Source organism: Tamandua tetradactyla, chromosome 1 (genome assembly GCF_023851605.1).
Source record: "Tamandua tetradactyla isolate mTamTet1 chromosome 1, mTamTet1.pri, whole genome shotgun sequence".
Taxonomy (NCBI): Eukaryota; Metazoa; Chordata; class Mammalia; order Pilosa; family Myrmecophagidae; genus Tamandua; species Tamandua tetradactyla.
In genome coordinates this window covers 40429970-41583402 of record NC_135327.1, presented here as the reverse complement: position 1 = coordinate 41583402, position 1153433 = coordinate 40429970, and the positions used below count along the sequence as shown (strand labels likewise).

At 42.7% G+C, this 1153433-nt stretch overlaps 2 protein-coding genes, 3 long non-coding RNA genes, 1 other non-coding gene and 1 pseudogene across 19 annotated transcripts; 3 read left to right on the top strand and 4 right to left on the bottom strand.

The window, feature by feature from the left end:
- Positions 1-273648: 273648 nt before the first annotated feature.
- On the top strand, positions 273649-814562 carry SLC24A3 (solute carrier family 24 member 3). 6 transcript variants are annotated; one of them, XR_013157172.1, is made up of 18 exons: positions 273649-273805; positions 346556-346684; positions 559699-559775; positions 629361-629435; positions 633788-633872; positions 634487-634590; positions 750688-750762; positions 762848-762873; positions 769559-769612; positions 775204-775337; positions 777068-777228; positions 777978-778248; positions 787076-787242; positions 789996-790110; positions 790989-791101; positions 809195-809260; positions 812625-813450; positions 813610-814562. XR_013157172.1 is itself a non-coding variant. In XM_077114817.1 (17 exons), exons 1-17 carry the CDS (start codon positions 273661-273663, stop codon positions 812772-812774), a joined length of 1947 nt encoding a protein of 648 aa, XP_076970932.1. In that variant the 5' UTR covers positions 273649-273660; the 3' UTR covers positions 812775-814562. The 6 variants fall into 6 exon arrangements, 5 of the variants coding, with proteins under 5 accessions (XP_076970932.1, XP_076970934.1, XP_076970933.1 ...); XM_077114817.1 differs by having other exon boundaries at positions 812625-814562; XM_077114819.1 differs by lacking the exons at positions 809195-809260; positions 812625-813450; positions 813610-814562 and adding an exon at positions 799488-800330 and having other exon boundaries at positions 273705-273805.
- Positions 293812-327863, bottom strand: LOC143684160 (uncharacterized). Its single transcript, XR_013175882.1, has 4 exons — positions 327757-327863; positions 305141-305284; positions 304578-304694; positions 293812-293994 (listed from the first exon to the last, which is right to left on the bottom strand). It is a non-coding gene; the product is annotated as an uncharacterized LOC143684160 (long non-coding RNA).
- On the bottom strand, positions 627353-634424 carry LOC143645516 (uncharacterized). Of its 2 annotated transcripts, none has more exons than XR_013157174.1 (4): positions 634316-634424; positions 633761-633884; positions 633512-633601; positions 627353-627494 (listed from the first exon to the last, which is right to left on the bottom strand). It is a non-coding gene; the product is annotated as an uncharacterized LOC143645516 (long non-coding RNA). The 2 variants fall into 2 exon arrangements; XR_013157173.1 differs by lacking the exon at positions 627353-627494 and adding an exon at positions 632790-633028.
- LOC143645527 (uncharacterized) lies at positions 758569-775273 on the bottom strand. Of its 2 annotated transcripts, none has more exons than XR_013157175.1 (3): positions 775028-775273; positions 774415-774470; positions 758569-758649 (listed from the first exon to the last, which is right to left on the bottom strand). It is a non-coding gene; the product is annotated as an uncharacterized LOC143645527 (long non-coding RNA). The 2 variants fall into 2 exon arrangements; XR_013157176.1 differs by lacking the exon at positions 758569-758649 and adding an exon at positions 767929-768219.
- Positions 794345-794619, bottom strand: LOC143678303 (HIG1 domain family member 1A, mitochondrial pseudogene; annotated as a pseudogene).
- A 45264-nt stretch (positions 814563-859826) lies between the features above and the next one.
- RIN2 (Ras and Rab interactor 2) lies at positions 859827-1146685 on the top strand. Of its 7 annotated transcripts, XM_077114811.1 has the most exons (14): positions 860405-860495; positions 918081-918206; positions 1014792-1014925; positions 1020771-1020863; positions 1065560-1065660; positions 1103766-1103958; positions 1107257-1107368; positions 1110816-1110888; positions 1115742-1115833; positions 1119450-1120550; positions 1135319-1135624; positions 1137568-1137699; positions 1141374-1141537; positions 1144829-1146685. In XM_077114811.1, the coding sequence occupies exons 4-14, from the start codon at positions 1020807-1020809 to the stop codon at positions 1145150-1145152; spliced, it is 2655 nt and encodes an 884-aa protein (XP_076970926.1). In that variant the 5' UTR covers positions 860405-860495; positions 918081-918206; positions 1014792-1014925; positions 1020771-1020806; the 3' UTR covers positions 1145153-1146685. The 7 variants fall into 7 exon arrangements, with proteins under 7 accessions (XP_076970929.1, XP_076970928.1, XP_076970926.1 ...); XM_077114814.1 differs by lacking the exons at positions 860405-860495; positions 1014792-1014925 and adding an exon at positions 859827-859906; XM_077114813.1 differs by lacking the exons at positions 860405-860495; positions 1014792-1014925 and adding an exon at positions 860068-860128.
- Positions 1137732-1137838, top strand: LOC143652479 (U6 spliceosomal RNA). Its single transcript, XR_013160714.1, has one exon. It is a non-coding gene; the product is annotated as a U6 spliceosomal RNA (small nuclear RNA).
- Positions 1146686-1153433: the final 6748 nt, after the last annotated feature.

The following is a 1153433-nucleotide window of genomic DNA, read 5'->3' as shown; positions in this document are numbered from 1 at the left end:
CCTGTCCAAATGTTTGCCATCCAAATGTTTGCCTTCTCTCTTTGTTCTGCCTGGACTGTTATTCTCTACTTGTTTCCTGATTTGTCAATTCTCATATGTTCTTCAAAGCCAGCTCAGAAGCCACCACTCTGTGAAGTCTTGTTCTGCTCTCAGCAGTCCCTGGACATTCCCATGACATTCCATACATAATGCTGTTAGAGGACGCATTTCGGGACATTATAGCAGATGGTGTCTGCTACTTGCACTAGGCTGGCAGCTTCAGGGTTTTATTTTATTCATGCTGTATTTTATTCATGCTGTGCCCCTTATGTCTATGCCTAGCTGTTTTTCTGGCACATAGTAGATGCTAAAATCAGGTATAATTAATATATTTGAAAGGACATTATTTGGCAGTCTGTGCTTCTAGGCAATGCGATGAGCTTGTGGAGAGATTAACTCAGAGGTCGTGTGAGAGCAACTTCCTGTGGTCTTTGCAGTAACTGCCAGGAAGAGAGTTAGGCTGGCAGAATCTGTCTGAAAGACAACACAGGGCTCTAGCTGGAGCACGGGATGGAGAGTCCAGAGAGCCAGAACGCAGCCTGGCCCTGGGTTCTTTGTATAATGAGGCACTTGGATTTGAGAATCTCCCCAGTGCCTCCCAGCTCCAATATCCTGTACTTTCTGGAAACAGGGGCTTTCCTCAGAATTTACCAGGGCCCCAGAAGCTGTGAGGAAGGGGTGGCTGAGTTAGGAGACCCGGCCCCTAACCGTGGACCAATCTCCTCTGCACATGTGCTTCTGTTTTCTATTTGCTGCATAAAAATGACACCAAGACTTAGGAGGCTTAAAACAGTTATTTTCCATTTCTCATGATTTTTGTGGATTGGGTTTCGCTGGGCAGGCTTAGTTCAGGGCTGTCTGTGCAGCTGCAGTCAGACGGTGGCTGGGACTACAGTTATCTGGGGCTTGACTGGCTGGATGGCACACGGCTGGCCGAGGATGTAGGCTGAGGGCTGAGCTGGCCCCACAGCACCTGCCGGCAGCTGCTGCATGGGCCTTGGGCCTCTCGTAGCCTGGCAGCCAGGTTCCCAGGGCACATCCCGACAGCGAGAGTTCTAAGTGACCCAGGCAGGAGCCGCGAGACTTTTTAGGCCTCAGAATTCCCAGGACGTCATTTTTGCCACAATTTTTTTTGGAAAGGTCATCACTAAGGACATCCAGACTTAAGGGGAGGGGGCTCAGACCTCACCCCTCAGTGAGAGAAACGTTGAAGAATTTGCTGCCCTCGTTAATCCTCCTCAGTGTGGGATGACCTACGGGAAGCAGAAAATCTTTTAAGTCTTGAGAAGTCAAGCTGAGTCTATCTCAATATTTTGGGGTGCCTTGGAGGCTATCCTGTAGGGTGAGGGGGGAGGCTCTAAGCCTCATCCCATCTTTAATCAGAACCCTTCTCTGAGAATACTTCTCTGCATAAGGTGTAGCTGTTTTTTTGTGTTTTTCTTTTTTTTAAAGAGTTGCAGACTTTTATGGGGGTAATATCACAACTGGGGTGAGGTGTGGCCCCACAGCCTTAGCAAATAAACATAGATAGGCTGAATTACTCTCTGGGCGCGCCTCAGCCAGCCTCGGTGCTCACAGCAGGAGCCAGATGCAGGCTTGGCCTTACCTGACAGAAGGACAGACTTCCTTCGAGTGTATCTCAGGGCCCCGGAGCAGGACAGAGCTCAGGGTGCCCTAAACAGAAGCACGCTTTGGACCTTTGTAAAATTTTTCATGGGTCTGTATGTCCCTTGGCATCTTGTGGACTCATTTTTCCACCTGAAAACTGGGGCCACGCATACAACTGCTAGCACTGGTCCCGGCTGTATGCTCTAGGTGCCCAGTGAACTCGAGAACCTTCAGATGCTTAACAGAAAGCCCGTTTTGAAACATCCCAAGAGCATTTTCTTCCCTTGCTGTTGGTTGTCATTTGACCTGTTAGACCGAAACCTCAGTGAGGGTAGGAACTGGGGTTTCCTCACCTCTGCACCAGTGCCTAATTATTGGCCAACAGAGACTCTCCATAAGGTTCAGGGCTGGGGTTAACACACTGAAGTGCTCCAAACTGCTTTCCCGACAGTGTCCTCGGGAATCCCTCCAAGAGTCTCCATATGGCTCCAAATGTAGCTTCGCAGAGGATATTTTGCTCTTAAAAGGGAGAGGGCTGTCATTTTTCTCCTCTGATAGATTGGAGGCCAGACTGCAGGGGGAAGAGGTGGCTCAGTGCTGAGGCCAGGCTGGGAGGGGGCACGCTGAGGTCTTGGCCGACTGTGCTATGCGGGGGCTGCTCCGGGGTTGGTGCTGTCATTCTCCTCACCTGCGTTTATTCATGGGGTCCTTAGGTTCTGCAGCACACGGCTCTGACCCTCTCCTCTTGGAAGCACAGGAAGGTTCAGTCTATGTCTGAAGCCCAGCACACATTTGTCACGATTTGGTTCCTTTTTTAGGCATGTCATTGTGCATGTGCATTTGGATGTGTCTGATGGAGGCCTGGGAATTAGATAACCGAGGACATTTGGCTGCTCAACGAAATGTGCTTGGCTCCTCTGGGTGTTAACGTCAGTGGAAAAAGTGCAAACATAATAACTGGCCCCTGTGAGGGCAGGACTCCCCCTGCCACCTTCCATGCCCTGGAATTAGGATTCAGTTCCTCTCTGAAGAGTGACCCAGTTGAATGGTTTTCCCTGTGTGTGTGGCTATTCCCTGGTGGGGGTTCAGGGGCAAGAGTGGCTCTTTCTGGACTGACAAATGTGGAGAATACTAAGGTCTTGAGCCTTCAGTAGTAGAATCTTGGTTTGAGTATCCCCCACAAAGTGGAGCCTGAGACCAGACTGTAGGGTGCAGGTTGTGGATGGTTTCTCAGGTATTCACTTCCCTGCCATCCTCGCTGCTCTTGTGCTGGGCCTAAGGGGGTCCTGCAGTATTGGGGAAGCCCTGGGTGAAGGTGGAACCGCAGGTGGTATGTGCTTGCGGAGGCAAGCTGTCAGAGAGAGCTCCCAAGGAACTGTCGGCCAGTGCTGGCTGAAACCAGAAGTGGGCTGAGCAGGCATGAGCTGGGACATCTACTTTCCAGCAGGGGCAACTTCTGAAGATGGATTGAACCATAGGAGTAGTAGGTGCTGGCTAACCCAGGAATGTTCAGGATAGAATCATTACTAGACAGAGACCCATCAGTACTGTCCATCTTTACTCTGATTTCACCTTCTTAAGGGATTTCAGAGACCAAGACACTCTATATAAAGCCACCACAGCTCATTCTTTGGAATAGGAAATATTTCAGGTCAAACCTACCTTTCCCTTCCCTCCCTCCATTCTGTCTCCTTCCTTCCTCCCTTCCCTTCCCTCCCTTCCCTTCTCCCCCTTCCCCTCCCTACACCCTTCCCCTTTCCTCTCTCCCTCCCTCCCTTCCTCTCCTCTCATTCTTTCGCCTCCTGCTGCCCTCTCTTCCTTCTCTTCCTCCCTCCCTGTCCCTCTGTTCCTCCCTCCCTCTCTCTTTCTCCTCTTATTTCCAAAACTATTATTTGTTTTATTTCCAAATACTGGGGGGTGGGGGGTGGGGGTGGTTCCAAGTTTCTTTTTGTTATTGGTTTTCCGTTTAATTACATTGCTTAGAGAACATATATTGTGTGGATTTGATTCTCTTAAATCCGTTGGGATTTGTTTTACAGGCCAGACTGTGGTCTTTTTTTGGTGACTGTTTCCTGTTCCCTTGAAGACAATGTGCATTCTACTGCTGTTAGGCAGAGTGTCCAGCAAGGACCTTAGGCCAGGCGGGTTCACGTGTGCAGGTTGTCTGCATTTCTGCAATTGCTTTCCTGTCTATTCTGTGGATTATAGAGAGAGGAACACTGAAGGCATTTTATATGTCTATTCTCCTTTCCATGTTATAACGTTTTGTTTTATGTATTTTGCAATTCATTATGAGGCACCTACATATTTAGGATTGTTATGTCTCCTTGGTGACTGGACCCCTTTATCATCATATAATGGCCCTCCTTATCCCTGGTAATATTCCTTATTCTGAGGTCTATTTGATGTTAATGTACCATCCCAACTTTCTTTCTTTCTTTTTTTCTTTTTTTTCATGGGTAGACACTGGGAATGGAACCTGGGTCTCTAGCATGGTAGGCCAGAACTCTGCCTGCTGAGCCACCATGGCCTGCCCCCCCAGTTTTCTTTAATTAGTGTTTGTATGGTGCATCTTTTCCCATCCTATTATTATTCATCTATGTAGTTATATTTGAAGTGGATTTCTTGTTGAAAGTATGCTAATCTGAGAATCTCTATATTTCAACTGGGTGTCTAGACCAACAAACTTAACGTCTTTATTTATATGGTTAATTTAAATTTATTTTCTAGCTATTTTCTATTTGTCCCATTTCTTAATTTTTCTTTTTTGCCTTTTTCTGCCTTCTTTTGGATTTATTATTTTTTATGAGTCTATTTTATCTTCACTATTAGCTTACTTTTTAGAAAACTTTTTATTGTGAAAAATAACATATATACAAAAAAGGAATACATTTCAAAGTACATCATAACAATTAATTGTAGAACAGATTTCAGAGTTTGATGTGGGTTAAAATTCCACAGTTTTAGGTTTTTCCTCCTATCTGCTCCAAGACACTGGAGACTATAATCAATACAATGATTCAGCAGTCATACTCATTTGTTAAGCCTCACTTACACTGACGCTTTACTTTGTCTCATTTCTCTCTTCCCCCTTTCAGTCGAGAAGGTTTTCTCAATCTCTTGATGCTGAGTCCCAGCTCATTCTAGGATTTCTGTCCCACATTGCCAGGGAGGTTTACACCCCTGGGAATCATGTCCCATGTAGAGAGGGGGAGGTCAGTGAGTTCACTCGCCATATTGGCTGAGAGAGAGAGAGAGGGGCCACATCTGAGCAACAAAAGAGGTTCTCTGGGGATTACTCTTAAGCCTAACTTTAAGTAGGCTTAGCCTATCCTTTGCAGGGATATGTTTCATATGAACAAACCCCAAGATTGAGGGTTCGGCCTATTGATTTGGTTGTCCCCACTGCTTGTGAGAATATCAGGCCTTCTCCAAATGGGGAAGTTGAATTTTCCCTCTTTCTCACCATTCCCCCAAGGGGACTTCACAAATACTTTTTTATTCACTGTTTAAATTACTCTGGGATTTATCAGGACATCACTATGGACAAACCTATAAAATCTCATGCCCTACTCAAGGTTCCCTACTTATGGTGTTCAATTAAGCTATCCATATAAGTTATAGAAGGAGATGCACTAATCGATATATAAATTCTGTACCAAATAAATCTTTTTTGCCTTAGTCTCACACATAACTTAAAGTTTTAAAATATAAATTACCATCTATTTTCAACACCCTGCAATATTGACATTCCTTTGTTCTTCTTCATGCAAAAACATTTTAAAATTTGTACATTTAGTTACTATCATTGTATACTCTAGGCATTCCTAGATTATACCATCTCAGTCCTTATCGTCTATCTTTCCTTCTGATTTCATTTGTGCTCCCAGCCCTCCTCCCTCTATCATTCTCACATTGAGCTTCATTCAGTGTTCTAACATTATTGTATTACAGCTAGGTAGCATTGTGCTATTTCTGAATTTTTACAATCACTCCTGTTGCACAATCTTTATCCCTTCAGCTCCAATTATGCAATATCTACCCTATTTCTATCTCCTGATGGTCTCTGTTCTTAACTGAAATTCTTCAAGTTCATTCATTAATGTTAGTTCATATCGGTGAGACCATACAGTATCTGTCCTTTTGTTTCTAGTTAATCTCACTCAGCACAATGGTCTCAAGGTCCATCCATGTTATTACATATTTCATAAGTTTATTCTTACAGCTGCATAATATTCCATTATATGTATATGACACAGCTTGTTTAGCCACTCATCTGTTGATGGACATTTGGGCTGTTTCCATCTCTTGGCAACTGTAAGTAATGCTGCTATAAACAATGGTGTGCAAATGTCCATTTGTGTCCTTGCCCTCATGTCCTCTGAGTAGATACCTAGCAATGGTATTGCCAGATAATATGGCAATTCTATACTTAGCTTCCTGAGGAACTGCCAAACTGCCTTCTACAGCAGTTGTACCATTTGACATTACCACCAACAGTGGATAAGTGTGCCTCTTTCTCCACCTCCTCTCCAGCACTTGTCATTTTCTATTTTATTGATAAAGGCCATTCTGGTAGATGTGAGGTGATATGTCATTGTGGTTTTGATTTGCATTTCCCTAATAGCCAGGGAAGTTGAGCATCTTTTCATGTACCTTCTGGCCATTTGTATTTCCTCTTCCTAGAAGTGTCTGTTCATGTCTTTTGCCCATTTTGTAATTGAGTTGTTTGTATTTTTGTGGTTGAATTGAACAATCTCTTTATATATTCTGGATACTAGACCCTTATCTGATATATTGTTTCCAAATATTGTCTCCCATTGTGCAGGCTGACTTTTTATTTTCTTGACAAAGTTCTTTGCTGCGCAAAAATGTTTAATTTTCAGGAGTTTCCATTTATCTATTTCTTTCTTCAATGCTCATGCTTTGGGTGTAAGATCTAGGAAACTGTCTCTTATTATAAGATTTATAAGATATTTCCCTATATTTTCTTCTAAAAGTTTTATGGTCTTAGATCTAATGTTTAGGTCTTTGATCCATTTAGAGTTAATTTTTGTATAGGGTGTGGTAGTTAGATTCAGTTGTCAACTTGGCCAGGTGAACGTGCCTAGTTCTGTTGCTGTGGACATCAGCCAATGGTGCGTGAACCTCATCTGTTGCTGATTACATTTGCAGTTGGCTAGGAGGCATGCCTGCTGCAGTGAATGACATTTGAGTTAATTGGCTGGTGCTTAAATGAGAGAGCACAACGTAGCACAGCCCAAGTAGCTCAGCATACCTTCTCAGCACTTGCAGCTCAGCCCAGGCCTTTGGAGATGCAGAAAGAAACCACCCCAGGGAAAGTTGTTGAAACTCAAAGGCCATGGCAGAGACCATCCTGTGCCTTCCCATGTAAGAAAGAACCTCAGATGTAAGTTAGCTGCCTTTCCTCTGAAGAACTAACAAAATAAATCCCCTTTTATTAAAGCCAATCCATCTGTAGTGTGACGCATTCTGGCAGCTAGCAAACTAGAACAGTCAGTGACTGTCCATTGCTGCCATGTTAGTCTTTGTTTCTAGGCCTTTTCAGTGAACAGGTACCTTTAACTTCAGCAGACTCCCTGGTGGGGGTGTGGTTAAGACAGAGGAGAGGTTATAGGCCGGCTTTAATCGCTGCAGTTTTCCAGACTCTGGGGTCTGAATTCCTTGAGGAAGGGATTCCACATGATTTGGGCCCCACTCCTCTCCTGGGGAAGGCACAGCCTCCAGATAACCTCTCAGACAAGTTTAATTCTGCCCTTGCCTGGGGCAGTTGGAGCCTGAGAAGCCTTGTGGGTATATTCAAAGAGCAGTCAGGCCTCAGAAACACAGCCACAAAAAAGAAAAAAAAAATCTTTTTCAGAGCAGGACCCCCATTTCTCGGGGTTGCCAATCAAGAGCTTAAGTTGCTACATTGCTCTGTGTATCTCCAGGTCCTATCCCCCTCCTTTCCCTCAGGGCCCTTTCAATTATTTTGTGCTGTCTGATCCAAAAAAACCTCTGTTTTTTCTTTTTCTGTCAGCCCTGCCCCCTCTGTGCAGGGGCAAAACCCAGCAACCTCAGCTTTTACTCCAGGTTCAGCTGAGCTGGGGGCCTATTTTTAGTAGTGAGAATTTGTTCATTAGTTCCACAAATTGGAGCTTGGTTGAGCTCAGCCCCTTGCTATCAGTAAAGGCTCTTTCCTTTCCCTTCTGGGAACCACCCTGTGGGGGAAGGGCTCCGGCTACTGCAGCTTGAAGGACTCAAGGTTCTGGGTGGAATCGTAGCTGGTCCAGCCTGTCCAGATTGGTGTATGCTGTGTGTCCTGTCACTGATGTGGCCCCAGAAGTTATTCTGTCCTATTCCTGGCTATTTACTAGCTGCTCTGGAGGACGAACTAAATCCCACACCACACTAAGCTGGCATCTTGGCTCCAATCGTATTAGCTAACTTTTAATATCCTTTTAAAATAATGGTTTTCTGGTTTTACAATATACATCTTTATTTTATCAGTCTACCTTTAAATAATATTATACCACTTCAAAAAGAGTGTAAGACCTCTTAAACAGTATACTTAGATGTTCTTTTCATCTTTCTTATGGACATGCATTTTATTAACACATATTTTATGAACCCCCAAATACATTGTTATTGTTTTGCCTTACATAGCCAATAATCTATTAAAGGGATTTTAAAAGAAAATGTCCTTTTATATACCCTCATTTTTACCATTTTTGCACTCTTCATTTCTTTAAGTAAATCCAAATTTCCATCTTGTAACACACTCTTTTCCTGGAAGAACTTCTTTTACTATTTTTTTTTTTTTTGTAATGCACATTTGCTAGTAACATATTCTCTCAAATTTTGTGTCAGATTCTTTACCTTTATTCTGGTTTGTCAGTTATTTTCTTTAGTACTTTGAAGGCAAAACTCCTCTGTCTTCCTGCTTACATAGTTTGTTTTTTTTTTGATTAGTTAGAGAAGTAGGTTTACAGAAAATACAGAATTTCCACAACTCCCTGGTCACACATGCAGTTTTCTCTATTATTAACACTTTGCATTAGTTGGTATCTTTGCTACAATTGATAAAATAATATTATTATCATTGTGCTGTTAAGTATAGTCCATAGTCACATCAGGGTTCACTGTTTGTGCTGTACAGTCCAATGAGTTTTTTATACAATTTTATTCTAGTAGTACATATACACACTACAATTTCCCCTTTTATCCACATTCAGATATGTAATTCCTTGGTGTTACAGTGAGTGTTGTGCTCCCATCACCACCATCCATTGCCAAAGCTTCTCCATCACCCCAAATAGAAACTCTGTACCAATTAAGCTTTAATTCCCCATACCTCCCCTTACCCTGTCTCCTATAAACCTCATTCTGTTTTCTGACTGTATGAAAGTGCTTATCTTAATTATTTCAAATCAGTAAGAACATACAACATTTGTATTTTTGATTCTGGCTTATTTCACTCAATATGATGTCTTCAAGGTTCATTTTTGTTGTTGCACGTATCAGAACTCCATTCCATTTCCAGGTTGAAGAGTATTCCATTGTGTGTATATAACACATTTAAGAATTCGCATTTGTTGATGCACACTTGAGTTGCTTCCATATTTTGGTGATCGTGAATAATGACACTGTAGTATTAGTGTGTGTACTAATTCTATTTGAGTAAGCCTTTCAATTTTAGGGGGTATGTACGCCTTAAGGGTGGGATTCCTGGGCCATGTGGTAATTCTATACTTAACTTTCTAAGTAACTGTCACACTTTTTCCTCAGTGGTTTCACCATTTACATTTCCACCAACAATGAACAAGTGTTCCTGTTTATCCAAATCCTCTATAATCCTAGTTATCTTCCATTTATTTAATAGTAGCCATTCCAGCGGGTGTGAATTGGTATCTCTTTGTGGTTTTGATTTATTTTTCCCTGTTGGCCAATATTTTCATTTGACTTTAGCTATTTGCATGTCTTCTCTAGAGAAGTATCTATTCAAGTCTTTTTCGCATTTTTAAGTTGGGTCATTTGTCTTTTTGTTATTGAGTTGGATTTATTTATTCTGGATATCAAACTCTTATCACATGTGGTTTCCAAATATTTTCTCTCATTTTGTAGGTTGTCATTTCACTTTCATGATTAAATACTTCACATAAAAGTTTTTAATTTTGATGAAGTCCATTTATCCATTTTTTTCTTTTGCTGTTCAGGTTTTTGGTGGAAAATCTAAGCATCCATAGCATAACACAAGGTCCTGAGCATGCTCTATTTTCTCCTAGGAGTTCATAGATTTGAATTCTTATATTTTAGTCTTTGATCCATTTTGAGTTGATTTTTGAGTGTGGTATAAGGTAAGAGTCCACCTCCATTCTTTTGCATATGGATATCCAGTTTTCCCAGCACCATTTATTAAAGAGATTATTCTTTTCCTATTGTGTGGACTTGGCACCATTGTCAAAAACCATGGGCCATAAATGTGACAGTTGATTATTGAGCTCTCAATTCAATTCCATTGGTTTATTTTCCTTTTGTGCCAGTATGATGCTGTTTGATTACTATTGCTTTGTAATTAGTTTTAAAATCAGGAAGTTTGAGTCCTCCAAATTTATTCTTCTTTTTCAAGATGGTTTTGGCTATTTGGGACCCCTTGCCCTTCCATATAATTTGAAGGTTGGCATTTCCATTTCTGCTAAAAAAAAAAAACTTAATTTTTATTGGGATTGCATTGAATCTGTAAATAGCTTTAGGCAGAATTGATATCTTAACAATGTTTAGTCTTCAAATTCATGAACACAGAATGTTCTTCCATTTATTTAGGTCTTTGATTTATTTTAGCAATGTTTGTAGTTTTCTGTGTATAAGTTATTTATATCCTTGGTTACTTTTATTCCTAGATGTTTGATTTTTAACTTGCCAGTGTATATGGATTTTTCCCCTTGATTCTGTCTTCACATTGTTCATTATGCTGCTGGTTTTTGCATGTCAATCTTGTTCTCTGCTATTTTGCCAAATTTATTTTTAGCTATAGTAGCTTTGTGGTGGATTTTTCAATATACAGGGTTATGTCATGTACAAATAGGGAAGTTTTATTTCTTCCTTTCCAGTTTGGATGCCTTTTATTTCTTTTTCTTGCCTAATTGCTGTGGCTAGAATAACCAGTACAATGTTGAAAACAGTGGTGTCAGTGGGCATCCTTGTCTTATTTCTCATTTTAGAGGGAAAGCTTTCAGCAGTACAGTGTGGAAACAGTGGTGTTGGTGGGCATCCTTGCCTCATTTCTCATTTTAGAGGGGAAGCCTTCAGTCTTTCACTGTTGAGTATGATGTTAACTGTGGGTTTTTCGTATATGCTGTAGTGGATTGAATTGCCTACCCTAATTTGGATATGTTCTCAACCTTGGTCTACACTCTGTTGGAACCCATTGTAAATAAATTCTCTATTTTGTAAATAAGATATCTTTAAGATGTTACTTCTGTTAAGACCCACTGAATCAGGTTGGGCTTTATTCTGAATTACTGGAGTCCTTTATAGGCAGAGTAAAATTAAAATTGGAGAGAAGCCGGTAGAGGCCATCATGTGCATTGCCATGTGTCAGAGAAGTCAAAGATCAAGGATTGCCATCAGCTGATCCCAGAATATCAAAGTCTTCTTGGAGAAAGCATGATCTTGCTGGTGCCTCAACTTTTGACCTCTCCTAGCCTCAAAACCATGAGCCAATAAATTCCTATTTAAAAGTCAATCCATTGTATGGTATTTGTTTTAGCAGCTAGGAAATGAAAATAATTCCCCTTATATGTCAAGAGAGTTTCCTTTTATTCTTAGTTTTCTGAGAGTTTTCATGAAGAAGCTGTGCTGGGTTTTGTCAAATACCTTTTCTGTGTCAATTGAAATGAGCATGTGAGTTTTTTTCCTTTGTTTTATTAACATAGTTTATTACGTTAATTAATTTTCTTTTGTTGAACCACCCTTGCATACCATTCTAGTTTGTGAACTGGTATGCAATATACCAGAAACTGAATGGCTTTAAAAAAAGGGGAATTTAATAAGTTGCTAGTTTATAGCTCTAAGGCTGAGAAAATGTCTCAATTAGAGCAAGTCTGTAAAAATGTCCAAATTAAGGCACCAAAAAGTGGTTACCTTCATTCAAGAAAGGCCAATGACATTCAGTGTTTCTCTCTCAACTGGAAAGGCACATGATGAACATGGCAACGTCTACTAGTTTCCTCTCCAGGCTTTTTGCTTCATGAAGCTCCCCAGGGGTGTTCTTCTTCATCTCCAAAGGTCACTGGCTGGTGGACTCTGTGGTTCTCTCGTCATTCTGTTGTCATTTTCTGCTCTCTCAGAATCTCCAGTATTTTCCAAAATGCTTCTTCTTTTAAAGGATGCCAGTAAGGTAATCAAGGCCCATCTGAATGGGTGGAGTCACAATTCCATCTAATCAAGTTTAATACCCACAATTTGGACAACGAAAGCTATAGGCTGCCCCCAGTATTGGGGTTTGTTCATGTGAAACTTAACCCCACAAAGGATAGGTCAAGCCTACTTAAAATTTAGTCCTAGGAGTCACCCCCAAGAGAGCCTCTTTTGTTACTCAGATGTGGCCTCTCTCTCCAGCCAACACAACGAGCAGTCTCACCACCCTCCCTCTCTCTGCATGGGACATGACTTCCAGGGGTGTGGACCTTCCTGGCAACGTGGGACACAGATCCTGGATTGAGCTGAGACTCAGCATCAAGGGACTGAGAAAAACCCTAGAATGAGCTGAGAATTAACATCAAGGAATTGAGAAAACCTTCTCGACCAAAGGGAGAAGAGTGAAATGAGACTAAGTGTCAATGGCTGAGAGATTCCAAACTGAGTTGAGAGGTTATCCTGGAGGTTATTCTTATACATTAAATAGATGTCACCTTATTAGTCAAGATGTAGTGGAGAGGCTGGAGGGAACTGCCTGAAAATGTAGAGCTGTGTTCCATAGCCATGTTTCTTGAAGATGATTGTATAATGATATAGCTTTCACAATGTGACTCTGTGAATGTGAAAACATTGTGTCTGATGCTCCTTTTATCTACTATATCAACAGAAGAGTAGAACATATGGAATAAAAATAAATAATAGGGGGAACAAATGTTAAAATAAATTTAGTTTGAAATGCTCGTGGTAAATGAAAGCGAGGGGTAAGGGGTATGGTATGTATAATCTCTTTTTTTCTCTGTTACCATTTTATTTCTTTTTCTGTTGTCTTTTTATTTCTTTTTCTAAATCGTTGCAAATGTTCTAAGAAATGATGAATATGCAACTATGTGATGATATTAAGAATTACTGATTGTATATGTAGAATGGAATGATATCTTAATGTTTTGTTTGTTGTTAATTTTTTTTAATAAAAAAAAAATACCCACAATTGGGTGAGTCACATCTCCATGGAGATAACTTAATCAAGTTTCCAACCTATAGTACTGAATAGGGATTAGAAGAAATGGCTGTCTTTACAAAATGGGATTAGAATAAAAGCATGGCTTTTCTAGGTTACATAAATCCTTTCAAACCAGCATACAAACTTTGGATAAGCCCTACTTAATCATGGTGTAAAATTCTTTTAATCTGCTCTTGGATTTGTTTCCTGGTATTTTGTTGAGGATTTTTGCATCTAAATTCATAAGGGATAGTGTCTGCAATTTTCTTTCTTTATGGTGTCCATATCTGGCTTGGTATTTAGGTTGACATTGGCCTCATAGAATGAGTTAGGAAATGTTCCCTTCTCTTCAATTTTTTGGAAGCATTTGAGCAGGATTGGTGTTAATTCTTCTCAAAATGTTTGATATTAACCAGTAAAATCATACGGTCTTGTTCTTTTCTTTGCTGAAAGATTTTTGGTTATTGATTCAATCTCTTTACTGTTATTAGTCTATTGAGAGATTCTATTTCTTCTTAAGTTAGTGTAAGTAGTTTGTGTGTTTATAGGAATTTTTCCATTTCATCTAGGTTATCGAACATGCTAGTGTGCAATTGTTCATAGTATTCTCTTAAAATTTTTCTGTTTATGTGGAGTTGGTACTGATGTCTCTTTTTTCATTTCTTATTTTAGTTATTTGCATCTACTTTCTTTTATTCTTTGTCAGTGTTTGTTGATTTTATAGATCATTTCATAGAGCAAACTTTTGGTTTTGTGATTCTGTTGTTTGTTCTCAATTCTATGTTTAATTTATCTTCACCCTAATCTTTGTTATTTCCCTCCTTCTACTTGCTTTGGGTTTAGTTTGCTCTCTTTTTCTAGATCCTCCAGTTGTGAAGTTCAGTCTCTGATTGAGATCTTCCTTCTTTTATAATGTAAGCATTTACAACTATAAAATTTCCTCTAAGCCCTGTGTTTGCTGCAACCCATAAATTTTGGTATGTTGTGTTTTCATTTTCATTCACTTCAAGATATTTTCTCATTTCCCTTGTGAATTCTTCCTTGTCCCACTGGTTGTTTAAAAAGTGTGTTGTTTAATTTCCACTTTTTTAAATTTTCCATTTTCCCTCTGTTATTGATCTAACTTCATTCCATAATGGTCAGAAAACTTAAATTGTATGGTTTCAATATTTTGAATTTATTGAGACTTTTGTGACCTAACGTATGGTCTACCCTGGGGGGTGATCCATGTGTACTCAAGAAGATTGTGTGTATTCTGCTGCTGTTAGGTGAAGTGTTTTATATATGTCTATTCTTTTATAGTTATGTCTGTTGATTTGTAGTATCACTTTAGAAGTCTATGTCGTTACTGGTCTTCTGTCTCGATGTTCTATCCATTACTGAAAGGGGCGTGTTGAAGTCTCCTACTGTTAATGTAGAACTGTCTATTTCTCTCTTCAAATCAGTCAATATTTTTTCATATATATTAAGGCTCTGCCATATTTATAATAGTTATATCTTCTTGGTGAATTGACCCCTTTATCAGTACATAGTGACCTTCTTTGTCCCTCACAACAGTTTTTTACTTAAAGTCTATTTATTTGATATTATAGTATACCAGATATAACCCAACTTTTAGTTACTGTTTGTGTGGTATATTTTTTCCATCTTTTCACTTTCAACATACTTGTGCCTTTGAATTTAAGGTGAGTCACTTGTAAACAACATATAGTTGGGTCAGGCTTTTTTTTTCCATTCTGCCTATCTCTGCCTTTTACTGGAGAGTTTAATTCCTTTACATTTAAAGAAACTATGGATAATTCATGACTTTTTCTGGCATTTTTCTATTTGGTCTTTGTAAGTCTTACACCTTTTTTTGTCCTTGGATTTTTTTCCATTAATGCTTATTTTCATATTAAAAAAATTTTTTTTGTATTGCATTTTCAGTCCTTTCTAATTTCCTTTTTGTATATATTTTTTCAGATATTTTCTTTGTGGTTACCATGGCCCTAAAATTTTACATAGTAAATCTATAATAATCACGTTTGATTTGATACCAACTTTCAATAACATGCAGAAACATTGTTCCCTGCACCCCTTTCTCCCCCCATCATTTTGTTTTACTTGATACAAATTATAAATTTATCCATTGTATGTCCAAAACCATAGATTCATTCTTACTTTTTATGCATTTGCATTTTATAATCTTTAAGAAGTAAGAAATGTAGCGATCTACCAAAAAATACAGTACATTCATAGTGGCATTTATAACACCCATATGGTTACTTTTACTGGAGGGCTTTATTTCTTTATACCTCTTCAATTGCACTGTCTATTGCCTTTCCTTTCAGTTTGAAAAACTCCCTTTAGCATTGTTTGCATAGCAGGTCTAGTGGTGCTTCTGTTTATCTGGGAATGTCTTAATCTCTTTCTTGAAAGATGACCTTGTTGGATATAAGATTCTTGGTTGGCAATTGTTTTCTTTCAGCACTTTAAATATTTCATCCCATTGCCTTCTTTCCTCCACAGTTTTGAGAAATTGGTGCTTAATCTGGTTGGAGCTCTTGGGTACATAACATATTGCTTTTTTCTTACAAATATCAGAATTTTCTCCTTGTTCATGGCATTTGGCAGTTTGCTATGTGTCTGGACATGGCTCTCTTCAAGTTTATCCTTTAGGGATTTATTGTGAATCTTCAATGTGCATGTCCATGTCTCATTAAATTGGGGGAGTTTTCTGCTATTATTTCTTTGAATATTCCTTCTGCCTCTTTCTCATTTCTTCTCCTTCTAGTGTGCTTGATGGTGTCCCACCAGTGTCTTAGGCTCTGTTCATTTTTTTTTCATTTGTTCTTTCTTTCTGCTCCTCAACCAGAATCATTTCAGATATCTTATCAAGTTCACTGATTCTTTCTTCTGCCAGCTCCAATCTGCTGTTGAAGCCCACTAAGGAATTTTTCATTTCAGTTATTGTGATTTTCCACTCCAAAAAAAAAAGTATTTTTGTTTCATTCATTTTTAAAAATTCTATCTTTATTTAGATCCTCATGTTGTTCACTCATCATTTTCCTGTTATCCTTCAGTTCTTTCTCCAAATTTTTTCCTTTACCTCCTTGAGCATATTGAAAACCATTTTTCAAACCTTGGTATGTGCAGTCTGGTCTTCATCAATGGTTTCGAAATTTCTTATTTTGTTCCTTTGTATGGGCCATCATTTCCTATTTCTTTGTCTAAAACTCTTGTGCTGCATGCTATGCATTTTAATATATTAATGTGTTAACTCTTGGATTTAGTCCCTGAGCTGTTCATTCCCTTAAATTTGTTTTCAGATAGCGAAGTGACAGAGATTTCCTTGAGCCCCAGGATCTAACAAAACAAACCAACCATAGAAAAAACACTTCTCACAGTCTTTGCAAATTGGCTCTGTATTGGCTGGTGTACCCTTCTGAGTTCAGCCTTTCTATTTAGAAGATCAGCCCAAAGCAGAAGTGAAGTGCAGGTCATCTCTCTCTTTTCTGAGCCTCTGTCTTATCCTGGGCTTGTGCTCACTTATGGCCTCAGGCATTCCCCCATTTATAGGAATCTGAATGTCCCCTCTATTCCCTTTGAAATATACTTCCCCTCTACTTCCCCAATACTCTATTGTATTTCCTGAAGCTGGTAATCCTCATCCCCAGTCTGCTTTGATTTAACTGTTTCCAACACTACGTTAGTTGTCTGCAATCTTCTACTGCCTACAGGGCAAGTTCTGGGAAGCTAAACCAGAGACAAGTTCTGGCTCAATCTTTCAGGCTGCCATACAATAGATTGATGCTGATATACAGTTACCTCAGTATGTGCATAGGGGTTACTCTGCTCACTCTGGAACAGGGCGAGGGACTTACAACGGACTTATAGGCTGGCTCCACACTGGACTGGGGAGAAGGCTAGAGGAGGGGACAGCAATGTGCCATGAGCTCCTATCATTTGTAAAGCTGCATTTTTTTGATATAGCCCGTAACCAGTTACTGCAATTGTTTAACATCTTTCTGGAAATTTGAGGAAAATGGCTCTGCCAGTATTTGCTAGTTGTTCAAAGATTTTGTTGTGGAATGGCACCCTCAAGCATCTTGCACACCATCGTGGTGAACCAGAATTCTACTTGCAGAGTTTTTGATGAGAAGTTGGCTATAATTCTTATTTTTAATCATTTTATGTAATATTTATTTTTTTCTCTAGCTGCTTCAAGTTTTTCTCCTTATCTTTAGATTTCTGCATTTAACTATGATGAGTATGTGTGTGTGTGTGTGTGTTATATTAATCTTGATTGGGGGTCACCAAACTTCTTGGATCTGTAGCTGTGGTCTTTCATTAATTTTATATATATATAAAATTAATATATATATATATTTTTGCTTGAGCAGGCACTGGGAATCGAACCCAGGTCTCTGGCATGGCAGGCAAGAAATCTGCCACTGTGCCACTATTGCACTGCCTGGTCTTTCATTAATTTTAGAAAATTCTTGGCCCTTATTGCTTCAGATATTTCTTCTGTGTCATGCTCTCTCTTATCCTCTTGAGACTTCAGTTGCAAGTGTCTTAGTTTGCCAGGGCATCTATAACAAAATACCACAGACTGGTTGGCTTAAACATTTGGAATTTATTATCTCACAGTTTTGGAGGTTAAAAGTCCAAAATCAAGGTATTGGCAGGCCATGCTTCCTCTGAAATCTGTAGCTTTCTAGCGGTGCATTGCTGGCAATGTGTTTGCTTTCGCCACATGATTTTTCTGTTCTGTCTCCTCCTCTGGTTTCTACCATGTATCCAAGTTTCCTTTGTTTATAAGGACTCCTGTCACATTGAATTAAGATCCACCCTAATCTGGTTTGGCCTCATCTTAATAATACATCTGAAGATCTTATTTAGAAATGATTTCATATCTCTAGAGACTAGTGGCTAAACATGTCTTTGTGAGGGACATGATCTAATTCATAACATGTATGTTAGACTGTTTGATATTGTTTTGCTGCTTTTGGATGTTTTCTTTCATTCTTTTTTCTCTTTGTGTTTCAGTATGGGTACTTTCTATTGACCTGTCTTAAAGCTGATTAATTCCTTTTTCAGTTGTGTAGAGTTTGCTGATAAGGCCATAGATGAAATTCATCTTTGACTTGTTTTTTTTTTTCCCCAGCATTTCTATTAGACTACTTTCCCATAGTCTGCTAAAATTCTCATGGGTGTTGTTCACTTTTCCCATTAGATTTTTTAAAACACACTAACCATAGTTATTTTAAAGTCCATGTCTGATTGTTCCAAAATGTGAGTCATCTCTTTGTCTGGTTGTGTTGGTTGTTTCATCTTTCTAGAATGGGTTCCTTTTCTTTTTGGTTTTTTTTTGTATGATGCCTCAAAATTTTTTATCAAATGTCAGACACTGGATGTAGAAAAACAGTAGAAAGTGAAGTAGATAATATTCGCGTAGAGTATAGCAGGCAGGCCCCCCCGCAGCAAGCAGGCCCCTCACCCCTCCTTGTCTACTCAAGCTATCCCTCATTGGAAAGCCTCCCAGCCCCAAGGACAGGTGAAAGCTCACGTAAGCAAAGATGAGAGGCTTCCCTAGGAGCCCTCTCTGCTATAACCACTCATCTGCTTCTGCAAACTCAGCTTTGCAATCCTTCTGGGTCTGATCACCAGCACGCAGCCAATCCTCTCCCTTGAGCATCGCCAGTTACCATATTGGGAAAAACCCTGTCCCGATCAAGCTATTTTGTCTATAAATACCTTGTATTAGCCCCTGATTAGGGCTCAGATTTTCAGAGGCTATTCGGCTGAGCCCTAAGGCCATAGGCTAATAAAACCTACTTCCTGAAACTTTGGAGCCTTGATCCTGTTCGTTCTGTTTCTGCATAATGTTCCTGGAGGCTTGGAGCCTCCTTTCTGGTTATGCGCTACAATAGAAGTGGTCATGTCTCTTCTTTCAGCCTGTTAGCTTGGGGATTGAGTCAATCTAGTCGATGTGGTTTCCTTTAGTACACAACATGCTTTGAATTCCTCCATCAGTGGGCTGCTGTTACTTGTGCTTAGTGCTTGGGGTGCTGGAGTGGTTGTCTTAGAATTCCTGTTCCATCCTCAGCTTCCAGGCATCATCTTACAGTCAGTTTTTCCAAGATCTTGAACTTCCCCTAGCAAAGGACTGCTGTTGCTTGTTACATGGTGCCAAGCTGGTGATGGGGATCCGAGGTGTGGAGACTTCTCAGTTTTCCTGGTCTACCCTCAGGCTTAGGCAGGCCCATGTACCTAGGTCTCAAGGATGGGGTTTTTATCAGCATTCCTGATCCCTGCCTCTTCCCACCCATGGAAACCAAACTCTCTTCTGAATTTGTGTTAGGTCTGGTCGGGAGAGAGTTTTCCACCCCTACCCCAGCAGGAACAGATCTCTGCTTTATGTTGGTGCAGAATGCTTGGCTCATGAACATTTCCTGCCCTCATTCCAGCAAGACTGAGGTTCAGATGAGGCTATTGCTTCATCTGAAGGAAAGGCTGGCAATTGGGGAGGGTTTTGTGTCTGTCCTGCAGTGGCAGCAGCTCTCCATCTGCACACATATGCCACCTCCAGGGACTCTTTCCAGTTCCCTCTCTTTCCCAAGTATTTCTATGAGCACTTGGTGAAGGGCCATGGAAATGAATTTGTGACATTGAACTCCCCTTGTGTATGAGACTCCAAGTAATTCTGAACTGTTATACTGGCCTGCAGTTGCCCTTCATTAAAATTTTAGCTTTCTTCTTACCCGCTTTTTTGGTGGCCACCTCTTCTTCCTGTGCTCTGACAAAGGCAAAACAGTTTGTGAATACTATCTCTCTTTGGAGGGATGTGTCGCCTCTTAGCATTTAGTTCAGGGGATTGCCTTGTGATCTGAGCTCTCTGAGATCAAAAAGTTATGATTTTATAGATTTTCTGGCTTTTTCTCATTGTTTGCGTGGGGAGAGTATTCTCTCATGGTTTTCTACATCCTAAGTGGAACTGGAACAACTATTATTTGAATGTGTGTTATGTGCTGAAAACTGGGCCAGGCCTTGTTCTCTTGGCTTTGTACCCTGACTTGTCTCAGATGGATAACTCTTTGGTTACCTTTTTGCATCTGGGCCTTCTCAGAGCAATCATCCTGGACTTCTCTCTTTACCTTAAGCACTACGGTCTTCTGGACAGGGAGGCTCCTCCCAGCTCTGCACCCAGTGTTCTGAGATACCACCCCTGACCCTGACCCAGCATCACTTGTCCAGGCCGCGACAGTGGACACATGTGTTGTGCCATCTAAGGACAATATGATGGAGTGGAAGAAGATTCAGGTATCTCATCGGAAATAGACAAGGTTGGATATACCCTGTAGCTTGAGCTGATTCATACTCTGCAGTTGTGCGAGTTTAAGCAAGTCTCCTTAACCTTGGATCCCAGTTTTCTTGTCTGTAAAATTACCGAATTGGACTAAATTCTGTTAGGATGTGCCTAGGATGCCTGGGGTCTGGAATCTATATGGATGTATGCATTTTCTCACGCAGGAGGTAATGAAAGGGCAACTGCTAGCATATGGGGTTAGGAGAAATTTTCTGTGTTAAAGGAGGTACTCAGATTTGAAAAGGAGGAAACCGCTGCTGAACTTCTGTGGTCTTCAAAGAGGATTACTAGCCCTGCCCCCCACAGTTTTATCCAGGGCATCTCAGATTTCACACATCTAATTTCTTGGGCTTCCTGTCAAGTGCCTGTTTGAAGAGAAGGTTTTGTGGAGGGAAAAACTGAATCCACTTGGAAATCAGATCAGTCATGGCCTGAGAGCCAGGGGATGGGAGGATGGGTTACAAGGAGCTGGGGAGCTTTTTGAAATGATGGAGGTATTCTGTGTCTTGATTGTGGTGATGGTTACATGGGTGTGTGAATTTGTCGAAACTAATTGAACTGTATGTTAAAAGGGTGAAAAATATTGTATGTAAATATACATCAAGCAAGTTGATTTAAAAATCGAAAGCCACTGCTTTGAATCAGTGTTTCTCAAATTTTTAGAATATCCATGTTCCTTTTGATTAAACAAAAAATTTCACATTTTATTTAGTTATCTAGAATTTCAGAATAAATCAATTTTAGTGGGAAAGAGCAAATCAAGATAATGGCAATTTTAGAATATGCTTTGCTAATTTGGAGATAAGAATAACAAACAGGTTATATTCTGATTCCAACTACTCAGAATTTATAAGTGTTTGCATTTTACCATTTTCACCCCATTTGCATGTGTGTGTGTTGGCAATAGAATAACTATTGTTGTTGATACTTTTGACGTTCCCTTTGGCTACTCCCTTTTTATTCCAGTCTCATTTCTGACCTTTCCTTTTCCCTTCCTCCTTCGAGCCTCCCTTTCTTCTTAGAGGTAATAGTTTGAAAGTTTGGTATTCATTCTTTCAGTCCATTTTTTATATCTTTTCACATACACACATATATATCTAAGAACAATACATAGTATTATGTTGGGCTTTTATTTCTAAATTTATGCAATTGATTTCAGAATATATATATATATATATATATAGCTCATTCTGCAATTTACTTTTTTTTTTTTGCATAGGTAGGCACCAGGAAGTAAACCAGGGTCTCCAGCATAGTAGGCAAAAACTCTGCCTGCTGAGTCACCATGGTCCTGCAATTTACTTTTTTCAGTCAACATTTTATTTTTGAGATGAACTCATACTGATATGCATCTAGGGCTACACAATTTTTCTTACAGTGTTTAGATTTCCATAATACTGACACTACAACTTTATTTCTTTTTCTTTTATAGTTCTTTTTTCTTTTCCCTTTTAGCTTTTCTTTCTTTATTGACACAAGGAACAATGTGGCTGGCCCTGAACTTTCCTGTACATGCATTAGGTTTCTATGGGTTAGGCCTACAACTGGAATTGCTGGATCATTCCAATGACACAAAATTCTGATATTCTGCTCTTCCCCTTCTACACTCAGTTCCCCAGAAGAGTTGCTGCTCTAGAACTGGGGCCTGTAGAACAGGCTGCAGACATTTTCTTAAAGGGCCAAAGAGTAAATATTTTAGACTTTGCTGGGCAAGAGACAAGATTGAGGATATTATGTTGGTACTAAAGTAACCATTTAAAAATATGAACACTATTCTTAGCTCACAGGCTGTGGAAAACCAGCATCTGACCAGATGTGGCTCATGTGCCATAGTTTGCTGACCCCTGTTCTAGACAATCCAGTTCCAGTTCTAGTGCGAATTTACTAATTAATAGACATATTAATACACGTATCGATACACACACACACACACACACACTTTTTTTTTGGCAGTGTAAGGGGTTAGGTTCCTGACCTAACCTAACTTGGGAAACCCAGAGGAAATGGCACCACAGTCTTGGTGGAGAGTTTCTTATAAGACTGCTGTTGCCTTTGGTTCCCATAAGCAGAGGCCAAGAGTGGTTCCATCGCCCACATCCCAAGGGACTTCTTGCTCCTCTGTCTCCTCAGTTGGTGCCATGCCCATCTCCTTGGTGAGTGGATACACGGCAGTGACATGTCTGGTTTCCCAGTGGGGTCCGCAGTTGCAGGGGCCCAATGGCCCAGTCTTCCACACAGCCCGCTGACCCTCCTCCACAAGGAATGGGAAGTTTGTGCAGGGCAGGGTCATTCCAGTGGCCGTGGACAAAACGCTAAGGCATTTGGAGGAGCAGTGGAAGGCAGAGGAACAAAAATATTCGGCGTTTTGGAAAGCATGGACTTCAGGAAGTGCCAAATACTTCTTCTTCTTCCTAAAGATGGGGTCAGGATGGGATACAGGCAAGGCTAAGATGGGGAAAATAACCCACTTTGTTTCCCAAAACAACCAGAGCAAGATGGCAATCCAAAAAGTCAAGTTAAAGCAGTTTTTTATAAAACCCTGATCCTAGGCAGAATTCATCATGGTCATTTCCTATTCTTCCAACAGCGCTTATTCAGATTCACTCTAACCACTAACACCCACTCTGTTCTTACCACTTCTGGGCAAAGCACCTCTGTAAGCTCTTTCCTTGGGGACTGTAACTTCTAAGATTGTTTGGGAGATGACTACCTTGGGGTACTGTATAACGTTCCCCCATGGTATAAGGCTAAACATTTTGGGGGAGAGGGAGATGGTAGAGAGGGACAAAGAGGGAACCTGTTTATATTTGTGAGTGTGTGGTAGTTAGGTTCAGGTGTCAACTTGGCCAGGTGAAGGTGCCTAGTTCTATTGCTGTGGATATGAGCCAATGGCATGTGCAGCTCATATGTTGCAGATTACATCCACAGTCTGCTAGGAGGTGTGCCTGCTGCAATGAATGATGTTTGATTTAATTGGCTGGTGTATAAATGAGAAAGCTCAACGTAGCACTGCCTAAGCCTCTCAGTGTACCTCAAATCAGCACTCGCAGCTCAGCCCAGGCCTTTGGAGACGCAGAAAGGAACCACCCCGGGGAACTCAGAGGCCTGGAGAGGCCATCAGAGATCGCCGTGTGCCTTCCCATGTAAGGAAGAACCTCAGTTGAAAGTTACTGCCTTTTCTCCGAAGAACTATACACTTTAAATTAAATAAATCCTCTTTTATTAAGAGCCAATCCATCTCTGGTGTGTCGCATTCAGGCAGCTTTGGCAGACTAGAACAGAATGTGAGGAAGAGAGAGACTCTCCTTTTTCAAAAATGCCAGTCTTACCTAGAAAACAGTCTCTACATCTCAGGACCCATTCAAACTCTGCCAACCCCCATCCAATACGGATTAGCCAAATGCTATTATCCTCCTCTCCTGCTCCATCCTCTCTGCCTGCTGCTGTCCACTTCTCCAGATTATGAGAATCCCACTTGACATTTCCCTCCAGAAATATACTCCATTCCTGCACCAACCACAACCCCACAGAGCTGATGGACATCAGAGAAGTGACAAAAAAGAAGAGGTGCTTCAAGCCCCTATGTCCGAGCAGTGGTGAACCCACATGCGTTTATTCAGGTCCCACACCTACGCAGTGGGGCTGATGCCTTGGCTGAGTGAGGCAACCCCATGGGTAGATCAGCTGGAATCAGGAGTGATGGTGAACCAGATGAGGGTCTTTAACTTTTCCTATGCTTTCTACATACACTGTTACCTTTGCAGTGATGATGGCAAAGGGCCCGTATTGGGTAGTCAGCTCAGGTGCCGTTTGCTGGCTGCTTTATTTTTTATTTTTATAAATGGAACAACATACACACAAATAGCTGGCTTCTTTTTGATAATCAGGCACAGGTTTGCTGACTGCCGCTGGTGTTGTGATCTATTGACTTAAGCAGACTGCCTTTTACCTAGAACAAGTGACTCAGCAAAGATCCCCTAGAGCTCAGCTTTGCTGCAGCCCACGCATAGAGGGCTAAATTAAATTGTTTGCACCTTTCTAAATGGTTCTGTGGATGATGGTGGTTATAACCCCTACAGAGGTGGAGAGGCATAGAGAAAGGATCTCAGGAGCATCCCCAAGTTTTAAAGCCTTAAATTCCAGTTCCAGCTGAGAGGAGAATGTGTCATTAAATGTCATCAGGCTCCTGTATTCATTCCCACTTCTAGAATAACGCAGCACTCACTAGGGAGAATTTTAACCCCCTTTGGCTTTTGTACCTGGCTCTTACTGAGCCACAAATGTGTTTCTCACTTCCACTCTTCCCTTGGCTAACTCTAGTCATGGGTTTGACGTCACTCTCTTGGTGTCCCTTCGGGCTCTCATGCACTCTGTACTCCCCCCCACACACCCCCGCCATCATGGAACTTTCACAATGGGTAGAAATTGTTTAGCACTTATCTGATTCCCTCGCTAAACTGGAAGTTACTTCTTGACTGCTGTCCCTTAATAGCTCTTGGTTGAACAGACTCGCCTACTTCAGCTGAGCCCCCATCAACACCCTCATCATTCGTATCAGCTAACATCTACACAGGGCTTCCTATCAGCCAGGCACTGTGCTCCAGGTCTACGTGCTTTATCTCCTGTAACCACCATTGCCCTCTGACGTAGGTATAAAACACTGAACAGATAGGGGACAGCTGACAAAGTCTGCTGAGTCCATTTCTCTTGAGCTTCTGTTTTTGCCATCAGTTGGATGTGGGACACTTCCCTTCTTGGTTACTCTGAAAGATCAGCTTTCCCCAAACACAGAGCTGGCCATTTGGGGTAAGATCCTTGCATTACAGAGAGTCAGAGGTGTATGAGACTGAAGATCTCATTTAGATAGGTCCCCATTTTACAGTGAGAAGGAAGGTCATCTCTCAGGCCATGCACTAAGAACCCATCTCTATGGACTCAAAGTTCAGAGTTGCAGTTCCTCCTCCATACTGCCTCTCCTGCTGATGGAAGGGCATTTTCTAAAGTTATATATCTTATGTAGCCCATTTTCTGTTCTTTTGTGTTTTTTTTTTTCCCTCAGAGGAATACTTATTTTTGGTGGTAGATAAGTGGATGTCTTAGAGAATTTATGCTGAGGTTGTCATGCAATGTTTAGTCTAGGAGAGAAAGGCTCATTTTTTGTAAGAATTTTGTAGCTGTTAGGAAGAGCTTCTTGATTGGAATACAGGACACCCAGTGCACTGAGCTGGGGTCTGGCCTGCAGGCAGCCCAGGCAGTGGCCTCTGGAGGTCTCCTCTCAAGTCCCTGTGGTCAGAAGTTCTATGTGCTTATTCTAATATTTAGGGCATTATCCAGAAAATGATTTTGACTGCCACTGAAAGGACATCTTTCTTCCCCAGATTTTTGGATGAAATTCATTTTCCACTATTGAAGTGAGCAATATTTCCCAGCAGGAAATCTGGATAAAGGAACAGGGTCACAATCACTCTTATTCAGCCTCTCCTTCCCTTCTCCCACCCACACACTCATCTCTCCTGAGCCTTCCTTGGCTCCCAATCCTCTCCTTCAAGGCCCTGGAATTTGAATCTTTAGCCTGTTGGATTCGTCCTTCCTCAGGCTCAGGTTTCTAAGATAGAAAACCCAGGTGTTCCATTTCTATACCTTCTACTTGTCCACATCCAACATGGAACTATCCTGTGATTATTTCTACCAACCATTCCCCAATAGCATTTGTCTCTGAATTTCACCTGAAAAAACACCAAGCCTTTCCACTGACTATTTCCCTGAGCCCAACTATACTAAGTCAGGCCCCATTCTCTCTGCTGATTGAGAATGAGCTGATCTCCAACAGAAAGGAGCTCATTGGATGCCTTCCCTCACCACACATACTACTTCAGCAAGGCCATAGCAGCCTACAGAACAACATCTGGAGGAACACGTGGTAGGAGGTGGTGGTGGGATGAAGGTAAAGGCACCATGGCTTCCCAGACTTGACTGCAGATAAGCTTGGAGAGCTTATGAAAATTATTAATTTTGGTTCTTGTATTGGTTAGCTTTTGCTGCATAATGAACTGCCTCTAAATGTAATGGCTTCAGTAGCCTTTCTTTAGCTCATGGTTCTTTGGCCAGGCTGGTGGTTCTTCTGCTGTGAGCCTGCTCATCTCATCTTGGTGGGGTGGTCCACTGACAGGTTGGTTCAGGCCTGTCACATCAAGACCTGATGGTGGGCCAGCCACAGGCTGGAGTGACAGATACAGCTGGACTACATGCCTCTCTTCTTTCAGGAGGCCAGCTTGGGCTCACTCACAGGGAACCAGAATTTCCAAGAAGGCAAGGCCCACAGTGCAAGAGCTTTTTGAGCTTCAGCTTGTGTCATGTTTGCTGATGTTCCATTGGTCAAAGCAAGTCACATGGCCAAGCCCAGAGTCAGTGTGGGGAGGGAAATACCCAAGGACATAACTGCAGGGTGGCTATAATCTATCACAGTTTTCTATTCTAGACATAGTGAATCAGACTCTGGGAATGATGCAGGAATCTGTAGGTTTAAAAGTTCCCTGGGTGATTCTTATGTAGCTGATCAAACAGAAGTTAGTTGGGGACCACTGAAAAAAAAAGGGATTGGCTGGGATTCTCATTTGGATGTTATAACATCGCCATGAGTTGTAAACTTAAAAGCCTTCAGGGTCAGGCCCATAGCATAGTGTGACGTATAAGCACTGGGCAACAAGGAATGGACAGTCCATGTTCCCCTGTTATGGCCTGAATCATGTCCCCGCAAAGACATGTTCAAGTCCTAACCTCTGGTCCTGTGAATGTGAACCTGTTTGTAAATAGTATTTGAAGATACTATTAAGGTGAGACCAAACTGAATCTGGAGTCCTTTCAGCAGAATACATTTGGACACGGTAGGAGGAGACAGTTGACCATGTGACAGAGATAGAGCGTGACCATGAATTGCCAGGAAGACATCACCAGAATGCCCCAGACTGCAGAGAAACCATGACCTTTCCAATATCTTGATTTTAGACTTCTGGTTGCCGAAATCATGAGGCAATACATTCCTGTTGTTTAAGCCAACAAGTCTTTGGTATTTGTTATAGCTACACTGGCAAACGTAAACATTTCCTAAAGGGATTCAAACTGTTTTCTTTTCATACTGACCAGGACAAATCTCTGAGCTGCTTGTGGCCATAGGGTGGTACCCCTCATTGTAGACTCAGATCTATAATTACTGTTTCTCACATTGTAAGAAAGATATGGTGGTCCCAGGATGAGGGGACTCATATGATTCTAGAAAAACAATTGCTTTCATCCCAGCTGTCCCAATCATTAGCGCTGACCCAGGTCAAGGAAGGACTCAGGGATCCTTACTTCATTTCTTCTTCGCCTGCTGTACTCTCCCTTACCATCATCCCCACTTGCCCCACTTTACTTTTCCTCCTTAGTGCTCTCGCTGCCTGACATAGCAGATGTTTTCTGTGTTTATTGCTTCACTGCATCTCTCTCTCCCATGAGAATGTAAGCTCCATGGATTTGTGTTTGTGTTGGCTACTTCTGAATCTTCAGGCTGGGCCTGTAGTGAGCACTTAACAGATATTCCTTAAATGAACAAAGCCCCTCACTATCTTTTTTCTTAGCTGGTCAAAGTCTAGTCCTCGGGAATGGTGGCTAGCTTGACCCCGGCATCTCTCTTGGCACTTTCTGCTTGCTCTACTGATAGAAGCTGCATTGATGGGCTAGATTTCCTCCTATGCTTGCCCATCTCCCCCCACATCCATTCTCATTGTACAAATTTTCTCTCAAGGTTTCTTAAGAGATAGATAAAGCTTCCTGGGTACCTGAGAGCCAGGCCTTAACTGGAGAAGCAGGAGGGAAGGAATGTGGGGCCTTTGGTCTAAGAAGGGATCTGGAGACTTGCTTTAGGTGTTCCTTCTTCCTAGTATCTGGAACATAGCCTGGTCAAGCTAGGAGGACTTGCGGGGGCATGTGGCCCAGCACATCACAGGGCCCCTTCCTATGCCTGGCCCTGAGACATTTAAATTTGCTACATCATATTTTAGAGGTGGGAAAAGAGAGTGGCAGAGATACTGGGGAGCTTCCAATGGCCCCAGGACCAACTGAAGACCCTATGTCTCCAATTGTCTCTTGGTTTGTTGAGCTCCTCTTATACCATCCCGTCCTCCATTGTCTCAAGGGGATGTGCAAAACCTGTTGGATTTACCCTTCCTCAGGCTCAGGTTTCTAAGAGATAGAAAACCCAGGTGTTCCATTTCTATGGAGTTGTGTGTGTTTGTTTTAACAACAAAATAATTTAATTTGAGTACCCCTGAAGTAAATAATATATACATGGACTCTGAGATGCTTTTAGGAGGGTAGAAAAAAAGAAAGCACTTGAAAATTTTATAAAGACAAAAACTCCCGGGAGGCTGGGGTTAAGATTTTTCAAGAGCCCTCAGATGGCACTTTGATAAGTCAGCTTAAAATATAGGGGGACTTTGTAAATGTGCATCCACATAAAAACCTGCACAGGGATGTTTATAGCAGCTTTGCCCCTATTTGTTAAAGCTTGGGAGCAACTGAGATGGCCTTCTTCCATAGGCGAATGGATAAATGAACTGTGTGGTATAGTCATACAGTTGAATAGTCTTCAGTGATTAAAAGAAATGAGCTTTCCAAGCCTTGAAAAGACATGTGAGAACCTTAAATGCATAATGCTAAGTGAAAGAGCTGGTCTGAAAAAGGCTACAGTCTGTATGATACCAACTATATGATATTCTGGAAAAGGTAAAACTACAGAGGCAATAGTAGATCAGTAGTTGCCAGGGAGGAAGGGATAAATAGGTGGAATGGGGACATTTTAGGGCAGTGAGACTGTTCTCTACGATACAATAATGGTGGATATGTGACGTTATGCATTTGTCAAAACCCATAGAACTGTACAACACAGAGTGATGTGACCTATGGCCTTTAGTTAATAATCATAATGCATCAATATTGGTTTTCTAGTTGTACCAGTACCACACTAATGCAAGATGCTAATAGGGGAAACTGCTGGAGGTAGAGGGGGTATGTGGGGCCTTGTTAAACTTTATATATATATATATATATAAGCTCTAAAACATAAAATATAAAATCTGTTAAAAGAAAAATAATACAAGGGACCAGGAGAATCAGTGTGGCAGGGCACAGTCTTATCAGAAAGGAGAGGTGAAATCTGGGGGAGACATCAGAGCTTGCATGTGGAGTTTGGGGTGATGTTTCTGCAGCACCTATTTGGCTTTTGGTTATTCCTCTGGCAAAATCCTCCAACTGTTTGTTTTCCATTTTGCTGGAAGCAGGCATGAGCAGCCCAGGCTGTTTCAGATCATGGTTTACAGGCTGGAGATGTGGAGTGTTTCCAAGGGCCAAATGTTCCAGGCAGATGCACCGTGTTCTTGTTCAGAAACCTGGGACTTCTTGGATGGGAAAATTGCACATAAAACATGAAAATTTAGCAGTTCCAAATATCAGAGAAGTTGCAGATCCCAGCCACAGATCTGGGGTGCCGTAAAGCATTCCAAGATGGTCACTGGAAAGAGTTTGTGGCTTCCCAAAATCATAAGGTGGCCTATAGCGGTCCCCCATGGTCTGGTCCTGATGGGGCTGGAGCCCTAACCATCCAGGGCTGGGCCCCTCAAAGGGCTTGGCTCTAAATGATGCTCATTCTGATGACATGCTCTGTGTTTCATTTGGGGTACAGAGCTTCCCATCTGTCTCCCAGGGGTCTGGCAGGAAATAACAGCAGAACATTTCAGAATGTGACCTGGTCTTTGGATTGGGCCCCAGGTTGTACAAGGGCAATGTTTGCTCAACTGGCCTTCCTGAGTGTCCTTTGCTTTAATGTTGAAAGGCCAGATGCCAAAGGGATGCTGAGCTTGAGGGAAATAATTCCCTGAAGAGATGGCAGGGGATTTTCACAGGTGCCTCTCAGAGGTGCCAACCAACATGGGGGTTGCTGTAAGATATGAGGCTGGAGAAGAGAGACTGGTGGAGATAGGCAAAGGAGAAACAGAGAGAGTTTGTTTCCTCTACTGAAGGAACTTTAGTGGGTTGTCTAAAGACCAAGAAAGGAATCCTTTGGATTGCCAGGATGATTCATTGGCAACTTCAAAAATAGCTGATTGAGACAGTGATAATCACCCAGAAGACAGAGGCACCTGCCAGTTTAATGGGCTATAATCTACTTATACCCAAAATTTATATGTCTAGCCCAGAACTATGGCCCCGAACTTCAGATATGTATATCCAACTTGCCACATGGGGTCTCAGAGGCATCTCAAATCTCACATATCCAAAAGCAAGCTCCTGATCCTTCTCCACCCACACCTCTCCTCTGCCATCTTTCCTATCTCAGTTGGGGGGAAGTCACCTACCCAGAGCTCATACACACCTTCCAATCACCCTTGACTCGTCTCTTTTGTTCACATTGCCCATGCAGTCCATCAGCAAATACTGGTGGCTGACCTTTAAAATATTCCAGAATCTACCCATGTCCTACAGCCTCCATGGCCATCATCCTGGTCTGAGACATCGTCCTCTCTTGCCTGCCTTATCAAAGTGGTCCCTTGTCTGGTTGTACATCCCTTACACACAGCCAGGGTGATTCTCTTAAAAACACAGGCCAGATTGTATTCTGCTCAAAACCATGCTATGGTTCCCATTTTACTCAGAGTAAAATCCCAAGTTCTGCCTAGAAGGCCCTGCATGCCCTGGCCTTCCAGCCCCATTCTGGGGTCATTCCCAGTCACCTTCCCAAGTTCCTGCCTCAGGACCTATGTGCTTGCTGTGCAGTTCCCTTTGAGCTAACCCACTTAGAGCTGTCAGATGATGACCTCCATCTCTGCCATGTTAGGTAGATGTTGGCACCTTGTCCAGGCTCACAGTAGCTTGGCAGACACAGTGGGTGCTCTGCTGTATTCCCTTTCTCAAGCATATTGGTGGCTTCCTACTGCAAGCACCTGCCACTCTCCGCCTTGTGTGCACAGACTGCATAGGACAGACCAGGTGGGACTTGGAAATTACCCCTGCTTCTTTGCCCTTTGGATGTGACAACTCTGAGGCATATTCCACACTGTCTCCCAGAGTTCCCCAGCAGGATTGATCTCGTTTCCCACAAGGTTAACTGATTTGAAAACACCTATGTTATTTGCTTCCTTCTCTGTACTTTCTCACTTCCTACCTTCCTACCAGTATTTTTGGGGGATCACTTTCTGAATAAATCACTTTCTTTTAAAACCTTATCTCAGTCTTGTTTGTTTGTACAGGCTAGTGTGATGTCCCAATACATCCCAGAGTAATTTGGGCAGAGAATAAAAACATATGAAAAGTGTTCATGGAGGACTGGGGAGAAAGGAGGAAATATTAAACTTCCCCATCTGGGAATTCCAGATATTCTCCGAAGCAGTGGGGATAACCAATTCAATAGGCTGAGCCCTCAATCTTGGGGCTTATGAAACTTAGTCCTGCAAAGGAGAAGCTAAACTTACTTAATAATTATGCCTAAGAGTCACTCTCAGAGAACCTCTCTTGTTGCTCAGATGTTGCCTCACTCTCTTAGCTAATTCAGTAGATGAACTCATTGCCTTCATCCCTACATAGGACATGGCTCCTAGGGGTATAAATCTCCCTGACAACATGTGACATGACTCCCGGGGATGAGCCAGGACCTGGCATCATGGGATTGAGAAAGACTTCTTGACCAAAAGGGGATGAGAGAAATAAGACAAAATTTCAGTGGCTGAGAGATTTCAAACAGAGTTGAGAGGTTCTTGTGGAAGTTATTCTTATGCAGTATATAGATATCCCTTTTTAATTTATGGTGAATAAGAGTGGCTAGAGGGAAGTACCTGAAATTTTTGACTTGTATCCAGTAGCCATGATTCTTTTTTTTTTTTTTGATTTTTAACTTTATTTTATTGTGTAGTATAATATATATACAAAGCAAAGAAATAAAAAAGCAATAGTTTTCAAAGCACTCTTCAACAAGTAGTTACAGGATAGATCCCAGAGTTTGTCTTGGGCTACCATACGATCCTCTCATATTTTTCCTTCTAGCTGCTTCAGAATATAGAAGGCTGGAGGGCTTAAATATTTTTTATCATCACAATCAATTTTTTTCCATATTTTTAATAAAAAACAACATATATACAAAAAAAGCTATAAATTTCAAAGCATAGCACCACAATTGTAGAACATATTTCAGAGTTTGACATGGGTTACAATTCCACAATTTTAGGTTTTCACTTCTAGCTGCTCTAAAACACTGGAGACTTAAAGAGATATCAATTTAATGATTCAGCATTCACATTCATTTGTTAAATCCTATCTTCTCTGTATAACTCCACCATCACTTTTGATCTTTCCATTTCTCTCTTTAGGGGTGTTTGGGCTATGGTAATTCTAAGTTTTTCATATTGGAAGGGTCTGTCACTAATATGGGGTAGGGAGATGGAACTATCTGTTATTCTGGAGAGGCTGGGCTAGTTTTCAGGACTTATCTGGACCAGGGACCCATCTGGAAGTTGTACGTTTCTGGAAAATTACTCTAGTGCATAGAACCCTTGTGGAATCTTTTATATTGCCCCAGGTGTTCTTTAGGATTGGCTGGAATGGTCCTGATTGGGGGTTGGCAGGTTATGATAGATAGCAAGGTCTCACTGAAGCTTGTGTAAGAGCAATCTCCAGAGTAGGCTCTTGACTCTATTTGAACTCTCTCTGCCACTGATACTTTATTAATTACACTACTTTTCCCTCTTTTGGTGCGGATGTAATTGTTGATCTCATGGTGCCAGATCTAGATTCATCCCTGGAAGTCATCTCCTACATCACCAGGGAGACTTTTACCCCTGGTTGTCATGTCCTATGTAGGGGGCAATGATTTTACTTGTAGAGTTGAGCTTAGAGAGAGTGAGACCACAACTGAGCAACAAAAGAGGTCCTCCAGAAGTAACTCTTAGGAATGCCTACAGGTAGTCTAAGCTTGTCTGCTACTTACATAAGCTTCACAAGTGTAATCATGATCGAGGGCATGACCTATTGATTTGGGTATTCCTAAAGTTTGACACAGTATCAGGGGATTCCCTGATGGTAAGGATTAATAGTTCCATATTCTTTCTCCCCTCCCTCAGGGGACTTTGCCAATACTTTTTGATTATCAGCTTAATATACTCTAGGATGTATCCAGGCATTACAATAATCTATACAGGATTAAAGGATCTCTTTCTTATTCTGTGGCCTCTGTGTTTCAATTGTTCAAATGAGCTATACGGATAGGTTGAATTATGTTATGTACCACAGAAAATTTCAGTTCCAGACCAAATAAACCATCTTCTGTTGGTCTCAAAGAGTATGTATGGTTCTAAAATATAGAACTGTCTTCCTTACCCCTATGTTCTGAATTACTTTAACCCTAACCTGTTCAGCTTCGTTCTTATCTCTATATATCAGGTCATATACATAAGCAGCCTCTCAAAATCCAGAAATAATAATCACCACTCCGGACTTAATGTCTCTGCTTTAAAAATTTACAATCTAGGCTCCTGTTCTCTTATAAACATTTTCTAAAGGTCACCATACCATTCTAGTTCTTTCATTTCTGGGTTATTTTGTCTCACCAAATGTCCCATATGTTCATTCACATCATTGCATGCCTCATGACTTTGTTCCTTTGTGTAGCAGCACAACCTTCGTTCATAAGTATAAGCCATCGTTTGCCAACCTACTTCTCCATCAGTGCATCATACTTTAGCCACCTGCATTCATTGGGCATCATGTATAGGGCCCAAAGTCCACAGTCCATCAGCATTCTCAATTTTAAATAATTTCATTGTTCCCAAGAGACAGAAAACCAATAAACACACCCTTGCCAAATAGGAAATATAAACCTCCTCTTAATTTTTGTCCCTCTCCCCGTTATTTACCTCTGCTGTTGCTCTGATAGTGCTGATAGTTTCCTTTTGAACACAGCTTATAGCATGCAATAGCAGTTTTCCCCCGTACCCTGGACTTGAACACTCTTTGTACAAGGATCGTATCTTTGAAGTAATTTTTGCAAGAACTAATTCATATTTGTAGTGTTAATCAGTGGGAACGTAGGTCTATACAACCCCTTTCAATCTTGTTCATCTTCAATATGGTAATATTACTTACAGACCCACTAGAAAACCACCTTCACTCCTATATGTTGCCTTACATTAGAGTTCAACTTCATTAGCTAACGGTTCACCCTCTAAGTCCCCTATATTCTGTATTATAAGCCTCTGATTATACCTTTATGCTGGTCATAAAAGTGGAATCAATACAGTATCTATCCTTTTATGTCTGGATAATTTCACTCAGCATTACGTCCTCAGGGAGTAGCCTTGATTCTTGAAGATGACTGTATAACTACATAGCTTTTACAATGTGCCATGTGATTGTAAAAATCTTATGTCCGATGCTCCCTTTATGCAGGGTACAGACAGATCAGCTAAAAAATTAAGGACAAAAAATAAATGATGGGGGGATAAGAGGTACAAAAAAAAAAGGTAGATTGCAATACTAATGGTCAATGAGAGGAAGGGGTAAGGGTTATGGGATGTATGGGTTTTTTCTTTTGTCTTTTTATTTCTTTTGCTGGAGTGATACAAATGTTCTAAAAATGATCATAGTGATAAATACACAGCTATGTGATAATATTGTGAGCCATTTTTTGTATACTTTAGGTGGACTTTATGGTGCATGAAGGTATCTCAATAGAAATACAGAAACAAAACAACAATGACAACAAGAAAACATTACCTTTTGGGTCTGCCTCTGGGGATACTAAGTTAAGATAATGATTTCAGGCCTGTGCTGGCATGAGAGCCATCCACGGAGACAGTTTAGGTGGCAAGACCCCACCAGCATCGTATGTCCCAAAACTGAGCATTCAAAGCCCCACTTTCCCAGAGAGCCTGGCACATTGGCAAATGTGGGTCCCAACAATATGAATCCCATGGTGGCCAAGGAAAAAGTCCAGTTGTCGTCCCACATAGTCTTTCTCTCTGTTCTTCTCTCACATACCAAAGGACCATCCTCACTGGAGTTAGTGATTTAAGTTTTGCTCACATCAGGGGACAAAGTTAACCTTTGGTCTTAGGGAGCCATGGAATTCTAGAGCCGTGTTGTTCTGGTAACTGTGGCTGGAAACAATTCACCTTAGTACTCCATGGCATAAAACAGTGACCACAGTTGTGCTGCTCATGAATCTGCAATTTGGGTAGGTCTTGGCAGGGGCAGCTCATCTGCTCCCTGTGTCAGCGGGGCCTCTCATAAACTGAAGGCTGTGATCATCGCTTACTCCCATGTCTGGTGGTAGATGACAACTTGAAAGGTTGGGAACAGCAGAAGCTTCTTGGACACCTCTATCCTGTGTGGTCTGTATATGTGGTGTCTCCAGCACGATGACTTCAGGTGGCCAGGCTTCTCACATGGTGGCTCAGAGCCCCAGAGGTGCATGTGCCAAGTGAGAGAGCACCTGGTGGAGGCTGTATCAGTTTTTACAACTTAGTCTGGGAAATCATACATCACTTCTGCCACCTCCTGTTGGAGGCAGCTACAAAAATCCACCATTTCTGCCGACCTTTGGCAGATATAAACTACCACATAGGTCTTTGCTTTTGGATTTATTGGTGTGATGTTCCTTTTGGCCAAGGAGCTTATAGTCTGTGGTGGAAATACCCATGCAGACCTAGGGAGGCATTGGCTAAAGATGATATAACAGGGGTATTGGTTGGATCAGACCTGGGACCCACTTTTTTCCAGTGGAAATTGAGCATCCCAAGTGTCTGCATGAGTTCATATACATGCCTTGCTGCTGTTGTTTCAAGGAGAAGAATTTGGTAGTAGAAGAAAAGGAGAGATGAGGTGGATGGAAGTGAAGTAGTTGGTTCACTGACCAGTTTCTGGCACTGGCCAGAGTCAAAAGGCAAAAGACTCTGTTTCATGAGGCTCTTCTGTGAGGCAGTGAGCACAAGCGGCAGTGTTTCTGGGTCCTGGAAATGAAGTACAGCACAGAATTGGGGAGCATGGAATTGAGTTCTGCTCTGGCACCTTAGGAATAGAGGTTTGGGGAGGTTGGACATAATATGGGGTCACTGGCAGTGGAGGCGATGGCCATGGATTCTGAAAAGGGGCTGAAGCAGAAGAACATGGAGATGTGTTCTTTTACATTTGCAAAATTTAAACCTCATTTGCAAAACCTTATTCTGGGCACTTCAGAAAATGTGAGAAGACTTTGGGAGGATTTCTGTCCCTGCACAACCAGATGTAGGTAGGACTCTGGTGTTGATGTAAGTGGGTTTTATCACGTTCACCATCAAAGATAATTGGTGGTGGTGGGAATAACAGAATGTTAAAGATGCTTTCATGTCATAGCTGTATTTGGTGAATTCAGATGGCATGTGTGCATGGGCGTGCTTGGAAAGGGAAAGATCAAAGTGGAGTGGTAAGAGTGATGCTTTTACTACACATCTCAGTTTGAGAAAGGAAACCTATTTTTCATGATCTGTCTCCTACATTGAGCTGCTTGCCATTTCTGGCTGGAGGGTCAATTTCTGTAGGAGAAGAGGAGATGAGAATTTTTACCTGAAAGGAGATTACAGCGCTTTGGCGTGTCATTAAGGAAGATATGACAGTCCTAGAGACATTCCAGAGCCCTCTGGAATTCCAGAGTTATCCTGGCTTACTGGGAAGGGTGCTTACCATTTTGTGCATGAACTTTTAACAACGTTCACAGGGGACTGTGTAATTGCTTTAGGGAAAAAATATCAAACTTCCAAATGATATAGTTCCAATATATTTTATCATTTATGAAAACCTTTTTTTCTTATTTAGAAAAATACATGTTTTTTTACTTTTGAAAATCTAAGACAATTTCAGACAAGCAAATCAAGAAAATCAGATCACTACAAATCTTAATATTGAGATATAACCAACATTAATAGCATATATATGAAAGATATAAAATATTAAATCATATATACTTGTGTATCTCCTCCTCCCTTTTGGAGAAGGGAGGCTGGGAAAGGAATGGTGATAAGCTGAGAAAGAACAAACTAATGTTTATAAGAAAGGGCATAGAGATACCCTAAAGAGAACAAGATAAGGGATGGGAAGAATTTGGAAGAGAAGAGGAAAGAGCCAGAGGGAAAGAGAAAAAGCAAGGAGACAGGGTGGGGAAGCAGAGGGTTAGGGAGGGGAAACAAGGAAAGGAGATGAGGGGAGAGAAGAGAGTTAGCAAGGAGAGGAGAGTATGGTAAGTTGGAAAGGCTGCAAATGCCGGGAGTTTTGGGGAATAAAGGGGATGAAAAAGAATAAAGGGAGGTATCCAAATAGCTGAAGTGTGGAGTGGAATTTTTAGAGATGGAAAAGATGGCAAAAAATATGTTTTTATAGAAATATTTGTTGGCAGATGTGCTGTATAACACCCTACACGCATGCACACGCACACACACACACACCATACACAAACCTATACCCCAGCAAAAACTCCAGTAAAGACATACATAACTCTTCAATTCTGGTATGATGACAAAAGCAATTTTAAAGTCTAAAGATGACCTAGTTTTATTTAGGATATTTATATTCCTCTATATAATACCATATTTTTTAAAAATCAAAGGAAGATCTTCTTCTACATATTATTTTATGACCTGCCCTTTTTTGCTCAACAGTATATGTGGAACATAAACTTTAATGGCAGCATAAAATTCTAGTGTGAAAATGTGGAATAATTTGTCACCCCTAATTGGTCATTTGAACTATTCCTGATGTATTTTTCTTTTGCTTTTCTCAGCAGTATTACAGTGAATAACCTTATAAGTAAATCTTCATGCATATTGTGTTAGTTCCCCAGCTAACTTGCTGAAACAAATATGATACAATGGGTTGGCTTAAACAGCAGGGATTTATTGGCTCACAGTTTTGAGACTAGGTGAAGTCCAAAAAAGAGGTGTGATCATGGCAATGCTTTCTCCCCAAAGCCTGGTGTTCTGGTGCCAGCTGCCAGAGATCTTTGGTCCTTGGGCTTTTCTGTCACATGGCAATGCACATAACGGTGTCCTCTTCTTTCTCTTCCAAATTCTCTTGATTTCTGGCTTATTCCCATGGCTTTCTCTCTCTATGTCTGAATTTCATTCTGCTTATAAAGGACTCCAGTAATCCAGATTAAAATCAAACCTAATTCACCTATGACACGTCTTAATTGAAGTAATATCTTCAAGAGATCCTATTTACAATGTGTCCCCACCCACCAGACAGGGGACCAAGACTGAGAACATATCCAAAGTTAAATATACAACTTGATCCAACACAAACATACATGATGATTTCTTTAGGATAAAGAAATACTTTCTTTTAGGATAAATAAATCATCATATACGTGTCAAAGTGGATGTAAAACATCACATTTGCAGCTTTTAATACCCATTGCAGTGCTGCTTTACAGAAAGGTTGAGTGATCATTCCCCTACTGAAGGTATAGTTACAAACGTATTGATTCTTAACTATCTTCCCTTATTTTGTGTCTATATCCTGAATATATAGCATTCGAATGTAAGGCCCAGGAAGGCATCAACCCACTCTGACTTTTTGTTGCATTTACAGACATAACATTGAACTTGACAGCACAGCAAGCGCTCAATAAATGTGTTTGAATAAATGAATAGTTAGATGATAGGATGGATGGATGGATGGATGGATGGATGGATGGATGGATGGATGGATTTTAGCTCCTCAAGAGCAGGTTTTCTCCTTATCTAAAGCTCTCTAATGTCTAGCACACTAGAGTAGGAGCCTAATGCTAAATACCCTGAGGAAGTTGGTCTCTGCCCACCCATAATCAATATCTAGATGTCAGTAGTTCATTCAAAGTTAAGAAAGTGGTTTGATCACTTGACCATATCTGGCTATGGAAGAAGTCCATTGTTCCCTGAGTGGGTTATACACTTGAGCATTGGGTTGCAGTATTTACCATACCATCCACCCTAGTGACCTCTGTTGAAAGTAAATCTTTACCTCCTTGAAATAGAGGATTAAACAACCTTTGGATCGTCCTTTAAAATCCTGTGTTATGAAGACTGAAGGACAGGAAGGTGCCTGGTGAAAAGTATGTCCTCAAAAATGGTGGCTGTCACTGTGATTTAACTGATCACTCCTCAGTGTCATTCCTGGCCTCATCCATTTAAGGAAAAAAGTAAATAACAAACACTTATGTGCCATATCCTATATTATGTGTTAAATCCTCACTATGCTGCTATAAGTTTGATGTATCATTTGCAGTTTACAAGAAACAGAAGTTGTTGGAGAGGTTATGGAGGGGCATTATTAGTTATTAAGGGTCTGTTTCACTCTAGGAGAAGACCTGTGCAGCAGTATAAATCATTGGGCAAATCCCACCTTAAGCACAATTGCTCTTTTGACCAGAGAGCAGAGACGAGGTCAGAATGGGTGTTGTTGATTGTCTCGGAGCTCTCAGCATCCTTGTATGGAGGTAGAAGCCATTTCATCACAGCCTCTCTGATATCACGGCAGGCAGAGGCCAACGATGTATAGGAACCCAACTGCGGTCAGACAGACTAGTGTGATCACTCAGGCCAGATGCTGCCTATAAAAATGAAGCCAACTCTTAAAAATTCTCTCTCCAACATAGGGCTGTGAGGACATGATAGTGGTCAACATTTGTTGCATCAGACCGAAAGTAAAATGAACAATCCTCAAATTGAAAATGAAAACAAACTGTTGAGGCCAGGTCTTTTACTTTGGCTGATTCAAGGTATAGAGCTGGCAGTTTCTTTGGTCAGGATTTATGGACTTCTTAATCAAGTCCTAAGCTAAAAGAATGTTGTGAGTTCCTCTGGCCAGGCACAAACGTTTATTCTGTCCTTTCAAACCCAGTCGCTTTGATCCTCTTTCCATATTTCCCCAGCAGTGCCTGTGGCAATGTTAAAATGACTTAGCTCAAGTTGATTGGTTTTTCCTTTCAATGTGAGAGTTTTTGCTTATGGGCCAGACTCAAAGTCTAAACAGAGCTGCACCCTTGTCTGAGGATAGGGGTTGGTATTTGGAGTGGGAAAGGAGCCTTTTTTTTTCTTCGTTCTGTTCTTGAAGGTTTATTGCCTGGGGTGAGATTGTGCCATTTACTTATCTAGAGGACTGTTACTTGGAAGGTGCAGGGCAGAGCTGGGATGAAAGGTGGGCAAGCACAGGTGTATGAGTGCATATGCCTACCTACTCACGACCAAGAGCAGCTTCTTCTCACAGCTCAAATTTGGTTTCTGTATGTGCTTAAATAGATGCTTAAAAGGTGACATCCGGATTGCAGATACCATATCTGCAGTCTTCCCAGGGGCTTGACAAGAAGCTTGATTGTAGACCAACTGTGTGACTTTGAGTGAGTCCCATAACTGCATGAAACCTTATTTACCTTAAGCATAGAGTAGGGACCAATGATATCTACATCCAAGGTTGCTATGTCAATGTACGTAAAAATGCCCAGCGCTTAGTAGGCACATAATAAATTCTCAGTTCCTTCCTTATTCCTTCAACATTAATTTTTCTTTCCAATGCTCTGGAATACCTAATGTGGACTCCTTTTAGGTAGCTAAGTGTAAAGACAGTCATTGCAATTGGTGCTGGTTTGAATTGCTGCCTTTGCTAAGGCATCCAAGGTCATCTTCTTAGTGAGAGACAAATCTCAGACTATGTTCATTCTTTCCTAGATGGAAAATGGAAAAATGTAGCTAAGCATCCAAATGTTTGGTCTATAAAATACTCAAAACATCCAGATGTTTGGTGTTGAGAGGGCAAAGTGACACAAAACCTGTGGGTATCATAAAGTCACAACTGGCCTGGCCATTGAGATTTTTTATTTTAATCCAGTGATCTAGGAGAAATAACCCAGGCATTATTCTTTAACTAATTTCTTCTCTTCCTTAGAAAAATTTGAATTTTATCTTTACTCAAGAAGGTTAAAAATGTTACTTTGAAATTAATTTATTTGCAGTAGCTGGATGGGATTCTTAGTATTATATAAATATATGACTTTTTTAATGACGTAAATTTGGATACTGCTTCCTTATTTAGAGCACAGTTAGTCCAAAAGAAATTCTAGAATCACTTTAAAGAAAGTATTTGCTTTCAAGATTACAAAGATTTTTTTTAAGCTAGATCCTGTTGAGCTCTTTCATCTATACATTCACAAAAAATTTTTATTTTTCATCTTCCTTATCATATAGGTTTATTTTAGTTCATGAATGAATGAATTCATGATATTAAATATTTCTTTAAAAAACAACGAAAACAGGAGAAATTTCTCACCATCAATGTTGCCTTCATCTCTGGAGGTAGGAAGGGTGCTGAGTATATGAAGTCCACCTGTGACACTTGTTTGCCTTGATGGCCTTAATTCTTCACTCTCTCTATTGTGGGCAGGGCATTCTGCCCCACACCTTGATGCTTGTCTCAGGCTGTGACTTGCTTTGGCCAATGGGATTTTAGTACATGCAATGCATGATATACACAGAGGTTTGGAAATGGCTTGTGTTTTGGGGCTTGCTCTCAAGTCTCTTGCAATAACCATTAGACTATACCTGATGAAACTTTCTAGAATATGAGATATATGGGGAAGAGCCATGTCCTACCTCATCCAATCTAAGAGGCCATCTAAAATCAGCTGACAGACAGTCAATCCCAGATATGAGAGCTTAGCCAAGACTAGCCAGCCAACCCATAGCTATTCAGATGCATGTACAGGTCCAAGCAAGGTTAATTGAAAGGCCAGATGACTCAGAGATTCAGAAGCAATTATAAATAGTAGTGGTTTTAGGCTTCTGTATTTTAGGGTGTTTTGTTACACAGCATTATTGTGAAAATTGATAACTGATACATTGCTCTTCACAGCATCCTGGGTTCTGAGATCAAATAGACCCACTTCATACTAGATACAAGTAAAAACTTGCTGCTTAATCTCATTGAGCATCATCTCCCTCACCTGAAATGTGGAGAAATAATTTCCACTTGGCAGGATAAGTGAGCAAGTTGATACGGATTTTCACTGGACAATTAATAAATAACACCTTAATAAAAAGGAGATACTATTGCCCTGCCTTCATCTTTATCATTAGCAAATGAAGAGGGTGAGGCAGCTGATGTCTGGTCAGGCCAGTGTAGTATTTGTGAAGATATCTTTTATTTCAAGTCCTTGGATCCCAGAGACAAAATCATGAATCCATCAAGACAGAAATTCTTGAATGTCCTACTTGGAAAACCGAAGGGATTGTACTGCCGGAAAATAATCTTTGAATCTGGAGCATCATTTTTGCCTCAGTTTTCATGTTTTATTCTGTAAGAGAGGGCAAGATAAGGGAACCAGAGAAATTTCTTTACCGAGTTGGTCTCTCTAATCTTGAACTTTTGGATAATTATGCAGGCCCAGCTGATTGCCTCTTAAGCAAGGACTTTTGCATTGGGGTGAGAAACTTCTTTGGTTTAGGAAGACAAATTCCATAGCCTCAATGGGTCCATGGTAGTGGGTATAAGGAATTGAGCATCTGGGGCCCAGTGCTTTGTGTATGGAGTTGTGGAACTGTACTTTAGGGTTAGGTCTGTTTTTCCATTTCTGACTAATAGATAAGAGAGATGATTAGTAAGGAATGAAGCCATGTTTCCACACTGCAAGGAAACATCTTTATTCCAAAATATTGCTGAGCAAAAGTCTCAACATCTCAACTTTCTGCAAAATTCACCCAGTGTTAGAGCCTGGCTCAAAGTGGCTTCTTATTAGATGACTGCAGAATGAATAAATTGATAGATGAATGGGTGAATTCACCCTTGCCACATGATGGTTGTCTTCTAACTAAACTGCTGAGACCATTAATTAAGCACAGTTAGAGTCTCAGGAAGTGCACACAGACAGGTCTTTAGAAACCACTTTGCTCAATTCACTCATTAATGAGGAAATTGCCTTGGAGAGGGGAGAGAGCTTGCCCCAGGTCACCCAGGCACTTACATGCAGACCTAGGGGCGTGGCCAAGGCAGGCACCCAGCACTTCCATCTGCCGTGTAGCATTCTTTCCATTATGGCCTGCTTGTCCCTCACCCAAAATTCCTTTCATTTATAAGCCAAGTTATAATGTGTAGCCCATGTGGTATGCCCAGCTGGTCCCACATTCCTGGTGTTTTCACTTCAGTTTGTGTACTGTTTCTCCTTTGGAAAGTTCCTCAAGTTATCAGAATTTGCCCCAAGTTCTGGAGTTCATGATTATATAAGTAAATAATGGCATTACATATATATGACGTTCTGCGGCAGTCAATTAAGCTACATCCATCCCACTGGGCCCTCATTGTTTCCATGGTAACTAATGCACTGCAAAGTGAGGAGTGCAGAGGCACTTGATAGAAGATTTAGAAAGTGCACCATATATGAGCATAAACAAAAAGTCCCTTTTAGATTGGGGGTGTTGGGGCATAAAGTTTTTAATTGATGTTTGCATGGGAAAATCTCCATTTTCTGACTTACAGCTTTGCTATTCATAGCAATCAAAATGCGATAGCAGCCCCGGGCATCGCATCCTCTCTCCTGATGGTGCAGAGGTGTCCAGAAGCTATTTGCTACCTGCTACTGACTGAGGAATTGGACTGAAATGTTTGGGTTTCCAATTTCCTATTTGCCTGGAGACTTCAAAGATCACAAGGAGATTCCGGCTTCCCACCACTGGAAAACTTATAAACCAGCCATGCAAACTGGTGGCTGCCCACACGCCTGGGGCTTGTTAGTCAGCAGGCTAGACCACTAAGGTCTTTAATGAGCTTGGCTTCTGGCCCAACCAGGACCTCTTTCTCCCTTTTCTATTTGTCCTATTTAGATTATTTTCTCTCCTCTGGTCTCCCTTCTTTTTCTATTTTGCTTCTTCTTTCCTTTGATTTTTCTTTTCTGTGGATGTTTCTAGCACCATCTTCCTTGCCCCCTTGCTGTGTCTGGGTTCCTGACATAGCTATTCTCCCAGGGTTTTGTTGCTGCAGGCGCTTGCTTTATCCTCCATACTCTACCACAAACTCCCGGACACCAGGAACACTGTCTTCTCCCAGCTCCTAACGCAGTGAACAATGTATGTAGGATTAATTAGTCCAAGTCAGTGGTCTGAAAATTTTAGTGTGCTTCAGGATTGCCTGGAGGGGTTGCTATAACACAGATCTCTGCACTCCAACCTGGAGCTTCTGTTTCTCTAAGTCTAGAGTGGGTTAGGCACTGAGAATGTGCATTTCTCCTAAGTTCCCAGGTGACACTGAAACCACTGGTCCAAGAACCACACTTTAAGAACCACTAACCTAAATCCCAGATGGACTCTTGTCAAATGGTCACTTTTCTAGTGTTTCTCTCTTCTTCCCTCCCCCATTTCTCTTCCTTCCATCCTCCTTCTTTCTCTCCTTCCCTCCTTCCTCCTCCTTCCCTCTTTCCCCCTCTCTTTCTCTTCCTCCTTTCTTGCCCCCTCTTCCTCTTCCCTCTCTTGGTAAACCCCCCTCCTCCATGTTGCATACACCATATAGCATTCTGTGGTTTCACCAATCACTGCCCATGTGTACAATTCCCTGTGATGGGGTTTTTCCAAGCCCACGTGTAGACTAGCTCTGAAAAGTTACAATCACTCAAGGGCAGAATTAATGGAGGAAGAAAAGTTTTACCTTCTCTGAAAAAAGTGGAAGAATTTATGGGAAGTGAGTCTGAGAGCTTGAGCTGGAAAAGCCCGGTTTGCCCAAGTCTGGCTGTGTCACCATGAGCTCCAAGGGCTTCAGGACAAGGTGGGGCCCAGCTTCTGTCATGGGCTGCACTCAAGCTGGACTCTGCACTGAGAAAAGCCATGGCCTAACATTCACCCTGCAGGCACCTTACCAAGTGAGTGCTTCCTGCAGTCCGGCACATGGGAATGTCAGCCTGGACTCTCCTGTTGTCCCTCCCCTTGGACACTGGAGGTAGAGAAGGAGGAGGAGGAGAAAGAGGGGTAGGGAGTCATCAATGCTGAAGTGAAAATTGAGAGCATAGAGAGATTGCTGTGAATCTACCTACCAAAAGTATATTCATGGGGAATACTTCTGTATGAAGTTAGTGCTGAGAGGTCACTTCTCTACTTTCTATATGATTTTTTTTTTTTTTTGGCATGGGCAGGTACCAGGAATTGAACCCAGGTCTCTAGTATGGCAGGTGAGAATTCTTCCTGGTGAGCCACCGTGGCCTGCCCTCTATATGATTTTTAATAACAAAGTATATGGCATCCTTGAAAGAGGTAGGGAGGAGGGCACCCAAGTAGGACAATCATTTGGACTTGGGCTCCTGAAGCCTAGAGGGCATGCCAGGGCTCAACACTGCTGCAGTGGGGTAGGGTGGGAGTAGGGGAGAACAGGGAGACATGGGAACTAACCAGAGAAGCTAGTCTTGACATTTTTGAGGTATGGGATTCCCAAATAAAAGAAATAAATTAAAGAATTCTACTAAAAAGTTCAAAAGCCACTGGGTGTGTCCAAAATCTGCCTTAAGGAGGGTGCATGCATTCTCCCAAAGCTGATATTAAAAGAAACCCCAATGAACCACATTTCTCCTCCTCCATGTCCCACTCTGTGTTGTGCCATTATTGGCCAGAGGAAGGGGCTGCACCACCCTTGGGGTGCAAGAAATCAGAAGTTGAGGTTCTTAGCTTCAGGACGTTCTCCCATCCTGTTTGATGGAGCAAAGGATTGGGTCTCCAGTGATGGCCATCTACTGAGCCAGCCATTTTTCAAGTCTGAGGTCAAGAGAAAGTTGTATCATGCTCTCTCCATAGCATCTTGTTCTTCTAAAATCAGCTTAGAGCAAATGCCAGGAGTAGCAGGGTGCCAAGTGTACCTTGGTGCCCAAATTGAGGTTAGGGAAAACTGAGTCCATGAGGCAGGGAGGGGTTGGGACTTTGCTGTGGTGGGTGTATTTTTTTTTAATTTTTTATTAATTAAAAAAAATTACAAGAAACACAAACATTCCCAACACATACACTCAGCAATTCACAATATCATCACATAGTTGCATATTCATCATCATGATCATCTCCCAGAACATTAGCATCAATTCAGAAAAAGAAATAAAAAGACAACAGAAAAATATAACAAACAGAAAAAAAAATTTTACATGCCATACCCCTTACTGATCCCTTTCATTGATCACTAGCATTTCAGACTACATCTATTTTAACATTTGTTCCCCCTATTATTTTATTCCATATGCTCCTCTCATCTGTTGACAAGATAGATAAAAGGAGCATCAGACACAAGGTTTTCACAATCACACAGTCACATTGTGAAAACTATATCATTATACAATCATCATCAAGAAACATGGCTACTGGAACACAGTTCTACATTTTCAGGCAGTTCCCTCCAGCCTCTCCATTAAATCTTGGATAACAAGGTGATATCTACTTAATGCATAAGAATAACCTCCAGGATAACCTCTCAACTCTGGAATCTCTCAGCCGTTGACACTTTGTCTCATTTCACTCTTCCCCCTTTCGGTCGAGGTTTTCTCAATCCCTTGATGCTGGGTCTTAGCTCATTCTAGAGTTTTTCTCAATCCCTTGATGCTGAATCTCAGCTCATTCTGGGATTTCTGTCCCACGCTGCCAGGAAGATCCACACCCCTGGTAGTCATGTCCCACGTAGACAGGGGGAGGGTGGTGAGTCTGCTTGCTGTGTTGGCTGTAGAGAGAGGCTACATCTGAGCCACAAAAGAGGTTCTCTTGGGGGTGACTCTTAGGCTTAATTTTAAGTAGCCTTGACCTATCCTTTGTGGGGTTAAGTTTCATATGAACAAACCCCAAGACGGGGGGCTCAGCCTATAGCTTTGGTTGTCCACACTGCTTGTGAGAATATCAAGAATTCAACTTGGGAAAGTTGAGTTTTCCCCCGTTCTCACCATTCCCTGAAGGGGACTTTGCAAATACTTTTCCACTCACTGATCAAATCACTCTGGGATTCATCAGGGCATGGTGGGTGTATTTTGCCTATGAAAAAATGCACATAGTGAGTCTAAAAACATACACCTTGATTTTCATGTAGGTGATTTGACTAGAGTTGAAAACCATTGGCCAGTGGTGTCTCTGTGCATTGGGTTTAAACTCCCAGCCATTTCTAGATGCAATCCTCCTTTGGGTTCTCAGGGATTATCTGGCTGCCTGGACCCCAACTTGGAGAAGTCTGGGGTGGATCCTCACATCCAGTTTTTTACATGCTCCTTTGATTAATTGTTGCTGCAGTAGAGCTCATTTGCTTATTATAGGTCATTCAAGGGTAGGAACCCCCCTGGCCAATTCTGGCAGCTTGGAGGCTGTGGACAGCCTGCTATGGTGCATCCTTCATCCCCCAAAGGTCAGGGAGACATAGAAGCTTTCATGTTTGTAAGGAAGAGAAGACACCAGAGTCTTCTGACAGGCACCTCCTGTGATGAGGATAGAAGAGCTGGTTAAAGCTCAGGTTAGACTGAAATAGCTGCCAAATAACCCCACCTGCAGCTCTTTCATGTCAATTTGAAATGTCCCAAGTTCTAAAGTTTCTCAGGAGAGTAATCAAGGTGACTCTCTCCCCTTTCTTCTATAAAGTCCTGTGTCATCCCTATTCCCTGTTCAAGGATGTGTCAGCACTAAGTCTTGTTTCATCCGAGAGAAAAGAGAAATGCAGACTGAGGGAGATTTTGCTCAAAGTGTAGGTGAGATTCCAGGGCGGGAAGGAAAGAGAAAGCTAGGACATGAGGAAAGAGGGGTATGGAGAGAATGAAAGGGTGAGGGAAATGGAAAAAGAGATAAAGGGAAAGGGGCACAGAAATGGAAAAGGGCACACAGCTGGCATGTGTGGCATATCAAAGATTCCACTGGAAGCCAGTGGCAAAGCAGGTGCTACTCCTGCATCCAGGTGGGATACAGCACCACCATTTTCTCCAATGCATGGGGAGGGTGTCAGCTCCAAGAGTGCCACTGACAAGCTGAACCAGAGTAGAAAATGCTTTGATCATTGCCTGCCACATATAAGACCTAGATTCTGGGAGGCAAAATAGAAGGAGAAAAGTGGAGCACCCTGCTTGTTAGAGAACTGAGGCTTTGTAAAGACAGGTGCAGTCAGCAGAGTCATTGCTGGTGCTTTTATGAACCCAGGGGATGGAAACTCTAACAAAGCGGATCTATAGCTAACCTCTCATCTTCTGGATTTAATTATTTGCATATCTTTTGGAATTCTGCTTCTATCTTGGCATTTGATTCATTTCAGGCTAAAATACATTTTGCTTGGGGTTAGTACATTCATCTCTTTAGCACTGACTTCTCTGGCTACCAACTCTCTGTGTTGCCCGCCCTGCAGCAGAGTCTATCTGGATGATCTAGTTTGCCCAGGACTCCGTGTCATTGTTGCTCATTCATTCATTCAACACACATATATCAAACATTTACATATTGCCTTCAGGCCAGACACTGGTATTACTGAGGATGCAATGGTAAACACATCCATGCCCTTTTGGAGCCTATGTTTTGTACATCAGTTCTCAACCCTGGCTGCACATTGCAGTCACTTATAAAATATCCCTGCCCAGGTTCCATCTCTGACATTGCATCAGAATCTCTGAGCTGGGGGAACAGATTTCTGTATGACACCATAGATGATACTGATGCCAATCTAGTCTTGAGAATCGCTGGAAAAGAGTGCCTCTGGAGTACTGGTATTATTTGGGCCCTCAGACTCCCAATCCAGCCCTTCAGTGAGGCTTGAAAAGCACCTGACTTCCCATCTGTGCCCTGGGTAGCATTTCCTCTGTGGCTCCTACTCCTGCTGGACAGCTCCTCCTTCCATGGGCCTAAATCCCACTCTTCAGTGCAACTATGGTGTTTTTGTTTGTTAGGCTGCTGAAAGCAATATACCATGAAATGGGCTGGCTTTTAACAATGGAAATTTATTCGCTTACAAGCTTACAGTCTGGGGGACTTGAAAATGTCCAAAACAAGGCATCGTCAAGACGATGTTTTCTTCCTGAAGACTGGCTGCTGATGATCCTGGACTCCTCTATAATATAGCAGGGCACATGGTGGCATCTGCTGTTCTCTCCCTTCTCACCCGGGCTTCATTGCTTTCAGCTTCTTGCTTCCTTGGGTTTCTATCCCTCTTTCTGTATATAAAGGACCCCAGTAAGAAGATTATGATCCACCCTGAGCCATGCCTTAGCTAAAGTAACCTCATCAAAAAGTCCTACATCCAATAGGTTTACACTCACAGGAATGGATTAGCTTTAAGAACATGATCTTCTTAGGTACATACAGTTTCTAAATCACCACACATGGTTTCAGTTCTGTAGGTGACCCAGGTCGGAGCTCCAGTAATACCACTTCATCACCAACTTTTCAGCACTGCAGGTAGAGAGGCTTCTAACTCTGACTAATATTTGTGGGTCTTCCCAGCTGCTCCATTACCTGTATAACCAATACTCTGCAATGAATTCCTTCTACTTGAAATGTTTTCCTGAAGGGACCCTGGACGACACAAAGTTAAATGTAACAGCTTCCTCCAGAGGTTGATATGAACTCTGACATTTGAACCAACGGCACAAATCACTCAGAGGCCCAGGTGTGCTTCTTAGAGGCCTAGTTTCAGTTTCACCTCTAATTTATGATCTCTTTGAAAAGAGAATGTCTTCTCACCATTTCAGACAACCCCAAGAGGAACAACTGGTTCATGTTGTCAAGGCACCGACTTACATGTATTTTTCTCAAAAGACAGACCACTTTTGTAACCAGGAGAAAAGTTCAGTGTATTAAAGCAGTGCGACTTGTCACAGAGCAAAGGTCTTGGGTAGTTCTAGGTCTCTATTAGGACCCAAGCTTATGACATCCTTAACTTCTAATGACTGAGCCTCAATTATTTGTTAGTAACCCTCCCTCATAGGATAATTGTGAACATTAAATGAAATAACAGCTATCAAACTGCAGCACATAGCAGGCACTAATAGCAGCTGGTTCCCTTCCCCTTTTTCTTTCTTCCTCCCCTAACTTGAGATAAAAGTCCAGTAAGGGACAGCAGCGATCAGTACCTACATGAATTTCCACTTGACTAAGTCATTCCTTCTTCTCTTTCTAATCATGGTAAATGGAAGATCCTATTGCTTGCTATTGATATTTCCTTTCTGCAAATGCCAATGATGCAATATTAATCATCATTGTTTTTACTCTTGGATATGTGTTGCTTCTTTTTGGGGGAGGGGAAGAAAGGATTTTTAAATCAATTTGCATGCAATTAAGAACATATTTACCAGTGACAAAGAGATCATTTCAATGCAAATGAAAAACAAAACAAACAAAAAATTCAACAAATGGTGCTGCAATAAGGGGATATTTTATGTCCCCTTAGAAAAAGAATGACATGTGACCCCCACCATACAGCATACAAAAAAAAAAAACAAAACAAGGATGGGCCACAGTGGCTCAGCAGGCAAGAATGCTTACCTGCCATGCCAGAGGACACAGGTTCAATTCCTGGTGCCTGCCCATGTCAAAAAAAAAAGCAAACAAAACAAAAAACAGCATTGTATCTAATTACTTAGAAAGTCTCTTTTTAAAATTTCTGTCCAGCTTCTGATAATTTAAATGACATCTTTTCGTTCTTTTTCCCATTTACATATCATCCACATCTTCAAATAACTCTTAACATTCTATAAACCTTCATTCTAATTAGGATGCCTACCTGGGGTAACGTACCTTTTAGGGCAAGGGGCTTTTTTTTCTCTCTTTTAACCACACGAATCATTTACTAAGATCCCACCTCCTTTGGAATAAATCCTTAATCAATACAATGTCCTTTAAATTTTCTCAATGAAAATCCCAGACTGTGCAGAGAAAATATTCTGCTGAAGCCATATTCTACTGGGAGGCTGATGGTTTTCCTTTCTTAAAACTGGAGCAAAACAGAGCATAGTGAGAGAACTTTACAACATACATGATCGTGGTTCCCTCCTTGTGCTCTCATAAGAAATTTGTGTGGATTAATAAGACACAATTGTAATGGTCTTCCTAGAAGTGGTATAATTTATAATCACCAGGAAAACCTTTCTTCCCTTCAAAGTGCAGTCTGTGGGACAGAATCAGTTGCACGAAAGCCCAAAGCCATTTGATGGGTGATAATAGAAAGCCCTGGCTTTGAAATGGTGCCTGCTAAATGGAGGGAAGGTCAGAGAAAAATGCTAATGATGATAATAACATTTGATGCCATTTTGTGGCATCTAGGCTAAGTGTTTTTTTTTTTTTTTTTTTTTTAAAGGAAAGACAGAGAGAAGGAAGGAAGGAAGGAAGAAAGGGAAACATCTTTTAAACATTTTCTTGTTTTTTATTGTACTTTGTTTTTCCGTTTTTTGTTACATGGGCTCGGGCCGGGAATCGAACCGAGGTCCTCCGGCATAGCAGGCAAGCACTTTGCCCGCTGAGCCACCGCGGCCCGCCCCTAGGCTAAGTGTTTTATATGCGTTATACCCAAGCCCCCTTACCAGCTGTTCTGTTTATCTACTGCTGTGTAACAAAACATTCCAAAACTTACTGACTTGAGTCACACTCATTGTATTATATCTCATGGTCTTGTGGGTCAGAAATTCAGGCCAGGCTCACCTGGGCAATTCTTTCGCACCACATAGCATTGATTCAGTTCATTTGGTGGTATTCAACTGGCGGATGGATTGGTTTGCAGGGTCCAAGTGGGCTTCACTCCCTGCCTGGTACCTCAGTTTGGATGGCTGGAAGGCCAGTGTGCTGGTTTGAAATGATGTATGTACCCTTGAAAAGCCATGTTTTAATCCTAATCCCATTTTGTAAAGGCAGCCATTTCTTCTAATCCCTATTCAGTATTGTATGTTTGAAACTGTAATTAGATCATCTCCCTGGAGATGTGATTTATTCAGAGTGGTTGTTAAGCTGGATCAGGTGGAGGCATGTCTCTACTCATTTGGGTGGGTCTTGATTCGTTTATTGGAATCCTATAAAAGAGGAAACATTTTGGAGAGAGATTCAGAGAGAGCAGAGCAGAACAACATAGCCACGAGAAGCAGAGTCCACCAGCCAGCAACCTTTGGAGATGAAGAAGGAAAATGCCTCCTGGGGAGCTTCATGAAACAGGAAGCCAAGAGAGGAAGCTAGTTGATGACACTGTGTTCACCACATGCCCTTCCAGATAAGAGAGAAAACCCTGACTGTGTTCACCATGTGCCTTCTCACTTGAGAGAGAGACTTCTAACTTCATTGACCTTCTTGAACCAAAGGTATCTTTTCCTGGATACCTTTGATTGGACATTTCTGTAGACTTGTTTTAATTGGGACATCTTCTCGGCCTTAGAACTGTAAACTAACAACTTATTAAATTCCCCCTTTTAAAAGCCATTCCATTTCTGGTATTTCGCCTTCCGGCAGCAAGCAAACTAGAATAGTTCCCTGGACTACTGCACTGTCAACCTGAAGTCGTCGCATGCTTCTTCAACTTGGCAGCCTCAGGAAATCAGACTTCTTACATGGTGGCTCAGGGCTCCCAGACAGAATGTTCCAGGAGATCTAGATAGAAGCTGCAAACCTTTTTATGACCTTCTTGGGACAACACTCTGCCACAGTCTTTTAGTCAAGGAAGTCACTAAGGGCAGTTCTGATTTGAAGAGATGGGATTAGAGCTCCCCTCTCGGTGGGGAACATAGCAGAGACTACGTGGCCATCTTCAATCTCTCTCACATGATTTACATTCTCTCTTCTGCAGCATTTTTCACTTTTGACCATAATTTACAATTTACTTATTAAGTTTACTGCTTATTTTTCATTTATCCACGCTTGAATATAAGCTCCATGAGGCAGGGATCTTTGTTTTCTTCACTGGTTATCCTACGCACCTAAAATAGACTCTGGCACATAATTTGTGCTAAATTAATAATTGTTGACTGTTGCATGAATTTTTCTTTATTCCTCTATCTTTGAGAAAGGTACTGTTATTATCTCTCATTTTACCTCTCTGTCAGGCACGGAGAGGTTAAGTCACTTGCCCAAAGTCACAGCTAGTGTGTGACAGAGCCAGGGCTTGAACCCAAGTTTCTCTAATGTACTTTTTAAAAGAGGAGTTGTGGGTTTATAGAACAATGATGAATAAAATACAGGATTCCCATATGCCAACCTATTTTAACATCTTGCATTGGTGTGGTATATTTGTTACAATTGCTGAAAGTACATTTTTATAGTTGCACTATTAATTATAGTCCGTGGTTTTACTTAGGGTTCACTGCCCTATGCAGTTCCATGGATTTTTTTTGGAAAACTTGTTCTCATGCCATATATATAACCTAACATTTCCCCTCTTAACCACATTCAGATATGTATTTCAGTGCTGTTGTTTCTGGTGTACTTCTGTAACTCTGAAATTAATACCACACCAGGGAAGAAACTCAGCACACAAGGGACAAGCAAGGATCTGTAATTGTGCCCATCTCTTGTTTCTACAGCCAAATCAGTGACTCTCCCCCACTCCAGTTTTCCCTGGAAATAGCTTATTTCACACACTGGCTTTGCTTTCTTTTCACCAGAAAGAACTATGGGGAGAAGGCAAATGTCAGAAGGTTGTGGAAAACCGAGTATGCCGGGGTGGGCGGGGGGAGCTCATTGCCTCCCTTGCTGTTCATGGCACTGATGTTTAGTGAGGGACACTTGGAAATGACGAAAATTCTTCATTTGGTCATGGAGCCAGCCAGGCAGAATGACGAAGAACAGCAGCTTTCTGCATCCCCTGTTGAATAATTCTGTGTAATAGCCTCCTGGCTATATTTAGGTGAGACACACTGTTCTCTGGGTTCATTAAGGAGATGACACAGCCCCAGGGTGCCAGTGTCTCCAGAGCCACCAACTGCTGATGGAGCCTTATATCTGCAATCCTGCCTTCTTGCCTGTCCCTTCGCCGTCTCCTCCCACCTCAAATGTCAAGCTTCCCCATATCTCCAGGGAGAAGCCAACCTTCCCGGACACTCTCATATTTTGTCATCTCTGGAACTGCTTCAGTGAAATGAGCTTGTCAAATCCAGTAAAGTCTTTTCACATCTAAATATAAGTATTTGGTGCATGCGATTTCTCTTGAGGTGAAGGGTTAGGATTCTGGCAACTGGAGAAGTTCTCTGTGGCTTTATGCTTCTCCTTTGTCCCAGCTCTGGGAAACCTCTCCCTTCTCCTCTCCTGCACTCTGACTCAGTCCTGGCCTGAGAGTGGTATTGCTAATTGGCAGTGCAGCCCTGGGGGCAGACTCTGGGCATAGCTGCGACTGAGGATGCAGGGGGCACTGGACAGTGAGCCCACACTGGACACATGGGACTATGCTGCAACTGGGTTCACAGGTAAGGCTTGGGCAAGGTGGCAGAAAGCTCTTCCAAGGGAAGTATCCAGAAAATCAATGAGTGGGGGCAAAATTAAATTAGGAGCCAGAAGGACCATAGTATCAGTGATTGGAGCACATCTGATGTCCAAGGTGAGGCCATTTATTTTTCATGAACTCACTCTTTCAGTAGCTGTTTACTGAGTGTCCACCATGAGCGCAGGGCTAGCTAGGCACAAGAATACAGGGTGAGCCAAACAGCCACTGTTCTTGCCCTCACAGAGTTTACAGTCCAGCAGCAGAGACTGCAAGTAGACAAGCCAACAAATAAATATACAGTTGTTGGCTGGGATATGTGGCGGGAGCCAATTATGGGAGGAGAACCTTTCTTAGGAGACCTGGGCAGGGGATAGAAGACCCAGTCAGAAGCAGGGTGGGGAGTCAGTGTTCCAGGCAGAGGGAAGAGCCTTTGAAGAAGGCCTCCAAGGCAGCCAGAGGTGGGCATGTTTAAGGAACAGTGACAGCTTCTGGGAGAGGCAGATATTATAGGGAAGTGAGGGGCGGAGTGTCTTCTGGCATGGCCGCACACTTAGCAACTGTAGCCTGGACCCTAATAACTTCTTAACGGTGCTATGCAGTTTCCAACTAATTCTGGAGAAAATGCTGCAATGCCTACCCTTCCGGACTTCTGGAAGCCTCTTCCAGGAAGCCTCTCTGGATTCCCCTGCTAGATCCAGCCCCTTCAGGCTTCTGCACACACACAGGACCACTATCCCAGCAAGAGTCTCTGCAAAAGAGATGGAGGCTATGTGGCCTTTTCTGACCTCAGCCTGGAAGTCATGCAGTGCCACTTCTACCACTCCCTCCTGGTTGTGCGTCATGAGCCCACCTGGCATGGACGTAGAACCCAGCTCTCCATGGAAGGGGGGGCCTGAGAATTTTCAGACCTGTTTTTAAATTGCCACAAAGGTGTTGCATTTTCCCAGCATCTCCGGCAGGTTAACCAGAGGAGATTATTAGATCAGCCGCTTCAACACTGTGCTTTGGGAGGGCTGAAGAAGCTCCCAGCTGGTCCCTCAGCAGCCTTCTTTGAGCTGCACTGGAGCTGGTCGGGGAGAAGGGGGCTCATGCTTATCTCCCGTGACAGGCCTGCAGGCACTAGAGGAGAAAGTGGGCTTCTGGCCTCCACCTGACTCCAAGTGGGAGAAGCAGCCCTGGGTTTCTGGGCTCAGGGAAACAAAAGCCTCCTGGTCAAATGGACTCCCCTGACCTAGATGGGCACTGCTCAGACATCTGTCCTGCTATGACGACAAGGGGATTGGAAGCAGCCAGCCCAGGGCCTTGGAGGCAGCTGCCTGATGCTCACTGCATAGCCAAGTTGGGCTGGGGGCCAGGGCTGAGGGTCTTGGCCCTGGAGAGGTGCTATGAATCAACACAGGGAGGGGGTGGGATTTGGATAAGTTGCTGGGAGAGGTGGGGCCCTTCACCCAAGCTACTCCCACAGTGTAGGGTCAGCCTTCCTCTGGTGGTGGTGGCAGGGGGCATCCCTGCATTTATGGGCTGGGTCCACAATTGAGTTCAGACCCTGGACCCTTTACTCCATTTTAACCCTTTATTTCTGCCCCCCAAAAGTAGACTTCAGTGGCTTTTAGAATGTTCCCTACAATGTTGGGCAACCGTCTCCCCTGTCTAGTTCTAGAATATTTCACCATCCCAAAGGGCACCTCATACCTATTGGCAGCCACTCCCCCATTCCCCCTTCCCCCAGCCCCTGGCAACCAATCTCCAATCTGCTTTCTGTCTTTCTGGGTGTGTCTGTCTGGACAGTTCATGTAAGTGGACTCACACACTGCATGTCAACCCCTTTTTGTGCTCCCGCCATGAGGTGGGCTCTTCCCCTCAGCTGTCCCTCTGCTGGGAGGGAGCCCGAGTCACTCGGCTCTGCTGATGTCCAAACATGCTGGTAGGGTGAGGGATCCTCCCCACCCCAAGGCAGCTCTGGACTCCAGGGCCAGACCTGGGCCCAGAGGCTCCCCTCTCCCAGGTCCCAGGTGGACAACTCAGAGGTGACCTGTACGGCTCCTCAGAGGGTCCCGTGAGGAGGAGCCCTGGGCACCCAGAGTGCTGGCAGCTCAACAAGTCTTCTCCGGGCTTGCTCCCGTCCTTCTCAGCCCGGCCAGCCCTGTCCTGTGAGACGGCCACCTCTGCCCTGCAAATAACGATGGACAAGCAAGTGGACAGAAATAACTTCTTGCATGCAAGCCCTATCTCAGACTGCTTTCTGGGGGGTGTGGGGGACAGTCCCTCCAAAAGGGACTTTGAGCCCTTTGTACAATGACTAGTGTGTGTCTGGGAGGAGGTGAATGCAACGACATGGGAGCCAGAACCTCTGCTTCAAATTTAATCTGCCTCCCATGTGATATTGCATGGTTCTTAGCAGCTCTATGTCTCAAGTTTCCCCATCTGTGAAATGGGGATAATGGGAAGATTAAATGAGATAACATATGACAAAAGCAGTGCCCAAGACGCAGGGAGGCCCCTAGCCCCCCAGTTCTACAAAGTGAGATGAATCTCTAGTCTTGCCTCACCTCAGCCTTCTCTGGACCTTCTCACTTCTATCCAGGTTGGTAGCACATACAGCTATATGCGTTTATTTTAATTTAAATGACTGAAAATTAAATACAATTAAAACTTTGATTCCTCATTAGCACTAGCCAAATCTCAAGGGCTCAGTGTGGCTAGTGGCTTCTGCACTGGACCACAAAGAGAAAGAACACCTCCCACATCATGGAAACTCTTTGGGGCAGCGCTGCCTTGAGATACTTTGAGCTACCCATCATTCTTTAAATACTTACTGTCCTTTCCCACCCTGTGCTTTGTTCAGGTCACCTGAATTGTCTCTCTCCTGGCTGCTTTCAGTCCTCAAATCTCACCACCCCTCAGGACGAGGTGGCATCACTGGGCCATCACTGACCCCTTCCTCCCCCCTCCTCCACAGCCCTGCTCCATCAGTTGGACTCGGTTCAGCTCCACCTGTGATTGTGCTGGGTCCATGCTGGGAACCAGCTCTTCCCATGGAGATGTCTGACAGAAGCACCGTGGGATGCATGGGACTGGGGCCAGATGCTCCATCACTTCCACCCACCTTCCAATGGCTAAAGCAAGTCCTATGACCACGCTCAAATCATGGGGCAGAAGTCTACTCTGCCTTCAGTGGGAAGGACGACAAAGTTTTATGACAAAGGAGGGGGAGGAACTGGAGCCAATACAGGTCTGATTCAGTCAATTTAGAATTTGATTCTCTGCTACTTTCCCTTCCTCTCACCTGGGTAACTTTGGCTGTTGGTCCTCTGATTCATCTCGCTTCTACCACTTCCTCCCAAGTCAGATGATATCTCCTGCCCCAGGATGAACTCTTCCTCTCACCTCCCACCCTCCTCCCTGCATTTCCCATGAGAACCACCATTGTTTAGAGTCAGGTTCTCAGCTTTGAGGGCGGTTCTTTCTAAACTGATTCATTGTAAAGTACACACTACTGAGAATGAACTCAAATCCATCCTGAGTTACCTGTGGGCTAAAGCATGATCTGTGAACTCCTAACAATGGTATTTTGGGCTGTGCGAAAGTTATTTGGGGAGCTCTGTCCATCTCCATCCATGTGTTAATAAACAGGAGCTAAGGCCAAGAAGGTTCCTATGTAAATCACTGCATGTGCTCATTAGAAGGAGCCCAGCCCTGGCTCCTGGAATAGGGGTTAGGGTGGGTTTCAGCCTTGTAGTGGACCACCCATGTATCCATGGACAAGTTCCTCCCCACCTCTTGCCCTTAGTTTTCTCATGGCCCCAGATAGCCCTGAGATATTGAGGTTCTGAATCCTCATTCTGCCCCTGCTGGAATCCATACTTGGCCTTAGTAGGATGCTGTGATGGTTTGAAATTGTATATACCCCAGAAAAAATATGTTCTGGAAGTTAATCCATTCCTGTTGTAAGTGGGACCATTTAATAAGGTTACTTCAATTGCGGTGTGGCCCACCTAAATCAGGATGGGTCTTGGTCCTATTACTGGAGTTCAGTGTAAGAGAATAAAATTCAGGTAAACAGAGAGAGAAAGCCAGTGGGAGCAGTCTTCAGGGAGAAGGCCTTGCCTTGATGCCTTGATTTGTACTTTCTTTTCACCTCAAAGCCATAAGCTAATAAATTCCCATTGTTTAAGCTGACCCATTTCATGGTATCTACTTAAGCAACAGAGGAAACTAAGATATTGCCCATGTGTCCTGCTTTCAGATGGCTGCCTCTACCATCTTCTCAACCTGATCCTTATTTTCTGCCAAGGAAGCTGAGTTCCAGATTTCCAAAAGAGAGTTTCAGAGTCTACTTTTTTCCCCAAAAGGTGTAGCTGCAGATACCTGAACATGAACTAGGCCATGTCTTAACAATAGCCTCACTTGGAGCCCATTGACCTTCACAGGGGTGGGAGATGGCCTTGTTAGAGTATCAATGGCCATGTTTCAAACTCAAATCCAACCCACTCAAATCCCAATGGCATTCCAAGGGCAAAGTCAGGCTCACTCCACAGGTAATGAGCTTTGGCAATACAGAAAGTCCTGAAATTGCATCCTGGGGCTATGTCTATCCTTGCTACATCCATACCAGCATCCAAACAATGTGGCATTTTTTTCTGTAAACCAACCCTGGGCTTTTCTTTCCTAGGAATCTAATTGACTAGACTTTATCTAGAGTGATTTGCTCTTGGTTTAGAAGCTCATATTTGGAAACAAGGACATTTATGAAAAAGATCCAGAAATATTTGGAGAAAATAATCTGTTTGGTTGTTCACTTGTGACCACAATGGAAGCAGGTGGAATGAGTCGTAGCTCCCCAGGAGACCTCTCTGCAAGATCCCTCTTGAGCAACCCTTCTCAGGAAGCTCTGTAAGGTTCAAGGTATATGTAATAGGTTGGAAGCTAAATAAGGGGAAAGTTGGAGAGGGAGGTTTGGGGAAGGGGCTTGGGGGTGCTGAAGGCTGCAGGTGCAATGGTTAGAGAGGTGGACACCCAGAGGGTGGGTGGATTTTGGACCTACAGCATTAAGAAGTAGGGAGGAAGGGAAGCTGGTCCCAAAGGAGCACTTACCTGTACCTGGTCCCTCGTAATGATTCAGCCTCTAGACTGAGACCCAAGTCCTCCTGTCCCATTTACAGGCACAAGGCTTACAGCATCTACTATGTGTCAGGTATTGTGTGAGGAGCTAGGTCTCTTTTATCTTACTTTTTATTTATTTTTAACTGCTTTGTTAAAATATAATTCACATAAAACACTATTTACTTACTGAAAGTGTGCAATTCAATGGTTTTTGGTACACTTGCAGTTATGTGCAACCATCATCATAGTCAATTTTAGAACATTTTTAACACCCGAAGAAGAAACCCGTTAACCTTTAGCTATAACCCCATATAACACCCCCCCCAATCCTCCCACCTCCAATCCCCAGGCATTATATTCTGTACTTCCATATGGATGGAATCATATAGTATGTGGTCTTTTATAACTGGCTAATTTTATTGGGCAAACTATTTTCAAGGTTCATCCATATTATAATATATATTGGCACTTCGTTGATTTTTATGGCCAAATAATATCCCATTACATATGAATGCACCACATTTTGTTTATCCATTCATCCATTGATGGACATTTGGGTTGTTTCCACCTTTTGACTATTGTGAATAATGCTGCTATAAATATTTATGTACAAATTTTTATGTGGACATATGTTTTCATCTAGGTCATATGGTAATTTGATGTTTAATAATTCGAGGAACTGCCAGAATGTTTTCCTAAGTGGCGGTACCATTGTACATACCCATTATCAGTGTGGAAGTGTTCTAATTTCTCCACATCATACCAACATTTAATGTTATGTGGCTTTTTGATTCTAACCTTTCTTGAGGCTGTTAGGTAGTATCTCATTATATATATTTTTTAACTTTTTAAAATGTATAATGTAACACTTATGCAATGCAAAGAAAGAAAAAAGCAATAGTTTTCAAAGCTCCACAGATCCCAGAGTTTATCATGGGCTCTCATACCATCATCTCGGATTTTTCCTTCTAGCTGCTCCAGAACATTGGGGTCTAGAAGGACTAACTATTTTTTTGTCATCACAATCAACTTTTTTTTTCTTTTTTTTGTAAAAAATAACATATATACAAAAAAAGCAGTAAATTTCAAAGCACATCACAATTGGTTGTAGAACAGATTTCAGGGTTTGGCATGGGTTACAATTCCACAATTTTAGTTTTTTACTTCTAGCTGCTCTAAGATACTGGAGACTAAAAGAAATATCAGTATAATGATTCAGCAATCATACTCATTTGTGAAACCCTACCTTCTCTATATAACTCTATCATCACCTTTGATCTTTCTATCGCACTCTTTAGGGGTATTTGGGCTCTGGCCATCTAACATTTTCATGTTGGAAGGGGCTGTCAATAAGATGGGGTATGGAGATGGAACTAGCTGATGTTCTGGACAGGCTGAGCCCTCTAGGTTTCAGGACTTATCTGGACCAGGGACCCATCTGGAAGTGGTAGATTTTTGGAAAGTTATCCTAGTGCATGGAACTTTTGTACAATCTTATATATTGCCCTAGGTAGTCTATAGGATTGGCAGGAATGTTTTTGGTTGGGGTTTGGCAAGTTATGATAGGTAGCAATGTTTAACTGAAACTTGCATAAGAGTGACCTCCAGAGTAGCCTCTCAACTGTATTTGAACTCTCTCAGCCACTGATACTTTATTTGGTACACTTCTTTTCCCCCTTTTGGTCATGATGGCATTGTTGATCCCACGGTGCCAGGGCCAAGTTCATCCCTGGAAGTCCTCTCCCATGCTGCCAGGGAGACTTTCAAACTTGGGTGTCATATCCCACCTAGTGGGGAGGGCTATGATTTCACTTGCAGAGTTGGGCTTAGAGAGAACGAGGCCACATCTGAGCAGCAGAAGAGGTCCTCCAGAAGCAACTCTTAGGCATGCCTATAGATAAGCTAAGCTTCCTGCTACATAGATAAGCTTCACAAGAGCAAGACTCAAGATCAAGGGCTTGGACTATTGATTTGGGTGTCCCTAAAGTCTAACACAGTATCAGGGGTTTCCCTGGTGGTAAAATTTAATAGTTCCATATTTTTTCTTGCATCCCTCAAAGAATTTTGACAATACTTTTTGATTATCTGCTTAATATACTCTAGGATGTATCTAAGTATTACATTAAACTATACAGGATTAAAGGCCCTCATTCTTATTCTGGGCTCCCTGTGTTTCACTTGTTTGAATGAGCTATCCAGAGATTTTTAGTTAGATTATGTGCTACAGAAAATTTAGATTCCGGACAAAATAAACCTTCCTCATTGTGACTTTGATTTGCATTTCTCTGATGATTAATGGTAGCAAGCACCTTTTCATGTGCTTATTAGCCATTTGTATATATTTCCCTGGAGAAATGTCTGTTCATATTCCTTGCCCCTTTTTAAACTTAGTTATTAGGCTTTTTCCCATTGAATTTATTTTTTGGGGGGTGGGGAGAAGAGCATGGTCCAGGAATCAAACCTGGGTCTCCACATTGAAGGTCCCACTGAGTTTCAGAGTTCTTTAAAAATTCTGGGTACCAAGTCCCTATCCAGATATATGATTTGCAAATAATTTTTCCCATTCTACGGATTGCTTTTTCACTTTCTTGATGATGGGTGTCCTTTGAAGCACAAAACTTTTCATTTCAATGAAGTCCAATTTATTTTTTCTTTTGTTACTCATGCTTTTGGTGTTGTATATAAGAATCATTTGCCAAACCCAAGGTCATGAAGATTTACCCATTTTCTTCTAAGAGTTTGATAGTTTTAGTCCTTACATTTAGCCATTTGATCCATTTTGAGTTAATTTTTAAAAATAGAGTTTATTTTTTTAGAGCAGTTTTAGGTTTACAGAAAAAATGTGCAAATGAATAGTGTCCCCATATACCCTCCCCCTTTGCTCTGCTCATAGTTTTCCCATCATCAACATCTTGCACTAGTGTGGTACATTTGTTACAATTCATGAGCCAATATCGATATATTATTAGTAACTAAAGCCCATAGTTCACATTATAGTTTACCCTTTGTCTTGTACAGATTTTAACAACTGCATATTATCATGTATCTCCATTACAGTCTCATGCAGAACAGTTTCACTGCCCCAGCAAAACCCTGTGCTTCCTCTACTCATCCCTCTCTTCCAATCGCTGATCTTTTTCTTATCTCCATAATTTCGCCTTTTCTGGAATGTCTTATAGTTGGAATCATACAAAATGTAGCCTTTTCAGAGTGGCTTCTTTCACTGAGCAATAGGCATTTAAGGTTCCTCTATGTCTTTTTCTGGCTTGATAGCTCATTTCTTTTTAAAACTGAATGTGTTCCATTGTATGGATATGCAGTTTATCCCTTCGCTTTTGGAAGGCCATCTTGGTTGCTTCCAAGTTTTGTCAATTATGAATGAAGCTTTTACAAACATTTGCATATAGGTTTTTGCATGGACATAAGTTTTCAGCTCATTTGGGTAAATACCTAGCCGCACAATTACTGGATCAAATGGTAAGGCTGTGTTTAGTTTTGTCAGAATGTTTCCCAAAGTGCCTGTACCATTTTGCTTTCCTACCAGTGGTAATGAGTTTCTGCTGCTCCACATCAGCATTTGGTATTGCCAGTGCTTTGGATTTTAGCCATTTTAATAGGTGTGTGGTGATGTCTCATTGTTGTTTTAATTTGCAATTTCTTAATGCTGTTATGATGTTGAATATCTTTTCATATGCTTATTTGTCATCTGTATATCTTTTTTTTCTTTGTATGCTGCACAGTGGGGGTCACATTTCATTCTTTTCCGTGTTAATATTCCATTATCACAGCACTGTTTGTTAATTTTTTTTGGGGGGGGTACGAGGTCTGGAAACAAAACCCCGGTCTCCCAAATGGCAGGCGAGAATTCTACCACTGAACCGCTCATGAACCCCCTGTATATATTTTTTGAGTAAAGTGTCGTGCAACTCTTTTGCCCAGTTTCTAATAGGATTCTTTATTTCTTATTGTTCAGTTTTAGGGGTTCTTTGCATATTTTAAATATAAGCCCTTTATTGGACATGTGTTTTGCTAATATTTTCTCCTAGTGTATGGATTGTCTTTTCATTCTTTTAACAATGGAATTCATTTTTATATATGGTGTGAGATAAGGATGCAACTTCATTCTTTTGCATTTGGCTGTCCAGTTGTTATAGTAGCTTCCGTTGAAAAGAATCTTCCTTCCCCATTGAATGGCCTTAGCATGCTTGTTGAAAATCAATTGAAAATGGAGGGATTTGTTTCTGGAATCTGAATTCTATTCCACTGATCTCTATGTCTATCCTTTTGCCAGTACCACACTGTCTTAATTACCATTGCAGCAAGCAGCTTTATTCCCTAATGAGAAAATGAAACTGAGTTTCTAAGAAGTTAAATCATTTGCCTTAGGTTACATATAGTAAGGGGAGTTGGTTTCCTGGAAGAATAATCTGTTAGATCAGTGCTGGCCAATAGAAATGTAACGTGAATCACATGTGCAAGTTTAAATTCTCTAGTAGCGCACCGAAAAAAAAACAAAAAACAAAAAAATAGGTGAAACCAATTTTAGTAAAATATTTTATTTAACCAATATATCCAAAATATCATTTCATCATGTAATCAATATAAAAATTATTCATGAGATCTTTTATATTCTTTTTTATGAAAAACAAGGTCCTTAAAATTGGTGTGCATTTTAAAACTTCCAGCACATCTCAGTTGGAACTGGTCACCTTTAAGGCAGCTCAAGACAATCGTATTGGATGTGCAGTGTGGGAGGCATACACAGGGTTTCATGAAAGCTGGGTGAGCACATTTAGCCAACCCCCAGGTATCAGGGATGGCTTCAGGTGCCCAATTCCATGAAGACACAGAGTCCCCCAGTGTTGCTGCCTCTTGCAGAAACTGTGAGCATTGGGTCCTGAGAGGGGTGGGGTGGTGGGAGAGTTTAGAGCAGGGAGGAGGGAGAGCTAGATTTTAGCAGGCTTGCATGCCATCCCAAGGTGGGTGAATCTCATTCTGCAGCCCATGTTCGTGGAATGCTTGCTGTGCAGAAGCTAGATGGATGGGACCCAGAGATAGGGCAGAGGGCACATGCTTGAGCAGGGGAGAAATGTCTGGGGGCTGAACAAGGGTGGAGGGTGGTGTCCTAGGGCTAAGAGAGGAGGCAGCCCCTGAACTGAATCAAGGACTAGATCCTCAGTTTTATCAGCTCTGCAAGGTTGTGTGACTTTTGCAAAATACGCAGCCACCTTGGGACAAAAGCAGATGGTCAGGAATTTTAAGTATACCATCTCTGGCTTACAAGCAGAAATAGAGAGGCTGATAAAGGGCAGCTGGAATCACCTTCAAGCCTCCTTGTCACCTGTTCCAGGTTCAGCCATCCTCTCGTTAATCTCTCCTTCAAGCAAATGTTCAGCCAGAATTTGGGGAATTCCGAAGAAAAGCTGAAGTCAAGGAAAAGTTGAAGTGAAAATCCCAGTGTTGTCCAGACCAGTTGAAGGCAGGAAGTGGAAATTAGTTGTTTGGAAATATGTTCAGTAAAAATCAAAGCAAAATAGACAAACAGATGAAACAGACAAGGCCCCCCTCTGCCAAATGGATGAACACCTGGCACCTTGGTCTCTGCTGACTGCCTCCTATTTTTCACTCTGTCCCTGTGGTTCCCACTTCCAGGCGCAAAGCAGGGGGCAGCTAGGGGAAATCCTCTGCAAGGTGCCCAGGGCCACAGCCTGACCTCCTGTGACCATCACCATGGTGATTCTGCTTTCTGGTTTTGCCTGGGCCTATGCTTACCTAGAGTAGCTGAAGATGCCAGGCCTGGGATGGCAAAGAGAGCAACTTCCCTAAAGGCATGGGCATTGGTGAGTGCCCCGTGGAACCCCAGGTCAAGAGCTGGTCGGAGAGGTTGGACAGAAGTGTCTTGGGGTCCTTGGCCAGAGTTTTCAGTGTCACGGGACCTTTGAGGCAGCAGCTCCTGGCCAGGCCTGACCTTTTTTGGATCATGGACACAGGTTGGGGACATGGGGGCTCAGAGATGGAGTGAGATATGGCCACAGCTGCTTTAGTTCCTCTCTGGGGATCTTATCAAAGTCCCTTTCTCGAACCCTACAGTCTGCTGCTGCTTCTAGAATCCTCTCCTTAGTCATGGAGGAAAGATATCCCAAAGGCTGGGCTTGGGAGTGGAGGTCTCTGCCCTGCCCTTTACGTAAGTGAACACAGTGCTGCAATTTTCTTGGTCCTTTTCTGGTGGACGACGTGGGGCTAGCTGATCTGTGCTGGAACTGGGCTGGGTTCAGGACGCATGAAGGCCTCTTGGGGGATGTGCAGGATATTAGGCTGTGCGGGATATTAGGCTATGCCCCTGAGAGCCTGATCCAAGGAACAGCGCTAGTCCATAAATTCTTGGTTGCCTGTTCAATATGAGAAAAACATGGAGAAACTTCCAGAGCATCTTATTGCTGCAACCTCGGAGTTTGTGGCTTTGTATTTCACAAAAGCATAGCCCACCAAGGCTGGAAATAGAAAAGAACTGGTCCATTGCCTCAGAGAAGTGGCAGCACTATATTAGGCTCCAGGTGGTATGTGTGCAAAGAGCAAGGCTGTATTTCCCAGGCTTCTTCCATCAGCCACATGCCACTGATGCAAACAGTGAGGAAGGAGTTAAAGTTGCTTCTCATGTTCCAGAGAGTTCCAGTGTCTACTGAGCTCTTTCTTCTTTGAGCTTCTGCCTTCCTGCTTCTCAAATCATGGTCCTGGGACCACCACCATCAGCAAGAACTGGAAGCTGGTTAGAGTGGCACATCCTGGGGTCCCTCCTCAGACCCACAGAATCAGAAGCTCAGGGTGGGGTGGGTGGGCAGCACCCCCCGGGGTGGGGGATTCCGATGCTTGCTTAGGTTTGAGAATCACCATGCTATCATCTCTAATTCACCATTATAGAGCTTCTATTCTATGTCTCTTTCAAATGGGTTCCTCTTTTTCCCCACAACTATCTGCTCAGCTGCTTGCGGGCATGGGCCCAGACTTCTGCATCTTCTGTCCCTTCCATAGCTTCTCGCCCAGGGCTGAGATAGGAGTGAATAAACCCGCTGCCGATGTATTCTACCTCCTGAAGCTACATCATCGCCACTGGGCCCCTTAGGCAGCTGGGCTAGCCAAGGAGCAGGATGCGTGAGAAGTGTCTTCCTGTGCTTTCCCTGGCATGGCACCTGCCAGGGGTGGAGAGATAACGTCCTTCGGCTTCCCCTCCTTATTAGTTCCTCCTCACTCCCCCATCCCATCCCTCCCCTTCCCAAACTCTGAGCTGGCTGGTGTAGGACATGGTGGGCCCTTTAAATAAAAATAAAATATTGAAGGGCTGCCAAAAGGAAGCGATTACCATTAGGCAGCGTGTGCAATCAAAGCAATCTGACATCTGGGCATCCTTGCCCAGAGCAGACAAAACAGACAGCTTTGGGATATTTCTCACAAGAAAAGACACTCGATTCACCTGTTCTAGAATGAGCCACTTGTGGGCACAAGCCCTTCCCAAAGTTTATAAGGAGTGAGATAACCCCAGCCCCACCCCAGACCGATGGTACCATGATTTTGTGAGTGGGGGATGGAGAAGTTGTGTCACTGGTGACTTTTCTGTCCCCTTGGGGTACAGACCCGGAGGGACAATGGTGCTAGTCTTGCTCTAGGCTTGGAACTCTCTCCTGTTGCTGGTTCTGTGAAGGGAGGCAGGGTCTGGAGGGGGCGCCCTGAGCAGGCAGATCTGCCTTCAACAAATGGCAAGTCACAATAATTAGCTAAGTCAGGAAAGAGTATGTGAAAGGCTGGTGAAGCAGTTGGCTTAACAAGAGACAGCAGGCTCGACCCTGCGCTGGACTCGGACCCCCGTTCTTGTTCTTTCTTTGCGGGAAGAAACGGTATGGACAGAGGCCTCAGCATGGCATGCACTGGGGCCCCTGCAGCCAGGCCACCCCTCACTCCCCAGACCTCCTCCCCAGCCTGGGGGGAGCTGGTTGCCCCCTGAGCTGGCAGAACTAGGCTTTCTGGAAAGCAGCCTTCATTTTCACCCACCTCCTGGACCCTCCAGCCTCTGCTATGTGGCTCTGAACAACTGTTTTGGAAGAGGTAGCCCCTAAAAGCAAGCTTTCCTCATGTTCCTTTTTATTTTTGCTCTATGAGTATTGGGGGATTAATATGAGAACATTAAACATTACAGGGTGCTTCTGATTGGAAAAAGTGTGTCATCCCTCACTTAGACCCTGTACCCATAGAATGAAAGCTCTCAGTCCCTGACTCCCCCCCATCACCTCTTCCACTCTTCATTGCCCACATGGTCCTGTCACCCCCGTTTCTCCGACACCCCAAGCTTTTCCCACCTTGGGGCTTCACATTGTGTCTTTTCTGCCTGGAATATTCTTGTGCTCCTTCTTTCCTTGCTCAGATTCCTTATACCATCTGGGCTGAACTCACATGCCCTCTCCCTGGAAATGGTTCTCATGACCACAGACAGTGACAACTGCCCATTGCCCTGCCCTGGCTCTCTCTACACCTCCCCCAGCTCTCCCTGCACCTCCCCCAGCTCTCCCTACACCTCCCCCAGCTCTCTCTACACCTCCCCCAGCTCTCCCTCCACCCCCCCCAGCTCTCCCTGCACCTCCCCTAGCTCTCCCTGCACCTCCCCTAGCTCTCCCTGCACCTCCCCCAGCTCTCCCTCCACCCCCCCAGCTCTCCCTGCACCTCCCCTAACTCTCCCTGCACCTCCCCCAGCTCTCCCTGCACCTCCCCCAGCTCTCTCTACACCTCCCCCAGCTCTCCCTCCACCTCCCCCAGCTCTCCCTGCACCTCCCTCAGCTCTCCCTGCACCTCCCCCAGCTTTCTCTACACCTCCCCCAGCTCTCTCTATACTTCCTCCTGATTTATCTTCTTCCTGGTGTGTGTATTCTCTGGGATGAGAAATATGCGAACATGCTTATCACCCGTCTTCCTCCCTGGAATAAACACTCTATGGGAAGAAGGTCCAAATCTGGTTGACCTTCCTGCACCCTTGGTGACCTGGCCCCTAGTTTGCTCACTGTGAATATTTGTGAGTGAATGTGGAGAAAAGGGGCCTGGGAGACTTGGCTCTGACAGGTAAACAACCGAGACCCTTTTGTCCCACTACCCTTTTCCTTTAAAATTTTATAAAATTAAATAATTTATTTAAATTGTGGTAAAATATAATAACATAGATATCATTTTAAACATTTAAAGTGGATAATTCGTTAACATTAAGTATTGACAATTCTGTGTAACTTTCACCACCCTCTATTTCCAGGCTATTTTGATAATTGCAAACCCAAACTCATTCTCATTTAGCAATAACTCCCCATTTCCCCTGGTAACCACAATTCTGCTTTCTGTTCCCATGAATTTGCTTATTCTAAGTATTTCATATTGATGAAATCATACCATGATTTTGCATCTGGTTTATTACACTCAACATGATGTCTTCAAGGTTCATCCATTTGTACCAATGTACCAGCACTTCACTTCTTATGGCAAATAACATTCCATTATATGACTATACCACGTTTAGTTTATCCATTCATCTGTTGACGGACAACTGGGTTGCTTCTACCTTTTGGCTACTGTGAATTACACTGAGATGAACACTGATGCACAAATATCTGTTTGAATCCCTGCCTTCAATTCTTTTGGGTATATACCTAGGAGTGAAATTGCTGGATCTTGTGGTAATTATATGTTTAACTTTCTGAGGAACCACCAAACTGGTTTCCACAATGGTGGCGCCATTTTACATTTTCACCAGATGCATGAGTGTTCCTACTTCTCTGCATTCTCTCCAACCCTTGTTATTTTCAGATTTTTAAAAATATATAACCATCCTAGTGGGTGTGAAGCAATATCTCATTATAGTTTTAATTTGCATTTCTTTAATGGCCCATGATGCTGAGCACCTTTTCATATACTTTTTGAATATTTTCTTTGGTGAATGTCTATTCAAATCCTTGGCCCCTTTTAAAAATTTCTTTTTTTTTTTCCTGTCTTTTTGTTGTTGAGTTGTAGGAGTTCTTTATATATTCTGGATATTAAACCTTTATCAGATGCATAGTTTCCAAATATTTTCTCCCAATCTTTAGGTTGTCTTTTCACTTTCTTGGTGTTGTACTTTAATGTACAAATGTTTTTAACTTAATAAGTCCATTTTATCTATTTTTTTCTTTTGTTCCTTGTGTAAAATCTAAAAAACCCATTGCCTAATACAAGGCCCTGAAGATATTTCTCTATGTTTTCTTGTAAGTCTTTAATAGTTCGAGCTCTTATTTTTAGGTCTTTGATCTATTTTGAATTAATTTTTGTATAATGTGAGAAAGGTAGGGGTCCACATTCCTTTTTTTCTTTTTCTTTTTTTTTTTTTGCATATGGTTTTCCAGTTGTCCCAGCACCATTTCTTGAAGATACCACTCTTTCTCCATTGAATGGAATTGGCACCCTTGTTGAAAATCAACTGGTCACAGATGTGTGGATTTATCTCTGAACTCTCAGTTTTATTTCACTGGTCTACATGTCTGCCCTTCTGCCAATATCACACACTGTTTTAATTACTATAGTTTTGTAGTAAGTCTTGAAATCAAGTATGAGTTCCCCAGCTTGTTCTTTTTCAAAATTGTTTTAGCTATTTGGGACCCATTGCAATTCTGTATGAATTTGAGGACCAGCTTTTCCATTTCTGCAAAAAAGGCAGCTGGAATTTTGATAGGGATTGCATTGAATTTGCAGGTTGCTTTAGGCTGTATTAACATCTTAATATTAAATCTTCAAATCCATGAACATGGGATGTCTTTCCATTTATTTAGGTCTTTAATTTCTTTCAGCAATGTTTTGCAGTTTTCAGTGTATAAATCTTTTACCTCCTTAGTTATTTTATTCTTTTAGGTGCTCTTGTAAATGGAATTGTTTTCTTGATTTCCTTTTCAGAATGTTCATTACTGGTATATAGAAACCCAAATGACTTCTGCGTGTTTATTTTGTATGCTGGAACTTTGCTGAATTCATTTATTAGTTCTAATAGCTTTCATGTGGATTCTTTGGAATCCTCTTTATATGGGATGTCACCTGTGAATAGGGATAATTTGACTTCTGCCTTTCAAATTTGGATGCCTTTTATTACTTACTCTTGCCTGATTGTACTGGAAGTTCTAGCTAGATCAATGTTGGGTAACAGTGATGACAGCAGGCATCCTTGTCTTTTTCTTGATATTACGGAGAAAGCTTTCAGTCTTTCACCATTGATATGATATTTACTGTGGGTTTTCATAAAATACACTTTATCATGTTGAGAATCTTCCCTTCTATTTTTAGTTTTCTGAGTGTTTTTATCATGAAAGGATATTGGAGTTTGTCAAATGCCTTTTCTGCATCAATTGAGATGATCATGTGGTTTTGCCTTTCATTCTATTAATGTGGTGTAGTACATTGAGTTTCTTATATTGAACCACATTTACATTCCTGGAATAAATTCCACTGGATCATGGTGTATAATCCTTTTAATAAACTGCTGGATTCTGTTTAGCAGTATTTTGTTGAGGATTTTGCATCTTATTCATAAAGAATATTGGTCTGTAGTTTTCTTGTGCTGTCTTTATCTGGCTTTGGTATGAGGGTGATGTGTAGGAGAAAAAATAGTTTGTAAAAGTCACAAACTGATGACTCCAGCTTTCAACAACAAAAACAACTAGCAATCCCAGAGGAGTGGGGGTTGGGAGAACTAGATTTCCAGAGTTATAACAATATAATTCTCAGATTGTTCAGTCAGTTGTATACAAAAAATTACAAAACACAAAGAAACAAGAACGTATAGCCCATTCACAAGGGAAAAAAAAGAGAATTTCCAGAAACCATCCCTGAGAAAGCTTATACATAGCTACTATTAGTCAAAGATTTCAAATCAACTGTCTTAAAAAGAAAACAATCAGGAGCTGCCTCTTTAAGACTCCTCTGCTGATTTTGTTTGAGGGGAGTTGAAACAATGAGGGCCTTCACTGCCAGTACCCCAGGGACCTGAAGCAGCTGATCCCAAGCAGTGATCAGCACTCAGACCACTCACCTCCAGGTTTTGGAGGACTAGGTCCTTAGAGCCCACCCTGGCACCAGCAAGTGACCCAGAGGCTGGGCTGCTGTCCCCACTGCTGCCAGCCATGTGGTTGGGGGATGGGGAATGAGCATAGAAGAGGGTGAAATTCATAGATATTTACCACAATATCTTCCTCCAGCTCTTCCCTGGATGCTGCACATTGTTCCAATACACTCCAGAGTTTCAAAAGAATTGATTCAGACAGCTCTTTCCAGTTCAATGGTTGTTTGGGTGGAGGTACTTATTTCTGAAGCTTCCTACTCTACCGTCTTCCCACAGTTCTCTCCTTGCCTTGCTAACTTTTTGTCCTTAAGGTTATAAGGTATGTTGTGTTCCTTTAGTGGGTAGGTGAGCTTTGTTTTCTGAGAGAGGCCCCTCTAAGCCCTGAGAGGAATTTTCTTCTGCCTCCACCCTCAGCATACAATCAGCACTTCCTTCTACATGTTGAATTCTTTAGAAGAGCAGTGAACTTGGGGTAAAGGAAAGGAAGCCGAACCCCAAATTTGCCATTAGCTATGTGACTTTAGAAAGGCAATCCATGTCTGTACCTCATTTTTCACATCTGTAATGATATCTTCATTTCTTAGGGATGTTGGAACATATCAGGCAGCCTAAACCAACAGATGTTTATTCTCTCACAGCCTTAGGGGACAGAGTCCAAAGCCAGTATCGTTGGGCCTAAACTGAGGTGTCAGCAGGACTGAGCTCCCTTCAAGGACTCTAGGAAAAATCTGTTCCTTGCCTATTCCAGCTTCTGGTGACTGCTGGCATTCCTTGGCTTGTAGCTACATCACTCCAATCCCCTCTTTTTCCTTCGCATCACCTCTTCCATGTGTGTTTCTTTCAAAACTCCCTTTGCTCTTTCTCTTAAGGATACATGTGATTACATTTAGGGTCTGTCCATATAATCCAGGATAAGCGCCTCTTCTCAAATTCTATAAATTAATCACATCTTTTGTCATATAAAATAGTATTCACAGGTTCCAGGGATTAGGACATATCTATGGAGGTACCATTCAGTCCACTGTAGGCAGGAATCAGAATATCTGCCTAGCCCACAGTATGAAATTTTTGGCAAGATCCAAGGAGATCTGCAGTAGGGTACGTGTTGAAATTGAACTACCCTCTTTCTGGTTTTGTTTTTGGTGACATCTCAAATAATGCAAGAGGCAGCACCAATGTGAGCTTTTGCACCAAGAGCAGGCTGCCTGCAAGCCAGCCCCCATTGAACTATAGGATAGCACAAGGAGAATTTGTCTGGCCATGGTCCCCCGTGTGTTGCTGGCCTGGTAGCTATGCTTGTGTCAGAGGCATGCTCTGGGCAGCAGTAACTACAAACTATTAGTGTTTTGCTGAGAAAGCACGCTGATAAGATTAAAATAAGCAAGTGTTTTAGCTCTCCCTCAGTTTTGCAAGCTCAGCAAAGGTAACAGAATTTGCTTTCTGTGCAGAACACAGTTCCTCTCTGGAAGGAAGCTCACAGTTATCTTTCAGTCTGGAGAATGCAGTATCCCAATCAATGGTGTAAAATGTACAGAGGTGAAGGAGAAGCAGGCAGGCGGCTGTGAAAGGCTGTGTGAGGGGGCCAGGGGAAAGAATAGTGCAGATTATTGGGTGAATGGTTCTCAACTGGAATCACGTGGATAGATTTTAAATCCTGGCACCTGGGTCCCACCCTCAGCATTTTGGATATAATTGTCTGGGGTATGGCCTGGGCATCCAAGGGTTTTTAAAGCCATCCTGATGATCCTCACTTGTGGGCCATGCCCAGGATCATTGAACTCAAGGGCCAGGTTGTCACTCCATCCAGGTGTGGTCGACATGATGGTCTCAGGCTTGAGGGTTTGGCCAGCTCATTGGAGTGGGGGGTGGGCCTGATGGTTTCCCAGCACTGACCATCCTTGCTAGTTCTGCTGTGTGTGTGTGCACGCTCGTGTAAATAACCAGGAACACCCCAGCCTTCCAGAAGTTTCCTGGATTTGGGAAGCTGATGCCACGGCCCTAGGGACAACCTTAGGTTTGAGCAGCTTTTTCCTCCACCCCTTACTCAGATCCTGCCAAGGTCCTACCTACTTATAGGCCAACGCTTCTCAAACTGTAATGTATACCTGCACCCCTTGAGGGTGTATTCAAGTGCAGATTGGATTTGACAGGTCTGGGGTGAGACCTGAGAGTCTGCACTGATGGGCTCCCAGAGCTGCTGCTGCTGCCTGTCCCAGACCACATTTTCAGTGGGGTCCATTTTAACTGTCCGTGGCCATCGGTCGGACTCTGCCCAGGATCCCTCTGGTGCTCAATAGGGCTACTTCTAGCTGGGATTCCAGTAGTATCTGGGGGTGTCATTGCCACCCATATCTCTACTTCCTAATTAGGCTTGAACTAGTTCTGCACTTATACTCCAATTTGTAATACTGCACATTAGAATCACCTGAAGATCTTTAAAAATACCAACCTCATAGCGTCTGGTTTGATGGGTCTGGGGTATGACCTGGGCATTGGGACTTTTAACGCTCCCCAGGTGATTCTGATGAACACCCAGGTTACCGACCTCTGATAGAGGTTCTCAAAGGAACATATCTACCTGCAAGTTCTCAGGCTCTAGCCCCTAACCTACTGAAACAGGAGCTCTGGTGGGGACTAGCCATCTATGTTCTAACAATCCCTCCAGGAGTTCTAATGCACCTTGAGATTGAGAACCGCTTTCTTAGGATATTGATGGTATAAAGCTTCTTCGTTACGCCCTGAAACTACAAAGGGTAGTGGGAGAAGGAAGCACCTTTGGTTTCTTGGGAAAGCCCCGTATGAGACTCCCAGGATCCTGGGAAACTGCAGTGACCCAGTGGGTCTCCAGCCCCCAACACATGGAGAGAACCCTGGCACTGGCTACCTCCACAGGCCACTGACCAGTCCCAGGCACATCTGCTGTCTACAATCTCAGCTGAATAATGTTCTCCATCATGTGGCACAGACTTAGGAGTCCTTTGGAGCTGCTAAGAGTCACATTTCTTACTTATCGCTGACTGCTTGGGACCTGAGTCCCTGGGATGGGGGCAGGAGGAGGTGGGGGCAGCCCTGAATTTTTCCTCAAGGCTCTGACTTTGCAGCTTAACCTTGCATAAGCCCTACAGGGCATATGTAACCTTTTCAGCCCCTCATCTTATATGTGAAAGGGCAGCCTTCAGGGAGGGCAGCCACTTGCCCACGTTCACCCTGCGTGTTGGTGATGATCAGAGCCTCAATATAAATCCCCAGCCCCCACAGGCCCACTGACCTCACCCCACTGTGACTGGGGGAAGCATCCCTCAGAGGCTACCCACTTGCCATGCTCAGGGCTTATTCCAAAGGCCCCCATCTACCACCGAAGGTGTGGGGAGTGAAGTCTGCAACATGCATCTTAAGTGACGAGGGCCCCCTCAGCCTCCCCTGGCCTGTGCTGGGTATAACGGCCTGCCTCCTTTGTCAGGCCCCTGGTAGTGGCCAACAGACAGGCCCTGGGAGCCCCTCCCTAGGCCCAGGATGGAAACAGCCACTGCTGGGGGTCTCTCCAGGACCCATCAGTTCAGATGGGGGGGCCATCCTAAAAGAGGGACCATTAGCTTGCATGACCATTGTCTTAGCTGTGGTACCTGGAAAATGGACCCTGAGCTGGAAATGTGCTCTTAGGAACAGCACCTATTAGCGGGTAGTTTAGCCAGGCCCATGGAATTCTGGGGCTAGAGGGAGGTACTACATCAACCAGCTATGGGCTTCCCCGGGGCAGGCTGCAAACCTGGGTGAGGGGAAGACTGCCACTTCTCCTGGTGCTGGGAAGGGCATGAGGGGGACAAGTGCTTGGCCTGAGGTCTGAGCAGGCACATAGCGCCCACAACAGTTGCACGCCCCACCCAGGCCATGTCACGATGGGGTTTGGCTGTGGGTGCTGCCAGGGTAAGGCAGCAGAGACCAGTGGTTAAGAACAAGATGTGAAAGCAGCTGGGTTTCTGTGGGAACACGGAAGCATTACATAATCTCCCTATATCCATTCTCTCAACTATAAAAAGGAAATACTTATAGTACATATTCTGTTGTGAGGACTAAATGAAGTCCTGCATACAAAGAATTTGGCTCCATGGTGTGTTAGTTTGCAAGCTGCTGGAATGGAATATACCAGAACTAGAATGGCTTTTACATAGGGAAATTTAATAAGTTACAAGTCTACAGTTCTAAGCTTATACAATATCCAACTAAAGCATCTAGGGAAAGATACCTTAATTTAAGGAAGGCTGATAGGTACAGAGTAACCTCTGTCAGCTGGGAAGTCATCTGCTGGTCCCTTCCTCCTGGGCTCTACGCTTTCAGCCTCTGTTCCTGTGGGGGTTCCTCACCTTACTTCTCTGGGGCTGACTTTCATCTCCTGGCTTCCCTTGGCTCTCTCCAGGTTCTGATTTGCTTAACATCTCATGGCAACGTCTGCTAAGCTCCAAGCATCTCCAAACATCTGTGTCTCTGTCCTCTAAGTGTCAATATCTGTGTCAGGTCAGCTCTGAAGTTTCTGTTGGCTCTGTCATTTCTGACTCTCCAAAATGTTTCCTCTTTTAAGAGGATTCCAGTAAACTAATCAAAGGTCCATCTAATCAAATTTCACACTCACAATTGGGTGTGTCACGTTTCCATGGAGATGTGATAGACATTATTGAATCAGAAATAGCCGCTTCCACAAGATTGAATCAGGATGAAAACATGGCTTTTCTGGGGTATACAATATTTTCAAATCAGCACACCTGGCCAGCAAACAATATTCTGTTCCTGGAAAGGACTTGGTGTGCTGAGCTGCTTCTCTGGAGAGGACACCAGGCCTGGGGCCTGGTGCTGGCAATGGGTAGGCAGCTCCTACTGAGGACGCGCGTGTGAACGCACGGGTTCTCACCCCTCGGAGAAGGACTGCGACTGGTGAAACACAGGCCAGTAGGAGTCGAGGTGCAGCTTTTGAGTTTCTGAATAAACTTTTGAAGCAAAAGAAGAGTTGTGGCGGCTAAAGGTCTGCACAGGTGCCCAGGTGGGCCAGATAAGGGAACAACAGTATGTTCATTTCCAAGCGCTGAAGTAACAAGTTTACATAAACCGGGTGGATGAAACAACCGAGATGTATCATCTCACTGCCCTGGAGGCAAGAGGTCTGAGATCAAGATGTTGGCAGGGTTGATTCCTTTGGAGACCCTGTGCCACACCTCTGCTGGCTTTTGGCAGCTCAAGGATCCTTGGCTCGTAGATTTAGCACCCCAGGCTCTGTCTCAGTCATCACATGGGGTTCTCTACTCTGTGTCTTCACATGACTTTAAATCCAGGTGATCTCATCTAGAGATTCTTAAATTAATCAAATCTTCAAAGACCTCATTTCCAAATAAGGTCATATATACAGATATAGGGGGTTAGGACTTGGCCGTATTTTTTTAGGGGGGGTCATAATTCAACACATGAAAATTAGGGTCCCACCAGCATGTACCAGTGAGGCTCCAGGCAGTCCAGTAGAGAAAGGGAGGGTCCTGAGATCTTCCTTCACATCTGCTGGAGCTTTGGGGGCCCCTGAGAGGCACACAGATTTGAGGGTATCCTCACTGAGTGGGACACAGGGCATGAGGGTCATCACTCAAGGCCAGTGGAATGCAGCAATGGAAGCTCATAAGGCAGGGGAGGTGCTCCCAGCAGACCATGGAAGATGCACATGGAGCTCCACTGAGCTCCTGCCCCAGACCAGGGTTGGCCAGCATGTTTACCTCCTCCAGCTCCCCAGGGAGAAAGAGGCAGAGAGAAAAAACACAGGTTAAATTTGCAATGACAGCATTTAACCTGAATTGAGAAAAGCCTCCTCACCCCCTGGAATGGACAGGAGGAATGGAGTACATAATAGAAATTAAGTTACATGGCAGGGAAAAAAGTTATATCCCCCTGTACTTTATACTTGGAAATTCCTAGCTGCTACCTTTGGGTCCTCTGTAGGGCTCCTGGAATGCATTACCCACTCAGTAGCCCCACTCCCAAAGGTTTCTGCAAATGGCGCAAAGGGTAGGGAATATTTCAAAGGAGAAAAGTCATATCTGGAAGAGTGTTTTATGAATGTCAGCGCACCGTATTAGTAAGACATGGTTAATATGAATGGGAAGAATTAGGCTGGGAAGGGAAACATATTAAATACACAAGAGGTACTGGGTGGGGTGGGGGGGAGTTATCCTGAGAGAATATTCCTAGTACTGCTGCTAATAAGCATGGCTTAGCTGCTTGGCCACATGAAGTCCTGAAATCGTATCCTTTCACTGTTATAGACTGCATGATAAAGGTGATTAGCTGTTGAGTAAGTCATATTGGCCAATTCCTCTAAATCATTAGGCTTTTTATTTTTTAAGCCCTCAGACCCTGCTTGAGAAACTTCCTACAGGTGAGCGGCTTGACAGCAAACATGAGCCTGCCAAAGTCCTGGGTTTACAACATTAGAATATCATGTTTCCAAATGCAACTTTATTTTCGGAGGAGGAAGTTGGCTGCTTTTCTCTTTGGGTTTCTCATTTGGGGATAGAGCATTTCAGTTTTCAAGAGTCTGGGTGGACGAGACCTGCTTTCTCTGGCTTCTCCCCACTGCCCTGGCACAGAGCCTGCCCTCATCGCTGGCCTCTTCCCTGGGTGAACACCTATCCCTTGCTGTGCCCTGAGAAGGACCTTCTGGGGAGCACCTTATCCTGCCTCAGGATTTGGGGAGAGGTTTAGAAAATTTAGGCCAGCTTAAGGGATCTGGTTTTGAAGCTAGACAAAGCAGTCTGCGTTCACATTCCTGCACAGCCATTATAAATAGGGCCTGGAGCAAATTGCCCAAATGAACTTGGTTTCCTCCTGTGCAAGATAGGGAAGTTTCCCAGGCCGGGTTCACCTTCTCTTTTCCCTCTATATGCATCATTAGTTTCTCCCGGAGTGCAATGAGAATAGCGCCCCCTGGCGATGAGGTCCGCTGGTCGTGAAGACGAAGTGAGCGCATATTCACAAAGCTTTCAGTGTGGTGTTGGCTTCTCCAGCCCCAGACTGTCCTTTGCAGCCACGTTGCTGGTTCTGGGGCACCCAGGACCCCAGGCTCTTCAACACCAGCACTTCCAGCTAGCGAAAGGACAGGGCTTGGTCATCTTAAAGGCTTCCAGTTCTGATGGCGATTTCCAGGGAGAGCTGTGTTTCAAGGGTTTTTGGGGGGAGAAGGAAATTCTTTGATCACAGAATTGAGCCCAGGAACAGCTCGAGGCATTGCAGAAAGGGCGCTGTCCTTCTCATTTCCAGCAGATGTGGAAAAGATGGAGAGATGGATGGGCCAGCCCTACCACACCTCTCCCAAGGGACACACGTATGGGGAGAGAGCACTGCATTGTTTAATGCTAAGTCTGAGACAGTCTGTGGTCCTGAGCTGACTGTTCCATGCTTATTAATAATGTCCAGTGGTGCTTTTTTCTCTCCCAAAGATGGCGACATGCGAGCCATGGTACAGGAAGACTCTGCACCTGCTCGGCTTTGTCCTCTGTGAATGCAGCACAGGTGACATGGGAATTTCAGTGCATGAGGAGAGGTGGGTCTGGGACTTGGGGCAGAGATCTGGCCAGAGTCTCTTTTCCCAGTGGCTTCATTCGTGCTGCTCCCTCACTGAAATACCACTCTCTACTCCCAGGATCCACATTCTGTAAATCTTTCAGGGCCCAATTCAAGGGTCATCTCCCCCAGGAAGCCTCCCTGATTGCTCGCGTTCTCCATTAAACTCAGACCTCTTAATGTCTGTACCCTTAGTTCACAGCAAAGATACTTATACTGCCATACATTCTAATTTCTTCTTTTGAATATCTTCTCTGTTCCCGGATCATTATATTGCTGCTTCCATTTAGCAACCCTTTTCTGTTTTTTGGGTTTTAAAAAGGGAATCTCTCAAGTTACAAGTTTACCTTTCTAAGGCTATAGAAATGTCCAAACTAAGGCACTTAACTCCTAAAAAAGGACTGATGATGTTTGGGAATTCTCTCTTAACTGGGAAGACACATTGTGACATCTGCTCGTTCTCTCTACTAGCTTCTTCAAATGGCTTCCCTGGGAGCATTTTCTTTCTCCATATCCAAAGGTCTCTGGCTGTGTGGGCTCTGTTGGCTCTGAAGTTTTTTCCAAATGGTTCCCTCTTAAAGGATTTCAGTAAGCAACCCCACCTTAAATGGTGGAGACACATCTCCTTAATTGGGTGGATCATGTCTCCATGGAAACAACTTAATCCAAAAGATCCCACCCAGCAATATTGAATGAAGATTAAAGAACATGGCTTTCCTGGGATGCACAACAGTTTCAAACCAGCACATTCCACCTTCTGGACCCTAAAAAAGACATATTCTTTCCATATACAGAATACATTCATTCCATTACAATATCACAAAGCCTTAAACCTTTTCAGTAAGAAATCAAAGCCAGAAACAGTACAAAATCTCATCAAAGTCAGCTACAGGCATGGTCTGCTTAAGGCAAAATTCTCCTCTGGCTCTGGACCTGTAAACCTCAGAACAAGTTATCTGCTGCCAATATACAAAGGAAGGCCCGTCTAGGGTAAATATTCCCATTTCTTAGGGATAAATTGGAAGGAACACAGGGGTCACAAGACCCAAACAGTTCTGAAAACCTGCAGGGCAAACTCCATTTGTTTTGTTTGTTTGTTTTAAATACATGGGCAGGCACCAGGAAACAAACCTGGGTCCCCGGCATGGCAGGTGAGGATGCTGCCACTGAGCTACTGTGGCCCGTCCAACTCCATTAGATTTTAAAATCTGACAGTCATTTATCCTTGGGAATTTAGAAAGCAGCAGTCCAGCCTTTTCCAAGGCATTATACAGCAGTCCTGTTCTCTCCAAATGCAACTTGGGGGACATCAGGGAGACCACATTTTCTTACCTCCACTCTCTTCAAGCATCAGGGCAGCACTCAGTCTCTCTGCCATCTCTGTGGCACGTGCTCAACTCCCTCGGAACAATGTAGTGGCAACAAGGCTCTCCTTAATCCCCAAGGAATGTGCTCCACCCTCTTCAAGGCCTGATGTGGCATAATTCTTCCTGAGTATCGAGGTGGAAGACCCACCCTCTACCGTCTACCCTGTGGGCAAACGCACCCTCTCCAAGTATTTGAATGGGTCTGCTCTCCTGGCTTGAGGTTTCTTGGCATCAGACCTTAGCTTCTATGGTTTTGCCTTTGAAGTTATTTTTCCTTCATTTGGTTCCTTTTCTGCCCCTTTTAGTTCAGACTGGCAGGGATTTCATTTATACAGATCCCACAACACTCTTGTTGGTTTCCTATGTAGTATGCAGGGATCATAAACATCAGACAATAGGACTTTCCTCAAATCCTTTCTGGATAACTCCAATCCCAACTGACCGGTTCCATGTTTGGTTAAATCCTCACGTGGGGCTCTATTCTCTGGGGCCTCCCTTTCTGGAAGCCCAGAATTTCCCAGGCCATCAGTTTTTGACTTCTTTGTGTCCAAGGTTCAGTTCTCAGTTTATCTCTGTCCTGTCACATTTCACTATAAGCTGCAAGGAGAAACCAGGCTGCACTTTCCACATTTAATATGAAAATCTCTTCTGCTAAATAGCTAAGTTCATGGCTTTTAAAATTTGCTCTCCATCCAAAACCAGCAGTCAATTTTGTTAAATTTTCTGCCACTTTAAAACAAGGATTGCCTTCCTTCCAATTTGCAATAACACATGCATCATTTCTGTCTGAGGCCTTATCAGAAATATCTTTAGAGTCCACTTTTCTACCAACAGTCTCTTCAAAGCATTTTAGGCCTTCTCTATCAAGTATATCACAATTCTTCATCTATTTAAAAATCTGTTCCAACATCTGCAAACTGCAACTGCACCCCACTTCTTGGTACCAGAATCTCTTTGGCTTGTTAAAGCTGCTGGAATGCAATATAACAGAAATGGAATGGCTTTTAAAAAGGAAATTTATTAAGTTTCAAGTTTACAGTTCTAAGTCCATAGAAATGTCAAAACTAAGGCATCCAGAGAAAGATACCTTAACTCCAAAGAAAAGACTGATTATGTTCAGTCTTTCTCTTTCAGCTGGGAAGGCACATGGTGATATCTGCCAACTTTCTCTACCTGCTTCTTCAAATAGCTTCCCCGGGGGGTGTTTTCTTTCTCCATCTCCAAAGGTCTCTGGCTGTAGGGGCTCTGTTGGCTCTCCATTTAGCAACATTTTTATTTTGTCTTTATTAAAGGCATTTGGAAATGTCTTCCCCTTCTAGCTTATGGGCTGCTAATAAGGGAAACAGTCTTTGTAGCCCTTAGAATGACAAGGACACCTGTCTTAGTTTACCAGAGGTGCTGTGAAAAATACCATAGACGTAAACAACAGGAATTTATGGGTCGGCTTAAACTGATCATTATCAGTTGGTTTAAACAAAAGGAATTTGTCTCACAGTTTTGGAGGCCAGAAGCCCAACCTTAAGGTCTATAGCATCTGGGTGGTGGCTTTTCGGCAATTCATAGCTCAGTCTCTGCATCTGTTCATAACAGTTTATCTCCTGCCTCCATCTGGTTCCTCTTCTTCCCCTCTCCTGCTGACTGTCCGTATTTCCTCTGCTAAGCAAGACTCTTCTCACTGGATTGAGTTCCATCCTGGTTCAGTTTGGCCTCACCTTAACTAATAACATCTCCTGAGGACCTATTTACAAATGGGTTCATATTTATGGGGCAGGGGATTAGGACTTGAATGTGTCTTTTTGGGGGATGTGACTCAATCCATAACAATACCCACAAGTATTGGTTGATTTAATACCATTTTTTGTCTTTTAGGCCCCTTGACTATAAAATATCATCAAAGGCGGGCCGCGGTGGCTCAGCGGGCAAGAGTGCTTGCCTGCCGTGCCGGAGGACCCCGGTTCGATTCCCGGCCCCAGCCCATGTAAAAAAACAAACAAACAAACGAAATATAATAAAACAAGAAAATGTTTAAAAATGTTTCCCTTTCTTCCATCCTTCCTTCCTTCTCTGTCTTTCCTTCCTTTAAAAAAAAAAAAAAAATATCATCAAAGACCCTCATGATGACCCAGTTCATTCATGTCTGTGGTTGGCAGAGATGCAGGCTCAGATCCTCCTTGAGGAAGGTTTTGTGTCCCGACTGTTGGGAATGTGATCAGCAGGCAGCCCTCAGCTGTCGGCAAATTTCAGGTCTGCCTCAGCTGCAGAGGGCCCCTCATCTGAGGTCATGTCCTTCTAGGGATGACCTACCCCTAATGACAAAGTAGGGTTGGGACATAAAGGCCAGGTAATTTCAGCCAAAACTTGGTGCAGTTCTGCCAGGTGATGTTCATTCCAGAGCTACCTGCTTTGTTTGCCGAGGCTTTGTTGGACCCGTCTTATGGTTTGACATCTCCTCTGTCCAATCCTACTATTTTCCCTTTTCCTTTATGGTGTTGGTCCTTAATAAACATATCACTCCCTAAATTCCATCTCAGTGACTGTTTCCTCTGAGGAAATAAACCTGTGAAAATGTCCACCAGGAGAAGGGGGCCGGTGAAAACTGATCCCATATGCTACCCATTTGTGAGTAAATATTGTCAGGAAGGCACATATTTTACTGCCAAGTAACATTCCATAGCATGATGTCCCAAAGTTTATTTAGCCATTTACCTACTCTTGGACATTTCAGTTGTCTCCAGCACAAGGCTATTACAAATAAAGCTGCTATGGGAACGATCAGGTATAGGCTTTTGTGTCGTTATAAGTTTTGTTTCTCTGGGATAAATCCCGAGGAGTGTGATTGCTAGGCCATATGTAAGCATGTATTTATTTTTCATCATGGCTGTACCATTTTACCTCCCCATCAGCAATGTGTGACAAATCCAGGTTCTCTGCATCCTTGCCAGCATTTGGTAATATAACTTTATATTTAAACTGTTCTCGTAGGTAGGCAGTGACCTCTCATCACTGGTCTTAATTTGCATCTACATAACATCTAGTGATGTTGAACATCTTCTCATGTATATATTTATATGCTTATAAGTTTTTCATTGAAATGTCTGTTCCTGTCTTTTGCCCATTTTCTAATTGGATTGTTTATTTTGCTGTTGCATTTGAAAATTCTTTATATATTCTAGAGCTAATCCTTTGTTAAATGTGTAATTTGTAAATATTTTCTCTCAGTACATATTTGTCTTTTCATCCTAACAGAGTATTTCACAGAGCAAACATTTTTTATTTTGATGAAGCCCAAATTAGTATTTTAAATGGATCATATTTTTGGTATCATATCTAAGAACTCCAACACACTCTAGATTCCAGGATTTTCTACTTTGTCTAAAACTGTTGTAGTTTTAATTTTTGTTTTAATATAAATCTGATCCATTTTGCTTTAGTTTTTGTATAAGGTGTGAGGTTTAGGTCAAAGTTCAATATTTTGGATTTTTGAAGTTCAGTTGTTTCATCACCATATTTTGAAAAGGTTACCCTTCCTCCATGGAATTGCTTTTGCAGCTTTGCGAATAATCAGTTGGCCCTACTGGATTCTTTTTCTGGGTTCTTTATTCTATTATCTGTTCCTCTGATCTATATCTCTATCTCTTAGCTGATACCACATTGTCTTGATTACTGTAGCTATATATAAGAATCTTGCAATTGGGTAGAATGCTTCCTACCACTATATTATTCTTTTTTTCAAAATAGGTTTGCCTTTTGTAGTCCTTTTCATTTTCATATACATTTTAGAATCATCTTGTCTATATCTACAAAAATCCATGTTTGGAATTCGGAGTTGAATGAAATCTAGATAAATTTGGGGAGAAGCAATAACTTTACCATATTGAGTCTTCCAATCCACATATCTTCATTATTTAGAACTTTGATTTTTTCATCAGTACTTTGTAGTTTTCAGTACTCAAATCCTATGCATAATTTGTTAGATTTATAGCTAAGCATTTTATTTCTTTTGGAGCCATTCAGTTTCCAATGTTTATTGCTAGTATACAGAAATAGGATTAACGTTTGCATGTGGACCTTGTATCCTGCAACATTGCTAACTTCATTTATTTGTCCTAGGATTTTTTGTGTGTGTGGATTCCACGGATTTTTCTATGTGAACAGTTATGCAGCCTGTGAAAAAGAACAGTTTTCCTTCTTTCTTCTCATTTGTGTGCCTTTTTATCTCCCTGCTTTATTGCACTCGCTAGGACTTCCAGTACGATACAGAGTAAGGGTGGTAAGCAAAGACGTTCTCACCTCATTCCCAGTTTTGGGGGGAAAGCGTTCAGTCGCTCATCTTCAAGTGTAACGTTAGCTGTAGGTTTTTGGTAGATGCTCTTTTTCAGGTTGAGTAAGTTCTCTTCTATTCCTGGTGTGGGTGGTTGATTTATTTTTTTTTATTATGAATGGATATTGAATTTTATCAAATGCTTTTCCTGTATCAATGGTTATACTTATGTGGTTTCTCTTTTTTAGGTTATTAATATGGTGAATTCCTTTGATCCATTTATAAATATTGATCCAGCCTTGCATTTCTGGGTTAAAACCTCTTATTTATGATGTATTATATATGTATTCTGGATTCAATTTTCTATTTTGTTGAGATTTTTATGTTTATGCTTATAGGGGATCTTGATGTCCAGTTTTCTTCTCTGGTTCTGTCTTTGTCTGATGCTGGGTTTAGGGTCGTGTTGGCCTCATAACATGAGTTCAGGAGTGGTCCCTCCTCCCCTGTTTTCTGGGAGTGATTGTATGGAGTTTCTTTAATGTTTGGTAGGGCTGATCAGGGAAACCTTCTGAATCTGGAGGGTTTTTTTTGGAATATTTTGAACTAATAATTCAATTTCTTTTCTAGTCATAGGACTATTCAGGTTATAAGTTTCATTTGGTTGAGTTTTGGAAATTCGTAGTTTTGGAGAATTGATCCTTTTATCCTAAATCATCTAATTTATGCATGGAAATGTTTACAATGTTATCTCATTATCCTATAAATGTCTCTGGGGTCTGTAGTCATATCTCCTTTCTGACATTGGTAATTTGTGGTGTCTCCTTTTATTTTCTTGGTCAACCTGGCTAAAATCTTATCAGTTTTATTGATCATTTTAAAAAATTAGACTTTGATTTCACTGAGTATCCCTATTGTTTTTCTGTTTTCCATCTCAATGATTTCTGCTCTTATCTTTTCTTCTCCTTCTTCTGCTTGTATTGAGTTTTTGGCCCTCTTTTTATAGTTTCTTAAGATAGAAGCTTAGATTATTGATTTGAGCAAATAGCACTAGTGTAGTTAAGTTTCCAAAATCTATAGGTTTATATCTTTCACCAAATTTTGGAAGTTTTCATCCATTATTTCTTCATATATTTCTCTTCATTGCCCTCCTCCACTCTGTTTTTGGGACTCTGATGATGTGCGTGTTATACTTCTTGGTGGTGTTTCATAGATTCCACAGTATGAAGCTCTTCTCACTTCTTTTCCATCTTTTTTTCTTTTTGTTTTCATAATTTATATTCATTTATCTTCAAGTCAACCCATCTTTCTTCTGCATTCTCCATTCTGCTTTCAAGCTCATCCAGTAAGTCTTTTTTTAAAAAATTGGGTATTGTATTTTCATTTAATAATCTAAATTTGTTTCTTTCTGGCTTCTATTTATTTGTTGAAATTTTCTGTCTTTCTACTCATTTGAAGAGTATTCACATTTCCTTGCTGGAACTTTTAAAAATAATAATTATTAAAAGTTTTTGTCAGGTAATTTCAACCTCTGTGTCATCTTAGCATTGTCATCTGTTGATTGTCTTTTCCAATAAGAATTGAGATTTTCTTGATTTTTCATAAGCTAAGGAATTTTGAATTGTATCCTGGATATTTTGAAAATTATGTTATAGGATTCTGGATCTTGTTTAAATCATATGTAGAATGTTGACATTTTTGTCTTAGTAGGCAATTGACCTGTTCAGGCTACAAGTTCTGAGCAACCTCTTTAGGTTGTACTTCAATGTCAGTTACAGTTTCACACTGTTACAGGGCTATTTGGATTTGTCCCTCAAGTGTCCCACCCAGTGACACATCTGGTGTCTGAATGGTGTTCAATCCCACAGTCCTGTTCTTGAAGTCTAGGGTATGCTTTTTACAGTCATACCCATGCATGCACAGCTTGTGTGGGCTAGGTTACAAACAGTGTATATGGTTGCTTTCTTGCGCTTCTCCCTGTCTGCTCCCAGTACTCTGATTCCCTGGGGGCTCCCTTTTCAGTTCCCTGGCCAAAACCTGGGACTTTATTCAACCTTCTTTCACATACCTCTCCTCAAGTGCGCCCGTGTCTGTGACCAAGCAGGAGTAGTACAGAGAGAGAAAAGAAGCAATGGGAATTCACTCTACCTTCTTGGGATCACAGCTCCTCTAATCCCTTTTCAGGATTGTAGGCTCTTTTAGGCTCTCATTGCAGTTGAGGCTGCTGACCCCAGATTGTTTGGGAACTGGAGTGTGAAAGATCGGAAAAAAGAAGGAAAAAAAAGAGAGTGAGGATGTCCATATTCTCTCTTCTTCTGATTGTTAGGGCAGCCCTTTCCCACTCTTTCTGCATTTTGGGTAGCTTCCATGGCTTTTTGACTCTTTCAGAAACAAAAAGGCCAATTCAGTTTAGCTAAGTTAAAATTACACAGCAATGGATAATTGATCCCTCACCATATTGTAAACATTTTTCTATGCTGAAACATAATAGTCAAAATATTCATTACATTAGTATAATCCATAACATAATATTTATGTACTATAATTTAATGTAGTGTTCCCAGGTTTGGATACATTATGTTTATTTCCACTGCCTGGCTATTAGAGATAATCCCTTAATAAATACATTTTGAGTCTATGGCTTCAATTTTAGAGTTATTTCCTTGGTATAAATACCAAAATATGTACGGATGTTTTAATATTTCTAGTGTTTTTTTCCAAACTCCTTTCCAAGAGGGCTGTAATAATTTGCACTGCTATTAATTTAACAATGTTGGTTGAATATTTCTCCCTACTATTCTGATTGGGTAGGTTGTTACAACTGTATCTTGTTATCACCTTTATCTTGTTCTTATTATCTATATGAAGAGATGGGAAATGCCCAGTGGTCAGCAAGGCTTTTTGTTCCATCCTGGGCGGAGGGGCTTCCATGGCTGACCACACGGTCAGTTGATCTACCATGGTTTTGGCACTAGAATCTAATTATTGCTGTAGGATGCTTTAGGATGAGATGGAGGAGCAGGGCAAGAACTTGTACTTTTAAGTGAGAGGGAGGAAAGAGTGTGACCCCCAGAAGGCATAAAGAGGACCTAAGGCAGTTTCCAGTTTGGGACAAGAAGGAGTAAGTGTACTCCACCCTCGCTCTCCCACTGAACAGCTATGACCTGGACAGGTTGCATGGAGCAGCTACCTGAAGGCTCTGAAAAGCAAACGGAGACAGGAGGATTGAGGAAGATGTGCAAACCAGCAGCTGGTGCCATCAGACCTGCAGTGAGTTATCTTTGCTTTTTTGGTTCTAGAAAGGGGCCCCAAAGCTATGGAAGCTACCCAAAATGCAAAAAGGATGGGAAAGGAAGAATCAACACAATATTGTTGAAGGCCATAATTAAATATAATAAAACACTTCATATTTTGTACTCAACCCAGCATGCAAAAAAATAAATAAAACTCTACCAGTAACATGTACTTAACTTTTATAATACTACATCACCAAATTGTCTTATTAATTTTAGTAGTTTTTTAGCAGCATTTTCTATATATGAAAGCATATGATCTTCAAATGAAATTTATTTGGACTTTTTATCTCTAATATTCATCCTGACTATTTTGTATTGCAGCATTGGGGGAAAAACCTTCAAAACAATTTGTATAGTAATGGTGTGTAAAATAATCCTGTACTACTTCAGAATCTTTAATAGAATTATATGACAAATGTAAAAGAGTCAAAAATATGATTATTGAAAATCATATTTAGCAAATGCTAAAAAGGCATTTGATAAAATTCCATATCCAATTCTTATAAAAGTTCTAAGCGTAACTGGAATAGCAGGGTGCTACTTAAAATGAGAAAGATAAGGTATTTCCCCCCACCTACTAACAAACATCCTATATTGTATGCCACTGCAAAAATATATTCAAAATAATCATGTCAAATGACTATATACCTGTGCTGGTTTGAAAGGAAGTACGCCCCCTAAGAAAAGTCATGTTTTAATATAAATCCCATTTCTTAAATGTAGAATAGTCTCTATTCAATGCTGTGTATTTAGGACTGTGATGGGATCATCTCCCTGGTTGATGAGATTTAGTTAAGAACGGTTGTTAAACTGGATTAGGGGATGACATGTCTCCACCCATCTGAGTGGGTCTTGATTAGTTTCTGAAGTCCTATAAAAGAGGAAACATTTTGGAGAGAGAGACTCGGAGAGAGCAGAGAATGCTGCAGCACCACGAAGCAGAGAGTCCACCAACCAGCGACCTTTGGAGATGAAGAAGGGAAATGCCTCCCGGGGAGCTTCATGAAACCAGAAGCCAGGAGAGTAAGCTAGCAGATGACGCTGTGTCTGCCATGTGCCCTTCCAGCTGAGAGAGAAGCCCTGACTGCGTTCGCCATGTGCCTTTCCAGATGAGAGAGAAACCCTGAACTTCATCGGCCTTCTTGAACCAAGGTATCTTTCCCCGGATGCCTTTGATTGGACATTTCTATAGACTTGTTTTAATTGGGACATTTTCTCAGCCTTAGATCTGTAAACTAGCAACTCATTAAATTCCCCTTGTTAAAAGCCATTCCGTTTCTGGTATATTGCATTCCAGCAGCTAGCAAACTAGAACAATACCATAGCATAATATTTATATGTCATAATTTAATGAATTTAGTTGAATTATGTTAAATTGAATATCTTTCAGAATTCTCATTACTTATTTTTATATGTTTATATATTTAATTTTGTCTTTTAGTGCCATGTCTACAAATTCTTTGCTTAATCCTAGGGCATAAAGATTTTCATCTAGAATTTTTATACTTTTATAGTACTTTTTTTTTCACTCTTTTTGTTAGAGAAGCTGTAGGTTTCTATAGGTTTGTAGAAAAATGCATAAAATACAGTTCCTACAACACACCAGTTTTTTTTTCAATTTTACTGATGTGTATTCACACACCACACCAACCACCCAGAGTGTATAATCACTGGCTCACAGTATCATCACATAATTGTGAATATATCCCCATGACCGATTTTAGAACATTTACATTACTCTAGAACAGAAATAAGAATAAAAAATAAACAAAACCCAAATCCTGGGCATTGTGACAGTGTTTCAGTGGCAGAATTCTCACCTGCCATGCCAGAGACCCAGGTTTGATTCTAGATGACTGCCCATGTAAAAAAACCCTCCCCTCTCCCTTATCCGCCCCCATCAATTATTTGTTGATGAAAGAATATTAAAACATCACTGTTCCCTTTAATACATAGTTTGCATTAGCTGTGTTTTTCCCCATATACTCCTTTTGTTAGTTTGCAAGCTGCTGGAATGCGATATACCAGAACTGGAACATCTCGTAAAAAAGGGGTAATTTAATAAATTACAAGTTTATAGCTTTAAGCTTATAAAAATGTCCAAACTAAGGCATCCATGGAAAGATACCTTAATTCAAGGACGGCCGATGGAGCCAGAACACCTCTGTCAGCTGGGAAGTTACATGGCTGCCATCTGCTGTTGCTTTCAGCCTCTGTTCCTGTGGGGGGTTCTCACTCTGCTTCTCTGGGGCTGGCTTTCATCTCCTGGCTTCCCTTGGCTCTCTCCAGGTTCTGATTTGCTTAACATCTCATGGCAATGTCTGCTGGGCTCCAGGCATCTCCAAATGTCCACGTCTCTGTTCTCCAAGTGTTGGCATCTGCATCAGCTTTGTTCTGAAGTTTCTGTTGGCTCTGAGGCTTCTGTCATTTCTAACTCTCTCCAAAATGTTTCCTCTTTTAAAAGTCTCAAGTAAACTAATGAAGACCCAGCTTGAATGAGTGGAGTCACATCTACAAATAATCAAAAGGCCACACCCACAATTTGGTGTGTCATATCTCTGCAGAGATAATTTGATCAAAAGTTTCCATCCTACAGTATTGAATCAGGATTAAAAGAAACAGCTGCCCCCACAAAATAGGACCAGGATTAAAAAATGGCTTTTCTGGGGGAGCACAATAAATTCAAACAGATACCTTTCTCTTTTTTTAAACATTTGTAGTGGTTCATGGAAGAACTTATTTATATGCATGACTTTAAACAACCACTATCAATCAAATTCACCTACAATGGATTACTGTTCCTTATAATTCCAAGAACAAGCTACCTTCACCTTATCCATTCCCAAACATTTAAGTTCAACCCTCTTAACAGTTCTGTACATATTAGGTACTGTTCCCCCTTCTATAGCTTCTGTCTCTCTCTCTAGGTACCCTATATTCTACATTTTTCCCATTCATGTCTTTATTATATTACTCATATAACCATAAACTGGATAAAGAGGGTATCAGTCACATGATTTTTACAGTCACAAGATAAAAGTTATATAGTTATACAATCATTTTGAAAGATCAGGACTACTGGCTTGCAGTTCAGCAATTTCAGCTTTTTCTTCTTGGACATCCTAATATACTAGAAACTAAAAAGAAATATCTTTGTAATGTGATAATCATTTGTTAAATCCTAACCTCTCCGTCACAACTCCTCCTTCTCATTAGATTGATCTCTTGATCTTCAGAGCTACTTGGGCAACGACCATTCTAACTTCTCCATGCTGAAAAGGGGTGTTGACATTATGGCGCAGAGGAATGCAACTGGTTAATGTTCTTGGGGAGACTGGTACTTCAGAGTTTCAGGGCTTATCTAGGATAGGAACAATCTGGAGATTTTAAGTTCTGAAAAAAGAACTTAATAAATAAAACCTTTGTAGAATCTTAGATAGAGCCCAGGGTATTCTTTAGGGTTTTCAGGAATATTGTTGGGTAGGGCTTGGCATACCATAGCATTTTGCTACATTACAATTTACCTTTAGAATTATTATCCATTTTGAGTTAATTTTTGTATAAGTTGCGAAGTTTACATTAGGATATATATATTTTTTTGCATATGGATGTCCAATTTCTCAACACCGTTTCTTGTAAAATGGATTGCTTTTTGCACCTTTCTAAAAAAATCAACTGGCCATATTTGTGTGGGTCTGTTTTTGGAATCTCATTCTGTCTTGCTGTCTTGATTACTGTAGCTTCAGTGTAAATCTTAATATCAGCTAACATGATCCTCTTACTTTATTCTTCCTATTTCAAAATTGTTTTAGCTATTCTAGTTCCTTCTTCTTTCTGTTTATATTTTAGAAAAAGTTTGTCTATACCTACAAAAGTTCTGTTGAGTTTTTAATTTAAATTGCCTAAATTCTATATGTAATCAACTTATGTACCCCCCAAAAATATTCATTTGGAAATTGAACAATCTTTACATTCCTGAAATAAACTGTCCTTGTTCCTGGTTTACTAATTATCCTTTTAATATGCTACTGCATTCAATTTGCCAGTATTTCATTTATATTTTTTCCATTTCCATTCATAAATGAAGTTGGTCTAGAGTAGTGAGGCTATTTTGTACATTGCATATAAAGATTTGCTAGTAAGATTAGGCTAGCTTCATTGGATGGATTTTGGAATTTTTAAAAAATCTTTTTTTATGGTTTAAAATGGTTTAATAGAGAAATTATATATTTTTTATCTATAGACTTTCTGACTCTCTTCACATCTAAAAATGTCTTTCTTGTGCCCTGACAGGTGATTGATATTGTGTCTGGGTATAAAACGTTTGGAATGCTGTCCTCATTCAATCATCTTTAAATATTTTTTCACCTCCAGTATTACAGATAAGTAGTCTGACGCTAATTGATTCTTTTTCATGGTAAATAATCTGTCCCTTCTTTCCATAAACTTATAAGATTATCTTTTCCATGGTTGAAATTCAGTAATTTTTCAGAAAATATTATTGAGGGTTTGTATTTTTAAAAAATATAATTATAATTAATTTTATTTGGGGAATCTACCACTCCTTTTAACCTGAAGAGTCAATTTTATTTTTCTGCTCACAGAAATTTTATGATATCCTCATTTATTACTTTTCCATGTTACCCTTTCCCCTTCTAGTAAACTTTAATTACTCACATTCAGGTCTCTTGGAGCTGTCCTCCAACTCTCATTTCTTAATTCTTCATGAATTCCATAGTTGTTATAAAATACTTCTGCCTAACCTTCCAAAATAGTAATTTCTTTCTCAGCAGAGAATATTCTTGTCTCAGTTAGTCTGTTGAACTTGTAATTTCAGAAAAAAACTATCCAAGTTCTAGAAAATAGTTTGTTTTGTGTGAAATTGAATGCCCTGGGGAACTCCTATTACTTTTTAAAGGTCATCTGTCCCTCCCGTTAGCTGTATTTTAATAATGGTCATCTGTTCTCCTTGTTAGACTTAGTCTTTTCCCTCAGGCCCCTGAATTTCTTTAATTCAATGGTTCTCAACCCTGGTCACACCTGATAATCCCTCTAGGAGGTTTTAAAAACCTTAGTGCTCAGGCCATACTCTGACCAGTTAATGAAGACCCTGGTGGTGGAAGTCAGGCATCAGCAACTTTTGAAGCTCTTCTGTTGAATCCAATGTACCAGCCAAGAGTAAGTGCCTCTGCCTTAGTGCTTTTAATTTTATTTATTTATTTATGGGTGTGAATGACCTTAGAATTTGTAGAGGTTACAGCTCTGGGGTTTGGATTGATAGATGCTAGAAGGGACAGCAGTGATTGACTGCTCTTATGAGATTATGGTAGGAAAGCTGGAGAACTGTGTTCATGCTGCTGTGGCTGGAAGAAATTTCTGGCCCTAGGTCTCTTTTAGGCTGAGTGACAACCCTCTCCCATCCACAGGGACTGGTGTCAACCACAGTGGTGTGGACCTTACAGACTCATAATACCCGTGGATAGGGCAGGCCTTCTAAAGGGCCACACATGGGAAACCGGATGGGGGCAAGCTTGCTTTTGAAAGTGCCTTGCTCAGTGTGTCACTCCAGATAGAGAGCTGGGAAGGGAGGTGAACAAAACCATGCATGTAAGCAGTCATCTTACCAGAATCCCATCTGATGTGCCTCTTGGTAATTTAAACTTTATCACAATTCCTATATTTAGGATCAGATGATGGGTATACATATCAAAATGTCCATTGCCTCTAAGTTGGGATTGAATCATGCCCTGCACAAAAAGCCATGTTCAAGTGTTAGTCTGTGGGTATGAACCACATGTAAATAGGACCTTTGAAGATAATAGCACTAGTTAAGGTGTGGGCTCATTTGTCAGTATGATCTTTGGAGATCTGATTTAGGTGAGGCCAAACGAAATCAGAGTGATCCTTCATCCATATGGAGAGGAAATAGAGTAGACGCCAGAAGGATAAGCCATGTTATGGAGACAGGGAAGCAAGCCAAGGAAACCCGAGGATGACAGTAAGCTAGCACCAGAACACTGCAGACTCCAGGAGAAAGCACAAGTTTATGGAGACATTGGCTTTGGACGTCTTGCCTCCAAAATGATAAGATAATAAATTCCTGTTGCTAAACCAACCCATTGTATGATATTTGTCACAGCAGCTCGGCAGACGAAGACAGTGCATCAGAAACCCGATGTACATACACACAACATCATGGACAAATCTCAAATGCATCACGCCAAGTGAAAAGAACCAGACTCACAAGGTTACATATGGCATGATTCCATTTATATGACACTTTGGAAAAGATGAACTGTAGGGATGAAAAATAGATCAGGTGTTGCCAGTGGCCCAGAAGAGAGGGATCAACAACAAAGGGGAACTGGAGAAAATCTGGGGCTGATGGAACTGTTCTATATCTTGATCGTGGTGGTAGCTATGTGTTTACATGCATTTGTCAAAACTCAGAACTGTATATTAAAAATGGTACATTTTACTGCATGCAAGTTATGCCTCAATAGATCCTTTTGGGAAAAGAATCTTATGTGCCGCCCCTATTGTCCTGAAATATTTATAGATCCCCCAAAGCTCCACAGCCTCTCAGCCTTTGTTTATTATATTTGCTCTGTCAAGAAATTCCTATATAACCTTTATGACTTGGATTGTTGCCTCCTCCTTTGGGGAGCCTTCCATATCTCTGTGAAACTCCCCTTGGTGTTTCTCTAACACACCATAGCTACTGCTATCGCAGGCGTCCTTATGTGTCTTCTTTATTTGTTTTTATTCCCACTAGATTGTAGGCTCAATGAAAGCAGCAATTTCATCTTATTTATCTCTGTCCCCATCTCCTAACATAGTTCTAAGTATTGATTTACCTGTAATTTGGCAAACATAAGGTGGCTACTATTCAGTGCATTCACCTCTTTGCTAGGAGCTTGTGTTTACAGAAACCTTTCGGGAATCCCCTAAAAATCAGGAAGTGTCCTGGAAATTATTTGCCAAATCCTTGCACTAGAACATGTATGTTTGGCTGCAGAGCTCACAAAACAAACGGACTTGCCACTGAGTTTTTGGACCCGAAAGGGGGGTACCTTAAGAAAGGTATTTTGAGAAGACAAGTGAGTTCCCTGAAAAATCCACAATCCATAACACCCCATCCATTTTTATAGCTGCAATCAACAAGAAAGCTTGTTCTATTTGCTTTCCTTGCTTGACAATATAATTTCAGAGACTGATGAAAAATGTTTTCAGCACAAGAATCAATACTTCTGATTACCACCACTTTTGTGCTGTTTCTCTCGCATGGGAAGGATACCAGGAAAGATGGGAAGATATATGGAGCCCTGCTAATTCTGATTTTTTTAACTCTCAAAACACTGTTCTAATCAACTGCTGGATTTACTTTGAAGAATTTGAAGGCAGGGGTAGGGAGTAAGAGAAGAGAAATTATCACTCTGAAGCACTTGCTCTAAAGCTACTGTACCTGAACAAATAAGGATCCATTCACCTACACCTGCTTCAGAATTGCATTTCTTTTCCTTCAGATTCCAAGCCAAGGTTATCTTGTAAAAGCTTAGTATATCTGGAAGAAGTCCCATTCTCCTCTAAATCTATACTTCCAAGAAATTCTTGTTCAAGATGGGAAATGGACCTGATGCCTCCACTTCCTGGGGCAGCCAAAGTCCGTTGAAATTTTGCAAGTTCAGGCTAAACCCACAGGTGATTAAGAAATGTAACTTTCTTTGTCTTAACTGAGTTAATTTTTCTTGTGCATTTGACATAGGGGTGGAAACTTTGTAATTTCAGGGTTCCCTCTCCTCTTACTTCAGAGTTGCATCTAAGCTCTGGGGAGCTGCAGATGGCCAAAGTGTCCATGGGTCGGGGTGGAGGAAGCATAGCTCATTCTCAGTTCTTGTTTCTCCACCATGTACTTCATTCCAAGTGGCCCACAGTCATTGAATCATGCAGGCCATTGCTTCCCAGACCTCCTGCTCCATTGCTGTCACCTCTTCCAAACCAACTGCTGGGTGGCTCTTCTCTTTTCCCTCCCTTCCCTTTCTTTCCTTACTCTCTCTCTTTGTCACAGAGAAACCCTTTAGTTCTTACTCTTGTTGGGCAAGGTTTCTTGGGCCCATCTAGCAGAAGCTCCTCCTGGTGGCGTCTTCTGCTGGCAGAGCCCCGGGGGGTATGGGGTAAATCTGTGCAATAGCTATGGTCCCAGGTCCACCCGGGAAGGAGGCACAGGTTCAAGGGTCCCTGGAGTTTCAGTTACGACCCCAAACTCCTAATTTAACCCGAGTGGAGGCAGGTGGGTGTGGCTACCTCAAGTAAGCCGTGAGGGTCTAGAACACCAGATGCCACACAAAGATATGTATGAGGTTGAACCAAATGGAGTTGCTGTTTTTGTAGATCAAAACTGTTTGAATAGTAGCAGTTTCATATTTAATTGACCGAAGAAGTGTAAACACAGTGTGGGCTTTTCGAACTAAATCACAATACATTTTTCAATCCATCTGCCACCTTTGCAGAGACATTTGTTAAAATTTTGGGTGCAAATTTTATTCTTTTCTAATGGCCATTAGCTGCTCTTATAAACTAATCAGGAGGGGCTTTGCTTTATCACTGACGCTCTTCATTGGGGAGATTAACAGGTTAGAAAACATCGTTTCCAAATTGTTCAAGCGTGGAGATCGTAGAGCTTTTATAGGTAAAATACATAATTTTCATGAAAATCAAAGCTATATAATGTTGGCAACATTTCCAAATATATCTTATAAAACTGCTCTCTTCATAGCACACATTTCTTTCAAAAAGGAGTTTTCTTCCCATTCTTTAAATATCATTTTTGCCTTGAATGGACAGGTAAGGTGATTCTTTAAAAGATCTTTTTCCTTAGATAGCAGAGCAGGGACGGCTACTTGTCATCCCGGAAAAGGTCAGCAAATTGTAAACACTTGTTTCTGTAAAATATATATATATATATAACTCATCTTTAAATCTGACAAATCTCTTAAGTACTTTGCTGTGAGATGACATACAAATATTTATATGGCACGAAAAAGTTTCAAGGTCAGTTCCCATCTATTAAGTATTGTAAAAATTCTAGTAGATTTAAAAAGTCTTAATGTTCTAAGTCTACCAACATTACTGGCATCCTGTAGCCTCTCGCACACTTCTGATTGCTAGTGTTTGCCTATGAATGATGCCACGTGTGCGTTTTCCTGAGCGATACTATCTTGGCAGCCTTACCCTAGAATTCCTTTTTAATCCCATAAAACCTTATATTTAATAAATAAATCAGCGGTTGAGATTATATCTCTCCTTGCACATCTTTACTGCAGTGACTCACCCCAAGAATTTCTTTGTGGATTTTGTTATTGAAACCGATCCGGCAAATCCCCTAAGTTAAAGCTTGTTAGAAACATCTGTCCTTGATGCAGCTGTTTACAGCCTCCTGCCCAGCAAGCTTGTTCAAATGCTTGTTGCTTCAGCCGTGTTTTCCATGAGTGTTCCAGAGTGTTTGCTGCCAAGGGGATATGTTTTGGTTTGTTGCCACATTGTTCTCCATGCATTATTTTAGTAATTTTTGCTTTTGCAGGAATGACAAATGTTATTCCAAAGCTAAGTGGCTTTTTGTCCATTATTAAAGAAAATAAATTAAAAAAATTTGAAATTTTGTAAAGTACTGGATAGAGACTTTAAACATCACTGGAAAAAATGTCAAGATTTGTCTGCTTGTTTTCCATGCTTTAAAAGAAATGTCTTGGTAAACACAATGGCTTCAGCCATTCTCAACCGAGTTAATCCCCAGAGAAAATGATACAAGTACTTTTTCCTTTCTCTATTCCCCCAGGGGAGGTGCACAGCTAGTAGCATTCTAGATGTGTAGGGAGACATCCATTCATTATTTTCAGTGGATGTTTTAGGTCATTAGGATTTAATTTCCTGGAACATTAAATTGAGAATGACAGCAAAAAATCTTAAGACAAAACATGATTTAGGGTTAGGCTTATCATTAAGAAGAGTAAGTATAGATATTTATTTTAAGTGGGCTTGTTTAAGATAGAGAAAAATCACTGTCAAACCCTTTGCTTTATAGAGTGTCTAATCTTCCTTGAAGATCCCAGGGGATATAACTGAATATGGATGCACTGGGGGGCTCCATGCCATTTCATATATTAATTATTAGAAGTCTTAGATCATTTTCCATGTTTTTTAAAATAAAAACAATATAAATATAAAATTTTTAATTTTTAAGTGTTTTCCTTCTATACCCCAAAGAAACGCCTGCCATATCCACTGGGAGATGGCAACCTCATTTGGCACAAAAGTCATCATGCCAGTATAACTTTTGCATTCATAATTGAGAAATAGTGTGTGGGTGGGTGGGTGGATGGGTAATTATGAAGTCCAATTCATATGGTAGCAAAAGGCTGGGCAGACGTGGAGTCCTAGGAGTCTCTGATAGATTGTTCTATTGGTTATGCAGCATTATTGCAGCAGAACTTGACTAATTCAGAAAAAGATGCCCCAGCAGCTATAGATCCTTCATCCTGGGTTACAGAATGTAAGTCACACAGAGCAGAACCAAACCTGATCTATAGCCTGGAATCGAGCCCTCCTGAACCCAATAGAGCCACAGTGGCTCTGCTATGCATAGCATCATAGAAAAACCTGACTGATAGGAATCTATGGAGGAAAATGACAAGTGTTTGCATGTGTTTATGTGAATGTGCTCACCTTTGACTCAAGCTTCAAGGATTCCTGAACTCTCCTACCCTAAGTTCTACAAAGAGTTATTAACACAAAGATACTCAGCTGTACACAAATATTCTCTGAGCAGTTCTGTTCAAAATTACCTGGCTCTGATTTCATCCCCCCAATATATTGGTGTTTGGCAGCCATACAAGACTATGAGCTAGTCCCCAATAAAAAAATGCTATTTCTTTTTTTTTGGTGCATGGTCCGGGAATCGAACATGGGTCTCCCGCATGGAAGGTGGGTATTCTAACCACTAAACTACCCATGCACCCCTAGAAAATGCTATTTCTTGTTGTCCATACTTTTGTGATGAAAAATGTATCTGTCTGGATTTGGTTAGGGAAACAGAGTCACTAAATATGCTATAGGAAGAAAGGGTTTTTCCTGGAGGAATCAGGCTTGCTTTACTGCTTATAATTTTACATACATACCTCCATTAACTTCTCACAGTAGACCTGTCTCATAGATATTATCATCTTTATTTTATGGGTGAGAAAATTGAGACTGAGGTGAAGAAATTTGCTTACAGGATTAGAACTCTGGTACATCTGATTTCAAAACTTATGTGATTAACCTCTATGTAAGGCTACCCCTCCAGATTCTGTACATCAGACACACTTTGGCAGGTACTTCAAATGTACTGCACCATTTAATAATATGCCTGTGTTATGTAACTATGAATATGGTTATGGATATAGCTAAAATCATAAAATCATAACTGTGTGTGGTGAGCAAATGGCCATGTCAGCTGACACATGACAGCTCTCACCTCTCAGAAACTACTCTCATGGGGCAGTGGGGTCACATGGCCCAAGCTAGCAATCAGAACCTCTTTCCAGGGAACTTGGATATGGTTGATTTCTGTTGGACGTTGAATGGGAACCCCATGAAGGACAAGGCTGAACTTTATGACCATGTGTTGAGAGTTCCAGTGAAAGAGAATGCCAATGAGTAGAGAGATAGCGATGAAAACCATGCAGCTTTATATAGGGTTGTTGCAAAAGAATTAGGGAGAAACTTGCTTCTCAAATAAGGTGAAGGCAGGATGTACCAATTTGAAACTGTGGTGTATCCCAGAAAAGCCATAATCTTTTATCCTGATTCAATGTTGTTAGGTGGGATCTTTTTTATTAAGTTGTTTCCATGGAGATGTGATCCATTCAGTTGTGGGTGGTACATTTTGATTGGTGGTTTCCAAGGAGATATCTCTCTACCCATTCAAGGTGGGGCTGCTTACTGGGGTCCTTTAAGAGGGAACCACTTTTGGAAAAAACTTCAGAGCTGACACAGAGAGACCTTTGAAATGCAGAAAGAAAACACCCCCGGGAAAGCCATTTGAAAAGCCAGAAGAGAAAGCTAGCAGATATCACCAAATGCCTTCCCAACTGAGAGAGAAACCCCAAACATCATCGGCTCTTTCTTGAGTCAAGGTCTCTTTTTCTGGATGCCTTAGTTTGGACATTTTTATGGCCTTAAAACTGTAAATTTATGACTTAATAAATTCCCTTTATAAAAGCCAACCCATTTCTAGTATATTGCATTTCTGGCAGCATTAGCAAACTAAGACACAAGGTGAGATAGGATATCACTTAGGACCTATGAGAAAGCAAACATGTTTTGTAAACTGGAAAGGCCTACCAGTAGGGAACCTATAGACCACGGTTCTCAAGGAGTGATCCCCATACCAGCCTCAAGAATATCACCTGGGAACTTCTTAGAAATACGAATTATCAGGCCCCACACCAGACCTGCTGAATCAGAAACTCTGGAGGTGGGACCTGGCCATCTATGCTAAATAACTAATATCCCAGATGATTCTTTTGCCACTCAAGGTGGAGAACCCCTGCTATAGACATGACAGGATCTTCCCTAACACAGGCATGGAGCCAGTCCTCTGTGAAAGTGTACACATTCTCATGCATGCCTCACTTTAGAGCTTAATAATCACAGCCCATTTATTCCATCTTCTTCCCCTGAGTAGAAAAGCCATGGCAGTTGGTGTCAGAAGTGTCTCAGGCCCCCATAGGAGACTTCCCTGCAGGTGTTCCACTATACCTGAACTCCTTGTGGTTTTCCCAGTCTGCTTGCAGACCCTATGAAACCAATGAAGATACCATGTCTTTAGGATTATGACAGAACCTTGTAGCTACTTTTTATCTTGACTCAAGTGGGCTTCTGGGTCTTTTGAACCAACCATGTTTACCTAAGATAGTGGAAAAATCTCTGGTGAATCTGAGGGTATCCTGTAAAATATAACTCCTTTTCTTTAGCTTTTGTGCTATTCGAGGAAGCTTTACAAAGTACTTTGTGTCAGCTCTTAGTATGTCCGTGGAGTTTCTGGAATTAGGAAATGGTTGTAGGAAGAAATGGTGTTTTACTAGTTGGGTGGGCAGCCAAAATGACTTTCTAGTTTGCCTAGGAATATTGTATCTTATTGGTAGGAATAAAGTTCTTTTTACTTTTCTTGCTAAGGTTCCTAATGCTTTGGATGTATTTGCATTCCTTAAGGATACCCACTACTATCTCAGACTGCCTAACCCCAACGGACACCTACTTCCTTCTAGAAGCTTTAGGCTAGGCAGAGAACTATCCAGCACCCCCTTCTCCTACCTGAATCCCCCTCTGTTTCTTGGATAATCAAATCCAATGTACCAGAAAGCCTTATTTTGCCAATTTAATTTTTGGAAAGATATATGTTTAGTCTTTTTGTGAAAATAGAAGTATCACCATTTATATAAGCACCAAAAAAAAAAAAAAAAAGAAAAGAGAAATACTTACTTATAAATCAAACATAATACATACAGGATCTATATGCAGAAAACTATAAAAGCCTGTTGAGAAATCAAAGAAGATATAAATAAATGAAGACATATTCTGTGTTCATGGATAGAAAGACTCAATATTGTTAAGATGTCCATTCTTCCCAACTTGATATATAGATTCAATGCAATACGAAATAAAATCTCAGCAAGCTATTTTATGGGTATTGAAAAATTGATTCTAAAGTTTATGTGAAAAGGCAAAAAGACCTTTAATAGCCAACAGAAGGAGAAGAAGTTGGAGGACTGTTAGTATCTGACTTTAAAGCTTACTATAAAGCTGGAGTAATTAAGATAACATAGTATTGGCAAATAATAGACATGTGGATCAATGAAATAGAATAAAGAGCCCAGAAATAGACCCACACATATGTAGTCAACTGATCTTTGACAAAGCAGCAAAAACAATCCAATGAAGAATGTTTTTTTTTTTTTAAACAATGTGCTGGAACAATTGGACATTCATAAATGAAAAAGTGTGTCCAGACACAAACCTGACACTTTCCATAAAAACCAACTCAAAATGGATCATAGGCATAAATGTAATATACAAAACTATGAAACTTCTAGAAGATAATATAGGAGAAAAATCTTGGTGACTTTAGGTTTGGTGATGACTTTTTTTTTAGCTACCACACCAAAAGTGCATCCCATTAAAGAAAATGTTAATAAGTGGAATTTATTAAAATTAAAAAACTTCTGCTCTACAAAAAACACCATTAGAAAAATGAAAAAAACATGCCACCATCTTGGAAAAATATATTTGCAAAACACATACTCAACAGAGGATTAACATGCAAAATATACAAAGAAGTCTTAAAACTCAACAATAAGAAAGCAAATAACCCATTTTAAAACTGGGCAAAAAATCCGAACCAGCACATCACCAAAGAAAATACATATATGGCAAATAAGCATATGAAAAGATGCTCAACATAGTTTTCATCAGGGAACTATAAATTAAATCAACAATGAGGTGCCACTATAAACATATTAGAATAGTTAAAGTTTAAAAATGATATTATGAAATGCTGGTGAAGATGAAGAAGAACAGGTAGTTTCATTTATTGCTGTTGGGAATGCAAAATGTTACAGCACCTTGGAAGACAGTATGGCAGTTTATCACAAAATTAAACATACTCTTAACATATGAATCCAGCAATTGTACTCCTATCTATTTTATTCAGTTGAATTGAAAACTTGTGTCCATGCAAAAACCTGCACACAAATGCTTATAGCAGTGTTACTCATAATCTGCAAAACCTGGAAACTAGTACTTCAAAAGGTGAAGGGATAAATACACTATGGCGCATCCAAACAATGGGACAATAATTCATGATAAAAAGAAATGAACTGGAACTTCCAGGGAGGATGGCAGAGAGGGAGTCCCAGGACTCACTCCTCCCTCCAAAACAGCTATTAAACAGGCAGGAACTGTCTGAAACAACTCTTCTGGGGCTCTGGAGGCCAGAAAAACTCTGTTATAGCACCCAAGGAAGAGCAGGAGGAAAAGTCTAAGAAACTGCAATTACAAAACTGCGTGTGGCTCACTCTGCAGTAGCTGTTGGCACACACCCACAATTCTCACTGTGGGCTGAATTGGGGTACAGCCCCTGGCTAGCCACTATAGTCAGAAAGGGTCATAAAAATCATCTTCCCCAAGAACAGAGGGGAGCATGGCCAAGCACTGATCACAGCTTTCTATTAGCAAATTTGGATGGCTGGGTCCCAGCTTTGAGCTACTGTTTAAATACCATCAGACTAGCTGGACCAGTCACCATCATTGTTTCAACCCTGCCCCCAACAGCGGTGGAGGTGGTGGAGGTTTAAAGACACAAGGTCTCCTTAGGCATACAGGGTATAGTTTGCTGAAGAACACAATCTGGTGGGCAGGCCAGGAAAGTGCAGCTTTGGGGAGCCATCAATAAGGCTTTTGGTGTCTTTCCTGATCCTCTCCCCAGGGCTCTTTGGATCTGGTGTGCTCCCCCTTCATGGGGCCCTGTTTCACCCGGGAAATACTGAGTTGGAAAAATCCTCTCTAGAGTGATTCTCCTCCCATAATTTTCCTTCCATGCAAAAGTAGTGAGGGGTAATGAAGGTATTTTTTAAAAAAAAAGCTATAGAGGAAAAACAAAATCAAACAGAATAGATCATGATTTCTAGAGAAGGAACAGAGGAAGGGAGTTTTCTCTTGTGGTTGAACAACTGCACAGACAGTATAATCTTTTTTGGGGGAGAGGGGTGCATGGGCCAGGAATCAAACATGGGTCTCCCACATGGCAGGCAAGAATTCTACCACCGAACCACCCATGCATCCCAATTAGTGCAATCTTAAAAATTGTACCACATCTCCAGGACAAAAATCAGATGAAGAAGACCTAAAAAATATATGATTAGTTAAACATAGGAAATTCTAAAGTTCTGGAATAAATTGAACAAGTGTCAAAGAAGAGCCTTAACAAAAAGCCAATCAACAACAAAACCATAGGCTAATTAGAGAAACTGAGCCATCAGAGTAAGTGTATCAAGATAATTAGATGCCTAGACATCAGCAAAAATTACAAACAATATTAAGAAAGAGGAAGATATGACCCAGTTAAAGGAGCAAATTTAAATTTTGGAGAAGACACAGAATTTGGAAGAACTAATCAAAGAAGTTCAAATGAATCTCCTAAATCAACTTGAAGAGATGAAAGAAAATATGGCTACGGAGATAAAGGATATTAAGAAGACACTGGGTGAGCATACAGAATAATGTGAAAGTATAAAAAGAAACATAACAGAAAGTATGGGGACAAAAGGTGAAGTAATTAAAAACAGTGAAGGCATACAACAGCAGATTTTAACAGATAGAAGAAAATATCAGTGAATTAGAAGACAGGATAGAAAAAATCTTACAGACAGAAGAAGAGATAGAGAAAAGAATGAAAAAAAAAATGAGCAGGGTCTCAAGGATTTGAATGACAGCACAAAACATACATATATACACATCATGGGTGTCCCAGAAGGAGAAGTGGAAAGAAACAGAATATTTATGACAATGGCCAAAAATTTCCCAACTCTTATGAGAGACATAAATACTCATTTTCAAGAAGAGAAACATACTCCAACCAGATTAAATCCTAATAGACCTATTCTGAGACACAAGAAAAAAGTGATTTGTAATATACAAGTGAACCACTACAAGACAAAATGCTGATTTCTCATCAGAAACCATGGACATGGAAAGATAATAGTATGATATATTTAAGGCACTGGAAGAGAAAAACTGACAGTCAAGAATTCTTTGTCTGGCAAAACTGTCCTTCAAATATGAGGGAGACTTAAAAATATTCACAGATTAACAGAAACTGAGGGAGATCATCAACAAGAGACCTGCCCTACAAAAATACTACAGATTGTTCTTCAGCTGAAAGAAAAAGATGAGAGTGTAGAAACGAATATTATCAGTAAGGGTAACTAAAAGTGTAAAAAGAGAGATGAAAATAAGATATGACATACAAATCAAAGGATAAAATAGTTGAAGTAAGTACTGACTTTACAGTTATAACATTGAATGTTAATGGGTTAAACTTCCCAATCAAAAAGCACAGATTGTCATAATGGATAAGAAATGTATGATCCATTTATATGTTGTCTACAAGAGAGACACCTTAGACCCAAAGACACATTAGGTTGAAAGTGAAAGATTGGAAAAGAAACACAAACGGTATGGCCAAAAACAGTGACCAAAAAAAGAGCTGGGTTACCTATACTAATATCAGACAAAATATAATTTAAATGCAAAGCTGTTATAAGAGACAAAGAATGATGCTATATATTAATAAAAAGGGAATCCGCCAAGTAAAAATAACAATACTAAATATTTGTGCACCTAATCATGGGGCCCCAAAACACATGAGACAAAACTGGAGAGAGAAATAGACATCTCTACGAAAATAGTTGGAGGCTTCAATAAAACACTCTATTCAATAGATAGAATATCAAGGCAGAGGATCAGAAAACAGAGAACTTGAATAATATGATAAATGAAGTAGACCTAATAGATATATACAGAGCATTGCACCCCAAAACAGCAGGACATACTTTCTTCTCAAGTGCTCGTGGATCATTCTCCAGGATAGACCATATGTCTATATCAATAAATCTAACAAGACTCAATAAATTTTAAATGATTGAAATTATAAAAAGTACTTTCTCTGATTATAATGGAATGAAGCTTCAAATCATAACAGGTGGAGAAACAGAAAATTCAAAAATATATGCAGGTTAAATAATCAGTAAATATATTTACTGGATCAAAGAAGAAATAAGAGAAATCAGTAAATATATGGAGACAAAGGAAAACAAGAACACAACATATCAAATCTAGGGAATGCACAAAGGCAGTGCAGAGAGGAAAACTATAGCTGTAAATACCTACATTAAAAAAGGAGAAAAAGAACTTTCTGGAGAAAAGTTTCTAGTTCTGGAGGAACTAGAACTTCTTACCAAAGCAAGCAGAAGGAAGGAAATAACAAAGATTAGAGCAGAAGTAAATGAAATTGAAAATAAAAAAACAACAGAGAGTTAACAAAACCAAAAATTGTTTCTCTGAGATGATCAATAAAATAGACAAACCTTTAGCTAGACTGACAAAGAAAAGAAGAGAGAATATGCAAATAAAGTAAAAAATGAGAGGGGAACATTACTACTGACCCCAAAGATAATAAAAAGAATCATAAGAGGATACTATGAACAACTGTATGGCCAACAAATTAGACAACTTCCATGAGATGGACAAATTTATAGAAACATGCAAACAGCCTACACTGACTGTACAAGGAATAGAAGACCTCAACAGACCAATTACAAGGAAAGGGATTAAATTGGTCATCAAAAACCTCCCAAGAAAAAAAGCCCAAGACCAGTTGGCTTCACTGGTGAATTCTACAAATCATTTCAAGAAGAATTAATACCAATTCTGCTCACACTCGTCAATAAAATTTAACAGGAGTGTGCTGGTTTGAAAGGATTTATGTACTCTAGAAAAGCCATGTTTTAATCCTAATCAATCTTGTGGGAGCAACAGTTTCTTCTAATCCCTATTCATCACTATAGGTTGGAAACTTGATTAGGTTATCTCCATGGAGATGTGACTCAATCATTTGTGGGTACTAAACTTGATTAGATGGAAACAGGTCTCCACCCGTTCTACACGGGTCTTGATTAGTTTACTGGAATCCTATGAAAGAGGACACATTTTTGAGAGAATGCCTTTTGAGAATAAGAAGAGAGCTATAGAACCACAACAGAAGGATGAGAGAACCACAGAGTTCAACAGCCAGTGACCTTTGGAGATGAAGAAGGAAAACACTTTCAGGAAGCCTCATGAAGCAAGAGGCCTGGAGAGAAAGCAGATGCCACAATGTTCACCATGTGTCTTTACATCTGAGAGAGAAACATTGAATGTCATTGGCCTTCTTGAACCAAGGTATCTTTCCCTAGATGGCTTAGATTGGACATTTCTATAGACTTTTAATTTGGACAATTTCACAGCCTTAGAACTGTAAACTAGCAACTTATTAAATTCCCCTTTTTAAAAGCTGTTCTGTTTCTGGTATATTGCATTCTGGCAGCTAGCAAATTAGAACAAGGAGGGAATACTGCCTAACTCATCCTATGAAGCCAACATCCCCTTAATACCAAAGCCAGATAAAGATAATACAGGAAAAGAAAATTGCAAACTGATTTCTCTAATGAACAGAGAGGTAAAAAATGTTCAATAGATTAATTGCAAGTAGACCAATAGCACATTAAAAGAATTACACACTGTAATCAAGTGGGTTATAACTCTGATATGCAGGAGCAATGCAACATAAGAAAATCAGTTAATGTAATACACCACATTAACAAACAGGAAAAACCACTTGATCATCTCCATTGAAGCAGAAAAGACATTTGACAAAACAAGCATCCTTTTAAAACACACTTCTAAAGATAGGAATAGAAGGAAACTTCCTCAACATGATAAAGGGCATTTATGAAAAACCCACAGCTAACATTGTACTCAATGATGAAAGACTGAAGGCTTTCCCTTTAGATCTGGGACAAGACAAGGACACACACTCTCATCATTGTTAGTCAACATCGTGCTGTAAGTTCTAGCTAGAGTAGTTAGGCAAGGAAAATACATAAAAGACATCCAAATTGTAAAAGAAAAAGTAAAACTTTCACTATTTGCAGATGACTTGATCCTATAGAGAAAAAGATCTACAAGTTGAAAACTCTGCAACAAAGCTACTAGAGCTGATAAACAAGTTTGGCAAATTGGCAGGATACAAGACCAACACCCAAATATCAGTAGAATTTCTATACACTGGTAATGAACAATCTGAGGATGAAATCAAGAAAAAAAAATTCATTTACAATAGCAAGTAAAAGAATGAAATATCTAGGAATAAATACAACCAAGGATGTACAGAACTTGTACAAAAGCTAAAAAACATTGCTAACTTAAATCAAAGAATACCTAAAGATATGGAAGGACATTCCAAGTTCATGGCTTGGAAGACTAAATATTGTTAAAATATCGATTCTACCCAAACTGATTTACAGTTTCAACACAATCTCAATCAAAATCCCAACAGCCTACTTTGTAGAAGTAGAAAAGCCAATTATCAAATTTATTTAGAGAGTAATGGCCTCAAATAGCCAAAAACATCTTGAAAAAGAAGAAAAAAGTTGGGGGACTCACAATTCCTGACTTTAAAGCATATCACAAATCTACAGTGGTCATAACAGCATGGTACTGGTATAAAGGTAGATATATAGACCAATGGAATTGAATTGAGAGTTCAGAAGCAGACCTTCACATCTATGGCCAATTGTATTTCAAAAGGCTACCAAACCCACTCAACTGGGAAAGAATGGTCTATTCAACAAATGGTGCTGGAAGAATTAAATTTTATATGCAAAATAATGAAAGAAGACCCCTATCTCACATCTTATACAAAAAAAATGAACTCAAAATGGATCAAAGACCTAAATATAAGAGCCAGGACATAAAACTCCTAGAAGAAAATATAGGGAAACATCTTCAAGATCTTGTGCTAAGCAATGATTTCTTAGACTTTACACCCAAAGCACAAACAATGAAAGAAGAAATAGATACATCCTCAGAGTCCACAAAATTGAAGAGTTTTGTGCTTCAAAGGACTTTCTTAGGAAAGTGAAAAGGGAATCTACACAATGGGAGAAAATATTTGGAAACTACATAGCTAATAATAGTTTAATATTTAGAATATATATAGTAATCTTACAGCTCAAAAAAAGACAATAGCCCAATTTAAAAATGGGTAAAAAAAATTGAATAGCTACTTTCTAAAGAGGAAATACAAATAGCCAAAAAGTACATGAAAAGATACTCAACATCACTAGCTCTTAGGGAAATGCAAATCAAAAGCATGAGATACTTCACACCTACTAGAATGGCTACTATTAAAAAACTCAGAAAACTACAAGTGTTGGAAAGGATGTGGAGAAATAAGAACACTCATTGCTGATGGGAATGTAAAATGATATAGACACTTTGGAAGACAGCTTAGAAGTTCCTCAGAAAGCTAAGTATAGAAATGCCAGATGATCTGGCAATCCTGCTACTAGGCAGATACGCTGAAAAACTGAAAGTAGGGACTCCAACAGCCATTTGTGTACTGATGTTTATAGTGACATTATTTGTAATTGCCAAAAGATGGAAGCATCCCTAGTGTCCAACCTATGAAAAGATAAACAAATGTGCTGTAGGCATAGAATGAAATATTATTATTCAGCAGTAAGAAGGAATGCAATCCTGATTCATGCGACAACATGGGTGAACCTTGAGGGCATTATAAGCCAGATACAAAAGGACAAGTACCTTAAGATCTCACTGTTATGGAAAAATTATAATAAGCAAGCTCATAGAGTTAGAAACTAGAATATAGGTAACCAGGAGATAGACTGGTTTTAGAGAATGGGGAGCTGAAGATTAACTTGTAAAGAATTTCTATTTAGGCTGACAGTAAAGTTTCAGAAATGAATAGTGGTGATGGTAGCACTTTATTGTGAGTGTAATCAACAACACTGAACTATACGGGTGAATCTGGTTAAAAGAAGAAACTTTAGGATATATATATTACCAGAACAAAAATTAGAAGAAAAAACATAGGACTATATAACACAGCGGATCCTATTGTAGATATTGTACTATATTTAGTAGTATAAGTATAAGAATGTTCTCTAATGGGTTATAACAAATGTTTGCTACTAATACAAGTTGGTAATAATAGAGTGGTATATGGAAAAATAAACCTAATGTAAATAACGAATGATAGAACTATTTTAGTAATCTTTCATCAGTTGTAACAAAGGTAACTACTGTTAAAGATAGTACAGTTATTTTTAAAAGCACTATCATTAATAGTAACAAATGTTCTACACCAATGCAAGGTGTGTTAAGAGTAGAATGGTATATGTAAATTCCGTATTTTATGTTTGATCGTTTTGTAAATTCACAATTTCTCTAATTAAAAAACAAGAAGAAGAGCAAGTAAGCCACAGAAAGGTTTAGAGTTTTCTTAAATGAATATTTCTAAGTGAAAGAAACCAGTCTGCATAAGGCAAAAGTATAGAGATGGTAAAAAGATCAGTGGTTGCCAGGAGTTTAGGGGAAAGGGAGAAGGATGAATAGGTAAAGCACAGGGGATTTTGAGGGTAGTGAAAATATTCTTTCTTATACTGTAATAGTGGATAATATATGACATTATGAATTTGATCAAACCTATGTAATTTCACAACACAAAGAGTGTACTTTAATTTGTGTAAACAAACAAACAAACAAAAACATTTAGGAGGCTGGGAAGTCCCAACCAAGAATTCAGATTGACAACAGAATCAAATGGTATTGAAAATGTATGAATCAACTTCATTGAAGGGGACAGGGGAAAATGTGCTGAACTATACAACTTTTTAAACTAGTGGAGTCTGTAAGATTAAAAGAAAAATAAACTGCACAGAAGTACTATACTTTGATTGGTAAAGTTGTTTCCCATTGGGAAATGGTTTAACAATTCTGATACTGCTATATATATATATTGGAACTGAACAATTAGGTAAATGACTGGCAGATGGTGGAAGCCAGTTTTCCCATTGTTGGAGTAGGAATTACAGATAAACAAGAGGAGGAGTCCAGAATGATCTATGTGGTAATGAATTAGAAATGGAGACATCAGTAAAAACTCATGTTTAATTTACTATACAATACAGATGTTCACATATAGATATTTATAGATATGTGTATGCACATGGGTTATATATCTTTTCTGTTACCTGAGATGACCTAAGAGAAACATCTCTGTAGCAATTAGCAACTATAGCACCCCAAACTTAATTTCTAATATAGTTCTCCAGTAAAGGGAATCAGGGTTTCTTGGAGAAAGAGTTGACTCTAGGGCTAGGGCAGAAAATATGCCAGGTGAGCTGGAGCAACTTATAGTGCCGAAAAGAAAGTGCTAAAAAGCAAACAACAAACCCACATTGATGGAGGGATGTCAAAGCAACACAGGAGCAAAATAAAAGGGACCCCAATGGTTGAAGTGGGAACAATATGAGCAAGAAAATAAAGTAGTATTGGGCTATGAAGAAAATAAATACTCATGAGTCCAGATAAAAATGATCCAAATACATTAATAACTTTAGAGAAAACAAATCTATGCTGAAGCATTCCAAAAAAATTACGTGTACATAATTCCCCACTCCTTAAGTGTAGGCTGTGCATGTGACTTCCTTCTAAAGAGTGCAGCATGGAAAGGCATGAGGACAGGGGTGTGAGGGGAGGGTAACTTTACAGTAGACTGGCCAGCACTGCTTCATCCAGGCAATCAAGGTCAACATCAACCCTCTTGAAATCATGTTGATGGTATTTGCCCTTGATATGATGTGATGAAAATAGCCTATGTGATTGTCCCCAAAACCTATGAGCCTAGTCTAATCATGAAAAAAATCATACAAATTCCAGTCGCAGGGCATCTTATAATATACTGGATCAGTACTACTCAAAACGTCAAGATGATAAAAGATAAGGAAAGTCTGAGAAAGGGTTACAGCCAAGATGAGCCTAATGAGACATAACAACCAAGTGGAATATGGTATATTCAGTGAGGTCCTAGAATAGAAGGACATTAGGTAAAATAAAGGAAATCCAAATTTACTACGGATTTTAGTTAAAAATAATGTTTCATTATTGGTGCATTAATTTGTTGATGCATCCTACTAATACAAGATGCTAAGAAGAAGAGAAACTGGGTAGTGGAATGATGTGCAATATGGTAGCTGTCAGTGCTTTCTTTGCAATTTTTCTGTAATTTCAATTCTCTAAAAATCAGAATCTATTAATACCATTTTTTAAAACTTAAAAGATAATTGTCTGCTACGTTACGTTCTCTGCTTTTTTGTTGCTTTGGATTTTTCTTTACTAAATATTAAAAAGAAAAAAGACTTGAAGGAAGTAAAACACATGAAAACTTTGGTTATTCCCAAGGTGTTGGATTACAAGTGGTTGTTGGTTCCTTCTAGGTTTCTTGCAGTTTTCCAAGTATTCTGCAGTGATGATGTAAAATCCACATGCAAGGTACAGAAGAGGTGCTTGATCAGAAATTAAGAGTTTATGAGACTGGCCAGAAAGACAAACTGAAGATGTTTGTAAGACAAAGCCTGTACACATTTCTTGAGGAAAAGCAGAATAGGGGTCTCTGGGGCAAGCCTATGTGCAAGGAGGGGCTTGTTAAAGGCTCTGAATCTATGGAGTTCCACTGGCCCACTAATCTGCCCCCATCCCTGCTGTTTCCCTCTCATGGGTCTTGGATGTCAAAGTCTCTCTGGATTCACTTTGTGGAATATTTTGACCAGATCAGGACATTCTCTAGCTTGTTCTTGAGGTGCATTCTTCTCTTTGCACCCTCCTTCTGAGAGCAATAGGTCCTTTTGCTGCCCAGGTATTATTGAGAGGCCAGCCACACCTGTATTTTGTATCTAATGGCCCAGGCTGGTTTAGCTGGGCACCTTGCTGGAGCCCATCATAGAAGACAGAGTCGAGAGGTTATCCTGGAGGTTAGTCTTACGCATTTTATAGATATCTCCTTTTTTAGTTTAAGGTTTATTAGAGAGGCTAGAGGGAAATGTCAGAAACTGTAGAGCTGTGTTCCAGTAGCCATGTTTCTTGAGGATGAATGTATAATGATATAGCTTTCACAATGTGACTATGTGATTGTGAAAACCTTGTGTCTGATGCTCCTTTTATCTATAATATTGACAGATAAGTAAAAAATAGGATTAAAAATAAATTAATAATACGAGGAGCAAATGTTAAAATAAATTGAGTAGATTGAAATACTAGTGAACAATGAAAGGGAGTGCTAAGGGGTATAGAAAAAATTAGGGGAAACAAAGGTTAAAATCTATTGAGTAGATGGAAATACTAGTGGTCAATGAGCGGGAAGGGCAATGAGAGGTGTGAGTCACACACCAGACACACTGAGTAGACAGAGAGGAGCTGGAAGGCCACTGGGATTGTGGCTTTCCTTACTTCAAAGAGCCTGGTGAACGGTCCTTCAGGTATATGAATGCAGACCCTCTGGAGGCACCTGGTTGGTATACTTTTTCCCGTTGTATACACAAATGTGCATGTGCAAGACGTTAGGCACTTCCATGGAAAGCTGGTGCTGTGATCCTAAAGCATACAGCTGGCCAACACCTGAAGTTGGAAGACCTTAATAACTGCATTGCCTGTGTGGTATCTCTAGCATGTACTCAGTCTCCCCTGCAGCCCCAGTGTATGTGTGGGGAGGAAGTCTGGTAGTTGTGAAGGACAAACACCTCTTTCAGGAGACAGGGGTTGGGGATGCAGAGGTTCATCAAACAGAGATGAAATATATCTTATTTAATCAACTCATTAAATGGACAGAAAAATACTTGGGAAAATTTTATAACTTGTATTCGTTGAGTATTTGTGAATCATGGTCTTTGGGGACTGAGGGAAAGGCCAGTCAAGCTAGCTCAAGGATTGGGGATTTTTTTTTTTTTTTTTTTGGTAATAACTTTTTTTATTTCTTAGAACATTTGCATCGATTTAGAAAAAGAAATAAAAAGACAACAGAAAAAGAAATAAAACGATAACAGGGAAAAAAAAGATTATACATACCATACCCCTTATCCCTCCTTTCATTTACCACTAGCATTTCAAACTAAATTTATTTTAACATTTGTTCCCCCTATTATTTATTTTTGTTCCATATGTTCTACTCTTCTGTTGATAAAGTAGATAAAAGGAGCATCAGACATAAGGTTTTCACATTCACAGAGTCTCATTGTGAAAGCTATATCATTGTTCAATCATCATCAAGAAACATGGCTACTGGAACACAGCTCTACATTTTCAAGCAGTTCCCTCCAGCCTCTCCACTACATCTTGAACAACAAGGTGATATCTACTTAATGCATAAAAATAACCTCCAGGATAACCTCTCGACTCTGTTTGGAATTTCTCAGCCATTGACACTTAGTCTCATTTCACTCTTCCCCCTTTGGTCGAGAAGGTTCTCTCAATCCCTTGATGTTAATTCTCAGCTCATTCTAGGGTTTTTCTCAGTCCCTTGATGTTGAGTCTTAGCTCATTCCAGGATCTCTGTCCCACATTGCCAGGGACGTCCACACCCCTGGGAGTCATGTCCCATGCAGAGAGGGGGAGGGTGGTGAGACTGCTTGTTGTGTTGGCTGGAGGGAGAGGCCACATCTGAACAACAAAAGAGGATCTCTTGGGGGTGACTCTTAGGCCTAAATTTTAAGTAGACTTGACCTATCCTTTGCGGGGTTCAGTTTCATATGAACAAACCCCAAGACTCGGGGCTCAGCCTACAGCTTTGGTTATCCACACTGCTTGTGAAAATATCAAGAATTCAACTTGGGGAAGTTGAATTTCTCCTCGCTCTCACCATTCCCCAAAGGGGGCTTGCAAATACTTTTCTACTCACTGATAGAATCACTCTGGGATTCATCAGGGCATCACTCTGGACAAACCAACAAAATCTCATGTCCTAGCTGAGATTCCAAGTACTTATGGTGTTCAGGAATGGGAATGTTTTGCAAAGCAAGAAGCAACACAAAACTTTGACAACATAGTGTCACTGGACCTCATGGACACCAGAACTGAACAGCTGGTTGAATCTAAGGCATCTCTAGCAGATTTAGCAGCATCAGAAATTTTTTCATTCTAAGATTCAACATTGACATGACAACTATTTTCTCAATCACTGCATATATTCTCTTATTAGCTATTTTATTCAAAAATCTTTATTTCGACTCATGGTTTCCTCTTAACTTCCCCCTCACCTATGGCCCACAGTGTTGACCCTTGCCTTGTACTGCCCACTGTCCGGTAGGATCCCAATCATTCAGCAACATTTTGGTAATGATAGGAAAGGTAAGCTCTTACATTTTCAGAAGCCCAATGTCTCAATTCTACATGTAGTTTCAAACCAGTTGAAGAAACTATTTTCCTGACATTTCTTTCACTGTTTCTTTCAAAAACTATATATGCCTTGGGTCCTTATGCAACCAAACTAAGATTCAGTTTTTGCACAAACAAAATGAGGATGGCAGTAGCTCAGAAAGCTGTTGTGTACTGAGATGCATTATAGAGCCTCTAACCCACAGTAGGCATGCAGTAAGTTTTTCCTCTTTCCTGTCTCTATTGACAGCATTACCAGCTCTATTTCCACTTGGTCTCATCTTGTTTGTCATCTGTGGTTTTTCCTCTTTTGTCCTCTGGTCCTTTTGGTCCCATCCATCTGTGTCTTGCATCTGATCCTCCCAGGTCCAGTTCTAACAGCTCTGACTTCCCATGTGTCTGGCTCTGGCTCTGGCTACAGGGGTCTGCCTTAGAGTCACAAGTCCAGCCTCCATTTCTACTCTTCCGCTGTCCTGCCTTTCTTTTGGGGGTACTACCACTCTTCATTTCATGTGGTTTGAGTGTGGCTGACATCATGTTACCCCAATATATACATCAAACATGAGGGGTCTTGTTTTGGGTTCCAACCAAAGCAGACCCTGAGAAATAGGTTTGGGCGTAGGTAGTTTATTTGAGAAGTGCAGCAAAGCAAGTGATGAGAGTGAGGCAGAAAAGGGAAAGAAGCCAATAGAAGGAGCATTATTGAACAGGTTGTAAATCAGATCAACCAATGCCAACCCAGTGGGCATCTGTGAGAAACTTTAAGGAGCACAACCAAGAGTGACCCCACAGAGAGGCAAGGTGCTAGGTATTTATCCACCAGCTCTACTCCACATTGGGTAAGGCTTGCTGCTGGGGTGTTAGTCCCTGGCACTTCCTGCCTGCCTGAGACCAAGCTCACTCTCAAAGCTGGGAACACCTCCAGCTGGTAGCCACTTGAAGCCTTCACCTTGACAGCTTACCTGCAGGGTGATCTTGGAGTACCTGGTGGTATCCAAAGTGGCCACTGCTTTAGAACATCAGTCTTGAGAAGAGTGGGACAGATGAAATGTTAGCTGAGCTAAATTATTCTGAATTTACAGAATCTACAGCTCTGCAATTAGATTGCCAGGATATCCTTTTGAGGCCTGGTTGACCTTCAGTTAAATGAGTGCTAAAGCACCCTTCAAAGATTTATGTATTTTTTAAATTAACAAAAAGTAGTTGATTGCTTTGCAATCAGAGACCTAAGAGATGCACTGTTTTCTTCTCTTGCCAACCCTACATCTGGAAAGATGAGATAGAAAAGTTTGGTAGAGTCTTCCCTCCTTTATCCCCTTCTGAGGCTTCTTGGCTCATTGGTCCTGCAGACCCTGAGATCCTACATGGTTGAGCCTTAGCTGAAGGAGGCCATGGACCCATGAAAAACAGGAGGTCCTCGAATAAGGACGGATCTGTCTGTATTCTGGTCCTCAAGCATCAGGTGATCTTGCTCACTCCCTTGGGTGTCCTGATCACAGCCACAAATGGGACAAGGTCAGGATCCCGTCCTGGGCTTTCTGAGTATCCTTCCAAAGATACCTTGAGATTTAATAAAGTCTCTCTTTAAGGTTGCTTTCAATAGAGCTCTCATTAAATGAATTATTTTGTATAGAAAGGGACACAGACTGAGATGGCAGGAGTAGTTAGTGTTATGGAACTGAATTAGGATGAGATACAGTTGTGAAGAGAGACGTTTGTATTCATAGAATCCTTTCCTTTCTCTTTAGGTGAGCAGTTGGATGAGGTAGTATCTGAGATAATCATCCTTAGAAGCTGATTGCCCAGGAGTGTCTGTCCATGGGATATTATCACTGGTTCACAATAAAGAGAACAAAAAAAAACAATATAGAGAACCTTGCTTAAAGTAAAATGTATCCAATTCTTTTTAGAAATAAGAAGAATTAGCAGTCCTTTTACTTTAATGAACTAATTTTAAAAAATCAGGATGTTTACAACTTTAAGCCAGTCATTTTTAATCATAATGGCAGTATCGATCACTCCAGTTAGGATGTTTTGACGTCGGGTCTAATAAAGGGACTATTTTAAAAGGTGTGCTGGGGGCAGGGAAAGCCAAAAGGGATAGTGCAGGACCCTAGGATTAGGAAGCAGAAGCCAAAAAAGGCCAAGAGGAGGGAGTAGTTTCTAGACATTGAAGGAGAGAGTCATGTGGAAAGAACCATTTTAAAAGGAGCTATGAGCTACCATAGAATGACACCATCAGCATCAAATGGAAGGAACCTGGCACTGTCTGCCCTTTTGTCTCTCAGCATCCATTCTCATCTCTCATCTGGGTGAAAAGTACAGGGAACACATAGTCCCATAAGCTACTGCACCATTTTGGGATGATATTAATTTGGTTGTATTCACAACTGTAACCTACAATGTTAGCCACCAGTGATGTCTCCTCTTCTAATTGAATGGAACCATGACAGCATTTCTGGAGGAATAATTCCTCTTCTGCATACATCTACACTGAGCCCATGAGCATGGGGACAAGCAGCAAAAGTTCTTCAAGTGTGTAATTAAAGGTCACAGTGAAGGGGACCATTTCTAGACCTGTGCATCCTAACTATGGAGGAGAGAGTGCTATGCATTGGATGTTTGTTTAAAGCATAAACCACATTATGGAGGGCCACACTCCAACCTCACATGGTCTCCTAGCCGGTGCTATAGTTGAACTTTCAGCAGGTCATTCAATCATGGATCAAATTTCTGGGTGATGGAGTACATGGAAAGACCAGTGAATTCCATGTGTGGGATCCCAATGCCATATATCTTCAGAGCCGAAGCAATGTCATATGGGAGACCATGACAATGGATAATGCAATTTCTATGGGGAAGAAGAGTGGCTCTGGCATAAGAGCTGCAGACAGGGAAAGCAAACCCATGTCTGCAAAGTATGTGTGTCTCTATGAGGACAAAGCACTTCTCCCACCATGATGGGAGGGTTCAATGTAATCAGCTTGCCACCAGGTAGGTGATTACTGCCATATTCAGCATTGGTTGAAACCAAGTAGAAGCCAGAAGGTAAAGGAGCTCATTGATGTTGACCGTACATGTCAACTTAGAGGGTAGTGATCAGATGAAAAAGGGTAGAAAGGACAGAAAGATAGTTCATGAAGTCCCCAAAAATCTAGGTGTCCTGCTCAGACACCTTCTGACTCCATAAGTTTATGATAGTTTTTATATGTCCAGGCCCTTGTGGATGCCTCTTCCCTACCTTTATCACAATGAAACTCTCATAATGATCTTTTTCACCCTGATGGAAATATACATCATCCCTTTCTAAGAGCATTTGAATTTTACTGTTACTGCTTAAAATGCTATCATGTTAGAAATGGCTCATTCCTTGGGCAAAAGACATGAACAGGCACTTCTCAGAAGAGGAAATACAAATGACTAAAAGGCACATGAAAAGATGCTCAACTTCTCTGGCTACTAGGGAAATGCAAATCAAAACCACTATGAGATGTCATCTCATACCCACCAGAATGGCCATTATCAATAAAACAGAAAACAACACGTTCTGGAGAGGATGTGGAGAAAGAGGCACACTTAGCCACTGTTGGTGGGAATATAAAATGGTACAACCATTGTGGAAGGCAGTTCGGTGGTTCCTCAGAAAGCTAAGTATAGAATTGCCGTATGATCCAGCAATACTATTGCTAGGTATCTGCTCAGAGGACCTGAGGGCAAGGACACAAACAGACATTTGCACACCAATGTTTATAGCAGCATTATTTACAATTGCCAAGAGATGGAAACAGCCCAAATGTCCATCAACAGATAATTGGCTAAACAAGCTGTGATATATACATATGATGAAATATTATGCAGCTGTAAGACAGAAAAAAGTTATGAAGCATGTAACAACATGGATGGACCTTGAGGACATTATGCTGAGTGAGATTAGCCAGAAACAAAAGGGCAAATACTGTATGGTTTCACTGATATGAACTAACATTAATGAGCAAACTTGGAGAATTTCACTTAAGAACAGAGGTTATCAGGAAATAGAAATAGGGTAGAGATGGGTAATTGGAGCTGAGGGGATACAGATTGTGCAACAGGACTGATTGTAAAAATTCAGAAGTGGATAGTCCAATACTACCTGATTGTAACATAATAATGTAAGTATACTGAATGAAGCTGAATGTGAGAATGACTGAGGGAGGCGGGCTGGGGCACATATGAAACCGTAAGGAAAGATAAATGATAAAGACTGAGATGGTATAATCTAGGAATGCTTAGAGTGTACAATGATAGTGACTAAATGTACAAATTAAAAAATGTTTTTGCATGAGGAAAAAAGTTGAAAAAAAAGGCTCATTTCCCTGCTAACACAAGTTGGACCCCTGGAAGAAGAGAAGATTTTAGATTTGACTTCTGGACTCTTGAAAAACATACCTGGGGTAGCTGACTTGCCTCCTGTATAGCTATGGAAAACCCCATTGAGATTCACAGAGAAATTTGGGGAAAGCCTGATTTGCAGCATTTCTTTAAAATTTTCCATAAGATGAATGAAAGAGAAAGAACATGACTCTGGATTTGGAAATCCTGAATTGAAAGCCATTCTCTGCCATGTATGAGACTTTATAACTTTGGGAAAGTTAAGGTCCTATGAGAGAGGGGGACAAAAAAAACCCAAAACCAAACAACAACAAACCCTTGGGAGATCCAACTTTCCTTCTCTGTAAGATAGGAATATGAGTGACTATTCTGCAGGTAGTCCCACATTCCTTCAATCTCATACTCTGCCCTGGTGATTGACTGGACTCTGTCAGGGCTGCCCCCTGCACCTTCACCCATCTGTATAGTTGATGGTTATGTGTTGTGTTAAGAGGTCTCAAGGTCTGGGCCTTGGAAGAGGAAACAGCATACAAAAGCATAGGTGTTAGATCAAGCTCTTCTTACCAAATAAAACCCACCACTTCAGTCTGTGAAGACACAGATGCAATGACTTCTGAGCAATAATTCTTAATAAAGCTTCCAGCCGTGTTCATGCTTCAGCATGTGCATGCTCAGCCCTGTGTCCAGTCTCAACTCAGTTCCTAAAGCCAGCTTGAGGTGAATTGTTTAGTGAGTTGCTATCATGGGCCTCCTGACTTGTAGCTAAGAGATGGTCCTGCTTCCTTCAGCAAGAAAAAGAGGTCTAGGTGGAGAACAAAGACAAGGAGCTGGTGTTTCTCCAGGAGTATGAATGACCCAATGACTGTACATTTGTGACCAAGAAACAGCTTCAGCTAAGCAATCTCATTGTGTATCACACCACAGAGTTTAATAATGTAAAAAGAGCATGGATTTTATGCCTCCACAAGAGATTAAGTGACTGCTATGTAGTTCTTCCATGAATTTCTCTCTATATTAGCTAGGGTTATCTAGAGAAACAGAATCAGCAGGAGATATCCGTAGATATAAAAGTGCCTCACATAACCGTGGGAATGTAGAGTCCAAGGTCTGTAGGGCAGGCTGCAAGCTGGTAACTTCGATGAAGGTCCTCAATGAACTCTCAGGAGAGGCTGGCTGGACAACCGTAGTAATGGGCAGGCTGTGAAGCTGGCAACTCCGTGAAGGGTCTGGACAAACTCCACAGGAAAGGTCACTGGCTGAAGCAGGAAGAGTGAATGTCTCTTCTGAATCCTCCATAAAAGCCTTCCAGTGATTAGATTAAGTGTCACTCATCACAGAAGACCCTCCCCTTAGCTCATTACAAATGCAATCAGCTGTGGATATAGTCAACATAAACATGATTTAAGTCCAAGAAATGTCCACATAAAAACAGACAGGCCACCTTTAGCCCAACCAGATGTCCGGGTACCACCAACTGGCCAAGTTGATACATGAACCTGACCATGACACTCTCTAACCGACACAGCCTCAAGGAGAGCTCTCTACTCTGAATATTTATAATACTCTTGTTAGCTTCATAATAATGCTACTATGCTTACTCAACAGCTACCCCCTCCCTTTCCTCCTTCCTGGTAGAGGCTATACCTCCAACTCTGAGAAAGGCCTTATGTTCACTTTCCCAGATGCCCTTGCTGCCAAGACATGGGCATGTGACCTAATATTTTTTTAACTTTTTTTTTATTGTATACTATTTTGGTGTATGTATGCATATATACAAAGCAAAGAAAGAAAAAAGCAATAGTTTTCAAAGCACTCTTCAGCAAGTAGCTATGGGAGAGATCCCAGAGGTTGTCATGGAGCATGATACCATCATCTCAGATTTTTCATTCTAGCTACTCCAGACCAATAGAAGCTAGAAGGAATATATATATATGTATTTTATCATCACAACTGACTTTTTTTCTTTTTTTTGTGAAAAATAACATATTTACAAAAAAATCAATAAATTTCAAAGCACAGTGCAACAATTAGTTGTAGAAAAGATTTCAGAGTTTGGTAAAGATTTTTACTTCTAGTTGCTCTAAGATACTGGAAGCTAAAAGAAATATCAATATAATGATTCAGCAATCATGCTTGTTTGTTAAATGCTGCTTTCTCTGTATAAATCCACCATCACCTTTGATCTTTCTCCCACCCTTTAGTGGTATTTGGGCTATACCTAACTCTTTCATGTGGGAAGGGGCTGTCAATAATATGAGGTAGGGGGATGGATCTAGCTGATGTTCTGGAAAGGATGGCCCCTCTAGTTTCAGGACTTATCTGGCGTGTGACCTAATATTAAGCAATGAAGGCAGAGGAGAAGTCTGCTGGAAACACCTTCTGTCCTGTGCTTGGACAGTGCGTGTGGGAGTACAATGGTAGCTATCTTGTGACCAAGAGGGCAAAGCTGAGAGAATCTCTAAGAAGCTGTCCAGCATTTTAAATAGTGCTGTTGATGAAGTAACCAGCCCTGGAGCCGCCTACCTTGGAGACGGAGGGCCCAGCCTCTCTGTGCTATAGGGAACATACAAACCGTGTTAGTTGATAGGATATAAAGGGAAGCTTTCCAGAGGGTTCCTTGGAAATATCCTTCTTTCCTAGTAAGAGAGAAACCTGCAAGCTGAAAGGTTCCATCTTTCTCTTCCCCTCTGAAAATAGCTGTATGAAGACAGGTTGCTTGTAGCTGTGGCTGCCTTCTTAGGATGGCAAGAAGGTGCAAAGAGCTCTAGATCACCTCTAGAGGAGGTGATCTGCACTGTGGTGCCACCAGACCCACTGCATTTAGATTTTGCAATAAAAGTCATTTAGTTCCATTTGATTTGTAACCACAATTCAGGCTTTACTCTGCAGAGGTGGATAGCTGAAGTGTTCAAGCCTCATCCAAGGCCCTGGGGTTGGGAATCAGTGGGAGGGAGAGTTTGAGAGTGATGCAGATTGGTCTTCCAGTCTAAACAGAGAAAGATGTGTATGGTGTTTTAGAGAGAAAGGGAAACTGGAATGAACCAAAATGTTAGGTAAGAGAACTGTCCCCTGATTAGGGGCCTCCTCAGGTCCTGCAGACCTGGAATTGTGGCCCTAGAATGGGGAGAGGTAGGGAAAGAAGTCGCAGAGACCACTGAAGGGGCTGTGCCCGGTGGCACACCCAGCATAGACAGGGGTGGGGTGGGTGGGTGGGGGGTGGGACTAGGCACCTTGGGCTCTCAAGGCTTCATGGATGCAGGGAAATGGGGCACCCTTGTCCCTGTGAGGCTGAACAAGTCTCTCTTGAGGGAATGACAGAGATTGGTTTCAGTGATTTGCTGGTGAGGGCTAAGACACGGCTCTTATTTTATCACCCAGGTCCACACCAGGCCAGTGTGTTTTGGAAAAATAGTTGGTGCTTGTGTGTTTCTCTTCATTCACCTCCCCCCAGCCCCCAGCTAGTTTGTTAGAGCATTGGAGGCAAGAACTGTTTGTTGTATTTCTCTGGTTACACTGTGCGTGGGCATCAAATATTTTATTTTTCCATTTAATTCAAGGAATATTTGCTGAGCTCATCCTAGGCCCCAGGCACTATGCAAGGCAGTGAGGATATGGCAGCAAACATTGGTGGAAAGGAGGTTTGTGAGTCAATGCAAGCTAACGGTAATGCTCGGGCTTGTTCCTAGAGGGGCTTCTGTGCCCATCTACCCTCACCACTAGAGGACAGAAAAGGAGGCCCTTTGCCAGAGCCTGTACCATCTGGAATGTGTTGCCAGGGAGCCTGAGAGACGAAGCTCTGGAAACCACCTAAGACTTAAGAGGGAAGCAGATATGGGAACATTGCCCCTTGTGATTATTTCTGAGTGGTGTGCTGGGGGATGGGTTTTGTTTTCTTTCTTCCCAAGGCATTCTGTAAATTGGAAAATCACTCAGTCATGCCAAGTGTGACAGCTTGAGAACTCTGTCAAATTACTGTCATGCCTGTGCTCTGGGGAGCACTGCCTTTTAAGCTGTAAAATATCTTCTTTTATAATAATGAACATCTTTTACCAGCGTATGAATGCTACCAGGGGTTCTCCAAGAAAATGGAGTAGGCTGTTTCCCGTGAGTGGTTTTCTTTTCCCCTCCTTCCCCATTGCTCCAGAGTTTTACGAAATGACTGGATTTTTCCCTAGCTGATGGAAATGTTAGAGAGAGATTTCCTCCAGATATCAGCCAGAGCCTCAGTCTTTGGCAATTGTCTCAGTTCTTGGGTAGTTGCGTTGAGTAAGTGACTGATTAAATGATTCTGAGTGTGGCAGAAATAGCCGCATTCCTTTACCTCATTACCAAATTTCTCATCCTTTTACATTTATTAAACTCTAGGCATGGTTGCCCCATGATGGATAGTAAAACCCTGAGTCTTTGTTTTCCATCTTGTGTTACTTGAAGTTATTCTCATCTGTGGTGGAGTAAGCCCAATTTTTATCACGGACTAACTGCAGAGATTTCTGGAGCCCCTGCAAGATGAAGGGGGACTTGTTGGCATTTGGGTCAGGAGGAAGTAAAGTTCTGTGCCTTGTCCATAAGAGCTCCAAAAAGTCACAGAAAAAGTAAAAAATCCTGTAGTCATACTTATACAAAGTCACAATTAGTGTGACAGCTTCACCTCTCCTGGCATTGCCTGCTATGTGTGGCTTGATATATTATTTTGGAACTATATTCTAAATGTTTTAGGAAAATGGCAAAGACAATTGAAAACTGCTTATCTCCAAGCAGTAACTCTTCAGTCAACATGTCTTTATTAAGCATCTGTTGAGTGCTGGCTATTTTCTAGATCCTGGGAGAAGTGGAATGCAGGTTGTTTGAGAGTATAGGATTATGGAAGAAGAGTGGTTATGAATCTTGGCTCCACTCCTTCCAGCTTGTGACCCTGGGTAGCCCACTTCATCTCTCTTCCATTTCTTCAGTGACCACCAGGGCCGTGTCTGAGATGCAGTACCCCAAGATGGGAGGAGCCTCGGTTCTGCACATCACACGGAGGGGGCCACTAGGGAGAGCTGTTGACTTATATCCCACTGTGGTTTGTGTGGGGAAAAAATTTTGCTAAGCTTAGCCAGTGAGATTTTAAGCTGAATTTGTTACCACAGCAGAACTGTGGCTAAAATATCGAGAGTATTCCCCCGTCCTCTACCTCCTGAGATTCCTGCTCCAGGTCTCCCTGCTGCCTGGATACCTGCTCAGATAGCACCTTCAGCCCATCTCTCCTGGTTCTTCTGTCTCCTCTCCAGGCTTCCCTCTCTCTGTCACTGCTGCAAGCATGCGGGATCTCCTGACCCACTCCAAGGAGTCTCTGTGACCCAGGTCACAGATGCCACATACAGAAGACAGAGGTCAGACTTATGTGATATCCTGTAAAACACAAGTAGACATAAGGCCCTTGGGAATGGCAACCAGACTTTCTCAGAAAAAGCAACCTTTTACACTCTAGGCTATAATAGCATGAAAGATGGTGGCCCTTTATGGCAGAGGTAGTCCAAGTTTGAAGGGCATCCATTTTATGCAGCTTGCCTCTCCTGACATATTCAAAGACAAAAGTGTCCCTCAAAATGTATTCTTACACACCAGCAGTCCCCCAAGATACTCTTGGTCAAAGGGTTTGGGGCTGAATTACCTTGGGAAATACACTGCCCTCTTGAGACTTATGAGCATGCACATTGCATACTAAGGCTCTGAGAAGTCCTGTAGTGAAACAACCTATTTAACTTGGTTGAACCAAACTTAATCGATCCTGGGAACACCCTTTTCTTTTGCTCACTAATACTGTTAGAGATTGTGCTGGTTTGAAAGAATTACGGATCCCAGACATGTCCTTTAATCGTTGTCATGGTCAGGTTCATGTGTCAACTTGGCCAGGTGGTGGTACCTGTTTGCCTGCTGGGGCAAGTGCTGGTCTGTCTTTGCTATGAGGACTTTTCATACAATTAAATCATGATCAAGTTAGCTACATCCATAGCTGATTCCATTTGCAATCAGCCAAGGGGAGTGCCTTCTTTAATGAGTGATGCTTAATCTAATCACTGGAAGCCTTTTAAGGAGAATTCAGAAGAGACAGGCTCTCTTCCTGATTCGGCCAGTGAGCCTCTCCCATGGAGTTCACCCAGATCCTCCATTGGAATCATCAGCTTATACAGCCTGCCCTACAGATTTTGGATTCTACATTCCCATGGCTATATGAGGCACTTTTATAAATTTTATATTTATGAATATTTCCTGTTGATTCTGTTTCTCTAGAGAATCTTAACTAATACAATCCTCATTCAATATTGTTGACTGAGAGCCTTTTGATTGTTCCCATGGAGATGTGACCCACCCAAGTGTGGGTGGTAACTTCTGATTAGATGGTTTCCATAGAGTTGTGACTCCATCCATTCCAGGTGGGTATTGATTAGTTTACTGGAATCCTTTAAAAGAGGAAGCATTTTGGAGAAAGCAGCAGAGCCACAACAGAACCACAAGAACCACAGAGCCCACACAGCCAGAGACCTCTAGAGATGAAGAAGGAATATGCCCCCAAGGGAGCTTCATGAAACAAGAAACCTTGAGAGAAAGCTAGCAGACATCACCCTGTTCGCCATGCGCCTTTCCAGTTGAGAGAAATCGTGAACATCATTGGTCTTCTTGAAGCTAGTTATCTTTCCCTGGATGCCTTAGATTGAACATTTCTATAACCTTGGTTTAACATTGGATGTTTTCATGGCCTTAGAAGTATAAACTTGCAACTTAATTCTCCCTCTTAAAAGCTGTTCCATTTCTAGTATATCGCATTCTTTCCGTTTCCAGTATATCGCGTTCTAGGAGCTAGCAAACTAGAACAGAGGCACATTTCAGGAAATGCTGAAATAGCGTATTCATGCTTATTTGCATGGCTTCTGACCTCCACATTGGTAATGAAAACTAGGCTGCATTAATTCTATGTTGATTATTGGGGTCAGTGGCAAAGTGTAATTCTGTAAGTTTGATAAATTAATTTGGTTCAAGTGATTTTCATAGTTTCCCACTGTTTTCTCCTAGAGATTAGTAATATGAAATATCATGATCAAATTCAATAATTACCAATAAAATGATCTCTTTTCCTTTGTAATGTAAGAAAACCATGGGCTTTTCACTTGGTAGAAAGGGATGGCTTCATTTTAGGAATAAGCTGTGCCTCATATTACACAGAAATGGGTTCCAGAAAAGTGTGTAAATCAAAATTTTGAAAATAGCATCTCATTTTCCTCGTTGGCTTATATTATCTGTAATGCTTTTATCTTGGTTGATATCAACCTGGCATTATTTTATGTTTTCTGTCTTTTATTCCCAGTGATCAACTCAGTTAGCTGATAATTAGTAAACTCCTAAATTCACAAAGAAAGGTAGCAGTAAATCTTTTATGAAATAAATGATCATTCTGTACAGATACCTTTTATAGTTTGGGTTACAGAGCCTTCTATATTATAAATCTTAATAGATATTTGCCAAATGAATACATTTGTTCTTTCAATTTCCTTGACATAGGATATACTCAAATATGGGAATATGTGCGCAAAACCTTAATCTCCTTCTGTATCAGAAACATGTTTCTCAGTGGAAATTATTACCTATTTTTCAGAGGAAGTGAGAGTACACGTGGAAGGTGTCAATATAAAATCTTATTCTGGCTGCTAAAGATGATCTTCCAGAAATCAGATTGAAGTAGAAAGTGCTGTTAAATTGTCAGGTTGAGGCAAGCAAAACTAAATACACCGAAATTCTGAAGAGCGTAGAACAGGAAAGGTGATGGTGCTTCTCTGAAATAAAAGGACATGCCCTTTTCATCGTTCTGTTCTTGGCATTAACGCAACATTGCCTTGCTCGCCCCGTCCCCTCGCACTTGCCCAGCTCAGTGTCCGTCCCCAGCTCTGCCATTGGTGCTGGGTGGTGCCTTGCACTGCCGGTGGCCACCGAGGCTGCCCTTTTTCTTGATTACTGACAGATTTCGCTCCTTCCAACAGTGCTCATTTGCCTGCAGGGTGGGGACAGGGGCCTCACAGCTGCTTGGCTATGACAGCTGGCTCGGCCAGTAGGTCATGCCTGGCCCTGCTCTTCAAGCCTGGCCACTGCCTCCAACCTCCAGGAGGTGGAAACAGACCCAGGCCAGCTGCACCATTGTAGCTGAGAGTTGCTCATCTGGCAAACAAAATCCACGCACAGCAGCGAGACCAGATGTCAGCTGTTTACTTGTTCCAGGCGTCTCTTGCGATGCCTGGAGGGATTATGTGCTTTGATCTTCTTCTGTTGCTATATGACATATATAAATTGCCTAACATGCACTCCATCATGTACTGCTTGATAAACTTTTACCTGTGTATACACCTGGGCAACCGGCACCCAGGTCAGGATTCAGAACCTTCCAGCATCCCAGAAATTTCCCTCTCCGGGGCAACACACCCCACAGGTAACCCCTCTTCTGATCTCCATCCACTTCATGGGTTTTTACTTGATCTCGAACATCAGATAAATGGAATCACACTTACATATGCTTTTGTGCCTGGTTTATTTCCCTCCACATTATCTGTGAGATTCATCTATTCTGTTGCATGCATTCAGTTCATTTTTCTAGCTATGTAGCATTTCATTATGTGAATATACTGCCAATATCCATTTTCCTATTAATAAAGTTGCAATGAGCACTTGTATATGTCTTTTCTTGGGCATCGACATGCTTTCTTTTGGGTGTTTCTCTAAGAGTAGAACTGTGGGGCCAAAGATTTGAGATATTTATCTTAATTCAGTTAACTTCAGCATGTATGAGTAGGCACAACCAATAATATTTAACTAGGGCTAAAACATGAGTATCCTGGGTCTCAATCAACTGCAGGGATAAATGAAAGTTTAATGTGAGGGTGAGTGATCGCTACTGAGTACCTGCCTCTGAATCTTTGCTCTACATTTCCTAGCACTGTCACTTATTTTAGGTTACGTGAGCCTGTGAGCCTCAGTTTCTTCCTCTGTAAAATGTCCATAATATAATGATACCTTTCTAGTAGCAGTGTACCCATTTGAGGACACCCAAAAAAGATGGTTTTAACATCCCCTCTGTGGTAGTTAGATTCAGTTGTCAACTTGGCCAGGTGAGCATACCTAGTTTTGTTGCTGTGGACATGAGCCAATGGTACGTGAACCTCATCTGTTGCTAATTACATCTGCAGTCGGCTAGGAGGCGGGCCTGCTGCAATGAATGACGTTTGACTTAATTGGCTGGTGCTTAAATGAGAAAGCGCAACATAGCACAGCCCAAGCAGCTCAGCATTCCTCATCTCAGCACTTGCAGCTCGGCCCAGGCCGTTGGAGATGCAGAAAGAAGTCACCCCGGGGAAAGTTGTTGGAACCCAAAGGCCTAGAGAGAAGGCCAGCAGAGACCATCCTGTGCCTTCCCACATAAGAAAGAACCTTAGTGGAAAGTTAGCCGCCTTTCCTCTGAAGAACAAAATAAATCCCCCTTTATTAAAAGCCAATCTGTCTCTGGTGTGTTGTATTCCGGCAGCTAGCAAACTAGAACACCCTCCTATACATGACAAAGTAATTTTCACCTTTTACCATGGAATAATCAATACTAATTATCAATGCCTTTATTTGTTCTTTGATTTTAAAATAGCAATTAACAATTTAGAAAGAATAATTAAATTTCAGCTTTAAAGATACTATTCAAATTTAGGGAGATATTTCATGCAGGAACTGAAGTTTTATATTTATCTGGCAAAACCAGTCTACCTGGCATTTGACATTGAAGCACAAACAAAGACTCCAAGATGTCAGAATGACAGTGACTCAAGCTCCATGTCCTTGTCCTCACAAACAGTGGGTTGGCCTTGATGATCCCAAATCTTCCGAGTGAGTGCAAGTGTATGCTGTGCCCACCAGGGCTGCAGACACAGACTCCCAAGTGCAGATGCCTCCAAATGGTTAGGAACTTACTTTCAAAGTGAATGTGTAGTGCTGGGTCTGCCTGCATCAGTGGCCAGCTCTGTTCTTGCAAATCCTCCAAATTAACTTTTGTGTAGAATGCAATGCTTATTAAAGGGTAAGTCATGAAAATGTGCTAATTTGAAGCTCACATGTATATTATTAAAACTCAGCAGTAACTACAGCAATTATTTATAATGTTGCCTGGCATTTGGGGAGGAGCATTTTATCACTGTTTAGAATCGCTGGCTCATGGTAATAATAAAACAGGCAAGCCTTTAGTTGGTTTTACTGTTGCTCTGAAATCCTCGCTTTTCTCTGCACCTGGGCAGACCACTCCCTCCATCCTGCTCAGCGGACCCCACTGCCTCTAGGCTGCTCTTTGAGCCATTCAACTAGCATTCACTGAACACACTGTGCATGGGGCAACACTCCTGGCAGTGAGGCTACGGAAGTGAGCAAAGCCGAGTCCTTGACTTTAAGGAGCTGATATTCTGGGAGGCCGTGTGGGATAGAGAGTAGCAAATAACGGGGAATCAGACAGTATGTCCACAAGCAATTTGTGCTGTGGAAGGGAGATGGGAGACGTCCAGGGAAAGCCTCCCTGGAGGGTGGGCTGTGAACAGAGCCCTCAGGGAAGGGCAGAAACAATTTGCACGCTCATGGGCTGCTTGGATAAACAGAGTTCAGGGGGTGCAGTCCATGCCAAGACCCAAGGAAGGAGCCCCTGTGGCTGGGCCAGAGGGAGAGGAGAGAGCAGGAGGAGATGAAGCTGGAGAGGAACTGTGGGTGGGCTGCAGGCCTTACAGGCTTGGGGAGAGCACTGAACATTACTTAGGGAGCTGGAACTCACTGGAGGCTGGGGGTGGGGAGGGCAACGAGGAGACAAGAGATCTCAGTAGCCATCCTAGTAGGCAGAGAAGTTGGCTTCGGCCAGATACTCACAGTGGGAAGGGTGGGAAGTTAAGGGAGAGGCAGTGGGATCTGTGTGCCCATGAGAGAGAAAGGGGTGGGGGGAGGTCAAAGATGATCACTGGAAGGATGCGGAGCCCCTTGCCTGAGCCTGGGAATTCTGGGGAGAATGTTTAGAAAGAAATCATAGGTTCAGCTTGATGTGCCAAGTTCAAAGTGCCTATTAGACATCGGCATGGGAATGCAGAGCAAGGGTTCTTGAGTTGTCCCTTTATAAGTTGGATTTAAAGCACAGGACCAGATCAGTCATCTCAGAGTGACGAGAAGAGGCAGGGCTGGGGACTCAGGCAGGAGCCCCCGATGATTACAGTTTAGGACCACGAGAAGGAATCAGTCAGGACAATTGAGAAGCACCGAGAAGGGGCGCTGCCCTGAGCGGGGGTGGGGGAAAGGACGTCCCAAGGAGGATGAGGAGAGACGCTCCAGGAATCCAATCCACCCACGGGCTGGGAAGAGGTGTGGGGGGAGCTGGCCACGGGCTCACAGGGATTAGCCGAGTGATGGGTGCAAATCACAGAGGACAGGGCCCAGCCCGTCCTCATCATCTTCACGGTAAGGGTCAATTAACATGTCTTATTCCTCTTACCAGTTTCATAACCACGATGGGCTACAGTGTGTCCCCCAAAAGATCTGGTCAAAAAAAAAAAGATCTGAACATACCTACCCAAATAGAAATGACTAAATTGAGTTAGAAAACAAAATCTAGCTAGAGCTAAGGGACAAAGAAAGGCTAAAATAAAAGGATGAGTTAAAAAGAAAAAAAAAAGTAAGCCTGGGTACTGGCGAATGGGGCCTTCTTTGGAAATGGGGTCTTTGCATATTCATGCCGGGGTTAGGGGAGCCCTAATCCAACAGCCTGTGTCCTTGATAGAAGAAAAGACAGACAGACAGAGGGAAGAGGGCCATGGGAAGACGGAGGCAGAGGCTGGAGCTCGGCAGGAAGAGCCATCGAGCGCCGAGGACCGCTGTTCCCGCCGGGAGCAGGGAAGAGGCAAGGAAGGAAGATTCCCGGGATCCAGCAGACGAAGCCAGACCCTGCTGGTACCTGGGCTTTGTCCCAGGGAAACTGATTTTGGACCTTTGGCCTCCGAAACTGTGAGAGAATAAATATCTGACATTTTAAACCATCCAGGGTGTGGTCATTTGCTATGGCAGCTGCAGGACACTAATACAATAACTATTTTTTTTTGAATTTTTAAAAAATTTATTTATTAATTAAAAAAATAAACAAAATACATAATCAGTAATTCACAATATCATCACTTAGTTGCATATTCATCATTTCTTAGAACATTTGCATTAATTCAGAAAAAAGAAATAAAAAGACAATAGAAAAAGAACTTTAACGAACCCAGGAAAGAAAAAAAAAAGATTATACCTACCATACCCCTCACCCCTTACTTTCATTGATCACTAGCATTTAAACTAAATTTATTTTAGCATTTGTTCCCCCTATTATTTATTTTTATTCCATATGTTCTACTCCTTTGTTGACAAGGTAGATAAAAGGAGCATCAGACACAAGGTTTTCACAATCACACAGTCACATTGGGAAATCTGTATCATTATTCAATCATCCTCAAGAAACATGGCTACTGGAACACAGCTCTACATTTTCAGGCAGTTCCCTCCAGTCTCTCCATTACATCTTGAATAACAAGATGATATCTACTTGATGCATAAGAATAACCTCCAGACTTCCTGGAAGATGGCGGCTTAGTAAGACGCGCGGATCTTAGTTTCTTCTCCAGGACACCTACTAGGGGAGTAGAAACGATACAGAAAGTGCCCAAAGCCACAACAGAGATAAAAAAGACAGCGTACCCCATCCTGGAACGGCTGGCTGGCTGAGAGAAGCAGCTCGGGTGAGATCGCCGAGGCGCGCGGGCCTTACCGGGCGGGGTGGCAAGCGGCCGGAGTTACTCCCTTCCCCCTTCCCGGGCCGGCTGGGAGAATTGGAGAGGCGGTCCCCTGAAACAAAGACGGCTGGCGCCCACACCACGCGCAGTCCCCGGACCAACTGAGAGAATTGGATCGGAAACCCCCAGGCCGCGGAGAACGGTGACGGGTGGGGGAGGGCCCTTCCAAACCCGTGACTCCCGGGGAACGTGCACTCTCTTGGGCGGGCCACTGCCGCTGGCGCCCTCCCGCCACGCTTGTTGCCCAGGGCCGACTAGGAAATTCGGACGGGCTCTTTCCCTGGCTGCGGCGACCAGCAACCCTCCCTGCGTTCGGACCGAGGGCCGGCTCAAGCCGCTTCGGCTAGCGAACCCCCAGGACGGCGAGAGTTTTCCAAAGTTTAAGGTCCCACAGCACCTTTTACTGGTGGGACCCGCAGACAAACGTGTGCCACGAGCACCACCTACTGGGCAGGATAAGAAAAACAGAACCCAGAGATTTCACAGAAAAATATTACAACCTTGCTGGGTCCAACACCAAGAGAAATCTGAATAAATGCCCAGACGCCAGCAGCAGAAGATAACTGTCCACGCTCAAAAGATTGAGAATATGGCTCAGTCAAAGGAACAAACCAATAGCTCAAATGAGACACAAGAGCTGAGACAACTAATGCTGAATATACGAACAGAAATGGAAAACCTCTTCAAAAATGAAATCGATAAATTGAGGGAGGACATGAAGAGGACATGGGCTGAACATAAAGAAGAAATAGAAAAACTGAAAAAAAAAATCGCAGAACTTATGGAAGTGAAGGATAAAGTAGCAAACATAGAAAAAATAATGGATAGCTACAATGATAGATTTAAAGAGACAGAAGATAGAATTAGTGATTTGGAGGATGGAACATCTGAATTCCAAAAAGAAACAGAAACTATAGGGAAAAGAATGGAAATATTTGAACAGGGTATCAGGGAACTCAAGGACAATATGAACCGCACAAATATACGTGTTGTGGGTGTCCCAGAAGGAGAAGAGAAGGGAAAAGGAGGAGAAAAACTAATGGAAGAAATTATCACTGAAAATTTCCCAACTCTTATGAAAGACCTAAAATTACAGATCCAAGAAGTGCAGCGCACCCCAAAGAGATTAGACCCAAATAGGCGGTCTCCAAGACACTTACTAGTTAGAATGTCAGAGGTCAAAGAGAAAGAGAAGATCTTGAAAGCAGCAAGAGAAAAACAATCCATTACATACAAGGGAAACCCAATAAGACTTTGTGTAGATTTCTCAGCAGAAACCATGGAAGCTAGAAGACAGTGGGATGATATATTTAAAATACTAAAAGAGAAAAACTGCCAACCAAGACTCCTATATCCAGCAAAATTATCCTTCAAAAATGAGGGAGAAATTAAAACATTCTCAGACAAAAAGTCACTGAAAGAATTTGTGACCAAGAGACCAGCTCTGCAAGAAATACTAAAGGGAGCACTAGAGTCAGATACAAAAAGACAGAAGAGAGAGATATGGAAAAGAGTGTAGAAAGAAGGAAAATCAGATATGATGTATATAATACAAAAGGCAAAATGTTAGAGGAAAATATTATCCAAACAGTAATAACACTGAATGTCAATGGACTGAATTCCCCAATCAAAAGACATAGATTGGCAGAATGGATTAAAAAACAGGATCCTTCTATATGCTGTCTACAGGAAACACATCTTAGACCCAAAGATAAACATAGGTTGAAAGTGAAAGGTTGGGAAAAGATATTTCATGCAAATAACAACCAGAAAAGAGCAGGAGTGGCTATACTAATATCCAACAAATTAGACTTCAAATGTAAAACAGTTAAAAGAGACAAAGAAGGACGCTATATACTAATAAAAGGAACAATTAAACAAGAAGACATAACAATCATAAATATTTACGCACCGAATCAGAATGCCCCAAAATACGTGAGGAATATACTGCAAACACTGAAAAGGGAAGTAGACTCATATACCATAATAGTTGGAGACTTCAACTCACCACTCTCATCAAGGGACAGAACATCTAGACAGAGGATCAACAAAGAAATAGAGAATCTGAATATTACTATAAATGAACTGGACTTAATAGACATTTATAGGACATTACATCCCACAACAGCAGGATACACCTTTTTCTCAAGTGCTCATGGATCATTCTCAAAGATAGACCATATGCTGGGTCACAAAGCAAGTCTTAACAAATTTAAAAAGATTGAAATCTTACACAACACTTTCTCGGACCATAAAGGAATGATGTTGGAAATCAATAATAGGCAGAGTGCCAGAAAATTCACAAATACGTGGAGGCTCAACAACACACTCCTAAACAACGACTGGGTCAAAGAAGAAATTGCAAGAGAAATTAGTAAATACCTCGAGGCGAATGAAAATGAAAACACAACATATCAAAACTTATGGGACGCAGCAAAGGCAGTGCTAAGAGGGAAATTTATTGCTCTAAATGCCTATATCAGAAAAGAAGAAAAGGCAAAAATTCAGGAATTAACTATCCATTTGGAAGAACTGGAGAAAGAACAGCAAGCTAACCCCAAAGCAAGCAAAAGGAAAGAAATAACAAAGATCAGAGCACAAATAAATGAAATTGAAAACAATAGAGAAAATCAATAAGGCCAGAAGTTGGTTCTATGAGAAAATCAATAAGATTGATGGGCCCTTAGCAAGATTGACAAAAAGAAGAAGAGAGAGGATGCAAATAAATAAGATCAGAAATGGAAGAGGAGACATAACTACTGACCTCACAGAAATAAAGGAGGTAATAACAGGATACTATGAACAACTTTACACTAATAAATACAACAATTTAGAGGAAATGGACGGTTCCTGGAAAGACATGAACAACCAACTTTGACTCAAGAAGACATAGATGACCTCAACAAACCAATCACAAGTAAAGAAATTGAATTAGTCATTCAAAAGCTTCCTAAAAAGAAAAGTCCAGGACCAGATGGCTTCACATGTGAATTCTACCAAACGTTCCAGAAAGAATTAGTACCAATTCTCTTCAAACTCTTCAAAAAAATCGAAGTGGAGGGAAAACTACCTAATTCATTCTATGAAGCCAACATCACCCTCATACCAAAACCAGGCAAAGATATTACAAAAAAAGAAAACTACAGACCAATCTCTCTAATGAATACAGATGCAAAAATCCTCAATAAAATTCTAGCAAATCGTATCCAACAACACATTAAAAGAATTATACATCATGACCAAGTAGGATTCATCCCAGGTATGCAAGGATGGTTCAACATAAGAAAATCAATTAATGTAATACACCATATCAACAAATCAAAGCAGAAAAATCACATGATCATCTCAATTGATGCAGAGAAGGCATTCGACAAGATTCAACATCCTTTCCTGTTGAAAACACTTCAAAAGATAGGAATACAAGGGAACTTCCTTAAAATGATAGAGGGAATATATGAAAAACCCACAGCTAATATCATCCTCAATGGGGAAAAATTGAAAACTTTCCCCCTAAGATCAGGAACAAGACAAGGATGTCCACTATCACCACTATTATTCAACATTGTGTTGGAGGTTCTAGCCAGAGCAATTAGACAAGAAACAGAAATACAAGGCATCAAAATTGGAAAGGAAGAAGTAAATCTATCACTGTTTGCAGACGATATGATACTATATGTCGAAAACCCGGAAAAATCCACAACAAAACTACTAGAGCTAATAAATGAGTACAGCAAAGTAGCAGGTTACAAGATCAACATTCAAAAATCTGTAGCATTTCTATACACTAGTAATGAACAAGCTGAGGGGGAAATCAAGAAACGAATCCCATTTACAATTGCAACTAAAAGAATAAAATACCTAGGAATAAATTTAACTAAAGAGACAAAAAAACCTATATAAAGAAAACTACAAAAAACTGCTAAAAGAAATCACAGAAGACCTAAATAGATGGAAGGGCATACCGTGTTCATGGATTGGAAGACTAAATATAGTTAAGATGTCAATCCTACCTAAATTGATTTACAGATTCAATGCAATACCAATCAAAATCCCAACAACTTATTTTTCAGAAATAGAAAAACCAATAAGCAAATTTATCTGGAAGGGCAGGGTGCCCCGAATTGCTAAAAACATCTTGAGGAAAAAAAAACGAAGCTGGAGGTCTCGCGCTGCCTGACTTTAAGGCATATTATGAAGCCACAGTGGTCAAAACAGCATGGTATTGGCATAAAGATAGATATATCGACCAATGGAATCGAATAGAGTGCTCAGATATAGACCCTCTCATCTATGGACATTTGATCTTTGATAAGGCAGTCAAGCCAACTCACCTGGGACAGAGCAGTCTCTTCAATAAATGGTGCCTAGAGAACTGGATATCCATATGCAAAAGAATGAAAGAAGACCCATCTCTCACACCCTATACAAAAGTTAACTCAAAATGGATCAAAGATCTAAACATTAGGTCTAAGACCATAAAACAGTTAGAGGAAAATGTTGGGAGATATCTTATGGATCTTACAACTGGAGGCGGTTTTATGGACCTTAAACCTAAAGCAAGAGCACTGAAGAAGGAAATAAATAAATGGGAACTCCTCAAAATTAAACACTTTTGTGCATCAAAGAACTTCATCAAGAAAGTAGAAAGACAGCCTTCACAATGGGAGACAATATTTGGAAATGATATATCAGATAAAGGTCTAGTATCCAGAATTTATAAAGAGATTGTTCATCTCAACAACAAAAAGACAGCCAACCCAATTACAAAATGGGAAAAAGACTTGAACAGACACCTCTCAGAAGAGGAAATACGGATGGCCAAGAGGCACATGAAGAGATGCTCAATGTCCCTGGCCATTAGAGAAATGCAAATCAAAACCACAATGAGATATCATCTCACACCCACCAGAATGGCCATTATCAACAAAACAGAAAATGACAAGTGCTGGAGAGGATGCGGAGAAAGAGGCACACTTATCCACTGTTGGTGGGAATGTCAAAGGGTGCAACCACTGTGGAAGGCAGTTTGGCGGTTCCTCAAAAAGCTGAATATAGAATTGCCATATGACCCAGCAATACCATTGCTAGGTATCTACTCAAAGGACTTAAGGGCAAAGACACAAACGGACATTTGCACACCAATGTTTATAGCAGCATTATTTACAATTGCAAAGAGATGGAAACAGCCAAAATCTCCATCAACAGAAGAGTGGCTAAACAAACTGTGGTATATACATACGATGGAATATTATGCAGCTTTAAGACAAGATAAACTTATGAACCATGTAATAACATGGATGGACCTAGAGAATATTATGCTGAGTGAATCCAGCCAAAAACTAAAGGACAAATACTGTATGGTCCCACTGATGTGAACGGACATTCGAGAATAAACTTGAAATATGTCATTGGTAACAGAGTTCAGCAGGAGTTAGAAACAGGGTAAGACAATGGGTAATTGAAGCTGAAGGGATACAGACTGTGCAACAGGACTAGATACAAAAACTCAAAAATGGACAGCACAATAATACCTAATTGTAAAGTAATCATGTTAAAACACTGAATGAAGCTGCATCTGAGCTATAGGTTTTTGTTTTGTTTTGTGTTGTTTTGTTTTGATTTTACTATTATTACTTTTATTTTTTTTCTCTATATTAACATTCTATATCTTTTTCGGTTATGTTGCTAGTTCTTCTAAACCAATGCAAATGTACTAAGAAATGATGATCATGCATCTATGTGATGATGTTAAGAATTAATGATTGCATGTGTAGAATGGTATGATCTCTAAATGTTGGGTTAATTTCTTTTTTTCCGTTAATTAAAAAAAAAAAAAAAAAGAAAAGGGATAATTGGAGATGAAGGGATACAGACTGTACAACGGGACTGGATATAAAAACTCAGAAATGGACAGCACAATACTACCCAATTGTAATGCAATTATGTTAAAACACTGAATGAAGCTGCATGTGAGGTATAGGTTTTTTGTTTTTGTTTTTTTTGTTTTTTTTTCTTTCTATTATTGTTTTAATTCTTATTCTGTTGTCTTTTTATTTCTTTTTCTAAATCGATGCAAATGTACTAAGAAATGATGAATATGCAACTATGTGATGTTATTAAGAATTACTGATTGTACATGTAGATTGGAATGATTTCTAATTGTTTTGTTAATTCTTTTTTTAATTAATAAAAATAAAAAAAAATAAAAAAAAATAAAAAAAAAAAAAAAGAATAACCTCCAGGATAACCTCTTGACTCTGCTTGGAATCTCTCAGCCATTGACACTTTGTCTCATTTCCCTCTTGCCTCTTTTGGTCGAGAAGGTTTTCTCAATCCCTTGATGCTAAGTCTCAGCTCATTCTAGGATTTTTCTCAATCCCTTGATGCTGAGTCTCTGCTCATTCCAAGATCTCTGTCCCATGTTGCCAGGAAGGTCCACACCCCTGGGAGTCATGTTCCACGTAGAGAAGGGTAGGGTGGTGAGACTGCTGCTTGTGTTGGCTGGAGAGAGGGGCCACATCTGAGCCACAAAAGAGGCTCTCTTGGGGGTGACTCTTAGGCCTAAATTTTAAGTGGATTTGACCTATCCTTTGTGGGGTTAAGTTTCATATGAACAAACCCCAAGACTGGGGGCTCTGCCTATAGCTTTGGTTGTCCACACTGTTTGTGAGAATATCAAGAATTCAACTTGGGGAAGTTGAATTTCTCCCCGTTCTCACCAGTCCTCATTCTCACCACAAAGGGGGCTTTGCAGATACTTTTCCACTCACTGATCGAATCACTCTGGGATTCGATTCACTGGGGCATCACTCTGGACAAACCAGCAAAATCTCCTACCTGAGATTCCAAGTATTTATGGCGTTCAGTCAAACTATCTACATAAGTTATATTGGGAAATGCACTAGTCAAAATATAACTTTTGTAACTAATAAACATTTTTTGCTTTAGTCTCACATAGAAGGTGACATTTTAAAATATTAATTACCATCTAATTTCAGTACCCTGCAATAATGACATTCCTTTGTTCTTCCTCATGCAAAAACATTTTTAAAATTGTACCTTGTAAGTTTCACTATTATTATACACTCTAGGTATTCCTAGATTATACCATCTCAATCTTTAACATCTATCTTTCTTTCTGATTTCAATATGTCCCCAGCCCTCCACCGTTTATCATTCTCACATGCAGCTTCATTCAGTGTTTTAACATAATTATATTACAGTTAGGTCGTATTGTGCTGTCCATTTCTGAGTTTTTGTATCCAGTCCTGTTGCACAGTCTGTATCCCTTCAGCTCCAATTTCCCACTATCTTACCCTATTTCTATTTCCTGATGGTCTCTGGTATGAACAAAATATTCCAAGTTTATTCACAAATGTCACTTCATATCAATGAGACCATACAGTATTTCTCCTTTAGTTTTTGGCTAGTCTCACTCAGCATAATGTTCTCAAGGTCCATCCATGTTGTTACATACTTCATAACTTTATTCTGTCTTAAAGCTGCATAATATTCCATCGAATGTATATACCACAGTTTAGCCACATGTCTGGTGATGGACATTTTGGCTGTTTCCATCTCTTTGCAATTGTAAATAACGCTGCTATAAACATTGGTGTGCAAATGTCCGTTTGTGTCTTTGCCCTTAAGTCCTCTGAGTAGATACCTAGCAATGGTATTGCTGGGTCATATGGCAATTCTATATTCAGCTTTTTGAGGAAACACCAAACTGCCTTCCACAGTGGTTGCACCATTTGACATTCCCACCAACAGTGAATAAGTGTGCCTCTTTCTCCACATCCTCTCCAGCACTTGTCATTTTCTGTTTTGTTGATAATGGCCATTCTGGTGGGTGTGAGATGATATCTCATTGTGGTTTTGATTTGCATTTCTCTAATGGCCAGAGACGTTGAACATCTCTTCATGTGCCTTTTGGCCATTTGTATTTCCTCTTCTGAGAAGTGTCTGTTCAAGTCTTTTTCCCATTTTGTAATTGGATTGCCTGTCTTTTTGTTGTTGAGTTGAACAATCTCTTTATAAATTCTGGATACTAGATCTTTATCTGGTATGTTGTTTCCAAATATTGTCTCCCATTGTGTAGGCTGTCTTTTTACTTTCTTGATGAAGTTCTTTGATGCACAAAAGTGTTTAATTTTGAGGAGTTCCCATTTATTTGTTTATTTCTTCGGTGCTCCTGCTTTAGGTGTAAGGTCTATAAAACCGCCTCCAATTATAAGATTTATAAGATATTTCCCTAAATTTTCCTCTAACTGTTTTATGGTCTTAGACCTGATGTTTAGATCTTTGATCCATTTTGAGTTAACTTTTGTATAGGGTGTGAGATATGGGTCCTCTTTCATTCTTTTGCATATGGATATCCAGTTCTCTAGGCACGATTTATTGAAGAGACTGTTCTGTCCCAGGTGAGTTGGCTTGACTGCCTTATGAAAGATCAAATGTCCATAGATGAGAGGGTCTATATCTGAACACTCTATTCAATTCCATTGGTCAATATATCTATCTTTATGCCAGTACCATGCTGTTTTGACCACTGTGGCTTCATAATATGCCTTAAAGTCAGGCAGCGTGAGACCTCCAGCTTCGTTTTTTTTCCTCAAGATACTTTTAGCAATTTGGGGCACCCTGACCTTCCAGATAAATTTGCTTATTTGTTTTTCTATTTCTTAAAAGTACGTTGTTGGGATTTTGATTGGTATTGTGTTGAATCTGTAAATCAGTTTAGGTAGAATTGACATCTTAACTATATTTAGTCTTCCAATCCATGAACATGGTATGCCCTTCCATCTATTTAGGTCTTCTGTGATTTCTTTTAACAGTTTCTTGTAGTTTTCTTTGTATAGGTCTTTTGTCTCTTTAGTTAAATTTATTCCTAAGTATTTTATTCTCTTAGTTGCAATTGTAAATGGAATTTGTTTCTCGATTTCCCCCTCAGCTTGTTCATTACTAGTGTATAGAAATGCTACAGATTTTCGAATGTTGATCTTATAACCCGCCACTTTGCTGTACTAGTTTATTAGCTCTAGTAATTTTGATGTGGATTTTTCAGGGTTTTCGACATATAGTATATCATCTGCAAACAGTGAGAGTTTTACTTCTTCCTTTCCAATTTTGATGCCTTGTATTTCTTTTTCTTGTCTAATTGCTCTGGCTAGAACTTCCAACACAATGTTGAATAACAGTGGTGATAGTGGACATCCTTGTCTTGTTCCTGATCTTAGGGGGAAAGTTTTCAGTTTTTCCCCATTGAGGACGATATTAGCTGTGGGTTTTTCATATATTCCTTTTATCATTTTAAGGAAATTCCCTTGTATTCCTATCTTTTGAAGTGTTTTCAACAGGAAAGGATGTTGAATTTTGTGAAACGCCTTCCCTGAATCAATTGAGATGATCATGTGATTTTTCTGCTTTGATATGTTGATATGGTGTATTACATTAATTGATTTTCTTATGTTGAAATATCCTTGCATACCTGGGATGAATCCTACTTGGTCATGATGTATAATTCTTTTAATGTGTTGCTGGATTTGATTTTCTAGAATTTTATTGAAGATTTTTGCATCTATATTCATTAGAGAGATTGGTCTGTAGTTTTCTTTTTTTGTAATATCTTTGCCTGGTTTTGGTATGAGGGTGATGTTGGCTTCATAGAATGAATTAGGTAGCTTTCCCTCTGCTTCGATTTTTTTGAAGCGTTTGAGGAGAGTTGGTACTAATTCTTTTTGGAATGTTTGATAAAATTCACATGTGAAGCCGTCTGGTCCTGGACTTTTCTTTTTAGGAAGCTTTTGAATGACTGATTCGATTTCTTTACTTGTGATTGGTTTGTTGAGGTCATCTATTTCTTCTTGAGTCAAAGTTGGTTGTTCATGCCTTTCTAGGAACTTGTCCATTTCATCTACATTGTTGTATTTGTTGGCATAAAGTTGTTCATAGTATCCTGTTATTACCTCCTTTATTTCTGTGGGGTCAGTGGTTATGTCTCCTCTTCCATTCCTGATCTTATTTATTTGCATCCTCTCTCTTCTTCTCTTTGTCAGTCTTGCTAAGGGCCCATCAATCTTATTGATTTTCTCATAGAACCAACTTCTGGTTTTATTGATCTTCTCAATTGTTTTCATGTTTTCAATTTCATTTATTTCTGCTCTAATCTTTGTTATTTCTTTCCTTTTTCTTGCTTTGGACTTAGTTTGCTGTTCTTTCTCCATTTCTTCCCAGTGGACAGTTAATTCCTGTATTTTTGCCCTTTCTTCTTTTTTGATATAGGCATTTTTTTTAGCAATAAATTTCCCTCTTATCACTGCCTTTGCTGCATCCCATAAGTTTTGATATGTTGTGTTTTCATTTTCATTTGCCTCGAGATATTTGCTGTATTATCTTGTAATTTCTTCCTTGACCCACTGGTTGTTTAAGAGTGTTTTGTTGAGCCTCCACATATTTGTGTATTTTCTGGTGCTTTGCCTATTATTGATTTCCAACTTCATTCCCTTGTGATCTGAGAAAGTGTTTTGTATGATTTTAATCTTTTTAAATTTGTTGAGACTTGCTTTGTGACCCAGCATATGGTCTATCTTTGAGAATGATCCATGAGCACTTGAGAAAAAGGTGTATCCTGCTGTTGTGGGGTGTAATGTCCTATAAATGTCTGTTAAGTCTAGCTCATTTATTGTAATATTCAAATTCTCTGTTTCTTTATTGATCCTCTGTCTAGATGTTCTGTCCATTGATGAGAATGGGGAATTGATGTCTCCAACTGTTATGATAGATGTTTCTATTACCCTTTTCAGTGTTTGCAGTGTTTGCCTCATGTATTTTGGGGCATTCTGGTTCGGTGCATAAATATTTATGATTGTTATATCTTCATGTTGAATTGTTCCTTTTATTAGTACATAGTATCCTTCTTTGTCTCTTTTAACTGTTTTACATTTGAAGTCTAATTTGTTGAATATTAGTATAGCTACTCCTGCTCTTTTCTGGTTGTTGTTTGCATGAAATATCTTTCCCCAACCTTTCACTTTCAACCTATGTTTATCTTTGGGTCTAAGATGTGTTTCCTGTAGACAGCATAGAGAAGGATCCTGTTTTTTAATCCATTCTGCCAGTCTGTGTCTTTTGATTGGGGAGTTCAATCCATTAACATTTAGTGTTATTACTGTTTGGGTAATACTTTCCTCTAACATTTTGCCTTTTGTATTTTGTATGTCATATCTAATTTTCCTTCTTTCTACCTCTTCTCCACACCTCTCTCTTCTGTCTTTTCGTATCTGTCTCTAGTGCTCCCTTTAATATTTCTTGCAGGGCTGGTCTCTTGGTCACAAATTCTCTCAGTGATTTTTTGTCTGAAAATGTTTTAATTTCTCCCTCATTTTTGAAGAACAGTTTTGCTGGGTATAGAATTCTTGGTTGGCAGTTTTTCTCTTTTAGTAATTTAAATATATCATCCCACTGTCTTCTCGCCTCCATGGTTTCTGCTGAGAAATCTACACATAATCTTATTGGGTTTCCCTTGTATGTGATGGATTTCTTTTCTCTTGCTGCTTTCAAGATCCTCTCTTTCCCTTTGACCTCTGACATTCTGACTAGTAAGTGTCTTGGAGAACGTCTATTTGGATCTATTCTCTTTGGGATACGCTGCACTTCTTGGATCTGTAATTTTAGGTTTTTCTTAAGAGTTGGGAAATTTTCAGTGATAATATTTTCCATTAGTTTTTCTCCTCCTTTTCCCTTCTCTTCTCCTTCCCGGACCCCCACAACACGTATATTTGTGCGCTTCATATTATCATCCAATTTCCTGAGTCCCTGCACATATTTTTCCATTTTTTTCCCTATAGTTTCTGTATCTTGTCGGATTTCAGATGTTCCGTCCTCCAGTTCACTAATCCTAACCTCTGTCTCTTGAAATCTACCATTGTAGGTTTCCATTGTTTTTTTCATCTCTTCTACTGTACCTTTCATCCCCATAAGTTCCATGATTTGTTTTCTCAGACTTTCCATTTCTTCTTTTTGTTCGTTCCTTGCCTTCTTCATATCCTCCCTCAATTCATTGATTTGGTTTTTGATGAGGTTTTCCATGTCTATTCATACATTCTGAATTAGTTGTTTCAACTCTTCTATCTCATTTGAACTATTGGTTTGTTCCTTTGAATGGGCCATATCTTCAATTTTCCTGGTGTCATTTGTTATTTTTTGCTGGCGTCTAGACATTTAATTACCTTAATTAGTCTATTTTGGAAATTGCTTTCACTTCTCTTACCTAGGGTTTTCTTGCTAGATGAATTTGTTGTCTATCTCTTCTTTGACCTTCAGTTCAGCTTTTTCCAGACCTCTAGCTTAGGTTTTGTTTAACAGAGGATAATTTTTCAGTTCTTGTTTTCTTGTTTCTTGCCCTGCTTTTATGATGCCTTTTCCCTCCCCACCCTTAGGAGGGTCTACGTAGGTATTATAGACTCGTGCTGGGTTTTCCCGGACTAAACTGGCCTCCTATCAGGGGGAAGGTGCCACCTGCTTCAGTTTTCCCTGAGGGTGAGACCCAGCAGGTTAAAAGACTTTCCTGTGAAGTCTCTGGGCTCTGTTTTTCTTATCCTGCCCAGTATGTGGCGTGTCTGCCTGTGGCACTTTTAACTTTGGAAGACTCTCCCTGCTGGGGGCGTGGTGGAGATGGAGGAGAGATTGTAGGCTGGTTTTAATGGCTTCAAATTGACAAGCCCTGGGGTCTGAATTCCTTGAGAGAGGGATTCCACCTGAGTTGGGCTTCACCCCTCCCCTGCGGAAGGCACAGGTGGGAGACAGCCCTGAAAGCAGCACGTTTCTGCCTATGCCTGGGGCAGTTGCAGTCCGAGAAGTCCCGCTGCTGAATCCAAAGGCTGTCAAGTCTCCTTAGAGACACAGCCACTAAAGCCTCCGTTTTCTCCCCTTTCCTCTTTTCCCTTGAGCCCAATGAGTGAACTCCGCCCTGACCAGGTTTAGAGTCTCTTTCTTTTCCCTCTGGGAAGCCGCCTGTGGGGAAGGGGCACCAGGCACCAGCTGCTGTGGCTTGGGGAACTCACGGTTTTGGGGAGGCTTGCAACTGGTCCAGCTGGTCCAGACTGGGGTACGCTGTGTGTCTGGTCACTGACGTGGCTCCGGGAACTGTTCTGTAATGTTTCTGGTTATTTGATAGTTGTTCTGGAGGATGAACTAAAACACGCACATTGCTAAGCCACCATCTTGGCCCCTCCTCTATGCAGTTATCAATACAGTAACTTTTAATAGAAGAATATTGCTCATCATTGTTGACTGCGTCAGGTCGGGGTGGGGTGGGGGTCTCAGGCCTCCCCACGCTGTGGATAGGAGAGAAGAGTGTGGGCCCTTTTCTCTCCATGATCACAGGCCCACGAGGCTAAGTATAGCAGCTCATGTTAAAGGATTTGTTTCTACCTTATTGGAATTTATTTGTTTACTTCTTTTATGTCCTCTTGCATAAGTGCATCATAATAGCATATGTCTATGCAGTGACTTAAAACTTTGTAGCAAATGAGGCAGTGACACACTTACCTGGATAAACCATAAAGTCTAAAGGTTATCTTTCCTCTTTGTCTCTGACACCCATTCTCAGCTCCATATTTTCCTGCTACAGAAGCAATTTAATCCACTTGAGGGCATGTGTGTATCCCTGGGAAAGATAACAGGTATAACACACATCACACAAATACTCCAGGAGGGTGGTCCTTTGAGGGTCTAGTCCCTTGTTTGGGGTGATGAGACGTTCCTCCTGATTTGTGACACCTGGGTACATCTTTGCACGTGCAGGGAATGGACATCTGGGTGGTCAGTGTTGCACCTGTCTCATGCAATAGGCAGAATCCTGGTGCAGGGGTGTGATCAGATGCTGCTGCCCATCTCTCCCCTTTCAAGCATGGTAGTTTACCCCTCTTGGCTCTGCCTGCTCTCCCCAGCTAGCCTCAGGGATGGCTGTGCTCAATAGTGTATCCACTGGTGTGCTCTCAAGACAAAGAAGAAGGTGAGACTTATCCACACAGAGCCCTGGGGAGTGATATGGTGGAAGCTCCCAAGGCTTGGACTCTGGAATATAGCCAGGTTTAGAGATGAGCCATAGGTTTCATGGCTGATTATAAGTTGGCTGCAATAGAACTTTGTGATTTGAGATAGAGGGACAGATACATTAACACTTTGCACCCAGCACTGCAACAAAAAGATGTGTGTTGTTTAGCTGCTCCCTTGTGCTCCTGAACATGAAATGAAGCCCTGGAGCCCTCCCCTGAGGGTGACTCAATATCCAAATGCCTGCTTGGCATCCCCGCTTGGATGCCAAAGAATCATCTCAAATATGTCCAAAACCAGATTCCTGATCTTTCCTACCCTCGAAGTTCTCTTCCTACAGCCTTCTCCATCCTGGTAAATGGCAACTTCATCCTTCCACTGATTCAAGCGCCCAAACTTGGAGCTGATGTTTGACACCTTTTAAATTTTTTCTCACCCCACAAAATGAATCATGAATATAATCCCTTCTCAAGACCTCTACTTGCCACCTGGATCTAAGCTACCTTATCTCTCACCTGGAGTTTGTTGTAGTTCATGACTGATCTCTCCCAGGTTCTACTCTGACATCCATCCACACATACCCCTCCCCCATTGACTAATCTCTATCCAGCACCCAGAGTGGTCCATTTAAAATGTGGCAGGTCACGTGTGCTCCTTGTCCAGGACTCTCCTGGGGCCCCCATCTCACTCAGACCACACCCAAAAGTCCTTGCCCTGACCTCCAGGCCCCACGTGGTTTGGCTCATCATGCTCCCTGAATTTCTCTTCCCCTTGCCGGCTCTGCCCTGGCCTCCCTGCTCTTCCTGGAGCCCATTGGGTACCACCTGGCCCCAAGACCCTTGTTGCACCTTCTAGGTCACACAGCTCCCACGTCACCTTTTCAGGACTTCTACTACTACTCAATTTAAAATTGCAGCTCCCTGGCCCCTGGGCCCCACCACAAGCAATCCTCCCATCTCCCTGCTTAGTTTTTCTCTAGGGGATTTACACTCATCTGAGATGCTGTGTCATAGACCCTCGAGGTAGACCACCTGGTACACTCAAAGCATGGTTTCATCTGTGTATTAGTTGTGACCTTGAGAAAGTTACTGGAAATTCTGTGCTTCAGTTTCCTCAGATGCTAGCAGTGTCTACTTCATGATGAGTTCATATACACGAAATGCATAGAACAAGGTCTGGCATGTTGTGTTACATAAATGTTAGCTAATGTTATTACTGATTATTTGTACTGTCTGTCTCAACTCATTACAGCGTAAATACCATGAAGGCAAGGGTTTTGTCTGTTTCCAATGAGGTACTCTTAGGGCTGAAAATAATGCCTGCTACATGAGTGGAACGAGGGAATGAATGATGACAAATATGATGCAGGCAGTTTACTATCTGTCACTTTGCAAATAAAAGTCTATTATTGTGATGTGTTTTTCATATGTTGTGAAAATCCAAGCTTACTGTAATGTACTCTAATTAAAATCAGAAGAATTCACAATAAAAATAATGAAACTTCTTTTCATACCCTGCTTCTCCTTTTCCCAGAGGCACATGTTGTTAAGTTTGGGGTCATTCTAGACGTTTTAAATTCACTTGCATATTTGTGAAACCGATCATATATAGTTTTGTTTCATTTTGAACTTAACTAAATGGCATACCGGAAGGAATTTTTCATTTTTATATATCAATATTTTCCTTCATGGCTTTGGAGATTTTTGCTTGAATAAGGAGATGTTTTTAGCCCCTAGAGTCTCATTTTTAGTAGATAGCTCTTCTTTGGAAATTTTTAGAGTTTTTCTCATTATTCTTACAGTTTAGTTCTATATTAGTTCATATAGTTCTATATTGCTTTTAAAAATCAACTGCTTAGTAGCTTTTTTGCAATCTGAAGATGCATGCCTTTCTCTGGTGCAATAAATTTTCTATTCATATGTCTTTGGTTTTTCCTTTCCGTTTTCTCTGATTTTTTTTTCTGTAACTCCTTTCAGACCAACATTATATCACCTAGATTTATCCTCCAAGTATCTTACTGGTTCTCAAATGTTTTCATCTTTCTCTCACCTTTTTGTTTTGGCTAGAAGGACTATTATAAAGAAAGACCATGGTTGAGGAAATAAAAGCATTTACTTGTCTGCAATATGGATTATCTGCGTATGTTGAATGTCTTTTGTGGGGAGAGTGTGATGTTATTCAGGAGAGCAAGTGTCTCTTTATCACATGTAGACTTTACATCAGTTGAGGCCTCCTGGTCTCTGGAAATTTATGTAAAATTGCTTGGAATCCTCAAATCAATGCCTTATTGAAGTCTCAAGGCCAGCCCAGGATATCTATGAAATCCAGAGAGTACTCAAATCTGGATGGCTTCCTTGGTCTTGGGTCACTGCTTTGTTATATGTGCTTCCATGTGTTTGTCCACTTGAGAAATTCAAATCTCATTTACTTTATAAGTTATCCTCATACAAAATATTGCATGAGAGATGTTACAAAAGAGCTGGGGAAATATTGCCTAATGGATAACATAACAAATAACTTAATCCATCATATTTTAATCCCTTTTCTTCAAAGTCCCTTTCAACTATCAGAACACATAAGTCTTCTCTGCAGTCTGGCCTTATCCTCCCCCATCATGGATACTCTCTCTTCCCCCTCCTTTTTGTGCTCTCTGCTATGTCCTCCTGGATTGCTCTTGAACTTGAAATTCTTCCTATTAAGCAGGGTTAGTTGCTTCTGCTCTTAAACAAGTATAACACAATGTTTCCACATCCTGGGCAAAGAGCTTCCTGGAATAGGATCTATTCCATTTATAAAGCAGTTTGAGTTATAAATACAAATACTGTGTTCTATTTCACATGACTAGAAGCTATGCCGGGTAATTCAAATTGAATTATCTTACCATTTCGAAGGTGAAAGGGACCTTAAAAATTATCTAGCTATACTAATGTTACTAATGGTGTTAATGCTGCTGGAATGCAATATACAAGAAATGGATTGGCTTTTGCAAAGGGGATTTATTAAGTTACAAGTTTACAGTTCTAGGGCCATAAAAATATCCAAACTAAGGCATCCAGAGAAAGATAACTTGACTCAAAAAAGGCTGATGGTGTCTGGAACACCTCTGTCAACTGGGAAGGCATGTGGCTGATATCTGTTGGTCTTTTGGTTTCTGGTTTCAAACACCTTACCTAGGGGCATTTTCTTTCTGCACCTCCAAATGTCTCTGTCTTTGTTGGCTCTGAGCTTTTGCCAAAATAGTTCCCTCTTAAAGGACTCCAGTAAGTGGATTAAGACCCACCTAGAATGGATGGAGACACATCTCCATGGAAAACACCTAATCAAATAGTCCCACCTGCAGTTAAGTGGGTCATAGCTCCATGGAAACAACTTAATAAAAAAGATCCTACCCAAACAATAGGTCTGCACTTAAAATGTTGCATTAGGATTAAGAGAATATGGCTTTTCTGGGGTACATAACAGTTTCAAACCAGCACATCACCTTTCTAAGATTTGAGTTGGATGTTTCACTACCCACCACCAAGTATATTTTTGGCTTATTATAAAACACCACCATGCATAGCTGACATGCCTAGACAGTTTTGACTGTTTACATTCAGCCTAAATTCTGCCTTCCTTTTGCTTCTAGATTTTTTTTTCCTGGAGGTTTTTCAGAAGAAGTTTGGTGATTGAACATGTTGGGCATGACACTGGAGGCATTGATGAAGAATCTTTGAGGTTAAGTGTTGATTGAGAAGATAGTATATTTATTTGTTGGGAATTACATTTGGCTGCAAATAACTGGCTTAAAAATATAGGATCTCACTCATCCCATGTAACAGAAAATCTAGAGGTGGGCAGCCTAGGACTAGTTCAGCAGTTGGAGACATCATCATTGACCCATTGTCCCTCTGTCTATATTTTTCCTTCCTTGGTATATGTCTCTGGTCCTTATAATCACAATATAGCTGCAGCACCTCCAACTATCACCTGCGTACAACTTGGCCAGAGCTGATTGAAGGACCACCCTTAGCCCCAAGAAGGGCTAGGAGATGGAGTGTTTAGCTTTCTCAATTTCATTATAGAGACAAGCAAGGGAAGAGGGGAATGTAAATTGAATCTGGTGGAGCAGAGCCATAGGGTCTGCTACATACAGTCATGGCTTCTAAGGAGAAGAAGACACAGAAGGAAGTATCCACTTTGGTGGAGAAGGTAGATCTCATTTGGGGTGTATTGAATTTGAGATGCTGACAGGGCTATCTCAAAAATCTGGTGATTGAATCTGCTCCGGCATGACCCATTCTACTGCTCCTTAATGCAAAAGTGGCATAGCTCAAAATCCTTGAGTTGGACCTGCCTATCTGCAGACAGTCACAGGCCAAAGACAGGAACTAAAGGAAGAAGTCAAAACACACATCTGGCCAACCAGCATGTTTCATCTCCTTGGCCTTCATAGTTGGTTGAAGAATAGACTTGTGACCCCAAAGGAGACCAAAGAGGCTCAGTTCTAGGGCTTTTGTTGGTACTATTGGCAAAGGGAAACTTTGTACACCTGGATTGTTGATAGGTAAGATATAAGTGTAGCTACCTGTGACTGCTTTTCTATTATGTTGCAAGTAGTGCTGATGATGCTGGCAAAGCTTGTGTTGATGAGATGGTACAGGGATGTTCCTACATCTACCATGTGGTCAGATGTACCTGAAAAGATGTGCATGGGATAATAGGTAGACGTCTATTATTTTAGAACAATAATAGTGGTAGGAGGAAGCTGGGTGCTGAGTCCATGCTCTAGGAAGTCTGGCTTCTCCTAAAGCAGCAATGTTAAAATACAAAGAGTAAATATGGTATAAATGGAAATTTCATAATTCCTTAGAAATGTTTGACCATCTTTACAGAAAGAAAATTCTGTGCAAAACTTGAGAAAAATATTAATGTTAGACATTGCAGTATTGTATTTAATAGCAAAACCTGGCAAAATATAAATATCGAACATCAGTAAAATGGTTAGGTGAACTATGGCACTCCCATGCATGGGTATGTGATGTAGCCTTTTAAAATTACATTTCAAACAATGTTTAGCAATGTGGAAAATGTTCATAATACCATGCTGATATGAAACTATATAATATATTGTATGCTATATCAAACATATGTATTACATGATACTATAATAGATATGTAAAAATTTGCATATAAAAGAAATGGGAATAAAGTATACCCAAATATAATTGTGTTTTTCTCTGGATGGTAAGATGATGGCTAACTTTTATTTTCTTCTTTATTTTCCCTGTATTTTCCAAATTTCCTACAAAGAGCTTTACTTTTATGATGAAAAAAGGAAATGCATTACTTTTTAAAAAGATAAGCAACAGAAGATAGGAGATAGAATCAATTTCTGATTACCATCGCATATAGTTATCCTTAACACCACACCATCTTTCCCTCGTCCGAGCCCCCATGGTGTCCTGCTGCAAATTGGAGTTGGGCATGTGTTCGGGCAAATTCTTCTCCATTGCTGGGTTACGAGCTCCTTGATGGCGGGGTCCACATGTTGGCCCTCCTGACCCCTCCCTGTCCTACACACATTTGGAATCTGATCATCACTGTGGGTTAAGTGGGTGCAGCCAATGCCTGACTTGAAGAGAAATGGAGAGATGCAGGAGAGCAGAGAAGTCATTCCTAAAGAGGGTGGTGATTTCCAGGCAGGACTTAAGAACGTTTTGCTTTTCCTCTCTAAGGCTCACTTCACTCCTCTGTAAAGAGGAGATAATGGTAGCATCCCCCCACCTCCACCCCCGTAGAGCTCTTTTAAGGTAAGGTGCGTATAGAGGTGTGGGGTCCATAGAAGGTACCAGAGAAGCGTCTCTTCTTGCTGGGATATGTCGTTGCCCAGACGCCGGCTCCTGGTGCATGCTTTCCTGCCCCATGGCCTCAGGCTTTCTCCAGGGTCTGTAATGTCCAGCACCGTTTGGACCCCTCTGTTCCCTTCCCGTTGTCCTGCTTTTTGCATCTGCTTCCTCGCAGATCGCAACCCCCACCACCACCACCAAATAGTGGGGATTTACTGAACTTTTTATCCCCTATAATATATTACACCACAAGGTATTAAAAAAGACATATTTAATTAAACTTTAAATGATTTGGTTATTTCTCCTCCCCGGCGTCCTATTTTCTTTTAAACTCATAGAATTCCTTACATGCTGCTATAAATGTTCACAGCGCCTTACAGACTCAGTTCCCAGAGAAAGGCAGCCCTGGCTTCTTTCCCAAAGGCAGGGCTTGTGTAGGGAATGAGCCGTCAGTCGTGGAAAGTTCACAGCCCAGGCCGTGGTGAAGGTACAACGTGAAGCCAGACCCCAGCCTGGCTCTTGCCTCGCTGCTGTGCCCCCTCAGTGCTGACCTACGATGCTGAGAGGAAGGGGTACGCCTCTTGTTTCCCATTTCCAGTTACCTGGACGCTCAGCAAATGTCCTAGTGAAAGAATTTTATTTCTAATAAAATTGTTCTGCAGTCCCAGGTTGCTCAGTTACCCTGGCCCCAATTCCTTGGCAGGTGTGTAGGGAATGGAAGTCCATTTAAAAAAAGTAGATTTAATTTTTAGAGCAGTTTTAGATTAACAGAAAGATTGAGCAAACAAGTCCCTATATACCTCCCTCAGATACACACACACAGTTTCTCCTCATTATCATCTTGCATTAGTGTGCTGCATTCGTTACAATTGAGGAGCCAATATTGACACATTAATAACTAACGTCCATGGTTTATATTAGTTTACTGTGTTGTACAGTTCAGTGGGTTTGGACAAACGCATAATGCCATCTGCCCACCACGGCAGTACCCTACAGAATCATTTCACTGCCCTAAAAATGCCCAGCCTGACTTCTTGATCCCTTTTTCCCTCTCCCGGAACCCCTGACAACCACTCCTCTTTTTCCTATCTATGTAGCTTTGCCTTCACAGAAGCCAGTTTTTGAATTATTCATATTCTAGGGTTCTACTCGAGGTCACTTACAGGTGACCCAGGAACCACTCTTCTGGTACCAGTGCTCGACCCTTTTTAATACAGAAAACCATTCCTGGAGACGACGGGTGAGCAGAGCGGACACCTGCTGACGTCCACTTGCGTGTGAGGTCAGGCAGTCCCCTTCACTTCCTCCATCCGAAGGTTGTCCTCCAGCAGAGGCAGGAGTCAGGCTGCTGTGACCGGCTTCCTCCCTTCCTGGGGTGAGGACAGAATTCACCTGTAAACGGGAGTCTAGCATTTGGGCAGCACAAATGCTTAATCGTCAATAACCAGTTGCTCTGCTGACTTAGGAACCTTCAGAGAAAGCTTCCTGTTTAACCTGCAAATAAAGCATTCCATGTCCAGTTGTGGGGCTGTGCGTCATTTCACAATAGTATCAGAGTTTATTTCTTGCTGCTGCATGACTCATAGGCTGAGTTTGGTGGCCAGCGGATGTAGCAAATAATGCTGCTATTCAAAGGAGGAGGGACGCTCCTGGCAGGGCTCATAAGTGTTTGGTTTTCTTTTTTTTGATTTGAGAAAAAAAACTATTTATGTGTCTTCCAGAATATTTCAAGCCCCTCGAGGAGGAGATTCAATGCTCTCTGTGTAGCTGCTGAGACAGAGGATACAAAAATCACATTATGTGTAATAGCCTGAAGCCCAATTACAATATTTACCTCTGCATGTTAACTTGACGCACGGAATTGTCTGTGTTTAGGACAGAAAAACGGAAGAAAAGGTACAATGAACACCCACCTATGTGTGGTGAATAATGTGGTTCCAACAGAAACATGTGGGGGAGGATTTAGGGAGGAGGGAAGGATGTGTGGTACCTGAGCATTCCTAGGAAGGATTGTGATGGGGCTGCTGGGTGTGGGAGAGAGGCTGGGGGGCAGGGCCCCATCCCACCAGCAGGGAGCATCCGGGAGCAATTGAGTTATTTCCCCTCTGACTCACCATCGGGTCGTGAGTGTTCCTCTAATAAAGATCAGGTTATAACCACTTCAGTGCAGGAAGGCAAGCTCAGGGATCATTCAGAGTCCTGTGAAAAAGAGGGAAGGTTCAGCTGGAGACTTTATGACCAGCTCAAGTTCAGCTGGGTCTGCTGGAGTCATCGGGGTAGATGATGTCCCGGTTCCATGCACACCTCCTTGCATCCTGGTGGGCTTCACACCCACTGCCAGCACCTGCACGCCTCTGCCGGCCAACTGTGCCCAGGCTGTCAAGTCCCCTCTTCTGGAGCACTTGGAAACCCAGAGCACCTGGGAATTTACCCCCCCCCCCCCCACCAGGGGCAGTTCTTAACCACAACTGATGAGTATGCATGTACAGGTACTCTGGCTCTCTTGCTTAGACCCCATCCCCAATTTAGACAATTCTGATGCTCTCCTGAGCTCCCCTATGGGACTAAGCCCAGATCCCTCTATTCTCCCTAGGATACTTGATATTGCCCACTGGCTTCCTGCTTCCATCTTCCCATTCCCCAACCAGATTTGTTAAGAATTTCTAATCACTTTCACATGAATCCATAACCATTGAGAATGGATTGAGAGGCATTTGCATATACAAGACATGAGACTCTACTGATGTGGCCACAAGTGCTTGGAGCAGGCATGAAGGTCTGACCCAAAGCAGACAGTCAATGGGATGACTGGCTTAAGAGGTCTGCCCACCAATACTGTCCTAGATGCCGGCTAGTCATCCCAACCAGATCCTCTCTTATTCAGTTCAAATTGAAGACACATGTTTCGCTGGTAAACCGAGGAAAAGCAGAGGCAGTGATAAGAATGTCTGCCTCACAAATATGGCAAAGCATCAGACTAGTGAGCCAGTGGGCAATGGGGCAAAGGACAAGCTTGACATTGCTTGAGCATGTTTTGCCCTAAATGTCCTCATTCCTGACTGTCCTAGTCTGCTGAGGCTTTGGCTGTGGGGAGGCTGGGATCATTAGCCATCTGTGTATATCTTTATATAGGCTTCTTCCACCACCACCTGATAGTCAACGTTCACCATGTTCCTTGCAACCCCCAAAAGCTGAGCAAGTACAAAGAAGAAGAATAAAAATAGCCCCATGTGATTCTAGGACGCAGAAGTAGCCCTCTAGTTCCTGTTAACTTTTCTTTTATACCTATGTGTATATATTTTACAAAGTTGGGGCTATATATTGTATGTCATGAGCCTTTTCTCACATGCTAAAATATTATTCAAGTGCATGACTGGAATGCAACATAATATTTCATTATAGGAAGAACTATAATTTATTAAACCAATTCCCTTTTGGACATTTATGTTGCTTCCACATGTTTCCTACAATAAACATTCCTGGGGATAACTGTCCTTATACATAAATCTTCAGGTTCTTGTCTGAACAGAACGACTGGCTCAGATGATATGGATTTCTGAAAGGCCTTTACACGGATAAATCAACGGTTCCCAAACTTGTCTGCACACTGGTATCACCTGGGGGCTTTTAAAAATTCCTGATACCTGGATCTCACCCCAGAGATTATGATTTAAATATGGAGGGAAAGAGGCTTAGAATTTTTATGGTTTAAGAAGATCCTCAGGTGATATTATTGAAGTGATGATCGCTGGGCTAAATTGTTTTTTGAACTTTGTTTTTTCAGCTTTGAACTTATGTACTGCTGGCTGGGGGTCAGCAAAGAGGCTCCTTAGGCCAGGAGAGATGTTGATGAAAACAGAAGGTAACCTGACGTGTGTAAGGAAGGAGGGACATTTCCTTCGTTTTATGCTTAGTGTTCTGAGCAGAGAGGCTAAAAGTTGACTGGATGGGGGTCAGATATCAGGTGTAGTTATCCACTGCCCTGTGGCGTTCCCCCTAGCTTGAAACCGACCATTCATTCTCTGCAGCCTCCCTGCCTGCCAGCTGCTGCCTACATCGCACGCATGCAGAGCTGATGGCAGCTCAGCGGGAGCTGATCTTGCCTTCCAGTGATCGCAGGAGGGGCAGCAGTGGATTCTTTTAGGGCTTGTGCTTGGCATTTGCTCTGGGCCTCTTTGCTGACACCCAGCCCCTCCAGCTGCCCAGCGGGGAAGGAGATGGATTATCATTGGCTGAAAACTGGCTGAGACGTTCTGCTAATGCTCTCCCCAGGTCCTGAGCTTTCCCATGGATTTTTTTTTTATTAATAGTGTTTTTGTTAGAAAAGTTGTAGGTTTACAGAAATATCATGCATAAAATATATAAAATACAGAGTTTCCAAATACCACCTTATTATTAACACCTTGCATTAGCGTGGTACATTTGTTATAATTTATGCAAGAACATTTTTATAATTGTACTATTAACTAGTCCATCATTTATAGTAGCGTTCACTGTATGGTACAGTCCTATGTTTTTTCTTTCAATTTTTATTACAGAAATGTATGTTTGACTTAAAAATTTTCCCTTTTAACAAAATTTACATATATAATTCAGTGCTATTAATTACATTCACAGTGTTGGGCTACCATCACCACCATCTGTTACCAAAACTTTACAATCTACTCCAGTAAAAATTCTATTCAATTTAAGCATCAATTCCCCTTCGCTACCCCCAACCCAGCCCCTTGATAATCTATATTCTAGATTATAACTATGATTCTGCTTATTCAGTTATTTCATATTGTTGAGATTGTACATATTTGTCCTGTTGTCTTTGGCTTTTTTCACTCAACATGGTGTCTTCAAGGTTCATCCATGTTGTTACATGAATCAGGACATCATTCCTTTCTAATGCTGAGTAATACTCCATTGTATGCATAGACCGCTTTTTGTTTATCCATTCACTTGGATACTTTGGTTGCTTCCATCTTTTGGCAATAATAAATAGTGTTGCTATGAATGCTGGTGTGCAAATGGCTGTTCAAATCCCTGCTTTCATTTCTTTTGGGTGTATACCTGGTAGTAAGATTGTCAGCTCATATGGCATATGGTAAGTCTGACTTCCACAGCAGCTGCACCATTTTACATTCCCACCAGCAATGAATGAGTGGCCCTATTTCTCCACATCCTCTCCAAAACTTGTAGTTTTCTGTTTTTTACATAGTAGCCATTCTACTTGGGTATGAAATGGTATGTCATTGTGGTTTTGATTTTCATTTCCCTTATAGCTAATGATATTGAACTTCTTTTTACATGCTTTTTAGCCATTTGTAGATCCTCTTTGGAGAAATGTCTGTTCAAGTCTGCCCATTTTTTAAAGCAGTTTTATCCAGATACATTCTATACAATCCATCCAGAGCATATAATCCATTGCTTGCAGTATATTCACAGTATATATTCATGACTACAATCAATTTTAGGACATTTTCATTACTCCAAAAAGAAAAACTCCATACCCTAATACTCCTTTATTATTGACACTTAGAATTGGTGTGTTATCTGTGTTACAAATGATGAAAGAATATTAAAATATCACTGTTAACTATAGTCCACAATTTGCATTAGGAGTTTTTTTCCCATATACCACCCTATTGTTAACATGTTGCTGAGCAGAACAACTGGTTCAGATGATATGGATTTCTGAAAGAAATCTAGTTTTTGAAGGGATATTTTTATATTTGTACTACTAATCCCAGTTATCATCCACAACAAGGTCCAATATGTTATACAGTCCCATGTTTTCTCCTCTAGCTTTCCTTCTAGTGCCAGAAATGACTCTAAACTTCCCCTTTCAATGATAATCACACGCAAAATTCAGCATTGTTAATTACACTCACAATAATGTGCCATCACTTTTATCCATCTCGAAATATTTACAATCAACTTAATTAAAAATTCTGTACAAATTAAGCCTCAGATCCCAATTTTCTACCCTCATTCTATCTCTTTATAACCTAAATTCTAGATTTTAACTATAGGAGCTTGCTTATTATCATTAGATCATATTAGTGAGATAATATAATATTTGTCCATTTGTGTCTGCCTTATTTCACTCAACATAATGTCCCCCAGGTTTATCCATGTTGTTGCAAGCATCAGGACTTCCTATGTATGTACCACATTTTGTTTATCCATTTATTAGTTGACGGATACTTGGGTTAATTCTATCTTTTGGCAATTGTGAATAATGCTGTTATGAACATTGGTGTGCAAATGCATGTTTGCACCCCTGCTTTCAGTTCCTCTGGGCATATAACTAGTAGCGGGATTGCTGGATCGTAGGGAAATTCTGTATTTAGCTTCCTGCGGCACTGCCAGGAATGGCGGCACCATTTTACATTTCCACCAGTAGTGGCTGACTGATTCTCTTTCTCCACATTCTCTCCAACATTTGTAGTTTTCTGGTTTTCAAAAAAAATTATGGCCACTTTAGTAGGTGTGAAATGATATCTCATATGTTTTTTTCCCTTTCTCATGTGGTTTTGATTTGCATTTCCCTAAGAGCTAGTGATGCTGAGCATCTTTTCTTGTGCTTTTATTATCATTTGTATTTCCTCTTTGGAAAAATGTCTATTCAAGTCTTTTGTCCATTTTTAATTGACATTAAAAATTTTACTTGACATTAAAAATCATTTTGGATTATTTGCCTTTTTATAGTTGAGTTGTAGGATCTTTTTATAAATTCTGGCTATTAAACCCTTACCAGATATGTGGTGTCCATTTTTTTTCCTGTTCAGCAAACTGCCTATTCACTTTCCTGACAAAGTCCTTTGAAACACAGAAGTTTTAATTTTGAAGAGGTCCAATTTATCTATTTTTTTCTTTCATTGCTTGTGCTTTGGGTGTAAAGTCTAAGAAAGTATTGCCTACCACATCTTGAAGATGCTTACTTACATTTTCTTTTGGAAGTTTTATGGTCTTGGCTCTTATATTTAGGTTTTCAGTCCATTTTGAATTGGTTTATGTATAAGGTGTAAGATAGGGGTACCCATCCATTCTTTTGGTTATGGAGATCCAGTTCTCCCAGTACCAATTGTCGAAGAGATTATTCTTTCCCAGTTAAGTGGACTTGGCAACCCTATCAAATATTAATTAGCCATAGATGTGAAATTCTATTTCTAAACTCTCAGTTTGACTCCATTGATCAATATATCTATTTTTATGACAGTACCGTGCTATTTTGACCACTGTATCTTTGCAATATGCTTTAAAATCAGGAAGTCTGTATCCTCCAAATTCTTTCTCCTTTTTGAGATATGTTCGGTTATTTTGGGTCCCTAACCATTCCAGATAAATTTGATGACCAATTCAAAGTAGGCTGTTGGAATTTTTATTGGACTTGCTTTGACTCTGTAAATAATATGTGTAGAATTGATATATTAGCAATAGTTAATCTTCCAATCCATGCATATGGAATAAACTTCCATTTATTTAGATCCTCTTTGATTTCTTTTAGCAATGTTTTATAGATTTCTGTGTATAGATCTTTTATATCCTTGGTTACATTTATTCCCAGATATTTCATTCTTTTGGTTGCTATTGCAAATGTAAATGGAATTTTTTCTTGATTTTCTCCTCAGATTGATCATTACTAGTGTATCAAAACACTATCGCTTTATCCATATTTACCTTGTATCCCGCCACTTTGCTGAACTCATTTATTAGTTCTAATAGCTTTGTTGTAGAGTAGGATCATGCCATCTGTAAATAGTGAAAGTTGTACTTCCTCCTTTCTAATTTGGATGCCTTTTATTTCTTTTTCTTGCCTTACTGCTCTAGCTAGAACTTCTAGCACAATGTTGAATAACACTGGTGATAGCTGGCATCCTTGTCTTGTTCCAGATCTTAGAGGGAAACCCTTTCACCTTTGACTATATGTTAGCTGTGAGTTTTTCATATATGCCCTTTATCATGTTGAAGAAATTTCTTTCCATACCTATCTACTGAAGTGTTTTCATCAAGAAAAGATGCTGAACTTTGTCGTATGCCTTTTCTGTATCAATCAAGATGATCATGTGGTTTATTTCCCCTTTGATTTGATAATCTGGTATATTATCTTAATTGATTTTCTTGTGTTGAACTACCCTTTCATACATGGAATAAAACCCACTTGATCATGGTGTATAATTCTTTTAATATGCTGTTGGATTCGATTTACTAACATTTTGTTGAGGATTCTTGTGTCTATATTCATTGGAGAGATTGGTCTGTAATTTTCTTTCTGTGTACTGTCTTCATCTGGGTTTGGTGTTAGGGTTGGCTTCATAGAATGGGTTTGGTAGTGTTCCCTTCTCTTCAGTTTTCTGGAAGAGTTTCAGCAGGATTGGTATTAATTCTTCTTGGAACAATTAGTAGAATCACCTGGGCTTTTCTTCCTTGGGATCCCATGGATTTCAAACCCTGTGGCTGACTCTGATGTTTAGGAAATTTTGCAGGCATTCCCTAACACCCCGGGCCTACAGTCTTTACTTATGTATCTGGTGCTCCCATTGGATGCTGGAGCAGCTGGTGACTGGCTGGGCATCTCTCTCTTTCTCTTCATGCTTCTAGCTGGGCTTCCATTCAGGGTGGTCAGAATTTTACCATCTTCCCCCAGAGTATGTGTTACAAGACAGCCAGTGGAAGCTTCAAGTCTTTTTATGACCCAGTGTGATAGTTAGGCTCATGTGTCAACTTGGCCAGGTTATGGTGTCCAGTTGTTTGCTCAAATAAGCACTGGCCTGATTGTTACTGTGAAGACATTTCATGGACTTAAATCATCAGTAAGTTGATTGCATCTCTATTTGATTACATCCATAATCAACTAAGGAGAGTATCTTCCACAATGAGAGATGTCTCATCCAATCACTTGAAGCCTTTAAAAGGAGAAGTGATCATTTCAGCTGTCAGATGAGAGAATTTCCATCTCTACTTCAGCCAGCCAACTTATCCTGGGGAATTCATTGAGGACCTCCCTCAGAGTTCCCAGCTTGCAGCCTACCCTATGGAATTAGACTTGTGCATCTAAACAGTCATGTGAGACAGCTTCTATAAAGTCTCATAATATTTACAGGTATCTCCTGACAGTTTTGCTTCCCTAGAGAACCCTGACTAATACACCCAGTTATGGAAGTCTTATATTGTCACTTCTATCACATTCTATTGGTCAAAAAGTGAGTGAAAAGGCCAACCTAGGTTTGGGGGTGAGGGAGCGGTACACAAGTCTTGAAGAGCAGGAGAGGTAGTTCATTGGTGAGCATCTTCAGAGACTAGTTACCACAGCAACTTCACAGGATTGAATGGTATTGTTACCAGCAGAAAGGAGAGCTCCCTACATGTAACAGCACTCGTATCATTCTCCTCCCCTCTCTTTTCCTGTTCACCCAAACTTCCTTCTTCTAGCAAATTCCTTCATATACACATTCCCTCAGAGAGGGGTAGTAAGAGTGAGATTTAGGCAGAAAACAGGAATTACCTTATTCAAGGTAATTTGTGTAAAGGTAATTGCCTAACAAGTGACCTACTCTGAGCCGAAGTCCACAAACTTATTCTGCATGTTTGATCCACTAACTCACTGTTGACTTATGCCAGGAATTAAGGTTGGAGTTTCTATAGTCTGATATTATAGCCAAGAACCCAAAAATACCAGGATCCTTCTCTCAGATGCCTCTGTGGTTCCACAAGGCTGCTGAGAAAATTAAATCTAAGGGAAGTAGCCAAAGTGAGGTCCAAGTACCACTTTAGCACAATCACCCCATCAAATGCCTGACAATCCTCTGACAGAGATATTGTGGCCAACACTGTCTTGGAGAAAGTAAAGGAGACTTGAGTTTTAGGGGCACCTACCACTTCCACCCTACCCTTCTCCCCACCAAATTGACATCTTGAATCTTAAGATTTCTACACTGCCTGGCCACACAGGGGAAAGATACTGTAGAAAAGGAGAGCCCCTCACCTTGGCCCCGCTTTAAGGAGACTCTCTGGCTTGGCTTCCCACACAACTGTAATCAGATGAGAGTAATGGGGAGAACTGAAATGTTAGCAGTCAGAATAATTTAAAAATAAGGCATGGCTAGCAGATATCCCTGGGAGAGGAAATGCTGCTGCTCAAATTTGCTAATGTGCAAACGACTGCTTTCAACTCTGGTTTAAGGATGGGTTTTATTGGATGTTGTCATCAGAGAGCTGTGAATTTTTGCTGCTCTGCCTTCATTTCATACTTTATCCCATCTCTTAAAAGGCAAATACTGGGAGAGGGGGTCTAAAATTCTAGGAAAAAACTGCAGAGTAAGCTCAATTCTCTCTGATTGAAACCTGATAATGCTGCCTACTTCAAGTAAGGCACAGGGTGAAAGAGGCAGAATGAAGCATTGTATTGAGCTGCATCTTGCTGGAGTTCGGTCCCTAATGAATTTTGGATGCTGTCTGGAACTAGGGGCTGCAGTTTCATGCCTGCCTGCTTCCCAGGTTCATAGTCCCCAGCTAGATGGCATGACCTATATGGGGCTTGTTCATGATGTTTAATCTGTTTTGACCCAACCATCAAATTACAACAGTATCTGAGAGCCACTTGTTAAATATTCAGGAATTTGTGAGCCAGTTGTCAAAAACAGCTGTTATTACAAATTAAATTATATAAAGTTATAATTAAATATACTATATTAAAGACAAAAGTAGTAAATATTAAAAACTTATCACATCCTTATTATTTTGTAACCTTTTCCTATTATCTGTGATCTTGCCTCTCTATAGTGGAAGTACTCAATGATAAAGTGCTACTGCACTCTTCTCAACTGCGACATCACTTTGGCAGCTTGAAAGCATCCACAGTGAGAGCATTAACAACGTGGAAATAGGAAATGCTACAAATCATTGTTTCCCCTCAGAGAATGGTGATTAAATATTAAATCAGCATGCCACTGATTATAGATAACTGTGCATTAGTTGGTCCAGAAGCATAATAAGAAATTGTCCATAGCTGGGGTCAGAATGAGCCATGAGAAGCCAGAGGACCTACAGAAGTGAGTAGTAGTAATATCCAAGCCAGTGCTGGATCAGAAACCAGGTCATCAGGAAGTACATGAAAGTCTGAGGTCACGACAAGGTTGGAGGCCCACCAACCAAGGCAGCTGGGCAGATGCCAGTGTACCTACCCCTCCTGTATCTGCTCAACACTTGCTGTCGCCATAGGCACCGACGGCAACCTGTGGTAGTTACCTGCAACTGCCCACCTAGAAGTGCCTGGATATTGAGGTCCCTGGTAGCTACCAATGATTGGTAGGAGTTGAGGGGTAATGTTCCTCAGAGGTGAGTTTCCACCACTTTCCAGAGATCCCCCAATAGGATTGAGCTCCAGTTGCCCAGTGCTCTAACTTGCTCATTAGCACATGTTGGATTGCTTGCTTGTTTTTAACCCTCCCTTGTCTCACTTCCCTACTTACCTATTTGTATTTCTTGGGTTTATAGCCCAAATAAATCATCGGCCCTTAAATTGTTGTTTGAGGGTGTGCTCGTTTGCTAACTGCTGGAATGCAATGTACCAGAACTGGAAAGGTTTTTCAAAAGAGAAATTTAATAAGTTATAAGTTTACAGTTCTAAGGAAGTAAAAGTGCCCAAATTAAGGCACTAATAAGAGATTTTCTTAATTTAAGGAAGGTCCATGGGTTAGAAACAACTTTGTCAACTGGGTGACTGACATCAGCCTCCCCAGATTCTGGCTTGCTTAACATCTCATGGTGAGGTCTGCTGTGCTCCAAGCATCTCCAAACATCCATGTCTCTGTTTTCCATGTGTCCACATCTGTGTCAGCCCTGCTGTAAAGTTTCTGTTGGCTCTGAGACTTTTGCCATTTCTCTTGTTGCGGACTCTCTCCAAAATGTTTCTTCTTTTAGAGGATTCAAGTAAACTAATCAAGACCCACCTGGAATGAGTGGAGTCACATCTCCATCTAATCAAGAATTAATACCCACAATTGGTGTGTCACATCTCCATGGAGACAATCTAATCAAGACTCTACCCTACGTTATTGAATCAGGACTAGAACAAATGGCTTCCTCCACAAGATGGAATCAGGATTAAAACATGGCTTTTTGGGGGTACATAATAGTTTCAAACCAGCACACAGGGTATGATGTGGGGGAAACAGCCCAAGATAGAAAACATACCCTAAGGCAGCACCTCCCAGGAAAACTCTGAACTGCTCCCCTTGAGGCTGGTGCCCATGCGGGGGTGCGGGCCTTTCTCTTTCTGCCATCTTGGGGCCTGTGGAGGCTGCTGGGACAGGACGTCTACGTTGGGGGTATGTCTGGAAGGCTGCAGCCCAAGGCCAGTTTGGCTGGCTGTAGAGGGAGCACAGAGCTCTTCTTAAAATTGAAGGCGTATATGCCCGTGACGAAAAGGAATGCAATGTGGGCAAGAGATGTGCTCATGTGCACAGAGCAGAAAACAACACAGCAACTCCTGGCAGCCAACCCAGCAAAATCAGTCATCTGGGGAAAGGCAACTCATGTCCAAAGAAACAGTGGCATGGTCCGTGCCAAATTCTAGAGCAAACTTCCCGTGAAGGGCGTTGGACACAGAATCCATGTGATGCTGTACACCTCAAGGATTTAAACTAACTGAAAAGTAAATAAATAAAATTGTGAATTGTGTGTGTGTGTGTGTGACAGAGAGAGGTGCAGGGCAGGGCTGCCAATGCATGCTGGATGATGGCTGGGAAAGTATCTGGAGCCAAGCTTGCTTTCCCTGTCCTGCTCTCCAAGAAAATCATCATCCAGCATTTTGGATGCTAAGTGGGTGGAGGGGTGTTTCCTGAAGTCCTCCCCAGAGTGAAATGTCCAGTTCACCCAGAAGGAAGGGCACCACCTTCCCACCTTAATTCCTAATGTTAAGTCACTCTCCCCGCTCACCAGCCCCGTACCATTTTCTCTTTGGCTGTTTCAGCAGATCAGGGTGTTGCTTGCTGGTGACCAGCTGTGCATTTACAGAAGCAGCACCACAAAAATACCTGTGTTTAACTTATATCCTGCAGAGGCACCAGGTTTCTATAAATTAAGTGTCTGCTAATTAGTGCATTAAACATAGAAAGTGGATAAAACAGGCCCAGAGGTTCTATGCCTTTATCATCCTATTTTATATGCAATTTTTCACTGGACGCACAGACAAAAAATCTCGTTGATTTCTCTCTCCTGGGAGTTCTGCCCGGCCGGGCCAGGGCCAAATCATCAGAATCAAAGTTGAGTTGCTAAGGCAGTGGGCACAGCAAGTCAGCGAAACTTCCCAGTGTTTGTTCCCATACATGGTCTTGTTTAGTGATTCCTTTTTTTTCATGGTTTACGGTTATATTATTGCTGTCTTTTGTACTATAAACCTGCACACACATTTGGAAGTAGCTGTGCTATAAATAAATATAATGTCATCGCAGCTGATAGCTTTAACAATTGTGACGCTGAAGGCATTAGAGCCCACCCGAGGCTGAGCCCTAACTGGAGAATTGTCTAAACTCCTCTATCAGCCAGGGGTTGGCCCCCAAACCAGAAATCACTCGAGGTCTTCCCAAGAAAAAACGCTGAAGGAGGGGAACTGGTGGTGCAGCCAAGAGGCCCCTAAGGGCTGGGAGGCCACCTGGAGAGTCACTGCAGCCGGAGAGGGGCACTGGGCCTGGCTGCAGGAAAGGGGAGGTGGAGGGGCCAGAGCCCAGAAGCAGGGGTTGCCCCAAGGGTGCTGAGTGCAGAGGAGAGGCTGCTACTGCCAAATGTGTGTGGAGGGAGGGGGAGGGAAGGAAGGAAGGACAAAGAGAGAGTACGAGGGTGAGATAGACAGAGATAGAAATGGAGAGAGCGACAGACAAAGAGATGGTGGGGGAAGACAGAGATAAACACAGAGATAGAGAAAATGGGAGACAGAGAGATAGAGAGAGAGAGAGAGAGGAAGAGAGCCAGGGAGACAGCAAAACAGAGACATGGAGAAACAGAGAGAGACAGAGACAGATGGAGAGAGAGAGAGAAGAAAAGAGAAGAGAAGAGAAATACCTTGTCTTCCTCTTCTTTCCATCAGACCTCCCATTAGCCAAATGTATCTGATAAACAGGGGTTCCAACAATACAAGGTGGGGCAGGGCGAGGACAGGAGAGAAACGTGGCAGCTGAGCCCCCTTTCATCAGCCATGGAGACACAACCACAGATACCTGTATTTTCTTTGCTCTTGTGGCCCCACCCCCAAGTCTCTCTCATGTGCGATTCCCTGTGTTTCCAGTTCCCTCTCCCCCACCAAGGCTGGTATTCCTTTCCAGGTCTCTCATCAAGCAGGAGAGGCAGATGCACTGCATGTCCCGTCAGTAAGGGGCCTCGTCTGCACCTCCACCAGAAGCCCACCCTGGCTAGGTTAGGCGGACCAGGAGTTTGTTAGTGGGGATGGGCAGTTCTGGCCAGAAAGCCCGGCTTGAGGCAGCTCAGTAGGGAGGACTCACAGGGGCCGGCAGAGGTGCTCCCACAGAGCCAGCCCTTGGCAGCAGGTTTGCCAGTGCAGGCGCTACATTCAACCCCTCAACCTCTGCTGCTGTTTCTTCTGGAAATGAGATGCCCCTGCCTTCGCCCTCCCAGGGCTGAGTTCCAAGCAGCCTGAGTCCCTCCGTGGCTGCCTTCTGCTCTGGAGTTCCAGGACATTGAGTCCACCATGTGGAGCCCAACAGGTGGAAAAGGGGGATTTGGGAGTTGTCCTGGGGATGCAGGGACATTTAATGAGTTCCCCTAATGTAGTAAAAGTGTTCAGCAGTGCTAAAAATGGACACATTCTCTACGTACACTGTGTCACTAATTAAGTTAAACACATTCAAATGCTAATATGGAGTCAGAGGCTTGCAAGTGGTGGAATGAGGGAGGTGAGAAAGGGCACTTTGGGTCAGGAAGGCAGCTTTCTGGGACTTCCAATCTCAACATGGAAGACATTTTTCTGTACTGGCCCCTGGAAGATGTTGCCAACTTCAACAGACCTTGAGGGTTGTCACATCGACCCCTGAAACTTCCAGCTGCCCTAATCTGGAAGGAAGTCTATGCATCTAGGAACCTCAGCTCTTTATAACTGGACTCAGGATGATTGTTTCATCTTCCCTCTGAGCTTTGAAGTTCCTGTTATTGCTTTTTTATTTTTTTAACATGGGCAGGCACCAGGAATCAAACCCGATTCTCCAGCATGGCAGGCAAGAATTCTGCCACTGAGCCACCATCACACCGTCCCCATTATTGCTTTTTAATTGCTGTTTTTAAAGGTTCTACATGGGCCTGGAACTTGACAGTGTTCAGAGCCACTACTCTCCCTCTGTGTCCTTTCACCCTGTGTCACAGTAACAACCTGGAGGTGAGTTGGACAGGCAGGGCCTTCATTTCTGCAGGAGAGGAGCCCAAGGCTCGGAGGGTCTGTACAGGTGGCTGCCGCAGAAACATGAGCCTGGTCTTTGACTTCTTCTTCTGTGGCCTTTCCACTCCCTCCGGGTTCTGTGAGGTTTGGGGATCCCAGAGGTGGGTACACAGTAGGTCTTCAACTAACCAACCAACGAGTGATCATTCCTCTTTGGGCCAGGGCAGTGTGTTTGGAGCCCCTCGAGGATGGCTGAAGCAAAGGTACATGGAAGGCTTTCTGTCTGCTCCAAGCTGGTCTTTGAGCTCCCTGATGGTAGGGACCATGCCTTATGTTTTGTTCCAGCATCTTTCTGGGCACAGCGTAAGGGTTTGTTATGTGTTGGCTGAGTGAGTACTGAACTCATTGGATGTTCTAAGTAGTAACTTCCCTCAAAAGCTGGCATTCTTGGGACAGTGTCTTAGTTTGCCAGGGCTGCTAGGACAAATACTCCATGATCGGCTTAAACAACAAGCATTTATAGTCTCAGTTTTGAAGGCTGGAAGTTCAAAATGAAGTTGGTGAAGTCATGCTTTCTTCGTGTCAGCAGTGTTCTGATGCTGGCGTCCTCTGTCGCGTGGTGCTTTCCCTCTCCCCTCTGGCTCCTTGTCTGACTGCATCCGAATGTATTTCCTCTCTTTAAAAAGCCTCCTGTCATACTTGATGAAGACCCAGCCTGACTCAATTTGGCCACATCTCTTTTTTTTTATTTTCCCGTTTCAAACCACTTTAATATGTATCATTCAGTGATATTAATTATCATCATAATATAATGCTTCCATCACCACCATCCATTACCAAAATTTATCATCACCCCAGTCAGAAACTCTGTACCCAATAAATAATAATTCCCCATTCCACACTTCCGCCATCCCCTGGTAACCTCTAATTTCTTTTGTCTCTAAAATTTGCTCATATGAGTGCAATAATATATTTGTCCTTATGTGCTTTGCTTATTTCACTCCAGCATGTTTTCAAGGTTCATCCATGTTGTAGCATGCATTAGAACCTCATTCCTTTTTATGGCTATATTCTATGTATATGCAAAATTTTCTTTATCCATTCATCTGTTAATGGATACATGATTTGTTTTCAGCTTTTGGCTACTATGAATACTGCTGCTACAAATGCTGGTGCGTAGGTATCTGTTTTGAGCCCCTGTTTTTAATTTCTTTGGTTCTATACCTAGGAGTGGAATTTCCAGTTCATATAATAATTCTATAGTTAACTTTTTGAAGAATAACAAAACTGTTTTCCACAGTGGCTGCAGCATTTTTCATTCCTACCAGAATGCGCAAGTGTTCCAATTTCTTCTTCTTGCCAACATTTGGTATTATGTTTAAGAATAATCATCCTAGTGAGTGTGAAGTGGTATATCATTGTGATTTCAATTCCCATTTCTCTAATGGATAATGATGTTGAGCATCTCTTCACATGCCTATTGGGCATGCATATCTTCTTTGGAGAAATGTCTATTCAAATCCTTAGCCCATTAAGTTGGGTTGTTTGCTTTTTTTGTTGTTTCAGGAGTTCTTTATATCTTTTAGTTATTAAATTCTTATCTAAGATATGATTTGCAAACATTTTCTCCAATGTGTAGTTTTCCTCATTTTCTTAATAATGTCCTTTGATGTACAAAGTTTTAAATTTTCATGTATTTTTCTTTTTTATTTTTATTCATGTTTTTGGGGTCATATCTTGAGAATTCATTGCCAAATATAAAAGATCATGAAAATTTCCTGTTTTCTTTTTTCCAGAGTTTTATAGTTTCAGCTCTTGTATTTAGGTCATTGAACCATCTTGAGTCAATTTTTTTATTTGGTTGAGGTGGGAGTGTAATTTCATTCGTGTACATGTGGATATCCCATTCAATTTGGCCACATCTTAAAAAACAATAACATCTTCTAAAAATCCTGTTTACAAATAGGCTCACACCCATAAGGAACATTGGTTAAATTCTGACATGTCTTTTGTGAGTATGTGATTCAGTCCCCAGCAGGCAGTGTCTCTTAGCTAAAACATGGCTTAAAATCTAATTACGGGGTGCCTGGGTGGTTCAGTGGTAGAATGCTCGGCTTCCATGTGGAAGCCTGTGTTTGGTTCCTGGACCACACACCCCCCCAAAAAAAGATCTACAAAAAATTCCACATTACCTGAGACTTCAGAGCTTTCTGTTTCCTGCTACCTGTAAGAAAATCCCTCATCTCCTGAGGGGAACGAGGTGCAAAGAGCTCCCAGAACTTTCTAGAGAGGCAGTGCAAGGCCTGCACAATCCCTGATGCTTGTGGCCTGAGCTCCTTTGGCCTCATCATTGCTGATACCTAGGAAGCTGCTAAGGGAGGCATCAGGGATGCAGGGCAGGGTCAGGAGGAGGGGTGACATCGATTCAAATTCAAGTCCGTTCCAAAGAATATTTCCACTTTCCCGTGGGGGGTTGTGCCTTTACCATGTGGCAGGTGGGTTGCTAGATGTTTGGCTTGAATGATCTCATTTGATGAGATAGGAAGTAATATTTTTATCTCTACTTTATGTGAGTGTGCTAGTTTGAAACTGTCATGTACCCCAGAAAAGCCATTTTCTTTCTATTCTAATCCAACCTTGTGGGGCCAGAACTATTATTTAGGGTGGGAACTTTGATTAGATTGTTTCCATGGAGACTGATCCACTCAATCGTGGGTGTGACTAGATGGAGATGTGGTTATGCCCATTCAAGGTGGCATCTTGATTAGTTTATAGGAGTCCTCTGAAAGGGGAAACATTTGGAATTGCTTTAGAAGCAACAAAGATGTAGACATTTGGAGTTGCTTGGACAGCTAACAGAGACCCTCGGATAGCCAATACAGAGAAAGCTGAGGTGCAGATGTTTGGAGATATAGAAGGAGCTGAGAGAGCTGTTTGAACCCAGAAGCCAGGAGAGAAGAAATCTCTGGCCCTGGGAGATGCTAAGCTAAGAGATGAAGCCCAGAGTTTTGCCCCAGAGCAGCTAAGTGAGGGCTGACAGATGCTTAGACAGGAAGTCACTGATATCAGAAGCACAAAGCAATGAACTAGGAGCAAGGACCTCAAATGCCAGCCATGTGCCTTCCCAGCTGACAAAGAAATCCCAGACACCATTTGGCCTTTCTTTGGAGTCAAGATAGCTTTCTCTGGATGCCTTAGTTTGGGCAATTTTAAGACCTTAGAACTGTAAACTTATAACTTAATAAATTCCCTTTATAAAAGCCATTCCATTTCTAGTATATTGTATTCTGACAGTATTAGCAAACTAAAACACTGGGAAAATTGAGGCTTTGAGGTTAAGATCTGGTCTAGGAAGTGGAAGCCTTTGTATTTTAACTCAGCATTCTCATTCAGGGTCCTTGATGCTAGGTACTTCTCTATACATTGTGTCTATGAGTCCTTACCTAGAACCATTAGCAGTGGTTCTTATTTTGCCCACTTGAAGAAAGAAACTGAAGTGCTGACAGATTGGATTTTTGAGGTCACCCAGGTAGTACATGGCAGAGTCCATATGACTCTAAAGGTCATAAAGGCATACAACCTTATACTGAAGATGCATACATTCCTGGCTCCCCTTTCATCTCCCAAGTCTTTGGATTTGTGATTAGAATTTAAATCAGAGTTGTACAGCATGATGTCCAAGGCTCAAGTTTAGGGGGTAAGTTTGCAGATGGTAACCTGAGCTCTTCAATATGCAGATGACTCCTCCATCACCCAGTGCAATGCATCATGTCCCATGGGGTGATGCAAACCAGCCCCATGCACAGGCAACAATGACTCTCCAACAGGAAGACCACATTCAATGGGATCTTTTACCCAGAGAAATTTGAAATGCATCCAGGTCTTGTTTATGGTCCATGGAAGAGATGTGACACACATAAAAACCCCATGTACCTCTTACCAGGAAAGGATAGAGGGATTGTGATTGAGCTACAAATGGTATAAATGATTTTGTGCTTCTAAAAATATTCCCCTGATGAAGAACACATCTCCAGTCTCCTAAGTGGGATAATTCAGAAATCTTCGTTCTGCCTCACATGGCTTTGCATCATACTCATGGCTGGATTTCCTTTCCCCCCTCAAAGTCTGGAGGCAAACAGATAGACCTTGGGTCCTGACCTTGCACCATCTAGTCTGCGGGTCAAGATTTCTTAACAGCACTAATGACATTTGGGGCCAGATCATTCTTTGTTGTGGGAGTTTGTCAAGTCAATTGTAGGCTGTTCAGCAGCATCCTCAACTCTACCCAGTAGATGCAGTAGCACTTCCCAGTATGATAACCAAAAATACCTCCAGATGCTACCCATTACCCCTAAGGAGCAAAATCACCACTAGCTGAAAACTGCTGGCTTGGCACAATACAAAGCAGCCTGGGACAGTGTTTAGGAGGGACTTAGGTAAGGATAAGCCTAGAGCTTTTATGGTAGCACAGGGGACTCAGCTGACCAAGGAAGGCCTTATAAAATGACCGTGGCCTCTTCCCTTTAACCTTCTCTCTAGTCAACTTAACTGCTTACTGCCAATAGGCAGTCTGTGGGATTGTGTGGTTTTCAGGATTGTTTTTGTTGCTCCCACAATTCATGAACAGTTTGAGATGTTGGCCTTGGAGGCCTGGTTTGTGACTCGGGCTCCAGCTCTTCCTTAGTAAATGCACTACCTGTGAGTTTCAGTTCTCCCACTTCTAGAGTGCAGATGACACCAGCTGCTTCATCACTGGGTCAGCAGGACTCACGGATGTGCAATGGTGCATGGTTTCCTAAGATGTTGCCCTGGAGTAAGTAGGGTGTAAGCCTGGCTCAATAGAACTTAATGGTCAAACATAGCAGACTGACCCCAAGGGCCCTGTTTTCCCATAGATTCTGCCATCTATCACATCCTCACCCAGTCATCCAGTCCGAGCAGCCAGATTCAGTGTATACAATCCATACACTTAATAGCTGGGAGAGAGGCTCAGAACCCTATTCATGGTGGAACCTCTAATTCTGTTTCCTTTTTTTAATATTTACATCTACGTCATTTTGGGTTTTAACTTTTTGATTTCTTTGCTGAGGGCAGAGGCAAAATTCAGCCAGTGGCTAAACCATCCTGATTTCTTATTTCTCCATCTGCAAAAAAAGCAACCTTTCTATATTAGTTAGGGTTCTCTACAGAAACAGAATCAACAGGGAACACTCGCAAACATAAAATTTATAAAAGTGTCTCATGTAACCGTGGAAATGCAGAGTCGAAAATCCACAGGGCAGACTGTGAAGCTGACGATTCAGATGGAGGGTCTGGACGAACTCCACAGGAGAAGCTCGCCAGCCGAAGCAGGAAGAGAGCCTGTCTCTTCTGAATCCTCCTTAAAAGGCTTCCTGTGATTAGATTAAGCATCACTCATTGCAGAAGACACTCCCCTTTGGCTGATTACAAATGGAATCAGCTGTGGATGCAGCTGATGTGATCATGATCTAATTCTATGAAATGTCCTCACTACAACAGACAGGCCAGCACTTGCCCAACCAGACAAACAGGTACCACCACTTGGCCAAGCTGACGCATGAACCTGACCATGACACTGTCCTACTTCATCTTCCATTGCACATTCTTTGCTGCAAACTGCTACTCCAATGGGTGTGTGATTTTTCACTGTAAGACCCAGCTGACTCCCTCACCTTGGAAAGGGTTGCCAGGGGTAAGGTGCTCACCAGGGCCACCCTTCCTCCTCTGGCTTCAGGGTGGGGTGAGCTACACACACCCCCCAAGTCCCACCCCAACAGCAACCATGGACTGTCTGACGTGAGAGCACCATGAAGGCTTTCTACTTGCCTTTTTACATCTCTTGAGTTTGTTTTGTTATAAAAATAAAATACACTCACTAACGTTTTGGGAAAGAGGTTTGAAGCTGGGAAAAAATCAAATAGCTCTATCCAAATACAGCCACAGTTAGCCTTTCAGCATATTTCTTTATATTCCATTATTTATACAAACTTTTTTGGGTTGTTTCTCTTTGCAAGTTTTGAAATTAGGGCTAAAAATGAGCTCTGTGGGGCAGGGGGCATATGTTTATTTTAAGTGTCCACTTCCTGCCATTCATCTTTGAATGCTGCTCCCTACTCAGCTTGCTTGGGACAACTTGCTTGTGTCTGGCTTATGGTTAAGGTTTTAGGAGGTGTATAACCTTGGTTGGGGAAAAGAGATGCAATGTTTGAGGGAACGAAAGTCTGAATGTTGAAGTGTGTTCCCTTCCTTCTCGGCCCATGGATGCAAACATTTACATTGGAGGTGATTTCAGATGTTCTCCCTTAGGCATCTGACAGGCGCACAATGTTTGTGTCTCTTGAATTGGCATCGCCTCTTCCCTCCTTCCCTGCTCCTACAGGCTGACTGCTCACAGCTCAGGCCTGAACTGGGAGTGGTCCTCCACCTCACCCAAGGGCACACTTCCTCTCAGGTGGCAACCCACAGCCAACGACAGGGGCCAGTCTTTATACAGCAAGATAAAGGCTGCTCATCCTGTCCACCTCGAACTGGGCCATCTCTGAAGGGTCTTCCTAGCTCAGGCTTCCTGGTAGTATCGGCGGAGTCCTTGGCTACTGCTGCATCACCTCTCCCCCTAGCCCATCCCCACCTTCACCTCCTGGGGTGTACCTCCTTGGGGCACACCCCCATCAACCTTCCATTTGCAATGCCCCATCTCAGAGCCAGTGTCTGGGAAACCCAGGTGAATGCGGTCCCTCTTCCATTCTCTCCATCTGTATCCAACTCCCTCTTCAGTGACGGCTGCGAGACTCAACCCTGGCCCAGGGAAGTTTCTAGGGAGGGCATATGGTGTGGCCTGGCCTGTTGGAATCATTCGGACTGCAGGGATAGCAACGAGGGTCCCATGAAACTTTTGAGGGTGTTTGCAGGAGCACCAGGGAGCAGGACGTCTCTTGTTGGAAGGACACAGCCCTTAAGGCCAGGAGTGGCCAGCAGCCAGATTGTCTCCACAGAGCAAGTCCATCTTGATGTGGAAAATGGAGCAACAAAGAGCAACCCAGAGCCACTCAGAGATACCCAGAGATGCTCAGAGATGCCCAGAGCCACCCAGAGCCACCCAGAGCCACCCAGGATAAGTGGAAGACTGAATCCGGACAACATGATCCAAACCTGGTAGACCCAGAACATTTTAGATTGTGAGCCAGAAAATCATGCCACTTCATCACTTCCATGTGACTGAGTCCCGATTCATTTATCCACTCAATAAAAATCCCTTTAGTTGTATTCTAGCAATGACAAACGATTAATGGTGATATTTCTCCAGTGACAGAAATCTCACTCCCTAAGGAACCATTTCATGAGATAGCTGTTATGGGGACAACCTCCCTGACACACACACAATAAGGACACATATACTACACACACACTAAGTGCCAGGTGCCTCAGTTGGGCTTGCGAGTCTGTGGGTGACCAGGTTGGGGTAACCTGAGCTGGGCTTATGTGTGAGTTAGATTCAGTTGTCAACTTGGCCAGGTGAGCATACCTAGTTTTGTTGCTGCAGACATAAGCCAATGGTACATGAACCTCATCTGTTGCTAATTACATCTGCAGTTAGCTAGGAGGCGTGTCTGCTGCAATGAGTGAAGTTTGACTTAATTGACTGGTGCTTAAATGAGAGAACACAACGTAGCACAGCCTAAGCAGCTTGGCATTCCTCATCTCAGCACTCACAGCTCAGCCCAGGCCTTTGGAGATGTGGAAAGAAGTCACCCCGGGAAAAGTTGCTGGAACCCAAGTGCCTAGAGAGAAGACCAGCAGAGACCATCCTGTGCCTTCCACGTAAGAAAGAGCCTCAGTGGAAAGTTAGCTGCCTTTCCTCTGAAGAACTAACAAAATAAATCCCCTTTTTATTAAAAGCCAATCCATCTCTGGTGTGTTGCATTCCGGCAGCTAGCAAACTAGAACAGCTTGTCTGTGCACCTCCACCTCTTGCTTCAGGTGGGCTGGGATGGCTCCACCTCAGGCTGTGATGCGCAGGGGTGTTTCATCCATGTGCCTCTCACCTCCTAGACCAGAGGGCTAGCTAGGGCCTGCCCTTCTCATGGTGACTGCAGAAGAAAACATATGGTAAGAGAAAATCTGTGAGGCCTCTAACACAGCACCCCATTCTGTTGGTCAAAGCAAGTTGCATGGTGTGTGGTTTGAAATTGTTATGCATCCCAGAAAAGCCTTGTTCTTCTAGTACTGACTCAGTATTGTGGGGGGGACCCTTTGATTAGATTGTTTTTTCCATAGAAATATAATTCACTCAGTTGTGGGTGTGTCCTTTTGATTAGATGGAGATGTGACTCCGCCTATTCTAGGTAGGTCTTGATTAGTTTACTGGAGTCCTTTAAGAAAGGAAACATTTTGGAGAAAGCTCAGAACCTATAGAGACACAGATCTTTGGAAATGCACAACCCCCTGGAGATACTAGGAGCTGGGAAAGCCAGCAGAAGTTAGAAAGCTGCTTCAGAGCTGAAAGAGACGCAGAGATTTGAAGCTGCTTGGAGTGCCATCAGAGAAAGAGATGCCTAGACACGGATGTTTGGGAGATGCAGAGCCCAGCAGACATCGCTGTGTGTCTTCCCATGGGATGTTAAGCAAGCCAGAACCTAGAGTTGTGTCCTGGAGGAGCTATGTGAAGGTCCACAAACACTGGAAGCTGGAAGCAAAGGAACCAGGAACAGGGACCAGAAGATGCCAGCCATGTGCCTTCCCATGTGACAGGCATTGGTATTCCTTGAACTGAGGTATCATTCTCTGGATGGCTTAGTTTGAACATTTTTTATGACCTTAAACTGTAAACTTGTAACTTAACAAATTCCCTTTTTAAAAAGCCATACCATTTCTGTATATTGCATTGCGGCAGCATTAATAAACTAAAACACTCAGCCAAGACCAAAGTCAAGGGGGCCAGAGAAATAATCTACCTCTTTCATGGGAGAAACTGCAAAGTTATATAGCAAAGAACAAAAATACAGAAGGGCTTAAGAAATGGAACAAATACTGCAACTGGCACACTCATCCGGTGGTCTTGGGCCTGCCTTCTAGAAAGCCACCCTCTTTGAACATGGATGGATTCTACTTCTGTTTGGGGTTTCTCTTCAGTGGAACTTGGGGATCTCACAACAGCTCTCTCCTTTCTGGGTTTTACTTTCCTCAAATGAGTTGCATGCAGGAGGGACTTGTCTGAGGAAGGGCGCTGGAAAGCCGGAGCTGGTACCTTTCTGATGCAAGGCTCTGTCTCCTTCAAGTTGTGTTGTGTGTGTTGCTAAGTTTCAGAGAAGCTGATATTAATGGCAACGTTTGAGGTTATTTGTGTACTTGCTCCCAAAACTACCCAGAGAAGCTGAGTGCATAAGGCTAATTTTGCACATTCCTTTGGTAGGAGGCTGTTCTGCTAATCAGATTGGACAGGTTACAATATCCCCTCTAAGGCTTTGCTAGAGAGAGATTGATTTTCTCCGAGTGCAGTAGAATGCAGTCCTCCCATTAAACAAATTACACTGCTTGGGCCAGGAAGGAGTAGTGGTGTTCTGGTAAATGCTTAACAGCCAGCTCTCTGGGAGAAAATGTTCTGGTTTGTAGGATTGGCCAATTTCTGAGGCACGAATCCTCCCAGCACAGGCTGATTTCAAGCTATTCAGATGACGTCTTTGCAGGCAGCTGCCTTCCCCACATCCCTGGCAGTGCCCCTTTGTGATGGCGAGGGTAAAAGTGGGAAACTGCTCCTGAAGTTCCTAGGGGCAGGCAGAGGAGACAGGACCTGTGCCCTGCGTAGACCTCCTCAGAAGTTAACGTCAGTGCTGAATCAATCAGGATGAATCTAGAGGGTGACAGAAAGAGCATGCTCCGGTACAGGGCTGTTTGGAAGTTACTTTTTCCCCTACAGTTACTACACACAAGGGATTTTTCTCAGTACCAAACAGGTATTAACACATTCACTCCTCACCACAACTCTGTGAAGTGGTTATCTGGGAGAAACTGAGGCACAGATAGTTAAATGGCTTTCCTAGGTCACACAACTTGGGAAGGGGTGAGACCCCGATTTGAGGCCTGACGTTTTGGATACAGAGCCCTGTTGGGATGTCATAATTTTTTTACTGGCACCCACTCAGAAGCGGAGTTTAAGCTTAGTACGGGTGCCTCCTGTTTGTCTGAGCAGGTACGGCTCCCTCCACGGGGTTGCCCGTAAGCGGGTCCTCCATTAGGTAAATGAAGCCTCTGCTGCAAGGGCAGAAGTGCTAACCCCTTCCCTATGGCTGAGTGTGTGCCTGCCTCTCTGTGAGGTGCGCGCCCCCGAGGTGCATGCACCCCAGGCCCCGCCCCCGAGGTATGCGCACCCATTGGCCCCGCCTGTGACATACGGACCCAAGGCCCTGCCAGCGCTGTGACCCGCACCGAAGGCCCCAACCACAAGCCACATCCAGTGATAGGCAAGCCTATTTTCAGGAATTTTGCAAGCCATTTTTTTTAATTACAATTAAATATATCAAATTAAAAATAACGGGAATGACTATCCAAAACTCCTCACTTCCTAATTGTTTTTCTCTGATCTGTATTCTTGGGACTGTTTACACCCGTGACATCTGCATGGGAGAGACCACATAATGGTTGCAGCTGTGTTTCTCCTCCCAGCTCCATGTTCCCTTCTGTCACCTAGGGGACTTGAAGTAGGCCGTGGTGAGAATCCTGACGTCAAGGAAATGAGCAAATACTGCAAAACAAAGGTGGGTTTGCTGTTTTATTGTTGGGCTCCAATAAGTATCACAGAAAATATTAATAAAACAGGAAAGTTAAAAGTGTGTTGCGTCCGTCATTGTTACTTGTTGCATTGAGAATAAAACAAAGCTTAAGGAAACTTTTTTCTAAAATTTGAAATTATCCAGTTTGGTGAAGTCCCTCATAAGCGACAGTCAAAAATAGTTTTGTTTGTTTTACTTTTGTCTTATTTATTAGAATAAACAGAAATATCGATCAACATTCATAACAGAATCACCCTTTTATGTTGACTTGCAAACATGTTAGGTATAAATGCAAGACTTAGACAAAAAAATCAATGAAATCAACTTCTGCTTTCCGCCAAGATGGAATAAAGTGATAAGATTTACCCTCTCACCTGAAACAACTACAAAACATGGATAGAATCTATGAAAAGTGGTTCTCAGGGCATTGGGCACCAGGATCACGGATCACCCCAGTTTCCTGCTTGGGGTAGCTTCAAGGCAGTGCCACGTTTGGGGCGCAGGGTGGATAGAGCCTGGTGGATGCCCCCAGTTGAGGAGATGGAACTGAAGGCTGGAGGGCTGAGGTAGTCATTGTGTCAGAACAGAGTACCAGGCCCGAGGGAGCTATTCAGAAGGAACATTCCGGAGATATGCAGAGAGTGTCGCTCCACTATTTGGCTGAGCGCTCATCAGCCCAAAAACTAATACTTGTCTCTGTCAGATTAAATCCTGCAGGGTCAGGAATAAATAATAGTTACAGATCCGCACTGTGTCAGTGTGATGGACACGTGTAGCTTGTGACTGGATGAACCCTTGCAGGTTGTAAAGGATGGTGGATCAGATTTGTGTATCAATAGAAATTCCTTTAAAACTCATTCATCTGCACAGTGAAAGACTCAGACTTCATTTATTCACAAGTGCATCAGGGATACAGCATCATCTGAAGGGGGAGATAGAATGCATGCAATACTTTGCCATGTTGTGACAGCTAATAGAAATCTTTCACATAGACATATACAAATGCATCCATATATATACGCAAGATGTGGTGTCGATATACATGCAGGTACAGATAGCATCCTGGGGGGCAGGTAGGTGGAGCTGAGATTAATGTATCCTCTGGATTCAGGATCCTGTACAAGCTGAGTAGGATTATTATTTCTTCACAGTAATTATTATTTTTTTTTTAATTTTTTTATTAATCAAAAAAAGAAAAGAAATTAACACAACATTTAGAAATCATTCCATTCTACAAATGCACTCAGTAATTCTTAGTATCATCACATAGATGTATGATCATCATTTCTTAGTACATTTGCATCGATTTAGGAAAAGAACTAGCAAAACAGCAGAAAAAAATATAGAATGTTAATATAGAGAAGAGAATTAAAATAATAATACTAATAATATATATATATATAAAAAGGAAAAAGAAAAAAACAAAAACAAAAGATACAAACACACAAACAAACAAAAAACCATATTTCAGGATCAACAGACGAGTGGCTAAACAAACTGTGGCATATACCTATGATGGAATATTATGCAGCTTTAAGACAGACTAAACTTATGAAGCATGTAATAACATGGATGGACCTAGAGAACATTATGCTGAGTGAGACTAGCCAAAAACTAAAGGACAAATACTGTATGGTCCCACTGATGTGAACCGACATTTGAGAATCAGCTTGGAATATATCATTGGTAACAGAGACCAGCAGGAGTTAGAAACAGGGTAAGATAATGGGTAATTGGAGCTGAAGGGATACAGACTGTGCAACAGGACTAGATACAAAAACTCAAAAATGGACAGCACAATAATACCTAAGTGTAATGTAACTATGTTGGAACACTGAATGAAGCTGCACAGTAATTATTTTAATGCACTCATTGAAATTTGCAAGGGTGAATTCACTGTGCTAATCACCAGGCCAGATGACAAGATGAAGTGGACAAGAATGAACACAGCCACTTGATTGGGAATAGGGTCCCAGCACTGCAGCTATTGAGGATGGGAGGAGAAAGTTGGCCTTTTTTATTTTCCTGAATTGTCACCCTTTCCTCAATAGTTCAAAATTATGCTGATATGATGCCTCTAAATACCAGCCACCAAATTTGCATCTAAAGCCACATAGACACAGAGTCAGTGTTCCTACATGGAGGAAATCCCCCTGCAACTGCTGCTCCTAAGACTACCTTTGGCTTGGGTCCATGTGTCGTCTGCACCACGTGCCTTTACATGCATCATTGCACTGAACAGGGCTGGAGGCATTCCAGATGAAAATTAAGGCTCAGAGGTAAAGTTATTTTCCAAGATCTCCCAAAGTCTCTTAGTGATGTCTGTCTCATCCAAAGCTTTCATTTTTAACTTCCAGGTTACATGATGGTCCTTAAGAAACGATAATCTAAACCATCATTATTTGAATAGTGCATTCCTGTGTCATTACTGTTTACCATTGTCCTCGTCTGATTTAATTATTTACATACCTGAAACCACCCTGCTGTGAAGGAAGCTTTAATCCCACTGTACAGATGAGGACACTGAACTTCAGGCAGGTTGTGTATCTTGCCCCTTTGGGGGCAACTGGGATATGGCAGAGCTGGGATGAAAACCCTGGTGTTTTCAGCCTACGTCCTGACCTCCTTCCACTATACCACAACGAGGAAAGTGTGTTCTATTAAAGGTTGGACCTAGTGAGCAGAACACACAAGGGTTGCCCTCAGCAGCAGCTGTAATAGGGTGTGTGAGTGTGTGTGTGCACACGTGCCCAAGCCTGTGTATGCCTGTGTGTGCATGCATGTGCACATGCCTGCATGTGTGTGCGCCTGTATGTGCACATGCATGTGTGTGTGTGTGTATGTCTGATGTATCCGGGAGTGTTTTTCCAACTTTTTGCACATTCCACAGTGCTTGCTGCAAATGGCTGATAACTAAAGTGTTCTGGGGAGACTCTTGGACCTCATGCTGAGGTCCTTATATATTCTCTATGGGTCCTATTATTTTGTGTGGCAGCTGAGCACCTGTGTCTAGCTGAAGTTCCCTGGAGGCTTGACTGGAGATCTACTGTCAGGTAGATTTACTGTCAGAGTCGATGATCTGTGTTGCAACAGATGATCACCCAGTATGGGCTGGATAACTTGAAGCAATTTCCTGAACCTCTCTGAGCCTCAGTTTTGCCATCTGTCAATTGGGAATCATTGACAGGATTATCACGAGGTTTAAATGAGATGACCCAGCAGAGAAAGTATTTCGAGGAGTTACTCTTTTAGGAGTGCTACTTCCTAGTGCTTTTGCCTGGTCCCCTGCTCAGGACGAGCAGGCTCGGGAGCCAGAGAGCCCTCGGCACAGGGCCGCCTCCTGCGTGGGTTTGGGTGGGAGTGCTGAGTGCGGAGGGGCGAGACAATTCTGGAAGCCTCTTCCATGGCTAAGTTTTTACTCTCAGGTGAGAGGATAATGGGGGCTGAACTCAGAGCTGCGGGAATATCACTGAGAATTTTCAAAAATTCTGCAGAGGGAAATCCTAAGAAAAGACCGGACTTCCTACCGAGCTGACAGATATGTGCCTGGGGCCGTTGTAATTTGGGGTTTTAATGTAAATGTGTCCCACCCATACTCCCCAGAGCTGCGGCTGCAGCACCCTGACTGCCCCCCCACAAGGCTAGCTCATCTAAGGCCGCGCTTCCCCCTCAGTCAGCATGGGACAGGCAGCGGGCCCCCCCACTGTTAAACATTCCCGGCACCCGCCCTCCCTGCCTGCTTTCTTAATGCCACACATGGTGCCACGCTATTTAAGGAGTGAAAGTATTCAGTTAAAATGTATGTGGAGAATTTTGCAACTCTGAGGTGTTGAAAACCTTGACTAGGAAATCCCAACTATTTTAACTCAAGAGTAATAAGGCTTTTAGGTGTTAAAAATGTACCGCCATTTCAACATTTTAAATTTGAATTAGACTCACCGCTTTACACAAACACATCACAGATATTTAGAATTTGCCAGGGAGTACCATGATATTCTGGGTACCTGAATTCTGGTTATTTATTACCTGGGTGTCCTTGTGAAAGATGAGATAGACCTTTGAACCCTTAAAAGAGGGAGCTTATGGGCATCTGTCCCTTAGTTTCCTCTTTTTTTTTTTTTTTTTTTTTTGGTGCATGATCTGGGACTCGAACCCCAGTCTCCCACATGGCAGACTACCATTAAAGCAACTGGGCATCCTTCTCTCGTTTCCTTTTTTTTTTTGATGCATGGTCCAGGAATCAAACTCCGTCCTTCCGCATGGAAGGCGAGCATTCTACCACTGACCTACCTGCACCCCCTTTACGTGTATATTTTAACATCACATTTGCCCACTATTCTTTTCTCTGCTCCAGACCTTCCATCTGAACCTTCTGCATGAAGCATATCCCTTAGCAAATGCTTATTGGTCTGTATGTGCCCGCATGTCAGCAAATGTCTTTATTTTGACCTTATTCTTGAAGTATATAGTTTCAGCATGCATGCAATTCTCAGAGGACATTGATTTTTTTCTCACCATATTAAAATGCAATTGCATTGTCTTTTAGCTTAGGTTGTTGGAGGCTTAAGTTAAATCTCAGTCTAATTGTCTTTGTAGGTGATCTGTCTTTTTCTCTTGGCTGGTTTAATTTTCTTCTCTATGTCTTTGATAGTTCAGTACCTTCATCATCTTGGGTGACCTTCTTGTTATTAATCCCATCTGGAATCTATTGCTCTACTTTATTTTCTTTGTCAGTTCTGTAAATTCTCAATTATGAGCTCTCTGAATAGAGTCTCTTCCTTATTCTCTCCAGCAGGGCTGAGAGTAGGGTGAGGCCAGAGTGAGGCACTTGCTTTGGGCACAAACTTAAAGCAGCCACCAAAAAATTTAGAAATTGCGATATGTAATATCTTAATATAATATTTTTAGAAATAAAAATTAATGCCAAAACCCCATGGTGGCCAAAATATCAGAATAGTAAGTACACATGGGATCTAGCAGTGCCGTGCTGACTCATTTGAAGCCTGAAGCAAAAGGAAAAATGAGCATCTCTTTATACGTGGTTTTTATGGTTAACTTTTTTCTAGAACATTAAATTACTTGTAAAAACATCCAAAAATGAAAGGGAGGTGCATTAAATCTCACGATATTATTTTAAGATTAAATATTTATTTATACCAAAGCCAAAATAGTATTGTAATTTTATTTTTCCAGCTTTAGTTAAAGTAAAGTTTAAAGAACATTTTCATTAGAACCTCACTAACCATTTAAAAAAGCATGTATATGAGGTGCACATTTTTCCTTTCCAGATTGCATGACTCTGTCTAGTGTTATTTTCCATTGTTGAGGGTTACAGTTTTAAAATATTAATAATAATGATAATAATAATGAGGCACAGTTAATGAGGTGGCTTGTTCACAGACCATTAGCTGGTTACAGCTTGGACTGGAAGCCTGTCTCTGACTTCTTAGAAGTGATTTCCCTACTTCCATTTCATCTACTAGAATCCTTAGTCTTGCCTTGTAACCAAAAGCTTCCCCGAAGGTGAAGCCGCATCAGGTCCTCTGGGCTGGGCAGTGTTGGGAAAGCGCCAGCCCTCCAGAGTAAACTGGGCCATCTTGGGTTGTTTGCTCAGAGGCTGCAGCAAACAGAATTGTGTTGTCTTCATAGGACTATTGAGCTGACATCTCTTAGACATTGAGTTTACGCCAATTCACCTGTTCTCAGTCTTATCAAGGAGCTTTGCACCAGGAAACTGCACCACCCTTTGTGTTTCACTATGACATACCCAAACATTAGTGTGAAGAAGGCTGGATGTATACACTTCATGCTGAATCCAATGCCACCTCACACTAGATTCCAGTTTAAATAGGCTTGGCGTATATCGTAGGTTTAAGAAGCATTTCTAATAGAGAACCATAAAGTGGAAACAATCGTATCCACTAACTTATCTTTTCTCTCTGAGTCCTATTATTTTATTTGGCAGCTGAACACCTGGGTCTAGCTGAAGTTCCCCAGAGGCTTGGCTGGAGATCTACTGTCAGGGAGCTCCTTCAGCTTAACTGTTTTAATGAGAAGAATAGGAGACTTTGCCAGCTGAGTAAGTGGAAATATAATCTCTGAATCTCATGTTCCCATAAAGGCTCTTGTCTTGTTTCAGAATAGCAACTCTCAGTTGCCAAATTTACTGGTATATGTGTGTATGCATTTTGTGTACACATTTGCTCATGTGTGTGCACATATGTGTTTATGTGTGCACACAATTATATGCATACACATGTCACTTGTGTGTGCATATGTGCTTGTATGCATCATGTGTGTGCACGTGCACTGTGTTGTATGCACATGTATGTCTGTGTGATGGAGGAAGGAAGTCAATTTGCACATACACTCTCAGGCCCACCATTTTAAGGCATTAGGATGGTGGTACAAAATTGCCAACTTTTAAGAAAAGTCTTCTTGGCACTTGATTCTATGGGAACACTCTTCCCACACTGGGAAGCACGTGAACTGGGGCTCACACACAATCCTCAGCTGTGTCTCATGTGGTTATGCATGTATGCACCAAACACCCAAGACTAGAGTTTGCTTGAGCTAATAATTGTTCCACCATTTTAACTACCTACCTGCTAAGGAATCTCCTCCAACCCCAAGATCAAGGAGAGTGGTGCTTTGTCCTTTCTTCTTGCCTTGGTAGATTAATGCTTTATGCAATAGTTCTGATGCATTAAGAATTCATAACCCAGTTGGGGTGGAGAGAGTAAGGTATTACCGCATGGAAGGAAGATCAGACCAAACTAAAACAATCATTCCTGGGGGTTTTAGATAAATCATTCTGAATCCTAGTCAAGTTCACCTCTTCTGTTGCTTCTCTAGTTCAAGAGAAAATGTCTTCCAAAGGAACTCTCATAGTGTAAAGTTTTATATTGTTGATTTAAGAGAAGCAAACAGATTTTCCCTTTACTCTCTTGCTTTGCTAAAAAGAGAAACACTTTCTCAGGGCAGAAGTTACTTTAATTTCTAGGCTGCTATCCTTGGAAAAAATAACCTTTGGCATCTAGCAAGACATGGTTGCCAGAAATATGTGCACCAAATAGCGGCTATAATTCATGCCCAGGTCCCTTTTTGATGATCCTTTAAGGAAGATGATAAGATGCTAAGGGATACCATTCACCCCAACACAGAAAACAGGTCCGTTTTGCTTTCTGCTCATGCAAGAGCCCCACTTACCTAGCACTGGCCAAATCTAGAACTGGGAATTACAAAATAAAACATTGCATTAAAAACACCTAGATGGGACTTCTGGAGAAGATGGCGGCTTAGTAAGACACGCAGGTCTTAGTTCTTCCTCCAGAACAGCTACTAGAGAAGTAGAAACAATACAGAACAGCTCCTGGAGCCACGACAGAAATCAAGAAGACAGCGTACCCCATTCTGGAACGGCTGACTGGCTGCGAGAACCCGCTCCGGTGAGATCGCCGAGGGGCGCGGGCTTCCCCGGGCTAGGGCGGTAGGCGGCCGGAGTCCCTCCCTCCCTCCTTCCCAGGCCGGCTGGGAGAATTGGACAGGCGGTTCCCTCAAGCTGCGGCAGCTGGCGCCCCCCCCCACACGCAGCCCCCTGGACCAGCTGGGAGAATTGAATCGGAGATCCCCAAGCTGCAGAGATCCCCAAGCCGCGGAGAACGGCGACCGGGGTCCCTTCCAAACACGTGGCTTCCCAGTCCGGCTGGAAACGGTGGATAGACACTCCCCCAAGCCGCGGCGGCTGGCGCCCCCCCCGCCACACTTGGTGCCCCGGGCCAGCTGGGAAATTTGGACAGGCGCTCCCCCAAGCCATGGAGGCTGGTGACCCTCCCTGCATGTGGATCCCCGGGCCAGCTGGGAGATTCGGATTGGCACTCCCCCAAGCTGCTTCGGCTGGCGACCCCCTCCTACAGCGAGAGTTTTCCAAAGTTAAAGGAGCCACAGCATCTTTTACTGGTGGGACCCGCAGACAGATGAGCGCCACGAGCGCCACCTACTGGGCAGGATAAGAAACACAGAGCCCAGAGATTTCACAGAAAAATCTTTCAACCTGCGGGGTCTTACACCCAGGGAAATCTGATTAAAAGCCCAGATGCCAGCAGAAGATAACGGATCACGCTCAGAAAATTTAAAATATGGCCCAGTCAAAGGAACAAACCAATAGTTCAAATGAGATACAGGAGCGGAGACAACTAATGCTGAATATACGAACAGAAATGGAAAACCTCTTCAAAAACCAAATCGATAAATTGAGGGAGGACATGAAGAAGACATGGGTTGAACAAAAAGAAGAAATAGAAAAACTGAAAAAACAAATCACAGAACTTATGGGAGTGAAGGACAAAGTAGAAAAGCTGGAAAAAACAGTGGATATCTACAATGGTAGATTTAAAGAGACAAAAGCTAGAATTAGTGAATTGGAGGATGGAATATCTGAATTCCAAAAAGAAACAGAAACTATAGGGAAAAGAATGGAAAAATTTGAACAGGGGATCAGGGAACTGAATGACAATATGAGCGCACAAATATATGTGTTGTGGGTGTCCCAGAAGGAGAAGAGAAGGGAAAAGGAGGAGAAAAATTAATGGAAGAAATTATCACTGAAAATTTCCCAACTCTTATTAAAGACGTAAAATTACAGATCCAAGAAGTGCAGCACACCCCAAAGAGAATAGACCAAATAGGCATTCTCCAAGACACTTACTAGTTAGAATGTCAGAGGTCAAAGAGAAAGAGAGGATCTTGAAAGCAGCAAGAGAAAAACAATCCATCACATACAAGGGAAACCCAATAAGACTATGTGTAGATTTCTCAGTAGAAACCATGGAAGCTAGAAGACAGTGGGATGATATATTTAAATTAGTAAAAGAGAAAAACTGCCAACCAAGACTCCTATATCCAGAAAAATTGTCCTTCAAAAATGAGGGAGAAATTAAAACATTCTCAGACAAAAAGTCACTGAGAGAATTTGTGACCAAGAGACCAGCTCTGCAAGAAATACTAAAGGGAGCACTAGAGTCAGATATGAAAAGACAGAAGAGAGAGGTATGGAGAAGAGTGTAGAAAGAAGGAAAGTCAGATATGATATATATAATACAAAAGGCAAAATGGTAGAGGAAAATATTATCCAAACAGTAATAGCACTAAATGTTAATGGACTGAATTCCCCAATCAAAAGACATAGACTGGCAGAATGGATTAAAAAACAGGATCCTTCTATATGCTGTCTACAGGAAACACATCTTAGACCCAAAGATAAACATAGGTTGAAAGTGAAAGGTTGGGAAAAGATATTTCATGCAAATAACAACCAGAAAAGAGCAGGAGTGGCTATACTAATATCCAACAAATTAGACTTCAAATGTAAAACAGTTAAAAGAGACAAAGAAGGACACTATATACTAATAAAAGGAACAATTAAACAAGAAGACATAACAATCATAAATATTTATGCACCGAACCAGAATGCCCCAAAATACATGAGGCAAACACTGCAAACACTGAAAAGGGAAATAGACACATCTACCATAATAGTTGGAGACTTCAATTCGCCACTCTCATCAATGGACAGAACATCTAGACAGAGGATCAATACAGAGAATTTGAATATTACAATAAATGAGCTAGACTTAACAGACATTTATAGGACATTACACCCCACAACAGCAGGATACACATTTTTATCAAGTGCTCATGGATCATTCTCAAAGATAGACCATATGCTGGGTGACAAAGCAAGTCTCAACAAATTTAAAAAGATTAAAATCATGCAAAACTCTTTCTTAGATCACAAGGGAATGAAGTTGGAAATCAATAATAGGCAAAGTGCCAGAAAATACACAAATATGTGGTGGCTCCACAAAACACTCTTAAACAACCAGTGGGTCAAGGAAGAAATTACAAGAGAATACAGTAAATATCTCGAGGAAAATGAAAATGAAAACACAACATATCAAAACTTATGGGATGCAGCAAAGGCAGTTATGAGAGGGAAATTTATTGCCCTAAATCCCTTTATCAAAAAAGAAGAAACAGCAAAAATACAGGAATTAACTGTCCACTTGGAAGAAATGGAGAAAGAACAGCAAACTAAGCCCAAAGCAAGCAAAAGGAAAAAAATAACAAAGATTAGAGCAGAAATAAATGAAATTGAGAACATGAAAACAATTGAGAAGATCAATAAAACCAGAAGTTGGTTCTATGAGAAAATCAATAAGATTGATGGGCCCTTAGCAAGATTGACAAAAAGAAGAAGAGAGAGGATGCAAATAAATAAGATCAGAAATGGAAGAGGAGACATAACCACTGACCTCACAGAAATAAAGGAGGTAATAACAGGATACTATGAACAACTTTACACTAATAAATACAACAATTTAGATGAAATGGACGGGTTCCTGGAAAGACATGAACAACCAACTTTGACTCAAGAAGAAATAGATGACCTCAACAAACCAATCACAAGTAAAGAAATCGAATCAGTCATTCAAAAGCTTCCTAAAAAGAAAAGTCTAGGACCAGACGGCTTCACATGTGAATTCTATCAAACATTCCAGAAAGAATTAGTACCAACTCTCCTCAACTCTTTAAAAAAATCGAAGTGGAAGGAAAGCTACCTAATTCATTCTATGAAGCCAACATCACCCTCATACCAAAACCAGGCAAAGATATTACAAAAAAAGAAAACTACAGACCAATCTCTCTAATGAATATAGATGCAAAAATCCTCAACAAAATTCTAGCAAATCGAATCCAGCAACACATTAAAAGAATTATACATCATGACCAAGTAGGATTCATCCCAGGTATGCAAGGATGGTTCAACATAAGAAAATCAACTAATGTAATACACCATATCAACAAATCAAAGCAGAAAAATCACATGATCATCTTAATTGATGCAGAGAAGGCATTTGACAAGATTCAACATCCTTTCCTGTTGAAAACACTTCAAAAGATAGGAATACAAGGGAACTTCCTTAAAATGATAGAGGGAGTATATGAAAAACCCACAGCTAATATCATCCTCAATGGGGAAAAATTGAAAACTTTCCCCCTAAGATCAAGAACAAGACAAGGATGTCCATTATCACCACTATTATTCAACATCGTGTTGGAGGTTCTAGCCAGAGCAATTAGACAAGAAAAATAAATACAAGGCATCAAAATTGGAAAGGAAGAAGTAAAACTATTACTGCTTGCAGACGATATGATACTATATGTCGAAAACCCGGAAAAATCCACAACAAAACTACTAGAGCTAATAAATGAGTACAGCAAAGTAGCAGGTTACAAGATCAACATTGAAAAATCTGTAGCATTTCTATACACTAGTAATGAACAAGCTGGGGGGAAATCAAGAAACGAATCCCATTTACAATTGCAACTAAAAGAATAAAATACCTAGGAATAAATTTAACTAAAGAGACAAAAAAACCTATATAAAGAAAACTACAAAAAACTGTTAAAAGAAATCACAGAAGACCTAAATAGATGGAAGGGCATACCGTGTTCATGGATTGGAAGACTAAATATAGTTAAGATGTCAATCCTACCTAAATTGATTTACAGATTCAATGCAATACCAATCAAAATTCCAACAACTTATTTTTCAGAAATAGAAAAACCAATAAGCAAATTTATCTGGAAGGGCAGGGTGCCCCGAATTGCTAAAAGTATCTTGAGGAAAAAAAGCGAAGCTGGAGGTCTCACGCTGCCGGACTTTAAGGCATATTATGAAGCCACAGTGGTCAAAACAGCATGGTATTGGCATAAAGATAGATATATCGACCAATGGAATCAAATAGAGTGCTCAGATATAGACCCTCTCATCTATGGACATTTGATCTTTGATAAGGCAGTCAAGCCAACTCACCTGGGACAGAACAGTCTCTTCAATAAATGGTGCCTAGAGAACTGGATATCCATATGCAAAAGAATGAAAGAAGACCCGTATCTCACACCCTATACGAAAGTTAACTCAAAATGGATCAAAGATCTAAACATTAGGTCTAAGACCATAAAACAGAGGAAAATATAGCTTATGAAACTTACAATTGGAGGCAGTTTTATGGACCTTAAACCTAAAGCAAGAGCCCTGAAGAAATAAATAAATAAATGGGAGCTCCTCAAAATTAAACACTTTTGTGCATCAAAGAACTTCATCAAGAAAGTAAAAAGACAGCCTACACAATGGGAGACAATATTTGGAAACGACATATCAGATAAAGGTCTAGTATCCAGAATTTATAAAGAGATTGTCCAACTCAACAACAAAAAGACAGCCAACCCAATTACAAAATGGGAAAAAGACTTGAACAGACACCTCTCAGAAGAGGAAATACAAATGGCCAAAAGGCACATGAAGAGATGCTCAATGTCCCTGGCCATTAGAGAAATGCAAATCAAAACCACAATGAGATATCATCTCACACCCATCAGAATGGCCATTATCAACAAAACGGAAAATGACAAGTGCTGGAGAGGATGTGGAGAAAGAGGCACACTTATCCACTGTTGGTGGGAATGTCAAATGGTGCAACCACTGTGAAAGGCAGTTTGGCGGTTCCTCAAAAAACTGAATATAGAATTACCATACGACCTAGCAATACCATTGCTAGGTATCTACTCAAGGGACTTAAGGGCAAAGACACAGACGGACATTTGCACACCAATGTTTATAGCAGCGTTATTTACAATTGCAAAGAGATGGAAACAGCCAAAATGTCCATCAACAGACGAGTGGCTAAACAAACTGTGGTTTATACATACGATGGAATATTATACAGCTTTAAGACAGAATAAACTTATGAAGCCTGTAATAACATGGATGGACCTAGAGAACATTATGCTGAGTGAGTCTAGCCAAAAACTAAAGGACAAAAACTGTATAGTCCCACTGATGTGAACCGACATTCGAGAATAAACTTGGAATATGTCATTGGTAACAGAGACCAACAGGACTTAGAAACAGGGTAAGATAATGGGTAATTGGAGCTGAAGGGATACAGACTGTGCAACAGGACTAGATACAAAAACTCAAAAATGGACAGCACAATAATACCTAATTGTAAAGTAATCATGTTAAAACACTGAATGAAGCTGCATCTGAGCTATAGGTTTTTTTTTTGTTTGTCTGTTTGTTTGTTTGTTTTTGTCTTTTTTTTACTATTATTATTTTTATTTTTTTCTCTATATTAACAATCTATATCTTTTTCTGCTGTTTTGCTAGTTCTTTTCCTAAATCGATGCAAATGTACTAAGAAATGATGATCATGCATCTATGTGATGATGTTAAGAATTACTGATTGCATATGTAGAATGGAATGATTTCTAAATGTTGTGTTAATTTCTTTTTTTTCTTTAATTAATAAAAAAAAAACACCTAGATGTGTGCTGTCCTCTAGCTACATATGACGGTTTAAATTTAAATAAAATTAAAGATTCAGTTCCTATAGTAGCCTCATTTCAAGTGCTCAATGGTACCATGGCTAGTGATCACCACAGTGGACAGTGCATAAATGCACCGAAATATAATAATCAGTAAATCACTGGAAAATGTTCTATTGGGTCGTGCTAGTCTTGAGAGCACATAGTGTTTCTGCCTGTGTCAGGTAGTAGAGACGACTTTCCCTAAGTCCTGATTTTCTGGTTTCAGATTCTTATTATGTTATTATATTTTCATGTAATAAAGTTATGATTTTATCTTTGTATATTATTATATCTTCTTTTGCCAGGTTATTATTATGTCTTTTATTCCTTCTATGACCCCACTCAAGAGATCCCCAAAGCTTTATTCTGCCTTTGACACTTTTAGTGCTTTGGTGAGAAACAAAGCTTTGGCATTTCTAGGTTTTTTACTGGTTGTAGAATTACATATTACAGCTAATCTATATGATGCTGGATGATGTTGGTTTTATACAAATGACCCTAAATCCTACCAGTTGGCAGTGGTGCTTCCAGGCTGGCACTGGGTGCCATTGGGTGCAGCATCTCTCAGCTGTGTTGGACATGGGCTAAATTGAGGAAGGCAAGCCAGTACTTGGGTTTGGTGATACAGAGAACTGAGTACTGACTGAGTTTTCTTGAGTCACTAGACTGCCCTTGCTGCATACATGGATTAAAAGAAGGGGCACAGATGTCTCAAAATAATCTTGCTGGGTTTTTTTATGGCTACAAAATTCACTGTCACCCCTCTCATTGAGAAGCGGGGTCCAGGTCTCCTAATCTTGAACCTGCATGGGCTTTTGTATTCGTTTTTCTATTGCTGGGTGACAAATGACCACAAACGGAGCAACTTAAAACAGCACTCATTTGCTAGCTCAAGCTTCTCTGAGTCAGAAGTCTGGCCTGGCCTGGCTGGTTTCTCTGCTCAGGGTATCACAAGGTTACAATCAAGTTGTCACTCAAGAAGATGTGCATCTCTGTATCACCAAACTTTGTCTAGAGGCTCCGGGGAGAAACCTGCTTCCATGCTCATTCAGGTTGTTGGCAGAATTTGGTTTCATCCAGTCATGAGACTGATGTCCCCGTTTCCTTGCTGGCTGTCGGACAGGGATTCTCTCAACTCCTGAACGTCACCTGTTTTCCATCTAAAAGCCGGCGGTTGTGTTTATTCCCCCTCCAATCTCTGTGACTTTCTCTTCTTCCATCAGCCAGAGAGTGCTCTCTGCTTTCAAGGGTTCATGTGATTAGATAAGGCCCACCTGGCTAAGCTCCCTGTTTTAAGGTCCATCATGGGAGGGACAGCTCATCCTACTCACGGATCTGGGAACTAGGGTGGTGCATCTTTGGGGGATCACTTTAGAAATTCTGCCTACCCCAACTTGTGAGAGGTTTGATTGATAGAGTATGGCAGAAATGACAATTTGTGAACTCTATGGCTACGTCAAAAGAGGGGTACAGTGTGCCTCCATGTGGGCTGGAATACTAGTGTTTAGACCTGGACTGCCATATAAGAAGTCAAATGCATCAAGCCACGACGCTGCGAGGAAGCCACGCAGGTCAGGAGTCCTAAATCTATGGCTACGTCAAAAGAGGGGTACAGTGTGCCTCCATGTGGGCTGGAATACTAGTGTTTAGACCTGGACTGCCATATAAGAAGTCAAATGCATCAAGCCACGACGCTGCGAGGAAGCCACGCAGGTCAGGAGTCCTAAATCTGGGTCATTTCAGGCCAGGCCCCAGAGACATAAGAGAACTAAAGTTTAAATGATTCCAGTCCTAGCCTTTGAGTCCAGTCTTCACATCTTCCCAGCTGAGGACCCAGGCACAGTAGAGGAGAAATAACCCATCCCTGTTGTGCCCTGTTCAAATTCCTGACCCGTGACTCTAAGAGCATAGCACAATGATTACCTTGGGCCTCTACTTGTGGGGTAATTTGTTATGCAGCAATACTAACTGGGATAAGTCTGAAAGAAAAAAATATCAGGTTTCCTCACTCATCTATGTTGAGGAGCTGGAATGGGCATTGAGTGGCACTGCTGATCATATTTTCTCTTCCTCAGAAATTCCAGCATGTGACAAAGAACATGTGTCAAATGCATTTCAAAATGTATTCGTTGAGCACTTTTCCTGGGTCAGGCACCAGGCTGGGTGCTAGGGACACAGTGCCGCACAGAGGAGATGAGGCTCCTCCGCTCATGGATCTCAGAGGTTAATGAGGAAAACCCACAATGAAAACACTACACGCATATCTGAGGGAATTTAGATAATGGGAAGTCTTATGAAGAAAATTAAACTGGGTAGCTTGTTGCAACACTGTGGTGATGTAAGAGAGGCTATTTCTATTTGGGTGGCAAGCTACAGCCTGTCTGAAGAGCGAACACAACTGAAATTTAAATTACAGTCAGCTCTGCCATGTGATGGCTAATTTTCAGTGTCAACTTGGCTAAGCTATGGTGTCCAGTTGTTTGGTCAAATACTAGCCTAGATGTTGTTATAACGGCACTGTGTAGATGTGGTCAATCAGTTGAATTTAGGTAAAGCAAATTGCCCTCCATGATGAGGGTGAGACTCATCCAATCAGTGAGCAAAAAACTGAGGTATCCAGAGAAGGAGGACTTTTGCCTCAAGACCGCGACATCAAATCCTGTCTGAGTTATCAGCCTGTGGGCCTGCCTTACAGATTTTGGTCTTGTAGCCCTGACAATCATGTGAGCCAATTCCTTAAAATAAGAAAACAGATAAATGATAGACAGATAGATACATATAGGTGGGTATACACGTATCCTGTGAGTTCTATTTCTCTGGAGAACAGTGACTGATTTATACTTATTTTAAAAATGTGAATTTCTTCACATGCCATTGCTATATTAGGAAACAAATTTCACATTTGCATATGTGCATTTTGTCTTCCAGAAACACTAGGCAAACGCAGAAAATGGTACCCAGCTGAACTAAGCTGTGAAGGCATACACAAATCTTACCCACACGCCTGTGACACCCATCAGCCCCCTCAGTTCACCATGTATATTCTAAGCCACACACGTCAGACAACTTTTGTCCAATTTCTGATAACCCCCTTCTACCACTTGCAATAACTCTCAGGCTGCAACCCTCCAAACACCCACTTCCACCAGCAAACTTCAGGCATTTTTCAAGTTAAAGTGCCGCATTTATTGTCGCATTTATGTATCTCTTAACCATTTACACCATTTTTATTAGGCTCCTCCCTTTTCGATGTGACCCTAACCCCATTTTTCCCGCAAGCCCTGTGTTTATTTATGACATGATCTTGCACAGCATGGTGATTTTTAAGAACATACATGTTGTGTTACAGCAGATCAGATGGTGCAAGATCACGTGAGGATCTTGGAGCAACAAGGGCCCTGCCCCAGAGGCTGTCTGGGGAGCAGTGTGGCATGGCGAGGGAGTGGAAGGAGGCAAGGGCGGAGGAACAGCCACGAAGATTATGTTGCTAAGGTCTGACATCCTTGGTAAGGAGGCTATTGGATGAGACACAATGGAAGAGGTGAAATAAAGCATCAGCTTTATGCCATCTGGTTCTACCTCTAACATCCCTGATGGCAGAGCTGGATTGGAGTGTTCTTGCCTTTACTGCCCCCTGTGGGCGGTGGAGCAGACGTCCCCACAGAAACATGAGGACGGGGACATAGGTCTCCCCCCCCACCCCGCAACGTACATTCACTCCTCCTGAGTTGCTCCAGGGTCTAGCCCAGCACTCAAAGGCTGACTGGGGAAAATGTGGCCTTAGTCCTGGCTCTCCTCCACCTGGGGAGGGAAGTAATTCTCCTAAGTTCACAGTGGCAAAGCTGGGACCTGAGAGCAAGTCTAGTTTTTGATGAATTGATTGGCAGTGGACCCACGTTTTCAATTTCTCCAGGACGGAATGCTTTACATTGCTACATATTTAATAATAGCTCGCTTGAAGGAGTGTGAAGAAATCATCTTTCTTCCTACTGATACATGGCCATGAGCATTCATTCTGAAGTTATTTGCCTGCATACTGGAAATTTTCCACTGTGACATTTTTACCACACAGAGGATGTGGCATCCTTGACTTTCGAATGCTTTCGAGGGCAGAGTTATGCTGCACTCTTTGATCTCCTTTGATTACTCTTCCTCAGCAGTTTGGAAAGTTCTTTTGCAACCTGGGAAAAATCAGCACCGGCACTAGGTTTTCACTGGGCTGAGATGTCATCTGCGTGATGGGAACTTGGGAGGGACTCCAGTTGACCTGCTAGTGGTTGAGGGAAATGTCAACCTATTCCATGGGCGAGGAAACTGAGGCAGTGGGGGAGGAGTGAACTAGCATCATAGACTTCCAGCTGTCCACCTGTGTTTTATACATAATGCTTTACTCCATTCTTTTTTTTTTCCCAACACCTCACTTCCCAAGGTACCCACTACTTCAGACTTAGAGAGGCTGCTGCCCTCTGAGCCTTAGGTATCAGTCTAAGGAGGCCGTTATAGTGCTAGGGGAGGAGAGCAGGCACTCTTCCTTAGACATTTAGTTTTTTCATATTCTGTAGTACTGTGTAAAGATTGTATTAGTCAGGCTTCACCAGAGAAGTGACAGGAAATATGTATATATATAAAACAGGAGTTCCCTCACCAGACCTTAGGGATTGGCAAGTCTTAATTCTATAGGGCAGGCCACAATCTGGAAAATCCAAAGGAGGTACAGTTAAATTGAATTCCCCAGGATAAGCCACAAGTTGGAAACTCCAATGTAAGGTGTCATTGAGTTTACCAGGAGAAGTTGACTGGCTGAAGTAGAGATAGAAATTCTTCCTTCTGATTTCTGAAATCCTCAATTCTGCTATAAGACCTCTGACTGATTAGATGAGGCTACTCCCCTCATTGCTGAGGGCAACCTCCTTTGTTAATAGTAGATGGAGTCAATTGTAGATGCAATCCACTAATTAAAGATTTAGACTCATCTACAAAATACCCTCATAGCAACAATCAGGTCAGTTGCTTGCCTGACCAAACAACTGGACACCATAACCTAGACACGATGACACATGAACTTTCTGGGACAAAAGTCCTTCTTTGTCTTCACTGAGCCTCTTCCTCCTCAGTTATCAATGTCCCTCCTTCCTCAAATAAGGACTGGGTATGGGTCCTCAGAAGGATCTTCCCTCAGATAGACCAAGCTTATTCCATCATGCCTGCTCGTCTTTCTGCTCGTCAACGTCATCCAAATACTGCCTGTCTTCTGAGGCCTAACTACTTCTTGCTTTCTCAGGAACATCCCCACTGAGTTTTCCAGCACATACAGTCTTCCTCATCTATCTGTTTCTGAATGTATAGGAATCTTTCGTTTATAAAGAATAGACTGCCAGTTAGGAAAACGTACTATAAGTGGGGTATGGGGAAGTTATTCAAGAATGCAGAGAGAGCTAGAAATGGCTAAACAACTAGGCTCTAAAGGATGGGTGTGAACTAGTGAGTTCTGAGAATGGGACTAGCTTCCCTGCATCTCCAGCTCTCTGGGTCTGTCTTACTACTTCTTTGCTTCTCTCTTTGTTATTTTTATCTAGTCTTTTCTTCCCCACCGGCTTCCTCTGAGCTTTATTTTCTCATGACACTTTAGTGTGCAAGTGGCCCCCACATGACTTCCCCATCCTCAAGTATCTATGCCTGAATGTACACACAATTGGCCAGAAACCTCCCACTTTGTCTCTTAGTTCTAACTCTTGGGACAAGAAGACATTGGTTGACGCAGCTCCTCCTTTTGAATAGGGCACACAAACAATAGGACTCTAGTCATTCTGTGAATGGACTACCCTTGAGTCAGCTGTACACCCTAGCTCTATCAACTGTGACCCAAAAGATTAGGGTGACATGGTGTGATGTCCATTCAGCAGGGGTGCATTAAGAGCAGGAACAGATTGACATCTTTAATGCAACTTATTCCTCATAGCATAATACTTAATCACCCTTGTAATTCTTCATATGTCTTAATCTCATCTAGTTTATGAGATTGGTCCCTGTTGGCCCATCTGTCAAACAGTCACTCTTTGATCCATCTCTCCATAGTGTTGGGAGGATCAAAACACCCATACATGTGATGATGCTTTAAATATGCAATGTCAGCCTGAATGTCCAACTGTGAGCAATTGATTAAATAAATGATGGCAGAACCAGGCAATGGAATGCCATTCAGACATTAAAATGCAGCTGTAGCAGAACAGTTATATGACAAGATGTTCAACACACTGTTAAATGGGAAAAAAAAATTCTAAACACCCTATATGTAATGATTCTATTTGTGAGCATTTATACACACACACACACACACACACATACACACACACCCTCATATTTGGAAAGATATTCACCAAAATGTCAAAAGTGGTACAACCTAGGTGGCAAGATTATTGATGATGTTAATTTTATCCTATTTGCTGAGCTATAATTTCTAAATTTTCTGCAATAAGCATCTATCACTTTTGCAATAAAAGAAAGAAATATAAGTTACTAGAATGGAACTAAAATGTAATACATGGCTATAATTTCCTTAAGGATAATTTTTTCTTAGATGCCACTGGATTAAGCATGTATGAAGGTTCAATGGATAATTCTGGACTCCCTCAAATCCCATATGGAAAGATTATGTATAAACACACTTGTGCATGTGCATGGAGAAGTGTGGCTACCTGTTGCACTGCTTTGGATGGCTTTCTTAGGTTGGGCTCCTCAGTGGGCAGTAGTTTATTTGAGAGGTGATTCCAGAAAGCACTGGTAGAGAAGCAGGGAAGTGAGGCAGGAAGTAGAAGAAAGTCAACAGAGTGTGTGTTTTTGAGCACATAGCAAGGGCAACTGAGGCTCAGTCCCACTGGGGACCTCTGGTAAAGTGAGGAACATGCCTCAGAGTTACCATCCCTGAGGAGAAAGGGAGCTGGGGTGTTTGTCCACCAACTCCCATTTGTTATTGGTGTCCATCTGGCTGTTCCCAGAGCATGTTCCCTCCTTGGCACATCCAGCCTACACATGCTCAGACAGAGCAGGAGCCAGGAGGCAGAGAAGGCCTGTGGGGTGGGGAAAGACTCCCAAACACTTGCATTTGGAAAATACTGGGTTGATATACGCAGAAATGATGAGTGACTGTAATGGGCATATGGGTTGTGTACCAACAGCATCCACTGAAAGGCATCTGTCTTTCCAGGTAGGTACCATCCCACCAGGTCTTACTTGCATTTCTATTCTGGTGGGTGTGCCTTGGGCTGTGCCAGGGGAAAGCAGGAGTGGTTGTGATGGATGAAGGCCCACGAGGGAAACCCTTGTGACTGGACTTAGTGATAACCTTGTGACCCACCAAAGCCCAAGTGTTCATTTCAAACTGAATCTTTCTTGTGATTTGGGGACTATTCAAACCCAATGTTGTAAAATTTGGTCTTTAACAGTAACCCACTATGGCCAACAAAATTGAAGAATATACCATGAAAACATGATATTAGGACTTAGAGATGTTTATTTATGAGTTTAGCAAGATTTTATTTTTATTTCTTTATGATGTGTTTGAGCTCTTCTGTATATAAGGCAGATTCCATCAACCTGACAAGTCTATAAAAATCTTTCACAATTCATTTTATGATGTGTTTGAAATACCACAGGCTGAATTATTTGGTGATGATTTGTTCTTTCTTCTTGACACCTCAGCTTGGGATCATCTTTCCAAAAATAGAGTTGCTAACCACTTGGAGACTTGTGACCACTGTTTGTTAGCAACATCAGTGTAGCAGGGAAAATAAATATTTGTGGTTTTTGGTGCTAAGCAGGTAGCAACAGTGTTCTAGTCCTTAGAAACTCTACAAGGAACACAGGCTTTTAGGACAAGAATCAGAAACTTTTCACTTAATGGTCAAGGAAACAGAGGCCCAGGATCACTGTGATGGCTAATTTCATGTGTCAGTGTGTCTAGTTTATGATGTCCAGTTGTTTGCTCAAACAAGCACTGGCCTGTTACTGTAAGAATATTTTGTAGATGGATTTAAATCATTAGTCAATTGACTGCATCATGGCTGATTGCAACTACAATCAACAGAGAAGATTGCCTTCAGCAATGAGGGGAGTCTCCTCATCCAATCAGTTAGAGGTCTTATAGTGAGAACTAAGGATTTCAGAAGTCAAAAAGAATTTATGCCTTTCCTTCTGCCAGTCACCTTTTCCTGAGGAATACAACCTCACCTCTATCAGAGTTGCCAATTTGCAGCCTGCCCACAGGATTTGGACTTGCCAATTTCCATGGATGCATGAGCCAATTCCTTTAATTCCTGTAATAAATCCTCTCTTTTCCTGTCTGTCTATACATATATATATATACATATTTACATGTACAGATACAGATACAGTTATAGGTACATATACAAAAGCTGAGCACAAAAACCAGACCTTTCTTTGGACAAAGTTAAATTCTTTATTCTGAATATTTCTAAATAAATAGAGATATTTTTATTTAAAAAAACATAAAAACTAACCATAGTACAAATAATTTTAAAAAATAGTTTTAGAAAAACATAACCAAAATACAATATCATGCCTAAATAATTTAGAATAATTTCTTAATATCACCAAATATCTAGTTAGTGTTCAAATTTCCATGTATTTCACAAGTATCATAATATATAAAGTTTTTTTGTTTGAATCAAGATCCAGACAAGGTCTACATATTGTTTGATATGTATCTAAATTTTCTTAGTCTGTAGGCTCCCCTTCCATGCTTTTCCTTTAGTTTATTTGTTGAAGAAAACAGTCATTTATCCTGGAGATTCGGCCATAGCCTGGATTTCTCTGTCTGCATCCCCATGGTGTTGTTTGACATGTTGCTTTGTCTCCTGTATTCCTTGTAAATTGGAAGCTGGGTCTAGAGGCTCAGTCAGATTCACATTAAATTGTTTTTGGAAAGACTTCTTCATATGTGGTGGTATGCATCCCCTTGGGGAGAGCTGTTATCTGGTGTTCTAGTTTGCTAGCTGCCGGAATGCAACACACCAGAGATGGATTGACTTTTAATAAAAGGGGATTTATTTCATTAGTTCTTCAGAGGAAAGGCAGCTAACTTTCAACTGAGGTTCTTTATTACGTGGGAAGGCACAGGACAATCTCTGCTAGCCTTCTCTCTAGGCCTCTGGATTCCAACACCTTTTCCCAGAGTGATTTCTTTCTGCACCTCCAAAGGTCTGGGCTGAGTTGGGAGTGCTGAGATGAGGTATGCTGAGCTGCTTGGGCTGTGCTACGTTGCGCTCTCTCATTTAAGCACTAGCCAATTAAGTCAAACATCATTCATTGCAGCAGGCATGCCTCCTAGCTGACTGCAGATGTAATCAGCAACAAATGAGGTTCACATACCATTGGCTCATGTCCATAGCAACAGAACTAGGTGCCTTCACCTGGCCAAGTTGACAACTGAATCTAACTACCACATCTGGCATCTCTGGTTTTGATATTGGCAGCCATTGATGGTTGTTGCTTAGATTTATTAGTTCACTAGGGATTGAAAAATGAACCACCTCAAATTCACCTTGAGCTCAATGGGTGAGTGATGGGACAGAGATGTCTACACTTTCCCATGCCCCTATTTTTGTTCCTGTGACTCAGGCATGGTAGGGGCCCTGTGTTTCTGCCCAATGAAGGGCTGTGATGGATTCAGCTTTATTCTACTACATCATGGGAGAGGTTATCACTGTTAGTGTTTGGGCTACTTCCCTGATGCCAAGATGGAAACTCTACCTGGTGATTCTCAGAGTACAGGGGCAATAGCACACACAACCCTGGATTTGCTGGAGGCCCCATGAGTTGGTTTCTTTCTTCATCACTTCTCCCTTTTCCTGTCTTCTTCAGAGAAACACATAGTGGCTTTCTTAACTGAAGGGTTAGAAAGTCTCTATAACAAGGCATTGTAGGAGAATAGATAGCTTATTCCCTCCCTCATCCCCCTGCCAAAGGCTGTTTGATCAAAGCCTTCAAATGAGGGTGGTCCACACAACTGCCCCCACTTCAAACCTGTCTTCCCCTTCCTGCAGTGCCATTGGTCAAACCATACAGTTCTTGTATCCTTGGGAGAGTCTATCCTCTCCCTGTAAGAGTCTATTCATCAGCCCTGCCTGTGATTTGCAAACATGAGCTCCTTAGCTTCAGCTGGGAGCATATATGGCCCATCTTTGGCCCAAGTATTTTCCACTGTTAAGGGGAAAGTATGGCATCCATACTGGAGGGGAGGGAGGTGCCTCTGCCTGCAGTCTTACTTCTCACCTTTCCTCCTTATTTGCTGTGGTAGTCTGAATTAAGTACCTTGGTAAAGGCATGTTATTAATCTTATTCTCCAGTCCTCTGGATGTGAATTCATTGCAAATAAGACCTTTTGGAGATGGTGTTTTTAGTTAAGGTCGGGCCAAATTGAATTAGGGTGGACCTTAGTCCAAAAAACTGGTGGCCTTATGGAAGAAAGGCCTTAGTCCAAGAAACTGGAAGCCAGAAGTCAGAGAAATACAAGAGAAACCAGAAGCCAGAAGTTAGCAGAAAATGGGAAGAGCAGAAAAAAGGAGAGGACATCGCCATGTGGTGGGAGGCAGAGACGCGAGCCAGGGACTCCAAGGACTGCAGCAGCCAGCACTAGAAGACCATAGACTCAAAGCCCTGAGACTTCGAGCCTCAAAGTCATGAACCAAAAAATTCCTTGTGTGATATTTGTCATAGCACTTCTGGCAAACTAAGCCATATACCTCACCACAATGGGCATTGTATCCCCTCAGAGACAAAGTCTAGTCTCACACAAAGAAAAGATATATGATGTTGACCATGACCTTGGCAAAGAAGCACCATTGTGCTAAGGAGCACTTGACTCTCTGAGCCCGGCTTGCATTGCACCTACTTCCACACTAGACCCACTAGCTCCAGTTCTTTCTTAGCTATGTGGGATCTGTGGAACTAGCCTCAGCAAGCTTCTGGCCCCCCTGCTCACAGAAAGAGAAGAGTTTTGGTCATCATGCCATACTGCTATTTCACAGCTCAGACAGCTAAGGCAGAGAGAGGGTATAACACGTTGTCAAGGTCGGGTAGTAGTGTAGCCAGAATTGAAACTCGGTCTGCCTCCTTTCAAAGTCCATACTCTTCCACCCCAACATTTTATGTTACTAAGCTATTGACACCTGTAATTAAGGAAGAGAAAGAGCCTGCAGGTCAAAGTCTTTGACTTAGTGCCTTTTTATATACAATTAAGAAAAAATAAAAGCAGGCTCAGGATGCAAGTGGCTTGCATGGATGGAAACATAAATGGTTGGCCATTTATGCAGGTGCATGGGATGCAGAGATCTGCTTCTCAAGGCAGGCAAAGAGGCCAGCAATGTAGTGCAAAGTGACCACAAAGAACATTCCACAGACATGTGCAGAAATTAGGGAGAGAAAAGGAGGACGATTTATTTGGCTTTAGTCTTGTGAAAAATAAGTTTAAAAAGTTGTAGCTTTTAAAAAAATGGAACATGCGTTAAAGAGAGAAAATTGGAGATTCAGAATTAGTGAGGGACGCCCATCCTTTGCTGTGCCAGCAAGTGACAAAACAAAAAAAAAGGTACAGATCAGCATTGGACCGATTTAATAATACTCACCAAATTCTGATCTTTACATTTAGAAGCTCTGGGCTTTAGGAACTTCTGGAAAATGCTTTAATAACTTTAAATGCACTCCCTTGGGGGGCTGTTGTTCCCCCAACGTGGAGATTAGCCACCATGCTGGGAATATGATTGGTCTGACTACCACTGGGTTTTCCATCAGCTTCTCTGAGGGCAGGCAGAGCAGGAGGCCTCCAAGGAAGACGTGATGGGAGAAGACAGCTCCAGCTGTAAGGGAAGGCAGGAGCTGCATGCTGACATCCATACTGTATACATGGTGTAGGTGAATGTGCTTATTTGAAGGAGATAAATAATTCTTCCCATGTGTTCTAGTTTGCCAACTGCCAGAATGCAATATACCAGAAACAGAATGGCTTTAAAAAGGGGGGAATTTAATACGTTGCAAGTTAACAGTTTTTAGGCCATGGAAATGTCCCAATTAAAGCCAGTCTATAGAAATGTCCAATCTAAGGCATCCAAGGAAAGATACCTTGAAGTTCAGGGTTTCTTTCTTATCTGGAAAGGCACAAGGCAAACATGGTCAGGGTTTCTCTCTTGGCTGGAAGGGCACATGGAGAACACAGCATCATCTGCTATCTTCCTCTCAGCTCCCTGGGAGGTATTTTTCTTCTTCATCTCCAAAAGTCACTGGCTGGTGGACTCTCTGCTTCATGGTGCTGCAGCATTCTCTGCTCTCTCAGAATCTCATGGCTTTCTCTCTTGTCATTCTCCAAAATGTTTCTTCTTTTATAAGATTCCAGTAAACTAGTCAAGACCCACCTGAATGCATGGAGTCACATCTCCATCCAATCAAGTTTAATACCTACATTGATTGAGTCTTATCTCCATGGAGATAACCCAATCAAGTTTCCAACCTATAGTGCTGAATAGGGATTAAGAGAAACGGTTGCTCCCACAAGATTGCTTAGGATTAAATCATGGCTTTTCTAGGATACATAAATCCTTTCAAACCAGTACACTATGGTTAAATAATCAGGGTCTTTGGTCCAAGCTTCATTGTCATCTGTGTGGTTCTCATGGAAAAATGTTTTGAAAGTAAAAACAAAAATAATAAAAATGGTAAGATTTAAATTTCTCTCCCATGTGTTAGCAGCCATTTTGCAAAAATAGGCACATGAAGGGCAGGTGGTTTTGGGGAGAGATGCCTCCTTGGGAGGGATGCTGTGGTGTAAAGGATGTCCTGGCTAACAGGAAGTAGGAGTGAAAGCCCTCCCCCTCCCTGGAAATTGTGGGAAGAAGGGATAGGGATGGGGGGTAGATGGTGATTGGTACAGCCTGACCTTCCAGTTTCTTTAGATCAAGGGGAAATTTTGAAGCAGATGGACATTGACCATATTTCCCACTTGGAGTTGTAGGTGCTGTGATTAGGCAAAGAGGGAGAAGAGAATTTGCATTAGCATTTCCATGGTCCCTTGGCTTTCATGTGGCATGGTAAGTATCTGGCTGTACCTCTGGGCCCTTGAGGGTGGAGAATCAATGGTGTTGCTGTGGGAAGCTTGCCAGAGGGGTTGCTGTACTGGGGCAAAGTGACTTGTAGCCATGAGCTCCAGGGTAAGTCACCCAGGATGGGAACCAGATTCAAGTCCCAAACAAATTTCAGTACCAGAGACTTAGGTTAGGGGGCAAGGGCCAATTCAAGAGAAAAGGACACCGGGCTCTGCAGTTGCCAAGAAACTAGACCATGACTTCATCAGCTACAATTCCAGCCTCCAATGCAAGCAGGTGCCTCAAGGACAGACAGACTGAGGACCTCACCAAAGAGGTCACGGGAGCCTAGCAGAACCAGGACCTGGGTTCATGGATTCTAGGTACTCTCTTCTCTATCATCAAGTGGCCTCATCCTCAAACACCTTGGAAGGAACAATAATTAGAAGACTATGCAGTCACCCAAAACATACAGAGACGTTTAACATATTCCTTCAAGTTGAGGAGACTAGACTATTGTGATTTATTCCAGGTACCTGGTGGGGTGGAGTGGTAGCATCACGTGGAAGATATGCAATTTAAATGTGAATTTGTAACTTTGTTCCATGGGGAAGCAAGTGGGGAGAGATGAGTATATTGCTTCTGCTCTCTTGCTTGAATTCTTGGATAAGTTGAGGAAAAACTGAAAACGGGAAATTTGCCCAATTCCCCTTTGGAAATGTGGAGAGAGGCTGCTTCACAGGATCTCCTGAACCAACAGAGCAAAAATGCAGAGGCATAATCAGACAAGTTAGAGAGGTTGAGGTTTTAGTTAGACTCTCGTGACATGGAAGGTATGCAGGAGTTTCATATCTCATGTAGAAAGAAGCTGATGATGCTTGCAATGCAGGAGTGAAGGGGCCTAGGAGCCAGTGCCAGCCACAGAATAGATATGCATCACTCTAGATCACGTGACATTAATCATTCCCATTGGTCAGAGCAAGTCACATGGCCACACCTAGCTGCTGCAAAGGAGGCTGGGAAATGTAGTTTTTCTTTGTGCCTGGAGGTCAAAGAAATGGTTTGTGAATACTTAGCATTGGTTTGGCTTCACAGGCAAACCCCAGGGGCATGTATTGTGCCAGTGAAAGCTGAGAGTGATGTCCACAAGGCCCTGAAGGATTCAGCAAGTACAGACTTCAGCCGTGGTGGCCCCAGGGTCACTGTGGACAGCAAAGGCAGGGTAACTCCAGAGAACAATAGCACAAGCACACCCTACCCCCTCTTACCCAAAGACAAGATAAACATTTCCATATTCCATCTGGAGGGGCAGAATTTGAAAGATCCAAGCATTTATCTGAGAGAGACTAGCAGACTAGTAGAAGACTGATTAGTCCCCATGAGACAGAATTATTGTTTATTGACAAAGTTTTTTCCCATTAACCCAGTGGGATGGGGGCAGGGAGGCTTGCTAAGAGATCAAATTGGGTATTATTAAAAATGAAGCTATACTTTCCATTTGCGTGTGCAGTGTGTTAATTCATAACCTTGCACAAAGTTTTATTTGTGAGCTAAGCCCATACCAAGGAATGGATCTTGTGTGTCCTTTTTGACCATGCTAAGGTGTGCACCCATTGAGGTTCTCTCTATTAAATTTCATCCTGGGGTTCTGATGGGAAAACTCCTGGGAACTGGACTCCCTTGTATCTGAGCTGTGCCCCAGATAACAGAGAGTGCTCTCCCTGGAGTGAGGAGGTAGACCAGATGACTTCTAGTTTGATGAGCCTATGGTTGGAAACAGGCTACTTTTTAAAAATTGAACTTCAGTATTAGTTGAACTGTTTGAAGCTGAGAAGTCTGCATGCAGGTAATCACAAGTAATGTATATATTGACCAGAGCAAGACACTAGGGATTAGTGGTAACTGTAGCAAATTGGAGACCATATGCTCTATTCAATAATGTTCAAATTCATCGACCAATCAATAAATAAAGTGAGATACTATGCTCAGAAAACACAAGTGACCCTGGGCAGCATCTGGGCTATCAGCTTGCAGCCTCAGTTTAACAACTAATGTCTTAGGATTTTTAAGGCATATAACGTAGAAATAATTTTTAAAACCATCAGCTGTTAGGGAAGAACTTCTTTCCATTTCATATTATTTACCCTTTTATGAGCCATTTTGAAGCTATGATGGCTTCAGGATCATAAGAATCTTAGATTACCTTGGGAAAGGATCAGATGCTATTAAAAGTCCAGCCAGTGAAGAGGTGAGTTCTTAGAGCCTTTGAAATTCCAGGCCCACATTTTCATTCACCAGCAGAAATGGGTTGTGAGATGTTTTTTAAAGGTATTAAATTAGAATGCTCCCCGTTGATCTCTTAATACCAAAAAAAAAAAAAGCAGTGAAAGACTCACCAAGAGAAAATTAGAAATTGTGTCTAAAAAGCTCTCAAGATCAAAGAGAACACTTGCTGCCATTCTGCTTCTCTGCCCAGGGCTGCCTTGAGATCTGCAGGCTCTCAAGTTCCTGGTTTCACCCCATTTAGAGATGGGTGCAACTACTCTTGAGAGTTTGGGTGTCCTAGGGAGCATGTTAGAATATCTGGGACGTATGAAAAGTAGCTGAAACTTTTTTAGGTAGAAATATAGAATTGTTTAGTTGATGGAACTTCACATCTGTGCAGGAGGATGTATATGGATACTGAGTAGCCTAAGGAGTAGACTTTGACAGATAGAAAGCTATCATCTCTGAGCTTCCAACCCACCTTCTCTATTCTATTTGGCTGGGTTGAGGCTGGGACTGAATAAACCACATTCTCTGTTTTCCCGGCTGTTCTCTGTTAGGCTCTATCAATAGGGGCACGGGAGGAGGATCACAAGGCTGGAGGGATAGAGGGCCTCCTCCTTCCTGTTTGCAACTTGCTTCTGATGGCATTACCCAACCGTGCTTTGTCACATGAGCAGTAACAGTATGTTCCTGTAGCAGTGCTGAATCAAGTTTGCCATTTACCCAACTCTCACAGAACCAACCTCATCAAGCCCCTCTCAGAGATACCAATGCCAGTTGGCCAGTATCCCTCCTTGGAGCTCTTCACACAGCTCCATGGAGACACTCCACTGAGCCCAGAGACATCAGAACAAGCTGGATAGAATTTTGGGTCCCAGCCCCATGGGGCCCTCCTGCAAGTTCAGAGACACCAGCACCAGCAGCCTGATGCCTGTATCCCAGAGGTCTTATCTCCATGGGAAGTTCCTCTAACCATCTGCATTTTAATAATTCCAACCTCTTCTCTCCATTTCTTCAGTCGTGGGGGACTTTTTGCAGTTGCTACCTCCATGAAACTTTGCATTCTCTTTTTGCCTTCTTACTTCTTAAATACTAGTTAACAAATTGTTATATTCTCTTTATCAAATTCTCTTTGGTAAAGGAAGCAGTGTGACCTGAACATCTATAGCCAGCTGATTTTGACAAGGGTGCCCAGTCCAGTCGATGGGCAAAGGATACTCTCTTTGACAAACGGTTTTCAGAAAACTGGATCTCCACATATTAAATAATAAAATCGGGCCCCTATCATACCATATACAAAAATTAAGTTAAAATGGACTAACTTTTAGGACAGACATAGGAGAAAATCTTCAGGACCATGGATTCTTAGTTATGACACCCAAAGCATGGACAATAAAAGAAAAAAAATAGATAAGTTAGATTTCATCAAAATTAAAAACTTGTGCATCAGAAGATATTATCAAGGATGGTGTGACAGTGGCCTAGTGGCACCTGACATGCCAAACATCAGGGTTCAATTCCCAGAGCCTGCCAGTGTTGAAAAAAAAAAAAGAAAAGAAAAGATATTATCAAGAATGTGAAAATTCTCCCAAACCTACAGAATGGGAGAAAATAGCTGAAGATCATATATCGATAAGGGTTTATTAATCAAAATATATAAAGAACTGCTACAACTCAACAATGAAAAGACAAAAACCCATTTAAAAACTGGACAAAGGATTTGAATAGACATTTCTCCAAAGAAGATATACAAATGACCAATAAATTCTCAAAAAGATGCTCAACATCATTAGCCATCAGGAAAAAAAAAGCCACAGTGAGATAGCACTTCACACCCACAAGGTTGGCTATTATTAAAAGAAAGAAAGAAGCATAAAATAAGCAAGTGTTGGTGAGGATGTGGAAAAATTGGACACTTGTGCACTGCTTGCAAGAATGTACAAAAGGTACAGCCACTGTGAAAAACAGTTTGGCTTCTCCTCAAAAAGTTAAACATGGAACTACCCCATGACCCAGCAATTCCATTTCTAGGTATGTACCCAAAGGAATTGAAAGCAGGGACTCAAACAGATACTTGTGCACCAATGTTCCATAGAAGCATTATTCACAATAGCTAAGAGGGGAAAACAAGGCAAGCATCCACTGACAGAAGAACGAATAAATAAAAGTGGCATATACACACAATGGAATGCAATATTCAGCCATAAAAAGAAGGTAAGTTCTGATACATATTACAACATGGATGAACCTTGAAAACAGGCCAGATGAAGTAAGCCAGACACAAAAGGACAAATAGTGTTTGATTCCACTTACATGAAATATGTAGAGTAAGCAAATGCATAGAGACAGAAAGTAGATTAGAGATTACCAGGAACTTGAGGGAGGAGGAATGGAGAGTTATTTATTCATAACTGAATCTCCATGAAACAACCCAATCAAAAAGTCCCACCCAACAGTAGGTCTGCCCCACAAGACTGGATTAGGATTAAAAGAGCATGGCTTTTCTGGGTTACATAACAGTTTCAAGCCAGCACACTGACTTTGAAAGTGGAAGGAAGAAGTGACAAGCCAAAGAATGCAGGTGGATTCTAGAAGTTAGAAAAGAGTTTCTGTTTGAGTTGATGAAAAAGGTTTAATAGTGGGACTGGTGATCACAGCACAATACTGTGAATGTAATTAATGCCACTGAATCGTGCACTTAAAAATGGTTAAAAAGGCAAAATGTATGGTGCACACACACACTTATAAATATATATATACATATAACCACAATTTTTTAAGAAAATGTAGTCTTTGGTCTGGACCGTGACTGATAGGATGAGCATACAGAAACAATGGAGGATTGAATGTGCAGAGTTGCATAATCAACACAGTTGTGTCTCTGCTTATAGCCCTCTGGCCCCAGTATGGGCCATCCTTAGAGGTCATCAGATGGCTGTTCCCCTGCCTCACTCCCCATCTGCTGCTGATCCTTGCCCTATGGAATGCCCTCTAGCCTGCTCAACATTCAGGTCCCCATAATCCCATGTCTCCAGAAAGGAAGGAAGATGTTCTCATCTCAGTGTAAGGCCTGCCTTCCCAGACCACATATTCTATCCTGTGTGACCTCTTTCCAGTAGTTTATAGTGTGAACACCCATTTCTTCTGATAAGCACCATCTCTGCCTCTGTTTGAGGCCTGCCTCCCACAGGAAAATCATGCTAGAACACAGGACACTAGCGCCCATACCCACTGGGTTAATATCAGGTGAACCTGGACCATCCCGAAGATGATGGTCTCTCCCAAGTCCGGCTCAGTTAATTTTCATTTTTTCCTTGAGTATGAGATGAAAACAGGTCTCCTTGCCCACAATACCTCCCAGCCTGCTCATAGACTACTACACATAACTTCCTAAGTACGATCAATGATAAGAGGCACACCGTGAACATATGCATTAATTGCTTCTCCCAATTAAGCAAGGAATCCTATAGGCATAACTCTGCTAGAACACACATCAACTTTACATTCCCAAAATGAACACTTACCCTCTCACCCCAATGTCAGCACTCAGGGTCCCCCCAAGAACAGGGTGGTGGGACACTTGATTTATATATGCCCAACTAAGAGGATCATTGTGGTGATTTCCTACTAACAGTAAAATCTATATTATTTATGGGTCAAAGAATGACTGAGAACACAAATGACATTTTTTAGGTTTATAAGGAGAGAAAAAGTGTTATTCTCCAGGCTTGGTACAGCTTGAGCCACTTGGCTTAGGAAACAGGGGAGAGCCTTTAATTTACTTAAATAATCACAATGGCTGTGTGTGATTTTGAAAGATGAGGGGCTCTTGAAAATAGTTCAAATGGGAAAAGTTTTTAAAATAATAAGAGCTTGGAATAATAAAGAAGCAGAAATTTTGAGGGTTTCCTTGCAGGTGAATCAAGAAGGAGGGTGAGAGAAAATTCAGGTGGGGAGAATACAGAGGGGCAGGTGACCACAGGAAGGTAAACTTGCCAGGGATCTTAGCATTCCCACATCTATAGCTTAGGGTCTGAGCCATTTTATCGGGACATTAAAGGACAGTCTGGAGGGCTTACAGGTTACATGGGTTTAGAAAATCTTAGGTTACTATTTCCACTGAAACACCCGATTAGGACAACATTTAAAATATTATTATTATTTTTTTTGCCAGTGAATTAAAAGAGGAGGAAGAGCTGCAGTTTTGAAAATCATGACATCCTGGTCTTTGGCCAATGAACAAAATCAAGTGGGTATATGCTATGGAACGGGACCTAGAAGCCAAAGTTACCAGCTTGAGGTCTTTTGGGACCATGTACTATACAATCATGTCTAGAGGGGGAAAAGCCTAGTCAGACCACCTCTGTTTCCTCTGTTTGACTGAGTGTATTTTCTGTGGGAGAGGAAATACTATTAACCAAGTGTTCCAGTTTGCTACCTGCTGGGATGCAATACACCAGAAATTTTTAAAAAGGGGAATTTAATAAGTTGCAAGTTTGTAGTTTTTAGGTCATGGAAATGTCCCAATTAAGGCAAGTCTATAGAAATGTCTGATCTAAGGCACCCAAGGAAAGATGCTTTGGTTTAAGAAGGCTGATGACGTTCCGTGTTTCTTTCTTAGCTGGAAGGGCACATGGCAAACATGGTGACAGTCTGCTAGCTTTCTCTCCAGGCTTCCTGCTTCATGAAACTCCCTAGGAGGCATTTTCCTTCTTCATCTCCAACAGTCATTGGCTGTATCTCTCTGCTTTTTGGCTCTGTGGTATTCTGAAGCTTCCTCCAAAATACTTCTTCTTTGATAGGATTCCAGTAAACTAATCAAGACTCACATAGAATAGGTAGAGACACGTCTCCATCTAATCAAGTTTAATACCCACAACTGAGTCACATCCCCATGGAGATAACCTAATCAAGTTTCCAACCTATAGTACTGAATAGGAATTAGAAGAAACCATTGCTTGCACAAGATTGATGAGGATTAAAACATGGATTTTCTAGCATAAATTCCCTTCAAACCAGCACACAAAGTGAATTGGAGATATAAAGTACAAGTCACTCACTTGCCATCCTTCTCAGATGTTCCATTAGTGGGTTCGTACCATCTCCAAATGGTCCCCACTGGCCCTGTGGTAGGCAGAATAGTGGCCCTCCCACAGATATCCATGACTTAGTTCTTGGAACCTGTGACCATTACCTTCCATGGAAAAAGGGACTTTGCTGATAATTAAGGTTAAGGATTTTGAGATGGGGAGATTATACTGATTATCTCAGTGGACCTCATGGAATTACATGAGTCCTGAAAAGCAGAGAACCCTTCCTACATGTGGTCAAAGAGATATGACATTGCTGGCGGTTTCTGTTTGCTAAAGCTGCTGGAATGCAACATACCAGAAGTGGATTGGCTTTTATAAAGGGGATTAAGTTAGAAGTTACAATTCTAAGGCCATTAAAATGTCCAAATTAAGGCACTCAACAAGAGGATACTGTTGTTGAAAATCAGAAAAGCTGATTTTCTCTGTCCAGGGTTTCTCTGTCACATGGGAAGACATATGGCAATGTCTACTGATCTTCCCTCCTGGCTTCTGGTTTCAGATGGCTCTTTCAGCTTCTGGCATCTTCTAGGATTCTGGCATCTTTTGCATCTCTAAAACATCATATCTGCTCTCTATGTCAACTCCTTTAATGACTCCAGTAAACTGATTAAGACCCACTTTGAATGGGTGGGGTCACATCTCCATCTAATCAAAAGGTCCCACCCACAATTGGATGGGTCACATCTCCATGGAAAGAACCCAATTACCCATTCCACCCAACAGTAGGTCTGCTCCACAATTTTGGATTAGGATTAAAAGGACATGGCTTTTCTGGGGTACGTAACAGTTTCAAACCAGCATACTAGCTTGAAAGTGAAGGAAGAAGCAATAAGCCAAAGAATGCAGGTGGCCTCTAGAAGTTAGAAAAGGCAAGGGGGCAGATTCTTTCCTAGAGCCTCTATAAAAGAATGCAGCTTCCTGGGACCTCCATTTTAGCCCAGTGTTGGATTTTTTGACCTCCTGAGCTGTAGGATAATGTCATGGTCAGGTTCATGTGTCAACTTGGCCAGGTGGTGGTGCCTGGTGGTCTGGTGGGAGAAGCACTGGCCTGTCTGTTGGTTTGAGGGCATTTCATGGACTTAAGTCGTGATCATTTTGGCTGCATCCACCACTGATTGCATTTGTAATCAGCTAAGGAGAGTGTCTTCTGCAATGACTAATGCTTAATCTAATCACTAGAAGACTTTTAAGGAGGATTCAGAAGAGACAGTCATTCTTCCTGCTTCAGCCAGCAATCCTTTCCTGTGGAGTTCATCCAGACCCTTCATTGGAGCTGCCAGCTTCCCAGCCTGCCCTATGGATTTTGGATTGTTCCATTCCCATGGTTGTCCAGCCAGCATCTCCTGAGAGTTCGTTGAGGAACTTCATTGGAGTTACCAGCTTGCGGCCTGCCTTACAGACCTTGGACTCTACATCCCCATGGTTACATGAGATATTTTTATAAATTTTATATCTACTGATATCTCCTGCTAATAATGTTTCTCTAGAGAATCCTAGCTAATACAGATAATAGATCTGTTTAAGTCACTACATTCATGATAATTTGTTGTGGCAACAACAGGAAACTAATGCAGACCCCAACCTCTCTATTTGAGACCCTGCCACCTTTCACAGACTGGGCTTACAATGCAGGAGCTTCCATGTATTGAGCAACTACATGCTGGGCGTTGTGCGGCTTACAGTGTCTCTTGTCCTTTGGTAATTTCAATGGGACTATGATAAACTCATTACAGACAAGGACTGCCAGCCCTTCAAGGGTGGGAACTGTGCCAGTCTTGACTCTACTGGCCTAGCCCAGTGCCAGTCCGATGCCTAGAACATAGTAGATGCACAATGCATCAATTTCAAAAAGGCTGCATAACTACAACATTGAATCAAACCAAGACTCAACCATCTATATGAAGGTCATATACTTTCCACTAAAGAGATAAGCCCCCAACTTGTAGTATCATCCACAAAAAAACAAGGGAACCTGTATTTATTTAGTTTCATCTGTTCTGGGTCCTTTACATACATTATTTCATTATGAAGCAGACATTACTTATATTCATTGAATGGGTGAGAAAAACGAGGCTCAGAGAGTAAGAATTATTCTTAAAATTTTATGAGTAGTGGCAGAAATTATTTTCCAACCCAAGTCTGTAAGGCTCTTGCAGAATCAGAATTTTTCCCCTACTAATGTACAACTGTAAATGTATTATTTATTTTCACTTGCCTGTGTTCATAAGTTGCTCTAGGAAAGTAGAAACTATTGTTCTCCTTGGATGTTCTAACCATTCACTGTGACCATGAACTCCTTGAAGGCAGGAACCCCATCTTTTGCTTTTCTTTATCCTCAGTTAGAGCTCAGTTCATGTAGTGTATCACCCACTCAAATGCTAGTGACTGACAGCAGAAAATGATTTGGATTTAATGCAGATCTCAGAGGTATTCTGATACTAATTAGAGTTATTTTAAAAGTACAGAACAGTTGGAAGCATTTTTGTTCTAAAATAGTCACTCAGTCAAGGCATTTTTTGGGAAGGTTTTCATACAAGTAACAGCATATAGGGGATAGAACAGAATGCACCTGCAACAGCATTGCCTGTTGCTCCGATGCTTGGGTTGTGCGGCCAGGCAGCTTTGGGTTTGGATCCCTGGACACCATGCACTACCTGGAGGACTTTGGGAAAGTCATACCATGTCTTTGAATCTCAGTTCCATATCTGTAAAAATATTTCTTATCTTCCAGGCCTTGTTTGTTTTTGTTTTGTTTTTGCTTTTTTGGGGGGAGGTAGGGGTGAGTGGTAAAGATTAAATGAAAGAAATATGGAAAGCTTTTAGCACTGTGTCTGGAACATAACAAACATTTATTAAGTGTTCGCTATGATTATTATTGATTCAAATGTAATAAGTCTAAAGCACCTATTAGTATGGTATCTGGTATGTAACAGGCATTCAAAACTGCTATATATTATTATTACTCAGATGTTGTCTCTACCAAATGGATTATTACTCAGATGTTGTCTCTACCATAATGGAGTTTCTAATCCACGTAAGAAATGACTAACACATGAGACTTTAAAAAGATTCATAGTAAAAAATATATATATATATAATTCTAAAGGCCAAGTCAAAAGAGATGTACAAATCATTGGCACTGGAAGAATTCAGGTAACCAGGAACCACAGAAGAGAGATTTATGGTGGATCTGGAAGCCACAGGGGATATGGATGGGTAAGGTGGAGTGGGCTTTTGGAGGGGAAGGAAACAAACCAAGGAGATCTCTAGAAATTTCCTGGATGATTTTGACAAGAATAGAGCAGAAGCTTCACATGAGGAGATACTTGAAGAGTGTGCTAGTTTGAAAGATTTCATGTGGACCCTAGAAAAACCATGTTTTAATCCTGATTCCATCTCATGGAGGCAGCTGTTTCTTTTAATCCCTATTCAGTACTATAGGTTGGACACTTGATTATCTCCATGGAGACAGGACTCACCCAATTGTAGGTATTAACTTTTGATTAGAGGGAGATGTGACTCCACCCATTCCAGATGGGCCTTGACTGGAACCCTTTAAAAGAGAGAGTCCCTTTTAGAGCCATGACAGAGCCTGTGCAGCCAGAGACTTTTGGAGATGAAGAAGGAAAACACTTCTGGGAGAGAGTTTCATGAAACAAGATGCCTGGAGAGAAAGCTGCAGACATCGCCATGTTTGCCATGTGCCTTTCCAGTTGCGAGAGAAACCTTGAAGTTCATTGGCCTTTCTTGAGTGAAGGTAACGTCTTGTTGATGGCTTAATTTGGACATTTCCATAAACTTGTTTTCATTTGGACAATTTCATGACCTTAGAACTGTAAACATGCAACTTAATAAATTCCCCCTTTTTAAAGCTGTTCCATTTCTGGTATATCACCTTCCAGCAGCTAGCAAACTAGAACAAAGGGCAAATCAGAAAAGTGGATGGGAGTGTATTTCTGCTGGTGTTGAATGCTATGTGTGTGCAGAAGGCACAACTCTTTGTTTCACTTCTTGTTAACAAACCCCCATTTTTTTCAGACAGTAGATGGCTGACCAAGTGTTCTGGTGAAGTCTAGAATCCTCCCCAAGACCCTCAGGGGTAAGTACATTTTGGTTGTTCTAAACTAATATGGTAATTTTCTCTCTTGTTCTCTCTCCACTTGCCATTGGAGCCACCACATTGTGAGAAGTCTAGGACACGTGGGAGTGTTACAGCCAACAACCCCAACTTATGTTCCAACCAACAGCCAGCATCATCTACCATACTTTTAGGTGAATGATTCTTCAGGTGATTCTAGCCTTCAGCCTTGGCTCAGCCTTCCACCTGAGGTCCCAGATATCATGGGGTAGAGACAAGCCATCCCTTTGTACCTTGATTGAATTCTTGACCCAGAGAAAACGTGAGGGCTGGCAAATTATTCCTTAATTTCAGGCCACTAAGTTTGGAGTGATTTGTTACTCAATAGCAGATAACTAATACATGGTCATGTTCTCAGTTTCTGTCCACCTCTCTTGGCATTAATATGTCCTAGGGGTCTGCATCTGGCCTCTCCTCATCTCTCTCAGGTAGAAGCTGTCTTTGTCAACAACTGCCCAATTGTAATGTTCAAACTTCACCAACCAGGTTGGTCAGCATGGCTAAAGGGGCAAAGGAGTGAGAGGTAAACTGAGATGTATCAGCCCTTAAGAGTTTGGGGGAATTCTGCTGAGTCCTTTACACATATTCTCACCCTCAGAAGTCATTGCAGCCCTTCAGAAGTTGGTATTGTATCATTGCCTCCTCCATTTTGCAAATGAAGAAAGTGAGACTCACCATGGTTAAGTCCTGAGGGCACATTCCAGTGGTTGAACTGGGACTCAAACCCACTTCTGATTCTGCATCACAGTTGGTTTTTCTTGTGCAATTGAGCCAAATTCATATTCAGTTCACTCATGTTTGGCTACTCCCTCAGTAGTGCTTGGGCATTGTTTATTTTCTCTTGTTAACTTCCTATCTCTTGTTCATTAGGATCCTAAATGTTTTCCACTTTCCTCAAATCCCACCTACATTCTCAACAGATAAACTGAATGGAAGAGACATCTACTGCTGGAAAATGCTACCTGGGACAGACCACAGGAGGGAAAAACACCCTGGCCTCTCCCCTCCTGCTTATCATCTTCTACAAGTCCACCTATTGACCAAGCTGGTCCAGAATCCAATTGTTAAGGAAGCTGAAAAACAGCTGGGCTTATCCTGCTTACATCTTTGCCTCTCTGTGAGCATTTAGTTATGCTTGAATCTGAGAAGATTTTCCAGGTCAAAATCCAAAAATTAAAAAACTAACCTGAAGATAACCTAGTGCAAACTTGTGGACAGATTTTGGGTAATCTTGCAAGGCAGCCCTATCCACACCAGATTCTGGAAACTTCTCTCTTCCCTTTCTCTTCTGTCGACATGGTTATGTGAGCAATAGGAGTATACTGTGTAATAGCCTAAATTATTCATATACCAGCAATAGACAGTTTGCTGGTTTGAAACTGTGATGTATTTTAGGAAAGATCTTGTGGGGGCAGACCTATTGTTGGGTGCAATCTCTTGATTATGTTGTTTCCATGGAGATGTGACCCACTCAATTGTGGATGGAGCCTTTCAATTAAGTTGTTTTCCAAGGAGATGTAACCCCACCCATTCAAGGGGGGTCTTAATCTTTTCCTAGAGTCCTTTATAAGATAGAACTCAGAACTAACAGAGAGCAGAAAGATTAAACCAGAACACAGACATTTTGAGATGCAGAAAGAAATCACGCCAGCAGAAACCAGAAGGACTCACAGGAGCTGAGAGAGCCATTTGAAACCAGAAGCCAGGAGAGAAGGACAGCAGACATCACCTTGTATCTTCCCATGTGATAGAGAAGCCCCAGATGCCAGCTGTCTTTCAGCTCTGAGAAGATATCTTCTATCCGATGCCTTAATTCAGACAGTTTCATGGCCTTAGAACTGTAAACCTGTGACAATAAGTTCTTATAAAAGCCAATCCATTTCTGGTAATTGCATTCCAGCAGCTTTAGCAAACTGAAACAGATAGTAATATTTCTGCATTTTTATTACTATAAATGATGATAGTATAAAAAATGTTTGTACTTTTTACTTGGTGTTCATGACTTTTTCGAGAGCAAATATATTAGTATAGAAATGATAGATCAAAGAATATATAAATATATATGTACACACACACAATTTTATATATATATATATATACATATATTCAACCTAACCTAAATGCCAGCATATACATAAATATATATTCATTTTTTTACTTAAAGCCCAATTATTTTCCAAAATATTTTTTTCCAGATTATACTCCATAATTAGGTATAGACAGTTCCATTTCTCCAAATTCTCACCAGCACCTGGTATTGTCAGACTTTTTAGTTTTCTGTTTTTCATATACATTTTCATGATTACTAGTGAACTTGAGGATAATTTTTTATGTGTATTAGTCACTAATTCTTACTCTTCTGGGAAGCATCTGTCCATGTTTATTCATTTTCTTATTATGCTTTTTTCTTACTGATTTATAAAATGCATTTATGTATTTTTATTCAAATTCTTTATCTTATATATGTGAGCCAAATTTCTTCTCAAAATTTGTGGCTCGCCTTTTCTTTTCTTGGAAACTTTTAGTCAAAAAGAAGTTTTTAATTTCGATGTAGCTGAATCAAGGTATCTTTTTCCTTATGATTTGCCCTTCTTGTGTTCTGTTTAAGTAATTTTGTTCTGTAGAAGAACTTTTGGTGTCCCAGGTCACATCCCACCAGCTCACAGTTTGATTCCAGCCACAACTGTGTTGGGCAGTTCTATGTGAATTTGGACTCACTTCAATTACTTGTATAATAGAGTTTCTAATTTTGGTCTAAACTCATTTCCAGGAATAAATCCACCTCAGTGATGTTATATTATCTGTTGTAGTTTCCTGGCTGCTAAAGTAAATAACATACAATGGGTTGGCTTAAGCAACAGGAGTTTATTGGCTCATGGTTTTGAGGCATAAAGAAGTTCAAAATCCAAGCATCAGCAAGACAATGCTTTCTCCCCAAAGACTGCAGCATTCTGGGGCTGGCGGCTCGTGATCCTTGGTCCTTGGCTTTTCTGTCACATGACAATTCACATGACAGTGTCTTCTCCTCTCTCCTATGAGTTCCACTGACTTCCAGCTTCTTACTTCTCCCTGTGGCTTTCCCCATCTGTGTCCAATTTCCTTTGCTTACAAGGACTTCAGCCATATTGGATGAAGGTCCGCCTTCACTCAGTTTGGTCTCACCTTACCTAATTACTTCTTCAAGCATCCTATTTACAAATGGATCCACACCCACAGGACCAGGGGTTGGGACCTGAATGTGCCTTTTGTGTGGAATATGATTCAAACCCCAACACTAACTTTTAAAATTTTTAATGTCTAGATTCAATGTGCTAATATTCTGTTTAAATATTTCATAATGATTACAAATATTTTTAAATTTTAATTGTTATTCTTTTTCCTATGGGTTTTCTAGAAAATATGTATCTATAGATTAAGAGTGAAAAGTGTCTTGTTTAAACCTTTGCTGATCTTGTCGATTGTTAGCATATTTGATATATTAATTACTGGGAAAGTTTTGGCAAAATTTTCCAGTATGAGTATGGATGATGGGTAAAAAAAATGTTTAATTCTGAAGTTATGATTTTAGGTGCTTACAAATTTTAAATTGTTATATTTCCTGGTAAGTAAAAGCTTTAGCCTATATGTTATGACCCTTTTATCTCTTATTCCTTTAGATTCGAATTTAACTGATAGTAATATAGCTAATTAGCTTTATTTGGGTTAGCCTGATGTATCTTTTCCATTTTCTCTTTACTTTCCACCTTTCTTTGTTTTAGGAGTAGCTCTTGTACAATAAGTAAATGAATTAAAAACATAACGCAGTATGAAAATCTTCTTTTTCTTTCTGGAAAGTTTGTTTTCATTGATTGTGATCACTAACATATTTGGATCCATTTCCATGATCCCATTTTTCATTCTTTGTCTCACTTTTCTGTTTCTTCTCTCCCTCTTTGACCCTTTTTTAAAAATTGTGTTTCTTCCCTTAATTCCATATTCTTCTCCAACAGGATGGAACTTTTATCTTTTTATTTTTACTTGATTCCTACCTTTCAATGATTACACTAGAAAATTTAACCTACATATTTTAACCTACATTTAGCCAATGTTAATTGAATCTTTCTGCTCTTTTCAGGCATTGTAATGACCATAGAATGCTTTGACCTCAATTTTCCCCTCTAGATGGATATGCCACACTTTATTTAAAAGATCTAAGTTCCCACTTAAATTTTTAACCCTGCAAGTAATTAGCCTCAATAGTTCTCTTCAGCACAATCAGGTGCGTTCAGGTTGTCCCACATATGTGCCATTGTCTCTGTCCAACATTCCTTCTTGCACATCAACACTTCCCTCAGGAATCATTTTCCTTTCCCCTGAAACATATCTTCAGATACTCCCTGAGAGTCTCTCAGTCATTTTGTTTATCAGAATGCATCCCCTTTCCTTGGCCTTCATTCCTGAAAGATAATTTCATCAGGTTATTTCCCTTAGCATCTCAAAGATAGGATTTTACTATTTTTTTGCTTTCTTTGCTGCTTATGAGAGGCCATTCATGGGTTTACTTTCTGTTTCTTAGTAAATAATCTGCATTTTATCTCTGACTCCTTTACGGTCTGTATTTGTGCAATTCCCTTCTGTACGACCAGGTCAGACTTCTTTGAATTTGTTGGGGTACCTAATCTCTTCTTCTGTTTTTTTTTTTTCTCTGTGCCTATTTAATTTCTTCAATTCTATGTTCCATTTCTCTGTTTCTTTCCCTCCCTCCCTCCCTTCCTTCCTGTTTTGTTGGTAACTATTTATGGTAATTTGTTTCCTTTTGGGTTTATTGATTTGCACATGAGTAGTGTGCGTGTGTGAGAGGGGGGTGCTCATGTGTCTTGGGCTTTTATCTGTGTGAATTCTTTGTGGTCTGTTTTAAAGGGGATTCATTTAGAGATAATCTTCATTTGCTCCTACAAGGTACTTGTGTATATTCATGAACTTGGAACAACCTCTAACTAATTCTTCGGCTTTACATGTTTCATATCACTGTAGGGTTTAAGCTTAAGCTCCAAACCCACAGGAAATGTGAGTCTGTGGTTAGGAAACCTCACAGTTGAGTTATTTTTTCCCCACTGTACCCAGAGCTAAGACTGAGCAAGGTACATATCCATACTCCCTCTTTTGTAGCATAACTGAGGGAAGAGGTTGGGGCCATTCTCAGAGAGTTTCTGGGTCCTGGCTTCCTCAGGGGTCTCCAGCATAACTTCCATCCACCCTGCTTGGGCTCATGGCTATTTGCCCTCCACCATGCACATGGCATTAAACTGGAGATGCAACCACTGGGATGGACAGAGAACTGGAGAACACTGGCTCTAGTGTTCCCTCATGCCACCGGATTTGCACTTTCTCATTACTCCTGGCCTCAGCATTTTTCACCACCAAAAGAGCCTTCTTCATGTCCCTTTATGTAATTTCTGAGCCCGTGTGGGATGGCCTCCTCTTCAGGCACACACCTCTGTGCTTTGCTGGTTAAGACACATGGGTGTGTATTCAGTGGGCAGCTTAGGAGAGCAACACTCGAAGGAAAGCTTTTGCTTTCTCAACTCAGCTTGGCATTTTAAAAGATGTCTTGACTATTTTTCCCAGAATTTTTAGTTATGCCATGCCAAGAAGCCTGTTTTGCAACATGTGAATTGGAAAATCAGAAGACGGTGTGTAGAGAGATAGGATGGGAGAGGTGAAGGGGAAAACAAAAAGAACAGTGGGGGGGGAAGGAAGAAGAAGACGAGGAGGGGAAAGGGGGAGAAGAAGAAGAAAAAAATGGGAAGGATGAGGAGGACAGAGAGAGACATATAGAGGATGAAGTAGAGCAGAAAGAATCATAAGTGAGAAATAATAAGTGAAGATTCTCGGGTTCCCTATAGAATGCCAGCTCCTTGTTACTGGACTTCTACATTGCTGCCCTTGGGATTTGGGAACACCGCCGGGGTCCTTATAAACATCTCCTCGTATATATATTTTCAAACATCTCAACTTTGTTTCTGTTATTTACCAACAAAAGAGCCTTCTGGATCCTCCCTCAGCTCACTTTGGAGCTTACATAGGATGGCCTCATCTTAAGGTACATGACTTCTGTGCTTTGTCTGTTAAGACACATAGGTCTGTGTTCAACCGGCAATGTAGGGAAGCTATTCTCCACACACTGGCCACAGTTATATAATCCCAAAGAGTATCAATAGCTCAGTTTAGAAAATCAGTATAAAGGCATAATAATTTAAAGGATGTTTACTCTTCCAGATGTTCTAAAATTTACCCTCCAGGTTAAGCTATAACTATGATGAGGACCCAGATGGCATCATTCTGGTTCCTTCTGATGATTATTTTACTACAAATCACTCTGATTTGATATATGGATATTCATGATAAGAAATAGGGTCTATGTGGTTGCCGGGCCTTGGTTATTCCATCAACACTGGCTCTGTCCACGTGCATGGCTAATGGTGGTCCGCAGCATGGTCTAGCACCACATATCGCTCAACTCGGTCACACGTGCCCACTATGTTGACTTTTCATGACCCATTCAGGTTGGGGTCAACTTAAGTACTTCCGTAGTGTGGTTGTGCTGCTCATTCACCTGGAAAGAATGGCTCAGGGGTGCCCCGGAAAGCACCAGTCACTCACCACAAACTCTCGGTTGTTTTAAAGGTGCCAATGGAAGGCTGTCATCTAGAAAAAAATCCAGACATGCTTGAAGGGAGGCATGTCTAAGAAAACAGCTGGGAGGTCACTGAAGTCTTTTGTGAGTTATTTCTCTCTTTCTTTGACTTTGACACAATAGTCAAAAATAGTGCTTTTCCATATTCTCAATAAACAGATGGCAAAATAATTATTTGCAGTAAAGAAAGAATTGTAGCTGGCCTTGGAGGGTATGGGTTGTGCTTCCTGTCAGTATACCACAGCCCCCAGAATGCCTCGGGTGTGGAAGAGGTGGACAGCTCTCACTCCCCATGAAAAGAGCTGGCCAGGTCTGAGTTCCTAAGTGGTATCTTCTATGGTTTGGGGCATAGTTAACCACATTCCCCCGTCCCTGAGCACCCTCTGTGCAGTGGACATTTTTGGTGACTTTTTCTATGCCCTTTCTACCTACTATCCACCATAGGTAGTGTCCATGACATTTGGATAATACAAATCCATCACTAGCAACAGGAGGTGGATTTTGAACTGGGCTTGTCATTCAGGGTATTCGCATTCCTGTGAATATAGTAGGTGGTTTATTTGTGAGTGTGATAGATTGTTTAGCTTTGATCGTCACCTGTTTTTTTGCATTCTCACCATGGCTTGAGAAGAGTGTGTTTTCCTTCTCCCTGATTTTGACCTTTTCATGCACCCTGCTTGGCATGTGGGCAGAATGAATAAAATGCCATTTGCAAGCACTGGTCTTGAAAAGCTTTTTATTTTTCCATTTGCCCTGTTGTAGCACTCTCATTTCTATGAGAACATGACTCATGTAGCCTAAGATCCAAAAAAGGATGAAGGACACATGAAGCAGAGCCTCCTCACCTTGAAGCAGAGCCACCAGTCTACTCAAACCTAAATCAGCCCACACCACTCCAACCTGTAGACTGTTGCGTGATCCCAGATGATGTAAGCAGAGATGCCTCTAGACAACCTTCAGACACAAGAAGAATACTTATTTTTAAATACCAACCAGAGTCTGTGATGGTTGTGCAGCATTTTGTGGCAATAGATACAATACAATAAACAAGTGACCTGAGGTTTTTCAATCAAGACAGAAGCCCGAGACTTTTTTTTTCAGTGTTGGGGAAGAATTGTTCTTTTTCTCCGAGAAACACGTTGCTCTGAAAGCTGTTTGCAGTTATCTTGTCCCCAGGTTGTAGATGATACTAAGGAGGTAGATCTGAGAAATGAAAACAATCTGAATTCTTGTTAATGCTTTTGAGGCAAGAAATCAAACCCAACATGAGGCTCACACTACCTCTGAACTTCCCACTTTCCAGTTAAATAAGCAAACAAATTCCCCATGGTTTAGCCAGTTTGATTTCTATACTCCATTACTTCACAAATGCAGATTTGTGATTCTGGTTTCAGATCCAACTTGTAAAGAGCTATGAAGCTGTCACTTCTGTCCTTATAATGATAAAAATGCTGAACAAATGGAAAACAATCAACATTTCCTGGACCTATCAGAGAATTGAGATCACAGGGTAAGCTGCCAACCTGACCTCTGGAGAGACAGGTGAATGCAAAGAATCAAATCTGAGATCCACTTAGCTGAACCAGAAGTCATTGGAGCCATAAACGGGAAGGGCACTTCAGTAGTAATTTTGATGAATATCTAGAGGTTGAATGTTTCTCCTGAGAGTGAGAAACTCCTGGGGTGCCCATTTTTAGGGGGGCCGCTGTACCTTTGTGGGTTTTACTTCCAAGTATCCCACCAGAGTTAAGAAATTCCCCACATGGTTCTGGGAGAAGGAGAGGGAAAAAAATTGTAAAATATGCCCACAGAGTCACCCATCACAAATACTCTCAAGGAGGAAGGACTTTGCCAGAGCCTAAGGGAAGAATAAAAGCTAAGAAGAAACATTTGTGAAGGTCACAGCCCGGGGAGACAGACCCACTAAAAAACTGAAGTTTAATCGTAATAGCAGAGAAATCTTTCCTTGACCTCTCTCTTGCCAGCATATCTCAGAGCTCCAATACAGTGACAGTAAATTTTGCTGAAAGAATTGCAAGGTAAGATTCTAAGAAGGAACTCTGAGGGAAGCTCCAAGTCAATAGAGGAGACAAAAATCAAGGATACTAGAGGAATTTGAAGCCTGCGACAACTACAACTATAGCAAACATGAAACACATCCCAGTGGCTAACAAAATGAACAGCAAACCTATACTAAATGCCTTTTACCTTAGTGCTTTTACCTTATACACCATGTTTTGCTTTTAACAAAAAATTGTAAGGCATGCTAAAAGGCCAGCAAAAGCACTGTCTGAAGAGACAAAGGAACTATCAGAATCAGACACAGATTTTGAAATTTTATGACATGGAACTTAAAATAAGTGTGATTAACGTTAAGGACTCTAATGGAAAAAACAGACAACATGCAAGAGCAGATAGGTAATGTAGGCAGACAGATAGGGACTCTAAGAAATAACCAAAGGGAAGCACTAGTCATAATCATTTAAAAATACTAACAGAAATGAAGAATGCCTTTGATGACCTCTTAGTAGACTCAATATATCAGAGTAGAACACATGTACTCTCAATGAATCAGAGAGCCTGACGACACGCCAATAGAGACTTCTCAAACTCAAATGCAAAGAAAAAAATAAATAAGACAAAATAGAACTGAATACCCAAGAATGGTGGTACAATTTAAAAAGACAACATAGATATAATACCAGAAGGAGAAGAGACAATTGAGCAGAAGAAACTTAATTCTTAACCAAAATTAATGACAGGCACCAAACCATAGATTCAGGAAGCTCAGGGAACATCAAGTCGGATGAATATAAACAAATAAATAATATCTAGGTGTAGTGTATTCATATTGCAGAAAAACAATGACAGAAAATGCCTTGAAAGAAGATATAGGGAAAAAGTCACTCACAAGAATAAGAAGTGTAGGGTGCCTCTTGTCAAAAACCAGGCAAGGAAGAAAAGGGTGGAGTGAAATATTTACAGTGTTGGGAAAAAAACAAAAACACCACCCCCGATTCTATGGCCAATCTCTTGGGACAACTGGATATCTGCAAGCAAAACGTTGAAGTTGGAATCCTATTTCCAATTATATGCAAAAAAACCAATTCAAAATGGAAATACAGGGGTAAATATTCATGACCTTGGATTTGGTAATGGATGTTTAGATAAAGCACCAAAATCATGAGCAAGAAAACAAAAATTAGACACATCAAACTTCAACAAAATTAAAAGCTTTTGTGCATCAAAGGACATTTTGTAGATAATATATATGATAAGTGTTTAATATCCAAACTATATAATATTCTTCAAAAATATATAAAGAATGTCAACAACTCAAGTAAAAGACAAACAACCCAATTTAAAAATGAGCAAAGGATTTGAACAGAGCACATATAAAGATGTTCAACATCATCAGTCATTAGGGAAGTGCATATTAACAGCCCATGGAGATACCATTTCATATCTATTAGGATCGCTATAATAAAAAATTAAAAACTGAAAATAATGAGTATTAGTGAGCATGTGGTGAAATTGGAATCCTTAAAAATTACTAATGAGATTTTTAAACTTTTTTGTGAAATATGACATATATACAAAAAAACAATAAATTTCAAAGCAAATTTTAACAAGTAGTTATAGAAGAGATTTCAAAGTTTACAGTTCCACCATTTCAGGTTTTTCCTTCTAGCTGCTCCAAGACACTGGAGACTAAAAAGAAATATCAGTATAATGATTCAGCAGTCATACTCATTTGTTAAATCCTAACTTTTCTGCTATAACTCTTCCTTCTCATTTGATCCTTCTCCCAATCTTTAGGGATATCTGGGCTATGCCCATTCCAGCTTTTTCATCTTGGAAAGGGTTGTCGACAATATAGGGTAGGGGAGTGGAATTACTTGATATTCGTGGAGAAGCTAGCCCCTCTGAGTTTCAGGGCTTAGCTGGTGTAGGAACCATCTGGAGGCTCTAAGTTTCTGGAGAGTAAATGCAGTACATGAAACTTTAGTACAATCTCAGATAGAGTCCTAGGTTTTCTTTAGGAATAACAGGAATGCTGTTGGTTGGGGTTTGCCAAACCATGGTAGTTAGTAATATCCAGCTGAAGGCTCCATAAAAGTACCTTCCAGAATAGCCTCTTGACTCTATTTGAACTCTCTTGGCCACTGATACCTTATTTTGTTATGTTTCTTTTCCCCCTTTTGGTCAGGAAGCCGTTTTTCATCCCAGGGCCAGGCTCATCCCTAGGAATCATGCCCCACATTGTCAGGGAGATTTTCACCCCAGAATGTCACATCCCACAATGTGGGAGGGTAATGATTTCACTTGCAAATTCGGACTTAGAGAGAGAGAGGACACATCTGAGCAACAAAAGGTATTCTCTGGAAGTAACTCTTAGGCATAATTAAGGTTAGGCTTAGCTTCTCTACTACAGAAATAGGTTCCAGAAGAGTAAGCCTCAAGATCAAGGCTGGGCATATAACTTCGGAATCCCTAATGTTTGAGAGAGTATCAGGGGTTTCCCAGGTGGGAACATTTAATAGTTTCGTGTTTCTTCTCCTTACCTCAAGGGACTTTGCCATACCTTTTAATTATCTGCCCAACATACTCTGGCCTGTATCCAGATATTACATTAAGCTATACTGAATAACAAGCCCTTGTTCCCATTCTGGGCTCCATGTGTTTAGGTTGTTTAAATGAACTATGCAGTCACTTTGATTTAGACTGTGTGTTACTGAAAATTTAGGGTTTGGACAAAATAACCTCTCTGTCTTTGGTCTCATACAGTAGGTAAAGCTCTGTAATACAGAAAACATCATCCTTTGCCCTGTATTCTGATTTACTATCCCAACCAGATCTGCTTCATTCTTATCTCTAATTGAAGACTGATCTCTTTTTTAGTTTCTTTAACAATTGTTGTATGTAACAATACTGACTGTCAGAGCTGCAGACTTTCCAACTCTGAGTCTCAGGTGTCACACAGGTACCCATGATTCTAGGAAAATACCAGGTTATACACACATTGCAAAGCATCTCAGAATCTAGAAATAAACTTCCAATGCTGGACTAAATGTGACTGCTATAAGAGCTTATCTAGGCCCCAATTTTCTTTTTTTTTTTTTTTTTTTTTCCTTTTTTTTTTATTAATTAAAAAAAGAATTAACAAAACAATTAGAAATCATTCCAATCTACATGTACAATCAGTAATTCTTAATAACATCACATAGTTGCATATTCATCATTTCTTAGTACATTTGCATCGATTTAGAAAAAGAAATAAAAAGACAACAGAATAAGAATTAAAACAATAATAGAAAGAAAAAAAGCAAAAAAAACAAAAACAAAAAACCTATACCTCACATGCAGCTTCATTCAGTGTTTTAACATAATTGCATTACAATTGGGTAGTATTGTGCTGTCCATTTCTGAGTTTTTATATCCAGTCCCGTTGTACAGTCTGTATCCCTTCATCTCCAATTATCCCTTCTCTTTTTTTTTTTTAATTAACGGAAAAAAAGAAATTAACCCAACATTTAGAGATCATACCATTCTACATATGCAATCATTAATTCTTAACATCATCACATAGATGCATGATCATCATTTCTTAGTACATTTGCATTGGTTTAGAAGAACTAGCAACATAACCGAAAAAGATATAGAATGTTAATGTAGAGAAAAAAATAAAAGTAATAATAGTAAAATCAAAACAAAACAACACAAAACAAAACAAAAACCTATAGCTCAGATGCAGCTTCATTCAGTGTTTTAACATGATTACTTTACAATTAGGTATTATTGTGCTGTCCATTTTTTGAGTTTTTGTATCTAGTCCTGTTGCACAGTCTGTATCCCTTCAGCTTCAATTACCCATTGTCTTACCCTGTTTCTAACTCCTGCTGAACTCTGTTACCAATGACATATTTCAAGTTTATTCTCGAATGTCCGTTCACATCAGTGGGACCATACAGTATTTGTCCTTTAGTTTTTGGCTGGATTCACTCAGCATAATATTCTCTAGGTCCATCCATGTTATTACATGGTTCATAAGTTTATCTTGTCTTAAAGCTGCATAATATTCCATCGTATGTATATACCACAGTTTGTTTAGCCACTCTTCTGTTGATGGAGATTTTGGCTGTTTCCATCTCTTTGCAATTGTAAATAATGCTGCTATAAACATTGGTGTGCAAATGTTCGTTTGTGTCTTTGCCCTTAAGTCCTTTGAGTAGATACCTAGCAATGGTATTGCTGGGTCGTATGGCAGTTCTATATTCAGCTTTTTGAGGAACCGCCAAACTGCCTTCCACAGTGGTTGCACCCTTTGACATTCCCACCAACAGTGGATAAGTGTGCCTCTTTCTCCGCATCCTCTCCAGCACTTGTCATTTTCTGTTTTGTTGATAATGGCCATTCTGGTGGGTGTGAGATGATATCTCATTGTGGTTTTGATTTGCATTTCTCTAATGGCCAGGGACATTGAGCATCTCTTCATGTGCCTCTTGGCCATCCGTATTTCCTCTTCTGAGAGGTGTCTGTTCAAGTCTTTTTCCCATTTTGTAATTGGGTTGGCTGTCTTTTTGTTGTTGAGATGAACAATCTCTTTATAAATTCTGGATACTAGACCTTTATCTGATATATCATTTCCAAATATTGTCTCCCATTGTGAAGGCTGTCTTTCTACTTTCTTGATGAAGTTCTTTGATGCACAAAAGTGTTTAATTTTGAGGAGTTCCCATTTATTTATTTCCTTCTTCAGTGCTCTTGCTTTAGGTTTAAGGTCCATAAAACCGCCTCCAGTTGTAAGATCCATAAGATATCTCCCAACATTTTCCTCTAACTGTTTTATGGTCTTAGACCTAATGTTTAGATCTTTGATCCATTTTGAGTTCACTTTTGTATAGGGTGTGAGAGATGGGTCTTCTTTCATTCTTTTGCATATGGATATCCAGTTCTCTAGGCACCATTTATTGAAGAGACTGCTCTGTCCCAGGTGAGTTGGCTTGACTGCCTTATCAAAGATCAAATGTCCATAGATGAGAGGGTCTATATCTGAGCACTCTATTCGATTCCATTGGTCGATATATCTATCTTTATGCCAATACCATGCTGTTTTGACCACTGTGGCTTCATAATATGCCTTAAAGTCAGGCAGCGCAAGACCTCCAGCTTCGTTTTTTTTCCTCAAGATGTTTTTAGCAATTCGGGGCACCCTGCCCTTCCAGATAAATTTGCTTATTGGTTTTTCTATTTCTGAAAAATAAGTTGTTGGGATTTTGATTGGTATTGCATTGAATCTGTAAATCAATTTAGGTAGGATTGACATCTTAACTATATTTAGTCTTCCAATCCATGAACACGGTATGCCCTTCCATCTATTTAGGTCTTCTGTGATTTCTTTTAGCAGTTTTTTGTAGTTTTCTTTATATAGGTTTTTTGTCTCTTTAGTTAAATTTATTCCTAGGTATTTTATTCTTTTAGTTGCAATTGTAAATGGGATTCGTTTCTTGATTTCCCCCTCAGCTTGTTCATTACTAGTGTATAGAAATGCTACAGATTTTTGAATGTTGATCTTGTAACCTGCTACTTTGCTGTACTCATTTATTAGCTCTAGTAGTTTTGTTGTGGATTTTTCCGGGTTTTCGACGTATAGTATCATATCGTCTGCAAACAGTGATAGTTTTACTTCTTCCTTTCCAATTTTGATGCCTTGTATTTCTTTTTCTTGTCTAATTGCTCTGGCTAGAACCTCCAACACAATGTTGAATAATAGTGGTGATAGTGGACATCCTTGTCTTGTTCCTGATCTTAGGGGGAAAGTTTTCAATTTTTCCCCATTGAGGATGATATTAGCTGTGGGTTTTTCATATATTCCCTCTATCATTTTAAGGAAGTTTCCTTGTATTCCTATCTTTTGAAGTGTTTTCAACAGGAAAGGATGTTGAATCTTGTCGAATGCCTTCTCTGCATCAATTGAGATGATCATGTGATTTTTCTGCTTTGATTTGTTGATATGGTGTATTACATTAATTGATTTTCTTATGTTGAACCATCCTTGCATACCTGGGATGAATCCTACTTGGTCATGATGTATAATTCTTTTAATGTGCTGTTGGATACGATTTGCTAGAATTTTATTGAGGATTTTTGCATCTGTATTCATTAGAGAGATTGGTCTGTAGTTTTCTTTTTTTGTAATATCTTTGCCTGGTTTTGGTATGAGGGTGATGTTGGCTTCATAGAATGAATTAGGTAGTTTTCCCTCCACTTCGATTTTTTTGAAGAGTTTGAAGAGAATTGGTACTAATTCTTTCTGGAACATTTGGTAGAATTCACATGTGAAGCCATCTGGTCCTGGACTTTTCTTTTTAGGAAGCTTTTGAATGACTAATTCAATTTCTTTACTTGTGATTGGTTTGTTGAGGTCATCTATGTCTTCTTGAGTCAAAGTTGGTTGTTCATGTCTTTCCAGGAACCCGTCCATTTCCTCTAAATTGTTGTATTTATTAGCGTAAAGTTGTTCATAGTATCCTGTTATTACCTCCTTTATTTCTGTGAGGTCAGTAGTTATGTCTCCTCTTCCATTTCTGATCTTATTTATTTGCATCCTCTCTCTTCTTCTTTTTGTCAATCTTGCTAAGGGCCCATCAATCTTATTGATTTTCTCATAGAACCAACTTCTGGCCTTATTGATATTCTCTATTGTTTTCATGTTTTCAATTTCATTTATTTGTGCTCTAATCTTTGTTATTTCTTTCCTTTTGCTTGCTTTGGGGTTAGCTTGCTGTTCTTTCTCCAGTTCTTCCAAATGGATAGTTAATTCCTGAATTTTTGCCTTTTCTTCTTTTCTGATATAGGCATTTAGAGCAATAAATTTCCCTCTTAGCACTGCCTTTGCTGCATCCCATAAGTTTTGATATGTTGTGTTTTCATTTTCATTCGCCTCGAGGTATTTGCTAATTTCCCTTGCAATTTCTTCTTTGACCCAGTCGTTGTTTAGGAGTGTGTTGTTGAGCCTCCACGTATTTGTGAATTTTCTGGCACTCTGCCTATTATTGATTTCCAACATCATTCCTTTATGGTCCGAGAAAGTGTTGTGTAAGATTTCAATCTTTTTAAATTTGTTAAGACTTGCTTTGTGACCCAGCATATGGTCTATCTTTGAGAATGATCCATGAGCACTTGAGAAAAAGGTGTATCCTGCTGTTGTGGGATGTAATGTCCTATAAATGTCTATTAAGTCTAGTTCATTTATAGTAATATTCAGATTCTCTATTTCTTTGTTGATCCTCTGTCTAGATGTTCTGTCCCTTGATGAGAGTGGTGAGTTGAAGTCTCCAACTATTATGGTATATGAGTCTATTTCCCTTTTCAATGTTTGCAGTATATTCCTCACGTATTTTGGGGCATTCTGATTCGGTGCGTAAATATTTATGATTGTTATGTCTTCTTGTTTAATTGTTCCTTTTATTAGTATATAGTGTCCTTCTTTGTCTCTTTTAACTGTTTTACATTTGAAGTCTAATTTGTTGGATATTAGTATAGCCACTCCTGCTCTTTTCTGGTTGTTATTTGCATGAAATATCTTTTCCCAACCTTTCACTTTCAACCTATGTTTATCTTTGGGTCTAAGATGTGTTTCCTGTAGACAGCATATAGAAGGATCCTGTTTTTTAATCCATTCTGCCAATCTATGTCTTTTGATTGGGGAATTCAGTCCATTGACATTTAGTGTTATTACTGTTTGGATAATATTTTCCTCTAACATTTTGCCTTTTGTATTATATATATCATATCTGATTTTCCTTCTTTCTACACTCTTTTCCATATCTCTCTGTTCTGTCTTTTTGTATCTGACTCTAGTGCTCCCTTTAGTATTTCTTGCAGAGCTGGTCTCTTGGTCACAAATTCTTTCAGTGACTTTTTGTCTGAGAATGTTTTAATTTCTCCCTCATTTTTGAAGGATAATTTTGCTGGATTAGGAGTCTTGGTTGGCAGTTTTTCTCTTTTAGTATTTTAAATATATCATCCCACTGTCTTCTAGCTTCCATGGTTTCTGCTGAGAAATCTACACAAAATCTTATTGGGTTTCCCTTGTATGTAATGGATTGTTTTTCTCTTGCTGCTTTCAAGATCTTCTCTTTCTCTTTGACCTCTGACATTCTAACTAGTAAGTGTCTTGGAGAACGCCTATTTGGGTCTAATCTCTTTGGGGTGCGCTGCACTTCTTGGATCTGTAATTTTAGGTCTTTCATAAGAGTTGGGAAATTTTCAGTGATAATTTCTTCCATTAGTTTTTCTCCTCCTTTTCCCTTCTCTTCTCCTTCTGGGACACCCACAACACGTATATTTGTGCGGTTCATATTGTCCTTGAGTTCCCTGATACCCTGTTCAAATTTTTCCATTCTTTTCCCTATAGTTTCTGTTTCTTTTTGGAATTCAGATGTTCCATCCTCCAAATCACTAATTCTATCTTCTGTCTCTTTAAATCTATCATTGTAGCTATCCATTATTTTTTCTATGTTTGCTACTTTATCCTTCACTTCCATAAGTTCTGCGATTTGTTTTTTCAGTTTTTCTATTTCTTCTTTATGTTCAGCCCATGTCCTCTTCATGTCCTCCCTCAATTTATCGATTTCATTTTTGAAGAGGTTTTCCATTTCTGTTCGTATATTCAGCATTAGTTGTCTCAGCTCTTGTGTCTCATTTGAGCTATTGGTTTGTTCCTTTGACTGAGCCATATTCTCAATCTTTTGAGCGTGGACAGTTATCTTCTGCTGCTGGCGTCTGGGCATTTATTCAGATTTCTCTTGGTGTTGGACCCAGCAAGGTTGTAATATTTTTCTGTGAAATCTCTGGGTTCTGTTTTTCTTATCCTGTCCAGTAGGTGGCGCTTGTGGCACCCGTTTGTCTGCGGGTCCCACCAGTAAAAGGTGCTGTGGGACCTTAAACTTTGGAAAACTCTCGCCGTCCTGGGGGTTCGCTAGCCGAAACGGCTTGAGCCGGCCCGGGGTCCGAACGCAGGGAGGGTTGCTGGTCGCCGCAGCCAGGGAAAGAGCCTGTCCGAATTTCCTAGTCGGCCCTGGGCAACAAGCCTGGCGGGAGGGCGCCAGCGGCAGCGGCCCGCCCGAGAGAGTGCACGTTCCCCGGGAGTCACGGGTTTGGAAGGGGCCTCCCCCACCCGTCACCGTTCTCCGCGGCCTGGGGGTTTCCGATCCAATTCTCTCAGTTGGTCCGGGGGCTGCGCGTGGTGTGGGCGCCAGCCGTCTTTGTTTCAGGGGACCGCCTCTCCAATTCTCCCAGCCGGCCCGGGAAGGGGGAAGGGAGTAACTCCGGCCGCTTGCCACCCCGCCTGGTAAGGCCCGCGTGCCTCGGCGATCTCACCCGGGCTGCTTCTCTCAGCCAGCCAGCCGTTCCAGGATGGGGTACGCTGTCTTTTTTATCTCTGTTGTGGCTTTGGGCGCTTTCTGTATCGTTTCTACTCCCCTAGTAGGTGTCCTGGAGAAGAAACTAAGATCCGCGCGTCTTACTAAGCCGCCATCTTCCAGGAAGTCCCCCCCAATTTTCTTATAAGCATTTTCTAAAAGAGACCATATAATATCTGTCTTTTTTTTTCTGGCTTATTTTGCACAACATAATGTCCCCAAGGCTCATTCACTTTATTGCATGCCTCACGACTTCATTTCTTTTTTGAAGCCACACAATATTCCATCATATGTGTACACCTCTGTTCATCTTTCTGCTTCTCAGTCAGTGTATCCTTTGGCCATCTTCATTGATTGGACATCATGGATAGTGTCCAAAATAAATAGTCCATATCTTACAGTATCCTCACTTAGTTGTATAGTCATCACACTCTCAATTTTAGACAATTTTTCTAAGTCCAAAGAGAAAAGTAACAGATAAACACACCCTCATCAAAGAGTAAATCAAAACCTCCCCTTAAGTTTTGTCTCTTTCCCCAGTTGTTTATGCCTTGTAGTGTTATGATACTATTGATATCTTCCTGTTAACTATAGGTCATAGCAGGCAATAGTAGTTTCCCCCCATACCCCTTTACTCTTTGTACAAATTCATACCTTTGAAGTAGTTCACACAAGAACTTATTTATATTTGCAGTGTTAATCAGTGGGATACGTGGCTCTATATAACACTGCTCAATCATGTTCACCTTCAATATGGCAATATTAGTTACAAACCACTCCAGAATTACCATCACTTCTATCCATTCCCTTACATTTAAGTTCAACATCATTAAGTAACTGTTCACCCATCTCTAGCTTCTGTGTAGCTCTAGTTTCCCTATGTGCTACATTATAAGCCTCTGAGTTTAACTTCACCAAGGTCATATGAGCAAAATCATACAGTATTTATCCTTTCGTGTCTGGCTTCTTTCACTCTAAGATTCATCCATGTTGTCATATGCTTCCAGACCTCATTTCGTCTTACTGCTGAACAATAATCTATCATATGTACATACCACATTTTGTTTATTCACTCATCTGTTGATGGGCACTTGGATTGTTTCCATCTTTTGGCAATTGTGAATAATGTTGCTATGAAATTCGGTGTGTAAATGTCTGTTTGTAACACTGCTTTCAGCTCTTCTGGTTATATACTGAGTAGTGGTATACCTGGATCATAGGGCAACTTGATATTTAGTTTTCTTAGGAACCACCAAACTGTCTTCCTCAGCAGTTGTACCATTATACTTTCTCACCAGCAGTGAATAAGTATCCTCTCCAACATTTGTAGTTTCCTGTTTAATAGCAGCCATTCTTATAAGTGTGAGGTGGTATCTTATTGTAGTCTTGATTTTATTTTCTTTATAGCTAATGAAGATGAGCATTTCTTTGTGTGATTTTTAGCCATTTGTGTTTGCTCTTTGGAAAAATGTCTATTCATATCTTTTGCCCATTTTATAATTGGGTTGTTTATTCTTTTGTTGTTGACTTGTATGATTTATTTATGTATGTAGGATAGCAAACCTTTATCTGATATGCTGATATGTGGTTTCCAAATATTTTCTCTCATTAAGTTGGTTACCTCTTCACCTTTGTGACAAAGTCCTTTGAGGTACAGAAGCATTTAATCTTGAGGAGTTCCCATTTTCCAATTTTTTTTCATTGTTTGTACTTTGGGTATAAAGTTAAAAAAAACTACCTCCTATTAATAGGTCTTGAAGATGTTTCCTTGTATTTTCTTCTAGGAGTTTTATGGTACTGGCTCTTATATGTAGGTCTTTGATCTGTTTTGAGATAATTTTTGTATAGGGTGTAAGGTAGTGGTCCTCTTTCATTCTTTTAGCTATTGATATCCAGTTACTGAAAAGGCTATTCTGTCCCAGTTCAGTGGATTTGGGGGCCTTGTCAAAAATCAGCTGACCACAGATTCGGTGGTCTGTCTCTGCACTCTAGATTTGATTTCACTGGTCAACACTTCTTTCTTTGTGCTAGTACAATGCTGTTTTGGCCACTGTAGCTTTATAATAAGATTTTAAGTCAGGAAGTATTAGTCTTCCCACTCACTCTCCCTTTTTTAGGTTATCTTTAGCTATTCAAATTCTCTTTTCCTTCCAAATAAATTTGATAACTAGCTTTCCCAAGTCTTCAAAGTAGGTTGTTGGGATTTTGATTGCTATTGCATTGAATCTGTAGATTAATTTGGGTAGAATTGACATTCTTGCTACATTTAACCTCCCTGTCCACGAGTAGGGAATGGCTTTCCACGTATTTAGATCTTCTTTGATTTATTTTAGCAATGTTTTGTAGTTTTATGAGTATAGGTCCTTTACATCCCTGGTTAAGCTTATTCCAAGATACCAGATACTTGATTCTCTTAGTTGCTATTTTGAATGGAATTTTTTTCCTTAATTGTCTCCTCAGGTCATTACTTGTGTATAGAGACATTACAGATCTTTGTACATTAATCTTGTATCCTGCCACTTTACTGAATTTGCTTCTTAGCTCAAAACTTTGTCATAGATTTCTCTTGATTTTCCATGTATAGGATTATGTCATTGCGAATAATGAAAGTTTTACTTCTTTCTTTCCTATTTGGATGTCTTTTATTTCTTCTCCTGAATGATTGCATTGGAGAAGGAATAAGTGAAGGTAAAATAAAACATTTTCATTTTCTTATTCTTTTAATTAATGTACAAGACAAATGTTTAAGGTAATAGTGACAACATACTGGATAGCTTATGGATATATGAAATAACTGACAGCAGTATCACAAGGGATGGGAAGGAGGAACTGGGAGTATTCTAAGTTACCTGCACTGGTGTTGTTTGAAGATCGACTTACATTAGTTGTAAATGTATATATTTCAAACTCTAAGGCAACTACTAAAATTTTTTTTGAAGAAGTATAATTGGTTTTCTAAGAGTAGAGATAAAATGGAATCATGTAAAATGCTTAAAACCAGAGAAGCCATATGAAGAAAGGAAGGGAAAAAAGAAACATGAAGAAATACAACAAGTAGCAAACAGTTACAAACGTGATAGGTATTAATTCAATTATCTCTGTAATCACTTTACAATAAATTATAATTGTTAAATATTCCATTTAAAAGAGAAAGGCAGTGAGAGGGTATTTTTAAAAATCCAACTAATGTTCTCTACAAGAAAGTCATTTTAAATATAAAGACTCAGGTTAAAAGTAATAGTGTAGAGAAAGATATACTGTGCCAATAGTAATCAGAAGAAAACTGGAGTTGCTATATTAATTTCAGACAAGGCAGACTTCAGAACAAAGAAAATTATCAGACATAGAGGCACTGCATAAGGATAAATGAGCCAATTCTCTAAGAAGACACAACAATCTTAAGAATGTACGCATCTAACAGCAAAGGGTCAAAATACATGAGGCAAAACCTATAACTGTGCAGAGAAATAGGGAAATCAACTTTTATAATTGGAGATTTCAATACCCTTCTGTTGGTAATTAAGGATCCAGCAGGCAGAAATTTAGTCAGGATACTGTTGGCCTGAGAGCACCATGACCCAACTTGATCTAATGGGCATTTATAGAGCCCTCCAGCCAACACGGCAGAATACAGGTTCTTCTCAAGCTCACATGGAACATTCACCAAGCTAGACCACACCCTCACCCATAAAACACTCCTTAACCAATTTTAAAGAATAGAAATCAGGCAAAGTAGGATGTCAGACCACATGGAATAAAACTAAGAGTCAGTAACAAAAAGGTAACTGGAAAATTCTAAAATATTTGGAGATTAAAACAACACACTTCTGACTAACACATGGGTGAAAGAAGAACTCTCAAGAGAAAATGTTTTTAACCAAGTGAAAACAAAAATACAACTGATCAAAAATACAGACTCCCCACTGATCAAGTCAAACTCCCAGAGAGCAGCCTGTGCTCTTCTGGGAAGAAGGATACTTCTTTGATGAAGCTGCTACCTAATTCTCCATTCCAAGGCATCTAGACCATTCAAATGGGCTTCATTAGGTGGTCTGAGGGGCAGGGTATTCGTTTGTAAGCTGCTGGAATGTGATATACCAGGAATGGAACAGCCTTTAAAAAGAAGGAATTTAATAAATTACAAGTTTACAGTCTTGAGCTTATAAAAATGTCCACACTAAGGCATCCAAGGAAAGATACCTTGATTCAAGGAAGGCTGATGGATTAGGAACACTCTGTCAGCTGAGTAGTCATGTGGTTGGCATCTGCTGTCCCTGGTTCCTGGGCTCCTTTGCTTTCAGGCTCTGGTCCTGTGGAGGTTCTTCACTTTCCTTCTCCAGGCTGGGTCTCATTTCTTGGCTTCCTGTGGCTCTCTCCAGGTTCTAGCTTGCTTAACATCTCACTGCAACATCTACTGGGATCCAAACATCTGTGTCTCTGTACTCCAGGTGTTGGCATCTGTGTCAGCTCTGCTCTGAAGTTTCTGTTGGCTCTGTCATTTTGAGGTTTCTGTCATTTCTGGTTCTCTCCAAAATGTTTCCTTTTCTAATGGATTCCAGTAAACTAATTATGACCCACCTGGAATGGGTGTAGTCACATCTCCATCTAATCAAAGGCCACACCCACGATTGGGTGTGTCACATCTCTGTAGAGATAATCTCATCAGAAGTTTCTGCTCTACAATACTGAATTAGGATTAAAAGCAATGGCTGCCCCCACAAGACTGCATCAGGATTGAAACATTTTCAAACCAGCACAGGCAAGCACTCTGCTATTGAAACCTTCAGAAAGTAAGTTGTTGTAGAGTGAAGCAAGTCTTCCCTAGGGCTCGTTTTGTGCAGAACGTTGAAATGCTACCTGTTCTTGATTATAGACACCCCCACAAAGCTTCAAAACTTTTCAGTTCATACATTTCAGATATTCTAAAAATGCTAAATTTCATTCCTAAACAAGATCTGAATCTCTGGTCTGCTAGTGCCTTTTGAATGTAATTGAATCTAACAGGAAGTGCTAGCACCAAACTTTGAGATGCACTAAAGTTTAGCTTTGGCTCCAATATTGGACCTTTATCTGCTATTTGGCTTTACCTGACCTTTGTTTTTGGGAGTCTTTACCTGACCTCTGTCTTTGAAAGTCCAAATAGCCTAATTCACCTTCTCTAGCACTTTCTCTTGCAACCCTATAGTGTGTTTTATCAGCAATCATGTGATTGCACAGGTTGCAATCATATCTAATTTGAATAAGGCATGTCTTTTAGATTTATTTTTCATATGTAAATATTTATTTCCAAATATAGGCGAGTATTCTATATGTAACTTAGAGTGAAAACTTTCCAAATACTGAAGTTCTATCAGCTAGTAAAAGAATATACATATATTTACAAGAATAAAGTGTTGTGCTAGTTCATGATGATTGTGAGTCATTACATTTATGTACAAAGGCAATTATTAGGTATTTTCAAAGATTTTAACAGGACAATAGATTGGTAATTATCATGCATTTGAAAAGAGCAAAATAGCTTCAATAAGATCATCTCATCCTTTTTGAGCAATGCATGTTTCCAAAAATATGAATAATAATATACTAATAATGTAGGTCAGAATAGTAATAATGATGCCATTGTTTGGTATACTAGCATCCATAGCATTAAATCATTAAGAACTGTATTTCATTTTCAGTTATTTAATATCATTTAAGCTATAAGTCTTTGAATAAAAAGTCTCATTTGAGAACTCTTCAAATTTATGAGGATGTATTAAAGGCTGAACTTTAACTTCACCACCTCAAAATTTCACAAGGAAGAAAAAGGAACAACCCCCTGGGGTAAATACTCTTCAATCCAAAACAAACAAACAAACAAAAAGATAAAGAGAATGAAGAAGAGAAATATTTTGAAGATCATGTGAGAACAATCATTTTGTTCTTATCAATAAAAATTCAAAACAATGGAACTACAAGTGCTTTAAGAAGAAGACTGTGTTTAACAAGCTTAAATTTTAAAGAAAAATATGTCAGAATGATTGCTTAAGGTTGCAGTTATTCTCAGGAGTTATAGATGAAGTGACGGATGCTATGTGCAAATTTCCTTCTAAAAACCATGTTACAAAAATCTTCCACTGAAGATTGAGAGTCTTGCTTAATGTGTTGCTTTTGCATCTTGTACATCAGGCATCAGGACCCTGAAACCCCCCCCACCAGCAGTCCATTTTACATTGGATAGCATGGTGGGTTAACTTGCTTACTAAGAAATGACTGGAGCTTTTCTAGCTAACATATGAATGTGCTGAAGAATTATTCATTGAGTGGAAATCTGGTAAAAGAAGCTACCATGCAACTCACCATGGAATAAACATGTTGAAGGCTCGGGTAAGTGAGGAACTCACAAGCATGCCACATCTTGTGCACACCCTCCAGTTGTGTGTTCAGATAAAAAGCAGAAGATAATGTAAGAGAATTACTGACCAAATCGTGGGCCCTGTTCAACCTCCTCTTTAGTCATAGGTAGACTTACAAGACATAAAAGAGATTATGGGGAGAGGCGGTCCCCTGAAACCAAGGCGGCTGGCGCCCACACCACGCGCACCCCCCCGACCAACTGAGAGAATTGGATCGGAAATCCCCAGGCTGCGGAGAACGGTGACGGGTGGGGGAGGCCCCTTCCAAACCCATGACTCCCCGGGAACGTGCACTCTCCCGGGCGGGCCGCTGCCGCTGGCGCCCTCCCGCCACGCTTGTCGCCCCGGGCCGACTAGGAAATTCGGACGGGCTCTTTCCTGGGCTGCGGCGGCCAGCAACCCTCCCTGCGTTCGGACCTGGGCCGGCTCAAGCCGCTTCGGCTAGCGAACCTCCCCGACGGCGAGAGTTTTCCAAAGTTTAAGGTCCCACAGCACCTTTTACTGGTGGGACCCGCAGACAAATGTGTGTCACGAGCGCCACCTACTGGGCAGGATAAGAAAAACAGAACCCAGAGATTTCACAGAAAAATCTTCCAAACTTTTGGATCCAATACCCAGGGAAATCTGTCTAAATGCGCAGACGCCAACAGAAGATAACGGATCATGCTCAAATAATTGAAAATATGGCCCAGTCAAAGGAACAAACCAATAGTTCAAATGAGATACAGGAGCTGAGACAACTAATGCTGAATATACGAACAGAAATGGAAAACCTCTTCAAAAACGAAATCGATAAATTGAGGGAGGACATGAAGAAGACATGGGCTGAACATAAAGAAGAAATAGAAAAACTGAAAAAACAAATCACAGAACTTATGGAAGTGAAGGACAAAGTAGAAAAGATAGAAAAAACAATGGATACCTACAATGATAGATTCAAAGAGACAGAAGATAGAATTAGTGATTTGGAGGATGGAACATCTGAATTCCAAAAACAAACAGAAACTATCGGGAAAAGAATGGAAAACTTTGAACAGAGGATCAGGGAACTCAAGGACAATATGAAGGACACAAAGAGACGTGTTGTGGGTGTCCCAGAAGGAGAAAAGAAGGGAAAAGGAGGAGAAAAACTAATGGAAGAAATTTTCACTGAAAATTTCCCAACTCTTATGAAAGACCTAAATTTAAAGATCCAAGAAGTGCAGCGCACCCCAAAGAGATTAGACCCAAATAGGCGTTCTCCAAGACACTTACTAGTTAGAATGTCAGAGGTCAAAGAGAAAGAGAGGATCTTGAAAGCAGCAAGAGAAAAACAATCCATCACATACAAGGGAAACCCAATAAGACTATGTGTAGATTTCTCAGCAGAAACCATGGAGGCTAGAAGACAGTGGGATGATATATTTAAATTACTAAAAGAGAAAAACTGCCAACCAAGACTCCTATATCCAGCAAAATTGTCCTTCAAAAATGAGGGAGAAATTAAAACATTCTCAGACAAAAAGTCACTGAGAGAATTTGTGACCAAGAGACCAGCTCTGCAAGAAATACTAAAGGGAGCACTAGAGTCAGAACCGAAAAGACAGAAGAGAGAGGTATGGAGAAGAGTGTAGAAAGAAGGAAAGTCAGATATGATATATATAATACAAAAGGCAAAATGGCAGAGGAAAATATTATCCAAACAGTAATAACACTAAATGTTAATGGACTGAATTTCCCAATCAAAAGACATAGACTGGCAGAATGGATTAAAAAACAGGATCCTTCTATATGCTGTCTACAGGAAACACATCTTAGACCCAAAGATAAACATAGGTTGAAAGTGAAAGGTTGGGAAAAGATATTTCATGCAAATAACAACCAGAAAAGAGCAGGAGTGGCTATACTAATATCCAACAAGTTAGACTTCAAATGTAAAACAGTTAAAAGAGACAAAGAAGGACACTATATACTAATAAAAGGAACAATTAAACAAGAAGACATAACAATCATAAATATTTACGCACCAAACCAGAATGCCCCAAAATACGTGAGGAATACACTGCAAACACTGAAAAGGGAAATAGACACAAATACCATAATAGTTGGAGACTTCAATTCCCCACTCTCATCAATGGACAGAACATCTAGACAGAGGATCAATAAAGAAATAGAGAATCTGAATATGACTATAAATGAGCTAGACTTAACAGACATTTATAGAACATTACATCCCACAACAGCAGGATACACCTTTTTCTCAAGTGCTCATGGATCATTCTCAAAGATAGACCATGTGATGGGTCACAAAGCAAGTCTTAACAAATTTAAAAAGATTGAAATCATACACAACACTGTCTCGGATCATAAAGGAATGAAGTTGGAAATCAATAATAGGCGGAATGCCAGAAAATTCACAAATACCTGGAGGCTCAACAACACACTCTTAAACAACGAGTGGGTCAAAGAAGAAATTGCAAGAGAAATTAGTAAATACCTCGAGGCAAATGAAAATGAAAACACAACATATCAAAACTTATGGGATGCAGTAAAGGCAGTGCTAAGAGGGAAATTTATTGCCCTAAATGCCTATATCAGAAAAGAAGAAAAGGCAAAAATGCAGGAATTAACTGTTCACTTGGAAGAACTGGAGAAAGAACAGCAAACTAATCCCAAAGCAAGCAAAAGGAAAGAAATAACAAAGATCAGAGCAGAAATAAATGAAATTGAAAATATGAAAACAGTAGAGAAAATCAATAAGATCAGAAGTTGGTTCTATGAGAAAATCAATAAGATTGATGGGCCCTTAGCAAGATTGACAAAAAGGAGAAGAGAGAGGATGCAAATAAATAAGATCAGAAATGGAATAGGAGACATAACTACTGACCTCACAGAAATAAAGGAGGTAATAACAGGATACTATGAACAACTTTATGTTAATAAATACAACAATTTAGATGAAATGGACGGGTTCCTGGAAAGACATGAATAACCAACTTTGACTCAAGAAGACATAGATGACCTCAACAAACCAATCACAAGTAAAGAAATTGAATTAGTCATTCAAAAGCTTCCTAAAAAGAAAAGTCCAGGACCAGATGGCTTCACATGTGAATTCTACCAAACGTTCCAGAAAGAATTAGTACCAATTCTCCTCAAACTCTTCAAAAAAATCGAAGTGGAGGGAAAACTGCCTAATTCATTCTATGAAGCCAACATCACCCTCATACCAAAACCAGGCAAAGATATTACAAAAAAAGAAAACTACAGACCAATCTCTCTAATGAATATAGATGCAAAAATCCTCAATAAAATTCTAGCAAATCGTATCAACAACACATTAAAAGAATTATACATCATGACCAAGTAGGATTCATCCCAGGTATGCAAGGATGGTTCAACATAAGAAAATCAATTAATGTAATACACCATATCAACAAATCAAAGCAGAAAAATCACATGATCATCTCAATTAATGCAGAGAAGGCATTCGACAAGATTCAACATCCTTTCCTGTTGAAAACACTTCAAAAGATAGGAATACAAGGGAACTTCCTTAAAATGATAGAGGGAATATATGAAAAACCCACAGCTAATATCATCCTCAATGGGGAAAAATTGAAAACTTTCCCCCTAAGATCAGGAACAAGACAAGGATGTCCACTATCACCACTATTATTCAACATTGTGTTGGAGGTTCTAGCCAGAGCAATTAGACAAGAAAAAGAAATACAAGGCATCAAAATTGGAAAGGAAGAAGTAAAACTATCACTGTTTGCAGACAATATGATACTATACGTCGAAAACCCGGAAAAATCCACAACAAAACTACTAGAGCTAATAAATGAGTACAGCAAAGTAGCAGGTTACAAGATCAACATTCAAAAATCTGTAGCATTTCTATACACTAGCAATGAACAAGCTGAGGGGGAAATCAAGAAACGAATCCCATTTACAATTGCAACTAAAAGAATAAAATATCTAGGAATAAATTTAACTAAAGAGACAAAAACCCTATATAAAGAAAACTACAAAAAACTGCTAAAAGAAATCACAGAAGACCTAAATAGATGGAAGGGCATACCGTGTTCATGGATTGGAAGACTAAATATAGTTAAGATGTCAATCCTACTTAAATTGATTTACAGATTCAATGCAATACCAATCAAAATCCCAACAAATTATTTTTCAGAAATAGAAAAACCAATAAGCAAATTTATCTGGAAGGGCAGGGTGCCCCGAATTGCTAAAAACATCTTGAGGAAAAAAAACGAAGCTGGAGGTCTCGCGCTGCCTGACTTTAAGGCATATTATGAAGCCACAGTGGTCAAAACAGCATGGTATTGGCATAAAGATAGATATATCGACCAATGGAATCGAATAAAGTGCTCAGATATAGACCCTCTCATCTATGGACATTTGATCTTTGATAAGGCAGTCAAGCCAACTCACCTGGGACAGAGCAGTCTCTTCAATAAATGGTGCCTAGAGAACTGGATATCCATATGCAAAAGAATGAAAGAAGACCCATCTCTCACACCCTATACAAAAGTGAACTCAAAATGGATCAAAGATCTAAACATTAGGTCTAAGACCATAAAACAGAGGAAAATGTAGGGAGATATCTTATGAAACTTACAATTGGAGGTGGTTTTATGGACCTTAAACCTAAAGCAAGAGCCCTGAAGAAAGAAATAAATAAATGGGAGCCCCTCAAAATTAAACACTTTAGTGCATCAAAGAACTTCATCAAGAAAGTAGAAAGACAGCCTACACAATGGGAGACAATATTTGGAAACGACATATCAGATAAAGGTCTAGTATCCAGAATTTATAAAGATATTGTCCAACTCAACAACAAAAAGACAGCCAACCCAATTACAAAATGGGAAAAAGACTTGAATAGACACCTCTCAGAAGAGGAAATACAAATGGCCAAAAGGCACATGAAGAGATGCTCAATGTCCCTGGCCATTAGAGAAACGCAAATCAAAACCACAATGTGATATCATCTCACACCCATCAGAATGGCCATTATCAACAAAACAGAAAATGACAAGTGCTGGAGAGGATGCGGAGAAAGAGGCACACTTATCCACTGTTGGTGGGAATGTCAAATGGTGCAACCACTGTGGAAGGCAGTTTGGCGGTTCCTCAAAAAGCTGAATATAGAATTGCCATACGACCCAGCAATACCATTGCTAGGTATCTACTCAAAGGACTTAAGGGCAAAGACACAAATGGACATTTGCACACCAATGTTTATAGCAGCATTATTTACAACTGCAAAGAGATGGAAACAGCCAAAATGTCCATCAACAGACGAGTGGCTAAACAAACTATGGTATATACATACGATGGAATATTATGCAGCTTTAAGACAGAATAAACTTATGAAGCATGTAATAACATGGATGGAACATTATGCTGAGTGAGTCTAGCCAAAAACTAAAGGACAAATACTGTATGGTCCCACTGATGTGAACAGACATTCGAGAATAAATTTGAAATATGTCCTTGATAACAGAGTCCAGCAGGAGATAGAAACAGGGTAAGATAATGGCCAATTGGAGTTGAAGGGATACAGACGGTGTAACAGGACTAGATACAAAAACTCAAAAATGGACAGCACAATAATACCTAATTGTAAAGTAATCATGTTAAAACACTGAATGAAGCTGCATCTGAGCTATAGTTTTTTGTTTTGTTTTGTTTTGTTTTGTTTCGATTTTACTATTATTACTTTTATTTTTTTCTCTATATTAACATTCTATATCTTTTTTGGTTATGTTGCTAGTTCTTCTAAACCAATGCAAATGTACTAAGAAATGATGATCATGCATCTATGTGATGATGTTAAGAATTAATGATTGCATATGTAGAATGGTATGATCTCTAAATGTTGGGTTAATTTCTTTTTTTCCATTAATTAAAAAAAAAAAAAAGAGAAGGGATAATTGGAGCTGAAGGGATACAGACTGCACAACGGGACTGGATATAAAAACTCAGAAATGGACAGCACAATACTACCCAATTGTAATGCAATTATGTTAAAACACTGAATGAAGCTGCATGTGAGGTATAGGTTTTTTGTTTTTGTTTTTGTTTTTGTTTTTTTTTCTTTCTATTATTGTTTTAATTCTTATTCTGTTGTCTTTTTATTTCTTTTTCTAAATCGATGCAAATGTACTAAGAAATGATGAATATGCAACTATGTGATGTTATCAGAATTACTGATTGTACATGTAGATTGGAATGATTTCTAATTGTTTTGTTAATTCTTTTTTTAATTAATAAAAAAAAAAAAGAGATTGTGGACGTGTCTTGTTAATTGCTTGCATAAGACTTTCACACCAGGTCAAGAGCTACTGTTAGAGGTTGGCCAGAGAAAACTTCGACACTGCGTTTTGCAGTGTGCAAAACTAACACAGGAAGAATCACTAACAGCAATGATTACTTGCAGAGAAAATAATTCATTTTTCATAATTCATGGAAATGGCTGAAGATGTTACCAAAATGGTGCATCTTGAAAATATGGTGTTTTGTTTTCTTTAACATGATACCTGTTCTATCTAGTCTTTGTATCATTACCGTTCAGGCAAAATACTGACGTGGAAGATGGTGGTGGGAAGCCAAAGAGGATTTTGTTATTTTGAAACCCAATTATTTTGCTGAGTTATCTCTTTTCTACATTCATGGTTAGGGACAAAATTTTATCAAGAGATTGAGTGATGCAGGAAGTACATGAAAAAATAATCTTGATATCTAAATATGTATTAATATCTATATCTAAATGTGGGCACTCTGAAAATAATTAGAAGGTTTCCTCTTGAGGCAGAGCAAGCTTTAAGTGTGTAAGATTATTTCAGTGAAATTGTATTATCATCATTGATGAAATCTCCAAGTCCAAGACTTGAAAGGCAGAAAACATTTGTTGGTAATTATCAAAGAGTAAGGAAAACTTAATTACTTGGGGGCAACATCACTGTCAGCAGTGACCTATACTGGTGAATCCATCCCCCAAATTTTACTCCTTGATTAACTGTGAGCACTGATTTAATACCAAGAAATCAAAGTTACCATGACCATAGGTAAAATCTAGCAGGTGACAGCACAATATTCCAGTCTTGTGCTATTAAACTTTAAAAATGTACCCACTCAATTTTTTATGATAATACTTTTTTCATGATAATAGATAATACAATAATACATTTTTTCATGATAATAGAACTTATTTTTAATAAAATTTCAGATTTCCTTTTGTATGCACAAGTTCACATTAAGTAATGGTGACCAAATGCTTCTGCTTTGGTTTCAGCCAAATATTGACTCTAACACCAAGCCATTTTGCATATGGCCAGAATGTGTATTTGATGTCTCTCTGCTTCTTTGGGAGGACGAGAAGAGGGGAGGAGGTCTAAGGAGCGCTAGTTATCTGTAAGTTCATTCTCAATGTACTCTGAGACATAAGTTTGGCAAGAAAAGCAAAAATCATCATGACAGGAAAATATCCTTGATTAAACTGACAGCTTAAAAATTTTGTTCCCTCTCAAACATCCCCCTCTGCTTAGAAATAGCATCTATTTTTGCCCATCAGACCAACTTCTATGTCTGTTTGGGTTTGGGCTCATTGACTCATTTTTTGTAAACTCCCAGCAATTTGATGTACCTACAGGGCAATTCGATTGCTAAGTGAACCACCAACCTAGTCAAAGCTGCAGGATTTTAGGAAGCCAATGAAAGTGATATTGGCGAACTGCTGGGGACACCTGCAAGGCCATTGGCAAATGAGGAGCTGGCCCAGTGTTGAAGGTGAACAGGCAAAGAATGGAAAACGGAAAGACTGAAGACAGAAAGCACACGTCAATAAAGAATGATTTTAACATCAAGGGATTAAGGACTTTCCGAAAACTGATGAAGCTATAAAACAGTTTACAAGAAAGACCCCCTTTCTTATCCTGCTATGAAGCTAAAACATGATGTAAATATGATTGCTAATGTTTATTGAGTAGTTCTTCTGTGCCAGACACTGTTCTAAGTACTTTGCATATATTAACCTAATTTTTCCTAATAACAACACTACATAGTAGGTAATGTTATGATTCTCATTTTATAGATGGCAGAACTGAGTTTCAGAAAGGCTAAGCAACTATCCCAAGGTCACACAGCTAGTAAAAGGTTAAACTCAGAGGCGAACAATATTATGACAGAATTTTACTGAAAAATGTATGCCTTACTAATCAACACGATTTATTATTTGTTTATTCTAAAAATTGATACATTTTTATAATTATAAGTGAAATGCTTTAAATTCAACAATATCTAACATTTTCATAACATTTTTATGTGCCAAGCTCTGCTTCATAGACTTTATATAAATTATTATACTCCTATATACTTATTATTATTTAATCTTCACAACCTTATGAGGAAGTAGTCTTATCTCCATTTTATAGATGAGAAACTGGGGCACAGAGACATTAAAGATTTGCTCAGTAACACAGCACATTGTGGAATTAGGTTTCAGTACCAAGCAGGCTGACTAAAGACTTTTCTTCACACTTACTCTACTCTACCTATTGCTTGTCATAGAAGATAACAGTCTGTCTGTCTTATTAATGCTGTTTTGAAGCTGTAGGTAAATTGACATCTTAAACATATTTAGTCTTCCAGTCCATTAACATGGCCTTCCATTTATTTAGTTCTTCTTTGATTTCTTTTAGCAGTGTTTTGTAATTTTCTCTATATAAGTCCTTTACATTCTTGGTTAAATTTATTCCTAGATATTTGATTCTTTTATTGCTACTGTAAGTATAATAGTTTTTCTTGATTTACTCTTCAGATCATTCATTAATAGCATATAGAAACACTACTGATTTGCGTGTGTTGATCCTGTATCCAGCCACTTGTTGACTTCAGTTATTAGCTCTAGTATCTTTGTTGTGCAATTTTCAGAATTTCTATATACAGGGTCAGGCCATCTGTAAATAGAGAAAGTTTTACTACTCCCTTTTGGATTGGGATACCTTTCATTTCTTTCTCTTGCCTGATTGCTCTGGCTAGAACTTCCAGCACAACTTTTGCTAACACTGGTGACAATGAGCATCTTTATCATTTTCCTCATCTTAGATGGAAAGCTTTCAGTCGTTCACCATTGAGTTTGATGCTAGATGTGGGGTTTTCTTAGATGCCCTTTATCACGTTGAAGAAGTTGTCCTCTATTCCTACTTTTTAAAGTATTTTTCTTAAGAAAGACTACTGGATTTCGTCAAGTGCCTTTTCTACATCAATTGAGATGATCATATAGGCTTTCTCCCCTTTGTTTTATTAATATGGTCTATTATATTAATAGATTTTCTAATGTTGAACCATCCTTGCATACTTGGGATAAATCTTACTTGATCATTGTGTATAATTCTTTTAAGGTGCTGTTGAATTCAGTTTGCTAGTATTTTGTGGAGGATTTTTGCATCTACGTTCATAGCAGGTACTGGTTTGTAATTTTCTTTTCTTGTGATACCTTTATCTAGGTAGGGCTTTGGTGTAAAGTGATGCTGGCCTCATGGAAGTAGAATACTAGAATGTTCCTGCCTTTTCAGTTTTTGAGAATAGTTTGAGCAGGATTTCTCTATTCTTGGAATGTTTGGTAAAAGTCTTCAGTGAAGCCATTGATCCTGGGCTTTTCTCTGCTGGGAGGTTTTTAATTACTAATTCAATTTCATTACTAATTATAGATCTGTTGAGATCTTTTATTTCTTTTTGAGTCAGTATACGTAGTTTGTGTGTTTATAGGAATTTGTCCATTTCACCTGGGTTATCTAATTTTTTGTTGTGCAGTTATTCGTTGTAATCTCTTATAATCCTTATTTCTCTGGCATTGGTAGTAATGTCTCCACTTTCACTTCTGATATTAGTTATTTGTATCATCTCTCTTTTTTGTGTTCATTGGTCTAGCTTGAGGTTTGTTAATTTTATTGGTCTTTTCAAAGAGCCAACTTTTGGTTTTGTTGATTTCTTTGGGTTTCTTTTAAATTATTTTTTTATTATTTTTATTCTCTATTTCATTTATCTCCACTGTAATCTTTGTCATTTCCTTCCTGATTTTTGGTTTAATTTGCTCTTCTTTTTTGTAGATTCTCCAGCTGTGAGGTTCAGTCTCTGATTGAAATATTTCTTCTTCTTTTTTTTTTTTAACATAAGCATTTAGAGCCATACTCATTTCAGAGTTACGTTTGCTGCATCCTGTAAGCTTTTGGTATGCTGTATTTTCATTTTTCCTCAAGATATCTCTCCATTTCTCTTATGATTTCTTCTTTGACCTATTAATTGTTTAAGAGTATGCTGTTTAATTTCCACATAGTTGTGAATTTCCAGTACTCCCTCTGTTTTTTATTTCTAGCTTCATTCTATTGTGGTCAAAGAAGATATATTGTATGGTTTCAATATTTTTGAATGTATTGAGACTTGTTTTATGACCTACCATATGATCTATCCTGAAGAATGACCTATGTTTACTGGAGAAGGGTGTATATTCTGTTGCTGTTGTGTTCTATATATGTGTGTTAGATCTAGTTGGCTTACAGTATCATTCAAGTCTTCTCTTTCCTTATTGATCTTCTGACTAGGTCTTCTATCCATTATTGAAAGTAGTGTATTTAAATCTTCTAATATTTTACAACCTTCTATTTCTCCTCTCAAATTTGTCAATATTTGCTTCTATATTTTGGGCCTTGCTGTTAGATGCACATTTATTTCTCATTCTTCTGTCTTCATGTTGAATTGATCTGTTTTTCAGTATATGGTCACCTTCTTTGTCCCTCCTAGCAGTTTTTATTTTATCTGATATTTGTATATCTCCCCCAGCTCTTTTTTTTTTTTTTTTTTTTTTTTGGCATGGCAGGTGAGAATTGAATCCAGGTCTCTAGCATGGCAGGTGAGAATTCTGCCACTGAGCCACTATTGCACCGCCCCCCAGCTCTCTTTTTGTTGCTACTTGCAAGGTATTTTTTCCCCATTATTTCCTTTTCAATTCACTTTTGGGTTTGAATTTAAGGTGAGTCTCTTGTAAACAGCATATGGTTGGGGGCATACTTTTTTTTATCCATTCTCCCAATCTCTGCCTTTTTACTGGAAAGTTTAATCCATTTACATTCAAAGTAACTACCAGTAACAAGAATTTCTTTGGTCATTGTGCTATTTGGTCTTTTTAAGTCTTATACCTTTTTGCCCCTCAATTTTTTTGTGTGTCTACTTTCATATTTATTTTATCTTTTATGCTATACTATTATGAGTCCCTTCCCATTTCTCTTCATATATATTTTTCACATGTATATTTTTCACTGTGTGGTACCATGGAGCTTAACTTTAATATCGTAGGACTTCTGGGAAGATGGCTGACTGGAGCAGCTTGAGATTAGCCCTGCTCCATGGAAAAGTTAGAGAAGGGACAGGAGGGTGACTGAGGCAGCAATTTTGGAGTGCAGCTAACCTGGGACAGTCTTCTGCACCACATGTGGCAGCCCTGGTTACAGAGGCTGAGGAACTGAGGAGCAGAAAGCTGGAGCCTGGCATGGAGGCACAGCATGGTGGAGTCTGCCGAGTGCACGGATGGGTACAGGGGACTAGGAAGTAAGCCAGCTCGCGTTCCTAGGGTGCACTACCCTCACCAGTGCAGCCCCGGGACCGGCGACTCACCCCATACCCCACACACCCAAACCCCATCACCCACTCCCATTCCCTGTGCTCTAGGTACACCCACCCCACCAGCCCCCAGTGCACATACCTGCCCCATACCCTCACCCCACCAGCCCCCAGTGCACATACTTGCCCCACATCCCCACCCCACCAGCCCCCAGTGCACATACCTGCCCCATACCCTCACCCCAAGTGCAGCCCAACCCACCTCTCCTGCACCCTTCCCAAGCACTACCTCCCTCACCCCCACCCCCGTTCCCTGCAGGCTGTTACCAGCGCATAAAGTTTGCGGGCACTAACCTCCATACCTACGCTACCCTGTCACCCACACCCATAGTGTTGCACAACCTCACCCTTCCTCCCTGAGCTCAGTACATCCGTTTATGGCACTCTCAGACCCACGCATGTGCATGGGTCCCCAATCACATCATTCAGCTCTGGGAACTTACATTGCAGCAGTCCTAGAACTTCCCAGCTTTGAGAAAGTGCCGATCTGCATAGCTGGGTCATATATGCCCCCAATCCATGAAGGTATAATGCCAACCTGCTGCCACAGCTCTACCCATGCACACAAAGGGCCCCATACCTTAGACCGGCACACATCAGTGTTATGTCCCTTAGACTGGGGCACCCACCCAGCTACATCCTCCCTGGCCACTGGATGCCCACATTCATGAGCACCAGCATAACATCGCCAACCTTACCCTGAAACAAATAACTGTACTGAGTGCTCCACCCTATGCCCTGCTCCCTGCTGTACAACCACCCTGTAAACACAAAGCCTTAGACTACTGAAAGAAATCAACTCCCAAAGTAAATCAATCAAGATATCTATATGCAACAGCAGAAGATCACTAAGTATATCACAATGTAGACAAATACAACCCTGCCTAATGACCAAATTAAAACACCTGAGGAGACACAGACATTGGAACAACTAATCAAAGATGTTCATACAACTATATGTAATAAAATAAGTGGGATAGCAAATGACATAAAGGAGATCAGGAAGACAGCAGAAGAGCACAAAGAGGAATTTGAAAGAATAAATAGAAAAATAGCAGAAATCACAGCGATTAAAGACTCTGTTGACCAAATAAAAAGCATACTAGAGGCATACAACACAAGATTTGAAGAGACAGAAGAAAGAATAAGTGGTATAGAGGACAGGATAATGGACTTTGAAGACTCAAAACAGCAAATGGCAAAAAAGATGGAAAAAATTGAATGGGAACTCAGGGATATGATCGACAAAACAAAGTGCACAAAAGTAAGAATCATTGGTGTCCCAGAAAGAGAAGAGAGGAGTAAAGGGCTAGGAAGAGTAGTTGAGGATATAATGGGGGAAAACTTCCCAACCCTCATAAAAGACACAAATATATAAGTCAAAGAAACCCAAAGAACTCCAAACAGAATAAATCCAAATAGGCCTTCCCCAAGGCACATATTAATCAGTCTGCCAAATGTTGAAGAGAAGCAGAAAATCCTGAAAGCAGCAGGAGAAAAACAATCTACTACATACAAAGGAAATCAAATAAGACTGAGTCCAGACTACTCAACTAGCACCCCAGATGTGAGAAGGTGGTGGTATGAGATATTCAAGATCCAGAAAGAGAAATACTTCCAGCCAAGAATTCTGTACCCAGCCTAATTGTCCTTTAAAATTGAGGGAGAGATTAAAGCTTTCACAACAAAGAAGTCCTGAAAGAATTTGTCAACAAGAGACCAGCCCTACAAGAAATACTAAAAGGAGTTCTGCCAGCTGAAAGAAAAAAACAGGAGAGGAAAGTCTGGAGGAGGGGACAGAATTGAAGAGTATCCCTAAGAATAATTTAAAGAATACAAAGAGAAAGAGGGAAAAGAATATATAGATCTGACAAATAAAATAAAAAGATAAGATGGTGGAATCAAGAAATGCCTTTGCAGTAATAACTTTGAATGTTCATGGACTAAAATTACCAATTAAAAGATACAGATTGGTAAAATGGATTAAGAAACATAATCCAACTATATACTGCATACAAGAGACTCCTCTTAGACACAAGGATACAAATAGACTGAAAGTGAAAGGGTGGAAAAAGATCTTCCACACAAGTTGTAACCAAAAGAAAGCAGGAGTAGCTATTCTAATATCAGACAAATTAGACTTTAAATGTAAAGACATCATAAGAGACAAAGAAGGACACTATATACTAATTGAAGGGTCAATTCACCAAGAAGATATAACAATCATAAATGTTTATGCTCCCAATCAAGGAGCTCCAAAGTACATGGGACAGACACTGGCAAAAGTGAAGGGGATGACAGATATTTCAACAAAAATAGTAGGAGACTTCAATACAGCACTCTCCTCTATAGATAGAACAATCAGGCAGAAGATCAACAAGGAAATAGAGAAGTTAAATAACTTGATAAATGAATTAGACCTAACAGATATATATAGGTCATTGCACACCAAAGCATGAGGATATACATTCTTCTCTAGTGCTCATGAAACATTCTCCAAGATAGATCATATGCTGGGGCACAAAACAGGTCTTTATAAATTTAAAAACACTGAAATTATTCAAAGCACTTTCTCTGATCAGAATGGGATGAAACTGGATCTCAATAACCACTAAAGAATGAGAACATTCATAAATATATGAAGATTAAATAACACACTCTTAAACAACCACTGGGTCAAAGAAGAAATTGCTAGAGAAATCATTAGCTATCTGGAAATGAATGAAAATGAGAATACAACTTATCGGAACTTATGGGATGTGGCAAAGGCTGTGTTGAGAGGGAAATTTATTGCCTTAAAGGACTATATTAAAAAACTAGAAAGAAGAAAAATTAAGGACTTGAGAGCAAACCTGGAGGAACTTGAGAAAGAACAGAAAACTAACCACAAGGCAAATAGAAGAGAAAAACAAAGATTAAAGCAGAGCTAAATGAATGGGAGGACAAAAGCACAATAGAAAGAATCAAAACCAAAAGTTGGTTCTATAATAAAATCAATAAAATTGATTGGTTACTAGCAAGACTGACAAAGGAAAAAAGAGAGAGGATGCAAATAAACAAAATCAGAAATGAGAAGGGGTGCTGTTACCACAGACCCTGAAGAAATAAAAGAAATCATAAGAGGATACTATGAACAACTGTACTCCAACAAACTAGACACCTTAGATGAAATGGACAAATTCCTGGAGACACACAAACAAGCTACACTGACTCCAGAAGAAATAGAAGATCTCAACAAATCAATCAGAAATAAAGAGATTCAATCAGTCATCAAAAATCTTCCTACAAAGAAAAGCCCAGGGCCAGATGGCTTCAGAGCAGAATTTTATCAAACATTCCAGAAAGAACTAACACCAATCCTGTTCAAACTTTTCCAAAAAAATAGAGGAAAAAGGAACTCTACCTAACTCATTTTATGAAGCTAGTATCATTTTAATGCCAAAATCAGGTAAAGATGCTATAAGAAAGGAAAACTACAGGCCAATCTCCCTAATGAACATAGATGCAAAAATTCTCAATAAAATATTAGCAAATCGAATCCAACAACACATTAAAAGAATTATACATCATGACCAAGTGGGGTTTATACCAGGAATGCAAGTATGGTTCAACACAAGAAAATCAATTACTGTAATATAGCATATTAACAAATCAAAAGGGAAAAATCATATGAATATCTTGATTGATGCTGAAAAAGTATTTGACAAAATTCAGCATCCTTTTCTGATAAAAACACTCCAAAAGATAGGAATCGAAGGTAACTAGTTCAATATGATAAAGGAAATATGTGAAAAGCTGATAACCAGCATTGTACTCAATGAAGAGAGATTGAAAGCCTTCCCCCTAAGATCAAGTACCAGACAAGGATACCCAGTGTCACCACTATTATTCAACATTGTGCTAGAGTTCTAGCTAGAGCAAGCAGGCAGGACAAAGAAATAAAAGGCATCCAAATTGGAAAGGAAGAAGTAATATTCTCATAATTTGCAGATGATATGATACTGTACTTGGAAGATCCTGAGAAATCTACATCAAATTACTTGAACTAATAAACAAATTCAGCAAGGTGGCAGGATATAAAATTAATGTGCAAAAATCAGTAACTTTTTATACACAAGCAATAAGCTAGCTGAGGAGTCAGTTAAGGAAAAATTTCCATTCAAAATAGCAACTAAAAGAATCAAATACTTAGGAATGGACTTAACTAGAACATAAAGGACTTGTACACAGAAAACTACATAATATTGCTAAAAGAAATCAAAGGAGAGCTAAATAGGTGGAAAGACATTCCCTGCTCATGGACAGGAAGGCTAAATATAGTTAAAGTGTCAATTCTCCACAAATTGATATACAGATTCAACACAGTACCAATCAAAATTCCAACAACCTGCTTTGAAGATTTGGAAAACCTAGCTACCAAATTCATCTGGAAGGGAAAGAGACCCCGAATAGCTAAAAGCATCCTGAAAAAAAAAGAAGAATGAAGTGGGAGGATTAACACTCCCTGACTTTAAAACCTATTATAAAGCCACAGTGGTCAAAACAGCATGGTACTGGCACAAAGACAGAAGCATTGACATATGGAATCAAATTGAGAGTGCAGAAATAGACCACCAAATCTATTGTTAACTGATACTTGACAAGGCTCCCAAATCCTCTGAACTGGGACAAAATAGTCTTTTCAATAACTGCGCATGGAAGAACTGGATATCAATAGCCAAGAGAATGAAAGAGGACCCCTATCTTACACCCTACACAAAAATTAGCTCAAAGTGGATCAAACACCTAAATATAAGAACTAGTACCATAAAGCATCTAGACGAAAATGGGAAAACATCTTCAAGATTAGTAACAGGAGGTAGCTTCTTAAGCTTTACACCCAAAGCACAAGCAACAAAAGAAAAAATAGATAAATGGCAACACCTCAAAATCAAATGCTTCTGCACCTCAAAAGACTGTCAAAAAGTTGAAGAGGTAGCCAACTCAATGGGAGAAAAACAGGTATCAATCAAAACTTTGAGTTCCTGTATTTACAAAGAAATCATAGAACTCAACAACAAAAGAACAAACAATCCAATTATAAAATGGGCTAAAGATATGAATAAGCATTTTTCTGAAGAACAAATACAGATGGTTCAAAAGCACATGAAGAGATGCTCATTTTCACTGGCTATAAGGGCAATGCAGATCAAGACTACAATGAGATACAACCTCACACCTATAAGAATGGCTGATATTAAACAAACAGGAAACTATAAATGTTGGAGAGGATGTGGGGAAACTGGGACACTTATGTACAGCTGGTGGGAATGTACAATGATGCAGCCACTATGGAAGACTGTTTGGCGGTTCCTTAGGAAACTAAATATCAAGTTACCCTATGACCCAACAATAGCACTACTTGGTACATACCCAGAAGAGCCGAAAGCAACGACACAAACAGACATTTGCACACTGATGTTCATAGCAGCATTATTCACAATTGGCAAAAGATGGAAACAAACCAAATGCCCATCAACAGACGTGTGGATCAACAAAATGTGGTATATACATACGATGGACTATTATGCAGCAGTAAGACAAAATGACGTCCTGAAACAGACGACAAGATGGATGAGACTTGAGGACATAATGTGCTGAGTGAAATTAGCCAGACACAAAAGGACAGATACTGTATGATTCCAATTTTATGTCCAACATAAAGGTATAATATAATATAGAATACAGGGGACTTAGAGATACATAGAAGCTAGAGATGGGTGAACCGTTAGCTAATGAGGTTGAACTCCAATGTAAGAGAATAGATAGTAGTGAAGGTGATTCTCTAGTGGGTCTAGAAGTAATATTACCGTGTTGAAGATGAACAGATTGAAAGGGGTTGTGTAGACCTATGTGTCCCACTGACTCACACCAGAAATATGAATGAGTTCTTGTAAGAATTACTTCAAAGATATGATTCTTGTATAAAGAGTATTTAATCCATGGTACAGGGGGGGAAAACTGCTATCACATGCTATAAGCTATGTTCAAAAGGAAACCATCAGCACTATCACAGTGACAGCAGAGGTAAATAATAGCGTGAGTGACAAGAGTTAAGAGGGGGTTCAGATCTTCTATTTGGTGAGGGTGTGTTTATTGGTTTTCTGTCTCTTGAGAACAAACGAGATTATCTAAAATTGAGAATGTTGATTGACTGTGGAATTTGGACCTTCTGCATGATGCCCGATGAATGCAGGTGGCTGAAGGATGCACTGATGGAGAAGTAGAATGGCAAATAATGGTGTATACTTATGAAAGAAGGCTGTGCTGCTACAAAACAGAACATTGTCGTGAGGCATGCAAGGATGTAAATGTGCATGTGGGATATTTGGTGAGACAAAATAAGCCAGAAACAAAAAAACAACAATGGTATGGTCACCTTTACAAAATGCTTATAAGAAAACAGCAGCCTAGATTGTAAACTTTTAGAGCAGACACATTAAGTCCAGAGAGGTGATTATTATCTCTGGATTTTGAGAGGCTGTTTTATATATATAATCTGATATTTAGAGATAAGAAGAAAGCCAAACAGGTTGGGGTTAAAGTAATTCAGAACATAGGGGTAAGGAAGATAGTGTCTATATTTTAGAACCACACATACTCTTTGAGACCAATGGAAGAAAGTTTTATTTGATCTGGAACTAAAATTTTCTGTAGTGCATAATCTAATTTAACCTATCCATATAGCTTATTTGAACAACTGAAACACAGAGCACACAGAATGAGACAGAGGTCCTTTAATCCTGTATAGATTTTTGTAATGCCTGGAAACATCCTTGAGTATATTAACCAGATAATCAAAAAGTATTGGCAAAGTCCCCCAAGGGAGGGGAGAGAGAATATGGAACTATTAAACCTTACCATCAGGGAATCCCCTGATACTGTGTCAAACTTTAGGGACACCCAAATCAACAGGCCATGCTCTCAATCATGAGGCTTACTCTTGTGAAGCTTATGTAGTAGCATAGAAGCTTAGACTACCTATAGGTACGCCTAAGAGTTACTTCTGGAGGACCTCTGTTGTTGCTTAGATGTGGCCTCAGTCTCTCTAAGCCCAACTCTGCAAGTGAAATCATTGCCCTCCCCACTACATGGGACATGACATTCTGGGGTGAAAGTCTCCCTGGTGACGTGGGAGAGGACTCCCAGGGATGAATCCAGACCTGGCACAGTGGGATCACCAATTCCATCCCAACCAAATGGGGGAAAAGAAGTGTAATTAATAAAGTATCAGTGGCAGAGAGAGTTCAGAGTCGAGAGGCTACTCTGGAGGTTGGCCTTACACAAGCTTCAGGTAGACCTTGCTGCCTATCATAACCTGCAACCCCCAACCCAGACCATTCCAGCCACTCCTAAAGAACACCTAGAACATTTTATAAGAATCCACAAGGGTACCATGCACTAGAGTAATTTGCCAGAAACCTACAACCTCCAGATGGGTCCCTGGTCCTGATAAGTCCTGAAACCTAGCCCAGCCTCTCCAGAACATCAGATAGTTCCATCTCCCTACCCCATATTAGTGACAGACCCTTCCCATATCAAAAATTTAGAATTGCCACAGCCAAAACAACCTTAATGAGAAGTATGGAAAGATCAAAGTTGATGTTGGAATTTTACATAGAAGATAGGACTTAACAAATGAATTATGAATGCTAAATCATTAAATTGATATCTCATTTAGTCTCCAGTATTTTAGAGCAGCTAGAAGTAAAAATCTAAAATTGGGAAATTGTAACCCATGTCAAATTCTGAAATATGTTCTACAACTAATTGTGGTGCTGTGCTTTAAAATTTCTATCTTTTTTGTATATATGTTACTGTTCACTAAAAAAGAAGGAAAAAAAGTCGATTATGATGGTAAAAAAAAAGTATTCAAGCCTGCTAGCCTCCTATATTCTAGAGCAGCTAGAAGGAAAAATATGAGAGGATCATATAGTAACCCATGACAAACTCTTGGATCTATCCTGTAACCTCTTTTAGAAGAGTGTTTTGAAAACTATTGCTTTTTTATTTCTTTGCTTTGTATATATGTTATACTATACAATAAAAAAAGTTAAAAAAATTTAATATCCTAAATCTATAACAATCATGCTTGGTAACTTCAAGCATACACATACACTGTTCTCGTCCTCCTCTGTCCCTTTACCTTTTTGTTGTACTTGTTACAGATTATATCTTTTTACATTGTATGTCCCAAACCAAAGATTTATCATTCTTTTTATGCATTTGCATTTTAGAACCTGTATGAAAATAAAAAATAGAATTATGTACCAAAAGTTACAATACAATAATACAGGAGCTTAGATTTGCCCATTTGTTATTTCTACCAGAGGTCTCCATTTATTGATGTTGATTCAATCCACTGTTGGCCTGTGTGTCATTTTATTCAAGTTTATCCTGTTGGGGATTCATTGGGCTTCTGGAATGTGCATATTCATGTATTTTATTTTCTGCCATTATTCCTTTGAACAGTCCTTCTGCCCCTTTCTCCTTTTCTTCCCCTTCTGAGATGTCCATAAAGCATATTTTGGTACTTTTGATGCTGTTCCACCGGGCTCTGTGGCTCTGTTTGCTTTTTAACATTTTGTTTTTCTTTTTCTTCCTCAGTCTGAATCATTTCAGTTCTCTTGTCTTCAAGATCACTGATTCTTTCTCCTGCCAGCCCAGTGTGCTATTGAAACCCTCTACAGAACTTTTCATTTCAGTTACTGTGGTCTACAGCCTCAGTATTTCTGTTTGATTCTTTTAAAAAGTTTCACTCTTTATTGATATCATATTGTTCATTTATTGGTTTTTTTTGATGTTCTTCAGTTCTTTTCCGTGCCTTCCTTTATCTCCTTGAGCATATTGAAAATTTTTTTTTTTTAAGTCTGTGTCCAGTATATCCAAAGTCTGGTCTTCTTCACTGATGGTTTGTTGATTTTTATCTTGTACCTTTGGACATGCCATCATTTCCTGTTTCCTTGTCTTGCATCATTCTGTTGTATACTGGACATTTAACTATTTTCAAGTGGTACTTCTGGGATTGAGTTCTTGAGCTGTCTGCTCCTTAAGTTTCTATTGGCTAGTGATATGACACAGATTTCCTTGAATGCCAGGTGCTAACAAAAACAACGTGACAGGGGGGAAAAAAGCTTTTCACAGTCTTTGCAAATTGGCTTGGTGTTTACTAGCACTGTCCTTTAGGGTTTGGCCTTCCTATCAAGATCAGTGTGAGGAAATGTGAAGGGCAGGCTCCCCTCCATCTTTTCTGAGCCTGTGCATTGTTCTGGCTTGTCCTTGCTAGTTGCCTTAGGAAATTCCCTATTTATAGGAACTTGAATGCCCCCTTAACTCCCTAGGAAATGGACTTGTCTCCTCTCCTGGGTGCTCTATTGTATGACTTAAAGCAGGTAACACTTGGTCCCAGGCCTCTTTGACTTAATTGTTTCTGACACTACTTTAGCTGTCTACAGACTGCTTGTGCCTAAGGGGCAAGTTCTGGTTTGGTGAGCCTAATATGAATGACTTGGTTCAGTCTTTCAGGCTGCCACCGAGGAAGTACCACCACCCTCGTATGCACATGGGGGTTACTCTGCTCCTTCTGGAACAGAGCCAGGGATCCACACTGAGGTTGTAAGCTGGCCCCACACAGTGCCAGGGCGTGGGTGGGGGAGGGGCCAGCAAGGTCACCAGGGCCTTCTCTTATTGGATAAGTTGCCTTTTCTTGATTCAGCATTCCCACAGTTACTGCTACCCTTTAACTGCTTTCCAAAGTTTTGAGGAAGATGGCTCTTCTAGTTTTTGCTAGTTGTTCTAAACTTCTTTGGGAGAATGGAACCTGGAGCATCTTACACTGCTATCTTAGTCTGACAATGGGTTTTGATAGCAATTGTATTGAATCTGTATGTCACTTTGGGTTGTACTGTCATTTTAAAATTGTCTTCTAATCCACGAAAATGGGATTGCTTTGCATTTATTTACATCTTCTTTAACATTTTTCCCCAACATTTTCTAGTTTTCAGTATAAAAGTGCTAGACCTCCTTTATTAAATATATATTTAAAATATTTTATTCTTTTTAATATTATTGTAAATGCAATTGTTTTCTTAATTTCCTTTCAGGATTGTTAATTTCTAGTGTATAGAAATGTGACCAATTTTTGTATGGAGTTCGTATCTTGCAACTTTGCTGAATTCATTCATAAGCTTTAGTAGCTCTCTTGTGAATACTTTAGGGTTTTCTGGATATAAGAACATGATATCTGTGAATAGAAATAATTTACTTCTTCCTTTCCAAGTTGGATGCCTTTTATTTCTTGTCCTTGTCTAATTGCCCTGAGAAAAGTTCTAATACTATGTTGAAGGAAATTGGTGACTGTGGGTATCTTTGTCTTGTCCCTGATCTTAGGAGAAGAGCTGTCAATCATTCACCATGATGTTAGTCTTGGGGGAACCTTAGTTCTTTTAAAGACACAGCTCTAATTCTTATAATACTCAAGTCTTTGACTGGTCGATTCTTAGCTATGGATAGGTCAGGAAACCTTATTTAGGAGGACTTCAGTTTGTCTGCTACACTTACATAAGAAGTTCCTTGGGATATCAAGATAGGATAGAAATACAACCTACGAAGTGACAACTTCTGTTTTCCTCCCCCAATCTCTCATTATTTATTGCTGGAACACAGCTCCCTTCCCTCCCCCAAATTTCCAACAGACCCTTACACACTTTAGTCTCCTCAAATAGTTATTTAATGCTTCAGAGAAATGGCAAGTAACTTTTTATAAAATATTGGCTACCACCCTAATTGTTGCAGAAAAGATCCACCACTGTGGAGCGGGATAAATAGGACAACTGCAAATCTCTAGTTTCCTATCTAGCTCTGAAAGAATTAATGCAAACTGCAAATTCCCTAAAGCAAGAATTTCTGCTAAAGCCCAGAAACCTCCCCCCAAACCATAAAAACTTGTAAATCATGGCATGAAGTGGACTCTTAGTTAATAAAAAAAAAGCATGGGGCCATAAAGTTTGTTAAACAATTTTGAATATATGACAGGCGACTGTGAGCATTGATAGTTATCTCCTCCTGAGACCAATGCAAACCATGTAAGCAACAGGTTAATACAGGCCACATAAGCCCCTGGTCTTCAAAGGTCACTATGGAAACTTGCTACCAAGAAAACCTCCCTGTAAAACAAGCTAACTCATTCCACTCAGTGTGTCTCTACCTTGTGCATAACTGCGTTATCCCCTTAACATGTACTTTTCTCTCTCTCTTTAATAAACTTTACTACTTATTCCTAGTGGCCTCTCTTGTCTCTAAATTCTTTCTGTGACAAGAACCATGAACCTGGAACAGGACTCTTGACTGGTGTCAGCAGAGATCTGGTTACAAATGGGTGCTAAAATTGGGTGAGATTTTGAGGAGGAAGAAGGTTTGCATAGTTTCAAAGTATCTCCCCCAAGACATTTAGTGACTTCAAAGGGAAAGTTAAAAATTTTTTAGTGGAGAAATCCAGAAGACTACCACCGTCTAATCAAGTGGCCAAGGTTAATCACCAGTTATCACCAATAATCACCAAGGTTATCATCAATAATAAAGCATAGTGACATCACAAACCCTTTGACATGATGCACTGAGAAAAACACACCATTTCTTTGTCAAAAATGCATAACTTTATGTAAACCACGAAAAAAACATCACAGCTGTAAACTGAGGGCTATTCTACCAAATAACTGATTAATACTCTTCAAGAGTATCAAAATCACGAGAGATAAAGTTGAGATTTGAGAAGACTAAGGAGAAATAGCAGTTAAATGCAATGCAGGATGCTGGGTGGTATTCAGGAACAGTATAAGAACATTAGAAGAATAACATGACGAAATTTGAATAAAGCCGTAGTTTAGTTAATAACATTGTACCTTGTTAGTTCATAGTTTTGAAAACCGTACTATAATTATCTAGGATGGCAACGTTAGGGAAAACTCCCTGAGGAAACCCTCTGTACTATTTTTTGCACCTTTTCTGAAGGTCTAAAATTAGCTCAAAATAGAACATTTTAAAAAGAATAGTTGCACACAATTTTTAACATTTCCTCAGAGACCTGATTTTCTTCTTTCCTTTAATAATTTTTGCCATTCTACCAAAAAAAATTGAGATTTCTGGACAGAATATTTTAATGAGAACTTGAATAATACAGACTATGGGTAGAAGCAATTTGAAAAAAAATATTAAAAGGAATATACCAACACAGTTATATTTTCAAATTCTCCTGCTACTTTTTCAAAGTTTAATTTACACCCTGGTGTGTGTTTAATGCATTATACACTGGTGTCATTGTTGAATTTACAATAGAAATGGGATTTAACTTGCAGATTTTTCTAAATATTATTTAAATGGAGAGCCTCACTACGCATTGGAAAAATGTGAATCTGGAGCTGAAATTCTTATTCCTTGTGGACTTCACAATATACTGCTTGTAGATTATGTGCTTAAACAGTTGGAATTTGTTTTGCTGGTATTCCATATTTAAGAGGTATTTAAAATAAAAATGAGACATGGAGAGTTGAAAACAAAAATGCAATCTTAAGTGTTACAAGCTTACAGTAGTTTGCCATAAATACAGGTAGTTATGAAGTCCTTGACATCTTGTCTAAGAGGATGTAAGGATTAAATTCATGCTTCTCAGTCTTTAGTATACCTAGGAATCTTCCATGGTTTTGTTAAAATGCAGATTCTGATTAAGCAAAGGTTGGAGGATCCTGAGATTTTGCAATTTAAGAAGCTCCGAGGGACCACACTTAGAGAAGCAAGGACCTAAGTGACTGGAAAAGAAATGTCCTGAATGAGTCCTGTCCACCTTAGACTTAAGCCTTCAAAGAAAGGGATTTAGTTTTAAGCAAGTGAAATATTTAAATCCCATTTCTATTGTAAATTCAACAATGACACCAGTGTATAACGCATTAAACACACACCAGGGTGTAAATTAAACTTTGAAAAAGTAGCAGGAGAATTTGAAAATATAACTGTGTTGGTATATTCCTAAAGGCAGTATGGTTGATAATAACAATATGAGGAAATCTCTCCAATGAAATACTCTCTAGAAACAAGAAGCGTTGCTAGAGTCAGTTGTTGCCTGAGCAGAAACATGGGAAAGGTAGGGGACTAGGGATCCAATCTGGGATGAAGCGGAACCAGCCAAGGGCTGGTGTGTGGGAATCACTTCTGGACCTGCGGACAGTCCTCCAAGAAGTCTACCACTGCCACCAGGGGGCGCACCCCCATAGCTTTTCAAGGTCAACAGCTTGTGGGCTGAGAAAAGGAGCAGGCAGGGGTGGACCTCCAGGTCTTCGCACTGGTTATAGGATGGATGAAATGCGATAAGGAAACCGCTGCTGCCCTGCACAGTGGCGATACCACCCCCCCCACCCCCCACTCCGCCTCTGTTTTAGACTCTGACCTAGGTCTCTCTGTTGATGGGTCCAGCTGAGGCTGGGCTTGAAGTGAATTGCACTGATGCTGCAGTCAGATCCCAGGTGTCGTGGGAAGGGTTTGCTGTGATTTCCCTAGTGGATCGGGATAACACAGGGTTGGGGCTGTCTAAGATGGAGAAAGCGCACTGCCCTTGGCATCCCTTTCTTCTGAATGTCTAGTATTTTCAAAATGTTTCCTTGCTGCAAACGAATATAATGAAATGGTGTCTGTTTTTTCTAATTGCCAGTGTGGAAACTGAGGCACAGGGGTGAAACAGACCACATTTAAGAGCAGCAGCCAAGTGAGGATCCAAAGTCCAGCTTCCTGCTCTGGCCAGCCAAGGTTGACCACTTGGGTGGGCTGCTCCTTGTCCCAAGCCCCGGGGGCACAGGGCAGCTAGCAGAACTATGGGCAAACCGGCTCCCCTGGGAAGGAGGGCTTTGCCTCTGGCTCAATCTTGCCAGAGTCAAACCACTTCAATCCCATTAATTTAAGTCAACTTGTCTTAATGATTTACACATGAACAGATTAAAAAAAAATTTTTTTTTAATAAAAAAAAATAGAATGGTGTGATGGTGGCTTAGTGGCAGAATTCTTGCCTGCCATGCCAGAGACCCAGGTTCGATTCCTGGAGCCCGCACATGTCAAAAAAAAAAAAAAAGAAATAAAAAATAGGATATGCTGATGGCAGAGAAATAATTCTAAAAATATAGAAGAGTGTAGAAGAAAAAGTAAAAGCTCCTCTTCATTCATTAATCCTCCCCAAATCCTGCAACCCCACTTCCAGATTTAACCATAATTAACTACCTAAAACTATATATTATATATATATATGGAGAACATTGTGGTTTGCTTTTTTCACATAAAAATACATTATGGTCTACCAGGAGGAGGTTTTGAAATTTTAAAATGAGAAAACATTTACATGTTTTTCTTGATTAAAAACCCCGGAATCCCTAAGCCTAAAATTTGTTAACAAAATTAAACTCTAAAGCCTATCTTGGGATGCACCCCTCCCCCGCCCCCACTGCCACACAACCTTCTGTCTACCTGAGTTTACATAGACAAAATAAATTTCGTGGGGTTTATGTGTTTTCTTTCTGAATGATGCTGATAGAATGAGCAAATTGCTCAAACTGTGAATACTTAATTTTGCTTCTCTGAGGATTTAAATTTTTAATGTTTCATTTCCATTGCTCCAAATTATTTTTTATAGGAGACATTAAAAAAAATAGTACTTGTGTGAAACAGGAGATATATATAAAAACGACTCTAGTGTGAATTGGTATACTCTCTGTATTTATTTCTTCCAAATATCCAAAACAATTCAATCAGTTAAAATATTGATTAAAAGATGCTAAGTAATACACTTTTTCCTTTTAGATTTGCCCTTCAGAACCCACCATATATATATATATATATCCCATATTGTTCCTTTCCCTAGAACAGGAGGTGTGAAACTTTGATATATAAAATCCCAGAAAGCTTTTTAATAATGTGGATTTCAGAGCTCAATCATCCCAGTCCTTCTGAATCCTATTTCTTTAGAAAATGGGGTTGGAAATATACATTTCTATAAAGCTTCCCATGTACTTTTTAACTCCATTCTTTGATTGAAAGGATGTTCCATATCATCTTTTCTGATGATATCTATTCTATTTACTCTCATTTAGAAGAAGGGATGGAAAGAATACTCAGGAAATGTGTCCTACTGACTTTTGCAACTAAAAGCTGCTTAAATTTTTTTTTTAAATGCACAGTCTTAGGAATTTTTCTTTGCTTGGCTTTAAAAGCTAGAGCCAGTGATTTGTCAGTTAGCCTGTTGTCCTTCAGTTAAGCACTGGATTGAACCCAGCCAAATCTTTGCCCTTGCATAGCATGTAGCAGTGTAACCAGTTTAAGAAGGAGCCAGTAACTGTTTCCATTCTGGCTGATGTTTTTTATAAAACTAGCCAATCTAGGAGGTCATTTTTCCCTAATCCATAGGCAGTAGTTTGGTTAGTCTTGGCTTACACAAAACTTGGAAGAAAACTGAAGCACCAGATTTAAAAAAAAATGCACCTATGAAAAGAATGAATTACAACTATATATACTGGTATGGATGAAACTCATGGAAATAAAGCTGAGATTCCTTTTTCCATGACCTGTGGTGAGGGAGGCGGGAAGAGCCCTTCTTTGTGTGTGTGTGTGTGTGTGTGTGTGTGTGCGCGCGCGCGCGCGCGCGCATGCGCGCGGGGGGGGAGGAGATGGGGGGTGGTATTGCCTGGGAGGTGGTAAAAGGGAGTCTTCAGGGCTGGAAATGTTCTATATCAGTCTGGAACACCCATGAATGGTACATGCACATAGATAATCATCGAGCTAAACAGCTTAAGCTGTGCGCGTTTTACTGTATGTTTATTATACCTCAACAATTTCTTTTTTAAAGATGAGCAGCTGTGAATATGCAAAGGCCCACTAGAAAAAAGAAGTTTATGGCCATATCTGTGTACGGTTTCAAAATCACCAAACAAATGTGTTTCGGTTTGCTAAAGCTTCCGGAATGCAATATACCAGAAATGGATTGGTTTTTACAAAGGGTATTTATTAGGTTACAAATTTACAGTTCTAGGGTCATGAAAATGTCCAGATTAAGGCATCAACAAGGGAATCCCTTCACTCAAGAAAGGCTGATCGTGTCCAGGGTTTCTCTGACACATGGGAAGGCATATGGCAATGTCTTCTGTCCTTCTCTCCAGCTTTTGGTGTCAAACGCCTTTCTTAGCTCCTGTGGATATTTCTGGTTGTCCCCTTCTGCAGTTTTGGCCATCTGTGTGTTGGTGTCTGCTCTCTGTATCGGCTCTGGTGTTCTCTCTCCCCCTGAACTCTTTTAAGGACTCCAGTAAACTATGACCCATCTTCAATGGGCGGGGTCACAGCTCCATGGAAACAATCTAACCAAAAGATTTCCACAATAAGTCTGCACCCACAAGATTGGGTTAAAAGAGCATGGCTTTTCTGGGGTACCTAACAGTTTCAAACCAGCACAAAATGCAACACAGTTTGGCAAAAGGAAAACAAATTGGAAACAACTTTAAAAACAAGCAGCTTCTTTGAATTTCAGCCATAAACTGAACACATGAGGTAAGCTGAGCCCCGCCTTATAACACGGTACTCTCGAACAATTCTTAACCTAGAGTGTGGATTCACACACACGAGTGAGTATTTTGTCTTCCTTTGAATCCCTGCCAGCTCGGGGGAAACAGCTGACAAGAATGGACAAGAATTGTCCAGGCTTCCTCAGTGAAACTGGGGTTTTGTTCCAAATCTGGGTGAGCTTGCAGGGGAGGTGACGCGTCTGGAGGTGAAGGGCGGCTGGTCAATATGGACAGGGCAATATTTTATGGAGGCTATATTTTGGTTATGCAATGATAGGAGGCCTGAAAGTTTAAGTTCTTTAGGCTTCACGTGGGGTTTCTACATGTGAGCACTGGCCCAGCATATTCTACTCCTTTTATTCCCCCATCTGCCAACACTTTGCATTTCTGCATTTAAAGGTTTTTATCTGGACCCACAGCGGTCTCTTGCTGGGACCATACCTACCTGCATTATGAAGCATCGTTGCGAGGAAACAAAGACAAGCCAGTGGGTTCCCTGATTTTCTTCCCTCCTCCCTTGTAAATCGGTGGCTTGTCTGACACAACTGGCATTGTTAGGTGTTATGGAGACACAACCTTGCTTTGTCTGGGAAACTGCTCTGTCGGGTCACTGTGGGAGAAGAGCCTGGAGACCTGGAAATAACTAGCTGGGGGGGGGGAGGGGTGTGTGGAAGATGTGCTCACTGAGCAGATTGTGCTATCTGGGCACAGAAGACGCATTATCTGGGCACCCACTGACGAGGTGATGTAAGACCTGGCATGGGCTCTTTATTCTCTGTTATAAAGGTAGAGAGATGTGAGAAAGATGAGCCATTTCTGTTCCCAGATCAGGTCCAACGTCTCTGCACAGAATAAAAACTGCAAAGTTCTAGAAGGTAAAAGCAGGGGGCCTGGATGGTGACCCCCTGGCCCTGGACTGCCGACGAGGGCTCTGTAAGTGCTCCTTTCATATTCCTAGGAGTACTCCCTCCCTGCACATCTTGGGGTGATGGCTCTCTTTCTAAGCAAGACTGAAGAGGGCCCTGGAACTTTCTCTCTAAGGCTACTGGCATAGGGATATTCATGGGGGATAAAGAAATAAAAGGTGAAAGCCACTTCAGAGTTGATGAGAGCCCTGCTGGTGAAAATAAAAAGCACATTAGTCATTTCGGGTCCAGCTCCTTCCAAAATTGAATTTCCTGAAGGGTGGGGATGGGGGACGGACATCCAAAGATACCCAGGACAGTTTCCCTTGGAAGAGCAGTCCCTGGGTCTCCTTTCTCTTTCTCCTTGGGTGGTGGTGCAGCTGACTTGAGTACTTGCTCCATCCCCAAGGTGTCTGAGGGACAGAGAAGAGGGACTTTCCCTGATGGGAGGCAAGTTCCTGCAGAGGAGCCCATGGCGTACGGGGCCACAGGTCTGTTGTGCTATCAGGCAGTGGACTCGAAGCCCCTCTTCCCTGGATGGTGGTGACTGCTCAGGGGTCCTTCTGCTTTACTTCAACACCCCACCCCCTTCAGAGCCTCAGGGCTCTGAAGCCTGTCAAATGGAATATAAACAAAATCATTTCTGTGTGCCACAGGAGAGGTCTCGCTCTTCCTTTCTCTCGCTGTAGGTGCTGAGATGATTTCCAGGAAGTTGCCCTTGCTGGTTTCTCCCCTCCTACCCCTCCTTCTTGCTCCCTTCCCCCCACCATCACCTGATCATACAACTCCTCATACCTATGATATTTTCCCTGAGAGCTAGCACTCATTCCTTCACCCAGTCCATTCCAGATTCCTTCTCCCACCTTTTATTTTCACTAGTTTAAACTAGAGAAAAGCTATTTGTGTGTCTCTCGCAGTTAGTTGAATGAAAAACAGCATACTGAGCTCCTAAACGTTCTTTTCCGCTTCTGAGTCCTTGATGGCGGCAAAGCAACTGGAGAATCCTGCGCACACACTCCAGCCTGGGCATACTTGCATATTTTTAAATCCTTCTCAGGATTTTTTTGCTGATAACTAAAGCAAAGGAGCGATCTCACCTGCATCGTAGTGAAGGTGCGCTGCTGATACAGAATGGGAGTAAATAAATTATATAACTTGGGAAGCAAAACTTGTCCAGTCCTTGCTGGGTGAAGTGCCCCTCTTGTGGGGAGAAGGCCACCTATGACCCCCTGCTTTGTCCTCTCTGCCTTAGCCCTGATGCTGGTCCTCTGGGAGGTCACCCACAGGTAAGGACTTATTTGGACTCTGCAGAGCCTCCCAAACCTAAGAGTGGAGAAACATGTTTCTTTTCTTCTCACCTCCCTAGATGTCTTCAGCTAGATTCCTTGATATGATCATATTCAACTGGAGGTCACCCAGCAGATACTGGCCTCGGGATGATTCTTTTTTGAACAAGCCTCTTTGTTTTCAGACCCACTATAGGGCAATGCCCACCTTGCCCGCCCGCAGCTCTAGGGAGACACCAGGAAGAAGACCAAGGAGGCCCAAGGAGGGAGGGCTCCCCAGATGGTACCTTGTGCTGCCAGGACAGCACACACCTTTAGTGGGTGGGGGACACCAAGACAGTTGGAGGCAGGGGATGCAGGGGGCAGGGCTCTGACCACAGGCGTAGGCACAGGATGAGGCTCCGGGCGGAATGTCGGAAGCCCGCTTGGGAGGTTGGCCACGGATCCTCGGGCGCCTCTCCCAGGGACGCTGCCAGCTGTCCCTTCCCTCAGCCACAGCATTGGGCTGGGGCCAGCAAAATCAAGGAGTGAAGTGTGAGCGCGGGCCAGAGGGGGGAGCCAGGACACCCCCGGCGAACCAAGAGGCCTCTAGGGAGGCCAGTTCCAGATCCCGAGCTCCACGCACAGAGGAATCCCCGCCAGGGGGCGGAGGGAAACCCGGGAGGCCCGCGGGAGGAGGCGATCCTGTGGCGGCGCGCCTGTAGCCAAGTGCACACGCAGCGCCACCTTTCTGGGAAGCGGGTTGGGGGCTCGGGGGATGCTGAGGAGCCCCTCGTGTGTTCGGAAAGTTTCTGGTGAATCTTTCCTCCTGGAGACCCGCCTCTTGCTTGTGGGTGTGCTTCCCAGAGGGAGGCCCCTGCGCCGCCCCGCTACCCGGCACAGAAGAACAGCGCGCGGGGCTCCCTCTCTTCCCTGGTCTTCTCCCCACGTGCCCCTCTTCCCTCCTCTCTGCCCGGAACCGAGCTGCGTCCAGGCACTGCCCCCCCACCGGCGCGCTCCTGCGAGCGCCCACGCCCCGCCGCGCCCCCGGCCCGAGGAGCTGCGGACGCGGCCAGAGCCGCGCTCGTCCGTGCTCCCGGCCGGCTCGGTGCTCCCACGCGCCCCGGCCTCAACTCGGCCCCGGCTGCCGGCGCGCGGACCATGGAGTAGGCGGCTGCGCCGCGACGCGTCCTGCAGTCCGTGGGGCCTGAGCCAGCCCGGGTGGCCTCGCCAGCCGCGGAGTTGGCCAGCGGAGGGGCCCTCCTCCCGCCGGTCCTTCCCCGCTCCTCCTCCTCCTGCTCGCTGCCGCCCCCGCCTCCCGGCCGCCCCGCCGCCCCCGCCGCGTCCGCCGCGCCGCCGCCCGAGGCCGAGCGCGGGCGCGGAGCGTGGGAGCCATGGCGCGCGAGGAGGAGAGGGACCCCGAGCACCGGGAGGCGGCGGCGCGGGCGAGCGGCGAGCAGGAGGAGGAGGTGGAGGAAGGGGAGGCGGGAGTGAGCGATAGCGACTACGAGGACGACGACGAGGAGACTGGCAGTAGCGAGGAAGAGGACGGAGAGGAGGAGGAGGAAGAGGAGGACGACTGGGAGCGCAGCGAGGACGCGCGGCTGCTGCGCGCAGGGCTGCCTCCCACCGCCGCCGCCACCTCCGCCGTCGCCGCCCGCGAGAGGAGCGGCCGCCGCCCGCCAGTGCCCCCGCCGGGGCCGCCGCCCGGCCGCCGGATGATGCCGCCGCTCGGCGACGAGGACCGCGCGCGCCGCCGCCGCAGCCGCCGCCGCCGGAGGGACCTACTGCTGAGCCAGCTCTGCTTCCTGGCCTTGGTGGCGCTGCTGCTCTGGTCGCTGTCGAGCCTGCGAGAGCAGAAGGGTGAGTGCTCGCTGCCTGCCCCGAGTGGGCGCTGCGCCCCGGCCGCCCGTGGCTCCCTGCGCTGCGCTCGGCCTGTTGGGGCGGCTGGGCGAGCGCGCTGGGCCCGCGTGCAGGGGTGCGGGCCACGAGGACCTTTTCACCTCGGAGGGGCTGGGGACCAGGGTCCCTGTCGGCCAGGACTGAGGAGTGGGGAAGTGGCCGGCACGCTGGGGCGCCTACCTGCCGGCAGAACCTTTATCTGTGCCCCTGGGCTTGGCCTTTCCTACCGGCCAGGTAAAGGAACTGGTGGTCGCGGAGGTGGGGGTGGGGGTGGGGACTTACCCTAGACAAGTCCCTACAAAGGCCAGTCGTAAAGTTGCCCTTGTAAGGCTCGGTACCTGTGCAGGTAACCACCTGTACATTTTTGGGCTTGTTGAAGGACTGAAGGGGGCTGGGTAAAAGAGCTCTCCATATGTTTTCCACGTAAAACAGGTGGATGAACCAGGTAGAAAGCGCCATACCCGCCTTTCCAGAACAGGTGCCAGAAACTTCGGATAGGAAAAAAGTGTCAGCTATGCAGCTAGGGTTTAAGAACGGACTTGTTCTATTCAACTCCCCACTCGCTGGGAAGGCATGGACTCCTTTCCCCCCAGGTCCCCTTTGAGGACATCCAGCTCCAGAAGAAATGGTTGGCCTGGGTGACCCATCAACTCTGTGGGTACCCTGTGGGGTGCCCTTTTAGTGGGTCTGTCCTTTAACCCACAACTTGTGTCTTATCTTTGTCCTTGATCTTTCTTGAGCCGAAATAGACCTTGTGGGAAAATGTGCTCAGAACAGTTGTTCACTGAGAACGGCTGTTTCAAAATCTAAGGACAAATACCCGTTATAAAACTGTTTTATATCTGGCCATTAAAGTGGCACAGTTCTTGGGGAAACAGCTATATAAATGATTGTGAGGCAAAGCAGTTACAGATATGTGCTGTGGTGTTAAGATTAGATGTAGCCCTGATACAGGGTGTTACGGGGTGCAGGGTAAAGGCATTCTGATGGTGATGGTTAAATATTTTAAAAGGTGTCATTAGTGACAAAAGGGACCTCCCCCAGATTTGCTGGCTATGTGCTTAGCGGTTCAGCCAGAGGGTCGGTGCTTGTTCAGGTCTCAGCAGACCTCCTGACAGTCTTCATCATATATGGTAAAAGGAGAAAGTCGTCTTGGTCTTCAGCAAAGCAGCTAGGACTCCACGCCTCTCTCCAGTGCTCCTGAATCCCAGTTTGTGTGGCCATGTGGATATCAGGAAGGGGACTGCAGTGGGGTGAGGGAAGGCAGGACACCCCTCCACGGACAGACTCAGACCTGCCAGACATCAGCCTGTTGGCTAATTCTCTTTAAAAGGGCTTTCATTAATCCCATTTTCTATTCCCGATCGTTTTGAGTGAAAAACCAGCCTAAGTTCAGGCCACCTTTGGAAAAGGTCATTCTGTGTCATTACATGCTGGCCATTTTTTCTGCATGTTGGGTCTCTGTGAGTCATAGAGTTCCCACCACTTTCCAGGATAGAGAAGACTTTTTTTTTTTTTCTGGATGGGGGATGTAACCCATACAATTAAGTCGATCAACTGTAGGTGGCTGCCTGGGGGAAGGCACTCTGCGAACTTGAAACCTGGTGACTTGACGGTCAGTTTGAAGTGGTTTTCCTAGCCCTGACTTCTGTTCAGGTTCCTACAGGTCAGATTTAGTTCTGCTGCATAGCTTTTCTCTGTCCGTTACCTTCTTCCTTTTTCCTTTCCTCCATTCATATTAATTTCATCTCTCTCTCTCTCTCTTTCTCTCATTCCCATAAATGTAAGACTTGAGAAGTCTCCAGCTCCAGCATCTGAAGTTCTAACAGTGAAAAGTGTCAAGGAGTTGTAGTCCAGCCTCGGTTGAATCCCCCCACATAAAAGGCTAGTTGCAATTCTGTGTCTAATCACCATTTCTCCCATTAAATATTGATGATTCCAGTACTCGACGTACAGATATATTTTGTGGCAAGGCACAGGTTTTTCAGGATAACTTTAAATGTATGAAGTAATGGACATGGATCTGCAAACTGTTACTGGGGTTGGGGAAATGTCATTCAGCATTTGAATAGTGACTTTTACCTTGGGAACTTGGGGGACATTCTATGTGAAGGTCCTTTCAGTATGGACCCAAAGTTTGGAATTTAGCATTGTTATAAAGACACTGATTCAGACAGGCTGAGTGATATGCTTAAGGTCAGCACTTGAGGAGTTAAACAAAACAAAACAGAACGAGAAAACCTGGCTCTTTGTTCCTCCCTCTGTCCTCTGGTATTCATGCCATCATCTTGTACGGTACAGCTTTGTAATATTTATATAATCACTTAGGGGCTACCTTGATAATGAACTTTGTTTATTCACCTTGAGAGTCATGCAGTGATTTTTAAGTATAGATTCTCAGAAGCTTGATTCCTAACACATCTTGATATTTCTTTAAAAAAAAAGTTATTTACCGAACACAGATAGGCATGGGTGGCAGTTATGTTCTATAGTGTTGCATAGCGCTTCTCATTGTATGGAATCTAAGCTTCATTCCTTGACACTGAACCACAGGATAGACAGTTTTCTGCTGAGATGGGGCAAGAGGGTTGTTTAATTTAGATCAGGAAAGATTAGTGCTGAAATCAAGAAAAATATTAATTCCAACAACAGGCAGCGGCAACAATAAAAAACTAGAATTTGGTGCCAGGCACTTGCTGAATCCTTTATGTGCATTGCCTTATTTAATGTGCAGGCACTCTTTGCAGACATCTGAGCCTTCGGTGGTTGAGAGAAGAAAGAACCCTGGGTGCCCTAGTTGGTTGTTGCTGATGAAGATCTCAGTTTTGATCTCTGTTTCCAAAGTCAATTGAAATTAGGCGTTAGATTTGCTAACGAGAGTTTTCTTTATTTTTGCATTGAGAATGGATTACTTTCATGTACTTGGAGTGGTTTAAAAGTGTTTAATTTTTCTTCGAACTAGAGAACCTGGCCATCTTTTTCTAGAAGTGGTGTGAAGAAAGCACAGGGGTTCTAACTTAGGAGTAATTATAGACATCTCCAGTGAGGAAAATGTGAATAAGTAAGCAAAATACATACACACACACACACACACATATATATATACACTTATATATACACACATGCATATGCACATATACATATATATGCATGCACACACACGTATGCATGTAACAGAAAACTTTGAGATACTCTCTGTCTCAGTTACTATTGCTGCATAACAAACCATCCCAAAACAGTGGTGTAAAGCAACCATTTTTTATTATGCTCTTGGATATTGTGGATTAGGAGTTTGGCCAGGGTATAGCTGGAAGGGCATAGTTTCTGCTCCACTAGGTCTGAGGCCCCGGCTGGAAAGATTCAAAGACTGGGGGCTTTGCACCTGGGGCCACCCTGGGCACCCTCCCTCGTGTGTCTGGTGGGTGGTGCCATTTCCTGGCTGGGACCTCAGCTGGGCTCTCAACCGACCTGGTCCTGGCCACATGGTCTCCCATGTGACTTTATTTGAATTGACTCAGAATGTGGCGGCTGGGCTCCACGAGCTAGTGTCCCAGGAGAGCAAGGTGGAAGTGCAGGGCATTTTTATGTCCAACCTCTGAGATTGCATGTCGCATGCTGCTGCTTTCTGCTGGTCAGGGCAGTGACAGCACAGGCCCAGGTTCGTCACACAGTTGGGGAGCGTCGGGGTCACATTGGTGGGAACGTCGTTGTGGCCATCTTTGGAAAATCCAGGGATCTTAATTTAGGAGTGATTGTAGACGCTTCCCCAAATGGTAAATAATATGCATGTCTACACATGTCTGCACACGCACACACACGCGCGCGCGCACACACACACACACACACACACACACACACACACGATTTTCTAACTGCCTTCCAATCATGAAAACATTGTTACTCATCTTAATTTGTTTGGCATCCAGGGGTGGTATTTGAGAAAGAGGGCTGCAGCTAGGATTTGAACTGCAAATTTATTTTGCTCACCTGAGACCCCAGCTTTGCCTTTGTGGCTCTGCATTCCTCAGGGAGCTTGGACTAAGACCCTTCACGGGCCTGACAGCGGTGTCCGGCCAAACTTTGCAGCTCTGTCTGTGCTCCTCCTGACTTTCCTCTCCAGGCCGCAGCCATTTGAGCCTTTATTCTGTTCTTCAAACGGGCGACGGGCCTCTGGCCTCAGAGCTCTCACCCATGACGGCCCCCTGCACTGCCTGCTCCCGATGCCGCAGCCACCCCTTGCTTCTAGGGTCACGCTCTTGCTGACCCGCCGAGTCTCCTAGTCGACTCACCGAACACACTGTAGCTTCCCCTTCATGACACTTATCATGGGGGATCAGAAGGTATTTATGTGTCCTTGACGTGAATAATGTCTCTTTCTTTACCAGATTGTTCACTCCAGGAGGCAAGGGACCCCCTAACCTTCCTCATCCCATCTACCCAGCCCATAGTAGGTTATCAAAGACATCACTTAAAGCAAGGTGCACTTTTGATTTCTGAACTATCTATGTAGTGTGCCGGTGATAAAAACTAGCTACCATGTATGAGAAGTCCACTGGCACACGCTTTATTTTCACAATTTATGATTCTGCCCCTGATCGAGCAAATTAAACATTACTATCAGTTTTTAATGGGATGACACTGTGCTGCAGAAAGGGAACGTAACGTGCCCTGAGTCACTTAAGGTGATGGGACTGGAACCCAAGCCTACCTACATCGGAGCCTGGAGACCACCACGTCTCCTGGCCTCGGCTGCCCAGGACGTGCATAGAAGACGGGAATCACGCTGCCTTTTTCAGTCAATTGGAGAGTAAAGGAGTAACAGAAGGTTGGTTTCATAGAAGCAGTATTTTCGAAACACATTGCCTTTCAACCTTTTCTATTTCCTGCATAAACATATATAGATGTGTCTCTTTCCTCCTGGCTTTTCTTAGCTGTTCATCAACCCAGATTTTTCTCAAGGATTGCCTTCGCTTGCAAGCCTTGAATCCTTGTGGGAAGGTTTTTTTTTTTACCCTAGAGGGTTGGCAAAGCCAAAAGAATTGCAAACCCAGCTATTTGCTGAGAATTCCAAGGCCTGGTGGAAGTTGGCTGCTAGGACAGGATTTTGGCAACTCTGTTTGTCTTCAAGGAGATTTCTCTTCCTTGAGTGAACGAATTCTTTTGGGGGTGGGGTGAGGAGTAAAGATACATAGATTTTTATCATGGGAAACTGAGGTATGGAGAGTTCAGAAAACAGTCCCCAAGTGGCATAGCAGAATGGGTAGTGTACCCAGCAAGGTAATTTAAGTTTTCCTGGCTTATTGCTGCCTTTTGGATCTGCAGAGCGTTTGTCACATTTATTTTGTTTGTAGTTTGCTCTGATGTGATCTGGTTTCAAACCTGGTGTGATCCTGTAGGATTTAAGGTTTGTAGCGTTAAGGATGCAGGTGAAGGAGGGGATGATGGGCTCCACCCAGGAAGGTTTTTTTTTTTTTTTTTGTATACTTTATGGCAGGGTCACATTTCATTATTTTTTCATGTGAGTATCCCATTAATGCAGCACCATTTGTGGAATCTTTGTTTGTTTGGGTTTGGGGGGAAGTACATGGACCTGGAATCAAACTCGAATCTCCCACATGGCCAGGAAGAATTCTACCACTGAACTACCCTTGCACCCTCCAGCCAGAGAGTTTTAATCTCTGGATCATGATACGTGAGGCTCAGATGAGGCCCTCAGGGGTCACCGCTGTAGCTGCAGGTCTTGTGGGTTCCACCTTCTGCTCTCTCCTCCCTTGCCCCGTAGGGGGTGCTGATGGCCCTCACACACCTAGTCCCGGGGGCGTCACTGTTCCTGTTGGGTTCCCCTCATTCTGTGCCCACCTTTGTAAATAGTCCTTCTATGAAACCTGCTTCACTGGAGCCCCTTGAGTGATTCCTGCCTGGAGGCCGACAGATATCAGACCTGGGAGGGACCCTTATTGGGTCAGAACGTGGCTGCTGGGTGACGGCGGGCCTGAGATGGACACCCAAGGCCTTTGTGGGGTTTATTCCTCATCAGGGAAGAGGGCCAGTGCACAGATGGTTCTCAAGAATTAGGAGGGATACAGATGAGAAAGGTAGCCAGGCCCCAGGGAGGCATGGGTGGTTAGGAGAAGCTGGAACCTGCAAAATAAAAGGAACTAGGTTGGCAAAAAACTGGTGCTAAAGACAGCTTATAGAAATATGGGCGAAACATATGAGCAGGCAATTTACAAGAAAAGCAGTCACAAATGGCCAATTGAAAAAATTCTCTTAATAGTAATCCGGGAAATTCAATGAAAAAAAAAAAAAGAATGAGTTAAGAGTTTTTATCCATCATTTGGCTAAAATGTAAACGTGATAGTCTCCACTGTTGGTCAGGGTACAGGAAAAATAGCTCCCCTTATTGATGACAGATGAGGATGTAGACTGGACCTCAAAGACTGCAGGGATGATCAGGTTTTAGACAGAGACCCCAAATAAAGCTTAGTCTTTTAAGGAGATTGATGGTGTAACAGGAGGGTGGGATTAGAATGGCAATATATAGAGTTGTTTTTTTTTTTGCATAGGCAGCATCCAGGAATTGAACCCGGGTCTCTGCGTGGCAGGTGAGAATTCTGCCACTGAGCCACTGTTGCACCGCCAATAAGTAGAGATTTGAGACTCGAATAGCAACTCAGTTTAGCTGTACCCATGAGTGAACAGTGGGAATATTGATTATCACTGTTTTCACTTCCTGGGCTGCTGCTCGAGCAGATACTGCCTTAAACAATGGGAATTTATTCACTCATGGTTTTGTGACTGGGAAAATGTCCAAATCAAGGCATCATCAAGGCGATACTTTCTCCCTGAAGACGGTGGTGCTCTGGGGCTGGCTGCCAGCTATCCTTGGCCCCTCTGTCATTTGGTAATGAACATGGCCGTGTCTCCTGGTCTCTTCTGGGTTCCCTTTCAGCTCCTTTCTTCTTGTGGCTTTCTCTCTTGGTCTGAATGCCATTCCTTTATAAAGGACTCCAGTAATAGGATTAAGGCTCTGATTTAGGTTCCTCCTGACTGAGGTGGGTCACACCTTCACTGAAGTAGCCTCATTAAAAGGCTCTGCTTACAATGGGTTCACACCCACAGGAATGGATTAATTTTAAGGACTTGTTTTTTCTGGGATATGTACAGTTCCAAACCATCACAATCACCCTTTCAAGAGAGTTGAGAGCATTTATGGGAGTTTGAGAAAACAGGGGAAAGCCATGTTATTTCTGGAGTTGTCCACGCTAACAAAAGTTGTTTTTTTGAATTGTGAAACCTAGCAGTCATTCCTTGCTTGTTAATAACTGTTCATTTCTAGGAGAGGGTAAACAAATAAAATAAGTCTTAAAATCAGGCACCATTAGTCCTTCAGCTCTGTTTTTCTTCTACCAAGTCCTTTTGGGTATTCTAGGTTCCTTCAATTGCCATAAGAATTTTGGGATCAATTTGTCAGCTTCTCCAAAACACCCTGCTGAAAAATTGATAGGGATTTTGTAATCATTTGGGACCTGGTTTGGGGAATTTCACATTTGCAATTTCTGTTTTTCTCTTTACTTTTCCTTTTGTGTCTTTGTATTGCTTGATCTTATCAGAAGTGATTTTCACTTTCGTGAGCCAGTCTACTGTGGAATTTGATTCCAGAGAGGACAAGAAATACAAGCAGGTTTCTTGAGTAGGACTTTGCCATGAGAACCAAGGGGGTGAAGAGGGGCACAGGTGACCAGGAGAATGAGGGTGCCCCAAGTGGACATCAAGAAGTCAAAAGCACCCTTCTTAAGTAAGAATGTGAAAAATTCATTTTTGACCATTTAGACTTTGAAAGCTGGCAGAGCATATAGGAGGAGTTCATAGGTGATAGTTGAAAGTCAAACAATTGCAGCTACCTACAGATAAAGATTTATGAGTAATATATAGAGAGAGGTAAAAATTGCATAAGGTCTTCGTTCTCAGTCTTACCTGCGTGTTGTTATCACTTTGGAAACTTCAAAACATTACACTTGTCTGGGTCCTACACCCCGAGACTCTGTGTAATGCTGTGGGTGTGGCTGGGCATTGGAATATATATATTTTTTTAAGTTGTGCATTCCAAGATTGAGCACCCCTGGGTTGGATTGAGAGCCCGTCCTTACCTTTTCATAGCTGCACAAATATTCTTCTGCAGCTGAACAATGAAATACACAGTGAATTACTAATTCCTGACCATGAATTAATAACTATTGTTGCTTGGTTTTCTAAGTTTTTACCGCAAATTTTAGCCCAAACTCTCCTCTAATCCCCATAATTTCTTCTTGATATGTATAATGAAGTTAGATAGTTATTCAGTTTCTCCTTTTGAAGAAATCTTTACCAGGTTCTTCTGGCCTATTCTGTCTGTACACATTTCTTGTTGTCCAGCTGTCATACTGAGTGCTCCCTTCTGCTTTATCCTGGATATTTCTCTCAGCTGTCCTTTTTGATGTAAGCCCTGTTTTTTGGAAACCCATGTGTGGTAGATTGGCTCATGTCCCCCCACAAAGACATGTGTAAGTCCTAACCCCTGAAGTGCTAGGATTGAACTCAATTGTAAATCACAGCTTCATGTTCTGGTTCCATGGCCATGAATCATTTGCGAGTAGGATCTTTAAAGATCCTATTTAGTTGAGGCCAAGTTGAATCAGGATGGGCCTTCCTCCAGATGCCTGGAGTCCTTGTAGGAGAGGGAATCTAGACAGACATCCAGAATGAGTTAGGAGAAACCAGAGAAGAGAGAGAGGGGTCACTGTGTGATGGAGGTTGAAATTTATCTATAAGCTAAGGTATGCCAAGGATTGTTGGAAGCCATCAGCTGAATGGTACAAGACTCTAGGAGAAAGCATGACTTGGTGATACCTTGATATGGGGCTTCCAACCTCCAAAACTGTGTTGGGAGTAGAATCATTGTCCCTCACAAAAGGCATGTTCAGTTCCCACCCCTGGCCCTGCACGTGTGAACCCATTGTAAATAGGAACTTTGAAGGTGTTGTTAAGGTGTGCCCCAACTTCAGCCCCAGTATGGCTGAAGTCCTTATGTTCTAATTTGCTAGCTACTGGAATGCAATATACCAGGAATGGAACGGCTTTTTAAAAGGGAAATTTAATAAGTTACAAATTTACAGTTCTAAGGCTAAGAAAATGTCCCAATTAAAACAAGTCTATAGAAATGTCCAATCTAAGGCATCCAGGGAAAGATACCTTGGTTCAAGAAGGCCGATGAAGTTCAGGGTTTCTCTCTCAAGTGAGAAGGCACATGGTGAACAGGGTCAGGGTTTCTCTCTCATCTGGAAGGGCGCATGGTGATTATGACATCATCTGCTAACTTTCTCTCCTGGCTTCCCTTCATGAAGCTCCCTGGGAGGTGTTTTCCTTCTTCATTTCCAAAGGTAGTTGGGCTAATGGACTCTCTGCTTCCCATGGCTGTGTTATTCTGCTCTCTCCGAATCTCTCTGAATCTCCCAAAAATGTTTCCTCTTTTATAGGACTTCAGAAGCTAATCAAGACCCACCCAAATGGGTGGAGACACACCTCCAGCTAATCCAGTTTGACAACCATTCTTGATTAAATCACATCTCCAGGGAGATGATCTAACTACAGTTTCAAACATACAATATCAATAGGGATCAGAAGAAATGGCTGCCTTTACAAAACGGGATTAAGATTAAAACATGGCTTTTCTAGGGTACATACATCATTTCAAACCAGCACACCTTGTAAGAAGAAGAAACACACAGAAAGGGAAACCATAGAGAGTGGCCAGAAGCTGGATGTTATGGAACCTGGAATAGAAAGGAGATGCCACCATGTGATTTACATGTGACAGAAAAGCCAAAGGACCCCAAGGATTAACAGCCAGGCAGGAAATACTGACCCTGGCAGGAAGCAAGCTTCTAGCATCTGAAGTGATGAGCCAATAAATTCCTATTGTTTAAGCCAATCAATTTGTGGTATTTGTCGTAGCAGCACTGACAAACTGAGATACCAGAACCCAATAGTTTTTTCACTTCCAATTTAATGGAGTCACTCTTTCATCTATTGAACATAATAAGTACCCACTGTCCACAGGTCCTTGAGAAGTGGGGGACACCAGATGAACACACTCAGTGGATTATGGCCCTGGCATGTGGAGAGAGGCAGATGCTTTGGGGTTTAGGGCTGGAGGAAGGCAGGATGGGTTTTGAATATGGAAGTTAATGAGGAATGAATAAAAGGATTGCTGGCCAGCAGAGCAGATCGCACGCTTCTAGATAGTCTCCTTGTGGCGTTTTATCCTTTTTCTAGAAAGCACCAGTGTGGGTTGGGACTGGAGTGAAGAAAGTAGATAGTGTGGGCCTTGATGGGGCAGGACTGGTTGTGTGGGCAGGTGATGGAAGGAGGGGGTAGAGGATGTGACTGTGGAGTCCAGACTGGGTAGAGAGACAACTCTGAATTTGGGGACAGGGGATGCTGAGGGATCGAGGTCAGGGTGAGGGTCCACACGGCTCAGGCAGGAGTGGGGAGACTGCTGCAGTGGCCATGCTCTCTTGGACTCAGAAGTGCTTTGCTCTCACAGCTATGAGTAGCAGAGTTGAATAATTGATGACCATCCCAAGTTCCTCCCTCCCTTCCTTCCCTCTTTTCCTTGTCCCCTTCTACTCCTCTCTCTCGTCACTGCTTTCCCCCTTCCCCCCTCTCTTCACTTCTATTCATATGATACTGGTAAGAGTTGCTGCCTCCTGGGGGAACTAATGGTCGGGGATAGAGGCAAGATTTAGTCTTCGTATACCTTTTTTTAATTAAAAATTTTATTGATAGAATTGTATGTATATTCAGTAATCCGATCTCATGTGCATTTTTTTTTTTTTTTTTAGTTAGCCACAATGGTATCATTTTGCAAAAATTATAGTACAATATCATAGCCAGGTTAGGGACGGCTATAGAGTCTACCAGTACTGTTCACATTTCCCCCATTGTGTGTGTCTGTGTTTGATTCTATCCAGTTTTATCACCTGTGGAGGGTCGTGATCTACCAACAGTCAAGGTACTGGACAGGCTCAGGTCCTCATGTCGCCCTTTTATTCCCGCACTCCATATGCCTTTTTTGTGCAGAAAGCATGCTCGAGTTAAGTAACTTGTATCACCTGTTCCAAAAATAAGGTCAGCTTCAAAATTGTAATTTAAGAATTAAGGGGAATCCCTCCACCAGTAACGCTCCACTCTATCACCAAAGACCAAATGCCTGCTTTTTAAGTAGGAGGTGGGGAATTCATCCATCTAAATTAGAGAAAAATGGGACAGAGAGTTTTCTCGGCCACTGCAGTTTTATTTCTTTCAGATGTAGTAACGTGAGCTAAGTATCAAGCCTTTATCATGCAGGGTTTCTTTGACAAATAGTTTATTTTTTTATTGTTGTGTGCACAATAACACTGAATACATATCCTCTGAAAAGAGATTATCTAAGTACTTTGTTCTTTCAGGCAGTTTAGCCACACCCCCTTGCCATATTGTTTTATTATCATTTGTTTCCTAGAGTTGAAGAGATGGAGGGGACATTAGGGGACCCCTTGGGGAAAGTCAAACTTTTGATTTTACGTTTACAGAAGCCTAATAGTTATATACCATTTATACCATACTATATGAAAGGTAGAATTTGAATTGGGACCAATCCAGGTTTTCTAACTCTTTGCTTTGTGAATTCTTAAGAAAAATAGTAGAAAGGTATGATTAGAAATTATATTTCATGCAAATGAATCCTTCGTAAAATTATTTCAAATTCCAAAAGGTTTCTGAAGTGCTGGAATCTTGCTGGGAATTATTTGGCATTTTATGTGGCCTTTAGACTGGAAAAATTATGGAATTGCAGGGTGAGCTGTTTCTTATAGCAAATAAGAGGTCTGTCTGATGGGAGATGCCGAGTTTACGATATTTCTAGCTTGCTTTAGGAGAGATTTTGTACTGCTGATTTGCCTTCTCCTCCCTGGGTAGTCCCCTTATGTAAACACTGAGACGATTGCCATTTTGGAAATGAATGGCTTTGGTGTTTCTTGTTAGGTCTCCTCAAGCTTACACATGTTCAACAGTTTTCATCCCTTTTTTACAGTTGTGGTCTGAACCACAAAATTGTTACTTCCAAAGAAAGAAAACTTTCCTAGGACCCTAACAATCCACGTTTGGAAAACCTGATGGCATGGACTTTGTGAGCAGTGTCTCATAGTGTAATCATTTGCAATCACAGGTGTTTTGTTGGGGCATATGCAGAAAGAAAACTCACTGACCCTACTTTTTAATAGGGTCATGAACTGGGCATGAAGACAGCTCAACGCCAGCATTTCTCAGGATTTTGATGAATTTCCTCACTTATATATGTTAAGATTACTATCATACTATATCAAAGGTTTTGAATTCTTCTTTTAAGTTTTTAAGAAATTAAAATATAGCAAAACTGACTGACAGGATACAGGAAAATTCTGTCACCGCCCCCCCAAATTCCCTCCACCCCTTTGTAGTCATACCTTCCCCCCATTCTTAACCCTGGTTCTGTTCTCTGTCACTTTAGTTTTGTCTTTTTGAGGATGTCATATTAAAGAGATCCTACTGTACCACACTCTTCTGAGACTGGCTTCTTTCACTCAGCATAACGCCTTTGAGATTCCTCCAAGTTGCGGCATGTATCAGTACTCATTCCTTTTTATGGCTGAATAGTATTTCTTCTTCTTTTTTTTTTTTTTAACATGGGCAGGCACCGGGAATCGAACCCGGGTCCTTGGGCATGGCAGGCAAGCATTCTTACCTGCTGAGCCACCGTGGCCTGCCCAATAGTATTTCTTTATAAAGGTGTACCGTGGGTTGTTTGTCCATCCACCTGCGGAGAGCATTTGGGTTGTTTTCAGCTTTGGTCATTATGAGTAGATGATTAAAACCTCTTTTGATTGAGACTCAGGGTTTTGATAGATTGTTCCTGTCTTTTCTTGCACTGACTGGGCTGTCTAGTCCAGTAGTGAATTGGAGGGGACGTCCTTACCTTTCCTGGCCTTAGTGAGGGGTCAGTCTTTCACCAGTGTCAGTTTTTCGTAGATGCCCTTTGTCTATTTGAAGAGGTCCCCTTCTATTCCTAGTTTGCCGAGAGTTTTTATCAGAGATAGTATTGAGATTTGTCAGGTGCTTTTTCTGCATTTGACTAATGATCATGTACTTTTTCTTTAGATAGTCAATCCCGATGGATTGCATGGATTGATTTTTGTGTGTTGAGCCATCCTTACCTTCTCTGGATAAGCCTCACTTAGTCATGGTGTGTGTTCCGTTTTATGTCTGCTGGGCTTGATTTGCTCATATTTTGTTGGAGACCTTCGCATCTACGGTCATGAGGGATGTTGTTTTTATTTATTTATTTTCCCATGTGGTCTTTGTCTGGTATTTCTATCAGGGTAGTGCTGGCCTTTAAATCAGTTAGGAAGTGTCCATCTTCTTCCACTTTCAGGATATAAAATCCAGGTTTAGGATTGTGGATCCTGCTTCTTTAATGCTTGAACACTTATCCCTAGCATTAAACTCAAAAATAATGTCAAATGTCTAGATGATAATAACAATAATAAATCTATTAGTATTGCAGCGAGTAACATTTATTGATTATTTACCATGCTTGCGGCTTCTTCTGAATGCTGTACCTGTGTTGACTTCTTTCGTCTACATGACAATCCTAGGGAGTAGATAACATTGTCTCCATTTTACATGCAAGAACAGTAAGACACAGAGAATATGCACGAGGTCACACAGTTTATAAGTGGCCAAGGGGTATTTGAACCTAGGCTGTCTGATCCCAGGTCCCGTATTCTTAGCTATTATGTTGCACCTTTTAGTTTTATCATAATTTATTTAATCATGCCTCCATTTGGGGATATGTAGGAATTTTCATGGCCCCACCATGATGTAAGTTCTTATACAGAAATCTTTGACAATCTCTGGCTGTTTCTTTGGCTTGGATTCCTAGAGTGGTATTTCAGGGTCAACAGGCATGCCCATTTTAAAGGCTAATATAACTTTCCAGGAACTTGTACAAATTTGAAATTCTGTCAGCAGTGTTTAAGAGTATTCAACTGAGTATGCCCTTGCCAGGATTGAGTATTATCATTATTTTGTATATTTTCAGTCCCATTTGACTGCATAAAGATGGTGTCTCACTGCTTCAGTTGGCCTTTCTTCTTTGCTAGTGAGGCTGAATAGTTTTATAAATGTTTGTTGGCCATTTGTATTTCTTTCCTTGTGAGAAATGTACGTTCATATCCTTTCTATATTTTTTCCCAATGGTATAATAGTGTTTTTTCTAATGATTTTTAAGAGCTGTATATACATATAAATATAAGTATAAATATTATATAAATATTTGTATCTAGTATATAAATATTTTATTCAATTTCTTAAGTTTTGCTCAGGTTTTTACCTCTGGAAGATAGTTTTTTTGCATGGGCAGCAACTGGGAATTGAACCTGGGTCTCTGGCATGGCAGGCAAAAACTGCCTGCTGAGCCGCCGTGGCCCGCCCAAGATTTCTATTTTTATTTTTTCAGAACCGTATCTCTTCTTTGCTTAATTCTTAGTTCCAGGATCTCAGCCATAAATGTTTTCCTCATAATCTTCTGTGTCTTTTTTTCCTCCTACATCTATGGTTTAATTAAAAAAAAAATTTGCTCTACTTCATTTGGAATTTATTTTGGCGTAAGATAAAGATTTAACTTACATGATGAGCTTTTAGTCCCCAGCATTGCTTAATGAATGATCTTTCCTTTACCCACAAGTTTTTACTGTCATCTTTCTTCCACACTTACTGCTTTTATGTACCAGAGGTAGTTCATGTGATATCTATTTTGTCTATTTACCCATTAATTGATAGTCTAGTTTATTAGCATGTTAATTGTCTGGGAGGGCAAGATTCCTTTTGGGAAAAAAAAGTCATTTGCTCTCATGATTTATTTAAACTTCCAGGTGAACTTTAGAAACTCTTTGTTAATTTTTTTTCCCAGATTCCTCTGGGTTTTGACAAATCTATAAATACTTTGTGGGAAAGTGGCATCATATAGCATTTATTTTTCTTATTCGTATTATGCTTCTCCAATTGATCAAGGCTTTTTTAAAAGTCTGTCACAATTTGTGTTTATTTCCGTATCTCTTCCTTACATCTGTTGTTAAAGTTATTCTGGCATTTATTAATTATTACTGCTATCATGCCATTTTTTACATATCTTTTATGTTTTAACATACAGTTTATAATTCATATAATTTAAAATATGCATGATATATTGACATTGTCTTATGTTTGTATAATTTATCTTTATATATTGTATAATTGTATTTATATATTATTTACATATAATATAAATTATATAATTACATTATAAATATGAACTTTAATATAAATTTTTAATAGGAAATTACTTTTTACCTAAGTAATAATGAAAACAAATTTATTATACAAACCAGTATCATTATATTTTCTAGTAATTTGCTATTAGCCTGGGAATTTTTAAATTCATGTTGTAGCTAGTCTTTTGCTGTTGGCTATTGGTTAAATTAGTTACATTTTCACTATGGAAGTTTCCCTTTATTTCTAGTTTTCTAAGAGGTTTTTTTTTTTTTTGTACATCAGCCATCAATGTCAGACATGAACAAGTGCCTTATTAAGCACTTAATGAAGTATTTATTGTAACATAATACAAATAGACATCCATATTAAGCTGCTCCTGAAGTAATCTCTAGATAGTAGTGATATATTTTTTCTCTTAGTATGATGTTGGATTTGATTTCTTGGTACTTTCTGTGGAATTTTTGCTTTTATACTCATGAGAGAAGTTGACATACAGTTTCTTTGACAGATTTTGGTATTAGGACTATGCTAGCTTTTTACAAAATGAATTGATAAGGTTTTCATGTTCCTCTGTGCTCTGGAACATTTACGAATATGGACATTTTCTGTAACTTAAAAATTTAAAAGAACACTTTTCATACTGCTTGACCTGTAGTCTTGCTTGAAGGTAAGTTTGGACAAACTTTTCAGGTTCTTCAATTGACAGTTTTCTGTGTAGGTAACATGTTTTCCTAGAGAAATTTCGATTTCATGAAGATTGTAAAAATGAAAAAGATTATGCTTTGAATTTTATTTTAATTTATTCTCTAATTATGATTATGTAACCTTTCCTCATTACTAACTTGCGTTTCTCTTTCTTTTTCCCTTGATGAAATCTGCCAGTATTTTGTTTGTTTTATTATTTTTAATCAGTTTTGCTTTTTCCCCCATTTTCTGAAACACTGATTTCAGTTTTATGTTTCTTTACATTCTTCTCTAAATTTTTTTATTTTCTAGTATCTTGCATTAAGTGCTTTATTTATGTATTTGTCTTTGAGGACAGCTTTAGACTCACTTTATAAAGTAAGTTTTAAAATTTCATGTAGTCATTATTGGCACTTTTCAAATAGTCTTGTGATTGTAGTTTTAATTTTTTTCTGCCATTAAGTATCCAGGAGTGATTTTTCTAAATTTGTAAGTTGTCAGGGTGATTTTTTGGTCTGTATTTTAAAATATCAACTTCTAATATTTTTTTCGTTTTGCTTCTAGAATATGACCTTGTGGCTTTTCATTTGTTTTGGTTGTTTTTCTTGAACCATGAACTGTTTATAATATAAATATCCATTTGTCTGTCTTCCATGTCTGTATCTTCTCTTTCATCATTTTTTCTCTTTTGTTTTTTCCTCCTCATTCTGTAAGTTAGTCTCTCAGTTTTTTCTTCTCAGTGATTTGATTTTTAGCACTATAGGGTTGGTTCTCTACTGCCTGTCATTCCCATTTATATTTTGTTCTTGCATTTGTATTTTTTTTTAACCTTTTCACATCTTATCCATCTCTAGATTCTTTAGCTCCCTTTGTAATCTTAGCTTTTCTATCCAGTTTTGCTCTTTCATAGAGTCCATGTTTCCTTGCATGTTGTTGAAAGCATAAAGTAGAGGCTTACAACATTTACTTCAATTTCCTAGAATACATTCTTTTCAGAAGTACAGTATTCTTTTTTTATTTTGCAGATAATATTTCAAAGTTCTTTTGAGTTATTTCTTTTTAAAAGAGAAGACCCAGGCCACAGGTGTGCCTGTGAGACATCCTCCTGCTTATTCTGGGGCCTTTCACAATCCGTTTCACTGTGCTGCTTCAGATTGCCAAGTGAAGGCCTGATTGGTATGTGTGCTCCATGGCCAAATTCCCAGTGCTCACGTTGGTTTTTCTAGGATGACTCAGCTTGCCTGAGAGGGAATCTCCTGTTCCTGCTCCCTGGTAGTTTGAACATGTAGATGGGGCTTTATTCATTATTAATTTTTTTTCTATTCTCTTTTTTTTTTTGACATGGTCAGGCACCAGGAATCGAACCCAGGTCTCCAGCATGGCAGGCAAGAATTCACTACTGAGCCACTGTCGCACCACCCTGTTCATTATTAGTTTTGATTAATATAGTCCTTCTCAGTTCCTTCACCAAGAGAAAGGGCATGAGAATTTACCACCTAGTTTGTATCCCTCCCGTGCTTCTTTCTGTCAGTCGTCTTTTCTGATAACCTCCAGATGACATCATGCCACCACCATCCATTTGCTCCTTTCCCTGATTGAGTTGCTTTTCTAAGAATTGTGATCTCTGGATGGATAGACATAGAAGATGTATTCCTGGGTGAAAGTACCCTTGAAAGCAGTTCCTTTCAGCGGCAAAAGCCTCTTGTATCTGAGATAGGGGTTCACTGCTGGGGGTTGGTGGTGCTTTCCCTCAGTCTACCTGCCGTGTCCTTGCCTTGTGGCTCACTCTTTGGCGTCTTATGTGTTTTTATATTACCTTCAGTGGGAATCTGGGAAAGAATGGAACAGATGCCTCAGGCTAATTAGCATAGTATCCCAGAATGCCTGCTCAGATTTTAGCTTGAGATATTTAATTTGTTACAAATGAATCGGAAATTTAATTAATGGAAAGTGACATCTTGAGGGATTCTGGACCAGTTGACAATATCTAATAATAATCAACTCGTGATTGTGTTTTCCAGGTTCAAAACACTTTGATGTATTTTATGTCATGTAATTATCTACAAGAACTGTGAATTAGGTATTATTGTCCTCATTTTAGTTAGAGTGCCTTACCCAAAGTCTCACCGAAAGACAACAGCAATTTTGAAATTATACCTTCTGATACTATGTATATGCATATATGACAAAGGGGAATTCAGGTTGCAGATGGAATTAGATTTCCAGTCAGCTGACCTTAAAATGGGACAGCATCTTAAATTTTCTGGGTGGGTCTGATAGAATCACAAGGTTCCTTGCCAATTAAAGAGAGAAGCAGGAGAGTCAGAATAGATGTGATGAAGCAGAGGTCAGAGTGATGTGATAGCTGGCTTTGAAGACAGGAGGGGGCCATGAGCCAATGAATGTGGACAGCTTCTTGAAGTAGAAAAAGATAAGGAAGTGGAATCTCCCCTAAGACTTCCAGGAGGAATGCAGCCCTCCTGACACATTGAATGGAGCTCAGGGAGACCCGTTTCAGACTTCTGGCCTCCAGAATTGTAAGATGATAAATCTGGGCTGTTTTAAGCCACTGTATTTGTGGGAATTTGTTCTAGCAGCCGTAGGAAACCAATATACCCAGTGTATCAAATGTTGGCCGTGTTCTTACTTTCTGAAAAGCAGGAAGTCTTGGAATGACAGACCCTGTTTTTACATCACATGGACACTTACAGCATTTCCTGTGTCACCATTGGATGTGTTATATATGTGCTTGCTCATTTTATTGTCATAACCCTCCTCCAGTTGGAGCATCAGCTCCGCGAGAGCAGGGACTGGGTCTCTTGCACTTATGACTGTGTGCCCATTGCCTGGTAGAGAGGGGAAGCTCAATAAATGTTTGTGGGGTTATTACTTTTTTGCTCAGATGATTTGTTCTAACAGAATAGAACCTAATTTTACGTCTTTGGTGGAATACTGCTAACTAGATAAGTAATAACCAAAATGAAAAAACAGAGGAAATTGAGTTAGAATTATGCCACCCTCAAAAATCAAACTATTAAGTTCCATTGTTCCTTTCTAGGGGCTGATCATATGCATAAATATTTCTTACATAGGTAGTAAATATTCCTATACACTGAATGGCCCTCTCATGAAATGAAAGGTGGTTATCACAAAATAAATATGATGTTGTTTGTTCTGTGTTCAACTTACAAATGTGATGTTCCTTTATGTGACTCAACATATATATATATATGTATATGTTATATATGTATGTATGTATATATATATAAAACTGTAGTCCATGGTTTAACTTAGGGTTCACTGCTTAATGACAACATATTTTAAACAGAGGTAACTATTTTTTTTATAATTGCCAATTTTGCAGGCTCTGGTTATAGTATTCCATTGAATATATGTCACAATTAATTATGTATTCTTGGACATTGAGGTATAGTAATAAAATATTTTATTACTACGCCTTTGTGCATGAGTCTCTAAGTCTCTTTAACTCTTTTATTACTCAGTGTATAGTAGGAATCTAGTAGGTTTGTCCTTACTGGTAAGGCTGCTGAAAATGCATGTAAAGTTCAGGGGTTGTCGTATGTTCCTTATAAAGCTCTGTCCTCTGGGTCACCTGTCTTAAAGTTTCTTGAATGGCTTTTTAATTTTTGTTTAAAGCTATTCAGCTCAGTGGCAGAATTCTTGCCTGCCATGCAGGAGACCCGGTTTTGATTCCCGGAGCCTGCCCACGCCAAAAAAATAAAAAGTAATAATAATAAAATTAAAAAAAACTATTTGGAATGCATTCTCCACCCAGCACCAAGAGCCCCCATCTAATCTGATCAACCTCATCTTGCATTTCTCCCTAAAATTCCCCACAGAAATACCCAGCTCTACAAGTGGAGGCAAAAGCAGAGTGTTAATGGGACAGTGATAGCTTGAAAAACAAAACAAAGCAAAACAAAACAACTTGGAAAACAAGTCAAGGGTGTATTGGTCTCTAGCTAGCTCCTTAAAATACATCACATGATGCTCTTTACTTCTTAAATAAACATCTTATTCATCTTATCTTCTCTTCTTGACGATTGCTTCAGTTTCCCCACGCACTGACTGCTCTTCTGGTAACGAAATAAGAAGAAAAGCAAAATATTAACTGTAGGCTCAATTTCGCAAGAGCAGTGGGGAGTCTGGGGGAGGGGCGGAGTCTTTACAGCCTCCCCCAGTTGTACACGCCCACCCGGCTGACCACATTACAGACAGCGGCTCTAAGGTGTGATGAAGACATGCTCTCTGAGGAGAGATCAGATTAGATGGCGGCTCTTTTTTTTTTTTGCCTAAGGTGGCAAGGACATCCTCTTTTGCTCTTGAGCCAAGAAAACCATAAATGGGTACCACTTGTCCTGCCTTGGGAGGAGTGATCCCGAAGGCTTCTGGGGTCCCAGGAGTGCCCCTTGATGGCTCCTTCATCCTGGTGTTTGTCTTCCCGAGTTTTTCCAGCCCGTCAGGTAGTAAGGGGAAGGAGAGAAGGGGAAAGGTGAGACAGAGAGATGAGCTTGCCCGGGCCTGCTCTTTTCCACCACTTGTTCTGAGTGTCAGCTCAGAATGAGGGTTTATTTTAGGAGACACCAGGGATGAAATCTTTTATCTTGACGTTGTACAGCACTAATTCAGATTGTTCCACTACAAAAGACAGTAAGACTTCACGACGTGCCTGCATCTTTATAATTTCTGCCATGAAAACATTCACTGGAAGGAAACTTGGCTCTCAAAGGGGGTGGTAATGTAACAGGAGGAGCACTGGACAGTGAGTCTGGACACAGGGGCTTTTGCTCCACTTCTACTACTAACCCTCTGTGTGTTCTCTTGTATTCTCAGTCTTCTCATCTGTAAAATGTGAGCATTTAAATTATCTTTCAATTTGTAGCACTAAATTTCTTTCATTCCATCTTAATTCTAAACTGTTAGCCTCCTAGATGTTGGAACTGTGTTTCCTTCCAAAGCTCATTTACAGCCAGACCAATACAGTTTTGTTTCTGAGCATGCCTTGAATCATTATTCATTTTTATTTCATGAGAATTACTCTTGTAAATATGATTTTCTGCTGGTTTCCCAGAGTCATTGAGATTGTATAGCTCAATGAATTTCTTCCGCATGTCATAAATTTTGCTCATAGCATAAGCCAGTGTTTTTCTGGGTTTGGTCTTTGGGCCCACAGCATCAGCATCCTCTGGCATTGCTGGCACCCCCAGTGAGCTTGTTAGAAATGCAAAGGCATGCACCCCTCCCCAACTTACTGAATCAGAACCTCCGGGAATGGGGCTTGGGAAATGCTGTTCTACCTGGTCCTCTTACTGCAGGTGCATCTAAGCACCTGCATTACTGTAAGCCAAGGCAGTGAGCAGCTGCTGTGATCTTGCCTTCCGCACGTGGACAAACCTTCAAGCTTGTGGTTTGTTCCTCGAGTGACTCCTTCATACAGACCTTGTGGGCTGTATTTGAAATACCAAGATAGAGACCCTTCTGTGTCAGTGAAGCAACTATGCCTCATCCAGAGCCCAGCAATGCCGAGAGGGAGCAGACTTTCTTAGGATAGAAAGGGGGTTGGATTTCCCTGAATGATAGCATTTAGGGAACCAAACAGGAGCCTGACCAGGCAGTGCCACAGAAAATAGGATGCTGTGCAGTCGGGGCCCTATCCCATTGCAGTGCCCTCCCTCCCTCCCCAGTCCCATGCTGGGCACCCCAGGGAGTCCCCCAGGAGTGGGGTCTTTTCCACCTTCAGGGAGAGCTCCAGATGCAGAACAGTGTCTTGAGGTTGTTGGACAACCTGAAAGCACGGTGAAGGGTGAATGCTCTCCATGGTAGCTCTACCATTTCTGTTACATCTAACTTATTCTGATTTTTGGGTCCTGGATGTTGACTCCCAGCCCTGTGATGGCTGCCAGTCACCCAGCATTCTGCCCACATGCCTGGAGGGTGGTGCCTGTAGCATAACTTCAGGGAGTTGCTCCTAGGGAGCCTGCCCTGAGCTCAGAGGGGGTCCAGTGATTCTTGTGATTGGTTATTTATGGAAGAGTTAACCACAGCACCGTGAAACAGTACGCATATTTCAGTAACACTGTTGTGCAAGCCCACATACACACACACACGCACACTTCATTATCAGCATCCCCAGTACAGGGTCAGGTGAAGTATTTGCTTCTGTTTATCTAGCTTTAGCTGGCCAGTGCCTAGAATATGGAGTGACAGTGTTGAAGCTGTTTTCTCTGTATAAATGTGTTCACTCTGAGCTAAATGCTGTGAAACAGATAATGCACCTACCTCTTTGACTACTTGCTATTCAAGGAGTCCTTGACACATTTCTTATATCCTCTATAGTGCTTTAAACTGTGCCATTGCCCCTGCCAGGGCCATTTGATAGAATTGCAAAGCTCTGCCCTACGTAAGGACAGCCAGCTTTGGCTTCAGTGGAGCTGAGACTTGGACTGAGCTGCAGAACTCAGACTGAGAGCTGCCTTTTACAAAATTGCGTGAAAGTGCTATCCATTCATCTGTGTATCGTCCCAGAGGGTGGTACTCTAATTTGTTCTCTCAAATTTGTACAGAGGTGCTATTATATGGACTAGCAGTGGCTCTGGATCCTGAAAGGTGTAAGAGAAACATTTATTTTCACTTACGTGTTGTGCCCTTATTTCCAAGTGTGGATGTTTTCCAAACTCATGGACTTATCTCCTAAATGAGGGCCCCTTTCTGTTTGGACTCCCAGGTTTAGTGTCTGAGTATCGCAGACTCTAATTCTTTCATCATACCCGCCCCCCAAAAGCCAGCCTCTCTGATTTCTTCCTTCACCCGGTCTCTCCCAGCTGTCCCTCATCCTCCCTCTCATCCCCTCTGTCCTCAGGCCCAGGTTCTTGTCACCTTCCACCTTGAATAGAGCCGGAGTTATTTTGGGGCCCTGTGCCTTGGAGAAGCTGGCCGAGTTGCCGGGTCTGCTGCTTTGTTCCAGGTCTGATCTGAATCAACGTGGGTGTTGGAAGCATCATCTCACTGGTGTAAATTGAGTGCTAAAGTGACACCTAGTTTTCCCTATGTTGGGGCTCGGGAAACCACTTATTACTGTGACATGGGAAGGTCTTGTGTTTTTGAGGGTAATTTGTTGTTGAGTGGTGAATAATATGGGTTAAAACCACGAAATAGTTCCTGGGGAAGTGAGCAGCTTTGTGGTTGGGCATGCATGGGTCTCTGTTCCTCTGTCTTAGCCTGCAAGGGCTGCTAATACAAATACAATGTGGTGGGTCGGCATAACAGCAGGAATTTGTTGGTTCATGGTTCTGAGGCTAGAAGTGCAAGATCAGGCATTGGCAAGTCCATGCTTTCTCCCTGAGGACTGGTGTTCTGGTCTGCTGCCGTGCTTGGGGTTCCTTGGCTTGTGTTTCTGCCCCCCTTTACCTGGTAAGCTTGCTCACTCTCCTTGTGTCTGCTCTTCTGGGTTCTTCTCTTTATGAGGCCGCAGGTACTATGGATGAAGACACTCCCTTATTCTGTTGGGCCCCACCTTCACTAAAAATAACATGTGGAGGAGGTTTTATTTAGAAGGGGTTCACACCCACAGGAGTGCAGATTAAGATTATGAACAGGCCTTTGTAGAAGTAGGTAATTCAGTCTGTCACACCCTCCCAAGAGGGGGTCATCCAGCCTGTACTTCAGGGTATGCTTCTGTCCTCCAGAATGTCTTAGATAAGAAAAACAAACTTAAAATGAGCATCAAGGACATATAGAAAGGGCAACAGATGTGACAGAAGACCCGCAAGCAGACGAGAATGCACCTGTGGGAAGGGAGGGAGGGAGTATGCCTTGGGGATGGTAGCCTGTCTGATAGTTCAGTGTCTGCAGGTTCTAAACCTTGCTTTTATTTATTTTTTTAATAGTGTGAGCTGATAAGAGTTTCTCCTTTTTGAAACCTAGGCTGTTATCCCCCAAGGAATTGCCCAGGCCCCAGACACTTCCAAAACCTGTGATGAACTTCAAAAAGTAATATTCCTTATGGTATCTAGCAGTTACCCTGAAACGGTGATCATTAGAAATTATGGCAACACCATGAACCTTGGATCAGCTCAATCTTCAGCAACAGATAGGACAGTCATCACGACGTGCTCCGCTTCTGTTCGGATTCTTTAAAGTTTGAGTTTAGAGGCATTCCCAAGTTTTAGGAGCTGCGTGGGTTCATTGCTTTTCCTTTCCCCTCCTGCAGTGGTTTGGAGCTGTCTGTACCCCAGAAAAACATGTGCTTAAACTTAGTCCAGTCCTGTGGGTGTGGCCCATTGGAAGTAGGAACTATTGATGAGGTGACTTCAGTTAAATTGTGACCCACCTCCATCAGGATGGGTCTTAATCCTATGACTGGAGTCCTTTATAAGCACAATGAAATTCAGACAGGAAGAAAGCCACAGGACATAAGAAGCTAAAATTCACCGGTACAAGGAAGAGAACTGAGAGGCTATAGAGGCTGCCATGTGCATTGCCACATGACAGAGGAGCCCCGGGTCGAGGCTCACCAGCAGTTAGCCCCAGAACGCCAAGTCATGGGGGGAGAAAGCAGCACCGCAAGGATGCCTTGGTTTGGATGTTTTCCTGGCCTCAAAACTGTGAGCCATTCCATTCCCATTGTTGAAGCCATCCCTTTGCAAGGCATTTGCTAGAGCGGCCTGGGAAACTAAAATATCTCCCAGAGCAAAGTTCGAACTGCAGTAGAAGGAGATGGTGAGTGTTGAGGAAGTGTAGTGCCTGTTGCTGCTGCTGGGTGGACACAGGTCGGTGGTGAGTGATGTGGGAAGTGGTCCGGGGTCTGATTTGGGGTCTAGATTTGGTTAACCACCCACTCTGCACCTCCTCAGACTGAGTGGCCTGCATTTCAGCCGCATTGCTGTCTGTCAGTAATCCTGCAGAGGGATTTCCAGGAGAAGTACCTAGGAGAAGGGCTGATGTGGGTCCCTATAAAGTGGAGAAAATCTGTGTTCTCTCTGGCTCAGCATTTGTTCAGGTCACTCACGAGCTCCTTGGCTCAGATCTCTCCAGCTGAAAACTGGCCAAGCTGGAATTTGGGGGGCAAAGTTGGTTCCTCACATGTCCCCTGTGCAGTCCCTCGGTGTCTGGCTCTGCCCCATCAGTATGCACACAGTGTCATTTGAATGCAGGGTGAAAGCATCCTCTTGATGTGTGGCTGAATGCAGCTGGATGGAGAGGAGAACTGGGCAGAGTGGAGTGAGGGGCAACAGGCAGTTCCCACCAGGGGTTCTTTGCTTTGCCTTCTTCCCACCAAATTTGCCTCCCCAGGAGCTCTCCCAGCTGAGTCTCCACCTTGCTTCTGCCTGGGCCTGAGTCTTGTATTAGATGATTTTACTTCAAGAGTTTGAGCCGCTTTAACATTTTCCCACTGCCTTTTCTATTTACAACCCAGATGAGAAGTGACAAGGGTGGTTTCAGTACAGAGAATATGATTCATTTTGGGACTTTTTAAAACTTTTTTTTGAAGTACACACACACACACACATACATGCATAGAAAATGCATCTGTCAAAAGTATATAGCTCTGGAGGTTGCTCTTACGCAAGCTTCAGTTAGATTTTGCTACCTACCATAACTTGCGAAAACCCAGCCAAAACCATTCCAGCCAATTCTAAAGAACAGCCAGGGAAATATATAAGATTCTACAAAGGTTCCACACACTAGGATCATTTTCCGGAAACCCCCAACCTCCAGATGGGTCCCTGGACCAGATAAGTCCTGAAATGCAGAGGGGCCAGCCTCTCCAGAGGCTAATTCCATCCCCCATCCCATGTTATCGACAGCCCCTTCCAACATGAACAAGTTAGAATGGGCATAGCCCGAATACCCTTAAAAAGTGGGAGAAAGATCAAAGGTGATGGTGGAGTTATACAGGAAAGGTAGGGCTTAACAGATGAGTATGATTGCTGCATCATTATATTGATACGTCTTTTAGTTTCCAGTATCTTAGATCAGCTAGATGTAAAAACCTAAAATTGTGAAGTTATAACCCATATCAAACTGAAATCTGTTCTACAACTAATTCCTGCAGTGTGCTTTGAAATTTACTGCTTTTTCGTATATATGTTATTTTTCACAAGAAAGAAGAAAACGTTGATTGTGATAATAAGAAAAATTCCTTCTAGCCTCCAGTGTTCTGGAACAGCTAGAAGGAAAAATCTGAGATGATGGTAGGGTAGTGCTTGACAAACTCTGGGATCTATTCTGTAACTGCTTGTTGAAGAGTGCTTTGAAAATTATTGCTTTTTTCTTTGTTTTGTATATATGGTATGTTATACATTAAAATTTTAAAAAAATGTATAGCTTGATGAATACTGCAAACTCGCTGGCCAGCAGCCAGATCAAGGAAATAGCATGACCAGTACCACTGAGGGGGTTAAGTGATATTTTCCTGTGGCCCCTTTCCTCTAGGGTACCCACTATCCTGCCTTCAAATAGCATAGACGAGTGTTGCCTGTCTTTAGTACTTTATTTAAATGTAATCTTCTGTGCATGTACTGTTTAATATGCTAGTGACGTTTGCTGATGTTGTTGAGACTTGTATATTCTTCATTGTCATTGTCATTGTTGTTGAGTGTTTTTTGGGGAGAAATGATGGACATGGGGAAGTTTGCCAGTCTTTGTCTATTATGAGTCATGTCATTGCAGATATCCTGTACCTGTCTCTCCATGAGCATGTGTACACATTTCGGTCAGGGGCAGACCTCAGAGTGGAATTTCTGGGTCTGAGTGTGTGCCTGTGTTCAGCTTTGGTAGATTCTAGTAAACAGTTTTCCTAAGTGAAAGTACCTATTTACAGTATAACTTGGGCTTTTAAAGCAGAGGAGATAATCGGGTTTAGCTACCTAGTCACGCTTGTGGGAGGGAAAGCCCTTATTGGCGAACCCTGACCTAGAGACTCTGAACCCTCTGGGTCTAGAGGAGATGCCGTCGCTGCCTTGGGAGCCGGGGCCCCGTGGAATGCAAGGGAGAAGGCAGCCAAAGGCACAGGCCCTCTCCAGGCTGAAACAACGACAGGAACAGATATCGCCAGTACTATTGTCAATCCCCGTCTCCCTCTTCCTTTCATCCTTCTCCGTCTTCCTTTTCATGCTCCTCTCCCTCCTCCTCTTCCTCCCCTTTCTTCTTTTCCTCCTGTTCTGCATCACAGGTTTCCCTTTTACTGCCCTCAAAAGGGAGTTTTATTCACATTCTCAACTGTTATATGTCCCCCACATGGAGAGTTTAAGGTATAATTAGTTAAGATGAGGCCAAATTTAATTAGGGTGAATCCTAGCCCAAAATGACTGCTGTCCTTATAAGAATGGGGGAATTTGGACACACAGATACAGAGAGAAGACTCGGAGGCAAAAATTGGAATTGATGCTGCCTCAAGCCTAGGAATGCCAGGGAGTACCAAGGAATGCCAAGACATTCCAGTGAATGCCAAGGATCACCAGTACCTGCCAGATGCAAGGCAGGCTTCTCCCCTACAGGTGTTGGAAGCATGCACTGCTGAAGCTTGATTTCAGACCTTTGTCTTCCAGAACTGTGAGACAATAAATGTCTTTTGTTTTAAGCCACCTGGTTTGGAGTACTTTGTTACAGCAGCCCAGAGAAATGAAGGCACCCACCTATCACACAAACACCCCCACAGACCCACACATGCATATGCATACACACAAACCCACACTTGCACACACACACACCTGCCACGCACATGCATACCACATACTGCACACATATGCATGCACACACATGCATACTCACACATACATACACACACATGTACACATGTACAGACACGCACATGTGCATATGCGCACTACACTCGCACACCCACACACCACGACATACATGCACACACATGTACAACCCACCATACACGACCATGTGCGCATGCATGCCCCTCCATGTGGGAGCACCAGTTCTGGAAGTATTAATGCAGAGCAGGGAATCATAGCACAAAGAAAAGTGTTAATTATATGGGTGAAAGTGTGAGCACAATAACTAGAGCTCGTCAGAGAAATGCTTATTTAAAAAAAAAAAAGAGAGTGAGAGAACAAGGCTTTCCAAAACTGCCACGTCTGGTCTATTTTGGCACCACCTGAGGTTGGGCCCCGGCGGGCAGCCCCTCTCATGTGTGCATTTACCATGCAGGCGTCAAATGGGAGGGAGGGGCAGCCCCCGACACCTTCAGATAAAAATAACAGGGCGTGGGCTTTCTGAATCGCACCATACGTTTTTGGCCACCTGCTCGCCTGCTGTGCCTGGGAATCCCACTTCCTGCGTTCTCCCTGTGCATCCGTGGAGGTGTCCCCCTACAGTGGGGTAGCTGTGGCTGGAGGCGGCCAGGCTCCATGAATGAGGAGCTTCTCTGGGACCTTTGTCAGCACCCTAGAGGGCAAGTGTACCTGGGGCAGCTGACAGCCTCTTCTCTCCTTCATGCAATTGGTGTGGGAGGGGGTGCAGCAGAGAAGCCACAGCCAGCAGCCGATGTGCCCCTGGGCTGGGCGGGGACAGGCCAGGCTCTTCCTGTCCTTACAATACCTGTCTCCCAGCTTGCCATTCAGGGGTGCAGGGACATGACCCGGGGTCCCACGGCCCTACTAGAATGCAAAGACTTGGATGTCCAACTCCTCTGTGGTGCGGCCTCTGCTTCCTGGGGGAAATGCTCTGGAAGGAATGCAGCGACTTCTGCAGAGCCTGCTCTCAGCCTAGCCCAGCCCCAGGTTCCTGCTGCAGCCCTGGGGGACCCCTGTGGATCTCTCTCGAGGGTAGCTGTGCTTCCAGGAGGCGGTGAAGGTGTGAAGGGGAGCAGACCAGACAGACCAGGGGCCCTGCAGGCAGCCTCGGCCCTGGTTGGTGACATGGAACTTAAACTTGCATCCAGGGAAGACGTCATACCTGGCTGGAGTTTGACCATGCAAAGCAAAGCGTGTGACCGAGCCAGGTCTCCTCCAGTTGGCTTGGGGGGACTCTGTGTGTCCTCAATGACTGCAAAGCCTAGGGCTGGGACAGCCTGTCTCTTAAAGTTCTCAGCACACCCCTTGGATTATGGGGGTGCCATAGCCCCTAGTGCAGGGGAAGCCTGATTTGGTTCCACCTGGAATTTCCTCTGTTGGTTTCTTTCTATGTTTTCTCTTTGGTCACCCTCACCCCCACCCCAAGGCTCCAGTAAGCATAACTACTTTCACAATCCTGTGGAAATAATGGTCTCCAATGCCTCCTTCTATTATTTTTTTCCTTCTGTTGAATGTCTTGGAAGATTCTGTTGACCAAAAAAGCCATGGCGTTAAAGCATTGATCTGTTCACTTTCCCCCCAGAATCATCCAAGAACCATATGTGCCAGCCGGGGCTTTCCGTCATCATGCAGTAACTGACATTGCCACCTGAGTTTATGTGGTTTCAGCTGAAAACGGGCACAGACATCTCCGTTAGCCATCGTAGGCTCAGCTGGAGTGAGTCTGAATTTTTACTCTTTTGAAATAGCACACAGACCCCCAGTACCACCTTCCCCCCAGCTAGAGCCCCCTGAGTTCCGGAGTCACGCACCATGAGGGCTGACATTTGCAGCCCAGGCTGGCAGTTTAAAAGTTGACTCCGCCCCCCAGCAGTCTCCCAGTTCTGGGTTGCTGGGCGCTCTAGAAACAGTAGCACGCTGTCAGGGGCGGGCCAAAGGATGTGGCGCAGGCAGGCTCGGGGAACCAGGGTGGCACAAGTGCTGCCCACAGCAGCTCACCACCTCCCTTGCAAAGGGGTAAATGGATTAGGAGGCATAACCCTTCCGGACTGACCTCCGCCCTCGGTCAGCAGACTCGAGGGAGTATCCTAAGCAGGACGGGGCTGAGGATAAGCACTGTGTGTGGATGTGGGCTCTTCTGGGGTCCACGGGGAATTCTAGAATGTGCTGCCTCACAGCATTGATCCCATCTTGGGGCCCAGGTACCTCCGAGGCAGCCACTCACAGGCCATTGGGGCCCCTGGCGTGGGGCAGGGGTGTGACTTAATAACATGGTGGGTCCCGTTGGTGAAGGCGAGTCTTTCTCCAGAGAAGGGGGCAGCTTGGAGATGTTAGCGGCCAGTGCACACAGTGGCTGGGGACCTGGGTGGGCACCCCTAGGAGTACCACCCAACCTGTGGGTCCGGATGGCAAGAGGCCACCTTCTCTTCCAGCCCTGTGCCCATGTGCTAGGTGCCCTGGGCCACCAATGGGGGGTCATTTTACCGCAAAGTGGCTGCCTTTTTTCTCCCTGGTCATACCAGTTAGACAGGTCTGCGTGGCCATGCTGGGACCTCGCCATAGATTTGGGGAAAACAAAACAACTGGATCCAAGAAGAGCCTGTAAGTGGGCAAAGCTGAGTGTGGGAGATGTGGCTGGGAGGCAAGACAGGGCTTGGCGGGGGGAGCACCAGATATTTGGGGAAGCTTTCCTATTTAAGATCTTTTTTGTTGGTGTGTCTACCCAGCCGTGTCTTCCAGCTTGGTTCACCTGCTCTTTGGCACCAGGATCTGTACAGATGCCAGATGGGCCCACAAGCAGCATCAGAACCACTGCTGGGCCCACCACCACCTCGAGTCCCCCAGTACCTCCCAGCCCCCCACCGCCTCCGAGCACCCCGCCGCCTCCCAGCCATCCTCTTTCAGACACGGACCATTTTCTCAGTGTAGTCTGGCCCCCTTCAGGCCACCTCTTTTCTCCATTTCCTCATTCTTGAGGTGGGGCTGTTGATGGGAAAACCTCACCCAGTCTCGCTCTGGAGGGCCAGATTCTGAAAAGTGGAAAAGTACGTGTGAGTAGATGTACTGAAGGCGCCCTGGGTGGTTTTCCAGGGACTGCACTAATGAATAGAAGAGAATGATAATGAGTTCTAATGAGCTCTTGGTCCGTCTGTGTCAGTAGTGCTTGTGGGTAGATGGTGGAGTTGTCAGCTCTCTCCCTTGGCCAAAATGCTCCTTGTAGGCTGGAGATCCGGATTCTGGAGCTTTGGGCACACTTAGCTGTCATTGAGGGCGGCTGTGATGATAGTGACTCGGCAGCCTGGCAAGGGGGGTCATTTTACCGCAAAGTGGCTGCCTTTTGTCTCCCTGGCAAAAGGGTGCTGAGAAATGAATGTCATGGGCTCTGGAGGTGCTGAATAATAAGTGAACTTGATCCCCCCCCCCCCCCCCGAGTCAGCCAGGTCTGAATGGCTCCCTCTGATCGACCCATTGATACCTTCAAGGTCACTGGGCTGAGGCTTTGGAAAGAGTAATTGGCTGAAGCATATCTCTCTGCGCCTCCAAGCTATCAGATCCCCACCACAGACTCCCATTTCAACGAGGAGTTTTAGGGTTTGAGAATAATGACTCCAAGGATTTCCTGGAAAAGACGGAGGAGAGAGTGAGCAGTGGGATTATGAATGGACACTCTGGAGACCCAGATGGAGGGGGAAGATTAATTTGCAGCTAAATGGGAGCGGTGATGGCTTAATCTGGAGCCAGTCTGCACTGCTCCCACGGGAGTAAATAAAAACCCTGGCTTTTGTAGGTGTGTCAGCTTCGGTCATTCATTTATTCATTTGCTCATGCATTGAGTTGCACAGGTCTGGATGAGGTGTGGTGCGATTTGAGATGCCCCATATAGATTAGGGTTTGGAGGATTAGTGGTCTAGATTGGGGGAAGAAACAGTTCTTCACCCTTTTCTGCTGGGATCTCACCCTGGCCGGGTTCTCTGCCTATTCATCAGTTGCCCATTGCTTCTCTCAACTCATGGGGCAAGAATTCCCTCCCCACCCCTTGTTAAAGAATCATTTAAGAAAACGGCCAAATCCTGACTCTCATACAGATATGAAGTGAATACGTTAAAGAATTTTATTTAACTCATTATTGATGAGGAAACTGGTAAGACTTTCTAAACATTTCAAAAGAATAGCCAAGTAACAGATACATTTATAGATCGTGAATAGTGAAATGAATGTGCAAACGGAAGCAAAGCTGTCCTCCACCCACCACACGTGGGAGAGGAGAGAAGTCAGTTGAATCTTTACTGGACAGAATTCGCCTGTATGGATGATAATTGTTTTGTATTGTCATCAATTTACAGATTTGTAAAATAGCTAAGGGCAAGGAGAGGTTGGAATCAAATAACCTGGAGAAGTGTGCTGTGGATGATACACAGTTTTCTATTAAAGCCCATTTTCCCTGGACTCATTTAGTGAAGTCCAGGGTTTTAAGCATCATGCTCGCTCAGAAAGTGCCGTTCTCTCTCCTTCCTTATACGTAGCAACAATAATTTTTTTTGGGGGGGGAGGTGTTCTATGTCTATTTTTATGATATTAAAGCAAGGTTAACTACTTGAGTTATTTTGGAAGAGAATTACTGAATTTACCCTGTCCAATTTCTCAAGACCTATTTTGATGAGTAGAAAGTATGATTTATAGGATTTATATATATGATTTATAAGATTGCATATAAGAATGACACTGGAATAGTGTATCTATGAGCCAGAAATAAAATAGCTCAAACAGCATAGAAGGTTTCAAGGCACAGCTATTGTGGGGTGGAGAGTGGGAGAAAAGGACACATGTGGAAACATCTAGATAATTCCAGGACAGTTGCCTAAACGTAATTGGGAATTTCTTCATGCAGTTTTTTTAATCCCTAAAACTTTTAGTGTAATATAATTGAAGACCACACTTTTTTCACAGTTCGGAAGGACCTCAAATCCTAGATGCTTCTATCTTGTCCGTATTTTTGAAGTTTGTCCTGAAAAGTTGTATGGTTGTTACGGAAAGTGAAAGGGTTGGGAAATTCATTGGAGGATTTAACTTCAGAGCCTCTTCTAGTTTATTGCGAAAATGTTTCTTCTTGGCCTTTTGTGCAGCCTTTGACACTGCTGACCACCTCTCCTTCTTAAAGCTCATCCTTTCTTCCCTCACTCTTGGCAGCCCCTAGTTTTCATCTCTAGGAATATTCTCTGTGTCTTCCACTGGCCCTCTTTGGTCCCCTTTTCCTTTCCTCCTAGGAGGCAGCCCAGGCACTACCGTCCTTTCTCCTTGTCCGTTCCCCATGGGGACTGTGTCCTCATTCAGGGCATCAGTGCATTCTTACACTTCATGTTCAGGATGTCTAAAATATAAATAATCAGATTTCTTCTCCCTTTTTGCACTGATTCTCCCACCTGCTTACCAAACGCTGTCGAGCCTTTCTTGTCGATATCTCTCCTGGCTGACTTTTCCTTTTCACGCCATGGTCATGCTAGGACCCAGGCCCTACCTACTCTTTCTCCGCTGCGCTGTTGCAACACTTCTGCATTTAATGTAATGCCCCTTGGGTGGTACCCTGAGCCAGGCATGGGCTGCAAGAGTTCCAGTGGTGCGGGGCAACTGGGGAGAGAGACATCAGTTAGATACACACGATTAAGTATATAATCATAAGCTGTGATAAGTGCTACAGGAGTACATAACGAAGAACCCTGAATTAGTCTGTGGACTAGCCGAAACTACCCTGAGGAGGTGATCCCTGAGGAATGAATAGGCATTAAATACCCCGAGGTGTGGTCCAGGGGGAAGAGTTTACCAGGGGAGAAGCCCAGCATTTGCTGAAGCTGTGAGGTGGGAGGAGGCATGTTAGAGATCCAGGGTGAGAAGCCTGAGTGTGAAGGGAAGCCGGCGAGAGGGTGGAGCAGCATGGGCTTCACTGGGGTTGGGGGGAGGCAGGGCAGGCTCATGCTGAATTGCTCTCGGAATCCTCAAAGCCAGGGGGAGTCTTTGTAGGGTTTTAAGCAGGAAATGATATGAGCAGATGAGCCTTTGGAGAAGTTCCTTGGGACCGTTACATTATATCCAGAAGACAGGATAACCTGGGAAATCCTCCTGATCCAAAGCATAGGAAATTCTGGATAATATCATAGCTGAGCTGAATTTACAAGGGGCTGTAAACAAAGTGGAAGGTGAGCACCTGAGGGGCACACTGGTGCTGACTGTTTTATCTTCCCCGTGACATTCGCCCATCTCAGAGCATGAGATGCACTTCTGAGTGGCCGCACCAAGACAGGAGGCAATGACGAAGGGATGGGGGATGCTGGAACTGGACCTGAGACCCTGACACGGAGCAGGGGCCACTGACCAGTGAAAGGGGGTGCAGGTCGTAGAGTGACTCCCTCCAAAAGAAAATGCTAGAAAAACTTGTTTGCTTTGATCTGGGTTCTGGTTGGAGGTGGGTGGAAATCTTCCCCAAAGAATCCCTTAGACCTGTCCCAAGGTGGTTTTAAGGTTTTCTTTACACCACTTTCATGTCCCAAGAAATTCCATCCAAGAAATTAACACAACAGAGAGTCATACCCTGATGATTACCCTGGGACTCCCAGAAGCAGCATCACAACTTTCCTCTGGAGTTCTCAGTGGGATTAAACCCTAAAGACATACTAATAGTACTATAAAACATATATACAAGTTTGAATGCTTTAGACTGTGTAAAGCAAAGTTTTAGTATTATTGGTTTGGGCAGTTAATCAGAATGAAAATATCCTAATTCCTTGTGTTTTTAGAGAAGGAAGTAGATCTGTTGATTTAACTGTATTTTATTAAGTTAAATGTGCATGTTAAAATTTATGGGAAATGACAAAAATTTGAGTATATAATTTCCAACCCAATAAAGGAGAAAATTGGTATACAAAACTCAATCAACCCAAAGAAGAGAGAAAAGAATAAATAGAAGAACAGAAAATGCAGGATAAATAAAAATCACAAAATGAGTGGTAGAAGTAAATTCCAGTACATGAATATAATAAAAAAATGCGAATGGACTAAATTAATTAGAGATTATCAGATTGGATCTTTAAAAAGTCAAATTGCATATGTATGTTTATGAGAGATGCATCTGAAGGCACAGATGGTTGAAATTAAAAGGATGGAAAAGATGTAATAGGCAAAATACTAATCAGAAGATACAGGGCATAGTCATATTAACATCAATAAAGTAGATTGAAGGACAAATTATTATTTGAGATAAAGAGTCGATATTTAATAGTAAACACGTATTGAAGGTGAACATGATTGAAATGGGTTGTATAGACACATGTGTCCCACTGAGTAACACTACAAATATAAGTTCTTGCATGAGCTTCTACAAAGTTATGAATCTTGTACAAAGAGTGTATAAGTTGGGGAATAGGGGTAAAACTGCTGTTGTTTAGACTATGTTTAACAGGAAAACATGAATAGTACCACAGAAACACAGGGATAAAAATGGGGGAAGGGACAAGTGTTAAGGGGGGGTTTAGATTTTCTATTTGGTGAGGGTATGTTAATTGGTTTTCTTTCTCTTGGGAACAATGAAATTATCTAAAATTGAGAGTATTGATGGACTGTTGATTTTGGACATTGGACTGTTGACATGTACATTATACATGATGCCCAATGAATGTAGGTGGCTGAAGGAGACACTGACTGAAAAGTAGATTAGTGAATGATGGTGTATACATGTGATTATCGTGCTGCTACGAAAAGGAAAGAAGTTGTGAAGCATGCAACATTGTTAATAAACCGGTGGGACATTCGGTGAGGCAAAATAAGCCAGAAGCAAAATAGCAAAATTGTATGGTCTCGTTTAGAAAGTACTTATAAGAAAACAGGGGCCTGAATTGTAAGTTCACATTTAGTCCAGAGTGGTAGTTGTTATTTCTGGATTTTGAGAGGCTGTTTTATATATGTATAACCTGGTATTTAGAGGTAAGAATGAAGCCGATCAGGTCTGGATTAAGATATTCAAACACAAAGGTAAGCATGACATTGTCTATATTTCAGAACCTCATCTACTCTTTGAGACCAAAGGAAGAAAGTTTTATTTGGTCCAGAACCTAAATTTTCTGTAGCACATAATCTAACTCAACCTGTCTGGATAGATCATTTAAACAATCAGAACATGTGGAGCCCGGAATAAGAATGAGGGCCTTTTAATCCTGTATAGCTTAGTATAATGCCTGGATATATCCTAGAATATATTAAGCAGATAATCAAAAAGTTTTGGCAAAGTCCCTTGAGGGATGGGAGAGAAAATATGGAACTATTAACATTACTACCGGGAAACCCCTCGTGCTATGTGAAACCTTAAAGATGCCCAGATCAGTAGGCCAAGCCTTGATCTTGAGGCTTGCTCTTGTGAAGCTTATGTATGTATGTAGTAGAGAAGCTAAGCCCAAAAGTCACCTCTGGAGGACACTTTTGTAGCTCAGATGTGGCCTCTCTCTCTAAGCCCTACTCTGCAAATGAAACCATTGCCCTCTCCCCTACGTGGGACATAACATCCAGGGATGAAAGTTTTCCTGGTGATGTGGGAGAGGACTCCCAAGGATGAGCCTGACCCTGACACTGTGGGATCAACAATGCCATCCTGACAAAAAAGGGGAAAAGAAGTGTAACAAAGTATCAGTGGTTGAGAGAGTTTAAATAGTGTCGACAGGCTACTCTGGACTTCACTCTAGGCAAGTTTCAATTAGACATTGCTACCTATCATAACTTCCCAAACCCCATTCCTTCCAATCCTAAAGAACACCTAGGGCATTATTATAAGATTCTACAAAGGTTCCATGCACTAGGGTAACTCTCCAAAACCTACAACCTCCAAGTGGGTCTCTGGACCAGATAAGCCCTGAAATGCAGAGGGGCCGCCTTCTCCGGAATATCAACTAGTTCCATCCCCCATCCCATATTATTGATAACCCCTCCCAACGTGAGAAAGTTAGAATGAGCGTAGCCCGAAAACCCCTAAAGGGTGGGAGGACGATTATGGTGGAGTTATACAGAGAAGGTAGGAGTTAACAGGCCTGAGAAGGAGGATCTAGGACAAAAGTGACTCTTTGCCAATATATTAGGAAATTAAGATGAAACTGACATTTTTCTAGAAGGGTACAATTTAACATGACCAAAGAAGAAGCTAAAAACTTGAAGACATGTAGAATAGTAAAAATTTTAATCAGTAGTTTAAAATACATTTATTTAAATTCATGTATAATATCTCATGAAAAAAAATGAACAGACCAAAAAAGAAAAAAGAAAAGTGAGATTCAGGAAAAACATTAAAAAAGTTCAAGCTCTAGGAATACTAGGGAGATAAAGATTATCTTTAAAAAACCCTAAAATAATAAATATACTAATTACTTATGAAACATTAAAAACATTTTGTTTAAAATCAGAAGTGATCCAGAATGCTTGTTATCATCCCTTGTAATCAGTATTTTACCTGAGGTTATAGCCAATGTAATAAGTAAAAAAGAAGGAAAGAAGAAAGCAAGAAATAACATTATTTACAAATAATTTGATTTTCTACATTAAAAAACAGAATGGACAAGCATATTAGTAGAATTGATGAGAAAATTATTCTGAATTGTTGGTAGCAGATTTATATTTAAAAATCAATTCCATTCTCTACACTAGTCATATATAAATAGAAAAAAAATATGCCACTTAGGAAGGCAGGCTGGTCACTGCTCAGTTGTGTTTCTCTTGGAACCCTTCCCTGATCTGTGTAGAAACCCTTCCTTCCTCGTCTTAATGCCCAGCCTCTTACTCCTTCTCACCAAAGTTCTTCTTCAGGTGTTTTGCTTAACAGTTTTCTGAATTTAAAAAAAGAAGAAAAAGAAAAATTCAAGGCCAATTTCCACAATGTCTTCAGCTCTTTGTAGTCACCTATGACTTTCCCAGAACCCTCTTTAGGAGAAGAGGGTGCAATTGTCGAGGAAATGATTTTGCTGAGAAACAAATCAGGCTCATAGCCACTGAAATTTTCATTCCTAGATGCAGAGGATGGCCCCCAGTTCTGTCCAGTGTGGTGGCCTCTGGCTCCACGTGGCCATTGAGGGCTTGAAGTGTGGAATTGAGATGTGAAGTAAGCGTAACACACCCATGGAAATTTAGAAGACTTAGTACAAAGGCATGGAAATCTCATTAGTAATTTTTATATTAATTCCATATTGCAATATCTTGGATGTATAAGATATATTATTAAAATTAAGTTCACTTAAAAAAAACTTTGATTAGAAAATTTGAAGTGATGCATGTGGCTTTTGTAGCTCACATTATATTTCTGTGGGACAGCACTGTGCTAAGTCCTCAAATTCTTTATTGTGTGGTTTGGGGGAAGGGCTTCATTTTCTCTCAGTTTGAGTTTTCTCCTTTGTAAAATAGGGATGTTACGTGTCTCATGTACCTTGGGTGGCTGAGATGACTAGTGGGAAACCCAATTTCCCCAGACTAGTCCTTCATAAGTGGTAAAGTGGTGTGCCTTTGCTGGATGTTTTTTGTTTCTTCTTTGCCAGTCCATTTTTGTCTGGAGCACTACACATTCCCAGAAGGAGAAAAAAGAAGGCTTGGAGGAGACTGATTCCACGATTGGGGTCTTACCTATTTATCCAAGCCAGGAATCAGCACCAATCTCTAAGCAGAGTTTGTCTTTCTCATGGACCTCTACACTCAGAGAGAAATTTGAGTTCCTGACATCCCTTTTTCTTACCACGGGGTAATTAATGCAGGGCAGTAAAAATGACTGTACAAGCTGAAACCATGCAAAACAATCTTAATAGTCAGTGGGAAAAATTACGAGCATTCTGTGAACTTTAAAACTGTTGTCAAATCATTAAAAGCTCTCTTACTATTGTTTATAAATGTTTAGGAAAGCGAAAAAAAATAGTAAAACTAATATTTAGTGTGCTATCATGCAAATCATTGGATATATGGAAAGTTACAGTGTTTTGCTTCTTTGGAAAAAACCTATCAAGCGTAGTTTGGTCTTTCCTAATCCTTGGAGAATTGCTGCACTCCTTTCAAAGTTTGGGTCAGCTTCCAATATTTCATCCTTTATGTTTTTAATGCCATAAAATATCTCCAAATATTCCTTTAATGTGAAGTTTTGCTGATGTTACTTCCTCTGGGGCATCTTCATCTTTTTTTTGTCACAGCTGCCTTCCTTATTTATGTCCAGGAGCTGGCCTTTAGGAAGTTCCTCTGGCTGCAGATCAACAGACTTTTGAGTGGCAGCAGTGTCAAGCATTCCAATGGTCAGCTTCTTTGTTCCATAATGCCATTAAACTCCATAAAACTCCATTTAACTCTAGTCAAATGCCATTTCCAGCATTATCACTTCTGATTTCTTTTCTGCATTTTCATCTTTGTTGGCCTAGTCTCCCTTTCGATGATCCGTTTTTGTGAAGTGTCCTGTGGGGCTATAACAGAGAGACCAGAAGGCAGCACAAATGCATGCTTCGCTGTCTGCTGGTGGACTGAATGACAGATGCCTGGTGACAACCCTTGAGAAGTTTGCTGCATTGGCCACTGTTATTTACATGGTGGGTATGGATGGAGGAGCTGGCAGCATGGTGTGTCCTTATAGCATTTACTCGCAGTTGATATCCCTGAGTAACTGAAAGGCGAGCCGTGTCGTTGGGCCAGTGGTGTTATTGAACTAAAAAGTGGCACTGAAATGTAGGCCTGTCAGAGTTATGCAAAGTAAGGACTGCCTGTCCTTGGCATGCTTGGAAAGTTGTTCCTTGGAGGAGAGATACACACCTCCCCTTGGGTCCCTGACTCTTGTCTTATCTCGTGTTTGATCGGAAAGGCCACCTTCCCCATTTATGTTATCTTGTGTGCAGGGGAGGGGCCCATTTGTTAAATCACTGGACAACCACAGGTTCAGTGTCCTTTCTGCTGGGCACAGTGCTAGGCTCCAGCACTAGCACTCCTGGCCGAAAGTGCCTTAAATTGCTCTCATTTTTGGTTTTGGGCAGTTAACTTTCCAGCGTATTTTCCAAACCACTGGTTCTGCCATGTGCATGAGGTTTTGAAGTTACTTGTGGCTTGCACAACTTTCCACTATCTTGATTGCTAGAACACACATGTTGTTGGGAGCATCAGATTCCGAGATTGGGATCCGGTCTGCACCTGGGTATGCCAAGTGGGTCAGTCCATTTTCTAAAGAGAACAATTAACTGATGGACACAGTCTCAACTTGCATAGTTGCTGGTTAATTATTCAAAGCATGTTTCATGAAACCCAGTGACATTTCTCAGCATCTTCTTTCTTCCATGTTTTTAATTGACCTGGGAGTTACGACCTCTCTGCTTGAAAGGGTCTTAGAGCATGTTTATAATCAGATGTCTTTGTCTGGAGAATTAATTCCACTAGAAGAGAGGTGGGGCCAGAAAGGAGAGGCTCGGATCCTAGAGCTTTTTCTAAAAGTTTTAAAATCCTTTTGAGAGTATTTGCCATTATATACATAAAGTTGTTTTTGCCAAATAATTTATTTGCTTGAGAAATCCAAAATGCTTTGTATAAAAGAGCTCTCTGGCTCCTGGTGTTGACGGGAATCATGTTTATTGAGGGTGGTACGACAGTGGCTCAGCAGGCAGAATTCTCACCTGCCATGCTGGAAATCCCGGGTTCAATTCTTGGTGCCTGTCCATGCCAAAAAAAAAAAATAAAACAAAACCAAAAACAAATGTTTTATTGAGCTAGGAGGGTGCTAGATGCTTTCACGGATCATTTGCAGTCTTCATGACAGCTGAATGGGATAGGAACCACTATCGGCATTTATATACTTAAGGAACCTGAGGCTCAGACAGAGAAATGAACGTGCCCAAGATCTTACGTCGGTTAAGTGGTAGAGGTGAATTTTTATTTTTTTAGTTTGTCTGATTCCAGAGTCCTTGCACTTTTGTGTAGATAAATGCACATTGGCCACCACTCCCCTTCCTGCTTTCATTACAGACATCACTTATTGATAACTGATTTGTTCTCCTGCCTTATGCCATGTTGCTGCCCATGAAGATTCTGCCTGGTGCTCTGGTGGGAAATCATCTCATCCCATAAATGAGAGGTGATGAGAACAAAGAGATTCTAGAGTTGCCTGGTCTGGGGAAGCTCTGGTACAGCTCCTGGTGGGCTTTTGAGAGGCCAGTGTGGCCACTCCCTGCTGTTGGCCCAGAGGTGCCCCTCCCACCTCTGGCCTTCTCCCTGTGCCCACTCTTTCTCTGTGCAGCCTAGAAAGAGAGAGCTGAAGCATTCCCTTTGGAATAAACCACCGACATGGTAGAAAAACAAGAACTCATGATTTTAAATCCTGTCTGTTTAGCTGGTATCTTGGTTTGGGTTTCCCCCAAAGCAGATTCTTAGACAAGAAATCGGATTCAAGGGGGCTATCCCAAGAAGTACAAGAGAGAGAATGAGGTAAATGAAAAAGAGCAGGAGGGAAAAGCCGGTAAAAGGTGCATCCATGAGCAGGTGCTGGTGTGAGCCCCTGAGGCTCACCCTTGTGGAACTGTCTGTGAGGCCGTGTGGGATACGCATCTCCCTTGTCCCGCAGGAGGGCAGAGCGAGGCCCCGCTGGTCGAGGTTGCTCCCATCCCTCCCGTCCCCCCAGAATTAAATCTGCCACGTTGCGTCTCCTGTTTTCCTTCTGTGCCGGTCACCCTCTCGGTGGTGGTAGGGAAAGCCCTCAGGCGGAGAAGCTGAGATGCGGGCATTGAGCTGGGAAGCGTCAGCAGGGAACTGGGGCAGGGCTGCCGGTGGACTCGCGGGGGAGGAAGGGGGCACCGGGCCGGCCTTCGACAGCACCCAGTGCAGCTGGTCTGCGCCAGGCGCTTTTCCCAGACGGTGGGGACAGAGTTCATCTTATCTCACTTTGCTCACTTTGAAAAAAATCACCCAGATCAGATTCTTTCTATTCTGAACACCTAATGCTGTGTGATGTATAGACCCCAAAGGCCTTTCTCCGTGGCCAGGCTGCATTCTTGGTGGTTGCAGACTTGCTGTGCAGGTTTGAAATTTATGGCGGTGGTTGATTCCATCAAAGAAAACACAGAGCGCTGTGTGTAGCTCCTAATAAATTCCTTGTTATCTTTTACAACCATCTTGGGCAGGCGTTGTTCTGCTCAGCACAGGGGACCACACCGGCCAAAGCGAATGCTACCCCAGACGCGCACGTGTTGAAGACTAAAGAGGTGGGGGGGCTTAAATAACCAGTTTTGAAGCGGAACCAGCAACTATGCAATGATGGAAGGGGCAGCTATGGGGCAGTTTGAACTCGGTGACCTTTACATGGGGGAGACTCTTAGCTTCGGGGGCGGGGAGGTCCCAGCAGTTCTGGGTAGCAAAGTCTTTGCAACCAAAGCTTGGAGCAAGAAGAGAAAGGAGTGCTAATAATATACTCGAGGTAATAGGTGCTAATTAACCCTGATGGCTGATTTTAATCATTGCCGTCATCTGTTGAAATCAGCCAACTTTGTTTCATACAGAGTGGTTTTGTTTCATCTTTTCCAATAAGTGGAGATCAGAACTGTCCTCTTTCCTTTTTCCACCTCTGCCCTCTTGTAGCTTAAAGAAAAGGGGGGAAAGCCTTAAATTGAAATGGAGGCACCTTCTGGAGTTGTCCTGGTGCTTTCCTTGTGTGTGGTTTCATCTCCCTGGATTCTGGGAACTGGGCAGAGAACAATTCCACAGATCTTTCCCCAGGCCTGGAGAGAACTCCACCCATATCCATTCATTCATCCAATGATTTTTTATTGCTCTCCCACTATAAACTTCTTTGGATCCCCCATAGAGCCTCCAGTTGGGGAGCCACATGCATTTAAAAAATGAACGTGTTGATAGCCCTGCCTTAAATTCCAAAAAAGTCACAAAAGAGGTGGTACTGCATTTTGCAATCTCACCGGAGGAGCTGCCTGTACCCTTAAATTTATATAATTACGCAATAGGTACTTTGCCTCTTGGAGAGAAGCAAGGTCATGTGGAAACGTCTGGAGTCGGTCCTGGATGCTCCGTGTCTTCCCACGGGATTAGGCAATAGTGCCGGGCCTCCCAGAGCCCCAGGCAGCAGGAGAATGGAATCGTTTACAGGAGTCACCCAAGCATGGGCCGGCGCTGGTGGTCCATGGGCTGGTTGCCCTTTCCCGGAGGAGTAGGTGGAGGAGGGGGCACACCTAAAGCCTCACATCCCCTGGGGGCCTGTTGGGGTTGATGAGACCCAAGTTAGGTCCTGGAAGTCTCAACCAGTGACCGACCTGCTAAGGGTAAATGGCCTGCCGCTGTCAGTTGTAGGAGGAAGTCATTTTAACGCGTTTTCCCATCAGGAGGGGCATGAGATTGTTTTGGTGTCCAGGGTTTGATGAAGGCTTGTGGGGTGCATCCTAGTGAACCCTTCTTGAAGCCTCGTCCTTGCACAGCACCAGAGCAGCCCTTGGGACCCGGGCAGCGAGGCTGGGATCCTCTGGACTTCCTTTGCCCTCATGTCTCCTAGTGTGCCCATTCCCTTCTCCTCTGACTGCTGCAGGGTTGTTCATTGGGAGTCAGCAGCTTCTTGATGTGAAGGAACCCAGTCTTCTACATCCTCTGTGCCCATCTGAGTTCTGGGCACGGGTTGGACCCGCAAAGATCTATGTGGGGCTGTGCTGTCTGCCCCTCACCCACCTCTGGGGTCCCCCAGAGCCCCTTATCCTCATGCCCATTGTCTTCACTGAGTAACTAACTCCTGGGGGCCCAAACCATCTTGGCAGGCAAAGGAGCCAAGAAAAGAGTAAGAAGCGGCGCTGTCTTCAGAAAGCTTATGGAGTGGTCGGAGAAATGAGGCATTCACATGGGAGAGATAAACAAGATGAGGTCAGATGTTATGGAATTAAATGTGAGCAAGAGCAGCCGTGGAGTGGGAGGGCACAGAAGAAAAGGGGCCAGAGTGCAGTGAGGGAAGGCATCACAGAGAAGGAGGGACACAAGCCAATGGCAAATCCAAGCACCAAGCATGGCCAGATGCCGCTTGTCAGGAGAGCAGGCATTATTCGTTAGGCCAGACCCCCGCAGCCCCCTCCTGTGGCAGGCTAGCCACCCATTCAGTGCCTGTGCAGGCCGGGCAGCTGATGCGATGACAGAAGGGGGCTTGACGTGAGGCAGTAGGGAGTGGTGGGGACTGTGGAGAGCACCAGGGAGCTTTCCCCGACCAGGGGGTGTCGACTCTCCCTGCAGCACCTACCTGGCAGGAGCTCAGGCCCATGTTGCCAAGTCTTTGAGATTTTCAAGAGAAGCCAGAAGTCTGGCTTCTAACATGAAATTGGGGAACTTTTGCAATACTTGCACGAACCAAACTAAACATATCTGTACCCAATTATGGCCACACTGTGACCTCTTGTGGTCCTATGGGTGACCCTGCTTGGGTGCCCTGGCATCTTTCCACTCCCACCCCTACCATGGCCTGACCCACTTTGGACAGTTACCCAGATGCTCAGAGGGCTCCTTTTGTCTGCTTCTGAAACAGGTTGTAGAAAGCCCGCTTACTCTTCAGTGAACAAAACCTGGGGACGAGAAAGCTCACCTCTGGGGAAACTCCTTTTCCCGTGCTCCCTGGACTGCTTGCTGTATTGGACTGGGATTTCTCAGAAAACATTTCAGGCAGCTGGTGGGTGTAGAGGGACACAGTTTTGGGGGCAAAAACAGCGAACCAAGCATTGTGGAATCTGTCACTCTCCAGCAACAATCTCAGCAGCTTTCCTTCCAACTTAATAAACCCGAGCCCTTGTGGCTCGTGCAGCAAGCGTGATGACAAGTAATAACTCATAAGCAAAAGGAAGAAAAAATAATTTTTTGCCTTCTTGACTCATGCCTCTGGCGTGGGAAATCTAGGCAGGGGTGGCCACAAATGTTCTCTGGAGCTGGAAAGCGCAATTCTGGAGAGTATGCAGGCATGAGCTGGGAGGTCTGCGGACTCACTGAGGAGGCAGGGACCTCACAGGGTGTGAGCTGGGCAACTGTGATGTACCCAGGCTTCTCAAGGGGAGCCTGGGTTCTGAAGCCAGCCTGCTTGGGTTCAGATGCTGCTGTGCCGCTTGCTAGCTCTGTGAGCTTGAGTAAGTTGCTTAACCTCTCTGTGCCATGGTTTTTTCATCTTTAATTGTGGATAACAGTAATAATATTTATACAGGGTAATTGAGAATTAAAGCTATTGTATGTAAACCAGTAAGAAGACTATCTGGTGCCTAATAACTGCAATATTACTACTTATTATTATTATTCAACATAATAGAGAGAGGATAAACCTGTCCTTTCTCATAAACAGTAAATACTACTGGGTGGGGTCCATGGGACACGATTATTTACAAGGGATGGAAGTTCATTGCCTCTCATTAACAAAGAGGGGGGGCCTAAGCAGGCGTGACTGATTCTCATCTCAGCAGCTACCCTGTGAAGTAAGGAATAGATATTGTCCCTGCTATTCAGGCCCCAGGGCACTTAAATGACTCTTCATGGTGATTCATCTGTGTTGCCTGTCAGTGGCGATAGCTGCTGGGTGTCCGCTCATCTGTGGGACCCAGAGATGCTTTCTTTAGGGAGCTGAGCTGCCCCATCATGTCCCTCCCAGACCCGTGTCCTGGCTCTGAAAGCAGCACGATTGGCAGTGTTATTCATGGAGGGGAATAGATGCCCATGGAGGTCTGTTCTGCCTGATGGGTCTTCATCTTCTCTCCAGGGGCCCGGGGCTTTGGAGGAGGAGCGTGGCGCCATAAGCTGGGTGCAGATTGGCCACTGCCTGGCTGCGTGATGCTGGGCAAGAGATTAGCCTTCCTGGGCTTTATTTAGTTTCTTAAAGGAAGGTAGGCTCGATCCGTGGTGTCCAATTTGGGAACCAGAAGCCACAGGGGGCTGCTGAGAACGTGAATGAGGTTGATGGATTGAGATGTGCTGGAGTATAAAATACACGACGGCTTCGAATGCAAAATGATGTAAAATAGTTCATTAAGAATTTGTTATCCATGCAATGCAATATTATTTAGCACTGAAATAGAATGGAGTAGTGACGCATGTTACAACATGGATGAACCTTGAGAATTTCATGCTAGGGAAAGAAGCCAGATGCAAATGACGTTTATTGTATGATTCCATTTCTAGGCCAAACTATAAGGTAGACTAGTTATTGCCTAGGAATAGGTGAGGGAGTATTGGGGACTGACTACTAATAGGGGTGATGAACATATTCTATAATTAGAATAGGGTAATGATTGCACAGCTCTGTAAATACACTAAAATCTGTTTAATGTGTACTCTGAAGGGGAGAATTATATGGTGTGTGTGTGTGTATATATATATATATACATAACAGTTCAATAAAGCTGCTAAAATAATTTTTATATTTGGTACATGTTAAAATGATAGTATTTTGGATATACTGGGTTAAGTAAAATATATCACACAATTAATTTCACCTGTTTTTAGTTTTCTGCTGCATCTGCTAGAAAATTTGAAATCTCATACATGGCTTGCATTATATTTCTATTGGACAGCACTGCTTGACATATTCCCTGAAGGTCTTTCCAGTTCCAAAATTATATTCTTCCATGAAATGATCCCCAGGTTTTTACTTCTGATGACTCATTTACTATCATGGCTGAAACCCAACTTGAAAAAAAGTTCATTCAGGCCTTTAAAAATATATATATATTTTTGCAAAACTCAATTTTTAAATAGAAAGCCCAGAAGGAGGCACAGATTTGCACAAGTTGAGCTCGAGAGCCAGGACCCTCACCCTGTCCAGCCATGGTGAGCTGCCAAGAGTGGTCCATAACCGCAGACAGGGCTGTTCTATGAATCTACGGTCTGAGACGAAGCGCGTGCGTTCCTCAATCCAACCTCCTCTCGGGAGATTGGCTCTAAGCCTGTGGCAGCCGAGGGGTGGACAGTGTCTCAGGCAGTAGCTCCCTGAGTGGCAAAAGGCCTTAACCAGAGCCCAGCTGAGCAGGGGACCATCCTCACGTCCCATTTGGCCCAGCTTGAGACCAGGTGTTTGTCTTTTATTCTCAAAGAAGGCTCCATGTCAAAACACAGATCTTGGTCCCCAGTTTCACCTCCAGAGAGGGCGAGAGGTGTGCTTGGAAAGCAGCACTTTAGTCTTCCAGGAAATGTTGACCAAGCGCTGATTCTGTTCCCTGCCTTTTGCTTGGTGCTGTAGGGAAAATTCCCAAGTCAAACTTCCATCCTTTTGTGAAGAGACCAGTTTCCTGAAAGAACTGGGGCATGTCTGGGTCTCCGCAGAAGAGCCCCTGAATATGATGACTTGTCTTTCCATGGAGAGGGAAGTCTTTCCCTTCACTGCTCAACCTGATTTCTTAGGGTCCCCAGTGAGTGCCTCTCAGTCCTGGGGTGATGAACCCTTGGGAATCCTTGCATGCTTTAGCACCAGCACTTGGGTGGGTTCTTGTTTGGAACGTTCCTAGAGAATTTTACCTGTTTTCATTTAAACAATTGGCAGGAGCATTCACGGTCTGGGGAAGACCCAGCTGCCAATCACTGAAGGCAGAACCCTCTGTCTCACCCTCTCCCCAGCAGCTGTCACCTCTTCTCTCTTGACAGGCTGCTTCTTGCTCCTTGAGCCATTCCTGCCAATTTCAGAAATGCATAAGGGCAGGGAAAGTGAGCTCCTTTGCAGAAAGTTACTTTTAATATTTTTTTCAGGAAACAAGGCAAACTCAAACACCCAAACCATGATTTAAATGATAATTAGATTGACAGAGAAATAGTAATTAAAAAAAAAATAACAAGGGGGACTGCACGTTTCTCTAGCTTTTCCACCAAACACAAGATTTGTGAAGATCTCCAAGGGAAAAATAAGCAGGCCAGGAGCTCATATTTGGTAGAAACCATATAGATGCAGCACAAAATGCAGAAAACTAGATGAAGGCCAGTTGCTTCAGAAAACAGAGGGTTTGTGGGGGCGCTAAACAAGTCGGTGGAAACCATGCCCTGTTCTGGCACTAATTCACCAAAGAAGCCATTTCATTAGAAGATTTCCATTTTTAAATCAGTGCAGGGAGAGGTTCCATTTCACAATTAAATCAGGGTCAGGTGAGTTTTGCTGTAATATATCAAGGAGCGATGACACTGTAGCTACTGGAAGATAATTTGGCTTTGAACAGAGTTATTTTGGGGATCTCCCAGGAGAGCATAGCTTACTGACATGGCTCTGCTGCTGAGAGGAAACCCTGTGTGTCAGGGAAGGCTTCCCGGAGACAAAAAACCAACAGGATGTATACACATATATATGTGTGTATATGGTTTCAGTTTCTTGCTTGTTAAAACAAATACCCTACAGTGGATTGGCTTAACAACAGTAATTTACTGGCTCATGGTTTCAGAGGCTACAAGGCTTGTTTCTTCCTGGGCTCGGTATGTCTTCAGGCTGACTGAAAATCCTTGGGGATTCCTTGGCTTTTTCATTCCATGGCAGTGCACATGGTGGCATCTTCTCTTCTCTTGACTTCCAGCTTCTGGCTGCTCCCTGTGGTGTCTCGCTCTATGGCCTTCTCTATAAGGCCTCCCAAAAATAGGATTAAGGCCTGTCTTGACCCAGGTAGGCCACACATTAACTGGAGAAAACTCACCGGAGGTCCTACTTACAAAGGTTTCATACCCACAGGAATGGATTAAGATTAAAACATGTTTTTCTGGGCTATGTAACTCCAAGCCCCCACAGTATGTTAAGAGATTTATTGGAAAGAATTGGCCCACATGATTGTGGGTGCTGGCAAGTCTGAAATCTGTAGGGGGGAGACCAGCAGGCTGGCAACTCTAAGAGGAGTTGATGGTGTCGCCTTGAGGCAGAGTTTCTTCTTCCCGAAACCTCAGCTTTTTGTTCCTCCTGCCTTCAGGTGATGGATGAGGCTCGCCCACCTCTAGCAGGGCCATCTCCTTTACTTAAAGTCAGCTGACTGCACATACTACTCCCGTTAATTAGCTAACTTCCCGGTAACATCCAGGCCAGAGTTTGACCAAACAACTGGATGCTGTTGCCTAGAAAGTTGACACATAAGATTAGCCTTCCTGCCTTCCAGACCACAGACGGGAGAAGTAAGACGGCGGTTCTGGCAGAGCAAGTGGAACAAGTGGGCAGCTAAGGAGGTGTGGAGGGACGGCTGGTGCTGTGGGGTTCTGTGCCCGCCTTGGCAGTGAAGGCTCCAGAGGCCACTGGGCGTCAGTTCTCAAATAGGCCCTTCTGTGGCCCCGGCACCACCACGTGCTCATCCGAGGGGTGTTGGCAATTCCCTTGACGGCTGGGTTGGTACGCCGCCCTCTCGGGGGCGAGGCCTGGGACCCAGAGACCTTTGGGGTCAGGCTCCATGGCGCCCGGAAGCAGAGCTGTGAGGGGGACAGCACCCCATAGGGCTTCCAGTTATGCAGAGTTGGGAGCTTGACCGCACGGCTGCCGCACTCCAGTGGGGCCCACGTCTGGGGGCTGATTGTGCACGCCGAACTTGACCCTGGTGCTTGCTGCTGCAGGGTGGCCTCTCTCAGTTTCCCTCCCAGACACTGCATGGTGGGGGTGGGGTGGTGTCCATAATAACATACGCATGGATCCTTCTGCAGCGTTGTTTTCCCCTCAGTGCTTCATGTGGCAGATGCTCACACATGCACATCCATGGAAAGACGTAGCACCCAGACACCCAGCACCTACATTCTACCGTAAACATTTTGCTATATTTACAACACGTTTTTGGCCATGGTATCATTTCTTTATGATGTCCCTGACATATTTTATTTTCCTTTTGAAAGAACAGCCCAGTTCTCTCATTCTCAAATGGGAACCTCGAGGGGGAGAGTGCATAAGCAGCCTCGTGAGTGAGGCCGAGGTAAGTTTCCAGATGTCCTGACTTCAGGGCGGTAGAAGATGAAGGACAAATGCCTGGCATGGGAGTGAGAAGGTGAGGGTGCCGGGCCGGCTGTGCTGCTCAGAAGCCAGCAGTGCACCAGGGGGAAGCACCTTTCTTCTGCCAGGAAACCATGAGCTGAGGTGAGGGTCGCGTTGCCTGTGGCCTGATGCATAGCAGAGACTTCACATTTATCCTGTGGCCTTGGGCAAGTCTCCAAACTGGATTTTGAGCCATTGGTTTTCATTTAGGAAATGAAGATAATGCCCATCTCAAAGGCCATTGCAAGGATGATGTGAAACAGGTGCCTCGAAAGTAGCCCCAGCAGTGCACGTGGGAGGCATACGCTGGGTGCAGATAGTATGATGACACAGCCACCTTGCACAGAGCCCAGCACGTAATGCTCAGGGTGATAGATCTGTTGTATTGCTGGAATTATACAGGTGTCACAGGCAGAAATAGCAGTAGCAGCAAGGGCTGTAGTTATTGTAAAGATGAACCATCCTGATCCGAAACCAAAAGAACCAGAGAGAAAAATCTTCTCTGTTCACACTCTATGCATCCTCTCTGTAAATTCGTGAGAAACGTTGTGACGTTTGCTTTGGTAGAATAGAATTTTCTGCTTTATTGCTTCCCCCAAAAGATTGAAACTGCTTTCTCTGCGAGCCTTTGGAGAAGGCCTGTTTGTCATCACCACTGTGAGTGCTCGTGTACAGTAGATCATGGTTACCTGGGCTCTGCTGTCCCCAGTCTGATCAGCTCCCCTGACTTCATGTTTGTTATTGGGCCTGGGTGACAGTTTGCTGCCATCATTGGAGAGAATGAGATAGACTCAAGTTACCCAGTCAATGTGTTTCCAACTATAACCAAATCAGGTTGTCCTGGAAGCAGGAGTTGGCAAGGGGACGAGGTCCGCAGCCCCCCAGAAGCCCACAGCCCTGTGGGTACTCTTCGCTGCTTATTAAACAGATGCCAACATGTGCTTCACTGTTTGTGGCTTTCATTGAATTTGACTGAGACAAGAAATCCTCTCCAAGAGGTGGGATTTATTCAGGGGATGCTGTATCCTTTCCCACTTGTACCCCCTTTCTTTACTGCCATTTTGAGGCAAGAGCCCCTAGAATTGGCCCTCAGGCTGCCATGAAGGGGTCAAGGAATAAGATGGGAAGGTGGCAGGTGCTGTGACTTACTCGGCAGAACGAACCAGTTTTGACCTGAAGGATATTAGATCCCTGGCATGGTGGGTGTTGGATGTGGGACTGTGAGGAGCTGTCTCTTTTCTAATTCAATATTTTTGTGTCCAGGTAAGCTAATAGATGGGGCAGTTCACTAGTGTGTAGGACCAGCTTTAGGAAGGAGGAAGAAGTCCGTGCAGTACTAGGTTCCATAGGTAGAAAGTTGCAGAACAGTAATTTGAACCAAGGTGTGATGTTTCTCCAAGCAATACTTTCATCTTCTTAACAAAAGACTCAGTCAGCTACCTCATTCAGAACACTTCATGCTGCCAACATGGAAAACCCTTAACCCATTTGGAGGGGGTATCCGCACATGCTACTGGTAGGTTGGGTAGCTGTCGAGGCTGGTGGGATCAATGGACTGGAGAGGTCTGTAAAGACCCAGCTGTGGTGTCTGCTTTCCCTCTCTTCATTATGTTAGCTCCAGCCCAAGGCCAGCTTTCTCCGTAGTGGCAAAATGGCTGCATCAGCTCCAGGCATCTCCTCTTCACAGGCTGAGAGAAATTTGATGTCAGCAGCTTCTTTGGGAAGTGTAGTGGACTTCATTCCCAGAAGGCCTGCAAACCTTCCCTCCCATCTCACTGACTAGAAGGGGACTGCTTATCCCTTCTACAGTCAGGGCAGATTGACTTATCTGAACCCATCACTGAGAAAAGGGGATCCCTCAGTTCTGTTGAAATAATGGGGCCCATCCTTGGAGTCAAGGTGGGGTCAACCCTTCATAACATTGTACTGCTGCCCACTGGGAAGGGGTGGAAGAATCTTAGGCAAAGGATCCTGATGCCATTATACCTGCCCCCGAGGGACATTTGGTAAGCCCCAGTTACTGTAACTGTGACCCACCTGCCCTTTTATCTACCCACTCATCTTTCTGCCATGGAGTGATTTCGGCATGGTTCCAGAAGCTCTGCCACCCTCCTTCGTTCCCAGAATCCCTTGCTACATCGCCACTCTCAGCTTCTGCATGCGTGTGGGTGTGTGTACATCGTTTTAGTGTCTCCACCCCCAATCGCACTCCCACCTTGTTTCCTTCTTTCACTTTCAGAACCTTTTCCTTTGTGTTTTTCTTTTTGGCTCTCTGTCAGAGGACTTACTGCTTTGGCTAGAGGAGTCCATGAAGGACTGGCTATCTCATGGCATTCAGAGCCAAGAAGCCTGCATGACTTCAGGAGAGAGAATTCCACCTGGAGAGAAGGGAGCAGATTGGGATGGAAGGAGTAAACTGCACAGAGTGAGATGAAGCAAACCTTAAATACTGATTATTGGTTATCGTTTTCAAGTGGGGAAGTTATTGGAAGTCTGCTCTTAGATATCAGTGCTCATTGTCTGGAATCAGGAAAATTGCACAGGCAGCAACGTGATGTCAGCAAAGCCTGTCTGGGGTTAGCGTGCCCAGTATCCTGCCCATGTGCCTCCTCTCTCCCTGTCTTTCCTTTCCTGTTTGTCAGTCTCCAACATAGAACTGAAACCTGAGAGGGCGTGGGACCTATCTTTCTTTCCACTTGACCTTGTTACTCTCCTATTGCTGGTTTCAATTTCCAGTTTGGAAAGATGCAAGAAATGGGCCAAAGAGTAGGAAAAAAGGAGAAAGGCTTTGTGCTTCAATGAAAACCACCCTCCCCACCCTCTCCTCTGTCTTGACCCTCTTATTGTGAAGCATCAAGAGGGTATTTTTGTTCTGGTGTCAAGTTCCATGGTGAGAGGACAGAAGAGAAGAGAAAAACATCAGAAAACCTATGTTTCCATGGCTCTGGACCAATCGCATCTTCCCACTTGCCTCAAGAGAAGTTGTTTTCAAGATGAAGCCAAGGTCACCTTTGGTGGCTGACATTATCTGGTGTCCCTTGGGGCATATGATCGGCCCTCCTAGGATTCCAGCCCCGCTGCGAGAGGCAGCTCTGGGAGCTCAGGCTCCTGTGGCAAAAGCATGAACCTGGGTCCCTGTATTTGGACACAGAGCCTTCTCCAATAGGACTTGGCCCACTCAAAAGTGTGGCTTGGAATTTGGGGGAGTTAATGCTCCTGGGTCAGCCCTCACCTAGTGGGAATGAGAGTCATAGCCTTCGTCCTTCAGGTGGACAATTTTTGGAAGCCTTCTAGGTGCATCTCTGAACTTCTAATGGGATTGTACCTTTGTTGCTAGCAACCCTTATCTGTCTTTATATCCTTTCCCGGTCTTATTTCTCCATATCTCTCACTCCTTCGTCCTGAGGTCCCCTCTGAATCAGCTACTTGCACCCAAGCCTTTGCTCAGGCTCAGCTTTTGGGGATCCCAATATAGGACACATCGTAGCATTGCAAAAATGGCATTGCTCTTCTAAAGCACCATTAAAGCAATGTCACAGTGACGCTTGAGGCTTCTGTTTGACGGGGCTAGCCTCTGGCTGTCAGCTGGGCCAGGCTGGCAGGATATTTTTTTGGGCTATGCAGAGACTCTCTCTCTCTCCATTGTCAGTGGCCAAACACCACCCCTTGCGGCATGACTGTAAACCTATTATGCCCCATTGTCATCTTAAGTCCTGTGTAGTTGTCCCAATGTATTTGCAGCTTTACTACTTTGACTTGCCAGAGGCTCTGTGTTCACAGCAGACGGGACATTCATGTGGAGAAAAGATTGAGCTCTCTGCTTGGACATTCCATGAAGGACTCAACACAGTGAGGCTGAAGGTAGGGCAGTTTGGGGAAGAGCTCTCCTGAGTTTCTAGTGTGAATTTCACCAGACTTTACATGGGATGGGATAAAAAGGTAGACATGCGCATCAGCTAGGAGTCTCTCAGTTGCTCTTAAGAGAAAAGACAGCTCAATCTGGCTTAGGCTAGAAAGGGAATACATTGCAACATGTCATTGAAAAAGTCATTATTAGGCTGGCTTCAGATACCGAGGGGCTGAAATGGGAAGTCATCAGGATCTGGGCTTTCTCCACCTCTTGGTTTGGCTCTGCTCACCTGTATGCTGGCTGCAGTCTTGGACTCTAAACCCGCAGACTCTCCTCCAAAGCCCACTGGGAGTCTCCTGGGAGCTCTGCTTGTGACCTAAAATCTACACTGACTGGATTGGTTCTGATTGGGGGCACATCTGAGAACCAATCATTGTGGCCTGGAGGATGTGGGGCTCTGATTGGCCAGGCCTTTAGTGTGGATTCCATTCTTGGATGGGTGGGTGGGGCTTCCATCTAGACCACGTGGACTGGGCAATGGGTAGGCGTGGCGCCCCAAATGAAAATTTGAGATTGACTCAAAGGGAGAAGGGATGCTGGGTGTGAGGATGGGGTTGGAGGACAGGCACCAGAGTCTCGATGTAGTTAGATTTTTAATTCATCAGTAGAGATGAACTAAACCTCAATTCTATGCAAGGCCCGGAGAGCTAATAAGAAAGAATTGCTGCTGCCTTCAAAAAGCTTGTTATCTAATGCAGGAAAGACAAAATATACATGGATAACTATAACTATAGTGGAATGACTGAGAACAGGGTTCTCATTACTTTATGAGCAGATGAAATGTTCTTTCTCACTTTTCACGTAATTTCTCTTCTCCCCTTCCCTCCCTCTTCCTTCTCTAACCCCCAAGAGCCCTGATGCATGGAACATTTGAAGAAACGTGTTCAATCAGAATTTCAGACAAGAAGAAATTGCTTTGTGTTTCTCTTCCCCCTGTCTGACTCCCTAGTGATATTTTATTCTAGGCATGAACTAAGAAAAGGCCAGAATTAAGAAAAGCTCAGTTCTTGCCCTGTTCTATAATGGCAAGGCAGTCTGGGAGGAAAAAACAGATAATTGTAGACTATTTTATGGACTCCTGAGCTGGTTGTGCACATCATATTCCTTGAATGCATAATACTTCCATGTACATTTCCTGTGAACCAGGACATTTGCTTATGTTATAACCTTAAGTGCAGTTATCAAGTTCAAGAAGTTTAATATTGATGTCAAGTTTATGTTTTATCTTCCATTTTTTTCTTATCCCATTAATGTTATTTTGAGTCTTTTCTCCTCCATTCTTAGATCCCTTCCAGTATCAAGCATTGAAGTTATTTGCCATTATTGCTTTCTTTTTCTGTTGTTCTGTTTCTCTTTCTTTTTCTTTAAATTGTGGTAACATATGTACAACATAAACTTTCTCCATCCCAACCCCTCCCAAGCACACCGTTTGGTAGAATTGATCACAATCACAGTGTTACAGGACCCTCACCACCATTCATTGCTAGAACTTTCCTTTCATCCCAAAGAGAAACCCTACGCTCATTTTCCATTAGCTCCCCATTGCCCCAGCTCCCCACTCCTGGTAACCTGTATAGGACGTTCTGTCTCTATGAGTTTGCATATTCTCTAGTATTTTCTTTGTAATTACCAAGGGGCTTAAATTTAACATTCTAAATCTATAACAATCTTGTTCGCTTTGATACCAACTTAACAACTTTAAGAGCATACATAAACTGTGCTTTTATGCTCCTCCATCCCACACCTTTGTGTAGTTCTTGTCACAAATTGCATATTTATACATCATGAGTCTGAAACCATTGATTTATCATTACGTTTTATGCATTTGTGTTTTAGATACTATAAGAAGTAAAGGGGAGGTTACAGATTAAAAATACAATAGCACCAGTATTTATATTTACCCATGTCCTTATCTTTACTGGAGATCTTTATTTCTACATGTGGCTTCAGTCATTTGTCTTGTGCCCTTCCTTTGAACTCTCCTTGGCATTGCTTTCAGGGCTAGTCTAGTCATGGCAAAGTTTCTCAGCTTTTATTTACCTGAAGATGTCTTACTTCCTCCCTCATTTTTGAAAGACTGTTTTACCCATACAGAATTCTTGATGGCAGTTTTTTGCTTTCAGCATATTAAAAATGCCTTCCCATAGCCTTCTTGCCTCCGTGGTTTTCAGTGAGAAATTGGCACAATTTTTTTTTTTACTGAGTCTCCCTTTATGGGACATGTTGCTTTTCTCTTGTGGCTTTTGGAATTCTCTCTGTACTTTTGTATTCACCAGTTTGATTCTGACAGGGAGCAGTGTGGGTTTCTTCGGGTTGCTCCGGTTTGGAGTTCATAGAGCATCTTGGATTTTAATGTTCTTACCTTTGGTTAAATTTGGGAAGTTTTCAGTCGTGATTTCTTTGAATGTTCTCTTTGCCCCTTTCTCTCTTTTCTCTCTGGGACCCCCGCAATGTGTACATTGGTATTTTTGATGGTGTCCCACAGGCTCCCCAGGCTCTGTTCACCTTCCTTCTTATTTTCTTCCTTCTGCTCCTCTGACTGAATGACGTCAGTTGCTTTGTCTTCAAGTTGATTCTTTCTTCTTCCAGCTCCAACCTGCTCTTGGACACCTCTGGGGAACTTTAAATTTCTTTTGTTGTGGTATTTAGCTCTGTTTGGCTTCTCTTTATAATAGCCATCTCTATTGATATTCTCTTTTTTTAAGACAATTTTTTTTTTTTGACATGGGTAGGCTGCGGGAATCGAACCTGGGTCTCTGGCATGGTAGGCGAGAATTCTGCAACTGAGCCACTGTTGCACTGCCCTTTAATGCAATTTTATTGAGCTTCTCTATTGATATTCTCTTTGTGTTCATCTGTTATTTTCCTGATTTCCCTCAGTTCTTTGGTCATGTTTCCCTTTAGCTCTCTGAGTATATTTAGGACCATTTTTAAAAGTCTTTGTCAGAAATACCCCAGATCTGGTCCTTCTCAGTGATGGTGTCTGATGCTTTTATCTTCTCCTTTGCCTGGCAACTTAGGTTCTGTTGCTTTGTATGTCATGTCATCTTTTATTGAAACTGGAAATTTTGGTAGTTTGTTATGTCTAGAATTTAGACTTTAAAATGTCTGTTCCTTAACCTGGTATCCAGCTACGCCAGAGCTTTCCTTGAATGCCAGGAGCCGACCAAAAAGAAAAAAACAAAAAACACCTTTCCCATTATTTGCAGGTTGACCTGTACTCAGTGCTCTTACTCAGGACTTGTCCGTATGCACTTGGAGAACACTCCAGGCCCAAGTGTGGGGGCCTTCATGAACCTTTCTGCACATGCCTCATGTCTGGGGCGTGCACATAGGGACTCCCCCATTTACACAGTCCCGCACATCCCCTCTTCCCTAGGAAACAGCTTCCTCATGGTTCCAGGCACTGCACAGCATGTCCTGTAGCTAGCGGTCCCTTGCTCCAGGCAGCACAACTTGACTGCAGGTTCTGTAGGAGAGCTCTCTCAACTGCCTTCTCAATGCAGGGCAAGTCTTGGGACAATGATCCCTCAGGCCACCACCAGATTGTTCCAGACCCACATGTTCCCAGCATGTGCATGGGTGTTCCTTTGCTCCTCTGAAACCAGGATCCGCACTGAGAGTGTGGGCTGAGCACTTGAGAGGATGGGGCAGGGGCCAGCCAAGGCGTCAGGAGATCCTACAGCTCTTAAGTAATCTTTTTACTGATTGAACATTTGCCCTCTTACTGCAATCCTTTAACTGTTTTCTGAAGCATTTAGAAAGATCTTTCTGCCAATGCTTGCTGGGTGTTCAAGGCTTCTGTGGGTCGATAGAGCCCTCAGGCACCTCATTCTACCACCTGGCCCAGAGGGTTTAAGGTCATTGCCTTTCCTTTGCTTTCCCTTAGCCCCCCTCATCATGGTGACAGAGTAGGGCTCTGCCTTGGTTGATGACCAAGGAACAGGGGCATCCTACTTAAGAGATAAGCTTAGTCTAGGCACTAACCACATGTATCTACCTAGATTTTCATTTCCATTCATGAAAGTTAACATAAAAACTCAGTTTCCCAGTTGTACTAGCAATCAGGTATGGGGTGGTGGCTACTGTTTTGGGCAGTGCAAGTATAGGACATTTTCATCATTGCAGAGTTCTTTTGGATGGTGCAGATCTAGATTGATCACAATGGTCCTTGGGGTTTTCAGTCTTTTAACATGTAGAAAATGATCTTGGGAAACATTATTTCAGGATCTCGGAGAGGAATAGATAACTGCCGACACATTCTCCCACCCACCTACCAAATGTATCTCTTTGCAGTTTTCTGAAGCAATTTGGCAGGTTGACATTGGGCCAGATGGCCGAAGAGAAGCCCCAGAGAGTATGACAAGTAGCACTTGAACTACTAGCCCCTATCTGAAAGGTGATTTCAATTTCAGGGCTGGGAACCCACATTACATGCCTCAAGTTGTATGTGGGCACCTGTTGCCATCGCCCTCACCCCTCTGGCTTTTCTTCCCCGTTTCCCCCTTCCTACTACCCCACCCACCCTTGAAAGCTGCCTTTGTTGTGACACCAGTTGCCCAGACACCAACCCAGGGCTTGAGTTCAGGGGGCTTCCTGCTCTTGGGCATGCACGCGGGGATACTGGGAGCAAGTGGGGCATTGGCTGATGATGCCCGTGCGCCTGAGGACAGCCTGGCCCACCTCCCTTGGTGCAGCTGGCTCTCAGTTTTAGTATTTCTCCTGACTGCTGTATTCAGTGAGAACTGGCAGGTACCTGTTCTTGGTGGGGTTTAACTGGTAGTCTGTGGAGTTACAGGCCCGAAGAGAAGAAGTTTCTCTCTCCTCCATGCTCTTCCTCCTGGAGGACGGAACCTGCGACCAGTCATGGCAGCATCTCCTTGCTTCCATTCTTGCCATTTCAATTCTGAAGGCACTATTCCATTCGGGCTCCTCTGTCCCAAATGAAGTTTCTTAAGAGTCTTTGAGCTACTGCAGAATGCATTGGCTGGGAGACGTGCCATTTCCTATCTGAACCACAGCCCAACTGGGGAGCATGTTTGCATCTTACTACTCAGATCCTTCCATTCATTCCTGCATTTGTTTAAGCGTGTGTAAAAGAGCCTCTTTACTCAGAGTGGGGCTGGGACCAGCAGCACTGCAGCCCCTGGGAACATGCTAGAGATTCAGAATTTCAGAGCCCACCCCAGGACCATTTGGACTAAATGCATTTTAGCAAGATCCCTAGTGGTATGCATGCATGTGAATGTTTGAGAAGAGGCCCCAGATTGGGCATATGTGTGTCCATAAAAGAGAAATTGAGAGAGAGGATGCTAGTCCCTTAGGAGAGGGGTGCTTATCCAGGTGGGGCCAGATGGGAGGGACATCCATGAAGAGGCCTAAGATTGGAGCTACTACAAATTCTGAAATACGGGAAAGACATCAAGAGGCCAAGAGGCTGCAGGAGAGATGCAGCAAAGGCAGAGAAAAGAGAACCTGAGAACAGTCTCATAGTCTTACAGTTGAGCTCAGATCCCTGAGATGTCTGTAAGATACTCAGAGGTTATTAAAATAAAGTGAAGTTTATTAGAATAAACACATTTACTTTATTTAATAGGTCAATGAAGAAAGATGGGGATATTCCCAGAAACAGAATGACCTGAAACCAGGCTGCAGGGATTTGGTTTTCTAAAGCCTCCATACAGGACTGCCATGGAAGGGTGTTAGGAAGGTGTATGGAGGGATTTTGAATGGCAAGATGGAACTGGGAAGACCAGAGAGCTGCTGTGCAAAAGTGTGAAGTAGTTTGGGGAAGCAGACATCATCAAGATAAGATGGGATGCATTTCATGGGAACTGGCTCACAAAGAATGACTATCATCCATGAAGGAGTGTATATGTCTATCCATCTGTCCATCCTTCCATCTATCCATCCATTTAACCAGTGGCTATTTGGCATTCACCTACTTGCAGGTGAGGACACTGATGAGAAAAACAGACTGGCGTGGTTTCCTGGAGCTTACAACTTGGTGGTGGTAGTGATGGGGTAGGAGAGAGAAGCAATTGATAATTCCAGACGTGTTTTATTTTTTGCTCCAATCTGTGGTGTACCCTGAAGGGGACGTGGGTGCTAAGGGTGCCAGCAATGAGGGGTAGCTCACAGGGGAAGAGGGAAGGCTGCCTGGAGAATGACCATCTGCTCTGGGAGCAGCAGGGAGCTATGTTGGGACCAGTACGGGGTTCCCCACCTTTGCCTTTGAGTTGATAATCAGACCAGCCTCATTTCTCCCAACAACCGTGGCAGAATCTGCATTTGGGACCGGTTTTGGCTCTTGGCTCATGCCCTTGGAAGTTGTGTTCTGGCTAATCTTTTGTTCTCAAGGTCATCCTTGCTCATCCAGCTGCATTCTGACCAGCCCTCAGGAGAAACGTGTGCTCTCATCTTCCACCAGTCTGAGTAGGGAGCCCTCAGAGCACAAGGACCCCCAAGACAGAGAATCCTGAGGACGAGAAGCCTGAGAACAGGGGGCCTCGAGGATGGGATATCCCAAGGACAAGAGCCTGAGAACAGGAAGCCAGAGGACAGGAGACCCCAAGTTAGGAGGCCCCAAGGACCGGGGACCCCAGGGACAGGGAGTCCTGTGGAAGTATCCTGCAGCAGTCCAGAATTTGGCCAGGGCATGTTTCTCCCATCCTCTGCTCTGAATGAAAGGGGGGCCCATCTGAAGGACTGAGAAACTTCAACTTGGATTGGCGATGTAGTGCCTTGATACAGGGAAAATGTTTGAATGTGGTCTGAAGGCTGCTACTTGACATTGCTTGACCTGTAATTGGGTACAGGAGAGGGTGGAGGGTGGGGGTTTGGGGAGAACTTGACCCCAAGAAGCAGGTTTGTCAGTTCCCCTCACCACTTTACATGGTGGGTGAACGTGTAAAGAAGAGAAGTTTGACCTGGAACCCACTGCTTCCTGCAGCTCAGAGATTCTTCCGGCTGTCTTCCCCGCACCTTGCCTGCTCTGGAGGTTTGGGGCAGTGGAGGGAACCAGGGCGCAGTTCCTTTAGACTCTGACTGTTTGCCATCCCGGTGGGTTGGGAGAGCTTCTTATGGTGGGCACAGACCTCTGTGATTTGTGCTCCTTTCCAAGGACTAATAAAAATGCAGAGGGAAACTTGCAGTTGGGAGACCCATCTGAAAAGTCCACACTTATAAAGCCAGGGGATCCATCTCTCCCCCTCTTGCACCCCCTGAGGGGGGAGGATCACCAGCTCGCCCTTGTGAGATTCTGGGGGGTTGGGGTCAGGAACCGCCCCTTGGAGGTGCTGCCGACTATTGGGGACTGCTTCACCCCTGCTCCCTGCAGCCTGTAGGGCGCGTCTTGCAGCTTATGCAAGCCTACCTCCGACCCCGGGTGAAGGCCCCAGTGTGCAGAGTGGAGCCAGCTGTGTAAACGGCAGGGAGGGGTATTTATAGCCTGGGCCAGAAGCTCTGCTCCAGCCCCGGAACGGCAGGGTCCAGTCATTGCCGCCGTGGGCTCCGTTTCTTGTGCCGTTAACCGAATTTTCTGGACATTCCTGAATGTTGTCTTAGCCACTCCAAACTCAGTTTCCTCATCAGTGGGGGTTCTCTGGGTGTTTCAGAATCGGGGTTCTGGCCATCCCACTTTTTTTAAAAGGAGAGCATAAAAAGCAGTATTCCAGTTCATGTGCCTTGCCAAAGCTTCCCCTGGGCTCCCCCAGCTCCCAGGGGCAAGGTAGATGCAAACCTGGGCTTGGAGGTCAGATCTGGGCTTGAGTCCCTGCCCAACCTCTTAACCCCATCAGCACCATCCACAAAACGGACTCAGTGCACCTGTCTTGCAGGCTGCTACAGGGATGAAGTGAGATGGTGCACAAAAGGTCCTTCACACAGGTGAGAGCATAAAAGATAAGGGTGGTGACTGCACAGGTGGTTGAAGAATTTAATCCTCTCTGTTGCCAAGTAGAGGACCGCACCTCTCTGCTGGGCTGGGCCCCATATTTGGAAAGGGTTGGAAGCTCCTTGAGACAGGGTTGCACACAGGAGAGAGTATCTTAGCCTCAAAGTGAAGGCTGAGAGCTGGGGCTGTTAGTCAAGGACACCCAAGGAAATCCATTCCTGGTATCAGAAATCCTTGGGCTCTCCAAGCCCCTAAGACGAGGGGAGGGAACGCAGGGGAGATGGTGAGCACACAGCTCTGTAATGGAAACTTGGCAGCTGGCCTCCACTTTCTTTCCTCCCTGAGTGCATGGGGCTGGGAGCTGGGCCTCCTCCCCTCAGCAGACACCATGCGCTCTCCCATTGGCTGTTCCAGCCCCGCTTTTGGAGCCTGTAGACCTCTAGGCTGCCTCTGCTGTGACATGTGTCATGTGAACCTGCTGCCTCCCCTCTCCTCCCTCTGACCCCTCCCCTAACTAATTAGGCCAACATGCAACTTCCAGGGCCTGGGAGACAAGGAGCCAAGAATGCAGTGGATGGGGGCCAAGTGTTTTTGTTGACATTGCTCAAGTGCAACCTCATGGAGCGGTGTCTTTGCTGAAGCAGAGAAGTCTGATGAAGTGGGAGAGATGAGAGCAGGGAGGACACCAAGACGGGCCCCCTCTCCAAAGACCCTTTGCTCTCCCTGTCTCTCAAACCTCCCTGACCACATACCCTCTCACCTCCTCCCTAAATACAAGAAGACAAAACTCCATGTCCATGACCAATGGGACTGATTTCATGTCTAGGAAGTTAACACTTAGCAGAGCACTAAGTATGAAGTGGGTTTTTAGGACCATGTTATTCTCTCACGTATGACGATTTTGCAGGGTATTGCTCATGTCTCATGGCTTTTCCCAATTATGTCTGGGGAAACAGCTTTCTTTGAAATAGGTCCAGTGAGACCGTGTCTTCACTCTTGATCTATTTTAAGGTACAAGATGCATTGTCAATCTACCACACTATAGCTGAGTAATGTTTCTAAGATTGAGTTCATTCTTTTTAGGGATCTACCAAGAATTTGGCCTTTGAAGTTATCTGATCTGGGTTTGAACCCCCATTCTGCTGCTTGCACACTGTGTGAGCTTGGTGAAGTTAATTAACCTCTCTGTGCTTCAGTTTCCTTATTTGCAAGTGGAACTGATGACTCTATATAGGACTTTTAGGAAGATGAAACATGGTGAAGAATAGAAAGTTCTTTGCATACAATAAGCACTCAATAAATGGAAGCTAGAGTTACTAATACCTGATAGTGGAGGTGGCCTGGGATTGGCTCTGATCCTAGGCAAATTAATTCTACTCTGACATATATATTCCAAGGGTAAGTTGACCCTAGAACCAACTGCATTTCCCTATCTCACCTGGAATTTTTTGAGAACAAACGACACGGGGTATAATACCATACTTGGTTCTCGTTGGGAAGGAAGTGAATGCAATGCACTGCTTTCTTCATTGTTACTTTTCAGACTCTGGTCTCTGCATGTTATATCAGTGGTCAGTGTTCAAATATATTTTTGTTGAGATAAAATATATTTTTTATGAGGCTTTTAGAGGTGCTGTTTTAATAGTATCTAATTCCTGAAGATACTGAATCACTATGTAAAAAAATCCTCTAATTTTCTGCTACAATAGCTGGTTTTATTTTTCTGCCTCTTAATTGGTATCAGCTTTTCTCTCAGAATAAGAGAACCATGGAAACTTGGCTTGAGGAGCTTTGGAAGCCATTGGAAGGGGCACTGTGGCTTCTTTCCTTGCAAATCCTTGGGGGCTCCCTGAACATTGGGATTGCAGTACCACAGAGTGCTTTTCTTCGAACCAAGCTATGTGAAGAGTCAAATGGTGGATCTCTTAGCCCATTAGCAAAACTCTACCTTGGGGTTTCATGAGGGGTGGCAGATGCGGTGGTGCCCTGCCCACATCATGCCACCTTTACCTCTTCAGTGCCCTGGCCGAGCCCAGCTTCTGGCATCTGTATCTCATTGCCCAAGCTCTTTTCTGGGCCGCTAGAGCCCACCTTAGACACAGGTTGGATGGGCTGGGGAATTAGAACCCCTGGGAACAGCCAGCCAACAGCAGACCAGGTAGAAGTGGATAACTTCCCAGCTCTCTCACACCTTAGGTTTCTGAGACGCATGTCCTCACTCACCCCCATGACTCCCCAGAGTGATCAAGCTCCAGTTGCCTATTTTGGCAACGATTGGCTTGAAACACACCCTGTCTTGGTTGGCTCCTCTTCCCTGTCCCACTTCTTTATTCTCCTGCTGCTGCTTCCTGGGATCCCCTCCTAGATAAAGTACTTGCACTTGAATCCTTGTTTCAGGCGAAGTTTCTGGGACAGCCCACCCTGTTAAAGGGATGTTTTTCACGCCTCCACACTTAGATCCTTTACAATAGTATGGTGTTATACTCACAGTTTAGGACTGATTTTTGGATTTTAAGGCCACTGACGTTGTTTCTTCATTAGTTTGCACATTATTTTTCACTGCTTGTTACCATTTTTAATCATAAAAATTAACCATTTGTGTTAACCAAATTACACAACTGCTTGCATTAACCTTGAATTTATCTCACAGTTTTGGCTAAACTGACATGTGGATACCATGCAGTTGTTTGTATTTCAGAGTTTAAAATTATTGTTTATTTTAGACAGACTCCACAGTCTACATTTTTTTCCTTGAGAAAAAAAACCCAGGAGCTGTCCTGACCAGTAGGCATTGGTTGTAATTAGATATGTGGATAATTATACATCTGGGAGCAGGGTCCACATTTGCTGAGGAGGAGCTCAGGGCCTGTTGACTGAGGTGAGCTGTCCACAAACATCGCAATCTCCAGGAACTTCTGGGAGTCCTGGTTTATCCTTCCGTAAAGCAGCAGTAATTCTTTTTTTTTTTTTTATTAATTAATGGAAAAAAAGAAATTAACCCAACATTTAGAAATCATACCATTCTACATATGCAATCAGTAATTCTTAACATCATCACATAGATGCATGATCATCGTTTCTTAGTATATTTGCATCGGTTTAGAAGAACTAGCAACACAACAGAAAAAGATATAGAATGTTAATATAGAGAAAAGAAATAAAAGTAATAATAATAGTAAAAAACAAACAAACAAACAAACAAAAAACCTATAGCTCAGATGCAGCTTCATTCAGTGTTTTAACATGATTACTTTACAATTAGGTATTATTGTGCTGTCCATTTTTGAGTTTTTGTATCTAGTCCTGTTGCACAGTCTGTATCCCTTCAGCTCCAATTACCCATTATCTTACCCTGTTTCTAACTCCTGCTGGACTCTGTTACCAATGACATATTCCAAGTTTATTCTCGAATGTCCGTTCACATCAGTGAGACCAAACAGTATTTGTCCTTTAGTTTTTGGCTGGACTCACTCAGCATAATGTTCTCTAGGTCCATCCATGTTATTACATGCTTCATAAGTTTATCCTGTTTTAAAGCTGCATAATATTCCATCGTATGTATATACCACAGTTTGTTTAGCCATTCTGCTGTTGATGGACATTTTGGCTGTTTCCATCTCTTTGCAATTGTAAATAACGCTGCTATAAACATTGGTGTGCAAATGTCCGTTTGTGTCTTTGCCCTTAAGTCCTTTGAGTAGATACCCAGCAATGGTATTGCTGGGTCATATGGCAATTCTATATTCAGCTTTTTGAGGAACCGCCAAACTGCCTTTCACAGTGGTTGCACCATTTGACATTCCCACCAACAGTGGATAAGTGTGCCTCTTTCACCGCATCCTCTCCAGCATTTGTCATATTCTGTTTTGTTGATAATGGCCATTCTGGTGGGTGTGAGATGATATCTCATTGTGGTTTTGATTTGCATTTCTCTAATGGCCAGGGACATTGAGCATCTCTTCATGTGCCTTTTGGCCATTTGTATATCCTCCTCTGAGAGGTATCTGTTCAAGTCTTTTTCCCATTTTGTAATTGGGTTGGCTGTCTTTTTGTTGTTGAGTTGAACAATCTCTTTATAAATTCTGGATACTAGATCTTTATCTGATATGTCATTTCCAAATATTATCTCCCATTGTGTAGGCTGTATTTCTACTTTCTTGATGAAGTTCTTTGATGCACAAAAGTGTTTAATTTTGAGGAGCTCCCATTTATTTATTTCCTTCTTCAGTGCTCTTGCTTTAGGTTTAAGGTCCATAAAACCGCCTCCAATTGTAGGTTTCATAAGATATCTCCCAACATTTTCCTCTAACTGTTTTATGGTCTTAGACCTAATGTTTAGATCTTTGATCCATTTTGAGTTAACTTTTGTATAGGGTGTGAGATATGGGTCTTCTTTCATTCTTTTGCATACGGATATCCAGTTCTCTAGGCACCATTTATTGAAGAGACTGTTCTGTCCCAGGTGAGTTGACTTGACTGCCTTATCAAAGATCAAATGTCCATAGATGAGAGGGTCTATATCTGAGTACTCTATTCGATTCCATTGGTCGATATATCTATCTTTATGCCAATACCATGCTGTTTTGACCACTGTGGCTTCATAATATGCCTTAAAGTCAGGCAGCGCAAGACCTCCAGCTTCGTTTTTTTTTCCTCAAGATGTTTTTAGCAATTTGGGGCACCCTGCCCTTCCAGATAAATTTGCTTATTGGTTTTTCTGTTTCTGAAAAATAAGTTGTTGGGATTTTGATTGGTATTGCGTTGAATCTTTAGATCAATTTAGGTAGGATTGACATCTTAACTATATTTAGTCTTCCAATCCATGAACACGGTATGCCCTTCCATCTATTTAGGTCTTCTGTGATTTCTTTTAGCAGTTTTTTGTAGTTTTCTTCATATAGGTTTTTTGTCTCTTTAGTTAAATTTATTCCTAGGTATTTTATTCTTTTAGTTGCAATTGTAAATGGGATTCATTTCTTGATTTCCCCCTCAGCTTGTTCATTGCTAGTGTATAGAAATGCTACAGATTTTTGAATGTTGATCTTGTAACCTGCTACTTTGCTGTACTCATTTATTAGCTCTAGTAGTTTTGTTGTGTATTTTTCCGGGTTTTCGACGTATAGTATCATATCGTCTGCCAACAGTGATAGTTTTACTTCTTCCTTTCCGATTTTGATGCCTTGTATTTCTTTTTCTTGTCTAATTGCTCTGGCTAGAACCTCCAACACAATGTTGAATAATAGTGGTGATAGTGGACATCCTTGTCTTGTTCCTGATCTTAGGGGGAAAGTTTTCAATTTTTCCCCATTGAGGATGATATTAGCTGTGGGTTTTTCATATATTCCCTCTATCATTTTAAGGAAGTTCCCTTGTATTCCTATCTTTTGAAGTGTTTTCAACAGGAAAGGATGTTGAATCTTGTCAGATGCCTTCTCTGCATCAATTGAGATGATCATGTGATTTTTCTGCTTTGATTTGTTGATATGGTGTATTACATTAATTGATTTTCTTATGTTGAACCATCCTTGCATACCTGGGATGAATCCTACTTGATCATGATGTATAATTCTTTTAATGTATTGTTGGATACGATTTGCTAGAATTTTATTGAGGATTTTTGCATCTGTATTCATTAGAGAGATTGGTCTGTAGTTTTCTTTTTTTGTAATATCTTTGCCTGGTTTTGGTATGAGGGTGATGTTGGCTTCATAGAATGAATTAGGTAGTTTTCCCTCCACTTCGATTTTTTTGAAGAGCTTGAGGAGAGTTGGTACTAATTCTTTCTGGAATGTTTGATAGAATTCACATGTGAAGCCGTCTGGTCCTGGGCTTTTCTTTTTAGGAAGCTTTTGAATGACTAATTCAATTTCTTTACTTGTGATTGGTTTGTTGAGGTCATCTATTTCTTCTTGAGTCAAAGTTGGTTGTTCATGTCTTTCCAGGAACCCGTCCATTTCATCTAAATTGTTGTATTTATTAGCGTAAAGTTGTTCATAGTATCCTGTTATTACCTCCTTTATTTCTGTGACGTCAGTGGTTATGTCTCCTCTTTCATTTCTGATCTTATTTATTTGCATCCTCTCTCTTCTTCTTTTTGTCAGTCTTGGTAAGGGCCCATCAATCTTATTGATTTTCTCATAGAACCAACTTCTGGTCTTATTGATTTTCTCTATTGTTTTCATGTTTTCAATTTCATTTATTTCTGCTCTGATCTTTGTTATTTCTTTCCTTTTGCTTGCTTTGGGATTAGTTTGCTGTTCTTTCTCCAGTTCTTCCAAGTGGATAGTTAATTCCTGCATTTTTGCCTTTTCTTCTTTTCTGATATAGGCATTTAGGGCAATAAATTTCCCTCTTAGCACTGCCTTTGCTGCGTCCCATAGGTTTTGATATGTTGTGTTTTCATTTTCATTCGTCTCGACGTATTTACTAATTTCTCTTGCAATTTCTTCTTTGACCCACTCGTTGTTTAAGAGTGTGTTGTTGAGCCTCCACGTATGTGTAAATTTTCTGGCACTCCGCCTATTACTGAATTCCAACTTCATTCCTTTTTGATCCAAGAAAGTGTTGTGTATGATTTCAATCTTTTTAAATTTGTTAAGACTTGCTTTGTGACCCAGCATATGGTCTATCTTTGAGAATGATCCATGAGCACTTGAGAAAAAGGTGTATCCTGCTGTTGTGGGATGGAATGTCCTATAAATGTCTGTTAAGTCTAGCTCATTTATAGTCATATTCAGATTCTCTATTTCTTTATTGATCCTCTGTCTAGATGTTCTGTCCATTGATGAGAGTGGTGAATTGAAGTCTCCATCTATTATGGTATATGAGTCTATTTCCCTTTTCAGTGTTTGCAGTGTATTCCTCACGTATTTTGGGGCATTCTGGTTCGGTGCATAAATATTTATGATTGTTATGTCTTCTTGTTTAATTGTTCCTTTTATTAGTATATAGTGTCCTTCTTTGTCTCTTTTAACTGTTTTACATTTGAAGTCTAATTTGTTGGATATTAGTATAGCCACTCCTGCTCTTTTCTGGTTGTTATTTGCATGAAATATCTTTTCCCAACCTTTCACTTTCAACCTATGTTTATCTTTGGGTCTAAGATGTGTTTCTTGTAGACAGCATATAGAAGGATCCTGTTTTTTAATCCATTCTGCCCGTCTTGTCTTTTGATTTGGGAATTCAATGCATTAATATTTAGTGTTATTACTGTTTGGATAATATTTTCCTCTATCATTTTGCCTTTTGTGTTATATATATCATATCTGACTTTCCTTCTTTCTACACTCTTCTCCATACCTCTCTCTTCTGTCTTTTCGTATCTGACTCTAGTGCTCCCTTTAGTATTTCTTGCAGGGCTGGTCTCTTGGTCACAAATTCTCTCAGTGACTTTTTGTCTGAGAATGTTTTAATTTCTCCCTCATTTTTGAAGGACAATTTTGCTGGATATAGGAGTCTTGGTTGGCAGTTTTTCTCTTTTAGTAATTTAAATATATCATCCCACTGTCCTCTGGCTTCCATGGTTTCTGCTGAGAAATCTACACATAGTCTTATTGGGCTTCCCTTGTATGTGATGGATTGTTTTTCTGTTGCTGCTTTCAAGATCCTCTCTTTCTCTTTGACCTGTGATATTCTAACTAGTAAGTGTCTTGGAGAACGCCTATTTGGGTCTAATCTCTTTGGGGTGCGCTGCACTTCTTGAATCTGCAAATTTAGGTCTTTCATAAGAGTTGGGAAATTTTCAGTGAAAATTTCTTCCATTAGTTTTTCTCCTCCTTTTCCCTTCTCTTCTCCTTCTGGGACACCCACCACACGTATATTTGTGCGCTTCATATTGTCATTCAGTTCCCTGATACCCTGTTCAAATTTTTCCATTCTTTTCCTGATAGTTTCTGTTTCTTTTTGGAATTCAGATGTTCCATCCTCCAAATCACTAATTCTATCTTCTGTCTCTTTACATCTATCATTGTAGGTATCCATTGTTTTTTCCATCTTTTCTACTTTATCCTTCACTTCCATAAGTTCTGTGATTTGTTTTTTCAGTTTTTCTATTTCTTCTTTTTGTTCAGCCTATGTCTTCTTCATGTCCTCCCTCAATTTATGGATTTCGTTTTTGAAGAGGTTTTCCATTTCTGTTCGTATATTCAGCATTACTTGTTTCAGCTCCTGTATCTCATTTGAGCTATTGGTTTGTTCCTTTGACTGGGCCATATTTTCAATTTTCTGAGCGTGATCCGTTATCTTCTGCTGGCGTCTGAGCATTTAGTCAGATTTCCCTGGGTGTTGGACCCAACAGGTTGAAAGATTTTTCTGTGAAATCTCTGGGTTCTTTTTTTCTTATCCTGCCCAGTAGGTGGCACTCATGGCCCACGTTTGTCTGCGGGTTCCACCAGTAAAAGGTGCTGTGGGTCCTTTAACTTTGGATAACTCTCGCCGTGGGGCAGGTTCGCCAGCCGAAGCGGCTTGCAAGAGTGCCAGCTGGCCCGGGCGTCCGAACGCGGGGAGGGTCGCTGACCGCCGCAGCCCGGGAGAGCGCCCAACCAAATTTCCTAGTCGGCCCGGGGCGCCAAGCGTGGCGGTAGGGCGCCAGCCGCCGCAGCCCGGGAGAGTGCACCGTTTCCAGCCGGACCGGGGAGTCACGTGTTTGGGAGTGACCCCCCCGTCACTGTTCTCCGCGGTCTGGGGATTTCCAATCCAATTCTCTCAGTTGGTGCTGGGGGCCTCGCGTGGTGGGGGCGCCAGCCGCCACGGCTTGAGGGGACCACCTGCCCAATTCTGCCAGCTGGCCTGGGAAGGAGGAAGGGAGGGACTCCAGCCGCTTGCTGTCCTGCCCGGGAAAGCCTGCGCCCCTCGGCGATCTCACCGGAGTTGGTTCTCCCAGACAGTCAGCCATTCCAGGATGGGGTACGCTGTCTTTTTTATCTCTGTCGTGGCTCTGGGAGCTGTTCAGTATTGTTTCTACTCCCCTAGTAGCTGTTCTGGAGGAGGAAAGGTGAGGGTGGCAAGGCTGTCGAGGACGGTGGCGGAGGAGCCGGTGAAGGCGGAAGAGGGCACGGTGGTGGTTGGAGAGCCGCCGGAGCAGGAGCAGAAAGGGAAGGGCAAGATGGTGGTGGGAGCGCCGCTGGTGGAGAAAGAGGGAGAGGAGGGCTGGATGGCGGCGGGAGCGCCGCCCGCCCGCGGAGAAAGAGGGAGAGGAGGGCTGGATGGCGGCGGGAGCGCCGCCCGCCCGCGGAGAAAGAGGGAGAGGAGGGCTGGATGGCGGCGGGAGCGCCGCCCGCCCGCGGAGAAAGAGGGAGAGGAGGGCTGGATGGCAGCGGGAGCGCCGCCCGCCCGCAGAGAAAGCAGCAGGAATTCTTTTGACATGTAAATCAAGGTGCTGAGAACCTGCCCTGAGCCGGCAAGTGATTAGGCTTCAGAGAGACCACAGTGGACAAAGCAGATAATGCCCACATTTCCATTTCTTTTCCAAGCAGTGTGGTGAGGACCAGATTCATTTATGGAAGTGAAATCATTTGGGAAACTGCAAATCACCATAGAAATGGAGGAATGGGTGTGATGACCATCGGCTTTTCATGTGCCATTTCAGAACGCACGCCACTGTGGCTGGGCATCTTCCCTCACAGTCTCTCCTGCATCCTGTAGCTTTTGGTAAAGGCCATTGGATCCATGAATAAGGCCCCTGTCTCCTATTTAGATTATTGTTCTGACTACAGCAACTCTGGACACCCAGAGGCAAACATAGTCTCATGTCACATCTTTCTTTAGTGCCAAGCCTCTTAATGATCCATCTTTGCTTGCCTTCTCCACCTCCTAGTAACCCCTGACGTCCCGTTCTAGCCATCGTTTTTCTACCTTTGCCTTACCTGGTTTGTCCGCAGTGGTGAGGATTGTTGGCTATGTTTACTTAACATTCTCTTTCTGCTTGCCTTTCCCTTGTTCTTTTCCTCCCTCCCGTGATCCTTTGCTGAATTCTCTTACTATGCTTCTCTCTAAAGGATTGTGGGGTTCTCCAAGATTTCCTCTTCCCCTTCTCTTTTGTCCTCTCTGGGAGAACCCATCCAAACATATGTCCCCTGCTCTTCTCTGCTTGCTTCTGACTCTCCTAATGTTTTACACGGCTTGCTCATCTTTCCTGAGGTGTCTTACCCACATTCACGCAGTGGAACCCCCTTTTGATGCTGCATAGATACTCACATTCAACTTGTCCAAAGAAAATGCACTATGTTCTCCTATCAACCCCTCCCTCTAACATGTTCTTCCATCTCTGTTCTCTCTTTTCTGACATTCCCATCCCCACAGTTATCTCAACCAGAAATCAGAGCATTGTTCTAGATTATTCCCTTTTGCTCCCCTGACATGGATTCAGTGATCCATGTACTCATAGTTCATGCCTTCATGCCCTGTTTATTGAAAACTTCCTTCATGAGTGACACCCTCTGGGCTAGCTCTGGGGGCACTGAAATGGTGTTTTTGCTTGAGTAACCCCACAAAAGCAGATCCTGAGTAAGTATTCAATAGCAGGTAGTTTATTTGGGAGGTTTGACAATTGTATGCTGAAGCCACCTGTACTGACTTTATGGAGCAAATTTTGCTAAATTTTTCCAAATTTTGTGTTCAGTGAGGTCATGGTGGTAGCTTGGAGTTGGCCATAATAGGAGTATTTATACCACAGAAATTGGCCAATGGCTATTAATTACCCACCACCCCCACCCTGGAAACTGGTTGTTAAGCATTTACCAGCATGGCATTGGGAGCAGGGTATTGAGACAGGGAAGGGATGACAGTCAATCAAGTCTGCTTTACCAATATGTCATAGACAACCGGAGCTTAATTCCTCTGGGGAAAACCCTGGAAGCCAGTATAGAAGACATACCTCAAAGTCATCTCACTCAAGGGTTGGTATAAAAACACCAGTTCCCATCAGCCATTGTTTGAGGGCCACCTCTATTGGTCAAAAGAAAATCCAGTAGCCGAGGAAGCCTCCAGGCAGGTAGAGGCAGGTGGGGTGAGCTACAGTGGTAAGTCCTAGAAGACATAGGCAAGGTTGAGTGATGTAGACGGAGGCACTGGCGTTGGTGAGGGTTAAATCCTTTCTGCTGTTGGTGATGTGCACTTGTTGTCTTTTTCTCGCCAGAGCTTGACCTCATGGACCTCATAGGGGAAGACAGAAAGTGGATGGTGGGGAGGAAGTTAATGCAGGTGAACGACACTCTGACTTCAGAAGACGCAGGACCCCGAGGCAGCAAGAACTGCACTGAACCAGGTAATGGGCAGCTGCATGCTGGGCAGTGGCCCCTTCTTCTCTACTTATGGGGGAGAAAGAATCCATGTGCTATGATTTATTTTTGAGTTCTAGTCCAGACAGGCTTTAAGAACATTTAGGGCAAGTGTCTAAGAAACTCAAAGGTGAAATCCTAAGGAATTATATAAGGTGTGTTACTGCCTCTATATTTTTTCCTGTTGGGGTTGGGGAAAGGTAAGTCAAAGCCAGGGATACCTCTGATTCCAGACCAATGTCACATGTGGAGACTGGTGCTAATATGTGGGAAACTGGGTCTGAAGTAGGATGGGGAAGGATGTTCTATGACTGTCGTCACTTGGATCCTGGAATCTTCTCTGGTTGGTGTTTAATCAGGAGCCTTGTTTCTGTTGCATATAAAGACAAAGGGTCAGACCAGATCCTCATCCAGGATATTGGTCTCTTGGAAGGAGTGTATATGTTCATTTATCAGTTGTTGTATTTGATATCTATTGTGCCTTTCCTCAGAAAAATATATGGAATGTTTCATCTCTGATACAACTGAACCAAAAAAGAAAATAAAATACAGAGGAAATCAAGGGGACAAAGAATTGCAGGAACCCAGTTTACCCAGGCCTCAGGGAAAGGGCAAGTACCCTCTGGATGGTTGAAGTTTCTGGTAATTTAGACAGGGTCAGCAAACTTTTTCAGTAAAGGACCAGAAAGTAAATATTTTAGGCTTTGTGGGCTACATATGTTATCTGTACCATATTCTTTTTATGCTTCTTGTTTTTAAAACAACTCTTTAAAAAATGTCAAAAACATTCTTAGTGCATGGGCTGTATAAAAAACAGGTCACAACTGGATTTGGCCCATGGGCTTTAGTTGGTTGACCCCTCACTGAGACTTTGAACTCTTTCTTCCTTGCCCGATGGTGGGACTTGGTCATTTATGTGCTTGCCCTTCAGACCTAGATGCTTGACAATATATGGAACCCACCTCCAGAGGCCTATCTCATTTTTAGTGTCATCCCACGAAGGGCAAACGCAATCTTCACTGCAGTACAAAGACCCATAGATCTTTGAGTACAGAAAGTGTTTTGTAAACTTGTCTACACTTTTATAGAGAGGTGGGTAGAAATGCCCCCTTCCGCCATGCTGAGAATCTCCGAAGAAAAACTTGAAAGAATTAAAAATAGATATTCCCCTTACACATACCTCTACCCTCCAAAAAAATAATCCTATGTTAATTTATATTCCCCAGGCTGGAGAAGTCAGTGGTTACTGTGGTTGGTATTAAATACTCACAAGAAACACTCTTGAAGGTGAACAGAGCACGTGGGAAGCCCATGTATATTCTGAGAAATGTGAATTCTCTGAGGCCTGGCTGGGAAGAGCATGGCAAGGCTGGTGTGGTACTTTCTATGCTGAGAAATCTACCTAGTGATCTGGTCTGGTAGCCGAATACTTCTCTACATCCATTAGGCAGATGGTGACTAGGATCTTAGAAGGCAGGGCATGTAATAGTAGAGATCACTGTCATCACCTTTTGCATGGGAAGGAATGGGGACCGACACTGCATGGTAGCCTGTGCTTGGGTGTTGACCAGCACTGGATGTTATGTCCAGCCCCACTCAGGACCAACGGTGATGGGGGCCTTTTGTTCCCTGTTGTTGGGGTTGTTGTTTCACGGAAAAGTGGGTTTCTCTGGCATTGCCCATTGCACCAGGAAATGCCTTTCTTTAAGTGATAGACTTAGAAGAACACAGCACATTGCAGGCTATTGCAAGAGAGGAAATGACTCAGCTACACAGGTAGAAAAGAAAATGTCTAGGTCAATAAAAAGAGCACAAGTCCAGTGCCTGCTGGTGTTGGTAGGGAGGGTGTGGGAAAAGCAGGAGAAGGAAGGTGCTGGAGGAAATTGGGAGGAAATAAAAGAGAGCTTGGTCATGTTGCATAGAGCTGGTCCAGAAAGAATATGGAACCAGTGGGACATTCTTGATTTCTTCTTCTGTTGATTTGATTTCTGAGGGCCTTGACTCTGAACTAATTCTATACAGGAAGGGTCCTGCTTAAATCCTCACACATGGAAAGCTAGTTTAGAGCCCGTGCCCTTGGTTTTGTCTTCTTTGGCCACCCCAGATCACAGCAGTTATCTGTTTTCCAAATGTTTATCATTCAAAAATGTCTGTAATGATGCTATCCAATATGGACATCCAATGGCTATTGAAAACCAAATTAATTCAAATGAAATAAAATTAAAAATTTAGATTCTCAATTTTGTTCAGCCATATTTCAAATACCCAGTGTTCACACGTGGTTAATGGCTACTGTGTTGGAGAAAGATCCACAGAAAATTCCCATCATCACAGAGAGTTCTATGGGACAGGCTAGTCTATAACTTCCAATTGTCATTGGACATATCTCCTGCCTTTCCCACTCAATTGCATGCCTTTCAAGGAATACAGTGGATATGTAAATCTTTATATTTCCAACCCATACTGAGGGGGTCACACTCATCTGAGTTTGAATCCAAGCTCATGTGCTTAGGGGCTGTGAGATTTGAGAAAAATAGTCATCCTCCCTGAGCTTCTCTCTGCTTGTCTGTGAAGTGGAGATACTCTTCATGGATATTGTGAAAATTACTAATGCATTAATAAGGGCTGTCCAGATGAGTGTTCATATATGGTGGTCTCTGAGACCTCTCCTAGCTGCTGGGGGTGGGAGGCACCATCTCTCCAATACAGGTGAGCTGCAATGCAAGCTTCCTAGGGCAATATGCTCTGGCCTCTCCCTATGAGAAAGGACAGAGATGGCATGGCTGGTTCTATCAACAGGCTATATCCCCAGGAGGTGTGAGTCAGAGCAATCAGCCTGCTGAATAGGTCAACTCAAGTGCCACCTTCTAACACAGACAAACCTTGCAGATCTCACACATGGTAATGAGCACACAATCCTCTATTTCAAATAGGTACGTGGTCCCAAAATTGCTACCTTCACACAGGGCAAAGAGATACCTCAGTGTTCTTTTTTTTTTTTTTTTTTTTTTCCTGTGGGCACTTATTAAAAATTTATTTTGCAATCTAACCGTTCAAAACATCTTTATATCAACAAATACAGCAGCTTGACTATTGGAATCATAAGTGATTTGTCTTGAAAAGATTGCATTTGTATCTGGATGCCAAGATTTTTTTGGGGGGGGAATATTCGTATCAAAATTGCTGGTTTTGTTAGACCTATTTTGATTTCTCTATTTTTAGAGAAAAATTAAAACAAGTATCTCTGCTTTCACTTTGTGAGTGAGATGGCCCCACTTTGTGTATTTCCATGTTTGTCCGAATTACAGCTGTTTATCTTGCAACTTTCTTTAAGACTAATTAAATGCAAATGTAACTCTGTGACTCATGGGAATACCTGCCAGACCCCTTATTAATACCTTCACTTAAAAACTCCTGTGCCAGAGAGTTACCTCAGTGTTCTTACCAGAATGCTATCAGAAGTCAACCTGTCAGTCTTGACTAAATAGATTTTTTAAGAGAAAAAAGATATTGATAGCCAAAGCATTCATAAAGTACTGATTTAGAATTAAAATGTTAATAGATTACATCTTCTCTACCTCTAACTTGAACCATAAAACTGTTGAGTGGCAATAAACCAAGGGTAAGTCCATTCACAAAAGGTTGCCTCGCTTCCTGTAAGAGGTGTACAGTGGTGTTTTGGTTTGCTGATACTGCTGGAATACAATATACCAGAAATGGATTGACTTTTATAAAGGGGATTTACTGAGTTACAGGCTACAATTCTAAGGCAGTGAAAATGTCCAAATTAAGATATCAACAAGAAGATACCATCACTCAAAAAAGGTTGATTGCATCTGGGGTTTCATGTGGGAAGGCACATGGCGATATCTGCTGTCCTTCTTTCCTGGCCTCTGATTTCAAACAGCTCTCTCAGCTTCTGGCATCTCCTGGAACATTTTCTTCTGTGTCTCTAAACCTCTGTGTCTTTGTTGGTTCTCAGCTCTCTCTGTTTTCTGCCTTTTATTCTCTTCATAAAAGACTCCAGTAAAAGGATTAAGACCCACCTTGAATGGGTGGAGTCAAGGTTGTTTTGATGAGGAAACAACCTCATCAAAAGAACAATAGGTCTGCTCCCACAAGATTAGGTTAGAAGAATGTGGCTTTTCTGGGGGTACATAACAGTTTCAACACAGCACAAATGGGTATTTCTTTTCTGGGTGAATGTGGTGGTGTCTGCTCTAAAAATCTTGAGGTTAAGAAGTGAGCTGTGTGGTTTCTGGACTAACTTGCTCCCTGTTTTTGCTGACTGGCAGCAGCAGGTGTGCACTTACAGTGATAGAGGAATCAGGGTTTCCTCTGTACTTGGGAGAGATTCTTATTTATGCAGGAACTTGAGAGTTTGGGGAGCCAGTGTTGGCCATGGGAGGATGAGTAACAGTGTTAAGATCATAACCAAAAGTTCATTTAGCTCTTCTCAGAAAGTACAGCCAGTGCAAACAGCAACGTTACTGGGCTTTGCAGACTGTGTCCTCAGAACTACTGTCTTTAGATGCCTTTATAGAGGGCTGTTAATTCAGGGACTGGAGATAGAACTACCTCTATTCTGGTTGTATACCCTGTTTGGGATATTGGACTGACATGTTCTGTGGAGGTCCATTTTCTTATTTATGAGATGACTCCTTCACCAATTTATCCTTTGCATCCTTTCCATTGCACAAACCTAGTAATTCCAAGAAATATCAAGAGTAGAGATTCACAGAAACTACCAATCTAATACCTTGCTTTCACTTAATAACTTCATTGTGTTTGCAAAGTTCCATATCCTATCTCAACCCTCTTTCCTCTCCCTCTCTGAAAACAAGAATCCAGAGCACTTGGTTTGTGGGCCAGGGGCAGCCCAGGCTGTTGGTGCCTGGTACAAACTGGAGATGCTATTGTGGTTGATGTAGCAACAGCTGAGATAACACATTCTCAATATGACTGCTGCTACTTTAAAGACATGTTGGGAATGAAAAAAAAAAAAGTGGTATTTTTCTCCCTGCCCCTCAAAGATGTAGTTTTGGTGGCAATTTTGTGATTTTTTTCCCTCCAGAGTTGTGTGAAAAAGACTGTCCTCTGGGCTCCTGTTTTTCTGCAGTCCATTCCAGCCCTCTGCAAAATTTTAAGGTTGTTTTCTTAACCTGACACTGCCGATTTCATCCAAAGTCTGAAAATCTATTGTCTTTTTTTTTTTTTGGCAAATAACATTTGAAACTATTTACTCAGATGACTTATTAAGAGAAATTTGACTTTGAATAAATTTGATTCACAGAAAATTAAGATAGTCAAATGGAATATTGAGGTGGAGGATAAGTCTAGCAAAAATGAATTGTTTGTAATAGTTATTTAAAGGCTTTACAGTTAGTCTCTAGAAAAACCAATCATCTTTGGGTTTTGAGTTCTTTGATATTTTAAGGAAATGAGCTTTTCTTCAGAGTTCCTCCTTCAAATAAACTTTGGAAGAAAGGAAAAACTTTAAATGATAGCCTTTGGCCTGGGGCTACACTTTGAGATGGAGTTTCCTTCTGATAGGGCTGTCTTATTCCTGCTGCCTGGCTGTTTGGGGCTGAGGTCTCTGAAGGTGGGGAAAACTTCATGGTCTTGTTTTTCAGGACCGAGAAAAGAGGGGGCACCGACCCCAGGAAGATGTGTCAGGAATGGAACCCTCCTGGGATCAGGTGTATAATATAATGGCTGGAAAACAACATCGTCTAAGAGCTGTGTGAGTGTGAATTGCATTAAGGAGAGGAAAGCCTGCCAAAGGGTCAGTGTGGCCCTAGCAGGAGAGTGAAGCTCAGGCATAGACTGGCAAGCATGGCAAGTCCATTCAGGGTGCAGTTGTGAACAAAGGGCTGGGATCCTACTACTTAGGAGTTTCAACCACACCACCAGGGTTGGCTGGTTTAAAATCACAGGGTTGGGCATGGCCAATCCACAGAGCAGGAGAGGTCCAGCTTTTTCCTCTTTTACCTGAATAAACTGAGCTCCAGAGGGAATAAGTGACCTGCCCAAGGCCATGGGGCTTATCTGGAGCGACTCCCATGGAACACATCTCAATATCTATTGACAATTGAATAATTAGGAATTCTGACAGTCCCATGGTCTAGATCAGTACTTGTCCAATGGAAATATGGTGCAAGCCAAAGATTTCTTTGTAAGTTTTTAGTAGTCACATTAAAGAGGCAAAAGAAACAGGTGAAATTAATTTTAATGATATATTTTACTTAACTGAATATATCCAAAATATTAGAAATGTCAAATTACAACTACCTTAATGTAGTTATCACTGGAAACAAGTAAGTTTTTTTTTTTTAATGAAAGGTCTTAAAATCTGTACAATTTTATGAGTTCACATAACTTCGTTCTTTTCTCTGCAGTTATAATTTTCATAACAATTCACATATTAGCTGCTGACATTCTTAAGTGGGAGAAGTTAGAAAGTAATGCAATTTGCTTTTTTATTTTCTTTACTAAATTAGATAGGGTAAGAGATGCTCCTGTAGGCAGAAGTGCCCCAAGATTTAGGAGTTTAACATGGTAGAAGTTTATATCTTTTTCATGTAAAATTTCATGGTCTGTGGATGGTCCTGCTTTAAGAGATGGGCCATGGACTCAGGGTCCTTCCATCTTGTGTCTCTCCCATCCTCAGACTTGGTTTTAAGGTCGCCATAGGTCTTTGCCTTAAGGGAAAAAGGATGGAGGAGTGTGTCACTTCGCTTGCAACCCATCGACCAGAGCTCTGTCACAGGACAACGTCTAACTGCAAGGGGGGCTGGGAAATGTCTTTTAGCAGAGTAGTCTGGAAGGAAACAGGTTTGGTGAAGCACTAACCAGTCTGCCACGTTTATTTCACCCCCAATTTTTTTTTTTCAAAAATAAGTTTCCCAACTTTACTTTATGCTTCTCTTTTTATGAAAGCAGCATAGTCCCGTTGTAGGAAAATAAAAACCCAAACTTATGTCTTCTAAATCTGGCTTTAAATTCTTTGCTGGTCAAGACGACAAGGTCTGATTCTCTTTTTTACCTTGAGAGAGTTACCAGTGAGGTGGTCACTGCTGCATTTGTGACCATTTACAAATTGAATCTTTTCTTTATCCATAAGAGAACCATGGGAAAAATAATTCATGTTTAAGTGTAGGTGAAGTTTATTGGCAGTGGTATGGAAAGAACTTGGTTTTTTTTCCTGGAAGAAATTCCAAATCCTAATCCTATCACTTTCTAACTATGTGTCCCCCAAGTGAGTTTTCCTAAATTCTTTGCACCTCATTCATACCATTTGTAAAATACAAATTGAGTTGCCACTTCGCAGGATTGTAGTCATCATTGAATGAAGGAAGCTTTGTCAAACAACAGGAAACTAAGTCATAATAGATGCTTAATGAATTGTTTATTATTTTTATCTTTGTTACCAAAAACATAATGGGAGACAGACTGATGACAATCAATTACAGAGACGTTACCATCCTTTCAGCACATTAGAACATCATGGAGTTAGTAAGATTGTTTTAAGGACGAATAGTTAGTTATTGTAGTTCAGCAATGATGCAGTGTTTTTACAGGTTGAGTGTGCAGAGAAGACAGGTAGAGGGGTTAACTAGGAGACTTCTGACTAATGCAGTTTTCTAGCCCAAGAGGCCACTATACACAAATAGGTCAAAATTGGGAGTAAAGGGTTGTCTACGTCACACTAATGAAGAGTTTAACAATCTCAGTTTCAGCAAGAAAGGTCCAGATACTATTCATTTCTTCTAGCCTTGACATCCCTTGGGAACTTCTTTATTGAGTTACTCTTTAAAACTATTATTCTTTTAAAAGCAGCCCAGTGAACGTTTCCTGGTATGTTCCAGAGACACAGGGATGGTAAACTCTGCTCTTTGATTTGAAGCTTTCACAGGCTTATCTATTTGCAAAGCACTTTAGATTTTTCAAAGCATTTTCATGTTCATCAGCTTACTGGAAAATGTTTGACCCTTGGAGCTGATACTTTAAGGTTGAAACTAGTATTATGATGCCCAGTTGATAAATATGGGAAAGACTGAGGCCAAGGAAATTTTGAGTTAAAGAGTTAAGAATTCAAAGAGTCGTAAATATGGCAAGGAGTTTAGGCATTTTGGCCTGGGCCCAGCTAACTATGAACCTTGGCCAAATCTGGCACATTGTATAGTTTAATAAATAAAGTTTTATTGGAACACAGCCACACACATTCATTTATGTGTTGTCTGCAGCTGCTTTTGTTCAGTGAAGACAGAGTTGAGTAGTTGCCACACAGAACATGGGGCCTGCAAAGCCTAAAATATTTATTCTCAGGTCCTTTACAGAAACATTCACCACCCCTCACTCTAGGTACTGAGACTGGTGCCTCAACGTGCCCCAAGTTCCCCTGTGCTCTCCCTGCCCCTTCCTGTGGTACCTGTGCTAAATTAAATATATTTGATATCACTCCCCAGTCTGGGAGTCTGTGATTCAGGTACAACCCTCGCCCCTGGCCCCACAAACACACACAGACACACTATCCAATACCACCAACATTTGTTTGTCCATTTTTAAATTTTCATTCAAAAAGTTCACCTCCAAAGAAGGCTTGAAGACCACTTGTTTAGACAACCCCCTTGTTCCAGGGCACCTGGGTGTCCAGGGTGCTTTCCACCTTTGGAGTCGTCTCCCCCTGGGTTGAAGAGCAGAGTGCAGGCAGCCTGGCTGCAGGGAGCCCTGTCAGCCCTCAAGTAGCCATTTCCCTGGGGTGTTGCCAGGTCCTCCTGGAGCAGCGCGGAGCGGCTGGGGTGTGTTAGAGGCCACCATGTTTGACTGGGTGGCTGGAGCCCACTCTTGGGCAACCCAAGAGTGAGGCTGCCCCTGGCCCAGGCACCCCCTTGGAAGTCGCTGTGGCCTGTGAGTGTGATGGCACCTCTTCTTGCCAGCCGAGCAGCACAGGCTTTCCAGCCCATGTCCAGCCTTCCCAGGGGTCCTGCTCCCCAAGGACCTCTTCCTCCATCCGTCCCGGAGCCTGCATGGGGCCATTTTCTTGAATCCCTCACTCAGAGATGATCTTCCACCCACTCACTTTGCAGGCAAAGGCTCAACCAAGGTCTCAGGGACTGATGTGGTGTCTTGTAGCATCTCACAGGGCCCCCGCCGGCTGGCGAAAGAGGGAGGACAGGGCCCAGCTTTCCCTATGCTCCTCTGGCCTCTACTTTTGAGGCCAACTGCTGCCTTCTCTGTCTTTATGTGTGGAGTCGGCACTGAGTCTGCAAATCTAGGTTCTTAGGAGGGCCCTCTGCCCTTCTCCAAGAGTTTCAGGTCCTTAGAGCAGAGGTTCTCAAAGTAAGTTCTGGACCAGCCTCAACATCCCTGGGAACTTGTTGGTAATACAGATTCCTGGGCCTGCCCAGGTCAACCGAGTAGGAACTTCCAGCCATCTGGGTTTTGACAAACCCTCCAGTGGGTTCTGGTACCAGCTGGAGCGTGTGGACCAGTGGCTTAGTTCACTGATCCTCGAGCCTGGCTGCATATTGGACTGAGTCCTCTGGGGAGCTTTTAAGTCCAACCCCCCACCCCGCCTCAGAGCAGGTCAACCAGAGTCTTTGGGTGGGACCCTGGCATCAGCGATCTTTAAACCTCCCCAGGTGATCCCGTGGCAGCCGCGGCTGAGAACCGCAGCCTAGAGGCCCCCTCCGGTCATCTCTGTAAAGCTGACCATGGGGAGTAGACTGAGGGCAAGAGAGCTGGGGCAGGAAGAGCCTTTACCTCCCACCCTCTGTGCAAACAAAGGAATAGCATGAGCCAAATAAAAAAAGACACCAAACCTATGTTGTAGTTTCCTCTATCATCCAGCCCACCTCCAGCATTCTGTTAACAGCCATTCATTTTTATACCCTATCTTGGTGGTGGTGGGGGTGGTTTATTTCTAGGTGTCTTCCCCTGAGAAATGCCAGATGGAGTTGCCCTCTGGTTGTAGTTGAAAGTGCGTGTGTGTGAGAATGGGTGGGGGTGGTGTTCCTGCTTTGTCTGCTCTGTGGACCTGATCTCGCATCTGATTGAGGCCTTTGGTTCCCTTGGTGCTTACCCTACCCCCTGCCCCCACTCCTTCACTCCTTCTTGGAAGCCTGGGCTGAGGTCCATGGACCTAAGGGTGAGCCTGAACTCTAGGGGCTTCAGGGTAGGTTGGGGCCTGGGCAGGGCAGGGCCTCTGTCCCCGAAGGCGTATCACAGCTTCTCCAGGCCTCCCACCTACTTCCCAGCAGACCCCAAGGAGGGCTATGGGGAGGCCAGGTCTGAACTACCCCACTGAGTGTGTTCTGAATCCCACCCTCATTCTCTTGCACATTAGGCACCTTGCCTGTGGTTCCCGCTTAAGTGGGTGCTACCGGGGACTAAAGCTGGGGCTTCCCAGAACCCAGCCTGGGCTGACAGTGACCCCTCCAGTTTGTGTGCTGTGGATTCACATTCCAGCTGGGAGAGTATCATATTGGTGCATTAAGGCTCCTGATATAGTGTTAAACCCAGTACTTTTGCTGAAATTTCCATAGTCGGACAGTTAAATCCCTGAACTAAAGATTAGCAGCCTTTTTTTAGAAGACTCCTAGAACAAAATGCGTTCCTGAGGTTCTTTCTTACGTGGGAAGGCACAGGGTGATCTCTGCTGGCCTTCTCTCCAGGCATCTGGGTTCCAACAACTTTCCCCGGGGTGATTCCTTTCTGCATCTCCAAAGGCCTGGGCTGAGCTGCGAGTGCTGAGATGAGGTATGCTTAATGGCTTGGGCTGTGCTACATTGCACTCTCTCATTTAAGCACCAGTCAGTTAAATCAGACATCATTCATTGCAGCAGACATGCCTCCTAGCCGACTGCAGATGTAATGAGCCACAGATGATTTCACATACATTGGCTCATGTCCACAGCAACAGAACTCGGTGCCTTCACCTGGCCAAATTGACAACTGAATCTAACTACCACACATGCCTTAAACCAAGTCATCTGAAAAATAGGTTGCGTGTGTTTCATGGGCATAGTAGCAGCTCTCCTTCCATATTCAAGAAGCATATAGATTCCCCATCGTCTGCTCCATTTTAATCATAAACACTGGGCCAATTTGTTAAATTGAGTTATAATTTAATACTGAATTTAAAACAGGGAAAGTTATAATGCAGCTGTTCTGCACCTGTGTTAGGCACCTTTGTCATTGACCATGGTTTCATGTGGGTTGTTGGCCCCATTGAAGGAGCCCTTTTGTGGCTGAGGCTCTGGAGAGCACGGATTCTCCTAGTGGAGCCCAGGCCCAAAGCTTGGTGCCTGGTGACTCTGCCCAGTGGTTTCTAGGAGTAAAGCATCTCTCAGTAATTGCCTTAGGAATCTGGAGTTATTGTCCTATTGATGCCACAATTGCATGCACTATTTATTTTAAATTTTATGTCCTGTTTCTCCCTCCTCATTCAATCTCAAGAATCTTCCCTTTAGATACCTTCCCTTTTTTTCTCAATAATTTTTATGAACATTTTGAAACATACAGAAAAATGTAGAGAATTTACAGTGAACACCCAGAATCTAGATTCAGAAATTGAAATTTTACTGTTCTTGTTTTATCACATTTTCATCTATCCAACTCTATTTTATTTTAGCAGATTTCAAAGTAACTTGTGGAGCTTGGTGTACTCCCTCTCACATGCTTTGCATGCATATCATTAACTAGAGTTCAGTCTTCATTTACTATTTTTCTTTTTGGATAATACAGTGAAATGCACAAATCTGAAGTATACTATCAGTGAGTCTGACTTGTGCATACAACTGTGCACCTAGTCTTTATCACAGTACAAAAGATTTCAGCATCCAGCAAGTTCCCTCTGCCCCTTCTTGGGGAATCTCACCCAGCCCTGCCCTAATAAACCACTATTCTCATTTCTCTCACCATAGATTTGTTTATGCATGTTCTGCAACTTTATATACATGGGGCATACACTATGAACTCTTTCCTGTAAATCTTCTCCATTCAGCATACTGTTTTTGAGATTCATCCATGTTTGTGTTCAGTTCTTGACTGTATATATGTATGTACACGTGTATTAGATTCAGTTGTCAACTTGGCCAGGTGAGCATACCTAGTCTTGTTGCTGCAGACATAAGCCAATGGTACATGAACCTCATTTGTTGCTAATTACATCTGCTGTCAGCTAGGAGGCGTGTCTGCTGCAATGAGTGACGTTTGACTTAATTGGCTGGTGCTTAATTGAGAGACTGCAACATAGCACAGCCTAAGCAGCTCAGCATTCCTCATCTCTACACTTGCAGCTCAACCCAGGCCTTTGGAGATGGAGAAAGAAGTCACCCTGGGGAAAGTTGTTGGAACCCAAGGGCCTAGAGAGAAGACCAACAGAGACCATCTTGTGCCTTCCATGTAAGAAAGAGCCTCAGTGGAAAGTTAGCTGCCTTTCCTCTGAAGAACTAACAAAATAAATCCCCTTTTATTAAAAGCCAATCCATCCCTGGTGTGTTGCATTCCCGCAGCTAGCAAACTAGAACAACACGTATAGATGATTTTACATGTACGCTTATGACAAACTTTCCAAGAAAAGGTGCATTCCTCTCCCAGAACTGCCTTGTAGATTTTACTTACTTGTCTTAGATACCTATTTTAGCTCTTTTTGTGATGTCCAGAAAACATTTCTGAGCTTTGGTTGAACAGAGACGGCAGCTTACAGACAAAGGCCAATCACCCATAGCACCCCTCTCACTGCCTTACAAAGTAGAACTATGAACTGGACTCAGAAACTTGTGGTAGAAGGCAGGAAGGGGGAGGTGAAGGGGAGTGGGCGTGGCTACACAATCAGTTGAAACAGTAAGTGGGAGGAGAGTGCCTGAGGAGGTGGAGTAAATGATGTGCTTCATGAAGACAACAGCCTTGTGGATTCTGCTGTAAATGCTGCTTCCAGGGCCAGTAAGTCCCCATGGTATTATTCTCTGCCAGAGCTGGGCTGACACCTCCTTAAAGAGGCAGCATCAGAGAGATTCTCCCTTTCTCACCTTTGCTGAAAAACAGATGCCTGGTTAGCTAAGGAAGCAAGACCCCTTCACTAAAGTGAGAACTGTGTCTGGTAGGGTCATTGGAAATCATGAGAGCAAATTCTGTTCCAGCAGAACCCGTGGCTGGCATGGGCCCTCAGCGTTCCTTTTTTCTGTGTCTGCTCCTGGCACCAAAGTCAGTTGTGAGCAGGTCCTCTGAGATGCACATGTGATATGTAAAGTGGTGTCACACCCTTGGCAAGCATGACAACCATCAACTAGCTTGATTTAGTCTGGGTTCCCCTAGAAACAGATGCTGACACGAGGATTTGGGTGCATGTAGGTTATTTACGAGTTGATCCCAGGAGACGCCAGAAGGGGAGTGAAGAAGTGAGGCAGGGAAGGGAACACAAGGTAGCCAATACACAGTGCTATCAACAAGTTTCTGCTGTGAGCAACTGAGCTTAATCTTATTGGAGAACTTGGGGAGACAAAGTAGAGCCCATGCCTTAGAGTTATCCCATGTGAGGCAGGGAGGGAGCTGGGGTATTTATACACCACCTTCCCTCAGTCACTGCCCTGGCCCTTCCAGCCTGCTCCTGTTGTGACCAGAGAATAGCCTCCCAAAAAGGAGTGCAGGGGCTGGGAGCTGGAGGATAGACTAGTGTACCTGGGAAAGGTAAGGGTGCAGAGAAGTTACTGGAGCACCAGCAGTGATCACTAAATACTTCCTTCCAGTTTTCCAGCTAAGTAGTCTAAGCATTGTTTAATAGGTTGGAGAGCTCATCCTAGCCCAGGAAGACCATTTAACTGCACTTTCCATGTCCCCTGTGTGTGCACGTGTCTACATTGCTCAGTGAGGCTACTTTGTTTTCAGACCATTAGTTTTCATGAAGTCATGATATGTGTTTGTAAAGGTACTGATGACTCGCCAAACAGCAGGGCTCAGGCAGTAAGATATAGGAGGTCTCCTCTGTGGCAGGTAGGCCAAGGGTCTGTGGGAGAGAGGGGGCTTTTGTGAAACCAACAATCATGCCTTCCTCTCTCACTCATCTTTTACTTGCCTTTCCATGCATCAGACTTCTGGGATTGCCTGGAGAGTTCAAAGCATGTCAAAATTGAAAAAGGGAAAACACTTTAAAAAAATCCTGCCTGGGCTTCATCTGCAAATAAACAGAGACTTTACTCCTAGGGATTCCCTCCTTCGGGCTGACTTTTGGATTTTGCAACCAGCTATGGTAAGAGTGTCCTTCTCAGAAGTGTTACTTGAGGTCTCAGGCCTGAGATACGTGTACACTCAAGGAGAAGACTTGGTAGAAGCCCTGGATGAAAATAGAAAAGTATGCCCTCTAAGAGAAGCCTGGTCTTAATAAGTCTTCAGCATATTTGTTATTTCAGAACAATACACTGGCTTTCTAGCTCTAGAGTCAAAAGCAGACATGTCTGTATCTTCAGGTAACTGTTTAATCCCTCACTGGGTGCTACGTTGAAATCTATATTTCAAACAAAATCACTTTTCAGAGTGACTTGGCATGTTTGAAGAGGAGAACCTTGTAGCCCTGGTATTTAGTCTTGAACATTTTCACATTTCCAGAGCCCACCAATTGTGGTACTTTTGAAGACTTCAGAAAAGAACACATCTAACTGAACTAATGTTCTTCCATCTGGCACAGTGGGAGTTAATTCTCAGCCTGGAATTTGAGGCATATTGAAGGCTGTGGAGTTCAGTTTCTGGGCCCCAGAGGAAGGGCTACACCTTGTGTTTTAAAATTGGCCCTCAAATTCTTTGCTGTTTCTCTCAACACGAAGTGGGCTCTAGTTCCTCTCCCCTTGAATGGTCTGGCCTTAGTGACCTACTTCTGAAAGACAGAATGTAGCACAAGTTGTGTGACTTATAACGCTGTACCATAAAAGGCAACACAGCTTCCACCCAGCTGTCTCTCAGGATGGTCGCTCTTGGAACACAGCCGCCATGAGTGAGGAAACCCAGACCTCATGGGTCATCCGGTCAGCAATCATCCGGTCAGCGGTCCCCTCTGAGGTCCTGGGTGGCAGCAGCATCAACAACTGCGTGCATGAGTGAACAAGCCTTCTGGATGACCTCATCCCCAGCCCCTGTCTGACTGCAGTCACCTGAGAGACCCCCAGTGACAACCCCCCAACTGAGCCCTGTCACCCCCAGAAACCAGGAGAGATAAGAGCAATAAATGAGGGTAGCTGTGTTAGGCCGTTGGTTTGGACCGACTTGTTACACAGCCATTGTGATGGGAATGTACACACACCACCACGCTTCTCGGGTGTTCCCGGGACCAGTGAAGGATCTCCACTGTCCATCTCCCATTCCTTTGTTTGGTGCTGTGAATCACTTCTTGGTCCTCAGAAACCCCATACTATGTCTGGGGATATAGTATAATGAAAAACTTGGCTGATTTTTGTCCCCAGTTCCTGGGGAAGCAACTCTGAATCTCTGGAATTTCCTGAGAAGGAGTGTCTTTTGTTCTTCATACTGGGCCCAGGACCACATCTGATGGTTACAGGGTGGGAACAACCACACCTGCAGCCTCAGGGTGGGGGTCCAACCACACCAGAAGACCAGCCATGTGGCGGAGGGTTGGGGGTCTGAGCCAGCAGGCTTAAGCTCATATCAGTTCGCTTTCCTTTCCTCTTGGGAGAACAGGAGGGTTGGACATTGAGTTCAACCACGTGGACCTTGGTTCGATCTGTCATGCCTCTGGGATGAGACCCCATAAACACTCAGGATGTTAAAGCTCTGAAGAGCTTCCACAACTGATAAGACACCTCTCTGTACCAGGAGGGTGACATATTGTGTCCACATGGAAAGGACATGGAGATTTGCATTTGAGCCCATCCCAGACTTCTCCCTATACTCTCTGCTTTTGTCTTTTTCTAATCTGTGTTCTTTTACTATCATGAATCTTTATCAGTGAGTTCCCTGAGTCTTTCTAGAGAATTAATGAACTCAAGGAGGGACCCCCAAATTTGTAGCCACTTGGTCAGTAGTGCAGGAGGAGCCTGGGTCCCCAAATTTGTGCCTGGTGTTTGAAGGACTATTTTGTAGAGAATAGCCTGTAACCTGCGGGACCTGATCTGATTCCCAGGATATAAGCGTCGGGAATGAATTGACTGAGTTGCTCCAGATTTTGTAGTTGGTAGTGAAAGCTGTTATGAAAGTTTCAGGTATAGACCTTTTTGATGATGTTTACAGGGGAGAAGAGATGTGGAGGAGAATATCTCTCTCTGAATCCTCCAGTCTTCAGCTTGCCAGCGAGTTGACGATCTAGAGACAAGCATGAGGTTTCTAAGTGTGTCGACCTCAGCAGATTGGGGATTGAGGGTCTTTTGGGCATCTGGCTGCCGACATTGGTGGCAGCAGCTGCTTCCTTTCTTCCTCCAGCTGAGGTGGCACAGTGGCTCCATGCCGTTACGCCATGGCTCTGGCATCTGTGGCAGGCTCTGCACCCCTAACTTGCTTGTGTTGTGACCTCCATCTAGGGCCTTAGGTCTCAGGAATGAGCAGGCTGGAGGATGTAGGGCAGGGTGGCATTGATGTCCCTTTCAGTGCTTCCAGACTGTGGAGGGTGGTTCCTGTGGGTCCAGCTACTGCTCATCTCTCACAATCCCTCCCCTGCACCTCAGCCTGTTCAGCCCAGGAATGGCTTGGTCATCTGGGGAGAAGTGTGAAAATGCATATGAGAGAACTTTGAAAATCTGTGTTGTAAAAATGGAAGGTCATACAAAGTGATTTGTAAGCCATCGATGAGTGGGAAGGAGCAACACACCAATACAGCTCTTTCTTCCACTAAGACTAAGTCAGAGTCATCATCTTGCAGTACTTAAATGACTCTACAAAATGCTGTGACTCAGAAGCACCCCCTGTAATGCCTGAATTCCCTTTGTAGAATCACCATGAAGTGGTCTTCCGTCATCTCCTTGGGGACCTCATGCCTTACCTCCTTTAGAGGCCTTTCTATCCTTGAGCAACTGGGGCTACTCATATTGTTTTCCTTGTGATGAACCAATGCTTCTTTTCATGATTGTGAGTTCTCTAACCTAAATCTTATTCCTTTTCCTCTGAAAGCAATACCCTTCTGATTTTTGAAGGCAATTCAGTTCTTCCTTATCCAGTCATCCTTCTCTGCAGTTTTTCGGCTGTCCCTCCTATGACATGATTTGGTGGTATTTCCCCCATTTTTTGGAAAGAAACAATAATGCAGTATTTATTTTTTATACAGTTGAGCTGGGCACATAGTGAGATAAAAATTCCGAATAGTTATCTGTAAGGGAAATTCTTTGTTTAAATGGTTTTACGTATTAATTATTCCAGAAAGTTTTTGAACTCTGTTTAGTAGCAGATTTCCTCTCTTAATAGTTTCTCAGATCTGCCCATCCTTGCTACCAGGTCTGTGGATTTCTGCCATTTCATTCACTTTACCATTTTGCAATGTAGCCTCCCAGCAGCATCCTGGTAACCCTGTGGGACAAGGGCTAATTGCCTGTTCAGTGCTTAAAAAACAGACTCTCCTGTTACCGTGTAGGAGCAACCTGTGGAAAAACTGGACCTGATTGGATCCGTGCTCAGAGGCTAGATCCCTAGTTCTAACTAGTTCTTATTTTCAGATGCAAACCCAACCCTCGTAAGTTAGGACTTAATTCCACAGATTCTCTCCAGGCCAAAGGTAAAGAGACCAGACATTTGTAGAGTATCTCCTTGGAGCCTGGGGCTGGGCTCAGTGCTCTACCTGCAGTATCTTGTTTAATTCTCATTACTACCTGTGAGTCAGGCCTTCCTGGAGAGACTTAGTGCTGACCCAGGCACGCAGGAGGGTAGGGCTGAGCGGAATTAAAATCCAGCCAAGCAAAGCCAATATTCGTTTTCCTGCCCCTTTTCCTCCCTGGGCTGAACCTCAGACAAGAATCTCGAGTTGGCGCATTATTTCCACCAGTGCTGATCTTTGCCCTGCAGATGATAAGCCTTGTGTGGGCAGGACCCAGAGCTGTTTGCTGCAGATCATACCCCCAGGGTCTAAAGATGAGTGCTTGGAACACGATACTCCCATCCCAAATATCTGTTGGTCAGACACATGTTGAGTCTTCATTGAATGAATGATTAATGAATAGATGAAAAATCCTTTTAACTTCTCTTTGGCTCTTCTCCTTCCTTTTGTTTTCACATTTTACTTTGAAGCCTCAAAAATTAATACAAAAAAGTAAAAGGGAAACTACAACAAATCCCCTATATTTGCTCTCAGAATTAGCAAATGTTAACGTTTTTCATTTGTTTCCCATCTTTTTCCTTTTATAAGAAATGAAACATTACAGGTCAAGTTGACATCCTTATTATTTGTTGATTAAATCTTCTACCTTCAGAAGCAACCGGCAGACTTATTTTGGAGTATCTGGCTGATGTTTTAATATTTTTTACCTTATCTGTATACACATGGGCACTAAGTAATACTTGGTGTGTTTTTCCCATTTAAATAGATGTTATTTTACCACATATAATATTCTGAAATGTGTTTTTTTCACTCATATTTTTGGGATCTGTTCATGTTTATAAATATGTATCTGGTTCATTCATTTTAATTGCTGCCTATTATTCCATTGTAGGACAGTATTGGCATTTATTCGTCCATTTGCCATTAACAAATATATGGTTGCTTTTAGTTCTGTGTTATGGATATTTAATATTATTGACACCCTAAGTTTAGAAACTTAGAGTCAGCAATTAAAAAACTTGCTTAAGATGTCACAGTTTTAACACACTGCAGAACCCGGGAATGAACGCATGTCTTCCCTCTTGGGTTGTGGTCTTTCTCCTCATGCCTCAGTTGTCTCCCTCCACCAAAGGAGATTATTAAGTTGGAGGAAACACCAGATGGCTTTATCTTCTGAAAGCTCCTGGAAGGAAAAGATGACCACCGTTAGAGCGCTGTGTGTCCTTGTCATGCAAAGGGACTTCACCGCCCTGCGCTTCAAGGAAGAGTGAAGACCCAGGTACGAAGAGTGGGTCATCCCTGCTGCAGGGCCTCGTCTTCACGTTGTCATTGTTCAATGTGAACAGCTGTCCTCGAAGAGTGAAGACCCAGGTATGAAGATGGGTCATCCCTGCTGCAGGGCCTCGTCTTCACGTTGTCATTGTTCAGTGTGAACAGCTGTCCTCGAAGAGTGAAGACCCAGGTATGAAGATGGGTCATCCCTGCTGCAGGGCCTCATCTTCACGTTGTCATTGTTCAGTGTGAACAGCTGTCCTCGAAGAGTGAAGACCCAGGTATGAAGATGGGTCATCCCTGCTGCAGGGCCTCGTCTTCACGTTGTCATTGTTCAGTGCGAACAGCTCTGTCCTCGAAGAGTGAAGACCCAGGTATGAAGAGTGGGTCGTCCCTGCTGCAGGGCCTCGTCTTCACGTTGTCATTGTTCAGTGCGAACAGCTCTGTCCTCGAAGAGTGAAGACCCAGGTATGAAGAGTGGGTCATCCCTGCTGCAGGGCCTCGTCTTCACGTTGTCATTGTTCAGTGTGAACAGCTCTGTCCTCGAGCCATTCTCCCGCGATGGATGCTGGCCCCTCACTCACAGCTTCCTGGGCGAATAAAACAGGGTCAAGCTCACAGCCACCTCACAACTGCTCTGCACTTCCCAAAAGTAATAATGAGGACTCTGGATACTTGATGTCCCAGCCCAGATGTCCAAAGTTCCTGAACGCCTGGGGGATAGAGCCATCTCTTTCACAGGGGTTAACATACTTTCACCTTAGCTGAGTATAAAGTCTCTCTGGAGCAGGTTTTTCTACAGGTTAACAAAAAGAGATTCATTATTTCTTTCCTTAACTTCACTTTAAAAATTTAGGGCTTTGAATAACATTAATCAAGTTTTGCAAATTTCCCCAGTTTCTGAGACAATAAAGACCTCTTTTTCCCTTCTGGAGAGATGGCATAATGGAGTCTTTAAGCAACGTGGCTCTGTTCCTTGCTGTGGCGTGGCCTGGGGCAGTTTGTGTAACTTCCCCAACTTTCAGTTTCCTCATCTTTCAAAGCAGATGATAATGATCCCTGCCTCCCTGGTACGGCAAATTTACCGTGAAACATAAGCCTTAGGGCTCCTTGCTTGCGTGGGCCCCTCCGTGACCTTGGATCTGATTTCATATTCATAACTGGTAGGCTTACCCATAAAGAGAGCCCCCAAATCATATACATTTCAGCTCCATAAACCCTGGGTCTGCCTCCCAGCACATGAAGTGGTTGTAAGGATGATGCATTCAGTGCAGAGATGTGCCCGTTACGTCATTAGTGCACAGGAATCATTAGTTGCTGTTAGGAGAATTATTTAATTAATAATCCACCTGGAGAACCTATTGCCAGGCCCAGGAAAGCAGAGATGTGGCAGCCCAGTCAGTGGCAGTTCTGGTCATTGGGTATTTCTTTCTCTTAGTCTGCAGGTTCTTTGTCCTCAAGAGCAATGTAGGAGGACCATGGGTGGAAATCCCAGCCTGCCTGCAATGTAGGTTCTCAAGGATGTGATAGACAAATAATCCCTTGGGCTCCTTAAACATCTTCCACCTGCTTTTCCTTCCCTTTGTCCCATGGTCTGGCTCACCTGAAAGGTCTGATATTTATCCAGGAGGCAAGCACCGTGAGGTTGTGGCATCAACTCCCCAGCTTTCCTCCTTTCTCCCAAGACCAGCAAAATGATAGTTCCTCAGCTAAAAGCCAACAGCAAAACATTTTACAGGAAAAAAGAAAAGCTAATAAGAAAATGCTAAACCATCACCAAGAACAGAGAAAGATGAGCTGGCAAAGGAGAGGGCAGTGGTGATGAAAAATTCACACGTGGGCGTCTTTAATGTCTTGGCTTTCTTAAATAATCCACTTCCTGAAAATTTAGACCAGGATATTTTGACCCTGTCTGAATTTTAAGACTTGATGGGTCTTTTTTTTTTTTCCTTCTTGAATGCGGACTGACAGTTGTGCTTCTAAATTTAACTCTTCCTGTTTGGCTGCTTGGAGAAAACCTGTATGTGCTGTTTGTAGCTTCTGCCTGGAGCATCGATACTCCCTTCGGCTGTCACACCTTCAAGGGAATGAAGCCTGGGGAAGGATGGACCCAAAAGTCCGGTGGGGTTAACTGGGCTGGTGCCTTGTGGGTGGCACTTTCTTTTCTGTGCAGTAATATATATGATTTTTTTCCCCAGGCTTAGTTTCCTTGGCATTCTGTTATTTACCTTCCCCAGTGCTCCCCTTTGCCTTAGGCAGTCTCTAGCGCTTCCTCTTTCATGAGGAAACAAAGGAAAATGGTTATTCTTTCTGTGTCATTCTAAAAGCCATTTAAGAAATCTTCTGGTTTCTCACCTCTTTGAATACCTTCTTAGCATTTGCCATGCCTCGGGAAGCCAGATTACTTTGCAATTGAGGTACCCCAGACCACAGAGAGGACAAGGGATTTGTCCAGAGTTACAGAGCACCCTCAGAGCAGGTGCCACCTTTCAGCTCCATAAACCCTGGGTCCACCTCCCAGCACACAAAGTGGTTGTAAGGACAATGCATTCAGTGCAGAGATGTGCCCGTTATGTCATTAGTGCTCAGGAATCATTAGTTGCGTTAGGATGATTATTTAATTAATAATCTAATTATTAATTAGATTGCATGGGGTGCTGCTCTTGTTTGGATCTCTGCTCTTGGCCTTGCTTGGCTGTTTGTACCTAGGACACAGGATGGCTTGTGGGGTTCAGAACTGTCTCATTGCCAGCTACTCAAAACCTTTGCACTAACAGGTTTGCTTCCCTTGGAGCCTTCATTGACCTTGACTTTGACTGATATGTGGACCTTCTAAGGACTTGAGGTCGTCTGAGCCTTCCCCATACTCTGGCTGTTCTCTGCCCTGGTGAGGTTTCACTTGGGGAAGGATGTACTCTGGTGTCGAAACAGCAATGAAATAGGGTGGTGCAGACCAGATTTGGGGCATGGCTTTTCACTAACGAATTAGCTGAGAATCTAAGGCCCCTCATTTCAAAGTGGGCTTAAGGAACTATATCATGGGGTTATTACAAAGGGTAAATGAGATACCATTTGTAATAATGCCTAATATTTATAGTATGGGGAGCACACTGTCAGTGACCGCCCCCTACCCCGAGCCCCCGCAGTAGACCAAGTCATCTTTAAGGCTCCTTTGGGCACTGACATTGACTGATTTTATTAAGTGGAAATGTAAAATCTGTCTTCCATAGATGAGAAAAGATAGAACTTAAAACATAGACCTAAACTTTGGCATTCTGTTTGTAAAGCACTTTGCTGAGGAACAGTCACTGTATGGAACGTCCTTAGGGGGCAGAGTCTTTTCACGGTTCCCTTTTCCTCCTGTGATGCCTATGGTAGGCCTGGCACAGACTTGGCTCCCCTGAGGTATCTGATGAATGAATGAATGAACGGACGAATAGCACATGGCTGATGACACCACAGGTCAACGTTGGTCTCCAGAGGTGGGAGAAGAAATAGTAAGGACTTGTGGGGGCCAACGGAGGGCGAAGATTTGGCTTCCACTGTAGGACTTTCCCTGCTCTAAAATAATAAAGCAAATACAAACAATTGCCTGAAAAGGAGATGCAGCATGACTTAAACTGTGTTCTGTTTAGCAAGAATCTGGCTCAGTTTTGAAAAAAAAAAAAATGAACAAAAAGCAAATGGGGGAAGGGCTTCCAAAAAGAGCCACTAAGCTTAGGAAACATAGACATCATAGTTTTAGACTTCCATGTTGCATGCACTTGCACATTAAAGCCTCTGAGAACGGCAGGAAGAAACTTGTTCGAATTATTTTAACCCTATATTTCCCAAATTGATTGGATAATGGAGCTCTTTCCTACACTGTCTATTCACATCTTAGGAATCTAGAATTCTGCGAAATAACAAAGGAAAACGTCAGTCCAGGTGAATGTGAATTTTGCTGCAAATCGTACCTTCTGTTCAACACACACTTCCAACCATTAGCAGAGCCTGGTTGGGGTCCTCTGAAATGTCTCCTTCTGAGCAGCCAATTCAACTTCTGGAGGTGTGTCTTCAGTGCCTGAGGAGCTTCTGAGCCAGCCTTACATCTGGGATGGATACCAGGCAGATGCTGGTTTACTTGACCCAGCTTGGCACAGGAATACTTGCCTTTCTCTTCTGCCTGATCTTAATAGATGCAGGGAAGTTTTGAAAGTGAAATATTTTCTTTATTTGCCATAGTTGCCTAATGTCTGTATGGCACACAGGTCCCAGTGGGCAAGCAATGTGTGAGTCCTTCTTCCTTTCAACTTGGCCATTGCTTAAATTGAGGCTGTTTCATGTTAAGCATATCTGACTTCAATACTATCGGGTTTTCTAATGGGCTAATAAAGAAATGCTTTTAACGGAAAAGGGCTCTTTGGGAGTAGATTGACCAACCTTGATATTACCGGTTCCTTAGTTTTCGTTTCCTCAGCTTTACAACTGCAAATATTGCTCAAATAACCCTTGCAAAAAAAAAAGCTCCTGCTTAGACAGAGAGTGGTTCCTTTTGAAATTGCAAAAGACTAAAGACACTCTTAATTTTGTCATGCATTTTGTCCTGAGGGCCTGGAAATTAGACTTATGAGTCCACATTAGAGTCCCCAGGCCACGAGCTGGGGGAGTTGGCCTGTTTGGTAGCATCCCAGAGCAGGTGTGGAGAGGCAAGTCACAGCCGAGCCCATGTCCTTTTCACATCTATTTAGTTGAGGGTTTATCGGAATAGATTTTGTACTTGATGCACTCTGCCAACTTTTATTGACCAATTTTTAAAATTAAAGTGCCTGAAATCAGCCGTGTCGCTTGGAACACCAAATGGAGAAATACTAAACGGGGATGCAGTTAAGGGCTTCCTTTCATTGTCACAGAGGCTGCATTGTGACTTAAATAGCTCATTTATCTGGCATCTTTGAGAGATCGTTTACGCCTAAGTGAATTCTACTGATAGGGCAGTGCCTTGTATATCTAGGAGCTCCACAAATGTTTGTTGAATGAACTCAGTGAAACACCCCTTCACATGCTAGACCTTTTAAAGAGATGATAAGCATTGTGATTGATATCTTTCCCAACAAAATTTCTATATATGCTGTCCCTCTGAGACGCAAGACACTGAATTTGAATTTGACTTTTTCATGATAAATTGAGGCCATTGCTTTGTTGAGGACATGCGCTGTCATGCTATCTGATACTAATCTATTATTGCCACTGAGTCAGCTGTCACCTTTTCTACCTCCTAGGTCTGCCTTTAAAGATTTCCCACCCTCTGATCTTCTAAACTTCCTTCCCGTAGCAGATGCCATAGGTGGAATGGAAGTCTTAGTGTCAGGGAGTCAGATTTAAAACCAGGACCCTCCCATTTTCTACCTACAGATGATGATCAGGTTTCCTTTCCTCACTATTAGCTGCCTCACCTGGTCGATGGAGGGTCTGTGAAATTAACTAATGCATACTAAGGGCCTAGCCAGCTGGGTAGCACATTCTCCTGTCCCTTACTATTCAAAGTACCAGTGGCTTCAGAGTCTCTGAGGAGCTAACTGGAAATGCAGACTCCTGAGACCTGCTGAAACAGAATCTGCGTATTAAGAAGAACCCTGGTGATTCATATGCACATTTAATATATCATGGAAAGCAGTGACCTAGAGCCTTCCTTCTCTTTCCTCTGGACAGGACACAGTATGCCAGCTTTAGTCAGTCAAAACCTGGAAGGGGTCAGGGTCCTAAGCATCATGAGTAACGGTCCTGAAATGGAAAGTGGAAAGTGGACTGGATTCTTTTCCAGGTGGGTGGGTTAATTCGAGGTGGCCCTTTGTGGCTCATTTCTCAGCCATTCATTGCAGATGTAGAGCCATCATCTTGAAGATATAGAGACATAGAGACGGGACTGCCTGGGACGGGGGGTGGGGGATTTCTGCCTGTTCCTTCATGCATCGTGGACCCATCAGATGACACTGGTCATCAGGCAGGGCCAGGGCAGCAGAGCATCGAGCACTTTCTGCTACTAGCAGCTGACCTCACCATATCCTAGTGCCACTCAGAGAGCCCAGCAGACCCTGAAGGCCTGAGTTTATCCACGTTCCACATCTGAGGCAGCCCCAGGGGATGGTGCCTCGTGGGAAAACTGGCACCTGGAGGTTCCACCTGTTCGGGCCACCTTACCTAGGTATCTCAAGGTGCAATCACTGATTTTTCTGTTTGTCCTGAACAGATGGACCCTTGCTTCCACACTGCCCCGTGTATGTCTTTCCACCATAGTCAAAACTCTTGCTGCATGGCGTGTTCTGATGAACAGGGACATCTGCACCCCTGGCAGCTTGTTAGAAATGCAGAATCCCAGGCCCCACCTCAGCCTCCTGCATCCGCACGTGCATTTTACCAAGTTCCCAGGCGATCCATGTGCACGTCAAGAGTTTGAGGCACATTGGGCTGGTACAGGCTCAGTAAATATTAATTCCTTATTCCTTTGTTAAACATTGTATACGAGAACAAAATTAATAAGGTTCCCCAAGAGAGCATGAGGAACGAGGAGCAAGATTTCAGGTCAGGGATTTTGTGAGAACGGTCTCTTCCCCCTTCTCTGGGCCAAGCCACGTCTCCTGGAAGGTCAGGGAAGCCCAGGACTTGACCCGTGGCTTACCTGGGGAGTGAACGGATTGCTCGTGCTGCTCTCCTGCCCGTGTGGATGTCTGCCCTCCCAAACCTTCCCTGGAGAGGGCAGCTGCCTGTTTTGCAATGCGATGGGCAGTGGGAGCTAACAGCATGTGATGTCGCGCTCCGTTTCTGTTACCTAACCCAGCGCTGGAGCCATGCTTTCCAGAAGCTGGGTGTGGGCACGCCCCCTCTCCCTGCACCACTACCTGTTTCAACTGCCTTCAGCTTTTCTGGGGCAAAGGTCAAAAGCCACGGCAAGGTGGACAACCACGGTGGCTCTTAAAGCTGCTGGAGGAAATGGGAAATGCTTATTTTTTCTTATTTTTTAGCTCATTATAAATTGTGTTTATTTACTTTCTTGAAGTTTCTCTGACAGATTTTCTTTTTCTCTATTTAAAAAGGATTAAGAATCCTTTTCTTTAAAGAAAAGGGTTTTCTTTTCTCTATTATTTGGTTTTGATAGAGAAGCCCAGCTTCAGGCACAGAGGGTTAGGGGGGCATGGACTTGAGCTACCCGCACCTGTGGGGACCTGAATCGGAGTTCAGATCTGTGAGGGCTTTGGGGGACCCCAGACCACACGTCATGTGCCATTGCCAGAAAAGGGCCGGTGGGCTTCTGATGGGTGGCCCGGGGCCAGCAGGTCCCACCTGTGGTTCTTACCCTGTGGTGGTCGCCCCTGCACTCCCCCAACCCCCAGTCCCCCACCCCCACCCGCCACATGCAAGGAGCAGAGCAGGAGGTGATAATGCTGAACTCGGATTCACCCAGCTGACCCATGTTCACGGAGCTGCCCCTGCAGTGAGGAGGTGGGGAGATAAGGACACAGTTTCAATCCTGAAGGCACTCTTGCTCTGGAGGCAAAGGGGAGAGGAATCTGGCTAGTTCCTTACAGAGCAGTAAACACTCTGCAGAAGGTGCAGGGGCTCCAGCCGGGCCCGGGGAAAGTCAGGCTGGGAAGATGGGTGGGGGTAAAGGAAGGCTTCCTGGAGGAGGTGGCCTCTGAGTTGAGCAGTGGCCCCGATGGAAAATAAGTGATTAAATTACATCACAGCTGGAGGGCAATAGTCTTCACCCGAGGGCAACACGGAGGCAGTGAAAGCAGTGTACCTGTCATATGTTAGCAACTGCATATAACTCTCTTCTTTTGCCTTGTCATCACAGAATTACTTTTATGGCAGTTGCATCCTGCACTCATTAGAATGTGTTTTTCAAAAGGATTACACAAAAGGAATGCTGCTAGCATTGTCTAAGGTGATCCCTGGCCTGTAGGAGAACACGGCTGGCTGTGTCCCTTCTGAAGCATCAGGATGTTTGTTCTCCCCCTGTGTTATCTTTCATCTGTCATAAGTAATGAGTAATTTTATACCCATTTCCTGCTCTAATCCATGTTTCAAAAATTGGAAATACTGAAAGGAAGTGAACCTGTATAGGAAGAATAAATTCAGACGGCTATTAGCCACGTGAACCCCAAATGGCACTTGATTAGTTTATTTTAAGCTGCCGCCTTTATTTTTAAGTGGCAGTGGTTGTTTTTCAGTTAGCGCATAGTATTGGAAGAGCTTCAGACATAGAAGTTCCCTTTCGTGAAGCTCTTCATTCTTGCTTCTAGAATGTTCTTGCAGATGCGCTGCATTTCAGCAGTTCCCCTCCATGCAAATATTCCAGGAAACTAAGGCCTCTGGTGATTCGGAAGCTAAGAACAGCTGCAATATATTTAGCTTTTATATTTATATCTTTGACTCTTTTAAATTATAAGAGTCATTTAAGAATACCTACTTAGGCTGGAAAATCCCAACAGTACTGAACTAACTACACAGAATAAAAGGTTGACCTCCTTCTTCGCTGGCACTTCACCTCCTCTGCCTGTCTCCCACAAGATACCCATTGTGAAAGGGGAGATGGGGAAGATAGGACCCTTTCTAATCTCTTCCTATTCATTCACAAGTACATGTACATAGATTTTTTAAAACGTCAGTGGGATTTGTTTTTCACTTTATCTTGCTATTTGCTAGACTATTGCCCATGGTGTTTTGTTTTCTGCAGATTTCTTGGTTCACTGTTTATGTCGATGGGTGTGATGGAGAAGGGCTTTGGGTTGTGGGAAGTTTTATTTCAGCACCTGATGGAAACTAGGGAGTTGCCACATGCTTATGCTATTGCTCAAAGTTTCAGAGCCCACTGGCCAGCTGTTCCCGCTGAGGAGCTGTGGGTATGGGTCATCCATAATGATTGCCCCAGGCCTCACCCAGTTGGCACAGCCTGGTCATTTGGGTTTTCCCGACGTGCTCAGCTCCTCTTAGATGTTCTCAGGGCTTCCCCTTGTACTTTGCACAGCTAGCAGTGTCAGGACCCAACATTAAAGAGGAGGGAAAACAGCAGTGGTCTCCAGCGTTCTCATTTATTCCTCCTTTCCTCTTTGCCTTTTTTCTTGTCCCTCCTTTCCCAGGGAAGGGAGACAAAATGAAACGAAGGGTGATTCAGAGTGCGGCTTGGTGCTCAGCAATGGGATTAAATTAGAGCCTTCTGAGGAAGAGGAACAGGGTGGCTGATTCCTTTGCCCCATTCTTCTTGGAGCTCTGGACTGGGCGGCACCGGCTTGGGTCCGGGTACCCGAGCAAGTGTGGGATCTAGTCCTGTTCTGGGCAAATGGCCTATTTCAACTCAGAGGCCCGAAACTGCCTTCTCCTCGCAATTTCTTTGCTTAGGTGACTTAGCAAGTCAGATTTTGAGATTGAACTAAAAACTAAAGCCTGCTTTGGCCACTGTGTGCTGACTGTGAATCCCAGGTGAACGTGTGACAGCTTCAGCTTCCAGAGTTGGCCCGAGGAATGCCCATGACGTGGGGTGAGTGTCTCATAAGCGCTTGAACTTCTCCTGCCCTTTTCAAGCTGGTAACAGGCTGATACCACATGGGCAAGTTGATCTTGGGGTTTTAGAAACTCATTGTGCCAGCCCTCCCAGGAGATGGCAGATTTTAAAGGATGGGTGGAGGGATCTGGAAGTGCTACCCACAATGGGAACTGGGCATGCACAATGGGTGCATTCTGTGAGCATCCCCTGCTGTAATTCATGAACAGTTGTCTTCACCTATGGAAGAGCTCATGTTTGTGGAGCTGGGGTGCATTGATGGAATCCAAACCCTTTGAAAATTCTCTGCCCCCACATTTATAGGTTGTTTTGTTGAAGACTCATGGGACTGCAGACAGGCATCTCTCCTGGACGAGTATTTTCAGAAGAGGGTTGGAAGAAAGGGGTGGTTGTTGCCTGGTCCAGTTCTAGAACTTCTTTCCTGCTGTTCTGGACTCAAGACAGAGGCAGCCTGCATGCCAAGGCTTTCCTCATCTCCAGGCAGAAGAGAGTTGCTCTGAGAAGGTTCTTTTTTTCCCCTTCAACTTTTTATTTTGAAATAATTTCAAACTTAATAGGACAGTTGCAAAATAACATAAAACTTATACATACCTCTCCCCCCCCAAACTCAGATCTACCAATTCTAACATTTTGTCTTGTCTGTCTGCCTATCTGTCCATCCATCTCCCTGGCTACTATCTATCTGTCTGTCAATCTTATAAACATTTGAGAGTAGGTTGTATATATCATGTTCCTTGAACACATAATGCTTCCATGTGCGTTTCCGAAGAACAAGAAAATTCACTTATGTAACCATGTTAAGTGCAGTTAGCATGTTTAAGAACTTGAGCATTGATATAAAACAGTCTGTGTTCTGGATTTTTCATATGTCTGAAGAATGAATGACCTTTTTGGGACTTCTCCACTTTTAGATCCACACCAGATCACATATTACATTTAATTTTCATTGTTGCTTTATTTGTTTTTTTTTTTTTTTTTTACTGAGTAAGCATTTATTCGACATAGACTATCCCATCTCTACCATTCTATGGGAAGGCTCTCCACCGTGTATGCGGCCTGGTCCTCTTGCCACATCTGCGCCATTGTCCAGCTGTGCAGCCTTGCATAAGGAGAGTCAGCAAAGGCTTGTAATCACACACCTCTGTGTTCACTAGGCACCGGCCCGTCCGTGTGTGTCGGCACGGGCGGCCTGGCTGTGGGCAGGAGATCCCATACTTCCGATGTGTCATCTCCCCTCCGTGTCGGCAGTGCACAGATTGACAGCATCTCCCTGTCATCAACAGCATTAATTGCCTGCTTTGGCTTCTGGTCACAGGCCACACATGTGAAAAGTGCATATAAAGAGAGATGAGCTTTGATCTAATGGGTCTTGGAGCCAGGGCTGGCCAGCAAGTCACCTGCTTCTGAATCACTCACATTCTGCCCTGGCTCTAAGAGATCATGTTTATCCATCTGTATCTCTCTCTGGGTCTGTCCCTCTCTGTCTGTCTCTTTGCAAAGAAAGGATCTTCTGTGCATGCTGTACTCAAATCCACCGATACACTCACATACCTGCTTCCAGCAGCTGCTTTTCACCCATGATATGTCACTTTCCTCTGGGCTCTGCTGGCCTGTCTCCCCCTCTTTTCTGCCAGACTAGAACTGTGTTCAATGAGAACTGGGCAGGAGACTGTGTGCTGTGGCCTGGCAGTGTCCCCAGTGGACTCATCCAGCTCAGGAGACCCCCACTCAGGAGCACAGTAAGAGGTGGACATTTGAGGAGTTTTTCATCTGGTACCAGATAGAAATGAAAATGGAATATTCTGGAAAGAGGCCAGGTTTGTAAAGAAACCCTGGGGCCATGGCCCCAGCGTGTGTGGAGTTGTATGGCTGGGGGCAAACCTTCAGCCTCTTGGGGCTGTGGATTCTTCTACCAGGTGCTGAGCTTCTCCACCGCATGGCTCGGCCTGAGTTGGCTGTATAGGATGGGGTGTCATGCTCAGAAAATTGCCGGAAATACACGTGCCGAGGGGGGAGCTCACTGCTGTGTGATAGAATTTTAATGCTGGCGTCAGAGTTCACAGTTTTGTTCCCTTCTGTACATGCAAAGCACCAGCATAAGGAGGGCTTTAGCAAAGAAGAGGTCACAGTCCCTTCTTCCGCAGGCTTGCCGTGTCTTTAGAAAGGGGTAAGATAAAGGTTCATAAGCAGCAGAGAAGGTAAGGAGTCCCCAGAGTTTGCATAAAAAGCAAAGGAAGGGGGCGGGCCATGGGGGCTCAGTGGAAGAGTTCTTACCTGCCATGCCGGAGAGACCCAGGTTCGGTTCCCAGTGCCTGTCCGTGTGAAAATAAAAGCAAAGGAAGGGAGTTTCCCAGCATAGGAGCGGGTCTCTCCGGACCCCTCTTGGGGCAGTGGGCTGGGAAACATCACACACTTGTGTCCTGTTCGAGCAAAGGCGAGGCCAGTTCACAGAACAGGGCTTCTCAGCCTGAGCCAAGATGTGGTTCGTAAATCAGTCAGATAAAATCATCCAATCTTGACAATGTCTAGCAGTTCAGAAATTCAGGGACTAAGTCTCGCCAATGGGAGCTGTAAATCAGCTGGATGTGAAGCCAGTCGGGTTCCCCTCAGCAGGAGGAGTGGGGGGCAGGACAGCCGAGGCCTGGCTGACCGCAAAGGGGGGCTCGCCCCACGGAGCTGGCCCTTGGCCGAGGAGGAGAGGAGAACCGCCCCAAGGTCTCTGCTGAGGGTGCGGCCAGCTCACTTAGTGGAATTGGAACAAATGGCGTCTCCTTGACCTCCGAGTGGGCTTCAGGCAGGCTGGGCAGGTGCCCTACGGGCATGGGTCCCCATCCCGCTTGCTTTGGGTTATCCTCGTCACGAGGCCGTGCTTTCATTTGCACTCGCTTTCCCGCGGTGGCTCCTCCGGGACCTGCAGTGTCCACGGAACAAAGGCAAAGGGGAAAAGGGCGTTTCAGAGCAAAGCCGCTCAGGGCCATGTCCCCCTTCCCATGACCCTGATGTGCAAATAGCTTCGGCTCCACGGCCCGCCCCAGAAAGTCTCTTAGTGCCTCTCCTTAGAAAGCTGTCGAGACCCCTGGGTGGCCGGCTCTGTCTCCTATGAGTTGCTCTAGACAGATGCACACATCTTTGCTTTTTGGAGGCAGGGAGGTCTCTTTTTATTTCCTTAGCTCCCCACTTCTTGTCAGGAACCTAGAACTGTCTTTCTGGACACCCTTAGTTTATGGGACACCTTTCTTGTAAGGAGTTTAAAGCCCTTACCTAGGGGCCACCTCAGGCTTCCTTTCTGCTGTGGGGACAGCTGGGTCTGAGGCTTCCACGAAGCAGACGCCAGCTGGGCCCTGCCTGGGCCCCCCACCCTTACTGTGTGTGTGTGCCCTGGGTGATGGGGATTGAATCATGGCCCCAAGGACCTGTCCAAGCCCTAAGCCCTGGTCTTGGAGGTGTGACCCCTTTGCAAATAGGACCTTTGATGATGTTGTCAGTTAAGGAGATGCCGAACTGAATCTGAGTGGATCTTTACCCAGTAAGCCTAGTCCTCAGGAGCAGAGGAAAAGTGGGCCCAGGAGTGGGAGAAAGGAGGAGCCAGACAGCCAAGCGATGGGGGCAAAGACTGAGCTGTGGCTGGCCGCAAGCCCCCACCAGGGCACTGCAGACTTCTAAGAAGGCATGGTTGATAACTTGATGTTGGATATCTGGCCTCCAAAACTGTGAGCCAATGAACTCCTTTGTTTAAGCCGACCAGTGGGTAGTATTTGTCATAGCAGCCCTGGAAAACTGAGACAATGGACAAATCCTAACTTGCTGCTCCCACATTCCATTGCCAAAAGGCTCTCTCTGGGGGCCACAGCCCACTTTGCTCCTCAAGAGGAAGAGTCAGGGAGAAACGAGCCCTGGCAGCAGCCCTCAACCTATGACTGATAGTCGTTGGTGTGTGAATACCCCAGCTCCTGGCCCCTGGGGTGGGGAACTCTGAGCTGTGAGTCTGCACTGCCTCCCAGAACGCCCCGGTAGGATTAAGCTCCAGTTTCTCCTGTGGTTGCCTGCTTGATACCACACCTTCGGTTGCCTGCCTCATCAATTCCATCTTCCTCTGTCCTCACCTCCTAAATAAATGGCTTGCACTGAATTTTTGTCTCTGTCTCTTTGTCTATTTATGTGGGATCTTAAACCAAGATATTTATGTGAATTTTTGCAGGTAGGCATTGGTGGACATAGGGGATAAGTAATTGGCCTGATGAGGTGAGTGTGAGATGGCAAGGCTGGAGCCAGGGGAAAGCATGTGCCTCTGCTCACGGGGCAGTGCTGTCTCCTTGTCTCTGGTCCTGGTATTCATGACTTTTCCAGAAAAGCCAAATTATCTCCTATCTGCATGTTTCCTGGGATTTAGCTACTTGTTCCTCCCAGGTATGGGATCGGGGGTAGGAGATCCTGTAGGGACTTCTCTGCTATTTAGAGCCCCCCACATCCCTCCAGCCCTTCTCTCTTCCTTGTATCTCAGGAGAAATAGCAGACCTGGTGGGAAGAGGACCTGAGACACTGGCTTTCATGGGGAAAGATGGCTGCAAGGGTGCACAGAAGTGCCTGGGGTGTGTTTGTGGGGGGCCAGCAGGGAGTGGGGTGGCTGTGGCCCTGAGCCCCTCCTCTGACCATGTATGGTGTCAAAATCCAATGAAAGGGGGAAAAAATAGTGGACACCCAGTTCCATGCCAAGCTGCTGCCTCTTTTCGCTTCTTAGGACAGCCTCTTTGCTTTCATATTCTTCTCCCTGTGTATCAGCTAGGGCTCTCTAGAGAAACAGAACCAGCAGGAGACATCTGTAAATATAAAATTTATAAAAGTATCTCACATAACCTTGGAGACGTAAGAATCAAAAATCTGTAGGGCAGGCGACAAGCTGGCAGCTCCAATGAAGGTCCTCAGCAAACTGTCAAGAGAGGCTGGCTGGGTGAAACAGAAAGAGTGATTGTCTCTTCTGAATTCTGCTTTAAAATGATTAGATTAAGCACCACTCATTGCAGAAGATACCTTCTGATTATGGATGTTGATTGTGGATGTAGCCAACGTGGTCATGATTTAAGTCCATGAAATTTCCTTACAGCAACAGGCCACTGCTTGCTTGCCCAACCAGACAACCGGGCACTACCACTTGGCCAAGATGACACATGAACCTGACCATCACACCCTGTTTCCAGCATTTTCCAGACCTCAGAGTGTAGTTAGAAAAGGATCCTGGTCTCAATAGATGTAACAGCTTCCTCCCACCATGTTACAGAGCAAAATCCTTTCCTTTGTCCTGATGTGTCCCCCATACCGCTGTTCTTTGCTTCTTCCTGTCCCAGGCTTACCATTTGGACCCTGCTTCCTCCAGGGAGGTCGAAATAGGAGATCTAACAGATGTAGAGGAGCCATGATTCTACTGTCCTGCGGCATGTAGGACCAGGGCAGGCTTAATTCTTCCTCCTGCCCCACCCCACCCCCATGAAAGTGTGCACGTGTGTACTTTATTATTGTTTTAAACATTTACCTGGGGTAAGTGTTTTCCAGCAGAGCAGCTTGTGGCTGTCCCTGGGGCCTGGTGGAGATGGGCACTGCCCGCGGCCTTGGCCCTCCTTCTCCTGCAGACGTGCCCTGCACCAGCTCCTCCTGCTAAGGTGCCTACTGAGGCATTGGGCTGGCCAGCACAAGGTGTTGGGATGTGGAAACAAACAGCAGCCTCCTTGCCCTGGGAGAACTGGAGCCTGGAAGGCGAGTGTTATTTAAAGCATCCACCGATGAGCACGTGGGCCCTGATGAATCAGAATTGGTGGGTGTGGCTGGCACAGAATCTCTGGTCTTGGAGTTAGTGGATCAGGGGGCGGGGTGCCAGAGTAGGGGAGAAGGGGTGCCCGAGGGGCTCGGGTAAGCAATTATTTACCAACTCATTGACACAGACCGTTTTGATAGTTTAAAACTGGTCTGTCCACACCTGCGTGTACCCCCTGATCGCACAGCCTGCGCAGGGTGGGGCCACGTGTTGCTCACATGGAAGGACTCACCCCACGATGCTGCCCCAAGGGTCCCTCGGCTTTGAGGAAGGTTACCAGTGCTTCCTTCTGCGAACTCCCAGTGTGTGTGTCGGGGGTTCTTGTGGCCCTGCTTCACTCCTGGGCAGCTGCAGACATGGGTTCGAAAAGCCCAGTCCGCCCAGCTCGCTCACCTGTAATTATGTTTGCTTAAATCTGTTTGTTGGCATATCCCAGCTGGAGCCAAATGTGTTTACCCATAAAAGCTGGGCTGAAGGAGGGCCAGTGTCCCGGGTCCTGCCTGGCAGCCATCTCGGGTCTTTGTTTGCTCTGGGCTGCAGGGGGGTGAGGCATTGTCCTTTGTCGTTTGGCAAAGTGACAGGCATATGGTGTGTTTTGGCTTCAATCAAAATATGGTAATTTACTAATATCATAAAGGTCGAGTTATGAAATTCACATGAGGGGATGGCTGAGTGGCTCCAAAAGGATTATTTCCACCTCCTTTAGGGGGCTGATGCTGACTGTTTCTTTGGGAGCTCTTGGGCTTTAGAAATCTGCTTATTTTCCTGGGAGGAAATTGTCCCTGGTGTGGCTCGTGCCATGGTGCCGTGAGGGTGCTGACCTTGTGGCTATGACATTTCTGGTCTGTGTCTCCTGATTCATGGGCCTTAGCACATTTGCTGGATCTCGCTCTTTATATATGTACACACACATGCATGTGTGTGCTATATTACACTGCACACGTATTTTATGTACATGTATTTTATGTGCACACATATATATTATGTGTGATGTGTAATTTTTTTTTTTTTTTTTTTTTTTTTGGTGAAATCATTTGAAAGTAGGTGCAGACTGATATCTTGACCCTTTGCCCCTAAATAGCTCAGCCTGGTCCCCAAAGAACAACATAATAGCATCACACTCAAGAAATGTGACAGGCCCTGGGAGTCTCTTAAAACTATCCAAGTGAGGCTTGATCAAATTAAGACCTGAGTATCAGAAGCATGCTAAATTACCACTAATTTACTGAACAGACATTTACCAACATCAACAGGAACTGAGCATCAGGCCTGGCACTGGGACACAAAGGGTAGAGGAAAAATGAATTGACCAAGTTCTGAAAACATGTCAAGAGATGCAAAAGAAATTTGGAGAAGTTCATGTTAAGTGGCTTCAATCATGGAAAATTAAAAGCCACTTCTTCTTCTAGGTGGTCAGATCATCTGAACATCAGCACAGCTCAGAGCTGTAACTTTTATCTGATTGTTCAGGTTTTGAAGACATTTTACATTTAAATATATTTAAAATAAATAAAGGAGAGAAAAGATGCTGTCAAGTTGTGTATACCTTTTTTCCTCTATGTTAAATAAAAAATAGCTCCATGTTTTTGGCCCCAAAAAAGTCTTTTTTTTTTCCCCAAAAAAGTCTTTTGTGGTTTTATTTTTTAAATCTAGGATCCAATCAAAGTTGACACATTGTATTTGGTTGTGTCTCTTTAACCAGCTTTATTTTAGGACAGTCCTCTGCCTTTTTCTTTCAGGCCATTAACATTTTAAAGACATCATTTTTATTGTAATAAAATATATATATAACAACACTTACCACTTTAACCATTTTTAAATACACAATTCAGTGGTATTCATACTGTTTTGTATAGCCATCACTATTATTTCCAGAGCTTTTTCATCATCCTAAATGGAAACTCTATACTTATTAATAATTCCCCATCTCCCAACCCCCTGGCCTCTGGTAACCTCTGATGGACTTTCTCTATATATATATGTTTGCTTAGTCTAGAAATTTCATATAAGTGAAATCATACAATATTTGTCCTTTCATGACTGGCTTCTTTCACTTAGCATAAAGTTTTGAAGGTTCATCCATGCTGTAGTATACATTAGCTCTTCATTCCTTTTTCATGGCCGAGTAATTTTCTATTGAATGGATATACTACATTTTATTTATCCATTTATCTGTTGGATGAATCACTTGGGTTATTTCTGTGCCATCAACATGTTGAGTCCAGGCCTGTAAACTCGTAGAATGTCCTATGCTCTGGATATTTCTGATTCTTCCAATTAGATGCAGGTAGAATATTTGGGGGGAAGATTTCTGCAAAAGTGGTGTGGTGTCCTTTTCATTGCATCATATCAGGAGGCACATAATGCCAGTGTGTCCCATTATTTGTTAACTTTGATTTCTCGGTTATAGTTTGTTCACCAGACTGATATTTGTATCTGTGTGACGATCCTACTTTCCAATAATCTTTCACCTCGTGGATGATTCTCATCTGAATCAGTTATTACATCCAGGGGTGCAGAATGGTGATTCTCCTAATCCATTACTTCTTCTACATTAGCTGACATTCCTCTCTTTAAATAAAAAGAGCCCCTTCATACCTCCCATCCCCCCTTATAATACCATTCTGAATTCATGGATGGAGTCTTTCTTACTCATTTTCTTCAGAATCTGTTACTATCATTATCCTTTTGATGTTCAGATGCTCTGGTTTTGGCTGTAAGAGCCCATTTTAAGTTGACATGTTCCCATTATTTTTTCCAGACTCACCTTGTTCTTTCTTACAGGGGTATTTTTGATTTTCAAAGACCTGAGATTTCTGTCTACTCTGTACCTATGTGTTCTGTAAAATTCAGTTTGTTAAAGAAAATTTACCTTGTGATTACTGAGTATTGGTCTTAAAAATCTGGTGAACCCTTGTGTGTCCACTACACATACACAGGAGGGGTCATTCCCATGTTAGACCTTGGGCCCAGAATCCGTGAGCTCATGGGACCAGTAAACACAAGGAACTGTGGTTAAGTCACCTTCTGACTTTGTCAGGATTAATTCTTCTTGTTGGCTGGCAAAAAGACAGTGAGACACAAACACACTGGGGCATGAAGGAACCCATTTGGGGTGGAAAGCATTCTTCTTTGAGGAAAATATAATCTCTGTTCTTCAGGTGTTTAAAGTATTGAGAAGAGAGCTTTTTGGCACTTTTATTTTTTTTAATGTTTTTTAATTTTGAAAAATAACATATATGCAAAAAAGCAATAAATTTCAAAGTACATTGTAGCAGATTGTTATGGAACAGATTTCAGAGTTTGGTATGGGTTACAGTTCTACAATTTTAGGTTTTTCCTTCTAGCAAACTAGAACAAGCAAACTAGATATAGTTTGATCTGGAATGCGATATACCAGAAACAGAATGGCTTTTAAAATGGGGAATTTATTAAGTTGCAAGTTTACAGTTCTAAGGCCATGAAAATGTCCCAATGAAGGCAAGTCTATTAAAAAAAAATGTCCAAATTAAGGTACCAACAGGAGGTTACCTTCACTCAAGTAAGGCCGATGAAGTTCAGGGATTCTCTTTCAACTGGAAAGCACATGGCACACATGGCAATATCTGCTAACTTCCTCTCCAGGCTTCTTGTTTCATGAAGCTCCCCTGGGTCATTTTCCTTCTTCATCTCCAAAGATCTCTGGCTGTATGGGCTCTTATGGCTTTCATGGCCCTGAAGCTTTTTTCAAAATGTTTCCTCTTTTAAAGGATTCCAGGAAATTAATCAAGACCCACCTGGAATGTGTAGAGTCACATCTCCCTCTAATCAAAGGTTAATACTCACAATTGGGTATGTCCCATCTTCATGGAGATAATTTAATCAAGTTTCCAACCTGCAGTAATGAATGGGGATTAAAGGAAAAGACTTCCTCCACAAAATGGATTGGGATTAAAACATGGCTTTTCTAGGGTTCATAATCCTTTCAATCAGCACACTGCTCCAAGACACTATAGACTAAAAGAAATATCAGTATAATGATTCAGCAGTCATACCCTTTTATTAAATCCTAACTTCACTACTATAACTCTTCCTTCTCCTTTGATCTTTCTCCCACTCTTTAGGGATATTTGGGCTATGCCCATTCTAACTTAAAGGGCTATCAATCATATGGGATAGGGGAATGAAATTATTATGATATTCTGGAGAGGCTGGGCCCTCTGGATTTCAGGACTTAGCTAGCCTAGGAACAATCTGGTGGTTGTAGGTTTCTAGAAAGTAATCATAGTGCATAGAACTTTTCTAGAATTGAGAGGGAGCCTTATAAATACAATGACCTTGAACAAAGTTTGATAGTAAATGTGCTAGATGGGAGTTAGAGTGTAGACAGGTCTATGACATAAGCTCTTACATGTCCCAGTCTGAAAATGTTCTGGACATTCCCTGGGACATGGAGGTTTCACCTAGGGTTGTTAATTCTGGCAAAGTTAATAATTCCTTTTATATTTAAGACTTGCTTCAGTCAGTGTGCTTTAGGAACCAAAGGGAGCTCAAAGGACTAGAACTTGCACATGCAGGCATGTGAGCATCCCCTGCTGTAATTCATGAACACTGCTGCTTGCAGTGGTCTCATCGTCAGGTTTTTCTAAGTAAATCCCATATCCAGTGAGCTCACCAGGAGGTTAATATGGTAGGGGGAGGCCTAACAGGAGACTTTTGCTGCCATTTGCACATTTTATGGAGCCTTGGGTCAGAGAAATCTTAGAAACCACATTTATCCATGAAGGAAACCAAGCTGGCGTCTCATTTGCTAGGATGGCAAAGGAATGAACTTCTTAGCTGGAAAATTGCTCCATTCTCATGCTGTATTTTAAGGATACTTTTTTTGTAGCTCTACCAACCATTTAATTGGTGTTATCATCATCATAATCGGGAGCATTTCACAAAAACTACTAAATTAAGAATATATGCTCTATGGAATGTTGTCGAGGGGAGAGAGCTCTTGCCCCAGAAGGCTGTGAGAGGAGTAAATGAGCTAATGCATAGGAAGCTCTTAGTGCAATGCCTGGCACACTGAGAGAGGCTCAGCAAAGATCAGTTAGCATTATTAAACATATTTGCTAACTACAGTTATCTGGGCTTGGAACACTGCATATTAAAAATGTTCTTCCTAGGTTGTTAAATGATTCCTCTTATTTTGATAAGTTGAAATCTCTTGGCTGTCTGCTGTTGTGGATGATACAAATGATGTTGGAAGGCAAGTTGTAACTGCCCTTTCCTTCATTAGAGTAGGGGAGGTTAGCCAGAACATGGCTTTTCTTGGCTGTATAACTCCACCCAGATCAACTTGAAGCCATTTTTACTTTTCGTATTTTCTGTCACCTGCTGATAACAACTGCCATGAGTTTGGACCACAAACTTATTAATGTCTAAGTTATAAACCCTTTTGGCATTTATCATGAAGACATTTCCCCTGCTCTAATTGATGAATGGAAAACTCTGTTTTTAGAAAACATTCACACCAAGGAGTGTTACCATAGCACAGACCCCAGTATCTGTGTATCTCTTTGGGTTCACCACAGTTATGGCAACTGCTGCACCATTTATCACCCTTTCTCAACTCCACACCATGATTGTTTCACATCTTCATCCATGTGTATAATCAGAAAAAATCAAGTCTTTGATTCATTAATGAGATTTCGTTAGGCTGTGTCTATAGAATACCAGTTATGCAGCTGGAAATGGGGAAAAATCAGTTATCTTAGTTTCCTGGAGAGTTTAAAACAGTCTGATGTGTAGATTAATATTGTGGCACATGCTGTCATGGGGAATGTCTCAGACTTTTGTTCAGTGAGTTAATCTTCTAGGTATTTTACTCGTCGTCTTTACCCTGGCAGTTGACATGTGAGAAGCTCAGCTTTTCTGCTCTGAGAGCTCCTGGAGGTGATTGCAAGGTGGGGTTTTGTTTGTTTTGGAGATGTCACCTTCTGTTTCTGACCCATACTTATCATCCTCTTACATTCCTTAAATGCTTTTGGTAGCCTGTACATCAATGTTCGGTCACCCCATAAAAAAGAGAGGGGCTCCAGAGTGCGGGCTTGCGCCCCAACTTGGGTGAGAAGCCCCAGCCCATTTTAAGAATTGTCAGTGAGTCTCCTCCAGGGCCTGCCCCTTCCTGAATGCCCTCCTCAGGAGAGAAGATTTGGTCACCAGGGTCTTATGGGTGCCTTTCCCCCTGAGCAACCCTCTTGAGCATAAATTCCTCCTTCTGCCAGCATCTTAGTTTCCCATTGGCTAAAACAAATACTGTACAGTGGGTTGGCTTTGACAATGGGAATTTATTGGCACATAGTTTTGAGGCTAGGAGAAGTGTGAAATTAAGTTATTAGCAAGACGATGCTTTCTCCCTGAAGACTGACATTCTGGGGCTGCCTGCCAGTGATCCTTGGTCCTTGGCTTTTCCATCATGTGGCAATGTACATGGCAATGTCTTCTCCTTTCTCTTCCAGGTTCTATTGACTTTTAGCTTCTACCTGTGGCTTTCTCTATTTCTAAATTTCACTCTGCTTATAAAGGACTCCAATCATCTGGGTTAAAGCCCCACCTGATTCAGTTGGCCACACCTTAACTAAAAATGTCCTCTTCTAAAGGTTCTATTTACAGTGGTCCACTCACACAGGAAAGAGATTAACAACATGTTTATTTTTCTGGGGTACATAATTCAACCTACCACAGCCAGGGTCTGGGAAGCAACATATGGGATGCTGAGCGGGAGTGATGGGGAGCAATTTGGTGATGGATCTGCTTACCAAGATGGGGGCAGGATGAGGAACCAAGAGGATCTGGGAGTTGCCTGAGAGTAGCCATGGCAAGGAGCCATTACCTGCCCAGTGGCTGAGGAAGTACAGGAGGGCAGGGATCACCTGGATACTGTAAGCCAGAGGATGGGGGCTGAGGTGTGTTTGACAGAAACAATAGCCTGGAGAGAATAGGGGGAACAAGAACCCTGCCTTCTCTCTGCTCTTACCCTTTGGTCTCCCATCAGTACCTCCCCATTGGACACCTGGAAGACACATTTGGCGATAGAGCCAGTCCTTTAGGGTTAGCCTCCTGGGGCACAGAGCATGGAGCAGGGGACCAGGAGCTCCAGAGGGACAAAAATCAGATACCCAGCACAGCCAGTTTTCCTTTTTTTCACACAGTACAAAGCTCAGTTCCTTTGTTTTACAGACATGGATTCTTTGGAAAGCCTGGAAAATTAAATCCTGCTAATAATTAGGTACTATTTAGAGATTCACTAGGGTCCAGACTTTATGCCAGAAAAGAGGCACAGCCTGACCATTTTATGAAGGTTTACTCTTCCCTGTGTAAGTTTTGATTACCATGTCTTTTATTTTTAAAATATCTTAGCAAGGTTTCCTACCAAGTAATAGATCATTTTGTTTGATTATCATCCCCACAATGGGAAAAGAATTGTAAAACCCTCTTCCCTCCTGTTATTACTGGAGTGATAGATTAATGGAAATACTTTGAGCTTCTCCAGCTTTAGAGAAGGTCATTGTGAATTCCCTGTGTGTTCTCATTCCATGGCTGGGCAGGGAGAGCAGCCCAGCAGCAGACAGCTCTAATTGCTTTGTTCTCAAATGTCATTGCACATGGTTCACCAAGAGAAAGACCTTGCATTTCTCCAACCAGAATTCCCCCAGATAGAGAAACCACTGAGAAGAACTTATGAGATACATGAATGTGCAGCCACATGATTTATTACCTGCACAGACCTTCTGCCAGGATAAACAAGAAGAATACCGGGTGCTCCTTGAAGTCTCTGCGTGAAACTCCAGGCGTGCTTAAATCCGTCCCCTTCTGACTTCAGCAGAGTCCTCCCTGCCTTTTGCCCATGAGGCGCTCTCTTCAGGACCTTGTTTTCTGCCTTGAGGACTGTTCCGTTGGCTCGCATATGGTTTTATCTTCATAACGTTGTTAGGATGTTAATGATTTGAAAACGAGGACGTGTCTGCTTCCCTACCTCAGGTGGGCCTGACGTTATGTTGTTGGCTTCCCAAATGTTAATGACCATGAGACCATATCTCCTTATTTTGTGTACTTTTCCATAGGATCTATAGAAACACGTCCATTCATTCAATATCTATTTATTAAGCACCCACCAGTATGTGTTCTATGATTGTATCAGGAACAGAAAAGTCAAAGTCCCAAACCTCATGGAGCTTCCACCTGGGGTAGGGGAAGAGTGAAGACAAACACTTAACAGTGGATGTATATAATTGCATATCAGGTATACAGGGGAGTGGCAAAGGCTATGGGGAAAAATGAACAAGGTAATAGGAATTATGAGTGGGTGGGCAGTATAGGGTGGGTTGCAATTTTAAATCCAGGTAGAACTTTTTGAGTGGAGGTGGCATCTGAGAAAAGACCTGATGGAGATGAGGGAGGGAACTGGGTAGATATCTGAAGAAGAGCTTTCTGGGGAGAGGGCACAGCATATGCAAAGGTCCTGAGGCAGAGGCATGCTTGGTATGTACAAGGAACAGTACAGAGGTCAATGTGGTGGGGTGGAGTGAGAGAGGAAGAGACCAGTGGGAGGGGGAATGGGAGAACCAGATCATTCAGGGCCTTAAAGCTTTTCTTTGTCAAATGGGGAGCCACTGGATGTGGTGATATGGTCACTTAGGGAGCAGCCAAATTGTTGGGTTGATGATAGAATATAGGGACCAACGGTGGAAGCTGGGAGACTTGGAAGACTCTTAAAATGGTGGTGGCTCAGATCAGAATGGAAACAAGGAAGAGTATTGAAGTGATTAGATCCTGGATACAGTTTGAAGGTGATGGCAAGAGGATTTCTTGAAGAATGGATGTGGGGTAAGAGAGAGAGAGAGAAACCAGGATGATTTCAAGAATTTTTTTTTTTTTCTGTATACTGTATGGCGGGATCACATTTCATTATTTTTCCATGTGAGTATCTCATTATTGCAGCACCATTTGTTGCATTTTTCTTTGTTTTGTTTGTTTGTTTTTGGGGGGATGTCCACGAACTGGGAATCAAACCTGAGTCTCCAGCATGGCAGGTGAGAATTCTACCACTGAACCACCCTTACACCCCTGATTCCAAGGATTTTGACTTGAGCAATTGGAAGAGTACAGAATGCCATCTATTGAGATGAGGGCAGACTTGTGGGTGATGGTGTTTTGTTTGGGAGGTGGCCATTTTGTGATGCGTTCCAGATGTGTAAGTAGATGGCAGCTGAATGTGTCAGTCTGGAGTTAACATGACAGGTGGAGGCTGAGATACGACTTGGAGACTCTGAAGTATTTCGAAGCAGGTATGTGTGGCCATGAGAAAGATGAGACTCCCCCAAGGGAGCATGTGTGCACAGAGAGAGGAAGAAGGTACGAGCCTGGGCCTGCAAGGAACCAATAAGGGAGGTTGGAAGGAGTGGCCAGTGAGGAGCCAGGACCAGGAGATGGAAGTGTAGAGCCTGAGGAGGAGGGGGTTAGGGATGCCAGGGCCACTGTGACATGGACAAGAAAAGTTTCATTGTTGGGGGGAGCCAAATCTTGATTGGAATGGGCTCAAAAGAGAATGGGACAGGGAGAGTTAGAGATTGAATATATAGATAACTAAAATTTTGAGCACATTTTGCTACAAAAGGGTGAATAGAAATAGTACAGTAGCTCATAGGAAAAGTGGGAAGAAGAGTTTGAATTTGTTAGGAAAAGCAATAATTTTATTTGTATACTAATGGAATGATCTTTGTTCGCCTGGATTTATTGACTTCCTAGAGAGTCTTTTTTCTCTTTTACTAACTGATCCCAATATGTTCATTCCAGTTCTTTTGATAAGCTTGCTCCCCCCTTTCAGTAGATTCCATCGTTACTCCTACAGAAAACATGCAAAAAGATGTCCGTGAGGTCAGTTTTTAGTTCCTCTGGGGACCCATATAAACTCTCAGACAGTGCTCAGTAAATAAGCTTGTTATATTATTTTGGTCATAATATTTGGTTGTTATATTCTGTTTTAGCTGTGGAAGCTATTTTGGATGTACTGTTATTGCACTGGTGGTTTAGCTTATAAGAGCAGTGGGATGTGTTTGAATCATTCTTTGAGGAGTAGATAAGATCTCTCTTTCTGGTTCCTCTCTGCCAGAAAGAATTTTTTCACCCCCACAGCTAAGTGACCCAGGTCAGTGAGATTGTAGGTGAAACCTATTGATTGGCCCTGAGTTTGCTGTTTGGTTCATCCCACCTACTTCATACCCAGTAAGTACTGTCCTTTATCCTGTGCTAGTTCAAGGTCAAAGTTTTGACCATGGCAGCATGTGGGGACCCTCTGTGATCTGATGTGTGAAATCTTGCTCATTTCAGCAAGGAGGCCTGTCAAATCGTCGGACACCTCTTGAGCTGGCTAAAATCAATGCTTTAGTCATCCGCAGAACCTCAGAACATGATTTTAATTGAAAAGCGCTCCCTGGCACACATCACAGACCATTTTACATTAGGTTCATTATAGCATTATTCTTGGGCTCCCCAGATCACAGACTCGTCTTCTGAAATGCGGTTTGCCTTAACAAAGAACACTGTCTTAGCTGTTTGCAGGAAGAAGCTCTGATTTTGCTCAGCTAAAGGTTTATCTGGGCAGGCCTGGCCTGTGAAACAGCTTTGCCTCCACTCTGAAGGAGGGGTTCTGGGTCATCACAGAGCCCGGGTACATGGTTCCCCAGTGCCCATGGCCCCACGGTTGGGAATGCTTATTCTCACTTAAGGCAGACGTCAAGGAAAAAAAGATCCCTTTCAAGAAACCAGATGTTATGAGTGTATTTAATAATTGGCACCCTTCACACAGGGGCCAGCTCAAAGGGGCTCCCAGTGGCCACATCTGAGCATAGACTACTGGGAAGTGGCAAGAGAAAAATACAGACACTCTGCAGTGGGGAAATCCCGCAATACCTTGACCGAAATTACCTTGATCATAACTACCATCACCAGTGAGGGCTGGTGGGACCCCATGCCCTCCAGGTATGACTCCTCAAGAAGGCAGGAGGCAGTGTCATCTCTCTAGTCTTCAGGCCAGGAATGCATCACCTGAATCTGATTGTGAGGAAACGCCATAAAAACCCCGAACAAGGGACAGTCCATTTAAACAAGGGGCTGTGTTCTTAAAAAATGCCAGCATCATGAAAGACAGAGGCTAAGGAAGTGCTCCAGACTAGAGATGAGAGAGATGGGACAACAGAAGGCCAAGTCTTGGCTGGGTCCTGTACTGAAATGTGATGTAAACTTACATTGTTGTATCAACCTTCAAATATGGACAGATTAGATGAGAATTGCACTGATGTTATACTTACCAAAAACAGTGACTGAGCTGTGGTTATGTGAGAGGATGTCTTTATTTTTGGAAAATAAGCACTGAGGGCAAAGGGCCACATCATAGACAACTTATTCTGTATCAGTTCAGAACCAAATATAGAATCAGAATCTAGAATATGAGTTACCAGGAACAGGGTGGGGAAAGGGAAAGGGAAGTGAAGGCTTAAAAGGTCCAGGGCTCCTGTATAGAATGATGGAAGTGCTTTGTTAGTGGATGGGGGTGATGGCAGCACAGCATCATCAACAGCACTGAAATATATAATTATGTATCTGAATGTGGTTAAAAGAGGAAATGTTAGGTTGTATATGTGGTGCTAGACTAAATTAAAAAAACAAAATCCATGGGACTGCGCTACACAAACAGTGGATCCTAAGGTAAACTGTGGGCTGTAGCTAATAGAATAGTTGTAAAAATGTGCTTCCATCATGTATAACAAATGTTCCACACCAATACAAAATGCTAATAATGGGGTGGAATATGGGAATCCGTAAACCTACAACTTCTGTCATAAAAGAAAAAAGTGTATAGATAGGTGATTAATAGCTTGATGGGGATATAAATGATAGATTGATGGGCAGATAGATAAATTGATACATATATACATTGCAAGGTAGATATAGATAAGAATCAGATGGGTAGATACACAGAGAAATAGACAGACAGATATATATAGATATAGATATAAATTAGATAAGTAGATAGAATGATAAAGCAAATGGGACAAAGTATTTGTAATAGGTGAATCTCAGTTAAGGGTTTATGGGAGTTCCATGCGCTATTTACTTTTTTGTAAGTTTAAAATTATAAAAGAAAGTTTTAAAAAAGTAAGCCACCTTTGTTTATTGACTGGTTGATTCATTGGTCCATCCATGTGGCCCAGAGAACCACACAGACAACCCTACTGTCACAAAGCTTACATTTTAGGGGGAGGTGACAGAATAAAGGGATACACAAAAGACAACAAGAAAACATCAGATGCTGACCAGGGCTGGGAAGAGGGACTGGAGGTAGTAATAGGGGTTGGTGGGTGGGGTCTCCTTACGTCCCAAGGTCAGGGAGACTTGGCTGAGAAGGGCTCTCAGGCCTGAACCTGCTTGAGGGCCCATGGTGAGCAGGGCAGAGTCTTCCAGGTAGAAGCAGCAGGCCCCGCACAGGGCTGAGATGGGTGTGCTTGAGGGACGGGAAGACAGCCACACACCCGGGAGTGGGGACAGGGGGGCGGGGCCGGGACCTGGGCCCGGGCCTGACAACTTGGGCCTTGTCAGCCAGGGTTGGTGATGGTTTAATTCCGAGCAGGACAACGGGCCAGTGGAAGGTTGGAGCAAGGCAGGTGATGCCATCGGATTCTCATTCCCGAGGTCACGCTGGGTACCGATGAAAGTAGGAATTGTAGGGAGATGCTGAGCTGGAAGACGAGGGAGGGTCTGCCGCCGCAGGCTCTCTGAGGACCGCTGTACCATCCTCCACCCAGGCACCCTCACCCAGCTGAGAACCCAGGCATCTCCCACTGCTTTCTCTTCCCCAGCCCCAGCACCTATGAGCAAATGCTTGTCGGAGTACAGGGTGACAGTAAAAGCACACTCTTCCTTTTTTATCCTTTTATACCAAAATATATCTTTAGAGCAGTCACTCAGTGCCTCTCAGCAACTCTAAAAATTGACCAGAATTCTTTTTCCAACATTACTTTGACACATGCCAAGAATGACAAAAATGCATCGCTCTCCAACTGACTTTTTTTTTTTTTTTTTTTTTTTTTTTTACTATTCAGTTACTCTCAGGCCTTAGGGGTTGGGGAATAATAAATAGAAACCCAGAACATGCCTGAAGATGCCCCAGCTCCCAAGGGAGAAAACCGCCGTGAGCTTCCGGAGAGGCATTTGGGACCTTAAAATAGGAGGGGGGTGGCAGGGGCCATTGGTGCCACGGACCCGCTGGTGTTGTGGGAAATATTTTAAAGGAGCTGAAGTCCATGGGTTCTACACTTCTACCCTGTGCTACCAGCTACCCTTTTCTAGAATCTGGAATTCTGAAGTCTGGGAGTCCCGACAATGTCAAGACGGCACTTTTTGTCTCTGCCTGGCATCAGATGCACTGAGGTTTTTCTTTAGCAGGTTGAAGGAGCCCATGACCAGGTTCTTGTGGCTAACGAGTGTAGGTTCTATGGAATTTCTATCCTGCTGAGAAGTGGGGGGAAATAATTTGAGGACCCAGGAAGTATCTCCAAAACTGTGACTGATTCTTTAAAGAATGAGGAGCTCTTGGAAAACCCTTTAAGCTTTCGACCACGTGTTCATGTGTGCTCATGCATGTGTGTACATGTGCGTGTGTGTGTGTCTGTGGCAGGTAGAAGGATGCACAATGGGTCTCTCTAAAAAGACTTGTTATGTCAAGAGTTATTGTCAGATATTTTGGTTGGTGGTGAAGGGTGTTGTGCTTTTCTCTTCCCTCTTGGTTTAATGTTCACCCATGCCAATGCATACTTCCTCTACAACCAGGGTGCTCCAACTAGGGCTGTGGTCCTCAAATCATTTGTGAGACATTTTCTGATGGTGGCTTAAATGGTCCCAGTGGCTCCTAGGATGTCATGGGGAAGGTGGGGGATTTGGTCCATTGTAAAGAGCAGGTGGAGAAGAGAGGGAATTGTTTCTCTGGAGTGATTTGTGGCATCAAAAAGAATCAGAGGACTTAAGAGGAAGGAATGGGATTTTTAAAAGCAATACATTTTTGTGTGTGAATTTTCATTTTGTTGGGCAAACAGCATGTTACTGATGAGTTCTTTCTTGGTGAACTGTTTTGTGGTATAAATAGGTACATCTGTAATGGAACAGAGTAATTTTTAAAAATGGAAGGGAAGAAAGCAATGTTATTATAACTTTTGTCCATTCTTTTGCATGTCCTCCACTGAACATGACTTTGATTGTTTGATGTAGCCACTAAGTTGTTAATCAGGAAAAATGCGTGAGCCCACACTGCCTTTTGCCATTCATGGTGTGGGAAGACCATGAAAAGAGCTGGTTGCACAACTTTGTGAGTGCACTGAAAAAACATTGAGTCATACACTTTAAAATGGGTGAATTGTATGGTAGGTGGATTATATTTCAATAAAACTATTAGGAAGAAAAGAAGATACCAAAAAAGAAATATGTAGACAGGTTTGACTATTAAGAAATAAAATTTTAAATAGTTGCACGAGAACCAGAGCATACAAATGGGCAGTCATCATTTCCATAGTGTGAGGGTTGCTTTTTCTAGTGATTTGTTGTTGGTCTAGAGGTCTAAGGAGCTGGCCTGTGGGAATAGCTTTCCGAGCTGCTGGTATAGTTAGTCACTTCCATATTCTCAGCTGGCTCCGGTGTTGTCTTTAGAGGGTGGTTTGAATTTTAGAAACAGCTAAAAATGATTCAAAGGAAGTTTTGGTGATTTAGTGTATGATCAAGCAGAAAGATAGCAACACAGTAAAAAAAAGAATCCTATAAAGTAAGGCAACAGGCTTTTTGTGTGTGTGTGCAAGATCGACTCCATAAAGAATCGTCTTTGCCAGCAAAATTAAATTAGCTAGTTGTCAAACACTGAGATTCAATGCCAAGATAAACATGACTATCTTGTGATTTGCCAACTGCTGATAGAGTTAACTGTCTTGGTTGGATTCCCCCAGAAATAGATCTGAATTAAGCATTAACAAGAGGTTATCACAGTGGGCAACTGAGGCTAGCTGCCACTGGAAGGTTCTGGGCGCCCTTGTAGAACGTGCCTCCAAGTTTCCCAGCCCAGGGATTGAGGAAGCTGGGGTACTTGTCCGCCAGTGCCCATCTGTTGTTTGTTGAATGCTGCTTCCCGGAGTATTAGTTGACTCTGATGGCCTGCCCGGCCTGGGGGGCAAGTATGCTTCCCCTCCAGAAATGTGCATCTATGGCAGAGAGTTCGGGCTAGTAACAGCGAGCAGCTTTTGCTGGGGTCTTCGGTGCAGTGACTGGAGAACATGCACAGAGCATTAGCATCTGCTACTTTAGTCTAAATCAGGGCCATCCAATAGAACTTTCTGCTATGAAGGAAATGTTCTTTATTTACACCATCTAGTAACAGTTTCAGAATGAGAATTTCAGAACAGGAATATATCTGACTTTGATTTTTGGATGTAGCCACAAAGTTGTTGACCAGGAATGACGTGCAAGACCACATTATACTGTCTTTTGCCATTTGCGGCATAGGAAGACAACAAGAGAAATATATCTGTGCTGTCTAATAAGATAGCTACTAGCCTCTTGAAAAGTGACAAATGTGACCGACAAACTAAATTTTTAATTTCATTTAATTTTAATGAATTTAAATTTAAATAGCTACATGTGGCTAGTGGTTGCTGAATTGGACAGTGTGGGTCTAAATAGAATTTTAGAAAATCAATCTCTCAAAGTCTTGTGCAAGGTATTCTGATGACTAGAATAAAATAAGTGCTATCTAAGGATATGTTTCACTTCTCCTTAAATTGTCAGTCCTTTGCCCATTCGCTGAATAGATTTCAAGCTTCTCTTAGCCAATAGGAAAGACTTAACCCAAGCAAATTGCTAATTAATGTAATTCTACAGGTTGCTCAGTGATGCCTATAGGAAAGTTGTTTGTCCCTGCGCCTCAGCTCTGCACACGGAGAACAAGACCATGCTGGAGCCTTAATTGATAAGCTATGTAAGAACATCCAAGGTACTTTATTCCAGCCAAGTAAAGGCTGCTCAGGCAGAGATTACTGCAAGGAAGTTACTGGAATTATTCATTTTGTTTGATACCCAAAACATGGGAGTGAAGCAATTTTGTTTAGCCCCCTTTTTCTTTAATTGCATTGACCAGCTCTTTGTTTTGGGGATGACATGAAGATCATTCATGCATGTTACTGAAAAGCAATCTATTATCAATAATTAATTTTCATTTTTGTTGAAGATGGGCAGTGACGACCCAGAGCAGAAAGGACAAAAGCATGGGCTACCTGGTACACCTCATGCCTTCTTTCTCCCTTTCCTTGTCCGAGGCAGACATTGCTAATCTATCACAGTACTCCTTCTTGTGGACTCAAGATCTATCCTCTGGGGCTTTTCTTAACACAGTACTCTGGGTGTATACGTCCAGTCAATCAGAATTAGTATGTGCAGGAAGAAGCCATTTGTCATTCCTGACCTATCTGGGAGGAAAGAGTGGATGATGTGGATATCATTTATATTTAAGGGACTTTTAATAGGAATTTGGTGGTGGTGGTTGTTGTTTCTTGTCTACAGGAATTGAGGACAGTACGGTCTACCTCCCCTCCCCTTAGGCCAAGGCCCAGCAAACTATGCCTGTTTTCATAAATAAAATTTTATTAGAACACAGCCACACCCATGCATGCATGCCTTGTCGATGGCTGCTTTTGCAATACAGTATCAGACTCAACGAGTTGCAACAGATATCTGTAAAACCTAAAATATTTATGGTCTGACCCTTTACAGAAAAAATTTATCAACCTCTGCCTTAGGCTCTTTTTTGACTTTTGTATAGGGAGAAAGCTCTCTTTTCTGTTGGCATGGGGCAAAGTTAGATTAGACTGTACTTTTCCTCTCCCGGACCTGGTGAAGTTGGCGAGGCTGATTTCTTCTGGTCTGTGAAATATATGTGATCTTGATAAATGGGTTCATAGTAGAAACATCCTAACCCCAGCAAATCAAAAATAACTAATTTACAGAGACACATCTTTTTAGGCATGCTTTGTAAACATGTGAACTTGGGATCCGATGGCCTTGGGTTGGTGTTTTGATCTTCCATTTATTGTGTGATCTTTGAATTTAGTTCAGACAGCCCAAAATGAGACCCTGTTTCCTCATCTTTAATATGAGATTATTAGCTCATGATCCTGTGTGGAGCTATTGAGATAACGCCACTGTGAAGATTTAGTAAGGAAATGAACTCAAAGTGCTTAGTCTAGTGGCTGATGCATTAAAAGTTCCATAAATGGTAGTTCTTGAAGCAGCTTGTTTTATTGAATAAAGTCATCAACTAGGAGAATGAGTACTTGCTCAGAACAAGCTCATTTTTGCCACGTGAGCTTCTTGGGGTAAAATTCTCCATTCATTCTTTGGGAACCCTGCGTATCAGTTCGCTATAGCTATGTAACAAATCGCTGTAAAACTCAATTGCTTTAAACAGTAAGAATTTGTTTTGATTCATAAGTCCTTGGGCCATCTGAGGGTCTCTCTGCTGGTCATGGTCAGGGCTTGTCTATGTGTCTGTGTTCATCTGATGAATCAGCTGGGGGCTGGCTGGACTAGGACAGGCATCAGCTGTCTGGAGATTGACTGTTTATTGGCTGGATTTGCCCGTCATCACCCAAGAAGTATCTAAATCTTAGTCACTGAGTGGTGGCAGGGAGTGGAAGTGGTTGCGGCCTCTTGTGGCCTCTGCTGGGAACTACACAGCACCACTTGTGTCTCTCCTATTGGCTAAGTCAGCCATAGGGACAGCCCCAATTCGAGGGATAGCATGAATAGATGATAGGAGAAGCTGAAAAATTAGATTTCAAGGGGCATGGATGCAGTGCGGTGTGAAGAACTGGGAACATTTTTGCAATCAGTCTATCCCACCTATACACATTGGTTCTTTCCACCAAGATGATAAAAATAAATCAAGAAATTACTGACACTTTGCCTTTTCCATAAGAAATATTGAAGTCGAATAGCCAAATATTTTCAGCCACAGCTGTTGAGCTTTGTGAAGGAGACAATGAATATGCCATCTTTACTTTTAATAGAAAGAAGCTATGAAAGTAAAGCTTTTTATTAGGAAGTTCCGCATGGCAAGCCCAGAATCTCACCCCACCCTGCCAGCCTGCCATGGGCTTTGGCCAGCAGAGCCTCTGAAGTGACAGCATGTTAATTTGGGTCTTACCTCCCGTGGCTCATCTCTCATGTATCAGGGTCAGCAACTCTCAGGGTCCATGGCCTGACTGTATAGCAGATTTCTTTTCCTGACATTTTTACAAACACCACAGTCCTTTGATGAGGGAGCCCACAAGCCCCCTACTTCTCAAGCTTGGCGAGATCACTAAGGCTGGGTCTGCCTGTTGCTCCCAAGGCCACTTGAGATGTGAACATGGTGTCAGGACAAGTACATCATCTTGGCCTCTGGGGTCAGGCAGTCCTGGCTGCCTGATGGTTTGGTCTCACTGACTGTTTGATTTTGGTCATTTATTTTAGGTGGGACCAAGTGTTGAGAAGCATGGGGAGTTTAAGAGCCAGGGCTTTGGAGTCAAGAAGAATGTTGACACACCTGGCTCTATGGAGCTGGTTTTAAATCAATAAAATGGGAGTGATGACAATGCTAATGTTATGGGGCTATGAAGATTATGCGGTTAATGCTACAGTGCGCCTTGTGTCAGTGTACACATGAAAACTCACTCAACGAGAGCTCTTGTCAGTATTATTTTATGGGTCTAACTCCTCTGTACTCACCCCTTTGCACTAAAGTCTAAAATCTAAGCCCTGTTTAGCCTCTTCCAAGGGGTCTCCAATGCCTTTGTAGGCTGGGTCTGGAAGGCTCATTTTAGTGGAACCATCTGGGCTGCATTGGGGCTGACATTTTTGATTCACACAGGGACTTTCCGTATTGTAACAGGGATGTCTTCTCCTTGGCAAAGGGACTTTTGCCAAGCTTCAAGAGAGCCATAAACTTGCTGAATCATGGAAAAGCATTTTTGGAGCTAGAACTCTCAACAAACCAGACTCTGTTTGTAATTAATCTGAATACTTCCAGAGCCTCATAGTACACTCCCTGTTGCATTCCCATGGGGAGTGCAGAGTTCATCGGGCCATAGCTGCGGCTCAGATAATTGTGTTCAGACTGCATTCTTATCATCGGGAGCCACAGTTTAATGGAGGACAGTTATTATTTATTCTTCAGGTATCTACCTCCACCCCCTGCCTGTTCAGCATCTGTGTGAGTGTTTCTACCGCAGAAAGAAACATACACATAAGCACACCTGATGGAGATTCCTGAGATTATTTATTCATAAGCGATCTGTGGGTCCACATAACCATTTATAAGGGAACAAAACAGCATTTCAGTGATTAGCTGTTGAAAAATTCTGAAGTTTCTCTTTTGGAAGGAAAAGTAGAAGAAACGGATTAAGAAAGCTGAACCTAAATGTGGTAGAGTTAGAAGAAGTAAAAATCAGTACATTTTGGAGTTCACGTTTCACTCTGCTTCCCACGTGGTTTGTTAGAGAGACCCCACCCTGATCTGCCTGCTAAGTAGAACTGTGTTCTTACCCGGGAGCCGAGCTGTTCACCCAGCACCGAGAGCTGAGAGCCAGAGCCATCTGGAACAAGAGACAAGCTAAATTAGAGACGGCATTTTATCTGATTCTGACCAAGAGCTGAGGCCCTCGGACGCGCTCTGAGTTAGTTGCACTTCATTAAGTGTTTGATAAATCATGTTTAGCCCACAGTAAATTGGATAGATGATGGTGGGGAGGAGGCAGAGGGTTCTAGAAGGAAATAAAGTGAGTTACTTCCTTATGACTGATGGCAAGGCAAGGAAGGTTTGATGATGTGACCTTCAAACTGTGACCTTGCCCCCTTGCCCCTGCTTTACACCCTGTCTTCTGGCACGGGGGCGTAGGGCATGTGGAGAGGTCAGGGTGGCTTTGAGGCGTCACCATAGGCATTTGAGGGTTGAGTGTGGCCTTGAGCAGTTAGCTTCTTCTGGGCTAACTTGGCTGATCCTGAGAATCACCTGGGAGATTTTTTCCTGGAATGCGAATTCCTGCATCTTGCCCAGGCACACTGGATTAGCTTTTCCAGGAGTGGAGGCCAGGGGTCAGTATTTTGCAACAGGCCCAGGAGGCCACTCGAGGATCATACAGGTTTGGGAGCTGGATCTAATCTCTCTCCTGCTGCTGGGGAGGGTGTCCTAGAATTCTAGGCAGTGAGGTGTCAGTTGTCCTCTCTTAAAGCCTGTACTGTAACACTCTACTCAGGGGTGGAGTTGTCTGTTCAAGGATTCAAAAGCTCAGTATTATAATGTGGCACTTGAAAGGGTCACCTCAAAACTGGGTGAAATTCCCAGCCATCCAGGAACCCTACTTTGGAATTCAACAGAGGGGTTTCATTTTGTGGAAATCCACCCAATGGGAGTAATTTTCCATTTCATAGACCCACAGAATACAAGCCCGTTACCATCTGGCCAGGTTCTTTGATACATATATGAAAAAATGACCCTAGATGGTGTGGCTACTGTCTGACCCTGGAGAAAGGCAGGTCTGGAGCTAAAGTCCCCCAAAGCCAACTGTGTTGGTTTTCTTACCCTCTCTCTGTATTTCTGACACTGGACCCATCTAGTTTCCACATGAGTGAGAGATCTCTGTTCTGGATCCAGCCCTTCCTGCAGGAGTCACTAATATGACAGCAAGCAAAGCTTTCCTGGGCTAGAACATAGAGGACTGTGACCAATAGGAGCAGGAACACTCTGTGCTGTGTGCACACAGGTTGGGTGAAGGAAGTCAGGGTTTCCATTCAGGACGTTTTGTAGAATGGACACCATGACTTGCAGGTTGAACACATTGCCTGTGGAGCCACCTAATTCTGCATCCCGTAGACCTATGAATGTCTTCTTACTTACATTAGGGACCTCCCTGTCCTGAGGTGATTCATAGTTCAGTGTGGAAAAGAGACCTTGGAGTGAGAGAATGACATGGGGGAAATAAGCAAGACATTTCTACTTGGAAACTGACGGTCTGAGTCTCAGTCTACCCCTTAAATTGCATTGGATAAAAGCATTAGGCTCTCTGGGGTTCCATTTTCTCATATCCAATAATATCCTACTTTGGGGGTGAACAGTAAATGGGACAGTGAGTGTCAAAGCTACTTTCAAGCTTTATAAAATATTACTTATTATTGGAATGCCAGGCTACATTAGGATGATATGGGAACTCCAGGTGGAGTTTGTACCTCCAATAACAGTCGAGTACCAGTTTTTGTCTATGGGTCTGGTTTTCTCTTGCCAGCCTTTAAATAGTTCAGTACTGTAATGCCCTGTACAGTGAGTTAAGCTGATTAGCCCTCTGTTCTCCTGGAGCTTAAATCCAAGACAGAAAATATTAGCAGTGACAAAGATGACTGGGCCATTTGCCAGAGCAGGTCCATTAATAAATCAGTCTTTCCATTTGCCCAAGCCCTGTGGGAAACTGGGACGGAGCCATGGGACCTGGACTCTGGCAGTTTTCCAAAACCTGACCCTAGGTACCCGTTAATGGGAAATTTCTGCTGACTTGGCTATGCTAATCTTTGAACAGATCAGAAGTTTGGACTGTTTAAGGTTATATTCAATAATAGACAAGCACACATTGGGATATTGTGCAATCCCTAAAAAATTAGGCTACTGAATATTGAATGACATGAGAACATGTTTATGATATATGTCTTAGATGCAAAAAAAAGAAGTTGCCCATACAGAAAGGTACCAAATGATAATAATGGGTTTCTGGTCCGGGCAGGAAGAGAAGGTGTTTTTGTTTTCATCTTGGTATCTGCTGTCAATTGTTGAGGAAATGCTAATTCTGCCTAATGAATACGGCTTCTCAGAAGAAGTTACACTCCAGTTGGATCTTGACGGTTGTGTTGGAGTTTGAAAATACAGAAGGGCTATCCCAAGGAATAGAGGTAATATTTGTGGAGGCACAGAGGAATAAAAGCCTATGGCCTGTTCTGGAAATGGCTGGCGTTTCTGGCTGGACCACATTTAGATGGTTGACCAGTTGGAGAAAAAAGCAGTATAGCACAGTGGTTAAGAACAGGGTTCTTGAGCCATATGACCCAAATTTGAGTCTTGCTATATGATTCTATCTGTGTGACCTTGGGCATATCAGTTACATCTCCAGTCTCAGTGCCTGCATCTGTAATATGTGGATAATAATAGGACCTGGGTTTGGGGGAAGATTAAATGAGTTAAGACATGTGAAGCATTAGACCTGTCTCCTGTGACATAGTGAGTGCTAACTAAATGCTAACAGTGTTATAACGTATCCTACTCTATCTCATCATTATGGCAGATACTCTGTTGGACCCAGGAGAAATGTACGGCTTAACTTCTCAGAGTTGAAGGAGAAAGAACAATGGTAGGAAGAAAGATTTCCTTGAGAACAGGGGCTCTGAGAGTGGTTGAAAGTTGTGTAGCCAGAGGGAAGAACAGAAGACATTGTGGTGGGATGAATGATTGCTCTGGATTTCTGGATTGCGGTAAAGTCTGGCTGGAGCAATAGGGTGGATGGGGAATGTTGAGGAGCAATGCTGGAAAAGTTCATGGAGGGAGATTTTGAAGGGCCGTATAGTCCTGGTACTAGATTTTCCACCCATAAAGGTAAAGGGTCCTGGAATATGATTTTCTTGGTGTCCTAACTTCCTGGAGATGCTGGACCATAATGTCCTGGGCCCTGGCATGCCTGATAAGACAAGTTGGTCATCTGGTCTGCAGACCTCACTTGCAGCCAGCCCTAATTGGAAGTATTTCTGCACCTCCATTTTGCAGTAGTCAAGGACATAAGCCCTGGTCTCTGGGCCTGGACAGAATTTGCAATGTGCATTGTTGTTTCATTATTATTATTATTACTATTTTTTGCATGGGCTGACACCAGGAATAGAACCCGGGTCTCTGGCATGGCAGGTGAGAACTTTGCCTCTTGAGCCACCATGGCCCACCTGCTTCATTGTTTTTGAAGCTGAATAGTAAGGTTGAAATGTACACCTGGTTGATTTTCTAGTGGAACTACTACTCCAGGACTTGTGAGCAGTCTGAATCCTAATTTCTGCACCAGTGGGTACAGTGAAACTAGTTACAACTTACTGTGCGCACAAGCTTAGTCTTGGATTGAGTTTCCCAAGAAGCAGCCACTGAGACTAGAATTTGAGTTCAAATAGTTTAGTTGGAAACTGTTCCCAAGAAATACTGGAAAGGTAGTGGGAATTGAGATAGGCAAGGGAAGGAAGCTGGTGAAGGGTATAATAATAAGTAGGCCACCCTTGGGAGTGAGAAGGACTCAGCCCCTCCTCAAGGTTCACTAGGATACTGCAGAGAACTCAGTGCAGGGTTGTTCCCCCCAAATGCAGGGTATCAGGAAGCATTTCTCCACGAATTCCTGCCTGCTATTAATTGAGAGCTATTTTTGAGGGACTTGCCTCCACAGCACTCCTAGCCTTTCCTGTGTATGGGCCGAGACTGCTCTGGGGAAGAGAAAGCCCTCAGACAAGGAGAGTGGTGCCCAGGGAATATGGGGAGCACTAGTACCCCATATTATATGGAAGCTTCCCTCATGCCAGTGTGAAAGATGAAAGGGTGACATCCTAGAAGTCAGAGCTACTCTGTTTATGGACGGATATGGCATACTTGGAAAGCCTTGGGCTTGTGGGACCATCACGTTTGGGTTGAAATCCCATCCCAATCTGTCTTTCACAAGCAGTGGGGCTTTAGACAAATGATACCTGCTTCTCTATCCTTCAGACTTCTCATCTGCCAAGTGAGGATGGTAGAACCTACTCATGGGGTTGTGAAGACGCAGGGAGATAATGTCTGTACAGGGTTTAGATAACACAGGTGTATGATGTTCCCTCCCCACTCTTCGCCCTGCTGCTGCACCTTTCCTGCTCCCCTACACAACACTTCTCTTTGACTCACTGAAATGTTGTGCCATCTTTGGCTCATGGTTCTATGGCTGGGCTGCCAATCAGTGACAGACAGCTTCTTGGGCAGGTCCCAACAAGGTGATAATTGACCTTGTTCCCCCTAGGACATCTATTTAGGCTCTGTGAGAAGCACAGGGCTCCCTGGGGCAGGGTTTCCATTTCACATTGCACTCTGAATGCTCTTTATTGCCTGGCAAAAGGCATTTCACACTTCATATGGGCCTCCCGAGGATAAATTGCTTTCTTCAAGGTGAACTGGGATTTCTCAGATGATTGGAAGATTCTATACACTTTCATTTTAGAGCCTCAGGTGGACTCTCACACGTGCCAACACACAGCCATATCTGGAGATATGTCCACCACATTGGACAGTGCATATATTGATTATTTCTACTGCCATGGAAATCATCTCTTGGGCAACGTAGATAGAGAATATTCTGTAACTATCACAGCTACATTTTTTTCTCCTGTGTGTATCTCCTTGCCACCCGTGCTGCTACCACCCCAGTTCAGGCCGTTAAAGCCTGCCAACTTGCTGATGGATTGATATAGTTGTCCCCTGGCAAGTCTGGCATAATGCTATGCCTCTGGTTTCTCAAATGGCAGAGCTAGTCCTCTGCTCAGTTCCCCAGTCCACCCCCATCAACTTTTCTTTTCCCGCTCCCCAACATGTGCCCCAGGAATGCAGTGAGTGCTAATTTGTAAGTATATCAGGTCCATCCTCATTTTGCCCTCTACTCTTGGCATGATCTCTGGTCATCTGTTTAGTGAAAAACTCTTCCCCACTTCTCAATGCCACCTCCTCAAAGAAGGTCCTCATGTTCGCCCATCTAGAGAAATGTCCCTTGGGGAAATGCCCTGACACAGTTTCCCTTCTTTGTGACACCTGGCACACCTGCTTCAGAAGAAATGTGCCTGTTTGCAGAACACGTCCACACTGCCTCCTGGAATATATGTTCTGTTAAGGTCAAGTGTTTCATCCCTTTGACTGTGTAGGGTAGCTGAGCGCCTTGCTGAGCAATACTGTTTGGTGAATTGTGAGACCCTCTTCCCAGGAAACGATCTCCACAGTTGCCTGGATGAAGAGTTCTTTCCTAAACCAGCAGAGGACCAAGCCAGCTCACCTGCATTGCCTCCATTCATGACTCTGTGGAATACCCGTCTCATGTGATAGTCTCTCTCTCAGCATCAACTCCCTGTTTCTGCTCTATGCTAGGCAGTTAACCACACAGGGATCATTGCACCTTCTGCAGACTAAGGGGATTGGAATGCATTCTAGAATCCCCAAGCTTCTTGAGATATGTATCTGAACTGCCTTACCTGAGAGCTTTAGGAGATCTTCCAAGGCCTGGTGGGACCACAGTACCTGCCCTACAGAGCAGGGCAGAAGTTCTGAGGAAAGGAACATCCCTGGGAAAGCCTCAACCAATAACTGATGGCACTCGGTGTATAGAAATGCCACCTCCCACACTCACTGGGAGTGCTGGCTCTGAGGTGCGTTTTTCATATGATCTTCCCGAGGTACCCAGGAGGATTAAGCTTCAGTTACAGCAGAAACTGGCTTGATGACATACCCTTTGTTGACTGCCTTCCCCTCCCTGTTACAGTGCCCTGCTCTCAGTGTTCCCTTCACCTCCTAATAAGTTACTTGCTTTAAATCCTTGTCTCAGAATCTGCTTCTGAGGAATCCAAATTAAGAGGGAATCACTAATTGCCAAAGAATGCTCATTCCCGATGTTCATTCTGACTTCTTTGGTTTTGTCAGCCTTCAATTTGCTGGACTGGGTGTTTTGTCCACATGGCTTACCACCTGTGACACACACATCCCCAAGCTCTCAGCTGGGAAGGATCGCCTCTTTCATGTCCCAGGGCTAAGCTTTGTAAGTGACATGTTCCCCCAGGGCTCCAGTAGGCTGAGAAACATGCCTTGAGAGTGTGAGCACAATTGCTGGTCTCCAGTAGTTCTGGAGAAAGAGGTACAGAGAAGTATTTGACTATGGTAGTTCTACCTTAAGCCAGGATTTCTGAGGTGGACCAGCTTTGCTGTTTATAAGGAATGAATTCCTAGCTGAGGATTTATATATGAAACATGGGACTACTTTTTTTTCAACATTAAATTGCATTTTGTTCTGGAGTTTGTACAGAGCATTTAATTAAAATGGAATTTGTTGGAAGAAATCAAAACTACTTTGCAAAATCACTTTTACAGATTTATTTCTGCCTGAATTTTCTTTTACTTTTCTTTCTTTCATTCCTCTCTCCTGTCTTCTCTGTTTGTTCTTCACCTTCCTTTTCTCTTTGCCTCTCCTTTTTCCATGATTATTTGTGCTATTGTATTTAGAAAATGTTAAGATGCTTTATTTTTTAATACATATCCAAATAATTTGCATTAACTGTTTAGCCTTTGAACCCATTGGAAATTTCTAAACAACAAAAAGGACAAATGGTGTGTAATACATACTGCCTTCTACCCCTCCGCTGCTTTTGCCAGACGTCAATAATCAATCCCAGCTCCCTTCTCAACCTGCCCTTCAGGGAGCCATTGCCAATTCATTAGCGTTCCAGTAGAAGAACTGGGTTTTATCTAACGTAAATGATTAGGTTAGCAGCTGCTGAACTGCCTGTTGCTCTCATCTTTCTTTTTTGGGGAGAATGGGGTGAGTGATTACCTCAAGGGAAAAAGGATTCTGGGACAATTTCTCCTGGAGTTCTGGGGGCTGTGATCAGTCTTGGAAAAGCACTGTGCTCGGTTTCTCGTCAGCTTGAGAGAACTCCAAGACACAGCAGACCACAAGCTGGGTTTTCTACTAACCCTCTTCTGGACCCTGTGGCAGTTTGATTTAGACGTCTGATATTATGTGTTTGTCAGATTCTTGCCCTTTCTCTCCTCACCTGGATTAAAACAAAAAGTAACTGACAGACAAGCTTTGCAATCCAGCCGACAATTTCCTTTGTTTCATTTCTTTGTCTTTTTCTGGAAGCTTTGGTGTTTGGAAGTCTTTTTACGGTTTTCAGGGACTCCATGTCTAGTTCTGGACTTCCTGGGCAGAAGGAAGACATGTCCCCCATATTCACGCTTCTGTCCCCCCAGAAACCTGCCTCGGGGGGGCTGGGAGGGCATCTCCTGTGGCTGCTTGGCCGCTTTACCGAGAGGTCTTGGTTAACCCCTCACACTTGAAGGTTTCCTTGGACACCTAAATATGGGGAACATCTCCCCCTCTGGTCACCTTTCTGATATATATTTCTGATATTTATTTCTTATATACTTTCTTATATAAGTATAAGAAGCTTATACTTGCGACTTCCTTTCTATCTGGCCTCTGCATCATCACTTGAGCAGCATTGTGCCCCCCACCCCCCGTGTGGCTCAGAGGCTTGTTCTTTATCTGTGTCTGGTGTGTGATGAAGCAGGATCCTCCTCCCTCGGGCTTTCTGACCGCTGCCCCCCACCCCCCACCTTCCGCTGGCTTCTCTTTCCTTTCCGTCCCTGTGTCTGAATCTTCCAGCCTGAGAACCAACTTAAAGAATGCAAATGTTCACTGCATAACCCAAGTTAAGTAATCAAACTTCTCTTCTACAGTTCTGGAAACATTTGTCCCTTCCCCCTGATCCCCTCCTTTCCTGGGATGGGTATTTGTCAGTGTCTTTGATGCCATTGGTTTGGAGCTTTGTGCAGCCCCTCTGTACCCCCCAAGCTTCCAGGAAATGTCACTCTTTTGATCACTCAGCTCTCCTTAGGTGATCAGTATGGGGTAGGCTGAATAAAACCACATCCAGAGAGCCCCTGGGTTCAAACATGCAGAAATGTATGGAAAATATCTCCAGTGACTTCACACTACCACTGAGTGCTGCTTGCAAAGATATTATCTTTTGCATCATGAATATGCCATGATGGTGCTCCACAGGTTTCTGGATGTCCGAGGATGGGTTCCAGATGCAGACCCCGAGCCGGGGGTGCTTGAGCACATGTTTTATTGAGAAAGGGCACTCAGGAGAAGCCCGCGAAGGGGTCCATAAAGAATGCTGTCTTAGATGGAGTTCAGCCTTGGCCTATCCACTTGGGGGGGTGGGGAGTTCTGCAGCATAAATCACACTGCAGGATTGTATGGTGCTGAGACAAGAAGCCTGACCTTCTGTGCCCATTTTAGTCATTGAATGCCCCCAGGAGTGGGGGAGGTTCAACCTGCCAGGAGTCAGCCGAATGAAGGCCATCCTGTGGAGAACGTTCCAGCTGTAGCAAGTACTCCCAGCCTTAGTAACCCATAAAGGAGATGTAGGCAGGCACACACAGATTCAATAACACCCACTTTTCTCAGGAAGAAGGGGAAACATCTATTGGAAGACAGCTGTAGGTAGGTGCTGAGCAGAGGGGGCATTCCCATCTGACTTCTCATTTAATTCTAAACCAACCCATAAAGACAGTATTGTTTTCCCTGATACTCAAATGAGGAATCTGAGCCTCAGTGGAATGAAGGGGCTTCCCTAAATTCTGAGAAGTAATGAGTGGGAGAGCAGGGGGTTGAAACCAGATCCCTCGCATTCTTGGTGTCTCTCGCCAGAGCCCCGATACTCTGCATTGAACCTCACTGCTAATTCGCTCTCTGGATGGGGACCCCCCTTTCAACATGTGGATTCTCAGCCTTTGGTGGGAAAAAAACGTTGTACTGGAATCTTCTACAAAGTTAACCCAGAAGCCATCCTGTAGAGTCTTTAAGGCCCTCACTCAAGTTTATTGGCTTTTATTTACACAGTTGTAAATTTAGAAGTTAAAACAAGCTTCCTCACCTCCTTCTCAAACCAGCTCACAGGAGATTAAAATGACCAGTGTGGAAGGCGGGTCATCTTCAGGCTGGGGAAGCTGAAGATCTGAGATGAAGGGGGAGCAGTTTAATTATAGCAGTTAAAAATAAAACAGCAGTCTCGGGCCATTAAGTGTAGAAAAACCTGCAGCTTAACTTGCTTTAGTGGAGCCTAAGAAGGTCATTATATTATACCCTAGAATTAATTGGAATTTATTTGCTCATATTTTTCAACAGATTTTTTTCTAAGTTCTTGCTCTTTGCCATATACTGTGCTAGAGATACAAGGACTATTAAGACATGGTCCCTGTCTGCAAGGAGTTCGTATTGTCAAAACTGCCTGAATTCAGGGACAGTGAAGAGAAAGCAAGAGGCAGAAGCAAGCACTTCCTTGAGCTCCTTTAATGCATTAACCAGACTAATAAAAATATATGAAATTATGAAAGAACGTTCAACCTCATTAATCATCAGGAATTAAAGATTAAAACATGAAATACTATACTACATACACACCCCAGATAGGCTAAAGTTTAAAAGCTGACAATGCCAAGTGTTGACAAGGTTGCGAATCAGCTAGAACCTTAAATATGGGTAATGAAATTGTAAAATGGTGTAGCCGCTTTGGAAAACAGGGTAGTAGTTTCTTATAAGTTGAGCGCGCACTTGCCATTTGATCCAGCTGTTCCACGCTTAGGTATATACCTAAGAAAAATAAAAGCATAGGAATTTTGCCATTTTATTTATATCCTCAACCTGAAAAAACCCAAATGTTATTAACTGGTAAAAGGATAAATCAATAGGAGTATATCCCCACAATGTTAAAAGAAATGAGCCGCTGAAATGCACATGGATGAATCTTAAAAAACATCATGCCGAATGAAAGAAGCCGGATACGCAAGAATACACACAGTATGATTCCATTTATATAAAATTCTAGAAATGTAGACTGGTCTATGGAACCAGAAGGCAGACTGATGGTTTTGTGGGAGCCAGGTGTGAGAGGAAAGGACTACAGAGGGGCCCAGGGAAACTTTTGGGGTAATGGAATTGTTCTGTATCTTGAGCGTGGCTGTCTTTTCGCAGGTGTCTACAATCTGTGAAACCCTTTCCAACTGCAGTTTATTGTATGTACATTATACCTCAGTAAAGATGACTTTGGGAAGGGCACCCAGCAAGCATGCCTAGCCCATAATAAATGCTCAGTCAATGGTGGCCTTACAGAAAAAAGAAAAAATGTGGCTCACAGCATGTGTGGGTCTCACTAGTCTTGCTTCTGGGATAAATCACTTCTCCCTGTATTCAGGTTCAGAACCCCCCCCGCCCCAGGCTGTCTTCCCCATGGGGAGGAATGCCCACCCAACTCTCCTGCCCCGTGGGCTGAGTTGCGGAGAAGGTGCTCCCTGCTGGAAGCAATTGCTGTCTCTTTTCCATCTCAGCTTCCTTTGGACCGTGGCTTGGACATCCCAGGGCCCCGCTGTTACCCCGCAGGTAGGGCTGAGCCGGGAAGCCTGCTGCCCCCCACTCCCCATTGCCCAGGAATCCTTCTGGCCCTGGGGGAGGAGGCCGCATGTGGGTGCAACCATCAAGTTCAGGATCACCCCTCATTTGCTCTGTTCGGGGTGGAGGCCCCCTCCGAGACTCCAGCCCCTAAGTTCACCTTTTATAGGTTTAGGACTTGTCGTCAAATAGGACTCCAAGTCAAGTCCTATAGAACGAGACAGAGAGAAGGCAGGGTAAAAGGGACTAGGCATTTGAAAACAGCTCATCTTAATTCCTGGCCTCTGCATTCTGCATCTGCTCAGCTAAGCAAGTGCAACTTAAGTTCCTTCTTTTAATCAATATCTGATTCTGATCTCTAGCCTCTGCTGCCTGGAGCTGCTGGGTCATCCAGGGACCTCAAATAGCCCTGACCCAACCCCCAGGAGCCCCTAACCCCCTTTCTTCTCCAGGGGTTCTTAATCCCCTCACAGTCTGGTAAGGAATTTTGTTTAAAATACAAAAGAAAAAATACATACAGCAACAAAAAGCACTTCAGTTATATTGAAATACAGTTTTCGGTATAGCAGAGATACAACATGGTGATGGAGTAATACATGTGCTTTTTAGTAGTGCATTCAATAATAAGATTTAGTGGCGAATCTAATAAGTGCTGTCACTTTGAATTGTTGATGAGCATAAAAGCTGTCCTGAGATGCTAGCCACAGCTGGAATGGGCCTTAAAATACTGACTTCAATTGGTGATAAACTCATAGAAATTGCTAATACATTGGTTTGCTGTTACATTCATATTAGAAGGAGATGCTAAATTTCAGTTCCAAGTGAGTAAAATAAAAAGATGTATTTCCCCCATCCCAGTTCCTGGGCCCCTAAATTCTATCCATAAGCCCCTTGGGGGGTTGTAGAGCTCAGGTTAGGAAGTTCCTGGGTTAAGACCAAACTCTCCCAGCAGCATGTGTCACTTCCTGAATTACCAAAGAAAAGAATTGTGACAAAACATTTCAGAAGTAAAAATGTATAGAGATTAATGTAATGAACATCTGTATATCCATCACCCATTTAAGCAATGAAATCTTGCAAAATGCATTGTGAAAGCCCCCACGTGCTTCTTACTGGTGACAGCTGCTTTCGTTCCCTGCCTCCGAGGGGCAACCTCCTCCTAGAATTGCGTGTTTGTGACTCCTATGCATATCTTTATGCTTTCTCACAAATGAATGTATCCAGAAACAGTACCAGGTATGGCTGCATGTTTTAAAACCTGATATAAATGATGCTATCCACTGCATGCCTCCTTCTGCAGTACGCCTTTCTCACTGGACAGGACATTTGCGAGATGTATCCACGTTAGTGGAGGAGCCTCACTCACTGATTTTCAGTGCTGCATCGTATCCTATTGGTGACTGTATCACAATTTGCTTAGCTCTTCTCCTGTGGATAGACATTTGGATTGCTCCCAGGTTCCAATATAACAGGGCTACTCTGACATTCTAGACGAGTTTCTCTAGCAGCAGAATGGCTGGCCCATAGGGTATATACATCATTAGATTTTATGGATTCCACCAAATTGCTCTCCAATGTGGTTGCCTGGTAGATTTATACTCTCTCCAGCAGGGAGTGGGAGGTCCTTTTCCTCCTCATTGTCATCAGCACTTACTTTTGCTAGATTGGTCAATATCTGTCCGCTGATGATGTGACTTGGCATCTCCCTGGGTTTCCTTTTTCATGTCCCAGGTGACAGGTTAAGTTCACCTTCCATTCATCAGCTCTGTTTGCCAATGGGATGGATGATCTCTTCTGTAACTTGCTTATTCATGAACTTTGTTTTCTGTTTGGGGCTTTTGTTTTTTCTTATTTACTGTAAAAGGGCTTTATGTATTCTGATACTAATTCTTTGTTGGTGTTATGTTTTCTCTACAGCTTGTCTTTTCTCTTTTTGATGGTGGCTTTTGATGCACAGAAGTTGTAGACTTTAATGTAGTCAAATGTATTTTTTCCCCTTTATGGTTGTGTCTTGTCTTGTTTAAGAAGTCTGTTGCTACGCTGAGATCAAAGATGTACATTCTGCTGTTTTCTTCTAAGCATCACAGGCTTTTGGGGAACATTGCCGGCCTCTGCCTTTTGTTTGAGAGACTCGAGAGCTGGAAAGAGAGCTGCCTCAATCTTTAGATAATTGGCAAAGCCAAGCAGATGTTCTAGCAAGTCACTAAGGAGCATTGGATGGTGTTTTAGTTTGCTAAAGCTGCCAGAATGCAACATACCAGAGATGGATTGGCTTTTAATAAGGAGATTTAATTAGCAAAAAAATTATAGTTCTTCAGAGGAAAGGCTTTCATCTGAGGATCTCTGTTACATGGGAAGGCCCAGGGTGACACCTGCTAACCTTCTCTCCTGGCTTCTGGGTTCCAGCGGCTTTCCCCGGGGTGATTCCTTTCTACATCTCCAAATGTCTGGGCTGAGCTGCGAGTGCTGAGATGAGATATGCTGAACTCTCTTCTAATCTCTCTCTTTTAAGCCTCCAGCCAATTAAATTAAACCTCATTCATTATGGAAGGCACTCCCCTTAGCCAAATTTAACATACTGATGATTTAAGTCTGCAGAAACAGAAAAACGGGGCATCATCACCCGGGCAAGTTGACACCTGAACCTAACTACCACAGATGGGGAGCTGGGGTTTGCTGTGTTTGATCCTATTAAGTGGCTGTGCCAATTATTTTGATGTTTTGCTTTTGTAGATATATATACTCTTTTCCTTTTTGGGGGGAGAGAGGGTACAAACTGGAACTTTGAGTTGAGATGGATGTTTTGTACTCCTGTATTTTATAATCATCACGTATCATTTACTACTTTTCGATGATCACCACTTTAGGCTCAACTAAAGCAAAATTGCCCCATCCAGCTCAGCTATGAGTTGCCATTAAGATGATATTTGTTCTTATGGGGGAAGGTGTGATAGGTGTTCTCCAGGGTTCCAATTACATCATTTTCATTTTGTTTGTGATTTGTGTTGCATAAAATTCCTGTAGTGACAATTTCATTTGGGCTTTTTCCTGTCAATAATCCAAACCCGGGAGTCGTGAACCCCAGTGCCTTCAGGGTGAGGCAGGTGATGTCAGGAAGTAAAAAGGTGGATGACCAGCTGCAGGGAGAGGCTGTGTGGGGCAGTCCCACCTGAAGCCCAGCACTGGCCACACACGTCCTGTGCTCTGGGCTCCATGTTCGGTGGCCTGGCATTGACGGCCGCCATGCAAACTTTCAGTGTCATTATTGGGTGGGGGGGAAGGGAAGTAGAACCTCCACCATATTAAATGTTTCCTTTGGATTCACTTTGCAACTCCCAAGTCATGAATAGTTCTGGATCTTTCTTGAGCTTTCAAATATGACTACACACTTGGTTATCTAGTCCCTTTCTACAATGTAAATGTTTCCATTTACACTTAACAAATCCAAAGGTGACCAGTTTCACAAACTTGTTTCTTCCCAGATGCATTATTTCCCCAATAAAAAATGAACTCTCCTTCCTTCACACTGCCCTTGTTCCAAGATGCCAGTGTCTCTGTGAGCCTCCCGCCTTTATGGCCGCGCACGGGGCCTCCAGGGATGTTTGCCATGAATAACCAGCACCTTCTGTGCTCACTAAGGGGCCATGTGGGGCCTCCCCCGAAAGAGGGTTGTCACCCCCTGTTACCACTGACCAGGGTGCAGGGGAGGAGAAGCAGCCCCTTCAGTCCCCATTTGGTGGGAGGTGGGCAGGCCTGAGGGAGGTGAGCATGTCCCCACCCAGGGAGAGGGAATAACAGAACATGAGGCTCTTGTAGAGATTTTGTTATTCCAATGACCTCTACTGCTCGAGGAACTAGGTCCCCAGCCACCGTGGGCTTCAGCTGTGAGACATTTAGAGAGTATGGATGGTAACCCTGCAGACAGCAGGAGAGGAGAGCGTCTCCTTTGGCAGCACTGTGTCCTGATTCTGCTTTCTGACTCTGTTTATAGACAGGGCTACCCCTTGAGGGTGGGAGATGGGGGGTGGGAAGTCTTCATTTGGTTTCCACCCAACTTAGGAACAAGGATTTGTGTGCAGATACATGATTTGGGAGGTGAACCCAAGAAACACTCATAGGAGTATGAAGAATTGAGACAGAAATGGGAAGGAAGAAAGTGTCTATCAACAAACAGATCACTGCTGAAAACAACTGGGGCTTAATTCTACCTGAGGATTTTCTGCGAGACTTGTAGAGACCCTTCAGGGTTGTTCAACAGAGGGGTGAGGAAACTGAAGTATTTTTTCCCCGGTTCTCATCCTATGTTAGTTATGGGTCACTCCTGGGGTGTTAACTTCCAGTATATCTAACCTGCCATGCAGAGGTGTTGAGCACACTCCTGCAGACAGAGAGCCTCCTCAGGCAGAAGAGATGCAGGAAGCCATAGGCATGGACAGAGACTTTTAGTGAAGACCACCAAGATGGCACCAAGGAAAGGGGGATGGAATAAGAATTTAGCCAGATGGTTCCAAGAAGGAGCCAGTATCTACACATTAAGCGTGGTTGAGGTCCTCTGATGTCTGAAGTCAGACGTGTGAAGGAGAAGGTCTCAACATCTCCACCTGTGAAGTCTCAGCATCTCAACATGTGACCGTCTCAGCATCTCTACACGCACGTGTCACAGCATCACTGTTCATTTGTCAATATGCGGTGAATGTTAAGATTCACTTAAGATTTGTGCATTCCACTGTGTAAACCTTATCTCAACAAAACAAAGTATCATAAACAAATATTGACATGCTATGCATGCAGAAGCCTTCAGGGAGCTGGGTGCTGGTGTCTGCATTCTAGGAAACATTGATGGGTGGACAGAGGAATGGACAGATGGGTAGATGTGGGATAAGTAAGTATAGGTGCAATGATATGGTAGAATCTAGGTGGTGAGAAACATTCTTTTAACCTTTCTGCATAAAAATTTTCATAACAAAATATTTGGAAAAAAAATAGGCAGGAAAAATTAACAAGTCCAGCCATTTGGGGCTGCTCTTCCCACTTCACAGACTCTGAGAACATTTTCCAATTGTATATCAATTTCATGTCTGATACTCATTAATGGACCTGTGTTATTTTTAGAAATCTTAAATTATGACCCATGTGTATTTAAAACAGCAGGAAAGAATATAATTACTTTCAGAAAATTTCCATTAAAAAATGTCTGTATTAAAAAGAAAAAACTCGATTTTTAATTAGAGGTAAGTTTTAGATACCTGGAAAACCCTACTTAGTGAACGCTCTCATTCCTTGACAATGAGAGATACCTGAGATATCATTTTAAATTATCATTTCTGGTTAGTTAATGATTATAGCATCTTGCCTTTGACTTGCGCATCAGCATTTTCAGAACAATGTTAAATGTACTACTGAAGGGTTTTAGGGATAGGCCTTTGAATTAGATTCACCTCAGCTTGAATTCTAGTTCTACCATTTACTGAATGTGAGACCCTGAAGAAACTTCTTAATCAATTTTATGTGCAGGTAGAAATAATGACACCTAAAATTATGGGCTTCCTATAAAAAATGAGTTATGTAGTGTGTACAAAGTACATTAAGGAACCTTCTGCGTAGTAGGTCCTTAAGAAAGTGGAGTTCTCTGCTTCAGCTTCCTTCATGCAGTCCCATGACAACTCTGTGAAAGAGGAAAATAAAAGTTCCTAGAAATGACTAACCCAAGGCCCCAATCACATGGGTATTCCAAAGTGGATGGAGGATTAGAACCCACATCCCTGAGTCCACTGCTGTTTCTGTTTTAGCCAGTCTTCTCCTGAAATCTGATGGGGGTGCTAAAGAAAGAACAGTGAGGGGTATAAAGTGCAACTGAACCTCCTTTGGTCTCAGTACAAAACGAAGCCATCTCATAGTGCTGAGTACCATAAAGAGTTTTGCTTAAAATTACTGACTTCCCTGATGGAATGATAAAATGCAGGCTGAAATTACTCAGCAAACTTGTGGTGACCGTTGGAAAAAGGTTAAACATTTGGAGTTCACCTGTCTCACTGGGGAACTTGAACTGGCTGTACACCTGCCAACAATCTAAAGCCACACTGTAGGCGCCAATTGATGTCTTTTGCGTCTGTGGGTTTTCCAAGTTTGAGGTGGGTTCCTGTGTTGGTATATCCTGCTGCTGTTTCCTTCAGTTCCCTCCACACCCCCTCACCTCCCACTCGGGACCAGGTAAGGAGAGCAGGAAGCCCAGGTTGGGGTCACAGGACCTGTCAGTAGACCCACCATGGGTGGGCTTTCCTGGTCAACTAGGTTTAACCCCAACTGGAGGTTTTAGTGTTTCTAAAACACTCCCATTTTCTTCCCTTTATTTGGCCAAGGTCATGGAGTTTCCACAGACAGCATTCAGAGCCGCCGTGTTACTCCTGGACCCTTCCCCTGGGACATCGAATGTGCCTCAGGCCTGGCAGTGTTGGAGAACGAGCCTTATGCCAGATATCTGCATTTCACCAACACATGCCCCTCTTCTTCTTCCAGAATCAGCTACCACTTTCAAAAGTGTCCATTTGAAAATACCGTCAGCTATTTGAGTGTCCTATTGGTGCTAGAAGGGAGAGCCCTGAACCCAGCATGTCTGTCTGTCTGGGGATGCCCATTTGGGGTTCTTTGGTGTGATGGAGACCATGGATGGAACACAGTACTGTCAGACCAACCCCAGGAGAGAGACGATGGCCAAGGAATACACACCCTCACGAGGCTCATTGTTTTTAGAGCATGCTGGAGAATTACAACAGACTGTTTGGAGCCTTAACAATCGCTTATTTTGTATTGGATGTTTTAAAAAAGCAAAGGATTTTTTCTTTGTATGTTACATGTATGCCAGGAAAAATAGTTCCCAGAGAATGAAAACATCTCGAGGGCCCATTTGCAATATGAGAGGGGCCATTGGGCCCAGTTGCAAAGAAGCTGTTTTCTCCAGAGCGATGAGGCCGAGTGTCCAGGGAGGGCATATGCAGGTGGATGGACTTGACATTGGGCCGTTTCCTCTCATTAGTGAGGGCCCAGTTGGTTCTTCTGTGGGAGCAGCAGGAGCAGAATGACCTCTGCTGAACAGCTGGTGCCCAAAACCTAATGGGGAACAGAGCTGGAGTGGGCTGGCCTTCCACAGCCTGGCCTGGTAGCCATGCATGGCTCTAGGCCTCCTTATGAGGCATTAACATCTTTAACATATATATATATTTTAAAGTAGTTGCAGGTTTACAGAAATCCATGCAGGAAGTACAGTCCCCCTAAACCCCTCTCTACTGACAGTTTTTCCCTATTACTGACATTTTGCATTAGTGCGGTGCCTTTGTTATAATTGATGAAACCCTGTGATTATAATTGCACTATTAACCGTAGTCCAAGGTGTATATCAAGGTTCACTCTGTGTAAAAGTTCTATTGTGATACCATGTAAACAACCTAAAACTAATCATTTCGGCCGCTTCTGAGTACACAATTCAGGGGTGTTCAGTATAGTCCCAATGTTGTGCTTCCATCACCACCACCGTTACTCAGAGTTTCCATCACCCCAGACAGAAACACTGCACCCATTAAGCGTTAACTCCCCAATCCCCACCCCAGCCCCTGCACCCGTGTAACCTGTATTCTCATTTCTGACTATGAATTTGAATATTCTAGTTATTGCATATAAGTGAGATCCAACAGTATTTTGTCCTTTTGTGTCTGGCTTATTTGACTCAACATGATGTCTTCAGGGTTCATCCATGTTGTTATGTGTGTCAGAACTTCATCCCTTTTTATGCCTGAAAAATATTCCATCGCATGGATATACCATATTTTGTTTATCTAGTCTTCTGTTGCTGGACACTGGGGTTGCTGCCATCCTTTGGCGGTTGTGAAAAATGCTGTCGTGAACATTGGTGTGCAAATGTCTGTTCAGATTCCTGTTTTCTATTCTTTGGGGTTTATTCCTAGAAGTGGTTTTGCCGCATCATATAGCAATTCAGTCCTTAACTTTCTGAGGAGCCACCAGACCATTTTCCACAGCAGCTGCACCATTTTGCATTCCTATCAGCAGTATATGAGGGTGCCTATTTCTCCACATCCTCACTGACACTTCCTTTTTTTTTCTCTTTTTTAATGGTTGCTATTCTAGTGGATGTGAAATGGTATCTCATTGGGGTTTTGATTTGTATTTCCTTAGTGCGAATCAAATAATGATGCTTAACATCTTTTCAGTGAGCTTATTGACAAGCTAGTGAACTTTTAAACTGCATGTGACCTCAGCGTCACTAGGTCCGAAGTGGAAAACCCACCCAGACCCCAGGTTTCCTCTGGTCAGTGCTGTCTTTTGTAGGGTGAGGACCCAGTAAGTCAACCAAGACAGGGATGTAAGCATGGAAGAGGCAGAAGACAATGAAAGAAGAAAATAACAAGTAAAACCCAACTCCCATCCACTGTAGACCAGGGAAAGGGGCTTTGTGCACAGTTGACTGAGAAGGACCCCTCCTCACACAGCTGTGCTGGGGAAGGTAGAAGATGCTCTCCCATGAGGCCTGACTCTTAGGAGGAGTGACAAACTGGAAAGAGAAGGTAAGCGAGGATGTCCCTCACTGGCTCTTCAGCTTGACTGTCCTTTAAGCAGACTCCTGGGAATGATAAGGAATCATTAGAACAGCATTTCTCAGTGCGTGGTTCCTGGATCGGCAACCTCAGCGAACCCTGGGAACTTGGGAGAAATGCAAATTCTCAGGCCCCACCCTGGACCTGCTGAATTAAGAAGGAAGGAGGGGTGAGGAGAGGGTGTCTGGGAATCTAAGGTTCCCCAAACCTTCCAGGTGAGCCTGTTTGTCACACACAGTTTAGATCCACAGGCACAGAGGGATGACAGAGTAGCTACTACAGAAAAATCAGTGGGGGTGGAGACTCCATCCTAAGGTGCCTCCTTAGTCTCCATATTCCAGCTTTTCTCTAGCAGCTTTGCAGGGTGGGTGTGTTCTATTCAGGAGGGTGTTAAGGAATATCTGGGGCAGGCATCTGGAGATTTCTTTTGAAGCTGCTTTACAGAAAGCATGAGACTGTGACTTACCATTATATATGGTAGACCAATAAAAACAGTAACTTTTACTAATGAGGTTTTTTTTCACACTTTACATAAGAATAAGGTAACATCAATGGCTCATTTCAAAGAATATTATTTGTTGTCTATAGACAAAAATGCCAGACCCCTCAGCCTCTCAGCCCCCCAGTCCCCGCTTGCTATGAGACCCTCTAATTGACTTATCTCTTATCTGATTGTGAAGCTTGCCAATTGTCTCCTTGAAGAATGCTGTGCTGGGAAAATGAAGTCCCATTTTTTCCCCCCCTGACATGTGAGTTCAGGTATTATTTATTATCTGGTTTTGCTCCCTGCCTTGAGGCAAGGACTATATTTAAGCCAATTCAAACTTTGCAAGTCTTAAAAATAACTCTCCCTTTGCTAACCCCTTCCAGGTTTGGCATTGACTTCCTTGCAACAGGAAATCCATCTCTTTCTACCTGCCCAACCCCCGTGATTAACTGTCTCCATGATGTTTTCTAACCTTTTCAAATGGCTGTGATACCACTTTATACAAGCAAGGTCTTTTTTTTTGTTTTTTTGTTTTTTTTTTTTATTTGGAGGGGGTGTCCTGTTTCTCCCTTTAATTGCCAAGAGTCCAGATTTTCAGTGATGAGGGTTGATTTCCTTAAAGACAAGTCATCCCGGCCACTCAAAAATATTCATGTTGGAGCAAGTTCATCTTCATCTCTAATTGTTTCTAGAAGTTTTCCCAGCCTTCTGGGAGTGAAAGTTACTGTGACTACTTTAAAGAATGACCTTTAAAAGCTACACACAGATGGCCTAGGTAAGCTGATAGTGATCTCCAAAGTGAACTGTTTTCATACAGAAAGGGGTCCTCTGGACCTGTTTCTTTTCTTGTAGTTTCTTCATTAGAAGGGTTGTTGGTCATGTTTGTGGGTTCCAGGCTGTCGTCCCTGGCCAGCTCCCCACCCAAGCTTGTCTGAGACATTTTTTCTGGTACCATCCCCCAAACCATGTCAGGAATCAAACTTGCCTTCTCCAGGCCAGAACTCCCCCAACCCACCCTAGGGCTTCTCTTCATGAGACCCTGAGTATATTGAGAGGGAATCTTGGGTCACAGAGATCTTTGGTAAAAACCAATTAACTTTGTTAAAAGTTAAGGAAGAAAAGGGGGATCCCAGTTGGGCTCCGTATTGAGGGGAATATTTTAACTTGCTAACTGTGAAATGAAGAGTGAAAGATATCTGAGATGTGAAAGGTAGGCAGATGAAAGACAAAAGTCAAATGGCCCCCCATTCCTGTCTGCCCCTACCCACCATGTGTGTTTGTGCATGTACATACCCTGCCCTCCACCACCACCAAGACGTCTGAGTGGAGAGGCCATTCCATGATGTTCTTGAGACTCTCAACCCCAAGCTCTCTCCACTTGAAAACGATGGCCCAGTTGACCAGCCTCACCATCCAATAGAACTTCCTGTGATGACGGAATGTCCTTTTGCCATACGTGCCTCTTGTGCTCTTGGGATGTGGCTAGTGTGACTGAAGAGCTAATTTTTAAATTGTATTTAATCTTCATTAATTGGCATTTAAATTTAAATGGCCACCTGTAGCTGATGGCTGCCATTTTGGACTGTGCAGCCCCGAAGGAAGTGGAGTTGCCTAAATCATGTCCCCAAATCTCTCAGCCACTGGGTCCTTCCTGTGCTTGGTGAAAATGAAGAGCAAAATGGCCCTCAAAGAGGAGTTCTTCCCCAGTTTATTAAATCTGAACGTTGAAAAAAGAAAAGGCCATTGCTCAGGGAAGAAATGGAGTTAATTGAAGCTCAACATTTTGACTGAGTGAAGCAGAACCTAGATGGTTAACAGATAGGCTTGGAATGAAAGCAGAGGGCTAAAGAGAGAACCCTGATGTTTTTTTTTCCTGGCTTTGTCCACTAAGGACAAATTGTAGAAAACTCTATGATTGTCCAAGGGCTTTTTTTGCCAAAGAAAAAGGTAAAATAAATAGCTGCCTTTTAGATGCTCAGGGTTGTAGACAGGCTATGGTCTCCCTGCCTCCATTTTAGCACCTGCTGAGCTGCCCTTTATTTGGGGAAGGAAGAATGAAGGAGTGAAACTCGGTTGATTTCATTAGTAGTTACTCTTGCTAGCAGTGCTTATGAAAGAGTCTGGTATATGTGTGTGTGTGGAAGATCCCAGACAACACATGGAGGGTCACAGGTAGCCCTGTGCCTGATACCATGTGTGCTGGTGCTTAGGTTGTGCTCGTTTAACAAAACTAGTTCTGTTCTGGAATATTTTTATAATAGTCTCCCGACATGCCATTACTAGATGTCTGCTAAGTAATACATGCATGCTCGTGAGATTCAAAGGAAGCTTCACTCCTGACCACAGAACACAGTGCCATAGAGTTGGAGGAATAAAATATGCACACTTGGAATAAACACAGCAAAAGGTAATTATCAAAGTGTCGATTTTTCAGTAAGAATAAGAGGGTGATTGTATGTGGGGATGTGCACAGGTATTTAGCTAGCATGTTGGTGAGAGGCTTGGTAGACAAAGACTCGGTCACGTTAGAGGGATGCTGGATTCCTTTTAACTTGAGAAACTTCTTGGCTGGCATCTTTACTGAGGACAGCCCAGGAAGTAGAGGTGAAGAAGGTTGGTACTTTAAGAAGTAGAGGTGAAGAAGGCTGGTACTCGGGCAGAGTATAACCAGAGAGAAAATGGGGCAGACAGAGTTAAAAGCAGCTAGCTGAGGTTTGAAGAGTGCCCTGGGAACCTGGCACCCTTACTTAGCCTTGTCACTCGTCAGTTCCTCTTCATGTTGGCTCCATGTCATCGACCTCATTGGCTCATGACTTTGGCCTGGTGTTTCCACTAAGTGCTCCCTCCAGCTTGGCTCTGGCTTCCGGGTCTACTGCTTGTGCTCTGTTATACTCTTGGCCTGGCACCTCCAGCAGTGGTCCTGCTGCATCCAGCAAGGTCCAGGATCCGGCCCTACTTTCTGATGCTCTGTGGGCAGCACCCAGCTCCCTCTGCAGTCCCAGGTCCATCTGCTCACCTCTCTCCCTGGGGCATGTCACCATGACAACCGTTGGCCCCAATACCTAGCAGTAGCGACAGATGAGGTTTTATTTAAAGAAAAGCATTTAGCACAAGTTAATTCTATTCTGAAACAAAAATGGGGCCCATGGTCACCCAGCATCCATGAGGATTTTCCATCCCCGACATGTCGAAAGGGCATAGGATGCCCAAATGAACTGAAGACTCGTGTCTACCCAAAAACCTGTACACGAAGGTTTATAAGCAGTTTAATTCATAATAGCCAAAACTTGGAAGCAACCAAGATGCCTCTTTGTGTAGGTGACTGGGTGAGCTCACTTTGGTATATCCACACAATGGAGTATTATTCAGCAATAGAAAGAAATGGTCTATCAAACCACAAAAACACATGGAGGAAACTTAAATGCATATGACTAACTGATTCTGGAAGATGCAAACCTACAGAGACAATAAAAAGACTGGTGATTGCCAAGGGCTTAGGGGGAGGGAAAAGACATGAATAAGTGGAGCACAGGGCCTTTTTAGGGCAGTGAAACTCTTCTGCATGATACTTTAATGGTGGATGGATGACATTATATGCATTTGTGAAAACCCATAGAACTGTGCAGCCAAAAGAGTGAACCCTATTGCAAACTATGGGCTCGGTTAATAATAATGTATAATATTCGTACATCAATTGTAAGATGTTGAGGATAGGAGAAACTGCTTAGGGCATGGGTAGAGGAGAGGGCTATATGGATATGCTCTGTACTTTATGCACAATACTCTGCAAACCTAAAACTGCTATAAAAAATAAAATCTATTAAGAAAGGGAGGAACACTCACTGGCCAAATCTGGGACAATTTGATCATCAAAATAAATAATGGTAATAACTCATTATAATCCATACGATAAAATAATCTGCATTCCCAAACTTCAGTGAATGGTTGAATGAATGAATGGATAGATGGATGGACAGGGAAGGGACAACTCTTCCATTGAGTAGGAAGAGAAACAGAAGGAGAAAATTGCCATTTGGCAATCATCATCATAATAATTTTTCAAGCAAGAACCATAAACTCATGACAAAACTAGTGGACAAACTTGATCAACAGGATATTTACATAGCTTCAGAGTATATCCCTACAAGAAACTTACTAATGACAAAGGTAAAAGGTGTAATTTTGCAATGGAAAACCCTGGCCGACTCCATCCTACCGAAGCGATTGCTGTCAGCATCACCGGAGAAGGGGCAGAGGACATGGTGCCTCCCCAGTGGCAGGGACACAGCATCACCTCTGGGGTCGTCCTCCCAAACCTGCATCATCTGAAAATACTTTTGCCTGAGTAAACATCAGGCAAAGCCACACTGAGGGGCATTCAAAATAACTGACCTGTGCTCTTCAAAAATGTCAAGGCCATGAAAAAGAAAGCAAGACTGAGGACCAGGTACAGACTGGAGGACACTCAGGGGATGGACAGTTAAGTGCAACATGTGATCCTAGATCAAATAGTGGACCAGAATATTTTTCCTTTGCAATAAAGAAATTCGCAAACCAGTGTTGATAGCAGCAGTATTCCCAATAGCCAAAAGGTGGGAACAACCCCCGTGTTCCCTCATGAGATGAATGGATAAATAAAATGTGGGATATACACTCAACGGAATATTCAGCATTAAAAAGTAATGAAGTTCTGATGCCTGTGACAGATGGGTGAACCTTGAAGACATTGTTTTGAATGAAATAAGCCAGACACAAAAGACAAATATTGAGTGGTCTCACTTATATGAAATACCCAGAAGAAGCAAACTTCACAGGGACAGATGGATTATAGGTTATGAGGACTGGGGGAAGGGATGGGGAGGGGTGAATAGAAAGAAGGTACTATAGCTTAAGGGGTAAAGAGTTGCTATTTGAAGTGATGAGAAATCGGGATAACAAATATCAGTGGTGGTGGCACAATAATGTGAATACGATGAATACTACTGAATTGTACACTTAATGCAGTGAAAATGGGAGATTTTAAGTTGTTTATTTGTTACTACAATAAAGAGTTTAAAAAAAGACATTAGTGAGATAATTAGCAAAATGAATAAAGCCTGTAGATGAGGTAATAGTAATATTGCCAGTGCCAATTCCCAGATTTTGACAGTTTTGTGGTGGTTATGTAAGAGAATGTCCTGCTCTGAGTAAAGACACTAGATAAATACAACATAAAATAAACATTTAGAGTTAAAGGGGCAGGATCCCAGTTTGACTGGAAAGGAGCACAGAGACCTTTCTCTGTGTTCTCTCTTAATTGGGTTGTGGGTTACAGGATGAATACATTTGTCAAAACTAATTAAAATGTACACCGAAAACCAGTGCGTTTTCCCACATGTAAATTATGCCTCAATAAAAATTAAATCAGAAAAAAATAAACACTTTTAAGAAAAAGAGAATTCCAAGATTTTTCTGTGCTTAAAGCCATTGGAGTGGGTATAAATCCATCCGAAATGGCTACTTTGAAATTCCAGAGCAGTCCCTGATCTGAGCATGCTATTTGTCAAAGATAATCCACTACTTTACATAAATGTCCTTTCTCGCCACAACATCTACCATCAGCCAGAGCACAGTAAATACCTGTCAGTTGATTGGTGATGACATCTTTGACTTTATAAGCATTCCATCTGACTGGCGACCTGGAAGACAACAGGAGTGACATTTGCATTTCCAAGGAAGGAGCAGAAAATGATTCCAGACTAGAACTTTTCAGGAACTCTTAGCCTCAGTGGAAACAATTTCCACCTGAGGAAGTGCTTGGTGTCATGTGATGAGCAGTCTGAAAAGAGGCAAGTCTCCACAGTTGGGAGCTAAATAGTCTCTTTAAGGCAGTTTTCTTTCAAGGAATCCCAGCCAGTTCCCGGCTTTGTTTTGCAAAGGTTGGAGAATTTATTTGTTGTTTTTTTAAAATCACTCTCCTTGTTCCAGGAAGCTTTGGGATGCTATAACCCTTCACTCCAAATCAGATGAGCTAAAATTTCCATGCCCACTGTGGTAGTTAGGTTCAGGTGTCAACTTGGCCAGGTGAAGGTGCCTAGTTCTATTGCTGTGGACATGAATCAATGGCATGTGTGAACCTTATCTCTTGCTTATTGCGTCTGCAGTGAATGATGTTTGATTTAATTGGCTTAAATGAGAGCGCTCAACGTAGCACAGCCCAAGCAGCTCAGCATACCTCATCTCAGCAGTTGCAGCTTAGCCCAGGCCTTTGGAGACGCAGCAAGGAATCACCCCAGGGAAAGTTGTTGGAACCCAGAGGCCCGGAAAGAAGGCCAGCAGAGATCGCCCTGTGCAGTCCCATGTAAGAAAGAACTTCAGGTTGAAAGTTAGCTGCCTTTCCTCTGAGGAACTCTCCCAGTTTGACTTTTAACTAAATAAATCCCTTTTATTAAAAGCCAGTCCATCTCTGGTGTGTTGCTTTCTGGCAGCTAGCAAACTAGAACCACTACCAACCACAGAGGATTAGGAGGTGCAGACATGCTGTTGAGTCTCTGAAATGAGGAATTCAGGCCAGGGCCAGGGCAGCAGTGTCTAGCTGCACAGTTGCTGTTGTTACTCAAGAGAAGAAACATGACTTGTGTTCAGCCAACACTCAGATGGCCGCTGCTTGGGTGGTCCTGGGCACCATCCTTTGCTGTGCAGACTGAAATTACACAGGCAATATTTTGACCCTTATTTTCACATGATAAGACTGAGGCTCATAGGCATCAAATCCCTGGAACCTGGGATTTCTCCCTTCTTTTCCAGGGCTCTTTCCAATATATCAGTCCACCTGTCTCTGTTTAGGCTTTCCCAGGAACAGAGCCTGAACTAGGATTTGCATGCAGGTAGCTTATTTGGGAGGTGATCTGGAAATGGAGAGGAAGCTGGCTACTCCTGGGGGTGACTGGACTGAGCTTTCCCCACTATGGAGTTAGGGTGTGGTTTCTGGGAAACAGTGTGGAACATGTGCCCCCATTTTGTCTCACCCGTGGGGCGAGGGGGCAGGAACATGCACGTGCACGCCATGGAGTGGGATGAGAAGAGACGTGGCCATTCCGGCACTTCTGAATTGGGCACTGTGTTTGGGAAGAGAGACGCTGATGCCAGCAGTTGGAAGTGGAGCTGGCCGGCCCTGAGAGGGTGTGGGGAGGATTCCACGGTGCTGGCAACGCTGCCTTTCACGTGCTAGGCACGCTGGATGGATTTTGACAGCATCTTGGATTAGATTCTGAGCCTGATCTGAAAAAGATGCACACTGCTGTGGGAACTAGCATTTGAGGGTTCCCACAGAGGGAGAGGGTCATGATTTTCTAGTTAGCCCCTGTCATTCGCTAATAAATCCCACCATTCCCCGAAATGTGCCCAAAATGTGGGAAGGCACTCTGACGACATTCTACCACCGCCTCCACACACGTGAAGGTCTTAGGCCACCAGTGGTTTTAGGGATGTATTTCCCCCTCTCTGTGGGGCAGGATTCTAGACCCAGTTCCAGTCCCACATCCCAGACCTTTTTGCCATATGAAATTGAGCAAAACACTTAATTCCTGTGTCTCCAAGTCCTCATCTGCCACAGTTATATTTGTTTGGGGTCTTCTACCATAGTGGAAGAGGTAGAAGTTGAGGGAAGCAAGAGTGAGGATATAAGGAGAGTATGAAAGGAAGCATTGCAAGGAGCGAAAAGTTGCATGAGGCACAGTAGCAGGGCAGAATAACCATAGCCCATGGATTTTCTTATTTGGTGCCACATCAGGCCCAGCCACTTCTGCCCTTTGAGGGTGAGGGATGCTTGCTGACGCCAGAGAACAAATTGAAATAAAGACTGTGACCTTGGCCTCACTAGCACTATCTGGGAGCAAACTCAGTTATGTCATTCAGGTATTTATTATAAAATGGTGAAACAACAAAACACACAAATCGATAGACAAATAAAACCTTAGATAAACCTGTCTGTTTATTAGGAGTCTAACCCTACTGGAGAGGGACAATGGGGACTCCTTTCTCTGAGCCTCCTGGCCACCTCAATTTTAGGAGTGGTGATTAGATCAGGGAGGAAGGGTCCTTGGGAGAAACGAGAAAACATTAGCAAATGCTGGCCTTTCACTCTGTATGCTCAATACCACCAAAAAGAGGACATGAGTAGCAACCAGCAAATTTCCTGCTTTCTCTGTTTGTGGTGGCCAGAATTGTGGATTTAATCAGGTGGCATCAGAAGGCAAGAATTTGGACCTGTTTATGGAAAGTTCTTCTGATCCACCATTTCCTGTGGTGGCCTGGGGCTGGATGGAACCACAAGGGAAATGAATTACATGGAGAGGACACATGCCTGACTTCGTTACCAAAAAGAAAAAAAAATACTTTAGGCTAGTGATTTTTTGGTCCCTTTTTATTAAAGGGAGGTCCTGGCAATTAGCTCTGGTCAGGAGCCTGCACACTGGCTTCCTGAACCCTTGAACCCTTGCCCCACTTTGTCTTTACAAACGGGTGATTTTAGGTCTGGGTTTTGTCTGAGGCTGCTTTTTAGTTCCTGAATGAGGATCTGACTTATACAACCTAATTTCTCCCTCCACAGACTCCAAAGGAAATCAAGCCAGAAGGGAAGGCCTCTTTTGAAGGCCTCTTTTCTGTCTTGGCCAACAACACCTCCCCCATCACCACCTCGGCAAAGTCAGGGCCCTGAGCTGCCTGGAGCCCTCTTGAACATGGCTGGGTAGTTGGGTGGGGGACAGGAATTCCAGAAGGAATATAGTGCACCGTATTGGTTTATGACGTCAAAAGCTCAGAAAACCAGAGAAGAGAAATGAAACCAAGAAACAAAGCAAAACAACAACAACAACAAACGAAGGGGACCTCTGGTTGTCAGAGAACAGGGGGCAGGCCCCAGTGGGGAAAAGCCTGATAGGAACTCCTGGAAGGACTGGGTCATGATCTTCATCTCTGGCTCACTATATGACATTGGAAAATTACCCCAAGTTTCTGGCCTTGTCTCCTCATTGGCAGAACAAAACATAGGATATTGTGATTGCTAAAGCCCCCAAAAAGAGACAGGGGAATTAGGAGAAAAATCCAAGGGTCCAGGGAGAGGGCATGGGCTGAATCTACTGATTACCTTAAGCACGTCACCAAGCTGCTCAGAACCCAGATGAGCTCACTAGTTTCTTCTTTGGGTTCTGGAAGAATTCCAATATTCTTCCAGAATTCCAATATTCTTCCAGTATGGGGGATTCTTTGAAGACCGCCATTGGTGCCAGGAGGACTTCTCACATTCTGCCTCTGGAGTTATCTGTCTGTCTGTGAAGTCATCGAACTTGGACTGACTTCCTGGGGTATCAGTTTACCGGAAGATTTGGCGGGGAGAGAACCTTTTTATGTAAAGTTAATGTCTTATGGTGTTCAGGTGCAATTTACTTCCCAATTTTAAAGATTTCTTTAAAATAATGACTATCAATACATTTTATGCCAGTGTTAAACCATTTACAAGAGCCCTTCTGTCTGTCCTCCCTCCCTCCATCCCTCCCTCCCTTCCTTCCCCTACCTCTCAAATTGACTGGCTCTCCCTGGCACGCTCTTCCTTTCCCACGTGTGGATCAGAACTATCTTTCTTATCCATAAAGCACAAGTTTTGCCTGAAATAGGGAAAGAGAGGGTGGGGCACAGGAGAAAACCCTACTCTCAGAGCTTCTGGCCTGGGAAGACAGAGTAGGTCCAGCTGGGACAGAGGTCCTGAAGCCACTGTGTTCATGTTGTGTGTTGCCTTACGCTTTGCAAGGGGAGGAAGTGCCATGTCGAACTCCATAGCAGATGCCGTAAATCACGTGGGTGTGCTGCAGCCGCCTCCGCCCCAGGGCTTGGGAAAGAGGCCATCGGTCAAACACACAGCCAGGCTGTGGGGACCTCGCTCGCCTTGGGCTATGCCTCTGGCCACATGATCTCTGAGAAGGGGTACTACTGAGCCATTGCCACAGTGGGGTTCTGCAACTCCTTTGAACACTCTTGGAATCAGAGAAGCTGAGAAAAGCACGTCGAAATCTGAGAAATTAGATCTGCATTAGGCGAAGGGGAACTAGAATTTGCCATGTTAGTGGGGAGAGACTTTTTGAAATGAGGCAAGATCTCCAAAATTCTTATACCTGTTTAGAAGGTTCTCTTGTATGTTGTGAGAGAGAGGGAAATAAAGAAAAGGTGTTAAGAACAGCCTGGGTTTCTTATTTAAAATTGGGCATCAAGGTTGGGTCGTTGTAATCCAATAAAACATGTGTACGTGGGAAAGAGGGAGACTTGGGATGCCTCGTGGATTACATTGGATGCTCTGATTTATAGTTCTGGCCATTTTGCTTTTTATTTTAATCGTAGCTTTATCGTCAATGCAACTGCCAGTTTGGGAACCCTCTTCTTTAGGTGCTGGTTCCATATTTAGCAAGAAACCAAAAGGTGAAAGGCAACACGGAGGGCAGCCTGTGCCGTGGTCGGTGCTTGCTGGCTGTTCTGATGAACAGGGATGGTATAGCAACTGGGTAGAGGAATAAATTGAAGCAATCATATAAAACATGGTCTGGAGTCATGTCTGGATTGCCTTGGACCCTGCTCCGTCTCTGTGTCCTTAGCCTAGATAATTGTGGGCATGCTGTCGTTCTAGCTTGCTGGGAGGCTGATTCCAATTCATTATCCCACTCTCCACCAGGAGCAAGCCAAGGGAAAAGAATACTCCCAGAACCAGAGCATTCCAGGTTTTCTAAAAGATCATTGTTGCCTTTTTTTTTTTTTTTTTTTTGGTAGCTCTCAGCCCGGCAGAAACGCTTGGACGCAAACCCTGTCCTTTAACACGGCTCTGAGCTGACTCCATTTATTGGAGATAAACTTCTCTCCCAGTCCAGTAGCATTTACAGCCGGGTTGGCCACGAGACAAAGGACCCTGTGTTCCTAATTATTTCTGGATGAAAAGTCCCGCAGGCGAGTGGAGATTCAGGGCACGGATGGTCAGGTGGAACCGTCGCCATGTGCAGTGGGTTGCAGCGAGGGAAAGATAATTAAATTACGAGTGCCAGGTGCAGGCATTGAAAATAACCGTGGGTGTTAATTATGCAGTCCAGAGAGCTAGTGGAGGAAATGGCACGGGCCTGTCCCTCACCCGCTGCCTGAAAGGCTTCTGGAGAATTCGCCAGGGCCGTCTACTTGGGATTCTGCTCAAGCAGGGGCTGTTTATTAGTTGGAGTGTTTGCGTTTTTCCCATTTTGCACTGAGCCAAGATGGGACTTGTGTGTGTGCGCGTGTGTAGGCAGGAGATTAATTTGGATCCATATGGACATTTGAATTTGGTGGGGATCATGGTTGAGCGTGTCCTTTCCAGTGTCAGTGCTTCTTCTCTTTCTGATTTGAAATGAATTTGATTTTAGGGGAGTGGGGCAATATGTCCCTGTTGTGAGGGTGAAGGGACTTAACTGGGGCAGATTCAGATGTTAGATGACAGCACAGCAGTACACAGGAATGAGCGTGGTGGCAAGCAGGAGCGGCCTGCTGAGGAACCCGAGGAAGTGTATTGACTCAAAGAAGGCAGGCCGCAAGGTCCATCCTGCCTGACTCTATTTTTGGTGACGTTCCAGAGCAGGTTAAACTGAACTACGCCAGGGAACTTTCCAGCATGGTGGAAATGTTCTAGTTCTTTCTTGGACTGAGGGTTACTTGGATGCAAATATTTTTCAGAATACATTGAATGTACATTCAAAATCCGTGCATTACTTGGTAAAAGAAATGTGAAAAAATCTTCCCGTGCTAGATCCGCAGGCGGACTTTGACCACAGTCTCTATCCCGGGGAGTGATAAAGATAAATTTCCTCATTTGTGATCCTTCCTGGCCACTCAGCCTTTCCCTGCTCAAACTTGTTGACCAAAGCCTTTCCAAAGAAGGAAGAAGAGTCTAGAGCAGGGGTTGGCAAAGTACAGCCCTCCAGCCCAGTCTAATTGCCCCATTTTTGTAAATAAAGTTTTATTGTGCCACCGCCACACACATTCATTTATGCATCATCTTGGACAGCTTATAGGCCACAATGAGGGGCTCTAGGCCTAAAATGTTTGCTGACTGGTCCTTTGCTGAAAAAGTTTGCCAACTCCTGGTCTAAAAGATCATTTCTTTTTGGAGCATCTCTCCTTAGGTTTAGGGGTGGAGGATTTGGCTTGAGAACGCTTCCGGGGAGAGAGAGCCTTCTGGGGCCCAGGATAGCAGCTGATGTGTGGCAGCAATGAGGATAAGTGGCTCTTCATGCCCTGCAGTGTCCTGGGCACACAGGAGGTTTATGGGTCTACGCTGCAGTACAGCTTGGCCTATAAAGAGTTTTAAAAGTTTGTTTCTGGGTCACTGTTTTTAATATAGGAGGAATGTAAATAAGACCAGGGAACTAGCAGTGACCAAAGCAAGACTCCTGTTTTAAACCATAAGCATTGGGCTATAAATGATCCCTCCATGGAAAATAAAACTAAGCTAACTGATTTTCATAAAAGTCAATGTGGGAGGTGCAAGGGTAGTTCAGTGGTAGAATTCTCGCCTGCCATGTGGGACACCTGGGTTAGATTCCTGGTCCATGCACTTCCCTAAAAACAAACAAGTAAAACAAACAAAAATTCAACAAATATTGCTGCAATAATGGGATACTTATATGGAAAAATAATGAAATATGACTCCGCCATACAGCATTAAAAAAAGAAAAAAAAAAAGGCTGTGGTCCTGAAATGAGGGGTCAGCCCTTCCAGAACATCAACTGGTCCCATCCCCCTTTCCTATATGAACAACAGCCCCTTCCAACATGAAAAAAAGTTAGAATAGGAATAGCCCAAATATCCCTAAAGAGTGGGAGAAAGATCAAGGGTGATGATGGAGTTATACAGAGAAGGTTGGGTTTAACAGGTGAGTGTGAATGCTGAATCATTACACTGGTATTCCTTTTAGCCTCCAATACCTTAGGGAAGCTAGAAATAAGAACCTAGGGTGGGCCACGGTGGTTCAGCAGGCAAGAATGCTTGCCTGCCATGCCAGAGGACCCGGGCTCAATTCCTGGTGCCTGCCCATGTAAAAAGAAAAAAAAAATAGAAATAAGAACCTAAAAGTGTAGAATTGTAACCCATACCGAACTCTGAAATCTATTTTACAACTAATTGTTGTGATGTACTTTGAAATTTGTTGCTTTTATATATATTTAAAATGAAGGAGGAGTATGGCAGAGAAGATAGGATTTAACAAATGAGTGTGACTGCTGAATCATTATGTTGATATTTCTGCTGGTCTCCAGTGTCTTGTAGCAACTAGAAGAAAAAACGAAAAATCATGAAACTGTAACCCATACTAAACTAAAATCTGTTCTATAACTACTTGTTCAAATGTACTTGGAAATTTATTGCTATTTTGTATATAATATGTGATATTTCACAATAAAAAAAGGAAAAAAAAAAGTCAAGTCAGTCTGGTTAAACTTGGTCCTTGGTCAACATGGTTGACAATATTTGTGGAGTAAATGAAGGAACAAATTGAACAACTGAACCGAGGTAAAAATTTATGTTTTACTTTGGAGCTAAATGAACCACTGAGTTAAAGATAGCCTTTATTGGTGGCGTTTTCTTTGATAAGGTTTAAACCTCCTTTCCTTTCCTTTCCACACAAGGTTAAGGCTCATTACCAAGCAGGAAGTCTATTGAACGTTTGGGGATGAGACATACAGATTCCAAAGCTTTGTCTTGCGTAATTTTGCCATTATTTATTGCCCTCATCTGTCTGTTTCCTTATTCAGTTTTATATTAGGCTTTTTCTTAATGACCTGGGCTACAATGGCTCTGAGCAGGTGAGGTATAATTGTTGGAACTGGAAAATTCAGTGTAATCAGAAGGATTTCAGAAACAAGTAGAAGAATCATGAGTGTTCCATGGAGTGTGACCAGTGCCTCTTGGGTGGGAATCCATTCATTTGGTTGGTCACCCACACTCAGAGTCCCCAACGTGTTAGGCATGGTGCTAGGAGCTGGGACCCAGCTGTGAACATCTCCCACATATCCTGTCTTTATAGGGTCTCCCTCTAGAAGTGACCAGCCTGATTGAGTGGAAGACCCAAATGGGAATGTATGATAGACAAGAGGGCCAAAAGGCAATAGGTGCTGCCTGGGTGGGGTCACCATTTTGCTGAGCCTGGAATTTTATCCTGGGATTGGGGGGAAGGTGGTGGTGGTGGTGGGTGACTATGTGCCATTTTTAACTTCTTAGAAATGAGGGGGGTTGTAGAGAATCTGAGCTGGGACGTGTTGTTATTTCTCTGGGAAACCCCAATGTGGACCTCAAGGGTAGATGCTTATGCTCACACACCCCTCTGTTACTTTTGCTAATCTGAAGATGGTTAGGAATTATCCAGAATTAGGCTGGTCTTACCTTGGGAAATGTTAAACTTCCCCATCTGGAGAATTCCTGATACTCTAGTAAACATGGGGACAACCAATTCAATAGGCTGAGCCCTAGATCTTGGGACTTGCCCCTTTGAAACTTATTCCTGCAAAAGAGAAGCTATGCCTACTTATAATTATGCCTAAGAGTCACCCCCAGAGAATCTCTTTTGTTGCTCAGATGTGGCCTCTCTCTCTCTAAGCCAACTCAAGAGATGAACTCACCGCCCTCCCTCCTACGTGGAACATGATTCCCAGGGGTATAAATCTCCCTGGCAACGTGGGACAGAACTCCCAGGCTGAGCCGGGACCCAGCATCATGGCATTGAGAAAGATTTCTTGACCAAAAGGGAAAGAGAGAAATGATACAAATTAAAGTTTCAATGGCTTAGAGATTTCAAACAGAGTTGAGAGGTTATCCTGGAGGTTATTCTTATGCATTATATAGATATCCCTTTTTAGTTTATGGTGCATTGAAAGGAAGTACCTGAAATTGTTAAACTGTGTTCCAGTAGCCTTGATTCTTGAAGACAATTGTGTAATGATATAGCTTTTAGAGTGTGACCCTGTGATTGTGAAAACCTTGTGTCTGATGCTCCTTTAACCCAGGGTATGGACAGATGAGTAAAAAAATTAGGATAAAAAAATAAATAATAGAGGGAACAACGGGTAAAAAATTGGGTAGATGAAAATACTAGTGCTTAATTACGGGGTTGGTAAAGGGTATGGGATGTATGGTTTTTTCCTTTTCTTTCTTTTTCTGGAGTGATGCAAATGTTCTAAAAAGATCTGGATGATAAATACACAGCTGTGTGATTTGTGAGCCATTGATTGTTCACCATGTATAGGCTGTGTGTGAAGATTTCTCAATAAAAATTTAAAAAAAAAATAAGAATTAGGCCAGTCAGAACTTCTTCTGCATAATATCTTCTGCATAATAGTCTCAAAAATAATGAAAATTTTATAAATGCCTCTCCACATGACACAATCTGAGGAGATTTAGGATTCAGGGAGAATATGATTTTTTTTTAATACTTTATGAGAATTGCTAATAATACCCGTGTGAAACAGACACTGGGCTGGTTAGATTGTATATGCATGCATTCATTCATCCATTCATTCATTCACTCACATTTCCAGAGTTTATTTCTGGGTGCCAGGTGTCATTCTTGGTGCTTGGGAGTAAATAAGGAGCAAAACCAAACCTAGTTCTTGCCCATAGGGAATTTACAGCTTGATGGGGGAGACAAGTAATCATCAAATAATATTCACATATATGCTTGCAGGTCTAAATAAAGCAGGGTCATCAGATTACTTATGGGTTGGAGATCAGAAGAGAACCCATAGAGAAGAAAAGAGTTTTAGTTTCTTGGCTGCTATGATGAATACCACACAATGGGTTGACTTAACAACGGGAATTTATTGGCTCATGGCTTCAGAATCTAGAAGGCTTGCTTCTTGCTCAGGGTTGGGAAAGTCCTGGATGGCCAGCAATCCTCAGTGTCCTCGTCGATGTCCTCTCCTTTCTCTTCTGGGTTCTGTTGACTGCTGACCTCCTGCCTCTGGCTCTTCCCTGTAACCCCCAGTAAAAGGATTACGCCCCAGTCTGTTTCAGTTCACCACACCCTAACTAAAAATAGCGTCTTCAAAAGGTCTTATTTAAAATAGGTTCAAACTCATAGGAATGTGGGTTAAGATTGAGAACATGATTTTTCTGTGGGTCCATAATCTCAATCTGCCAAAGAAAGCAACTTTGGGGTGAAATCTATAGGAAAAGTGTTGACCAGGTGAAGGCCTGTGGTCTGAGGAGCAGGCACTTTGAAGAATTGAAAGGAGACTGCAGAATGGGATAAAGGGGGCATGTGGTGTAGGATGAGACTGGAGAACTTGATGGAGACCTTGTCAGGGGCCTGGCAATGCAGTTTTCGTGGGTCACGTTAAGTATGCTAAACTTGATTCCAAGAATGGGGGGAGCTGCCACAGTGCTTTTAATCAAGGGTGGATTTGTAGTTGGCAGATGTATATTGGGATTCCATTTTGGAAAAAGCTCTCTGGCTGTTATGCTGAATGTGAACTGGGAGAGGAATGCTCAACCTTGAATGATGACTTTCTGCTGGCTTGTTTTTCAATTTTAGTTCCTTCTCTGGAGTTTGGAGCTCTGGGTAGTTTCTGAACAGAAGGACTGGTCATCAGGTATTTATGAAAGGAAATCTGAATATGATGGAACATTATGGAAAGGTCTTCTCTGGATCCAGAGTGAGTGGGAATACCATAGGACAGCAGCGATAGCAAAAGGGGAAATTATGGTAGAAGCAGGTATGTTGTAGTCTGAAGTTATTCCATCCACTGAACCTTGGCCATGAGAATTTAGTTTTTCCACTGATGTCCAGTATAAAGTGTGAGAGCTTTTTGTTAGGAGCAAATCTTAAACAATAGAGCACTGGGGAATGATTCTTGACTCTTTGTACGAGAAAGGCTAATATTAAAATGAAGAAGACACCTGGGTTACAAAGAGACTAAGGGGGGAGCTATCAAAGTGCTTAATTCAGTGTCCTGGACAGATGTTATTGTTATGGCTATTATTAATATAAATGTCATTATTGCTAACAGGAATGTCCTCGCCTGCATTGCTCTTTCATCTTTTTAATGTTAATTCATTTTTTCAGTTCATTCAACAAATATTTATTGAGCCCCCACTCTGCCAGACATTCCAGTGGTGGGCAAAACTGAGTCTCACTTATGATGGAGCATACATTCTGGTCAGGGAAGGAAAATAGAACCAAATAAAGAAACACATTATCTGGTAGATGGTGGAAAGAGCTTAGGAGAAAAATAAAGCAGGATAAGTCAATTTGAGATTGATGGACAGGAGGGTCTGGGGAGGCCTTTCTAAGCAGACACTATTGAGCCAGTGTGAAATGAAAGCAATGAGCTATGCAGATGTCAGGGAGACTCAAGTTTTCTAGACATTGGAGTAACAGGTGCAAAGTCCCCGTGGCAGCAGATGCTTTTAGAATTGGAGAAGGAGGAGGCTAGCCTCGAGCCTTTCTGTTATATAACCACTGATCCTTAAGAACAGGAGCGAGTCCCTCTTCCAGGTGGAGAAGGTAAGCAGCCCTGATGGAAGTGACTGACATCCATTGTCAGTTTTCCTCCTTTATGCTTTGACATGGTTGACTCCCACTTCCTTGCCAGTGCTTCAGCACAGTTGTCTGCAGCCCTCCACCTATGAGGGGCAGCTCCCCAGGAGGAATGTCTTGAGAGTTTCTAGCAATTGTAATAGTCTTGTGGCTCCTTTCTGACAGTTTTCAAGATGGACAAAAATCCCCACTTCTCTAACCATATATATGATGAATGTGCTGTTGAACACGGAACACAGAAATAAACTCTGGGAGATGACATGCTGGCATGGCAAGAGAAGGAAATGCATCTGAGGATGACATGGAGCTTCTCAATGGCATTTGGGGTATCCTGATGTATTTGGTAGACAGCGTTCTCTGCCACCAGCGCTGCTCCCAGCACAAACACAGGTGTCTGCTGCGAGTCAGTTCTGCCGGGACCAGAAAGCATTCTTCAGGCATGTCAGCGTCTTGGAAAATACCTCAACAACTTGTATGATTCACTACATGTCGATAGATGCTGTGAATTTGGCTGATCAACTGGTATACCCGAGCCTGCAAGAGGGGGAGAAAATGCCATTCCTTGTCAGTGGGCAGAAGTGTTAAGCACAGAAGCCTCCCCCAGGATATTACACAATGCATGATCTGAAGCTGTGAAAAGTTCCAGAAACTTGATTGCTGCTAATGATGATAATACAAGTGCTTAAAGCCAGGTAGTTTTAATTAGTTAGTTTTACTGCAGTGAAAGGAAGAAAAAAATAGTTTTAAAAAGAAAATAAAGGGAGATGCTTTGCAAGAATCATAGTGATTTAAATTAACTGACTTCCTTATCTTTTCAGAGGAGGGCCTGGAGAGGCTGTTGTTATCTCTGCCCAGGGAACAAGGCTCCTGCTTCAGAAGCTACTGAAGACCTAGGCAGAAGCAGCCTTGTTAGGCTTGCTTCCCTCCCTCAGGCCTTGCCCAAGGCCACACTGAAACCTCCTCCTTCAGTGGTGCTTTAACCCCAGTTGGGTAACCAAGTGCACACATGCAAAGCAGGAGAGCAGGATTTCATTACAGCTTCCTCCCAGTCTTCCACCCAGAATTGATTTGTGCACAAACGGGGCATACTGTGGCCTGAGGAGGATGCGAGCAGGAGATTCCAAGGCCACCAGTAACCCGGCTAGGTGACGGGGCTGCAGTTTGCACGAATGTTCCCGTGTCTCCTCGCGTCTGGCCACCCCTCATCTCTACGGCAGAGCCTGCACCACGCAGGCATTCAGCTCTGTACCGTTACCACCGATGCAGCTGCCAAAACATATTTTCCATCCATTTCTGACAGGCTTCTGTTTAAATAGAGAGAAGAGGGAGGATCTCTTTTCAGAGTGCTTCCAGCCTGATTTTCTAAGTACAAGTGGTAAAGTCACCAAGTCTAATTGGCATGGATTGATTTATCCTCTCGGCAGCCTGGATTGGCAGCTTCCCGAGAGGCTGGCCTATAAATGGGAGGTAATCACGATGATGTACACGAGTCTCTGGATGCTGCTTGGCTAATTCAGTCCGTTTTCCATAGATATCATCACTTCACACAGCTGCTATTCCACCTCTCGGTCTTGAATTTTTTATTTAACCCCATACTTTACGAAGAGAAATCTGGTGGCATTTTAAATGCAGCAGAATTATCAGAAAAGATAAGGGACAAGCACTCTCTCCTTTAGCACTTTCCTATGGAAATTAAGTAGCTTTTTGTTTTCCCTTTCACCCACCTGGACAAAAATCGAATGACTCTTTGTCCTGTGAAATGAAATAAGCGTATATAAAACATACACATAATTGAATCATGTACTTGTGCCAATGCTTCGTGTATAACATTAGCTCTGCAGGGCGTCGGTTTATTATTTTGTCTGTTTTTCTTCATTCTGTTGGTTAGAGACTTCGTGAGCATGAAGCTTGGGCTGTTTGCATGACCTCCCACCTGCCCCTGCCAACTCCCAACATAGAACCCTGGAGAACCGTTTGCATTTACACCTGTTCATCCAGACTTCTGCTTCTACTCCAGAGTGGAAGGCTTTCTCCAGACTTTGCTTATTAATTTCTCATGGACTCAGCACTCTCGGTTGCTCATTGCTTCGTCTTCACCTTCCTTCCATACTGGCTAGGACTATAGGCTCCATCGTGCTTGGAATGGTTGACTAACCATCTCTTCTACACTGGCCCTTCTCACGCTCCTGACAGGCTGCTTAATACACAGTCATGGAAACAAGCATCTGTCATTCCCCCAGATAAGCAAAGGCTCGTTTCTTCCCCTTTGTGGTGTCTCCTTATCAGAGAAGCATCCAGACTACCCTTCTCTGAAATTGCAACCCCACCATCACACCCACCCCCACCCCCACTACTGCTTTCTAGTTCCTTGCAGAGTGCTTCAACATCTGTCATGCCATGTATTTATTTGCTAGTGTTTCCACATCCCCTCCTATAAGTTCTGTGAGGGTAGGGTTTTGTTTAGTTCATTGCTGAGTTTCCTGCCTGATCCTGTCTGATGCCAATAAATATTTTTTCAATGATGAGAGTAGATTAATCAATGAAAACTATTCCATTTTGAATCTGATTTGTCTTCAATCTTCTTTTTCCTCTGAGCTCTTGTTAAAGGCCCTGCCTCCAAGCCCTTCCAGTACTGGGACATCAATGAAGGCCCCTTTTTCCAACGTTTCATGATGACAGTTTTCAGCCTGCTGAGAGCACGGAGTTACTCCCAAATCTCCACCATCTAGATTCTGAATGGCGTTTATTATACTTGCCTAACCCCATATTTACCCATCCCTTTTTCCATCCATCCAATTTGGGAAAATGCCCTGAAATTAAAGCTGAGGATTGCAAGCAAAGACACTGAACTCCAAAGCTGGCCAAGTTTCTGTCAGTCAGTCACCCCCAGGTGCCGCCAGCCAACCCCCATCCCGAGGCTCTGTGAGGGCAGGTGCAGTGGCGGAGAAGGGGGAGCTGTAGACCTGCCCCATGAGTGACAGGAGTCAACCTTCTCTACTTGCTTGACTTTTTTTTTAAAAAACATTTTTGAATTCTGAAATATAACGGATATGCAAAAAAGCAATACATTTCAAAGTACATTGTAACAAGTAGTTTTAGAACAGATTTCAGAGTTTGCTTTGGGTTACTGTTCCACAGTTTTAGGTTTTTCCTTCTAGTTGCTCTAAGACACTGGAGACTAAAAGAAATATGAATATACTGATTCAGCAGTCATACTCATTTGTTAAACCCTATCTTCTCTGTTAACTTCTTCTCCTCCTTTGATCCTTTTCCCAATCATTAGGGGTATATGGGCTGTGCCCATTGTAACTTTTAGATGTTGGGAAAGGGTATCAATAATATGGTCTAGGGGGATGGAACTGGTTGATGTTCTGGAGAGGCTGGCCACTCTGGGTTTCAGGACTTATCTGACCCAGGAACCATCTGGAAGTTGTACTTTCTGGAAAGTACATGCAACTTTTGTAGAATCTCAGATAGAGCCCTAGGTGTTCTTTAGGGTTAACAAGAATGGTTTTGGTTGGGGGTTGGCAAACCTTGGTAATCAGCAGTATCTAGCTAAAGCTTGCAGAAGAATAGCCTCCAGAGTAGCTTCTCAACTCTATTTGAACTCTCAGCCACTGATAGGTTATTTTGTTACATTTCTTTTCCTTCATTTGGTCAGGAAGGTGTTGCGATCCCACGCTGTTTTACTTAAAAAAAAAATTTATCATAGTAACACATGTACAACTCAAATTTTCCTATTTTAACCACTTTCAAGTAACAATTCAATGGTATAAACAACACTCACGATGTTGTGTTACCGTCACCACCATCCGTTACCAAAACTTTTCCATCACCCTAAACAGAAACTCTGAACCTGTTAATACTGCCCATTCCCCTTTCCCCGCAACCCCTGGGAACATCTAATCAACTTTTGGAGTGTTATACAGTATTTGTCTTCTTGTGTGTCACTTATTTCACTGGGCATGATATGTCTAGCTTATTTCATTCAACATAATACCTTCAGGGGCCATCCGTGCATCAGAACTTCATTCCTTTCTAGGACTGACTAATTGGCCATTGTGTGGCTACGCCGCATTTTGTTTATCCATTCATCAGTTGATAGACACTTGGAGGACTTCCATCTTTTGGCAATTGTGAATAATGCTCCTGTGAGCATCGGTGTGCAGATATCTGTCTCAGTCCCTGTTTTCAATTCCTTTGGGTATTTACCTAGGAGTGAGATCAAGGGTCTTATGGCAATTCTATGTTCAACTTTCTATGAAACTGCTGAACTGTCTCCTTGGTTGACTTTGTGACTAAAAAAGAATAACATTCACTATAGTCATCCTGCAGTAGCTGGCCTTGTCCCCCAGGCTTCAGGACTCTTCTCCATTTACTGAGAGAGTTCCCCTCAGAAGTTGGCAGGCAGGCTGCCCTCCCAGCTATATTTCCAGCCTGACACTGCCAGACAGGAGAGGGCCTCATGTCTTCCCCACTCACCTGGTACCTTACCCGGGCTACCTGTGCCTGTGTCTACCTGATTCTTTTCCCTTATGCCAAATCCATGGACTCCATACTTTAGACCTCAGTTTCTGAGCCCCCTTGGGGCTCCCAGTCCAATTCTGGGGTAGAGAGAGCAGCCTATAGTAGGTACCTCCTTGAGGACCCTGAAAGCCTGACTGATGCCGGTGAGTGGGGTGTCCCCCAGCCCTGGATTTGAGGCCGGTTGTCTCTCACCAAGGAAAGTCTGATCTGAAGAAGAGGCTCCTCCCATCTGTCCCTTTGCCCACATGCAGAGCTGAGGCTGGAGGTTCTCACCATGGCCCCGACCAGCTGCACCAGCATTACTGCACCCAACACTGAGGTAATTGGGACCTCTGGGGGCAGGGCCCAGAAATGCTGCCCCAGCCAGCCTCCAGGGCATTCTGTGGCCCCCTCCAGAGAGAGAGCCACTGGTCCACTGTGCCCTGAAAACTCCCGCCTGAGAGAGCCAGCTGCGGGCTTCATACTTCACAAAGAAGCATGCACTTTGACCTGCGAGCAAGAGGTTGGATGCAGGCTCCATATCAGAGGCATTTTTCAGAAAATCGCAGAGGTTTTTGTTTTTTCCTTAGCTCAGAAGAACGGCTGCTTCTGGCCTCTTGAGGCCATGTGCACAGATCTACTCATCAGCCTAGGCTTGTCCCTCATGGTGTGATGATCCATGGAGGTGTCAGCCAGTGTGCAGCACCTACCTCCAGCCGTGTGTGCCTGTGGACATCTCCCCAGGAGAGTGTTAACTCCATGAAACCAGGCCTTGGGTCTCTTCCTTAGCCTTTGTGTGCCCCAAACAGATAAATGCTGATTAAAAAAAACAAAATAGGTCCTGGAACCAAAAGTCCAGAGGTCAGGAGAGGAGCTAAGGTGCATTGTCTGGGCAGTTCCCCTGAGGCTGAGCTGTGACCTTCAAGGATAAACAATCAACAGCCACACTACAAGGCCCCTGGGAAGGGCCTGGGTGTCTGGCCCTCCGCACACCAGCAAATGGCCAGAAGGGTACCTGGTCCACTTAAAACTCCCCAAAGCACCTGCACAGTTGATTCTCTCACCTTCCCTGGACGAGGCTTTGGCACCACTCAGGTACAAGGTTTCAGGGGGCTTTCCTGGACAATCAGAAATGTTCCAACACAGCTCCCAGAACTGGGCCAGGATAGTTCCGTCTTGCCTGTCAGTGGTCCTGTGGCTTCTTCAGCCTTTAGAGGAAGGGTCCTGACCAAACAAGCTTGCTAACTATGAGACCTGGAGCCAAAGCCAAAGGTGAGAGTGCCCTGGCCCCCAAGGTAGGAAATAACAGTGTGTGCCATTAAGATGGACAGTTGCCCCTGTCTGCCAGGGCAGGGGTCCTCTTACCTTCACTGGGTGATGCCATTTGGCCAGAGAGGAAGTTCCTCAACCTTTGGCCTTCAGCACACAGATTTTCCATGCATCTCTGTTTCACACAGCAAGTGTGCGTGTGACATGTGGGCATATCTTTCATCCCATGTGTAACTCACAGACAGTCACTGAGTGGACTCTTTCTCCTTTTCAAGGAAGGGAGGCACACTTATAATCAAAAGGAGACAAATTTTCTCTTATCTTCTCCATCTTCTTGGCCAGAACCAAGAAACACCCAAGAAACACCCTGCTCCCAGGAGTGGGCAACTGACCCATTACTGGTAACCATAGGCAACAGAGACATCTTGTCACGTCTCCTTTCTTATCTCAGGTCACCTGTAACTCTACTTTAGCAAAGAATGGATTCTTCAATGAAGTAGTTCTGTCATGATCTGGCCAATGAGTGCCTGTTTGTTAAATAACTTTTCATCTGATCATAAAATATATTCATGTTCTCTGCAGAAAACTTACACAGTACAGAAATGTATAAAGAAAACATAAAAATCAGCGATAATCCCAGCATTTTAGGGTATAGCCCTATTGAGGGCTTTCCTAGAAAGAAAACACACATATACCCCAGCACACTACTTATTCTGTTGGCCTGACACTGTTACAGGCACCTGTAGAGCCAAAAATTAAACAAGAGGGTTCCTGATTTCTTGAACAGACAGAGAAGTAATCAAACAATTATAATGAAGCCTAACTGTACTCTAGTGATTAAATGCTAAGAATGTCAAACTGTTGGGGAGTGGGGGACTGCAAAGGAGGGGGCTTTGGATGTGGGTTTTAAAGCATGAAAGGAGATCGGAGAATTCCAGGAAGAAGGAATAGACTGTGAGAAGGCCTGGAGTTGTGGAAGGTTTGCACAGTATTTGGGAAACAGTGAAGAATTTGACTAATGTGGTTGTAGTGTTGGGGTGGGGCAGACAGTGGCAGGACCTGAACCTGGAGGAGGTGATATGAGGGCCAGATATAGGGGATCTCAGTTTTCTACTGTCAACCAGTAGAGATCCTTCCCCACTTCACTCCCAAAAGTGCTTTGAAAAAAAAAAAAATAAGAAAAACTGACGTTTAGCTACAATGTGACACTAAAATGATCACCAGCAATCAGTTGTCATTGCAGAAGTTGTGCAGTAGCCCTTGAAGATAACTGTTGTTCTGAAAAAGGAAATTAACAGTATCTTGGTGCTCCCAGAGGGTTAAGTATTTTATTGTGCGTGGGGATTGATTCTCAAAAGGGATGTGCTCTTTCTGTTGTTTTTCAAATCAATATACTTTAAAATAGACTAAGCAGTGAGCATGTGAGGCTCCTTAATTTTTACTGTCTAGAAACAGTGCCCAATGGAAATAGAATGCAAGACATATGTAATTTTAATTTTTCTAAAACCCACATTAAAAAAGTAAAAAGACAGTTGTGACATTAATTTTAATACCATTTTTAAATTTAACCCACGTTATTGCATATTAAATAGTGTTATTGTAACATGTAACCAATAAAAATTATTAATGATGTATTTTCATTCTTTCCTTATACTAAGCTTTCAAAATCCAATGTGTGTTTTGCGCTCACAGCACCTCTCAATTCAGACCAGCCACATTTCAAGCTTTTGGTCTGCTTATGTAGCTGGGGTTAACATGCTGGATGGAGCAGATCTAGAACATGCAGCGATTTAAAAGAAATGAATAATCACTATGTATTATTCTGAAGCTTTGGTTGGAATAAAACATGAGCCATAGCAGTACCTTTTTTTAAGTCTTTGCTCACAGCATAGATCAAATTACTTCCCTTGGCATGTAGGAAGGTTTTGGCTGATGGAGTATAATTTTCACGGACACTTTTGTTTGCCAGGATCGTATAGTGTCAAAAAAAAATGTGCAATCATGTCAAATCATGGTAATTTGTGCCAGAAAAAAACTTGTCAGGGGTGTGCATGCAGATTATGTCACCTCTGTTGCCAGCCTTGCATTCGGATGCTCTTTTGCATTTTCATCCCAGCCACCAAAAACAAAATGTGGCTTCTGGATCCACAGACGTGGCCTGAGTCAGTGGGATTGATGTTAGGAGAGAAGCTGGCCTGTAGGGTAAATGGGAATGCATGCGATCATTAATACTGGGGAATATTAGAGAGAGCAAACACCTGGGAGTTGCCAGATGCTTTGGTCTCCATGTTCCTAAATATGTCTGCATTTCAGTCCAACTCAGTGGACTCAATTAAAGCACATTCTATTCACTTTACCTTTTTCCGTTCATTCTTACCTTGAAGCAGGCTTTTAATATATAGATTTGGAACTCCTAAATTGTACATTATCTTTTTCTCATTAGCAGAATTTCTTCCACAAGCCGTATGTTCTTCTCCCCACAGAACAGGAAAGATTTGTTTTTCGTCATGACCAGTTAGGTCCTTGCCCAAAGATGTAAGATCATCTTTTGAGGTGGTGTTTCTTGAAGCCCAGCCCCCACGTCACGATAGCAGTCTTGTCGGAAACTACAGCAAATGGAAAGAAAGCAAAACCCAAGCCCAGGAGATTAGCAGTGTTTTCCAAATTTGAAGGAAAACCTAAAAACAACTTATTGTACAAAAGACGTTTGCTGCCTGCAAAAGAAGGACTGTATGTTTTCCTTTCTCTTATTTCACTTTACCTTGATAATATTAGCTTTTTTCAACATGTAAGTAGTTTCAGAGGGAAAGATTGTGCTTTTTAAAAAGTGAAATAAAATAGTAATTAAACAGATAAGGAGAACTATGTGAAGATTCTCAAGTTTTAAAGTTGGTGAAAATAGTGAGGCCCTTTACATCTATTAGGTAGGTTGGAAGCTTCCTTCCCATAATTTGGAACCCTTTGAGATGCGGAAAGCCTGTTCATTCTGCATCAAAGTCTTGTTAGCAGCTGAAGAAGGAGTCATATGGCACGCTTTGCTCTCTGGGGACCTAGGGCAACAGGAAGTGATGTTCCAGTAGAAAGTGAGGTGCTAACAGGAAGTGAGGGACCTGGCTCATTCCCCTCAACCTGAGCGAGGGAGAGGGCAACTGTGGAGGAAATAACACAATTTTTTTTTATGTTAAACACTGCTGTAGAAGACTGTCACCCTACCTATCAAATTATGAGTGTTTATACTTCCTTCTTCTATCTCAGCTCTTTCTCTTTCTTTTATTTCTGCTTATTTCAGAATTTGGAGACTTCTCCACTCCCGCTGGTAATCATTGCCATATTGCCATTTGGCTTGTGATTTGGTTCTAAGAGCCCTAATTGATATAACTCTACTATGTGATTTAACATCTAAGGCTCTATAACTTTTTTTCCTTAAAAACACAAAAAGGGAAAGCTCGAATTTTGATCAGGATTGTTTTGACTCTATAGATCAAGTTGGAAAGAATTGACATCTTAACACTATTGACTTTTCCAGCACATGGACATGGCATATCTTTCCATATTTTTAGAACTTTAATTTCTCTCAACAATGTTTTATAGTTCCACTGTGTGTCTTGCACATCTTTTGTCAAATTTACCCCAAATTTATCACATTTTTTGATGCTATTATAAATGCTATTGCTTTTTATATTTTTATTTTTGGCATCTTATTTCAAATTTTGATTGTTTGCTGCCAGCATGTAGAAATACAATAAAACATTGCATATTAATCTTGTATCCAGCAGTGTTGCTAAACTCATGTCCTTGTTCTATTAACTTTTCTTCTATAACATTCGATTTTCTACATAGGGAATCATGTTACCTGCAAATAAAGACAGTTTTACCAAAAGAAACTTTACTTGTTCCTTTCTAGTCAAATAGCTTTTATTTCTTTAACACACCTGTTGCACTGTCAAGAACCTCTAGTATAATTTTGAGAATCAGAATTAAGGACTTATCTTGTCCTGATTAAGGAAGATTGTTCAGTCTTTCACCACTTACTATGATGTAAACTATTGGTCTTTTGTAGATACACTTTACCAAGTGATAAAGTTCCCCTTTGCTACTAGTTGTTATCAAGAATGGATATTAGATTTTATAAAATGCTTTTTCTGCATCTATTGAATGATTATATGGCTTTTCTTCTTTAGTTTGTTAAGATGATGAATTGTATCAATTGATTTTTGAATGTTAAACCAACTTTAATTCCTAGTATAAATCCCATTTGGTTATATATTATGGAATGCAATTTGATAAAATTTTATGTAGATTTTTGCATCTATGTTCATGAAGGATCTTGGTCTGTAATTCTCTTTTTCATAATATCTCTATCAGGTTTTGGTGTCAGAGTAATGCTTGCCTCATAAAATGAGTTATGTAGGAAGTGTAAGAGTTTGTGTAGGACTGCTTTATTTCTTAAATATTTGGAAGAATTTACCAGCTTAATTTATCAGAATTTGCCAGATGAATCTAGAGCTTTATTTTTGTTTGAAGATTTTAAACTATGAATTCTGTTTCTTTAATAGATTTAAAACTTTTTCAGTTATCTGTGTTTTCTTGAGTGAACTTTGATAGTTTGCATTTGTCAGATAATGTGTTACTTCCATCTAGTTGTCAGATTTATTGGCATGAAGTTGTTTATAATATTCACCTAGCATCCTTTTAATATGTGTAGAATTTGTAGTGATGTCAACTCTCTAATTGCTGATATTGGTTGTTTATGTCTTCTCTCTTTTTTTACTGATCTGTCTGGATAGAGGTTTATTAATTTTATTGATCATCTCAAAAAGCAAGCCTTTGGTTTCATTGACTTTCTCTGTTGTTTTTCTGTTTTCTATTTCACAGATTTCCACTCTGGTCTTTATCATTTCCTGTATTCTACATACTTTTCATTTGATTTGCTCTTCTTTTTGTAGTTTCTTAAGATAAAAGCTGAGGTCATTAATTTGAGAGCCTTCTTTTCTTTCAGTATAGACATATGGTGCTATATATTTTCCCCTAAGTACTGCTTTGGAGGCAACCCACAGATTTTTATATAATGTATTTTCATTTTCATCCTATTAAAATGGTTCCTAATCTCCCTTTTTAGTTCTTTGACATATGGGCCATTTAGAAATGTGTTATTTTGTTTCCACATACTTGGGGGATTTTTTGGATATCTTTTTGTGATTGATTTCTAATTTAGTTTTATTGTGAATAGGAAACATACTTTGTATGATTTTAATCCTTTCAAAATAACGGGGACTAGTTTTATGGCCTAGACTTTTGTTTTGTTTTGTTTTTTAAATACAATTATATTGAGATATATTCACACACCATACAAAACCATCTAAAGTATACAATCGCTGGCTCACAGTATCCTCACATAGTTGTGTTTAAGTCCCCATGTTCAATTTTAGAACAATTTCATTAGTCCAGAAAAAAAGAAAAACTGAAAAAAGAAAACCCAAATGGTTCCGTATGACTTTGGTTTGTTTTGATAAATATCTCATGTGCACTTGAAAAAAAATATTTGTTGGATAGAGTGTTCCATAAATGTCAATTAAGTCAAGGTGGTTGAAAGGGTTGTTCAAGTCTACACTATCCCTCTGTGTACTTGTCATATCAATTCTTGAGAGAGAGGCATCTGTAGTTTCTGTTTTATTTAGCTAGTTCTATAACTGCAACTTCAAAGTCACTTCTCTCTTTTTTTTTTTTTTTGGCATGGGCAGGCACCAGGATTGAACCTGGGTCTCCAGCATGGCAGGCGAGAACTCTACCTGCTGAGCCACCGTGGCCCACCCACTACTCTTTTCTTTTGCAGAGTCTAATCTGCTGTTAATTACATCCAGTATATTTTCTTCTCACATGGTATTTTCATATCGAGACACTCAGTTTGAATCTTGTTTATAACTTTTATGTCTCTACTGAACTTTTCAGGCATATGGAATACAGTTATATCAGATGTTTCATTGCCCTATTATACTAATTCTAACATCTGCATCAGTTTTGGTGGATTTTTATTGATTGATTGATTGATTGAGCTTCTCATTATTTTTCTTTACATGACTGGTGATTTTTGATTGGATGCTAGACATTGTTAATTTTACTTTGCTCAGTGCTGGATTTTTTTGTATTCCCATAAATATTCTTGAGTTTGGCTCTGAGATGTAATTAAACTACTTACAATCGGTATGATCATTTTGGTCTTGCTTTTATAATTTGTTTGGTGAGTCTACAGAGTATGAAGCAGTGCTCAGGACTTTCTGAGTCTTTCCGCTACCATCCCATGGATTATGAGGTTTTCTAGTCTGAATGATGGAAACAAGCACTATTCCCAGCCCTCTGTGAATGCTGTTCTGCTACATCTAGTCCTTTCAGATAATTCTTTCCCCATCCTCAGGTAGTGTCCTCACCTGCATGCATTGATTAGCACTTGAACTTGAATGTTCAAGGGGGATCCTCCACAGATATGCAAAGTTCTCTGTCTAGCTCTCTCATTTCTGATAATTTGCCTTTTAAATTATACCTGCCTTAACCTCTTCTGACTTGTAGTTCATGTCCTCAGTCAAAGCAGTCTGCCAGACTACCTCTGCTTCCTCTCCCTGCACTGAGGCCTGGATAATCTCTCAAGAAAGTCAGCTGGGATACTCCTAGGGCTCATGTTATTCATTCCCCATCTTTCAAGTATCGCTGTCTTTAATTGCCTAATGGCCATTGTCTTGAAAATTGTTGTTTCATATATTTCTACTTCTCTGGTTCTTTCGGATGGAAGGATGAATCCCATGCCTCTATCCCATCTGAAGCTAGAAACTTGATCTTGGAAAAGTTGTAAAAATCAAATCTCAGTTTTCTCAAATGAAAATGAAAGATAACTTTTGTCGATGATCCTTAGGCCTGTTGTGGGAGTGTTTGACGTGATTGATGTAAAAACTTAGATGGCCTGAACATAGTAAGCACTCTTCCTGCTTTAGTGAAGTAGGGAGACTGAAGTTTGCAGGGGACGATGGCCTCAAATGCTCCTCCTGAGATTGCCAAATGAATCAGGAAATGGCACCTGGAATATTAGGAAAACTCCCAACGTAAGAAAATAGCTGAAGGTCCTGTCCACGGAGATGGGATAGGTGCTGGTAGTGAGGACTGCAGCCTCTCTTGTCTCCTAGTGTGTTCATGGGGAGTGGTAACTGTCTCGCCAGAGACACTGTCCTCTTGTCCATGGAGCAAACCTCCCTTAAGTGGTTTAGGAACCCAAGACTTCCAAATCAAGAGATTTTTTGCATCTATTGGTTTGCTGTCAACATCGGGGGTCACATGGGGGTATCCACTCAGATATCTATTGCAAAGTAGTACAGAGCCTCCAAGAATATACAGAGGTTTCCAGATCCTTGGGGATAATCTAATTTGAACCCTTCATTTGACTGATGAAAATAAGCTACAGAAAAGTTAGATAGGAAAGGTTAGAGATAGATTAGGAACTGTTTTGGGGGTACAGTAGCTACTGACGGTACCCTGCCCAAAGTCCCTCACTCACCCTTACCACTGCAGCATCCACCTGCCCAATTCTTTTTATGTATGTATTTATGTATGTATTTTTTACTGTGAAAAATAATATATATACAAAAGAGCAATAAATTTCAAAGCATACCACAATAATTAGTTATAGAACAAATTTCAGAGTATGGAATGCATTACTGTTCCACAATTTTAGGTATTTCCTTCTAGCTGCTCCAAGACACTGGAGACTAAATGAAATACCAATATAGTGATTCAGCAGTCATACTCATTTGCTAAGTTCTATCTTCTCTGTTATAACTACACATTTTCCATTGATCGTTCTCCTAATCTTTAGGGGTATTTGGGCTATGCCCATTCTAACCTTTTCATGTTGGAAAGGGCTGTTGATAATATGAGATGGGGAATGGAACTGGTTGATGTTCTGGAAAGGCTGGCGCCTCTGGGTCCCTCTGGGTTTCAGGACTTAACTGGCTTAGGAAACCACCTGGAGGTTGTAGGTTTCTGGGAAGTAATTATAGTGTGTGGAACATTTGTAGAATCTCAGATAAAGCCCTTGGTGTTGTTTAGGGTTGGCAGGAATGTTTTTTTGGGGGGGGTTTGGCGAGCCATGATAAATAGCAGTATTTCCTGAAGCTTGTGTAAGAGTAGCATCCAGACTAGCCTCTGGACTGTATTTGAACTCTCTCGGCCACTTCCACCTGCCCAAATCCTGACTGTTGGCACCTGCACTTAGGTCTGAGGGCTTTCTCAGGCTGCTAAAGCACATTTGCTTGTCTAGTGGGAACATGGAAGTGCTGGAAAAAGAACACATTTGTCTAGGAGCAACGTTCAACCAATGACTGATGATCCACCTTCAACCAGTACCCCAGTGCTCCTGTCTCTCAAGTGTGATATGCAGAAACACATGCTTTATGGTGCTTCCAAAAACTCTCCAATGCAATTAAGTTTCATTTGTTCATAGTGGTAGCTGATTTTTATAACACACCTTTTATTCACTGCCTTCCTTTCCTGGTGTTTCCTGGGGTCACCTCCTAAAAACATTACTTACATTTGAATCCTTGTCTTGGTGTCTGCTTTTTGGAATCAAAACTAAGATGGGGTGGGGGGTTATATTGAGATGATTTGCATGCATTTGGAAGGGTAGGATGAACTAAGTCAGAAATCTCTTTTGAATATAATGTTAAAAAAAGAGGCAAAAAAGAAGTACTGTTTCAAGCTCTAATCCAAAGTTTAGGCAGAAACTTTGAAGGAAATGATCACTCAGTAATCAAACCCATGATAATCTTAGTAGGAATAAGCCAAAAAGTGAGGAGAGTTCATTTCAGGAAAGCAGATTTGCTTAAGTTTTCTCTCCAGCCATTTTTTCCAACCAAGATATGAATGCAAGTGATAAATGAATGCACATATAGGAGCTGATTTTCAAAAGCCAAAAGTTTACTTGAAGAACACACTAACTCAAGGTCTCAAAAGGACAGAAGTGATGAGAAACCAACCACAGATCCTTTACAGACTCCATATAGGGGGGTACATTGGAAATGAGGCCAGATCCTCAAAGAGAAGTGAAATGAGACTGTCCAGTTACATGAGGGTATTATTTAAAAAGCCAGCACTGAAAGGAAGCTGTTGCCAGTAAATGTCAAGAAAATGATGAAAACAAACAGTACATTTTTAATCTATTGGGCAGAAGGAAAAGACAAGAGAAGTTTGTTTCCTTGACAGATGAAAGCTTTTAGAATCTTTCTTAATTCTCTCCTTCCAGAAAAGATCATCAGTGAGCAAGCAGCTGCAGCAAATTCCACTCATGATATTAGGAGGGAAGATAAAACCCAGATAGGAAATGAGGTGGTCCAGGATGATCCAGAAATAGGGACTCTGTTGAACTTAGCAGGATTTAGAATAGTGCTGTCCAAAGACCTTTCTATGATGATGGGAATGGTCTGTATCTGCTAGGTCCAGCAGAGTAACCATGAGCCACGTATGGCTATTGAGCACTATGAGATGTGGCTAATGTGACTATGGAACTGAATTTTTTAATTTTAATTACTTTAAATAACCACACATGACTAGACTTCCATATTACATAGCACAGGTCTGGAGAATGCACCCTGGGGTAAGGAGGAGCTACTGGTTTACTCTTTAAGACATCAGATAGGGAAGAGAATGAGCCTTGGAACTGGGAAAGGACCGGTGTTATTTCTCTCCTTTTCTATGAGAAGAGAGCACCCTTACTTCTTAAGATTCATGGGATGACATGACCATGAGCTCCAACGAACTGTTCTATAACATCTTCTGCAGCGCTTATGCAATACTGCTATTAAATTTGTCATTCATTCATTCATTCATTCATTCATTCAAGAAACAGTTACTGAGTAACTTGTTTGCATTCAGTTCAGGGGATGGTGAACAGCACAGACCCAACCTTCTGCCCTCATCCTCCTGGAAATGCTCATCTCTAGCAAGAAGAGCAGACATTGAACCAAACATAGATTGATTCACTGTAACTGAGAAGTACTATCAATTCAGATCACAAAGTGTGTGAGAGCAAATAACGAGGGACTCAGGCTCATGTAAAGACAGCAGGGGAGGCTTTCCTGAAGGAGTGACTTGTAAGTAGGAGTTAGTCTGCCAAAAGTGTTGTGAATGGCAGGGGAGAGCCTTTCAGAGAGAGGAGACAGTCTGCAGACATTCCCTACAGACAGGAAGAGTTTGGAGGATTATGGAACCCATAGGAATGCTGGTATAGCTGAATTTAAGGGATGATAAGCCTTGTCAGGTGGTATAGTCTCGAGAAGTGATCGAGTCCAGTGGCTTTTCCAACCTTTTATTATTCTGCAATAGAATCCTTGAGTCAAATCCAATATTATAGGAAGCCTGCATCATAAAACAGATGAAGGCAGAGGTGCTCAGGTTTCCTTCCCACAGGAGCCATAGAACAACATACATTAACCCTTGGGACTCAACACAGTAGGGTTTGAAAACACAGGTGGAGTCAACCTCTCTTGTTTCCCAGATGAGGAAACCAAGACTCAAGGAAAGTTTGTGACTTGATTTATGTGACACAGCATGAGAAGGGCAAAGTTAAGTCAGCATCTTGGTGGGCTAGACACCCCCACCCTACTATGTGTTCTTTCTGCTCTGCTTCAAAGGAAATAATCTGAACCTGCTACCAGGTATTCGTTGGTACCTCTTTCAGATATCAGTTCTAGTCAGTAAATATTTTTGAGTGCCTACCGTATATGCCAAGTAGTCTTCTGTGAGCTGGGGTTGTACCGGTTAACAAAACAGGCTACTGTCCCTTACGGAGCTAGATTCTTAGGAGCTTTTGTTCAGGCAAAATGAAGTATTGGCTCTGATTAGCCAAGGGCCTTTCTTGTCATGGAAATCCTTTGATTCTTATGTTGATAGCAGTGTGGGCAAATAAAAATCCCCTTATTCACGTGGCATGAGTAGGGTAGGCAAAAGTAGAAAAGTAAATGGTCAACAAGAGCCCCTGAGTTTGAGGTACTTAATAAGTAGAACTTTGAGAGGCATTGTGCTGAAACAAGAAGTCACCTGTAGCCTAAAGGGTATCCTAGTTTTAGCCCAGTTCTTTCGTTGCCCTTCCATCTAGCTCCCTGCTCATGCATTTGTTAGTAGGAACCTAATTAATGATTTAGGCATGAGTTTTAATCCAGTTCCATGTAGTCTTCAGTGGGTTACAGCAAGGTCTTGATGGGGCCATGGGGTCAGGTCAGACATCCTGTGAACCCAGTTCCAAGTCTGAGCCAGCCATCTTGCAACATGTTCTGCTGCACCTTGCAAGAGGGTCGGCATGGCTGGAGAAGTACAGGGGCTCCTCCCCAGAATATTGGCTCTTCCCCTAATTAGGTAGCATTTCTTCCATCAGGCTCCCAAGAAAACGATCTTGCACTCCGGGCTTCTTTCAAACCTATCAGGGTTATAATGGTTTTATACTTAACAACCACTTGATTGCTTTCCACCTCCTCTCTCACAATACTTAGGACAGAGAAAACAGACAGCATGGCACACCCAAAAGGTGCTTACTCAGTGACCACTAGCCAGTGGTCCAGCACTCCTCTCTCCTTAGGGTGAGCTCTTGCTGGACATGACTTTCTTGGAAAATCAGGAATTGTCTTTGCACGCTTCTCAATCCCCAGCTTATTTGGACTCTTAATTCCAGGGTCGAATGTATTTCTTCTCCCTTGTCCCTGGCTCCTATGTCTCCCAGGGAACCAACCCTCAGCATCGTCCCTGACGTAGATGGCTGAGAATGGAGTCAACTGTTGGCAAGACTGAAACCAGGTTCAGGGACTCCCAATCTTCAAGGCTCTTCAAGAAAACCAGCAAGCATCAGAACTGCCACTATGTCAGTCTCAACTCCTCCCTTCCTTTCTTCTGTCAAGTAAAACTTTCAGTTAGAATCGTAGATTTATGATTAAGAAAACAAAATTTCAGTGACCCCTCTCTTGCTGTCATCCTGGCTGTCTCTAAAGTGGAAACGTAATCAAAACTCCAGAGGAGAGTGATAACTTGGGTTAGCCCACAATGGTGTGAACTGTATGTTAAACTGTTTTTCCCTTCACAGTTGGTATCTTCTTTATGTTTTCACTGAAAAACATCCTGACACGAATATCTCAATTCCTAGCAGTACATTTGGCATCCACATCGCTTCCAGCCAGTTTAAAACAAAATTCCAGACCTTGAAGATGTATTTGAAGAATTTTAATTTTACTTCTGCTAAGGAGAATGAACAAGAGGTGTGGCTGCATGAGCTGCTAGGGCTGGGCACACAGGACGGTATTAAATAAAATAGTTTTTCTTTTTGTGTAGGGAATTTGGGATAAAATAATGAAACAGTTTTAACACATGGATTTGGAAATGTTTTTTGCGTTTGTTCAGTGAATGATTTCCTGTGCTGAAGGGTTGTTTTCATAAATCCTGTCAGCAAATGGAATTTCAAAAACGAATCTCCTAAAAATCTGATTTTGACTTGCCCCATGGAACTTGCTGAAATCTCATGCCTGCTCTTCCTTCTTTCTTTGATTGCTTTGGAAAGCCCTGAGAATTCAGTCTGAGAAGCTTAACTGCCTTTAACAATATTGAAGCAGCCCAACCCCAAGTACTCAATATTTTAGCAGAATGTCTAGTGTTCTTAAATATGTGGTCTGCATGTGCATTTGAATATTCGTATCAAATCATGCCCCGTTTGGAAGATTCCATTTTCTTTGAAATCCCCCATCACCATCCTTCTCCTTACATGTGAGAATAATTGTGAAACTATAGAGGACTGATAAGATTGACTTAGAATTTGAGTGACTTGTAGTTCAATTTTACAGTTTTTTCTGCCTTTCTTTTCCTTTTAATGTACATTCAGAGACTAAGAGAATTGACTTTTAGGTCTTCATTCAGAGATTCAGTCCAATTCAATTAAAAAGTGCTTATTGAGAACCCATTCTATGCCAGACCACTTTGAACAAACAGGATGTGATTCCTACCTTGAAAGAATTTGCAGTCTAGTGGGAGAGTTTATATTTCACATATGCATGGCAAACCTATTACAAGTCAGCATGATAAATGCAGGAGAAAAGGCAAGGTGCAGGAGTGTGACAGAAAGAGGGAAGTGATTAAGTGTGGGGTCTGGGAATGCAGGAGAAACCTGTAGAGTTTTCTATGCCCTTAGTGACCAGTTTAACCCCCACGGCTGGAATGAGCCATGGGCTTGGCTTCGCAGCTCATGGTATTTAATTATACATTAGAGAACCTCCTCATCCATTTATTAGGCATGACAGTTTCAAAGATACATGTACTAGCTTTGGAGAACTGGGAGGATGGATCCAGAAAGAGATGGCATGTGACAGATTGGTGGCATGCTGACACTTCTCCATGACCCACTGCAGACAGAGATCACCGGTCAGTCACAACCTCTTCTCTCTTTGTCTCTGGCCAGAATGTAAGCCAGGCAGGGTCCACTGAATGGGGAGGTTGACTACCACTGGAGGGCCTGTGGGGGCTACTTGGGTTTGTTGACTCAGAGACAATGGGAAGGAGCAGAACCAGTACTTGACAGAGCATCCACGGTCAGATCAAGCTGGACGTCGTGGGTGTGCATTTGGGCGCAGAGCTGATAGTGTGCCTAAGAGGATCCAAGGCCAAGAAATAGTTTGGGTGTTTTTGGTGATGATCAATTGAAATAATAAGGGTGGGGTTTGGAAAGTGCTCTTCAGATGGAAAACATTTGTCATCTTTAGTTTCTCTGTATCCCAGTGCTGTGTCCCAATTTCTGTCCTCCTCCTGAGAGTCTAGAAACGGGCACCCCAGCTGCTTCAGCCATCGAGGGAGGCCACCTGGCCAAGCGGAGCTGCTTTTCATGTCTGCAACACAGAAGAGGGAAATAACAACAAAGTGTACCTGGCTTTAGAAGGGAACTGCGGGAGAAAACGCAGCAGAGAAAAATCTTCAAGGAGACTAAATGAATCACAAAAATGTCTATTTTAGGAGCCTAGCTACTTGAATAATCTCAGGCATGGAAGGAAGAAAAAGGAAAAGAATCTAACCTTCAAGCAATAACAACGATAATAGTGACCATAGAGCAATCATCGTACTTAGCAGTGATTGTAATCATATAGATCAATAATAGTGATTATAGAGATGAGCCTTTTTCCCTTTGTGTTCTATGTTGTTTATTTTTTTCCTCCAGCATATCAATTGCTGAACTCTATGTATTTTAACAAGGGAATTTTGGCAATGCTGAGCTTCTCTTGTGGTATCTGCACTGTAACCTTCTAACCCCCCAAAAGGATTTGGCAGAAAGAGTCAATGAAATGGGGATAATTCTTATGATTCTTTCTACTTTATGGGAGTTGAGATACTTCCAGGAGGAGAACTGTTAGCAATTCCAAGGGAAACTATTGGTTTTATAGGTTTACTCCTTCTTTCTTCCTTCTTTGAGCATTTTCTATGACATTTCAAAAAATACTTACTATTTGCAAAGCACCTCTAAGAATAGAAAAGAAGGCAAGGTTTCTCAACAAGAAGTGGAAATATCTTTATACTAAGAGCTGGATAATTTTTTCTTTTTAACTTTTGACTGATTGTAAAAGAAATGCAGGCTTGTTGAAAAAAAACTTGTAAAACATGGAGATTGTAAAGAAAACATCCTAATTTCATCACTCCAAGATATACTGTTAACATTTAGTACATTTCTTGTAGTCATTTTCTCGGCATTAAAATTTCTTTATACACATGGTTTTTAATGGATGCATGATATTTCACCATTCATATGAGATTAATGTGTGATAATTTCTCCATGTTTCTTTATTAGGGCAGATTTCAATATTTTAATATTCTAAATAGTGTTCTAGTGATCATCTTTTTACCAAATTCACTGTCTCCATTTCTGTCCTTGTTAATTGAGAGGTCCCTAGCAGCAAAGCATTGGGTCAAATGGTTATGGATATTCTCAAGATTTAAGAAATCCATAAATATGGTAAATAAGATATAGAGCATTTCACCAAGGAAAGGAAATTGGCTTTCTGGTTTCATCATTCATTTGCAAATGGTTAGTGAGCTCTTGCTGTATACATTCTCTCTTATGGGTAGAGGGGCCATAGTGATAAACATGAGAAGTTGGAGGAAGAAGACAATCAGGAAACAAATCAAAGCACCAGATACTTTCAGGGAGTGTTTGGTGAAGAGCTCAATGACCCGAGATGATGGAATTGAGTATGACTGATGGGGAAGGGGGATCTACAGCTTCTGAAGACTGTAGATTCAGGGAAGTTTCTCTGAGAAGGTGACTCTTAGGCTGGGACCTGAATCATAAGGCGAGACCTTGTAAAGACCTGGGAGTGGTCCTTCCCAGGAAGGGGATCAGCATACGCGAAGGCCTGGCCTTTGGACGAGAGGAAGATCGGTCAGAGACAGGGTTAGGGTTCAGTGGCATTAAGGAAGCACAGTTATGAGAGCAGATACTGACCTTGGGGCACCCGAAAGCAGCATTTCCCCCCATGGCCACGATATTGTGACGAACAGTAGGGATGGCGTGCTCTGGTTCTGTTGCTGACCAATGAACTGGAGAAGGTTCACAGTGCATCTGTGGATGAGCCACTGAGGCAGGAGGATGGCAGCACCGTTAAATTCAGACAACTGAGTGGAGAAGAGGTGGGGGAGATAAATTCCTCATCCAGCTACAGCACAAAAAGGGAAAACAACTCATGTCAAGCTAGGGAAATGATGCAAGACATTATGATAGATACATAGTATTAAAGATTATGCCACCATTTAAAATCATGGTTACAAAGAATTCTTAAAATCATTAAGACAGTGCCAATGATAATATCGTAAGTACAAAACAAAAAAAAAGATATAAAAACAATACATTATAGCCCAATTATGTAAAAAAATAGATATGCACAAAAATTATCTTGAAATACGATTGCCCAAAATGTTCACAGTGAGTGGTAGGATTATGATTGGCTTTATTTTTTATTCTTATACTTTTCTGTACCTTCTAAATTTTGAATGGTATATGCGTTACATCTCTAATCTGAAAGGTAAAATATATGGGAGCTTTTTTCAATGCTAGAATTAAGATAGAATTCATCACGCGGTTATTCATTTATAGAACAAGGGCCTGTAGAAAGAATAAGAGTGTTAGAAAAATGTTGAAAGGAGCCATGTAACAAAGCAGACGCCTTATAAGGAGCCATGAGACTGTCAGACGCCTTATTAAAGTCTTAGAAAAGATATGCACAAAGAAGCAGGGGGATGTGGTACCAGAGGGCAGGAGGAGAACCACCACTTTGACAAAAAGGCATTAGACAATGTCCATAAAGAAACTGACCCATAGTGCAGTGGTGCTCCCCCCCCCCCCCCACCAAGAACAAAAGATAATGGAAAGAAAGGGAGGAGAAGAAAGTAGTCAGTCGCTTTGCTCTGCATCTCAGACCCATGTAGAGGAGAAACAGGCTCGCCCTTCCTGTCCTGGTCTGCTTGGTGGGACTCAGGCCCTTTCACTATAAGAAAAAGACAGATCAGATGAAGAGGGACCCAGGGTGCTGGATCGGAGGCAACAGGGGAGTTATTTTAATATTTTGTAGCACCCCTGAGAGCAGATGTGGTCTCCATTTTAGCAGGAAGTAAACTGAAGCGTGGGGCAGTCTGCCCCTCCCCCAGACCCCTAGTGTGATTTTAGAGCCCCCAGGGTCTCCTCCATACAGGGTGTTAGGAGGGAGTGGCCGTTCACTGGCCCTGCAGCCGGAGTTCCCCGTGGGCAGGGGCTAGAGGGCTTGGCAGCGGAAAGGGTGATGGTCTTTCGCAAACAGACTTAAAAGATGAAAAACGTCTGGTCTGGAAGGCTCATTTTCTGTGTCAGGTCGTGAAATGGTGAAATGGTGGAACTGGAGGAAGGGGCGGGGACCAGCTGCGCTCCTGGTGGGTCTGTGGAGTCTGGAGGCGGGACCCCTGCTCGGGTTTGCTCTCCATGGTGGCCTGGAGCACTGCCTGGCACAGGAGCTCCGTGGACACTGAACACCAACGAACCGTGAGTTTATGTATGGTCGGGAGGTGAAACCGTAAACACCTTCCTTCACCTATTCACTCATTTTTCCCACAGTTGTGTGTTGAACATTTCCTGCACAAGGTACCACCTTCAAAATACAATTAGGCCCACAACTAATGCCTGAGTCAGCGAGTCCACACTTGATTGTGAAAGGGAGCAAAGTGGGCCATGTTTCTAGAAACGTCCCTTGACCTTTTGAGGTAGATCTAGGGTAAGGCCATGAGCCCTCCTTCCCTTCCTTGGTGTCCTCTCAGTGGATCAGGTGACGGTGTATCGATGGAGTGGCCAAGTCCAGGGGGCACAGTCTTCTCTGCCCTCTGGGTGGTGTCCTGTTCCAGAGCAGAGATGGGTCATCGGCTATGGTGGAGGAAGCCTGTTTGACCCCAGGGTCACTTGGTCTGGGTGATAGAACCCTGTGTGCACATTCTTGTCTGAGGACACGCTCACACCACCCCTCTTCTGAGGAGATGAATCTGCCCCAGTGTTCCCAGAGAGAGGCCACCTGCCTTGGGCCCCAAATGATGTTCTTTCAGATTCCATCTTCAGCAGAGGATGTGGTTTCCTTAGAACAGTGGCTCTGCACACACACTGACACCACTGTATTTCTCTGGCATGTGTCTTCAGAGCCCTGTAGTGTCATTTCAGCCAGCAGGAAAATAAAGTCAGTATTTGGGAAATGTCAAGATATATTTGGACTTAGCCTTGGCCATCACAAGCAGATTGATGATAGCGTCATTCTGATTCTAGGCCCTGGGTCTTCTGAGTGCGCCCAGAGCAGCAGGAAAGAAGTTGGCATTTCCGAGCAGCTGAAAGCTGTTGGAGCGGTTTTGTTTTGATGCATAAATCAAGCAGGCATGAGGTGGAAGTGATTTAAGGAAAGCAAATATGAAGCAACAAGGTGTCACTTGGAGGCATCTCATTTGCTTCCTCAGAGCCTTGGCCACCTTTCTGTCAGTTTGAATAATTTGGGGTATTTGTTGAAGGAGTGAAGAACCCAAGCACTTACGTGAACAGCTTCCTGATGCAATCAAGCTTCCTTAGTCCTCCTGTGGCCCATGGGGTAAGTCAATGTCCCTTGACACTTCCAAAGTACGTGTGTTTTGTTCCTCAAGAATCTGGTTAATTTACTTTGTGTGGGCTATCAAGACCTGTCAAAGTATAAGAATTTCAAAATATGAGCTGTAGAAGGGTTTTCTTAAGATGCCTCTCACAGTCTCCAAGCTTGTTCTTCATTGATTTTTTTTCTTCATTGTATTTTTAACCATCAGTATGCACAAAGTTATGGCTTCTCTTTCTGCAAGAATAGAAAACTTTTTTTCAGATTATTAAATACAGTATTATTGAGTGCAGCTGTAGGTAAATTTCAAATCCCGGTATCTCTAGAAGTTTAGTATATTTGGTCTGAGAATTTTTCTTCTGCTCTTTTGGTTCAGATTCATCCCAATGCATTTTTGTTTCAAGCATAATAAAATAAAGCCCTAAGGAAATTATTCAGGCAGTGGGAAGGACCCAAAGAAAAATGAGCTGGGTTAGGGTGGCAAGGCTGAGCCAAAAGTTCATGGAGAAAACCTTACTATCGGACTGGAATGAGGAAGTAATAAAGAGGACTGTGACCATTCAATTTCCCTCATTAGTGAAGTGTCAAGCTGAAAAAGGAAAAAATTAAAAAACAAAACAAAACACCCAAAGGCCACTGCATGACCAGCACTTCCTTGAGATAAAGCTATCTCAAGATCTCCCATAGCATAATAGAGGGTGCATATTTCAGATCCTGCTTTGGCTTAATATTGTGCAAGGAAGGAGGAAATATCCATTTACCCCCAGCCCCCTATACTTCCCCATGTGTGGAGTAACAGAGTAACAGCTTGTAAATCATTACCTGGTTGGCTGCCGGCCACTTAACTCCCAGTTAACTGCCAGCTGATATTATTTCGTAGGCTTCCTTCTCTCTGACATATCTCTGCCGAACACATTGCAATGCTTTCAGGATAACAGTAAAAGATACTCAGAATTGGAAGTTGCAGTTACAATAGGGAAGAACGTACTAACTTGATACTTGGTATCAGAATGCATCATCTTGACCTGAATGCTCTGATTAAAAGGGCCTGCAGGAGGCCCGCTGGGACACTTCCATGTAAAACCAACCCTTTTGGCTTTTGACCACCTACTTAGTCACTGAGAAAGGCCAAAACCCGGAAGTCTAGGGCTCGGGGATTGGCCTGGACCTGTATAGGTAGTTGCATTTTGACACGTTGAGGCCGTTTTCTGAAATCGAAGGAAGAAAATTGAAAAACAAGAACGTGGGTAGTGACACGGTTTAGAATATGCCTCAGAGAGCGTCTTGGGCAAAGCTGAGATGCAGTGAATAGTCGTTGTACAAATGGATGCATGGATGAATGAATAAACAAATAAGTGGTACCAGGTTTTGGGACCCATGGTTTTAATGGAAAAGAGCAGACGAATTGGAGAAAATGGTGAAGGGCTGGGACCACTTCCCAGCTCGTCTTTAAGGAGGAACTTTGTACTTTCAGGCGGGCCCTTCAAGCTGCCGAGCAGTGAGCCCAGCCCTTTAAAGGAGTCCCGAATCAGCATGATGCCTCAACTTGCAAGTCCTAGCTACACTGATTGCCTCATTTTGGTTTCTAACAAGGATTCTGACGCCCAGTAATCATCTTTTCCTTTACCGTCAATCCTATCTTTGTAGCACAGGCTGATGATTGCAGTTGGACTTGCCACTTCCTGTTCTGAAGCAAGTGAACAGAAGGAAAAACAAAATCTTTGTGATGTTCCCATGTAATTCCCTAGAACAGAAATGCGTTAGTAAGGCCTCTGCTGGAACTGCTTAATATAAATGCATCAGGAAGAGTCGTAATGGAAGCAATCGATAGGTTTTACCTCATAGCATTTAAAAATTTCTCTCCATATAGCTATCTCATGGACAAAATTAAATGGCAGACATTAAGCTGAGAAATGTTTAAAACAAATCTGACCAGACAGAAAGATTAATATTCCTAATATATAAAGAATCCATGCAAATCAATAAGAAAAACATTAAGACCCAAAATAGATACATGGGTAAAGAACAAACGAATCCCTAAAGAGGAAATGCAAATGGCAAATCAACATATGATGAAGCATCCAGCCTCATACCTTAAAAAAAAAAAAAATTGAAATAGCCAGGGAATGACATTTCCCCTATCAAATTAGCAAAGATTCTAAAATGAGGTCCAGAAAAGGGTTCAATGAAGTATATTGTTCTTTGCTACTCAGGATAAATGCGGACTTTCTGGAAAATAATAGGGCCCATCCACATCAAGAAGCTTAAAATACTGATGTCCTTTGACCTAGGAATTCAGCTTCTAAACAGGTAGCTTGAGGAGGCCATCAGCAGTGTGAGACAGCGCTGATGTGCAGAGACGGTCGTCAGAAACTTTATGCTTATTTCAGTAGCAATTACAAAAGAGCCAAAGTGGCACAGATTATGCCAGTGGTTCACTAAATATGGCATACCCATTCCATGAAATATTACAGAGCCGTTAAACATGATGCTCGAAAAGTTTTTCGGGATGAGGAAAAACTCTTATGATACAGCATTAATAGAAAAAATAGGGGCGTATCATTATAACATGATTTCCTCTATGTGTTAAAAGTGGGGAGAGACTGGAAGACAATCTTCCACTTCCTCTTATCAGTGAGATTCCAGGGGACTCATTTTCTTTTTAAACATTTTCCCTAGCTTTTCCAGAATGGGTATCTCTTTCTTTTAAAATAGGAACGAACAAACAAACAAAAGGCAATCTCTTGCCAGTGCCCTCGGTCAAGGTCAATGACTTTATGGTTTATTTACCTTGCTGCATATATGAAATCTGCGGGTAGGTATTTGTGAAATTACATAGCACATTATGTTTCCTTCTCTGCCTTGACTGCCAACAAGCTAGCTAAATTTAATGGTCAATGGAAATAAATATCAGTCTTGACTCTGTAATCTAGTTTTTCCACCTCTATATTTTGTATTTGCTTTATGGCCTTTTAGTATGTAAATCTTTGATTAGAACTGACTTCAAATTCTCTTTATTTTGAAAATTTCAACTACATAATGAATGCCTGTAAATGTGTTTGTAAAGTTCTAGTATCAGCAGAAGCATGTTAGATTTTGATATGTTGTCCAGCAGTAAGGAGCTGTAGGAAGTAGTGTATGGATTAATCATGGTGTTGGGAGTGTGTGTGTGTCTGAGCACGCATAGCACACGCGTGTGTGCACACACAGCTCTGTCTTTGCTACTGAGCCTCAGGACACTGTGCCTTTCTGTCATGGCATGCCACTTCAGCTGTGCAGTTCATGCTGTGGTCCGAGTCACCAAAGACCCCTGCCGGGACTGCTGGCAGCCCTTCTCATCATTCTCCAAAGAATTCCATCTGGCAGAACTGCATTAAAGAGCTGGGTCTGTCTCATATCAAGTAGGTGTTCGGAATTATACTTTAGGGAAAAAAAGGTTAGGCTAAAACAACCCTTGAGAACTAACTCTGGGGCCTTGTTCAGAAATCTCCGCTTCTTCCTGGGTGAGGTGTTGTAAAAACCTGCATGCATTTTGGGAAATTTGCTCTATCCAGTGAATTTTCCAATCATATTCCATTTCCAGGAAGGAAATTCTAGGAAATGCAAATTATAGCTTCCAAATTAAATTAAAAGGAGAATGAAACAAATTTCTAATATGTTTTGGATTGTTTGCACCTTACTCTCTAAAGAGGTAGCTAAGTGCTGGTTTGTGGGGTGAGACAGGCCCGGCTTCAGGGGATGGCACGCCTGCTTGTTCTCTCTGCGACCTTGGCAGTGATACTTAATTCTCAGAGACTCAATTTCCTCATTTGTAAACAAAGACATCAGCCCGTTTGTCCTGCATTTGCGCTGTGCCACGGGCTGGGCTGAGGGCTTCACGTGGATCACTTCATTGCACCCCTCACCCCCTCTCCTTGAAGGGTGTCATGTGGCCTCCTACTGCAAACGAGGAAATCAGGCACCAGAAGAACACAAACGTTTGCTGAAAGTCCACACAGCTTGTAAGTGGCAAAGTCTAGATTCCAATTGGGGGAAACCTGGTCCTGCTTCTCAGCCCTCCCCCACCCCATCCCCCTCCCAGTCCCCCACCTCACCTCCCACCTGGCTGGTAGCGTCTACCTCAGAGGCACTTCCAGGGTAAGCAAATGGTGCAGGTGAAGGGACGGACTCCCCATCCAGACAGGGACCTCCAGAGAGTCCATACTGGGGTGAAGTGGGGGTGGGGGGGGCATGTGGAAACACCCACTTTGCAACTTGAATCATGTCCTGCTCTTCTGTCAGGCATGGCTTAGGAAATCTAGAATTTCCATAAAGCAGATCCCAAAGAGGTTTATAAAAGCCTGATGGCACCTCTGGTCAGCTGGAAAAATGACTTCCTGAAGGTACACTTACATCCAAATCCCTTGAACTTGTGAATACCCCCGCGTGTTGCAAAAAATGTGATTACATTAAGGATTTAAGGGGAGGAAGAGCTTATGCTTGTGAGTGTCCTGATCATAGAGAGGCAGACAGAGCTGGACTGCTGCAGAGAAGGTTGTGGTAGATAGAGGCAGAGGCTAGAGTGATGAAGCCACAAGCCAAGGAAGCTGGAAGAGGCAGGAGGGACCCTTCCCAAGAGCCTCTGGAGGGAGTGTGTCCCTGCCCTCACCTGGATTTTGGACTTCTGGCTTCTAGAGCATGGAAGAATTAATTTCCCTTGTTTCAAGCCCTCCAGCCTGTGGTAATTTTACAGCAGTCCTAGGAAATGAATGTAGTGCCTCTCCCCTAATGGGCTGGGAGTGTTTCTATTTCTGTAGTAGCGCCAAAGCTGTCCTCAGATGCCCCTGAAAAGTGCCACACCACAGGTGATAAAAGATTTGCCCAGGCAGTTCTAAAAAAGAGTGCCCATTACTATAAAGTCGGTGGAGCAGTTTGTAGAAATTGAAGTGTTCAAGTTGTATTAAGATGTGATTTCTGGAAAAGTTTTGCCTGCCCATTTGGAAAATGTGGGGCCTTGATCTGAGTGCTTGGAGCATCCTCTTCCACCGTCTTTGTGAGTAGGGGTTGGATCTGATTGCTGAAGCCACAGTGGCTCCACTAGCTTCATTTCACAGTGAGGACACTGACGACAGGTGGCTAACTGATTTACCCACGTTGGCTCCGCCAAGAACCTAAACAGCATTCAGTACGGGCGAGGCAGTGGAATGTAATGACGTGTTTCATTGGAGCTATGGGAGAAATTATGCTTTGGTTCTTCTAAAGGAAGGAGGACTCCCATGATTTCACTTACATCCTCAAGTATTTATTGAGCATCTACCATGTGCTGCATTTACCATCCCTGTCCTGGGCAAGGGTAAGGGACTCAAAGGATTAAAGTTCCAGTCTCTGCTATTCCAGGATATTTTAGGGAAGGAGCTGTTTGCCCATAGAATGTGTTAGAGCCAAGACAAATCAGTTTGAATGTGATAAGCAGACACCAGTGCTGAAGGAATTCAGTGGTGTGGTCCAAAGGAAAGAGCACTAGATGGGAGTCAAGAACTGGTTGCATGGCCCAACTCAGCCACTGACACCCAACTGGTCCATGGGCGATTACCTCACTTCCCTGGACTTTGGATTCTTATCTGTAAAGGGGCAGGACGGAGTGGGCTCCATGCTTCCTGCACTGCCTTCTAGACATCCTCTTATACCCCACATGGTCAGGACACCAGCCACCTCTCCAACCCCAGCGAAGGATTGACTACATTCTCTGAAGAGTTGAACCAGAGATGATCCAACCCAGGGATTGGCTGAGCTGAAGGTGCTGGGTCAGTCTCCATCCAGAAATGATGGGGGTAAGTGAAAACATGGTACTGAATGGTGTGACTCCTGCTGAGATTCAGCAATGGAAGCCCAACCTAAACTCTTCAGACAGGGAATTGAAGGGGTCTTCTTTAGGGCAATTGATCAGCTCAAAAGAAAAGATCTCAAATATTGACGGGGGGTAGGGGTCTCTGAGAAAGTGCTAGATCCCTTCCTATGTCTGTGCAATGAAGCCCACAAGGAGATAGCCCCTTCCATTTCCTTGGAAACTGCTTTCAACCAGCACTTCAGCACCCCACTCAAATGTGAACGAACCACAGAGAATCATCATACAGTTGAGGAGGTGGTAATAGGAAGGTAAGAAACCAAAAGGCACAAACAGGACAAGGAATTTAAAGGCAACGAAGTGTGGGACACAGACGAAAATGCCAGGATTAGAAGTGATAGAAGAGAAGTGATGGCACCCATGAAGCAAGAGCCATAAGCTATTTTAAAACAAGGGACATTGAAAGAACCCACAAGAGCTTGTGCTTGGAACTGCTGTGCTAGATGGGTCGTGGGGGTCTTTGGTATGGTGTGTGTTTGGAAGTCGGGAAGTCAGGGTGTGTGTCCCAGCAGGTGGTGACACGAGTGTCATGGGTCAGGAGAGTAGGCTCTTAGGTGCTAGAGCTGCACAGGGGAACTCTAAAATGATGCAGCCCTGGCCTGAGACATAGGGGCACATTTTGCTCAGTGTGCCAGCAGCAATCTGGCTCAGACCTGAGTGGCCCTCCTCCCCAAATTCGGCATTTCTTTTTTTTTTTAAATTGAGATGAATTTCACTAAGTTAACCATTTTAATACATACAATTCAGTTATATTTAGTACGTTTACAGTATAGTGCCAGCACTTCTATCTAGTACCAAAACCTTTTCATCACCTCCGAAGGAAACCCATAGCCATCAGGCAGCAACTCCCCTCCCCACCATTCTGACAGTCCCTAGCAACCACCCATCTTATCTGTCTCTGAATTTGCCTATTCTGGACTTTCATGGAAATGGAATCATGCAACATGTGGCTTTCTGGGTCTGACTCCTTTCACTCAGCATAATGTTTCAGAGATTTATCCACATTGTCGCATCTACCAGAACTGCCTTCCTTTTTATGGCTAAATAATATTCCACTGCATGCCTATACCACAATTTATTTACCTATTCACTTGTGGATGGACATTCTGATTGTTTCTACCTTTTCGCTGTTGTGAATGAGGCTGCTGTGAATAGCAGTGTACATGTGTCTGTTTGAGTCCCTGCCTTTAATTCTTCGCAGTATATGTTTAGAAGTAGGATTGTAGGGTCATATGGTAATTCTATGTTTAATTCTTTTGAGGAAATACCAAACTGTTCTCTACAGTGGCTGCACTGCTTTACATCCTGCAGTGAGTGAGGGCTCCTAATTCTCCACGTCTTCATCAACACTTGTTATTTTCTGTTTTTTTTCTTACTATAACCATCGTAGCGGGTGTGAATGGATATCTCATTGTGTTTTGTTTTGTTTTGTTTTTAACTTTTTAAATTCTATAGTATAACATATATACAAAGCAAAGAAATAAAAAAGCAGTAGGTTTCAAGGCACTCTTCAACAAGTACTTACAGGACAGATCCCAGAGTTCGTCATGGGCTACCATATGATCCTCTCATATTTTTCCTTCTAGCTACTCCAGAATATAGGAGGCTAGAGAGCTTAAATGCTTTTTTAATGTCACAATCAACTTTTTTCCTTTTTTTGGTGAACAATTACATATATACAAAAAAGCTATAAATTTCGAAGCTCAGCACCACATAGTTGTAGAGCATATTTCAGAGTTTGACGTGGGTTACAATTTCACAGTTTTAGGTTTTTACTTCTAAGCTACTCTAAAACACTGGAGACTAAAAGAGATATCAATTTAATGATTCAGCATTCATATTCATTTGTTAAGTCCTGTCTTCAATGTATAATTCCACCATCACCTTTGATCTTTCCACACTTCTCTTTGGGGTTGTTTGGGCTATGGCAATTCCAAATTTTTGATATTGGAAGAGTCTGTCACCAATATGGGGTAGGAAGAGGGAACTATCTGATGTTCTGGAGAGGCTGGGCTAGGTTTCAGGACTTATCTGGACCAGGGACCCATCTGGAGATTGTAGGTTTCTGGAAAGTTACTCTAGTGCCTAGAACCCTTGTGGAATCTTATATATTACCCTAGGTGTTCTTTAGGATTGGCTGGAATGGTCCTGGTTGGGGGTTGGCAGGTTATGATAAGTAACAAGGTCTACCTGAAGCTTGCATAAGAGCAACCTCCAGAGTAGCCTCTAGACTCGATTTGAACTCTCTCTGCTACTGATACTTTATTAATTACACTTCTTTTCCCCCATTTGGTCAGGATGGAATTGGTGATCCCACGATGCCAGGTCTGGATTCATCCCGGGGAGTCATCTCCCATGTCACCAGGGTGTTTTCACCCCTGAATGTCATGTCCCATGTAGGGGAGGGCAATGATTTCACTTGCAGAGTTGGGCTTAGAGAGACTGAGGCCACATCTGAGCAACAAAAGAGGTCCTCCAGAAGTAACTCTTAGGCAAACCTATAAGTAGTCTAAGCTTCTCTCCACCTACATAAGATTCACAAGAGTAAGCATCAAGATCAAGGGCATGGCCTATTGATTTGGGTGTCCCTAAGGTTTGACATAGTATTAGGGGAGTCCCTGATGGTAGGGTTTAATAGCTCCATATTCTTTCTCCCCTCCCTCAGGGGACTTTGCCAACACTTTTTGATTATCTGCTTAATATACTCAGGATGTTTCCAGGTATTACAATAATCTATACAGGATTAAAGGACCTCCGTCTTATTCTGGCTCCCTGTGTTTCAGTTGTTCAAATGAGTCATGCAGATAGGCTGAATTAGATTATGCACTACAGAAAATTTCAGTTCCAAATCTGATTGTAGTTTTAATTTGGACTCCCCTAACGGCTAATGCTGTTGAGCATCTTTTCACGTGCTTATTGGCCACTTGGATATCTTCTTTGGAGAAATTTCCGTACAATTCTTTTTCTCATTTTTAAATTGGGTTCTTCATCTTTTTATTATAGAATTTTGGTGGGACATCTTTTGTACCCATCCCTTAAACAGGGATGATTCTGCTCCTCACCTGGCAGCTTTAGTGACAATTTTTACAGTAGAGGTTCATTAAGGTCACTCGGGGAACTTTAAAATTACTAACACCTCCATCCAGCCCCGTATTGTGGAAGGTAGTTGGTCTTGGTGATTCCTGGCATTGGGATCTCCCCAGGTGTTACTAACCAGTAGCCACCTCTCAGAGGAAAGCTAAGCAGACAGTCCCTGTGGCACCCAAGTACTATTTTAACAATCACAAAGGAATTTCTCATGTCTTTCGGAAACCCCACCCACTGAGTTGGGAGGAGAAGGAGACCCTACAGAGGGTTGTGTGGGGAGTCCCCCTTTGCCTGCCAGCCTCTGATGGTGCATTAGCATTTTATAAGGAATTTTGAGAGGATCCACTGGCCTGTACCTTGTCTATTACCTGCTTACCAGCTGTGCCTCTCCAACTCCCCAAAGCCTTAGTTTCTACATCTGTAAAATGGGGATATTAGTACACCGCGGGAAAACTCATATGATGTGTGTGTCTAGCAGTTGCCTGGCAGCCCTGAGCCCCACTTCCAGCTGCGGTGCTCTAAGCCCAACGAAGCTCCTTTAGCAGGCCCATGACATTGGTTTCTCTCTGCAGGGCAGTTTGGACAGATGCCATATGGGGGACACGTTTGAGCAGCCAAACCAGGGGGGTATATCTCCCTTCCTCCAGCTCTTCCTTTTTGGCTGCCTCAGTTGCAATCACAGAAACCCAACAAACAGCAGGGCAAGTGTCACATGATAAAGAGCCTCTGCTCAGTTTGAAAGAAATGACCGTGGTAATTAGGATGGAGGGAAATGTAGCCGGACCATTTAAAAACTTTGCAGGATGCTTTTCCTCCCAAAGAATGAGCTAAGCAGGAACCCCCTGGAGGTGTTTTTAATGAGCCTGAGCAGCGGGAGGGTTTGCAGAATTGTTTTCCCTGTTCCCAGGGGTTCAATTTCTGTTTTGGTATGGGCACTGGACAGCACTGGTCTTCCAGAGCCCTATTTGTTGTTATTAATAACACAGCATCATCTGTGGCTTGAGCAAAGGCAGGCAGTAAGGGAAGCAGGAATTCTGCTATTTGGAAAGGGCAGCAAATTTAGAGAGCATCCTACCCAGTTCTCAAGTAGGTCAGTTCTGTAGGCATTTGGGGGTGTCAGGTGTCTGTGGGGACAATCATCTGGGGAGCTCACTGTCTATTGGAGGATGCCAGGCACACAGGCAGTTCATTTCAATACAGATGGTGCGTGGTATAATGGGTGCAGGCATCCAAGCCTAGAGGGAGTGCGAGAACGTGTAGAAAAGCCATTTGCTGAAAAGAACTCTTGTCTGAGATGAGTTTAAAGGGAAAGAAGTCAAAGTTAGGTAAAGGAATGAAGAACCCTTACTGGTAGAGGGAATCAGGTGAGCCGTGATCTCAGAGCTCAGTGGAAAAGCATGATGTCCTCAAGGAACAGCAAATGGGTGGGTGTGGCTAGAGCAGAACGTGTAAGGAGCCATTTGAATGACAGGAGGCAGAGCCAACCCAGGGGCAATCTCCCAAGAGACCCATGGCCCAAGACCATTTTGCTGAATTGAAGAGCCCAGACTTCACTCTGTAACTAAGGGAGAAAAGGCTTTCATTCTCTCCAACTTATTTTGAAACCTCCAAACCTACAGAGGCAATCAAAAGCTATATACTCTACACATGGATTCCCAAATTAACATCCGCCTCCTTTGCCTTCTCTCTCTCTCTCTTTTTTTTTTCCTGAACCTTTTGAAAATAGGTTACAGACATCATGATGAAATACTTGAGCTTGGATCTCTAGGAAAACAGCGTTTACCTGCATAACCACAATGCCATTATCACACCCAAGGAATTTAACGTTGGTAACATTTATAGTGTCTGACATTTGGTCCATCGTAACATTTCCCCCATTGTCTACAGTATGAACTTTATAGATTTTTCTATTCTTTATGCAGAGTCTAATCAAGGAAGACAAACTACATTGGGTACATTGTCTGTTCTGTCTTCTTCAATGCCAGTCTCTCACCTTTTTGTTGTTTTGCTTTTGCTTTTGACTTTAACGTTTGCTACAAGTCTGGTCCAGGCGCTTTGGAGAAGGTCCCTCTATCTGGATCTGGGTGATTGTTCACTCATAATGAGATTAAATTAAACATTTCTGGCAGGCACGCCCCTTGGGAGAAGCTGTGTCCTCCCTGTTGCATCACATCAAGAGCATGTGAAGCCAGTTTGTCCCAATATCACCGCACCACTGTCTGCTTTAAAGCTACATTTCCCCTTTATGATAAGTGTGATCATATAAGTCCGTCTTTCCTTCCCCAGTTATAAGTGGACATTCTTCTCTAAAGAGAAGCTCCCCACTGTACCTCCCTTTGAAAAAATCCTCAGTACTGTGCTTGCTCTGGCAGCACGGATACTAAAAATTGGAATAATACAAAGAGGATGCATGTGGCCCCTGGCAAGGACATGCAAATTCTTGAAATATTCTATTTTTTCACTGAAATACATATATCTAAATTTGCTTAAAAGCCACGGTGGGCCACAGTGGCTCAGTGGACAGAGTTCTTGTCCAACATGCTGGAGACCTGGGTTCGATTCCCGGTGCCTGCCCATGCAAAGAAAAAAAAAAAAATGAAGGGGAGTGGTTCGGCTGTATATATGATAATAGAATAAAAACTTAAAAAGGCAAATCTGTGGAACTCCACTACACAAACAGTGAACCCTAATTTAAACCATGGACTAATTAATAGTACAATTATGTTAATTAACAGTACAATTAATTTTAATAGCGCAGTTACAAAAATGTACTTTTATCAGTTGTAACAAATGTACCACACAATCCAAGGTATTAATAATAGGGTGGTATATGGGAATCCTGTGTTTTATGCATGATTGTTCTGTAAATATACAACTTCTCAAAAAAAAAAAAATTCCTGTTATGTCATTAAGAGCAAAGAAGAAGTTTCAAAACAATTCGTGTGGTATAGTCCCAGTTCATTACAAGAGATCACTTTTATGTATGTTGAAAAAAAGTGAAAGCATATTAATATTCAAAGGTTGATACCAGTTTGGGGGGGTTTTGAGATATTTTTAAGTGTTCTTTATTTTCTTTTGAAATAAAAAATATTTTTAAAAGCTAAAAAATAATCACTATAGACTCATGGATTCCTTTTTCATTGCGTGTGTTATAATCTATTAATGCTGCTATTCTTGTTGATGTTCAAATTGTCCAAAATTTGACCAGTGGAGGCCCCTTTAAGTGAGTGTTTGCGTCCTTAGGAGGCCCCCACTAGACATTGAGTACTTCCAGGCTTCCCGCCGCACTTTGTCCTTTCCCTGTCCCAGACTTGGGATGAACCACTCTTCCAAGGATCCCTGGTTCCTTTCCATGAGGAATGAAACAAAGCCAAGGTCTGGCACCATTTATGCGTATTGCTACAGAAATGCCATCCCTTATAGGCCCTTTGGAGAGTGCTAGGAAATTTACCCTTTTAAAAGCTCACAGGTTTATGCCAACAACACCAATTCATCACAAATGTCTTCCCCACTTCCTCCATTCTGTATCTTTACTTCAACAGGCTGGTTTCCCAAACTATCAGCTCTGGCCTACTCACTTACAGAGTTGCTCCCAAAGTACTACATCAGTGCGCCCATCACCAGCAGCGAGCTTACTGAATAAAATGGAAGATTTCTTCGCAGCTATTTTTGTCCTTAAGGGTATACAGGCAGAGTCTTGGATTCAGAATTACATGAATTTCTTTCATGTATATGTGTGGTTTTGCTGTAAGTTGGTACACTTAAATTAATCTGTTTGGATAGAACTTCAGTATTTGTTTTTTCATCTGCAATTTTTTATTTTTTGGAAATCTAAAATGTATTTCAAAAGTTAATGCCAAAAAAAAGTTAATTTCATATGAAAATTGTTTATCTGATCAGTCGGGATGGGCACTTGAGTTGCTCCCCATCTTCGGCGTTGCCATGGTAGATTATTTTGATCTGTGGAGGTGTATCTTCTGGGTAAACCCCTGAAAATGGACTTGCTGTGCCCAAAGGCCAATACCCATGGAGTTGTGGGAGATGTGGCCAAGCTCCCTGTTGTCCAGGCTGTAGCCCTGCAGTTTTTGCTGTGTTGTCCTGGTGGAAGACAGACTTGAGAGGAAATGAGATGGGTTGTCGGAAGATGGTTAGTAGTTAACTACAGGGGATGGCCTGTGCCTGGACCCTGACGGTGGGCCTGGGAGGAAGAGGAAGCAGGGCCGAGAGACTGAACTCGATTGAATGTGAGCAACAAGGGGAAAAAAACGAACAGTGGGGGGCTCTCGGGTGTTTGAGCAAAGGTGACAAGGCAGAAAGACCATCACCCAAGGACACTAAGACTATGGGGAACATGAAAGAGGAAGAAAACGCACATCCACACATGCACAAGTGTGGGGGAGCGAATGAGTTCCGAGGTGTGCAGAGTTTGGGAAGCAGATGATAGGCCGGGAGCGCCAAGTGGACTGGGGCTGGCGTGCCGTGGCATAGTACAGTTCATTGTTCACAGTGCCATTATAAACATGCACTTTCAGGCTGTAAGGACCATAATCAAGGTTGAGGTCAATAAATAATACACATTGCGAGTGTCCCCACATTCTGGATGCATGGGGAAAACTGTGCATTTATTTTCCTTTTCTCAGGTTAGCGTTTGACCCCACTGCTTTAACGTTAAAGATACTTTGCCTGAAAAGGTGTTTGGAGTTTCAAGAAAAATATGTTAAGTGTATTATATAAAAATGTCATTTTCACATATATGTATGTCCTGTATTTTCTGTTTCCCAGCTTTTCCTCTGGGGCAGGTGCGTGTTGCCTCAGCCCAAAGCGAGGTGATGACTCTCTGGTTATGAAACAAGCTGCAAGCTGGGGAACCGTGGGAGATGGGCCCTGGGGTGCCTCTGTCTGTGCTACAACAAGTCCTCCGATCAGGCCTGTCCTGGGGTGACCGAGGGAAGAGAAAATTCTCTCTTGGAAGAAAGTATCCGCTGGAGGCTGAAAGGCCACGAAAACTGAGGGAATCATCTCACTCCCTTGGGATCTGCCAAGTTTCCGTGGAAAAGGACACATTAGCTTCCACTGATGAACTTTTCCTTCGTTTCTAGTGGGTATTTTACATTTGGCTAAAGGTGTGGCTCCGGGTATTTATGCACAACTTTAGTACCCATGGATGAATCCATATTTTTAGAAGTTTGTAAAAAATCTTACTCTCCCCTTACAAAACAAAAGAGCACATTTGCGATAACACATCAGAGATCAAGCATTGACATGCTGCTAGGATTTGAACTACCCAAATAAATGAAGCAATCCTTCAAACACCAGTTCAACAGCCATAACACACAATCCCCTGCTCCAGGTTTTATTTTATTTCAGAGCAGTATTTTTAAAGTACATGTTATTGTGTGCATATTGCCCAGTGCACATCACTTAACATTCTACTCACAACATGGTGGCTTTACTGTGAACGCCTACCCTGGTTCTGATGATCACAGTTGTCATTTTCCTCGGAGGTCGGCTGCCAGCTGCCGCTTCTGCTCTCTTCTTGCTTGCTTTCTTTTCAGACCGGTAACCTGCCCTCTCCTTTCTGTGTGCTCACTTGAATATGCTGTGGGCTTGGGCAGGGCTACCCGTTCTATTTGGTGTTAATACTGTGTGTCAAATGAGAGTTGTGAGACTGTGAGAGGCGTCTCAAGCATAAATGTCTGGCTGGGATTCAGAGCATCTTAGGAAGGGCTGAGAAATTCTCAATGAGAGTTAGGATCTGGAGAAAGTTCGACATCTGGATGATAGAGCCTTATGTTGCACTTACCTCCAAACTTTGGTTTGCTCAAAATAATAAAGCCTCCAGTGCAATGGACCAAAATAAGCTTTGCAGTTACTTCTGTGAGTCCCTCCTTTGGTTGGGTGGAGATGGCATGGGTAGCCCTGCATCTTTATCTGGGAGGCAGAACAGAAGAGGCTGTAGACTGAGTTTTTGTCTGAGTTTTTGTGTACCCCAAATTCCTTCGCTCTTTGGTTGTATGATCTTGGGCAAATTGTAACCTCCTTACCTTCACATCTTATTTGCTGAAATTGGAGCTATCCGTTACCCTGCTCAGGAAGCAGGTGTGAAAAGACTTTCTGCAAGTGATATGATTTATAAACATAAAATATCCTTATCGGTATCCATGCCCTAATTTGCATCTTGAGGATATTGTAAATGTACAACAGACAAGTTAAGAAACATGCATTCTGATTTTCCTCCGTTATGACGAATGTGGGTTGTTTTCTTTCTATCTTCAAGTTCTCCTCTTTTAAAAATCTGAAATAATTTCCCCTGGTGGTCTACAGTTGTCAGCAGCCAGAGTTCTGTTTCTCTGAATGTTACTCAGTGTTGGAAGAGGTTGAACCCTGTTGGCCAGAGCTATCAACTCGGCCCTCCCCAACCATTCTTGCCTTTTCCTCTGTTATCACCGAGAAAACAATCGAGGGGTTGATTGTTAGGTTAGGTTATGCATGTTAGGTTGATGCATATGGAGCTGCCAGTATTTGACCACTTGTGACAAATGGCAGCTGAATTTGGGTCAGCCTAATGATTTCTGATACCTGAGCAGTATTGCACTTCATACTATGCCCCTCATTTTTATGCTGAAAGATCTGGAGAGAAAGGCAGAGGGTGCCAGGTAAGTAAAAGCAGAGGTAAGGCGTGCACCCTCCCTGGCTTCTTCATGCCTCAGATTCAGGGAATACTCTCCTTTCTTGCATCTGGTTCAGTCCAGGAAAGAGAGACATGTTTATGTGGAAGGCGATGTGAATTGGATTTGAATTTACTGTGTCATTTCAATATGCTACCCCCTTGCCATCCTGGTAAGGTTCATTGAGGGCTGGCTTGGAAACAGTGATGACCTGCTAAATAAATGATGCCCCAGACCAGCAGAGGCTCTGTCCAGTTCATCTGAGAACAATAAATCTGCCCTCCCAGATGAGCAACAAAGTGCAGTTGCTCCATCTTTATATCTGCTTGACCCATAAAAGGCATCTTCAGTGTTGCTGATTATGAGCTCGTCATCTGATTTAAAGTTGTTCCTCACGATAAATCTCTCCTTTTTAATCCAGAGCTTCAGCAGCAAAGCCTGTCTGTACAGATTAGAGAAAGGGAGAGGGTCCAGGCCTGTAATTGAATAAGATGGAGGGTAAGACGGCAGCCATCCCCCCGCCCCCCGACCCGACACACCCAGCTGACTGCAGAAAGTCATTCAGCAAGGTGACTCTGGGGTCTGAACAAGAGGGAGGGAAGGAGGGAAGGGAAAGAGAGGAAGGGAGAAGAAGAAGAGGGAGGGGAGAGGGAATGTGTTCCTTTTCCTTTCTCCCCACCCTTCCCCAACCCTGCCATTTTTCTTTCTGGCTAAGATTTGGCTCTTGCAGGAGTGAAACCTGTGTCTTTGGGCTTTGCATCCTGGAGCCGTAATCTCTACTGGTCCTGGGTTTCCTTGGCCAAAGGCAATAGTTGTTCTGCTTTCTGGGCTCACCAAAGAGAGGATGGAGGATTAAGCATAGAAAATAGAAAATCAAAAGAGCCCCTGCCCCCGCTCACCACTCCACCCAGACTCACTACTCAGGCAGGTGCAGCCTCCAGCCTGACCCCAAAAGGAAGAAAGTGAAGGAAGGAGGGAAGATGGGAGAGAAGAAGGGAAAGAGGAAGGGAGGGAAAGAAAGGGGAAGGAAAAAGTCACTCTCCTAATTTATTTGAGTGGAAATTAAAAACAGAGCCCAGGACTGTGGATTTCTGTAGCCTTCAGGGAGACAGTTACAGGGGAAAGTAGTGCATAGAAAGGCAGCGGGTCCATGCTAGCTGTGCTTCTCCCTGGAGATGTCCTGGTCCTCGTCCTTGACCATATGCATATACACACCCACGTGTGCACACACGTACTCGTACATCTAGGCTCACACGTGCACACATACCTAGGCGTGTGTGCACGCATGCATGTAGACATGTGCATCCACGCTGACCTAGACACACAAGTACCTAGGGGTATGCAGCACATAGGCATGCATGCTCTCTCACATACACACACACACACACACACACACACACACACACACCTGTCTCTGCCTGCCCTCAGGATCCCAGTACATGCAGGAACATCTCAGGTCTTTGGGGCCTGTGATTAGAGCAGCATTTATACCCCCAGTGTGGGTTTTTACTTAATTGGCTGGCCAGTGAAGTGTTAATAGGCAATTTGTAGAAAACTCTGGTTGTGCCTTGGCCTAAGCCCTTGTTGGACAGATACCAGAAGCTTTAGCAGTGTGCCCAGGGCCACCAGCCTAGCCTTGCCCAGCTCCTCCAAGAAGCATATGCCAAGGCAGGAGTAAACGTGCCAGTATTTCATTAGGGGAGAAAATGGGGCAGGAGCTGGGTCCAGATGGAAGAGGTGATAGTAGGCCGCTATGCTGTCTGACCCCAAGGGTAGGAGAAAATAGAAGGGAGGTTGGAGGGGTACAGGTACCCCTGGAGTGGTCATGAGTCTAGGGGAGGCTGGGCAGGGAGCCATTGAGCTGAAGTCTGCCCTCAAAGTAGTCCTACCTGTGGGCGACGTGCGGGTGTACTCAGGCACCCAGCAGCTGGTTCCAAGGTCACAGTGCTCCCTGCAGTGGAAGACCCAGGAGAACGTCCATCAGCAGGTGAATGGATAAGCTAAATGTGATATACACTCACAATCAAATATCCCTGAGACCTAAGCAATGAAGTGCTGATAATGTGGGACCACATGGATGGCCCTCAGTGGCATCGTGTTGAGTGAAATAAGCAAAGATGCAAAGAGAGAGAGATTATATGATTCCACCTACATGCAATAACTAGAATATGCAAACTCAAAGAGACAGAAATTGGAGTACTAGTTACCAGGGGCAGAGAGGAAGGAAGAGAGGGAGTTGGTGCATAAGGGGTGCAGGGTTCCCCTTTGGGGTGACAGAGAAACTCTGATAATGGATGATGGGGAGGGGGCCACAGCACTGAGAGTGGGTTGAGGCCCACTGGGTGGTGAGCTTGGGAGAGGTGGAGATGGGAAAGTTTCTGATGTAGATATGTTTTCACAAGGAGGAGGAGGAAGAGGAAGAGGGGGAGAAGGGGGAGGAGGAGGAGGGGGAGGAGGGGGAGGAGGGGGGAGGAGGAGGGGGAGGAGGAGGGGGAGGAGGAGGAAAGAAGAAGGAAAAGTTTGTGAGGCACAAAACCTTCCTGTCACATTCCCAACTGCTACTGGAGCCAACAGAGAGAAGGAGGAGGAAGTGCTCACCACCATCCTTCAGAAACTCACACCCCAGCCGGAAGCAGTGGCCCCACATGGCTTCCTACTGATTTGTTGCAGAAAATCTGCCATTCGCTCAAGAAATGGGTTGACTTTTTAACGAAAAGTAAATTCAGTCAAATAATCCTTTGCTAACAAGGTGTTTTCTCTGAATGCCAAGGATTTTCTCTCCACTTCCAAGCGGGCAACAGGTGGACACTTCTGCTCTCAGCACCAAGACATGTCCAGGGCTTTGGCAGCAACACAAAACCTTTAGCTTTGAAATAAGAAGGGATTTCTTGAAAGTGATGGAAGAGTGCAACATTGCAGAGGGTTATAGGGTCACTTTGGGGGATGGGTCTTTTAAAAATCATGTTTGAATCTATCAGTTGAAGGTGAGCTGAGTGATGTTATTGGAGGAGAGATACTTTTTGTTTCTGGCTTCCCAAACTCTCTAAGCCATCTAGCATCTCATTTGTGACAGGGGAGAGGAGCAACTACCAGAGGCCTTCGCCAAAGTATGTCTAGATAAACACAGCATGTGGCAAAAACCAAAACCCAAAGCAGGTTTTTTAACCTGACATCATTTTTATAAAACCAAAGAGACTTATTTGTAATCTTAACAAGCATCCTAATAAACAATGGACCATTTCAGTGTTGTAAAAAAAGTCAGAGAAGGCAAGAAAAATGCCTGAATATTTTCAGAGTATATGTTTGCTGTTTTTCCATATTCATCTTAAAATCAGCCTATTGAGCTTTCTCTAACTGCCCATGATAATTCAGGTACAGCACTTAACTCCACGGAGAAATCCAAGCTGAAATCTGATTCCACTGTTAGATCCCTCTATCCCAGACCCAAGGCATTAAAAAGTGAAGAAAAAAAAAAAGTGCAGCAATGAAAATGAAAGGGAGCTTCAGACAAGCTCATACCCGCTTGTCTAACTGGTAAAGAGTGTGTAATAAGTTACACTGCAGAGACCTCCTCCACTTTGCTGCCTCAGTTAATAAGTGGAATGATTTGTCAGCACTTAATCGCCGAATGTATTATTTAGTGTGTGTCAACTATAGCATCCTAAAACTCTGATGTACTGCTGTAAATTGTGTTTCATGTATTTCAAGCTTTCAATGAACTTTCTTTGGTTGGTGGTGGTTGTAGTTGTTTGTGTCTTAAATCACTTTAGATTCTTCCAGTCATTCCAATTGAGATGTAGATATTTTATCCCGTGTAAGTAGCTCTCTCTCTCTCTAGGAAGTTCTCCACGTTCAGAAGTTAATGAAATATGTGCTTTCTCCATGATGTGTCATCTGGGGCACTTCAGTTATATGTGGGACAATATGACCCCATATTTTATTGGTAGACTAATGGCAGATGACCAAAGGCCTTTTACATAGCGCATTTATATTTTACTTTCAGACTTTGGGGGTTGAAACTGGGTCAAATCACAGAAAGCTCTTACAAGCTAATGAGCATACAAAATCCAGATCCTCAGAAATGCTTGCCATGGTTTTAATGAAATTCCCACAGGGGAAATGCACCAAGACTTTTCGTTTGAATCAGTCAGTGACTAAACTTAAATAATTTCCTCTTCTATGCAGAGTATCAAACTTGCATCTGCATATTTTCCTTTTTTTTTCAATCACATCTCCTGGTTTTCCCCACTGAAAAGCATGATAAAGATGAAGCCACCAAAATTTTTCTGCTACCTTATGGGAGATGAACCACGGGGTAAGGTGGGAGAGACTTAAAGGAGACAGACTCCCCTCTCAAAGCAGAAATTCCAGGAATTAACCAAACAAGATGGGTAAAGGGTTAGGGCTCCGTTTGGTTGGCAGAAATCCCCATATAAGGGAAATTTTCATGGGCATTAAAATCGAAGAATCACAGAACTTCATTCTTCCATGGAAGATTCAGTCCACAAATCTGGTGTTCGTCAGCCCCTGCTTGTCACTGTATTTGAAAGCTCTGGAAGGTTCTGCAGGGAGAGCCAGGCAGCTTGGCTCAGTCAGGTATGAGAGAGGAGGACCGTAGCTTTGGAGATGGGCGTGAGAGCATGTTGGGAACAGGTTAGAAAACATTTTCCAGGTGACTTCAGCCCAAGGGAGTTTACACTACCGGAGTAACATTTCAGTTGTCGGATAAAAAGGAGAACTTTGGGGGAACCCAGGCCTTTCGTATTAGCATTGGTGACCAAAGCCTGTTTTTTTAGAGAAACTGCCATTTGCAAAGAAAGAGGGAAAGGCTGGCTGCCCATAATGCGTGCCGTAGAGCAGGCATACCTACCTTTCCTGCCTCTCCTCTTTGTATCTTTAATGGGTGACGTGGCAGCCTTTTAGTGGTTCCTAGTTCTTGGCGAATTACAGAGTTAAGAAATGTTACAGTTTCATAGGTAGGAACTCATCCTTTCAATTTTTTTCCTAGAAAAACATGGATGCCATAGAATGCCTAATTAGAGAATCAAGCGTGCAGGGAGAGGAAGATGCTGGCTCCATGACTGAAAGCTTGCTGCCATTACGCAGTCACCCCGTTTATCAATGGTCTGTAAGCTACACATCACCAAGAGTTACCTTACCCTCATGCTGCTGCTAGCTTTGGGATACCTGCCCAGCTTTCAGCAGTTCCTTGTTGAAGAACTGTTCTGATTAGTTCAGCTTTAGGTTCTGCCAGAATGATTACAGCATGCTGCCATCTCTATTTTGGGACAGTCTCTAGTGGAAGGATAACAGACTTCCAAGTCAGATCAGCCCCGATGCACATCCTGGCTCGGCCATGCGCCAGCTGGACAAAATTGCACAACTTTGGCACTTCCCAGAACCCGAGTTTTTTTCTCCTGTGTAGAGTAAACATAAAGCATCACTGGGAAGGTAAAATGATAGAATTAGTGGAAGCACCTGCCATATGGTAGGCTCTTATTTTTAGTATTTTTCCATATATCTACACCAAACAACATACAAAAGCATTATTAATTTTAAAAAGACATTTATTGTCACCATTTTTGTCCCATACTATAGCAGCAACACAGCTCCAAGGGAAAATATTTTGAGAAGAGATGCATATGTCTACTGAAAATGTTAGGAATCTAGAATGATCTGTTTTGGCTTGATGTTGTATTCACAGATGGGCACTGGACATCTTTGGGGGGCTGCTTCAGGCAATGAGTATTTGCTTGAAGGTTCTCAGTGGGATGCTTTACCAAACTGTTTGTCCATTATCCAGTTGCAAAGAGTGACCTCACTTGTAGTCCCCACTCTGAGCAGATATTGACCAACAACATATGGACTAGGAATCCAAAGGTGGCTTTAGTTTTCTCATCTGTCTGGTGAGAGTCTACGATAGCTTTGTCTTTGAGGTCTCTTCCAATGAAACATAGCGCAGACAGAAAAATGGTTTGGCTAAACTTCACATTGTAGTGGACACCCATACTGGTTCCAAGAATTAGTGAAGTATTGACCTAGACATTCATTCTCTCAGTCTCTCGTGCCTGTGCCTTAATCCCCTGAAAGAATCAGAAGGAACAAAAAGGGATTAGGCCGATGAAATGCCAGGAATCCCAGGAAGAAATGGGAAGAATATTGGGTTTCCCACCTTGTGAGAGGTGAAGAGTGTATCTGGGCAAGTTTATCCAACTGAGCATCCTCCTGCTCTACAGTTACTGTACCAAACCCATGTGTCCAGGGGGAGATGGTTTACTGAAAGCTGAGCAGAGATGCCAGTTGTGTTACCATGCTTCCTAGGCATGGGTTCTGTTCCCCTTGTCTCCATTCTTCCTCTTCTCCCCACTACTATTAGGGCATGTTGCTGGATGTGTTTGTCACATCATGATTCTAGAAAATTCCCCATCACTTTACTCCTTGGCGGTGAAGGTGCATTGATGGGGCCATTGCCAGGGCCTAACTGTATTTTCTGAACTACGTTCTGTACATGGATCTCATTCCCAGGAGAACCAATGGAAAACATCATGGCTTTACTCTCCTGGCTTCAAAGTTAAATGCGGTGGCCCTGTGGTTTTAAAAACATGCAATGGGGCGGGCCGCGGTGGCTCAGCGGGCAAAGTGCTTGCCTGCTATGCCGGAGGACCTCGGTTCGATTCCCGGCCCCAGCCCATGTAACAAAAACGGAGAAACAGAATACAATAAAACAAGAAAATGTTTAAAAATGTTTCCCTTTCTTCCTTCCTTCCTTCCTTCTATCCTTCCTTCCTTCTCTCTGTCTTTCCTTTAAAAAAAAAAAAAAAAAAAAAAAAAAAAAAAAAAAAAAAAAAAAAAAAAAAAAAAAACATGCAATGATCATCAAGAAAAGGGAGTTGGTTGAATTAGGAAAGTCTCCAGCATCTGGGCACTGTGCACTTGACTGTGAGAGAGAACATGCTAGCCTTTGAGCTTACGGAAGATGTCCAGCAGGGTGAGAACGAAGTAGCTACTCACCATTCCAGGTGGAGGAATTGGAGGTTTAATGGAGGCCTGCATTTCAGGGAGCCCAGTAGGTTCATGGGCCTCTTCAGTGTTGGCGTCCCTTGACTCACAGCCTGCCAGGGGTACAGGTAGAGGGCACAGGAACACCACCAACCTCTGCCCTTCTCCCTGGGCCTCACACCCGCATCCCCAGTGGGATTCGCCAACCTCACCTCCTGGTGGCCTGGTCACCTTTGGCCATGCCTGGTGAAGGCATCATTTCGCTGTGGCTTTCTTGCAGCCAAGTGGCCTCCCTGAAGTTCAGGTTGATCACCTCCACCTTTGCTCAATGGCTGTCCACATGTTCCCTTTCAGCAGCCATATGTGTTGGCACCGCCGTGTCCACTACGTCCATGGCAGATGAGGTGTTGGTAGCCCAGGGTGCTGAGTCCCATCGATGGCACCTGAGGGGGGTGGGTGATGTGATGGGACCACCACCCCAAGTCTGAGAATGAGCCGCGCTCCTCAGAGGCGGTAGTCTTCTTTTTCTCTCAAGACCTTGTAGGAACTTGGTGCTGAATGTCGGTCTTTGTATTTTTACTTGGTTTTATTGAAACACATACCCAACTCATGTATTGGGACAGTAACCTGGTTCCCAAACCAGGTGAATTTGGCCAGATTTCTCTAGCTCAAAGAGGCATTTATTAAAAACTTGTAAGTAGCTTATATCTTCTATAATTCTGTGCAAATTTTGCTAACACCCAATACAAACTCCTTGGGGCCTTGTTACTGACAATAATAATTATCAGTAACAGCCTGTATTACTTACCACCCCCAAATAAATAAAACCGTTGTCTTTCCAAGGACTTAAACCTCTGGCGTTTTTCTTTTGCATTTATCTATAAATCATGTCTACATCAAGTCTGAACAACTGGTGCATTTGGTTGTGTTTTGGGCAAGTTTCTAAGTCTCAGAATGAATAAGAACCAGTTAAACTGACAACCTCACTGGTCTGAGGGTTCAGTTTAGCAAGGACGTGGCGAAGTCATGTTGGGAATCAGAAGGGAGAGGAAAGGTTTAATTCAACTGTGAAACCAGGAGCATTCTTGGTGAGGGCATTAGTGGCTGCGTTCCTTATTTGATGTAGGAGTTTTACTCCTACATAAGGACACATACATATGCCTATGGATTTATTTTATTTCACTCTTTCAAATATGGAGAAAAGAATCAGACCTAACCTTGATAATTTGTCTTTGCTGAAATATAATGATCTAAGGATTCGTGGGTGTTGAAAAACCACGAGGGCACTAGAATCCACATTTTCTTCCTAGCTGGGTAAATTTCCTCCTGCATCTAACTCACTGCAAAGCTCAGAGACAACGAAAGTAAATTCAATACCAAAATCACAGCCCACAGTTTAAAAAAATATCTAAAAACTTTTGATTTGTTTTATTAGAGAAGTCATAGGTTTACAGAAAAATCATGCAGAAAATACAAAACTCCCATTCCCCCCCCACGCACACACACAAATGCAGTTTTCCCTAGTTTTAACACTCTGCCTCAGTACGGTACCTTTGTTAAAATAGCTGAGATGATAGAATGGTAATTGTGCTATTAACTATGGTCCACAGTTGACATCGGGGACACAGTTGACATGGGGCTCACTGTTGGCATCATCCGGTCTTAGCCTTGTTTCCCTCAGGCGGTTTTTATCCTACTGGTGCCAGCAAACTCTCCATCCAGCCTGCTATCTGTTGAGTGCCTAGTTGCGCAGGTAATTGCTGGGAGGAGTTCTGCTCTGAAAGCTCCTGTCCCTGATCTAGGAAAGAGGTGCTAAGTTTTGGGGCAAGTGTCCAAACTGCTGCTCCGTGTCCGCCTGCCTTAGACAAAAGCTGCCCGCCCCAAGGTGCTTCCTGCCGAGGCAAGTGCCTTCTGCTCCTTCCTTACTTCTGAAGGTCAGAAGTCAGAGAGAGGTGGGGCCTCCATTCCCCCTCCCAGACCGTTCTAGGAGAGGAGGATTTAGTTGAAAATATCTGGAAGTAGTTGCTGGAGGAGGAGCCCCTGAGTTACTATTTAAGGAATGAATAGAATTTCAGTAATCAGAGATAAGGTAAATCCAGGTTCAAGGAAAGGCAGAAGGAGGAAAATGGGGGTGGGGTCCAGGGCTCCCAGGGTCTGTGGAGGAAGAATGGGAGATGAAATTGGAGAGATGGCCTGAGGCTGGCAGGGGAGGGGACAGGCCAAGTGTCCCACCAGGGCCGTGGACAGCTCAGGATGCATTTCGATGCATCCGTGGCATGTGAGGTGGAGGGGCTACAAGCAGACCTGTCTGCTTTCTCACCGGGACACGGGCTGGATCTCGTGACTGTCCTGTCCTTGGGTTTCACCCTGCGGATATGCGCAAGGTCACAGGTGTGGCTGAGGATTGGGCGTGGGTCCAGCCAGGTTTGAAATTGCAGCTGGAAGCCATTAGTCACAACACGAGGGCTGCGGTGACATCTGTGTGCTCAGGAGAACCCCATTTCTAGCCCCAGCGCTTGCTCCTGACAAACTCTGCGACCTTGGTTACGCCATCACATCTTTCTCATGCCAGCATCCCCACATGTGGGCTGCAGGTGTCACAGCTGCTATCCCTGGGTGCCCTGTACAGAGCACTGAGCTTTCAGGTGAGGGTCCCTGCACCCCTGAAAGCCAAGCAGCAGGGTGAGCGGGTCTCCCTTGACTCCTGCCCCTCCTTTGCCTGCCAGATTGTACTTCTTTCTTAGAACCCATATATTCTATATGTATTTTACAGTGTATAAAATGTTTATTTTATATAAATACATAGTTACTAAAATATAAATGTTTATGCTATATATTACGTATGTGTTATATGTGCTGTATATTTTATAATATATGTTCATTATAATCCTTATTTTGAGACGTTTTCAAATATAGATTACAGAGAGTAATTGAACACTCTCTGAATAACCACCAAGCAGAACTGACCTTGCCAATGGCCCTACATGCTTTTAGCTTTGTCTCTTTTTAATAGAAGTAACCACTGCCGTCCCTGTCCCATGGACACCGTTCTCCCCGTCTCCGTCCCCACCCGCCCTTCCCAGGAATGAATGCCGTCGTGAAGGGGGCGTGCCTCATGGCTGAGGTGACAGGGAAGCTGGAAAGGGCAGCGGGAGCTGGCAGAAGCCACAGCCGCCCAGCCCAGAGCACACGGCTGTGTTCATGCACAATACACGTGTCTTCGTCTGGAAGTTCCTAGAAGTAGACCCAGGTGAAGAGTTCAAGAGCCAGGAGTTTAGTTAGGGGGTAAGATCAGGGAGAGGGAAAGTGAGATGAGGAAGTGAAGAAAGCAGAGAAAGGTGCATTCTCAAGGGACTGATGGTGTGGGCTCCTGGAGCTCAGCCCCCTGGGGAGCACCTGGTAGCATAGCGCAGACCCCAGGAATGAGGAGCTTATCCAACTCTCTTCTGCCTTTGGGTGAGAGCTGTATGCAGGCAAGCGAGCCCCAGAGTTGACTCTGAGAGCCAGAAGGAGCTCTTGGGCAGAGAGGTGTGGGTGCTGGCAGGCAGAGGTCAGGTTCGTGGGCACTGCAGGGTCAAAGCCAAGGTGTGGGGATCGGCCACCCACAGCAGCTGCTAAAACCCCTTCAAAAATTCCTTTGTTAAGGCGTGACTTATTTAGCAGGTGAGGTTAAAAAGGAGTAAAGTAGCTCTCTTATCACTTGTTGGGCTCTCCTTTCCTCCTTGCGAGAACCCCAGGAGGCAGCTGCAGCTCCTATACCATCCCATTGCCCACCTGCAGAGCATCGGGCCTGGGGGGTCCGGAGGAGGTGCAGGCGGTGCCAGGACAAGGGCCCTGAGTCCCTGCTCCGGACCCCATGCTGCCCTTCTGGGAGTACAGCTTTAGAAACCCCCAAATCATGCAGGAAGGAAAAAGCCATGATGGCCTAGAAAGCTTATTTTAAACCAACTTTTAGAAGGCAGCATATAATGAGTGCTGGGAGCCATTTAATCAAACATTGAAAAGCACAAGAGATTGAAAGCAAGTGGCTTCAATGGGAAAGCTAATATTTACAGGGAAAAAAAAAAGCATGTGAAAGTCTGGAAATCCAGGTCTCTCATTAGGTGTAATATAATTACTGAGTTTCCGTTTCCTAGCAATAAAGAAAAAAATGTTAATTTTCAGTCCAGGGCCTTCGTTGAGGCAGGTCTTGGATTTGGTTGCTGGCTGGAGCCTGTTGCCAAGGGGCATGTCTCTGAGTTTTTATTGGAGGCGAGTGGTCTGGGGAATTGCTCTAGAAAGGAAGGAGTTATTCTTACTCTTTGGATGCAGGTGGCTTGGGTGAGCCTTCCATCTGAGAGAGGGAGCCTGCTCTTCAGTGGGGGCTTGCCCCATTCCACCAGTGTGCCTGCCTGTGGGAAGCCTCCTAGGCTAGAAACACCGAGTTAAAATGGGAAATATTAGATTATATATATATAACCAGAATACAAGTAACAAAGAAACCCTTAGGAGTGTACAGCCCAAAGAATAAACTCTAAGGTAAACTATAGACTATAGTTGATAGTATAATTATAGTAATATTATTTCATCAGTTGTAACAAAGATACCACACCTGTATGGGGGTGGGGGGAGAGGGAATATGAGACCCCTGTACTTACTTTCTGCATGACTTTTCTGAAAAGAAAAAAAAAGTGTGAATTGTGCTCAGTGAGGTCCTGTTCAGCCCTGTTAATTGCACGTGGCTGACAGGTGGATGCAGCAAGCAATGGTGCCTCTGCCAAAAGTCTTTCTTATGTGCCTGCAGGGCTCACTGTCTGACAGCTCACATGGCCAGGAGCTCGAGGGGAAGTGGGCTTCCCCTTGGCCGTGCCTGGCAGCCTCCTGCCGGGCACCATTGTTCCCCACCTCTAGTGTGACTTAGATGAAGACACTGAAAGCATGCATGCCCGCCTTTTGCATCCCCTAAAGCTGGAAGGAATAGCAGAAGGGGTCTTGTAGCAGCCCTAGGTGCTGTAACAGATGTGACCACCCAGGTTTCAATGGCTGAACACCATATATGTTCATCTCTCACTCTTACCATTCTGGGCGCAGTACTCAGCAGGCACCTTTCTGTGCAATGAATCAGGCACCCAGGAGTCTTTGTCTTTGGTCCACTATCTGCTGGGACCTCAGGCTTCCCTTTCACCTGACTGAAGGGGAAGGAGAAAGGGTGGAAGATTGCTAGGGAGATTTGAAAGGACCAGGTTGAGAAGTGGTGCACATCGCTTCTGCCCATGCCGTATTGGCCCAATCTCAGCCACTTGGCCACACTGCAAGTGAGATGCATGCCCCAAAGAAGAGCGGCATATGCTTTGGAGGAATCAAAGCAGACTCCTCTTTAATTGTAAATAAGCAAAAGCAGGATTCACAGAGGTCTGACAGCTTTTAATAAAGGGCATATCTTAAACATGAAATTTTATAGAAATAGGTACAAAGTCAGGCCCTTAGTTTGTCAAAAGCCTTCTTGCAGAAGCATGGAATGAAGAAGACACGCCTTCAGAGTATCACACTTTTAAGCAGCTACAGGTCTCCTTTGAATCATCATTGATAATCCTGAGGGAAGAGCAAAGGTTTGTCAAATGCTTTCTTTGTGGTGGGCACTATGTCTGCATCACCTTGTTGAATCTTCACCACAGCCATCAGAGATAAGCCTTCCAGTCTTCTCAGTTCACATATAAAGAAACTGAGGCTCAAGGAGATCAAATCATTTGCCCAAGGTCGCTCGGCTAGTATGGGGGCAAAATGAGATTCCAAATCACATCGGTCTCCAGATTTCATGACTGTCTAGAGGAACAGCTTTCCCAACAGAGTGGTATGGAACCTGCTTCTCTCTGCTCTGGATGGACCTTTCTTGGACATAAGTGAACAATTCTTGGTCCACGCTCAGAGGACAGGGAGATAGGTTCGGTGGCGTGATATGGAAGCAGTAGACTTAATCCACCTTTACAGCTCCAGTGGTTAGCACAGAGTAGGTACTTAACAGAGGCTTGTGATAAATGAGTGAATGGATATGTGAAGGTTGGGTGGGGAGGTAGGGACACATGACTTCTGCGGTCCCTTCCAACCCTGGGTCCCGTAACCCCTGCATGGAGCAAGTCCCCTCCTTTGTGCACTAACCACAGGATTTGGCTCCTCCTGCTCTGGGGAAAGCCCACACTGCCGCCTGTCCTCACTTCCCAAAATGCGGGATCCAGGCTTTTCCTCACCAGTCCAGCACCTGGCATTGATGGCTGGACCTGCTCTCTGAACCCTCACCCCCTGGCTTGGTGCCATGTATAATGCTGGACTCAAGGCTGAGTTTATTATAGTATTATTAATAAGAGGGTTAATAATATAATAATAGCTGCCATATATTGGTTTATTATGCACAAGACTCAAATGTTCCTTTGCATAATCTCTCTTTTAATCCTATTAATCAACTCCATGGTAATCTTTATAATCCACATTTTCCAACCTGAAAATATAGATTTAAATGTGGTTACAAAGGGAAATTTTAAGTTGTATAATGTAACTGAACTAAAAATTAAAAAAAAAAAAAGATTGTACAACACAAACAGTGACCCCTAAAGTAAACCAATGATTGTGGTTAATAGTACAATTATAAAAATGTCGTTTCACCAATCACAAAAAACTTACCACATTATTGCAAGGTATTTATAATAGGATGATAAATGGAAACTCTGTATTTTATGCATGATTTTTCAGTAAACCTGCAACTTCTCTAATAAAAAATAAATAAAAATGAATGATGTGGTAGTGGCATAAGGATAGATATAGAGACCAGTGGAATAGAATTGAGAGCCAAGAAACATGTCCTCACATCTACATTCAATTGAATTTTGACGAGGTGACAAAAAAAAAGCATAGAGAAGAAATCAAAATCTTGAGTTTCGGAAAAGATAAGAGGAAGATCCTTAATTTTCAAGCATAGTCCTGTTATAAATTCAACCTCCATGTTTTCCCCAGATAAACTCTCAAATCACAGCATCAGACAGGTTCCCACTTGCCTTCTCTCCCCAAAATAGTCTTTAGTGTCTCCCCTTGTAGAGGTGTTTGTGTCCCGCTGCTCGGGCTGTCGGTCGTTTGGGCTTGAGGCCCCACGTGGTCACGGTTCAGAGTGTGGGGTTGAACTCAGACTCCCTTTGGGACATATCTGGGACACCCCCTGCCCACTTAGTAGCTGTCGTGTGAAAGCCTTAGTTATCTCCTCTGTGAAGTGAGGGTGCCGGTTTCATGGGACATTGTCAAGGACTCACTGGGGTAAACCATGGACAGCAGCCCAGCAGAGCCCTGGTCATAGCAAACACCCCATAAAGGACGGTTGGAGAGAGGGAAGGCCTTGAGATCATTTTCTCCTCTTCTCCCCATGAGGGAGGTGAACTCATTCTTCCTGGGTGGGCTAGTTCAGTTTAGAAGCTGTCACCTCATAACTCCTGTGTGTGGCACTGGCTTGGATACATTTAGGGACCCTGTGCATTGTGTTGGGAGCCCTGGAAAGCAGAGCCTAGGAAGAGCACTGGAGTACTTGGTAAGGAAGGTTATGGGAAGAGAAAGAAGTGAGGGAGCAGGGACAGTGAGACTGGGAAGGAGGAGACAGTGATCAAGGATGCATAATGGAGGAAGTTAGTATGGGTACATGGAGCTCTGTGGCTCTGGGGACCGCTTATGGAACTGGATAGAATGCCCCCTCTGAGTTGTCCCTCTGAAGACAGAGCAGCAGGGAAAGTTCTCCACCATCTCCTGCCCCCAGTGGTCAAGGGCTTGCTCCCCTGCATTTCTAGGACTGAGCTGTTGACTTCGCTTTGGAGAGAACCCATAGGTAGAAAAGCTGAGAGATGCCACTGGTGCTTGAAGTGGAATGTAGGATGTGCCTGCATGGCTGCATCTAAAAGAAAGGACACCGGGTACATCTTCCCTGTCCTTGGGAGGGGCAGAGACTCTAGGGACTGAAAACACAGTTGTTCATAAAGGTCACTCTGGGTCAGGAGCTGGGTGCCTGGACCTCGTGTGGGAAAATGGACCACCTCAGGTCTTCCCAGCCTTGCTGCCCAGTCCATTGGGGGTGCCCGGGCTGTGACTCCTGCACCAAAGTCTCCCATTTTCTTCGACACTGCTGCTTCTCTTCCTCTGCCTGAGCTTGAATGTTCTGCTGACTGGCAGACGGAGAGGAGTGAGAACTTCTTCCTGGACAATTGGGTTTGCAAACCGTGGACCAAACAGCATACTTTGGTGTTTGGGGGGAAAAGAGGAGGAATATGCTGCCACCGTCGGTCCATGATATATATATATAACCCACTTTACCCAGTTCTCTCCCCTGGCTGGGGGTCCAAACCCTAACCCTCAAAAGGCTGCACTTTAGCCTGAGCCTTCCAGCTACTTTTCATCGTGCGATTTTTCAGAAATGAATATTAAGGAGAAAATAAAGGAAAATGAAGCACCTTTCTTTTTTTGCATTCATTCATTCAGTATTCCACTTTTTTCACCCACAGACAGAGCTGTGGGGTTCGTTCCTCAAGGCATGCTCAGGCTTGGAGGTTGGGAGATGGCAGGAATGTGTGTGTCACTGTGAAAAGAAACCACACTAGAGTGTCCAGCACAGGCACCAGATGGGAGCTGGCATCATTCAAAGGAGATGGGGCTCTACCAGTTGATGTGGCCACAGAGCATCCTTTGCTGCTCTGACTCAGAAGAAGTGATGTGATGAAGCTAAGATGATGTGGCGGCATTCCTCCCACTAAGCAGAAACCAAACTTGCTTTCTAGGTGCAGATTGTGGCCGCTGGGCTAGCTTTAGATTTGGGACAGCTCTCAGTGCCGAGGCTGTGGTGCCCTGTGCTGTTGGTGTCTGCTTTCTGCCCGCACTGCCACTGCAATCCTCACTCTAGTCTGCCTCCCAGCCCTGACCGTGAGACTTGATGTGAAAACTTCTACAGGGAGAATGAGATTTGGAGGGAAGAGAATGGGGTATGTGGATGCCTGGAAGCTTCCTCGGCCTGGAGACCCTGCCACGTTCTGCATCATGTGGCTGTCATCTCTGAACATGCCTGGTTCCCTTCTCCATCCAGTAAGTTTTGGGGGACTGCAGGCATGTTTCTGTGATGATCACTAGCCCACCTTTGTGCTGACTTGATGAAGCTGCCCTCATGCTGACCATGGTCCTGTAGACGCTGGCTGGGTGGGCGGATGGCATCTTTGTTCAGATTTTCCTATAGGTGCCCTTGGTGGGATTATGGATTGAATCATGTCCTGCACAAAGGTATGTTCACGTCTTAACCCCCAGCCCTGTGGATGTGAGCTCATTTGTAAATAGGGTCTTGGAAGGTGTTACTAGTTAAGATGAGGCCAAATCGAATCAGGTTGGCCATAGTCCATTATGATGGGAGTCCTTACAAGCAGAGAAAATTTGGACACAGGAAGACACAGATGGGGAGGAGACGGCCATGTGATGGAAGCTGAGACTGAGCTGTAGATTGCTGGCATGCCACCTCCAGGACGCTACGGACTTTGGAGAAAGCATGATCCAGCCGACACCTTGATGTCCCACTTCCAGCCTCCAGGAATCTGTGACATTACATTCTTGTTGAAGCCAGCCAGTCTGTGGTACTTTGTAATAGCAGCAATAGCAAACTGAGACAGAGGGGCACTTCGGGGGTCTGTTAGTGCTCTAGTTCTCAACCTGAGTGCTGATTACATGGATGGGTTCAGTTTATGAAAATTCATCAAGCCTTGAACTTATGTTTGATGCCCTTGTCTTATATACATGTAAACTGCAGTTAAATTTGCTATAAATTAGAGGAATAAGAAAACAAATATTTTAAAATGCCCATCCTCCTGAAATGTGCAGCTAGGCTTATCATAAGGAGCTTGGGTGGATCTCAGCAGGCTGTTGCCTTTTCAGCTCTTGTGCACTGTGCATCCTATACAATCTTACATGGCTGCCCTGACCTTACTCGATGTTTTATGTCTCTGGGGCACTTCCCTAGCAAGTTCTCTCATCATCGGTTCTCCAACTGCTCCATTCTTCAATTGCACTGAGCTTCCATAGCCCTCCGAGCAGAGAGCCAGCTCTCTGCTTTCTTCAGTGCTGCCGACAACTATGCAGCCAAATGGAAAGGATGCTTGTGCAAACTTGAGAGTTTTCTCACTTGAGCTAATCCCCTGCTTTTGCAAGAGCAAACAAAAGGTTGGCCGGCAGCTCCCTGTCATAGTGATATTTTGAATGATGGTTTCAAATGGATATAGGCCTGGGAGACCTGAAGGTCATTGGGGAGATTACATTTTCAGCTGTTAGATACATAGCTTTCAATTGGTTTCTTATGAACTCCATGCCTTTCTGTTTCCATCTCCCTCTTGCTGCTTGCCTGCCTCTTGTCATGCAGCTGGCATCTTAGATCTCAGGCTATCAGAAGGAAATCAGATATCATCTCTCTGTTTTCCCCCCCTAAAAGTCCTAGAATGGGCTTTCAGCCCCCCAAAAGGAGGAAATGATTGCCAAAAGACCCCCCTCAGTGGCCTTGTCTTTCTTGACCTGCCTTCGTCTGTCCTCATGTCTTCAGCAAGGCTATCTGTGTGGCTATTTTCAGAAGGCCAGACCACATCTCATTATTTCAGAAGGGCCCAGCTCCCCTCCTGGGAAGCCTTGCATGAGAGAGATAAGACGCGCCGGCTTATCCCACAAGTGCAATAGTTCTATTTCAACCACACACAAATATTTGAGGAGCCAAGGGGAAGAGAGGGGTGTACTTTTTAAAGACCAGGGTTAGAATTTTCCGGGGGAGGAGGGAAGTTAGTGCTTATCGAAGGTTCCCACCAAGGCCTGCTATATAGCCCTCAGGCTCCCGTGGTATCGCTGCTTTTGCTCTTGTCAGAACTCATCAGTGGCAAAGTTAAAAAAAAAAAAAAAAAAGGGAAGGCAGGTGGTTAGGGTGGGGGGTCTGAGTTGTATGTGTATGTATGTGTGTTTGAGGGGTGGTGAAGGGATAGGGAAATGGATTGTTAAAGAGGAGGGGAGAATTCATGAGAACAACGGGTTCTCTGGGACACTTAACTGGGGAAGACTGAGGTGCTTGGTGGGGTTGGGAAATAACCAGAATGAAGTAGCGGATATAGTGATCCTTTGCCTTTTCCCTTCCACAGTGAAGGCCTCACCCAGGAGTCGTGGGTAGGTGTAACTCAACCACACACAGTGGCCTGGCCCTTGGAGAGGGAATGCATCAAGGAACGTGATATTAAGCATATGGGTCCTCTGGGAGCCTGATCAAGTTCTGGGAGCCCTTGGCTTCTTGCTGAGTGTCCTGGGAGCCATGAGGAGTAGCGAGTAGAGGTGGGGTGGGGGAGGCAGAGCCTGGAGGCAGAGGTGGGAGCACATTTGCAAGGCTGGTTTGTGAGCCCACAGTCTCCTGTGGCCATCACCATCCCTTCTGAGTCACTCCTGCCCCTTGCCCAGCCCTTCAGTTCCATAAGACCCTGTGTGCCCTCACCCACGTCTGAGCATGCTCCCTGCCCCAGGTCAGTTGCAGGCCTTGCCCGCTGAAAGTAAAATAGAAAAACAGGGGTATCAAAAAACAAGCACTGGCAGAGGGCTTGGCAGGAGGTGCTGAGGGTGTTTCCAGGCTGCCTATCTACCCTACAAAGACTAAAAATACACCCAAAGGCTTCAGTTACTGCAAGCGTTTGGGCAAGAGATTGCCAACCCTGCTGTCAGGGCCATTTTTCCATTTTACAAGCTGCCGTCTCCAAGTTTTAATGAATTATTCCTTGCAGCAATCTGGCAAGCTTAGTGATATTACCATTTCATAGTTGGGGAGACATTGATGCTGGGGGTTAAGGACCATACTCAAAGCCAGAGATTTCATGGCAGAGGCAATGTAATTGAATATTTATGGGCCTGTAATGGGGGAGAGGCTGGGTGGCTTTGCTCTCCTCCTGACCCTCTAAGGAGGCCAGCGGTCTTCAGATCAGCGAGGGGAGAACATAAAGACATTGTGTTGTCCACTGTCTCCATTGAACCTCTCATCCAGGAGAGGTTTAAAGTTTGCCGAAGGTATCTTTTGCCCCAGTCCTTCAGTTCCTATTTGGCTAAAGAGTATCCAGATTAGTATTTCGGGACAGTTAAGTAGATAGAAGGGACTTGATTTTGATATGAGATTTGCAGAATCCATTTTGATATCATTATAGGCCAGGCAAGGCTGGTGATAAGGCTGATGTTTGAGTTACTGGCTGAAAACTGCTTTAAAAATGTGCTGATTTGATGACCTCAGGGTTCTCTATAATGGCATGTTTGCAGTTGACCCCAACAAGTTCAAAATTTTTACGAACATTAGTGGATCAGAAAAGTTCAAGCCATAAGGAAACTTAGTGAGGACATAAAAGGTGCAATCATTGCCTTTTTAACAAGTCAAAGGGTTGTATGAATACCACAAAGTGTAATGAAGAACCAAGATTTCAGGCTATCGCCATGGCCTCGAGACAAATTAGATGAAATTTAACTGGGGTCAATGCAAATTCATAAACCTAAGTTCCAAAAAACTACACAAGTGCAGGATGTGCAAACTCTGGCTTACCAGCAGTTTCTCCAGAGTATGCCAGAAACTTCTAGTGTTGTCAAATGCTCTATGATCTAGTATGGCTGAGAATATGCATTAATAGAAAGCATGTAGATGCTAGGATCACTGAGAGAACTACCTCCCTCCTTCCTTCCCTCCTTGTCTCTTGCTGTAAGTCTCTTCATTAGCAAGGCAACCTTTCACTGCACCCCCACCCCTAAGACTTCCCACCTGCATCTCATTCCCATTCCTAATCCAAACTTTTGCAAGTGGAATGGAACCACCATTATTGGTTCACCGGTCTCAGTCTATGAGGAGGAGAATGGATCACCCAAGCAAACTCAGGATCCTGTTAGGAAGGAGGAAGGAGAGAGATGGGTGTGGGATAAGCAGTCCTAAATGCCAGCAACGAAGGTTAAAGGTAATTCTAATACCCTCTAGTTGTTTTTTTGTGTTTTCCCACAAAGCTTGATATGTCAGATGGTTGATCAGATTTTGTGAAGATCATTTCTCTTTATATGGTTGGATAAACCTAACATTTAAATAAGATGTGAGGCCACAGCAGATGCTACCACATCCCCATGGGCTCCCCCAGAGGTCCACTCTTGGTACTTCTCATTTCTGAAGAAGAACTGAAGATTTTGTGCATCTTTATACCCAAGGTGTTCCCTGGCCATGGAAGTGTGCTTGACCTCAACAGATGGCCAGCTGAAAATGCCTGGGAATTAGTGCCCCAGGAGCCCTAACCCAGTAAGTACTGGGAAATAGTTAGTCAATACAGCAGCCTCTTTGCCTCTTCACATAACATTTCAAAAGGGAAAATCTCATGCTCTCTCTCAGAGGGTCCCCAGGGGGATTGAGCCCCAGTTGCCCACTGAGGTATCACCCTGGTCCATGCACACTTACTTGGCTTCCTTCCCTTCTCTGTCTCACTTCCCTGCTCCCTTAATGGTCTTCTTGGAATTGCTTCCCTAGAAATTCCCTACACTCACTCACTTATCTTAAGATATGCTTCTGGAGACAACCAAATTAAGACAGAGACTAGGTGATTAGAGCTACACGGTTGGAAGACTAAAATTAGAGGTGTCCCCATAATATACCATCAGTTACTTATGTGGCATTTATTTGGCAAGACACTCTATTTTGGACATTTTTACAAAGATAAATGATCTATGAGTTTAGAGCATATGGTGGGAGCTAAAGCAAGTGCATCTCACCCAGGAAGTTTCTTTATGCTTCCAGATGTGGAAGTCTCCACCAGGAAACTAGGGGCTGCCCTCCTTCCTTATCTATATCTGTAAAACCTTTTTCATCTTGAAGGACAGACTCTTTAGAAAAACAGATTTGCTGGGATGCTGCTTTGGGCCCCACCCTTGGGTCACCTGTGGAGGGGGGGACCTATGGTAAGAGAATGCCTTGTATTTGTTCCCCACAGGGGCAGACATATATCCTACCCTGCAGATCCTGCTTTATCATTTTGGGACAGGGAGCATTTCAGGGATCACACTCACTCCCGGACTGCCCCTCTACTGCCAGAAGTGGCTCCAAACTCCTCCTTCATGTACAAATCCCAATCCCTGGCCACTGGTTGAGGCAGGCTGGCAGGGGCTGGAGAGAGGCTGTCGGCGGTGGCTTCACTCCCTGCAGGAGGCACCGGCCTGGACTCTGTGTGCCACCCCGATCCCTGGCTCAGGAGTGTACTGCTCCCCAGCACTCAGTGTGGCAGATACATTCTGTTCACAGAGACAGAAGATGATACTGTGACTTTGTCCAGAGCCTCTCTTGGAAGCTTAAATATCAGAGCCTGAGCTTTCTCGTGGGATTAATATAAGGGATTAATACAAGCCATCTGATGTTATAAAAAGAAACACTGCAAAGGGCATCCAGAAAGACATCCGAACCCAATAAATGAATTATGTAGTACTTATCCACAGTGTCCCAGGATGTAAAGGGAAGCCCTGAGGGCCTAATCCTGGGTTCTTTAGCTGTGGATTCTTCCATTTCATGGCCAGTCTCTAGTCCTAGTGGCAAAAAGTACACAGGTGGATAGGGCTCTGGTATCTAATTTGCTGTGTGACTTGGGACTAATGACTCTGCCTCTCTGGGCCTTAACATTAAAATGAAGAAATTAGACTTGGTCATTTTCAAGCAGCATGTTTTGTTTTGTTTTGCATGATATCAATTCAGGCTGAAATAAAAATTATTTATGGCCTGAATTGTGTCACTCAAAATGAAAACTGCTTTATGGACTTCTTTCTATGAGGGGAAAATATATTTTTCTGATTTACATATTCATGCTACTCAACAGAAGAATGCCAGTGAAAAAGTCAACACTGCGTTTTAGCCTCTGAAATGTTAACAGCTGGGCTTATCCGAGAAGTGGTACGAGGGGAATGCTTTCTAAAGTCCTGCTCTCAGATGGGGTCTCTGGAGCTTTGGGGCTTCACGTGAGGCTGGCAGATGCCGTGCATCCTGCCGGCCTCAGATTGCCCATCGTGAGACTGGGGCCCCAATGCAGAATTCTTCCTGAAAACTAACATTCTCTGGGGCCGTGCCCCATCTGGAGGAGGGTGCAGGCGCCAGCTGCAAGAGCTGAGCAGTCCCCAGAAAGGACACATGCATGGCTTTCCCTGGATCACTTCAGGCCAGGGGCAACGGAGAGTGGCAGCTCCAGCTATTAAGGCTCACAGGTGGCAATGCAGTTTCCCTTGGTGGTTATGGGACACATGGGAGACAGCGATGAGTTTCTTCCCCAGCCTATTACTTACTGTTCACTCTGCATTTACGTAATGATCCCTTCATACTTTCATACATGACTTCCGTGTGCCTGGGTCGGCAGGGCTGAGTGGAAATGATAGTGCTTCCTAAGTTTTAAAGTCTGCTAGAGACTTGAGTTCATTCATTGTACATACTGCAAAAAAGGGTGACTTCAAGCCTGTACACGTGTATCTGTATGTGTGTATGTGTTTTTGTGTGCACATGTATGTGTGTGTATGTGTGTCTGTGTATATGCAGGTGTTTCCCTCTGTGCATGGTCTGTATGCATATGCATGCATGTATGTATGTCTCTGTGTGTGTTTCATGTATGTATATGCACCTGTGTGTATTTGCGTGTATGTCTTGTGTGTCTGTGTGTCTATATGTATGTGTGTCCTCTGTATATAATGTGTGCATGTTTGCATGTATAGATATATGTGCCTGTATGTATGTGTGTGTCTGCATGTGTGTGGATATATGTGCATATATGTGCATACATGTCATGCATGCATGTGTGTGTGTGTATACATTCTCTCCACCCTTGGTTTCAGTTGATTAAACTCAGAGGCAGGCTTCACCCCTTCATATCCAGACTTTTAAAGGTAGCTAAGTAAAAACAATTTTTAATTAATTCTAGCCTTATATTTGACCAGCTGATTTTCACTGCTGTTGAACAGTCCTTTTTTTTTTGCTATTAGTATATGATCATGCCATCCATATTTCAAATATGAATCATATTTAATCCTGTGAAGACAGTGGGGAAAATGGCGAGGTTTTGCTGTGTGAGCTTTGCCTGGCCACTTCACCTGGGTGGCTCTTGGGATGGGCACGCTTGTGTCAGGGTGGTGAAGATAACCATGTCCTGATCAGATTTGCTGGCCTCGCCCCCTCCAGCGTGAGCCTGGGGGTAGCAGGAGGGTTCCAGGGTCCAGCACCTACCTGTTGAGATGCCCGGCATGGCGTGGGCTATGGGTCAGCCCCGCTCAGCTTGGGTTGCATGATTTACAGGGTTTGTTGAACTGGGTTACTGTTGGTGGAAAGTGTATACATTCAGACATGTTTAAAAGAATTTCTAGTATGACCCGCAGCACGCTAGACAATTCTTTCGTATTCACCAGAATCTTGTGGCTTCAACTCCACACTTCCCCAGTATCACTCCCCAGTCTAAGGCTCCACCTTATAAAACAGCCAAGAGAACATGGATTTCTTGTGGTCTCCTGACCCCCTCATGTGAGTAACCTGCTCGTAACTCAATGCCTTTCAGTGGTAGAAGGAATGGAAACTTGGACATGTACCTGACACATTTGTATTTTAAACTCCAGGTCCATTTGAGATACCATGTAAATATTTATTGATTTTTATTGCACAGATTGTACTGACATAATACAATATTAAACAGTCCTGGGTGGAACCTTACGGGGTAAATGTTCCTCCATCCAAATATGGTGCATGAGCTTTGTTAAATATTTAATGAAGGGTCAATAAATATTCCTTTTAATATGATCAGTGTGCTGTCTCTCTGGAAGCTGAATGTGGATTTGTGATCTCCCAGTGGCCAGAAAGAGACTCAAAGAACCCCTCAACGTCTCTTCCCCCACTAGGGTCAGTCTCCTCTCCCTCCCTAGCATGACCGAGAGATGGCATGTGGGCCTGTAATTTTTGCCCATCCTTTGGATTTGCCACCTCTCTAGCTTTGATTTCATGGATAGAAATCCCTGGGGGAGGAGTCTCATTAATATTCAGGTGATGACTCGGTAGGTCAGGAGTGAGACGCAAGATTTTGCATTTCTAGCGGGCTCCCAGGTGATGTGGATGGTGGGGGGTCTGCGGGCTGCTTTTGTAATACCACAGCTGGTCCTGGGAGCTGAGGAATAGAAAAGAAGCAGGCCTAGGAGGAGACAAGAGGCAGCTAGGGGGCAAAAGTAAAGAGGTGCCCACTCTCGGTGTCACCCCAGGGCGCTCACAGAGGCTCTCATTCTGTGCACCATGGAAGCACAGCCTCTTTAAATTTTGCACCCAGGATGCCTCACTTGCCTCACCCTAGTCCTGTCCCTGAAAGGGAGCTTTGGTTGCAGGGGATTTGGAGTTTGTCACGCAGCCTGGAGTTGAGTTCCCAGAGGTGTGCGTGCAATGGAAACCTCTGCCTCTCTGAGCAGAGAGAGCGGCTCTGCCCTCTACCTGAGCCATCGTAGGCAGAGATGCAGGCCCATGGAGGAGCACACGCCACTCAGCAGGGCCCAGCAGGCCTCTTCACTGACACCCCACCCCCACCCCACCCATTGGCTGGCTATGCGTGGCGGTCATTTAAAAAGAGTCTACTGGCATATCTCTTCTGAGTGCTCGCGGTATACAGTATGTGATGCCCCCAGGCTGGCAAATAAAGGGGACCTGGGTTAATGCCACCCTCTACTCTCAGTGCCAGCCTCAGGGCCCCACACATAGAAGGTGCTCAAAAGCTTCCTTTGGAATGAATGGCATGAGGTGTGTGCGACTGTGACGGGGTGGGGTAGCAGGGCAAGGAGAGCACGCAGGGGGCACAGAGCCCTGGCGCTTCCATGAGGTTGAGTTATCACAGAGGAGGCCCCATGGGGTAGAGCTGGTGGAGGGCGGCGCAAGCAGACCAGCAGGAGCACCTCTACCTCGGTCCACCACCCCGCAGCTGCTGGGCCCAGCGTGGGAGGCAGGCGAGCATCAGCCTGCTCCAGGCCCAGCGCTGCCCAGTACTGTGCATGTGTTTCCACATCTCACTCTCATTTCAACCCTAAGAGGTAGGGACTTTTATTATGCCCTTTTACAGACAGGACCCAGGCACAGAGTGGTGGGCAGATGCCCTCACGGTCACAGCAAGTTTGTGGCGATGCCATAGTTGGAACCCACATGGCCCCCAGGCTAGCTGGGTCTTCACCCTGTGCTCCACTGACCCAAGGCTGGACCTTGCCCAGGACCAGCTGTTTTACCCCTGATGCTTTCCCTCCAGGGCACTCACTGGGTACAATTCCCTCCAGGACACTTACTGAGTATAATGCCATATATATATATAATTACCATATATATAGTACACCATAATTAATATGCCCTTAAGCATATTAGTGGCATGGAAGGAGAGATTGCAGAGCCTACTGCAGGTAACCCCTCATTCCTTTACCTACTTCCCACCCCTCACTCAAATTCTCTTACTAGCTAATGAAATAAAAATATCAGAAAGTACAGAAAATAGGAACAAATGGTTAGATGACAATTCATAAGGCCTTCTCCAGCCATGCGCTTTCTAGAGATGTTCCGGGTGAATGGGGTGCAGGATCTTAAATGCTTTAGTGGAGTCATTGCAGAGAAGACCAGCCTTGGGTTGCTTTAAAGCTTAGAGTTCATTTCTTGGGCGATGGTGGGATTGAGGGATATGTTTTCACACCACGTCCTGTGGTCTGCAGGTCCAAGAAGAGGTCAAGGTGAGGCTATTGAACTTGTATACCTGGCGGGTGCTCCTATGTACCTGTGGCCTTTACTGGGCTTCTATGATCATTGTATGTTCCTTGGAGAGACCAGTCTCCAGGGAGCAGCTTGTGATGCTAAGTCTACTTAATACCATGCCCTCGTGGTCTTGGGTGAGTCCCTTGACCCACAGTGTAAGTTTGGAATCTGTCCCAAGAGAGAGTTGGCCCTTATTTAGAAGAACAACAGGGAAAGAAAAAGGAAAAGAAACAAAAAATATATCGTATACATATATATCATATACAATATATGCGATATATATAATATGCCATACTATATATATATATTATAAACATGTATTGGGTGCTAGTTATTTGCCACATACTTGGATAATTCCTTTACTTACACTGTCTCATTTATTCCTTGCAGTAATCATAAGAGGAAAACACAATATTCTCTTTCTATTTACATCCAAGAATTTAGGTAAAGTGTCCAAAGTTAAATATTCAACGGCTGATCAAGGATTTGAATGCTGGTCTCTGACTCCAGTGCTTTGCATCCTATCCACTAAGCCAGTGGTTCCCAAACTTGAATGAGCATCAGAACCCCCCTGGAGAACTTAGTAAACCCAGAGGGCTGGGCCCTGTACCCAGAGGGTCTGATCATGGGTCTGGAGTGGGGCCCCAAAGTACATTTCTGCCAGCCTTCCAGAGGGTGCTGCTACTGGTGGAAGTTTCACCCTGGAGGGCCACTGCCTTGTCCAAGGGTCTGGTCATGGAAGGCAGCAGTGAAATGATCCCCAGACAAGTGGGTAACTTCATGGGAGCCCCATGTTACCATGAGACCAAAGTCCAGCCGGGGCGTGATGAGCCTTGGAGAAACAGTCTCTTCCCCGCTGGTCACATCTGCTTGTAGACTCCTGGATTCCTTATCATCCAAAGGTCCCTGCAGAGACCTTCCACCCAATCAAAGGAGAGAGGCCTGGGCCGTAGCTGAGACTTCTCACTGACATTATCGTTAGGTTAATGAGGCAAGAGGTTGGATGCAGTAAGGGTAGGGGCTGCACATCAGGCCAGAATCGGCTTCAGGAGACCCCTGCTCTGCCTTCCACCTCACTAGCCAAGTTTTTCCACTTAGAAAAGATGTGGGCTGGACTAGATATCCCTGGCATTTTGGAATTGTAATTCAAGTGTGTTAATTTTTCACAGCTCGTAATTGGAGATTCTGTGTCCAAACTACCTGATCCAGTCATCTTATCTACCATTCATCTCTTCATTTACCAGGGTCTCCTCCCACATGTCAAAAATGTTCCCAAGGGCGAGAAGTCACTCTGTATGGGACACACTGCAAGAGTATGCAGGCAGGGCAAAAATATTTTATAGGTGCTTTGTTGCTTATTGACTTGAAAAACCCAAAACTGTTTTTGAAACAGAAATCTCCTGTTGATCACCTCTTCCTTCACCTGTTAGTTTAAAAAAAGAAAGAAAAGAAGAAAAAAGTGAACTTCTGAAGGGAAGATTGCAATTTTCCATTCTACTAATTAAGCTATAAGTGATGATATTAAACTTCGGGATTTTTAATTTTCTGTTCCCCCAAAATTCCCATTGCAAACCCCAAGAATTCTTAAGTACACCTGCAGGTCTAAGACACTGTGAGCAACCTAGTGGGCTGGGGTATTTATCCTGTATGGACTTCTATGTGAGTCCTTTGCCTCCAGCATTCCTATTCACTGTCTTTCAGGAGGCAAACCAACTCCAGAAAGCAAATCAAATTCAGGTGACTCAATAGGGTTTTCTTCCCTGATACCTGAGCCTCTGCTGACCACCCCCTGTCCGAGTCAGATAAGGTGAGTCCTAGGGTGGCACTGGATGGTCTGAAAACCATGCTAGCTGTGGATGGAGACCAGGAAGGAACCATTGAACATTTGGATTTCGATCTTAACATTTGGATTTCTATGATGCTTATTGTGGAAGCCTGGACCAGAACACACGTTTGTAGGACTTTATCTAACAGGCTCTGTGACTGATGTCAGGACTTTGTCAAATCCAGGTATGGGAACAATCCCCATCAAAAAACAACAATGACAGTCCATTCTCTTTATCATGTAGAACTGGTAAAATCTTGACTAAAGGAATATGGATGGACATGGAAATCGAGTCACATTTCATGTGTCTATCTTTGGTTCTGGGGGAACTTTGGTTCCCCAAGAAATCATGAGATAAGGATTTAAGTTCAAGTGTTTTATTTGGAGGGTGACCCCAGGAACCACTGACAGTAGAATGGAGAAGTGAGGCAGGGAAAGCAATAAGGTTTTCTTTATCAAGCCAGTTCCCTCTGTGGGAAAGTGGTGCTCACTCCCATTGAGGAGCTCTGTGAGTGTACGGAAGTAGGGAACATGCTTCAGGGCTTCCCACCTGAGGAGTGTGGGAGCTGGGGTGTTTGTGTACCAATGCATTAGTCATTGGGCAAAGGTAGCTCTTGGGATGCTAAGTCCCTGGCACATCCAGGTTGCCCTGTGAATAGGCAGAGAAGGATCTGGTAGGTAGAGAAAGCTCACATGCAGAGAGATTTTGAAGAGGGCATTAAAAATATCAGTGGTGCCCCCCCACCCTCCATGCCTCTCCAGATACAGTGTCATAAAATCCTTGTCTGTCCCACCTCCCCAGCAACCTGGAGGAGAGGGAGAATGCCACTCCCCCCTGGTGTCCCCATTTTCCAGGGGAAGGGAGAACGGGTGGGTGGTTGCAGCTCCTTCTCAGTTGAGCCTGGAAAATGAACAGAAGCCCTGAGACAGCTCCTGGGCCCCAGGCCATCCCCAGGGCTTTGTACCTTGTCACAGTCCTGACTTTACTCTCTTCGGTCCTCTCCCGTTAGCAGTCACTGAGTGACCCTACAGAAAAGCAGATTAATATTTATCTGAATATGCCAAGGGCACACACAGAGACTGAACAATGTCACCCACGAAAGCCTCCATCCGCTAAAGTATACAGGGTGGGCGAGTGAGAGAGGGGGCGCAAAGTGACTATTTTCCGATGGCCAGAGACTGCGGGGGCCTCCGGGGAGCTCCAGTACTTGAGGCATTTTTAACTTGACTTTGAAGAGGAAAAGAGAGCAGAGTAACGCTGGGCTACCAGGGAGGAGTCGGGGCAAGGGGAGTTGCTTTTTGCTTTTGTAGCAGCAGAAGCAGCAGTTGCGAGAAGCTCTGCCACCTGCATTTCATGAGTTCCAAGATGAACCTAAACCTCTCAGTGTCCCCATCACCGACTCCTTTGGTTTCTTACATTACGGTCTGCTGTCCCCAAACAAACCAGTGTCGCTGCACTCAAGGGACCTGGGGGTGGGATGGGGAATGATCTATCCTCGCTCTTTGGCTTCAGCCCCTCCCTGATATCTGGACCCTGTACCTGGCATGCCCTCATCTGGGGGTCTCTCTTTGGCTCAGCTCACCAAGGATGTATTTCACGCCAGTGTTTGTTTCATCTTTAGCAGGCAGCCTTGCACGCCACTTCTATGGCTCACTGCCTCCCTGGCAGAATTTGTGCTGTTCATCACAGCGTACTGGTCCCCCCTCTTCCAGGTTTATGGTAGGAGGACATTTCCCGGGCCCCATCCCCAAGCATAGCATAGAGGTGTGGTTGGAAGCTGCCCATGTGGCTTCTGGTAGGAGCAGGAAAAGCTAAGGCGTGGCGATGCGTCCCGCCCTCCTGCCGTGCCTCGGTGACCCAGGAAGTAGGTGCTGAGATGCAGCTCCCAAAGTGACGCTGCCAGGCTCCTGCCCGCCTGTGTTGGGCACGTGGTGTGAGTGGGAAGCAGACACATGCTGTCTGAAGCCACTGAGATCCCAGAATTGTATATGATTGCAACATAACCCAGCCCACCTGGGTGCTGCAGTTGTGGCCACATGTAGAGTCATTTGCTCACAGGTAATTGTAGGCTATTGATTGCTCTTCGTAAGCTCTTCACAGAAAATTTGCTCCCAAAGTGCTTTAGGTTTCTGTTTCCTGCTGTCATGGGCAGACACCATTAGACATCCCAGGAATTCCCTAAAACGTGCTTGGAGAAACTCTTCAGGCTGCCTCTCAGCAGTGTCTGTCTCCCAGAAAGGTTCCACGTGTTCATTTTCATGCAAGCCCCTCTTGCCATTGTCTTGAAGAAGGTAAATAGAAAGCATCAGTCAAGTGAACTGTAATTTTATTTAAAGAAGTCTCTCTTTAATTGGGGAGACTCGCTGACCAAATCCCCCATGGCATCACTGATGATATTCTACATGACGAGAGTGCTGGGACCTCTCTTCCCAGTGGCCCACCTTCCAGTTTGCCCAGGGCTGCCATGTGACCTTGGTTGATTGGTGAGCACTGTATTATGACACCGTGTCAGTATGAAGGGGAATATTTTGTGGCTTGTACTAACTGTGTGGCATCTCCTCTACATGGTCTCTCCATTTTTATTTACCCATGCCTTCGCTCATGGTGGATTTAGATGCTGCCACTGTCTTCTGTGTCATCAACAGTCCTGAAGCCTTGGGCATATACCTTCCCTCACAATAAATTCTGGAAAGTGCATTTGCTGGGTCTGACCACACCAGTATTTCCTGAGTGGGGTGGTGAGCAGAGGAGAGCCTAGGTCTTTGCCAGTTCAGGTGCCACCCACTGCCCCTCTACCAATTAACATTCACATCTTGGTGAAATCATGTTGCAGGTGCATGCTCACATGTCTCTGTGGTGACAGACTCCCAGGATCCCTCCCCCTTGGAGGATGCATCAGGCATCTCACTCTTGCATTCACAGGAAAGCTTTTTGACATCTCTCCCATGACTTGCTCTGAGATGACTCCCTGGTGAAGGCAGAGCATGGGCTAGAGGTTACCACAGAAGAGGAGGCAGCAAAGCGTGGACTCTACCGGGCACTCTCCTGGGCTTCGCCAGGTCCCTGGGGTGGGGAATCCCTGCTTATAGCACTCATCACTGCTGGAGAGTTACGACATGCAAACAAGGAGCCTTCTAGAGCACGCTGGTAGTCCAGGATGGTAAGGGGTGGGGAAATCAGGATGCTTACTGAAAGCCACTGAAATTCAGGAGAAATTCAGCTTGCAGGGACGGCAAGAGATGGGATTTGGGCTGAGAAGGGATGCGGAAGGGGTGTGAGACTCTCCTCCTGGCTGGGCAGAGGCTGCCTACATGGAGTGGGGCCAGTGTAAGCTGGGGTCTCCTGGCCACCTGAGGGCTCCCCCTGAGTGCTGGTGGGCAGCAAGGTGGAGGTGGGGAGAGGTGCTGGTGCTGCCCTGTCCACCTTAAAGTGCAGTGGGAACTAGAAGGCTGTTTTCCCAGAGCCTCTGCAGCACAGGACACTTGCTCCTGACCTGGGAAACACCTAGAAGGAAATCATAATACACTATCAGTGAGGCCACTGGAAAGCTAATGGTTTTCTTTTGACCTTTTTATAGGTCAGTGGAGCCAGTAGAAAGGTTCTTTGTCACACAGCTGGGGCGGGGGGGGGGGGGGATGTGGGGAGGGGCGCTGGCTCAGCCCTTCCTCCCCACAGCTCTGTGACTTGCTGACAACTTCCCCTTCCACTTCAGGTCCCCACCTGGCTCCTGTGGTCACGGCCCTAGTGCAAATGCATGTGTGCTCCCCCACCCTGCATGCACGCACACACAGAGGCTGCTAGTGGGAGGATGTGGGCTGTGAGTCTTACCAAGTGTGTGCTTGCCAATCCAGGGGTGAAGAGAGATGGAGTCAGGAAGCAGAAACAGAGCAGAGAGTTTAACCTGATCTGGTTAAAACACCCGAGCTCACTACATGCAGAGCTCTCATGGGCTCGCTCATTTGTTCTCAGTGCTTCTTCTTCCAGTACTTCTTCTGGAGCTATTGGTTAGCAGTTGATATCATTAAAATTAACAGTAAGAATGGCACATTCTGGGTACATGTTGTATTTGTCTCAGTTGTGAAAAGCTTCCCCTTTCTGCGAGTCTTTAAATATATTGAGGAAAAGGAGAGAGTCTGCCAATTATTCAGAGAAAGTCAGTCCTCAGATACACTGTGCTTTCCCCTTTTCCCAGGAGGTCACAGATTATACTTAGGTGTCTGATCTTCCTGGGGTGCTCCAGCCCCCAGAGCACTGTTTTCCCAGTCTGCTTTGGAGGATACTACAGTCTGGTACACTTACTACAGATAGAACTTTCTGCAGCGGTGGGAATTCTCTGTAGCCGTGCTGTCCAGTGGGGAGGCACCGGTCACACAGGGCCTCGGAGCACTTGACTTATGGCTAGTGCACCTCGAGAGCTGGATTTTCATTTCACTTCAGTTTCCCAATTCAAATTTAAATAGCCACATGGGGCCATATCGGACAGAGCTCCTAAAGGAAAGAACACTTTGGAAGGGCAGATTTCATGCAGTGGAGAGCCAGCTCCCCTTACCACACTTTCTTGCTGGATTACTTGGGTGGAAGGTGGGGGGTGAGGGGCTGTGAGTGTCATTAGCAGCTGTGGAAGCATCCAGTGTGCCCAGTGCTCTAGGAGAAATGCCACATTCTGAGCAGATTCTTCCTTAAGGTGCTGGGGACTTATTTTTCCCATTAAAACACAGAAACACGAGACACTTCTTGTTAAGCTTCCCTCCCACATGGTTTGCTAGATATGTGCATTTGTTTACTGCGATCCACCCAATGAGCAGTGAGATTTAGTGAAGCTATTTCCTGCAAAATCCATAGCAGATGGTGTGTCCAGTACCTTCCTGGTTCTGTACAGCAGGAGCCGGGTGATAATTTGTGCTTGAGCCTGGGTTCTTCAAGGAAAATGAAATATCCTATCTCTGGAGACCAATTTGTGTGTCTCCTCTTAGCAGAAAATGAAATTGGTATGGTGCAGCATGGTTCTCTTTTGTCAGAGACATCAGAAAAGCCATCGGCCTGCCCCACTGTGCTCAGAAGTTCATCTCCAGGCCTTACTAGCTCCATCCACGCTTCCTCGGGACCACCACCCCTGGAAGCACGTTAGAACCACTGGGGGGCTTTACAAATAACAACCCAGAGCCCAGGCTCCTCCGGACCAGTTAATGCAGCACCTCTGGGCGATGCCAACGAATTGACATCTTTTTTTTTCATCTAGTGCATCTTTGTTTGTAATAGCTGATAGTAGGGATTATTGTTCATATACCAATACAAGTACATAATTGTGCTTACAGCTGTTCTGTTTGACACAATATTTTGGCATGGTATCTTTGGTTTGGAGAAATAGATGGAATTACCACAGCAGAATTTATATAAAAGGAATTGACATCTTTTTTTTTTAATTTTTTTTAAATACCAAAAAACACCAAACGCAAACATTCCTAACTTTTGATCATTCCATTTTACATATATATCAGTAATTCACAATATCATCACGTAGTTGCATTTTCATCATAATGATCATTTCTTGGAACATTTGGAATTGACGTCTTTTAATGCGACCTAGGAGCTACTGCTCTATATCCAGAGAGGAGAAGCAGTGCATTAGTCTTTTCCATGTTGCCCCTGCCTATCTTATTTAGTATTTGAGTTCCCTGTAAGCTGCCCCAGGTCTTTTGAGAAGTTGACTAGGTATAAAATTTAAATACAACTCTGCATCTTGTTTAGAAAAAGCATAAAGGTATTTTTGCCCTATATAAAAGTTTGGGTTTTCTTGAATATAGGAGCTTCTTGGAGCTCAAGTCATGCCCTCTGTGTCAAGCCTTCACCTGTGCACCTGTGGGTGTGAACCCATGTGTAAATAGGACCTTTGAAGGTATTCTTATTAGGTAAGGTGTGGACTCCTTTGTGCAAAGGATCTTCGAAGATCTGATTTAGATGAGCAGCCAGAGGAGCGAGGGTGGACCTTCACCTGCATGACTAAAGGCCTTAGAAAAGAGAGAGTCACACACAGTCAGGGAAAGTCACAGGGAGAGCACGAAGATATTGTCATGTGGCGGGAGGCAGAGACGCAAGCTAGGGAGCCCCGAGTTGTGCCGCCAGCCTGCGGGGAAAGCACGGCCTTGCCAACACCTTGATTTTGGAGTTTTAGCCTCTGAAACTATGACATGATAAATTCCTGGTGTTAAGCCAACAAGTGTGTGGTATTCATCATAGCGGCCCTGGCAAACTAAGACAGAGTCCAAATCCAAATAGAATTTCTGCAAAATGTTAAATGATGGCATTATTTCAGGTCAGGCCCCTCTGCACCTCCACCCTACAATGGTCCTTTGGGTCAAAAAAGCCTGATTGCTAATAGAAAGAACTCATTGGACCTCTCCTCAGTGGGGATGCAATAGAAGACACCAAAGAAAAGAGGACAGCGAGCAGCTGAGCTGCCAAAACGACCGGGAAGGGATTCCAGTGGGAGCCACTACTTTTTCCAGCCCACATGCAACAAAGAGGGGCTCGTTGATGTTCTGTGTTCGAATTAGAGAGCAAAACATAATCCCTTCTCCTCCAGGGATGCCTTTTATGCTTCTGGAATATCGCCTTGGTCCACCCTTCCCTCAAAAGGTAATAAAATACGTACACTGCCTGATTAGTAACAAATGTCAAGCCGTCCACCATGATGGACGTCTCCAATTTCCATGGCACTGATAAATTGTGGCTGGAGCTCATGAATCTTTAATGGTTGGCCTATATTTAGGGGCTTTCAGTTTCTGAGGGAGATAAAAGTTTCTGCAGAGATAGAGTTCTCCTAGTGTTCTTTCTTCTGCCAGGCGTTTGCCTATTTAAAGCAGACATCTTGTCTTTCTAACATTCAGGGGTTCTGCTGACAATGAGAAACTGTTGGAGGCCTGAGAATAGACTGCCAGGCCTTAACCCCCCCCCCAAAAGTGTTTATTAATTTATTCAGCAAACAACATTGTCCACTGTGTGTTTTGCCTCGTGTTGGTACAGTGGTGACTGAGCCTTCCTAGTCAGGGGACACAGACAACAGACAAGAAAACAAATAATCACGGTAATTACAGACAGCGATAATTACCATGGAAGAAACAAGCAGGGTGGTTGGATGTGTTTTAAGCAGAGAATTGGCATGGTGTGATTTGCATTTTGAAGGCTTACCATGGCCGCTGGGCGGGAAATGGCTTTTGGGGCCAGAAATGAAAGTCAGGATGTCAATTAAGATGCCATTCAATGGCCCAGATAAGAGATGATGGTGATATAAGTGGGGAGAAGAGGGCAGATTTGCAGTATGTCTTTGAGGGTAAAATAGAGAGGACTTGCTGATGATTTGGATATGGTAGCAGAGAGCAAGCATGCAAGGAAGACTGCTAAATGTGTAACTCGCCACTTGGTGGGCTGTTATTAACATTTCCCATAACAGGGGAGAGGGAGACAGGGTATGAGTAGAAGGGACAGGTTTGGGGGAGAATACCGAGCATACTGTCACCAGAATTATTTAGGTATAGGTTCATTTCAGAATGGATGTGTCTAGAGTTCACGCTAGGGGTCATACCTGGAATGGTCCATTTTGGAGGTGTGAGCTAATAGATGGTTTTTAAAGCCATGAATTGACCTGGAGGGAAAACTCAATTAGAGAATGCAGCTCTGTCCCTTCACCACTCAGAAATCCAATAGAAGAGGCAGCAGCAAATGAAGCCAAGATGGAGGGCCAGAGAGTAAATAGGAAGGAAAAAGTGTGATACCCCGGAAACCAGAGAGAAGAGTATTTCCATAAGGAGGGGTGATCACCAGGGAACACGAGGTCAGCGAAGCATTCCTAAGGAAGTTTGGCACTGTGGACCTTAGTGATTTCAACAAAGGCAGTTTTAGAGGGAGGCTTGGAGGGGGGCAGTATGGAAAATAGATCGAATGAGCCAGATGGTAACTGGGATGAGAAAGCAGAGTTAACATTTTTTCAAGTTTTTCTTTGAAAAGGAGTACAGCAGTGGGACAGTAGCTTTGACATAGCATGCAGACAGAGGAGGGAATTCTTTTAAGAGACAAGATAATTTTGGGTGGAAGTTCTGTAGCATGTTTGTTGTTGCTATTAAGGATAGAGCAAATGGGGAGGTGATGATTTTGCCAGTGGGGAGAGGAGAGAAGAATAGTCCCCCAAAAAGCCAAGAGGCCTGGGACTGGGGACGTAAATTCACTGACTGGACTCCTAACATGGCAGGGACATTTCCTCTTTAGCAGATGGAGGAGATTGAGAGATGCAGTGGTAGAACATCAGAGCCTAATTGTGGCTCTTTTCTCTGAGTTTAAAACAACGTGATTAACTGAGGGAGAGGGTAAGTTTGAGGAAAGAGGAGAATGTATGAAGCAGGTACTTCAAAGAGTGAGTAGCAAAGTTACTGCAAAGATGTAGTCAGACCACCCAATGTTGCTGGCATCCATTTGAGTTTCAAAGGTCCTGTTAAGGTGAGACCTGCTAGCCCAGTGTATCTGGCTGCATAAGTGGCCCAGGTGTGGCTCACAATAGCTGGGTGGCTTGGCTTAACCAAGGTCTGAAGTCTTGCCACTTGAGCACCACACAAGGAAAGAGGCCAGGAAAGTGAGAATACTTGAAAAGGAGTAATTAGGAAGGTAGGCAATGTGATCTAATGGGCACCAAGGGTGGCGAAAAGTGAAGGAGATGGTGGATAGTAAAGAGGGTAGAGGCCACTGGGACTGTAGCCATGGGGATTCTAAAGTTAGTAGCTTGGATTATGGGAGGTGGTAGTTAGAAAGTGGGCTGCTCACAGCCAGGGTTTGAGATATAGTGATATTCATGACAAGAGGTAAGGCTTAGCAGAGTCAAGAAACATGATCTTTGGATGTAATGAGATGGGGAAAGAGAGAGGTCAGGGTTCTGGGTGGATGGCCATCCCTGGGGCTGGTAAGGTCACCATGGTTATGGCAGGAGTAGGGTATGGAGAAGCAGGGACCACACCTGCGGATGATGGACATACCCCAGGAAAACAGGAGATGATGGGGACTCAGAGGATGGTATGGGAATGAATGGCATGAACTTCACAGGAGCTGGGAGCTGAATAACAAGGAGGATAAATGGTTTGGCAGCAGTGGTGGGGAGTTTTGGTGGAAATTAAAACTATCTGGAATGCTTGAGTTTTCTCACCATTTCGGCTGGGGGCCAGTGTTTTACTTAGTGCTATAGAAATTCCTTGGAGAACAAAATGTTGCCAAACTTGAGGATTCCCAGCTGCCCCTGGCCAATGGACAATGCTGGAGAAATCACAGCTGACATGAGCTGTGCTGAGCAGGGAGCCCTCTACAGAGGGGCCCGGCATAGGAGCTGTGTGGTGCATTCATTGGGGGATAGCAGGGAACCTAAGGACTACCCACCTCTGCCAGCATCTCCCAGTGTTGACTCTCGACATGCGGCTCCAAGTCAGAGCCACATGTCCTATTTGTCTCCTTACTCTGCTCTTGTTATAGCCATCCATAATTTTTCATCTCAGGCTAGCTGCACCTGGCCTGAGATCTCTCTCCATTAAGTCTAGAGAATAGCTAACGTGCCTCAAAATACTCACATTGATAAAAGACCCCATCAGTTTATGAAGGTCCACAAATCAAATGACTGTCATCAACTCTTTAAGCCTAGAAGTATTTCCATGCATTAAGAACATCCATCTCAGGGCTAAGGCAGAATCCACCCACACATACCTCCTCCCTGCAGCCTTGGAGGGTCTCTCACACCAGCCAGGGGACCACCCAGCAAGTACAGGGCAGCCCTCCATCCTGGGGCTGCCCTGTGTGTGGAAAGAGGCCCCACAGCAGTTTCCCTTCTTGGTACCTTGCCTGGTTCAGCTCCATCTGTCTTATTCAAACAATGGGCTGAAGTCCCACCTGCAGAAGCTCCCTCAGACATCATTTCTGCCTTCTTAGAGGGATGTGGCCTGGCTGTGGCTCACAGGTGGCTAGGAGTCAAGAGCTCAATGTTCAGAATAGAGATGGGAGCTCCACAGGTCCCAAACTCGGCTGTTATCTCTGCTGTCCAGGTGTGGATTTGAGAAAGAGGGGAATGAAGCTGGAAGGCCAGGCTGCCTTGCCCATGAGTCAAGAGATGCCTCCTGTCTCTCCCAAGTAATGTTTGCTCATGAAAAAAGATCCTCAAATACATATCACACACTAGCCTGGGACATAATGGCTCAGAGGCACAAAGTTAAGTTTGCACACTGAACTCTTCCCCTCCTTTTCATATGTACACACATGTATGCGCACATGCATACATATAGACACTCAGCACCATAAGTTAACGCTGACATTAACAACACAAATCCTGGAATTTAGACAGAGTGAAGACTTGGACTCAGTTCTGCATCACCCATGCCTAGCACATTTGACATCAAGCAGGTTACACTTCATTAGTGCATTCATTTATTTATTCATCTTGCACATATTAATGAAGTGAAACACGGAAGTCATATTCACTTAGGGCAGTGTGGTCCAGTAGAGGAGAAAAATAAACACGGTGATTGTAATGCAAATGGAGTGAAATAAGAAAGGCATCAGCAAAACACCATGTGAGTTCAAAGTAGGACGCATTTCTTCTGGAAGAGGGAATCCAGAAAGGCTTCGGAGAGAAGTGGCCTGAAGGATGCCCAAGGCAGAAGCAAGGTCCCGGTGGAGTGAGTGTCCTTGGGTAGGGCCTTCAGTTTGGAGAGCGCGCCAGGGTGCTCTATTCATTCAGTGCCTGGGGTGATGCTTTCAGGTCAAGATTTCTCTGAGGAACTTGAGGGAGAAGCAAAGTAGGAGGACTGAGCCTGCACACTAAAGCCCAAAAGTGGTCATCTAGCTGAGAATGGTCTGGAGCTCTTGGTATTCTTGTGAAGCTTACCCTGATGGAGACCCAGCATTTGCCCAATCTCCAGTCTAAGCTCCTGGCTAGGTTATCCAATGAATGTGGGGCTGAAACTTTCATGGAAATTGCTTCATGGTTCAAACTAAATTAATAGGCCATTAGCACCAGTTTCTTCTTTAGGGCTCATTGCTAAGGCATTTCCTTTTTTTGTTCTGGAAGCTGAGAAAGTCAGTACTATCCCAGTGAGCATTTCTAGGGTTGACTGTGTATATGTGACAATCCTAGGTTGTCCCCCCAAAAAGGCATGTTCAAGTTCTAATCTCTGCTCCATTGAACATGAGCTTATTTAGAAACGGAATATTTGAAGATATTGTTAATTAAGATGAGGTCGAACTAGATTAGAGTGGGCCCTAGTGCAGTAAGACTGGTGTCCCTGTAAGAAGAGGAAATTTGGACAGAGCCAGAGAGCCAGAGAAGACAGCCATGTGACAGAGGCAGCGGTGGATTTACATCGCAAGCCAAAGAATGCCTGGGACTGCCAGGAACCTACAGACCACGGAGGACTCAGAGCCCTGCCAACACTTTGATTTTGGACTTCTGGGCTGCAGAACCGGGAGACACTAAATTCCCATTGTTTGGGGACTTTGTTGTGACAGCCCTCGGAAACTAGGATGGGTAGAGTGGGGCAGTGAAGTCCTGGTAAACCAACTCTCCGAGGGAAAAAGAAGCCCTCGTTTGTAGCATTTGCCAATTTCTGTAATGGAAGTACTTTCACAATGGCCAATTTTAAGCTAATAACAATTTAACAACTGGATCACAAAATTCCTTAATGTTTAACAGTTGGCTCTTGTGGGCTGGTACAAGCCAGCTCTGGTCTATCCTGGGGGTGGGGGGCAGTTGAGGATGAAGAAATAGAAGTGTGCAGTAAGGCAGCAAAGTTTCCTTCCCCTCGCCTCGAGGTGTCTGCTATGGAACTCTCCATAATCAGGTTTTTTTTTTAATTAAAAAAAAATTTAACTGAATGGTTGCAGCAGGCTTTCTCCCTCTACCCAGATTTCAAAATTACCATAGGGCAACATTTGAAATTGAAAAATATAAAAATAAGCCTTCAAGTCTCTGCCTAAAATAGCGATTATTGCATTACAAAAGAATTTGCCATATACTGCTTTAAAAGCGAAGTTCTCCTGGGGTTTTAAAATTACTCTAACTTTCAAATAATAACTTGCTGTCTATTGTTTAGAAGAACAGCTCTTAATTTGGGGTCCAGGAATCCCTTGAAGTTTCCACTGCGGTGGAGTTTAGGGACTTTGCAAACGCCTTGGAAATAGTGCACGTGTGGTTTTCTGTGGAGTGGGTGGGTAGCTTTCATCAGATACTTAAGTATATCCATGACCTAGTTGAGGCTCTAACTAATAGCCCAGGGCCCTTTGTCATGTGTGTAATAATCTCACGGGCATTCAGCTCTGTGGGTCCAGCAAGGTGTTTTAAAGTTGAGTGCAAGGATGGTTGGTACAGACTCCAACTGCTGTAATGGCCTCATTTACATCCCAGAGGATGTGGGCTTGCCCTGGGGTGGCAGCTGGGGCACGGGCTTTGCTAGGAAGAGTCTGCAACAGGTTTCGATCATGACAATGATAGTGATGCCTCAGCTTTATGTATGTTGGGGCAAGAAACATGCCAAAACAGAAGCCAAGCCAGAAGCCCAAGCTCATTATCTCTCTTCTCTATGCCAGAGCCTGTGAGTCTCTCAGTGTCATTATACATGTTCATTTCACCAGAGCTAGGGGAAGCCACCTTCTGTGACCTCCTGGATATTAATTGCTATAATTAGGATCTCTTGGAAAGTTGTTCTCAGTGTCTTGCTTAATAGGGGCAGCCAAGACCTCCTACAGTTGGTCTTCCTGGGGACCACTGGGTTTTCTGCTCGGGAAAGGGTTGACCCCTCCTGTCATAGCCTGAAATAACAGAGGAAGGCACAGTGGGATGAGTATGAATAGAGGGCACTGCCCTGTCTCCATCACAGACCTCTGGGCCCAACACATACTGGTTTCCCAGCACTCCCAGCAGGGTGCCCCTGTCAGCTTTCCCCTCACACATCTGCACCTCCCTTGGGCATCAGCAGTGGTGGGTGCAGCTGATAAGGATACTAGGGAGGCTATGGGGGGGGGGGCAGGAGTCTTTAGGCCAGCACCCATCTTTTGACCCTGGGCACTGGGCCAACAGATAAATACTAGGGACCACTGAGCATTGGGGTCAACAGATGGGTGTTGGGGGCCACTGGGCACTGGATCAACAGATGGGCATCAGGGGCTACTGGGCACTGGTGTCAGCAGTGGGCATTGGGGGCCTCTGGGTGTTGGGGGCCACTGGGCGCTGGGTCAGCAGATGGGCGTTGGGGGCCACTGGGCACTGGATTAACAAAGAATGGTATTGGGAGCCACTGGACACTGGGGCAACAGATGGACATTGGGGGCCACTGGGCCAACAGATGGGCATTAGGGGCCATTGGACACTGGGCCGACGGACATTGGGAACCACTGGGCACTAGGCCAACAGATGGGCATTGGGGGCCACTGGACACTGGGCCAACATTTGGACATTGAGGACCACTGGGCACTGGGGTCACCAAGTGAGCACTAGTGGCTGCTCTCTAAGGCTTGACCAGTCCTGTGGGTCCTTCTGAACTGACCCCAAGGTTAGTACTTCTGGCCTCCCCCCACTCTTCTGACCCCCAGAAATCCAACTTTGCCACTTCTAAAGACACTGTTCCTGAGGCTTGCTGGACCAGAGATTTGGTTACACATTTCCTTCTAACTCTCAGCAGAATAGAGAGCCTCACAGCCCTGTGATTCTTCAGGATTTTAGAACTCTGTAGAAGACGACAGATGGATATTTTTATGTTCGTTATAAAGGTAAGAAAACTAATGCTCAGAGTTTATGGTCCTGGCTAAGGTCAGAGCTCTAGATTCTTAATACAGCCCACCAGCTAAGTGTCCATCTAGGAGAAACATAATGATAATTGGATAGCGGTAGGAGTAGTCACAATAATAACAACAGCAGCCGAGCTTCCTTGAGCCCTGTCTGGAACTGTGCCCAGTCCCTCTCATGGCTTTTCTTCTTTAACCACATGACGACTCATGACATATGCAGGTATGTGATTATTCGCCTCTCCATGAGGCTTAAGGGTGGTGGGGGTCACTTGAACCTGGGCAGCTGGCCTCCCGAGTGCTCTCACTGCCATCACTGCCACGCTTACCATGTTCGGGTAGTCTATAGAAAATCCTCCCTGGGAATGTGCCAGGGCTTCCCCCAGGGGGTCCGTCATTGCGAGCCCGGTGCGGCGTAGGCACAGGCTGGTACTGGCCTTGGCCATCAGACTGTGCATCCGTCGGCGGTTTGGTCTACAGAGACCTCTAATTAAAAGATTTTTTTTTAATGAACTTTTATTAATTCAGCAATCTGTCTGGATGCTGAATTGTCATTTTTGCTAATAGAGAAAATGGTTTAGTTTATTTTCCAGAACAGTGAAAGCCACTCTACTTAATTAAACTGTCGGAGATTTTCTCCTTGTCTTCCTCGCACTGGCCCCAGGAGCTGGGTTGGCAAAGCCTGGAGGCCACAGTGGCAATTCAAGTGGAACTTCCTTCTGAAGTTTGGATGGGTTGGATGTCAGCCATTTCCAGGAGGCCTGGTGGGGTCTCCAGCAGAAGCGACCTGAGGCTGGGCAAAGCGGGGTGACACCCACATTGCTTCATTTTAGGTTATGGAGACAGCTGTCTCTCCAGTGGGGTCTCCCACCTGCCCCGGGGCAGGTCTCCAGCAAGCAGGGTTGGGGGGCAGCGCCCACCCTTTCCCAACAGCTTTGAACTCCACTGTGCAGAGGCAGTGTAACCCAGATTTTACAGTCTGACAGAGAGCACCCTAAAAAGAGAACTGTTGAAATTGCAAACCAGCTAAAGGAAACACTGACTTTGGTGGTACATTAAAAGAATCATCCTTCATGAGCAGACAGGAAGTTATCCCAGTGACACAAGGACTGGGTGACAGTGGTGTCATGCTCCTTGGGGACAGGACTCCATGCAGTAAACCACATGGAAAAGCACTTGGGTTGGAAAGGAAGGGCCTTCCCCTGCTGCCAGAGACTCTCCTACCCCAGCTGTCAATAGCATTAGGCAATCAGGCTGCACATCTGCCCTGTAAAAATTAGATATAAGATGCAGATGGCCACCATTTTTATTTAATATGTTTTAAAGATTTTAATTAATGCTTGAAGGTGAATGCATTGATGCTTGGATGTTTGAATAGCTATTTGGAAATGGAAGGTTACATGTTGTTATTTGCAAATAATATGATTATATACCTGGAAAATCATGAGAATCTATTGATCAACTCTTAATAAGAAAGTTGTAAATGATCAGACACAAGACAAAAATGTGCAGAAATCAGTAACTTTCCCAAATACTGGCAGTGACTGGTTAGAAAATACATTGAATCTTTTATTCATATAATCACAATAGAGCAAAAATTGATAAAATTACTAGGATTGGCTTTCAAAGGATAGGAAATATACAAAAGAAAACTTTTGACATGTATTTAAGAATATATTAAAATATTTTAATAAATAGATATTCTTGGGTAGAAGATGGAAAATTATTTCTTAATCATTTTTTGGATTTAATTTAAAAATCCAGGAGATTTACTTTTGGACTTAAAAGTATGTAAGGACCTAAAAGTATTTTGAAGAAGGGCCAGGGAGAAGATTTTTTTCCCTACCCTATAATAAAATGCATTACATTTTATTAAAGCTTCACCACTAAAACGGACAGATGAATGATACAAGATAGGTAGATGGTTCTAAACTGATAATAGGACGGGAGCCTAAAATGACAAAGAAAACAGCCTCACGCAAGGAAGAAGGAAGGATTGTTTAGCAGAGTGTGAGGTGAAGTTGGCACATGACTTGGAGAAATACTCAAGTTGGGTTTTCCCCTCACCACCTGTGTGGAATGCTTCCTGGTTTCCCTTTGTTCTGCCTGACCCATAGTCCCTCCCAAATGGGAGAGTCAAGCCCCTGCTACCCAGGCCTCTTCCTGACCCCTTGCAGCTGCTTGTGTAAATGCATCCAGAGGTTCATTTTGAGAAGCAACTGATAAAAATCCAAGATTTTTTATTGAAAATCCATCCATCATCCAAGATGATGATCAGAAAATAGTGAGCCAGAGTTTGTCTGAGGTGCAAATTATGAACTTGATGAAAGACAAATTTAAGGGGAATCCTGTCATTCTTTCTACTTAATATATTAATTTCTTCCTCCTCATTCTTATGTGCATGGAAGCAGAGGAAAATTCTTCCCTTAAAGTAATATGCATTATATTGTTGGAAAGAGCTGAGTGAGTGCTTGGAGATGGTTGTTTCTGAGAAGGAGGAAAGGCAGTGAGAGTATGTGGCCTTCATTAGTTGTCTGAGGGGAGGCACGTGTCATCCTCAGATAAAGGAATCCCAACAGAAGTCCTCTCCCAGTGGCAGCCCCTAGGGGATGTATGCCAGCAGCTCAGTTTTGGGATTCCCTGTCTCAATTTCTCTCTTCGCCTTGAGTTTTCTGGGCACCGTATGGGCTTTTTAGGAGCGTGTTAGGCACAAATAACAATGCGATGCAAAGGCCTCCTTTCGCTTCCTCTGGATGACCTCCTGGGGTGGGCTGCAGGCGGCAGGATGGGATAGAGATGGAGACATGGAACCTCCTCCAGGCGTGGAGTTTGTAGGATGCCGTGACCAGAGGAGTGTGACCATCATTCAGCAGACAGGTGAGCTGGGACAGGACTATCACCTGGATAGGAGAGCCTGGGAGAGGAAGGACCACAACTGCAGAAACCTGCTCGTCAGGACTCCCGCAGGACGACTCCTGCAGACCTACCGGGGATGGCAGTGAGATGTAGAAGAGCTGAGGAGCGGAAGAAATGTGGCCAGGGGTAGGTCTCCTGGGCTGGAAACTGGCCAGATGTGGCTGGACCAAGCGTGGAGAGGTGAAGTGATTGCAGATCTCCTGTTCTGACCTGCTGCCGCTCTCCGAAATAAAGAACGTAAGAGAAAGACTCACGGTTTTGCAGCTGGAGGGTTCTGCAGGAGCAGATCATCAATTTGGTTGGAGGCACGCTCGGTCCACCAACAGGAGGCATTGCGAACAGATGTGTTCATTACCCAGAGGCATTTTTGAGTTACGTTTCTCTGCTCCAGTGTCTGTGATTTAAAGGAACGCTGCAGAGAGAGAGCACGGCTTCTCACAGAGAGCAGGCAGGATGGCAGACCCCACTGCCCCTGGCTGCGGGGGTGGGGGTGGGGGGCAGTGCCCAGCTAAAGGGCCGGGGGCGTTCCTCTGGTGGTGCTGGCCTGGCCTTGCCCTGGGGGCCACCTGCTGCCCCGAGCCCCAGCGGGCAGCTGCAGTGGCACTGGGATCAGGACGTGGCTCGATTACATTCTTGCTCCTCCAGCCACTTCCTCCCTTTCCGGGCCTTCTGCAGGAATATACGATAAACTCCGCTTCTGCTGTGACTTGCTACAATTCAGGGATTAAGTTTCTAATATTGGGCTTTGTGGGCTTGGGGAGTGAGTGAAAGAACATGGTGTCGTTTTCACCCGGGTACAGCCTGCATGGGGAAAATCCCTGCAGAGGAATGGGATGGTCCGGGGGCCTGGATGTCTCTATGGCCGCTCTGGGGAGGCCTGGGGGAGGTGCCATCCGTGCTGTCAGAGATGTAGTCCTCCAGCTTTCTCATTTGTTGTCATTCTGTTCACTTGATTCTTTCTGGGGACTTCATTTAGTGATCTAAATCTGGAGATCGTCAGTCGGGAGCTGGGAGGGACCTCGTGTCCCTGCTTCTGGGTCCCGCTCCAGCCTTCCCACTGCAATTGAAAAATGGCATACCCCGCCCCCACCCCTTGGGAGAAATAAAGTGCAGGCCCAGGACCGTATTGATTTTCCATAAGAAATGATGCATCTTTAAGGCTCTTTTTTATTACTGTTTCAGAAGCGGCCTTCTGACCTAATTCAGGAAAGTACACCAGCTGACAGAATGCTCCACGGCTGTTTGTCTTGGCAGGGTGCTTTAGGCTATTGGTTTCATTTTCTTCTATTTGCGGTTGAAATGTCCTTGGGGTTTAGGTGTCCCCTCGTCTTTTTCTGGGCTTTTCTGAACTTTAACTTCAAAGATAATTTTTTTTTTTTTAACATGGGCAGGCACTGGGAATCGAACCCAGGTCCTCAGGCATGGCAGGCAAGCATTCTTACCTGCTGAGCCACCATGGCCCGCCCAAAGAAATTTTTAAAGGGAGAAAGAAGACTCATGTTCCTTGACCCATTGTGGTTGGCCTAGGCCAGCTCACAAAGCAGCAGTGAACCCCACGTATGGCTGCACTCTTAGCACAGGCGAGTTTCCTCAGGCCCTTTTTGGGCAATGCTGGACATTTCTACAAGCAGAAGTGTGGGCCTTTGGGCACACCTGGGCAGCAAGTTACCCCATAGCTTTTAAGCTCTGTAATAACCACCCATTCCCCTCTGAGTCCTTTGGGTAAGTCATTCTCTCCAGACCACTCAGAATCCTGCCCAGCAACTTCACATATGAGCAGAAGACCACAACCATGAGCGTTTTGAGGACCACAACTATCTCAACTTTCTCTCTGGGTCTCACTGCCTGATGTAACAGTCAACTCCAGGAGTCAGTCCACTATTGGTTGACAGGCCCACATCTCTTTGGAAAGCGAAGTTCCAAGCACTGGCTGGTAGAGCTTTCCATTTCCTGCTTCACTGAAAATGGCTTCACTATCTTTTAGCATGTGGTGGGCCTCTGAGGATGGTAGGAAGACACCGTCTTGTTCAAAGGCACCTTAACTGACTGCCACAGAGTGGAAAGTTGTTGGTCCAGAGAGTAATAGCACCAGCTTTGTTGCCAACCTCCCTTCAGATGCGGCTTCCTTTCCCATCAGTATCTGACTTGTTTCCACACCTTTCTGGGTCTTGTCTGACAATGGCCAGGTCCTCAGGTTAATTACCTATTGCCAGCGTGTTTCACTTTATCCATTTTGCATGCAACTCTCCGTGATTTTTTATAGTGCCACACCTGTGTTTATGGGAAACTGTACCATCTCTTGGTTGGTTTCCTGATGTCTCTTACATGTGTTTCACACTCCTCCTTTGTTCTCAACTCACAATATAGATCAAAAGAATGGTCCTGCTGTTCTCTTTCATTGTCTTAGAATGGATTCCCCAAGAAGCAGACCTGAGCAAAGATTCAAGTGCAAGGGGTTCGTTTACGAGGTGATCCCAGAAAGCACTGATAGGCAAGTGGGGAGGTGAGAAGGAAGGGAACAGTGCAAGGAGTGTTAACACACACATGTTGCTTTTTGGGCAGCTGGGGCTCAGTTCTATGGGGGAGCTCTTGGAGAATGTGTGGGAGGAAGATGCTGATGTTTTCTCTCCCGCAATTCCCATCCATCAGTGGCTGGAGCTGCTCCCAGGGCCTTAGCCCACAACTCTTATGGAACTTAGCCCACAAGTCTGTTCCACCCAGGCCCCCATGGGATGAGAGGAAGCCCCTGGATGGAAGAGTTCAGAGTTTTGGTAGGACCCCAAGTGTTTATATCCTTGGGGGGTTACATACAGCCTCAGCTGCACACAGATTTTGAGGATCTGGAACAAAATCCCAAGGGTCTTTGACTCTAAAATCTGCTAGCTCAGTGGACTCAGGAAAGGTGCTCAACCTCTAGGAGGCTCAGTTTTTTCTCTGTAAAAACCACAGGCACCGTTGTGGTCCATACTTCATACAATGGTTGCAAAAACTAGGAAATGCAATATAAAGCACTTTGCATGGGGTCTGCCTAAGAAAGCATGAAGACATTTCCTCCGACAGCATTGATATTAGCATACTTGTCTTTTGTCGCCTGTTTCGGACTGAAATTTGTTCTGCCGTGTGCAGCTGAAAGTTGCAATTACTAGGAGACAGGGCCCTTGGGTGTTGGGATTTAAGATTAGTGAACTAAGAAAAGTCATTTCACCTCTAGGGCCTGGTTTTCTCATCTGTAAAGTTTAGATTAGAGGAGAGGCTCTAATAATTGATAATGCTGGGAAACCATCACACTCACAGAAAGCAATACTTTATTCCACATTGTTCTTTTGGCTTCCAAGCCCATTTTTACATACCGTAATGACTGCCTTGGCTTTGAAGCTTCATTTACATCATTGGACACATAGCTTCCTGAATTTTGTTTGCTTGTTTGTTTGTTTTTAGTAGCTGCACCCAATTTTGAGATATACCTTTCTTTGTAGTAACTAACTAGGGACTTGTCTAGCATGTTGCCTCGCTAGTAGTTGGGGGTGGGATTCTTTGCTCTTGACTGGGTCCTTTGCCTTTGCCAGACATTAATCCATTTAGTTCCTGAGACCTTGCTTGCAGAGAAGTCCAGAACCTTCTGTAGATCCCGTATTCCTTATCCTTACACTCAGCCAGTGGAGAGACCGTTTGGACTAATCTCGTAGAAGGGAAAGTTCTCACGAGGATGGTTGACTCATCTCAGTTCCCTCGAACCATGGACCCAATCTGAAAGCTGGGTGCATTGTTCATGAACACATGGATCCTGGGAGACTCACCCATAGTGGTGTTTGCGCTGTGAGACAGCAAACTGAGTTTAGCAAGGCAAAAAAAAAATCCAATCGTATTCACAAAAGCATATTGATGACCCTATTTAATAAAAAGCTTCTGAAAATATGTTGGGTTCTTGACAGGAACAGTATAAAAACTCATCTTTCATGCTGTTTGCTATATGTTTGGACTTTAGGATTTCATGTAGCTGTGTATTTATTGAAGGGGCAATCACTTAATGAGCACCTTCAGGGCATTGTAAGGGGAACTTGGAAATCAAATATGAATGAGATCCATCTGCTCCTTTAGAAAAGTTGCCAGTCTGGAGGAAGGCACAGATATTTTGGGCAATGCCCTTGATAGAAGGCTCTGTGTCACTACATCTTGGCCATTTGTATTCAAAGAATATCGAAAGAGATATTAAAATAATAATAACTGAGTTAGGGTTCTCTAGAGAAACAGAACTGTTGGTGATATATATATTAAGAGTTTTATTATAGGAATTGACCTTGGTGATTGGCAAGTCTGAATTCTGTAGGGGGTGTCGGGAGCTGCTGCAAATTGGAAACTCCCATGAAGGTAAAGTTGAATTCCCCAGGAGAAACTGACTGACTGAAGTAGAGGCAGGAATTTTTCTTTCTAATCTCTGAAATCATCAGTTCTGGCTTTAAGACCTCCACTGACTGAATAAGGAAACTTCTCTCATTGCTGAGGGCATTCTTCTTAGTTGATTGTAGATGCAATCAGTCATGGAAGCAGTCAACTAACTACAGATGCAAATTCATCTACCAAATACCTTCCTAGAAACAATCAGGCCAATGTTTGCTTGGCCAAATGATCGGGCACTGTAACCTGGCCAAGTTGACTCATGGAACTGACCATCACAATAGCCAATACTTGTTGACCAATTACTATATGCTGGGCGCTGGGTTTAGCACTTTGTGAGAATTAGTGCTTAATTGTTACATGAACTCCATGAAGTGTACGAATCAAGAAATATATTTACAGATCAAGAAATTGAGGTGTAACCTGCCCAAGGTTGCCTAGCTGGTAAGTGTTGGCATCAGAATAGGAATCCAGGAGGCCTGGCTTTAGACCTTGTAGAATTTCCATCCCCCCAAATATAAGAAGAATCTATTAGGGATGAAGAGGAGAAGCCTGTTTAGGGAGATCTCTTGGGGTACCAAGGGTCAGGAAAATTCAGGATGATTCCAATGTTTTGGTAGGGTAACTTTGGAAATGGTGGCCCTACCAATTCATAAAAAGGATACAGGACAAAGAGCTAGTAGGTAGCTCTGAGGTGGAAGAGAGAAGATCAAGTTGGAGTTCAGTAAGTGGGGTTAAGTGTCAGCAGTTGGCTGTTGAGAATGTTCAAGGCAAACACCCTTTTGGAAGACTCTCTAAAGAAGTTAGGAAAGCCAAGTCAGCATTCTGCTCCACCCAGAGATAGCCCAGTGAGCATTCTCTAGGGGGAACCTTCCCACTTCTGGATCATGCTTCTTCTCTGGAGGGGGTTTCCGGGCTTCCCCTGTTGGACCCTGTCTTCAGGGCTCTCCTTTGAGCTCTACATCTATACTCCAGGGCTCTATATTTACCAGACTCCTCCTCCTGGACAGTCTGACCTCCTTCTTGACCTAGACCTGGTCCTCCTCTTGTGTCCAACTATCTGGCGTGGCTGAAGGTGGAAATCCGAACATCCTTTGAGACCAGTCCCATTCTCTGAGACTTTGTATCAATTCACTCACCAGCACTGTTGGTTTCCTCTGCATTAGCTCTTGCCTCTGGCTGTGCTTCCTCCAGGACAGTCCATAGCCAGCCCACCTCTCTTCTGTGGCCTCCAACACTCTCTCCACACAACAGCCAGCATGATCCTTCTGAAGAGTGAACCTGCTTTGGGTATCCCCTTTTTAAAACACAGACCTGGCTTCCCTTTGCTCTCAGGGTGCAGCCCAACACCATCAGCCCATCCGGGGGACCCCTGCACCTAGCCTGCTCTCTCCCTCCCCTCCAACCAGCCTCTCCTTCAAGTGCATGAACATACCATGTTAAGGAGATTCTCCAGGTTCTCCAACACTCCAACACTCTTCCCTCTGATCTGGGCCAAGGGAATCACAGCCCTCCTTTCACAGGCTCCTAGAGCCCCAGGTATCATCTTCATGGTGCTTAGCGCAACTGAAACTTCACTCACATTAGTGAAATTATATCATCAGTTGTGCCCCAACTAAACTCTAACCTCTCTGTATCCCCAGTACCTAGCAAATGGCAGACAGGTACTACGTGCTCAACCAGTGTTACTTGAGTGAAAGAATGAATGAATGAAGAAAGCCTCTTTTGCTTTCGCATTTGAGGATTGTTCTTTCTTCTATGAGAGCATTACCAAGGCCTTCCTGAAATATATTCTGGACAGTGAGAATGCTCTGCTAAGACATTTCTTCCAGCCCCTGACTCAGAGGAATCTCAGAGGCTTCAAGAAGGAGCCGGGGACAGAGTTTAGGGTCAGCAAGCATATGGCTCAGCCAGTACCTGGCCCTGTGCTTGGGGGCACAGAACTGAATTCAGGGTTTATGGTTCAGTGAAAGACCAGCCTTGTAGATGGGAGGGGTTCTAAGTCCTAGCCATTGGCCATGGTGTTCTGTGTCCTTCCCGCTGTGCCCACCTGTCATGCATACCTGTTCCCACTGTAGGGCTCCAGGCTCTGCAGCTATAAATTACCCACTGATGATTAGCTGGTTTTCTTCTAATTAAAGACTGCCTAGGCCAAGCAAATCAGGGACAGTGATCAGTTTGATCCATTGATCACACTGTCCCATGGGTCACATACGGATCCAGAAAGCACCCACATGCAATCACTGTAAGGTCCTCCAACCTATCCCGTGGGAATTGACAATGAACAAGCAATAGCTCCCTGGTTGGTTTTCAGTTGAGCTTGGGCTTCCAAAGTGGTGGGAAAAGGGACCAAAAAAATTTCTTTTCTATTGAAACAAATGGGAAAAATTTTCATGGCTACAACCCTGGACACAGAATCTCGCTGTCAAACTCCAGTGGCTTGTGGAGTTGTGGCATCATTGTGTGTGTACATTTTAACCAAAGCTGAATTTAGGCTTTATAATATTTGCAAGGTCTTAATGGTAGGTGGCATTTATGCTAGCTCTACCAGCTGTTTACCTTGTCACTGGTTTTGAATGATGCTCCAAAGACCCAAAGGAACTGCCTCCTTTGCTATGGATACCAGAGATGCTGCACCTGCCAGTGGGAGAAGAGCTGCAGGTCTACATAGCAGGGGGTTTTGCCCTGCGACCCAAGAACTGAGCTCGAGAGGGGCTGCCACTGCCAACAGCCCAGCTTCCCGCAACCTCCTGGGCCAGGGTGGGGCTGCACCTCTAGGGATGTGCTCTAAGAATCAGTGCTTTGTTCTTGGGCAACACTGGGAGGCAAATGGGAACCAAGGGTGGATTCAGTGATGGGCTTGAAAATTGAAGAGAGAGGCTTCCTGGGAACAGAGGTCCTGGTTGGCATTAGGGTCCACTGGCAATAAAATGGTAAAACATACTGAAAGATACACAGTCTAACCATGTTTCTACATCATATTGTCAGAGGTTAAAAAGCTAGATGATTCTGGCAGGCAACAGTGGCTCAATAGCAGAGTTCTCGCCTGCCATGTTGGAGACCCAGGTTCAGTTCCTGGTGCCTGGCCATGTAAAAAAAGAAAGTTAGATGATTCAGTGTGTTGGCAAGAGTGTAAAGATCAGGCACTCATACATTGCTAGTGCAGTAAAAATTGGTACCACCTCTCTGGATGGTATTTTATTTCTATCAGAATTTTTTTTAAACATGCATTGCTTTGACCCATCAATCCCAGTACCTGTCCAGGTACTCAAAGAAGTTACTATGTTGCATCATAGTTTGCATAATACATGACTGGAAGCAATTTAAGTGTCCATCACTAGGGGACTGGTTAAAGAAGTCATTCATTTCCATCCAGCCAGTGGATTAGGCAGCTGAATTTAGTACCGACATGCAAAGATACATTTGTTAAGTGAATATAGTAATATGCAGGCCACAGTGTTTAATTAGCTGCATTTTGTATAAAAAGGAAGGAAGGAAGGAAGATGCATTTATGCCCAAGTGCTTATATATGCATAAGAATATACTTAAGAAGGGTCCACACAGGGTTTGTCCCTGGTAGGGGAACTGAGGAACTTCATGCTGTCTATACCTTCAAGGGCTATTTTTTCACAAGCCTGCATTCCTTATTCTGAATCAGTACATGCATATATAATATATGTGTCCACAGACATCGAGTGCAGATATGAATGAAGCTGATCTGGATAGGACTAAGGTATATCAGAGGACTGGGTAAAGTCCTTAAAACTTTTCTTAAAACTTTTAACTTCTATGTTAGACTAAAGGCTGAGATGTTTATTTGGTGCAAAATTTATATTTTGGGTAGTACATTTCCTAATTTAGCCTGTATGGTCATTTAGTTGCACACCATAAGTACAGGGTATCTTGAATAGGGCATGAGATTTTGTTGGTTTGTCCAGGTTAGTGTGATGCCCCGATAAATCCCAGAGTGATTTGGACAGTGGGTAAAAAAAAATATTTACAGGGTTCCCTTAGGGGAATGGGGAGAAAGGGGGAAAAAATTCAACTTCCCCATTTGGAGAATTTCTGGTAACTATCGCAAGCAATTAGGGACAACCAAATCAATGGGCTAAGCCCCCGATCTTGGGGTTTGCCCCTATGAAACTTATTCCTGCAAAGGATAGGCTAAGCCTACTTAAAATTATGCCTACGAGTCACCCCCAGAGAACCTTTTTTGTTGCTCAGATGTGGCCTCTCTCTAACTGGCATGGCAAGTACACTCACTGCCCTCCCTCTCTACATGGGATATGACACCCAGAGGTGTAAATCTCCCTCACAGTGTGGGACAGAAATCCTGGGATGAGCTGGGACCCGGCCTCAAGGGATTGAGAAAACTTTCTCAACCAAAATGAGGAAGAGAGAAATGTCAGTGTCTGAGAGATTTCAAACAGAGTTGAGAGGTTATCCTTATGCATTATATAGATACCCCTTTTCAGTTTATGGTGTATTTGAATAGCTAAAGGGAAGTATCTGAAACTGTAGAGCTGTGTTCCAGTAGCCTTGTTTCTTGAAGATGATTGTATAAAGATATAACATTTACAGTGTGACTGTGTGATTGTGAAACTTTGTGTCTGATGCTCCCTTTGTCTAGGGTATGGACAGACGAATGAAAAATATGGATAAAAAAATAAATAATAGGGGGAACAAAGGTTAAAATATATTGGGTAGATAGAAATACTAGTGGTCAATGAGAGGGAGGGGTAAGGGGTATGGTATGTATGAGTTTTTTCTTTTTTCTTTTTATTTCTTTTTCTGGAGTGATGCAAATATTCAAAAAAATGATCATGGTGATGAATACACAACTATGTGATGATAATGTGAGCCATTGATTGCATACCATGTATGGAATATTTGTATATTAAGAGTGTTTGTGTTTGTATGTTGATTTATCAATAAAAACATTAAATATATGTATATGCATTCTGACAGACAGACATGTCTTTAAAGAGTTAGTGATGATAACGAGAACAAGAGCCATGCTGGCTGTGCAGCTTCCCAATGGCCCGTCAGATTCGTGGCTCTGAGGACCAAACCACTAAGATTCATCCACATCCCTCTCTGTCATTTGTAACTTGGTCTGAATTAATTTAACCACTCTGCTTTCCTCTTTAAACTTCCCTAGTGGCTCTCATACTGAAGGAGGATGAGTTTTAAATGTAGAAGAAAAGGGGGGGTGGAGAGAATGGAGGTGGTGGGGGCAGGGGTTCTTGAGGCTGAGAGAGCTTTGGACTCCCTGGAGGAGACAGCAGCAGCTCCCACCAGGGAGGGGAAGGAGGCCACAGAAGGTGGGACAGCGGAAGACTGGTGAGCAGCCCCATTGCCACAGATTTGTCCTCTGTTTTCCCCCAAAACTCACCTCCCGAAATCCCTTTGGCTCTCAGCAAATGGAGCGCCTGGGCTTTGTCACTGTGTCATCATCAGGCCTGGAAGAGGCTGGGGCTGTGGGGCAGGACTCTTCTGTACAGCCCCCAGGCAGGCCTTACAGTCCACCTAATGAAATGGGTTTGGGGAAAGCTGGGTCAGGCTTCCAGCACTTCAGAGAGTGAGGCTACTTCGCAGGGATCTCACAGCCCTTCCCACACCTTCTTGCAGAGCCCCGGCTGCCTCCCATCAGAAGGGCTCCCTTTGGGCTGAATGACGTGGTCCTTCATCTCACTGGCAGAGAGAATGCCACCCAATCTGGGAGAGAGAGCTCCCCTCTCCCTCGCTTCAGGAGCTGGAACCTGCATAGACCCTTTGTCTTTCATTCTGTGTCCCCCATACCCCGTTGACCTCCACCTTTGGGCTCAGCCTATGGGGTTGAGCCATCGAGGGCCTCTCAGATGGTGGGACCTGTGAGGGGTCTGGGGTAGGTCCCAGGCAGGGACTGCTGCAGTGAGGGTGGGGCGGGGGTGGATGTGCATGGATGGGGTGGGGTGGGCAGGGAGGGATCAGCAGCCAGCCTACTGGGTGCTTTGGGGCTCGCCAGACCCTGCAGACCCAGGGCCCCTGCCAGAAAAGCAAAGGAGAGTCTTCCCTCTAGGTCACAGTACTAACTGGGGGAATGGAACTTACAAGGATGGATAAATAAACAAACAAATAAATAAATAAAAATAAATTATGTTCCTGAATCAGGGATTCAGAAAAACAGATCAGCAGTGGCCAGAAAGCAGGGTCAGTGGTAGGGGTTGACTACTAGGGAATTTGGGGGTGATAGATTGCTCCTGTATACTGATGGTGATGGTGGTTGCACAGATGAGTACTTTTGTCAACCAAAGTGTGAATTTTAGTGACTGTAAATGTGTAAACAGTGAATAAAAACTTCCAGCAGGAGATATCTGCCTGCCGTGAGCTACATGTAGGAAGAGAACGTTGCCTGTGCCATTGGGGAGGGGCCAACTTCAGGGCTCAGCTCCACTTTCCCAGCTGAGGGTCCCAGCTGCGTGCACAACCTCACCTTCTGGAATGCACTTCTGCAATTTCCATGTTTTCCCTTCTCCCCATGCCCGACCCCATTACCTGCACTGATGGCCACTTCGGGAGTTTGCTTCTTTGCCCCACTTTTTATTCTTGCATGCTTTGTTGATCCAGTGGGGACCATAAATGTCTAAGAAAAGAGGAGGTGAGGTGTGGTTCATGTTGTGGCTGCCGTCGATGAGAAAACCTGTGTCCCACTGCCCCAATCAATAAAGAACACAATACTGCAAGGGAGCCTGAGAATTGAAATACATCAAACCCTGGTCCCAAAATGGGCTCAGATGTAGCCATAGTTAAGTGCTTTCTTCAGCATGAAATCCTACTTCTTTGGATGGCAGTGAGAGGAGCAGACATGGGGGCCAGTCAAACCTGAGACTGAATCATGCTCCAAGTCCTTGGGTATAATTATTTAATCCCTTAAACTCAGTTTTGCTCACCAATAAAATGAAGATAATAATAAAAACCTGCTTCATAGAAGAGTTCAGAAGATCCATTAGATAACTGGAGTATTAGCTATTTCCTTCTCACCTTTCTTTGGCATGGCCCATAGAATCAAGTACTCAGAGCACAGGAGATACTAAATAGATTCTTCTTGAATTGCATCAAATTAAATGTTCTCTAATAGGATAATAAGGCCAGATGCCTCAGTGCCATTGGGAATTCTCCAAGAGCACAAGGAAGGCAGTCTGTTTTCTTACCACCTCCATTATCTCTCTTCCACTTCCTAGTTCAACATTTTCCTCTTCATCATTCTTTTTCCTCACTACCATCCAAAGAGGTAGGATTTCATGCCAAAGAAAGCACTTGACTATGGCTACTTTGCTGAATCTGATTGGTGTTACTTGTACCAGAAACAGCACTTCTGATAATAATAACAATAGTAGCACTTTATGATTTCCAAAGCAAAAGCATCTTTTACCTGGTTTGGAAGATGAGGAAAACAAGATTCAGAGGAGCTGCACGACTCCCCCATGGCACCCAAGATATTACATATATGGTGGACCCAAAGCTCTCTGGAGAAGTGAATCCCAACTTGTTGCACAATTCGTCATCATTATTAGAAGTTATCAAGAAATTCAATCTTGGGCGGGTCACGGTGGCTCAGCAGGTAAGAGTGCTTGCCTGCCATGCCCGAGGACCCGGGTTCGATTCCCGGTACCTGCCCATGTAAAAAAAGAAATTCAATCTTGAGTCAAGCACAGCCTTCCAACCTCATCAGCCACTATGTCGAGAAGATGAAGACAAAATTCTGTGCACCCTGCCAACTTCCCAGTGAAGTCACACGACAGGCCAGGGTTACTGAGGTTCAAGGTGACTCCCAGCCTTCTTAGAATGATGGCTCTTTGGGATTGCTGCTGCTATGGCTTTATTTTCAGAATCCCTGGAGAGTTCTCTTGTGTCTATTTGTCTGCTTTTTTCCTGATGAGGCTCAATAGGTGGGTGGTTCCTTTGAGCTAAGTTGGGAGACTTGCTGGTGACCATCTCCGCATGTTTACATCACCACATTCCAAACAGACCCTCATGCATGTCCTTTTCTCCAAGGTACTGATGTGGGAATAGATCATCATCAGGGCAGACTGTCTCAACCTAAGCAAGAAGAGGATTAGCGCACTTTGGGCAGTGAGGTGGTTATTGTTTATGCAGGCATCGGGCACCGAGTCACAGCTGTAGTGTGGAACCCAACAGGGCAGGCACGCCCCACCTCGGCCAGGCACACTAACCTGGAATCCTTGCTTACCATGCCCTTCGCTCCACTCCTCCCTCCTCACTGGAACAATTCAACGACTTGGCCGAAAAGTTGTAAAGCAAGGAGCCCCTAATATCATGGAAAATAAAAGCATAGACATGCTTCACTAGAGAAGCTGTGCTGTGTGGTTCCATTCTCCTCCTTTAGAGAGAGGGAAAGGTCTAAGGATGTGTCTCCTCCTCAAAGACGTGAGCATAGCAGCCTGACATCCTCCTAGAGGATGAAGACCCCGGGACTCTCGGTCTACATTCCAGGGCTCTCATCTCAGAAGTCCTATGGATAAGCTCACTTGGGAAAGTGGCCAAACCACAGTTTGATCCAGTCACCAATGGGCAAGAATACTGACTTAAGCATTAGCAACCACGATCAGGCACAGAGCAGGGAACTTGGTACTCTCTAGTTGTCTTTTCTTCTCAGCACTCAGGAAAATAGGATATGTCAGCTGTCATCAGAATTGGCAGGAGAAGTCAGGGCCTGGTACAGTCTGTACATTTGGAACTCTGGCTTTCTAGAATATCTTGAAACCAAAGGGCGTCGTTCCTGCTGAGGTGGAGAATTTCTAGGCTCTCAGTCCCATTCAGGGACTATTATAAAGGCACACGTGCCCTTCTCAATGCAGGCATGATTGACCCCTGAGCTCCAGGAGGCTTTTATTTTCTCAGCTTATATGGGTTTTCCTGTCTCAGAATCCTGAATTAAGATCACAGGTTTTAATGGCAAGTTTTTCATTTCTATTTTCTTTGAAATGTTTTCATTTCATTTCATTTCAATTACCATTGCACATGAATCAAGAAAATTCCTTAACCACCGCAGTGATAAATTCAGCAGGGTCTCCTATCCTTTGCTCTGGGTTCAGAATTTACATTTGCTAAATGCCTGCAGTTTGGTAGATACTACTCTGAAAATTTACGTATTTCTCACTTTTATCGATTTTCTTCCAATTTGCTTTTTCAAATGTGCTCTAGGGCCATTGGCAGCAAATAAAAGTGAGGTGTTCTAGAATTCTATCAGAATTCAGAGGCACCAAGGGGCTTGTCAGTGACATTTTAACTGTTTGCTGAGCTGAAAAGTGGCCCGGAGGACCTGCAGGGGCTGGGCTGTCTTTTGAACAAGGAAGAAAAATCAAAATATGTTGAGAAAAAAAAAATGCTGGTGCTAAGTGCATTTTATAGTACTGTGGTCTTTTTAATTAACAACGCATGTGTTAGCCTATGATCATGTCTCCTTCCCTCCACCACACTGATAAGCAGGGTTAAAATGATGCCCCATTTTCTTTCTGGGCCTAGGACTAGATTTTGGAGAGTTTAGGTGGAAGATAGTAGAAAACGGCTTTGGAAACAGAAAGTTCATATCTTGTGTGTGTGTGAATGAGTGTAAGTGTATGAGTGTATCTGATTGTGTGTGTATAAGAAAGCATGTGTGTGTATGTATGTGTTCTGGAGTTGCTCACCTACCTTTAAGTTTGTAAACTTCCAAAGACTCCCAGGGGTCACAGAGAGCTCCCCGCCCCCCTTCAATGCGGGCCCCAGACTGGCCATATGTCGCCAGTTCACTGAAGCCCACATGTCGGTCTTTCCATCTGTCATTCTGGACAGTCATAAGATAGGAACCAACCCTTAGCCTGGGAGTCGCCTCTCTGCAGTGCACAGCCCCTGACCGTTTTGGGAATCATAAAAGTGGCTCTTGGTTTACTTCACCAAAACCGAAACTCTTCCCAGACGAGTCAGAGGCTATGAGCTGCCTGCTGACCTCCTCCCTCCACCCAGCCACACGGTCCCAGAGACAGGTCTGAGTTTCCTGGCTTTCAGGAGAGGGAAGTTCCCCTTCTCCTCCAGGCCATCATGTGCATAATTAACTACCATTAATAAAGTTTCACGGTTCTATTTGAACCACTGAAAGAAGCCCGGCCTGGGTCTCTGGCAACAGATGTAATTATGACTCTGATTGATACAATTAGAGCTATTATTAAGTTTAAGGTTAGGGTGAAGATTTATCAGAGATCTTAGTGTTAAAAATAAACATTTGTTCCTCCTTTTGGTCATGCTACACCTGGACAGGGATCCCATGTGCTCTTTGCACAAATTAACCCAGGATCTGCTGGAGGCAAGTGTCCTCCCTCCTCCTGGCCTTCCCTCTGAGCTTTTAAATATATGAGTCTGTAGAAGTGGCACAGCTATGAATAACTGGCTTTTGGGCAAAAAAGTCTCTTCCTCCCCTCTCCTCCACTTGGTGAAAATTGCCACTTTTTAACTCATTGTCTCTATGTTTCTTTTCAGTTGGCAAAAAGCAGATTGTTCCTATTTCAAAATAGGGAACATTGATAAAACTCAGTTTTCTTTTTCCCTTCCGCATTCATTGATAGGTCAGTTGTTGTCATGATGATTTGAAGCCATTCCTGGGCCCCGCCATTCCTGGGTGGTGGCCTGTCCTCATCATTGTCTCAGCATCTGGACCCAGGTTTGACCAGCACTGAAGTGTCTCTTCCAGGTCCCACTTCCAGCTCATTGGGAGTCATCAGAGAAGGAGAGTGGTGTGAACTCTTCCCTGCCCTTCTTGCCTGATGCCTCCTTGTTGAGTTTCCCCAGGCCTCAGTTTCCCCTTCCTTCTTAGTCATGGAGACCATGTTAGTAGGCTCTTCCCAAGTACTTTCCTCAATGTATTCCCTTCCCTGCACCACTGGTGTTGTTTGCAACGCTTCTGGCTGTCAGTTGTGAGCAGGGACCATGTAATCTGACTAGCATGCCCCCCTTGGCACAGTGACCTTTGTCCATGACCAACCACAGCTGCCAGATGAGGACTGAGCTCTGGTCCCCCTTGGGCCCTGGCTTTCAGCACTGCCATCATGTCCTGGAATCCTCTCTGCATATCATGTCCCCTCTGGCCCCTAGGTTCGCCATCTCTGCCCCTCCTCAATCCTACCACCCCAGGATGGGTTCTCCAGAAGCAATCCTGGGTTGAGCTTCTGTGAGCAAGGCACTCAGTGAGGCGGTGAGAGGAAGGGAGTGAGGGCAAGAGAAGGGGAGGAACCAAGGCTAAGGTGTCATCCAATCAAGTCCTGCAGACAGTTGCATTGCCCAGATCCCAGGGAACCCTCAAGGGTAAATTGTGCCTCTGAGATTTCCTGTGCCAGGCAAGGGAGCTGAGCTTTCACCCTCCTGAATCCGTTGGCTCCTGGTTCCAGTGCCGAGCAGGGGGACAGGGGACACCAACTCCCAGGCTCTTCCTTAGTCCCCCCAGGGCACTCTGCAAAGAGGCTCAGGTGCTGGCTGTTGAAAACTAAAAGCACACTGAGAGAGGGGTGCACGTGAAAACAAGAGGGTCTGGGCAGATCCCCTACGTTGTGCCCTGCACACAAGATTTGAAAGTATCTATAAGAAGATAGGTCACTTGGTGAATGCTTCAGATAGAGTCCTCTGGCCTGGACAAGGTCTTCCCCTTTTTCCCTTACCCTGGGGACCAGGTGCTTGCCTTCTGGTGGTCAGGACAGCTTTGTATTAAAAAGCAGGTGCTCTAGAATGAAAGCTAACTGGGTTTTCCATCTGCCTCTGCCACGCAGGAGTTGTGTGGCCTTTGCAAGCTATTTGCCTTTCTGAATGGAATCTCTGCACCTGCGCAATTTGGACAATTCCACTGAACCTACCAGGGCCTGTGAGGGACCATATGAGGCAATGCCCAGGACCAGGGTTCAGTCTGAAAAGTGCTCACCACATGGGAGGTCTTAGGACCACTCATCATTTCACATCCTGAGCACAGAAGAATCCAGGAAGTTAAAGCAAGGACTCCACTTGCCGTGGCCCTTACAACTTGAATTCCTGAGGCTTTAGTTCCCCATGTCCCATCTTCACATGCCTGACATATCCACATATCCCCTAAAACATTCTTCCCTTTGTATTTTTCTTTAAATTAACCCACTTTAAAATATGTATTTATTTTTAAAGATGATTTCATTAAAGCTCTTGCATAAATGAACAGATATTCTTTTTTAATTTTTTTTGTTGTTGTTGTTGTTTTGCTTTTTTATTTTTTACATGGGCAGGCACCAGGAGTCAAACCCGGTGTCCAGCGTGGCAGGCGCGAACTCTGCCACTGAGCCACTGTCTCAACGCCCAACAGATATTCTTTTTTAGTACACATTAAAATAAGCATTACATAACTATTAAATTTTTTTAAATAACTGTTTATTCTCTGACCCACATCCCCTCGCACACCCCCGGGAGTGTACAACATCCTCCTGACATTCCCGCATGCGTACTTCCCATCCTCAAGTACTATCCAACTGGAGTGATGAGACTTCCACAGCCTTTGTGCTTGGGGAGCAGTTAAGAGTTTGGTTTTCCTAATCTTTCCATTAATGTTTTGTATTTTTGATTTCCAGCATCTGACTCTCAGCATAGAATTATTTCTGGACTCTGAGGTTGCTGGTGGGCAGGTGGCTAGCTTTCTAAATTCAACAGTTGGTTGTGGTCTCATCGCCATAGTGACATGAATCAGCACCAGCTAAGCAAGGACTCAGGGTGACCAGCTGACTGGGCAGCCTCTGGGGTGGGTCATCCCTGTATTGGCTCTCTCAGGGACTCTTTCTCCTGGCACCCCAGCAGGCCCCATGTGCAACCTCCACCTCAGGTTACATGTGACGTCTCAGTGTGGGTGAGGCCTTGACAACTGTGGCACCTGGTCTACACTGTATACCCTAAGGATGCAATGATTTTAAAAGAGAGAGGCAAATAAGATCAGCAGATAAATATTGCTTCTTTACTTACCTGGTACAGAGTACACACTGCAAAAATTTTTATTGACTGAATACATGAATAAACAGAGTACTAAGATTGCATTATATGCTAATCATGAATCTCCTTCCACCAGCATTTTTGGGTGTTTACTGCATTCTTAGGACCAGGTTGAGGATCAAAGAGTAGAATGATCTGGAAATGTGAAGTGCTTGTGGCATATTAGGGGTGAGCAGAGGGATGAGGAAGAGAAAGAGAATCTGAACAGTTAGGGAAAGATGACGGGTTAGCAAATGGGAACGCTACGTTGTCAAAGTCAGAGATAGGGGGTCCATTTGGGCTGAGTATATGTTACGGCCAGTCATCAACTCATGCCAGTCACCAACCTCTTCAGCCCTCCCCATCCTAGAAACACTGAAATGTGTGGTACATGTGCTAAGGGTGTGCCCCAGATTGAGCCTGGGCTGCAGGCCTCTTCAACTCCTTGGGGGAGACCCTGGCCTCAGTAAACGTGCTCTCTCAGGGCATGCTTGGTGTACACTGTATCTCTTGGCTCCTGCTTCCTTGGCCGGGCTTGCCACATTCTGAGTTAAAATAGCTCACACTCCTGACTGGCTGGGCCTCACAGGGCTTCCCAGGGCCTAGAGTGTGGATCTGTGAGGAGGGAGTGAGTTTCTGGGGTTAGTGATCTTCCCTTGGTTGGAAATCCATCTGCAGCAACTCGAACCTCGGTGTACCTGCTTGGCCTCTGCCATCAGACCTGCGTGTGTGGCTGGCAGTGATGCTGGCTCAGTACCTGCCATGGCAGCCCCTGCCTGTCCAAATAGTGTCAAGTTAATTTTAGATGTCAAGGTGGGGAAGGGGGTTCCTTCAGAAGAAAGAACCTCCTGTAGGGATCGGGCTGACTCTACAAGAGGAACAGGGTTTGCTGAGAAAGCTCTGTGAGCATGAATCTTTGAACCATCTTAAAAAGGATGCCTGGTTTTGTCCAAACTCATTGGCTTCCAAGTGATGGGATCATCTGGGAAATAAATTTCATATTAAAATATAAAACCTCCCCAGAATCTTTCCTCAAACTTCAAAGGGAGATTTGGGGCCAGGAAATCTTACCCAGTTTTAACTAGGGATATTTTGTTGGGGAGGGGAGGGGCGGTGTGAGGGGCTTAGCAAGCAGAGAAAGAGAGCAAAGTTGTCTCTTGGTGCCAGATTTGGTGCTGTGCTGCCAGTCAGTCTCCAGGGCACAGAGCCTGAACTTCAGCTTTTTTCAGACCTGGGGCTTAGCTTGGAATGCAAAGAGCTAGAACCACTGGTCCAGCTTGGGGCTATAGTGATTTGGAAGAATTAACGGAGTCACAGCTTGCTCCTATAGTCCCTATGTGTACAGGAGACTCAGTGCTAGCAGCTGGTCTTCATTTCACATTGCAAAGTGCTGCCCCATTCTTTTGGAGACCTGAAAACAAAACCAAGCAAAGGGTTACCTTGGTTTGGGCTCTTGGGGTAGAGATTCTTGTGCAAGAAATTTACTGATGGAGAGCTCTCAGGAGAGCGGTGTGAGAAACAGGGTGGGGCAGGCAAAGGAGCCAGCAAATTTGTGGTCTCCACAGTCTGATTCCATGGGAGCCCTGGAGTGTGAAAGGCATCCCTGAGTTGTTCCAGTTAGGGCTGGCCTTTTGGAACACTGGATCAGGCAAGCATTGTCTTCACTCTTGGAGGGAGCACTTGATCTTCCAGGTATTGCTGAGTGAGGTAGCAACCATTGGCCATGGGTGGTTCTTGGGAGAAGAATGCACTCCGGGCTTTCAGCAGCCAACTAGGGTGGGTTCAGCAGCCCAGTTTAGGGAATCGGAGTAGGGCACCAACAGGGGCGTAATATCATCCTGCGGTCCTGCTTGTTCTTCATACTGGACTGGCTGCTACAAAACACCAAGTTCTTTGTCACTTTTATAAGGAAGTGGCATTCATCTGTCCAGGGGAGGCTCAGTTCCCTTTCCAAGTCATAATACATCATCAGGTTTTAGATGTGTTTTATGGAGGAACTGGAGGTAGGATTGTGGATACATAAGCTGATGTGGCTGGTCAGACATTAATGCCTTTCTGTCCAGCAGCCATGGGCGTAGCCACTCAACTATTCAGCCAGACTCATTAAAAACAACGGCATTAAAGAGAGCAGTGCATTTTCTCCTGGCACAGGCAAGACTGGCTAAAGTGTGGGTGGTCCACACTTTTCATTTGAAGATATTTTCAAGACTTGACTCCCTTGCATATATCTGGTCTTGCCCCTGGCCATTCACTCAAGCTTCTCACCTCTTCTCTGGCACCTGGCTTTCTGCTGTTTGCAAATGGTCATGAAAAATGATGTCTGTTCTTTCCCCAAGCGCAAGTTGCCATTTTCTTTCACATCGCAAGGCTCTAATATCCGGATCCCGCACCATGCCTCAGATGTGGGGCTGGGCATCCCATTGTCATCGATGAGTTCTGGCCCTACTTCCAACAAAGATGTAACCACACATTCCATTCTGTTGGGCTATCTGGAGCCGAGCTTCTGGTAAAAACATGATTTTAAAAAAAATGATGTGAGAACACAGAGATGTCCGGGACACTTTTGAAATTAGTGGATACCTGGTGAGAAGATACTCTCAGTGCTGCCTCTCAGTTCAGACAAGTCAGATATGCTTCTGGGACATTGGCTGGCATGGAGAATGGAAACTTGGGCCACGGGGAGTCGTTCCTGTGTCTTCTCCACGCCCTGGCTTATCCCCTTCTTTTTTCCCCTCCTCTCCACCCATTTCTCAAAGCAAGTCCAGTCTAGCATCATTCCATCCTCAACACCAGTCAGCCAACCTAAATGCAGCGAGGACCAATAGGCACTCTAGAATCTAAATAGGAAAAATCCTCATCCACTGAGCAAAAACAGGCAGGCACACTTAGGAGCTGCCAGGCCGTGGGTGATGTGTGGGGCTCCCTGGAGCCACTGTCATTTGAAGGAACAATCAGAACACCGTGTCCCAGGGGTGTGGAGGGCAACTTTCTGTTCCCTGCCTCCCCTCTAGCCTACACTCTGTGGTTTGGATCCCAGTCTCTGCAGTAATTTTGCAGAGGATTCCTTTGGGATGAGCAAGGGCGTGTTTGTGGAAGCAGTGGTGTTTGTGTGGTTCCTGGGTTAGCTGGGGTTCCCAGAAGCTGGCCCTGGCATGAGCCTTCTTGTAAAAGTGATTTAGAATGTGCTCCCTGGAAAAGCTGGAAGGAGAGTTGGGGGAAGGGAAGTGGGACCAGGAGGGTTAGGAGCTCAAGGGAGGGCATGGCCTCAAGCAGTGTCCCACCAGGGGGATGTTATCTTGGTCCCTTGGGGGAGTCCTAAGTGCTGGCTGCTGAGGGTGAAAGCATCCCGAGAGCTGGAGTGAGGTGAGCAGAAGAATAAAAAGATCCACAGGGATATAGGCAAAGACCAGATGTTGTCTGTGTCAGCTCCATTCTAGCAACTTCCAGAGGAATTTATAGAAGCAATAGCTACACAAGGTCCAGTTCTTCCTCAATCCCTAAACCTGACTCTATTATAGTTGGGATCTTTTGAAATCACTGATACTCTTTCCACTTTATTCTTATGGGTCCCAACACACGAAGCAGATATTGGGGCACCAGCACCCCAGGGTAATAAAATGTTCAAATGATAGAAATGAGTTCCCAGGGCACAGAAAGAGTTGCTGCAACAAGGAATGTGCCAGCATGCTTTTCATCAGAGGTGTCTCAGGCAACAGGAGGACCCGAGTCAACTCGCACCTCATGCTTAGCCTCTGACAAACATCAAGATGCAAGTCAACATCTCAGCCTGAAAGAAGGCAAGAACTCAGGGGCCAGTGCTTTTTTGTGTGGAATGGGCTAAGAACCAGTTTCTTTGGATTAGGAAGCCCTGGGAGGACAAAGCTCGTCACCACCAGAACCTGTAAAGCATTGCAGATCCCAGAGTCTATGCACTCCAGAATTACATGCTTCTCCAGCCCAAGGCTTAGACAAATTCTTATCAGGAAAACCGGCCAATTTTAGTCTTGGGTCCCATCCTGGATTCTAATGTACCATGAAATCTAATGCAATCCCACAAGTTCTTTCAGATTCCGGGTGAAGTCTTTTCTCTTGGAAAACACAGAGCTTGAGTTTGCATAAGCAGATGCTTTATCTCTTTGAGCCTGAGGGAAAATGTGAGCCTTGTCTAATATTGTTAATTCCAGAGAGGCTTTTTTGGTGCAGAAGAAAGTGCACTTGCCTGAGAAGAACTGGCCTTAGCATACTTGCTATGTGGGGCAAGCCTCAGTTGCCCCTCTGTAAGTGCAGGGGTAAAGCACAGAGCTCTCAGGTTGCCAGAGGATCAGGAAAGACCGTGCATGGGAAACAGTGACGTTTTAACACATTAATAGCTATTACCATTTCCAGTGGAGGACTCAGCTGTTTCTCAAAGGAGAAAAATATTAAAGAGTACCCATCTACTCACCCCATTAGAAACTGAGTTCCCCCTCCTTACCTCTGTCTCTGCCTATCTCTCCTCCTGGAATGCCTTCCTCCTTGGCTCTTTAAATTCCATCCCTTCTTCCAGGCTCCCCTCAAGTATGCCTGATCCATGAAGCCTTTACCCACTGCTCTGGCTCATGCCAATTCCTTTCTCCTGACCTCACATACTACTCGCTGTCTGGTTCATATCTATAGGCATCGATTCACTGTACATCCAGTTGACGAAGTTATTACAGATATGGAAAAACAGTGGCAGATTGCACTTTCCAAAATGGCCACAGCCATAATAATCCCAAGTCCACAAGCTCTTCTAGAATCTTGCCCTTCCCCCATTAAAAATCAAGAGGTAGAATCTATTCCTCCCTCCCGTTGAGACTGGGCAGAACTTTTAACTATTGCCACAAATAAAACTCTGTGGAAGTGCTCTGCGTGACTCCCCAGGTTGGGTTATAAAAAGCCACATGAGTTTCTCCTGGCTCTCTTCGGATATGTGCCCTTGGAGCCCCAAGCCATCATGTGAAAAGCCACATGGGAAGACCACATAGAGAAACCACATCAAGATGAGAGATGCTGAGGAGCCCCAGCTGTGCCAGCTCCCAGGTGTGTAAGCCTCCCCAGCCCAGGTGTCAGTGAGTGAGCAGGTCTGTTTCCAGCTCCAGCCACTATGCACTTGCATTTGCATGAGACACCGAGAAAGGACCACCTGTCTGAGCCCCAGTCAACCCCCCAAAATAAAAAGCCATATTGTGTTAAATAACTGTTTTTGAGGTGGTTATTATACAGCAATAGATAAGTAGAATATATAGACACACATAACATACTTACATATATGTGTATACATATGTGTAGGCATACATACATATGCATGTATATATACTTACATAATCACGTGTTTACATACATATGTAAGTGTGTACATGTGTTCATACCTACTTAAATGCTTTGGACCATATCTTGCCTCCTGTCATCCTCCAGTGTGTGTGTGTGTGTGTGTGTGTGTGCATGCGTGTGCTCATGTGCACACACACTTAAATCTGGCTTCTCCAATTGGACTAAACTCTATGAGGCCAAAGACTATATTATTTACTTCCTTGTTATCCTCTACCAGATTTTGAATGACATAGCAAATGAAGCAGTTACACCATGAATCCGTGAAATAAATTGATGGGGAAACATCTGGGTGCACATCTGTTTTCCTGAAAAGCTTGCTACATTACAGGATGCAACTGTGATCATAAAGAAGTTGGAATCACTTTAGGCTTTGTGTCTTTCTCAAAGGAACCCTGTATCCTTGGAAAGAACCATTTGCCTGAAATAGCTGGGAATAAGCTACCCATGCTTCCATGTCATGGGCTCAGCAAAAGACAAGCTGCTCTTACCAGCTCTCCTCACTTGTTAAAACTCGACAGCTGGCGTCTCAGAGGCTATTAGATTGGACCTTGTTTCCTTGGTCCAGAAACCCCATGGGGTTCGCTGCTTCCATCTTCAGATTTAAAAGCAGCCCCTTTGTCCATCACCTCATCTTAGTGTTACCTAGGAGATTAGAGATTTTTATGCAGACAGGTCTGACAATCTGACCATACTTATTTGAGATGTGCAAGAAAATTTAAGCACTGGATTCCCTCAAAAGTAATAATGATATTTGTATCCAAAAATGCATCTCAAATATTGAAAAAGGTCATTTTTAAAGAATTATTTTAATAGATATTCTCCACATATCTTTATGAAGTTACCCCCAAATTCAAGGACATATATGAGAAAGAACCTAAGGAATTAATGGCCTGATCTCCTTTTGCATTCTTCAAAAGTCTGCTAAGTCATTTTTCTGACCCACTTCATAAGCTCACTCTCCAGGAAAGATACTTCCTCAAACAGCAAAACTTATCAGATGTTGAGCTGTAAAATATCTTCAAATGCATGCTAAAGTCTTTGGATATCAGGGGTTGATGACAGGGCATTTATTTCCCTTGATAGGCCTTTTATTCAAGAGGGCCAGATTTGTCCTGGTTTATGACTCAATACCACTGTACATTTGCATCTGGTCTCTCTGCCACATGACCGAGTTTATTATATCACAAAGTTTATGCTCCAGCCATTGCCTCTACATATTTTTTCTTGTCTCAAAATAATTGCATTGATTACTTTAAGGATTTCTTTGCATACATTTTCCACTTCATCCAACCCTGCAATAAAATATAAGCACATATAAACACACATGATAGCCAACAGTGACACAAGATAATAATTTCTTGGGAGGATGAAGAGGTCATTGACTTGTACCTAGGAATAGAATTAAGTTCTGATGCAAAAACAAAGTGATATCGTCCCTCCTCCTTCTTGTCTGATCTTCATCTTTAGTTTGGACACAAGTTGCGGCAGATATTAATTAATTAATTAATTAATCTGATTGCTGCCTTTCTTTCTGTCCTATTTCTGAAGCTTTGCCAAGTTGTCTGTACTTGAAAAGCATTTATTAAACACCTACCTTCTATTGCTGTGAATTTCAATTTATCAACTTCGTGCAGGACATCAAAATCTGACACTTAAGGGAAACATGTAAGAGAACCTTCAGATTCCAAAAGAAAGCTGAACATGACTTCACTCCCTAGGCTGTAACTGTTTCCCAATACTATTTTGCCTCCTAGCACATGTTCACACCTCTGAGCCTTTGGACGTCATCACCTGTCAGAAACATCAGAACTGCCACAGATGCTTCTTTGGAATGCTTTGACCTTGAACTATTTATATAGTGAGGGCTTTGGAATGCTGCAGCACTCCTTCCTGTAATATCCTACAGTACCAAATGTTCTTCCTGTCCAATCCTTGGTTTATTGGTTTTAAACCTGTCTGAAATTTGTTTGTCTGCTAGCCCTTTCATATTCACCACTGGGCCACACATTACTTCAGGCTGTTTTAGTTTTTCCATGGAATTCTTCATGTGGCTAATAGCAAATTTCAGGAAACTTTAGTGTGAATTTAGTTCATTATAATTTTTTTTGCAACAGGTTATGATCTAGAATAAGTGCTGTGCTTCTGACTTTCGGTCATGGTAGGATAGCTTGTATTAGATTAAGCCTCCTGTAGGAACAGTTAGGAGCTCTGGACAGAATAAAGAAAAGTAACTGTTTTCTGGCTCTGGAAAGTGAATAGAATAAGCAGAGATGGGAAGGAATATGAACCTTGAAAGAGGGAATGCACACTAGCTGAGAGCCACACCAATTGGTTTCTCCCCTGATGAAACTCCCCAGTTCATGCTATACATGGGAAATGGAGCTCAAGGAGAAAGCAATATTATTGGGCTGAAGCATCAAAGTTTCAGACTCCCAGAGTGGCTAGAAATTGAAGGGGTATCTTCTAGACAGCAAGGAGTCACAGAGAGAATTTGGGTCAAGAGTCCTTGGCTTATAAGAGAGGTGCAAATCAAAGGAAATAACCAAAGGATATTATTTCAGGGGTCATTATTAGCAGAAGCAAGAAGTCCCAGTTATTCTTTCATTTTATAACATTGTCAGCAAAGTTGTAGGGAAATAAGAAGCACTTATGCCCCCATTCCCATAACCATGGCAGACATTATTGATTGATTGAGATGCCCTGCCACTCAGCCGTTACTAGTCAATGGATGAACATAGGAGATGAGAGCTATTTTCTATCCCTGAAATTGGCAATCATGGAAAAAAATCATGGGAAAAGGGAACTAGAAATTTCAAAGCAGAGGGGAAACTGACTCTGTTTCTTACCAAATCCTTACGTTATTACCTTTCCATTAGTAAACAAATAGATTTCTAAAGACTACTTCTAGCTCTGAAATTTGGTAACTTAACATAAAAAAAAATTGTTTTTTTTTAAACTTCTTGTCAGTTAGTATGCATTCTTCATCTTCTATGAAATAAGTGCATAAAGAGTGAAACTTCTTGCAGGTAAATTTCTACAGGGAATTACTGCATTCCGAAAGAGCTATTTTAAGTGCATTTTTCCTAAGAAAGTATATCATGCAACTTCCTTTCCAAGGGTGCAAAGGAAGAACTGGCATTTCTTTTAACCACTGTGGTTCCTCTGAAGGAGCTAGTCAGTGGGTTTCTGCATACGTCAACTCATCGTTCTGAATTTCTCTGAATCAATAAGCAGACATGAAACCATGACAGATGTAGCACCTGGCTTGAACCACTCCCACCTCCCCCCACATTCATCCATCCCAAATTCTGTCTCTAACATCGGCACCAGGGAACATTTTGAGAAACAGAGTAGTCCAAGGAAGGACATAAAATTTTGAGCACCACAGGGCTATTTACCATACATATTTTATTTTTTAAAATGAGAATTCATTACTGACGCAGCCCTGGTAATCCTATGTGAGATGCAAATGCATGTCACAGACTTATGCCTTACAAATAGGCCTCCCCCTATCTGCAGCCATGTTTGTGGCCTGAGAACACTGTGGTTTTAGATCACTGTCTGTTCTACAGTAGCTGCTGACTCAGAGACATAAGCAGCATTGATGCGGGGAGGGGGGGAGGTATTATTGATAAATATGTTTTTAGTTTGTCAAATTATATTTCAGTGTCCTGTCAAGCCAAACATCTATGTAACTAATGATTGGGGTTCTTCGGTTGCAAAGAATGTTTGCTCCCTTCCAGGAGAAAAGCTTGTGGGATGGTTGTTTAAAGTCTCCTGCCAACACGCAAAAAAGAGCTCTGAAGTGGAAACCAAGAAGATTCTCGTGGGTGCTGGCTCAACCTCAGCACCATGTAAAAGTGGTAAAGATGGTTTCCCACCTGCATCCTGTAGGGTGGTCCCATGCTGCTACCTAAATGCAGGAGGCATCAGTTTTGGATAAACCCACTGAAAATTGCCCGTAGGGGCTGTTGCTATTATCTGGCACCAAATTCACCTAGATCTGGAAAAGTCCTCTGCTGGAAAAACTAATCTTTTTTTTTCTTAAAGTAAAAAATTCTTAGTTCCCTTCCTCTATATATGGGTTTTTCAGAAGTAGACCCTGAGGCAGACTCAAGTGCAGAAGGTTTATTTGGGAGACGGAGCCAAGTAGGGGAGATAGGAAGTGAAACAGGATGGGAAGGCTGACAATCAAAGGAGTACCAGCAACCCAGGGGCCACTGTGGGAGACCAGAGCTTAATCTCACTGGGAACTCTAGAAAACAGTGTAGAACACACCTCAGAATTTTATCACCCAGGAGGTGAGGGAGCTGGGGTATTTCTACACCTGTCTTCCATCAGACCTTGGTTGAAGGCATCTCCTTGGTGGAAGAGGAAAATTGTCAAGCAAATCCAGCCTGTGCTATCTGGTCAGAGCAGCCTTGCTCAGCTTTGGAGAAAACGCAGGCAGAGAGATGCAGATGCTGGCAGCTGCTTAGCACATAAGTGATGGGGGCTCTGCCCACATTCCTGGACAAACCTGGGCTGACAGCTTGCCCTCCTTAAAGTTCAGTTTTCTTATCTTCAAAATCTGTATTCTATAGAAGCAGAGAAAAAAAGCGATAACTCCATAAAGGTTACTTTTGTCTTTATATTCAGAATACTTGAATCGTTGAATTATTGGGAGAATTTTTAAGAGATTTCAGGGTCCCCTTGCTTCCAGCTTAATATTTTCTCTTCCACTCAACATCTGACTCCTTGGTGATAAGGGTTATACATCTTTTGTCTTCTGAAACTAGGGTTGGGTATGACATGTGACAAGAGCTGAATGAGTACACAGTGTAGGCACTGTAGTGATTTGTTAATAAGTTTTGCTCTGTTATAAAGACTTGCTTCTGAGAAGCAGACACTAATTTAAAAGACAACTTCACAGGAGGCTGCAGTTCCCTGTACTACCCTCCAGATATTACCCACTTCACTCCTCTGGATTGCTTACCCTCATCTAGTCTAAGAGGAGGACACTGAAATATCTATAGCTTTTCCAGAAGCTCAAGACTGATACAAGTAATTTGTGATTATATCCACTTTTACCCAGATTCTTTTGTGGCTAATTTTGTCCATGAGCCTTCAGTTATGACAAATGTGCTAATTTGATCAACAGACATTGATTAAATGCTTGTGTGCCAGGATTTTTTTCTAGGCACTGGGGGTACAGAGAAAAGCAAATATCCTCCTAAACTTAACCTCCCTTCCCCAGTTTAATGAAGAATACAGAGATAGAAACCAAAAATTGCTGCAAGAACTTAAGTGCAACATGCTGTAGCAATGCAAAGACCATATGAGTTGGTGCTTACTCAGGATGGGCTAGGATATGCTGAGTAACAAACAGCTCTCAAATCTCAGTGGATAAAAACAAAAGTTTTTTTTTTGCTCTTGCTACATATTCAAAATATGAATGTGTGTATGTCTCATGAGAGATCCATATTGACATGTTTCCATGAAGAGTCAGGCAAGAAAATACAAGTGGTGAATCAGGTATTGGCTTTTAAAGCCTGCCTGGAAATGTGACACATTCTGCTCCTATTTCATTAGCCAAAGCAAGTTGCATGGCCCTGGCTAACTTGGAAAGGGACACAGAAGTGTCCAGAGCAAGGAGAAATGGGATATTTGTAGAAGGCCTTAATGGCTATCAGAGTTGGGTGTTTTACTGAATTGTCTCCCCCAATAATTCTGCCTTGCATATATAAAAACCATTGAGAGAGAGACAGAGAGAGGAAGGGAGGGAGAGAGGGAGAGAGAGAGAGAGAGAGAGAGGTTCTCTGTGCTCATTCACATTTGTATTCACTTGACATTTATTGTCCTTTTCACGTATCTGGCCTGATGTAGGTGCTGGTGGTGGAGAGGTGAATGGTAGGGTTCCTGTCCTCAGTGGGTCCATGGCCTGGTTAAGTCAAAGATAAACATGGACAAAAACAATGACTGCAACATGGCTGGAAACCACTGTATAGGTATCCACAAGGGACGATGAGGCCACAAAAAGTCAGGGAAGGCTCCATGGGATGCTGAGTAAGTACTACAGCCAGAAGACTGAGTATTCACAACGGTCATGCCAGGGGAAGGGAGGGCAGGCATTGCAGGAAGAGCCCCAAGACAAAGAAAGGATCTCAGGAGGAAGCCTGAAGAATCCATCCCTCCAGTTGGGCAGGGTCAGGACCAAACTCTTGGGGCCATCCGTAAGAGGTCAGTCAATGGAGATGTGCTAGGTATTTTGTTATGTAAAGGCCAATGGGGGAGGCCCAGAATCCTTTTGCTCAGATGGGCTAAGGGAGCTGGCTCTTTGGGATGTGTTGGTCTTCATTTCAGGCAGCTCCATTTGATCCATGTGTGATTAGTCTGTCTGAAGATGCCACGAATGTCCCTGCTGCATTTTTTTTTTTCAAACAAAACAGAAAACGTTCTCCATCCCCTGCAAACCTCCATTTAAACTCATCAAACTGAGGCATCAAGCGGGCAGCCAGGAGAGAGGAGCAGGGCCACTGATTGCTGTTGCTTGGGTCCAGGGAATCCACTCCACTCAGTTCTTGGTGGTTGCCATGGGAACAGCACTGTTTGCTGCTGCTGGTCCCTGAGGCTGGTAAGATGTACTGAAAGGAAAATTTAGGGGAAGACGGTGTTAAGAGAAGAGCAGAAAGAGGCTTTGAGGATTCTGAAGGCATGGAGGGGGGCATTCTCCTTGCATGTGTAGCTGTCCCCAGCAGACCACATGGGCAGTGCGGCTCCAGCAACCTGCACAAGGTTACCTGGCAGGCACAGGCATTAATACAGCTCCCTTAGACTAAACACCCTGAAGAAACTGACACCAACACAAGGTGGACAGGAGTAGGCAAGATGTGAGTTTCAACACCAGCAGAACCAACTGTGTCATCTGTCCGGTACTGAACCAGCATCTGAGTATTGTCATAATTCTCAAGAATAACCATAGGTAGCTCCAGGAATCTGGTGATAGGGATCTCACAGATGCTGTTTATGTTTCATAACCACCCTGCAAGGAAAGCACCACCACCGCCACTTACAGATGAAGAAACTGGGTGCAGAGAGGAAATGATGACCAAAGCCCCCAGTCAGTAGAGGAGGGAGTTGAGCCCAGGCCTGTGGGATTCCCAGGTGTGGGCCCTTCGGCAAAATCTAGCAGCCCAGGGAAAATGGTAAGTTCCCAAAGACCCACCAGCAGTCCAGGTCAAGCCTTGATTAAGAAATGCCACTCCTGTCAGCTGTGTGAACATCAACAAATTATAAACCTCCCTTATTTCAACTTCAACTAGAAAATTGAAACTCTTGTGCATTGCGGATGGGAAGGTAAAATGGCACAGCCAGTGCAGAAAATAGTTTGGTGGTTCCTCAAAAAGTTAAATCTAGAATCCCCTTATGAATCAGCAATTCCATGCATAGGTATATACCCAAATATATTGAGAACAAACAAATACTCAAGGAGATGCTGGTACACCAGTGTTCATAGTAGTGTCATATTATTCACTGTATCCTAAAGACGGAAACAACCCATCAGGTGACATTGTGGTATATCTTACAAAGGTGTAATTTTTAGTCATAAAAATGAATGAAGTACTGGTATGTTCTACAAAATGGATGATCCGCAAAAAAGATTTTGAAAAGAAGCCAGGCATGAAAGGATGTATCTGAAATTGCATGATTTCATTTATATGGAATACCTAGAATATTCAAGTCCATAGAGACAGAAAGCAGAAAGGAAGAAGAATGAGTAACTGCTTAATCAGTATGGAGTTTTATTTTAGGGTGATGGAATTAGATAGAATTAGCCACTGAATCATGCACTTAAAAAAGGTTAATTTTATGTTATGCGAATTTTACCTCTATGAAAAGAAATATAACCAAATAGGGTGGGGAAAAAAAGAAGAAATGCCCCAAGTCCCTTTGGATTTGGGCAGGATGAAGCACACCCAGTGGGACAGAAACTGGGATGGCATTGGCATGGGCCCATTGAATCTGCTGGAGGCACTAAAGGCACTGCCTTTTCTCATCCTTTGTTTTGTAGATGAGGAAACTGAGGCCAAGAAGGAGTGCTCTGGCCTAGGATGGAGCTGGGTGGAGTCTTCCAATCCAGTGCGCCAGTTTACCTTTATGAGCTTTTCTCTGCGAACTGCCGTTAGTTTAAAAATGATTGTTTTATGTGTGCACGTGTGGTGCCAACTCTGCTTCTCCTGGCAGGGGCGTGGTCCATTTCTGGAAGTCAGCTCAGCGCGGTTGGAGAACCCAACCACCACCAGCTGCTCTGTTCTCAACTCAATGGGCCAACTGGGCAAAGCTGCTCTACCCCATCTCTGGTCTGCATCCAGGGTCTGTTCTCAGAGTTCTTTATCCCATTAGCATGCACCACATTGTACTAGAAGAGGTGGTGGGCTGGGAATTCAGAGATCATTTTTCAGAGGGACATTAAGCAAGTTGAAGCAGGGAGAGATGGAGTGCCACACCACCCAAGGCCATGTGCTGGGTGGGGGTTCCTGGGATTGAGCCTCTTATGTTCATATAACCCATATGAGGACATCTTCCATGATCCCAGCTGATCCTTTCCTTAGGAAGATTAAATACAACCATACCGAACTGCATTAGAACAAAAGCAAAGCAAATCTAATGAAATCACAAGTGGATTTGTAGACTCCTGGTGCATAAATTGGAGATGACTGGTATAAATGATAAGAATTAGGGTCCTCCCCCAAACGAAATTACTACCCCAATTAATCTGTGGTGATGAGTCTTCCTGTTTTTCATTCCATACTGCTGGGGACCATCCAGCATTGCCTTTTCGAAAAATATCAAAGAAGGGTCTAACATGGTTGGACTTGGATGCTTAATACAAGAACAGTGCAATGTAGCTCCCTATGGTGGAAATTTTAAATTTGGGGCCCTACTATGCTGGATTCAGAATGCAAGTCCCAACAATTCCTTCTCCTGACCTTTGAGCCTGGGCTGGGACTTGTCTTCTGCCACCACCACCCCCTCAGCCCACTGCTGTGTGTAGATGGCAGTTTATACGAGTGAAACGTAGCTTCTCCATTCTTATACATAAGGATCCCCACCGCTCCTGCTTTCCAGTTTTTCCAAAGGAGCTTTGGAAAGTTATCGGGGTGGAGTATGCAATCTGTATGTAGCAAAAACTGGGCACCACCATACCCAGTTGAGCAGGTGGTTTTTTGAATGCGACTGTGACTTTGTCTGGGGCTTTTTCTGACCCAAGGACACATTTGGCCTGGCCAGCATAGGGCTGAGCAGAAGTGAGGGGTCGGTGCCTGAGGAGCAGCTGTCAACAGTGACAGTTGCCTCAGCTCCTGACCTCTTGATGGGTGACTACAAGGCAGGTTCTACAACATCCCCCAGCAAATTTGAGCCCGTTATATTAGCACCTTCCCTTCCTCCACCCCTCCCCCAACCCTACCCTCTGGTACTTTCTGGGCCCACCTCCCAAATAAACAGCTGGCAGTCAAATCCTCATCTAAGGGCCGGCTCTAGAGAGGCCCAGCCTAAGACACAGGCACTGGGACACAGGAAAGAAGATGCATCTCTTGGAGAGAAGGAGGAGAGGGATCACCTGCCACAGACTTCTGAGGACCCTAGCTCAATTTTTAAAAGAAATTTTTTCTTGTGACAGTTAAAAGAAATAGATGATACTTATTTAAGAGGGAACATAAAATATATGTAGTATTCCTTGTAAGTTGTGCATGAGTTTTTTGAAGCTGTTATTATTTCACCACCAGTCTCATACATGTTTTCAAAGAGGAGCTATAATGGGTGTGAGCGGGACGGGATGTCAGGTGAAGCGTGTGAGGTGAATATTTCACCTGGACATCCTTTCCACGTTGTTACTGGCAACCAAATAGGAATATTTTTGTTGCTCTGGAAACATACTGATTTGAAAGCATTTAATTGTGTTTCTCTGCCCTCCCCAGCCCCCACTCACACCCATCCTGCATCTGAGCCATTTACCAACCACAGTGCCATTGAGCAAGTCCAATAGGGCCAGCTGCTCCATTTGCAATCTCCAGGGCTGGCTCCTGCTGGGGCTGGCATCGCCCCATAGAGGGTTTTTATAGACCTTTTCATGGCCAGTGGTGGCTCAGCACAGGGGAAGCCTCCTTGACCAAGGGTGGGGGCCTCCAGCTGGGGATGGATCACCAGAGGCCAAGACTCACCTCCCTGAGGAGAGGAGGGTCCCTGAGAAGTGAAGCCACAGCTTCAAAGGAAGGAGGACCTCCCAGGAGGTCCCCTGAACCATTGTGTGACCCCCTCCCCTCAGCTCTCTTCTGACTGGTCAGGACTTTGTTGTTCACAGTGGCCTTTCCTGAGCTAGCACTGGGCTCTTAGGTCCTGTCCCCATCCAGGGCACAGCCTCCAGCTTCACCAGGAGTCCCAGCGAGGGCCGTGGTGGGGGGAAGCATCCATCTGCGACTGGACCCCTCCCTCTTCAACAGACGAAACCCTGCTGGATCCAAGTATTCATTGTCATTTCATTCATTCAGTTGCTGTTTTTTGAGTAACATCAAAATGCCTGGAATCGGAACCCAAATACATCACTTCCTGATTTCGGGTCCTGACTCACCTTGTCCTAAATCAGCAGGAGGCGGAGCGTGCTGAAACCGACGTCATCAGAGGGACGGGGTTGCGCACGCAGACTGGCGCCAAGAGCCTCCCGCCTCTCGCCTCCGGCACTGCGCATGCGGACTCGTGCAGACTGGTGCCACCTGCCTTCCTGTTTGCACACGGGAACTCGCCCACCCTGTGCTCTTAACTTCCCGCAGGTGCCACGATTACCCTTTGTCCCCGTTACTCCTCGTGCGGAATGAGTGTGGGGCAGGAAGTAAAGAAATGTAAGCTTCCACTTATTTGTGACAAAATGTACCCGAACCCACCTTTGTATATCTGCCCACCCCTGCCCCTCACAGATGCTTTGGGGCATCAGATAAGTGGCATATACGCCTGAACCTTTTGGTGGCCGCCCACACGGAGCAGACTGGTGGTTTCTGCGTCGGTAATGGGTGTGGTTATGGACATGATTAACTTGGCATTCATTATATACCCGTCTCTGGTCCTGGGGCTTGTTGGGGCAGTAGGGAATGGTCATGCAACACTGCTGCAACTCCAGGGACAGCTACGTGGAAAAATGCAAAGGGAAAATCCTACCGTTTCCCTCTTATGGCAGCGGTAGCAGGATTTAGATGGGATCAGCTCCTGTTTTGGGAGGAAGTCACAGGAAGAAGGACGAGGTCACAGGACAGAATAAGATTGCAAATGGATGAGGGTGGGCGGATGTGATACCCGCAGTGGGGCGTCGCCAGTTCTGGCTGTGTGTCCCTGCTCCGCAGTTGGCTGTAGATCCTTGAATTTGCAAGTATGTTGGAATAGTTACATAACCTTTCTGTCCCGATGATTCCTGGTCTACAAAACGGGAACAATGTGTCCTTTTTGTGAGGAGAAAGAGGATAGAAGGCACAAAGTACAAGGCTCAGCACCTGCAGGGAGCAGGTGCTCAGAAATGTGTGCTCTTGTCATCGTTCCATGTTTGTCACCGGCCACCCTGCAGAGCCTTCCTCTGAACGCATTTCGGTCCATCAGCAACAAACCCTTTTGCAGCCCCATCTCTGGTGAGCATGGAGAATGTATACCAAAGGGGACCCTCAGGAGAAAGTAATTACAAAGATAGGCGTGGACAGTGGCTGTCGTATTTTAAGAACCAAAGATTGGGATGCAAGGACTGGGCAAGCCCACGTGAGTAGGGGGCCCCACAGGTTCAGGATCCAGGTTGTCTGGGGCTCTGGGTCCACTTCACTTATTTACTTTTTTTGGCCATTTTTCTTTTCTCCACTCTTCTTGCCCTCTGCACACAGAATATCTCATGGTTTCAAGAGATGGTCACTCTGGTTTTCTCCTCAGACTTCTCTTTGAACTAACTTTAGTAAATGAGTTTCAGCTCAAATAACCACCCCAGGTCTCCCCTACTTTCCCCTCCTCCTTAAATGTCCAAAAAGTATTTTTTAAGAAGTGAAAAATGTTCCTTTCTCCCTTCCTTCCAAGCTCAGGGGGTGGGGGAGAGCTAAGGTAGTGCTCATCAAAAAGATTAGAGAAGCTTCCTCCAGCTCTGTTGGACATGGCAGCAGCTTTGCCCACCACAGGCATTAGGCCTGCAGCGCAAGATGCTATTACTGAGGCATCTCAATAAAATTACTGGAATCAGTACAGAGCCCAGAGCCTGATGGGTGAGCATCCAACTTATTCCTTCATTTCCATGGCTTTACATTTTTCAAGGCTGTGACTTCATCCTGGTCCTTGAGGTGAAACCCTCCAAGCTTCCCTCATTCTTTTCCCATTCATTGATCAGAAGGACTCAGTGCCACCTCTCCAGAACAGCCTCAACTCAAAAGAACACCTTGGCCATTCACGACATTCCCAACTTCCCTTGTTCCCCCATTTCATCACACAGAGGATCACACAGACGAGCAAGTGTGCATAGCCTTGCCTTGTACACTGCGTGCCTTTTCTGGACCAGCCAGAGTCCTACAGGGTATCTTCTTCAGAGCTGCCCTGGGAAATGGAGCACAGAGGCTTTTTCAGCCAGTGACTTTTATCTTGAGCATATACCCTGACCAAAGTGGCTCACTCCTGAGGCATATTCTGTACAGTCTCCTGGGGCCCCAGGAGGACAGAGCTCCAGGGGTCCACAGCAATAACCACTCGTTCATCAATGCTTCCTTTTGGACCCCTCTCCCTTCCTGGTCTCGTTGTGTGTTCTGGAGTTACCCCTGTCTTCATTAACCTGAGATGCTGTAACAGAGTACCACAAACTGGGCACCTTGGAACAACAGGAATGTGTTACCTCACAGTTCTGAAGGCCAGAAGCTGGAAATTGAGGTGTTGGCCCAGTCTCTCTTTGAAGGCTGTGGGGCTCTGGCAGTGGCTTGCCAGCAGCCCATGACATTCTTTGGCCTGTGACATAAGTCAGCCTCTGCCTTTGTCATGTGCCTGTCTTCACTCTCTGTCTTTGTCAAAACCTCTTCTCCTTTCAGGAACACCAGCCACGTTGGATTAGGGCCCACTTTAATCCAGTTTGGCCTCACTGTAAGTAGTAACATCTTCAAAGGCCCTATTTCCAAATAGGATCGCATTCATGGGACCAGGAATTAGGACTTGAACATATCTTTTTGTGGGACACAGTTTAATCCAAGACACCCCACCCACACCCCTCATGTCCTTGGCTCAGGGTCTGCTTTGTTCTAGTTTGCTAGCTGCCGGAATGCAGCATACCAGAGGGGAATTTAATAGGTTGCTAGTTTACAGTTCTAAGGCTGAGAAAATTTCCCAATTAAAGCAAGTCTATAGAATGTCCAATCTAAGGCATCCAGGGAAAGATACCTTGGTTCAAGAAGGCCAATGAAGTTCAGGGTTTCTCTCTCAAGTGGAGGGTACATGGCAAACACGGTCAGGGTTTCTCTCTCATCTGGAAAAGCACGTGGCGAACATGGCGTCATCTGCTAGCTTATTTTCCTGGCTTCCTGTTTCATGAAGCTCTCCGGGATGCATTTTCCTTCTTCAAGTCTAAAGTTCGCTGGCTGGTGAACTCTGCTTCTCGTGGCTAGGTCATTCTCTGCTCTCTCAGGAATCTCTTTCTCTTAAATGTTTCTTCTTTTATAGGACTTAAGAAACTAATGAAGACCCACCCAAATGGGTAGAGATACGCCTCCAGCTAATCCAGTTTAACAACTACTCTTGATTGAATCACATCTCCGGGGATAATCTGATTACCATTTCCAAACATACAGTACTGAATAGGGATTAGAAGAAACGGCTGCTTTTACAAAATGGGATTAGGATTAAAACATGGCTTTTCTAGGGTATATACATCATTTCAAACCAGCATAGGAGAACCCAGAACAAGACAAATGGCGAGCAAGTACCATCTTGTATATCACCACAGTCGACCTACTATGGTTTTCCTGAGTGCCCTCTGGAGACAGACTAGACAACTTCTCAGGGAAAGACTGCTTTCATCCACTAGTGATGTCTGTGGATAGTGGCAGCTTGGGGGATGACATCACATGTGCTACCTCCTCCAGGCCTGGTCCAAAACATCCTCTCTAGAGGCAGCACTGAACTCCTATGGCAAGAACCAGGGAGGCTTCGTAAAAGAGCTGGTGGTGTTAGATCCCAGCCATGGAGGTGCAGTTTATGGGAGGCAGAGAGAGGGGCATGGTTGTGGCTGGGGGCACACTCCAGGCTAATGGTGCGGGTAGACTGACAATCAAACAAATAGGTAAAGATAGTAAAAGAAAGAAAATGCAGGCTGTGCCCAGGAAATGGCAAATGATCCTATTTGGGAAGAATATGAGAGCATAAGGCTGAAGGGCCTGAAACAGGCAGGCACAGTGGAAAGGAAAGGAAGATACAAATGGCAAACTAGAGCAGGCACCTTAAAGCTGTCTGTGGCCATGGTCCCCTTTCATAATCCAGAGAAACCCATAGACCTTCCTCAGAAAAATATTTCCTAATTCCTACAATATGATTCATAGGATTACACACAAGGAGACTGAGCATATCAAAGTGAAGTTTCCAAAATCTTAGAAGATCAGTTTGCATGATAGCAATACAGGAGCTTTTTCACTAATACTTTAAATCACAAATGGGTATCTAGAAACTACCATAATGTTGAAGACAGGATGCGTGAGATCTGCAACAAATATAACAGATTGTGAAATGCCTACTGGGGCAGAGGCCTGGGTTATACTGGCACTCCTGTGGGGTTTTGCCCACATTCTTATCTGCAGGAAACACCAGATTCCAGTTAGATTCGTAAACATAAAGATGTAATTCTTCATCTGAGTTTATGAACCCCCAGTTAAAACCAGGGCTGATAACGCCATACCAGACCTACAGCACTGAAAATGTTGTCCTTTGTACTGAACTGGTTTTCTTTCTCCTTTCAGCCCTGCATGAATTTCCCAATGACATCTTCACCAATGAGGATAGAAGACAAGGGGCAGTGGTGCTCCATGTACTCTGTGTAAGTACCCCACTCTTGGCTTTGCCTGAAGGCTTCCAGGGGAAGTCCCCGCTGGTGGTGGGTGGGCAGGTGAGTACTGCTGTGGCCCCTTGTTGGGTAGCTGATGGCTGGTTAGTTGATGGCTGGGGGTAAGTGGCCGTACTGAGTCACTCATACAGACACACAGCACACGACTCAGGAGACAACCCTCAGGGGTGAGTGGAAGGCGTCTGCTTTATTGAGGAAGTGCACAGGCTTATATAGGCTGGGAGCATGCAGGGACACATGTCAGGCTGGGATTGGTCACCATTGTTGCTAGGGTGGAAGGCAGATTTAAGGTTAGCCATTTTGTGTTGCCTTGCATCAGCCACGGCAGCTATGTTGGCAATATTTTATGGCTTCTCCAACAGCCCCTGTTCTCCCGTACATAGTCCTGGTAGGGGTCATCTGAACTCTTTGGATGGTCCACTTTAATGTGCGTATACCACCTTTTAAAGACTATGGGTTCATCGGTTGGAAGATATCTGTATTTATTCTTCCCTTGATATTGGTACCAAAAGCATGAATCCAGCCAGTCTTGTTCTCCACCATGTACCGTTGCTCGCTCTCTCTGCTTAACCACCATGGCAAACCAAGGTGGCAGCTGGCATCTTACATAGTGTTGCTATGTCTGTGTTCTACCTTATGGAGAAAATAACGTGTGGGAGTTAACCTTCATTCAGGCATATGCTGTAGCACTGTGGGCTATGAGTTCAATGTTAATGGATCAGCAATGTGTCTTTAAGCAGAAACACACATAAAACATGTTATGAACTGATCAGTTGGTGCAAATGTGGTGTCCAGAGGCTCATGGAAAACCAACCTTGTGTTTTCCCTGGTAGCAGTGGTTCAATATTCACTAATTCGTGGTTTGTGGCATAATAAAAGAACATATTAGAACACAAAATTGACTGTATTTGTTAAATTGGTAGATTAAATGTAATGGCAATGGGCACATAGTAGATAAAATAAAAGTTTATTCCCTCCCCTTCTAGTCTTTTAATGGTAAACATTACTATAGAACCCTCCTCTGCAGACCCAGAGGGTCTAAGATCTTTAATTTGTCTTGTCCCAGTATGGAGAGTTCGCGAGGGTGTATGCATGAAGATATACCTAAGAAATGTCCATAGAACCAGAAAGGATTAGATCCATCACTGAGCTTTCTTTTCACTCTGGCATTCAGTTTCATTCACAGGGCTCTTAATTCCTTTCTAGTTAATTATTGCTGCAAAATAAAGTCCCCAAATATAGTGACACACCTACTAACCTTTTTATTTTGCTCCTGAAATCTGTGGGTCAGAAATTCAGAAAGGGCACCAGGGAACTGCTGTTCTGTGGATTTGGGGCCTCCAGTGGGATGATCCAATGATGGGGGCGAGCTGATGGCTGGGAGTGACACAAACCGCAGGGGCGGGAGCCACTAGGACTGAGGGTCCCCTTCCAATATGGCTTCTTCACTCACATGGCTGGGGCAGGACTGGACCTTCTATAACACCTTCACCTGGCCTCTACATGGTAGCCTCAGGCCATTGGATTTCAACAAGGCAGCCCAGGGCTCCAAGAGCAACTGTTACTGTGAACAAGATGAAAGCTACACGGCTTTGTATGGCTCAGCCTTGGAAGTCACACAGTGTAATACCCACAACACTCTATTGCTGTTAAGAGCCTCAGGAGTAGGGACAGAGACCTTACTTCTCAGCTCACAGCTTGTCAAAAAATTGTGGGCCATGTTTAAAACTACCACACCTGGAGTAGGTTGGCCAGGTAGACCTGGGCTCTGGAGGCAAGACCAGACATGAATCTAAAGCCCACTTCTGCTCTCCTTTCCCAGTGTGTGGCTTCTGGAAAAATATTTAACCTCTCTGGACCCATAAGCCACCCTAACTTGACTCTCTTCCTCCATGAAAGCAGTTAACTTTCTCACCTCATATTCCCCAAACTCCCTGAACCCTCCATCACAAAAAAAGGCACGAGAAATCCCTTTTCAGCAAAGATATTCTCTAAAAATACCAAATGATAAAGTAGAATCTTTGCAACCCTTCCATCCCTCCCTACCCTTCAGGACACTTACATGCTCTTGGGCAGTTAACAAGGATGCCAGCTGCCACCTTGGCACCAAGGAGGCTCCCCTGTCGCCAGGCTGAAGAGATACAGGCACAGAGTCAGAGCCAGAATTCCCCAGAAGCCATTAGCACCCTGATGCCCTGACAGCTGAGATATTAGAATTCCACTCTTGCCCTAAACACTGTAAGCCTTCATCCTCTCCAGGCAGTGTCTGCCCCTTGGAGCTGGCAGGGGCCCTTCTTCTCTTGTGGGTCTACTTAATCAACAGCTAAAGGCAACTTGGCCTTCATGAGCCAAGTACCTGGTCATGTCTGGGCTATCTGTGATAGTGCATTCCCAGGCTTGGATGGAGGCAAAGTGAACAAAAATGGGTGTTCCTTTGGACACTTTCTTCAAAGAGCCACCAGCTTAGCTGTAATACCACTATTAGATCCTCCCTCAGGCCCTCCACTTCAGAGTCCACAGGCCAGGAATCCAGCAGCTGAGCTCAGTGTCCTCCCTGAACCCATCCCTCCTTCTGTGTACCCCTCCATGCTCCAGGTACATGGAACCCCAGAATTCTCTTCCCAAATATCCCATGCCTGCTGTCAAGGCCTAGACAAGCCTCCTCCCTGGGTCTGCCTCTTGAAAGGAAGAAACCCCAGTGGATCAGGCTGAAACTTGCTGCCTGAGGTCTCCACACACTTGTATGTGTACAGATTGGAGCTAAGGTGGCACCAGGTAGAGGGGCTGAGCAGGAGGGGGCCTCCATTTGTACTCTTGTCCAGGCACATGTTTGTGAAGATGGGTTGGGGGCTGTTGGTACCATCTCCAATGTTAAGGTCCAACTCTTATATTATCCTGCCTACTAGAACCTAAGCTTTCCACTAGGACATAAAGCGTATAAGAGAAGCAATTTTATTCTGCCCACCTATATATGATGTCTGGCACATGATAGTTGCTTAGTAACTATGTGTGGGGTGGAGGAATGAATGGTTCTTTTATCCCCTTCACCCACCATATTGCCAGCACAGATAGGATGCCCAGGAATTGTGAAATGAACATCATTAGAAAAAAAGAAATGCTATAAGGGCTAGCATGTGACATTTCAGCAGCCAGCAGGAAACAGATGAATGCATGAGTTAAAGCTGCTACAAGTTAAATACAGTTGCCCTGCCGTCGGTACCTAGAAGGCATTACCTGAGACGCTGCAATATGGTGCTGCTAGGATGGTCCCTGCCAGATGCCCAAGATACATCCTTTGCCCTGAAGGAGCCCACTGTCCTCTGAAGAGACCACCTATGGGCCAGCACCTGCTTCATGCTAAGTGCCAACATGGTCTGTGCAATGTGCTGTGAGAACCCAGAAAAGACAGGATCAGGGGTTGACCTTGAAGAGTGGGAAGGCATTTTCCAAAGGATAAAAGGGATTCCATGAAGGAACAGAAGCCCCCAGATCCAAAATGTGGAGTCTTGAGAGTTCAGGGAGTCTGGAGTAAGCAGACTACAGAAGTGGGTGGTAGAGAGTGAAAGACCCGAGGATGGCAAAGTCAAGGAGCCTCATCTGGCAGGAAGTGGTGGGAAGCAGATTTCTGATGTCCACATCCCTAATCATCTCTCTCTCTGGCTAGTGTTGGGACTTAACAGAGTCAGGCATGGCCAGAGGTGACAGGAGTGGTCTGCCCTCCATTTGGTGGAAAAGGTCTAGGCAGGCCACCACAAAAGGCTTTAGAGCCATGTGGGCAGTAGATCTCAGGGTCTCAGATATCCCACAGAATATCCCTGGTGAGGAGCATCCAGAGCAGATGGGGGAGACTGGGTGTCACCACTTCATAGTCCCCAGCAGGCTAGGCCTTCACCTAGTTGGGGGATGGTGGAGGGCGTATGACCATTCTGCCTCAGGGTCCAGCAGGTGTCCTATAGCCCCAGTGACAGCCCTGGAGAGCAGACCATGTAGCTGTCCTTTTAGAGGGTTAACTAGCTGTCATCACGGATCTCCTCCAGAGTGCCCAGACCTGTCAAATCATACTCAAACCCAGTCAAACTTAGCCTTTGCGCCTAAATTCACACTGCCCCATTCCATTGGAGCTACACAAATTTGCTTTTCATGTAAGACCTGTAACTTTCAACTTCATTTGGGTACAAGTCTGAGGACAAAGTAGCCCAAGCCCCAAAACAGAGGCCTCCCTATGCAATCCTTTAATTTTTTAATTTTGTTTAATTTATTTTTTATTATGGTAACATAATATATAACAAAAGTTGTTATTTTAATCATTTTAAGTGTACAATTCATTGGCATAGGTACATTTACATTTACCATCACCATCATCCATTTTCAAGACTTTTTCATCACCCCAGAAAAAAACCTCTGTACCCATTAAGCAATGCAGCAGTCTTTTAAATCTTAGATGGTAAAGTTTTCTTCTTTTTTTTTTCTTTCATGTAAATAATTCACTCTTTTGCATTTGTTTTGTAGAATTTGAACAGATATTTCTGATTAAACTTCCCAAACACCTTAGCTTTAATTTTCTCTTGGATCTTCTCAGGTTTGTTTTGTTTTGTTTTTGTGAACTACAAAAACCCTAAACCTTGAGATTGCACCAAAAAAATTTTCTGTTCCTTCTGACTATTCTTTATGTAAGGGTTTCCTGTGATTTCACACTCTTTACATTTATCAACAATGAATAGCCCCCAGAAACTGCACTTGTCTTAGAAAATCATTTTATATCCAATCTGTTATAATGTCGTGACACTAAAAACAGTATTTCCTGTCTTTGAGAAAATTTGCATCCCTATAAACTCATTAAGTCTGCTCCAAATAGGGAGAGAAGACTGAATACTTTTCTAGAACCATGGTTTATTTGTGGTTTGTTGATACCTTGTGAATTTTGCTAATTATCCTGCATGACATAGGTAGCTGAATCTTTTGAGATTATAAACTAGGCTACTTATTATCTCTTCTAATAAACTAAGCTTTAAATAATCAATTTTAAAATTCCTGATGGAAATGGGTGTGGTCTAGTGCCTATCCTTCATAGATCAAACTCTCCAACAGCACAACTACCCTCTGTGTGCCTTGTCAGCTTTTATAATTATTCCTCTTCACATTTTTAGTGTAATTCCTCTCTTCTGCCTGGCAGATATTCCTTTATGCTTGTGTGTAAGGTGGTATAAACTACAACACACCTGCAAATGAATCCATAGCCCTTATTAAGGCAAATTCCTGGTAAATGAGTCTGTTGCAGGAGATGGCCTGTTAAGTAATCCAGCAACGCAGACTTATCCATAGACCTGCCTATAAAAGAAGTATCAGTGAGAATGTTTCTAATGTGGATCATCTAGACATGCTCCAAAATTCCCATGGGAAACTGGGGTACACAAAAGAGACTTCTTCACCCCACCCACCAACCCCACTCCTGAGCAGTCAGGATGGCAGCCATCTGGTCAACCTCGGTGTTCTCAGAGTGACAAAACTGATATGTGGGTCTGAGGGGAAACCTCTGGCCATTCTGCTTTAGTCCACTCTGTCCAGGTATGGGACTCTCTCATCGCCATCTCCATGTTCACCCTACCTCCGGGTGTCCAGGCTCCATTTTCAGGGTTACATGCTTTAAAGGAGGTGGGGTTGCACACAGGACAGTTTATTTGGGAAGTAGCCACACAGGGTCAGGAGGCTCCTGGTACTGGATGGTCAGGCACGGACTCCCCACAGTAAGAATTCTCCAGGACTGGCAATGAGGCCCATGGACATCACTCCCTTTTGGCATCCTCATGTGACAATTCCAGGACTCAACAGAAGGTTGTGGGTTCCTCCAGGTCCCCTTAGCTCCTGTCTACATTTTTCTTCTTCCCCTGCCCTGGAAATTTCTGTGTGGTCTGGGAATCAGGGAAACTTGCCTTGTGAGTGTTCGTCCAAATTGTCTCTTGTTCCTAGATCAGCGTTTTAAATTTGAGAATTTGCTGATTTCTGTCTCTTCGACCCATGAAGACCTCCTTGCTCTCCAAAGCTGTGGAGGAAGCTGCTTGACGTGGGAGGCGGGCCATGGGGAGAGCAGCGATGGTGTTTGATTGAAGTGTAGGAGAAAGAAGGAGGCTATTGAAAGATTATCCTCCCTCTGGTATTGTGGTTATTTTCACATGTCCCTTCTGTATTTCCTCAATTCTGCAGCATTCCCATCCCCCCATAGTGCCTCGATGATCTCAGTCTCTCTGTCCCTACCCCTTCTCTCCCCAGCCACACCATCTTTTTTCTCTTGGAAGACATGAGCTTCTGCTCCTCGTACCTGGGCTTGCAGATGGTTCACTGTGACCCACCTTCTGCCATTCATCTTTCCTTGCTTCTGCCCTCCTTGCCCTCTACCTCCACAGCTCATCATGGCATCATTCATAGCCCCCATGAGATATCACCTATTGGTCCAGCTCATTCTTTTCCTCCCAGGCCACAGATCGCAGGCTGATCTATGGGCTGGCCTCGGAAGGATCAGGTCTTCCTCCAGTTTAGTCAGCGTCACTGGATGCTTGTGGCTCCTTCAGGAGCTGCTGCAAGTGGAACATATGAAATAAGCCTCTGTAGTCCCAACTGCCCCCACCCCACAGGGGAAAGCCAAAACTTAAAGTGGGAGTGTTCTTAAAGAAGCTTGAAGTTGGGGGGAGTTTGTCCCAAGTGGTAAGGACCACCTTTCTCCCAGCTTATGTGACCCTCAGTTCATGGTTGGGGCTTGAGCCAGTCTGTCCCCACACTCGTACCTTACTGAGATTGAAGTCTACAAAGTCACGGGGGCTCTCCACTTCCTAGAAGAGGCCTCAGCAAATGGATGCCATTTCCTGCAGCTTGAGCTTCTTCCATTTATCTCTGTTGTTTAATTTCAATATCTGAAAGGACCGTTTCCCTGGAGGTGCTGCCTGGGGCCTAGATTGCTTTTATTGAGAGCCAAAGTATAAACTAATTGATGAAATAGCCTGTTCTGCAGGGGCAGAGGGGCGGGGGTCTCAGCAGGACTTGGAGAAGGCCCTTCCCTACTGCTCCTCCCTCAGCACACAGAGAGGCAGCTTTGCAGATCAAAGCTCACTCTTTAACACAGCCCCAGGGGCCATTTCTGTCCTTGCAAGGCTCGCCTTTTGCTTTTTTTTAGCTCTAAGACTCAATTTTAGGACCAGCCCTGGTCCAGTAGAAGTTTCTTCAGTGTGGAAATGTTCTATATTTGCAGCATACCTTTATCTGTCCAATTTGGTAGCCACTGTTAAGCACTTGAGGAATGGATTATGTGTTTTGTTTCATTTTAATTAATTTAAATTTAAATAGCTGTGCATGGCCGGGGTTAACTGTAGAGGGAGTGGAGATGGATTCTATCTCAGCATGTTGCCTCCCTTTGCTTACACTGTTAACTTGAAATCAAGAAGCAAAAATGGCCAGTAAAAAGGGTAGCCAGCCAGGAGGCCCTGCTGTGCTGTTCACTCTTAAGGGATGACCTGAGTTGAGCAATTCAGCAAGCAGAAGGCAGAAGATTTGTCTGTTCTGAAAAGCTGAGTTCTTGTAACAAGTCACAGAACTTCTCCAGACCTCAGTTTCCACATCTATAAAATGGGAACAAAGAGCAGGTATTCAATAAATGTTAGGGTTTTTTGTCTTCACCTCCTCTTCACCCTTACAGTCCCCTGCAGGCCCCACGCCTCTGCTTAACTTCACAAAACCGCTGCTCTCATGGGCCCAGAGCCAGAGCCTTGCAGGCATAGGTATCCCTGGGAGCAGAAGCGGGCCAGGGCAGGGAGTTTCCGGGAGCAGCCTCTCTGCAGCTGTCGTTTCCCCCAAGCCCAGGGTTCTGGGAGAGGGAGCTGCTGCAGGGGGTTGGAAATTGAAAGGGACCTACATAATCTGGTCAAAAATGTCCCCTCAACAACTCACTCGCTGGACAGACGTGTTTAGTTAAGAGATTTTACCCTGGAAGAGAAAAATGATTAGAACAGCTTGTGGAATTTGTTGTTTATTCTTGCAGAAGTGCTGAGCATGGCCTTAATTTGTCAGTGTCAACAAAGAGCTAAAACTGGTGTCCAGAGAGGATTAGCACAAAGAGAGTAAATGATTATGTTTCAATAGATCTTTAGTTACTCCCTCCCTTCCAGGCTCAGGAACCTCCCTTACTTCAGAAGGCCCCAGACTAACCGTCCGTGGACTGTTCACAGACCTGCTGGTGAATCGATCCTCCAGGACCCCTGAGCAAAATAGGAAGAGTGATGGTTTAGAGCATGCGCTTGGAGGCAAGCCCACCTGAGCTGCAGTCCTGGCTTTTCCACTTACCAGCCAAGTTGCTTGCCGAACCTCAGTTTCCTCTTTTGCCTGGAGGTAAATACGGCACCCTCCTCATCAGCCTGCTCTGAGGAATGAATGGAGGCAGGTGTGAGCAGCCCTTAGCAGAGTGTCGGGCGCTGCGTGGATAGTGCCTTAACCATACCTTCCTGGCACTTGTCACTTGTGTGTGACTTCCACCAGGGCCCATTCTGCAAAAATGCAGGGTGGCCCGCTGTGTCAGAAAATTAACAGCCAACTCCCCCCCCCCCCCCCCCCCCCCCCCGTCACCTCCACGCAGTAGCATCAAATGAGAGGAGTTGGGGGATGACACCTCTATTCCCCGGTGCCTCGGTTGGTATAACTGAAACACTTTTGTTCCATCTGTGCTCTCACCCGGAATTCCAATGGCAGAAGTAAGCTTCAGCAGCCTTAGTTTTCCAAGGCTGCTATGACAAATACTACAGGCTGGTGGCTTAAGCAACAGGGATTTAATGTCTCACAGTTTTGAAAGTTAGGAGTCTGATGTCAGGGTGTCTGCAGACCATGCTTTCTTTGAGGTCTGCAGTGCCTAGGTGGTGGCATGCTGGCAGTCCATCCCTCAGTCTCTGCTTCCATCACATGGCCATCTCAGCCATCTCTCTTTCCCCATCTGTCCTCTCCTACTGTGTCCACATTCTGTCTGCTTATAAGGACTCCAGTCATTTTGGATCAGGGCCTACTCTCATTTAGTTTGACCTCATTTTAACTAATAACATCTTCTGAAAATGCTATTTACAAATAGGCTCACATTCACAGGACCAGGGATTAGGACTCGTACACACCCTTCTGGGGGGACACGATCCCCACTCCTATAGCGTTGCCCATCCCAGTACTAGCTTGAAAAGCAGCTTTATTAACTACCCTTCCTTCCATGCTCCCCTACTGCTGCTTCCTGGGATCACCTCCCAAAGAAACTGCGTGCACTGGAATCTAGGTCTCAAGTTCTGATTCTAAGGCACAGGCTGAATATATATTACCTATTATTATATTATTACTAGTATTTTGCAAATTAGGCCCCTCTCTAAAACCCCTGGGTCTATGGGAGAGGCAGAATACTGAGACTCCAGGCCTTCTGGAGATCCACAGACGAGAGTAGATCTGTCATCACTTTAGAAGTTTGGGGAATGAAGTTTGGAGCAGACAGTTTTTAATTTAATCTTCTGAGAAGCCCCAAATGGTGGGGAGAGAGAGGTAATTTTGTGTTTTAGCTCGGCGCTCTCCTTCAGTCTAGAGAGTATACGTGTTGCTTAGACACCAAATGTTTACCCAAGGAAACTGGACATCTGCTGCCTGCTGGGAAGTGCTCTGCTTTGTTGTATTTGTCTAATTTATTACTCAGTCCACCCATCCCCACCCGTCCCTACTCCATGTATTGTAAATGTTGGTGCCTAATGGTTTTCTCTCTTTGTCAATAGTTTCATGCTGATTCTATTCCCTGGAGAATCCCAGTTTAAGTCCTGCTGGGTACTTTTCCTTGAGACTATAGAAAAAAAAGCTACCCAGAGTGAACTTTATTTTTTCTCTTTCTCTCTTTTTTTCACCTGTATAATACAGAGACTCCAGATAGGGGTTCAGGTATAACAAAAAGCCTGACCTTTAAGCAAAGCAGCCCCTACACCCCAGGAACCCACACATGTAGGGCAGGCCAGTGCAGTCAGCATTCTGATGGGTAACCTCCTCCTCTCAGGTTTGCAGTAACCAAGGCACATGCCTGAGGCTGGCTCCCCTAGAAGCAGAGCCCAAGACAAGGTTTCCAGTTCAAGTATTTCATTTGGGGGAGGGTCCCCACAAGCACCTTGGGAAGGGAGACAGAGTTGGGAAGGCAGCCAGGGAAAGGTACATTCTCAAGCAAATTACCAGTAGGTGCAACTGGAGCTTAATCCCCCTAGGGACTACGGGAGACAGCGTAGACCGTGTGTCTCAGGTGATGCCATGGTATGAGGGAACTGGTGTATTTATCCACCAGCTTCTGTCAGTGATTGGCTTGGGGGTGATTGCCCCCTGGCATTTCTAGTCTGCCCGTATGCATCTGAAAAAAAGTGGGCTCCAGAGGCTGGATGCAGCACTCAGGCAAAGGGACAGAAATGGTCAGGTTGGAATGCTCTGGAACAGTGAGTGCTGAGGGACAGGGGCAGGACCTGACAGTGCCTGCTGCGACTTGTAACGGGGTCCCGCCCTGAGGAACAGACTCACATATGTGCACATGCTTTGAGCTCATCCTGGAAAATTCTAGCTGGCAGACTTCCTCCAGGTGTCTTCCCCAGCTCCACATTCCACAGGCTTGGTATGTGTGGTTAGGATTGAGATGCCATATAAGTATCCTCTGGACTACCTGGCTGTGAGTTCCCTGAGGCAGGTTGTTTTGGGAATCTCTCCTGGAGCTTTCAAGGATGGTTGGGGTCGAGGTAAGAAAAGAAAGATCTGGCTTGATATACCCATTTGTCTGAACCAAGTTGGAGAGAGAGGGGATGGAAAAGCCCGTCCTGTCTTCAAGTGGACTTTGGGTTGACATGGAAGAGCTGCCAGCACCCCCTCATGTGTGTCATGTCACTCATCAGTGGACCTCCACCCTCACACAGCTTTGCTTTCTCATCCAGCCTAAATGTTTCCTTTCATATTCCAAGGACAATGAATAGCAAAGGCCTTGTCTTGTCCCAAAGCATCTGTTTCCTTCTACACTTTTCCTCTAGAACTGTATCTAACCAGTCCTACTGATTCTACCACCGTTTCTCAGGATTAGTATGAAGTTGTAATAGTGCAAGCCTAGGCTCTGCTATCTGTACCTGTGTGACTTTTAACTACTCTGGGCCTCAGTTTCCCCATATCTGTATATAAGGATGATGCTATCCCATCGGAGTTTTTAATGGGGATTAATAAGGTAAAGCATACAACTTGCATGTGACAGACATGAGAAAATGTTCGCTACATTATATCCCTTGCTTCTACATTGGATCAATGTGCAATTATCAGACAGTGTCCATCTTAAATGATCTTCCTGACTCCACTCTGTTCCTTTCCAATCAAAATTAAGCTCAGCCAGCATCAGGTGAACCTCCTAAGAGTCCAGGTCATGTATTGCCCAGAAATCTCTCCAGCAATCCATGGCATGGTACTGAGATGGGTGAATTGAGAGTCAGATGGCTTGAATTCAGATCCAAGCGTCACCATTTTCAAGGTACATTACTTTGGGTAAGCTATTGTACTTCTTGGTGCCTCACTTTTTCTATATCATGGAGGTTACGATAGTATTTGAATCAGATTATTCCATACTATGTTCTTAGCACAGGGCCTGGCACTTTGTGGTCAGTAATCATTAGCCATTGTCATTATTGTCATGTTGGCATGTCCTCATGTCCTCCACGGTCCATTGCCAGTCATACTTCCAGTCTGTTTTTCTCTTCCATATGTGATGGTCTAGCAAAAACCAATTCCTCACCACCCATCAAAAAATCCTGGGGTCTTCCTTCTTCCAGTTCCTGGCCAGTCCCCTATCACTTTTGCTTTCCTTTGAAACCTTCTCAAAGTCCAACTAAATGCCATGTCCTCCTTTAAGTTTTTCCTATCCCCATAAAGAAAAGTTGAACTTTACACTACCATGAATCTCCCTCTACAAATTACTACTTTCCTTTACTCCTCTCCTAAGGAGCTTCATGCATGCTAACCTCTGTTAGGATGTGTATCCTATTGCTCTATCTTTTCCCAAATAGTGCCTAGAAATGTGGACCGTGCCTTAGTCATCTTTATATCCCCATAACACCAGCATGATGCCTTTCATCGAGTAATTGCTCACTGCATGTATTTTGTGTGAGTAAATGAATGAATGAAGTATGCTTATTATCTTGGCTTCAGGATCGAGTCTATCCATTAAGTAAGAGTTATTTACCAGATGTTTTCTTATGAGGCTTTGGAGGCTTCAGCAAACTAAGTAAAATAAGCTGGACTTTTTAAACCAGACCTTCTTTGAAAGACATGTACTCAGGATGCTGTAGCTTATGAAGCAAGAAAGATGGAGTTGAAGCAAGAACATAGAGGCCATCTATACCAATGGCATCGCTCATCTCTCAACAAGATGTTGGTGCTGCCCACATAGCTTGGGCATTGCAAAGTTGAGAAGAGACACTCTGGCAGAGATGTGTCTATTTCACAATTAAGCAGTGACTCAGAGTCATTTCTGAACATTGATATGAAGACATAGCATGTAAATAGACAATGATCTCCACCTTCTATTCAGTTAAATCTTTTCCCCTTAGTGGGCAGAGTGGTGCACACACCCCCACCCACCTAGACATGTCCACTCAGAACCTGTGGATGTGGCTTTTTTTGGAAAAAGAATGTCTGCAGATGGAAATGAGCTAAGGGTCTCGAGACGCAATCATCCTGGATTTGGGTGGACCTTAAATCCAATGGCAAGTGTCTTTAGAAGAAAAGGGGAGAAGTCCCAGTGGAAAAGGCCCTGAAGATGGAAGCAGAGATTGAGGTGATGCATCTACAAGCCACAGAAGGCCGAGGATTGCCACCAGCCAACAGAAGTTAGCAGAGAGGCATGGAATTGAGCAGCAACCAACCCTAATAACACTTTGATTCAGACTTCTTGCCTTCAGAACTGTGAGAAAATAAATTTCTTTTGCCTTAAGCCGTCAAGTTTGTGGTAATTGTTAAAGCAGCCCTTGTAAAATATGAATGTAGCCTCTATCTATTGAGATGCTATGTCACAACCAAACTCAGTGCCTGACACATGGAAGGCACCTAAGCATATTGTTAGTTAAGGATGAACAGAATTGAGGTTTGGGGATAGAGCTTTGGTTTACTAAGCTGATCCATTTGGGGAGCAACTACTAGAAAACATGCAGTCCTGTTTGTCCCAGAATTTATGATCCAGCCTAGAAGTTCAGGCTCTTCAAGTCCCCTCCCTTTCCCTGAGGTACAAAATAGCTTTCTTGCTCTGATTAAAAGCTCCTAAAGATATTCTAGGACCATCTCCATTCCTGGTACTTTCTTGCTCTCATACTTTGAGTCTCAAGGGCCCCCAAAGATAACTTGCCTTTTCAATTTTCTTCATCACTTTTCTTGAGGAAGTTGAAACAAGATCCCTAGAGTCAGAGGACATTTGAAATGAACTCTTCTACCCACCATGGGCCAGGAGCCCAAGAAGGTACCCATTTACCCAATTACTTACATGTAGGACATGTGTCCTTAGCTATACAGTGATGCTATTTTTGTTCTAGAGTCTTAATTCCTAAAGTTCTCTTCACTGTTTCTCCCAGGAATCCTAGGAGCTGTTTGCAGATAGGTTTCTTGATGACTTGCTCTTTTATCTAAAAACTCAAAACTAGTTTATGAGTTAGGACCAAATAGCCCTCACTATTGGGCCTTTGGTTTGGATGTTTTTCCATTGATCTGCTTGATGTGTCCCCACAATAGTGCCCATGAGTAGGTTCCAAAGGTAATCGTGGAATCTGTCTTGCCAACTATTTCATTAGCACTCTGATTGATTTCATTTTATGCACAGAGGCGGAAGCCTGAGGAAATCTTCTTTCCTTTCTTGTTAGAACTGTCTTTTCTTCTGTGCTGTGAACTACAAGGATTAAGGCAGAGGTATATTTTTTGGCAGTTAGGATAATGCTTTTTAGCATCTGAAGCTGTGAGAAGAACAGCATTTGGGCTTGCTCTGGGCCCTCTCTTCCTCTCCTGGACATTGCCTCACATTCATTTTGCTTCATCACTTTAGTTTTGCAGAAGCAGCTTGGGGACTGCCCATTATTCTCCTCTATGAGGGGTACGTGCTGGAGGATAATTTTGCCCTGAGCTCATATGCATGCATGACACATCCAAACACATAAAAGTACATGCACATGTGTATTTATGGCTCCTGTAGTATTTTTAAGCACATTAGGCAATAATTTTTAACATGTTAGGAACAGCTACTTAAAAGGTATTTCTGAATAACTTTATGTATGTTTATGTATTTATTTCTATTTAATATTTCCCTTGACAACGCAGACAGCACTTCTTAGGTCAGTGAAGAGGGAGACTGTATGTGCATGCAGTCAGAATATAGTTTGATATGGAGCTAGGAGCTTTCACTCTCTCCTGCAAACCTGTTTATCCCTTGGCTTTGCCATCTCAGTGATTGTTGCCCCCATCCAGTGAGTTGCTCAGACTGGAATCCTGAAAATCAGCCCTAATTTCTCTCCTTCCCACCCCACCCATCAGCAACTCCTGTCCATGCTACATCCAGCATGTGTCTTGATCCCATCTCCTTCTTATCATCCCCACTGACACTGCCTTTGTCCAGACCACCATCGTTTCTTGCTTGGCCCACTGCAAGGGTTTGCTGAGGCTTCTCCCCTTTCATCCATATTCCGTAAGTGATCCTTTAAACACACAAATTAAAATCAGGACTGTAGGGTCTGGACCCTGCCTCCCTCTCAAAATTCACCACTTATTCCTCTCTCCCCACTACTGTGCTTCAGTCTCCTGGATCTTCCTCAAACATTCTAGGCTTGCCCTACAACACCCTCTTTTCTTTTATACTCTTTGACCCTGGAGACTGCTGGCTTGTGCAGATGTTCATATACATCCCAGTTATTGCTTGCATGTGATCACCCACAAACAGCAAGCCACCTGAAAGTTTTTCTCTACTCTTTGCACTGCTGACAATGGAATCAGATATTTCTATTCCAAAAATGGCAAAAATTGAATCCTCCTCTCTCCCTTCATATAGGAAAGAGACAAGTTAGCACAGAGAGGAATCTGTTCAAACTAGAAAGAGCTCTGCACGACTAAAGAAGTGATTTACTGTGTTATTCCTTATAAAGTTAGCCGGCCCTCATTTAAAAAATACCATTGGAAAAGAAATAAAAGTTTTCTGTGAATATATTCACGTATACTCGATTCAGTAATGATGGTACAGAGACACAGCCTGAAAAGATGAGGGAATACAGGCATCCTTCATTGTAAGACCTGAGCAAGAGCTTCAGTTGTTCCCCATTGTGCTGGTTTGAAAGGGTGTATGTCCCCTAGAAAAGCCATGTTTTAATCTAAATCCCATTTCATAAAAGCAGAATAATCCCTATTCAAACTGTATGTTTGAAACTGTAATCAGATCATCTCCCTGGAGATGTGATTTAATCAACCGTGGTTGTTAAGCTGGATTATGTGATGACATGTCTCCACCCATTTGGGTTGGTCTTGATAAGTTTCTGGAGTCCTATAAAAGAGGAAACATTCTGGAGAATGAAAGAGATTCAGAGAGAGATTCAGAGAGAGCAGAGCATAACGACATAGCCACGAGAAGCACAGTCCACCAGCCAGCAACCTTTGGACATGAAGAAGACGTATACCTCCGGGGGAGCTTCATGAAATAGGAAGCCAGGAAAAGAAGCTAGCAGATGATGCCATATTCACCATGTGCCCTTCCAGATGAGAGAGGAACCTGACTGTGTTCACCATGTGCCCTTCCACTTGAGAGAGAAACCCTGAATTTCATCGGCCTTCTTGAACCAAGGTATCTTTCCTTGGACACCTTAGATTGGACATTTCTATAGACTTGTTTTAATTGGGACATTTTCTCGGCCTTAGAACTATAAACTAGTAACTTATTAAATTCCCTTTTTTAAAAGCCACTCTGTTTCTGGTATATTGCATTCTGGCAACTAGCAAACTAGAACATCCATTGAGATCCTTTTAATAACAAGATATGGAGAAGTGTGTCCTCACTGGGCATCACAAGGCTGGCCATGCTGCCTTCAGTGTCTTCAAATCAACTGAGTGCCAAGGATCTCTCTCTGCTTGTCTTTAGAGTAAACAGGTGATGGTGCCAGGCCATTCATCAAAGGAGAGAGTGTAGCTGAGTGAGAATGTCACCATCTTAAGCTTGTTGATCTCCATGACAGCTCAGTGATGGTGGGTCAGTCTATCCAGAGACACCACTGGCTAGCCCTATGGCCTTGTTCCTCTCGATCTTGGCTTCTTCACCTATGAAATGACAAAAAGATTCTCAAGGTCAAGTCTCACTCCAAGATCCATGATTTACACAATAAAAGAGGGGATGGCTTCTGGGTAACTTGAACCATCCATCCCTGGACAGCCAGGACATTGTCCGATTCCCTAGAGCGCAGCCTCTTCTGATTCCCTGGAAACATGCCAGGAAGCATGATGTCCCCCGGCCATAAGCCACTAGGCAGTGCTTGGGGGCTTGGGCATGGTGGAGAGCCAGGCTCTCTCAGAGGCTATGCCTTGTCATCTTACATCTCCATGGCTTGTGGGTAAGATCGTATAATATGACCAGCGTGGACAAAGCCAAGACATGTAGCTGCCCCAGATAAGGAATGGGACTCTAGTAGGAAAACAATGGCTACTTCTCAGAAAATAATAATCCTGAAGGCCAGGAGCTAGATGCTTGGCAATGCCTGCTGCAGCTTGCCAGAGACCCTGCAGGCAGACTGTGCACTCATCTCAGGATGGGTGCTGAACAGAGGAGCCACACAATATTTATTGCTCCCCTGTTGTAGGTTCAGCCATCATAACTGATGTCCCATTTCCTTTTCCAGCCACAAATGGACCCAGTTACAGATACAAGTACATCAGAGGGTTTTTCAGAAGTTCTGAAGAACTATCAACCAAGTAGTTAGAAATTTCTTCTCTCCTACTAAGGTGCTTACAAGGGGGAATGGGAGAAAGAGGAGTGTGACACATGGAAATAGATGATGCACAAACAGAATCGTCTGATTGTTTTGTTACCAGGTCGTTAAGAGAAGGATGGTGGGGAGCTGACCTCGTGGGGAGGCTTGCTGCCAGACAGGGGTTGTCTTCCGTCCTCCTGAGTATCTGTAATCCGCCCTATTTTATAAATGAGAAATCAGGGAAGAAATAAGAAGTAACTTGCCCAGGAAAACTTATTGCTTAGGTCATGTTTAGGCTGATGTACCTAAGTACCTCAGGGTTTGATCAAATCAAGAAATAATTGTTGAGAATGTTGTAAATAAGAGGTGCAGGATGGAGACAGGGAGGTATAAGTGAGCCCCAGTCCTCACCTTCTGGGAATCCAACAGCTCTTAAGACAAGGCCTGGGAAACATTCTAGTAACAGATGACCTCAAGTGACAGTCCAAGCACTGTCATTGAGAGAGTTGGTCATCCTTCCAGAAGTCCTGCAATGTGGAAGTCCTTGTTTCCACTTTGCACATGGATGAGTAAGACTCAGAGGTTCTATGACTTGCCCCCACACCACCAGGGACATAGGCATTATTATTTCCTCCCTTTTACAGATGAAGAAACTGAGGCACAGAGGAATAAAGTGTCCTGCCCAGGACACCCAGCTAATGGGTGGTAAAGCAGGGTTTGACCCCAGGCTACTGTCTGCAGAGTGCAGGTGGCAGGGAGGGAGGGAGGGGATGTGCCATGACGTCAGAGGTAAAGGTGGAAGGAATTCCGGGCTTGATCAGGAGACACAGTGTTCCATTTCCTCAGCCTTTATTCTAGACAGGACTCTAGTAACCACCTTCCCTGATTTCTGTCATCTACCAGGCAACCCTGGGGGACCAGGAGGAGGAGGAGGGTGGGGCCAGCATCTCTGAGGCCCAGGCCCAGGTGGGCAAGCTTTAGGGGACTGGCCTGCAGCCCCCTGTCCAAACACTGAACAGCTGGGATCTGCCCTCCCCTCCCCCACTCCCTTGTTAGTCTGAGTCACTGCATCCTCAGAGACTCTCTTATCCCTGACTCGGGGCTCGTGCTTGAGACATGACCTGCTGGTGTGAGGGAAGAGATCCAGATGCTATGTGGGAGTCCTTCCACCAGACCAGTCACCTAGGTCCATCTTGTGGACAGGTGCAGACGACGGGGGGCTAAACAGACATTCATCCTTTCATTCCTTTGAGCAGTACTTCCCACGCACCTCCCAGAGGCCAGACAGCTCATGAGGCATGGGGAACTCAGGGGTATATAAAATGCTTGTAGCTTACATCCAGTGAGAGAGACAAACAAATGCACAGGCAGTCACACGACAAGAAGGTGCTGCCCACAAGTGTTACTTGCATCAGACACTGTGCCGGAAGCTTCTCATTCAGGGTCTTGTTCAACCTTTTGAGAAGGGCATCTCTGGACCTATTTGTCATATAAGGAGCTGAAGGTCTAAGGAGTGAGAGAATTTGCCAGTGCTCACCAAACTTAAAGGTAGGGTATTAATTGATGTAATCACAGTTGGCATGGGTCACCCAGGGTTTGTTCAAAACATCATATAACTGTAGCGAGCAGAGACATTGACCAACCAGAACAGAGGGATAGCCGCTGCAAATAGCCTGTTTGGCCAAACCAGTGCACGTGAGCTGAATTTTGAAACTGCCCTGACCCTGTCTTAGGGACAAAGAAAGCTGCCTCCACAGTTATCTCCTGCTGTGAAACAAAGCACCCCAGAACTTAGTACCTTAAAACAGCATTGGTTATGAATCCTGTACTCCATGGCTTGACAGGATTCTCACACAATTGCAGTCAGACCATCTGAGACCAGAGCCACCTGGAAGCTCTACTGGAATACACATCCCAGAAGCTTCTTCACTCACCTGTGTGATGCCTCAGTGCTGCTGCACAGAGCTTCTGTCCTGCACAAAGGGGGCTAGACTGCTGACTCGGCCACCCAGAACTCCACTGGAGCAGGGGGAGGGGGGCAGACGCTACCCAGTAAGTTAAGGACTGCCTGTCACTGGGTCAGTGTCACTTCTGCCATGTCCTACTGTTAGCTGCAGAGACCCTCCAGATTTAAGAGGGTGGAGAAATAGAATCCACCTCTCACTGGGGGTATGGCAAGGTATCACTGCACGTGAGCCTGAGATGAGGTGATAATGCTGGGTCACCTTTGAAAAACTCAAGCTGTCCCAGCTCTCTTAGAAGAGGTTGGATCTGAACTGAGCCAGGTGAAGAAGCAGAGAAGAGTATTTCAGGCAGAAAGCCAGATATGCCAAGGCAGCGGGGAGAGCATGGAACATCTTTGAGTTTACAAAGCACTCACCGTGGCTGAGTGCCTGAGAATAAGGAATGGCAAGAGCTGAGTGAGGCAGGACAGGACTAGATCCAGCAGATCATCTAAAGCCTCCCTGACTTGAGGAGTTTAGGTTTTAGCCTCAGAGCATTGAAAAGCCATTCAAGGGTTTTAGTAAAGCAGGAGTTGATGCAACCATATCTACATTTTGGAGCAATTTTGCTGGCCCTGAAATGGAGAGTGAGTGGATAAAGGCAGATAAACCAAATGGGTGCTTTTGTGGACAGAGTAATTCAGCCTCCTGCATGCTTCCGCTTGGTTGTCCCACGCCCCAGGGGTGTGGGCCACCTAGCCAGACTCTCCTCCCAGCACAGGGCTAGACCCTGCTTTGGCCTTTGGTGAAGGCTGAGCAGCCAGGCTGTGGGAAGAGCAAGAGCCCCTGGGTGGTGTGTTTGCAGGGCTCAGGCACCCTTATTTGTCTGAGATTCTAGGAGCCTTGGAATAGCGCTTGTGATAATTACAGAATCCCCACATATATTGATGAGAAGCAGCTACATAAATAGCACAGCTTGGTATTTACAAAGTGCCAGTTTCTGTAAATACAAAATTTTGGCAGTTCTTATCAAGCGGCTGGTCCCCTCTCTGAAGCCAGCACTTCTGTTATTCAGAACGATTTGTAGGGGAGGCTGCAAGTCACTCCTAACTGTGGCCAATCTGGTGGTCTCCCAGATCCAATTCCACAAAACAACCAGTATGAAACCAAAAGCAGTGGTCCCCAATCTTTTTTGGAGTGTGGGGACTCCTTTTTGTTATGCAAAAAGTGTTCTGACACTCCTTCACCGTATATGCCCAGGGACTTACAGTATCCTTAAGACAAGTCAGGGCTCCCCTGGGGGTTTCTGTCTACAGATTGGAAACCATCTAGAGACCTGGATCAGCATTTCCCCAAAGTGTTTTCTGTGGACACTAGTGTTGAAAAATAGTCATAGTTATCATGTGGGAAATAAGAATTCCTTGATTAAACACTTAAGTGTTTAACAAGTGCTAAGTTATTGTTTATTTGCTTTTTAAGTGTAGGGTTTCCCACGTTTAATATGCTAACTTGGACCATGACTTGCAGTGCAATTATCATAACAGGGTCTCCAAAACTGTCCCCAGAACGCTCTTTTTCACAGAGCGTCTTTTTTTTTTAAGCATAACAACATACAAACATGAACATTCTTACCATATGATCATTCCATTCTTGGTATATAATCAGTAACTCACAATATCCTCACCTAGTTGTATATTCATTACCACGATCATTTCTTAGAACATTTGCATCAATTCAGAAATAGAAAGAAAAAGAAAAAATAAAAAAACTCATACATACATACCCCTTACCCCTCCCTCTCATTGACTGCTAGTATTTCCGTCTACCTAATATATTTTAGCCCGTTTCCCCTATTTTTTTCTATACCCCTTACCACTCCTTTTCATTGATCACTAGCATTTCAATCTACTAAATTTATTTTAACATTTGTTAATTATTTATTTTTAATCCATATATTTTACTCATCTGTCCATACCATAGATAAAAGGAACATGAGACACAAGGTTTTCACAGTCACACAGTCACATTACGAAAGCTATATCATTATGCAATCATCTTCAAGAAACATACCTACTGGAGCACAGCTCTACATTTTCAGCTACTTCTCTCTAGCCTCTCCAGTATACCTTAAGTAAAAAGGTGATATCTATATAATACATAAGAGTAATCTTCAGGATAACCTCTCAACTCTGTTTGAAATCTCTCAGTCATTCACACTTTATTTTGTTTCATTTCTCTCTTCCCTCTTTTGGTTGAGAAGGTTTTCTCAATCCCTTGATGCTGAGTCCCAGCTCATTCTAGGATTTCTGTCCCACGTTGCCAGGAAGGTTTATACTCCTGGAAGTCATGTCCCACACAGAGACAGGGAGGGTAGTGAGTTTGCTTGTCATGTTGGCTGAGAGAGAGAGGCCACATCTGAGCAACAAAAGAAGTTCTCTGGGGGTGACCCTTAGGCCTAATTTTAAGTAGGCTTGGCCTATCCTTTCTGAGGATAAGTTTCATATGAACAAACTCCAAGATTGAGGGCTCGGCCTATTACTTTGGTTGTCCCCACTGCTTGTGAGAATATCAAGGAATTCTTCACATGGGGAAGTTGAATTTTCCCCCTTTCTCGCCATTCCCCCAAGGGGACTTTGCAAATACATTTTTATTCGCTGTTCAAATCACTCTGGGATTTATCGGGGCATCACTCTAGACAAACCTACAAAATTTCATGCCCCACACAAGGTTCCATGTACTTATCATGTTCAATTAAACTGTCCACATAAGTTATATTATGAAATGCACTAGTTAAAATATAAATTTTGTACCAAATAAACATTTTTTGCTTCACTCTCACACATAGGTTTTAAAATATGAATGACCATCCATTTTCAACACCTTGCAATATTGACATTCCTTTGTTCTTCCTCATGCAAAAACATTTTTTATTTGTACATTTAGTCACTATCATTATACACTAGGCATTCCTGGATTATCCCATCTCTGTCTTTATCGTCTATCTTTCCTTCTGATTTCATTTGTGCCCCCAGCCCTCCTCCTCGTATCATGCTCACATTCACCTTCATTCAGTGTGCTATCATTATTTCACAGAGTGTCTTAACAGGAGTTTTCACAGCATTCCGCTGTGGTTGATGATCACCTTCAGGACTCAATTGATTTTGGCTCTTGAAAGAGTGGGATTATATCAGTAAGCTTTTGCTATCTTAAAAAATAACGCCAAAACTTTATAGCCATTCATTTACGTTCATTAAATGGGTCAGCTTAGTTCAACTGGGGGGCTCTTCTGGGCTTTTCCAAGCTTCTTCGTTTGCCTCTAATCAGCTGCCAGCAGCCAGGTGGCCCTACTTTGGGCAGTTGGCTGTAGCTTAGGCAGTGAGAGCACTTGGGTCAAATGGTCTCTCCTGCTCCATCAGACCAGCCTGGGCTTGTTCACTCGGCAGCTGAATTTGGCTCTAGGAGATCAGGCAGCAGCAGCGAGGCCCTCTGAGGCACATGTCACCTCAGCCACATTCTTTCGATCAGAGCAATTCACAACGCCAACTCCTGTTAATACCAAACCAAGGAGAAGTGTCCACAAGCAATGGAGACTTCCAGAATTCTATATGAGAAGGACTTAGGGAAGTTGATTTGCTTGGAAGAATAAAGCTGGGTTATTGTTGGATCTGTGTTTGCGTTACAAACAAAATGAGATGTGGACCTAGATTGCATGTTTATTCAGGGTGCTGGTAGGGGGAGGGGCTGCTAATGGAGATTACACAGGGCTAAAGTCAACCCCAATCCTCCCCTTGGTGTCACTGCTGGAGGTGAGTCCAAACTTCTCTCTCCCAATAAAAATGATCTTCAGGTGTGTTCTAGTTTGCTAGCTGCTGGAATGCAATATACCAGAAATGGAATGGCTTTTAAAAAGGGAGAATTTAATGAGTTGCAAGTTTACAGATCTCAGGCCAAGAAAATGTCCCAATTAAAACAAGTCTATAGAAATGTCCAATCAAAGGCATCCAGGGAAAGATACCTTGGTTCAAGAAGGCCGATGAAGTTCAGGGTCTCTCTCTCAAGTGAGATGGCACATGGCGAACACAGTCAGGGCTTCTCTCTTGGCTGGAAGGGCACATGGCAAATACGGTGTCATCTGCTAGCTTTGTCTCCTGGCTTCCTGTTTCATGAAGCTCCCCGGGAGGCATTTTCTTTCTTCATCTCCAAAGGTCGCTGGCTGGTGGACTCTCTGCTTTGTGGTGCTGCAGCATTCTCTGCTCTCTCTGAATCTCTCATTCTCCAAAATATTTCCTCTTTTATAGGACTCCAGTAAACCAATCAAGACCCACCCAAATGGGTGGAGACATGTCATCCCCTAATCCAGTTTAACAACCATTCTTAACTAAATCACATCAACCAGGGAGATGATCTCATTACAGTTTCAAATATACAGTATTGAATAGGGATTATTCTACCTTTAAGAAATGGGATTTATATTAAAACATGGCTTTTCTTAGGGGGCATACTTCCTTTCAAACCAGCACAAGGTGTCAAAGCCCACCAACCAGAGATGACCAGAAGTACCCCTGCAGTCGCTCACAGTGCAGAGTTATTTAATGTGCTGCAGCAGGGAGAACAGACTCCAGAGGAACTTGATGAGCATGGCTGAGTTTGTGCTGCTTGCCTCTAGGAGGGATGGTAAAAGAAGGGGTAGACCTGGGTTGTATTGTTGTCAAAAAGACGTTGCAGTTTGTTAATTGAAAATCTCAAGTTTTTGTCTCAGAAGCAGTAATAAGATTTAGGCAGTTTTGTCATTGATAAGGCAGCAGCAGTCACTCAACAGAGAGGATGTTGATCATTTTGGAGTTGGTGTTCAACCTTGGTTATGTCCATTTAAGATCTGTTGGCCTTATGTGTGGCCTGGTGGAAATGCTGTTAAAGTTCTCTAGGGAACATCATGATTAGATCTCCAGTGGAAGGATGATATTTCTTCACAGGCCAGGTTGGAAGTTGCTCAGTAAGAGACTTTAACATGTCTTAGCCTCAGTGTCTGCTGACAGAGGCCCTGGACTTCTTCAGTCATGTTGGAGATCTGGGAACTTCAGGAATGAATCCCCAAAGGCTGGAGGTCTGGGAACCTCAGGAATGAATCCCCATAGGCAGCAAGAAGTTGAGCTGGCTGGTTGTAGCCTTGGCCCTCTGCCATTGCCAAAGGGAACCACTTCAGGGAGTGGACACCTCCCAGAGGGGGCCCTTTGTTTGTCAGCCTTGAAAGCAGCACATGGATTGGAAGAGGGACTTTTGGATACTCCTGGACAAATCAGTTGACTGTCTACAGTAAAACCAGCATGTGGCTCCTGACCCTGCCAGGCTCACAGGCCTTTGGGGAAGTTGATGGAAAATCATCCAGGGAGCACTTGAAGAGGGCCATCAGGAGCACACATAGTGCCTCTGCATGAATCACAAAAGGCCAGTTACACAAAGGTGCCCCCTCCTGGGTGGAACATCCTGATCAGGGCAAATAGTGTGGCCTGGGTCTCCTGCCCCTCTCAGCTGAAAGGCCTTGTGCAATGTTCCCAACAGTCTCTGTATTCTTTACAAGAAAGGTTTCTCTTCAGTGTCTGTAGCAGGGTGAACACTCCCCCAGAAATTTTGTTTGGCCATTACTTCATTTCTGCATACTTTTCATGAGACCTTTTCTTATTCTAGCTCATATTACTTAACAGAAAAAATCCGTTAATCTCAATCAGTCAGTCAGCAAACATACCCACTTTGCCTCCTTGTTCTCATAGCAGAGAAGTGTGAACCAGCCATGTTACTGAAGCAGAACCTGTATTTTAGGTTCTGCCTTTGTATCGAGTTAAGGTCAGGGTGGCACAATGATTAGGATTGTGGAAATTGGAGTGACCTGTGTTGGAAATCCACCTCCACCAGGGACTAGCAGTGAGACCATGTATGTATCTGTTAATTGGCTTTCCAGCACCTCATTTCCCTCCTCTAAGATGAGATGATAGTAATACTTGAGGCATGAGGTTGCTGTGAGATATGGGTAATGGAATTGCTGGCTCTTGTTATTTTCTGTTGTTATTATTATCTCAACATGGAATAGAAAACGGGGGCAAATCAGAACTCTCCTGTGGAAGGTGATAACTACTTTGAGCATTTTGAATTTCCTGAAAATTCCAGAGACATCTGTGTCCGTGTGCTACCACCAAGACACATTTGACAGCCAGAAATTAATGCATCTGGATTATCTGTATTAATGTTTCCCTCCACTGATGCAAAATTGAGAGTTCACAGTATTCCCATTTGCATTGTAAATTTTGAGACTAGGCCTCACTTTAGTTAATATAGTCTAGCTTCCTGCAGGAGCCAAATAACTAAGAGACGTGCTCATAAATATTGGAACTTTGACAGAAGCCAGACATTTCTCCTTCTTTTTCTATATCCCAGATCATTTTCAGGATATCCTTATAGACATCCCCTGGGAAATAGGGCCACTCTAAAAATGCTGCCACATGTGCTTGGCACAATTGTTCACCCTTCTTTGGCTAAGTTAGGAGCCCTGTGTATTGCAGACTACACTCCGTTTTCTAGGTTTCTAATTTTTCATGTGACTCTGGGTTTCTTCACTCTGCTTTCTAGTTCCTTTTATATCCTTTCCCTTCTTGCCTGGCATTTTCAAGGAAGATTTTTTTTTCCATGTTATTTGCCTACTTTAGGAACAGGAATCCCATTAACCACAGAGCTAAAAATACCAACTTCCCCAACTGCATCTGTCCAAGAGATTTGCTGAAATGTCATTTCTCCTCTTAAATCTTCATATCCTCCTCCACACTTGGGTTTGGTCCCAGGCACAGTCCAGTTTGAGTGTCATTATCCATCTCTCCTCCATCAAATCCCTTCCCAGGTTTGCTCCTTTATTTCCCTTTTATACCTTTTAACCTAGAGATACATTACCAAACCTAGTAGTCTTCTTAAATCACAATATATGCTCAATATACATTTCCAACAAAAGAGTACATATCCAGAATATGCTAAAAAACTGTTACAAATCAATAAGAAAAAGACAACCCTATAGAATTAAAGAAAGGGCAAGACTTGAACAAGCACGAAATTCAAGAATGGCCAATTCAAAGAGGAAATTCAAATGGCCAATAGGCCTATGAAAACAAGCTCGACTACATTAGCCATCACGCAAATGCAAATTAATTCAGTACCACGGTGCAGCACCACTGCATACCCACCAGCTTGGCTAAAATGAAAGACTGGCATTATCAAATGATGGCAAAGATGTAGAGCAGCTGGAACTCTGGTATACTGCTGATGGTAAAATAAATTGATACCTCCTTGTACAATTGTTTGGCAGTAACTACTGAAGCTGAACATATGCATGCCCTATGACCCAGCAGTCCCACTTCTAGGTATCAACAGACGTGAGTACATATGCACACCAGATGTACTAGAATGTCCATGCAGCACTGTCTGTACTAACCAAATACCGCGAACTACCCAAATGTCCAGCAGTAATGGAAATGGGCAGTGATCACACAATGGAACACTGCACAGCAATGGTAGTGAATTATGGGCAGCTACAGGCAACAATGTGGTTGAACTTCACAAACATAACGTTGAGCCAGACAGCATATGGACTGTATGAGTCCATTTATATAAAATACCCAAGCAGACAAACTAACCAGTGAGATAGAAGTCAGGAGAGTGGTTAGCCTTAGGGTTAGCCACTGCAAAGGGGTATGAGGAGATTTCTGGGGAACTGGGTATGTTTTGTTATTTCTTGTTTTTTAACTTTTTCTGAAATAATTTCAAACATACGAGCCAGTTGCAAAAATAATACAAACCCCATGCAGAATAATTCTCAGATAAACTTGATACCCAGATCTACACATTTTAACATTTTACCAGCTTTGCCTTGTCATTCTTTTTATATATCCAGCCAGCCAGCCAGCCAGCCAGCCACCCACCTATCTACCTACCGAACATTTGAGAGTAGGATGCACACATCATATTCCTTGAACCCATCCTACTTCCATGTACATTTCCTGTAAACAAGCATATTCACTTACATTATCACCTTAGGTGCAATTATCATGTTCAAGAAATCCACCATTGATATAAAGCTTACGTTCTATGTTCCATTTTTTTCTTATGAACCAACAATATCTTTTTGAAGCTTTTCTCCTCCGTTCTTAGATTTCATCCAGGCTCATGTGTTGCATTTAATGGTCATTATCTCTTTAGTTTCTCTCTTTTCTTAAATTGTGAAAACACTTATACAGCATTAATCTTCCTGTCCCAACCCCTCCTAAGTATACCATTCAGTGGGCTTAATCTCACATTCACAATGTTGCAATACCCTCACCACATCCATTACTATTACTTGCCCTTTACTCCAAACGGAGACCTTATACTCATTTTACATTAGCTCCCCATTCCCCTGCCCCCCACCCTTAGTAATCTGTACTCTACTTCATGTCTCTAGGAGTTTACATATTCTCCAACATTTTCTTTGTGGTTCCCATGGGGCTTAAATTTAACATCCTACATTTATAACAAGCTTGTTTGCTTTGATACTAACTTAACTTCAGCAGCAACCTATGTTCCTATGCTCCTTTGTCCCCTTGCATGTATGTAATTTTTGTCGCAACTTACATATTTAAATTATGAGTCCAAAACCATTTATTTATCATTATATTTTATGCATTTGCCTTTTTCATCCTGTAGGAAGTAAGTGGAGTTACAAACCAAAAATACAATATTACTGGTATTTCTGTTTATCCATGCCATTATCTTTACTGGAGATCTTTATTTTTTAATGTGGTTTCAGTCAGTTGCCTAATGTTTGTTCTTTCATTCCAAGCTGGAGAACTCCCTCTAGCGTTTCTTGTAGTGATCTAATGGTGACAAAGTCCTTCAGCTTTTAGCTGCCTAGGAGTGTCTTAATTCCACACTCCATTTTGAAAGACAGTTTTGCTGGATATAGAATGGTTGGCATTTTTTTTGTTTTCAGCATCTTACATGTTCTCCTCCTGCCTTCTTGCCCCCGTGGTTGGCACTTAATCTTATTGAGGCTCCCTTATATGTGACATGTTGCTTCTCTCTTGCAACCTTCAGGATTCTCTCTTTATCTTTGACACTTGACAGTTTGATTATAACAGAGTACAGTCTGGATCATGTCGGTTTATTCTACTTGGAGTTTGTTGAGCATCTTGGTTGTATATATTTATATCTTTTCCTTAATTCAGGAAGTTTTCACCAATATTTCTTTGAATAATCTCTCTGCCTCTTTCTGTCTCTCTTCTCCTTCTGGGACACCCCCAGTGTGTGTATTGGTACACTTGACAGTGTCCCACAGGGTCCTCAGGCTCTCTTCACTTTTCTTCATTCCATCCTCCTTTCTGCTCCTCAGATGATTTCACTCTTCTTATCACTAGTGTGTTCATGAGGATCACTCTGCTCCCTCTGAAACCAGGACCAGGGACCCACACTGGGGCTACAGGCCAGTTCCCCACTGGGCAGGTGAGGAGTGGGAGAGGGCCAACCAGTGTACCCCAAAACCCTACCCTTTTAAGTAACCTTTTCCTTGATTCAGTGCTCACTCTGTTACTGCCGTCCTTTGTTCTCTGGAGCTTTTAGAAAGATGTTGCTGTGTCAGAGCTTAGGTGTAGGCAGAGCCCTGAAGCACCTCATGCCCCCATCTTGAGCGGGGCAGGGCTTCTGTTGTTTCTTGATCTGATTACTGGTTACAAGGCTGTAGTCAGTGTGTAGAAATTTACCAGGTTCTTCACTTCCAGAATGTCCACTTCAATGAGAGAGGAAAACAGTCCATCGCAATTCCTGGTGCCTGGTGAGATGGCAGGCCTGGCCACCCTGGGGCACAGTCAGCTTCCTGCCCTGCCCAGCTCTGGGCACCAGCCTCAAAGGAAAGACGAAGCAGGGTTTCAACTGGTTGCAGGGTTTCTTCACTCCTGTCGGTCCGAGAGCTTTTCCTCTGTGAATTCAAGGTCATTCCTTGTACATGCTTGGTGGTTAGCATGACCCCAGGGCCTGCCCGCCTACCTTCAGTCCCAGCTCAGCTAAGCACCTTCTCAGTTTTCACTGGTTTTGTCCACTCCATCAGAGAGGAGGGATGGCCTGTCCAAGATGACATGGAGATCATCATCAGCACAGAGTGAGAATTGGTGCCTGCATCTCCCAGACCCCAGACTCGAGGGGGTGGTGTGGGGGGGAGAGACTCAGTGTCCCCAATGAGCATCCTGTCTGGGCCCAACCTCAACCCAGAAGCCAACTGAAGCCCTCCCCACAATCCCCTTTGCCTGACAGTCCTCCTCCCCCATTTTAAATGCAAATGAACTCCTTAATCTGCGTTGAGAACTTGAAAGCTGTTCCTTTACACAAAGATGAAACCAGAAGGTTCTCCAAGGCTGGTAACACCAACTCCTCCGCATTTGTACGCTCCCAGCAGTGCGTTAGGGGCAGAACCAGCCCCACAGTGAGGCATAAACATGGCATGTGGCACCTGTGGGTGGGTTAATACTGCACAAAGACCAGGAGGAGAGAATTTCCTGGCATTCTGCTTCTGCATTTCAATTAGCACTGCGTTCATGGGCCAGTTTGCATTTGATTTCCTTTATTCCCAAAATTATTTTCAGAAGCGGAAAAGGAAGCTGAGAGGAGTAAACAGGAGTTGCCTTCTTCCCTCCCTTTTTACGGCAGTCCTAACTCATTAAGTCTTAATCGCCAGAGATGAATTACAAAGTGTTAAGGAAACGGAAATCTAATATCAGTGTCACTTTAAATGTGTTGGACATGTCTAAATGTTGAAGAAACCATTTGAAAAGAACTGATAGTTTGATACTTATATCCTCTTCTGTGTCCCATCCGCACCCCACCTCCTGTGGAATAACCCTACAGAATGATCTTGGGTATTAAAAGAGAAACTTTTCATGCCATTTAGGATCTCACAGCTCTATTGAGGAGATAGTAGTATGGGGGAGGGGAGGGGCTATAGGGCAAATACGGAAGCAAGTGGAGCAATGTTCTGATTGGCTGGTGTTAAGTTTCCATTTTACATGGCGATGGGGGTGGGTCTTACCACATGGGGAGCAGGAATGTGTTGATTAGTATGGCATGCTTGTCCATTCGGATCTCCTGGACCAAAACTGGTTTTTCACTAGGTGTTGCTTATCTGCAGCCCTTAAGCGTGTTCCATTCTCTCAGAAAGCCCTTGTAGGTCCTTTTGTTTTTTTTCTTCTGAAAAAGCCCTACTCAGAAAGGGGTCTCCTGGCAATGTCCAATGCAGGCAGCCATTTGATTTTACTTAATTTGGGTAAGAAGATGAGGCAGTAGTGACTTGGAAGTCAGCTGCTTTAAGAAATCTCAATACATATAACTCACATGTTCTCCTGGTTTCAAAACAACCTTTTACTCTATTTTCCCTCTATAGCAAACATAGCTTGCTTGAACATTCCAGTAAAATGTACCTTTTAGGCTAAAACCCTTGGCAGAAACTTTGTAGACAGAAAAGGGCAGTTTATGTGAGACTTAATAGGAATAATGGCACTGAGATGTTTCTAGAAGGTGCTGCAGCTGCCTTAATACTCCTGTCTTACCCCTAATACTCCTGTCTTATAGGGATATATATATATTTTAAGACAATAAAGGCATTTACTAGGGGTCTTAGAAGTGGAATTTGGGGAATACAAATTCCAGTAGCAACAGAAATCATGTCCTCTGTCCCAGTGCATTTATGTGTTCTGAAAGATGGGGATCCTGACTGTCCTTGCAATCTGACTCCCCTCTCCTTTCTTTCTCTTTCCCCACTTCCTTTCCTTTGCCTCTCCTAAACCCATGGCAGTGTCGCAAATCTGTTCATTCACAAAATATCATTATGTGGTTCCTTTGTGCTAGTCTTTATGTAAGACACTGGGTTAATCCTGAAGGATGAGGATTTGTAGGTGTCATCCATGGATGGCTACATCCACCCACCCCCTCACTCTCCATCTGCCCAAATCGCAGGCCCCTGGCATCTCAGAATTAGAAAGGGTCTTATAATTCCTTACAGTTCATTCCTTATTGAGTTATTTCTAGGGTGTTCAGTGTTATTTCCAGAATGTCCCCTTTGAAAGTTAAAGAAAAAATCTTGCCTAAGATTTAAGAAACTTTAGTACAACTTAAAAAAAGAAAAACAGCAGGGGGTGCTTACCAGTTGTGACTTTGGCATACAGCCTTTGTAGGGCGGGGGCTGTGAGTGGCCCACTGATTTTGCCACGTCTCTCCCACATTCTGGGGTTTGTGAGTCATTGGCTCTGCCACACTAATCAACATACACTGCAGCGTTCCTACTACATGCCAGCTACTGGGGGTGCAGGGTGCAGGGGACAGAGTGAGATAGAAGTCCCGTCCCTGTCCTCCAAGGGTTTACAATCTGTGGAACACAAACCAACAGCAGTCCCAGCCGGTAAAGCCTTATCAAATCAATAGATCGCGGGGACCTGCAGCCAGACCAGAAGGTGGGATTCAGAAGAGGAGAGCTGAAAGGGGAAGGGCAGGTTAGAGAGCGAGTGCCCAGAGGAAACACCCCTGAGCTGTGTGAAAATTGCACTCCAGTGTATATAGAAACCCCAGAGAATGGGAAGCTAGAAGGTTGTGCATGTATGTACGTATTATGCACTTAAATACGTGTAAGTAGTCATCACTGTATTTGGGATCAGAATAAGTCTGGTTCATCCTTTTGAAAAAATAAACCTCCCATTTTTGGACTTCATCTTATTAAAAACACTGACCTCTGGCATTATGGTTGGGAAATTGACTGAAAACCAAAACCAGTGCTTCACAGTGAAATTTCCCCTGTGCTTTGTCTTTGAAATTGCAGATTTGGTTCCTTTTTCCTGCTGTTTTGTTGTTGGCCCTTATGGCATGATGAGCATTAGAGTTTGGGTAAAATCTGGGTTTGGACCCATTTTTGTTTCCACATTTATTCCAGTGTAGTCACACCATGTTTATGGTTGCATCCCCAAAATGGGAGTGAGAAAAATGTTTCAGTATATAGATGTCAGGAGATGTCTTTGCTACTGTCATTTCTTAAGAGTTCAGCAGACTCAGGCTGTGCCTGGGGAATGGATGAAAGAAAGAATGCATCCAAGAGATAGCTAGTGATCAGTTGAGTGTACAGGGCAGGAGAGGGAGGAATTGAAAAGGCCCTGGAGGTCCTGAAACTATGGGAGAGAATAGTGACTCATTTAAAAGAGCCCTCCAAGCAGGCAGGAGTTGGGCAATTTATCCATCATCCCCAAAAAGTCTGTACTGAGACAAAGTTCAAAGCCTGTCCTTAGCAGAAGGACACAGGGCGAGCGAGCCATGTCCCTCAGCTCAATTTTCTCATCTGTAAAATAAGATTAATGACACCTACCCTACACCCATAAAGAAAGGGTTAAATTAAGGTACGCATTTAATGCACTTAGGGCCTGCCTGAGATAAAGTAGATGCTTAATAAATGGGATGTTTATTATAATTATCATGATCTCATTTACACTACAGTTAAGTCGGAGAGGCCTGCCTGTCTTCCTGCCTCCATTAAATGAGTTAAGTCTGTAAGCTGCCGGAATGCTATATACCTGAAACGGAACAGCTTTTAAAAGGGGGAATTTATTAAGTTGCAAGCTTGCAGTTCTAAGGATGTGGCAATGTCCAAATTAAGGCACCTACAAGAGGTTAACTTCACTCAAAAAGGGCCAGTGAAGTTTGGGGTTTCTCTTTCAGCTGGGAGGGCACATGGCCACATTTGCTAGCTTTCTCTCCTGGCTTCTTTCATGAAGCTCCCCCAAGGGTGTTTTTCTTCTTCGTCTCCAAAGATCTCTGACTGTGAGGTTTCTGTTGGTTCTGGTGGCTCTCAAGCTTTTTCCAAAATGGTTCCCTTTTGAAGGGCTACAGTAAGCAACCCGGCCTTGAAGGGGTGGAGACACATCTCCATGGAAACCATCTAATCAAAAGTTACCATCCACAATTACTTGGGTCACATCTCCATGGAAACAATAAAAAAGATCCCACCTAGAAATATTTAATGAGGATTAAAGAACTTGGCTTTTTGGGTGTATAGAACAGATTCAAACTAGCACATGGGTTAACTGGAGCCCCGTGATGTGCAGTCCCTTTTGCAGGGTCATCATGTAGTGAGTGACAGGAATGCACTACGGTCCCATGTGTGTCTGATTCTCAAGTGGGCATCCCTACCCTGAGGCAAGCCTATTAGAAGGAACAGGAAAACTGGATGCTGGTGACTTTCTGCAAAAAATATGAGCTCCATTTTGAGGTGGCTTGTCATGGAGAGTGTTGGAACAGCAGTGATACTAGGCTGTCAGTTTGAGCCTCTGGAGGGCTGGGACAAATAGCATCCATTCATTGAATATTCACTGAAATCATAGTATGTCCCAAGCCCAGGGTTAGTGCTTGATGCTGATCCCAATAGCTGTTCACAGACTCTTGGGAGGCAGAGGCAGGAGGCAGGAGGCAGGAGGCAGTATGATGGGGATTCCTGCCGGAGCCCAGGAGGGACAAATTCACTCCATCTTGTGGGATAAGGGAGTTCTTCAGAGAGAGGTGGTGAGAAGAAGCTCTGGGTCTTTATATCCTCAGAAGAATTAGTCATCATGCTTTGTGGTTAGCAGGACCCCAAAAAGCATTAGCTGACCTAATATATAAACTAGGTTTCCGAGGGTAGTTACCTGCAGGTAATTTCTGTGCTACCATGTGCAAAGGGGAGAGCAAATTCCTGAACACCAGAATCCAGTCCTGCCATGGATGCAACTTATGGCTGTAAATAGTGAGGTTTATTTTAACGTACATGCCAAAACACTCCATTGAAATAAGCCTTGCCCCCTTCCAACTGGTATCCTTGGAGACCGCACATTTATTGCAATGACATTGCCATTATCCCAAACGTTTTGAAAACTTTTCCTTTTCAAGTGAATAATTTGGGTGTTTATGAGTCCCACTAGAAAGTCAAACTCATATATTACAGCAGTCGTACTTTGTTTTTAACTAAAAATATTATTACCCAGCCTGACCACCCACTCAGCTCATATATTTTACCTGCAAAGGACTTTTGGCCATTTTCCCAAGTCAAAACCACCTTCTAAGGATTTAATTTGCCACCTGGAAATTGTTAGAAAGGGTATAAGCTACAAGCTCTGAAACAATTCCAAAAGATAGTAGAGACCCCACAGAAATCCTTCCTCTCCTCTTTTAGGGACCTAGTAGGCTGAGAAGATGCTGGAACAAACTGTTGAAAGGTGAGAAATAGAATGACACAGAAGATAGAGTGTTTCATCCTCTTAGTTCTGAGATTCCAGCATCCAAGCAGGACAGCAATGGAATCAACAGGGAGCTCTAAAGGAAAAAAAAAAATTAGCATAAAAGGAAGAAGTGAAACTCTAGCACTTGCACACAGATGAGTAAGGGAGAGTTCTGCCCGAGTGAAATCATCCTTGCCCCAAACAAATTCTTGGGCTTAAAGGTTGTGGGAGGGGAGGTTGGTGATCCTAACACCTGCTTCTCCAGGTTGGGGCATTTCTTAGCCAAGGACAGCAGCCAAATTGGAAACTGGACATGCACCTAATGACGACCGGTACAAAACTCTGGTAAAAACTGTACTTAGGCCCTGAAGGTTTGCATGCAGATACCTTCTCTCTCCCCACTGAATCTAAGGTGGCATCATCAGCCAAGCAGGTCAGACTACTAAAGAATGCATCCTGTGCAAATGCAAATCGTTTTGTAAGGAGGTCGCCCCACCCACTGGTAAAGAGTTCATTGCAAACTTGAACTCGGCTCTCAGATCCGCATCCTTTTGGGTGCAAATAAGGGTAATAAGGAGGGGATTGGAAGTGTGGGAAGGGGACACAGATTCTCCCTCCTAGCATTTAATCCAAAGATTAAGGAAGAGTAAGGCTGTATGAGTATATTCATAATTAAAAGAAAAAACCTAGTGGAAGAGAGACTGCATGGGGTTTAAAAACAGTGAAATTGCAGCTCAATTATTATACTATGAGTGCTTACAATATACTAGGCTCAAAGCAGTGGGAAGGAGAAGTGGAAAAGATGCATGAAAATAGAATAAGTGGCTCTCAACTCAGATGCTTACAAACTAGGTGGGAAGACAACACATAATTAACATAAAATCAGTAAACTCTGTAAGAACAGATTTAGTTTGTGAATGGTTTAGGCATCCGGTGCTGACAATTCAGGTAGAAAGGTGTCCCGGTGTCCCTATGGGTCATAGGCCCTTTCGCACTCCTCAGCAAGCCGCCCCATTCAGAGGTGACCCAGTAGAGAGAGAGTCCCACTTGAATAGCTGGCCTCGCTTCCACCCCTGTGCAGAAATCTCGGGTGAGCTGCTGCCCTCTATGCAGATTGTGTTTAATTAAGACTAGATGAAAGAGCTTCTTTTTTCTGACTCCTGCTTCCATGTGGAGTTGAAAGGGATCAAACAGCTAGGTCAGCCACACTTCCCCGGCTGCGTGAGGGGAGGGATGTTAGCAGATCCCCCAAGACCAGGACAGGGCTGGGGGTGGATCTGAGCCCGGCTGTTTTGTCATCCCCCATCCTCCTCTGGTATATTTACAAGGCCTTCTGCTAGCCCCCAGAGAATAGCTTTGCAGTATTTCTGCAGTGCCTGGACAAAATGCAGTTTGAAGGCATGTACTTTTCCAGGTACCTGGAGGACTCAAGAGAGTGGTTTACTTCTTGTTTTCGCTATTACTGATACAGATTGATCGATGAATAGGAGGCTTTCTTTTCCTTGGAAGTATATGTCACGCCTTACAATCTATGAAACTTGTAGTTAACTGGAGCCTTTTAATACACTCCTTCCCCATTGCAAGGCTGGGAGAAGCATTTTCTGGTAGGTGATGAATCCAGAGCATGTGCCAGGAGCCAGGATTATCAGAAATAAGAGATGTCTGTGTCTGCCAGAAACGAAGCCAGATTTCCATGATACTACAGGAAACCAGACCTTTGCATCCCCCCATCCTTTTTTTTTTTTTTTAATTAGAGATTGTAAATCAAGTCTCCTGAACCACAGCTGCGGCCAGAAGGACGTGAGCTTGGCTGCCCCCATCTTGTCAATGTTTCCAGGCTCCTGTGAGGCAGTTCCGTGAGATAGTGAGCACTGGAGATCAGAGTGCAAACCACTGCCTTCATTTCCAGGCATGGCACACCAATGATTTCTAAGGTCTTTTCCAACATAAGGAGTCTTTGTGGCAGGGCACTTTTGTGGCCAGGCCTGACCTCCCACACCTGGCACCTCTGCAGCATCTCCTTTCTCTGAAATTACATCCACCCTTCCTGCAGTTGCAGAGCCTGGAAACCTGGGTGTCGTCTACCACACCTACTTCTACCTAATGGGATCCACTGCCAGGCCACCTGGCCCTGGTTAATCAAAGTGTGGTCCATCAACCACAACAGATATGGATGTCAGCTGGATAGAATGTAGAATCTCACCCCCCACACATCCACCTACCAAATCAGAATCTGCATTTTGACCAAGATCCCAGGGGATTTCTATGCATATTGCACTTTGAGAAGCAAGTGGCACTCACTGTGCTTACTTCTCTCCACCTCTCCCATGTATTATTGGTTCTTGCCTAATGCACTGAAGTAGTCTGGCTCCAGGTGGCACAGCCCTCTGGTGCCATTCATACTCCTGAGCCCTCTATGGAGTCAGGCTGAGACAGAACTTTAGCTGAAACCATCTTTTTGTCTAACATTTTCTTCCATGCTATCCTGCTTCCTTCCCTTCATTATGGGTATGCTCTCCATAAATCACTTACACTAGAATCCCCAGCTCAGGCACTGTATGGGGTCCTTCCTTAACCCCTGATCAGTACATCCCCATGGTGTATACCAACAACTCTGACCTTTTTCCATTTCTTCAGGAGTCAGTTCTTTCTCTTTGGATGTTAATTACTCATCCCTCAAATCTCAGGCCTCCCCTGATCACCCACATTACATTGCACCCCCTGGCTACATAAGCTAGTAGCACTCTGTGCATTTCCTTTATTGCAATTATCACTACATATAATGATGCATTTATTTGTAAGACTAATTAATCAGCACCTCTTTTCCTATTAGTATGTAATCTCTGTAAGAGTAGAGACTGTGTCATTTTCATTCATCCTACATCTCCAGGAGCTAACTCAGTGCCTGACACATCGTGGAGGCCCAGTAAACATTAAGCTGAGTGAAAGAAGCCACATACACTAAAGACTTGATGTTGAATGATTCCAGTCACATGAATTTCTAGAAAAAGCAAAACTGTCGAGGCAGACGACAGATCAGTAGTTGCCCAGGGCTTTGAGTAGGAGTGGGGGTTGACTGCAGATGGTCATCAGAGAACATCTTGGAGTGATGGAAATATTTTTAAAACTGGACTAAGGAGTTGGTTGCACGACTGTATAAAATTACTAAAACTCATCAAACTGAACAGTTTACAGAGGGTGAATTTTAATTTTAATGATTTGCAATAAAATTGCAATAAACTGTTCAAAAATGGAATGGAGTGGAGTGGAGAGGGATGGGAACAATGGAATGAATTGGAGTGGGATGAGATGGGATGCAGTAGAATAGAATGGATTGGAATAGGATGGAATGATTGGAGTGGAATTGAATGGAGTGGAGTGGGATGGGATGGGATGGAAGGGATTGAAGTGGAGTGGATTGAGATGGATAGAATGGGATGGAGTGGAATCAACAAAGATCTCACAGGTGACTGTATCAATATGGCTGCCATCATGCTCATTTCCGCTCTCCTCCTAAAGATATGTGCATGCTCAGCAGCAGTTGAGAGAATGACCAGGCCAAAGCATTCCCTCCCCCACTTTTCCCCTTGTCCCAAGCAGAGCTCAGATATCACAGATGCTGAAACTACAGTTCCTTTGACAGCATCCCAGAGCCATAGCAAGATGAAGATTCATGATTTCTGATAACTCTCTGCCTTGGTTTTACCTCCATCCTATCTCTAATTAGAGAGGTGTTCTTTGGGCACAGCCTAGAAATCAAGACATCTCTGCAGCTATCATTGCATAGTTTAGCAAAATAACCAATATTGGGAAATGTGTTATGGTCAATAATTCCCCCTTCCCCCAGATCAACAGAAATGCCTAGCCGATTTTAGTTTTTTTAGAATTCTTCTTCTGACTGCATTATTTTCTCCTCTGAGTTTACCTGGATATCTCCATCACCATGCATATTCCACCAGGTGCAGTAAGTGAAAAAATGTGGGGCAGCATAAAAGGTGTTGGCTTATAAGCAGAGCTGGCATTCAGCCTTTATCAGTTTTGATTGAGCCAGTGTCTGTCCTCATTTACTGAGACTCATGCCTTACCTGGTGTTAAATATTTGTAGTGCCCCCTGTATTTACAAGGAGCACACTTTTCACAATTTAGAAGATGAATTGGGCTCCATTGTAAGTGCTAAGTTATTGTCCTTTGTTTTCACATGTAACACCATAAATAATGGCCTTTGAAAATCTGTGTCATCAATTAGAAATATTCCTTCTCACTGTTTTTTTAAATTTAACAATGAATGTTACATGATGTCTGATCCTAAAGTAAATAGGTCTGTTTATTAGTTAGGGTGGGCTAATTGTGGTAGCAAATAGGCTCTGTGTTAGTTTTCTATTGCCATGTAACAAATTACCACAAACTTAGTTTAAGACAACACCCATTTATTATCTCATAGTTACATAAGTCAGATTTCCAGAACATGGAAATGTTATGGCAGATTCTCTGCGCAGTCTCACAAGGCTGAAATCAAGGTGTCATCTGGGCTGCATTTTCATCTGGAGCTCCAGTTCCTTTTCCAAGCTCATGTAGTTGTGTCAGGATTCACTCTGTTGCATCTGTATGACTGAAGCCTCCATTTCTTCAGCTGGGTTTGTAGGGGCCACCCACATTCCTTGCCACATGGCCCCCAACATCTTCAGTGCCATCAACCGAGAATCCCCCTCATAGCAAATCCCTCTCCTGATGTGAATTCCTTCCAATCCCTTTCACCAGAACAATCCCAGTCTCTTAAGGGCTCACCCGATTAGACTTGGACCCACCAAGAATGATCACTCTGTGTAAAGTTCAGCTGATTTGAGATCTCTTAATTACATCTGCAAAATCCATTCACAGCAGCACCTCAATTAGTGTTTGATTTAGTAACTGTGAGAAGACCTGTGGGCATCAGGGGCCAACTTAGAATTTTACCTACCACAGACCCCTCAATGCATCATGGCGCAAATACAATGGAGGATTACTTCTTGCTCACACAAACAGTCCATGGTGAGTCGCTAGTGATTTCAAGTTAGGGCAGTGGGGTTAGCCCTTTTCTACAGAGTCAGTCACAGACATAGACTACTGGAAGTTCTGCCATCTTCAACATATGGCTTCTGAGATGTTGCTGAGCATCGACAGCTAGCCAGCAGAAGGAGAGAAGCATGGAGGAGCATGATGCAAAAGGTCTTGAAAGGTCTTTGTAGAACAGTCCTGAAAATAGTGCCCACCACTTCTGCCTGCTCGTATTTGATGGCTAGAATCACTCATGTGATGGCATCTAACTAGAAAGGATGTTGAGATGTGTAATCTTTGGCTGGGTAGCCACTTCCCAATGGCACCTCTACACTATGGTTACAGAGCATCTTTATAGCTAGACATGCCTCTACTGCAGCTGAATTTAAATGAACAATCCAGAACCAATCCATCCAAATGGGGCATACTGTCCTCCAAGATTGAGAGTTGCCATAACAGAACCTGTGTCTCAGATCTAGCCAAAAGACACCATTGTTTGGGGCAGGGGAGGGGCAAAAATGACTGACATTTACATCACCCATAACTTAATCATTCTCGGTATCGGTATTTACCAGATTCAGCTTCAAAGAACCTTAACTCTTTTGAAAAATCGTATCAGCTCCTGACTGGATGAATAGTTGCCATGACTGAGATTATTCCAAAGATTATGATGCAGATCAACAAAATCTGATTTCCAAACATGTTTGAAAAATGGAAAACATAATAACTATGAAATCTCACAGAGTGACTGCTTTGCATTGTGACCTTCATTTGAAAATAAAAGTTCTGGGTATTTGCTTTAAAATATATTATGCCATTTGAGTCACACCTAATCATTATCAACTCTCAACTCATCTCAACAGGGAAAAGTGTGTTTAGGAGAAATACAAACAAAAGCTTCATATTGTCAAGGGATCATTTACTAGACAGATTTCGGAAGGTTACTTTTGCCATGTGATTCTAGATGGAACCCAGCAGTTACAGCAAGTCCCTTTCTTACATTCTTAATTTTGCTACTCTGTGTATTTCTTGTTGGTTCTTAAAGAAAAGGCAACAGAGAACTCTTAGAAGAAAAACGTTTGACCTACTAATGTATTGTTAGAGAACCCAAACAATGTACAAAACTGGAAGGCAAGGAGTACACTGGGCTAAGTTTTGGTATATCTCATATAGACTCATTGAGCTATGTTTAGGTGTGTCTTATAAGACTTGACACTTCTCACAAAGGAAAATTTAGAAAAAGTTACCTTAGCTCATGGAGTAAGGCAACTGAACAACTGGAAATTGAAAAGAAGAATTCTACAGTCTTATGTGTAGCAACAAAACCACAATTAAGAAAGAAACCATGCTTGGGTTGTATGCGTGCATGTGTGTGGAAAGTGGAAAATACATTTCTACCTTTTATTTTGAATTTAATTTTAATAACAAGAGTGCAGATATGATGTCAGATAGCACATCATAAAATTGCATTTTTGGCCAATATATTTTGCTTTTGCCTTTGCACAGAGAGACTTGATCCCTAGTCCTTAATCTGTGACTGCTATACCCTTATTTTGTACCTTTATGGAAAGGTAACCTCTAAGTCTAGTTTAGAAAGGAAGTGCCTTGAAAGCTGTAATCAGTTAAGCAACCATATTGAAAAACTTAAAAGGAGCAGTAATTAAGAACAAATGAGGCTAAGGGTGACCATGGATCTACCAAGTTAGCAGTGACATCTGAAGGCATATGAGTGATAATGGGGAGAGGAGAGGAAGAAAATACGGGCATGGAGCAAATGGACTCTGCATATTTAGGGTTCACTTCAGGGAACAAAACTCTACCAGTAATGGCTTAAATTCACAGGTGCATATTTTTCTCTAGGAAAAGAAGTCAGAAGGAACCAGTCCAAGGGTTAGTGGTCCTCTTGGTGTCAAGATGGAGGCTCTGTTCATGGTCAGATGATTGTTGGAGTTGGGTGTTAGATGGAATAAACTGGAAGGCAAGGAGTAGTGAGGATGGTGGAATGTATGAGTCTGAGGTTGGGGGAGGGTCTGTTGGATGAATAATGATTAAGTCTACTGTGGTATAATTGAAAGAGTGCGTAAGGTAGGATGAAAGAATTCAAGAAACTGAGAGGCTAGATGTTGAAAATATCGATAGGTGTATTGAAATCACCAAAAATTAAAACAGGAGTAATATTTTAAAATTAATTGTTACTCCTGCCCCCCCACCCCAGCCTGCAAACTTATGACCATATGGATGTAGAAAAAAAATTCCTTGGTGAAGTTTTTAGACCGTGCCATAGTTGTCTTGTTTTTCTACAAGCACTGTATCCTGCCAGCCTCCTCTGGAGATCATGTGTTCCCCTGTGCTAGAGGGTTAGCTGACCTCGAGCGTGGGAGGGCTCTTCTTTTCCCGATCCACCATATGCTCCATTGGCTTCTGCGGACTGATACTCTCCAATGGAAGGCTCTTCTCTTGCTGTTAGTTCACCCTGTAAAATACCCCATCAGCTTTTCTCCTAATGAGCCCTAGACTCCGTTTCACGAGGAGCATCATTGCTCTTTATTCCCCCTTTCCTTCATTCTCTAGAGAACCAAACAGTCTCTTCTGTTACCTGGTACAGTCTTAGAATTCATATTCCAATGAAATTTCTCAAAAGCCAAAACATTAAATTTAAAGTTTGAAAACTCAAAAGCTGACTTTTGCCAGTTGCACAAGAAGCTACTTACTTCATTGCTGCTTGTTCTTTTTGTCACCTGGAAACTATTTTCTATTATTAGTTATCTGTTACTTAAAAGATTTGTTTCCTCCAAAATCCATCTTTAGGAAGACTTTCTTTTTTTCTCTTTGAATCTCTCACTGTTAGTGCGTTCCTGGAAATATTCCTCTCCAAACAGTTGGGGCCCTCTGGTGATCAGACTCAGACAAGAATAAGAAGGTGCTGCTTCCTCTAAAAACCTCTCCCTGCAGCAGAGGAGAAAACGGAGCCAAGCAGCTCACCTCACACATCCCAAAATCTCCTGTCGACCCACCTCTTCTGGTGTTTCTGTGTCAAGTAAACTCATCCCTAAAATGTTGCCATTAAAACACCTGGCCTAATAACTGGATATTGTACATTTAATTGTACAACAAAAAGATATCATCAATTCCTAACTCCACTCCCGGTACCTGTGAAGGTGACTGTATTTTGAAGTGGTGCTTTGGCAGATAAAGTAAATTGAGACGAGGCCATGCTGGATTATGGTGGGCCCTAGTCCAGTTATTGGTGTCCTTATAAGAAGGGAGATGTTTGGATATAAACACAACAGGAAGAACTCCATGAGATGACAGGAGCAGAGATTGGATGAAGCAGCTACAAGTCAAAGAACCTACGGATTGCTTGCATCCATCAGAGGTGGGAGAGAGGCATGGGAATGGCTGGGAGAGACTTTCCTTTGGAGTCCCTGGGAGGAACCAACCTTGGCCTTGATTTCAGATGTCTAGCCTTCAGACCTTTCTATCATAAGTCATCCAGAGTGTGGTACTTTGTTACAGTGGTCCTAGGAAACTAAGACACTAAGGTCAAGACTCTCAAATGTATTCTTTTGGTTTGGACTTCATTCCAACACCAAACTCTGTCCAGATCTTTAGGGTAGCTATTCTTCACTTTGGCCATTCACTTAGAAGTTTTAAAAAATAGAATATGTATCAGGATCCATGTCCTGGGAGACTGGCCTGGCAGCCTGACTATGACGATGAGAGATAAACATTTAGGCTGCATCAGAGGGAAAAGACAAAGGCCAGATATGCTCTCCTCCCTGTTTCAGTTCACTCTCAAATTATATTCAGTGTGATTTCTACCAATAAATTCACCACAGAAACACGTGTATTATGTCCGTTAATACATTCTTTGTTCTTGAAATGGATAACCCTGGTAATGTCCAGGATTGTCTTAATGACTTGAGAGGTTATCTAGCCCAGCACTGTCCAGTAGAAATATCATGGGAGCCACATGTATAGTTTCAAGTTTTCTAGTAATCACATTTTAAAAAGTAAAAAGAGACAGATGAAATGAATTTTAAAAATTTATTTTATTTAACAAAATGGATTCAAAATAATATCATTTCAAACATGTAATCACTGTGAAAAGCTTATTGAGATATTTTATGTTCTTCCAAATAGGGGGTGTATTTTACACATCTCATTTGGACTAGCTCCATTTCAAGTCCTTTTTAGCTACACATGGCCAAGGGTTGCCTTATCAAATGGTGCAAATCTAGACAGTCCCTTCCTTTATTTGTCAAAGCATATTAAGGTCTCAGACTTGAAAGTGACACCTACCGGCTTTTCTAGTCCCTTCTGTAAGGACTAAGTGGCTGATTTGACAGTTTTAATCATGAGGAATTCTTTCTTCTCAGGGCTTTTTATGCCATCATAGTCATATTAGGCCAAAATAATTCTCCTTGTAACTTCTCTCCAATTATCTTTGCTGTATAGTCAGCACCATACAGAGCCATGATCTGTGAATGGATGGATGAAGGTCTAATGATTTGATTGATGGATTAATTAATAAATATAAAGACATATCTAAGAGTATGTTTAATACAAATTTAATCTAAAAAAACTAGCAGTGATTATCTTAGATGGAGGGATTATGGGTGATTTTTGCTTTCTTGCTACTTTTAAAATATTTTACACATTGGATTAATTCTAGGCTACACATCTACTTTAGTGTATGTTTATTTTACACATTGGGTTAATTCTAGGTTACATATCTACTTTAGTGTGTGTAGCTGGTGTGTGGTTGGATGGATAGATGGGTATCTAATAGTTTGAGGGAGTAATAGATAAATATAAGGAATATCTGAGAGTATGTATCAAAAAATTAGAAGCAGTTATTGGGTGGTGGGTATTATGGGTGATTTTGGTTTCTTATAACTTTTAAAATATTTTCCAAGCTTTCTACATTTCATATATTTGATTTTGCAAAATGATAGCAGAAATTATTTTCTCTTTGTTTAAAATTTCACCTTGACTTTATGGCAGTCATATCCCATCATTGGATCATATAAAATTATAAAGCCCCAAGGATTTTTTTGCACAGGCTGCTATAAAGTCAGATGCCCTCTAATAATGAGTGTAGTTGGTTGGACTTTTGGACCAGGCACATGCACCTTTACATTGGTTTAGGTTCGGTTCCATAATCCTTTGTTCAACCCATTACTGATAGCTGGAAGGAGCATTTTGCATCCCAGTTCTGTCTTCTGACGATTTGGTCTTACTCAATGCTATCTACAGATACGACATTACCAGATACATCATACCTCCTCTGTAATATGCTTAACAGGGCAGGTCAAGCTTTCGACCCAAATGGCTGATGACTGTAAAACCTATTCCAGGTTGTTGTGAACCCAGAAATTCCATCAGAGGTATATTCATACATCTATCTATAAGAAAACTAATCCAAGAAAAATAAAGTAACTTGCAAAAGGTCTTAATTACTGATGGTAAAGTCAGAATTCAAACTCGGTTCTCAAGACTTTTATTCCAGCCTTCCATTCCACTTGACAGCAGAAGTGAAAGTAGTGGGAACAAGCCTTTCAATTTTCAGTTCCACTTTGATATCTGACTGTCCTGGGCTACCAAATAGCAGAGGTCTCGCCCATCTTTATTTCATCCAGAGTCTGCCTGCACACCATAACCCCAGGCCTGGGAGACACAACTTCACATTTCCCATTTTCCTTCCCTATGAGGTGTTGTTGACATGTACCTGTACCTGCATGAGGTGATCAGACCTGTCCACCCAACTCCACTGTAGCATGGAGTCCTCAGGCCAGCACTCTGATTTGAGCCCTCCACTTGTGCACCCCCATCCCTTAAGTTCAGTGCTAAGCCTGACCTGAGATTGCCCTTTAGGTTAATTCTGACTCTTCCACCTTCTTTATAATTATATGGAAGCTTGGACAAATTTCTCCCCTTTATCTTTCCACAAAGGGTAGCATATTTGGTAAAACAAATTGATGTAAGCTTTTCATGAAAGTAAATAAAGATCCCAAAATGACCCATCCATAACGTTTTCTCCAAGAAAAGCACAAATGCTAAATTGAAGTTAAGTGAAACCTTACCCAGCACCAAGAACCTGGCTCCCCTTCTGTAAGAGCACAAGCAACATGTTCAAGGGCTGTTCTCAAAGGGCCAGATGCTAAGACAGCTAGTGAGCCATTGGGCCACCTCTGGGGCCATAACGGCATATGATTACCTCAGGGGACTTAGGGAAGAAGACCAAGGCCCTCTTCAGAGATGGAGGCAAGACAGACCTGGCAGAGGTCAGAGAAGGATAGGTACACCAGTCCACCAGGTGTGCAGCTACAGACCCCTTTAAGTACACATCTAATCACATCCTCAGGAGTAAATTTCCATAGTCCTCATTTAAAATGCAGCTCGAGCTGTTAGTTCAGTGCTAAATGTTAGCCCGGTTCTGCTTGGGATAGAAAAGTTGAGTCGCATTGGCCGTCTCCCTGTTGGCACAAGGAACATTTCCCCAGTGCACCTTGCCTTGGGAGCCACAACTCGTTCCTGTTTCCCCCTAGCACACGTCTTGCGAGCATTTTTGGTGACAACTGGAATCTTTCCTTCACTCTTAACAAGCAGGATCTCAGGGCTCTAGCGAGGAGGCCGAATATAGTTGCATTATGAAATAGCATCTGATTTCAGTTCATCCTTTTCACTTTTTACTTTGAAGTTAAACATTCAAAACATCTTTGGTTCTTTTTTCTGCCTTCTCTAGAAATCCCTCATGAGGATGTTCTCAGGTGTCCCTCTCTCCCTGGCCTATAATTCCCACTGACAGGGATGCTTCCCATTCTGACTTCCTTGAATAACTATTTCCACAAGGAAAAAGAGGCAGAATTTGGGTGACAGCTCATGGGCAGGGTCCTGACTGCAGCACTCGCCCTGCACCTGGGTCGTCCTACACACTGGGGGAGAGAGGGGTGGGCCCTCCTTGCCCAGCTCCACAAAGCTACACCCAGCTGGAGTTCTCTGTGTGTAATGGGGTGGGCAGATGCCAAGGAGGGCAGTCCTCCAGTATGGAAAGGCCCCAGACTAGCTTGACTTTTCCTTTACTTTTTAATTTTACTTTATTATTATTATTTTTTAAGTCTAGAGATTTACGCTGCCAGGTACAAACCGTTTACAGGAAACTGGGCAGCCCATGCACTCCTGTGTGTCTGTGATGAGTGTAGGTGGTAGTTGGTACTGACAGAACACTTAAAAAGTTATAGACAGATGATCTTTCAATTCCTGTTACTAGAAGGCAGCTCAGTTCACCATATCACAAGAGAATAAGTTAACTTCTGCTGATCAGAATGCACTCAGTTCAGAAAGAGCTGGAGGGAACAGTGTGGCTTGAGCATCAGTCGGTGCAAGGGCCTCCTTATAGCACAGCTGTATACATTGCATGAGGCCAAAGTCCAGATTGGAAATATCCTTATTTTCCCTGCAGCCCCCCACAATGTGTCTTTGACACTGTAGGAACTCAGTAAATATTTAATAACAGAATGGCTGCCTGGATGTACAAAATTAATACTAAGAAAACACTTGGCAGTGGTGCTATCCGCGGCTGCTGACTGGGGAATGGAGACCCTGAGCCTTTTAACTGCTCTTAGGATGTTGAAGGTGACTTACAGAACTGAGGACGAGAGTGCATGCATTAAAATTGTGGGCTGCATAGAATGTTTCCAGTAAACTGGGGAAAATGGAAAATATCTGGGCACAAAAAGGTGGGAGTTTTCCAAGACCCACACAAGCCTGGGTACTTTCGGGTGAAGTTGTGTAGGACTCACGTGAGCAGGGTGGATGCTCTGTGGAGAATGGAGATGTACAGTGACAGGGCAGTGGGCAGAGTTTCAGAAAAAGAGGAAGATGATTCAGAAAAGACAGAAAGTGAATCTGAGATGTAGAGCACTAAGTTAAGAGAGCTAGACCCAAAGACCATACATAACATAAGAAGAAATAACCCAGAGATGGAAAATGGGGTGCTCTGTATGCACCCACTGTCCTGTGTGGCAGCTACCAGCCAACAGGTGGCTCTAGAGCCAGTGAAAGATGTCAAGTCCACTCAAGATTGCCCTAAGTGAAGAATGCACACTGGACCTGAGACACTTAGTATGATGAGGGAGAATGTAAAAAATAACATTAATATTTTTATATTGTCTGTATATTGATATGATAATATTTTTGATATATTCAGTTAAAATGCATTTTGAAAATTAACTTCATGTGTTTCTTTTTACCATTTTGGAAATAGTTACTAGAAAATTAAAAATTGCATCCATAGCTTGCATATATTTCTCTTTGATATCACTTCTCTAGGAGTGTTCCCAGTGAAGACTGGGGAGAGAAGAAGAGAGGTGGAGGGAAAGAGAATGTAGTGGTAGCATAAATCACACAGGGCTTAGAGTTCAAATCCTGCCTATAGTTCTTGGACAAATTATTTAATCTTGGTGAGCCTCAATTTTGTCATCTGTAAAATGGTGCTTGCTGATGCTGTTTTATTTCAGAGTTGTTGCTAAGCCTGAATAGGAAAGTATATGAAGCTTCTAGGACAGTACCTTGCTTGTATCAGGGAGTCTTCAGATGGTAGTTCCTTTCCTTCTTTAGTTTCCCTCACCTAGAGTAACATATTAAGACATCCAGAGGCAGCTAAGTGGAGCTGAAACAGGCTTTAGTGAATACTGAATGTGTGTCTAAACATTGTGAATGTCCCGGATTGCACCCGACTGGGCAAGTGAAAAGGGGAATAGGAAGTCCAGTGAAGAAACCAAGAAGGTGAGAAAGGACTGGACTCTGCCCAATACCTGTGATGACAAAACTATCCTTCTCAATTTGAGAGTAGGTAGCTGATGGTAACAGAGAAAGACTCTGGAGTTTAACAGAGAAGGGTCTGGTTTTGCTAAACCTGCTCTCAGATATACTTGGATTAAGCAAAGATACATTTGTTCCTGTTAGCTAAAAGAGTTTGATTTCCTAATTCTTTGTAATTTTGGAAAGCCAACTCTAATGGTTAAGTTCACTTGTCAACCTGGCCTGGTTATGGTGTCCATTTGTTGGGTCTGGCGAGCACTGGCATGATTGTTACTGTGAAGGCATTTCATAGATTAAAATTATCAGTTGATTTTATCTATAACTGATGACATCTACACTCAACTGAGGAGATTGCCTTCACCAATGAAAGATGTCTCATCCAATCAGGTGAGGACTTTAAAAAGAAGAAGTGATGATTTTAGCAGTCAGAAGGGAGAATTTCTCTCTCTACTTCAGCTGGCAACTTCTCCTGGGGAATTTATCAAAACCCTACATCAAAGCTCCCAGCCTGGAGAATTTGGGCTTGCCTATCCCCACAATTGTGTGAACCAATTCCTATAAAGAAATCTCATATTTACTATATACATAATTTCTTATATATATTTCTTATATATATATATCTCATATATTTTATATTTCATATATATATATATATGAAATACAAAAACTTCATTCTCACCTCAGCCGATCCACTTCTCCTGGGAATTCCTCATCACCATCATCAGTTTCCAACCTGCAGCTTTTCCTGGGGAATTCAACTTCACTTTCATCAAACTTTCAACTTGTGACCTGCCCTATGCAATTTGGTCTCACCAATCTCCACAGTCATATGAGCCAATTCCTGTGATAAATCTCTTAATATTGGCATGTGTGTGTGTACCCTGTCAGTTCTGTTTCCCTGCAGGACACTAATACAAGCCCCCACATAGAGTTTAACATCCCTGAAAGCGACAGTAAGACCCACTGCTTCTTGTACAACTCAGAGACTCACGAGGAGGAGAGGAATTTCATGTGCCTGCTATTTATAAATATACTGCCTACCAAAGGGACACCAAATAACAGTGATTTTCCCATGATCTTGGTGAGGCTCAGTGGTGGGAGTGCACATGGATTATTTCAGAGGCCTCTGTAGGTGATTTGGCCCTTCTTAAATAAAGGGAACAGAAGCCAAGGAACATTGATGGTTGAGAAATTCCATCATCCAGGTTCAATCTATTGTATTCATATCTCAAGAATAGTCATTTTTCTTCTCCTTTTAGTTATTCTCAACAGTGGGAACAAACATAGGTGCATGATTAACTTGTGACAGTGGATAATTTCCATACTACTTCAGGTAATATCGTAAATATCACTGGTCCGGAGAGATGCCAGGAGACCTGCTTTGTGGACCTCTTCCATCCCCCGGGGAAAGCCTGGTCTTTCTTTAGTTGGCCTCAGTTTCTCATCTATGAAATGAAGAGCATTAGAGCAGTTAAGGATATTGTCAACCTTTATTTTATGCATAGGGAGATGAGGCCCCAAAAGTTGTTCTATGAATGAATAAGGAAAATAGTTTCAAAGGACCCTCCCTATGGCAAATATACTGGGGTTTCAATAACACAAATTGAGTAACTGCCACAAAAACACACCAAAAGATTTTCCATAGGGTATCAAAAGTAGCCAGTAATTTGTAATCCCTCTCTGTGTGCCTTAGGCATAAGGAAAATCCAAAAATAGAACTCCTTTCTTGTTGGCAGTGTATTCTAGTGGGAAAAGTGGTCATGGTGTTAATAGACAGTTTGTCTTATTATGTTGTCCTCTCCCAAACCCCCATCACCGAAATTGGTAGAAAATTCAGAGTCAGCTGAAGAATTTCACCCAGTTAAGCCATTTAATAAGTATGGGTTTTCTTCTGGCCAACCGTAAATAATTATGTTGCAATATTATTAGCTGGAGTATAAAAATGTTGCTATAGTGACCAGTGTGTTTACTTTTTTAAAAAAAAAAAAAAGACTATTTCAGCTTGGCTACCCAAACCACTCAGATGTAATTCACTTCAACAACAGGTTTGTGTCACCTGGTTGGGATCCCTTATTTCATGGAATTCTTCCTCTACATAGCTATTTTCTCTCTCATTGCACAAATGGGGCTATGCTATATCTTTACTAATCTCAAAATCCAAAGATATTAAAAAAGAAGTTTAATTAGAATAGCATCAGATAATCATTAGGTGTGTGCACAGATGGCTTATGTAAGCTGAATCCTGTACTTCTCAAAATCCTTTTTTAAAAAAATTTTCACTTCATTGCTGGTTTCCTGAGATGTTGACCTCTCCATGTGCTGCTGTCAAGGTGCTAGGCTTGTCAAAGCCCAAGACCTTTGGGAGTCTGCAGGCATTTGGGGCTCAAGTTCCTGGATGATTCAGAAATCTGCAGTTCACACACACGAGGGAGAGCTGCTGTTCTTGGCTCCCCAGATCTTCTTCTTTGCTTTGTTGTGATGGCAATGTCTTGACTCTTCTCTGGCTTTTATTAGGGAGATAAGTACTCATGAGATCTTCTCTCCCAGTGATCAGTACACTGAGTACCTCTCCCTCCACCAGCCATGATCACTTCCCATGCCCATTGAGCAGAGGACTGGAGATGGTGCACTCATGCTGACTCACAAAAGCCAATAGTGCATATCTCTTCACAACATCACACTCACAAGGGTAACCCAAAATCAGGCATGGTGGTCATAAATGACACCCTGGAAGTTGGCAAATGTGACAAATCAGGAATTTATTTTTTTCCTGGCATATCAGTTATTCAGTATTTACCAGCTTGCCACTGTCAGCATCACCACCTCAAAATCATCACGATTTCCAAAACCACTTACCCATTTCCATTTTTCTTAAAGATGGGTTTCTGAAAAAGCTAGGCCTAAACTGAATGTTTTTAAATATAATTCTTTTTAAAATAAATTTTAGTAATATCCTTCCTTTGTATTGAAGTTACAAGCAGATTAAATATGTGTTTGTATGTTTATATGGATGACAGATTAAAATGGGAATGTTTTGACTGAAGCATGATCCAAGGTAGGGGATAGAGGAGGAAAGTGAGGATAGAACTTTCCAGTCTTCCCATTCCCTCATTTCAGGCCTCTTCTGGTTTGCTAAAGCTGCCAGAATGCAATATAACAGAAATGGATCGGCTTTTATAAAGGGGATTTATTAAATTACAAGTTACAATTCTAAGGCCATGAAAATGTACAAATTAAGGCACCCAACAAGAGGATACCTTCTCAGAGAAGAGACAGTTGGCATCTGGGTTTCTCTGTCACATAGGAAGGGAAGTCATGACATCTGCTGTCCTTCTCTCCTGGCTTCTGGTTTCAAACATCTCTCTCAGATTCTGGGGTCTCCTGAGGCATTTTCCTTCTGCATCTCCAAATGTCTTTGTCTAAGCTTTCTCTAAATGTTTCCCTCTTAGTGGACTCCAGTAAGCTGATTAAGACCCACCATGAATGGGCAGGTTCATGTCTCCATGGAAACATCAAAAGGTAATCAAAAGGTCCCACCCAGCAATAGGTCTGCCCCCATAGGATTGGATAAGTCCTCCTTATCTCCCTGATAAAAACCAGAGAAGAATCAAGATGTTGCCATCACAACATAACAATTCCCAGAACAAGGCCCTTGATTCCTGGGCTGTCCGGGTCACAGTTTGATAAATATGGATCCACTTATTTTTTAAATCAGCTTCTATATAGTGGTATAATTTGCATGCAAAAATTCACCATTTTAAAACTTCTTATTTTGGAATAATTTTAGACTTAAAGGAAAATTGCAAAAATAATACCAAGAGTTCTCATATGCCCTTCACCCAACTTCCCCTGATATTGACATCTTATATAGCCATAGTATAATGATCAAAACCAGGAAATTAACATTGGTACAATATTAGCAACTAAGCTGTTGGCCTACCCAAATTTCACCAGTTTTCCCACTGATCTCCTTTTTCTGGTCCAACCCCAACTCTCCCGTTGCATTTAGCCATATTCTCCTAACTCACCTCTAATCCATGTCTGTTCCTCAGTCTTTCTCTGTTTTTCATGACATTCACAATTTTGAAGCATGCAGGCCAGTTTGGGTATGTCTTCTGCTTTTTCATGATTTGGTGAGGTTTTGCATTGTCAGCAGGAATACCACAGAAGTGATGTTGCACCATTTGCATGATATCATGTCAGGAGTATGTGATGTTGAAATGTCTTATTACTGTAAATTTCAGCCTCAGTCACTTGTCACAGTACTTCTAAGATCCTTCCATGATGTTGTGTGTATGTGTTTTATGTAAAAAGGCAGTCTATTCCTTTTTATTGCCAAGAATTACATTGTATGGGTGTACACCATTTGCTCATCCATTCGCCAATTGGTTGACATCTGGGTTGTTTCCGGTTTGGTGTTATAATGAGTACAGCTACTTTGAACATTCATGTACAATACTTAGTGTCTACGGATATTTTCATCGCTCTTGGATAAATACCTAGGAACAGTATGTAGGTGCATGTTGAATTTTATGAGAAACTGCCATACTGTTTCCACCATCTTTGTACCTTTTTATATCCCTACCAACAATGTATAAGCCAGTTGCTTCACATTCTCAGCAACACTTAAGCTTGATATTGTCAATCTTTAAAACAGTCATTCTAGTGGGTATGTAGAAATGTCTTGTTATGTTTTTTATTTGCATTTCCTTGAAGACCAGTAAGGTTGAGCATCTTTTCATGAGCATCTCAGTCATTCATTTATCATCTTTTGCAGAGTGTCTGCTCAAATATTTTGCCCATTGCTACTTAGATTGTTTGTCTTCTTGTTATTGAGTTGTAAGTGTTCTGTGTATGTATTAAATTCAAGTTTTTTATCAGATGTGTGTTTTGCCACTATTTTTTCTCAGTCTATGGCCTGCCTTTTTATTTTCTTAACAGTCCCTTTTGAAGAACAAAGTCTAAAAATAATGTTTGCCGAGGTCCATTTTATCAACTTTTTTCTTTCAGGGCTCATGCTTTCTTGCATTCTACCTAGCAAATCTTTGTGTAACCTAAGGTCACAAAAATTTTCTCCTGTGTTTTCTTCTGGGATGAGTTTCCTAACATTTTTTTCTTTCATTTTCTCTACCTATTCCATTAACTTTAAATAAAGTTACAAATAATCTCTCACCAGTTAAGTGTACTGAGAATCAATAGCCCTTTGGAAAATGAAAAAATCCTTCTAATAATCTTGGCAAATATGATTTGTTGTTAGCATAAATAGTTAAGTGTTGGCTTCATTGGGGTACCTGCTACCCTACTATCTTAGTTTGGGTATCACCCAAAGCAAACCCTGAGACAATGACTTGGGTGAAGACTGGTGTTCTGTAAATATTTAGCAACTGGCTCTCCACTAATTTGTTATGTTTACCAATTGCCATGGTGTAAATATTCACAACATGGCCATTTTCAAGCTACCAACAATACATCAACTTTCTTACAAAATTAAATTCCTGAAAATCTAATAATTGGCTCTCATGAGGTGATATAAGCCTGCTGCAGCACACCCAGAGGTTCTACAGGTAATACATTTGGAGGAGATCCCCAGGAAGCAGAAGTGAGGGAGTGGGGCCAGAGAGATGGGAAAAGGAGAAAACGTGCAGAGGTGGGCATTAAATAGACAAACCAGCTGATGCTATGGCCTGCAGGGACTTGGTCCCCCTGAGACCCCTTAATCAAGCAGTGGAGACCTTACCTCAGAGCAGCCCCAGGGAGGGCTGGAGAGCCTGGCCCATGGACTCACTGGCCCTATCTCTTTGTTTATGATAGTCCTTGGGGCACTTGGCACTGCCTGTGTGGTAAGGATAGTCCTTAGCACTGGCTGGGCCTCAGGCAGAAAAGCAGGGTGCCTGGGAGAGGTTGGGAGCTGACCTGGAAAGAAAGCTCTGGAGGGCTACCAGGAGCATCTGCCCTCCTTACCAACAAGTGTTTAAACCCTGCATTGTGCCACCCACAGCACCTCCTCTTAGGGCCACGGTCCAATTCACTATTCCTGTCTGGTACAGACCAGCTGAAGAAACAGAACTGAGAAGAGGCCCCTCCCATCCATTAGGAAATGGTATCTTTACTGGCTGGTGGCAGTGGTCACTGGCATTCGGGAGCTGTGAAGCATGTTCTCCTCCTCAGTACATATGGGGTTTTTTTCCCTTTTTTTTTTCCCAAAGGAAAATTACTCTGTTAGTTCTGAGAAAGATAATGTAATTATGAGTAATAGAATCTACTCTAATAATTTCCTCATCCAGCCACCTCATAATTGGAATTATATGGGTGTGTGTGTGGCGGGGGGGGGGGGTGTCTGACAAATCAATAGACAAGTCACATTTAAATATTTTCTTATCTCCAGATTATCTCATTTTTGGTCCTCTGAGATATTCCCATTGACCATTGCCTTGCCTGGCTGTCCAACCTAACATTCTGTGGTTATGTTGGGCAGAAAAAACCTTATCATGAAAACTAATAAGATATTTTTTTCATGCAAATGCCCTGTCTTTCTTGGGGCAAAACGAAATTGGCGGTGGCTCTGTCTTCTCTGCTGAGGAAACCTCCCACGGCCGTGGAACAGATGGGCCTGGATGTAGACGCCGTCTGCTCTTCAGCTGTGATTAACTCTGGATCCAGTGGTGGGTGGGTTTTACTGTGGCCTCACCCATCCCTGCTGACCTCTGGGAACCCTAACTCACGTTTTAGTTTGGAAGGTAAAACGTGGAGGCTTGAGTTTCTTTGGCTAGACAGTATAGCTCTTCAGAGACAAAGGGAAGAAAGAAAACCTGACCCTTCATCGAATCATGCCTGCATGTCTGCTTCCACGGGAGGGGCCCCCACAGAGACAGAGAGGAGTAAGTTGGCTAAGCCTCTCTTGGGTTTTGTAAAGAAGTGAGTATGAATAACTCCCTAAGTCCATTTCTATTCAGCTGTCCCACTTTTCTAACAAGTTGAGCAAGAAAATGACCTCAGTCATAAGAATATTAGTTATGATTTAATGAATGTCTACAACTTTCCAGCTTTTGTGCTAAGAATTTTACATGCAGCATCTAGTTTATTCATCAAAACTGTCATAGGAGGTCAGTCCTGTTATTATTCCCATTTTACAGACAAGGAAAACTGAAGCCTTTGTGAGGATGAAACACTCAACCTAGGATCACACAGCTGAGCTGTGGACCCAGGCCATCTAATTTCTGCATCTTAGCCACCGGGCCATCACCACCTCTGACTGACTTATGTTAAGAGAGGGCAGGAGTGGCCAGCTGACAAATTTCCTCCATTACTGTTTTGTAAGGTGCAGAGGAGAACCGTAAACATTCAAATATGTCACTATTCTCCAGGCATTTTGTAACTCTGTGGGTGAGGTTCACCATGCTTTAACCCCATGCCTTTAGATGATCACCTTGGCTCTTATTTGCAACTCTGCTTCTTGCTTTTTCTGAGCCCTGGAAAGAGGTAACTGAGAGCATGATTAATTCCAAATCTCTGTCTTGCAACCACTACTCTTAACATTGGGGTCAGTATCCACCAACTGTGGCCAGGGCGGGTCCTCCTCAGTGGGAGTGAGGGCATCTCCAAGTATTCCTCTACCAGGGGAGAAGAGTTTAGTGGGAAGATCTGAAAGCATCTTTGCCTTGAGCCCCTGATTGCAATCAGATGGACAAATTGCAAGGATTATTCTGAGAGCAGCAGTGATTTATATGGATGCACATGTACAAATAATTCCCTGGACTATTCCTAAACATCAAGCCAGCTTCCCTCAGCCAGAGAAGAAGGAACCCAGGGGCCCAGCTAAGTCTGTCAAGAGAGATTTTGAACCTCCTAGCTCAAAGTCTATGTCAATCATCTGGTAATTACTTTAATAGATTGCCATTGAAGTATGAAGTTGGAAATAACTTTAATATAATGCTTTGGTCTGACTTGGTTACTGACATTAATCATTGGATCTTAAGCAATAAAACCAAGGTCAGAGCTTAAGCCCCACACAAGCCTGTTGGCTTTATTCATTACACACACAGCCCCAGCCTGGATCCCAAACTACAGCCATCAGGGTGGTTAGCACTTTACACTCATCACAAGCAAGATCAGGCTAGAAACTCTCAGTGGCTGATGGGCTGAGGGGGCGCAGCCCATTGCCACTAATGGGAAATCACCTTCCACTCCAGTAGCACATCCTGTGAGACCAGGTCAGCTCTTGCAACAATCCACATTAAAGGAACAGAGTAAAAAAAGGGAGGTGGTCCCAACCTTAGAACTTGGGACGTTGCGTTGGGTACCCAAAGCTAGAGAGTAGGGTGGTCATCTGAACACCTTCTCAGGGCACCCACTAGGGCACTAAAGCATCACTAAAATAAACTGAAACAATGGTGCCAGTTAACTCAACTTTCCGCCCCACACAAGTCCTGAACAACTGAAGACAAATAAATTGCTTCTTACTACTGGCATCCTGTCCTGATTTCACACATTTTGTACACGGTCACAGATCCCAGCCAGCTGAAATGTTAAACTCGGACTACGCATGGTATTACACTATTTACCAGAGTTAAATAAAATGTGTTTTGCTATCTAAACATTAAGACTTAATTCACCAACCAGTAGTTACTTCAGAAAAGTACAAAAAAAAAAAAAACAACTTGAGAGTAGCAGTTGCAAAAAAATGGGGAGAAATTTCGCAGAATATTTTTCAGAACATTGGCTATACTTGCACTAGTAGAAATGAATTAGTAAGAGGTTTCATTCCTATATACATTTTTTTAATTAATAGAAGATTAGTTTTCTCCCACCTCCTCCTCTAAATAAACGTTGAATAAATATTTAAAGGATATGGGTTTGAAGAGGCACCAAATTGTAAGCCTGCCCGATGTTTCCTTATGTCTCGGCCTATTCTTTGTTTTGGGAGTCCTAGTTCCTCACCTATGGTTGACTTAGGTCCCCCTGTTTGATGTTATCTGGTAGCGTCAGTGCCCTCTATCTCCCAAGTTCATGTTTGGAGAGAGAATAATGAGAAACTGACAGAGAGGCAAGAATGCAAATATCTTGATAACTTTTACCAGCCTGGAGTCTTTCAAAGGTGCACTGTTGTACAATAAGCCTAACTCTAATTCTGGCATGAAAATTCCTACCTTTTCTTTTTTCCTCAGAAGGGCTCAGCACAGATTACTTATAAAAACTTCTGGACAAGAAGCAACCTTGAAATAAAGAGTTCCTCTATCTTTTGAAATGCCAAGATAGGAGAGCTGGGTTTTGAGGTCTCCAAAGTCTTCCAGAAAAGTATATCATCTCATATTTACAATGAGTTCCTAGGGGTAGGAGTCATCGTTCTCGTTTTCTCAAATGAACTTGACCTCTTACTCAGCTCACCTTCACATGAGATCTTCAGAACTCCCATAGAGTATGCCATTAGAGATTAGGTCAGTGCTGGGGGAGGGGAGAGGGGATGTCATTGGGTGTAAGAGAGAAGTCTGAGAGGGAGAAAGAGAAGAAAGAATCCGAAGACACATAAAAGTTTGTGAGAAATCTATAAGCCAGTGGTCATTCTGAGCCTTTAAAGCATTCCTCTATTCTTGCTGCTGAAAGAATTAGGGTGAGAACCATAGTTTTGAGCTCTGACTTGGATAGGAGTTGTACATACAGGGTTGAGGTCCAGTTTCTGCCATGTACTGGCTCTGTAACCTTGGGCTTTAATTCTCTCTGCCTCAGCTTTTTTGTCTAAAAAATGGAGATATAGTAGTGCCTATATCATGGTGTAATTGAGAGCATTAAACCTTAAAGCAGTTCTAAGACCAGCGTAAAGATTCATTAAGTGCCAGTTATCATCATCACTATCACCATTATCCTCACCATCCTCATCTTCCCCACTATTGCCTCATCATCTCCATCAACATTATCATTTCACCATCATAATCACATCATGGTCACCATCTCTCCCCCTCACGCTCATCATCTCCATCATCATCCTCATCATCCTCATCATCCTCATTTCTGTCAACACCATCACTGCTGTCATCATCCTTATCCTCATCCTCATCTATGTTAAATTCATGAACCATCCTTGTATCCAGATGGCTTCCTTGTCTAGCCACTTCTTTGCTTGGCTAATGCTTATTTATCTTCTCAGACCTACTATGAGCATCATCCCCTCCTGATAATCACTCATACTCTTTCCCCCACTCTCCATAGCCTAGGATAGATGTCTCTCCTCTGTGATCACATAGAATCAATGAAGAGCACTATGTTTAGCTCTTATATCAAAGGCTCTGGCTGATGCTGTTGGCATTCCATCCAAATCACCTCAAATTCTCTTTGCTATTTGATGTGCCCATCCAACAGCTTTTGTGTGCTGTGTTTCCAGTAGAGCACCCCTGTGACCGTCAAAGAACTATCTCTGGGCTGTGGAAGCCACTTTACCAGGATGTATTGAAGGTGGGAAGTGCCCAAGAATGTTCTGGGATGGCCAGTGGCCAGTGACTGATTGGTACAGGAATATGAAAGCCCAGCTTCTTTGCCTCAAAGTGAGACAAATTCATGGTGTCACCTGACATCACACCTTCCTTTGCTCGTTCCCCCTTGTCCTTCTCCCCTACTAACTTACTGGTCTCTCATTACATATGGATTCTTGTCTGAGGGTCTGCTTATGGGCAACCCGCCAAGACCCAGGAGCCCTTTCCCTTGGATTGATCGGTACCACATGAGAGCAGCTGGCCCTTTCACACTAGATGTCATGTGCAAACGAAGGGATGGCACGGCTGAAATTTTAAGTGCTTAGTGCATGGAGTCCATGAGGGTTGGAAGCCATGTGATGAAGACTGTGGGCTTTACCCTCATGCAGCTGGGTTTGAAGTCTACTCTGCAAATAGTGACTATTTCTTAATCTCTCAAAACTTCAGTCTCAACTGTAAAATGGAGGTTCTACAAACCCAGCCTCTCTATGTGGGTCATTCTGAGAGTAAAATGGGCCAGTGTATGCCAAGCACTAAGCCCAGGCCCTGGCTCATAGAAGGAGCTCATTCATTTATTCATTCCAGAAACAGTACTGGAACTGTTCTAGGCCTGAGGATACAGAATTGAGTAGAGCTGGCCCAAACCTCTGTTCTCGTGGACCTTCCAGGTGCTGTTGCTGTTTCGTAATCATAGAATTATGAGGTACAGAATACTTCCCTGCGGGGCTTCTAAGCTTCAATGGGTTCAGTCCTTCAGGTTTCATACTATGAATGCATGTAGGTAGTTGATGCTTACCTCCCAGAATAAACTGGAAAGCTGGTAGAAATATGATGCCAGTTAACTCAAGTTTCCACAGGAGGTGGGTCCCAGGAGTAGGAGCCCTGGGAGCTGACCTGAGCTCTGGTGGGAACCTTCCAGATGGAGCATGGAGTTGTGGGAAGAGCCTGACCCAGTGACCCAGAGACAGGAGCTGTATGACAGGCCTAGCTATTTCAGCAGAGAGGTTGTAGTAAAGTTATTGAACTGCTGAGGGCCTGATTTACCTGATCAAAGAAATTGTAGCATTTGAACCAGACCAGAATCCACAAATCTCCCTATTGACAGATGTTGTTGACTCAATGCTTTCGAGATTTCACATTCAATCATTCATTCTACAAATATTTACTGAGCATGTATCATGTTCCAGGTACTGTTCCTGGGAGAAGGCAGGCAGAGAACCCTGCCCCTGGGGAACTTACATTCTAATAGAAGACTGACCATAAAATAAACATAATACATTAGTAAATGATTTAGTATGTTAGAAGGTGATGGTAGTGGAAGATAGAGGAAGTGGAGTGGGGCGGGAGAACGGGAGGGGAGATGTAGGAGAACTCAAGTGGCGGAGCTTTTCTTGAGCTGAGATTTAAAGGAAGTGAGGGAGGGGGCTATTGGGGACAGCTGGGGAACAGCATGCCAGCAGAGGGAACAGCCATTGCCAGGGTCCAGAGTCAGGAGCCTGCCAGTTTCTTCAAGAAGCAGCCAGAGGCCAAAGTTCCCAGAGCAGAATCAGCAAGGAAGAGAGTAAGGGTTGAAGTCAATAAGCCATATTAGTTTCCATTAATCAAAATCAAGAGATTTTACCTAAAAATCCATATTTCTAGTTTTTCCTGAAAATCAGAAGTTCTGGCCCTGTGGAACAGATTTTCAATATGACTTCGGCCAGGGAGAAATCAGCAACCCCAGGCCCTATCTGACCCCGTCTTCTCGTTTCCCTGCTGGCCCAGCATCCCCTCTGATAGCACCCAAGCTGCAGGAACTTCTCTCCACTCGGTGCTGCCACACCTCTACCGTCATACTGTGCCTCATACTGCAAACGGGTATAAGGAGTCCTGTCCTCTGTGCCTGTCCTTGGGCAAATCAAATGAAATTTCTACTGGATGGAAATTTTGAAAAGGGAAGAAATCCCTACAGATGTCAGCACCTTCCGGACGTTGCAGCATGGCTCTTCCTTTGGAAAGAATGAATGGACAGCAACCAGGAAAGCACCCTTCACGGACTGACACTTTACAGAGGGCGCGCTCTGGGTGGAGGGTGGAAAGGGAAGCCAGGAAGCGATTCTAGGACTGTGAGAAGGGATTTGATTTGATTTTCAATATACAATTTGCCATTTTAACAGTTTTTAAGTACACAATTCAGTGGCATCAGTTACCTTTACAATGGTGTGTTACCATCACCTTCCATTGCTAAAACATTTTGATCACCCCAAACAGAAACTCTTGTACCCATTAAGTAATAACTCCCTATTCCTGCCTTGCCCCAAGCCCTGCTAACTGCAAATCTACTTCTACTTTCAGTCACTCTGAATTTGCTTAGTCTAGATATTTCCAGTTAATGGAATCATACTAGCTGTCCTTTGAGTCTGAAGAGCCTCCATCTGAAAGGGGTGTCTATAAAAGGGAATTTGATGTCCAGTACAAAGCAGAGGAGAGACTGCTCGTCGAATCGAGAGCAGACGGTCCTCTTCCTGAGATTCTGTCGGCTGCGCACGTGGGTTCACATCCTGCTGTGTGTCACCTGGGCCATGTTCCTTGGATCCTCAGTTCCTCGTTTCCCACTGAAAGGCTGGATTAAGCCTGGCAGCCCTGAAGGAACATAGAGGTACATGAGGACATGCAGGGAGCACCCCGTGCAGGTTAGACGTTACTGTTCTCTGTCCACGTTGGCATCAGCCCAGCTACAAAAACCTCATTGCAGGCCCCCCCTACAAGGGATATTGTGGGGAAGTGGAAATTTTATTACCCCCATAACCTTCAGAAATTGAAGATCCAGAAAAATGAAGGAGTTCTTCAAAGCCACCAGAGCCAATCATTCAGGGAGTGGGTGCCATGCTGGGGCATCTGGAGAGAGGAAGAAGGAACCAGGAGGAAGAGGGAGAAAGAAGGAAGATAACACAGGGGAGAGCAGACAGGTTTTAGCCCTGCTGGAATATTTCTCCAGAGTGGCAAGTCATTCATTCTCAAGACTCCACAGCACTGCCCCCAAGGTGGTGACCTCCAAAATGCTCATCACGGCCTGCACATCACCTAGGCATCCCAGAGCTCCTTCAAGTTAAGATAATTACAGGATTTACGCTAATGGAGCAGATGACTTTGGCCTATACTTATTTCCTTCATAATCCAAGTCCCTCCAAGATAAACCTCTTCAGGCGGTGATGGCTCCCAAAGACCTTCAAAATACCCATTGACAAAATGATCAACAGGGTGGGCAGACACAGACTGTCCCCCTAGACTTTAAGAGGATAGTGGTTTTGAGAGTGGCCCATCTTGATTTCAAATAGGATTTCATTCCCTCCACCACCTTCCTTAATCTGCTTCCTTCCTGTTCTCATTTGGGTTTGTCCAGAAGCAGACTCTAAGAGAAGGATTCAGTTGCAAGTGGGTTTATTGGAAGGTGAAGGCAAACTTCAGGAGGGGAATAGGAAAGGGGAGCAGGGAGGTAGAGGCTGCTAATTAAAAGATGAGTCGTCAAATGTGCAACCCTGTGTGCACTTGACACGGAACCCAGCTGGGGAAACTCTGGGAGACAGGGTAGAGCTCCCTTTCTCAGAGGGTGAGGGAGCTGGGGTACTAATAAGAGTCCTCAGGGGGTGATAATTCGCTGGCATTTCTTAACTGTCTTGTGGTTCAATCAAAAGTGCTCAGGCAAACTGAGGCAGGTTCTGACATTTGAAAGTCAGCTGGAGATTGCTAAACAGATAAGGCCTCTGCTACATTTCTCTTCCCTGCAAAACCATCCCCCAAATTCTCTTGATCAGTACTCGAGTCTGGGCTGTGCAGCCAAATATTTCTCTCTTTGGTCCCAACTGGCAGTGATCATTCCAGGAGAAGGGTGCTTTCAGGGGGTGGCAGAACCTGCAAGTGCACATGTGGTTAGTCTGGCCATGGGAGCATGGGACCATGGGACCAGATGATGCCAAAACTGAAATGGGGGAAAATTATTTTAAAAGAAATCTTTTTTTTCCAATCCTAATCATATGTGATCACTTCAAACTCTGAAAAAGACAGAGGATTTAAAAGGAAATTTTGGTTGTTGTCCAAACCATATTCCCTGGGAAATTTAGAACAATTTCTACCAACACCAGAGTTCTCTAAACCTTCCCTAGGAGTTGTCCTCCAGCACCACCTTCATTGAAATTAAAGACAGAGTGACATAAATGCAAATGATATAGTAAAATGAAATTGTCTGTGAAAACTGCTGACTGGAGATACCACATAAAACAGCAGGGTTAATGCCATGCTATTCAGATGCATTTGCCCTCACAATTCAGAAGCCCTTATGTGTATTAGCATTTCAGCTATAGCCTGTTCACCTCCATTAAGTTATAGGCTATGATGATTTCCTGTTATGTTACATATTTTCAGTTTAACCACTGTAGCCAAAGTTCTCTGATTTCATTAATCTCAGTCAACCTTTGAAATGGCCTGATAAGATAGCATTTATCATTCAGACCCCGTTCAATAGCCATTTCCTCTGTAAAGCCTTCTTCAAACTTCTACATTGCTCTGTACCCAGAGGAGTTATTCCTTATGTCCCCTATCACTTAGGGAGACACTTGGCTGCAAGTACAAAAACCCTGCTTAATAGTGGCTGAAGCAAACAGGGGATTTATTTTGTCACATACTAGGTGAGAGGGAGTTGGTCTCTTGCATGAGTTCAGCTGGTGAATGGTGTCCTCATGGCTCAGTCACCCTTAGCAGATTGATTTATATTCTCTTGCTTATTGTGTGTCTCATGTTCATACAATGGCTGCTGCCATTCCAGGCATTACGTCCCAATTCAAGGCAGAATCTCTCCCCTTTTCTCACTGGCCAAAACTGTATCACATGGCCATGGTTAATTCTAGGGAGGCTGGGAAAGCTAAGTATATTGCCCATGGAACAACACTGATGCTCTGCTTGCAAGATAAAAGGGTGAGTGGCTAACGGGAGGGCCCCCGATAGTATCCGCCAAGGACAGAACTCTCTCCTAGGATTTCCACACTATGTTGAGGGCACCACTTACCGCAGGTACTTTCAACCGAACCTCAAGTCATCCTTTAAGTTCAAGGGCAGCAGCTTATTTAATCTTAGCACTAAGGTGTACAGTAATGGTGCACCACACATTATTGTTGAATTACTAAATAAATAACTCTTCAGATCCTAAGATGTGACTGCCTCAGAACAGAATCACCTTTTCCTTTGTTGGCCTCTGAATAGTGTGTACTTTAAACATATAAATATTATTTCCATTGAAAGAAAAATGTGTGGCCTGGTCACCACTAGAAGCTCTGCTTTGTCATCCTGTTTTTTAGGAATTTTTCACATCTGCTCTCGTGGAAGTTTATTCTCATTATTGTTGTTTTCACCATCAGACTTTTTATTATCTTGATAGTATCTGTTATTATCTTGGTTGTTCTATCGCCACAGTAATGCTTTGTAACAAATGCATGACCTCAGTGACTTACAACAGTAAAGGTTTATTTGGCCTATGGTTCCTTGGGGTGCAGTGAACTAGGTTGGACCTGGCTGGTCTCCATGGGGCTGGCTCGTGTCTGGGAATAACTATTTGTTTCCTGATCTCTAACAGCCTCAGCTGGGACATGTCCTCTCACACTTGTCTCTCACCCTCCAGCAGGCTAGCTTGGGCATGTCCTCATGGCAGTGGCAGAGGGCAAGCAAAACGTAGAAAGATGCAGGTGCTCTTTCAAGGCTCTGAGTCATGTCGGCTACATCCCATTAGCCAAGCCTGTTCCGAGGTCAATCTCTGAGCCTCCTGTGTGAAAAGAACAGTAGTCACATGGCAGAGGGCATAGATCCAGGGAAGGCTAAAGGATTCCTGCAATTCCCTTACCACACTGGCTCTGTCACATAATGGCTGCCTGACTCTGGGTGGCTTAGCTTCACTTTTCCCAGGCTTCAGACTCATCTGTTATCCTGGATATAATAGTAGCACCTACATCATGAGCTGTTAATAAAACTCTGCATGTAAAGTGCTTGGCCCATAGCAGGCACTGAATGAATATAGGCCATTGTTATTAATGTCATTGTCTTATTGTTGCCAGAACAATGAGCATGCATGAGCTGCTGTGTCAGGTACACTTCCCTTTAACATTCATTTCCATTTAGCCCTCAGGACAGCTCTGTAGGCTAACTAGAGAACATGCTATAGTAGTCTCAGTTGAGGGCTAAGAGAGGTAAAGTGTCTTAGTTCACCAGGAGGATTGGCATAACAACAGGAATTCATGGCCTCACAATTTCAAAGGCTAGACGTCAAAAGTCAAAGCGTCAGCAAAGCCATACTTTGTCCCCAAGGTCTGTTGCATTCCACTCCTTGGAGTTCCTTGGCTTGCATCTCTGCCTCCCGTCACTGGGCCATCTCTCTCTCCTTCACCTGCTCTTCTGGTTTCCACTGACTTCTGGCTTCTGACTTTCCTTTTAAGGCTTTATCGATTAAGACCCGCCTTGATTCAACTGGCCAAAACTTAGCTAATAGTAACATCCTCAAAGATCCTATATACAAATAAATTCACAACCACAGGAATGAAGCCTAAGGTTAAGAACAAGTCTTTTGAGGAGATACTAATCTAATCTACCATAGAGAGCTAACCAGGGTGGCACAGCTTGGAAGTATCAAATGCAGGTCTTGATCGGAAATTCTTTACCCCATCTTGAGTCTTTTCCAGGCCCCCTGGCAGCCTCTTTTTCAGTAGCTTCTTGTGGCCAGGCCTTCCCCTTGACAGCTTCCAGAGGTGATACGAGCTACTCCTTGGCATAAACCAGGCCCTCATTCTGTGAAAGACCACCCTGGATGGGGCGGGTAAGGAGCACATGAAGGACACAGTCCCTGGCCCTTGAAGCAAGGGAGGCCAGGTACAACAACAGAAAATGTGGCTTTCCATCCTGATGCCAATGATCAGGCCACAGGGAAAAGAAGACCTCAAGGTGGAGCTTGAATAGACCCCTCCTCTCTCCTCTCCAGAGCCCCACACTCAGCATTTCCAGGGCGCCTCACACATCCTCTTGTTCCAGTGGCCGTAGCTGGGCAGCTTGGATTCTAGGCTGCACTGCAGTATGTGTGGGCTGACTTGGGATGTTGGAACATTTTTTTGTTTGTTTGTTTGTTTTCATGGGCAGGCACCGGGAAGTGAACCTGGGTCTCCAGTGTGGCAGGCAAGAATTCTGCCACTGAGCCACCATTGTACCACCCTGGAACATTTTCGAGAGTCCAAATCTGGCTCATATTTTGTGTTGCATTGATAAAGAACATCAGCGGCCCTGACAGGCAGCCACCAAAAGTGGGATGGCTTGGATTCTAAAAATGTCCCTCCTTCCATGCGGTTGGAGAAGACAGCTTTTTTTTTTATTAGCAAGTGAGCTAAAAATGAGAGAAGGTGGCAAAGTGGGTGGTGATTCAAAACTGACCTCTGTATGGGAAGGTAGTTTTGTGAGAAGGCTTGGGACAGAGTTCCTAGGGTCAAATCCAAGCTAGGCATGTGTCCTGGGTTAAGCTACTACATTCTCTGAATTGGTGGGAAATGGGGCAAGTAGCTGCCTGCCTTACACAAGCATTGGAAGAATTAAGCAATATTCCTTATAAAGTACCTAGCGTGCCTGGAATTGCTGGCCGAAAAAGAATGCAAGCATTAGCAGTGTCCCTAGTATTATATTTTATTTTTTATCAATGTTATTATAACACCCTTTGCAAATACCAAAATGGTCAAATTAATTTTAAAATGCCTCATGCTTTAAAATATTTGTGCCAGTTTGTATTGCTAATACTTCACTGTCATGCTCCTAGCAGGCTTTCTGGCTCTTCAAGTTCAAATTGGCACATTAGTTTTGTTCTCTTGTTCTGTTCACATGATTCATTTGTTGGTTTTCAGTGGGTAATGTGGCAGAGAGTTGGCAGGGACTTCTCTGCAACCAGGGAGGCGGATCTACTTTCTGCTGGCCGTGGGATCAGCGGCTGGCCCTGCAGTCCTCTCTAGGGACCCACACAGGCCTGATTGATAGGGTGTGTCCATACCTCACACTGCCGTGTGCATCGGAAATAGCGTGGCTTTCAGGAGCCCTCCCCCTAGAGAGCCTGACGATTCTTTTCATTTGTCAGCCCAGTTCAAGCTTTGATATTACAGTGGCTTCCATGGAGTTTCATGCCTCGGCTCAGGATCGATACGTGATATTGAAAAATAGTCACAGAGAAATGATTTATGGACTTCTGAGGAGTGCCAGCTGTTGAGTTTGTCAGCTATGACAGCTTATTTAGATCTTGGTTAATGCACAAATGTGCAACTCTGTATTTCAATAACTAAATCTGGGTGTCCTTTCAAAGATAATGATAAAAACTACATAACATAGGTCTATCTGAGCTAGGCAGTGGAAAAGAGTTTGAGTCCATTTCAATTTGGGAATATATTTTCTGACTCATCCACAAGGCTATAAAAATTCAACATTAACTTTTAAAACATTGACACTTCAAAACAACCTACAGGCAAATAATTCTATACAGATTGTGAATAGATCAGTCAATAAAAAGTTATTTTTGAGCTTTCCCTGCATGCAAGCATCAAGATTTCATAGAGATGAAAGAAGTATAGAGTCCTTGCCTCTCATATCTCCCATTACCTGCAAAAAATCACACAAAAGATACAAGTTGAAGGTGGAAAAATTGGAAAGTATGGCTAGTAATTATAAAATATGAAGAGAATCACACTGAGAGAGCAATGTAGCTACTATTTTCACTTACTGCCTTCTAACATCGTATATGTAAAAATACTTATTAAAAAAAAGTGTGTGCATAGATAACAAAAAAGAGATTGCCCATACTATTTTATAACACTTTCCTTATAGCAATGTATTGTAAATGCCTTTTATTGTTGCTAAATAGGGATCTACTAATCTCTTTTAACAGTATTTCATGGTATGGTGAATCATAGTTTATATAACCCATCCCATGTGATATATTTCATCAGGCCATATAAAGGTTATGGGTAGGTTTTGATAATTTATTATAATCAGTAATCTTGGTATGAGCGTCACCATGCGTATATCTTTGTGCGCTTGTCTGATATTTCCACAGAATCAAGTCTTAGGATGTACTTTAGCATCTCACAGTCTTCCTGAAGAGCTTGAACACATCCTGTGAAAAGGAAACCAGCTTTTATAAAAGGGGGGAGGGTGGTTAAATCGGTGTCACAGCCAAGAGTCAAAGGCAGGAGGGATTCTTTCAGGCCTACATTATTACAGGAGGCTGCATGAAGGATAGCTGTAAGTGACAGCAACTCAACTCAAATCAGCCTACATGCAAAAGGCCTGTTTTTAGTTCATGAAATTGGAAAGTCTGCTTTGGTCTCAGAGCTGGATCCAGGGTTCAAATGCGCACCACTGTGTGTGTTTCTCTCTCTACCTGCCTCATCTCTTGCCCCACTTCTTTCTGCGTGAGCTGAGGTCTCATGCCCACTCTCTGTCTAGCTCTGGCAGCTCCAGACTCAGGTTGTTTTTAGCCCTGCTGAGCTCATAAGGAGAGGCCCTCTCCCCTTCCCTGTGATTAATCCCTGCTTGGCTCCTAACAGACTTTTTCCCACCTACAGGCACGTGTCTGCTGCCTGTGGTGAGGGAAGCAGGACGTGTGGGACCAAAGACCCCTCCCATGGGGCACTTCTCAAAGGAAAAAATGCTGGGAGGTGAAAAAATGAGAGAGATGTCCACTATTGAGGATACTGGGCCTTGAAGGATGAGTAACCACTTCTGTCAGATGCTTTGGTCTGCAAGGAATGGGGAAACTCCAAATCAAACTGGTTTCAGCAGTGCCTGAGCTGTGTTCTGAAGCGCCGGGGCAGGTGGGCTCTGGCATCACGTGATCAGGGCGCAGTGATGCGTGAAGGGCTCGATGCTCTCTGACTCAGGGGCAGCTTCATCCAGGCTGGATCTCCCTCAGCACAGCTGAGACTGGCAATCAGGGCCAGCTTTCCTCCCCACTTCCAGCACCAGAGTGAGAAACCTTGCCCCTGGTGAGGACTATAAACCCTTTCCTTCCTTCTAATTGGGCCAGCTGAGGTCATGTGCCCATGCCTGACCCAATGGCCATCACCAAGGGGGAATAGGACATACTTATTGGCCAGTCAGTATCTATTCTTGGAGAAAAAGGTGGTGTCTCCTTCCACATGTCGCATGATGTATTTTTGAATAAAACAGAGGTGCTGTTATGAAGGTGTAGGGGATTGAAGCTGGATGACCAACTAGCAATGTAGCCCAAATAAAATGCCATTAAAAAGAGGGAGAACATGGGTGGGATAAGGTAAAGAGGTGATTTCTGGACAGAAGCTAAAAAGGTGTAGGCAAGATTGCAGAAGGCTATTCTGCAGGGAGCAGGAGAGGAAACAAGTGCAGTTAGGAGTATTCGTTAACTTATTTATTCATTCTACATATGTTTATGGAGTACCTGCTATTTGCTAGGCCCTGTGCTAAGTCCTGGGGTATGGCAAATAAATAGGGTTTAGATCACATCGATATGGACTTCTGGTGGAGGAGACAGGCAACACACAAACTGATTTAATGTATAATATGTTAAAAAAAAAAAAAAAAAAAGCAAAGCAGAATAAGTGGGATAGAGAGAAATGGGAGGGAGGGAGGTCTGAGGCCTGTTGCCTAACATTTGAGCAGGAACCTGAATGACAGGAACATGTGGGCCAGGGTGACATCTGGGGGAAGAGTAAAGAACAGGTGCAAAGGCCCTGAGGCAGAAGTCCATGGCACATTTAGAGAAGAAGAAAGTGGACAAGGGGGAGAGTGGCAGGCCATGAGGTCAGAGAGAGAACCAGTACCAAGTTATGACGGGGCTCACAGGCCATCGCAGAGACTTTTGTACTTCCTCTGAGTGAGATGCAGGATTCATGATGATGGAGGACATTATAGGAGCTCTCCAGCTGGTGGGGAGGGCTGGATTCTCACCCCACTGCTCTGCATTCATTCTGACTTCAACCCCTTCTCGTGTCCTCTCTTCCAGGCAATGTACATGTTCTACGCACTGGCCATTGTGTGTGATGACTTCTTCGTGCCCTCCTTGGAGAAGATCTGTGAGGTACATGCCTCTAATTCTCGGTGTGCTTGAGCCCAGATGCCAGGAACCAGCACGTGGGAGAGAAAGGGACTACAGCATTTGTACAAAATTTAACACCTGCTTAGAATCTCATGATTCCGACTGGCAGTCAGACCTTAACCCAAGGACGCTTTCCCCACTCCTTTTGACTGTAACTCACAAGTGCTGCTGGTGTTCTTCTTTCCTATTTTCTTTTCCCCTTTTAAATCCTCTCCTCCTTTCTCCTTGTATTTTCTCTGCCTTTCTCTCCTCCACTTCCTTCTGTTCTCTTATCCTTTAGTGACGCAAGGGGTTCTTGCCAAGTCAGAAACCTTCAGCCACACGCATCTGTCATACTTCCTCTCTCGGAATATAGACAGAAATGCTCAAAGCAGAGCCCAAAGGCAGGCGATAAGATGAAATAATTGGACAGAACTCAGGGAAGGAACCCTGTTAGAAGTCATCCCAGTGTATGCCGGGCTGAACACCAAGTTTAATCCCTTTCATCAAAAAAATATCCAACAGATCTAGGACTCTTTCATTCTCTTGCCCCTTTCATCTCTGTCAGTTTTTTGAAATGTAGTTTCCTTTATCTGGAAGCTTTCTGTTTTATTTTATTTTTAATCCAGAATCCCAGTTTTCAGAAGGGAGCTCTCCCAGACACACCTCCCATTTGGAATTCAAGTTTCTTTATCCCAGCAGTTCTCAAATGTTACAGCACCCCATCCCTCCTGAGTTTCTGCTCAGTAGGTCTAGGGTTTGGGGGAAGGGGCTGCTTGAATTCATATTTCCAGGAAGTTCCCAGGTGATGCTGAGGCTGCTGATTCAGGGACCCTACTTTCAGAACCAGTAACTTGAGCAATGTTTTCTCCATCCTTGAAGCTTGTTAGATTTTCATATTAAAAAAAAAAAAATCAATACCCAGTAACCCTAGAGAGGCAGTGGGAGTGGGTGCCTTTGTACGGTGAGAATAAGGTAAGGAGAGAGAGTTGGCAGATATGGACCCCCTTGGATCAAAGTGATGAAGCTCGAAAGCAGGTCAGCTTTGCGTGGAAGAGGGTAAGGTGGTGAAGCACGTGCAGCTGATGTACTTTGTAATCTCTGAATTACCACCATTTTGCAGTTTATTAATCATGCAAAGCATAACTACGTTGTCTCTCCCACACAGCTTTTTATTATAAAAAAGTTATAGTCAACTAGCGAAGTTGATAGTAAGACCCTGGTCTAGAAACATGAACCCAAAGGTCAGAATGTGTTCTACCTGATTGACAAAACCCAAAGGACTGACAATGCACCTCCTTTAGGGGAGACGTGATTGAAGCTTCAGGAAAGGGCAGAGAAGACAGAGGGGTGAGTTGTAACAAAAAGGGTAAAAGGAGAGAAAAAGGAAGGAAAATGTTTAATGAGGGGAAAAAGAAACTAACTTTTATTGGGCTTCATGACTCATATGCTCAGTTGGCAAAGAGTGTGACTGTATCCAAATGTCCCTTTGATCCTCACAAGAACCCTGTGAGGTAACTATTATTATCCCCTCTTTACATACAAGGAAATTAGGCTCAGAAAAGTTGAGTAACTTACTCAGGTCACACAGCTAGTTGGGGACAGGGGAGCTTACAGCCCCTCCACTAACCCAAAGTCCAGCTTGGATGGGGCCATGATTTTTCTAGAACTGACCCACAGCCAGAGGGGGAAGGCAGAAACAGCAGAGGGCCGGCACTTGGATCAAGCTTTCCAGAGTTCTTCCTGCCCTTTAACCTCTTATGTGCAAGGTCAGGGTGGCCAGGCAGATGCCCATACCTGTGTCCTGTAGCAATGTGCGACTTCTCAGACCTCAGACAGTCGTAATTGCTGAAGGATCAATATGTCAGCAAATGTGGGTGGGATGAAGAAAGAGTTCACTTGTATTTATAAATCCAGTATGTTTGCATCTTCTTAGAGCCGTGTCTGAAGTTGTTCTTTCTCACCAGAGGAGAGGACCCCCTGGAACCCAGGCCTGTTGACCTTGCTGAGCCTTCCTTAATCCCCTCTAGGCATCTGATATTATGCCCTGAATGGTTGCCCTTAGATCAGGCTGCAGTGAGGCAAGAACTTCAGAAGGATACTGCTTTCGGCTTTTGTGAAAGTTGGGTTGGGGAAAATCCATACCATCCAACAACCTGCAGCTGGGGTCGGGAGGTGTGGGACAGTTTCAGTCTCAGACACCTTAATGCTGAAATCAGAAAAATACGGGAAAAGGCAAAGAAAGATAACGAGGAGGGAAGAGGGGAGATGCGCAATCCCACCCGGGCCACTCCAGCGGGGTGGTGTCCGTGCCTGCCGGGCACCTGCTCAGGTCTCCTCTGAAATGACGGTCCCAGGATCTGGGATTGGCAGGAGGTTCCGTCGCCAGATGTGCCAGTAAGTTGAGGCAAAGGAGTTGAGAGACGGCATGAGTTGCGGTAGATGGGCTCAGCTGTGTCCAGGCAAATTAGGAAGGACTCAGCTCAAGGAGCCAGGCAATCGCAAGCCCCAAGAGGAGCGGTGGGCATAGCCATCATCCTGGCCCTAGGCGGGCAGGAGGCTCGCAGCTGGTGGGCGCCATGCTGGGTGCTGGGAGACCACCAGCTTACTTGTCAGCAAGTAACACATGTCCTTCATGTGTCCGGGCTTCCTGGCCACCACACAGCTCTGGGATGACCTGGGCAGAGACTGGGTGAGGGCCAGGAAAACGGGGAGATGAAAAGAGAGGTTAGGGGGAGGGAGAGATGAACTCTGGTGGGGGACAACCTTGGAGCAGCCTTGAAGGAAGGGTCTCTGGGCAGAGTGGTTCAGAGACAGGCACTTGGGAGCGAGAGGAGTCTAAGCCACAGCACCAGTGGGGAGGGTTTGGTGCTGAGACAGGCTGGGGCAGGAGGGGTTGTCCAGTACTCAGAAGGGAGCTCCGGGGGCCTTAGGGTCACTCTGTCAGGGTAGACGGGAGGATCTTAAGAGGCAAAGGAAGCCCTCACTGGTGATCCTGATGTTCTGGTAAGACACTAGACAGGACCCAGGTGAATTCCTGACCAAAGGGGAAGGTGTGAGGGGACAGAAGCAGATGGATGGAGATGGAGGAGCAAGAGAAACTGGAGATGACCCCGAGGTTGGATCCCACAACTCTGCCTCCATCAGGGGTCCCAAGCTGAAGAAACCCATGCCAAGGCAAGGCTCCCATCTCAGGGCAGGAAAGGTGTGGGCACTGTGTTTTGTTTCCTGGCCCTGATGAGGTCCCTCATGGCCACGCCTTTCAGCCTTGAAGTCTCAGCACCGGTGAAAAGTGTATCTGAATATTCAGTCGCAAGCACAGCAACCCAAACCCCAGATCAAAATCCTCACCTGGTAATCCCTCAGCCGCCTCCTGCAGAGTGCAGGGAGGGGGTGGTCTTCCCCAGACCATGCTGCCCCCTCCCGGCAGGGTCAGGTAGTGCAGCTGAAGGCATCATCCAAGACCTGCATCTCTGCTGGGATGCGAGGTACTTCTGGGGCATGACTGAGTCCAAAAAGGCTAAACATGTTAACCAGCCCCTAATGTGCATGCTGTCATCTTGCAGATCACCCTTTGGTTTAGCAAACAGAGTGACCTGGAGAGTTAAATTGCATAGAATATCTTGTTGGGGCTAATGCCTCATCAGTTTCCATTTAGCCTCACCCTCCCTACCCCTGGGTTCCAGAACAGCATGGAGGATGGGGAGGAGGGCCTCAGGGGGTAGCCCACCCACCCCCACAGCCTACATAGCTTGCCCCTTTGGAATGAAGGCTTGCAAACTGGTTACTGGGAGCCTAATTTAGCTCCTGGGCCAACAGAATTTCAAAAATCATAATGTTTTGCATAAATATCTGGAACTGGGCATTTCTTAAATACAAATATCTGCCACCACTAAGCCCATTTCCCCGTTGGAAATTCGAGCAGTGCTGCCTTGGAAAGGAGATGAACTGCCCAGCTCCCACTGTTGCCTCTCGCCCCCACCCCACCACGGCATCACCCTAGCTTACTCTACTTGTCCTTATGTGCACAGCCTCTGGGGCATTTGGGTAGGGGGCCCACTTATTCCTCATGTACTCACAGTCTCCACTGCAATCCCACCTAGGCTGAGGAGGACAGTGAGCGGTGGAACTTTGACCCAGCAGTGAGTCCAACAGTGGAGGTCGGAGTGCTATGTGGAAGAGAAGGAGGCTGAAGGCTAACTGGAAGCTCCCTGCCCCCACCCACCAACTTCCAGTGGCCCTGCTCTTACTAAGCCTTCTGATTCTTAGGGTGGGGCCTCAGGTATCCTTGCTACGACCACCTCGGTCCCTAGTGGAATCCGACTTACCTGGTCTGTGTTTTTGCTCTTCTGCAGCGCCTGCACCTCAGCGAGGATGTGGCTGGGGCCACGTTCATGGCAGCGGGAAGCTCAGCCCCTGAGCTGTTCACGTCAGTCATCGGTAGGTGATGACCTGGGGACATCCCAGCCATTCCCTCTCTTAGGAAATGAGCTCTGGAGACCATCGGCCTCCCAGCAGGTTGTCGGCCACTCTGCCACAGACAGGGAATGAGCAGAACTACAGCTTCCCACTCTGCTACTGTTATTATAATAAATGATTCTGCTTGGTGTGATTTTGTCCCAGACCAACTGCCAGTGCTCCTGTGGTACAGGAGCATCTATCATCCCGATCTCTAGTCCACAGCCGTTTCCTATCATGCTTATGAAGTTCCCCCATGAGTCCAACTTGAGAGATCCCCCATGCCCACCTTAGAATTCCCCTGTGTCCACCTTGGGGTCCCCCATGTCCACCTTGGAGATCCCCGATGCCAACTTTGCAGTTCTGCCACCTCCACCTTGGAGGCCCCCCCATGCCCACCTTGGAATTCCCCCGTGTGGAGATACCTGGGTCCACCTTGGAGATCCCCCATGCCCACTGTGGAGTTCTGCCATGTCCACCTTGGAGGCACCCCATGCCCACCTTGGAGTTCCCCTGTGCCCACCTTGGAGGCCCCTGCACCCACCTTATTGTACTACCAGCTGTGCCCACTGGCTAATGTTGGGTCCCTGTTTCAGGAGTCTTCATCACAAAGGGTGATGTGGGCGTCGGCACCATTGTGGGCTCGGCTGTGTTCAACATCCTGTGCATCATCGGTGTGTGTGGACTCTTCGCTGGGCAGGTAAGCCTGAGCATCATGGCCATGTCAGGCATGGTCCTCTGGAAGATATGGTGGGCACTTGGGGTAGCAGGCCATTCTGCTGGAGCACAGGCAGCGTCAGGACGCAGTGACTCTGAGCAACAGTGAGTTGGGAGCTCACACCTCAGTGGCTGCTGTGCTAGAGCTGAAAACCATCACACCCCATTATCTGACCTCCACATTGATGGAATATGGAGTCCCCAGGGGTAAATAATTGAACCCACCTGAAGGATGTAGGGTACACATTTGAAAGTGTCACACTCAGAACCATTCTGACATGTTACTGGTTTGAACTAGAATGGCCTAAAACAATTTTAGGTATATTTTTGTCTCAATGGATATTATGTAAAAGAGAGAGAGAAAGGAAATTAGACAGATTTTTTGTGCTGAAGACAGTTTGAAATAATCGCAGTAGGCCAGAGGTGTTTCTTTTTCCATGATAATGAAGCATTTTATTGGCTTTTTTGCTTTAAGCTTGCTTGGGAGTTTGCAAGGAGCTTTGAATGTCTGCATTTTACCAGTGGGCCTCTTCATGGGGCCCCTATCTGTTGTGAATGCTGGCGCCTCATTTAGAAAGTTGTGGGAAGAAGCCCAGTGTGAGGCAGCCGGGCAGCTGGGTGTGGTGTGTGGCCCTGGAACCTGAGGGTTTGCAGCCATTCTCCAGCTCATGGCCTCAAGCTTCTTAGGCATCTTATTGAAAGTAAAGGTGGCCCTAAGCTTTCTCTGCCCAAATGCTCAGGACTTCGAGTATATTCTAGAAAAAGCAACTTCCAAAGCCCATCAAGGCTACCACAATTGTAATACTGGGTACCCTGGTAATCCTAGTCAGTTCCCTTGATATGGAAGATGCAGTGTCCTGGTAGAAGTGACCAATCAGCTTGAAGGGCCCATCCATCCTGGCGAGCCCTTCTCCAGCACTCTTTCCCAGACCAGGAGACTTGGGGCACCCAGCGCTGCCTGTTTCTCTAACACAAAGTAGAGATCCTATAATGCAGGATACACCCAGGCTTGCCCTTCCTGCTTTTCCCTGCCCATTTCTTCACTGACTTTCTCATGCAGATTAAGTTCTCTGAGTTGCCTCTTGGGCCAGTGGCTTCTGGGCAACAGGCAGAGGGCTTTGTGGGTCTCTGCAGGGATTGGCTCCTGAGTCCACAAGGAAGGGTCGCTTCTGAGAAGCAGCCCCAGACGGCTCTTACCCTGCATGGTGATTGAGTTCTGCCCAATTCGCTTGATGGAACATTTTCTTTTTTCTCATCCTGTTAGGCCATTATCTCTCATCTTAGATTTTGTGGATTTCATGACATAGTGGGAGTTTTTTTCAGTCTCCTATAAACGTGGTTAACTGAAAATATATAAGTCTCTGCCGTTGCCTCCAGTGCATTTGCACTTTGCCTGCCTTGGACACTTTCTCATGCCTTGTGGAGATGAGCACTCAGGCCCGGTAGAAGGGCCCATTGCTGTCACCATGCTCTTAATTAGCATTGTCACCATTAGCAGTGTGATAGCCTGGCTGTTATTAGTGCTGTCATTTGTTCATTACTCATTGGTACCTGAAGCTTGATTCTAAAGCAAGCCTGAAGGGAGAGAACTAACGTAAATAAATGAAACAAATGACTGGGAAGTGTCTAGTAAATGCCATGCATCTAATTGCTTATGAAGTGGCTTGAATGCATTTGTGTTTCATAATTTATTAGCAGTGCAGTTAATCACCATCTTGGTTAGAACACCTGCACAAAGGGCACATTGCCTTCTGAGTTCACACCAGTGTCGTCGTCAGTCCCTTTACCCACTTCGGGAGATTTCAGCCTGCCTCATCACATGGCGATGTAGAGAAATAACATCCATGATGGGGCCCCAACAAGCGGCACGGTAGTTTGGGACACCAGCCAGTAGAATTCAGGGTGTCAGCCTTTCCTTCTTTGCCAAGGAGGGCCAAAAGGGAATGGCCGAGATGATCCAGCTCTTTTTTCGGGGGCTTTGTAGAATCTCTGCAATCTTTATAGAGTAAGCAAATTGGTATTTCAGAAAGAACATGGGCCAGGGAGGTAGACTTGGCCTGGGTTTGAATCCAGACTGCCACATGCTGGCTGTGGGACCTCAGAGAAGTGACTTAACCTCTCTGGGCCTCAGTTTCTTTAAATGTAGAGCAGATAGAAGAGTGTTACAGGTCCAACATTGACAACACCCGGCCCACACAGAAAGTGCTCCATAAAGCTAGATACCCATTATCACTCTGAGGGTCTTGCCTCAGAATCTCACTCTGGATCCCTGGGATAGTTTGACCAACAGGTTGATAGAATTTACCAAACAGTCAAGGGCACCCACAGCATCATCTGGTAGCTACAGAATGCCCAGTGGGATGGGAAGGAATGTCAGGAGAAGGTGTTTGAAATGAAAATCAAAATGAGGGATGTTGACAGGAGGACTAATGCAGGGTAACTTGTCCTTGCCTCTGTGCCATCTGATCAGTGGGAAGAAAGAAAAATCAGCAGGAAATGACAGCTGTCCAGCCCTAATCTGGAGAAGTGTCCTTCCAGGTGGTTGGCGCAGATGCAGCAAAACATTTCAGCGGAGGATGGGTTTCAGGGATAGGGCTGATTAATAAATCCAATTGCAGCCCTCACTTCGCATTGTTATCTGTGTTGCGCTGTGTTTTGATTGGGCGGGGAGTATTCCTGGCAAGCGCCTGTGAGCCTCTCTAATGGGTTCCGGCACGAAGGGCTGCACATGACCAAGTCTGTTACCCATCTGAAATTAAAGTAATTTAGCTGTAAGGTTGGAGTTCCTGTCTCAATTAGAGTTTTGATGAATTCAGTGTAATTAAATGTCTGCTGTATTTGCAGTTTGCAAACATACCCAGTGCTTCGGTGTTCATGTAAGAGGCTTTGAGGAGTTTTATGGGACACGAAGGAAATTGCTTTTTAGAAAGTGGCTTATAGGGCAGATCTTGGCATCCCTGCATCTTGGATTTACAGGGCTGTGGTCCTACAAGTTTTCTTTATTTAAAAAGCAAAAAATAATAACAAGGAAGAAAAGCCAACACGCTCGTGATGCAGCATGGGAATGTATTTCTATGGCATAAGTTATACATATTGTATTCACTGGACCCCATGCCAATTTTGTAAAACAATGTACTTTTGAATTTAAATTGGCCATTCAGAACACGTGGTGCTTTAAATACATCGCCACAGAGAGTAAACAGATTCACTGCATCCCAGATTAGGACCTGCATATTTTAAATAGTACCAGCGGCAGATGGTACTGGTGCCTAATAAAGCACTCTCTCATCAGCTCTCCTGGCTTCTGAGCATTGTGCCCGAAGTTCTTCAAGGGCCCTCTGATCTCGGCCTTTCTTCACGTAACACCTGGTCCCTGCCAGTCTGTCCACTGACACAAACCCAAGTGGCCCCCAGAAGTTGTACACGTGAGTTGGAAACTCCCTTAGTTTGGGTTTCCTCCAAAGGAGACCCTAAGCAAAGACTTCAGCACAAAAAGTTTTCTTGGGAGGTGATGCCGGGAAGCAGCAGGAGGAGAGTGGGAAGATGGGCAGGAAAGGAAGGCAGCGGGCGACGAGTGTAAAAGCAGCAAGTTACCACTGTCGGCAGCTCTCCTGGGGACCTGGGGGGACGGGGTGAGCATGGACCTCTAAGCTCTCCCTCCGAGGGGCAGGGGACCTGAGGCGTGTCGCCACCAGCTGCCTTCAGTTATTGGTTGATAAATGTCCCAAAGAGCATTAATTAATTCCCCAGTATTTCAGATTGCTGGGCATGGGCTGGGGTGATTTTTGGCAAAAAGATGTAGGGGCTGCCTGTTGAATGTCAGGAGAGCAAAGGTGATGAGATAAGAGTGGGGCTCAGGGAGTATTTACTACGAAGTCAAGACTAAGGTTTAAAAAATAAGTCACCCATTGATCTCCTCTCCAGCTCCCGTGGGTGAAACACAAGCATCGGTACTAAGCTGAGTTTTAAGAGATCTGGGGCAGGACACCTTACATTTAGGGCATTTCCTCTAATGTTAAGAATGACAGCTACTAGAGAATAGAGAATGTTGCCATGTGACAGATGGGAAGACCCAGGAGCCCAAGGATCGTGTCAGCTGGAGAGCTACCAACCCTGGAAGGAAGCAAGCCCTTTAGCCTCTGAAACGAATTTTCCAACATGCACGTTGACTCTTCTTGTCAACAGAGGAAGGCTTTAATGCCACCTGGGGCATTTAGATTGCATTTTCAAATCGCTGACGGCTGTAGCAAATTTGTTCCTGATCTCAAGTTTTTGCTTTGGCTGTCAGGAAGCTCAAAACTAACGTGAATGATCAGTCAAAATAACTACATTAGATGGACCCTTGGGTTGCTTCCACCTAAGACCCCAGTACTTCTGACCTGCCAGGTGCCCAGGTGGAGTGGGCTCCAGCCCCCAGAGAAGGCCCTCAGGCAAAGAGACACAGGTGATAAAACCCTGTAATCTTCAGCTGAGTACATGATCATGCAGCTGGGGACCACATTTTCCAGCTTCTCTTGCAACTCTGTGTGGGTGTGTAACTAAGTTAAGGCCATTGGAAGATGAGTGGGAATGTTGGGTGCAACTTCCAGTCACATTTGAAAGGAAAATGCTTACCTTCCAGCCTCTCCTCCTACAGGCTGGAATTTAACAGGTTGTGATGAGCCTGCTTCAATCAGGTGGAGAATGACAATACTTCAGAGGAAAGCAGAACAACAAGATAGGAAGGGTGTGGGTCCCTGGATAAGACTGTTGACCTCTTTTTATGGGAAAGATAAATGGATTCCCATCTTGTTTGAGCCACCATATTTTTAGGCTTCTTGTTCCAGCCACTCAGCCAATGTCCCAACTAATATATAATCTCTCTAGAGGGATGAGAGAAACTATAGTCTCTACCTTACCAACGAGCCAGACTCTTTAGGGAAGACAAGAAATTTCATGAACTATTTTTGCTAAAGCCACAAAGAAAGCAAAACACAAGTTAAGTGGATCACTCCATTAACTGTTATTTTTGGGTTCTTTATCCTGTCTGTCAAGTTAAAGGAAAAAGAAGATTGAACATCCTACCACCATAATCACAAATGTCTGGAAAGAAGAATCATTTGGGTAGCAGCCTTTTCCAGTGCAGAGGCTGGGCTCTGGCCTGGGCTTTGGCACCAGATATCTCAGGATTCAAATCCTATCTCTACCACTTTGTTGTAAAAGTCACTGCCTTCTCATCTGTAAATGAGAATTGCAATGCATATTTAGTGTACTCATTGTAGGAATTAAAAGAGGTAATATGTTTAAAGCTCCTGATACAGGCCTGGTAAAAATTAGGTGCTAAATAAAGGTAAGCTGCCCCCCACCGAAAAAATGACAGCTACCATTTATTAAGCTCTCCCCACATGTAGACACCACATTAGATGTTTTATAAAGCTTTGTAGAAATACACCCACTAAGCTTTAAGACAGTGTAATCCTCATTTACAGACAAGGAAACAGATGCCCAGGAATGTTGCCATAAGGTGGTTAAGCCTGGATTTTAGCCCACAACTGCTGACCGTAAAAGGGAGTGGGGGGAACCTAGGATTTAAAAATCTCCAGATGTTCCTACATTCTTAGAATTATTCTTAGCTTTTATGTATTCTTGAGACGTTTTGTGTGTAGGATCTGGGGTCAAGGAAAGAAGAGACACACCAGCAGAACGTGGCCCAGGTGGTGATGGAGATACTTGGCCCAGCCAACTCTCAGGTAGGGTCACCTGACAGCCGGGCTCCCTCCCACCCAACAGGTGGGGTTTACTGGCTGGGAAGCACAATGAGAGACCCCTCACACTGCCCCAGTTTCCCTGTGCACCTTGATTCCTGGCTTACTGTTCCCCAGACACAGCCCAGCATTTCATGTGCCATGTGCCAACTATGAGAAGCAGCCAGAGTGCCCAAGAGCTGGGAGCTGAGGACAGGGGAGACTAAACACCACAGGCCACTAGATGCCAAACCAAACCAGTGGCTGGAGGCAGGGAGATGAACGAGGTGAGGGAGAGAAAGAACAATCCCTGGGAAACCCAGGAGGGCAGGGGCAGGGAAAGGTCTTGCCCAGGAGGATGTATTAGTATTTGATCGACCAAGTAGCAGAAGCACAGGGTGTGGGATGGAGTGAACCAAAGCCATGGTTAGGTCCAGGAGGAGCAGTTTCACCTGGTTCCCTCAGTAGACCACCTGCCTCAGGAGGGCCTATTAGTGTGCAAACCCCCAGCCCCTTACCAGACCAAATGACTCCAAGGAGCTGCTGTCCCTGCCTAAGACCCCACTGCAACCTCAGCTCTGCTCACATCCTTGGACCAAGCCTGGCCTGGGTAGGAGGCAGCTCTGTCATGGAAGTTGGTCCGGGCTGCATAAATCACCCACCTCTGACTCCTCAGTCCTATATCTGGTCTACTTGCCCCACTTCCCCCTACTCAAGGCCAGATCATGGCAGACTCTCCCTCCCCTCCCCACAAACCCCTCACCTGATCTGCCTCAACAGATGCTGTTGTTTCAGGCCCAGAGTTCCATCCAGGTCACTCACCCCCCTCACACACGCACACACACACACACACACACACGCATGCGCACGCGCGCTCACAGCTCTGTGCACCCCCTTCTCAGTCACCTCTGCATCCCCACTCCAAGTCTCTGTGTTAGTTTAGCCTTTGGCTCATAGAACTTGTTTCTGTCTTGTTCTCCCTCCTTGAAATTATCTCTTGAAATCAGATCCAATCTCCTATTCATGTCTAGATCAGGTAAGAGGTTTTCAGTTTCAGTTAACAAAACCCCCCCAACTCTAACTGGCTTCTTAAATGAGGGGAATTTATTGATGTTTTTGAAAAATGCCGAGGCATAGGGACCTCGGGCATGGTTTGGTCAGGATTCCAGCCCTATTTTTTGTGATTTTCTTGACTGTAACCTCCTCTCTCCCCTTCCTCAGACTGGTTTTCTTTCATGGCAGAGAATAGCTGGAGCTGTTTCAAGCCTCATGTACACACACCACATTAACCAGGAAAGAGGATCTTTTCAACTCCCTCCGTAGCTGGCATCCCCAAACAAAATTGGACTAGCTCACCTGGCTGTTATTGACCTGGCAGTGGCAAGGAACTGAAGTTACCCAAATGACTTAGGGTAATTCAGAACTACCACCCATTTCCCCCTTCTCCCAAGAATAAAATCAGCTCCCCTCCACCAAGTTCATAACTTTCAATCCCTAGTTATCATTCGAAGCATAGAAAAATGACTCCAGAACAATGTCTGTGCCTTCTCATGGGCTTCCCTGATGGCGTTTGGCTGGGCAGACATGAGGCAAACAATAAAATGCACAGCAGTCCTTCAGTCACTCTGTAAGTGTCTGGTCATGGTAGCTGCTCCTGGAGGGGCTGAGGTAGAGAGTATAGGGCTGTTCTGCAGAGCAGAGGCTGGATCCAAGCCTGTGTTTTTAGAGACTCAGGTAGAGTGTGATCTGCTTGGTCAAAGCCCTGAATTCTGGGACTTGTTGGTTCACATCTCCAGAGGAAGATGCTGAGACCTCTTAAGAGGGGTCTCCTAGGCACAGGTGGTGGAAGGGGAGCTAAGAGAGGCTGTGTGGATGATTAGGTTATAGTCTTGGACACTTGAGGCTAAGTCCTACAGGACATTTCTGGGGGACTGTGCAGAATATGGTTGGGGATGTCCCACCTGGGGGGCCTGGAGGCTGGGCATTTCTCCTCCACCTGCTATTAGTCATTGCTTATTGCAGCTCCTGGGATACAAGCACTGGTCAGAGCCAGTGGACACCCTCATGCCAGGAGCCATCAGTGCTTGCAGGACGAAGGCACCCTGGATGGGATGTGGACAGGGACACTGCCTGTGTCTGCCGTGCTTGAACTTGCCGGGAAGAACTCTTCCTGCCACATGCAAGCCTCTCAGCATCTGAGCTGGGCTCGTTTGGGTGTTGCAGCAGGGGGCACTTGTCCTTCACTGCCCTGCATGCCTTCAGACACTCCTGGCCCGCCACCACGTGTGCACATTAGGAAGGGCCAAAGACAACGCACCTCACCCCAAATCATAAAAACTTACATGATGGCAACCTTTGTCAAAAGGCCTCAGCCAGGATGGGAATGCTTCCTCCATCAGGATTAGTTAAATGACAGTGCTCTGGAGAGGTGGGAGCAGTGGGCGTTGCTCCATGGACAGGGTAGCATGGTGGCCCAGACTGACTCTGTGCTATGCCCCCATGCACTGCCCATCCCTGCTCTTCCTTTTTTACAGCTTTGTGTTTTCCCAGCCCTGCTGCCAGTCTCCAAGAAAGCCTGTTCTTGTCAACCAGAAGTAAGACCCTGAAAAGTCACTTCCCCTCTCACGATCCCAGCATCCTCCAATGTAATGACAATAATAGAGAGACTAGTAACATCAGTGATGAAAACAGCTAAGACTTATGATCACTTTCTGTGTGCTGGGCCCTCTCCTCAATACTGCTTGCAAGGAGTAAGTCATTAAATCTTTTTTTAAAAAATGATATATATTTTTTCATTAGATCAGTTGTAGATTCACAGAGAAAATCATGCAGAAAGTAAGAGTCCCCATATACCCACACACGTGCAGTTTTCTCTATTATTAACAATTTGCATCACACACGTGCAGTTTTCTCTATTATTAACAATTTGCATTAGTATGATATGTTTGTTAAAATTGATAAAACATTATTACAATTATGTGATTAACTATAGTCCACAGTTTACAATACACTTCACTCTTCGTATTGTGCATTTCTATGGGGGGTTTCTCCTGGTAACTTATATACAAAGATTTTCCATTCTATCCACTTCCAAATATATAATTCAGTTGCGTTGATCATATTCACAAAGTTGTGCCACCATTGCCGTTATCCATTGCCAACACTTTTCCATCATTCCTTAACAGAAACTCCATACTAGTTAAACATAACTCCCAATTCCCTACCCCGGCCTGATCCCTGAGAACCTGAATTCTAGTTTCTGACTCTATGAATTTGTATATTCTGCTTCTTTCATATCAGTGAGATTATACACTATTTGCCCTTTTGTGTCTGGCTTATTTTACTCTACATGATATCTTCAGGGTTCATCCATGTGGTTGCATCTATCAAAACTTCATTCCATTTCATGGCGAAATTATACTCCATCATATGTATATACCACATTTTGTTTATGCATTCATCTGTTGATGACACTTGTGTTACTCACACCTTCAGGCAATTGTCACTAGTGCTGCTATGAACATCATTGTGCAAATATATGTTCAAATTCCTCATTTCAGTTCTTTTGATTATATACCTAGCAAAGAGACTACTGGATCATATGGTAATTCTGTGTTTAACTTTCTGTTTTCTACACTTTGGCTGTACTGTTTTAAATTCCCATCAACAACGTATGATTCCTGTTTTTCATCTTGTCCAACACTCGTTATTTTCCTTTTTTTTTTTTTTTAAAAAAGGAGCCATTCTAGGGGGTGTGAAATTGTATCTCAATGTGGTTTCGATTTACACTTTACTGATGCCTAATGACATTGAGCATCTTTCCCTATGTTTATTGGCCCTTTGTATATCTTCATTAAAGAAATGTCTATTCAAGTCATTTTCCCATTTTTTAAATTTAGTTGTCTTTTGTTATGAAGTCATAGGATTCTTTATATATTCTGGGTATTAAACACTTATCAAGTTTCTAAATATTTTCTCCTGTTCTCTAGAGTATCTTTTTACTTTCTTGATGAAGTCCCCTAATGCACAAAAGTTTTGAATTTTGATGACGTCCCATTTATCTATTTTTTCCTTTTGTTACTCATGCTTTTGGTGTAAATTTTAAAAACCACTGCCTGACACAAGATCCTAAAGATGTTTCCCTATGTGTTGTTTTAGCATTTTTATAATGTTGGTTCTTTATTTAGGCCTTTGATCTATTTTGTGGTAATTTATATATGGTAGAAGGTAGCGATCTACCTTCATCCAATTTTCTCATCACCATTAGTTGAAGAGAATATTCTTTCCCCACTGAGTGGACTGTGTACCCTTGTCAAAAAGGAGTTAGCCATAAACATGAGGATTTATTTCTGAACTCTCTATTCCATTGTGCTATATGTATTTTCTTGTGCCAGTACCATGCTGTTTTGACTATGGTAGCTGTGTAATAAGTTTTAAAATCAGGAAGTCTTAGTACTCCAAGTACAGTTGTTCTTTTTCATGATAGAAATGAATTTAACTTGGCTTTTCCATTTCTATGAAGAAAGCTGTTAGAATATTGATTTGGATTATGTTGAATCTGTAAATTGCTTTGTGTATTTAAAGACTAATATTTTTAGTCTTCCAATCTAAAAACATGGAATGACTTCCCATTTATTTAGGTCTTCTTTAATGTCTTTCAGCAATGTTTTATTATTTTATGCTTTTCTTTGTATAAGTATACTTTATATCCTTGGTTAAATTTATTCCTAGACATTTGAGTTTTTAGTTGCTGTTGTAAATGGATTGTTTTCTTGACTTCCTGTTTGGATTGTTCACTACCAATGTGTAGAAACACCCCTGATTTTTACATGTTGCTCTTCTAAGCCACCATTTTGCTTAGTTCATTTGTTAGCTCTAGTACCTTTGTTGTGGATTTTCAGGCTGTTCTTATGTTGGACCACCTTGTATACATGGGATAAATTCCATTTGATCATGGTATATAATCTTGTACTGCACATACTACAAAACACTGGAAAAGGGTTGGACCCCAAGAAAAGAGGGCACATAGAGTTTGGAGACAGTTAGAGCCACTTACCAACTCAAGCTCTTGATTGGCAAACCCAAGGAGCAGGGATCCTGCTCAGAAAAGACTTTTTGCTGTTTGTTTGTTTGTTTGTTTTTACTTCTTAACAGCTCATTGGATAGAACTGCAAGCACTCTCAGGCTCCAGCACTTCCCCAGTCAACAGCTCAATTAAGGCATATTTCAGAGACAAAGTAACTAGTCAGGTTAAAGGGGTTAATTCCCAAAGGGCATACTTCCCTAACAAAAGGGGCCAGAGCCCAGCTCAAGTGGAATCCCTCCTTCAGAAATTCAGGTCCCTGGGGCTGGAAAACAGAAGGAATCAAAGACCGCCTACTACCTCATCACTGTCTTAACCCCCTGGCAGGGAAAGTCTGATGATATTAAAGGGACTGCATCACTTTACCCTGCTTGGAAGCTGCAGCAGACAAGTGTCACATAGTAGATAGGATAAGAAAAGCACTGAGTCTAGAGGCTTCATTGGAAAGTCTGACAACCTGCTGGGTCTCACCCTCAGGGAAAACCGATGCTGGCTACTCTCTGTTCCAGAGATGTGGGCCTGTCTGGTTTGGGAAGGTCTGAGTAGGGCCTATAATATCTGAGGAAACCTTCCTTTAAAAAAAAGCCTCCATATAAGCAGGGCAAGAAACAGAAAAACAAGATCTGCAAAATTCTAATCAATCAAACAGAACGTATGTCAGAGGTCTAGAATAAGTTGAATTGAATGTCAAAGAACAGATAGAGAACAAAGTCATCCACAAGAAAACTCTGAGTAAAAGAGTGAAAACAACCTCAAAATTAATTAAGAAAATCAAATGCCTAGACAGCAGCAAAAAATAATGGGCCATGCTCAGAAAATCAAAGATATGACCCAGTCAGAGGAACAAACCCATACTTCAAATGAGATACAGGAGTTAAACTAATTCAGGATGTTCCAACAGACATGCTAAAGTTCATCAAAAATCTCATCAGTGAGCTGAGGGAGGTTATAAAGAAGATATTGGATGAGCATAAAGAAGAACTCAAAAGTTTGAAAAAATAAATCACAGAACTTATGGGAATGAAAGGCATAATAGAAGAGATGAAAAAACAATGGAAACCTACAACAATAGATTTGAAGAGGCAGAAGAAAGGATTAGTGAACTATAGGACTGATCATCTAAAATCAAACACACAGAGAAAATATAGGCAAAAGAAAGAAAAATATGAACAGGGTCACAGGGAATTGAGTGACAACATAAAGTGCATGAATATACATGTTGTGGGTGTCCCAGGAGGAGACGACCAAGGGAAAAGAAGAGAAAGACTACTGGAGGTAATAATCACTGAAAATTTCCCATCTCTTATGCAAGAAGTACAGCATACCCCAAACAGAATAGATCCAAATAGGCATACTGCAGGATATTTACTAATAAGATTGTCACATGTCAAAGATAAAGAGAGACTTTTGAAAGCAGCATGAGAAAAGCAATCTATCACATACAATGGAAGCCCAATAAGACTTTGTGTGGATTTCTCAGTAGAAACCATGGAGACAAGGAGGCAGTGGTATAATATATTTAAGATTCTAAAAGGAAATTGCTAACCAAGAATTCTATACCCAGCAAAACTGTCCTTCAAAAATGAGGAAGAAAAATAAATAAATACAAAAAAAAATGAGGGTGAGATTAAAATATTTTCAAACAATCACTGAGACAATTTGTGACTAAGAGATCATTCTACAAGAAATATTACAGGGACAACTACAGGCAGAGAGGAAAAGGCAAGAGAGAGAGGTCTAGAGAAGAGTGTAGAAATAAAGACTATCCTAAAGGTAAAAAGAGAAAAAAAAATAGATATGACATGTAAAATCCAAAAGACAAAATGGTAAAAGAAAGTAGTGCCTAGTGCCTTTAGAGTATTAACGTTAAATGTTAATGGAATAAACTCCCAATCAAAAGATATAGACTTGCAGAATGGATAAAAAACAGAATCCATCTATATGCTATCTACAGGAGACTCACTTTAGACCCAAGCACAAAAATAGGTTGAAAGTGAAAGGTTGGGAAAAGATATTTCATTCAAACCACAGCCAGAAAAGAGCAGGGGTAGCTATACTAATATCCAACAAATTAGATTTCAAATGTAAAACAATTAAAAGAGAAAAAGAAGATGCTATGTATAAAATAAAAGGAACAATTCAACAAGCAGACATAACAATCATAAATATTTCTTCACCGAGCCAGAGTGCTCCAGAATGCATGAGGCAAACACTGACAACACTGAAAGGAGAAGTAGACACCTCTAATATAATAGTTGGAAACTTCAATTCCCCACTCTCATCAATGGATAGAACATCTACACAGAGGATCAATAAGGAAACAGAGATTTTGAATACTATAATAAATGGACTAGACTTAACAGACATTTACAGAACATTACACCCTACAACAGCAGATACACCTTTTTCTCAAGTGCTCATGGATCATTCTCAAGGATAGACCATACACTGGGTCACAAAGCAAATGTCAGTGAATTTAAAAAGATTGGGATTATACAAAACACTTTCTCGGATCATAATGGAATGAAGTTGGAAATCAATAACAGCAGAGATCCAGAAAATTCACAAATATATGGAGACTAACAACACAGTATTAAACAACCAGTGGGTCAAGGAATAAATTACAAGGGAAATCAGTAAATATCTCCATGCAAATGAAAGTGAAAGCACAACATATGAGAATTTATGGGATGCAGCAAAGGTCGTGCTTTGAGAAAAATTCATTGCCTTAAATGCCTATATTTAAAAAGAAGAAAGAGCAAGAAATTAACTGTTCACTTAGAAGAACTAGAGAAACAACAGCAAAGTAGCCCCAAGCAAATAAAAGAAGAAATAACAAAGATTAGAGCAGAAATAAATGAAATTGAGAATATGAAAACAATCGAGAAAATTTACAAAACAAGAAGTTTGTTCTTTGAGAAAATCAATAAAATCAATGGACCCTTAATCTAGGCTGACAAAAAAAAGAGAGGAGGCAAATAAGTAAAATCAGAAATGGAAGAGGAGAGAGAACCACTGACCCTGCAGAAATCAAGGAGATAATGAGAGGATATTATGAGCAACTATATGCTAATATATTAGACAACATGGATGAAATGGACAACTTCCTAGAAAGGCATGAACAACCAACATTGATCGAAAAGAAATAGACAACCTCAGTAAACCAATTAGAAGTAAAGAGATTTAATCAGTCATCAGGAAGCTCCCCAAAAAGAAAAGTCCAGAGCCAGATAGATTCACATGTGAGTTCTACCAAGTATTCAAGAAAAAAACAGTACCAATCCTGCTCAAACTCTTAAAAAAGGAGGGAAAGCAACTTGACTCATTCTACAAAGGCAAAAACACCCTAATACCAAAGCCAGACAAAGATACTACATGAAAAGAAAATTACAGACCAATCTCTAATGAATTTGGATGCAGAAATCTTTAACAAAATATTTGCAAATGGAATCCAGCAGCACATTAAAAGAATTATACACCATGACCAAGTGGGATTATTCCAGGTAAGCAAGGCTGGTTTGATACGAGTAAATCAATAAATGTACTTTAACATATCAATAAATAAAAGCAGAAAAACTACATGATCATCTCAATTAATGCAGAAAAGGCATTTGACAAATTTCAACATCCTTTCTTGATGAAAACGCCTCAAAGATTAGGAACAGAAGGGAACTTCCTAACATGATAAAGGGAATATATGAAAAATCCACACCTAACATCATCCTCAATGGGGAAAGACTGAAAGCTTTCCCTCTAAGATCAGGAACAGGACAAGGATGCCCACTGTCAACATTGTTATTCAACAAAGTTCTGGAAGTGCTAGCCAGAGCAATTAGACAAGAAAAAGAAATAAAAGGCATCCAAACTCTCAGTTTATTTGCAGATGACATGAAACTGTGTGTCGAAATTCCTGAGAGGTCCATAACAAAGCTACCAGAGCTAATAAATGAGTAAATCAAAGTGGTGGGGTACAAGATCAACACCAAATATCAATAGTGTTTCTATACAGTAGTGATAATGCAGCTGAGGAGGAAATCAAGAAAAAAAATTCCATTTACAATAACAACCAAAAGAGTAAAATATTTAGGAATAAATTTAACTAAGGATACTAAAGACCTGTACACAGAAAACTATAAGAAATTCCTAAAAGAAATCATGGAAGACCTAAATAAATGGAAGGACATACCATGTTCATGGCTTGGAAGACTAAGTAAAGTTAAGATGTCAATTCTACCCAAATTGATTTTTAGACTCAATGCAATACCAGTTAAAATCCCAATAACTTACTTTGCAGAAACAGAAAAAACAATAACCAAATTTATTTGAAAGGGCACGGTGCCCCCAAATATCTAAAAATGTCTTGAGAAAGAAAAATGAAGTGGAAGATCTCACATTACCTTACTTTAAAGCCTGTAAAAAAGCTTGGTACAGGGATACCATGGTCAAAACAGCATGGTACAGGGATAAAGTTAGATCTACTGACCAATGGAATCTAATTGAGTGTTCAGAAATAGACCTTTTCATCTATGGCTAATTGGTCTTTAACAAAGAATCCCATCTGAGACAGAGCAGCCTATTCAATAATTGGTTTTTGGAGAACTGGATATCTATATGAGAAAGAATGAAGGAGGATTCATATCTCACACCCTCTACAAATAGTAACTCAAAATGGATCAAAGACCTAAACATATTAGAGATAAGGCCATAAAACTATTAGAAGAAAATGTAGGGAAATATCAAGCTTGTAATAGAAGGTGGTTTCCTAGACCTTACACCCAAAGCACCAGTATTGAAAACAGAAATGGATAAATGGGATCTCCTCAAAATTGAACACTTTTGTGCATCAAAGAACTTTTTCAGGAAAGTAAAAAGGCAGCCTACACAATGGGAGACAATATTTGGAAACCACTTATCAGATAAGGGTTTAGCATCCAGAATATAAAAAGAAATCCCACAACTCAACAGCAAAAAGACAAACAACCCAAATTAAAAATGGGCAAAAGACATGAACAGATACTTTTCAGAAGAGGAAATGCAAATGGTTAAAAGGCACATGAAAAGATGCTCAACTTCACTGGCTATTAGGGAAATGCAGATCAAAAACTGTAATGAGATACCATCTCATATCCACTAGAATGACCATTATCAAAAAAAAAAAAAAGAGTAAACAAGTGCTGGAGAGACTGTAGAGACAGAGGCACACTTATTCTCTATTAGTGGAAATGTAAAATGAAACAACCACTCTGGAAAGTAGTTTGGCAGTTCCTCAGGAAGCTTAAGTATAGAATTGCCATATATTCCAGCAATCCCATTACAAGGTATATATTCAGAGGAAGTGAAGGCAAGGACACAGATGGAAATTTGCACACCAATGTTTATGGCAGCATTATTTACGATTGCCAAGTCATAGGAACAGTCCAAATGTCCATCAGTGGACAAATGAATAAACAAGCTGTAGTATATATATACAATGGAGTATTACATAGCTGTAAGACAGAATAAAGTCAGCATGAAGCATATAACAGCGTGGATGAACCTTGAGGACATTATACTGAGTGAAATTAGCCAGAAACAAAAAGACAAGTGCTATATGACACTAATATGAACTAATATTATATTAATGAGGGAATTTTGAGAGTTGAAGTTAAGAACACAGGTTATCAGGAGATAAAAAGTGGGTAGAGATTGGGCATTTGGTACTTATGCCAGTTTGAAAGGATGTATGTACCCTAGAAAAGCCATGTTTTAGTTCTAATCAATCTTGTGAGGACAAAGGTTTCTTCAGTACTATAGGTTGGAAGCTTGATTAGGTGATCTCCACAGAGATGTGGCTCTATCAAGTGTGGGTATTAAATTTAATTAGATAGAGACATGGCTCCACCTATTCTATGTGGGTCTTGATTAGTTTACTGGAATCCTATAAAAGAGGAGACATTTCGGAGAGAGTTTCTTTTGAGAACAAGGAGAAAGCCACAGAACCATGACAGAGTGACGAGAGAACCAGAGTCAGCACAATCAGCTGCCTGAACCACCAGACAGCAACCTTTGGAGATGAAGAAGGAAAACGTCCCCTTGTTTAATGAAGGGGAAGCTTCATTAAACAAGAAGCCAGAGGAGAAACCTAGCAAATTTCACCACGTGCCCTCCCAGCTGAAAGAGAAACCTTGAACATCATTGGCCTTCTTGAAGCAAGGCATCTTTCCCTGGATGCCTTAGATTGTACATTTCCATAGACTTTCTTTAATTGGCCTCAGAACTGTAAACTTGCAACTTACTAAATTCCCCTTTTTAAAAAAGCCATTCCGTTTCTGTTATATTGCATTCCAGCAGCTAGCAAACTAGAACAGTGCTGAAGGAATCCAGATTATGCAATAGGACTGATTGTGAAAAATTCAGAAATGGGTAGCACAATATTACCTGATGTTTGCACAATAATATATGTACACTGAATGATACTGAATGTGAGTATGGTTGAGAGAGGGGCTGGGGGCATGTATGAAACCAGAAGGAAAGATAGAGGATAATGACTGAGGCAGTATAACTTAGGAATGCCTGAAGTGGACAAGGATGGTGATTAAATGTACAAATAAAAAAACATTTTTGCAGAAGAACAAATGAATGTCAACATTGAGAGGTGTTGAAAATGGATGACATGCAGGAAAAAGTACAGTCAGTGCATAGTAGGGTCTATAGTCAACGGTAACATTGTAATATGCTTCCACTGAAGGTAACAAAGGCATTCTGCCAAAGTAAATGTCCACAGGCAGGGGGCATGGGAGAGGGTTATGGATTCTTTGCAGAAGAAAAGGAAAGGTCTTCCATATAGATATGGTAGCAAAGGCATGTCTGTTTACTTAGGTTGGACTGTATGATGTGCGAATAAAATAGTTTAAAAATGAACAGAGAGAAACAAATGCTAGAAAAAAGGTGGAGAAAGAGTTGTACTTTTTCACTGTTGGTAGGGAAGTGGAGAGGTGCAGCCCCTCTGGAGAAAAGTGTGGTGGTTCCACGGGAGGCTAGAGTTGGGGTTCCCATATCATCTTGCCACCCATTGCAAGGTATGTACCTGGTGGAACTGAGAGCGTGACAGGAATGGACATTTGCACACTGGTGGTTTTGGTGGCAGTATTTGAGATTAGCAATGGATGGAAGTGGCCTCAGGACAGTGACTGAGGAATGGAAGGAGGAACTGTGGTGTTTGCGTACAACAGGCTACTGAGTGGCTGCAAGAAGGAATGAAATTGTGAGGCATGCAACTAGGTGAATGAATTTTAAAGACAGTATGTTGAATGAAATGTCAGAAACAGAAGACGGATATTATCATGCCTCACTCACGTGGACTAACTCTAATATACAAACTCATAGAATTAAAGTTGAGAGCATGGTTTATCAGGTTGGGGTCTATTGTAAGGGTTCCCAGATTATAAACTCTTACAGCAGTCACATGTATGTAGGAGTTGTAACTGATAGTTCTAAATTCTAAGATACTAAGCTATTTGTATATAACCTGGACATTCCCTGAAACTTTGGGTATTTATATGACACCTGAGACCCAGAGTTAGAGCACTAAAGTTATGAAAGTCAGCAGTACCCTATTCAGCAACTGTTTAAAAGCTGAAGAAGTGATCAGACTTCATCTAGAGATATGAATGAAGCTGGCCTGGATAGGACTAAGGTAAATCAGATTACTGAGTAAAGGATGATATGGTCTGTATTTTCAAACTTCAACATGTGTGTGAGACCAAAGGAAGAGATGTTTATTTGGTTCAAAATTTATATTTTGTGTAGTGCACTACCTAGTTTAACTATATGGTCTGTTTACTTGAAGACATAATTACATGGAATCTTAAATAGAGCTTCAGATCTTGTTGGTTTGTACAGTTTAGTGTGATGCTCTGATACATCCCAAGTAATTTGAGCAGAAAATAAAAAGTATTTGCAAATACTTGGAGGACTGAGGAGAAAATATGCAACTTTTTGGATATTCTTGCACACAGTGGGGACAACCAGTTCAATAGGCTGACCCTCAATCTTAGGGCTCACCACTGTGAAGCCTATTCCTGCAAAGGAGAAGCTAAGCATACTGATAATTATGCCTAAGAGTCACCCCCAGAGAACCTATTTTGTTGGCCTGTCTCTCTAAGCCAACTCAGCAGGTGAAGTCACTGCCCTCCCTCTATGTGGAACATGACTCCCAGGGGTGTTAATCTCCCTTTCAACATGGGACCTGACTCCTAGGGATGAGCTTGAACCTGGCGTCATGGAAATGAGAAAGCCTTCTTGAAAAAGAGGAAGAGAGAAATGAGGAAAAATAAAGTCTCACTGACTGAGAGATTTCAAATTGAGTTGAGACGTTATCCTGGAGGCTATTCTTACACATTATATAGATATGCCTTTTTAGTTTATGGTGTATTGGAGTGTCTAGAGGAAAGTACCTAAAACTGTTTGAACTGTGTTCCATTAGGCTTGATTCTAGAAGAGGACTGTAAAGCGATATAGTTTTTACAGTGTGACTGTGATTGTGAAAACCTTGTGTCTGATGCTCCTTATATCCAGGGCATGGACACAAATGAGCAAATGATAATGATAATAATAAGGATAAAATAAACAAATAATAGGGGGAGATAAAGGATACAAATTGGATAGATTGAACTATTGTTGTTCAGTGAGAGGGAGAAATAAGGGGTATGGGATGTATGTATTCTTTTCTTTCTTTTTATTTCTTTTTCTGGAGTAATGCAAGTGTTCTAAAAACGATCAAGGAAAAGAATGCACAACTGTGTGATGATATTGTGAAGTACTGATCATTTAATATGGTGTGTAGATATTTCTCAATAAAAATTTTTTTAATAAAACAAGCCAATGGGGGGGAAAAAGCATATTTCACTGTCTTTACAAGTTGGCTTTGCATTGGCTGGTGCTCTCCTTCAGAGTTCAGCCCTCCCATCAAGGAGGTCAGCCCAAAAAGACCTGTGTCTTTCCTGGGCCTGTGCTTACTAGTGGCCTTAGGAGTTCTCGTGTTTACAGGAATTTGAATGTCCCCTCTGCACTCCAGAAGCACATCCTTTCCCTTTCCCAGGTGCTCCACCACAGGACGTAAAATAGCTAAGCCTTTGCCCCAGGATGTTCCATTCAATTGTTTCTTACACTGTGTTCACAGTCTCAAGAGGCTTTTGCCTGGTGGGCAAATACTGGAAGCCAGGACATGCCAAAGAAGAGTTTCCCAACAGTTCTTGCCAGCTGGAACAGAGCCAGGGACTCAAAAAGGTCTTCCCAAGGGTTCCAACCCACTAAGAACTTCCCCAGGGCTCCAGATTTATTGTGGAGAGAGAATAATGGAAGGGCCAGGAAGGGTGCTAGGAGGTTCTCAAATGGCTCTTTTTTGGAGTGGTGGGTAGGCATGGGCCAGAAGTTGAACCTGGGTCTCCTGTATGGCAGGCGAGCAGTCTACCACTAAACTGCTGTGTACCCCTTTATATGGCTTTTTGGAGCTGTGTTTTCTTGTTTTGGAACTTGCTCAGTAAATGTAGCCCTTTAGCTGTTCTCTGTAGCTTTGAGGAAGTGCACTGTCTTCAGTCCTCCTCTGCCTCTTTTGCCCAGGCCACCCTCAGCCAGCTGGGCCCTCACCATCTAAGGTGGCTGATCAGCTGTTGGACCACACACTCCTGGGTCTTGGGGAACTAGGTCTGTACATCCTACGCTGGCACCAGCAAACTGCGGCAGGGGCCAGACCCCACTGCTGCCTGCTACAGGGGGTGGGGGACAGCAGCCCCTGGGCAGAGTGTGCGAGTCACTGGTATTTACCACGATTTACCAGCCTCTTCTTCCCGCTCTTTCCTGCATGTGCACAGTGTTCTACTGGATTATAGAATTTTCAATAGTTGATTTAGATAGTTCCTACCTGTTTAGTAGTTGTTCTGGTGGAGCGACTAATTCCTGGAGCTTCCTACTCCACCATTTTCCCCAAATCCTCCACACTCGTTTTCCCCATTAGTTTTGACATGTTGTGTTTTCTTTTTCATTCATCTCAAGATATTTCCTGATTTCCCTTGGAACTCCATCTTTGACCATTAATTGTTTAAAGAGTGTGTTAACTTCCATATGTCTATGGGTTTTTCCAGTTTTTCCCCTTTTATTGATTTCTAGCTTCATTCCATTGTGCTCAGAGAAGATGGTTTGTATAATTTCAGTCTTTTAAAATTTATTCAGACTTGTTTTGTGACCTATCCTAAAGAATGGCCCATAGACACTTGATAAGAATGTGTGTCCTGCTGTTTTTAGATACAGTATTCTATATATGTCTGTTAGGTCTACCACCTTTATAGTATTGTTCAAGTGTTACATTTCCTTATTGACCTTCTGTCTAGATGTGTGTCTGTTGATGAGAGTGGTATATTGAAGTGTCCAGCTGTGATTCTAGAGGTATCTGTTTAAACCTTCAGTTTTGTCAGTGTTTGCCTCATGTATTTTGAGGCACTGCAATTAGGTACATAAATGTTTATGAGTTTATAATTGTTATATCTTCTTGGTGAATTGACCCTTTTCTTAACATATAGTGTCCTTTTTCTCTTGTAACTATTGTTGACAAATTCTATATTATCTGATATTAGTATGGCTCCCCCAGCTCTATTCTGGTTACTGTTTGTATGAAATATATATATATTTATTTTTTACTTATTTATTTATTTATTTATTTTAGTTTTGTTACATGAAATTTTTTTTTCCATCCTTTCACCTATTTTTTTTCAGCCTATTTGTGTCTTTGGGTCTAAGGTGAGTCTGTTGTAGACAGATAGTTGGATCATGCTTTTTTATCCATTCTTCCAATCTGTCTTTTTTTTTTTTTTTTTTTTTTTAGGTAAAAAATTTAACTTATATTTAAAACTTATGTGTGCAGTTCTAAATAATTTTTTTTTGTAACTCAATTTTTTTTTAATTTTTTTATTAACGGAAAGAAAAAAAAAAGAAATTAACACAACATTTAGAAATCATACCATTCTACATATGCACTCAGTAATTCTTAACATCATCACATAGATGCATGATCATTGTTTCTTAGTACATTTGCATCGGTTTAGAGGAACTAGCAACACAACAGAAAAAGATATAAAATGTTAATATAAAGAAAAGAAATAAAAGTAGTAGTAATAGTAAAAAACAACAACAACAAACAAACCAACAAGCAAACAAAAACAAAAAAAACCCTATAGCTCAGATGCAGCTTCATTCAGTATTTTAACATGATTACTTTACAATTAGGTATTATTGTGCTGTCCATTTTTGAGTTTTTGTATCTAGTCCTGTTGCACAGTCTGTATCCCTTCTGCTTCAATTACCCATTGTCTTACCATGTTTCTAACTCCTGCTGAACTCTGTTACCAATGACATATTTCAAGTTTATTCTCGAATGTCCGTTCACATCAGTGGGACCATACAGTATTTGTCCTTTAGTTTTTGGCTGGATTCACTCAGCATAATATTCTCTAGGTCCATCCACGTTATTACATGGTTCATAAGTTTATCTTGTCTTAAAGCTGCATAATATTCCATCGTATGTATATACCACAATTTGTTTAGCCACTCTTCTGTTGATGGAGATTTTGGCTGTTTCCATCTCTTTGCAATTGTAAATAACGCTGCTATAAACATTGGTGTGCAAATGTCCGTTTGTGTCTTTGCCCTTAAGTCCTTTGAGTAGATACCTAGCAATGGTATTGCTGGGTCGTATGGCAATTCTATATTCAGCTTTTTGAGGAACCGCCAAACTGCCTTCCACAGTGGTTGCACCCTTTGACATTCCCACCAACAGTGGATAAGTGTGCCTCTTTCTCCGCATCCTCTCCAGCACTTGTCATTTTCTGTTTTGTTGATAATGGCCATTCTGGTGGGTGTGAGATGATATCTCATTGTGGTTTTGATTTGCATTTCTCTAATGGCCAGGGACATTGAGCATCTCTTCATGTGCCTCTTGGCCATCCGTATTTCTTCTTCTGGTAGGTGTCTGTTTAAGTCTTTTTCCCATTTTGTAATTGGGTTGGCTGTCTTTTTGTTGTTGAGTTGAATAATCTCTTTATAAATTCTGGATACTAGACCTTTATCTGATATGTCGTTTCCAAATATTGTCTCCCATTGTGTAGGCTGTCTTTCTACTTTCTTGATGAAGTTCTCTGATGCACAAAAGTGTTTAATTTTGAGGAGCTCCCATTTATTTATTTCCTTCTTCAGTGTTCTTGCTTTAGGTTTAAGGTCCATAAAACCGCCTCCAGTTGTAAGATCCATAAGATATCTCCCAACATTTTCCTCTAACTGTTTTATGGTCTTAGACCTAATGTTTAGATCTTTGATCCATTTTGAGTTAACTTTTGTATAGGGTGTGAGAGATGAGTCTTCTTTCATTCTTTTGCATATGGATATCCAGTTCTCTAGGCACCATTTATTGGAGAGACTGTTCTGTCCCAGGTGAGTTGGCTTGACTGCCTTATCAAAGATCAAATGTCCATAGATGAGAGGGTCTATATCTGAGCACTCTATTCGATTCCATTGGTCGATATATCTATCTTTATGCCAATACCATGCTGTTTTGACCACTGTGGCTTCATAATATACCTTAAAGTCAGGCAGCGCGAGACCTCCAGCTTCGTTTTTTTCCCTCAAGATGTTTTTAGCAATTCAGGGTACCCTGCCCTTCCAGATAAATTTGCTTATTGGTTTTTCTATTTCTGAAAAATAAGTTGTTGGGATTTTGATTGGTATTGCATTGAATCTGTAAATCAATTTAGGTAGGATTGACATCTTAACTATATTTAGTCTTCCAATCCATGAACACGGTATGCCCTTCCATCTATTTAGGTCTTCTGTGATTTCTTTTAACAGTTTTTTGTAGTTTTCTTTATATAGGTTTTTTGTCTCTTTGGTTAAATTTATTCCTAGGTATTTTATTCTTTTAGTTGTGATTGTAAATGGGATTCGTTTCTTGATTTCCGCCTCAGCTTGTTCATTACTAGTGTATAGAAAAGCTACAGATTTTTGAATGTTGATCTTGTAGCCTGCTACTTTGCTGTACTCATTTATTAGCTCTAGTAATTTTGTTGTGGATTTTTCTGGGTTTTCTACATATAGTATCATATCGTCTGCAAACAGTGATAGTTTTACTTCTTCCTTTCCAATTTTGATGCCTTGTATTTCTTTTTCTTGCCTAATTGCTCTGGCTAGAACTTCCAACACAATGTTGAATAATAGTGGTGATAGTGGACATCCTTGTCTTGTTCCTGATCTTAGGGGGAAAGTTTTCAATTTTTCCCCATTGAGGATGATATTAGCTGTGGGTTTTTCATATATTCCCTCTATCATTTTAAGGAAGTTCCCTTGTATTCCTATCTTTTGAAGTGTTTTCAGCAGGAAAGGATGTTGAATCTTGTCAAATGCCTTCTCTGCATCAATTGAGATGATCATGTGATTTTTCTGCTTTGATTTGTTGATATGGTGTATTACATTAATTGATTTTCTTATGTTGAACCATCCTTGCATACCTGGGATGAATCCTACTTGGTCATGATGTATAATTCTTTTAATGTGTTGTTGGATACGATTTGCTAGAATTTTATTGAGGATTTTTGCATCTGTATTCATTAGAGAGATTGGTCTGTAGTTTTCTTTTTTTGTAATATCTTTGCCTGGTTTTGGTATGAGGGTGATGTTGGCTTCATAGAATGAATTAGGTAGTTTTCCCTCCACTTCGATTATGTTGAAGAGTTTGAGGAGAGTAGGTACTAATTCTCTCTGGAACGTTTGGTAGAATTCACATGTGAAGCCGTCTGGTCCTGGACTTTTCTTTTTAGGGAGCTTTTGAATAACTAATTCAATCTCTTTACTTGTGATTGGTTTGTTGAGGTCGTCTATTTCTTCTTGAGTCAAAGTTGGTTGTTCATGTCTTTCCAGGAACCTGTCCATTTCTTCTAAATTGTTGTATTTATTAGCGTAAAGTTGTTCATAGTATCCTGTTATTACCTCCTTTATTTCTGTGAGGTCAGTAGTTATGTCTCCTCTTTCATTTCTAATCTTATTTATTTGCATCCTCTCTCTTCTTCTTTTTGTCAATCTTGCTAAGGGCCCATCAATCTTGTTGATTTTCTCATAGAACCAACTTCTGGTCTTATTGATTTTCTCTATTGTTTTCATGTTTTCAATTTCATTTATTTCTGCTCTAATCTTTGTTATTTCTTTCCTTTTGCTTGCTTTGGGATTAGTTTGCTGTTCTTTCTCCAGTTCTTGCAAGTGGACAGTTAATTCCTGCATTTTTGCCTTTTCTTCTTTTCTGATAAAGGCATTTAGGGCAATAAATTTCCCTCTTAGCACTGCCTTTGCTGCGTCCCATAAGTTTTGATATGTTGTGTCTTCATTTTCATTTGCCTCTAGGTATTTACTAATTTCTCTTGCAATTTCTTCTTTGACCCACTTGTTGTTTAAGAGTGTGTTGTTGAGCCTCCATGTATTTATGAATTTTCTGGCACTCTGCCTATTATTGATTTCCAACTTCATTCCTTTATGATCCGAGAAAGTGTTGTGTATGATTTCAATATTTTTAAATTTGTTAAGACTTGCTTTGTGACCCAGCATATGGTCTATCTTTGAGAATGATCCATGAGCACTTGAAAAAAAGGTGTATCCTGCTGTTGTGGGATGTAATGTCCTATAAATGTCTGTTAAGTCAAGTTCATTTATAGTAATATTCAGGTTCTCTATTTCTTTATTGATCCTCTGTGTAGATGTTCTGTCCATTGATGAGAGTGGTGAATTGAAGTCTCCAACTATTATGGTAGATGTGTCTATTTCCCTCTTCAGTGTTTGCAGTGTATTCCTCACGTATTTTGGGGCATTCTGGTTCGGTGCGTAAATATTTATGATTGTTATGTCTTCTTGCTTAATTGTTCCTTTTAATAGTATATAGTGTCCTTCTTTGTCTCTTTTAACTGTTTTACATTTGAAGTCTAATTTGTTAGATATTAGTATAGCCACTCCTGCTCTTTTCTGGTTGTTGTTTGCATGAAATATCTTTTCCCAACCTTTCACTTTCAACCTATATTTATCTTTGGGTCTAAGATGTGTTTCCTGTAGACAGCATATAGAAGGATCCTGTTTTTTAATCCATTCTGCCAGTCTATGTCTTTTAATTGGGGAATTCAGTCCATTGACATTTAGAGTTATTACTGTTTGGATAATATTTTCCTCTACCATTTTGCCTTTTGTATTATATATATCATATTTGACTTTCCTTCTTTCTACACTTTTCTCCATGTCTCTCTCTTCTGTCTTTTTGTATCTGACTCTAGTGTTTCCTTTAGTATTTCTTGTAGAGCTGGTCTCTTGGTCACAAATTCTCTTAGTGACTTTTTGTCTGAGAATGTTTTAATTTCTCCCTCATTTTTGAAGGACAATTTTGCTGGATATAGGAGTCTTGGCTGGCAGTTTTTCTCTTTTAGTAACTTAAATATATCATCCCACTGTCTTCTAGCTTCCATGGTTTCTGCTGAGAAATCTACACATAGTCTTATTGGGTTTCCCTTGTATGTGACGGATTGTTTTTCTCTCGCTGCCTTCAAGATCCTCTCTTTCTCTTTGACCTCTGACATTCTAACTAGTAAGTGTCTTGGGGAACGCCTATTTGTGTCTAATCTCTTTGGGGTGCGCTGCACTTCTTGGATCTGTAATTTTAGGTCTTTCATAAGAGTTGGGAAATTTTCAGTGATAATTTCTTCCATTAGTTTTTCTCCTCCTTTTCCCTTCTCTTCTCCTTCTGGGATACCCACTACACGTATATTTGTACGGTTCACATTGTCCTTGAGTTCCCTGATACCTTGTTCAAATTTTTCCATTCTTTTCCGGATAGTTTCTGTTTCTTTTTGGAATTCAGATGTTTCATCCTCCAAATCACTAATTCTATCTTCTGTTTCTTTAAATCTGTCTTTGTAGGTATCCATTGTTTTTTCCATCTTTTCTACTTTATCTTTCACTTCCATAAGTTCTGTGATTTGTTTTTTCAGCTTTTCTATTTCTTCTTTATGTTCAGCCCATGTCTTCTTCATGTCCTCCCTCAATTTATCGATTTCGTTTTTGAAGAGGTTTTCCATTTCTGTTCGTATATTCAGCATTAGTTGTTTCAGCTCCTGTATCTCATTTGAACTATTGGTTTCTTCGTTTGACTGGGCCATGTGTTCAATTTTCTGAGCGTGATCCGTTATCTTCTGCTGGCGTCTGGGCATTTAGTCAGATTTCCCCAGGTGTTCGACCCCACAGGTTGAAAGATTTTTCTGTGCAATCTCTGGGCTCTGTTCTTCCTATCCTCCCCAGTAGGTTGCGCTCGTGGCACACGCCTGTCTGTGGGTTCCACCAGCGAAAGTTGCCGTGGGTCCCTCAGCTCTGGAAAACTCTCGCCGTAGGGGAGGTTCGGCAGCCGAAGCGTCTTGGAAGAATGCCAGCCGGCCCGGGGTTCCAAACGCGGGGAGGGTCGCCGGCCGTCGCAGCACAGGAGAGCGTCCGGCCAAATTAGCCAGTCGGCCCGGGGCACCAAGCGTGGCGGGAGGGCGCTAGCTGTCGCAGCCCGGGAGAGTGCACTGTTCCCAGCCGACGGGGGAGTCACGTGTTTGGAAGGGATCCCCCAGTCACTGTTCTCCACAGTCTGGGGATTTCCGACCCAACTATCTCAGTTGTTCCGGGGGGCCTCGTGTGGTGGGGGCACCAGCCGCCGCGGCCTAAGGGGACCGCCTGTCCAATTCTACCAGCTGGCCCGGGAAGGTGGAAGGGAGGGACTCCGGTCGCTTGCCGTCCCACCCAGGAAAGCCCGTGCCCCTTGGTGATCTCACCGGAGCTGGTTCTCCCAGATAGTCAGCCGTTCCAGGATGGGGTACGCTGTCCCTTTGATCACCCTCGTGGCTCCGGGAGCTGCTCTGTATTATCTCCACTCCCCCAGTAGCTGTTCTGGAGGAGGAAAGGTGAGGGCGGCAAGGCTGTCGAGGCTGGTGGCGGAGGAGCACAGTGAAGGTGGGGGAAGAGGGCACCGTGGTGGTTGGAGAGCAGCCGGAGCAGGAGGGGGAGGAGGGGGGAGAAGGAGGTCGGGCGGCTCGGCTGCTGCGGGGCGTGGGCGCCGCGCGGCGGGCCGGCGGAGAAAGAGAGGGGAGAAGGAGGTCGGGCGGCTCGGCTGCTGCGGGGCGTGGGCGCCGTGCAGCGGGCCGGCGGAGAAAGAGAGGGGAGAAGGAGGGCGGGTGGCTCGGCTGCTGCGGGGCGTGGGCGCCGCGCGGCTCCAATCTGTCTTTTGATTGGAGAGTTTAATCCATTTACATTCAGTGTAATTATTGATAAGGGACTTACTTCAGCTATTTTATCCATTGTTTCTTATACATTTTATATCTTTTTTATCCTCTTTTATTTGCAGCTTTCTTTTGTAATTAGTTGATCTTTTTTGATGTAACTGATTGATCTCTTTCTCATTTATTTTTCTGTATTTATTTTAAGTACTTTCTTTGTTAATACAAATCTCAGTGTCTGGGGCAGGCCACGGTGGCTTAGCAGGCAGACTTCTCACCTGCCATGCTGGAGTCCCTGGTTTGTATACCAGTGCCTGCCCATGCAAAAACAAACAAACAAACAAAAAAACTATATATGTATATCAGTGTTTGTATTAACCTAAGTTTGTAACCTACAGATTTAAATGATACCAGCTTAAACTTCAATAGCATGCAGTCTATGCTTTTATACTTCTTTATTTTCTTCTCTTTATGTTTTTATCACAGAACCTCTTTATATTTTGCATGTCCATAACAGAACTGTGATTCTTTCTAATTCCGGAAGACCATGTGTGAATAAGAAGAATTAGAAAGTCTTTAAAGGAGCATAATAGAAATTGTGGGATGAAAAACACAATAGGGAAATTTAAAATATACTAGAGGCATTCAATACCAGATTTGAGTAGTCAGAAGAAAGAATCAGCGAACTACAAGACAGGAAAATCACACAGTCAGAAGAGCCAAGAGAGGAAAAAGAGTCAGCAGGGTCTAAGAAATCTGTGGGACAACATGAAGTGTACCAGCATATACTTTATGGGAGTCCCAGAAGGACAGGACAGGAGAAGGAAAAAAAGGGCAGAGGGAGTATTTGAAGAAGAAAGTGCCCAAAGTTTCCCAAATCTAATGAAAGACATGAATATTGCACATCCAAGAAGCACAAACCTGAGCCAGGCCTCCCTTTCATAAAAAGTATAGAAAGATATGGAAACTGGGCAACGAGGTCCTTCCCTCCCCATGAGTGGTGGAACCTGGAAGTTGAAGGGTGTTCTAGTTTGCTAGCTGCTGGAATGCAACACACCAGAGATGGATTGGCTTTTAATAAAAGGGGATTTATTTTGTTAGTTCTTCAGAGGAAAGGCAGCTAGCTTTCCACTGAGGTTCTTTCTTACGTGGAAGGCACAGAATGGTCTCTGCTGGTCTTCTCTCCAGGCCCCTGGGTTCCAACAACTGTCCCTGGGGTGACTTCTTTCTGTATCTACAAAGGCCTGGGCTGAGCTATGAGTGCTGAGATGAGAAATGCCAAGCTGCTTAGGCTGTGCTACGTTGTGCTCTCTCATTTAAGCACCAGCCAATTAAGTCAAATGTCACTCATTGCAGCAGACATGCCTCCTAGCCAACTGCAGATGTAATTAGCAACAGATGAGGTTCATGTACCATTGGCTTGTGTCCGCAACCACAAAACAAGGTATGCTCACCTGGCCAAGTTGACAACTGAATCTAACTAATACAAAGGGTTAATGTCATGAGGAGAAGTGCTGGTTAGGCTACCAAGACCTTGTTTTATTTGCTTATTGTCTTCAATAATTGCATATACAGCATCCTCCTTGTGGCAGTTTCTCTCCTTACAGCCTAGTCATTTGATCCTCACAGTAACTCACTGAGCAGGATGCTGTTTTACAACAGAGGAAACTGAGGCTCAGAGGGGTTAAGTAACTTGTCAGCCACAAACCCAGGAAGTTGAGAGTGTCTTAGGGCCACAGGGGACCAGCCAGCAGCATGGAAGGGGAATGTTCCCGGTACATCCTACTTGCAGGAGCCCATGTGGGCCAGAGTCCTTAATTGTTAGCCTTCTCCATGTGGCGGTGGTCCCCTCCTGCCTTTACAGCTTAACCCCCTCCCAGCACCTGCGGCACTTAGAAAACCAAAAGCATGAGCAGGTGAAAAAAAAAACACCAAATACATCCTGCCCTCCCCAGCCAGAAACCGTGTATCCAGTGTACCATCGCTGAGCTTTCGTTCTTCTGGAGGATTATGGCCATGTTAGGGCTGTGACATCCTCTCAGGAGGTCCCTGGAAACTGCCTGGTGACTCCAGACCCTCCCGGCACGTGGGCCTCCACGTTGTCCTTTATCCACCAGTAGAGCCCAATGGCGGAGGTGAAGAATTCCATTCATGACCTTCTAACTCTACCCCAGTAAAAGTTACTACAAAGCCTGTGATCAAGGGGAACCCAAAACATTAAGAAGTCATGAGGGTGCCCTATGAAGCTGAGCAAGGAAAAGGAAGGCCTCACACTTCTGTCCCCCCAGCCTGTGTCCAGCTGCACACCCTCTTGTCTTACCTGCTGTCAGCCATGTGCACAGGGCACTAAGAGGTGGTAATGGATCAGCCCAGGCTTCAATCTTCTGGTCTCAGGCTGTGGTCCATGGCAGTGCCATGGCCAACACCCAAAACCCAAGCCTTATCTTCTCACAGTCACGTTAGTTAAAGTTAGTTGTATCCTTGTATTATATGTGAATGTAACGACAGGATAATAATTCATTCATTGTGTTTGGGGAAAGTATGTTTATATTCCTTCTTTGGGCAGCAGGGTAATTCACTGATTAAACAAATACTTTTTGAATGCTTACTATGTACGAGTAGCTGTATATTTCAGGCACCAGGGAGACACTGATGAAAAAAAGGACATTCTGGTTGCAGACTGTAGGGATGTTAAATAATCAGTAGATAGAGATGGATGGATGGATGGATGTAAGAGATATACAGGAAGCTAGATAGGGAGATGGTGAGAAGATATATCCTGTCAGATGGGGGTCATTGCCATGAAGAAAAACGAAACAGGCAAGTGTCCAAGAGTGTGGGTGGGAGAAGAGATACTGTTTCAAAAAAGGTTACCAGGGAGGGCCCCTCTTCAAAGTTAGTAGTTTAATCCAGTGGAAAAATACTACTATATTGCACTGTATGAAGAAAATGGCACTGTCTTAAATGTAGGCACTCATTCAGATGCTGTTTTGAATATGTGAGTCATTCTCTGAGCCAAGGAAATGTGCCAGCCCTCAGAGCAGATAAACAAAGCCTTTCCCCCTGGGAATGCTGTAAAGTGCTTGTCCACTGACCTCCCAAGTTGCATAAGATGACAGCGAAGCCAAGAGCCGTAGAAAGAGGCATGTGGGTCACCACCCCAATCCCACCATGAAGAACTCGGGGCGTGGCTGCAGAAGTGCAGGGAATCTCTTTTCTGCCAGGAGAGTCACTATGCAAGGAGGGGAGCTCTATGAGAATGTAGCCTTGTTTCTGTCCTGTTTGCTGCTATATCTGCAGCCCCAAGAATAGGGCTGCATGATAAGCACCAGATCCGCCTTTAGTAAGGCGGCAGGGGTAGAAGGAAACTGTGAATCAAGGGTAGAGTTCATAGTGCCCCATAGCCTGGTACAGATATACCCAGAACTGCTTAATGGATGACTGAGTGGCTTGATGGATCCGTGGATAAGTGTCCTGATCTTCCATCAGATAGACCTAAGACAAGATTAATTGAAGATGGGTAAACCCTTTGGACAGAACTCGAGACATAGTTGTGGAACAGAATTAGTTGTTTTATGTGAATTTTCATTCTTGGATTTGTTCTTTGCCTGTTATGTGCAGGCACAGGGGAAACAGGTGAATAAGAGAGGGAAGATTGCTATCCCACAGAGCTCATAGGTAGTGTAGGATTTGGGCAAAAAGCACAAGAACTAATAGATGATCAAGTAATAGTTAAAAGAAAAAAAAATCCTGATGGAATTGCAATGGGCAATGGGATGGGTATGTCTGGTGTGGAAGTTGAAGGAGATGCTTTAGCTAGAGTGGACATGGAGAGTATCCCAAAGGAACCCCAATCATGAGAAGGAGAAGCTAAAGGGAGATGTAGCAGAAAAAAGTTCCAGGTGGAAAGAATAGTGGGTATTCAGACAGGAACAAGCTTGGTATCTTTGAGGGTCAAGAAAAAGTCCACTTTGGAGCCTTGTGAAGAGGGCGGAGTGTAATCCAGAGAGAGTTGAGAGGTTGGCAGGACCTAGATTATGCCAGGCTTTGGAAACATAGGAAGGATTTGGCTGCAGTGGGAAGCTAGTAGAGAGTTTTAAGCTGTAGAGTAGCATCTGATTTATACTTTTAGAAAGTCAACCCAACTTCTCGTTGGAGAAAAGGCTCTGCAAGGCAAAACAGTGTCAGGTACCAGCTAGGAAGCTATTGCATATGGTAGCCCACACAAGAGATGATGACGCTTGAGCAGAGTTTTCAGCAGTAAAGATCAAAAGCAATCATTGGATTTGGAATGTTTTTGTAGGTGACACCAAGAGGATTTTGTTGATGGATTGGACATGGGGCTGGTAGGATGAAATAAATCAAAAAGATTCCAAGATTTTTGTCCTGAACAATGTAAATGGGCCAATGAATACAAATTGCTGATGAGAAATTAAAGAGAATTTGTATTGAGAGAGTAGCCAGCCTATTATAAAACATGTTCTGAAGTCTGCCATTATATCATGATTTAGAAACTTGTTAGGGTTATTGAAATGGTCAGGTCTTAATTTATCATTGAAAGTTTGATCAGGTTTCCTTTATTCACTGCCCACTTTGCTGGGCAGCTTTGGTTACTGCCTGCCCTGTCCAACCCCACTGAGCAGTCCAACTCTTAGTAAGCCACAACTCCTGTTGAATGTTACTTGTGGTGAAAGTCTTGATTAGCTCCTTATAGGACCTCAGATGGAGACACCTATCTCTTGGAAAGAACTTCCCATCTCCATGTCATCCTCACTCACTGTGAATTTGAATTTGGTATCCAAGAATTCCTGGACCACTTCTGGTTATAGTTTTGCATATGATGAAGCAAGATAAGAACCACTGAAATCCATAGCATTTAATATCAATGTGGCTTGACCCATCATATTTTTTTTTATCATCCTCTTTCATCCACTCTTGTACCTTCTGTCTCTGTTCTGCTTTAGGTCCAGTGGAGGTTAGATATTTAATCATATCTAACCTCACAGTATCATATTAGGTTGAAGTACCAGTTAATTCTCTGAGCTCCTGACAAGCCATACCTCTGTTTGTTATTCTATCGTGCAATTAGGAGTTAGTCAATTTTTAAAATGGAGATGCAGAGGGTGCACGGGTGTTTCAGTGGTAGAATGCTCTCCTTCCATCTGGGAGACCCTAATTCTATTCTGAAACCATGCACCCCTCCCCCACCCACCCCCAAAAATGGAGATGCTGAGAAGATAGCCAGGGGGAAGTTAATAGTTGTTTGGGTTTTTTTTTTTAGCAAAAATACTTTTGTATTCTAATCCTTCTCATTCCAAGCCAATCTCCTTTTACTTATGTGAAGTAAAATATTTATGCCCTTATAATCCAGCTGCTCTTTCCTGCAGGGGAAATAGAACTCTGATTTTAAATGGCAACTTTAAGGCTGGACCTGATCCTGAATCTCCAAGTGAGAAAGAAACAAATGTCATTAACCTTTCCCAATAATATACAGACCATTAGGAGACAATGAGAGAGCTCATGTACCAAATTACTGACCTTTACTGGCAAAGTAATATGGGGTAGACATTGGCCTGGGGTCTCTCATTCCTCAGAGCCAACTAAAGTGTGATTTATCTTGTACATGGCAGGGATAATAATTTCCTTCTCATTTTTTCTGTAGTGGATATGCATGAGCTGTCATTCCCTGGGAGATGGGAAGAAAAACAGGCCACAGTGTGCTTTATTTGTTCATGATTTCTTTTTCCAAGATGAAATTGTGGCTGTATTTGGGGTATGGAAAATTAGAATTAGGACACTTGATGCAGTAGCCAGCAGCTGGCAGACTCAAGATTGAGGTGCAGCTGTTAGAAAACATCAGGCTTCTGGCCTTCATCATTTTAAGATCTTGGTCATTACATAGTAAACCTTTTTTCACTCTAGCTCTGCCTTTCATTATTGCAACATGCAGCTTTTTAAAAGCATGAGTTCCTGCCTCCCGCTCCATAGCATCCTTACTTTTCTCCTTTTTTTAACTGGATAAAACTTCTGTTTCCGGTTATTGTAATTTTTGTTTTGAATTAGAAATGGCTTCAGTATTAATAGGTAATCTTTATGGGAACTCGATTGAGTTAATACAATATCCTCTGTGTTAACTCATTTAGTTCTGATATCAACTTCATGATATCAATAGTGTTGAGAAAATAGAAGTCAGTAAAGGAGATTGAGAAACGTTCTACCAACCACACACCCAGAAATAGCAGAGTTGGGATTTGGAACTAGGCAGTTTGGTTCCAGAACTCTTATTCTTAATCTCCATGGGGCACTTACATGGCAGGGAAACATACCATCGTAGAGCAGCCTCCCATCATGGTAGGTTGTAGAATGCATTGTACAATGAAAGGTAGAGCCCATCACAGACTGTGATCTGGTTCTTTTCTCTCCTCCAGAAGACTGTGTACAGGACATCCTTGAGCTTTTTTGTTTTAGAGCCCTTTATAGAGAGTGCTGAGACTGGCTACCCAGGTGGTTGTCTCTGAATGAAAAACAAGATGATATTTCCTTTTAGAAACTGTAACTCAATTCTGAGCTGCATTTGTAAGTGTTCTAATTCTGGAATTGAGAGGGATTTAAATGTGGTTTGGGAATAAATGAATTTTAAGATCTCTTCTAATACCAGTATGGTTAATTGGGGCTGCCTCTGATGAATTTGTTCACTCGTTCTACCAGCCGATTGTCCTTTTTTCGGAGTTGGCTCTTTTCAGGACCAAGGAGGAAGGAATGAGGGGAACTGGTAGATGTTCTCTTATGTGGGTATCTCTGTCCTTTTTTTGAAACGTGTTTCTTTTAGAGTCCTTTCATGGCTTGCCTTTGTACCTACTACCTATATATGCCTATATAAACTCAGGGGCCAAATTGAAGGGGTGTCTTTCTGAGAAAAGGCCTAACTGCTTGTAGCAGGAAGTTGTGAACCAAGTCACCAGCAAAATTACGTTGCTTTTACCCAAATGATGGGTTGGTCTCCCTGCCCTCTCAAAGGTGACCTGGCTGCCTTAGCTCCAGTCACCAGACTGCCGGCTTGACCTAGAGGAACCCCACCTGGAGAGTCCACCCATCCCTAGACTTGGATAAATTCTGCCCGGGCAGGTAACTGCCAAAAGAACACCTAATATGAGTCTTTGGAGAAGGGGTTCATAGGGCCTCTGAGAAGTTTTTCAAATGTCAGCCAAAAGAAAAAAATCAGCTCTACAATTTCATGTAAAGAACAAATATATATGAAGCAAACTGTTCTGTGCTCTTTGATTCTAAAAACGTTTCTTAATTTCTATGACAGTAAAAGAACTTTGTACCTCATAGAATAACCTTCTTATAAATGAAAAGGAGTTTTAACGAAATGGTACTTTACAAGTTTTAACTGAAGCAAATGTTTAATGTGAGATGCACAGCTCAGAACCTGGCCCTAGACAGGGAGAGGATGGTATTATTCCTTTTATAGAAGTGTACCAAGAACTATTCTGAGTTTTTTTTAATAGCAGTTAAACATATACAAAAAAATTTCCATTAACTGCTTTTTAATTTTTTTCCTTTTTGGGGGTGGGAGTATGGGTGCATGGTCCAGGAATCAAACCCAGGTCTCCTGCATAAAAGACGAGCATTCTACTACTGAACCACCCATTCACCCCCTCCATTAACTACTTTTCAGTGTACAATTCAGAGGTATTAATTGTATTCACAGTATTGTGCAATCATCACCACTAATCTGTTTCCAAAATTTTTATCATTCTAAATAGCAACTCTGTATCCATTAAGCAGTAACCACCTATTCTTTCTCCTCTCAGCCCCTGGTAACCCCTAATCTACTTTCAGTCTCTATGAATTTTCTTTTTCTATATAAGTGAAATCATACAATATTTTTCCTTTTAGTTTCTGACTTATTTCAGTCAACCTGATGTCTTCAGGGTTCATCTATATTGTTGCATGTATCAGAATTTCATTCCTACTTATGACTCTCTCTCTCTCCCTTTCCATCTCTCTCTTTCTCTCTCTCTCTCTCACAAACACACACACACACTACATTTTGTTGATCCCGTCACCTGTTGGTGAACTCTTGAGGTATTTCTACCTTTTGGCTATTGTGAATAATGCTGCTCTGCATATTAGCATGCAAGTATCTGTTTTCAGTTCTTTGAAGTGTATACCTAGGAGTAGAATTGTGAAATCAAATGGTAATTCTATGTTTAACTTTTTAGGGAACTGTCAAACTGTTTTCCCCAATGGCTGCACCTTTCTACATTCTCACCAAGAACGTACAAAGGTTCCAGTTCTTCCACATCCTTCCCAACACTTATTTTCCTTTTTTTGAAAATATAGCCATTCAGAATGGTTGGTGTGAAGTGGCACTTCATTGTGGTTTTTGAGTTATACTTCCTTGATGGTTAAATGATGCTGAGCATCTTATCATGTGCTTCTTGGCCATTTGTACATCTTCTTGGGAGAAATGTCTGCTCAAGTCCTTTGACCACTTTTTAATTGGGTTGTTTCTTTGTTGTTGAGTTTTAGAAGTTCTTTATGTATTCTGAGTATTAACCCTCATCAGATACATTATTTGCAAATATTTTCTCCCATTTAGTGGATTGCATTTTCACTCTCACCCTCTTGATAATATTCTTTGAAACACAGATTTTTTAATTTGGATTAGGTCCAGTTTACCTATTTTTTTTCTTGTTGCCTGTGTTTTATTGGTTGTTTAAGAAGCCATTGGCAATCCAAGGTCATGAATAAGTTTTCTTTTAAGTTTTATGGTTTTAGCTCTTAAATTTATGTCTTTTATGCATTTGGAGTTAATTTTTGTATATGGTGTAATGTCCAACTTCATTTTGTATGTAGTGTGAAGTCCAATGAAGACAGTGTTCTTTCCTCATTGAATGGACTTAGCATCATTATGGCAAATCAATTGACCATAGATGTATGAGTTTATTTCTGAACTCTCAATTCTATTCCATTTTAGTATATATGTCTGTCCTTTAGCCTGTTACCACACTGTTTTAAATACTGTGACTTTGTAGTTTTAAAATTAGAAAGTGTGAGTCCTCCAATTTCCTTCTTCTTTTTTAATATTTTGGCTATACTGGGTCCCTTGTAATTCAGTATGAATTTTAGGACAGGATTCCCCATTTCTGCAAAAAAAAAAATGATAAGGAGTGTAGAAATCTATATATCACTTTGGGTAGTATTATCATTTAACAGTATTAACTCTTCCACTCCATTAATGTGTGGTGTCTTTTGCTTTATATAAGTCTTCTTTAATTTCTTTCAGCAATGTTTTGTACTTTATTTTATAGTTTTAATTATACAAGGTGTGCTTCCTTGGTTAAATCTGTTTTTGAATGTCTTATTCTATTTGATGCCATTATAAATGAAATTGTTTTCTTAAATTTCTTTTAGGATTATTTATTAATAGTGTATAGGAACATAACTAATTTGGGGATGTTGACTTTGTATCCTGAAACCTTGCATGATTCCATTATTAGCTCTAAAAATGTTTAGTTTTTTTCTTTTCTATTTTGTTTTTTGGTAAATTCTTTAGGGTTTTCTACATATAAGAATGTCATCTATGTATGTAGTTTTACTTCTTCCTTTTCAATCTGAATGCCTTTAATTTCTTTTTCTTGAGTTGTTGCTCTGACTAGAACTTCCAGTGCAGTTTTAAATAGAAGTGCAATAGTTGGTATCCTTGTCTAGTTCTTGATCAAAAGACTTTTAGTCTTTTACTATGTTGGTAGTTTTTCATAAATGCATTTTATTGTGTTGAGGGAATTCCATTCTGAGGGTTTTATCATGAAAAGGTTTTGGATTTTGTCAAATATTTTTTCTACCTCAATTGAGATGTGGGATTTTATCCCTGTTACATTAATGTGGTGTATTACATTGATTTTCCTGGGTTGAACCACCCTTGCATTCCTGGGATAAACTCTAGGTCACCATGGTATATAATATTATAAAGTTGAATTTGGCTTGGTAGTAATTTTGAAGATCTGTGTTTGCATCTGTATTCATAAGAGATCTTAGTCTGTAGTTTTTCTAATTCTCATTGTCTGCCTTCAGTAACAGGGTGATGCTGGCCTCAAGGAGGGAGTTGGGTGGAAATTTTTGTCACTGATTTTCTTTCTTGTTTTCCTACTCTCTATTTTGTTTAGCACAACTCTAATCTTGACTGTTTTTTCCCTTCTGCTAGCTATTTAGGTTGCGCTTCTTTTTCTCATTACTCAGGGTATACAGGAAGGCTATTGGTTTGAGAGCTTTCTTCTTTTTTAACGTAGGTGTTTACAGTTTTAAATGTCCTTCTACATACTGCTATTGCTGTACCCCTAAGTTTTGGTATGTTGTGTTTTTTGTCTGAAGGTATTCTTCTGATTTGCCTTATAATTTGTTCTTTGAGCCATTGGTTGTTCAAGAATGTCTTGTTTAGTTTGTACAAATTTGTGTTTCCCAGTTTTCTTTCTGTTACTAATTTCTAGTTTCATTCCATTGTAATTGGAAAAGATACTTCTTAGTATGTCTGTCTTTCTAAATGTATTAAGACTTGTTTTGTGCCTCTACATATAGTCTATCCTGGAGAATGCACTATGAGCACTTGAGAAGGATATTTTTCAGTGTTAACTAAATAGGAAGTGTCCAATATAAACTTCAAACTCAGGTCCAGCAAATCTAGAGCCCAAGCTTTTAACTATAACACTGTTACTTATTTTAAAGCAGTCCCCTGTGCTAAGATTGCTTGGACTTGAAAGTTCCCTTTTCACAAGCATCAAAATCCAAACAGTTCTCTCTCCACATACACAGAATCCCTGTTTACTGCTCCATACCACAAAAGACATGTCCAAAACAGATGACCAAAAGCATTATGAGTTCCCTGTTCTCTCTCTATATTTATGGTAATGGATAAGCAAATTGGTGTGCCATGAGTTGAAGAGCAGTTAGCATGTTTTGAAAACAGACTCCTTTGCAGCATTGGAAACACCAGCAAGACAGTGCTGGGTTTATCCATGCTGTGATTTGAGGTGGTTTCTTGAAGCTCCTCAGGAGAAGCCTGGCATGTTCACAATGTGTATGGAGTTAGGTGGTCCAGGCAAAACAAGTCTGGATTTCAGTCTTTTTGGAAATGTCACTTTGTTTAAATTCATGTAGACACATAACATGGTACTAGTCAGGGAATCAAACTTTATATAACAAAGCAGCAAGTGTGATTCTAGAAGTAGAAAGATCCTTATGTATAATTAAGCCTCTGTCCCTGATTCAGCCAGAGTTGAGACCACTGGGCTTAAGTTATATAGAAATTTTGATCTGAGCATACCAGCCATATCATGATGTTGTTCACTGCAGAGATGGAGCTGTAAGGCCAGGCAGCCCAGAGGCAGTGGTGCACATTGTTTTGTTTTGTTCTGCTTCTCCCATTATGCATACCCTACTTTCTCTCCTTTTCCAAAAAAAAGAGATCAATGTGGAGTGGGGGTCCACCCTCAGGCCATCAGTAGGGAATATTTCTGAGGTTGTTTGCATACTTTGGGTACTCAGAGACTGTATCGAGAAACTCTGTAAGTGGTCTTGAATGACTTCACATTTTGTGAACAGATCTTTTGCAGTCAGAGTGCCTATTCACCCAGCAGGCTGGCTGTAGTCAGCCACTTAGGCATCCTATGAAAGCAACAAGTCCTTTTACCAAATGAGGAAAGAAGAGATTTCCTGTAGTCAGAGTTTGGGTTCTTTTTTATTCTTTAAATTCTTTGTTCATTTTGAAACTAAGTATGCCATTGCCTGTCTAGAAGCCATGTGCACTCATGATCCAAAACAAAAAGGCTGTAAATTCCTAGAGGTACCAGCTGAAGCTGTCCTTGGTAGCCCCACTTCACACTGAGTCTTAAGAAAAAGAGTACAGCTGTGCAGCCTTCTCTAAGCTGCCTTGCTCTGCACATCTGTGTAAGGACTCCTAAGGAAGGCCTGGGACCTCAGAGGCCCTTATATTCTGAAGGGCAATAAGCATTTTGCAATCCCCACGTGGCACCATCATGGCCCAATCATTTATTCAGTCACTGAGTATTTATTCAGTGCTAGTTATAGTGCTAGGGGATATGACAGTGGACAGGACAAGTCAGGTCTCTGCTCTTGTGTTCATATCCTAGTGGAGAGAAGACAGATGGTCAACAAGTAAACGAATAAATAAAAAAAAAATGAATTCAGATGAAAGTGCTCTGAAGACAGTGAAACTGGGTAATGTCAGTGGCTAGCAGGGAGTGAGGAGCTGGAAAGAGACCACAGCAAATGGGGCAGGAAACAAAGCTTGGAGAGGCAGCTTCGGGGCTGAGATCTGAGTGATAAGAAGTCTCCATATATGTGGAGACCTGGAATATTCCAGGCAGAGTGAACTGCTGTACAAAGGCCATGAGACAGAAATAAGAGGGCAAGTTAGAAAAAACAGAAAGAAGTCTATTGTGGCTGGAGAGCCAGGGACCTGAGGGTGTTGGGGAGCAAGGCAGCAGCTGGGTAGGGATCTTGAATGCCATGGTAAGGAGTTTGGTTGCCCCAGAGGAATTTGTAATATATTGGAGACATTGTCCTTGTCAAGACATAAGAGGGCATAGAAAGGAGCTGGGAAATCCAGATTTTAACCTAGATCTTTTAAGGTGTTAGATGATTATAATCCAGCTTAGTGCATATGGGCAAACATCTAAAGCATTATAGATGTCTTCAGAGCTGTGGATGCCTTTGGAGGTTGGCTCAAACCACTGTCACCCCCACCCCCGCCCCTGCCGTTATCCTCAGCCTCCAACCTCCCCTAACCTCTTGCTAGCTAGAATCCTTACTTCAAAGCACACCCATTCCCTCTGTCTATGTTCCATTCCCAAAAGATTCTACAGTCCATTTCCTGCTCCGTTAAATACTCTCTTCATTATCTTATTCCAGATCCCATCGTTTATTCTTCCAGATTTCAGCATTCCCCTCATCTGGGTGGCCCCCGGCTCTAGTATTTGCCTTCGTCCCTCCAGAGACCTCCTCCCTTCCCACCTATACCCATGTTAGAATGGTTGGTCTGACCAAGGCTTATGCTGTTTGCAGAGTTAAACAAGAATTAAAAGGGAAGTCAAGTTTGGGTGCTGTCATTTTGGAATGTGTGTGAGCCACTTGAGTGGTTTATTACAGACAGCAGTTTGGAACATTTGAAATTGGCCACTTTGTTCTTCACTTTCCACAATTAATTAGCCGTCTCATGGTGTTTCTTCTGAGTTGCATTTTGTCGGATCTCTATTAACAGGAAGCTTCCTCTACTTCGCAAACTCTCTGTGGTGCCTTCACCAAGTGTACCCCACAGCTGTGGGGTTCTCTCCCTGCCTAGAGTTGGCCTGCATTCTAGTGGAGGAGAGTGGTTTTCATGGAGAGCTAGACCTGTGTGAGGAGACTTCCCTGTGCATTTCCCTATTCATTCCTCATAACAACCTGGGGTAAGGTTCCCCAGTTTGAAAATGAGGATTTGCCCTCCTGACTTTCAAGCTTTGTGTATCCCTCCCACACTGAACAAGACCCACCTAGGCTATAACACAGGATATGATGGGAAAGCCTGCATGTGGCTTAGAGAACTGAAAAGCAGATCCCTGTGGCTTCAGCCCCCTTTCTCTCCTGGATCACTTGCTCTGGGAAGTCAACAGGCACATGTGAGGAAAGGCAACAGCCCTTTGGGAAGGTCCACATGGCAAGAACTGAGGCCTCCTGCCAGGAACCAGCACCAGCTGACCAGCTTTGTGAGTGAGCCCCTTGGAAGCAGATCCTCCAGCTCCAGTCCAGCTGTCCGAGGACTGCAGCCCCAGTGGCAACCTAAGGAGAGATCCTGAGCCAGAGCCACCCAGCCAAGCTGTTCCCAGATTCCTGACCCACAGGAACTCCATGAGCAGTAAATGTTGACTGTTTTAAGTTGCTAAATTTAGGGTAATCTGTTAAAAGCACTAGATAACTAATATAGTAAAAGTTACTTCCATTTGACCACTGAGGAAGGAGAACTCAGAGATATCAGAGATTTGCCAAGATCACAGCGCCAGTTAGCAGCAGAACAGGGAACCAAATTCACATCCTTTCCACCAAAAAGTTCACACACTTACCTCCCTGCAGTGCTGCCAGCAGCATTCAACTTAGGACAGCAAACAATAGCAGGAAAAAGTAACAGGCCATATTGACTCAGTCTCCACCCTGGAATGGTCCTAAATTCCAGGAATCCCAATGTTTTAGGATGGAATGGTCAAAATCCAAGCAAAGAGATAATTTTTGCAATTTATATGATGTACTTGGTTAATTGGATTCCATTAAAACTCCCATTGCACATCCAGTTCAATCACGGCCATCTGATGTCAAAAGGCTTTTACATTCTGTTTATTTCCAGTTCTTTCTCTTGTGACTCTTTTTTTCAAATCACTTAAATCTACTCCCTGTTTCAGATTAGGGCTTCTACTGAGCTTTTTCCATGAAAGGTTTTTTAAAAAAAGTAGCATTCTTGGTAGAATTTAATAGCAGCGTATGTGTTCTAAAGGCTGACAACTGCATCTTATGATTGTTAGCAAATTCTAAGAAATGCCATTAAGCAATGAAGGTCTACAACCACCAGCCTGCTTTCTCATTGTCTCCAGGTATGCTTACCTGGAGCCACACATGGCCTGCCTTCTTTTTGAAAAGATGGTTTTTGTGGCATTGGGTTTCTGACATCTACTCACAGAGCCTCTGTGAACTAGCCTTATTTTTCAGCATCTTCCCCAGAAAATCATAACCACTGAATTGTTAAGCCTCAGTTTTCCCAAGGAATCAATCAGTTGAATTTGCCAAGCAAAGAGAATGCCAGCAAAACTTAGTAACTTTTAAGAGAAAGAAAAGTGTACCCATTAAATGGCTTTTTCCTCAGCTTTTCCATTCAAGAAGCAGCAGCCAGAGGTCTGTTGGGAATTGAAGACAAGAGGCAACATCTCACTTGTCCTCTTTGCTCTTAACAGCTGTGCCTGCCTTCTGAAGCCAATTCTGACACCCAGCCCTGAATTCCTAGCCTGGGAATGGTTGTTCTTCAAGTCTGGAAATGGCCTTGGGTTAGGCCTCATGACAGCCCCAGCTGGACTTGAAATTTGGCAGGAGTGGGCAGCCAAGAAAAGGAAGATTGGCCAGACTAGCTAGCCTCCCATTCTCTCTCCCTGAGATAAAGCGGGCCTATGATAGCAAGCTTGGAGTCCGTATATAAAAGACTCCATCCCCTCAAAGTTATTCTGGGGTCCAGATCAGTGCTGGCCAGCCTGCTTGGACACTACATACATGCATGGCCAGCTGGTGTGTGTGAACTTGTCCTTCTCTAGTTGCTGCTGGCTGGGTACTTAGAGACTTGCAAAATGAGGGAGGATGATTACCACAGGGATTATTGCAATTCAAATTGCCTGTAGAAGTAACAGCAGTTGACATTAATTTTATTTTTTTATCCCATAGCTCAGGTGTTTAAAAGTTATTTGGTGCTGAAAGGCAGAAACACAAATTTTTTATAGGGGATTTCAAGCTCCATTGAAGCTCCGAGACCTCTCGCTGCACTTGAATCTGAACAGCTGCTGCACAGATGGTATTCTTCTGACTTTAAGTGAATTTTTAGAGCCCAAGGAAGCTATGATCACTCACCTCTTCTCTGTCTACTAATATAAGTAGAAAACGTTTGTATGGCCCTCATGAGTAGGAGGGAAATTAGAGGGGCATGGGACCATGTAAGATAAGACAGCCAAGGAAGGCCACAGACCAGAGAAGAAAGACCATGAGGTCCAATACCTCATTTTACAGATGAATAAACTGAAGCTCAGAAGGGGGCCAAGGCTTAGCCAAGCCCACACAGATAGTATAACTTCACCCAGTGTCCTGCTTGCAAGCTTAGCATCACTCAGCCCTTCCAGCGGGGGTGTGGACAGGGCATGAGCAAGCTCTGCTTTACACCTGGTTTCCCTGGCAGCCCCTGCCCCCTCCAGCTGTCAGGTCCCTTTGGGAATAAACAGAGATGTGTTGGCACAAAGAAGAAATGGTCAAGGTGACTGGGTCCAGATGGTTATCTTTAAGGAAGCCACCAGAAATGTGAGTCAATCCAAGGATATTCTTTGAGATACATTCTTCCTTCTTTTGCCTTCCCTCAACTGAAACTTTCTTCAAACTCCCACAAATACCTCTTTCTGGAAGCACATCCAGTGAGCTTTTCCCATTGAGTGCCCTCCTCTCCTGCACCCCTCCACCTGCATGCTTCCTTCCTCCGGAAGCCCCACTCTTCTCACCCCCAGTGGGCATTCCCTTCCCAGAAAGCTGCCTTAGCCCCATCCCCTCCTCTCTTCTTTCTTCCTCTATCCTTGTGGGGCAGTGGCATCCATTCTCATCACTGCAGGGTCCTTCTCAGGGCACCCATCCTTTATCCCTGGACTTTTCTTTCCTCTCATCCTCACAGCATTTAGTTTGCAAATGGGGTGCCACCCCTTTCCAACCTGGATTTTCTGGGACAGCCTCAAATTCCAGGTCTAACCCTTGAATAGAATGCTCTGCTCATTAAACCACTGCCTGCTTGAGTTCTTCAGATACATTTGGTTCCCCACTGTGGTTTCAGTGACTCAGGCTGTAAGCCGCAGCCTCTTGGCTGGTTCTCCACATCCAGCCAGTGGTCAAATATAATCAATTCTTCCAGCACAGCATTTTTGAAATCTGTTCCTTCCTTTCAGAGTCCACTGACACCAACCCAGCCAGGCCTTCCTTCCTAGGCAGCTAGACTACCACATAGCCCTCTGACCTCCTGTCTGTCTGCCCTTTATCCTTTGCCCCCCTCAAATCCATTTTACATTTGTTAACCTTCCCAAACCATGACTCTGAGCTTCCATGACCCACTAAATGGCCACATCCTCGTCACCACTCCCCATTTCTGCTGGCCTTCATCTATCCACAGACAGCAGTTCAGTTCTGCTGTTTGTGGGTGACCCTCATTTTCTTACCTCTGTGTGTGGGCTTATGTGCATGCTGTTTCTTCTAAGTGGAAGCCCCTTCCTCATCTCTGTTCACTCCATGCCATTTCCCCATTTTGAAAGTCCAAGTGATTTTTGTTATTGAAAGTTGCATTCAGGGTCACCGCTGCAGGAAGACTTCCCTGAATCATCTCTTCTTTAAACTTTTGTAGTACTTCTTCAGTTTTAAATTGTTATTCATGTGTAGAGATGATAATCTCTATTAGATTCCTAAACTTGTCTATCCAAACTGATTCTTCTGTTATTTGCTTCCTTCAGTGACAATGAAGTAGAGTGGATAGGGGGTGGGTAGAAAAAATACATAAATGTGAATATTAATTAGCGGTATCAGGTTTAAATACATAAGACCATGAGAAATGTGAAGTCACGAGTTAATAAATCATTAACTGTCAAATGAATTATGCAGATTTCAAGATGGCGATGAATTCGTCTACAGCAAGTGTTACAGCGGGTCCTTTGGTATTTGGGCTGTGTGCCGGCGTCTTCTGTCAGTGAATGGTTCTGTGAAGAAGCATAGCTCAGTCATTAACTTTTCTTTGCAGATTAGCAACATTTGCTTCATTTTTCAGATATGCTTTCATTGTCTCTGTAGAATCACTTATTGTTCAGATTTTAGTAAAAAGAATAACAACACTAAAGGAAAAAATCATGGACATGGCAGGTCTGTCCGTTGATCTGATGCATTCATTAGCTGAGCCCCTACACTGAGATTACAGAGGGAAGAAGAGCTGTCAAAGCATACACTATTCACTAAGGAACTGACCACTTAAAAAGTTAGACCCCTTCAAACTCCCTTCCCAGCTTAACAGTAGCATCTCTTCTTACCCATCACATCAGCCTCTTTGCCAACTTATGGCTATTTGTTGGAAGTGGTAATGTACCATGAAAGTACATCAACTATAAAGTGAAATCAATATCGTACAAAGATGGAAGATTTCACGAAGGTGGTGTTTTAGAGAATTGCTCAAATCACAACAGTGGCCTTAATAAATGAGAATCTCACATTGAGGAAGAAAACCAGACAAGGATGATGACATAAGCCATATATCCTTCCAGAGAGAGTGACTCAAATATTAAAGGATTAGGACAGAATTTGGAAAAATTGTTGAAACCCTTGAATATTTTCCACCCAAACTCTCTTTATGGCCATGTGTGGGAATCAGATGTGCAGAGGGGGGAGTTGTCATCTCATGCCTTTCTGCAGTTATATGAATAAATTACCCCAAGGAACAATCAGTGCTTGGTTCCTTCTTCGTTCATTAAAAGAAGAAGGGCATGGTTGCTCTTAAAACCTTTTTTCTTTTTTTTAACTAACATTCCCCTTCCCTGTGCCTCAGTTCCTCTCCCCTAGTAACCTCTCTGAATTTCCTTTTTCTGGTCATCTTATATAAGAGTTTTCATACAATTTTTGTCCTCATGTGTCTTGCTTGATTCACTGAGCATGTTTCAGCTTCTTTCATGTTGCAGCATGTTGAGGATTTAATCATGACCCCCACAAAAGTCATGTTCAGGTCGCAATCCCTGGTCCTGTGGTTGTGAACCCACTTGTAAATAGGACTTTTGAAGATGTTATTATTTAAAATGTACCCAAACTGAATGAGAATGGGCCTTAGTCCAATATGGCTGAATTCTTTATAAGCAAAGGAAATTTGGACACAAAAAGAGTAAGCCACAGGGGAAGAAATTGGAAGTCAACTGAACCTGGAGGAAAAAGAAGAAGGCATTGCCATGTGCGCTGCCATGTGATGGAAAAGCCCAGGATTAAGAATTGCTGGCAGCCAGCCCCAGAATGCCACAGTCTTTGGGGAGAAAGAATCGCCTTGCTGACGCCTTCATGTTAGACTTCTCCTAGCCTCAAAACTGTGAGCCAATAAATTCTCATTGTTTAGGCCAACCCACTGTATGGTATTTGTTTTAGCAGCCAGGAAACTAAAAAAATACCCATGTCTTACAACTTCATTTGGCCAAGTACTATTCCATTGTGTGTATATGTAGCACATTTTGTTTAACCATTCATTAATTGATGGTCATTTAGATTATTTCCAGCTTTTGGCTTTTGTGTTTGATGCTGCCATAAACATTGGTATGCAAATATCTGTTTTTGACCCTGTTTTCACTCTCTTTGGGTGTATACCTAGAAATGAGATGACAAGTCAAATGGCAATTCTATATTGAAATGTTTGTGGAATCACCATATTGCTTTCCATTGTGCTGCACAATTTTACATTATCACCAATACATTAAAGTTCCCAATTCTCTATGTCTTCTCCAGCACTTATTTTCAGGTTTTTAAGTAACAGCCATCCTTGTGGGAATGAAGTGGTATCTCCTGATCTTAATTTGCATTTCCTTAATGGCTAATGATGTTGGGCATCTTTTCATGTGTTTATTGACTGTTGCTATATCTTCTTTGGAGAAATAATCATTTAAGTCTTTTGCCCACTTTCCATTTGGGTTGTCTTTCCACTGTTGAGTTATAGGTATTCTTTATATATTCTGTATGTTAAACACTTTTCTGATACATGGTTTGAAACTATTTTCTCCCTTTCTGTAGGTTATCTTTTCATTTTCTTGATAATTTCCTTTGATGCATGAAAGCTTTCAATTTTGATGAAATCAAATATGTCTGTTGTTTCTTGTGTTACTCATGTTTTTGGTGTCATATCCAAAACCCCATTGCTGAATCCCAGGTCATAGAGATTTGCCCTTATGTTATCATCTATGAGTTTTATAGTTTTAGCTCTTATGTTTAAGTCCTTATGCATTTTGAGTTGACTTTTGTAAATGGATTGAAAAACAGGCCTAAATTCATTCTTTTGCATGTGAACATCCAGTTTTCCCGCTACCATTTGTTGAAGATATATTCTTTCCCCACTGCATGTGCTTAGCACCTTTGTCAAAAAATCAGTTGGCCATAGATGTATGGGTATATTTCTGTACTTTCAGGTCTGTTCCACTAATGTATTTGTCTGTGTTTGTGCCAGTACCACACTGTTTTAATTACTGTTGCTTTGTTATAGCATTTGAAATCAGGAATTGTGAGTCCTCCAGCTCTGTTCCTTTTCAAGATTGTTTTGGGTATTCAGGGGCTTTTACAGTTACATACAAATTTGTGAATTGGGTTTTTCATTTAAAAAAAAGTCTACTGGAATTTTACTAAGGATTACATTGAATTTGTATATTGCTTTGGGTAGTATTGACATATTGACAATGTTCACTTTTCCTATCTGTGAATATATGGGCTACCTTACCATTTATTTAGGTCTTCTTTAATTTCTTTCAACAGTGTTTTATAGTTTTCAGTATTCAAGTCTTTTATATGTCTGGTTAAATTTATTCCCAGATATTTTACTCTATTAGATACTGTTGTAAATAGGGTTTTCTTAATTTCCTATAACCTAATTTTTAAGAACACATTAAATTCATATGTTTTATCTTTCAAGATAAAATCATAATACAGTCATATTGCTGTGTTGCAGTTTATTCCCCATTTTCATGTAGTTTAAATAAAAGTGTCTTTTTCCTCTGCCAATTATCCTCATATTTATTATGTTTTAAATGTGTTAATTCATAACAGAAGACATTTCTTTCTCTGAAAAAGGACTCTAAGACAAAAAGGTGTTGGTTTGGGGGCCTCTGTATTCCCATAAGTCAGGTGGAAACAGTGACAGTAACTGGAAGTTGGTGATGTTTGCAGTAGTTCATTCATCTTCATCATTACTGCAAATCCTCTGCTATACTCACTGCATCAGTACTCCAGTCTTAAATTGTATACTGGGGAACTCCGATAGAAAACTGCTCATGTCTTTTCCTTATGAGTAGCTACAGTCCACTGCTTCAACTCCAAAGAAATAAAGCTTTTCCTAAAAGTTGCAACTTCTTCTTATTTTATTTCCTTCTCTCCTCCTCCTCCTCTCTCTGCTTTCTTCTCCTTCTTCTCCCTTCTCCTCCTTGTCCCTATCATTTTTCACTTCAATTTGCTCTTCTTTTTTCTTTTTGGTTTTTGTTCTTTTTCAGGTTTTAGACAAACATTATTTCACTTACACAGAGGTAAGGTAGGATCTTCTAGCTACTGTTTCTCTTCCTCGAGGTATAGAAGATTAACACTAAAATAGATCTGAGAGATGATTTAGCCCATCTCACTTATTTCAGAGATGAGAAATTGGCTTCAGAACAGAATGGTAGAGCTGGGCTGGGACTCTCACTTCCATCCACCCTCACTTATGCATGATGCCAAAAACATTCCCATGGCAGCTGCTGTCCTGCGTCTTGGTATGCATGGCCATGAGGGGAATGACTCAGAGTACAAATCTTGGACCCTCTCCCCCATGTCCAGCTTTGGGTACCCAAAAACAGATGCTTAGACAAAGAATTAAGAGATAGTAGTTTATTTGAGAAGGAATCCCAGGAAACACTAGGTAGGGGACTGGGGAAGAAAGGCAAAAAGAGAAGGCAACAAAGCATTCATTATCAAGCAGGTCACTGCTGTGGGAAACTGGGGCTTGGCCCCTCTGAGGAATGCCTGGGGGTTGCATGGAACACACACTTCAGAGTTATCCCCACAACTAGTGAAGAAGTGGGGGTATTTATACCACTACTCCCTTTGGTCATTGACTAAGGGCAGAAGCTCCCTAGGGCCTATAGCTTCCCCACACTTCTAGGCTGCCACAGTTGAGGGCAGAACAGGCCAGAAAGACACCCAGGCAAAGTTGCAGGTGCTAAAATTTGGAAGTCCAGCCCATGAGTGTGGAAATACCGAGGGTATGTGGTTGGGATACCAATTGTGTCCGCTACACACTGTATTACAGGACCGTCTCCAGAGGGGATGGAGTCCACTCTTCTCCTCTCAGATTTTACCGATGCTGAGTTCCTTTTTCAAGGAGGGTGGGAACAAGGAGGAATTTGAATGTTCCTCCAGACCTAAGCAATTCCTTCCCAAGAGGAAGCCCTCAGGGCAAGTCTCATTACTGCACTGAACTCTCCAGATTCAGATAGGGGGAATAAATTTAGGATAAAAGAGAAGACTCATCCAGTCTTTCTTCACTGCAAAATTCCACACTCTCTGCCTGTTTCTTAGGGTACCACAATGAAGGTTAAATCCATCACTGACATTGTTCACAGGGCAGAAGGCAGGAAAGAAAGGAGTGTCAACTCTTCAGAGAGTCTTTGAAAAAAGTCATAGACCTGATAGCGAGTACATCTGTTCCTCAATCGTGTAGAAGCCCACACATAAGAGAGTGTCCCCATTATTATTAAGAACGCCACTGGGAGGTTGGATTGAAAGAAGAAAATACACCTGGCACTGCTGAGCCTTCAGCCAAGGCTTCAGAAATTGGGGTAGGTTATTCCTCATCAGTTACCTGCTGCTAATCAGACCTTCTTCAAAAATGGAAATAATAATGAGTGTAGACTCTGAGGATTGAAAGGAGCATTGGGGAAGAGTCAGTCCAGATCTCCTCCCAGTATACTATTCCTTTAATGGGCTTTGATCCCACTCAAATCCAGCTGAAGTCCCTTCGCTTGCCCCACATCAAGTGGATAGCTGCTCTCATCAAGGCCACCAGTGACCTCCATTCACATTGCTAAATTTAAAGTCTTGGCCCACCTCCTACATGATATTTTTGCAACAGCTCACACAGTTGTTCACTTCCTCCTGCAAGTGCTCTCTGGCCTTGGCCTCCAGGCTCCACAAAGTCCTGGCTTTCCTCCTACCTCTTACTGCTCCGTCTCAGTCTGCTTGATTGGTTTTTCCTCTCCCCCCCAGTAGACTACATGCTAGAGTGTACAGTCTTTTCCCCTTTTCTCTTTTCTCTCTACCCTCACTTCATGATGATCTCATCCAGGCTTAGGACTTTAAATACCACCCACATACTGATGATTCCCAAATATAAATTTTTGTCCCCAACCTCTGCCTTACATCCCAGACTCTTATCCAGTCATCTACTCAACGTCTCAAATAAGCCCAAACCTGGTCTCCTGACTCTGCCCCTTATCTTCTCCTCCCACACTCTCCTGAGTCAGTGGTCTTTCCATTTTTGCAGTGGTTCACACCAGACGTAGGTGGTGGAGTCCATACCCCATATCTAGTATCCAGATTGCCAGGAAATCCTGTGTCATCAACTTGCAGAATAAACCCAGAGTCTAACCTCTTCTCATCACCTGCTCTGCTGCCACCTTATTGAGTTACTATCGTCCTCCTTGAGATTCCTGAAAAAATCCCCTTAAGTGGAGTATATCCTCTTGTTTAGACCCTCCAACAGGGCCCATAAGATTCAGTAAAAGCCAAGCTATCCAAGTGATGGCCCTGAGGCCCCCAGCTGCCACTCTCCCCATGACCTCATCACCTGCAGCTCACCCTTACTTGACCCCTCTGACCACACTGGCTGTCTTATTGTTTCACAAATACACTACACACTCCTGCTTTTGCACCTGCCCTTCCTTCTTTCCAGATCATACCTCCCTCAACCACATGCATATCCTCCCTCACGTCCTTTTGACTTATTCGAATGTCATCATCTCAGGAAGGTCTTCTTTGGTCACCCTCTTTAAACGTTCACTCATACCCCCACCCACAACCCTCAGTACATTTTCTCCAAACTACATGTTATGCTGTGTACTTTGCTAGATATCTGTTTATTATACACCTTCCTCCAATGGAATGAGTGTCACAGGGCAGGTGTCTCAGTCCATTTGTTTCCTGCTATCCCCACAGCACCTAAACAGTGCTCAGTAGCACTTGGCAAGTAACCAACAAGATGAACAAACATGGCTCTCAGCTGGCCATCCATACGTGGTGGTCACCATTCAGTGGTGGGAGAGCTTAGCTCTTTGCAAGGCACTCCAATTAAATTTTTTAGGAAGTCTTTCTTAAAGTCCTGTGCTGAAGTCTTCTTGCCCACAGTGTGTGACAGTTCCTCTGGCACCACCAAAGCAGAACACATCTATTCCCTGTTTAAGCAATAATAAAAGCCAGACTTCAGCTGAACCTTCAACCTTGGCTTCCTGCTGTAATGGGAACTGCCCCTTGGTTCCCCCAACTGCTCTCCTGGCAGTTGGCCTTGAGACTGACCCTCCTTGGAATGTTCATGCATAAGCAATGTTTCTCCCCCAGGCTGGGGCAAAAACTGAGCATAGGGGGCAACTGAGCATAGGGGGACTTCCACCTTCTTCTCCATTACAGGAAATGTCCTTTTGTGCAGCCAGATCTTGCACTAGTCCAAGTAACAGTTGGCTCTACACTCAGCTCATGGGTGTCTTTTGTTGTTGTTGAATTGAACAGGTGTTGGATTGGGCAGGTGTTAGATTGCACATGTGTTAGAAGTAGCCCCTTCCCAAGCCTGTATTGACCATGAGCAGAGAAGCTGCCAGGATCCGTATGACCCTGGAGCAGACATGGGCTTTGAAAGGGCGTGCACTCAGAATGAGTACTGGAGCCCTCAGGCCAGGGCTGGTGCTCCTTCTTTGCCACAGTGTCCTCAGCATGCAGGTCAAATGACCATATCATGGACAGCTTTTGTCAGCCCCAATCTCTACATATTTTCCCATGAACTACCCTGCCCCGTTTAGGTATGCGCCTGTTCGCATCATCCCTCCTACACTGCCCTTGTTTGCTTTGGTCCAAGCCATGGGCATCTTTTTAAATCTTGATCCTCTCACACAGAACTTTGGCTCTCTCTCCAGGTGGTGTGCATAGCTACAGATCTGATAAGTGTTTTTGAGAGTGTGTGATGGTACAGCCAATTTGCGTCTGGGGGATGCTCAGTGAAGGTTGGTCTTTCTCCAAATTGTAGATACAAGTATTGATGCAAATGGAGCCAGAACAGATGGCTGAGCACCTCCCACCATTAATGTTGATCACATCTGGGTACATGGCAGCCACGAGAATGTGCCTATGCGATTTCCAACTGCAGGAAGTGTAACTGGCCAACCACCTGGCTGCTGTGTTCTGAGACCCATCATAGTGTTTGGGCCCCAGCCATGCTCCCACAGGTTGCTCCCAGCCAGAGGCTTAAAGGGACAGGGATGCTAAGGAAGGCACCTTCCAAGGAGACTAGGGACACATCTGGTGGGTGACTTTGACTCAAGGTCTCCCTGACAACCTTGCCAAATCCTCTTAGAACTTAAAACTTAGAATTGGGACTACTGTTCAAGACTGTTCCACCACCCTTCCCTGTGTACACATTCCCTGGAGCAATCAAAGTCTGGAGCCCAAGCAGAATATCAGCTTTTTTTCTTTTTGGCCATTTCTGTAGAAGTACAGAAGTTGGCTGTAAAAGGATTACAAAACTATATCTAGGGTGAGAATGTGACTAAGAGCTTGGGATTAGGAGCCAGACAGTTGGGATCAAATTCCACCTCTGCCACTGGTACCTGTATAACATTGAACAAATTACATAAATTCTTTGTGCCTCAGTTTCCTCATCTGCAAAGCATAGTTAGTAGTTCTCACACCATGACGCCTTTGCAATGGTCAGATGAGTTAATACATGTAAAGTACTTAGAATGGCACCAGGCATGTCAGAAGTGCTCTGTGGAAATGGCCTCTTATGGCCTGGCCCATGCAGTGATTTCTCCTGCAGTGTGACCTGCAGGGCCTGTCCAAGCTGCCACAGTGCCACAGACCCCACGACACTCCTTCCTCTGATCTCAATCTTCACCCCAGAACATGATCTTAGATTCCATTCTGCCTTTCTTACCCACGTGGCCCTTGTTTTTCTGGATTGCCGACCCAGACTAGGGGCATTGGGAGAGCCCAGAGCCCTTGCCCACTACGTGTTCTGTGTTCTGTCCAGTGCACAGCTGGATCTACTAACCAAAGATGCAGTGCACAAGTTAGAATCAGGAAAGTGCAGTCTTACCACTCCATGATCCATCTGGATACCATGTGGATTCATCTCAGCAGCTGCCCATAGCCTAGCTTCCATTGGCCCATGACCTGGATCACTCTGTAAAAAACACTAAATTTGAAAATAATAATGAGGTGGAATTAGAGGGAGTATTCAAGGAAGAGCAAGTGATCCACTGGGTTAGTTTTTAACAACACAAACTGAAATTTGCTGTTGGTGTGTGTGAGTGTGTGTTTCGATTAGTGAATCTCCCTTGTTTGCTCATCATCTAAGCCATAATCTTTTTTATAAAGCCATAATCTTTTAAGCTTTAATTTCACAGAGTATGTCTTTAGCTTCATCTTCAAACAGACCCCATGGGAGAGAGGATCCTTCTTCCTACATGTTTTAATTTCTTTTTCAGTTGTTGTTTGGTTTAGTTTCATTTATATTTTGGTTTTGTCTTTATTTTTTTAATCCACCAGGAAGGGATCAAATCAGAGTTGAGAAATTTTAAATGAATTGATTACATGCTGCCTCCAGTTGAGTTTTCTGGAAGCAGATGCTGAGACAATCTGGGGTGCAGTTTTTCAGGGATTAGTACCTGTGAGGAGGAGGGAAGGAAGACAAAGAAGTCACACTATGATCAGGCTCAGCAAAGCCTTGGCCAACCAACAGAGAGTTCTGAAATAAATATATACTCTCTGGTGTTGGGCTGAAGAAGTTCCCAGGCCTTTGTACCCCTGCCTCCCTTAGATCATGAATGGGGACCACCTTGGAAGAGTGTGGCCTTGGGTGATGTGGCTCTCTGCAGCTGAGGCAGACCCAGAGGCACTTATAGCTGGGGGATACCTTGTGACCACACCCCCCCACAACAGGACAGCATGGGTGTCCTTGAAGGGGATTAGTGAACCCCCATCTCTGTGTCTGTATCCCTTCCGGACAGATCTATCCACGACCTCTGAGCATTCATGTTCAGGCCTAGTTAGATGACTGCACACTGGGGAAGGTAATCAGGTTCTTGGTAACACTTTGGTACGTGCCGTGACCTTCCAGTTCTCAGACCTGACATGTGTCCATCTCAAGATAAATGACCTTAATCTACCCATTGATGCTAGGACCCCTCCCCCCAAAATGTAGGCATTTGGACTGTGAATGAGAAGTTTCTGTGATCAAAATCATCCCCAAGAGAAAGGATTCCAGGAAGTAGCTGACCATCCAGAGGGCATTGGGAGATCTAGAAGCCATCTCGGAATTCTGACCAATCCGATATGAACCCCATCCTTATGGAGATCAGCCCCCCACCAGCATCTTTATAATTTGTCATTCCTCTTAAAGACATCTTCAGCCAAGGGTCCAAACCTTGTTCTGCCCATGGTGCTGCCTGGGCAGCTTAGCCCTCCCTTGGGGCCTGACTAAGGACTGGGAGGGGAGGAAAGGAGGGAACCGCCTCCTGCTAGGGCCTTGTGTTCCACACTGGGAAAGAGGCAAGTGGTCTGCTCATCTCCTCTCTCTCATCCCATAAGTGTTAATTGATACCCACTTGTGGTGAGCCAAGCAGTTGCAGTCCCTGCCCTCATGGGCTTTCCATTCAAGTGGAACACATGGCAAACCTGATGCCATGTGGGATTCCACACCAAGTCAAATGGAAATGCTCCCTGCCTTCATAGAGTTTACAGTCTTACAGGTCAAAACCAAAAATGAAACTGACTTCCTAGGGCTCCTCGTTTCAGACTCACTTCATCTGGGATCTGGGCTCTAGTGAGCTGTGAATGTCTAGACCGGGTCATGGAGACTGGCTGGTGGGCTCCTGACCATGCAGTTGAGCCTACCCAATCCCCCTGGAGAGAAAAGGACAGTACAGCCTTGGAGCACTTCTCAGTGTTGCCCAGAGGCAATGCCGGGTCTGGTAGTTAGATTCGGTTGTCACCTTGGCCAGGTGAAGGTGCCTAAATCTATTGCTGTGGACATGAGCCAATGGTTTGTGACACTCATCTGTTGCTGATTATATCTGCAGTCGGCTAGGGGGCGTGCCTGCTGCAGTGAATGATGTTTGATTTAATTGGTTGGTGCTTAAATGAGAGAGCTTAATATAGCACAGCCCAAGCCGCTCAGCATACCTCATCTCAGCACTCACAGCTCAGCCCAGGCCTTTGGAGATGCAGTAAGGATTCGCCCCAGGAAAAGTTGTTGGAAACGAGAGGCCTGGAGAGAAGGCCAGCAGAGATCATCCTGTGCCTTCCCACATAAGAAAGAACCTTAGTTGGAAGTTACCTGTCTTTCCTCTGAAGAACTAACGAAATAAATCCCCTTTTATTAAAAGCCAGTCCGTCTCTGGTACGTTGCATTCCGGCAGCTAGCAAACTAGAACACTGGGCAAGCAGCCCCCAAGAATATGGCATCCATGGGCATATATTCAGGCCCTTCTGTCCCTACTCTCTGCCACCTGCCCCCAGAAGTGGAGCCAAAATCCTGGTCCCAAAGTAGCAAGTCTTTGAGGTCAGCAGTGAAGCTGGCCTTGGCACTGAAGTTTTTTCTGCTCACACAGGCTCATGGGACCTGGGACCATCTGTGACATTTGCCTCAGAGCAGATCTGGAAGGGTGCATGGTGGTGAGACCTGTGCTTTTGCAAATGGACAATGGTTTGGGTCTCCCTCTCAGGTTTAGAGCCAGGGACTATCCTGGAGGATGTCTGCCTGTCCACACATAGTCTCTGTCCCAAAGCATCCCCTTGCCCACATGCTCCCAGAGCCCCAGTCTGCATACATTCTCTACCTGTGTCACAGCAGCCATTGTGAAAAGAGGGATTTAATGTGAATGGGGTATCCTGGCTGGGATTTTCAGCCCACGGTTCAGACAAATCTCACCATTACACAACAACCAATGGTTGTCTAATGAACATGGAAATTCTGTGGGGCCACATGACTTTTATTCTGATCTCCAACTTCCAAGCCAGACCCCAGCGAGCTTTAAACCTTCCCTCACCCCCTTTTTTTTTTTTTGCCTCATCCTATTTTCAATCATCTGGTTTCAGTGGGGGTTTTATCCCCCTCCTCATTTTGAACTAGCTTTTCCTCCTAGATTCCACCTAACATCCATCTTGAAATCTGCAGGGTAGTAGTGTCAGCCTGTTTAAAACACGATTGTTATGAGTGGTGAGAAAGTTGGAAAAGGTCACTAATGGGGACCCCCGCCAAGAAGTGTTCTCCCCCTTCCAGCCCCAGAAGCATGTGGGTTAAGAACACAGGTGAGAGGCTCCTGAGTTCAGGGTGCGTCTCCACTGACCACTTGGGTGATTGGGGACACGTGTCTATTAAGATTTTTGTGCCTCTGTTGCCTTGTCTGAAGTGGGGGACAGTATTAGTCTGCCCCAAAGGTGGTTGTGGGGATTAAATGACTTCATTTCTCCTAGATCAAGTATGAGTTAAAACAGCAGTAGAGATGGTGATGGCTTCAGAGGAAGCAGCACAGCCCTGCTGCTTCAGACCTGAAGCACTCCTGGGGAAAGGTGGTGGAGGGTGGGGCAGAGGGCCTGGATATGTACCCATGAATGCCATATTCTTGGGGGCTGCTTGCCTAGCTTCGCCTGTGGGCAACGCTTTCACTTTAGTGAAAGGAGAGTAGTCAGGTACCCCCAAAGAGTGATTCAGGTGCCCCCAAGCTAAAATGTAAAGCTCTGGCAGGTTAACCAAGCAGAGAGACCACCCCCGGGACTTCCTAGTGCCCACACATCTCGCTTTACATTCCTGTCCTGCTGTGTAGGCTTACTAACCACGTGCCAGCGAGTCCTTTTACCACCCTCCCATCAAAGAATGGAGTCTCATTATTCTCTGCTTGGACATGGGCTGCTTCGGCAGTTCCTTTCCAGCAAATGCGACGAGGCAGAAGGTACATGGTGGCTTCTCAGGCTGGGTCATAGCAGGCAGTGTGGCTTTCCTCTAGTGTGCTCAGTCTCCCTCTCTCTCTCTTTTTCATTCCCTCTCTTTCTCTCTCTCGGGACGTGGATCTTCAGACCCTGTGCCACATGCATGAAGTCCAGCTACTCTGAAGGCCATGTGCTGGTAGAGCATGTGGAGAGAGCTCACAGGGACATAGAGAAGCCAGGGAGTCCTAGCTCTCCATGCCCAGGCTGTTGGCATCTTTCCAGCCCAAAAGTCAGATGTGTGAATAAGCCGCCTTCAGATTATCCCTGACCTTCAAGCCACCCCCAGATGATACTGGTAGAGCAGAGACAGGCTGTCCCCATTCATCCACCAGATCCATGAGCATGAAACAAGTTGTTTCATGCCATTACATTTTGGAGGAATTTGTTACACAACTAATGTAGCTGGAATACCAACTTAACTAAAATTCACCACATTGTGACAGGTTTTGTGGGGCCCTTCTTAAAGCTTCTAAACAAGAAAATGGCTGTAGCCCTGCCTTTTGGTATATTGAGTTATAAATCTGTGATAACAAGATTTCCATGTGTGTGTTATTTTTTTTAAACTGCCAGATAGAGATTTGTTTATTGCCCAATGACAGTTGATGGTTCTAAAAGGCAACCCAGCCTGGTTATGGGTTAGCAGCATGGGTGGTAATTTATGGGTGCAAATTATATTATGGCAAAGTAAAGTCTTGACTTTTGGTTGGTCAAGAAGGCAAAGGTAGGATAGTGGATACCTGTGGCTTTAGGACTCTTTATTCTGCAGAAGAAATACAACCCTGGGACCCACCAGAGGGTTGTAGGACAGGCTCCACTTTCCATAAGGCCCCCTTTACATTTTCAGAACTGGATCACATTTTTCCTTGGCTGACTCACTCCACAATCTGCAAATGTTAATTCATGGCTGAGTATTCCATCAAAATCTGCTCAGCCTGCAGGTCTTCCAAGATATTGAGACCATAATCCTACCAAGCTTCCCCATGTCACCTTTACTAGTTAAGTAGATCTTTTTATTTATCATCAGTGCAGCTTTCAGCATGTTAGAAATAAGATTAAATGGAGATTCTTTTCCCTTCAGGATAAAAGATGAATTGGGAAGTTTTAAGAGTTTGTATGCCATCAATCTTCTTTTAGGGGAAGCTTGAAGAGATAATGATTGCACTTGAGCATCTGTAGTTCAAAGCTCTTTGAAACTAGTGCATTCTGCAGCACTATAAAATGGGAAACCATAGAGACGGTGAGATATTAGGCATTTTCAAGAGGAAGAGTCTGTAAGAGTAAGAAGAGGCATTGCTACACAGTTGGCGATTTGACATTAAAGCTTTAAGCCAAGGAAGCAGCTTACCTAGGGGGCAAACAGCTGGAACCCCCTCTTAGCTGTTGTCACATGTCACTGAGACACGCAGCACGTTACGGGGGATGAGGCCCTACCTGCTATTGGGACACTATTGTATCTTCTGTCTTGTGCGTGCAGCACAGCTGAATAGATAGTTCATTTGTTCTTTACCGGCAAGTGAGACTTCAGCTTCTGTCCTGGGGTGAGAGATCAGAAGGACAGCCAGTAAGTGTCAGGTTGCAGAAAGCTGCAGGTTGGGCCACATTTTGAGTCTGCAATGCAAAGACAGAAGGAGAGGATGTGGTATTTCCAGCTCTCATTATATTTGCTAGAGTAAATGTTGTCAAAACTGGGAGACATTTTTCAAGGGACCTCCCTTAGTTTCCCATGGTGTGAAAATATCATTAACTCTGAAAAGTTTTTTACCTGTAAAGTAAAACTTTCTGAACTGCCAGTCTCTTTCTAATATGAGTTTGATTTGAAAAGGTCTTTAAGATTTTCTATTTTCTTTCTCTCTTGGCCTTCTGGGGGTTGCTTTTTTCAGACTCTGCACCCTCACTCTTAGGAGGTAACAAAGTGAATTTGTTACAATTTCTAACAAACCCCAAAGAAAGCCACCAAATGTCCTATCCTTAAGGATTCTACTTGATGACATTACTCTACTATACCCTATTCTCTTTGGCAGTGGTTGCACAGGGACACGTTAACGGATTTCCATGAAGATTGACACATCAAGCCAATAGAATCGAAATAGGTTTATTTTTCCCTGTATCTCTCAGCTCCTTGAATGGAAAACCCACTTGCCCTATATTCAGTGCCCTTAGCCCTAACTTCCTCAGTCCTATGAATATGGGTAGAGATTTGTGAGGCTTTTTGAGCATTTTTATTGGGAAATATATATATATATATACAGAAAAGTGATTAATTTGAAAATTTAGTTTAACAAATAGTTATAGAGCATCTTTCAAAGTCAAATATGGGTTACAGTTCTACAATTTCAGGTATTTCCTTCTGGCTGTTCTAATACACAAGAAACTAAAAAGAAATATCTATATAATGATTCAGTAGTCATAGTCTTTATTAAATCCTAACTTTTCTGTTACAGCTCCTCCCTCTCATTTGATCGTTCTCTAAATCTTCAGGGATATTGAGCAATGACCATTCTAAGTTCTTAATACTGAAAATGGGTGTCAACATTATGGGGGAGGGAATGCAACTTGTTGATATTCTGGGAGAGACTTAGTAATTTAGTAACTCTAAGTTTCAGGGCTTATCTGGCATAGGAACAATCTGGAGGTTTTAAATTTCTGAAAAATAAACTTGAGTAAAATTTCAGAGTCTTAGAGTTCTGGGTTTTCTTCAGGGTTTTCAGGAATATTGTTGGTTGGGGCTTGGCAAACCGTAGCAATTAGCAATATATAAATGAAACTTGCATAAGAGTAACCTACAGAATGACCTCTTGACTCTATTTGAAATCTTTTAACCAATGAAACCTTACTTTGTTCCATTTTTTTACCCTTTTGGTCAAGCAGGCATTCTCGATCCGACAATGCCAGGGCCAGGCTCATCCCTAGGAGTCATGTCCCATGATGACGGGGAGATATATACCTGAAAGTGGTGTCCCACATGTGGGGGGAGGATAATGAGTTTATTTGCAGAGTGTTGCTTACAGAGAGGCTACATCTGAGCAACAAAAGAGGTTCTCTGGGAGTGACTCTTAGGTGTGTTTATAAGTAGGCTTAGCTTACCATTACAGAAATAAGTTTCATAAGGGCCAGCCTCAAGATTAAGAACTTGACTTGATAAATTAGGAGTCCTCAGTGCTTGAGTGAATGTCAGGAATTTCCCAAGTAGGGGAGTTTAATAGTTCCATGTTTTTTCTCCAGTCCATCAAGGGACTTTGCAAATACTTTTTTATCTGCCCAAAATACTCTGGACTGTATCGTGGTATTACATTAGGCTATACAGAATCATCAGATCTCATTCTCTATTCTAGGCTCCATGTATTTAGGTTGTTTAAAATAAAATGGCCAGACTGGTTAAGTTAGATTATATGCTACAGAAAATTTAAGTTTAGACAGAATAAACATCCCTTCTTTGGGCTCATGAAGAAGTTGAAGTTTTAAATACAGACAATATCATCCTTTATCCTGTATTCTGATTTACCTTAATCCCAACCAAATCAGCTTCATTCATATCTTTAACTGAAGTCTGATCTCCTTTTTCACCCTCTTTAACAGTAGCTGAATAGAATAATGCTGACTTTCAGAGCTGTAGAACTCTCAACTCTGAGACTTAAGTGTCACACAGTTCCCTGTAGATCCAGGGAACTACAAAGTTACACACAAAGAGCATAGCAACTCAGAATTTAGAAATAACACTTAAAACTCCGGATTAAATGTGACTACTGTAAGAACTTACAATCTAGGCCCTAGTTTTCTTATAAGCATTTTCTAAATGAGACCGTACAATACTTTTCCTTTTGTTTCTGGCTTATTTTGCTCAACATAATGTCATCAAGGTTTATTTACTTTGTTACATGCCTCATGACTTCATTCCTTTCTGTAGTGGCACAATATTCCATCATATATGAATATCACAGTTCACTCTTGTACTCATCAGTTGATGAACCCTTCGGCCACCTCCATCTGTTGGCAATCATGAATAATGCCACTGTACACGTCAGTGTGCAAATGTGTATTTGTGTCCCTACTTTCAGTTCTTATGAGTATATACCCAATAATGGGGTTGCCTAATCCTGTGGTGACCCTATGTTTAGCCTCCTGTGGATCTGCTACATCATCCTCCAGAGAAGCTACACCTTTCTACTTCCCTGCCAACATTCAATACATATACCTCTCTTTCCATACCTTCTTAGCACTTGTATCTTCCTGTTTATTTTTTACTCTGTGGTTTTGGTTGAGATATAGTCACATACCATATATTTTATCCAAAGTATGCAGTCACTGTCTCACAATATCCTCACTTCATTGTACAGTGATCCTCACTCTTAATTTTAGGCAGTTTTCATTGCTCCAAAGAGAAAAATAACAGATATACATGGTCACACATAAAAGAAAACCCAAAACACCCTATATCCGTTATTCCACCCAATTATTCATAAATCCTGGTATTGCTGTGATACTAGTAAGGTATTGCTTTTTAATACAGTCCATAGCCTGCAATAGGTAATTTTTCCCATTACCACTCTATTATTAACTCTTTGAACAAATGTCATACATTTGAAGTTTTTCATGCAAGAACTTATGTTGGTAATGTTAATCAGTGAGATATATGACTTTAGACAACTCCTTTTAATCATATTCACCTTCAATAGGCACTGTTACTCATAATCCCAGTAATGAATTGCTATCACCTCTATCCATTTGCAAACATTTAAGATCAGCCTCATTAATAAATCTGTACATTTTAGGTAATCGCTTCCCCTTCTCTAGCTTCTGTCTCTCCCTAGGTCCCTTATATACTAAATTTTAAAACTCTGAGTTTACATATTCTAGTTAGTTCATATTAGTGAAGTCATACAAAATTTGTTCTTCTGTGTCTGTCTTATTTCATTCAGCATTATGTCTTCAGGGTTCATCCGTGTTGTCACATGCTTCAGAATCTCATTTCTTCCCACTGCTGTATAATATTCCAATGTCGTATATACCACATTTTGTTTATCCATTTCTCTCTCTCTCTCTCTTTTTTTTTTTTGTTTCTGCATGGGCAGGCACCGGGAATCAAACCTACATCTCTGGCATGGCAGGCAAGAACTCTGCCACTGAGCCACTGTGGCCCACCCTACCCAATTATCTCTTGATGGACACTTGGATTATTTCTAACTCTTGGCAATTGTGAATAATGCCACTATGAACCTCATTGTGCAAATGTCTGTTTGTGACACTGCTTTCAGCAATTCTGGGTGTATCAAGTAGTGGAATTGCCAAGTCGTAGGGCAACTCGATATTTAGTTTTCTGAGGAATTGCCAAACTGTCTTCCACAATGGCTGTACCTATATTCCCACAAGCAATGAATAAATGTTCCATTTTCTCCACATTCTCTCCCGCATTTGTAGTTTGCTGATTGTTAAATAGTGACCCTTCTTGTAAGTGAGTTGGTATCTCATTGTGGTTTGATTTGCATTTCCCTAATAGCTAATGAAAATTAACATCTTGTTGCTTTTTAGCCATTTGTATTTCTTCTTCAGAAAAAAAAATGTCTTTTCATATCTTTTGCCCATTTTATAACTTGGTTGTTGTCCTTTTGTTGTTGATTGTAGGATTGCTTTATACGCCCTGGATATCAAACCCTTATCAGATGCATGGTTTCCAAATATTTTCTCCCATTGATTTGGCTGTCTCTTCACATTTTTTATAAAATCCTTTAAAGCACAGAAGTGTTCAATCGTGAGTTCCCATTTATTCATTTTTTCTTCTGTTGATTGTGCTCTGTGTATAAGGTCTAAGAATCTCCCTCCTATTATTAGGTTATGAAGATGTTTTTCTATATTTTCTTTCAAGAGTTTTATGGTAGTGGCTCTTATATTTAGGTCTTTAATCCACTTCGAGTTATTTTTGTATAGGGTATGAGGTAGGGGTCCTCATTCATTCCTTTGTATATGGATATCCAGTTCTCCCAACCCCATTTATTGAAGAGACCGTTCTGCCCTACTTCAGTGCATTTGAGAGCCTTGTCAAAAAAAAAACAGTTGACTGTTTTGACCTCCCAGATCTGGGAGGTCTGTTTCCAAACTCTCAATACAATTCCATTGATCCATATGTCTGTCTTTGTGCAGGTAATGTTGTTTTGACCACTGTGGCTATAAGCTTTAAAGTCAGGAAGTGTCAGTTCTCCCACTTCATTCTTCTCTTTTAGGATGTTTTTAGTGATTTGAGACCCATTTTCCTCCCAAATAAACTTGATGACTAGCTTTTCCAAGTCTTCAAAGTAGGTGGTTGGAACTTTGACTGATATTGCATTGAATCTGAAGATATTTGGGTAAAATTAATAGCTTAATGACATTTAAACTTCCTAACCATGAATACAGAATGTCTTTCAACCTATTTATATCTTCTTTGATTTCTTTTAGCAATGTTTTGTTTTCTGTGTACAGGTCCTTTACATTCCTGGTTAAATTTCTTCCTAGATACTTGATTCTTTTAGTTTCTATTGTGAAAGGAATTATTTCTTTATTGCCTCCTCCATGAGGTCATTACTAATATATAGAAAACATTACTGATTTTTTTATCCCACCACTTTCCTGAATTTATTAGCTCAAGTAGCTTTATGGTTGATCTGGATTTTCCAAATACAGGGTCATGTCATCTGCAAATAATGAGAGTTTTACTTCTTCCTTTCTGATTTGGATGCCTTTTACTTCTTTTTCTTGCCTAATTATTTTAGCTAGAACTTCTAGCATGATGTTGAATAACAGTAGTGATGGTGGGCATCCTTGTCTCATTCCCAATCTTAGGGGGCATGCTTTCAGTCTCTCACCATTGAGTATGATGCTGTCTGGGGGGTGTTTCATATATGCCCTTTATCATATTGAGGAAATTTCCTTCAATTCCTGCCTTTTGAAGTATTTTTATCCAAAAAGGATGCTGAATTTTTTCAAATGCTTTTTCAGCATCAGTAGAGATGGTTATGTGATTTTTCCCTTTCAGTTTGTTAATGTGCCATGTTACATTGATTGATTTTCTTGCATTGAACCACCCTTCCATGCCTAGAAGAAAACCCACTTAGTTGTGGTGTATAATTCTTTTAATGTGCCATTGGATTCTGTTTGCAAGCATTTAATTCAGAATTTTTGCATCTATATTCATTAGGAAGATTGGCCTGTGGTTTTCCTTTCTTGTGATATCTTTATCCGGTTTTGGTGTTAGAGTGATATTAGTTTCATAAAATGAGTTAGATAGTGTTCCCTTTTCCTCAATTTTTGGAACATTTTCAGCAGGAATGGTTATTAGTTCTTTTTGGAATATTTGCTATAAGTCCCCTGTAAATCCATCTGGTCCTAGACTTTTCTTTGTAGGAAGGTTTTTAGTGACTGATTGAATCTCTTTTCTTGTGATTGGTTTGTTGATGTCTTCTGTTTCTTCTTGAGTCAGTATAGGTTATTCATGTGTTTCTAAGAAATTGTCCATTTCATCTAAGTTATCTAATTTGTTGGCACATACTTGTTCATAGTATCCTCTTACGATTTTTTTTTTAATTCCTTCAGGATCTATGGTAACAACCCTCCCTCTCATTTCAGATTTTATTTATGTGCATCCTTTCTCTTTTTTTTTCTTTGTCAGCCTAGCTAAGGGTCCATCAACTTTATTGATTTTCTCAAAAAATACAGCTTTTGGTTTTACTGATTTTCTCTATTTTTGTTGTTGTTGTTGTTCTCCAATTCATTTATGTCTGCCTTAATCTTGGTTATTTCTCTTCTGTTTGCTTTGGGATTAATTTGCTGTTCTTTCTCTAGTTCATTCAGGGAGCAGGTAAATTCTCAATTTTTTCTTTCTTTTTTTTTAAAAAATAGACAAAGGACTTTAATAGATATTTTCCCAGAAAAGATGTACAAATGGCCAATAAACACATGAAAAGATGCCCGTCATTATCAGCCAGTAGGGAAATACAAACCAAAACCACAGTGATATACCATGTCACTCATAAGGATGACTACTTTTAAAATGAATAATAGGTGTTGGTGAGGATGTAGAGAAACTGAAACTCTAGTACATTGTTAGTATGAACATAAAATGGCACAGCCACTATGAAAAGGAAAATGATAGTCCTTCAAAAAGTCAAATATACAATTACTATTTGACCAAGCAACCTCACCTCTAAGTATATGCCTAAAGAGAATGAAAATATACCCCAAGGTTTACAGCAACATTATTCACAACAGCCAAAAGCCATCAAAACAGCCAGAAGCATCCACCACCAAGTGAATGGATCAACAAAATATGGTGCATACACACAGTGGAATATTATTTGGCCATAAGAAAACCTGAAGTTATAAGACATGCTGCAACATGGAAGAATCTGAAAATATTATATTCAGTGAAATAAGACACATAAGGAGAAAATTGTGTAATATCACTTATAAGAGATGACTAGAAATAGCAAATTTAGTTTTGCTAAAACCTCTAGTAATAGAGGTTACCAGAGGAAGGGAAAAAGAGGAAGGGGGAGTGTGTGTTTGTAAAACTAAAAAAAAATTCACTGCCTGACAGTTTACTCTCTAAGAAAGCCAGTAGTTCCCATACAACCATGGGACTGAGCAAGTCTGAATTCCATAAGGCAGGCCACAGTTGGAAACTCAGATAAAGGTACCTGATTAATTCCCCCAAAAGAAGCTGGCCAACTGAGCAGAGATGAAAATTATTCCTTCTGACCACTGAAATCATATTTCTCCTTTCAAGACCTTTTACTGAGTAGATGAGACTTCTCTCATTGTTGAAGGCAAGCTCCTCAGTTGATTGTTGACGGTCAGTCACAGATGCAGTCAACTTACTGATTATTTAAATCCATGAAATATTCTCACAGTAACAGACTAGTGCTTTTTGACCAAACAACTGGACACCATAACCTAGCCAAATTGACACATGAATTTCACGATCATATTTGGGGTTTCTTTCCTTTTTTAAAAACAAACTATGAAACTAAATTGAAAATCACAGGGAGACTGAGTATTTGCACCTGTTATATCCACAGAAGCCAAAAGCAATAAAGAATGGAGGCATACTACAAGGTGCTAATGTATTTCCATTTGAGAATTGACTTAATACTGGGATTCTCCAATAGGACACAGGGACAAGGCAGCCCATGATTTCCTTTGTACAGTGGCTGAGTCGAATACAATGATTTCAGAGGAGATGAGAACAGAGTACTCCAGGACAGTAACTCAGAAATTTTAGCTAAACTGTTCTTTCACATAGGTACACAAGCATATTCAATACCACTAGAAAATAACCTGCTTGCATGTGGTGCTAACTGTCAGAAATTTTGCATAGAGTTAGTATGGAGCAGTGTCTTTGACTTTCCAGGTAATTTTATGGTGTCAGGATATGGCTAATTCTTTGGTGTTCAAGGCCTTCTCCTGAACATGCTGTTAAAATAAAAACAGGTAAAATAACCTCCTACAGACAAAATCCACATTCTAAGAGACAAAATATTTTATCTGGGCAAAACGATAATTAAACTCATGGAACTCAAGAACACAGGAAAACAAGAATAATGACAGCAATAAAAAATAATTTCCTTGAATATATTTTTCTACACAAAACATTATCACTTTCCCAATACTCCAAAGATCTCCAATAAATAATTTTATGGCAGAAGGGCCCAGATCAGAACCATAAGTAAGAATGGACCCCTAACAAGTGGACAACACAAGTCACAGCTCTCTCACAGGAACACTGGTAGAGCCATACAAGAATGTCAAAACCACCTAAAGCTCAGCCTGCAGTTTTGCCTTTTCTGAACGTGAATGGGTGGAGTTCACGTTACTTTACAGAATAGTTCCATCTGGTAAGGTCCAGGCGATGAGTGAAGCCAAAGAATACAATACAGGAAGCAGTTTCCCACGACGCCTTTGTCCTCTGACCAATGCACTAGGTTTGAATGTTGAAGTCTGGCTTCAGGCTGGCAGTTCTTCAGCAGGGTCTCTTTTCACCCATGCTTTAAGTCTTCTGAACTTATCATGCAGGAAAGAGCTCAGGAGGGCTCTCACCATAGCAATACTTTGCTGTGGGATCCCTATAAGTATTCTCATGTTGCACGCTCTGGGACAAGGTCCTGCATTTATCCAAACACCATTCAAAATGATCTTCCACTGCCATGAAGAGGTTCTGGAATGCCACAGCTTCCCTTTTGAGGAAGCACTCCAAGAGATGCTGCTTGTTGGGCTGCAGGCAGCAGGAGACACAGTACTCGTAGGCACTACAGCAGCTGTTAGATAAGCAGCTATTGCAGCACTGTTGCTTTGTGCTAGGCACATTGACATGACAGCAGCCATTCACCAGCAAGTCCTTCCTTTCACAAACATATCCTAGTTTCATTCATGTCCAGATATTTACTGATTTCTCAAACAATTTCTTCTTTGACCTACTCATTGTTTAAGAGTGTTATTTAACCTCCATATATTTTTGAAAGTTTTGGTTCTTTGGTGGTTATTGCTTTCCTGCTTCATTCCATTGTGATCAGAGAAAATGTTTGAATAATTTCAATATTTTTATATTTATTAAGACATTTTCTGCCCTAGCAAATGATCTATCCTGGAGAACATTCCATGAGCACTAGAGAAAAATGTATATCCTATTGTTTTGGGGTGTAATAGTCTATATAGATCTCTTACGTCTAATTCATTTATCACATTGTTTAGGTTCTCTGTTGCCTTATTGATCCTCTGTCTGATTATTCTATCTATAGAAGAGAGTGGTGTACTGAAGTTTCCCACTATCATTGTAGCTGCATCTATTGCTTGTTTCAGTTTTGCCAATGTTTGCTTTATGTACTTTGGAGCTCCTTGATTGGATGCATAAACATTTTTTGTTTTGTTTTGTTTTTTAATTTTCTTTGTTTTTCCTTGTTATAGTCTCTTCTTTCATTTTAATTTTTTTTTATTTTGGGTTGGTGTATAAAACATTTTTTATTGTTATTTCTTCTTGATGAACTGTCCCTTTTAATTAATACAGTGTCCTTCCTTGTCTCTTATGACATCTTTGCATTTAAAGGCTATTTGTCTGATATTAGTATAGCTACTCCTGATTTCTTTTGGTTACAGCTTGCATAGAATATCTTTTCCCATCCTTTCATTTTCAATGTATTTGTATCCTTGTGTCTAAGATGTTTACAAGGGACTTCTTGTAAGCAGCATATAGATGAATTATTTTTAAATCCTTTCTGCCAATCTGTACCTTTAATTGGAAGTTGACCCATTAACGTTCAAAGTTATTACTATAAAGGCAGTTCTTGAATCTCCCATCTTATTATTTGGCTTTTGTTTGTCAGATCTATTTTTTTCCTCTCCTTTTTTTATTCTTTAAATTACACTTACTAATATTCTTCAATTCTGTGCCCTCCTCCAGACCTCTCTCTCCTGTCTTATTTTTTCAGCTGATAGAACTCCCTTTAGTATTTCTTGCAGGACAGCTCTTCTGTTAACAAATTCTGTCAGCGTTGTCTGTGAAAATTTTAATCTCTCCTTTACTTATTTTTTTTTTTTTTTTTTTTTTTTTTTTTTGCATGGGCAGCACCGGAAACTGAACCCGGGTCTCTGGCATGGCAGGCAAGAAATCTGCCACTGAGCCACTGTTGCCTGCCCTCTCCTTCACTTTTGAAGGACAGCTTTGCTGGATAAAGAGTTCTTGGCTGGCAATTTTTTTTCTCTCAGAATCTTAAATATATCTTGCCTCCATCATGCCCATTTAGTTATCAGAACTAAGTCTTATGTGACTTCCCTTGTATGTGGTGAATCACTTTTCTCTTGCTGTTTTCAGGACTCTCTCCTTCTCTTCAGCAATTGACAGTCTGATTAGTATGTATCTTGGAGTAGGTCTGTTTGAATTTATTCTATTTGGAGTTGGTTGAGTTTCTTTGATATTCTTATTTATGTCTTTTGTAAGGGCTGGAACGTTTTCCCCAGTTATCCCCTCAAATAATCTTCCTAGCCCTCTACTCTTCTTTTCTCCTTCTGGTAAACAATTGACTCTTTTATTTTTGTGCTTCATGCTGTCCATCATTCCCTGAGATCCAATTCAAATTTTCCCATCTTTTTCACCATGTGTTCTTTTGTGCATTCGAATTCAGTTGCCCTGTCCTCTAGTTCATGTACCTTTCTTCTGCCTCCTCAAATTTGCTGTTGTGTGTCTCTAGTGTATTTTTAATTTGATCTACATTATCTACCATTTTTGTAAGATCTGCTATTATCCTGTTTATTCTTTCAAATTCTTCTTTATGCTCTTCTAGTTTCTTCTTGATAGCCTTATGTCTGTAACCAACCCCTTGAAGTTATTTAGGAGATATATATGAACATCTTTGATTAGTTGTTCCAAATTCTGTCTCCTCCAGCTTTTTAATTTGGTCATTTGGCTTGGCCATATCTTCTTGAATCTTGATATGCTTAGTGATTTTATGTTGATTTTTTGGCATTTGATAATCTTGATAAGGTTATTTTGAAAGTTCCTCTCCCTTGCTTGTCTAAGGTTTTTTTATTTGCTTAGGTTTGCATTGAAGGTCTCCTTTTGCACTTGGTTTGACAGTTCCTTGATAAACCAGGCCAAGACCTCAGGCAGGAGGTGCAACTCTGAAAATCTGTTAAAGGGTAGGCAGAAAGGCAGTTTGCCAGAGTGCACTTTCCATTTCTTCCCAGCAGATAATACTCTTGGGCCTTCTCTTCCCCTCAGGTCCATCTCTCTCAATGCTGGCCAGGTATGATGGAGACCCAGTGCAATTCCAGCCAAGGCCACAGGTCTCCATATACCAAAAGCCACCAGCCCTGGGGCTAGGAGCAGGCAGTATGCATGTCAGTAGAGAATCCACTTGTGGGTAGGGGGTCTGGGGTTCCCAGACTCTTGCATGGAATGACCTTGGGCTATGAGACTGAGTATTTCAACTGTCCCTGCCCACAGCCCCCCAGAAGTGCCTAGTGGTGCAGCACGGCTCACTTCCATGTCCCCCACTCTCCTCCTGTGCATGCCATGAGTGCTCTGAGCCTCTGTGGAGAAAGGATGGAGGTAGCGGGACCCAGGGAGTCTCTTTTGCTGGCCAGTGGTCAAATCAGCTCAGCTCTGCATCCCCCCTCTCCCTAGGAGAGGGATACCCAGTCTCTGCCACAACCAGATGACCACAGCAGCTTGCCTTAGGGTGTGGGAGGCTCTGTGTACCACAGCAAGGTCTGTGTGTAGGTAAACCAAATCTGCTGGCTTCCAGTTCCCCACAGGAGCTCCTGGCTGCGTTGCTGAGAGGGACGTTCTTGCAAGCTGATTTGGAAGTGGAAGGGCAAATTGCAGCCTGTCCCAGGTGTGGTCATGACTAGGTAAACTCACCCTGTCCTCTCAGTCATAATTTCTCCACCTTGTCATACAAGTCCTCCCTATATAATATAGAAGCCCCCTCTGGACGCTCATATCCTGGAACTGCTGTCCCAGTTGTTTTCTGTCCTTTTTCTAGTTGTTCTGTGGTGTAGGGATGAACTCAGCCTATCCTATTCTGCCATCTTATTTTTTTACCGGTTTGTTGTTGTTGTTTTTAACTAAGGATACTTAAAACATCATTTATCTGGGTAAAGAAATGTATCTGAAAGTTTTGGTCAGAGTGTTTCTTCCTACTACCCTTGGGGAATAGATATAATTCCCAAACGTGTTCATTGAAATTCTTTTTTTAATAGGATTCACATCCCATGGGTATGTCCCAGATGTTTGTTTTCTTCTGACAGTTATGATTCCCAAGGCCAGCGCAGGCCAGAGATGCTGCATTTCTACCACGTTCCTGGGTAATGTCGCTGCCACCATGCCCCAGACCATGTATTAAAGGGTAGTCTGTAGGGCATTTCCAGTTCTCTGCTCTTTGTATCATGCCCAGTACCATCACTCTACCCCTTTCCTTCAGAAAGACTCCTCTAACAGGTCTAGACATGGCAGATCATTTACCGGCATTAAAGCTCAGAGATGTCCAGTTTCTGGCTCTGTGTAAATACAGACCTGTCACCTCAATCAGGCCATATCCACTGAGATCCTCCTCCCTTCTGCCAGCATCAGACAGGATACTGGGAGGGGGTGGGTTCCAAGGAGCTGTCCTCAGGAAATGCCTGTGCAGTTGGAAAGTCAGGGACCACAGAGAGAGCCAAATGAGAAAGCAGAAGAGAAGTACCTAATTGCATGCTTGCTGCAGGTTGGTGCTATGAGCCTTCAGGAAGTGGAGAGGAGACTCGGGACAAGAGTAGCCAAAGGGACTTGATACAGGGCAGGGAGCTGGAGAAGATGTATCCAGAAGGAAGGGTGGTGACCAGAGTAAGGAAGGGCTCATTAGCAGAATGAGCACAGAGGCCATTGAGAGGCTAGCCCAGTGACAGCTGGGAATTGATACGTAGAGTACAAAAAGGGGAAGCTGAGGCAGAATGTCTGTGTAATGTCCAGAGTATCTCTTGGTGAGCTGGTAAGAATGTTCAGAGAAAGTTCTCTGCTGGTCCTCTGCACAGTCCACATCCTTTAAGGATGTTTCTCATCAGAAGGAGCTGCAAAGTTAAAAGTCTGTTTCAAGGAACCTGATCCAGCATGTCTTCCCTCTCATTCTTGAAAGTCTGCATAGACTTCTGAGAAGGCCTTTAGCAACCATGATTTTGGCTAATCTGAGGAATAGAGTATTTAAAAGTCAGTTTAACATTCCAACCACATTGGATTATTTTCCAACCCTCAAAGAGAAAGATGAGTTCAGATAAGTTTAGTGGTATGTTTTTGTATTTATAAACAAGGAAAGCTACCAAATGCAGCAGCTCAAATTCAGAGACTTTAATTAAGCAAGAGAGAGGGCTTCCTCTCAGCGGTTGCTGTGTTACTCTATACTTTGGATAACATTCCCTGGAGACACAAAAACCTAGTACCACAGGCCAACATTGCTATTGTCCATATAATATGGATGGTGGCACCTCTCATGCCATTAAAACTTTCTCAAAATGCGTACAGTTTGTGACACTAGAAATGTAACCTTTGGAAGTGTGTGTGTTGACTCTCCACTCTCCACTCTGACTCAGGAGCTGCCAGAAGGAGCGTCAAGCCTGGGACATTTTGCAGAGGCTCAGCCATTCAGTTGACTGAGATTTTTTGAATTTATTAGTTTTTAATTTCTAACTTTTAGTTTATTAATTTATAAGATATAATGATATATCTTATTAGATATATCAAAGGTTGATAATGTAGTGGGGTTCGTGAGGACACTGCCCTCCAGAACTGCACTGTCTATTCGAGTTACCACTAGCCACACATGTGGCCATTTAAATGTAGATCAATTAAAATTAAATAAAGTTAAAAATTCAGTTCCTTAGTCACACTAGTTATGTTTCATGTGCACAATAATCATGTGGCCACCGTGTTGGACAGTGTAGAATATAAAAGATGTCTAGTCATCACAGAAAGTTATATCAGAGAGCACTCAGAACCTAAGTATTCACGTTGTTTTAATCCTCAGTGTGAGAAAAACATCTGGGGAAAAAGGGCTAAGCTGTGTCCCTAAGAGGAGAGACCACACCAATATCATCTCAGGTGGGCTGAGCTGCATCAACAAGTACAAACATCTGGTGACTCAGAAAGACAAGAAAGTAAAGAGAGTGCTTTATGCTCCCTGTATTAGCTAGAGTTTTCTAGAGAAACAGAATCAGCAGGAGATATTCATAGATACAAAATTTATGTGTCTCATGTAACTGTGGGAATACAGAGTCCAGGGTATGTAGGGCAGGCTGCAAGCTGGCAACCAATAAAGGTCCTCAACAAACTCTCAGAGAGGCTGGCTGGGCAACCATGTGAATGTAAGGGTGCAAGGTCTGCAGGGCAGGCCATAACCTGGTAAATGCTGAAGGTCCTCAGCAACCCCAGGAGAGTCTGGCTGGGCAACCTTGGGTCTGTAGGGCAGACTGTGAAGCGGGTGACTCCAACAAAAGGTCTGGACGAACTCCACAGGAGAGGCTCACTGGCTGAAGCAGAAAGAGAGGCTGTTTCTTCTGAATCCTCCTTAAAAGCCTTCTGGTGATTAGATTAAATGTCATTCATTGCAGAAGACACTCCCCAAAGTTGATTACAAATGCATTCAGCTGTGGATGCAGTCAACATAATCATGATTTAAGCCCATGAAATGTCCTCATAGCAGCAGACAACCAACAACAGGCCAAGTTGACACATGAACCTGACCATGACATTCCCCAAAAGTCTCTTTTTCTGAACTAGCCTAATAATTGCACTGTTCAATAGCTTCGCCTCAGACTCCCTCAGAAGAGTCAAGTCCTCAAGAAATCTCTCCACATCTCATTTCCTACTCTTTTTCCAGAATTCACTAGTCTTGCCTTTGAGTCTCTAAGCTCTTGTTTTGTGACCTTACACCTGACATCTGCCTTTCTTCCCGGTCCCTTCTCTTTAATGCTTTGATTGGATTCACTGTTTACTTGGCTTGATCTTGCCTCAGCCACTGCAGTTCATTTTTCCAAAATCCCTCAGCAACTGTTCTGCAGCTCATGAGCCCAGCATTCTGGGATCCAGGCCTAGAATAAGGCCTGAGATATCCATTGATGAGGGGAAGAGAGTCAGATGTGCTAGCTGTGTCAAAATAAAGTGCAATATGCTAATTGCTATTGCTGTGTAACAAACAACCCCTGAATCTCACATAGTAAGCATTTATTTCTCATATAACTCTTTATTCTTGGGCCCAAGTTGAAGCTGCTCATTGGAAGGGCTCCTCATGGTGACAGTAGAAACACAAGAGGGCAAGCAAAAATAAGCTAGGACTCTTAATTGTAGGCTCAGAACTGGTACACGGTCACTTTTGCTTTCATTCCATGGTCCAAAGCAAGTCATATCACCAAGTCCAAAGTCAAGGGGATGGAAAAAATATTCTCTTTTTATAGGAAGAAATACAGAATTACATGGAATAGGGTTTGAATTTAGAGTTGAGTGAAGAACCAGGGCTAATAATTCTGTCAGACTCACTGTGTTAGACCACTGGCACATCTTGGGAAGAGAAAATGAGTAAGTTGTCAGTCATACAACTGACACTCATCGAGTTCTGTAGTGGATGAGTTCTGGGTAATGTAAGTTATCCATTGCTGTGTAACAAATAGCCACAAAGTTTATTGGCTTAAGACACCCACCATTTTATATAGTTATTAATTCTATGGATCAGCAATTTGAGCTCAGCTTGGTGGAGTGATCCATCTGGTTTGGGCTCTTCTTGGCTAGGTTTGTTAATAGGTCTCAGGTTGGGAATGCTTCCCCTCACAGTCTCCAGCATCCTAGCCTGGTTTGTTCATGTGCTAGGAGAAGGGTTCCCAGCCTGAGAGAGGAAACTCAAGGTCTCTTGAGACCCAGGCTTGAAACTGGCAGCCTACCATTTCTGCTGCATCAGCCAGAGTCAAGGGAGGGATGGGGAGAGGAAGAGCCTCCACCTCTGGATGGAAGGGGCTTCCCAGAATGTTGGGTCATTTTTGCAGTCTACCAGCTAGATGCAGGGTATATATTCCACTCCTGAAAATAAATTTATAAGACTTGATCCCTATCCAAACCTTAACCATATCAAAACATCCTAAGATGCTTTCACGCTTATCCTAAGTGTAAGTAAAGCTGTAGTTCAGAGAAAGTATGTCTCTTTCCTCAGTTTCTCCCTATGCAATGGGACTTCATCACATACTCTGTCTTACTTGATGAGATGCTATAAAAAAGTATGTTGACATTATGTAATATATGAAGATGGCATCCAGTTATTAGCAATTCAGTGTCTTGTCAACAATCATTCACTGGGCCTGAACTCCCAAGACAACCCTGTGGATGCCCCTCCCCAGCCAGTACCACCTGTCAGTTCTTTTCTTTGGGATGGAATTACAGCTGCTAATAACAGCTGTCAATAACAGCTGCAAAAATAACAGTAAACTCCAAGTTTCTAGTCTTATTCTTTCTGGGAGCCAAAGTAACTACAAAGACATAGTGTTTCATTTATCCCTACAGGAGTGTATTTATCCAGAAACACTTGACCACAAGTAAATGCAAGTAGTAATTCCTTAAAATACATGTTTTTTCCACAGAGCCCCAGTTTTCCATTTCATCTCACCAAGGGTTTTAATGCAATGCTCTCCCACCTAAGCCATTCTTAATCTGCTTGTCTGGTTCAAATTTCTTTCAGAGTACCCATTTCTCCATCTTTGCTCAGTCTTATTTGTCTTCATAATGATCTCTGGGAATAGTTTGTTTCAGTTGTCACAAATTGAGTAGTTTTTTCAATTTGTTCACTTTGCAGAGTGTTTGTGAATTTGTTTAGCAACAATTATCTTTTAATATTATTTGGATTTATAAAACACAATTTTTCAACATATAATTGACACTTAGTCCAATAAAAATTCTTCATATTCATATTGAAAGGAAACTAACAGTTATTGATACCACCACAAGTGAGGTGCCATAGTAAGATGTGACATTATCCTGTGCACCCTCCTGCCGATCCTAAAAGCTGGGGCTTAGAACAGTGAAGCAACTTACCTAAGTTCTCGGGTGAGAATGAAGCAGAGCATATCACTTCTCCTCATAAGTTATAGAGGGGGAAGCCAAATTCCAAGACTTTTCTCAAAGCTTCATTTTGGTTTCCTTTGTACACAAAATGTCAAAACTTTGGTGTTGAATTGAAGAGAATCAAATCCGTTTTTAGGGTAACAGCACACCTTATTTCAAGAGTAAGCAATGACTTCTTCATCCTAACTGCACATCCAGATGTTAAGGAATGAGTGCTTCCTTGTCAACCTGAATTCGTCAAGGCTGACCCTGTCCTTACACCACAGCCTGAAACTTCTCATGGAATTACTGTCATGCTCTTGCCCTTCCCCATTTGCATTCTAACCAAGCACCAGAACAAGAATAAACAGTATAGATGTGGAGGGGGGAAAATGTGTTTTCATTGCCTGCATCCTCCAATCCTACCGAGAAGGTTTTGGGTGTTCACTTACTAGCACTTTACCTGTTCAGTCATTCTTCCCCACTTTCAAAATGAATTGGGACTGTCTTGTGAAGCCGAATACAGGGAAAAGATCACTTAGGAAGAGTCAAGGGAGAGCTAGGACAAGAACCTGGACTCTAGGACATGTCTGATGTGTGGGAGATTTAGGAAGTAGCCACGAGTGAAGCCCTTTAGACACAGCACCTCAGATTCTCTTGTTAGCTGGGCAGCAGGGGCAGGTTGTGTCGGTGAAACGTTGGAGAGCAATGGGCACTTAGTAAAGGTCTAATGAAGGCACCCATGTGCAGATCCATACACAAGGGTGCGCCTGCTGCCAGGATGCGTTCATCTGCTGATGCTCTCGCTGAGTGGTACGATCGCACACAGTCACCCTTCCCAAGGACCATATCCCTACTTGGACATGTAGCAATTACAAGGTTTTCCATTATGTCTAAATTCTCTACTTTCTTTACTGTCCCCTCCACCGTTGCCATAGTAAACCTCACATGCAAGATTAAGGCTTTTGTCAGGACAAGAGAATTCCTTTAATTAGTTTCAGTGCCCATGAGCAGTTAACACCATTCTCTAGCCATTCTGCTTTGGGAACCTAAAGGCCACTTCCACTCCTTGGACATAAAGAAGTCCTGGTGGATGGGTTGAAGGTGGAGGGAAAGACTCAGAATGAAAACCACTATTCTGGGGTGGGGAGGAGTGATTAAAAAAATAAAGGAACAACAGGCTGTAAGAAACAAGAAAAGAATGACTATGCTTAATCAACATAATTTTAATTGTTCCACTCTCTCAGTTAGCAAAGGAAGGAGCCCCTTGCTGCCTTCCCTTAAGAAGAATGTTCAGTTGAGGGATTGGAGAACTATTTAACTGTCACATGCAATGAACAAGTACAAACACTGGCTAATGAAAACTGGCAAGAATTTCCTAAGGAGACACACGTTAGCACAGGTAGAACTTAATTTAAACTAACTTTAAGGAGAACTTCAGTCAGCTGCAAGTAAAACAAATTCCTAAAGAAAAGACTCAACCTGTAATTGTGGCTGTGCTCATAGCACTCGTGGGTAGAGAAATAGTCTAAGAAGCTCATAGTACAGGCTCTCAGGAAAGCCACTTGGATTTATACTCACAAGAGATTCTATTTTGATTCAAGTTGCCTACGTGTGTATTAGTTAAGTTTCTCAGAGAGACAGAACCAACAGGAGAGATCTGTAAATATGAGATTTATAAAAGTGTCTTACGCAACCATGGGGATGGATGAGTCCAAAATCTGTTTGGCAGACCGCAAGCTGGCAGCTTCAGTGAAGGTCTTCACCAACTCCCCAGGTGAGGCTGGCTGGCTAAAGCAAAGAGAGATTCTCTCTTCTGAATTCTCCTTCAAAGACTTCAGGTAGATTTAACATTGCTCGTTGCAAAAGACGTTCCCCTTAGCCCATTGCAGATGTAATCTGCATGATTTAAGTCCATGAAATGTCATCGCAGCAACAGATAAGCCAGTGCTTGATTGACCAGACAACTGGGCACCACCACCTGGCCAAGTTGACACATGAACTGACCATCACAACATGTCTACAAACTAAAGTTTGTCTATACTCAAAGGTTAAAGCATTTAGATGAAGTCAGACAAGATTAAGACAGCACTGTGACTTTGAAGATTTGTGTTGAATAATATTGGTAGCTATAAGTTCTGTTAGAAGAAACCACCCTAAATACTCAACTGTGGTCCATCCATTTCTGACAGTGAGCTGGGATGGGTAGATCTGAGACATAGGACATACATTTGCTGAGTTGATGTCCAGAATCTTCAGGTCATCTGGTGGTGAAACCAAGGTAACTCAGGCTCTGTTTTGAAAGAGCCTGTGGTGGTCCAAGTCAATAACAAATTCAGATCAAAGAGACCATTTGAGGATAAAAGAGGGGAACATACAGATTCTAGTTCTGATTCTAGAAGGTAATTCCAGAGAATAACAATGTATAGGTGGATCCAAATATTTTATAGCTAAAAGCTATTTTTTTCTACAACAGGATTAGAGTTCTCCTTTTCCGTTTGACTTGGCAATATTCATTTTACTTTTTAATTTCATTTTCCTATCTCTAATACAAGTCAAAGTCCAATAAACCAAAGGCATTAAAAAAAGTTTCATAATCAGACTGCAGCAGAAAAGCACTGATGTGTGCACAGGGTTGGCTGGTGTCTTCCCCAGGAGGTGCGTGCACAGGGCCGACCAGATGGCTTCCCCAGGAGGTGTGTGCACAGAACTGGCCAGGTGGCTTCCCCAGGTGTGTGCACAGGGCCAAACAGGTGGCTTTCCCAGGAGGAAACAGGCCCCAGATGCTTTCTAGAGCCCCAGAACCAGAGCCTTCCTAGGGAGGCTGGCGCTCCTGGAAAGCACTCTGAAAATTGCCTCTTGGTCTTAAGTGCTGCCCCTCCCAGGGGCTAGTCATGTACCTGGATGACATGGACTGCTTCGAACTGAAAACCAATGACATCAACAGCCCTCGTTATATGTAATCTGATCACATTACCCATGTGGACGCGTGTGCAGGATGTAGAATTTGGATGGTTTAATTATAAAAATATTATGACAGTTGAAAGAAAACATTGTATTGGTTTGCAAAATAAAATAAGGACACCTCCTTCCTGGAATATTTAAAATAAAGCCGAAAGACTATCAACTCTTCTTCCATTTCATGTTTTGTTTTGTTTAAGTTTATGGAGTGCCACGGCCTCTGACTTCTCCTTCTGTCATGTTTTGGCAGGTTAGGAAGAGCAGAGGAAATAAATGTGGCACAAACATCCTTCTGTCTGACTTGGAGAGGGGTAGATTGAATTTATTAGCTAAACTAATGATTTTGGAATTACTTTTCATTCAATTTTAATTTTAAGAGTCTCTGTCGGTCTTAATCCTGGGACTAATCAGCCAATCCTTTGATCCCAAAATTCAGCATTATCAACTCCTTCAGATACTTCAAGAATGAGTCTCAGGCTTCAGTTGATTTGGGTGGGGGATGGTGACACAGTCCCTGCAGCCACTGCGCTGAACCAGGCTGAAGCATCTCTGGGGCATTGTGGTGATGATACAAGGAATAAAATGTGGCCTTCCAATGCAGCGAGTGTGGCACCGGACCTGAGGCTGTCTCTTCAGCTATGGGAACTTGGGCAAGTCTCTCCACCTCTGTGAACCTCCATTTCCTTATCAGAAAATGGGAGTGAGCAGTGCTGCAGCTGCTCAGGATTGCTGGGAGAGTTGAGGAAGTGACAAAAACATTAGAGACACCCTATTCACCCACATACATCCCAGTGCTTGGGGCCTCAGCTGGCCCAAGGAAAGCAGGACTTTTTCATCTCAGGAAAAGACCTGGGATCATACCCTTGATTCAGACTGCATGCTGGGCATGCAGAGCTGCTGGAGGTCAGTGGTGCCTCCCGAGGGCTAGCAGACTTCTGTAGCAGTTGAAGTATGTTAGTTGTGTATTGCCGCTGCCACAAATAACCCGACACCTAGTGGCTTAAAGAACACAAATGTACTTTCTTACAGTATTGCAGGTCCTAAGTTTAAAATCAAGGTGTCAGCAGGGCTACTTGCATTTTTTTGGAAGCCTCAAAAGAGAATCCATACCCTTGCCTTTTTCAGCTTCTAGAGGCCACGTGTTTCCTTGACTCATGTCTTCCTCTTCATGTCACTCTGACCTCTTGCTTCCATTGTCCCATCTGCCTCCTTCTTGAAAGGACCCTTGTGATTACATTGGACCCATTGGATAATCCAGAAGAATCTCTGCATCTTATATCCTTTAACTTAATCGCATCTGCAAAGTTCCCTTAACTCAATCATATCTGCAAAATCTCCTTACTGTGTGTTCCAGTTTGAAACTGTTGTGTGCCCCAGAAAAGCCATGTTCTTTAATCCTCATTTAATATTGCTGGGTGGGATCTTTTTGTTTCCATGGAGATGTGACCCTCCCAATTGTGAGTGGTAACTTTTGATTAAGTGGTTTCCATGGAGATGTGTCTCCACCCATTCAAGGTGGGGTTGCTACCAGAGTCCTGTAAGAGGGAACCATTTTGGAAGAAGCTGGAGTGCCCACAGAGCCCACACAGCTGGAGATCTTCAGAGATGCAGAAGGAAAACGCCCCCAGGAAAACCTTATGAAGTGAGGAAAGCTAGCAGACATCATGATGTGCCTTCCCAGCTGAGAGAGGTGTCCAGAAGCCAGAGACCCCAGCAAATGCCAACCATGTGCTTTCTCAGCTGGCAGAGGGGTTCCAGATGGTATCAGCCCTTCTTGAGTAACCTCTGCTGGTGCCTTAATTTGGACATTTTTCCAGCCTTAGAACTGTAAACTTGAAACTTAATAAATTCCCTTTTTAAAAGCTTTTCCATTACTGGTATATTGCATTCCAGCAGCTTTAACAAACTAAAATACAGTGTAAAGTGACATATCCTCAGATTCCAGAGATTGGGGTGTGGACATTTCTAGGAGGCCATTATTCACCCACCACATCAGCTGGTCATTGTTGCTTTTCAGGGAACCATCAGACCACTCCTTTGCATAGCCACAAGCCCCAGTCCAGGGAGGAAGGGGTAGCTGTGCTGTAGGTGAGGTGTCCTAGACAACAGACCTGGCTTATCCAAAGGCTGCCATGGCCACCCCCTCTTAGACAGTCATTAAAAATTGCTCAGCCTATCCCACGAACTCCCTGGATTCAATGACTGGGCATGTAGCCTCTGCCTTCCATCCAAAAGTTTGTCTTCACAGTGAGTTGTAGGGGGACCCACCTTCCATTTTATTTTTATTATTTGAGAAAAAAATCAATTTTTAAAATAATGCTTAAAAGCAAGGATTTTGAAATCAGGCAGCTGGCTCCATTACTGGACACACAAGTTTCAGCAAATTATTGTGATCTTCAGTCTTCCACATCTGTAAAATTGGGAACAGCATTGTGTGGCACCCATCTTAAACGGCTGTGAGAAAATTAAATTAATTAAAGCATGAAGAGATAAGTCCCTAGGATGGTGCCAGGCATTAATAAAATGTTGCTTTTAAAATAATTTGACTGACATTCCCTCCTACCACTTTCCATATCTATGCTATAAAATAGTTCACATATTTATTTAAAAAAAAAAAAGCTTCCTGTGCCTTCCATTCCTATTGGAGTTACCTACTCAGCACTTATTTTTATAGGCATGGCCATTCCTAATTACTGAGAAATCACCTATCAAAGGAGATGCGTTTTCTAGCCTTTCCTCCATGGTAGTGGTGTTTATGTGCTATTTAGAAGACTGCCTCTCTCTTTGAAATTCTTATTGTCAAGGTATGCCTGAGTCAACTTTTTCATTGAAGCAATGCTGCCTTTGATTTTCACAGATCACTTTTGATTCGTCTAACTTATTCCCTCATAGAGAAACAGAAAAGTCACCCAGCTTTCACCAGAAATTCTGCCAAGAAGACGTGGGCCCAGTAAGGAGGAAACAAAGAGTTTTAAAATACGTGGGTTTAAAACACCAACCATCTCCATCAAAAGACTTGCATAAAAATGTTCATGGCAGCTTTAAATAAAAAATGCCTCAAAATTGGCAACAACCCAAATGTCTATCTACAAATGAATGGATAAGCAAATCATGGTAAATTCTTACAATGGAATACTATTCAACAATAAAGAGGAACCAATTATTGATACATACAACAACATAGGTGAGCCTGAAAATTAGTATGCTGGGTGAAAGTAGATGCAAAACCATACATACCGGATGTTCTACCTATACAAAGTTGTAGAACAGGCAAAACTAATCTATGGCAATAGAAATCAGATCAGTGGCTCATTAGATGAGTGAGGTGATTGACTGGAAAAGAGCATGGGGACAATTTTCTGGGTGACGGAAATATTCTGTATCTTCATTGTAATCATGGTTATATGAACATATAAAATTTTGATACCTCACAGGGCAATGCAGTTCATATGGATGCATGTTATTGTTTATAACTCAAGAATTTTATTTAAGACCAATCAATAAATAAAACATCCCTCCAACCAAGATAGAAAATTCATCAAATCAATTGTGCGACAACCAGTTGTCAGTAGGATCAACTGTGTGATTTAAAAAAAAACATTTGAATTGAGAGTTCGGAAATAGATTCCCAGATCTATGGTCAATTGATCTTCAAAAAGGCCCCCAAATCCACTGAACTGGGACAGAATAGTCTTTTCAATAAATGGCGCTGGGAGAACTGGATATGAGAGAGGACCCTACCTCATACCCTATACAAAAATTAACTCAAATTGGATTAAAAAAAAAACTATATGAGCCAGTACCATATAACTTCTAAAAGAAAATGTAGACATCTTTAAGACCTATTGATAGGAGGTAGATTCTTAGGCCTTACAACTAAAGCACAAGCAATGAAAAAAATAGACAAATGGTATATTAGTTAGGGTTCTCTAGAGAAACAGAATCAATAGGGAATACTCGAAAATATAAAATTTATAAAAGTGTCTCACTTGACCGCAGGAACGCAGAGTCCAAAATCTGCAGGACCTGTGAAGCCGATGATTCCGATGGAGGGTCTGGATGAACTCCACGGGAGAGGCTCACCAGCCGAAGCAGGAAGAGAGCCTGTCTCTTCTGAATCCTTCTTAAAAGGCTTCCGGTGATTAGATTAAGCATCACTCATTGCAGAAGACACTCCCCTTTGGCTGATTACAAATGGAATCAGCTGTGGATGCAGCTGACATGATCATGATTTAATTCTATGAAATGTCCTCATTGCAACAGCATTTGCCCAACCAGACAAACATGTACCACCATTTGGCCAAGTTGACACATGAACCTGACCATGACAAATGGGAACTCCTCAAAATCAAATGCTTCTGTGCCTCAAAGAACTTTGTCAAAAAGGTGAAGAGACAGCCAACTCAATGGGAGTAAATATTTGGAAACCATATTTCTGATAAGGGTTTGACATCTAGTATATATAAAGAAATCCTACAACTGAACAACAAAAGGACAAACAACCCAATTATAAAATGGGCAAAAGATATGAATAGACATTTTTCTGAAGATGAAATACAAACGGCTAAAAAGAACATGGAAAGATGTTCATCTTCATTAGCCTATAAGAAAAATGCAAACCAAAACTACAATGAGATATCATCTCACACCTAAAAGAATGGCTGCCATTAAACAAACTAGAAACTACAAATGTGGAAGAAGATGTGGAGAAATTGGCACACTTATGCACTGCTGGTGGGAATGTGTAATGGTACAGCCACTGTGGAAGACAGTTTGATGATTCCTTAGAAAACTAGATACTGACTTGCCCTACAATTTGGTAATACCACTACTCAGTATTACCCAGAAGAGCTGAAAGCAGTATCATGAACAGACATTTGCACACTGATGTTCATAGTGGCATTATTCACAATTGCCAGAAGATGGAAACATTCCAAGTGTCCATCAATAAATGTATGGATAAATAAAATGTGGTATATACATACAATGGTATATTATGCAGCAATAAGAAGAAATGAGGTCCTGAAACACATGACAACTTGGATGAACCTTGAGGACATAATGCTGAGCAAAATAAGTCAGACACAAAAGGATAGATACTGTATGATTTCACTATTATGAACCCCCTCAAAAATATAAGTTCAGAGTCTTAATATGTAAAATATAGGGGACCTAAAGCTAAAAGGAGCTAGAGAAGGGGTAACAGTTACCCAATATGCACAGACTAGTTAATGAGATTGAACTTAAAAGTATGGGAATGGATAGAGGGATGGTAGTTCATTAGTGGGTTTATAAGTAATAGTGCCATGCTGAAGGTGAATCTGACTGAAGGAGGTTTTTCAGAGCCATGTACATCACCGAATAGCACTACAGATATAAATAAGCTCTTGCATGAACTACTTCAAAAGTATAACATTTGTACAAAGACTTAATAATATAAGGATATATGAGAAAAACTATTTATTGCATGCTATGATATATTTAACAGGAATACAGCATTAAAACCACACAATACTAGGGAGTGAATATTTAAGGGGGAGGGGGACAAGAGTTAAGGAGAGTTTTGAATTTTCTCTTTGGTGTGAGTGTGTCTGTCTGTTATTTTTCTCTTTGGAGCAATGAAAATTGTCTAATATGGAGAGTAATGATTTGACAGCTAAGTGAGGATACTGTTAACCATTGTTTATTTTGGATAGAATATATGCTATATGAATATATCTCAACAAAATATTTAGATTCAAAATAAGTCAAAAGAAAGATTCAAGTGTTAAAGAAAATATGGAGAGAGAGGCATACCTATTCAGTTTTGGTAGGGTAGCAGAATGGGGCAGCTCCTCTGGAGGATATGTAATGGATCCACAGGAGGCTAAATATAGGGTCACTATAGGATTAGGCAATTACGTTACTGGGAATATTCTCGAACGAACTAAAAACAGGAACTCAAATAGATTTTAGCACACCAATGTTCATGGCAGTGTTATTTATAATACCCAATGGATAGAGGTGGCTGAAGGGTACATTGATTGATTAGCAGAAGGGCAAATTATGGTGTATACATAGGATGAAATATTTTGCTGCTACAGAAAGGAACGAAGTCATGAGGCATGCAATGAAGTGAATGAACCACGAGGACATTATGTCAAGAAAAATAAAATAGAAAAAAAAGGACAAATATGGTATGGTCTCTTTTAGAAAATACTTATAAGAAAATTGGGGCCTAGACTGTATGCTTTTACAGCAGTCACATTTATTCCTAAGCCTTAAGTGTTATTTCTAAATTCTGAAATGTGTGTATAACCTGGTATTTTCTTGGAACTTTGGGTACCTATGTGACACCTAAGACTCAGAGCTGGAGTTCTGCAGCTCTGAAAGTCAGCTTTCCTGCATACAGCAATTGTTAAAGAAGCCGAAAAAGAGATCAGACTTCAATTAGTGACAAGAATGAAGCTGATCTGGTGGGGAATAAGGTAAATCAGAATGCAGGGTAAAGGTTGATGATGTCTGTATTTTAGAACTTCATCTACTATATGAGACCAAAGGAAGAGAAGTTTATTTTTTCCAAAAACTAAATTTTCTGTGGTACACAATCTACCTTAACCTGTCTGGGCAGTTCAGTTAAACCTAAGGGAATGACGTCTCACAGTTCTGTATAGTTTAATGTAATGCCTAGATGCATTCCAGAGTATGTTGCACAGATAATTAAAAAGTATCAGCAAAGTCCTTTGAGGGACTGGAGAAAAAATATGAAACTATTAAACTTTGCCACCTGGGAAATCCCTGACACTCTCTCAAAATTTAAGGACTCCCAAGTTAATAGGCCAAGCCCTTGATCTTGAGTCTTGTTCTTATGAATCTTCTTTCTGTAACGGAGAAGCTAAGCCTACCTTTAATAATGCCTAAGAGTTACTTCCAGAAAACCTCTTCTGTTGCTCAGCTGTGCCCCACCCCAAGCCCAATTCTGCACATAAAATCATTACCCTCCCCCCTACATGGTACATGACATCCAGGGATGTAGGTCTCCCTGGCAACTGGGGACATGACTCCCAGGAATGAGCCTGACCCTGACACCGTGGGACCAACAATACCTACCTGACCAAAGAAATATAACAAAATAAGCCATCAGTGGCTAAGAGATTTCAAATAAAGTTGAGAGGATATTCTGGAGGCTACTCTTTTACAAGCTTCAGCTAGATATTGCTAACTGCCATGGTATGCCAAGCCCCAACCAATAGTATTCTGGTAAACCCGAAGCAATACCCAAGGCTCTATCTGAGACTCTATGAAAGTTTTACTCACTAAGTTTATTTTTTTAGAAACTATAACCTCCAGATTGTTCCTATGCCAGATAAGCCCTGTAAACAAGAGTTACCAGTTGTTCCTAAGAGCATCAACCAGTTATATCCCCCTACCCCATAATGTCATCACCCCTTTCCAACATGAATACATTAGAATGGTCATTGTCCAGGTGTCCCTGAAGAGTGGGAGAAGGATCGATGGGGAGGGAGGAGTTGTGGCAGAGAAGATAGGATTTAACAAGTGAGTATGACTGCTGAATCATTATATTGATATTTCTTTTCAGTCTCCAGTGGCTTGAACAACTGGAAGGAAATACCTGAAATGGTTGAACTATAACCCATACCATACTTTGAAATTTGCTCTAAAAGTACCTGTTAAAGAGTAATTTGAAATTTATCACTTTTTTGTATATACTTCACAATTAAAATATTAAAAAGAGACATTTGACATCATTTTTCACATTTGGACACATGTTATTTCCTAGACTCTGCCTATTTCTGATTCATTGATGGCTGTAAAAATGTACCCGTTTTTAACCAGAGAAGGTACCTCTTAGTCTGAATTACCCCACTTTTGGTTCTCAGGAGGGATATTATCTCCCTTCCCATCCACAAGATTGTTGAAAAAGCATTTGTGGTATTCAGAGGGAATGGACCCTTCATTGCCTAGAGACCAGGCAGGCATACCAAGAGTAGCCAGGAAATTTTAGTAAATCTCTGAGGACATATATTGTATGTGGTTGTATTGATGCAGAGCAGAGAGAGCCTCAGTCCAGAAAGCATGCACAGGACAGGGTTGAGGGGATATGAAGGACATGGTTCCTAGAGAAGCTCTCAGAGCTTCAGGCGCAGAATTAGAAGGGATGTAGTATATGAATGGATTGGTGGAGGAAGAATAATCAGGGTAGTTAATCAATTAAAATGCTATCTTTGTGCCCCAGTTATTTGTTGCTGTGTAGTTAGCTACCCCAAACTTGATTATGTAAAACAGCAGCCATTTTATTCTGCTCAATCATTCTGCAGTTCAGGAATTTGGACAGAGCACAGCCGGGATGGCTTATCACTGTTCCACAGTGTGTAGGGCCTCAGCTTTAAATACTGGAATGGCTGGAGGTGATGTGAATGGCTGTAGGTTGGAATCATCTGGAAGGCTTTTCACTCACATGTTTGGTGCCAGGACTTGGATGACTTGGCAGCTGGGTTCACTTGGCACTGTCACCTGGAGCACCTACCTGTGGTCTTTCCATGTGACCTGGGCCTCCTCACAGCGTGAGAGCCTCAGGGAAGTCATTATTTCCATGGGAGCTCAGGGTGCAGAGTGAGGGGTTCAGCAAAAAGGCAGATGCTACATAGCTTTTTATGACATAGCCTCAGTAGTCATATAACACCACTTCTGCCAGATGCTATTAGTCAAGAAGGCATAAGCCCACCCATATTCAAGGAGAGGGAATATGCATCCCCATCCCTTGATGAGAGGAGTGTCAGAATTTCTAACCATGTTTTAAAACCCCCATAACATGGAATAAGTGAGTCAATCCTTCCCCATCACCATCAAAACACTAGAGGTTTTCCCAAAGCAGAACTTGAAAACTGGTCTCTAAAAGAAGTGAAGATCGATCTAGGGAGATTTATGGCCTCTGCTATGGGAGTTTGCAGGTGAGAGAGAAGAGAGAAAGGTGGAAGGAGTTGTCCACTTTTGGAGGGCTCTCTGACCAGGAGTAAAGTGCACTAAAGTGTTTGGAGGTCCCACAATACTGACCACAGAATCTAAAGGCTAATTGCCCTGTATTCATTCCCAAAGCCAGCAATCACCTGTCTGATTTAGAGGAATTTGAGGGAAGGAAGTCTGTACAGCTGCAGAGAAATCTCTTTCTCTTTGACATATTACTCATCTCAGCCATTAATTCGTATGTATGAGCGTGCTTCCAAAGACTACCTGGAATTTCAGAATCCTTACCAACAGAAAGATCAAAATGAATAAGCCTACCAAGTAACCAAAGGCAAAGCAGGTAGTAGAAATTAATTTTTTCAATATTTTAATTAGTATCCTCAGATTCACAGAGTTATTAGAACTATAGGACAAGATCAGACTGCTATAAAGGGGGGACAATCAGTAAAAAAATAAATTGTTCAAAAAATTTTAAATGTGACTTCCAAAATTTTAACAAAAATCATGTAAAAATATTAGAATTGATAGAGTAATGACCAAAATAGGCTTGAAAACATAAAGAAGAGTAGCAGCATTCAGCATTCTCTGCAAAGAGAAAAAGTAATTTTAAAAATATGATGGAAAGGTTGAGAAACATGAACGATCAATCTGGGGGCTCCAATATCAAATTTAGCTGGAGTTTCAGAAGAAGAGAGCACAGAAATTGGAGGAGGGGAAGTCCACAATTCTATCATAGTAGAAAATTTCCTCTGAACAGAAGGAAACATGAGCCAACATATTGAAAGGATTGACATAGCACCCAGCACAGGTACTATGCTTGTATGAATGAAAAGAAATCTTTACCTAGAAGCATCTTCATGAAATTTCAAAATGGTATGGCTAAGAATAAGATCCTAAAAATTTCAAAGAAGAAACAGGTCATGTGCAAAGGAATAGAATTAGACTAACATCAGATCCTCATTGACAACACCACATGCAAGTAGACAGTGGGCTATACCTTGATTGTTATGAAGGATAATTAATTTGGATCTAATGGGAGATAAAAATAAAAATATTTTCCAGCAAACAAGAGCTTCATAATTATACATCTCACCTAATCTTTCTTTGGAAGCTACTTGAGAGTGTACTCTAGCAAAATGAGGGTAAAACCTAAAAAAGAAGTTGGCAGAATTAACACAGAAGTCCAATGAGAAATCCCCAGAAGCCAGCTGAGCAAGCAGGCCTAGAAATAAAATGGTCCAATTTGGGAAAAAAAGTTAGTAATTTCTAGGGAGGTCTCCAAGAACAGAATTAATTGCAAGCTGTATTTAAAAATGGGTCTTCATATCATGGTAATATGGTGAAGAAGGCAACCCCACCTTGAAAGAGTGGAGACACATCTAATCAAAAGTTACCACCCACAATTGAGTGGCTCACAGCTCCATGGAAATTATCAGAAAGCTCCCACCCAGCAACACTGAATGAGAATTAAAGAACTTGGCTTTTCTGAGATTCACAACAGATGCAAACCAGCACAGACCCTTAATTCATATTTCATTTATTTAACATCTGCAATTTAATTTTTTTAAATAAAATCATTATGGTAACCCCTCGAACTAACTTTCAAATATTAGAGGGAGGAGAAGGGAGGCAATAGCAGCAGCTCTCACTTATTCTATAGACTTGATTAAATGTCAGGCACTGTTCTAAGCCTTTGTAAGTTCACTTGATCCTCTTCATAACCTTTGGGGGGCGGGTTGAGGTGTATGTGTGTGTGTGTGTGTGTGCTCTCATTAGCTCCATTTTGCAGATGTGGAAACTGAGGCACCAAACCTTGAAATAGTAGCTTGCTCAAGGCCATACTCTAGTAACTCTTGGAGTGGGGATTTAGGGCAGGGGCTCTGGCAGATCTGTGGTCTTCCCGCTCTGCCATCCATGCTCATAACGCAGGCATGAGCAGCTCATTTCTCATCTCCCATAGCGAGAGGTCAACAGAAACTAAGAGATCGAGGTAGAAGCAAATTATTTAGAGTCAGTTTTGTGATACCTAAAATAAGTAAAGGAAATATTAAGAACGGTTATCTCTCATGAGTGATGGGGGTAAGGGAAAGCAGAAGATTCTTATATTCATTTTACACTCAGTTCTGTTTGATAATTTTTTTGTGGAGGGGAGCATGGTCCGGGCGTTTGCTATTTTAAACCATGACATCAATATTTTTAATAAATAAAAATCTATCTTTAAACATTAAGTTATGCAGAACCTATATATTTCAGTGGACTTTGAATTTAAAATTAGATAGAAATTGGGAGAAATTTATGAACCCTAAATTGAGGGCCCTTTTGTCTCCCAAGATTGAAGGTAATTTGTAAAAATGCTCGTGATTGGTGTAATAACCAAATGTGCCTTTAGGAAATCTTATTTAAACATTTTATTGCTTTAAGTGTTTATTTTATTTGAAGGGAAATATATTAAGATCACAGTACTCAGCACATCATAACTGATTTTAAAGGTTGGCGCTTGCAGGGGAAGGCTCCATCACAGGCCACATCCCCCTTGGGAAACAGCCTAATTCTAGGTCCCTGAAAGCCCCAAATGGTTCAGAAAGGCCTTTTCTTTCCTAGGAATGAGATGAGGTGCTACAATTAAAGCCACTACTTGCAAACACTCTTTTTTCCTAATGCGTGTGTTTTAGCCACCATTCTTTTGAACCTCAAATCTGAGGGTCTCTTCGTACATTGTTTTCATGGATCCTTGGATACTGCCAAGGGCCCAGGTACATGTTATCCAGATTGTAAATATTGTTAATCCCAGTGGAAAACTAAAACGAGGAAGGACGTGGGCTTTGCTCTGAGCACAGAAGACACTGAGGGTGAGACTTGGGCTCCAGACCACCCACTCTGCAAAGTGGGGGGATAAGAGAGGGAAAGCATTGTTGAGATGGGTGGGTGAGCACATGCCCACCTCTCACAGTCACCCCACGCTCATCACTCCCTGCTATCCACTTCCTCTGCACAGCACCAGCACATACACTTCTCACTGCACTTCTCACACTATAATTAGGTTACATTTCTGATCCCATCAGTAAGTCAGGTGCTTATGCTCCGCTAACTTTTATGGTCTTCATTTGCAAAGTGTACGATTGACAGAAATACTTTTGATAACTTAATCTCCCCCCACATTTCTGGCTAAAAATACTCAGGCCTTTGGTGAAGGTGTTCTTGTGTTGGCTGATTGTTTCTAACATGGATCTAAGCTAGATGTGGTATTGATGTGTTACTGTTTTAATTCTTAATCTCTTTAATGCAGGGTGAAAAATATCTTCCAAGCACACGTTAAAGAAATGTTCTTGTGTTCAGTTTGCCCTGGCTGCAGAATCGATTCATAAGCATCACCTGCCTGAGTCACAGAAAGTACTTAAAATAGATTGCATCTGACAAATTAACTGGGCCAGCTGAGGCATGAGGATTTAGCAACCAGTATGTTTTAGTTTAAAAATACCATTGTACACCCCTAAGGAAAGAGAGGAACAGGTGCTTCCTTTCCACCTAGCACAGGGCTGGGCATGGTAGACACCCCCACTTCCTTGGAACACTTCATCATAAGCCAGAGTAGGCCCTGATATTACAAAAGCCCCATTACTTCAGCAATAGATAGAAATCTTAATTTTAAAGGACACAACCAATGTTTTCTCTCCTCTGTAATTTGATGAAGCCAAAGAAACTTGGATCTGTCTAAGTATGAAATAGAAACTTTTCCAAATCTATGTCCAAGTTTATGGACTGAAAAAACCTGGCTCTCCTATTTTGCTGTCTCCTGTGTCTCAGCATTTTAAATTTTCATAGAGAATAAAGGGGAATGGAGCATCTGTCCCCACAATTCCATTGCTGGTTTTGTGACAGCCTGGAAAATGTCAACTTCTCCATGCTGCTGATACTGTAAGACACCAAATACTGAAGTAGTGAGTGCGATCTTAGGCAGGGTGTCTCAGTTCTCCAGAGCTGCTATGATAAATACCACACACTGGTCGGCTTAACAGTAGGAATTTATGCTCGTGGTTTTGGAAGCTGAAAGCCCAAAATCAAGGCATTTGCAAGGCTTTGCTTTCTGGGCGTGCTGGAGCTGGCTGGCCTGGGGCTCTGTGGCTTGCATCTCTGCCTCCCGCCACACAGCCATCTCTCTCTCCTGTTCATTAGCTCCCCGTGGACTTCTGGCTTCTGGCCCCTGTCTTTAAGGCCTCCTGCAAAGCAGATTAAGTCCCAACATGATTCAGTATGGCCACACTTAAAAGTAGGGTCTTAGAAGATCCCATTCACAGATGAGCCCACATCTTAACTGCTGATAGGGTCCTATTTACAAATGGGTTCATACCCACAGCAACAGTACTGAGAGTAAGAACAAATCTGCCACACAGGATCTTACTTCTAAAAGCTTAAACTCAAATACATGGTCTTAGCAGTCTGATTCCTGAACTCAGACAATATATATTACCTTTTTTTTCTAATCAATACTCAAACACAGAGAAAGTCCACACTATTTGGGGGGCCCAAGTGCTACACCTGGTGTGTTATAGGTCAGAACCTGCAACAATCCCTCAAGCCTGAGGTTGCCCTTTATGGTTTTCTAAACAATAAAATGAGGAAATATTTACCCCCTACATGTACCTGGCTACTAACCTGGAAGGTATAAACTCAGCACCACTCTGGTGTGGATATCTTTTACTGTCTTTTCAGTAGATGTAATACGAGTGCTTCGAAGGGAACAGGAATTTTCTGACAAAGTTATATACTTTGTAAGAAGAGATGATTTCCCCAGCTTCTTCAGCAGGTTTGGTGTCAGCAATAGAAGAGGCAGGAACTGCCATGAAAGGAGTGCTGTTGATGTGCAGTTACAGCCCACAACATAATGACTTTCCTACCCCAAGACCCCAAATGGCTGCCCTTGCTCACCACATCATGTCCAGACCCCGTTCCCAGATGTCTGTTCCTATGCACAAGCCACTTCACCAATCCGGCTGTTTATGCTTCAGTTTCATAGGTGTGACTCAAACCCTGGAATTCCGCATTTTCTAATCCAGTGTGTATCACCTGTTAATATGCACAGGAGGTCCCTGGGAATCTTATTCAAATGCAGATTTTGACATAGCAGGTCCAGGTGGGCCCAAGATTGTGCATCTCTAACAAGCCTCCAGGTGGTGCCAAAGCTGCTGGTCCTGGGCTATACTTGGGGCTGTGAACATCAGGAGGCCCCCCCTAAACTGAGGAGGGAGGGGGCCTTCCATCCTCAAGGGCTCCCATTTGCACTCATCTGTCTAAGATGGGAAAAGAAATGTTTGGGGCACTTTAAAGCTTCCTAGAAAACGATATACGTGTAGCCCAGCTTCGCTCTATGACAATGGATGAAACAGAAAACACATGTAACCAAAATCTATGGAGAGCCCCAAACACTGTTTTGCCATTAGTTTTAGCCTTTTTCTCCTACATTCTTATGAGCATCACCAGACCGGACTGAAAGCCACCAGCCCTGCTGGCCCATTCCTCATAGAGGGACTTTATGTAATCAAATGACCAAGAGCCAGGAGCTAAGAGGGAGAAAAATCTCATGGCTTCCATTTTCTAAACTAGATCAGGAAGTTTGTGAACGTGAGTGGAGAAAAAAATAAGATCTTTATTTTCATTAATCACTTAACATTTAACATTTCATTTCATCATACATGGGCCAGTAAGCCATTTTGTCACCAATGTAATCTCGCATGAATCTCTCTCCTCATTCATCACTGCTTTGAAATTACTGATTATTTTTTCTCAAACTGGTTCTTGTTAATAAAGAAACATATATTACTGTGTATCAGTTTTTCAATATTTTGATAACTCAATTTTAGTAAATAGATTTCTTTGTAATTCTCTGTTCCCTGTTCAATACCTTTTAATATGCTATTCTGAGAAGGGTCCACAGGATATCAAGGGATCCATAGCACAAAAAAAAATGTTTAAGAATCCGTAAATGCTTTGAAGAAATGGCAGCAGGTTGTGTTCAGCCTTGAACACAATAATTAAAATAGTATTTTACATCAGGGATCACAAATTCCTCCCAGGACCGGGCATATAAAGTAAATGAGTGAAGTGAGTTAAGTTTGAAAATACATTGACAGAAATAAAGTACTATATGACAGCCTTTGGCTTTGGAATTGGGAGGCAATAGAGACTAGTGAGTACTGTGGCCAACTAAAGAAAGCACATCTTGTCTAAAGGGGGCACTATACTCGCCAGCTCCACAGTGACACATGAGGATGCCCCCAAGAGTGCCAGAGCTTCAGATTTTTTATGGAAAACCAAAACTCTTGGTGATGTAGAACTCCCCCTCCCCCTGCAAATTTGTAACATACATGGTAGCAATCATTTCATTTAACAAAAATTAATAAATAAATAAGAAGATAGATAGATAGATAAACAAAAAAAGAAGTCTGGCAGGCCAAACAACAAAAACAAAAACCAGTAGATTAATACACAGCATGAGATAAATAAGCAGTATAGAAAAGGTTCAACTTTTCCTTTGATCTGAGTATTTATCACAAAATGACTAAACTTCCAGTCTTGCATTTATCCAAAAAAGGGCAAAATAGTTAAGTAACATCCAAAACCTGATAACTAGGGCTACCAGTTTAGCAAATAAGAGTGCAAGATACCTAGTTAAATTTGAATTTCAGACAAGCAGCTGATATATTTGTAGTGTAAGTATGCCCCATGTGATATTTGAAACACAGTGATACTAAAAAAAAATTATCTGAATTCAAATTAACCAATGTCCTGTATTTTATCTGACAACTCTATTAATAAATCGACTCCAGGTTGTGATGGGGTGGGTATTATTAAAATTAATAAATTACACCAACAAAAATAACATTGCAGTTGCAGTTTTGTTTCATTTGAATAAAGTTTTAATGAAGTACTGCATACATTCAGAAAAGTACATTTATCACAGATTAAGCTCAGTGACAAACCCAACATAGCCAGTAACCAACATCTAGATCAAGAAAGAGAACCTTCTTGTCCCCCAAAAGACCTTTGGTGTCCCTCTCAATACAAGACCTGCCCTGAGGGTAAACACTGTTCCTGACTTCTAACAGCATAAATTTGTGTGACCCACTTTTGAACCTTATATAAATGGGATTGGGTCTGTTTCAGTTTGCTAAGGCTTCCAGAATGCAATATACCAGAAATGCACTGGCCTTTACAAAGGGGTTTTATTAAGTTCCAAAATTTACAGTTCTAAAATGTCCAAATTAAAGAACCAAGAGGAAAATACTTTCTCTGATGAAAGGCTGTTGGCATCCAGGGTTTCTCTGTCACATAGGAAAGCACATGTCAACGTCGGCTGGTCCTTCTCTCCAAAATATCTCTAGATCTTTCTCCCTTTGTTTCTCTGAGCGCTCTCCAAAATGTCTCTGCCTTTTATCTTCTCATAAGGACTCCAGCAAGGCGATTAAAACCCATCTTGCATGGGCTGGGTCACATCTCCATGGAAACAACATAAGCAAAAGGTCCCACCCACACGTGGTCCGCCCCCACAGGGATGGATTAAAAGAACATAGGCTTTTCTGGGGTCCATAACACATTCAGACCAGCACAGGGTTGTATTTTTAAATTTATAAAATACTTTGTGTGTGTGTGTGTGTGTGTTCGTGTGTCTGTGTGTTTGTATGGGTGTGGGTGTATATCATTTAACCATTTTTAAATAATAGTTTTTTAGCTGCATCATAAAAAAATAGTTTTAGGGCGGGCCGCGGTGGCTCAGCGGGCAAAGTGCTTGCCTGCTATGCCGGAGGACCTCGGTTCGATTCCCGGCCCCACCCCATGTAACAAAAACGGAGAAACAGAATACAATAAAACAAGAAAATGTTTAAAAATGTTTCCCTTTCCTCCTTCCTTCCTTCCTTCTATCCTTCCTTCCTTCTCTCTGTCTTTCCTTAAAAAAAAAAAAAAAAAAAAAAAAATAGTTTTAAAAAGTCAAATAGTTCCCCCTTGTTAATATTCCAAAAAGGCCATTACCCTACTTCTTGTCTCCGTAATCCTCCATCAAGTCCATTTGTTTATTTGATTGTTTTTCCTCTCTGGAAGTTTTGAGGCTTTTCCTTTATCCCTGATGTTCTGATATTTTTAGCTAACATGTCCTGATGAGGGTTTTGGTTTCATGCATTGCGTCAGGTCCTTTCTATCTAAGGGCACTTTCAAGTCTGGGAAGCTTCCTTTTTTTTAATTTTTTTGAAAAACAACTCCCTTCCCTTATTTTCTCTCTTCTCTTTCAGCATTGCTAGTGATCTAATCTTGTGCTTTGTGGCTCAATTCTTTAATCCAGACATTGGCAAACGTTTTCTGTAAAGAACATTGTGGTGGGCGGGCCACGGTGGCTTAGCAGGCAGAGTTCTTGCCTGCCATGCCCAAGTCCCGGGTTTGATTCCCGGTGCTTGCCTATGCAAAAAAAAAAGAAAGAAAGAAAAAAGAACAGTGTGGTGGCTTGGAGTTATGTACCCCAGGAAAATGTTCTTAATGTTCTTAATACATTCCTGTGGTGTGAACCCATTGTAAATAGGACCTGTTGATGAGGTTACTTCAGTTACAGTGAGGCCCAGCTGAATCAGGATGGGTCTTAATCCTATTTCTGGAGGCCTTATAGAGAAACCAAGAGAAAGAAGCCACAAGGAGCAACCAGAAGCTGGAAATCAATAGAACCCAAAAGACAAAGGAGAAGACGCCACCATGTATGAGTGCCACGTGATAGAAAACCAAAGACAGACAGTCAGAGAATGCCCCATTCTTCAGGGAGAAAGCATTGTCTTGCTGATGCCTTGATTTTAGATATCTCCTAGCCTCAAAAATAGGAGCCAATAAATTCCCATTGTTTAAGTCAACTCATTGTATTGTATTTGTTTTAGCAGCTGGGAAGCTAAAACAGTTTTTGATATTGAAAAATAGGGTGCTGCAGTGACAAATGTAGGAACAGCTGAGGATTTGGCTAGTGGATACAGGCTGAAAGAATGGTGAGGTACTTGTTAGAAAAAGCCTAGATTACTTCAAAGAGACTGTTAGTAGAACCACAGATGTTAAAGGTACTTCTGAGGAGGACTTAGAAGGAAGTGATGAATGTGTTACTGGAAATTGGAAGAACAGTGGTCCTTTTTTAAAAGTAGAGGAGAACTTGGCAAAACTGTTCTGATGTTGGATTGAAAGTGGAACTTGTAAGCAGTGAAGTTGGATATTTAGCTGAGGAGATTTCCAAGCTTAATGTGGAAAGTACAGCCTGGTTTCTCCTTGCAGCTTATAGTAAAATGTGAGAGGAAAGGGATGAGCTGAGAACTGAATTCTTTAGGCACAGTTAAACCAGGATTGACAGTTTGGAAAATTCTGAGCCTATCCAAATAGAGTGGTCTGAAACTGGGGTCAGAAGCAACTCAATCAGACACCTCCCCTGAACTTTTGGAAAGCAAGTCCCTGGAGAATAGCGCTCCACGTGAGGATCTAACTGAACATGCATACCGTCAGCCATTTCAGTGCAAGTCAGGATGGGAAATGCAGTTATCCAGGAAAGATCTGTGCAAAGTTCTATTATCTGAGGGTTTGGACTCACTTGAACTGCATGCAAAGGTGGCAAAATTTTTGTGAAATACGTATGAACAGAAGCAGTGTCTGAAAGGGACAGAGGAGAGACAGATTAAAGGAAGAATGACCTCAAGGGCAGAACCAGGAAAGCAAAGGGCTGGATTAAAAAGATCCCCTCAAGCCAAGAGAGCAGGCCCCCTCCCATGTGTGGGAAGAACAGGCTCACCCCTACACTTGGAGGGGTCGCACATTGTGCCCCATTGTCCATGGAGAGTGCCACCACCCCAGTGCTCAGAGATGGTGGGACCTGAGCCACGGCAGTCACAGAGAGCCTGGCCACCATCTTGGTACTCAGGCAGGGTGCGGGCTACATGCCATTGTTTGGGGAGAGCATGGCCACTGCACAAGCATTTGGAAGGGGTGCTGCTCGGTCAGAACTGGAAGACAAAACCTCAATCCTAAATGACCCTCCGACTTTGAAATCTAATGGAGGTTGCCTTGCTGGAGTTTGGACTTGTGAGGGACTCCTTACCCTGTTTTCCTTCCAATTTCTCCTTCTGGAATGGGAATATTTAGTCTATGCCTGTCCCACAATGCTATATTGGAAGCAGATAACTTGTTTTCTAGGTTTCACGGGTCATTCAGGCAGAGGAATTTTGTCCCAGGATTGACTACACCCATAACTGATTTTGATGAGGCCTTAGACTTAGGACTGTTACTGAAATGACTTAAGACTTTTGGGATGCTGTGATGAAATTAATATAGTTTGCATGTGGGAAGAATGTGTCTTTTTAGTGTCCAGAGGGTGGGTTATGTACCCCATAAAACATATTCTTAATCTGTGCCTGGCGGGGTGAACCCCTGGTAAATAGGACCTGCTGATGAGGTTACGCTGATTAAGCTGTGGCTCAACTGAATTAATCCTGTTTCTGGAGGCCTCCCAGAGAAGGCCACAGAGAGAAAAAGCCACAGGAAGGGCAAGAAGCTGGAAGTTAATGGAGCCCAAAAGAGAAAGAAGATGCCACATGTGCACTGCCATGGGACAGAAAAGCCAAAGACACAGGATCATCAGCAGCCAGCCACAGCACGCCAGTCTTCAGGAGAAGACATTGCCTTGCTGATGCCTTGATTTTGGACTTCTCCTAACCTCAAAACAGTGAGCCAATAAATTCCCATTGTTTAAGCCCACCCACACTATGATATTTGTTTTAGCATCCAGTAACCCAAACAGATAGATAGTAAATATTTTTGTCTTTCCGGGCCCCATATGGTCTCTGTCTCATATCCTTCTTTGTTAGACATTCTGCATCTCCTTAAAACTGTTGTACCAAAAACAGGCCAAGTGCTAGATTTGTTTGCCAATCTCTGCTTATCTTTCTTATTTGTTCCTTCCGATCATCCATCTCATTGTTAGTTTTCCTTCTTTGTAGGATGTTTTCTCAGTTGTCTTCAATCCTTCTATACAATTTTTATTCCTGATAAATGAATATTTATGTTTCAGGAACTTTCTTGCTCTGTGCTCATTAGAGCATCCTGTTCTTACTTTGAAAATATACTATTTTTTTACCTGTCTGTGAAAATAATCACAAAGGATATGGTTCAATCTGCCATCTTAAACTGGAAGTTTTCTTTTTTTAATTTTTGCAATAGTTGAAATTGGCATTTTTATTTTCACAGTTTACCGAGATGTCATTTGCCCATGATTTGTGGCCGCTAAGAGATTTAGAACTCAGTCTTCTTTTTCAAAACTGCCAATTCTCTCCCTTATATTGTTGGAGATTAAATAGCACCCATCATAAAAGTGTCTTTTTAAAAATCCCGTGAAGTGTCTAAAATAAGTACATACCAGTCCTTATCATTCCTTTTGCACAGGTGGGAAAACAGTTGGTGGATTGTTGAGCAACACGAACACCTGAAAACTCACCTATGTTCACATGTGTTTGCATGTGTATATGTGTGTATGTGTGTGTATATATTAGTATATATACAGTGCACATATATGGGGTGTATATTGCTTTATGTGTATATATGTACATGACTTGTGTAAATCCATGTTTATTGGGTAGAACAGACCTGCTGGTGGCCTACCTATGACCCCTTGACCTTACCATTTCAATTCCCTTCACCGCTATCCTGACTTTCAACTACCAGAAGCTAGATTTCTTTTTCTGAGGCTCTCCCCAGCCACCAAAGTCCATGTTTTCTGCCCTTGAAGTAGGGACAAAAGTGCCATAGAATTAACACCCTTTGGGAGCATCCCTCAACCAATGACAGATGAGAGAGGGTGAATAAATACCCCAACTCCTTCTCCTCCTGGGTGGGAAACTCTGAGGCATATTCTACAGTCTCTAAGAGGTCCCCACCGAGACGGAGCCCTCCTTGCCCCTGCCGTAACTTTCTTATTGTCTGCCTCACTCCTGCAACCCCCCTAGCAGTGCCTCCTAGGAACACTTCCCAAATAAACTATCTGTGTTGAAATCCTGAGCTCGAGCTCTGTTTCTGGGTGAACCCAAGCTAACATATCTGGTCATACGAAATTACCCTAAATACCCTACATTTATTCAGCAGGCTTGTTTCAGGTGCCTGCTACTGCCCTGCCACACACTGTGCTAGATGCTGGCACATCAGTGTCTGGCAGTAAATGCAGGCAGTGCTACAATACACCTGGTCCCTAGGGAGGACAAAGGGCTTCGGGGCACAGCCAGGGGCCCTTTCTCCCTTTACAGCAGAGCCTTCTCCCTATTAACACAGACACGTGAGAATACTCCAAACTGTCAGTTTTTGAAGACCTAGTGTGGACTGTAATTGGCATTTCACTTGGAAATTGCCGTACATAATGTTTTGGATGATGGAGAAGGTACTTCTGAGCCCTGCCATGCCTACAAGTCATTACAAGCATCTGTGGTTATCATTTAGCACGATTGATGAAGAGCAGTTAAGAGATTATTCTTTGTCTCTGCTGTCCTTATGCTCCTTCATTTTTGTTCACATTTAGCTCCAGTAGCAGCTTGTTTACTTGTCACTTGTTTTCCTCAGACAAAACTAGAACTCCAACTGAGTTTTCTTAGAAAACAAAACTAAATTAAAAATATGAATTCATTTTATGTTCCTGGTTGTGAAGATTAATAAGCAAGAAGTTCATTGTATTTTGTAAAAATATGTTATTCTCTTTTTGCCTGGCCCAATTTTTGCTGTCTGTTTTACATAGTAAATTTCCCAAAATTAGGAACCTTTTCTATTTCAGCGATTCTACCCAGCATAGAAGTGTTTTTTTAAAGTGTATGTGACCAAGGCAGAGACTAGTAGCACCAAGATTTGCGTGTAAGAAGAAAAACCTGCATCAAAAATTCACTTGTTCTGAACCCCAGAGCCACCTGCACTCACCTGTTCTGAACCCCAGAGCCACCTTCACCCACCTGTTCTGAACCCCAGAGCCACCTTCACCCACCTGTTCTGAACCCCAGAGCCACCCGCACTCACCTGTTCTGTACCCCAGAGCCACCCGCACTCACCTGTTCTGAACCCCAGAGCCACCTTCACCCACCTGTTCTGAACCCCAGAGCCACCTGCACTCACCTGTTCTGAACTCCAGAGCCACCTTCACCCACCTGTTCTGAACCCCAGAGCCACCCGCACTCACCTGTTCTGTACCCCAGAGCCACCCGCACTCACCTGTTCTGAACCCCAGAGCCACCTTCACCCACCTGTTCTGAACCCCAGAGCCACCCGCACTCACCTGTTCTGTACCCCAGAGCCACCCGCACTCACCTGTTCTGAACCCCAGAGCCACCTGCACTCACCTGTTCTGAACCCCAGAGCCACCTGCACTCACCTGTTCTGAACCCCAGAGCCAACTGCACTCACCTGTTCTGAACCTCAGAGCCACCTGCACTCACCTGTTCTGAACCTCAGAGCCCATTGGTGCCCTCCCATTGCTTTTGTGACACGGAGAGCCCCTTGCACCAGATTTATGGTGGTAATTCTCATGATGAGAATTGCCTGTAACTAACTTGTGTCAGCTCAAAAGCTTAGAACAATATTGCATGTTAATGAAATTTCAAATCCCTTTTCCATGAAATGACATTTCTGTGAGATGATAGCAATTTTATGTTTTCTGTCAAGTAATTATTATGGTGTTTTCTCTTCTTCAGAAGTTTAAAAAAAATACCCACAATTTGAGGGTATTTGTGTGTGCTTTTTAAAATGTATCAGCAATGCCAAATTCCATTATTCATCAAGAAAATTACCATCTATATCACATATATGCTATATATTACCATATATACTATGTAGTATATGCATAAACAGCTATACATAGAATTTTTAATACATACCCATAGACATAAAATGTATCTGTATGTACATACATGTGTTTAAATATGTATATTTTTATATAGTTACAGTTATAAAAGAATTGCTTTTAACCACCTAGAAGAAGCCAGAATTCCAAAATATTATCACTCAACATTGAATAAAGAATTTGTTTTCCTCTGTTTGGGAAGTGTGAATTTTTTTTCTTGCATTATGCCACTCTGAAATTAAATGAAACTATAAGAAAACTGAATATTCAATAGAGAACGTGTGAAATGCGCTCCAGAAATATCAAGATGAAATTCTGGCTGGGAGGGATTCCTAGAACTATAGAGGAGTAATAAAGCCTGTCTTAATTGACAGAGGAGTTTGCCAGCATATGACCTTTTGTGATCTGTACCATCTGTACTATTGATTAATGAGGCCAAGGACAGAATTACTCACTGTTGGTTTTCTCCCAGGACCCCGGTTCTGGTCTCTTTGCCAGAGTGACTTATCTATCTGTCATTTTGCGAAGTACTAAGGAAGATGAACTGTCTTCTCATCAATTTCTCTCCTACTCTGGGTTGGATGGCACCTGCCATCAAGCATCCCTCCAAAAGATGACACAGGGCCTTCCATTTTGACACAGAGACGCTTACATGACCTCCTCTTCCAGAAAATTTGGCTCAGTGTCTGAGCCAGATGGCTGCTGGTTTCCTTGTAGAGGTAGAAGCCCCTCAACAGAGAGGCAGAGGGAACTGCCGAGACCCTATAGCCTCGCTGCATTCCTTGCCTGTGGAAGAGTAAGACATTCAATGAGATGATTGCTCCATCACCAAACTGTGGGCTGTACTGAATTTTTTGGATTTTTTAAACTGAACTAGCTAAATGGACAAGTCATTTTCGAATTTATTTAGCTGACTCTCTCCCTCCTAGAATATAGCCTTACTGAGGGTGTCTAGTCCTTATGGTAACACCTTTCTGCTTTTATTGTTTACCCTGAATCTCTTTAAAGTCGTTTATTTTTAACTGCTTTTTGGCACGAGTAGCCCCATTTTAGGTGTAGTCACTGCTTTTTGGTCTCTCACCCTTTCTTCGGTTGCCATCTCTAATAAACCTCCCTGGCAGTTGAAAATAATAAAGAAATGAAACTCCCCATTGAGATGTAGTCAGAACTGGGGGTCTGTCTGTTTTCCATCCTTGCATCTGGGGAGGCCCTGCGGCAGAGCGGATTGGGACTGGGTTCCAGTGCCACCCCTCCCCCACTTCCAGTTGTGCTGTCTTGACCAAGGCCTTCAACTTCGTCGACTCTCATTTGTTGGCGCTTCATTTGGTTCCTGGGAGGACTGATTATAGTCGTTCTCAAGTCCCCTGATTTAAACGAAATGTCCAATAAATATTTATGATCATAGTGAATGGTGGCCATAGAAAAAGTAGAGTTGGACATAAGTTCATTATGACAGCTTTCTCTATACATTCTGTAGACTTTTAAAAGATTCTGGTGTATGCCTTTCATTCCTTCTAAAGTGTGGAAAGAAACTCATCTCTGGTTTGGCTCCTTCCTACTTGTGCTCTAGTTCATCACTTCAGTAGAAAGAACTGGATTTGCTGAGTGTAGCCTCTGATGCTGAGACTGAAATGAGATGACTGCCCAGGCCAAAAAACTAACACCGTTCATCCAAAATTACCATCTAAGGCCTCGTGCAAGGTGTATTTTTTGCAGCAGTAAATGTAAGTGGGTAATGTATATTACGCTTTATAATTTTTATTTTAGTTTTTTGTTGTTAAAATTGCTTATGCACAGAGCTTCAGCGCAGGGCTTCTGATGAAAAGCAGCTGCCTTTCAGGCCCTCCACCACCAATGCCCCCTCTTCTCAGGCGACTACCTTCCACATTTTGGTTGTTTCTGTCATTTACTCACTATCTCTAAATAACATGCTTAGGTGGCAGTGACTTGGTTTTTGTTTCAAGCATTCTCCATTGACGTCACTGTTTGGAAGAGCAGGGTTTAGGGCTCTTTCTGCCCCAGCTATCACCACTTCCCAGTCCCCTCCTCCCAAGACAGCTGTGTCATATGTTTGGTTAGAGAACAGTCTTTGCTTGGTTTATTGTGTCTGTGTGATCAACTATCCATGCTTCTTCCTTTCCTGCACAACTCTGTGCTTCCCCTGGGGTATATAATTTTTTTTAAAAAAACTTTTTTTTATTGTATAGTATAACATATATACAAAGCCAAGAAATAAAAAAGCAATAGTTTTCAAAGCACTCTTCAAAAAGTGGTTACAGGACGGATCCCAGAGTTTGTCATGGGCTACCATATGATCCTCTCATATTTTTCCTTCTAACTGCTCCAAAATATAGGAGGCTAGAGGGCTTAAATACTTTATCATCACAATCACATTTTTTTTTCCTTCTTTTTTTGTGAATAATAACATATATACAAAAAAGCTATAAATTTCAAAGAACAGTACCACAGTTGGTTGTAGAACATATTTCAGACTTTGGCATGGGTTACAATTTCACAATTTTAGGTTTTTACTTCTAGCTGCTCTAAAATACTGGAGACTAAAAGAAATATCATTTTCATGATTCAGTATTCGTATTCATTTGTTGAGTCCTATCTTCTATGTATAATTCCACCATTACCTTTGATATTTCTGTACCTCTCTTTGGGGTTGTTTAGGCTATGGCAATTCTAAATTTTTGCTATTGGAAGGGTCTGTCACTAATATGGGGTAGGAAGATGGAACTATCTGATGTTCTGGAGAGGCTGGGCTAGGTTTCAGATTTATCTGAACCAGGGACCCATCTGGAGGTTGTAGGTTTCTGGCAAGTTACTCTAGTGCTTCGAACCCTTGTGGAATCTTATATATTGCCCTAGGTGTTCTTTAGGATTGACTGGAATGGTCCTGGTTGGGGATTGGTAGGTTATAGTAGGTAGCAAAATCTACCTGAAGTTTGCATAAGAGCAACCTCCGAAGCAGCTTCTTGACTATTTGAACTCTCTCTGCTACTGATACTTTATTAATTACACTTCTTTTCCCCCATTTGGTCAGGATGGAATTGGTGATCCCACAGTGCCAGGTCTGGATTCATCCCTGGGAGTCCTCTCCCACATCACCAGGGAGACTTTCGCTCCTGATGTCATGTCCCACATAGCGGGGAGGGCAATGATTTTACTTGCAGAGTTGGGCTTAGAGAGACTGAAGCCACATCTGAGGAACTACAGACATTCTCCAGAAGTAACTCTTAGGCATGTCTATAGGTAGTCTAAGCTTCTGTGCTACCTACATAAGCTTCACAAGAGTAAGCCTCATGATCAAGGGCATGGCCTATTGATTTGGGTGTCCCTAAAGTTTGCCACAGTATCAGGGGATTCCCTGAGGGTAATGTTCAGTAGTTCCATATTCTTTCTCCCCTCCCTCAGGGGACTTTGCCAATGCTTTTTGATTATCTGGTTAATATACTCTAGGATGTTTCCAGGCATTACAATAATCTATACAGGATTAAAGGATCTCTTTCTCATTCTGTGCTCTCTGTGTTGCAGTTGTTCAAATGAGCTATACAGATAGGTTGAATTAGATTATGCACTATAGAGTGTTTCAGTTCCAGATCAAATAAACCTTTCTTCCATTGGTCTCAAAGAGTATGTGTGGTTCTAAAATAGACACTGTCTTCCTTACCCCAATGTTCTGAATTACTTTCCCCCCATCCTGCTCAGCTTCGTTCTTATCTCTAAATATCAGGTTATGTATATAAAAAGCCTCTCAAAATCCGGAAATAATACTCACCACTCCAGACTTAATGTGGCTGCTCTAAAAGCTTACAATCTAGGCCCCTGTTTTCTTATAAGCATTTTCTAAAGGTGACCATACCATTGTTGTTTTTTTGTTTCTGGCTTATTTCGTCTCACCAAATGTCCCACATGGTCATTCACATCATTGCATGTCTCACGACAGTGTTCCTTTTTGTAGCAGCACAGCCTTGGTTCATAAGTCCACACCATCATTCACCATTCTACTTCCCCATCAGTGCGTCCTTCAGCCACCTGCATTCATCAGGCATCATATAGAGGGCCCAAAGTCCAGTCCATCAGTATTCTCAATTTTAGATAATTTCATTGTTCCCAAGAGAAAGAAAACCGATGAACACACCCTCAACAAATAGGAGATTTAAACCTCCTCTTAACTCTTGTCCCTCACCCCATTATTTACCTCTGCTGTTGCTGTGGTAGTGCAGATGGATTCCTTCTGAACATAGCTCATAACATACAATAGCAGTTTTCCCCCGTACCCTGGACTTCAACACTCTTTATGCAAAAGTCATATCTTTGAAGTAATTCTTACAAGAACTCATTCATATTTCTAGTGTGAGTTAGTAGGACACATAGGTCTATACAACCCCTTTCAATCTTGTTCATCTTCAATATGTCACCTTTGCTCCTTTTCTATTCCCTTACATTAGAGTTCAACTTCATTAGCTAATGGTTCACCCATCTGTAGGTTCTATGTATCTCTAAGTCCCCTGTATTATATAAGTCTCTGTTGAACCTTTATGTTGGTCATAAAAGTGAAATCATACAGTATCTGTCCTTTTGTGTCTCACTAATTTCACTCAGCATTATGTCCTCAAGGCTCATCCATCTTGTCATCTGCTTCAGGATGTCATTTTGTCTTACTGCTGCATAATATTCCATCGTATGTATACACCACATTTTGTTGATCCACTCTTCTGTTGTTGGGCATTTGGTTTGTTTCCATCTTTTGGCAATTGTAAATAATGCTGCTATGAACATCAGTGTGCAAATGTCTATTTGTGTCATTGCTTTCAGCTTTTCAAGGTATATACCAAGTAGTGCTATTGCTGGGTCATAGGGAAGCTCAATATTTAGTTTCCTAAGGAACTGCCAAACAGTCTTCCATAGTGGCTGCACCATTGTACATTCCTGCCAGCAGTGCATAAGTGTCTCAGTTTCTCCACATCCTCTCCAACATTTATAGTTTCCTGATTGATTAATCGCAGGCATTCTTATAGGTGTGAGGTTGTGTCTCATTGTAATCTTGAGTTGTATTTCCCTTATAGCCAGTGAAAATGAGCATCTCTTTATGAGCTTTTGAGCCATCTGTATTTGCTCTTCAGAAAAATGCCTGTTCATACCTTTAGCCCATTTTATAATTCAATTATTTGTTCTTTTGTTGTTGACTTGTATGATTTCCTTGTATATACAGGAAATCAAACTTTTATGTAATACCTGATTTCCAAATATTCCCCCCATTGAGTTGGCTGCCTCTTCACCTTTTTGACAAAGTCTTTTGAGGTGCAGAAGCATTTGATTTTGAGGAGTTTCCATTTATCTACTTTTTCTTTTGTTGCTTGTGCTTTGGGTGTAAAGTTTAAGAAGCTACCTCCTATTACTAAGTCTTGAAGATGTTTCCCTACATTTTCTTCTAGAAGCTTTATGGTGCTAGTTCTTATATTTAGGTGTTTGATCCACTTTGAGTTAATTTTTGTGTAGGGTTTAAGATAGGGGTCCTCTTTCATTCTCTTGGCTATTGATATCCAGTTTCTTTTTCCATGCCCAATTATTGAAAAGACTATTTTGTCCCAGTTCAGAGGATTTGGGGGTCTTGTCAAAAATCAGTTGACCGTAGATTTGGTGGTCCATTTCTGCACTCTCCATTTGATTCCATTGGTCAATGCTTCTATCTTTGTGCCAGTGCCATTCTGTTTTGACCGCTGCGGCTTTATAATAGGTTTTAAAGTCAGGGAGTGTTAATCCTCCCACTTCGTTCTTTTTGGGGATGCTTTTAGCTATTTGCGATCTCTTTCCCTTCCAAATGAATTTGGTAGTTAGCTTTTCCAAATCTTCAAAGTAGGTTGTCGAAATTTTGATTGGTACTGTGGGAGAATTGACATCCTAACTATATTTGGCCTTCCTATCCATGAGCAGGGAATGTCTTTCCACCTATTTAGATCGCCTTTGATTTCTTTTAGCAATGTTATGTAGTTTTTTTGTACAAGTCCTTTACGTCCCTAGTTAAGTTCATTCCTAAGTATTTGATTCTTTTAGTTGCTATTTTGAATGGAATTTTTTCCTTAGCTGACTCCTCAGCTAGGTCATTGCTTGTGTATAGAAATGTTACTGATTTTTGCACATTAATATTATACCCCACCACCTTGCTGAATTTGTTTATAAGCATAAGTAACTTTGCTGTAGATTTCTCGGAATCTTCCGAGTATAATATCATATCATCTGCAAATAATGAGAGTTTTACTTCTTCCTTTCCAATTTAGATGGCTTTTATTTCTTTGTCCTGCCTGATTGCTCTAGCTAGAACTTCTAGCACAATGTTGAATAATAGTGGTGATGGTGGGCATCCTTGTCTTGTACTTGATCTTAGGGGGAAGGCTTTCAGTCTCTCTTCATTGAGTACAATGCTGGCTATCGATTTTTGATATAGTCCCTTTATCATATTGAGGTAGTTACCTTTGATTCCTATCTTTTGGAGTGTTTTTAACAGAAAAGGATGCTGAATTTTGTCAAATGCTTTTTCAGCATCAATTGAGATGATCATATGATTTTTTCCTTTTGATTTGTTAATGTGCTGCATTACATTAATTGATTTTATTTCATTGAATCATCTTTGCATTCCTGGTATAAATCCACTTGGTTATTGTTCTAGTTTGCTAGCTGCCAGAATGCAACACACCAGAGACGGATTGGCTTTTAATAAAAGGGGATTTATTTAGTTAGTTCTTCAGAGGAAAGGCAGCTAACTTTCCACTGAGGTTCTTTCTTACGTGGAAGGCACAGGATGGTCTCTGCTGGTCTTCTCTCCAGGCCCCTGGGTTCCAACAGCTTTCCCTGGGGTGACTTCTTTCGGTATCTCCAAAGGCCTGGGCCGAGCTGCGAGTGCTGAGATGAGGAATGCGGAGCTGCTTAGGCTGTGCTACCTTGAGCTCTCTCATTTAAGCACCAGCCAATTAAGTCAAATGTCACTCGTTGCAGCAGACACGCCTCCTAGCTGACTGCAGATGTAATTAGCAACAGATGAGGTTCATGTACCATTGGCTTATGTCCGCAGCAACAAAACTAGGTATACTTACCTGGCCATGTTGACAACTGAATCTAACTAACACCGTCATGGTGTATAATTCTTTTAATATGTTGTCAGATTCACTTTGCTGTTATTTAATTGTGAATTTTTGCGTCTATGTTCATTAGGGAGATTGGCCTGTAGTTTTCCTTTCTTACATCTTTATCCAATTTTGGTATTAAAATTATACTAGCTTCATAAAATGAGTTAGGTAAAGTTCCTTTTTCCTCAATTTTTTGGAAAATTTTGAGCAGGATTGGTGTTAATTCTTTCTGGAATGTTTGATAAAATTCACCTGTGAAGCCATCTGGCCCTGGGCTTTTCTTTGTAAGAATATTTTTGATGACTGATTGACTTTCTTTGCTTGTGATTGGCTTCTTGAGATCTTCTATTTCTTCCTGAGTCAGTGTAGCTTGTTTGTGCATTTCCAGGAATTTGTCCATTTCACCTAATTTGTCTAGTTTGTTGGCGTATAGTTGTTCTTAGTATCCGCTTATGATTTATTTCTTCCGGGTCTGTGAAAATGCACCCTTCTCATTTCTCATTTTATTTTCATCCTTTCTCTTTTTTCTTTGTCAGTCTTGCTAGTGGCCCATCAATTTTATTGATTTTCTCAAAGAACCACCTTTTGGTTGTATTGATTCTATTGTTCTTTTGTTCTCCCATTCATTTATCTCTGCTCTAATCTTTGTTATTTCTCTTCTCCTATTTGCTTTGGGATTAGTTTGCTGTTCTTTCTCAAGTTCCTCCAGGTTTGCTGTTGAGTCCTTGATTTTTGCTCTTTCTTATTTTTTAATATAGGCGTTTAAGGCAATAAACTTCCCTCTCAGCACAACCTTTGCCACATCCTATAAGTTCTGATAAGTTGTATTCTTATTTTCATTCATTCCCAAAATATTTGTTGATTTCTCTAACAATTTCTTCTTTGACCCACTGGTTGTTTAAGAGTGTGTTATTTAATCTCCATATATTTGTGAATGTTCTCATTCTTTTGTGGTTATTGAGATCCAGCTTTATCCCATTCTAATCAGAGAAAGTGCTTTGAATAATTTCAGTATTTTTAAATTTATAAAGACCTGTTTTGTACCCCAGCATATGATCTATCCTGGACAATGTTCCATGAGCACTAGAGAAGAATGTAGTGCTTTGGAGTGCAATGACCTATATAGATGTCTGTTCAGTCTAATGCATTTATCAAGTTATTTAACTTCTCTATTTCCTTGTTGATCTTCTGTCTGGTTGTTCTATCTATAGAGGAGAGTGGTGTATTGAAGTCTCCTACTATTATTGTTGAAATATCTATCGCTCCGTTCAGTTTTACCAATGTCTGTCTCCTGTATTTTGGAGCTCCTTGATTGGGAGCATCAACATTTATGATTATTATATCTTCTTGGTGAAATGACCCTTTAATTAGTATATAGTGTCTTTCTTTGTCTCTTATGATGTCTTTACATTCAACATCTATTTGTCCAATATTAGTATAGCTACTCCTACTTTCTTTTGGTTACAACTTGCGTGGAAGATCTTTTTCTGTCTTTTCACTTTCAATCTATTTGTATCCTTGTATCTAAGATGAGTCTCTTGTAAGCAGTATATAGCTGGATTATGTTTTTAATCCATTCTGCCAATCTGTATCCTTTAATTGGTAAATTTAGTTCATTAACATTCAAGGTTATTACTGAAAAGACATTTCTTGATTCCACCATCTTGTCTTTTTTATTTTATTTGTCAGATCTATATATTCTTTTCCCTCTTTCTCTTTGTATTCTTTAAATTACCCTTAGTAGTACTCTTCAATTCTGTGCCCTCCTCCAGACCTCCCTCACCTGTCTTTTTTTTTTCTTTCAGCTGGCAGAACTCCTTTTAAATTTCTTGTAGGGCCAACCTCTTGTTGACAGATTCTTTCAGGGCTTCTTTGTCTGTGAAAGCTTTAATCTCTCCCGCAATTTTAAAGGACAATTTGGCTGGGTACAGAATTCTTGGCTGGAAGTCTTTCTCTTTCAGGATCTTGAATATATCATACCACTGCCTTCTTGCCTGCAGGGTGCTAGTTGAGTAGTCTGAACTCAGTCTTATTTGATTTCCCTTGTATATAGTAGATTGTTTTTCTCATGTTGCTTTCAGGATTTTCTGCTTCTCTTCAATATTTGACAGACTGATTGGTATGTGCCTTGGGGAAGGCCTTTTTGGATTTATTTTGTTTGGAGTTCTTTGGGTTTCTTTGACTTGTATATTTATGTCCTTTCTGAGAGAGTTGGGAAGTTTTCCCCCATTATATCCTCAGCTACTCTTCCTAGCCCTTTACTCCTCTCTTCTCCTTCTGGGACACCAATGGTTCTTATGTTTGTGCACTTTGTTTTGTCTATCATTTCCCTGGGTCCCCATTCAATTTTTTCCATCTTTTTTTTTTTTTTTTTTTTTTTTTTTTGCCATTTGCTGTTTTAGGTCTTTGAAGCCTGTCCTCTATGTCACTTACTCTTTCTGCTGTCTCTTCAAATCTGGTGGTGTGTGCCTCTAGTACATTTCTTATTTGGTCAACAGAGTCTTTAATCTCTGTGATTTCTGCTGTTTTTCTGTTATTCTTTCAAATTCCTCTTTGTGCTCTTCTGCTGTCTTCCTGATCTCCTTTATGTCATTTGCTATCCCACATATTTTATTAAGTAGAGTTGTGTGGACATCTTTGATTAGTTGTTCCAAGGTCTGTGTCTCCTCAGCTGTTTTAATTTGGTCATTAGGTAGGGCTATATCTGTCTACATTGTCATATGCTTAGTGATCTGCTGTCTTTTTCCCATGTAGATATCTTGATTGATGTACTTTGGGAATTGATTTCTTTCAGTAGTCTAAGGCTTTGTGTTTACAGGATGGTTGTACAGCAGGGAGCAGGACATGGGGTGGAGCACTCAGTATGGTGATTTCTTTCGGGGCAAGTATGGGTGCAGGTTGGGGATGTTATGCTGGTGCTTGTAAACGTGGGCACCCAGCAGCCAGGGAGGATGTAGCTGTGCAGGTGTACCAGTCTCAGTGATGTAACCCTGGTGTGCACTGGTCTAAGGCACAGGGCCCTTTGTGCACATGCCTAGAGCTGTGGCAGCAGGTCGGCATTATGCCTTCATGGATTGGGGGCAGATGTGACCCAGCTGTGCAGGTCAGCACTTTCTCAGAGCTGAGAAGTGAGGCTTAAGGCTGTGTGCATGCACGGTTCTAGGACTGCTGTCAACAGTCCTAGAACAGAGTTGAATGACGTGATTGGGGGCACATGCATGGCCCTGGGAGTGCCATAAACTGATGTGCTGAGCTCAGGGAGGATGGGGTGAGGCTGTTCGACACTATGTGTGGGGGTGGGGGGGTAGGGGTAGCCTAGGTATGGAGGTTAGTCCCCACAACCTCTATGCGCTGTTAACTGCCTGCAGGGAAGAGGGAGGGGGAGGTAGTGCTTGGGAAGGGTGCAGGAGAGGTGGGTTGGGCTGCACTAGGGATGGGGTTTGGGGCAGGTACCTGCACTGGAGGCTGGTGAGGTAGGGGCACCTGGAGCACGGGGAATGGGAGCAGGTGAGGAGATTCAGGTGCATGAGATGTGGGGTGAGTCACCAGTCCGGGGCTGCGCTGGTGAGGGTAGCGTGCCCAAGAAACGCGGCCTGGCTTACTAATCCCCTGTACCCATCAGTGCCCTCCTGCGAGCTCCACCGCTCTGCGCCTCCATGTCAGGCTCCAGCTTTCTGGCTCTCAGTTTCTCAGCCTCTGCAACCAGGCCCATCCTATGTGGTGCAGAAAGCTCTCCCAGGTCAGCCGTTCTCCTGAATTGCTACCTCATTCACCCTCCTGTCCCTTCTCTAACTTTTCCATGGAGCAGGACTAATCTCAAGCTGCTCTCGTCGGCCATCTTCCCCTGGGGTATATAATTTTGTTGTTCTTTTGCTTAGTTTTCCATATTCCATTCTCAGGCCCTCTAATCTCTCAGTGGGCTCAAAATAATCAGCTTTTCCATCAGTTTTGTCCTTCTGTAATCATTTCTTCTAGAGCTCTCTCATTTCGTTAAGTCTGGCCAGGTTGCTCTCTAAGCCTGCTATACCTGTTTCGTTTTGGAGTCTCCTTTCACCATCCTCCTAGAATCTCTCTTCACCACCATTTTGGAAGTTTCCTTCACTCTTTTTATTATAGATTCCTGGTTGTCTGGATTATGGTTTATGTTAATATAATTTCATATTACAAATGGTTTACTCCTTTATTTTGGTGGAGTACATCCTTCCTCCAGTAGCTTTTAAAATTTTTTGAGAGAGCTAAAAATTTATTTTTATTCTTTTCTATTAGTTAATAATTTGATGAGGCATAAGATTTCGTGTTTAAGTCAGTTCCCTCTCTAACCTTGAAGATATTAATTCCATTTTCTTTTAGTGTTTTTCTCCAGTGTTTTTGTTGAAAAATACAATGTCATTTGGTTTTTTATTCTTTATGTACCCGTCCTTCCCCTCCCCCCATCCCAATATTTTCATGATCTTCCCTGTGTCTCAGTATTCTGACAATTTGTGATGTCGTGTCTGGTGTACGTCTATTTGTGTAGGGTACTCAAAGAGTCTTTTTACTGTATAGATGCATGTCCTTAACTTGTGGAAATTTCTCTTCCATTCTTTATTTGATCATTTTATTCCCTCTGTTTTCTCTTCTTGGAGCTTCTGTTCCTCAGATATTGATTTGTTCAGTCTCCTGTTTTCTATTAAGGTGAGGGATGGGCCATCATTGGGCTGCTTGAAGGGAGGAAGGAGATTTGGGGGTTAAGTTCTTAAAGAGTCTTTCAGTTATCCTGTTTTCAGGCCCATTTTCACCCCCACTTCTGGAGCTTTTCCCACCACCAGCTGAATTACCAATTGTTCTTCTCATTTCCAGCTTCCAAAATTTTGTTGCTATGGTGTCCTTGTCTGTTCTTTCTGCCTTATCTGTTTATGTTTTGTTTTTAAATCCCTTTACTATCAATCTTAGCAGTATATGTGTTCAATCTACCATCTTTAGCTAAAAGGCCAAACAATCTTTTAAAGAAATTCAGAATTGATATTTGTCACATATTTTAAGTCCATTTGCACAGTTGGAGTGAATGAATCATGTTCACAACCTCTTTTGACCTGCTGGAAAATGAACAATTAAATCAATTTAATGTATTCCGTAAATGATAAATGATGATCAAAGATCTGAGAGTTTACAACACAAGGAGAGAATGATAAAAAGCATAAAGAATACTTTATATTTGTTCTAGGTGATTTTTGTGATGTCAGGTCCCCTTCTTGGAAATTCTATCATCCATAACATAAAAGTATGAAACCTAACATGGCAAAATTAGCCAGAGAAAACACCTCAGTGTTTAAGAATAAGAATGTGTTCATGGAAAGACACCAGCTTCATGATTCATTTATGGTTCTATTTAAGTCATAGCTTTCCTGTTACTTGAATCCAGAAAGCCTTCTCTGGTTTGACTTTGCCTGATCTTCTCTTTATAGACTGTCATAGCAGTCAGGGAGAGAAGAGGCAAGAAAGTGTGTCCTTGTCCCTGGAATCCCTTTTTTGTGTTGTCTTTGGCAGCACACACCTGCCGTTGTCTAAGCTGAGAGCTGACATTTGCTGTGTCCTTTTCCACTTATTAGTCCAAGGACAGAGGCAGCCAGCCATGCCCTGTGCCCGTGGGGTGATGGACACCTTTCGGAGGACGGCGGGGTGGGGTGAGTGATGACATGGGAATTGCCTTCTGGCATGGCACTCTAGGACACCCAGGCTCCTTATGAGGGTCTGTCATAAATGAACCTATTCTCAAAAAAAAACAAAGAAAAAACCTGTCCCTCAAAAGGTACTTGAAAGGACTTACCCAGGAGAAAGGGCTCGTCCTCCTTAAGCTGGCATCTTGTGGCTCCTTGCCTCCCCTTGACCGTCCCTGTGTGCTGCTGGCCCTGGCTCCACTGCCCGGCATGGTCACGCCTAGCGGCCCCTCCCTCTGCAGCAGGAGGCTCGGTCCCAGCATGCCAAGGCTGCCTTAGCCACCTCAGCTTGCCTGTCCTGCCGTTCTGAGCATCTTTTTAAAGGGACTTCTCCCAGGGACTAAGAGGAACATTTTCTCTATGTCAGCATGTAAATCAGTCCTTATAAAACCCGTATGAAACCAGGAGTCATATGCCAACCAGGCCAGGCAGATCATCGAAATGAGAAGAGAGGGCCATGTGGGGACTGCAAAAGGGGCTAGTCCTGCCCCTCCTGGGGTCAGTGGCTGCTTGGCCCTGACCGCTTACCCCATGCCGGACAACTGGCTGCAGTAGATGTTAGAGATGGTGATAAAGCTGCAGGGTAAGGTGGCTCTTCCTTGACGTGGGCACCAGGGTAGGTTCAGCCGTGGGAGACACGGACTCCTTGATGGGCCACTGAATCGGGCCTTGCCCTTGGCCTTACCGAACCGTCCCTAGTCCACACAGCAGCCTAGCACGCGTCCAGCCAGCCTTCCTTCTTGCTCACCTTCACAGGGGTCACCCTGGTGTGGTGGCGCAGGGGCAGTCCCGGGCTTAATCCCCTCTTGGCATCTGCTTCTGGGAAGAAGTAGACTAAGATGCCTAGAGATTCTCAAATAATAGATAGAGACGGGCAGACTGTTTGGTCCTAGGACTGAAGACCGAAAGGCCAAGCAGTGCGTCTGGTTTCTGCTTTCTCAGTGCAGCGTCTGATACCCCGTTTCTCTGTCCTTCTTTCTGTTCTCACTCAGGTCGTGGCTCTCTCCTCCTGGTGCCTGCTGAGGGACTCCATCTACTACACCCTGTCTGTAGTCGCCCTCATTGTGGTAAGTGTTTGACAGAAAATCTCACCTAAATTCTCTAAATTACCCCCAAGATATTATTAGGACTTTAGATTCAACCCCCCTCGGGGTGTTTCTCCCACTTGGGGTTATGTGAGTTCGTCTGCGTGGGGTGAGTTTGAGGATGTGGATTGTGGGTGCATGGTGACTACCTGTGCATGGAAGCAGCTGTCCTCACTTGCAGCTTCTCTCGGCACCCAGCACCCTAGCCTGACGGTTTGGTGTCCGGAACAGAGGCTTGGCTTGGACGGGCTGATTCCATGCAATGCTCTGCTGTTTCTCCATGATACCCTGGCCTGCTCACAGGCTCTTCCAGAACTCCCTCCACTCTCACTGATTTCTCCCCTCCCCTCCCCCTGCACACCCTCCCAGGACATTCCCTGCCCTCCCTGCAGTGTCCATTCCCATCTCCTAAACCTTTCTGCTAACAACCCCTCGCCTATATTCTTAGCAGTGACATCTCACCAGGTTCGAACAGCTCTCTACCAGATATCGTCATGTTCCAAACCCAGCCAGTCTCCAACCAAACTCAGAATGTTTCTTCCCAAGACTGGACCCTCTGTCTGCATTTCACCCATTCCCAAGCTAGTCCCTCCACCTGGGAAGGAGATTGAATTAGCCTTGCTCCCAGCCACCATATCCTTTTGACTTAATTGTCCTGTGGATCCTCTTGTTTGTCCTGTGGATCCTCTTGTAAAAACTCTCTCCCCAGGTGTTCTCCGCGTAACCGCCCTGAGGTCTGGGCTCTCGGCATTTCTGGCTTGTGTGGAAGCCCTGTTGGTGGAGCTGAGAGGTGACCTCTCTACCCTCCACCCTTTGGTCCTCAGAGCCCAACACTGTCTCTGCAGAGAACAACTGGGTCTTAACTGCTCAGTGGCCCAGGTAACCTATTGGGGTAGGAAAAAAAAGTCAGATTGCTTAGCCTGGGTGGCAGAGTTGCCAGGAGAAGGAGGGGGAAACCTAAGAGAAAACCATGATGGAGCCAAGACCCGGTTCCTACCAGCTCCCTCTACTAGTCAGGCACAGATCAGTCTCTCAGGGCCTTAGTCGTTCACCTACAGAGGGAGCAGACTCACTAAGGAGTCTCCCCACCTGTTTTACAAAGCACTTCCCTGTACATTTTCTTAAATTCCTATACCAAGAAGGCAAGAGCAATGTTTGAAATGAAAATTTCAACAATGATCCAGGTAGAGACTCAGTGGACAGAAGTTCCTGCCATTGGGAATCCGTGGTTTAACTGCAGGGTTCTGCATAAGTCAGAGTGGCCATGAGACACGAGGTCTAGATGCACTAACCCTTGTCCTCTTGTGTTCCTGGCCTAAGACAGGGCAGAATCTAAGCCATCCACATGCCCCTCATTTCCATGGACCTCTTATAATCGGGAGGGAAGGGACCTGACCCCAGGGAGCAATTAGAGCTCAGACACTCCCTGTTGGAACTGAGGACATGCTGCGTCTTTTAAACTCCTGGGAGACGCAAGGACTCTCAGTCATTACTTGCAAAGAGGTGTGGCCACCTGAGGTTGGAAGGCTCGCGGGTCACCTCAGCCAACCTCCTCAGACACTTGCCAGCAAGCTTCGTCCTGCAACGGACAGACCTGCACAGGTGACCATGTACTCTGCTGTAATGCCTTTGGAGAATTTTAGGACGATTTGTGAAAATTACGTTTACCGAGAAACATAGTTTGGGGGCTGGTGTAAATGAATGCAACTATCCACCTTGCTGGATTCCAGCAGGAGATGACTGCTCTTGGAAAGACAAGGCAGTGAGACAGAGCGGGGCCCATCAAGAGCTCCAGAAACACACACTGTGCAGTGTCCACCTGGAGCCGCACATTTGCCTGCATTTGCAGTTTTTCCTGTTTGCAGCCCAGATACCTCCTGGAGTATTGTGAAATAATGTGCCTTCTGCCCAATTTATCTGGTCATGTCCAATATAACAGAAATGTAATTGTTTAATGATTCGTGGAGACCTAAAGGGTCTTGCTTCTTCTGGATGCATATGACACCCACCCATGCCTGGTTTTCGGGTGGAAGGCTTTGCCGCCTTCACTGTGTGCTGTGCCAGTCACAGAGCCTGGACCCCTTGAAAACTCAGGCTCTGCGTTTCCTTCAGACGAAATGATTCTCTGCTATCACCTGAAGGTTTGGACTGTGTATTTACAGATTAGTTGCCAAGGCCAGAGTCTTGGAATTTTGAGAAAATGTACATCTCTCCAAAATGAGGTTTGAGTCCTCGGGGTTAGGTTTTGGTTCTCTTTACTTTAAGTGTTGCTTTTCTGAGATCAGTGTGCATTGGAAACCCCCAGCATGCTTAATTAAAATTAAGCATGCGCTCCAGAGATTTCCATTCAGCAGGTTCTGGGCAGGGCCCAGGAAAATGCATCTCCCCGAGTCTCTCCCCGCCCTGCCCCCCCGGAGGCACTGATGGAGATTTTTTACCTCTGGGTGTTTGTTTCTTAGGGGCGCTGTAAAGAAGTACCACTGACTAGGCGGCTTCAAGCAGCAGGAGTTCATTGCCTCGTGCTTCTGGAGGCCATGAGTCCTAAATCAGAGTGTGGCTGGGTGGTGCCCTCTGGCACCCGTGGGGAGAGCCCTTCCCCGCCCCTTCCCAGCCACTGCTCGTGGCCCGCCACCCTCACAGATGCTTCACTCCAGCTCTGTCTCCAGTGTCACGTGCCCATCTCCCCTGTGGCCTATCTGTCCATCTGTCCTCCTCTTAATAATGGTCCTGGTCATCCCAGATCAAGGCCTGCTCTCTTCCAGCATGAGCCATCTTCATTTAGCTAATTCTTTCTGCAACAGCCCTGCTTCCAAAGAAGGGCACATGCTGAGATAGTGGGAGTTCAGACTTCAGCCCAGCTCTCGGGGGAAACGGTTCAACCAGCACTGGTCTCTGCAAGGGCATGCTTAGAATTCCTTTCTTCAGAATTCCTTCTCCTACCTGCAAACAAATTACCAGCCTCTCCTAACAATGTATGTAGCTTGTAGGAAGTTATTTATTTTCTCACTCTCTTCCCTCTTAGGATGGTTCTGAAATGTTCAGCAGGCAGGACAGCCAGTGCCCTGAGGTGTTCCCTCGGGGTATTTGGACTAGGTGGGACCAGATAGCTGATACCTGTCCCTCTGCTTCAAAAGGCCTCTGGGTCACACACAGAGAAGCCCCGAGGACAAACTGCGGGCCTGGAGGGCTAATGGTGGGAAAGGTGCTTCTTGAAAGACCTGCAGGGGCCGAGGGCTCAGGATTGGCCAGGAGGTGCCCAGACATCTTTAGGGCTAGGGTTCTAAGGCAGCTGGAGCACAGGTTGATGCAGGTGGGACAGGAAAAGCAAATAATAATATAATAGAATTAAGACAAGTGCACACATCCTGAAACCAACTGAGCTGGAGACAATGAACTTAGGCACAAGGCACCAGTTCACCCTCCATGTTAGGTTCACCTCTGCGCTGTTTTCTAGAATTTTTGTTTAAAGGAGAAAGCAGGAAATTAAGAATATATTATTGCCTAAGGCAGTTATCAATTCAGACACATAATGTGCATGTCTTTCAGTGCTCCCTTCCCGCCCTCATCAAGCGTTCCCTTAAACTCCGACGGCAGCCCCTAAAACTCAGCATCAGCCTCTGGAGAAAATGGACAGTCCTCGGGAGCTGCCCAAAAAGGTTCCTGGTTCTGGAGTACATCTCCTTGTGATGGGTCATCTGCAGGCCTTAGATTCCCCTGATGCCTTCCTCCCGCCCCGAAGGAGCATCTCCTGCCTCCCAGCCCTGTTCTTTTTCCAAACTCCAGCAGGACCCACAGTTTCTTTTATTGAAATATTACATAATCATATCATTTACATAAATGCAAATGATTCATTGCATCCTCAGTCTAACAGCGGCCCTCACAGAAATACTTCATATTTGCCCTTCATCTCCAATTGCAAACGGGCATCGTGAATGTCAGGCAGGCTCTGCGTCCCAGCACGCTGGTCCTGTCTACCTGGAATGGCCAGTGAGCCAGCCCCAGCCAGGGGTGGCTCTCGGGGACACCCTGGGCACTGGTATAGCGGGAGGGTTTGTCCAAGCTAGTGCTTCCCTTCCTTCGCTGGAGGGGCCATTTCAGAGCCCCTGAGTGCCAGGGATTCCATGGAAAGGTGCAAGGGAAAGGGACCAACCCCTCCCATGGAGAGTTCAGGGCAGCACTGCCCCAAGGGCAGCTCCTGAGCCCTGGAATGGGCTGATGAGAGCAAGGAACTGATTTTTAAATTTAATTATTTTATATTAATTTGAATTTCCATAGCCACCTGCAGCTGGTGGCAATCCTATTGGACAGAACAGCTCCAGAGAACAGGGCCTTCCATGGAGAACAGGCACCCATGCTTTACAACAGTGACACAGTATTTAACACAGGACTGAGTACTTATGCTGGGTCTGTTTAGTTGTCACAATTATATAAGCTTGCTAGGATATGGATCCCATCTTACAAATAGTAAAGCCAAGGCTCCTGAAGTTGAGTGATGTGTCCAAATGTCAGGCAGCTGCTGTAGCAAGGTTTACCAGAGCAGGTGGGACCACCATACCCTCCCAGAAAGGAACCCAGATCCCCACCTCATGCTGCCTCTTCCCATCTTTAAAGTGATCCTTATCCCCACACACAATTCCCTTGTTAAAGATCCTCGATTTCTTGACTTATTTTAAAATAATGTTTGTAGGCAGAAAGGAACAGCTTCACATTCCCTTCTCCTAGAATTCTTTGAAGACAGCTAACCTTAAGTGATCCAAAATGTTCTGTGGGAGAAAAGAAATCTTAGAGATGACGTTGATTGCTGTCCACCACTCACCTGGTCTCACAGGCCTCGCCCTCCCTGGTTCTTCCCTCTAGAACCTGTCCCTACCTGGGAGCTAACCTCTTCTTTCTCTGATTTAGAAACATTGAAGTCCTTTTGCTCGCTGAGAGCATTACATTCTGGCTCTCCTGCTAGCAAAATGGGAACAACTACGGTAGCTGGAAGACACTACAAAAGGATAAGGGGCACCCGTAAGAGAAGGCTGAGGTTCCTTAAATCACTGCAGTTATCAGACGAAGGCTGTGGATTCTTTTGCCCTGACATGCTCAATAACCAATTCCTGAGACACCAGGTTTTCAAAGAGAGAAAAACTTCATTACTAGGTGTGTAGTAGGAGAGCAGATGGCCTAGCAGCCCAAAATCTGTCTTCCTGAGGTTAAGGGATTCAAGGTTTTTAAGGATTTTAGCAACGGGAGATGAGGTTATTTCGAATAGCAAGTTCAAAGCAGAAAAGGAGACAGTGTTACCATTATCATTTCAGTAGGAGAACATAAGTTGAAAGGAGGGGAGGCAGAGCTATCACTTCAATACTAAAAGTGTAAGCCAAAAGGAAGGGAGACAAGTTATCTTTTAGTGGCAGAGTCCAGTTGATACGATTTACAAATGTCCAAGGCTGAAGTTAATTAATGGCTGACTTCAAATACTTCAGTAGCTTTAGGGCCTTTGCCCTGCAAAAAAAAAATGACCAGATAAAGGGAGTAACAGCTCTTATAGTCACAAAGGCACAAGATAAAGGCTTTTACGATCATTTCAGATATCAGGGCAGCTTTAAGTTATGGTTTAGGGCTTTCAGGTATTCTCCTCTGTCTACTCCAATATCCCAGAAAGCAAAAAGGAATATGATTCAGTAATAAAAGTCATCCCTTAAATCCTAATTTCTCAGTTACACAGTCCTACAAATGGCCACCTGTTTTGTAATACCCAGTACTGATTAAAGTAAGGGCCTGAAATCCAACACCCTTTCCTGATAAAAACACTCATAGAAGTAGAAGGAAACTTCCTCGATATGATAAAAAGCATATATGAAATGCACACAGCTAACATCATACTCAATGGTGGAAGATTGAAAGCTTTCTCCCTAAGGTCAGGAGCAAGACAAGGATGCCCACTGTCACAACTGTTATTCAACACTGTACTAGAAGTTGTAGTCAGAGCAGTGAAGCCAGGAAAAGAAATAAACGGCATCCAAATTGGAAAGGAAGAAGTAAAACTATCTCTATTCACAGATGGCATGATACTTTATATGGAAAGTCCCAAAGAATACACAAGAAAAGTGCTAGAGCTAATAAACAAATTCAGCGAAGTAGCAGACTATGAGATTAACATGCAAAAATCTGTTGTATTTCTGTATATCAACAAAGAACAATCTGAAAATGGAAATGAAAAAACAATTCCATTCACAATAGCATCTGAAAGAATAAAATACCTAGGAATAAATTTAATTAAGGAGGTAAAGGACATATATACTAAAAACTAAAGATAAGACCTAAATAGGTGGCAAGGCATCCCATGTTCAAAGATTGGAAGCCTTAATATTGTTGCAGTATCAGTACTACCCAAAACAGTCTCCACATTGAATGCAATATCTGTCAAAACCCAGCAGTCTTTTTTGTAGAAATTTGGTAAAAGCTGATCCTCAAATTCATATGGAATCACCAGGGGCCACAAATAGCCAAATCTTTATTGAAGAAGAACAGAGTTGGAGGTCTCACACCTCCCAATTGCAAAACTTACTACAAAGCCAAAGTAATCAAAACAGTGTGGTGCTCACATAAAGATAGACATACAGACATATGGAATAGAATTGACAGTTCAGAAATAAACCCACACATCTGTGGTCAAACTGGGGAAGGAATGGTCTCTTCAATTAATGTACTTGGTGCCCTTGTTGAAAATCCAACACTACTTTCTGGTTTTTGTTTTATTGTTGTTTTTCATAATAGCCATCCTAATGGGGGTGAAGTGGAATCTCATTTTGATGTTGAGCAGTAGCAGTTCTTTGTATATTTTGGATATACAACCCTCATCAGATATATAGTTCGCAATTATTTTCTCCCATTCTCACACTCTGTAGGTTGTCTTTTCACTTTCTTGATAATGATCTCTGACGTGCAAACATTTTAAATTTTGATCAAGTCTATTTTACCTGTTCTTTTGTTGCCTGTGCTTTTGGTTTTATGACTAAGACAACACTGTGAAATCCAAATTTACAAAGGGTTTTTCCATCCTTTTTCCCCCTGGGAAAACTGGATATTCACGTGCAAAAGAATGAAGTTCTTATACCATATACTAAATTAATTCTAAGTGGTTCAAGGACCTAAACCAAGAAGAAAAGCCATAAAACTCTTTGAAGAAAGTATAGAGGGAAACCTTCATAGCATTATTCACAGCTGCCAAAAGGTAAAAGCAACCCAAGTGTCCATCAGCAGATGAATGGATAAACAAAATGTCGTGCATCCATACAATGTTGTACATCCATGCGATGTATATCCGTACAACTGTCCATCAAATGGACACTTTTTGAACTGTTGTACATGTTATTGAGCTGTAAAAGGGAATGAAGTTCTGATACATAGGAGCAGCATGGATGAACCTTGAAGACATCATATTGAGTGAAATAAGCTGGACACAAAAGAGACATAGTGTCTGATCTCGCTTATATGAAATACCTAGAATAAGCAAATTCACAGAGATGGAAAGTAGATAACAGGTTACTGGGAGCCTGGGGAGGGGGGAGGAGGAGAGGGGAGTTATTGCTTAATGGGTTTAACCTCTGTGTTTGAGGTTATGAAAAAGTTTGGGTACTAGATGTTGGTGATGGTAGCCCAATACTGGGAATGTAATTAATATCACTGTACACTTGAAAGTAGTTAAAATGGGGCATTATGAGTTGTGTACATGTTACTACAATAAAAAGTAAAAAAATAAATAGATAAATAAAATAAGGCAATTTAAAAACAGTAGGAAATACACGTGGCATTTTTACTTGCCTTGCCCCATTGCCTCCCTGGCTCCACAGCAGTCTTGAGGATGGCCGCCCTTGTTCCCTGGTTTAAAAAAAAAAGTAAGGGCATGCATTAAGTAATGCTGGTGTGAACTCTGGACCTGGGGCCCTAGATCTGGTCAGTCCTTGCATTTATTCCTTGAATGGAGAAGTGCCTCAGCTGCACTGGAAAATGCAGTATGTGTTTGAGACTGTCTCATCTTTTATAAGGAAAAGTATTTGGAATTTCTGGTTTGCACTGCTAATCAAACATAGTCCTGTGGCTTAGCAACTATTATCTCCTAAGTCCTCAATCATTTCTCCTAACCCTTTTGTCCTCATCATATTGCCAGCCCTTATATATTTATGTGAAATGACCAGCTCGGCTTAAGACTTGCCGCTCACCACCACCAAGTTCTCCTGCTAGACCGATCCTAACGTAGGAATTCTAGTTCACCCTTAAAGTGTAAATCATTTCAGTGCGTAACAGCCAGCTTTCCGGTGTGCTCATCTGATTTCTGTCGCCCTTGGCCCAGCTTCCCCACTTCCCCTCCCTCAAAAAAAAAGCTGAGGCAGTTGGGAGTCCCCAGACACATCTCCTAAGGGAGTCCCCAGTCTGTGGGCCGCTGTTTCCATCTGACATCCAGCGAGGGAGGAAAGATCGTCAAGGTTTCCGTCTCTTGAAAGAAAGCGACAGTGTTGATTTTCTATTATTTCCTCGGTTGTAACTTCTAAATATGCTAGTGATTGTAATACAAACCATGAAATCTTAGATTTAGCAATGTGGCCGCCCCTGCTTCATGGTGACAATTTGCATTTCCAAACCCAGAGACGGACACGCTGATGATGTTGAACCAGCCCGGGTTTCTCAGCTCAGTGAAGAGGAGGACCTGCCCCCTCTCCTGCCTGCACCCCTGCCGGGCTGCTGTATCCCCCCTCCTCCTCCCTCTTGATGACCCCTGAGCAGTTCTTTGGAGCGCTGGGACATCCGGGGATTCGCCTGGCCCAATAGCAGCCTGTCTTGCTTCGGAGAATCCTGAAGCGGGCACTGGGGCTGGAAAACTGGTTTCCATGGTACCCAAAGGAAAGGAGTGCATTTTTCCAAGTTCGTTCCTGTTTGTGAACCTTTGACTCTGCTGTGGGACACGTGGAGGGAGTTCTCAGGGAGAAGCCAGGGGTCGCTTCGGGGAGTGAACCACGCGTGGCTCAGAGAGCAGGTCCGCCCCGACCAGCCCCTACTGGGTGAATCTGTAGTCCAGGTACCAGTTAGCTCCACAGAGGTGTGGTCTTGGGGCCATCTCCGTGCCTGACCCCAAACACAACCGGGAGAGCACAAAGGCCAGAGGTGCTTACCCCACACCTGTGTGCATGAACCTGCGTGGAAGAGAGCTGGGTCAGTTCCAAAAGCCACAGCAGCAGGTGACTGGATGGCAACACACCAGGAAGACTGTTGACATGAGATGAGGGATTCACCTGCCCTGGAGGTAGAGCACCTGCAAGAACTCCCCACAACACCACCTTGCCCTCACAGCAGTGGGTGGGGTGAAATCTATTTCAGGAGGTCCTCTGTCCCAAGGGGCTTCCCTCCCTTCGGGAGGTTTAATGTTGCTATGACAATGGGCTTGGTCCCACGTCTTTCAGCCTCCCTACCTTGCGGGTAGAACAGGCATGGAGGGCGAGCTAGAACGTGTCCGCCACCTAGTGGTCATTCTCGGAAATTGGTGGTGAGGTTTTCTGATTTATACAAGAGCATAAAATGATTTTGAGTTTTCCTCCACACGAGTTAACATTGCTATGAAGGGGTGGGGGTGGGGGGTTGTTTTCTCATACCCATAGCTAGAGCGTGAAAAGATAGAGGGATACGCAGCACCTGCCTTAAGAGAAGTAAATAAAATCTGTAAGAAATAAATTCTTTTTCCTACCCATCAGCACCCTCATTAAATGAGGTGATGCCTATCTATGTCAGTTTAAGAGTTTTCGGTCGGGAAATTCTAATGTTCAAGAATGATCTTGCCGTGTTCTCTCCCTACGGAACGTTTTCCAAACAGTGCCAATTTCCTCACTCCCAGGCTCCCAATAGGCCGTAGTCAGCTGCACCGCCTCCTCCAGGCAGTGCCAGCAAATCCTTGGAGGCAGTTGATAACTCACCCCCTCGCCTCCTTTCTCGCGATAAACAAGTCTGTTTCCATTCACATTTTCTGAGGCCTGATTTCTAGTTCCTTTAATCAACTGTATTGTTCTTTTGTGAGTCCTCTCATTTCTCCACACAGTCTTCTCAAAATAGGATTAAAACCAAAACCAAACTGCCTTTGCTCGCTAGCTGCGGGCAGACGCCTCCCCGGCGCAGACCTGCGTGTGCTCAGGGGTCAGAGAAGAGAGCCTCAGGCCCGGCAGTTAAGAGGGAGAATGCCATCAGGTTTCTGGATGTTCTCTGCAGTTTTAGTACTTCTCGCAGCATCATCTGCGTTTCTCCTTCTCTCCGGCCTCCCTGAACCGAATCCCCCGCCCTTGCTCTCCAGCCACAGCCTTCCTCTTGAGCTTGGGTTCAGGAGGCATCAGCCTTGTTCAAAGGCTGAGCTCATCCAGGTTTGCCCCACTGTTTCTCTGATGTAGTGTGCCCCCTTGTGGTGATTTGGAACAGTACAACCCCCCCAAAATAACATGTTCTTAAACTTATAAGTAGGACCTTTAGATAAGGCTACTTCAGTTAAGAAGGTGTGGCCCACTTCAGTCAGGATGGGTCTTAATTCTGTTGCTGGAGTCCTTTATAAATGGAATAGAATTGAGACAGACAGAGAGAAAGCCACAGGAAGCATGATGCTGGAGGTCAGTGGAACCTGAAAGAGAAGAGAGAGGCCAGGAGAGGCCCCTTGTGCACCGCCATGTGCCAGAGGAGTCCAGGGCTCCAGCTCACTGGCAGCCAGCGCCAGGATGCCAGTCTGCGGGAGATAGCATCACCTTGATGATGCCTTGGTTTGGAAATGTTCCCATCCTCAAAGCCATGAGCTTAGGCTGACCTAAACAATAGGGACCTAAGCTTGAGCAGCCCAGGTGAAAAAGACCTATAAATTTTCTCCTCGGTTTAGGGTTAATTGTACACTTAGGCCCAATCTCAATTTTTTTCATTGATGTGATCATTGAACTGATCAATAGTTAAAGCTGTGTTGGCCCTAGGACCTGTATCTAGAATATACACACAGAGTACTTCCTCCAGGGTGAAACTCAACTTCAGGTATCTCCCTTTGCAGGTCCTGTACCCCACCAATAAGTAATACCACCCAGAGCAAAGACTTCTGAAAAGTCGCCTTCATCATATGTATTATTGCCTGCCTCCTCTGATAGAAGAAAATTAGGTTGGCCTGGGATAATAAACTCCTTACCAACGTCATGAACTCTCTTAAGTGCCTTCAAATTGATTGTTCCAGCTCACTATCTAAGACTGCTATTGAATTAGCCACAATTAATAGAAAAAACATTTCCTGCCTAAATAATTTGTTCTATTCCGTGATTTCTTAAAAAAAATTTTAAAAAAACTTTAAAACTAGTGGTTATATGAAAATAGCTGACCATTCCAGTTTGACATTTTCATCCAAATGTCACTTGTGGAATCTTATAGCAAAGACAAAAGTAACAAAAAATGAAAGTGCCAATGTGTCTTCAGTGTGTGTTCAGTCACTTCCCTAAGGCCTCATTTCCTTGTATATAGATCAGAGGGTTTGAATTATATTCATTCTTCCCCACAAACAAAAATTAGTTTGGATGGTATATGGACAAGGGCTTAAATAAATGAAACCTTTCTTTGCACTAGTTATTCTACTTTGTTTTGATTCTAAATGATGCTGAGAAAATCTCAGCAGTTTGAGGCTTTTGTGTCTCTCCCAAGCACAGAGATGTACAAGAATCTCATGGGTGGCCCATGGGTGACTGGGGTTCAGCAGAGCTCTCATGTCCCCTTCCACGTATAAAGTCTATAATGCCTTCTGCTTTACAAAGCAAGCTGGCAGTGCTTCCCCCTCACTCCACCTTTGGGTGAAAGTTGCACAAAGGGTGACAGTACCCTCCTCCCTTGTCTCCTTCCTGCCCACACTGCCTCCCATTAACACTAGGCAAAGTCTAACCCAGTAAAGAGGAGGGTTTGCCCCCAAGTGCATTGCAGTTTACCATATGCCAGCAATGGTAGACAGCCTGCAGCCCTCAAGCCTGGTGCATGTGTGTATGTGTGTGCACATGTCTAATCTTCTATCCTTATATTTTTTTCACAGTTCATTTACGATGAAAAAGTTTCCTGGTAAGTACCTCTTTTCTCCCCTTTCCATGTTGCAGAGCTGAATAATTCATACTGAAGGTCAAAATCTGGGTTTAGAAGAGAAGGGGGAAATTCATGACAGCTTGGTACAACTAGAATTTTTCAGGAACCCTCTGTCCATGTCAACCAAGAAATTAAATTAGCTTCCGCAGAGCAGAGCCCTTTTGTCTTAGAGGGGAGGGGTTCCATGTAGGATGGTAGTATGTAGACATTTTTATAATCCAGGTTAGACCTAGTGACTTAGCTGTGTCTTTCTGCAGTCAGCCATTTGCTAGGCCACTATTAAAATTTGACTAATCTTTGCAAATTGTGTCCAAGTCACGTCCCCATATTCCAAATCCCATGTTTATCTTAGGAAACCTGAGATCCCGGTACTTCGAGAACCTTTAATCCATTCAACTTCTGCTTGACATTCAAGGAGATCTTAGTGCTCTGAAAAATCAGTGATTTTTTTTTTTTTTTTTTTTGGAAAATAGAAAGCTTTGCCCAAATTAAATAAATAGGAAGACATTTGCATTTAGGCCAACTGTCCAAGCCCCATTTTTGAGATGGGTTGTTGAACACATTCATGAGTTTGAAATGGGAACAGAATGGAGTGGATGTGTATTCTCGTTGCATTTTTCCCCACGTAGTTGGCCTTTAGAAGTGGAATGAGTGTGACCATATAGGTGGACAGCTTGCATGGTGCTCTTTACAGCTGAGGCTGAGCTGGGGGAAACAGAGAGCCATGAGGCTTCCCTCTCAGCCAAAGGAGTACAAACTCTTTGTTGAAGTGACCTGAGGGCTTCCCCATGATTCTCAGAACTTGAGAGTGGTGAGAAATGTGGTGCTCCATCTCAGGGTATTAAGATATTTTTGCCAAATATCCCTCTCCTCTGTCCAAGAGGAGGAGCTCGCCAGGAGACTTTGCTTTAAGCTGCGTAATCTCCACGTTGACATGTGTAAAAAGTAAGACTCTTTTGAGTAACAGTGGTCTGATAGGCTGAAAGAGCACCACAGGTCAGAGATGAGGGAGACACTCCTTGTCATTTCGTACTGGACGCAGTCACCAAACAGAATAGTGATATTTCCACCACCACCTGCCACATCCTTGGGGAGGGAAGCAGCATTCTAGTTCAAGCCAGCAGCACATTTAGCACAGCCATCGCTCTGCCTTAGAAAGTTATAGGTGCTTAAGTGTTGCTAAATGTTACCACTCTTTGCTAATGATACTGCCATAACTATCACAAGTTACGATCAAATTAATCTCAGAAATTTTTATGCTGCTCTTGTGCAGAAAAATATTAAGAACAGATTTCCAGGAGTGTTTGGTTTACTCACAGTTCTGGAGGGTGCTTTCCTTTTCTACCAATGCCCTGGCACTGGAGGATAACAGCTGGCGTAGGAGGTGGCGACAGGTTTCATGATAAGCCTGTTTCAATCCTTACCCTCAAAGCATCTTGCTCCATGTTTGAAGGCAGAAAGAGAGTCTATTTCTTTCTGCCTCAAGGGGGACTATCCAAGGGGAACATCAGGCTTGCAGTTGAAGGGTGCAGCCTGAAAACCATGGATCCTCTATATGAGGTATGAGTACTGGGCCTCGAAGGCCACATATAAATCAGTTGCAGTTTTCTGGGTAGGTTTGGTTTTGGCCTTGGGAAGGAGAGGGGGTGTTGGAATATAAGTGATGCATGGCACCCCTTCCAGGGAGGATGTGGGGTGAGGTCATGGCACCTGATAGCATCATTCTCAGAGTCCCCGCCTGTTATGTAATTATTATTATGAATTATTATGTGAATGGGCTGATGGACAGAATTTTTCATATGAGTAATGCTGAAAAATTAAAGTCTACACCTCCTACCTGTAACTACTCTGAGACTTCCAGGGCTTTTAGCTCCTTGGATAGATAAAAATATATTGAGCTTTCAGATGTTTTTCACTGTTGGCATCTTCTGCCTTCTTATCCAGCCAATCACAAGCATTTATTTTGCTGAAAGGGTTTGTGTAGAAGCTGATTTCACTCATTTATCCTCTTAAAACCAGACCCTTCAATCTGTACAATTAAAGCACAGGAATATTTTAATTATACCTTAAAACGGTGAATTCCATTCTTTGTTATAGAATAGTCTAGCACAGCCCAGCAATTTGAAAGCAGACAGTTCACTCCATAACCTCAGAAAGAAACTAAATTGCGTTCATTTTGAAACTAGAGTGCTTTTTAGGGTGAAATGAGCTTTGTTAAATATAAATACACAAGGACAACTGTGGTGCATTGAATTGTGTACCCCAGTTTGGACAGGTCTGTTCTTGGGTTTGGTCCTCATTTGGCGGGTGTGGGCCCAGTGTAAATAGGGTCTCTTCAAGATGTAACCCACCTGAATCCGCTTTGACTTGAATCTAGATTACTGGAGTCCTTATAGATAGAATGAAATTCACACACAGAGAAAGCTGCAGAAGCCCAAAGGTGATGGAACCCAGAGGAGAAGGTAGAAGACATTCCCATGTGACAGAAAAGGCAAGGACCGAGCACCACCAGCAGCCAGCCGCAGAATGCCACAGGCTGTAAGGAGAAAGCATTGCTTTGCTGACACCTCAATTTTGGATGCCTCCTAACCTCAAAACCATGAGCCAATAAATTCCCATTGTTTAGGACAACCTGTTACATGGTGGTATTTTTTAGCTGCTGGGAAGATTAAAGATTCCTTCACTATTTCGGAAGCAGCGTTCTGCACGTTCATGTCAACCAACAGGTGGTGCTTGGTGGTCAGTCAGGATTGATTTTAGCATCAGGTAGTGGAGATTCCAGCTACAGAAGATTAAATAATTAGTGCTGTCTCAAAAAAATAATTTTCACATAACCTGTACAGCAGATGTTGGTGGCTGGGTGGCTCTGCATTTCTCGTGACCTTTCCCTAATGATCCCAGGATGGCTGCTGTGGCTCCAGCCATCAAGTTTGTTTTGAAGGTGAGAAGGAAGGAGTGATTCTGTCATTTCCTTCAGCACCCACCACCCTGAGATGCTCAAGCTAGAGAGGAGGCAGATGGTTGACATGTCAAGATTCGGTCATTCAGAGATGTGAATGCACAGCACTGGGAAGGCATGGGGATGGGACCTCACCTGCCTACAGGCAGGAGGGAAGCCTTCCCCAGTAAGCATTAAGCTAAGGCTTGATGATCAAACATTTATCAGGCAAAGAAGCAAAGGAAACAGCAGGTGCAAAGGCTCAGAGGCCTCAGAGAAACGAATATGTTTAAAATGGAAGAAGCATGGGGGGTGCCTTGAATGTAGGTGCCAAGAAATTCCAACAAAAGCAGGGACCCCCATCTCATAGGCATCCCTGAAACAAGACAGAAGAGAACCTGATTCAAATACTGCAATGAAAGAATTCATTTTGAGTAAGAGATCAGAAACATCTAAAATAGATCTGAAAAATAAAAACAGTATGTATCTCTTTAGAAAGTGCTGGACTCATTTCAACCCAACCACAATATTTTGTTGAGCTTTGCTAATTTGAGAGATACCTCTCACTGAGTCAATTAAATGCATGTAAGCAATAATGTGACATCCCTTTCAATTCTGGGTAATAACCCAAGTCCCCAAATCAGTGTAACTCTTCCTTCAAAATGAATACTGTGGGTGGGCAAGGGTGGCTCAGTGGCAGAGTTCTCACTTGCCATGCTGGAAACCAGAATTTGATTCCTGGAGCCTGCCCATGAAAAAAAAAAAAAAAAAAAAAAAAAAAAGAATGCTGTGAATACAATGTTGCTTTTCCCAGTTAACCAATTCCATAGGCATTGGTTCTGATGGCTCAGTCCATTGGAAATGTTCTTCAATTAAAAAATGATGATTGAAGGGATCGTCAGCTTGCATAGATGGGGAAAACTGAAAGAAGAGGAGAGGCCAGCTGGAAGAAAGTATGCCTGGGGCCTCCTGAGAAAAGACATGGGCTGAGGGTTGCTGCATGGAGGAAGGGATGCAGTGAGCAGGGCTTGGGGGTGGAAGGTGTCTGCCTGAAGGCAGATCAGCTGTCTTGGAGAAACCAGGTTGCTGGGGGCTGGTGTGAGGACGGGTGTCAAGTGACTGCTGGAGACAGGTGTTCAGTAAATTAGGAATAAATGAATAGACAAGGTAATCACAAGGTCATGTGACAGTGAGCAGAGGAGGGTTGGGCAGGGAAGGCTGCTGGGAAGTGGCATTTCAGCTGATATCTGCAGGATGAAATAGGAGTCAGCCACAAGTGAGGGGAAGAGCATTCCTGGAAGAGGAAACAGAAGGTACAGAGACTCTGGGGAGAGGGAAGGAGGTTGGTATGTGAAAATTAAAGGAGGCCAGTGTGGCTGGAGCATAGACAGGCCAGGAAGATGGCATGAAGTGACTTGGGAAGGAAGAAAATGACCAGCTTTCTCAGGGAGTCAGGAGTGCCTTTTATACTTTCTCAAGTGTGTTAGGAGACGATTAAAGAGTTTTAAGTAGAGGAATGGTCCAGTTCGGTAGCATCAAGGAGACCAGCTCAGAGGCTGTAGCTAAGGGGGAAAGGGGGTAGCAGTAGAGAGGGCGAAAGCGAACAGATTCAGGATGTATTTTGGACTTAGCTTCTTGGTGGCTGTGAGGGTGCAGGAGGGCAAGGCTGCCTATGATTTCTAAGTATGGGCTTGACTCAGGGAAAGGGGCACAGTTTGCTGGAGTGGAAAAGCCTGGGAGAATGAAGCTAGGAAGTGGGAATCAAGGATTCTGTTTTAACATACATTTAGATTTCCAGGTGGAAATGCCAAATAGGTGGTTGACTATAGGGAACCTGGAGCTCAGGGAGAGATATGCAGTGGACGTGTCAAGTGGGAATTATCACATATTTGGTATTTGTAACAATATGACAGGGTGAGAACAGGATAGCCTGGGAGAAAGAGTAGATAAAAAAGAGGAAAGGTCCAATCCGATATTTAGAGGTGAAACTAAGGAAATAGAAGAGACAAGGGGATTGAGGAAAGCTCAAGGGACAGGAGAAAACTAGGAGAGGGTGGTGTCTTTGATTTCCCGAATGCTATGATAAATGCCACGCAGTAGGTTGGCCCAAACAACGAGAGTGTATTGGCTCAGTTTTAGAGGCTCAAAGTGCAAAACCAGGGCATTAGCAAGGTGATGCTTTCTCCCCAGAGTCTGCAGCGTTCTGGCACTGGCTGGCCACAGTCCTTGTAGTGCCTCGGCTTGTTCTCTGCCTCTGTCACAGACTGGATCTTCCTCTCCTCAGGTCTGCTCTTCTGGTTTTCACTGACTTCAGGCTCTGCCCTGAGGCCTTCTCTGACTTCTGGCTTCCGATTTCTTCTGTCAAAAGACATTAAGATTCCTAGTGCCTGCCCACGCCAAAAAAAAAAAAAAAGATATTAAGAAGGTGTGTTTGGAGGGGATACATAATGGAATCTACCACACATGGCTCCCAGGAAGATAGGGGGAAAAATTGTTTTATGAAGCAGGGCAAGGGGTCAGCTTTCAGATGCTGCTGAGAAATTGAGCAAATGACACAACCATCCCTGGATTTGCAGATGGAGGTTACTGGTGACCTTGGCAAGTTCATTTCCAGGGATCTCTGGGTGTGGAGGTTAGACTCGAGAGGTTTGCTGGTTGGACAGGAGGTACAGACACAGCGTGGACACAGTTCCTCAGAGAGTTTTGCTCTGAGAGAAGCCAAGCAATATGGCAGTTCCCTCAGGAGTGCACCGTGAGCACTTTTATAGTAGACTCATTCACGTGTAGGTCATTAATCTTCGTGGATGCATCGTATGGGCATAGTCATCAAGAGCCACTCACCCAGCCCCCCGTTTTATAACCATCTCGTTGTTTTCCAGCTCTTTGCTTTTGTGAACACCGCTGCAGTATAACCCTCATTTGTGCATCCTTTTTACATTAGACCAAATCTTTCCTTAGCATAAATCTCAAGATATGAAAATTGAAAGGAGAATAGGAAGAGCTACCACAAACTGCAATTTCCTCATTACGCTGTTCTCCAGGAACATTTTCTCAAAGCCAAAGTGGTTCCTTCACTTAGTTAACTTAATTCTACAGCTAAAAGAGAGCCCCCAAAACAAGTCTTCTTGTTTCTTTTAGCTGGAAGCTACTGAAGTAAAATAGCAGAAGTATGCAAATGATAAAAGAAGCACAGAATACGTCTCCATGGGTTTCACTAATTCTTTTTTCTCTCCTGTTTTCCCACCCATTCATTCTTGGACCTCTCTAGGGGCTCTCCCTTACTCTTTCTCTTTACACCTAACTCCTATGTAGTCAACAGTCCTTCATTCACCCCTACCAACTCCTCTTGTTTTCCCTTGGAAAAAATATCCCAATAAGTTTATTAAATGATCAAGCTGCAGACAGATTTATATGGTAGGCCTAAATTCGGCACTGCATATGGAAGGCTTGCTGTGTTCAAAGAGTTCTTCTAGGTGAACAAAAATAAGAAGGAGCATTTTCCTTTTAAATGGGGAAGGAAGAGAAAGGTCACTGAGGACTGTATGCAGCATAGAAAATTTCTCTAGCCCAGGAAGTATCTGTAACCAGCCTGCAAGTCTGCCTTATCCCTGCCATCCCTGGCGGGGTTGGTTGCCATCCACATCAGATATATTCTTAGAGAATAGCTCAGTGTGTTTCGTGTCTCTCTCTGGTGACTTTCTTTAACTGTCCATGGTTTGTCTGCAGGTGGGAGTCTTTAGTGCTTGTACTGATGTATCTTATCTACATTGTCATCATGAAGTAAGTAAAATACTTCCTTAATTTCTTTTCCAAAGTGGTTTCCTACATTCAACATTGTGTGGTGATGTGGAAAGAGGAACAGAGAGCAGGGGGTATATCTGATTGATTTTTCAGCACCTGCCCTTACACAACTCCGCAACATGTCATGAACCACTGCAGTTTGGAGACTCACAATGGCAAAGACCCTTCCAACCCATGTGTGATGATAGAACCAAAGCTTAAATATTTTAAGAAATTTCTAGAATGCTTACTCCCTCTTCGTGATCTGGCACCCTAGCTTCTGCCTGTCTCTTCACTCTCTGTTCAGAACGATAAAGAAGGTAAAACTCAAATTAAGTTATCCATCTATAGATGGTGAGAGAAGATGGGGCCAGAGCTGGTTAAGAGATGACTAAAGCCATGGACCAAATATCTGTGGACTCCATTATTCATACCGTAGTCGTGTTGCTTCCCACCTTACCCAAAACTTAGTGGCTTAAAACAACAAATGTGTACTCAGTTTCTGAGTTCAGAACCCAAGGAATGGCCTACACAGATAGTCCTGGCCCAGGATTGCTGAGATTGCATCTAAGATGCATGCTGGGCTGCAGTCCTCCAGAGGCTTGGCTGGGGCTGGAGGATCTGCCTCTGCAGTGGCTCCTTCACGTGACTGGCAACTTGATGCTGTTGGCTGGAAGGCTTGGTTCCTTGCCAAGTGCACCTCCCCTTAGAGCTGCTTGTGGGTCTTGGCACACATGGGAGCTGGCTCCCTCCAGAGCAAGTGATCCAAGAGAGAGGGCAAGAAGGAACCTGCAGTGCCCTTTATAACCTTGTCTTGGAAGCCATACATTAGCACTTTCACTATATTCTATTTATTAGAAGAAAGTCACTAAGTTAGGTTCATAATCCACCCAAGAAAGGAAGAATTAAGCTTCACCCTAAAAGGAAAGAGAGTCAAAGAATATGTAGATATATTTTAAAGCCACCACATGGTATGTTCTTTTTCCTCCTGGACTCTGGACAGCTGCTTATTTGTATCAAGGATTAAACTGCTGAGGCTTCCCATGCCAGCGGTAAAACATATGCACCATGGCTGAGACCCTGCTAGCTCCTCTTTTCCACAAGTGTCATTGAGATGAGGGGCCTATAAATAACACAGGGATAGTTGGTGTTTGGCTGCCTGTCCACCTGGGAGATGTTTCTTTCTCTCTGAATTCACCCACTCTTGTCCCCAGCATATGTGCCTGCAGGAACCCCTTGTCCATGGGCAAGACAGTAGAAAGCAATCAGAAGTTCCAGTTTAGACATATCAGATGGCAGACTGGAATTGGCACATCAAGTCTGCCTTGCTGTTAAGGCCTGACATAATTAATCCCAGCTGCAAGTGACTGGACAAATTGTTGGGAGAAATCAACTGTGGCCATTGGCAGACATTGCGTGGACAGTGAAGGAATGAGCAGCTGGGCTGCTGCCCAGGGTGGATTGTAAGCAATCTGCTGCCTAGTCCACTCAACGTGGGGCCCAGCATTAGCCTAGAGAGCGGTCCTGTGGTCAGTGTAGACCAGACAGCTGGGTCTCGTTACTGGAGAAGGACCTTTTTGGAGTCGGGCTTTATCCAAGCATAAGCTCACATGGAGTACTACTGTCCACGAGGCAGCTGACGAAACCAGATGCTTTTGCCACGTGATCACTTTCCATTTAAATATCCAATACACAAGTTCCCAAGACAATCAGAATTGGCCCGAAGACCTCACAGAGTGTCTAGACTTCAGAGGAAAAGCCTTTTTTTTTTTGGTAAGAGAAAACCATCTTACTCCCTTTTGTCTCAAATAACAAAAAACTATTTAGTGAATCAGTGCCCCAATGGCAAGGCCTCAAACAGTGCAGATGGTTTATTTCACCTTTATGATATTTTAAAGTTCTAAGTTTGAGTTCCCAAGGAATCTACAGTTCTCTTCTTCCCTTCTGAAAAGGTGGATCAGTCAGTTATTCTGGAAACATTGGCCGAGTGCCACTAGGTGCTCTGCATTGATCTTGGGTCTTAAATCTAAATTTAGATGAAAGTATGTTAGATTCTGACTCCCCACATCTTTACAGTTCCCTGAGGGCCTTCACAGGGCAAGGAGGTCTCCAAAAACCTATTTGGTCTAGAGGGCAGGTAGGTTGAGAAATTCAGCTAGTAGGCACTTTGACTCAGGCACCCCTCTGCCAAGCCAGCATGAAGCCTGTGAGTCACAGGCAGGGCATAGGGGCACGAATATAGCAAATATAATGCAATGAACACTCCCTCTCCTCTGCCCATACCATACCCAGCGTGGAAGCTAATGAGGTTTGATTCTGCTGATGCCTCAGCTTTCCTGACGCTCCAGCTGTTCAAGCCAGCAGGATATGAGCAAAATGGGAAATGGAAGCTACTTTGCTTATGGAATTTTCTGCATAAATTCTGGTCCTAAGTTCTAAATTGGAATCTCTGCTCCTTAGCCATCCCCCTCTGCAATCAGAGGTTTTAATCATTGGGTTTTATAAAATCTGATTTATAAAATTACATGCTTTACAATAAAATAGCTTCAGGGTGCAAGCACAAAATTTAAAACATTCAATTAAAAATATAAAACAGAACGACGGCAGTTAAAAACAGCATATATTAGAATCATTGGCTGCTTCCTGGATGCACGGCTTTAGATGACTTTAAAAAGTCTATCTGAAGGTCAAAAAACAAGTTCGGCTTGGCCAAATAGGTAGAAAACTTAAGGGAGCATGAGTCATTATGGGAATTGATTTCTGTGTATCCTGGGTCTCCTTTTTGGGATTTGCCCCCCAGATTAGGCAGTTTGGTCTGGCAGTTAAGAATAAGTGCTTCACATTCAGCCCTAGCTGAGATCCCACTGTGCCACTTTCTAGACATGGGACCTTGGCCAAGTTACTAAGCCACTCTGAACCTCTGTTTCCTCTTCTGCAAAATAAGTAACTCAGAGGATTTTGTTTTGTTTTTGTAAATGTGATGGTGTGTTTGAGTTACTAACCCTGTACCTGGTTTAAAAAAGACCCTTACTCTGTGAATGATTATCCCATCAACTAAATCCCATTATATGTATAACACATAGTTTTACTTTAAAAGCTGACCCTCATGTGAATCAACATTTCTAAGGGGAAATGGATTCTGAGTCGATATGACAGATACACTGTCTCTCCCTCATAAATCCGCCTTCTTGTTGAGTCCAAAAGGTGGGAAACCCCCAGCAACAAATCATTGGGTCATGACACCCAGGATCTGGAGCCAGATGTGTCACAGAATTGGAGCCACAGGGGAGGATGAAGAAGGAAAAGGGAAGCCACAAGTCAAGTAGAGGGTGGTGAAAGTATGGAAGGCAGAACCTTTTGTCAGCAAAACTCAAGGGGCCCATCTAGGACTAGGCCAGCTGCTAGACATCCCATCTAACACTTTCTCTCTCATGACTTTTTTTTTTAACTTTTCATTAAGGAAAATGTAAACATACATGAATCAATAGAATATAATAATGAACCTCATATGCCCATAGTCAGCCCCAATAACCATCTACTTGTGGCCAGTCCTGCCCCATCCACATCCCCTCCATTTTCCTCCTCCCTTTTGATGTTGAAGCCCCAGACATCATGTTAATTCATCCATAAAAATTTTGTTACTTATCTCTAAAAGGACTTTTAACATAACCAAAATATTATCATACCTAAAATTCATGCTAATTCTTTAATATCACTAAATATCTAATTAATGTTCAATTTTTCAGCGGTCTCATTGAGTCATTTTTCGTATGTGTTGGTCTTGTAAGTGTCATAAATATGTTTATAGTTACTTTTTATCAGGATCTAAATAAATTCCATACATTGAGGTTGGTTTCTCCATTTTTTCAGTCTCTTTCAATCTACACGTTCTCCTTCCGTCTGTTTATTCTTTGAAGAAACTAAATTTTTTGCCCTGCAGAGTGTCGCACAGTTTGGAATTTTTTTATTCCATCTGGTAGTATAGTAAAGTCTATTCCTCCATGTGTCCTAGGTGTTAGTAATTAATCTGGTTCAGATTAGGCTAGGTCTCAAGTAGTAGGTTCCCCCATCAGGAAGCACATGATGTCTGTCTGTCTCTCTGTTTGTGATGTTTCCAGATATTGATGCTCTTTATCTGGATCCATCATTTTATTAGGATTGCAAAATAATGATGTACTTATCCTAATTCCCTCCTCTTATAAATCCTGAGAGTTCCCCAGGATTGGGCTCCCATTTCCCTTTTCATAGCCACCAACACCGCGACCTCCATTCCTTTTGAATAGTTGTCTCTTCTCCCTTGTGCAATGCAGGAATAATCACAAGCACCAAAAAGTGGGCAAGGGGTTCATGGGAGAGCAGGCCTAGTCATAGGGGCTCCATCCTTCTCTACCATGATGGCTATCTGTCGCCATGGGCAGACCCACCCCAGAGCCACACCTGATGGAGAATCAGGCACAGGTGTAGAGCTGGGAGAGACACCAGAGAGCTTTAGTCTTCAGCAGCCAAAGGAATAAGAAAAAGGAGTAGAAACACAGCTTGAGGGGTCTACCAGCTGGCCATTAAGAAGCCCCCTGACTGGCAGCATTCCTACTCGAGGTTGAGATCCAGTTAGATAGAACTCCTGAATGGGTTGTCCTGTGGCCAGTGAGACATTTCAGCCTTTACCTTTAAGACTGCAGAAAAAGCAGTAGTGACCTGCAGTTCCCTGGAAACTCTGCCCAACAGTCTTTTCCCATGAGTTTTCTGGGATTGCTCTCTGGGAATCTTCTCAATACAAAAGATAGAGGGACCAGAACACTTACCTGCCACAGACATTCTAGGAACTTGTATAAGCTTCTTCTCTTCCAACACAAGTCTTCTGAGGCATGTAAGAAGCAATATATAATGTTTTCATACCATCAATGTGGTTTATCACAGCCAGACTTTTTTCATAGAGCCAAGAACCCATCAGGCCTGGAATTACAGCAGTAGCAACAGATTCACAGATTCCAATCCTGGGACCAGGGGAAGCCATAGAAAGAGGCCCAGACTGCTGCCTAGCCTGTAACATGTACACTGTGAAGCACAACCATTGGGTAGCAGCATGAATGAGAGACCTTCTCCTTCTCCTTCCAGCTGATCCCTGACAGCAAAAACCCTAGAGGTGGGGCCCAGAGGAGGTAGACCTTGACCATCCCAATGGCTTACTACAACCTTATCACCTTCAGACTATGAGTAAGGGGGTCAATCCTGGTGGTACCACCATTAACACTGAAAAGGTTGGAAAGGAGCAGTGTGTCAAGATCTGTTCTTACAGAGCAACAGATTTTCTCCTCCCACTTGATGTTAAAGCCCCAGACATCATGTTAATTCATCCATTCAAATTTTAGTACATATCTCTAAAAGGACCTTGAGTCCTTTTTTATTTTCACTCACCTTATATTCTTAAATTGGAGAATGAAACATGTTGTATATTCTGAGGGGAAAGGGCATGGAGTCCCAAAAATTGTATCTAGACTGGGAAAGTTCCAAGGAATATCTCTACAGGAGTCAGAAAATGGAGGCAAGACAGCAAACCCTGATGGGTTCTTTCTACCTACTGCTTTATTCAGATACAATGCCAGTATCCACCAGTGCTTTGAGAGGAGGACGAAAGGAGCTGGGAACATGGTCAATGGGTTGGCCAACAATGCTGAAATTGATGACAGCAGCAACTGTGATGCAACTGTGGTGCTACTTAAGAAAGGTAACCAAGGAGAAACCTATGTCCAAACCACAAGCCTGCCTCCCCCCGCCCCTTTTCCCAGTCACACATGCAGCACCCCACAGCTGGCCTCAAGAAAGAGGGCCAAGGAAGCTAAGTTCATCTTCCCACCCTCCCTTTGCTACATCCTGGGCAGTCTCATACCTGGTGACTCAGAAAGTTGTAGGGTAGTTCTTGGACAAAACATTGACTGGGGTTGATGCAGAGCCATAAAGACAGGTTGGTTGAAGAGAGAAGACCATGGGCTTTCACGTACCAGTTCTGCCACATTCTGGTTGTGTGACATGAAGCAAGTCACTTAACCTCTCTGAGCCTCAGTTTTCTTTTCTGCACAATGGGGATAATTTTACCTTCTTCATAGAATCATTGTAAAGAGCAAAGAAGATAATGTACTTCAAAAAGTTTAGCATGATATTCCATTGATTGTTGTTATCAGTATTGCTGTATCCAAATTCACTTTTAGATTGCATTATCTCAGTTTCTAATTTTCAAAATGAGGTAGAAAACTACCTTTAAAAATGTAGTCATCATATTTAATGATTCCTATAAAATAGTTGATGTACCAGGGAAAATAAGCCTGTTATAATATTCTTTTTTAGAGGAATACCAGAAAAATGTCACTGAATTTTGGTAGAATGTGTTTCATGTGTCATTTAATTTATTTTTAATTTTGCCCTTGAAATGTGTATGTTGATTCCTTCTCAGTCCCATATGGTTGCTTAGTAGCAAAAAAGAAGAACGAAAGAAAGAAATTAGAGAATTTATTAGTTAATTTCAAATAATTCTCTCACTTTAAAATCTCTGGGTAATTATTAGATTTTTAAAGTCATTTCCTTGATATGTTTTTCTGAATAATTACATACAGGTTTAACCAAAGAGAAGCATAGTTAGTCCCATTCCACATGAGGATTTCATTTCATTTCTTCTCTTCTGGGTAGTTTCTGACCATAAAAGGAATACTCTTAGGGAACCAAGGAAAGCTTCCTGATATTATTCAGTGTTGCCAGAGATCATCTCATGGGTTAGTGACTTGGAAAACGGGAGAGAGTACAACTAGAGACTGGAACCAGATACCTGTGTGCTACGTGCAGATATTGCTCATTCAAAGAAAGCACTCTTGGATCTTGATGAAACTTTTTTTCACATCACCTAACAAAGTTTTACACAAGATTTACCCCACGCCCCCTTCTGTACCCCAGGCCTCTGGCATATGGACGGCTCACCTCCAGCCCCTTATCAGTCCTGTTCATGGGCTCGTCTGGGTGGGGTGTACATTTCTCCATTCCTGTAGCTTGGTATGAATATTGCTGACATTCGAGGGGCATGGAAGGTTACTAGAGATTATGAGGGAGGAGCTTCTTTCCCGTGCCTCAGACTGAGTGGTAGGAAAGAACTCTTTAAGGGCAAGAGAAATTCTCTTACGTTAGCGCCCATTCTCACTATGCATGAATGGTGCTTAAATTGTTTCAAGTTATATTTGAAAGGGCTCTCAGCGAACCTCATGGAAAGGAGATTTTAGCTCTTCTCCAAGTTTTGCTCATTGTAACTCTTGATGGATGGATGGGTGGGTGGGTGGGTGGGTGGGGTGAATGAGAGGGAGGGAGAGGGAAGAGAGGGGGAAAGGGAAGGGAAGGGAAGATTGAATGAACACCTGCTTCCTTCTCTCATCCTCAATGCTCTCTTATTTTATCTTGTACTTTTCATTTCCCTAGCCAATTTCCACCGCAAAGCATCCGTGATCATGGTGGACGAGCTGCTGTCAGCATACCCACACCAACTCTCTTTCTCTGAGGCTGGTCTTCGAATCATGATCACAAGCCACTTTCCTCCCAAGACCCGATTGTCCATGGCCAGCCGCATGCTTATCAATGAGGTATCTGGGGAAAATCCAGTCCATTTACTGCTGGACGGGGGTAGGAAACTCTGAGTAGGGGAGGAAGGTTCCTGGTTTGGAAGCAGAAGCCCCTGACTCAACGTTTAACACAGTGTTATCTCTCAGCCACTTCCCAACATCTCTGTTCAGTGGGCCAGCTGCTGTGCGTCCTGTTTTTTGTTTTTGCCTCCACATTTTTAAAGAGACAGTCTAGCTCCCAGTTACATAGATAAACTTTCCTGTCCCTTCCTCTTAGTCTCCAATTTGGATAAAGATGTGAACTTACACAAAAGCAGTTACTAAATGAAGGCTCCCTTGGCCTAAAGTAATAGAGAGTCTCTGACCTGAATTTTCCTGCGTGTTGTTTTCTCCAGAGTGGCAACTTTATTGATCCACTAATCTAAACGCATTGGCTTGGTTAAAGGAATTCCTACAATCTGGAGAAAAAAGACCACCATAGTGCACAGGGAATCAGGGACTCCACGAGAAAAGCACACATTCCATACGTAGCAATTTTCCTCTAAAGGGATTCACAAGTTCCAGTGAGTCACAAGAGGTTATTCCTTCCTCCTACAAGGAGGTTGTTTGAGTTGGTTACCCCTTGAGACATCCCTTAAAACATGTCTAGAGCCTTCTGGAAGCCTATCCCTGATGGCTGCCTGGGAGAGATCCCAAGAGCTTGTGTTCTGGGTTTAACATGTTTGCACTCCCTTTGGCCGTGGTTTAAGAGTCTGCCTTTCTCTTTCCAGAGACAAAGACTGATAAACAGCAGGGCTTACGCCAATGGAGAATCTGAGGTGGCCATCAAAATCCCAATCAAGCACACAGTGGAGAACGGTACAGGGCCCAGCAGTGCCCCAGACAGGGGCGTGAACGGGACCCGGAGGGATGACATTGTTGCCGAGGCTGGTCACGAGACAGAGAATGAGAACGAGGACAATGAGAACAACGAGAATGACGAGGAGGAAGAGGAGGATGAGGACGATGACGAAGGACCGTACACGCCATTTGACCCCCCCTGTAAGAGGTCCTCTGTCTGGGTTGGGGTGGGGAGCTTTTTAATGAATGGCTGCTCTTGGCTTTGATGATCTTCCTCCATTTAATTCCAAGAAATATCTCTATGTGAACATAAAAATATGTATATTGAACTTTAACAGTGGGCAGGACTCTGCTGCAAAGGATCTAAAGATGACCAGGCTGGTGACATGGGATCAGTGTTTGAAATCTGCACTCTTTGACCACGTGTATCATTTATTGTCATTTGGCAGGAAAAGGCCCTCTTCATTTTGTGGAAGAAGGCCCTGTTTCCTTGCTGGTGCCAAGGAGAGAGCACACATGGCCCATGTCAGCAAGGCACCTTGATGTGTCAAGGGGAGAGTTCACTTGCCTCCACCCATCTTATTACAGTTGGCCAGGGCAGCTGTCCTGGAGGAAATGGAAAGTGGTCCCTGTATTCCTGTCTTCTTCTCACTTCCTGCCCCTTCCCTTTTCAAATCCCTGCTGTCTCCAGAGCAAGCAGCACAGGAGATGTAGACCTTGCCATAAGTGTGCCAACCCCAGATAAACCTGACCCTGTGTGGGCTGGCCAAATGCAGTCTCCCCAATACCTTGTAGAGGGAAGAGGCAGTGGCTTGTGAAAACAGTCCCATATAGTTTCCTTGTCTCCTGACTGCTTCCTCCCATGAGGCACCTTGCCCACCCCACCCACCCATTAGTGGAAGAGGTTGACCACGTCCAGTGATTCCTTGTATTTGCTAGACATGGCAGGGGAGAGTGAACCAGCCCAATGCACATTCACTGCCAAGTGTGTGCAGCTTGATTAACTTGGACGACCTCTCTGAATATTCCAGAGAACCCTCTGAGGAGGGATGGCTCAAGCCACAGAAAAGACCATTCATCAGTGGGATTTAGGTATGGAGCATCAGAGCTCTGTTTTATTTTTATGTCCAAGGACTTCTTGCCCCTGAAAGCCCCTATGTTTGGATAACAGCAAGTAAAACTCAGACCAGAACTGCTAATGTGCCCCTTTAGTGTCTTAAGATCTCCTCAAGTCAGGCTCTTGTACAACTAATTAGAAAATATTCCCGTGATTCCTATACCCCAAACTCTGAACTTCCACAGCCAAACTTAAGTCATTACTTGTTAGAGGGTTATCTTCATAGCAAAAACGTGCACCAACTTGTGGTGGATTGAATTGTGTACCCCAGTTTGGCCATGTTCTTGTTCTTGGCCCATATCCTGGTGGGTATGGACGCATTGTAAATAAGATCTCTTTAGGACGTTCTTCAGTTATGGTATGGCCCAAATGAATCAGGTTGGGCTTTAATCTGGACCCCTGGAGTCCTTTATAAGCAGAGTGAAAGACAGAGAGCGAAGCCATGGGGAGCAGCCAGAAGCTGGAAGATAGAAGAACCCAGAGAGAAAGAAGACACCACTTTGTACATTGCCATGTGACAGAAAAGCCAGGAACAAGGGTCACCAGCAGCCAGTCCTGAACACACAGTCTCTGGGGAGAAAGCAACACCTTGCTTATACTTCATTTGGGACTTCTCCTAGCCTCAGAACCATGAGCCGATAAATTCTTGTTTTTAAGTAAACCCACTAAGTCAACAAATAGGATATTTGTTGGAGATGGGAAATTAATGGGTTTTGGTAATGAAAGTGGGGTGCTGCTATCACAAATACCTAAAAATGTAGAAATAGCTTTGGAATTGGCTAGTGGGTAGAAGCTAGATGAATTGTGAGATGCTTGATAGAAAAGGTGTAGATAGCTTTGAAGACACTGTTGGCAGAAATACAGGTGTTAAAGGTATTTCTGCTGAGGTCTTAGAAGGAAATGATGAATGTGTTATTGTAAATTGGAAGAAAGGAAGTCCTTATTATAAAGTGGCAGAGAACTTGGCCAAATCATGTTCTGAGGTTGAACTGAAAGTAGAACTTGTAAGCAATGAACTGCATATTTAGCTGAGGAGATTTCTAAGCTGAAATTGGAAGGTGCCCCCTGATTTCTCATTGCAGTTTATAGTAAAATGCAAAAGGAAAGGGATTAGCTGAGAACTGAGCTCTTAGGTACAAAGAAACCAAAAATTGATGATTTGGAAATTTTTGAGCCTATCAAGATAGTATGCTCTAAAACTAGGCACAGAAGTGGCTCTATCAGGGACCTCCCTGTGGGAAGTTCAACTGTCCAATTGTTTGGACCCACTTGAGCGGCATGCAAAGCCAACAAGGTTTTTATAAAATTTGTATCTAACCACTACAATCCTGGACGAAAAGGGACAGAGAAGAGAATTAAAGAGAGAATGACTTCAAGGGCTGAACCATGGAAACAAAGGTCTGGACCGAAAAGATCTCCTTGGACCAACAGACCAGCCCACCCACATATGTGGAAGGGGCAGGTCCATCCGTCCCTGCACCTGGAGGGGGCAGAAGACAAACGATCAATCCTTAGTTGACTCTCAGAACCTGAAATCTAATGGAGTTTGCCCTGTTGAGTTCTTGTTTGGGGACTGTGACCCCTATTTTCCTTCTATTTTTCTCCCCTCTGGAATGGGAATGTTTATCCTATGCCTCTTCCACCATTGTATATTGGAAGCAGGTAAAATTTTCTAGCTTTTGCATGTCCAAAGAAAATAATTTTGCCCCGGGATGGACCCACCCATAACTGATTTTGATGAAACTTTGTACTTAGCATTGTTTCTGAAGTGACTTAAAACTTTCAGGATGATGATGGAATAAATGTATTTTGCATGTGGGGAGAACATGTCTTTTGTGGTCTAGAGGATGGACAGTGGTGTATTGAATTGTGTACCCCAGATTGGACACGCTCTTGGTCTTGACTCCCATTCTGGTGGGTGTGGACCCTTGTAAGTAAAATCTCTTCAAGATGATACTTCAGTTAAGGGGTGGCCCAATTGAGTCAGGCTGCGCTTTAATCTGGATTACTGAGTCCTTTATAAGCAGAGTAAGAGTCAAATGGAGAAAAAAGACATGGGAACAACCAGAAGCTGGAATTCAACAGAACCTAGAAGAAAAAAGAGGTACCACCATATGTATTGGCATGTGATAGAAAGGCCAAGAACTAAGGGTCACCAGCAGGCAGCCCCAGAATGCCACAGGCTTCAAGGAGAATGCTTCACCTTGCTTATGCCTGGATTTTAGACTTCTCCTAGCCTTAAAACCATGAGCCAATAAATTCACATTGTTTGAGCCAACCCATTTTATGGCTTTTGTTTTAGTAGCTGGGAAATGAAAGCATGTCTCTTTATCCCTTTTGCCACTCTTGGATGTGATTTTTGGCCAGTTTCTTCCCCACTGACTATGACAAAAACACTTTTAGATTAAATGATCAGACACTCCATTCCTCCTTTGCCAGCCCCTCATCTTAGGTTTCCATTGTTATGTACCAAGTTACCAGACCAGCAGCTTGAAACAGCACCCATCCATTGGCTCACGTCCTGTGTAGTACAGAAGTGCTGGTGGCCTAGTGGATCATCAGGGCCTCACAAGGCTGAAATCAATGTGTCGACAGAGCTGGTGGCCTTGGAGAAGATCCCATTTCCTACTTCATTTAGATTGTGGTCAAGACTCAGTTCCTTGTTGTTTTAGGACCAAGGTGCCCATTTCCCTGCTAGCTGTCAGGCAGGGGCTGCCCACTGCCCCAAGAGGCCAGCTTCACTCCTCACTACATGGACCGCCCCTGTCCTCAAGCCAGCAGTAGTGTGTCAAGTCCTGTTTCCACTTCTCATCAATCTAGCTTCACCTCCTGCTGTCTTTATCTGACTTGCTCATCTGCTTTTGAGGGCTTCTCCAATTCCATCAGGCCTGGCAAACTTGTCTGTCTGAAGCTCAGCTGCACCATATAACATCACACTGTCATGGGTGACAGCTCATCATGTGCACAGATCCTAAGAATTAGGGCACAGAATATCAGGAGGCTACATTTAGAATTCCACCTGCTCAACTCTTGGTTTTAGAGTCGAGTCCACCATTGGTAGCTAAGATGTAGAAATACTTATTTTGTTCAAGTGTTACACTGATGATAAAGGCACAGTTTGTCCAGACATGTAAGACATGTAAGCTGCTGAATGCTGTGTTAGCGTTGTGGGAGACCAGAATGCCCCAGTGCCTTCCTCTAGATCAGACAGTTGAAAGATGTGTGTGTGTATGTGTGTGTGTGTGTGTGTGTGTGTGTGTGTGTGTGTGTGTGTGAATGGATCTGGTTGCCATATCTAGGCTCATCACTTAGTGTAACAAAAGTGCCCTTGGGGTCACTTGTTCTATATTTCTATCCAGGATGAGATGAACCCCAGACATAGCTGTAGGTTTTCGAGTAATCTAGGAAAGCCTGTTCTCTACTCTTCCGGGTTTCTGTGATTCTGTTGCCCAACGACATGGACATTTTTCCCTCTTGTGATGATCCAACTGTAGGGCTTTCTTTTCTTCAAGACTTGACTATAGTGGGTATAATTAGCAAGCAGATAATTGTGTGGTTGTATGTAAATATAGGTATATATGCCTGTGTATTGCATGAATACACATGTATGTACAGTATTCACACATGTGATTGGTATGGTATGCATGTATAATATGTATATATGTGTCTGTTGTATACATGTAACAGGTTGTATACATATATAACATGCATAGGCATTAAGGTACACATGTTTTTATCTGTATACAATATATGTATGGGTTCTGTCATATATTTAAGTTTGTATATACATTGCATATACCTATGCATAGCATATGCCTATGAACATACATATAAATGTACATTTGTACTCCTGTCTCTAGTGAAGAAAGCCTTATTCTATTGATTGGCAGAAAGAGAAACATTTACGTGTATCTGTGTATATACGAAAACACTTCCATAAGAAAAAAGTCTAAAAGGAAATACACCAAAATATTACTGTGTTTTTCGTAAGTGCAATTACAATTTATTTTTCACATTTTCCATTTTAAAATAATATACATTTTTACTGCCTATATAATAATAATTATATATATACCCACACATATTTAGCTCTCAGTCTAAAATACTGTGCAATGACTTTTTCTCTCCCCAATAAAAGTAAGCTTTCTAGAAGGCTTAATAAGGAATCTAATTTAGAAGCAAGTCCTTTTGCTTTTTAAAGCCAAGTCATACTCAGTGGAATGCTTTAAAGCTCCAAGTTCCTGGCTCACATCCCTTCTTCCCCTCCAAGCTGCTGGTTGATGTACGTGAAATCCTAGAATCCCTGTGTGTTCAGTCCGTGAGGACAGGGGATTTTGTCTTTTCAGTTTGCTGCTGCATCCCATCACCTGGAGTAGAGACTGTCACAGAGGGGCAGAAGGGACATTCAATAAATGTTTATTAAATGATCAAATAAACTTAAGCCCAGTGAAACTTCTGGACCAAGTGTTAATGAAAGAAAAGATAGGAAAATGTCCCAAAATGCTGCTAACTCAGGAGAGGAAATCATTTTTGTCCTTTATTCAGAAAAGGAAATTAAGGCTAGTTAAAATGTAGACAATTCTTACTTGTCTGTTCTAGCTTCTCGAAAGTCATTTAAAAAGCACATCTGTATCATGTGGTTTGCCCAAAAGTTATCTTTGTATATAGTTCAGATAATACTTATGGGAATTTCTGCTTTTAAGGTTGCTGTTGCAATGAAGTGATACCTTAAAGCATCTGTATCACTTTTAAAGACAAAGAAAACTGTTTTCTAGAGTGCCTTCTTATTATCAAGTCAGAATTTTTTCAAACAGCTGAAGAAAAAGACTCCAAAACTTACTGACTCTCAGTTGTACTACTTGCCACATTATCAATTCAATATTGTTTTCCAAGTTCTTGGGATCATAAGGTATAAGTTCATTTTTCTTCTCTCCCTTATATTCTGAAGATTGAAACAGCCAAATTGAAGCCAGCTTGTCTTGCCTTTCCAGTGTTTCTCAATCCCCTGTGATTGGCATGTATTTCATTACCAAGCAGGCCCCTTTGTCGGCGGGGAGGGAAGTAGCCCAAGCAGTGGCCCACGTGGGAATCCCAAGAGCCCTAGGTGGGTAAAGGCCTTATCTCCATCTCACAGGATTCAGGGACTTGCAGAATCCCAGGCTGCCTTTTGGCTCCCAAGATCCGGACATATTCTGGATTCTGTAGCCTGGGAAAGCCCTCTACCAAACAACTCCCAGGCAACTTTCTTGTTTGTAATGCAGCCAAACCCAGTCTCGATGTTCTCATCACCCACTTGGCCTCTCCAAGTCTTAAATCTAAAACAATGTACAGCAGTCAATAGGAAAAAACTTCTCATTTCTTAACCATTTTTTCTTCTTTGCTTTATTCTACACTTATAATGGGATCCCTTCGATTCTCAAAAACAAACAACTTTATTTGGTCCGATTAGGTTGTTCAAAGTAATATTACTTATTATTCTTACTATTATTAACATTTACTGGGCATTTACTATATATACGCCTTGCTCTGTTCTGGTATTCAAAACAAAGTGGTCGGATATACAGGCAGTTCAGTGGTTAGAATGCCCACTTTTCATGTGGGAAATCTGGGTTCGATTCCTGGACCATGCACCCCCCAAAAAAAGTGGTGACAAAGCTAGAGGAGACCCCTGTTCTTGCACAGTTTATATTCTAGATGGAGGCAGACTGAAAATAAATAAGGAAACAAATCAATCTGGTAGTCTCAGAGAGGAAAAATTTGCCATGAAGCAAATAAAAGCAGGTGATAGAAAAGCAAGGAGTGAGTGGGTGGGTGTCTTATTTAGGATGGGAGCTCTGAGGTCATCAGACCCATCCTTGCTCCAGGCAGAGGGAATGGCAAGTGCCAAAGCCCTGAGGCAGAAACAGTTGTGGTGTACCTGGGGACAGCATGAAGCCCGAGGCCGCGCAGGTGTGTACGATGAGCAGAGTGGTGGGTTTTAAAATAAGGAGTAACATTGCCCAGTTGACTTTTTGAGAATATCTGTCTGGCTATTGGCGGCAAGCCGGTAGAGGCGGACCTGGTGTGGGACAGGGAGTCCCATTAGGAAGCCCGGTTCTCTGCCAGGTTGCAGATGGGGCAGCCTGGAGGGGCAGAGGCTGTGGGGATGGTGAGGTGAATGAGGTGAAAGAAAGGGAAGAATTGAGGATACCTCCAAGGTTGTGTTAGTATTTCCTTTGTTTCTCCCAGCAGTCTTACTGCCTCCCTGGTTTACAGATGAAGAAACCGAGGCCTACAGAGTTTACGTAACTGAGCCCCTCAGCTCATAAGCCCCCGAGTTGGAACCAGATCCCTGCTCTGCCTGTTGAGAAAGCCTCCCAAACCCTCTCGCCCTCTAGGTTACTCTGCTGTTTTCATCCAAGCGAGCCCAAGGGCTGCGGGAATGATTTCATCTTTTCTAATGCACCTTGAAGAAGCTATTTGGAGACTGACCATTAATAATGTTTATAAGAAATATATCTTAGCAAAGGATAGTAGTACAAAATCAGATGAAACAAATTTTGTAAACATTTTATTCATCACTGTTCAAAATGTCATAATAAAAAATACCCCCCTTACTCTGGTGGGAGCATGAAATGATACATCCATTTTGGAAAACTATTGGGCAGTTTCTTATAAAGCTAAACAGACACACACCCTGTGACCCAGCAATTCCACCCCTCTGTATTTGCCCAAGAGATACAAAAGCACGCCCACAAAAAGACTTGTGTGGGAATGTTCACAGCTACTTTAGTCTTAAGTGCTTAAACTGGCAACCGCCTCAATGCCCCCCATAGGATAATGGATCAGCAAATCTTGGTATATTCATGCAATGGAATACTGCACAGCTACTAAGGGAAATGAATTACTGAATCTCATAAAGGCATGTTGAATAAAAGAAAGTAGTTCCAAAGAAATGTATACTATGTAATTTCATTCAGTTGAAATCAGAACAGGAAGAACTAATATATGGTGATAAGGGTCGGGAATTGTACAGAGAACCACAAGGGAACTTTCTGGGGGTCAGAGATGTTCTGTATCTCTGTTGAGGTGAGCTGTACACATGTGAATACCTATTTCTTTCCAGAGGTGAGTTAGCACTTAAGCAGAAGTTGTAAAGGCCAAAGGAGAATGAATATGTCCATCAAATCAGAGGGTGCAGGAATGCATGCAATGTATTCACTTCAATAAGCCCAGAATTCTCAGGAAGCCAAGAAGGTGGGAGGAGCAGATGATAAGACGGCCACAGCTGACAGATCTGTCCTCTCGTCTATGGAATCAAGCCAGCCAGTGAGCCCAAAGTGGTCCAAAATGTTATACATTTGCAAATCCTTATCAGTTTGGGAGACAAACACTCAAGCAATGTTTTGGCAACCCTGAGAGCCTTTGGGTAGTCTTCCAGGATTTCACTAGCTGGCATGCAATGCTGAGCCATGCCACGATGTGGCGTTGTGTCTGCTCGCAGACCCTGTGGGAGCAGGCGTCATCTTCTTGGCTCCCAGCCCTCCCCTAACCTCCCCCACCACACCCCCAGGCACACCATCCCCTTTTGTATGCTTGAATATCTTCCTTGCCTATTACTACCTTGTCCCGTTTGTTAGACTCTCTCCTTGCCCTGTTACTCTGAAGTGATTGGTTATTATTTTGGAGACCTAACCTGCATGTGGGCAGTAGATGCCTTCTTCTTAATTTGACTTGGTTTTTATGTCAGGTGTTGGTGGTGCTGAAAAGCCACAAGGGTCTTTTAGGGAACAAGCACCACAGTAAGGTGCAGTTTACAGGATTTGAACCAGACATAAATGTGAGTGGATGATGCTGAGAGCTAATGGAGCAGACAAATGAAGCAGAATGATGGGTTTTTTTTTTCTTTTTCTTTGCTTTTTCTTTTTCCAGCTGGCAAATTGGAAATAGCAAAATGGACATTCACCTGGCCACTAAGTTTCGTCTTGTACTTCACTGTACCCAACTGCAGCAAGCCCCGCTGGGAGAAATGGTTTATGGTGACATTCGTTTCCTCCACGTTGTGGATAGCTGCCTTCTCCTACATGATGGTGTGGATGGTGAGTGTAGCCATGACCCACAGCAGGTCCTTTCAGAGAGAAAAAAATGTACTCAGCCAGAGAAGAATTGGAGTTGGGGTTTCAGCCCCATAACTGTATCAGTCAGCTACTGCTTCATTAAGCTGTGTAAGAAACCATCCCTAAACTCAGTGGTTTAGAATCATGAGCATTTATTACCTGCTCTTGAGTCTACAGCATGGCAGTGTTTCTTCTAATCTTAGCTGGGACCTGGCTAAGCAGCCCTGCTCTGAGCAGTAGGACAGTGAATATTCAGGGAATCGCTTAGGTTCAGATCTGCTCCATGTAGTTGCTCATTTCCTTTGAATCAGTGGCTGCCAGCGGAATGTTCTTTTCTCAATGGATCCTGAAACACATGAGGCAAGTGGAAACACAGGGTGTCTTGCAGCATTACTTCCAACCACATTCCACAGGCCAATCCAACATCGATGGAGTGTGGGGGAGGTGTGGCAGGGAGCTCTCCACCTCCTCTAGGGGGAAGAACAGCCAAGTCATAGGGCAAAGGGCAGGAAGAAAGGCACACAGGACTGGGGAATGCTGATCCGAGCCATCACAGTCACTTCCCCCATCTGAGACTCAGTTTCTTCATCCCAAAATGAGGTCATCAGACTAGGTGAATGTTTAGTAGCCCCTTCTGAGGCTGAAACTAATGATTCAGTGATTGGCAGTGGTTGCGGGGCCATGACTTAAAGGCAGTTTTAGGAAATCCAGCCATCCAGAATGCATTGCCCACTTATACTAGGGGGCAAACCTAAATCAGTAGAGTTGGAATTAGGCAGAAATTAAAAGCCATGACAAAATTATGCAAATCCAATTTAGTGTTGCTTAGGTATGGGACAGAAGTACAATATAAATTCTGGAACATCAAACTCATGAACTAAAAATGGTTTTGATGAGATTATTTGGGGGAGGGGGATTTGTGACTGTGACACTAATAATCATTACTTGCCTTGTTCAAGGTCAAAGACAAACTGAACAGTTTTTAAAAACCCAACTCTTTAATCAGGGGTTTCTCCCTTTTTGTTTAACGTACTAACTGGTGTCCTATCCATTCCACGTTTGGAGAGCAGTGTTGCTGGCCCTGTCTCAAGATGCTCCGTGTTTTTCTCTGAAGTCCAACAGTAAATACACTCACTAATTTGAGTTTACCCCTCCTTCTATTTTCCTTCTTCTCCACTGGTGAAAGGACCATCAGGTCCTGAGAAATGGCCAGCAGGAAGAGAGAAAGCAAGGAGAAACCCAAGTCCTGGTCCTAGCCAACTGGAGAATCTATTCCTCAAAATAGCGGGACCATACAGAACCCTGACAGCTCGCAAGCAGCTGCTTTCCCAGCTGGACCAAACCAGACTCCTACAGGGGCTGAACTGAGGGTTGGAAAGAGAAAGCAAGTTGGATCAGAAAGAAGATAAGCTGGAGCTCCGTTTCACAAAAGGCTCTTCCAAGCAGCAAAATAGAAATATCATGCATCTGTACCTGGCTTTGCTTTCCTGAAGACTGGAAGCCAGAAAGCACCACACCACAAAGAGTTAAATGCCATGCTTTTAACTGATGTCCCCTAAAGCTCTGAACAGAGGAAGGGGAGTACCTGCAGGCTCTGGCTGTAGGTATCACACGTAGGTTCCTCTTCCAATGCCTGGCCCAGGAGGAGCTGAGAGGAGACTATGCCTCTGACAGCTTGTGGCCTGCATTTGTGTAGAAAGCAAGCATGATCAAGGGGCCTCCAGAAATGCTCTCACAGGTCACCTCCTTAAGCAGATGCACAAAAAATGTTTCTCTGCCCACTCACCTGTCTTTTGCCACTGGCCCCTGCCTCTTGCTACTGGCCAAGTGCTCTCCTCTGAGTTCCCCCATCTGGAAATTAGAAGCAAGAATGGAGTTTATTTACATAATGGAAGAAGCATTGCTGGTATCACCTGTTTCCACCGTCTGGCCAAAAACCCCTTGGCTCTGTCCGCTGTTGGAGGGGATTATTAGCCTGTGTACTGCCCTGGAATCCCCCTCTACCATTTACTGGCAGCAGGTGACTTGGGCAGATGCTTCCCTAGGCCTCAGGGTTTTTTTCCATCTGAAAAAAAAAGGATGTGGTCATAGTTCTCACAACATAGGCTTGTTGTGAGAATTAAATACATTAAAATCCCTGAAAATCTCTTAGCACAGTGCCTAACTACTAAATCAACATAAGCTGTTACAGGGAAGGAGATGATGTTGACAAGGAGGGTGACAGGGACATCGTTAGTGGGTTTCAAGAAAGAGAGAAGAGGGGGGGTGCCGGTTACGGCTTACACTGAGTGGTGTAAAAATCCAGCCCCTCTCCAGCCCTGGTGAATTCCCGTTATGCATCTCCTAACACATAGGCTCAGTCGGAGCACAGCCTCGCAGCCATCCGTTCTGGGTGTCCCAGGACCATTCTGCATTCATGTATTCTGTCTCATTATTCCTTTTCCAGGAACTCTATTTCCCCCCTCTCAGCCTGCCTCCCCACCTGACGGGAACCCACAAAGCTCAGCCCAGTGTTCCTCAGTGCTCACAGGCTCCACCTCTGCCCTGTCCTGGGGCCTGGAGCCTGGTCAGAGCCTGCACTGTGCGCATGTCCGTTTGCAGTAACTGAGCAGAGGCGTTGCCCTCAGAAGACAGCTACAGCTGTAACCCTTTGTGCTTCGTGGTCAGAAGGAGCCGGCAGGCAGGCAGGGCCCTGGGCGGACCTCGGCTGACAGCTGCTGCCCTCCTTCCCCCAGGTCACCATCATCGGATACACTCTGGGCATTCCTGACGTCATCATGGGCATCACCTTCCTGGCGGCTGGAACCAGCGTGCCCGACTGCATGGCCAGCCTCATTGTGGCCAGACAAGGTGGGCCCCATGGCGGGCAGGGGTGGGGAGCTCCTGGGAACAGAAGGGCTGAGAACCAAGCCAGAGGTTCTCCCCTAAGGGAAGGCAGACGCATTTTCCAGGTGGCAGCCCAGAGACCCTTCTGCAGTTCATATTACTATCCTTCTGTTATTAAAAACAGGCACGCTAACCTTTCCTGAATGCCACACACTGAGAACACTTTGGATGCTTTCTTTAATTTGAACAACGCCTCTAGGAGGTGAGGACACACATGCCCCTTTTTATGGCTGAGGGGATGGAGGTTGACAGAGGTTTTTCCCCTGCAGCAGGCCTGGAACTGGTGGTCCCTTCCCTCCTTTGGCAGTCCACCTTTCCAGATGGACTCCCCCAAAGGGTCAACCCCGTCCCCAGCACCCGCTCCAGTTTATATGCCTCGTGCCTTTAAGTAAACATAGCATGGAACTATGAAACCAAGCACAGTGTCCGCAATAAGTCCTCATGAAAGTTTGTAATCCCATTATTTTTTAAAATACTACTTAATTATTTAGTGGAGGAGTTGAATTCAACCTTGAGCAGGTAGGAGATGATACTAAAATGTCTGGGTTGGTGAGCTGGTGAACTGCTTAGTAGAACCATTGAGTTCATTCCTTTCCATCAGGAGCCTCCAGTATTGGGGGAACCATACTCATCTTCTGAAATCACCTCCATTTGATCTGTGATCCTATTTGAAAAGAAGGTCGGCAGTTCAATAGAGTCTGTATCTCCACATTTGACAAAGGGTGATGCTGGACAGCAATGGCCCAGGGTCCAAACATGTCCAAAGGTTGAGGAGAGCTGGGCAGGGGACCCCAGCACCCCTGGGGTCAGCTTCTGACCCAAGTGCACTCGTGTCCTTGCAGGGATGGGGGACATGGCCGTGTCCAACTCCATTGGGAGCAACGTCTTTGACATCCTCATCGGCCTGGGGCTCCCCTGGGCTCTGCAAACACTGGCTGTGGATTATGGATCCTATGTAAGTAGTTTTCTCCATCACTTCTTTAAATCCAGATCTATGCAGAATCTGTTTTTAGTGACCTTGGCCTTTGCAAAAAGGATCTCAAGATAAAGGAGGTATGGAAGAACTAATTTTGAGGGAGAAACAAATCTCTTCATAAGAGTCCTTTCCAAGTCAAGCTTTTTTTTCCGCCATGTCATCATATATTATGCTTCTTTTGCTCCTGTTCTAAAATTTAAAAATGTGAGAACCGTTCTTAGCTCACCAGCTATACAAAATCAGGTGGTCATCCAGATTTGACCAGGGGGTGTAGTGTGCTAACTCCACTCGACTGTTTTGTGCCTCTATTTCTTTCTACCCAACCCAGCACTAGGTGCTTGTTTTGCATGCAAAGCAGTTTTAGTCACTAAGGAAATAGTGCATGGACTTATCAGCTTTCAAAATGCAAGGTGCCTTCTTTTGGGGATTGGATCATGTCCTCACAAAAGACACATTCAGGTGTTAATCTGCATTCTCTGTCGGTGTGAACCCGCTTGTAAAAGGAGCATTGAAGACCCTATTATTACGGAGCAGTCAGACTGCATGAAGATGGGTCTTAACCCGATGGGGCCGAAGTCCATGCCAGCGAAGGAGATTGGACAGGGACGTGGAAGGCAGAGCTCAGCAGAAATCAGAGGAGCAGGTGTGGAGAGAAAGATTGCCATGTGATGGCAAATGGTCAGAATGCTACAGACTCTGAGAAAAAGCAAGCCCTCCTTTGGGCTTCTAGCCTTCCAAACCATGAGACAATAAATTCCTGTTATTTAAGCCAAACCCTTGTGTAGTACTTGTCATAGCAGCCCTGGAAAACTAAAATACCTTCTCTGCCAGGAACCCGGCCCCAGAGTCAGACCCTGCAGTCGTGGCCTCTAGGCTCTTTCTCAAGGCTCAGGCCCAGCCTAGTATGGCTTCAGGTGGATGATACACATGGCCCAGGTGGACAGCGATGCTGTTTCCTAACTCACCAAAATGTTTCCTCCTCTGCAAATGGAGTCTGCGGTCCTAGATACTGTCCAAACACTGAGGAAGAAATTGCAATTAGAGGTTTCTTCCTGCATCAGGAGGTTTTTTCACCCAACCCAGCACTGGGTGCTTCTGTAAATATATTGCCAAGCATTCATTTCATCCATCTTTACAGTGTGTTGTGAGTTACCAAATATTCTACAGAAGATGTTGCTGCTCATTTTATCTAATGATGGCTGTCATCAGCCACATGTTTGGCTAATGGGCATTTCAGCAAGGGAAGGTGTGTCCAGCTGGCCATATTAGAACTGAAGTTCATAAAGAAAGTCCACATGGCTTTGATTGCTGTGAAGTTCCCTGTAAGCTGAAAGGTTTCCCCACAGGGTAAAGATGAGCCAAAGGAAATGGAAGGAAGCGAACATATCCTAAGTGGTGGAGGCCTCTTCTCTGTTGTTTATGAAATGGGGTGCTGACAGACAGGAGGAGTGTCCATTACATTGGATGCTCTGGGATGCTGCATCAAGAGGTGACTCAGAGCTGCAATCTGAAGGGTGACAAGGACCCAGCCCTGGGGAAGTCGCAGCAGGAAGGAGCACATTCATTCCAGGCAAGGAAATCAGCCATGTAAAATGCACTTGGCATGTTGGAGAAAGAGAAAGAAGTTCCATGTAAGTAGAGCAGAGCGAATGAAGAATGGGGAGTATCATTTGAGATGCAGTTGGGGCAGCATACAGGGACCAGATGGTGCAGGTGCTCATGTGACAGTTAGTGAAAATGATACTATTCCTCACGTGTGTGTGTGTGTGTGTGTGTTTTCACTCACTATAATAGAAATACATTTATCATGTATCACTGTGGACTGTAAAGTCAGTGTGATGGTTGGGTTCTGGTGTCAGCTTGGCCAGGTGATGGTACCCAGTTGCTGGTCAGGCAAGCACTGGCCTAACTGTTGCCGCAAGGATATTTCGTGGCTGGTTCATAAACCAGAACACGGGTTTCTTAAATCCTCATTCAGTTGATTGTATCTGTGGCCGATTTCATCTCCCATCAATTAAGGCCACATCTTCCGCAAGCAAGATAATCCCATCGGTTGGGTTGGAACCAATTGGTTGAAGACTTTTAAGAGAGAAGAGAGAATTTTCACTGCTTCTGCAGCCGGCCAGCCTCTCCTGCAGAGTTCGTGGAGACCCTTAATCGGAGTTGCCAGCCTCGTAGCCTGCCCTACGGATTTTGGACTCTTGCATTCCCGTGGTTGTGTGAGACACTTTTATATTTACAGATATATCCTGTTGGTTCTGTTTCTCTAGACAAAGAGGCTAATACAGTCAGACAAGAGAACTTCACAGGTGCAACAAAGCATTCTTTAGTATGTCAAGTTTGTTTATAATTTATAGCCTTGCCAAACCAACTTGCTCATAAATCACTAATCACCTCTAATACAGGTAATGTGTTTTGTTTAACATTTATGAATCTTACAAAGAAAGTAAACACACTATACACATTTGAAGTCCTCATTCACTTTCGGGTTAGCACTTTAAATACATCTATTTCAGGATGACATCTAAAATTATTCTGATAACAGCGGTAAAAATATAATTTTGCAATTAAAAGAGAGCTAAACTGGAATCTGTAATTAGGTTATTCTCGTGTTTATTTATAAGTATGATTCTAAAATAAATACTACTTCTAAGCAGCTCTGTTTCCAGTATTTTAGATTTAGTTTAAACACACAAATTTTCGGTTGTGGGAGGCATTACAATGCTATATTCCATGGACTTTACTGAAAGAGTTCTCTAAGAATCAGCCCACCCTAGAAATTAAAATATTAGACCAGTCAAGAAGTTGGCAGAAAAAATTTAATTAATTGGGGTAAATAGCACTCTCACATAACCAAACAATATGATATTCTGCGGCAAGTTGAAGTGCTTCAGGGTTGGCCTGCTGTCTTCTTATAACTGATTTCATCATTAGAGTTTAAGAATGTGGCCATTTCACCATTATCAAGAGAATTTGGATGACATGTTTCTTTTGTGCAAATTTGCCTTCCCTAAATGACCCAGTTAGTGAATTAATCATCAATAATTTGGTCACCAGGCAAATCAAGCCTGAAAGAATGGAAGCCAATATTCAAAATACCATGTTATATCGGAACCTACTCAAATGATTTATTTTCAGCATATACATGTAACCTCAATTTGTGGTGTCTGACCAAAGCAGATACCACCAATGAGACCAAGACAGCAGCTCTTCTTTTAAAGTTTAGGTTTTTTCCCAGTATTTCCGATACGTGAAATAGCCCATACCAAGAGTCACTGATCCCACAACAAAGCCTTGGGCTGTGCCATGTGTGTGAGTCAGATGAGTGGACATTTTAGAATTTCCCCTGCTCTTCAGTTTGTATAATCCATGTACACAATTGCTGCAAAACCTGCCATTCCAGTGGGGACAAGTGGTGCCTCACTAGTTTTTCAGGTAAGCTTATATCCCTGATCGTCATCCTGTGAAGATAGAGAAGTATCTGTGTCGGTTGACATAATGATTGGGTGAAGAATCTTCTCTTAAGCTCCCACTGGCTTCTAAATATCTTTACGTTTTAATTTATTCTAACTTCATTTCCTGAGGCTGGAGGACAGCTTCATGGCATCCTCCTGTTCTGACCTTAAGAAGCTCCGTGCAGTGGACACTGGGTCTTATACATACCTGCCTTCCTCATCGTACGTGTGTGTGTGTGGAGTGTCTATATACACACACGTCTTTGTGCTCAAGCCATGACAAATGCACTGAATTTACTGGAATCCATGATGAGTCTTCCATTCCTTTTCCATTAGCTTTTCTCCAATTCACTTTTCATGACTTAGAGGGAAACTTCAGGTCCAGGCTGAGACACGATGGTACTAGGTAGTACTTCGATGTCCCTTCAAACCAATATATTTTAAAAATTCGGTTCACTGTTATTTTTGAGTAGAGACACATGCTGCAGGAGGTGAGCGTGGAGAAGGGATTACTGGGTTCATTGTTCATTCTGCCGATGTTACATCAAGTACTGCAGCTGTGACCTCAGATCTCCATAGCCCCCTCCAACCAAAAGCTCTGTGTTAGCCTAACTGCCCCAGAAAATATTTAGAGAACTTCTGTGGTTACTTGACTGTACTTTGTCTTGGGTGTCTCATCGGTCCCAGCAAGTCCTCTATTTTAAATGCAACATTCCCTCACTCATCTCATTTCCTACTTCATCCTTGTATTCCATATTCATTGACACTCCAGCCCCAGCCTGGCTTCCTTGTCCTTGAATCCAGCTCTGAGCCCTGGGTCTGGATCTGTTGAGGTCATCAACAGTCCACCTGGTTTAGTCCTCATTTTGTTTCACTTTCCCACTTACTTCCTATCAAAGTTATGAGAAGTGAAATTAAGACTTATCTGAATGAATTTCAGGAACTTTTTGTTGCTGTTGGTGAGGACTGAAAGGATGGCGGCTAAAAAGCAGGCAGCCAAAGAAAAAAGAAACTGAGCTGTAAGCAATCTGGAAAACCAGTCCCTGAATCTTTAAGAATTTTCCATGTTGACCCTCTCCAGTGAAGAACGGACAGGCAGGAACAAGGAACGAAAATCCTCCCAATGTCCCTAAAATCCATTACATGTATTGCTTTTCCTTACTGATGTTACAGGGTACAATAGGGAATGTGAAATAAAAAATTTCCAAAAGCAGAACTCAGAACTCATCATAAAAGTAAACTAGCTTCTCTTGCCAATTTTGAAATCTTCCCAACTGAATATGGGCATGAGCCCTGGAATTCCAACTGTATTATGCATAAATAACCGCATAGTGATCTGCCTTCCAGGTCTCTCCTTCCAACGTTCTCCCAACACTCTGGTCTGAAAGGAATATTAGACATGATTCTCCTATCAGTAACACCCACAACCATGAAAACATTCCCTTTTCAGGTCCAAAGTCTAGTGACAGGTGGCATCATGAAGCCAAAAATTCAGGCCATATTAAAGATTTGGCTCAAATTCACATTTGCCATCCAAAGAGGACATAATTGGATCTACTGGACTCCTGCAGGGAACAACTATAGTCCTGGGATTGACAAATGCCTATATCCTTGAAGTGGAGGTAGAACGCAGGAGAAGAGACAAGTTGCTTCTTGGTTTATGGTCAGCCTCCGGGACATGCAGGAGCGTGCACCTCGGGGAGACTTTCAGTGGGGAAGACTCTAGAGGAAGGTGGGTTAAGTTGGATTTTCACCAAGATGCCACTGTCCATTTCTGTAGCCACTGCCAGAGAGATCATCATTGTATTTCAGGGATACAGATGCCCAGTGTAGGCCTCTCTTTGGAAAGCAGGATTCAATAATTCAGTCTTTAAACAGTCCATGAATCTCAGGGAAATCCAGGAGGTTTCATTTTATGTGTGGTGTGGGTAGGGGATCCAACTTTGTTCTTTCTCATGTAGACAGCCCATTGACTTGGTGCTATTGGTTGAAAACAACATTCCATTTGGGGCTTTAAAGATTCAGAGAAAAAAAGTCTGGTTAATTTATTTTTCAGTAATGCTCATGACTTAGAAACCATTAGGAAGCCACAGTTGTATTTCGGTTAAAGTTGTGTATTCTGGAGTTTTATATTTCATAAGTAGTGATATTCTTCACTCTTGCGGCATGGCATGTTTTCATGCTTATTGGAGTCGGAACTGAAATATAAATGGGCTGTGACTGGCCAGCCAGATCAGCCATGTCTTTGAGAGACAGAGTAAAGAAACCATCACAGAGTCTGGTGGTATTCTTTGAAATGCTCCTTTTTGCTTATTTTACTGGGATGGTTTGTTCTCTTTGGTTGCCAGGGCATCCATCCAGGGAGGAAACCCCACAAGCAGGAAAAAAACCCAGGTCCTGCCTGCAAATCTGACTCCTCTAGCCCTTCCAGGAGCTTCCAGATGCTGCACAGAATCTCTTCTCCCTGAGTCCTCGCTGGCCTGTTCTCTCAGCCCTGTTTCGCAGTACTTACCACGTATCATATCTGTCTGCTGCATCCCAAGTTTAAGGCCTTGTGCATCTCATGTTTGTGATCCACATCGTACCCATTGACATTCTTATATAGAGTAGGCATGTTTTACTTGCATAAATGAAGATTAAATTACATTTCTTCAAATTTAGGGGCAGGCTGTCCCTCATACATCGATAACACCAGATGTATAGATGTATAGAATATCGATAGCATTCTATATTCTATTATACATAATCACCATAGTTCAGCCCAGTTAAATAATTTATGTTCATGGTGAGTCAGAGTCATCAAGAAAAAATTAAATTATATCCCATACATTCAATGAGCATTAAGTTGGTATTTCAGAATGAAATATTTTCATCAAAAGCCCTTAAGGTGCCAGCATGTAGAGAAGGAGACTTTAATTTTCTGGAAAGCTTTGCTAGTACAGATGACCTCTTTGTCTAGTAATGTTAGATCAAAACAGCAACAAAGTATTGCCCCAGCCCAGTTGTGCTTTTCTATTTGCCAGTAGGTCGGGAGTCCCAGGAAATGGCCCCGACCTTCCCTCACAGAGCCCCATGAGGGGCTCCTGCTCTCTCCTTCCCCAGCTCATCCTTCAGATGTCAGACGTCACCCCAAGCCTGGGTCAGGTGGCACACCTGTGTTTTGTTTTTTCCTTTATTTTTTCATATTTTTTACTTAAGAAAGCAAACAGTACACTTAGAACCACACAAAAAAATGGATATTATTAGCTTAGCCATAGGCATATTTAAATAAAGTATCCATATAATCATTGTAAAGCCTGTGTTTGTGCAGTAAGTTTCATAAACCGATTTAAAATTAGGCAAAAAGGAAAAAATCTACATATTCGATAGCAAAGTTTTTAAATACTAACTATTAAAAACTGACTTAGATACCATTTGATCAGCTGACAGAACAGTGAATGTTCTCCGAATATCAAGTAGAAAGTTCTTACAAATGTCTGCATTGCTATAGTAATGACCTATGTTACTAAATATTTTCCTTATTTCAGGAAAATATGAAGATACAAATATTCTTACAGTTAACATATGAAAATCTTAACCATCTAAAATAATTATCTTTGTTAGCTTATCCATAGGCATATTTAAAAAATCTAAGTAATCATCATAAAGTCTGTTTGCACAACATGTTTCATAAACCAATTTAAAAATTAAAGCAAAGAAGGAAGAAAAATCTATAAATACAGGTATCAGAGTTACTTGAATTCTAAATATTAAACAGTATCTTAAATACCATTTGATTAACTGTCAAAACTCACACTTATGGTTTTTAGCAGCTCTCATTAGAGCGCTTATCTTTGCCCTTTTGTCTCTGTCTCTCCCTAGGGAGGTGACCTTCCTGAGGGCAGGAGCTGGGCCATCTCACTCACTATTCCCTTGTGTCTGGCACAGTGCCTGGCAACTTAGAACACACTCAACAAATACTTATTTGGGTGGATGGATGGATGGATGGATGGACAGACGGACGGACGGATGGACAGATGGACACATGGATAGGTGGATGGATAGATGGGTGGACAGGTAGATGGATAGATGGATGGGTGGATGGATAGGTGGGTAGATGGGTGAGTGAGGGGCGGATGAATGGAGGTATGGACAAATAGATGGATGAATAGATGGATGGATGGATCTTAACTTCTCCATCAGCATCACTTCCCCTAGGGAGGAGACATGTGAACAAAGCAGATTGGAAGAAAAGTCTGGCCCAGGAGGATAGTAGGAGGCAAACAGAACGGCAGTGGCTACAGAGAGACTTAGAACTCATGTCCCATATAGGGGGAAAAGTAGAGTGTTTATTTGCAGCGTTTGTTTTAGAGAGAGGCCACAAGCCACAAAAGAGGTTTTCAGAGGGTAACTCTTAGGCATTAATTATAAGTTAGCTTCACCATTACAGAAATAAGTTTCATAAGGGTAAGTCTCAAGATAGAGTGCTTGGTTTAATAAATTGAGAGCCCCTATTGTTTGAGAGAATAGCAGTAATTCCCCAGTTGGGGAAGTTTAATAGTTTCAAGTTTTCTTTTTCAGTTCCTCAGGGTCCTTAGCAAATACTTTTTTATTTTCTGCTTAAAACACTCTGAAATGCTTGCAGGATACTAAGCTCTCATTCCCTACTTTAGTTCTATGTCAAATAGAGCTGAATTAGTTTGTTCCAATGAATTGACTAGACAGGTTAAATCAGATAGTGTGCTACAGAGAATTTAAATTTTGGATAAAGTAAATGTCTCCTCCTTTGGTCTCATACTGAAATTCAAGTCTTAAAATACAAATAGTACCATCTTTTACTCTGAATTCTGATTTGTTTTAGTCTTAACCAAATCAGCTCATTCACATCCAGTTGAAGTCTGATTTCTTTCAGCTCTTTTTTTTTTTAACAGTTGCTGTATGAAGTGATGTTGCTCCTTTAATGCACCTAGAGCTGGCGAACTCGGAGTCCATGTCTCAGGTGTCACACGCAGGCGTCATGTGGGTATCCACAAAGAGCAAAGCGTCTCAGAATCCAGAAATAACCGAGCTCAGGAATAGATGTGACTGCTCAGAGAGTTTACAATCTAGGCTCTAATGTTCTTATTTCTAAATGAAGCTGTTTCCAGAAATAAAAACATTTGACAATTGACTTATATTGGGATCATCCACCACAAACTATAGCAGAAATCTTATCCTGTCTCACGTGTACCCATTTACCAGAGTTACATTAATTAACAGTAGAACATAATTTATATACTTGTCTTGCTTTTCTTTTAAAGTTCCTCTGTTGAAGATGAAGTTCTCAGTTATAGGTGACTGCATGTACTTTTAGAAAAGGATTAAAGCAAAGTAGTATAACTGACAAGGAAATCTGATCAATTCCACGATCTGTACCCTTCTTCTAAGACTTAACTAAGACTATAAATAATAGCATCATACTGTTGTCTAACATCATGCCGGTTAGTATTGGGATATAGCATGGAAGTGAGAGCATTAGCATGTCTTTAGGAATTTTATGCAATATCGAAATAAATGCATAAGATTTCATCCATGCAATTTCATCTAACAGAAGGATAGAAAATCTCTATCTTAATGTAATATATATATTATATTAAACTATGTAATATATTAAACTATTTTAGCACCTCATTTTTACAAGGTGAAAGAACAAATACTTTGTGATATTTTGCATTTTAAAAGTAAGAAAAGACTTGTCTTCTGAAATAAAGTAGATCAGGCCAACATAAACTCTGAAGAGTATTATTCTGATTTGATATAGAATCTTTGTCTTCTAGACAATGCGCTCAGATGGTTAAGACAATCTCTTTATAACCTTTTATTAAAAGCAGACCAACAATCTGTGCTAACTCTCCTAAAGGTAACTCTTTACTGTGGGATTTCAGGGTCTGTGTCAGGAAAAATAAGGTGATCTGGGGGGAAGGAAGCATCACTGCAGGTCCCACGGTGGCAGAGCTTACCTGGGTCGTCAAGGCCTGAAGCTGATTCAGTGTCATTATTTAGCACAGTTTAGGTCCCCCAGGAGCCAGTCAATCCTGAGACAAAGGATTCGAGAGCAAGGAGTTTGTTCAGGAGGAGTAGGAAAACCAGTAGGAGAGTGAGAATGTGAGATGGGAAAAGGAAGCAGCCAACAGAGTATGTTAGCAGGCCTGTTACTACTATGGGCAGCCAGGGTTCAGTCCACTGGCAAGATTGGGACACTGTGTGCAGCACACATGCAGAGCGAGCTCAGCTGAGGGCCAGGGAGCTGGGGCCTGCAGACACCTCCTGAGGGCCACTGGTGGAGGACAGCCCCCAGGGCCATGGGTTGCTGGCCCTTCCAGGGTACGGGAAAGGATGCAAGAGCTGGCTCTGGCAGGTCAGCTATAGCTCACCAAAATCTTAGGGATGTAGGTCAGGGCAGGCACCAGTGGCATCTATCTGCTGCATTGATAGATGTGGTTTGTAAAATTCCCTCAGGAGTCCTACAGAAGTGGTAGGTGGGAAAAGCCCAGATGCCCCCAGCTAGCTCGTAGCGGGTGAAAAGGAAAACCCTGGCCTTTTCTGTGGTTGGGACAGAATGCAGTGAGAGAGTCTAGAATTTGGGGCCCTAAAGCCTAACCCCTAGTACAAATTCAACCCCTACCGTGAACAAGTGCCACAACCCAGGTGCTCAAAACCACAGAACCCATTCTGACGGCTCTGAAGACCAGCAGACCAAAGCAGAGTGTCCCCAGGGCCAGGGCAGAAGCCTTTTTTGACTCTTCCAGTTCCCAGGCATTCCTTGGCTGTGGCAGCATTGCTCCAGCCTCCCCCTCTGTCCTCACGCAGCCCTATTCTCCTCTGTGCCGCTGGATTTAGAGCCCACCTCCACTGCACCTTACCTTGACTTGATCACATCTGCAAATAATTGCCTCCAAATTAGATTACATTCGTGTGTCCTGAGGGTGAGGAGTTCGGCATATCTTTTGGGGGAAGGGCCCACAATTCAACCTCAGTGGTCTTGGCTAAGGTCTGTAGCCTCTCTGAACCTCAGTTGTCTCATCTTTAAATGGGGAGGACACCCTACCCTGTTACCCCCACGGAGTTGCCAAGAGATGAGGTTTGTGAGAGCACTTTGAAAAGGAAAGGACTGTCAGCTGTTCTAAGTTGCTGCTTTTTTCTAGGCCGGTGTACTTTCATTATTTTCATTTCATTACTGTACTTCATTTAATGGTTCAAGGAAGGAGTTACCCACCCAGTGATATCATACAATGGGAAGTCTAGGCTAGGCCCATCCATTGGGAACCGTAGGCCAAACAAGTGTTAAATTTACCCAAATAAGAAAATGCAAAGTGACGTGCGACATATGTTCCATGTTATAAGCAAATTAACAAAAATCCAGCAGCTTCTTAGTTCTCCTAAAAGAATTTCCTGGTTGGGTGGAGCTGGCCTCAAGCCGCAGAGAGATGACTACTTAAAACTGTAGGACAGGGAAAGTCAGAATCTTTGAGGCTGATAATTTGAGATCCCCAAATGCTGTAGGAGTCTGGGAACTATGTTACGAGCTGTATGCACATGTGAAACTAGGTGGGACTGGTTCTCTGTGTGTGTGTCCACACTGAAAAATACACACGCATTGTGGGCTGATTCTTGTTGACTACGGAAGCAGCCAGCGTCTGCAACAATGGCCAAATGGGAATTGGACAATGAAACTGCATACTTTTGAAGGCAAGTAATAAAAACAGTGTTAAAAGTCAGGAGGATCTAATGATCTGAGCCGAGCCTTGCGTGCTCTCAATAGAGCATTGCTATGGAGATTTTCTGAATCTGTGCTAAATGTGCCTTCATCAGAGAGGCAGGGGGAAGGGAGAGAACTGTTTAGCTCAAACCTAGGCAAGGTGGGAACTCATAAGCTTTCACAAAGCCAGTCCAACGATGTAAAGGTTTGGTGCTATTGTCTGGTTTTGTATCACCAGCAACTACTCGTCTAGACATACAGTGTATAGAGCCAGGAGGAAGCGTAGGTAGAGTGCAGAATGAGGGAAAACTCAAGACCTAGCATCTTCTCTTAGAGCATTTGGACTAGCTGGGGAGGTAAGAAGGCCACCTCGGCAAGGGCAGATGGATGATGGACCAGCATGGGCCCAGTGGGCTTGGAAGAGGCACAGGGACTTTAGCAGGCATGGGCAGAGTGGAGGTAGGGAAAAGGGGTGTCCCACCTGGCTAGACTGAAAGGCTCCGAAGGAGAAAGGAGTCTGCGAAGTTAGGAAGGCAAAATGCTCTTGTTTGGAAAGGGTGTGCACTGGTTTGAAAGGATGAAGGTACCCTAGAAAACCCATGTTTTAATCCTAATCCCATTTTGTAAAGGCCACTGTTTCTTCTAATCCCTATTCAGTACTGTATGTTTGAAACTGTAATTAGATCATCTCCCTGGAAATGTGACTTAGGGATTCACATCTTGATGTGATCTTGAGGTGATCTTAAGTGATCAAGAGTTTGTTAAAATGGATTAGGTGGAGATGTGTCTCCACCCATTCGGGTGGGTCTTGATTAGTTTACTGGAATCCCATAAAAGAGGAGACATTTTGGAGAAAGATTTCTGAGAGAATAGAGAATGACATAGCCATGAGAAGCAGAGTCTACCAGCCAGTGACCTTTGGAAATGAAGAAGGAAAACGCCTCCTGGGGAGCTTCATGAAACAGGAAGCCAGGAAAGAAAGCTAGCAGTTGACACCGTGTTCACCTTTGCCCTTCCAGCTGAGAGCGAAGCCCTGACTGTGTTCGCCATGTGCTTTCTCACTTGAGAGAGAAACCCTGAACTTCATTGGCCTTCTTGAACCAAGGTATCTTTCCCTGGATGCCTTTGGACATTTCCATAGACTTGTTTTAATTGGGACATTTTCTCGGCCTTAGAACTGTAAACTAGCAACTTAATTAAATTCCCCTTTTTAAAAGCCATTCCGTTTCTGGTATACTGCATTCCGGCAGCTAACAAACTAGAACAGGGTGCCAAATAGCAGCCTGAGAGAGAGGCTGAGAAATGAGATAATGGATGCAAGGCCACAGCAGAGTCCTTGGGTCCTAGTAGAACAATGGCAGTGACCCTCTTCATCATCTTCATCAGTAGTTATCCTGCTGGCGAGGAGGAACCATTGTAGGTGTCTGCTCATTTTTTAGTTTTTGAATTATAAAAGAAGTGTTTGCCCATAGCCAAAAACTGGAATGCCAAGATGCTCATCAACAGGAGAAGAGTTAAACAGTTCTACTGTTATAAAAAGAAATGAGGGGTGCACAGGTGGTTCAGTGCTAGAATGCTCACCTGCCATGCAGGAGACCCGGGTTTGATTCCCAGACCAAGTACACCCGCCCCCCCAACCCCCCCCCAAAAAAAAACCAAAGAGCTGTTGATGGAGTGAAAAAACATGAAGTCATCTTAGAAGACAGTGTGCTAAGTAAAAGAATCCTGATGTAAAAGAATGCGTACTGTGCAGTGGTATGTACGTGAAGTTCTAGGAGAGGCTGACCCAACCTATGGTGGAGAAACTCAGAGCAGCAGTTGCCTCTGACTGAGACAACAGACAGCACAAGAGAACTTTCTGGGGTAGTGGGAGTGCTCCGTGTCATGGCTGGAGTTGGGGGTACACAGGTACATGCATTTCTCAAAACTCATTGAATTGAACAATTGGCAATTTGTGAATTTCACTGTATGAAAATCGCATCTTAAAAGAAAAGAGCCTGAACTATGGTTGAACTCTGCCCAGTGTAATGCAGCATGAAGTGTTCAGGATGTGCAACTTACTTTGAAGTCCATTAAAAAATAAGATGGTATAATTCTTTCAACTTTTCTCAATATTTAAAATATTCAAAATAAAATTCTCGATGAAAAAAGGAAGCTATAGTTGCTATAAGAAAATAAAATCAAGTAGGGAATGGAATCAGAGAATGTTGGGCAGGGCTTGCCTTGCTTCTGGAACAGTCCAGGGAGTCCCTCTGCTTCCATCCTGTCTCTTTCCAGTCCACCCTGCCCCATGAGAACAGTGACTCCTTTTCAGACATATTCAAAATGATACCTCATGGGCACTTGTTATTAATTCATCCATTACTTATTAAGCGTGTAGTGTACATCCAGCCCTGTGCCAGGCAGAAGATAAAGACTGAGGTGGCCCCTGCCCTCGTGAGGCTTCAATCATAAAACTGGAGGATGATTCCTTTATATAAGAAGCTAAGGATTCCAGGGAAGCCATACCAGGCAGCTTGCCACGTGGGCAAGAGACGGTCTGAGTTTGCCAGGGTAGCTATGACAAATAGCACCACGGGCTGGCTTAAACAAAAAGCATTGTGAGAAAGTGAAAAATCAAGGCAAGGGCAAGACCATGCTTTTCACCCTGGTCTGTAGCATTCAGTGCTGGCTGGCCACAGTCCTTGGGGTCCCCTGGCTTGCACCCCAGTCTTCCATCATGTGGCACTCACTCTGTTCTTGTGTCTGCTCTCTTGGTTTCCACTGTCTTTAGGTTCCTGGCTGTTACAGCTACTTCTCACCTAAGGCCTTCAGCTACACGGATTATGGCCTCCAATCACTTTGGTACTCCTAAGTGGGATCTTAGGAGATGTCGATCACAAAGAGCCCACACCGTAACTAAGGGTCCTGTTGACACATGCGTTCATGCACCAGGAACACAGATTTAAGATTAAGAACATGTCCTGTGAGAGTCTACATGATTGAGTCTACCGCAGAGCCAAGGCAGGGATTGAGGTTCTCAGTATAGAATAATTCAGTTACTCTTCCCTTCTACCCCCAGGGAAAGAACTGTATCATCCCCATTTTACAGAGCAGAAAATTGAGGCTTGTGGAAATGAAGTCGCTTGTCCCTGATTATACATAGGTGAGGGACCAAGCTGAGATTCAAAACTCGGAAGCCAGGTCTGGAGCCCATACCTAACCCAGGGGTTGTCACACATTTTCTGTTAAGAACGTGTGAATAAATCCTTTAGTCTTTATGGGCCAACCAGTCTCTACCATAGCCCCTCGACTCCATCTTTGCATGGAGAAAGCAGCCATAGGCGACACTTAAACAAGCAAACTGGGTTCCAATAAAAAAATGTATTTCCAAAGACAGGCAACAATTAAAAAAAAAAAACTCTTCTGTTGCTCGGATGCAGCCTCTCTCTCTCTAAGCCCAACTCTTCAAGTAGTATCATCACCTCCCCCCTACATGGGACATGACATCCAGGGGTGAAAGTCTCCCTGGTGGCATGAGATACAAGGCCAGTGCTGGCCCTGGCACTGTAGGATCAACAACACCTTCCTGACCAAAAGGGGGAGAAGGAACAAACAAAATAAGGTATTAGTGAATAAGAGAGTTCAAATAGGGTTGAGAGGCTGTTTTGGAGGCTACTCTTATGCAAGCTTTAGCTAGACATTGCTAATTAGCATGGTTTCCCAAACCCCAACCAAGACCATTCCATACCCTAAAGAATACCTCAGGCTCTATCTAAGATTCTGCAAATGTTCCATGCACTAAGATTACTTTCCAAAAACCTCCAACCTCCCGATGGATGCCTAAGAGAGATAAATCCTGAAATCCAGAGGGGCCAGCCTCTCCAGAACATCAACTAATTCCATCCCCCATCCCGTATTACGGACAGCCACTTCCAGCATGAAGAACTTAGAATGAGCAGAGCCCAAAGATTGGGAGAAGGATCAAAGGAGAAGGACAAGTTATAGCAGAGAAGATAGGATTTAACAAATGAGTGTGACTGCTGAATTTTTTTTTTGTTTTAGTCTCCAGTGTCTTCAAGCAGCTGGAAGGAAAAACCTAAAATTTTAGAACTGTAACCCATATCAAACTCAGAAATCTGTTCTATAACTTCTTGTTACAATGTACTTTGACATTTATTGCTTTTTTTGTATATATGTTATATTTCACAAAAAGTGTTAAAAAAAAAAAAAAGGCAACAGGTTAGACATGGCCTTCGGGCCTTAGTTTGCACAACGCCCTCAGACCAATGGCTGGAGGTTGTTTGGGTTCCACTGAAGTAACCCTAATTCCTGACTTGTACTTCATTGTGGAAATGAGGGGTCAGACAGCAATAATTAAATAGAGGCTTCAAGGGCCCAGTCTCTAACAATGAAAAACAAAAATACACCCCTGGGTACATGTAATCCCAAAGGAAGCCTGCAGAGAAAAAGATGGGAAAATGAAAAATACTCAGAAACCCTGCAAAAGAGATCATTGTCTTTAGTCTTGAGAGCTGGATTCACCATTTGAGCTGCAGCATTCTTTAAGATTCTATATGACTGTAGAACAAATAGAGGTCAGAGGCTTTGGTTTAGCACCAGTGATCATGGAAATGCTTGGCCAAAGGGAATTTCCCTGCTTGGAGTTTGTTCTCACTGGTTTTCAGTTTCTTAAGGGCAGGAAATCACTTGACTCCTTTCTCATTGCTGACAAGGACTCAGCCCCAGAGCCCGGAGGAGGACCGGGACTGGGAAATGCTGCCCCGTCCTGAGAAGAACCAGCAGTATTGAAAATTATGAGCTCAACAGCATTTCTGGGTGTTTGTTTGCAGTTCCAGGGCTGCCTGCTGTGCTTAGGGTTGGCCATCTGGCGCGGGGGCCCCTTGGCTCTCCCCTCTGACCTCCCCTGTGAAAGGCGAAATAGTCGTCGTCAGGATTTCTTCCAGAACTTGGCCCTGTCTGCGTGAGCAAGTAATTTGCTGAGTTAAAAACTTTGAAAGGGATGAATTTGTGCACCCTATTAAATTGTATTTAAACCTATTCTGGGATTAACAGAATGGATAGACTCTCTTTTCTTTCTCTCAAAACCTCTAGAACTCATCCCAGAATGAAGTACAGTTAGAATTGCTTAACCAAGGTTGTGGAAGGTTATCCACAGTGTCTGAAAATAAGTTTTCTGGGCAAAAGGGAAAGAGTGACGGAATACTCGACTAAATTATCTGTCATACTGTTTAAATTATTATTAACCTCTTGTTATAAAAATTCACTTCTTTGTGTTATTTCTTTTTTTAAAATATCATTTTTATAAATGTTAACCCATGTTAAACCACCTGAATTTTTTTAGGAGAAACAGAAGTTAAAACCTAAAATGAAAAATAGTGTGTTTTTCAAAAAAAACAAATCAACCAAACAGAATGGTCTATCTTTTGTTATGAGTTGGATTTCTATGGTAACATCAATTAATAAACATTTTACTATTAAAAAAAAAAACTTTGGGGGCAGAGACCTGTTAGTTGCTTGGTGTCACGGACACCGTTGGGGTGAAACTCCTCGGGGACAAGACACAAATAAGTCCCCTTTGAATACCCCCCTTGCCTTTCTCCCTGATACCAGGGCTCCTTGTAGTTGGAGCAGCGCCCTGGAACGGGCCACTGCAAATGGACTTGAGGTCTTCAAGGGGTGGATATGGGGAACGGTAAGCTGCCAGCCTCAGTCAGTATCCGTCACTGAGCAAGGAATGTGCAGGCACCACACCAGAACCAAAGTGGGCAGAGGAGGAACCAGTGAGATGAAAATTCCTCGCTGAGCCAGAGCCAGAGTAAAGGGTCCCTATGGTGCGGCCGCTGCAGTTACTACACCTGTGTAACTAGCAACCTCCAGATCTCAGCATTACGCAGCCATCTGACCTTGGGGAGTCTGCTGGGGCTCACCTCATCACAGCTGGGCCTGCTCATGTGTCTGCAGGCCAGGAGGGGTCGGCTGCCCTGCCGCTGGCTCTGCTCCATGTGTCTCTCGTTCTCCTGGGAGCCAGCCAGGGCACGTTCCCCTCACGGCAAAGGCAGAGGCACAAGGGGGCAGGTGGAAACTAACAGGCTCAGGACTGGCCCGCCCATCCCTTTTCCCTGGGCCCCACCCACAGTCACATGACATAGAGCAAAATTACCAGGAAGCTGTCCCCCCTCCCCCCCAACCCATTCCTATTTTAGCCAAAATCGATGGCAAGAAGAGCAACCTTCAGGATTGGTGTTTCACTTCTCACTGCTCACTTTCTTGTCCAAGATGCCATGTATAAATTTTTTAGTTTGTAGAATTTTTATTTTTGGAAGCAAAGGCTTGTGTGATCAGGATGCACCAGCTTATCCAGGACATTCCTTCTCCAGAATCCCCCTTTGGTTAGGGACTAGCTCACATCCTCTCCTTTAACTCAGTGAAATCCATCAACCAATGAAGTTGGTCTACTTGGAACCCCACATCAAGTTAAGAGGAAGGTCACTGACATTTTAATGAAAGAAAGTAGAAAGTGTATTGATATTTTTTAAAATACTGCTCCCATCACCCATGTTGTGAAATGCACCCTACAAGTAGCCTGAGTTCAAGAAAGGGAAGGCCTGGAGGTCAGATCCATAGAGCAGTGTTTAGGGCAGCAAGAATCATGCAACGCACAATGGAGAATTAAAGAGGCCATGGGACATTCCCATCTGGGGCATCACTGGTTGAAGGTAGAGGACATGGACTGGGGTGTTTAAGAAAAGCATGCCACAGAGCCTGGGTGCCAAGACCTTCTTTTGTTCTTCCATCCTACAGGAGAGATTTGGACTCAATGCTCCTTGGAGTTGTTTGAGTGTCCTACGTTAAGCAGATGTCTTTTCAGAAGCCTAACTGTTTAATCCTCTGTTACAGATTCGACTGAATAGCAGGGGACTGATCTATTCGGTGGGCTTGCTACTAGCCTCTGTCTTCGTCACGGTGGGTTTACAACTCTCTCCTCATTCCTGAGCTTACGTTTTCTTCCTTCTGCTTGGGCTTTCGTATTTGTCTGGACACCAGATGGACCTGGCTTCCTGGCACATCAGGAGAATCAGCCCCTATATGTCCCATCTCATCATTTTTTCTAAAAGGGGATCCTGGCACCCCACTAGAAAACCCTTCTCCTTTCTTGAAAGGAAGCCAGCCCTCCTCTGGGAAACTGGGCCCTGCTTCATGTCAGGCACACACTGTTTTTAAGGGAAATCCCACTTTTCCTATAAGATTAGTCAAAGAAGGGTGAATTCCAAGAATTTACTGTTGCAGGTAAGTAAAAGTCTCAAAAAAAGGCATGGATTTGGCCAGTACTCAAGAGCCTAAGAATGTATTTATTTTAATGACTGTGCACTTTTATGGCATTCCACTGTCTTGGCAAGTACTTCCATTTGTATAATTTAGTATTCCCACTTCCGGTGGCTTATTTGATGGGAACAAATTCACACCAGCATCTGAACTGACCCATGTAAGGTATCCATTGCTTTACGAGAACGCTATTGAATTTTAACACTAATAAGCATTGAGGGGCAATATGTTTTGTCCTTAATTTTTTCAAGGAAATCTTCATGGAATCACACCTGCATATTGTTAACTATACATATGCCAAAAAATGGGAATTGAGAAGGGCAGACAGGAAGCAAGAGAGGGAACTCACAGGATCAAAGTGTAAGTCAAATGTGAAGATTTTATTGAAGCAAATGATGTCTGACACTAAAACAACAAAAATCTGCAAAATTCATTCTTTCATAGCTTGGGAGGTTTTTCAGGTCTGATATGATGTTATAATAGCCAGCATCTATTGAGCACTTACTGAATGCCAGGCGTTTTGCTACTGCTTTGCCATTTGGAGCTCCCCACACCTCTACAAGGTAACCACTGTTATCAGCCCCATTATACAGGTGAATATCCAAGGGCAAGAAAAATGGAGCAACTTGTCTCCATTGGCACTGAGAGTGAGTAGAGGAGCAAGCAGTCTCACAGTAGAGTCCATGCTCATAACTGCGGGGTCTGATCATCACTTCTGCTCGTGCCATGCTACTATTGTAGGATCTACAGGAGATCAGGCTGAACACTAGCTGGGCTATTGAAACATGGTTGTTGAAAGGCTGAAAAGAAGGAAATGTGGGTAGGAAGTACAGTTTCAAAGGCTGAAAAGAAGGAGGTTTGGGAAGGAAGCACAGTGTCATACGTCTTCAGTATCATGTGCCTATCTGACGTCCAAGGGGAGATGGCAAAAAAGGCCTGGGAAAGTAGGAGCCTGAGTTCAGGGTGAAGGTCCAGGCTGAAGATACCAGAATATAGATGGTATTTAAAGTCATGCAGTTGAATGAGATCACCAAGGAAGTGAATGTAGAGAGAAAAGATCTGAGTCTTGGTGCACTCCAGTATTTAGAAGTCAGCAGGATGGAGACAGAACACCAAAAGAAACAGGAGGAGCAGTAAGGCACACCAGGAGAGTGTGCTTCCAGGACCCCATGGGAAGAAAATGTTTCCAGGCAGAGCGAGCCACCAGCTGTGTCATATGCTGCCGATGGGTCAAGCGAGATGAGTCCTAAGCATTGCCCTTAGATTTAGAAATGCAAAATCATCAGTGCTCTTGATAAAGAATGGTTTTTGTAGAGTGATGGGAGCAGAAGGTTGAGTGGAGTCGTAAAACAGAAAATGAAAGGAGAGAAATTAGAGACAGCTGGTATTTACAACTCTTTCATACTATCTTGCTGTAAAGGAAGGAGAGAAATGGAAATCAAGAAAATGTGTTTTCTTTTTTAAGATGAGAGAAATTACAGCGTTCTTGTATGCCAGTTGGAAAAAATCCAGTGGGAAGAAGAGTAAAAGATAAAAGAGGAGAATTACTGGAACAGTGTCTTCAACAGCAAGAGAACGTGGGATCTAGTAAACAAGCCAGAGAGTTGGCCGTGGACTAGGATGGACATTGGGTACTCATTAACAGGAGGCAGGGTGGGTGGGTCAGTCTGCTGGGGGGAGCTCTGTGAAACGGGAGCAAGGATGAGGGCTGTGAGTGAAGAATGGGGAAGGAAGTGCTGGAGGCTTGAGTAGAGAAGAGGTATGAACTATCCACCTAGAAAAGTCAGAGAGAGAGAATGGATAGGAATATACAGGATGACTGCTGGAGAGCCTTGGAAGTCCACTTTGGATTAATGGAGAGTTGGTTTGAACCAAAGAACAGTGGCTTAACCAAGCAAGGACCACAAAGTGAGACATGGGCCAGGGAACCCAGGGTAGATGCCAAGGAGTCACTCTGTTGATTACTGATGGAATTTAAGCCGGGTGAGGAGGGGAGGCAGGGGACGAGGTAGATTCAGGGCAGTGAAACGGTGGTGGTGACAACAAATTGTGGGTCATGGAGGGGCTCACAGGATTGTGAGAATTCAGGAACCAGATGAAGTGAGCTGGAAATACAGGGGATTGTGGTCAGAAATGCCCTGTTTTGTGCTGAGATTACAGAGATGTTTCTGCTCTTTGTGATGGCAGGCTCTGTGCCTCCAGACCATCTGTTAGAACTTTCTGCCATGATGGAAATAACCTGTATCTGTGCTGTCCAGGATGGCCGCCACATGTGGTCAGTGAGTTCTTGAAGTGTGGCTAGTACAACTAAGAACCTGAACTTTTATTTTTTTATTTCAATTCATCTTAAATTAAATCTGAATAGCCATGTGTGGCTAGTGGCTGTGGCCATGGGAGTGAGTGGCTGGGGTAGGGTAGAAGACGAGGACTTGGGAGACCCTCTACATGAATATTGAAATCACTAAAACAAACAGCAGGAGTGGTAGACAGTGTGGCCATGAGTCAGGACCTAAAATCTCCAAGGACAGACCAGGTTCAGCAGCTGGCCACAGCCAGGAGGGATATAGAGCATCACCTGCATTAGGCTTTAGATTCCAAGCTGGGTGTTTCCAGGGAGCAGAGAAGGAAAATAGTCTGGAGGCAGCAGCGAAGTGCAAGGAGGACAACTGTTCCACCTCCAGAGACTGCCAGGGAAAGGTCCACAGGGGAGAGCCAGCGTCTATTTGCAGGAATGTTCTAACAAGCAGATGACATGAGGGATGCCAGGGGATGGGATTCCAGGAGACTAGGGGTGGCTGTCTTGACTCTACCAATGAGTCCCATCATTTTTAACTCTTCATTTCCCCATAACTAGTAGGTTCTGGCTTCTACTTCTCTAGATTTTGATATTCTTCCCTTTCCCAATCTGAGAAGTAGATTTTACAAGCTCAGACAGAATCGATGGCTGCCCAAGGTGCACCATTTTGTCCCTGTGCCATCTGAACCCAGCTTCTGTCCATTGCAGGTGTTCGGCGTCCACCTGAACAAATGGCAGCTGGACAAGAAGCTCGGCTGTGGATGTCTTTTCCTGTACGGCATATTCTTGTGCTTCTCCATCATGACGGAGTTCAACGTGTTCACCTTTGTGAACTTGCCCATGTGCGGAGACCACTGACTGCTCCTCCGGCCGACCGGCGAGGCTCGATGCCTCTTTTCTGTGCAATACAAGAGCCGGCCGGACCCCGAGTTCCGCGGGCCCCAGGGCCGTGCCGTCCATCTGTCCTACGCTGTCCGTAGGCCTCCACCCCAGCCAGGCGGCCCAGGGGCTCCCTGACCCCTCCCCTGGCTCCTCCACCTCCTTGGGTCCTACCTCCCGTCCTGTCCCGCCTCCTCCATGTGAAGACTTCCATGACATCCACACGGTTTTCCATTTTGGAACAGTGACTGAGATTCTAGAAAAACGGGCTGCTAACTGGCCCATGCCAGGCAAAACTTGTTACAGTTCCTCTGCCTTTTTTAAGTTATTTGATGGAAGACTAATCTAATTTATGACCTGAGACTGTTGCAGAAATAGAAAGGGGAGGGTGCATTGATTGCAGGGAGTGCTTGGGATTTTATTTTGTTTGGGGGTGAGTCCTAGGTTAATGGGTTTGGGAGTGGTTGTTTTGCTTTGAGGGTGTCTCCCCTTTTTTTCCTTTTCTTCCAGAGATCAGGAGCTTCTCTTGCATCTTCTTCCACTGAGCTATGGGTTAGTGGATAATCCAAAGGTTATACCTGCAGTGTCTTCTGGGGTTGAATCCCAGGCACGCTGGAGCATGCATGGATTTAGTGTTTATTAAAGAAACAGATGGGTGAGGCTCCCGGAAACCAATGCATGACCTTGTACACCCAACCAAGGATGCTTCTTTAAAGTTCTGTGGGAGTTACCTGGGGGTGGGGGGCGGGGCACAAACTTTTCCAGGAAGAAGACAGCTTCCCACGTGTCCATTTGACCATCACTTTCTTACTAGGCTCTCTCCAGTTTTTCAAGCAATAGTTCCAGCCTGCCTGAGGCCTTTGACAGGGGAGCCCGGGTTAAATTTACCATCCTTGGAGTCACCAGGCCATCAACGAAAGAAGCTTCCCCAACTCCTGAGTCCCTGAGATGTGCTCTTGTTGCTTGGTATTTGGGGTGACAGGGAGTGACCCAGAGGCCACTACCGCTTTCCGCACAGGAGCTGTAGACACTGGTTTCTTTGCAAAGGGAGAGACGCGCATTTGCACAGACGTTGTCAACAAAGTCCCAATTTGCCGCTCGGCATTGAGTACACTGGACCCCGATGGCTGGCTCTTGGGCAAACGTCCTTCCTTACGGGACACCATGCCAAGCTGGCCCGGCTCTCCCCTCCCCTCCCCTCCCAGGGGGGATGGCAAGAGAAGGAGAAACCAGAGAGCTGACACCTTCGAAGCCACCGAATGTGTTCATTGCAGACTTGCTCAAGGGCATAAGTTATTGTGGACATTTTTCTTTGCCGATCACTGCTCCATCGCCCTGCTAGATTTTATATGATGCTGAATTAATATGCAGACTAACCCCACCGAGTTGAGACACACCCATGCTTGTCACACTTGTATTTATTGAAACTGTGGATTCTTGCCCGTGCCGTCCCTTGTATTTCCTTTAAGCACTGATCACTTCTCATTCATTCGGTATGATTTTCCCCATCCCTTGTACACCTACTGGTATGAGTTGTAAAAATAACCTGCTACCAGTTGGTCGAGTGTTCTGTCCGTGGTGCACGCAGAGGCCCTTAGTAGCTATGAGCACTCGCCCACATGACGAGCAAGAGGGGAAACCACCCATTTGGGCTCTCAGAGCCGAGACACACTTATGGACAATGTTGCACATTTTGCACTGGTTTATGGCGATTGTTTTCTTTGGACGGATAGTGTAAAATAAACTCTGTTCTGTATTCTTCCTCAAGCAGAGCACATTGCTTTCTCTACTGGAGTGTTGCCAGTTTTGCATTGGGGATGATGCATGAAAAGTAAAATGAGCTGGCCATTGCAGGGCCAGATGTTTGCACTTTGGTCTCTCTGGGTTGACTCACCTGGAACCCTGGCTGGCAGGTGGCAAGTATGATGTGACAGATTCTGAAGCCCCCTTACCCTCGAAGGGACGTCGGCCCTCTCATGCAGTAGACTGCACGTGACATTCCCTTGGGGATTCTTTCTTTCAGGATGACAGGAAGAGTAATCCCCCCTCCCAGTGCTGACATTCAGCAGGGTTCAGGTTCTCCATCCTGTCGTATTTTTCTTGTTTTCGTGAAAATTAAGACTTCTCCAAAGTGTTTCCTTAAAAGGGACAGTAACAGTTGTAATAAGCCATGCTCTTATTCTATATGATTCTCAAGAAATGATTGCCCTGAATCTAAAAGTAGATCAAAGTTGGTGAGCCAGGATTCCACCTGGAAGCCCACACAGTTCATCAGGTCTGTAAAAATCAGAAGGAAAAAAAAATAGCTGCTAATTCAGAATTCTGACTTAATTTATTTAAATATATATGTATTCTTGGGAACTGGGAAAATACAAGGTAACTTAGCTCCATGTTGAGTGTTGACACCTCAAAATAAATTTGTGCATTTTACAAAGGTACCCTGAATGGGGATTAATGGTATTTTCACTATGCTGACTGGTGTTTCCAGTTTTGGTTCTTTAACTTTTTTTTTTTTTTTTTCAACATGGGCAGGCACCGGGAATCGAACCTGGGTCCTCTGGCATGGCAGGCAAGCATCCTTGCCTGCTGAGCCACCATGGCCTGCCTTGGCTCTTTAATTCTTAGTCTTAAGCAACCATTCAATGAAAAGGTTGAACTTTTTTTTTTGTTCTATATGTGAACACATTTTCTGTGACATCTTTAGGTACCATAGTCTGTGCTAAATCTCTCCAAGAGAAAATTCTGGAACGATGTTCATGCATAGTGATTGCCAACCTAGGAACTAGGAGATTCTCCTTTCTGAAGTGATAATTAAGCGTGTTTCTGCCCAGATCTTGAAACAGAAAGTATAAAAGTGCAACCCTGCACAATTGTGCCTTGAGTTGTGGTTGAGAATGATGTGATTTTAAATGAGCCAGCTGTCCAGTCTCGCAAAATGGCTGATGGTGCTGTTTTTCAGTGCTTCTGCTGTGCTGAGATTGGGGAGGGCTTGGGATGGTTTGAGGGAAGAACTCTTTCACATCCCATACCTGGCCCTATGGCTAAAGGAAGGCACTCGGCTGTCTTCTGTGAGGAGCTGGTTCAGGTTGGCTCGCCGGCTGCAGTCTCACACACGTGGAGCACCTTCCCGTCCCGGGACAACTCACGGTGGGTGAGGAGCAGGCACTGCTGAGCACATCCTGGGTGACACCGCCACGGGCGTCCACAAGGAAGTCCACCGCAAGGTCCTCTTTCTGGAGAACATGCTTCCAAGTTGGCCCCGTCTTGCCACAGATCATTTTGCCCACAGGCGAGCCCTCCAGGAGACCCGACCTCAGGCACTGAGAACCACTCAGGGGAGTTTCCAGGCACACTGGGAAGATGACTCTGCCTCTGTCCCAGGGAAAATGCTGGCCCTACCTTTTTTTAGAGTAGTGCACTTTTTGTAGGTACTTGTTTTGCATTACCTCCAAAAACACCTGAGATGGTGGATAGCTGGGCATTCATTATGTTTTCTTTGGTCTTTTGCTTCGGACACCTGTAGTTTGCAGTCATAAATTTGCATGCTAGGGATTTGAGGCTCTGCATAATACAGCAAATTTGTTCTCATTTTAGAAACTAAGGACTCAAAGAGAAGCCTAAATATTACAAGACAGAGAGATAGAGAGAGAAAGGGATAATATTGCCCAGGCAGTTTTTCAATTGTGGTATAGGAATAACATCTAATTTGCAATAAATGTAACCAAAGATAGCCTGAGTCCTTCACCTAATTTCATGAAAAGATTTGGATTGCAAGGAAAAAATCGAAGTGTGAGACTGGTGATGGTGGTGTTGCTCTCGACCTCGGATTTATTTTTATGAACCTCGATCTCGAGATTTATTTTTACCTTTTCAAACTTGGATAATTATCCCATTAATAGGCTAATTATCCAGTTATTCTAACCCCTTTCAAAAACTATTTTGAATTAGATGGGGTACTTCTATGTTAGGTTTTTCACACTGATTAAAGATTCTCATTTACTTTATTATTCTCTGCAACATCCATTCTGTACACACACACACACACACAAACTCCGATGCCAAAATCTGTATGAAGCAATCCAATAGACCTTTGAAAATTTTCCAAATATCCAGCTGTCAGTTATCATATAACTGCAGGAATAGGATGGATTCAGCAAACTTTTCTCTGATAAATAAAAATCCATGTGTTCATTGCACACAGAGATGAGGGTGCTTGCTGCAGAACTGTGAGGAAGCCAGGAGCTGAGGATTAGCTCTATGCATGAAATAAAATATGCCATGCCCCAGAATCAGTTTTGCATTGAGTTCTATGCTTAGTTTCAAAACACAGGACAGAGCAATAAAACTCCACCCAAACCTTTCAGATGTCTTACTGTTGCACTCAAGGCATTTATTTCCTTAATAAAATATGCCTAGTAGCCCCATTAATTTAAGAAAATTTCACTGGATCTCAATAAACATAGTGAGGAGTCGTTGTTAAAGCCCATTTGGTTTTGATCTTGCTTTTACAACAAGGAGACTTAAGAGGGCAATCTGGTGTATGTGCAATTAAAGGGATTTTCTGTGTAGGTTGGTTTACATAAAATTTACATAAATTGTATGCATAAATAGATAAATTATGTTTCTTTGTTAAAAACTTCCCCTTTATCCTATTGATCAAGAGCTCAACTTGGTAATGGCATATCTTCTGGTTTGTGGGGACAGTCAACCTAATAATGATTCCAGAAAACTGCACACAAAACTGGGAATGAAATGCAACTCAGAGATTTTCAGAATCCTTATAGTTGCTTTTTGGGTACTTTTGAGCAGGAGACCTATAGCTCATTGCTCAGAAGAGATGAACTTGGGCAAAGGTGCTTTCAGCATAAACTAGTATTTTTTTAATTATTACAGGAAAAAAAGTACTCCAGACAGTTTCATATCTTTTTTTTTGAGAAGGTAAGTCAGATGTATTTCATCACTCTCTCATGATGGATGATTCATTTTTCACATATGAGATACCACACCTGTACTCTGTTCAGTTAGCACTGTGCTAACCAGCAATGGATTTGAGCCAAAATGTCCTCTACCTTATAGTAAGAAGAATGTATTTTATCTGCTGGGTACAAGTTGTTGTTATACCTATTTCAGCATATCTAAAAATGTATTGCCGTAACAGGTGAAATTGTTTTCTCTGGTTGCTTAAAAAGTTAAATATTCTATTCAATGCCATACATTTAAAAAATGTATTACCTGCATTTATTAATCTCATTAACTAAATCAATGGTTCTCAAATCTAAGGACATCAGAGTCACCTGGAGACTTATTAAAATGCAAATTGCTGGCTGTACCCCTAAGTTTCTGATTCAGTAGCTCTGGGGATAGGCTCAAGAATTTGCGTTTCTCATCAACTCCAAATGCTGCTGCAGCTGGCCTGGGATCCACTCGGAGACCCGCTGGTCTAATATCCTTTGCCTATAAAACCCCATTTTACCTACACCAGCCACCACCAGCATCATTGGTATACAGCTTACAGAAAATATACTCACACACACACACACACATCTACTATTTCTTTCATTCTTTTAAAATTATTTTTTCTTTCTATTTCCACTGAAATCTATGAATGTCTAAAAGTAAGGAGAGAAATAGGGTCAGTTCTTGATAATCTAGATTTTTGATCATCCTGTTGTCTATCCCCAAGCAAAAACAATTTTTCATTTACAAGCCAAATCAAAATAAGTGATTTCTGATGGAAGCACAGGAGTATTACCTCCACAGAGATGGGAGCAGGTGACCACCAATTTTATTCAAAGTGAAGAAGACTTAGCCATAAACGATAAAAGAAGGAAATGGTGACTATAGGAAAAACTTTCTGCACATAAACGTATCTCCACATTAAAACCATGTGCAGGGTGCACAGGTGGTTCAGTGGTAGAATGCTCACTTTCCATGCAGGAGACCCAGGTTCGCTTCCAGACCATGCACCCAAAAAACAAAAACAAAAAACACATGTGTAGCTAACTTTTTCATCTAAAAAAAATATTAGTTTAATGCCAATCAATCCAACAGAGACGTCTTAGCTCAGGAAGGAGATGAGGCTTGCGCCAGAGCCGGCCCTCATGGCCCAAGGGCTTCAGATCATTGTACCACCCAGCCGGTGTCCATGGTCTTATCTTGGAAACCTGCACTGGATACAACCAGCCATACACCTGCCTAGGGCCCAGAAACTTCCATGTTCCAGGATGTGGCCAAGATCCAGATTCCAAGTGGAAAATGGTTGAGAATCACAGGTGAGAGACGTGGACAGTCACAGCTTGTGTCTTCGGCCAGACCTAACTCAGGTGGGAGCTCTTCGGGTCCATCCACAAGAACCTTAAGGGACAAACTGCTGTCAAAATGATATGGCAAAGGGTGGGCCACGGTGACTTAGCAGACAGAATTCTCGCCTGCCATGCCGGAGACCCAGGTTCAATTCCCAGTACCTGCCCATGCAAAAACAAACAAAAAATGGTATGGTGGGCGGGCCATGGTGGCTCAGCAGGTAAGAATGCTTGCCTGGCATGCCCGAGGACCCGGGTTCAATTCCCAGTGCCTGCCCATGTTAAAAAAAAAAAAATGGTATGGTAAAAGCCACACTTTGATCTCCAGCACAAGTTTGGCTCTGAGTCAGGAATCGGTTAAGATCCTGGCTTGCATGATCAGGGAGGAAGGAATGGCAAGAAGGAAGGGTAAAATCTTCCTCTCTAGAAATAAAATAATTTGTATTTAGCCTATGCCAACTTAGGGTGGCATGATCAGGGAGGAAGGAATGGCAAGAAGGAAGGGTAAAATCTTCCTCTCTAGAAATAAAATAATTTGTATTTAGCCTATGCCAACTTAGGGTGGTAAGCCTGAAGGCAAGGAGGTATGCTACATCAGTCCTCTATGACCGAAAAAGCCACGGCCTCACCAATCCAGAGACATACTCCCCTGATGGTATTGCTAATCTCAGACCTGCTCATGTCAGGGTACAATTAAATGCAATTTCTTCCTATTTCCAAGATCCCTCCGTAGTGCAGGCCGCCACTTTTAGACTTATAGGCAGAATTTTTAATCTTCTGCCTAACGGTTTACTAATGGTACTTTTTTAGGGGGAAAACCATGAAGAAACAATCTGTTAAAAATAAAACAAATCAATTACTTGGGGGCCTTGATACTTAATCTACCTTTGATGAACATGGCAACAATTTTTTGTATTACTCTCAAGGGGAATCTGATCCGATGCCAAATTTTAAACCCTGTGTTATTTGTTTCAGAAAGGCACTGTGGTCCTTTCATATTTTAACTTTGGTTGGCCAGCTACACATAAGGTTTCACTCATATATGTATGAGTGCTGGGACAAGACAGCCTTTTAAAATCAGTGCACCTGGTCAGGAAAAAAAAATGGCATCCCATTTATTACTGTTTCCGGTTGTGATTCAGTGGCCTGGGGGACAGTGAGGGCCTGTCTCAGAGGCTGCCCTGTCCCTCTTCTTTCCCCCTGCCTCCCCTCGCATCATCCCTGGTCCCACTGGCTCTTCTTCACAAGGCACAGACAGTCTGACATGACCCCTCCCCTTTGCTGGTCTGGAAGTTGCCCGATGTGTGTTCCTCCTGGGTTTTTGTTGCTAGCTGTGGTGGGATGTTGACTGAGGCCATCCAGAGACCTCCAAGGCAGAGGGTGGGGTCTACGGCATACCCAGTCCGTGGGTTCCTAACCGCCTCCCCTTCAAATTGTGTATGAAGATACGCTGACCATAAAATTATCCTTCTTCTCTTGAGAGCCAGAATTCTAAGGTGCCAATATGCTCTGGACTCGAGGGAATATGTAGGAATTTCTCCCAAATGAAGTCATCAGATTCATGACAGCTCTGGCATCCTCTTATTTTAGTCTAGAGAGAAATAAGGATGATATCCTTCCAGAAATTTCTTTAAAAATTAATTTTGATGTGAAGACAGCTATGGTGATATGTGTATTTTGATATAAAGAGTTTGCAAGTTATTCTGGATGTTTCAACTCACCTGAACCTGGAATTTCCATCTGTATTGTTGTCAGAATTTTTTAAAATGTATATTTTTTAAAATGTATATTATATGATTTTGGATATTATCTGTTTTTTTTTTTTAAAAAACTTATTTGACAAAGTTCCATCCCTTCATCATCCTTAAGAAGAATTACTAAGGCCCAGTTACTAAAAGCACATGTTCATTCTAAAGTAGATATGGGCCAACTGGTTTGGGCCTGGTAATGGCCATGGATACATTTATCCTTTCTAAATGTCAGACAGAGTAAGGGACACATACCAGAACTCTCAATGGAGCTGGTGAAATGTCCAGTGCCTAGGGATCCCCCAAATACCCCATGGACCTGGAGGAGGACGCCAGGGCTCTTCACGGATCTCCGCAAGGTTCGAGGGCCCCCCAAGGAGATGATTTCACCTTGTGCATGTAAATGAATTTGGAAGACGAGAATATTTCAAATAGTTATAACACCTGGAATAAAGAAAGTAATTCAACCATTATTGGTCATAGGTTACGTATTTCCTTAGGGTGCCATCGATGCCATATGGTCATGAGAAGGTCAGAGTTATTTTTTACTCTTTACACCTAAAATTCATTCTTTGTTGTAGCACAATGACACAACCAGGTACCACCATGAGGCAAACATGCTCAATGCCGTAGATGTTTGTTAATAAGAGCTGGGAGGAGGTTGAAGTTGGAGGAGAAGCTGCTCATGACCACCCATCCTCATAGCATGTATTCTACCTGCGATCTGCCTAGGGGAAAAATGACAGTGCTTTGTCCAACAATTACTAAATTTAGGGAGTTTCTCCCCCAAAGACAATCAGAGTCATAGAGAGTAAAACAAACACAGTATATTAGTAAAAGATCATGTTTGCAGGTTTCTCAGGCAATCTCGGTGCATTTTATTCAGCATAGATCATGAAACGTGTTTGTGGTATGCATTGCTTTGTTTCTGGTCATGGGCACAAGTACAAATGCACATGCTCCGGACGATATGCAGGGATGAACAGCCATGACAGATTTGCAGTCCCAAAGACCTCGCCACACATACTCTGTAGGGGTCCAAGAAAAACCACAGCAGTAATTCCTGACAGAAAAGAAAATGACATCATAGACTTGCATTATGGGTGGGTGTATATCTGTGACTTTAAGCTCAAATACTCACTTGTGAGTTGTCATCTGCATGGGGCCGTCATTGCCACAAAAGGCCAGCTCAGCTGAAAGTCCAAAGCGGTCTTCAGTGTAATTGAAGCTGTTTATAAACTGTTCCTTCTATGCTACCTGTCCATTTTCTGAATGCAGTTATGGAGGCTTAAGACAGACACTTTGCTTTTAAATATTTATGAAATATATTTTATTAATTTATCTATCTATCATAGAAAATTTAAAATCTCATGAGCAGTAGGTGCAAGGATATAGTTCAGTGATAGAATTCTCGCCTATCATGCAGGAGACCCGGGTTCAATTCCCGGTCCATGCACTTCCCAAAAAACAAACAAACAAAAAACAAGAAAACAAAAAATTCAACAAACGGTGCTGCAATAACGGGATACTCATGGAAAAATAATGAATACAAAATAGCATACAAAAAAAAAAAATCTCATGAGCAAACCTAATGAATTGCTGACATCCAGGTAGACACCAGCTGAAGAGACAAATCCAAATAAAGATAACATCGCTTAGCCGTAATTGTGCTTATGTCCCACCTGGTCCAGCACTGCTTGTTCCCTGGGTGCTAACAAGACAATAGATAGGCTGAAAGTATCTGCCAAGGGATATCCAAGAGTATGAAAAAATGAGTTAACATAAAAATGTTTTATTGTCCCAACTTTACTTCCTCCAAATGAGTCAGGTTTCAATTTGGGGATTCTTGAAGCAAATAATATCAAGAGGGAGCTCAATTAAACTTTGATGGCTGCAAAGCATCCCTTCTGCTGGAGAACTCCATGGGGCATAGTCACGTGGGTGGGTTTTTACCTCTGCCTGCCTCTGATATGTCTTTATAAGAATTTTTATTAGAATATTTTATTAAGTCTTTATTAGAATGTTTTCAATACTACTGAAAAAGCTACAATACCACTGAATTGTATACTTGAAAGTGAATAAAATGGGAAATTTTATGTCATATATGTGTTACCCCAGCAGAAGAAAAAAAATTATGTAGGGTGGACTTCAAACCAGCAACTTTGAAAAGAAAAAGAGATGCAACACTTGGAAGTCCTAGAGGTTAGCTCTGTCCAGTAGAACTTTTTGTGATGATGGAAATGTCCTATATCTCTGCTGTCCAATACGGTAGCCATAGCCTGAGTTGGCCACTGGGTATTTGAAATGTGACTAGTGCAATTGAGGAAAAGATGCTTCATCTTGAGAAAGAAGAATTTCTGCCTCTGCTACAGCCAACCATCTTCCCTCTGGGGTATTTAAATTTGCCTTTATCAGTGTTTCCAAATTGCGGTCTGCCCTACGGAATTCGGATGTGCCAATCCTAACATTCATTTGAGCCAATTCCTGTTATAAATCTCTTACTAATACATAGATGTCCTGTTGGTTAATGTTTCTCGGGAGAACTATGACTAATGCAGATTTTGATACAGTGGTTTTTTAAGTAGTTCTTAAGAAACAGAATCTTAAGAATGAGATTTCTTAATTGGTTCTGGGGTTTCTAGAACTGGTTCTTCAATCTGATTAGGTTTAAAGGCACACCTGTATCTCTGTTTGCACTGAACAGGAGCACACTCTTTGTCCATGGTGTAACTTGGTAATTGAGATACGCAAAATATCACCATTGGATACTGCTACTCAAATGCATATGAAGCAAGGCTCTGGGTAGCAGTGTATTTGATACCTTAGCATATTTTTGTGAAGCTGAAAAGTATAATGATAGTGGCTGGTTGTTCCTAATTATTTTGGATGAAGTTGTTAAAGAAAAGGATGAGCTCAGAGATTGGAGATTCAGAGTTCCAGCTCAAGTGTCACATGAAGGACATGAAAGTTTCTACATGTGCCTTGAAAAGAATTCTTATTTCTTGTGATCACAGAATTGAGATTTCTGAAAACCAAATGCAGAGTCTAACCATATGAGTGGCCGAATCACAAGGCAAACTGAATTTCCATCCTTTCAGTGTATCTGCTGTTAAAGTGAGGGCATTGAGTGGGAAGGAATATGGAGACATATTGAAAATTGAAACGGGGACATATGGACTCATCATGATAACAGTGGAGACACGGAATCCCTAAATTCTATTGTAAAGTCTTTGCCAGAAAAAGCTATAATGGCTTCCCCTGAGGAGCTTTAACCCTGCTTTGCCTGATAAACATGTAACTGCCTCCTCTGAGGAAAGAGCCTTCCCACCTCTCTGTGAAATGAGCTGGTTTTAGCCAGAGGAAACTGTAATGCAATCCCTCAGGAAGTTGATTGGGAACCCACTGCTAATTCCTCTCAAAATCCACCCCACCACCCCTCTTTATTTCAGTCTGCAACTAGACTGAAGTCCCAGCAGATCCACAAAAAGCGAGGTACAAGGTACAAAGTGTAACCCATGAGGAGGTGTGCTGTACTCCTAAAGAACAGCATAATTTCCAATTAAATTGACATAAATCAGGATAATATATGTGAAAATGGAGCTTAAGACTGTGGGATAATGGTGGAAGGAATATAGAGTTGATTCAGGCTGAATTTATTGATCTAGGTCCACTCAATAGAGATTCTGGATTCACTGTTGTAGCTCAAGGATTTAGAAAGGCCTCTAAAAGTTTGTTCGGTTGGATGGCTAAAACATGGACTGAAAGGTGGCCTACCCCAAATGAAGTTGAAATGACAGAACTGCCATGATATACGTTAAAGGATCAAAGAGCTTAGGATATTTGAATGTTACAGTGCATTAATCAGGTAAGACCTGTTCACCCACCCAAGGAATGTCCAGAGGACCTACCTTTCACCAGGGATGTAAGGAATACATTCCCTTTAGAGCTCTGTGGTCACTCTTCTGTTGGTCAGATATTACAGTGGGAACTGTTACCACTGAACTTGGATCCTTAAAGACAATGGGGATGACTGCATCCTGGGTTAGGAGGAACCAAGTGGAGGCACTTAATGGCCAAAGGCAAGCGTAATGGACAGCAGAGTCAAAACAGTAATCAGAATAGTCTAATTCCCAGAGACCTATGGTGTTAGATAGTTGAAGATAGGATACCTAGAAGTGAAATACATGGGCGGTTGACTAAAAAATTCTTACTTGATCTGTATAAGCAGAAGAATTCCAGGTCAAGTGGACAAAATTCTAACTTGACTCACAGAAACAGAGTCACAGCCCCTCAATCAATTCCAAGACTTGAGATGGTATACAGACCCAGAAGACCTTGAGTGAAGGGGGGGCCAGATCCCTTTGGGGAAGGACGCTTCTGCACTGTCAAAAATGTGTATAGTTACTATTCCTCCCAGTCTTTCCTAAAGGGAAAGGTCCTTCCTTTTACCAGGGTAAGGAAATGATCAGACATTTCAGGGATTACTGTACACTTGCTTTGAATTGACAGGAGACCCAAACATCACTGTGCTCCACCAACCAGGCTTAGGTTTATAGAGTTTAGATGATCAATGGAGTTTTATCTCAAGTTTGTCTCACAGTGGGCTCTGTGAGTTCTGAACCCATTCTGTGGTTATTTCCCCAGTTCAGGAATGTATAATAGATTACATATACTCAACCAGTGTCAGAATCTCCTCATCGGTTCCGTGACTTGTGGCATGAGGACTATTATAGTAGTAAAGGCCAGTGAAAGTCACTAGAACAGCCTCTAACTAGTAAAATAGCAAGCTAAAGCAATACCACACTCCTGGAGGGATTTCAGAGGTTCAGGGTTGGTGGTTTCCACCACATCCCCATTCAACTCTCTTATTTGGCCTCTGCAGAAAACAGATGGGTCTTGGAGGATGACAGTGGATTATTGGAAACTTACCCAGGTGGTGACTCCAGTTACAGCTGCTGTTCCAGATGTAATATCATTGCTTAAGCAAATCAGCACATTCCTTGTGCTATTGCTCTGGAAATTTATTTTTTCTCTATATCTGTTAACAAAGACTAAATCAAAGAAACTGTTTGGCAAGGCTAGCAATAAACCTTACTATCCATTCTCAGGAGAATATCAATTCTCCATCCTTATATATAGTACAAAGGGACCCTGATCACCTTTCCTTCCACAAAACATCATAGTGTTCATTATATTGATGACATTATGCTGTTTGGACCTACTGAGCAAGAAGTGACAATCACTCTATACCTATTGGTAAAATATTTATGTGTTAAAAGATGGGAAATAAATCCAACAAAAATTGAGGCATCTCCCAACTCAGTGAAATTTTTCAACTACCAGTGGTATGGGTCATGTCAAGATATCCATTCTAGAAAAATAGACGATAAAGACTGAGATGGTATAATCTAGGAATGCCTAGATTGTATAATCATAGTGACTAAATGTGCAAATTTAAAAATGTTTTTGCATGAGGAAGAACAAAAGAATGTCAGTAATGCAGGGCGTTGAAAATAGATGACAATTAATATTTTAAAACTTTAACTTATGTGTGAGACTAAAGCAAAAAATGTTTATTTGGTACAAAATTTATATTTTGACTAGTGCATTTCCTAATATAACTTATGTGGACATCTTAATCGAACACCATAGTACTTGGAACCTTGAGTAGGGCATGAAATTTTGTAGGTTTGTCCAGAGTGATACCCCGATAAATCCCAGAGTGATTTGAACAGTGAATAAAAAAGTATTTGCAAAGTCCCCTTGGGGGAATGGGGATGGTGAGAAAGGGGGAAAATTCAACTTTCCCAAGGGGAGAATTCTTGATATTCTCACAAGCAGTGGAGACAACCAAAGCAATAGGCTAAGCCCCCAATCTTGGTGTTTGTTCATATGAAACTTAACCCCACAAAGGATAGGCTAAGCCTACTTAAAATTAGGCCTAAGGGTCACTCCCAAGAGAATCTCTTTTGTTGCTCAGATGCAGCCTCTCTCTCTCAGCCAACATGACAAGCAAACTCACTGCCCTCCCCTTCTCTACATAGGACATGACTCCCAGGGGTGTGGCCCCTCCTGGCAATGTGGGACAGAAATCCTAGAATGAGCTGGAACTTAGCATCAAGGGATTGAGAAAACCTTCTTGACCAAAGGGGGAAAGAGTGAAATGAGACAAAATAAAGTGTCAATGGCTGAGAGATTCCAAACAGAGTCAAGAGGTTATCCTGGAGGTTATTCTTACATATTATATAGATATCACCTGTTTAGTTAAGGTGTAATGGAGAGGCTAGAGGGAACTGCCTGAAAATGTAGAGCTGTGTTCCAGTAGCCATGTTTCTTGAAGATGATTGTATAATATAGTTTTCTCAATGCGACTGTGTGATTGTGAAAACCTTGTGTCTGATGCTTCTTTTATCTACCTTATGGACAGATGAGTAAAACATATGGATTAAAAATAAATAAATGGATTGAACAATGATATAGCTTTCACAATGAGACTCTGTGAAAGTGAAAACCTTATGTCTGATGCTCCTTTTAGCTACTGTATCAACAGAAGAGTAGAACATAGGGAATAAAAATAAATAATAGGGGGAACAAATGTTAAAATAAATTCAGTTTGAAATAGTGGTAAATGAAAGCGAGGGGTAAGGGGTATGGTACGTATAGTTTTTTTTTCTCTATTATCATTTTATTTCTTTTTCTGTTGTCTTTTTATTTCTTTTTCTAAATCGATGCAAATGTACTAAGAAATGATGAATATGCAACTATGTGATGATATTAAGAATTACTGATTATATATGTAGAATGGAATGATTTCTAAATGTTTTGTTAATTTTTTTATTAATAAAAAAAGTTTAAATAAATAAATAAATAAATGATAAAGGGGAACAAATATTAAAATAAATTTAGTAGATTGAAAAAAAACAAAAAAAAGATATCCCTTCTGTATTAGTTAGGGTTCTCTAGAGAAACAGAATCAACAGGGAACACTCACAAATATAAAATTTATAAAACTGTCTCACATGACCACGGGAACGCAGAGTCCAAAATCCTCAGGGCAGGCTGTGAAGCCAATGATTCTGATGGAGGATCTGGACAAACTCCACAGGAGAGGTTCGCCAGCCAAAGCAGGAAGAGTCCGTCTCTCCTGAATCCTCCTTAAAAGGCTTCCAGTGATTAGATTGAGCATCACTCATTGCAGAAGATGCTCCCCTTGGCTGATTACAAATGGAACCAGCTAGGGATGCAGCTGACATGATCATGATCTAATTCTATGAAAAGTCCTCTTTGCAACAGACAGGCCAGCACTTGCCCAACCAGCCAAACAGGTACCACCACTTGGCCAAGTTGACACATGAACCTGATTATGACACCTTCTAAGGTAAAGGATAATCTCTGACATCCAGCTCCTCCTACAACCAAAAAAGAGGCTCAACACTTTTTGAGATTATGGAGACAACATATTCCTCATCTTGGTGGCTACTCCAACCCATTACCAAGTGACCACAAAAGCTGCTAGTTGTGGATGGGGACCAAGCTGTATTGTGCAACTAGGTGCAACTATTGTGTTCTAGGTTTCCATGGAAGCTGCTCTGCTACTTGGGCCATATGACCCAGCAGATCCACTGGTGCTTGAAATATCACTGAAAGCCAAGGTATACAAAGATTGCAGCAAGCCAGCACCACAGCTCTACTGACTCCAGGAAAAAGCATGGCCTGGCCAATGCCTCGATTTTGGACTTCTTGCCTCTGAAACCATGAGCCAATAAATGCACATTGTGACAGCCAAACCAGTGTGTGGTATTTGTCATAGCCGCCTGGAATTCTAAGTCAATAACCTTAGTTACATCTGCAAAAATTCCTTTTTTTATGTAGCAACATAAATATGGGTATAATTTTTCCTAATATTCACTGTTCCGGGGATTATGACAGGACATCGTTTCATCATTTTCCCACAAAATATCTAAACATACATTTGCTATATTAAAAGTTTCTACATGATATTCAATGAAAGCAACCAACTCATACAGCATTCCTGTAATCAAAATATCTATTAAACCAGAATGTTAATTAGATAACAGTAAACATAATGTTGAACCCTAAGATATGAAAAGGACGTTAATGAAATTGATTTTAAAAAACACATTTGTGCAGCCCTTCTCAACATGAAAAAGTCAGAATGGGAATTGCCCAAAGATTCCTATAGATTCGGAGAAGAATTAAACGAGAAGGAAGAAGTATAACAGAGAAAGTGGGATTTAACAAATGAGCATGAGATTGTCAGGTCATATGGTAATCCTATACTTAACTTTCTGAGGAACTGTCAAACTGTTTTCACAGCAGTTACATCATTTTACATTCCCATCAGCAATGTGAGAAGCTTCCTGTTTCTTCACATCCTCTCCAACATTTGCTATTTTCCATTTCTTAAACAATAGCCATTATAGTGGGTGTGAAATAGTATCTCATTATGGTTTTGATTCACATTTCCCTGATGGCTAATGATGTTGAGCATCTTTTTGTGTGTTTATTTGCTGTTGGTAAATCATTTCTATAACAAATGTGTATTCAAGTCCTTTGCCATTCTTAAATTGGGCTGCTTTTCTTTGTGCTATTGAGTCGTAGGAGTTCTCTAAATATTCTGGATACCCTTAACAGATACAAGGTTTCTAAAAATTTTCTCCTATTCTGTAGGTTGTCATTTTACATTCTTGAAAAGATCCTTTGATGCACAAAGGTTTTTAATTTTGATGAAGTCCCATTTATCTTTATTTCTTCTGTTGCTCATGCTTTAGGTGTAAAGTCTGAGAAACCAGTGCCTAACACAAGGTCCTGAAGATGTTTCCCTATGTTTTCTTCCAAGAGTTTTATGGTTTTTGTTCTTATATTTAGCTCTCATTCATTTTGAGGTAATTTTTGCATATAGCGTGAGGTGGGGTCCACCTTCATCCTTTTGCATAGGGATGTCCAGTTTTCCCAACACTATTTGTTGAAGAGACTAGACTTTCACCACTGAATGGACTTAGCACTTTTGTCAAAAATCAGTTGGCCACAGGGTAAAGGTTTATTTTTTAACTTTCAATTTGATTGCATTGGTCTTTATGTCTATCCTGTGCCAGCAGTACACTGTTTTGATTACTGTAGTTTTGTAATGAGATTTATAATCAGGAAGTCTAAACCCTCCAACTTTTTCTTTTTAAAGATGGTTTTGGCTATGTTGGGGTCCCTTACCCTTCCAAACAAATTTGAGGTTTGGCTTTTCCATTTCTGTGAAGAAAACTGTTGGGCTTTTGATTGGGAATGTGTTGAATTTATAAATGTCCTTGGGTAGTATAAATATCTTAACAGTATTTGACCATCCAGTCACTGAGTATGGAATATCATCCCATTTGCCTAGGTCTTCTTTAATTTCTTTTAGCAGTGTTTTCCAGTTTTCAATGTATAAATCCTTTACATCTTTGGTTAAGTTTACTCCTGGGTATTTGATTCTTTTGGCTGCTATTTGTGCTGGTTTGAATCTGTTATGTGCCCCAGAAAAGACTATATTCTTTTAAACCATTCCTGTGGGGAAAGACCTATTGTAGGTGAAACCTTCTGCTTAGGTTGTTTCCATGGAGATGTGACCCAGTCCATTCCAGGTGGGTCTTAATCCCCTTGCTCGAGTCCTTTGTGAGAGAATAAAAGGCAGAGACATTTTTGAGATAACTTAGAAAAAGAAAATGCCCCAGGAGAAGACAAAAGGACCCAGAGGAGCTGACAGAGTCATTTGAAAATCAGAATCCAAGAGAGAAGGATCAGCAACTATCATTCTGTGCCTTCCCATGTAACAGAGGAACCCTGGATGTCAGTAGTCTCTCCCCAGAGAAGGTATCCCCCTCTTGATGCCTTAATTCAGACATTTTCATTGCCTTAAAACTGTAAATTTGTAGCCTAATAAATCCCCTTCATAAAAGCCAATCCATTTCTGGTATACTGCTTTGTGGCAGCTGTAGCAAACTTCTTATAAGTGAAATTTTTCTTGATTTCCTTTTCTGATTCTTCCTTAGTGGTGTGTTAATATTGTACCACTTTGCTGAATTCATTTATTAGCTCTGGTAGCTTGTTGTGGATTTTCCAGCGTTTTCTAGCTGTAGGATCATGTCATCTGCAAAAACTGAAGTTTTCATCCTCCTATCTAATTTGGGTGCCCTTTATTTCTTTTTCTTGAGCAAGTGCTCTGGCTAGAACTTCCAGTACAATGTTGAATAGCAGTGACAACAGTGAGCTTCCTCTTCTTATTCTTGATCTTAGAGGAAAAGATTTCAGTCTTTCACCAATGAGTATGCTGTTAGCTGTGAGTTTCTCATATATGCCTTTTATTATATTGAAGATATACTATTGTTTGTTTTCTGAGTGCTTTTTATCAAGAAGGGATGCTGAACTTTGTAAAATGCCTTTTCTGAATCAATTTCAGATGATCATGTGAGTTTTGTCCTTCATTCTATTAATGTGGTGTATTACATTAACTGATTTTCTTATGTTCAACTACCTTTGCATTCCTGGATTAAATCCCACTTGGTAATGGTGTGTCATGGTCAGGTTCATGTGTCAACTTGGTCAAGTGGTGGTACCTGTTAGTCTGGTTGGGCAAGTGCTGGCCTGTTTGGTGCAATGAGGACGTTTCATAGAATTAAATCATGATCATGTCAGCTGTATCCACAGCTGATCCCATTTGTAATCAGCCAAGGGGAGGGTCTTCTGCAATGAGTGATGCTTAATCTGATCACTGGAAGCCTTTTAAGAAGGATTCAGAAGAGACAGGCTCTTCCTGCTTCGGCCCGCAAGCCTCTCCTGTGGAGTTCATCCAGCCCCTCCATCGGAATCATCAGCTTCACAGCCTGCCCTGAGGATTTTGGACTCTGCATTCCTGTGGTCACGTGAGACACTTTTATAAATTTTATATTTGTGAGTGTTCCCTGTTGGTTCTGTTTCTCTAGAGAACCCTAACTAATACATGGTGTATAATTCTTTTAATGTACTGTTTGATTCAGTTTGCTACTATTTTTGTTGAGAACTTTCTCATTTGTATCCATGAGGGATATTGGTCTGTAATTTTCTTTTCTTGAGATATCTTTATTTAGCTTTGGTATGAGGGTGATGTCAGCCTCATGGGATGACTTAGGAAGTGTTTCCTCCTCTTCACTTTTTTTTTTAAGAGTTTAAACAGGATTGATGTTCGTTCTTCTTGTAATGTTTGGTAAAATTCACTAGTGAAGTGATTTGGTTTGGGGCTTTTCTTTCTTGAAAGATTTTTGATGATTGATTAAATCTGTTTACATGTTATTATCTGGTGAGATCTGCTCCTTCTTCTGGAGTCAGTATAGTTTGTGTGTTTCTAGGAATTTTTCCATTTCATTTAGGTTATCTAAGTTATCCTCCTATAATACTTTTTATTTCTGTGGTGTCAGTAGCAAAGCCAACATTTTATTTATGATTTTAGTTAATTGTATCTTTTTTCTTTGTCATTCTTGCTAAAGATTTGTCAATTTTATTGCTCTTTGTTGATTCTCTCTATTGGTTTTTAATTCTGTATTTCATTTATTTCTGCTCTAATATTTATTTCCTTCTTTCTACTTTTTAGTTTGCTCTTCTCTTTCTGGTTTCTCCAGATGCAAGGTTCTGAGATCTTTCTTCTTTTTTCATCTCAGCAGTTAGAGCTATAAATTTCCCTTTGAGCACTACCTTTACTGTATCCCATAAGTTTGGTATGTTTTTGTTGTTATTCTGTTCTGTGTTCATTTTTCTCAAGATATTTTCTGATTTCTTTTGTGGCTTTTTCTTTGACCCATTAGTTGTTTAAAAGTATGTTGCTTAGCCCCATATATTTGTGGATTTTCCAGTTTTCCCTCTGTTATTCATTACTAGTTTTCATTCCACTGTAGTCAGAAAGGATGCTTTGTGTATTTTAATTGTTTAAAACATATTGAGACTCAGTTTGTGGCCTAACATATAACCTATCCTGGAGAGTGATCCTTGCGCACTTCAGAATGTGTATTCTAATGTGGTTATTCATTGATAAAAGTGGGGTACTGAAGTCTCCAATTATTGTAGAGATGTCTATTTTTTCCTTTCAGTTTTGTCATGTTCACCTCATATATTTTGGAGGACTTGATTAAGTGCATAAGTGTTTATGATTGTTATAGCTTCTTGGCAAGCTGATTCTTATTAGCATATGCTGCCATTCTTTGTCTCGTAATAGTTTGTGACTTAAAGTCTGTTTTACCTGATATTATTATAGCTACCCCTTTGGTAGCTATTTGCATGGAATCTTTATTTCCATGCGTTCATTTTCAACTTATTTATGTCTTTGGGTCTAAGGTGAGACTCTTTAAACAACTGATAGTTGGATCTTGCTTTTTTATCCTTTCTACCAATCTGTGACTTTTGAGTGGAGAGTTTAATCCATTTGCATTCAGTGTAATTACTGATATGGTAGGACTTACTTCAGCCATTTTGTCCATTGTTTCTTCTACATCATATTCTACATCATATTTTTTTGCAATACAACTGATTGATCCCTTTCTCATTTCCATTTTTGTATATAATTTTAAATATTTGCTTTGTAGTTATCCTGGGTTTTGAAATATAACCTCCTAGTGTGAAATGATAGCAACTTAATTTCAATAATATACACATCCTCAGCATCTATACTTCTCCATTTCCCCCTCTTTATATTATTTTTGTCACATATTACCTCTTTATATTTTGCCTGTCCATAACATCAACATATGATTATTTATTATTCAATTGTATTTTAAATCATTTAGGAAATGAAGAGTAGAGTTACATACTGAGGAGACCAGACTACCGGATTTTGATTTTACCCATGTCATTACATTTACTGGAGATCTTCATTTCTTCATAACTGCTCCAAGCTACTCTCCCCTGTTCTTTCTTTCCACGGTAAAGAACTTCCTTTAGCATTTCTTGTACAGAAGGTCTCTGTACGACAAACCTGCTCAGTTTTTGTTTATTCACAAATGTCTTAAATTTGCCCTCAATTTTGAAGGACAGTTTTGTTGGATAAGGAATTTTTCACATTGATGCTGAAAAACAAGAAAAGGAAGGGGTCATGGGGCACAATCTTGGACTTTCTTTTCAAGGAAACCTTCAGAACTTCAAGCATAAATAATGTGTCTTTTATACTTGAAATGTTATTCAGGTTTTAAGAGGGTTCATTTCCAACATTTTTCAAATCCACAAACAACACAAATGATGTTTTTTTCTGGAGGGGATACTCAATCGACTTTTACTGAGGAATCGATTATTGTTGGGATGTTCTTATTGAACAGGGCACGGTATCTCACTTCTCCAGGTGCTGCTGCATGCTGTCCAAGAGGATGCAGCCCCCTGTGGTCAGAGCTTGGGCAAGAGCATCTAATAAGAGCCTTCCAGAGACCCAGCATTGCTCTTCCCATCAGCCCTGACACCTGGCAAAGGGTTACCCAGATATGCAACCTGGACAGTGAAAAAGTGTTAAAGGTCCCTTTTTTCCCAGTGTATGTCCTTAATTTTCTAAATATTGCAATCCATAGCCACTAGCAACTGTTAAGGATTTTATTCTAGAGGCTTCTTCCACACTCAGAGGGATGGTCTGTGATGGAAATAGAAGACCCTCCCCCCACTAATATCTTTCCTGCCCAGCTGTCTTCCACGGATGATAATTTCCTCTTTGTACCATAGTGTCTCTCTGGATCAACATAACAGGTTTAGAAACGTAGGCAGTGGAACAGGAGAAGAGAGTGAAAATCTCTCCTGTGGACAGTTCACAGGGCTCCCTTACATTTTCAGCGTTCAGATGTTTCCCGAATACTGTGACTATTAGCTTCCCCTGTAGGTGGTGGAACAGGAGAATGAAGAACCCCACTACAAACAAGAGGAAGTAGAATGAAAACAGGCCCCACTTAGTTGAGCTTCAGCTCAGCCACAGGGTGCCAGTGCTGCTCAGATTTAAGAAAAAGTTTTTTCTGTGGTCCAAAGTGAAATGCTGCCTTGGACAACTGGACCCAAGTGAGAAAGTGCATGCCAGCCCAGGGTTCTGGTCTGACATCAGGGGCCTTTGAACAGTCACAAGGGTTTCATGAGGCCTGGGGGTGGGGAGACTCACCAAGTACAGTGCACTCACCACCCACCACCACCATGCCTCTCAGTTTCCCCCACGGACACCCTTTCCTCCATCCTTTCATTCTCACTTTATTTTTCTTTGCCTTTCTATTTTCCAAACCCATCCTTTATTTACATCATAGGTGTAATTTTAGTCTAAGTCTCTGTTTATTACCATAGAGCATAAATATCCAATAGTCACTGTATGAATTAATCAGTTATATGTTCCTTGATAATGTGAATTTCTCCCAGGAATGATTGATATACAACATCCTCTACTCTCAACCCTAGCATCCCTGGCAATGTGTTTTGTTGTGTTGTTTTGGTTTTCAGACAACCTCAACTTAGATCAGTTTTCTCAACATTGTCTGTATTGACAATTTGGGTCAGCTATTTCATTTTGGTGCAGGACTGTTTTGTGGAATACAGTAGGCTTAGCAGCACCCTTGGCTTCTATCCACTGGATAACAGTAGCTCTTTTCTCTTCATTGCAACAACCTGCTGTCTCAAGTCATTATCACGTGTTCCCTGGGGGGCAAAGTTACTCTATTTCAGAACCACTGATTTAGATATAGACATTTGCCCCCTATTCAATTTTCCCCAAAGATTCCCTTTTCACAAAAGGTAATTCATGACAGTTGTAGCTTTTCTAAAAATACTGTAGAATGACAAGGAGAGCGAAAGATGCATAGCACACCATTAGCAAACAGTATAAAGATCAACTCATTCAAATTATTTTCTCCCAAATTCATTTCTACCTTGCTTTGCGCCATGGGCTATCTTCTCCCTTCTCCCAGGCAGAACTTCACTCCTCTCTCTCTCTCTCTCACCCTTCATCCAGTTTAATCTACTCTGACTCTATCATCTAGATAAATGGACTTTTCCAGTTCCCCACCTGGACCACATACAATTCCATCCTGGGGAGAATGAAATGCCTTCTCTCTAACACAGTTCAACCTGTTAGAAAAGCATTTGAAGTTATATATCACATACACACACAATTTCCAAACATTTTTGGTTGTTTTTAATAAACTAATGGTTATTGCCTTTATGAAGGGTTTCCTGATTTTTTCATCTATTTTCTAACCTTTCACTGAAAAGTTGACCTTGATAATTGAATCTCAATAATTAAAAAAATAACTAATAGCATTATTTTTATTGGCACATATTATCAGTATTTGTTTATATGCATAAACATGTGCATAATCTCCCCAATGTTATGCAGGCATGCAACAGAATTGTTAGACCTACAGTTTCTTGATTAAAACTAGAAAATGCTGCAGGTAAACAGTGTATCATTTCCTTACTTCATTTTCACCCATTCTACTGCTGATACAAATGAATTGACTTTGGCCCAGGAAATCTAATTCTTTATCGTTCAAGGGGAGAGATTTTACCAGACGCAAAGGTTCCTTTCTTTATCTATTTCCTTCTGCATCAATAGCTTCCCCATAGCTTCCTTTACCCAAAGAACTTAAACTTCAAGCCAGGTCCTTGACTTCAGGAGTGGTTTGTTTGCTAATGCTGCTGGAATGCAATATTCCAGAAATAGAATGTCTTTTATAAAAGAGGATTTATTAAGTTACAAATTTACAGATTGTGGTAGTTAGATTCAGTTGTCAACTTGGCCAGGTGAAGGCACCTAGGTCTGTTGCTGTGGACATGAACCAACAGTACGTGAACCTCATCTGTTGCTCATTACATCTGCAGTTGGCTAGGAGGCGTGCCTGCTGCAATGAATAATGTTTGACTTAATTGGCTGCTGCTTAAATGAGAGAGCACAACGTAGCATAGCCTAAGCAGCTCAGCATACCTCATCTCAGCACTGGCAACTCAGCCCAGGTCTTTGGAGATGCAGAAAGGAATCACCCCGGGAAAAGCTGTTGGAATCCACGGGCCTGGAGAGAAGGCCAGCAGAGACCATCCTGTGCCTTCCCATCCTGTGCCTTCCCATGTAAGAAAGAACCTCAGTGGAAAGTTAGCTGCCTTTCCTCTGAAGAACTATACATTAACGAAATAAATCCCCTTTTATTGAAAGCCAATCCATCTCTGGTGTGTTGCATTCCAGCAGCTAGCAAACCAGAACACAGATCTATGGCCTTAAAAGTGTTCTAACTAAGGCATTCAGACAAAGATACCTTGACTCCTAAGAAAGGACCAATGGTGTCCAGGTTTCCTTTGTCTCATGGGAAGGCACCTGGCTGGTGTCAGCTGGTCCTTTCTTAGCTTCTTTGGAGCAATTGCTGGATTTCTTCTCTTAGCTTCCCTTGGCTCTCTCCACGTTCTGGCTTACTTAGCATCTCATGGAAAGGGACATGGTGACGTCTGTGGACTCTGGTTCTTGTCTAGCTTTTGTTGGCTCTCCCAGCTCCTGGTGTCTCCTGGGGCTTCTGCATTTCCAAATACCTGCATCTAGGTATCTGTTCTCTCTGTCAACATTCCAAGCATCTCCACATGTCTTCATCTGAGCTTCCGCTGCACTTTTCCAAAATGTCTCCCTTTTTAAAAGACTTCAGTAAACTAATCAAGACCCACCTTGAATGAGCAGAGTCAAATCTCCATCTAATCAAAAGGTCACACCCACAATTAGGTATGTCATATCTCCATGGAAACAACCTAAGCATGAAGTTCCACCTTAAACAATACATCTGGCCCCACCAGATTGGAAAAGGATTGAAAGAATATGGCTTTTTCTGGGGTATATAACAATTTCAAACCAGCCCAAGGAATCTATTTTGTAAAGTCCCTCCACAAATCATAGCATTTAATGTGTTTAATTAAATAATTTAATTAATATGCCTTAATTTGACATTTCAGAATACCAGTGATTCAAAAAAAACATTTAAAGTGTCAGGACAACAAGCACATCTACAAATCGAACATTAATTATAAATTCCTTCCCGTGTCAATACAGAATGTATATTCAACCAGACGTGTGATAGTATTACTTTTAAATGCTTATTTAATGAAAATGAGGTTGACTGTGAAAGCCAAGAGATCAAACTAAAACGTTACACTTTAATCAAACAAACTTTTGTTATCAAGTCAAACAGTGCTGTGTGATGACACACAGCCATTTGTGGACACGTCCTTGTGCCAGTTTGAAACTATTGTGTGCCCCAGGAAAGCCATGTTCTTTAATTCTCATTCAATATTGTTGGGTAGAATACTTTTGATTAAGTTGTTTCCATGGAGATGTGACCCACCTAATTATGGATGGGACCTTTTGACTAGATGTCCCACCCATTCAAGGTGGGTCACTTATTAGAGCCCTTTAATAGGGAGCCATTTTGGAAAAAGCTAAAAAGCCAATAGAGTCAACATGAGATGTACTATTTCGAGATCCTGCATTTCCTAATGCAGAAAGAAAACAACACCAGGGAAGCTGTTTGAAACAAGAAGTCAAAGGACCAGCAGATGCCAGTGCATACCTTCCTGGCTGACAGAGGTGTTCCAGACCCATCTGCCTTTGTTGAGTCAAGGTATCTTTCCCTGGATGCCTTAGTTTGGACATTTTTAAGGCCTTAGAACTGTAAACTTGTAAATTATTAAATTCCCTTTTTAAAAGCCATTCCTTTTCTGGTATATTGCTTTCCAGCAGGATTAGCAAACCAGTACAGTCCTTTCCCAGGAGGTCTCTTGATATATTTTCTGGATTCATGAATATTATGGGAATCCAGCATTGATATGCTTGGGTTATGGAGAGCAACACTTTCAAAATGGGGTGGATTGGTGAAGTTCAGAGGGGCACATTTCAGTTTTGATAAGCCCTCTGTTTGGTTTGGTGGCAATAAGTGAGTAGCTCTGGAGAATTCAATTAAAAGGCAAAGCTCTAGCTCAGGGAGTATCTCACCTAGTGTTCAGAGTCACCTCACCCATATCTTTAGACTTGACCCCCCATCGGATAAGCTGACAGCTATCTTGCTGATATTGAAAATTTCTGAGTTGTACTGATAAATTCCACAGGTCCATCTCCTTGGGGATTAAGGAACTTCTAACGCCCCCTGAGATTTTGCCTCACTTGCACGATGAAAGAGTTCTCCTTTGAGGCTATCAAAAACCAGCTGAACCAATACGATCGCTGTATTTAGCAAAAGGGCAGAAAATAGAACATGGGCAGGCATGGTTTATGTAATAACATTTTTTTTGTAATAAATGTGAGCAGATCCTACTGGGAGGACATTTAGGCTTTGATTTGTGAAATGGTAATGGGGACCCAGCTAGAGAGTAGCAAGTTTCCAGGGCCAGAAGGAAATACAGCCAGGAAGCAAGGAACAGATGTCAGCCCCAAGGACACAGGAGCTGGAATGATTTCCTCAGGGTGTACCAATTGGCTTCTGTAACACAGGCATCACCACCTTTTACCATTTGTGTGAGAATGAAAAGCCACTTCTTGGGAAGCCTGGATAGAAATTTAATTACTGTTCTCTGCATGCCAAACTCTAGATGTTTCGCAAAGGCAGCCCTTGAATTTTCCTTCTCTAGGGACCTCCTGATCCCTTTACCCCACTCCCAACTCTCCCTTCCCTATTTTGCACCCCAGTCCAAATTTAAAAGCAGCACAGAACAATTGGGAGTTGGTTTTAAATGACTCTTTCACACAAGGAGTTGAGTGTTAACCTGTTCATCTCACCTGCTCCCCATCCAGTACAAAAGATCAATTTTGAAGTAATCATGGCAGAACGTCATTTGCAAAAAGTACAGAATGGGAACAAATAAGTTTTTTTCAGGCATTTTGTTCTATTCTACCCCACATGTGATGACAAGGCACGAGGGATCTGATCCATGACTCCCTACCAGAACTGAGGGCCTGGACCGGGGAAACACATTGCTCATGATTTTATAAACAACCTCTTATATTCCACTATCAAACAAGTAGGTAGGTAAAAAGTCCAAAAACAGGTCCAAGCACTATATTCAAAAAGCTTTTTTTAATGGCTTTCATACAAACATGGAATAAGGGTAGGTTTAAAATTTATTAACTCATTAATGAGGAAACCAATAAAACAGTGAAACAAGCTCAAAGAGCACTTGAGGAACTGGGTATTTATAGTAGACTTTGAGAAGACTGCCAGATATGAAACTGGTTAATAATCTCCAGGGCAACCAAATCATAACTTAGGGTGGTCCTTTTTACCTGGTGGAAATTGTTTGTGCCTTTCAGAGAAATCCCACAAGTTAACATGTAATTTTGTGAAGCTTTGCCCTTTAATCAATAATAAACTGTGAGTTAAACAGTGCTACATTCTCCTAAATCATCCTGTAAGCCTTGGGTGGGTCTATTGAACAATGTCCCCGAGTGACATTGAAAGAACAAGCTCATCTTAACCCTGACCCTAACCCTCTCTTGGCCTTGTTTCCAAGTTTCAGAGAATCAGGTGAAACTTCTCTTGGTTTCGATTGAAATCATTCATGATACATGAATGTTCATACGTGTTTCAGCGAAACAGGCCCCAAATTCCTCTGTTTTTCTGGAATCTTCATGAAAAGTATTCCTTTCCCCTTCCTGCAATGTTCTGTTGTGAAATTCCGTCTATATTGTATAAGATATTAATTCAAAGGAACTTCACGTACCAAGCTGGGTTCCTCCATGCTGTTCTTTATGCTCCATAGCCGTTGTATTTCCCTCAAAGCTGCAAGAAAACAGAGCAGGAAAAACTGAGCTCTATTCTGCAGACAGGTCTGAGCGATGCAGAAACATTTTGCTATGTTGAATTAAAAGTTTCCTATTTTATTTCTCAGTTAAGTTAAAAAGCCTATAATGGTTCTTACTCTGAGTACAATGCACACACGAAACTGTAAAACTGGAAAATTCATAGGCTGGACTTGCTATTTTCTATGCTCTGGGATCTATAGTTAGACAAAAAAAAAAGAACTTGAAAGAACTATAAAGTTAGAAGTTGATTTGCAAATATTGCTTTTCCCCTTAAAAAGATTTTCAACCTTAAAAGATGATGGAGTCAGAAACACACTTCGGTTATTGTTCCAAAAAGAGGTAGATTTATTTTTTCATACTTGTGTGTATATTATTTCTATTTGTTTTGCAATTTATTGTATACAACCATCACTCTTTTTCTACTTGCCTGGGTTAAGAGTTTAAGAGAGTTGAGTGCATTTTTCTCATTGTTCAGTAATCTAAATATTTATAAAAGCAGTCCTTCTAGATTTGAAAGAGTTGTAAATCTTTGTAAACAGGAAAATTTCACAACACTGTTGCTTGAAGAATAACAAGATTTGCTACATTTCTCAGTCATAATTAGCCTTTTATTTATTCTGATAATTATCCAGATAGCTTCACTGAAATAATACCAAGTTTATCAACATACCAAGTCTCTTAGATTTGACTTTATTTAGTCAAATAAATAAAATCAATACCCAGGAACTGACCACTTACTCTCCTGGAATTCCCCCAAATGGCTTGGAATGTGTGATGGCTCCATCTTCAGATGTCTGATTTTGAATCCTGGAAGTATTCACTGGAGAAATTGAGATCTTGTTGCTGCTTCCAAATTTGACTCCTTCTGCTTTGTTATTGAACTAGAACCTGGGAACCTCTCTTTATATGGGGTGCTTCTAATGAAGAATTTTATCCTCTGCCTGTCTTTTAAAGGGAAAATGTTCTGACTTTACCAACATCCCCAAGCACAGGAATGGATTTGGTTCCAAACTTTCATTTTGTGGCAGCTGGCTGGAGCTTGGAATGCATTTCCTCATAGAAGCAGAGCCAAGAAAGGAACCCGAATAACCCATAATCCTTGCTTCACCTACAGCACTGCTGAATATGTGTATGCATTACCAGGTGTTTAAAAGAGTTGAGAACATTTATTTTTCCTTTCTGTCATTCTCTATTTCAATGGATTATGACTATTGGCAAACATGGGAACTTTTCACAGCACTGTTTAAACCACCTGTGCCCCTTTTCAGGGTGGGGCATTTGGTACAAACAGGTACAAATGAACTCTCCAATTTTACCACTTCTGGAACACTGTTTCTGTGGAAGGTCCATTCCAGGTAGTACCTGGGGATGCCAGGGTCATTGCTACAGCCACAGCCTCAGCACCTATACACACGCATACACACGCGTGCACACACACGTACATGCATGCACACACAAAGCCCCCAATGTGGAAATAGATCCCTCTGTGATTCTGCAACCCCAGCTGGGGTTGGCTACAGGTTTGTAGGATGGGGCTTACACCCAGGACAGGGTGGGAGCACTGTCTACTGGGGATGAGAGACCCAGAGACCTCTGCAAGTTCTGCTCCCATTTGCTGTAACATAGGTGGGCTAAAGGCTCAAGCCAGAGGGAAGGTGGGGTAGGGGAGGCTCTCCTTATGTAATATCTGCTTCAACTGGAAGAAGCAGCCAGAGCACCTTTGGAAGGAGCAGAAACTGAGGCTGGGGCCAGGGTGGGATAGTAGCAAAGCAAACATTCTCAAGATGAACGGTACAATTGCAGTCCCAGCCTTCGGATGTCTGGAAGGTGAGTGGAGTCAGAGCATGTGGCTGCTAAAGTTGGCAATGGCCTCTTGCCCCACTATTGTGCACCAAATGTTCACCCCAGGGGGGGCTTCTAGCTCCAGAGCACCATCGTCCTTAGCAATCATATGCTGCATGATAGTATTTTTAGAAACCAGCAAAAGGGGTACAGCACATAAAACTTTCCAAAAAGTCAAGCATGTCAGACCTGCCCATGTAGGAAATGGGTAGAAGAACCCAAATATTAGTCGATTCTGCTATCTGCCATCACTCTCCCATTCCACAGCCTTGGAGTATCATGCCACCACAGAAGGTATGATCAGTTTCAACCCCTTGTCCTGTGGGCATGAACCCATTTGTAAATAGGACCTTTGAAGATGTCATTAGTTAAGGTGTGCCAAAGTGAATGAGGAAAACCTTAATCCAATATGGCTGAAGTCTTTATATGCAAAGGAAGCTGGACAAGGAGAAGGAAGCCATAGGGAGCAGCCAGAAGCTGAAAGTCAATGAAACCCAGTAGAGAAAGGAGAAGATGCCGCCATGTGCTTTGCCATGCTATGAAAAAGCCTAGGAACTCCAAAGATTGCCATCTGATCAGAAGATCCCAACCCTGAGAGGAAGCAAGACTTTTAGCTTCTGGAACTGTGAGCCAATAAATTCCTGATGTTAAGCCAATCCATTGTATAGCATTTGTTTTAGCAACCAGGAAACTAATATGGGAGATATCCTGGGATGTAGTTGGTCCATGATTACCATTATTTATTCATGTTAGCATCTGTTAAGATGCCTTCTTTCTCTCTGGTCCTTATCCACAGGTACATGCAGGTCCCTACTGCCACTCTGGGGGGTCATGGCTATTCTATAGAGACATCCTTTGTCCCATTTACCTCAATAAAGCTCATAGATATTTCTTCTGATCTTACATCATGCTAAGTGAAGGAAAACTCAGGAGTCTTTCCACTTTGCTGGAGAAGGGCAGAGAATCTTTTACTCTCAGATCCTGTCTTCCATAATGAAACAGTAATTACTCCTAATTGTAATCAGGATTTACCAGGGAAACAGGGTATTTAGCCCTTAGGTGGCTTACATTTCTGATGTATGCCTGATCACAACCATCATAGGTGGATTTTCATTATTTCGTACTCAGTTAAGTAACATCATCTTCAATTTTAATATGCAACTCATGTGGCAACTACAAAGCACATTGGAATATAAGAATTCTAAGCTATAGTCCACTGACTAGCATCATAGATACACCAGAAGCACTGGAGAAGAGTTCATACAGTAATCTCCCCTCATTCTATGCATCCTTCTCATAAAACTCTGAGTAAACATGGACCTTATGAAAATAGTTCAGAATACGTTGCAATATTCCCAAATCATTTCTATTCAACTAGAAAAACAATGTCATATTTTGTTTAAGAGAAGAGTACACAGACATCCCTGTGATGTTCCTTTTTTAGGCCACCGAGGCCTTGTGCGAGAGCCAAGTGTCCTAATGACCTAAGGCAAGGACTGCCACATCTTCAGGTTAAAGGGTCACCCTTTCCTTTAATGTCCAAATAAGGTGTCAGGAGAAGTGGAGTTCAAGATGGGAGCCCAGTCATGTGCTTACACCCTCCCCTCTCCACGTCCCTTTAAAATGAAAATAGAGGTGCCCAGAGAGATTAAATGCATAACAACAAAGAGGTCCTCCTGAGGTCCATCCAGAAACAGGGCCCACAATAAATGTAATGAAGAAGAAGGCAGTTGGTGAGGATACTGGTGAGGATACTGGTGAGTAACACAAAGAAGTAAGTGAAACATCCAGCCTGGGCATGTCCCATGGACTTTAGAACTTTGAGGATAAAGAGAACTTTCCAGGGGAAAAGAAAATCAAATCCATTATAAGAGGAAGGAGATTCAGACCAACATCGATTAGACTTCTTTTCAACAATGCCAGAGGGTAAAGTACAATGGAGAAATGCCTACAAAGGAGGAAGGAAGAGAACTTTGAATATCAAATGTCACCATTATCTAAAGTATCAGTCTAGCATAAGGGCAAAATAAATATGTTTTCAGACATACACAGAGTCTAAAAGTTAGCCTTCTGGAAAATGGGGGGAGGGGGGTAGACAAAAAAAAATGAAACAAAACAAAAGGGAAAAGAGCGGATTGATTCCAAAAGTATAGATAAAAGAAGCCTCAGACAAAGTCCCTTGAGGGATGGGAGGAAAAAATACGGAACTATTAAACTTAACCACTAGGGAAACCCCAGATTCTGTGCCAAACCTCAGGGACACCCAAATCAATAGGCCAAACCCTTGATCTTGTGAAGCTTATGTATGTAGCAGAGAAGCTTAGCCTACCTATAGGTACACCTAAGAGTTACTTCTAGAGGCCCTCTTTTGTTGCTTAAATGTGGCCTGTCTTTCTCCAAGCCCAGCTCTGCCTGTGAAACCATTGCCCTTTCCCCTACGTGGGACATGACATCCAGGGATGAAAGTCTCTCTGGCGATGTGGAAGATGACTTCCAGGGATGAGCCTGGCCCTGGCACCATGGGATCAACAATGCCTTCCTGACCAAAAAGGGGGAAAGAATTGTAACAAATAAGGTATCAGTGGCTGAGAGAGTTCAAATAGAGTCAAGAGGCTACAATGAAGGTCACTCTTATATCTCGTTACTTATTATAACTTTCCAAACCTCAACAAAAACCATTCCTGCCAATCCGAAAGAACACCTAGGGCATATATAAGACTCTATAAAGGTTCTGTGCTAAGGTAACACTCTAAAACCTACAACCTCCAGACAGGTCCCTGGGCCTGATAAGTCCTGAAATGCAGAGGGGTCAGCCCTTCCACAACATCAACGGGTTCCATTCCCCTGTCCCACATTATCGACAGCCCCTACCAACATGAAAAAGTTAGAATGGGCATAGCCCAAATACCCCTAAACAGTAGGAGAAAGATCAAAGGGGATGGTGAAGTTATATAGAGAAGGTAGGGTTAAACAAATGAGTATGACTGCTGAACCACTATATTGATATTTCTTTTAGCTTCCAATACCTTAGAGAAGCTTAGGAGCACAAAATCCTAAAATTGTAGAATTGTAACCCATACTAATTAAATTCTGAAATCTGTCCTGCAAATAATTTTTGTGCTGTGCTTTGAAATTTATTGCTTTTATGTATATATGTTATTTAAAGAGAAGGAGTATAACAGAGAAGATAGGATTTAAGAAATGAGCATGACTGCTGAATCATTATATTGATATATCTGTTGGTCTCCAGTATCTTGGAGCAGCTAGAAGAAAAAACAAAAAATCATGGAACTGTAACCCATACCAAACTTTAAAATCTGTTTTATAACCACTTGTTAAAATGTACTTGGAAATTGCATTGCTTTTTTGCATATATGGTATAGTTCACAATAAAAAAAAAGTTAAAAAAAATAACAACAAAAAAGAAGCCTCAGGACTATAGTTTCCAGAGGGTCTAGAAAATAACCAGTTCAGATTGCAGCAGAAATGCAGAAGTCTCTGGAAGCAGAAGTTCAAAGGGAAAGTGATTCCCTGCAGAGTTAGTATGATTGAAAGTCTGGATATTTCCAAAGATGTGTAATGGTAAATATCCTTATGAACAACAACAATAAAAAAATGAATGGAGACAAAAAGGGAGGGAGGGAGGTGGGGAGGAAAGGAAAGTGAGAGGGAAAGAAAGAGGGAAGGATGGACGAAGAGAGGGAAGGAAGGAGGAAAAGAAAGGCGATTAGAAACCCCATGGGGATGCAGGAATCCTTTCGAGAAAATGATGGTTCAAATATGAAGTAAGCTGAAATATAGCACGATTATGCTTTTGGAGAATTGAAGAAGGGCAAGAAAAGAGACTTCATTTGACCTTGATGCTACAAACATTCTCCTTTAAATGTCACAGGATTAGTGACATTCGACTCATAGAGGAGAATCAATCTTTAGTCCATGGTCAATGGTCCAGTGAACCTTGTGACAATGATATAACATGGTTTATTGGTATTCAACCTAAAGACTCAGCCTAACGAAGTCTAGAAAACTGAATTATGATCACAGAGCAGAGTGCACGTGCGAAAGTAAATGTGTAGCTGATAGAAATGGTGGTGGTGGTGGTGGGGAAACGGTCTACAGCGAAAGCAGTTGGAAATCTTTCATCTTCTCTATAACCTCTCCTTCCCTTTATCCATTAAGTTCTTTTCTCTGTCACCCACCAGCCTCTGCACCTGTGGTCTTGCGCTTTCCTCTGCCTGAGCCCAAGCCTCTGGTTCCGGCCCCAGTTTCCATCCTTCAGGCACCAGCTCGTGTCTCAGCTGTTAAGAGATTTCTCCTTCGACAGCCCCAGTCTACTGGGATCCCACTGCTGAAACCAACGGGATATCTGGGGACTGCATTACCAACTGACTTGCCAGACAGGGGACATGAGTTATGTTATTTTTTTAATTGAAATAATTTCAAATTTATAGGACAGTTGCGAAAATAATACAAACTCCATATAGAGAATTCCAACATAACTCACCCACCACCACATACATAGAGCCACCAATATTAATATTTTGCATCATTCTGTCTATCCAACAATATCTGTCATCTGTCTATCCATCCTTCCACCATCGGTTTATCCACTGTCTACTCAGTCTCTCCTCTATCACTCTAGAATCTGTCTGTCCACCTTCTACCTACCATTTATCTATTTTCTGAACATGTGAGAGCAGGCTGCACACATCATCCTCCCTAAACACACAGTACTTCCATGTGTGTTTCCTATGAGCACAAATATTCACTTATGTAACCAGTTTAAGCACAGTTGTCAAGTTTGAGAAATCTAACCTTGATATAAAGCTTAATTTCTATATTCCAATGTTTACTTATGTCCCAATAATGTCCTTTTGAGCCTTTTTCTCCTCTATTCTTAGATCCCATCCAGTATCACATACTGCATTTAATTTTCATTAATAATGTTCTCTTAATACTCCTTATAAAATTGAAACATATGCAAAATGTGTTAGCAAGAGAATATTTCAGCTACCTGTTGAGAAAACTTTCTTAAAAGCAGAGAATCTGTTCTATCTTTGAGTTAACATTCTTGATTAATTCAACTTTCAGAACAAAAGCAACCCAGACTCTGGCGTCCTGGCCTCCATTCTTATTAATAAGACTTAAAACTGGGCACTTGCCCTTTCCTTACTGAAAAGAGCAGAGTGGTGGGACCCATTCCCTCTAAGCACCTTTCTACCTGGATGTGGAGTGGGGTGTCCTCAACCTTGTCTGCAGACTAACATCACCTGGGGAGCTTATAAAATTCCCAGTGCCCAAGCCACACCCCAGACCAATTAAATCAGAAGCTATGGAGCTGGGACCCAGGCCTCAGTATTTTTCTAAGAGCTCTCCACGTGGTTCCACTGTGCAGCCAAGGTTGAGAACTGATTTAAAGGCTGCAGCTTCTAGAATAGTGACACTTCTAGAACCTGACTACATATTGAAATCATCTGGCGAGCCTGTTCCCACACTAGAAACTCTAATAAGTCCTGGGTGTGACTTATTAGAATTTTACATCCCCCTCCAGGCGATCATAAGGTACAGCCAGGTTGAGACCACTTTCCTGGACTATATCGGGGCACTAATGGGGAGAGTGGCATAGGTGAGAGAACCGTGCCAGGATCCCTCTACCGGCAGGAGCAGTAGAGGAAATAAGGAAAGCCCTTAAGGTTTTTTCAGTTTTTCAGTTACACCTTTAGGGAGTAGGTCAGGAGAAGATTGATTCCCGGTTACCGGGGAGGTGGAGGGTCAGAGGTGGTGCTCAGAGGACAGGGGGGAGCGGCTCCCCCTGGCTCCCCCCTGACAGTTATTGCCTGCCCTTTCCCATGAAGTCAGCCCCCAGCCACACGTGTTAGAGAGGAAACATCAGAGCAGAGCAGAAAGGGTCCCAGGGACCATGGCGCCAGGCCTTTCTTCCTGCAGACCCCTGGACAGGGCTGGCATAACAACGAGGGGACGTGGTGGTTGCCCCATACGGCTTCTTCTGAGAGTTTAAAGATGAAGTCCTGAGCAGAGGTGTTGTCTGGTGGGAGTGTTGACAGTTGTGCTCCAACAGGGGCTCCCCTCGAGGGGCTCCTCCTCTTCCCTGTTGTGGGGGGCAGACTTCTAAGACACTCGTGGTCTCTGTGCTTGGTCTTGTGCCCCATATCACCCCCTCCTTGTGAGTGTGGTAGCACCTGGCCTGCTTCTAGCCCACAGAAGATGGTAAAAGTGATGGGATGTCACTCCTGTGATTGCATTGTGTGATGATAGATAGATACATAAATAGATATAGATAGATATAGATGATGGATAGATAGAAATGATAGGGAGTTAGATATATTTTAGATAAATAGATGATAGATGATATGAAGGGGAAGATGATATATGGATGATAGATGATAGATATAGATAATTAGATAATAAAGATATAGATATACAGATAGGTAATAATGATGAAAGATGATGATAGATAGTAAAGATGATGGATAGATGATAAATAGAAAGATATAGAGACAGACAGGTGGACGGATAGGTAGGTGATAAAGATACAGATATATACATAGGTAGATACATAGATAAATGATCAATAAATGATTGACAGATGATAGATATGACTCAATCTTGCTAGAATGCCTGAGTTTAAGGGTTGCTGTTCTACTGATGCTGAAAAGCAAATGGCGTGTTGTGAACTGGGGAGGGGCCCTGTGGCAGGGCACCGTGGGCAGCCTGTAGGAGATGAAGCCCTCAGTATATAGCTCCAAGGAAATGAATTCTGCCAACAACTGTGAGAGCTTAGATGAGGACCTGAACCTCCACCAACAGCTGACTGCAGCCGGATGAGACCTGAGCAGAGAACCCAGGCAAGCTGTACGCAGACTTCTGACCTGTGGGGGCTGTGAGGTTAGAGCCTTGTGCTGTTTTAAGCCGCTAAATGTAATTTGTTGTGTAGCAACAGGAAAAGAATGCACTTATCCTTAAACTCATGAGGGGTGTGCTGGTTTGAAAGGATTTATATACCTAGAAAAGCCACCCCTTAATACTAACCCAATCTTGTGGGAGCAACCCTTACCCTTTCCCTATTCAGCACTGTATGTTGGAAACCTGATTAGATTATCTCCATGGCGCTGTGACTCACCCAATTATGGGTGTTAAACCTTGATAAGAGGGAGATGTGACTCCACCGATTCCGGTGGGTCTTGATTACTGTACTGGAATCCTTTACAAGAGGAAGCATTTTGGACACAGACCCTTTTTAGAGCCACGAGGCTGAGAGCCCATGTAGCCAGAGACCTTTCGAAAATGTCCCCGGAGAAGCTTTATGAAACAAGAAACTGGAAGAGAAAGCTAGAAGACACCACCATCATGTTCATGTGTGTCTTTCCAGTTGAGAGAGAAACCCTGAACTTCATCTGCCTTTCCTGGGTGAAGGTAACCTCTTGTTGGTGCCTTAGATCGGACATTTCTATAGACTTGTTTTAACTGGTACATTTTCACGGCCTTAGAATTGTAAACTTACAACTTAATAAATTCTCACATTTAAAAGCCATTCCATTTCTGGTATATTGTATTCTGGCAGCTAGCAAACTAGAACAAGTGGCAACACAGACTGGCGCTAACCTTTGACCCTTCACCAAGACACATGCCAATCAGAATCTCACGAATTTTCAGGCCAAAATATCACTCACCCGAGTAGTCCAACCGCCAAAAAGAAAGACCGCAAATGAATACCATACGCCGCTGGAAGCAGGATTATTGGAACATAGGAAACAAGAATCAGAAATCACACACACAAAAAGAAACAGATGGAATAGTAGATATGAAAAGGAGAATAATTTAAATACAGAAAACCACATGGAATAAAGAGCAAACGGATACAGCTGGAGAATCAATGAGTAAGAACATTTGCTCTAGGACCTCTCCAAGAAGACAAGTGGGAGAAACAAAGAAACAGGAAACAGAGATGTTAAAAGACATGGAATGCGGTAGTAAAAGTACAGATCAAGGAGAGAAGGAAAACAAATGGAGAGGAGGAACTACTTGAAGAAATAATGAAGTTATGTTTCCTAGAATAAAAAAAAAAAAAGATAAAAGCCCACAGAATAAAAGAGTATATGATGTGCCTTGCTGTAGAAAGAAAGAAAAACTTACACATAGACCCCATTCTAGCGGAATTTAAAAATTCGAAGACACTGTCATTATATTTATTCAGATTTTTTTTTTTTTTTTTGGCATGGGCAGAATCCAGGAATTGAACCTGGGTCTCTGGCATGGCAGGCAAGAAGTGTGCCACTGAGCCCCTTTGCTCCACCCTCAAAGCCATTATGTTCAAAATTTCCAGACTGCCAAAGCAGATCATCTACAATGGAGTAAATTAAATTGCCATCAGGCTTCTCAAAAGCACCATTAGGCTCAAGAAGACAATGGAATAATATTTTTGAAGTACTGAATAAATATAACTTTGAACCTAGATCTTTATAAATAGCTAACTTGTCATTGAACTGTGAGGACATAATAAAAATGTCTGCAGGCACAGAAAGTCTTCGAAAGTGTGCCTTTGCCAGATGCGCAGATATGCAAAGAACAAGGGAGAGGGTGTTCCAGAGGAAACAGCAAAGCTCTCAAGCTGTTTGATGTGTTTGAAGAACAAAAAGAAGGTCTGTGCGGCTGAGGTGGAGGGGCTGAGAGAGACGCAGCAGATGAGGTTAAAGAGGGGGCACAGACCCAAGTGTGAGAACTTCTTGGGCCAGGGGAAAGGCTTTGGATTTCTTCCAAGAATAGTGAGTAGCCAGAGGTTTGAGCAGAAGAGTGATGTAATCCTATTTCCCTTCTAAAGACATTGTTCTGGCTGCTGTGCATAAAATAACCAGTAGGGGGCAGGAGTGGATACACGATTCCAATCAGAAAGTTATTGCAGGGTTTTGAATATGAAGTGATGGTGACTTGGCTTATGTTGGTAGCAGTAGAAGATGTGATGGCTTATTTCACGTATCAGCTTGGGTAGGTTATAGTGTCCAATAGTTTGGTCAAGCAAGCACTGGCCTGATTGTTACCCTGAGAATATTTTGTAAATGGATTAGCATCTACAGTCAGTTGATTACATCTCTGGCCAACCGCATCTACAATCAACAAAAGAGGTTGTCCTCAGCAATGAGGGGAGTTTTCACATCCAAGCAGTTGGAGGTCTTAAAGCAACAACTGAGAATGTCAAAAGTCAGAAAGAAGAATTCTTATCTCTACTTCAGCCAGCCAACTTCACCTGTGGAATTCAACATCCCTTCAACAGAGTTTCCAACTTGTGGTTTGTCTTATGTAATTCAGACTTGCCGATCCCCACAGTTGTGTGAGCCAGTTCCCATAATAAATCTCAATGTATTTACATATATATATATGTATTTAATATTTACATATGTGCATATGTATATGTATATAGGTGTGTCTATGTGTATATGTATATGAGTATATGTGAGTATATCCAAACAATTCTGTTTTCTGGAGAACCCTAATACAAAGTAGAGAGAAGAGGAAAGTGTCAGGTTACATATTGTGGGGAGAGCAGGCAGAAGTCATTGATTGTGTTTGTGGTAGGGAATAAAGAATGGAGGAAAGTAAGGATAACACTGAGATAGATAAAACTGAAAAAGGGACGGTTTGGGGAGAGAAAATCAAGACTGCTAACTTCAGCGCTGTCACACTGTTATCTCTCCGAGCGTTGAAGATGTAAGACAGTGGATGGCTAGAGATGTCAGGGACCAGGATGGAAGTCCAGTCTGAGGCTATAGATTTGTGACCATTGGCATACAGGCAGTGTTTAAAGCAAGGGGAATAAATGGATTTCCTGAGAGTGTGACTATGTACAGAGATGAGAAGAGAGGGGAAGGGAGGGGAGGAAAGGAGAAGAAGGGAAGGGAGGGAGGAGAGGATTGAGGGAGGGAGGGGTATGGAGAGGAGGGGAGGGAGCAAGTGGAGGAGAGAGGAAAGGAAGAGGGAAGCAGGGGAAGAGGAGGGAGGGGAGAGGAGCAGAGGGGAAGCCCTGGCTGGAATTGGTGGTACAGTGGAAAGGCAGGCAAAAGTGAACAAAGTTGAGTAGCCCAGTAGGTAGAAGCCAATTCAGAGAGCACTGAGTGGTGTAGAAGCCAAGAGAAAATGGAGTTTAATAACGTGGGGGAAATAAATCGTGTGGAGTAAAATGAAGAAAGGCCAATGGCCACGATGAATTTGGCAGTAACTCAGGCAATAGTAACTGCAACAAAAATCATTCCAGTCTAGTGTCAGGGACAGACTGGAGCGGGTGGGAGAGCAAATGGTATGTGAGGAAGCCAAGACAACTAGTATAGACAGGAGTGATACAATCTAAGACTCATAGGTGTCCCAGAGCAGAGGTCAGCAAATTTTTTTGTATAGAGAGCCAGACAGTAAATATTTAAAGCTTCCCAAGTCAGATGGTGTGCTGGTTTGAAAGTATTATGTACCCCCCTGTGCTGGTTTGAAAGGATGTATGTACCTTAGAAAAGCCATATTTTAATCCTAATCCCATTTTGTAAAGGCCACTGTTTCTTCTAATCCCTATTCAGTACTGTATGTTTGAAACTGTAACTAGATCATGTCTCTGGAGATGTGATTTAGGGAGCCACATCTTGATGTGATCTTGTTGTAATCTTGAGTGATTAAGAGTGTTGTTAAACTGGATTAGGTAGAGGTATGTCTCCACCCATTTGGGTGGGTCTTGATTAGTTTACTGAAATCCTATAAAAGAGGAAACATTTTGGAGAAAAAGAGAGATTCAAAGAGAGTAGAGAGTAGGTGCTGCAGCACCACGAAGCAGAGAGCCCACCAGCCAGTGATCTTTGGAGATGAAGAAGGAAAATGTCTCCCAGGGAGTTTTATGAAACAGGAAGCCAGGAGAGAAAGCTAGCACATGACACTGTGTTTGCCACGTGCCCTTCCAGATGAGAGAGGAACCCTGACTGTTTTCACCATGTGCCTTCTCACTTGACAGAGAGACCCTGAACCTCATCGGCCTTCTTAAACCAAGGTATCTTTCCCTGGATGCCTTTGATTGTACATTTTTACAGACTTGTTTTAATTGGGACATTGTCTCGGCCTTAGAACTGTAAACTAGCAACTTATTAAATTCCCCCTTTTAAAAGCCATTCTGTTTCTGGTATATTGCATTCCAGCAGCTAGCAAGCTAGAACACCCCCTAAAAAGCCATGTTTTAATCCTGATTCAATATTGTTGGTGGAAATTTTGATTAGATTATCTCTATGAAGATGTGGCATGCCCAACTGTGGGTGTGACTTTATGATTAGATGGAGATGTGACTCCACCCATTCCAGGCTGGAGTTTACTGAAGTCCTTTAAAAGAGGAAACATTTTGGAGAGAGCAGAGCTGACACAGATGCCAACCCTTGGATTACAGAGACACAGATGCTTGGAGGTGCTTGAAGCTCAGTAAATGTTGCCATGACATGTTAAGCAAGCCAGAACCTAGAGAGAGCCAAGGGAAGCCAAGAGATGAAAGCCAGACCTGGAGAAGCAAAGTGAGGAACCCCCACAGGAACAGAGGCTGAAAGCAACGAAGCCCAGGAGCAAAGGACCAGCAGATGGCAGCCACATGCCTTCCCAGCTAACAGAGATGTTCCAGACCCATCGGCCTTTCTTGAATTAAGGTATCTTTCCCTGGATGCCTTAGGTTTGACATTTTTATAGGCTTAGAACTGTAAACTTGTAACTTATTAAATTCCATTTATAAAAGCTGTTCCAAATCTGGTATATTGCATTCTGGCAGTTTGCAAACTAAAACAGATGGTCTCTGTTGCAATGACTCTATTCTGTTGTGGAAAGCAGAAACCAGAAAGCAGTCATAGACAGTACATATATAAATGGGCATTGCTGAGTTCCAGTGAAATGCTATTCACAAAAATAGATGGTGGGACAGACTTAGTGTGAGGCTATTGTTCGCTGACCCCTCTCCTAGAGGAAGAAATCAGAACAATGAGAACAGAAACAATAATCAAAGACATCACTAAAAAAAACTTTTTAGAGCTGCAAAATAAATTGTTAGAAGAGATCGAAAGTCTTAATGGTGTTGTACACCAAACAGTGAAAAGATACTCACACCCCAACACATTCTGGCAAAATGCTTAAATGAGAAAGATGAAGGAAAATTCATAAAGCATTTAAAAGGAGCACCTGCATGCCCTGCTACCTCCCAGAGAAATCTGAGCAGAGAATAAGTAAGCATTTGCAAAGTCCCCTTTGAAGACTGGGGAGAAAGGAAGAAACATTAAACTTCCCCATCTGGGATATTCCTTATATCTAACAAGCATTAGGGACAACCAATTCAATAGGCTGAGCCCTTGATCATGGGACTCACCCCTACGAAACTTATTCCTACAAAGGAGAAGGTAAGCCCACTTATGTTTATGCTCGAGTTACCCCCAGAGAACCTCTTTCCTTGCTCAGATGTGGCCTCTCTCTCTAAGCCAGCTCGCACGTGAACTCACTGCCCTCCCCCCCATGTGGGACATGACTCCCAGGCGTGTAAATCTCCCTGGCAATGTGGGACAGAACTCTGGGGATGAGCTGGGACCCAGTATCGTGGGACTGAGAAAGCCTTCTTGACCAGAAGGGGGAAGAGAGAAATGAGACAAAATAAAATTTCAGTGGCAGAGAGATTTTAGAGTTGAGGTTATCATGGAGGTTATTTTTATGCATTGTATAGAGACCCTTTTTGTATTGGAGTGGCTAGAAAGAAGTACCTGAAACTGCTAAGCTGTGTTCCAGTAGCCTCGATTCTTGAAGATGACTATATAACTATATAGTTTTTACAATGTGACCGTGTGATTGTGAAAACCTTGTGGCTGACACTCCCTTCATCTACGGTAAGGACAGATGAGTAAAAAATAAGGACAATAAAAAAATAATAGGGGGTGCAAGGGGTAAAAAAATTTGGGTAGATTACAATACTACTGGTCAATGAGAGGGAGGGGTATGGGATGTATGAGTTTTTTCTTCTTATTTCTTTTTTCTGGAGTGATGCAAATGTTCTAAAAATGACCTCTGTGGTGAATACACAACTATGTGATGACAGTGTGAGCCACTAATTGCATACTTTGAATGGACAGTATGCGATATAAACATATCTCAATAAAAATACATTTTAAAAATTAAACAAAAGCAGCATCTGTAATGAGGATACAAATGAGTCTGAACCTAGACTTTTTCTCACTAAGATTAAAAGTTTGAAAGTAATGAAACAATGCCTATAGAACTGCAGAGTGGCTTCTGTTAATTCCCACAGAACTTTGAAGGGAAATGCTGCCAGTGATCCTTTACTGTATAACAACCACTTCAGAGCCTTGGTGACTTAAAACAGCAGGAGTTGCTTATTTTGCATCACTCTGTGGGTTGCCTGGGCTCAGCTGCTGGCTCTAGTGGAATCTAGCTTTATTGGAATCCCTCCCACGGCACACAGCTGGGAGCTCGGCTGTGCGCTCTGGCCCACAGAATATGGCGAGGATGGTTTTGGTGGCTTCAAGCACTAGGAAGTAAGAAGACAAGCTTGGGGCTTTGCTTGCATGTCTGGCACCTCTGCCGGGCTGACCATCTGTGTTCCCCAGGGTGCCCTCCCTGGTGACTGCAGAGTGGCTCTACTGCTCTCTTTACTGCCATTTGTTGCTGGTCTTCTCCCTACAAATCTGTTCTCCCCACAGCCACCTGTGTGGTTTTTGAAAAGGAAATCAGATTGAGGCATTCCCCTGCATGAGTGCCTCCTCCCTGCCCACCTGCCACTGTCCCCACTGTCGTCCCTGAGCTTACGCTCCAGCCACAGGGGAGCCAAGCACCAGTCCATCACCACCTCTGAGCCTCCGCTTTAGCGGTTCCAACTGCCTGGACTTGAACATGCTTTCCCGGGAATTTGCCTGGCTGTATCCTTGAGATTAGTTTCAGCTTAAACGTAACCCCTTCCGGGAGCTCTTCTCTGATAGCACAAAGTACTTGGTTTTATTTTTTTCATAAGCATGCATTTATTTGTTCATGCATTTGTCTGCTCCCCTACTAGATGGTAAACACCTAGAGAAAAGGACTTTATCTGTTTTATTGTATATCCCCAAGGCTAAGGAACGTGTCCTCCACTCAACAGATAATCAAAAGTTATGTTTTAATAAAGGAATGAATGAAACCCTATAGCAAAGAAACAAAGAGTATACTTTCTAAATGATTGGAGAATATAAAGAGATAAAGTACAGCCTGTTCAACCAAAAAGCACAGAACTTAGGAAATGGCAGGGGTTTATAAAGCCCAAAAAGCATAAAACAAGATGGTGAGAATAAAAATGAATTCATCAGTTGGGTTTAATAATAAAAGTTAACTGTGGTCTCTGTTGCTTCAAAAGGACTCATCTAAAATAAAACGATGCAGAAAGGTTAAAAATGCAGGCTAGACAATTTACTAAATGAGTACAAATATAAAAAATGCGGGAGTCAGGATACAAATTTCAGAGAAGAAATCCAGGAAAAGACACTGAATAGGGCTGAGGAGGTTCTATGATATTGCTAACCATGCAATCCATAGTGAAATTATGGTCCTCATAAATTTTTATGTACTGTGTAACACAGTATGAAAATGGTAAAATACAAGCAATCGGAAATTCAGAAAAGAAAGAATTTAGAATTCCAATTGTAATGGAAGATTTTAACACATCTGCCTCATACTGCTTTATTTTAGGGTGCTGGTGAAGAAAAAGCAGGATACAAACTACGAGACTAAAAAATAGTAAAAATAAGCAACAGTTTGAATAAATAAAATTTAAAAGATGAATTAACATTTAACTAATTAGTGTTCAAGTTCAATAATAAAAACTATATGCTAAATATAGAAATAGATTATGGAGAGTGCTTAATATACCTACTCTTCTGATGAATATAGAAATATTTCCAAAACGGATCATATGCAGATCATAAAAAAGGCACCAAAGAATGTTAAAAAGCAGAAACTGTACAGGTTACATATCTTGACCACCGATGTAAAAAACCTGGAAAGTAATAAAAGAATTAAAGAACAACAATAAACATCAACCCTTGGGAATTTTAAAATATCTAATTAATAAGGTCAAAGAGGAAGTAAAATATTAGGTAATTATATATAACTTTGCTTTTATACTTGTGCACCAATTCCATGTATAAAATTCTCTCTATATAAAATGAATGCTTTTTTTGTCTGATTAACAGCGTCATACGTTTTTTATATTCAGACAGCTCATAAATATATAACTTGAAAAGTTAAAGTTCCAATAATCTTATACTCCAGAGAAAATCTGACTTTTCTTTTTGATTTTGAAACACATATACAAGTAAAAACAAATAACATGTATTCATGTCAGTTAGCTGTCCCTTCTCAAAAACCACCTCCTCTAGTGTACCCCACCTTTGGAGAGAATTGGGGGAGGGGGTGGTAAACTCATACCAGAACCTCAGTTATTGGCTTGTCTCTTGGTTTACTTTAGTGGGGAAATAACTCCATTGGAAATGACATTTTCTTGGCTTCCAGTTGACAAAGGTGCCCTGGGAGAACCTGAGTTCTGCAGCTCACTGGAGGCCAAACCTGCTGACCGTGATGACATAAGCCCAAGAGTCTGAGTTTCGTCATTTTACTGTCGTTTATCCTGGATTTTTTTCTGACTGCCTGTTTTAAATTCTCACCTCCCCAGCACTCTCTATTTTTCTCTTCCTGGGTTAATTTTTCCCCAGAGCCCTTCACCACATATTACACTCGGTTTTCTGGTTTACTGTCACTCTCTCCAGGTTCAAACGGAGCTCCACAAAAGCACCATATTTTGTCTCTCTGGCCCATGACAGCGCTTGGCACATGGAAGGTGCTTGACAAATATTTTTAAATGGATAATCCCCAAATGCATTCCTACAGTAAAAGATGTTTTCCTGGGGGAGGGCAGAGCCAAGTTTGCCCCAAGTTCTGAAGGTTGAACCAGTGGTGAAGGAAGTTTCCAGAAAGGTGGGGGAAAGCAGGGGAACCACGGGGCAGGGGCTGCAAAACTGAGTAACTCTGGGGCTGCAAAAGGGAGTGAAGAAGGGACCTGGTGCCAGGTCTACCTCTCCATCCACGTATTCAATCTCCTAGGAATTCCTGACAGCTCTACATTCAAAATAAATAAAAGTCCAACTCCATACTAATAATTTTAGTATGCCTCTCAGCTGGTTCCCCTAGGCTCAAACTTTGTCCCCTAGTCTGCTCTGGAGCCAGCCTCGGAGTGACATTCCAGCAAAATGTGTCAGATCATGTGACCGTCGGCTCCAATGCTCCCGAGTTTCCTTCAGACTCCGCGGGTCCGTCTCTGCCTTCTCTCACTAACCACCTCTCTCTATCCATCCTTGGCTGTCCTAGCCAGGAACACTCCCTCTTCAGGGCCTGTGCCGAGGGTGCTTTCCCTCAGGGGTTCTTCTCCTACCTTCAAGTCTTTTGGATGAAATCCCACCTTCTCAAGGAGGCCTACTCTAACCCCCACCTCCATTTGATTCTGCAGCCTGCGCCGCACGCAGGCATCACGGAGCCTCCTTTTCTTACCCACCCCCCACGTATCACTAACCTCTGCTTCAACCCAGAAAATTGATTTATTGGTGCTCATGCTTTCAGCCTACCACCCCTCCCCCCCCCATCAAGGACAGCTCAATTACTTGTTGAATGGATGACAGAATAAGAAGTGAAGTATAGAGGGCTGTGATTTCCTGGGAGCTGAGCTGATTGTGAGTGATAAATTAATCTGGGGATTTGCACAGCCGGGAGTCACAGGAACCAGACCCAAGAAAACCCAAGCCTGCTACTGGTCTGAAGCTTTGGAAGAGAAAAGCGCCTTTGTCCGTTTCTTTCCCGTTTCAGTTTTCTGCTCGTCTCAAACAGGTGCTTCTTGGAACCCGGTTACTTTGGCTACACTGGCAGCAATCCTTAAAGCTGCTCTCTCACCCTCACCCCACGCGGAGAAGTGAGAACACCAGGCAACCAGCCCGACCCCGAAAAGACATAGGCTAGTTCCTGATGGGGAAGCCGCCCCGCAGCCCCCAGCTCCCAGCGTTTCTGCGTCGCCTTTATTCAACAGGGATTAGTAAGGTCTCCTGGCGCCGCAGCCAAACCGCTTTTGGCCTCCCTGCAGCATTCTCTGCGTCCGGGCCCAGCCGGGGCGGGGCGACCCCGGCACACACAGAAACAACCCCGGGCGGTCCCCTTCCCAGCCAAGACCGAACAAAACAGCCCGCAGGCGGGACGCGGCGGCGGCGCAGGCTCCTTGCGCGTGTCCAGCCCTGGGGAAGCGCGCCTGGGGCACAGGGCCGCAACCCACGCGGGCCTCCCCAAGGCGGCGCTTTCCCAGGAGAACGCGTCGACCTGAAGCCCTGTTATGGGAAGGTAGTGCCCGCGCGATTGGCTTTCGTTCTGCAATAGGTGGAAAGAAAGGAGAGAGGGAAGCTTCTCCGAGCAAAAAACCCTGTGTCCCCGGGGAGTGGAGCGGGGAGGGGGGGGGGGAGGCGGCGCCGAGGCGGGGCGGGGCCCAGCCAAGTTCCCTCCCAGGCTAGATGAACTTTCTGCTCCTAGTTCTTTCCCAGTGCCGCCTGGGGTCCTGGTAACCGGGTAGGCGCGGAGGCTAGTCGCCTGGAGGGCGGGAGGGGCGGCGGGAGGAACGGATGGAGATGGCCGGACCCGGGGACGCGCAGGACCGCCGCACTCCCTCCTATCACGGTCGCCGCATCCCCTCCGCTAGCTCCTGGGGGTGGCTGGGGGAGGGGGTGAAGGCCAGCGCTGGGGCGGAGGGAGGGCGGGAGGCAGACACAAAGCCCGGCCCGCCCCCTTCCTCGCCCTCCCTTCCCCTCCCCTCTCCTCCCTTCCCTTCCTTGTCTCCTCTCCTCCTCCTTCCCGGCGGGGAAACCCAGCCCTGCGCCTGTCCACCGAGGCTACGATCGCTCCCGCCCCCCGGACCTGCGGGGAGGTCACGCGCAAGGTAAGGGGAGGTGGCGGCGGGGACCCCACCCCCTGCCCCCGAGACCCCGCGCCCAAGGAGACTTCGGGGTGCGGGCTGGGGCTCTGCGGGGCTAAAGGCACGGTGCGGCGGGGGACCGTGGCGATGGGGGATGGGGGTGGAGAGGGGAACGCCAGGGCGTGAGGACTTAGGGTCAGGGGTGGGGCCGCTGGTGATATTTTTGGCGATGCAATGCTGCGGCTCGCTCTGGCAGGGTCTTCGGGTAACCTCGGTTAACCTCGCGGGGTGGGGTGAGGGGTAGCCGGAGGGTGCAGGAGCTAGGGCTGCCAGTGCGGGTGTGAGTGTTGGTGTGTGTGTGTGTGTGTGTTGGTGTGTGTGTGTGTGTGTGTGTGTGTGTGTGTGTGTGTGCGCGCGCGCGCGCTGCCAGGAGTTCTACCAGTTCTACCTGTGGGGGCGCCTGCAGAGTGTCCCGTGCGCCCCGCGCCCGTGCGCGCGGCCAGACTGGGGGTCGCAGAGTCTGGTGCCCTGCGTGGATCCCGGCTGGTGCACGCCGCTGTGCGAAGGGTGGATACCGCCTGACCCCGGGCCATTCCCAGGCTCCGGCCCGGGACTTCGTCCGCCGGGTGGAGAATCCCCCAGCGGGAGGGTCTGTGAGTCCCGGCATGAACTGTGGTGGTGATTGATGGTGGAGCGAAGGAGGGCCCGGGTTCCCTACCGCGAAGAGACCGGACCACTTTCCTACTTTGCGGCTTCCCCGCCCGGTTCTGGGCTCGTTTTCCAGTTTTGGCCTCTGCCTCCCCACCCCCTACCCCCTACCGCGCGCGCATCGTCCACCCACCCAATGTGGGGCACCCTTCGATCGCCAGGGGAGCCACGGGGTTTGTAGAAATTCTGCTTCCAAGCGTCTGGTCCGTTGCCAAGCTATACGGGGCAAGGCCGGTCCCCCTGGGCCCCAAGAATTGCCCCTCTGCTCAGCGCACTCAAATCCTTGAAACTTTCTTGGTTCCGAAGGGGCTGCACACAAACCCGCATAGCCCGGTCGCCCTGTCTTGCAGGCTCTGGTGATTTCAGGCACACTCGGGTTTCTTAGGAACATGCTGTAATCAATAACAAAGACTTCCCGGTATTCTTGGACCAGCAGGACTTTGTAACTCCTAAAGCCAAAACAAACACTTGGCTGCACTCAGTGATTAAGATAAATACTATTTTAATGCAGTAAATCAAAAGTAATGTGCAAACTACATGATGGACAAGATAGCAAAAATGTAAATAAAGGCAGGTTGCTGTTATGATCTGGCGTCATTGTGCACTGTCCCTTCCAGCGGGCCCTCTGTGTTGAGCATCGAGCTCATGAGCCTTTCAGTGGCACGCAAACAGATCTGGCACCCGGCCTTTGTATATTGTCACATAGTACTTTCATTAACTTCCTTCCACTTGGTTCCAATATGGGAGGATATTTCCATAAATATGTAGCAGTGCACATTTTTCTCTTTGCCTCAGGTTCCATTTGGGCTTTGGATGCACCATTTCTGGCCACACTGCACACTACTGGCACTCCCCTTTGCTTGTATATTCTGAGTAATATCACCATCAGGGACTGAGCGGAGCCCTTGGACAGTGAGGGGGTCCTTGCACCGGGAACTTGGGAGGAAGGCTTTGGGTTTGGGGCTTCTGCTCAATATTCACGCTCAGAATGTTGCATTTGGAACATGAGGGTCACCCAGCTCTCTACCAGGACCTCCTTTAGAAACATTCTCCTGCAGGAAAATGGACGTAGGAAAGGAAACCTAATATAGCCCACCCTTGACCCTCAACCCAGGGGCATATGGGAGGGCGTGTGGCTCCCTGGGGGGCTGTGGTGGGTGCTTTCAGAGCTAGCTCCCTAGCAGCCCTCTCCTTCCCACCTCTTCTCCAAAGCCAAGGACCACTCCCCACTCCAAGAGAAGTTCCACTCTCCAGAAACAACCTTCTTAGCTAAATCCTCTTCCTGTGCTTGAAGGAAACAGATGAGTCGTTTCTCCCATGTGCAAGGGAGGGCCACAGCATGGGGGACCCCTTAACCATGCCCATTCTTTACACGCACCCCACATCACCTCACTGGCCTTGTGTCCAATTTCCCCTGCACACCCAACCCTGCAAGATTCCTCATGGTTTGCGCCAGCAAGGTTTAACTGACTCCCACCTCACTTCCCTGTGTGCCATCACCCTTCCTTGTGTGGGCAGAGGTTTTAGGAGATAAATGGTGGACTCTGCTTGCCCACTGTCTGAGCCTCTTGTGGTCCGGTACCAGGTCATAGCTCTTAAGACCTAGCACTCAAGAAATAGGTATAAAGGGAGTAAATGAATGAATGAATGAATGAATCAAAGCCTCCTCTTGTGAATGTGTTTTGAGGAGTTACCCAGCAACAAGGCTACCCTTAGGACAGTCATGTCTCTAAAGAAAGCAGATAATAACCCATGTTTTTATAGGTTTGGGGGGACAGAGTTCTAAAGGAGTCAACCTGCAAAGCTGTTACCGGGGCACTTGGCCCAGCAGTCCTTCCCCCATACCACCACTGGCCTGCTCCCAAGTATACAGGCTGACATGCACGCTCCCTGCAGTGTACGCTAGAGCAGGATTTACCAAGCTGGGCTTTAGGATGTCATTTTACTACAGAAATAACCAAAGATTCATAGTCGTTTGAATAAGTGAGGGAAATGCTCATGTTCAGCAAGTTATTTTATTGCAGGACTTTTCAGAGCCTTCTTTATCAATGTTTGTCAACTTCATTTGGCCACAGAACATTCTTCTTCATGAAGTGTCTGCTGCATCCGGTGTTCCAAGGGACCCACTTGGGAAAAGGTTGGTTAGTGTACCCCCAAATCGTCCAACATCTCGGTCAGTTCCTGAGAAACTTTGACTCTGTCTGGTAGGTTGTAGGTATATGTTTTGGACATTAGAGATATGATCTCCTCCTCTCGTAAAGTTACAGTAAACTGCTGTTTACCAGTCTCTGTGCATTTGGCTAACATGAGCCAGTTTTCCAGGGTTTGATCAGTTCAGAGGGAACCGAGCGAGTTGCCTAAACCTTGAAAATGGCCTCTGCGGGCTATATCCTTGTGCTGCCCAGAGCCTCGGTCCCAAGCAGCCTTCTACCCCGAGAGTGCTCACAAGTGCAGCTGCGGGCTTCTCATACAGAGAGCCTTCTTTCATCCTAGTTCATCAGCCCTTTGAGTGGGAAAGTACAGCCTGAGGTTTCAAATCCCTCATTTCCCCTCTCCCTGAGAGCTGTTAGTGTGAATTCTGTAGGGAGTCAATGTCCACATTTACTCGTGAAAAGGGAGATGCAACCCCAAGTTCATGTGCACCCCTTGTTTGAAATCAGGTGTCTTAAAATAAGAGCTTCTCTGTCATCTGCTGTGAGGACACTTGGTAATCCCAGTGACTGGTAGTATTTCAGGGACTCTAAGGAGAATTGTGGGCTTGGCAGAGAAAGAGACCAGCAGGTGAAGTTAACGTGTATGTGCAGACATGGTGAGGCTCTGATGTGCAAATACATCTCCAGATTTGTCTCTTGTCTTTTCTAAGCATGGTAAGAAAGTAGTCTCATTTAGAGATAAGTGTTGAATAGGGTGTGCTACAGCCATCAAGGTATAGAAGAGAGTTGAGCAGGATGGACCCATCAGATCCATCTGATATGCAAAGAAGATACCTGGACGGATGCTGAAGACTCATGGCCCAAGCAAGGCATTCAGGAGCGTGTGTGTGCGTGCATCTGTGGCTACGGAAGAGGGTGGGGAGGAAACACTGAGTGTGAATTTCAATCTGTTGATTTTGAAAAAAACTTTCATAATGAGCAGGAGACCCGCATTGTCCTTGGAGTGCAGTGGGGGAGAGAATAGGGGAGATGCTGACCTTGCCCAGAGAGAGCCCCACCCACACGGGAGGCCAAGGTAGGACCTTGGGAGCCAACATCTAGGGGGTCGGCAGAGGGGTGGAACCAGAGGAAGGGACTGGGGAGCCAGAGAGTGAGGAGGAAGTGAGAGCCCGGCCTGATGCGGAGCCAAGCCAGGCCTAACCAGAACTTTCCACCTTGTGGTTGGTGACCAGCAACCCTTCTCACTGGTCAGGGACTCAGATTATCCAGGGTTATTAAATATATATATATATATGTTTTTTTGGTATGCTATGTGGCGGGGATACATTTCATTTTTTTTCCATGTGAGTATCCTGTTATTGCAGCACCACTTGCTGACTTTTTGTTGTTTGGGTTCTCTTATTTGTTTGTTTTTTGGGAAGTGCATGGACCAGGACTCAAACCCGGGTCTCCCCCATGGCAGGCGAGAATTCTACTACTGAACTCCCTTCCCTGCCTTGTTAAATATTTTTAATAGCATCCCTGAGAAGGGTGGAGTGTTAGCTTAGAGCGTGAATAGAACCACACAACTTAGTACCTTCACAAGGAAATCAACAAACTGAATGAATGAATGATTGACTTTTGTTGTTGTTGTTGTTGTTACTGGTAGTAGAAACTCTTTTAAAACTTGTTAATGATTTGGTGAAAAGCCCAAAGTGAGCCATATAAGAAAATAAGCTTGGATTTTTGTGGGGGATGAAGCCATGGGCATCTTTTCCTTTGTGAGATATCTTGTTCTGGTCAGGAATCTGTCTACAAGGACCCCCATGAATAACTGAATAATCTCCCAAGTTGATGGACCAAGATTGAGAACCTGTGATTTATTTTGATAGATTATAAAGGTGGGCTGATTTGTTTTTTAAAACCATCCATTAGGCTGATTTAAATGATGTTGCAGAGTTTCATAGCATCCAAATTAGAAACACATACAGGCGGTATTCTAATAACTGCTCTGAGTTTATATCCCACTTTTATTAGATCATAACATCTGACCAAGTAGTAGAGGTCAAGCAATAAAATAGTAAAGGTTATTTGTATTTGGCCTTGACATCTGGCCAAGTGATAAGAAGGGGAGATATTAACATGCAATTTCTCCATTTGCCTGACATTCTCAAATTTGAGTCATCCTTTAAATCAGATTTTGTGGAAACATTAGTATTTTACAATCCTGTAATGAATTGTCTTTATTTTACTTGAGTAGATTAACTCAGTAAATGGGTTAAAGAGACATATGGCTTTCATGTGCATGATTTTATTTGCTAGGTCAGGAATACAAAATGCTATATGCATTCAAATAGCTCCTTTAAGTAGATTAGACAGATGCACTTTATTTGCTTTATAAAACACCTCTTTCTTTATTGAAAAAGTCACCACAGATTTTTTTTTCCCAAATAGCTAGCTTCCCATTGCATTTAAACTGGTTTGAGTGGAAGAATACCTTTCAAAACTGAATTGAGGCAATTGGACCTGTATGGTCCGAGGTGCACCTGCCTGCGGCCACGTTGCCAAAGAACCATTGAGTTGAATCCCCGGAAGTCAGCCAAGAACCTGCACCTGGCAGCAGCTATGAAACCAGAAACCGGGTCTCTAGAGGGCTAGCCTGGGCTCCATGTGACTTTAACACATGGGAACCAAGATACGGGAGAGGGGATCTGAAAAACACTCAGAATCACACTATCCAGCACTTTCTCACCTAAATGCTGAGTGTTCATGACTTTTTGTCTTACAAATAATTTAACTTTTTGCATTGTCAAATGTTTGCACAATTCCTTGGGATTCCACTAATTGCTTCTCTCCAGAAAGCCTTTTTGTATCCTCTGTCCAACCAATAACCACTTATGCTTCCCTCTGTTTTTGTTTTTTATTAGAGAAGTTGTGGGTTTACAGAACCATCAGGCATAAAATACAGGATTCCCATACACCACCCTATTGTTAATACCTTGCATTTGTTACAGTTGGTGGAAGCACATTTTTATAATTATACTGTTAACTATAACAGTAACTATAACAGTAACTGTAACAGTAACTATAAGCCTGTGGTTTAATTTAGGATTCACTGTGTAGTGTGGTTTCATGAATTTGTTTTTTTTACTTTTTATTCTATTACCGTATATACAACATAATATTTCCCCTTTTAATCACATTCAAATATATATTGCAATTTATTAATTATGTTTACAATGTTTTGCTACCATTACTACCATATATTACTAAAACATTTCCATTGTTCCAAATAGGAACCTGTACATTTCAAGCCTTAACTCCCTATTCCCTCTCCCCACCCCATCCCATGGTAACCTATATTCTAGATTCTGACTCTATGAGTTTGTATAATCTAGGTATTTCGTATCAGTAAGATCACATGATATTTGTTCTCTTGTGTCTGGTTCATTTCATTCAATGTGATGTCTTCAAGGTTCATCCATGGTGTTGCATGTATCAATACTTCATTCCTTTTTATGGCTGGATACTATTCTGTTGTGCATATATATCACGTTTTTCTTATCCATTCATCACTTGATGGCCACTTGGGTTGCTTCCACCTTTTGGCAACTGTGAATTATGTTACTGTGAACATTGGTGTGCAAATGTCTGTTTTCTTTCAATTCTTCTGGATCTATACCTAGAAGTGGGATTGCCAGGTCATATGGGAATTCTATCCTTTGTGAGGAGCCACTAACTGTCTTCCACAGCAGCTGCCCCTGGTGAATACATTCCTAACAGGAGGAAGTAAGTATTCCAGTTTCTCCACATCTCCTCCAACAATTGTAATTTCCTGCTCTTTTTCTTTCTTTTTTTTTTTACATGGGCAGGCACTGGGAATCGAACCTGGGCTCTGGCATGGGTGGTGAGAACTCTGCCTGCTGAGCCACTGTGACCTGCCCCTGCTCTTTTAATAGTAGCCATTCTAGGGGTGTGGAGTGGTATGTCATTGTGGGTTTTGCTTTGCATTTCCCTGAAGGCTAATGATGTTGAACATCTTTTCATGTGCTTCTTGGCCATTTGTGTATCTTTGCAGACATGTTTATTCAAATCTTTCTTCTAATTTTTATGGTTTTAGTTTTACATACCACTATTTAAATCATCTGGAATCAAGTTTGGTAGGTGGCTTATGATGTAAGATTGCAACTTGATTCTGTTTTTCCCAATAGTTTTCCAGCAGGTCCGGCAGCATTAATTGAGTAAACCTGCCCTTCTCCAGCTTTGCAATGCATGCTGTATTTGGCAGGGCAAGTCCTCATTCCACTTTCAGCCTCTTTACCCTGTTATTTATTTATTTTTTTTCATTTTTTAGTGTGACTGATGATAATATTTTTTAAATTTTATTAATTAAAAAAATTAACAAATGAACTAAAACATTAACATATATAATCAGTAATTCACAATATCATCACTTAGTTGCATATTCATCATTTCTTAGAACATTTGCATCAATTCAGAAAAAGAAATAAAAAGATAACAGAAAAAAAAATAAAATGAAACAGAAAAAAAAAGATTATACATACCATACCCCTTATCCCTTGCTTTCATTGATCACTAGCATTTCAAACTAAATTTATTTTGACATTTGTTCCCCCTGTTGTTTATTTTTATTCCGTATGTTCTACTCGTCTGTTGACAAGGTAGATAAAAGGAGCATCAGACACAAGGTTTTCACAATCACACAGTCACATTAAGTCACATTAAGTCACGTTAAGTCACATTAAGGATTCAGTCATCCTTAAGAAACATGGCTACTGGAACACAGCTCTACATTTTCAGGCAGTTCCCTCCAGCCTCTCCATTACATCTTGAATAACAAGGTGATATCTACTTAATGTGTAAGAATAACCTCCAGGCTAACCTCCCGACTCTGTTTGGAATCTCTCAGCCATTGACATTTTGTCTCATTTCACTCTTCCCCCTTTTGGTCAAGAAGGTTTTCTCAATTCCTTGATGCTGAGTCTCAGCTCATTCTAGGGTTTTTCTCAATCCCTTGATGCTGAGTCTCAGCTCATTCTAGGATTTCTGTCCCACATTGCCAGGGAGGTCCACACCCCTGGGAGTCATGTCCCAGGTAGACAGAGGAAGGGTGGTGAGCTTGCTTGTTGTGTTGGCTGGAGAGAGAGGCCACATCTGAGCTACAAAAGAGGCTCTCTTGCCCCCAGTCTTGGGGTTTGTTCACATGAATCTTAACCCCACAAAAGATAGGTCAAGTCTACTTAAAATTTAGGCCTAAGAGTCACCCCCAAGAGACCCTCTTTTGTTGCTCAGATGTGGCCTCTCTGTCCAGCCAATATGATGAGCAGTCTCACCACCCTCCCCCTCTCTGAGTGGGACATGTCTCCCAGGGGTGTGGACCTTCCTGGCGACGTGGGACAAAGATCCTGGAATGAGCTGAGACTCAGCATCAAAGGACTGAGAAAAACCCTAAAATAAGCTGAGAATTAACATCAAGGGACTGAGAGAACCTTCTCGACAAAAAGGGGGAAGAGTAAAATGAGACAAAGTGTCAATGGCTGAGAGATTCCAAACAGAGTCGAGAGGTTATCCTGGAGGTTATTCTTACGCATTAAGTAGATATCACCTTGTTGTTCAAGATGTAGTGGAGAGGCTGGAGGGAATTACCTGAAAATGTAGTGCTGTATTCCAGTAGCCATGTTCTTGATGATGACTGAACAATGATATAGCTTTCACAATGAGACTCTGTGAATGTGAAAACCTTATGTCTGATGCTCCTTTTAGCTACTCTATCAACAGAAGAGTAGAACATATGAAACAAAAATAAATAATAGGGGGAACAAATGTTAAAATAAATTCAGTATGAAATAGTGGTAAATGAAAGCGAGGGGTAAGGGGTATGGTATGTATAGTTTTTTTTTTTTTTCTCTATTATCATTTTATTTCTTTTTCCGTTGTCTTTTTATTTCTTTTTCTAAGTCGATGCAAATGTACTAAGAAATGATGAATATGCAACTATGTGATGATATTAAGAATTACTGATTATATATGTAGAATGGAATGATTTAAAAAAAAAACCATGGTAATCAAAACCGTGTGGTACTGGCATAAAGATAGCCACATAGATCAATGGAATTGCATTGAGAGTTCAGAAATAAATCCATGCATCTAAAAAAAAAAAAAAAGAGGCCCTCTTGGGGGTGACTCTTAGGCCTAAATTTTAAGTAGACTTGACCTATCCTTTGTGGGGTTTTCATATGAACGAACCCCAAGACTGGGGGCTCAGCCTATACCTTTAGTTATCCACACTGCTTGTGAGAATATCAAGAATTCAACTTGGGGAAGTTGAATTTCTCCCCGTTCTCACCATTCCCTGAAGGGGACTTTGCAGATACTTTTCCACTCATTGATCGAATCACTCTGGGATTCATCGGGGCATCACTCTGGACAAACCAACAAAATCTCATGTCCTACCAGAGATTCCAAGTACTTATGGTGTTCAATCAAACTATCTGCATAAGTTATATTAGGAAATACACTAGTCAAAATATAAATTTTGTACCAAATAAACATTTTTTGCTTTAGTCTCACACATAAGGTGAGATTTTAAAATATTAATTACCATCTATTTTCATCACCCTGCAGTAATGACATTCCTTTGTTCTTCTTCATGCAAAAACATTTATAAAATTTGTATTTAGTCTCCATTGTTATACACTCTAAGCATTCCTAGATTATACCATCTCAATCTTTAACATCTTTTTTTCTGATTTCATTTATGCCCCCAGCCCTCCCCCTCTATCATTCTCACATTCAACTTCATTCAGTATTTTAACTTAATTGTATTACAGTTAGGTAGTATTGTGCTGTCCATTTCTGAGTTTTTATATTCAGTCCTGTTGCACAATCTATATCCCTTCAGCTCCAATTACCCAATATCTTACCCTATTTCTGTCTCCTGGTGGTCTCTGTTACCAACGAAATATTCCAAGTTTATTCACTAATGTCAGTTCATATCAGTGAGACCATACAGTATTTGTCCTTTTGTTTTTGGCTAATCTCATTCAGCATAATGTCCTCAAGGTCCATCTATGTTGTTACATGCTTCATAACTTTATTCTGTCTTAAAGCTGCATAATATTTCATTGTATGTATATACCACAGCTTATTTAACCACTCGTCTGTTGATGGACATTTTGGCTGTTTCCATCTCTTCGCAGTTGTAAATAATGCTGCTATAAACATTGGTGTGCAAATGTCTGTTTGTGTCTTTGCCATTATGTCCTTTGAGTAGATACCTAACAATGGTATTGCTGGGTCATATGGCAATTCTACATTCAGCTTTTTGCGGAACCACCAAACTGCCTTCCACAGCGGTTGTACCATTTTGCATTCCCGCCAATAGTGAATAAGTGTGCCTCTTTCTCCACATCCTCTCCAGCACTTGTCATTTTCTGTTTTGTTGATAATTCTGTTATTTTTTTTCCTCAAAAATTTCTTGACAATTTTCACCCCTTAATTCTCAAATTTTACTCCATGGGACTTGTTGGGATTTATGTTAAGCCTAGACACTAATTTGGAAAGACCCAATAGTTTTTTCCTCTTCTTCCAGTAAACCAAAACACTGAATTAAAGCCAGCAGGCCCTGCTTGGGAGTTCATTCAGACCACAGGTGCTTACTGGCCCCTGGGCTTCCCCGGGGAGAAGGTTTGATTCCAGCCTTCAAGGACCTTCCAGTCTAACAGGGGATACCCAGAAACGCCCGGCACGTGCAGGATGATGTGGTTGATGCTTGGCCCAGGAGAGACATATTGGGTGCAGTTTGAACTGGAAAACACGTATTAAAAGTTATTTTTCGTTAATTAATTTTTTATTAAAGAAATTATATGTTTACAGAAAGATCATGCAAAAACTACAGAATTTTTTATACACCTGCCCCTATTTTCTGAGGAAAGTGTTATGGGGCACACCAAAAGAGAGACCACATAATTCAAAACTGCAAGCCAATTTGGAGTCTTTATTAGCTGGCTGGCGACTGCCTCAGAAACCTCCAAAAAGGAAGATTCAGAGAGCAGCCCCCAGAGGTTTCCAAGGTGAGCTTATAAAGGCTAAAATCATGTTGTGGTTTGCAGTTGCTATCCATCAAGCATAATCATAGAAGCAGAAAAATGCTGTTAGCTGTTGCCAAAACCTATCCCATTCCCCCAGTTCCCTAACATTGGTTATTGTTTAACTCTTGGGGACTTTCCCTGCTTGGACCTGATTTATTGTTCCTGGCCCTCCACAAGAGCTCTTCATTTATTTTCCTTTGCAAACATTTTGTCCTTTGGCAATTTAGGGATTCAATGAGAGCAAAGACAAGAAGCACCAGGAGGGGTGCCCCTCCTAGGATACCAGACGCTGCTTTTAGGATGGTATGCTGGTTTGAAATTATGTATGTACCCTAGAAAAGCCATGTTTTAATCCTAATCTCATTTTGTAAAGGCAGCTGTTTCTTCTATCCCTATTCAGTATTGTATGTTTGAAACTGTAATTAGATCATCTCCCTGGAGATGTGATTTAATTAAGAGTGGTTGTTAAACTGGATTAGGTGACGACATGTCTCCACCCATTCGGGTTGGTCTTGATTAGTTTCTGAAGTCCTATAAAAGAGAAAACATTTTGGAGAATGAGAGATTCAGAGAGAGCAGAGCAGAATGACATAGACATCCCCCAGCCAGCAACCTTTGGAGATGAAGAAGGAAAATGCCTCCTGGGGAGCTTCATGAAACAGGAAGTCAGGAGAAGAAGCTAGCAGATGATGCTGTGTTTGCCATGTGCCCTTCCAGATGATAGAGGAACCCTGACCGTGTTCACCATGTGCCTTTCCAGATGAGAGAGAAACTCTGTGTTTGCCATGTGCCCTTCCACTTGAGAGAGAAACCCTGAACTTCACTGGCCTTCCTGAACCAAGGTATCTTTCCCTGGATGCCTTAGATTGGACAATTCTGTAGACTTGTTTTAACTGGGACATTTTCTCAGCCTTAGAACTGTAAACTAGCAACTTATAAATTCCCTGTTTTAAAAGCCATTCTGCTTCTGGTATATTGCATTCCGGCAGCTACAAACTAGAACAGGTGGCTTCCTCAAAGCTTCTTATCCCCTCTGTGGGATGAGTCCTGATGTATGACATGGTAGCCAGAAGCAACAGTCCCCCTGCCCTCCCCCTTGGAGGGGGACCTCTTCTGGCCACTTGGCCATGGGCTCTACACATATTCTCTCTCTGCTCTGGGATTCCTGCCTCTACAAATGGTGAATACCCAGCATCGCCAATACCTCCCTCCTTCTCCAGCGCAGACTCTGTGGATGATGACAGTTCCTTGCCATATACCTGGTTCTTTTGCCCTGTCTCTCTCAGGGTGCTCCCCTAACTGAACCCTAACTTTGGCTGAGCAACTTCCCTCCCCAAGCCGAAGCAAATGGCCTAGGAAACTACGGGCAAGTTCAGTGGTTCAAGATCATCATTCTCAAGGGGTCCTACTTCATTTCCTTAGTCCGTCTCCTCTCTTCCTCACATCAGTCTCTCAAGTTTTTTTTCTTGCATTCATATATATACAAGAATAAAATAAAGAAAGCAAAACAGTCATTACCATTCCTATGTGTAGTCAGTCACTCTGACATTTCCTTTTCAGCTTTCTCTGGCACAGTCCTATGCCATCTATTTAAAATATGCTGATGGCAACCTTCAAAATTGGTTCTACCATCCACTAATGGGTTTTGGGAAAACGATGTCCTGGGTAAGTATTTCACTCTGTCTCCTCCCTTCTCAAACCTCAGTATCTTCCCACTATTCTCATTCTCTGCTGATGATCTTCTCATTTCACTGAGAAACTAGAATTAATCAGAAACTGGACTTAATTAATTAGTTTTACCACTCCCACCATAAAACCACCATGACCTCCATTGGTACCTGCATGCTGTGCTTATCCTCCTGCCCAATGGATAAAATCTTTGTGCTCCTCTACTGGGTCAACCCCTCTGTTTGTGCAGTGCATCTGGCTTCTTTCAGACTTGAGGATGTTACTCCAGCAATTGTCCGTTTCTTTCTTGGATCACCAGGTCTTCTCCCCTCTCACTGGATCATCACCATCTGGTGGGTTGTCCGCTGCAGAAGACATGTTCAAGTCCTAACCCCCGCCTCTTCATAAGGAGGACCTCGAAGATGTTATCAGTTAAGGTGTGGACTCATTGGTGAATACGATCTTCGAAGATACTAGGAGGCTAAACTGAATCTGGATGAACCTCAATCCCTATAGCGGAGTCCTTATAAGCAGAGGAAATTCAGACATAGTCAGTCAGTAGAAGCCAGAAGTCAGCGGAAACCAGAGGAGCAAACCCAAGGAGAAAGAGATGGTCACATGACAGGGGATGGCCACAGCGCTACAGACTCTGAGAGAAAGCAAGCTCTGCTGATACTTCAGTGTCCTGCCTTCCACAACATGAGATGACAAATTCCTGTTGTTTGAACCAACCCATTGGGTGGTATTTGTCACAGCACCCCTTGCAATATGGTAAACTGTAATGTCTCCTATCCTCAGAGGACCTTCTTTTAATCCCACTCCAACCTCATTTCTCATGGTCACTTCAAAACAACACTCTTGACAGCCTCAGTGCTCCTTGCCTCCAGTTGCTTTCCTTCCATTTGTTCCTAAATCTGTCCCAATCAGGATTTTGCACCTTGAACTGCTCTTATAAAGGTCAGTGATGACATCCGTGTTGCCAAATCCATTGGTCCATTTCTGATCCTTATCTCATTTGACTTCCCAGCAGCATCTGTCACAGTTACCTATCCCTTCTCACAGACACTTGGCTTTCAGGACAATGCTCTCTCCTGCTTCTCCTACTTCACTGGAGGCTCCTTGCCAGCCTCCTTTGCTAGCTCTTTTTCATTTCATTTCCTGGATTCCTGAGCATCAGATTGTGTTGATGCTTATTTAGTCCTTAACCTCTTCCCTGTTTGTACTCCCTCTCTTCCTGCCTTGTGGCTTTGAATGCCACCTGTGTACTGATGACCCCCAAATCAGAACCATGCCCCTGACGCTATTGGATACTGGATATCCAGTGGCCTTCTTGATATCTCTATCTGGTGGTTTTATGATATTTCAAACTAAATGTGTCCAAAACAAACTCCTTGACCTCTTGGTTCAAACCTTTGTCTCATTTGTTTTCCTCACTCCTGTAAAGGGAGCTCCATTCTTTCAGAACCTCAGGCTTAATACCTTAGCATCTTCTTTTACTCTGCCCCACCCCACCCCTACCCTGAACCTGCGTCCAATACATCAGCAAATTATGTCAGTTCTGCCTTCAAGATACATCCTCACCATACTCCTCACCATCCTTGTGCTATACCCTCCATCTAAGCCCTATTGTCTCTCACCTGGAGTCTGGCAGTTGCCTCCTAACCCATCTGCTTGCTCTGCTCCCCTCTACAGTTTTTTCTTTACATAGCATCACAACAATCTTATAAAACATAAGTCAGGCCATGTCATTTCTGGGCTCAGACTCTCCAGTTTCCATCTCACTCAGAGTAAAATGCAAAGTCCTTCCCACTGCCTTTGAGGACTATGATTGTCTTGATACCAAACAAAAACAGTGAGTTCTCTGCCTAATGTGCATAAAACCAACCCAGTGTGACATGGGTTTCAAAAAGAGAAAGAGGTTAATGCTATCTGCCAAGCAGGAGATCAGATGACCTACTGGCCCAAATATTTGTCTCCCTGAGTCTAAGGAATTAAGGGTTTTGTGGAATTAAACAAAGGAGGGAATTGAGTTGTTACCCTTACAATAGTAAGTATAAAGAGGGCTGATACTAAGCTAGAATAACATTACAGTAGTAACTGTAAACAGGGCTGAGCTAGGCTGGAGTAACCATGACAATAATAAGCATACACAAGGCTGAGACCAGGCCAGAATGTCCATTATTAGAAAGTGCTGTAGTTTGCTAGCTGCTGGAATGCGATATACCAGAAATGGAACTTTTAAAAGGGGGAATTTATTAAGTTGTGCATTTATAGTTCTAAGGCCATGAAATTGTCCAAATTAAAGCAAGTCTATAAAAACGTCCAAATTAAGGTACCAACAAGAGGTTACCTTCACTCAATAAAGGCCAGTGAAGTTCAGGGTGTCTTTGTTTTGTCCAAATTAAAGCAATTCTATAAAAATGTCCAAATTAAGGCACCAACAAGAGGTTACCTTCACTGAAAAAAGGCCAGTGAAGTTCAGGGTGTTTTTGTCAACTGGAAGGGCACATGGCAAACATGGCAACATCTGCTAGCTTTCTCTCCAGGCTTCTTGTTTCATGAAGCTCCCCTGGGGACGTTTTCCAATGGTCTCTGGCTGTGTGGGCTCTCATGGTTCTTGTGGCTCTAAAAAGGGACTCTCTCCAAGATGTTTCTTCTTTTAAAGGGTTCCAGTTACCCAAGACCCAGGTGACATAGGTGGAGTCACATCTCGATGAAGATAATCTAGTCAAGCTTCCAACATGCAGTGCTGAGTAGGGATTAGAAGAAATGGTTGCTCCCACAAGATTGGATCAGGATTAAAACATGGCTTTTCTAGGCTCCCTTTCAGACCAGCACAGTGTATAAACAAAGGTGAGGTAACTATAAACAATGATGAGAGACCAGATGACTTTCAATAATTTCAGGTATTAACTTCTGCTTGTTCTACAATATAGAAATAAAAACATCTATATAGTGATTCAGTAAACATCATCTTTTAATTTTTAATTTCATGGCTATAATTCCTCCTTTTTGTTTTTGTTCATTCCTCAGTCTTTTTTTTTTTAACCTTTCCTTTTTATTTATTTATTTTTTTATACTTTTGTTCACAAAACACAACAACATACAAACATGAACGTTCTTAACATATGAACATTCCATTCTTGGTATATAATCAATGACTCACAGTATCATCACATACTTGTGTATTCATCACCATGATCATTTCTTAGGACATTTCCAAGACTCCAGAAAAAGAAATAAAAAGAAAAAACTCATACATACCATACCCCTTACCCCTCCCTCTAATTGACCACTAGTGTTTCCATCTACCCAATACATTTTAATCTTTATTTTCCCTATTTTTGCCATATCCCTTACCACTCCCTTTCATTGATCACTGTATTTCAGTCTACTCAATTTATTTTAACATTTGTTCCCCTATTATTTATTTATCTTTAATCCATATTTTTTACTCATCTGTCCATATCATAGATAAAAAGAGCAACAGACACAAGGTTTTCACAATCACACAGTCACATTGTGAAAGCTCTACCATTATACAATTATCTTTAAGAAACATGGCTACTGGAACACAGCTCTACAGTTTCAGGCACATCCCCCTAGCCTCTCTAATACACCTCAAACTAAAAAGGGGATATCTATATAATGCATAAGGATAACCTCCAGGATATCCTCTTGACTTTGTTTGAAAGCTTTCAGCCACTGACACTTTATTTTGTCTCATTTCTCTCTTCCCTCTATCAGGAGAGAAGATTTTCTCAGTCCCTTGATGGTGATTCCCAGCTCATTCTAGGATTTCTGTCCCATGTTGCCAGGGAGGTTTACACCCCTGGGAGTCACGTCCCACATAGAGAGGGGAAGGGCAGTGAGTTTGCTTGCCGTGTTGGTTGAGAGAGAGATAGGCCACATCTGAGCAACGAAAGAAGTTCTCTGGTGGTGACTCCGAGCCCTAATTTTAAGTAGGCTTAGCCTATCCTTTCTGGGGATAAGTTTCATATGAACAAAACCAAATATTGAGGTCTTGGCCTATTGACTTGTTGTCCACACTGCTTGTGAGAATATCAGGAATTCTCCAAATGGGGAAGTTGAATTTTCCCCTTTTCTCACCATTCCCTCAAAGGAATTTTACATCACCTGAACAAACCTACAAAATCTCATACCCTATTCAAGGTTCCATGTACTTATGGTGTTCAGTTAACCAGTCAATAAAAGTTGTATTAGGAAATGCACTAGTCAAAGTGTAAATTTTGTACCAAATAAACATTTTTTGCTTTAGTCTCACACAGAAGTTGAAGTTCTAAAATATGAATGACCATCTATTTTCAACATCCTGCAATATTGACATTCCTTTGTTCTTCCTCATGCAAGAACATTTTTAAATTTGTACATTTAGTTACTATCATTGTACACTCTAGGCATTCCTAGATTGTACCATCTCAGTCTTGATTGTCTATCTTTCCTTCTGGTTTCATATGTGCACCCAGCCCTCCTCCCTCTATCCTTCTCACATTCAGCTTCATTCAGTGTTCTAACATTATTGTGCTACAATCACGTAGTATTTTGCTATCCATTTCTGAATTTTTACAATCAGTACTGTTCCACAATCTGTATCCCTTCAGCTCCAGTTACCCCAACATTTACCCCGTTTCTATCTCCTGGTGACCTCTGTTCTTGACTGAAATTCTCCAAGTTCATTCATTAATGTTAGTTCATATCAGTGAGAACATATCAGTGTCCTTTTGTTTCTGGCTAATCTCACTCAGCGTAATGTCCTCAAGGTCAGTCCATGTTGTTACATGCTTCATGACTTTATTCTGTTTTACATCTGTGTAATATTCCATCATATGTATATACCACAGCTTGTTTAGCCACTCGTTTGTTGATGGACATTTAGACTGTTTCCATCTCTTGGCAATTGTAAATAATGCTGCTATAAACATTGGTGTGCAAATGTCCATTTGTGTCCTTGCACTCATGTCCTTTGAGTAGATAACTAACAATGATATTGCCGGGTCATATGGCCATTCTATACTTAGCTTCCTGAGGAAACGCCAAACTGCCTTCCACAGTGGTTGTACCATCTGACATTCCCAACAACAGTGGATAAGTGTGCCTCTTTCTCCACATCTTCTCCAGCACTTGTCATTTTCTGTTTTATTGATAATGGCCATTCTGGTGGGTGTGAGATAATATCTCATTGTGGCTTTGATTTGCATTTCCCTAATAGCCAGGGAAGTTGAGCATCTTTTCATGTGCCTTTTGACCATTTGTATCTCCTCTTCTGAGAAGTGTCTGTTCAAGTCTTTTGCCCATTTTGTAATTGAGTCCATCTTTTTGTTGTTGAGTTCAACAATCTCTTTATATATTCTGGATACTAGATCCTTATCTGATATATGATTTCCAATTATTTTCTCCCATTGTGTAGGCTGTCTTTTTACTTTCTTGACAAAGTTCTTTGATATCTGAACACTCTCTTCCAGTGTAACTATCTTTATGCCAGTATCATGCTGTTTTGACACTGAAGCTTCATAATATGCCTTAAAGTCAGGTAATGTGAGACATCTGACTTCATTTTCCTTTCTCAGGGTATTTTTAACTATTTGGGGCACCCTGCCCTTCCAGACAAATCTGATTATTGGGTTTTCTATTTCTGCAAAATAAGATTTTAGGATTTTAATTGGTATTGCATTGAATCTATAGATCAATTTAGGTAGAATTGATATCTTAACCATATTTAGTCTTCTAATCCATGGACACAGTATGCCCTTCCATTTAATTAGGTGGTCTGTGATTTCTTTTAGCAATTTCTTGTAGTTTTCTTTGTATAGGTCTTTTGTATCCTTAGTTAAATTTAATCCTAAATATTTTATTCTTTTGGCTGCAATTGTAAATGGAATTTTTGTCTCAATTTCCCCCTCAGATTGCTCATTACTAGTGTATGGAAACACTACAGATTTTTGAATGTTGATCTGTAGCCTGCAACTTTGCTGTATTCATTTATTAGCTCTTGTAGTTTTGCTGTGGATATTTTTGGGTTTTCAGCATATAGTATCATATCATCTGCAAACAGTGAGAGTTTTACTTCTTCCTTTCCAATTTTGATGCCTTGTATTTCTTTTTCTTGTCTAATTGTTCTGGCTAGAACTTCCAACACAATGTTGAATAATAATGGTGACAGTGAACATCCTTGTCTTGTTCCTGATCTTAGGGGGAAAGTTTTCAGTTTTTCCCCATTGAGGATGATGTTAGCCATGTTTTTTTGTTTTGTTTTGTTTTGTTTAATATTTTCTCTTTATCGTGTTGAGGAAGTTCCCCTCTATTCCTATCATTTGAAGTGTTTTCAACAAGAAAGGATGTTGAATTTTGTCAAGTGCCTTTTCTGCATCAATTGAGATGGTCATTTGGTTTTTCTACTTTGATTTGTTGATATGGTGTATTTCATTAATTGATTTTCTTATGTTGAACCATCCTTGCATACCTGGGATGAATCCTACTTGGTTATGGTGTATAATTCTTTTAATGTGCTGCTGGATTTGATTTGCAAGAATTTTGTTCAAGATTTTTGCTTCTATATTCATTAGAGAGATTGGTCTGTAATTTTCTTTTCTTGTACTATCTTTGTCTGGTTTTGGTATGAGGGTGATGTTGGCTTCGTAGAATGAGTTAGGTAGCCTTTCTTCCTCTTCAGTTTTTTTGAACAGTTTGATCTGGGTTGGTACGAATTCTTTCTTGAATGTTCGGTAGAATTCACATGTGAAGCCTTCTGGTCTTGGACTTTTCTTTTTGGGGAGCTTCTTAATGACTGATTTAATTTCTTTACTTGTGATTGGTTTGTTGAGATTGTCTATTTCTTTTTGGGTCACTGTTGGTTGTTCATGTCTTTTTAGGAAGTTGTCTATTTCATCTACATTGTCTAGTGTATTAGTATAAAGCTGTTCATAGTATTCTCTCATTACCTCCTTTATTTCTGTGGAGTCATTGGTTGTCTCCTCTTCCATTTCTGGTTTTCTTTATTTGCATCCTCTCTCTTCTTCTTTTTGTCAGCCTTGCTAAGGGTCCATCAATCTTACTGATTTTCTCATAGAACCAAATTCTTGTTTTGTTGATTTTCTCTATTGTTTTCATGTTCTGATTTCATTTATTTCTGCTCCAATCTTTGTTATTTCTTTCATTTTGCTTGCTTTGAGGGTTAGTTTGCTATTCTTTCTCTAGTTCTTCCAAATGAACAGTTAATTCAATTTTTGCTCTTCCTTCTTTTTTTTAAAAAAATTTTTTATTAATTAAAAAAAATTACAAGAAACAAACATTCCCAACACATACACTCAGCAATTCACAGTATCATCACATAGTTGCATATTCATCATCATGATCATTTCCCAGAACATTAGCATCAATTCAGAAAAAGAAATAAAAAGAGAACAGAAAGATATAACAAACAAACAAAAAAAATTTACAGGCTGTACCCCTTACTGATCCCTTTCATTGATCACTAGCATTTCAAACTAAATCTATTTTAACATTTGTTTCCCCTATTATTTATTTTTATTCCATATGTTCCTCTCATCTGTTGACAAGGTAGGTAAAAGGAGCATCAGACACAAGGTTTTCACAATCACACAGTCACATTGTGAAAGCTATATCATTATACAATCATCATCAAGAAACATGGCTACTGGAACACAGCTCTACATTTTCAGGCAGATCCCTCCAGCCTCTCCATTACATCTTGGATAACAAGGTGATATCTACTTAATGTATAAGAATAACCTCCAGGATAACCTCTTGACTCTGTTTGGAATCTCTCAGCCATTGACACTTCGTCTCATTTCACTCTTCCCCCTTTTGGTCGAGAAGGTTTTCTCAATCCCTTGATGCTGGGTCTCAGCTCATTCTAGAGTTTTTCTCAATCCCTTGATGCTGGATCTCAGCTCATTCTGGGATTTCTGTCCCATGCTGCCAGGAAGAGCCACACCCCTGGTAGTCATGTCCCACGTAGACGGGGTGGGGGTAGCAGTGGTGAGTCTGCTTGCTGTGTTGGCTGGAGAGAGAGGCCACATCTGAGCAACAAAAGAGGTTCTCTTGGGGGTGTCTCTTAGGCTTAATTTTAAGTAGGCTTGACCTATCCCCTGTGGGGTTAAGTTTCATATGAACAAACCCCAAGACTGGGAGCTCAGCCTATAGCTTTGGTTGTCCACACTGCTTTTGAGAATATCAAGAATTCAACTTGGGGAAGTTGAGTTTTCCCCCGTTCTCACCATTCCCCGAAGGGGACTTTGCAAATACTTTTCCACTCACTGATCAAATCACTCTGGGATTCATTAGGGCATCACCTGGACAAACCAACAAAATCTCATGTCCTATACAAAGTTCCATGTACTTAAGGTGTTCAATCAACTATCTGCATAAGTTATATTAGGAGATGCACTAGTCAAAGTATAGATTTGTACCAAATAAACATTTTTTGCTTTAGTATCACACATTAGTTGAAATTTTAAATTAAGTACCATCTATTTTCAGCACACTGCAGTAATGACATTCTTTTGTTCTTCCTCATGCAAAAACATTTTTGAAATTTTTACATTTAGTCACTATCATTATACACTCTAGGCATTCCTAGATTACACCATCTCAATCTTTATCGTCTATCTTTCTTTGTGATTTCATTTATGCCCCAGCCCTCCTCCCTCTATCATTCTCATATGCAGCTTCATTCGGTGTTTTAACATAATTGTATTACAGTTAGGTAATATTGTGCTGTCCATTTCTGAGTTTTTATATTCAGTCCTGTTGCACAATCTGTATCCCTTCAGCTCCAATTAGCCAATATCTTACCCTATTTCTATCTCCTGATGGTCTCTGTTACCAAGGAAATATTCCAAGTTTATTCACTAATGTCAGTTCATATCAGTGAGACCATACAGTATTTGTCCTTTTGTTTCTGGCTAATCACACTCAGCATAATGTCCTTAAGGTCCATTCATGTTGTTACATACTTCATAACTTTATTCTGTCTTAGAGCTGCATAATATTCCATCTTATGTAAATGTCACAGTTTGTTTAGCCAAATGACTGTTGAAGGACATATGGGCTGTTTCCATCTCTTGGTAATTGTTAATAATACTCTATAAACATTGGTGTGTAAATGTCCATTTGTGTCCTTGGCCTCGTGTCCTTTGAGTAGAGACAGCATATAGATGGGTCCTGTTTTTTAATCCATTCTGCCAGACTATGTCTTTTGATTGGAGAGTTTAATCCATTAACATTCAGTGTTATTACTGCATGGGTAGTACTTTCTTCTACTATTTTGCCTTCTGGATTTTATATGTCATATTAATTTTCCTTCTTTTTACTTTACTTGTAGTCTTCCTTTCTACACTCTTCTCCACACCTCTCTCTTCTGTCTTCGTATCTGTCTCTAGTGTTCCCTTTAGTATTTCTTGCAGAGCTGGTCTCTTGGTCACAAATTCTCTCAGTGATTTTTTGTCTGAAAATGTTTTAATTTCTCCCTCATTTTTGAAGGACAGTTTTGCTGGATATAGAATTCTTGGTTGGCTGTTTTTCTCTTTTAATAATTTAAATATATTATCCCACTGTCTTCTCGCCTCCATGGTTTCTGCTGAGAGATCTGCGCATAGTCTTATTGGGCTTCCCTTGTATGTGATGGATTGCTTTTCTCTTGCTGCTTTCAAGATCCTCTCTTTCTCTTTGACCTCTGACATTCTGATTATTAAATGTCTTGGAGTATGTCTATTTGGATCTATTCTCTTTGGGGTATGCTGCATTTCTTGGATCTGTAATTTTAAGTCTTTCATGAGAGTTGCGAAATTCTCAGTGATAATTTCCTCCATTAGTTTTTCTCCTCCTTTTCCCTTCTCTTCTCCTTCTGGGACACCCACAACAAGTATATTCATGCGCTTCATATTGTCTTTCAATTCCCTGAGTCCCTGCTCATATTTTTCCATTTTTTTTCCCTGTAGCTTCTGTTTCTTGTCCGATTTCAGATGTTCCGTCCTCCAGTTTTGAAATCCTATATTCTGTCTCTCGAAATCTACCATTGTAGGTTTCCATTGTTTTTTTTCATCTCTTCTATTGTGTCGTTCATTCCCATAAGTTCTGTGATTTGTTATTTCAGACTTTCAGTTTCTTCTTTTTGTTCTTTCCTTGCCTTCTTTATATCCTCCCTCAATTCATTGATTTGGTTTTTGATGAGGTTTTCCATGTCTGTTCGTTCATTCTGAATTAGTTGTTTCAGCTCCTGTATGTCATTTGAATTGTTGGTTTGTTCCTTTGACTGGGCCATATCTTCAGTTTTCCTAGTGTGATTTGTTATTTTTTTGCTGGCTTCTAGGCATTTAATTACCTTAATTAGTTTATTCTGGAGATTGCTTTCACTTCTTTTATCTAAGGTTTTCTTGCTGGATGAATTTGTTGTCTATCTGTTCTTTGACATTCTGTTCAGCTTTATCTGGACTTTTAGCTTAAGTTTTGTTTAACAGAGGAGAATTTTTCAGTTCTTGTTTTCTTGTTTCTTGCCCTGCCTGTATGGTGCCTTTTTTTCCCTTCTTCTGGAGGATCTACTTCAGTATTATAGACCCCAGTCAGATTTTCCCAGACCAGACTGGCCTCCTCTCAGGAGGAAAGAGTCACCTGCATCAGTTTCCCCTGAGGGCATGTTGACAGACTTTCCTATGAAGCCTCTAGACTCTGTGTTTTCCTATCCAGCCCAGTATGTGGCGCTTGTCTGCCTGCACGTTCCACCAGCATAAAATGATGCGGCACCTTTAACTTCAGCGAACTCTACCTGCTGGGTGTATAGTTGAGACAGAGGAGAGGTTGTAAGCTGGCTTTAATGGCTTCAGTTTTCCTGACTCTGAGGTCTGAATTCCTTGAGGGTGGGATTCCACCTGAGTTGGGCCCCATCCCTCTCCTGGGGAAGGCACAGCCTCCAGGGAATTACCTCCTTTCACCTAACCAGCCTCTTTGTCTCTCAGACAAGATTAATTCCAGTGTTGCCTGGGGAAGTTGGAGCCTGAGAAGCCTTGCAGTTGCAAGAAAAAAAATCCTTTTCAGAGCAGGACCTCTGGTCCTTGGGTTTGTATCAAGAGCTTAAGTTGGTACGTTACTCTATGTATCTCCAGGTTCTGTGTTGCCCCTCCTTTTTTTTTTTTAGGGTCTAGACTTTTTCGAGTATTTTGTGCTGTCTAATCCAAAAACCTCTGTTTTTTTCTTTTCCCATCAGCCCTGCCCCCTCTGTGCTGGGCAGAAACTAGTAACTTTAGCTTATATGGCTGGAGGCCTATTTTTATTAATCAGAATTTGTTAATTAATTCCACAATTGTAGTTTGGATGAACTCAGCCCCTTCCTGCTAGTAAAGTCTCTTTCCTTTCCCGTCTGGGAACCAGCCTGTCGGGTAGGGGTGCCGGCCTCATGGCTTGGGGGATTCACAGTTCTGGGTTGGATTGCAGGTGGTCCAACTTGTCCACACTGGTGTACACTGTGTGTCTGATCACTGATGTGGCCCCAGCAGTTGTTCTTTACTGTTCCTGGCTATTTACTAGGCGTTCTGGAGGATGAACTCATTCCTCAATCTTGAGGGACTCTGGGTGACCACAGTTTTAACTTCTTTGTGCTGAAGAGAGGTGTGATCATTATGGGATTGAGGAATAAAACTGGTTGTTTTTCTCAGAAATACCAGTACCTCTGAGTTTCAGGACCTGTCTGGCATAGGAACGATCCAGAGGCTTTAAGTCTCTGAAAATGAACGTAAGTAAAGCTGTTATAGTGTCTTAGATAGAGCATGGGGTATTCTTTAGGATTTTTTGCAACACTGTTAGTTGGGGCTTGGCATACTGTGGCAGTTGGCAAGATTTGGTTGAAACTTGTAAAAGAGTAACCTCCAAAATGACCTCTTGACTCTATTTGAAATTTCTTAACCATTGAAACTTTCTTTTCCCCTTTTTGGTTAGCCCATCCCATGATGTCAGGGCTCATCCCTGGGAGTCTTGTCCCACATTATTAGGGAGATTTAAACCCCTGGAAGTCATGTCCCATGTAGGAGGGAAAGTTGTGAATTTATTTGCAGAGTTCGGTTTAGAGAGAGAGAGGCCACATCTGAACAACAGAAGAGATTCTCTTGGGGGTGTCTCTTAGGCATTAATAATAAGTAGACTTTAGCCTGTCACTACAGATATAAGTTTCATAACGGCAAACCTCAAAATTGAGGGCTTGGCTTATTAAATTGGGAAGTCCTACTGGTTAAAAGAATAGCAAAAATTCCTTAAGTGGAGAAGTTTAATAGTTCCATCCTTTCTTTCCCCAATCCCTCAAAGGACTTGCAAATACTTTTTCATTTTATGCTGAAAACATTCTGAAATGGATCAGGGTATTACATCAACTTGTACAGAGTCCTTAGATCTCATTCCCTATTCTAGGTTCCATGCCACATAAAGCTGAAATAGGTTGTTTAAATAAACTGACCAGGCAGGTTAAATTAGATAGTGTTCCACAGAAAATTTAAATTTTGGACAAAATAAATATCTCTTCCTTTGGTGTCACACAGAAGTTAGAGTCAAAATCATCCTTGACCCTGTATTCTGATACACCTTACTTCTAACCAGCCCTGCTTCATTCATATCTCTAATTGAAGTCTGATCTAATTTTCAGCTTCTTTAACAGTTGCTGTATGGAGTAATGCTGACTTTTAGAGCTGCAAAACACTAACTCTTAAGTCTCAGGTTTACAAAGATACCTAAAGTTCCAGGGAACTACCAGGTTATACACAAAGGCCACAGCAACTCAGAATTAGAGACAGCAGTTAAAACTCAGGAGTAAATGTGACTACTGTGGTTTACAATCTAGGCCTTAATTTTCTTATAAACACTTTGTAAATGAAGCTATTTCCAGAAATAAAACATTTGGCAATTGACTTATATTGATGTCATCCATCACAAACCATAGCAGAAGTTTTGTCCTGTCTCACCTTTACACATTTACCAGGGTAATGTTAATTAACAGGTAGAACATAATTTACATACTTGCTTTGCTTTTCTTTTAAAGTCCCTTTTTGTTGACCATGCGTACTTTTAGAGAAACATTAAAGCAAAGTAGTGTAACTGACAAGGAAATTTGGTTGTTTCCAGGATCTTATCGGTATCCATATAATATGGACAGTGAGAATATTGTCAAGTCTTTAAGAATTTTCTCACAGAAAGATAGAAAATCCCTTTTATTTATTGCAATACCTCCCAAATACTTTCTATATAATATCACCTTACTTTGACAAGGTAAATGAACAAATCCTTTGGAACACTTTGAAATAACAGACATTCCTTTCAGGTTTGATCTTGGGAAGACAAAATGTCAGACATTGAAAGGTTTGAGCACTTCTAAATAGGCAAATGGGTTACTGTGAAACAATATTTGGTTCCCTATTTAACCAAAGTGAAAGAAAAAAAGATCTTCTAAAATAAAGGATGATAAGGTCACCATAAACATAAACATAGAATTTTTCATTAAAAACACGCCAACAATCTGCTTTATTTTAAGAAAGAGAAAACTAAATACTAGTTTTTTATGAATACACAGTATGATGCAATAACTTCTTATGAAATACAAACAAGCTATCAAATTTCTGGTCAGCATTGACTGCAGCAAACAGAATTCACTTTCACAAACATCCACGCCTTTCCTTATTCACCCAGACTTTGTCGTACACCTTCTTGAGGACAAAAACACACCCCTGTGTACTTATGTACCCACACTCCGTAAGTTATCAAAAAGACCTAAGGTACTGTCTTTAAACCTCTTACATGACAAAATTATTTTTAAAATAGCTTGTCAAACTATTTCATTTAATTTCATTAAACTCAAAACTTAGCATTTTTCACCATCTTGAAGACCTAATAGAGTTAATGCTCCTTTTTCTATTGGAGGTTTAAAAAAATCTGTCTGTTCTCATTATACCCTAAAATTATGAACCACCTCAAAAGTATCAAACTCTGGAAAATATAAAATTGCTTAAGTTGTTCAATGCGTAAATCTTGGAAAACTTTTCCATAGCTCTCAAGGACATTTTCTCTTACTGAAATTTGCTAATTAGATTTTATTCAATTATCCCTATTCCAAAGCTATTTATATTTTAATAGTAATTTGTTTATTACAGTTACTGTTGCAAAGGTACTATTGGAAAAAAATAATTTTACTTTTTTTTTTTTACATGGGCAGGCACCGGGAATCGAACCCGGGTCCTCTGGCATGGCAGGCAAGCATTCTCGCCTGCTGAGCCACCGTGGCCTGCCCTGGAAAAAAATAATTTTAAATTGGGGAATTTGCTCAGAACAAGCAACAAGCGGGACTCAGGGCCTCAAGCCCAGGTCCGGGGGACTGACACCACCGAACTCCCAGTCCACTCCTGCCCTTGTGACCCACGCACCCAGGCACATGTCCAGACTGGGATCTGGAAACAGTTTCCTTTTTTGAAGCTTTTTAAAGAGCCAAAAGGATCTGGAGTGTCGGCAGAGTGGAGAAAAACCCAGTTGCTGAGCCTCACTATAGAAGAGCCCAGCAGCCATTAAAAGCTCAAATATCTTTCTCCCTGAGTCTAAAGAGTTCAGGGTTTTATGAAGTCAAACAAGGGGGGTGGAGTTGTTACCGTACAATAGTAAGTACACGCAAGGCTGAGCCCAGGCTAGGAAAACAGTATAATAGTAAACATAAACAGGGCTGAGACCATTATAATAAGTATAGACAAAGGTAAATAACTGTAAACAGGGATGACACGAGATGAGTTTCAGTAATTTCAAGTATTAACCTCTGCCTGTTCTACCTATAGAAAGAAAAACATTTATATAGCGATTCAGTAATCGTAATCATTTGTTAATCCTTACTTTCTTGGTTGCAGTCTGGGTTCTCTTCCCCCCTCGCCTTGCCTCCCACCCACCTATCCACTCTCTCCATCTGCCCCCCTCCACCTCCTTGCTGTCGCCCCGCCCCCAGGCCCTTGTGCTGGTTTTCCCTTCTTGCAATGAGCTCCCTCTAGACTTGCCCTGGCTTCCTTCAAGCCTCTACTCAGAGGTCCCCTGACAGGGAGGGTGTCCAGACACCTCATACAAATGGCCAGTCTCCCCACCCGCCCTCCCGACTCCTGCGTCCCCATGCCACGTAAGGGCCGAGTGCCATCTGAGCAGTATCACGCGAGCCAGGGTTTTGTTTACTTTGTTCCATGTTGCATCCTCAGCACTTAGAATAGTACCTTGGCGTACTGTTGGTGCTTAATGAATATCTGTTGGTTAAACGGTCGAGGCAAAAAATATATATATATATATCCTGAAGACTTAATTAAGGCAGGGCAGCTCAAGAGGCCAGGCTATCCCTTTTGGCTGAGGCTCAAAGAACATCCTGTTCTGGCGAAGCCTTTGTGCAGGAGCCATTCCCAGTGTTACACCAACTGAAGTCCCTGTCGCTCCCGCTGAGGGGTCAGGAAAAAAGGGAGCCACGGAGTGTCTTTCTCTTCGTCCTTTTCCTCAGCGCCCCTGAAAAAAATCTCTGCAAAAGAGATTTTTTAAAAGGACAAATCCAAATTAGAGATAACGACATTTGAAGATTTAAACAACTTACAGAAAGATTTGGAGGGCTGCATTGAGATAGTGAGTGGCTTTAAGGCTAAGAAAGGGTCCAGATTCTTTTGCAAGTCATTGAACTTCTGGAGAAAAATTCCCCGTGCAAACACTGGTAAGACGGGCCATCTTTATGCAGGTGGAACCACCTGTTCCACACTCACGGGTCTGGAGATGAGGACACTAAATGGAGCACCTCTTCTCCTTCCTCTGGGCATAGAGCATGCTGGAGGCCACATGACTGCATCTGGAAGACAAATAGTAGAATCCAAAATTCTTAATGAGCTCACAGTGATTCTGACCACTGTCACCATTAACGTAATGTCGCACGGTGTGAATTTAAAGGCCTGCACCGCGTCTGGATGAGGTAGCCGAGTTTGAGAAGATGAGCCCCAGGACAGCCGGAAAGGTTTGCCTCCCTTGTGATCTTTCTAGAAAACAGCATGAGGTGCTCTTTATGATGAGAACCTTGTGCTTAGGACAGTGTAATTACAGGGTGGGTGCTCTTGTGTGTAAATCCATCCATTTATTAAGCTTGTTCAAGGATGGCCTTTCTGTCAGCCTCAGTGTTATGTCTAGGGCTTTAAAAACTTCTTCTGACTCCCTGTGGAGCATTTTGAAGTCAAAGGAGAAAGTCATGGTTCATATAAGCTCACAGATACACATAAAATCATGAGATGCAGCAAGCCCTTGGAGGAACGGTGCACTGTGACCTGGCACCCTGCATAAATTCAGCCTCACCCAGAAAGTCTGGTAAAATTTCCATGGGGAATGATGCATCAGCTGGGTTCCGAAGAAGGACTGTGATGTGAGTGAGAGGAGGGCACCTTGGGAACGAGAAGTGGCTCCGACTTGGGAGCCAGAGGGGAGATGGTGGGAGGGAGGAGCCCAAAAGGGCCCATGCAGCTGCACTGTCCAGTATGGTAGCCACTAGCCACGTGTGGCTGTTTAATTCAATTAAAATGAAAAACTAAGCTGCTCAGCTGCACTATGCACATTTTAAGTGCTTGAGAGCACACATGGCTGGTGGCTACTGTCTTGGCAGTGCAGATGAGACCATTTCATCCTCATGGAAAGTTCTAGTGAACAGTGCTAGACTAGAGAGAATGGAGCTGGGGGGCTGTGAGCAGGTGCATGATACAGGGTGAGCCGGAGAAGGAGTGGGTTAGACCAGCCAAGGATTTGTCTACCCTCCAGAAGGAGAATGTCAGAAGAAGGTTGACCTTGAGAAATGGGAAGTTGCCTAAGTGTTTTAGTCTCAGGTAAAAGGATCAGATTTTAAAGAGGTCCTTTGGGCTGTGGCATGAAAATCAGATTTGGGAGACCAGTCGGAAGCCATTGCAAGGGGCCAAGAAAGAGAGGATGGGACTTGGGCTAGGGAACCAGTGCGGGAGTGATGATGGTGGAAAAGGAGAAGGCTGGAACGGAGGCAACAACTTTGGGCTGTACAGCAGGATGAGAGGGCTGTGTGGGCTGAGGTGTAGCCAACCTGTATTTGGTTTGAGATTCATTAAATCTGAGGAGTCTTTGAGATAATCAGGAGAACTGACAAGCAGCTGGACCTGTGGGTCTGGGACATAGTGGAGATAAAAATGTGTGGGTGGTAGAGGCCGTGAATATTTTCTGCAGAAATGCAGTAGACATATCACTGCAGCACCAAAGTTCCTTGTGGGTTTTGCAGTGTTATGCAAGTTATCCATCCTGGCCCAGCCTTGGCTCCTCAATTTATACAGTAAGGAATGGAGTGGGGGTGGGGGGGTGCTCCAGATCCGAGGCTTTCACTATTGCAGTTTGAAGACATTAACAGTATTTTAAAATTCTGGATTCAAATATCAACCTGCCAATGTCTTTTTTTTCCAGGTAAGAACTTAGGAAAATGTCTTCTGCAATCACCATCATTTCACAGGCAAAAGACATCTTTATACCAAAAAAAAAAAAAAAAAAAAAAGACTAGGCTTAGTTACATATAAATCTCACCACAGTGCCCTTAATTTTTCCCTGGCCAGCACCTTTGAGGCTCCTTTGACTTTGGAGTTTCCTTCATTCTAACCCTAAGTTCTGTGTCATGAAACAACCCATCCTCAAGGTCAAATAGCTGTCACAGGCAGGATTTAGATAACTTTTCAGACACCCCTCTTTTTCTCTTACAGAAAATTGATCAAGACAGAGCTCAGGTTCCTGAACTCAGCTGCCCTAATAAGTGTAAAACAGATTCAGGTATTCTTTCCCCCATCTACCTCTGAGCCGCCAAGCACCAGATCACTGACACAGGAAAGAGAATTTTGGGGTTGCTTAAGAAGACAGAGTAAAACAGTATCATAAAGAACCTAACACCACAAACCCTAATTCATGTTTCCAAATGGGCCTCTGGTAGGAATGTGGCCTGGATATTTGGTGTGTTTTTCTTAGAGCAGCATGTGATAAAAGCTATATTTTTGAAATTGGAGAAGAAGTGGGGAAAAAGATCAACAGTCAGAGATTGCACAAGATGAAAGAAGGATTTTTACAGTCAGGAAAAGCAGTGGTTCTTCTTTGCCTGCTGCCTGTGTGGCTTGTGACGGAATTGAGTGTGCTTATAGGACATCTTTCATATTCTCGAAAAAGGACAGAAGGGAGTGAAATTGTGTTGCTCTTGTGTGTCCACTGTGTGTCAGGCACTGAACCAGGGGGTACCACGATTGTGCCCTCTTTTCAATCCCCGTGGCCATCTCCCAGTCCCAGCCACCGTCAGCTCTTGTGAGGGAGAATGATATACTAGGGTTTTGTTTTCAAAAGTTCACCCCAACTGCTGATTAGAGAAAGGATTTTAGTGGCACTTAGAGTGGTTTCAGGGAGGCCAGAGAAGAGAAAACTATGATCGTTCAGAGAGTGGTGATAGGCTATGGAAGCATTGAGGCAAAATGTGGAGGATAAATTGGCAGAGCTCAGCCATGGAATTTGGTGTGAGGAAGGGCGAGGTGTCAAGGACAGCGCTGGGCTTCTCTTGAGCATCCTGGCTAATGGAGGAAAAGAGGGCATGACAGTAATAAGTTCTATGTTGGATACCTTCCATTTGGGATGCCCCTGGGAACCCAAGAGAAGATCTGGATCTGGACCTTGCAAGAGAGCTTTGGGCTACAGATGCATGATTAGCAGTTTTCAGCTTATATAACATCAGGGAAAGGATAAAATTGCTTAGGGAAAGACTATGATGATGTCATCATAGGGTAATAAGTGCAGAATTGTATGTTTTTAAACGTGGCCTTCAAAGTTTGAAAATTTTGCATTTCAAGGGGTGGATCCTGGCTCATTTCACATAGTTGTGTACGTCCTCCTGCAAAATGAGCTCCTCTTTGAAGTTGTTCCTTGGACACTTGCACCTGGCTCTGTCCAGTGCTGAGGGTTTCTGAGCCTGGTGGCAGGTGCCTGCTGTCTTAGTTTCTTGGTTGTGGTCACAAATATCCTACAATGGATGGGCTTAACAACAGGAAATTATTGGCTCATGGTTTGGGGGCTAGAAGTCCAAAATCGAGGCGTCCGCATGGCGATGCTTTCTCCCTGAAGACAGTGGCATTCGTCCTGGGGCGGGTTGCTGTGATTCTTAGGTCCTTGGCTTTTCTGTTACATGGTGATGTCTCCTCCTTTCTCTTGCAGGTTCCACTGACTTCCAACTTCTTCTCCCCTAAGTGGCTCAGACTCCATAAAGCCTCCAATAATCAGAGTTGGGCCATGCCAACTCTGATAACATCTTCCGAAGGACCTATTTATAGTGGTGTTCTAGTTTGCTAGCTGCCCAGAATGCGATATACCAGAAACAGAATGGCTTTTTTAAAAAGGGGAATTTAATAAGTTGCCAGTTTACAGTTCTAAGGCTGAGAAAATGTCCCAATTAAAGCAAGTCTATAAAAATGTCCAAATTAAGGCACCAACAAGAGGTTGCCTACACTCAAGAAAGGCTGATGATGTTCAGTGTTTCTCTCTCAGCTGGAAAGGCACATGGTGAACATGGCAATGTCTGTTAGCTTTCTCTCTAGGCTTCTTGTTTCATGAAACTCCCCCCAAGGCGTTTTCCTTCTTCATATCCAAATATCTCTGGCAGCGTGGGCTCTCGTGGTTTTCGTGGCTCTCCGATGGCTCTGAAGGGATTCTCTCCAAAATGCTTTCTCTTTTAAAGGATTCCAGTAAACTAATCAAGACCCAGCTGGAATGGGTGGAGTCACAACTTCCTGTAATTAATACCCACAATGGTGAGTCACATCTCCATGGAGATCATCTAATCAAGCCTCCAACATACAATGCTGAATAGGCATTAAAAGAAACTTTGCTCCCAGGAGATTGGATCAGGATTACAACATGCCTTTCTAGGGCACATAATCCTTTAAGACCAGCTCAAGTGGATTCACGCCCACAGGGAGGGTTTAAGATTAAGAACTTGTTTTTTCCTGGGGTATATGATTCAACCTCCTACACTCACTTGGTTTAATGTGGGGCTGAGATGACACTTGATTGAAGCAAGGCTGGAGATAGGCAGAGCCCTGAGAGGTGAACTCACTGGTAGTCATCATGGACACTAACCTTACTGAGTCCCTGTGTGTGTCACTCCTATGGATGGCCGAGGCCACACTCTATATATCATTTTAAATCTGTATGTCAGTCCTGAACGTGGGTATTCTTATTATACCTGTTTACACTGCGAAAATAGAGGCTTAGAGAGGATCAGTAATCTGCTCAAGGTCCAGCTAATAATGGTGAAAGGGATTTGGGACCGAGGTGTATTCCATGGCAGGGCCCAAGCTCCTGACTGCATAGCTACGCTGTTCCCCAAATCAAAGTTTTAAGGAACACATCTGGTCACGTGACCCAGCCTTGTCCAAATGGGTTTGGGACCTACTGAGGCCTTTGATGGCTAAACTCACACTCAGGAGCCCTGTACCCCAGGGACCAGCTCCACTCTCAGCTGTGGGCAAATGGCCGGAAATCTGGTTTCACAGTTTCTGAAATAGAAGTACTAACAGTGGTAAATATTTCTGTGGTGTTTATAGTTTATTAAAGACTTTCCCAGGCATTTGCTGGCCTCACTGCTGGTGTGCCCTAAGATCTTCCAGTAACTTCTTTTCAGTTAATTGAAGAGCCAGGAAAAGGAGAGTGTGGTGTGTGTGGGGTGGTGGTATGAAGGAGGGACCCAGGAGGGACCGATTTCATCTGGGGTTTTCCACTGTTAATGGCAGAGTGTTTTTGGTTTGCTTGTCTTTAATGCAGATGCTTTAACAGTGCTCAGGGAAAGCTGTGGAGCCTCAGGGCCGGGAAATCCCTGGAGGCCAGGGAGGGATGGAGGCTGTTAGGACAGGGCCTGGGAGCTGGACTACGGGAACTGCGTGGGGTGGCTGGGGTTCAGCGTGTGGCAGCCGTCCCGCGAGCCCGCTTTCATCAGTCTGCCGTGCCTTGTGCTGCAGAGCTCCTTCCCCTCTGGGCCCCCATTGCTGAAGACTTGGGAGTGGGTGTCCGCCCAGCGGGAGCTGGGGCTGGGGCAGCCTGATCTCACTTAGAAAGGAGAAGGGTGTTTGGGACCCTTAGCTCTGCATTCTTCACACATCCCCCTCTCCCCATTCCACCCCATGCAATTTGAAATTCCACACTTCAGTTACTATGAAACTATACCAGAGGGGGATTAAACAGGTTTTTATAAATTGTCAATTAGACCTGCCCTCCACATAGCCTCAGGGTACCAGGAAATGACCATTTAAAATGAATTTTTCAAGTCAACAGGGTTTTGCTTAGAGCAGAGACATTGGCCAGTGTTTTTTATATTAGTTTCCAGCTGAGAATAGACCTTCTTTATAATGAATGTTGGATTTCCTATGCATGTGAAATTTTTCATGGCTCTGGTACAGTTTTCATCCCACATGAATTTAAAAATACTGTGGATAAACAAAAATGTTTATGCAGATCAAAGGCTTCCTTTGTCTCACTCCTGGGTTTTCATTTTGTTTATTTATTTATTTATTTATTTATTTATTTTTAAAGCCAAATCTCACTGTTTTAGGAACAAAGAAATGTAATTGAATTTGGGGAGACTCGGGACCTGTGATTAAAATCAGCATGTGATCTAATCCACACTTTTACTGATGTTGTGTGATTTTCCTCCAAATCTAATGAAATTCCTAGAAAGGTAAATAAATAATTCTGCAAAGCTATAGTTTCTATAGAGGAAAAAATAAATCATTCCGTGTTTGGGGGTCTACCTGAATATATTTTCATTTCTCTGGGAAGGAAAAATAAAGTCTCCCATAAATAAATAAAGTCTCCTGGTAAATGAAAGGGATTTACTGCTGGGCATTTAGGAATTGACCATATGAACACAATGCCCTGTGAGAGCTATAAAAAAAAAAAGAAGGTGGTCAAATGTGATGTTCAATTAAAGTTGCATGAGCATTTAGATAGACAAAGAATTTTAGATCACATAAAATCTTAAAAATCATTGAATCCTATTACGTAATTTTACAGAAGGGGAAAGTTGAATTATGTGCCTGGGTTTTTATAACTAGCACAGTTGACATTTGGGCTGTTGTCTACACCAGCTAGGCACACCCTAGGTGCTGGGGTCCTGTTGACATTGTTCCATTTACGATCCCCGATTTTGTGAGGTAGGTGTCACCATGCCCATTTTGCAGATGGGCAAACTGAGGCTCTGAGAAGTTCGGCGAACTTATCCCAAATGACAGAGTTAGGTAGAGTCAGAAGCAGGATTAGAAACCCAGCCTGGCTGATTGCACAGCTCAGTGTAGACTCTCCCTGGCACATCCCAACAAGGACAGCGGGACTGAAACCAGGTTTCTGGATTCTTAGCCTAGGCAGAAACTGGCTGGGGAGAGCCCTGAGCCTCTTTGGGTCCAAGGCCTGAGGAATTGCCCAGCCCTGGGAACCACTGTTTGAGTCATACCAAACCATGGAGCAGTGGGCTGGGGAGTTTGGGGGAAGGGCATCTTTTCAGAGAGTTTGGGACCTTTGGGGACTTCAGATGGTCCCTCGGATTGCAAGGAAAGAAACTGAGGCTCAGAAGATCTGCACGGGTTGCCTCCTTAGAGGGGATTTTGTTCCAAGCCTCCTGGCATATCTATGACTCCAAGGGTTAACTTTTTGTGCCTGCATACCTCTTCTTAGATAATGCTTTCAAATGCATAGAAAAAAATTACATGAAATCACAAAGAAAACCAATTATGTTGAAATGCATTTATTAAAAGTATTTAAAAATCATATTTGTGATATTGTTATGTATGTATTTAATACATGGAATTACAAGATTTTTAGTGGGTCTACTAGCCTCATTGATGCCGAGGTAAATGAACAATGTGGAGGGTGTTTGGAGATCCTGTAATAATTGCACAGTGATGACTAAACACAGCTGTGGTTTCCATTGGTGACTATGTCAACGGAACCACTGACACTGTTGTGATCTACGTGAAAAGCAAGTTTCAGGTTGCGGTGGTACTTTGGAAGATGGAACTTTTTTTTCCATCCATGTTCATGGAACGCCCTGGATTCTATCCCTGGTCCTCTGTGAACTTCTATTATCTCGGGCAGCCTCCCACCCAGTTAGCTGTGCGGTGGCTTCTGATGCTACTGCTGGATCTTCAGGTCTCATCAATTCGGAAGAGTCACGTCATGAGTATAGGTGCATTTCAAATGCAGGAGAGACCCAACTGGGCAAAAGCTGTGCGCTTACGCCCAGCTAGGAGAGCGCCAGGAGTAATTGGTCAGACCTGCTCCCCTAAGTCCATAGGCACCAGGCCACCCCTTGCCCGCCCTCCCCTCCTAGCCCTTCCTTCTTCTCATCTCTCTCCCAGCAGCTCTCCTCCTTTTCCTCCCAGCCAGAGACCAGCTGCGGAATCTGCGCCTTGACATTAAGAATAGAGTTCGCATTGGGAAATGCTACAAATGAAAGGGTGAAAACACCCCTAAGGAAGTTATAAGCGATTTAAAACAGTTTATACTCACTAATAGTCTTTACCGAGTGCTGCAGGTGCAGCAGACACGTTTCATATCACTGAATCTTCACCACAAGACTGGACCTTAGGTATTATTACTATCTCAATTTTAGAGATAAGAAAACCAAGCCCTATCTTGCCTTGGGATAGCTAAAAAGTGGATGTGAAAAAAAGAAAGCAAGCAGCAAAAACAGATGCTGTGGGGATGTGTTTGAGGAAATTTCCAGTTTGGGTGTGCTTTTGTTTTATTTTAAGAGACTTGCTTGTCAGCACAGCCTGCCCCCACCACGTTACAAGAGGGGAGGAAAGCTGGAGTGGCCAAATGAAACAGCGGGCTGCAGGCTGACCCGACTTAATCCTTATGGTACAACCCAAGGGTGGGACGTTAGCCCTGTCCACAGTTTATGGAGTGGTAGAACTGGGCCTCAGCTGGGTGTTACTCACTCGCTTAGGATCCCGGGGTGAGAGTGTGGAAGCTGGGACTTGAATGAGGGAAGTGATTCAAAATTCTGGGCTCCGTATTACCTCCCCAGATGAAAACCTGATTCATTTTGGCCATGCTTGTCAAATTATAGCAAGTGGATAGTCTCAGATAAGTATCCCCCAGATCCGAGCATTAAAAGTACTAATATTTTTGTATACCCAAACCCTTTAATGTTTTGTAAAATAAAACCTTGGTGATGGAACAATCCAACCACCCTACAGCTTTCAAAAGTATCACAGTTACGGCTTATCAAGCTCAGGTTGATGTAGTTGATTTTTTTTTAAATTGGTAACAGCATATCTTGTACCTCTAAGGAGAGAATACATCAAAACCCATGTTTGCCCAAGCATAGTAAAATCAGCCTAATTCTGGGGATCAGAGCATGTGGCTGGAAGAAGCAATGTTACAGCTTCTGTAGTAGTTATCTTCCCTTCTAGCAACTCGTTAGTACTTAATAGCTTTTATTTCTGAATACGGAGGTAATATCCATTCATTGGACACCATTTGTGCAATTTAGAAAGATGAAAATACAAAACACTAGCGCCTGATTGATTCACCTCATGGGCCAGGATGTAATGTAATTCAGAGCATGCATTAATGTGGACGACTTTTCTTGAGGAATTTCATCCCTGATGCAGGCAGCTATATAATTTTCAGACTGTGTATGTCTAGAATTCTGTTATATAGAAAGCTCTGTTATTAAAATAGAACATGGAAGAAATCGTGTCCTAGAGTTGTTTGCGGGAACAGCTTCCCATAAAGGTCACAAATTTGTGGTCTCTGAAGAAGCATTGTCTCCCCCAAAATCAAATCAGGGGGGAGAGGTGTTGCATTCTCTGCGGAAGATGTCGCATGTCTGCTGTCCTCTGGGGAAATAAACGTCTCTTTCATTTATTTTGAATTTTTAAAGCCTTTCTTCCACATGGCTTTCAATACATACTTTTTACATTAATAATTTAAAATCGTTTTTTTTATTCTGAAAAATTTTAAACAAGTATCAAACTAGTTAGACTAGCCTAGTGAGTCCCCTGTACCCAAGACCAACCCTCAATGTATATATTGAAATTGGCTAATCTGGTAAATTTCTAAATGTTGCTTATTCTAATGCATCTATTAAATATTGACTATTTTTCACACCTGTCAGTCAGATTCTTTATGCTTTCTTCTTGTTGCCGGGAGAGGGAGTGTTGAAGTAGGTGACTTTTTAGAGTTGGGAAAACCCCTTGTGCCTGGCTCTGGGGATCTGTTTAGAATGGAATGCTTTGCTGCACCTTGCATCACTTTGGACTTCTTATATCTGCATACCCTTCACTGTGTTTTCATGAAGGAGGTAAACAATTGTTTTTTCAAGAAAGGTATTTCTGGATATTCTCCTGGGGTGGAACTGCGTTAGCCCTGGACTTGCCCCTGCAGTGCTACTTAGAGATAAGGACATAAAGCCTAAGACACACACAAAAGGTTATTGATGACCATCAAAGAAGGTCACATTTCTCATAGTAGGCTGGTTACTAAGGTAGGTGGTTTAGGGGACATTTTGACTAGAGTCCCATAAATGCCTGTTAAATTGTGGTTTTCATGCCTACATGGTTAACCCTTTCTTATCTGGCCTCTGCACATGACCAGAACCCTTAGGCCCATATCAGACAAAGTAGATTTTTAAAAAAGAATTATGTGTAGAATATTCAATGGATCCATCACACTAAATCCTGTCTTTTCCACCCAGTTCCTGGACAGAAAGATCCAGATCAAGCCTGTCTGTTCCTTATTATGTGCCCTGCACCTAACCTAATGCCAGGCACGAAATAAATATCTTAAATGACTATGGATGATCAATAAATAGCAATAAAATAACTATTGATTTAATTGATATTTCCAAGATTAAAATATTATTCTGCTTACGAATGTTCTTTCACTATGTTCTAAATGCCTCCTTACCCTTACTTGGTATGAATCAGACTCATCAGCTTTGCATGCCCATCTGGCCTCTTCTCAAATGCGACCCAGCTTGATCTGTCCCTTGTCTCGATAACTAAGATATTCCACGTTTGGCATCCCTTGGTCAGTCAGCAAGGATTTTTGTAGGACCCACTGCACCCAAGCGCACATCTGTAACAGGAGGGGAACCTGGAGTGTTGGCTAGCCTTGGGAAAATGAGGGGAGGGTAAAATAAATGTAAGCCATTTCCACCTTCCACAGCCAGCTGCTCCGGTGTGTGGCCTCACCCGGATCCGAGGTGGCATGCCGCACGGTGGCACGAGATTTTCTCAAGTGGGCAGTGGGAGGAACTCTGCGGAATCTAGCTCCACCACATCAAAAAACAACACATATTTCTACTCTATCATAGTGGGAACTCCTTCTTCTTTATTCATTCCCCAAATACTTAGAAGTTACTGTGTACACAGGCCTTGGTCCTGGGTTGGGGAGGAGCCTTCCCGCCACTGCCCCTCTAAGACTTGCCCTGGCCATGCCGGGGGCACCCGGGACCCTGGGAACGGGGAAGGCCCACCCGCTCCTCACCTTCGCCTCGCGGCCCTGGTGCCTCTTGTTCCCCCCACCCCCACCCCCCTATTGCACGGCTGAGCCACTTGTGCCCGACGTCCTGGCTACCCGCCCCCGCAGACCCTGCCCCAGAGGCGGTAGGAGCCCCAGCCTGGGGGCCTGTCTTAGTGTGGACTTCCCGGAAGCAGACTGTGGACACAGAGTCCAGTGTGAGCGGTTTATTTGGGGCCTGAGCGCAGGAGATACGGGTCGGTGAGCGGGGAGGCGAGGCGGAGTTGGGGAGTAGCCGATACAGGTGTGCGAGCAATCAGATGCCTCCTGCCGACCACGGACCACGACAGGTGACGCTGGCCTGGGGCTGGCGCAGGAGCGGGGGGCAGTCCTGGCCCTGAGGCCTGCCTGCTCCTGGAAAGGCCGGCTCTGGGAGCCAGAGAAACCCTCGGGTGAGGACGTGGGGGCTGGTGGTGGTGGGCCCTGAGGAGGTGACCCCCTGGGCTGGGGCGGTACCAGCGGGGTCTGCTCCAGGGCTTGAGGCAGAGCAAAAAGTTGAGTCTGAGCAGAGCCGCCCAGGGGTGCTGGGAGAGCCCTGTTGGAAGTTGGTGAAATTCCTGAGTGTAGGGGAAAGCTGGGATCCCAGGGCAACTTGAAAATCATCCACCTTTTTTCCCCATAACTCTTACACCTGTTGATGTCATGCAGGCTGGCAGGTGCTGTGAAGGACTCTACCCCTTGGTGATATAGTTGAGGTGGGAGGTTTGGCTGGTGATGGCTGATGAGATGTTTGAGTATTTTAGCTGAGGGTGTGCTGTTGTTGTCAAAAAATATTTTAAGCAAGTGGTTGTGTGTGTGCACATGCTGGGTATAAATGTGGGTTGGTTTTTATAAAGAGTTCCTTGGTTAAAAAGTTATATGCACTGTCCTATATACGGTACTAAGAAATGCCTGTGTTGTGAAGAGGGAATAGGTTTGGGTAAGAGTTTTTGTTTTTTTTTTCTCTTTGTATGCTGTATGGCGGGGGTCACAGGAGGTCACATTTCATTCTTTTTCTATGTGAATATCCCCTTATTGCAGCACCATTTGTTGGATTTTTGTTTTGTTTGGCTTTTCGTTTGTTTGTTTTACTTGTTTGTTTGGGAAGTGCATGGGCCAGGAATCGAACTGGGTCTCCTGCATGGCAGGTGAGCATTCTACCACCAAACCACCCTTGCACCCCCTTTTTCCTTTTTTTTTTATTATCATCACAATCGACTTTTTTATAACTTTTTTGTGAAAAATAACATATATACAAAGGAGCAATAAATTTCAAAGCACATCGCAACAATTAGTTGTAGAACAGATTTCAGAGTTTGGCATGGGTTACAGTTCCACACTTCTAGGTTTTACTTCTAGCTGCTCTAAGATACTGGAGACTAAAGGAGATATCAATATAATGGTTCAGCATTCATATTCATTTTTTTCTACCATCTCTGTATAACTCCACCATTAGCTTTGATCTTTCTCCTACTTCTTTAGGGGTATTTAGAGGTATTAAAGCAGTAAGTGGTGGTGTTTAAACTTCAAGCTTGGAATTGCAATAAAATAGCGATGGTTGCCTAGATCTAAATCTCTTAGCATAGCTCTCCCCCGAAATTCATCCAAATAAACAAAGTGAAAGAAATCCACTGTTGATACCTGCCTTCAGTATTACTAGTAGACAGAGAATCTTATAAACTTCAAGTTACCTGTAACTAAATGCTGAAGTCTAGCCCCGCAGAGTCTGGAGCATCCCCCCCGCCCCACCCCCCCCCCCCCACCCCCTTGCAGAGAACAACGGGAAAAAGAGAAAAGAATAAATACAGGGAGGCTGAGGTGATGCAACCCAGAGAGCATCATCCAGGAGGTGGGAAATACTTAATAACATGTGGGACCTGAGGTGACAGTCTTGGGAATGTGAAGCCCCTAAGAGGGGAGAGGACCTGCCCCTTGGACACTTGGGGATGCTGGGAAAGAGGGGCCTAGGGATAAAATTAAGGGTCCTGCTGAAATCAAAGAGAATCATAAAATCTGAAGCAACCCTCCGCTCCCAAGAAGCAGCACTATTCAATAAAGAAATAACACTTTCACCATATCAACAGTAAAGGGCGCTTTTGAATCAAGAAACCAAATTAGGCACCCAAGCCCTCTCCCTTGTCTACATCAACTGTTATTGCTGGACCAGGAAAGAAAACCTTTCACAAAATGAACAGAAAGCAACAGGCAACATGCCATCAAGGCTGCAATGGGGAGGACACAGAAACAGAATCAAAACATTTCAGCTGATGAATAAAAATCACCCCTTCTAAACAGACATACATAAAGCAGAAGAAAACTGCAACACAATGTTCTAATGTTAATTAAATATCCTTAGATGAGCATTTTCAGAAATATAAAAATATATATAGAGAGAACATTTGTTTTATTTTTACATGAAATAAATTTGAATGAAAAAAATCATAACTAAAATGGACAAATCTAGGAATATAGGAAATGAGAATTGGCTGAACTTGGGAGAGAAATAAAGAAATTCAGCTTGCAGGTTCTGATGTTGATAGGCCCATTGTTTTTTCTTTTTGCCTTTTCCCTGCTGTAGTTCTTTCTGTCCTCAGCTCCAGCCCAAGCCAAGCATTCCTTACTCATGACGGTACTGCATCCTCCAGTGGGAAACAAGGCCAAGCTTGGTGACAGTTTTTGCTTTCCAAGTTCTCTGTTAAATGAGACAGTAGGAAATACCCAGACACCTTCCCAGGATGATTCAGGTGGTACTTGTTTAGATTAAACTTTCCAAGGACATCTTTATTGCTTTTGGTAATATATCAAAATTTCCAAGATAACAGTCTTTTCAGAAATGTTTCCATTTATGCATGTATGCAATGAAAAGGAACACAAAGAATTATGCCATATATTGTAGTTCACAAAGTAATTTCCATGTATTTTATTTATCTTTTTTGTGTGTTTAGTTAAACACACACACACATACACAGAATCAACAGTTTCTTCCTTGCCTCTGTGTGACCTGAAGTGGCTTAAAATGCTTGACCTCAGTTTACATTCCTGAAAAATGACAATGATGGTGACTTCCTTATAGGGATGTGACATCTGCAGGACAATGTCAACTTTAGACTGTGGGACAGTTTGTATTTTCCTAAAGGTGGCCATAATAACACATTCCACCTACATGATTTAGAACTTGCCACCTCCCCATGAAGAGGTGAAGGGTAATCTCTTCCCGCTGAATCTGGGTGGATTTGTCTCACTTGCAACCAATACAACGTGGCAGAAATGCTGCATGATTCCTGAGGGTAGGCCAGAAGAGATAAAGCAACTTTCACCTTACTCTCTGGGGCATTGGACGATCCCTGAGCTCCCCTGTGAACTGATGGACTGCTCTGAGAAGGTCATACTAGCCATGCAAAAAGACCGTGTGGAGAGGCCCTGAGACTGTGGGAAGCAGAGGCAGATACCAGCCTGTCTCCCACACACCCACCGCCCTGCTCTTTCAGCTTTAGCTTATCTCTGGCTGTAGCTGAGTGACAGACCCTTAGCCAGGGCCACCCAGCTGAGACTGCCTGAAATCCAGAACCACAGAAGCTGTAGAGGTATTAGAATGGTTGTTGAAGCCAATGCATCTTGTGATTTTTTTTTATGTAGCTGTCAGTTTCTAGAATGAATGAATCTTCAAGGAACAAGGACTATTTCTAGAGAAGAAATGGTAACTATGCCTAGTATTTTTCATGATAATTTTATTTGGGATAATTTTTTTGAAGGCAGTTTTATTGAGATAAATACATATACCATACAGTCCATCTGAAGTGTACAATCACTGTCTTCTAGTATATTCACAGAGTTGTGCATACATCACCACCATCAATTTTAGAACATTTTCGCTTTAAAGAGGGTTCACTATGTTATACAGTCCCATGTTTCATCCTCTAGTGACATATATGACCCTAACTTTCCCTTTCAACCACAATCGTACCCACACTTCCTCACTGTTTGCTACACTTACTATAATGTGCTCCATTCACATCCATCCATTTCTAAACATTTATAATCAACTTTATTACATATTCCGTGCAAATTAAGTATCAGCTTCCCTTTCTCTGCCCTCTTTCTATCTTCTGGGGACCTATGTTCTAGATCTTAACGCCATGAGTCTGCTAGTTATATTTAGTTCGTATTGGTGAGGTCATATAACATTTGTCCTTTTGTGTCTCACTTATTTCGCTCAACACAGTGTTCATCCATGTAGTCACATACATCATGACCTCATTTCTTCTTACTGCTGCATAATATTCCATTTTTGCATATACCATACTTTGTTTATCCATTCATTGGATAAACATCATCGGATAAACAGCTGGATATCCAACGAGCTGATGAACACCTGGGTTGTTTCCATCTTTTGGCAATTGTGAATAATGCCACTATAAACACTGGTGTGCAAATATCTGTTTGCATTCCTGCTTTCAGTTCTTCGGAGAATGTACTTAAGTAGCGGGATCTCTGGATCATCTGGCAGTTCTATACTTAATTTTTTGAGGAACTGCCACACCATTTTACATTCCCACCAACAATGAAAAAATGTCCCTATTTCTCCACATCTTCTCCAACTCTTACAGTTTTCTATTTTTTAAACAATGGCCATTCTAGTAGTTGTGTAATGATATCTCATTGTAGTTTTGATTTGCATTTCCCTAATAGCTAGTGATGTTGAAAATCTTTTCATGTGCTTTTTAGCCATTTGTATTTCCTCTTTGGAAAAATTTCTATTCATATCTTTTGCCCATTAGTAAATTGGGCTATTTGTCTTTTTATCATTAAGTTGTGGGATCCCTTTATATATACTGGATGTTCACTCCTTCTCGGATATATAGTTTCCAAATATTTTCTCTCATTGAGTGGGCTGCCTTTTCACCCTCTTGAGAAAGTCTTTTGAAACACAAAAGTATTCACATTTGAGGAGGTCCCATTTATCTATTTTTTCTTGCATTGCTTGCGTTTTGGATGTAAGATCTAATAAGCTACCTCCTATCGCTAGGTCTTGAAGATGCTTCCCAACATTTTCTTCTAGGAGTTTTATGTTTCTGGCTCTTGTATTTAGGTTCTTGATCCATTTTGAGTTAAGTTTTGTATAAGGTGTGAGGTAGGGTGTCCTCTTTCATTCTGTTGGATATTGATATCCAGTTCTCCCACAGCCATATCTTCCTTAGTATGGCTTATTATTTTTTGCTAATATCTGGGTATCTGGGTTATCTTAGCACATTTACTCTGAAGTTCAGATTTTCTCTCTTGTAGACAAAGCATTTGTTGTTGTTTGGGTTTGTGCTAGTCCTCTCTTGACGCTTGGTTTGTCAGTATTACCCAACCAGTGCTGGTCCAGGGCCCTAGGGAAGTCAGGTAAAGATGCCTAAAAGTCTTTAATCCAGCTCCTTGGCATGCCTAGCATATTGCCCTTTGCCCAAAAACCTTTCAGAAGTCTTCCTGGAGGTGACTTTTCCTCACCTGCCAGCAGATGGCATGCCTCAGAGACCCCTTCCCCTCAGACCTCAGAAGGCTGCAAAGCTCCCTGACTCCAAACAACGGCATAGTCATGGCGGTGTAAGTCGAGTGAGTGTATATCTGTAGATCGTGGTGGGATTTAAACACCAGTTCCAGCATCCAAATTCGCCTGACCAAACATTGGCACAGTGCTTGATTATGTCCGCTCTGTTTTTGGGGGAGTGGACCTTTCAGCCCACGGCCTGACCTCAAAGCTTTCTGTCCCAAGAGTGGGTGTGAGCTCAAGGAGCCAAGGCTGGGGGGAGGGGGGTGTCACTCACAGTCTCTCACAACAGCTTCCCCATCTTATCATCCCATCTTATTTCCTGGGTGCTGCAAAGCACTCCCCAGATCCGTTGTTGGGGACAGCTTCTGCCTGACTGTTAGTTGTTTTCTGGGAGAGAAGTGAGCCCAGCCTCTCCCTAATCAGCCATCTTGGATCCCTTTGATCGTTTGGGATAATTTTTGAAGAAAAAGTTGAAATACCAGACTGGTCTCTTTTGAGAAAATTGTGTCCCTCCCTAGTTTTAGTTTGTAAATTAACCTTTTCACTGGAAAAGAACTGAGTTATTTTTAGGAGATTTTCTTTTTTGGTAGTGACAAAGCTTTGCGTGTTGATCACTTTTGGCAGACGTGATAGGCTGTGATGCTGCCGAGAACTGACTGTTCAGTTTGTCCTTGAGTGAGATAAAGCTAAAACACACACACACTTAGTACACAAGTACTAAGAACATGGCTGCCTCTCCTGAGGGTTTCAAATGAAGCTCAAGGTTGGGTAGCTCCTGAGTTGACTATACAGTGAACAAACGTGTCCAACCTTCTAGGTCATAGTAAAGGCAAATGACCTCAAAAGGAGGGCTGGAGCAAGATCCCATCTCTAACGTACAGGGGCTAATGCTATGGCACCAGACTGCATGGGCTTGAATGCTGACTCCCCCACTTACTGGCTATGCGACCATGAGCAAGTGAATAAATCTCACTGTGCCTCAGTTGCTTCATCTGTTATCTCACCAGGTTGTTGCAAGGATTAAATAAGACAATACATGTACATGGCTTAGTACAATGCCAGGCATATAGTGAGCACTCAGTAAGTGGAAGCTACTATTATCATTATTATATATTATATGCGCTCAGCATTCTAAGTTCAGATTCAGAGCTCTCATCTAGAGAGGAGAGGTTAAACAGTCCAGTCAAGTAATTTTACTTGACTCATATATTTGTTTATTGGCTGACATGTTGCTGCCCCATTCAAGATACAGGATAGTTCCAGATCTGCTTAACCTGTCCAAGTTGGTCAGCTTTCCCAAATAGACAAAGACAGTTCCCCAGTCAATAGTGTAGAGTACCATGCTTCCTTGCTGAAATCCCCAATAAGCTGTCAGTATTTAAATTAAAATATATAGACTGTTCTCAGCAAATGAGAATTGAAAGGAAACTGCCTTAATATGATAAAGAATAAATACAAACCATATTTAACAGTGAATTACTGAATGCTTTCACCTGAGAAAGGAGACAAGCCAAGCCTACCCCACCACCACTTTTAATCAACATTATACTGTTGGTTCTGCTAGAGTACTAAGGCAATAAAAAGAGATAAAAGTTATTAAAATCAGAATATAAGAATTAAAACTGGCATTATTCAGGGATAGCATGATTTTGCATAAGCGATTAGAAATAATAAGTGATTTTACATGGTTGCTGAAAACAAGGTCCAGTTATAAAAATCAATTTTTTAGCATTTGCAGCATTATCAAAAAAGTCAAATACTCAGGAATAAGAAGTTTAATGAAAGATGTGTAGGAACCCCACACTGAAAACTACAAAATATTATTGAAAAAAATTAAAGAAGAAATTAGTAAATAGAAGGCTATACCATGTTCATGGATTAGAATACTCAATATTTTTTAAATGTCAATTCTCCTTAAAATGGCTTATAGGTTCATTGAAATCCCAATTAAAATCCCAGTAGAGTTTTCTCCTGTCAAACTGACAAGTTCATTCCAAAACTTATATGGAAAAAAATAATTATCATACCAAGGCAACACTTAAGAGTAACAACAAAACAAGAGGTCTTTTCTCACCAATTATCAAGACTTGCTAGAAAGATAAACAATTGGGACTGTGGCACTGGAGTAAGATAGACCAACAGATCAATGGAACAGAAATGAGAATCCAGAAATTGATCTACAGATATGCACTCACTTGACTTGCAGCAAAGGCTATGCTGCTATTAAATGGGGAAGAGAAGGTCTGTCACAGGAGGTGCTAGCTTAGTTGGATATGCATGAAGAAAAAAAATGGAATTTGATCCCTATACCATATATAACACTTATTTCAAGATGAATCATAGGCTTAAATTTGAAAACTAAAACAATCAATTGTATGAAAGAAAATGTAAGAGAATATTTTTACTGACCTTGAAGTAGGCAAAGATTTTTTGAACAGCACTGACCCTTGAAAAGATTGATAAATTGGACTTTATTCAAATTAAGAAATTTGTTGATCAAAGGACATTAGTTTCCTTCCCTACCCTGTCTCACTACCTTGCTCCCTACTGGTGCTTCTTAGGATCACTTCCCCCGAAACCCATGTGTACTTGAATCTTTGAAAACTGTATTTGCTTCTGATGGCTGCTGTAACAAATTACCACAAACTTAGTCATTTACAACAATAGAAATTTATCTTCTCTTAGCTCTGAAGGCTGGATGTACAACATCAAAGTGTCAGTGGGGCTGAGCTCCATCTGAAGGCTGTACAGGAGAATCCTTTCTAGTCTCTTCCAGCTTCTGCTATTCCAGCTGCTTGGCTGGTAGCTGCATCTCTCCAGTCACTACCTCTGTCTTCAGGTGGCTGCCTTTCCTTCTGTTTCTGAGCTTTCTCCTCTTCTTTCTCTTTTGAGGACACTTGTCATGGCATTTAGGGTCCATGTGGATAACCCTGGTTGGTCTTATTTCAAGGTCCTTGACTTAAGTATATCTGCAAAGAACGCTTTTTTTTCAAATAAGTTCACATTCAGAGGTTCCAGGTGTTAAGAAGTCAACCTATCTCAACCACTGCAGACACGGCTGAAAGAATAAAAACAGGTCACAGCCTTGGAGAAGTTGTTTGCAATACATGCATCCAACCAAGGACATACAGCCAGGAGTAAACATATATATCTCCGATATCTCAATTTAAAAATGGGCAAAGACTTGAGTAGATACCTCACAAAGGGAGATACCAACGTGGTCAGTAAATATATGAAAAGATGGTGTTTGACATCATTAATTATTAGAGAAATGCCAATTGAAACCAAAGTTATATACCATTGTACATCCACAAAATGGCAAAGATTGAGATACCTGACAACATGAGGTGTTAGAGAAGGTGAGGCGCAACTGGAAATCTCACATTGCTGAAGGGAATATAAATTGTTACCTGGTGTTTGAAAAAAAAGACTATATTTACTAAAGCTGAATATATACCTACCCTATGACACAGCAGTTATACTCCAAAGTATATACCAACAGAAGTGAGTGCTTTTGTCCTCATGTACAAGACTGATTATAACAGCTTAACCTATAACAGCTGAAAACTGGCAACTTTCGTCATCTATACAACAATGAAAAAAATGGGCTTCTGACATGGACAATAACATGTATGAGTCTCATAGACATAATATTGACTTAAATCAGATCCAAGAATTAATACTGCATAGTTCCATTTATGTGAAGTTCAAAGACATGAAAACCTCAATATACATGATATATAATATATATGGAGATATGTATATGGCATATAATCACAGCAGTGATCATGCTTTGGATGTACAGGATAGGAGAAAACATGAGAGAACCTTTTGCAATGGTGAAAAAATTCAAGCTGTACCCTTAAGATTTGTGCACTTTACTGCATAGCTCAATGGATTTTCTCCTCCCTTGCCTTTTGTTACGTAGTACTCTTAATTTTCTTCTTATTCCTTCACCACATCTCTATGTACTCTAGTTTCTTTTCTCTCATTTTGTACAAGATCCTTTCCTCAGTTCACTTAATTTCTCTCACTATGATCTGTAGTTTGGATGTCTGACAACTTGTGGCTTCGCCTACCTGCTCTCAGTAAGGGACTCATATCTGTTGTGCCAATCTCATTCCTCCCACAGAGACATAGAACTGAGAAGGACATCTAACTGTTGTCCAGGTCCTCTTCAGACACTTCCATTCTGTGTTTTACCTTTCCCCCTAGGTTATCATCCAGCCTCTGCTTTAATATCTTTGGTGCTCAGGAATCCATCCTCATCCCAGAGTACTAGCCAGAGGTTCTTTACCTTGAGCTGAAATTTGCTTTTCTCTCATTTCTATCCTTTGGTCCTAAACCTACCTCTTGTATGTTATTGATCACATGACAGAGGGAACTTTCCCTGCCTTTTCTTTCCTTTCAAAGAAATCCTCTCCAAAACAGTCACGTATTTCATTTCTTCAACTTCTATTTTATCATGTTCCTCTTAAAGTACGACATACAGGATTAAACAGAAGACCTCAAGCATGGTATGACTTCTATTGACCATTATCTCCCTCACTATAAAAGGTTATTTGGATATAGAGTTATCCAGTTATCTCAGCTGGAGAAACTGCCTGTTAGATTTCTCAGTCCAGAACTCCCTTTGAAACTTCAAACTCAGCTTATCTGAAAATGAAATAATCAAACACCCACTCATACCAGCAACTCCTCTAAACTTAATGAGGTCAGCTGGTCAAGTCACTGGTTTCCCATACAGACAGCTTGATCCTTTAAGCTTATAATCACAAGGGCAACTCTCACACCATGCTTCTTTGTTTCTCTATTTTCTGTGTGCATGGGTACATGGGGATAGGGGACTTTTTATTCTAGTACAATTCTGGTATAGAATTATATACATGTTCCTGTTAATTTTTCATGAATGTTAGACTTTTTGACTCAAAATCAAGTTGTCTAAAAATATAGTAATCATCCACCCACTCATCCCATTTCCTTCTTTCTACTTTCCTATCCTTGATGACCATATTTGGTTCTTCTTCCCCCTTGTACTCAACCCAGTGGAATATAAGTCCCCTTCCATGATGGCTCTCGTCTCTGGTACCTACTTTCCTAGTTCAAGTCCATGGTTCCCTAGGTTAAGTCTTCATTACCTGTCCTTACATGATCCTTCCACCTTCAGCATCCTGCCTCTATACAGAGACTTTCAGTGGCCCCCCTGGGTTCACATAGTAAAATGAAAACCCTTTCCCTTAGTCCAAGCACTTACCTGTCCTGCCTTGCCATTCTCCTTTTTGGCCAAGTAGTTCTGTTTAAACTAAAATGCCTTTCCCACCCTCCCCTAGTTGAACCTGCTCCCATCCTCTGCATTCCTTTCATATGGCCCATGTCTAAAAACAGGGCCCCATTTGTGTCCCTACAGAGAATAGACACCTCTACCATAGCAATTGGAGACTTCAATTCCCTGCTATCGTCAATGGATAGAACATCTAGACAGAGGGTCAGTAAGGAAACAGAGATTTTGAATAATGTGACAAATGAACTAGACTTAGCAGATATTTACAGAACATTACATCCCACAACAGCAAGATACACAGTTTTCTCAAGTGCTCATGGATTATTCTCAAGGATGGACCATACGCTGAGTCACAAAGTAAGTCTCAATAAATTTTTAAAGATTGAAATCATACAAAACACTTCTCAGATCATAATGGAATGAAGTGAAATCAATAGCAGGCAGAGGGCCAGAAAATTCACAAATATATGGAGGCTAAACAACACACTCCTTAGCTACCAATGGAAGAAATTAGAAGAGAAATCAGTGAATGTCTCAGGGCAAGTGAAAATGAAAACACTACATATCAAAATTTATGGGATGCAGCAAAGGCAGTGCTGAAAGGAAAATTTATTCTTACATGCCTATATTAAAAAAGAAGAGCAAAAATTGAGGAATTAATTGATCACTTGGAAGAACTAGAGAAACAACAGCAAATAACCCCAAAGCAAACAGAAGAAATAACAAAGATTAGAGCAGAAATAAATGAAATTGAGAATATGAAAACAATCAAGAAAATCAACAAAAACAGAAGTTGGTTCTTTGAGAAAATCAATAAAATTGATGGCCCCTTGGCTAGGTTGACAAAAAAAAAAAAAAAAAGAGAAAGAAGGCAAATAAATAAAGTCATAAATGGAAGAGAAGACATAACCACTGACCATGCAGAACTAAAGGATGTGATGAGAGGATACTATGAGCAACTATGTACTAATAAACTAGACAGTGTAGAAGAGATGGACAGCTTCCTAGAAAGGCATGAACAACTAACACTGACTCAAGAAGAAACAGACAACCTCAACAAACCAATCACAAGTAAAGAGATCGAATCAGTCATCAAGAAGCTCCCCAAAAACAAAAGTCCCAGACCAGATGACCTCACATGTAAATTCTATCAAGCATCCAAGAAAGAATTAGTACCAATCCTGCTCAAACTCTTCAAAAACATTGAACAGAAGGGAAAGCTACCCAACTCATTCTATGAAGCTCACATCACCCTAATACCAAAGCCAAACAAAGATAACTACAAGAAAAGAAAATTACAGACTAATCTGTGTAATGAATATGATACAAAATTCCTCAACAAAATATTTGCAGATCGAATCCAGCAGTACATTAAAGAATTATACATCATCTGTGTCCCTATGGTGTCCAGCATAGACCTTGAACAAAATCCAACAAGTGTTTGTTAAATTGAATAAACAAATGAATTATTTGTCCCATTTTTATGATTGGAAAAGATAGAATTAGAAATGTTTTAAAAATTGTCAAATATATACATATATTCCTGGAAATATTGATTGTTTCTGAAGATAAGAAGAAGTTGCCTATTTACATATTTAAGAAAAGGTCAAGGAATTTAATTTGAGATGTGCAGTGGAAAAGGTTAGATTGTTTAAGGTCAACAAAATTCTTAGATTATTCTTTGAAAGAAAAAAAATACCAGAGTAGAAGATGGCCAAGTAATTCTATTTGAACTAAAATGCCTTTCCCACACTCCCCCAGCTGAACTTCCCCCATCCTCTGCATCCCTTTCAGATGACCCATGTCTAAAAACATTTTGGAACTGGGGGCAAGAGCCACCATAGGGGTCACAGCTGAGGACAACGGTGATGACAAACCAGAGATGAGTCTGGGCTTTACAACTGACCAGCTCCTCAGTTCTTCCAGCCTCTGTTTGCTCATCAATAAAATTGAAATATAATACTTCCCTGCTTCAGGAGGCAGTTGTAATGATTTAGTGGAGTCATGTATGAGAAGTGCTTGTTGTGGGGATATAAATGCTGGCAATTGCCGTTTATAGTTTGATATGGCTGCTAGAGGATGGGCAGGATTGCAACAGGAGGTGGCAGCAGAGGGTAAGGAGTTTTAGGTTGAGCAGCTGCTGGTGGGTGTGTATTCAAAATATAGTAACTACACCAGCCATGGGATTGAGGGTATCTGTGTGGGGTTGGTGATCAATAAGACTGTGAGGGCTTTTCTATAGATCAGTGCAATGCTTGCTTTTCCTTTCTGCCTTGGAGAGAGATGCAGTCCCTTTCTCCAATACAATTACTTTTCTGAAAAGGAAAAGAAAAAAGGAAGGAGAAAAAAATAATCCAGGGTACTATCTTTCGTATCGGACCTAATCTTGAATTGTTCTGTATCAAAGCTCTTACACTGAAATATACTGTTTTAAATCATATTGGCATAGAGGCTCTTAAAAATCTTGTAACAAAGAAACCTGTTATAATTTATTTAACTTCATATTTTCCCATTTATTATGATCATGGAATGATTTTTTTTAGTACACAACATTGAGAATCCAGGGATATTTAGGAAAAGCTCTGGGAAAAGTTGGCCAAGCCTGGATTTGGGTTCCCCATGGTGGCTGCTGAGATGTTTCTAAGACAGGAATTACAGGGATTTGGAATGAGAGAGAAAGCTGGTCCATGCGCCTCATGTGAAAAAAAAATCGGTGAGCATTTATGCTGCTCTATGATGATAAACAATGTTCAACATCCCTTTTGGACAACTTTATCAAAACAGAAAGAAAAACAAGCAATTGCTCCAGTTTACGTGTGAACTACGGCTGGATGAAGAAAACTTTAGTGTAGTTGGTAGTGTGTTCTCTTCAGCCTTTTACCTTGAGGGTTTAGATGTGTTGATCTCTATGTGAAGCTTGTAAGGCTTCAGATGGGAATAGTCCCCTTGAGTATTTCCCACACTGGGTAGCATCTGTGCTGGTTTGAAAGGATTATGTACCATAGGAAAGCTGTGTTGTAATCCTGATCCAACCTATGGGAGCAACTTTTCTTTTAATCCCTGTTAATCATGTAGGCTGCAAACTTGAGTAGATTATCTCCATGGAGAAGTGACTTGCCCAATTGTGGGTATTAACTTTTGATTAGATGGCTTCCATGGAGTTGTGACTCCATCATTCCAGGTGGGTCTTGGTTAGTTTATTGGTATCCCTTAAAAGAGGAAATATTTTGGAGAGAGTCCACTTTAGAGCCAAGAGAGAGCCACGAGAGCCCATGCAGTCAGAGACCTTTGGAGATGAACGAAAACGTCCCCAGGGGGAGCTTCGTGAAACCAGGAGCCTGGAGAGGAAGCTGGCAGACGTCGCCATGTTCACCATGTGCTTTTCCAGTTGAGAGACAAACCTTGAACTTCATCGGCCTTTCTTGAGTGAAGGTAACCTCTCATTGGTGCCTTAATTTGAACATTTTTATAGCCTTGCTTTAATTTGGAAATTTCACGGCCTTAGAATTGTAAACTAGCAACTTATTAAATTCCCCTTTTAAAAAAGCTGCTCCTTTCTGGTATATCACATTCCAGCAGCTAGCCAACTAGAACAGCATCTAATAGGGGCTTGATCAACATTTGCTTAATTAATGGATGGTTTTGGTCGATTCAATCCCTCCGCCCTAAATTTGGCTTTCCTCCATAGAAAAATTAAATGAAGACTTCAGGTAATTAAGAATTCTCAAGATTAGAAACCCTTTTAGTATTCTCCTGGAGAAATTTTATTTTGTTGAGAAACCAAATGTAAGTTCGAGATAAATTTGCATTTCTGGTAGGAACACAGTCATGTTAGAGTTCAATAGTCAATTGGAAACAGATGCCCTCTACTGAAGAAATGCTTCTTGTGTATACACTTCGTGAAGGCATGATCACAAAACAGCAAGGCAGGGGCAACTTCCTGAGTTGTTTCAGTTGTTTATCCCTGACTCCAAGAGGCGCCATGTACAGCTGTTTCCCTTTCAATATAGTAAAAACGTTTTCCTTACATAAAGATAGGAGTTTTAAAATTGCTAATGTTTTAAGCTTCTGTATATTAGATTCTTATAGTGTGTCATGTCCAATCTAAGTCCAATTTAGCATCTGGTGTTTAATGGTTTGGGTTTTTTTTTCAAAGTCAAACCACTTTGGGAGTTGACTAATAGCATTTTGCCTGATCTGTTTTTTCCCCTCATATTCTCAAAAGATTTTTGCCTTAAACACTTCATGGATGCTACTATGAAACATCAGTCAAAATCGGAGATTGTCAGCAACATTTAGTTTTCTCTGTTTTGCCCAGGTAGTAAGGAGCCTGGAGACCTGAAATTACAGCATGGTTTTAGAAGGGATTCTAGGCCAAACAGCAGTATGGTAATCTTGAAATTTCGCTAGTGACAACAAATCCCATCTTTGTAAGGCCAGATCAAATCACTGTAAGGCTGATCAAACAAACAAAACAGGTTTGTTTGTTTGATCAGCCTTCCCAGAGTACTATTTTGTTAAATCCACATTGGAAATATGTACCAGAATGCTGAGCCTCAATCAACAAATATTAGTGCAAATCCCTGCCACTTGCCTGATCCTGTGTGATGAACCGTGGTCTATGGACAAAGGAAAAGTGAAGACTCAGCACCTAAAGCAACACACGTTGAAACAGTCGCTCTGCGTTTTGGGGCCTACCATGTAATAGTTTAAGAATTTTTCAAATAGACAAAATGATCCATGAAGATGTAGACATGAAATAACTGTCAGTGGGTCAAACGTAACATACACAATCCTATGTGCATAAAGAGGGGATGCATCTAGGCAGGTGATATTTTTCTGTTTGATTGAATGAAGGATTTGTTGTATAATAATGATTTTCAAAATGGGCATCAGTAGATATGGACTTCTTAGAGGTCCACATTTTCCCTTTGGGAATTTTGAAATATGTTTCTATTTCCAAGAGAATATTTAAAAATTAGTCTGATTATATTCTGGGTCTTCCAGAATGGTGTTGTTCAAACGGACCCTTGGTGGGTGGTGTTGGACACACCCAGCTTTGTTTTAAAGAAAATCGAATGGAATGGAAAACATTAGAGGGTAGAGCTGGTAGTAAGAGTTAAGTATACAAAGATATTTGTTTCTGTCTTGTGTGTGTGTGTGTTTATGGGTCACCATGTAAAATGGATTTATTAGTATGGGCAGTCATCAAAAATTTGAAAGCCATTAATTGCTAGATCACTGCTGCTGGTTCTCAACCTTCACTGCATGCTGGAATCAGCCAAGGAGTTTTGTAAAAATAGGGGAACTGTGTTGCAATTGATTTGGGATGTGGCCAGGCCACGTGGGAATCGATGAAGCTTCTCAAGTCTGCAGGATGGGTTGAGAACCCCTGAAGAGTTTAATATTGAGACCAAGTTCTGCCAAATAATTTCAGTGCCTGCCCTTGTGTTTGTGCTAATTTACGTTGCCTTGAGACCAAGTCATTTCACAGATTGGAATTGTTGTAGGGTATGAAGAGGGAGCAGAGGTGGCTGAGGACAGATTGCCCCAAGTGAAGGCCAAGAGTGGTGTCATGGGGGGAAAATGAATGAAAGCTTCACAGTACTTCAGGAAAAGAAATGTGGTGGTGGTGGTGGTGAGAGTTTAGGAGAGTGGAAGGAGGTTGAAATAATTTAAATTAGGTGGGCAGTTCCACCTGCCACTCCATACAGTGGGTGGCCCCCGAGTGGGCACTGAGGTGGTAGCTTGGGGTAGGTTGGCCCCTCAAGTGGTCTCACTTTTCACTAGTGTGAGCCACGCCACACAGGAAGCTACTTTTAAGGGTAGTTTTTCTTATGCTACCCCTTCCCCTCACAGAAAAATACAACTCCACAATATTCATGTTGCAAGGAGTGATTTAGTTTCAAGCAAAACAACATCATCAATACATTAAATTAATCTCATTATTTTTAATTGCATTGGTTTATGTTCTTATTCATATGTAATTTATAAGTGTGCTTGGTTTTCTAACTATCAGAGTGACAACTTGTTATTTTATTTGTACATACACATTTATTTAATATTATGATATAAACTATGTAAGGAGGTGGGACACCAAAATTTTGGTTCCTTAAAAGGATAAGTTTACTCACTGAGCTCCTTTGCTCACTAGAAGTACAATGGGCCCATGAATTACCTGCCAATTTTTCATCTATCTATTAGCAAAGATCAGAAGTGCTAAATGGAAGTTAATTTTTTCTTAGCATTATTTTTCAGTGGTCCATATATATGTGAAGGTTCAGAGGAAAATTTGGGTTAAGAAGGAAAGTAGGACCTAAATTATTACTGGGAAAAAAGGTGATTTTGATGACTGTGTTGGGTCAGTGGCAATTAACGTTTAGTGAGCACTTGCAAAGTAACCTGCAATGGTGTTTCTATGGATTACTTTACCCACTTTTTAGAACAACCCTTTGAAGCACCCCCATTTTATACATAAGGAACCAGGTTAAGGATTTTCCCAAGACTCGGGTGGGATTCAAGCCTAAATCTGGTGCCTCGAGACCTGAGCACTGAATCTCCTCAAGTGAAAGAAGAGGGACAAGGAGGATATTCCAGGAGGAATCCTAATGCTAAAAGAAGGCGCAAAGGAAGCAGGTGTGGGACATGGGCACATGGGGAAGCCAAGGCTGTCTGGGCCAGGGCACCAGGAAAGCAGAGCCCAGGTACAGAACCTGATGGAGGAGTTGGGATGATGGGATATTATGAAAGAGTTTTTAAAAATGAGATCATCTTATACCTATGCAGAGAGTTTGATAACACAAAATGAGAATGAAACAAGAAAGGCATAGAGTGACACACGGCAAACAGTAATTTAGGTAAACTGTGTGTGTGTGTGTGTGTGTGTGTGTGTGTGAGATTGACCATTTGAATGCACTGAAGCCATCTGGAAAGTTCTAACAGTGTCCTCCTTTGCCGAGGATACAGGCTACTGGTATCAGTGGGGAGAGTCCAAGGGAACTTGAGCTTTGATCTACTATTTGTATTTTGTTTTCTGTTTGTTTACAAGCAAGGTGGCTGTATTCCTGTTCTTGGGTAATTTCAAAAGATGGAGGTGTTGATACCAACACTAAGCTTAGATATGGGGATAACTGGAGAATTTCATGTTCAGGTGCATCCTGTCTCCAAAGTCCTCCCCTGAAAGATTGCAGGACTGTGAATGTGTGGAGCCAATATGCATTCTGAGAGCATTCAAAGGGCAAAGGGAAAACAGGAATTGACACTTAATTGTTAGAGAAGACAGGATTGGTGTTTGTCAGTTTAGTTTTTTTTAATGAAAAGACTGCTTGGAATTATTAAAATCTGAGTACTGGCACAGGAATGGAGGGTCCCCTCTCTAGTTACCTGGGCCCAGAGGTGGGGCTTGGGAGGGGCGGTGGGGGGAGAGAAGTTGAGCAGGCAGGGAAAACCACTCCCTGTGGTCTTGTATGTTTATTTGTCATCCCAGAGAGCCAGGTGAGGAAACAAGTACTCGCGTATGGCTGTTCACGCTGATTTTCAAAAGCGCGCAAAGCTCTAAATGGTCAATTCTGTGTGTTGTAGGTGATGAAATGAGATCTGGACCTCCCAACATGACCCGAAAAGATACACTGTGTCAGCCCATCAGAACGCTGGGAAGGCTGGGACGGCACTGAAGTGGGCAAGGAGAAGTGATGCCCGCGTGAAGGGGTAGGTGACATGGAGCTTACAGAGCCCCAAGACTGTGTTTTTCATTTCCAAGTTTCCTGATGTGTTCGAGAACATGGCTTGCTAGAGTTTTGGTGTGCTGGTAGGGACGTGATTTCTCACGGTCAAAGTGTCATAGAAGATGCTTTCCCATTTCCAGGAAAACAGGGATTCCAGGAATTCGGTGTTAGCAGGCCAAACCCTCAGGAGTGCAGCTCAGGAGTCCTGAGAACATAAAATAGAGTAGCTCACATTTTTGGACCACTAGCTTTGTACTGGGCAGTATTCTAAGCCCTTTACATGCGTGAATTATTCAGGCCTCACAACACCATCAAAAAATATTTTCTGAGCCTGCATCTTGTCTTGGGCTTATGCTTGCTCATGGCCTTAGGAATTCCCCAGTTTACAAGAATTCCAATGCCCCTCTACTCCCTGTAAAATAGACTTTCTCCCCCTTGTGTATGCTCTTTTATATGATTTAAAGCTGGAGATATTTGTCCCAGGCCATTTTGATTTAATGGTTTCTTATATTGCTTTAGCTTTCTGCAAGCTGCTGCTGCCTGCAGGGCAAGTTCTAGGAGCATGACCTGAGATGAGTTTCCTGGTTCAGTCTCTGAGGCTGCCACCCAATGTGAATAGTACCAATAGACTGGCATCCCAGTATGTACATAGGGGTTGCTCTGCTCCCTCTGGAACAGGGCTGAGGACCCCTAGTACGGGCACAGACTAGTTCTGAACCACCCTGGGGAGGGGCCAGCAAGGGTACCACAAGCTTCTCCTAGTGTTTTGTTTGTTTGTTTGTTTGGGTGCATGGTCTGGTTCCTAGTGTATTTTCAAGCTGCTTTTTCTTAAATTATCACTTGCCTGATTACTCTTATGCTTTAACTTTTTTCTGGAGTTTTAAGGAATATGGCTATACCAGTTTTTGCTAGTTTTTCTAAGATTCTGTGGGGGAATGGCACCCTGGAGCATCTTAGGCCCCTTGGTCAACTGGATTCAGCTCTGTAACTCTTGACAGAGAATGTGGCCAAAATGAGGCCGTGTTCTTTCAAAGCCAAGGTCATAAAAGGTAACATGGCTTCCGTCTTCCTCTCACATTTTCTTGAGATGCTCACCCTTCAGATTTGGCTGCCATGTTGTGAGGAAGCCCAGGTCATGTGGGGAGGCCAGGTGTAGATGTTTTAGCCAACTAACAGCCACTATTAAGCACCAACAAGTGAGCAAGCCATTCAAGGGCTGCTGTACCCACTGAGCTGTCCATGCTGAGCCTTTCCCCAGTTGCAGATTCATGAGCAAAATAAACATTGCTATTGTTTTAAGTGATCTTGTTTATATCCTCAGCCATGTTGCAAGGTAGATGTCATTACATTCATTTTATAAGTGAGAAAATGGAGGCTAAATACAAGGAAGTGAGGGTGCAACTGGGATTTGAACCCAAGACTGCCTGACTCTAAGCTTGTGTGGTTTTCCACTGCCCACCTGCTTGTCCTTTCTGGGTCAAGAGCTGGGGACTTTGCTGCCTCAGATCCAACTGCTCTTAGGGAAAAAAAGAGGACAGAAAAGCAAAACGTTTCAGAACTAGGTTTACATAATATGTTGTGACTCTATTTACCTAATGTGGGCCCAGTTAAATGCCACTGGTTCTGGCTTCAATGTATATTTCTCTCATCAAGTCACCTGTGACCCCTCCATGAGCCTAGATTTGCTCTTATGATGTACCATACTTTGTTGTATCAAGTAAACAACAGTAATCATTTGTGTGGTTTTGTGATCAATGTTTCTATGTCTTATTAATCTTCAAGCCCATGAAGTCGGGGTTGGCGTGCCTCTCACATTCTCACCACATTCCTTCTGGCACAGACCCTCACCTGTGTTCAAAAAAATACCAAAGAGTGTTGAATATGAATTTTCTTCATGTTGATGGTACTTGCATAAGGAAGGGCATACTTCCAGATATAAATACTGAAGTCTTCACTCAGTGTTAAAAATTTGTTTTTTGAGGACAAGGGTTTCTTTCTTTCTTTCTTTCTTTTTTTTAAATATTTTTATTGATATGTCTTCATGTACCATACAGTCCATCCGAAGTATATAATTGCTGCCTCACAATATCATCACACAGTTGTGTATTCATCACCATGATCATTTTAGAACATTTGCATCACTCCGGAAAAAGTAATAAAATGAAAAAAGAAAAATCCCACACATCCCCTACCCCTCACCCCTCCCTCTCCTTCACCACCAGTATTAAACTCGACCCATTTTTTTTTTACCTTTTAACCCCTCCCCTATTATTTATTTATTTTTTTGTCCTTATTTTTTTAATCATCTAAGGACAAATGTTTCTTTTTCCCTTCCTCCATCTTTCCTGTTAGATAAAACAGGACTTTTAAAAATAAATAACTTCAATAAAAAACAGTACACACAACAGCAGGAGCTGGTCTGGAACTCGGGAACACAATATTTAATTAAGTTGTTGTGTAAGTGGAAAATATTTTCAAGGTGGGAAAGCAGATGAGCAGCCTTGGAGAGTTGATTTGGGTCAGAATGTTGAAATATGTCAGTGTTGGTCTACCCTGGCACTGAGGAATTGTAGCTCTTGCCATTTTCACCTTGCGTTTGGTTGTGTGTGTGCACTTCTCCACCCACTGTCTGATTGAAGCTACGTGAGACCCGTGAACAGATCACAGGTTTACATTGTTCAGAGTGCCTGGTCTTGGACTGTATACTTAGTAGGTGCTCCAGGACTTGTGGAAATGGCAGCAGAACCAGCATAGGAGGATTTTTACTTTATGCACAAGAGATGAATGAATACAAGTAAAATATTGCTTAAGTTTAATTCTTCAATTTTATTTTTGATTTCCTAGTCTGTTAGTTAGTTGTTGCTGTGTAACAAAACCACCCCCAAAACCTATTGCTTAGAATAAAAACGATTGATTAAATTTGTGATTCTGCAGGTTGCCGTTTGGGCTGGGCTGCCTGCTTTATCTGCCCGAGCCAGGATGGGAGCTGACTGGTATAGGGACCTGTCTACTGGGATGGCTCAGCTCTGCTCTCCAGGGGTCACAAGCTCCAGTACTGTAGCCTGAGCTTGTTCATAGGAAAGCAGCATTCTAAGAGTATGGGCAGGCAAGGCCTCTGGAGGCTTAGGCTGGAAGATGATACAGTGTCACTTCTACCATAACCTATTGGTCAAAGGACATGATAAGGTCAGCCTAGATTCAGGACAGGGGCTGGGGGTTGTGGTGGTGGTTAGTCTTCTGCTCTTAATGGGAGGAGGACAGAGTCCATTTGGAAAAGGTTTAGATACAGGGAGGGGTGGAGAATTGTGTTCTTGGAATCCACGACACCAAGTAAAATGCAAATATCTTACTGAGGGAATTAGCAACATTGCAATAGAGATTCAGAAAGGAAACCATTTGCATGGTTATAACTTATGAGAAAAATCTAACTGGATTGAGAAGAGAGGATAGAAGAGGCTGACATGAACAGACAAGAAAAGCTATTGGAGATCCCCCACCCCCATCTCCATCCCCCACAAAGTCTGTGAAAGTGGGAACTGAGATCAGGTAGGGGTACAGGGTAGATCACTGGTAGCAAAGCAGAGTTTTCTTTTCCATTGCTGTTCCTTTCTCTCCCTTTGTTGGTCGAGGGTGACGGGTGATCAGCACTCAGTAGGCAGATTGGAGGTGTAGCATAAAGCAGCCACTTTCAGGTTTAAGTCAGTAAAAAGACCCCTCCACTAAATTAGACAAACTCGGAATAGCATTAGTTCATTGACCTCCTGTCACTGAAGCCTCTTGCTCCATTGTGGTTTATCTGATGGATTTTGTTTACTAGAGGAGTGTGGGAGCTCCCCACTTTTCCTGGTGGCCGTGTGCTTTCCCAGCCATCCTCCGAATGAACCATCTCTAAAATAGGTGGCCCCAAATGGAACATGACATTTGAAATATCCCGTTGGATGCCCCTCTTTGATGCTCTCTGGTTCTTGGGCTTCTTCCCTTGATTCAATAGCATTTCACTAACTAAGTACGATTAATATAACATGCTTTGCTTTTCCTGTTATTCTCCTTACTCCGGGTTTAGTTAAAGCCTTGTGCTGCCATCAGCTGGCTGAGACTTTTAAAATGAAAATAGAATTTGCTTCTTTCCCATTATTTTTTTTCCTCCTTATTCTCCTTACTCCTACCCCATTCCTTCCAATACCAGAAGATACAGCTGAGAAACGGGATAGGAATGGGAATAAGCAAGTCTTGCTTGAAAATAAGTAGCGTTTATTGAAAGCTTGCTATGAGCCAGGTCCTCCTGTTCTAAGCTTATTATATGTCCTTTCCTCCCAAAGGCCCTGTGAGGTGGGCCCTAATATTCTCTACTTACAGATGAGGAAACTGAGGCACAGAGAGGCGAGGTCACCCGTATGTCATGGTGTCTGGTATGTTCAAGGACTCGATGAATGTGTTATCTATTATTTGTAAAAGTGGGGGCAGTATCTTGGTTTTGGTCAAGGATTAAGGTGTAAATACTTAGATGGGCACTGATGCCGAGAAGCAGAATGAGGGAGGGGAGAGAGCAGGATGGGGGTGAAGAAAAGGCAACTGGAGCTCAGCCCCCCATTGGGCTCTGTGACTGGGTAGAACACATCTTAGAATTGTCCCAGCAAGGGACGTGGAAGCTAGGTTATTCTTGTAAGAAATTACAGGAACCTTTAAAGCAATCATGAACTTCATAATTGTGACCTACATGTTGCTGTCTGTTTGCACAGGGAAGGAGAGAGGAAAAACCTATTATGTGTTACTCTTTGCCTTCCTGTACTTCCCCTTCACTCTCAGCATTACCTCTTCCTGTACAGAAATTTAGCTCATGCAGCTGAGGGCTGGCTGGGGTTGGGCTGATCATGGCTGGGCTCAGCCAGGCAGCTCTGCTGATTAGTGGCTGGGCTCATCTGGGCAGCTCTGCTGATTGTGGCTGGGATAACATGCATCTGGGCATTGGCTAATCTAGGCTGGCTCAGCAGGCTAACTGCTTCCAACTCATGGTTAGCTGAGATTGAAGTTTAGGCCAGCTCCACTTCAGTACATTCCAAGTTGGGGTTTATAGACAGTAGGTACCTGAGGGATTGGAGCATGAGTGGAGACACAAGAGGCCTCTTGAGGTCTAGACTTGGAATTGTCACACCATCATGTTAGTTTTATGCCATTGACCAAGGCAAGTCACATGGCCAAACCCAAACCAAGAGGCAGAGAAACGCACTCCTTTACTGGAGGAATTTCTACTATTGGCCTAGGCTGAAGGTCAATAAGGCAATCTAGAAGGCGATCTTACCTTCTTCCAATTTGGGTAAATATAATAATGAAATAAAAATAATCTTTACCAATGCCAGTTTTAGTTATCACTTTGGGTAAAATCCCGACTCCTTAATGCTATTCTAATTTGTTATTAATGAGAAAGAAAACGGCTATTAACAGCAGTGTACTCTCAAGTTCCAGAAACCTCTTCATTATCTCAGACCTGAGCCGGGAGTTGCTACCTTATTTTATACCATGGCTTTGCTCATCTTGGACTCACAAAGTGTTTCGAGTTGTTGAGCTTGTTCCTCCTTTAATGACATGTTACCACTTCAGCAGCTGCCCCAAATGGTTAGACTTGGAATCAAGACATAGCAATTGCTCAGGCTTGTCAGAATGAAGTAAGAGCAGCAAGTAGAGTGAATAAATTGCCAATTATATTGATGTGTTTCTCCTCGTCCGTTTTAGGAGGAGGCTTTGAATTCTGTAAAAAATGTCATTTCTTTGCATCTCTCAATATCTTGGCTCTCTCATCTGGCTTGAATACAATTTAGCTGGAAGGAGAAGAGGCAAAGCTTTTATGTTGGTTGGAATTTACAGCCATAAATTTACAGGACTTTTTTTTCAAGTTAGCTTGGAAAAGATTTGCCATTTTATGCTTTTGCGAGTTATAAGTCATAAAGCATATGCTAAGACTGGCTTAACTGTTGTGTTGTTGGCTGTGTATAGAAGATTTGCAGAAGAAATCTTAGCTTGAACATTCAAATACCTTTCCAAACACTCGTAAGTTATTTAAAGTGTGTCCTTGCTTTGGACAGTCCAGCAAACAAATGAAAACAGACCTTGATCTTAGTGTCTTAATGATGGCTCTGCACTTGATTTGGGCCAATAGAACATTTAATTAAATCATTAACAAAATCATATGTATCATTAATATCATTAAAATGGCCTGTGGAATTTGTGTTTTATTTCTATCTTTACAAATACATAAGGATTCGTTAGAAGGTACCAGATGCAAGAACCAGTTAATAAATGCCACTTGTCATTTGTGCCTTGTTTTGGAGTCCCTCCAAATCACCACAAGTAATTTATTTGGTAGGTGTTTCCAGGGAGGATGGGGTGAGGTGTGTGTGTGTGTGGGGGGGGGGGGGGTGTGGAGTGGGGAAATAAGATGGGAAAGGGAAAGCAGCCAGGGTTAATGAATGGGTGACCACAGTGGGCAACTGGGGCTCAGTCCTGCTGGGGTCCCCTTGCAGATGCTGTAGACTTCGTATCAGAGTTGTTCTACGTAAGGAGTGAGAAATCTCGGACATTTATCCACCAACTCCCATCCATCACTGATTGTTAACACCCCGGCACTTCTGATTGACTCCTTGAGTAGACCACATGCACTTCTGTCACCAGAGAGAGTCTTCAGAAAGAGAGTATTGTGTACTTGCAGTTGGAAACCCTTGACATGTATGGAAACGGTAGGTGCTGAGGAGACATGCATGAGGTATCAATAGTGTCTGATATGTGGAAGTTCTGGATGTAAAGCTATTAGGTGCTCAAGAGAGTTTGAAGAATGGAGGGAGGGAATTTGTAGCTTTAAAGCTGAGCACAGCTGAGGCTAAATACAAGGCTTTTGGACTGAACTGGGAAAGGAGACCACTTCTTTGCATGGCTATTTAATGTATTTAAATTTGGCACACCCAAACAATACAATATTGTGCAACCAATAAAAATGAGGAAGAGCTACTGTGCTGATCTGAAACTATTTCCAAGTTATAGTTTTGAGTTGGAAAAAAAAACACAGTACAAACAAGATTTACAGTATGCTACCATATTTAAGCAACTTTGTGGTGGTATAATTATATGTCACAAATTTACCCATTTTAAGTATACAATTATGAGTGTTTTAGTAAATTTGTATAGTTTTCTAGAAATTTCATATAAACAAAATCATATATAATGCTTTCCTTTGTCTCTAGCTACTTTCACTCTGCAGTATGTTTATTTGGTTATTTATTTAAATATGTTAGAACAGTTGTGAATTTACAGAAAAATCATGCAGAAGTACAAAATTCTCATATTTCCTCCCTCACACACACAGTTTTCCCTATTAAGATTTGGCATTAATGTGGTATCTTTGTTACAGTTGATGAAACATTATTATACTATACTTATACTATGAATGGTAACCCATAGTTTCCCCTAGAGTTCATTCTTTTTTTTCCCCTTTTGTTGCAGAAGTTGGGGATTTACAAAACAGTCATGCATAAAATATAGGATTCCCATATGCCATCCCACCAACAATACCTTGCGTTGGTGTGGAACATTTGTTACAATTCATGATAGCACATTTTTATGATTATACCATTAATTGAAGTCCATGGTTCAACTTAGGGCTCACTGTGTAGTTTATTTCCATGGATTTTTAAAAATGATTTTATTGTTACCATACACGTAATCTAACATTTCCCCTTTTAATCAAATTTAGGTATGTATTTCAGTGCCATTAATTGCATTCACAATGTTGTGCTATCATCACCACAATTCATTAACAAAACATTTCCATCATTCCATATAGGAACCAGTAAGTTTTAAGCCTTAACTTCCTTTTCCCTTTCTATTCCCTACCCCCTCCCCTGGTAACCTTTATTCTAGATTCTGACTCTGTGAGTTTGCTTATTTTAATTGTTTCAAATCAGTAAGATCATACAATATTCATCCTTTTGTGTGTGTGGTTTATTTCACTCAATATAATGTCTTCAAGTTCCATCCATGTTGTTGCATGCATCAGGACTTCATTCCTTTTTATAGCTGACTAATATTCCATTGTGTGTGTGTGTGCCATTTTTTGGCAATTGTGAATAATGCTATTAACATTGGTATGCAAATGTCTGTTAAGCTCTCTGCTTTTAATTCTTTTGGGTATATACATAGTAGTAGAATTGCAGAGTCATGGTAGTTCCATAATTAGCTTTCTAAGAAACCACCAAACTGTCTTTCACAGCAGTTGCACCATTTTACATTGCCACGAGCAATGAATGAGTGCCACTGTTTCTCCTTATCCTCTCAAAAATGTGTTATTTTTCATTTTTTAAATAGCACCCATGGTGATGGATGTGAAATGGCATCTCATGGTTTTGATTTGCATTTCTCTGATGGTTAATGATGTTAAACATCTTTTCATGTGCTTTCTGGCCATTTGTGTGCATATGTAGTTTCCAAATATTTTCTTCCATTGTGTAGGTGGCCTCTTTACTTTCATGATAAAGTTTGGGAACAGAGGGGTTTTTTTTTCTTTTTTTTCTTGATGATGTCCCTTTATTTTTTTCTTTCATTGCTTGTGCTTTGGGTGTAAAGTCTAAGAAACCACTGCATAGTGCAAGGTCTGAAGATGCATCCCTATGGTTTCTTCTAGGAGTTTGATGGTTCTAGCTCTTATAATAAGGTCTTTTCCATTTTGAGTTGACTTTTGCATATGGTGTGAGGTAGGGGCTGTCTTTTCCTTTGCAAATGGACATCCGGTTTTCCCAGCACCATTTAGTGAAGAAACTATTCTTTCCCAATTGAGTAGTCTTTGCTAGCTTGTCAAAAATAGTTGGCTGAACAATACGCGGGGACTCAGTTCAAGATAGCGGCTTAGTGAGATGTGGAATTTACTTTGCCCTCCAGAGCAGCTAGTCCGTAGCCAGGAACAATACAGAACAACTGCTGGGGTCACATCAGTGACTGGACACACAGTGTACACCAGTCTGGACAAGCTGGAGCAGCTACAATCCCACCCAGAACCATGAGTTCCCCAAGCTATTGAGGCTGGTGTCCCTCCCCCAAAGGCAGATTCTCAGAGAGGAAAGGAAAGAGACCTTACTAACAGCAAGGGGCTAAGCTCAACCAAGCTCCAATTGTGGACTAAATTAACAAATTCTGACTACTAAAAATAGACCCCCAGCTCAGCTGAACCACTACTAAAAGCTGAGGTTGCTGGGTTTTGCCCTGGCACGTAGGGGGCAAGGCTGACAGGAAAAGAAAACAAACAAACAAACGAACAGTTTTTTTTTTTTCAGCTCAGACAGCACAAAATACTTGAAAGGGTCTCAGCCCTGAAGGAAAGGAGGAGACACATAGGACTGTGAGATACATAGAACAGCATACCAACTTAAGCTCCTAATTGGCAAACCGAGGAATGGGGGTCCTGCTCTGAAAAGAATTTCTTTTCTTTTCTTTTTTGTAACTGAGTTTTTATGACTTGACTGCTCTTTGCATACAACTGCAAGGCTTCGCAGGCTCCAACTGCCCCAGACAAGGGCAGAATTAAACCTGTATGAGAGGTAAAGAGGCTAGTCAGGTGAAAGAAAGGAATTACCTAGAAACTGTGCCTTCCCCAGGAGAGGGGTGGGGCCAGCCCAACTCAGGTGGAATCCCTCCCTCAAGGATTTCAGACCTCAGGGTCTGGAAAACTGAAGTGATTAAAGCCAAACTACAACTTCTCCTCTGTCTCAACCATGCCCCCAGCAGGGAGAGTCCACTGAAGGTAAAGATACCACATTGCTTTATACTGGTGGGACCCACAGGCAGATAAGTGCCACATACTGGGAAGGATAGGAAAAACACAGAGTCTCGAGGCTTCATAGGAAAGTCTTTCAACCTGCTGGTTCTCATCCTCAGGGAAAAGTGATGCAGGTGACTCTTTCCTCCTGAGAGGAGGCCAGACTGGTCTGGGAAAATCTGACTGGTGTCTGTAATACCTAAGTAGACCCTCCTAAGGGAAAAGAAATAAAGGGCACCATACAGGTAGGGCAAGAAACAAGAAAACAAGAACTGAAAAATACTGACCTGTTAAACAAAACCAAAGAACTAAATGTCAAAGAACAGATAGACGAAAAAGTCATCCAGCAAGAAAATCCTAGGGAAAAAAGTGAAAACAATTTCCAGAATAAACTAATTAAGGAAATTAAATGTCTTGATGCCAGAAAAAATAATAAATCATACTAGGAAAATTGAAGATATGGCCCAGTCAAAGGAACAAACCAACAATTCAAATGAGATAAGGAGTTGAAACAGTTAATTCAGGATGTTCGAACAGACATAGAAAATCTCATCAAAAATCAATTTAATGAATTGAGGGAGGATATAAAAAAGGCAAGGGACGAACAAAAAGAAGAAATCAAAAGTCTGAAAAAACAAATCATAGAACTTATGGGAATGAAAGGCACAGTAGAAGAGATGAAAAAAATAATGGAAACCTACAATGTTGGATTTCAAGAGCTAGAAGATAGGATTAGTGAACTGGAGGATGGGACATCTGAAATCTGACAAGTAAAAGAAAATATAGGGAAAAGAATGGAAAAATATGTGCAGGGACTCAGGGAATTGAATGACAACATGAGGCACATGAATATATGTGTTGTGGTGTCCCAGAAGGAGAAAAGAAGGGAAAAGAAGGTGAAAAACTAATGGAAGAAATTATTACTGAAAATTTCCCAACTCTTAAGAAAGACTTAAAATTACAGATCCAAGAAGTGCAGCATACCCCAAACAGAATAGATCCAAATAAACATACTCCAAGACACTTACTAATCAGAATGTCAGATGTCAAAGAGAAAGAGAGAATTTTGAAAGGAGCAAGAGAAAAGCAATCCATCACATACAAGGGAAGCCCAATAAGACTATGCATAGATTTCTCAACAGAAATTAAAACATTTTCAGAAGAAAAATCACTGAATTTGTGACCAAGAGACCCATTCTGCAAGAAATAATAAAGGAAGTACTAGAGATAGATAGGAAAAGAGCAGAGAGAGGTGTGGAGAAGAGTGTAGAAATGAAGACTATCAGTAAAGGTAAAAAGAAGAAAAATGAAATATGGCATATAAAATCCAAAAGGCAGAGTGGTAGAAGAAAATACTGCCCTTACAGTCATAACAATAAATGCTAATGGATTAAACTCCCCAGTCAAAAGACATAGGCTGGTAGAATGGATTAAAAAACAGGACTCATCTATATGTTACCTACAGGAGACACATTTTAGACTGAAGGATAAACAAAGGTTGAAAACGGAAGGTTGGTAAGAGATATTTCATGCAAACAATAATCAGAAAAGAGCAGGAGTAGCTATACTAATAGCCAACAAATTAGACTTCAAATGGAACACAATAAAATAGACAAGGAAGGACACTATGTATTAATAAAAGGAACAATTCAACAAGAAGACATAACAATCATAGATATTTATGCACCAAGCCAAAGTGCTCCAAAATACATGAGGCAAACACTGAAAAGAGAAATAGACACATGTACCATGATAGTTGGAGACTTCTATTCCCTGCTCTCATCAATGGACAGAACATCTAGACAGAAGATCAATAAAGTAACAGAGAATTTGAATAATACAATAAATAAACTAGACTTAGCAGACATTTATAGAACATCACACCCCACAACAGCAGGATACACCTTTTTCTCAAGTGCTCATGGATCATTCTCAAGGACAGACCATATACTGGGTCACAAAGCAGTCTCAATAAATTTAAAAAGATTGAACTCATACAAAATACTTTCTCAGATCATAAAGGAATGAAGTTGGAAATCAATAATAGGCAGAGAACCATAAAATTCACATATATGCGGAGGCTCAACAACACACTCTTAAACAACCAGTGGGTCAAGGAAGAAATCACAAGAGAAATCAGTAAATATCTCAAGGCAAATGAAAATGAAAACTCAACACATAAAAATTTATGAGGTGCAGGAAAGGCAGTGCTAAGAGGGAAATTTATTGCCCTCAATGCGTATATCAAAAAAGAAGAAAGAGCAAAAATTGAGGAATTAATGGTTTACTTGGAAGAACTAGAGAAAGAACAGCAAACTAACCCCCAAAGCAAGCAAAAGGAAAGAAATAATGAAGATTAGAGCAGAAATAAATGAAATTGAGAACATGAAAACAGTCGAGAAAATCAACAAAACCAGAAGTTGGTTCTATGAGAAAATCAATAAGATTGATAGACCCTTAGCAAGGTTGACAAAAAGAAGAGAGAGGGTGCAAATAAAGAAAATCAGGAACAGAAGAGGAGACATAACCACTGACTCCGCAGAAATAAAGGAGATAATGAGAGGATACTATGAACAATTTTATGCTAATAAACTAGACAATGTAGATGAAATAGACAACTTCCTAGAAAGTCATGAACACCCAACATTGACTCGAGAGAAACAGACAACCTCAGTGAACCAATCACAAGGAAAGAAATTGAATTAGTCACCAAGAAGCTCCCCAAAAAGAAAAGTCCAAGACCAGAAGGCTTCACATGTGAATTCTACCAAACATTCAAGAAATTATTCATACTAACCCAGCTCCAACTGTTCAAAGAAACTGAAGAGGAGGTAAGGCTACCTAACTCATTCTATGAAGCCAATATTACCCGCATACCAAAGCCAGACAAAGATACTACAAGAGAAGGAAATTGCAGACCAATCTATCTAGTGAATATAGTTGCAAAAATCTTCAACAAAATTCTTGCAAATTGAATCCAGCAGCACATGAAAAGAATTATACTCCATGACCAAGTAGGAGTCATCCCACGTATGCAAGGATGGTTCAACATAAGAAAATCAATTAATGTAATACACCAAATCAAAGCAGAAATCCACATGATCATCTTGATTGATGCAGAAAAGGCATTTGACAAAATTCAACATCCTTTCTTGTTGAAAACAGTTCAAAGGATAGGAATAGAAGGGAACTTTCTCAAAATGATAAGAATACATGAAAAACCCACAGCTAATATTATCCTCAATGGGGAAAAACTGAAAACTTTCCCCCTAAGATCACGGACAAGACAAGGATGTTCACTATCATCATTGTTATTCTCATTGTGTTGGAAGTTCTAGCCAGAGCGATTAGACAAGAAAAAGAAATACAAGGCATCAAAATTGGAAAGGAAGAAGTAAAACTCTCACTATTTGCAGATGGTATGATACTATATGTTGGAAAACCCGAAAAATCCACAGCAAAACTGCTAGAGCTAATAAATGAGTACAGCAAAGTGGCAGGTTACAAGATCAACACTCAAAAATCTGTGTTTCTATACACTAGTAATGAGCAATCTGAGGGGGAAATCAAGAAAAAAAATCCATTTACAATTGCAACCAAAAGAATATAATATTTAGGATTAAATTTAACTAAGGATACAAAAGACCTGTACTAAGAAAACTACAAGAAATTCCTCAAAGAAATCACGGAGGACCCCCCAAAAATGGAAGGGCATACCATGTATGACTAAATATAGCCAAGATATCAATTCTACCTAGATTGATTTATAGATTCAATGCAGTACCAATTAAAATTCCAAAAACTTACTTTGCAGAGATAGAAAAACCAATAGCCAAATTTATCTGGAAGGGCAGGGTGCCCTGAATAGCTGAAAATATCCTGAGAAAGAAAAATGAAGTCTGAGGTCTCACACTACCTGACTTCAAGGAGTGTTACGAAGCCTCAGTGATCAAAGCAGCATGGTACTGGCTTTGGTACTGACCAATGGAATCAAATAGAGTGTTCAAATATAGACCATCTCATGTATGGAGAACTGATGTTTGATAAGGCAGTCAAGCCAACTCACCTGGGATAGAACAGTCTCTTCAATAAATGGTGCTTGGAGAACTGGATATCCACGTGCAAAAGAATGAAATATGACCCATATCTCACCTATACAAAAATTAACTCAAAATGGTTGAAAGACCTAAACATTAGAGTTAAGACCATAAAACTTTTAGAAGAAAGTCTAGGGAAATATCTTATAAATCTTACAATAGGAGGTGGTTTCCTAGACCTTATACCCAAAGCATAAGCATTGAAGAAAGGAATAGATACATGGGAACTCCTCAAAATTAAACATTTTTGTGCATCAAAGAATTTTGTTTGATGTCTACACAATAGGAGAAAATAATTGGAAATCATATATCAGATAAGGGTCTAGTATCCAGAATACATAAAGAGATTGTTCAACTGAACTTCAAAAAGACAAACAACCCAATCACAAAATGGGCAAAAGACATGAACAGACACTTCTCAGAAGAGGGAATACAAATGGCTAAAAGGCACATGAAAAGATGCTCAACGTCCCTGGCTATTAAGGAAATGAAATCAAAGCCACAATGAGATATCATCTCACACTCACCAGAATGGCCATTATCAACAAAACAAAAAAAACGAAAAGTGCTGGAAATGATGTGGAGAAAGAGTTACACTTATTCACTGTTGGTGGGAATGTAAAATGGTTCAACCACTGTGGAAGGCTGTTTGGTGGTTCCTCAGGAAGCTAAGTATAGAATTGCCATATGATCTGGCAGTGCCATTGCTAAGTATCGGTTCAGAGGATATAAGGGCAAAAACACAAACAGGCATTTGCACACCAATGTTTATAGCAGCATTATTTACAATTGCCAAGAGATGGAAACAGCCCAAATGTCCATCAACAGACAAGTGGCTAAACAAGCTGTGGTATATACATACAATGGGATAAACAAGCTGTGGTATATACATACAATGGGATATTATGCAGCTGTAAGACAGAAAAAAAGTTATGAAGCATGTAACAACATGGATGAACCTTAATGACATTATGCTGTGTGAGATTAGCCAGAAACGAAAGGACAAATACTGTATGGCCTCGCTGATATGAACTGACATTAGTGAGTGAGCTTGGAGAATTTCACTTAAGAACGGAGGCCATCAGGAGATAAAAATAGGGTGGATTTTGAGTAATTGGAGCTAAAGGGATACAGATTGTACAACAGGACTGACTGTAAAAATTCAGAAATGGATAGCCCAGTACTACCTAATTGTAGCACAATAGTGTTAGTAAACTCAATGAAGCTGAATGTGAGAATGATAGAGGGAGGAGGGCTAAGGGCACAAATGAAACCAGAGGGAAAGATAGATGATTGATTGAACAGTGAATAAAAATATTTGCGAAGTCCCCTTGCAGGAATGGCAAGAAAGGGGAAAAATTCAACTTCCCCATTTGGAGAAGGCCTGATATTCTTGCAAGCAGTGGGGACAACCATATCAAGAGGCTGAGCCCTCAATCTTGAAACTTATCCCTGCTAGGGATAGACTAAGCCTGGTTAAAATTAGGCCTAAGAGTCACCCCCAGAAAACCTTTTTGTTGCTCAGATGTGTCCTATCTCTCTCTCTCAGCCAACATGGCAAGCAAACTCACCACCCTTCCCCTCTCTATGTGGAACATGAATCCCAGGGGTGTCGACCTCCCTGGCAACATGGGACAGAAATCCTAGAATGAGTTGAGACTCAGCATCAAAGGATTGCGAAAACCTTCTAAACTGAAAGGGGGAAGAGAAAAATGAGAGAAAATAAAGTGTTAGTGGCTGAGAGATTTCAAACAGAGTTGAGAGGTTATCCTAGCGTTTATTCTTACACATTTTATAGATATCCCCTCTTTAGTTTAAGGTATATTAGAGAAGCTAGAGGGAAGTGCCTGAAACTGTCAAGCTGTGTTCTAGTAGCCATGATTCTTGAAGATGAATGTATAATAATACAGCTTTCGCAGTGTGACTATGTGAGTGTGAAAACCTGTTTCTCATGCTTTTACCTACAATATTGACAGATGAGTATAAAAATATGGATTAAAAATAGATAAATAATAGGGGGAATGAATGTTAGAATAAATTGAGTATAATGAAACACTAGTGAGCAATGAAATGGAGTGGTAAGGGGTATAGAAAAAAACTAGGGGGAACAAAGGTTAAAATATATTGAGTAGATTGAAAAACTAGTGCTCAATGTGAACACTTTTATATCTCTTTTTCTGGAGTAATGTAAATGTTTTAAAAAATGATCATGTTGATGAATATACTACTATGTGATGTTATTGTGAGCCATTGATTGTACATCATCCATGGAACACTTGTACGTTAAGAATGTTCATGTTTGTATGTTGTTTTGGTTTGATAATGAAAAATGAATTAAAAAAAAAGATATTAACAACAACAAGAAGAAAGAGTTATATACCATGACCAAGTAGGATTCATTTCAGATATGCAAGGATGGTTTAATATAAGAAAATCAATTAATGGAAAAAAGAATTAGTTGACCATAAATGTGAGGGTTGATTCTAAGTTCTCAATTCTATTCCATTAGTTTATATGTCTGTCCTTATTTCAATACTATGTTGTTTTTAATACTGTGGCTTTGTAATAAGTTTTAAAATTGGAAAGAGTGAGCCCTCCATCTTTATTCGTCATTTTCAAGATGGCTTTAGCAATTTGGAGCCCCTTACACTTCCATATAAATTTGATGATTATTTGCTTTTCCATTTTTGCAAAAAAGTTGTTGGAATTTTTATTGTGATTTTGAATCTGTCAGTCATTTTGGGTAGAATTGATATGTTAATGAACTTGGAATGTTCTTTCATTTATTTATATCTTATTTGATTTCTTTTAGCAATGGTTTGTAGTTCTCTGTGTGAAGTCCTTTATATCCTCAGTTAAATTTATTCCTACATAGTTGATTTTTTAGTTGCTATTGCAAATGGAATTTGTTCTTGATTTCATCTTCAGATTGCTCTTTTAGTATATAGAAACACTACTGATTTTTACGTGTTGAACTTGTACCCCACCACTTTACTGAATTCATTTATTAGCTCTAATAGCTTTGTTATAGATTTTTCAGGACATTCAAAATATAGGATCGTGCCATCTGTAAATGGTGATGTGTTACTTCTTTCTTTCTGATTTGGACGCTTTTTGTGTCTTTTTCTTGCCTAACTGCCCTAGCTAGAACTTCTAGCACAATGTTGAATAACATTGGTGATAGTGGGCATCCTTGCTTTTTCTAGATCTTAGAGGGAAAGCTCTGAGTCTCTCACCATTGATTACAATGTTAGCTGTGGTTTTCTTCATATATGCCCTCTATCATATTATGATGGTTCGAAAGTATTATGTACCCCAGAAAAACTATGTTTTAATCCTGATACAATAGCACAGGTTGGAAACTTTTTTTTTTTTACATGGGCAGGCACTGGGAATCGAACCCAGGTCCTCTGGCATGGCAGGCAAGCTTTCTTGCCTGCTGAGCCACCGTGGCCCACCCAGGAAGGTTGGAAACTTTTGATTAGCTTATCTCCATGAAGATGTGGCATGCACAATTGTGAGTGTGACCTTTTGATTATATGGATATTACTCCACCCATTCCAGGTGGGTTTTTGATTAGTTTATTGGAATCCTTTTAAAAAGGCAACATTTTTGGAGAGTGTCAGAAATGACAAAAATGACAAAAGCCTCAGAGCTGACAGAGAGAGCAGATGTAGACACTTGGAGAACAATTGCTTCAGAGAATAGTGACATGGATGTTTGGAGATGCTTGGAGCCCAGCAGACATCACCATGAGATGTTAACCAAGCTAGAATCTAGAGAGAGCCAAGGGAAGCCAAGAGATGAAAGCTAGCACTGGAGAAGTAAAGTGAGGAACCCTCCACAGGAACAGAGGCTGAAGGCAAAGGAGCCTAGGAGCAAGAGACCAGCAGATGCCAGCCACATGACTTTCCAGCTGACAAAGTGTTCTTGACCCATTGGTCCTTCTTGAACGAAAGTAACCACTTATTGGTGCCTTGGTTTGTACAATCTTATAGGCTTAGAACTGTAAACTTGTATATTATTAAATTCCCCCTTTAAAAAGCCACTACAGTTCTGGTATACGGCATTCTGGCAGCTTACAAACTAAAGCATATGTTGACAAAGTTTCCTTTGATTCCTGTCTTTCAAAGTGTTTTATCAAGAAGGATTCTGGATTTTGTCAAATGTCTTTTCTGTGTCAATTGAGATGATCATTTGGCTTTCTCCATTGTTTGTTAATGTAGTGTATTATATTAATTGATTTTCTTCTGTCGAACCACTCTTGCATATCTGAAATAAAACCCACTTGATTATGGTGTATAATTCTTTTAATGTGCTATTTGATTTGATTTGCAAGTGTTTTGTTGAGGATTTTTGCATCTATATTCATAAGAGATTGGTCTGTAGTTTTCTTTTCTTGTGATATCTTTATCTGGCTTTGGTATTAGGGTGATGTTGACCTGATAAGGTGAGTTAGGTAGTTGTTCCCTCCTCTTCAATTGTTTTGGAAGAATTTTAGCAGGACTGGAGTTAAGTCTTCTTGGAATGTTTGGTAGAACTCCCCTGTGAAGCCATCGGGTCCTGGGCTTTTCTTTGGTGGGAGGTTTTTGATGACTGAGTAAATTTTTTTACTAGTAGTTGATTTGTTGAGGTCTTATATTTCTTCTTGAGTCAATGTAGGTGGGTTGTGTATTCCTAGGAAATTATCCATTTCATCTAGATTATCTAATTTATTGGCATACAGTTTTTTGTAGTATCCCAGCCCTTTTTATTTCAGCAGGGTTAGTAGTAATGCCTCCTTTTCACTTCTGGTTTTTGCTATTTGTATCTGCTCTCTTTTTTTCTTTTTCAGTCTAGTTAAAGGTTTGTCAATGTTGCTGATGTTTTTAAACAACCAACTTTCAAATTTAATTCTTTCTATTATTTTTGTTTCATTACTTATGCTCTTATCTTTGTTATTTCCTTCCTTCTGCTGGCTTTGGGTTTAGTTTGCTCTTTTATTTCTAGTTCTTCCAGTTTTGAGGTTAGGTCACTGATTTGAAGTCTTTCTTCCTTTTTAATATAAGCATTTAGAGCTATAAATTTCCCTCTCATCACTGCCTTCACTGTATCCCATAAATTTTGGTATATTATATTTTCATTTTTAATTGCCTCAAGATATTACCTAATTTTGTTTCTAATTTCCTCTTTAACCCATTTGTATTAGTTAGGGTTCTCTAAAGAAACAGAATCAACAGGAAATATCCCTAAATATAAAATTTATAGAAGTGTCTCACTTAACCGTGGGAAAGTAGAGTCTAAAATCTGTAGGGCAGGTTGTGAAGCTGTTGACTCTGATGGACTGTCTGGAAGAACTCACAGGAGAGGCTCACCGTCCAAAGCATGAGGAGAGCCTGTTTTTTCTGAATCCTCCTTAAAAGGCTTCCAGTGATTAGATTAAGCATCACTCATTGCAGAAGACACTCCCCTTGGCTGATTACAAATGGAAATAGCTGTGGATGCAGCTAATGTGATCATGATTTAATTCTATGAAATGTCCTCATTGCAACAGACAGGCCAGCACTTGCCCAACCAAACAGGTACCGCCACCTGGCCAAGTTGACACATGAACCTGAACATGACAGTCCACCCTTGTCAACTTGGCAGCTATACACATCACCTTAAACCATAACTAATTTCTAAATAGAAAACAATAAAACACACATTTTTCCCTCACCTAACAATACTCAACTATCCTGCATGTAACTGGAAACACATTAAATCTCCACAGAATAGGGTGCAAATCCTTGGGCAACATTCATTCTTAAAGATGATATCTTACAACTTAAATAGTTTAACATGAACAAAACAGCATTACAGTACTCATTTCTGTAACTGATAATGTGGTTGCAGTTTATTTTTATCTCTACCTTCTTCCATTATCCATTTCATGTTCCCTTTACCCTCAGCAAGCACTTCAGCTGGTCGTGGTTCTTTGCCCAGTAGAGTGACCCAAACCTTCATTCCTGAAGTTTCAGAGCCATTGGCAGTCCTGCCTGGATTGGGTTGTTGCAGTTTTCCATTGATTTTAATCGCAGGGCATGGTAGTACTAAAAGATACCCTAGGGGATCTCCTATTTCCAAGAAAACTCTTCTTTACCTCCATTGTGTAGTTTCAGTCCTATTTCCCCCTGATAGGCAGGGTCAGTCACCCCAACCAGTAATGTAATCCCCTTATTGGCTTGTTGATCCAGGGGCATGAGTAGCCCAGAGTGACCAGGTGGCAGTCTTAGATTCCAGTTCAATGGAATCATTGTTGTTTCTCCTGGTGGAAGCACTCTGCCTTTTGGAACTAAAACCTGTAGACCAGCAGAGCTCAAGGTCACAGGGACAGGAAGCAGAAATTTTCCTAGTGAATCACTAGGGGTAATAGTGAGTGTTGCCACTCCCATTTCCAACCCTTGGTTCCTGGATGCAAGAATCCTGGCCATGGGAGAAACAGCACCATACAGTGGACGCTGATTCAGAGCATACACAGCTTCCTGGAGAAGATGTTGCCACCTACTTGGCACCATAATTGAGTTTTCAAAAGGCCATTTCACTGTTCTATCAGTCCACCTGCTTCTCATGATGGGGAACATGGTAAGACCAGAGAATTCCATGAGCATGTGCCCATTCCCGCACTTCATTTGCTGTGAAGTGTGTTCCTTGATCAGAAGCAATGTTGTGCAGAATACCATGTCAATAGATAAGGCATTCTGTAAGCCTCCTATTTCCACAGAACTCTGTAAAGGTGTCAAAAACATTATCCCCCAGAACCTGGCTTTGTACAAGCAAAGCATTAGAAGAATCAAATGGTGATATTTTGACTATCTCTTTGACTATCTCTTTTGAAACTCACCCGATGGATTGGCAGTATCATTCTGATTACATGAATCAGAGTCCTTAGTGTGCCTTTGAGTCCAGTCAGAGTAGAAAACCAATCATAAAAACCCATTTTTAAGATTCTGTTTTTTAAGAATCACTCTTGGTATCAAGTTATATTAGTTAGGGTTCTCTAGAGAAACAGAATCAACAGGAAATATTCTTAAATATGAAATTTATAAAAGTGTTTCACATAACCATGGGAATGTAGAGTCCAAAATCCGTAGGGGAGACTGTGAAGCTGAGGACTCCAACGGAGGGTCTGGATGAACTCCACAGGAGAGGCTCACCGGCCGGAGCAGGAAGAGAGCCTGTCTCTTCTGAATCCTCCTTGAAAGGTTTCCAGTGATTAGATTAAGCATCACTCATTGCAGAAGACACTCCCCTTGTCTGATTACAAATGGAATTGACTATGGATGCAGCTGACATGATCATGATTTAATTCTATGAAATGTCCTCGTAGCAAGAGACAGGCCAACACTTGCCCAACCAGACAAACAGGTACCACCACCTGGCCAAGTTGACACATGAACCTGACCATGACACCATTGTTTTTTAAAGAGAATGTTGTTTAATTTCCACATATTTGCGAATTTTCCTTCTCCTTCTGTTACTAATGTCTAGCTTTATTCCATTGTGGTCAGAGTACAATGTATACATTGTATGATTTTAATACTTTTGAATTTATTGAGGCTTGCTCTGTGACTCAATATATAATCTGTTTTGGAGAATTATCCATGTGCACTCGAGAATAATGTGTATTCTTTTTTCCTTGGGTGCAGTGTTCTATGTATGTGTGTTAGTTGTAGCTGTTTTAATGTGTTCAAGTCCTGAACTTCCTTGTTGGTCTTCTGACTAGATTTTCTATCCATTATTGAGAGTGGTGTGTTAAAGTTTCCTATTGTCAATATAGAATTATACTATTAATATAGAATTGTCAATTTCTCCCTTCTAATCGTTCAGTATTTTCTCTGTTGTTAGGTACGTATATACTTCTAAGTGTTGTGTCTTCCTATTGAATTGTCCCTTTTATCAGTACACAATGACCATCTTTGTCCCTTGTAACTGTTTTTGACCAAAAATCTATTTTTATCTGATAATAGTATAGGCACCCCAACTGTATTTTGGCATTGAGTTGCAGAGTATATTTTTTTCCATCCTCAACCATCAGCCTTCTTTTATCTTTGACTTTAAGGTGAGTCTCTTGCAGAGCATATAGTTGGGTCATGCTTTTTTATCCATTCAGCCGATCTCTGCCTTTTGTCTGGAAAGTTTAATCTGTTTACATTTAAAGTCACTACTCATAATACAGGCCTTTCTTCTACCATTTTGCTATTTAACCTTCATAAGTTTTATATGATTTTTGTCCCTTACTACTGTTAAAGCCTACTTTTGCATTTATTTCCTTTCTTTGTTTTATCACATCTATCTGCATATGTTTTTCTTGTGGTTACACAGAGTTAAAAAATTAACTTCCTAAGTATCTAGCAGTTATGTTCAGTTTTTTTTTGGGGGGGGGTTGTATGCTGTATGGTAGGGTCACATTTCATTATTTTTCCATGTGAGGATCCTGATATTGCAGCACCATTTTGTTGAATTTTGGGGTGTTTGTTTTGCTTGTTTGCTTGTTTTTTGGGGAAGTTCATGGACCATGATTCGAACCCAGGTCTCCCTCATGGCAGGCAGTATTCTACCACTGAACTACCCTTACACCCCCTATGTTCAGTTTTATTCTAACTTAACTTCAGTAATATGCACATGTACTTTGTCTATACCTCTCTATCCCCACACCATTTTTTTGTACTTATTACCACTTTGTACATTGTATGTCCAAAAACTTAGATTTATCATTAAGTTTTATGTATTTGCATTTTAGCACCTGTCAGAAGTAAGAAGTGGAGTTACATGCCAAGCAATACAATGCAATAGTATTGGTATTTATAATTACCCAAATGGTTACCTTTGCTGCAGGTCTTTATTTCTTTATGCTGCTTTGAACCAGTGTCTAGTATCCTGTCGTTTCAGTCTGAGGAACTCCCCTTAGCCTTGCTTTGTAAGGCAGGTCTAGTAGTGATAGATTCTCTCAGTTTTTGTTTATCTGAGAATGTCTTAATCTTTCCTTCATTTTTGAAAGAGAGTGTATAAAATTCTTGGCTGGCAGTTGTTTTCCTTCAGTGCTTTCAATGCACTCTCTTCTTTACCTCCCTGGTTTCTGATGAGAAATTGACACTCAGTCTTATTGGGATTTTCTTATATATAACATGCTACTTTTCTCTTGTCACTTTCAGAACCCTCTCTTTGTTTTTTGCCTTTGATAGTATAATTGCTATATGACAGGGTGTATTTTTCTTCATGTGTATCCTGTTTGGTGTTCTCTGCTTCTTGGATGTGCATATTTACAGCTTTTGCTGAGTTTCGGAAGTTCTCTGACATTATTGTTATTATTATTATTATTATTTTGACTATTCCTTCTGACCCTTTCTTTCTTCTTTCTGGGACTCCCATAATGCACATATTGGTGCACTTAATGGTGTCTTATAGCTGTCTTAGACTATTTTTTGCTTTTAATATTTCTTTTTTTCTTTCTGCTCCTCAACCTGACTCATCTCAAGTGACTTTTTTTCAAGTTTCTTGAAAACTGATCCTTTCTTCTACCTGCTCCATTCTTTTTTTGAACCCTCCTGGCAATTTTTCATTTCAGTAATCATGTTCTTCACATCCAGTAGTTCTGTTTGATTCCTTTTTAAAGTTTCTCTTTACCTAGACTCTCATATTGCCCATTTGTTGTTTTTCTGATGTCCTGTAGTTCTTTCCCTGTACTTTCCTTCATCTCTGTATCTTTAAGGTCATTTTTTTTTTAAAGTTTTGCTCAGTATGTCCACATTCTCATATTCTTCATTGGTATTTTCTTTATCTTTAACTGTTTCCTTTGGATGAGCCATCCTTTCCTGTGTGTTTGTCTTGCATGCTTTTGTTGCACACTTTACGTTTTAATATTTTAAAATGTTAACTCTGGGGTTTACTCCCTGGGATATGTTTCCTGCTTTTGATAAGATAGAGATTCTCTTGAGCTTCGCCCTCTTATCAGAAGGTCTGCCTAAGGCGAATTCACTGTGCTGGGTTTTCCCTGTCTTACTGGGTTTCTTTCTTGTCCTGGGGCTATGCTTGTTAGTTGTTTGGAGTTCCCCTGTTAACAGGAGTTTGGTTGTTCCTGTTTCCCAGGGGAGAAACCTCCGTCTCCCAGGTTTGTGCATCTGGCAGACTTTTGTCCCAGGATGTACACCCGAGGACACTTTTTACACCCCTTTTGTTGCCTGGAGGGCAAATTCTGAGAGAAGGGTTACCCTGGTGAGGACTTTCCCAATTTGGTATTTTCCAGCCAAAGCGGGGCCAGGCATCCATGAGGATTCTTATGCCCCTTCCTGTCACCTGTGGCTGGCCAGAGACTGGACCCTGCAGCAGCTGCCAGAGAGTTGGGGATAAGTGCCAGGAGCCGGCGTGGAGAGAGCAGTTTACAGTTCTTTACCGTAACCTATCAGCCTCTTCTTCATGCTCTCCCCTGGAAGCTGTACAGTGTTTTTCTGGCCTCTGGAGTTTTAGTATAATTGTTTCAGGCAGTTTCTGCCTGTTTAATAGTTGTTTTGGTGGAAGGACTGAGTTCTGGAGCTCCCCATCCACCACCTTCCCTGGAAGCTCCTAGCATTTTTGAGGTTTGTCCGTGTTGCGGCGGGTATCAATAGTTTGTTCCTTTTTGTGGCTGAATAGTATGATGTTATGGATGGAATCGTGTCCTCCACATAGACATGTTCAAGTCCTAATCCCTGGACCTGTGGCTGTGGACTCATTTTTTTGCATAGGCAGGCACCGGAATTGAACCCAGGGCTCTGACATGGCCACTGAGCCACCATTGCACCACTGTGTACTCATTTTTAAATAGGATCTTCAAAGATCCTATTCGTTGAGACCAAAGTACATCAGGGAGGGCCTTAATCCAGTAGAACTGGGGTCCTTTTTAGCAGAGGAAATCTGGACACGGGGATTAGAAAATGAAAGGAGACATGACGGGCGGGCAATGGTGGCGCAGTGGCAAAGTTCTCGCCTGCTATGCCAGACACCCGGGTTTGATGCCTGGTGCCTGCCCACGCAAAAAGAAAAGGAGATTGGCTATATGGTGGAGGCAGAGACTGAGTTACAGATTGCTGGCAAGCCACCACCAGGATGCTACAGACTTTAGAAAAAGCATGATCCTGCCAACCTTGATTTTAAACTACTCACCTCCAAAACTGAGTGATAATAAATTCCAAGCAGCCTGCGATATTGGTTATAGCAGTCCTAAGGCCTCCGCCATCTTTAGGCTAGAGCACATTCTGTTTGTCCAGCTGACGGACATTTGGATGGTTTTTGGTTTTATTATGAATGGTACTGCTTTGAACATCCATATATAAGTCTTTATGAGACATGTCTTTTCATTTCTCTTGGGTAAATACCTGTGAGTGGAATTTCTGGGTCATGTGGTCAGTGTTTGTTTAGTCTTCAAGAACCTGCCAAACCATTTTCCCAAGGGGCTGCCCCATTTTATGTTCCCACCTGCATTATATGAGGGCCCCAGTTTCTCCACATCCTCACCAGCAGTTGGTATTGTCAGTCTTTTGATTTTAGCTGTGCCGATACGTATGTAGTGGCACCTCATTGTGTCTTTTTAGTTTGTATTTCCCTACAGACTAATAATGTTGAACATCTTCTCATGTGTTTGTTTGTCTTCTTTGGTGAAGTATTCAAATCTGTTGCCCAATTTTTGTATTGAGTTTTTGGTTTTCTTACTGAGTGGGAAGGGTTCTGGACTACTCCTATATTATTTTTCTTTAAGTTCAAAATTATTTCAAATGAAAGAGTTTTTAAATTCTGGCTCCTATCACCTCCCATTCAATGACCTACTCAGAAATTGCTTCATAGTGTGGGCATCCTCTTTAGACAAATTAAAAAGCAGGGAGTGATCAGATTTTAAATCTTCTGCCAGAAATAGTCATTGTCTGGTAACAATTTTTACAATAGTCATTTATTAAATCATGCTTCCTTTATAAGTTTTGGTCTGTGCATGAAATTGGTATTAGTGAACAAAAGTGGCAAAGTGCTTTTCTTTGAGACACTAACATCGTCATGGGAGAGACACCAATTAGACAATAACTAATTGGGCAAATAAACACATAATATATACCAAGTTGTGATTAGTGCTATAAAATTAAATGAAACGTGAAAAGGAGGTAGGGACAGATGGGTATGTAAAAATTCTAGAAGATTATACTTAAGAGGACTAAGAAATGAATCAATAGATTTTTAAAATGACATTTTCTAGTTTTTCTATAAACATATTGCTTTTATATAAAGGTTATATTAAATTTATAAAAAGTATTAGATTTTGATACTGTGAACCTGTGATGTATACTTCAGATGGTTTCTATGCTGTGTGAATGTATCTCAATAAAATTGCATTAAAACAAAGTGTTAGATTTGAATGTCCACATGGTCGTTATCTCCTGTTGTATCAGAACTTGACAATGAAAAATACTGAAAAAACTCAGCTGGAAACAATTCATGGACTTCTTTTTTTTTATCTGGGGTATACTTCAGGGATGTTGATGTTTAGAACTATAAGGTAAATAAATTATAGAAAACCAGACATGTTTATAAAATGCCTTCGTGATGGATCATTTAAAGTGATGAATAATCTCTTCAAGTCTTGGTAAATTGCAAAATTTGCTAAGTAGGTCAGGATAGAAGATGGTAGTATTTAGATGCAAGATACAGAGACCAAAACATCTGTGTGCACACACAAAAACAGTGTCTGACGTTGTGTTGTTTTAGTATGTTTCTACTGGCAAAAGGAGAGGAGGGGATGGCATTCTATGAGTTCACACAATAAAACATAAAGAACAGATTTGATTATTTGGTTAGCTAGGCCAAAGGAGATGTCCGAATGGAAAAATTCAGACCAAAAAAAAATTATTTTAAGGCCCAACCAAAGACATTTGCAATGAGAATGAGTTCCCTGAAATATGTTTATATAGGTTGTACCCTGCTGCTCACCTGTGCCTCTCTCACGCCCTCCTCCCTCCCCTCCTGGGTCTTTCCACCATCCTGATTCTGCCTTTTTGCTGATCTGTGTCACCCCTCCAAGGAAAAGGAACGTGCTTACATCCTAACGTCACCACCAATTACAACAGCAACCCCTCATGGCAGCTGAGATGGCCACATGGCACCCCCATCCAAGACTTCCATCCCAAACCTCCCCTTCCCACACTTTTTTGGGGGGGTGGGGGGCGGTGCGTGGTCTGGGAATCGAACCCAGTCTCCCGCATGGAGGGTGAGCATCTCTACCACTGAACCACCCATGCACCCTTTCCCATACTTTTGAGAATCGTTTAGTCTTTGGTCTACACTGATTTTGTTTTTTCTGCATGGACAGGCACGGGGAATTGAACCCGGTCTCCGGCATGGCAGGCGAGAACTCTGCCACTGAGCCACCATTGCCTACTCTGGTCTATACTGATTTTAAAAAATCCATTTGTCCTTCTAGGGTGCTGGAATAAACCCAATCCTATCCCAATCTTAGCTTCATTTTGTATTTTGTAAACTTGGTGATGTTTTCTTACAGTCAACCAATTCAAGTTCACTTTTATCCATTGTAGCACCGACAGAACAGCTCAAAATTTGTGCCATACACCTTATCAAACGGTTCATGCTTTAAGCCTGAATGCTATGTCTCCACATATTATTTCCAGCAGGTTTCAAAGTGATGGATCCTAATGGCTTTGAGGCTAGTTTTTCTGTTTCTTTATTTTATTTGTTGATTTGATGCTAATGAATCCAACATTCACTCCCTAATTTTGTTTCCCTAGATGGCTCATTTCTGAGAAATTGAGAGAAGGCAAGAATTCTATTTACAAAGGTAAAGCGTAGCATAAGCAAAAGTTAAAATTTAAAAGTTGATAGTATTCAATCAAAATTAAAGAAGATACATAAAAAATGTTGGAGATTGAGTGAAAAATAACATTGGCTTTTTTTTTTCTTATAACAAATACTAACTGCACTAAAAACAATTCTTTCTATGCCACTCCATTTTATATTATACTAGTTCAGTTTTGCTATCAGTAGTTTAGGCTTTGCTTTGAAAAGTCACATTTTTTCTTCTTTGAACTTTGAAAAAGCAGAAGTAACACTGACATAGCCAGTGTGGTATTTACTGTTGCTTGAGTGTATATGTGTGGTTTTCATTTTTACTTGTCTGTGTCCTGCCACACCCCCACCCCCCCAAACCTTTTCTTTTGGTTAATATGAATCACAACTGTGTTTTCCACTCCTGAGAGCTGTGATTCATTGCCGCTTACTTCCTGGGGAGCGGGCTACACCCACAGGGTCCCCTGGGAAACTGGTTAGTCACGGCTGAGCTAGGTACCTGGTCAGCATCAGCTCTGGCCACCGTGTGTGTTGAGGGGGAGATGAACGTTGCCCTAGCATCTGCCTCTGGGAAATAAATCAGCCTTATTTGGGGGTTTTGTATGGTTCGTAGCTATCCATGGATTCATCTTGACTACATAAAGTATAAACATGTTTGATTTTAAAAAAACAAGTGCCTCATTTCAGGCACTTGTTTTTTTCCAGCTTTTCAGGCACACGTCTGCTTTCAAAAACAGGCACAAGAGTTGAGCACAGTCTCTTGCCTGTTGTATGTACATTATGTTTATGGACTGGTTTGATCTTAAGGTAGTGAGGCAGTTTTGAAAACTTTGGAGGCAATTTATCTATCTCATTTATCTCATTGATCTCTTATTCTTCAAAAGCCAGACTTAAAAAGACATTCCTAAAGTCTTACCTTAATTATACTCAGTTGTCCTCTATAGGTTTCTGCTTGTGTTTAGCATTGATGATTGGCAGTTTATGACTACCTGTCCCCAGCAGGTAGCTGTGATCCTACCACCAGTTGATATCACCTGGCCTAAGCATGCTTTGGCAGCTATCTCTGCAATCAGAAGAGCTCTTTAGTTTTCCCATTCAGAATAAAACCGCTACAAGTTTAAGGAATTATAGCAACTTAAGAACTGGGACAAATGGCTAACCAGCTAGATGGATTGAACAAGGTATCACAAGACCAATTTCTGGTCTAAGCCCCGGGTGACATTGAGAAATTATTTTGACCTCTCGAGGCCTCAGGTTTCCTATGTAGGCATGGAGAACTAGACAAGGTGGGAATACAAGCAGAAAACGGTGTGCCCCAGGGTAAGGGCTGGTCCTGGCTGACCTGTAGCCTGAACTGGGTCACACAAAAGAGTCTGACCAAATGGTAGATGACATGGACGATTAGAGCTGGGTCATTCCTCTCCCACAATTTCCTGGGGGGTGTTTTCAGAATCCCCAGGCTTATGAAGATTGTTCTAGTCTGAGTTCCAGTCTTTAAGATGGACCCAAGTGTATATGGTCTTTCTAGATGGCTCAGAGGTCTGAGCTTCCTGGGAAACTTGCAGACTAGAAATGGTGTGGGACAGGTGGATCAGCTTTCTAAGAAAGGCCAGTGGGAGGTGGCAGTATTTGCTTTTTCATTGCATTGGGCTTCCTGTGTTTTTTTTCACAGCCAGGGAAATTTATCATAAATGAATTCAAAGAATCATAAGTATTTTCAGGAGCTGGATCAATGGAATAGGTTGAAGGGCCCGTATTTGCATGAAGAGACCCCCAGAAGTAAGGAATTCTGAGAACCAAGAATAGATTCTAAACTGACATCCTGATTTTATCTTTAAAGCTCTCTTGCTTAGGGTTTTTCATTCCCTGATCCTCTTTAAGCGCCTTCATTCTGTCACTTAGAGCCCAGGCAATGGTTTTGCTAATGGTGCTTTTTCTCTAGCAGCCAGTGCTTGCTGACTGACGCTAATGAGAGAGAGAGACACACACACGCATGATTACTAATTCCGGACGCTGAAGCACCAAATACATCTATTTGGATGCACGCAATGAAGTTTTAATTATTTCTGGTTATTCTTAATTGCTCATGCTAATATACAGATTATCATGGTTACCACTGATTTGAATTTTAAGTGATTTAACTTGCAAAGTGCTTTGCAAGCATTCAATATATTGTTTATTCTCTACAATGTGCTCACTAAAAGGAGGTGAGCTATTTCCATGAATAGTTTTTATGTTGGTCTGTTACCTAGCAAAGTAGGTTGTAATTTTTTTCTTTCTAATAGTTAATAATCATCCGGGTATTTACATTTATTAAGCACTTACTGTATACCAAGCATTATGCTAAAATTGCTTTTTAGTAGATTGTGTCATTGAATCCCCATTTCACAGATGAGGAAACTAAGACACAGAGAGATTACAACCGCCTCATGGACTTTAGGATTCAGTTTGCTTGTGACAATGGTCTCTTCTTCCCGGTCTCACAGGCTTGCTTTCTTTGTTCATTCATTCATCCATGAAACACTCCAGTGGCACAGCGTTTAATTATTTCTGGTCTTGAAAGGTTTGAAAGGTTTACCACCAATCAAATTTATCTTGTTCCCAAACACCTTAAATAAGTTATTTTTGTAGTTTATTTAGCTTTACCTGTAAGTCATCCCTCTCCTGGGTTTAGGCTTCCAGACAGTATTCATAAAGTTCCATCATGCTGTTGGGGAGTTGGGGGTTCACCTATCCCTCTGGGACCCCTCACTCATGTTTTTATTCCTTCCCAGCTGTGAGTTCATTGCCAGGTTCTCTGTGCAAACACATCAGCCTGTTGTGAAGCTTCTCCCTCCTATTTGCTTAGTTGTGATTGTGGTGTCAGAATCTCATTTTGAAGGACTTTCCATACTACCTCGTGGGAAAGGGGACCCTTTTTGTGCATGGACTGGCACTGGGAACCGAACCCAGGTCTCTGGCATGGCAGGCGAGAACTCTGCCATGGAGCCACTGTCACACTGCCCAGGAGGACCCTTTTGATAGATTCCGTCTCACCTTTAAACTCTAAAAAACCTCTGCTCATAAACTACAGAATTCTCAACCTGACCAGACTTCACACTCCTAGCTGTCATGAACATGCAGCTGACGTGAGAAATTTACTCTCACCATGCCCACCACTTCCACCTCTCCAATCACTTCCTCCTGGTGAATTGAAAGTTGGGCCAGCATTGCAGTTCCTCCCACTTCTTTCTCAGCCTCTCAGGATTGAGTCTCTTGGTGAATGAGGTCAGGCTGTGTCATATGTCATATTTGAGAATGTGCATGAGAATGGGTTACCCCATCAGTAGTTCCTTCTATCTTTGTACCCGGGTCTATTAGCAGGACTGAATCACTCATTTCCTGTGCAAAGACAGTGGCAGTGCTGGCCTAGCATTGCGGTAGCACTTTTTTTTCTCTCTCTCTTTTCACTCATCCATTATTCTTCACCATGCAAACTCATGTATATGTAGAAGAAGTAGAAAAATAAATGCATGTATACATATATAGTTATACATATATATAGTTCTTGATTTACAGAGACAGTTTTTCCACCTCTCCTGCAAAAAATATATATATTTCTTTTGAGCAAAGAATGTCTCTGTCCTTTCTTTGTCCTGTTCTAATCAAGGGTCCCATCCCTTGGGGTCCACTGACTCCCAGAGGGGTCCGTTGAGCTCTCTGCTGCTTCTTTCTTCTATCACCCCTGGGTCCATCTCCATCTTTCCCCGACTCTGCTCTCTGTAGCTCCTGATTGGCCCAGCAAGCTGCATTTTCTCAGGCTCCCTTTGCTAAAGTGGCCTCCTGCTAGGTTCAGTCAACATGAGATAGTGGGTGGAAAGAAGGGAATGCCAGGGTAGTTCACCAACCTGAGCATATTAATAATTCAAATTTGTACCTCAGCAAAATTACAGATGATGTGTTCCTTTCCAGCTGTGAGTTCATGGCTAGGTCTCTGTGCAAACACATCAGCTGTTGTGAAGCGTCACCCTCCTTCCTATTTCCTTAGTTGTGTTTGTGGTATCAGAACCTCATTTTGAAGGACTTGTGGTCCACTGGAAAAGAGTCTTACCTGAGAAGTTTAGGCCCAGCAATCCTAAGGGGCTGTTGACATTTCCGCCCATAGCATGGGTGTTGGTGAGAGTTTGGAAGTTGTAACTGACATGCCTTGAAGTGTGCATGCATTTTCCTGGCAGATACAGTCCTAAAAGAGATTTGAGGACAGGGGAACAGTAGATGAAAAGTTATTCTGGAGACCCAAAGTAGTTGGGTACACTTGTGAATGGGGATTAATTTGGTAAGGCAGGAGGCATGATAGGAGAAGAAGCAGAAAAATAAATAGGGTGGGGCCAGTTGATGAAGGACCCTGTGAAATAACATGAAGAGGGGAATTTGGACTTTCTTCCATAGGGGAATTCAGTGAAACCTGAAGACTCTGGGAGATGACTTAAAGGTGGTGGGAAGTGAGAAGGGGTGGGAAGGCCAAGTTATATTAGAACAACTCCATCTTTAATCAGCTTTGTATAAACCGGGCTTCCATAGAATATTACGTTTGGTGAGAATGTGCTGTGACTTAAAAAGTTCAAAATCCAGGGCTGGGGTTATTAGGAAATGTATCAGTCAGGATTTTTAGAGGCATACAACTATATCACTTCTAGCTGGGTGTTTCAGTTTGCTAAAGCTCCCGGAATGCAATATACCAGAAATGGGTTTGCTTTTATATTGGGAATTTATTGGTGTACAAATTTACAGTTCTAAGGCCATGAAAATGTCCCAATTTTCATATTGGGACATATTGGGAAGATATCAACAGGATGATACCTTCTCTAAAGAAAGGCTGCTGGCATCCAGGGTTCCTCTGTCACATGGAAAGGCACATGGTCGGCACCTGCTGGTCCTTCGCTCATGGGTTTTGTTGCTTTCAGGTTCTGGCTCTCTCAGTTTCTGTAGGTCCTTGCTTGTTTCTCCTGGGGCTTTCCTCGTGGAGCTCTCTGGATGTTCTCCCTCTGTTCTCTCTTGGTGTTTTTGTCTTTTATCCTCATAAAGGACTCCAGTAAAGGATTAAGATCCACCTTGAACTGGATGGGTCACATCTCAATGGAAATAACCTAATCAAAAGGTCCCACCCAGAAGAGGTCTGCACCCACAGGAACGGATTAAGAGAACGTGCCCTTTTCTGGGGTACAGAACAGCTTCAAACCAGAACACCAGGTAGACAGGAGGGCATGTTGAGGGACAGAGTTCTCACCCTCATGGGATGAGTCAGGAAGTGAGCTGTAGACTGGACTTCCCAAGTGGCTCCCAGGATGGCAGGACAGCCCTGGCTACCAAGGGGGAGGCTGCTGCTGCCAGGAGACGTCTTCCCCAGCTGCTGCTAAGAGCTCAGAGCTCTGCCATGATTCCCGACAGCAAAGTGATCTCCCCGGCCCCATTCCTTTCCCTAGATCACTCAGTTCCCAGGAAAGCCTGTATCAGCCCATCCGATTATCAAGGGAGGTGAGGAAATGAGGGTTTTCCTGTTTTCATTTTGCATTTTACATCAGAAAGACAGGAATTATCCTGCAAGACATGTCCAAGTGTGTGGAGTAGTTTGGAAAGATTTGGGGTGTACACAAAATGAAAGGTGTTGGGCGCATGGGTGGTTCAGTGATAGAAGGCTCACCTGCTATGTGGGAGACCCGGGTTCAATTCCCAGCCCATGACACCCCCCACCAAAAAAAAAAAAAAGACAAGTGCCTACCTCATTTTTTTTTTTTAACTTTTTGATTGTATAATAGAACATATATACAAAGCAAAGCAATAGTTTTCAAAACATTCTTCAATAAGTAGTTATAGGATAGATCCCAGAGTTTGTCATGGGCTACCATATACCTCATTTATTTTTAAAGGAAGGGAGCATATGATGAAAGTTGCATTTTTAAAATATCATGCTGATGAAACCTTTTAGTTTTTTAGCCCAGGCCAATCCTGATGACTGTGCATGAAGTTGTGAGGCCTCTGGTTTCTTAGGCTGGCTTCATTTTTTTTTTGATGAGGCCACTGAATGCACATTAATATCTCAGTAACCTTTATGCCACTGGGTCTCAAAACATTGTTCACTTACATGACATAACCTTGGAATTCCTTCTTAGCCTCTCTTTCATGCACCATTCTTGCTCAGTGTGATGAAGACCACCTGGGACCTAGGGTTATAGGGTCCTGCTGTGCTACTTCAGGAGGACCCCAGCAGTGTAACAGTCGGCCACAAACTGCATTCCTTTGCAATGTTATTTCCCACCGGATTCAACATACAATCATACATTTATCACAGTCTACTCCAAGCTAATAATTCACTCTCTATCACCCTATATTGGTTTTGGCTGGATTTCCCTCCCGCTTGGAAAAAAGCATGTGTGATTGCCATATTACATGTCCCCAAAATGAGTCAAGTATCATTAGTGTGGTGGGCAGGATGATGGGCACCAGATCCCCCTTCAAGGAAGGGCTTGTTGCCTGGTGGCTGGGAGTGCTAACCACAGATGACTTTGAGCACCAGCCCTTCCAGGTACTACCTAGTTCAAGGTTACATTCTTAGTGAGGCCCATGTGATTTGGGGTACAATGGCCTAGCCATCTTAGCCCAACTCAAGACAGCTCACAATTCCGTTCTAGTTCCAGAACTCCCTATGGGGTTGGCTGAGCCTACAACATAGCTCCTTCTGGCAACGTTGGCCAAGTCCACAGCACAGCTCTTCCCAGTGGGATTGGTTGAGCCTTTATCATAGCCCCTCCTGGCAAATGGCTGAGCCTATATCACCACCCCTCCTGGCAAGGTTGGTGAGCCGACATCACAGCTCTTCCATGAGGGGTTGACTGAGCCTGCATCACATCTCAACTTCTCCCTCTGTCCTCTCCTGCTTCCTTTCTCTCCCTTCCTCAGGTCTTTACCCAACAGGTACTCCTTAAGAAACCTGCATACTAAACTCTAGATCAGTGTCTGCTGCCTGAGACCCCAGCCTGTGATAATTATCATCTGCAAGAAGCATAAAGCTAGCCTAGCATGCCACACCTCTGCCACCCATCAAGGGCATTAAATCGGCCTTAGAAATGTGGAGATGCCAAAGCTCCCAACCAGGTAATGTCTCATGCCCTGTGACCTGTGACTAGAGGCAGTTTCATTAATTTAAAAACTCTATGTAAATTTTACATTAAAAAATATTTGGAAATAGATATTGAACAATAGTTAATGATAGACATTTACAGTATAATCCCTTTAAAATGCAGCAGAAATAAGATGGATTGATGGATGAATAAAGGGATGGGTAGATATGTGGTAAAACAAGTATTGTAAAATGTTAATGGTAGAAGCAAGGTGGTGGAAATATGGGTGCAACTTTACTTATTTTGAAATTTTTATAATAAAATATTGAAAATATAACTGGGTATAATCTTCCCAGGGAAGGGCAGGGAATTTATTAAAAATAAATTTATTTCGAAAATAAGGTGAAACCCATCTAGTACTTGAGATCATCTCAGTTTAATGTCACTAACATATTGAATCCATCATTCCTTCCAAAAATTTATCAGGCATGTACTATAAGCATATATATATATATACAGTAGGGATTGTCAATGGATAAAAAAATATGAGAGCATTTTTCTGCAGGTTTGTTACTGTAGAGAAAACAAACACATATGAAAAGACAGCTCATATCATATGTCTTAAATGCATCTTTAAAGTGTATCATTTGGCTCCACTGTGCTGAAAACGTTTTCAGTAATGATTAATAATTAAAATTGCAGCCATTTAAGTAATGATCACCATGTGTCCAGCAATGTCCTAAGGGCTTCATGTATTTTGTTACATTTCATTCTTACACGTGGGCAGCCACGAGAATGTGCCTTGCAAACTTCCAAGTAATGGGAGCATGATGGACCAAGGGCCTCAGCTGCTGTGCTCTGAAATCCATTGCCAGTGACTGAGCAGGGCAAGGACCCTGTGGTAGGCTCATTCCCAAGAGATGGGATTGTCTGACAGCACAGGCTGCATGCTCTGGACCCCTGTGCAAACTGCCCTGAGACTGCACAGGGTCTAGAATGCTTCCTCCACCCATCTTTCCTCCCCTCTCTCCTTCCCAGAGGTCAGAACTGTGTTGCCTTTTCCATGTCCTTCATAGGCATTTCCTATAATAGAACCTCTGCACATTTGATTCTGTCTTGGTGTTTGTGTTTCTGAGGTCCTGGACTAACACTGCCCATTTTATAGATAAGGAAACTGAGGCACAGAAAAGTGATTTGCACAAGGTCACACAGCTGAGCTGGAAATCTGATCTGTGACTGTGGTATCATCCCATTCCATAAGCAGATACTGTTCTGGGAGTAATCGTAAGTGCTATGAGCTGGACAAGAGGCATCTAGGGGTTTTAATGGTAATAATAATGTTTTAGTTTGCTAAGCTTCTCAAAGCAGATACTATGAATTGGGTTAGCTTTTTCTTTTTTTTTTCACCTGGTCAGGCGCCAGGAATCGAACCCAGGTCTCTGGCATGGCAGGTGAGAACTCTGCCACTGAGCCACCATGGCCCACCCTGGGTTAGCTTTCAACAGTGGGAACTTAGTAACTTACAAACTTGCTGTTTTGAGGACATGAAAATGTCCAAATCAAGGCAGCAGGTGATGCTTTCTTCTTGAAGACCAGCTGCCAGCGAACCTTGTTTCCTTTGTCACATGACAGGGCACATGCACATGTACTGGTCTCTCCCTTCTCTTCCGGGTTTTGTTGCTTTCAGCTTCTTCCTTCTGCAGCTTTCTCTCTTTGTCTGAATTTGATTCTCTCATGAAGGACTCCCCTAACAGGATAAAGACCCACCTGGAATGAGGGGGGCATGCCTTAACTGAAGTAGCCTCATCAAAAAGTCCTACTTACAGTGGGTTCACACCCACAGGGATGGATTAACTTCAAGGACATATTTTCTGGGCCACATCCGGCTTCAAACCACCACATTCCACCCTCTGGACCCCCAAAAGACATGTTCTTTCCATATAAAATGCATTCATTCTGTCACAATATCCCAAAAGCCTTACGTCATTTTGGTAACAATACCAGGTACAAAGTCTTATCAAAACTGGTTATAGGTATGGTCTGTCCTGGGGCAAAATTCCCCTCAGTCTATGGACCTGTGAAACCTACAGAACAAGTTATTTGTTTCCAATATACAGAGGAGGGCAGGCATAAGAGAAGCATTCCTATCTCCATAGGAAGAAATTGGGAGGAAAACAGGGGTCATGGGTTCCAAACAATTCCAAAACCCTGTAGGGCAAACTCCATTAGATTTCAAAGTCTGAGAGTCAGCTATGGAAACATGTTTTGTCCTCTGGGCCTGATGGAGCGGGAATTCCTCCTTGCATCCCCTTTGCGAGTGCTTGTGCAGCGGACCTGCTCTCACAGGAGACTCGTGTGAAGGCTCCAACATCTTCAAGCATTGGGGTGATGGCTGGACTCTAGGCTCTACCCTCAATATTGGGGTGGCAACCAGTGTCGCCTCAATCCCCAGGCATCTGAGAGCCCTGGGGTGGTAACACTCTTCCTGAATATTTGGGCAGAAGGCCCGCCTGTTGCAAACTCACTCTTTCCATGTGCCTAGATGGATCCACTCTCCAGGCCCAAGGTGTCTTCCCTCCATACCTTAGCTTTCAAGGTTCTGCCTTTGGAGTTAGTTTTCCTTCAGTCTGTCCCTTTCCTGCCCTTTTTAGTCCAGGCTATCAGTGGTTCCGTTCACACAGATTTCACAAACAAAACAAAACAAAACAAAACAAAAAAATCTTGTCAGTTTTACATGTAGTACACGGGTCCAAACCATCAGTCAAAAGAACTTTCCATAAGTCCTTTCTGGGTGAACTGCGTCTCCAGTCCTGGCATGCGCTGATATGCCTGACTGGTTCCATGTTTGGTTCAGTCCTCACATGGGGCACTTTTCTCTGAGGACTTAGTTTCCAGAAGCTCAGAACTTTCTGAACCATCAATTTCTGGTTTCTCTGTGCCTAGGAGTTCACTTCTCAGCTTATCCCTTTCCTCTCACATTTTACTATAAGCTGCAAGGACAAGCCAAGCCACACTTCCCACACTTAGTTTGGAAACTTCCTCAGCTCAATAGCCAAGCTCATCATTTTCAAATTCTGCCTTTTATCTGACATCAGGACTTAATTTCGTCAAATTCTCTGCACTTTAAGACAACGCTTGCCTTTTCCTCCAGTTTGCAATGACACATTCGTCATTTCTGTTTAAGGCCTCATTGGAAGTACCTTTATGTCCATACTTCTGTCAACAGCTTCCTCAGAGCAATCCAGGCCTTCTCTATTGAGCACCTCACAATTCTTCCTGACTCTATTCATTACCAATTACAAAGTCTGTTTAACACTTTTGGCATTTGCAATAGCAGCACCCCAGTCTCCTGGCACCAAAATCTGTTTTAGTTTGCCAAGGTGCTCAAAGCAGATACCATGAATTGGGTTGGCTTTTAACAATGGGAATTTAGTAACTTACAAACTTACAGTTTTGAGGCCATGAAAATGTCCAAATCAAGGCAGCATCCAGGTGATGCTTTCTTCTTGAAGACCAGCTGCCAGTGAACCTTGTTTTCTCTGTCAAGTGGCAGGGCATATGTGGCATGTACTGGTCTCTCCCTTCTCTTCCAGGTTTCTGTTGCCTTCAGCTTCTTCCTTCTGTGGCTTTCTCTCTTTGTCTGAATTTAATTCTCATATGGAAGGACTTCAGTAAGCGGATGAAGACCCACCCTGAATGAGGGGGGCATGCCTTAACTGTAGTAGCCTCATCAAAAGGTCCTACTTATAATGGGTTCACACCCCCAGGAGTGGATAAACTTTAAGGACATACTTTTCTGGGCCACATACGGCTTGAAACCACCACAAATAATAATAATAATACCAATAAACAATAATAATAATGTGTACAACTCACGTTAGTAATGTAGGCGTGGGGCTGGGTGCTTTGCACACCTCATCCCATTGAATCTGTAGAACAATCTCATGGGAAGGTATTATTATCTTCCTTTAAACATCAGTCATCCAAGGCTGGGAGACATCACATGCCTGTTATAAGGTCCTCCTAGGGCTTCGGTGCCCTTGCTGTTGACCTGATTAGTTCCATCCATGTTCCTACTGAGAGATCGGGTATTTCAAAGATCTGAACCTTTAAGGGACAAGGCCACACAGAAGAGCGATGCTTGAGGTTAAATTGAACTTTAACTCGTTAGTGTGATTCATTTGGAGCATGGCCTGAACATAATGAAGGGTATAGGTACCGGATATCAGGTCTTGGGGGGAAGGTGAGGCTTCACTGTGGGCCCCTGGATAACAGATGTAGAGCGTGGTGGCTGAGGGAGTTGGAGATGCTGAGCGGACAGTTACAGGACTGGAGGGTGATCAGAGGCCTGGTGAAAATGGGTCGCTGGGTGCCCTTGATGTTACAGGTGGATTAATAACAATCTTCAGATTTTAGGCCAGTTAAGGCCAAAAGATTTTCAACCTGTGAAGCTCTCAAGCATACCAAGAGTATCTTTCCCTCATCACCCAGTCTTCCTGATCTTTTATGCCTAAGGAAGAGGAGAGATGCTATCCCAGTGAGAAGAGGCTCTGCTGAGGCATTCCTGGATCTCCTTGCCTTGTTCCTCTGTGAGTACTGGCTGCTCACCGGCCCCCTCCCCAGAAGAGTCACCCCCCCCCCCCCCCCAGGGAGTCAGGGGCAGCCTGAAGCACTGACTGACAGACACCAAGGACCAGCCCCCTTGTCTCCAAGTCGACCCGGCTCTCCTGTGCATGTCACACTCCAGAGCTCCCGCGGGATCAGCTGGTCTCAGCCTCCTGCTGAGGTCACACAGCCTGCCTCCACCTGTGCCCCCACCTTTTCTCTTGTGCCCCTTCCCCCACAGAATCCTCTCTCTCAGGCCTTTGGCTTTGCTCAGGGAATCCGTCTAAGTCAGCGCAATGCAGAATGCCTCAGTTACCTCCTGGGACATGTCCAATGAAATGTGTGGCCTTGACCTAGGGAGTAGGAGTAGGTTTCCCAGGCTGCTTAGATCCTTTGGTGAATGCTGCTCATCTCCCCAGTACTGACTGTCAGAGCTTAGTTACAGGAAGAGCCCATGGGCAGCTTCCCACGGGCTCCCCTCCATAAGAAACCATTGGCACAAGCAACAAATTCCGTACCAGCCAATTCAATTTCTTGCCTGACTGGCAACATGAAACTGAGGTCCATTTTTGCCAAGGTGGGTGCAGCCTGTAAGTGAGAATCAAGGTGAGGAAGGGCAGCCCAAATGGGTGGGGGTCTCTTCCAAGCCCAGGGAAACGCTATGACCCGCCCCAAGTTGCACAGCCAAGGGGCAGTAGAGCTGAGCGCCCACCCCATGCCCTCCACTGCTCCCCAAATCGCCTGGCACATTTGGGTTCCCCCAGCCAGGTGCACCCTTCCTGTCTCCCCCATACCATGGAGTCGAAGAGTGGCAGGTAGCAGGTTGAGGGGGCGCGGGGGGCCTTAACCCTGTAACTGGCCCTGCTGGTTGCATTTATTTTTCAGGTTTCATTAATACACACGTTAGGAAAAGAAAGTGATCTTCTGTTTTTAAAATTGTAATAGTGTTCATCCTTCTCTTTACTGCTTAACTAAATATTCTGTAATAGGCATGTGGTGATAGTGGAAAATGTATGTGGGGAATATGTATGTGTGTACATACATATGTATGCACATTTATATTCTATATATGTGCATGTATATGTAGAGTGTATGAATATACTGATATGTACATATATAATACATTATGCATGCATGAATATATATACATGTATATTGTATGTATATGTTGCTTCCTTCTTATCTGAAGCTCTCATATGTACATGTTTTTTTCTCCCTTGACATTGTTATAATTTCCTTGAGTACAGAATAGTTTTCTGTTCTTCAGTAACGATTATATTACTTCAGGTAGCATCTGACAAGAAGCAACTAAATGAATGCCATTGTTATAAAGGAAACCATCAGAATTATATATCATATGCATGAGACAATTGAAAGGATAGCTTTTAAAAATATTTATACTGTAATGTAGCTGAATTGTTATCTCAATGCAAATGGCAGGGATAAATGTAGTTAAAAGAAAGAAAAAAGAGTCAATTTATTGTAAAAACCATTTTCTCTTAAACACTGACCTCAATTACCTTTCTTAAGAGAATAAAAGCAGGTTATGAATGGGAAATTAAGTGGATGCCCAGAATTCCTCACCAACCCCCCACCTCCCACCCCAAGCCCTGCATTTAATGAACCAAGACAGTGGAAAACCTCAGTGTTGTGTGAGTGTGTTCAGTTGGTCTGTAGGAAAACTGCACAGGGGAAGTTCCTACCCAGAACAAGGGAATCTCCTCACTCCTTCGAGGATGGAAGTTGGTGATGGAAGGTTGAATTCTAACTGACGACTTCCCTGAGCCTCGCGGGCCCTGGGCTGGGGACTGAAGGGGCTGCCATCTTTCTTCGACTCCTTGTCACCCTGTCTGACCATCTGGGGCAATGAACAAGACCCCACGTCCTGCACTCACCAAGGGGGACTAAGCTCAGCCGCACGTCGCGCCCAATTCCTGTTGCCACGAATTGCAGGCGCAGCCGCTGCTCTGCGCAGCCCATCCCAGTCCAGCGGGTTAACCAACCGATGCATTTAGTACCCAGCAATTATAACACTGAGTATAGTACACACCCCCCGCCCATTTCTTCCAGTTAAATTCCTAATTTCAATTAACTAGAATTATTGTGAATTTGTAAGTGACTATTTACTTATTATAACATCATAGCAAAACTAAAGCATTTATCCTCAACTCCCAGGTCGGCATCTTAAAATAAAAATTTATGAAGAGATTTGTAATTCTCTTTACATATTGCCAGTTTCTTTGGAAAAACTGAATTAATTGGTTTTAAATTAATTCTTCATAGTGATGTGGGTATTTTAATTGGCATCACAATAAATCTCTATATTAAATGAAGGAGTATTTTCATCTTTAGTGTACATAGTCTGCTAGTGGGGAGACCATGTTGTCTCTCTCCATTTCTCTTAGACCTTTCTTTATTTCTCCTGTTAGAGTTGTATAATTTTGAATGGCTCTTAAGTTTGTTGAATATCTTGGGGAGAAATAAAGATTCTGTGAAATCAACAAACTTGCATGTATCTCTTTCCTAATCATGGCTGATTTCATAAGTGAAAAATAGTCTCTTGTCATTTAATTTGCGTTTTGTTACTAGAAGTTTCAATATTTTTAAATTAACATTTTAAAATCATATCTTTTCTATCTTGTGTTTTTTTTTTTCTGTTCATAACTTCTACTGATTTCACCACTGGGATGTTAGAGTTTTATTACTGATTTATTTGAATTAAGATACATTAAGCATATTAACCTTTTATCAAATTCCTAGCAAATTTCTAAGACAGCCCTTTACTTTGCCTTTTTATTGTATGTATGATGCATGTTGGTGTACAGATATTTTAATTTTATGTAACTAAGTCTATCTTTTCTTTTTTTTTCTGCGTGTGTGCTAAGAATGACCTTCCCTATCCAGAAATAAAGCAGATATCTGCCTGTATTTTCATCTAATTTTAATTTTAATTACTTAATTCTACAATATATTTGAAGTTTTTTTGGCAAAAAAAAAGAAAGCACTTGATTGAGCTGGCTAAAATAGTCACTCCGCAAACTGCCAGACAGGTCTTTTTTTTTTTTTTTTTTTTTTAATAATAATAGTTTGTTTCAGAGAGTCCAACTTAAAAATAAAAACATATCTTCTCTCATTGAGAAGTTACTTCCATTTTCCTTTATCACAAAGCAACTTTTGTTAGTTAAGTTCTAACTTTCTTTTTAACATACTCTGCAATAAGTCAGGCTCAGATGAATTTTATCATACTAGAATCTTTAAGATATGTGAGCTACACTTGCATTTGCGCTGTGTCTTGAGGAATGGAAGTGAGCTGGAAGCTATGGTTAATGAATTAATTTACTTAATCAAGTTTAACAGTGTGAGACCATTTTAACTTTAATAAGACAGTTACACTGTTTTTTACTTTTTAAAAATCGAGAAGTAATTTACACACCTTAAAATGTATCCTTTAAATATATACAATTTAATGGTTTTCCATATATTCACAAGGTTTTGCAGTCATCACCACTATATAATTCCAGAATATTTCCATCATCTGACAAGAGAAACCCCATACCCATTTAGCAGTCACTCCCCATTCCGACTCCCCCCGAGCCCTTGCGTATCACTAATCTATGACCTGAATTTATCTATTCTGAACATTTTGTATAAAAGGGAATCATGTGTGGAGCCTAGAATGGGAATGAGGGCTTGTAATCTTGTAATTCTGTATAGCTTAATGTATTACCCAGATACATCCCAGAGTATGTTGGGCAGATAAATAAAAAGCATTGGCAAAGTCCCTTGAGGGATGGGAGAAAAAATAAGGAAGTATTAAACTTTACCGCCAGGGAAACCCCTGATACTGTCTCAAACATTAGGGGTTCCCAAGTAAATAGGCCAAGGCCTTGATCTTGAGGCTTTTTCTTGTGAAGCTTATTTATATAGTGAAGCTAAGCCTACCTATAGTTATACCTAAGAGTTGCTTCCAGAGAGCATCTTTTGTTACTCCAATGTGGCCTCTCTCTCTCTAAACTCAAACCTGCCAGTAAAATCATTACCTTCCCCCCTACATGGGACGTGACATCCAGGGGTGAAAGTCTCCCTGGAAATGTAGAACATGACTTCCAGGGATAAGCCTGGCGCTGGCACCGTGGGATCGACAATGCCTTCCTGACCAAAATGGGGAAAAGAAATGTAACAAAATAAGGTATCAATGGCTGAGAGAGTTCAGATAGAATCGAGAGGCTATTCTTGAGTCTACTACTAGGCAGGCTTCAGCTAGGTATTGCTAATTGCCATGGTTTGCCAAACTCCAACCACAACCATGCCTGTTAACCTTCAAGAATACTTAGGGCTTTATCTGAAATCCTACGAGAGTTTCACTCACAAAGATTGCTTTCTAGAAACCTATAACTTACAGATGGTTCCTAGGCCAGATAGGTCCTGAAACCCAGAGGGCCTAGCCTCTTCAAGAACATCCACTAGTTCTATCCCTCTATACCATATTGTCAACATCCCTTTCCAGTATAGAAAATTAGGATGGGCATAGCCCAAATACCCCTAAAGACTGGGAGAAGGATCAAAGGAGAAGGAGGAATTATAACAGAGAAGATAGGATTTAACAAATGAGTATGACTGCTGAATCATTATATTGATATTTCTTTTAGTCTCCAGTGTCTTGGAGCAGCTAGAAGGAAAAACTGAAACTGTGGAACTGTAACCCAAACCAAACTCCGAAGTCTGTCCTAGAACTGCTTGTTAAAATGTACTTCGAAATTTGTTGCTTTTTTGTATATATGTTGTATTTCACAATAAAAAATGTTAAAAAAAAAAAAAAAGAAAGCATGTATGGTTGATCCTCATTCACGGATTCCGTATTTGCAAATATGCCTACACGCTACAATTTATTTGTGACTCCAGAATCAATACCCAGGAACTTTTGCGATCATTCACAGACATGCAGAACCATGAAAACTTTGCTGCCCCAGAGACATGTTCCCAGCTGAGGTCCAGCAAGGCAATGCTTTTATTTTTATATATATAAAATAATGTGTCTTTATAGAGGAACACATAAAACTAGGTTGTATGTGGATTGGTTGACAGAAATGTTGTGACAGAAGCTCACAGTGACCTAACCCTGTATTTCCCCTGGTGTAGTTGTTCCATATTTGCTAACTCAGTGCTCGTGGCAACTTTATAGAACACAACTACAATGAATAATGGGAGTCAGTTGTAATGTGTGACCTTTTATGCCTGTCTTCTTTCACTTAGCATAGTGTTTTTAAGGTTCATCCGTGCTGTTGCGTGTATCAATACCTCATTCTTTTTTATAGCTGAATAATATTCCATTGTATGGATAGACCACATTATGTTTATTCATTCTTCAACTGATAGACGTTTGGATTGTTTCCATCTTTTGGCTATTATGAATAATACTGCGATGAACATTTGTGTGTGTATGTTTTCCATTCTATTGGGTGCATATCTAGGAGTGGAATTGCTGGGCCATATGTTTAGCTTTTAGGAAACTGTCAAGATGTTTCCAAAGCGGCTGAACCATTTTACATTCCAACTAGCCAATACTTGTTATTTTCCTTCTTTTTAATTATAGCCACCCTAGATGTGTGTGAAGTGGTGTTTCGTTGTGGTTTTGATCTGCATTTTCTTGTGGGCTAATGATGGTGAGCATTGTTTCATATGCTAATTGTCCATATGTATATCTTCTTTGAGAAATGTCTGTGCAGTACCTTTCCCCATTTTATATTGGGTTATTTGTCTTTTTTTTTTTTTTGTCCAATGAGCCCTTTATATGTTCTATATACAAGTCTCTTACCAGATATATAATTTGCAAATATTTTCTCCCATTCTGTGGGTTATCTTTTTGCTTTCTTGATGGTATTCTGTGAAAGTCAAAAGTTTTTAATTTTGATGAAGTCCAATTAAAGTTTTTTTCCTGTTGTTTGTTCTTTTGGTATCATATCTATGAAACTGTGGCCTAACCCAAATGTCATAAATATTTATACCTGTTTTCTTCTTCTAAGAGTGTTAGAATTTTAGCTGCCACATTTAGATCTTTGATCCATTTCTGAGTTTGAAATTTTTTTTATGGTGTGAGGTATGGGTCCAACTTTATTCTTTTGTATGTAAATGTCCAGTTGTCTCTGCACCATTTGTTGAAAATACTGTTCTTCCCCCTTGTCAAAAATTGACTACAAACAGAGTTGAGAGGTTATCCTGGAGGTTATTCTTATGCATTATATAGATATCACCTTTTTAGGTGTAATGGAGAGGCTGGAGGGAATTGCCTGAAAATGTAGAGCTGTGTTCCAGTATCCATGTTTCTTGAAGATGATTGTATAATAATATAGCTTTCACAATATGACTGTGTGATCGTGAAAACCTTGTGTCTGATGCTTCTTTTATCTACCTTATCAACATGAGTAAAATATGGATTAAAAATAAATAAATAATGGGGGAACAAATGTTAAAATAAATTTAGTAAATTGAAATGCTGGTGATTGGTGAGGGGGAGAAGAAGGGGGTATGGTATGTAAAAAGAAAAAAAAAAAATCAATTGAGGGCAGTCCACAGTAGCTCAGCAGGCAGAGTTCTTGCCTGCCATGCCAGAGACCCAGGTTCGATTCCTGGTGCCTGCCCATGCAAAAAAAAAGAAAAAAAGTCAATTGACTTAAAATGTAAATGTTTATTCCTAGACTATCAGTTCTATTCCATTGATGTCTATATCTGTTCTTCTGCTGCTACCATGCTGTTTTGATCTTTGTAGCTTTGCAGTAAAGTTTGAAACTAGGAAGTTTCAGTCCTCCAACTTTGCTAATTTTTTTAAAGATCATTTTTGCTATTCTGGGTCCCTCGCATTTTAGGATTAGCTTGTCAATTTCTGTGAAAAAAGGCAACTGGGAGGGATATTGGTAGGGATTGTGCTGAATCTGCAGATTCATTTAGGGGAAGGGTATAGCCATCTAATGTCTTCCAATCTATGAACATGGGATGTTTTCCATGTATTTACATCTCCCTAAATCTTTCAGGGATGTTTTGTAGTTTTCAGTATATAAGTTTTATATTTGTTTTGTTAAATTTATTCCTGTTTTTTTAATGCAATTATAAGTGATTGTTTTCTTAAGTTCATTTTTATTGCTAGCATATAGAAATGCAATATCTTATGTGTTATTGATCTTCTGTGCTGCAATTTAGCTAAAATTGTTAGTTCTAATAGTTTATTGTGGGTTCTTTAAGATTTTCTTTTACAAGATTGTCATATTTGAATAGAAATAGTTTCGCTTCTTCCATTCCAGTCTCTGGATGCCTTTTATTTCTCTTTTTTGCCTCGGTGTTCTGGCTGGAACCTCCAGTACAGTGGAGGACTAGAAGTAGACAAGAACAAACATTCTTTTCTTTTTCCTGGTCTTAAAGGGAACACTTTCAGTGTTTCATCATTTGGTATTATGTTAACTGTGGACTTTTTATCAGATTGAGGAAAGGGTGGAGAAGAAGGAGAGAAAGAAAGGAATAAAAGAAGAAGTAGAGGCACCAAAGAATACCATAGATTTTGGTTATACAAAGTTCAAAAACAGGAAAAACTTAACTATGAGTCTAGAAGACAGAACAGTGGTTCCCTTTGGTGGGGTTGACTGGGATAGGGCAAGAGACACGTTTCTAGGAGTCAGGAAATTTTCTTTTTAACTTGACCTAGGTGTCGGTAAGTACAAAAACTCATAGAGCTGTGTGCTTAAGACCTGTGCATATATTATGCATCAAACCAAAATTTAAAGAAAAAATAATTCTGGAAACACATTTTCCAACCATCAATAATGAAGGGGAAGGAGAAATAGAATTATGGGGGAAAACAGAATGGAGAATGTCACTATGTCTATTCTATTTAGAAAATATATATGATTTTTCAATGATAGCATATTAACAGATAGAAAGTGTTTCTATTTTGGAAAAATATTGAAGGAATAAATAAGTGCCATGGGAGAGAATACATCGAATGGGCAATTTAGAGTTAGATGGAGATGAAGGTCGACTGGGGGAGTTTTGGGGACAGAGGATAGCAACGAGGATAATTTCACAGCCTTTGGGGAAAGACTGTGGTTTTAGCCACCCCCTTCTCCACTGGGCCTCGTCCTGGAGCCTGGAGCTGGCTGTTTCTGGTCTGGTTTCTTTCCTTTCTCGGCTGGGGTAAATCACACTCCCAAATGTGGCAGCATCTAAGCAGCCTTCAGAAGTCCACTGGAACAGGGTGACACTGTTTGCGACCTGGGCCTGTTTCCCCACCATGGGACGTCACTCTGGGTCAGAGTGGATGTCAGGTGCCACCGCACCCCTTATGCTGGGACTCCTAGAGACCTGCCCCGAGCCTCCCCCAGTCCCAGTAACTCCAGTGGCCTAGTAGGCTGGGTGTGCCCATGAGGCCTCTGGGGTCTTTGAAAATCCATACCTGAGCGGACCAACCTCTTTACAAGAGCAGGAGCCCATCAGGAAGTGCTGAGTGAGATGGTTTTCTCCAGGGGAGGGGCCTGTGCACCTGCACTCCACTCACACCCCAGGGTTGCACCTAGTATTTATTCTTATGGCCTGATCTGCTCTAACCTTTGCCTACCAACTGCTTGGTTCCCATGGGAGAAGTAACATAGAGTGGCAAAGCTCCAGTGCATCAAGCCTCTTGTGATGGCATGTAGTCACCCAAATACGAGTGAAGGAAATAAGATAAAGGCAGAGGTGGGGAGGGACCTCCTTTCCCATGGCAGTAAGAAAACGTGTACTTAGAAATTCTTACAGCTTGCCCAGGGCTTCTGCAAACAGTGTCCATCTTACGATCCCAGCCACCCTGGTAAGCAGGCTGGGCAGGGGCCACTGCCCACGCTCTGCAGAAGGGGAAGTGGAAACCCCACAAAGCCACACAACTGGTCAAGCTGGGTGCCTTCCCTCCAGCCAGCTCGGCCAACTCAGAGTCCTAGGGCATTCTAAGGGAATGACTTGGCTAGAGAAGACCCTGCCCTTTACTTCCCCAACGGTCTCCTCCTCAAACTTTTCTCTGTATCCTTGTCCCCTTAGCCTCTCCTGGTGTGGTGTGGGGGGCAAATCCCTCCCGTTTCCCAGTCATCTTCTGAGATGTGTGGCCCCAAGTGAAATGTGGTATTTGATAGGTACAAGGCTGGCAGGCTCTCAGGCTAAGCATCTTTTCTGAATCAAAAGTCTGTCTGTGGGAGGTGCAAGGGTAGTTTAGTGGTAGAATTCTCAGCTGCCATCTGGGAGACCCGGGTTCGATTCCTGGTCCATGCACTTCCCAAGAAACAAGCAAACAAGCAAAACAAACCAAAATTCAACAAAATGGTACTACAGTAATGGAATACTCACATGGAAGAATAATGAAGTGTGACCCTGCCATACAGCATGCAAAAAAAGAGTCCTTCTGTGGATGCTGCAAAATTGAAGCCCATTCTTCCCACAGTCATGAATGAAACCTTGGAACTGAAAGGAATTTGAAAAGTAACTATTTTTAAAATATACATGCATATGAGGATGGTTGCCTCATATGCAACAATGGTTATCTCAACATGGCAGGATTATAGGTCTTTGTATTTTCTTCTTCACACTTTATTACATACGCTAATGAGCATATATTATTTCTGTTATCAAGGGGAAAAGAAACCTCGAAGCTAATTTTTTTTTATCCTGAAATAAAACATGAAATTCCAACTATACGCTATTTTTATCTGTATAAAAACATTGATTCATTCTGCCTCCCTCTAATAATGCTTAGACTCTTCATGGAGCGCTGAAACTGTTATTTTACTCATTTATTTTCCCTTGTGGCAGCTAGGGCAGGGTGCCAACAGAAATTTGTTGAATGAGTGAATTAATCAGTCATTATATTAATCCATTCACCCACCAACTCTTCACCTTTTGGTTGGGGTTAGGGTGCATGGTGAGGAAGACCATAAAGTACCAAGCAAAACTAACTGGCCTTCTTCACAACCAGCATTAAGCCGTAGGCACTGTGTAGGTTATGAGATTATAACCAGAACTAAATAAAACCACACTTCTTTACTAATAAACCAAGCTTCTCATCCTTGCATGAATGAAAAAACTTTTTCTCTTATATTTTTAAACACATAACTTTTTTTTAGAGAAGTCGTAGGTTTACAGAAAATTCATGCATAAAATACACACTTTGCATACTATTATTGTGTACACCTTGCACGGGTGTGGTACGTTGGTTGCAATAGATGAAGGCACATTTTTATAATTGTATTATTAACTATGGTCCATGGTATCACTTACGATTCATTGTTTGTGATGCACAGTTCCATGGATTTTTTAAAAGATTTTTATTCTAGTAACATATATACAACCTAAAATTTCCCCTTCTAAGTGCACTCAAATGTACAATCCAGAGCTGTCAATCGCATTCACAACACTGTACCCCCACCATCCATCACTAAACCCTTTGTGTCACATAGAAGCTAACTTTTTAATACCAACAATTCTAACCTCAAATTTCGTAAGTGAAGGGACTGAAACTTGGAGAGAACATGTCTGGTGTGAGGTTAAACGTGGACTAACTGCTTAACTGGCAGCCCCTGCTGCTCCCTCGACTTTTCCCCCAGTGATGTGCTTTGGAATGGGAGGTCAAAGTTCAAATGCTGACCCAGGCAGGAGTTGGGGTTCATTGTTTGTTCCTTGTAAGGTGCCCAAGTTTCCTCAGGGTGACTGTGAGCAGGCAGTGTTGGGGGATGCACAAAATGAAACAGAGAGGCTCTTCTTTGTGTTTTGTTTTTAATGTTTACAAACACACATCCATATCATTACCATTCTTTCTTTAAATAGCCTGTTGGTGTTTGAATCATGCCCCCCCCCCCCCAGGAAAGGCCTGTTCAGGCCCTGTGGGTGTGAACCCATTTGTGAACAGGACATTTGAAGATGTTACTATACTAGTTAAGTAAAGTGCAGTATGGCTGACGTCCTTACAAGCAAAGGAAATAGGACACAGAGAGAGAAGCCATGGGGAGCAGCCAGAAGTTGGGACTCAGCAGAACCTGAAAGAGAAAGAAGATGCCGCCATAGGCATTGCCATGTCACAAAAAAAGTCAAGGAATCTCAAAGATTGCCAGCTAGCCAGAAGATACTGACCCCAGGAGAACGTGAGCCTTCTAGACTCCAAAACCATGAACCAGTAAATTCCTGTTGTTAAGCCAACCCATCCATCAGATGGTATTTGTCTTCGCAGCCAAGAAACTAAAACAGTATCCTTCCCCATAGTTTACAGGAGTCTTTATAATTGTTTATACAACCCATTGATACATCCCTCCTCTCCTATCTAAGTCACGATGTCCCTCAGTCCAACCCCAAAGTACTTCTGATAATTGAGGGCATGTCCTTCCAAGTGCAGCCACACCCTGAATTGTGGGAAAGCACCCTCCTTACCTGTGATCGGATAATGAGTGATCGAGTCTCAGTCTGTGCACTTCTGTGTCCTGGGTCCCGGTGGAATCAGGAAGTCCTACTGCAGGGACCACATTCTGCTCGAGGTTATCTCAAGAAGTTGAGGAATAGATGTCTTTTCTCCCTAAGAATGTGCAGAAATAAATATCTTTAAAAATGTTAAGGTATTTTGTTGTTGGCAGTCAGAACATCACTGAAATTTGAGTTCCCATCATCTCGAACATGGAACTTTTGTACGACACTCACTTTGTTGGTTTCTCTCATTCTCTAAAACAATATCCATCCTTTAAGGAGAATTTGGTCATTTGAGCCACACTCACCCCTTTGTGTGTACCACAGAAGGACTTTCTTGGAAGGAATGTATTATAAACTTTTTGGCATTGCTGCCTTGAACACGAGTTGGCTTTGGTTTCTTCCTTCAGTTCTATTAGAGTGAATTAAACCCAGAACTGCACCTGAAGTTGGGTGTGACGAATGCAGCTCCATAGGCTTTGCTGACATGAAATTAAAAAGGCACCATTGAAATGCTGATTTGAACCATAAAGGTGGAGCCTCCTCTTTTTCTACTAGTAAGTGCTCATATTTATTTTGGGAGATGACCTAAGTTTCCTCATTATGAAGGGACTTACCACGTGAGGGAGGTGACCCTTTCAAAGATCAAAACCTTTGAGCAGGTTCCTCAGTTGAGCATAGCGTGCGGCCGTGGCCCTGGGGCAACACGGGGCCCTCGGGGGTGCCCCCCGGCATGCGCTGGTATTTAGGCAGGACCTCCTCTGTGCGTCTTCTGAGTGGGTGGGTCGGGGGCGGGGTGGGGGTCCTGGCCGGGATGTTTGTCTGTTCTGTCATGAGGCCCCTGCTGCGTAAGCGCTTCCCGGTTGAGAAGGGGATTGGGGAGAAGTGAGATCGGAAAACACGTGTTTGCGAAAATGTTCTGGAGGGAGGTGGAGCTTGAGAACGCCCTTGACCAGGTGAGGTTCAGGAGAAGGTGGGACAGAGGCTGGCCCAGGGCTGAGAGGTACCTGGCGCGGGTTATGTGGGCTTCATCTCCATGCCACCGCAGCCCCTCAGCCTGTTCAAACATAAAGTGACAAGCAACACGGAAGGACAGGCACTTCCTTTGAGAAGAACAAATCTTGTTGGCAGTAGAAAATTATTCTGACAAAAGAACTTTCCTCCTTGATAGGGTTTCAAGTAAAAGGTGTTGATTTTATAAAGAATACGTACTATTGTTCTAGAAAACATGCAATGACATGGTTCATGAGCTAGTAATAACTTTTAATACAATTGATTTGTTAGGTAAATTAACAAGATCCGGGGTGTAAAGAGTTTATCTGGGGATGCCAAAAAAAATAAACTGTTAATTTCCTGATTGTCAGTCATTTTTAGAATCTCAATCATGTCAAAGTCCAATGCCTACATAATTTTACAGGGATTAACTCTGGAAACTGTGTCCATGGAGAATTTCTCCACTTTGGCTGGTAAGATTGGAAACAGTTTGTAATCACAATTCTTTGCTGTGACAGAAATGTGCCTCATTAAACACTTCATTGTCTCAGCTACTTGAAGGGTAAAAAAAACAAAACAAAACAACTCTTGCCTTTGAGTCTAGAATCAACTATTTTACCAAAATAAAAACTGAAAATCTCTCAATGTTTAACTCAAACCACTAGATATATTATTATAAGCCTGATAATATTTTTATATCTGCTAATTTTTTTTTCAACTGCAGTAGCACCCAATTGTATTGTTTTCAACATTAGTTGATCATAATTATCTTGGTGGCCCTGAAATATCTCTGCGGAAAAATGTGTATCTATACAAGGAGGCACAAGCTTAAAAACCAGGTAGTCATGTAAACAGGTGCATGAATGGTGTGTGGCAATTGGGAATGGTTAAAGGGGCATCTACTTCTGTGTGTGTTTTGTGTGTGTGTATGTGTGTGTGGTGAGGGCAATTGCTAATCAATCAGCCAATTGCCGTCATATTGGGCATGCAGAACTGTTGTTTCCAACCCTTCTAATTTTTCAAAAGAAGCCAGAAATCCAGATTCATAAATGATATCTCTGGATTTTTGAATATTGGCCATCATTTAGCTTTCCTTTGTTAGCATTTCTGCCATGTAGTCAGCATTCTTTTGTTGCTAAGTATTATAATGGTATGGCTGAATTACAAACAATATTTCTAAGGGATGGGGCAATCCAGTAAATAAATTCTTCCATGAAAACTCTTCCAAACTACATGGTGACACACATTGTTGTAGTTTCCTCGGATGCTCAAGCAAATACTGTGCAATGGTATTTAACAATAGAACTTTATTAGCTCATTGTTTTAAGGCTAGAAAAATCAGTGTCATGAAGGCAGTGCTTTCTCCTGGAAGACACTCATTCTGGGGCTGGCTGCCAGTGAGCCTTGGTCCTGGGATCCTCTGGCACATGGCAGCTTCTCCTGGCCTCTCCCTTCTCTTCTGGGTTCTGTTGACTTTTGGCTTCTTGCTTCATGTGACTTTCTCTCTTTCTGAATTTTATTCTGCTTATAAGAACTCCGGTAATATAGGACTATGACCTATCCTGTCTGAGGTGGGCCATACTTTAACCAAAGAAACTTCATCAAAAAGTTCTACTTATAATGGGTTTGCACCCACAGGTATGGATTAAGTTTAAGGACATGTTTTTCGGGGGTACATCCAGCTCCAAACCACCACACACGTGAATGCCCCTTTCCTTTCCATTGGGGGATACTGTACTAGCCAAAATGGGAGAGAGGGACACCTGTTCACCCCACCCCCCACCCAGCGGAAAATAGAACATCAGGCTGGAAACAAACTCACGCTTAGTGCACCATTCTAAGGTTTGGAAATCTGGTCCAAGCCATGGTAAAATTGGCTAGTTCAAGCTTGACCCCATCAATCGTTCAAGAACACATAAATAAATAAACAATGAGAGATTTGTCCTGAGGCATTTCAGGAAAATGCTCATAGATTCTTCTTTTTCTCTCCATCCTTATCTGAAGCATTTAGCATTAGTTTGCAACCCCCCGTAATGAAAATCCAAGAAATCTGGGCAGTTGATAGACAAATGCACATGCAGGTAAAAGGTAAGAGCCTGGGGGGAGGGGAGCCTCTCCTGGATCCAGGTCTCCCCAATACACACTGACCCAGTATACACCCCGAAGAATTGAAAGCAGAGACTTGAACAGATGTGTATACAGATGTTCAAAGCAGTATTAGTCACGATACTGGTCCCCCCTTCCCACCTACTTCCCCATCCCCCCCCAGGGCCCAAGATGCCCAAAGCAGATATGCAGTCTGGCAGTGGGGTCAGCCAGGAGGTAGATATGCTGGAGCTTCACTTTGAGAGCCAGGGCTGTTCTAGGACTGCTCTGTCCGACACAGCAGCCGCTGACCACGTGGAACTACGGAGAGCTTGTGGCTAGTGCGACTCAAGATGCACTGTGACCCCGGATGTGGACGCAGCATGAGAAAAAGATTAAATAACTCATTAATTATTTTTATATTGTTATGGGTTGAAATGATAATAGTTGAGTGATATTGGGTTAAATAAAATATATTGTAGGAAATATTTTTACCTAGGTTCCTTTTTTTCTTAAGTTTTAATTGTGGCTACTGGAAAATTTTAAATTACATCTGTGTGGCTCATCTTATATTTACATTATATGTTCATAATATAGAAACATTATATGAACTATAAATGTATAAATATTAAAATATATAAATATACTTATATTATATGTTTATATTTTGCTGGACATGCTGCTCTAGGACAGGGGACAGCAAACTTTTTCCTGAAAGGTGCAGGTACCAAATCTATCTGCCAGAGAATACGTAAATCAATAATTGTGGCTGTGTTCTGATAAACCTTTATTTATGTATTAGTTAAGGTTCAACATATGTATATGTTGAAACTGAATCAACAGGAACACTAGCAAATATAAAACTTATAAAAGTGTCTCATGTGACCATGAGAACACAGAGTCCAAAATCCGCAGGGCAGGCTGTGAAGCCGACAATTCCGATGGAGGGTCTGGATGAACTCCACAGGAGAGGATCACCAGCCGAAGCAGGAAGAGAGCCTGTCTCTTCTGAATCCTCCTTAAAAGGCTTCCAGTGATTAGATTAAGCACCACTCGTTGCAGAAGACATTCCCCTTTGGCTGATTACAAATGGAATCAGCTGTGGATCCAGCTGATGTGATCATGATTTAATTCTATGAAATATCCTCATTGCAACAGACAGGCCAGCACTTGCCCAACCAGACAAACAGGTACCACCACCTGGCCAAGTTGACACATGAACCTGACCATGACAGTCCACCCTTTGTTAACTTGGCAGCTATACATATCACCTTAAACCATAACTAATTTCTAAGTAAAAAACAATAAAACACACATTTTTTCTTTCACCTAACAATACTCAATTGTCCTGCATGTAACTGGAAACACATTAAATCTCTCCAGAATAGGGTGCAAGTCCTTGGGTAATATTCTTAAACTTGATATCTTACAACTTAAATAGTATAACAGGAACAAAACAGCATCACAGTCGTCGTTTCTGTAACTGATCACATGATCATAGTTCATATTTATCACTACCTTCTTCCACTACCCATTCCATGTTGCCTTTACCCTTAAAATCCATTGTCACACATATTCCCCTGATTTCTGTCTATATGAATTGGAAAACTCACACAGTTCTTTTGGAGTATAACGTACGTCCTCATATGTGATACTTTGTACCTCACCTATAGGGGCCTGTTGGGACTTTAGTCTAGTTATAGGTCTAGAAGAAATGAGAGGTGGTGGGAGTGGGTCATGAAAAGAATTAGAAATATCTTCCAAGCCATTTGCTTCAGGGCTTTCATTTGCAGTTTCATCTGGTGAAACAGTGTTAATTACTCTAGGGCTAATCCCTTCAGGAGAGGGTTGGGTGGCCAATTCCTCAAGGCAGGCTGGAGGTGGGGCGGCTATGTCCTCAGGGCAGACTATTGCAGGGTTATCTAGAGAAGACTCAGCATTGCCTAGGGTTTCAACCTCACCCCCAACATCATTATCAATCCATATGTCACCATCCCATTTTTCAGGGTCCCACTCCTTTCCAATCAATGCCCTCACTTTAACGGCAGACACCATGCATCATGAGATTTCAGTTTATGTTGTAAAGTTGCTATTCTAATAATAAGATTCTGAGTCTGGTTTTCAGAGCTCTCAATCTACGGCTACAGGAAATAAGATTTTCCTTCAGGATACTCATAGAAACTTCTACATCTGTCAGAAGGCACTTAAGCTTCTCATTTGAAGCCTTAAGCCCATCCCTTTCACTCCTTAATGTATCCAGTGTATCTAACAACAACCAGTCAACATCTCTATACCTCTTATTTCCATAAAACTCTGTAAAGGTGTCAAAAACATTATCCCTCAGAGCCTGGCTTTGTACAAGCAAAGGATTAAGAGAATCGAATGGTGATATTTTGATTATCCCTTTTGCCAACTCACTCCATGGATTGGGAATGACATTCTGATTATGGGAATCAGAGTTCTTAGTGCCTTTGAGTCCAGTCAGAGTAGAAAACCATTCAGAAAAAACCCATTTTTAAGATTCTGTTTCTTAAGAACCACTCCTAGTACCAAGTTGTATTAGTTAGGGTTCTCTAGAGAAACAGAATCAGCAGGGAACACTCACAAATATAAAATTTATAAAAATGTCTCATGTGACTGTGGGAACACAGAGTCAAAAATCTGCAGGGCAGGCTGTGAAATCAATGATTCTGATGGAGACTCTGGATGAACTCCACAGGAGAGGCTCATCAGCCAAAGCAGGAAGAGAGCCTGTCTCTTCTGAATCCTCCTTAAAAGGCTTCCAGTGATTAGACTGAGCATCACTCACTGCAGAAGACACTCCCCTTGGCTGATTACAAATGGAATCAGCTGGGGATACAGCTGACGTGATCATGATTTAATTCTATGAAATGTCCTCGTTGCAACAGACAGGCCAGCACTTGCCCAACCAAACAGGTACCACCACTTGACCAAGTTGACACATGAACCTGACCATGACAATGTAAGAAAACATGCAGTGTGCCAGTGGGAAAGTTCAGAGAGGCTGGTTACATGAGTGTGTTAACTTTTTGAAAATTCAACGAGCTAGACAATATGACTTATGTATGTTTCTACACGTATATTATATTTCAATAAAAAGTTAACTTAAAAAACCAGAGACCTAATTAAAAATGGGCAAAGGATTTAATAGACATTTCTCCAAAGAAGATGTAAGTGTTCAAAAGGCACATGAAAAGATGTATAAGACTTACTTCTTTGGGAAATGCAAATCAGAACACAATTAAGTGCCACTTCATACCCTCTAGAATGGCTATTATTTAAAAAGTAGAAAATAACAGGTATTGGTGAGGACTTGTATGTTGCTGATGGGAATATTAAGTAGTACAGCCACTGTGGAAAGCACTTTGGCAGTTCCTCAGAAGGTTTAATACAGCATTACCATGTGTCCCGGCAATCCCACTTCTAGGCATATACCCCAAAGAGCAGGGACTTGGGGAGATGTGCATATACAGATGTTTAAAGCAGCATTATTCACGATGCTTAAAAGTTGGAAGCAACCTAAATACCTGTGGACAGATGAATGGATAAACAAAATGTGATATGCCCATACAGTGGAATATTAGTCAGCTGTGAAAAGGAAGGAGTTCTAATACTTGCTATAATATGGATGAGCCCTGAAGTCATCATGTTGAGCAAAATAAGCCAGACCCTAAAGGACAGATATTGTATGATTCCACTTATGTGAAATAACTGGAATATGCAAATTCATAGAGACAGAAAGTAGATTAAAAGTTACCAGGGGCTGAGTTGAGTTGGGAAATGAGAAGTTATTGCTTAATGAGTACAAAGTTTCTGTTTGGGTGATGGAAAAGTTTCTGTAATGGATGGGGTGCTCGTTTGAATTTGTGGACCATAGAAAAGCCATATCCTTTAATCCTCATTCAGTATTGCTGGGTGTGAGTTTTTAATTATCCATGGAGATGTGATTCACCCAATTGTGGGTGGTACCTTTGATCAGATGATGTCCATGGAGATGTGTCTCCACCCATTCAAGGTGGGGTTGCTTACTGAGTCTTTTAAGAGGGAACAATCTTGGAAAGAGCTACTGAGCCTTCTCAGCCAGAAACCTTTGGAGATGAAGAAGGAAAATGCATCTGGGGGAGCTTCTTGAAACAGAAAGCCTGGAGAGAAAGCTAGCAGACATTGCCATGTTCGCCATATGCCTTTCCAGTTGAGAGAGAAACCCTGAACATCATTGGCCTTCTTGAACCAAGATATCTTTCCTTAGATGCCTTCAATTGTACATTTCTATAGCCTTCCTTTAGTTGGGACATTTTCATGGCCTTAGAACTATGGATTTACAAGTTAATAAATTCTCCCCTTTACAAGCTGTTCTTTTCCTGGTATATCACATTACGGCAGCTAGCAAAGTAGAACAGATGGTGATGATGGGAGCACAACATTGTGAATTTAATGAATACCACTGCATAGCATACTTGAAAGTGGGAATTTTTATGTTGTATACATGTTACCACAATTAAAAAGAAAAAAAAAAAGAGCCAGAGATTGTGTATCCATTTTACCGATCAGTGCAACCTCCTCCTGCCACTTTGTGTGAAACCATTTTTTCAGTCCTGCACCAGAAGTCAGCCATGTAGTTGTCCAGAGTAGCATTGGCTTTTCCCAAGACTCTGTAACTCCTATCTTATTATACATCCATTCTGTACGATGCTCCCTACATTTGGGAGAACTATAGAGGGGCAAAATCGAAGCTGCTGGCCCCTCGAGAGTTTTAAGAGGCCAGGCATAAACTGTATTAAAGCTGCTTCTGCTTAAGCGATCAGATTTTGCCAATTAGAAGAAAAAAAAAAGACAAGTCTGGTTCCTGATGAGCTCATCCTGTCTGCAGAATGAGTAAACGGGTTTTAATATTTTGTCATCTGAATATAGACAGTCAGAAAAGCAAGACTTTTTTCCTTCTGGAGCTTGACGCTGATGAATTATCAACGTCTAGAATCGAAGAAGTTTCCATTCCTTCTGTGCCTGTTCCAGATTAAAATGAGAGAGCCTGGAAGACAGGGGTTGAGGTTAGAGAACTTAAGAAGAAAGCTCACCGGGTCAGGGCGTGCGGACTCACCCCGCAGCCGGGCCGTGGTGGCGGAGATTGTCCTGCCACAGCCCTTTCCTCCTGCTGTGCCTCTCAGCGCAGAGCCGGGGCTGCCAGAAGTGGAAACATTTTTAAATCAGTCTTTTAACTTCTCGCCTGTGGATACAGCTGCGCTGACACAAAGCCACGTTTGAGGCCTGGTGTCTCGGAAGCCTGGCACTGCGGAGTGTTTTTCTACTGGGACCCATAATTACTGGCTTTTAAGAGCGGTCCTGTGTTCAGTTTTATCAATGTGGTGCTTGAGCCAGGCTTTCAGCTGACCTCCAAAAGGAAATAGTTTTAAAAGGAAGAATTTTAAGCCTGCCAAAGGCCAGATAATGGCACGGCACAGTGAAAAGCCAGGGTTTTGTGGTTTTTATATTAAAACACAGGTCTTTAATGCCCTAAAACAGCAGCATCCAGAAAAATGTGCAGTTTAATATATGAGGCTACAAAAAAAAGCAATTTTAAAGACCGAAATTTTCCCTCTTTGGGTTCCTGGTGGTATCCGAACCTCCTCCTCCCTCTTTTTTTGGTTTTGTACAAGTGGCTGTTGTCATTAAAGTAAATTTCAAAGTACTCTGGAAAAGTTCGTGCCATGCTCCAGGCCTTGCGTCTGCCATGCTTTTTTCCTGATGTGCTGCAAAAATGTGCCTTGAGGAGGACAAAGCCCTTTACGTTTGGTTCATCCAGCATCAAAAATTACTCTCCCCATAAATTATCATTAAGGGAATCCACCTCCATTGTGTTTTTCCCCTGATTGGCACCTTGCAGTTTTTAACCCCAACTCACTGCACCCATCTCTCGCCAACGCATACTCGCATGAGGCCTTCGGAACAAGCCTGGTCCAGCTGGCCCAGCACAGCCAGTCTCTGCTCCCTTGAGGCTCTCCCCCAAAAATCATTTTAGGAAGAAATGCTAAGTCTCCCTCCATTCATGAAGACTCTGGCTGGATTCTAGATAAGGGACATGAGCAGGTTTTAGAAATCAATCTACGGGAATGTCATACCCAGTTCTGACAAAAAGTTGGCCACTGTTGTCATCTTACCACCCCTGTTTGCAGCAGCCCCAGCATTAGGTAGGGGTTGTAAAAAACCCCAGTACAGTCTGCTCTAGGAGGTCTGGAGAACCGTAAATTCAGCTGAGATGCCACCTATACTTTTTCCCTCAGCATACACCACTGGTGCAAGTACATTCCACCATAAGAACAAGTTCTAAGTGCTCGGTCAAAGCACTTTCTGGGTACATGTTGGGGTTAGAAATGACCCATGGAGGAATTTGCCTGAACTGCAGTATGATGCTAATCAGTAGGACGTGCTGAGTGATGAGAGGGGGCAGTGGAGCATGAAGGGCAAAGAGAAAACCTGAAGGCTGGTGAGATGAAGGTGGAGACGACCAGGAAGATGCTGGACCAAAGGGGACCCAGTCTGAGAGGAAGAGTTTGCAGTTTCAAGAGTTCTAGATACCAAGTGAAGCTTGGAGCCAGTATAGATGAATATTCCAGAAACTGGGGAAACCAACCCTGGTGCCAGAAATCCAGAGGGAAAGAGAAATATGGGTGCCCAGCAGTTCGAGGGAGGAGTGAGTACAGGTAGTGTGAAGGCACTGGGGGCAGCTGCACGAGACTGGGCTGGGAAACTGTACTAGTTCGCGCTAGTCTCAATAATACTGTGCAACAAAGCACCCCAGAAGAGGCTTACAGCAACAAGCATTTCTTTCTTGCTCTCACATCTGCAGGTTGGTGGAGGTTCAGCTGATCTACGTGCAGCTCAGCTGGGCTTGGCTCCAAGAGAGGGTGGGTTCAGATCTGTTCCGCATACCTCTCATTCTCCCTGGGCTCTCCAGAATGTGACAGACGCACTGGAGAACCAGCCCAAATGCAAAACCACTTTTAAAGGATGGTGCTCATATCGTTTATTCTGTTGGCCAAGGCAAGTCATCTGACCAAGCCCAACATCAAGTGGGACAGGGAAATATGCTTTCTGCCCCTATTGAAGGGGACTGCAAAGTCACATGGCAAAGGGTATGGAGAAAGAGGGGTGGGTGAAGAATTGGCTTTGGGTAACATGATCAATTTGATTTTTACCAGTATATCCAGGGTAGTGAATGACTTACATGCTATTAAATTGAGCGTTTCTCTGCTGGGGCATTCTAGTGATTGATCATCAGAAATGGAACTTGAGCCGTGAGTGGGTGACTCTGGGTATAGAGTTATTCCTAACACTGCAGGGTGCTAGTAATGAAGAAACAGGAGGAGACGTGCCTTTAAAAGTTTGCCAGCAGTTAGAAGTATTTTCTAGAGTACTCTGAACTTCTCTAGCTACAATTTTAGGCGGAGGAGGAGAAAAACTTGAAACAGATCTCCCTGCATTTACTAAAACAGTTTGCCACGGGGAGCACACATACCTGTTTGCCCACGTGATGATGTCCTTGCTGGCCCAGGAAGAGCAAGGGGGGCTCCGCTGTGCATAGGATTGCTCAGGAAATTCAGTGCTTTGCTCAGAAGTGCGGGGCAGGGTTTCTGCTTAGCCTAGCCCTTGCTCAGTGCACCCCCACAGAATCCTTCCCACCGCCCTTATTTCCACAACCTAAACTGATTTCTCCAATTTTGACATAGAAGTGAACTTCCTTTTATCCAGTAAATCTGGGTGAGTCAGGATAATTTTGAATGCATGGGGAGAACTTGCTTTCTAAGGTGTTGCTTTGATGAATCTTTTGTAAGTCACTTGATTGTTCTTCAACTCATTGGATTTATGAATCTGTATTTCCATATTTAGGAATCTATCAGTAGCAAATATCCGTAGTTCTGAAATAATTGCTCAGTAATCTAATTGTTATATTGTGATTCTTATCTTACTGAACAAAATTAGCCCTTACTGGTTTCATTTTCTACTATGAGTGGAGTCTTAATAAGGTATTTTAAAGTGCAGGGTTTCTTTTATAGTCTGCAAGATCTCTTTGGATCATTTCCCATTTTACTCTAAATATTGTTTCATGGGTCAGTTCATCGCATACCACCAAATGACAGAAATATGAAGAAACGAAAGGATCCCAACAGTTCAAAGCATTAAATGCAAAAGAAAATAAAAAAGAAAAGCCACTTCATTAATGAAAAAAAAAATGATCATGGTGATGAATACCCAACTATGTGATGATATTGTGAGCCATTGATTATATGCTTAGATGGACTGTATGTGTGTGAAGATTTCTCAATAAGAATATTAAAAAAAAAAAAAAGAATAACAAAACTAAGTTGTGTGAGTTTTTAAAAAAGAAGAAACCCTAAACATGGACAACCAATTCAATAGGCTGAATCCTTGATCTTGGGGCTCACTCCCATGAAACTTATTCCTTCACTGGAGAGGCGAAGCCTACTGATTGATAATTGTGCCTAAGAGTTACCCATGGAGAGCCTCTTTTGTTGCTCAGAAGTGGCCTCTCTCTCTAAACCAACTTGGCAGGTGAACTCACTGCCCTCCCCCCTACACGGGACATGACTTCTGGGGGGTATAAATCTCCCTGGCAATGGGGGACCTGACTTCTGAAGATGAGCAGGGACTCAGTAGCAGATGAATGAAAAAGTCTTCTTGACCAAAAGGGGAAAAAGAGCAATGAAAAAAAATGAAGTCTCACTGGCTGAGAGATTTCAAACAGTCAGGAGGTTATTCTGGAGGTTATTCTTATACAATATATAGATGTCCCTTTTTAGTTTATGGTGTATTGGAGTGGCTGGAGGGAAGTACCTGAAACTGTTGGACTGTGTTCCAGTAGCCTTGATTCTTGAGGACAGATGTTTAACAATATAGCCTTTACAGTGTGACCGTGTAATTGTGAAAACTTTGTGTCTAATGTTCCGTTTTATTCAGGGTGTGGACAGATGAGTTTAAAAATAAGGGCAAATAAATAAATAAATAATGGGGGGGCTAAGGGGTAAAAAAAAAACTGGGCAGATTGCAATACTAATGGTAAATGAGAGGGAGGGGCAAGGGGTATGGGATGTATGGAGTTTTTCTTTTGTCTTTTTATTTCTTTTTCTGGAATGATACGAATGTTCTAAAAATGATCATGATGATGAATATACAACTATGTGATGATATTATGAGCCACTGATTGTATGCTTTGGATGAACTGAATGGTGTGTGAAGATATCTCAATAAAAATAATTTTTTTTTAAAAATGTAATCACACAAAAACCTCTACACAAATGCTCACACAAGCTTTATTCATAACAGCTAAAAACCGGAACAACCCAAACCAACTGCCTTCAATGGGTGAATAGTTTAACTGTGCTGCATCCATAATACGGAATACTATTCAGCAGTAAAAAGAAATGAATTATTAATACATACAACAACCTGGATGAAACTCCAGAGAATTACGCCAAGTGAAAAAAAGCTAATCCCAAAAGATTACTGTATGATTCCATTTATCATTGAAATGAGAAGATTGTAGGCGTAGAGAACGGATTAGTGGTTTCCACGGGTTCGGGTGGCAGTGGGAAAAGGTGGCTATAAAAGGCCCCATGAGAGACCTTTCTGATGATGAAATGTTCTGTCTTGACTGTATCAGTGTCAGTACACTGATGCTGGTCTACAGTCTTGCAAGATGTTACCACTGGGTGAATTGGGTAAAGGGTATGTTTTCTGTAGTATTTCTTAGAACAGCATGCTATTCTACAACTATTTGAAATAAAAAGTTTAATTTAAAAAAAAGCCTTAATGTATACTGGGATATCTTAGCTTCTGTCCTCCCTCATTTTATGAAACTTGATTTGTACTGAGGTCTGGTTTACCTACAGTAAAGTGCCAGTTCAGTGACTTTTACCCATAACCCATTGTAGCCACCGCCGAGAAGATGGCATAGAACTTTTCCTTTACCCCAGGTAGCTTCGTTGTACCTTCTGGACAAGACATCTCTCCCAAACAAGGAAGCCACTGTTCTGATATTTATCATTATAGGAACTTTTGTCTGTTCTCAATGTCCCTATAAATGGAATCACACAATATGTACACCTTTGTAACTGGCTCCTTTTGTTCAACATAATACTTTTTAGATTCATCCATGTTGTTACATATATCAAGTAGTTTGTTTCTTTTTACCCCTGGATACTTATCCTTGTATGAATATAGAACAACTTTTTACCCATTTTCCTGTTGATGAATCCTTAAATTTCTCTAGTTTGGACAATTATAAATAAAGCTATTATGAACATTCTTGTATATATACCTTTTTATAGACATATGAACTCATTTATCCTAAATGTATACCTGGGAGTAAAATTATAGCATGTAGGAATAGATATTGGTAGTTATTCCAGTTTTCCAAAGTAGTTGGAACAATTTTTACTTCCACCAGAAGTATATAAGAGTTCCATTGGTTCTAAATCCTTACTAATACTCGGTTTGGGTACTCTTTTTAGTTTTACCCATATAAGTAGGTACATGGAGATGTCTCATGGTAGTTTGAATTTGGGTGTTCCTGATGAGTGATAATGTTGAATTCCGTCTGTATCCTTATTGGCCATTTAGAGAGTCTCTTTAGTATAACTCCCATTCAAATGTTTTGCTCCGTTTTTATTTGTTTTGCCTTTTTCTTATTGGTTTTTAGGGTTTCTTTATATCTTCTGGGTGCAAGTTCTTTGTCATATGTACATATTTTGAATATCCCCCCCCCCCATTCTATGGCTTGCTCATTCAATCTTTTTTCTGCTGTGTTTTGTGGAAGAAAAGTATTTAATTGTAATAAAGTCTAGTTTATCCCCTTTTTAAGGTTTGTACTTTAAAATTTTTATTTATTTGCTTTTATTTGAGATGTTTTGCACTTTATTTTTAAGAAATCTTTGCCTATTCCTCATTTTCTTGGTCTCATAACCTCTGGGATTCAGAGATTCATGCCAATTCACTTGCATGACAAAGCCAATGGATTTTCTTGAATTGGGAGAATGAAAATTAGTTCTGGAAAAATCTGGATGAAATAGAAAGTGTGATAGAGAGTAGCTTAGGAAGATGAAGTCAGTGGTTTTTGCAGGTAAATTGAAACAGGTCAAGTGCCAAAAACGTGTAGAGTTTTGGTCCAAGAGCCTGAAAGGAAAGATGCATTCTACAGACTTTGTGATCAGATAACCAGATAATTTGGTTGTGTTGCTGTGTTACCTACAGTTTTGCATTACACCTCTTAGAGTGCTTTGAGCTTGTCAAGTCCTTGATAAGATCACCCTCTTCCATGTTCTTGGCCCCTGAAAAGTCAGTGAAGTTCATATTTGCAGCAACATCATGCTAATGTCTAGTGGCCATTATTTTTCTTCTAAGTGTTCAAAAGCCATCATCTTAGTAATCCTTTCTTGACCATATCCAGGAAATGAAAACTTCATTTGGAATAACACGCATCCCTAATCATCTGACTCCTTCCCTATTTTCCATAATTTTTCCTAAAAAGGTCAATGTCAATAATTCCATGATTTCATCTGTTTTCACAGTCCAGGGTAAACATTAGGTCTGCTTTTTATAATGAGACCCTGGCAGGGGCTGGAGTGAACTGCCCAGGCAGCAGGAACCAGAGCCAAGCGGGAGTTGGCAGGAAGCACAGGATAAGCAGGGAGAAGGCAGAACCTCAGTGAGCTCTGTGGCAGACAGAAGTCTAAGTCCCAAAGTGGGATAGAATAGGTAGTGGCAGCTGAGTTGAATCCCAGATGCTTGGAAGATGGGCTCTGGAGGCTGTGGGGTGGAGGGGAGTAGACCAGTTCTACAGGGAGTTCTACACTTCTATGCGAGACATCCCAGGGGTTTTCTCCTTGGAATGTTGGACTAATAGGAGTGGCGCTGAATCTCCTTTGAGGTAGGAATTGGCAAGAACAAGGAGCTCCCAAGAGAGTGAGCTTGATGAGGTTGCAGAGATACCCTTGGGCTTCCACCCTCAGGGGCAGGGCAGATAGAGATAATTCCAGAACAAGAGGCTACTCTTTTAACCGCACGATACTCTCCAGTTGAGCATGGTATAGCAGAGAGGACTTTGGGGAGTCAACATACCTGGGTTCTAATTCTGGCTCTACCACTTGCAGGATGATAGGCAAAGTGATTATCTCCATCCTGCGATTGACCAGAGGATCAAACAGGATAATATGTATAAAATGCCAATTTTCCCATTTTCCCCCATCCTTTTGGCTCTTCCTTCCTGTCACTATACCCCATGGGTAGGTTTGGACTTTTTCTTTCTGGCTCACTTTGCAGCACTGGAACCATTCAACTGGTACAACATCTTGCAATAAACCCTCCCCTTGGCGTCCATGAGAATGCCATCTATTCCTTGACAGCCACTACTTGTAGCTGACAACTCCCATGTCTGTGTCTCTCTCCTGTAAGCGGGTCAATTGCTGTACCTGCCTCCTAAATGTTTTGTAAGAATATCTCGACAATTTCAAAACTCAACTTTTCCTAAATCCTTCCCCTCCTCATCTGCATTCTCTTTCCTGAGAACCCAGTCAGCCAAGCCCAAAACTTGGGAGTCAAGGATTTGGGTGCAAGTGACTTTATTTTATAGGTGATCCCAGGATGTACCCAAAATCAGACAGGTTGGGGAAGGAAGTGAGTATAGGGTGCTTTCTCAAGCCCATTCCCCTTGTGGGCAACTGGACCTTAAGCTCCTGGGAAACTATGTAGAGCACAAACCTCAGAGTTGCCCATTGCAAGGGGCAAGGGAGCTAAGGCATGTATCCACCAACTCCCTCCACCTTTGGCTACTCCCAGTTGTTGGCTGCTCCCTGACATGTCCAGCCTGTCAGACTGTGGTAGTGTTGGGTCCCATCAACTGGAGAAAACCCTCAGGCAAAGAAAGGGGTGCTCACAGTTGGTGTCCAAGGAAAACTTCCTCTATCTGGACTGTCCCTCATCTGCCTCTTTTCTTGAGTGATTCCAAACTAATTTTAAGATTGGTTGGTTGTCCTCTCCTCGGGGACCCCTTCCTCCATTCCCCCACACTCACCCTCTTCTGGGTCTGTTTGACTGGCATCCCTCTGTTTTAGCACTGATGACCTAATATTTTGCTTCTTTATTTAATTGTGACCCTCTGGGCATCTTGAGACTAGAGACCAAACCTTAATTCATCTGCATATCTGTATAATTGAATGAATGAATGAACAAACCATAGTATGGGTGGCAAAGTCCACGCAATTCTGCAGGTTTGTTCAGAAAATCTGGGAAGGCACCTTGGTATGGTCAGGAGACCTTCTAAGGGTGGAGAACACCCTTCTTTCACTCTAAAAACTCTAAGATTATATTTCAGTCACTTCCTAGCCAGCTGCCACTCTTTCCTTGTCACATTCAGGGTTAACAGTTCCCCTTATTGCTTTCTCCATCATCTGAAGTATAAAATGGTCATCAGAGTAAATCAAGAAGTTATCAAATGTCCTTGTTTGACGGACATTTGCACACCAATGTTTATAGCAGCGTTATTTACAATTGCAAAGAGATGGAAACAGCCAAAATGTCCATCAACAGACGAGTGGCTAAACAAACTGTGGTATATACATATGATGGAATATTATGCAGCTTTAAGACAGGATAAACTTATGAAGCATGTAATAACATGGATGGACCTAGAGAACATTATGCTGAGTGAGTCTAGCCAAAAACTAAAGGACAAATACTGTATGGTCCCAATGATGTGAATCGACATTTGAGAATAAACTTGGAATATGTCATTGGTAACAGAGTCCAGCAGGAGTTAGAAACAGGGTAAGATAATGGGTAATTGGAGCTGAAGGGATACAGACTGTGCAACAGGACTAGATACAAAAACTCAAAAATGGACAGCACAATAATACCTAATTGTAAAGTAATCATGTTAAAACACTGAATGAAGCTGCATCTGAGCTATAGGTTTTTTTTTTTTACTATTATTACTTTTATTTTTTTCTCTATATTAACATTCTATATCTTTTTCGGTTGTGTTGCTAGTTCTTCTAAACCGATGCAAATGTACTAAGAAACGATGATCATGCATCTATGTGATGATGTTAAGAATTACTGATTGCATATGTAGAATGGTATGATTTCTAAATGTTGGGTTAATTTCTTTTTTTCCGTTAATTAATAAAAAAAAAAAGTCCTTGTTTGAGTAGAGTGACTCACCCAGCAGTTATCATGATCTTCCGTCCTCCTAAACTCCTATTCATCCACTAAAGCCCGTTTCAAATGTTCCTTCCTTATATAGTTTTCCCCAACTCTTTGACCCCTGGGGAGAATTTGTTTCTCCCCATCTACCTTTCACCCTTACTGACATCCCTCATCATATGGGCTGTTCCTCAATAGCCCTTACCCAAGTACACTGTGAGCTATTCAGAGTGGGGAACAGGGCTGGTCTTATATTCATCTTGGTACTCCCAGGGCTTATGAGCACCATTCTGGGCATGGAGTCCTTGCCTATTGCATGTGTACCAAATGGAATCCCCTTTCACTGCTGGATCTTGTCTCTGGGCCCGTTTTATGATAGGACTTAGGAAAACAGTACCCACGCCTCCCACTTGAGGAGAGGCGCCAGCAGACAAGACCCATATGGTGTCTTCTCCATTGTTCTTTTATCCTTTGTCTGTGTCTTCCCTTATTCTCCTGACTCATGGATTTACATGAAATGAGCGCTAACTCATATAAGTCTTATTGATTTTTTAAATCAATCTGACTGGGAAAAATCAAGACGAGAAGCAGCTGTGTGCAAGGAGAAAGGCAGAATAGATATAGCATGGGGCCTGAGCACACTGCTTCTAAAGTCACCAGAATTATCTCTGCCACTTATTCTAGGTTGAGTGTGAGAACATTATTTCTCATCTTTGTACCTCTGTTTCCATAGCTATAAAATCAGGCCAATTAGGGTGTCCACCTCTCACCAATGTTTGACAATTATATGAGACTATGTGCGTGTCCCTTGGGCTTACCATTTTAGTTTATGCCAGCCTGGATTCCGGATGCTAGCATTATTTCTCTGCCTAGAGTCCTGGGAAGTTAATGCCCATCAAAAGCAACCTCAACCAATGGCTGATGGGCATTGGTGTATGAACACTTTAGTTCTCTCACCTTCAGATAGAATCACTCCCAGGCTTGCGTTTAACACACTTTCCCAGGGTTTCATTGTGGGGTTCAGCTCCCGCTGGCCCTAGTGGACACAGGTTTGAAAACCATCGTTCCCTTCCCTGCCTGAATTCCTGTTGGGGATGGAATCCTGTCCACTCCTAGGCCCCAACCTCGTGGTCATGAACTCATTTGTAAATAGGATCTTTGCAGATGTCATTAGTTAAGGTGTTAAGGTGAGACCAAACTGACTGAAGGTGGACCCTCATCCAGTGACTGGAGTCCTTTAAGCCAAGGAAAAATTGCACATGGAAGTAGGAACCAGAGGAGGAGACAGGATAAGACAGATGGCCATGGGATAGGAGCAGAGGTAGAATTTGGAGAAAGCAGTCACCTCATATTAGGACTTCTAGCCTCCAAAACTGTGAGCCAATAGATGCCTGTTACTTAAGCTGACCAGTGTGTAGTATTTTTCATAGCAGCCCTGGCAAACTGAGACACCTTCCCATTCACCACCGGTGTTTCCCAGCGTCATCTCCCCAGGAAACTACTTGCCCTGGAATCTTTGTTTCAGGGTTTGCTTCTGGGAGAATCCAATTTGCGACAGCATGTGAAGTGCTTGGCTCAGCACCTCACGTACAGCAAACACTCAGAGCTGTTATCATTCTAGTTGCCATTTCTGCCCTAATGACACTGCTGTTCATTGGTAGAAAGCACAGATGCCATAGATGGGAGAGCAGGTTCCTGGGCCTGTGCTTATTCTCAAGCCACAGTGAGGAGCCCTCCTGTGACACTGCCAGACTGTGGCTGCCCAGTTCATCGTGGTCAGTTTATAACATGTGCTCCACAGAGGCCACTTTGCCCCAAAGGGGCAAAAATTGATTCTTGGGTGGGGGTGTATGAAAAAAAAATCTTACTCTTTTTATGTGGAAAGCATCAATGTCCTTTTAGTATATAAACAGACATATAGTGTATCTGTGGTATGAAAATTTAATGGAACTGGGTATTGTTAGGAAAAACAAAATCGAAAATGTCTTATTGTGGGGAACAGTAATGAAAAAGAAAGGGTTAGAGAACACTGGTTTACAATTGCTGAAAAGACTCACTTTTGGCATTAGCCTGGCTTGTACCCATCCATCCTGGGGGTGCTGTTTGGTTTGCAGGGTTCACATCCTCTTTCCTGGAGTGGGAAGTTGACAGTTGAAACTTCATGAGGTTGTTTGGTTAAGTTTGCCCAGCAAGACACCAGGATTTTTGGGAAAACATCCCTCTGTATGTGGTTATGGTTTCCTAGGTTGGTTTTGCAGCCAGATTTGGTTACATTTTGAGAATGATGAGGCTTGGCTCCGATCAACAAAGGTTACCATTTCATCGCACATGGTGCCCTTTGAATCACGTCTTGTTGGCTTCACCAAAGCAGATCTTTCAGGGCAGACAGTGTTGACTTTGACAATGAGAAAAAGTCCAAATTCTTTCATTTCAGTGACCACATTTCCTGGGTCCAAGCATGATCGTTAATGAGTTAAAAAATAGAGTTCGCTTTGAAATATATAATAAGTATGGATAAAAGGTTTGTTTAACTCATTAGGAAGATATCAGCAGGAAGACAAAGCTAGTTCAATTCAGGGTACAAGAGGCTAATATATATATATTGCATAATATATACATATAATCAGTTGAAAGAATGACTGCTGCTCATGTGTGCTTAGTAACTTAGATATAAAACTGTTGATGGTCCTACTTTGGAGTTATTTTCTACTGGACAAATATCATTTGTAAGTAATATTTGAATAATTATAGTTGGATATTTTGTGTAATTTTTCTTAAGGTCTTCTAGATTCACCTTAATTCTTTCTCTATATGAAACAATAACACACTTTAGTTCCTCCTTTTCCCTTTTGAGCATCCAAGATACTACCTACAAAGCTTGAATTAACTCATCCCTTTTACATGACATCAAAGATATCTGGATAATAGGTCTGTTAATGGGAGCTGTAAATGTTTCCAACACCCTCATATATAGGATTTGCCAATTTCCATGGTGTAAATACTCCCATCATGACTGATTTCAAGCTACCAACGTGATGCCACTGAAAATGGAGTTGGGAAGAGATACACACATCACTAGGGTGAGCGCCATTGCGTATGTGCCATGACATGTGTTCCGTGCATTGCAGCCATTGTGTTGAAGTTACTTTCCAAGGATGGAGACCTGTGCTCCCTAGGGAAATAGCTCTGAAGAACCTGAAAGGGTAGCTAGCTCGGCCAGTGGTACTAAAACTATGTTCCCTATAACCCTAATACTCTTTGAGGGTCTCTCAGGAGTTGCACAAACTTTCAGTCAAATTTCTTTTTAAAGGTTAAGCTTAAAAAAAAAATACAACAAGTGGTAAGAAGCAGAGGCCATTCATTCTGTCTTAAGTGAAAAGGGGATTCATTATAAAAATACAGGACAATCTCATAAAACCTAGCTAGGGGAAATATGCCTCAGCCTCCTGGGCCCTGAGGAATAGTTAGATAGCTGCCCCCCTCTGTCTCACTCATACCTGTTCTGTTTCCTTTCACCATCTCTTTCCCTATGCACCTTTGGCTTGTATATGGTGGCTCCAGCTCCGGCTGGACATCACAGATCAATTCAAGGGTCCCCACCAGCATCTCTAGGCTCTAGGCTCTGTGTCTCTTAATTAAAGACCATGAAACAAAACACCTGATTGACTCTGAGACAGGTACCCACCTGTCCTGCTCCATCCTCAGCATAGGCAGTGGGACGGACAGAGCTTCTGAGAAGGGGAATGGACAGGTGGACAACCATCCCACCTGTCTGATGTACCGATGCCACGCCCCACCCCATCCTTCCCCCTATTTTTATGTTCATTGCCAAACACTCAATTTATTTTAAGCCACTTTGCCTTTACTCAGAGTATTATTATGTCTTGGCATATTTTTCTTCCATTCTTTGCTTATTTGTTCTCATACTTTCAGACCTAGTTTACGTATCTCCCCTATGTAGCATCCCCCAATATCTCAATTCAAAATTATTTCTCCCTTTGGGGTCCCCACAACTTATAAGATATACAATGAAAAAAAGAAGAAAAATACAATGAAAATGTATACATGGATACATATGTATAAAGAAATATAAGAATGATGAAGCCAACTTTAGAATTCTTGTAACTCTGAGAAGAAGGGGATATAGTGAGGTGATGAGTAGACTGTTATGTGATGTTGTCTTTAAACCTTCTTGCATATCAAAAGTATTGTGAAATAAGTTAACAGAACGCACACTCTCATATGCATTTTCTATCAAATTACGAACGTTTAAAAAATATGAACACATCAAATTGTGCTATCAGATTAACTTATTTTTTTACCCATACTGAAATAAAGCTTTCTTCTCCTCTTTCTTTAATCGAAAATGTTCCAGTTTTCCATGGGGAGCTCTTCAAAAATGGTTACTGGGTAAAAATATGAAATGGTCACCAAAAATCTTGTTCTATTTAAGTTTTTAATCAGTCAGAATGCATTTTTTAAATCTAAAAACTAATTTCGAATTTACACAAAGTTTGTAAAGATAGTACAAAGAATTCTAAGTTTGCTAATTCTCCAGATTAACCAATTGTTATTTTCCCACATTTGTTTTTGTGGTTTTGCCCTCTTGCGCCTCTCTCTGTCTTTTTAATATACACAAATGTTTGATTCTCCTCCGTGCACACTGGTTACATTCTGTAAATTCACCACAAACACTGAATTGGGGGATATTGGACCATTGCTCTTAGGGGAAATACAGGATTAGGTTTCTGTGAGGTCACATTTTCTTCAATCAATAAGCATATAAGCTTTTTTTACATATGTTTCTGATTAAAGGCACCTTACTAAGTATATACTGTTGATTCATGAACATTGAATGAGCAGCCTACTGCACTGAAGTCTGAACAAGCTTATCTAACTCACGTATTTTCTCTGCTAAGGCACAGCCCAGCCTTCTTGCACTTAGGAGCACGAGACAGCACTTTGACACTTTAAACAGTGAAACCACCAAAAAAAATGTGAAAAAGTGACACTAAACATTCTGTGCAAAGAGCTCGGGTTTACAGTGTGAGAGCGGAACCCAGAAGGCAGAGCATTGCCTTGCTCAACCTTAGCTGGGAATGTGTTTGGGTGACCCAGATTTTACACTGGCCTGCACACGTCTGCAAATGCCCATGAGAGTGCTGGAAACATTAATTTTAGGGTTACAAATAAATGTTAACAAGTATGCAAATTTGCAAATAGGAAATCTGTTCATGAGGATCAACTGAACACACACATGCACACATTTTCTAAGCAATTTGAGAGTCACTTACATGCATCACGCCCCTTAACTACTTCGAACTTCAATATTTACTTCATAAGAACAAGGACATATTCTTCTATCATTGTGATGCTGTTGTCAAACTCAGAAAATTTGTCACAGATGCAATGCTTTACTCTGCAGTCCATGTTTTCCCCAATTACCCCAGTAATGTCCTTTTATAGCTTTTCTTTTTTAGGTTCAGGATCCAATCCAGGGTCATGCATTGCATTTTGTCATTTCTTTTTAGACTCCTCTAGTCTGAAACAAATCCTCAGACTTTCTCCATTCCCCAAGACCTTGGCATATTTGTAGTGTGCCCACCAGTTATTTCTGTGGAGTGGCTCTCTGCCTTGGCTTGCCTTACAAGTGGGCTCAGGTTGTGCACGTTGGCAGGAAGGCCCAGACATGATGCTGCATCCTTCTCAGTGCCGGATACCTCAGGGTGGCTGGTTTGTTGATTCTGATCCCCCGGTTAAGGTGGTGTCCTTCAGCTTTCTCCACAGCAGTAGATTTTTGAGAGCTGTGGCTTGGCTTAAAAAGAGGAAAGACTCAAAGGGGGGATTTATGGAGACGTTTCTGAACGACGGCCCCGACGTTGCTCTGAAAATGTCATCGAGCTGGGCGAGCTGACCGGCTGTCTGAGCTGGGAGGCAGTTTTGTGGGCCAGGAAAGTGCCACATCCCCAGCCTGCTGTGCATCTGGGGCTGTGGAAACCATCAGGGCTGGCATGTCTGGTGGGGGACGCAGCCAGGGACGCCCCAGTGCGCGAAGAGCTGAGCCGACTTTCCTGATGGGAGCTGAGCCCAGGCTGGGCCCCAGGACTGTCCCCCTGCTTTGGTGATGCTGCATTTGTGCCATGTGGTTTTTCTGCAGCTTCTGCTCTTTCCCATCCGAGATGAAGATGGTCTTTCTTCTGAGCCGGGGTTACTGAAGTGCCATGCCGCAAACCCCTCCCTGCGTGACCCGGTCTGGGGCCGGGATGTCTCAGGAGAAAAACAGGAAATTAGAACATGTGCACTTTTAACAGATCGGCTAAATGCTGAGATTCTCAGTGGTTCTATGTGGTTTGACCAACAGAGAATACTCTTCCCTCCTGGAGTATAACACCCCGGCTGATTGAGATGTCATTCGAGAAGACGTTGTGTTTTAGTAAATTGTTTAGTGCCCAGCACTGTTTTAACTACTGCCACAGATTCACACACGGATTCCTTCCACAGACTTTTCTTGGGATGGGAAAAGTGGCGTTGGCAGGGAGATACGGTGCTGTGCCTCCACTTTTCACGGACATGCTGGGTTCGCTGCAAGTGAGAGATGACACGCTGTGAGCCTGGGAGGAGCCATGGATGTGGGGGTGAGAGAGAAACATATCACGTCACATGAGGCCATCAAAAAGCACCACGGGAACATGGAGAAGGGAAACCTAAAGGCAGGGGTCGGGGGAGGATCTCTTAGTGGGGAGGCTCCTGGTGCTGGGTCTTGAGGGATAAAGAGGTGTTTGCCAGGTGGTGAGAGTGGGAGGCCTGTTAAGTAGAGGGGGTCAAGGGAGGGTCAGCTATGGAAATAAAAGTTCCAGTCCAATTGGGGAAGACTGTTGTGCACGTTGGCAGGAAGGGCCAGACATGATGCTGCATCCTTCTCAGTACCGAATACCTCGGGGCCCAGGTGGCTGGTTTGTTGATTCTGATCCCCCGGTTAAGGTGGTGTTCTCCAGCTTTCTCCACAGCAGTAGATTTTTGAGAGCCGTGGCTTGGCTTAAAACGAGGAAAGACTCAAAGGGGAGATTTATGGAGACGTTTCTGAACGACGGCCCCGACGTTGCTCTGAAAATGTCATCGAGCTGGGCGAGCTGACCGGCTGTCTGAGGCTGTTTTAAAACTGAGTTTCTCCAACTTGGGAGGAAAGGTTTCTGGGAAAGAAGGCCCTCCCTCATCCTTCTGAAGGAGCTGATCTCTATCCAGCTGTGTAGGTATGGAGGTGTGCAGGTGTGGGGGTGCAGACGGGTGTGTGAGCATATAGCTGTGTGGGTGTGCCAGTTTGAATCTGTTGTGTACCCCAGAAAAGCCATGCCCTGGGCGAGCCACGGTGGCTCAGCAGGCCAGAATGCTTGCCTGCCATGCCAGAGGACCCAGGTTTGATTTCCGGTGCCTGCCCCTGTTAAAAAAAAAAAAACATGCCCTTTAATCCTCATTCAATATTGCTAGGTAGGATCTTTTTCATTGTTTTGTGAAGATGTGACCCACCCAGTTGTGGGTGGTAACTTTTGACTAGATGGTTTCCACGGAGATGTGTGTCCACCCATTTAAGGTGGGGTGGCTTACTGGAGCCCTTTAAGAGGGAACCATTTTGGAAAGTTTTAGAGCCAACAGAGCCTTGAGAGCCACACAGCCAGAGACCTTTGGAGATGCAGAAGGAGAACACCCCTGGGGAATCCTTGTGAAATGAGAAGCCAGGAGAGAAAGCTGGCAGATGTTGCCATGTGCCTTTCCAGCTGAGGTGTTCTAGACCCATCAGCCTTTCTTGAATCAAGGTACCTTTCCCTGGATGCCTCAGTTTGGACATTTTCATGGCCTTAGAACTGTAAACTTGCAACTTATTAAATTCTCTTTTTAAAAGTCATTCCATTTCTGGTGTATTGCATTCTGGCAGTTTGCTAACTAAAACAGTGGGTATGCAGGTACATAGGTGTACAGGTATGCAGACAGTGGGTATGCAGGTACATAGGTGTACAGGTATGCAGACAGTGGGTATTCAGGTACATAGGTGTACAGGTGTGCAGACAGTGGGTATGCAGGTACATAGGTGTACAGGTATGCAGACAGTGGGTATGCAGGTACATAGGTGTACAGGTATGCAGACAGTGGGTATTCAGGTACATAGGTGTACAAGTGTGCAGGTGTATAAATGTGTGGGTGTGTGAGTATGCAAGTTCGTGGGTAGGCAGGTGCATAGGTGTGAAGCATGGAACTGCCAAAGCCATTTAACCATTGATCATGCTGAGGCTTGGTGTACACTGACCCCATGGAAGGCAGAACCAAGAGACAGAATAAAAGGTAGGGAAACAGATTCCTTGATAAGATACAGGCTTCATGAAGCAGCCACCACTGGACCATCAATCCTTCCCTAATGTCTTTTACTGTTAAGTGGTTTTTTGGAAAAGTTACAAGAATATCTCAGAGAACTCCTGTATACCGTTTATGCTGATTCACCAATTTCTAACATTTGACCCTTCTGCTGTCTCATTTCCTGAACTACTTGAGAGCAGGTTGTAAGACAAGACATCAGGACCCTTTACCTCTCACTACTTCAATTTCTGTGCATTTCTGAAGAACTGAGAGCTTCTCTTCCATCCCACACTCCAATTATCAAGTCTGAAGTTTTATCACTGGCACAACATTTTTATCTAATCCACAGTCCAGATGCTAGTTTTGTCAATATTCCCAATAATGTCCTATATTGCATTTCTTTCCTCCAGCCCAGAAGCTGGTCCAGAAGCTTATCTTTATTTATTTATTTTTTTTATTAAAAAGAAAAGTGTTATTTGAGTTTATTTGGGCAACAAAGGGTTCATGAGTCAGCCAGGGCCAAACCAAAAGTGGTAAGTGGTGCCCTGGATGTGCCTCTTATTTGGTTCATCTGAAATGGTTCCCTTGCCTTTCTTTGTCTTTGATGACATCGATATTTTTTGTGGAATCCAGGCCAGTTAGCTCATAGGATAGTTAGCTCATAGGATGCCCCTCAGTTGGGGAGTATGTGATGTTTCCTCAGGATTAGATCCCTGCTGGAATTTCATATGCGTGATACTGGGTCCTTCCTTTTCAGGACATGGTTTCTGGAAGTGTGACATCTGTCTACCCTTGTAGGGGAGGCTCATTTTGACCACCTGGTCCAGGTGTTGTCTCTGTTCTCCACTGTATAGTTAATGTCACTTCCCTTGCAATTAATGAGCCATCAGCAAGGAGACATTACCGTTTATTTTTTTACATGGGCAGGCACCGGGATTCGAACCCTGGTCTCCGGCATGGGAGGTGAGAATTCTGCCACTGAGCTACCACCACACCGCCCATTACTGTTTATTTTTAACCCAGTTTGAACTGGTTTTTTCTTTTGCTTTTTTTTTCTAATATGATGATTAAAACTGGGTTTTCTTTTACTTGCTAACATAAAAACTCTTACCTGACTCAAGGGCCCATTTGCATTGTGGATTTTATTGCTTATTACCACAGAAAAAACAGGCAAGGGATTATGAAGAAAAAAATGAGGAGTTTCTTAAAAGCATCTATTGTGGTTGGATTGGTGCAGAGCTGTGCCAAAGCTCATGGATTTCCCGAATGAACTAACTATTCGGTAACACTTTTTATTCTTCAAATTTATATCTTAAGGGCTGGACAAAAATGTGGTTCTGTACTAATAAAAACTGTGTACTCTGTTCAAAATAGGAGATTTATTATTAATCATACAGAACGTAGTGTAACATTTTAACTTATTTGCAATTTGTGATTATCTTTCATTTCAGTTTTTTCATCGCTTTTGACTTGACGTTGGTGCACCCCCACAGGATAGTGTTACTTACAGGAACCTACTGTTTTGATTCAAATTATTATGTTTAGAGGATTTTTTCCTGGATTTCACATTGGCAGAAATGTTTCCTGCATTTGTTATCCTTGATCTCCCTTTAGTTTTCGTGGGTGTATATGTTTGTGCATATGTGTTTATTTGTGTTTGTGATTGTGCAACTGTCTTAGTTTCTCAAGAACCAGACTCTTGAATTCAAGTACAGTAAATTTATTGGGGTTGAAGGGGTCATCTCAGGAAACACCAGTAGAAAAATGAAGACGGGAAACAGGGAAGGGAAGGTAGCCATTAAAGTGCATTGCGTGTGTGTGTCCACAATTTTCCGATTGTGTGTGACTGGTTTGGGTTGGGTGTCCCTGGGAGCAGACCATGAAACATGGTTTCAAAAGCAAATAGTAAAAATAAAATAAAATAAAATAAAATAAATAAAAAAAGAGCAAATAGTTTTTTGGGAGGTAAAGAGAATACGAGTAGAAGAGTGTAGAAATGAGGGAGAAGAGGCAGCCAACGAAAAGCTTGGGTTCCCACTGGGGCAACTGGAGCTTAGTCTCACAGGAACCTTCTGGAAGATAGCATAGAACACCTCCTGCACAGTTTTCCCAGTCGAGAGGTGAAGGAGCTGGATCAAGTTTCAGCAAATCACTGTGGCTAGTAAATCGCAATGCACGCGGCCTTAAGGGGCCTCAGCACATCACCTGCCTGGGACAGCCAATTCGGATCACTTTCAACTAGCCAGTCTAGGTCCGGTGGTGTGGCTGGCATTGCAGCGTGCTGATGTGGTTCCAATGAGGAGTGTTTCCTTATCTCCACTTTTGAGGGCTATCTTCTCTGGTGGAGGCAAAACCAATATACCCATCGCTGCCTCTCTCTGGAACTGGAGGAAGGAATCCTGCTTCACAGGTACTGTATTTCTAGCTTATTTCAGTCATGTTTAAGAGAAGGACACTGAGCTTTAGGAATTGTGGACGTGGGTTATTTCAACTGCTTTGATGGGTACATCTTTCCATTTTTTTGGAGGTTTGGTTTCTTTGCATATAACATGATGGGGTTAGAGGATCATGGCAGGCAGTGGTGAGGGAAAGCTCATGGAGAAGGTGGTAGTGGAAGGATAGACAAAACTTGTTGAGCAGAGCAGAACAGGTGTGGGGGAGATGATGAGACATTCCTCTGATTGGGGTGCAGAAGTGGGACTGAGCACAAAGTATAAGAACACCCTACATGCCATTGGATCCCACCCGGCTTCTCTTACCTTCCGCTCTCACGGACTTCTCACTGCAGCTCTTAGCTGCCAGGGAGTCAGTACCCCGCGAGCAACCGCCTGAGCCATGACTGTCCAGAGTGGGTTGACAAGTAGTCCAGCATTCTAGACCTCAGGTGGAGCACCTCTGAGGCCTTCTCTCCCCAAGCTCTCTAAGTTCCTCACTGGCATTAAAGCGCCAGGTACCCACATTTTTTTAAGTTTTAATTTTAGAGATGTTATAGATTTATATAAGGATTATGCACAAAATGCAGAGTTCCTACTTAACCATCTCCATTTTTAACATCTTCACATTAGTGTGGTACCTTTGTTACAATTGATGAGAGAATATTATTATAATTTACTATTAGCTATAGAGTCCATTGTTTACATTAGGGGTCACTATACTACTGTGGTTGTTTTTTTTTTTTTGGCTTTCAATGAAAGGGGATTTATTTAGTTAAAAGTGTATAGTTCTTCAGAGGAAAGGCAGCTAACTTTCAAATGAGGTTCTTTCTTACATGGGGAGGCACAGGGCAATCTCTGCTGGCCTTCTCTCCAGGCCCGTGGATTCCAACAACTTTTCCCGGGGTGATTCCTTTCTGCATCTCCAAAGACCTGGGCTGAGTGGCGAGTGCTGAGATGAGGTACGCTGAGCTGCTTGGGCTGTACCATGTTGAGCGCTCTCATTTAAGCATCCAGTCAATTAAATCAAACATCATTCATTGCAGCAGGTATACCTCCTCGCCAACTGCAGATGTAATCAGCTACAGATGAGCTTCACAAGCCATTGGCTCATATGCACAGCAATAGAACTAGGCACCTTCACCTGGCCAAGTTGACACCTGAACCTAACTACCACACACATATATATTCCTTCTAGCCTCCAGTGTTCTGGAGCAACTAGAAGGAAAAATCTGAGATGATGGAATGGTAGCCCATGACAAACTCTGGGATCCGTCCTGTAACTACTTGTTGAAGAGGTTTTTGAAAATTATTGCTTTTTTTCTTTCTTTGCTTTGTATATATGTCATATTATAGAATAAAAAAAGTTAAAAAAAAATAAGGGGGGGGAGGGCATGGACACTAGAAGAGGAGGGATTTGTTGTCAGTTTTGCAACTTACCGTTGTATATTACTCTAATGGAACCCCTTAACATGGAAGGGAACATCAGATGTAGGAAAGATGATGTCCCCCACAACAGGAACCTCCTCTCCCCAGGGCCATGAAGGTCCATGTGTTTAGAAGCAGGCCCTTATTTTTTTGCCGATGAGAAGTGGTGAAACAATTGTTTGCAATAATGGGTGGTCAGCTAGAGACATGAGTAATGGAATTCCATGAAAAGCAAGCATCAGTCTTTAATAGCACCTCAAGTGGGAAGCTCAGAACACTTCTCTGTGTTGTTGGGTTTTTTTGTCCTCTCAACCCTAAGCCATTCCTAAAGTACCCCTCTGTGAATGACAGTAGAAGGAACCAACAGGGCCTGGCCTTCTGAGGCAGGATAAGGGCGTGGACTGAAGCAGGGCAATCCTAAATTCAAATCCTGCCTTTAGAGCGTCTGTGGTTGTTTTTTTGCATTTGTTTTAATTTTTGTTCTAGCAACGTATATGTTTCCATATGTTTCCTGTAATTTCTCCTTTTAACCACATTTCAGATATATAATTTGATGGTGTTAATTATATTCACAATGTCATGATGTGTTACCATTACCCAATCTTTTTTTAACACTTTTTATTGTGAAATACAACATATGCAGAAAAGTACTAAAGTTCAAAGTACAGTTTAAACATAGTTACAGAGTAAATTTCAAAGTATGATGTGGGTTATAGTTCTACAATTGCAGTTATTTCCATCTGGCTGTTCTAATGCACTAGAAACTAAAAAGAAATATCTGTATAATGATTTAACTATATAGCCATAATCATTTGTTAAATCCCGCCTGCTCTGTTATAGCTCCTCTCTCTCATTTGATCATTCTCTCAATCTTCAGGGATATTCGGGCAATGACCATTCTAACTTCTTCACATTGTGCAGGGGTGTTGACATTATAGGGTAAGGGGATGCAAATGGTTGAGCTTCTTGGGGAGACTGGTACCTCTGGATCTCAGGACTTATATGGCAAAGGAACAATCTTCTGAGAAATAAACTTAATAAGTGAAACTTTTATAGAGTCTCAGAGTCCCGAGTATTTTTCAGAGTTTTCTAGAATTCTTTTGGTTGGGGCTTGCTAAAATCCCTAACGCTTTATGCAAATATAAAAAAATGGTGTGGAAGATTTTTCAAATTCATTAATTAATAAGGGTAACAGTGAGATGTCACAACTGATTCAAAGGAAAATTCTAATAGCACACATATACAGATCTACAGCAAAATGTTTCTGTGAAAGGCCAGATAATTAAATATCGTAGGCTTTGCCCACTCAGTTCTGCCATAGTAGCTCATAAAGAGCCATCGTCAATATGTAAAGAAAGAAGCTGACCCCTGAGATAGGCATTTAAATAAAACTGCAGAAATGAATGTACAAATACACAGCTGTGTTTCAATAAAACTTTATTTACAAAAACATATGGTGGATTTGGTCCACAGACCTTAGTTTGCTGACACCCTCCTGCCTCTTTATAGGCAATTATGAATGCTGGAATGAATTTATAAATGGATCCCAAACTGGTCAATATCCACAGGTGCAACAATCAACTGCATTCTCCTCAACCGGATCAAGTCCCTATTGACAAGAATCATTTGCATTATTACCGGTTTGCTACAAGTCACAGAGTGAAAAAATAGCTGTAAGATAATGAAAAACAAATAACAGAAAGGTGCCTAGGACAGGACTCCTGGTAAATTGTTCACAAATTTTTTGACATCAGCAGTATACCCTTTATACTGTCTTATCCCTTTCTCCCCAGTGCCTGTCTCCCTTCACCTAAATGAACTTCTTACGCAACAATCCTGGTCTCAGAGTTGGCTTCCTGGGAATTCAGACCAAGGCAGGTTTCACTGCACATAGAGACCTGGTGAGAATTGAGGGCTGTTGGGTCATAATAGCTGAGATTGGAAGGTTGGGTTGGAAACAGATCAAAAGGGATGTGAATACCTAGCCAGGGAATATAGATATTAAATAATAAGTGGGTTGCAAGCAGACACAATATGCTGGAAAGGACCGTTCTTTTGGCGTGGGCCTGCAGGATGGAATGGAAGAGAGGCAGGCGATGAAGATGCACAGATGTTAGGAGCTGCTGAAATCATTACGTTCCCAAATCCAAGGCCTGAGGGGGTTGGAATTAGAATAAAGTCCTTTTGACAAGAGGACTCAGCAGAACTACTGAGTGATTGATGTGCCCTATGAAGTGAGGAAAGAGCCAAGTCTCCCCCCCTTATCCCACTCCCTATCCCCTCCTAAGGTTTCAAGTCTGGAGTTGTCATTAGCAGAAGGGGGAGCAAGGAATTTAGAGGAATGGAATGTTAAATGGGAAATCAGCATTTGAAGTGAAATGGGAAGTCAGCGTTTGAAGCTAAATTTTAGAGAAAGAAACTAAAAATGAATTTTAGAGAAAGAAACTAAAAAAAATTGCTTCTTGATGTACTTTTTTTTGGTAGTTAAATATTCTGAGTTCAAAAAGGGAAGTAGGACAGGAGGACGAGGACTCCACTAAACCTTCTTGGTTTTTATATTGAAACCAGACAAAATAAATAGTTGCGATCCAGAATGAATACACAAGTCTGCGAACTGAATGATTTGACCTCTATTCCATGTGCACACCCTGCTGAAATAATAATGGGATATAATAACAATAATAAGAAGAGCAAAAACAGCAGGTGGGAAAACAAAACACTCAAACCTGGAGAAAGCCTTGGTTAGACTGGAAGCTTCTGGCTGTAGGTGAGGCTCATCTCTGTAGAGATAGGTACCTCACAACATGTGATATTGAAACTGCCAAGCAGATGCGGATATATGGGTAAAAGCTCTTTGCAAATAAAAACACCATACATGAACTGGCTCACTGTCCCTGGAGTAATGGAGAGTTAGCTATAGAGAGATCCAAAGCCACCCAGTTGGACTAGCTCAGCCAGGAGGGAGAGGAGGTTGATAGAGCCCAGTGTTGAAGCAGATGTAAACTCTCTTTTTGGATGTAGCAAGAAAACACTTTTAGCTCTTTGGAGAAAAAAAAAACATGTTTGGGAAGAAAAAAGCATTCTCTGGAATGTTCTCCAGTTTTTTATTGTCTGTAGTAATTGGAGGACAGTAGGTACTGATTGTAGAGGGGTCATAAAATTACCCCATCCCCCAAGAAACTGTGCATATAAGGACTTGATCTCAGGCCACAGGCAGGTTTTTCAATGCATACTGGATGTGTTTTGACCTCCAAGATGTAGATACTTGGAGGGGAAAGACAGCTGGTTCAGGACTAAGAATGGAGGGGTCCAAAGTGAAGAGGCTAAAATGATATTATTTTGGAATAGCCCAGAGAAGGGGAGAGAAGAAAGAGGAAGGAACACAATACCCAGGAAGCTTTCAAGGAGAAAGCAATGACCTCTTAAACTGTAATCAAGAGTTAGAGAGAAATGAAGATACCTTGGGGATGTTGAATCTAAGCTGGTCTCTTTTCTCACTGGGGCACCTGGGCAGGAACCTTCCACCATGATTGGATTAGGGTGGGGGAGGCTAAAAGCATTAGTGGGGGCAATGTCCATCCCATGGGGGTGCCTGAGATGATCCAGCCTGCCCAACTAGGAGACCCTAAGACATGGGCAAGAGAGTTCTCTACCCTGGGCTCTGTCCCATCTCCAGCTGCACCTTCCCAATGAGGGAGAAGGCCAACCTGGAGCCCACATTCACCTCCTCCCTACAACATGTCCAGATACCCAGAACTGTAGAATCCCTGCTCCAGTGGCCCCATGCCTGCTTCCATCAAGTGTAGGACCCTCCCTCAAGTCCTTTCTTGCAATGGTTGACTCTGCTACTGTTTGACATCCATAGAGGGGAAGGTTTGGAAGGGAATAAAAGATGCTTGGACGTGAAGGCTGTGGTGTCCACTGGTGTGCATGTGAGACCCTTGTGGAGTAGGGAGAGGAGGGAGACTGGTCATGAAGTAGGTTTAGGATCACTCCCTGTCCCAGAATTTCAGCACAGGACTCTTGAGGAGTCTGAACGAAAGGCTTGCAGTGGGGTAGGCCACTGAGAAGCAAACCCTAAGGCTCAGAGAAGGCCTGGCAGAAACTATTTGGGAGTTGCAACCTGTGCAAAACTGAGTAACTTGCAACTGGATTTGTGAAATACCTCAAGCATATGTATGTCTCTCTTCCAACAGAAGACATGAAAGACTTCTAAACATGTCTGAACACCCGATTTAAAATCCACATTATGGGTGATAGCAGCAGATATCACTGAGAGCCTTCCTGAGCTGTGTGGGTTTCCATTTTCTTTTCTTTTCTTTTTTAACTTTTTATTGTAGTAAAATTGATACAACTCAAAATTTCCCATCTTACCCACTTTCAAGTATAAAATCCAGTGTTATTAGTTATGTCCATAGTATTTGATACCATTGCCAACATCCATTACCCAAACAGAAACTCTGCACTCCTTAAGCAGTAACTCCCCATTCCCCTCACGCCCAGCTCCTGGGAACTGTAATGTACTGGCTGTCTCTATGAATTTGCTTATCCTAGGTATACAATATTTGTCTTTCTGTGTCTAGCTTATTTCACTCAATGTGATGTCTTCAAGGTTCATGTATGTTGTAGCATGTATGAAAGCTTCATTACTTTTTACAGCTGAATAGTATTCCATTGTATGGATATACCACGTTTTGTTTATCTGTTTATCTGTTGAAGGACGCTTGGGTTGCTTCTACCTTTTGGCAATTGTGAATAATGCTACTGTGAACATTGGTATGTAAATATTTGTTTGAGTCCCTGCTTTCAATTCTTTTGGGTATAAACTTAAAAGTGGGGGACTTCCTGGAAGTTGGGCTAATAGAGTAGCTCGAGATTACCCTGCTCCATGGAAAAGTTAGAGAACAGACAGGATGGTGACTGAGGCAGTGATTCAGGACTGTGGCTGACCTGAGAGAGCCTTCTGCACCACACAGGGCGGCCCTGGTTGGAGACTGAGGAACTGAGAGGCAGAAAGCTGGAGCCTGGTGCAGAGGTGCAGAACCCATGGGAGTGCACAATGGGAGCTGGGGACTAGGAAGTAAGCCAGGCCATGTTCCTTGGACACCCTACCCTCACCAGTGTGGCTCCATTACTGGTGACCCACCCCACACCCCATGCACCCGAACCCCATCACCAGTTGCCATTCCCTGCACTCCAGGCACCCCACCCCTAGCCCAGTGCACATACCTGCCCCACATCCCCACTACAAGTGCAGCTCAACACACCTCTCCTGCACCCCTTCCAAGTACTACCTCCCTCTCCCTGTTCCCTGCAGGCTATTGACATCACATAAAGACTGCAGGCACTAATCTCCATACCTAGGCTACCCCTGCTCCCCGCCCATAAGGTCGCACAGCCTAACCGCCCCCCTCCAAGCTCTGAACATCAGTTTATGGTACTCCTAGGCCCATCCATATGCACAGACCCCCAGTCATGTCATTCAGCTCTGGTAACTACACTTTACAGCAGACCTAGAACTGTGCATGCACATAGCCCTCAGCCTCACTTCCCTGCTCTGAGAAAGTGCCAAACTGCACAGTCGGGTCACATCTGCCCCCAATCCATGAAGGCGTAATGCCGACCTGCTGCCACAGCTCCATGTATGCACACAAAGGGCCTTGTGCCTTAGACTAGCGCACACCAGGTTATGCCTTCCAGACCAGTGCACCCGCACAGCTACATCCTTCCTGGCCGCTGGGTGCCGACATTCAGAAGCATCCCCAACCTGCACCTATACTTGCCCTAAGACAAACTACCACACTGAGTGCCCTCACCCCATACCCTGCTCCCTACTGTACAACCATCCCACAAACACAAAGCCTTAGACTACTGAAAGAAATCAACTCCCAAAATAAATCAATCAAGATATTTACATGCCATGAAGACAGCAGAAGATCACTAAGCATATCACAATATAGACAGATATAGCCTTGCCTAATGACCAAATTAAAACACCAGAGGAAACACAGACGTTGGAACAACTAATCAGAGATGTTCATACAACTCTACTTAATAAAATAAGTGGGATAGCAAATGACATAAAGGAGATCAAGAAGACCGTAGAAGAGCATACAAAGAAATTTGAAAGAATAAATAGAAAAATAGCAGATATCACAGAGATTGAAGATTCTGTTGACCAAATAAGAAACATACTAGAGGCACACAACACCAGATTTGAAGAGACAGAAGAAGAATAAGTGATATAGAGGACAGGATAACTGACTTCAAAGACTCAAAACAACAAATGGCAAAAAAAGATGGAAAAAATTGAATTGGATCTCAGGGAAATGACAGACAAAACAAAGTGCACAAATATAAGAATTGTTGGTATCCCAGAAGGCAAAGAGAGGAGTAAAGAGCTAGGAAGAGTAGTTGTGGGTATAATGGGGGAAAACTTCCCAACCCTCATAAAGGACATAAATATACAAGTCAGAGAAACCCAAAGAACTTCAAACAAAATAAATCCAAATAGGCCTTCCCCAAGGCACATACTAATCAGTCTGTCAAATGTTGAAGAGAAGCAGAAAATTCTGAAAGTGATATGAGAAAAACAATCTACTACCTACAAGGGAAATCAAATAAGACTGAGTTCAGACTACTCAACTAGCACCCTGGAGGCGAGAAGGCAGTGGTATGATATATTCAAGATCCTGAAAGAGAAAGACTTCCATCCAAGAATTCTGTACCCAGCAAAATTGTCCTTCAAAACTGAGGGAGAGGGCAGGCAGCGGTGGCTCACTGGCAAAGTTCTCGCCTGCCATGCTAGAGACCCAGGTTTGATTCCCAGAGTCTGCCCATGTGAAAAAAACTGAGGGAGAGATTGAAGTTTTCACAACAAACAAATACTGAAAGAATTTGCCAACAAGAGACCAGCCCTACAAGAAATACTAAAAGGAGTTTTCTGCTGGCTGAAAAAAAAGACAGGAGAGGGAGATCTGGAGGGGGGCACAGAATTGAAGAGTACCACTATGGATAATTTAAAGAATATGAAGAGAAAGAGAGAAAAGAATATACAGATCTGACAAATAATACACAAAAGATAAGATGGTGGATTCAAGAAACGCCTATTCAATAATAACTTTGAATGTTAACGGACTAAACTTACCAATTAAAAGATACAGATTGGCAGAATGGATTAAGAAACATAATCCAGCTATATGCTGCTTACAAGAGACTCATCTTAGACATAAGGATACAAATAGATTGAAAATGAAAGGATGGAAAAAGATTTTCCACGCAAGTTGTAACCAAAAGAAAAGAAGGCAAGAATAGCTATAGTAATATCAGAGAAATAGACTTTAACTATAAAAACATCATAAGAGACAAAGAGCACTATATACCAATTAAAGGGTCAATTCACCAAGAAGATATAGCAATCATAAATGTTTATGCTTCCAATCAAGGAGCTCCAAAGTATGAGACAGACATTGGCAAAACTGAAGGGAGCAATAGGTTTCAATAATAACAGTAGGAGATTTCAATACACCACTCTCCTCTATAGATAGAACAACCAGACAGAAGATCAACAAGGGAATAGAGAAGTTAAATAACTTGATAAATGAATTAGACTGAAAAGACATATATAGGTCATTGCATCCCAAAGCAGAAGAATATACATTTTTCTCTAGTGCTCATGGAACATTCTCCAGGATAGATCATATGCTGGGGCACAAACAGGTCTTTATAAATTTAAAAACATTGAAATTATTCAAAGCACTTTCTCTGATCAGAATGGGATGAAGCTGGATCTCAATAACCATCAAAGAACTGGAGCATTCACAAATATATGGAGATTAAATAACACACTCTTAAACAATTAGTGGGTCAAAGAAGAAATTGATAGAGAAATCAGTAGCTATCCGAAGATGAATGAAAATGTGAATAAAACTTATCAGAACTTATGTGATGCAGCAAAGGCTGTGCCGAGAGGGAGAGTTTTTGCCCTAAATACTTATATTAAAAAATGTAAGAAAGGACAAAAATCAACGACTTAACAGCACACCTGGAGGAACTTGAGAAAGAACAGCAAACTAACCCCAAAGGAAATAGAAGAAGAGAAATAACAAAGGTTAAAGCAGGGATGAATGAATGGCAGAACAAAAGAACAATAGAAAAAATCAATAAAACCAAAACTGGTTCTTTGAGAAAATCAATAAAATTGATGGGCCACTAGCAAGACTGACAAAAAAAAAAAAAAAAAAAAAAGAGAGAGAATGCAAATAAACAAAATCAGAATGACAGGGGTTACTATGAACAACTATACACCAACAGACTAGACAACTTAGATGAAATGGACAAATTCCTGGAGACACACAAACAATCTACACTGGCTTAGGAAGAAATGGAAGATCTCAACAAACCAATCACAAATAAAGGGATTCAATCAGCTATCAAAAATCTTCCTGCAAAGAAAAACCCAGGGCTAGATGGCTTCACAGGGGAATTTTATCAAAATTTTCAAAAGAACTAATAATACCAATCCTGCTCAAACTTTTCAAAAAAAATTGAGGAAAAAGGAACTCTACCTAACTCAGTTTATGAAACTAATATCATTTTAATACCAAAACCAAGTAAAGATGCTATAAGAAAGTAAAAGTTCAGGCCAATTTCCCTAATGAACCTAGATGCAAAAATTCTCAATAAAATATAAGCAAAGTGAATCCAAGAACACATTAAAAGAATTTTACACCATACCAAGTGGGGTTTATACCAGAAATGCAAGGATAGTTCAACATAAGAAAATCAATTAATGTAATACAGCACATTGACAAATCAAAAGTGAAAAATCACATGATCATCTCGATAGATGCTGAAAAAGCATTTGACAAAATTCAGCATCCTTTTCGATAAAAACACTCCAAAAGATAGGAATCAATAGTAACTACCTCAATATGATAAAGGGAATATAGGAAAAACCGATAGCTAGTGCCATACTCAATGGAGAGAGACTGAAAGCTTTCCCCCTAAGGTCAGGATAAGACAAGGATGCCCACTGTCACCACAATTATTCAACATTGTGCTAGAAGTTGTAGTTAGAACAATCAGGCAGGTCAAAGAAATAAAAGACATCCAAATTGGAAGAAAGAAGTAAAACTCTCATTGTTTGCAGATGATATGATCCTCTACTTGGAAGATCCTGAGAAATCTACAGCAAAGTTATTGAGCTAATAAATAAATTCAGCAAGGTGGCGGGATATAAAATTAATGTGCAAAAATCAGTAACATTTCTATACATAAGCAATGACCTGGCTGAGAAGTCAGTTAAGGGAAAATTTTCATTCAAAATAGCAACTAAAAGAATGAAATACTTAGGAATGAACTTAACTAGGGACATGAAGGACTTGTACACAGAAAACTACATAAGATTGCTAAATGAAATCAAAGGAGATCTAAATAGCTGGAAAGATATTCCCTGCTCATGGATAGGAAGGCTAAATATAGTTAAGATGTCAATTCTCCCCAAATTGATGTACAGATTCAACAGAGTACCAATCAAAATTTTGACAACCTACTTTGAAGATTTGGAAAAGCTAATTACCAAATTCATCTGGAAGGGAAACAGATCTCGAATAGTTAAAAGCATCCTAAAAAAGAAGAATGAAGTGGGAGGATTAACACTCCCTGACTTTAAAACCCTATTATAAAGCCATAGTTGTCAAAACAGAATGGTACTGGCACAGTGATAGAAGTATTGACCAATGGAATCAAATGGAGAGTGCAGAAATAGTCCACCAAATCTATGGCCAACTGATTTTTGACAAGGCCCCCAAATCCTCTGCCCTGGGACAATATAGTCTTTTCAATAACTGGGCATGGAAGAACTGGATATCAATAGCCAAAAGAATGAAGGAGGACCCCTATCTTACACCCTACACAAAAATTAACTCAAAGTGGATCAAACACCTAAATATAAGAACTAGTGCCACAAAGCTTCTAGAAGAAAATGTAGGGAAACACCTTCAAGTCTGAGTAGTAGGAGGTAGCTTCCTAAACTTTACACCCAAAGCACAAGCAGCAAAAGAAAAAAATAGATAAATGGGAATTCCTCTAAATCAAATGCTTCTGTACTTCAAGAGACTTTGTCAAAAGGTGAAGAGGCAGCCAACACAATGGGAGAAAATATTTGGAAATCATATATTGGACAAAGCTTTGATTTCCTGTATATATACAAAGAAATCATACAACTCAACAACAAAAGAACAAACAATCGAATTATAAAATGGGCTAAAGATATGAATAGTCATTTTTCTGAAGAGCGAATACAGATGGCTCAAAAGCACATGTAGAGATGCTTATTTTCATTGGTTATAAGGGAAATGTAATTCAAGACTACAATGAGATACCACCTCACACCTATAAGAATGGCTGCTACTAAACGAACAGGAAACTATAAATGTTGAAAAGGATATGGAGAAACCTGGACACTTAGGCACTGCTGTTGAGAATGCATAATGAGTGCAGCTACTGTGAAAGACTGTTTGGCGGTTCCTCAAGAAACTAAATATTGAGTTGCTCTATGACCTAGCAATAGCACTACTTGTAGCAGCACAACCTTCGTCCATAAGTACACACCACCGTTCACCAATCTACTTTTCCATCGGTGCATCCTTCAGCCACCTGCAGTCATCAGGCATCATAGAGGGCCCAAAGTCCGCAGTCTGTCAAAATGACACAAACTGACATTTGTACACCAGTGTTCATAGCAGCATTATTCACAATTGCCAGAAAATGGAAACAAACCAAATGCACATCAACAGGTGAATGGATCATCGTGGTATATACATACAATGGAATATCATGCAGCGGTAAGACAAAATAACGTCCTGAAGCACATGGCAAGATGGATAAGATTGAGGACATAATGCTGAGTGAAATTAGGCAGAAACAAAAGGGTAGGTACTATAAGATTCCACTTTTATGACCAGCATAAAGGTATAAGCAGAGGCTTTTAATACAGATTATAGGAAACTTAGCCCTACATAGAAGCTAGAGATAGGTGAACTGTTAGCTAATGAAGTTGAACTCCAATATAAGGGAATAAATGGGAGTGAAGGTGGTTCTCTGGTGGGTCTATTAGTAATATTACCAAATTGAAGATGAACAAGATTAAAAGGGGTTGTGTAGACCTACGTATCCCACTGATTAACACTTAAAATATGAATTAGTTCTTACAATAATTACTCCAAAGGTATGATTCTTGTACAAAGAGTGTCAAATTCCAGGGTACAGGGGGAAAACTGCTATTGCATGCTATGAGCTATGTTCAAAAGGAAACCATCAGCACTACCGCAGCACCAGCAGAATTAAATAATGGGGGGAGGGACAAGAGTTAAGAGGAAGTTTAGATTTCCTATTTGGTGAGGGTGTGTTTGTTGGTTTTCTTTGTCTTGGGAACAATGAAATTATCTAAAATTGAGAATGTTGATAGACTGTGGACTTTGGGCCCTCTATGATGCCCGATGACTGCAGGTGGCTTAAGGATGCACTGATGGAGAAGTAGAATGGCAAATGATGGTGTATACTTATGAACAAAGGTTGTGCTGCTACAAAAAGGAACAAAGTCGTGACGCATGCAACGATGTGAATGAACATGTGGGACATTTGATGAGACAAAATAAGCCAGAAACAAAAGAACAAGAATGGTATGGTCACTTTTAGAAAATGCTTATAAGAAAACAGGGGCCTAGATTGTAAGCTTATAAAGCAGACACATTAAGTCCGGAGTGGTGATTTTAGGATTTCTGGATTTTGAGAGGCTGTTTTATATATATAACCTGATATTTAGAGATAAGAAGGAAGCCAAACAGGTTGGGGTTAAAGTAATTCCTAACATAGGGGTAAGGAAGACAGTGTCTATGTTTTAGAACCACACATACTCTTTGAGACCAATGGAAGAAAGGTTTATTTGGTCTGAAACTGAAATTTTCTGTAGTGCATAATATAATTCAACCTATCTATATAGTTCATTTGAACAATTGAAACACAGGGAGCCCAGAATAGGAAAGAGGTCCTTTAATCCTGTATAGATTATTGTAATGCCTGCATACATCCTAGAGTATATTAAGCAGATAATCAAAAAGTACTGGCAAAAAAAAAAAAAATGTATTGGCAATGTCCCCTGAGGGATGGAAGAAAGAATATGGAACTATTAAACTTTACATCAGGAATCCCCTTATACTGTGTCAAACTTTAGGGATAACCAAATCAATAGGCCATGCCCTCAATCATGAGGCTTACTCTTATGAAGCTTATGTGGGTAGCAGAGAAGCTTAGACTACCTATAGGCATGCCTGAGAGTTAACTTTTGGAGGACCTCTTTTGTTGCTCAGATGTGGCCTCACTCTCTAAGCCCAATTCTGCAAGTGAAATTGTTGCCCTCCCCATTACATGGGATATGACTTCCAGGGGTGAAAGTTTCCTTGGTGATGTGGGAGATGACTCCCAGGGATGAATCCAGACCTGGCACTGTGGAATCAACAATTCCATACTGACCAACAGGGGGAAAAGAAGTACAATTAATAAAGTATCAGTTGGTATAATCTAGGAATGCCTAGAGTGTATAATAATAGTGACTAAATGTACAAATTTAAAAATTTTTTTTGCATGAGGAAGAACAAAGGAATGTCATTACTGCAGGGTGCTGAAAATAGATGGTAATTAATATTTTAAAATCTCGCCTTGTGTATGAGACTAAAGCAAAAAAATGTTTATTTGGTCCAAAATTTATATTTTGACTAGTGCATTTCCTAATATAACTTATGTAGATAGTTTGATTGAATGCCATAAGTACTTGGAATCTCAGGTAGGACATGAGATTTTTTGGTTTGTCCACAATGATGCCCCGATGAATCCCAGAGTGATTTAATCAGTGAGTGGGAAAGTATTTGCAAAGTCCCCTTCGGGGAATGGTGAGAACGGGGAGAAATTCAACTTCCCCAAGTTGAATTCTTGATATTCTCACAGCAGTGTGGACAACCAAAGCTATAGGCTGAGCCCCCAATGTTGGGGTTCGTTCATATGAAACTTAACCCCACAAAGGATAAGTCAAGTCTACTTAAAATTTAGGTATTAGAGTCACCCCCCAAGAGAGCCTCTTTTGTTGCTCAGATGTGGCCTCTCTCTCCAGGCAACACAACAAGCAAACTCATCACCCTCCCCCTGTCTACGTGGGACATGATTCCCAGGGGTGTGGACTTCCCTGGCAACGTGGGACAGAAATCCTAGAATGAGCTGAGGCTCAGCATCAACGGACTGAGAAAACCTTCTCAACCAAAAAGGGGAAGAGTGAAATGAGACAAAGTGGCAGTGACTGAGAGATTCCAAACAGAGTCGAGAGGTTATCCTGGAGGTTATTCTTATGCATTAAGTAGATATCACCTTGTTATTCAAGATGTAATGGAGAGGCTGGAGGGAACTGCCTGAAAATGTAGAGCTGTGTTCCAGTAGCTATGTTTCTTGAGGATGATTGAATAATGATATAGCTTTCACAATGTGACTGTGTGATTGTGAAAACCTTGTGTCTGATGCTCCTTTTATCTACCCTGTCAACAGACAGGGGGAACAAATGTTAAAATAAATTTAGTTTGAAATGCTAATGTAAGCAAGAGGTAAGGGGTATGGTATGTATAATCTTTTTTTTTCTTCCTGTTTTCATTTTATTTCTTTTTCTGTTGTCTTTTTATTTCTTTTTCTGAATTGATGCAAATGTTCTAAGAAATGATGAATATGCAACTAAGTGATGACATTGTGAATTACTGATCATATATGTTAATGTTTTTAAAAAAAATAAAATAAATAAAGTATCAGTGGCAGAGAGAGTTAAAATAGAGTCGAGAGGCTACTCTGGAGGTTGGTCTTATGCAAGTTTCAGGTAGACCTTGCTACCTATCATAACCTGTCAACCCCCAAGCAGGACCATTCCAGCCAATCCTAAAGAACGCCTCGGGCAATATATAAGATTCCACAAGGGTTCCATGCACTAGAGTAACTTTCCAGAAACCAACAACCTCCTGATGGGTCCCTGGTCCAGGTAGGTCCTGAAACCTAGCCAGCCTCTCCAGAACATCAGATAGTTCCCTCTTCCTACTCCATATTAGTGACAGACCCTTCCAATATGAAAAATGTAGAATTCCTATAGCCCAAACATTGCTAAAGAGAGGGATGGAAAGATCAAAGGTGATGGTGGAGTTATACAGAGAAGATAGGATTTAACAAATGACTATGAATCCTGAATCATTCCATTGATACCTCTTTTAGTCTCCAGTATTTTAGTGCAGCTAGAAGTAAAAACCTAAAATTGTAAAATTGCAATCCATATCAAACTCTGAAATATGTTCTACAACTAATTGTGGTGCTGTGCTTTGAGATTTATAGCTTTTTTGGGTTTGTATTATTTTTCACAAAAATAGAAGGAAAAAAAAGCCGATTGTAATGATAAAAAAACAGTTAAGCCCTCTAGGCTACTATATTCTGAAGCAGCTAGAAACAAAAATATGAAAGGATGGTATGGTAGCCTGTGATAAACTCTGGGATCTGTCCTGTGATTACTTGTTGAAGAGTGCTTTGAAAACTATTGCTTTTTTATTTCTTTGCTTTGTGTGTATGTTATACTACACAGTAAAAGGAGTTAAAAATAAGAATTAAAAAACCACAAAGGAAACATTTCAGCAGGATATACTTAATTTGTACCGATTTTTAAAATCTCAATCATTACATAATCAGAAGTAAGCAATAAATGTCATTTAAAAAATAAAAATAATAAATAAATAAAAACTTAAAAGTGGGATTTCCAGGTCATATGGTACTTCTGTGTTAAACTTTGTGGGTAACTAGCTGCCAAACTGTTTTTCACAGCAGGGCACCATTTAACATGACCACCAATGATGTATTAGGGTCCCAATTTGTCTGCATGCTTGGCAACACTTACTTTCTATTTTTTAAATAATAGCCACCCTAGTGGGCTGTGAAGTGGTATTTCATTGTGGTTTTCATTTGCATTTCCTGATGACCAATGATAGTGAAGATCCTATCCTGTGCTTATTGGTCATTTGTATATTTTCTTTGGAGAAATGTCTATTCAAGTCCTTTGCCCCTTTTTTAATTGGATTATTTGTCTTTTTGATCTTGAGTTGTAGTAATTCTCCATGACTTTTGTAGATAGATAAAATATTAAACTATTTTGGAACGCAACTCTCTCCTTATGCATCTCTCTTGATAATTTCTCGATTCTGGCTATGGAGTGGTATTAGTTAATAATAGAGCATTTGCTATTTTTAGAAGGTGTCATGGAATGTTGTTTCTTGAATGTTGGATGGTAGGCTTCCACTGACAATTCAACAAGGAATCTGTAGGCTTGAAGGAGGGCGTTCTTCAGACAAGGGTCATATGTTCTCCCACCCACTTCTTAGAAGCAAGGATGGGAATTTTAAAGCCTTACCCTCCATAACACATAGAAGCACGTACATATGCATACACATGGAGAAGTTGAGCTACCTGGCCAGTTGTATTTCAGTGGGAGTTTTGCATATGTTCTAGTGGGATTTTTGGTTCTGTGCTCTCAAGCAGTGATGCAATGGCTTGGACACACATACCTGGAGACTTCCCAAGAATTCTAATTTGGGCAAAAATGAAAGAGAAACACAATTTGCCAGACACTGGTAAAGAACAGAATAGGGTCGTATGTTATAAGGGAGGAAAGCCTCCAGATCACAGACTGTGCAGAAAAAATCCAAACACAGAGAGAACATGTGGACTTTCTCATGTTTCAAAATGGTATTAAAAATGTTTTCTTCCAGCAAATTATGTGGGTCAACAGCGTGGTGTGTGCTTTCCTGGTGTTTGAGCTTACCTTGTCATCCTTGAAACTGTGGCTCTTCCTGTCTTCTAATGTTTTGTTTTGGCATGGGCAGGCTCTGGAAATCAAACCCGGGTCTCTGGCAGGGCAGGCAAGAACTCTGCCACTAAGCCACGGTTGCACCTCCCTCTTCTAATGTTTTGAGGATGCTACTCTTTAAAAAGCCTTCCTTTCAGCCTCAATGACTTCTCTGTAAAATCTCATTCACTTACTCATCCAGTAAGCATCTATTGAGCAGATGGTACTATGTGCTGTTTCAGGTACTGGAGATGCTACAGGGCATAAAGCAGGGAGGCTCTCCCACGTCTGATTGTCTAAGAGAAAATCTTTTCTTCTTTTTCTCCTCCAACGCTAAAGAAATGGAACATACGATGTCTACAATAACAACTTAAATGTACGGCTTCCTTCATGCTTCCCTATAGACATCATTTAACTTGGTTGGATGATAACCAGAAATATTTCACGTCATACTAGTGACATATAGTATGGTTTCACCGATGAAGAACTGTTTTAGCACTCTAGAGATCTAGCTTCTTGCTTTTGTCATCCTTTATTACTTTGACTTATGAGGGATCAAACAAATGCTTGCCACCTCTTCAGAATCCCTGTGGTTTAGAATTTGTAAATCCTGCCCACTAGATTTGATTGTTAAAGTTTCACATATTTTGCAAGCTCATTGACATCACGTTGGTAGCTTGAAGTTAATCACGATGGGAGTATTTATAGCACAAAATAGACATATGCTAAAAACTCATGTTTTTTTTTTTCACCCAGAAAGTCAGTTGGTGAGCATTTTCTAGCCTATCAGTGGTTAAAGGGTAGAGTAAGTCCCCTAATGGGAGGTGAAAGTTTGGAGAGACATCTGACATAAGCAAACCAGAGGGTTATCATTTAGCAAACCCAGGACCTTTCATGTTTTTTTACTGGTAATACACCTTTTAAACTAGTTAAGCATTAGGTTTGACTGAGAATGATAGGAAATTCAAAAATAAATGGTTTAATAAGGTAGAAATGTTTGTTTTTCTCCTATAAAAAGTCTGGATGTGATCAGCCTGATGCTGGTACATGTTCCATGAGGTGAGGGGCCCAGGTTCCTTCCATGCATTTGTTCTGTCATTCCTGGCACTCCATTACCAAGATCATTTGAAGATCCGAGGCGCCTTCTCTGGCTCCAACCATCCTGTCCACGTTCCAGCCAGCAAGAAGACAAAGGGAGGCGGCGGCAGGCTACCCTCTTTTAAGGACAGTTTCTGGAAGTTGTGTCCTTCCACTTGCTTTCCGCTGGCATAAGTCAGTTACAGGACCAACGTCGCTGCTAGGGCAATTGAGAAATGCAGTCTTATTCTGAGGGCCACGAGTCCAGTTAAAAAGTAGAGGTTCTGTTACTGAGGAAGAGGGAGAGAGTGGAGACTGGGGGACACACACGTCCCACACGTCCCAGATGGCTCCTTTCTCAGTTCATGGTCATCCTTTGGGTTCAGAGCTGACATGGCTTATGGCGTTTCCTTGTATGTGTGTAAAGACACTGCACACATGTGCAGTGTCGTGTGACTGCTTAACGGGCAATGCTTTTCACTGAGGAAGTTTGAAAACACAGGCCCCTCAAATGCTGGAGAGAATGACCCGTGGGAAACACTGCCCTCTCCCATCACAGCTGTGTTGCAGGTGGGTAGAGCCCACCAGCCCGGACGCCATGAGCTGTACACATGGGTCAGGAAAATCTGTCACTCGAGAGAGCCATCACAGATGTCTGCGGGAATGTGGAAGAGGGAAAAGCAGGGGCTAATTCTGAATGGCCCCTGGGGGTTAAACGAGGGCACTAGGTGCAAGTGAGAGAGATGGTTTCCTACCCAAGGAGGAATTTCTAAGCATCAGAGCTGCCTGCCTGCTGCCCAGGATAGTACATGTCACCCTTGGGCAGAAATGTCCCTCCCTCAGCTGTGTGAGCACCAGGCAGATGTGTGTGGCACGGACAAGATGACCTCACCTGCCCGGAGTCGCTGCAAGCCTGCAAACTGGTTTTCCAAGGAGGGAAGTAATGGGCTTCCACAGCAATATTTAGCCCCAATGAAAGACCGATCCTCTAAGTGGCAGAAGTGACAGTGTCACCCCTGCTCTCATTGCTTTAAGGAAAAAAAATACATATTTTATCATCCTGAGTTATTCTTGGGAAAATTGAGGCCCTGGGATTTGCTCCTAATTCAGTGCAAAAGCACAGTGAGTGAGTAAAGGGGCAGGGAATATAGCTCTGTGTTTCTGATTTCTAATGTCCCATAAATTAGTTTCCCTTTTCAATGAAAAATTTGCATGATCTTAAAACTTAAAAAAAAAAAGTTTGGCTGTCGCATGAGGGAAAACTAGCGTCATATAGTGAGAGATGCAGATGTTCAAAGAAATAAATCACATAACTTGAAAATCAAGCTATAGCCTGGAATAAATTTTCTTCTGTCCAACATGTAAAATCCATGGCAATACAAAGATAATTATGGCAATATTTCGTGCCCTTCCCTGGATCCTGGCACAGACTTGCCCTCTCTGGCGTCTACCTCACTCAGTAAAGATGAAAAAATAAATTAAAACGCGAGAAGCCCTGCTGCAGAGCCTTTGAAGAACCCAGAGGAAAAGATGGGGTGTATTTCTTAGGCATGGCCTCGACCTGACGTCCTCGGGGTGAGTCGCTTCCCCCACCCCCACCCCCACTGAATTTGGCTGTAAAATAATAACAACAAAATTGTGTTTCCTAAGAACTGCGGTCCGCTTTGGCTTGCCTCGCTCAACCGTCAGGAAGAAAGCAAGTAAGAAGGGGTGAGTAAAAAGCCCTCGTCCCCAAACCTCCAGGCAGCTGGGGACCAAGGACTCCCCCCCGCCCCCACCCCGCATCAAATAAGCTAAGTTTCTTTGAAATTGGACTTGAGAGTGGTGGGTTCCAATCCGATTGTAATTGCTGCTTCTCCTTGTGGATTTGCACTTGTGACCTGAAGCATATAAAATCGGGAGGGCATAGTGTGAGTAAGAAATGCATAAAGGGGAGAAAGGAAAGGGGAGGGGAGGCGGGGATAAGACAGGACGGGAAAAGCCCATTTCTTAGTGGACCTCAGACCTTCTGTTTTGCCAGGGTTTGGCCCAGGGCCAGGTAGAACAAAAACAGTAGGAATGGCAGACTCAACCCTAGCTTTGTTGATGTGCGAAGGAACTGGGAACTGGGACTGTGTGTTGTATGTTGTCCCCTTCCAGGCAGCTGTCCCCCTGACTGCCCCCCATAGAGTGGGGGCTGGAGAGCCAGCCTGGGTGTGTCTCTGTCCAGCAGGTGGTCAGCACAGCCTGCAGCCTGGCCAGGTGGCTCAGTGGGCGTTCCGGGAGGGGACGGAAAGTGACACATGGCTCTCCTATGCAGTGCCAGAGCCTGGCGTTTCTGGGAGGGCTTGGAATGTCCCCTTTCTGCTTTTGTCCTTTAGCCTCTACTGAGCTGAGCTTCGTTTACATTCTTTCAGTGGTGTTATTGAAAAGTCTTGGCAGCTCCGAAATGTTTGCAGTGTCCTTTAGCTCCCATTAGGGTTTTTCTTTTTCTTTCTTTCTTTTTTTCTTTTTTTTGTTTTTTTGGCTAGCTTTTACCCAGCATCTGGAAAGATCTACTGGACATGCTTTTTCAAGAATCCACTTTACCCTCAGGGAAACCAGGAAAGCAACAAGCCATCCACTGGTATAAGTCTGGAGGAATTTTTCTGCCCCTTGAACTACGGTACTTTCTTATTTCTTAGACAAGCCCATGTCTGGGGTTATGAAACTGCTAGGGGACAACCTGAGAGCAGAGAGCAGAAAGGAGGGGTCGTCTTTTTACATTATATGACCTTTCTGTCAGTATTGAGCCCAGGGGGTAGAGGTGATGGTCTGGGAAGGAAACTGTTGCTATAACAGGGAGGCCCTCATACCTGAACTTCTTTTGGGATCTTAAGAATTTTATTTAAAAAAAAATAATGGTAATCCACGTGCTCTCAGCTGGATGGACGGCTCCCAGCGTTCCATTCCGTGGCACGTCCCTGCAGTGACACTCACCTGTAGTTTTACACGCAGTAGCACCTTCTCATCACCTGCTGGTCTCCGTCCTCAGAGCTGCCTTATGAAGAGGGAGGAATGCAACCTACAGTTTCTGGAAGAAATGTGCAGAATTTGCCTGCTCCTCATGGAATTCAAGCCAGATGTTTAACTGAAGACCGCTCCATGTTAAAATGCATGCGTGCCTTTTTTCAGGCAGCTAATTAAAGCACAATAGAAAACCTCTGGAATCCAAAGTGCTCCACTGCTACAGGCAAAATTCCCTGCCAGCCATGGCTCATCAAAACGAGTTTGTGTGCGAATGCTTGAACAAAAGAAAGCACCTTCGGGCTGGGTGAGGAATGAGATCTTGGCTCTCACTTAGCAGCTCCTTAACTGCTGGCCTATGTCAAATCCCTTGGAGAAAACTTCTAACAGAAAAAGAATTACAGATGTGAGGTTTGGTTTAAGAGAAGTAAGTCTGTGTGTTTTAATTTGTGTACTGTGGGGCATAAGCAGTTAATCATATGCTCCCCAAGGTCACAGCGTGGCTCCTAAGCGCTCTTAATTCTGAACACAGCACAGTTTTTTTTCTGGACTGGCTCCAGTCTTTGGGCTTTGCTAGTAATTGATGGACTTTCAAGGCCGTGGAATTTGGCCCCACTTAGAGGCTGAGCCCGAGAACCGGGCTTGTGGGGTCAGCAGGGCTGCCCTGGACAGCTCACGGGTCTTCTCACGAGGGGCTTGGATCTTTGCCTACGGCCAGCGTCATCACCAAAGTGGAAAGAAACACAGGGAAGACACTTCGGCGCCTTTAAAGTGACTCAGCCATGGAAAAATAATAAAGCAGGTGAAGGTTCCAGAAGCAGGGGCTGGTGTGTGCCATATCATTATTTTTTCCTACATGGCATTTCATGGGTCATTGCATCCCACTATGAATGCGCACAAAGAGGCAAATAAAGGGCAAAGGAAAGGTCCCTTTCCAAAGCTCCCTGCTCACTCACGCCTATGCACACCTCTGCAATTATTTGTTTTCCTGCTTGTTGAAACATCTCAGAGGTCAACTTCAAAGTCCCTTTGACACTGCTGGCACAGTTTCACCCAGCTAACAGCAAACTGGCAGGGCAGCTGCTTTGGTTTTGGTGCTCCTCCCCCCACCCCACCATACAGCTGAACAGTTTGTTTAATATTCTTTGATGTTGACTGTGATCTTTTCACTTTGCGTTTCCTTTGTTGTCCTTTCCACTGTTGGGGACGTGGTTAAGATAAACCACCTACCAAGGAGGTTTTGGGGTGCAGAAGGGATTGTGAGGGTGTGAGCAGTTTTAGATGTGCTCCTGTTCCAGCTTCAGTGGCTAAGGAGGGCTTTGGAAGCCAGGTGCCTCCTGGCACCCTGGCCTGGGCAAGGTCACCTGTGTGAGTTGTACATCCATTTAACTTAGAAATGAATACTGAAGGTCTTGTGGCCCAAAAGGAAGGATTATTGGGTGTTGATGCTGCAGGGAGGGGAATTCCAAGCTCCAGCAGCCACAGACCTGATTCAGAACCTCTCCATTCATTCTCCCCTCCATGCCAAAGGATGCCCTCCCCGCCTCGGATGGTCGTGGAACTGTTTACATGCCATCCCTTTAGATGAACTGATGTCTGTAAACAGTGACACAGTCTTCCATCCAAACCTCTCTTGATTTCGAAGGAGAAAATAGAGTGATTTATTTCCCAGTGCCCTTCTGTTGACCTTGCCTGGGGGAGAGGGCCAGCAGAGCTGAGGATGACCTCATCCCATTTCTGCAGGATTTCCTGGGACCACAGAGCCTCATTCTTCCATCGCCTTTCTGTGATCAGCCACATTCAATCTATCAGCTTTCAGAGCCGGGCGTAGTGACATCCACTATTTGCCCCTTTGGGACTCCAACGCGAGGGCTCGCAAACGCGCAGAGAAACAATGGTGCTTTAGCTGGTCCTGGAGACCGCCTGCAGCGGAGAACCTGGGGGCTGAGTCTGCGAGGTGGGACACGCTTTAGAAGCTCTGCTGCTGGAGGTGGGGAATCGCAGGCTGGAAGGAGATGGCAGGGCTTTGATGGGGAGTAAATGGCACTGTGTTGTTGCCGGAAAAGGATTTTGGCAGGACAGTTGTTTTGAGTATTCTGCGGCTTAGAATGGAATTTCCTACAGGCTGGACTAACCATGAAAAATGTCTCTACCTTCAGGAGTCCCGGACGTGCAGTAGAGTCTTGCTGGGGGAAATGTCAGCTTGGACCATGGCTGCGCGAGGTCTGGACAAGCGAGGAAGTTTCTTTAAGGTAAAGAGACGGCTGGGTTTTGACTAACTGCCAGCTTGCTCGCTCTGCTGGGTGGCTGCAGGGAACTCTGCTGGCCCAGCCAGCTCGGCCTGGGGGCGCCTATCTGAGGCCAGCTGCTTGTTTTACAGTAGGCTGGAGTTTTTGTAATTTCGTGCTCCAGCACAAGCACGGGATGCTCTGGCACAGAGAGATGCTACAGTGTGTAAAAAATGATTGAGACGGCCGTTATTTGGAACCTGCTTAGCCTTTGCTTTTTTGGGTTGGGCAGTCTTAGGATGGAAGCTGAACGTTGCATCCCGGGTGAATGGATGCTCTCACTCTGTGTTCTACCCTTTACCTGATTGTGTGAATCACTTGGATGCTCCTAAACAAAATGAAATAGTTCAGGTTCCTGGGTCTTACCCTAGACCGACTAAACCTTATTTCCTAGCTAAGAATCTGTGCTTTATCAAACACTGGCAGACCTTCTTATGATCAGACAAGGTGTGGGACAGCCAGGTCAAAAGTCTACAACTTTTCTGTATTCATCTGGATGTTAACTGGATAAAATTACCCTGCTGGCTTAATGAGATAAGATCTTAAATAGGTATTTTATTTATTATATATGTGTGTGTTATGCATTTTAAATTAGGAGTTGGTGGTCATTCCTAATTTATACTTGAGAATTAACTTCTTTCTTGTGGCTTTTTGTTTTGTTTGCTTTCTCTCAGTCTCAAAATAAAGGCATACACTGTTGTCAAAAATTTGGCAAAGAGTCACATAAGAAAGTAGTAAAATGGGTATAATATGTGCATTTGGAATCTATCACAGGCAGATGCCCTGACACCAGATCCTTTCTCTTCAGGAAGAAATGAATAGAGCTAATTCAGCTTTATTACCAAGGGCAATTGTCTATGGTTAATAATTATCCCAACCCTTACAGGTTATTAGTATTATCAACTTTTATTTATATGCTTCCCATTTTCAGGAAACCAAAAGTGATTTATTGCATCAATTAGCCACTCCATAAAAAGCCACCAGAAAAGCCTGTTGATAAGGGAAAGCTGAGTTGATTGAACCTGCTGTAGTAAGGAAGCACAGGGCCAGGGGGCAGTGCTAGGGCCTGAGCACGTAGAGGTGGGAATGGCATATTTATAAGGTTTGGGGGCCTAGGCTCTGAGGGTTTAAGCTGTGTTTTCTGAGGCAGTAAACTGATTGCATTTTGGTGAAGTTCGTGAATGAGGGTCTTCGTGTGAGCCTTAGCAAGTAAATCATTATTTGATGGGCTAGCCATTTTTCCAGGTGAGCAAACTGTTTGCCAGGACAAATTGTCTTGTAGGAATTTCCTGCAGCAAACAGTGACGTTATTTATTGGTTTACAGCCTTAACCTCCTGGGCAAGAGGATCCTGTAACAAAGAGTTTATGTTGACACAGATGGTCTCCATTCTCAGCCCTGATATAGTTCAGCTATGTGGACACAAGTTGTCTCCATTCTCAACTGATGTGCTCAGTTTTAGTCGCACCTCTATAACATCCACCCACATGAGGCAGGTAAGGGAAAGGGGTGGTCCTCAACTCTCCTGGGGACTGGGAGCTGAGCTGGGGGCCTCCTGACCCCCTCCTCCAGGATTGCTTCTTATACTGAAATATTTATTTGCCTCTGGTAGAGAGGATGAATCTGCACTCCTCCTCAGTGCAAGGCATTGCCTAAATCAGCCTAAAATATTGGTTGATCCACAATTACCAACTTATACTGCTCAGGAAGCACTGCGGAGTTATAGTTTATGTAGTGGATAAATTATAAAGTAAATGCAGAAGAAAACAGAGTATAATCAAAACTGCCCTGGAAAATTCTTTAGGAAAGTGCCATGTTGAATCTAATGTACAAACTATCATTTGTTCCATTGTAGGAAGTTTTTCCTGCAGTTCTGGGAAGAAGCATGTTGCCTGTTTTTTTTTGTTTGTTTGTTTGTTTTCAGTTGTACACCAGGTAAAGAAGTTGACTTGTACTTCTGGGCTATGTTATATGAAAGACAATCAGGCAAGAGAGCTAGACCTGCAGGAATGTGCTGCAGGCAATCCAGGTGTCTCTCGGATCTATTGGCCCCTCCTGCGTCAGATATGATGGAGGGAAATGTTGGTGAAAGGACCTGAACTATTTGACTTGTTATTGTCTATATTTTTTTCCTCCTACATTTATATTGCTTAATTTATTTCTTAGATGCTCCATGTAAATGATGCAGTTGCCCTGCATTTCTTTTCTTTCTTTCCTCCTTTTTATAGACATTGTTCTCCTTTATTGCTTCTGTTCCATAATTGGCCACCAGCATTAGGCATGTCTGCAAGGATGAAATAAACCGCCCTTTGGACATTCAGAACCTTTTTGAAGGTTCATGAGATGGAGCGGCATTCAGGTGCCGAGATGATTTGTCACTCAGGACACTCTGGGACCCTTTGGTCTTTTAAATTTTATTTTACTTTTCAGTCCTCGTGCTTCACTTCATTTGACATTTATTGAGCACCACAGTCTACCAGGATCTGCGCTAGGCACTGTGGGGAAGGAGACAAAAACCAGAAGTCATCCCTCATCTCACGAAGCTTTCTGTCTGGTGGCAAAGAAAGATAGTGATCAAATAGTTATACCCCTAAAAACATAAAAGATAAAAATATGCTTCATGTGAAACGTAAAAGGGGCTCTGCGAATTTACAACCTGAACTGAAGTTCCAGAGAAATCTTTCTGGAGGGAGGGGCCTTTAAGAGCTGCAGGGTTCTGCATCTTATCTAGGAAGGTGGGGGTAGGACGCAATTTAGGAGTGACTGCAGAGGCGATGGCATTGTATCTCCTAACACGTTTTGAGGCCCTGTGGCTGGATAGGACAGCTTTGTCAAGGGTGAGATTTCTTAATTACATTCTCAGCTGGTGGCTAGAGTTCATGTGCTTCTCCTTCCTTTCGGGGTTGTTAGGGCTCACGTGATTTTGTATGATATGGGGATAATAGAGATCCAAAGGCCCTCACTGGACCCCTTTTCAGTCATTACCTTCCTCTCTTGGATTTGGGTTGTTAAACCAGAGATCCTAAGCAGTCATCGCAAGCCTCAATTTGTGGTTTCCCATCTATCCTGGCTCATGGGAATGACTCCAATGAGTTGTAGGATTCAAGAGGCCTGGATAACGCAGAGACTCTCTGAGCCTTTTGGGATCACTGAGTATGCCCCGTGCTTGTTGTTCATGTGGAATCACATCTGGGAAATTCTGGCCACAGGAATCCTGTGCTGGACAAACGCATGGGTACAGGCCTTCCCAGCACCGTTGTTCATTTTTCTCATCTGCTTATGAGAAATAGCATCTCCGTGCTCTACAGGGCCAGTGCGAGCACACTGGGGTGCATGCCCCAACAAGGCAGCCAACGTTACCTGTATTTGTATTTGAGAGTGTTTAATACATGGAGAATAGACATCTCTCCCTATTGCTATGAAATTCCAAGGATGTGAGGTGTGAAAGAGGTCGTATAAGAAAGACGTTATCTAGCCTGAGGAGGTTCTAGGTAGTTCGGAACCAGGGACAGGGAAGCCCAAAGTCGTCTTTGATCCCTTCTTTTCCTGAATCTCCCCCAAGCCATCCCCATCCCTTTAAGGCTCTCAAGACTGGCAAGATTCCCTGGAGTCTCCAAGCTCCACCCTCTCCTTCCCTTCCCTACATCCACTTCCTTATCCTTATCAATCATGGATAAGGATCCATGAATCCTTATCCATTCATGATGTGGGCATCATGGATTGTGCCCATCATCCACTTACGCTGCTCCTGAAGGTGAGTGTGTGTGGTGTGTGTGTTTGTGTGTGTGTCCTGAGCCATCCCATTGATCTGCGTTACCTGCTTGTGGGCACTGGCTCCTTGTTGTGTCCAAGACCAAGCTGATGCTTCGCCTTGATGTCGGAGGACCCCCGGGCTTTGCCCACACCTCCCCCCACCGTCCACCCTGTCCTCCTTTTGCGCCGTCATCGCTCATGTTCTCCAAGCCTGCCGCGACGCCCCGCTCCGGGCCTTTACCCTGTGTCTCCCTCCTCCACGTCCCACCCCTCCCCACCGGACCCCCAGCTGTCTTTCCAGGCTGGCTCTGGACCCCACTCCATCCGCTGGTAACTAAGCTCAAGTGCAAAGAGTTAGTATCTTCCACAACTTTCTTCTGAAGATAAAATGGTGGCAGAAATGTCACAACAGCCTAGTTGTAGCCCCAGTGTGGTTCCAGGAAGTAAACTTCCATCCATAACTTAAGCGCCACCATGAGGGACTTGACCGCAAAGGGCAGAGCGAATCCCTCTGCCTCCGGGACAGTGGAGTGGTTGCTTTTAATTGACTTGGAAGAAAATATGCTTAGACCACATGAATCCTGTTCTTCTATCCCTGAAGATCCCAGTCTATGTGTGATTGTGATTGTGAAAACCTTGTGTCTGATGCTCTTTTTATGTAGGGTATGGACAGATGAGTAAAAAAATGTGGATTGAAAATAAATAATAGGGAGAACCAAGGTTAAAAGATTGAGTAGATTGAAATACTAGTGGTCAGTGAGAGGGAGGATAAAGGGTATGATATATATATTTTTTCTTTCTTTTACTGGAGAGTTATAAATGTTCAAAAAAAAGATCATGGTGATGAATACACAACTATGTAATGTTATTGTGAGCCACTGATTGTACACCAATGCTTATAGAATTGCTTGTATGTCAAGAATGTTTGTATGTTTGTTTGTTAAAGTCTGACAATAAAAATATTTGTTGAAAGAGGAAAAAAGAAAAGATCCCAATCTAGGGTGAGAGCAGCCAGACCCAGGCTTGCAGGTCAACTGGGCACCCCAACACCCAGCTTGTCTGAGAGCTGGTTTGGGTAACAAAGGGCCTCATGTCTACCTTTGAGAAACAGAAAGGCAGTCTGGATTTCAGGGAAGCCATGGAAATGTTCTTTGGCACCACAGAGAATGGGGGTGACACCAGCTTTGAAGAAATCAAATCACTAAAACCCAGTTCTACAAAATGGATTTCCAAGAGGTGACAATTCCCTTGTCCTCAACCGAGTTCCTTCTGATGTCCATCTTTCCTGGGTACTTGAAAAAGTGTTTAGTTTCCAGAAATCCTGGGCGCAAGCAGATTTTCCGTCATCCAGAAACCACAAGTTTCTCCAGCCTCACTTGTGGCTCTGAGTCTCCACATTAGGGTGGGTGCCAGGGAGCGAGTGCCAGTTTTGAAGGACTGTATGTCAAGGTGTACTTTTCAAAAACCTGAGAGTCAAAAACATGACTCTCATATAGAGAATGAATGAGTGCCAAAGCTTTTTTCAATCCACTCTCGAGGGAACCAGCAGGATGGTAAAGCGGATTCAAAGAATACTTTAACAGATATCATGTTTGCAGTTGATTTGGACAAGCATTCTCTGATATTTTTGCTGAGTTAAAATAAAAACTGGTTAATGTCCTACACAGGAATCAAACTGTTCCCTTTGATGGGACTAACCTCACAGTGTCTGAGTGCTTAATAGCATATCAAAGTTAAACATGGGTGCGCTCCCCTAGACAATTAAATAATCTTTAGGTGAACTTGTTAAATAATGTTGCAGTATGACATTGAAAGGAAATACTTGGAAAACAAAAAGGCCCTTTGACTTGTCAATTTTTAAATCTTCTAATAAAAAAAAACACTCTTGGGTGAAAGGAGAAATGCAAACTGAAATTACAGAATTTCTGAAAAATAATGGTAATCGAAACACTAAATATTAGAATTAATAGTATTCAGTTTACAGCAGTGGTCAGAGGAAAATTTATAGCACTGAACACATATCATTTTCCCATCTCTTTTATGATCTTCTCCTTCTTTCTTCTCCATATTTCCCCAACCAGGGATTTTCCCTTAAAAGATCAAATATCTTCAATGAGGTTATAGAACCTTGAGAAAGCTAGTTCTGAGTTAACCGATTTTAGTAGTAGTAGAGAAAAAACTTTCCGTTCACCGATGAATCATGGATGTATTAACAGAATTAAACTGCTGTTTTTCATAATGTAAAATCCTCACGATAAATTTTCAGATATTGCTCTGATCCCCAAACTCAGATGTCAAAAGCTTACCAATTCCTTGTACGTACAGCTGTCACCGTGCGTAGTAATCTCCTGCAGTATAACCAATCACCCCAAATGGTGGTGACTCAAAACAACAAATGTCTCTATCTCACGGTCACTGTGGGTCAGAAATCTGGGCGCAGCTTAACTGGCTGCCTCTAGCTCCTGGTTTTTAGGAGACTGCAGTCAGGCTGCTACCCTGATGGCTTGACAGGTGGGGGCCTACTTCAAAGTCCACTTGGCAGCCCCGGGCCCTCCCACAGGACCCGTCTGCAGGGCTGGCCTCAGGACACGGCGGACGGCTTCTCCCTGGGTGAACAGTACAGAAGGGGCAGGACAAGAAGGAAGCCACAGTCTTCTTAAAGCCTGATCTTGAAGTGAGAGCTCATCACCTTTGCCATTTTCTGTTCATTTCCCCATACGAGAGGGGAAATTGCACAATGCGGGGAGCAGCAGGAGGTAGGGTTCCTTAAGGGCAATTAGAGGCCTAAACACAGAAAATCTCACAAACTGAATAACCCATGGGGCCAGACAGGAATGAAATGAACATTGGGGCTGGTATTGGGCAGGTGGGCTTGGCAGGGACTGTAACCAGCTGGAGAGTACGTGCTCCATCTTGGAAGGGGAGTCCAGCCAGTGGATGCCAATCGAGAGTGAATGTAGATGTTCTGATTTTCCAAGAGAGGCCAGATTTTTATGTTAAATAATCTCCATGCATAAAACACTGTGAGGACCAAAGAAAATGCTTCTGAGAATTGATTTTGGCCTGTGGGCAGTCAGTCTGAACTCCTCATTTGTTATCTTGGAGAGGGGCCAGCTGTGCGAAAGCCCAGCATCCTGATACTACCTGGATGCCCAAGAGGCTTTGAGGGGTGGGGGGAAATGGTTCAGGGAAGCTGAAGCTCCAGTGTCGTTTTACTTGGGTACCTTCTGTTCAGCAGGCACAGGGAATGGGAGACAAAAAGCCAATAACCCATGCGTTCTAGCCAAGGCCAGGACACAAAGGATCATCTGTGGATTGGCTGAGGAAGGGTAAGGGGCAGTAAGTTTCTCTAGATCCCGGGTGGTACCTGGGCTCCAGCCGTCAGTCACCAGAGTGTGTCAGGCACATGACCTAACTTGAGTCATGGGGGCTCCTCCTCCCATTTGTGGGAAGAGCTTTTCACCTCTATACATAAGGTATTTAGAGCCCACTGTACCAGATGGAAAGGTATTAAGAGAGGAACTCTAAGGTCTTCTTTCTCCTCTCTCCTTCCCTTCACCAGAGTAGGATGGCCTGCCCCAAAGAGTCTTTCCTACAAGTCAGTAATTCCAATTGGAGATTCATTTGAGTTAGTAAGTAGCGCTTACTGACAGAGTGTTAAAGGGCACTATTCACAGTTTAGTATGAACTAGGGCTTTCTGCACCGTTTGGTCAGATCAGCCTAGAGAGGAAATTTGAGTTCGTGTATGCTAAGAGAAATGGAATGGGAAAAGGTGATTTGGGATCTCTGAGGGGAAGGACAGGGTTCAGGGCACCACGATGGGTGGGGTGAGCAGCAAAGGAGCACCAGCTCACCCCAGAGAGGAGAGTGAGCAAGAGGGATAGAGTGTCAGGAAGTAGTAGGGATGAAGATACAGCTAAAGATGTCCTCTGGGCATCCTGCAAACACCATGGCCCTAACCTGGAGGCCAGGTGGCTCTGCAGGGCGCTCTGTTTCACAGACATCTGCCCTCTCTTGTCCTCCACCACCAGCCAGGAGAGGTGTGGTTACAAGTCACACCTCTCTCTGCAGTGAGGCAGACATGGTCTTTATATCAGTCCCGTTATCCATGTGACTTTGGATATGTTATCTCAGTTCTTTGGGCCTCAGTTTCCTCATCTGGAATTTGTGGACAAATATACCTCTATCCCTCATAAGGCTGCTGTTAAAAGAGTTCAGCAGTATCATCCCTTAAAAGCACTTGCCTAGTGCTTGGTGCATAATAGTAGCTCAGTAAGCATTATTCCACAAAAGGGGAAATATCGTATGATTTCACTAATATGAACTAATTATGATGAGCAAACTCATGAAGTTAACACCTAGCGTATAGGTTAGAAGGAGATAGAACAAGTGTAGAGAACAGGGAGCTTATGTTTAATTTGTGCAGAATGTTTAATAAGGTTGATTGCAAATGTTTGGGATGGGAGCACATTATTACGTTTGTAATTAACAATGCTGAATCGTGCGTGTGAATGTGGTTGAAAGGGGAAGTTTATGGTTATGTATGTCATTAGAAGGAAGGCTAGAGGATGATCCGGGGGACGGTATAACATAGGGAAGCCTGTTATGGATGAAAATTGTGGTTACTAACACAAAAAAATGTTCTTCCATGAACTAGAACAAATGTATGTCACTATTACAAGATGTTAATAATGGGGTGGTACATGGGGAGAAAAGACCTAATGCAAACTGTGGACTATAGTTAATAGTGATATTTTACTATTTTTTTCATCAATTGTAACAAAAGTACCACACCGGAGCTAAGTGTGAATGATAGGGGTTATAAGAAGTATGGGGGTTTTCTTTTTTTTTTCCCTTGGAGCAAAGAAAATATTCTAAAATTTGTTGTGGTGATGTGCCGGTCTGAATCTGTGGTAGACCCCAAAAAAGCCAGGTCCTTTAATCCTCACTCAATATTGCTGGCTGGAAGCGTTTTGATTGTTCCCATGGAGATGTGACCCACCCCATTGTGGGTAGTAACTTTTGATTAGATGCCTTCCGTGGAGTTGTGACTCCACCCATTCCAGGTGGTTCTGGATTAGTTTACTGGAATCCTTTTAAAGAGGCAATATTTTGGGGACAGTCCCTTTTTAGAGCCACGACAGGGCCACGAGAACTACAGAGCCCACCCAGCCAGAGACCTTTGGAGATGAAAGAGGAACACGCCCCCCGGGGGGAGCTTCATGAAACAGAAAGTCAGACACAAAGCTAGCCGGCATCACCATGTTCTCCATGTGCCTTTCCAGTTGAGAGAGAAACCCTGAACCTCATCAGCCTTTCTTGAGTGAAGGTAACCTCCTGTTGGTACCTTAATTTGGACATTTTTATAGATTTGCTTTAATTGGGACATTGTCACGGCCTTAGAACTGTAAACTTGCAACTTAATAAATTCCCCCTTTAAACGCCGTTCCATTTCTGCTATATCGCATTCTGGTAGTTAGCAAACTAGAACAGGTGATGAATACACAACTCTGTGATTATGCTGAGAGCCACTGATTGTACACTTTGGATAGAGTGTCTGGTGTGTGAATAAAACTAAAAAAAATTAGTCACTGCAAACAAGCCAGTTGCCCCAGACAATGGCAGGGTCCTTGAGCTGGGCTGTGCACAGAACTGAGAGGCTGAGGAGTTTATGCAATGAACTTGTACCGATTCAGTACCGAGTCCTTGGGTTTCTCTGCAGAGACACAACTCACCTGCAGCCAGGTGAGCTGAACTCAGGTCTAAGAAAGGCGTTGCCCTCAGTTCCAGGGCTTGCTGCCTTGGGTGTTGCCAGACACCTGGGTGCCTCTACCTCCCCCCCCCCCCCACCCCATATTTCCATTTCCTCAACTGTTAAATAGGGGATTCCACTTGGAAGATGTCCTTCCCCAAACTTCTCAGGTCATGCTGATGGACTTGTTAAAAATCTACTACTGAAAATGGGGAACCCAGGCAGGCAGCTCACATCATCGGGAGCTTGTTAGCAAGCAGTCAAGACCACTGGTTCTCAAAGTGTGGCACCTCATGCCAGCATCCACATCTCCTGGGAACTGTGAGAAGTGCAGACTCTAGGATTCTCCCCTGACCTAGTAAATCAGAGACTCTGGGGGCGGGGCCTGGCAGGCTGTGTTTAACAAGCCCCTGGAGGCCCGCGCAAGTTTGAGGACCACTGCGCCAGACCCCGAATCAGTGCGTGAGCAGGACTCGACCACCAGGCAGGGATGTCTGCCTTCTAGACCCAGCTCCACGTCTCCCTTTGTGAGGTGGAGCGTTAGCAAACACCTTACCAGCTGGGGTGCGAGCACCTGTTCATTCAGATGCCATGCTTTGAAGATATGCCTAAGTAAATAAATAATAAATCGTCCTCTGTAAGCCTGGTGTTAGGACCACTGGCTGATGATGTGCACCCCCACGTTTTATTTTCTCTCTCAAAAGCGGCTGCATGCACGCACACACACGCATGCGCACACGCACGCGCACACGCACGCGCACACATGGAGCTCCTCAAAGGCAGGGTGATTCGGCTGTTCAGAATCCTCTCGCATCCAAAAGCAAAACTGCCCTCCCATTCCTTGGCACCCACTGTCCCCATTTACCCAGAGGTTCCCTCACATTCAGTGTGTGATGATCCAGGACTCCTCGTCTCCCCAACTGAAAATGAACATTTCAACTTACTGTTGATCTGTTCTGCCGTTAGCCAAAAGCACAAAACTACTGTTTGGGTACCACTTTCTTTGCCTTCCTCCTTATTTAGCTACTTTTTAAATGTTTATGTTAAATTTAGCAAACACTGCTCCAGGCATTCTTATGAGCACTTTGAAAACATTAACTTTTTCAATCATTACTATTCTTATCTCCTTTTACTGATGACAATACTGAAGCATGGAGTTAACTTACCCAGAGTCAGACAACTCGTAAATTCCATGCTGGACCTAAACTTGGAAGGAATTGCATAGAGAAGGGACCTGGCACCCATCACACACCCCAAGAGGCCTTGAAATGCTGGACTGGGTGGCTTGTCCAACTCAGAAACGACTTACAGCGCATCCTCCTTTCCCTGCTTTCCATGTCGGGCTCTCTTGTGTTTGTTAACTGAGATGTGAGCTTCTCTTTCTTTTCCCACTGCTTCTCATCTCCAGGCTTGTTCTCTGCTGATCGCCATTGCGATCCCTTTCAGATTACTGCCTCCCCAAGTTCTGTACCTCAAAGTTGTGTCATTCTAGTTGAGGAGAGCTGTATGGGCTTGCTGCAGCAAAGGAGAGCACACACCAGAGAAACAGAAGGAGTAGGAGTTGGGAGGGGCTTAATATAGGATTTAGGCTCATACCTAATAAAACAAGAACAGTAGGCTTGCAGATTGAGCAAGGACACCCAGCTACATTTAATTTTCAGACAAACATCACATAAGTATGCCCTATGCAACTTTGGTGATGAACTTACACTAAAAAATGATTCCTTGCTCATCTGAAATTCACATGTCACTGGGCATCCTGAATTCTGGCAATCCTAAAGGAAAGTTTAGGTGCTGGCAGAAGTGGGGTCGGTTCAATGATTGGGCAGCTTAGGAGTGTTTAACTAGAAGATGGGAGAGATAAAGGGAGTAAAGAAAGCGGCTGATTCGTATGCTGCCAGAAGGGGGCGCTGTTTAGACGTTTTGTGTCGTCGTCTGACTTATTTGGGACGTTGTCCCAGGAGGCCGAGTCTGACCGGAGTTTATATTGTGCATACTTTGTTTATGTTCAGTTGAGACATAAACTGCCAAGGGCAGTTTTCACTTTCTCACTCTGCTTCCAGATTCTGGGCTTGTCCCGGAGTCTTCCCGGACGCAGGTGTCTTCCAGGGGCCCTGGGTTGTTTCAGAACCAGCCGTTCAGTTAGCCCAGGGGTTCTCAGCGGAGGTGGGGAGGGTGGGCCATTGTGCCCCCAGAAGACGTTTGGGTTGTAACGACTGGGGGTTGCAGGGTGGGGAGGGCAGGGTGGGAGGAAACCTCCTGGCTTCTAGGGGGTTGAGGCCAGAGATGCTGCACAACTCCCTGTGGTGAGCAGGACAGCCCCACTCAATAGAAAATTATCTGGCTCCAAATGTCAATTGTGCTGAGCTTGGGAAACTGGTCTGGGCTGTGGATTAGGAAATAGCTCTTGTCTGAGGTTTCTTTTGCTGTCTCTGGGGCAGGGCTTCTAGAAGTAAAGGAAATGAAAGCAAGAAAAGTGCTGTAAGCATTTTGAAGGTAGATGTGTGTCTTATTGGATGTGTATCACCTGGGCCTCACTCAGTACCTGGCCTATAATAGTAGGTGTTCAACAAATATTCCAAATGAATGAATGAATGAATGAAAAATGTGTAATGCATGTACACATATGTATTCATGTATTCCACTGGTATTTATCCGGCACCACCAAAGGCCGGGACAGTGCTGAGCACTGGGTGGCTGGTGATGGGCAAAACCTCTCATAGGGGAAGCAGACAACAATAAGAGAAACCCGAGCTCTGGAGGATGGTGGGGATGGGAAGGACAACCTCCAGGGATGATCCTGGAGGGCTTCTCAGAGGAAGAGACATTTAATTTAAGCTGAGCTCTGCAGCAAGAGGAAGAGACCAGGAGAAGAGCATTCCCAGTAGAGGAAACAGCATGCGCAAAGGCCCAGGAGCTGTGTCTGAGGCTCCAAAGAGAATCACCGTCGTCACAAGGGTAAATGGGCAGTGGATGAGGCTGGGGTCACTGGCAGGAAGTAAGGCAAGAGGTCCCTAGGGCCTTGTCCTGCCATTTGGGCAAGGAGTCAGGACTCCATTCTCAGTGCAAGGGAAGTCAGGAAGGGTTGGAACAGGGCAGGGAGATGACTTGACATCTCCCTGTTAACATCGTGTCCATCAACCAAGAAAGCTGGCATGCAAACCTCTCCTGGAATGCCTCTATGCAGTGTTCATGTGCCAAGCAGTGCCCTATAAAAATGTCCCCTCTTCAGCACTCTCGAAACTCTTCCCTGAATCTCCAGGTCAACTCCGATTTACTCTGTCTCTGGCACCCACCCCTCCATGACCTGATTGTGCACATCCTCTTGGCCTGTCTGCAGCCACTAGCTTTATATTTATCTTCTGGCCCCTTATACAGGTTCTGCACAGTGAAACGTGGGCAGAGCTGACTCACAGAGCTCCCACACTGGAAGCCAAGAAAGGGATGAAGACCACAAGCTCTTGCAATTTATTTATTTATTCTAACTATAATATACTTTTTTAAATAACTCCTCTGTCTGACATACCGGAGGGGAGCAAGAGAGGGAGGGAATGAGATAATGACTTAGGACACGGGTCAGTAAACTATGACCCACTGGCCAAACCAGTCTGGGCGCCTCTTTGTGAAGAAAGCTGTATTGGAGCACAGGCATGCCCATTTATTTATGTACTGTCCCCATGGCAGAGTTGCAAGAAAGCCCATATGTCCCGTAAAGCCTAAAATATTTTCTGTCTGGTCCTTTACAGACAGAAAAAGTTTGCCGACCCCCATCTTGAGTGTAGCCAGCAGTGCCCCCATTTTACAAATGAACCAACAGATGCTCAGGGACATTCATCTGTCTGAGGACCCCCCAGAGAGGATGTGGAGAGTGGAAGTCCAGAGCCTGACCCATTCTTTCCTGGACCACTCTACCTGCCCCATATAGGTCATCAGAAATAGCTAGAATAGCTAGAATGAATACAACAGGTGTCTCAATCTCAGATGCCTACAGGGCCAGGTGGAAAATGTAAAATCAACCCAGGTAAAGGCACCTGATGTTTGGCCTCAGTATTGGAGGGCAATAGGGAATGGTGCAGACTGTGGCAAACTGAACCATTAAAAAAGGGCAGCATCACCACAGTGGCCCAGTGCTTCTAATTTTCAAAAAGGTAGAAATCTGGATTTGTAAATCTCCTGATTTGTGTGTGAAATGTTTTAACCATAAAAACAGGACAAGCCCATGTGAGGTTGGCTGGAGAAAACAGAGTGTGTCCTACAGGGTCCCAGGGTCTGACTTCCTATATATGTCATACACATCAGAGTGATAGCAAATCCTTCCTCTAGGAAGGGTGGCTCTCTAAGGAGGGGAGAGGTTGCTCTAGATAGAGCACCTGGAGCCATCGCCCTGAGGTCTCACCATACCAGCTTTCAGCCTGGCTTCTGGTCACACCTGTGACTGGACACTGAGTGCATCCTCATTGTCCACTTTCCCTAAAGGAAAAGAAGTTCCAAGGAACCAAAGAGGATATAAAGATAGGCTGAATGGGATGGGAAAAGGTTGGGGGTGGGGGTGGATTCTAGGAGAGGCTTCGGGACTGAGATAAGGCTGGTAAGTTCAGCTTGTGAACAGCCACAGAGGTTTTCCAATATTTTCAAATGTAATAAAGGCTCTAAAGCACTTTTAGTTCATCAAAAATGTGTGTTTCCCTGAAATGCTAGTGATCAATGAAAGGGAGGGGTAAGGGGTATGGTATGTAAAATTTTTTTTTCTGTTTTTGTTTTATTTTTCTGTTGCTTTTTATTTCTTTTTCTGAATTGATGCAAATGTTCTAAGAAATGATCATGATGATGAATATGCAACTATGTGATGATATTGTGAATTACTGATTATATATGTAGAACGGTATGAGAAAAAAAAAAAATGTGTGTTTCCTACCTTGGGAAATCCTGGAGAGAAAGGCCATGGATTCTTAAGTGAGCAAACCCTGGCTTCCATGCCCTGCTGCATTATGGCCAGCTGTAGGACATCGGACACACCCTCAGAGCCTTGGTTCTAAGCTGGCCTGTTTCCCCATCTCTAGAATGGGATTAACGAAAGTCCCTGTCCTTTTGTACAGGGACAGTGTAGGACTACAAGAGATGATGGTCTGGACGCCGCCTGCCACAGTGTTGGCCACTCCTTAAGGGGCTGTCGTTGCTTGAGCTGGTTAACGGGATATACTTCTTTACCTGTCCTGCAACATGTGCTTCAAGTTTAAAAGTTTGAAGCTTTGCTGAATCAAACTCAAAGCAGAAATTAAAGCCAGCAACAGAAATTAGTGCCCCACCATCTGTTCATTTCAGAGAGATTTGTGGTTATTTACTGAATAGCTCCTATTTGGAAGTCACTGGACTTAGGGTGTGAGCAATGGAAAAAATACACATAGGGGTCTCCGTGCCTGTTCTCACATTGCTGATCTACTCAGGGGCATAAGACAAATTCGCCGGTCTCTAGAAGAGCCCAGTTTTATCATCTCATGCTATGGACCTCCCCTCCCATCTGCTCTCACCCCTGTCTCTCAGCCCCACACATCTTTCCTTCAAGACCAGGTTAATTACCTCTAGTTTCTTAAATACTGAAAACTATTTGGCCCACCACTACCACTACATGTAATTAAAAATGAAGTTTTCCAGGGGCCTAGATTATAAGCTTTTAGGGCAGACACATTAAGTCTGGGGTGGTGATTATTTTTTCTGGATTTTGAGAGGCTGTTTTATATATATAGCCTGATATTTAGAGATATGAACAAAGCCAAACAGGTTGGGGTTAAAATAATTCAAAACACAGGGGTAAGGAAGACAGTGTCTATATTTTAGAACCACACATCCCCTTTGAGACCAATGGAAGAAAGTTGTATTTGGTCTGGAACTGAAATTTTCTATAGTGCACAATCTAATTCAACCTACCTGTATAGTTCATTTGAACAATTGAAACACAGGGAGCCCAGAATAAGAAAGAGGTCCTTTAATCATATATAGATTATCGCAATGCCTGGATACATCCTGGAGTATACTAAGCAGATAATCAAAAAATATTGGCAAAGTCCCCTGAGGGAGGTGAGAAAAATATGGATCTATTAAACCTTACCATCAGGGAATCCCCTGATCCTTAACGACATCCCCTTAAGGAGTGGCCAACACTGTGGCAGGCAGCATCCAGACCATCATCTCTTGTAGTCCTACACTGTCCCTGTCAAACTTTAAGGACACCCAAATCAGTAGGCCATGCCCTCGATCATGAGGTTTACACTTGTGAAGCTTATATAGGTAGCAGAGAAGCTTAGACTACCTACAGGCATACCTAAGAGTTACTTCTGGAGGACCTCTGTTGTTGCTCAGATGTAGCCTCCTCAGTCTATCAAAGCCAACTCTGCAAGTGAAATCATTGCCCGCCCCCTACGTGGGACATGACATCCAGGGGTGAAAGTCTCCCTGGTGACGTGGGAGATGATTCCCAGGGATGAATCCAGACCTGGCACTGTGGGATCAACAATTCCGTCCTGACCAAAGAGGGGAAAAGAAGTGTAATTAATAAAGTATCAGTGGCAGAGAGAGTTCAAATAGAGTCGAGAGGCTACTCTGGAGGTTGCTCTTATGCAAGCTTCAGGTAGACCTTGCTACCTATCATAACCTGCCAACCCCCAACCAGGACCATTCCAGCCAATCCTAAAGAACACTTAGGGCAATATATAAGATTCCACAAGGGTTCCAGGCACTAGAGTAACTTTCCAGAAACCTACAACCTACAGTTGGGTCCCTGGTCCAGGTAAGTCCTGAAACCTAGCCCAGCCTCTCCAGAACATCAGCTAGTTCCATCTCCCTACCCCATATTAGTGATGAAAAATTTAGAATTGCCATAGCACAAACACCCCTAAAGAGAGGGATGGAAAGATCAAAGGTGATGGTGGAGTTTATACAGAGAAAATAGGATTTAACAAATGACTATGAATCCTGAATCATTCAATTAATATCTCTTTTAGTCTCCAGTATTTTAGAGAAGCTAGAAGTAAAAACCTAAAATTGTGAAATTGTAACCCATGTCTAACTCTGAAATATGTTCTACCACTAATTGTGGTGCTGTGCTTTGAAATTTATAGCTCTTTTGTACGTATGTTACTGTTCACAAAAAAGTAAAGGAAAAAAAGTCGATTGGGATGATAAAGAAAAATATATTTAAACTCTCTAGCCTCCTATATCCTGGAGCAGCTAGAAAGAAAAATCTGAGAGGATGGTACCGTAGCCCATGATAAACTCTGGGATCTGTCCTGTAACTACTTGTTGAAGAGTGCTTTGAAAACTATTGCTTTTTTATTTCTTTGCTTTGTATATATATTATATTATACTATAAAAAAAGTTTTTTAAAAAATGAAGTTTTCATTGTCCCAAGTGATACAAAATTTGGTGATATGCTAACGTTAAACAGATGTTTCTTCCAGGAACGTTTAACAGCCAGGTGTTGGGTACATAAAACACTGAACATGTTTGTGCATGCCTGGGCCCTGTTAGTTAGTGCCCCAAGCACGTGCTCCGTCCAGACCCCGCTACAAGGGCTTTCATTTTCACCCTGCCCGTGGTGACGGCTTTCCTTGTTTAGTTCCCTTTCATCCTCCCAATGAGGTACTAGCAGCTCCTGTTCAGGTGAGGCCCTGGGAGGTTGGGACCCACAGGTCTCCCAGGTGGTAGGAGCCTGAGCTGGCCTTCACCCAGGGCTGAGCAGTGAGCTGGCCGGGTCTCTGGCAGGCAGCCCGGGCTGGTGGCCCCTGCGCCCTGGACGCCCCCAACCCGGGCAGGGGCTGAGCCGGGTGTGGCGGGAGTGCGCAGGCGCGCGGGGCGGGCCCCTGGGGGCCCAGCAGGGGCTGCAGGAGGGGGCGCGGCCGTCCTCCCGCAGCTGGTGGCCCTGGGTGTCGCTTCCTCCAGCTTGAAGTTCAAGTGTGCGTAGATGCAGATTTTGAGGACGAGGAACCGAGCTGAGTGAGCTTTTCAATGGACAGATTTCCCCACAATAAAAATGTGCACAGGAAACTTGAGAGATGTGCTGGAGAACTTAGGGAGCCGGTTCCCTGTCACGTGTTTCCAGGATTCTCATTGGGCTTCGGGGTTCTGGGTGGTGCCACGAGAAAAGAATTCAAGGGCACAGCACAGCGTAGAGTAAGGAAATAGAAGATTGATCAGGCACATATGTGAGAGGACTTGCAGGCACTCTTACAAAGACGGGTGAAAACTGTGAGAGGTAGTAGGCAACAGCAGAGCCATTTGCTGTATAGAGTACTTATTCCCTCTACCCTTCCTCAGTCAGGGCTTTTCCTTCTAACCCTCCCTGTTCTCCAGGGCAGGGCGGTGCCTGGTGGTAGTGCATTTGGGTGGGTCTGTTGGCTCTACCCTTCTCTGTAGGTGACTCACCCCGGTGGGGGGGGAGGGGGTGACATTTGACTCCAGGTCGGGGGGCTGGTGTTCTCTGTGAGTGAGTAGCCCTTGGCAGGTTGGCTGTCCAAGACACCGCCCTGATCTTGGTTAATCATCCTTGCTTAAGGGCTCTGTCACAGCTTTTTTATTTTTTCTCTCCCTCTACCTGTTCTAGCCTGCCTCACATGCTGGTGTATGTTGTTGTAGAAGCTTTTTTTTCCAAGTGTGTATTGATATAACTTCAAATTTGCAGAACAGTTGCAAGTACAGTATGAGTCTCCTGTATATCCATTATCCAGATTCATCACTTGTTTACATTTTGCTCTCTTGACTTTATCATTCTTCCTCTCTCCATGTGCATACGTGCACACACACAATTGTATATAATATACAATAGTCTATGACTATAGAAATGTTGTTTCTCACTCTGTGGTTACATGTGTAACATATTTTGCCAAACTTTTTTGAAAATACGTTAGAGACATTGGGCCCGTTTACCTCAAAATTGTTTAGTGTCGTTTCCTAGGAACTGGGACATTTTCTTACAACTTGCAGTAAACTATCAAAACCAAGAAATTAGACATTAATAGATTATTGTTGCCGGATTTAGCTTCCAGGTTCTTGGTCATGCCATGAGAAATAATCCAAGGCCAAAAGCACAGCAAAGACTAAGCAGATAGCAAGTTTATTGTATATCCATGTGAGAAGACATGCGGGCACTCTCCCAAGAAAGAAAAGATGAAAGGCGAAAGGCAATAGGTAATATGGGGCCATTTGCTTTTCTAAATTAGCTTTACTTACTCGGTCTCCCCCTTCCTTCTTGTGGACTTTCTCTTCCCCTCCCTTCTATCCAGGGCAGTACTCAATGGTAGATAGCACATTTGGGGGTGGGGGGTGGGGGTTGTTGGCTCCACCCTTCTCCAGCGATGACTCCTTCAGACAGTGGTCCTTTGGCTCTCGGTGGGTCAGTTCCTGCTGGGTGTTTCTCGTGAGTGGGTAGCCCCTAGCAGGTTTTCTGTCCAGAACAGGGGCCCTCCTGACCTTAATTAAGGGCTCCTTCACGGCCTTTATTTTTTTCCCCTCTTCCTCCTCTCTCCCTGTTCCAGCCTGCCTCGATACCACATCTAACCCAGAGACTGTCTTCACAGTTTAATAGCCCCATAATGTCCCTACAGCTGTTCCCCACTGACTCCACCCAACCCCTGGTTCCTGGATCCAGGCTAGTCTCACTCATTGCATTTAGTTGTTGAGGTTCTTTAGTCTCTAAATGGTATTGTTTGATTCATTTTATTTTCCTGTATATTTAATTTTTGTCAAAGTATAACGTGCATGTGGAAAAGTGCTCAAGTCAGTATCCAGCTTGATCAGTTTGCAGGCAACATATCTGTGTACCCAGCACCTGGTAGGTTGAAATGATGCTTATATTTGCTGTCAAGAACTAGATGATATCGAAGAACAGCTAACATTAAAAGTGTTGGCTACTCAGATCTGTTCTGTCTCTCAAAAGATGACGTCATGGAAGCTCTGAGTATCCAGATGCCAAAACTGTACTAGAAGAGAATGGAAAGCAAATCTTGATGAAGATGGTCTATTGGATATAAATATCGCAAATGCTGAAAGTGATCCTAAAGATCTTGAAGAGGAGGTCATCTGAATGGAGGGCTCGGGAGACCTCCTGCAAACAAAGTTTGCCCGGATCCTGGCTGAGTATGAGTCAATGCAACAGAAACTGAAGCAAAGATTAACCAAGGTTGAAAAGTTTCTGAAACCACTTACTGACTCAGAATTTTCAGTTATTGAAGGCTCTGAAGTGGAAAGTGAGCCCAAAGATTCTACACGGGACTGAAATGATCCTTTTGGTTATGTGATTAAAGGCAATTTTAGGTGGGAAGAAGAGGAAGACTCCTCTGGGTAATTTTATCTTAAGGAAAGTGTGCTTTGCTGCGGGGCAAAAGGACCATACAATCATAAACAAGGAACTATGAATAAAGAATCACAGTATTTGGGGATTTTCACAGTGAATTATATGCAAAGACATAAGCGGATAAACTTGTCAGTATCTATACCTTTTGATTTTTTCCATCTATGCTCCTTTTGTGTTATCATCTTTACAAAAGTGAACAAGTATACCCACTTTCAGGCAATTGGCACTGTTTAGGAGTGAAATGTGTTCAGAGTAACTGGAAATCATACCATATACCATGTACATCATGTATACAGTATACATCATGTTTGGGATACCATTTTAAAGATGACTAGAATGAAATAAAGTAAAATGAATTCTTAAAAAAAAGAGAGAACTAGATGACTCTACGATGTGCGTCTGGCGTGGAGCTTCACAGTCATCTGTGGCCTCAGACTCAGGTAACGCGGATCACCCTGGTTCGGTGAAGACCTGCAGTATTTCCTTATAATTCAGCTTTTACTTCCATGCCCTCCACATCTCCGCAGCACCTTGCACATATCCACTCAGTGTGCTTTGATCGTTGGATTAAGCTGAACACTCAAAGCCAATCTCTGAAACTCCAGCCCTAACCCCAGGAGTCTTCCTCAAGTCCCAGTCAACTGGACCCAGACAAAAATCGTCTGCCCATGGACAAAGTTTGCGTCTAAACCTCAAACAGAGCAGGGATTTTACAGACATTTCTCATGGAGACGAATGAACAGAGAGTGGGCTTGATGGCGGGTCTCCTGGCTCCTTCTGTTAGGCCAGAACTTCCCTCCTTGGGCTACCTGGTCCCAGGACAGTTGCCCAGCCTTGGAGTCCGGCATCCTTTGCTTGGGTTGTCACTCCTAAGCTCTTTCTGCATGAACAACAGGCCTTTCTTCCCCAGCCTGAGTATCTGGTGTGGTCAGAAAATAAATAGAAGACGAAGAGGTATGGGGAAGGCACAGCTGAGGGGGCTGCATTTGACTACAGTATCAAAAGATGGACCCTTGTTCCATACACATGGAGTCAGCTATAGGGAGAGTGTCATCTCTTCACAGTTGGGGGCCCTCTTGGGCTGTCTCTTACCTTCTTGGGGGGATCCCAGAGTTTAGAAGAGTTATTAGAGAGTATTTCCTCCAAAGAAGATCTCTGTAAGCATATCTTTATTTTAAAAAATCTATGATACCCTCTTTCTGACTTCTCTGGGGTTTTTTTTGAAGAAACATTTTCTTATTTCTCTTGCCCTGAATAAGAATCTTAAAATTCTGTGGTTAAGGAGACGTATCCACCTCCAGGCAGGTGCCTGGTGTGTGCTGCAGGCAGATGTATGATGTGGCTAAAGGTGAACCTGAGTCTCTCTCGGGAAGTGCAAATCCATGTGTTTGTGGCAGGGTGAGACTGCTGGCTTTAAAAACACCACAGTCAATTGAAGAATCCCTAGGGCTTTACTGAGACAGGATGGCCAAGGAGTTAGGTCCAGCCAATTACATGGTCAGTGTCCTACTGCCTTAGACAGAACCAGGCACCCATTGTTTATCTCTGCTCATCGCAATCAGCTGTCCGCCTTTGTCAGGACAGGTGCAGTGTCCCACACCTCTTTTGGTGTCCATTTAGCACCGCATATACCAAAGGGAGCAGGTCTTCATTTAATCAAGTTGACAGCAGCTGGCATAACAAATTTGCATATCTGTGCATTCAGTGCCTTGTCATTTCTGGGGTTCTCAGACTTCCCCAATAGGTCCTTTCCCATCATCAGAAGGACTTTCCTCTGAGATTTGCATTCAACAATTCATGTTTTCCTGTCCGCAGCTGGGCAGCTACAGAAAATTAGTGAATCGAGGTACTAATCAAATAATTTCAGCTTTTCTTTTAATAAGTGAGTATTTAGCACCTAGTATGTGGCCACTTGGAGACCCGCTGCATACATTGACATGCAAAAGAGCTGGTCTTGTCCTCCAGCCCTCGCCCTTCCCCTCTCCCTGGGAACCTTGCTCAGAGGGTGCTCTGTCAATCAGCAGCAGCCTCTGCCCGGGAGCTGGTCAGGAATGCAGCCCCTCAGCTCTACCCAAGGCCTGCTGAGTCAGAACCTGCATTTTACCAAGATCCCCAGGTGATTCCTGTGAACAGTGAAGCTTGAGCAACGCTGGTCCAGAGACTATTTAGTCTGCCCATTTTATGCACAATGATAAAGAGGCTGCAGACCTCATCCTCAAGCTTGTTTTCTTTGTGTAGGGAGAGATAAGGCCATGCTAGCCCTGGAACACTGTGCCCAATTCTGGTCACCACAACCTAAACCAAAGCAGAGTTGAAAGAATAGTACAAGGGACCCAGTTTACCCAGTAATATATATATATATATATATATATATATATATATACTCAAAATCATCCCAGAGAACTCAGGATGGGAACAGCCAGAACTTCAAAGAAAGGCCATGAAGGGAGGGAATGACTGTCTAAAACACAAATGATAACCTTTGACTTTGTAGGGGAAAGGAAAATATTGGTTAGGTTCTGAAGAAGCAGAATCAGCACAGAGTATGAATGCAAGTCGTTTATTTGAGAGCTGATCACAGTAAGCTCAGGGAGGGGAGCAGGGAAGTGAGACCCAGAAAGGATGGTAGCCAGTACAAGGCTGTGGGCATTTGGGGGATCAGCTGTGCCAGGAACCTCTAGGGGACTGCAAGGAGCATGGCCAGAGTTGCCCCAGGTAAGAAGGGCAAGGAAGCTGGGTGTTTATGTGCCAACTCCGGGCCCTCACTGCCCAAGTGCTGCTCCTGGGCACCTGAATTTTCCAGCACTCCGCTCTGCTGGGAGCTCATTCCCAGCCATGGAGCATCTCCAGCCCTTTTGCAGAGACTTCCAGGTGCTTGCAGCAAAAAGCCCTCCCACTGTAAGGGGACAGCCATGTCCAAGGTCACAAGCTGGGCATTAAGAGTACCTGCGCTACATATCCGATCTGGAATCATAAGCCGGGGGGGCTCTGCAGACTTGTTCAGCAAAGCCCCAGGTTTCCGATTGAGGAACAAACCCTTTGCGTTTCACTAAGTTTCGAAGTACCAGTGAGTCACCCCCTCGTAGTTACCAGTCATCTTCACAAGACTGAAAATGACTGAGCTTCACATTTTCTTAAAATTCAAATTCCCTTTTCATAAACCCTCTGCCTCTTCCTTCCCTAAATCAACCGTATGTACTCCTGGGACATTGTCATATTCAACCTACAGATTTTTTTTTTTAATATTCTATTTCAAAATGTTCATTTTCATGTTGCAAGTTATAAATGGATGCTACCTCTAAGTGCCTTTCCCTTTGAATCCTAACTGCGTTCTTTTCTGTGGGTTTGTTGTTTTGTTCTAAAGCCGAAATTCCAAATATAAAGCAGTTATGGTCCCTTGGAGTCCTGCCGGCATCCCTTTAAATTGGCCAGGGTCCTGCCGGGCCCTGGTCCCCCGAGATAGTCCCAATCAAAGCTCCCCAAGGTCGAGGCTGGGCTCTCCTGTGCACCCTCAGGTCCCTTCCTGGAGACCAGCTGGACATCTGCATCTTAAAGGTTCTGAGAAGTCCACAGTGGCCTTGTTTAATTAAATGTATACCCTAGTGTCATTGGATGTTTCTGATGTCGCTGGAGCAGTAATCTTTGTGTTGAAATCATGCATGTTTGTACCCTGCTCCGCTCGGGTTGTGTGGGAAACATCTGGGGAAATCCCACTTCAAACACACGCCGCGGTTCTGTTTAGATCATTCGGAATCAGTGGATGTTTGGAGTGGGTTACGGGAAAGCAGTGGGGCACAAGGAAAATCGAGCTCAGAGTTTACTCAGTTTTTTTAACTAGGAAAAAAATAAGTGAAAACCTCTGGGCACATGACAGATGTTTTGGAACAAGGTTTAGTAGAAGGAGTGACTTCCATTGCAGAATTGTGTCAATCCAGGGTATGTAATTGAGATTTGTTGAAAAAGTTGGGCTGGATAAGACACGTCGAAAGGGAAAAGTGCCCTACCTTGAGGTTGAGGAAGAAAGAGGGCCAAGGAATGGGGGACATAACTCAGCTATGGTAACTGACAGGACAACTTATTTCCTTTGTCTCATCAAAGCCTGCACTAATAAATGATTTATTGCTGGCGCTTCCATACGGCCAGTTAGCATGGCTGAGCCCAGGAGCTCTGAAGGAAACCTTGTCCAAAGTGAAAATAGCAGGGGTTTTTTTCTGTGAAAAAAATATATGTTTGTTGCAGAAAAATTAAAAAAGTGTAAAGAGAATATTACCGTATTGTACTACCTATGGTTGCCCTTCCTGGAGATAAACCCTTTGACCATCTTGATGCTGATGTGTGCAGATTTTTATTATGTCTGCAAATATATTGCATTAATCCATAGATAACTGCACCCACATATATTACAACAGCAGCATAAGAGTACCTCCTGTTCTGCACCGTTTTTTTTCACTTAATATATCAATATATTAACATTGATATACAAGATATTGATATATATTGTAGATATCAAAAAATATATACCAAAACCACCATTTGAATGTCTTCTACAATATTCCACTGTATTGCTGAACCACACCGTATTTTTGCCAGACATCAAGTTCTTTTGCCATTTTTCACTATTAGAAATGAATGTTGCCGGACTTTTTTTTTTTTTTTTTTTTTTTTACATATTCAGTATCTGATTATTTCTTTGGGTCAATTCCTACCATTTGAAATGCTTCCTCTGGTGGTTTTCATTCTTAAAATGTTGGTGTATAAATCCAGATTGCCATCCGGAAAGGGTGAATCATTCTTGTGCGTCCAGTGCTTCTAGAACGGTCAGGGAAGACAGCTGTCGAGTCGGAAACTGATGGTGGTAAGGGGAAGTGCTTGCAAACTCAGAATCCACCCTGCTGCATTCCGGAAAGGCAGTGAAGGACAGCTGGGAATCACTAGGAGTTTGAGCCGGGGGCAGCGTTAGAAACCCACTGATCTATGTAACGTTGGAGGAAACTGAAGTGCAGCTCTCCCCACCCCCAGCCAGGCCCCACAGTCAGCAAGCCTGTCACAATGGATGGCGTAAAAAAGTGAAAACTTGACACTCAGACCAACGCATAGTTTAACCCATTCATGGGGAAATCAGAAGGATGGTAAAGCTGGTTCTGGATGCCAGAGATAAGGGAATACAGGCAGTGGGAAAAAAGAAACACCATCTTGAGCCAGCTTTAATGGGTTGCAGCTAACCAGTTTTTACTATCTGAACTCTGCAAGGGTAGATATAAACCTAATATTGCTGAATGTTCAACACTTTTCTGCCCTGCAAACATCACAATTTCATGTGGTTCCACCTAATACTAAGCTGGCTAAAGACTAACAAGGGCAATAAAATCTTTGGGGTTATATTTTCTACCAGACTAAAAATCATTTGCAATTTGTCCGTCTTGTACTTGTGAACATTGGATTTTACAGAGTCTGAGCCTTAATCAAAAGAACAAAGTCAAATGAAACTAAATCCCCAGTTAACCTTAGGCAGGCTGCTTAGATGGTGCTGTACTACGTCTTTGAATGGAAACTTTTTTTTTTCCTTATTCCTAATTTTGCATAGCTTTCTTAACTGGAGGAAGAACCTTTTGTGGCTGAATCCATCTGTAGATTGGCAAGGTCGCCTTTACTGGTGGCCTCTTCCAGAGCTACCTTTGGCTTTGAAGTTCCTCTGAATGCTTAAAACCTGAAAGGGCTCCACAGACAAGTGTTTGTTCTTTCCCAGGCGAAGGGGCGCCAGGCATTGTGTTTCTCCAGGGACCTGGGGCAGAGGTGCTGGCTCCCTCTGTGAGAATCTGCTCTTGTCTGGCTTCCGGCCACAGCCCTGGCAGACCCCCCTCACCCCCACCCCCAGAGGCCTTCCACACCCAGAAGTGGGCACCTGCTAGCTCCTGGGAGACTATGCTGCCTGCTGCCGGTCGTCTCTCCAGCCCCCATTTCGTAACTTCCAGGATGCTAGTCCCCACAGAGCACTGATCACTAATGAGAAAAGCAAAACCCACCATGGACTTTTGACCAGCACAGCTGCAGGAGTCTTCACCTTGAACCCCATGAAGACAGATTAGCACGTCAGTTCCCTGGTGTACAGATTTTCACAATTTATCATCTCTGCAGTCATCGATAGCCTCCAGGCAATGATGTGTTATAATTATAACTGGCAGTTCTTTTTATGGATAGTGTCTTTTATAAGTGTGTCTTATAATTGCTAGGATCTTTTTTTTTAAAAAAGATATTTTTATTGACATATCTTCAGGTACCCTACAGTCCACCCAAAATATACAATCCATGGCTCACACCATCATCGCATAGTTCTGTATTCATCACCATGATCATTTTTAGAACATTTATTGCTGGGCTCTTTAATTGGGGAAGCACAGTCTGTGCTTCTGTTTTCCTTTCCTGTTGTAAACCCAGAGCCTAATACTTAAGTTATGACTCTGTTAACATTTCTTGAAAATACAAAGAAAAAAGGGCAAAATCCAACTTAAGACCCAAGTGCTAAAGGTAACCAATGCAATCAAACATTGGTGCCAACTCTTAGAAAGAATTTAGCCCTTCTTGGTGCTTCTCTTGTTTAGCTTGTTACTTAATCTTGAGACCATGGGGTAATAGGGTTTTATGGTGACTTCTAAGGTCACTGAATACTCTAAACTCAGTGCTGGCCTCCAGACAGCTGACAAAATCATCAGGACCTCAGTGGAAGGGCTGCTGCAAGCTGCTTCCATGTTTCATATATTGAACGAAAGACACTGTATTTATCTTCTTGAAAAAATTATTTTTATTTCTGTCTAGGGAAGCACCAAAGTGCAGGTTATATCAGAATATTTTGTCTGCAGGATAATTTCAAACAGTTTAACAACAACAAAAAACTAGAAGTTTTCTAAAAGTTTCTCTCAGGTCAGCGGTCCTTCGGCTCTTCACGCCCACCACCATGCTTGGTGGTGACTGTCTGGCAAGGAAGAGCCAACTTGGGTCTTTTTTATATGTTGGCAGAGGCGGTTTACAACTTATTCATTAGGAGCGCTGGGTGTTAAAGCACAGTTCTTACACTGGACGAGAACTTAACCTTGGATCTGAAGAGTCCTGCTGTCCTCTGGTGGACGGTCAGCTGGTGGTTTGGGTTGGTGAATAATTGAGAAGCCTTATGTGGTGTCTTTCTAGTGGATGCCACAATTCCATCTTCTCCTCCCCCTTTGTGTCCATCTGTGTTATATTGGATTGGTTGGGTTGGTTGGATCTCCACCTCCTCATGGCCTGATGTATCCCCTCCTCCCCCATCTGGAAGGAAAATGAACAAGGAAGTTACTAAGAGGAAGATGAAAGAAGAAAGAGGATGCTTTCATTCAACAAATAATGCATGCCAGGGACTGTTCGGGACACAGAGATAGCATTCCTGTGACGGGGAATTTGCATCTGGGTGGGGGGCCATTTGGGAGAACTCCTGGTTCCAGGAATCCCTCACAGGCAGATCACAGATCCTCAGCTTTAAATGGTGAAGGGGTGGGGCCAGGTAGCAGGGTTGGGGTGTCTTAGTCTTAGTTTGGGTCCCCCAGAAACTGCCTCAGAGCTGAGGGCGAGTGGTGAAAGCGCTTATCGGGAAGTGCTTCCAGGGCGCAGTGGGAGCTGGAGCCCAGGTGAGGGAAGGGCTCAGAGGGGGCCCACTAGCAAGCAGGGTCCCCTAGAGGGTGACTGGCTCCATCTCCATCCATGTTCCTGGACAGGATGGTCTCCCCTCAGGGTGGTCCCGGTCCGGGGTGAGGGGGCCGGGGTCTTTATAACTGGTATCTGTCAGTCTCCAGCTAAGGGCTCGCTCTGGGAGTCCTGGGTCTCAGTGCAGCCTGACGGAGTGCTCCCCCCAGCCCACAGGCAGTCCTCTAAGGAGGAAGGCGGGGGCTGGCTGTTTGGGCGAGTCATGGCTTCTCTACTCCTATTCGAGCGGCTCTAGGGCGCCCTCTAGGCGAGGCAGGCTGCACCCCCTGATGTTTGCAGGGACCCTCTGATCTGAGGACAGAAACCTGGTCCATTAAACACCTGGAAGTCCCCCAAATGGCTCCACAGCCCACGAGGGGCATGGCCTGGATTTCCTGGGGCTACCCTGGTTCAAAAATTCTACCCCGTACCCTCATGGACGTGAAGTGCCCATGGGGCGCAGGGTAGGTAGATGTCTCTCCCATGGGCCCACAAGTGCCCACGCCCCACAGTGGATGCAGTTGGCTTCAGTCACAGCCCCACACCCTCTCCCCACCCGCACCCACCTCTGGCACCTCTTTTTTTTTTTAATTAAAAAAATTTTTTTAGGGTGGGCCATGGTGGCTCAGCAGGCAGAGTTCCTGCCTGCCATACCGGAGACCTGGGTTCGATTCCCAGTGCCTGCCCTTGCAAAAAAAAAACACAAATTTTAAATATAACCACATACCATATAATAGATGGTATAAATGGTAATTAATGTTTAAAAATTTTAACTTATGTGTGAGACTAAAGCAAAAAATGTTTGTTTGGTACAAAATTTATGTTTTGACTAGTGCGTTTCCTAATATAACTTATGTAGACAGCTTAATTGAACATGATAAGTACATGGAACCTTGAGTAGGGCATGAGATTTTGTAGGTTTGTCCACAGGGATGCCCCGAAGAATCCCAGAGTGATTTGAACAGTGAATAAAAAAGTATTTGTAAACTCCCCTTTGGGGAATGGTGAGAAAGGGGGAAAATTCAGCTTCCCAAAGTTGAATTCTTGATATTCCAGCAAGCAGTGGGGACAACCAAAGCTATAGGCTGAGCCCCCAATCTTGGGGGTTGTTCATATGAAATTTAACCCCACAAAGGATAAGTCAAGCCTACTTAAAATTAGGCCTAAGAATCACCCCCAAGAGAGCCTCTTTTGTTGCTCAGATGTGGCCTCTCTCTCCAGCCAACACAAGCAAACTCATCACCCTCCCTCTGTCTACATGGGACATGACTCCCAGGGGTGTGGACCTTCCTGACAATATGGGACAGAAATCCTAGAATGAGCTGAGACTCAGCATCGAGGGATTGAGAAAACCTTCTCGACCAAAAGGGGGAAGAGTGAAATGAGACAAAATAAAGTGTCAATGGCTGAGAAATTCCAAACCGAGTCAAGAGGTTATCCTGGAGGTTATTCTTACGCATTAAATAGATATCACCTTGTTAGTCGAGATGTAGTGGAGAGGCTGGAGGGAACTGCCTGAAAATGAAGAGCTGTGTTCCAGTAGCCATGTTTCTTGAAGATGGTTGTATAATGATATAGCTTTCACAATGTGACCGTGTGATTGTGAAAACCTTGTGTCTGATGCTCCTTTTATCTACCGTATCAACAGACGAGTAAAACATATGGAATAAAAATAAACAATAGGGGGAACAAATGTTAAAATAAACTTAGATTAAAATAAACTTAGATTAAAATGCTAGTGATAAATGAAAGGGAGGGGTAAGGAGTATGGTATATATGAACTTTTTTCTGTTGTCTTTTTTTTAAACTTTTTTATTAATTAAAAAAATTAACAAACAAAACATTAAGATATCATTCCATTCTACATATACAATCAGTAATTCTTAATATCATCACATAGTTGCATATTCATCATTTCTTAGAACATTTGCATCGATTTAGAAAAAGAAATAAAAACACAAAAGAAAAAGAAATAAAACGATAACAGAAAAAAAAGATTATACATACCATATCCCTTACCCCCTCGCTTTCATTTACCACTAGCATTTCAAACTAAATTTATTTTAACATTTGTTCCCCCTATTATTTATTTTTATTCCATATGTTCTACTCTTCTGTTGATATAGTAGCTAAAAGGAGCATCAGACACAAGGTTTTCACATTCACAGAGTCTCATTGTGAAAGCTATACCATTGCTCAATCATCATTAAGAAACATGGCTACTGGAACACAGCTCTACATTTTCAGGCAGTTCCCTCCAGCCTCTTCACTACATCTTGAGAAACAAGGTAATATCTACTTAATGCATAAGAATAACCTCCAGGATAACCTCTTGACTCTGTTTGGAATCTCTCAGCCATGGACACTTAGTCTCATTTCACTCTTCCCCCTTTGGTCGAGAAGGTTCTCTCAATCCCTTGATGTTAATTCTCAGCTCATTCTAGGGTTTTTCTCAGTCCCTTGATGCTGAGTCTCAGCTCATTCCAAGATTTCTGTCCCACGTTGCCAGGAAGGTCCACACCCCTGGGAGTCATGTCCCACGCAGAGAGTGGGAGAGTGGTGAGACTGCTCGTCATGTTGGCTGGAGAGAGAGGCCACATCTGAGCAACAAAAGAGGCTCTCTTGGGGGTGACTCTTAGGCCTAAATTTTAAGTAGACTTGACCTATCCTTTGAGGGATTAAGTTTCATATGAACAAACCCCAAGACTGGGGGCTCAGCCTATAGCTTTGGTTGTCCACACTGCTTGTGAGAATATCAAGAATCCAACTTGGGGAAGTTGAATTTCTCCCCACTCTCACCATTCCCTGAAGGGGGCTTGCAAATACTTTTCCAGTCACTGATCAAATCACTCTGGGATTCATCAGGGCATCACCTGGACAAACCAACAAAATCTCATGTCCTATACAAAGTTCCATGTACTTAAGGTGTTCAATCAACTATCTACATGAGTTATATTAGGATATGCACCAGTCAAAGTATAGATTTGTACCAAATAAACATTTTTTGCTTTAGTCTCACACATAAGTTGAAATTTTAAAATATTAAGTACCATCTGTTTTCGGCACACTGTAGTAATGACATTCTTTTGTTCTTCCTCATGCAAAAACATTTTTGAAAATGTACATTTAGTCACTATCATTATACACTCTAGGCATTCCTAGATTACACCATCTCAATCTTTATCGTCTATCTTTCTTTGTGATTTCATTTATGCCCCAGCCCTCCTCCCTCTATCATTCTCATATGCAGCTTCATTCAGTGTTTTAACATAATTGTATTACAGTTAGGTAATATTGTGCTGTCCATTTCTGAGTTTTTATATTCAGTCCTGTTGCACAATCTGTATCCCTTCAGCTCCAATTACCCAATATCTTACCCTATTTCTATTTCCTGATGGTCTCTGTTACCAAGGAAATATTTCAAGTTTATTCACTAATGTCAGTTCATATCAGTGAGACCATACAGTATTTATCCTTTTGTTTCTGGCTAATCACACTCAGCATAGTGTCCTTAAGGTCCATTCATGTTGTTACATACTTCATAACTTTATTCTGTCATTACAGCTGCATAATCTTCCATCTCTTGGTAATTGTTAATAATGCTGCTATAAACATTGGTGTGTAAATGTCCATTTGTGTCCTTGGCCTCGTGTCCTTTGAGTAGAGACAGCATGGAGATAGGTCCTATTTTTTAATCCATTCTGCCAGACTATGTCTTTTGATTGGAGAGTTTAATCCATTAACATTCAGTGTTATTACTGCATGGGTAGTACTTTCTTCTACTATTTTACCTTCTGGATTTTATATGTCATATCTAATTTTCCTTCTTTTTACCTTTACTCATAGTCTTCCTTTCTACACTCTTCTCCACACCTCTCTCTTCTGTCTTCGTATCTGTCTCTAGTGTTCCCTTTAGTATTTCTTGCAGAGCTGGTCTCTTGGTCACAAATTCTCTCAGTGATTTTTTGTCTGAAAATGTTTTAATTTCTCCCTCATTTTTGAAGGACAGTTTTGCTGGGTATAGAATTCTTGGTTGGCAGTTTTTCTCTTTTAATAATGTAAATATATTATCCCACTGTCTTCTCACCTCCATGGTTTCTGCTGAGAGATCTGCGCATAGTCTTATTGGGCTTCCCTTGTATGTGATGGCTTGCTTTTCTCTTGCTGCTTTAAAGGTCCTCTCTTTCCCTTTGACCTCTGACATTCTGATTATTAAATGTCTTGGAGTATGTCTATTTGGATCTGTTCTCTTTGGGGTACGCTGCACTTCTTGGATCTGTAATTTTAAGTCTTTCATAAGAGTTGGGAAATTTTCAGTGATAACCTCCTCCATTAGTTTTTCTCCTCCTTTTCCCTTCTCTTCTCCTTCTGGGACACCCACAACACGTATATTCGTGCGCTTCATATTGTCTTTCAATTCCCTGAGTCCCTGCTCATATTTTTCCATTTTTTTCCCTATAGTTTTTGTTTTTTGTCGGATTTCAGATGTTCCATCCTGCAGTTCAGAAATCTTATGTTCTGTCTCTCAGAATCTACCATTGTAGGTTTCCATTGCTTTTTTTCATCTCTTCTGCTGTGTCTTTCATTCCCATAAGTTCTGTGATTTGTTTTTTCAGACTTTCCATTTCTTCTTTTTGTTCTTTCCTTGCCTTCTTTATATCCTCCCTCAATTCATTGATTTCGTTTTTGATGAGGTTTTCCATGTCTGTTCTTACATTCTGAATTAATTGTTTCAGCTCCTGTATGTCATTTGAATTGTTGGTTTGTTCCTTTGACTGGGCCATATCTTCAAATTTCCTAGTGTGATTTGTTATTTTTTGCTGGCATCTAGGCATTTAATTACCTTAATTAGTTTATTCTGGAGATTGCTTTCACTTCTTCTTATCTAGGGTTTTCTTGCTGGATGAATTTGTTGTCTATCTGTTCTTTGACATTCTGTTCAGCTTTATCTGGACCTTTAGCTTAGGTTTTGTTTAACAGAGGAGAATTTTTCAGTTCTTGTTTTCTTGTTTCTTGCCCTGCTTGTGTGGTGCCTTTCCCCCACACACACTTAGGAGGGTCTACTGAGATATTATATACCCCAGCCAGATTTTCCCAGACCAAACTGGCCTCCTATCAGGAGGAAAGAGTCACCTGCGTCAGTTTTCCCTGAGGGTGAGACCCAGCAGGTTGAAAGACTTTCTTGTGAAGTCTCTGGACTCTGTTTTTCTTATCCTGCCCTGTGTGTGGCGCTTGTCTTACTGCAGGTCCCACCAGCATAAGATGATGCGGTACCTTTAACTTTGGCAGACTCTCCCTGCTGGGGGCGTGGTGGAGACAGAGGAGAGGTTGTAGGCTGGTTTTAATGGCTTCAAATTACCAAGCCGTGGTATCTGAATTCCTTGATGGAGGGATTCCACCTGAGTTGGGCTTCACCCCTCCCCTGGGGAAGGCACAGGCTCCAGACAAGCCCCCAAAAGAGCTCACTTCTCCCTGTGCCTGGGGTAGTTGCAGCCTGAAAAGTCCTGCCACTGTATCCAGAGGCAGTCAAGCCTTTGTAGATACACAGCCACAAAAACCTGTTTCCTTTATTTTTCCCCCCTTTTTCTGTCAGTCCTGCCCCCTTGGTGCTGGGGCAAAAATGAGCAACCTCCTCTTTGATCAGGTTCACCTAAGCTGGGGGCCTATTTTTAGTAGTCAGAGTTTGTTAATTAGTTCCACAATTGGCGTTTGATTGTGCCCAGTCCCTGCTGCTGGTAAAGTCCTTTCCTTTCCCCTCTGGGAAGCGGCCTGTGGGGGAGGGGCACTGGCTTCCACAGCTTCGGGAACTCACAGTTCTGGGGGGTGCTCACAGCCAGTCCAGCTGGTCCAGACAGGGGTACGCTGTGTGTCTGGTCACTGACGTGGCCCCAGGAGCTGTTCTGTACTGTTTCTGGTTATTTAGTAGCTGTTCTGGAGGACGAACTAAAACGCGCACATTGTTAAGCCCTGATCTTGACCCCGAAGCCTCTGTTGTCTTTTTATTTATTTTTCTGAATTGATGCAAATGTTCTAAGAAATGATCATGATGATGAATATGCAACTATGTGATGATATTGTGAGTTACTGATTATATATGTAGAATGGAATGATCATATGTTAAGAATGTTTGTGTTTCTTTCTTGTCATATTTTTAAAAAAAATTTTTAAATTAATAAAAAAATAGCTGAAATAAAAAAAAATTTTAAATATAACAACATACAAAAACAAACATTCTTGCCATATGATCATTCCATTCTTGTTATGTAATCAATAACTCACAATATCATCACATAGTTGTATATTCATAACCATGATCATTTCTTAGAACATTTGCATCAATTCAGGAAAAGAAATAAAAAAAAAAAGAAAAGCAACTCATATATACCGTACCCCTTACCCCTCCCTGTCATTGATTGTCATTGGGTAGTATTTCCATCTACCCAATATATTTTAGCCTTTGTTTCCCCTATTTTTTTCTATACCCCTTACCACTCCCTTTCATTGATCACTAACATTTCAGTCTACGAAATTTATTTTAACATCTGTTCCCCCTATTATTTATGTATTTTTGATTCTATGTTTTACTCATCTGTCCATACCGTAGATAAAAGGAGCATCACACACAAGGTTTTCACAGCCACACAGTCACATTGCGAAAGCTATATCATTGTACAATCGTCTTCAAGAATGTGTCACCTCTTAAACCAGATCTCTCGCTTTTCTCTCTTCAGGGCCTGGTGTAAATCGCTCAGGCCTCTCCCCAGCAGCAGATCTCAGAGATGGCTATCTGAGATGGAAACCTGCCAAGGCCTTTAGCCACCTCCCCTCAGCCAACTCTCTAACAGCCCCAAGAGGCAGAACTTCTAGTAGGCTTGGATCACAGAGGAGGAAATTTAGGGGCCACGTTATTTACTCAAGGACTCAGCACTCAAAGCAAAAGAGTGGAAGGAATTTCACAGCAGGCATTCAGCCCAAACTGCGCTTTAAAATATTAAATTATTCATCTGTGTTTGTTTCCTTTAGAAAATAGTTTACTGCTTTGAGCCAAAAGCAGAAAGTGATTCATGTAAAACCATTCATTTCACTTAACTCGGGGGGGTGAGGTCTGTAGGTAGGGGTGAAGGGAGAATTGCTTTTTTCTCACTCAGTCTGTGCTGCTTGATATGCATTTTTTTCCTCTCTCTTTTTTTAACTCCTAAGTAGAAAATGAAATAAAAAGAATACTGAATGTTGTTTTTTGGTGAATATGAAGGTTCTGATTGCAATAAAGGGGTTTGAGATCAGTAGTGATAAAGATGGACGAGTCTATAAAAATTACCTCTATGTACTGTTTTTGCTGTATGTGCAAATTAATTCCTGTCTTTTTTCTGTCACTGCTACTACTATTGTTTTTCCCTTTAACTATTTGAAGTGATTATGTTTGTATATTATTAGTCTTCCTTTCTTAATAACCAAGGAATTTAATGTGTCCTGTAACAAACATTATGAACATATTCCACAGGTTGTGACATTTTTGCTCTAATTTTCCCCATGAAATAGTTTGTAATTAATAATTAAGTTGTCTTTAATACATGGGTTATGGATAAGTGGGCTTTTAAAATTCATCTTGCTAAGTGGTTCTTTTTTCTTTTGTATCTTGCTTGGATCCAAAGGATAAAAAATTTAAAATGCAATGAATTTAGATTAATCCATCTTGCCCTTTCTTAAATATTTTGTATTAATGTAAATGACTATGAGTATCTATTCTCCAGTGCGGAATTACACAATTTCTGTTTCCTGAATTTTTATCTATTCACATGTTCTTTCTGAAGAACACACACAAGGCAGTCATGCTTAGTGTTGTGATATCAACATGCTTTTGACTATTCTTTTCCATTTCATTGTTTTTTCTTCCCATAGGTTACAGAATATGGATGAACATGTAGATACAGTTAAAGAGGTTGTAGATATCGAGGCTATAGGTATAGATAATATATAGCTGTAGATATAGATGCAGATTCAAATATGATGCAGTTAACGATATAGATGTACTCTTATTAAAAGTAAAATGTTTGTTTTGAGATGATACCATCACAGTAAAGGTCCAAAACAGTCCCATCAGCTATGACTCCCTCCTGTTGCCCTTTTGTTATTATTATTACATATAAACACCACCCCCCCACCTTCCGTTGCAACCACTAACCTTTTTTCTTTTTCTCACATTTTTTCATACCAAAAGTGATATACAGATGAAATGAGGCAGACTTTAACTTTTGGATCACAAAAAATGGATTGACTTTTTGCCACTCAACGTGATTCTCTAAATATTAATCCAAGGTGTTGCATGTATCAATAATTTGTTCCTCTTTATAATAGTATTCCAGAATATGCAGGTACTACAGACCGCCTAACCATTCGCCCATTGAAGTACATCAAGGTGGTTTTCAGATTTTGGCCATTATGAATAAAGCCTTCATAAATGTTTCAAAAAAATAAAAAATAAAACTAAGGGCAGAGCTTGGAGCCAACCCGGACCTTAGGGTGAACAGGAGGAAGCAGCCCTCTGGGCACGTTCCTTGGCCTGCAAAGGGACTCCTGGTTGAGGTAGCCCTTCCAGAGTGCAGGGTTAGAACCCCGGGGAGCCCAGCTCTGGCCATTTTACAGCTGTCCCTCACCTCTTCCTCCTGATTTCATGCAGCTTTAAATGGTGTGAATAAATAAATATATAAATAGACAAAACCGTGTATATGTATCTTATAAGAAAATAGAAGAGACTGTGTTTACTTCTTCAAGATAAGAAATATCTTCCTACACCGGACTCAAGAAGCAAGAGCCATAATGAAAACTTTGATACATTTGAGTCTATCAACAATAAAAGCTTAAGAAATTTTAAAGACATAAAAACAGGCTGAGAGAAAATATTTGAAATATATGAGACAATGGATTCATACCCATAACTCCTACAATTCAATTAAAAAATATTTATCAAGCAACCTCCAAAATGGGCAGCGGTTAAGTGAACAGGCACTTTTCTAAAAGGAGAAATACAAATGGACAATAAAAATATAATCGAGGCAAAGCATATTAAAATAGTAAAAAGCCACTGATACCCATCAGATTGGCTGATGTGTAAAAGTTTGATAATATCAAACCCTGTAAGTAGTGCAGATACTTTTCAAAGATATTGGGAACAATAAAGGTGGGCACCATCACCTGGAGAGCAAGGTTCTGGCACCAGGTAGCCTTGAAAATGCGTAGAACCCAGAGATGATGAGGTTAGAGATGATCTAATTATTGAGCGTGTGCAGACATGCTTAGTCACAGAATGTATGTAAGAAAATGGCGGCCTTAATATGATGATGGGTGTGATTTTTAGTATTATAATGAGGTATAGGTCACTCATAGGTTAAAATTTAAGCCGCTGGGCATGTCAGATGGGCCCATTTTTGTTAGATCCAGCTTCATTTAGCAAACTTTGAAAGGTTCAATTTCAAAAGTAACTTTTGAAATTGGGGTGGGTTAGTCCTGGGCTGACTCAAAGCCCTCCATTAATAAACATTAGAGGCTGTATTTTGTGATGACAATACTGTAATATTGAAAAACAGGATGAGGGGACACACATGAGGCAGTCACAAGGTTTTAACAATCACAGTGTTCTAGTTTGCTAGCTGCTGGAATGCAACACACCAGAGACAGATTGGTTTTTAATAAAGGGGGATTTATTTCATTAAAAGCGTGTAGTACTTCAGAGGAAAGGCAGCTAACTTTCAACTGAGGTTCTTTCTCATGCTGGAAGGCACAGGGTGATCTCTGCTGGCCTTCTCTCCAGGTCTCTGGGTTCCAACAACTTTCCCCAGGGTGATTCCTTTCTGCATCTCCAAAGGCCTGGGCTGAGCTGTGAGTGCTGAGATGAGGTACGTTGAGCTCTCTCATTTAAGCACCAGCCAGTTAAATCAAACATCATTCATTGCAGCAGGCACACATCCTAGCTGACTGCAGATGTAATCAAGAACAGATGAGCTTCACATGCCATTGACTCACGTCCACAGCAGTAGAACTAGATGCCTTCACCTGGCCAAGTTGACACCTGAATCTAACTACCACACACAGGCAAAGGCTATATAATTATACAATCACTATCAGAGATTAAGGCAGCTGGGTTACTTTTCAGAAATTTCAAGTATTTCCCTCTGTATTCTAATATGCTAGAAAGAAAAAGAAATGTCTATATAATCATTCAGGAACCATAATCATTTCTGAATTCCTAACTTCTTGGTTACAAAATGATACCTTACAAGAATGATACACGCAAAACTGGTAACAGTGGTTACCTCAGAGTAGGTGAAAGGAGTTATGGGTGATGTTCAGGAGAGATTGGCTTTAACCACAATAATTGAATTTTTTCAGTGGAAATTTATTTTGGTAGTATGAATGTAATTATTATCACATTTCAGAAATATAAATGCAATACATACATTTTATAATTCTTATAAAAAATGAAAAAATAAATGTAATAGATGATGGATGGATGAGTGGTTAGATAGATAGATGGGATGATGCAGCAAATGTGGCAAAATGTTAAAGTTGGTGAATCTGGGTATCTGGGAGAAGGTGGTATGTTGAAGTTCTCTGTGGGGGTTTTGTATTGTTTTGCAACTGTCTTATAGGTTTGAGATTACTTCAAAATAAAAAAATTAAGAAAAAAATATATAAACGCAAACACCCTTGGGAGGCCTGATGCACAAAGTTAAAAAAAAAATGAAGACGTGGTTCTTCTGAGATGCTCCAGCATCAGTCAGAGGCTCCTTTGCAAGCAAGGGGAGGAAGCCTGCTGCCTTTACTGTTCCCACGTGATAGTTCCCGGGGACAGAAGTCATTTGGAGGTTTGAAAGAAGCCCCTTATTTTCCGGACTGCTTTAGCAAAACCCAAAAAATGGGGCGTCCCCATCATACTATGGGGCCCCTGCAGCACCAAAGAAGCAAGAAGGAGAGAGAACCATTTGGGCCTTGTGGTTTCTGAAGACCTGGGAGGAGGTTTGATCCCACAGAGCCCGTGGTATTGCAAAAGGCCCACCACACCCCAAGGCCAAGTGGCTGCATTTGGGGACTAGAGATTCCATGGCTGGGAGCCAAGCACTTGACTCTACCCACACCCTAGGTTTCCAGTCTTTGTCATGTCAGCGACACATCCCTTTTCAAACCACTGATAACATTCCTGAGTTGAATTTGGAATTTGAAGAGCAATGTATCAGAACTTGCTCTATAAATACATTCTTATTTTATTCTTACTTGACCTTCAAGGCAATTTTCCTCCTTTTATCTAATCCTAAAAGAAAGAAAACAAGATTTGGGGTCCTTCCCTCTGGCCTCCTGTGCAGGCAGGGATGGCAGAGAACGACGTCTCCCCACTGGGGAAACAGGCATCCTTGGGTAGATGTGGAGTGAAAACCTGGGCTGACAGGCAGAAGGAAGACTGGATTCCATCAACAGTGCTTCTTTGTAGTCACTGATCTCTGCTGCTGGTGATAAAATGGACTTTCCAAGCTGGGAGGCCTTGAGTCTGTTTTAAGTGTCTTCTAGCATCATTTCTGCTTTATTGCAAGGATTACAGGAAGATTGTGGGGAGTGTTTAGGGGCCAGTTGCAAAATACTTTGATCTCATCATGCTTTTTAAACCCACAGCAACTTCCTCTGATAGCACAGCCTTAGCATCCTGGATTTTAAGGTTGGGGACAGCCCCTCTGGATCCCTAAATTGGCTCAGTCTAGGTATTTGAACACAGATCTTCCTGAGCCCAAAGCTGGTGTGGTCTCCACAGCATCATGCTGCCAAATGGCCAGGTGGGCACAATTAGCAGCCTAAACTGCCTGCAAACTTGACAAGATTGTGGTTGATGCGTGGCCCCTTGGATGTGATCCTCGCCCATAGGGAGATTATCCAGCATGGTTACAGAATGCACAGATAAGTGCACACTGCCTCACCGGACCCGAGCAGGGCAGGCCCAGCCCAGGGTGTGATTTTAAAGAACCTGGGCCTCCCTCAAATTATTCTCCTGCCCTCAGTCTGGACTCCAGTTAGCATGAGAAGCCGGTCAACATCTTGAGCAGTTGACTTCTGCTTTGTTAATCCCAAAGGTTGAGGGAGCTCAAGGGCCTGGGTTTTTTGGTGGAGTGAGGGAAGGGGCCCAGAGACCCAGCTGCTGGGCCACCTTCTTCTTTCTTCTTGCAGCTATCATCAGGCTCCATCCTCTTGCTTCTCCCCACTACCAAATCCCTCTTCTTCCCTGCTTCAGAAGACAAGCACACCACCCGTTTCTGTTTCAAGAGCCTTGCTGTGCATCCCTGCCAGGAAGAGCAGAACCCCAGACAATGGCCTGGCTTAATTAGGGTGGGCAGTGGTGGGCTTTGTGCAGGGGGGTGACTCTCTCTTGGGTTGGGGCCCTTGGAGTTTGCTGGGGATGGCTGCAGCTGCTGTGCTTTCAGCTTCAGGACCAGTGTCTGACAGCCTGTGGCCTCTCACTAATGGGGTGCCCCGAATCGAATCACAGCTGCTGGGCCCCGCTGCCCCCACCTAGCCTGTGTACATCCCTGGCTGGACAGGTGGTGTGTGGGGAACGGCACTTGCTTGCTGGCTTTGTAGAGGTTTGAGCAGCCCCTTCCCCTTTGTGTTGGCATTCTGGACAGGTACAGGAATGGGCTGGGGTCTTGGGTATGAAATGAATTAACAGCATAAATGCTTGCATTTGAAATTGCTGCGTGGGTGAGAACTGGCCTCCTGAGGTGGCTGACATACTATTGCTTTTTGCCCTCTGGAAATGATGTTTGGAAGAGCAGAGCATTAGGGGATAAGATCAAAAGTCTATAGGAATTTTGAAAACAAATACAGATTTATCTAGGAACAATTTGGGGAACACCCAAAATCCAGTTGTGGGGAGTTGGGCATGACCTCAGAGGGGAAAGAGTGTTTGGGAGAGATAGCTCTTGCTGGTGGAAGCACCTGGGGTGGGGGTGGGGGGGCGGTATCTAAACTAATTGGAGAGGCTGGCCCTGCCCTGGAACACTAAACTCAGGAGCAATTGTCAGTTAAAACCCTCTGTGCTGTCAGATAGAGGAGTCCTGACAGAATGGCAGAAAGGGGCTGGAAAATCCCACTGGTCCCATCTGCCATCCAGCCAGAGGCGACTCTGTCTTCTCTCCCCTTCATGCCTTGGGGCCACTGCACCTCCTCTCTGTACCCCTGAATCTGCTGTCCCCACGCCCCTGGGAGAGACGCACATTGTGTCGGTTCTCCATGTTGGTCTGGATCTGGACAAGTGCTGGTTGAGGAGGTGTGGAGATGAGCGCTGTCCGCTCGCCTGCATTTTCAGGCACAGGCCTCACCGTGGGCAGTAGCTGGAGGAAGCAGTGGCCAGAGGAGATCCACCTGTTCTCTTGGACAAGACCATTTGGGGCTTTTATGTTCAAAACAATATGGTGGCTGCAAAGGTGATGAGGGGGTGACGGTGCCTCCTTCCTGCTTTGTCGGAGGTGGTGGCTAACCCCTAGGAGTCAGGGCTCTCTGGTCCCTGGTGGGCAGCATGCAGCTCCCCAGCCCTGGGCTTTGCATAGGCCCCAGACACCCCATCACACCCACTTTTTGTTTTTGGTCCTTCCATCTCCTCCATTTTCATCCATGACCACCCTAACTTTCTTTTTCTCATTTTTCTAATAATTTTGATTATGAAGTATTTCAAGCATACAGAAAAGAATGCATAATATAAAACACCCATCCCTCAGCCCTGCAAGATATTTCTAAACTGCTCTCCAAAGGGGCTCTATAAATAACGTTCCTACATCCGCATATGAGACTTCCTGTTTTCCTACATCCTCGAATATTTGGCATCGTCACACTTTTTGATTTTGTGCCTAGGATGCATGTAAAGTGGAATCTCCTGACCATTTTCTCTCCTTATCCCAGTCACACTGGATCCTGGCCTCTACGTCTTGGGAGTGCCCAGGGCCATTGGCTGTGACCCCCTTCTCTGTTTAAGCTCTCTCCTTAGATAATCTCAACCTGTCACAAGGTGGGAATGCCAACTACATATGTCAGTGACTTCCAGCTATCTAAGTAGCTCCAGCCTGAATGCCTGAGGCCACATAACACGTTTACCTGGATAGTCCTTAGACAACTCAAACTTAACTGTCAAAATCCAACTCAATATCCCCTTTGTTTTAGTTTGCCAGACCTGCTATGACAAATACCACAAACTGGTTGACTTAAAACAACAGAAATCTATTATTCACAGTTTTGGAGGCTAAAAATCCAAAACCGAGGTCTTGACAGGACATGACTTCTCCCAGAGTCTTGACAGGACATGACTAGCTCGCTGCATCTCCACCTCCACATAGCTGTCTGCCTTTCTCTCCTCTTGTGGTTTTCTCTGACTCACTCCCTCCAAATTTTTTCTGCCTTATAAGGACTCCAGTCGTATGGATTAAGGCCTGATTTCAATGAGGGCTCATCTAAATAGGCTTATCAGAGATTCTATCCACAAATGAGTCCATGACTTACCAGTAGTAACATCTTCAAAGGTCCTGTGTACAAATGGATTCACACCCACGGGAACCCAGAACGTGTCTTTATGGGTGACATGACTCAATCCCCAATACCCCTCAAGCCTCACCCTTCTCATTCTCCCCCTTCAGTCGAGGGCACCACTTTCGATCCAACTGCTCAAGCCAAGGACTTAGGAGTTATCCTGGATTCTTTTCTTCCCGCTGCCCCTACATTCAATCCATCAAGTTCTGACGATCTCCATATCAAAAAGTGTTCTAGATCCATCCTCCTCTAGATCCACTGCTACCTCCTTGGCTCAAGCCACCATCATCTCTTGTCTGGACTGCTGCAGTTGCCTTCTAATGGGATTTCTTGCTTCTACCCTTGTCCTTGTAAACCATGCCTGCCCAGCAGCCAAGGCGATCATTTTAGTACATAAAAGAGAAATAAAATATCTTTCCCCTGTGTAAAGCCCTCCAGTGACGTTTAAGGTTGAAAATTAGAATTCATGAATGCTGTGATGGACAAGGCCTATGAGCTCTGTCCCTGTTTCCCCCTGAGCAGTACCCATCCCTTCCTTCTGTGAGAGGGGCTTTGGCCTGGGTCCCTTCATCGCCGAGACCTTTGCATTCAGACCTCAGTCACTTCCTCAAAGACCTTCCCTAAGCAACTCGCCCTGGTGTGGCCCCTGGGTTGTTATAACATTTCTGTTCTCTCTTCCTTCTGGAACTTCTCAGTGCTTGGTGTTTGTTGATGGTCCCTGTCCCTGGAATGTCATCTCCAAGGAAATTGAGACCCTGTCAGCCTCCTCCACACTTGTAGTACCTGGTATGAGGGGGAGGAGGTGCCCCTAAGGTTGGCTGAATTAATGAATGAATAGATGAGGTCAAGCTCATAGAATAGCCTGTGAGCACCAATGAAGCTTCATTATAAATAATGAAGGAACGTTATTTATAGAGCCCCTTTGGAGAGCAGTTTAGAAATATCTTGCAGGGCTGAGGGATGGGTGTTTTATACTATGCATTCTTTTCTGTATGCTTGAAATACTTCATAATCAAAATTATTAGAAAAATGAGAAAAAGAAAGTTAGGGTGGTCATGGATGAAAATGGAAGGAGATGGAAGGACCAAAAACAAAAAGTGGGTGCGAGTGGGGTGTCTGGGGCCTATGCAAAGCCCAGGGCTGGGGAGCTGCTTGGGTGAGACAGCACTGGTCTGCAGCTAGTGCTTCTCAGACGTTTTAGTTTCAGGACCTCTTTATACTCTTTAAAATCATTAGGGATACCAGAGTTCTTGTGTTTTTGTGGGTTGTATCTATAGACCATTACTGCATTTGAAATGAAAATAAAGAAAATTCCTGGGCAGGCCACGGTGGCTCAGGCAGACTTCTTGCCTGCCATGCGGGAGACCTGGGTTCGATTCCTGGTGCCTGCCCATGCCAAAAAAAAAAAAAAGGAAGAAGAAGAAAATTTCTAATATTTTTTACTTTACATAAACTAATAAGTAATATACTACTATAGTATATAATGATATGTAATTGATATATTTAATTACAAACCAATTGCATCCTAAAATAAATAATATGTATATGAAAAATAACTACAGTTTGTAAAAAAAAATACCAAAAGCAAAAATAGCCTAGGCGGCACACATTCAGAACTGCTGTCCTGTGCTCACAATTCCAATGAAACTTCTACTAAATGGTGGGCCCAAGAAGTCAGCGCAGCCTCCAAGGCCAAATCCTGCCGCTTCCCTGGGGTCTGGGTGGGATAAAAGCAGCTTAGGGCAGGATAACACTGGCCGTTTCCTGGAGGAAACTGCCTTACCCTCTGGATGCTACAGGGCTGCCCGCCCCCAGCCCCCCTCTCCCTTTCCTTTCCCTTTCTTGAAAGTCTTCTCTCTTTAAATGAGTGAAAGAGTAAGGTAAAAAAATTATTTCAGTGTCTCCGGAAGTTGATTTATAAGTTGCATGCCTTTTTTTTTTTTAATTAAAGAAGTTGTAGGTTTACAGATAATTCACCCATGCCGAAAATAGGGATTCCTTATACCCCCCTCACACACACTCAGTTTTCCCTTAACACCTTGTGACCTTGTGTTAATGTGGTACCTTTGTTACAAACAATGAAGGAATGTTATTATCACTGTACTATTACCTGTAGCCATTGGGTGTGCTGCTAGGGTTCTGTCTTTAAGGTATGTTATTTTTATAACCAGAATGATAATTGGGTAAGTTAACCCAGGGGATTCCTTTTGTGTTTTTCCTTTGACAGTATGAATGTCGACCCTTGGCTTTACCCGGGTTTGTTTATTCCTCTTTGAGTTCAGTTTGAGAAACCAAACTGGATGTCATTCTTCCGACGATATCGAAACCTAAGTCCTTCCCTTTTCAAAGGAGAAGCTGCCCCATCCCCCTTTCATTTTTGCCCCTCCTTAGAGGAAATGCACAGAGCCAAGATTAAAAAAAAAAAACCAACACAACAGGGGGGTCATCACTCTGGAGCCCTGGAAGCCACTGAAGGGCAGCTCCCCAGGCTGTGTCCACGCCTCTTGCACTTCCTGACGTCATACTATTTTTGTCTTTGAATAGCTCATTGACACAATTGCCTCAGAGATCGGAGAACTGAAACAGGAGATGGTGCAGACCGAGGCCAGCCTGGAAAATGGACTGGAATCTGCCAAAATCCCCAGGTGAGGTGGCAAGAGACATGACTGGGTGCTGGGATGGCTGGGAGGGCCGAGAGCACCCGTTAGCTCCCAGCCGATGGTTCCGTCACTACAGAAGTTTGGGAACCAGGGGTATGGAGGTTGCCTCAGACCCAGTTCTCTGTAGAAGGTGGGGGAGTGGCCGAGAGGCCGGTTGTCTGACTGTTTACTTTAATTACTTTGAAGGCACTTGAACCTTACACCCTCTCAATTCTTCTTGGAACCAGAAGCTGGAAACCTAAGTTCAATGTGCCATATCCAACCGACTCACGGTGATGGAAAAAATAACGCAGCGTGATCCTCCGTGTGCAAAATAGAATTCAGTGTAGCTCATGTCAGTCTCCAGAAGGTTTAAAGGGGCGCAGTAAGGAGGATGGACTCATTTTGCATTCTCAGGTCAGAAACAAATCTCAGCCGTAACCATAGCGATCGGTCACAGTGTATTGGAAATTGGATGTGGGTGTAAATGATTAAGAAAGGGGAGGCCATGTGCTAGGCTAGTTAAACATGACTGCTTGTGCACAGACTGCACGCTATCTGAATAGGTGGTGAAGGGCTGGCTTCCTGAACGACTGCCCACTTCGGGAGCCGGCATGCAAAGGGCGGGGTAGGAGGATTGGAGGAGTTGACAAAGCCTCTGCCAACTCTTGGATGTTGTAATTCCTTGCTAGCAGAGACTGCAGAATATAAGCATTAGGAAAAGGTGTGGACGTGGGCAGGGTCATTTTATCAGCTTCTCGGCTTGTCCCAGGGAATGGCTTGAGCCTGCCCCATGCAGGGTGAGGATGAGGGTTATGGAGTGGGTTTTGCTTTCAAGTCATGCCGCAGGCTGGAGGAGTCCTGCGAAGGCAAGGCCAGAGTTTGGGTTGTTTCATACCAGCCCAGCTGGTTCCCTGAGGGTGAATGAGGGCAATCCCAAGGACTCAGTCTGCAGTTGGAAGGTGCTGCTTCAAGCACCCACTGTCTCTGGTGAAACCGTATTCCCCTTAGCTAGGAAATCTCTGTGTGTACTCCATTTTCTTTGCTCTTCTACAAAATGAGGGGGGTGGACCAGATGGCCCTAAGCTCCTGGCAGCACCCAGGCCTTCTCTGATTCTCCTTAGCCAATCCCAACGTGAAGGGCTTCAACCCCCATGTGAAGGGCTTCAACTAATTAATTTTTTTCCCCATAAACCAGACAAATGTGCAGTAATTTTTTTCTGAGAGACTTTCACTTCCAGCCTTCTAATCAGAACGGTTCCAAACCACATAGAACTTTAGCCAGGAGATTTCTCTTGACCCTTTGCATTGTTGAGCTAAGATAATCCAATTTAGGAGCCCAGGTTGATGAAAAGAATGTAAAGGAAGAAAGCAATAGGGGCACTGATTTCTTCCCCATCCAGGAAACATGACATGAGAGAGACCAAAAGCTCTGCAGTTGACAGAAGCAAGTGCCAGGAGCTCCTCCCCTGCAGATACCTCACAGGGATGAAAGACTGTTAGTGCATGTTTAGTGACCCTTAAGATCTTGCTCTCTGACTGCAGGCGAGCCGGGCTTTCATTTCACCTTTAACATCTCTCTTTTTTTTCTTCCAAATTTAAGAATGGCTGTAAGCATTCTGGAAGAACTTTATTTATTTTTCTTTTCGGATTAGTATCAATTGTTTTTGAATGCTATTCTCGTTTAAACTGAACTTCTAAATTTTCAGGGTCACTTTAGTTGATGTTTTTTTAATGGGAAAGAAATAGGAAATGCAAGATGTGTTTTAACTGGACTGATGAGGCATTAAAGCTTCTGGGCTGGAGTCTCTTCCTGGTGTTTTAGAACCTTCTGGTCGTGGCTTTGGTTTTGATTTCTCCATTTTGCCCAATGGAGGCATCAGGAGGACTAGATTTAAAGAGGAAGGTAAGGATAAAGAGGACTCAATTTTTTCCCTAAATTAAGGCAGAGCACAGCTGTGGCGGCACAGGAGCCAGCAGTTCCGCCAGGCACAGGGCAGCCCAAAAGGGAAAGGAGAGAAAAGCAGAGCAGGTGTTTGAGTAGTAGGGTCACCTTAAGGGAAACCCCTATAAAAAGCAGTAGCGAACAGCCCCTTCTGAGAGTGGCCCGGCATGTTCTAGTGGCTGCAGGGACATGTCGCAGTCAGCTTCCTTTATATCCTCATCCGCCCGTGAGTGTGAACCGTGACCTGGCCTTACTGGCCCCACCCGCCGTCACCAGGAAATGTCCCTGGCTCCTTTGTGGATAGAACACAGGGTTCAGTGCCCAGCTAGTGTCCTAGGATTAGGCATTACCATGGACCCTTCCTGTGTTGACATTTGTTTGTTCCTTTTGGTTAATATTGAGATGAGTTAGAGATATTTCATCTTTTCTTGTCCTGTGGACCTTTCTCAGAATAGTATTTTAAATGCGTAAACTAAAATATATCAGATGACATAGGAAAAGAAATTATATTGAAATGCAATGATCCGGACTTCCTGGAAGATGGCGGCTTAGTAAGACGCGCGGATCTTAGTTTCTTCTCCAGGACACCTACTAGGGGAGTAGAAACGATACAGAAAGCGCCCAAAGCCACAACAGAGATAAAAAAGACAGCGTACCCCATCCTGGAACGGCTGGCTGGCTGAGAGAAGCAGCTCGGGTGAGATCGCCGAGGCGCGCGGGCCTTAGTGGGCGGGGTGGCAAGTGGCCGGAGTTACTCCCTTCCCCCTTCCCGGGCCGGCTGGGAGAATTGGAGAGGTGGTCCCCTGAAACCAAGGCGACTGGCGCCCACACCACGCGCAGCCCCCGGACCAACTGAGAGAATTGGATCGGAAACCCCCAGGCCGCGGAGAACGGTGACCCCGTGACTCCCGGGGAACGTGCACTCTCTCGGGCGGGCCGCTGCCGCTGGCGCCCTCCCGCCACGCTTGTTGCCCAGGGCCGACTAGGAAATTCGGACGGGCTCTTTCCCTGGCTGCGGCGACCAGCAACCCTCCCTGCGTTCGGACACGCTCCCTGCGTTCGGACACCCTCCCTGCGTTCGGACCCCGGGCCGGCTCAAGCCGCTTCGGCTAGCGAACCCCCAGGACAGCGAGAGTTTTCCAAAGTTAAAGGTCCCACAGCACCTTTTACTGGTGGGACCCGCAGACAAACGTGTGCCACGAGCGCCACCTACTGGGCAGGATAAGAAAAACAGAACCCAGAGATTTCACAGAAAAATATTACAACCTTGCTGGGTCCAACACCAAGAGAAATCTGAATAAATGCCCAGACGCCAGCAGCAGAAGATAACTGTCCACGCTCAAAAGATTGAGAATATGGCTCAGTCAAAGGAACAAACCAATAGCTCAAATGAGACACAAGAGCTGAGACAACTAATGCTGAATATACGAACAGAAATGGAAAACCTCTTCAAAAATGAAATCGATAAATTGAGGGAGGACATGAAGAGGACATGGGCTGAACATAAAGAAGAAATAGAAAAACTGAAAAAACAAATCGCAGAACTTATGGAAGTGAAGGATAAAGTAGCAAACATAGAAAAAATAATGGATAGCTACAATGATAGATTTAAAGAGACAGAAGATAGAATTAGTGATTTGGAGGATGGAACATCTGAATTCCAAAAAGAAACAGAAACTATAGGGAAAAGAATGGAAAAATTTGAACAGGGTATCAGGGAACTCAAGGACAATATGAACTGCACAAATATACGTGTTGTGGGTGTCCCAGAAGGAGAAGAGAAGGGAAAAGGAGGAGAAAAACTAATGGAAGAAATTATCACTGAAAATTTCCCAACTCTTATGAAAGACCTAAAATTACAGATCCAAGAAGTGCAGCGCACCCCAAAGAGATTAGACCCAAATAGGCGTTATCCAAGACACTTACTAGTTAGAATGTCAGAGGTCAAAGAGAAAGAGAAGATCTTGAAAGCAGCAAGAGAAAAACAATCCATTACATACAAGGGAAACCCAATAAGACTTTGTGTAGATTTCTCAGCAGAAACCATGGAAGCTAGAAGACAGTGGGATGATATATTTAAAATACTAAAAGAGAAAAACTGCCAACCAAGACTCCTATATCCAGCAAAATTATCCTTCAAAAATGAGGGAGAGATTAAAACATTCTCAGACAAAAAGTCACTGAAAGAATTTGTGACCAAGAGACCAGCTCTGCAAGAAATAATAAAGGGAGCACTAGAGTCAGATACAAAAAGACAGAAGAGAGAGATATGGAAAAGAGTGTAGAAAGAAGGAAAATCAGATATGATATATATAATACAAAAGGAAAAATGGCAGAGGAAAATATTATCCAAACAGTAATAACACTAAATGTCAATGGACTGAATTCCCCAATCAAAAGACATAGATTGGCAGAATGGATTAAAAAACAGGATCCTTCGATATGCTGTCTACAGGAAACACATCTTAGACCCAAAGATAAACATAGGTTGAAAGTGAAAGGTTGGGAAAAGATATTTCATGCAAATAACAACCAGAAAAGAGCAGGAGTGGCTATACTAATATCCAACAAATTAGACTTCAAATGTAAAACAGTTAAAAGAGACAAAGAAGGACACTATATACTAATAAAAGGAACAATTAAACAAGAAGACATAACAATCATAAATATTTACGCACCGAATCAGAATGCCCCAAAATACGTGAGGAATATACTGCAAACACTGAAAAGGGAAATAGACTCATATACCATAATAGTTGGAGACTTCAACTCACCACTCTCATCAAGGGACAGAACATCTAGACAGAGGATCAACAAAGAAATAGAGAATCTGAATATTACTATAAATGAACTAGACTTAATAGACATTTATAGGACATTACATCCCACAACAGCAGGATACACCTTTTTCTCAAGTGCTCATGGATCATTCTCAAAGATAGACCATATGCTGGGTCACAAAGCAAGTCTTAACAAATTTAAAAAGATTGAAATCTTACACAACACTTTCTCAGACCATAAAGGAATGATGTTGGAAATCAATAATAGGCAGAGTGCCAGAAAATTCACAAATACGTGGAGGCTCAACAACACACTCCTAAACAACGACTGGGTCAAAGAAGAAATTGCAAGGGAAATTAGCAAATACCTCGAGGCGAATGAAAATGAAAACACAACATATCAAAACTTATGGGACGCAGCAAAGGCAGTGCTAAGAGGGAAATTTATTGCTCTAAATGCCTATATCAGAAAAGAAGAAAAGGCAAAAATTCAGGAATTAACTATCCATTTGGAAGAACTGGAGAAAGAACAGCAAGCTAACCCCAAAGCAAGCAAAAGGAAAGAAATAACAAAGATTAGAGCACAAATAAATGAAATTGAAAACATGAAAACAATAGAGAAAATCAATAAGGCCAGAAGTTGGTTCTATGAGAAAATCAATAAGATTGATGGGCCCTTAGCAAGATTGACAAAAAGAAGAAGAGAGAGGATGCAAATAAATAAGATCAGAAATGGAAGAGGAGACATAACTACTGACCTCACAGAAATAAAGGAGGTAATAACAGGATACTATGAACAACTTTACGCTAATAAATACAACAATTTAGAGGAAATGGACGGGTTCCTGGAAAGACATGAACAACCAACTTTGACTCAAGAAGACATAGATGACCTCAACAAACCAATCACAAGTAAAGAAATTGAATTAGTCATTCAAAAGCTTCCTAAAAAGAAAAGTCCAGGACCAGATGGCTTCACATGTGAATTCTACCAAACGTTCCAGAAAGAATTAGTACCAATTCTCTTCAAACTCTTCAAAAAAATCGAAGTGGAGGGAAAACTACCTAAATCATTCTATGAAGCCAACATCACCCTCATACCAAAACCAGGCAAAGATATTACAAAAAAAGAAAACTACAGACCAATCTCTCTAATGAATACAGATGCAAAAATCCTCAATAAAATTCTAGCAAATCGTATCCAACAACACATTAAAAGAATTATACATCATGACCAAGTAGGATTCATCCCAGGTATGCAAGGATGGTTCAACATAAGAAAATCAATTAATGTAATACACCATATCAACAAATCAAAGCAGAAAAATCACATGATCATCTCAATTGATGCAGAGAAGGCATTCGACAAGATTCAACATCCTTTCCTGTTGAAAACACTTCAAAAGATAGGAATACAAGGGAACTTCCTTAAAATGATAGAGGGAATATATGAAAAACCCACAGCTAATATCATCCTCAATGGGGAAAAATTGAAAACTTTCCCCCTAAGATCAGGAACAAGACAAGGATGTCCACTATCACCACTATTATTCAACATTGTGTTGGAGGTTCTAGCCAGAGCAATTAGACAAGAAAAAGAAATACAAGGCATCAAAATTGGAAAGGAAGAAGTAAAACTATCACTGTTTGCAGACGATATGATACTATACGTCGAAAACCCGGAAAAATCCACAACAAAACTACTAGAGCTAATAAATGAGTACAGCAAAGTAGCAGGTTACAAGATCAACATTCAAAAATCTGTAGCATTTCTATACACTAGTAATGAACAAGCTGAGGGGGAAATCAAGAAACGAATCCCATTTACAATTGCAACTAAAAGAATAAAATACCTAGGAATAAATTTAACTAAAGAGACAAAAAACCTATATAAAGAAAACTACAAAAAAACTGCTAAAAGAAATCACAGAAGACCTAAATAGATGGAAGGGCATACCGTGTTCATGGATTGGAAGACTAAATATAGTTGAGATGTCAATCCTACCTAAATTGATTTACAGATTCAATGCAATACCAATCAAAATCCCAACAACTTATTTTTCAGAAATAGAAAAACCAATAAGCAAATTTATCTGGAAGGGCAGGGTGCCCCGAATTGCTAAAAACATCTTGAGGAAAAAAAACGAAGCTGGAGGTCTCGCGCTGCCTGACTTTAAGGCATATTATGAAGCCACAGTGGTCAAAACAGCATGGTATTGGCATAAAGATAGATATATCGACCAATGGAATCGAATAGAGTGCTCAGATATAGACCCTCTCATCTATGGACATTTGATCTTTGATAAGGCAGTCAAGCCAACTCACCTGGGACAGAGCAGTCTCTTCAATAAATGGTGCCTAGAGAACTGGATATCCATATGCAAAAGAATGAAAGAAGACCCATCTCTCACACCCTATACAAAAGTTAACTCAAAATGGATCAAAGATCTAAACATTAGGTCTAAGACCATAAAACAGTTAGAGGAAAATGTTGGGAGATATCTTATGGATCTTACAATTGGAGGCGGTTTTATGGACCTTAAACCTAAAGCAAGAGCACTGAAGAAGGAAATAAATAAATGGGAACTCCTCAAAATTAAACACTTTTGTGCATCAAAGAACTTCATCAAGAAAGTAGAAAGACAGCCTTCACAATGGGAGACAATATTTGGAAATGATATATCAGATAAAGGTCTAGTATCCAGAATTTATAAAGAGATTGTTCATCTCAACAACAAAAAGACAGCCAACCCAATTACAAAATGGGAAAAAGACTTGAACAGACACCTCTCAGAAGAGGAAATACGGATGGCCAAGAGGCACATGAAGAGATGCTCAATGTCCCTGGCCATTAGAGAAATGCAAATCAAAACCACAATGAGATATCATCTCACACCCACCAGAATGGCCATTATCAACAAAACAGAAAATGACAAGTGCTGGAGAGGATGCGGAGAAAGAGGCACACTTATCCACTGTTGGTGGGAATGTCAAAGGGTGCAACCACTGTGGAAGGCAGTTTGGCGGTTCCTCAAAAAGCTGAATATAGAATTGCCATACGACCCAGCAATACCATTGCTAGGTATCTACTCAAAGGACTTAAGGGCAAAGACACAAACGGACATTTGCACACCAATGTTTATAGCAGCATTATTTACAATTGCAAAGAGATGGAAACAGCCAAAATCTCCATCAACAGAAGAGTGGCTAAACAAACTGTGGTATATACATACGATGGAATATTATGCAGCTTTAAGACAAGATAAACTTATGAACCATGTAATAACATGGATGGACCTAGAGAATATTATGCTGAGTGAGACTAGCCAAAAACTAAAGGACAAATACTGTATGGTCCCACTGATGTGAACGGACATTCGAGAATAAACTTGAAATATGTCATTGGTAACAGAGTTCAGCAGGAGTTAGAAACAGGGTAAGACAATGGGTAATTGAAGCTGAAGGGATACAGACTGTGCAACAGGACTAGATACAAAAACTCAAAAATGGACAGCACAATAATACCTAATTGTAAAGTAATCATGTTAAAACACTGAATGAAGCTGCATCTGAGCTATAGGTTTTTGTTTTGTTTTGTTTTGATTTTACTATTATTACTTTTATTTTTTTCTCTATATTAACATTCTATATCTTTTTCGGTTATGTTGCTAGTTCTTCTAAACCAATGCAAATGTACTAAGAAATGATGATCATGCATCTATGTGATGATGTTAAGAATTAATGATTGCATGTGTAGAATGGTATGATCTCTAAATTTTGGGTTAATTTCTTTTTTTCCGTTAATTAAAAAAAAAAAAAAAAAAAAGAGAAGGGATAATTGGAGATGAAGGGATACAGACTGTACAACGGGACTGGATATAAAAACTCAGAAATGGACAGCACAATACTACCCAATTGTAATGCAATTATGTTAAAACACTGAATGAAGCTGCATGTGAGGTATAGGTTTTTTGTTTTTGTTTTTTTTGTTTTTTTTCTTTCTATTATTGTTTTAATTCTTATTCTGTTGTCTTTTTATTTCTTTTTCTAAATCGATGCAAATGTACTAAGAAATGATGAATATGCAACTATGTGATGTTATTAAGAATTACTGATTGTACATGTAGATTGGAATGATTTCTAATTGTTTTGTTAATTCTTTTTTTAATTAATAAAAAAAAAAAAAAAAAAGAAATGCAATGATCCAGGTATTAAAAATGTGGGATTTCACAGCATCTGCCCTTCTTTATTAACACATTAAATAACCACTGTAATCTGGAAGTAAAGATGAGCATACTGACATGGCATCATCGCTGCAGCAATTGCCAGGGGGCTGAAAGCACCTATGGCTTCTATTGGTGACAATATCACACGTACTGCTAAAACTACTGTGGTTTTTTTGCCTGCATTCAGAATGGAAGGAAGTTAATTTCACAATGAGGTTGGTGAACATAAAAGGTGTAACTTTTTCCCTGGCCTGTGGTCAGGTCTCACTTCTTAGTCTGCTTGTCCTCCCAACATTCTCTGACAAAGCCCATCGTTCCTTCCCTTCTTGGAACACTTGCTTGGCCTGGCTTCTGGGATGCCATGTGCTGGTTTCCCCTTGCCTCACCTGCTGCTGCTTATCACTGTGGCTGCTTCCTCCTTATCTCCCTGACCTCTCCAAACTGGAGAATCCCAGAGCTCAGTCTTTGAACCCCCTTCTTTTTTAAACTTTTTTTATTAATTAAAAAAATTAACAAACAAAACATTAAGATATCATTCCATTCTACATATACAATCAGTAATTCTTAATATCATCACATAGTTGCATATTCATCATTTCTTAGAACATTTGCATCGATTTAGAAAAAGAAATAAAAACACAAAAGAAAAAGAAATAAAACGATAACAGAAAAAAAAGATTATACATACCATATCCCTTACCCCCTCGCTTTCATTTACCACTAGCATTTCAAACTAAATTTATTTTAACATTTGTTCCCCCCTATTATTTATTTTTATTCCATATGTTATACTCTTCTGTTGATATAGTAGCTAAAAGGAGCATCAGACACAAGGTTTTCACATTCACACAGGCACATTGTGAAAGCTATATCATTGTTCAATCATCATCAAGAAACATGGCTACTGGAACACAGCTCTACATTTTCAGGCAATTCCCTCCAGCCTCTCCACTACATCTTGAACAACAAGGTGATATCTACTTAATGCATAAGAATAACCTCCAGGATAACCTCTCGACTCTGTTTGGAATCTCTCAGCCATGGACACTTAGTCTGATTTCACTCTTCCCCCTTTGGTCGAGAAGGTTCTCTCAATCCCTTGATGTTAATTCTTAGCTCATTCTAGGGTTTTTCTCAGTTCCTTGATGCTGAGTCTCAGCTCATTCCGAGATTTCTGTCCCACATTGCCAGGAAGGTCCACACCCCTGGGAGTCATGTCCCACGCAGAGAGGGGGAGGGTGGTGAGACTGCTCGTCATGTTGGCTGGAGAGAGAGGCCACATCTGAGCAACAAAAGAGGCTCTCTTGGGGTGAACCCCCTTCTTTTCATACCTCTCCTCTTCTCCCTCCCACTAGCCTTAAGCATATTACTTGAAAAGCTCCAAGCTTCAGTTTCCAATTAAGTAAAATGGGGATAATGATGCAGCTTTACTTCAGATGGAAGTTAGGGACAGTAAATGTGTTAATAGCTACAAAGCACTTAAAACAGTGCCTAGCACATTACTTGTTTGTTAAATAGATATCTAAAGTATTTTCCTAGATAATTCCATCCAGTCTCATGGCTTTGATCCCATTTGAATATTGGTGATTCCCAGACTATATCCCTTACGCTGGTTTTGGGTTCTCTTTGGATCTAGAGGCGTTGTGGTAGTTAGATTCACTTGTCTACTTGGCCAGGTGAAGGTGCCTAGTTCTGTTGCTGTGGCCATGAGCTAACAGTACGTGAACCTCATCTGTTGCTGATTTACATCTGCAGTCCGCTAGGAGGCTTGCCAGCTGCAATGAAGGAAGTTTGACTTAATTGGCTGGTGCTTAAATGAGAGACCACAATGTAGCACAGCCCAAGCAGCTCAGCATTCCTCATCTCAGCACTCACAGCTAAGCCCAGGCCTTTGGAGTTGCAGAAAGAAGTCACCCCGGGGAAAGTTGTTGGAACCCAGGGGCCTGGAGAGAAGGTCAGCAGAGACCATTCTTTGCCTTCCCACGTAAGAAAGAACCTCAGAGGAAAGTTAGCTGCCTTTCCTCTGAAGAACTAACAAAGTAAATCCCCTTTTATTAAAAGCCAATCCGTCTCTGGTGTGTTGCATTCCGGCAGCTAGCAAACTAGAACAGGCGTGATATCAATTGTCCACTCAGCCCTGCCTTGAATATCTCAAACTTAGACTGAAATTGAACCCTTGATTTTCCTTCACAAACCTGCTCCTTCCCTGGCCTTCACCATCTAAGCCCTTAAGTGGTTGGACCCATAAGTCATCCCCGAGGCGTCTCTTCCTCGCACACCTCTCACCCCATCATCTCCAGATCCTGCCAGCTTTATCACTTCTCAGCAGTTCCTGCCTACCACCCCAGTCAAACCACGGACCTTCTGTCTCACGGGGCCACCCACCTACTGCCCTGTTTCCACTCACTCCATCTGCTATCTAAACAGCATACGGAGTGATCCTTTAACCAGTCTAAATTTAAGTCACGTTCCTCTCAGCATAAAACCAAAATCACCACCATGGCCTTTAAGACCTTATGGGATCTGACTCCCACCCCATCTCTTCTCTTACAGTCTTTCCCCCTCTGTCCCTTGGCTCCAGCCCCTCTGGCTTCCTTGCCAACCAGCCTTTGTGCCTTCTCTTTACTCTACTTCAAGGAAGCATTCACTTTTGAACCACCCTCCCTTCCTTTTTCAATGGCCCATAGTTCTCCATAGAACTCATATAGACTTAACGTGTGTTCACAAAGTAAGCACACCTAGGTAGCCAGCACCTCAATCCAAAAATAGAATGTTCCTGGCATCCCAGGAACTCCCCACCCCATGCCCAAACACTCCCTTCCCTGAAGGTCACTACTATCCTGACTTCTCTTGCCATACATCAGTTTTGCCTGTTTTTGAACCTCACATAACTGGAGTCGTGCAGTGTGTACTCCTTTTAAGTCTTCCTCCTTTCAGTCAACACTGTATTTGTGAGATTCACTCATCCTTGTTTGCATGTTGTTGAAGGTCATCCATTTTCATTGTCTAGTACTGCCTCACATGAACATACTCATTTTGTTCATCCATTCTGCTGGTGATGAACATTTAGATTGTCTCCAGTTTGGGATTAATTGTAATAAAGGTGCTATGCACATTTGCTAAATATGCATCTCTTTTAGCAAACACACTTGACCCCCTTCAGTTAGGAATATAGGAATGGAATTGATGGGTTGTTATGTGGGTAACTATTCAACTTCAATAAATAGTGCCCAACGATTTTCCAAAGTGGTTTTACCAGTTAGCACTCTTACCAACAGTGTGTGAGAGTCCTGGATGCTCCATTCTCATCCACACTTGGTATTGGCTGCCTTTCTCATTTTAGCCAATTGGACAGATGAGTTGATTTGAGTTTGTGTTACCACAATAGGTGGAGACAGGTAAGAAGCCCTATATCTTAGTACTGTCAGACTCAGAAATGGGGACTCTTTAGGTATGACAGAGAAGTATACTTTTCACATCTAAGTTCAAGGTTACAATCATGGGTTATTCTCAGCTCACAGCCAGTTTTCTGGGTGATATTTATGGATACTGTGAAGCTATGGAAAGAATTATTTGAGGGGAGGATTAAAAGATAAAATAATCTAGAAGCTATGAGGAAAAAGTAAATGCATATGCACCTTTTATTATTTGTATTTCTACTTTTGAATCTTAGATCCAACAAATTGCAACAAAATTCTTCCACTTGTAAGGGTGTTTTGCTTCAATTCTCAAATGAGAATATATGTTCAGTTCTCATATGCAGAAATTTTCAGCATCTCATGAATTGATTTAGCCAAGAGAATCATGAATTGCATCATATCTGATCAAGTCTTAGAAATGGTCATTTTTGGAGTTGAAGTTCTGCTTTTAAACTCAGAATACCTCTGTACCAATACAATTTCCCATATTTGAAAAATATATATATAAATATTTATATATATTTGTCCTCAACTTTGGTGACTTCAAAAAGAATATAATCCTACTTCACTTTGTTCCTTTCCATTGTTTTTTATTGAAACAACAGATATAAAGTGACTCTTTTTCATTTATTTATACCTGCTTTTGCTTTTCTGAAGAGACTTTGCAGTACCTTCATGAGGCCATTTGGAAGCAAATTGGAGTCATTTGAAGCAAAACCACTTTACCTTTTGACTTCTGAAGTAAGGCTGGTGTTGAGTGTGGGTGTTAGCACCCAAAACAAATAGTTTCCCTCTTTTCCTGTCTGGAAACCTGCCTACCCCACAGGCCATCACTCAGGGCTCAGGGCCAGCCTCAGCATCTGGGAGCAGACCTCTTTCCTAGGACCTGTCCCACCCATCAGAAACGCTGGTTTTCCTCCTTGACCAGGCAAGTGCAGCAGAATGTGGGAGGCTCAGAACAATCATTTGCCAACAGGATATTAAGGCATATCCTGCAGTATTCTAGACCCCTGGGAAAATGCTTGGTGCTTTCTATTTACGATTCCTTTGACACTGTCTCTTTCTACGAACTGCAAATGTACGTTTTCACTAAATCTTGGACATTTGTCATTGATCTACCTGTTTACCTTCTTTCTCAAAGAATGTCTCATGGGAATAAAGGCTAGAGAAGCTCCTAAATTTAGGTCTGATTAGGCTCTGAAAGACAGTGGAAAACGCATTTGTCTGAAGTACCCAAGTGGAGCCACAGGCACAGCTGGCTGCTCCTTCCCTCTGTGGGGCAGCCAGGAGTGACACTTGGGGAAGCACAGCTTGGCTTACTGTAGAGGACGTTGGGGAATGGCAATAATTTTGCAGTAAGACATTTTCCTCTCCTGCCCTTGGAGGATATCCTGCTGTGATTAGTCTGAGCTCTTTCCCCTTTAACACCTAAGATGTTTATTTCCAGCCACCAGAAGTGTTTTAGATACAGTTTCAAGGAATTCTGTGCGGATTGACCAGTTTTGGCTAATACTGTTACCGAGGAAGCAATGATTAAATTCAATTTAAAGAAAATCTTTATTGAGTAAGTGCCGTTTGCTAAAATAGGTAGCAGTGGAACCTGATGACTTTTGCAATCTAAGGGGAAGAAATCATAAACAAGTGAGGGTGATATAATGGAATGAGGATATAATAGAGGACATGCCCGGTGAGGAGAAGCTCTGCCAGGTGTCTTGGGAACCTCACCTGGGAAGAGGTAGTTCCAGGTAGGATGTGTTTTTAGAGAAGAGGTGACCTTAGGTATCAGTCATAAAGGGTGAGGTAAGCAAGTGTAAAAACAACTTTCTGATTAAGAATGCCAAAAAGAGCTGCTTTGTCTGTCTTTATTGATGATATCTGTTATATTTGGGTTGTTTTTTTTTTAAGAACACTTCCAGTTTATTTTTCTGATTATCCAAGTAAAAACATGTGCATTATGGCAAAAGCACAACACAAAAAGTAAAGATTAAAAATCACCGTGAACACCTTCCTTCAGATAGAGGTCCTTTCATTTGATTTGTTGTTTGGTTGGTTCATTTTTTGGCTTTGGTATGTATTCTTTCAATATTTTCCCATGCATGTAAGGGGCAGATCATTCGCAATTTTTAACTGATCACCCTAGAAACCTATGGCGTATCCTAAGAATTGATTCCAATTTTGTGGAGGAAGAGCGCCTTCCAATTTGGTGGCTGGCTCCCAGGTTAACATTCAGGTCCAGCACACAGAATTTTAACAGCGGCACCCTTTCAAGTTAGCTCTAAATAAATTTTATGCTTTGCAGGTTCGTTGTTATATTGGTTGTTGATTCTGCGGCAAAATATCTATGTAGTTAAAATTCAGGCATGACAGGGATTCTTATTGTTTGACCTTCTATAAGGTCAAAGCTCTAGCTTTCCATAAGAGTTAATTCTAAGATGTCATCCCCTTAAAAGTCCCAAGGAGAAATATGGGTAGTTGGGACACTAGAGGGTAAGAACAAGCCCACATGGCTTTTGGTTTGGACTAATGGCCTTTTTGAAACCCGGGGAAGGAAGGATGGATTAATGAGTCTGAAGTCAGCAGGGGCCATGAACTCATGAAAGCTCCCCCTTTGGAATAATCCATCTGAATGGCACTCGGTCATGTCTTAGTGGGAGAGCCCTGTACTAAGATGCTGAGTTAGCTCCTACCAAGCAAGCATTTTAGATCTGCAAGGGGCCTCCTTGAAGATCATCCAATGATTTTCAAACTTTTTTTTAAATCTCCAAACCCTTTCAAATGACATCTCATGCAAAGATCAAATACCTAAAGCAGATAAAATCAGCTGCTTTTATAAATGGAGAAGAGGATTTGGAGACCTACCTGCTTAGGATTCCTTCTCCCCACTGCACACAAGACAGCTTCTCCAGCAGTTTGAAATCAAACCAGCAGTTTGAAAATCAGGGAATCTGTGAGCCTAGACAAAGATGTAGAGATATACAGAAGGTCGATAATACCAATTATCTTTTTTTAGTGTGTGGGGGGGAATCGGATTGGGGGAGTGCCAGAGTGTAGAAGTCAAACAAAAATAGCCCCGGCATGGTACAAACCTAGAATGTGAAATTATGTCTGCAATATTATAGCACCTATATAAAAGTAAATATGCCTACCATCTAATACTGGGTGGTATTATGAATAAATAAAAACATTGATTTAGGGGCGGGCCGCGGTGGCTCAGCGGGCAAAGTGCTTGCCTGCTATGCCGGAGGACCTCGGTTCGATTCCCGGCCCCAGCCCATGTAACAAAAACGGAGAAACAGAATACAATAAAACAAGAAAATGTTTAAAAATGTTTCCCTTTCTTCCTTCCTTCCTTCCTTCTCTCTGTCTTTAAAAAAAAAAAAAAAAAAAACAAAACATTGATTTGATGAGGATAAAGCAGTTTCCATATTGAATTTCTGTTATTTTGATTTTTTTTGCAACAAAATAATGTTTTTAAAGAAGGAAAAACACATTCAGTTGTGATTTAGTCAAGCTATGAAGTAATAATACCAGTGTAGCCAAAAGCTCTTAAATATGAAGAAATGCTAATCCACGACCTACTTGCCTTTCTGTGAAGCACTGTGCATGCTCCACGCAGGCCCAGAGGTCAGGGGGACAGGGCTGCAGGGCCCGCCAGGCTCCTTCTCCTCTCTGTTTGAGCTCCAAGGGCATCCAGGACAATAGCTTCTTTGTTTGGACTTCTCATTTTTACAGGAATGGATTAATACTCCTGCCAGTGTTTACTCCGTATCTGGCCCTTTCATCTGTGGCTGGAGAGCCCACAGGAGGAAGTTCCTGAGCCCACAAGCCCCCAAACCCTTCTTCTCTGGTGAAGATGGCAGACACATGCCCTTGCCGGCCTCTTAGAAGTGTTCTGGATTCCTGGTCCTCAGTCTATAGAGTTTAGATATCATCCAAGACCCAAAAAGTTCTTCACCAAAACCCTTTGGGGCTGGCTTTTAGAAATCTTTTTGAGGGAGTTTTGTGGCCTCCTCACCTCAAAAAGCAGCAGCCTGTAGCCATGGAGGAACAGAATCCATAACCCAAAATGTTGTGATCTTTTCTCCTTTTAGAGTTTAAGAGGTCAAAAATGAAGGCCTCAAGGAATTAAACCTATCAGTTTGCATGGTGTAGGGAAAGAGCCCAACTTGGAAAACTGACTTGGACCCAGTTTTCTGTCCATTTTTAGAGCTTTGACCTCAAATAAGGAGACAAACTAAATGACCCCTAATATCCCTCACGATTCAGATAAATGTGTGGTGATTCTCCTAAGACTGTCTCTTGCACCTGGCCTCTGCCCCATCACTTTTCCCAGCCTGTGTAGTGGGGTAAAAGGTTTCCTCAGCTCACCCGGCACTTTCTCTGCTGTGAGTGAGTGGGTTAGCCCCGTGCACCTGGAGTGATGTGGGGCATCACCCTCCTCTCCAGACTTAGGTATTACAGAGTAGAATTCAGCATCACAAATTGTAAAGAAGTGTTTCATGGCTGAAGGTGATAAGAAATCATTGGACATGAATTGCCAGGGATTTCTGAAACTGAAGGTTTTCTTGGAATTGGTCCTTGTGCCAAAATTTTGTATCAGGTCGACGTGTTCGGTGTAGCCTGACATGTTCTAGATCTCTGTACATAACGGACCTCTTCTACTAACAATTTTCCAGAAACCATTGATCACAGACCCATCCACTCTCCTCTTTCTAAACCCTTTTCTATTAAACCCTTGGTTCATCTTCCCAGAGCTTGGCATCTTGGCCACTATTTGGCAATTGGGGTGTGTTTGTTTTCCTTTTGATACATGGGCAAGAATCCAATGCTTCAGGGCCAAGATGATGTGGACATAGTATCAGATTTCTGTCTGGTCGCTTTCTTGGGATGACTCCTGCATTGGCCTCTTATAGTGCAAGTCCTCGTCCCCTTGGGCAGTAACATGTCTTGGGCTGTATCTTTCTTGCCCAGGAGCTGGTTTGGGCACTGTTTTAGTTTCTCGGCAGCTATGACAAATACCATACAGTGGGTTGGTTTAAACAAGAAGAATTTATTGACTCGTGGTTTTGAGGCTAGGGGAAGTCCAAAATCAAGGTGTCGGCCAGGCAATGGTTTCTTCCTGGAGGCTGTGGTGCTCTGAGGCTGGCTGCCAGTTACCCTTGCTTTTCTGTCACATGGTAGTGCATATGGTGGCCTCTTGTGGCTCTTCTCTCCATCTTTCACTCTACTTATAAAAGACTCTAGTCATCTGGATTAAAGCCCAATATGAGTCAGTGGGGGTCACACTTTAGTTAAATAACATCTCGAAGAGATTTTATTTGCAATGGGTCTGTGCTCACCAGAATGCAAACCAAGACCAAGAGCATGTCCAAACTGGAGTACACAGCGCAAGGGCCAGTGCAGCTGAAGGATGTACACGGACCAAGAGCAGGCACCCAGAGCTTCAGGAAGTAGGCAGGGGGATGTCAACACAAAATATCAAGAGAAGAGGCTGTTTTTCCTTTCTTTTTCCCAACTGAAAGTTAAGGATGATAAGCACAAAGCCCAAGTTGGAATCAGACCAACTTCTCCCTCATGTAGCTGGGAGAAGTTTTTGGCTATAAGTACTTGCCAGGTAACACCCAGGAACCATCCTCAAGGACGTTCTGTTTTGGTTTTTGTTTTCCCTTTCTCCAAATCGGATTAAATCCTCATAAACTGAGCTCCAGACTTTTGTTTATAGAATAGTCTTTGTCCACCTTAGAATGGAAACACATTACCTCGCTTTCTTTTCACAAATACACAAAAATTAGGAGACACTGATTTAGAATAGAAAAGTCCTAGAAATGCCACTGAATAGAATCTCATGGTTTCAAAGACATTCTGGGCTCTCAGAATTGGAATTTGTTTTCAGGTTTTATTTGACTGTTTTAATAACAGATTCCTTTCTTCAGTATAAGTCCTTTTGTGGACACAGTGAAACTGAGGCCAAACAACCTGCAATAATAGGTCAGAGCCTCACAGTTATGAAATCAACACTAGTCTTTATTCAAGCCTTAATTTCCAGTATACCATCAAATACTCTGAGTTGAGGGGAGACAAGGTATTATTAGGTGACTCAGTTGAAACCAGGACATGCCTTATAAAAATTACGTCTTGGTATTGATGCATTTACATGAGCAGGAAAGTGGTGGGTTTAATTGCTGAAGCCCTGGTCTGTGTGCATAATGGGGAGCAGGGCTCCCACTTTGGGTTTCTGTACTTGCTGAACCTGCCTTAACCAATAGCTACTTTCCTGCCTGTGCTGAGCTAGCTTGTGCATACAGTTCCCAGTCTTGGAATAAGGTCTTCTGTATTTGGGGATCTTGGATGGAGCATTTGTCACCACTGTGCCCTGTTGATGGGTGTAGAATTGTAATTCTAGACTAACACTTAACATTGACTTTTATGCCCACCCAAAGCCCTCTCCCTTGCTGGTTGAGGGGAGGTGAAAGGGTGTCCCTGAGGGAAGTTCATGAACAGTGAAGAGAAAGCTGCTAAAACTTTGTATTGGTTCTTTTAGGAAAACTGGGGCTACCTCTCTCTTTTGCTCCAGGCCCTGAGATGGCCAAAGCCCAAAGGGCTCTAGGGAGCTGTAGTGGTCTTTGCCCTGCATTTCCTGATCAACACAGACAAGGATCCTTTGTCTCCTGAGGCTGAAACCGAGCAGCCAGATTCTGTTGTTGGCCGTGAATTAGAGGTTGTGCTGGCAGCCCCAGGGAGAAGCTAATGGAGATCCAGTGGCCACAATGGGTTTTCACTGCAGCTGAGCTTCTCCTTTTCCTAGCTCATAAGGACTACGCCTTGCTGTATGCAGACCACTTCCTGGTCATGCCCTGGGCCAAGTCAGAATAAACCCTGGGGTTGGAGAAACACTCGTAGGAGAAGGGAAAACTTGTTTATGAATGAGCATAATGCAGAGCAAAATGGGGTGAGTGCCCCTCCATTAACGGTGAGTAAGGGAATTCAGAGAGCAGCAGGTGGTTTGGAGCTATGGGGATCAGGGAGGCCATGTGGATTTGAACTCCATTTTTACGGGTGGGTGGGAGCCAGATATGGCAGTGGACAGTTGGGGAGAGCTTGGACACAGGCAAGGAGGTAGGAGAGCATGTGTGTGGCTGAGCACTGGCAGAGAGCTCCCTTTCTCAGCAAGACCTTCTCTTGAATACAAGACAGGGGCTTGTGAACACAAATACAAGGAAAGTATTCTTCTGTTCTAACTCAAATGATCGTTCCCCCCAATTTCAGTTATCTGTTGTGCCAGAATTTTTCTCTTATTCATGTACCTTCATGGATATTAATTTAGCAAAACCTTTTCTTTAAATCAACTCATCATTTTTCATAATTTCTCCACCATAATGAGAAATACACAAAATATACATAAATACACTAAATACATGTACTGTAAGGGTTCACCAATAAAATCAAAACCAGACCTCCAGATATCACCTTTGTATATGCACTCCTTGGGAAATATTGTCAGTATTTAGTCAACCGTTGAGAAGTTATAAAATATCAAAAGTTAATCTGCCCCACCCCATTAATAGAGCTCTGTTTTTATTTTAGAGTTCTTCCCTTCATACTAGGATGACAGCTGTTACATTAGGTAGACAAGTAACGGGATTAATTTAAACCATAATTAAGTCAGAGACGGATACAAAATGGAACTGTGGGCTCTGCTTGTTGTTTTTTGTTTTGTTGTATTGACCAGGTGAGCATTCTACTGACAACCAGTAGCCCCATTAATTTGTCTTGGTTCATTCTATACTAATTAATTAGGCACTGACTTTAAGCAAGGAAAACCCATTCGTTTTCTTCAATGTCTGTAAGATTCACTGGGACCCCTCAGGGAACCAGCTGTCAAGTTTCAGAAAAACAGTCTTTCTTATGTACGCCTTAATGCACATCCAGGTGGGGCCTTGGAAGGTGAGACTGGGTGGAGCCTGCCGCGGACCCCTTCAATTCCCAGAACTGAGGCAGCCTTGTGGATTACATATCCCTCCACACTATGCCAGCATTGGCCTGGGAAGGAGCAGGCAAAGCAGGATGATCCCTTCAAGAAGAGAGCTCCCTGCCACACCTTTGTGGAGCCTCTAGAGGGGTCCAGGGTGCTGGCTGGGCCAGGGACTGAGAAGGAGGAGCTGAGAGCCTAAAGCCAAGCCTCTTTTAGGAGGTTGTAATCATCCTTCCTACACCTAGTCCTGCAACTGTCACCCGAATGCACCCACAGGACTCAACCTACAGACCCCATTTTTAACATTTTTTAATTGTGAAATATAATATATATACAGAAAAGCAATAAATTTCAGATTCCATTTTAACAAGTAGTTATAGAACAGATTTCAACATTTCGTAAGCATTACAGGTCCACGATTTTAGGTTTTTCCCTGTAGCTGCTCCAAGATACTGGAGACTGAAAAGAAATATCAATATAATGATTCACCTCATAACTCATACTCATTTGTTAAATCCTATCTTCTCTGTTGTAACTCCTACTTCTTCTTTGATCCTTCTCCCAAACTTCAGAGATATTTGGGTTATACCCATTCCAACTTTTTTCATGTTGAAAAGAGGTATTGACATTATGGGATAGGGGGATAGAACTCGTTGATGTTCTGGAGAGGCTGGCACCTCTGGGTTTCAGAACTTATCTGGTCTAGGAACCATCTGAAGGGTTACATTTCTGGGAAGTAAACTTGGTTCATGCAACTTTTCTAGGATCTCAGATAGAGCCCTAGGTGTTCTTTAGGGTTATCAGGAATGATGTTCGTTGGGGGTTGGTAAACTATGGTGATTAGCAATATCTAATGAAGCTTGCATAAGAGTAGCCTCCAGAATAGCCTTTTGACTCTATTTGAACTCTTTTAGCCACGGTTACCTTATTATGTTACTTTTATTTTCCCCCTTTTGGTCCAGAAGGCATTGTTGATTCCATGGTTGCAGGTCCAAGCTCATTCCTGGGAGTCATGTCCCACATTGCCAGGGAGACTCATACCCCCTGGATGTCATGTCCATGTATTGGGGAGGATGATGATTTTACTTGCAGAGTTGGGCCTAGAAAGAGAGAGACCACATCTGAGCAACAAAAGAGGTTCTCTGGAAGTGACTCTTAGGTATAACTATAGGTAGACTTAGCTTCTCTGCTACAGAAATGGGCTTCACAAGAGCAAGCCTCGAGATCAAGGGCTTGGCTGTTGACTTGGAGTCCCTAATATTTCAGACTTGATTAGGGGATTCCCCAGTGGTAAAGCTTAATAGTTCTATATTTTTTCTCCAGTCCCTCAAGGGATGTTGGCAGTGCTTTTTAATTATCTGCTCAATATACTCTGGGATGTATCCAGGTATTTTGTTAAGCTATACAGAATTAACAAGCCCTCATTCCCATTCTGGGCTCTATGTGTTTGGGTTGTTAAAATGAACTATCCAGAAAGATTGAGTTAGATTTTGTGCTACAGAAAATTTAGGTTTGGGACAAAATAAAGCTCTCTTCCTTTGGTCTCCTACCATAGGTGAAGTCCTAAATTACATTGTCAACCTTTACCCTGTATTCTGACTTACCTTAGTCCCAACAAAAGTGGCATTGTTCTTATTTCTAATTGAAGAGAGATCTCTTCTTCAGTTTCTGTAACAGTTGTATGTAGCAAAGCTGACTTTCAGAGCTGGAGTACTCCAACTGTGAGTCTGAGGTGTCATCTGGTACCCAAAACTCCAGGGAAATGCTAGGTTATACACATATAGCACAGCATCTCAGAAGCTAGAAATGATACTTAAAGCTCAAGAATAAATGGGAATGCTATAAGAGCTTACAATCTAGGCCCCAGTTTTCTTATAAATATTTTCTAAAAAGACAATACCATATTTGTCCTTTTGTTTCTGGCTTATTTTGCACAACATACTGTCCTCAGGGTTCATTCTCCTCATTGCATGCCTCACAACTTCGTTCCTTTCTGTAGCCACACCATATCCCATCATATGTGTACACCACAGTTCGCCTTTCTGCTTCTCAGTCATTGTACCCTTCAGCCACTTCCATCCATTGGACATCATGGATAATGTACAAGATAAACAATCTATGTCTCCTCACTTAGTCGTACAGTCATCATCACTCTCAATTTTAGACAATTTTCATTGTTCCAAAGAGAAAAATAATCAAATAAGAAATAATAGATAAACACACCCTCACCATAGAGAAATCTAAAACTCATGTCCCCCTCCCCACCCAAATTATTTACCCCTAGTATTGCTGTGGGACTCCTGTTGTCTTCCTGTTAACTATAGGTCTTAGCATGCAGTAGTTGTTTTCCCCCATATGACCTCTATTATTGACTCTTTGTACAAGACTCAGACCTTTAAAGTAATTTAAAAATGAGCCAAAACCTATTTATATTTATAGTATTAATCCATGAAATGCATGGCTCTTTACAATCCCTTTCAATCATATACACCTTCAGTATGGCAATAGTACTTATAAGCCCATAATGAACTACCATTACTTTTATCCATTCCTATACAATTAAATTCAACCTTATTAGGTAACTGTTCACTTATCTCTAGCTTCTGTGTATCTCTAGGTCCCCTATATTCTACATATTAAGACTCTGAGGTTACCTTTACCAGGGTCACATTAGTGAAATGATACAGTATCTATCCTTTCGTGTCTGGTTTATTTCATTCAGCAGTATGTCCTCAAGGTTCATCCATGTTGTCATATGCTTCAGGACCTCATTTCATCTTACTCCTGCATAATATTCCATCATATGTATATACCACATTTTGTTAATCCACTCATCTGTTGACGGGCACTTGTATTGTTTCCATCTTTTGGCAATTGTGAATAATACTTCTATGAACATCAGTGTGCAAATGTCTGTTTGTGTCACTCCTTTCAGCTCTTCTGGGTGTATACTGAGTAGTGGTACTACTGGGTCATAGGGCAATTCAATATTTACTTTTTTGAGGAACTGCCAAACCGCCTTCCACAGCAGCTGTACCATTATGCATTCCCATCTTAATGACATTTAACCTTTCTGTCCATGAGCAGTGAATGAATATTCCAGTTTCTCCACATCCTTTCTAACACTGATAGCTGGAGCCATTAATAGCAGCCATTCTTATAGGTTTGAGGTATATCTCATTTAGTTTTGATTTCGTTTCCTTTATAGCTAATGAACATCTCTTCATGTGTTTCTTAGCCATTTATATTTCCTCTTCAGAAAAAGCTCTATTCATATCTTTTGCCCCTTTTATAATTGGGTTGTTTGTTCTTTTGTTGTTGAGTTGTATGATTTTTTAATATATATACTGGATATCAAACCCTTATCCAATGTGTGGTTTCCAAAAATTTTCTCCCATTGAATTGGCTGCCTCTTCACCTTTTTGACAAAGTCCTTTTGTCAAAAGGCATAGAAGTATTTTATTTAAAGTGTTCTCACGTATCTATTTTTTCTTTCATTGCTCATGCTCTGGGTGTAAAGTTTAAGAACCTACTCCTATCACTATGACTTGAAGATGTTTCCCTATATTTTCTTCTAGGAGTTTTATGGTACTGGCTCTTAAATTTAGGTCTTTGATCCACTTTGAGTTCATTTTTGTATAAAGTTTAAGGTAAGGGTCCACTTTCATTCTTTTGCCTAATGATATCCAGTTCTCCCAGGCCCAGTTATTAAAAAGACTATACTGTTCCAGTTCAGTGGAATTGGGGGCCTTGTCAAAGATCAAATGACCATAGATTTAGTGGTCTGTTTCCACACTCAGTTTGAGTCCATTGATCAATATGTCTGTCTTTGTGCCAGTACCATGCTGTTTTGATTATCTTGGCTTTATAATAATCTTTAAAATCAGGAAATCAGGAAGTGTTAGTCCTCCCACATCATTCTTTTTTTTGGAATTTTTTTGGCTATTCAAGGTCTCTTTCCCTTTGAAATAAGTTTGATAACTAGCTTTTCCAAGTCCTCTAAGTAAGTTGTTACAGTTTTGATTGGTATAGCATTGAATCTGTAGATCAATTTAGGGAGAACTGACATCTTAACAACACTTAACCTTCCTGTCCATGAGTAGGAAGGATGTAAATAGACATATCTTTCCACCTATTTAGATCTTTGATTTCTTTTAGCAGTGTTTTGTAGTTTTCTGTGTACAGGTGTGTTACATCCCTGGTTAAGTTTATTCGTTTAGTTGATATTGTGAATGGAATTTTTTCCTTAATTGTCTCCTCACTGGGGACATTAATAGAAACATTTCTGATTTTTGCACATTAATTATGTATTCCACCACTTTCCTGAAATTGTTTATTAGCTCAAGTAGCTTTGTTTTAGATTTCTCAGAATTTTTCAAGTGTAGGATCCTGTCATCTACAAATAATGTTTGCAGTAAAAAGAAAGGTTTTATTACTTTCTTTCCATTTTTGATGCCTTTTATTTCTTTTTCTTGCCTGATTGTTCTAGTAGAATGTCTAGCATAATAATAGTGGTGACAGTGGGCACCCTTGTCTCATTCCCAGCCTTAGGGGAAGGTTTTCAGTCTCTCACCATTGAATATGATACTGGCTATGGATTTTTCATGTGTGCCCTTTATCATATCATATTGAAGAAGTTTCCTTCAATTCCTACCTTCTGAAATGTTTTTATCAGAAAAGATGATGAATTTTGTCAGATGCTTTTTTCAGCATCAATTGAGATGATCACATGATTTTTCCTTTTCCATTTGTTAATGTGTTGTATTACATTGATTAATCATCTTGTATTGAACCACCCTTGCATGCCTGGTAGAAATCCTACTTGATCGTGGTATATGATTCATTTAATGTTTTCTTGTATTCGATTTGCAAGTATTTTGTTGAAAATTTTTGTGCCCATATTCTTTAGGGAGATTGGCCTGTAGTTTTCTTTTCTTGTAGCATCTTTATCTGGTTTTGGTGTTAGAGTGATGTTAGTTTCATAAAATGAGTGAGGTAGTATTCCTTTTTCTTCAATATTTTGGAAGAGTTTGAGCAGTATTGATATTAGTTCTTCTTGGAATGTTTGGTAAAATCCCCCTGTGCAGCCATCTGGCCCTCTTCCTACTTTTCTTTGTAGGAAGATTTTTGATAACTGATTGAATCTCTTTACTTGTGATTGGTTTGTTGAGCTCTTCTATTTCTTCATGAGTCAGTTTAACTTCTTCATGTGTTTTTAGAACTTTGTCCATTTCATCTAAGTTGTCCGGTTTGTTGATGTATGGTTGTTCATAGTATCCTCTTATGCTTTTTTTTTCTTCAGGGTCCATGGTCATGACACCCCCTCTCATTTCTGATTTTGTTCATTTCCAACTTCTGTTTTTTTCCTTTGTCAGCCTAGTCAGGGGTCCATTGATTTTATTGATTTTCTCAAAGAACCAACTTTTGGTCTTATTGATTCTTTCTATTTTTTCCCCCAATTCATTTATTTCTGCTTTAATCTTTGTTATGTCTCTTCCTCTCTTTTCTTTGGGGTTAGTTTGCTATTCTTTCTCTAGTTCCAGGTGAGCAGTCAAATCCTCAATTTTTTCTCTTCTTTTTTAATATAGAAATTTGGGGCAGTAAATTCCCTCTCAGCACTGCCTTTCCTGCATCCCATAAGCTCTGATATGTTATATTCTCATTTTCATTCATTTCCTGATATTTATCAATTTCTTCTGCAATTTCTTTGACCCACTGATCGTTTAAGAGTGTGTTATTTATTCTCCTCGTATTTGTGAAAGTTTGGGTTCTTTGGTGATTATTGATTTCCAGCTTCATTCCATTGTGGTCAGAAAAAGTGCTTTGAATAATTTCAATCTTTTTAAATTTATTAAGGCCTTTCTTGTGCCCCAGCATAGGATCTATCTTGGAGAATGTTCCATGAGCACTAGAGAAGAGAGTATATCCTGGTGTTTGGGGGAGTAATGATCTATATAAGTCTGTTAAGTCTCATTCATTCGTTACATTGTTTGGGTTCTCTATTTCCTTACTGATCCTCTCACTGGTTGTTCAGTCTCTAGAGGAGGATGGTGTATTGAAGTCTCCCTTCACTATTATTGTTGAAACATCTATTGTTCCCTTCAATTTCCCCAGTGTTTGGCTCATGTACTTTGAAACTTCTTGATTGGGAGCATAGACATTTATGATTCTTATTTCTTCTTGGTGAATTGCCCCTTTTACTAATATGTAGTGCCCTTTCTTGTCTCTTATAGAATATTTACATTTAAAGTCTATTTTGTCTAATATTAGTATAGCTATTCTTGCTTTCTTTTGGTTATAGGTTTCATAGAACACCTTTTTCCATTCCTTCACTTTTAATCTATTTGTATTCTTGGGTCTAAGATGAGTCTCTAGTAAGTAGCATATAATGAATCATATTTTTAATTCAATCTGCTAATTGATATATTTTAATTGGTGAGTTTAGTCCATTAACATTCAAAGTTATTACTGTAAAGGCAGTTCTTGAATCTACTGTCTTATCCTCTGGTTTTTATTTGTCGTATCTATGATTATTTTCCTTCTCTCTTTTTATCCTTTAAATTACTCTTACTTACCCTTCAGTTCTGTGTCCTCCTCCAGGCCTCCCTTTCCAGTCTTTTTTTTTATTTTCAGCTGACAGAACTTCCTTTACTATTCCTTGCAGGGCAGGTCTCTTGTTAATAAATTCTTTTAGCATTTGTCTGTCTGTGAAAATTTTAATCTATCACTTTTTTTTGGCATGGGCAGGCTCCAGGATTTGAAGCCGAGTCTCCAGGATGGCAGGTGAGAATTCTGCCACTGAGCCACCAATGCAACGCCCTAATCTGTCACTTTTGAAGGACAGCTTTGCTGGATAAAGAATTCTTGGCTGGAAGTCTTTCTCTTTCAGAATCCTAAATACATCATACCACTGCTTTCTCGCCTCCATGGTGTGTGTTGAGTAGTCAGAACGTAGTCTTATGTGACTTTCCTTGTATGTTGTGAATCACTTTTCTCTTGCTGCTTTCAGGACTGTTTGCTTCTCTTCAGTGTTTGAGAGTCTGATTATATGTGTCTTGGAATGGGTCTAATTGGGGTTCATAGTGATTCTTTGATTTGCATATTTATGTTTTTCATTAGGATTAGAAGCTTTCTCCCATTATCTCCTCGACTAATCTTCCTAGCCCTTTGTTCTTCTTTTTTTCCTTGTGGACACCAATGATTCTTAAATTTGCATGCTTTGTTGCCCATCATTTTCCTGAGATCCAATTCCAATTTTTCCATCTTTTTTGCCGTTTGTTATTTTGTGCATTTGAATTCAGTTGTCCTGTCCTCTAGTTCACTTATTCTTTCTTCCCCATCTTCAAATGCACTGTTGTCTCTAGAATATTTTTAAATTGGTCTACAGTATCTTTCATCTCTGTGAGATCTGATATTTTTCTATTTATTCTTTCAAATTCTTCTTTATACTCTTCTAGTGTCTACCTGATATCCTTTATGTCATTAATAACCCACTGAATTTATTTAGGAGATTTATATGAACATCTTTGGTTAGGTGTTCCAAATTCTGTGTCCCCTCTGGTGTTTTAATATGGTCATTTGCCTAGGCCCTATCTGTCTGCTTCTCCATGTACTTTGTGATTTTCTGTTGGCTTCAAGGCATTTGATTATTTTGAAAGTTGATTTCCCTCTTGTCTAAAGTTCGTATTTGCCTTATCTCCTTTTGCTCTTGGTTTGTCAGTAATTCCCCACAAAACCAAGGCCCAGACCTCAAACAGGAGATGCAACTCTAATTGGAGAACTATTAAAAGCTAGGCAGAAAGGCTGTTTGCCAGGCTATACTTTCCATGTCTTCCCAGCAAACAGCACCCTTGGGCCACTTCATCCCCTCAGGCCCACCTCTCCTGAACTACAGTAGCCAGCTGGGAAAGATGGAGAACCAGTTCAATTCCATCCAACCTGGTCCCTGTGTGCAATGAAAGCCACCAACCCTCGGGCTGGGGGTTGGCAGAGTCTTGCTTGTGGGCCTGATGGAACTGGTGGCTGCCAGGCTCCTGCTTGGAAAGACTTTGGGCTGTGGGACTGATTATTTCAACTGTGTCTGCTGTCATTCAACCTGGAAGAGCCTGGCATTGCAGCATGGCTCAGCTCACTTCCTTGGCCATGCCTCTCTGCCCATGCACACCTGAGGACTCTGGGCCATTCCTCTCTGCCTGTGCATGCCTCAGGGCTCTGGACCTCCATGGGGAAAGGGAAGTTGTAGTGGGTCATCATCTCAGAAGCCCCCCCAGCAATTTTTTTTTCAATCCTATAGAGACCCATACTGAAAACTCTAATATACCTCCCACCTTGATACCTAAATCCATCAACATTTAACATTTTGCCACATTTGCATATCATTCCCTCTGTCTGTCCATTTCTCCATCCATCCGTGCATCCATCAGTTCATCTGTCTATTTTCTGAATATTTGAGAGTAGATTGAATGCATCAGTCTTCTTGAACAATTAATTATTCCATGTACATTTCCTAAGAGCAAGGATATTCACTTATGCAACTATTTAAAGTAAAGTTATTAAGTTTAAGAAATTTAGCATTGATGTAAAGCATATAGGCTGTATTCTAATTTTTTCATATATCCCAATAATGTTTTGTTTTTCTTTTTTCATTTTTAGTCTTTATTTTTCTAATGAAATTATATAATAACTGTTTATATCAACAAATATCCATTTGGGTCATTTGAAAAATGGCAGACTTAGGAGGTGGGTGTTAAGTGGGTGATTAGGAAGGCTTTTATAATGGGGTTTTCTGTTGCTCTGTTTGCATGATTTTGAAAGAAATATTTCATGAATAGTGCAGAAAAGAGAACTGTGATGGCCATTTTCAGGACATGGTTACTTAGCTGGCTAGAAAACGATTCATTCTGAATGAAAAGACCACTCACATATATTAAACAAATTGGAAAAACTGGCTCTGAGGAGTGGGTTATATTTCTTAACTCTTGGTCTGAGCAAAGAGTTGATGGCTTTGATGCTGATTTGGAACAGTGACTCCCAGGAGAAGTCTTCATTAAACTATTCAGTTGGGACTGTCTTGCCACATGATGTGGCATTGTCAGGCCCCTTTGTGGATGGGCACGCTGGCTCTCCTCTGGTCAAGAGCCATGGGCCTTGGATTGCCTTCCCAATGAGCAGGCCACAGGACACACTCTGTAGCCCATCTTTTTTTATCCCTCGCTTTCCAGCCTTTCCTGCAAAGGACTCTCTTGGCGCTAAGCTCAAGTTTCAGCTCTCTGGCCTCGCTGTGGGTGTGGGAGACAGGGCAGAGTTTGAATGTGCTCCTGCTGTAGAATTCCAGGAGTAGCAGTGTCAAGGATTTAGACCTGGGCTGCTTAATCCATGGGTGCAAGGATATAGCTCAGGGGGCCTCTGCTATTTCATGGGAACTATTTAAGAAATGGGTTCTCCCCTCAGCTGGGTAGTCAGTCTCTGCCTAGGTGATGTTTTCAGACCTGAGCTTCTACACCTCAGTGCACCTCTAGTAGTGTGGTTCCAACAAGCAGCCATGTTGAGCGGAAGCTTCCTCCAATAATGTTTTTTTGAGGTCCCAGCAATCTTATATGTAGGAGTGAAACAATATCTTGCTAAAATCTAAGGGTGATTTATGATAAGTAGATTGCAAATGTACCCAATTCCATAGCAGATATGCTAGTGTTTGTGTTAAGGCACAACACATATGGGGAGCCAGAGAACCATATATGGGGGAAACTGGAAAGCAATGAAATGCAGCTTCAGAAAATGTCCCATGACTTAGTTAAAGCTACCACTTTAATCCCACAGAGAATTTGTCATTCATTCTATGGAAAACCTTAACTCGTTAATTAACCAAACTAATCTATTTTTTGTTGAAATATTATCTAACAGTTTGCTGTTAGAAAGGAAAATTCTTTGTATATTTTAAAAATGTAATTGAAACAACTCTCATCATTAAAAAAATAGGGTGCAGCTTATCGTAGATACTATTATAGACTGTCCATTTAAAAATCTGATGATTCAGCTTAAAGAAGGTGTTTTTAACACACCTAGAGGAGGTTTGGGGGTCTACTTGTTCTGTCCATGTGTCTAGCTCTGAGCACAGACCATCTAGAACACCAGTTCGCCAATATGTCCCAGCTGATTGGTTTAGTAACACTTTAAAATTAAAATTTTGCCTTCTATCTAGGTCCCATGGACTTTATTTTTGCTTAGCAACAGCTGAAGTGGGAAAGTTCTTGACAGTATTTATGTACTAATAATTTTTCCCCCCACAGAGGTGACTTCTTATCAAATATGTATGTATTTACCTTGTTAATTGTCCATCTCATGCATTTTATAAAGAGTATATAGAGTGTAAAATCAAAGTGTACACTTGAGATATGCTGTTGAGGCTGCAGTTGAGAGAGGTGGTGATGTAGTGGAAAGGGCAAGGGGACCTCCCTGACCGCATTTTCATCTAGTCGTTAGAATTTCACTGGTTGATTGCACCGTCCTGTGGAGTTCTTGACTGAGAAAAGAAAGAGCATGAATTGAAAGTTCTGTTGCCAATCATGTCTTTCTCTGAGATGAATCTGATTTTGTCAATTTTAATGAAATTAGGCCCAGTGTCACCCTGGGTGTCCTGTAGAGAATGCACCTTCTGTAGTCACTTGATCTTGCACCTCCCCAGAGTCCTAATGCCTGACCCTTGGGAGAGAATGAAATCCAGTCCAGTGGAAAGGCTGCTCTGATTCCAGCCTCCAAGGATCCTTCAGTTGGGTATGATCTAAAGGCAGTGGGGGTTGCAGAGCATTCCAGAGCTGGGGCCCAAGTTGGTGGGAATGGGGACTGGTGTTGGACATGGTCTTTCCAGGGAGTTGTTCTAGAGGCACCCTCCTGTTTGTGGGGCGTTCTGTGTTTCACTCAGGGTTTTCACACGTGACACACACTGAATCCATATCTGAATCTGAACCATAATAGCAGGCCTGGACACGTGGACTTAGCACTTCCTTAAAAATAACAGTTAAATAAGTAAATGAATTTTATACTCATAAAAATCCAGTGAGATGGTAGCTATCACTGACCTACTTTTCCCCTAACCTACTGTTTTGAGAAATTTCCAGTATTACAGGTAAGTCTCAAAAATAGTGGGGTGGATCCTACATATCCTTCACCTAAATTCATTAGGTGTTGAAATTTTACCATATTTCCTTTCTCTCTCTATTTTTCTTTCTTTTGTGGGAAGAGTGGTAATGGACCAAACCATTTGAAACTTCCAAACGTTTTGACTCTTAGCCCCTAAATATTTCAGTGGCATCTCCTAAGAATGAATGCATTTTCCTACATAAGCATGATAAAATTATCCAACACAGGAAATTAAATATTAGTACAAGATTATCTCATACACACACTCCAATATCCCCAACTATCCTTTATAGATATTTTTTACTCTGATGATAATTGGAATCAAGTTCAATGCATTCAGTGTAGTTATCACATCTCTTTATTGTCCTTTAACCAAGACCAATCCTCAACCTTTTTCTTTTTCTCTTTTTTTTTCCTTTTTGGTTTTTTCATGTGTTGACATTTGAAGAGTGCAGGCCAGTGGCTTAGTAGAAAGTCCCTCCGCTTGGATTTGTCTGATTGTTCCCTCACGTGTAGACTGGAGGCAGGAAAGAGTGCCCAGGTGATTTCCGGTCCTTCCCAGCACATCACGTGGGGGCATGTAGGGGCAGGTGGCGTCAGCTTGCCTTGTTATTGGAGGTGATAACTCTGATTGCTGGGTTGAGATGGTGTTTGCCAGATTTCTCCATTGTCAGGTCGCTTTCTTCATCATAAATTACGTGATCTGTGGGATGGTATTTCAAGACTGCATCAATTATATGGTGTGGTAGGTATTATTGCTATTTTCAGATTAGAAAAAGGAGGCTCAGGAAGGGAGCTGGTCCGGGCCTCGCATGCCTGCCCCAGTGGGGAAGACCTGAGACTGGCATACTGTCTGTCCACTGTGACCAGGTCACCGGTGGAACCTCCTGCATTATGTCACAGCCTACCGTTTATAAGCCACTCATTCTTTGTGCCCCTCTCTGCACACAGACATCTGTCTTAGAAATCATCTGTTTCTGTTAATTTCATCAGGTTCTGCCTGAGGTTGAGTTCCTTGGAGGCAGGGCCTGAGATAGCCCTTGTGCAAGTTTTATTGAGGGAGGGACCTATGAATGGTGGGGGATGCAGGATGGGGCCGGGGTGGAAATGAGATACAGGTGTGGGTCACCTGGGGTCTAACCTGTTCCCTTAGGGAGCTCCTAGGCGGGTGAATGGCACCTTAGGGTTTTCTGCCTGGAAACAAGCAGGCCACACTTCACACACTGGTATCCATGGGTTTGCCCCTGGGGGGGAGGGCATAACTTCCAGGACATTTCCAGGAGGGCACATCTCAGGGGAAGGGAAGCAGCTGAGAGCTTTTAGCAGCCAACACTCACAGTAGCTGGGAGATGGATGCCTGGGGCACCAACAGCGTCCCTTACAGGGTTCAGTATTTCCTTCCTTAGTTCTTTTGCCATAAAAGCCAATTTGTTCTGTAATTATATACTATAAAAGCTCAAATGGCTGCCTGAATAGAGAAGCTAGCGTCACCATTTTCAAACGCAGAGTCTCATTTATGGTTGGCCCTTTATGAGGCCCCATGAATCGTATTCACTGTCTTCCTGTCTGATCCCTGGCTTTTGAGACCGAGGCCAATTGTCGGAACAAAGGCTTCTGAACTCCTTGAACCAAGAGAGGAATCACAGTATGTGCTTTTCTAAGGGAGGAAGAAGTGTCAACATAGGTACTCTCTGCACACATGAGTAGGGATTGTCCTGTTCAAGATCGTTTGTAGAGTTTGACCCTGGAAACAACCCCAACCTGAGATGGCAGGGGTGAGACGCCTCTCTGTTTAATAGCTCCTGACCATTCCTTCAGTGGCATGTCATCCTTCCCCCGCCCCCCAAAACCCAACTAATCAAATTTAAGGTAGACTGCATGTTTTGCTCATAGGTCTCTGGCAGCTGCAATTCAGCAGCAGCAGCAGCAGCCCTGGGAGCTTGTTAGAAATGCGCATGCTTGTAATCCGACCTAGAATCAGAATCTCTGGGGACTCAAGCCAGGAATCTGTGGCTTATCAAACTGCAGGTGTCTCACATGCAAGTTCGAGTTTGGGAAGCACTGATCCAAAGCAGCTGTTGCCAAACTGGGCTACGCTTTGGGATCACTTGAGGAGCTTTTAAAAATCTGGGTGCCTGGGTCCCACCCAGGGTGTAATTGATCTGGGGTGAAGTCTGGTTGCTGAATGTCTGTTAAGCTTCCCAAGTGATTTTAATGAAAGTCAGTGACATCTTTTTCCCTTATGGGAAAGGAATTTTAACATGAGCTTCATCTTAAAAACTTTCTCCTTATAGCTGCAAATATTCACTTCAAGATACCCAGAGGCAGTAGTAGTATATTTGTAGAAGGAGAAATAGCCTTTTGGGCACAGATTCTCCCATGTGGAAAATTGTAGCAGATCTAAGTGAAAACTCACGCTTGAGAGGAAACAAAAAGGAAATCTTGAATGGATGCTTGAGATTCTTTAGGCTTAGCACTGAAGAAAAATCAAGAAAGCGGTGAGTTTAAGAAACTGGGGTGGAGTCTCTGGGCAGCCCATGCACTACCAGAGCTCCGTCCGCGTCAACACGTGACCACGACAGGTTGGCTGTTTCTGTATTTGATCCCACCTTTACACATGGAGGTGTCCACAGGAAACGTCACTCTTTCTTCTTTAAAATTTTTCCATGCTCCCCATACATCCAGTTTCATTATCCATCCTCATCAGTGCTGAAGACTTTGCCAAGGGTACACACTGGAGTTTCTTTGGATTTAGACATTTGAAGACCCCATGCACCCCCACCCCGACTTCCCCCTTCAGAATGAATGACCTCACTACTTGAGGACCCATGAGGGAGAGAGTGACAGCAGCTGGGGGTGAGACTTCTGGGCCTGAGCCAAGCAGCAGATTGGGGTTTTAGCCCTCTCATTTTTGCCAGGGGGTGACCTTGAGCATGACAATTCACCTTTCTGAGCCTCTTTTCTTTTAAAACATATTTTATTGAGATATAACATATATATAAAAATAACAATAAAGTAGTTATAGAACAGATTTCAGAGTTTGGTATGGGTTGTAGTTCTTCAATTTCAGGTTTTTCCTTCTAGCTCCTCCAAGACACTGGAGACTAAAGGAAATATCAATATAATGATTTAGCGGCATACTCATTCGTTAAATTCTAACTTCCCTATTATTAACTCTTCCTTCTCCTTTGATCTTTCTCCCAGTCTTTAGAGGTGTATGGGCTATGCCCGTTCTAACTTTTTCATGTTGGAAGGGGCAGTCGATAATATGGGATAGGAGGATGGAACTTGTTGATGTTCTGGAGAGGTTGGCCCCTCTGGGTTTCAGGACTTCTCTGACCTAGGAACCCATCTGGAGGTTGTAAGTTTCTGAAAAGTAAACTTTGTAGAATCTCAGATAGAGCCCTAGGTGTTCTTTAGGATTCACAGGAATGATGTTGGTTGGGATTTGACAAACCTTGGCAATTAGCAATATCTAGTTTTAAGCTTGCATAAGAGTAGCTTCCTGTATAGCCTTTTTGACTCCATTTGAACTCTCTCAGCCACTGATACTTTATTTTGTTATAGTTCTTTTCCCCCATCTGGTCAGGAAGGCATTGTCGATCCCATGGTGCCAGCGCCAGGCTCATCCCTGGGAGTCATGTACCACATCATCAGGAAGACTTTCACCCCAAATTTGATGGCCCACATAGGCGTACGTTAATGATTTTACTTGCAGAGTTGGGCTGAGAGGTGGAGGGGAAGGGGCTACATTTGAGCAATAAAAGAGGTTTCCTGGAAGTAACTCTTAGGCATGATTGTAGGTAGTCTTAGCTCCTCTGATGCAAAAATAAGTTTCGTAAGGGCAAGCCTCAAAATCAAGGGCTTGGCCTATTTTCTTGGGAGTCCCTAATGTTTGAGAGAGTTTCAAGGATTTTCCAGGTGGGAAAGTTTAGTACTTTCGTATTTTTTCTCCAGTACCTCAAAGGACTCCACCAATACTTTTTAATTATCAGCCCACCATAGTCTGGGATGTATCTGGGTATTACATTAAGCTGTGCAGACTTATAAGGGTCTTTCCCATCCTGGTCTCCATGTGTTTGGGTTGTTTGAATGAGCTCTCCAGGCAGGTTGATTTAGCTTGTGTGTTACAGATTTAGTTTTTAGACACAATAAACCTCTCGGCCTTTGGTCTCATGTTGTAGGAGAAGCTCTAGAGTACATACGCTGTCATCTTTTGTCCTGTATTCTGATTTTCCTTCGTCCCAACCAGGTTAGCTTTGTTTTTATCTCTAATTGAAGCCTGATCTCCTTTTCGGTTATTTTATTAATTATTGTTATGTACCAATGCTTGGCTTTCAGAGCTGCAGAACTTCAGCTCTGAGTCTCAGGTGTCACAGAGCTGAACCTCTTTTTAAAACCTGAAATCTCAGTACCTATGTTCAGGCCTGCTGTGAGGAGTAAACGAGAGAATGTTGGTAAAGCACCTGTCACATAGCAGGCACCCCGGAAACAATACCTTGTGCTCACGAGCTTACTTGTTACCTGGAAAGTCTGGTGAACACTGGACCTCTCTTTAATTTCTAGCGCTGCCATTTCATGATGTTTTCTAACTCTGGATAGCTTGGGCCTCGGTTTCCTAATCTGCTAGTGAATATTTAATGATGATTAAATATTTAACCATCATTAAATATTCACTAATAGGGTTATTGTTGGCACCAAAGGTGACAATTGAAATCAGCGTGGCTTTAAAAAGAAAAAAGTGCTAACACACATATATAAACATAACATTTGCATTTTAACTTTCTAAGTGTACGGTGCATGGCATTGCACATTTAATTTGCAAATTATAATTACATTCCCAATGTTGTGCTATCCTCACCACCATCCATTATTAAAACTTTGTTATCACCTCAAAAAGAAACTCTGCACCTGTTATTAAGCAATAACTTCCCGTTCTTGCTCCCACTTCACCCCCGGGAACCTCTAATCTACTTTCAGTCCCTGTGAATTTGCTTCTTTGAGATATTTCCTGTAAGTGGAATCATACACTATTTGTTCTTTTGTGTCAGTCTGGCTTATTTCACTTAGCCTAGTGCTTTCAGGTTTCATCCATGTTTGTAGTATGTATCAGAACTTCATTCCTTTTTATGGCTAAATAATATTCCAGTATATGAATATATCACATTTCATTCCTCCATTTATCTGTTAATGGACATTAGGGTTGGTTCCCCTTTTTGACTATTATGAAAAATGACAATGTGGTTTTATAAATAGCCAACACCATTCCATTGTGAGGTTTAATTATAAATAATGCTAGTAACAACAGAAAAGAATGCTTTGATTTGTGAGCAAAAAATCAAATCTAATTCATTTTGATATAAAATGAGTGCATGCTGTGGGTCTTTTCCTTTCTAGCGGGCAATGTTCGTATGTTTGATACCAGCTGATAAATACCACAGACAGAACTTAGCGTTTAGGGATCTGTCCTTAGGGCCCAGAAATGGTCTTGGCCTAAATACAAAGAGTTAACTAAACGGTATTTAGATATTTAGAGTCTTTTGAAAACAATTTAGAAATAGACGGTTGGATCTGTTGAGAGCAAAGCACTGTGCTTTAACAGTAGGGATACAGAATAAAATAAAACATCATGTCTGCCTGCAGAAAGCTTTCAGTTTGGAGGGGAAGTTGGGAAAAAAAAAGTGGTGATCAAAAGATGGCCTGAGTGCTCTCTCTCTCTCTAAGCCCGACCCTGCAAGTAAAATCATTACCCTCCCCCCTACGTGGAATATGACATCCAAGGGTGAAAGTCTCCCTGGCGACCTGGGATATGAATCCTAGGGATGAACTTGGCCCTAACACCATGGATCAACAATGCCTACCTGACCAAATGGGGAAAAAGAATGGTAACAAAACTCTCTCAGTGGCTGAGAGAGTTCTAATAGAATTGAGAGGCTATTCTGGAGGCTACTGTTATGCAAGCTTCAACCAGGTATTGCAATTTGCCATGGTTTGCCAAATCCCAACCAAAAACATTCCTGCCAACCCTGAAGAACACTTAGGGCTCTATCTGAGATTCTACAAAAGTTTCATGCACTAAGATCACTTCCCAGAAACCTACAACTTCCAGATGGGTTCCTAGGCCAGATAAGTCCTGAAATCCTGAAATCCAGAGGGGCCAGCCTCTCCAGAACATCACCTAGTTCCACCCCCCTGTCCCATATTATCAACAGCCCTGGCCAACATGAAAAACTTAGAATGGGCATAGCCCAAATCCCCCTAAAAATTGGGGGAAAGAAGAAGGAGAAGTTAATTACAGAGAAGTTAGGATTTAACAAATGAGTATGACTGCTAATTCTTTATCTTGATATTTCTTTTAGTTAGTCTCCAGTATCTTGGAGGAACTAAAAGGAAAAACCTGAAATTGTGGAATTGTAACCCATATCAAACTCTGAACTCTGTTCCCACTTGCTTGTACAATGTTCTTTGAAATTTATCGCTTTTTTGTATGTATGTTATATTTCACAACAACAACAACAAAAAAAATCTGACCTGTTCAGTGCAGTGGGCCAGGCCTATGCAGTGGTGGAGATGGGCTCCTTGTCAGGACACCTGAGCTGCAGGCACTGAACCCTGCCATCCTCTTCCTCCCAGCATGCTGAGGCACCAGGATGATGACTATTGTGAAGGAAAGGACATGGCAGCCAGTCCCCGGGACTCTGGTTACGACAGCCTCTGCAACAGACTGAGCATTCTGGACCGGCTTCTCCACACCCACCCTGTCTGGCTGCAGCTGAGCCTGAATGAGGAGGAGGCAGCCCAAGTTCTGCAGCCTCAGCCTCCCGGGGTAAGAAACAGGCTCCATTGCCATAGGGAGAGTTCTAGAAAGTTTTCCCCAGCCTGTAGGAAGCGTGATTCTCAGTTTGTTCCTGGGTTGTAAAGCAGGGAACTTCTGGAAACTAAGAAGGCAGCTCCCAGGAATGGAGCCCTTCCCATGTAGTCTTTCTGTCCTCATCTAATCGGTTGGTTGCCGTGGAAACTCCAGCACTCCGCAGGGAGACACAACAGGAGCGGATGGGGAGGGGCGCAGGTTGCAGACCCTGGGCCTCTTGAGACCTGTCCTCGAGGATGAGCACAGGTCGGGTCTGGGGTCCTTATTGTCCCTATTCCTTCCTTTGCCTTCTGAGCCTGGTAGAACCCACCCAGCCAACTAGGAACCCAGTTCTTCAAGAGTTCTGTGTACGCAGGCATGTCTGCTCGGCCACCGATGCAATCCTTTTTCTTGTGCTTTCTCAGTAGTTTTCCACGTGGGCCAAAGTCCGATTTAGTTTTTTCATCTTCTGTCCATCCAAGACCACCATCCCACCTTGTCAAACCCACTCCATAACTTAACAGAAGTTGGTCAAACAAGTTTTATTCCGTAAGTGGTATATCCTATGCTTCCCAATATGGTAGCCACTTACCCCATGTATCTATTTAAACTTAAATTAATTACAATCAAATAAAATTTAAAATTCAGTTCCTCAAGTTACACTAGACACATTTCAAGTGCTCATTGGCTGGTGGCTACTATGTCAGATGACGCCAAATATACAGCATGTCCATCTTCGTGGAAAGTTCGATTGGACATTGCATGTGTACAATATCTACTTCCCCAAAAGTATAAACACAATAAATCACAACTAAAATTAGACTTAGAAGAACCCATGACAAAAGAGACAAACTAAGAATAGATGGAGAGATAAGGAAAGAATTCTTTCAGTAACTGGCCTGAGGAAGGTGATAACAGTTGAGCACAAAAATAAACTTTTGAGTTTCCTGACAGTTGGAGCCCACCTGTTATCACTTTGACTTACAAAAGTGTGTCCCTCTGGGGGTGCATGGGTAGCTTAATGGTAGAATGCTCACCTTCCATGCGGGAGACCCGGGTTCAATTCCCAGACCATGCACTCCCCCCCAAAAAAGTGAGTCTCTCTTTTTATTTCTTGTCTGACAGAAGCAGGCAGGACAGAGACCTCTGTTGCAACACGCACTGGGTGACTAGACACAGCCTTTGATCGTTTTTATGGAGAATTTCTTGGCCAACACCTTGGGTTGTTGTCCTTAGTTTTGGTCAATAGATTGGAAACCCCTCTCGGAGGGCCCCCACTTTCTGCCCATCAAGTTGTCTGCTCCTAAGTTTCTGCAGAAAATTCTGCAGAGCAAAGTTGCTGCGTTGCTTGGCAATGATTCCCCTCCACACTCTGGGCCCCGTCCTGGCGCAGGCATGTCCATTCCTGCTGAGACCCATGTGGGAAAGCAGCCAGCAGGGTGTTTTCTCATCCACTCCCATCTCTGGACAGGATCAGCCTGATGAGCTCGGCAGGCTAAGGAAAGAAGCAAGGTGGGTCAGGAGAGGCCACGGTGGACAAGGAGAGGCAGGAAAGATGACGAGAGGGCAAGCAGGAGGCTGGAAGTATGAGGAAGAGGGAAACTTGAAAGACTGGCCCTTGTGGCGTGAGTAAAGTAGGACATTGGTGTGCCACCACCCTTTATTATCTACAATGCAAGACAGGAATCAGCAGGCTTTTTTGGCAAAGGACTAGATAGTAAATAGTTGGGTCTTTGAGGGCCAGACAGTCTCTGCTGCAGCTACTCAGCCCCACTATTGTAGGCAGGCTCAGACAATATGGCGATGAATGAGTGTGGCTGTGTCCCAACAAAACTTTGTTTACAAAAACAGGCAGTCTGTGGGCCATAGTTTGCTGACCTTTAATCTAAGACAGTAAGGTTACCGACATTCAGGAAATAAGGCCCCTCTAACCACCCAGGCTTGAGGAGATCCCCAACTGCAAAAAGGAACAAGACTTTCTTTCTACCAACCAACAACTGCCTCCCTCTCATGCTTTGGGCTCTTACTCCTCAGGTACTATTTGGGAGACATGCTTCAGTTTTAGGGCATCCCAGAGATGTTGACTCTCAGAACAGGCTACTAGGAAAATTCCATGGACGTAGCCCCATGGGTTTAAAGAAAAGTCAAAGGTCTTCTTGTGTGTTACTCCTCACCAGATACTTGATTCCCATTACTCCCCTAAAAAAGCATCCTAGGAGCTATTAACTGGACATAAGGAGAGGTGGGAGAAGAATGATACTCTAGAAAGGTAGGGGAGCAGAGAGTGAGGTGTTCACATGCAGAAGAAAGGAGGTAGTTAAAGAAACAGAACAGGGTCCTGTACCACAGAAGGGAACCAGGACTCAGCCACCACACTGCACACTGCAGGGGGCACCATTCATTTTGTAGTCTCCGTGAATGGGGCCTCTGGAGTTGTTCAGTGCGCAGCCTGCACCACATCATGTGGCATACTTGCCTCTGCACTGAAGGAAGCCAGAATGGTATCCTGAGATCAGTGCTGGGAGTTGGGCTGGTTTAAAACATGTGTGTCTGAAGATGGTATTAGGACCTGGAGGGAACTGTCAGAGAACAAAGTGGGTCAGGTCTCGTGTTGACAATGGTAAACCTTAGAACACATCTGCTGTATGTGGAACAGCCCTTTCTCAGCTCCAGCAGATCGTTCATTCCCCTTTTTGGCCAGGCAGGACTGGAGGCCTAGTCTTGCCACATCATCCATTTTTCAAGAGAAACTACAAATCTGGATTTAATGTTAGAAAAAAATCTCTGCCTTTTCACTGTTGGCAACAAATGCAAACTCTGATTTTAAATATATCCATGAGCCAAATTAGCCAATGATCTCCCAGTACATCCTCTCTCATTTAGCCTGGTTACCTCTGTTTGGAATTTGACTGCCGATCAACCAAGATGCCCATATAACACATGAGTTAGAGAATATATAACACAAGCAGCGAAACAGTAATCAAGCTGAATTTGCTTATGCACTTAAATGGAGTTCTTAGCCCCATGGAGACGTTTCTGTCAAAGGGAAAACAGAATTCTTTTGAAATTACTTTGAGAAAGGAGTATGTGGCATGGTCCCTAAGATGTGGTCCCCAAGTGCCCCTTTCTTCTGTGTTAGGACGCGCCACATTGAGCCAGGTAGTTCAGCAATAAGGGGAAGTTCTGTTCATGGAAGTCAGGGTGAGGGAAATCATATGTCCAGGTTCCAGTCTTCTGGATGTTTCCAAAGCTTGAATTTCTTTTCCTCCACTAGATCTTCCTGGTTCGTAAATCCACCAAAATGCAGAAGAAAGTCCTCTCCCTTCGCCTGCCCTGTGAATTCGGAGCCCCACTCAAGGAAGTTGCCATAAAGGAAAGCACATACAGTAAGTGGGCATTGGGTGGTTTATTCCTGGTTGATGTGCAGCCTCGGGTGCCAGGATGAGTGGACATGGAAGGGCCCTGTACTCTGAAACGGGCAGACAAAGGTCTGTGTCCCAGACATCACTTATTCAATGAATGATTGGGCAGGTAACCTAGTCCAGGAGCCTTGATTTTCTCATCTATAAAATGGGATGATAGTAACCTCAGAGAGCTATTAGCAGCTCAATTAAAACAACTATTCACAAAGTGTCTAGCTTACTTGCTTGGCATAGAGTATGTGCATAATAGAGGTTGGTTCTCTCTCTCCAGTTAAAGTGGTACTTTGATTCGGTTTCCAGGCTTGCTGGTGACTAAGCTGCAAGGCAGGTTGGCAGGGCTGGGGCATTTTTACAGGGTCTGATGCTAAAGCATGTGCCTGCACGTCTTCATAAATAAATAACTCCAGAGTCTCTATGTTCCCTCCAGCAATCACTGATCAATTGTCTATGAAATGCAGCTAATAGGAGGCAGAATCCAGCCCTTTGGAAAAAATAACCAGCTGAAGTTTTGAAGGGAGAATAATGTTCAGCAGTGCCTGTTCTCCTGCTGTTAGTGATTGCTTTCTACTTTTTGGTCACTGGGAATGTAAAGTCTCAGGAGGCCAAGTTTTAAATTTAAAAAAAAAAGAACACAGTTCTGATGTACTGCCAGCTTGTCCCAGGAAGGACCAGAAGATGGACCCGCACACCAAAGAGGAAGACTTTGATTGGCACGGAGGGTGAGAGGACTGGAGTGTGAAGGCAAGGGGAGGCGAGTCTGGAAGCCTTTCTCTGTCTCAATGACAGGGCTGGGATCAGAATTCTCACGGACTTCTAAATTTGGATCTAACCAAGCCCTAGCCCCTGTGTTTGAAGGAACTGAAGTTATTTAGGTCATCTGGAAGGGAAGAGATGGGATTATATTCAGCCCCAGAGTTTACAGTCTCGCTGAACCAAATAAATGACCTTTAATGACGTCTGAAGAGGAAACATTTCTGGTAGAAGTGAAACCCACCAGTGGTTAGCCTCAGGTTCAGCTTTTAATCTGGGGCCTCCGTGTATTCCCTGCGGATCTCCTAAGGTCACTTATGCCACAGAAAAACTTCCACTGGCAAAGATACATGGGCAGTCATTGAACCCGACTAAATTGTACCAATTTATTTACATTAGGAGGTAACCAGAAGATACATTTAAAACCCACCCTTTTTAGATGGACACACTAGTGATCAATGAGAGGGAGGAGTTAGGTGTATGGTATGCATGAGTTTTTTCTTTTTGTTTCTTTTTCTGGAGTGATGCAAAATGTTTTAAAAGATGATCATAGTGATGACTACACAACTATGTGATGATGTTGTGAGCCATTGACTGTGCACCAGGTATAGAAAGTATGTGTGTGAAGATTTCTCAATAAAAAAAAAAATTAAAGAAAAAAAAAAGCCAATTCTAAGTTGGCTTTTGAAAGTCTGCTAGCTGAGAAGTGGTAGATCTGACTGGTTTTAAAATCCCTTCTAATATCCAAAGTTGACCGCAATAATCCAGGTGAAAGCCACTTCCTTCCCTCTTCAACTGTAAGGACAGTTAGTGTTGATAAAAGCTTTCTCCTTGTTCTCTGAGGTCCCTCTCTGCTCAAGGTTTTTCCTCCCTATCTTGGCAAGAGACCAAGCTCTGCCTTGTGTCCCCCTCTCTGCTCCTTGGAGACCAACTAAACTACACCAGGAACCTTCACCTTCCTTAAACATATACTTGCCTGTCTGGTCCTCAAGACACCAGGAGGTGTGCTTCACAAATGGCCAATGGGAAACCAGAGAGGAACCTTGAAAGCCATGAAAATAGATACAAAGACTAAACCCGTCATGACAAACACAGGTCCAGACACATCTCTTCGATGAGGAAGCTTCTGTGGTTGACAACCCTTATTTTAGACAACTGATTCTATGTGGAAATCGCTGGCACAAAATCATTTGGACTCCGCCTTGTACCATGTAGAAGAATTTTATCTCTCAATTGTGTGCAACAGCTGGGCATTAATGACTCTTTCTTCTTCATCACTCCCTGAATTCTCTCTGGGTGACTCAAGAACTAGTCTAAGCCAAGGATTAACCTGGCCACAACTAATTAGCACCTGCCTCAGTTCCAGCGTGATGGTCCCTTCCAACCAGGGCCTGTCTCCTGTAGGAATTGGTGGTGGATTGGGAGAGGCTGGTCTCGCTATAAAAACATCTAGATACTTTGCCTAAACATACATTTACATTAATTATTTCGTTTTTTAGAAATTTCAGTTCTCACTCCTACTCTTCTAAATAGATGAGAAAAGTACTCTAATCATCCATTTTACATAGAGAAGACTGAGGCTCAGGGAAGTTTACCTACCCATAAATGGTTCCCTCCCACTTAACTCACTAAATTGTGGTGCACATATTTGTTTGTTTCTGTGTGTGCATTCCACTAAATTGCAATACCCGTGTGTGTTTGTTTTTGTCTGTGTGTGTATCTGTCTCTCTGTGTCAGTGCATGTGTACGCTTCTCTAAATTGTAGTGTGTTTGGGTGTGTGTGACAGGTGTGTAGGGTTGTAGTGGTATGAGTGTGTTTTGGGAGTGCTACAGAAATATTAAATAAGCAAATTTACACAAAATAAGCAAAATGAATGAGGATAGGGAGGGGTGCAAAAGGGAGGAAAACTCATCTGATTGAGGAAAGAAGAAAATCTTCGTAAAATGAGGCTATTTGGAATGTTTTTGGAAGAAGAGCAGCGTGAGTGGTTGGAGGACAGATGAGTTCCTTGAGGTCGAACCACTCGGCACCACCATTTCCGAAGGTCTGCGAAGTGGCACACCATCTTAGCAGCACAGCTGTTCTCCATGAGGAAGCGTTTGCCTGGGGGAGGGGTGGGTAGTCAGGGAAGGCACCCCAAGCGAGCGGGTTTTGAGAATCTTTCATACTGAATTTAACCCAAAGCTGATTGATGGGAACCCTTTATCATCTTCAGAGCGCTGCATCTCTTCCACTCCGTGCCTTCCCCAGAGCTGCCCTGCTTTGGCAAGGAGGAGGGTGCACAGGGAGGCCACGGCCCAGGAGGTTTGGGGTGGGGGTGGGTGCACGTCCTGCTGGTCCCTCCTCCAGCCTGGCCCCCCGCGCCCTCCGCCCAGCTCTGTTTTCTGAAATTTACAAAAGAGATAGTTGTGCAACTTGAGAGTCTGGCCTGGTTTGTTTACGAAGCACGTGTCCAAGTGAGTCAAGGGATGGAACTTCAGGTTGTCCTTACTGGCCGCTCCAGCGGGCCTATGTCCTTCTCAGAGTCACTCTGATGAGCACACAGCAGTTTGTTCGGGAACCCTGAAATGGCCCTCCTCACGCAGGATGCTGGAGGGCCCGTCCTTTCTCAGAACACACTCAGGGAGACTCAGCTGCTTTCCGAAATCTCTCTTTTCCAGCCTTTTCCCTGGAAGGCTCAGGAATCAGTTTTGCGGATTTATTCCGGCTCATTGCTTTCTACTGCATCAGCAGGTAAGGCTTCTCCCGCTCTGTGATTTCAAAGACCTCCGGTATGTGCAAGCAAGAAAGGCAGCCCTGGGCTTTCTTGATCAAGGCAGGATGGAGGGGGGCTAGAAGGCTTGCTCCATCCTAGCTGTCCTTTTCCACAACTCAAGTGCTTGTTTGAGTCTGCATGAAGCTGGGCCAACTTCACAAAGTGAATGCGTGCCAGAGAGGGTGTGAGTTGGGGAAGGCTTTCTTTGGAAAATTTTTCTTTTTTTCCCCTAGCAATAACAGTTTCCAAATCAAGTGTCCTTTCAGCGATTAAAAAGCAAAACGCTTCATCTCACTATGGGGATTGGCATTGCCTTCTCCTGTGGAGCAGAGCTCAGCTTGGTCTCATTTGCTTTTCTCTTTGGTCTTCATAGCTGAATGGAGTGGACACATGGACGTGGGTTAGTGGGGTTGTTTCCAAAGGTCACTTTTCCCAGCCAGCACACACTTAAGCTGAGGCGTTTATTTGGGTTTGGTTTATCTTATTTTCAAAAATAGGTCCTAGATTGTGTTTCCTGAAGCCTCAGAAATCTATGACAGGATCCCTTGGAGCAGGTGTTCTGCTAATTACCTCCTGCAGGTCCATTAACTCTTAGGGTGCCAGAGCAGCCAAAGCCACATAATCAGTGACCCAAGGAAGGGTGGTGAATCCTGTGCTGCTCACCAGCAAGAATATACTTAGTGTTCCATCAGAAATTAGACCCTGTAAGCAAATCTGTGGGGTCACCACCTGGCTGCCATGGTTTGGCGCCATCTCTGGGACCTGTGTAGGAAAATCTCCTGGCCTAAGAGATGAGGCTGGTGCAGCAGCTCCACCCATACTCCCCGACCCCCTGCCCCGGACACCTCACTTGGCTGGGTTTGAGGCCAGTAGCTCCACCCATTCCCCTGGACACCTCACCTTTGAGGCCAGTGAGGCCAGGGGAGTGGCTTTTAGGGTTAACACGTGGGTCAGAGGGGAAGTTGGCCAATGTTTACTCTCTTTCAGTGTTTGCACAAAGGCAATTGTGCTGTTGTAAAAATCTGTTATGTCCACAAAACAAAATCTGGCAGCCCAGCAGAGATAGTATCTGCTCTCTGCTCTCTGTGGCTTATCACAAACAGTAATACCTGCTGTCCCTGCTGTCTGACGACTAAAGGAGATAAAGCACATGAAAGCTTTTTGCAAACTACAAAGCATTTGAGGTATCTGCAGGAACACCCCAACCTGGCATTTTGTGATTAGGAAGGCCTGAGATTAATGTCCCTGTTTTTTTCAAAATGCAGTGGTCCTTGAAGTTTTTATTTCCCCCTTTCCTCTGTGTTGCGGAACTCACTGGCCTGAATCTGTGTAGCTCTTGATGATCAGTCATTGACTCGATCCGGTCTTTGTGAAATATTTTTTTGAAATTTTTAAGGTTGATTATTAGCACATACATATATTTGAATAGAGAAAAATGATTGGATTGTCAGCTCCGGCTTTTCAGGCAGAATGTACCTGTGCTCCCGTTTGGAGAATTCATGGACCAATAAATATAGAATTTGCCACAGCAGGAAGGAACAAGTTGGGAAGTCCAACGGAGGATGCAGTTAGCAAGTGCATCCTAGCAGCGCTTGGTAAATCGGGGTAATCCGTGTGGCATAGAGCAGGCCCTTTCAGACTGGCAGGGGCACCAGAATCACTCAGGGCTCTTGTTCAAATGCAGCTTCTGATTCAGGAGGTCTGGGAAGGGGCCTGGGATTCTGCATTTCTCACAAGTTCCCAGGGGATTCCAACATTGCCGATGCACAGACCATGCTGTGAGTGACGAGTGGCTAGAGGAACTGAGAGCTGTAATCGTGGGGGTTTCTATACCCGGGCTGGGTAGACACACACATTATTTCTAGTCCTCATGGCAACGCTGTCAATTGGCATCATGAGGACCGTGAGGCTCAGAGGAAGGGACTGGCCCACGATTGTTCAAATAATAAATACCAGATGTGGGATTGGGACCCAGCCTTACTTTGATGCCAAAGCAGATATATTCTTCCTGCCATATTTGTACAGCTGCACAGACTTGGAGGCCCAAATCCTAGCTTCACCCCTCTTTAGCTCTGTAAGTGCAGTACTTCCCCTGCCATATCTTATATACTCCTGAGCTATGTCACAGGGGACATCATAGCTTCCTCCCAGGCAGAATGAACATGAGCTAAAGTGTTTGCTACAATGCAGTGGCAGCTGCTCAATAATTCTAGTCTCCTCCCCTGTAGAAATATGGCGTATAGAGCATAGTTAAAAAGAGAAAAATTTAGACAATGCAGGCACTGAAACCCTGGTGATGAAATGAAATATTTTTACCTAAAACGATGGCTTTATTTTGTCGGTTCTGCAAGTTGTAGAATCAGACCCCCTTTCTTTAACCTGTATAGGTGAGAAGGAAGTAGCCCCTTTTGTGTGTGTGTGCGAGAAGGAATGGGCCACACCCTTGGCTGGCGCAGTGGAGGAGGGTTCGTGTACAACATCTCATTTTCTAGTACATCAAAGCTAAAGCCATCCATTAACAAATGGCAGGTGTGGTTTCCTGTCACCTTTGTCATTAAGCCAGCCATGTGATGCTTGGGTCTCAGCTACTGCCTTGAGCAAGGTGAAGGAGAAAAAAAGCTTTACATAAAGATAGGTAGGTTTTGTCATATGCCACTCTTCCCCCAAATTGTCAGACGAAAGTAGATTTTAATTAAGTTGGTAGAGCCACACAAGCATCTGTTTGTGTGATACTATGGCATTGCAAAGTTCCATTTCCCATTAATCTTCATTTAAGATTATAATCAGACTAACTCTCCTGTTAAAAATGCCCACTGACCCTCTGCTGCATCTAGAACAGGTTCAAGTAGACATGTGCCCACAACATTTGGGGACAGGCAAAGGTTGCATGGAAGCAGGAGGCCATCTGGGTTTGATCCCTCCCCCCACCCCACCCCCAGGAAAGAACCACCTAATCCTGGCACATGATTTATATGAGTAACATAGTAGAGTGTCTAGGGATGTATTAAATTTTATTCGTTTTGTCCTTTGCTAAAAAAAACAAACTTTGTTAATTTGTTATTCATTATCCTCAGCTTTAAGAATTCCACAATTATCCAGTCATCCAAATTTAATCTGGTTCAGTCTACAATGGTACCCGATCTTTCTGTATAAACAACCAGTTGTTTGGTAAAGTTACTCTTCTCCATGGCAATTTTCATGCCACCTTCTGGTGTCAAAATATGGAGCAGAAGCTCCACGTTTTGTCCCTCACTTACTCCACCCCAGCCACAGTGGCCTCCTTGGCAGACCCTCTTACCCCTCAGGGCCTTTGCATCACCTCCTGCTCCCTCTGCCTGGAATATTGTTCTTCTCCTTGCTCACTCCCGGCCTCCCTTAGATCTTCACTCTCACCATAACCTTCCTTGGCCAACCCCCATACTCACCCATCTTTATCCCCCTTCCGTGCTTTATTTTTACCCACCTCCCATAACCCCATCTCAGAGACTCTATAAATTGCATATCTGTTTAATGTCTAAAGGTGTCCACTGAAATGAGGCTCCAAGCAGGCAGGGACTTTTGTCTGTTTTGTTCCCAGGACCCAAAACAGTGCCTGGCACATCATCAATAATCATAAATATTTGTGGCATGGATGAATGAATAATTCTTTGTAACTGCAGTACCACCATGGGAAAAGTAACTCTTTCATGAGGAAGTCACTCTTGTCATCACTGAACATTCATTCGTTCATCCCAAAATCACTTTCTCCCTGTCTTTATCAAGAAGGCATCATGCTGAGCCCCAGGGGGATTCACCATAGCTTAGGGCATGGTCCTGACCCTCAAATATGACAATAAACCAACGTTTATTAAATCTGTCTTTACCCCTTCTTGAGAGAGCAGGTGCTTGGTCTCATTTACCAACGATAGCTCTATGCCTCGGCGGTGGCAGGCTACCGGGACCAGCCTGGCTCCTTCCTGCTGTGCCTGGGTCTCAGCGGTGCATATGTCTGTATGTCTGCACATGGTACTGTCAGCCTGCGTGGCAGGGCTGTCAGCATGAGGTGCTCTAGACTTGCTTGTCTTCCTACTCAATGTGAGGTCCGGAGCCCAGTGTCACGGGCGTCCTGGGAGCTTGACAAAGATGCTCAGTCTTGGGCTCCCGCCCAGACCTACTAATCAGAATCTGCAGTATAATGAGATCCCCAGGAACTTTGGGTGCATGGTAGAGAAACACTGCCTTCAACAACAGGAGAAAGATTCATCTCCAGAATTTAAGGACAGTGTGCAGGTTCTAGCTGGACAATATCAAGTATAACCAACGAAAATTCGTTGCAACCCTGATGTGTTTGAGGCAATGAGCTAGTAAACCTTGGTTAGGATTTGGAGTTGGGACCTAACAGTCAGAGGGGGACATCTTGCAAATTAGTACAGTAGATCTACCAACATAGTCAGCATTCTTTTTCTTTTTGGTCGTAAACAACAGAACCTATTGACTCACAGTTTTGGAGGCTAGAAGTCCCAAATCAAGGTGTTGGCAAGGCCATGATTTCTCCAAAGACTGTTGAGTTCTGGTGGTGGCTTCCTGGCCTTCAATCTCTGCCTCCATCACCACGGCCATCTCTCTCTCTGCAGAATCAGAGATTCCGACATTAACTTTAGCTACTTTTCCAACTGGAAAATTTGGTTCCCACTACAGATACTGAAATTGCATGGGCTTTTCTTTCAGCCTTTCCTGAGTATAGTACTACAGTTCTATCCCCAGTCAAAATAAGTTCTGGTTGGGTATGGTTTGATGTCTAGGTAGAACAAGACATTTAATTATAAGCATTTTCTCTTTTTAAAAAAATCAGGGATGTTCTGCCATTTACCTTGAAGTTGCCTTATGCCATTTCAACAGCCAAGACTGAGGCTCAGCTTGAAGAACTGGCCCAGCTGGGATTAAGTAAGTAGGTGCTCCCCTTCCCCAGACTGATCTCAAAATGAATACATGGTGATACCATCTTGGTTTTCTTTTGTAGGAATAAATAAAAACACTATTGACAATTAAAAAAAAAAGAATACATGGGTCAGAACCAATGTTAAGCTGGCTAAGGCTAGAATAAGCATTCCTGCCATCAAAAAATAGCCTCCCACCTCCGTGGTGAAGCTCAGCTTTTGGGTCCATGAGGTCCCTGGATTAGACTTTCTGTGATTGTTTCTTCCAAGTCAGATGTTCAGCCAACACATGAACAAACTGGTACTGATTTTATCTGGGTATCCCTCAAATTCCCACCCCTTGTCCCCCTTGCTTCTCCTATAAGTGGGTTTGGGCTTCCCAAAATATCCAAGTCCAAATATAATGAAAATGCCTGTCACGTGCCAGTCAGAGGCTTCCCGTGCTGGGGAAAGGCAATGCTTGATGGAAAGGGAAAGTCACCACGGTGCCTCGCACACAGGAGTTTTGTTTCTAAGGGGTACCCAAGGATTGACAGCACTTCTGTGCTTTGAGGAATTTGACAGTATCTAAGTATCTAGGGAAACATCTGGCTCACTTCCTCTCTTATTGTTCAATTCCTGTCATAATGTTCCAGGCCCTGGCCATTATCCTGTGATAGGTCATTGTGCTGGCCAGGTGGGCCCATCCTTCCCTTTTCTGCCTCTTTGCTGATGCCCCTTAACCACACTGCAATTCTAATGGACAGTGGTTGACCAAAGATTTGGGGCATACAACTCACCCGGCTTAGCCTTCATTTTCCCATTACACTGGGGAAGCCATGTGAGTTTAACTTCTGCAAAAAATGCCCACTCCCCCACAGTGAAAGAGAAATTATTCTCTTGAGATTTCAGAGCATCTGTCTTTAGAGAGGTTAACAACCAGACCGCAGTATTTGAGTGGAAGTTGAAGATTCTGAAGCTTAAGTACCAGGATTCCTAGAACCTAAAAAAACATGACACTTGACCCAGCAAATTAAAAACTGGGTTCTTCCTTTGGCATATTTAATCTAAATAACTTGTTTTAAAACAGGTACTATTTCCGAAGGAGCCTGTATAATTCATGGGGAAGCCAGGCAGTAGCTTCAAATGCCCTCTTGAAACTTAGATTGCTGCAGAGGAATTGCCACATTTGTCTGAGGTCTGTCTGATAGGCAATTGGGTAGCAGGATTGGGAAAGAGAATCCTGGTTAAAAAAAAAAACTATCAGGACCATATGAATACCCCCCCTTAAATGGTACATTGCAGCATATCTTGCAACTCAGGTTTGCAATATTTGAACTATTTTCTGGAATCTAAGTTACTATAATCACCTAAATTATAGGCTGCTGGAATATGCAAGCCAGGTCTCCATCTTCTCTAGGGACCTTCCTCCCCAGAGCTGCTGGTTTGGCAGACAGCGTGCAAGGCTGAAGGACTTCACTAGTTGTCTTGGATGGCACTTGTGCCACGCAAGGGTTAAGACAAAAATCGCTTGCTCTAGTGGCTGTTGGTCTGGAGGAACTCTTATATATTCAACTTTATCAGTTTGCACATTGCTCATTTTGTGAATAGACGTCATGTTTTAAAATCCTGTACCTCATTTATTTGTCCATGTGACAAATATTTCTCGAGGGTCTACTGTGTGGCAGGCACTGTACCCCACGCCAAGGGTTCAAAGGTTAGTAAGGTAGTCTCTCCCTCAATTCACAGTGTATATGGGAGAAATATCTGCATGTGAGCTGAGGGTGATAATGCCTTGAAGTCCTATAACTGCAACAGAGGAGTAAGGAGGACCCAAAGGGGTGGGACCAGTTCCTCTAACACCCGACCTGGCCCATAGAAATATAATGCGAGCCCATGCATACTTCAAAGTTTTCTAGTAGCTGCATTTAGAAAAGTCAACTGAAACAGGTGGAGTTAATTTTAGTAATATATTTTATTTCATGTACTATATCTGAAATACTATCATCTCAACATGGTATAATATAAAAAGCTATTGACAAAATATTTTACATTCTTTTTTTTCCATATGAATTATTTGAAATTTGGTGTGTATTTTACACTGGCACCACGATCAGGTGCTGAATTTTCATCAAATATATTTACCAATCTGTATTTTATATTTCCTGAAATTTACAGTTGAAAAGGTTGATTCATAACTGCAAGTTGTTCCAAGCCTACTTAAACATTTTCCACACAACTGAATGGGCATCAGTTTTACAATTTAAATTGACAAAGATTAAATAAGATTTAGCATTTGTTTCCTCTGGTGCACCAAACCTGTTTCAAGGGCTCAGTAGCTGTATGTGCTTCTTGCATTGGGCACAGCCCAGGAAGGGAAACAAAGGCAGGGGAGGGAAAGGCCCCTGAGCAGGGGCCACAAATGCCAGCATTGGACCATGTTTGCAGCCCTGACCAGGCAGGGCCAGGGTTCCCGATTTTAGCCTCTGCCCCCCTCCATGAGCAGCCATGGAAAAGAAACAGGTTTTTTTTTTGTTTGTTTTTTTTTTTTTTTTTTTTTTTAAAGGAAAGACAGAGAGAAGGAAGGAAGGATAGAAGGAAGGAAGGAAGGAAGAAAGGGAAACATTTTTAAACATTTTCTTGTTTTATTGTATTCTGTTTCTCCGTTTTTTTTGTTACATGGGCTGGGGCCGGGAATCGAACCGAGGTCCTCCGGCATAGCAGGCAAGCACTTTGCCCGCTGAGCCACCGCGGCCCGCCCAAGAAACAGGTTTTAAGCAAACCCAGCAAGGCAAAGTGAGAGAGAAAGAGAGAATAACCTATTCCAAATGGAAAATATAAGAGACAACACCCATCCCTGCCTCTACCTCCCTCAACTTGCACGGGAGTGCAAGTGGCAGGCTGCAGAGCTGCAATAAGCAGTGGGTGCCTCCCTACACAGTGGGGAGAGTCGGGGGATGGGGTTCAGCAGGGTGGGCAGAGAGCCTTGGAGATGAAGGGTGAGCTGACCCTTCAAATGTGTGTACGTTTGCTGTCGCTTTTTGCTGATGGGATGCATGAGTGGATTTTTCCTACTTTCAGGGTTTTAATGCTGAGCATGTAAAAACCCCAAAACAGATTGTGTAATCTTGCCCAAGCCCAGCTGCTGGACCTACCCGTTAAAGGGGAACTGCAGGGCCTACCCTTTTGGCTGCCAGCTGCCCCCGCAGAGGGCGCTGGGAGGAGCTGGCTGGAAAGGGTGTGCTGTGCTGCCAGTCAACTTTTGTAAAGCAAGGAGCACGGATGACCTTTTCCAAGCTTCTGCTGTGACAACTACAGTTCTCTTTTCCTTCTGAATTACCTGTGCAAGGGCTGGAGTTGTGTATTGGTCAAGCCATGTCCCTGGGGCTTTGATGGCACACAGCCTTCCCGCCAGCCCACAGCTGAGCCTGGCAGCACTCCCCCCCTTTCTGGTAAAGGAGATGCAGTCAAAGCAAAACAGAACCCAAATCCAAGTCCAGCACCTCCCGCCTCCAAAGACCCCTCCCCCGGAGGCAGTGTAGTTTTTAAGTTTTTTCCTTTCTTTTCTTTTTGTCTTAATTTGTGAAGGAATGGCCTGAGCATACTGTATTTACATTCTTGTGTTCCCTGATAATGACTTTCAGATTTTTGGAGCTCTCCAGCTGACAACAAACCCCCAAACCCTCCACCTCCCCATAGGCCTCCCTCTGCGGCCCCGGGGCCGCGCTGCCTCATCAATGGAGTGCATTCCATAAAGCCCAGGACGCCCTCGGAGCTGGAGCGCGGCCAGGCGGGCCGGGCCCTGTGCTTCATTAACCCTCTCTTCTTGAAAGTGCACAACGAGGACCTGGGCGGCGGCGGCGGCCTGAAGCGGCCGGGCGCCAGGACCCCCACCGCGAATGGCACCCAGAGGGCCCGCTCGCCCCCACCCCGGCCCCCGCCGCCGGCTATTGACAGTCTCCGCGCCAGCCCTCGGCTGTCCGGGACGGGGACCCGGACGAACAGGCCGGACCCGGCCGGCCCGAGCTCCCCCGGGAGCGGGGCCGGGCTCGGCGCGCAGCCAACCCCCGTGCCCCCACCCCGGCTGAAGAAGCAGGCGTCTTTTCTGGAGGCGGAGGGCGGCGCCAGGGCCTCGGCCGGGCCCGGGCCCGAGGCGGGCGCAGCTGGCAGCCCAGGTGGGGCCCCGCCCGGGGAGGGCACGGATTGCACAAGGGCCCAGCCTCCCGCCCCTGCGTCTCGGCCCCCGTGGAATGGAGGCCGGCAGAGGCTGAGCGACATGAGCCTGTCCACTTCCTCCTCCGACTCGTTGGACTTGGACCGCGGCATGCCCCTCTTCAGCTACGAGGCGGACACCACCAGCAGCCTAGAAGAGGACGAGGGCGAGAGCGACCAGGAGACCATGGCGCCCCCCATCAAGTCCAAGAAGACGCGGAGCAGCTCCTTCGTGCTGCCCAAGCTCGTCAAGTCCCAGCTGAGAAAGATGAGCGGGGTGTTCAGCTCCTTCCTGACCCCGGAGAAGCGGATGGTCCGGCGCATCGCTGAGCTGTCCCGCGACAAGTGCACCTACTTCGGCTGCCTGGTGCAGGACTACCTGAGCTTTCTGCAGGAGAACAAGGAGTGCCACGTGTCCAGCACGGACATGCTGCAGACCATCCGGCAGTTCATGACCCAGGTCAAGAACTACTTGTCGCAGAGCTCGGAGCTCGACCCCCCCATCGAGTCGCTGATCCCCGAAGACCAAATCGGTAAGTCCCCCTCTGTCTGTTTCCTATCCTGCTTGTTTTCACAGGAAATGTATTGTCGCCTGGTGGAAGAGGCCACCCAGCTTTAGTGATTTGAGATGAAGTTTTCTCCGGAGAAGTTCAAAACAATAGCACACTCCACCCCCTGGCTCCATTCATTCGAATTAAAAAGTGGGGAAAAAAAATCAGCTTCTTAAAGCAGACTTGACATCTGCGGCAGCTGCTCCCTGCTGGGCTTGGAGATGCTTTAGGAAGCCAAGTGTTGAAATTGCAGGATGACTGTTTGGGGATGGGTCTGGGGCTGCTTTGCCTTCTAGGAGGTGCATTGCCTGCCTAGTTTGGCGGTCTGTGTTTGTGATGTCTGTTGAGTGTTTTATGAAAGTATGCTTCTCTTGCAGGCTGTGCTTGGTAGGTAGAAAGGGATTTTTGCAGTCTCCTGCGGGGCGGTGGGTGTTTGGCTCTGTTTTGTTTGGGAAGTGAACTCTTTATTGTGGTCTTATTGTGATTGAGCATGCATTCAGGGGGAGACAGATCTCAGGGTGCAGCTGGGGGAGTTTTCACATACCTGTGGAAGTAGCACCAGTTCAGCAAGAGGACACAGTCAACACCTGGGAGCCCACCCCCCTCCCTGGGAGCCCACCCCCCTCCCTGGGATCCCACCCTACTCCCTGGGATCCCTTGCCTGCGGTGCTCCCCAGCAGTGGAGAATGGCCTGCCAGCTCCTGATGCCAGAGTTCTGTTAAGGGCATGGTTTTGGAGGAAGCGAAAAATGAAAAAGAAAAGTTTGTATTATGAATCTTTAAGTCACATAATTTGGAGGTTACACAAGAGGTTTTTTGGGCAGCCAGTGGGGAGTATTTTCTCCCCTCCCCCACCCTCAGCGACTTGTTTGTTTATTTTTTCATTCAATGTGGCATGACTAGCCCTCTGGGTCAACAGCTATAAATTTTTGTTTAAACTTTATCATAGTAACAAACATACAACTCAAAATTTCCCATTTTAACCAAATTCAAGTGTATAATTCAGTCATATTAATTACATTACAATGCTGTGGTTCCATCTCTGATATCCCTTGATAGGAATTTGACTCATTTTTTTTAGTCTAGTAACATATTTAACTTATTCTTTTAAGTAAGTTAGAAATGCTTTTCTTTATAACCCCATTTAAGGACTGAATTGTTAATAGTTACTTTGGCCAAGACAAATTTGGATTTGGCAAGCATTCTTTTTTTTCCAGGGTGAGAGTCTTAAAGGAATATATTTTTTTTTCCAAAAGATTGACTCTAAAAGGCTCATTTCAGAGACCTCAGTTTCTGGGCAGGACAGCCCAAAGAACTACCAACATTTCCAGGCAGTTCTTAAAGCTAAAAGCAAATTTCTTCTTTCTCATTGGGACTGTTGGGTGGAAGTAGTAAACATTATGTGATAGAGACTGGTTTCCCTATTTTTTTTTCCTCTCAGTCACTCTTTGATTTTCACACAAAGGAATCAAAGCCTCGTTTGTCTTCCTGAGGTTCCTGGGAGCCTGACTTGGTCTGGACTTGGCTGGGGCTGGGGTGCTGCCGAAATGAGAGTATGGGAGGAAGATGTCCTTGGGATGTGCCTTAGAGTTTTAATAGTCTGCAGGGAGAGGCAGGATGGCTTTGTCTTCCTGAGGTTCCTGGGAGCCTGACTTGGTCTGGACTTGGCTGGGGCTGGGGTGCTGCCGAAATGAGAGTATGGGAGGAAGATGTCCTTGGGATGTGCCTTAGAGTTTTAATAGTCTGCAGGGAGAGGCAGGATGGCTACAGGAGCCGCCTCTCTCCCCACAATCGGGTGGTGGAACAGCCCTGACTATTAATATTCCGGGGAGACCCTGATCCTGCAGGAGAAGCTTCCTCTTCTTGGGCCTGAGGGGAGGCAGGACTGGAGGCTGATGTCATCCCCCAGCTATGCTGGGCAGCGCCGACTAAACCCCCGTGGAAAGGCTTACGATGGTACGCTTCCCTGCCCCTGCTGCAAGCACTCTAGTCCCGGGAAACTCTTCTGCCAGCTTCTGTTTTTTTTTTTACATGGGCAGGGACCGGGAATCGAACCTGGGTCCCCTGGCATGGCAGGCAAGCGATCTTGCCTGCTGAGCCACCGTGGCCCCTGCTAGCTCCTCTTATGGTGTAGTTCGGGTAGGACATCTGCCCAAATGCTCATTGTTTCCCAAACCGCGCTGAAAATGCCCGCCAAAACCATGCTGAAATGCCCGCCGTGCTGCCCCAGAAGCTGCAGCTTTTTCAAGTAAAGAATTAAAGTCCTGACGAGAAAGGGAAGCTGTGACATTCAGTGCCTCTGAAGCCAGCGCTGGCTTCCAGGGGAGAGGGGCAGGTGTCCACCAGGTGGAGCAATTTGTCCCCAGGTCCCACCAGCTGGTAACGAAGGAGCAGATGAGTTATTTGAACTTTGTTCTGGTTGAATTCCAAAGCCCGTGTTTTTCTAACCTTGCCCCTCTTCTACTGCTTCTTGCATTTTAAATACTTTTCCTCCTCATGGCCCCTACAGCTTCCCCAGAAGTGAAGGGGAATTTTAACAGTGAGCTAATCCTGTGTGTGGAGGCAGCCGAGACTAAGGCCTCTCTGTTGAAGTGGGCGTGGCCTTCCAGAACACTGCCACGCTTCTCCTTCAGTTTGTTTTCACTAATTGTCTATGCTTTACGTATTCCTAAGTGAAGGGCTTACTGGTTGGCTAAGGGCTTGTTAGTGCAGTGCTGCCTTTGAGCCTTATGGCCGATGTGACGTTGCAGATTTGTTTAGGGATTATTCCAGTTTCGCAAACCTAGGAATGGAGACCAGGATGAGTAGAGTGGCCTGCAGTGGGTTAGGCTGATAAACCTGGGAGCTTGGATTCAGCCCAAATCTTCTTGCTCTGGTCATGTGCCCATTCCCACGATATCTCGTTTCTTGGGAGGAACACCAGATAGTTTTCACATCGAATGGCATCTCTAGAATCTGAAGCCTCAAACTAGTTCAGAACAGGTGCCTGATTTGCTCATGCTCATAAAGTTCTTCCAGAAGGCCAGTGGAGTTACTCTGCTTTTAAAACCCCAGCCCTGTTCTCCTTTCCCACCATGTCTGAAAGAGAGCTCTGGCCTGTGAGACAGGAATTCTAATTTAGAACCAGAATTTACAGAAAGTCCGTGCCTGAAGTGAAGAAAGGAGAAGGAAGCATTTCACCAAGTAGGATTAGAGCAGACATTCACTGGTACAAATGACCAAATGAACGTGTGCATGGGATTTCTTCCGTCTGTGGAGGTGATACTGATCTGTCTCCTTCAAAGGTGATTCTGTGGTTGCGTAGAGAAAAGCTAGTGAGGAAACCAAATAGTTCTTACCAACTCCGACTTTACCTATACCCCAATGCCACTACCTTTCCAGGCAAGTATAAAATGATAAACAGCCAACCAATCTCAGAAAAGTCACGCTGAACGGTTGGGTCATCTTGTGAAAAATTTGCATTCCATTTAGACTACCCTTTAGAGTTTTTCCACCCAAAAGCACTGGCACTTTGAGGTTCTAGAATAAATATTAGTTGGCTGAGTAATGGAGAATGAAGCTGATGAGGTTAAGACTTGGGCTTCTTCTCATGGGAGAACCAGATCTCTCTAATCACTCCATTTTCTGGACAGCTAACTTCCCCCTTTTCCCCTTTAAAATGTCTGTCATGACATGGAAGAACAAACAAATGCTTCAACAGAAAGCAAACACATTTTTCAGGCCCTCCTCTGTGTCTGGTCTCTCTGGTCCGCAGCTCTTCCCCACCCGTTATCATAAAGTATAGAGAAGGGTGTGACATTACTTGTTATTACTTGACACCCACGCCTCTTGGTGATTCTTCACATCACACCATTCTGGCTTCAATCTTTTTGAACCAATGGGAGAGTCCAAATTTTCTCATAGAGAGCTCTCCAATTTGCAGAACTTGTTGCAAGTTTGAGGTTAATGTTTTTATTTGATTCAAGTTAAAAGAATTGTTATTTCTGATTTGATGTCAATCTTTTTGGGAAATCCCTCTGTTTTTGAGCCCTGTTTCAAGAAAAACAAAATGTCTAAGATTCAAATAAGTTAGTAATCCCCAATTTTCTATTTCATTGAAACTATTCATCACAGACTGTCAACAGTGATACAAAACAGCTGTTTGTATTCCTAAATGTCCTTAGTGAAAAACAAGTTAATGTTGTTTTGCTTTCTTTAATTGCTGTAAATCAAAATGTGTTTTCTCTGAAAGGCAATGTAATTATTTGAATAAAAAGTATCCTTAAATTAATTTCCCACATATTTTGAAGAGCACATCAGTTTAGGTAGCCCAAGTTTTCTTTTAAACTTTTTATTTTAAATAATTTCCAATTTACAGGACAGTCGCAGAAATAATACAAAACCCATATAGAGAATTCCGACATACCACCCCATCCCAATACCCAGAGCCAACAATTTTAACTTGTTGCCACATTTCACATTTGCTGCATCATTCTATCGATCTATCCATTTCTCTGTGTTCCAAACATTATAGAGTAGATTGTAGCCCCATATTTTTAATGCAATTTTATTGAGATATATTCACATACCCTATATCCAAAGTGTACACTCAGTGGCTCGCAGTATCCATCATATGGTTGTGCATTCATCACCACAATCAATTTTTGAACATTTTCATTACTCTAACAAAAAACATAAGAATAAAGATAAAAATAAAAATGAAAAAGAACACCCCAAACATCCCCTCCCCCAGTATTTTTTGATTGAGAAATGTACCCCAGGGGGTCCAAATATGAATAAGAAATGAGGTGTGACATGACTCCCTGAGAGTTTAAACAATCACAACTATTTTGGTTCAGATCATTATTTCAGAAAATGTGTATTTAGGGCAGGCTGAACTTGACTATCTAGTGTGACTTGTTTTTATTTTTTTAATAAAGAGTTTGGTTCAAGGCCCTGAGCTATTAGCCATTCTCTTTTAGATAAACAACAGTTCTGAGAGATGTGGCCAAATAGGCATGTCAGTGACAAATTGAGATTCAAACCTCGAGTCTCTTGAGTGCTGGTGTGGTCCAGGTGAGCTCACGGGCTGGGAGGAGCTCGCGCCCTGTGCGCTTACAGAGGGTTGGAGAGGGGCCTCTCGCCGACGTGAAATGCGTGCCGATAGCATTTTAGAAAATGAGTTTAAATAGATGGAAGACCACAGCACGGAGTTCCTTTCCTTTCCCAGAGGGCATCTTTCGTTGATTAACTTTTTTCTGTAGGACATCAAAATTGGATTCATTCTGTTACATCAACCAAAAGAAGGCTCACAGCCCTGGAGTCAAGGTTCCCTGGCCCATGACGCCGTGAAGGTTCTAGCAGGGTTGCAGTTGGCAACGTGATGCAAAGCCCTCACTCCCAGACGGGAACGGGTGGTAACCTCACAAAATAAGTCACACGAAGATGTCTGTGCTAGATCAGCTTTTCTGACTATGTCCCTGGAATCGTCCATTTCATGTAAGAATGGAGATGCATGCTTTGGGCATGGGACAGCTAAAGTGTACCACTGGTTTTGGTGGAAGCAGCAGCAACTTTAGATATTCAGTGCACATGTGTATATATCTCTCATGGAGCCCAGAGAAAGGATTGCTAATCCCTCCCTGGGGTGGGATTCCATGGTGTCCAGAGCACTTTGACGTATGGAATCGCCTTTAATCCTCCTAAGCCCTTGGCAGGCCCTGTTTATTGTCCTAGTTTTTATAGATGAGGAAACAAAAGCTTAGCAAGGTCAAGCCTCAAAGCAAGGAGGACTGAAACCAGCTTGTCTGAGGAGCTTTTTCTAGCCCTCCCAGGAAGGTGGTCTTAGTGTCCAGGGCAGCTGGGACAGACACTGCAGAACGGCGGGGCGAAAGCACCAGGAATTGATTGTCCCACAGTGTTGGAAGCTCACAATCCTGCATCAGGGTGTCACCAGGCCATTTGTCTCTCTCTGTCTCCTGCTCTGGTTTCTGCTCCTCCTGCTTGGTTGTCTTTTTTTTTCATTTTTTTTTTATTGTGAAATATATCATATATACAAAAAAGTGATAAATGCCAAAGTTCAGTTTAACAAATAGAACAAATTTCAAAGTGTGGTGTGGATTACAGTTCCACCACTGCAGGTATTTCCTTCTAGCTCTTCTAATAAACTAGAGACTAACAAGAAATATCAATATAGTGATTCGGTAGTCTCATTCATTTGTTAAATCCTATCTTCTTTGTTACGATGCTGCCATCTCATTGGATCCTTCTCCCAATCTTCAGGGCTATTTGGACAGTGAGCGTTCTAATTTCTTCATGTTGAAAAGAGATGCAACATTTTGGGACAGGGAGATGCAATTAGTTAATGTTTTTGGAGAGACTGGTGTCTCTGAGTTTCAGGGCTCAAATGGTATAGGAACAATCTGGAATTTTAAGTTTCTGAAAAACAAACTTAGTGAGTGAAACGTTTATAGAGTCTCAGATACAGCCTGGGTATTCTTTTGGGTTTTGAGGAATACTGTTGGTTGGAGCTTGACATACCTTGGCAATTAGCAGTATGTCACTGAAGTTTGCATAAGAGTAACCTCCAGAATGACCTCTCGACTCTATTTGAGATCTCTTAATCACTGATGCCTTACTTTGTTATAATTCTTTTCCCCATTTTGGTCAGGTAGGCTTTGTTGATCCCATGATGCCAGGGTCAGGCCCGTCCTGGGAGTCATGTCCCAGGTTGCCAGGGAGACCTTCACCCCTGGACATGATGTCCCATGTAGGGAGGGGCTGGCCATCTCTTTATTGGGACCTCAGCCACATTGGATTAGGGCCTATTCTAGTTCAGTTTGCCCTGACATTAACCAGTAACATGTGTGCTCACACGCCTTGGGCCAGGGGTTAGTACTGAGCCATCTCTTTGCGAGAGGCATGATTCAGTCCCCAGCAAGGCTTTCCTTTGGCCTTGGAGGTTTGTTTCATGGGGCTGTGGGGAAAGGGTTGTCTGAGGCTCTTCTCGTGGTTACGCTGGACCTCTGAGATTTGAGGGACAAAAGCCACAGAAGTGACCTCGCATCAATCAGAAGGGGCCTGATAGCCACATGACTTATCACTGATGATTATAACCTTGATCACCTGGCCAAGGTAGAGTTTGCAGGTCTTTCTACTGTAAAAGTAATTACCCCCTTTCCATACTCTATTCTTTGGAAGCAAGTCACTAAGCTCTGCCCACAGCCATGGGATGGGGGTGGGGAGATTGAGTTCTACCTCCTGGAGTGGGGAGTAGTTGCAGAAATTATTTGGAATTCTTGTGTAAGAAAGATTGGTCTCTTCTCCCCTTGCCTTCATTTTACTGGAAGACAATAAATTCAATCAATTGGATTCCTTCAGTAAAATCCTACAAAAATGCAACCTGTGCTTTTCTATAGCCCCCTTCCTTGAAACCCACCCAATGAACAAAAATCTAAGTGACTCATAACCCTGGGGTTTGTCATCTTTATTTTGGTGTTGTCTTCCCTGGGCTGGTAGGATCTTCCTTTAAACGATAAAAGTGTCCTTTGCTATTTATCACTTATGGGTGGAAACACGCGTTGCTAAGAATGCTTAGAGCAAACCTAATCAGGAATAAGAGGGTGCATGTGCTCAGTTAAGGTGTGCTGGAACGAGGCTTAGAAGGGGCTTGATTGACCGCACTGCAGCTTTGGCTGTGTCATGTCAGCCTGGTTGTTCCTTTGAGAGATGCTAGGATTATTTTTCTGTTGGTCAGGGCAATGGATGAGTACTATTTTTTATTGGTAAGAGCACGACATTTAAGAAATTGAGCATCTCTTGGTGTTGTTTAATTGGGAGAAAGCCTCACTCCTACTCTGCATGAGCATGCAGGACTGGGAAGACACAGCCTTTTCCATTTTTTCAGTTCTAGAGTCAGGTGAGGGAATTTGTTTTGCTTGCTGAGAGCTAAAGTCCCTGAGGGCAGGGCTTTGGCTTATTAAGTTCTAAGCCCCTATTGCTTAAGAGAATAGAAGGAATTCCCCAGGTGAGAAAGTTTAATTGTTTTATGGTTTTTTCCCTTATTTTAAGGGACTAGAGGATCCCTGCTGCCATAGACTCAGCCACACCTGGGCGATTTCATTGCCAGTCTCCATTCCCTGTGTTCTGCAGCGCTGAGGACAGCAAAGCTAATTTTCATGTATTCATCTAAAAGCAGGATTTCCAGTTAATTCAGTAAACACTTTTGGGACTCAGACTACATGCAGGCCTTGGGCTAAGACTGTGGACATCTCAGGTCATGAAACCCAGGTCTCATTTTCAGAGGACATCCTGTCGGGAAGAAATCCCATTGCTCTTGTGTCATGACAGAAGCGACAAGGAACGCCAAGGAGGAGGGGGCCAGGGAGGAGCCTCATGGAGGGCGTCAGGCAAGGGCATCTGAAGCTATATCGGGAAAGTGGAGAAGCCCCCAGGCATGGGAGGGCCCTTCCAGGCAGGGAACAGCATGCACAAAGGCATAGAGACACAGCGGGCTGGAAATACTATTTGCTTCATCTAGAAGAGGGGGCTTCTGTTGGCCCATGATGGGAAGAAGGAATAGAAGCTATTTTAGTTTCCAAAGCTGCTTAAAGCCAATACCATGAAATGCTGCAGCTCAAATGATGGAAATTCATTAGCTTACTGGTTTAAGGCACAGAAAATGTCCAAATGGAGGCATCAAGGCAGTGCTTGCTTCTGGTGATCCCAGGCTGCTCTGTCACATGCAGGTCACATGGTGGCTTCTGCTGGTGTCTCCCTTCTCTTTTGGGTTTGGTTGATTTCAGCTCCCTGCTTCTGTGGCTCAATCTCTCTCTCTCATGTCTGAATTCTCTCCTTTTATAAAGAACTCCAGTAGTGGGGTTACAACCCATCCTGGATGAGGTGGGTCACACCTTTACCGAAGTAGTGATACTGCTCAAAAGCGATGGGTTCTGTGCCCGAAGCACTCAGATGACCAATTCCTGGGACACCAGGGTTTCAAAGAGAGGAAGAGGCATGGAGCAGGAGATCAGATGACCTAATTGTCTAAAAATCTGTCTCTCTGAACTGCAGTAATTCTGATAGTTTTATAGTCTCAAAAGATGGGCAGGTTTTAGGATAATGAGCACAGTGGTTCCAGATGACGTAATTAGAGGTGCTCTAATTATTGAGCATGCGCAGATTGGTTACATGCTTAGTCACAGAACATACGTTAGTGTTTTGATGGGCACGATTTTTAGTATTATAACGACGTATAGGTGACTCGAAGGTTGAAGTCTAAGCTACTGCACATGTCAGGTAGGCCCATTTTGGTTAGATCCAGCTTCATTTAGCAAGATACCTTTGGAATTGGGGTGGGTTAGTTCTGTGCTGACTCATGGCCCTTCATTAATAAACATTAGGGACTGTATGAGTGAGCATCAGACTCTAAAGCTGAAACCAGAATAAGGGGATACAAGTGAGGGTCAGTCACAAGGTAAAGGCTATATAGTTATACAATGACTAGCAGATCAGGACACCTGGGTTACAATTCAGAAATTCTAGGTATTTCACTCTGGTCACCCTAATGCACCAGAAAGTAAAAGAAATATCTATATAATGATTCAGTAGTCATAATCATTTGTTCAGTCCTAACTTCTCGGTTACACTGGCTTCATCAAAAGATTCTTATAGTGGGTCCATATCGACAGATGCATTAGGTTTAAGAACTTGTTCTTTTGGCATACAGATGACTTCAAACCACCACAAAAGGCAAGGCAGAGGCCGATCCGGGAGTCACATGAGTCTGTAGGGCAGTGGGGATCATTTTAGAAAGACTGTCCATTCAGGGGTATGAGTCAAAATACTTAACAGTCTGCCTGGAGCAGATACTGACCCATCAGAACAGATGCCAGAAACAACCTGTGGACGGCGTGACCAGCTGAATGTGGGCTGGGACGTCGGGGGCCAGGGCGGATCGGGGACAGCTGTGGGTCTCCAGCACTCGCCAGTAAGAGACTGAAACTCATGAGTAATTAACCAAGCCTTTCGTTCACCCCACATGCAGCCCCCCATGTGCTGGGCGCTTATAGGGGCTCTCTGCCTCTGCCCTGAGAAGTCACACACCCCTGCTCTCCAAGAGATTTCCAGGCCATGAGTTGGGGACAGAATAAGGTTTTGACAAAAACCCTGGGGGCCTGAGACCAGGGGAACCCAGAAGGCCAGCCTTCAGCCCTCCTGTCTCCCTGCCTGTGCCTGGGAGGGGCCGGGGAAGAGGAGGAGAAGACCTGCCAAAGGAGAGGAGAAAGTGCAGGAAACCAGGTGGCTTTGAAATTCATAATTCCAATGAATATATCAAAACCCTTTCAGTTCCTGATTGAAACCAAATCAAACCATTTGTTTAACGACGGTGGAAGGAGCGAGTGCTTTTGAGCACCTCTGAGGTGCCCGCGCACATAGGAGCACGCCCAGTCCTCCCGGCAGTGCCGCTGGAAAGGCCGCCTTTTCCCCCCAGTGCCCTTCTGGACTTGACACTACGTGACCTCCTCTGTGTGAGTAGTTCATAGCAAAGTGTTGTGTTGTTGCGGCTGCCGCATGCAGTGCTGGGGCTTTTTAGGATACCGCCTTCCTCTTCCCTCAGCTGCCCGGGGGAGGAGAAAATTCTGTGCAGAGAGCCAGAAGCAGGTGGTGGTGCAGAATGAAGAGTCCTAGGCTGGTTGGAAATCCCAGCTCTTCTGCTGATGAGCTGTGTGTGCTTGGTTATGGTTCTTAACATCTCTGTGCCTCGGTTTCTTTGCATGTAGTAAAGTGTCATGGGCACCATTTCCTGTGAAAAAGCAACTCTTGTTGTCACACATTGGCTTCTGTCTCTACAGCTATGTGTTTTGTTTTGTTTTAATCATCAGAATGCTAGAACTAGAATAAACAAAAAGTTATTTGGTCCAGCCCCTATCTTTTATCTTTTTTGAGTAACTTTAGGCCATGCCCGGTACATGTTGAATATTCTCTTGTTTAGACTCTGGGTCCTGTTAAAGTCCCTGGAGAATATTGTTTATTACTTTTTGTTTTGCTTTGTGTTAGCAGTGAATCCATTCAGGTCAGAACGGCTGGTTCTGTCTTGCCTTCTGTGAATGGTGAGTCCACTGACAGCTCAGAATTTCGAGGAAATGGCAGTGAGTGACATGGCCAAAACCACCTAGAAAGAGAGAGCCAAGCCAGGCCTCAACCCCCTGCTGGCCCTTCTGAGATGAGAGTGCCTTCTCTGAGTTCCACCTCTGCCTCTCGGATTCTTACTCCCTTCCAGCCAACGGTGAGAGAGCAGAAGCTGCCCAAGCCGGCGCGTTTCTCAGTTACCTGATGACCCCTGTCTCAGTCTGACCCTTCCCTGGAATCTGTGCTGTAGGGGACAGAGTGAAGTAGGGGACAAATCAGGTAAGGGAGTCCTCTCTTGCGGCCCCAGAGGCCATAGCCTATAAATGAAGGCACGTGGAAAAAGGGAGGGTCTAAGCTGCTGCCTACGCTTCATCCCTCCTGCTCACGTGTGGGCTTAGGGGCCCATGCATAGGGCCCATAGAAATACTTTCAAAAAACTTGTTTCCAGTTGGGTCATTCTGCTAGTACAGTTCACATCCAGTTTCTAAAATTAAAAAATGTTGTAGCTCAAACAGTTCTCTAGTATATGCCTTGTTATTAGAAAAGTAGAAAAGACATTAAAGAGCCTTAAATGTATATATATAAAACATAGAAGCATCTTACTTATTTCCTTTTAACTCCCCTTAACATCTCCTTGGTACTCTGCCAACAGATTTCTTGGGTTCGAAGCCCAGCTCCCCTTCTTGCTAGCTGTGTGACATCGATCTCTTTGGGTCTCAGTTTCTTTATCTGTAAAATGAGATAATAAAGGTCCTTGCCTTCATGGGGTGTGAGCGTTTGAAGAGGCAATGCCTGTAATTGCTGAGAACAGTAACTGGCAGAGTGAACACTCAGTAAACGCCCTTCTTGTAGTTTAAAAGATTTCATTTTGCTTTGTTGGAATCAAAGCAAGCAGAGATAATAGAAAATAAGAGAAAGTAGTAATTTATAAGAAATGTGACCGATCTGTTCTTTCCTTTTTTGCCTGAGCTATTCCACATTCTGAAAGATTCTCTGTTCCTTTGTTTACTCCATTGATTTTTGCCTCTCGCTTTATGAACAGAACCTTGTTTACTCTGCTAGAGAGAGCCAGCTGGGTCCTGGCGCCCTCCTTTCATTTGACTTGATTTTTCTGTTCTCTGTGTTTATTAAGGAACTTTTTTTCCCCCTGAGGGGGTAGGCTAAAGAATGCCAAGAGACCAGTCTTTATTATTTTTAAGTTATGGTCTTAAAAATGTACCAAAAAGAAATCTAAACCTATGTTGTTGTTGTTTTTTCCCATTTTGGGTTTTAAGAGAATGGGCTACATACTTGGCAGTCAGTCCTGGGTTTCAACCCTCAGAACAGATGCCCACATCTCATTTATGCCCAAGGGTGGCATTTACGGTGCCAAGGCTGGTCCACCTTCCCTGGCAGCACACAGGGCTTGCTCAGAAATGAGCTGTCGACAGTGGTCCCCAGGAAACAATAGCCCAGAGGTACTTTTTAAATATAACAACTGCACAGGGTAGATGCATTGCCCCTGATACTCAATGTGAGAGTCTATTTTCAGGTTTGCTAAATGGGACATACAACTTCATTCACCACTCACTTAAAAGCTGACTACAGGTTTCAATTAAACGAGGCAGGCCAAACACATCTGCTCCCTCCCAGAATGCCACTAAAATGACAATAACAGAACAAAACAGCCTCAAATCCATAGAAACAAAGAGAATGAAAGAAACAATAACTGATGGGAACTGTCGACACAATTTTGGATGCTAGAAAGCCCATTTGGGAGACAGAAGAAAGCTGAAAGTTAAGTCCCTGCAGAAGGACAGTCCAACAAGAAGCAATGCAGCTGGCTTTTCTTTGTAAGGGCTACCGAAGGTAAAGCCAAGGATGCTAAAAGTTGTACAAGTTTATTAACACTGAAAAACTAGTGCAAACCAAGTAATTTGTTTCAATGGGAAGTGTGAAGTGAATACACTGATCTGGTTTTCCTCTTACCTTGTAGCCCCTTTTGATTTGCCACCAATTTCTATAATTATGTAAAGCTCTGTATTTCAACAGAGAGTCTTCCTGGGTAGGATATGCAGGTGGGGGTGGGGGGTCAGAGCAACTTTGTGGATGAAGCTGGTCATCTTGGTGTCAGCATTAACTCTTTTTTTTTTTTTTTTAATATTGAGATACCTTCATTCACCATACAGTCCATCCAAAGTATACAATCAATGGCTCACAATATCATCACATAGTTGTATATTCATCATCATGATCATTTAGCATTAACTCTTTATCCGTTTTAACTTTGGGGCCCAGGAATATTGTTTTCAGTGTTTGTGCATTGGGCTTCGATTTCTCTTTGTCCCTGGCCTTCTAAGAATTGAGACTACTTTTGATTCAATATGATCTGATCCAGTGTCAGGAATTCCAAAGGCCTGAGGGATGACTCAGCTATTTCCAGTCTTGTAAGTATGTGGATTCATGAGCTTCCAAAGTGGACTCTCTTAAAGTTTCCGGTAGTGGATGTGGCTGCTGAAGTAGAACCTTGGTAGGTAGCTTTGATAGGAATGTGTAAATAGTCAAGACTGAAGGGCTGACATTGAAAAAACAGAGAGAGCTCATTATTGTGTGAATCATCTTCTTCAGTTCTAGACCACTGAGTTTGTCATACTGGCATTTTAGTATCTGCCAAGAAAGCTCCTCTATTGTGCACCGTTCAAAGGAGGGAAAAACAACGCCCTTTGCACTGAAAGGTGCTTCCTAAGTTTGAACAGAAACACACTTCAAAAGAAGAAATAGTTATACATTTTTTTTTATTTCGACGTTGTTTAAGTCTTTCAGAAAAGTTGCAAAAATAGTACAAAGCAATCACAGTCTACCCTTCACCCAGATCCCTGAATGTCAGCATTCTCCCATTTGCTTCATCCTCTTCTTCCTCTGTCTGTACCCCCTACCCCAGTTTTTTCCCTCCAGAACCATTTGAGAATAAGTGGCAGACAGCACACCCTTTTGCCCTGAAATACTTGGTGTGTATTTCCTAAAAACAAGGACATTCTCTTATACAAGTGCAGCAGTTCTCCAACCCAGAAAATGAACACTGATAATACTATTATCTAATCTGTAGCCCTTATTCAAATCTCACCAGCAGTCCCACTAAAGATCCTTTATAGCAAAGGAGATAAACAATTTTTGGTCCAGAATCTAATCCAACATCACATGGCGCCTTTAGTTGCATTTATTTCCTCAGAAAATACCTTAAAGGACTTTGTGCTAGGAACCCTCAGAATAGAAAAATCCTTCCTTTAAGATCAGTTATTTGTTTTCCTCTCAAATGGACAATCAGTTGAAAGACTAGGTCAAAAGACCATTCTTTCCTAGAATATTTGTCTGTATTTATTGGGGTAAGGCAGATAAAAGAAATTTAAACAAATGTATTTGTGTGGATGGTATACAAGAGAAATTAAGAATTTATTAGGGAACAACCTCTCTTCCTGGCTTTACTGAAAAATGTTGGCCTGTGACTTATTGTGCTGCTAAGTTTTGCTGGTTGGCTGGGTATTTAGTCGTAACTTTCCTGCCCCATAACCAGCACTTAGAGTTTCACACGTCCATTCCGAGAAAGCAGACATTGCATTTTCTCTCCTCGGACAATGGTCACAGTGGCTGCGCTTTCTTTGGCAGATGTGGTGCTGGAGAAGGCCATGCACAAGTGCATCTTGAAGCCCCTGAAGGGGCACGTGGAGGCCATGCTGAAAGACTTCCACATGGCCGACGGCTCCTGGAGGCAGCTGAAGGAGAACCTGCAGCTCGTGCGGCAGAGGAGTCCGCAGGAGCTGGGGGTCTTCGCCCCAACCCCTGACTTCGTGGATGTGGAGAAAATCAAAGTCAAATTCACGACCATGCAGAAGACATATTCCCCGGAGAAGAAAGTCATGTTGCTTCTGCGGGTCTGCAAGCTCATTTACACGGTCATGGAGAACAACTCAGGTGAGGCTGCCCATACTGGCTCCGTGCAGCGCCCCCCGTGGTGGCTGGGCCAGCAGGAGCTCAGGTTCTCCAGCTCCCGATTTCTATTCCTTTGATGCGCTTGTCTAAAGCAAGCAGCTCACAAAGCCAGACGTGTTACTCTGGTGTCTGGCAAATTAGCCAGAAGTAGCAGCTGGAGAGCCCCAGATAAAGTAAGAGGATGAGAGCAAAGCCCTTTTTGTACAATGTGAAGATTTAAGTTCAGGGTAGTGGTTCTAATGGTAGCCTCTGGAGGCTGGGTTCAAAATCCCAGCTCTGGGAGTTAGAAAATTAATGCGGTGACTTTTCCATGTTAAGTAGTCTTCCAAGCTGCAGTTCTCGTGTCTGTTGTTGGCTATGACTCTGTCCTTCTCCAGGTGAGAACTAGGTGAGACGATATGTGCATAGCAACAAGTACATGGAAATATTAGCTGTTAGCTACACTGTGGGCAGTGAGAGCTCATGCTAGTGATTTATACAGTATGTGTCAAAAACCCAAGGCATTCCCTAAGGAACCGGTGTCGTTAGAGCGCTGGGTTCTCCCTTCTTTGCTGCAAGCAGAAGCAATGTAATTGGGATCCACCAAAGAGTTACAAAGTTGGAAAATAAGCACTGGACTTCCCCTGTGCTGCTCCTTGGAGACTCAGGAGTAACCTCAGGAGGGTGGATGAGCCTGGAGTTGTTCCAGACCTTGAATGAGCCTGATGTAATTCATGGACCTTTACCAACTTTTCCTCCCAGTGCAGTCGCTTCCTGTTGAAGCAACAGAAAAAAGCACAGGCTCTGTTAACTGCTTCTTTAGTCAATAGGAATATGTGGGCACTTCCCTCACTGCCGAGGGAAGAGATTAAATGGGGAGCTCCTTGGGTGACAGGTGGTTCAGTGGTAGAATGCTCACCTTACATGCGGGAGACCCAGGTTCAATTCCTGGACCATGCATCCGCAACCTGCCCCCACCCCCCCCAAAAAAAAATTTGGTGAGCTCTTGGGCTGGTAATGGTAACGTATGAATATTGCCTCTAAAATTTGCAAGGATATTTTGTAAACTACAAGTGTATTTTCTGGAGTTCACAAAATCATTTCTAAAAGTTATCCAAATTTTATCTGCCCAGGGTTGTGTTCTTTCTCAAGAACTTGGCACTATTGACATTTATTTTAGGACGGGTAATTCTTTGTTGAGGGGCTGTCTTGTGCATTGTAGGAAGTTTAGAAACATCCCAGATGCCATTTGTACCTTACCCTCCAGATATGACAACCAAAAATGTCTCCAGACTTTTTTGCCAAATGTCCCCCTAAAGGTACAAAATCTCCCTCCGTTGAGAACCATTGTAAAGAAAACTAGAAATAAGCACTAATGGTTTTGTCATATATTGTCACACTGTTGGTCAGTGTGTATATGTACTGAACAACATATACTGAACTGGCACACTTAAATAAATTAACTATGTGCTCACACTGAAGTCCTAAAGCAAAGTTTATTCCTGGCTTGAGTTTGGGCTTCTCAAACTCAATTTATTATGTTATTATGTTTGCTGTTAATTTGCATAGAAAACAATTGGAAACAAGGCACAAAGAACTGGCATGGCAAGTTAATTATCATGTAAATGTTTTCTATTATTTTCCACATGTACTCTTTGTGTAAATCAAGTTGCCTAACAATGCAAATCATGAAAGTAGGGAGAAAAAACTTTAATCTGTTAATTTACTCATACACACACATTCTGAAATTGAAAGTTGGGGCTGGTCACTGCCACAAGCCTCTGGGTCATGGATTGGAGAGAATTTCAGGAACACCCACCTCTATTATAAATAGCACATTTCCCAAGAATGTCTTCTCTACTTTCTAATAAAAGCTGCAACTTGGATATGAAAGAAACAAACGTTAGTTAAAATATTCCTTTCTTTCCTTTTCTTCCTAATCCCAGGGAGGATGTATGGAGCTGATGACTTCTTGCCAGTACTGACCTATGTCATAGCTCAGTGTGACATGCTTGAACTGGACACGGAAATAGAATATATGATGGAACTCTTAGACCCATCACTGCTACACGGAGAAGGTAAAAGTGCTTTTTAAAATGTGGGAGATGCTGTGCTCGCTTCGGCAGCACATATACTAAAATTGGAACGATACAGAGAAGATTAGCATGGCCCCTGCGCAAGGATGACACGCAAATTCGTGAAGCGTTCCATATTTAAAAAAAAAAAAAATGTGGGAGATGCTGAATGCTTTTTGACATCTTAAGGGTTAACTGCAGTTTTTTTTTATCACTTTTACTGATTTTTTTCTAATTGCAAAAGTAATACATGTGAAATGCAGAAAATTTGGAAAACACTGAAAAACAAAGAAAAAAGGTAAACTTATCATAATTACACTTCACCAAAATTGGTTAAATTAATAAATAAAATCTTATTCATTAGAACAAATGTCATTTTTAAAGAGAAATGGTTTCTCTGATTCCAAGAAGTTCTTAGCTTTTGTTAAAGTGTTTCCATTGCCAGAAAAGTAAGCCAAACAGAGAAGAGGTTTCCTTTCCTTTTTTTTTTTTTTAATTTTTTTAAAATGGAAAGGTCGCGCCCCCCCCCCCCATTTAAAATAGGGGAACAGCTCATTGTCAAAATAAAAATACAATGGGGATAGAATCTCAGTGGTTTGCTTTCATTACCTTCATGGTTCAGTTTCCTTCTTGCGTCTGTCTGATCCCAAGTATCTCAGCTGAAATTCCTTCTCCTTACACATTGCTTAGGTATTTTATCATGGAAATAATTTGGATGTCTGGTACTATAGTGCACAGCCTTGAAAAGACAAAATAACTAGGACTCCTGTACCTGTTTGTCATTTTAATGAGAACAAGGCGGGACCTCTTTGTTGTGAAACCTAATCCATTTTCATATGCCCATGTAAGAGCCAAGATGGACCCCGGGCAGTGATGTCCGTGATTTGTTTTTCCTCCATGAGTATTTCGTCTGGGCTTGAATAAGAAGATCTGCTCACTGACGGGCTCCCCTGGGGAATGTATCATACCAGCATTTTCCCTGAAAATGGACCACATCCTGGAGAGAGGAATCGCAGATGTATCATCTCACTGGAAATGGGCATCTCAGTCTCCTCAGTTCTTCCCAATTCTCTGAATTCCCAAGTCTCAAGTTTTCTTATCCTCCTGGAGCCCTGGAGGCATGTGCCTTCCCCCCCCTACCCCTCTAGGATGGTCTGGTTGGACTCCGGATTAGAGTGCATCTTTTCCTCCTGACCCCCAGCCCACCTAGACACATGCAAATGAGCACTTTCTTCTCCTCCTTAATATCCCCAAGTGTGAAACCAGACCTCATTGCCCACTCTGCCTCTGAGGAATGGAGAGTGAGATGGGGGTGGGGATGGGGATGGAGGGGGGGATTGTTGACAAGTTTTTCCAGGGACCAGGAGAAAAATACATTGTTTCCATGTTATTGTTTGCCTGTCTTCTACCCTCTGTGCATTTGGTTTGGGGGTGGGGTGGGGCCGGGGTGTTTATTTTTTGAGCCTCAGTCATGTTCAATTCTGGTAATAAATATGTAGGACTAAGAAAACTACCATTCTGGTGCTGACAAAGTGTTTGTAGGACATAAATATGTTTCCCACCCCCCACGCTTATGTCTTGGGGTCCAAGGATAGGGGTCACCAGTTCTTGGCACTTTTCCCAGCATTTCTGTCTGGACCCTGAGTTAATTACAGATGGGCAGGCGGCTGTCTTCACCTCTGGGAAAGGCAAGTATACAAAGCAACCCATGAACTCCTGTTTCCATTTAGCCGCGCCTCCAGCTTCCTGGCGCCCTTCCTTGGGAGAACGGCAGCCTCGCAGGGCTTGGCTGTGGTTAGGGACCAGCCCTGCACATCATCAAACAAGTTATGCAGACTTGGCGGGAAGAGGCTGCCGAGGGGCAAAGACGGATCAGAACCTCCATAACCTACCCAGAGCCCTCTTTGGTTTGCGGGCCCATAGCCCACATCTCTTTTTTGCTGTTTAAGCAGGCATTTTCATTTATGGAGGAGGCATCATCTGATCCCTTTCAAGTGCACTGCTCTTGTAGCTGGGCTACAGTTTTGTTGAAATTTAAAACCTTGCTCTAATTGCACCCATCTGTTGCAAAGTGTGGTAAATTTTGTACTTCTAGCATTTTGCTTTTTCTCCTCAGTGGCCTGAACAGATCAGAGCTATGAAGTCTAAAATTTAACACCAAGAGAAAAACCTCACCCACTGGATTTTAACAGTCCTTCCAAACCCAGCTCAAATAATGGCACCTCCACAGAGTCTTTCTTGAATACTTAAGTCCATATTGATTTCTCCTGAAATCTTCTGCATAGTTGTTACATTCCATATAACTCAGTTTCGACTCAGTCAAATGCTGATCTGTTCATGGGACAAATATTTAGTAAAGATCAGTAACTCAAAACTCCCAGAAGGTACTGTGAGGGCTGCCCAGGGAACTCACAATGAGGTGGTGGGATCAGGAAAACTGTTCAAGTAAACTCTAAATAGAAAGCATGGTACGAGCATTGAAAGTGGATTGCTCAGCATGGGCTAGGTTATGCTGCGGTAACAAATAGACCCCAAATCTCAGGGACCTAAAAGCAACAAAGGTGACTTCTTCCTCAAGTTGTATGTCCATTGTGAGTTAGCAGGGGCCTCTGCTTATGACCCAGGCAGTTGGAACATTTACCAACTTGAATATTTCCAGTTGTTGAGCAGAGAGAACTCTGCAGGGTCTTGCATTGACAATGAAATATTTTGCCATGAAAGTGACACTGCCATGCAAAACTCATTGAACCACAACTAATTTTCTGGTTTCTGGGTGAATGAATTGTCAATGTCTGTTTTCTTCAGTAAAACTGTAAACTTCTGGAAAGCAGGGGCTCAGATTCTGTTTCTTACAAACCCATTCCCTGCTCTGTACCTGGCTTGAGCTCACAGAAAAGATTCAATAGGTAATTTGTCAAGGAATGTGTAAGTTTAAACTGGGCTGTGTGTACCCAATTACAGATTTTAAAATAAATATTCAGCGCGCTCCCTAGTGCTTCTCTTGCACAGAGCTTACAAGATCCTTCTCAGACACCTAATTATATCTTAGATCAAAATTATGAATGAATATATATGTATCTAATTGTGTTATGAATCTTTTAAAACTCCCCCAAAATACAAGAAATCATTCCTAAATGCACCATTAAAGGAACACCACTTGCTTTTCATTGTAAATTATTTTTTCCTAAATGTTATGTTAACGTTAGTCCCTAAGAAAGAACAAGAAAGGGAATCAGAAGGGAAAATTTATTGTGAGTTACTCATACTTTTCTGAATGCACTTATGTATGCTGCATTTTTGGGGGGCAGTGGGAGGGTCCATGGGCCAGGAATCCAACCAGGGTCTCCCACATGGCAAATGAGAATTCTACTAGTGAATTATCAGAGCACCCTTTCAGTACTTTTAAAGCATATGATTTGCTTAAAACTTAGAAAATATCCATTCTTAAAAGAAAAACCCAGGAGAAACTATAACCAGTAAATCCGCTGACTTTTATATTGGGTGAATGAATGAACTATGTACTCTTGAGTGTGTGCTTCTGTGATTTTCCAAGGAAATGCTTGTGGAAGAAATGGAAAAAATACGAAATGTGTTCTCTAATTGGGAGGGGAGGGGATGCTACTCTGATCACCCGAATGTGAAACTCTTAGAGAGCAAATTCTTTCTGCCCTTCTCAGGAGGCTACTACTTGACAAGCGCCTACGGAGCACTTTCTCTGATCAAGAATTTCCAGGAAGAACAAGCAGCGCGCCTGCTTAGCTCGGAGACCAGAGACACCCTGCGGCAGTGGCACAAAAGGAGAACCACCAACCGGACCATCCCTTCTGTCGACGACTTTCAGGTATGGAGCTGGGGCTGCAGGGGGTGCCACAGGGGGCCCCACACTGTTTCCCAAGGAATCCTGAGCTGGCTTGCATGGCACATCCAAACTCGGGGCCCAGGATGTCCCCCATCTGCTAAATTATCCGGCAGAAATCGGATATTTTAGGCCACCCTCTGACCTTGTCGTTTCACTTCTGTTTCCTTTAAATAAAAAAATACAAGTTTGCCCCAAGTATTACTGTCCTTAAATAAAGTCTGTGAAGGCAGGCTTTCTCCCAGAGGTTCAGCATGGATTGCTGAGTATGTGAGCAGGCAGGAAATAAAAAAGATGAAAGAAATACATGGCCCAGTAGTCGGGGTATTGTATTTCTTCTACAAACAGTATTTATGAAGGAGGCCAATTGAGGGGAAACAACAGAAGCTCTTCACTGACATTTTCCTAGGTTCCCTCTGAGAAGGGAGAAAGGTGCAGTGCATGGACCTCTTTTCCTTGCCCTTTCTCCTCTCCACACCACCTCCCGGAAACAGGAGATCCCAGAAACTCATCCGCTGTCGCAGCCAGTCAGGGCCCGGAATTTGAGCATGAGCATCTGTTCTAGTTTGCTAGCTGCTGGAATGCAATATACCAGAGACAGAATGGGTTTTAAAAGGGGGAATTTAATATTTGCTAGTGTACAGTTCTAAGGCTGAGAAAATGTCCCAATTAAAAAAGTCTATAGAAATGTCCAATCAAAGGCATCCAGGGAAAGATACCTTGGTTCAAGAAGGCCGATGAAGTTCATGTTTCTCTCTCAGCTGGAAGGGGACATGGCAAACATGGCGGCATTTGTGGCTTTCTCGTGGCTCTACAAAAAGAACTCTCTCCAAAATGTTTCCTCTTTTAAAGGATTCTAATAAGCAATTCCACCTTCAGTGGATGGAGACACACCTCCATGGAAATCATCTAATCAAAAGTTACCACCTACAATTGGGTGGGTCACATCTCAATCAAAATGCTCCCACCCAGTAATATTGAATGAGGATTAAAGGACATGGCTTTTCTGGGGTCCACCATAGATTCAAACTAGCACAGCGTCCAAGCCACGTCCTGTCTTGGGCTCCGTGTTGGAATTTTTCAGGACTCAACCATGAGCTGGTGACCAGAAGTGTGCTTCCCAAAGAGAGGCTTGCAGGATTTGGGGTATAGAACTCTTAGTTCAACACAACAAACCCTGATTTGCTTATAGTCTATAAAATTGTAAGTCTGCAAATATCTTCAAATAATGTTCTGAAGGTTTTTACATCAAATTATAAAAGCTGCTCATGTTTTGTTGTATGTGCCACTTGGTGAATTTCCAAACAGGGACTGGAAAAAGTGTGATGATTTATCTCTAGGTCCAAGTTTCCCCCTTCTTGCCTTTGTTTTGCATTCCCAATGCCCTGAAAATAATTAAAGGTAGACTTGTTCCAAAGTCAGTTCATCTTTGGAAAGCAGGAACAGCAAGTTCTTCTCCACGATTTTAGTATTCTCAGAAATCACTTCCCCAGGCATGTAAATAGAAAAAGCAAGAAAGCCTGCTGCATGACTGGCCCCCTGCTGTTGGGTTTAAGCATAGTCCACGTCTTAAGTGATTTAGCAATGAGGCCCCTGGTCTCCTATCCTGGTGGCAATCTGGGGAGGAGATTCCTGAGATGATGGACCTGCGAGGGGAAGATCGGTGGAAATGAGAAAAGCTTGTTCTTCCTTCTCCCTACCTGCCACCAGACCCTCCTCCAGTCTCCTCTCTCCATCTGGAGCTTCTAATCTAGAGACCCCCAGACACCACTGAGCCCCTTCCTTCTGCCCTCCCACCCCTTTTTGACCTTGCTTACTTTGGAGATATACCCTTTCTTGGAAGATAACTTCAGAAGGGGAATATGCAGCACTCAACTTAAGTATCAAAGCAAAACTCAGACACAAAGCTATATTTGGAGCTCCTAAATCAGAAGTCACAGACACAAATGCTTCTTCACATCAGATGAGGCAGCACACCATAGTAAAGACTTTGGGATGATAGCTCTGCTACTTCCTAGCTGTGTGGCCTTTGGCAGATTACTTAACCTCTCTGTGTCTGTTTCTTCATTGCTTGAATGGGGATAATGTATGCTTCCTTCACAGAGTTCTTAACTGGATTAAATGAGTAAATACACATAGAGTGTGCAAGACCGAGTTGTGGGGATGGGATGGAAGAGAGGAGGGTGGTAAATTGGAACCTGCCTGTGTGCACTTGAAAATATGCAGATTCAAGAGGTCCCAAGTCTGTGCACCAGTCACCAGCTCACTTTTGCAGTCATTGGGCTGGCCAGACAATATCCTTCATAAAAACAACTAGAAGTGCCCACCATCCCCCAGACACCAACACTTCCCTTCATTCTTGAAGAAGGGCACCAGGTTTAGGAAAAATAATTCCTTTTTTTTAAAATTGAAATTCCAATTTAATTAGTGTCCTGTATTTTATCTGGTAACGAAAATGGAGACTGAAGAAGGTGAACAAGTAATCCAGGGACAGCCTGCTACAAGTTTATGCCCAGTCTGGATAGCCTGGGCTTTTTTTTTTTTTTAAATATTTTGTGACAAATATGCCTGGGACAGTACCACACCTGCAAACATTTCCTTTGCATTTAATTAGCTCCATATCCAAAGTCTTTTAGCCAAAATAAAGTTCTCTTCCTTCCAACTTTTCCCACAAGGTACACAGAGCTACTTGGAGCCTTCTATTAGGTCAAACCACATGAAATCACTATTTTTTTAGTTCAAAAAATGGTCAAATATTGGCAGTTTCTTCTGTTTCAATCCAGTGGTATTGCCCTTGCTTAGACTTCATAAAAAAAGCATATCAAAACTGAATACAGCAGGGGCTGCTGTACCTCTACATCTCAAGTGTCTCATTGTTGACTACTGGTTTGGACTCTGCTACTGTTTGGTTTACTTTTCAAGCTGGGAACTGTTCAAGCTTCATGGTATTAAGCAGAAAGGGATAAAACAAGCTTCAGATCTGGTTCACACTCTTAAAGAGGTATTTCCTAACCAGTCTTTATGATCAGAACCAGAGCAAATTAAAATATCAGTTCTCACAGTCATCCTCACCACTGTCCCAATTGAGACCAGCGTCCGTTCCTTGTCATTCGAATCCCTGTGGCCTAACCTTAGACTCGGTGGCAAGGCAGAGCCTTAGAGTGGTTTCCAGGCTAGACCTTTCCTTTGTACTCAGTCAAGCTCATTCATTGGTCTCTCTGGTTTCCTCGGACCAGGCCCTCTGACTTTGTCACCATCTCTCTCCCCACCCTGCAGAATTATCTCCGAGTGGCCTTCCAGGAGGTCAACAGTGGCTGCACAGGGAAGACCCTCCTCGTGAGGCCTTACGTCACCACCGAGGATGTGTGTCAGCTCTGTGCCGAGAAGTTTAAAGTGGGGGACCCTCAGGAGTACAGCCTCTTTCTCTTCGTCGATGAGACTTGGCAGCAACTGGCTGAGGACACTTACCCTCAAAAAATCAAGGCTGAGCTGCACAGCCGGCCCCAACCCCACATCTTTCACTTTGTCTACAAGCGTATCAAGAATGATCCTTATGGTGTCATTTTCCAGAATGGAGAAGACGACCTCGCCAGCTCATAGAAGATGCCAGGGACTTCCTAGCGGTGCAGCCAAAGTGCGGGGCTAGGAGCACTGCCCTGTGGCTTCCACGGGCTTGAACTCTGAAAGCAATCACCTCCTTGGGGCCCTCTCAGTTCAGGGAGTGGCCAAGGACATCTTTAGCTCCCTTGCTCAAACAAGGTAGCTGAGGTCCATGAAATAATGAGATTCTCCTTCAGTGATGGAGAATGGCATTGGATGGGCCGAGGGTTCTGAGATCATTGGTCCAAGGGTTCTGAGATTGTTAGTACCTACCCCTCAGCCAGGTTTTTTGTTGACTTAGATGTATGTATACATGCTGAGAAAACAAGGTACAAGTTCTTGAATTCACCAGCAGGTGTTCAACAAGACTGTCCGATGCAGTGCATCAGGTACCTCCCTCAACTGTGTGGATGGCTCTATCCTTTTCCTTTCTGTTTCTTTCTTTCATTCTTTTTTTTTTTTTAACTCTTAAAAAAAGAGCCTTTGAGTTTTTATATATTTCATAGAAATTTTTATAGCAGTTGCAGGTAAACTGTCAGGATTGGTTTTTAAAATATTTTTGTAACTTTAAAATATTCTATAATTATGCATGTGATTTTAACATTTAATATTCAAAGATAAATCTCTTGCTGGATTGGAGAGTATTGCATTGTAAAAGTTTCTCTTCTGTAACTGGATGTTCAGGCGACTTTGTGGGGAAAGTCTGCTGGATTTCTTGAAGCAATATGTACTGACACTGGCCACAGAATGCCTTTAGAAATTTGACGTACTGTTTTCTTTATTCATGTTCAGTGGTGTTGTGCTGCTTTGTTTTGTAAACAAGCGATGCTGAGAATAAGGAAAGAAATGAATGTAGACAGAGGGAGGGAAGAGAATATACAGACTCATAAAGGACTAGGGAGTTGAGTCTGCTGGTTCAGGCTCTCTGGAGGAAGTAGGAAAAGACAGTCAAAGGAACCAAGGATGCTTAAAATACTGTAAATATGCAATGAGATTTGGTAAAATCTATCCCATATGTTATTTGCTTATGGAAACGATTTTGAAGACCCCATGAGGGAAAAAAAAAGAAAATCAATGCTAACCCACATCAATCAAACTTAACAGCATCAAATTATCTTGGACAGAAACCAAGGAATGTGTAATGTGGCTTTGTTGAGTTAAATAAGATGCTGTTTGGAAAAGAGTTTGCAAAGTCACCAAAAAACATTATAGGAATGTATGGTGAAGTCAAATTTGCAGGTTTATTTAAAAAAACAAAACAAAACAGGTTTTTATAAAGCCTGTTCACAGGCACACAAACAGGTAGTTACAAAAACATGTTATTGTTCTGTGTAAAGAAAGACTCGTAGTCATCGTATTGGGTTGGTTTTGTGCCTTGTACCTTTTGTAGCCTTGGCTTTCTCTGTACATTTAGAACTCTCAGCACATACTGTGTTGTAATTCTTTTTGTAAATGATTTTTTAAATGGAATTTTGCACATAATACATTGTAATACTGTATAATAATCATGCGTGAAAATAATTTTTGAAATACTCTCGGGTTGCCTTTTTTCTTTTTAGAATCGGAATATAATTACACACCACACAATGCCATGTAAACCGGAAATCCAGGCTGGCATTTGTGGTTAGATCTCTATAGAATGTATGGAATATAAACAGAAAAGCTCGCATTTTTCAGTAGCTCACGTATTGATATGGACAGAAGTTAAAGAGCACGAGGGAAAGAGACTCTTCTGATTTGAAAAGGATTTCCCAGGTTATTCAGTTCAGTGCATTGCTTTCTTGCACCAAGACCAAATCCCAGTAAATGTGAACACAGAACTAGCTATGGTCTCACAAACACCCCCACTTCCCGGCACTCCCTTCCGTGTCCTTACACAACCTCTGAAATGCTCTGGCTGAGAGCTCAGTGCTGTTTCGAAACCAACACGAGGGCAGAGGTTCTGTCGTCTTCATTGCATATTCCCGGCACTTGGAACTGTGCCTGGCACATACGAAGGCTTTCACAGTGACCTGTTGACTGAATGAAGGAAAACACAAGTGCAAAAAGGCTTTCTGAACCATCATTTCTAGCCCATACTTGAAGATCAGAACATGAGCCAGATGGATGGCCTGCTTTTCATATTTATGATGAATTAAAGGATGACGATTCACCCCATACAGTTGTCCTTCCCACTCCAAATAAAAATGGTTGACCTTTGAAATCATTCCATCATTGACTTAACACAGCTCAAGATGTCTTCATGGGAGGCAGGCAGCCTGTGCCACCTCTGGTGGGATGAGTGCTACATCAAAACAGGAGAAGTTAATATGTGTAGAAGAAAAAACATCACAAGACAGTCCCGGTTTTGTCATTGGGCAATGGTTCTCTGTTAAAATTACAACATAACATATGCCCTCGCTTTTTTCCCCCACGCAGACATTTCTCACTTCTCAAATTGCCAGGAAACAGACTGGTGAAGTTTGGAAGAGCTAAGGGGAGAGTAAAAATATACATGCTGGGTGGAGGGACAAGAGGATGTATTTCCAAATCTAAAAATATGTTCTAAAAGTTGAATACCAGCCAGAGGAAAGGATTTTTTTTTAATGCTGTGTGCGCTGCCAAATAATCCCCCCTGAGGGACACAACAGAAATAGAAACTGTTCAAGTAGTTCAGTATCATGTGGAAGTTACAACTTCAGATCTGTAGGAAAACAAATGGGCAGGAGCCCCAGCCTTGGAAGCTTCTATCTCAAAGTGGCTGCCCCTCTTCTGGGTGTCTCAGCCTCATCTCCTTCCCGAGGCTGTGAAATGGGGGCATGGGGGGGGGGGGAGCTTTGATGAACAGCAATGCCTGGTGACTCCCCAAGTCTGAGGAAGGGTACAGGAGAGGCTCCAAAGAACACGCAGTACATGGGACATGGGTGTTTGAAACGTCTGGCAGTATCTGATGATAAAATCCCCAAAGTCATTATTCAGAACTATTTTCATGATGTTGAATTTGAGACCTAGTTGTTTCTTTCATTTACCATAATCAAGTTGTATAAATGAAAAAGAAAATCACAGAACATTGTGGAATCATCAGCAGAAGGGAAGGAAGGGAGGGGGAGGGAGGGAGGAGGGGAGGAAGAGGGGGAAAATGTCTAGGGTTAGTTTCAGGGAACAGGCTCTTATTCGACAAAGATCTTCAACATCAAAGGATGGGTGGCAGTTACCACAAACCTTTCCCACACAGCCACTGACCTTGGTAGGAAAGTAGGCATGGGAAATTCAGCAAATGATTCGGCAAGGTCTGGGCCCATCATTTTGATAAAATGGTAGACCCCGTCTGCCCTCTCGTGGCTCAGCAGGGTTAGGGACGTGGCACCTTCTTACCCCGCCTTTAACAAATGACTCTAATGAGAGTTTACCATTTGAAAGAGAACTTTGCCTAAATTCTGAAATTTTCTACATGACATCTAGCAAATTGCTATGTAGACGGATCTGAGTATTTCCAACAAAGTGGACAAAACCAACTAGAATTACTGTGCCCAGCCTCCTTCCTCCGTGCCCCTCATGCCAGTGGTCCTTGGAGGTCTGGCCCTGGGCTGAGGACAGGCAGGTAGATGGCCAGGGGGCTGCAGTCCCCTTCCGGGTCTGCCCCTGCAGTGCTGGATGACACTGAGCAGGCCCGAATCCCTGTCACCTGCTCTCGCTTTCCTGGGGAAACGTCACCACAACCCTGGAAGCAGTTTTCCATTGGGACTTCCCTCTTGCCCTTATTTGACTCTATTTCTTCCCTCCCCTTTCTCCCCATGACTCTGCAGGCAGGACTCCTTCAACAGCAGGTTTTAAAATGCTTTCGTTTGATGACAGGCCTGCTTGCCATGCAGCAGGCACTGATGTGCCACATCCTTTTCTGCAGCTTGTTCTCCATTTCCATCCAGGGTCTGAATGCATGAAGCTACCGATGCTATCAGCCTGCTCCATCTGTCATGAAGACCCAGTATCCGTCTTTCTCTCATTTTAGAGAGATGAGCTTTGCATCTTGAAATCTACCTGCGGGGTTTTCAAAACTCTAGATGCCCAAGTGGCCATACACCTCTGTAGGGGAACCCATGTATCGATTTTCCCTACGACTGCCTGTAGAATATAGGGCTGGGAACCTCTAGTGTCGGTCAAAAGGCCAATAGTGAGATATAAACACTAGCAGCGCCAGCCAGACCTACAGAACTCAGTCTTACCTGGCAGGCAGGAGACCGTGGAGTATGCAACTTCTAGTTTGACGCTGTCCAATAGAAATATGATGCAGGCCATATGGGCAAATTTTAATGTTCTAATAGTATTTTTTAAGCAGTTTTGTTGAGATAAATTAAAAAGGAAAAAAGAGACCAGTGAATTAATTTAGTAATATATTTAATTAACCCATGATATCCTAAATATTGTATCTCAACAAATAATCAATCCAAAACAAATAGGTGATCTCACAATCTTTTTCTTTTTTTAACACTAGCTTTTCAAAATCTGGTGTGTATTTTGCATTTACAGCCCATCTCATTTCACACCAACTGCATCTCAAAGGCCCAGTCCCATGTAGCTAGTGGTGCAATATGGAATAGTGCTCTACTAAAAAATATATATATATGTATATTTCTTTTGGTGGGGAGGGGTGCATGGGCCTGGAACCAAACCTGGGTCTCCTACATGGCAGGCAAGCATTCTACCACTAAACCACCTGTGCGCCCTTGAACTAGCATATTAACCAGGAATAATTTTTTATGCAATTTTATTGAGATGCATTCACACACCATATAATCCATTCAAAGTATACAATCAGTGACTCACAGCATGATGATATAGCTGTGCATTCATCACCACAATCAATTTTAGAACATTTCCATTACTTAAAAAAAATTAAAAGAAAACCCAAAACAACACATATCCCTTATCCACCACCCCCCCCATTATTATTTTGTCTTTATTACTCATCTACTCATACACTGGATAAAGGGAGTGTTGGCCACAAGGGTTTTACTATCACCCAGTCACATGATGAAAGCTGTATAGCTATACAATTATTATCAAAGGTCGACGCTACTGGATTACAGTTCAAAAATTTCCAGAATTTCCTTCTAGCTATTCCAATATACTAGGAACTAAAAAGAAATATCTATACATGTCAGTAGTCATAATTATTTGTTAAATCCGAATTTCTCAGTTACACCTCCTCATTTGATCATTCTCTCAATCTTCAGGGATATCTGGGCAAAGACCATTTTAACTTCTTCATGCTAGAAGGAGATATCATGCTGGGGTAGAGGAATGAAACTGATTGATGTTCTTGGAGAGACTGCTACCTCTGGGTTTCAGGGCTCATCTGGCACAGGACAATATAGAGGGCTTAAGTTTCTGAAAAAATAAACTTACTAAATAAAACTTTTGTAGAGTTTCAGATAGAGCCCTGGGTATTACAGGGTTTTCAGGAATACCCTGGGTTGGAGCTTAGCATATCATGGCATTAGCCAGATATTTCTGGCTGATGCTTGCATAAGAATAACCTCTGGAATAGCCTTTTGACTCTATTTGAAATTTCTTAGCCAATGAAATTTTATTTTGCTTCCTGTCTTTCCCCGTTTTGGTAAAGAAGGCATTCTCAATTACATAATGCTAGGGCCAGGTTCATCCACCAGGAATAATTTTTAATACAAAGAAATATAGGCTTATGCATATATAAAATAAAATCACATCTGCAGGCAACATCTACAAAGAACCATGCGTGTGGACTGTTAGACATGTATGTGCCCCTTCCCAGCAGAGAAGCATCTCACTTCTCAGGATGGCTGGAGGTCAGCACGTTATTCATGTCAAATGTTTAAGCCCTACTATACCAGAAGCCCCATTAGCTGTTAGTTTTCATGATCATTACACATGTCCAACTGCTCCCACATTTTCCCACTGGTGTTCATTTGATTCTTGCCCTTTCATGCTGTTACCTGCTGGTACTTTCTCCAAGAAGTAGAAGAAAGGTTAGTAACAGGTAGTGAAAGTTTAAGAAAAATATATAGGATTGGGATGACTGATTTGGGTGGAATTTTTTTAAAAAAATGTGAGTGCTAGTCATGAGTGTTTTTGGTGGTGGTGATGATGGTGTGGGTGTGAAATGGAAGGAGCCCATTTTCCCCAGGATCCCCACTGGCCAAGAGTATGGTCAGGGCCCACAGCCAGCGGTGACTTGTGCCAAGAAGGGGAAAAAGAAAAGGAAGGTTCCAAAGACAAGCTTGCCCTCTTCCAAGTCAGGGCCAGAGTGAAGTTCCACGGGGAGCCATCTGTCTGTCTCCCTGAGGGTCCACAATAGCACTTCCCAGAAAGGAACTACCATTTAAGTAAGCTTAATTAGAGTGGCTGATTATTTTTTGCAACTTTTTCCCCAACATTTTTTCCTTTTAATTTTATTTATGATATTAACTTCTTTCTATAGGTATTTATCTATACATTGATATCATTTAGCAGGATAACTCTTAAAAGCATTATGTTTTAACCAAAGGAACAAAGTATTTAATGTGGTTAATTTTCTTTATCTCTGATGTCTGTAACTCTGGTTTCTTGCCAACTCTACAAATTATGAGGAAATGGGCTTATTTATAAGATTGTGATTTTGGTCATGTTTTTCTTTCTCATCCTCTTTGTTATCTGCAGTCTATAGAGGCAGAACAGACTTAAATATCTAATATGAACCAAACAGAGGAAAATCTACAGAGAATGGCACACTGCCAAAGTCTCTGACCAACCAGAAATGACTATTCAGTGAATCAGCTAGGCCATCGAGAAGCTTCTGGTTTTCACTAGCACATGCTTGGCAAATGGCAAAATCAGTTTAAGGTTTCACTGCTGAAAATACAGTCCATGAACCAGCAGGATCAGCATCTCCTGGAAGCATGTTCGAAAATGCAGCATTTCAGATCTCTTCCCAGACCTGCTGAATCAGAATCCACATTTTAACCAGGCCCTTGGATGATTTGTGTGCGTTTTACAGTTTGATTGAGAAGCATTAGTTCAAGGCATATTTGGAGCAATGGCATTCGTGTAGCTGATACAATTAAAGAAATGTCGGTATGCTGCTGTAGTAATTCTGGAAGAAAGGAGAAGAAAAGAACGTATAAGGCTTACCACAAAAAAAAAAAAAAGAAAGATATAAACTCACTTAAAATCATTCAAAAGAATTACCTATAAAAGACTTAAGTTTGCACCTCACAATTATCCATATTCTTTCTCTGAGGCGGGTAGAAAAAAAGACTGAAAATGAGCTGGGTTGAAGAAAATAAGCTTCGTGATTTTGACAGGCGTTGTCTTCTTTACTTAGGTTGTGTGAGGACAAACAGAAGCTGAGTCAGGAGGTTCTTTCTGTCTGGACCAGCTGCTTGTACATGCTTACATGGGTGTGTGTGTTTGTGTGTGTGTGTAAATATGCAGGGACAGCACCCTAGGTCTGTACAATTAGCCAACACTGTCTGCATGTGATGCGGGAAGTTTATGAGCTTTTTTTGCATTCTTAAAGGACAGCCAACTTCCTTTTAAAGACATTTCATTCCCCGAGGATCTTATCAATTTTGAAAAACCTCGAGGAAGCATTTAATAAATATATTTGGTAACCAGGGAGTGAGTTGTTTGAAATATCTCTGGAAAGACAAGCTCTTTTGCAATCACCAGCAGGCTGTTTCAGAGGGAAAGGATGGGGGAGCCTTGCAGAACTCTTCCATTTCTGCAGGTATAAATTCCAAACAGTCCTGGATCCTCCTTTGCTTTTCTTGATGACATTGGTCCATTCACATCATTCTGCCCTCTAGTTTTTGGGGTGAGTTTGGGTTTTCTTTTTAAATAAACACAATACCTAGTTTACAAAGTCAAATCATTTGAAGGCTTATAATAGAAAGTTGGAATTCCCTGCTCTTCTGCCTCAACTCTGATGCCTTCTCTCCCAGACAATTCCTTCAGATTTGTTTCTATATTTCTAAAGAATGTGCTTATACTGTTGTCTAATATTCCTTTTTCAATTTTAGACTTTAATTATTGATTCCATATTCTGAGGAATCAGCTTCTTATACAAAGGTGAGGATCTAGCTTCTTATACAATGTCATCGTCTTACCACATGTACACATGCATGAATTTTTTCTTCTTCATCCTCCCTAGTATTAGTTTCCTGGCTGCTAAAACTAATACCATATGTTCTAGTTTGCTAGCTGCCAGAATGCAATATACCAGAAATGGAATGTCTTTTAAAAGGGGAATTTAATAAGTTTCAAGTTTACAGTTCTAAGGCCATGA

Coding starts and splice junctions, on each gene's coding strand:
- SLC24A3 (XM_077114817.1), top strand. CDS start 273,661: ATGATGCCGCCGCTCGGCGACGAGGACCGCGCGCGCCGCCGCCGCAGC. Junction 346,685..559,698: donor CAAGAACTGCACTGAACCAG/GTAATGGGCAGC, acceptor TTCTCCTTTCAG/CCCTGCATGAATTTCCCAAT. Junction 778,249..787,075: donor CACGCCATTTGACCCCCCCT/GTAAGAGGTCCT, acceptor TTCTTTTTCCAG/CTGGCAAATTGGAAATAGCA.
- RIN2 (XM_077114814.1), top strand. CDS start 1,020,807: ATGTCAGCTTGGACCATGGCTGCGCGAGGTCTGGACAAGCGAGGAAGT. Junction 1,065,661..1,103,765: donor GAATCTGCCAAAATCCCCAG/GTGAGGTGGCAA, acceptor TCTTCCTCCCAG/CATGCTGAGGCACCAGGATG. Junction 1,107,369..1,110,815: donor CATAAAGGAAAGCACATACA/GTAAGTGGGCAT, acceptor TCTCTTTTCCAG/CCTTTTCCCTGGAAGGCTCA.